This window comes from Alligator mississippiensis, chromosome 7 (genome assembly GCF_030867095.1).
Source record: "Alligator mississippiensis isolate rAllMis1 chromosome 7, rAllMis1, whole genome shotgun sequence".
Lineage (NCBI taxonomy): Eukaryota > Metazoa > Chordata > Crocodylia > Alligatoridae > Alligator > Alligator mississippiensis.
The window spans coordinates 41,709,744-42,682,268 of record NC_081830.1 but is presented as its reverse complement, the minus strand read 5'-3'; the positions used below and the strand labels follow the sequence as shown (position 1 = coordinate 42,682,268).

Sequence of the window (972,525 nt, the reverse complement as noted above, 5' to 3'; positions counted from 1 at the left end):
CCCTTCTGACCCTAGCATCTATGAATCTATGAATCCCATGCACTGGTACAGGCTGGGGACCAACTGACTAAGCAGTAGCTCTGCCGAAAAGGCCCTGGGAGTTATGGTGGACAATAAGCTGAACATGAGATAACAGCATGCCTTTGTTGTGAACGAGGCTAACAGCATACTGGGTTGCATTAGTAAGAGTGTTGCCAGGAAATCGATGGAAGTGATTATTCTCCTCTATTCGGCACAGGTCATATCTGGAGTACTGTGTTCAGTTTCCATTCCACCCCCACCCCACTACAGAAAGGATGTGGACAGATTGGAGAGAGTCCAGTAGAGCGCAACAAAAATGGTTCGGGGTTGGAGCATATGACTTCTGAAGAGAGGCTGAGACAACTGGGTTTATTTAGTCTGGAGAAGAGAAGGCTGAAGGGGGATTTAATAGCAGCCTTCAACTACCTAAAGGGAGGTTCCAAAGAGGATGGAGCTAGACTGTTCTTGGTGGTGGCAGATGACAGAATAAGGAGCAGTGGATCTCAAGTTGCAGCAAAGGACATTTAGGTTAGATATAAGAAACCCTTCCTCTTTAGGAGGGTAGTAAAGTACTGGAACAGGTTACCCAGAGAGGCTATGGAATCTCCATCCTTGGAGGTTTTTAAGACCCAGGAAGACAGCCTTGGCTGGGATGCTTCTGCTTTGAGCAGGGGGTTGGACTTGATGACCTCCTGAGGTCCCTTCCGACCCTAATTTTCTATGATTCCATGAAAATTAAATAATTCTGTGTCCCCAACCCACAGCTGCCTGCTCCCCAACCTATCAATGAAACATGAGTCCCCCTACTTCTTCCCATTGCCCTTCTGTGCACTTCTTCTTCTCAAACAGGTCTAGGGGCTTTTTATCCCACTTCTACTAAGCCTAGGGATCATCAGTTATAAGAAGAGTTGTCTTCTGTGCTGCATGGCAGGGAGAAAGAAGAGCTGATTACTAGGGCAGTGCAAGGCTTCGCACAGAGCTTTGGATCCGGAAAAGCTTCAGACGCTTCGGGATCCAAAGCAGTGCATCTGGGTCAAAGTGCTGGCCTCGTTTGGCTTCCTGGAGCGGTTCGGAGCTCCCAAAGAGCTTCGGAGTCACCTCGGAGATCTGGCCATAGGGTATAATGGGGAAACAAAAAACTACAAAGTTATAGATATTTTATTGTCTGATTTGGATGGAATTTTCAGAGGTGTTATAATCTGCAGAGAGGATGAAGTCAGCCAAGTTTCAAGAAGATCTGCACAGGGGTTTGGGGGGAACAGCACCCCAAATTCTTGAAAGCAAAATGCATGTCACGTCTATGTGTTACAACACAGCAGGGTCAAAACTGCAGGGCTAGTAGCTCTTGCTGAGGCCTCAAAGGGTGCCAAGTTTCAAGAAGATCGGTGCAGGGGTTTGGGGGAACTGCCCCTCAAGCTGCTGACAGACAAAATTGGTGCCATGGGTGCTGTGGACCTGACTGTGTCGGTCTTGGGGCAGGGAGTGGAGACACTGCTGCAGGCCTGGCTGGTAACTGTGAACACAGCAGCTTAGCAATCAATCATGATTCACTCAGGGACTCAGGGACCAGCTCAATACACAGGACCAAGCTACTACATAAGGACTTAACGAGCATCGATTAGCACCTACAAAACCAGGCTAAGGAGAGGAAAGAATCAATACTGACAATCCACTGCCCCAAGAGAGAGACAGTCTTGGCAGGAGTTTTGTCTGTCAGCAGCTAGGGGTGCAGGGCCCCACAACCCCCCTGCACTGATCTCCTTGACAGCTGGCAGGTGTCACAGCAGGGGCCACCATCCCTGCAGCTGTCACCTCGCTGCACCTTAACGCACGCAGTGTCACCCATGGCACGAGTTTTGCTTGTCCGCAGCTTGAGGGGCAGTTCCCCCCAAGCCCCTAAACCAATCTCCTTGAAACTTGGCAGGCTTTGTGGCCTCAGTAAGAGCTACCATCCCTGCAGTTTTCACTGCCCTTTGGTGTAACACACAGCTGTGACATGAGTTTGGCTTTCAAGAATTTGGGGTACAGTTCCTCCCAACCCCCTGCACCGATCCTCTTGAAACTTGGCATGTTTCATGCTCTCAGCAGAGGCTACCATCCCTGCATGTTTGATCCAAATCAGACAAAAGACAACAAAATTATATATATTTCATTGATTATACACTATGGCTGGATCTCCGAGGCAGCTCTGAAGCTTCGGAGCCGCTTCGGCCAGATTGAGGTGGAAACCCTGTCCGGAGCTCCAGGTCGGATTGCGGCCATCCACAGCAGTCGGATCCAATCGCTGCCAACTTGCACAGGCCTACCAATTACCCTAATTTTCAAAAGAGAAGAGGGAGCAGAGCCACTTAATTTCTTCCTTCCTAAACTTTTCCATCTCCCTTATTCTCTTATCTAAAACTCCTTGGCTCCTGAGTGGAATGAGAGAGCTCCATCTCCTTGTTGTGCCAGCCCTTATACCGGTACAGCAAGGAGGATCTTCCACTATAGATAGGGGGCCAAAGAAGGCACTAAATCAATGCAGCAGCACTGAAAATACCTTGGGGGCTGGGATTTCACTGCAAGACTGACCCCAAGAGGGGCCAAAATCACATTGAAGAGCTGGAAGAAGTGCAGCTAAGGCAATGGAATTCCTGGCTCTGCCACTGAGTAGCCGTGTGCTCTCGAACAAGTCGGTTCACATTGCTTCTGTTTCTGTTTTGCTGCCTGTTTAGATTTCATGCTCTGTTTGCACAGTGCCCAGAGCACCATGGGGTTCCAAACTCTGATTTGGCTTCTAGGCACAACTGTAATGAAAATGCCTCTGCTGTGAAGAACAATCAAATGAAATCCAGCTGACTTGAGAGAGATGAACACCTGTAGCCAATTTCAGACTAAAGAGAAAGTTGCTACTTTATATTTTTCAGACCAAAAACAAAATAGCAGCTTTATACTTCTGACTGATGGCTCATCAGTTAGTGCCAAAAATGTCTATCATGCAAGTATATAAGACTGACTCCAGGATGCTTTTTAAAAAACATCCAAAATCCATAGGGTATCTTGCTGACATGATATGGGTTTTCATGCAGTGTTTGCACTGCAGTTCTCAAGAGAGGCTTATGAGCTCCAAGATGACTAACAGGTTTTTATCTTTATCTGTTATAACTGGTGGTCATGGGCAAGTCTGTATTCCCAATATAAAATACTGGTTAGAAAGAGGGTCATAAAAGGTCATAAAAAGCTGTTCATGAGAACTGGGCAGAGTCACTCAAAACATGTACAGTAAAGAGCTTATTCAGGGCCATGCTGTGACACTAAGCACATCCTGTTTGCAAATTCCCTCTTTGCAAATTCTCTAGAGGAGCCTATTCCCAATAGGACCTCTGGGGAATGATACACTATGAAAGAGATTGCCTATCAGAAAAAACAGACACCAAAGAGGAATGGAGAGTTGGTGATGGCCATTGCAGGGACAAAGCCTATGCTCTGTTCCATGTACTTCAGATCTCAGTTTGACAAGGCTCAACATGACAGGTTTTAAAGCAGCTCTTGCTCCAAGGACTGCATTAGGCACTGGCCCCTAAGCATGTTACACAGAGATGATAGTTAGGCTCTTGATCATTTAAGTGAATATATTTAATGCACAGATGAGTGAAAAATAAAGATAAGCTTATTTTTCCTATATAATATGGAGTGCCAAATACAGAGAAAAATTATAAAATAATTGTTCTACCGGAAAAAGGCATGTAGGTATATATTTTGGGTATCCATGGTCTTATGATTCAGAGGAGGAGGTGTACATGTATGATTGACATCCTGGGATGTGCTCTCTCATTCCAACTCCACTTTACACCTGGAGAAGCTGTGCCCATTGCTAATAAATACTCAACAAACAACTGTGCTATTCCAAAATACAGTCAAGATATTTAGGTATCTGAGTCCCAATGAAATCGATGGGATTTGGGCAGCTTAATATTAAGTAGATTCCTAAATATCTTTGAGGATCTGGGCCTAAGGGCCTGATTCTACAAACCTTTTAGACAGTTCCTAACTCACTCAGTGATCAATGGCAGCTATTCATGTGTGTAATGGTTATCATGGTTATCATGAGGGTAAAAATGAAGCCCTCAGTATTGAGTCTGATTATCAGTACAGATCTTTGTAACTGTTTAAACATTCTTTATAATCTTTTTGATGTTTTCCAAGTTGTTTTACTGCATGCTATGACTAGCAGGAAATCAAAGGAGAATTATTGGATGTAGATCTGAACTGATATACCTAATCCTCATACAGTTCCTTGATAAACTGTTCGTATAACTTTAGGCTTTAATTATGCTGCCAACCAAGTTAGGTTAGTTTTTTATTATTAAAAAAGTACTAGTATCACATAGCTGTTAGGGCTTTCAGTATCTGACAGTTCAGGTCCTGAAACATCTGTTTGTTTGCCTTGACTAAAACATTCAAGAATGGATACAGTTAAATTGCAAAACCATAGTATTTATGCCCCTCAGTCTCCTGGGTACTTTTAATAATCTTATTTTTACAATTACAAAATCATTGAGGTTGTGATTTCAAAAGCCCTAAAGGAAATTAAACTAACTCTCTGTCTTTCTACAGAGATTAGCCTCCTCATGTTTTTTGAAAATCACACCCTAAAAATTAATTTGAACTAATGAGGAAACTCACTGAGTAATAAAGTACCACATAATGTTCAGCTAAGTAGATTGCTTGACAGGTTGAACTTTCCTATCCTATTCCAAAAATGAGGGAAGGGAAAAACCCATAAAAAAGAAAATGAGACTACATTTAGAAGAATCTAATCCCAGTTATTCAAAATTTTGAAATAAACCAATCTATGTGAGGCTGATACTATTTCTTTAAATGAATGGATTGCAGGAAATCATATGGATAGGGAACCTGGGGAAGGTTCTTGGTAAAAGCTGCTACAGTGAAAGGGGGCAAGGGATAGACATACATTGCTAGAAAAAACAGTGTTTGAGTCTAGAGTCTAAAAATTCTTTTAGGAAGTTATAATGGAGGAGAACATCAAGCTTGCTCACAAACTGAGTGAGCTATCAAGTGGATATGGTGACCCAAGAGAAGCCTGAATGAAAAGTGGAGTCTTACCAAAATGACTGAAAGGTACAACTCTGCTTGATATGGCAACTGGTCAAAACCACTCAAAGCAAGAAGATTAAACTTGAGGATTCTTTACTACTGTTACATAACAGATCATATGTGCATACAGAACAGGAAAATGATGCATCTTATTATCCATCTCCAAACCTCTGAAAATAATTTTGAATTTACCTCTAAAAAATCAAATGACTTAGGATCCAGAGATCTGATTCAGTCCATTACATAGACATAAAAGCCAGTTGTGGGACTGGCATTCAGAATCTGAAGTCTCAGAATTCAGAGTTTGGAGCTAGGTTTTGTTTCTGAGCCATCTCCTGACTTTTAGGAAGTATAGCTTTATAAAAACTAGTATCTCGAAGATTTTTTGTGGCAAATTTGGAACATGGCTTTGCTCTCTGAAGAGGGCTTTTCTTGAATATTTTTACATCTAAAACTAATTAAAAACTGCTGAAAACAAATTACCAGTGTACAACTAGGATTAAAAGTCAAGGAGGTTCTATGAAGTAATCAGACTCCATTCATTAAACCATGCCCATATTAAAAATGTGGTTTTTGAGAAAAGTCCAGCTGCTGAAAGTTTTTCATTCATTAAACACTTTGACTTTCCACTATGAGCTACAGAAAGTCTGCAAGTGGAAAAATTGGCAGAGGATGTAATTTGGACAAGTAACAGGACACAGTGGAGCCAAGTTGCATGAAACCTTAACTTTACGGGTTGCAGAGGAATCCAAAAACCTTTTGGGGGCTTCTGAGGGTGGGGGTGGGGGGCGGGGCAGGTGTTTGTTTGTTTGTTTTGACACACTTGAAATTCTGCTAAAATTTGAGTTTGGGTTTAAGGAAAAAAAAAACAAAGTTAAATGGAACTGAGTCACAGTGGCCAAGTACTTGCATCCCATGAATCGTCCAGCTGAGTTCAGGGTCACCTGAGAGTCTCCCTATAATCACAACAAAAGATTGGACACCTGTCACTACTTGTGCATGTAGTCTACAGCAGGGGTAGGCAACGTCTTTTGGCCTGAGTGTCGAAAAAAACACAATGTCGACCTCGGAAGGTGCCAGAGTGCTGGCACGCCAGAAAAACAATATGGGGCAGGGGGGTATATGGCAGGTTGCATTGCATATTAGTATATTTAATCATCATAAATGTTGCCGTTGTTGTGTATTCCTTTTTAGTTGAGCATGTTGCAATGAGAGAGAAAAAAGAGACAAATAAGAGAAAGAGGAGAGAGAGAGAACCAGACACATCCACACACACACAGAGAACCACGTGCACAAACACAGAGAACCAGACAACACCCAGAACAGATGCATACACACACACATCCAGAACCACACACGGTCTGTGCACACACAGACGCACAGGACCAGACAGAGGTAGAACACACAGAACCAGATGCATGGGCACATGGAGCTGGGCTTCTGAGCCACTGGACAAAGTCCTCTCTGAGGCACGTGTGCACCCACCAGTATGGAGCTAATCCTGGAGCCTGGAGTAGATCTGGAGTAGATGTTTGCAGCCTCCCGGCTGCAGCCAGCCCAGGCTCTGGGTAGCTGCTGCCAACCACAGCAGGGCTTGCAGCTGCCCAGCCGCCTGCTGGGAGCAGCCTGGGCTTTGTGGCTGGCAGCAGCTGCCTAGAACCCAGGCCGGCGGTGGCGTGCCAAGCTGCAACACTCGCATGTTGTGCTCGGCACACGTGCCAGGGGTTGCTGACCCCTGGTCTACAGCTAAGGAGAAGTCAGGATTTGGGGCCCTTAGTAAGTGATGTAGACAAGGGCTGTCCTTGTTCCTGCATATCTTAACAATGCATTCCTTCTATACCCGAAGGCCCAAAATTCAATTCTTTGTTGGGAATGGAAGTCCTTCATTATCCTGCAATAATCTTAATGGCCTGACTGAAGAACAGCTTTGTAGGGTTGTGCAACAAGCTATGTTTGTTTAGCCCTTCTTAAGGGGTAGAAGCCTCTCATGATTCAATACATTTGAAGGAGAGGAGGCATAATAATGGGGAGCTCTTCAGAATCATAATAGGAGTTTGTAAGATTCAAGCCAGGAAATCAAAACATCTTCACTTCAACACTTGTCACATGGTGAAATGTGTCTCCTGCTTAAAATGAGTATGGCAGCTTCAGGGGAAGGTGCCTGTCGCAGGGCACCTCGGTGCCCCTGCTCCTAGAGTGGAGAAACTGCCAGGGAGCAAGTGAGCGCGCCCCGGGCCTGACATAACGAGCCCAGCTGAGGCTGGCTCAGGTAATGAGCACAGCTGCGGGTTGCCGGAGCAACCAAGCGGAGCCAGCTGCCTGTAGGGGGCGGGGCCTGGCCCTTATAAAGCTCAGGGCTGAGGCCAGGCTGGCAGTTCTCTGCCAGCAGCCTGGGAGGCAGGAGCTCTGAGAGTGAGGATGTGGCAAGTACAGTTCATGATAGCCCTGAGAGGATGGGCACTAGAGTTTAGCCATGCAGCTTGCATTTGTGTTATAGCCAGGAGGCTCTAGTTTATGTTTGGCTCTGTATATTACACCCGGAGGTTTGGGTGAGGCTGTAGGGGTTGGAGGAGGCCTCAACTAGCTCGCACGCCACTGCGCGAGCAGCTGGCGGCGAGGAGCGCGGCCAGTGGGTCGCGGGCGCAACCCGTAGGTTGCGGATGGGGACCGAGACCCCGGATTGTGTGTGGGGGAACATAGCCCCTGGCCCCAGGAAAGGGGCGGTATTATTGAGTAGCCCAGTGTGGGCACGGCGAACCCCAGAGAGGGGGGAACGCCCTTGTACAGTATTGAGTAGCCCAGTGTGGGCGTGGCGAGCCCCAGAGAGGGGGGAACGCCATTGTGTTTTGTTGAGTAGCCCAGTGTGGGCGCACGGGCATAGCGAGCCCGGCCGCAGGCTAGTGCGGCAATCCCCCTTGGGTAGCGCCCATTGTACGGGGAGACCCACGAGGGGTCCAGGAGCTGACAGGCCCGAGGAAACACAAGGCAGCCTCCCTATTACATAATCCATCAAGACGTGGCGGGCGAGAATGGAGGGTGCCCTCGGGCCGGAGTAGCGCGGTGAGAGGGCCTCAAGGAGATCACGGCCCTCCGCGAGGACTCCGCCGTGACAGTGCCCTTCACTGCCTCTAGTATCTGCTCACCGGCCATAAATTGATGTTGAGTTTGTAATTTACAGAACAGGAGGCAGTTCACTTTGAATGACGTGTAATCCTTCTATAGGCAGGATTTACCCTCGTGGTAGTTAGAGTTCAAAACACAGTTCAGAACTAGGGCCTGTCCCTTCATGGGGAGGCAAGACTTGCTGGTTCGGGTGCCCTGTGAGTCTGTGCAGGGCCCCGATGGTTGGGAGCTCCCCCACCCTTACACTCCCTCCACAAACTACCTCCTCTTACCCCTGTCTGGGAGTATCGCAGCCTGTGACAGCTTCACTTTCTCTTTCTCTCCTCCCGCTTCCAGTCTCCACAGCTGCTTTTTATTTCCCTGCTGGCACTTCTGGCAGCCAATCTTCTGACTTCTTCACCAGCTGACTGTCACCTGCCCCTTAGGTAAGAGTATGTCCCTGGGGCTTCTCTTAGTTCCACTCCAGGCCAGGTTCTCTCTCCCACCTGCCAGCCGGCAGTCTCTCTGTTCCCCGCTGCATGGTGGGGAACAGCTGTGGACAGGGGAGGGGTGCAGATTTGTCTTCTCCCTTACTCTGCTACAATGAGATTTCTGGTTTGGGGTGAACTGTGCTGCCACATGCTTAGCACTTTAATAGTTAACTAGCACATGAGATCTCCAGATTCAGTGTTGTTTGTTATTTGCCAAGCCAGCCTCAGCCTGTGATGAGTAAGGGAGAAATCTGCAGCTCATGTAAAGGAGGGCTTGATAATTATAGTGTAAAATTCACCATCAGCAGAAAGCAAAAAAGTGGTCTGTGTTAGAACACAAACACAGCAGTTAGTCACGTTAGCCAGGTAGTTTTTTGCCCTATAATGCTAAATTACAAGTAGCTCTGAATAGCTAGGGCAAAACACTTGATTCATTACTGTTTGTTTTACAATAGTGGTTAGTACAGGGGTGGGCAAGATTCAGCCCACGGGCTAGACCTGGCCTGCCAGAGAGGGCCAGCTAAAATAGGAAGGTGTCAGCATGACCCAGCTTGACAATTGTGAGCCAGTGCCATGCTCAGAGCTAATAGGCACAGCTACAGCAAATGTGGACAGGGGTTGAGGGGACCCCATCCAGACAAGGGCTGAGTAACCAAGAATCCATTCTACTGAAGGGAGGGTTCCTAGTCAAGTTATGGAAGGTGAGACAACTGGCAGGGACAATTCAGAGGAGGATGGAGTGACCGACTGGAAGAGGTTTTCAGAGGTCTAATATACTGCACCTGCACTTCAGGCGGTGTACAGTATACAAGAGCAAGCCTTTATTTTGAGCTATTATGCACTACTCAAAAAAAACTTAAATCAGAACAAAAGTAATTTTTTAAATAAAATTAAAATCTTGTATAGTAGTTGTTTGAATTTCAGTATATGATTTGTTTTTATTTATACTTTATTAAAATTTTTGAAATATTTTGTGTGCAGCCCTCAATTCAACTGGTTTGCCACCATTCTTGGGAAGGTTCAGCACCCCTGAAACCTCCACCAATTGGTTGAGGGCAATGAGCAGTTTGTTAGAGGGGTCATAACCCCTCATTACCTGATAGGTTGTGCCTATGCCTTGTGGCCTCAGGGGCAGATCTTCTGGAGCCCCAGGGACAGGCATGCACCATTAGGGCAGGCCCTCTGGAGGTGCAGTGTTTCTCAGTCCAGGGGTGGACATTCTGATATCAGGGCCAATATGATGGGGGCAGGGAATTTTGGGACCAGCATGGGAGGTGAGTGGGGTGGGGTTTGGTGTTGGGTGGACAGGCCTTATGTGATGGACTGTGTGACGGTGGGACTTCCAGCTCCAAGACCACAACCTCCCAGAGTACTTCAAGGGCAAGGAGAGGGACTTCTGGTGGTAAAGGTCAGGGGTTAGGGAGCAAGATGACTGGTCCCAAGATGGTGGTCAGGGGCACGGCACCTGTCAAGGGACTGAGCTTAGCACTTTGACAAGAGGTATACCCTTGAGGCCCTCAGCAGCTCACTAAAACTTAAGTGGTCCTCCAGCTGAAATAATTTCCCACCCCTGGGTTAGCAGCAGCAATCATTGTCCAATTATGCTAGGCAAGAGAAAACATACCATCTCCTAAAATGCCTCACATCTAAAAACAAAGCAAATATTAGTTCTCCATCCAGGTTGCAGGGTTAAAGCTTCCTCACTGTCACTCACGAAGTCTGTGATGGAGTCAGGAATTTAAGCAATGTCTGAGTCACAAAACGGTGTCTGAACCATATTGTCTGTATAGCTAAAATTGCATCCCTAATCTATGATTTTTATGCCCACTTGTAAAATTTTGCGCAACCCTCAAAATTCCATCTCCCATGCTACCTCAGTATGTGCACCACTCAGGAGAACAATGAGAAAATTAGTTACTTAAAATTAATTTCCTAGATTAGATCCTTTATTAAATCATCACTCAATAGAATAGGGAAACACATCAGATACTATGAATGTTGAGGTCCTGCTCCATGGTAAAGCCATGTTGTTCTCAAAAGACCAAGGAATTAAGCTTCTTGAACAATAAAGCTTTTATTCAGAGCTGTACTCTGTCTTGTTCTGCTGTTTGCTCCTCCAGTCCTTGGGCCAATGTAACAATTTAAATATAACAGTCTTAAAGGTATCCACATATTTCCCCCTTTACATGTAACTTACCCCATGTAACACTAATATTGGAAGTTTGGTTTAACCCATAGTTAAGGCACATTTTAATAAGAATGTATAAGTGTTTGTGTTGGTTTTTTTTTTTTTAGCTCTAAGTGATCTTCTCAGTTTCTCTGCATTCTCAATCCTTAGTGGTTCAGTTCTTGTTTGGCTTCCTTGTTCAGATGTCTCTACTTCTGTGTCATCTTCAATCTTCTCTGTCATTTCTTGTTGCTCTGATGTTAGCTCTGTTTCCTTTGGTGAATTTCATGATGCTGCTGCTGGGCACTTAAACATGCCATGACATTACCATGACCCCATGATGAAAATGTCACTTTGGGTGGTTTAATAGCATCACATTGTACATGTACAGTAGTTTTGTGGGGGTTTAAATGATTTTGCATTGTTGCAAACTAAACTACATCCCAATGTTTAGTGTTGCAAATTGAAGTGATTCAGCTGTCAGCTTGCCCTCTGGCTGTAGGAGAGGTATGCCAGGAATGGGCTGGCTTGCTCCTGGGGCAGCACAGGAAGGCAGCAGGAGAGTGGCTGAGTTTGCTGGTGGCTGGAGAAGGCAGCGGGGACAGTGCACAGGGCACTGGAAGTCTGGGCGGGCTTGGGGAAGCATTGAATGAGGTGCTTCCAAGTTGGGGTAGCACCCAGTCAGCTAGCAGCCCTCCTGGGCTTCCAGCACCCCATACACCATCCCTGCTGCCTTCTCTGGCTGCCAGAAAACCCTGCTGCCCTCCTGCCTCCTTCCTACACTGCCCCAGGAGCAAGCCATCCTATTCCCAGGCAGCCCCAGGGGTCCTGCCAGCCACAGAAGCCTGCTTCTGTGATGAGAGAAGTGGAGGCAGCAGTGATGAGAGGCCTGATCTTTTTTGTTTCTGACAGAGCCTTCCCACCTCTCCCACAGCCATGGATCAAACTGCTGATGGGCTGAGCAATCCCTGAGCTGCAGGGGGCCCTGGCCCTTCCCTCTGCAGTGGCGGAACCCCCCAGGGCCACCCAGACAGGCTGCTAGTGGGCTGGGTGCTGACCCAGTTCCGGGTTGGGGAACATTTGGATCAGGATGGGTGCTGCCTCTGAGCTGAGGCAGCACCCAACTCGCTAGTAGCCTGCCCAGGTGGCTCTGTTGGGGGCACTGCCATGGAGGAAAGAATCGGGGCCCCCCCACCCCACACCTCGGGGGATACTCCAGCTTGACCCATGGCCGGGGCAGGTTCCAGCCCCAACAAAAGAAAAAAAATAAAAAGGATCAGGCACCTCACCATAACATAACAGAAGAATTGAAGTGGTGGGTTCCAATTAAAAACCCACCATTTCAATTTAGGGGGCATAGAATAAAACCCTGAGGACTAAACCCCCATCACGTGTATAAGCGCTCTCTGATGCTGCTTCTTTTCTTCCCTTTATGAGCTGCAAGTGTCATTGGTTCCTTCTTAACACGTGCCCTTCCGGTATGACTACTTGATAGGATCTGGGAGCTACTTAATGGGAAACTACTGCTTTTTGTTTCCACATTTGTCCATCTGAGATAACCGCCATATCTTTCTTGTGCAGTTGTGGTAACTTCCTGGAACCCCTGTCATAGTGCCATTTTTGTTTGAGTCTGTCGAATCTTTTAAATGTTTTTACGTCTTGCTTTTCATTCTGATGAGCATCATCCATGAGATTTGGCAGCCTACTTTTGAGTTTCCTGTTAAACAGCGTTTCTGCTGGGGAAAATCCATAACTCACAGGTGTTGCCCTGTAATTCAAAAAGTGACAGGTAAACATCAGTGTGTGAATCTGTAGCTTTTTTCAACAGTTTCTTTAGGAGTTATACTCCATTTTCCACCAGACCATTGGATTGTAGGTATTTAGAACTTGAGGTGTCGTGACAGAACCTATATTTGTTTGCAAATTCTTTAAAATCAGGATAGTTGAACTGAAGTCTATTGTCTGTTCTCACAGAGTGTGGAATCCCATGTCTAGCAAAAATCGATTTGATGTGAGTTTTGACATGGTTTTGAACAATGCAATTTCAGGATAGTGAGAACAATAATCCAGCACTAATACATATTTTTTTTCTGAATATATGAATAATTCAATGCCACGTGATACCACGGAGCTATGGTCTCCTTTCTTTGCTCTGATCTGTACTTTAGGTACATTGTACATACCTTTACAGCATTTTCTATGTCATTATTTATGTTGAACCAATAAAGAGCACCCCTTGCTCCCCTTTTGCATTTTTCAATGCCTAGATGCACCTCATGTATTCTGTTTAACATGTCTTTCTTTAGCACTGTCAGAATAACAAGTGGTAAACCTTTGAACAGAATGCCATAATGACAGCTCTTTCTTGAACTGAGTGTAGAGGCTAGGTATGTTTTCCAGGCCAACCAGCACAAATAGCTGTTATCACCTTTTGCAATATGGTATTGTGACATCTGTAGTGGGCGTGGTGAGTACCGCACCGTCTCCCTTTGCCGGAGTGCCCTTCAACTCTCCTGCCACGACTTGATGTTAAAGGAAAAAAGGAGGGGTTCAGTGGTGTTCTTCTTCCCAGGTGTCCCGGTGACGGGTACTCACATTTGTGATGCAATGTTCCTTGGGGCTCCACCTCCCCTACACCCTGTCTACTCGTCAACCGCTTGGAGGTTGGTTTTCATTGTTCCGCCATTCCCTGTAAGCCCCTTTTCCAAGGGGTCAGGCATCAGCTTCGGCACCAGTCAATTGCCTAGATGTTAAGGTGGCTGGAGCCCCAGTACCTGGTGCCAAAGGGCTGGGCTCCCATTGTCTGGTGTCCTTCTCCCTTCGAGTAAGAGAGACACCCCCCTAATCTTTTGATTCCAAGCAGCTGGGACTGATCTTCCCCTGCCCAGTGCAGGACGCTGCTTCCCTTTGCTCCTGCCACGGGTGCAGTGCAACTAGAATGCTCCAGCCAGCCTCTGGAGTCACCGCCTGCCTGGCAGGATCCTTGCTGGCTCACTCTGTCTCCCTCCTCCCCTGCCGACTTCCGGTGGGTTTTTTAAATCTCCCATGGTGGTGTCTGCAGCCACTGCAATTAGCCCGCTGCTCCCCCGGCTGTGGGAGCAGCTGTTTAAAGAGCCAGCATAATGCCAGCTTGCGTGGCCGCGGCTCCAACTCTGACTGCGCTCCCAGAGGTAAGTTTCCCAGGGTGTGGGGGGCCTGCTTGTTCCCTGTGGGGGCTATCAGGGTTCTTCCCAGCCCGCTTAGAGCCTTCTTGCCACCACAGGTATGATAAGCAGTAGCTTCTGCAATTAATGCCCACATTTTATCTGTGACAGGAATCACTCCTTTAATTAGATTAACATGTCCTGTGCCTGAGTCTGGAATTCTGACATTTTTCCATTGTGTCATATGCTCTGGACAGCGTAGCTGCAAGAAGTAGATGTTTTCCTGGCATGTACTGTATGCTTAGATCATATATTTGCAGTTGAAAGAAAAGTCTCTGGAATCTGGGTGGTATGTCTGATAACCCTTTATTTGCTATAGTTACCAAAGGTTTATGATCAGTTTCAGCTATTACAGGCTTCTCAAAGATGAATATATGAAATTTCTTACAGCCATATGCTGGAACTAAACTTTCTTGCTCAATTTGTGCATATAGATACTCTGACTTAGAGAGTGCCCTAGATGCATATAGTACTGATCTCCAGCAAAGCTGCTCCTGTGTCTACTTTAGAAGCATCTGTTGACAATTTAATGGGTTATTTAGGGTCATAGTATTTTAGTACTGGAGTTTTCATTATTTTTTCCTTCAAGTTTTTAAATTCAGCTTCATGTTCCCATATCTACTGAGTGTTCTTTTGTACAAGTGATCTAAAGTATTTGGTCTGCTCTGCTAAGTTAGGTAAATATTTCCCTAAAAAATTGATCATTCCCAGTAACCTTTGTACTCCTTCCTTATTTGTAGGGAGTGGCAGGTTTATAATGGCTTTAACCCTTACAGGATCAATGTGCACCCCTTTTTCAGAGAGCTGTTATTCCAGATATGTTATTTCTCTGACCCTGAATTTGCATTTTTGTTTGTTTGTTTTCAAACCTCCTCTGCAAGCTCTTTCTAGTGCCTTTCTTAGTCTCAAGTCATGTTCTTCCATAGTATTTCCCCAAATGAATACATTATCAATATAAACCATAGTTCCATCAAGACCTTAAAAAATTTGTTGCACCTTTCTGTGAAATACCTCAGATACAGAACACAGTCCAAAAGGAAACCTATGGAAGCAGTACCTTCTGAAGGGCATATTGAAGGTACATAATCTAGTAATATTCTTTTCTAGGGGAATGTGCCAAAACCCAGAAGAGGCATCCAAAGTGGAAAAATATTTAGCTTCTGCCATGTTGCCAAAGACCTCTTCCCTGGTGGGAAAGGGAAAATTCTCCCTTTTGATGTACCAGCTTCTGAACCAGACACAATCTCAAGGATCCATCTTTTTTTCTATTATGACCAGTGAATGAACCCAAGCAGTTGCTTGCTCTGCATTTTCTATTATGTCCATGTTAACTAATCTATCTAATTAATTTTTCAGTTTCTCCCTTAGTGCAAGAGGAACATTTCTTGGAGCATGTATGGTAGGAGTATTTGGTTCTCTTAATTCTATATTGTATTCAGTTGACAGTTTCTCTGTGCCTTGAAACACATCATACAACTCTTCTTCTGTGTTCTTGCTTTCTAGTCCCTCGATGGCATCCATTATCTGAATCAAACCTATAGTTTTACACATTCACAACCCAATAATTGGCAATAGCTTTCCTAAGGACTGTTACAAACTGAATTTTAGTATATTACCTTTGTGTCTAACATGCAGTAGACACACACCCTTGGTTGCAATCATGTTCCCATTATATGCTCTAAGTCTCACCTTCTTATTCTCATAGTACACAGATGTAGTTTTTATTCCTTAAATAATGTATTCTGGTATTACATTGACCTGTGCCCCTGTATCCAATTTAAAAGTTACCATTAGTCCATTGGTTTCCAGTGTGATTGTACAATCCTCAGAAGAATGAACTTCTTGCATTGTACCAGTGAGGAATTCTTCCTTTTCCTCATTGCATAGAGCATGCACCTGCTGTTTCTTGTATAGTGCATCCTGCTTCTTTCTGCAAACTCTTGCAAAGTGATTGAATCTTTTGCACTTATTGCAACACTTACCAAATGCAGGCCATTGCATGGGTTTGTGGTAACCCCCACAGCATCTGCAGCTGACCATTGTTTCTTCAACCAATTCTCTTTGGCCTCCACTTGCCTGCTTAATAATGAGGTCCTCCTTTCTGTATTGTTTGTGTGTTGCCTTAGGTTTTTGCAGTCTTGTAATCCTGTCTTGTTTAGCTTGTTCTGTTTTTTCCTCTGACTTCTGCAGTCTGGTATTTGTTATCTCAGCCTCTTGGCACCCTCTAACTACCTTTTCCAAATTAAGCTCAGGATCCACTAGCAGTCTTTTTCTGAGGATTGTACCCCTTATAACCAATACTATTTGGTCTCTGATCATGGACTCTTTTAGGTCTCCAAAGTTGCATGTCTGGCAGAAGTCTGAGGTCTTTGACAAACTACTCTATTGTCTCACATTCTTTCTGCTGTCTCATGTGGTAATTATACTGTTCAAAGGTTTCACTTTGTTTGGGTATACAATATTCCTCAGATGTTTTTATAACTGCCATAGCTTTTCTGTTCTGCTTCTGACCATTTCAGGCTATTATAGAGAGACAGAGCTTCTGAGCTTTTTCTATCTTTTTTTTTAAAAAGATACCTTGAGTGACTCTTCCTTCTCTGTATCTCCACTGACCATCATATATATGGTAAAGCTCTGCTTCGCTTTCTTCCATTTTTCTGCTGCATTGCTAGATAGCTTTAACTCTTCTGAAATTCTGAGATAATCCATTTTTTGTCCTGTTTTGCACCCCACATCTGGTACCGTGTGGTGTTCTGAAAAGACCAAGGAGTTAAGCTTCTAAAACAATAAAGTGTATTTATTCAGAAACCGTAGCTCTGCCTGTTGTCCTGTTGTTCCCTCCTACAATCCCAAGGCCAACGTAACAACTTATACATAATATTCTTAAAGATGTACACACAGAACCCACAAATCTTTATTATTTTATTGTCTAAGAAGAACTTGATTCATTAAAGCAGGAGGACTTTGCTCACCTTTGCTTCATGGACAATAAATGTTGATTGTATTATAGAAATGGAAAATATGTATCGGAACAATCTGCTTCATCAGTTTGTCAGAGTGCCTTATTTTCCTAGAGTGTATTCTTCAGAGTTTTGTGTATGCTACATTTAAACTGAGAAGTTATTACCAGAAATATAGTACACCATGCATAATTGTGTATGACAGGACACTGTTCTCTCTAATAAGTGTATTGTTTATGCAGTAGCAGAAATCTATAACCCTGAAATGGACCATCTTCATTCTATCCTCCATGCCTATCTAACTCTTCACTGGTCTGGTTTCTCTCTTCCTTGGTCTCTTCACCTTGCACTTTCCAGGCTTTTTTGACACTCCTTAGAGAAATTTGAGTTGCTCAAAGGGGAAAGAAGCCAACCTCTGGAAAATGGGTTCCTCTTAAAGTGATTCCAGTTGAAAATTCAGAAACTGAAGCACCCAAAATCATGTGCCACTTCTGCAAATACTGACCATTCCCAGTAAGAAACAAGTGTTTAAAAAGAAACAAAGCAAAACAGGAACAAAGTAAAAAATCCACCATAGAATAAGGTCTCTGAGGTAACAAATCTGAGACATTATGGCTAATGTGGCATTGCAATCAGGAAGGATTATTGATTCCACTTCTGTATTTTTTAGGCTTTTCTTCCAAAGCTAAACTTACTTGGCAACTTAGCTTTCCATCGAAATGGGGAATAGCTACAGTGTGGAATTTCCCTTCCCCTCCCAAGTATTTATCTAGACATGGGAGACAACTCTGGTTCTTAGACAAAAACATTCCCCACCCTTGTCAAGTTTTCAAGGTGCAGAAATCAGATACATAGCTTGGAAATCACATGCTACTTTCATAGCACAGTTTGCAGCTGGCTAAAGTTAAGAAGGAGAAAGCTCTGTAGCTTGAAGACACAAAAGAACCTTTTTTTAATACTTTATTTTATTCATTTTGGCTTCAATTAAATTTTCATTCATTACCATCTACTACAGGGGCAAGCAAAATGCAGCCCGCAGGCCAGGTGTGGCCCTCTAGGCCATTCTATCTGGCCCGTGGGGCCCCTAAAAATTTTTAGAAAATTAATATTCATCAGCCTCTGACTGCCTGTCATGTGGCTTGCCAAAACTCAGGAAGCGGCCCTGCACCCAAAATAATTGCCCACCCCTGATCTACTACATAACAGTGGTTTTTATACTTGTACCCAAAAAAGAATGTTATTGCTCTTGTGTGTCATGGGTACAGATTCTCATGCAATAATGTTAAAATTAGGGGATGCATTCAGTTCTCAATATTCAGTTACTGTAATGCAAAAGCAGTTAGTCCAAGTGTGTAACATGGTACTACCCAAATTCATAGCAACGGGTACTCAAACGGGAATGAAAAAGGTTAGAGGCTGACTTTATATCATTAATTACACTGAAGGAATAGAGTACAGGCAGTCCTCAGACTTACAACGCAATTGCTTGCTGAAAACCATGTCTTAAGTCGAAATATCATAACTCGGAACCAATTTTTCCATAGGAACAATGTTATAAAAGGGGGAATGGTTCCTTTACAATGCTTGATACAGCTGCCCCCAACTGGTAAGTTTGTTATGATGGGGGAGGGAAGGGCTATGGGGGGCAGATCAACAGCCCTGCAGTGAGGGAGGGATTGAGGATGGGGTGGGGGCTGGGGCTGGGACAGGGACTGGGGCAAAAGCTGCCCAGTCAGGGTGGGGGGCCTGGGAAGGGGGTGGGGTGGTTCCCACCATTGCATGCCGCTGGTCCAAGAATGGCTTGTCTGGTGGCTCTTGCCACTGCTCCTGTTGTCAATCCAGGAGGGAATGGGCAGGTCAGGGCATGTGCCCCCAGATCTGCATTGGGCTGCACTCCAGGCAGGCAGTGGAAGGTGCGGGAGTGGGGGGCTATACCCTCTTGTCACTTGCCCAGCCAGGGTGGAGCTACTGTACTGCCTCCAGACAAGTGGCATGCATCAGTAGGAGCCGCCCAAGCCTCCCCACACCTCCCAGATGACCAATGGCTTTGTCCCACACACACCTCCACCTCTGGGACATGGCAGGCAGGGCTGGGACTTCACTGGACTGCACTCCGGGCAGGTGATAGGGGTTATGGGGAGGCTACGGCAAATTTTAGGGTGGCTGCAGGCCCCCCTCCCATAGTTCCTACTCTGCCGCCTGCCCCACCCCAATCTGGGGACACACCCCCCCCACCCCTATGCCCTATGGCCACTCTCCCAGCCAGGGCTCATCAAACGAGCTTTAGTTAAAGTGCCCCCACCACCATTTTGAAGTGTTGGGATGCTGATGCATAAAATTCAGAGGCTGGCTGAAGCGTGGTAATTACAAACTAATCGAGTCTTCTCTGACATGCTATAATTACAGCATGTTAGAACAGATTCCTGGCTTGTGTACAGGCACCTTGTGTTGTCCCTAAGAACCAATCTAGCACATGGTCGTTGTCTGTTGCAGGATATTTTCCAGCCATCCATCATTACAGAGTTTCTTTATACAGCATACAGCCTCTTTTTCTCTGAGAAACTATGCTTGTTTTAGGACATATATAAGCAAATAAAGAAGTTTAATTTTGTGTAAATAATGTTCTTTAGGGAAACAGTCTGGTCATAATCTTAGAGAATGCAGGTCTGTATATTTGAAAAAAAATTCTTCAGGGATAGAATGCATATCCAAAGGCCTGTGATGATCTAAATAGTTTAATTCCTGTTTTAGCTTCATTACTTTTAGCCTTTGTATATGTGGAAAAATGTACTTTAAACAAAAAATAGGAAAGCCAAAAAATATGACTTGACTGACTCTGCTTGAATCCCATTTTTAAGTCCTTCAGATCTATCACTGGAATGGCTTAAGATCATCTTCGGTCATTCTGTTTTATAAGCACTGTTTTCCAAGTCTTCTCTATATTTTAGTCAGCACTGTAAAGGCAATATGAGAAGAAAACAGTAAAAAGAGGACAGCTTTTTTCTTCTTTCAGAAATAATTTCACAAGGGTTTCATTACCATAAAACAGCAGAAAAATGAGAACATGGCTCTGTTTCAATGTACATTCAAAACAGATCATCAGTGTCTGTTATACTACCAGGTGTTGGCAACCCCTCTCAGTCAAGGATGATTGTCTTATCTGTGGGTCAGAAGATGGCTGATGAGGCCAATCTGGGATTGACAGGATCTGTTGCAACTCAGGCACATATTTCCATGCAAGGTGGTTGGTTCTAGGGTTTTGATTCAGTATGCTGTTTCTAGTGCTCCCACTTTTCCATCTCCTGTTGCTATCATAAGGTTTCAAAGAATTAAGATCCTTGCGGCAGATTCTTCCTCCATTTGCAGCAGTCCTGGGCAGTAGTCTCTCATAAATTGATGTTGATGTTGCATTTTTTCAAGTTGGCCTTGAGAGCACTTTCTCTGCCCTCCTGTTCAGTGTGTACCTTGACTGAGCTGGGAGAATAAAACCTGCATCTGGAATCTGGAGTTAGACATCTGGCCAGCCCAGCAAAATTCATGTCAGATGATTATTGTCTTAACACTCATGGAGTTGCTTGTGAGAGGATGCTAATGTTGGTGCCTCTGTCTTCCCATTGGATTTGAAGGATCTTCTGGAGGAAGTGTTAATGGTACCCCTTCAGTGGCTTGCACTATCTCCTGTATATTGTCCATGTGGTTTCAGATCTGATGTTGCAGTCTTCAAACACAGATTTCCTCAGGTGTCCAAAGGCAAGATTTGAGGCAACGTTGGATTTCTTCATTGATGTCAGCCTTCTGCAAGAGATGGCTTCTGAGGTATGGGAAATACACAATGTACTCCAGAGTCTCACCATGAATCTGAATTCCTGGAGCTAGGGACTGTTCATTAAGAGCTCATTGATGGAGAACTTTAATCTTCTGAATGTTAACCATCAGTCCTATTTTCTTGTATGCCTCAGGAAAGAAGTGTATGATTGCCTGAAGGTCCACTTCCAAGTAAGCACAGACTACAGCATCATCAGCATCCTGGAGTTTGGTGTCTGAGGGGGTGGTCTTGGATTTGGCCAAGTCAGCCAAGGTTAAGCAGCTTACCATTCAGTAGTTTAGCTCCACACTGACTGGAAGTTAGTTGGTGGTCAGCTGTAGCGTTGAAATAAGGAATATTGAGAAGAATATTGGAGCAATGATGCAGCCTTGTCTAACTCCCATCTTAACCTCAAAGGGATTTGTGATAGATCCGTGACTGAGAACTGTAACAGGGAGTCAGATGTGAGTCCTGTTACCATGGGGGGGGTTTCAGTCTCAGTTGACCGGAGAATGCTCCCCATCAAGTGAAGGGAATTCACATTATGGGAGGGGCGGGATGATTAGCCCACCACAGCCAGCATAAATATGGCAACAGGACAAACACTTTTGTCCTTCAGGCACTGGAGGACAAACATGGGGCAATCAAGACCCCAGAGAAGAGAACATGAGTAGCTGGACCTGGGACCCAGGAGGACGCTGAGACTGAGGGACTCCAGACTGCAGCAGGTCAGCCACAAGGCTAAGTTGATTACCCAAGAACTTCAGTGAGTCCAGGAGAAGAGCCGAGGCTCCATGATGCAGCTCGGCAGGGATTCCTGAGGGAAGGGAGTGTCCCAGGATGACACACAGGCAGGGGAAGCAAGTATTAACCCCTCAGCTTGTTGGGATCTCATCAATACTGGGAGTGTTGGCACGGACAATGAGGGAGCAGACAAGGCTGCTCCCGGGACACAACATATGGAGAGACATGGGGAAGGCACCTCCCTAACAAGACAATTAGCAGTGGAGCTAATATTAATTACAAAGTATCGATGAAGTACCAGGCACCAAGTTCCCTTATCTGCAGCCTGGACTTTCCTCACTAATGATGTAATTAGTGAGGCTAGTGTTGTTCAAAGATCCCTGCTGGGCAATAAAACAACTTTGAGAATGTAACACCTGGATGGCATTGGTAATTCCTTGCTCAAACAACACCACTGAACCCCGCTCCTTTTTTTCTTTTCTATCCAAGTCATGGCAGGAAAGTTCAAGGAGAGACAGAGCCGGGACTGACTTTCCTACCCTCACCTCTCACAAGAACCATCAGTCACATACCATGACGGAGCAAGCAAAGAATGGTGATGAATTCCAGTGGGCATCCATACTTCAGAAGGATCCTACACAGAGCTTCTCAGTTGACAGAGTTGAAGACTTTTATAGGGTCAAAGAAGGCCATGTAGAGAGGTTTCTTTTGTTCCCGTTCTTCCTGCATCTGGCTAGCAATGAAGCTCATGTCAATTGTGCCTTATGATGCCCTAAACCCACATTGAGATTCTAGGAGCAGCTCTTCACCTAGTGAAAGGAGATAGTTCAGGAGGGTTCTCACAATCATCTTTCCTGTGATGGAAAGCAATGTGATCCTTCTGTAATTTCCCCAATTGGATTTGTCTCCTTTCTTGAAAGTTATCACAACCATGGAGTCCCTGAGGTTGTCTGGGATTTCCTCATTTCAGATCCTTAAGATGAGGGCATGGAGCTCTGATGTGAGCTACTTTCCCTGCACTTGAAGATTTTGACAGGGAATCCATGAGCTTCAACTGCCTTATCATTCTTAATCTGCTTGAATGCTTTCCTCACTTCATCAAGGGTTGGAAGAATTCCAAGATCTTCTCTGACTGGGTGTTGTGGGATGGTTTGAGAACACTCATCAACAACAGTCTTGATTTGAAAATGTCTTCAAAACGTTCCTTCCAATGCGTGTTGATTTTTCTTGATTTAGGTCTCTTTCATCCTTAGGTCTCAATGGTGTTGGTCCCTGAGTGCTCGGACCGTAGATGGCTTTGGTGGCACTAAAATATCATGCATATTGTGGTTATCAGCAAGATATTGAATCTTCTTTGCCTCATCTTCCCACCATATCATCTTCTTATCGCAGGTTCTCCTTTGTACCTCCATCTTGGCTTGTTGGTGACATAATTTCTTTTGCTTGGACTTGATGTCATTCTGCCAAGCACTAAAGGCTTTGTGCTCACAGTCAATCAACTCTTGGATCTCCTGGTCATTCTTATCAAACCAGTCTTGATGTTTCCTGAATACAAGCATCATTTCACACATGCTGTTGACTTAGACACCCCAAATGCTGCTGACATTCTCCCATTGTTGTTGATTGGAACTCACCTGTTTTCTACTGAGGCACTGGTAAAAGAGATCTTCCTTGATTGGATCTTTGAGTCCTTTAATGTTGATCTTCTATCAACATCAATTCTGCTGCACCCATCATTTAGGAGCCTGTTTGAATGATATAACTGAGCAAATGAGTTAGGATGACCTAGACATAGTCTGACTACCTTTTTCTTGATTGGATAACCATGTCCAGTGGGATCACCTTTATGCAGTCCAGTGGGATCACCTTTACTGCAGTCAGATTCAGCTAAGACATGCATTCAATTTTAGGACCTGAAATATCAGGACCCTCATGGAAAATCCTAATAAGTGAACACCCAGAGCACCGCACCACAGTCATGGCTCAAGAACTCAAGCAACACAACATTGATGTTGCCGCACTGAGCGAGACCCAGAGAGCAGGAGGTAGGCAGTTCAGAGAACAAAAAGATCACTGAAGTGAGAGAGCAGGCAGCCCAGGCACATCTGAGGACACCTAAGGCCGAGTTTGGGCCCAAGGCCAAGTGAGGCCCAGCAATGGGTCCAGGGGAGTTGGGAATAATCTGAGTGCCATTTGTGAGGCATGGGACACAGTATAAGGGGAGGTTTGGAGCAGCGTATAACACCCTAGGCATTGGGCATAAAATGGCCAGCTTCCTGCATTGTTACATCAGGAATTATAACATCAAGGCATGGCAGAAGAGGCAGGGCAGACTGTCCTAGACAGGTGGGCAGGCTGACATTGGAACTGCCCTAGAGACATGCCCCATCACAATTTAATTCATTTGGTCATCAAAGTAGTGATTTTTTTTTTCATTCCTCTTTTAATATACAGTTTCATCTTCATAATGATAATATATTGTGGCAAAGTTGGGCTCCCTGCCTAGCCACAGTACTCGTCTCCCCACTTGCCTTTGGGCACACCACCCACCTGACTCACCTGCTGTGCCTTGTTCTTAATTAATTATGATGTTAATTAAGGCAGTAGGCTGCCCATTCTTGACCTGCTGCCAGGGGGCACTGTCTGTGGCTTCATACCTCCCCTACACCGCAGCCCATGCCTCGCAGATGGCATCCAGCTGTTGATCTCACCAGCCCCACACTAGGCCCCAGAATCCTCCAATTTGGACCCCTCTAAGGTCCTCCATTCCAGTGGCCTATTGCACCTTCATTTGGACTATCTAGCTCCCTGAAACCATTTCCCCTCTCAGGCGTGGTCCCCCCCAGGACTTTTGGCCACACAGGCCCTGGCCTCACCTCCAAGGCCAGTTGGAACCTCAGGCCCTCAACTTTGGGCATCCCTTGCAGTGGGCCCTTACCCCTTTTGACCATTCTGGTCCTGGCCCCAGCATTGACCAGTCAAGGGAATTCTACCTCAGGCCTCTGAGCCCCTAGCCCCACTCTCTCTCTGTGGTCTGCCTTCTGGCCCCTACTAGGGGTTACCCACCTGGTGGTGGGAGCTGGGGTAACTTACACCACAACTGGTGTTCCAGGGTCTCACAGGGACTCTCACTCCCCCCCCCCCCCAGAGCAACAGGTCATTGTGCTCACTATAGATCTTGCCTTTGACCCACACACAGCCTCCCAGCGGTGGAGGACTTACCGGGATCAGGACTCACCCCTCTCCTTGGTCTGAACCTCCTTTACTCAGCCTCTGGCCCAAATTACAGCCTCAGGTGTCTAGAAACATACCTTGACCCCCCCCCCCCCACTCAGGGCTCCACACCACCCCCTCACTTGGGGCTCCAGATCTCCACCCCCTCACTTGGGGCTCTCCCCTCACTGGGGTCCTCATTTCCTACCCCCTCACTGGGGCTCCACACCCCCGCCTCACTGGGGGCTACTCATCTTTGCCCACCTCACTTGGGGCTTCCCTCCCCAGAGGGCTCAGGTAGCCATAGCCATGCCTGGCCCCAACTACTTTTCCTCAGGGTCTTGCACCCCACAGGGCTCAGGTGACTACATCCATGCCTGGCCCCCCCACTCTCCCTTCTTGGGGTCTTGCACCCCACAAGGCTCAGGTGGCTGCAGCCATGCCTGGCCCCAACTGCCTCTGGTGTTACACAAACCCACCCAAAGGTAAGGGCTAAGGTTAAGGCACCCCTTCTCGCCTTTCACCGGGGTGATCACTGGCCTGGCATTTCCTGGGGGCTCCCACACCACTAACAGCCCCACCAGGTCATCCACTCCTGGCAGGGTGCAGTTTTAGTTCATGCCCAGGACCAGGAGCCTCCTAGCCATCCCCTACAGCTCCTCCCTTACCTCCTGGATGTTACACACAGCCTTGCAGCCAGGCAATGTTACTGCCTGGCCTGCTAGCAGCAAAATGCTTGGCTTATATAAGCAGCCCTGAATCTAAAATGGCTGCTGCAATCAGGCACCTGCTGTCTCCTTGCCTTAGATCTTAAAGTGGCAGGCACCAACAATGCCCTGCCACATATATAAAAAAATAAAATCATGGAACAACTCCATGAAAGAGTCAGTCTTGAAAGATTAAAGTCCTCAGATATCCTGAGTCCTTCCTATTAGTGTTTATTAAAAGTAGAGATTTAACCAGTGATATTCCAACATCTTTTCTGAAGCATTTTATTCCTACATCTTTTATGAGGCATTTCTGAGTCCCTGTACTCCTATTTCAACCAATATATATATATATATATATATATATATATATATATATATATATATATATATATATATATATATATATATATATTGCTAGAGAAGAAGGTAGTGGCTATTTCACACATGCAAAGGAGCTGTATGCAAAGGTAAAATCAGAGCTGATAAAATTTCATCTGATCTTTATCTTTGGTTTCATCAAAGAAATTGTAGGCATAACATTTATGTATGATTAATGATTTTTTTTTTTTTAAATAAGTCAGATTCTTAGGCCAACAAGGCTCTTCCAGAATTTATTTTCATGGTATACATTGCACCTAATGCATACATGTAAAACAAATAAACAATCTGGAATAAATCTTTCACATATATAGAGAATACATAATGAAATGGAGGATATATTGGAGAAGCTGCAAACTCTTATCCTGTCTCTATAACTGCTAAATAAACCAGCTGCACAACCTCATGGAAGCTGTTAATATCTTATTCTATTTATACTTTGATCAAAAACTTTCACTGCATATTCACAGGTAATATGTTATATACCAGCAAAGCTAAAGGGTATTGTATTGCATGCTAAATTATTCTTATGTACGTAGAGGTAGGTAACTTTAGGATAGTCTTTATATATAAAGACTTTATTTGGCATCTGGAAGCAACTTGTAGTAAAGGGAGCTGGGTTTGCCTGCAGGGGCTACATTAATATACAATCTGTTAGAAACAATTTATCAGCTGCAAAATAAACTGCAATTTATAATTCTACTGAAAGAGGACCTGCATGGTATGTTTGTTACAATTATTGCCTTTGCTGTTAATTAAAGGTTTATTAATTGTGAATGAGGTATAAATGGAGAGCACTTTTGTTCACAGAATGTCTTTTATCTGAAAATGTGAACGTTGAGTAAATAATGTCTTCATTTTACAGATGGGGAAACTAAGGCAAAGAGTGGTTTAGGATTATATTTACAATGTTATTTAGGCACCCTGTAGGTTTTACAGACTACCAAAGTAGGCAACATCCTTAATTTCCCTAGATCTGTGGGATTTAGGCTCTGAAATTCTTAAGTCACTTTTTTAAAGTACTTTAGGATATCTCTGCTTTACAGTGACTGCGGCTCATGTAAACATGCCTGACGTACCTTTAAGCTACTGAGCTTTGGTATTGCTAGCAATGCAGGCACAGCAGCATGGAGCCCATTCCAGCCACTCCAGCGTAGATGTCACTATGTCACTTACAATATAGTATTTTAAAAAGCTAAGGCTGTCTATACAATTGCTGGTTCACATTCCAATTAGAACACGTCAGAGCAGACTCAATTAATCAAGTCTGCTTCATGTTCTAATTAGAATACTCCAGCATGGCCTCATCATCTTCTGTATAAGCTCCCATGGGTTTAAAAATGGCCACTGGGGTGCTTTATCAAAACCTCATTCAATGAGGTTTCAATAAAGCACCCCACAGCCTTTTTAAACCCACAGGGGCTTAAAACATGTGATTGTGAGGCATTTTAATTACAGTAGCTCTCTGGGAACCACTCTAATTAACCTCCACCCCAAGCACATGTATAGGCAGCCTAAATGCCCAATTGCTCTGTGTCACATGTCATGTCAACAGTCATTAGCACCACCATGGGGATGGGCTCTTGACTTACATATATCTTTTCTGAGCATGAATCTATATGAATTCAATATTTTTTATATATGTGCTGTGTATATATGCTGCAGTTAGGGTTCAGCAAATAAGATGCAGAAACCTGTTAACACAGGGTTTTATGACAGACTCCAAATTAACAGTAGTCATGTTTCTGACTTCCCAAATGGACTTGGGTGCCTATATACATGCAGTGAGATTGCTCCAGTGTGCTATAATTACAGCATATTGGAGCAGACTCGATTAATTTATTAATTGAGCCGGCTGGAATGTGGTAATTACCATGCTCCAGCAGACTCCAGCATCACATGTAACAGTGCCCCAAACTGAACTATGGCAACAGGGTGCTTTAACTAAAACTCGTTCAATGAGCTTTAGTTAGAGCACCCCCACCATCATTTTTCAGTGTGGGGACACTGATGCACTTGCCACTCCAGGCACTTTAATTAGAGTAGCTCTCCGAGTTGTTATTTGTGGTTTTTTAAATTTAATTCATATCCAAGGCCAAATTAGCCAAAACTAATTCCAAATCCAAGAGTCCAGAACCATAAATGTCCCTACTACCAGCAAACATCCTCAACCTGTACCTGGGGCTTCAGATGTTTCCAAAACCTTTGGCGGGCATCCTACTTGCAGGCCAAGCCTGTAGGCTTGGTGTTCAGATGCTCCTGAGTTTTGCTTGCCCTTAGCCATAAGGCCCTCAGAGCAAGCAAGGGAGGAGACTCCCATTTCCATAAACTGGGTTTAAAGCCACTGCACCTTGGTGGGTACTGAACCACACCAGAAGATCAGTTCTCCTGTGATGCAGTTCAGAAAAACTGCCTTCTTGGACACAGATACATGGTATTTCCCCTCCCAGGTTAAGAAGCCACTAGGCTTGTCCTGAGCCTTCAAGAGGCCTGATCTGAGCCTTCAAGAGGCTGAGAGCTACTCTAATTAAAGTGCCCCCCCCCCCCTCACCCTCCACTCCTGGAGTACGTGTATAAACACCCCTTGATTCTGCCATCTGCTTCCCTTTCCAGTGACCCCTAGTTGATACACATTGGGCACATTTACATGAGATGTTTACTGTGCACTTGACTAATTAACTATGCAGTAAATATCTCAGTGTCTACATGTGTGTCCCTATTAGGGCTCATTAAACTAATAAACTTCACAACAGGGTAGGACCTGTAAATGCAAGTTTTACTGTACTGTAGAGTTTTTCTCATGTGCGACAGTGCACATGTAGATGCTAAGCCAGTGAGCTGGGGCACAAGGATGCTTTAGTGTGGGAGCTGACTGCTGGCTAGCTCCGCACTGAAGCACCCCTGTGCCCAGCCAGTCTCTCTACAGCACATTGAGCTGGCAGGCTGGCAGGGTCTGAGCTAGCAGGCTGAGCACCTTCCCACCCCTGACCCCTGCCAGCTGGGGGATGCTGCATCCTGGCTCAGTGTGCTGTGGTTCAAGTATACTTGTAAACTGCACACCTGGGAGCTTCCAGGAGCAATAAACTGCATTAATTACTCATGTAGATGCACCCATTATGATGCTGCAAGCCTCATGCCCAAGGAGACAAAGATTGGACAGTTTTGGAAACTTGATCTCCATGGGCACTTACACACATGCGGGGAGCCTGCTCTGATGCACTGGAAATCCAGCGCACCAGGCAATTTCATCTGGCCTGTAGGTTCCCTGACAGGACCAAGGGCAGCTAAATTGTAATTTTCTAAATTTTTTTTAGGGGGCCCCACGGGCTGGATAGAATGGCCTTGCAGGCTGGATATGGCCCACTGGCTGTTAAATGACAGGAACCAAGGGCAGTAGGACCCAAGGGAAGCCCTGGAGAGCTCCTGCAACAGCAGGGCCTGCCCAGCCCCACCTCCCCAGACAGAAGCCCCTCCTGGGGCTTCCAGCCTGGGACCATGTGGCTGCCCCAGCGTGGGAAATTCAGGTAAGTGGGGGAGTGTAGGGAAGGGCAGGTAACTAGCTGGTGCTGAGCGTGGGGGGGAAAAGTGGCCCCTCCCCTGCCCCATGCCCGGAGCTCCCTGCTGCAGTCGCTTGCAGCCCATGCAGGGCTGTCCTGAGCAGGCACAGGCAGCCCCAGGAAGGCTGCAAGCAGCTGCAGGGCGGGGCACTGGCCACGGGGCGGGTGAGGGTCCGCTTTTCCCCCCTCTCAGGACCAGGTCGTAACCCAGCCCTGTGCCAGCTCCAGGCTTGCGCCCACCACACTTGCACCTGGGTGGGCAGCACCAGCAAACACTGCCTGGCACAACATACGGTGGGGCTGGAGCTGCTGCTGCCGCAGTGCAACTCTGATGGGTGAGCCCAGAGCTCAAGGTTGAACTAGATGACTCTGTGTGGTCCGTTCCAGCCCTACTCTCTTATCATAATCCTATGATCCTTGATTTAGGCCAAAAATATTGGTTAATCATATTTCCACAATGAGAAGAGTTTTCCAAATGCCCTTGCTATAGGCATTCATACAGGTCAGACAACTGCTACTAACATCATTCTCTTCCCACATACTGTGTCTCTTTTGAACACATGTAGCACACCAGTATTGTTGACTGTTGGCTATAATTTTTTTTTTTTTTAAACCTTCCCTAAACTTGAACTGCACATTTACAGTAATAGTAATTCATAATTTTCTAAATTTTTTTGGTCAAAGGTCTCATTCTTTTCATATACAGAGGGGGTGGGGGTTTTTTGGTCTTTCATTTTTTTGACATAACAGTAAAAATATTTAACTCTTTTAAGGTCCCCCTGCCCTCCTTTTAATTCATTTCTCTGTTTTGTCACTGAAGAAAGATGGGATGGGGGAGGAAGCAAACATTTTTTCAGATTTTTGTTAAAATATTTCAACAAAACTTTCCAAAATTCTCTTGCAAGATATATTTTTTATTTCGCAGCCAAATATCTCTTGTGTAATTTTTTTTTCTTTCAATTAATCTATTTTAGACTTTTAAAATATATCTTTTTGTTCCACTGGTTCCTACAGTATAAAGTATGCCCTAATTTTACCAAATCTTTTTGTACTTTTAAGCAAATAAAAGGTTTTTCCTGATAACCAACCAGCCCACTAATATACTCAGTGGGTGCGTCTACACAAGATGTGAAATGCTCAGTAGCTTAATAACACTGCACAGTAGCATGCTGGGCAAAAACCATGCTAATATACTGCTGAGCAGTAGTATTAATCTACTGCACAGTAAGCATCACTAAAAACCCATATGCCAGCAGTACTGTGCAGTAGCGCAAGTTACTGCACAATAAACTTAATGTGCAGCAACTACAGCGTATTAATGAACATATAGACGTGCCCATTGATAACAAGATTTGCACCTACTCTCTCCAAAATCACGTACCTTCTTGCATCTCTCTTGTACTCTGAAACTGCAGAGTAACAGATGAGCCTTGCTGCATGAACTAAAAGTAAAAAAGTCTTGATGGGTTTATAATGTGTTTATATATTAGTATAAACTAGTATATCTGCGTCAAAGTCACTTGAGCTGTGCAGTTGTCATGCAGTAAGGATATGTCCCCAAAGTCTTGTTGGACCATGGAAGAAGAATCAAAAAGATTTGGGGGAAAGAATTACATGCCCTGGTGGGGCTTTTCTAACAACCTAATCTTGCTTGAGGGGGAGCTATTTCAATTTTTTTCCTTGCTGGGGAAACGCTTCCCCTTTAGCAGATCCAGCCAGTTTCTCTACATCTGGCTGCTTTAACAGCATTTAAAACATGGAGGCTGAAATTGATAGACATCTGGAAATCCAAAAGTAACAGCCTTCCAATATAGCTGTTTGTTCGTATACAACAATGGCATTATGCTTGGTTAACCTGACCACATAGGCTTCAGTTTTTATATGTAGTGGTACTTTTGGTCACAACATATAGTTACACACATCTGGTCCATCCTACCTCATTCCATGTGCATGAGTTTGTTGTAATCAATGACAGGCTCAGGATTGTTTTTGTGTCTCTTGATCTCAACAGAGAACTGTGGTGGAAGAAAGGAAGTATAGTGCATCTTTTTACGACTTTTAACAAATGATGAGTGAGCTGGTTGGCTGAAATAGCCGCAGTCTACTGTTGGCAACACAAATTAAAATTTCTAGGAGCTTGCATATAAGCTCTATCAGCCTGTTTGCTGGATGTCAGGCACCTCTCGCATGCTCTGTAGTTTGTTTTGTATGTGCCTGACTTCAGAGATGCTAAAACATGGAAACCTGAATGGATAGTGATAAGCATGAGGACAGAGAATGCTTAGAAGATAAACCTTCAATTCCACTAACAGTGGTTAGGATACCATGGTGGAACTGGATAGGATCCTGGAGTTTGTCAAGCTGATGGACAGATAGCTGCTCAGGATCCAGAGGTCTGTGGAGGGAGATTAATAGGTACTCAGAACTCATCTGAAGATGGGGCATATCAAAGAAGCTTTAGGTTTTCTTTGTGGAAGTTTGATAGGGACATATAGGATTTCAGGAACATATGAGGGAGGGAGATAGAAGCCTGGAGCTATCAAATGCAAAAGAAATAGCAAGAAGTAATTAGATTCCAAGGTCTCCAGTTTATAAGCAGCCAAATTGTTCATTGTTTGTCCTAAACAAACCTCTGACACTTTAGAGGCATGTTTATCATAACTGCAGATTTAACTGCTAGTAGCAACTAGTACATGCAAAACATTGGTTTACCTTGACTTCTGCATTTTCCCAGCTAGTTCTTCTGAGCAGCCTTTTCCTTGTATATGTTGGATGCCATTTAGAGGGCTCTAGACAAAACAAATCCCTCCTGCAATTTTCCACAAAGTGGCAACCATACTAAATCTGTCATATGTTAAGTGGTGTTACAGTTAGAACACGTAGTCGTACATTAAGGATTAATACTTTTTGTTACCTGCCCAGCTCTGATTTGCTACTAGAGGGCTAGTGAGCAGGGGCATGGTTAAGTACCAGGACACTTGGGATCTGTCCCTGCTCTGGGAGCAGTGCATCCTAGGATGCTGGAGGACTGCAAATTGTTCATTTTATCTTCATGGAGCAGAGTGAAATTACACTATCACAAGCTAGTTAGCACAGCCCAAAGTTGTTGTTCATCTTTTGCAACCAAAGATGACTGCATCCAGGGGGGGAAGGGAGGAGAGAGAAAGGAAGCAGGAAAGGAAAAGGGAGGGAGAAAAGAGAGAGGAAAAAGGAGAAAGAAAGAGAAAGGAAGGGGGTGGAGGCTAGGTCACATGGGTATGTAGGTGATTTATAAGCCCAAACTTTGCCCTGAACAATATGCTGCAGCAGAGGCAGGAGAGTGAAGAGGACTGAACATGAGAGGTCCTTGTTTTCCTGGCCATGCACTTCCTGACTGCCTCTGCCGTGCACCGCTGCTCAAAGGACAGTGCTCCACTCTGCATCAATGACCTCCAGGATGGACAGTCATGAGCGATTTGCTCTCATGACTCCAAGTCGATGCCAAAACTCTTTAGGGACATCTTTAGGATGTCCTTTTACTGCTTCTTTGGTGTGCCGCAAAAATGTACTTCATTTGACAGTTCACCATAGAAGATTTTCTTCAGCAGGTGAGTGTCAGGCATTCTTGAAAGGTCACTGGCCCATTTTAGCTGCACCAGTTTCAGTAGGGTGTGGATACTGGGGAGGGCTGATCTTCTGAGCACCTCGGTGTCTGGGATCTTGTCCTGCCACTTGATCTTTAGTAACTTTCGCAGGCAGCACACGTGGAAGTGGTTTAGTTTCGTGGCATGGCACTGGTAGATGATCCAAGTTTTGCAGGCATAAAGCAGGGATAAGAGAATGATGGCTTTGTAAACCTTCAGGTTTGTCAACCTTCTGAAGCGTCTGCAGTCCCAGACTGACTTACGGAGTCTGCCAAAGGCCGCGCTGGCTTTTGCTAGCCTCACGTTGACTTTGTCATCAATGTGGACTGCACGGGAGAGCATGCTACCTAAATAGGCAAACTTGACAACCAGCAACAGTTGTTGGCCTTTAATTGAGAAGTGTGGTTCCTGGGGTATTGTGCCAGGTGCAGCCCAAAGTTAACCCTTGCTTTATGTGGTGTAAATCTGAGATGCTCAGAGAGCATTTAGTACAAGTTAATGGGTTTTAGGGTGCAGATGCTTGCATTTTAAGTTATCTTAGTGTGGTCTAAATGTAACATGTAACTTCACCCTAAGGTGAACTAGAGAGAATGAGAAGTTCTTGGAAAGTGTGTTGGGACCACATCCACTCCTGGTATAATTCCACTGACACTAATGGAATTTTGCTGGCTAGACACAGAGCAATGGAGGAGTTGCAACAAAATGTAATTCTAATTCTAGTCCTTATATGATGATTGAGGGAATGTGGATATCTATACAAAAGATTATCCACTGAAAAAATGATTTGGAGTTTTCTTTGGATGCCTAGGTGTACTATCAGAACAGGCTCTGAACTGTTCCCATGCTGCCTAACATCAGTCAACAAAAGTAAACTAGTCTAAATGGTGAGGGGTTTAAAACAAGTCAATATTCACACAACTGGACGACATCATGTATCAACATTATTTCTTGTCACAGCAGCATCCAGGCTCCATAGTTATGGACCAGGACATTGTTGTGTAAATTATTATATATAAATATTGCACAACTCCAAGTTTTCCATGAGAGAAGAATTCAGGGATTTGGCAAAGGAAGCCCAATATTAAACCTATCTGTTCCCTTATGGCAGTGCAGTGCAGAGATTTAGAGCTGCAAGCCAGTTCTAAATGAACTAAGCCTAGTACTACTAGCAGTCTATGTTCTTAGCAGAGTAAATTAGCCAGTGTTGAGCTCTGTGCTTCTACAACTCGACTATTTCCAGTACTTGAGCTAGTTTGTTTAAAGCTAGTTTGGGGCTCTCTATACTGCAGTACAGTCTACATTTGTTGATATACCACAGCCTCCTTGTTGCCATTGGTGACTTTAGGCTTGCTCCCTAGAGTTATACTCACAGGTCTAGAATCCTGTGTCACAGAAATAACAGTCTGGATCACAGCAACTCGGCAGCATTCAAACATCTGGAAACTGTTGCTATAAAATCTATAATCCTATTCTGATGTCAGTAGATTTATACTACCCACTCAAAACCTACAGCTTCCTCTTCTTTACATTATATCTGTACCCCAGGAAATGCTGCACATGTCACTGTATGCCTTATTTAATGTGGCACCCTGACCTAATAGTGTACCCATATTCTAATTTAATGTCTATAAAAATATTTCTATATGTGCATGCAGATGTTTGTATATATCTATATTCCAATTTAAAAACTAAATGTCCATATTTGTGTGTGTATGTATATATGTACACAGGTAAATACATATATACACATTTGCATGTGGTCTACATGTATGTATCTAAGCAAACATTTGCTCTGAAAACAGATACAGAATTGGGCTCTTTATAATTTTATAGATATAGTATGCAAATAGTTATATACATATATATGTTTACCCATATGCATGCATGCACGCGCGCACACACACACACACACACACACACACACACACACACACACACACACACACAGAGTGTGTGTGTATCCATACACTACAATGTAAGACATGTATGTGCTCATGTATAAAATATTGTAAGTATTAAATTAGAACATACTACAAATGCTTGCTTTATGCTGTGATAGGGGCAGAGTATTAAGGCTATAAGGAGATAAGAGAACAAGCAATTAAGATATATGTTAATAGAGTGTATCCAGCTATTTGTTCTTTATATCTGTGAAAGAGTACCCTATCTACACACTGATCTTTTACCAACACTATAGAGCTGGACAGCTTGAAAAATAAACATACCTTCCATATTTTTTACATTTAAAATGTATATAGATGTAAGCGTGTGTGTGTGTGTGTGTGTAAATGTGCATGTGCTTATCTAAACCTAATTCTTAATACTAATCTCAGGTAAGGAAACAATACCATTTGTTTTAATTAGCACAGAGGAGAAACAAGTACAGTAATAGACAAATATTTATCTCAATTAACTGAAGTAACCATGATTTTTTCCTATGGTTTTTCTTGTCTTCAGCCAGCAAACTGACACCTCTTCATGCATGAGGGATGTCACAGAGGGCAAACAGAGGTTGCATCACTTTCATGCAAAATAATCCCAGATGACTCATACTGCCCCTCAAACAGGAAACCTGTCAAGGAAAAGAGACCCCCACTCTATTAATCATTCATACAACCAGCACTAGGGAGACAAAGCAATAAAAATGACTGCAATCTAAAGGGCTCAGCAGGTGGACTCATGCTACTGAAAGTAACAAGATTGAGGGACTGCCCAGTGCTTTTACACAACAGCCATAAACTAAGATATTCATTAAGTAGTAAGTTTCTGGGGCAGGGGGAAAAATGGAGGAAGTGTTTTTTCTTTATTTGTCTTACTACTTTAATCCCAAAAGTTTCAAAAGAAATAGTTTTCTTCCTTTCAAAGGGGGCACCCCCCTCCCCCACATCTCCAATCAAAGGCATAGTAATTTAAATATTCCTTTTGCTACAAGGGCTAATTTCACTAATACTAGCTAACACTAAAGGAAAATAAACATTACTTCTGTCTGAAAGATAAACTCTAACCACTGATTACATTAGCAAACATCAATTGAAAGCATCAATTAAGTCATCATAACCAGCTCTTTCTTCATATCAGATATACAATCTAGCCAGGGAAAAAAAAGATATGTTTTTAATGACTGAGGAAGTGAAACTCTGCATTAAATTAATAGAGATATATACATATATTCATCTTTGCTGAAATAATTCACAGTGCAAAATAAATATAAGCTCTATTTTATAACTGGGAAAGAACAGAAGCTTTTTTTTATGAACAATCAAAGAAAATTCCTGTGAATAATTGTTAATACATGCAGCTATTGAAGACTGTCAGAAAACTTAGACTGATAAGAACTTAGCTGAAAACTTCCTAGGGGTGCTAGACATAGGAGAACATAAATATCTATGTAAGCAGAAGTGCCAAAAAAGTAGGGACAAAGATTGTCAGGAAACAATGGAATGGTCAGCACATCAGATAAAAGTATGGCACCAAAAAACACCATATATTTATATGTATGTAAAGGGGAAGAACAGCTTTTAAGGATGACTTGCTAATGTTTACTTCAAACAAAGCTAGGGGAGGAGACAGAAAATAGGAATGAAACAGCTCACAAAAAGAACAAAACAGGACATCTGGCAGATATTTAGTCAGAGCCCCAGAGATGGGGATGCTGAGAGGAACAGGATGTCAAAAGGATAATTCCGTTAAGTTTGGATAAACACCAAAATTTCAGTTGCTTATCAAACTATTCCACATGGTGGGGAGCACAAAGTTCATCTGGTGATCTTGTGAAAGTAAGGTTCCCTAAAGATTTATATTCTATTTCCAAATGAATTACCAATTTCTCAAATAAGTTTCACACCAGGTGTTATGTTCTGGCAGGTCTACTTCATGTCTTGATTTGAACCATTAATACAGAGAACTAAACATTTAGACCGCTTGCAAGATCACCGCGTATCTTTTGGTGGGTATTGTTTCCATCAAAATGTTTCCACAAGTACTTGAATAAATAATATTCCAGTATACACAGGAATATTTTAATGCAATATTTAGTCAGTTGCTTCTCAAAGCACAGGGGTGGGCAATTATTTCAGGTGGAGGGCCACTTACTGAGTTTTGGCAAGCCATTGAGGGCCACATGACAGGCAGCCAGGGGCAGATAACTATTAATTTTCTAAATTTTTAGGGGCCCTGTGGGCCAGATAGAATGGCCTGGTGGGCCACATCTGGCTCGCAGGCCGCATTTTGCCCACCCCTGTCATAGCAAGTAGCTGCTTGGGGGTAGTTAGCTTCTTGTGGTATGTGCGGATGTAACACTTAGATTGACCTAGCTAGATTTAGGTACATAGGTTCAAGGAGTTCAGATTGGGCAAAAAATGCTGACCCAGTCTAACTTAGTTCACCTGAGAAGGATCACTGTCTTGATCGGGCCAGCCTGTGCTCGATCTAATCAAATTTCTGCACATGTTCAGAACACAGCCCTGGGTGGGGAAAGCCTGGCTGGGCTTTTCCTAACTCTCCCATCATGACTAGGCTTTTTTTTAGCCCCTGACACTTCCATCCCAGATGGACAACTTCCCCCACTGCCCTGCCCTGCCCTGCCAACCAGCCAGCCCCACCCACAATCCCACCAACCACTCCCCCTTGGACCTATTAACTTCCCCCTGATACTGCTTGCTTCTTCTCCCACTCCAGCTTCCTTCAATTGCATTTCTGGCTTGACTCCTGGTAGTAGCAAACATGTGCATAAGCAGGACCTGATCTACAATCACACCGCTTACAGCAAGCTGTGTGATCATAGCTTGGGTCCTGGGAATGTCTGCATGTGGTCTAGGTCCTTTACCCAGTGGGATAGCACAGTAGAATCCTGTGTTTTCCTATACTTTAGTTGCTCACCATTAATCATGTATAGCAAGGAACAAAAATAATCTAACTACTTCAGTACTGCTATTCACAACCACCTAATTAGAGGTTTGTATGCATTCTTAAAGTCTTAAGTAGATAATTAATTATGCCTCTTACTTTTGCTGTGTAAAGTAAAACTACATGGTAATATAAAACAAAAATGCTTTCTCAGAAAATCAATGTACAAAGTTATTTCTACAATACACCCTCCCTAAGTGGAAAAATATATGGCTATGTCCTTTGGAAGGACATCAGGAATCTACAGTGTAGAATGCTACTATGAGAATCTGAACCATACCATGACCAAGGACTGAGTAACAAACCTAACCACTGGAGGCTGAAGTAGCCCCTGCATTGTATATACAAGAGAACAGTTTCTGCAATCCTTACTCTGGCCATGTGGGTTTTGTCTGAATGAGGACTGCAATGTTAAAGACCTATTGTATTAATCTCAAGAAAATGGAAAGATTAGACCTGTCTGAGGGAACCTGGGTTTGTGTACCCAGCATAATGGTGTGGTGTTCAGGAATATCTCTAGGTCCAGGGTACTTAAAGGAGATCTTTTCTATTCAGTCAATGCGTCTACAAAAAATGTTTACTGTGCAGTAGCATAGTTGACTGCACAGTAAGTGGGTGCATCTACGTGTGCACACACTCGCTGCGCTGCAAATCTCACTAATCTCAAGTAAATTAGCTGCCTGCAAATACAATTAGCAAATTTACTTGTAATTAGTTACTGCACTGTAGCACTCAAGTAGATGCCTGACTGGGAGCAAATCTGTTCCCAGTTAGCCAGCCACCAGGGGTGGGAGATTGCTCTGCCACTGGAGCCAGTGTGGGGACTATGTCACCCTGCCCCAGCAGCAGGGAGCTCCAAGCCCTGCACTCCAAGATGACGATCTGGGAATCTGGGCTGTGAGATCCTTATCTCCTACTGCCAGCTCTGTGACAGCTGGGCTGGCACTGGGAGATCCATATCTCTCAGTACCAGCTCTGCAACCACAAGGCCAGCGCTGGGAGATCCTTATCTCCCAGCCCAACCCCATGTCTGTGGAACTCAGGCTGGGAAATAAGGATCTCGCAGCATGGCCCCGTGACCATGGAGCTGGTGCTGGGAGCTCTTTGCTGGTGGGGGTTGGGGGACCTGTTCCATGCCCAGCTCCACACTCATGGAGCTAAGTGGGGGACCAGCTGGGGATCCTGTTCCCCACCCAGCTTCACGCTCACAGAGCTGAGTGGGGAACAGGCTTGCCAGCCCCCAACCTGCAATCACGGAGCACGAACTGGTAGCTGTCCCAATCAGGGGCAGGTCCCAGCCCCATGCTCAGATCAGGTGATTGAGGCATGGTGCTTGGAAAAAGCTGCAGAGGTAGGGTAGGTCCCAGCCCCCTGCCTGGATCTGCAGCTAGCTAGCTGCCCCACCAGAGGATCTAGGCAGGGGGCTGGGACTTTTTCCAAGTCTTCTGCTCCTGATCAGGGAGCCAGGGCCTGGAGCTTCCTGCTGCCAGGACAGGGGGACATTGTCCCCACCCTGGCAGCAGGCAGCCTCCCAGGGGCAGGGTATGGTGTCCCAGCTCCAGCCAGGAGACCTGGCCCAGTGCTGTTAGGGGCCCATTGCAGGGCCCCAGGAAGCAGGACCAGTTGACTTAGCAGCAAATCTGCTTCCCTGCACCTGTGAACGTCTGCCCGGGAGCATTTACTCGTGCGTAAACTGCTCCCAGATCTAATGCACATGTAGACACACTCAATGACCCTATTTATTTAGTAGTAGCTGCCTCTGCCTTCTCGTACATGGACTTCTGCAGCCCCTTCCCAAACTTCTTGTCTCCAAAGCTAGGCCATTTAGAGTTACAGTTCCTCATATCACCTTTCATGCAATGCTTAGCTTACATGTTGTTGCCTTTGATTTGTTCATGATCACCTTCTGATGCAGGTTTTGTTTTCCCAGTGCACAGTGTTCTACTCACCATTTTGTACCTTAATCTTGTATGCATAACATTTAACACCTGGGGAAAGTTTAGCCTGTAGAGACAGATCCACTGAAGGACTTAAGTGGTTAAAATAGGACTAGAATGGAATTTGGGCCTTTAAATCCAAATGCACCCTTCAATACCCCCTGCCCCCGCTCCACCTGTCTTCCCCATGCCTGTAGCTAGATTTTAGCTAGGAAAGGTCTCTGTGTTCTGATGGTTCTGCTTCTGTACCTCCTCACAGCTCCCTCAGTCTTAACAGAGACGATAATCTCAGTATCTGCGTCACAGATAAGATCAATTAGGATTGTCAAAGTAGGCAGTCTTCTTCCTGTCTCCCCTCAGAGACCAGATCTAATAGGTGTGCTCTGAACATGCCAGGCACACCCAAGCAGGACTGAGCTCTGGCCAAAACACAACATGCCAATGATGCTGGTTGTTGGAAGAGGAAAAGAGAGTGGTGAGTGGTGATGCTGCTGTTGTCCCCTCATAGGCAGTATGCACCTAGTTTGAGTTCTTACTCACATGTGGAGGATCTATATTCAGTTCCCTCCTCTGCTTAAGGAGAGTCAGACCCGCATCTCCTAGAATAATGTTGGTTCTATATCTTGCATTAACAAGGCATTGGATAAAATACATAAATAATCTGAACAGGGGCTGAAGTCAACGTCTACCTGCCTCACAGGTGGTGCCCTGAGCATTAGGCTAAGGAGTCATGCTCCATCTTGCTGCTCCTTTCTGCCCAGTGAATCCTGAATGCTTTGCTGCACAAAGGAACAGCCTCAAAGGACGAGTGGGGACTGCTGTCATCTCAGACTACTAGCATACATTGTGATTGCTAGGCCACACCTAGTATATGAGGACTACAGGTGACTGATGTCTTCTTTGTCAGTGTTGGCATTAGGATGATTTTCATACAACAGTCTCATCACGGCTATCTTAGATATGGAAAAGATTCACTAATTTTTAGTGTTTGCCACCCTCCCAGTGCCAACTCTTTATCCTGCTATTCACTTTTTACCTCAGACTTTTATAAGGAACACCCTGTAAGTGTGCTAGATAAAACGAGCCCCTTAATCCATGACACAATTTCAGTGGAGTTTTTACCAGCTATTTTCTGTATCTAGGTCACACTGGTAATAGCCATGGTTTCAATAAGGATGTTCAAATTTGCCCTTTACTCTTGCCATACAGACTATCTGTTTTGATGCCCTCTACTTTTGATACAAGATATGCGGTATTACTTCACAAACTAACACATATTTGGTCCCGTTCCTAAAGGTGATAAAGTGTATTCCGGCAAGTGTGATAAGTATAGCTGGTTAGACATTTTCTCATAAAACTATGCTTTGTCAAAAATGCCAATATGTCAAGCTGAACATTTTGTGTATTGAGTTTGAACTTTCAGAGAACCACTAGCATAAATTTCTTGACAGATTGTCTGACAGGCTGCTGGGGATCCCAGGGCTTCCAGGGACCTTGTTGTAGAGTTGGAAGCTTGAAATGCTCATTCTAATCCGTATTTTTTTCAGGGGTTATCAGGATTTAGAGGCTGTCACCTGTACATCCAAGACCCTGGAAATTGTAATATAGGTTTCCAGGATCTGCAACTCAGGAGAATCCCCACCATGCAGACTGCCCAGGACCTTGAATGCCATGGGCTTCTAATATTCTCAGGCCAGCTGTCATCCTGGGGTCCTAGCCTCGGCTGAGTCAGAAAGTCAAGTTTCTTCCAAGATTTCGATTCTGCTCTGTAACTGTAGAGTCTGAGATTGGGCTCCGATTTGCAAAACTTGTTAGAATTGGCATTTGTCTGAAAGAGACAAAGCCAAATTTTGAAATGTCAGAATTTCTTTTAAACCAAAACTTCAGTTTCAGCCAGATCTAGTGAGAAGAAACAACCTGTTTTAACAAACTACATTTTCAGGAAAAAATTGAACTGATATTATCTATTTCAGTTGTAATTATTGAATTGCTTAAAGTACCATGGACACACCTTTTGAATGTGGTAGGATGAAACTCCTCTTTTGGTCAGAGCATAGACAGAGTTACTACCTGGATGTTTACTAGTTCATATTTATCCGTGGATTGATTTCATTAAATACTTAGTGGTCTCTCTCCCCACTCCCAGACATACACAGTAAAGAGTGCTTGCTTGTCATAGTGAGAGGGCCTTTTCAAACCATCTCGGCCCCGTACCATTCTTGACTGTGTGCCTGTATATGCAAAGTTGTCATTAATGTAATTGAATATAAGAAATTTTTATTAGCAAAAGCTCCTGGAGTTTGTTTCTTTCACATGTGCCAGATGGTTTGAGGATCCGTTTAATGGAATCTGCATAATTGACACACCACTCCAGTAACCTGGGCTGATTGACTAGAGTATCTTTATTTCCTTTTCAGGTGGTTCAGAAGGAGACACTGGAATTTGTAAGACTCCATTAAGAAGTTCAGGTGTTCAGACTCTGGTAATGGGGGCCGTGTAAGTACCTAGACAGACAGATCGTAGGTTTCATTAGCCAGGTAAAAACCCACAATTTGAAATATAGGGGACAAATTATGCTATGAAAGTGACTGTAGAGGGGTTTTTTGCATGATGTCAACCACAGCAGGTTCAGGGAAAAAATAAAAAGAGGGTAAATTATGGGCCCTAATAACTGCACTTATTCTAAGAGCACTGACTGCCACACTACTGCTTATCTTTGTCAGAATAAGAGAAGGTTAGGAAGCTAGAACATAAAAACCCCAAATGGAAAGTATTTTGCTAACAATGGTACAGTGTTCATCACTCTTACTATTGGGTCTGCTGACATTATTTTTTAAAATATGAATTACTATATAGAGGGTTTGTTTACTTCTAGTTATAATGATTTACTCCAGACATTAAAACAGCACATGCCCTACAAATGGGTTAAGGGAGAGGGGCTGTTTCAGGGGTGGGGAGAGTGTTTGTTTTTTTTACAAATCTTAAACAGAAATATTGCCTTGACATCATGTAAACATCAGCACAGTTTTAGGCTTCTGGATTTTAAAATGATTCTAATGAAATCTTGCAGGTCATTAGTCAGTAATCTCTAGCCTCATCTTTTTTTTTTTCATCATCTCCTCCTTCCCTCCCCCTCCCCCCCTCATTTTAAAAAGCACTTATCACCATGGTACCTCAGGCCCCCTAGAAGCAGGTTGCCCAGCCTGCTGGTTTCTGCAGCAGGGTTTTGCTCCCTGAGGAGCTCATCCGCTAGTCCTCCCAAATAAAGCATGATCATTGAGCAGCAAACCAATGAATGAGGGTAAAGAGGATGGTTTGATGATGTTCAGATAATGTCCACAACAAATATTTTGATTGATTTTTCTCAATGTGGTTCTCCAAAAGTTGTAATTTCTATGCTTGCATTTTGCTCAGATAAATTACTGGCCATTTGAATGTTTTAAATGCTTTTCTAAAAGTCATTTGAACATTTACGTGAAACTTGCTGCACTTGAAAGTTAGAAACCCAGGTCTCCACTTTCCACAGTAAATCTTACAAAGAAGAGGACAAAGGGAAGGAAAATGTCGATGTTTCCTGTCATGAGGTTTCCATGGCCGCATCCTCCATTGCATACTGACATGAAATATAATAATAATGCAGTGTTAGGAAAGGTGCACATCAACTTACTCACTGACACTAACTGGTACCTTTTTTCCCAATCTTGACAGCATGGATAGGGAGTAAAGAGGCATAGATAGTGATCAGATGTCCAGAGCTGTCCTTTTCCAGATCAACACTGAGGCACACATTGAAGCTCAGTGTGGGAAAATGTGCACTTCTGCTTATGATCCACCTGTTTTCCATGTTTCAAAATGGTATCATTCCACCCCCTTTCCCCTTGAACAGGGATTTGGGCTAATAGATTACCTCCCTTGGTTCCTTCCAGTCCTACTTTTCTATGATACCATGATCCTATTCATTTTGAATTCACTACTTGTATAAGAAATAATCCCATACTACACTTCATGTGGAACTAGTAACATCATAGCTCTCATTAGTGTCATATAGCTATAGCTTTTTAATTTTTTTAATTGACATTTAATTAGGAAATATGTATCCCCCATGGCCACTTCAAACTTGAGTTTTCCTATGTATACCCTCAGTTCTTCCCTACCCAGCCTCAACATAAGTAAAAGAGAAATGCTTATCTTTGAACGCTGGTCTTTTTTTTTTTTTTTGATCTCTCCTTTATGAGTTGTACAAGGTTCATCCGTTATCAGCTGTCACCCTTAAGGGTCACCAGCAGCTGTTTTGGCAAAGGCTCCTATTTCTGTCTCATCTCTTCTTCTGAAGTGGGTAGACCATTGTGCTGATATTGAAATGCTATTTTGGGAAATAGTCCAAGGATTACGTGTTCATTGGTTGCAAGGGCTGAATGAAGGATCACTGTATGTACAAACTAAGCAGCCCTATGATATCATGTATTGAAAGGACAAGAAAAAAAAAGACACCAAGAGAAGTACTCTGCTGCTTTTTCTTTCAACCCATAAAAGAATAACTTGAATTATAGAGGAAAGGATATTCTATTTCTAAATGAGTAACACTCAAGAAATCCCTGAACTAGCATGATATGAAAGTTTTATTGCATTCAGGATTTTCAATCACATTGTGTTAAACAATATTAATATTTGGTTTCTGTAGGACAGTCAAAAATCATTGGTAATGATGAATTTTTCATTTGCAGTAGTGCCAGATGATCAGCCTTAGGGTTCCAAGGTCAGTAAATCACTCTGTTTTGGTGGAATGTTTCTGCCTTTAAGGCAAATGAAGCTTCTCCTTCTGCAGCTCAAGTGCAGGCAGCATAGTGGGCCAAATCCATTGATTGCAGGGGAGTTGCACCAGGGATGAATCTGGCTCATTGCGTGCATCACTGCTATTGCTCTATGATCCATCAACATATCTAATATTAGGAGTAATTTCCCGGAGGAGGGGAGGCAGAACTGTGAATAGTGTTATGTGTGAAAGCTGTTTTTTTAATAAGAAGCTGGACTGGGGGAGGTATCTTTCCAACGTGGAATAGCTTGCTAGCAGGTAAAAGAGCTACTGTAACTCGAGCCATGGCCTGCTGGACTTTAGTTGGCTTTGGAATGGGTACTACAGTTAACAAAATAAAAAATGATCTGGCCATAGATTTGGAAGTTCAAGTGAAATGTGTGTGGCCCCCATCCTAAGTATGGTGGTTAGTCCAGTAGGTAACACTGTTGATGGTTTTCAGTCTTGCACTGTGCCTTTCATCTGAAAGAACCCAGAGAAGTATTAATTTTGACCAGTGCACATGCAGCCATTGGACCATAACCTGAGCCCATCACTGTGCCTTTTTAATGCATAATCAAAGCAGCATGTATCATACTCCCCTTTTAGAAATTAATCCTAGCTCACTGCATAACCTAGGCATAAATCATTATTACATAAACTCTGGTTCTGCTACTAGCTCAGTGTGTTGAGCAATTTTTTATAGGCATCTACCTGTAGTGAGGCACTGGGGTACCTGACTCTCAAGGAGGGACTGCCATTGTACCCTTTTGCTTCTACCTTTTTTGAAGAAGAGTCCAACTCCTTGGTTTCTAGCTCACATTCAGCACAGAAGAGTAACTACAGGGATTTTTTTCAATGACATTTACTCATTTGATTTCTTTCTTATAATATTGCCTTCCTGGGATTAGTCATAGGCTGAAGCATCAGTAATGATTTTCATCTGCACAGTGTATTTAGACTTACAATACAATATTGCTTTCCTTGCTGCATGCTATTTCTTATTGCTTATGTACTAAAGTCTTTGCAGTCACCCTGAGACTTAAGAATGAAGGCTGTTGGTTTAAAAAGGGTAAAAGTCAAGATGATGATCTCCAAAGCTCACTGAATCAACATATTTGTTTGCAAATCAAACTTTATGAAGCTTCCATGTTTGTCTGTTTTCTTCATGCTGTCCCTGCTCTTTGTGCCTTTGCTGCTTGCCCAGTCTCTTCTTTGTTTAGCACACCTCTGTTTTGTGTTTCTTCCTCATTACTGTTCCCTCTTGCTTTTCTTTCACCTAACCACTTTCATGGCCCCATAAATCTGCTCTCTCTTTTAATTCCCACATTGTCTGCTACATTGAAGATGGTTACTTGTGAAAGTGCATTTCCAAGAGTAAACAAAATGCTTCCTTACACAGGTTGAGCAGTTTCCTCATCCTTGAGTGATCCCATGATTTTTAATAATGTTTTCATATGGTATATACACCAGATTTCCACAAAAACTGGATTTAAGTAATATTTTATTTCTGAAATAAATAGTTTTAGTCAGATGGGTTAGTTCAGGAGTAAGGTATTGCTGGATGTGTCTACACACACAAATGTTCTGGGTGGGTTTACTCTAGAGTAAATTACTGTAGAGTAAACCTACCCCAGGCAGGTGTCTACACATGTAGGGAAGCAAGAGCAGATTTGCTGCTGATGGCAGCAGTCTGCTCCCACCCTCACCACCCCTGCACCAGCCCCCTGCAGCAGCCAGGGGAGCTCTAGGCTCCACCTGGTTGGTAGCCCAGGGGTTGGCAGGGAGCACAGGGCCAAGAGACAGCTGTCTCCTGGCAGGGCCTGGGAGATTGCCCCCTGCCCCCAGGAGCTGCTTGCTGCTGGGGCGGGCTCTGCCACTGGAGTCTGGGCAGGAACAATGTCCCCCTGCCTCAGCAGCAGGGAGCTCCCAGCCCCCGCTCTGCAATTCTTATCTCAGAGCAGGGACTAAAAGCTCCCTGCTTCTGAGGTGGCAGGGGGACATTGTCCCTGCCCAGGCCTGGGTTCCAGTTGTGAAGCCCACTCTGGCAGCAAACAGCTCTGAAAGACAGGGAGCAATCCCCCATCCCCTGCTGCCCAGCTGACCGGAAGCACGTTTGCTCCAGGTCAGCCATCTACACATGCCATACTGCACAGTAATTACTCCCAAGTAAATGTTCTACTTGTATTTAGAGATAGTACATTTACTCATGATTAATGCAAATTACTGCACAGGAAGTGTCTGCACATGTAGACAGTGACACTTCCTGTGCAGTAATTTGCTCTAATCTTGAGTAAAGCATCTTGTATAGACACGCCCACTGAAAGTAAGTATCAGAATCTGGATCTGTAATATTTTGTTAAAGGGAATATAGTAAACCCTCCTTGATGTGAAAGGCCTGGCAGCCAACACAGCAAAGAAGTAAATGTAAACTCTTTGGGTGCATCTACACGTGCTTTTATGCACACCTAAATTTAATGTGTTTGCCTTAAAAATGGCTAATGCACCTTAAATTGGCATGTGTAGATGCGCCCTTTCCCATTGCTTTGGGGATTGTCTGAATGTGCAGATATTTATCTGCAGTCTACATGTATTCTTATATTTTCCTTGACAGGATAAGCAATCTTAATATCATATAGTATCTAGATAAATATGTGTATGAAAAAATACAATTTTAAGGTTGGGATTTTCAAAGGCATTCAGCACTGGCTTAACTCTTCTGCTGAAAACAATAGGCAAACTTCTGTGGGCTTCAATGGGAGCAGAATTAGGCAAATGCTGAATTTTCTTTCCTTTAAAAAAATCCCATCCTAACAGGCTAAAGATAGCTAAAGCATAGAACAGCCATCCACTGATTGTCTATTGTACCCCAATAACCTGAAACTTTTCTAAATAAAGATTTTAAAGTGGTACTGCAAAAATAATTGCAAACTAGTCTAGCCTCTAATTGTGACAGGTATTACTTATATTCAAAGCTATAGATGGGAAATAACCAGTGAATATGAGATACTCTAACTGATCTAATTGATAGGGATGATCCTGCCTCAGGCAGGAGGTTGGACTAAATGACCTCTTGAGGTCTCTTCCAGCCCAAATTCTGTATGATTCTACTTCTATGAGCTGTTTCATTCAACTTAACATGAGAATATCATTTGGGCATTAATATCACTGTTCCACTGTTGACCCAGAAGAACTATCAGGGAGTCTCATACATGCTGTAAATGTGTGTAAATATAATTTCTAATCTTGAGGTCCTTGATTAGGTAAAACGCTATTGCCATCAATGGTTATTTTATGTGAGTTGCAAAGTGCAGAATCTGTTGGCTTTTATAATATATAGGCTGAGATCCTGGATTGGTGAAAATCATCATTCATTAAGTCCAGGTAAACTAATCTATATTAATTCACAATATGACCCAGGCAATTTAGAAATAAAACTTTAGTTATATTTATAAAGTATGCATTTTAAAAATAATTTGTCTTGGTACATGTGCCCAAAGAGAAGTAAGAGGAACTATATAGGTAACAAAGGCCTAAATTAAATCAAACCAGACACTTGAAGCATGTGGAGAGTTGAATAAAAATAGAACGACTGAATTCAATAACATGATAGACTTGCTCTCCCACTTACCAAAAAATACATTTTATTTAAAAAACCAAAATAATACAAATATACTGTGTTTGCATGTAATAAAATATATAATCTTTTGTCCTTGAATATGTCTATTTATAGACATTGCCAATGGCAGCCATTCAGCCCACTGTCAAACTGCTTAACTGCCAATTTTCTCTTTACACTTCTAATAACTGGAGCTTTGGGATTCACAGTTTTTTCTAATTCATTCTTAATGATAGTAAGCCAAAGTCTCTTGTGTCATTATTTGTAAGTTGTATGAAAGCACTGCAGCCAGTCTTCCTACTAAGAAGGACTTTTTCTAGGTAGGAATTCTTTATATGGTGCTGCCTTCTAACTATTAGGATCAAGATCCTTCAACATGGTGTGTTCAACTAAAGTGCTTCAGCTCAATTTGCCTTGGAGTACTGTAAGACTGTTGGGTTTGCTAGGGCTAATTTCTTTGCATCTAAGGGTCCATTCTCTTAGTCTATTTGAGTTAAGGTTAAAGAAAAGTGAATTTATATTTTTCTTAGAGGATACTTTTATGCCTGTGAAATTATTACATATAATTCTGTTTTAAAAAGTCACTGCTGCCTTTTCTAATTTTAAATTTCAGGAAGCTCAGACTTCAGACTGGTGTTCAGAGATGCTGGTGACAAAAAAAAAAAATTAGTGCCATGTACATATCAGTGACATGTGACATGTATCACATAGGAGCTCATTCTCTGTATCACCCCTCAGCTTGAGAACTCTCTAATTCTTGAAACCCACTAGAGCCTGAGCCTGGATATCTTACAGAAGTACTATAAGACCTTCTTATCTGGCCAGGCATTTAGCAAGCAAGGCTAAGTTGGGATACTGTTTAGGGAGTTTTTCTTTTATATCTTGTTTTAATACTTTACTTGCTTTTGTAAGATATATTTCTGCTTATTGTAAGCCACCCTGTCAGATGGTCATATTTAGTCTCAAGCTGCATTTTGGTTGACCACTAGGAGAAACAGGCCCTAAGTGCGCGTCCAGACGTGTGGATGTTTGCTTCCCTGGGGACAAGTAGCGGTGGTGTACCTTGCACTGCCACTTCTTGTCCTCGGGAACGCCTGTGCCACTCACACTTTGGTGTGTGGCAAGTGTCAGAATGATTCTATTACCTCTTTTGGTAAGTTCCCCCATAATATGAATAGAAAGACATCTTTGCACCTCCAGAGGACAATCATGGTCCTTTAATGGGTGAGATAGAATTCTGCCTTTACTGTTTGTGTGGGCGAGGAAAACCATTGAAATGCCATTTTCCAGCATATGTCCAATCGTAAGTGCTGATGCTTATTTCCAGTATGGCTTTTATTAAGTTTACCAGTTCTGCTTTATTCCACTAGTTTCAACAAACCTGACCACATGTTCTTCTAGAAGTCAGAAATGTTCAGAAACCAAAACAGGAGGAACCTGCAAGGAGAATGGCATCATTTGTAAAATCTGAATTTTCAGCATGACTAGTTGCCACTTGAATCATAGAATCATAGAACATTAGGGCTGGAAGGGACCTCAGGAGGTCATCTAGTCCAATCCCCTGCTCCAAGCAGGACCATCCCCAACTGTACCATCCCAGCCAAGGCTTTGTCTAGCCAGTGATTTCCAAGGGAGCTGTGCCCATTTTTTCTAGTACTGAACTTGATATATGATATTTTTATTGTGTTGTACTGGTATACAGATAAATATAATATTGGAAGATTGTCAGAGAATTTACCGTACAATTGTCTGTGAATATCTAGGCTACCAAATCACTCCTGTACTGATCATATTACCTTAGAAATCAGGGAGGTACAAAAACTATAAAGAAAACATATAGCTAATATAGCAAGATGACTGCTATAATTCCCACCTTCAGCTTGTAAAAGATATGTGCAAATTACTACGAATTCATAAGATCTCAAAAAACACCACTTTATGTAGTCTACAATGAACAGATACAATCAAGAGTGAAAACATGAAGAGCTTGAACATTTAGAGAATTTAATTGATGGCCTGGAAAATGAACCCAGATTAAGAAACACCTGACTGATGGGTGGCCTAGAAGGCACAGACGCAAAAAATTATCTCTTTTTTCTTCCATGTGGATTAAGAGGGGAACAGGCTATCTTATTTGCTTGTTCTCCAGCAATGTATTGAGGGGATTAATAAAACAGTAACAAAAAATACAAAAGGCAATAGAGAGTCTGACTGAAGACAGGTGACCATTGTAAGGTTTGTATTCCCCCTACCATGGTGTCAAAGCCTCTTCCATGTAATGTTAGTAACAGCAAAATTACCAATTGCAGTAAATACCATGAATTCAGGGTTATCTAATATTTTATTTCTAAACTAAGTTGCCTTGAAGTACTGATCTTTAAAGGAAGTATTCAGCACTTACTGAGGATGAACCCCTTTTAAAATGCCTCACAAATGAAAATTATCATGCTCTGTATATAATACCCTCTTTCTTATATAGATATAAGCCAGATTTTCAGACTTGGATGGCTGGAGTTATGTGCCTCAGTCCCCAGTCCTAAAAAGATGTATGTAGACACATCAATTTACACCCAATGTATAGTGCCATGGAAGTTAAGTGTAAGGATATGCCTTTGTAGGATTGGGACCCAAATCCATATTTAGGCACCCAAATGAATAACCCATTTCAAAAGTGCTGAAAATTCACAGATCCAGGTAAAACCAACACCCATCTTTCTTAAGTCTCAGGGCTAACTGCAAAGACTTTAGAATATAAGCAATAAGAAATAGCATGGAGCAAAGGAAGGAATATTGTATTGTAAGTCTAAATCTACCAGGCTGATGAAAATCATTACTAATGCTTTCACCTGTGACTAATTGGGCAACTATTGGGAATAATGTGGGCTCAGAACCCCCAAAAATCAGGCTGCTACTTAGCTACCCAATTTTAGGCAAAAACAAATATCATTCCACATCTTCATTTAAATTAATGTCCAATGCTTTTACTAGAAGTGTTCTAGGATCTTGGTACAGATATCCTAAGGACTGCTGCAGGTAATCTATGATTATACAAGACATGTTAAAATACTGTTTTATCCAGTTTGCCCTATAACTTAATTTGGCATCTCTTTATTCTTCTGTACGGAGAGTAAATAAGCATAGTGATTTACCAGTTTTTATTCCATATGTATATTATATACTTATGTACATCTTCTATCCAAGCCATAGAGGCAAGATTCACTCTGTGAGTTCTGTTAACTTGAGATGCCAAATAGATTATACAGCACTGCTTGAGGGGAAGGATGGAGTTGTTCACATTATATAATAGAGGCCAGATTTTTTGCTGATAGAAAATCGTAGGTTTCTATTTAAGTCAATAAAGTTATGTTAATTTATATTAACTGAGGATCTGGCCCATATATTTTTTCACAAAATAAATGACAAATAAGAGTAAGCAGCAAGGCAAGTAGAAGGGTGGTTTCAAAATGAGGTAGCTGTGTTTGATAGAATTAGTTAAAGAAATAGTTCTTTTTGGGGGGTGAGAAAAGCAAAAGGGTTTCCCTTCAAAAAATATTCCTAATTACACTCACAGTAAATGGTAGACAAGAGCAGTATTTGCATGTGCCAATCTTCAGCAAGCCAACTGTTCCAGCAACCAACCATTCCATCTAAAGGTAGTGAGGATGGATGCTTCAACATTATAGGAATTGAGTTATTTTGTTGATTGCATATACATATCCAATTGGTGTATACACAGCACATGTGTTTTTTAAAGGTAACAAACACAGTTTACATATAAGCTTGTCAATTTTACTAATGATTAACAAATGGATATTTTTAACCTTTTAGAGTTTCAAAACAAAATCAGATCAGCTATACCAGGGGTTGTCAACTGGGGGATACACGTACCCCAGGGGGTACTTCAGAAGGCCTTAGGGAGTACGGGCAGGCAGGCAGGCAGGCAGGGATGGAGCACTGCCATGCAGGCGCCGCCCACCCAGCTGGATGCAGGGGGGGGGGAGCTCGAATGCGGTGACTGCCATTGCTCCGAGTCCAGCCACATGCCACCCCCCACCCCCGGCCACTGGGTAGTACAATGATCCAAAAAGGTTGAAAACCCCTGAACTATACAATATACCTAATCATACAAGTATTATTAAATGACACAGAAATGTATGAAAGAGCATGCATTCATGACAAGTAAAATAAATTAACCAACCAGAGTTTAGGAACCCTGTTGTTTTATGTACTGAAATATATCACTATACCCCAGCTTATTTTCTTTACCATCTCTTTATGACATGGCTGTTTCAGCAGCCCACAGAGATTTAAGGGATGCTGTGCATAACCAAACTGCTGCTGTTCTTCCTTCTTTGTCTATGAATGGAGGGAAAATATACAGAAAATGTAATAAACCAGGAATATTTTCAAAGACTCTCATTTCCTCTGTTGGAATGCTGTAAGACTTTTAACTTTTAATATAGGAGATGATTATAAGAGGCCATTCACTGCATTTCATAGAATACTTGACAGACATTACTAAGACATTACTCAAGTACTAGTACTAAAGTAAAATAGATTTAAGGGCCAGGTAGATCTTAATCTATTTTAATCCAGTTTAGCTCCACTGAGTCCAATGGTGTTACACAGATTTATGCAATGATTATATTGCCTCATGATTTAAACTAATCATCTATTTGTGTTGTAAGCATTATTGTTTCACAACATACAAAAAATTACAACAGTGGATGTCTTCTTTTCCATTCTGTGATGTGCAAATCATGAGTTAGAATAGACTTTTCCCAAAAGAAGAAAAGTCAAGTCAGCATTTCTCATTTTAAATTGTTGCTCTGTTGAAAATAATTGCAGTTTTTATGATAAAGTGCTGTATGTACCGTATTAAATCTGTATTAGAATCTCATGCCAAGCAACACTGTAGTTAAGGATCTGCCAGGATTTCCATTTAAAAAAACAACCAGCTATTTTCAAGAGTTTAACATAGCCTTAACAGCTGATTATGCAGTGAGACTTGGTATGCAAGATGTTAAACGGAGAGAGAGAGAAGCTTTCTTTAGCATGTTTAAAAGATGTCTGCATTCTATAGGCTCCAAATGTCTCCCCTCAAAATCTGACAATATAGTAGAGAAACTACAGTGAACTACTGTACTCAGTCAGGGCACTTGGAAAGAGTTGATATCTTTTATTAGACCAACAAGATTTTTGCAAAAAAAGGTTTAATTGCAAGCTTTCAGGAACAAGCAGCCTTCATCAGGCATCAGAGAAAAGATTGTAAAAGTTCTCTTGGGTAGAAATGAATGTTCAGATTTCACAGAGGAGTCAATAGATGGAAAAACCCTCTGGGCAGCAGTTCTTAGCTGGTAAGGAGTCTCAGCTCTTTACCAGCTAATTATTTTAACCATATTTCATTATAATATTTATAAAATGTATATAAATAATATAAAATTAAAATAATTTTTAAATGATTTTTTAAAAATTGTCTACTATACTCAATTCCATTTAACTGATATGGTGAATACCCCTCATAAAAAAGCTGAAACGATCACACAGAAACAAGTAAAAACTAGCTTTGAGTGAAGAACCACAGCTGTAAGAAAATCATGCCATTTCAATGTAGTTTTCTTATATGCAGAACACTTTCTTAAATTCATTTTATGATGGTAATGTCAGTGTACACTGGGATAACTATTTCTACCCTTTGGCTTACATGAATGTTCTTTCTGTGCATCTATCATCTCCCAGCTGGTAGGTAGATAGCAAAGAAGTAAGAAATGCCATCTGATGGTGGGTTTCAGTACCTCTGTTGTAAGGTACAAAGAGAAAGCAGCCTGATTTTTTTGTGCATTATCCAGTGTAACCTTTATAGAGGAAAGATTTTGTCAGCACAAAAGCCACTGACTCCAGTGCAACATAACTAGTTTTTGGACCTTATGCTGACGGATAAAGATGAATTAAGGCTGAAAATTGGTAAGTTTAGAGACTAGTGACCATGACCTGATTATTGCACTCAAAGAGAAATCTACTCTAAATACATGTAGTTTTTGTTTAAGATTTAATTTCCCAAAGCCAAGTAAAATCTTGAATAAAATTGATTAAAAGGATAAAATTTAGAATGAATCTAAGAATTAAAATAGGAATTCTTTTAAGACATATTTTATATAGCCAAAAAGTCACAATCTCAGTCAGGAAAAAGGACAATTTTAACTTTTAAAGGTATTTCTGATTCAGTGGGGAAGTAAAGCAGCAATTAAAAATAAGTGTGTGCATATACCCAGAAGGGGAAGGAAAGAGGAAGTAGGTAGTAATCCATGTAAGTGAGAAGTTATGAGATATAAAAAATAAGGGAATATAAAGACAGGAAAAAGTAAAATAAATAGAAGTCAAAACTAGACAAAATTCACAATAGAAATAAGGCACAAACTTTACAATGAGCGTGATTAACGAGTGAAACAAGTTACCATTAAATGTAACGAATTCTTCACCTCTTGATGTCTTTAAGATTAGGTGTCCTTTTGTAAGGTATATATTAATCACACACAAGTTATTAGGCTTAGTACAGGAGTAACTGGGTGAAATGCAATGGTCTGTGGGATACAGGCTGTTATATGATCTTCTGGTTCCTCTGGCCTTAAAATCTCTTAATCCAGACTGTCAAAACTTCAGCTCCCTTAGAACTGTCTCAGATTTGAGCAATGTGTGAAATACAGGTTACATCTTTACCAAATGAACCAAAAATCATTTGCTTTTGCAAATCTTGAAGTTGTTCCATGTAGTCTTTAGGAATGTTTAGTTTGACAATGAAAATTTGCTGCTCACAGATTGTACTTCAGAACATGAGAAAAGCAAACTGAAAGCACAAATGGGAACACCAGCTGAAAAGACAGAATGATTCCATGAGTCAGACGAGTGATGTTTTTTATAGAAAATACTGTACGCTTCTTAAACTATGCTGAACTTTTCCTACTCCTATCTAACCAGCCTGCAAATAAGACCTTCCTGTTAAGAACCTTATGTTAATTGGCACAGCTGCATGGAGCTAACTACTACATTCCTAGCACCAGTAATTTAGTTGGTCTAATAAAAGATGTCAGATTTTCCCAAATAATCTTGTCTGCCTAGCACCAGTAAGTAGCATATAGTCTGCCTGCTTCCTTCTCTGAACATATTCATGAATACAAGCAGAATTTGAGGCTGCTGGCAACAGCTCAGTATGGTGGCCAGTTGCTCTTAACCACAATTTCTTCATCTGAATTCACTGAGGCATCCCATGGGCAATGGGAAGGCATTGTAAATTGCAGGACCAGGGACATAGCTTACCTATATATTATGTGGGATTTCGTTTTCAGGCTGTTTGCTTGAATATGATCTCTGTTCTCCATCCTGTCCTAAGAGTGATTCTGGCTGTTACTCTGATGTCAAATTCTTTTTCTCTGTTTCTTTAAGGAATGTCAACAATGGCTCATCTGGTACATATAATTCCAGTAATTATATATGCAAATTAGCTTTCAACAAAAAAAATCAGACCCATAATTTTCTTTCAATTTCAGTTTCATTGGGTTAATTAAGAAACATTTATAACTATTTACATGAGAAAACATTTACCATTATAAAACTCCCCAACTCAGTTCTATTTATACTACGGTTGGAGCTGAAGACAGCCTGAGGTCAGGATACTGCTATAGAGGGACCCAATAAAAGAGACAGTCTCTGCCCTGAAGTCTTGCAGGATGAGTGTACAAGGCAGCTAAAATGGGAGAATGAAAATGTTATGACCCGTTTTACAGACAGTGAACTGAGAAATAGGAATGAAATATCTTACACAAGATAACAGAGTAAAGAACTGAACCCAGATCTCAATCACAGTGCTTTAACAAGGACATCCTCCCTACCTGGGACACATTTCCAGGTCCTTTATATTTTATACATATAGTTTTAGTTTAACATGGACTCATGGGCCCCTAGCAATAGCAGACAGCATTTTCCCTTGTGAGGTATAGTCACACAATATTCCAATTAACAAACAATACAGAGGAACTGGCCTTATGCATTTGTTTAACTCAATCCAATGCTAAATTTTAGTCATTTTAATTGCTTCTTTTTTATCCTTGAGTCATCACAGCATTTATTTAATCAAAAGATTTATTTAATCAAAAGCTGTCACTTAATTCATGTGCATAGTTTTTACCAGGCATATCTCTAGTGCCGTTAAAAAAAAGAATGACAGCTAGCATCATTTATTATTGGAGTGTGACAGCAAAATGCTACTTAACATCAATAACAACCCTGTACACTCTGAGAGAAAACCCAAAACACACTTAGAATTATTTATTTTTGCTACCAAAATCCTAATGAAGGCATATCTTAAGGTGGAAGAGTTCCCAGCTATTTAGTTTGTAGTACAGTATTTGGTTCTTACTACTGTACCAAGTCTAGATGATTTGGATGTGGCATGCACACAGAAGCAAAACTTTAGCAATTGTCATTCCAACTGCATAAACCAATGGCTTTAAAAATGCCTTTTTAAAATGCAAGAATAGCAAAAAATTATTTCTCATGAGGATATTGTTCGATACTAGATCAAAGGCCTTTTGGAAGTCAAGATATACAATGTCAGCCTGCTCTCTCATGTCCAGAGAGTGAGTTACCTGGTCATAGAAGGAGATGAGGTTGGTAAGACAAGACCTGCCCACGATGAAGCCATGCTGGCTGTCGGTCAGAATCTTACCTTTTGCAGGCTTATCGCAGATAGACTCCTTGATGAACTTTTCTAGGATTTTCCCTAGGATAGAAGTTAGGCTGATTGGCTTATAGTTAGCTGTGTCCTCCCTCTTGCTCTTCTTGTGAATGGACACAACATTGGCCCTCTTCCAGTCCTCAGGGACTTCTCCGGAGTGCCACGAGTTGTGGAAGAGTTTGGCCAGAGGTTCCTCAATAACTTTGGCCAGCTCCTTCAGCACTCTTGGATGAACATCCAGTCCCACTGACTTGTATACATCTAATTTTACTAATTGGTCATGCACCAATTCCATGGCAATAGTAGGAAGGCGATTATTCTTACTATGCTCATCCTCTACTCTACCTTGCGTGGTTTTCCCCTTGGTCCAGTGAAAGACCGAGGTGAAGTAGTCATTCAGGAGTTCAGCGTTCTCCTGGGTGCCGATAACCAGCTCTCCTGAGTTGCTGAGCAATGGCCGCACATTCCCATGTGTTTTCCTCCTGTTTCCTATCTACCTAAAGAAGGACTTCTTGTTGTCCTTGATACCCACTGCTAATTTAAGTTCAGTCACCACTTTGGCCTTTCTTATCTGTTCCTTGCAAATGCGAGCCATCATGGAATAGTCCTCCTTGCCCCCCTCCCCCCCCCCAAGCTTCCATTGTTTATAAGACTCTTCTTTCTTAAGAGAACCGTGATTTCCCTGTTTAGCCAAGCAGGTTTCCCAGGCCTTCTGTTACCTTTTCTCTGCATGGGAATGGACTTCCTTTGTGCTTCAAGGATTGTGTCCTTAAGGAACAACCACTCTTCATGCACACCTTTTGTCTTTGGTCCCTGGTCCTGCAGCACTTGTCCTACTGGTGACCTAAGCTTGTTGAAATTTGCATTTTGGAGGTCCAAGACTTCATCCTGCTATCTGATTTGTCTGCCTTATGTTGGATAGTGAACATGATGGTTTCATGGTCACTGTCACTCAGACTTCCTTCTATATTTAAGAAAGTCACAAGGTCGTCTCCTTTGGCCAGGACCAAGTCTAGCAGATCATCACCTCTGGTTGGCCCATGCATCTGTGTCAGGAAGAGCTCCTCGACACAGGTCAGGAAGGATGGCAACTGATCCAACTTGGCCGAGTGTTCCTTCCAAGAGCTGTCTGGATAATTAAAATAATTCATGATAACCATGTCACGTGTACGTGCGGCCTCAGTCAATTCTTGGGTGGACTCCAAATTGAGTTCCTCCCCTTGGTTTGGTAGTCTGTAATATACACCTATAGTTCAGCCTCTCTCACTGCTCTCCACCCCCCATGCCCCCGCACCTTGACCCAGAGGGTTTCAAGCTGTCCATTTTTGGAATCAATGCCACCCTCCAAGGAGGTGTACTGCTCTTTCACATTCAGAGCTATGCCTCCACCTTTCTTCCCCATCCAGTCCCTTCTATGCAGGGTATAGCCCTCTATAACTATGCTCCAGTTGCGTGAGGAGTCCCACCCTTGGTCTCCGTAATCCCTCTGGGCGCATCCATACATGTAAGCACATGCTCTTGCAGCACCTCAAATAGAAGCAGTACAAATTTGAGCTGGGGTCTTTTGCCTCAGTGCACATGCTCAGACACGCACTTTGTTGTGAAGGAAAATTGTGCCACTTGGGGCAAAATAACCCTGCCTGGTTCCTCCCGGATCTGCAGCCAGGGGGAGCAAGAGCCTGGGGCCAGCACCTGTGCTGTATAAAAAGCTGCCCTGTCCTGGCCCCATCAGTGCAAAAAGCTGCCCTGGCAAGCAGCTCAGGGCTACTTGCTCTCAGGAGCTCCTAGGGGAGGAACCTCTGGAAGGAAGTTGGCTGCGCCCCTTCCTGTCCCAGGCTGCTGCGGCTGGTTGCTGCAAGCTTCTGGAGAGAAGATGGCCAGGCCCTTTCCTGCCTCTGGCTACTATTAGCTGCTGGCTTGATTTCAGACCTTTTGGAGTAAGTTGGCCGCACCCCTTCCTGCACTGGACTGCTGCTACTGCTGTTGCTGCCCCTGCCTGGGGGGGATCCTCTGCTGCATGCTGCTAGCCCCCCTCAGGGAGGGGCTCACTGCACTGTACTGCACCCCAGCACCACACCCCAGCTTCTGCACCCCTGTTCTGGCCTGCTTCCCAGCCCGCCACCAAGCTGTGGTTGGGGGACAGCCTGGGGAGAGATCCTACGCTGCCTGTGGGCTCCTCCCCCCCATCAGTGCCAGAGCCTAACGGAACCTTGCCTGCCCTGGCAAGCCACCTCCACTCTCACCAGAAGCACACCCTGAGTGGCTGAAATGGACAACTCATACCATCACTGCTGCTGTTGCTGCTGCCCCGCACTCTCAGGAGAGAGGGAGATTCCCTGCTGCACCACCTGACACCACACCTGCACTGGATTACTTCCTAATTGACTGACTGCTTCACCCCTCCCCCACAGCTACCTCGCTGTCCCTGATCCTGATTTGTCTTCCTATTACTCTGCTGCTGAGCAACTGGCTGGAGGCCTGAGGGGCTTCTGGACAGATTTTCCACAAACAAAGCCCCTCCACTGCTCCAGCCATCTTTTACACCTGCCTCAGCAGCCTTCCCTGTATTTTTTATTTTTTTTTTGCCCTTGTGTGGTAAGTCCTGTGGTCCACTCCACCTGACCTAGTGTTTGTTGTGTGACTGAGTAAGCCAGCTCTAGTTTCCCCAGCCCTTGTGTGTGTTTCCCCCTCCCCCACCACATTCTTAAAGCATAGGTTTTTTTCCTGTCGGGCTGTGGCCCAGTAAGCTTCAGCCCCCTTCTTCCCTATCCCCCTTCTGCCCCACAACCCCAGCCTGCCCCTACTAGATTCACCAGCCCCACAGAATATTTTGTTTTTCTTTATTGTCCTCCCTGCCCTCATGTGAAATGATGGCAGGCCAGGAACTTTCTGAGAGGGCAGATGCCCCCACAGAGCTTCCTGCAGGCCCCACTATGGGGGTGGATTCCAACCAAGCCCCCAAGGGGTTGCATGCCCCTGCAGCCTCCACCCTGGAGGCAGAGTCCGACAAACATCCTCTGGGGGTGGAGAAGCCTGCACTCTCCTCTGCAGGCACAGGTGGTCCAGGCCCCCTGCCCTGAGGGGTTTCCAAGCCCCCTTTCCCATCATTGGAGACCAAGGGCAAGGGCAGTGGGAAAGACTCCTCTTCAGCCTCCTCCACAGTGGGGGGTGGGAAGGGCAAGGGCCCTGCCCTGAAGCATAGACCACCAGTGCCTGAGGAGACCAGGTGCACTACACCAGCCAGCACAACCACTCAACCTGCCCCTGGCCCTAGCTCTGGCCCCACCAACGTGGCCTCCCAAGGTGAGGAACTGCAGCTATGCACAGGAGGCTGCGGGGAGACCTGAAGCCAGGGGGCCTGGACCCTTCACTGCCGGCTCTTCCAGCTCAGGCAGTGGGGCCCCCTTTCCAGCATTCACCTGCCGGCATGCGGTGAAGTGCCAACTGCCCAAGTGGGAGAACCTGCACTTTGAGACCTGGGTCCAGGCCGTGGCTTGGTTAGTGGGGGGCCCCCAAAATCATGGTGACCTCCCACTTTTATGGCAAGGGGGTCTTTTTCCTTGCCTCAGAGGCCGTTGCACAAAAGGCGGTGGAGAAGGGGCTCTTGGTGGAGGGCAAGTGCATCCCCCTCGAGCTTCTAGAAGAGCTGGGGACCAGGGAGGTCCTCAGCTCCATCCCTCCCTATATCCCAATTGGGTCCTGCTCCCCCAGCTCCAAACCCTGGGGAGAGTTATCTCTCCGGTGGTAGCCCTCTCCCTGGGGTGCCAAGACCCTGGCCTCCGCCACGTACACTCTTTCCATCACCAGGTCACGATCCAGCTGGCAGCAGGAGTACAGCTGGAGGCTGAGGGGTGCCTGGTAATTCCTTATCAGGGGGCGCTGATGAGGATTTTCTATACACTGGGGGGACCTGCGGTGCTTCTGATGCCATGCCCAGGGGCACTCGCATCATGAGTGCCCCATGGGCCAGGAAAGAGGGGTGCCCCTACCACTGGTGCCCTGCCCCCCTGGCACCCCAGCCACAACTATGAGCCCACCTGTGAACTCAAGGGACCCCACCCCCAACCAAGTTTAGTGGAGTCCCAAGGAGGGCACCAGCAACTGGGGGGAGAGAAGGAGGAGGGCCACCCTGCCCCTAGTCATACACCCATTGTGGCTGCCCCACCTCCCCAACCCTCACCTTCTCTTACTGGAGCCTGTCCACCTGAGGACCACCCCATGGCTGAGTGGGTGCAGGTCCCCTCCAAGCATAAAGGCAGGAGGAAGGCCCAGGCAGGGCTGGATCCCTCTGATGTGGAGGACTCCTCTCCCCCTCCCAAGACCACCACATGGGGGGAAGGAGTGGCCCGGCCTCCAGGGGCCTCCCCATCTGTGCCTGACACCCCACCCCTGGGAAAAATGGGTGATCCCCATGTAGGAGGTTTTGGGGCAGCTGGATAGTCCCAAACAGGATCCCATGGGGGAAGCCCTTCATTCTGCTGACCAAGGCCTACCCCCTGAAACCATGGGTGCCAAGACTGAGGCTGAGGCCTACCCAAAGGAAGGCCTGGTGGCAGAGCTGCCTCCCTCTGATCTAGAGGATACAGAGGCCCCGGTGGCTCACCCGGTGAGTCCTGAGGGAGGAGGTCACCTTTCCCAGGACTCTGAGGCAGATGCTGGGGCCACCCCGGTGTCTGGCAGGTCTCTTCCCCCCAATCCTGGAAAAACCTCACCTCCAACCTGCCCCATAGTTCTGCACCAGAGGGGGTTGCAGTGGGGTCCCCAAATCAATGGGCTGTTCTTATCAGGGACCCTGCACAGAGCCCCCAGGACTCTAGTTCTACCCCACCATTTTGTGAAGGAGCTCCACCCCCACCCATACCCCCACCCCTGTCCCAGGGGGCTGCAGAGCTCTCCCAGTCCCAACTAGAGTCCAGGGTCTTAGCAGACTGTGGGGTTCAGAAGGTGCCGAAGAAGCCCCCTGACCTCCAGGACCTGGAGAAGGATGCCCAAGAACCAGCAGGCTCCATAGAGCCTGCAGACCTCTCGGTTCCAGTGGTCCCCAGGAATGAGCTACTTGCATTTCTTGACCATGACTACACCCATTGGGCATCCTGCCCAGACACCAAGTGGTGGGACCTGTTCAGCGAGGGCATGGCTAGGGCACCCCAGTGGCTGAGTCTGTACTTCACCCTCATCCCATGAGCCACTGGGGACCTTGGCTGGTGACTCCTCCATGGAGCCATCACCACAGGTGTGTATGTCGTGAACTTCATGGACACTTCATGGAACAGATCAAGAGATCCACGAGGACCCAGAGGAGGAGGCGACGAGTGCTCGTCATAGGCGACTCCATCCTGAGAGGTACGGAAGGGCCCATCTGTCGCCAGGACCCCTCGGCACGAGAGGTATGCTGCCTCCCTGGAGCAAAGATTCGGGATGTCACGGAGGTAATCCAGGCCAGGATCAAGCCCACCGATTACTACCCCATGGTCCTAGTCCATGTGGGTACTAATGATACGGCCAGAAGAACCCCCGATCACCTGATGGCGGACTACAGTGCTCTGGGTGGCGTGCTGAAGGAGTTCGGTGCACAGGTGGTTTTCTCTTCCATCCTACCAGTGACCGGACGAGGAAGACGGCAGGAGAACTGCATCAGAGAGACCAACTGTCAGCTTCGGCAGTGGTGTCTCGAGGCAGGCTTCGGATTCCTGGACAATGACCCGCACATCACAACGAGGTTTATGCTCAGCTGAGATGGGCTTCACCTGTCCCCCAAAGGTAAGCGTGTGTTTTCTACTAGGTTGGCGGATCTCCTCCGGCGGGCTTTAAACTAGGCTTGTCGGGGGGAGGGGAGTACGAGGGCAGGGGAAGCTGTGGACCACCAAACCATGTGGCACCCACAAGGACAGCCCAGCCTGAAGAAGGAGAACATTGGAAACCTGAAAGCCATGGGGAGACCAGCACTACAGAACAGGTAAGAAACAAGAAGGTAAGAAACAATGGGCCCCTTGGGACTTGGAGTGGGGGGGCAGCAAAGGCACCAGTCGCAGGGCTCAAGTGCCTATATACTAATGCTAGGAGCATGGGGAACAAGCAGGATGAATTAGCGCTCCTGCTTGCACTAAACACCTATGACTTAGTGGGGCTAACAGAGACCTGGTCGGATTCATCCCATGACTGGGCGGTACATATTGAGGGCTATAGATTGTATAGAAAGGACAGGTCGGGGAAGAAAGGGGGGGGGTTGCACTTTATGTCAGTGAGCAATATACATCAACCCTCATCAAGACAGAATCCAAGGTTGAGGAAGTAGAAGGATTGTGGGTTAGGCTACATGGGGGGCAAGGAGAAAGGGATTTGGTGGTAGGGGTCTGCTACAGACCCCCACACCAAGGGGAAGAAATAGATGCAGGGCTCCTGAGGCAACTCTCGGAGACCATAAAAGCTAAAGAGGCAGTAGTCATGGGGGACCTAAACTACCCGGACATCTGCTGGGAGACGCAGACAGCAAGGTCCTATCGCTCACGCAGGTTTCTAACCTGTATACAGGACCTCCACCTGACACAGGAGGTGCATGGTCCCACTAGGGGGAATGCCATACTGGATCTGGTATTTGCAACAGGGGATGACATGATAGGGGACCTCCAGATCGGTAGCCATTTGGGAGACAGTGATCACCTAATAATAGAATTCAACATAAGACGTCGAGTGGGTAAGGTAACTAGTAGGGTGAAAGTGCTAGACTTTAGGAAAGCTGATCTCATTGCACTCAGGCGATTAGTCAAAGAAGCACTGCAGAGTAGGAGTTTTGAAGGGATGGGAGCCCAAGAAGGGTGGCTGTGCCTAAAGGAAACGATCCTTCGGGCACAAAGCAAGACGATCCCCAAGCGAGGCAAAAAAGGGAAAGGGGCCAGGAGGCTTCCATGGCTGACCAGAGAAATCCAGGGCAGCCTAAGGGCCAAAAGGGGAGCACATAAAAAGTGGAAACAAGGTGAGATCACTAAAGATGAATATACCTCCTCTGCTTGTGTTTGTAGGGAGGCAGTTAGGCGGGCCAAAGCTACCATGGAGCTGAGGATGGCAACCCAAGTAAAAGACAACAAGAAATTGTTTTTTAGATATATAGGGAGTAAAAGGAAGGCCCAGGGAGGAATAGGACCACTGCTAAATGGGCAGAAACAATTGGTGACAGACAGGGGGGACAAGGCTGAACTCCTCAACAAGTTCTTTGCCTCAGTGTTCCTAAGTGAGGGGCACGACAAGTCTCTCACTGGGGTTGTAGAGAGGCAGCAGCAAGGCGCCAGACTTCCATGCGTAGATCCTGAGGTGGTGCAGAGTCATTTGGAAGAACTGGATGCCTTTAAATCGGCAGGCCCGGATGGGCTCCATCCAAGGGTGCTGAAGGCACTGGCCGACATCATTGCAGAGCCACTGGCGGGAATATTCGAACGCTCGTGGCGCACGGGCCAAGTCCCAGAGGACTGGAAAAGGGCCAATGTGGTCTCCATTTTCAAAAAGGGGAGGAAGGAGGACCTGGGCAACTATAGGCCAGTCAGTCTCACCTCCATCCTTGGCAAAGTCTTTGAAAAAATTATCAAGGCTCACATTTGTGAGAGCCCGGCAGGGCAAATTATGCTGAGGGGAAACCAGCACGGGTTTGTGGTGGGCAGATCGTGCCTGACCAATCTAGTCTCCTTCTACGACCAGGTTACGAAATGCCTGGACACAGGAGGAGGGGTGGATGTCGTATACTTAGACTTCAGGAAGGCCTTCGATACGGTATCCCACCCCATACTGGTGAACAAGCTAAGAGGCTGTGATGTGGATGACTACACAGTCCGGTGGGTGGCGAATTGGCTAGAGGGTCGCACCCAAAGAGTCGTGGTGGATGGGTCGGTCTCGACCTGGAAGGGTGTGGGCAGTGGGGTCCCGCAGGGCTCGGTCCTTGGACCGATACTCTTTAATGTCTTCATCAGTGACTTGGACGAGGGAGTCAAATGTACTCTGTCCAAGTTTGCAGATGACACAAAGCTATGGGGAGAAGTGGACACGCCGGAGGGCAGGGAACAGCTGCAGGCAGACCTGGATAGGTTGCACAAGTGGGCAGAAAACAACAGAATGCAGTTCAACAAGGAGAAATGCAAAGTGCTGCACCTAGGGAGGAAAAATGTCCAGCACACCTACAGCCTAGGGGATGACCTGCTGGGTGGCACAGAGGTGGAAAGGGATCTTGGAGTCCTAGTGGACTCCAAGATGAACATGAGCCGGCAGTGTGACGAAGCTATCAGAAAAGCCAATGGCACTTTATCGTGCATCAGCAGATGCATGACAAATAGGTCCAAGGAGGTGATACTTCCCCTCTATCGGGCGCTGGTCAGACCGCAGTTGGAGTACTGCGTGCAATTCTGGGCGCCAGACTTCAAGAAGGATGCGGATAACCTGGAGAGGGTACAGAGAAGGGCAACTCGTATGGTCAAGGGCCTGCAGAACAAGCCCTACGAGGAGAGACTAGAGAAACTGGATCTTTTCAGCCTCCGCAAGAGAAGGTTGAGAGGCGACCTTGTGGCTGCCTATAAGTTCATCACGGGGGCACAGAAGGGAATTGGTGAGTATTTATTCAACAAGGCGCCCCCAGGGGTTACAAGAAACAATGGCCACAAGCTAGCAGAGAGCAGATTTAGATTGGACATTAGGAAGAACTTCTTCACAGTTCGAGTGGCCAGGGTCTGGAACAGGCTCCCAAGGGAGGTGGTGCTCTCCCCTACCCTGGGGGTCTTCAAGAGGAGGTTAGATGAGTATCTAGCTGGGGTCATCTAGACCCAGCACTCTTTCCTGCTTATGCAGGGGGTCGGACTCGATGATCTATTGAGGTCCCTTCCGACCCTAACATCTATGAATCTATGACACCCCGGTCTCCTGCCCCTTCTGCAGGCAGAGGGAGACCCTGGTGCACATGACCCTTGAGTGCACCGGGCTTCAGCCCCTCCACCTCCAGAGCCTCCTCTTGAGGTTCTGGTTGAATTTCACCACCCACCTTTTTGTTTTTGGTCACCCCGTCTGCAGCCCCACCAAGTCCTGGGACCTCCTGGCCCTGGCCAAGTGGGCCTTGTATGGGATCCTCTCTATGTTGCCGCACTTCAGGAGGGATGTGAACAACATGGAGAGAGTCCAGAGGAGGGCCACCCACATGATCAGGGAGCAGCAGGGCAGGCTCTACGAGTAGAGGCTAAGGGACCTGAACCTGTTCAGCCTCCACAAGGGAAGGCTGAGGGGGGATCTAGTGGCCGTTTACAAACGAGTCGGTGGACCAGCAGGCATTGGGGGAGTCTTTGTTCCCCCGAGCACTACCAGGCGTGACAAGAAATAAGGGTTACAAGCTGGCAGAGGGTATATTCAGGCTAGACATCAGGAGGCGCTACTTCACCATCAGGGCAGCTAGGATCTGGAAACAACTTCCAAGAGAAGTGGTGCTGGCTCCTACCCTGGGGTCTTTAAAAGGTGGCTGGATGAACACCTTGCCTGGGTTGTTTGACCCCAGTACTCTTTCCTGCCATGGCAGGAGGTCGGACTTGATGATCTGCTCAGGTCCCTTCTGACCCTACCAACTATGAAAACGGTATTTGACGAGGAAGGAGGCTCTGGCTGGGAAGATGCCCAGAAACTGCAGGGCTGCTTTCCTCTCACTTGTCTGTGCACATCTCTGGGCGAAGCACCAGGGGGCAGCATCCACCAGCTCCTTGGATGCCTTTGAGGACCAGTGGGTGTGGCCTGGGGTGGGCTCCGCTTGGTGTCCCCCTCAGGCGCACTTATTTTCACATTTTGACGCTTTGACCCATACAACACTCCTATCCTGGTTTTTTCATTAGTTGTCCCAAGTATTTTGTTGTGTCATCTATCCATTGGCCCCATACAATAGGGGCTATTAGTTAGCCGTGTGGGCCTCAGGGCCCATGATAAATTGATGATGTAAATAATCAGGAGCTCCTGCAGCCTGGCCAATTGCTATCTGGGAACACTGGACTGCAGCAGCATCCCAAATCCATTGTTTAAAGTACCCCAAAGTACATGTTCTTCCACAATTAAAACAAAAGACCACTCTACACACACAGACATATATACAGAGAGAGAGAGAGAGAGTCAGAGACAGATCAGTTGTGCAATGCTTTATTGGTATATTTACAATGGCAAAGCAATTTGGAAGCCTATTAGTGTCTCTATCACAATGATAAAATAAATTCTAAATACCTATATTTGTTGATGTGTGCTTTTGGTTTTCTTCGCACATGATGGGTGTGTGATGGGGGATGTGGTGTTTGCAGGGAAGGGGTGTGGGGAAGGAAGGTAAGTGTGTGTGGAGGGGTGTGGGTAGGTGTGGGGCAATTACTGGGGGGACTGTGGGTGTGAAGGACCTTATGGGGGACTGCTCAGTAGGGCTGGGTCCCCTGGCCCCCACAGGGTACAGCCCCCCCCCACACAGCACATGGAATGCTCCGCCTGCACAGGGCCCCAGCTTCCCCCAGAGGGCCAAAGCCCCCCCTCATACAGGGTCCCAGAGGCTCTGCAGGGCCACAGCCCCCCCACACAGGGCCCATAACTGACCTTCTGTAGCAGCAGCAGGAGTGGGGCGCCCTGAGCCCACTGCTGCTAGCTTCCAGCTCTTGGGGACTGTATGCCAAGCCCAGCCAGGTCCTGCCAGCCCTGGGGTTGCTCTGCTGCCCAGCAGGGACCATGCACTGAGGGATGTGCCCAGCCGGGCAGCACGAGCAGCCCCAGGGCTGGCAGGACCCAGCTGGGCTTGGCACGTGGTCCCTGCATGCCACGATGGGTCCTGCTGCCCTGGGACTGGCCTGGCTAGGCTGCAGAGCGGCCCTAGGGCTGGCAGGACCCAGCTGGGTTTGGCACACTATCCTTGCACACCATGCTGGGTCCTGCCTCTGGCTTTGCTTTCAGGGAGGTGGTGCACAGTGGGACCCAGCCCAGCCCAGTGTGGCTTGCTAGTCCAGCTTTGCACTGGAGCAGGGACATGGCTCTGGGAGGCACAGATCCTGTGCATGCCTCCTGGAGCTGTGCAACCTGCTCCGGTGCAAAGACAGACTAGCAAGCCGCACCGGGTTGGGCCGGGTCCTGCCGCATGCTGCCAGCTTCACCGTGGCTGCTTCAGCCCCACAGTCCCGCATGAGCTACTATGCCCCCAGCCCTGCACACTGGGGGACATCCCCCACCCCCGCTGCTCCCCACATCCCTTTGACATCCCCCTCGACTCCCCATAGCTCCCAACTGTCCCGCCCACTTCCAACACCCCCCCAACATCCCTCTGCCACTCCTCACACCCACTCACTCCCACCCACACCCATTACCCCCCCCCCATGTCTCTAACTACTTTTGACAGTGCCAGAGCAGCAGGAGCACCATGGAGGCACTCTGGCCAGAAACCAGAGTATCTCTCCTGGAGGACTGACTCCCATGCTGGCTCCAGGCATGGTCTGGGACCGTGCCTTGCCCCACTGTTCGGTGAAGCATTTTTTTTTTTTTACCCCTGAATATCCAGGGTCTGATTTTTGTCCCCATGCTGCAAACTTCCAGCATGGGGAACATTTTTTCATTCCTGCACTCTGAGTGTATCAATTCTATCACAGGCCAACTGGGTGCTGCAAGGGTATCAGCCACTGGGCTGTTCGGTTTAGTTTCGGATTGAGGAGGCAAAGTTGGGAGCGAAGCAAAGACAAATTTATTATAGCTTACACACAAAACAGGTAACAGGAAGATAAATGTGATAAGCAGATAATGCAGTATTAAAGAGCTAATAGTAAATAATAATAACAGATAATAACAACAGATAGATGGATCAATTCTGTCATAGGCCAACTGGGCACTGCGAGGGTATCAGCCACTGGGCTCTTCAAAACAACAGATAGATAGACATGGGTTGGCAATTTATCGATAGTCCCTCGATGCCAGGTGCATGTCAAGTGATTCCAGCGAAGTCAGGCGTCCCTGATCGACGCTGTCGGAGGGATTACCAGGGAAGATCCCTTGATTAGGATCCGATCCTCACTCACACCAGGAGTCCGGAGTCTGGGCTTGGACCAGCAATGACCGTTCTGTTCCCTCCTTCCTGCTGGTCACCTGATGCATGCGCTTTTTATACCTAGTCTTATGCTAATCTGTTGTCTTTAGAGCCACTCACAATCTTGCCCTATAGCTGTTACCCTATGGGATTAAAAGGTGTTAAAAATGATCATAAAAGGTTACTACCCAGACTCGGGTTTATCCAATAAGCAAATTAAAATGCAGCACCTTTAGGTTTGAAATTGACATTACTAAGCCCAACCCTTTTAGGTTTCTCTGAATATGCTTTTTTGGGACATGCTTTCCTGAAATGTGTTGGGTGTGCCAGGCGGTTGGATCCAGTGTTTATCATCAAGGCTGAACCCTGAGCAAAAACCATTAGGTCAGCTAATCTTGCAGCTACAGGTTTGCCTTTGGGGCCCAGTCAGTTCCATGATTAATACAAACAGTTAGTTTTATCATTTTGGTTAAACTTACAATGGACAAGTTACATTTGTGGGTTACAAACTTACAAGCTTTATGTTAGTTAATATTACCTGTTAGGCAAAAATACTAAATGCCTCCAAGAAGCACATATTTATTGCTTATTAATCCCTCTGGTTCTGGCCATCACACCCACACCCATTACCCCCCCACCCCACCCATGTCCCTAAGTTACTTTTGACAGCGCCAGAGCAGCAGGAGAACCACAGAGGCACTCTGGTCAGAAACCAGAGCATCTCTCCTGGAGGATTGATTCCCATGCTGGCTCCAGTCTTGCCCCACTGTTCGGCGGAGCATTTTTTTTTTAACCCCTGGATATCCAGGGGTCTGATTTTTGTCCCCATGCTGCAATCTTGCAGCATGGGTAACATTTTTTTGTTCCCACGTGTGACTCTTGCAGCGTCTCAAAGGGGTTTGAGACGCTGCAAGAGGCATGTGCATGCTCATCTGGACACGCCCTACTAGATCATAATGCATACTGAAGAGTAGGAGGACTAGTTACTTACTTTACTAATTACTTACTTGATTACTAAGTAATTTCTCACATTTCATGTAGGGTAAAATTCATCCCAGCAGGTACCCCCCACTGTCCACTTCAAGGACATAAATGGTGTGAACAGGGTGGGACATGACCCCAGTCCTACAATGTGCTTCATATGAGCAGGTCCTCGCACCCCCATGGGTAAATCCATATGACACAACGCAGTGGCATGCAGAGAGATCCAAGTCAACTCATTCTGAGCTCTTGATGAGCTCTCTCAGTTACTGAATGCTATATAGCTGCTTTAGGATTTAATGCAAAACAGGCTGTATTTGCCCTGGCAGAGTGCTGAACTATGCCGCTTTACTGCTCTGGTCTTGTTCTGCATGGTACTCCATTGGGTCATATAAACTCACAGTGTGGAACCCCATATAAGAGTCCAGCGTAGATGAGCCTATGGAGTGGGAGTTTTATTAAGTAGAATGCTAGAAAAAAATGCATTAATCTCTCTGAACAAATCAGGGGCATAACATGAATTTCCCTCCACAGAAACTAATGGAATGAGATTATCCATATGTGGTAGAGCTTTCATTATCCAAGTGTTATGAGGATCTTGGGATAAATTCAGATAGATGACATTTCAGGTAATTGAGGGAATTTCCAGCCTGATTTATAGATGTTAAGGGACCTGACATTATTTCAATCTAGATAATCACTGAAGTTAGTGTTCAATATGCACAATCCTCCTCTTAGAATAAAGGGAAGATTTGTTTTGGGTTAGGGTTTCTTCATTAGTATTCCACTAATACTGCAGGGCTGTGTTAAGCTAGACCAGTACATATTTCCTTATGACATTTAAGCTGAAAAACATTGGTCTATTTGACTTTGCTCTACTCAGAAGGATAAAAAGGTTTTTCTAGCAGTATTCTAGGTCTATCTGTTGATTTGAGATTTAAATCAAATTTTTAAAAATTTACATTTCCCAGCTTCACTCTAGACCCTTCTCTGATTCAGTTCCCATTTCCATCTTCATTTGTTTTACTGTTATCATCAGTTAAAGGGGATGTTAATTAATGCTAAAATAGTGTTCTTAAGGTGTGACTTACTATACTTACATGAATATTAACAGTTAACCACCAATAATCTTATTACAAAAAAATAAGGAAAAATATGCAGGCAGGTCAATTTACTGTCAGTTGTGAACTTCTAGCTGTTTAAGGTAACTAGAAGTTACTTGCTCAACTGTTAATTTTTTGCTCTATTTTTTTTTTCTGACAAAATGTGTAATTTAGCTTATTTAGCATGCTTAGAGTGAAATGACCTCAAATCATCTGGGGATCAATTAATATAGAATGACATTCTACTCAGAGGTTAAAGTTTAGTGTGCAGCAAGGAAATATGTTTGCTCATAGTTTCTCTGAAATGAACATGACATAAAATAAGGACAATATTGTAGTTGTGATGGTCATCTCCTCAGATCTGAAGAAGACTGCTTTGCATTCAAAAGACTCTAACTTTATCCCAACTGTGATATTGGTCCAATTAAATATATCACCCCCAAAAAATCCTTGCCTCTGTCAAGGAGTAAAGAAAGTGTTTCACAGGTGTTGGTTGTAGCCTTGTTGGTATAAGGACATAGGCAGACAAGGTTTTTTGGGTAAATCCAGTATCTTTTATTAGATCAACTAAAATAGTTCTTTGCAAAGAAGAATTTTTCCAATTATTTTAGTTGGTCTAATAAAAGATATTGGATTTACCCAAAGAACCTTGTCTGCCTCTGACAAGTGTTTTAATTTTTCTGCTTTCTCCAGTGTCACTTTTCTGTTCAATTTATACAAAAATGCCACTAGTCTTGCGGTGAGGGTGCCTTCTGAATGACACCTTATGGTTTTATTTGTATTTCATTACTCCCTGGCAGCCCCAACAAAGACAGGGGCTCTACTGTTTTAGGTGCTATAGAAATGCACAGTAAGATGCTGTACAAATGCTCCGTCCCTCTCACAGAGCTCATATTCTAAGCGGGGCAAGACTTCCATGGACTTCAGTGGGCTTTAAGCGAGACCAAAATACACGTAGCCTGCTCAGAGTGAGAAGCACTTTTAAAACCAGACTTCAACTTTGGTGGCATAACCTGGCAGAGCCGCCTAGATGTTAATCATGTAGATCCTCCCTGACTTTTCTTCATATATTTCCATTTTTCTTCCCTCTGGCTCCTTTTGCTGAAGGATACAGTATTTCTCACCTTCTAAACCAAAATGTTTCAATATATCTTTCTGCGACTTTAAGGATTCAGCATATAACAACCTTTTGGAGTAAAGCAGCACTACTGGCAATGTGACTGCTAATGAAAAAAAAAGAGTGATGAAGCTGCCTAAGGGCACATCACCCAACACCTGGTTACTACTGGACTAGGCGCAATCATCTTCCTACCTCAAAATTCATATTGGTCCACAAAAGTAAGCTCCCTCTGATGCAATCCCCTAAAATGGCTGTGCTGAAGATAGCTTTGGAATATAGCAAATCTGTTTCTCTGGGCACAACGTAAGCATTCATTCCTAGTTTAGTAAATTCATATGTACCGTCTGTGATTAAGCCTCAGAAATATAGTTTCTTGGTTGTGAACTATCATTGCATCATTCTTAAAAATATATGTAATCCTAGCATTTTTAAATCATGGGTTAGTGAAAAAAAAAATCTATTGATTTTATTTTATTCAGTAAATATAGTTTAGTTCTTCCATGTCATTTTTATATGGAATGTTATCATCTTCATAAAAATAAATAATTACACTTACAAAAGCAAACAGTCCTGTTTAGTTCTTTTACTCCATTGTGAAGTATATTTTCAGTCCCTTTATTTAATCTTTACAAGATAAGGAATAAAACTAGAAGCTAAATAATTAATCAAAAAGTACAGTTAGGTACAGTCTCTCTTTGAAGGTGCAGGGACCTGACACTATTTGCTTTACCTGTAGCAGGTTAGGGTATCATGTCTTATAGTTGTGTCAGGGTTGACTTGTAGTTTTGGTATTAGTTTAGACAATAAATTTGCATAGGATAGTTTGGATGGCAATGAATCCTGCCTCGTGCAAGAAGTTGAACTAAAAGATCTCTTGTGGTCCCATCCAGTCCTACTTTTCCATAATCCTATTACATACATTTCATAACTGGTCAGAATATCTAAGTGTGAACAGACCAAGATCACTACCCTGTTTTCATAGAAATAATATAGCATTTTGTACTGAGAAAGGGCAGGATGATGATTTACATTCAATTTCCTCACAGGAACTATACCAAAATTTTTCTCTTCTTTTTCTTATTGCACAAGTTATTAATTCTCATTCTGGCACCATGGGTACACACACAACTCCTAGAGGGAGTGATCTCTGTTGGAAATATGGGTGGACTGCACAGCTAAATAAGTTCAATACACCGTGACAGCAGCAATGAATATATTCACAATATTTATGCATATTTTGTAAGTCTATTTACAGCACACTGCCATTCATTTAAAATCTGTCACCTTACCATAGTCATTCCAGCTGAAATACCATGGACACCAACAGCTTTTCCAGCCAACATAAAAGCTTTTTCCTCTACACAACATTGCTTAGAGAAGTGTTAGGAGAAAGATCTTAGTAACTTGGCATTTTGTGAGCTTGTGCTTAAAGTTTCAAGTATAACACAGCTGGTAACATACCTTTCTGCACTTACAGCTTTGTGTGTATATCTCTGTCAATATATACACATACCACATTATATGGTTAGGAGTGTGTGTGTATTTTTGTGCATGTGTGTGTGTAAAACTGTATTTGAAAAAGACATAGTAAAGAAGTGCATAAAAAAAATAATGTGTACACACATAGACTGTCCATGTACAGATTGTAACAGGGGACCATTACCGGCTCCTGTTTCTAGGGTAGAAAAGTGACAAAGAAGCCTTTACCTGAGGCAAACCTGTTGTGCCGGTCCAGTTGCACTGCTCCTGCCTCTCATGATGTCAGATGCTGGCAGGGACTATGGAAACATGAGGGTCCATCATGGGAGCCATCACTGATTGGTCCTGCAACCTGGAAGAGAGGACACAAGAACAGCTGGAGCAAGCTGTGCTGAATCTGTGTGGAGGCACAGAGACCTAGAATAGACAAAGAGGGAATGCTGGTGGTGTGAAGAGAGCCACAACAGACCGTGACAAGCAGACTGCAATGGTGAGTCTGTGACAGGGGGCCTCCTGGGGCCAGACTCTGTGGCCCGCCCGCCTGTCACCGTGACAGCAGGCCTACTCAGGGCCGAGCTCTTCATGGCCTGCCCACCTGTCTCTGGGCAACCGCCCGCTTATCTCGCCCGCCACGCCTTTGATGATAATTGATTCATATATCAATGTCAATTAAGCGGGAGGCTGCCCATTGTAATGCCCCAATGCCAGGGGGCGCTCTGCAGCTCCGACCTCCCCTAATACCACAGCCCAAGCCTCGCAGATGGCATCATGGTGTTCCTAATCACCGGCCCCATATTGGGCCCCAGAATCGTCCTAACAGGACCCCTCTATGATCCTTCCAATCAGGCGGCCACTCCGCCTTCATCCAGGCTACCTCACCCCTCCGAAGCTATGTTCCCCTCTCGGGTGTGGTTCCCCCGGAACCTTCGGCCTCTTGCCCTGGTCCACCTCCAGGTCAGTCGGGACCCCAGGCCCCCGGCTCTTGGGCATCCCTCGCGGTGGGCCCCCGGCCCTTTTGACTACCGTAGTCCTGGCCCCAGCTTGGGCCAGTCGAGGGTACTCTCCCCTTCGGGCTGGGTCTCTCTAGGCACTCACTCTGTCACTGGGCCTCACATTATATTTTTTTTATGTACTTCTTTACTATGTCTTTTTCAAATACAGTTTTACACACACACATGCACATGCACAAAAATACACACATCACTCCCACTCTCGGGGTCCGCCCTCTCTGGGCCCCTCACAACACTGGCCCATCTGGGCCCCCCAACAAACACATGGGTAACCCACCCAGTGCTGGTGGGAGCTAGGGGTTAAGGAGCCCCGACCCGCCTTTCACCGGGGTGATAACTGGCCTGGTATTTCCTGGGGGCTCCCACACCACTGAGAGCCCCACCAGACCACCCACTCCCGGCAGGGTGCAGTTTCAGGTCATGCCCAGGACCAGGACCCTCCTGCCAACCCCTTGCAGCTCCCCCTTACCTCCAGGTGTTCACAGCAGCCCTTCAGCCAGGCAATGTTGCTGCCTGCCCACTTGCAGCCAAACTGCCTTGTTTATATAAGCAGCCTAAGCCTCAAAATGGCTGCCCTAATCAGGCACCTGGAGGCTGCCAGCTCCAGGCCCTTAAAGTGGCAGAGACACCCTGTGCTCTGCCAGAGTCCTTTGGGGGAGACAGCAAACCCTTGGGAGGAGTGATGGGAAAAGGCAGAGGATCCCAGTTAGAAGTTGGTATGAAAATCCTCAAGTGGGTAGAGACTGTTATAAGTAGAGTCCAAGCAGAGGAGGCTCTATAGTAGTGCTTGTGGGTGAACGTTCCCGGATCTAAAAAGGAAGCCAATTGGTCAACTAGACATGGGTTGAGCATGGACAACATGCTTCGACATGGGGGTCGGACTCAATGATCTGTTGAGGTCCCTTCCGACACTAACATCTATGAATCTATGGACAAGGTATATGGGGTGGCAGAGCCCTGCAGCAGAGATCAGAGCACCAGATGTCTGTTATCTGACACAATTCACTGTCAACCCCTTTTATATTCCTGTTTCTCCCATCCAGACATGGTAGGCGAGTGCGGGGGGAAAACAGTAATTAGAGTGGCTGACACTGAGAAGGCACCTGCTCACATCTTGGTGCATTGGCAAGAAACCTGAAACATCTCCTGCCAGACAAAAATTAACACATCCAGATACCTCACCAGTGGGGAGAAGCCAAAATAGAGCAAGTTGGTGCAGATTTGGGAAAACCCCCAAGGCTGGCAACAAGCCCATGGGATTACATTACATTTACTCCAAAATCAAAAAGTGCAAATGGCAGAATTAGTGAGAGTTAGATCCCAAATTTGATTTTATCATGATAACAAGAACTGAGTAAAAAAAAAAGAAGCTCAGCAGGTGGCCACAATGCAGATGATAGAGGGAGCTAGAAAGCCAAAAATGACACCACAGGAAGATATTGAGGCATTTCTAGAATCTTTTGAGAGGGCCGCTCTTGCAGCCAAATGGGATTGGTCTGGTTGGCCAGTCCAATTGGGCCCACTGTTAACAGGCCCCACAGAAGCATATTGGGCATTGTTGTGGGTTGACGCTATGGATTACAAGAAGGTAAAAAGGACAAGCCTATACCACTTGGAAATTTCGCTGGTGTATTATTGGCAATGCTTCTGAGCTAAAAAGAAGATAGAAGAACGGTGACTCCAGCTGCTGACCCAAGTCCTGAGGGACTTATTACAGAGATGGATTCAGCCAGAAGGCAAGTCAGTGGCTGAAGTCTTGGATATTTTTGCTCTGGAGCAGTTCCTTACTGACCTGGGTGAGGAGATGCAAAAGTGAGTGCAGAGATACCAGCCACAATTGATGGATGAGGCTTTACAGTTGGCCAAACCTTTCATGGTCATGGAAAAAGAATCAAACTGAGAGAGCTTAGTGAAAGGAAGTACCATCCTGGTGGGGCAAGGGGAGCTTGGAGGAACTAAGCTGTGGTAGAGTCACCTCAAGGTCCTATAAGGGAGTTCAAAGGTTGGGACAATAAAGAAATCACATGTTATTGCTGTGGAAACCAGGGGCATATTGTCAGATACTGAACCCAGAGGATGAGGGGAGAATGAGTGGTGGAAACACTGCACAACGAGAAGATGGACTGTAGCTTTGACCAGCATAGGGGACCCTCACACTGCTCCAAACTGGTGGTGGATGTGAAAATAGGTGACCTGATAATCCTGGCAGTCTTCAAAACAGGATGTACTCAAACCATGTTAAAGTCTGATTTGGTTCTGCCACACATAGGTGAGGAAGACACCCTGGTTAGTATGTTTTGCATACATGGGGCCTCCTACACTTACCAGAGAAGGCACGTGATGCTGACCATTATGGAAAGAACTGAAGAGTTGTCTGTGGGTGCAGCAGGGAGCCAAGTCTTGGCCCTGCTATGCTTGCCCCCTAGATGAGCCAGCACCAAAAGTCTAGCAGCAGAAAGCTGCCACTGCAGGTGTAAGCCCTTTAAAGCTGGCATTTCCCAGTCCGGCAGGGGGGAGGTGTAATCCCAGAAAGCTTCTGAAGTTCCAGGCCACTGGGAGGTGAAAAAGCCTGTAAAGGTGAGGAAAATTTCCCTGGAAAGGGGAAACTGACTAGGGAGACTTACCAGGCGCAGCCGACTGGGAGATAGCGACAGGGAATCTGCAGTGACCAGGGAGAGAGATGTGTTGTGCATCGTGTCTGCCACTGAATGTGCAAGTCCGGTAAAGCTGCTGCCTTGCAAAGGAAGAGAAGACAGACAGAGGATCTGTGAGTAACAAATGAGAACCCTGCCACAAAGAGGGACAACTAAGGGCAATTAGAGTCCTGCCCTGGGGAAGCACACAGTCCAGGCATTAATTGGACCACACTCCATGGCCCACACAGTTACTGTGGCAAACTAGGTGTCTCCAGGTGCTGAATTTGGAGAGAGGAGGACTTTATAAGTTGGATGGAATTGGCACAGCCAGCAGGCTGATTGCCCTATGAGTAGGCTGCCTGGAGAGAAGGTGGCTTGTAATTAGTAAGAAGTCAAAGTACCAGTGAGAAGGGATGATCCACCCTAGGACTGAGTGTACAAAGGCTACCAGGAAGCCCAAACAGGTTAGATGATAATCCAAGGGACAAGTGGCTCTCTGAGAGTAAGAGAGCCCCATATAAGGAGAGAGCATATGAGGCAGATGGCTGGGCATACACCAAACTGTTTTCTTTACTTTATAGTTTACATTGACTTATTGTTTATAAGTGGAACAAGCCAAGTGAGACAAGCAGCTGCCCCTACTTGCAGCACGCTGAGTGCACATGGTGAGGCAGACTGATTCACTCTCCTTACTGAACTGCCAATACTTCATGGTGCCATCAGGGTGAGTGAAGGACCAGGGTGTAGGGGTGGAGGAGCCGTGGACAAGATCTCTTTCAGGATCAGTGGAGAATTTATGGACTGTGTCACAACAGGGTCTGCCAGGCGGGCCGTGATCTCCTTACGGCCCCCTCACCGTGCCAAGTCGGCCCAAGGGCGCCCTCAAATTCTTGCCCGCCACGTCTTTGATGGTTAGATAAAGTTGGGAGGCTGCCTTACGACTCCCTGGGCATGGTTAGCTGGGACCTCTGTCCCTGTGTGTTCCCGGACCCCCTGGGGGTCTCCCGGTATGATGGGTGCTCCCCAGGCTCCCTAGCCTTATGGGCTGTGCGTGGTTCCTACCAACCCCTAATACCACGCCCCAAGCCTCGCTGATGGGATAGACGCTGGAATGTCTCTCTATATGTCCCCAGCCTGTCTGTCGGGCATCCTCTATGTACTCTCGCCCACTCTCTGGGGCCTCCTCTTCTATGTTGCCCTCTCTTGGGCTCTCCGAGCCCACTCAGGGCCTCCCTGTAATGTTGCCCCTTTCTGGGGCCTTCTTTATAGTGTCGCCCCCTGTCTGGGGCCTTTACAGTAGTGCCCCCTCCTGGGGCTTTCCCTACAATGTCGCCTGAACTAGGGCTTCTAAAATACAGCCCCCCGTCTGGGTCTCTCTGCGCCCACTCTGGGGACTTCTCAGTAACGCCCCCTGACTCTCAGGCCCACCGCGCTGCTTTCCCTTTCTCCCAGGGCTCACCGTGCCACTACCCCTCTCCCAGGGGCAACCGCAGCACTCTACCCTGCTCCGGGGTTTGTTGCAGCACTAGCCCTCCTTCAGAGGCTAACCGCGCCCGCACTGGGCTTCCTAATAATATTGCCCCCCTCTCTAGGGCTTGCTGTGCCCCTACTGGGCTTCTTCACAACACTGCCCCCTCTCTGGGGCTTGCTGTGCCCATCCTGGGCTTCCTCACAACACTGCCCCCTCTCTGGGGCTCGTCGTGCCCGCGCTGGGGCTTCTCAAAGCTGCCCTTCTCTGGGGCTGGGGTCTACACACCCCGCAAGTTGCGCCCTCACTGGCACCGGGGTTCCCATACCACTGGGGTTCCCCCTTAGAATACTGCACCCTCACTGGCACCAGGGTCCCACCCCCTGTGGGTCCCTATGAGGCCTCCTCCAACCCATATAGCCTCACCCAAACCACCGGTGTAATATCAAAGCCAAATATAAACTCGAGCCTCCTGGCTATAATTCAAACATAAAGCCTCCTGGCAGAACCTTGGTGCTCAAAACTCTCCGAGCTGCCATCCTTCACCCAGCTAGAGCGGTTCCTGTGATTCTCGCCTCCTAGCTCCAGGAGCTCCTGCTCCTGCTCCTGCCCCTCTAGCTGCTGGCAGGGAACTGCCAGCCTGGCCTCAGCCCTGGGCTTTATAAGGGCCAGGCCCTGCCTCCTACAGGCAGCTGGCTCTCCTTAGTTGCCTCGGCAACTCGCAGCTGTGCTCGTTACCCTGGCAACCCTCAGCTGGGCTCATCATATCCTGCCAGGGCTCTCTCTCTCTCTCCCTGGCAGTTTCCACTCCCTAGGAGCAGAGCACCAAGGTGCCCTGCGACAGACTGTATACGGTAGAACCAGGGAGATAAGATCAACCATGAAAGTTTTCCCAGGGCACGTTTTCCCCTGGTCTTCAATAAATCCATCAAGACATGGCAAGTGAGATATCCATTGACAGAGGGAGTGTTGACGTGGAATAGGAAATTAACCCTGGGCCCAATAGTACCCTGTCACAGTGGGTCTGGACAAAACATTGCCATGCCTGATGCTATGAGATATAGATTGGCCATATCTGTCAGAGGTAGTGTATCAAACCATGGAAAAGATGCCACAACAATCTATTGACAAAGAAACAGTAAGTACTCAAACAAAAGGTTTCACCGGGGTAGAAGCTGATCCCTCATCCAAGGAAGAATGCCCTGGTGAAGCTCTAGATCTAGGAGAAATCAATGGTGACGATCAGTTCCATGAGGATCAAGCCCAGGAGCCTGTCTTCTGTCATATATTCAAAGACAGCCTAGTTGAGCAAGAAGGGGAAATGGTGAACCCCGGGCTGGCAGATGCATACCCTTGATTTGAGGTAAGGGACGGCATTTTATTTGGGTAGAGCATGGACAGCAATCAAGGGTGAAGTTGCTACAATCCCGATTCCACCAAAGTATGGGTAATTACTTCTTCATGTTGCCCATATTCTTCCCATGGGGGGACACTTAGGTTGGGAAAAAAACTGAAGCCTGACTAAAGTAATGGATGTTTTGGCCTGACATTTATAAGCAGGTTGAAAACTATTGCTAGAGCTATCCAGATTGCCAGAAGGTCTCGGATTATGCACCCCCCTCCCCTGGGCCCCATTGATTCCTATGCCCCTAGTTGAAAAACCTTGTGATAAAATAGCTGTGGACATATTGGGTCCCCAAAAGTAGTGTGGGATGTCAATTTGTGCTGGTCCTTGTGAATTTTGCAACCAAGTTCCCCAATGTGGTCCTGATGAGCTCTATCTCCACTATTAAGATGGCTGAGAAGCTAATTAAATGAATTTCCAGGGTGGGAATGCCCCAGAAAATCCTAACTGACCAGGGCATTAAGTTTATGTCCAGGGTACTAAACATGTGTGCACCAGTCTTAGGATCCACCAATTGAGGACTTCCACATATCATCTGCAGATGGATGGTTTAGTCGAGAGATTTCATCACACTTTGAAAGGGATAATCTGAGCCTGCATTCAGGGAGATCCCAGGAAGTAGGAGTTATTAGTACTCGCTTTGTTGTCCACCATTCCAGAAGTTCTTCGGGGCTCCACAGACTCTCTCTCCTTTTAATTAGTTTATCGTCATTGGCCAAAAGGTCCCCTTGCCATTGTGTGCAAAGGATGGCTACAGTCTGTGCTGATGAGAGAGAGAGAGATAGTGCCTAAGCAAGTACTAGAGCTGAGGGAGAGACTGGAACAGATAAGGGAGATCTCTAGAGAGAACTTAGAGACAAATCAGATATGTCAGATGTATAACCATCAAGCTAAGGACCATGAGTTTAAAGAGGGAGACTGGGTATTAGTACTACTCCCTGATAACAATCACAAATTATTATCCAGGTGGCAGGGGCTGTCCAGGTGGTCAGGAGGGTGCGTCCAGTTAATTATAAGGTGAGAAGGACTGGACCATCTAGTAGACTACATATTTATCATATTAACTTGCTGAAGAAATAGCAAGAATCAAAGGGATGGTTTATGAGCCTAGAGACAGGGGCTTGAGGCTTTGGGCTAAGATGAGGGGCCTAAGATTTTGGATGAAGAAAGTGAGATGCCAGATCTAGGTTCTTATTTATCTGGTCCTCAGAAAGCACAGCTTTGTAGGGTGGTAAGGGTGGCAAGGGAGTTTCAAAATGTATTTAATGAGAAATCAGGGAGTGTGGAGCACTACACCGTGACACCACTGGGATGTGTTATGAGAAAACACTGGAGGAGGCTTCCCAGGCATTTGTTCAAGCCCTGTAAGAAGGGAGATAGAGCAGATGAGAGAATGAGGCATTATGGAAGAATCTTGTAGCCCTTTGGGAAGACCTATGGTTATAGTTCCCAAGCCTGATGGTGCCATCAGGTTATGCATTGACTATAGGAAAGTAAATGCAGTGTCCACATTCAATGCCTTTCCCATGCCACATGTGGAGGACATACTTGAAAGGATAAGCCAGGCACAATTTATATTGACACTGGATTTAACTAAAGGGTACTGGCAGATCCCCATGGCTGCTACCAATAAGGTAAAAACCAAGTTTGTGACTCCATGGGTCCATCCAGACGAGCCCACACATGCCTCTTGCAGTGTCTCAACCCCTTTGAGATGCTGCAAGGGGCACATGCAGGAACAGGAAAAGGTTCCCCCCACACTGCAAGTTTGCAGCGCAGGGACATTAGATACCTGGATATCCAGGGATCAAAAAAAATGGAGCTAAAAAATTCAGGGCAGGGCATGGTCCTGGACCATGCCCTGTGGCAACTGGAGGCTGGATCCTCCACAGAGATGCTGTGGCTGTCAGAGTGTCTCTGTGGTTGGCCCTCGCCCTGGTGCTGAAGCACACTGCCTGCCTGTGCAGGGCTCCAGTGCCAGTAAGTAAGGGGTCAGGGGGGCTGAAGGAGGGGGAGGGGCTATGGGGGGGCCCCACTGGGCCCACCCACTCCCCCAGGCCCCTTGATCCCTGCTCTGCCCGGGCCCACTCCCCACCTGCCCCCCAGACTCCCCCAATCACTTCCCTGCCCAGCCCCAGCCCCCGCCTGCCCCCCAAGCCCTCCAATCCCTTCCCCACCTGGCCCCAGCCCCCCAAGGCCCCCGATCCCTGCCCCCCACCCCAGCTTCTGCACAATTTAAACATAAACAAACAAACAAACAAACCTGGCACTTACCAGCAGTACAGCTGTTGTCTGGGTCACTGGGGCCCCACCCGCACAGCACTGGGCAGGGTGACAGACTCAGCAGCCCCAGCCTAGGGCCTCCTGCCCTGTGCTGCCCAGAAGGCCTCTGCCAGGAGGCCCCAGAGCCCCCACAGCCCCTACTTCTAGGGTGAGTAGAGGCTTTTTTTTTTTGCTTTTTGCTTTTTTTTTTTTTTTTTAAATGTCAGTGCCTGGGAATGGGGGGCAGCCATGGGGACCTGAGGGTGCAAGTGAGGGATTGGGCTGGGAGGGGCAACCATTGGGGGGGTCTGGGGTTGGAGGGGTGGGGCCAGGTGGGACAGCCTTTGTGGGGGCTACAGCAGCCGGCAGGGGATAGAGCCAGGTTAGGCAGCAATCAGAGGGCTGGGGTGGGACAAATGAGCCATGCAGGGGCCCTTTGTCCCCTGTTGGGGGGGCTGTTGTCCCTGTGGGAGGGGCTGTAGCTCCTGTTGGGGGTCAGCAAAATATATATTCATGTATTCATGAATTCATGAAACATGTATTTAGAGTTCACTTTATTATTATGATAGAGACACTGGTAAGTAGTATATAGGCTCACTGACCTTCAATGCAAATGTGACAGGTGGATGGGACTGGAAGTCCTGCCCCATTAGCCCCGCCCCTTTCCCCTTGTATGGTGCATGATGTCACCTGCCCTGCCCCCTGATCCCAGTCATTTGGTGCATGACATCACCAGCCCCGCCCCCGCCCCCAGTCACAAGGTGTGTGACATCAGGAACTCTGCCCCACTCCCCAGTCACATGGTGTGTGACAACAACACCACATGGTCCATGACATCAGGACAGCCCATGCAGACCCCCAAAGCCCAACCCCTCATGCTGCAAGAACCGCCCTAGATCACATGGTACAGTTATGACCTAGTAGGTCCCAGACTGCTCTAGCCCCTGCTGGAGCACAGATGTGGCCTATGTGGTGGCAGGGTAGTGGTGTGACCCCTCTAACAACCTGCCCTACCAGCCCCAACCAATTGGCAGGGGTTTCAGAGGCCTCAGATCTCCCAAGAACGACATTGAGCCAATTGGAACAAGTAGAGGGGGTGGATTTAGGCTCCAAGCCCCACCAGGTCTATCTGCTTTCCCAAATGACCCATCTGTTTTTCTGAGACCGTGCTAAGGCAAGCAGGGGCAGGTATGGATTCTTTCACAATGCCTGTAGGCCCACTCACTACAACCCCAAGACGGCCTCATAGAAAGCATTACTGTAGAAATAGTTTTGAGGAGGAGACCCAGCTCCTTGCCCAAAGACTCTTTGAGACATCTGACCCCATTCAAGAAGACCCAATGAACAGGCAAATGGAGGAGGCCCAGGCCCAGGCCCTCGAAGCAGACTTTGAGAATTTGGAAGATGGTATATTTGTGCCAGAGCCTGCACGCGAAGTACAGGTCATTGCAGAGGAGAGACCGGTAACAGACTTGGAGCATGGTTGTGGGGGCACTTGGGTATTGAGGGTAATGGTGTGGGTTCACTTCATGGCATGTGTGTGTTTGGAAGTAGCTAAGGACTGATTAAACAGCAGCTAACTAAGTCCTTTATTTGAACTCCTTTGCAGTTTCATAGATTCATAGATTCATAGATGCTAGGGTCGGAAGGGACCTCAATAGATCATCGAGTCCGACCCCCTGCATAGGCAGGAAAGAGTGCTGGGTCTAGATGACCCCAGCTAGATGCATATCCAACCTCCTCTTGAAGACCCCCAGGGTAGGGGTCACAGGAAATGATAAAAAAAACACTTCTTAGAAGAAGGTTTAACAAAATAAATCAGTAAATATAAAAGTTTTTGATGGAAATAAAGACTGAATTTAAAAATATGTATTCTCACAGATTGTGTATGGTATGGGGTGGTGGGTGTGTATCATAAAGATAAACCAGATTAAAAAAAAGCTGATCAGTGTGTCCAGATCTCCACATATTTTAAGACTAAAGGGGTGGAGTTGTCTTTTAGTGGTGACTATTTTAAAACAGTTATATTTTACTTTATACATACACTATTTTCCTTAATCTATTATTTAATTTTTTAATACAGAGGACTTACTTATTGTATCATTTCATTTATATTACAGAGAGCTTATCAGGTGGGGAAGCCCCACACAATTTTACCACAGCAAGGTAAAAAACATTATTTTAAAATGGTGGGTTATTCTTCTAAAATAGAAAAGTAGAACAAGCACATACAGTCATGTTTTTATCCAGTAGTAAAAGGTAATTTTTCTGAAATCAGCTTCTGAAACTTTGTGTTTCTTGTGGGAGGAGAAGCTGTGTGTAGGGGGTTAAGCAAATTTTAAATTGTAGTGTGTGAGGAAAGTGAATTCTCAATGCTGAGATGTAAATTTTATACTTCCTAAGTGATCACATGCACCACTCCCGAAGAAGAGCGGGTGCCTGGGCAGAGACCTCTAAAAGCACAAGCAAAAAACCCCAGAAATGCTCAGTCTGCAGGACATAACACCCAAGGATCAGAAGACCATCGGGACAAAACAGAAGGGCATGGTTCCTCAGAGGAAAACAAGCCACATACCTCTGAGAAAACCATATGTAAAAAGACAAGGATTCACACCCCCAAAACAGGTGATCTGGACCCCTTGAATAAGAAACCCAGGACTGATTGCTCTCACAATTTAGAGAAAGAGGAGTTTTTCTCCTTTTTTGAAAGATCACGATTATTGTGAAAAAAATAGGGTGGGTTTTCATAGTGGATGTAACCACCTTGTCTTGAAAGATCATGATTATTGTGAAAAAAAAATATGGGGGCTTGGGGTGGTGTTGGCAGGCTTATATATCTCAGAAAGAGTGTGCAGATTGCTTTGAAAGATCATGATTACTACCAGAGCAAAGGGTAAATTTTACTCAGAGAGGAGGTAGTCTGTGTAATTCGGACAGCAGTTGTGGCCTGTATCATAAGAGGGGAGTCATGGCAGAAAACCAAAATTATGTGGGGCTTCTCCCAAAGATGGAGTATTACAGCGTTGAAAATATGATGTCTGGGGAGAAAGGACAGTTTTTAGAACGGTATCAGAATAACCACGATAAGACCTTTGACATGCAAAAAGAACTGGCCTATTAGTGCCAGCAGGACAAATATTTTGAAAGAGGCCTGCTGCCTCTACAGGGATGAGATTATGAAAATGACACAGCGGGTAGACCAAGTGAAAGTAGATGGTGAACTCCAAAATGTAGTACATGCATAGATCCTTTGTGAGCTGCGAGAGAGATTGGAACCCCCAGCTAAGCGATTATTTAGGCAAGCTCACCAGCAAAATCCCACCAGATGAACGCATTACAGAGTTTGTGTCGGCTGATCCGAAACCCTAGGAGTACAAGTTGTCTGGGGGAAAGGTTTGCTTGAAGATCCAAGGGATTACCCTGAATGTGGCCAACAGTGAAAAAGTCAACTTTGAAACCTGGAGAGATCTTGTTCTAGATTATGGGGCAAACCCTGCTGGGGACACCCCTAAAACAATTGTGATACAACAGCGCTCTATCGTTAGGAACAAAAGCAACTGGACAATACAAACCAAAACCTTGAGAAAAACACAGAAAGTCATTTATGACAAAAGGGTCCTCACAGAAAACTTTAACAGCCTCCCCTATGGTCTTTAAAGACGGATATGTGATGGAAGCACCCCTTTTCTGTGATTTTGGCAGGCCCTAGCAACTGTGATAAAAGTTACTTTATAAAAAAACCTTCTGGATCATGCTGATAGAATGGTGTCTGTTATGCCTGAGAATATGGTGTGGTGCTATAGCTGTTGGCAGCCTTTGTATAAAGAACTGCTTTGTAAATATCTTTTTATCAAGTTTGTGGAGGGTCTACCGGACAGTCTCAACAACGACTGTTTGTTTCCTCCTAATAAAATAAATATGGTTGTGGTAGATGATTTGATGGACTCTGCTTGTGAAAGCGGTGAAATCGAGAAAGCCTTTACCAAGTACGTGCACCATCAGAATCTTAGCATTATGTATATTGTTCAAAATGTTTTCTGTCAAGGGAAAAGGAGCTGTACCATTACCCTTAACACAAAATACATGGTTTTGTTTAAAAACCCCAGGGATAAGCTACAGATAGTGTCTCTGGTGTGGCAGATGTACCCAGGTAAGGCCCAGTTCTTTCTAGAAGCTTTTGAGGATGCCACTAAAACACCTTACAGGTATCTGATGGTTGATTTAAAAGCTTCTACCTCGGACACTTTTAGATTAAGAACCAGGCTTTTTCTACCCGACCAACCAGCTGCTTACACCTTTAAAAAAACAGCAGGTGAGAATAAAAAGAGATGATGTAGTGGCAGCCTCTTCTTAGCTCTCGAGATGGTAGAAGGGGAACATGTCTAACTGCGTAAAAAGAAATTTGGCTCTCTTAATACTGCTTCTTCAATCCTCCCCACAGCAGAGAAAAGCTATACTCTGCTCGACCTCTGATGATTTAGTAGCGGCCATTTCAGAAATTGCTCTGAACAAATTAAAAGAAAACATCCCTTTGACACCGCATCAAATTCGCTTGCTGAAAAAGAGACGCGGGATCATAAAAAAACCTAAGTAACAAAAGATTGCCTCTTAAAAAAAAGAAACAGCTGGTAAAACAGTCTGGGGGATTTATCGGACCTCTGTTAAGTTTTCCTCTTCCTCTGATTATGGGGCTCTTGGCTACCCGGTGATGGAGCACACAGAAAAAATGTACCCGGTGCCCAAACATTAACTGGAACAATTAAGGGTTCCCCAACCGCCTCAGGAAAATGTCAGAACCAAGGCAACCCACTTATTGGATGCTGAAATGAGGGATATTCTCCAAAGACCTGGGTTAGCAGAATATGATAAGGCTAAACTGTATGCATCCATGCTTCAGAAATACCTGAACTACGTAAAGCAGGGTGATCTGGACAGAATGAAATTAACCCTGTTTCTGCTGGAACAGACCCCCCTAGAAGCTGGATACCCCCTAGAAACCCCCACAAACCATGATACAGTCATTCAGAAAGTATTGAAAAACATGCATGCCCGATACAGGAAAAATGCTAAAGTACTGCTCACTAAGCTGAGCCAGCACAAGGATATTTCTTCTTGGGATGATCAAGGGGGTTTCGTCTACAAAGGGATGCTCGTCAAGGGGTATACCATGCTCGACTTGGTCCAGAGAACCCTTCAGACTCATGCCGGGGCTACTAAACATCCACCTAAAGTCTGGGACATCTTTATGAAAGCCATGGCTGAGCTGAACGTACCATCTTCTGTTATGGGCAACGTCATGAATCATGATCATCTGAAATGCCTGAAAGTATCTGCCTCAGACCAAGAAACACCAACAATGCCACCTAAGAAGCAAAAAACTGTCTCGAAAAGCCATTGGCTCTCCATGCAAAGTTTTACACTTTGAATTAAACTATTCTATACTGCTATAAAGTTTTTGCCTACAAAGGATTTTTTCAATGAAAATAAACACACACACACACATTTAAATAACAACAGCTTTATTTACACAACATCAGCTGAGTGTTTTATTTAGACAAAGCATTCATGAAAGTCATAGCAAGAAATACATGTCTGGGCATGTTGAAACACGTTTTGAGCAGGCCTGGCCGCACGGAAATTTTTATATTTACTTTTTACAAAATGCATCACTACCCTATCATTTTGTGCTAAATCGTTGGAATAATAAAATTTTAAAACCTGTTCAAATGATAGCCCCTTGCTACAGTGGTGTAGGAAAAACACACAATGATATCCACAGGTGACCAATCTTGGGGGTCTTGTAACTGTTTCATCTGAAAAACAGTGTCAGTAGCTTTCTTGTTTAAAAACAACATAATGCTTTGAAGAAAGAGAGCTCTGTTTAGGGGGTGACCGTACGAGTCGAAAAATTTTCCGCAGTTCCGATCCTCCAGGTAAACAGCCAACCTGTGTTCTCCAGGTTGATTATGTGGGTGCGTGTTGACCACCAAGCTCAGGGGCCTTTTAGACAGTCGAGTTTTAGGAAGCCAGTCACAGGGGAAAACGTCTAAGAAAGTTTCTTTCGCATAAGGATCTGAGGATAAAACCCTGATGAGCTGTTCGGTGTCCATCTTCAAACAGGACGTTTCTCCTCTGATTTATTTCTATGACATTGTCAAAGACTCCATACATGATCATATTAACCGTGGTGGGCAAAGCCACAGCAAAGCGTATTTCTGCTCTCAGGTTCCCAGTTTTAATCAGCGAATAATGATCAGCACACTCTTGGTCAGGAGACAGGTCAAAGGCAAATAAGGTGTACCCCAGAGCAAAGTCCTCACAGTTGATCATCAGGGCCCGGTCTTCCATATGTTTACCGGCTGTCTGTACCAGCTGCATGTATTCTCTCATGCAGTTACTGTTCTCAAAATCTGGTTGTAGGGGCTTTGTCAGGGTTTGTTCTCCATCAGTGTAGAGGGCCACAAAATTAATATTGTAATGTTTAAAGTTAAAGGGGTTCTTAGCATAATTCCCACTAATTATCCACGAACTCGATGATGATGAGTTTGGGCAACTGCCCCAGAAACAGATTCTCCTGGTTGTTGCCTCGGCAGCCAGCAGGAATGCTAAACACTTTCATACCCTCGCAGTAAAGTGGCCTCCACGTGGCCGAGTCGGATGCTCAGGGCTACCTTCACTTCTTTCACAAAAAGTGAGGCAGATGTGATTTTTAGCTTACAGGGGCCAGCCGCTGCCGTGCCCATCAAGCAGAAGGCATTTGTGCTGCGTGACAGCTTAATTTTCACATCCATGCCATTCAGCAACAGTTTTTCTTGAAAAAACAAATTGCTATGGAGATGACCAAGCAGCTCTATCTTTTTGCTCCAGTCTGTCAGGTTTGCTCATCTCTGAAACCCCTGATTATTGCCATCCCGCACGACTGTTTCATGATGCCCCGGGGTATCTTTGTAAAACAGGCTGGCAGAAAATTGGGTGGCGAGGGTGTCATTGCTGTAGTCGAGAACCAATTGGATGAAGGCTCGTAAGGGTAACAGTTGTTGCTCTGGCTTATGAGACGGGCTCCCGGAGTGACATCCAGCTGACTGAAGACAGAAGCTAGTGGGTAATTCACCAGACCCACCACTGCCCCAGCATCAAGATCAGTTCCATCTCCTTTTACAATCTTGCAGCAAAGGTACAGCAGCGTATTGTTCAAATCCATGTAATCTTCGCCAATCCCAGCTATGAAAAAGCCAAGGGGGCTGGACGTGGTAATAGCCAAGAGTGGGGGGAATCTCAACATACAGGCTTTTCTCAATGCAGGTCTGCGTAGGGGCTATTTGAAACACAGTTCAGATTTGGCACATTCTTCAGACCCGCAGTGAACAAAGGCCATGGCAGTTAAAATATATTTCTGTTTCCTTCAGGAGAGCGCCCCTTCTTTCTCCCAAGCTGCTTCTTCATTTTGCATGTCTGGCTGCCCCGTCAACTTACCCTCTTCTTTTTAAGGGGTTGAGGAGGTTCTGCACATCTGGAGTATGGTGCGTCTCTCGTTCTTTTAAGGCTCTTTCTTTGAATATACATGAGGCCAGACCCCTCCTGCTTTGCCGGCTTGACCACCTTATCTAGGACAGCTCGGAAGACATGACTGATCACATCTTTGGCTATGTTTTGTGCCGCATTTTTAGCGTGGGGCTTAATAATCTCCAGACCCCTTCTCAAAAGCGGAATGGCTTTTCTAAAGAGGCTGCGAAATATGCCTCCCACACTAGTCCTGTACATCACAGGCATCCCCTGATATCCAGGAAGTCCATACCCAGCCTGGGCTTTATAATAATTTCTGTACAAATTAGGGTCCCCATAGTTTTTTACCATCACCATCGTACTTTTACTTATTTTAAAATCTCAAAGTCTTCCGGGGGCGTAGGTGAAGCTTAACAATCACCTTACCAAAGCGAAATGAGACGTGTTTGTTCTGATCCGTCTTTATTTCAATGCTGATTGTGTCAATGTGGTGCAGACTGATGGGGACATAATGTGGGTTGTCACATGTGATGGTGACAAACTCGTTGTTGCTCCCACAGACAGGGACGCAGCATAGCAAAGTTACCGAAAATTCCCCGACAAGCTGATGTTCCACAATGTCCATGTAGACATACAGCAAATTGAACCCACCGGTAATATCAGCTGGGAAGGGTGGTTTTTTTACAGAGACTCCGGGTAGCATTCCCAAAATATAGGCTAGCTCACCATGCGTATAAAAACCATAAGAGTTATCTTTGGATTTAAGTCTCACTTTCCCGAACGCTTGGTCATAGTGCATAACTAATTCGGGTGGAGAAGGGTTGGTGGTAATTGTATTGTTCATAAGATCCAGTAACTCTGTGATGGTTGTATAATACCCCCGAGGCAGGATGTACCCCCATTTTTTAGTCCCAGAAATGATTTTGAAAGGGGTGTCTTTGTTGATGTTGTTCCAACTGTGCGAGTATTGTATTTCTGCTAACCCTATCTCCCAGTTCCCCAGCAGATCCAGAGGTTTTACCAGCTGCATGGTAACGCTCGAGCTGGTGTTCTGCGGAAAAATGCTGGTGCAAGCATTGCTGGGCAAAGTGATGTAAAAGTCACCATCACACATCTCGGCCTTCTGACTGAGGTACCCCTATAAGTTACAAACTTGGGAGGCTTCCACCCAACTGTTAAATTTAGACCGTCACCCCAACCATTTCACCAACAACCACTTCTGTCTTTCCTTTTCTTTCATTGCTAGAACTTTTTCAACCCTGTAAACTGTCCTGTTTGGGGTTCACTTTTTGTAGTTCTTCAGGGTAGAAAGAACCCTCGATAGGTTCGTCTTCGTAATCTTTTAGGTATACGTGCAGTATACAGGCATCTTAGTAATCTTTTAGGTGGTCTACATGCGTCTAAGGACTTCATCCACTATGAAAATCTCAGTGGTGAATGTTTGTTCATAACCTTTTTCAAACCTCCCTTTGGTCCTAGACACCCTCACTTGGTCTCCTTTTCTAAACACGGGTGCTGCTGGTTTTATTTTGAAATAGTCCCCGTACATGGCTTTCCACACCCGTGGAGAGTTTGAGAAGTTCATGTCAACAGGCCTGGTGCAGATAGTTCTGTGAAAACTGTGGTTGTAGCTCTTTATAAACTCTGGTAACACATCAATGTAGCGAAAGGTGTTGCGGGCTGGAAAATACCTCTGCATCTTTGATTTTAATGTTCTGTTAAACCTCTCTACCACCACCGCTTTCACTTCACTATTTGTCACAAAATGGTGAATACTATACTGTTTTAACACCTTGCTTAAAGACTTATTTAAAAATTCTTTTCCCCAATCAGTCTGTAATTTTCGAAGTACACGGCCCTCTGTAAAAATGGTTTTAAAGGCCTGAGCTATTTCACCACCTGACTTGTCTTTTAGACCCATGGCCCAGGCATACTTTGATAATATGTCTGTTGCTGTTAAGATGAAATTAACCCCACGATTGTGCTTGGAAAACTGCTGCATATCCACCAAATCTGCCTGCCATTGCACATCAATATCTGAAACAACAGTTTTGTTTCTTTTAAAACGTCTTCTTGCTGGTTTGTGTAGGGTGTAACCATCCTGATCTGAAAGCCAAGCGGCCACCCTGCTTCTGTTCAGAACCTTATTCTGCCTTTTGGTGGCTTCAAAAAGTGTGTTCACCCCGCCAAAACTGCCAGCTTCAGCAGGAGAGTAATAAACTTCCTTTAACATAGACTCCTGTGTAGACATGTCTGGTAACTGCTTTCCCCACACCCAACCCAGGCTAACACCTGTGTGGTGTATTCAAATGCTTGAGGACAAATTTAAACCATGGCACAAAGATACCATCTTCCAAATTCTCAACATCTGCTTTGGGGGCCTGGGTGGTAGGTCATAACTGTACCACGTGATCTAGGGTGGTTCTTGCAGCATGAGGGGTTGGTCTTTGGGGGACTGCATGGGCTGTCCTTCTGATGTCACGGACCATGTGGTGCTGGTGTCACACACCACTTGACTGCGAGTAGGGGTGGAGTTGCTGATGTCACACACCACGTGACTGGGGTGGGGGCACAGTTCCTGATGTCACGCACCACGTGACTGGGGTCAAGGGGCGGAGCTGGTGACGTCTTGCACCACATGACTGGGGTCAGGGGGTGGTGATCTCACGCACCATACAAGGGGAAAGGGGGTAGGGCTAAGGGGCGGGACTTCCAGTCCCACTCACCTGTCACGTTTGCATTGAAGGGCGGTGAGCCTATATACTACTCTGGTAGTCTTTCAAATTGCTTTAACACTGTAGATATAACAATAAAACATTGCCTAACTGATCACTGTCTCTCCCTCTCTCTTTCTCTCTCTCTCTCTCTTTATAGTGGTCTTTTGTTTTAATTGTGGAGGAATATGGATTTTGGGGTATTTTACAGAGTGACTTTGGGATATTTTTATCAAGGATTTTTCAGTTTTCCAACAGGGAACACCAGAATTCCTCCTAGGGAGGCCAGTGGCTGGACCCTGCCAAATGGGGCCAGGAGGACATGCTTTCACAGTTCAAAGCAGGCCACCACACCCACAACATCTCCCGGGTGATAGCTGCCCAGATGGTTGGGCAGGGAGCACACAGGGGAGTAGTGTGGCACAGAGGCCAACTCTGAACCCACAGCCTACTGGCAGCTGGCCAGAGAGGCAGATGCCTCTACTGGCTGTGCAGTCCCCATCCAGGTCTGGCAGGTGTGCAGCAGGTCACAGCCATGCAGCAGCCCCCACTGCCAGACTGCTGCAGTGGGTAGAGGGTGCAGGGAACTCTCAGGGCTGCTTCAGCAGTCCAGCTGGCACAAGGGGTAGTGTCCCCAGGTACCAGTTGGATGGGCCCCAGATGCTCCTGAGAGTGAGTATCCCTGAGCTACTTGCCAGGGCAGCTTTTTATACTGCTGGGGACAGCACAGGTGCTAGCCCTGGGCTGTAGTTCCCCCTGGCTGCAGATCTGAGAGGAGCCAGGAAGGGTTATTTTGCCCCAAGTGGCACAATTTTCTCCACAACAAAGTGCATGTCTGAGCATGTGCGTGGAAGCAAAAAGCCCCAGCTCAAATTTGCACCACTTCTATTTGAGCTGCTGCAAGCTGGGAACAACACGTGCAACATTTAAGGATGGTTTAGGCAAACTGAGAAATGCTGGTTTAATCGCTAATCCAAGGAAGTGTGCTCTAGGGGAAAAGGAAACCCGATATTTGGGGTTTCAGGTGGGGCAAGGCCACATTAAGCCCCTAGCTGATAAGGTGGAGGCTGTACAAGCGTATCAGCCTCCTGGCAACTGCAAGCAATTGAGATCCTTTTTGGAGTTGACTAATTACTGTTAGAAGTTTATCCCTGGGTTTTCTGAACTAGCAGCACCTTTAACAGACACAGTCAACAGAGGGAAAAAGAAGGACCTGCAGTGGTCAGAAGAGGGTACCTTGGCCTTGAAAAGTTGAAACTAGCTGTCTTGTCAGAACCCAGTATTATATGCTCCAGACTTTGATAAGACCTTCTTCCTGCAGTCAGGTGCCTCAGGGTTGCCTTGGGAGCAGTATTATCCCAAAGAGTGAGGGGGGAGGAACAGCCTATAGCTTATGCTAGCTGCAAGCTGCTAAGTGCAAAGACACACTACTCAACCATTGAGAGCGAGTGCTTACCAATTAAATGGGGTGTGGAACTCTTTAGATATTACCCGATGAGGAGAAAATTGGCATTGATCACTGACCATGCCCCATTAAAATGGTTGCAGTCTGCAAAAATGGGTAACGTATGGATTATGCTTTGGGCCTTAGCCCTTCAGCCACTTTATTTCTCCATAGAACATTGTCCCAGCAAATGAAATGTGACAGCGGATTTCTTACCTCAAAGCCAGGAGAGGGGATGAAGAACCTTGAACCAAGGTGGTGAGCGATGCAGAAAGGGGGATAGCTATACATTCAGCAGAAGGTGACATGAATACTGTAAAGGGGATGTGGAATTTAAGGAAGGGGGTGTGTAATAGGGAACTGTTACTGGCCCCTGTTTTAGGGTAGAAAAACTGCCAACCCATTGCACTGCTGCCACCTTTGATGACGTAACACCTTTGATGACTCCAGAAACACGAAGGTCCACTTCAGGAGCCATCGCTGATTGGTCCTGCAAGCCAGAAGGACCTGTTAAAAGACAATCCCTGGTGAGTGCTAGTGCCCCAGAGAGGAGCAAGCTGTGCTGAATCTGCACACAGACACAGAAACATAGAGCGAACAAAGACGGAATGGCAGCAGTGTGAAGAGAGCCACCACAGACCCTGACAAGCAGACTACAATGGTGAGTCCTCTGAGGAAGACTATGAGCCCTTCGGAGGAGTGATGGGGAAAGTTGGAGGATCCCAGCTAGAAGCTGGTGTGAGAACCCTCAAGCAAGTAGAGACTGTTATAAGTAGAGCCCAAGTAGAGGAGGCTCTATAGTAGTGCTTGTGATAGCAAACATAAGAAGGTGGAGGGAGAAAGACTCCTCCTAGAGAAAGTACTGAGCGGGTGGAACCAGCCTGCTGAGGAAACAAGCTGGGCAAAGATTCCTGTATCTGGAGAGGAAGCCAATTGGTCAACTGAACATGGGTTGGGCATTGACAGGGTATAAGGGATGATGGAGCCCTGTGGCAGAGACCAGTGCACCAAACGTGTTATCACACTATTTGCTATCAACGCTTTTATATTCTTTTTTCTCTCATCAAGGTGTAGTGGGAAAGTGGGGTGGGGTGGGGAACAATGATTAAAGTGGCCAGCACCAAGAAGGCACCCACTCATACAGATACTGCCAAAGCCTCCATTAAATAAGTTAAAGTTACAGAACTCAGATCCAATCAGCATTGCAACCACATGTTCAAGAGCTAGGATTAAGCATAGATTGCTACATGTGTGGGTGGGCCTGCAGTACAGAAGGCCAGAGATTTATACAAGGTGCTTAGAGTAGGAGACTGGTGTTTATATACTGAAGCACAGGTAAGTCAGGAAAGAGAAATAACTCAGGAATCTGGACAGATCCATCATATTGTCTTTGCAAACCTCAAGTTATTCTGAATAATAGGTCTGATTTTTAATGTTCTGTCAGCAGTCTGTCCCTGAGATACTATCACTCCAGTATACCAAGACAACAGCACAATGTGGGGAGCATTTGTACCTATGCTTCTTTGCAGCAACACTCTGCCTTATGGTTCAGAGAGCTGATTCAGTAGTATCACAATAATCACATCTGCACTGAGGCATCTACGTTCAAGGGGCTTCCAACAGTGCTGCTGCCTGGGTGCTTCAGTGGCCTGATACAGCAGCAGGAGAGCTTTGCAAGCATCAGAGCTTTGCAAGCATCAGTGGCAAAACACTGAATTCCTTTCATGCTCTAGGACAGGGGTGGGCAAAATACGGCCCGCAGGCCAGATCCAGCCCACGATGTCATTCTATCCAGCCCACAGGGCCCCTAAAAAAATTTAGAAAATTAAAATTTATCTGCCTTTGGTTCCAGTCAAAGATGACAGGAACCAAGGGCAGTAGGACCCAGCGGAAGCCATGGAGTGCTCCTGCAACAGCCCCACCTCCCCAGCCAGGTTACAAGCTGGTGCAGAGCACAGGAAAAATGGCCCCTCCCCCTCCTCGTGGCCGGCACCCCAGGCTGCAGCCACTCACAGCCCACATGGGACTGCCTATGCCTGCTCAGGATGGCCCTGCGCAGGCTGCAAGCAGCTGCAGCAGGGAGCAGAGGCCACAGGGCAGGGGAGGGGCCTCTTTTTCCCTGCACTCAGCACCAGCTCCTTCCCTGCCGGCAAGCAGGGAGTCGGGGCTGCATGCTGCCCCCCGCCTGTACTGTGGGACTGGTGGGGAACTAGGAGTGAGCAGGTGTGGGAGCAGGGCCCACACCCGTGTCCCAGGGCCAGTGCCAGCTGGGCCCAGATCAGGGCGGCACGGGTACAGGGTCCTGGCCAGCAGGGGCTCTGTGGAGCCAGGCCAGCTCCCCACTCTCCCTGCTGGTGCAGCCCAGCCCAGGTCCACAGACCCCTGCCACCCTGTGCCCTGCTCTGGGCCCCACTGGTGCTGGCCCTGAGACATTGATCCCATGACGTTGGGACATTGGTCCTAAGATGGTGACCAGGGGGCGGAGCACCTGTCAAGGGACAGGGCTACCCATGTGACCCTTGACAGCTTGCCACAACTTGGTAAGCGGCCCTCCACTTGAAATAATTGCCCACCCCTGCTCTAGGCCTCTTGCACAGCCATGCAGATAGCGATATTGAGCCCCTCTCATACCTCTTCTATACCCCACATTACCCCTACCTCACCCAAAGCCACACGTCTTCTGTATACTCAGTCAACCATCATGGCTCCCTAGTATTCATCTGCTGCCACCCTTGCCTCTCTGCTTCCCCAGAGTCTCTGTGCTGAGCAGAGCTGGCTAGTCAGAATGACAGTATCAGTCTGGACAGTTCCATCTTGGCAAACTAGGGTTATTTTGAATAATGGGTCTGCTGTTTAATGGTCCAACTGTGTCCTGTCTCTAAGATCTGTTCAGTGTCCATGTGAAGTTTTGTGAGGATTATCATTGCTTCCCTAGGGAAGCCCAATGATATCTGAGTACACAGTAATATTTCCAAAAGAGAATATATATATTTCCTCTCCAAAAGTTAGCAAATTTTGTGTGTAAAATAGCACTGAAAATTCAGTTATCCTCTGCAAAATGATTGTTGCAAATTTGGATTTTAAACTCTGAGGTGTGACACAGAGGTATTTCACTGCAATATAGCTTTCCATGTGGAGTAAGTAAATTCCTACTCTCATAATATACATCACAAAAGAGGAAAACTGAAATACCTGCTTATTCAGACACAGTCTTATAGAACATTAAATGTAAAATCAGATCTCTGGGTTAAAAACCTGGTCACTGCCACTTGTTCCACTGCCACTTGTCAATTTCATACCACTCATGCATGATCTCTGTGCCTCTCCTTGTCAGTTTTGCTGTGCTCCTTGTCAATTTCACGCCGAGGAGCAGGAGGAAATTGGCAACCAGTACACAGAGATCAGAACTGAAATAAATTGACAAGGAGTGGCAGAAAACTATGGGAGCCTTGGAGCTTGAGAGCACTGAAAACCTAGAGAGAGAGAGAGAGGGAGAGAGGTAACAATATATCAGAAGTGCTGTTAAACCTACACAAGGCTCTGAGATACCAGGAGTGGTTCTAAACTAGGGCAAGGGGTAAAGTGGTCATGAATAATACGAAACTATAGTGAGGAGCCAGATATGCTACTAAACTGCAGCAAAGGGAGGAAGTAAAAGGAGTTCAAAATTGGAAGCAGCAAAAATGAATGTATTAAATGAAAGAAGCAATTAGATTAGAACTTGGAAGTCAGCTGTGTTGATTTGCACTAGACTAAATGCTGTGCAAATCTGAGAGGTTTTATAGGATTAATTCTGCAGCCTGGTGATAGAGTCTGCCTGTGCTACAAGAGACATGGAGCCAGATTTTCCAAAGGGAGGAGTGATTTTGGGGGATCTGGTAAAGGGATGAAGCATACTGCTATTACTGTTTCAAAATCTTGGCCTTGTATTTATTCTCAGGACTGTTTCTTGTTGTTTGGTGAGGGAGAGGGGTGGTGATGTAGAATCACCCTATACAGAAAAAGAGCTTTAGCAACATTTAATAATGATCTCCCTGTTTAATTAATGAGCAACACCAATATGTTCCAAAAAGCATCCCAGCAGTTATTATCTGGAAGGATGATGGCTATGACAAAAGGTATGGAACAAGGACAGATTAATAGATTTTGAAAGTGGGAGGGGACAGTAGTGCTCATCTGTCCTAACCCCCTACATTATATGGGCCATAAAATTTCTCCAGGCAATTCCTGCCTCAATTCCATAACTTCTTGCTCAGCTGTGTCAGATCTAGAAGTATCTCAGGCTTCAGTTTAAGGACGTCAAGTGGTAGAAAATCCAGGACATCCCAAGACACTCTGTAATTACCCCTGTGGTTAAAAATGTACTCCTTATTTCTCATCTGAATTTGTCTAATCTTATCTTCCAGCCATTGGCCCTTGTTATACCTTTATCTTTAACAAAGAACCTGTTTGCTATGAGGAAGTTTTTTCCCATATACATATTTATAGACTATATATGTCCTTTCCTTGGATAGATATATGTCTCCAAACTTTAGCCATTTATGCTGAAAATTTCCACAACAGATAATTGCATTCTTTTTTGGAAAGTGCCAGCCAAAACAGGTCACCAGTTCTATGAACAAGGCTAAGAAAAATGCTTATATATTGCAGGATTCTCAAACCTTGATTAATTCTTGTAGCTCTTTCTGAAATCTCTCCCAAATTGTCATTATCCTTTCTGAAGACCAGACTACCAGCACTCTTTCAATAACGATCTCACTAGTGCTGTATACACACACACACATAGCATGACAGCTCCCCTTGCTTCAGTAACACATTTTATTGTCATGTAAAAAATATCTTCATGTCCAATCCTATAAGATTATGTGCACCTTTGAGATGTGTAAGGCATTGGCCAGTCCCACTGGGTGCATCTACATATGCACTTTTCTGCAGAGTTGACTAATTAGTTCTGTAGTGAAGCATCTCTCTCTACGTGAGCACCAGTAGTAGGGTGCAGTAAATTAATTAGCTCTGCAGTAAGATAGTACTGTTGGGGACAGTATTATTTTATGGCAGAATCATTTACTGTGCTGCATCACAAGCGTGGACCAGGGGGTCAACGAAATGGCTCCACAGTTTTGGCATTCAACGCTGCCACCTGTGCTGCTGTTCCAGGCACATGTATAGAAACTGCGCCTGGGAACAGTGTACTCCAGTGCAAACTTTATCACATTGCATTAAGTGCATGTGTAGATAGATACAGTCACTGTTTTCAACTGGAGTTGATAACACTGAACATCTTACAGGAAAAATAATTAATTACAAAAATGAAGCAAACATCATATTATGTATGTCAACATGACAGCAAGATGGTTTGAATCTCAATCTAATAGGAACCCTCTCAAGAAACAAAACTTCTACTCAATAAACTCCATGCTTTCAACCAAAAGGTAAATGAAAAAAAAACATACCCTCTCTCTGAGCTCACTTTTCAGATGAACAAGTCATCTTTTGCCTTAGTTATATTCATAATGTACTAAAAGTTAAATAACTTTAATAAATACAAATGTCCTTCTTGTTCATGTAAAAATATGCACCATCAGTTTCCTTCAGCTAACTGTATTATTTAAAAATATAGGTTATTCACACATTTTTAGGAGTTCTTATTACCAAACTAGAATCAGCCTTTGTAACGGTATGTACAGCAGAACATTTTTATGATCACTAATGGACAATTCTGTTGGCGGACAAAAATGAGAAGCTATATATTTTGGACAATGAATTACATCATAATGGTCCCAAGTTTAATAAAAAGCAGTTCATCATCAATAAAGGAGGGTGCAGCCTATTATCCTGCTCCTGCAGTCCTCACTTTTGGGGAGTTATTCCATTAGCATCAATTGGATTATTCATGTGAGGAGAAGTTATAGAGATTGGGTCCTATGCTTGGAACTGTCAACTGGCTGTCAATTTCTGAACATCTAAACAAATGCAGTGTAGAAAATGAAACTAACGTTCCATTAAAAATCCATGGGGAATCGTGTAAGCAGCAATTCAAGGCACCTCATGAATGACTCTAATGCCAACAAAATCCGCAACATCCTGGGCATTTAGGGATCTAGTCTGTGCTGTGCCACTGCCCCCTCAATTTCCTTTGAAGTGAGCAGGAACAGAAGGAACTCAGCACTTCTTCTGAGATGCTTAAAGCTTTATTGGATTGAGCTCACCGTGTCAAAGTCCTGCAAGCCCCATTTTCTTAGCTCCCCATGCAATAATTAAAGAAGAGCCAAAGCTTGGCAAAACAATAAAGTATAATACAAGTTGGTAAAAGCTTTTATCCCGCAAGAGCATTCTGAAAAGCTGTTGGGCCAAATATTTTTCTGGCTTGAAACTGGAGTTAGGTCAGCAGAGAATTTACATTATTTACCATATGAATATGAATTGTTTAATATAAGTGGAGTGGGAGGAGGCTTATGGCTAGCTGAAAGTGACACATTAGGAGACATAACTATTTGTCTTTGGATCATGACCTGCTCAAGACAAATGAGTCATGTCTGGAGACACAAATGCATTACACCCACATACTGCTCACTCACTCCTTTTTTGGAGTGCTAATGTTTTCAGAAGTGGACTGTTGTGATCAGTGAAAAAATATATTGAGTTTAATATTTTCTGGCACTGGAAAGCCATTTGTATTCTCCCATCACTGAAAGTCTGTGCTAACAACATTGGTTCCGAGAGCATTTTATTATTTATCATATTTGAACATATTCTTCGCTGTAAAAGTGCTGTGTTTAATGATAGATTTTTGGTGATGTGAATATAAAATACATCACAACTCCAGTATCTTTTAATTTTATGGTTGGCACAATTTAAAATTGGGAACATCAAATAAAATAACTACTGCTGAGAGTGAATGGAAGTTGGCAGATATGGCAGGTTAAAATAGCCCTATTTTCACCCTAAATATAGGCTGGTTTAATTGAAATCTAGTGGTAGCTATGAGACAGCTGTTCTATCAAAGGCCAATAACAACCTGCTGAGGTTAAAAGAATACAAGCTGGCTGTATCTTTGCTCAGATGAAGTTGCATCACAGAGAGCTGAGCAATCTCCAGATAGATCAAAAGCTAGTTTTTAAAACACTGTTTAGCAAAATTCTTGTGCAGCTTTATTCAGGGGTTGTCTGTCTGTGCCATAAGAAAATTAGTCTTTGTCTTAAATACAAAGTATAATGTCATAATGTGTGAGGCTGTGGGGTGGCTTTGCTTCCTCCATAGCATGTGAGCACCCAGTTGACTGATATTATACAGCTAAATCCCAGCTGGGAACAAAGCCACAGCTCCTGAAGAAAGGACAAAAATGTCACAGTAACTCAGCTATCTCCCTACACATTTTGTCAGAGCAAGAGATATAGCAACTGATTCTATGCAATACTGGTTCTCAACTTTTTACATACTGCACACATCTACATGTGCAATTAATGCAACTGGATATACTCCGGCTCTATTAAGCACAGTAATTTAGTGCATTGCCGGATACCACTTGTATGGGACTATCTGGCAGCACAGTAAATTAGTCTACTGTACCCTAATTGCCACACGCGTATAGAAGGAGATGCTTGACCGCACAGCAAATTAGTTGGCTGTTCAGTAAAGCACCTCATGTAGTTGCACCCACTGGGACCTTTCTTCTTCTTGTAGCAATAAGGGAAGGGCAGTGTAGGCTATTTCATAAAAACCAGGTCAAGAACCTTTTATACATTTGAAGAAGACTGTAATGCATGTGGAAATATATAATAAGGTAAAATCTTTCTCTAGCAGAAAATGGATAAGAAAACCTAACTACTCTTTTCCATCTCTGCCTGCTGTTCTCTCCTTGACTTACAAAGCTATACTAAGGTCCCATTTAGAGAGTCAGACCAGTAACTCCAGTAAGACATTTGCTTATCGTTGTCATAGATGAAAAGCTGGATGCATTTCTCAGTTTTGCAGGGATGAAGTCAGGAAGGCCAAAGTGCAATTGGAGTTGCAGCTAGCAAGGGATGTGAAAGGTAACAAGAAGGGTTTCTACAAGTATGTCAGCAACAAGATGGGGATCAGGGAAAATGTAGATCCCTTACTGAATGGGGGAGCCAACCTTGTGACAGAGAGTGCAGAAAAGGCTGAAGTGCTCAATGCCCTTTTTGCCTCCATCTTCACAGGCAAGGTCAGCTCCCAGACCACTGCACTGGGTAGCACAGTTTGGGAAGAAGGTGAGCAGCCCTTGGTGGTGAAAGAACAGGTTAGGGGCTACATAGAAAAGCTGGACGTGTACAAGTCCGTGGGGCCTGGATGCGATGCATCTGAGAGTGCGGAGGGAGTTGGCTGATGTGATTGCAGAGACATTGGCCATCATCTTTGAAAACTCATGGTGATCAGGAAAGGTCCCATATGATTGGAAAAGGGCAAACAGTGGACATATTTAAGAAGAGGAAAAAGGAGGATCCAGGGAACTACAAGACCAGTCAGCCTCACCTCAGTCCCTGGAATAAATAATGGAGCAGATCCTCAAGGAATCCATATCTAAGCACTTGGAGGAGAAAAAGGTGATTAGGAACAGTCAGCATGGATTCACCAGGTCATGTCTGACCAACCCAATTGCTTTCTATGATGAGGTGACTGGCTCGCTGGATTTGGAGAGAATGGTGGATGTGTTGTAACTTGATTTTAGCAAGGCTTTTGATACAATCTCCCACAACATTCTGCCAGGCAAGCTAAGGAAGTATGGGCTGGATGAATGGACTGTAAGTTGGACAGAAAACTGGCTGGAGCACTGGGATCAGAGAGTAGTAATCAATGGCTTGATGACTAGTTGGCGGCCAGTATCAATTGGACTGCCCCAGGGGTCAGTCCTAGGGCTGGTTTTGTTCAATGTCTTCATCAATGACCAGGAAGATGGCATAGAGTGCACCCTCAGAAAGTTTGCAGATAACACCAAGCTGAGGGGAGTATTAGATAAGCTGGAGGGTAGGGCTAGGATTCAGAGTGACCTAGACAAAGTGGAGGATTGGGCCAAAAGAAATCTCATGAGGTTCAACAAGGGCAAGTGCAAAGTCCTGCTATTAGGACAGAATAGTCCCATGCACCAGTGCAGGCTGGGGGCTGTCTGGCTGGGCATCAGCTCTGCAGAAAAGGACCTGGGGGTTACACTGGACAATAAGCTGAATATGAGCCAGCAGTGTGCCCTTGTTGCCAGGAAGGCTAACAGCATACTGGGCCACACTGGTAGGTGTGATGCCAGTAGGTCAAGGGAAGTGATTGTTCCCCACTATTCAGCACTGGTGTGGCCACATCTGAAGTATTGTGTTCAGTTTTGGGCTCCCCGCTACAGAAAGAATGTGAAAAAATTGGAGAGAGTCCAGCAGAGGGTGACAGAAATAGTGAGTGGGCTGGGGGACATAGCTTATGAGGAAAAACTGAGGGAACTGGACTTATTTATTCTAGAAAAGAGGAGACTTAATATCAGCTTTCAACTACCTGAAGCATGGTTTGAAAGAAGATGGGGCTAGACTGTTCTCAGTGGTGCCCAATGACAGAACAAGGAGCAATGGTCTCAAATTTCAGCAAGGGAAGTCTAGGTTAGATATTAGTAAGAATTTTCTCACTAGGAGGGTAGTGAAACACTGAAACAGGTTACCCAAAGAGGTTGTGGGCTCTCCATCCTTGGAGGTTTTTAAGACCCAGGTAGATAAATATTTGGCTGGGATGATCTAGTTGGGGATGGTGCTGCTTTGAGCAGGGGGTTGGACCAGATGACCTCCTGAGGTCCCTTCCAACCCCGACTTTCTATGATTCTATGCATTTCTCAATTTTCAGTTGTTTTCAGTATTCCTTGATGAACAAAGGGCTCCTTAGTTTCCATGCCAAGGATTTGCTTTACAGTGGCCCACTGGCCGCATCTACATTAGATACTGACTGCACAGTAGCCTGTGACTACTGTGCAGTAGCGTCATGTGGCAGAAAGCATGACATGATGCTGCAGTGCAGTAGTCTTGGACTACCGCGCAGTCAGCATCGTGAAAAAGCCACTCCTCAGCATGACTGCGCAGTAACTCTGGTTACCGCACAGTCATTTAGTACTTGTTTATCATGACTGTGCAGTAACAACTACACAGTAACAACTGCACAGTCAGCATCTCATGTAGATGTGGCCAGTCTCATGCAACCTAAAACCAACATTTTCACACTTGTCCTCTGTGGTAGCTAATGTAGTCCTAATTACTAAGTTCTTACTAAGATAAGTTCATGCTTGTTTACATGAAACTCAAGGCAGATGGTCTTAGTTCCAAAGTAGGAGAAGCTATCAAGCAATACAAGAGGTCTACTGGGGTTTTTTGGTTCTGTAGTGTATCCTTCGGAACTGCCTTCAGGAGTGCACTAAATCTGTGGCTATCAGAGACCTTAAGCCTTAAAAACAGAAGGCAATCAAAGGACTTTATGGAGTGTACTTGATTTGCTTGTAGTAGCCCTGGCTATTATAGTAAACAAACAAAACCCTCTCTGCCATTAAACCGGGGACATTACACCACAAAATTACTACAAAAACAGGTTAACTAAAAGGTCCTCTCTCCATGTCACTGTTAGAGGACCTGAGCTCAGTTCCTTTTGTCAGCCGCACACTCCTGGACTAACAGGTTTTGCAGGAACATTAGGGAGGGAAAGCACTGTGACGGACAGGGGGGACAAGGCTGAACTCCTCAACGAGTTCTTTGCCTCAGTGTTCCTAAGTGAGGGGCGCAACAAGTCTCTCACTGGGATTGTAGAGAGGCAGCAGCAAGGCGCCAGACTTCCATGCGTAGACCCTGAGATGGTGCAGAGTCACTTGGAAGAACTGGATGCCTTTAAGTCGGCAGGCCCAAATGAGCTCTATCCGAGGGTGCTGAAGGCACTGGCCGACATCATTGCGGAGCCACTGGCGGGAATATTCAAACGCTTGTGGCACACGAGCCAAGTCCCGGAGGACTGGAAAAGGGCCAATGTGGTCCCCATTTTCAAGAAGGGGAGGAAGGAGGACCCGGGCAACTATAGGCCAGTCAGTCTCACCTCCATCCTTGGCAAAGTCTTTGAAAAAATTATCAAGGCTCACATATGCGAGAGCCCGGCAGGACAAATTATGCTGAGGGGAAACCAGCACAGGTTCGTGGCAGGCAGATCGTGCCTGACCAATCTAGTCTCTTTTTATGACAAGGTTACGAAACGCCTGGACACAGGAGGAGGGGTGGATGTCGTATACTTAGACTTCAGGAAGGCCTTCGATATGGTATCCCATCCCATACTGGTGAACAACTTAAGAGGCTGTGACTTGGATGACTACACAGTCCGGTGGGTGGCGAATTGGCTGGAGGGTCGCACCCAGAGAGTTGTGGTGGATGGGTCGGCTTCGACCTGGAAGGGTGTGGGCAGTGGGGTCCCGCAGGGCTCGGTCCTTGGACCGATACTCTTTAATGTCTTCATCAGCGACATGGACGAGGGAGTGAAATGTACTCTGTCCAAGTTTGCTGATGACACAAAGCTATGGGGAGAAGTGGACACGCCGGAGGGCAGGGAACAGCTGCAAGCAGACCTGGACAGGTTAGACAAGTGGGCAGAAAACAACAGAATGCAGTTCAACAAGGAGAAATGCAAAGTGCTGCACCTAGGGAGGAAAAATGTCCAGCACACCTACAGCCTAGGGAATGACCTGCTGGGTGGCACAGAAGTGAAAAGGGATCTTGGAGTCCTAGTGGACTCTAAGATGAACATGAGTCAGCAGTGTGACGAAGCCATCAGAAAAGCCAATGGCACTATATCGTGCATCAGCAGATGCATGACGAATAGGTCCAAGGAGGTGATACTTCCCCTCTATCGGGCGCTGGTCAGACCACAGTTGGAGTACTGCGTGCAATTCTGGGCACCGCAATTCAAGAGGGATGCGGATAACCTGGAGAGGGTCCAGAGAAGGGCAACTCGTATGGTCAAGGGCCTGCAGACCAAACCCTATGAGGAGAGACTAGAGAACCTGGACCTTTTTAGCCTCCGCAAGAGAAGGTTGAGAGGCGACCTTGTGGCTGCCTATAAGTTCATCATGGGGGCACAGAAGGGAATTGGTGAGTATTTATTCACCAAGGCACCCCCGGGGGTTACAAGAAATAATGGCCACAAGCTAGCAGAGAGCAGATTTAGATTGGACATTAGGAGGAACTTCTTCACAGTTCGAGTGGCCAAGGTCTGGAACGGGCTCCCAAGGGAGGTGGTGCTCTCCCCTACCCTGGGGGTCTTCAAGAGGAGGTTAGATAACCATCTAGCTGGGGTCATCTAGACCCAGCACTCTTTCCTGCCTATGCAGGGGGTCGGACTCGATGATCTATTGAGGTCCCTTCCGATCCTAACATCTATGAATCTATGAATCTAAGGAGGAACAGAAGTATCTTGCAGCAACCCCCCTGGCTGATTAAAGAGCCCTGCTAAACAGCTGTGAAAGCTATTGCATTTATGAGACCTGAGAGATGAGGGTCAGGCAAAAAGAAATATTGATGAATCTCATACTCTAGAAATACTTAAGGCAGGATGAACTTAATGTATCTATCTGACTCCTCTGGTGCTTTTGACTTTAGACTATTTAACGGCATCATTATAGTTAATAATGTATAGCACAAAGGACAGTTTGGGAGAAAGGTTCCACATAAATAATATTAAAATATCTCAGTTGTCATGTTGTCCACAGTTGGGCAATATTTATTGTTAGGTAAACATTGCAGGGCAAAAAATGGCCTCAAATCCCATATTGACTTCACAGCAAGCTAAGGATGCTTACCCCTTGTAGGAGGTTGTTAACACATTGCAGGACCAGGCATCTGGTCCGGACCGGCTCCGCATCTGGCCCCCTCAATCCGGTTTCCGGGTTTTCTGATGGACCGGCTCCGGCTCCGGTTTCCAGGTTTCCGGCAGACCGGCTCCAGATCCAGCCCCCCTGGATCCGGTTTCATGTTGCTCTGAGAAGCAGAGAGCCTGACTTCTAGCAGTACTGTCTACTTTGCAACTTGGGTTAAGGGGACTTAGGGTGCTTGGAAGCTCTTGACTGCAAAACACCATTGTTGAGGTAATTACACAGGCGGTTTGGTGCCTAGCTTTGGAAATGTGAATTTAAATATTTCTGGCTAACTTTAAATGCATAAACCAAGGGATAAATTTGATATCTTTTATTAGACCAACCCAAATAGTTGGAGAATAGTTATTAAGCAAGCTTTCGGGTTCAAAAAGCCTTCGTCAGGCTAAGGAAGTTTCAGCAGTTGGTGTGTGCTCTTCCTGAAAGATATCAAATTCACCCAAGGAACCTTGTCTGCCTATGTCCTTAGACCAACACGGCTACAACCTACACCCCTAAACCAAGGGATGTAATTTTATGCCATGTAAAATCTAGGGAATCAGTCCTGCACTTGATACTTAGACAAAATTCCTATTGAATTCAGTGGGAGTTGTGCTGTCAGAAAAGTTTACAATCAGTCCCTGGTGTTTCATACCTGAACAAGAAACTACTTTGGTCTGATTTATCTCTGTATTTGGCCATCTCTAATTCATTTTCCTTTGTGTCAAAGCAGCAGTTAAGAGGATGGAAGCAGGTATGAAAAAGAGAGGCTGCCAAGCCCATGTGAACAGAATGCCAAATGGAGCCCAGGAAATATAGGAATTAAGAAACAGAGCAAAAGTTCTCCTGGGTATGCTACACATCCCAGGAGGCATAAGCTGGGTATTTATTATGCCTTTTCCAGTGGAAGATTTTCAGTTCCTTCTCAAATGGATAGTCCTGAACTGTTACAAAACATTAGTACAGGGTGATTTGGGAAAAATTCAATTTTTCTGCTTTAAAAATGAGTTACGAGCTCTGCTATTCACTAGCTCATTTTTCTTTTTTGAGTGAACCAGACATTTGTGAGATGTGGAAATTGAGTCTAAAAATTGTCTTCTTAAGTGTGTGCAAGGAGATTCAATGGTATTACAAATACTTACTAGCATTGCCGTTGTTTGATGTAAATACTGAAGAGGGATGCTGGTAAAGCATTGTACAGAGTTTTCACTATGTGACTAATAAAGCCTTGGGAGTCAAATATGGGTAAACTCCCCTCTACTTCTTTGAGAATCGAGGAGTAGCCTCTCACCCGTTCTAGTGATATTATAATAGTTCCTTTTTTAATCCAACTGAGTCATAATGAAGTTGCTCATACAAAGCTCAGCTCAACACACATGCATAAGTCCAGCTTGAGTAGCTCTTTCTATCTTCCCTAAGCATTACACAGACATGGCACAGAAAGCAGATGTCAGGCATGGGTGTCTCTAGTTAACAAGATGGGTAGTATTTATGTAGATTTAAAGGCTTGCCAGAGATATAACATCCAGTAACTATCTGGTTCAGGCAGCAGAGATCCAAGGAGGAAGAAGAGGGGTACTATAGCAATTAGGTGGGCATTGGATGCTGGTAGGTGTGTAACTGAGGAGGAGGGAGGGGTGCGGGTTGGGCAAGTATGTAATTTTTTGTCTTTTGCTCCAACAGACTTCATGTAAGTAATTAACTGAAGTCATCCTGAGACAGGGAGTGCACTGGTGTAAAAGGGACACTTAAAAAGCCCTGCATACTTATATTTGAGATTCAAAGGTGTCACTTGCAGAATTCCCTCAGGAGAAAAAAGTAGTTAAGGATATTATGGAGAAAGGCAAAACCTATAACCTTGAGAAAGTACATTATGGGTTCTTCATTCACCTGATTAGTTAGCTGTGTCTTAGGATAGTCAGGAAGCAAGTCTTCTGCTTTTCTGCTGGAACAGTAGCCAGGGAGGGAGATCTAGTTTAGGACTAATAATTTGTATCCTCTTGTACCCAAGAACAATGAGATTAAAGCCCCAAACTGAGTTAGTGCCCCCAGGCACAGATAAAGCCACTAGGGCCTGATCATTTACAGAGAAGCAGGTGCTGGTGGGGGCACAGCGGGGGGCTAGTGGATGTTGGGATCTGTGGCCACAAACCAGACAGATGGGTCCTGGGCAGCAAGGGAATAGTGGCCAAGTGCAGACACCGTGAACATTCAGGGACTTTGGGGAACAGCCTCCAAATACAGAATATGGTTCCATCAAGGTGCAGCAGGCAGAACGATAAAGAGGTTACCCTAAGAAGCTGGAGTGGAAGTAGGATTATTTCGGATATTAGGTGGTGGCATGACTACCCTTGGGGGCAGTCCTGCTATATGTGAGTTTTCAGATAAAGTAACACTTTGCCTTTGGTCAATTGGCATCATATATTTGGGCTTTTTAAAGTTTGGGGAAAAGTTTTATTTTGATTTAAAAAAAAATAAGCATAGATTTCAAGATACACATTAGTATTTTATTAAATTGATTTAAATAGCTTTCTAAATATAATTTAAAAAGGATGAAATACTTTGTTCCATTATAAGATCAAATCTTCAGCCTTTCCCAGTTTTTTTTATTTTCTCAGAGTCAGAAGATATGAACCTTTCAAATATTTCTTTCTTTATCAGATCCATTAGATAACTATTTGTTTGCTCCAGTTTAAGTGAAGCTACAGTTAAGGCAACACTGTTTGGCTAATTACTTTGGTTTAGATGAGAGGATCTCACACTAACAAAAGCTGGTTTATAGGATCATATCTTACATTAGCAAATAATAATTGGCCACTACTGTAGAGAAAAGAATGGGGAGTACAACCATTGCTACTGCACTTCTGTAGGTCCTCTCCAATAGTTAAACGCTATTCACTTTTTAAGGTTATGGAAGAATGGAATGAAATACTTGTTTTATTTATAATATGAAGGATGTTCTCCACTGGATTGTAACTATTTTTAGATAAATTTAATATTGGACAGAAAGTGGATTAGTGTTCTTTTTAAAAATATAAGGATGCTTTGTGGTTTAGTGGTTATGGAAAGGACTTGAAGTCAGGAAATCAGACGATGACTTAGTTTCAAATCTGAATCTTAGCTTAAATCTATTCAGTATACAAACATCAACCCATCTAATACTGTAGAATGATGTGCGTTTGATTATAGGCCATTTTTCCCCTTTTCCCTTATCCCCACCAGGAATGAGAGAGGAAAAAAAAGCAAACCAGGAGAATAAGGAAAGGGAAGTAGAGCAGAGTGTAGATAAGGCAGAATGCAACAGCCCAAATAATCAAATATTTTATAATTTAATTTCAAACTCACTAGGCTGCATAGGCTTTGCACACCTTCAGAAGAGTGTTTGGGTTGGAACTGGCAACACTGGAGTCTAAAGACGCCTGGCAGCTTTCAAAAAGTAAATGTATGATTTTTTCCCCCTCTTCCATTCAGTATAAAGTGACCTCAGAAGTAAACTCTACAGAACCCCCTAAGTGGCTTTACAGAGGAGGTTGTATTTGTACAGTATGTAAAGGAAGAGTTTAAATTAAATTTCTTGTCTTTTTAAGGCTACTTTAATGTAAACTTGCATGTTTTCAGTCCCCTAATCCCATGAACATTTTGGCTGGCCTGTCACCTTTCAACCTTGGACTATGTTTCTTTTCTAAATTGGCCAGGATTGAGACATCAGTGGAGGAATATCAATGATCTGATAAAAGACTGCATTCTCTCCAAAAAATGTCAGTATGAGTGAGTCACTGCATCTGACTGCTTCACTTCCATAAAGTGGCAAAGATGATTTCAAAGTAAGATACAGTTCCTTTTTTATAATTTCTTGCTTAAAGTATTTTAAAAAGAAATTTCCTGGCTTCTACTATGACAGAATTAATGGAGCTAAACACTCTTAGTCACAAAAAGAAAAAAAAAGAAAGAAAGAAATAGAAAGCAAACAATCCTAGCCTAAAGCCAAAATTACGAGCAATTTACCTTCTGTGCTGCCTGAAAAGCCACATTGCAAAATGGATGACAAAAATTAAAGTTCATCTGTTGAGTTTTGACCTATTCTTACTCCTGATTTCTCTCTCTCTCCTCATGTTCATGCTTTCTGTTCTTCGCTAAAGGCAACTCAGACTAAAATATATCATTCCAAGAGGTGGCTATGTATCATCTGGTATCTTGAGGAAACCAACATTGTCAATGCATGTGGGGGTATGACTGAAGACTGTTCATAACATACAAGAACATGTATGTTAGCTTGTGAGAGGACTCCTCAGCTAAAGCAAATCAGTATATCTTCCCTGACTTCCTCTGAGAATCTGGCTCTAGAACAGGGGTGGGCAAAATGGCCAATCCAGCCAGCACCCAGACTCCATTTCCCAGCAGCCCCTGCCCGCATGGCTGGGGCTGGTCTCCATGGAGACCCCAGCCACAGCTGTATAGGAAAGCTCAAGACTGGGGTTGCCATGGAGACCAGCCCCAGCCACGCTGGCAGTGCTCACGGCAGAGCAGGACAAGGGGCTGCTCCAGAGCCATTGGGATTTTGCATTGGGGCAACTTGCTTCAGAGCCAGGGCAGAGCCTCAATCTGTAGCCTGCACGCTCCAGGAAGGGGCATGTAAGCAGGGGATCACAGCTCTGCCCTGGCTCCTTGCAGTGGTGACAGCCTGGTCTGGAGCAGGGGCAGAGCCGTGATTCCCTGCCTGCACGCCCCTGCCCAGAATGTGCACAGTATAGATCGTGGCTCTGCCCTGGCTCCAGAGCAAGCTGCCCCTATTGCAAGTTCCCAGTGGCTCCAAAGCAGCCCCCTGCCCTGCTCCACCAAGCATGCTGCCAGCACAGCTGAGGCTGGTCTCCATGGCAGCCCCAGCCTTGAGCTTTCCTGAACAGCTGTGGCTGGGTCTCTATGGAGACTGGCCCCAGCCAAGCACAGGGGCATCTGGGAAATGGAGTCCACTGACAACCAGATCCGGCCCACATAACTCCTTAAAATATATGTAGCCATTGGCAATGTGTAGGGGGTGCATACGGGTGCACGTGCACTCCCTGAGAGTACAAGTGTTCCCCCTGCAAAAAGGCGCCGCCAGTGGGCAGTCACTGCTCATCACCACTCCCGCCGCACCGCTGACACCACCAGCTGTGTCTGTGGGCAGTCTGCAATCATCACTGGCCACTGCTGACACTACCGGCGGCATCTGCAGGCAGTCACCGACTGCTGGTCGGCACTTGCCACCCCCTCCACTCACCACTGACAGCGCCATGGCTGCCTGCGGGAGCTCCCCGCTTGCTGCTGCCATACTCCCACTGACAACACCTGTGGGAGCTCGCCAGGCCCCAGCCCTCCTCAGCCTCCGGAGGCATGCGGCATTCATGTATGTAGCTATAGTGAAACCTCTCTCCCTTCATGTGAAATATTTGCCTCACAACATGCATAGATTTAAACATTTTAAAATGGCCCATGTCAAATTTATACTGGATGCAAATCTATTGACTTGAGTAGAAATAGAAAATTAATTCAAATGAAAAAGTTTGTTCATTTATTAATTCTGATAATCTCATTTTATTTTCATAGAAAAAAGGCACTAAAATCCTATATGAAAATAGGCTATACTATTCAAGCTAAAGGTCCATTCAAAGCAAGATGATATCTATCACATTTGACATGGTGTTCAACAATGTTTGTCAGTGGCTAACTATGTTTGGCCCCACCATGACTGATGTGTTGTCAACATCAGGTACCAGTAATTATGCTAGTACAGACAGAGCTTGAGAAGTGTGAAAGTCTATTTCAATTCATTAAAAGCCTCATTACAGCACAATCAAAGTTACCTCATAACCAGATATCCTAAATAAACAAGTTCTGTTATATATGTAACTGGACTGAGGGGGGAAATAAACACTTGGCTAGATCATTAGATAGTTGTTTTAATTAGTTAAAGTAGGTTAGCCTGTAGTGTTTAATGTAGTTTCAGCTGAGGATAAAGCATCTTCTCTGCAGTGCTCCATTAGAAGCAGGCGTATCTATGTTGCTGCTCCACAAATGTCTTTATTTATGGCTTTTTTGGGAACCAGTGTCGATCAGTTCTGTGATCTGATACTTCAAAACACACTTTCTAGCTGCTTCTAGTAATAGGAATAAAATACATTTCTTTCTAAACATCACTCAATCCAAAGCTCAGAAAGCAAAACTCGAGATCTGTCAGAAGAAATGGGGACACATTGTTCAATGTTTCAAAAGTAGCTTGGAAAGCCTGTTTTATCTGAATGATAAAAGAGGGAGTGTCTGATTACCTTTTGGCAGCTACTGAAGAAAATCTTCTAGGTGTCATTGTAATGACAGACCGAAGAAGCACCTGTGAACATTTGTACCAATCTTGGGCTATTTTATGCCACCAAGTTAGGCACTGCTTTTAAGAGGCACAACCTCTTTTCAAGGGAGAGCTTTAAAGAAACCTGATTCATACATGATAAAGTATAATAATGCAGGATGGAATCAATTGTAAGAAATCATTAGTGTGATGTGTCCTTTTCTTATTACATAGCCAGGTGTTCTTTCTTAAAGGAGTGAGAGCATTGGCAATTGGTGTTATCCAGGATTTTCTACCTGTAATTTATCAATAGACTCCTTAGAACACAACCACGCACAAGGTCATTTAATACTGCATTTATAGTTTCACAGTTGGTAGGGTCGGAAGGGACCTGTGTAGATCATCAAGTCCGATCCCCTGCCATGGGCAGGAAAGGATGCTGGGGTCAGACGACCCTGGCTAGGTGATTATCCAGCCTCCTTTTGAAGACCCCCAGGGTAGGAGTGAGCACCACTTCCCTTGGAAGTCGGTTCCAGTTCCTAGCCGCCCTGCTGTGAAGTAGTGCCTCCTGATGTCTAGCCTGAATCTACTCTCAGTCAACTTATGGCTGTTATTCGTTACTCCTGGTAGTGCTCGGGGGAACAGGGACTCTCCCATAGCCTGCTGGTCCCCGTTGGCCAGTTTGTAGACGGCCACCAGATCCCCTCTCTGCCTTCTCTTGCGGAGGCTGAACAGGTTCAGGTCCCTTAGCGGCTCCTCGTAGGGCCTGCCTTGCTGTCCCCTGATCATGAGAGTGGCCCATCTCTGGACCCTCTCGATGTTGTCCATGTCCCTCCTGAAGTGCGGTGCCCAGAACTGGATGCAGTACTCCAACGCAGCTTGACCAGTGTCGCATAGAGGGGAAGGATTGCCTCCTTGGACCTGCTCGTGATGCATCTGTGGATGCATGACAAGGTGCGGTTAGCCTTCCTGACCACGTCCCCACATTGTCAGCCCATGTTCATCTTGGAATCAGTAGTGACTCCAAGATCCTTTTCTGCCTCTGCACTGATGAGAAGGGAGTTCCCCAGCCTGTAGGTATGCTGCTGGTTCTTCCTCCCCAGGTGCAGTATCTTGCACTTGTCAGTATTGAATCCCATCCTGTTCTCATCTGCCCACCCCTGTAACCTGTCTAGATCTAGTTGCAGCCTGTCCCTCTCCTCCAGCATGTCTACTTCTCCCCACATCTTAGTGTCATCTGTGAATTTGAACAAGGTACTTTTCACCCTCTCGTCCAAGTCGCTGATGAAGATGTTGAACAGGGTGGGCCCAAGGACCGAGCCCTGGGGGACCCCACTGTCCACATCCCTCCAGATCAAAAATGACCTATCCACCACCACTCTCTGGGTGCAGCCCTCCAGCCAATTTGCGACCCATCTGACTGTGTAGGCAGCAACACCACAATTGCCTAACTTTTTAATGAGAACGGGGTGAGAGACAGTGTCAAAGGCCTTCCTAAACTCCAGAAAGACTACATTCACCGCGTAGTGGAAGGAAGATGATTTATTTAAAGAAACAGTAAAATAACAAGGTGACCATATCTTCCTATTTACTATTGTGTTTGCACTCAATGCCATATATTCTATCGAGAGGCAGAGGCAGGGGGGCTGCTTCCTTCTTTTTTCTTTACCAGAAGCCAGAATTATTGTTTTTCCTACACTTGGGGCCTAACTCTGCTTCGTTAAAGATAACAAGAGCTTTGCCATTGACTTCAACAGTCACAAGAACTAAGCTCTGGGAATGATCCTTTGTTGTGAATATATAATAGAATAACATCCATGATAAATTAATGTGGACACTGAAATCCTGGCAAGTCTTAACACTTCACAGCTGGACAAATGGTCTTCCTTAAGCAGGTGCGATCAAGCTGGATGACTTAGCTGGACATAGATCTTCTTGTAATTTCAGGAGATAGATCTTATATTCTTGTGTCACTGAAACAAGTGCACATGATTCATAGATTCATAGATTCATAGATGTTAGGGTCGGAAGGGACCTCAATAGATCATCAAGTCCGACCCCCTGCATAAGCAGGAAAGAGTGCTGGGTCTAGATGACCCCAGCTAGATACTCGTCTAACCTCCTCTTGAACACCCCCAGGGTAGGGGAGAGCACCACCTCCCTTGGGAGCCCGTTCCAGACCCTGGCCACTCGAACTGTGAAGAAGTTCTTCCTAATGTCCAGTCTAAATCTGCTCTCTGCTAGCTTGTGGCCATTGTTTCTTGTAACCCCCGGGGGCGCCTTGGTGAATAAATCCTCACCAATTCCCTTCTGTGCCCCCATGATGAACTTATAGGCAGCCACAAGGTCGCCTCTCAACCTTCTCTTGCGGAGGCTGAAAAGGTCCAGTTTCTCTAGTCTCTCCTCGTAGGGCTTGGTCTGCAGGCCCTTGACCATACGAGTTGCCCTTCTCTGTACCCTCTCCAGGTTATCCGCATCCTTCTTGAAGTGTGGCGCCCAGAATTGCACGTAGTACTCCAACTGCGGTCTGACCAACGCCCTATAGAGGGGAAGTATCACCTCCTTGGACCTATTCGTCATGCATCTGCTGATGCACGATAATGTACCATTGGCTTTTTTGATGGCTTTGTCACACTGTCGGCTCATGTTCATCTTGGAGTCCACTAGGACTCCAAGATCCCTTTCCACCTCTGTGCCACCCAGCAGGTCATTCCCTAGGCTGTAGGTGTGCTGGACATTTTTCCTCCCTAGGTGCAGCACTTTGCATTTCTCCTTGTTGAACTGCATCCTGTTGTTTTCTGCCCACTTGTCCAACCTATCCAGGTCTGCCTGCAGCTGTTCCCTGCCCTCCGGCGTGTCCACTTCTCCCCATAGCTTTGTGTCATCTGCAAACTTGGACAGAGTACATTTGACTCCCTCGTCCAAGTCGCTGATGAAGACATTAAAGAGTATCGGTCCAAGGACCGAACCCTGCGGGACCCCACTGCCCACACCCTTCCAGGTCGAGACCGACCCATCTACCACGACTCTTTGGGTGCGACCCTCTAGCCAATTCGCCACCCACCGGACTGTGCAGTCATCCACATCACAGCCTCTTAACTTGTTCACCAGTATGGGGTGGGATACCGTATCGAAGGCCTTCCTGAAGTCTAAGTATACGACATCCACCCCTCCTCCTGTGTCCAGGCGTTTCGTAACCTGGTCATAGAAAGAGACTAGGTTGGTCAGGCATGATCTGCCTGCCACAAACCCATGCTGGTTTCCCCTCAGCATAATTTGCCCTGCCGGGCTCTCACAAATGTGAGCCTTGATAATTTTTTCAAAGACTTTACCAAGGATGGAGGTGAGACTGACCGGCCTATAGTTGCCCGGGTCCTCCTTCCTCCCCTTTTTGAAAATGGGGACCACGTTAGCCCTTTTCCAGTCCTCTGGGACTTGGCCCGTGCGCCACGAGCATTCGAATATTCCCGCCAGTGGCTCTGCAATGATGTCGGCCAGTGCCTTCAGCACCCTCGGAAGGAGCCCATCCGGGCCTGCCGACTTAAAGGCATCCAGTTCTTCCAAGTGACTCTGCACCACCTCAGGATCTACGCATGGAAGTCTGGCGCCTTGCTGCTGCCTCTCTACAGCCCCAGTGAGAGACTTGTCGTGCCCCTCACTTAGGAACACTGAGGCAAAGAACTCGTTGAGGAGTTCAGCCTTGTCCCCCCTATCTGTCACCAATTGTTTCTGCCCATTTAGCAGCGGTCCTATTCCTCCCTGGGCCTTCCTTTTACTCCCAATATATCTAAAAAACAATTTCTTGTTGTCTTTTACTTGGGATGCCATCCTCAGCTCCATGGTAGCTTTGGCCCACCTAACTGCCTCCCTACAAGCACGAGCAGAGGAGGTAAATTCATCTTTAGTGATCTCACCCTGTTTCCACTTTTTATGTGCTCCCCTTTTGGCCCTTAGGCTGCCCTGGATTTCTCTGGTCAGCCATGGAAGCCTCCTGGCCCCTTTCCCTCTTTTGCCTCGCTCGGGGATCGTCTTGCTTTGTGCCCGAAGGATCGTTTCCTTTAGGCACAGCCACCCTTCTTGGGCTCCCATCCCATCAAAAACTCCTACTCTGCAGTGCTTCCTTGACTAATCGCTTGAGTGCATCGAGATCAGCTTTCCTAAAGTCTAGCACTTTCTTTGAAGGCTAATATCAGTTTAGATTGAATGGAGTTCCATATAATGTTTGAAAAAGGAAAAACTAATTCAGATACAAGTGGCTCCAGATACTGTAGCCTAGTTTACATCTGGATAATTAATAAGATATGATTAAGCAAACTACATGTCCATTTCTGCTGAGTGCAGGCCAATTTTGGGAGGCTAAGGCTGAGTGCAGACATTAATTTCTACCAGAAGAAATTGCTTATGGTAGAAAAATACCCTGGGAGCTGGACTGTACAAATCTCCCTCAGGCCCGTTGGCTGGAGAACTTCACAGGCAAACTCTCCAGCAAAGGAGCAGTAGAGGGCTACTCCCTGGGCCACCCCTGCCCTTAGGGGAGCCCATTAATTGACAGCCTGCCCTCCCGCTTGCCTGAGAAGGAGACAGGCTATCAAGTGGAAGTTGACCTGCCACAGACAGTCCCAGGAGGGTCCAAGCTCTGAGAAAATGCCCTTCCCCCCCATCTTGCCAATCAGCTGATAGGTAGGAGGGGGACATTCTCCTAGTGCTTTGAGCCCTCCTGCTTCTCCTCTGCAAGAGAACAGCCCTGCTCCTTGCACTCCTTGGGCGCGTCCACACATGTAGTCACGTGCGCTCAAATAAAAGCAATGCAAATTTGAGCCAGGGCTTTTTGCCTCAGCACATGTACCGACATGCACTTGGGTGTGGTGAAAGTTGTGCCACGTGGGGCAATATAACCCTGCCTGGTTCCTCCCAGATCTGTGGCCAGGGGAAGCTAGAGCCTGGGGCCAACACTTGTGCTGGCCCCAGCAGTGTAAAAAGCTGCCCTGTCCTGGCCCCAGCAGTACAAAAAGCTGCCCTGGCAAGTAGCTCAGGAGTATGCTCTCTCAGGAACTTCTGGGGCCTGACCAATTTGTAGCTGGGGACACTACCCCTTGTGCCAGCTGGATTGCTAAAGCAGCCCTGAGAGTTCCCTGTGCCCTCTACCCACTGCAGCAGTCTGGCAGTGGGGGCTGCTGCCTGGCTGTGACCTGCTGCGCAACTGCCAGACCTGGATGGGGACTGCACAGCCAGTAGAGGCATCTGCCCCTCTGGGCCAGCTGCCAGTAGGCTGTGGCTGCAGAGTTGGCCTTTGTGTAGCATTACTGCCATGTGTGCCCCTGCCTGGCCATCTGGGCAGCTATCACACAGATGTTCCCAGTGTGGTGGCCTTTGAACTGTCAAAGCATGTCCTCCTGGCCCCAAATGGCCAGGAGGTGCACCACTTCCAGCTGGGTCTAAGGTGCCAGCTCAGAGCAGGCTCCTCTGCCTGGGTCCTGCCACTTGCCTCCCCAGCAGAAATTCTAGTGTTCCCTATTTGAAAACTGAAGAACCCCTGCTTAAAAAATCCCTAAGTCACTCTGTACAATACCCTGAAATCCATGTTCTTCCACAATTAAAACAAAAGACCACTATATAGAGAGAGAGCAGGAGGCAGAGAGACAAAGAAACAGTGATCAGTTGGGCAATGTTTTATTGATATATCTACAACGTCAAAGCAATTTGGAAGCCTACCAGTATCTCTATCATCATAATAAAATGAATTCTAAATACCTATGTTTTGCTGTTTGCCTTTGATTTTCTTACCATCAGTTTAAGAGAATCAGATAATGTTTTCAGAGGATCTGGGTGCCAGGAATATGTAACTTCTTTTTTCTTTTTCTTTTTCCTTTTCAGCTCTTTTTTGTTCTTATCTTGTGCCAGCTTATTTGGCCCTTCTGTATCACACCTGCCTCTGCTCAATGCTTGAATCAGCTTTTCAGGAGGCAGCACTTGCTGTCTGTAGCTGACAAGAGGTGATCTCCGTGGCAGAATGGATTTTCTGTCTTTTTCTTCTTGTTGGCTCTTTTCTGTGTTCTTTTTTTCCCCCGTCTTTCTTATGTATACTCACCTTACATTTCACTCTAGTCTTTCTTTTCTCTCCTGGCTCTTTCTCTGTGAGGTCCCCCTCCCTTTTCCCGCCATCCTTTCCCTGTAAAGAAATAGCTCTTTCAGTGACTGCGGATTTCTGGAATGTGTGGAGGAAGAGCTTTCCCCCTTTTTCATACTGACTCTGCTCCACCCTTTTAATTCAAAATGCTGAATGAATGAGTGTTCAGAAAGTGGATCTGAGCCTCAGAACTACAATGGGGAGAATCCAGATTGCCAGTATACTTTATAGCATAAAGTACATTTTTATCATGATGTGTTTCTTTATTTCAATTTGGGGAAGTATGCTTATACCAAGTTCTGATGCATATATACGCTTTATCAGTACAAACAGTACAGTCACGTTATTATTTATTTAAGATTTGTTTTCTGTGTTGTACAGCATGCAGACACAGATAGCTGCTTCCACAAAACTTATAATCAACTTGTAGTACTTCTGAATTTTCTGTCTGCTTATGTGGCCTTTGACATAGTTTCTGAGCACCTTACAGCCATGAATGAACATGTTCTCATAGCAGTAGGGCAAGATGAGAGTGCTGTTGCCCATTTAACAAAGAAGTAAATGAGGGACAGAGCATAAGGGACTTGGCAAACGTTACACAGGAAGCCTTTGGCAGAGCTGATAATAAACCAGTTCTTCCTCATACTGGTCTGGTATCATATGGTATCTGGTATCATATCTAGCCATCAAAGCATGAAGACTGGCTTGTGATATTCTGATCTTTCATGCAGGAAATTGCAGAGGTGAATCTGAATAAGTAGAGCACATACTTTTTAGGATTCTGTTAAGTGATACGATTTTGGCCCCTACTATAGACAGTGTTGTCATAGCACAATAGTTTTTAGAAATAAGAAGTACTTGAATATGACATACTTCCTCCCGTGCAGACCTGTGATCCATCACTCAACTACAAGCCTAGAGAATATGGATTTTAATCTAGCCTTTTAACTAATGCCGGTTAATCCTGCTGTGCACTTCACAACATTTACTATTAAGCAAGACTTCATGCTTCTACCTTATGCTTTAACCATCATTCAGAGAAAGCTTTGACCGTTCAGGCAGAGGTGGGAATAGACCTCAGGTAAGTACTACAATGCAGCCCAGTCCTAGCCATGTGCCACAGTTTTTAAAAGCATACCAAATTTGATCCTTCTGTAGTCCACAGTATTGTTTTGTACCATCCTGCAGTAAGTAGCTAGCCCACATATGGAGGCTTACATTTTTGGTTCTATTTCTGTATTCAGTGACTTGATTCTTTAGCTCAAGTGGCAGAGATTAATGCTTTTGCATCCAAAAGTCTGGAGTTCAGTCCCTTAACTAACCCAAATGGGAATGTTCATACTTTAGTTATCTCTTACCACTAAATCCTGGCTGCAATTCCTGCAAGGGCCAACACGTCTCTCAAATGCTTATAATCTGCTGTTTTGTTTCTTTGTGGTTTGGTGTGGTCACCAGAAAGAATATGGGCAGCTTTCTGGGGTTTTGTACCCCGTTAGTCTAACAGCTGCAGATTGTGCTGTAGATCTGAAGCCATCAGATTCAAAAGATAAAAGGAAAAAATATTTATATGAAATCTTGTGTAAGGACCCTTAACCAATTGTACTTAATTTATGTTCAGCAACATCATATTTGGATGTGAATCTATGTGCTAACATGTGTTGTTCCCACCTTTTTAGTGGGAACCGGAGCTTTTAAGAACAGGGTGCGGCAGCGTGTGCACCGCTGTCTGGAAGATGTCCTGTGTCTGCAGAGGACAAGCCCTGCTTCTGTATGAACTCCAGAAAGGTCAGAAATTACATTTAATCCTCAAAGATGGAACATGCAAGCCTTGGCTCCCAGCATCCTGCTGGATTTCCAGGTTTTAGTGAAGTTAGACAAAGAGCAGAAATATGTTGGACCAGGTCCTTTATGTTGGATGTTGACACCTTAAATGTGTTTTCCAGTCAAATTGGAGAAGACAGTTACACTCCTCAAGGCCCTGCCTAGAGCACAGGCAGATTTAGCATTTAACCCCTGACTACCATGCCCTCCCTACAGAATTGGCAAGCCTCTCCTGCCGCCTTTCTCCATCTGTCCGGTGAGGAGTCTGCTCTGAAGCCTGCGGGGCCAGATCTCCCCCGCTTTTGCATCCTCCTTCTCGCTGCGGGGCTCCAAGAGCTGCCAGGTCGGGGTGTCAATCCGGGCAGCTGGAGTAAGAAGTGGCTCCTCGTGCCCACGCGCCTGCCAGGGCCGCCTGCCGCCCGCACGAGCCTTGCCGGAAGGCAGCTGTCCTGGGAGCCTGCACCCTGGCTCCCTCGGCCTGCGCCAGGAGCTGCACCTCACCGGGCGGGGTCGGGTCGGGCTGAGGAAAGCGCCCGGCCGCCGGCGCGCCCGGAACAATAGCGGGGCCGGGGCTCCGGCCGCCGGGGGCTGAAGCCCGGCAGCAGCCGAGCGGGCGGGCGGGCGGGGGAGGAGCCGGGCCGGGGCCGGATTGGCAGCAGGCGGCGTGATGCCACGTCCGGCGGGGGAAGCCCTGCCTCGCGGCGAGCCGTGCAGGTGGCGCCGGGTGAGCCCCGCCGGCACACAGCGGCGGCCCCGCGGGATGCGCGCCCCGCCCCCGCGCTAGCGCCCGCCCCGCCCCGCCCCGCCCCGCGGCATCGGCTCCGGCCGCGCTGCCCCCGCCCCGCCCCGCCCCGCCCCGCCAGCCGGGCCCCGGGGCGGCGGGAGCAGGGATGCGCGGGGGAGGTGGAGCTGAGCGCCGCGTCGTGTGAGCGCGCCCAGCCCAGCCCAGCCCAGCCCAGCCCCAGCCGGGGGCAGCGGCGGCGGCAGCGGCGGCGGGACCTTGGGCTCGTCCTTCGCGCGGCGGGGCCGGGAGCGGGGCGCAGCGGCCGAGGATGCATCTCTTCCCGTGGGGATTGTGGCTGCTGTGCGTCGCGTCCTCCTCGGCTCGGGGCGACAGCGGCGGCAAAGCCAAGAGCTGCGCCGAGCTCCGGCAGCTCTATGGGAGCAAAGGGTTCAGCCTGAGCGGGGTCCCCCAGGCGGAGATCTCCGGTGAGTAGCGCCGAGCCGCGGCTTTGTCCTGGCTGGAGGAGACCCCCCCCCCCCAAACCCACAGGGTCTCGAGCAACCCCTCCCTCCCTCCCTCCCTCCCCTGACTCGGAGGCAGCGGTCCGCAGCCCCTGGGCCGGGGACCCGTCTGGGTGAGAGCCGCCTTATCCGCATCCACCGCTGCCCTGAAGTTGGGATCTGCTGGACGGGAACTTGGGCTGGTTTTCAGGTGCGGAGGAGAGAGGAAGGATGGAGGGTTAGGGACCACTCCTCCCCTCCCCCCCTCCTTAATTAAAAGTCCTACCTTCCATCTCTCCCCCGAGCTGGACCCCCAAAGTCACCTCGGCCATTGTCATGGTCCCGGGTAGCGGGTGTTTCTCTGGTGCCAACCGGGGTGTGTGACGGTTCACAGATATCAGGTGGCTGACTAGTGGGGGGGGGGATATAGCAGACCCTCTTTGTCTTGCTCCTCCAGTGGCAGCGATGTGGGGGATTCAGCTCAGACGGTCAGGATCAAGCAGGTTTCATGTCAACGCTAGAAAACGCCACAGGGTTATAAAGAGAACAGTACTGATTTTTCCTGTCCTCTTTTTGGATTGGAAACAAATGCATGAGCAGCACTTGTCAGCTGTGTAAAATGAAGCCGAAGTGAAATGACTCTTTGTCAGGTGTTCGAAAGGCAGCGGTAACCTCAGCCACCCACATCAGCATGTATTCCTGTTACCTGACTACTATCTATACAGAGGGCCAACACGATTTGATTTGATTTTTTTTTTTTTAAACAAATGCACAGTGTTTTTTGTTTCCCTTTCAGAAGGGATCTGAAATAGAAAAAGAGAGACTATAGAAAGGTCTCATGTAGGGTTTTACAAAGCCTGGGAAAAATCTGCTGAGATTTCACGCATGCCTCTTCTTTATTTCTTAAAAGTTTTTTTTTCTACGTTCTGATTCATCAGCTTGTGACCCATATCTAGGAGCTTTTTTGCTCACTTGTGGGAGCTTCCCAGTTTAGACAAAGCGTAAGGCATGCAGGCGTACGTGCCAAAGCCAACCTACGGGGACATCCCAGCAAAATTGTAGTTTGTAGTTCATTTCTGAGTGGTGGAATTTCTTATGCTGAATACTTTATAGCGTAGTTTTACAGCAAATGTCTTCATTATCTGCCCTGAAAATGGAGGAGGTTGATCTTCAGCTCAAGTAAATGGCATATAAATGTGAACAAATGATTATTTTCTTTATTAAGTAGGAACCAAAGGGAGATTTTCAAGTACAATAGGAAGGTCCTGTGGAGAATTTAAAAATCCTTTAAATGGGAGCTCCTTAAAAATGAATTCAGTTAAGCAAAAACATCACTTCTTTGTTCTTGATTATTCCGTGTATCTGTAAGCAATGGCTTAAACATGTCAAACAACTGTGAAGTTTTTTCAAGGGAGTTGAACACTTAAATATTGTCATGTGGAGGTGGATAAGGTGCCAAATGGAATGATAGTACCGTAGGATTCAATATCAGTTGTATTTTGTGATTGTGAGAAATGCATTGCATCAGATACAAATATCACATATCTCTGGGTCCAAGACATATAAAACTTATTGTGTCTAGAAAATGCTGAGTTTAGTAAAGATATAATGGAGGAGAGAGATGTTTAGGAGCTACATTTATTATCTCTTAAACGCTAGCACGCTTGCAGGCTCAAACAACAGTAGCTGAAATAATGTAGTGTCAAACTGCTTGTCTGTGACTATATGTTATGATTAATAGTGATGGTGATAAATATGGTCTTCTAATCAGATATATATTCTTATGAGAATTTATTTAATGAACTGTAGATAGGACCAGGGAAAAGAATCTATCCACACAAATATGCTGCTGCCAATACTCCCAGCTTTTGTACTGAAACATCAAAACGATGAACACAGTCATACATGCCTGAAACTGATAAGTATTTCGAAATTTCCATCTGTGTAGCTTTAATATCCATCCAGTTGAGATAAAACATCAATGTATTTTGCTACAAATATGCTTATGTATGGGAAATGTTATTTGACACATGGTAATATACTGTATTTGCTTCTGATTTGTTGACTATCACTGTGTATAAGATGTTTGGTCTATATTTAATAAAAATATGGTAGTAGTTGAGAAGAAACCACTTCATAGCATCCCCAAATGTACTGAGTATAATACCATTCTACACTTGTGAACAGCTCAGTTTGTTAAGCAACCCAATTTTGTTGGCACTTTGAATGGTCACTTAACACCACTTGTTCTGTATTTAGTTCATCTTGGTGACCAAGAGGGCCATAATCCATATGGCAGAACCTGCGTCAGATTAAGATTCCAGTCACGTCTAGAAATGTCTACACATCAACAAACAGCAGGAGCAGCATTAGTTAAGTAAAAAGAAAAATGCTGATTAAGATAGTTCAGTAACAAGCAGCCTAGTTCTACTTTGACCTGTGAGGTGATTTGAGGAAGCCGTTTCCTAGTGCTACCCATGCACATTGTTAGAAGGAGTGGAGAGCACCGGTTTTCCAGCCTTCCTTGTTCACTTTGTTTTCCCACTTCAGTTATCCTTTATTTCTTCCTTCCTATCCCACTTTCTCTCCCATTTTCCTCCCTCAGCAAAGTGAGAACTCACTTTATTAGCATCGTTCCCTGCCTCCAAGAATTTGATTACCAGCAGAGTACATTGCTGCTGCTGCTCTTAGGACCGACTCCAAGTTCTGCTAGGAGGGAAAAGCAATCGGTCTACTCTAGGGCTGTTGTTGAAAGGGCCACTCGCACCTACACTTTTTCATTTCACAAGAAGTTTTAGGTGTTCTAGTAATGCATGCTCCGACTCAGTGAATTAACTGCATTTATTTTGATTTTAGCACATTTCTATCACCCTTCACATATTTTAATCTGCATTCTTTATTGTGATTTAAGAGGATTATTTGATGAATATAAAGTCTCAGCTCAGCAGAACATAGTCCCTGCTTATAAGTATAAATCAGGGAGACAGTTACTCTCTTACTAACCAGGTGACAGATACAGATTGGGTCAAAGGAAGAATCTAGGCCCACTGAGCCTCTCCCAAAACTCCTATGGAGGGGTTCCTTGTTTTACATGCATGTGTGTACAATGCACTGAATATTTATAAACATTTGAATTGTGGCATGTTATTAAACACATTCAGGGAAGAGACAAGGTGTTATATCTTATTGCTTGGAAACCAATGGCAGAATTTTCAAACATAAAGTGCACTCATTATCTGCCTCTGTGTAGACTTCTAATGCATCCCATCCCCTAAGTGTGGGTGGTGCTGTGTATCAGAACTTGGCAGCACTTAGCCTGTGGGCCAGATTTGGCCTGCAGATCCAGAAGGCTGAGTCTTTGCCTATGCTCATGTTGGGACTGGGCGGCAAGGAGTTGTACTGGACTCAGGCAGAGGCAGCTGGAAGCTGCACCTGCATTGCCACCACTTCTTTCCACCCCTTGCTCCCCAGCTGTAACCCAGGCACAGATTCCAGGTGGTGGGGAACTGAGTTGGGAGTGGGCAGCTAGAAGCTGCACCCATGCTACACCTGGGGAGATTGGCAGGGAGAAGCAACAGCAATGCAGATGCAGCTTCCAGGCGCCTGGTCCCTCCCCAGCTCCCTACCAGCTGGAAGCTGTCTGTGGGAAGGCTGGATAGAAGTGGTGGCAGCAGTATGGGCATGGTTCTCAGCTGCCAAGCCGCAGTGCAGCTCTCCTCCAGTTGGAAGCTGCACTTGCCCCCTCCCAGCTAGAAAGCAGAAGGTTGGGAAGAGCAGTGCCAGTGCAGCTCCCAGCTTCCTGGCCCTGGCACATGTACTGACATTGTTGACATGCGGCCAAAGCCACCTGGCCCGTGCTGGGCTGGACTTGGGATGTTCTAGTCCACAACTTGAAAAGGTTGTCGACCCTTCTTTTATGTAATAGTTGTTACTCCAACATTTACTCACTCACTCTGACTGGTCTTGTTTCCTACAGTTGGAAAGTATTCCCTGTATAGAATTTGTTGGATATAGGCGTATCGTCCTAATGCCTCTCCCTACTTCTAACATCCATCTAATAGTAAAATAAGCATGAAGCTAGGAAAATGCAAAGGTATATCCATGTGCTGTCTTTACTAGTACCAGCCCATTGCTTTGTAGTATTGTGAAATTGTTAGTATTATGGAGCCCATAAGGAATTGAGGGAGAAGCAGTGGTGGTAGCATGGGTGTAGTTCCCAGCTATCTGGGTGTGGCACAGCTCTTCATTAGCTAGAAACTATGCCCACAGGTCTAGGCTTATTAGGCTTATAATCTCTTGTTTGAAACATAGGTACTGCTCACCCACATGTGTCAGGCAGGATATTATTTTGAATCATGTACCCCTAGGTGCCTTTTCCGCCTTCTCCCCTGCCCAAGAGGGCAGCCTATGAGTTAGGGTTAGCATGAAACTGGGAAGGCAGGATGTAGGATTTATATTTGGTGCCTTATGAGCTGGACTTGATTACTGCCCTGCAGCACAGGCTCTCTGTTCAGCCATCACTTAATCCTACTGGGTGCTAGATTTGTATGAATCAGAACCACTTGTTCTCATCTCTTGGTCTTTCTAACTAATCTTGTGACTATGTAATACTTCTTAAAAAAAAAAAAAATCATGGTCAAATGTATGCAGTAGAGGGCTATTGTAGGATGTTAGCTATGTTAACAAAAGAACAGATCTATTATCTTACTCTTGGTAGAGGACCTAACTTGATTTCAGGGTAGTACTAGGATAGTTGCAAATATTGGAATGTCTCTGAGGTGTAGAAACCTGTAGTAGTAAAAAGCCATAAGCTCTACACTTGTGTTATATAAACAATGCCCCCACCCCCAGCATCTGGGGCTTTTGGTTCCCCAAATCTGATTCATTACTGCTTGAATTAAAGGAGAATCTCCATTAGCTACTGGTAGCCATAGGGCTTCTATCGTTTTTTGTCTTGTGGCTGTGAGAGAGTAACAGACTTAATTGGTATGTTATTCTAAGATCACTTACCAAAAAACATACAAGATGGCCGGCTTGTTATTAAGAAATCAGAATAGCTGAAATAGGAAAAACTCTGTGCATTGGGAAGTTACTGTTGAAGAACCAGGTCACAAAATGCTTAGATGCAGGAGTCGAGGTAGATGCCATCTACTTAGACTTTACAAAGGCCTTCGATACGGTATCTCATTCTGTTCTTGTAAATAAACTAACAGGCTGTGATGCAGATGATTACATGGTCATGTGGGTGGTAAATTGGCTTAGGGTCATACCCAGAGAGTGGTGGTGGATAGGTCGATATCGACCTGGAAAGATGCAGACAGTGGAGTCTCGCAAGGCTCGGTCCTTGGACTGGTGCTATTCAGTGTCTTCATCAGTGACTTGGATGAAGGCGTGGAGATCATCCTGTCCAAGTTCGCAGATGATACCAAATTATGGAGCAAAGTTAACATACCAGAGGGTAGGGAATGATGGATCTGGACAGGTTGGAAAAATGGGCAGAACGAAATAGGATGCAGTTCAACAAAGACCAAGTACAAAGTGCTGCACCTGGGCAAAAAGAACCACCAACACACTTACAGGCTGGAGGATGACCTTCTCAGCAACACAGCAGCGGAAAGGGATCTTGGAGTCATAGGTGACTCCAAGATGAACATGAGTCGTGAATGTGACAAAATGATCAACAAGGCTAACCGCATTTTATCATGCATTAGCAGATGCATGATGAACAGGTTCAGGGAGGTGATGCTTCACCTGTATGTGTCACTGGTCAGGCTGCAGTTGGAGTACTGTGTCCAGTTTTGGGCACTGCACTTCAAGAGGGATGCAGAGAATCTTGAGAGGGTTCAGAGGAGGGCCACTCATATGGTCAGAGGCCTGCAGGCAAGGCCCTATGAGGAGAGACTGAGGGACCCTAGATCTCTTCAGCCTTTGCAAGAGAAGGCTGAGAGGTGATCTCTTGGCTGCCTATAAATTCATCAGGGGAGGGCCGCAGGGAATAGGAGATGCTCTATTTACTAGGGCACACTCTGGAATAACTAGAAACAATGGCCACAAATTGGTGGAAAGAAGATTTAGGTTGGACATTAGAAAGAACTTCTTCACAGTGAGGGTTGCCAGAATCTGGAATGGGCTTCCAAGGGAGGTGGTGCTCTCCCCTACCTTGGGGGTCTTCAAGAGGAGACTGGACAAGCACCTAGCTGGGGTCACCTGACCCCAGCGCTCTTTCCTGCCCAGGGCAGGGGGTTGGACTCGATGACCTAATGAGGTCCCTTCTGACCCTAACGTCTATGAATCTATGAAGAAGCAAAACATATTAAAACTGTTAAATTTGGCAAGGATGTAGGTATGAATGTTGGAACAGACTTTGGTTGAACTTGTTCCTTTACTTGCAAGTATCATTTTAAAATAATGTATTTTTACACCTTGTGGTTCTTTTAAGTTTTTAATTAAATGTGAGTGTACAGTTTTTATTTATTTATTTATTGGTTAAAATCACACTTATGGAGGCTCCATCTAGTGGCTAATTGGACACAATAGCTGTTAACCTTAACTGTGTATCCTCCTGAAATTAAGTACACACCTAGAATTTATTTAAAATATAGAAGGCTATAATGAATTTTTCTCCAGTTTTTTATTTTACAGGTTTTTTTCCTTAAAGGATTTACCTTTCTTTCATTTTGATATGAATGACTAAGATTTCACCACATAATTATCATTGTCTGCTGCATCTGACAAAAATATTGCAACAGCTCGTTTTATTAGAGGCAAAACATGACTAAGCTTGATTTCCCCCTCCCCTCTCCCACCCCTCCAAAAATGTGCATATAGTGAGATAAATTCCTTTGTTTGAAAATCCATAGGCCCCCCCCCCCCCCCCAATCACTCCATATTTGTCTCCCTTCTGGTCTTGCCATGTGACTGTTCTGTTCTGCAGTTTTAACAACAGATTGCAATCAAGTCAGTGAAATCTCAAGACCTACTGAATATGCTTGATAAAAGATGTACAGCTTTTGGTAGGTGGAGCTGTTAGGTTTGGCTGGACTGAAGCAGGTGGTTTGCTATTTTTCCAATTTGAATATGATTGTCTTACTTTCAGAGGACTACATAAACTCATTCTTATGGGGAACTTAAATAAAAGCAGAGTTAATTAGTTAAAATAAGGTTGAGGACTTTACTGCTGACTGGTTTTATATTTTCTTAAACCAAAATAATAATAATTAAATTAGATGGCTTGAAAAATCTACTCGCCAGTACTGAATCTTTCTCTGAAAAGCCTAAGGGTTTAAACCGTCTAGCAGTAGCCATTGGATTCCATTGATAGCAATTGATTATTTTTATGGAGGAGTGCCCAGGAGCCTGTCATGGATCATGCAAATATATGGTCTGAGTAGCAATACTGATCATGCCACTAGTTACTAATATTGTATGTCTGAGGTCAGGTGATAAAGTTCTGTCTTTTAACACTGCTCCTGTGTGTTAGTCCTTAGTATGCTGTCAGCTTCTACAGAAATCTCACTGATTGCTCAGACTGTTCTTACTTGGGATTTTGAAACTGGGGGATGGGAAAAGATCACTGGAACGCAGAGCCAACCAGCATCTAATTGTGCCATTAAACTTGAAATCTAAAGCTGGGAATTTCAGAGGCATCTCAGCAAGTCAGGTGCCCACATTATATGAAAATTTCCAGGCTTCTGTGAAAGCCTGTTTTACTGTATTTCTTGTGGATAGCACTCATTTACCTAATCTAGGGGTAGCCACATGTAGCACACGCGCCACAAGTAGCATGGGCAGCACATGTGTGTAGCATGTGGCAGACTGGGGAGCAGACAGGCAGCACAGTCCAGGAGTGGACAAGCCAGGAAACAGAAAGCAAAGCAGTAGATGGGGCAGAGAGCCCAGGAGAGGAAGCAGAAAGTTGAGCAGCTGATTGAGCAGGGCAAGGGGATCAGAGTGGCACTAAGGAGACTGCAGGGCTAATTTATGGCATGCTGCCAGAAAGGTTCCCCCCCCCTCCCCCCGCCCCCACTGACTACTTCTTTTTCTCTTTTTCTATGTGGCTGCCTTGTGTTATAGTGCATGTCATGCTGCATGCAAGGGAAAGAGGTTGAAAAAGCAAGTATTTTTGCAAGCAAGCATATGGATGATGTAGGTGGTGAGAGTACATTCTGCCCTGAGGCACAGTTCAGCCCCAGTAACTGCCTCCCCCACATAATGGACCATACATGCTGATCAAATGGGGCATGTTTTTTAAGGAAAATTGGTGCAGCTAGTTTACAAGATGCTGTGCATGTGAATTGCTTCTGCTCAGAGAAGCAGTAGTAAACTCCCCTACAGAGTTTTTTCTTCAACAATCCATTCTGCCCTGCCATGGCAGGATGTCTCTTGGGCTGGAAATGCAGCCAGCTATCTGCTGCTCCATGCGCTGTGCAGCTGTTAGCTTGTAACAGCAGGGTTTAGCTCTAACTATTTTTGATTAGACTTGAAATGCCCCCAATATTTCTTTGAATCTGTTCCACTGGAAAACATGTACACCAAACTGTACTAGATTTGCAATATTCATTTTTGATGTAAAAGAATTTCTCTGAGGGAAACTTTTGGATAAGATCTTAATTTGCAGAGGTGTTTGCAAATGTTAATTTTTGTAGGTAGAGAGAGGAGACTTTGATACTATCATCTACTTTTCCAGAACTTTTTGCACAGGCTGAATCTTTTCAGAAAATCCTGATTTGTCTGGTTGCTATTAAAAAAAAAAAAAAAGCACAATTTTCAAATGGTATGTTAGAAATTGAGTTTCGAAGAGGCTAGTTAATATGGTTGAGCTTAATATTTTACCAATTTGGGGATTTTACAGAAAATTTTACTTTTTCCTCAACTATTAAGCCAGCATGGACCAAATACTTCCATGTATGATTGTTACCATCTAGTCTACCCCTGAAGACTGGTCCCTAAAATTAGGTCATCTTCTGTTTGTCCCTTTCCTTGGGCTAAAAGAATTTCAGTTATCAAAACCTTTCCCACTTTTGGAGCCATCATTGTTCATCAGTTGTTGCTGCTCTGCACTAGAATCCCAGGGGAGGGAGGATCCTCTCCTCTTTGGAAACATTGTACCTGGTTGTTTTCTCATTCCAGTAATATGCTGGCTCAGCTCTATTAACTTCTGTTGAGTCCCTCTTGATTTGTACTATCATAAGTTAGGTAAGAATCATGCCCATGATTTGCCATCCTTTGGAGGGCCATCTTGGGGCCCAGCCCTGCACATGCTAAATGCAATACCACAGGTACTAATGAGATGAGGAAGATGCTTCAGCAGGTAGGATTCTAACTTAGGATTTAGGACACCTAGGTAAGGTTCTATGACCTGGTGCACCACAACTTTCCTTGATAACCAGTGGCAAGTCTATTATTCTTTGCATCTTTAAATATGTTTGAATACCTGTGCAGTGGGGTAATTGTATTTCTCTCCCTCTCAGAGGTGTTCTGAGGATAAATACACATACACTAACAGATGTGAGCTGCTTGACTACTATGGTAATGAGGGCCTTGGAAGTGTCCTTAGACAAGACAGTGCTAGACCTTTTGAGTATCACTGTTAAAGTTATTTGAGGTTGTTTAGGGTGGTAAGCAATGTGTTTGGTAGTTAATGTTTGCAGGAACATGTTCTTGATAGGTCCTAATATGCTGGCAATCTGCTGCTAATTACAGAAAAAAATTAGCAGATTTTGTGAAAGCAGGGTGTTCCTTTCCTATTCTTTTCAGACAAACTCTCTTTTCCTGTGGGGTCTATATACACTGACATCCAGCTACTCTGAATATGTTGTGCCCATTACAGGTGAAACCACATCTATAAGTAACATTTGATTCCCAGGGAATCAGATTACTTCCATTGCCAGTTTCCGTTCTGTGAAAAATAATAAAGCTTTAAACTGTAGACATTTAAACTGATTGTCTATGCATGACAGGGCTGTAAGTTGGGTCACTGACTTCTGCCCAATAATGTGTTTCCATTTTAGTTGCAATTTTTCAAACAGGAAAATGCCCTTTTCTTATGATTTGAATAAGCAGACTGAGCTATGGGACAGTTGTTCAAAAGCACTAGTTCTGTTGTTTAGAAAATGCATTCATCACAATTGTGTTGACTGTTCAAGGGTTATAAAACTAATTTAATTTTTTTTTTTGCCTCTTATACAAGGCAGCCTGAATCAGAAGTACAGAATTATCTAGTTGGTAGAAACTCCTCTGCTGGCAACATGAACCAAACCATTTTTTAAACTACCGTGTGTTCTACAGAAGCATTTTTAAAAAAAGAAGTATTTACTGTGGTTTCAGTGAGCAATATGATAGCACTTATGCACACACTCAATCCTTTACATGACTAAAATGCAGATTCTGTATGACAAATAGTTTTGGCTTGCAAGAATTGTTATTTTATAGGACTGTAAAACTATACTATATAATTTAGTCAGAATGTCTCTTAGATCTCTGTTTTACATGAGTTTCTTGCTTTCTAGCTGCCAGGGAATGATGGGATAAGGAAAATACTCCAAAAAGCCATTCATTTTTTCTTTCCCACTCCATAAAATCTAACAAATTGCATGTTCAAAATTAAACTTCATTTTATAGTTCTGGTACAAACAGAAAGGAGCCCATGGTCTCTTGTCTCTTTTGAGAGAAGACTGAAAATAAATCCTACCCTCGGGTTGAGCCTTTCCAGTGAAGTATAGGAGGTTGCCCTGGCATGACTAGAGACCATATTTGGCTTGGGTTTTCTCCTGCAGATTGGAAAGGATGCCAGCTTTTCTTACACGTAGCTCCAGCTGCTTCTGTAAGTGAGTTGAGCCATGGAGAGATCTTTTGACTATCAAACGGGGTGGGAGTGAAGAAGTCTGGGTTTTAGCTTCTTCCCCACTGCACGCTTCCTGCATGAATGTGGGAAAACACTGAACTTCTTTTTGTAAATGTTAAATAGGGATGGTATTACTCAGCTAACTTTGTGGGGATTGGAGAGGGGGAAAGGCCAGGGAAACTTAATTCATTTGATTTTGAAGGACTTTTGAAATACCTACATGGAAGATGCTATAGAAGAACAGAGTGGTGTTCTTCATCTGGTGGGGTTGCTTGGTCTCCATCAGCAGTATGTGTTTTAAAACTATTTTATAACTCCAGTCCCACTTTACAAACATCTGTTTGGCTTTCCTACAGAGTTCCAGACAAGCCCTGCAAAAAAAACTCCCCCTCTTTTTACTTGTGGGAGGTCTCACATAGTCCTCTATGTTGTAGGAGTTGGAGGATGGTATCTTTTTTAAGTTGATCTACAAGAGCAGATGGTGGCTTTATGGTGTCTGCTCTGAGCTTGTGGAGGATCTGCACTCCAGTCGCAGCCTGTGGTAGAAATCTCAGGACGTGTCTACACATTCATTAATGCGCTTCAGGTAATGTGTGTTAAATCTAGTACCTTCATTGTGAGGTACTGGAAAAATGTGCATTAGCTTATTTTTATGTGCATTAACTAAAACATGTGCTTTGTGATGCTTTAATGTGCATTAAAATAGGCAAATGTGCATAAAGCGTATGTGTAGACATGTCCTCACTGACCCAAATGGACTTTCACTAGGGCTGAATCTATGGTGAAATGGGTACTCTACCACCCCTCTTTAGATGTCATATAAGCCTGCCTAGACATGCTGACTCAGCCTTATTGGAGAATGCAATAGTATGGGAGAGTATCCAAGCTTGCCTTTCTCCCCTTTCTTCCTGCCTGTGGTGGCTACCAATAACACAAGCCTAGAAAAGACCCTAGATCTTGTAAAGTCCAGTATTTCATTTTAAACAGGCAAGAAGCTTTATTGAGCTTCTTGTTATTCACATGCACAAATCTGCAGGATGTAGCATTGATAGAGTAAGAGGGTGACATTGGATTTACTGTGCAGGATACAGCAGTAGGGCAGGCTTGGTAGTGATTTTATTTATTCCCTTATTTTCATTATTATACAAGCAACAAGATTATACAAAATCATTGTTAATAAGGACTCTTGATCGTTATGCTAAAGTCTTATTGAAATGAGTTGCAATTCTGCTCCTACAGTGGATGTAGAACATGGCTGCTTGAAAGACTGCCAATACCAGTGCTTAAACTAAGGCTAGAATGGGGTTGGAGGTGCAGTGTATTGATAATGGATTAGCTATAGCCTTTGGCCCCATACAGAGCCCATGCCTGCACAGCAATGGCTTGGAGGGGAATTCCAGGGGGCAGCTTTGGAACTTGCCCTGTAAATTTTGCAGCGTTCATGGCCCACAGAGGAGCTCCAGAGTGGAGTGAGAGGATGTTGCCCGTGCACTGTAGCTCTTGCTTCCCTGTCTTTATACCTTCTGCTGCTGGGATTAATCATGCTCATAGCAGCTGTGCAGGAGTCGACCACCCACTCCTGAGCTGGCTGTTAACATAGCAGCTTCATTGTACTCCTTTCTCTGTGTGAAAAGTATTTGAAGACTGAATTTGCACCTATTGTCTCTTTAGAAAAATAGTTCTGAAATAATAAGCTATGCTTACAGGATTATTCTACAACCAGATAACCTGGACTGAGCAGTAGTTTAGAGGATATGTAGCTTTTATTGTGTCCCTACTTAGTGCCCTCCTTGGTCACAACCATTTAAAGCCTCAGATGTTTCCATGACATGCACACAATTATTTTCCTGTAATTGTGCATTGCTGATTGAGATGGTTTTGCTGACCGGTAGATTTGTATTTTCCAGAGGAACCTAAAGCAGGTTGGGAGCACACTGCAGGGCTAATTAAAGTACACTTTTAATTAATAAATCTGCACATGTGAGAGCAAATATAAATGAGCAACGCTTACAGTGAGACTTTACTCTTGTTAAATAAGTAGGGACCTAGTGCTTTCAGACTCAGGGCACCTTTCAATTTTAAAACCAGGAAAGAGAGCCACTCTGTTTAATGTGCAATATTGTTTGCTACAGTATTCTGGGTCAGCTGTCTGGGGGTTTGAATTGTGTCCATATAAGTAACATTGTTGTTTGTATTGCAGTGGAGCAATCTCCTGTCACAGTAATAAATTAAATATTTTTCACTGTTACTGGTGCATTAAATTGCAGCACTTAGGACTAAAATTTTGAAATATATGGGCAATATGTTGTATATTGTGTATTGTATATATGTATATCCAGTATAGTGATACCCTGCATTATCGTGCCATCACCAATAGATTTTCAGCATGTTACATTCTCGAGTTAGGTTTGGCTGTCCTTTTACCAAGTAGGGGAATAGACTTCTGAAATTACCTTGTTCATGCACTTTATATATACAGCCCTGTTTCTTTCTTGGCAAAGATCTTCTGTGAAAGATGAGGTGCTTGGAGATGTTTGATGAGACTCCAAAAGGTGGCAAGCAAGTCTAAGAAGAAAGTGCCACAAATAACCCAAAGAAAATATATTTTTATTGTTTTGCTAATAAAGATATTTGTGAATGCAGAATCACTTCAGGGAGTTGTAAGCCCTTGTCATTGCTATACAGCATTTTTAATTGTCAGAAGTTAGTCTTTTTTAAGTTTATCTTTCTTATATTCTTCTAATGTTTTGGGAATATGCTACTTCATGAGATTGAAGAGGAAGGATGGTCTTATGAATTGGGCATAGACTGGCTTGGGAGTCTGAAGAGGTATGTTTACCTTCCTGTCTTGACACGGACTTTGGGTGTGATCTTGAGTGAGATGCTTACCCTGTCTTTGCTTTAGTTCCCCATTTGTGCATAGAAGATAATAATTGTTTGGTGGTCTGTGTTGCCTATTTAGACTGTAAACCAGTGATTCTCTACCAGGATGCCACAAGAGTCTTTTAAGGGTTCCATGGGCTGCCACGTAATGTTAGTATTGTTAAGTGTGCAGACATGACTCGCAAGACAAACCCAAAAATTTCAAATAGGAATCCACAGTGTTAAAAATATTCTGACTTGTGATTTTTCTGAGTTCTTGGCAAGAGAAGAATTGTTCCAGTCAGAAAAAGAGTGAAAACTAAGAGTTGAAATTTTCTGAGGGGTGCCTTCATTTTAATGAAGCTGAAAACCACTGCTGTGAGCCCTCTTTGGGCAGGGAGTGTCTCTTCTAATGCAAATATACAGTTCACAATGGATAATGGGGTCATGGTTTCCACTAGAGGTATACCAATATATTGGTTCATATTGGATCAGCAGTGATAAAAGGGAAATTAACATTATCAGCAACTGACTTTTTTTGGCTGATGAATGTTGCTGATAAATGCCATGTGCACGCGTGCACCCGCAGCATGCACATGGCCAAGAATGCAGCCAGACAGCTTGGAGTGCAGCATCTGCCAGTAAGTCTGTGGGGAGGGGACATGGGGGAGAGAAGGGGTGTGTGTGGGGGGGCAGATTGAGGCCCTATGGTGAGGGAGGGAGTGGGACAGGCACTGCCCAGCTGGGGTAGGACGTGGAATGGAGCCATGGGCGGTTCAACTGGGGCAGGGGTGGGCAAAATGTGGCCCGCGGTCCAGATGCAGCCCACCAGGCCATTGTATCCGGCCCATGGAGCCCCTAGAAATGTAAAAAATAAATATATATCTGCCCCTGGCTGCCTGTCATGTAGCCCTCAATGGCTTGCCAAAACTCAGTAAGTGGCCCTCCACCCAATATAATTGCCCACCCCTGATCTGGGGAGTGGGCAGGGGGGGTGGGTCCTGCCACTGCGTGCATCCCCGGGGGAGGCATGTGGGGCATGTGCCCCCTGGATCTGTGTGCAGGGCGAGGGCGGCCTGCCTACTGCAGGCTCAGGGCTGGTATCTTCCTGGTGGGGGCGAGCCTGGGCTGGGGCTGTGCTTGGGGCAGAGTGGGCAGTGGCAGTGCTGGGGCGGGGGGGGAGCTGTGAGGTGGGCTACAACCACCCCAAAATTCACCATAGCTCCACCTCTCATCACTGCTGCTGCCTACCCCCAACACAGCCCCAGCCCATTCCTCCCCCCCCACTCCCCTGGCTCCAAGCCTGCAGTGGGCACCCCACCTGGCGCACAGATCTGGGGGGCACATGCTCCACATGTCTTCCCTGGGAGTGAGCACAGTGGCAGGAGCCACCCTCCATCCCCACCCACCTGCATCTTCTGGATGAGCCACCCATGACTTCATTCTGCATCCTGCCCTGCCCAGGCTGGGCAGAGCCCGCCCCAGCCCTACTCCCTCCCTCACTGTGGCACCACCTCCTCCCCACCACAGACTTACTGGCCAGATGCTGCTCTCCACACTGCTGGGCTGCATATTGGCTATTGGACCATCATCGGCCAATATGGCTGGGTAATAATTGGCCATTAGTATCAGCCAAAAAATTCTTTATTGGTGTACCCCTACTTTCCACAAAGGTCTCTATGTCCAACTGTCATGCAGATAAAATAGTAACCTCATTTGAGCAGGGGTTGGCAACCTTTTGCAAATGTTGGCTGCATCTTGCAACCCAGCCAGGTCCATGGTCCACCATTCCACACTGGCTGCTCCCCCTACTATGAGTAGGGACCTACCTAAATCATGGTTTTGTGAATTTCACACAAGCTGCAAAAAAGTGTCTGCAACAAACTTACAGGCTTGGTGGTACTATGTTAACTAGCACAATGTTCAAAAGGGCCTGGGGGTCATAAATGACCATAAAACCACCAGTTTGATCCTACAGTTAGCAGAACAAACAATATGCTGGCATACAACAACCAGTGCTGCTCAAGCAAAACTAAGGAAGTTCTTTTCTCACTCTACTTGGCATTGTTGAGGCCAGTGGAAGTGGGGGGGAGGGTGCAGGCACCTACCCTGGAGATCTTCAAAAGGAGGCAATGCACCCAGGAGGTTATTTGACCCCAGCAGTTGTTCCTGCACGGAGCAGGGGATTTGGAGCTGATGTTCTCACAAGGTCCCTTCCAGCCCTAAACTTCTATAAATCTGTGTTGTCTGCGGCATTGGCCATGATTTTCCATGAAATCAACGAAAGAAAAAAAGTGGGAGTGAGGTAGATTGAGTGAAGGCAGCCTTCACCAACCAGTGGCGAGGGGCAGGGCAAAGAAAGCGATAGTGATGTCGGATAGGTAGAAAATTATATTTAGAGATTTTCTTTTAGGATTTGTCTTATAGATAGAGTAAATATTGCATTAGAACAATGGTCCAGGGGAACAGCCCAGGTTAATTGGTTTTTAAAAGTCCATTTGTTTCTAAGATTCACATTCTCAGCCTTTTGGCAAATGCTGTGTCTGAAACTAACAGGCACGTATATCCTGGGAAATTGAAAACATCCAGACAGTGTTCCATAACAAAGATAAGGGACCTGCAGAATTGGCATTAGGTCACAGTGACCAGTGGCAAAGCCCCTGGGATTTCAGGTTTTGCTGAAATGACCAAAGTAGACCAGGGATGCCCAAATTAAGACATTGGTAAATGACCAAATTAGGATGTATGCATGAAAGAAGGAATTATGCTGATGGAACAAAACATGAACAGTATGATAACCGCACGGAAACCAGTCAATGGTACCCAGAAATGAAGAGTCATCAGGAAAAGAAATACAAAAGGAGGGATTTTCAGAGTTGGGGAAGAAGGGGATTCTGAGGTCACCATGGGCAGAGGGTGTACCACCGGCCTCTCTCAGTCCCCCTGGCAGGAGGGTAGGGAGGGGAGCTCAGCCCTTGACCTCAAAGACTGCTGACGTCTAACATTCAAACAAAGAACCACAGGATGGCACTTGCACACTGGCCAGGCATACTGTCTCTCTGTGAAATCCTTAGGACTGGTAAATAAGTAAGACCAGGAGGTGGGGGTTATTTTGTTTGCTTGCCTTCATTACTCATATCTGCTATCACTGTGTATCAATAACATTTGTCTATCATTGAATAGAAGAAGTCATGGTTAGTCTGAGGGTTTGAGGACTGGATTATAAATCCAGTGCCAACAACATAGACTGAGTGAAGGCTCCCTCTGCCAGTCAGTGGTGAGGGGTGGGGTCAGTGCAAAATGCCCATGAAATCAGTTGTTTGTCATGAGTGGGCTGCAAAAAACCCGTTGTCTTGCTGTGACTTAGGTAGGTCCCTAACAATGAGCAGAGGTTGCAGTGAGGAAGAGCAGCCCTCAACGTGGGCTGTAGTAGCCGCTGGCTATAGCAGCTAGAGGTGATTGGCGCACCATTTGTGGAACATGGACCGGATCAAAATGCTGGGGATTCAGGGTGGCCGTAGTAAAATACAGAGTAGATTGGACCTTTGCAGGCTAAATCCTGTCAATGGGCCTTAGGCTGCTGATTGACCCCTGATTTAGAGCAAGGTTCTGCCCCTCTTACTGATAATAAGTATAGTCAATGCTGGTTGCATACTCAGGGAATAACATTTCTATGCTACTTAACCTGGAAAAACTCTCTGAACTTTGAACAGGTTTTATAAGCATGGTGTTATTGTGTTTTTTGTTTTGTTTTATTTCATTATTACTTTTTATTTTTAAGGTATCCAAACAGTTTAATTATAGGGTTAGGGAATAATAAATTATTTTAATCTCTCTTTCTTTAACTCTTTTCATGATGTCTAATTCATTAGTCTACATTTAGTCCAATGGGTAATGAACTCTGTTCGTTTTGAAGCGAAAAGGAGCTATGCTAGAGTGAGTGAAAATGACTAATTTAGGGAAGAATAAAACTAGACTCTACTGCTCTCCAGAGATTCTAGTCCGAGTCAGGATCCAAAATTCCAGACTCCCTGAATACCAAACTCTAGGTTAGATTAAACCATAGCCACTAAATGTGTACATGTCACCTTTGCTGACTTGAATGTAGGTTAAAAATTTATTTTAGTTCGTTTATATGCCTTGCATCATATCTATTGCTTTATTTTTAGGCTATTTTGAAGTCTGTTAGTGGAATGTAGCCAGTTATTTTTACCTTGATATAAAATAGTGTCTAATAGAATCACATGCACTTGGATTTTAATTAATACAGACAGCTTTTAAATATGAAACTATGGTAACATTTAATGTGCTAAATTTTTTTCCTGCAAAGAATTTAACACATGTATTAGGAATATCCTAGCTCAGAGAGCCGTGGAATAAATAATTCATTCAGTGGTACTGTGATCTTAGACTCCATGCTGGTGAAAGTGCAAGTATGCCATGTTTTTATAGACACATTTGCTGTGCATGTTATGTTTCTATTTTATTTATTCTTGGGACATCCTTTAATAATTTTTATTTTGGACCTTTCTTGATTAAAGGTCCAGTCCATCACACGTGTTGGCTACTAGTCATGTTGCTTGATACACTGTTAGAAGATGTTTGTGTAGTGGTAATAAGAAACTAGGGTATCAGAACCGGAATCAGATAGGACAGGGGCGGGCAATTATTTCAGGCCGAGGGCCACTTACCAAGTTGTCGAGGGACCACATGGGTAGCCCCACCCCTTGACAGGTGCCCCATCCCCTGGTGACCATCTTGTGATGGGAAATACTGCCCCCTATCCCCTGACCTTTGCCACCAGAAGTCCCTCCCCTTGCCCTAACTAGTACTCCTTTCATGAAGGGATTTTGCCATCTCAGAACCAGAAAAATACCAAATTATATTCTAAAAACTGAACATGTACAACATTCATTAATTTGATTTCAAAAAATATTTTTGTCCTGATATACATGCGTTTCTGTAGTGTACACAGAGGTGATTGCACAATAGCTTAAAATGAAGTCTTACTTTTGTATATTGTGAGGGGGTGGGGGCATGGCAGATGAGTATAGGTTTGTGGGAGACTGTGGGTGTGTGTATAGGGATTTTGTGGGGGAGTAGGTATGGGGGTGTGGGCTAAGGGAGTATGTGGGGTGTGTATGGATATGGGGTTTGTGGGGGAAGAGTGGCTGGGGTAGGTGAGGGTGTGGGTATAGGGGTCTGCATGTAAGACAGTGCAGAGGGGGCGTGGATGCATGTCTATGGTGTGGGGGAGGGTGGGACTTGCTCTATGAACAAATACACCCCCCCTCCTGCTTCTGGGCATGGGCCCCATGCTCTGGTGGTCTGGTCATGGAGCCAAGAGCCTTGCATTGCTAAAGTCACCAGTGGACAGTAGGAAAGCAGGGAAATGGCAGCTACAGGCAAGAGAGAGTAGGAATGAGTGGGCGTGCAGGAGTGCAGGGCCTGCACCAGTGTCCTGGGGCCAGTGCCAGCGGTACCCAGACTGGGGTGGCAGGAACATGGGACCCCTGCCCCACACCCCCAGCACAGCTGGTGCCTGACCCTGTGTTCCTGCCACCCCACTCTGGGCCCTGCCAGGTGGCCCCTCACCCAGCTGTCGCTGTGCTCCTACTCCCACTGCTGCTGCCCCCCCACCCCTCTCCCTTACCTGTACCTGCCATTTCCCTGCTTTTCTCTCAGCTGCTAGCTGCTCCAGCACCATGTGGCTTCTGGCTGTGTGGCCAGACTGCAGGACTCAGCAGGAGCCAGCCTGGTGCCGAGGACTGGGGTGATCCCCATGGTCCTCCCCTGCCTCCCAGCTCCCCACTCTTATCTGACTTTCCCTCTCTGGTGCAGGGAGGCAGGAACAGCCCCAGGGGCCCAGGCCAGAAGGCTCTGCTAAGCATGGGGTTTCTGGCTGGGGGGGAACAGGGAATCTTGGGGGCTGGAAGTCTTGCCAACTTCCCCTGGGTCGTACTGCCCTTGGCTCCTGTCATCCTTTGACAGGCAGCCAGGAGCAGATAAATATTAATTTTCTAAATGTTTTAGGAAACCTGCAGGCCAGATAGAATGGACTGGCAGGCCAGATCTGACCTGTGGGCCCTATTTTGCCCACCCTTGCCTTAGACATAGTTTGCAGACCCCTAGGGGTCTATGGACCATGGGTTAAAAACCAGTGGAATAGGGTGGACTAGGATATATACAAGTGTCTGGTAGCCAGAGTCATTTGGATTTTTAGTGTAATAGCCCTGTCCACCTGCTTAGGCTAAGATACTTGGGGTTTTCCAATGGGTTTTAAATATTGAGTTTAAGGCTTTTTATGATAATGTCATCGTGCTGCAACTACAAAATGGAAAACCAGAGCAGATCTAACAAAAATGGGGAGGGTAAATAGATGTGGAATCAATAATGGTTATATTAAAAATAATATAATCTTTAAAAAATATATAATCTTTGAGCATTTTTCATTACTGTCTTTTAGTGGTTTTTAACCTTTTTTCATTTGCAGACCCTTCATTCAAAATTTCCAAAGGGTGTGTCAACATTTTTTTTTGAGGTGTGGACCTCTTTGAATTGTAAGTGTGGATATTCACATGCTCTTGGTTGTCTTAGTCCTCTTTCGTGGATCTCTTAGACACAATCTATGGAACTGGAGGGGTCTGTAGACTAGGGGTGTGTGAAACCGGCTGTATTCGGATTCGGCCCAAATCAGGAACAGTGATTCAATTAGTTGATTCGGGTCATTGTCCCCGATTCAATTCAATTGAATCTGAGTCTGAAGATTCGATGCTGATTCAGAGAATCGGCGATTTGGCCATAGACACAGCTTTAAATGATTTTTCTACATACCTCAAGGCCCCAGGCGTGGCTCATGAATGCTGCAATGCTGGGGTGGATGGGGCCCCCCCCCATGTGCTTGGTAGTGAACCTGGAAGTGACCTGGAAGTACTTCCGGTCCACTTGCAGGTCCACTGTCGAGCACGCAGGGGGTGCCCCCACGCCTCCCTGGCTCAGCAGTTGGCTGCGGGGGGACCCTGGGTGCTTCCCCCTCACCCCCCGACATAGGAGACACCAGTTGCCGAGCCAAGGGAGTGTGGTGGGGGGCCCCAACACACTCCCCAGCGGACCCAGAAGTGCTTCTGGTCCACTTCTGGGGCTGCTGCTGAGTGCGTTGGGGATCCCTGCACACTCCTGTTGGACCCTCCATCTGCCTCACCATCACAGCGTTCACGAGCCACCTGGTACCTCAAGGTATTTGGAGAAACATTTAAAGCTGTGTCTCTGTCCAAATCGTCGAATCTCTCCAAATTGATTTGGAGGGTTCCGATTCGATTTGGAGAGATTTAAAGGGTCTCCTGCTTCAATTTGGATTCAGAGATTTGGCCACCGAATTGGATCAGGGACCAAAGCTTCGCACAGCCCTACTGTAGACCACAGGTTAAAAACCACTGTTCTAGTGCATTTTCATATGCTATAGGTTGGTAGCTGTGTGTGCTCTGCAGCTATTCAAATACTTAGGAAAGGGTAAGAAGGGTTCCTTGACTTCCCCTTATCACCGGTATTTGCCAGGATTGAGACTGTGAAGCAGAATTTGAAAGTCTGAAAACATAGTTGCTGTTGATAGAAATATAATTTTCCCATTGGTGTATTGATCAGCTTTTTCAATTAGACACAAGCAAAAAGAATCGAGATATTTCAGTGGAAAAACAGGCTTGGCTGATCCTAAACCGTTGGCAGCATTTCACAGACAGGTTGAGCACATGGATTTGTTAAAGACTTGAGTGAAATATTTATTATTGGTTTGCTACATTTATTATGTTTATTATGTTTGCTGTGTTTCTAACTGGTTTGTCTTGCTTAGTCATCAAAGGAAGACAAATCAAGATACTCTCTTGTCTGACCATGCTTAGCACAAAGTTAATGTAACATGCTTGCCTAAAAAAAAAGGGAGACAGAAAAGTGTCAAGCAATAACCAGAATGTTAATCTATATTTTAGTGTATATTCGGGAGAGTATTCCCTTCTGTCCAAGGGAAAAGGGGTTTATTTGTATGTCACAGCCCATGCAGCTTCTCTCACTATTAATGACACTTACCCACATTTGTATAAAGGAGAAAAAAAAAACATTTCCAAAATTTGCAAATCGCAGTTGCATTTCTGTCAGCGTTGGTAATTCTAGGGCTTCTGGTAACTCTAATAAAGAGAATCTGCTTTTAATTTAAAACTCTCCCTGAAGAAAGGAATAGCTGGCAGCTGAGAGGTTTGACTGAGTGAAGCGTCTGTCTTTCCTTATTTTCTATTATTTGCTTTAACAGTGGAGGAGAAACCCTTAATTAAAAAAATACTCCTTAAGTAGCCAAGTACGAAGGGTTGAGCTGTTGTGATTACCACCTGTACTAGCTCCATAGTAAATCAGGGTTTCTCCTTTGAAGAGCAGTTCTAATTAAACACACAAAAATACCTCTTACCTTGTGCTTAACCTAGGCCCTTAGCTGCTCTTCATATAATTGATGGAGCTGATGATGCGAGGTCGTGTTCAGGTGCCTTATTTATTTAGCACAGGCATGGTGGACAAAGAGCAAAGACAAAATCTGCAGTTTTTCCTTCTCATGAAGCTCTATCTTGGTAGAATGTGCAGACAGATATCAGTGCCTTGTCTGTAGCCAAAATTAGGACTTGGAGACTACATCTGCTTACATGAAGGATTGCTGTAGATGGTCTCCCAGGGTGATGTGGAGGTAGGGAAAGGCAGAATGGCAGCATGATAACATTACTCATAGGTCTGAATGCAGTGTCTTCACTGTTGTTACTTTTGTACCATAATCTTCCAGAAGCCATTCACCTGGTCTGAGAGTGTCTTTCTCTTGTGTCAGACCTCTTCAGTTCCTAAACTCCTCCCATAATCCTTTTGTGCTAGCTATAGAGGTATGTTAAAAGTGTGGCAGTAGCAAGTGGAAAGCATTCTGGGACTTACCTAAGATCTGGAGACATCTGTACAGGAATCAGGGTACTTGTATGAATGTAGAACTAGGGAGGAGAGAAGTTGCATAGGCAGAGAAGAGCAATGTAGACAAGCTTGCTGATGAGTGACTGCTAGGACTCAAATTTCTGTATTCCAACAAAACCCTTTAGGTAAGGTACTGTAGGCATGAGCCTGTTCAGCCTGTACCTCAAGTTGTACATATACCCTCTCAGAGAGTGAAAATTGCTATCCTAGAGAATTAGGAGAATAAAGACCTTATGATTAGAGGAATTTTAATCTAACAAGGAATTAATGCATTCATTTTTGCACAACAAAGGGACAATAAAAGTATAATTTACTTAGACTGGATTGATTTCTTTTGATTTACTACTTTCTGTGTAGGGGTTGACTGACTTCTTATAATATGTGTGTTCATAATATGTTTTTAAATATCAACATACTTTGAAAACATTTCACTTGTTTTCATAGCAAAGTAAAAGAAAAAAACCAACACAAATCCTTATGGGTGTTCCTATTGCCCTTGCACCTTCTGCTTTTTCTTCCTTTACATTTCTAATCCACACCTGGGTGGAAATTTTTAGGCCTTGATCAATCATATTTTTGAGAGTGAACTTTAAATGACTTTTTATAAAGAAAGGGATCTAAGAAAAACACTGATTCGACCCGAGCTGTAAAAAGTGCAACTCTGCCTAATGGAAATGAATAGTGGGAACTATTATGAGTTAACTTCATGTTCAAAATCTTCTACTAACTTAAATGTCTGGGCTTCAAAGGAAATCCTGCTTAACCTGTTTAGTGGCAGTTTCTTAGTAAAGGAGTTTAAAGTGGCTGAAAATTTAGGGGCAGCATTGAGGCTCCAAGAACAACACAGAAGGCTGCTGTATGCAGGGCCAGAGGTCCTGAGCAACACACCTACATGCTCCTATCATATTGGATTGTGGGAATACCACACGAAGGACTTGCTGGTCCTGTACTTTCTGTCCCAGTGTCTTGTCTTTCAATGTTGATACCTAAGCTTCTGGTTCATCCCTATAAATAAATTCAGTGTTTGATGCAAAGAGGGAACCGCATGCTGGTGAAACAAACCCTGCTGACATGGCACTAGCTCTTTGAATGTAATTATAATCTACTGTTACATACAACTGGAAGCCAGTAAAAAAAATTCACAGTAAAGGAGCATTTGATGTGGGATCCTTGTATATTGTCCTAATGTGGGACGTTTTATCAGCATCTCTTGTGCTTGACAAATATAAGGCACTAGCACTGGTGGAAAGAGACTTTGCTTTTTAATCCATAGGATAATCTTAGTGGATGTCAAAGCATTACACTGTTTTTTGATAATAGCTTACAATACTGCTACTGCTTTTTTAAGCAGTTGTCATGAACCATTGCTGCAGAATACTGTATAGTGTTTTTAAGTATAGCAGAGCAGCTGGCATCATGAGAGCTCCCTAACATCCTTGCCAGTTGCAGCTACCCCATGACCAACAGGAGGTAATAATTAATAGCTTTCTAACAGGCAGAGAAAATGTGTTCTTGTAGCTAGTCGGCTATGGGCTTTTTCCAAACAGAAAGGGCCAGACTTTTTAATTAATTAGGTGTATAAAATGTTTGTTCAATTGCTTGCCTAATTATCTTGTGCAGTTACCATAAATACATGTGTAAACTGGTAATAATGAATGCAAACAGTCATAATTATCCATATTTTTTTTTGTAGTAATTGCACTCGCAGGTTAGGCATGCCGATTGGGGCCATGCCTGGAAGGCTGCTTTCCAACAGATATACACACAAAGTATATGACATTGTTTCTTCTATCTACTACAGAGTGAGTGTGTTCAGACCAGAGTTCCTTTAAATCCATGTTTTCCATAATTATGAGGAGAACATATGGCCCAGTAAGCTGAGGCAATAGTTTAGATTTTAAGCCATGCATGTAGATTTTGAATCGGGTGAACAGAAACCTATCTGGATTCTCTTTGCAGTCCAATGGACTATTTAACTGCTAAAAAAAAGACTATGGTCTTATCCAAACTTGATGTAAACAGTGCTTATTAATGACACTGAGCTGTCAGTGCTGTGCTATTAGCACTCCTAAAACCAATGAGCTCCCCCTCATTTTCAAGGTTTCTCATAGTCAGTTTCCCACTGTTATTAGAAGCCTTGAAAATGATGGAAGCTGGTCAATGTCATTACTGCTATTAGAAACCTTAAAGATGAGGGTACATAGCAGCCCTGAAACTGCCTCATCCCTGTCATTTTCAAGGTTTCTAATAGCAGCCCTTTGACAGTTGCTTCCCTTTCACTATTACTGGTGCAGTTAAATGGAGTACGACTGGTTGATGGTTACAGTTATGATTGTTCAGTTAACCAGAATGCAGTTAAGTTGCAAAACAGGCAGTGGGGCTGAAACATGCTGTGCACTGGAGTGCGTTATTCACTTAACCAGTATTCTTATAGTTGAAATTTGTTACTACGTAAGCGATAGGCAGTAAATTGGGAGTCACACTGCTCTGCATTTAAGTGAATTAGGCATGTAGGGCAGCTACACATGTGCCTGAATCCTGCTCTGATGCATGCCAATTAATTGAGTCTGCTGGAGCATGCTAATTAGGATTGTGTATGAATGTAGAATCTTGTGTATTCAGCATTCCCACGCTTCAAAATGACGATGGGGCTCTTTAACTAAAGTTTGTTGAACAAGCTTCAGTTACAGCACCTCCACTGCCATTTTGAAACACTGGATGCTGAATACATGAGACACTGCAGGCATTTTAATTAGAGCAGCTCCCAGGAGCCGCTTTAATTAAAGCACCCTCTCTCCAACCTGGAGCACATGTAAAGACAGCCTTATTGGATATTTGTTTCAGACTGGGTTACAATCCCTTCCAACCAGCAAGTGGAGACAGCAGTGCAGTGGATTTTGGGGGATTTCATATATCCTTTGTATCAGCTTAGCCATCTCTTGGACTGCAGGTGTTTTTTTTTCTTTTTTTTTAGAAGAGCAGTCTCCAGGAGCCAGACAGAGAAAGACACAAATCACAGGAACATAAGAGTCCTCTGAATGCAGCTGTGTTGCTGCCTGCATGGAATTTTCATCAGTCAATGAGCCATCAGACTCTCATATTTCAGTTTTCCATTCTCCTTTTTGAACGTGGCATGTCCTAGCAAGAAGGCCTTAATTAGGCTCAAACTTGGGGGATTCTTCATATTCTGAAGATGCTAGCAAAGCAAGACTCTAAGATGGAGGAGAATCCTCAGGTGATGTAGAGACAGTATACATCTTACCTCTTCCCAAGAAGCAGCATAAAGAAGTATCCCCAAGGAGTGCATGTTGGAGTGGCTTCCATGGGGCGGTAGAGACACCGGTGTAACTTGCAACATTTTGAAGCTGTTCAAAATTAAACCAAGGTCTGGGATGGGCCTGGGGATGGTCTCAGGGCCAAGGAGTTGTGAAACAGCTTGGCTGGACTTGATGGCTGGACACTAAGTGTTCCAGTCTCCACCCAGTGATCAGGTTGGGAAACTTGGAACAAACACCAGAATATCTGAACTGACTTACAGAACTGGAGAGAGAACAGGGCCAGTTAGGGAAATGTTGCCCATGAACCTCTGTGTACTTCAGTGGGTTGTGAAGGATGGCTTCAATCCGGGGAGGTACTAAGCACTGAGCATCATCGATTCCAGAATCCCTCAGGGTTTTGTAGGAAAAGACCTGGACATGCCTGGTGGTCTGAGTATTACATGATCCAAAGAGAAGCAAACTGGGAGACTTGTGGAACAGAGGATTGTCCCATGCACCTGTTTCCTTGGTTAAAACAGCACTATCTTGCTGTCAGTATCATCTGTGATGGAAACTAGAAAGATGAAAGTGAGGAGAGAAGTATAAGATAAATGAATAAAAGAGATCTATTCCAGCTCTGAATATGACCAGGCAACAAGATTCAACGTACAGTAATGGAGAGCCAGCCTGAGGTTGTTGACTTCAATGGGCATAATTCCACAGAAAGCAAGCACAAATGCTTCTCTGCCCTGTAGTTGTTCGTTCACTCTAGTCTAAAGAAGAAGAGAAGTCTCTTTTGTCATCATAGTTGTTTTGTCTTTCTCTCAGCAGATATTGGCTCTGTTAAATATTTACTTTTCAACTAACATTCTTCCTATCTAGTTAATTCACTTTCAGACATTATTTATTTTTTGTTTGTCTGAAGACTGTTTTGTTTGGCTGCTGGGTAAAGCTTTATTCTTTTGACAGGCCTTTTCACTGAGTCTTTAAAGCTTTTCTTTGAAGTCAGCTCAGAAACATGGATCTCACTTTTATGGTTTTCACTTCCAGTTTAAAACCAGTTAGCAGTAGCATGAACCAATAAATACCCACCCAAGCTAACCTTCAGTTTGACAGATCTTGTCAGATATTTTGACAGATATTCAGGATCATGTGTAATATAGGATAAGGGTTTTCACTCTTTTTGGCTGGGGTACTCCTGGCAGCCGGTCGAGAAGTGGGGAGTCCCCCGGCGGCTGGTCAGGGGGGAGCGGGGTCCACGCACGGCAGCAAAACTGGAAGTGCCAGTGGTTTCTCTGCGCCGCTGCCATGTACCCCCTCGGGCCTTCCAAAGTACCCCTGGAGTACGCGTACCCCCGGTTGAAACCCCCTGATATAGGATTATACAATTTTACAAAAGGACTCTAAGAAAGAAATGTGATTAGAATAGGTCTGAAACTTAGTTTACTATATCCCCTTGGAATATGTGGTGAAACAGGAGGCAGTCCTAGAGGACTTCATTGCATTTAGAAGCTATCGAAAGGTTTTATCCCCTGCATGCATGGTGTTTCTAGTACTGTGAACACATGCTAACCTAATGGAATACTTACTGGTAATGGCATGTGGTAGTGGAATTCCTTTCTTTAGTTGGGGTAGAACAAATGGTGTAGACTCTAGTGGCTCGGTCGTCAGATTGGAACCTAAAACGCATGTGTTGAATGCCTGGCTTGGTCATCTAATCTGCCTTTGCATCACTGCTCCATATATTTTTGTTTTAGGGTATGGGGCAATATCCCAGAGGAATGTGTTCAGCAAATCTACTCATGACCATAACTATGGAGCTTAGAGCCATCTAATACCCAGATGCCATAGGCAGACCTTTACCAGAAAAGTGGAGGTGGTATAAAGATGATAGCATTTCATCAGTGTTCAGTACAACTGATTCCTGCACCTTTTTCTATCATGAGAATAATCATATCTTCTAGTTTCTGGACTTAATCAATTTACAATAAAAAGTGGGAATAAAACCTTTCACTCAAAGGCAGAAATGACAATGAGGGCAACTGTAGTTTCAGTGAAAGAAAATTAGCTATCAAAATGGATCAGAGAACGTGGCATTTTTTAAATTAATTTGTTTAATTTCTCCAGCCAATTGTCACACAGAAAAGCAATGAGCTAGCCAGAGGCAAAAAATAGAGCCTCCAGTAACCAGGAGTAATCATAAAACTTGTCTTAAAAGATGATGTAGCAACTGTAGCTAAGTTAAAAAAAAAAAAAAATAAAATAACAGAAACATTTTAAAGAATTTGATTTATACATGAATAAATGTAATTTTTGAGCCCATGCAGTACAATTATCTTTTAGTTATCAGGTATAGTAGTTGTGCTGAGAGCTCTGTTTTTCTAGGAACTTCTCTATGTTAGTGTTACTTTCAGTTAGAGATATTTGAATAACAGTGACTGAACTAAGCAAGGATAGTCCGAAGTTTTGAGAAGGTAACTAACTTAGTGTGTCTTGACGCTCTCAGGTTGAGTTTCTGCAATATTCAGATCTTCAATAAATAGGGCTTATAGCTTCATCCTCAAAAAATCTGCCAAGCTCTTTCACTCCTGCTTCTTTTGTCTGATTATACCACTTTCTTATGGGAGATATCCTATTCAGTTTCTGCAGCTGTCTGACAGGCCTCTCTGGACATCTACAGAAGCCAGAGCGTATGTGTATGCTGCGATGTAAATGTTTGAGTTATCATATTCCACTGGGTCCTTTTTCCTTTTCAGTGGAAGAAAGAGCATTTTCTAAGGCTGTCCCCTCCACCTCTGACTCCATATCTTCCTCTCTGATATGTTATATTTTCTGAAGATTTCCCTATGGGTCTTTCCTTTTATATTGTTGCTTTAGAATTTTTACCGCTAGGTTGGTGAAAGTGCTCAGCACCCAGCAACTCACACTGGGAGTAGGATATCTCCTGCAGTAAAGTGGTTGAATGAGATTTGGAGAAACAAGAGCGACAGAGCTTGGCAGATCTGAAAATAAGCGCCACTTATTGAAGGTTTGTGGGATGGAACACATTTCCTTTCAGCTGTTTGTGAACAATGCCAGCTGCTAGGTTCTGAGCCCTTTTGAAAATCTGGGTACTTCACTGAGGTGCCTAAATAGGAGATGAATACTTTGAAGATCCAGCCGCTTGCTTAGCTACCTTCGATATGAACTGTTTTGTACTGAGCTTTCTTGACACTATGCCCCTGAGCCTCTGAAATCGTTGATTAAAAAATCACACCAGATTGAAGAGTAAGACATCTCTACGTATTTTTCTGACTTCAGCTAAGGTCAGGCTATTTGATATTTACTAGAGCAGAAAGCTTATCAATAATGCATCAATGACTGCTCTCTACCTTGTCCAACCCCAAAGTTAACAGCACCTTTTAAAAAGTACTTCCAAGACACAACCTGTATGTAGGTCCTAACCTCTGTTTAAGCTTTCAAGGCTGTCTGTCAGCACTGTAAACTCTGTAATAGCTTTGTTTACATAGACATCAGCCTCCTGCAAGGCAAATAGGAGTCCAGACAAATTGCAGCTGCCTCCTTCACGTCTGGAGTTCAGTTGGCAGAACATTATAAAGCAAGACGTTCACCTCCCTGTGCAGTTTTCTCGCCAGCGCCTGGCTAAGTGTGCTGCAGCGATGCCTCACCAGAGCTTCCCTGAGCTCACCAGAGCTCACCCTGAAGCAGGGTCAGAGCAGCCTGTAAAGGCACAGAGCGGAGGTTGACAGGACAAAAACAGAACTCTGGGTTTGGAGTTTTGCGCTTTTATTAAATGTGAACTAGTAATAAAGAAGAGTGTTGAACTGACAGTCTTGAAGCCTGAAGTTGCCTGTTGATTCAGAGAAGAGGAGATATATAATACAGGCTAAGCAACAGCAGTGCTAATTTCTCTGTTAACTTTGTGGTTCTGTTGCTGTAGTCTTATCATGTCCTTGACCTCTACAGAAACTGTCAAAAAAGCCCAAAGATGCAAACTGAGGAGGGGTACTTCAGTGATGTGAATGCTTGTAAAATAACCATTGGACAGAAGCCATTGGTCCTTTTCAGTTGGCAAGCCACTTGTGGAAGGTAAAAGATGTGAAATGTGGGATTTTTCAAAACACTCGGGGTGGACCTTATTCTGCTACCATTGGCATTAACAGTAAAGCTCTCATTGACCTCAGTAGGAGCAGCCAGGCCAAGCCTGAGTGCTTTTGGAAATCTCAGTCAAACAGCTGCCTTCATAGACATTTTTTTCATAGACATTAGGGCTGGAAGGGACCTCGGAAGATCATTGAGTCCAGCCCCCTGCCCAAAGGGCAGGAAGTCAGCTGGGGTCATAGGATCCCAACAAGATAAGCATCCAGTTTGCTCATGAAGGTGTTCAATGTAGGCGCTTGAACCACCTCCGGTGGGAGGGGCTGTTCCAGACCTTGGGGGCTCGGACAGTAAAAAAATTCTTCCTTATGTCCAGCCTGAAACGGTCTTGTAGTAGTTTATGACCATTCGACCTAGTCGTCATCCCTTGGGGCGCTCTGGTGAACAAACGTTCCCCCAGATACTGGTGGTCACCCCTGATAAACTTATAGGTGGCCATCAGATCACCCCTGAGCCTGTGCTTTTCCAGGCTAAAGAGCCCCAGGGCTCTCAGCCTGTCATCGTAGGGTCTGCTTCCCTGACCTCTGATCACACGCGTGGCTCTTCTCTGGACTCTGTCAAGCTTCTCCACATCCTTTTTGAATTGTGGAGCCCAAAACTGGATGCAGTACTCCAGCTGCAGCCTCACTAAGGCCGAGTACAAGGGGAGAATGACGTCCCGGGATTTGCTTGAGAAGCATCTATGGATGCAAGCCAGTGTTTTGGTCACTTTACTAGCTGCAGCATCGCATTGCAGGCTCATGTTCATCTTGTGGTCAATGATGACCCCCAAGTCTCTTTCTTCCATAGTGCTAGCCAACATAGCACTGCCGAGCCTATAAGGATGCTGCGGGTTTTTCTTCCCAAGGTGGAGAACCTTGTATTTATCGGCGTTGAACACCATCAGATTCTCATCCGCCCACTTGCTGAGCCTGTCCAGGTCAGCCTGGATCACCTGCCTGTCTTCTGGTGTGGATGCTTTGCCCCAAAGTTTGGTGTCATCTGTGAACTTGGCCAGTCCGCTTCTGACTCCAGTGTCCACATCGTTAATGAAGATGTTGAACAGTATGGGTCCAAGGACAGAGCCTTGGGGAACCCCACTGGTCACCGGACACCATGATGAGTGACTTCCATCAATTACTACCCTCTGGGTCCGACCACGGAGCCAATTTTCCAGCCAGTGGACCGTGGAGGACCCGAGGCGACAATTGGCCAGTTTCTCCAAGAGGTGATCATGGGAAACCAGATTGAAGGTTTTTTGAAGTCAAGATATATGACATCAATCTCTTCTCCCTTGTCCAGGTGATAGGTCACCTGGTCGTAGAAGGAAATGAGATTGGTCAAGCAAGACCTACCTGCAACAAACCCGTGCTGGCTATGCCTTAAGATGTTGGCGTCGGCCAGTCCATTGAGGATGGCCTCCTTAATAAACTTTTCTAAGATCCTCCCTGGGATAGAAGTCAGGCTGATGGGCCTATAGTTAGCCGGATCCACTTTCCTCCCTTTCTTGAAGATAGGCACCACATTGGCCTTCTTCCAGTCTTCGGGCACTACACCAGAGCGCCAAGAGTTTTCAAAGATCCGCACTAGAGGCTGGGCTATGATGCTCGCCAGCTCCTTGAGTACCCTGGGGTGAAGATTGTCAGGGCCGGCTGACTTGAAGGTATCCAGCTTCTCAAGATGTTCCTTCACAAAGTCAGCATTAATGGAGGGCAGGGGATCACCCTCACCCGGACTTCCCTGTCCCGTCGGGGGCATGGGCGTCCCATGGGACTGATGAAAGACCAACGCAAAGTACCTATTTAATAGGTTGGCTTTTTCCTGGGCATCAGTTATCAGTTGCCCCATCTGGTTCAGCAGGGGTCCAATGTTGCCCCTGTTTTTCCTCCGGCTCCCCACATATCTGAAAAAGGACTTTTTATTGTCCTTGATGCTCAAAGCTAGTTGGAGTTCAGTTGCAGCCTTGGCTTTCCTGGTCTGCTCCCTACAGGACCGGACCAGTGCAGAATAATCCTCCTTAGAGGTGACTCCCATCCTCCATCCTTTGTAGGCCTTTCTTTTTAGCCTCAGGAGGTCTGCTAGGTCCCTGGAGAGCCAGGGGGGCTGCTGTGCCCTCTTGCTGCCTTTCCTCCGAGATGAAATAGACTTAGTTTGTGCATTGAGGATTGCTCCCTTGAGGAGCAACCACTCTTCTTGAACTCCCCTCTCCCTGTGGTCATGGTCCCTTAGGGCCTCACTGACAAGCCTCCTGAGCTTGTCAAAGTCAATCTATCCCACTCCAATTACCTGAGTCATCCAACTTACCAAATGGAGGGGCCTTCATGGGACTTCACCCTTTTGTCCCTTAAAAACTCCGTTGGTAGAAATAGATGTCACCCAATGAAGCAGATCAACCATGCAAGGAATTGCCCATTGTTGTGCCCATTAATTCTGCCCATTAATGAGTGGTTTTATACGCAGTATAAAAAAGGGTTGGCTGCCGGTCCACAGTATGTTGGTCACTTCCAGGCTTCTGGGCCAACCCTTCTGCAGACTGGCAGCCAACCCTTCGCAGCCCAATACCGGGACGTGGCCTGGGGGTTGGGAACCCCTGGACTAGAATAATGTCATTCAACATTGGAATAAGCCTAGCCATAGGAACTCTTCATGAATTTCATGATGAGCTCCTCCAGGTACTGTCAGCAAAGCAAGCCAGTCACTTGAGCTAGCTCCATCATAACTTCAGCCTGAATCAATAGAGTCTCAAAGATGCCATGTGCATGTGAGCTAGCCAATGGAACAGCCCTGAAACAAGGACTAGAGACTTCCATGAATGGAACGGCTGGTTGTTATTAGCGAGCTCTTTCGTAAGTAAGCTCTCTGTGGTTTTTGTACATATGTGCATCCTGGATACATTTCCTCCATTGCATCATCAGTGACAGAACAAAAAAGCTGTCTGATTTTTGTACACATGGGCACCATTAAAGCATTTGATCAAGTTTTTGTGGTCTGCAGTTTTTTGGTGATTGCATGACTCTTTCTCCCATGGAAGTTATATAGGCAGTTTCTTGAGTTATTCATGCCCTAGAGAACTGAGCCTTGCTAGATTCAGCGCCCCTTATTTTCTTGCTGTGCTGTGAGGCTCTACACAACTTGGTACATTAGCTATACCTAAGAAACTGTCCTCAAAATGGAGCTGCAGCAAGTTTTCTGAAATCAGAATAACGTTGTAGCTGTAGTGTGAGACAGCTGTATATGGATAAAGGGGCATGTGAAGCTTACCTCCTCATGTTGAGACTAAGGAATCATGCTTTTTAAAGTTAAAAAAAAATATACAGCAAACCATTCCCTAGACTGTGTTCCTTCTCCCCATCACAAAACACTCCCAACTTCACCACCTGAAATATCAGTTTTCAATATGTAGAATTGGACTAGGAACTAATAGTATAATTTGCATGTTTCTTTTCAGTTTCCAGTCTCCTTGATATTCTTCCTTGCTGGAAGATAAACCTGTCTCGCTATTTCTGTCCAGCATATCCTAAACTCTGGGTGTTTGCTGTTCATCTCTTGATGGTGAAGAGCAACGCAATTAAACATCACAGTAGCACTACTCTGGGCTGTACAGAATCTGTGTGCAAGGATTTCAGAAGGACCTAGATCATGTGTGTTTCGTTTTAAATGGAAAGCTTGAACTCTTCTGTAGCATACAGGGCAAATAGCAGTAGACTTTTTAGGGTGTCTTTGCTGCACACTAACTGCACATCTTTGTCAACATTTAAGGTTCCTCTCCCAAGAAAATGGCTTGTCATTTTGCCGTGTTGCCCGTTCACTGATTTCTTTTTTCACTTTTTGCTACTGAGGCTGATTTCTTGGAGTTGTTACCCTTCTAATGACTTTCATTTTTAATTTATTTTTTAATGATCCCTGGAACAGCCACAGCTACAAAAGCATGTAGGTGGTTCGGCAGTTTTAAGGGTTGTCCCTGTCTAGGAGGTGCTTAATAAATGGGCTTAGTTTCATTCCTTTTCAAAATGACCACGTGTCTCATGCCTGCATCATCAATTAATATTTATTTCAGAGTTTTTGGTTTTTTACTTTAACATGTACGTTTTGTTTGCAGTTGTGATGTAGTACTTGAATGAATACAATGGCCCTCTCCAAAAGTGGGGTTTTCAAAAGCACACCAGTGACTTTCAGACGCTGGTGAAAGGCAGAATTCAAAGGCAGACAAGGTTCTTTGGGTAAATGTGGTATCTTTTATTAAACCAACTAAATAGTTGGAAAAATTGTTGTTTGGAAGCTTTCAGGCACAAACACACTTCTTCAGGCATATAAAGAGTGTGCTGGTGAAATGTGTGCTCTCCTGGGTAGAATAGAAGCCAAAATGTAAAATTCAGGTCTGTGAAAATGCAAATTTGTGGCAGGGAAAATCAAAGGGGTAGAAGACAGGTGGAGCTCGGAAGGGAAAACGTTGAATTGGAGATAGAAGAATGTAGCTGGTAAAATGTAGACAGGTTACCTGGAGTTATCAGATGGCAGGCAGGTTATAATGTGTCATAAATCCAATGTCTATATTTAGTCCAGGATTTTTTTGTATCCCATAGATTTATGAAGTGAAGTTGATAGGCTCGTTTCTCTTGCATATTTTTCATCAGGGCATTTAGTGTACTGGTTGAGATTATATTACATTTCTGGAGGTGCAGGTGTAAGATCCAGGAATAATGATGGTTCTATTGTGGGATGCAGTTATGGTTGGAGTGGTGAAGATATGTTGGCAGGTTTTACATTTCTTGTCCTGGCATGGTCTGGATCCATTTGGAGTGGCTTGGATCATAGGAAGTTTGCTTCTGGTGATAAGGTTGGTGAGGTTTGGTGCTTGTTTAAAGGCTCATGTATTTTTACTGACTTCTCTGTGAAAAATGAAACACCATAACCAGAAGGAAATATGAATACATCCTGCTAACCAACAAACAACTTTGAGGTAAAAAGACTATTCCAACTTTTCTCTGAGCCAAATATGCATATAAAATGAACTTTCCCAAACAGGAGATTTTTACCACCTTCAACTCTCCTTTGAAATATGAACTTTCATTTCTACTCAGGAGAACTTTTACAGTCTTTTCTCTGATGCCTGATGAAGGGTGTTTGCACCTGAAAGCTTGCAACTAAAGATTTTGTTTTGGAAAAATCTAGTTGGTCTGATAAAAGATATCACCTTTACCATAAGTTCTGAATGCTTGTTGGGTGAAAGCTCTTTTGAGATTAGTGAGGTGATGGTCGTGGGTATTCTCCATAAATTCGGTGGTATTGGAGGGTTTGGCTATATATTACAGCTTTCTTGGTGTGTTTAGGGTGATTGCTGATTCTTTGTAGATGTGTATGTTGGTCTGTGGGTTTCTTGTATATGGTGGTTTGTATTTTACCATTCTGGATATTGATTATAGTGTCTAAAAAGACTACCCTATTGCAAGTGTATTATCAGCTCATCCACTGTACCCATACGCATACAATGCGTGAGACACTGTTCTGAATCACAGACACTACCACACACTTTCTCCTCTGAATGTCCAAGCTGCAGTGGGAGACTGATCACGTGTTCTAGAAAGTCATTTAGATGCTGGTTCTTACATTTCTTTTAACAATAGTATTTCCATTTTCTGCCCTTTACCCTGCTGAATGCTTCCCAGTCAAAGCCCATCATCATTATTTGCACCATCCAACTAACTCTTGCTTTATTAAATCTTCCTACACTCATCTTGGTCTTCTGTTTCTCAGCAGTAGTGCAGGGTGGAAAAGTTTTGCTAGAAAATAAATCCAGAATTGAACACTTAACAAATTCTAGAGCAAGCAGTTTTATCTGCAGACATTTATTGGATGGTTCATGGTTCACACGCTTATTAGGCGCTGCATTGCTTTTAGACTAACAGCCAGATGGCTGCTTGTTAGGAAATACTCTGCTATTCTCTCCCTTTGAAGTGCCTTGGTTTCTCACATACCTCCTCAGCTAAACAAAACAAAGATGGCATTACATGTGTTAGGAGCAGCACTGAGAACTAACCACGTTAGCTGGATAAGATCCAGTTTGCCCCCAAATTTAGAACTGAATTTAGGAGTTTATATTTTTAAGCCTTCTTTCAGCCCCCATGTTTGGTTTCAGTCTGCCCAGAACTCAGAGAACACAGGTCCACTGGGAAAGGCTGTTCTTGTAGAAGTATTATAACTATTGTCTGCATGCGATTTTCAAGGCAGTTTTGTGTGTATAGAAAGTATGGATCATATTGAGAAACATCCTGATCTTTTTGGATGCTTATCCAAACTGAACCTACATTTAAAACATGTTTAAAACATGTTTTAAATGTATCCATTATTTCTCAAGGTAACTTGACTGTACCAAAGTTTTTTGAATGGAGGGTGTGGTTTGATGCCACTTGAGCAACACTGGTGACATTTGGCTATATCATTTTTATCCACACTGCCAAATTCTTCGTGAAGGCTGATGTGCAAACTCCAGCCTATATTACAAATTCCTGAAGAGACTTGTATATTGTTAAATGGTAGGAGCAAAGTTTGAAAAGATTCCTGATCAACAGGTCATTGGGTACAAAGCTTGAGTCTATTTCAGCAATATTCTGTGAAGGTTTGTTTGCAGTAGTAGTCTGGATGATAGTTGCTCATGTTAGACTTTTTTTGCTGTTTTTTCAAGTTCTGTTTTGACTTTGTAGGCATAATTGTAATATCCAAAGAGAAACATGGCTTGATCATATGTGTCCTTTCTGCTTTAGAACTATAGAAAATGCCTGTGTGAGCTCTGACCCCACCCTAGTAATTACTGAAAATTGCAAAATAAAGTATAGATTTCAACCACTTCTGAGCAGCAGTACTAAATACAAGTAGCACCACTCCAACACTTTCATTCTCCCTGTATGTCTTGTTAGAGGTCATGGATGCATGTGGGTCCTGATATGAAAATCAAATTATTTAGAAATTCTTTTAGGGAAGTGTTTAAGTCTTGGGGAAAGAGCAATTTAGGATTCTGATGCTTCTTCACCGAAGTCTGTAGGCATCAACAAAAACAGGGTCTGGGGGCAGTGGCGATATGTAGGGGGTGCATGGGGTTGCATGTGCACCCCCTGACTGGCTGCACTCCCCACTTAGGCGATGGGCAAGGGGAGCAGGCGGGAGCACTGGCCAGGGAACAGTACAGCTGCTGATTGGATGGTAAGTTTTGCTGCGGGGGACCCCCCCCCCAGTTCCTTACTGGTTGCTGCGGGGGCACGTACCCCTCCTGATTAAGGTGGCACCAATCTCCCATGTCTAGGGGCAAAACTGCCAGGTCCCTATGGAAATAGTTGTTGAACATTCTGCATCCCACAAAGGACTTACAGGGTGTTATCTGTCATGACCTGCCACACTGATTGTGCACTTGCTAAGAGAAGAAATTGTGTTTGTGGCCGAATTCCTGACTGCTCTAAGAAAAAGGACCTTATTATTCTGGTAGAACCACTGCACTGACCTGAATGTGACCTTTCTACTTAATTGTTGATGTTTCTTTTCTGTTAGGTTAAATACTCAGCAAGTTATGGGTTGTGAAGGGTATGTGCACACATGTATCGTCCTCAGGTTTTTAGTGTACAACATGTATTACCAAAGATCTCAAACCATTTGTATTTAACTGTTAAGCATTATTATCCCCATTATATTATTAGTAGTATTTATCCCCTTATTTTTATTATTATTCTTTGCTTTGCCCTCTAATTCTATACATGATGTTCTGGATTCCATAGAAGGCATTAGATGGGAAGTGATTTGTAAAATTGGTTCAGCTTGAGTTAGATTAAAAATAGGTTAAAAAGACAATGGGGAAAAGCTTATTTCCTTTCTTACTCCCTCCTTCCCACCCTGCCACTTTCTCCTTGTAGTGCTGCCACATTAAATTTTTCCTTAAATCTTGCCTCATAATAAGGGATCCTGTTTTCTATGTTTAAAAATTGCAAATTCTCTGATAGAACCCAAATTCTCTGATTTAAAAACCTCTAATCTGTGTTTTTCTGTGACTAAAATGAAACACCACTGTCTGTCTGTCTGTCGGTGAATGTTATGTATGTATGCATCAGTTGAACATGTTTTATTGATATATTTACCATTTTAAAACAGTGTGGAAGCCTACCAGTGCCTCAATCATTATAATAAAATACATTCTAAATACCTACATATTTTGTTGTTTGATTTTTATTTATTTATTTTTTTTTTTTTTTTTAACATAGAAAACCAGAGCTTCCCCTGCTCCCTTCACTCACCAGGATGTAGGTCCAGCTGTGGCTGTGCCCCCCCTACTACTTTGTGGCACTGAGCAGCTCTGGTATACCAGTGCACTGCCCATGCCCATGCTGCTGCCCCTCATTCCCAAGCCACAGCACCCCCAGCCCTGCCAGTGTCCCTCGCACCTAATCCACAGTCCCCAACCCATGGTTTTCCACAGGAAATGGAAAACCTGGATTCCTGCTCACGATAGAGTAGTAGAATAGTTTCATTGTGGACATGTCACTTTGAGTAAGGACAGACAAGACTGCTGGCTGGCTGTGACTTCCAGAATTTGAATGAGTGACTCCAAAAGTGCTGACTAGACAAACATTTGCAGTGATACTTCTTGTAGCAAAAGGGAGCAACAAGGTAAAAACTGAGCTATTAAGGAAGAGCTGAGCTGTTTAACGAACACAACATGACTGCTGAATGAGTGGCATTGCAGAATTGATAATGTTAATTAATGCTAAGTGAACATGAGGTATTGCATGATTTATAGTCATGTCTTGGTACAGAACAAATAGCTTCAGAGATCCTACACTGAAAACAACATGTGAAGTCAGAGTGTCTAGCAAGTTTCCGGTGAAGAAGGAATGTTCTGTAGCCAAAGGGTGGGTACAAGTGTTACATCTAGAGTGCCCAAACCAAGCCTAGGACAATCTAAATGGTTGTTGCACATGTTCATAGGGCTTAGGTCACCCTAAAAATGGCGTGCCCGATATAAAAATTAGTTCTTATTTGATGAGAATTAACTTTAGATCAGCCTGGGTTAATCTGATTTACCAAATGCTTTCACTTGTTCCTAGCACTACCCCAGGGCTGGGAAAGCCCAGCCACTCTCCATAGCCCTGGGTCTGTGCCATTTTCACCCTGCCACCACTGCAAGCCCCCTCTCGTTCTCTGATTTACTGATTTATGCCTGCTTCCAGGCATGTGGCGATCTTGCCCAAAACTTATCTGAGTCCCACAAATGATTGTTCACACCTGAAGTTGGTAGACTGAACTTTATGGGGCCGTATTACAATTTCCATCATGGGAGTAACAAACAGGAGGGTAAAGATACCTCTACAGAGACTTACCCATGCTGAAAAAGATACATGGGTATCAGCTACTTGGAGCGAAGTGGCTACCTAGTTTTGCTTTAAAATGCCATGGCTACCTGTGGCTCTGATAGGAATTATAACCACAGTGCAACAATATTAAAATCAACATGTTTTTAGAATGACTGTTTAAGGAATGAACTTTGGCAAGTCTCAGCTGTAGTGAAATCATACTGGTTTCATTGCACTGGGGTTGAAGTAATCACAAGGGGGAACTCTGTAGGGCAGAGGAAGTTGTGTAACTGCTGAGTTAGCCTAGTGCAGGGTGGGGTTGGAGTCAGGCTCATCACAGATGGGAATTGGGAACTCTAGATCTGGGCATACATAGACACATCGTGAAGCTGCATACAGAGAGTGTATAAGGGCTACAGCCCAGAAGTTGGTATGTTAACTGCAGAGACAGCAACAAAAGCACACCCTTTGTTCAGGAACTGGGCTCTGGCTTCAAAATTCAGCACAATCCATTGATTAAAGATGACTTATTTTGGGGAGAGGGGAGTCATCAGTGACTTGGGCGAGGGGGTAGAAAGCACCCTGTTCAAGTTCGCAGATGACACTAAGATGTGGGGGAAAGTGGGTATGCTAGTAGGAAGGAACAGGCTGCAAGCGGATCTAGACAGGTTACAGGGGTGGGCTGAAGAGAACAGGATGGGGTTCAACGCTGACAAGTGCAAGGTAATGCACCTGGGGAGGAAGAACCAGCGGCACACCTACAGGCTGGGGAACTCCCTTCTCGCCAGTGTTGAGACAGAAAAGGATCTTGGAGTCATCATTGATGCCACAATGAACATGGGCCGACAGTGTGGAGACGCGGTCAGGAAGGCCAACCATACCTTGTCATGCATCCACAGATGCATCTCAAGCAGGTCCAAGGAGGTGATCCTCCCCCTCTACGTGGCACTGGTCAGGCCGCAATTGGAGTACTGCATCCAGTTCTGGGCGCCGCACTTCAGGAGGGATGTGGCCAATATGAAGACTTTGGCCACATCAGGCCTTCCTGATGACTTCAGGAAGGCCTTCGATACGGTATCCCACCCCATACCGGTGAACAAGTTAAGAGGCTGTGACTTGGATGACAGTCCAGTGGGTGGTGAATTGGCTAGAGGGTCGCACCCAGAGAGTCATGGTGGATGGGTCGGTTTTGACCTGGAAAGGTGTGGGCAGTGGGGTCCCGCAGGGCTTGGTCCTTGGACCGATACTCTTTAATGTCTTCATCAGCAACTTGGACGAGGGAGTGAAGTGTACTCTGTCCAAGTTTGCGGATGACACAAAGCTGTGGGGAGAAGTGGACATGCCGGAGGGCAGGGAACAGCTGCTAGCAGACCTGGACAGGTTAGACAAGTGGGCAGAAAACAACAGAATGCAGTTCAACAAGGAGAAATGCAAAGTGCTGCACCTAGGGAGGAAAAATGTCCAGCACACCTACAGCCTAGGAAATGACCTGCTGGGTGGCACGGAAGTGGAAAGGGATCTTGGAGTCCTAGTGGACTCCAAGATGAACATGAGTCGGCAGTGTGACGAAGCCATTAGAAAAGCTAATGGCATTTTATCATGCATCAGCAGATGCATGATGAATAGATCCAAAGAGGTAATACTTCCCCTCTATCAGGCGCTGGTCAGACCGCAGTTGGAGTACTGCGTGCAATTCTGGGCATCGCACTTCAAGAGGGATGCGGATAACCTGGAGAGGGTCCAGAGAAGGGCCACTCATGTGGTTAAGGGCTTGCAGACCAAGCCCTACGAGGAAAGACTAGAGAACCTGGACCTTTTTAGCCTCTGCAAGAGAAGGTTGAGAGGCGACCTTGTGGCTGCCTATAAATTCATCACGGGGGCACAGAAGGGAATTGGTGAGGTTTTATTCACCAAGGCGCCCCCAAGGGTTACAAGAAATAATGGCCACAAGCTAGCAGAGAGCAGATTTAGACTGGACATTAGGAAGGACTTCTTCACAGTTCGAGTGGCCAAGGTCTGGAACGGGCTCCCAAGCAAGGTGGTGCTCTCCCCTACCCTGGGGGTCTTCAAGCGGAGGTTGGATAGGCATCTAGCTGGGGTCATCTAGACCCAGCACTCTTTCCTGCCTATGCAGGGGGTCGGACTCAATGATCTATTGAGGTCCCTTCCGACCCTAGCATCTATGAATCTAAAAGGGTCCAAAGGAAGGCCATCTGCATGATCAGGGGTCAGCAGGGCAGGCCCTACGAGGAGAGGACCTGAACCTGTTCAGCCTCCAAAAGAGAAAGCTGAGAGGGGATCTGGTGGCAGTCTACAAACTAGTCAAGGGGGACCAGCAGGAATTGGGAGAGTCCCTGTTCCCCCGAGCACAGGGAGTTACTTGTAACTTCCCGGTAGTTACAAGAAACAACGGACACAAGCTAGCGGGGGGTAGTTTCAGGCTAGACATTAGGAAGCGCTATTTCACTGTCAGGGCGGCTAGGACCTGGAACCAACTTCCAAAAGAAGTGGTGCTGGCTCCTACCCTGGGGGTCTTTAAAAGGAGGCTGGACGAACATCTGGCCGGGGTCATTTGACCCCAGTACTCTTTCCTGCCATGGCATGGGGTCGGACTAGATGATCTCCTCAGGTCTCTTCCGACCCTACCAACTATGAAACTATGAGTAAAATATGTCCACAATGAAGAAAAATATTAGGAAAAGGAAAAAGAAAATGTGCAAATCCTGTATGTAGAAATAGAAGGGAAGAGAAGGGCATATGTTGGGGGTTATAATCCTCATTTCAGTTAGCCTAACAGCACAAAAAGGAGAGATAGTATATTAAGTGTTCCTGGAGTGTGAGAAAGATGGATCGGATATCCACAAAAATGCCCAATTTGTCATGTATCTTAATGAGGGATCCTTTTCAACATGGTCTAGTCATTGTGTTAGTTCCGGCTGCTCCAAGAAGCCAATAGGAATTCCCTTTTAATAAAATGCCTTTTTTTCCAAAGACATTTTTTACAATTTAATAAATATAATATCATGTAAAATGCATTTCAGCCTAAATACATTGGTGAGGAAGCATCTGCTTTATTCATGGACTAATTGCATAGCAATAGATGTAAGATACTGAAGGAGTGGAAAGTCCTTTTGATATCAAGGCAAGCTCAAAAAGCCTAAAGGAGGCAAAGTTATTCATTTCAGTGGGACTATTTATGTGTGCAAAGGTAAGCACATGTTTAATTTTAAAGCCAGAAGGAATCATTATGTTTGTGTGGTCTAACCACCTGCATAACAGGGTGTGTAGAATTTCCACAGGATAGCATTTGCAGGTTCAGGGGTTAAGCAATAATTTTTCTTTAATTGTAGATTACATCTGGGAGAGTTTTAGGCTTTACATTTTATTCATTTTAGGAGACTTAAGGGAGAAGATGAGTTTGTCGTTCCTTGAGTTCTGTTTTTGATGGCCTCACAGAAACAGAAGCCAAATGTTGGACCGTTGAATAGTTTGTCAGATGAGACAGGCCAAGTATGTCTGAGTTCATTGTAGCTTGTAAATCTATGTGTTGGCAGATGCATGTGTGCCTATTGGGGAAAGCATCTGGTTTGGGGGTGGATGTTTTTAAAATAAAAGTAAAGTTTATGAATTGTTGGAAGAAAAGAGAATAAGGGCACCAAATTTGTTGTCATGTTGCTCCTCGTGTAGTCATTTAAAACTTGTGTGATGAATCCCAATGTAGCAGCACTGCTGCTCTCATTTGGTGATATTTTATACCTGCTTAGCCTACCCATAGATACCTGCAAAAAGTGCAGGCCAGTGGAGAATCAAACTTCCAGGACATTTATACAAAAAAAGCTAAAGAGAACAGTGGAAGTGTTGGTGAGATATAAAGCGCACTGGTTGTTTATAAGTCATGGCACCAGGCCTTGTGTGACTTGTTAGTGTTTGACCTGATAACATTTAATGCAGGAAGCCCAGTTCACAGTATGTTAGTGCAGTTTTATCCTTATATGAACTGCAGTTCATTTTGGTGAGTCACATAGGTATACAATTTCAGTAGTGAAGTGGCCACAGTATGATTATTGGAAATATATATAGCAAAGTCTTTGCAGAATAATCCTGAGAAGGGTTGGCCACTGGTGTAGCTCCCTCTGAAGTTCTCCCAGTGGAGGCAACACCTCACAGAATTGGATCCTTACAGAAGACGTGAAACATGTTTGTTTGTGTGTGTGTTAAATAGATACACTTGTTAATATGTGTCTACATACAGACATTCACAATATAAAACACTGAGATAGATATATAGATATAGATATATATCTATCTCAGTCTTTATATATATATATATATATATATATATATATATATATATTCACAGTAAATGTGTGTTGTGATGATTTGGTAACATCATGGCAATATAGTTTGGGGGAAAAGGTCACTGAGTTGGGAGTCAGAAGACATGGGGTTTATTCCTGTTTGTGACTGTAGGCAAGTCACTTCACCTTTGTTTTCCTTTCCAAACCTTTCCAGTTTTGTATGCCAAGGACAACTGTCTCCCATTATGTAATTGTACAGTATGTAGCACAAGGGGGAGGATGGGGATGGTCTTGGGCAATGCATGTTTAATCATGTTGGTTTGTTTTTTTTAAATAAAGGTATAGCAGATTCATGCCCAGTGTTATGATTCATTGCTGCAAGAGGTTTTAAAGCCATGATGAGGTGTAGAGAATTTACATAATGCATCAACAGTGGATAATAATTGGAAAGTACTCAGGAGCATGGTGCTGGAGGCAGGGACCATATTTTTTCTCCTGTGTTTGTACTTGGCACAATAGGATTGTAGTCTATGACTAGGGCATCTAAGTGCTATCCTAACAGAAATAATAATACAGAGCAGCCATATTTATACAGGCCCCAAATTCTAATAAGCAGCAGCACATTATATAAAGAACTAAACTGTTGAGACTCCAGTAGTTTGTTTGGCTTCTCAGGCCAAAGAGGGCAATGTATAACGGACGCATAGATTCTTTTCTTCTCTAGCTCAGTGACTCAACCAGGGTGCTGCGAGATGCTTTTCAGGGTGCCATGCATTATTAAATCAGTTAAGTATGCAAATAGCTACACATGATTCACAAGATAAGCAGTTTTCAAATAGGATTCCATGGTGTCAGAGCCATTCAGACCAGCAGTGGTCTTTCTAAGTTTTTGCAACAGAGCAGTTGCTCTGGTATTTTGCCATAGTTAAAATAACAAGTGAAAGCTAAGAGCTAGCATTTTCTGAGAGGCTTTGAGTCTAAAAAGGCTGAGAACCACTGCTCTAGCTCTGTTCTCCAGTATTCTGTGGTGCAAGAAAGACCACCATGAGCAGTGCCTTAAATTCATAGAATGATAGAAAATTAGGGCTGGAAGGGACCTCAGGAGGTCTAGTCCAACCCCCTGCTCAAAGAAGGACCATCTCCAACTAGATCATTCCAGCTAAGGCTCTGTCTAGCTAGGCCTTAGCCTCCAAGGATGGACACTCCACATCCTTAATGGGTAGCCTGTTCCACTGGTTCACTACTCTCCTAGTGATAAAATTCTTCCTGATATCTAACCTAAACTTCCCTTGCTGCAACTTGATACCATTGCACCTTGTTCTGTCATCTGCCACCACTGAGAACAGCCTAGCTCCATCCACTTTGCAACCCTCTTCAGGTAGTTGAAGGCTGCTATTAAATCCACTCTCAGTCTTCTCTTCTCCAGCCCAGGTCCCTCAGCCTCTCCTCAGAAGTCCTGTTCCTCATCCCCCTAACCATTCTTTTTGCCCTCTATTGGACACTTTCCAATTTGTCCACATCCTTTCTGTAGTGGGGGGGCACAAAACTGGACACGGTACTCCAGATGTGGCCTCACCAGTGCTGAATAGAGGGCAATAATCACTTCCCTCACTTTGCTGGCAATGCTTCTACTAATGTAGCCCAGTTTGTTGTTATCGTTGTTGGCAAGAAGGCAGGCTGTTGTCTCATATTCAGCTTATTGTCAACTGTAACCCCCAGGTCCTTTTCTGCAGAGCTGCTGTTTAGCCAGTCAGTTCCCAGTTTATACTGGTACATGGGATTAGAAACATAGAATGATAGAAAATTAGGGTTGAAAGGGACCTCAGGAGGCCATCTAGTCCAACCTCCTGCTCAAAGTGGGATCATCCCCAACTAGATCATCCCAGCCAAAGCTTTGTCAAGCCAGGTTTTGAAAACCTCCAAGGTTGGAGCTTCTACCATCTCTCTGGGTAACCTGTTCCAGTGGTTTTACTACCTTCCTAGTGAGAAAATATTTCCTAATATAGTAAAATCCCTGCTATCTGGCATGAGTGAGGAATGGCAGCTGCCAATTATGTAAAAATTTCAGTTATCTGAGGCAGATAATGTGGAGTTGGGGGGAGGGATGGTTGGCAGCAGCCACATGCTGGGGGGAGGGGGTGTTGGTGGCAGCACAGGGTGGTGGGTGGTGGTAGCAGATGCTGTGTGAGAGCTTTCCCTGCCCCCCCCCCCCCCGGTGTCGAGCCAGTTGGCCAGAAATTCCAGTTAATAGAGTATTCTGGCTTGAAGAATGCCGGATAACAGGGATTTTACTGTATAATTGTTCCAGTCTAAGTGCAGGATTTTGCACTTGTCCTTATTGGATTTTATGAGATTTCTTTTGGTCCAATCCTCCAATTTGTCTAGATCTCTCTGAATCCTAGCCTTACTCTCAAGCACATCTACTACTCTTCCCAGCTTGGTGTCATCTATAGACTTGCTGAGGGTGCACTCCATCCCATCTTCCAGGTCGTAGATAAAGATATTAAATAAAACCAGTCTCAGGACTGACCCCTAGGGCCACTCCACTTGATACTGGCTGTCAGCTAGACGTAGAGCCATTGATTACTACCCTTTGAGCCCAGTGACCCAGTCAGTCCTCTATCCCACCTTATAGTCAGTTCATCCAACCCATACTTCCTTGGCTTGTTTGAAAGAATGTTGTAGGAGACCATATCAAAACTGAGCTAAAGTCAAGGTGCATCATGTCCAGTGCTCTTCCCGCATCCACAGGGCCAGTTGTCTCCTCGTAGAAGGTGGTTGGTCAGGCATGAGTTCCCTTTGGTGAATCCATGCTGACTGTTCCTAATCACCTTCTTCTCCAAATTCATAGAAATGCTGGATGTGAAGGGGTCTCCTGAATTCCTCATGCATTCACAGGCCCTCACTTACCTAGGAAATCCCCCAAATTGCTACTTCAAACCCTCACACAAGGCCCAAGGCCCAGGCATGAAACACCAAAACACTGTATAAAATGCCAGAAGTAGAAGCAAAGGAGACAAAGGAATTGCCATTGCCCTGCCACTGCAATGCTAAGAAAATAGCTGGTTAATACATGCTCAAAAGATTTTTAGCAACAGGACCATGCCCTGTGCTACTGAGAAATACAAAAGCCCCATTGTCCTGGACTAGCTGAAAATTCCCCAATCCCAGATTTGGTTATCAGTATGATCCCGAGCAGAAGCTTAAGATCATCTAGCCAGGAACTTCTGAGTTTTCCAACTACCAGCAGAAGTATTAGCATACCTCAGTCAAAACCCTCCAGCCTTCTTTGTAAGCTCCATACGCACCTTCCTGTACTGTCATCATCACCACTCAGAGCTGTCTCTTGTGTAGCAGAACTGTGCCGATTTGGGGGCATCTTTGGGGCCCCCATGAATATGGAGGCAAGGCTGGACAGGAGTTGATATAGATATATACATACATCTCAACTCCTCCATATTCATATATAGATATAGCTATATAGATCTATATTTATATAGCTGTATCTATTTACTAAATTTAACAATCATATTAAGGGAAGTGCACCCATTATAGGTAGATAGAGGTGATCTTGGTTTGACTAAATTCTTGGCACTGCTGCTGTTCAGAAAGTGATCTGTGTTTTGGAGACTTTGTGGCATCAGCTTCTATGATTTCATAGTCCTTCTGGATCTGTGTGTATTACCTTTGCTTTGTACAGCTGTGGAATTTCAAGTCATTCTTAAATCAGATGCGAGCACTTTCTAGTGCATCTCTTACTTTAAAACTAAGGACTCAATTAAGCTGATATTCATGGTACTGAACTACATGAAATCTCTCCTTTTAAAATACACATTTTTCTATGAGGCATTTCAACTTCAGACCAGTGAGTGCAAGAGAGAGAGAGCTGTAAAATACATGTACATTTATAAACGTGTACATATATAAGCGCACAGGGACATTGATGGAGCTAGGATTTTAAAAAGGGAGGTGCAGAAGCATAAACTGCTTTGGAGTGGCTGTAGCACCCCCACTTCCCCCCCAGCCCTCAGGGGCATCCAAGCCACACTGCAAGAGGAGCATCCCAGACTTAAAAATAAAGTCCCCACATCCGGTAAGAATCTCTTCCTTCTCTGCCTTCCTTTGGCACCCTTTTCCTTCCGCTGTATGCTCAGTGCTACCTCCCTTTCCATTCCCCCTCCTTCTCTATGCCTGTGGCTACACGAGTGGGTCAGGGAGATCTGCTGCTTTCCCAAGTGCTCCTGCTGTGCTCTAGCTAGGTGTGTGGGGGACCAGACTCCATCTGCAATGACAGTGGCAGGTGAGTCACCTCTCCTTGAGCCTGCCCCCAGGCTTGTGGGGAACACCCAAGGGTGGGGCAAGTAGGGAAAGGGAACCCACTTGCCACTGCTGCTGTCTCTGGCTAAACCCAGCTTCCTGTGCAGCCCACCTGGAGTGAGAAGGGGGTGGCTCTGGAGCCCCCAACCCCTCACCCCAGGGCAGCCGGGAACAGTGACAGTGGTGGGTGTGGGAGAGCATGGTCCACTGAGCACAGAAGGGATGGGGTGCTGAAAGCTGTGTGTTGGGGGCAGCGGGGAGTGATGGGGGATCATTTGCTTTGGGGATTTAATTCCCTGGGTCTTGTTCCTGTGATATGAAAGGTGGGGTGCGACCATACCTCTCAGCCCTCCCCTCTAGATCCACCCCTGAATAAAGGCTGCTCAAAGTTTGTACCTCTAGTAAATGTGATCTTCATGACAGTTCTTTACTGTCTGTGCCTGAGGTAAAATGAAATTTCTCCAGGGAATGGACAGTATCTTTTTCTGTGTTTCCACGGTGAAACGTATACTCCTGCAGTTCATAAATAATAATTTTCTACACAGTGATTGCCCTTAACCTTTCCATTTGCCTTTTGTAAATAAGTAACTTCACTGCAATCTTTGCAATATTCCCTAGGTATTTTCTACATTAGATATAGAGAAACACTGGGGAACACGTTCCTCATCTAAATAAAGAGAGAAAATTGAAACCCAAGGGGTGTACCGCACTTAAGGGTGACCACTGAAGTAGTTCTTATACATGCCTTAAAATGAAGTCAAGAGTCTAGATTTAAAGCTAGTGATGGATGATTAACATAATTTCTGCTTCTGGTTAATATATATTCCCTTCCATGCATTTTTCAAATTTTCATTCTAGGGACATTATTCTTACTGTATATCATTTGTGTATATCCTGGCATTCTTCATTAGAACATCAGATGTTTTTGCAGTGAGAAATCACTCATGAATTTCATGACTTGTGCTAAAGTTTGTAGCACATAGCTAGAACTCACTGAGGATGGAAATGTGCTATGCTGTAATTCTAGAGTATGCAATAACATGATGTAAGAGAATTTAAGTTACCTGCCTTTTGTTTTTGTTTTTATTAAAAATGATCTTCTTAGACTAAGGAACTTGGAATTCAAGTACTAGATAACTGAGCCTAGCGCACTGTGGCGAGGAAGGAAGTGGCACTTAGAAAAGGCAGAAGTTTCTGTTCACTGCCTGTTCATATCAGTTGTAGGAAATTAGGATTATTAAATGACTCCTGAGCATACTTCCTTAGACAGATGTCTCTGTGGATATGTGGTTTTTGTTTCCCTGATGCTCCTGAGTGTGGCATTGAGAGGCATGCTCCATCCTCTTGCTCTGGAGACACCTCACATAACCTCTTTGTCTCAGGCATGTTAAGGAGCAGAGACACCTGCCGGCTGGCTTCACTGACTGCTTTTTGGGCTTAGTGCCCATGGAACAATACCCAAAGTCCTGTTTATCTACCTGTTGTGCCTGGTGATAATCCTTGACAACAAATTCTCAGGGATGTAACACAGTGGACTCCTGATCTCTATTTGAGTACTCTAGGTTCTTAAAATTCAATAATCCATGGGTCTGAGTTTAGTTCTCAGCTACTCAGTACTTTTTTGGGGTGGCTGCTAGTACATTTATTACAAGTAAAAAATAAGCTAGTGAAAGGCACTGACCTAATGATGAGAGCCACTGAATGTCATTATCTGATCTCCTCTGCCATTCAGTACTTTGTCTCATGTTGATTATATGATAGACATCTGTCTGTATGGGGCACACAGCAAAATCCCTGGCTGTATCCAAAACAGACTGTTGAACAGTGAGCTTGCTGTCTTTATAAGATTTGCCAGGCTTCAGTAGAGGACCTGAGGAGTAAGAAATAGTTCAGCCATAATAGTTTTTTGCCATCTCTTGCTGCAAGGGTTTTACATAAAGACACTTCGTAGTGATGCAGCCCAGGGCACAGGCGGTGTTGTTTTCTAGTTGACCTTTGTGAATAGGAAGAGGGATGCTTATATAATCAATCTTTCAAGCAGCCAACATGAAGAATACTTGCTTTTCACTTTTTAAAACTGTCTTTTGCATGGAAGACAAGACTTCTAGATTTTGGCAGTCAGAGCAATAGTTTTGGCCTTCTGCATTCTTCCTCAGTATATATTCCTGCTCCTTGTGGAGCCATAACAAGTGACAGCATGGCATCTTAACTGTGCACTTACCTGTACTGCTTTAAAATTGGGTTTCTTTGCTTGCATGTGTAAATAGACAATACTATGGGAACCCTTTTTTTTCTTCCATGTAATCATGTGTTGTGTATAAATTTACTTATGCAAACCTTTAACGGCAGGTATAAATTTGGTTTCCCAACCATTTTACTTTTGAAGTCTTGAATTGTTGTATCTCCTTCCAAGTATAGCAGTCTAACCAATTTGCATTGGACCAGCCAAGGAAGGTAATCCCTGAGGTATTTGTCCAGCAACTCCAGACAGCAGGGTATACAAAGGTGTCTGTGTTGTTTACCCCAAGCCTGACCTCTAAGGATCGCCCCCCCCCCCCCAATCTCTCAGAAAGAAGCTTATTCACTGAACCACAGAAATGCAGCTTCAGCAACCCATCCCAAATTACCCAAAACTGCATAAGACTTATTTTGCTGAGTAGACTACACAACAGTGCCTTCAGTGACTAGACTGAGACTAGGAGTTAAATTAACTGTCCGTTTTGTTTTAAAACTGCCCCCAAATAAAACCTGTGCCTTAGGCAGTGGAGAATAGTGTCCTCTAACTGTTCCTGCTTCTGTTGTGGCTGTTAACATTAGCAGGAGCTATGCATAATTTGAGAGGGAAATATGCCATTATGCTCAGGATCCTTAGAGCAAATGGACAGGATTAGATATAGGGTATCATGAGTACAATATGCAGCTTTATGCTGTATGGCATCTTTTTTCACCTCTCTTTAAAAATGTAACAGAAGGCTCCAGTCCTACCCCATAGATTGAAATCACAAAGTCATAATAGGAAAAAAGAAAGAAATTAAAGGGTTTAAGCAAGGGATAAGAAGTGTTTTTGGAAGCAGTTGACAGTGTTGGGGAATCGATGCAGCTCACAGATAAGAAAGCTGCTGCAGACAGTAGCAGTTGTGTAGGGAAGGCTGTGTCATGATTGGTGGTAAAATCATTTGAAGGAACAAAATGGAAGTGGTGTAAAGTAATCTGGGAAAACAGTGAGCATACTGGAAACAGTGAAATCTGTGAAAGCTACAGGCAAATATCCAGCAGCAGTATCTGACTTTAGGGCTAGGGACAGAAGTTGCACTGAAATGGGTTTCAGTGATCAGAAACTGGTTTAAACTTGTAACAGAACAGAAGTTCAGTGCACATAAACCAGTTTCAAAATGGCTGAAACCGGTTTGACATTAACCTGGTTGAATGTAGTATCAGACTTAACTGATTGAGCTCAAACTAGTTTATGGAACTTCTGTCCCAGATCCCTTCCTGGTTTAAGTTAAACCAGAGTCCCCCAGCATCCCAGCATGCTCTGCAGTCCTGGGCTGTGCTCTGCTCCAGTGGAGCAGGGCTGTCTGTGCCTCTCTGCTCCCTAGTCAGAGCAGGGGCAGGCAGAGACGGGGATGTGGCCAGACGTCAGCCCCCACTAAGGCAGAAGGGCCAGGGAAGAGGTTTTTCCCCCTCCCTCCCTTGTCCCACCATCATGGACCTCAGCCGAGGTCTGACAGGCAGGGGCACAGCAGCCCCGACCAGGCATTTCTCTGCTCACTGGTCCAGGACATGGCCAGCCCCAGCAGTAACTTCAAGTGAACTGGGCAGGCATAGGGTTTAATTTCTCCTTCCCTGTCCCACCGGCACAGACCTGAGCTGGGGTCCGCCTGGTACCCCCCTTGCAGCTTCAGGGGCGGGGCCAGACACCAGCCAACATGGCCACCTGAGGCAAAGGGGGCAGGGAGGGTTTTTTTTGCCCCCTCTGCCCCCAGGGGACTGCAGCAAGGATCTGCCAGCCCCAACACCACCTCTGCCAATTGCACCCTGTGTGGGACGAGCAACAGAATAGGCTCCTTCCCTGCCCCCTCCATCACATGCGAGAGGGAGGGGGGAAATAACTCCCCTCCCTGCCTCCTTTGCCTAAGGGGGCCATGCTGGCTGGCCTCCAGCCATGCCACTGCCCCTGCTGCTGGAGTGGCAAAGGAGGAGCAACACTCATGGGGCAGCAGCCCTGTCATGGTTTCCCGGGAGCGCAGTCCTCTTCCTAGTGGGGAGGTTGTGCTGTGGGCAGGAACGGGGTGGGCAGAGCTGCTGCAGGGTGACTGGTGGCGGTGCTAGAGGGGACTTTTGGGGGGCTGTAATTACCCCTCTGAGCCCTGGTGCCGCCACTTGCCCTGCGCAGTCTGCAGCAGCTCTGCCCACCTGTCTCCCGCCCGCAGTGCAGCCCCCCTCGCAGGGTACAGGCTTTCACTCCTGGGAACATGACAGCAGCTGCTGCCCCATGAGGGCCGCTCTCCCCCACCCCACTGCAGGGGCAGAGGCATGGCCAGAGGCCAGTCGACATGCCCCCTTAAGAGGCAGGGAAGGGCCTTATTTCCCCCCTCCCTCCGGCATCTGGTAGAGGGGGCAGGGACGAGGCGGATTCTGCCACTTGCCCCATGCAAGGAGCCACTCCAAGCAATCAGTGGCGGTGGTCAGGACAGGCAGACCCTGGCTGCGGTCCCCTGGGGACAGAGAGGGTGGAGTGGGGAATAAGACTCCTTCTTGCCACTTCTGCCTCAGGGGGCCATGGTGTCTGGCCTCTGGCTGCACCCCCGCCCCTGCCACTGCAGCAGCGAGGGAGAGTGCCAGGTGGACCCCGGCTTGGGTCCATGCTAGTGTAAGAGGGGTTTAATTCCCCCCTTCCTGGCCAGTTCGCTCCAGGCTACTGCCAGGGCTGACCATTTCCCACCCCCAGCACAGCGTCCAGGCATCAGAGGGCACTCTTTAGCACCCCCCAGCTTCTGGCCTGAGCCACTGTAGACACGCACCTGCATTTCCTGTGTTGAAAATGAATGTCTATTCACTTGCCAATTGTTCAGTCTAGGCAGGTTAGACTAACCTGGAAAGATTGACTTAATTGAAAGATTGAATTAATTAATTCATTAATTAATGAATTAATTAGACTAACCTGGAAAGATTGAATTAATTCAGGCTTTGGCTTTTTGAATGTCTTTCCCAAGCCTAGAGGGCTGAGCTAAACTGTGTGGGGTGGGGGATGGGGTGGGGTAGGTTGAGGAAAGGCTTTATGATTCTTTTCAACTTGCTCCTAGATCAGAGGGAGTAACATTTGGATCCAGGACAGGAAATTGCCTTGAAATCACATTTTCGGATGCTCATATTGATAAGCTCCTTCTAAGGATGGCTTTTCCACCACTAAGTAATTTGCCAGAACACTGTACAGACAATGACAATCCCATCAGATTGTTGCAAACTCTGGCCAGTTTGGTACTTGAATAGAAAACCTCCCTGAGACTTCCATGAAACTGCTGACTGACACAGCAAGGGTTGGTGACTTGGTGGGACTTGCCTCTTCTTGTCAAGTCTCAATTCTGCCCCAGGGGATCCTTGAGCTGCTGATGGTGTTGTCTTTCAGCGATCGAGACCAGGAGTGCTTGGGGTATTATAGATTCCATGGCTACTTTTGTAGTTTTATTCCTCATGTCGGTTAAATCCCATTTTGACCACCACCATATCTGTGGTTCCAGATAGGATGGTATTTACTTCCTTTGGTAAATGTTTGCTGTGTTTTAGTGGTGGGTAAAATGATCCCTCTATGCTGTGCATCTTTCATCCTGTTAAGTTAGTCAAACACATTGGTAGCAAAGGACTATGTACGTACAAAATATAAATATCCGTTGGAAAGCACTCTACATGTACTCTAATCCATGTCAGGGCAACATAGACTATGCGTTGTGATAAACCATCCTGCAAACACAGTGAGCGCAGCAGAACTTAACGTGTTCATACCATGGATAAAGGTCACTCTGTAGTATATATAAGAAATCCTTGAGCTGGTGGTTGTGTTAAATGAGGCGCTAATTCTTTGATGACCCTCTGCTGTCTGTATGCTGTTCAAAGTACTGAGGCAAAACCATTTTGCTTGAAGCAGAAAAAAGGAGCATTTGATTTAGGGTTTTTCCTCCTGGCACTTTGTGCCCCATCCAACACTTAGATGAATGGAAGTCACCAGTAGATAAGAGCTACTGAACTACCTCCTTTGTCTTTGTGTAACATTTTTCCCTGTCTTTTTTTCTTTGTGTCTGGATTGAAGATACGTTAGCAAACTGCTGTCTCTGCAGATTTGGGCAGCCTACCTTTCTGCTGTATTTGCTTAGCTGGCCTTGGTTCTGTTCATGCTTTTAGCAATCACTCCAAGACAGATCAGCAAGAAGGGACTTCTTTTGGACTTTGGCTGAGATCAGTTTTGGGGGGGCTTCTGCCCCCCCCCCACTGCATTTTTTACCCCAGATCACTGCTTTGTTTTTGCATCTGGCACTTAACAGGCAGACAAGAACAAAATGGACACAGACAGCAAGGAGCAGAAGATATGCAATTCTTTGAACCATTGAAATTTTATGTAGCAACCTTTCTGAAAATGGCATTGATTTCCCACTAGCTTCCAAAGCTGAGTGCATTAACTCTGAAACAGAGCTTGAAATAGAGGTTCATGCTACCAGATGTCATCTTGTAATATTATTATTTACTATTTGTATTACAATAGAACCTGAGGTACCAACCAAATGCAAGCCACATTATGATAATGTGCAGATGCACAGTGACAAACAGCTCTGGTTCCAAACAGGAGAGGTTCCCTACCTTACAGTCTAAGCAAACAAAATTGGCAAAGGGTGAGGTGGGAAACAGAAGAAAGAAGTAAAGTGATTTGCCCAAGGTCATGCAATAGGTCAGTGACAGAACTGGGAACAGAGCCCAGTTCTCTTTAAAGATGAACAGAACTGCTTTGGTGATCTGAGTTGTGATTATTAATGAATGGTATAAACTCACTGGTTTAAGGATATTGATTATTCTGCACTATTACAGGTTACTTGTTTTGATAGTTTTTAAAGGCTTAGCATCTTCAGTCATCACGTATGTCAGTTTGTAGGGAAAGCTGGGGATTGCATTAGGTATAAAACAGAAATACGGCAGTCTCCTGAATCTGTCCTAATCCTACAGGTTACAGTAAATGTGTGGCAGAACAGACTGCAATATCATAGTGTTATACACGGCTGATCAGCTCTGTCCTTCAAATGCTATTAACTTCAGGCTGGTTAATCTATATTCCTGTACGTTGAACACAAAGCTGTGTTGGCTAAGGGATTAGGAGAGAATTAAGTATTTGTTCCCTAATCCTGAATGTTTATAAATCAGTATTAATTACTTCAGAAGGAAGCATTCATACTTGGGTGTTTTTAGAGGTTTTACATCCCAGTTCTTTAACAATTTGTTGATCCAGTTGGCTAATAAATATAGTTTGTTGCAAAAGAAGAAATAAAATCTGTTACCATGTAGTGCAAGTGTGCAGATCTTTTATTTTAATGGAGGCTAATTGCAGTCATTATGGGATATTGTAAATTAAAAACAATAGCCACTTACATTTGAGCTGTTAGGAAACAAGTGACAAGCCTGTGTAGCTCCACAGATTCAGCTCTGTTTTTGGGGAAACATGCAATACAGCAGCCCTCAGTTCCTAAGAGTGAATTTATGTCATGTGTTCAATATGCTCAATGTACTGTACAAGCTTAGAGAATTCAAGGACGTAATTATTTCAGTCATATAGCACATGAGATGTAGATAAGACTATGGAAGATGAACACCGTGGAAGTACTGCAGTTTGTCATCATCCAGGAGATGGTATTGGATCCGTTATATTTTTTTGCAGTAGAGCTAAACTTGGGGGCTTGAAAAACAGAGGTGGAAGATTTATCCTATATTTAGCCTGTAAAAAAAATGACCATGAGGCCATCTTCCCCATAGCAAGGTTGATGTCCTCCAAGCAAAGACAGTGTGTGCTGGGCGGATCCAGTAAATCTTGTGCTAAACATTTGAAAGGCTATTGATTGTTCCAGATTCAGTATTTAATCCTTTCTTTAATCACCCATCAGTTCCACTGTTTACTCAAGTTTCTAAAACTTTTCATCCTTGCAGTATACAAGTTGGTTAGGAATTGTGTTCTGTGCTAGGCACTTAGGGAGTTACAAACCAGTGAGCAAATGTATATCCTTGCTGTATTCATACACCTAAAAGACAAGATTACTTTGGGCAGTGTGGTCATCAGTCATTGCTTGCCCAGTGTGCATGATGTTTCCATCTGATATCTGAGTCCTTTTTTAGCTTTTGCTAAATAAGTAGTCTTTTATTATTTCAGCCTCATCTACACTTGGAGGTAAAATATGGAGGTTTACCCTGGCTATAGTTCTTGCCTGTGGACTACAGAACTTACTCTATAAATAAGAATGCTGCCACCTCTCACCTGTAATTGCAAAGCTCAGTTAGCAGTGCTGCTAAGAAACAGCAGGTTTGTTGCATTGCTTTTGGAATGTCCACATTCAGCACTGCCTCAAGAAGTAGCTTTTCCTTGGAGCACACTAGGTGTCCTGGCAAAACATATGCGATCAAACCCACCCTGAATGTACAGTATACAGGGAAGAACTGTAGGTACCGTTTGTCAGGCCTGTTTTCCATGTTCAGCCTCCAGCCAGGTTCAAAGTAGTTCTAAGCAAAAATAACTTCTTCTGTAATAGTGTGTAGATAGCTGGATTTCTGAGGAACTTAATGGTTAAGATGCATGGAATAGCCCTTGGTTAGATTAGTTCCACTGCACCTGCAGGATACCCATTCACACCTGTAATGAACATTACATTTCAGTAAATGTTTCATAATAAAGAAATAATGGTACCAGCATGAAGAATGAGAAGACTGAGAGCCAGAGAAACGTTTAAAGCTTAGTGCAATATTTGTTCTTCATTCTGTCGGGGCTGAGGGGCTGTGGCCAGCAGCCCAGGCACGTGGGCCAGGGAAGTCAGCACGGCGGACTAGAATTAGGCACTGACGCGTAGCGGTTGATTAAAGATTATTTTACTTACACCGTAGATGGTCGCGGTGCAGGCAGGAAAACTTGCTTGGTTACAGTTGTAGATAGAAGAAAAGAAGAAAACTCGAACGACGAGAGCTCTCTAAACCGATACAAGAGTCCGTGCTGTGACTCTCAACGAGCGCGCAGGGCAGGGGTACGTCAGGGATCGTCCGGTGATGGGGAGAGACTCTTGATGGCTGATCAAACCATCGTTCGGTCCGAGATATACGTAGAAATCCACGAGATAATCGTGGACTCCTTGCCGGAATTCTCTCGGATTTCTCCCGGAATTCTCGGAATCGGGGTTCTCAGGATCCTCCTGAGATTCTCGGAGATCTCTGACTTGGGCGGAAACTGCTCAAGCCTCTTATACGGCTAGCAAGCCAATCGCTAGCCGCCACGTGGGAATAATTTAGAAACAGCCAATAATGGGGAACAAATTTACATACGGGTGGCGGGAACTCCTTTGCACCGGGGTTTTCTCTCTGCAGCTGAGAATTGCACCGTGCAAAGAAAGCTTCATGTGGCGGGAAATAATTCTGCAGTGCCGAAGCACACGCACAATCATTGGGTCATGACATATTCCTTCTACTGTGGTAATGGCTAAGGACTCCAGTGTAGTCCAAGGCTGTGCTGTACAAAGAATGAAAAAATGGAGTCCCTTCCCCAAGAAGGTTCACATTTAAATAAATCCATATCTTTTGCAACATATAGGGCTTCATTCTGCTACCTGCCACATCAGTGTAAATCCAGACTAATTTCACTTTGAGTAGCAGGGGTTCGCTCCAGGTGATTGCTGGCTTGTAGGGATTGCCAGCCAGGCCAGTGGGTAAATATTGCACCTCCAGAAAGGATGAAGTAGCTGCCCACTGTCCTCGCCTGCATAATAGCTCTAGGGAGCAGTAAGTATGGTTAATGTCAGATGTGCTTTTCAGGGCCTGTTATCCCTGCACTGCTATACATATAGGGTTGTGTTTGAAAGTCATAACAGAGCCTTGTCATTTAACACAACATTTGTTATTTGCATATCATGGTGTTGTCCATAACACATGTACACTGTATGGTTTGTTATACCATTGCTCTCATTTAAAGCAACATTTTGGCCCACTTGTATTTTTAGATACTCAAACTATTTTAACCATTCTTTTTTGGAAGATGAAATACAGGTTTGTGTATATGGAGAGCATGAGAGAAGAGGGTAGCAAATATAATGCTCTGGATATTACAGGTTTTCTGTTGATGTGGGTTTGGCAGTAACACATTATTCATGAATGGGTGAGCCAGTCTTGAATTATAATGGTGTTCCCGTAGCAGTCAACCCGTAAAACATTATAGTTTCTCATGGAGTCATGTATTTTTGTGTTTGTTGTATGAAGTGCATCCAACTACCTGAAAGAGGGTTTGAAGGAGGATGGAGCTAGACTGTTCTCAGTGGTGGCAGATGACAGAACAAGGAGCAATGGTCTCAAGTTGCAGCCAGGGAAGTTAAGGTTAGATATTAGGAAGAATTTTCTCACTAAAAAGGTAGTAAAACACTGGAACAGATTATCCAAAGAGGTTGTGGAGTGTCCACCCTTGGAGCTTTTTAAGACCTAGCTAGACAAAGCTTTGGCTGGGATGATTTAGTTGGGGATGGTCCTGCCTTGAGCAGGGAGTTGGACTAGATGACCTCCTGAAGTCTCTTCCAATCTTAATTTTCTATGATTCTGTGATTTGGCATCTTTTTAATGTCTTACTCCTCCTTCATTTCCTTTACATATACAGTAAAGTCCCCATTATCCGGCATTTGAGTAACCAGAACACTCAGAACTGGAATTTCCGGCCAGCCGCAGGTGGGGGGTGGGGAGAAGCTCTCACACAGTGGCAGCCACCGCCACCCACCACCCTGCACTGCCACCCTTTTGTGTGTGGCTGCCACCAACCCCACCGCTCAGTGTGCCACCTCCCCTGCCTCCCCCCCACTCTGTGTCCAGCTAAAAACTGCTGGCATTTTTTGGCAGTTTTAGATACCCAGCACCCCCCATTCCCCACTCATGTTGGATAACAGGGATTTTACTGTACTATATTATTTAAGCCAATTGGAGAGAGTCCAGAGGAGAACAACAAAAATGGTGAGGAGGCTGAGGGACATGACTTGTGAGAAGAGGTTGAGGAAACTGGGCATATTTAATCTGCAGAAGAGGAGACTGAGGGGAATTTAATAGCAGCCTTCAACTACCTGAAGGGGGGGGTCGAAAGACGATGGAGTTAGACTGTTCTCAGTGGTGGCAGATGACAGAACAAGGGGCAATGGTCTCAAATTGCAGCAAGGGAAGTTTAGATTAGATATAAGGAAAATTTTTTCTTAGCTTTTTTTTTTAGTAGCTGTGGCTCCAGCCTTGACCCTCCCTTATACTGAGCTGCCTCTCCTCCTTTATACTCAGTTCCAAGACAAGGGGCTCTTTCTTCCATGTTAAATGCAGGGGGAAGAGCGTTGTCTTGGAGTTGAGTAACTGCAGTATTCAGAAGGCCTCCAGTCATGATTGGGGTGGTTGTGGAGATATATATATAGGAAGAAGAAACTCCTCCAAAGAACTTGCAGTCTAACTCTGGAACACAGGGAGAAGATAGGAACGGAAGCAGAGGCGCAGAGTTGATATGCAACATGGTTAAGGTCCCCCAGCAACTTAGTGGCAGAGCTAAAAATATAATTATATTGAATTCCAGTTCTTCTGCATTCTTTCCCCTATCCTTAGCAAGGATTTTGTACATATTCTTTCTTTTAGCTCTTGCTTACCAAAGCACTAAGAAAGTAACTAGGTTTGCTTTGGATCAGACCCCTAAGGACTGAACCTGCATTTTTTTGCACTGTCAGCTAGAGTTTTGTCAGAGGAAGGAGTGCTGGATCAGATCTTTAATATTTCCTAGTACATCAAGCCATCTAACTCTCTATTAGAGTTTTTGTTTTTGCTTTCTGTGCTCCCTCTAGTATCTTTGGGTGAAGTTATATGGTTACAATCTTAGACCATATTAAATCTGTGACATGTTAAGCAGCGTTAAAGTTAGAATGTTCTATGGGCAGTTGCATGTTAAGGGTTAATACTTTCTTGCCTGCATAGCTCTGATTTGCCACTAGAGGGATGGCAAAAAGGGGCAGGGTAAGGAGCCGGGACACCTGGGTTCTATCCCTGCAGGGCTCGAAGCAGTGCATCTTGGGATGCTGGAGGGCTGCAAAATTGCTCATTTTATCTCTGGAGCAGACTGAAGTTACCCTAACATGACCTAGATAGCACAGCCCAGAGTTAGCCCTCATTTGGACTGGCATAGTTTTGAGAGCACTCCAGCACAAATCAATGAGCTGTTAATATGTGGACACATGCATTTTAAGTATAACATGTAACTACACTTATTGCCAGTAATGTACCCTCCTTTCTAGTGAGGAGCCCTCTCTACCATCCCCGGAGGGAAAGGCTGGCATTATGATCACTGACCATCTTCACGCACAATTTCCTCTCTCTTCTTGACTGTGCAGCAGAGTCACAGAGTTGTTTGATGTTCTAGTCAGATGGCACAGAAGTAACTGTTGTCTTGTTAATGTCTTAATTTTAGGATCCAGCTGGAGGAAAAGGTGGCCTCTGAGGAGAGGAAAATTCTTGCTTAGTTAAAAAAAAAAAAAAAGATAGAATCTCTGGTAATTAGCAAAAGGAAGAATATAAAAGATGAAGGGCTGATGTTTCATCTACTAAATTATTCGGTTGGTGCACAATTCTAGGTTGAAGGCAGTATGATATAAGAAAATACAATATGCAGAGGATCTGACCTAGTGGCTTCATTTTTGAAGCAGAAAGTTAAGGGCCCAAATCCTGTTAAACTTTAATGAGCTTTGGGATACAACTCTTTGTGCACTACTTTGAAAATATAATACTTGTGACTGATAATAGCACAGCTTCTTTAGATTGGAATTAAGCATGTCACGTAAGTGCCCGAACAGCATATTTGATCCCTCTCTGAAATCTTGGGTTGGTTGGGATAGATTTCTTCTCAAGGCCAACAAAACTGCAGTGTAGCTGCTGTTCTTGCCACCTGTGCAGTGTTTCATATGGTAGAAACAGCCAGGCTAGGTACAAATACTTAAAAAGCCTGAGGCAGAATGAATCTAAGTTATGCGGTTTTCTGTAAACAGCATAGTTTAGATTAGTAGCAAACAGAACGTACATTTGCCCTTTGGTGGGGGTGCAAATCTTAGACCAGGTTCCACCATTTTTAAACCTATGTGTACCAAACTTGTGTTTTGTTATGGGTATAGAACAGTTTCTGATCACTTATACTGGTAAAAGTGTAATGACTGTACCTGGTCCCAGTCTCCATCAGTCGATCTATGGCTTTTGCTTCTAGGGGGTGCACCGATAAAGATTCTTGGCTGATACCAATAGCCAATTATTAACCAGCCATATTGGCTGATACCGATCCGATAGCTGATTTACAGGAATGTAGCCTGGCAGCTTGGAGAGCAACGTCCTGCTGGTAAGTTTGGGCGGGGAGGGGGGCGTGAAGAGCTGGGGGAGAGTGAAGGGGCAAGGGAATGGGGAGCAGCTTGAGGCCCCCACAGTGAGTGAGGGAGTGGGGGCAGCAGGGGCAGAGGCTGCGGCAAGGGCAGGGGCAGGCAGTGCCCAGCCAGGATGGTGAATGCGACCTTGGGGCAGGGTGTGGGGCAGACCTACAGGTGGCACAGTGGTTGGTGGAGGGGGCGAGTGGATCCCCGCCATTGCGCACACCCCCAGGGGAGGGATGGGGGGCATGTGCCCCCCTGGATTTGTGCATGGGGTCAGGGTGGGCTGCCTGCTGTGGGCTTGGGGCCAGGGGTTGTGCCAGCCTCTTCCCGGCAGAGGTTGCTGGGCCAGGGCTGCACTTGGAGAGGGTGGCAGCGGGGAGGGAACTGGTGATGCTGGGAGGGGGACACCCCGTAGTGCCCCCTTTCCTAGCACTGCCACCACTACCTGCCCTGCTCCATCCCTGCCTGCCCCAAGTACAGCCCAGGACCACCCTCCCCACTGGGAAGAGGCTGATGCAGTCCATGGCCTCAAGCCCACAGCAGGCAGACAACCCTGGCCCCACACAACTGCAGTGAGGCATGCAATGGTGGGGAGCCGCCCTCCCTTCCAACCTCTACCCCTGCACCACCCACAGGTCCACCTGGCACCCTGCCTTCAAGTCATGTTCATTGCCCTGCCTGAGCAGTACCTGCCCCTGCTGTCCCCACTCCCTCCCTCACCATGAAGACTTTGAAATGCCCCCAACTACACCTCTTCACTCTTCCCTGTCCCTTCCCCCCCACCCCCCCAGACTTATTGGCAGGAAGCTGTTCTCCAAGCTTCCAGGTTGCATTCCTTGCCATGTGCATGCTGCACCTGCATGCATGCATGCATTCAGCATTTATTATCAGTGACATTATTGGCTACACATGCCAAAAAAAGCCGATTTCCAATAATGTTAATTTTCCTTTTATTGGTGCTGATCTGATAGGCCACTGATGTATCGGTGCACCTCTAGTTGCTTTTTGGTTTCTTGCCCTCTGTGTTACAGACCCTGGGATTGTAACTTGGATGATGACTCGGTATGCATAAGTAACATGGAATCACCAAACCCTGTGTAGTTTACAGAGAATTGGTGTGTGTCTGTGTGTGTTTGAGAGAGAGGCAGTGTGGGAATTTGGTTCTTATGCATTGCTGTGACTACGTTTAGGTAGTCGTCAGCTTGACATCAGTCATTTAAAAACATAATGGGTAAATGTCATCTGTATTTTTCACTTACTTTTTGATGGCTCATCCAGTAGGTATCTGAGGTGACACAGGTGAAATGATATGTTTCTTTCTTCTTTTGCATTTCTTTTAACCAGGGCAGTAAGGTTATATTACTATATATCTGCTCATTTTCTGCTTTGCAAGAATTAAAGCTTTTTTGTAGTATTTAGGTTGCAGAATGAAGCGTAAAAAAACCAAAAAAAAAAAAAAAATCCCTTTTTTCACATTATGACAATTTTCAAAACACTTCTCTTCCCAGTAAGTTTTGCAGAAGGCTTAATTTTGGGGAAGTAAGGCTAAACTGTGTCACTTCACAGGTTTAAAATAAGTCCCAATATTTATTAATTCTTTTGGTAATATTAATCCTGATGAACTAGATTGGTATTAATACAGATGTCAAAAGTACTTCTACAGGCTTTCAACTGTAATTTAGCATCAATTAACTAGACCATTATTTTAAAGTATTATCTTTAATTTTAATATGCTAAATTTCCCAATATATCCTTAGGCAGCTACTGTAGCTGCTCTTATCACTGCTTTCATTTTTCTTCCTAGCTGTCTTTACCATTCTCTTTGTTAACTCTATTTTGCGGGCCTGGTGTGACACATTTGAAATACTTCAAATGTTGCTAGCAAAAACAAAACTAGTGGTAGTTGCTTAGGACATGAATGCTGCTAAGTGCCTTTCTGGACTCTTAAGTTACCTCTGGTCAAGAGGCAAAGAACAGATTTGTGGCTAAGGCTGTAGGTTGGGACTCAGGAGATTGTGGTCCTGGTCTGTCACACACTTTCTCTGCAGCCTTGGGCTGAGTCACTTAAGGACTGAGGGGCCTGGATCTGCATTCTGGTGAGCTAAGGAGGAGGGGGAGCTCTGATTTTTCCATGATAAAAAACCCAAAATCAAATATCAATATATATAGATTATAAATTTAGAATTTATTTTAGCACTGGTAGGCTTCCATATTGCTTTAAAATTGTACATATATCAATAAAACGTTGTGTTCAGTTGATACCTCTCTCTCTCTCTCTCTCTCTCTCTCTCTCTCTCTCTATATATATATATAGAGAGAGAGAGAGAGAGAGAGGTATCAGTTGAACACGTTTTATATATATATATATATATATATATATATATATATATGTGGCATTTCATATTAATCACGGATTTTGCGGTTTTAATCAGAGAATTTGCTATTTAAAAAAAAAAAATTAATCGGGGAAAACCAAGATCTCTGCTTATTATGCATCAGTGCAGTATGTAGCAGAGTGACTTTTATTTTATTGCTTGAGGGCCTCTAGACCAGGGGTGGGCAAAATGCAGCCCGTGGGCCAGATGTGGCCCGCCAGGCCATTCTATCCAGCCCACGGGGCCCCTAAAAAATTTAGAAAATTAATATTTATTTGTCCCTGGCTGCCTGTCATGCCACCCTCGATGGCTTGCCAAAACTCAGTAAGTGGCCCTCTGCCTGAAATAATTGCCCGCCCATGCTCTAGACATTCCTGTAATGCAGGTAACTGGTTTGAGAATGGGATGGTTTTCTTCCCCACCCCCCAGCCAGACAAGGCCAAATTAAGAGGCTCTGGTTTTGCTAAAATGCATCTCTGGAGAGAAGTCCCCTTTGCATTACTGAGTTAAGCATGCAGCTGCATCTCAGAAGAAAATAGCTGCTGTCTAGTTCTTTCCCCACGATGCAGTAATGGCATTCTTGCTGGTGTGTGGCGGAGGGTGGGTAGAATACATTCCCAAGGGGAAGAAGGCCCTGCAGTCACCTGCATTAGCAATTGGCTCCATTTTCCCAAGACTCAAGGAATTTCGTAAGGAGCTTGGTGTATGAACTGCAGCTGCCCCTAGTAGCAGCTCCCTTTCTTTGAGTCATACTTTAGATCATTCGCAACCTGTTAAGACAAATAAAATAGCCATTTGTTAGAAATGCTGTTAACAAATGTTTCTTTAATCTCAGCCTGCAGTTGTCTATTTTTTCCCAGAGGATAAATATTTGTACCTACTGGGAATATGTTTAATCTAAAGTGCACTCAAGGAAATAAAGACACTCAGTCACTGCAGTGGGTTTTCAAGCAGGCTCTTAATTAAAGGGATCACTCTTTATCTCTCAGTGCATTTTTAACAGTCTGGATTCTTGCATGTTTCCTGCATGCCAGGAGATAAACAAAGCATTTGGACTTCTGAGGTTATACCATTCAACAAGTGCTATCTTCTCCTTCCCAGATAGACTTGACTTGGCAACATTTCAGTTACTGCATCTCTTATCATTCTGATACTTTGCATTTCCTAATTTTTCAGCGGCATTCTAGGATTCCTGTCAGAATTCCTTAGGACATTTTGCATTTCTTCAAAGACAGCTTTCCTAAAGCCAAACCAGTTGGGGTTTCTTGCTTTACTGTTCTTCTTCATAAATATTCCAAATCCAGTTGGTGTTGAAATTCCCATACTTAGACGGTTTCTAAACTTGATCTTATTCATTATATCGGAGCCCTTGTTTTATTATTTTTCTGTGTTGGCCTCTGATTATATTATCTGCACAGTAGAATGCCAATGCCACCTACAGTTCCTCTAAAATGATGTCTTTTATGGCTGTTTTTTAGATATGCTTCAATCAACAGTGGAGTAATTTAGTATCCCTGAAAAATGCTGATTTTTCTAGAAGCAAGGGTGAGATCTTTTTATTGGACCAACTCCACAGTTGGGATAGAGTGAGACAAGCTTTTGCATACAACACATTCTTCATCAGGTTTTGCTTTAGATTTTTCTACACGGTCTTATTGGGTTTGTTTGTTTTTTACTTTTCTTACAGCTGCCTGTACTTTGTAATTTTTTTTCCCCTGCAGCCCCAGCAACATCCCTTACCAGTACTACTACTACTGGTGCTGCTGCTGCTCCTCCTCTGGGATTGCTGGTATTATAAATTCTCAGTCGGACCTGGCTGATGTCATAACTCATGAAGATTTCACCCAAGTGAGAACACAGTAGTTAACCTTCAGTCTCCTGCCTTTACATAAAGTATTTCAACTTCTTAGTGCAAGGAGCTTTTTCTACTGGTTCCATCTCTATAAGGTTTAATTTAAAGTTCTGGTACTATGACATACAAAATTTGTCTTGATTTTTCCTGAGCAAATGGACTTAATAGTTCTCCTATCAGCCATCTAAACTAAGTGAGTATTGGCTGTTTCCTTTTGACCTAGCTTCCTCTGAAGTACACATCTTGCACATGGTCTAGTGGTGTGTACCAAAATATCAATCATTACCATGGTTCACCTTTTCTAAAGGTGCAAGAACTGAATATTAAAATTGTGCGGGCTGGGAGCGGTCCAAAAGCTCTCAGAAAATAAGTTAACGTATAACAAAATATTTACAAAGTTTCCATGGAACTACACTATCATTTCTAAAACATATAATACAGGTGTTTGCTACTTTAAACTACCCTCTCTTGCACACTCAACTACATGAAATCGTCGAGGAGCCGTCGTCTAGTTCTTCTAGATAATGGAAACCTAACTCATAGGCCAGTTGCCATTGGCCTGCATCCCCAAAAATCCGAAGTTGCCGCTTATTGAGTCCAGAACGCTGTAGGAGAAATCCAAACATGTATTGCTCCTCTGGCGTTCTCTGTGGAAATGATGGAAGATCAGATTCGCGATGTCTTGCGCCTTGAGCCTCGGTCGGGTGTCGACGTTCCTGATCGCTAGATAATCTCGGCTCCATCAGGATACGCAGCCGTGACAACTGATGAAGGAGGTTACTCAAACTCCATGGACATGAGTTCCAGCCATGAGACTATAGCCTCATCAGATTCCATTTCAGATTCTTTGTACAGCTGTTGCAACTCCGTCCAAGCACGAATGCGACTGTTGGCGGCACAAACTTCATCTTGTGCATCAGTTACTGAGTTGATCGTTGCCATAGGACGAGCTGTTACTTCGGGAGTCGATGCTGCTGTGGGAGTCATTGTTGTTATTGCTTCAGGCAGGAGGGGCGGATGCACTCCTCTGCTCGATTCTCCCTTCCGTCAGCAAGAAGGCAGGGTCGCCGGAAGCGACGCTGTGTCGGTGGGCGGAGTCGCTGACTGAACTCTCACGGGTTTCTCCGAAGCTCCACCCTTCTTTTCCGGTTCTTCCACGTGGTCTCCCTCTTGCTCGGCGCCATCGTGTCGTGGCGTTTCAGGGTTCTTTTTTGCAGCCGCTTCTTTGACCGCTTGAACGGCCATACGCAGCTGGGCTTTCAAACTTAAATTCTTTTGCATAAATCGGTTACCGTGCAAAAAGTTGCAGTTAGCACTCCCCCCTTGTCGTATTGTGGGGCCACCCTCTCATCCACGGCACGTTCCTCCGTCTCCAGATTTTCGCGGAGCTCAGATGGAAGCTCGCGACCCCTTAATCTAGACGCCAGCATAAAGGGGGTGAACCGGTCGATCGGCACCGGTTCTTCACTCTCCCGAGCACATCTTAAACAACAGGCACACTCCCGGGTGAGGGTCAGGTTTACTGCGCCCTCCGGGTTGACTCTGGCGAGGGACACAGTGTTGAGGGGCCTGAACAGGACCCACTCATCACCCATTATACACCTGAATGCCGCGGGGTGCAGATACACTTCCCTCTCTCTCGGGGCTCTGTCTTCGGAAGCTCCCTCTTCTCCCTCCAGCGAAAGGCGTCCGCTGATAAACCTCTCGCCCATTCCGCCCGCCTGGTGGTAAGCGATATGCGCCTCCAGTTCCATAAAGTTTTCCACTTGGCGTTTTCCACTGCGCCAAGGGCAGTTCTTAACTAATTCTAGCTCCAGCGTGCCTTCCCCTGATCCCATCCTCGTCACCATGTGCGGGCCGGGAGCGGTCCAAGGCCCTCGGGGATGCGCGGCGGGCTGTGGCCAGCAGCCCTGGCACGCGGGTCGGGGAATGCAGGCCGGCGGACTAGAATTAGGCACGGATGCATAGCGGTTGATTAAAGATTATTTTACTTACATTGTAGATGGTTGTGGTGCAGGCAGGAAAACTTGCTTGAGTTGCAGTTACAGACAGAAAAGAAGAGAGGCGGACAAGAGTTCCTTCCATGCAAACTCTAGCCCAATCCGGTTGAAGGCTCTAAAAACGCGAGCCCGTCGTGTCAACCGAAGAAAACAACTCGGAGAAGAGCTCTGGATACACTCACGCGAAGTTTGCTAGGCTCCGTGGAACTTGCGCACAGGGAAGGGGTTCGTCGAGGGATCGCTCGGCGACGGGGAGAGGCCAGAGATTGATCAGATCCCTATAGCCTTGTTAAGGTACACGCTGGGTCCGTTAGGCTCCTCAGCGCTTAGAGGTCTTTACGGGACGTGAAGTCCTCCTCCTCCAGATGGTTGTGGAGTCCTCCCTTGCGGGGTTCTCCTTGGAGTTCTCCAACTTGGGCGGAAACCGCTCAAGCCTCTTATACGGCTAGCAGGCCAATCGCTAGCCACCACGTGGGAATAATTTAGAACTGGCCAATAGTGGGACACAAATTTGCATGCGGGTGGCGGGAACTCCTTTGCACCGGGGTTTTCTCTTTGCAACTGAGAAATGCACCTTGCAAAGAAAGCTCCTCGTGGCGGGAAATAATTTAGCAGTGCCAAAGCACGGACACACAAAATCACACCCTTGGGTTGTGACAAAAATATGTTCAGAGTCTAATATGAGCTGACATAGACAAAGAAATTCCCCGTTATAATTTCTCCTCTTGAATTATACTTAACTTTGGTTAGGATTTTTAGGAGTCTCAAAACCATTCTTTATATCAGTTCCTTCAAGAAAAAATCCTGCTTTGGCTTATATCTCACAAAGAGCAGCACAAGTAAATCAAGAAAATGTGTCTTTCTAAGTATGCTAGCAGTTAATTCATCATACAGTGAGTTGAGAGACAAATGAGGATTTTCTGTGTTTATTGTATGAAGTCAGAGCTTGACTGTTGGTTACCACAGGGTTGATTCTTTAGTGTGAGTTTTCGTATAGCTACCATTATTGTTGTTGTTGTTATTATTATTAAATCCACTAGAATCCTCCATGGAGATGATTTAGAGTATGTTCTGTTTTCTTCAGGTTTTCATACAGTGGTTTCTGAGTGCTTTCAATGATGCAGTAAGCAATAAGACTAGCACTTTTCTCATTTAATTCCTACTCCTTTTCTCAGGGGAAGAGTTTGTGTGAGTTGTCTTTGTCTTTTTAGCTATTTTTGAAATTTGCTTTTTTTAATGAGCTACAGATTTGACCTGAAGTTAATCAAGCCACTTAATTTTGACCAGTTTCCTGCCAATTTTGATGATGCCAGTCGTTTGTGTGGTCTTTGAATTCTTTAGGCATAGTCCAGAGAAATTCTGATCACACAGAGCTTTCATTGACCTCAGGAGCAAACTATGGGTGCACAACCTCTCTTTGACCCCTCCCAGTGTATCGCCCATTACTGGTCTGTAGGCCAAAATGCTTGTATTCATGATATGAAAAGCTGTGTTTTATTGCAAGTACTGTACTTGTTGCCGTCCAGTGCAATGAATACAGCCTATGAATTCTTGCGGTTGAAGGACTTGTGAAGATGGCTATCCTGTTAGTCAAACTTAATGGAATTGTGCTTATCCACATCTTGCTAATAGCACTGTAACGTGAACTGCAATCGTGTGTTTGATCATGTTTATAAAAAGCAGCTATTTTTGTGGGCTTACATGGTTAACTTATCTGCTCATGCTGTCTTATTTACGGCAGTCACAACAGCTTTCAAAGTTCCAGGGTAAAAACAAAAGAAAAAAAGATTATTTTGTTTCTGTTGATAAAAGCTTATACTAGACCTAGCAATTGTAGTTTCCCTTCAGCCTTCTCACAAGGAAATTTAAGAGATTAAAGTAACATTTTTATTTTAACTGTCTATACAAGGTGAGGGATGCCAACAACAACAAAATATTTCTTCTTGAGAAAAGTTTTCCTTTTCACTAATGATCAATTTAAATGCAGGGGGGAAATAGGAAGACCATAGTAAGGGAGTACACAGGTCTTAATTAAGTTTCAGTGTTCACTGTGCTTGTAAACAGGCTTACAAATATGCAGAGACAGATCTTCATCTGCTGTAAATCAGCATAAAATGACTGTTTGCAATGAGGTTATGCTGGTACCCACTGAGAATCCTACCCACAAATTAGTAAATTGGGCCTCCTTTAAATGTAGTGTGAAAAAGGAAAAGACCCGAGAGCACTCTGTAGTTATTTCCATGCAAATGATAATAATTCTTGATACACTTAGACCACTGTCATATGCTCTCTCCAGCCCTAACTAACCTGCTTCTTGACATCTTGCCAATTCTTGCTTTAATTTTCATAAAGCTGCATCATCCAGATGCCCCAAGCCAGGAACTATGATGTTGAATGAACGCATGTTGAAAGCTGGTGTTTGTCCAATAGACCCTACATTCCAAGTCCCAGATTTTGCAGATACCCATGTGCTTAAATTTACTTGCATGAGTAATTCCATTGGGAATATTCACATGTGAAATTATGTATGTCTGTATCTGAGCAATCAGATTTGGGCCTAAGACCAGTGACATGAAAGGTGTGGGTGGGAAGAGAGCACCAACATATTCCAAAGTATATGTATTTGCCCGTATGTACATTTTCATATTTTATATATTCCTGATTATAGGTGTCACAGGAAGAATGGATCAGTAGATTGCCTGTGAAGGAGGGAGAAGCTAGGAGGGATACAGAGTAGTTGAGGAATAATAATCCGTGTGTAAGGAATATACTGGAAGAAAATGGAAGACAGTTTATGTGAGAATCTGACAAATGAGAAGGTAAGGGTGATCTCGCTGGTGGAGCACAGTGGAAAAGAAGACCGTAGGAGATGAAACCTAAGCAGACAAGGGGGGAAAGGTGGTCTTGGAAATGTAAGGACCAGACTTGAACTTTACTGGAGTGGGATAGAGAGCCAATTTATATCTTGGTTTAATAGAAAGTCCTGAGCATTTTATTTGTGCTGTGTAGCAGCATAAACAGATTGCAGGTTTTCTTCAGAGGCAGCTTAGTTCCAATGTGAGGTCACTGCTCACTCGTGAAGAACCCCAAGAACAGCTAGTAATGCTCTGAATTTAAATCCACCACAATGACTTTTATGTTTGTAATTAAGTAGATGAGGTCAGATTGGGAAGGTACTGAAGAAAATGTATACGGGCAGTCCTTGGACTTACGACATAATTGGTTCCTGAAAACTGACTCTTGAGTCAAAACGTTGCAACTCGGAACCATTTCTTCCCATAGGAAACAGTGTTATAAATGGGGGATTGGTTCCTGAACCAAGGCCCCATACCTTATTTTCACAAAAAATAACCCATAATTTTGTACTCAGTCAATTATAGATGAATAATATAGCTACAGTCATGTATTTATATTGTAATTAGCAATCATATTGATTTGGAAGGACTTGTTTGAGGTGACTTTGCTGGACTTTTTGAAGGGTTCTTGGTTGGACTTTTTGAAGGGTTCTTGGCTGGAGTCTTCTCAGGAGTCTTGGCTGCAGGTTTTTCTGGAGTCTTGTCTGCTTTCTTAAAGAAAGTGTCCAAGGAAGTTTGGACAGATGTTCTCCAGGGAGATGAGTGACGCAGCGGACTTGTTCACTGATGTGGCATCGCATCAGATCAAGCATTGTAGAGTCAAAACTGATATCAGAAAGTTGAAACAGGGTGTCAATTTACAAACGTTGTAAGTGCAGAACATTGTAACTGGAAACGTTGTAAGTCGAGGACTGCCTGTACTATGCTTCTGCACAGAAGTAATATCTAGGTTTATTTTTAAGTACAGTGTTGGGTTGTTTTTTGTTTTTGCGGGATGTTCATCATCTCCTCTCTTTATAGAATAATAGGATGTAGATCCAGGATTGTCCCCATTAGTTCACCTAGGCCATTCTCTGCCAATTCAGGATTATTTGCAAAGGTATTTTCTCTAGTGGCTTGGTAAAAGGCAGTCTGTTGCTGTTTCATGATGTGAGAGGCCACAGAAATTTTGTCCGCTGACTTTTTTCATGCGTCTGTGCAGGCAAAGAGTTGTGTATCTGCGCCATAGCTGATCCCTTCCACTTCTATAAATGTAGCCTTACTGAAATAAGGTGTGGTGTGGCAGGAGGCACAGTTGTGGATCGCACCTTAGATCCCATTGTGCCTTTACCTGTACATGTAGAGGGGGTCTTGGGCTCTTCGTGCCCTCCACAACAGTCCTAGATGCAGTGGCTGTACATAGAATAAAATGGCCCCTGTGCAATGTAAAACTAGATAGAGAAAGATTCTTGCACAAGAGGATGAAAGCCAAGAAGGAAACAGACTGATTGGTTGTGATAGATGCCTAGGAGACGAGCAAGGATATGTAACAAATAATCGCAGACAAGGGGAGGTAATTCCGCTGTGTGTAAACATTATCCTGCTGTTTTCTTGGTATCTATATCCCATGGTTTCATCAGCAGTATTAAATGTGTGAGAGAGCAGATGCTGGAATGCAGGGTATTTCAGCTAATCTTTTTTCATAGATAAATTCTGGATTGTTTTCTTCCTCTTTTTATTAATTAAATATGAGTGTGTGTTTATAATGCCTCCAAGACAGACATCTTGCATTTGCAACACATGTTTGCCTTGCAGCAGAGAAAGTAGAAAGTGGCTCTGTGTACTAATGCTGTACATTTTGAAGGAAGATTTGTTGAGGGATTTTTTTTTGGAATGGAAGATTTTTTTTTAATCTAACAGGTAGCTTTATTATATGCACTAGAACAGGAAAATAAAATATTTTTAGTTTATGCAAGTAAGTTTGACACACAAATATTCTTAATAATAAATGGTTTTTAGCTTGTAGCTTGCTGTAATCATTTATTAAAGTTATGGGTAATTAGTTAAGTTAATAAAAGCCCATATAGAAAATGAACAGCATTGAAATTGTTAAAATCAGAAGTGTGTACTGAAACCATTGTTAATGACTTTTTTCCTTATATTGATTTTGGTTTTGTTGGGTTTTTTTGTTTGTTTGTTTTTTTGCTTAGATGATATCAAAGAAAGAGGTCACAGATTTCAGAACATTAATCTGAACATGTTTTTTTGTTTTTGGAGATCATTAAATGCTAGTTCTTACAGTGCCCTAATATGATAATTCTGTTGTAGTGCAAAATTAATGTGGCAGTGCTCTTGTTAATGCAGCCCTCCCTGTCAAAGGCAGGGAGCAATTATTAGAGGCATTTACTTTTCATACAAAGCAGCAGCATTTACGCTTCTGAAGAGGCTGGTAGGTATTCTCCGGCGCAACAGCAGGCAGAATGTCCTTATGCACCACTGGGACCCTGTTGTGAAGGAGTAAAGCTTGGCAGTTTAAAATTCACCACAGTGGTGCTCACTGCAGTGAGCTGGACTCCTGCAGGTACCAGGCTCGGTGTGCATGGAACTTGCAGAATGATCCAGTCTTCACATGCTATGCCTCGTAATTGCCACTGAAGCTTGTTGGCAGTGTGGAAGCTCAATAACCAAGGTTGGTTTTTATTAAGTGTTGGGAAAATGTATGCACCTCCTACAACAGAATAATCATTAAAAAGGAATAAACAAGCCAAGCACCACTATTGAAATGCAGAATTAAATATAACAGGTATCCAGGTTCTAGCCGTATTGGTCTAGAGGAAAAGGCAATCAGGACTCGTAATAGAGATGATATCTTTTATTAGATCAACAAGATTTTTCCAAAAAAAATTCTTTAATTGCAAGCTTTCAGGCATAAACAGCCTTCATCATGCATTGGAGAAAAGATTGTGAAAGTTCTCCTGGGATTGTTGTAAACCTTGGTCAGTTGCCCTTCCCTTCCAGCTTTTGTTTGCTGTACAGCAGCAAGAGATTATGAAATTCAGAGTCTGTTTAAAATGCTTCCATTACAGTGCATTGGAGGTGACAGTATTGTGCAATGAGAGGCATGCTATTTCTTGAAGCAGCACCATGTGACCATAGTGATTTAGTTATGAACATACATGGCTAGTCATCACAGCTTAGTGGAAAAAACTTTTTATTGGATGGAAGAAGAATGCTAACTAACGCAAATACACATCTGGGCATCGTCTTTGTTTCTTCATAAGATTTAGAAGAAATTTTTGGTAGCATCGTAATCCGGATGAGAATAAATTTTTCTCTATGAAAGTATCATTTTGAAAAATCATCTGAAAACATTTCCTATTGGAAGATCTTGCTGATTGTCCATATCTACCTACCCATTATATTCCTGTGTTTTTGATCACTGCAATCAAGAGTGGGCAATTCAAAGAAGAGCAGCATTAAATATTGGTAAACAAATAATGAAAGATGTTACTTGATGGCAAAAAGTATGCATCAGAAGAAAGATTTCAGAATGAACCTCGGCTTAGGAATTACTTGTATTTTGGGGGATGCTGTCAGTTAAAATATATGCTTGGATCATGAAGAGAAATAGTCTTCATCTGGAAAATGAAACACCCGAAGAATTTAACATAAATTCCTTTTGAGGTTTGGGCAGGATTCATCAGACTTAGCAATCTTTTTCATTGAATAAAGTACTTTAATAAAAAGTCTTTGTGCTACCAGGAACACTACATTGCAGCTGGCATCTGCTACACAGAGCTCTTTGCAGCTCCAAGACCATATTGGTGTCTAGGTGCTTTGCTAGCTGAATATGGGCTCAGGAGAGAAGGCTTCTTTTCCCTTTTGGATCTCTGCAAACCTGTCTATAGTTGGCATAAGTATCTGGGGGCTTTTATTTGGAAGCAGGGAGGTGCAGGGAAAAATCCTGTCTTTAACATACGGAGGGCATGTTTTAAATTAAATAATATGCATTCCAAGATTCTTTATGGCCAACCATGGAATAAACAAAACTTAAAATGAGAAAAGAGAGTAACTCCAAATTAGAGCAGGATAATAAATGTTGATAAAACCTGGACCAGCTACAGATCAGCGTGAAAACAAGAGAGCCACATTATCTGTGTCACAAACGCTGTATTGGGTTTCTCGGTCACAGCTTTTGTTTTTCATTCAGTTGCAACACCTCTGAAATGAGCGTGTTGGTCAAGATGGGCAGACGGTTATTCTCTGCAGCTGGAGAATTCCTCAGTCTTTGAACATTTGGCAGAGCATATACAGTATACAGATGGCTGACTCCACTATCATTACTGATATGAACATGAAATAGGGGAAAAGAACAACAAGCAGCTAATAATATGGTGTGGGAGGCTGAGTAACTATCTATGAAGGAGTGTCAGAAGAATAGTGATCTCTCACTATTGCTGAATCTAGATATAGCAGCTGGGATTCACAAAAGTGCCTAGCATTAACTTAGCTCTTCCTCTTACTCTGGGAATTTTACCACTGACAGCAGAGCTAAGTCATTTCAAGTGCTTATGAAAAACAGTCGATACTACCATTTAAATCATTGCATAGCATGAACAGTGAGGCTAACCATTCCCTCATCCTGTCCTACCTCACCTCTGATCTAGAGAGAGAGATTTTCTTGTGGGTAAAGTTAACTCCGTCTCCAGCCCCATTCTGTCCATAGTCCCTCTGTGGAGACTGACACTTGATGCCAGGCTTCCAGGTGCCTTTCAGAATTACCTGTGATGGCATTTATGTAATATTAATCACTAAAAGGGCTGCTGCTCACTACTGTCTCTTTGGAAAAAAGTAACCTGCGGGTGAAATGTTCCCACACTTACTGACAAAACTCTGAATGATCTCCTTAATTGAGCAGCTATTAGAAATAAAGGACCATATTCTCAGCTGGTATAAATCAGTATAGCTCAGTGGAGCCACACTGTCATAAACTAGATCAGAATCTGGCTTAGTGTTGGTATTTAAAGTAAGCACTGACTACCTTATTTTAAACAAATGACAAATGAGTCCTTAAATTTCATCAGAAAGACTTACTCCAGAGGTTCAAAATAGAATCCCACAGGCTTAACCTAATTTTCAACCATTCACAAAATGAACTGCCACAGCATTTGACTGAAAAGCTAAGTGGAGACAGTCACAAAGCCCGAGGCTGCATTGATTCAGTCTTTGCAGGTTGGTCTAAGCTGCAAAGATTGAACCAACAAGTAAATGAACAGCCACTCACTTTTGATTCAGGAAATGCAGCCACATGCCTGCAGTGGCTCAAGCCAGAAGCTGAGGGTGCTAGAGCACAGCTCTCTGGCATGTAGCCAATGTGGGCTGTGTGTTCACTTCCTCTTCCTGCTGGCCCTGAGATCTCTGGGATTTGCAGTCCACAATCACAACAGAAGGATTCTGCAGGGTTGCTCATCATTTCTTCTTTGTGCTTCTTTGTGCCCCAGGTACCTCTGGGATTTCTAGATCACAGTGCCACTGTGCACTAAGTAAGCCAGCAGGGGAGGGCAGCTCTGTATACAGGGTAGAGGGTGAGTTTAACTCCCTCCCTGGGTCCAGAACCCAGCTGGGGTTTCCCCGGCGTGGGTGGGTGGGGGACAGGACAGTGAGCCAACCCTCACTGCTCCAACTAGGAGCCCTGCTCTCGGAAGCAGACAGCACAGCACAGCCCAGGGCTGGAAAGCATGCTGGGATGCTGGGGGGTCTGTGGTTTAACTTGAACCAGGAAGGTGTCTGGGACAGATGTTTCATAAACCAGTTTGACCTAAATCAGTTAAGTCTAATACTACATTCAACCAGATTTACCTTAAACCAGTTTCACCCATTTTGAAACTGGTTTATGTGCACTGATCTTCTGTTCTGTTTCAGGATTAACCCAGTTTCTGATCACTTAAACCGGTTTGTGTAACTTTTGTCCCCAGCCAAATACCACATGTTCACTCTTACTGTACAACTAGTAGTTATGGTTGTGTTTGCGCTGATTTTCCTCTTTGGCCTGATGAGAATTCTGCCCGTGTCCTACCAGATGAGCTATTCTGCTGTCAGTTTACCTCACAGGGCTAGTGGAGATTAAAAATAAATAAAATCTGGAAGCTAAACTTAAGCTCTGCTCAGTTTGGGTTTTGCTCATTATGTGTCAGACTTGATCTGTTCCCCCCTGGTGCTTTGTTCCAAAGCACTGTTTCATTGTGTGATTTTTTTTTTTTCTTTGGAAAAAAATGTTCCCTCTTTTGGAGGAAGGAGAAAGGGATTTTGCGCTGTTTTGCTGGTTTTACTACTGCAAACTAATGAAAGCAATTGCTTCTGTAGCTCCCTGCTTGCAGTGCTCTGGAGTACTTTTAAAAACAAACCAAAAAGCTGAATTTATCATTTTTTTTCCATTTGCTTTCTCTTATGCAAAATGGAGGTTGGCATACTATCTCTTTGAAAGTGCTAATTAATGTCCTACTTGTTCTATTATGATTTATAAGTTTCCAACTGGTTTTGTGGGTGCTGAATTGTAGATGGTTGCACATTATAAGTGAGGCAGAAATGTTGAGGAATTGTGCTTGGCTGTAAAATTGAATAGGAAACTCAAGCACTGTGGGTGTGTTCAAATAGCAAAGGTTAAGCTTGCTGCTTAGAAGTGATCTTTCCTAAGTGGCCTGCTTACCCTGGGACTTCAGTTATGCAAATCAGGGTCTTCTTTCCTGTTTTCAGCGGCCGCATTGCACTTTTAGATTAAATTCTTCAGCTATCGGCATTATTAAAATAAAAGAACAAAATTTGTGCTTACAAGTTCCTCACCTCCCCCGCACTCTTACAAGTCCCCCCTACCTACCCCAGAAGAAAAGTGTGCCCTCAAATAGATGGGCTGTGTTTCACTTTGGCTGGAAATGATATTGTGACCCTAATGAGTGTAAGTTAGGAATCAAAATCACACAACAAGTGATATGACAGAAGCAGTTTATTTAAATATACAAATAATGGTGAAAACCTAAGGGAGATGAATAAGCCTTTTTCAAGTGATATAACAAAGAAAAAAATTCTGCTGATATGCAAGTTACTTTTGTTATTTCAGGCTTCCTAATAAATCATTTCTACAGTGTCAGTTAATACCATTTTCAGGTTTTACATAGGAAGGTTTGACATTAGAAGAATCATATAAAAGGATTAATGTAATAATGTAAACTACTTATGATCAGCATACAAATTATCATGACTGAGAGGTAGTGAAATGTTTACCATCTGATTCGCATAATAGGTGAGGTACAGACTGAATTCCAAGATGGAGAACTGGCTTAAAGAAACAAAGCCACTCCTACTAATGAGAGTGCGGGATTAATGAATGGCTTTTACTCCTGCTTGGTTTTCTTCTGTCTGTACTTGAAAGTCTTTGCTGCACTAGCTTCAGAGTATAATTAGATTGACTGGAAAACTGAATTATCTGCAAAGAACTACGCAGAGCACGAATGTGGTCCATGAACTTTGTTTGTTCATCTCCAGCATGTGTCACCTTCACAAAGCAGCAAAATAATTTCAGTATTTAATAAAAAAAAAAAAAAAAGATGTCTTAGGAAGTCAGATATATAGACATAGTGATATTAATTAGTCTGTAGAGAGGGAATCTTGGTTGCTTTGGCTTGACAAGTTTGTGGAAAATATACCTGACTTGGTGCATTTGAAAGGTAAAGCAATTCAAAATATTATATTAAGGCACCTTGAGTTGAAGCACTTGGCTCCTGGGTTGCTATATGCCAGATGAATACATTTTTTCTATATTCAAGTGAACAATAGAAAACTTGTTGGACTTATAAATATTCAGAATAACATTTTCAATGATGTTAAAATTGTGGCTGTTAGTTTTTAATAAATGCAGACTTTGTTTCTTTTTAATAAAAGCCTTTGTTGAGGCTTTATTTTTGAAGTAACACTTCTATAGTTTAGAAACCTAGCAGATAATGCTTAGAGATTATTACTTAGTGTTTGAATAGGGCCTGATTTTCATGGGTGGTGAGGATTAACCACTTTCCTTGGCTTCATCTGGGATTGCTCGGCACCTCTAGAAGTCAGACCCATAACTTTTGCTGTGTGGTAGATGCTCTGCAGACAATACTGAGACGATAATCTCAAATTTGCTGTCACTGAATTCAGTGGCAAGATGCCCAAAGTAACTTTTTTCCCCCCAGACAGCTAACAATTCAAGCATTGGATTCAAAACCATGATCACTTCGCCCTTTCCAATGTGAGTATGACTGTTGATTTCAGTGGGATTGCTTGTGTGATTAAGAAATTGCAGGGTTGAATGTAAATCCTTTGTAACAGTGGGTCAGACTTGATGATCTCCTTTCAAAACCCATAATTTTAAAACTTGGTAAGACTGTACAGTGTGATGTGGTACCAAATATTTCCAGTGACTGTTTTGTACAATACTGCTAGGCCTGGATAGCTCCACTGGCAGTACTGTATATTGCATCAATATTGCCAGGATGACTGACACAGGTTAACATCTCAAATGAGATATGACAAATAAGAGCAGGAATTTTATGGCTGAATAAAATGTAGAGTCTCTACACTTAACAGAGCTTGCATTTTTTAATAACAATAGAATTAATTTCCCTCTTAAATGGAAAAAGCATCTGACTGTTGACTGTCTTCCCCATGTTTTACAAAGTTATAAAAGGAAAATTCTATGAATGGTTTGGCATAACTCGCATTCTGCAGTTGAATCCTGTATTCTGTTTTCCTTAGGAGTATCTTTACCTTGGAGCATTTTTTCCTGGCTGTGTTTTTGTTTCAAGCCTGTAGGAAGTTGGTAGCATCCTTGAGGCTCCAAATACATTCATAGCAGGAATGTATGTTGGTAGGTGTGAATGTGATCAAATACAACTCAGGTCTACTGACTCCCTCTTGAGACTTACCTGCTATCGGTTTCAATTAGAGAAGTCATCCTTTGAACAAATCCTCTGCAGTTTCTTTTGTGTATTCAGAAAAGGTATCTTGAAAAAAGGGAATACATTTGATGATACAGTAGTTGGAAGCCTAGAGTTATGTTGTATGTATGCCACTGTGATTTCTTGAGTATAGAACAACGTTTTCCCCCGCTTTGTTTCATTTTTCTAGCACTGCCATGTAAATGACCAGCAGAATTCGGTGAACCTGAGGCCTGCCCCTCATTGACAAAATGGAGCAGACTCAAGTGCCCTTGTTCCTTAGTACAAAAGTGTAACCTGGCCTGCAGGATAAAGACAGGTCATTGTATGATGGGACTTGAGTGTCATTGTGGGTTTCTACATGACAGCAGTCATGGACTGTTTTATAGCAGCTTATAGGTGCTGGTCAACCCTATCCCACACAGAAGAAGCAGGAAATAGACTATAGCACAAACATGTAGTTTATGGAGCTCGGTGTCCCACTGCTTAGCAGTCTCCCAGCAGAACACAATTATGAATAGTTTCATTCACTCTTGCTCTGCCTTGTAGTACTAGTATTTCCTATTCACTTTCTGTACAAGTTCAAATATCAAATGTCGATATGAGTTCAAGTTACTATTTTACCACAGAGTGTTATATGGCTATTAGAAAAAAATAAGAAATATTGAAAATAAGGGGGAAAAGCCATTTAGTTTGCTGATGGTTAGTGTTCTTAATGCACAGCTCCCCTTGAGAAGACATCAGTTTGTTTCCAGAATGACTCTGGTGTGTCTGCCTCAATAACCCGAATGGCATGCTGTTATATGCATTTATTAATCTTCCAGTCATGGTGCTTTCTGAGATTTTCTTCGGCATGGGATTTTTAAAGTTTATTTTTAATTTATTATTTCTGTCTTATTTACCCTGACTCTCCCCTTATGGTGGTTCAGAAAGAGTGAAAATCCCAGAGATCTTTCATGACAAATTTTATTTTAGCCTCTCTGAATTACAGCTGAGTTGAAGGAGCTAAAATAAATATGAAGAACCAGCATTAGTGTTCTGACAAGACAGTAATAATATACTTCTTCTTCCCATAAGTCCAGTGCCTTTAGATGCCTACATTCCGCTCTGGATCCCCTGAAATATAACAGTCAATGTGTACCCCATTTAATGGTGGGCAGTGGAGAATGACCTGTCTCAACAGTGCTTCCATTAGAGCCTTATGACCTCGAGCCTCAGAATCTGCTTATTATAAAGACGCTAATTTTCCACACATTGTAGGAAACTTCACATTCGTACTTAAGCATGCCACATTGAGAAGGTGGCTCAAAAATTGACAGAGACACCAAAGTGTCATATCTTAGACTAGAAACTAGAGCAGAGACTGATTTTTTGTTAGGTTTTGTACAGCAACTAGCACAATGAGACACTGGCCAAGCAGCAGTGTACATCATCCTCGTGATAGGTCACTTGGAAATTGCCAACTGGCTCACAATACAAGGATAACAGTTTTCTAGTAAATAAGGAACTCATCAGTGAGTCTGCAGATGACTGAGGAGGCCAATGCAAGATCTGCATGTTCAACCACAGATACAGAAGGTAGTTCAAGGAGGAAGGAGTAGATTCTGGTGATGTTGATCACAGCTCTTTCCCTTTCTCTCTCTCTCATCTACCTGCCTCCATAGTGAGGTGAGTTTGATTGAAATAATACATTCCTTGTTGTATATGATGTTGTCATTGGGGATGATTCGGTACTTGAGTTTCCCAGGTATTGATGTTAATATCACATTTGTTCAGATTGGCCTTCAAGGTGCCTTTGGTGTTCATTCTTCTGTTCTTCCAGTTGATATGGATGATTTTCCAAAGTTATCAGTGACAATAATATTCCAAAGGTTTCAGTTGTTTCCAATATGTCATCCAATATGTTTCACCCAAATGTGAAACACCCATACAACAGGATAGGGATGACAAAAGCCTGGTAGGTGAGGAATTTGGTTTGGGTCCTGGTGTTTTGATCAGAGAAAAAAAGACCAAAGATAGCACTGGTAGATAGTATCTGGTATTGAATGTAGTTGTCTGTTTACACTTTTGGGAAAGGTGGCTGTCCATGTAGGGGAAATCCTTAGTATTCTCCAAGGATTGCCCCTAATTGTAATAAGTAGAGGAGCAGCTGGTTGTTTTGCGGTGGGTTGGTAAAGTATCTTGGTTTTCATGAAGTTGACAGTGAGTCTAAGCATTTCATATGCTTCACAAAAGCAATCAAGAGTGACCTGGAGTTCTTCAGTTGAGTTGGGTATACACAACACAATCATCAATTTACTGAAGACCAATAATGAAAGTGTTGGTTATCTTGGATTTGGAATATGACTGCTTGAGGTTGAAGAGATTCCCATCCATAGAATACTAGGTGCTGACTCCAGGTGGAAGTCTGTCAGCAAAGAGATACCAAATCATTGTGACATAGATGGAAAAGAGTGTTTATACAATTACACAAGAAAATATCTATCCTTAAAGGGATAGAATGTGTTTAAAGATGAAGAATTAGGGATAAAGGGGGAAGGAAAAGAGATGCAAGAAGGAGCCAAAATGGAATTCATTCACTGGAGCACATGGGAGAGGAAAACTAAGAAGAAAAGTATGAGAAAAGTGCCTGGGGTAAGAGGCAAGATAAGTAAGGAGACAATATAGTAAATAGGAAAAAACTGGGGAGCAAACAGAAGAGGAAAAATAAATTATTAAAATTAGAAATTAGTACAGACAGTTAAATGAAAAAAACAACAACGATACATTCTTGACCAAGGACCTTGGCTATTTTGGGGTCTTAAATTTACCACGCATACTAATTGCAGTTTTAAGAAAAGTATATAACTTGTTATTTATAACTTTTTTTATGCTTGGACTCCTGGGGCGCATCCTGACAAGCGCACACATGCAGGGGCATGCATTTTCTGTGAGACAAATAGGAGCAGCATAAAGATGTAATTACAAGAAACCCTTGCCATTCACAGTTTTGAATATTTGCAGTGTGACTATTCAAACCCATGTTCTCTCCTTGCGCGGGCTCTCTCCCCGCACAGGGAGTGCGGTGGCAATTAACACTCATTGTGGATCATGAGCTCCTCTGAGCTCGCAGATGAATCAATCTGCTGCCCCATTCCCAGGGAAGTTTCTCTCTCAAGATTAGTCTTCAGCAGGTCCATCCAACCCGTTCCTCTTCACTCTTCCCTCCTCTACCACCAGCAGTGCTGGCGGCATCTGTGGGAGCTCCGTGCTTGCCACCACTGGGCTCTTGCCGCCACCGCCAGGCTTCCAACATATTTATGGATTTCGCCACTTGCAAGGATCTCAGGAATGGATCCCTGTGAATAGTGAGGGTCTCCTGTACTCATATTTGTGCCACTGCTGTTTGTCCATGGACATGCCCCTGCACACGCACTCTGGTGCATGGCAGATTGACCTGGGTGGGGTAAGAGGACTTGCATGGAGTCCTGGGGGCCTCCCAGGGCAGCAGCGGCACTGAGCCTGCTGCTTGAACTCTGGCTGGCAGCCAGAGTGCGGCTTTGGCCGGCCAGGCTCCGTTTCTGAAGGCACATGCTGCTGCTTTGTTCACTGTACCACTTATTTTAGTAGTGGTTTTGTTTGAGACTGGGATCTCCCAGTGTCAAAAAACTCCATCATGCTACAAATTAGCAGCACAGCAGACAGCTGCAAAAGCTCCACATGTGGTTTTCAGTGCCTCAAATGGGTTTGATGTGTTGCAAACCACACATGCACACTCATAAGTACATGCCCCTGGGGTGATTATAAAATGTCCACTAGTTAAGTTACCTTCCTAATATCTATCTTTTTCCTTTCACCAAAAATGTACCTGCATGTAAGAGGGAGAAAATTTAGGATCTGCATATACTGAGTTATCCTGCTGTCAAGTGCTTGAGCCACCATATTAACACAGAGTAATTACAGCTGAGTCATGCCTACAAGTTGATTGATAGGGTATGAGCTGGAGAGGAGAGATCCTGAAGGCAAAGCCTTAGTCTGTGAAGAATGCTTAGGATGAGGAAGAATCTGCATACTTGTTCAGCTTCCTGTGATTGGTTGTGCTGTAAAACTAAAGTTAGTGCTAAAACTTCCTATCCTAAATCAGCACAGGAATATAGGTCAAAATCTAGAGAGTTATGGAACTGAAGTTGTTGGGAGTCTTGCCAGTGACTTTTCTTCTAGTTTGTCTCTCTTAGGGTACTTATATCATCTCCATTATCCAAGCACATGGGCACTTCACCATCTTTAATGTATTTTTCCTTGCAATGAATATGGTTGGTAAGATAAGGAAGTGCCGACTTTCCTATTTAAACACCTCAAAGGCTGAGGCATAGAGGAGTTTGAGCAACTTAGGTTAGCTCATGCTGGACGTTTATGGCAGAACAAAGATATAGATCTGAACCCAACTCCTAACCTCTGAACCATGCTTCCTTTTATTGTTTTCAACTGCTCTGCTCCTTTAGGAGCCTTGAGATTTAGGTTTTTAGCCATTGTAAGTTATATGAAAAATCTTGTGGAGTATAAAAGTAGCTCTACACCAGCTGCTACTTCAGTCTTTTCTTCCTGCTCTCTCAAGTGCCAGAGAGTAATGTAGGATTGTCATCTTCCCTGTCTACCAGTAATAAATAACAGAATGAGAGCCATAGATGGCGGAAAGCCAGCGCTAAGGGTGCTTAGCCTCCCCTTCCCCAACCGCAGGGCACTGGTGGCAGCATAGAGGGCCACAGGGTAGCCCAGTCACAGGCTCCAGGTGGCTGCAGCAGGGGGCACATGCCCCCCCGTGCCTCCCTTGGGGTACCCCTGCACTCCTGGAAGAGCCACCCAAACTCCAACCATCCCACGACCTGCCCCAGGGCCCATTTTACTGCAGGCCCTACACCTGCCTCTGCCCCACTCACTCCCTCACTGTGGGGTCCTCAATCTGGCCCTGCCATGCCCCTTCCCCTTCACAGACTTACCTGCTGAGCATGCGTGTGTGAGTGTGTACTCAGCCCCACCCCCCCACCAATAATATTTTCTCTCTCTGCCTATGATGAGAGCAGCTTGCTTTTTTCTGTTTAAACTATGGAGTTTGTTCCTGTTTTCATGGCAGAGCTCTCTCTGTTTGTTCTTGTGTGGGATGGTGGTGATATTAACAACTTAACCAATTGCATAGAAATGTGCTGACATTTTCTACAACACTTAAGTGCAAAATTTCAGCTCTTCCCTGTCTGGGGGAAGCTAGTGAAGAAGGGAATGCTACTGAGCCATTCTTCCTGAAGAGGTAAAAATCAGGCTTGTAGGCACCTGAGTGGGGACAACGCATATAGGAGCGATCTTTATAATTACTTTGATTAAAATAGTGGTGCTTCCTCAACAGTGCCTGCTTTCCCAGGTGCTAGCAGATGCACAAAGTTTGCAAGGACCTGCCATGTTGCCCTTGGGCCATCTAACATTGCCAGATCCAGGACAGAACCTGGTAGTCCATGAGTGATATATCTGAATGTTGAATAGTACCTGCCTGCATACTCAACCTCCTTTGTGCATCAGTAAGAGCAGTTTAAAATTGTGTTTTCCTATATGTTGTTCCTGTTAAATCTCTCTATAAGGGCAAATTTCTGTCTTTCAAATGGAAAAAGACTTCAGCCTGATAAGAGTTCAAAGATGGTTTGGTAGGAGAATCTAGCAAAGATGTTGCCAGGCAGTTCTGCACCCAGTATAGCTGTTGACACCTGGGGCAGCACTAATTGGTTCAGGGGCATAATTGACTGCTGCTGCAGTTGGGAATATTTTTGTGTGTGCCCCCCTGAAACACGCCCTTGTAAAGGCAGTGCCTGGAGCTGCTGCTTTGCTTAGTCACCCCTTAGTTACACTGCTGGAAGCTAGTTTGAAATTAATGGCTGGTTCTTTAGGAATTCATTAGAGGTGCACCAATATATTGATGGCATATCAGATCAGCATCGATAAAAGAAAAATTAACATTATCGGCATTTGGTCTTTTTTGGCTGGTATAGCCAATAATGTCACCGATAAATACCACTTGCATGCACACAGCTGCAGCGTACATGTGGCCAAGAATGTAGCCCAGCAGCTTGGAGAGTGGTGTCTGGCCACTTAAGTCTGTGTGGGGAAGGGGTATGGGGGGGCAAATTAAGGCCCCCATGGTGAGGGAGGGAGTGGGGCAGGGGTGGGGATAGGCGCTGCCTAGCCAGGGTGGTGAGAACAACCCCATGGGTGGCAGCGCTAGGAAGAGTGGCTATGGCGAATTTTGGGGTGGCTACGGCCCACCCTGTAGTCACCTCTCCCAGCACCACCACCACAGCCCCCTGCCCCATGTCGGCCTCAGCCCAGCTCCCCCCACTGGAAAGAGACTGTCCCAGCCCCTGGCCCTGAGTCTAAGCGGGCAGCCCACCCTCATCCTGCACACAAATTCAGGGGGCACATGCCCCCCATGCCTCCTCCAGGGGGGTGTGTAGTGGCAGGGAGCTGCCCACCCCTCCTGTGTCCCCTCTGCATCTCTCCCCCCCCCCCCCCCCGCCATGTGAGCCACCTGCAGGATCACATTCACTGCCCTGGCTGGGCAGTGCCTACCCCAGCCCCTGCCCCACTCCCTCCTTCACTGTGGAGGCCTTGATCTGCCCCCCCCCGCCCCTTCCCCTCAACAGACTTACCCGCCATGCACTGATCTCCAAGCTGCTGAGCTGCATTCTTGCAAATTGGCTATTGGATTGGTATCGGCCAATATGGCTGGTTAATAATTGGCCATTGGTATCAGCCAAAAAAATCTTTATCAGTGCACCCCTAGAATTCATGTTGTTGCTGTAAAATGTATGATGTGGCAGTATGTAAAGGCCACAGCCAGGGAGTCTAGTGCGTATGTCAGTAGAACAGTGTGGGCTTTACCTGATTTCATGGTGGAAGTTTGGGATGGAATTTATGTAAAATGCATCTTAATATCTCACTTACACATATTTTGAATAGTCAGACACGCAGAAATAATAGTTTATCTGTATTGGTCTTGTCAGTTTTAACTGTATGTAGAGGCAGGGATTTCACACCGTCAACATTTTTCATATCTAAAAGTTATTTATTTTGTCCTCTTCCAAAAAAACATGGTTTTGAAGTTAGAAGTATGCTATCATGGCCTAGGAAATTTTCTATTAAAAGATTATACAGCTTTTACCCCTATGTAAATTTTCTTTTACATGAAGTTGTGGGATGAAATGAACTGACATGACATTTACATCAGTTTTGTTTGAAAAGTCTGGATTGGAAGAATTGTGCCAGTTTAAAGAAATAGATTAACAATTGATAGTTTACCTTGATGATATTTACTGGTCACGTTTCATAGACTAATTTGCTGTACATAGAAAGTATCACCATCTACATGTTTGTAGCAATTAGGCCAGTGTAGACTAATTTACTGTGCTGTCAGATAGTCCTGTCAGACACAAGTACAATCCAAAGGCAAAGTAAATTTCTGCACTTAAATGCATGTGCATGTAGATGGTGACATCCAAATTAATTTACTCTGGCTCATGTTGCACCAAAGTTTATCTAGTTGCATTAATTGCACATGTAGATACGCCCACTGGAATCGTGCTTAAACTAGTTTAACCCTTGCTTAAACTGACTTAGCTTGTACTAGTAAATTACTGATTTAGGATGACACAATTTAAGCAAGAATTAAACTGATTTCAGCATGTCCAAATTGGGTATCATCGCTGATTTAGTTAGATCTGTTTCATAAAAGATGTTTGACTTTTCTACTGTTGACCAGGCTTCAAAGGATTGCTGAAAATGAGAAATCAACCAAATGGGCAGTGAGCAGTGACATCTTGGGCTGTAAATGCTTGTCTTCAGAACTGAAATCCTGTAGTCTGTCTTACAGGGTGAAGTCCATCGGGGCAGTCAGTCTGCAGAAAGTTCCTTGATGCAGTGGTTCTCCTGGGTTTCAAGGAGGTGTATTCAAAATGATTTCATGCTGGACTGCATGTGCCTGATATACCCTGTCCTTGGGAGAGGGGTAGCAGGGATCGGTCAGACAAGTGCCCAGTAGTTCTGTGGTTACAAAGACCTAGTAGCCATAAATTGCCATGCAAGAATGGCCCTAAATGTACCTAGAAGTACTTCAATATTTTATCAGTCCATCCTGTCTCAGGTTTTTCCCTTGCCACTTGCATACTTGCCCCAATTTTAAAAAAAAAGGCTAACTTTATTGCCATGAGTCCTGACCTCAGTGATGCAGTTGCTAGATGACTGAGCTATGAATAAGTGGTACACATAAATATAGTTTTGAGTTTCCCTGGAACTGGGGACATAGTGTTCCAATAAAGTCCCGTCTCTTGTGTCCTGTTTCCCTAGAGACAAGCAGTGCAGAGTCCAGGAAGTGTCCTCAAGGAGAAGAGGTTACTTACCAAGATGACATAGCAGTATGTTAGGAGGGTCTGCTTGGGCCATCTCTAGTCCATAAAATCTCACCATTACTTATTGTGCATGGTGATTTGCATAATGCGGATGAGGAGCTGAAAGAGGATATGATAGAATCATAGAAAAGTATGGCTAGAAGGGACTTTCAGAGGTCATCTAGGACTAGCCACTAGCAGGATCATCCCTATCCAAACCATCCTATACAAATCTGTTGTCCAACCTATTAGCAAAACTACACAGCCAACAACAAGACATAACTCTAACCTGCCACAGGGTAAACAGGTACTGTGCTACAGGTATCATATCCTAGACTTGTATTAGTGGTTTTCAGTAGAGTGCTAGGGTCTTTACCAGTTTCCATGCTCTTCTGTGGCTTGGTCATTCTTTTCTGGAAGATTATTGCAAGTCAGGTCTCATACTCTTGTCTCATTTCCTTCTGATATACCTGAATAAATCTCTTCTAGACCATGAGATTTAATGGCTACACCTAGATCGCTTATTACCATTGCCTGACTAGCCCTGTAATCATGCAGGACAGGGAATTGCCAGCAAATAGCAGATGGTATTTGCTTTTTGTGCTCCTGGTGCATAGATGGTGAAAGTAATCAATTTAGAACTCCACTGACCTTCCCCTAAAGCTTCATGTCCCATTTCCTCTCAAAATGCCCTCCCCTTGAATCTCCTTATCACTTCCTTTATGGAGTAGAATTGGAAGTTGTTTAGTTGCAAAGGGGTTTTAACGGTATGGACAAATTAACAAATTACAATGAGTTAAAAGAGGTGGGAATTTATGGCTTGTCATCTCTCGTGCCACGGGCCCTCGGTAATTGAGAGCTGAACTGGGGAAGCTCATCCCCAGTGAAACAGAGCTAAGCTGTGGCAGTCTAACTCTGGCTTACAACTGCTAGTCAGACAGAGCAAGCACGTGAAATGTGACAGTGCATCATGTGAAGTCTTCATTCACTGTCAAATCTCTGTAATTTGTTAGTTTGTGCATAGCTGAATACAGCTTTATATATTCAGATGTTGTGGGCACAGCTGATATATGCTAAGCAATGCACACACCTGGGAAACCTCCTTTTAAATTTCTCTGTTGGTCTCCCCTGCACTTGTTCAGATTCTGTGTAGAACTGAATTCCCTACACTGGATCAGACTGTCATGAAGGCTATTGCAACAGAAGATTGGTCTGGGACAGAGATCCTAGCCTCTTTCCTATATCCCCATCTCGTTTTCTTCTGTTATATAACACTGATAGCACAGGGGGGTGGGTATGGTGTATCTGACCGGTGCCAGTCTCTATGTAACCTCTCTCTGATGCTGTATTAATCCTTGTTAGACTGCTTAAACTGGCTTTGGAGCCAGATCATGCCAGTGTTGAACTGTATCAGAAAATACACTTTAATATTGCTTTCAGTGACTGATTCCATGGTAGATCCATAGAGTACAGGTACCCCTCACTTAACGACCTACCTGTTTAACGACCACGCGGACTTACGACCAGCTCTCCGAGCAGTCGGTATTGTATGAAACATATTGTGGAAACGGCAGCGCGGCGTCTCAAGCCAAGGCACGCAGTATCAAGGGGCGGCTCCTCGCTTATCGACCAATTTGCTTAACGACCTAGTCGCAGGAACGGAACTTGGTCGTTAAGTGAGGAGTGCCTGTGTATCACTAAGCTCCTGTGAGAATACAGAACAAAGAGGAAAAGGCCTCCTGGATCTTTTTCATTGAGCTGCTGTCTCCTTTGCCCATACTGTAATAAATATATGTTACAATACTCACAAACAAATCCCAATAATGTTCTGCTCAACTTCATCTATGTTAATGTTGTCCAGTGCGGTGACATAGAATCCAGTCCTGCAAGTGCTTATGGCTTTTCCCCACATCTCATGTCTTTAATGAAAATTGATGACACAGTTGGAGAAATTCAGTGCCTTTCAAAATTGATACTTCTATTTTTAATAGCTAAGGAAAAGAAGCAGATGAGTCCAGGATCAGCCCCCTTTGGTATGTGAGTAAGAATACCACAAGTTGTACACAGTTGGGAAATTAGGCTTATATAAAAATGTCAGGCAGCTCTCCTGCAGCTATCATCCATGCAGTAGTTTAATTACAGTAGGTATAACCAATACATGAAACTCTCTAACTATATACCTAAACCTTAATTGATTCTGCATGTGTGGATCTTAAAAGTTTCATCTCTTCTGGGCTCCCAATGAGCATTTTATCCTGCTTGTATTTCTGGAAACCATTCTATGGTGTATAGAGAGGTATGATACTGTATGTATACACACACAAAGAGCAATGTTCCTATGCAAGCATGTGACTAAGTATGCATAAAAAAAAATTCAAGATCACTTCAATGTAAATATTTCTTTCTTAGGGATGGGCTTTGGGAGAAAGAAAGACCTGTGTAGCCATGCTGCTTATTGGGCTACTGTTAAATAGAATGATGTTGAGTATGGTATAACAATCTCTATAAAACAGAATATTAAAAAATAATGCCACAGGGCATAATAATCCCTATTAGTACTAATTAATTAGTAGCTAGACACCTGAAAAATCCTAAATTTGCTGATTGTAAAAATGAAAAGTTAATGAAATTATTTACATGCAAAAATGTTTAGTTTAGAGGCTTTTAAGTAGCCTAAAAAGCTTTTGTGATATAGATCACATAACCAAAACTTCTTCGTAGCACTCGTTATGGAAGGGTATTGCCATGTAACAACTGTTCTGTTGCTGAAGCAATTTTCTAATGGAGAGGAGGAAAAGAACAGAAAATGTTCCACCACAGATAGCACTTAGTTGCATTCTTAGGCACAAACCTTAGGCAGAGACAAAGATCTCCATGCCATTGTAGAGAGGGGATCATTGGACTCTGAGGGTAATAGTCAATGGCTCAGTGTGTAGTTGGCAGCCGGTATCAAGTGGAGTGCCCCAGGGGTTGGTCCTGGGGCCAGTTTTGTTTAATATCTTCATCAGTGACCTAGAAGATGGCATAGAGTGCACCCTCAGCAAGTTGGCAGATAACCTCAAGCTGGGGGAAATAGTAGATATGCTAGAGAGCAGGGTTAGGATTTAGAGAAACCTAGACAAATTGGAGGATTGGGCCAAAACAAATCTCATGAAGTCCAATAAGGACATATGCAAAGCCCTGCACTTAGGACAGAACAATCCCATGCACTGGTACACAGGCTGGGGGCTGACTGGCTGGGCAGCTCTGCAGAAAAGGACCTGGGGATTACAGTGAACAATAAACTGAATAAGAGCCAGTGATGTGCCCTTGTTACCAAGGAGGCTAATGGCGTACTGGGTTGCATTGGTAGGAGTGTTGCCAGCAGGTTGAGGGAAGTGATTATTCCCCTCTGTTCAACATTGGTGAGGCCACATCTGAAGTACTGTGTTCAGTTTTGGGCCCTCCACTACAGGAAGGATGTGAACAAGTTGGAGAGAGTCCAGTGTAGGGCATTGGAAATGGTTTGGGGGGCACATGACTTCTAAGGAGAGGCTGAGGGAACTTATTTAGTCTAGAGAAGAGAAGACTGGGAGGGGATTTAATAGCAGCCTTCAACTACCTGATGGGGGGGGTGGGGTTCCAAAGAGGATGGAGCTAGACTGTTCTCAGTGGTGGCAGATGACACAACAAGGAGCAATGGTCTCAAGTTGCGGCAAGTGAAGCGTAGGTTAGATATTAGGAAGTACTTTCTCACTAGGAGGGTAGTAAAACACTGGAACAGGTTACCCAGAGAGGTTTTGCAGTCTCCATTCTTGGAGGTTTTAAAGACCCGGCTAGATAAAGCCTTGGCTGGGATGATCTAGTTGGGGATGGTTGTGCTTTGAGCAGGGGGTTGAACTAGATGACTTCCTGAGGTCCTTTCCAACCCACATTTTTTGTGATTCTATAATTTTATGATTCTCAGTGCTTGGATGTTAACAATCTATTTATGTTCAAGAATTATGGTATTTGGTTTGAATCCAGCTCAGATTGCTGGTGACCAGAAGTTTTTACAGTGCAAGGATTGTTCATCAATCCACAGCGTGTGAAGTAAATTGTTGGTTTCTTTCCAGTTTCTAGTGGACAGTCTTCCACATCGCAGAAATACCCATTTGGCTCTGTTGACAGTTTCATCAGGGGAAACTAATGGATAGATTAGTTTGAAGACTTTGAGATTATGTATGAGAAGTGGTCCCTCCAGAACAAGGTTGAAGTTGAGTAGTAGAAAGAATTCTGCTTTGACATCGTGTCTAATGTATGTGCTCTGGATATAAATGACGTCACTATCCATTAATATGTTACAAGTACAAATTTAAGAAGAATATTTTTTTAAAAGCTGTGACTAGCAATTTGAGTCTGTCTTCAAAAATTCTTTTTACATTTCTAATATTGTTCCCTTCTCTGCTTTTCCATATCAGTGCTCTTGTCAGCCTTTCAATAATCTGATTTGGTTTCTCTTCTCTAGGTGCTTCCTATACACCATCTTGCATTAGGGGAGATCATGTTATTACACTCCCCTTTTGTCCTGACATTAATGGTCCTGCAGCAATCTTGTGAATGTCAGTTCATTACCGCAGAGAGCTTGTTGAAGCTAAATTTATTTCATCCGTCGCTCAGTGGGGAAGTGCTTCTGAGTTAAGTATGTTTTGTGTGATGACTTTCTCTCTTTCTCATATTAAAAACCATTTAAATTTGTATAGGATTTATTTTCAGAAATTGTGGAGTTGTACTTCTCTTCCAAAGTGACACACCACAACTGTCTCACATAATCACAGTGCTGGAGAGTCCATCCAGTCCATGAGTCCCTGTAACTCTTCCACTTCCAGAACTCTCACTGCAGCCAGAAGTTCTGTGCAGTAGTAGGACATGGCTTGAACCAATGTTTAGAGGAGTGGTATTAAATCCATTGTATGTGTATTATGTATTTGTACAATATGAGTCTTTTTAACATGAAAGAAAACTGGGTATAGCCAGACCTGCTTTATTCAGCGTGTTTAAAGAAAGTGGTTTCAATATGTCTAGAAATCAAAGCAAGAAATTTAAACTCATTTTATATTTTCCCCACTTGAATTAACAACCCTTAGAGCATGCACAAGCACACAAACACGCATGCGTGCACACGCACCTCTCTACAGATGCACAAAGTTGAAATTCAGGTCCTAATAAGAATTTTAATTAACTGTTTGTAAAGAGCTTGAAGATGGAAAGTGCCAAGTATTACTCTTAAGATTAGGAACATGACACAGTTGTGATTATGAATTAAAAATTATGTGGTATTAGTGAAGATGTAAAATAAACTTGAAAATAGAAAGGCACATACTTCTATCACTTTGCAATCCTTTCTAGACAGATACAGGAAACCTTAATACTTCAAGAGTCTCAGGATATATCTCAAATCCTTTGTCAGGTCAGGATTTCCAAAGAACAGAATTTCACTTTGATACAAGTTTTGGATGTGAAATCGGAACAAATCGGGGTAATACTGAGATTGGGTTGTTTGGATTCATGTCTGCATGTGGTAGTATGTCTGTGTGAATCTTGACTACTGTCTCCCACTGTAATGAACACACATTTTTACAGTGACAGCAGAGAGATAAGGTCCAAAGCCTGCCTCAGGTAGTGTATTACAGTGTTACCGAAGTCACTGTGGAAGAGAAGATGGAGACCACCAGATCTTATGAAGTCTGTGGTTTTATGTGGGTTTGACAGCAAGCAATTTATGGCTTGCAGAATCATACTATTCCATTGTGTGTATACCTGGAGGGGAAAAGTTTTTTTTAAGAGCTAGCTCCTCAGCTCTGGTCCAGATGGGGACAGCAAGAAGACAAGCATGCACTGGCCCTCCAGGTGACCTAAGCGTGTCTCTGGTCTCTTCTACTTTGTGCTGTCTTATTCTTGATTCTGGAGCTGTAACATCACAAAGGATCACCTAGAGGGGTGTCACATGTTCACACTTACTAAATGTAGTTAAAATGCAACCAGATGCAAGTTCAAGCAGTTTAGCACATGGTAAGTGCCCTCCTGGGCTGCAAAGTTGTTACCTTTCCGGTAAGGTTATCACCTAGCATGTACTAACTATAAAAGGTCACTACATTCCAATGACTTGCAACTGCAGCAAGTGAACTTGTGACAAGGCTCCTAGGGTATCTGAAGACATGCAGGGAGGCTGCTCTGATGTGCTGTCATTACAGTGCATCTGAGCAGACCGCTGAAGCATGTTAATTAGCGAGTCTCCAGCAGGCTCCATGTCTGGTATATCAGCATCCCCGCATTTCAAGATGGCAGCGGGAGCCCTTTAAAGCTCATTCGATGAGCTTTAATTAAAGTGTCCCAACTACCATTTTGAAAAGCATAGATGCTGATACACGAGACATTGCAGATATTTTAATTACAGCAGCTCTTGGGGTCACTGTAATTAAAGCCTCCCACCCGTTGCACCTCTATGATGAGAGGAGACTAGAATTACATGCCCAGGTCCACTTTAGAAATTTATGTCAGTTAAGTAATGTTGATAGGGATACGCATTTCATAGGTGATGTGGGGAGGGGGCAGCACAGCAGGCACAGGCTGCACCCCCAGGATTTCTGTGCTGAGGGTGGGGCATGAGGCTGCAGCCTGGCCAGAGCCAGCACCTGGCAGTAGCGGGGGCGGTAGCAATGCAGAGTTGTGCCCCCTCCACTGTCAACACTTATACATCAGCTGTGACACATTTTATGTTGAGTTGCATTTTAAATCAAGGCCTATTTATCACATGTGTTTTATCTTAAGGACCAACTAACATTTCAGGATTTTACAGGTTTCTCAGCATATTAACTCCCATTCTCATGTATACACAGATCAACAAACTGTGCCTTTTTCTATTTGGCTATGTTGAATACTTCAGTATGTATTTAGTAGCTCAGAAGCCATGTAGCTGTAGTGTTTTTGTCAGTTCTCTGAGATGTGGAGGCAGAAAAAAAAACCTTCAAGAGAAAAACATAACTGGCATTAGAGCTTTGTTTGTGAAGCTTAATGGCTGAATCTACAGATTTCTCCTGCAAATTTTTTTTTTAATGTAAACAGTAGCTGCTATGGAAATAAGTCTCTCCTTGAGTAATATAAAGCTGTAGTGTCTTGTTCAAGGAACTTACTTGATTTGTTATGTCACATAACTTACAGTTTTTTGCAGGCAAACAAACGGAATATATGTATTACAGGAAAAAGTTGCATCTTTTGGGTTCTTTACTGGTGCCCTGATGAGCTCCTCCTCGGCTTATGGGTCATAGGAATGCCATCAAAAATAATGAAACAGATTAAATGACAGGTGAACTCTTGGCTCATTAATCTGAAAAAGACTTCATAGGTCTATCTATAGGTATATCAACATTTTGAAATTCTCCAGGAAACTGATGGAAAGCTATTGTGGTCTGAGGAACATAAGGATGTAATGTAGCTTAATATGTAGGTGAGCAGCTGCTTCCTGCAGTATTTGAAGTTGATGTTATCTTCCAGGACACTGTTCTGTATGGAGAATCTGGGGGTGGGAAGTGGCGGAGAGGGGAGGTAAAGGCATGAATTTGACTGTAAACAGCTATCCAGTCAGAGACTGCAAAAAGGTCTTACGATCAATCCAAGCATCAGGACATACAGAAACCTCTAAGGGTCTATTTAAGATCTTGTAGATATAAAAGAAGACACATCCCTTCAATATAAGCATATAACATATTTTGTTGTGCTCCCACTTTTCACAGGTGGATAGGGCTCCACAAAGAAAATTTCCAGCATTCAAACTTTTTAAATTTTGCAACGGAATGGGGAAAAACTACTAGAAGTTTTGCATGTTTCTCTCCCAGCTTACTTTTATCAACAATGGAGTTGCTCAATTTTTTTACTTAATTAAAAAAAATGTGGAGAAAATGGAAAAGAAATTGCAGACTTTTTCACTGTTTTTTTGCCTAGCTCCATTTACTAACAAGGTTAGCGCATTTTACAGGCCTTGTTCTCTTCTCTTTTCACATGCATGTAAGTCAGTGGTCCCTTTTGAGCTAATGTAGCTATAAAAGCAGATAATGAAGACAGATTTACAACCAGAATGAAGGGATTTAAGGACACCAGATGCCTTGAGAGTTCCTTTGCCACAATTTCACTGATCACATCTTCTCCATAAATAAGGTCTGAGACTTAGAATAAATAATGTTGGCATGGAAAGATGCCTCCTTGAATTAGCAGCTTAACCATCTCAGGAAATGGAGTCTTGCTTTCATGGACTAGGGACGGAAGTCGCACATAAAATGGTTTAAGTGATCAGAAACTGGTTTAAACCTATAGCAGAACAGAAGTTCAGTGCACTTAAACCACTTTAAAATGGTCAAAACCAGTTTAAGATAAATCTGATTGGATGTAGTATCAGATTTAACTGATTTAGGTCAAACTGGTTATGGAACTTCTGTTCTAGACCTCTTCCCAATTCAAGTTAATTCACAGTCCCCCAGCATCCCAGGATGCTTTGCAGCCCTGGGTTGGGCTGGGCCATGCTGTCTGCTTCAGAGAACAGGGTTGGCCCCACCCCTTGATGCCCTAACCAGAGCACTACCACTGCTCCGGCTGGCTGAGAAGGGGGTGGGGGTGGGAAATCCTGCTCCACACTGCAGCCAGGTCTGCCTGCCGGGGGTGGTGCAGCCCCTGCCAGGCTCTTTCCCTGCTCACCACTGGAGCAGAGGAACGGGGGTGACCAGACCCTGGGACCAGGCAGGCAGAATGAGGCAGAGGGGGAGAGGGGGCTTTAAGCACCCTCACACCACCCAAGACTCCAGCCGGAGTCTTCCTGGCAGGGGCACAGCAGCCCCTGCCATGGTTTTCCCTATTCCCCACTCAAATGGAGGGATGGGAGGTGTGGCCAGATGCTGGCCAGACTGGCAGGATGAGGGTTTAAACCTCTCCTTCTCCCCCAGCTGGGGACTGCCTGGCAGGGTGAAGCAGCCCCTGCCTGGCTATTCCCTTGCTCCAGCAGAGGGTTTGGCGGGGCATGGCCAGACTGGCAGGCTGAGGGGGGGAAGAGGTATAACCCTCCCTCTCCCCCCCCCCCGTCCAACCTCAACCTGCTGGCCTGGCACGCATCTGGCCATGTCCCCTGCCTCTCCGCTTGTGTGGGGAGCAGAGGAAAAGCCAGGCAGGGACTGCTTCACCCAAGCCAGGCAATCCCTGGCTGGGTCCCTTACAGAGGGGAAAAGAGGGGGTATAAACTTCCCCCTCTGCCCCCTACTCTGGCCTCAGCTTTAGGTGGATCTGCTGTCATATAGTCTTCCAATCCACTTTGAATCCCACTCTGGCATCCTCCAACTGGCAATGGAGCAACTATTACAGAAATAACAGTGGAAGTGGAAGGTTTCTCCCATCATTGCAATGACAGCATGCTTGGTTCTCTGAGCCTGGAGGACTTCAAACACAATGACATAATTTTACAGATATCTGGTAAGAAGCAGTACCTTGACCAGAGCCAGAAAAAGTGGTGCTGAGATGTTGTGTTTTATATGGTGTTACCTAGTATTCTAAGCCAGTGGTTTTCAACCTTTTTTTGTTTGTGGAGCCCTAAACATTTTTGAATGGAGGTGCAGACCCCTTTGAATTGTAAGTGTGGAAATTCACATACTTTTGATCCATCTTAGTCATCTTTCATGGATCCCTAGGGGTCCAAGGACCACAGGTTGAAAACCACTGCTCTAAGCCAGCCATTTTCTTTCAGTGGCATAGGCGACTGGTGCCTCCTGAGTCAGAGGGTGCACGTGCCCCCTGCAGCAACCAGTCAGTGACCATAGGGGCCCAATCACGCCAGCTGTGGTGGGTCCCCCCCTGCAGCTGATTGCACTGACCCAGAAGTGCCAGCGGCGCTACTCCTGGTGCCCCCACTCCTCGGCCAGCATGAGCAGGGGGGGCACTGGCACTCCTGCTTGCCTCCCCTGCCTGTCACCCAACTGGGGAGCACTGGCTGTCAGGGGGTGTACCAGTGCTCTCAGGGGTCGCACATGCATCCCCTATGCGTCTCCACTGTTCAGTGGTCTGCACCTCTCTGCCTACATATAAAAGCAACACCTTTGACTTATACTGGAATAAATTAAAAACATCTGGAACTCTGCATTTTATGAAGCACAGGATAAATATGCCCTTGCTTCAGAATTAGAAAATGTAGATAAATGGACAGGATTGTGGGTTAAATTTTCCCTATATTGTGGGTTAAATTTTCTGTGTCAAGTTTCAGGCTTGAGTTAGACATACAGAAATAGGGTATAATGCAAAAATCAACAAGCTCCGCCCTTTCATCAGCTGTAATTACCTGTAATATTTCAGACTACACAAGGTATTAAATCATTTCTTTGCTCTATCCTTTTTTAAATTAAAAATTATTTATGGGGCCTAATCTGACTTCCAGTGAACTCAGTGAGAGTTTTGCTGTTGACTTCACCAAGAGCCAGATTTAACCCAAAACTGTGGCATTTGACATTTTTGTAAAAAAAAAAAAAAGAGAGAAGCGAGAAAAAGAGGGAGTGTATGTTTTTGAGAGAGAGGTGGAAGGTTGAGGGCAATTTCTTTTGCTTTCCCAGAGGAATTGAAATTGGCTGCAAATCTACGAGCAAGGACTCCCAGAAATAACATTTAAATAAGGAACTTGGTTGTCAGCCAGAAAAAGGCACTCAGGTTCTGGCATTGGTGCTTCATATTAAACAGCGACAGGCAGCATATTGTACTGTAGTTGCTAGAACAGCAGTAGGAAGCTAATCAATGTGCTAGGTGGAGAGGTTTCAAGGGAGGATTAGAGGGAGAGTGTTTTCCTTGCAGCCTTCCACAGTGGAGCATAAACATTGGTCTCTTTTGTAAAACACTGTCCTGGGATTTCTAACGCTCACAATCAACACAGTGGATTTGTGGTGCTTCTTCATGCAGTTACTGGCAATTGTTTAATTCAGCTCTTGAGAATTAGCTTTTGTTTTGGCACTGGGGTTGGCATAACAATACAGTTTGTCTCCTGTAATTGATAAGAAAAGCTACTAATTTACAACTGAATTATTGTACTAGAATCTATTTACCTATTATCAGGGACTTACTGAAATCGAGGAGGCAGACGGTTGATTGTCGGTCAATCATGCAGCTAGCTGCCTTTTTCGTGGGCTTATTGCGGTGGCCTAGCCCCTCATTACCGATTGGCTGAGGGACCTGGTGGTCTCGCCCCTTGCTGCTGATTGGCGAAGAAGTGTGGGGCCATGTGACAGGCAGCCTTCTCAGCCAGTCAGCAGCGGGGGGGCAGCTACCATCTTGGCTGTTCCCTTTTGTACTGGTAGGTCTCCCACCCCTGCCCCAGCAGTCTGTGAAGCTGAGCCTCAGTGGCCATGAGGACTACTGGCTCCCACTGGGGAGCCCGTTGGGTTTTTTTCATGTATTTTGCGGACATTGCTTGATTTCTGGGTTTCCACAAGATCTGTGAAATCACAAGTTGAATAAGTTCTTCTTATCTATCATGGATTTTACTTTTGGTTCCCCATCCTCTCAAAGTTTCCTTGCTCCTAGGGCTGTATGTTTGGGAACCAGTACTCAGTTACCAACTAGTCCAGGGGCGGGCAATTATTTCAGGTGGAGGGCCACTTACTGAGTTTTGGCAAGCCATTGAGGGCCGCATGGCAGGCAGCCAGGGACAGATATATATTAATTTTCTAAATTTTTTAGGGGCCCCACAGGCCGGATAGAATGGCCTGGCAGGCCGCATTTTGCCCACACCTGAACTAGTCAAAGAGGGTTTTTTTAAGACTGATGAGTGATATGCATACTACTTGAACACCTTCCTTGCTCTGTTATGTCCTGCTATTTATTCTCAGAAGGGCAGGACGAACCCAGTCAGCACCAGTAAAAGAACAATTTCTGATAATAATCATTGTGTTTATGGAAGAATATATCTGATTTATTTTTATTTAGTTATGCTTTTATTCTGCACAGGGCACTTTTGAAAACCCATTTGCATAATTTTGAAATGTATTTGAGGATAAAATTGGAACTTGTTTCAATAGTACAGCCTGTGAATGTGTTGGTTTTGTTGTGTTGTAACATACTGAGCCAGTGCTGGAGCTGTTGTCAAGGTTCATATTCTATGGACTTTCAAAGGGAGGGGGAATCCTACAAATGTTGACTTACAGGAGAAATATATAGTTGCTTGGGTTTCTGAGAACAGTTTTAAGAAAAGAAAACAAGTGCAATGAAATATCAGACTTTTCTTCTCATTGTATGCCTTAGGGCAATGATTCTTAACCAGGGTGCCTTGAGGGTGCTGCAGGGTACCCCACGATGTTAGCACTGTTAGGTTTACAAACCTGATTCACAAGATAAAGCCACAGTTTTCAAACAGAAATCCAGAGTTATAGTTTTTCTGAATTCTTTGCAACAGAAAAACTGCTCTATTTTTCTGTAGGCAGGAAAAGACTACAAACTGAGAGTGGGAATTTCCCAAAGGGTCCTTCAAGTCCATCCAGAGGTGCATCGAGTTTAAAAAGGCTGAGAACCATTGCTTTAGGGAAGTAATAATGCTGCAGTATTCCCAGTGTTTTGAGATGCTGTGCATTTGGGAAAATCCTCAGCTCCTGGAATTGTGTTATTACAAAAGATTTAAAATTTTAATTTAAAAAATACTGATCTGTGCAGCTGAAGGGGAAAGTTTGAAAATATGACTGCTAAAGGCTCAGAAGACAGAAAAGAGAGAACTCAGGCTTTTGTTAAGTTTTGTTTACAAGATTTTTATGTCAATCACGTGAGGTTTTGGAGTCTGACTCCTGATTTTTTGGACAATGCAGGGGACTGGTAATATTGTGGGTGTTGCTCTGAAGGAAGAGAAGAGGAGCCTTAAAAACTATACCAGTTCAGGCAGTGATATATGAGTAAATGGAAAGGCAAGTTGCATCATACTCTTCTGAAAAGTGCTATATTAGTCTGCAGTTCCAGGCCAAAGTCTGTTATCAGTGAAACTTTGTCCTGAATTAAACCTTCAGGACCAAGTCCATGGCAAGATTTTGAACATTGCTGTATCAGTTTCTGTTGGCTAATTTCTCAGGCATAGAAGTGTTTCTTATGCAGCAAGTCTCAGCTCTGCACTGACAGAGATGCGCCATTTTATCTTCTTTCCAAAAGGAAGCATTTTTTTCCTTGCATGGTAGATCTGTTCTATAGTTAAGTCTGGTATACAAGAACAGCCCTGCCTTTTATTATGAACTGTTCAATATTCAAAATGGGGGGAAGAAATGCACCTTTCATCATAACCTTTGGGTAACTGGAAGCTACGATTAGAAATTATCTTAAATGCCCTCCTGACTGATTTGAATGACAAGACAGTCCTTTTAAATACAGCGGATATTGATTTGGAACAGGTGATACTTTGCCTTGGCCATTTATTATTTGAGCATTGTGCAGAAAGAAATGTGAATTATTCTGAATATATCTGACAAATTCTCCATTATCTTATATAGCCTCTGTTTTTACTGTATGTTTTGTTCATTGCTTATGGGAAGCTGATGGTGGCAGTGTAATCTTCCTTTTCACATCCTTGTCCGCCATGAATCATGAGGAGCTGAGCTGCCATCAAGTTCCAGTGGTCATAAGCATTTGTGTCATCCTTCTTCCTCCATCAAGATAACCATCTCATTTTCAACCTGGGAATGATTCCTTAATGACTTGCCTGCATCAGCAATTCAGCAGCAGACAAAAAGACATTACCCCCGCCCCCCCACCACATTTTGATTGATAGAGCCTGACCAGCAGTTGCTGAGTGCTGAACTCCTTGTCCCTCTTGTGGAGGTCACTGCTTTATCATCTGTTGCTTTAGGTTTGTTGCCTAGAAAGGGAAAAGCACATCTAGATGTGGAGGTTTGCAGTCGCCAGTTGAGCTGAGTGTTGGATTGCCTAAATGAAACGTCTGGTTTGCTTTGTTGCCATTGGCGTCCTCATCATCTCTGTTGCTGTCTCTGGTCATGATCCTCATCCCTATTATCTTTTTTCATAATCAGTCCTAGCATGCCAGTTGAGGGCATTTCAACATTTGTGCTGCAGTTCTGTACGTTAAATGAGGCTAATTCATTTTGCACTTCACAGTCTTTCTCAAGCGCTCACTGGTGGATGTGAAGGTTAAGTTGCATTACAAAGGATTGATTTTTTCATATGCTCGCCTGAGAAGCATACTAATCAGGTGGCTGAGTATTCTTATGTGCATCTCTCCAAGCAAGCATACCTTAATCAAGTACTCACTTGAATGTAAGAAGTGCCTTCGTTAAGAGGGTTGGCATTTCAAAGATGCCCTTTGTTTAATTCCAGTTGTCTGCTTAATTAGACATTTGAGAGTCCTGTTAATTGATTGATGAACAATTAAAACAGCTCCAGCCTCTCTCCTGACTAAAATGCATTCAAGAGCTAACCCCTGTCATCTGCCCCTTTGGGAATTTATTGTGCAGTTAGTTTGTACCTGTGCCTGTTTTGGTCTGTAGCCCTAGAAACACACAACACAAACACTTTAGAAGTGTCTCTAAATAAACAAGTGCTAATGTGCCACACTTGTGAGGCAGTCAGAAGCACAGTTGCACACGCAGCCATTAGCGTGTGAGGACTTAAAAAAAAAAAAAAAAAAAAGCAGCTATCATAGACCAGAATTTTCCCTCCATGGAGTCTTACATTTTGTCTCTACAGTATATTTTACAATTAGTTAGGGAGCTGTGGAGAGTTGTTATGCAAGAAATGTAAATTGCCTTTGATCAAAACAGGAAGGAAGGCCAATCTGTTGTTTGTTCTGCCTCAGGCTATCCACGACCATCAGTAAAACCTCTGGTTATATTGGAGAGTATGTTCTTAATAGCCCTTTGTGTGTAATATTTTGAATTCCTAGGGGTAATCTAATGAAACAGGCTGTTTTAAGACATTAAGATATAAAGAGATGTGTTAAGGAGCTCTCAAATGGGAGCTCATATGTGCTATGTATCAGCTATGAGCTGGGATCCTGATGACTCCATAGTTCAAATGTGAAGTGGAGGAGAGAGGTGGCCAGAAGTGCCATGTCTCCCAGTGTCCATGTGAATGCGCAAGATGGGACGTAGGTGGGTTTCATGCTTGCAGTGTAACCAGACTCTCCGTGCCTAGTCCTGGAAGGGGCATTCAAAAACTAATCTAGAAACCATAGGGATGGGTCCAACAGAAGAGTCTACGTCAGGGGTGTCCAACCTTTTTGAATGTGGGGCCAGATCACGAACTTTTTATCACCCAGTGGGCCGGCGAGCCATATTCAAAGACGTCACAGGAAGTGGTATCATATCAGGAAGTGATGTCACGTGACCTTTGACACCAGTGAAGTTGCAGGGGTTGGCATGGTGCTGGTTGACATGGCATGCATGCCCGGGTTGACATGGTGTTGCAGGAGCTGCTTGACTACAACCGGGTTGACCTGGTGCTAGAGAAGCTGCGGGGCCAGGCCGGGGTTAACCTGGGGCCCACCTGGCTTGCCAGTGCCATGCCCGGATTGACATGGTGCTACAGGACCCACCTGGGCAGAACCGGGTTGGCACCGGCCAGGAAAAGCAGCATGCAGCTGAAGCTGGCTTCCCATGTGCTGCTGGGGACGAGAGGAGGCCGGCCAGGTCTGCACCGGCCAGCATAAGCGGTGGCGGAGCCATGTGCCGCTCGGGACTGACCGGTGCAGGCTCGTCCCGTCCCGAGCGGCACACGGCTCTGTCGCCGCTTCTGCTGGCCGGTGCAGACCCGGCCGGGCTCCTGCTGTCCCCAGCAGCACATGAGAAGCGGCCCCCTCAGGGCCTCGCGTGCGGGCGGCCGGGCCCAAAGAGCCGCAGCGCCCGGGGGGAGACTTGCCAGTGGAGCAGGCGCTGCCTTGCTGTGGGGCAGGGCAGGGCAGCAGGGCTGGCTTGAAGCAGGCGGGTGAGGAGGCAGGCATGGGTCGGCAGTGCCAGTGGCCGCTGCTTGGCCTCCCACGCGGGGCTGCTCCCCTGGGCCCCACGGGGGTAAGCAGCTCCCCTCCCCTCGCTGCCGGCTGGGGCCCATGGGCTGGCCCTGCCTGCCTCACCGCGGCTCTGCGCTCCGCAGCGGCGGCTCCGCACTCCACGCCACCGCCGTGGCTTCGCACCGCCGCGGCTCCACACCCCACAGCGGCAGCTCTGTGCTCCATGCTATCGCCACCGCAGGTCTGCGCTCCGCAGCGCCGGCGCCAGCGCTGCCGCGGGCCAGATAAAATGGCTTGTTGGGCTGCGTGGCAGCCCATGGGCCGTATGTTGGGCAAGCCTGGTCTACGTGGAAATTAGCATTTGATAGATACCAGAGAAACAGGCTACTCTAGAAAAAAGGATGCATGTGATACTTGTAGATTCATATGAAAGGGGAACAGCACTATGAGTGAATGTGGGTAGGTGGAAATCACGGACCGCTGCACCAAAATGACAGTAGAATAAGTAAATTGTAGAATTTTGAATAACGCCCTAAATGACTGGACTTCAAAAAATTGAGTGAGGTGAGAGCTGCGCTCAAAGCGTGGGTCTGTCTGATATATTACCTGGTGAAGTCAGGTACTCCTTTTCCTCTGTTTAAGAGTTAGCAAAGGGAGTTGAATGCTTATTACTAAGGAAAAGAAAGATTTTAAAAAATTGCCCACGGATCTTCTGTTCCCACAGGAACTTAAGAGGTGGCTGTTCATAGACTTCACCTCTGAGTTCAGATGAAGTAGCAGACTGAGAATGCAATACCAGGATCTCAATCACAATGTGCAAAGAGGAAAAAGAAACCATCAGGAAAGGCAAAGAAAGCTCTATTTTCACATGCTACCTCTCAATATTAAAAAAAAAAAGGGAGGCTGAGAATATAGAGGGTGGCATACGAATAGTGGGTTTAATGTTGTTCCATCCTTGTCATCCTACCAGCGGCCATGGAAGCAAAGGAAGATGTATGTTTGGAGCTTTAAAGTGAATTTAGAAACTTTACCTCATCGTAGGTATTAATTAATTAATTCTAGCCATGACATCTTCAGTCTACTCCTTGCAGGCAGGATAGTCCAACATTCTCTCCTTTCTTTTTACCAAGATGCTAAGTGTTCTTGGTGCAAGAGAGGAACCCATTCTTATTGCTAGAAAGAATTATTTAAAAAAAGAGAAGAGTTGTTTGCCAGTGAATATATTGGGCTAAGTCAAGTTTTACATGGTTTGTTCTTCCACAACTATGTTACTTAGTCTGTTTAAAGAATGAACAATCATTGGTATGAGTAAAAAGTTTCCCTAAATTGGTTGGGGTGGGGGTGGGGCGGCAGTGGCCGCTTCTCCCTTACTGCTTGTGTATTTTTAAGTATAGGTGTTTTTTGTTTGAGAAGAGTGGAGGGTTTTCCAAGATGACTGGTTTCTGGAGCAGTTTGTCCCCTTTTCTTCAATTCCCCTGGGTTTCTCTGGCTCAGTTCCCTAGCACAAGATTAGAAGTCCTTCCATTTCCAACAGCAGTGTTATACTAAGTGAACTATTTGTTCTCTTTTTCCAGCAGTGCAAACACAGTCAACCGCTGTTTGTGTCTGCGGCCTTTATCTCAGTCTTTCTGAAGACATGCTGTGCTTTCTTGCCACAGGACGTGCTACATGAGGCTGTTGTGTGCATTGGAGAAGCTGCTGATGTTTTGTTAGCCTTGGATAAGGTCCATAGGAAATTAGAAAGCCAGCACCTCAGCAGGTGTAAATCAGCACTGGTGCTGTAGTTTCAAATGACCAATGCCTGTTTACAAAAACTGAAGCTTTGGCCTAGAAATTTTAAGTGCGTGTTACCTTAATTTTAAGTATATTTTAATATAGCATGAGTTTGTGGATCTTTTACTTGCATTCTACTTTTTATTTGTTGTTTCATCAGAAATTCTTAGCAATTGCTAAAATTCTGCAAATAATTTTAAAGGAGGGAGAAGTTAGTTAAAAATATAGCAATCACAAGTTCTCAATCACTTTTAGTTTTTAATCAGCTGTGTGGGTCAACCTCTTGCTATTTGAGTAAATTTTAAGTGGAATAAACTCTCACGTGTAAGTCTTTCAAATGGCATCAGATATTCTTATTAAGGAAAGACAGTCAACTTTAGGTGGCGGATCACAGGTTGTGATGTAATAATCTGATCCTGGTTCTTCATTAGACAAAACAAGAAAATCGCGCGCAGGGGTCTTAATTGAAAAGACAGCAGAAAATAGGAAAATGCAGCTTCTGTCTCTGACTTTTTGTTCAGTTGCTGGGAGCTGACAGGCACAGAACGCTGCACACAACCCAATTAGTCATTCCTGGACCTTGGCTCTTGAAAACATTTATATAGATTCCTTTGATTTTCCTTTCAGCAGTCTGTAGGAGGTAAAGCTTTCAGTGCAGATCGTACTAAACCAGCATTGTTTTCAGCTTGCCAGACTGGTCAAAGCACAGTGTTATAAGATTATAATTATCCTGGTTGGCTGTGGTAGAGTCTTACTAGAAAAGAAAGCAAAGAGGTAGGAGGCATAGGATGGGGTTGAAAACTGATCCGTTGGAGAGGGAAGTGTGGGGGGGCTAGATTAACATCTGAGCTATTGCTCAAGACCAGAGCTAGTTTGAAATATCAATGAAATTTTTATATTTAGAATTGATATTTTAAGTTTAACAGAAGAACTGATTTTTGATGAGCATTTTTAAGGAAAACTCTCTTTTCTTTTGGTTCTTTTCCTGATCTGTTCTGGTGAAAAGACCCAGCAGTATGGTGGCAGTAGTCCTGGCCATGACAGTGGCACTGATGATGGTTGGTATGATAATGGCTCTGTTCCTGATAAGTAATCTCTAAAAGGACTGGCTGTGTTGTTACGTTGCGTAAAATATATAATCACAACATGCATCTCATGATTTAGGTATTACCATAAGAAGATTCTGGTCTGCTGCAGTAGCAATTTTGTTATCTCATCAGAAATCTTAAAAATCTCAAGTGGTGTTACTGGGTTGGAAAGTGTTGGGCTAACTCTGATCCCATTGAAGGTATTAAATATTTTACTATTGACTACGGGGAAAGCAGGACTAAGCTAGTCCTTGAATTTATTTGGGGCAGAGAGGCCAGCACCATGTACTGTTGAAAAACTTACTCGGCCACTGCTCGTATTTTCCTTGGCTCTGCTCTTTACTAGTTTTCTGTAGTGTTTTATGAATTTCTGCATGCGCAAATTAAAAAAATGGAGCTTAAATTTAAACTTCTACATCCAAATGCAGGTACCTGAATGCTGAGCTCCTAATCTAACAGGTTCCATGGACCTAGACTATCCCTAATCATGTATTTAAGAACCTAACTTTAGCCTCTTGTGCTAGAAAATCTTTGTGTATTTCACAAGCTTTCAAAGAGTGGCAGGGAATTGCATTTGAGAAGCTACCTCAACAGTATTAAAAATTCACTTGCTTTATGTATACCAACTATAAACCTTTCGGGGGTACAGTGCACGCAGTACTTTCCCCTCAATATATGAACCTCTAAAAATGTTGAGATGGCAATAGGCAGTCTTGTTTTTGTACAGTGGCCTTAGTAATAATCCTTTCTCATTATGTCTACTCTCACTGGAAAAATCTAATTACAGCATGTTCAGAAAAGATGAGAGAGGATGAGGTTCTAAATCATACTGTTCAGGTAAATCTACCAATGTAGTTTTAAAATGAGTTCACATGTTCAGTGTGTGAATGATGGTTGGGAGCCAGTATGGGAATTATGTCAGAGCTAGCTACGACAGAACCCAAGTCCTTGCCCTGACAGGATGTCAGAGGGGATTTTAGTTGTAGAGCTCATATTCCATGCTAAGCATATATCTGACTGCTTGCAGAGTAATGTATTAGATGTTGATAAGATGCAGCATAGGCAAATTTATCAGTAGCAGTTATTTAATCAGTTCTGGGACCAATTATCTTAGTAATAGTGCCCACACAACCTTGAGTATTATGTCTTGGTTTGCAGAGGGAGGGAGGGTTGGTCTGGGAGTTAAGTTCATCCTTTGGCATAACCTCTTTTAATGTTTGCATGAAGAGGTCTTGCAGAGGGATGGAAGATGGATTCAAGCATGTGCTCTATTTCTGTAGTGCTGCCATTGTATAGGGGTCTACCTAAATGGAGGAGGCAGATGGCTGATTTCTCAGGCAAGTGATGGGGCTGGCTGCCATTTTCATGGGCTTAGGGTGGATCCCCCCCATCCCCTTGATTGGTTGAGGGGGCCTAGTGGCCCCGTCCCCTGCTGCTGATTGGCTAGGAGGACATGGCTGTCCTTCATATGTCCCTGCCATTGCCACTGATTGTCTAAGGGATTTCTTGTCATGTGGCCTGCCCCTTGCCACTGATTGGTGGAGAGGGGCAGGGCTGCATGACAGGAAGCCCTCTTAGCCAATCAGCAGTGAGGGGTTAGGGTAACAGGAATCTTGGCTATTCCCCTTCATGCTGGCAGCCTCCCTCCCTCCTTTCTGGTGGGGGGCTGTGCAGGCAGACTGCAGCAGCTATGAGACCTGCTGGCTCCCTTGGGGAAGCCAGCATTTTATTTTTAGTAAGTTTTCTTCCCCTCTGGATATCATGTACATCACCCAATTTGTTGATGTCCACGAAATCATGATTTGAGTAGGTCCCTACTTGTCTGTTTATACCCGAGACCACATATGTCATTTCTCCTGGGAGAAAACCTTGTGTTCCAGGATCCAGTTTATTTTCCCACGTTAAGTACCTGTGAAGTATGCAAGATACAATTGTTAAGGCATACCCTGGACTAGGCTGCGTATGTGTGTAAATTAATAGTAGCTCATCTAGGGAATTACCAGTCAGTCCAGGGACAAACATGTCCAGCTATGCACTGTCCTTGGCCCCTCAGCAGCAATACTGCTTGGAAGAGCTACGTGTGTAAAGGACTATGCTGATGCTCTTTCATCGTGGTTTTTCACTCGGATCAATTAGGACTGCCACACATGAGACAACTGTTTATAGAAGGCAGGGTAGATATGCACGTTGATAGATTAATATCATAGGGAGAGCACAAATTTTTGTGAACCCAGGTTCACTTCAGCAGATGTGGCAATGAAGTATTTACAGCTATAGATCCCAAGTTGTGATAGGAAACAAACTCCAGCTCACAGATTTTTAGTCCAGAAGTACAATAAGTGCTATTAACTGAACCACTGCAGTTCTGCATCAAGTCTGCACCTAATGGAAACACATGTATTCTCCTTTAATTGTACTGATTGCAATCAGAATTGGTGCAATCATAGGGGGAAAAATGTGTTTGAGCTTATAAAATTGTTAGTGGCTTAGGTACAAACATTAGAAACAATAACTACACACTGGCACTACATCATAGGCTTTAGGTCAGAAAATAGACTATTTCACATGTACTGTTCCAGAACCCTACTAAAGTTAAGAACAGAATCTAGTCCAGTAAATGAGCTGCACTTTTATGTTCCCTTGTGCCTTTTTTTTTAATGATGAAAAGGCAGTATGTTATGGAGAGTCACCATGACTCCATAGCCTCAGCTGTTACCAATGGAGAACAGAATGTGCCCTTTTCTGAATCACAGCGCTTGCTCTTTGACTATTGAGTGACATTTTTAATAGTTTATTACCTCCATTATTTTGGAGTTAAAATTCACATAGAATAAGCTTATGCAGTTGGTGTTGTATACTATTAAGCAACTGCTTTTACTGTGCTATCATGTATTTCTATTTTCCAGTATTCCTCTATTTTACCCCTAACTGTATAATTTTATAAAGACTTTAATATCAATGTGCATCTGGGAAACAGATTGAAATTTTTTTTCCCCAACTTCCAGCTTTTAATCATAGTCCACGAGCTTACATTAATAAAAGAGCAAGTTAAATAAGCAGTTTCACTAATATTAGCCCAGAGCTTCAAACTGCTAAAAATCCAGTAGCACAGAGCTGCTCTTTCATTCCTGAAGCTATGTGTAATTGGAGTAATGTGTAATATAGAATTCCACTCACCGTGTTCTCTTTATTATATAAATGAGAGAATTTACTTCATTTTATCTGCCATAAAACACCACTCTAAATGAGAAATCAAACTGCTGATTAGCACAATAGACATTTCCTCCTGTCTCTAATAAACTCTACTTTTATGCTTTATTGGTGTCAAGCAGGTTTTATTTTATTATACAGGAATCAACACAGTTGGGCAGCCTAGCCATTTGTCAATCTAATAAAACAGACTGAGTTAAAAGGTAAAGCTAAATGACCAAATAAAACAAAAAATGTCATCATGTATGCTGAGAGAACATAGCTAGCAGCATCATGCCAGGCATTGCTGATTTCAAGGAAGAAATAAACCATATAGATCTGTAGTAGACTGTGTAAGGCAACCTCTCCCTACCAACCTGTTTTTGTTGCCCACTAGTGGTTAGACCATATAGGGAGATTTGTGATTTTTAACAGCCTTTGAGCAATAATGTTGATCTGTAGCTCAAGCAGGTGAAGCTTCTGCTTTAAGATCCAGGATGCTTGCTACACAAATTATGTGTTCAGATGTATTGCATATAGTTAGTGTTAGATCCATGCTTGTGCTGGCAGCAATATCAGAAGCATCTCCTTAGTCACCTCAGCCTGTGTGTCACATCTGCCATCCTGGGCTAGGAAAAGACATTACACATAAACTGGTTTAAGTGATCAGAAATTGGTTTAAACCAGTAATAGAACAGATGTTCAGTGCACATAAACCAGTTTAAAAATGGCTGAAACTGGCTTGAGATAAACCTGGTTGAATGTAGTAAATGTAGTATCAGACTTAACTGATTTGGGTCAAAAAGGTTTATGCAATGTCTGTCCCAGACCCTTTGCTGGTTTAAGTTAAAACAGAAGCCCCCAGCATCCCAGCATGCTCTGTGGGATGGGCTGGGTTCTCTGCTCCACAGCAGGGCTGGCCCCTCCCTTCTGCTCCCTGACAAGAGCATCGGCAGAGACTGCAGGCATCTGCCTGGCTTCCCCCTGCTCCTCCCTCCCCTGCCCACTCCCTGCTAAGCAGGGATTCTCGGGTTCCCTCTGCTTTACACAGATACCTCTCAGCATTAGCTAGCAGACCATATGCTGGCTGTGGCCCGTGCTGTGGCAGATGGGACAAAGGCAGAATCAACAGATAGCTAGTAATATCCCTCTGTTGTTTTCTTAATGGGGGTGATAAACACTGAATTAGTGGTGATAAACACCATATTATCAATCCCCTGGTGGGAAGCGGGATGGGGGGGGGGGGGCCTCCCTAATCAGAGCGTCCTGCCGGGGCCTGGCCATGCCACCCTCAGCTCAGCATTGTAGAAGGGAAGGGAGGCCTGCTCTAGCACCCCCTGGCTTCTAGCCTGAGCCACTGCAGACATGTGCCTGCATTTCTGGAATGTCTGAATGGTTACAAACTGATTTAGCTTAGCCAGGTTAGACTAACCTGCAAAGATTGAATCAGTTCAGGCTCAGGTGTTTTGAGTGTCTGTTCCTAGCCCTGGTGTTCAGTAAAGTTCTTTTTCCAGTATCTCATGGTATTTCTCTTGGTCTTCTTAGTTTGGCCACAGTTAACATGAGGCCTGATCCAGCGTCCCCTGAAGTTAGTGACAACCACCACTCCCATTGACTTAAGTATGAAGCAAATTGTGCCCATTAATTCCACTACCAAAAATAGTTATAGCTTAATGGGTTCAAGTAAGTAAAACAAAATATCTTCCCTCCTTTAGTTTATCTGGCATTGTCAGGCCTGGAATGTATATCAATTTCAGGTAGAGGAAAGAAAAAAAATCTATATTACAAGGAAGCCAATGAAAAAGAAAAAAAAAACTGGTTCTTTGAATGTTTTACTCAGTCCTTGGTATATAAAGCAATTAGCAAGCAATGGTCTTTAGCCTCAGCATCACAAAATTATATTTGTGTTCAATAGTACATATCTCATACACCAGTGATTCTCAGGCAGGAGACTGCAAATAGAAATCTATAGTGTTAAAAAATTCTCACCTGTTGTGGCCTTTTTGAGTTTTTGCAACTGAAGAATTGCTCTATTATATTCTGTAGTCAAAAAACAAGTGAAGGCTAAGAACTGACATTTTACACAAGGTGCCTTGAGACTATCAAAGGTGCCTTGGGTGCCTGTGGACATGTGGGGATGCTATTTCGATGCACTGTTATTACAGCACATTGGAGCAGACTCGATTGAGTCTGCTGGAGAATGCAAATAAAACACACTGAGTTAAAAGGTAGAGCTAGCTAACCAAATAAAACAAAAAAATATCATCATGTATGCTGAGAGAACATAACATGCTCTAATTAGCATGATCCAGCAGCTTTTGCATTTCATGTATTCAGCATCTCTGAGTTTCAAAATGGCAATGGGGTGACTTTAACTAAAGCTTGTTCCATTTTGAAGTGGAGGACACTGAATACATGAGACACTGCAGATGTTTTAATTAGAGCAGCTCTCAGAGCTGCTGCAATTAGAGCACTTCCTCCTCACCTTTGGACATAGGTGACGCGTGAGGGGGCACGCTGGGGCATGTACCCCCCCTGAGATTGGCCACTGCCAGCTGGGGAATGGTGATGGCCAGTGGCCCCCCTCCCCACCCCACCCCCAAGAATGTGGGGATGCTGAGAAGCACTTTTGCCAGTGGTGGCGATTCCCCACCCCGGTCGGCAGGCTGCTGGTGCCCGCCCAGGATCAGGAGGCACCAGTTACCCATGCCCCCGACACACATGTAAAGATGTCCCTTGAGACTAAGAAGGTTGAGAAGCACTGTTGTACACCTCGATCAGCCTTTGAACTGATTAAACAGATTTTTCAGATGGGAGGAAATCTGAATGATTGCATAATGGTGTATCAGCACAATCTATTTCAATGATCAGTGGATAAAAATCATTTCTTGTAATAGCCTCTATTTTTAAGCCTGTAGTGCTGTTTCCACGATCTGCCTCTGCAGTGGATTGTCATTGGTTTCTATGTGCTTCTTCCCAGCCACAGATGAAATTGTTTTGGCTGGAATGCAACGAGCACAGGTGGTATCACCAGCTGCAAGTTCTTACTGCCTCCACAAAGGTTTTCAGTCTATATATAACTCTTTCAGAGATTGACACAGGATAGTAGTTGACTGTGGCAGTTGTTCTTTTTACCCTTAAAATGGCAAACTTTTAGATTCTGGGCTGTTGTATATAAAGGTTTTATTTGATGCCTGAGTGTAGGTTGTAGTGTGACAAGAGATATATCCTGTCTCCCTCCTCTTTTCAGATTTGCTACTTCAATAAAAGGACAGCAGACAGGACACATCTGCTGATTCAGAGAATCAAAACTACTATGCAACAAGTGTAGTTCTCTCATTCAAATGCCCTGCTTTTGTGCTCGCTGTAAGTTGATGATGACTGAATTCCTAGAGTTGCACACATCTCTCATTTCTTGGGTGAATGCAATATTGACTCCCATGCCAAACGATGTACCTCACCCGGAGCCAGTGTTCCATTGTGATGCACACCCTGTTACTTCATTGCTTAATTAAACAATTTAATTAAAGATGGAAATTAAAATGCATTTTACAGTTTATTTACAGTGGCGTTGGGTAAATTTTCAGGCTGTAAGGATGTGTAAAACGCATGCAGCTTTTCTTGAACGAGTTAGTAAATGAAATGTACTGTAGGTTCTTATCCAGAAAATATTGTCAATACATTACTTTCTCCTCACTTTATTAGTCTGTTGAGAGCATACTGAGGGACAAATTAAGTCTCTCTCTGCACAATAGTTTGTTTTTTTTTGGGGGGGGGGGGGGGGGGTTAATTCTATACACAAGCCCAGAGAATAACATTTACCTCCCAGTTAATATGTGAAGTAATGAGATGTTGGAAATAATTTTCTTGGTCAAAGTGTGTACAGAACAGGTTCATTGTGAAGAAAAGCCTCTAGCATCTTGGTATTATTAAGGCCTTTAAGAAACTTAAACAAGATTTCAAATCTATATTTGACCTTTAATTTGCCTTGGCAAGGCAGAGCTAAATTAGCATTGGGCATCTAAACAGAGATTTTGGTTTCCAGACAGCTTGTCTGAGCCCTGATGTCGCTCTCCAATTTTGCGAGCCTTTTTTTTCATCAGCAAGTCAGCCTGTTTGCAGAGTTAATGTTAATGACACATTTTCTCCCCTTTTTATAGGTTTTTACTTGTGAGTACTGTACCTCATACCAAGCTCCATTGCTATACCCACTCAGCATATAAACTAGGATTTATGACACAGTTTTACTCTTTTTCAAATGATTGTGAGGTCAGAGGTGACTGCTGCTTTATGGAATGGATACAAGCACAGAATACTGTACCCTTTTAGTACTACTAGAAATTTTATAGTACAAGTTTCCTACAGTAACATAATTTTTAGGAAGAAAATAATTTTGTAGATTCTGGTGGCCCTATGCAGGAAAAATGGCCTGCATTTCCTTTTGCATAGCTGATGTTAATTGTTATAGTCTCCCAATAAAGTCTGCTATATACATGTTCCACAAGGAATTTGTGAGTTTTTCATATTAATGCTGCATTTCATAGTCTGTAACATTACAGAATGTGGCTGTGTATCCAGAGATGTCTGCTGTTCAGTGTTTCTGGAGTGATTATGATGTGCACTACATTAGGGGGAATAATGTCATGATTATTTATTATTAAATGTCAGTTAGTATTGCTCTGTGCACAACAAGAGTATTAGTACCACCAGCAAGATAGAACAATTGAGCCAAAGTGAAGATGTAGGATACCTGCTGTACGACCATCCCACAGCACACAAACGTCAGAAGTCATGCAGGAGCTTCCTCACCAGTAGCCAACTTCTTGATGCCACACCCAAGGAGACACTACTACAGATGTATGGCGAGAGACTGAAGAAATACCTGACAGTGAAAAAATGTACATTCCAGCCCCTGAGTCCTTACCACCATGGGCTGATGAACCATGGCAAAGTGGTGATGTCTCAACCGCCTACATGCTAGAGTCAGACATTCCAAGGAGCTAATGAAGAAGTGGGGCTATACCATTGGTTCAACCACCTGTGACTGTGGCAGAGTCTCCAACTGTGCAGCAACTCCTGCAATGCCCACTGCACGAAGCCACGTGTACAGTGAAAGATCTTGCAAAGTACAATAAACAAGCACAAGCATGTGTAACAAAATTATCAAATGTGGTGTAGTGACACAAGAAAAAGATATAGTACCACTGTGTCTAGTTTGTATCATCTTCCCCAGTCATGCAAATCCTATAGTTCACAGGCAAGGAGTTATGTGCTCTGGACCTCATGGGCTCTAGAGCAGTAGTCAGCAACCTTTTCAGATTGCAGGTTGAAATGACACAGATTGGGTCAGAGGTAGATGAGTGCTAGGACCTGTCTGCTGCTGCTGCCACTTCTTCCCTTCTGCTGCTGTTTCTCAACACAGTGGCATGGAAGAAGCTCCTATGCCACTTCCACAGGCCATATCCAGTAGCTCTATTGGCTAGATCCAGTCTGCGGAACGAGTTTGCTGACCATGTTTTTGGGCAGTGTGTCAAAAACCCCCACAAGCTTGACTTGTAAGATGTTATGCCTAGGGGTGGCATAACATAACGGCAGGACAACCACAAGGGCCTGATCCTTGTTGTGACAGTGTAGCCCCAGACCCTTCCCCGCCATCTGACCCAAGGTGTGTATGCCAAGCAAACTGCCTTCACATGCCATGCTTTGGCACTCATGCCAGGGGTTGCCTACCTGTGCTGTAAAGAAAAGGTCTCCTAAAATGCACAGGATAAATGGTTTTCAGGGTATGAAGTTCACATGCCTATTGCCAGGTTTTTGCAAGACAGGAGTCCTGCAAAGTTAGAGTGAAAATTTTTGTGGCTTTTCCCTATTTGCTTCATTTGGTGTTGTAGGAAAAAGGAATGTTTTCTTATTTAAGAAATATCTTGCAATAATGGCCTCTGTATTACAATGCACACCAGCAAAAGAGCAAAGATAATTTATGTGTTTCTTGACTTCAGAATGTATAATTGTGTATTATTAACATTCTCCTGATTTTAGTGTCTAACACTAGATGATTTTTTAGAGACACTAAGAAGGTATAACCAGTCCTCCTTTCTTGGAGGAATGGAAAAAGTGATCTAGCCTTACTTAACATTCTTTGGAAAAATGGCTCCAGTAGAAGAGCAACATAGAATTTTTCTGCAAGTTTTGGAAGCTTTTTTATGTCATAGGCTGGGTCTTTCAAAGGAGCTTAAGGGTATTAGTTTGGATGCTTGTTAGTTGGGCAGCTAACTCCTTTTAAATGCTTTGAAAATTACAGTCACAATCTCAGCCCAATAAAGTAACTAAAAATCTAATACAACAAAATAATTTCCACCTGTAATTCTGTCTTGGCTGTTTTTCTCCTTTTTTTTCCAATTCTGTGTGTTTAATCTTTGCCTCTAGTGCTCTGACCCAGCTTCCTGATCAAGGCCAGTTAGCTCTGTGTTCAGGGTTTCCAGGCAGTTTATTTTACCTGGGGCAGCCTTGTCTCTGCAGTAAATGGAACAAACAAACGAATAAACCAAACCCTGCTGTCTTACTTCAGGCCTTCAGAGGAGCAGCCCAGGCACTGTACTTCTCCCCCAACACAACTTTCTCTACCCCCTGCACATGGTTCCTAAGGCTGTTAACCCTTTTTGTGACTCCATACGCATTTGCCAGTCATTAGTTGCAACTGGTTCTCTTCCTTCTAGCAAGGCAGACTATTAACTGCTAACCACTTGCTGCTCGGCTTTGGCCTATGAAGTTTGATCACCTCCTTAAACCTTCCTTTTTCCCCCTTGCTCACTTGTCAGTTCTTGGATTTGATACAAAGCCCACTGAAGTAATGGGAGAAAATCCCAACAACTCCCATCAAGGCTTTGGGTCAAGACTTTGATAGTTTAATATGGACCCTGCTATTCAAATTTTTAAAGCCAATGAGAGTATTTGGATGCTCATTTTCTATTAATATTAATAGGAATTGAGTGTTTGAATCCCTTTTGGTAACTTTGAGAAATCACAGCCCACAGGTAGTAGTGATTAATTTCACTTTTATTTTTGTCTAAAGAAAGAAAAAAAATCAGGAATAACTTACTTGAAGGAACATCCTGATGGAATTACAAATCTGGAACCAGCTGAGCAACTATAGTATACCATGCTGTATAGTATGAAATATAGTATCTCTTTATGCCATTTTTAGAGTAGAGCTGTGCTGGCAACCCTATTGCAGAATAAATTTATTGTTTGCATACGATCAAGCTGCTAATTAAAAAGCAAGTCTTCTACTTGTTGAATCGAAGAAAATATTTAAATAATCAGGGTTAGATGCAGGGATAGCAGCTTTGCCGAAAATTCAGAAAAACAGCTATTTTATGAGTAACATTTGACATTAATATTGGAAGATCATAGGTTCTAAGATTCTTACATTATTGGTAAAAATGTGGAAACCACTGCTGAGGGAGAGATGTTTTACTGGTATAGCAGACAAATGTGGGATTCAGTGTTTGCATTGATCTTGTATAGTTTTGAAGCTTTACAATACATGCTAAAACAAAACAAAACATACTTGCCTTCATATCTAGACACTTATTAAGTCATTCCAGTTTCCAGACCAGCTTGGGCATTCATCCCCATTTGGCCTGCAAGCTCAGAGTGTGTAATGCACTTGCTTTGCCTCTGGGTATGTTGTGAGATGTTTGTATGCCAGAGACAGTTTAGGAATTTTTACCAGACTGACAGAAGCTGGCTTAAATGGACAGTGCAAGTGATCAAATCCTGCAACAGAGGTGCTGGAGAGTACATCTACCATGCCTGACATGGGAGAGTTGCCTTACGAGCTTTAAAGAATGATTCTAAATAAAAATCGATGTGCCTGATTAGTGGTTTTATTTAGCTAATTTATAGATTTTTTTCTGATTAGGGCAAAAGAAATGGATAGAGGAACCAAATCTGAATGTCTGTCGTTGTCAGTGGCCCTAACAGGGAGCCCAGCTTGGGCTATTTGCCTAGTGGGCTGCACCTGCCCAGGGCTCAGTTAATTGTTCCAATTGTCCGCTGTCTGGGCCATGTGACAGGCTGCAAAGAGAATGGCTTCTTCATTTATCCCCAGCTGTGGCAATAGGCTCCAGGCCAGCCAGCAGTTCTGAGTAAGGTCTGCTTTGGTAAGGCCCTCTGCTCCTGTGCTCTCTGCCTTTCCTGGCTCCTGACCCTGCTTGGCTCTGTTCTTAGACTGGGGCTTGTACATTTTCCCTTGGATCTGGTAACTTGGCATCTGATTCCTGGACCCTGACTCTGCCTGTTTTTCACTCTGTCCCTGGATTTCCCTCTGGATCTGGTAACTCAGTCTCAGTCTCCTCAACCTTTACCTGGCCTGTGTTTTTGGTTCTGTCCAGGTTTCCCTGCTTGGATCTGGTAACTTGGCTTCCAAAGGCTGACATAGGGAGTAAAATACATAGAGGGTAAAAAGAAGGTACCGGGTAACATGGGGCCTCTGCAGGACACGCTAGGAAATCTGGTCATTGCACCAGACAGCAAAGGTAACCTATTTAACAATTTCTTTGCCTCCATTTTTCTGAGCAGGGACTGGGTCACCCCCCCCGCCCTCCCCCGGGACCCCCGTAGGACCCAGGGGAGGCGCACCCAGGCCTAGGGTCAGTGAGGATCTAGTCAGGGAACTTCTGGAGGGACTGGACGTATTTAAATCAGCTGGTCCTAACGACCTCCACCCCAGAGTGCTGAGTGCTAAGGGAATTGGCAGAGGTCTTTGCGGGACCCCTGGCACAGCTTTACGAGCACTCGTGGTGCTCTGGTGTGGTGCCAGAGGACTGGGAAAGAGCCAATGTGGTTCCCATTTTCAAAAAAGGGAGGAAGGAGGACCCAGGAAACTATAGGTCAGTTAGTCTTACCTCGATCCTGGGTAAGCTTTTTGAGAGAGTTATTCATGTCCACAAGGGGCCAGAAGGGGAGATTATGCTTAGGGGCAACCAACATGGGTTCATTAGAAGCAGGTCCTGTCAGACCAACCTGGTGGCCTTCAATGACCAGGTCACAAAATCCTTGGATGCAGGTGTAGCAGTGGACGTAGTCTTTCTGGACTTTAGAAAGGCCTTCGACACTGTCTCTGACCCCATTCTCATTAAAAAACTAGGGGACTGTGGCATCAACACCTACATAGTCAAATAGGTCACTAACTGGCTGGAGGGCCGCACCCAGAGAGTGGTGGTGGACGGGTCATTTTCAACCTGGAGGGATGTGGGCAGTGGGGTTCCCCAGGGCTCAGTCCTCGGGCCCGCACTGTTCAATATCTTTATCAGCGACTTGGATGAGGGTGTAAAAAGCGCCCTGTTCAAATTCGCAGACGAGACTAAGTTGTGGGGGGGAAGTGGGCACACTAGAAGGGAGGAATAGGCTGCAGTCAGACCTAGACAGGTTACAGGGGTGGGCGGATGAGAACAGGATGGGTTTCAACACTGACAAGTGCAAGGTGCTGTACCTGGGGGGGGAAGAACCAGCAGCATACCTACAGGCTGGGGAACTCCCTTCTCATCAGTGCAGAGGCAGAAAAGGATCTTGGAGTCATTATTGATGCCAAAATGAACATAGGTCGACAGTGTGGGGAAGCGGTCAGGAAAGCCAACCACACCTTGTCATGCATCTCAAGCAGGTCCAAGGAGGTGATCCTCCCCCTCTATGCAACACTGGTCAGGCTGCAGTTGGAGTACTGCGTCCAGTTCTGGGTACTGCACTTCAGGAGGGATGTGAACATGGAGAGAGTCCAGAGGAGGGCCACTCGCATGATCAGGGGGCAGCAGGGCAGGCCCTACAAGGAGAGGCTAAGGGACCTGAACCTGTTCCGCCTCCACAAGAGAAGGCTGAGGGGGGATCTAGTGGCTGTTTACAAACTAGTCAGAAGGGACCAGCAGGCATTGGGGGAGTCCCTGTTCTCCCGAGCACTACCAGGAGTGACAAGAAATAAGACACACAAGCTGGCAGAGGGTAGATTCAGACTAGACATCAGGAGGCGCTACTTCACTGTCAGGGCGGCTAGGATCTGGAACCAACTTCCAAGCAAAGTGGTGCTGGCTCCTACCCTGGGGGTCTTTAAGAGGAGGCTGGATGAACACCTCGCTGGGGTTGTTTGACCCCAGTGCTCTTTCCTGCGATGGCAGGGGGTCGGACTTGATGATCTGCTCAGGTCCCTTCTGACCCTATGAACTATGAAACTATGACTCAGACCTTATTTTAGAGTACACCCTTGGCTCCTGCTGTCCCTCAGTGGCCTAACCACTAGGCCGGGTTGCTTGTGAGTGGGTCCCTTAGTCTTTGGTGTTAAACTCTAGTATTGAAGTATCTGTTTCTATTATGATAACACATCACTTTAAAACCTGCAGCTCTCATAGCTTCTGTTCCCATTATAGAGAAACACATTAGGATATGAACTTATGGTATCTTTTTCAAAATTAGATACCAAAAATGATAGTGGTCTTGTAAGTGGCCTGTCCAGTAAAACCCCATGAGGATCACGAGCAAAGAATGTAGAAAAGGTATGAGGTTTAATCTGACTGTAGTATTTAGTTAGCACAATTTTGTTTCGTTAGCTTATGTAACCCCTACCCTTGGGGTTAAACAGAGGAGTGGTGTTGCACCAGACCCAGGGAGCTGAAGTGAACTACAGCTCTCAACTTGCCTTGGGAGCTGGCAAGAAGTTGCCACCCATAGGAAAGCATATGGGTGGGGCTACAAAAAGCCTGTGAAAATGAAAAAAAGCAGGGCAATGGGTTGAACTACAGCCCCCAGGCGGCAATGTGGGCTAGTGGTAGGGAAAGTGGGAAAGAGGAGCTGAAACGTGGGCACCACTTTACCTGTAGTCAGCCTGGTTGGAGCAGGAATCAGGCTTTGCTCCCCGATATACTCCAAGCACCATTGAGAGAGGATCCATGGAAATTGTAGAGGAGTCTGGTCTGACTGCAGCTGGGAGAAGAATGGTCTTCCCCACAGAAGAGACCCCAAAGAGAGAGAGAGACTGGCAGCTGCTACAGATCAGGACCTAAGTGAGTTGTAGTGAAAAGGCTGCAAAACTTGGTGCGGTCAGTGTGACTGGAAGTCCTTGTGCCATCCGGGACAGCATGAGCTGTGCAGAACGTGAAGATTCCCACTCCAAAGGGTCCTTGTGAGACTGTTCGGAGTTGGAGTTTTAAGTTGCACTTGTGAAAGGGGTAATTTTATTATCAGGTTTCCATGTTAGGTTACAGCTTGCAGTTCTTATTCCTGTGGGTATAAATAAATCCGACTTGTTTGTACCCTCTTCTTAAACTGAGGCACTGTTGGGGACATTGAGTCAGCACTGCCACATACCCACACCCCTTTGTGAGAGAGGTTACACATATTCAGAAATGGAGCAAGAGAGAGAGAACAACTGGCAAAGGGGAATAACATAATCTATAGAGACCATTTCTTGAGACTTCTTCATCTGAGACCTGTCTAAAATGTTTCATGGATTTTCACCTATATTTTCCTTAAACCATTATCATCATGCTTGTTCAAAATACCAGAAATGTCAAGCCTTATCTTATGCTTTAGTCAAAACAAGTTATTAGGCTCAATACAGGGGAAACTCTTTCTGTTACAGAAGGTCAGATTAAATGATCTAATGGTCCCCTTCTGACCATAAAATCTATGAATCTGTGGCTCGTTTGTTCTTTTACTTTTAATGGAGAAACATTGCATTAAGATTTTTGTCAGATTTCAAAGGACAGAAGCGCTGAAAGCACAGCAGCATTTTATTCCAGATTTGTTAAAGAAATCAAACCTGGAGACTAATAGCTTGTATGAATTACAGAGTTGCCTTCCACCAACTCAAGCTAAAACATTTTAAACAATCTGAACAAAAATCAAACCCACTCTCAATGAATTAGGTTTCAGTTCTTTTAGCTGTGATGACTTGATGTTACCTGCTATGCAGCTATCCAGTTAGAGTTTAGGGTAGACTGGACATACATTCTTAATTTAAAAATAGCAAGTGGAACTGTACTTAGCCCAACCTCTTTGATTTCAGTTAAATAAGTAGTAACTACTCAGGCCTTTGTGCACTGTAGAAAAAAATCTGTTTTGTTTTTGTAGGTTATCTTCTAGGAAGTATTTTCTTTGCACTGTACTATTAAAATATATGGTGGTTAAAGCATTATTTTGGGGTTGAATAGCTTGTACAAGCCATGAGTGTTTCACTATAGGATTCTTGTTAGCAGGAAGGTCATATACCCCAAAGTCATTTGACACTTTTCAGTAAGTTCTGCTTGTTGCACTGTGAAATTTAACATCAGCAAACAAGTCTGTATCAATGTGGTATCTGGGTTCTGATGAAAGCCCAAATGGTCAGGAAAGTATTCTGTGCATGTTTTATTCCTCCATCAGTGTGTATGTCTGTTTCAGATGCACCCATCGCTGTGGCTTGCTTTTGGAGAGCTCTGAAGAGCCAGAGCCTGAAACTGGAAGCGAGCTGCAGACCTCTTGTTTCCATTTTATTTCATAGAGTTTCTCCAGTACAGGGAAAGAGTTAAAAGTTTGGTGTGGCTTAAAGGGCCTTCTTGTAGGATAGCTGCATAGCAGGTAACATCAAGGAATTCTCTTTCCTTATATAGGCAGGCTAGAAAAAAAGATGATGCAGCTCTTGTCTTTCCTTGATGAGTCCTATGTTTTTATATTATTTTGTTCAATACTGGTATCAGAATATAACCTTAAAATTAATTTGTGATTTTAAAACAGGTTTTCAGTTCCCACCAGTGTGTTTGAACTCCAAAAATGCAATGTTATTTTTCCAGAAGTCCCATCATATCAAGTGGAATCCTGAATCTGATTATCTGTACAGTACTACTTTTTCATTTTGGTAAAGATACCTTAAGATATATGTAACAAGTGCCAGTGTGGGAAAATGAACCCCTGTTGTAAAGGCTATTGAGATAGCTTTATTCAGCCATTTCTGAGTCAGTGGTGCAAATCAGGTATGTCCTTGTCTTCTTGAGCTTCTCTTGCTCATCCATTTCCCAGTAGACAGGTAGGTGTCCATATCCTGGAAGCTGCAGCATCAAGTGAAATCCTTGTCGGACATCTCAGACAAGGACGTGCATGCTCAGCCTAAACCTTGTTTAAGCCAGTGAGAAAGATTTCCTATTGACTTTGGATCAGACATGAATGGGTGTAGAGTTTGGACCACCTTGCTCTAAGTGGGAGCCCTTTGGGTTTGTATTGTGTAGCCAGGGTGGGAGCAGCATGCTGAAGCCTACATATTGGAGCCTCATATACTGTGTGGGTAAATACAGAAGGCTTTGCTTTATGGTGCTGGCAACCTGATGCCTTTTAATGAGCACTAACATCTCTTGAAAGGTTTAAAAATAAATTGAATTTTTGAGCTAATCTTTGGTAATGTTCACATGTATATTCATAATGGTGTGCATGTGCAGATTATGGTTCCAGGAGGCTAACTGCAGAACAACAACATAAAGAGCAAAGCAGCTGAGATAATTTAAACCAAATATGATTAAAAAAAAATCATTCTGAAATCTCATATACCAGATTGTTACACAAAGCAGTTGGTTTTTAAAGTAGCCTTAGCCATAATCTTCCTTTAAAATAAAGGCTTTTGTTGGGAGTACATTCATGAGTCTTGATCACAGGAGTGCTCATGCATTGCTATAATAAGCATTAAGCAGGTATATTCTCCTGTAACACTGGGGCCCCATGTGACTTAGCCACATTTCCCTGCTTTCTTTACATGGGTCTTTCAGTCGCATTAGAAAGCCTGGTCCTCCATTTTGCTCACAGGCTGGGGACTGAAACGTAATTCTCTTTCCTTATTACATCATTGTTTTATTATAAACTGAAAGGATGCTTTCAAACATGAATCTAATGAGCCAGACTTTCTCTCCATTTGAGTCTGCCAGTTTATACCAGCAGGGAATATAGCCCTAAATTGTTCAGGCTGGGTTGCTTTTGGACTTGCCTTGATTTGAAAGGGCAGAACTGGCATTTTAATTTTTCGTGCAAGCAAGATCTCAAAGAAGATTCTCTTTTATAGCAGCTGATAAAACGTTGGCTGCATTCCAAGGTCTGGGCAGAGTTGGAATCTGCTTGTGATTCAAGCTGCTGAGTGGAGGGATGGATCACAGATGTTTGCATCTGGATTGCTATTTTTGCTGTGACAGGTGCTTTATGATACTTAGTATAGAAGCTTCAATTTGGCCCATTGCATTCGCTGCGGATGGTTTGGATTTCCTTTTTTTTAGTGATGGCCTTTAAAACCTCGGCACAAAAACAATGGGCCTTTTTAATCTGCTCGTTTAAACCAATTGGAGGTGGTTTTGTTTTCATCCTCTTTGTTTCACATCGTCCAGGATGCGAAGATTCCAGTTTAAATACAGCAGCAATAACGTGAAGCCCTGATGTGAGATGTGGATTGTCAGCTTTTAGAAATTGTGAGGAGATTGGTGGGGGGGGTGCAAAGACTGCACAATTTGAACCTGTCCGCAACCCGTCCCACAATTTCATCCCTTCCAACCTTAATTTTCTACGATTCTTTGATTCTAATTGTTTGATGTGCCAATGTTGTACAACTGCGTTGATACATCATGGAAAACCGACTAAAGCAAAGAAAATAAATCAACATTGTCTTTCAAGACAGATAGGGTGTAAGCAGCAACTTTTTAATTTGGCTACCTAAATCAGGCTTGTCCAACATATGGCCCATGGGCCACCATGCCATCCAGAGCAGCATGCGGCTGAAGCCGGCTTCCCACATGCTGTTGGGGACTGGAGGAGCCTGGCTAGGTCGGCACTGGCCAGCAGAAGCGGTGGCGGAGCCATGTGCTGCTCAGGACTCACCGGTGCAGGCAGGGGGAGAATGCAGCTGAACCTCTGCTGCTCCGGCTGGGCTCCTCCCGGCCCCAGCAGCATGTGGGAAGCCAGCTTCAGTCGCATGCTGCTCCGGATGGGATGGACCCAGCCGGGTCAGCACCGGCCAGGAAAAGCAGCATGCAGCTGAAGCTGGCTTCCTATGTGCTGCTGGGGACGGGAGGAAGCTGGCTGGGTCTGCACTGGCCAGCAGAAGTGGTGGCGGAGCCATGTGCTGCTCAGGAAGGGACGAGCCCAGCCGGAGTGACTGGGGCTCAGCTGCATTTTCCCCCTGCCTGCATTGGTCAGTCCCGAGCGGCTCACAGCTCCGCCGCCACTTCTGCTGGCTGTTGCCGACCTGGCTGGGCTCCTCCCATCCCCAGCAGCATGTGGGAAGCCGGCCTCAGCTGCATGCTGCTTTTCCTGGCCAGTGCCAACCCAGCTGGGCGGGGCAACATGCGGCTGAAGCTGGCTTCCCATGTGCTGATGGGGATGCCCGGCTGGGTCGGCACGGGCCAGCAGAAGCAGTGGTGAAGCCTCCTGCCTTTTGGGACCAGCTAGCATAGGTAGGGGGATAGTGCAGCAGATGTGTTACTAACAAGTTATTAATTCAATGAAAGTAAATCTTGAAGATTATTCTCAAAAATGCCCATATTTTGTTGCTTTGATTAGTTTCTACTCTGGATGATATCTTTTCCACATTTGATCTGTCAACTTGCATTATGCTGCTTTCATTCATTGAGAAGTGAGTAGAAGCGAAAGTATTTATTTTAGTCAAGTATTTGGTATTATTTCATTCTTGCTCTTATATTGTTTTTATTTTGGATTTTAAACCACATTTCCAGACCCATTTCATTGTCACTTCCTGCAATTTTATTGATGTCAAAGGTCACGTGACATCACTTCCTGATGTAATACCGCTTTGTGTGAGGTCTTTGAATATGGCTCGCCGCACCACTGGGTGATAAAAAGTTCGTGATCCGGCCTCACATTCAAAAAGGTTGGACACCCCTGACCTAAATCATCATCTTAGTTTCTTATACTTGATGTATAACAGTTGGTTAACTGGATAGTGCGCTTGCTGTTCATTATACCACTTTGAATGTGGGACACATGTCAGGTCCTCACTTGATTTTAGATAGATGTAGCACTGCAGCCACACTGGCTTATGCCAGCTGAAGATCTGGTGCAGTACTGTTCTCTGTACCAGTATCAGTGAACATCCCAATGTATTTCCTTGTTGTGTGACCTGTTTAAAAATAGGGGCATCTCAGATATAAAGTTTTGATTCTCTTGTTCAGAAGTATTTTGAAGGCTCTTGTAAAACTTCTTCTCTCCACAGAATAGCCTGAGATAGTATTAAACCATGATCTCTCAGACCCTGTGTGATTAACTAGCTTTTTGTAAGGCTTCAGCTAATTTAAAAGGTGGGTTGCATGATGAATAAGCCCCAGTCAAGGGCATCAATCCCAACATGCCCATTCCACACCCCAGATCTTTGCTCCTCTGCCTCTCATTCCCTAGTCCTAAACATGCAGGGCTAGGGACAGAAGTTACACACAAACAGGTTTAAGTGATCAGAAACTGGTTTAAACCTGTAACAGAACAGAAGCTCAGTGCACATAAACCAGTTTCAAAATGGCAGAAACTGGTTTAAGATGAACCTGGTTGTATGTAGTATCAGACTTAACTGATTTAGGTCAAACCAGTTAATGGAACTTCTGTCCCAGACCCCTTCCTGGTTCAAGTTAAATCACAGTCCCCCAGCATCCCTGCATGCTCTGCAGCATTGTGCTGGGCCTGTGCTGTCTGTTCCAGGGAGCAGGGCTGGCTGCACCCCTCTGCTTCTTAGCTGGAGCAGTGAGGGCTGGATGACAAGTCGGGGGGTTGGAATCCGAGCTGGGGATGCTGCCCAGTCTACAGAGTGGGGACTGTCCCCCAGCTCCCCCAGGCAACCCCCAGCCAGGGAAGTAAGTTAAACACCCCTTCCCCTGCTCAAATTTACTGCTGGCTGCAACTGTGGACTACAAATCCCAGAGGTACCTGGAAGCAGGAAGAAGTGATTAGCAACCCTGCAGAGTCCTGCTCCCGTAATTCTGGACTGCAAATCCCAGAGATCTCAGTGGCAGCAGGAAGAGGAAGTGAACACATTCAGAGAGTCATGCTCTAGTGCTCCCCAGCTTCTGGCCTGAGCCATTGCAGGGTTTTAGCTGCATTCCCCGAGTCAAAGGTAGAGATGTTTGTTCACTTCTGTTTCAGTTTAATTTGTGCAGTTGACTAACCTGCAAAGATTGAATCAATTAAGCCCCAGGCTTTTTGACTATCTGTACTTAGCCCAAGGCAACAGGATTTGTAAATTGTATGAGCCTGAGACCTAAACATATGTATTATATACATTTACTTAGAGCAGGGCTGTCCAACTTCTAAGCAGCTGGTACCTACATGCCCCACAGCCTGCATCAGTGGGGACTACATGCCAGGGTGGCCACGGGCCCCACAGACTACATGCCATGTGTGCACGTGTGCTCCCTCCCCTGCTTCCAGTATTATGGACACAGAGATGCTTTCCCCTGCACCAAGTAGGAAGGCTCCACTTCTTCCCCAACCCCTCCCTCTGCCTGCTGCACTGTGGCAGCTGCAGGATCCCCTGCTGCACCGCACTACATGGGTGCTCTGGGTCACTTGCTTCCCAGCATTGTGGGCTGCACAGCACTGCCCTGCCTCATTCTGCCCCGTGGGGCTGGGTCAGGCATCAGAAGCTGGAAGAAGGAGAAGAAAAAACAGTGGTGGCTGAGTGGGAGCCCTGCAGCCACATGTTAACCCTTTGTGTGCTGCAGGTGGCTCACATGCTGCCAGTTGGATAGCCCTAACTTGGAGAATAGCAGCAAACAGAAAAGAAATACCTCTAGTAAAGGTAAAAGAGGAATTAGTTGAAAAGGGTGTGTTCTCTAAAAAGTGGAGAGGTCAGTGAAGCATATTGTGTCATAAGGAGGGAGGAAATTGCTCAGTTTGCTTTGGAGTTTTTTCAAATCCACCACCCACATGTCCTGACTTCCCTGGGACTCTCAGATTCCTAGCACTAATTGACCTTGGAGAATGGAGGTGGTTAGTTGGGTTAGTCTGAAGTCAGGCAGGAAGGGAAGGGAGCGTGGCAATTCAGAGACTAACAGATACAGAAGCAAATAAAATGGTAAGCTGTCTTACTAGGAGAATGTCTCATTGAGAGAATTGTTGAGCTATCTTCAAATGGCAGCTCTTTAGGTCACTGAGCAAGGCACCAACTGTGTAAATATCTACAGCAGGCCTGCTTTTATAGATGGCTGATACTTAAATGTCTGGCCACTGAAAGCCTAGCTTGTTACTTTACCCTGGGGCTGGGCTTTAGCCTACTCATTCTGTCTGTGATCTAGTTATTGACATCCTTAGGGATGAGAAGAAAGGGAAGAACGCAAGTCAAGTACCCCAGTTCTGGACCTTAAGGGATTAAGTATGGTTACACGATGACCACTCAGTGTTGAGCGTGGCACTGGTGATGGCTAGAAAACAGAGGAAATGGTTAGAGGCAACAGTCTCAGAGATGAAGAATACCCCCAAGTACATAGATTTAGAAATTTTAATTTTATGTTGCTACCAAGCAACTGGACACTTTGGTTTTTTTAAAACCATCCATTAAACTAGCAGAGTACCAACCACTCGGCCTCAAAGACAGGCCCTCTCCTGCTCCATGGCTCAGGAAGAGTCTCCTTACCATTTCAATTCTAGGCTTCTCTGTGCTGAAACTGCCAATGGGGATCTACAGTGGAGTTAATGAGATTTCTTGCGCAGGAGCAGGTCTGAGATGAAAATACCTTTTCAGCCGTAAAAGGCCCCCTTTTGCATAGGCCATAAAACAGCTGTAACGGTTGACAAGTCTGCCACCTTTGTCCTGGACTAGTTTAAAAATCGATGACATGAAGGCAAAGGTTCCTTGCGCTATTACCAATCCCATGATCAGTCTAGTCCTCTCTGAAACTTGTTTTTGAACCAGAAGAGGTTATTTCACTGGTCAGATTCTGCCTTTGGCTCCACGCTAGTTATGTCTTGTTTGTTCTTGCAGTTAGAATTTGGCTGCAAAATGGGAACATGTAACTGCTTTAGCTTGTACCATGTGAGCTGTACAGAACTGACAAAGACACTTTTTGTCTCAAGAGCTGGACTTTTAGCAATGCTTTTCTTTTCATGTTTCCAAATAGTGGGAATCAGTGTTTTCCTTGGACAAAGAAGAGTGTCAGTCGCTCACCACTTTCAGATATCTAGGTCTTTATCTTACCATGAAGTGCTTTAGGATGGTTTTAAGAAGTTCCCTATCGCACTAAATATTGTGATCATTTTACTTGTTCTGCTTTATTTTATCTTTGGGTAATAAGCTACTAAAATACTAGGTGCTTTGCTAATAGCTTGTATCCATGGGAGTAGCAAAGAATTTGCTGGTGGAGTAGGGTTTTAGGATGGTATCCCATTGCACACTTCTCTGTTTCAGCCATGTTATATTTAAAGCTGATGCAAAATATGCTATATAGAACAACAGCACATCACTGTGCTTACCTTAGACAATCATACCACTAAGAGATAAAAAATCTTGTAGACTTATTTTACCAATGGATAACTGCTGCTGTGATTTAATATTTTGGGATGGTTCTGTTGTTTAGTAGGTCCCTTCTGGATTTAATAAGCTTGTAAGGTTAAAACCTGAATAAATTGGCACAATGAATTCTGACCAGGAGAAGCAAGTCTGGCCCCTAGAATAGCTCTGTTGTCTTTTTCTGGTATTAGCCCAGGGATGAATTTGGCCTCTTGATGCTATTGAAAAATGTTTTCCTTTGGTCTGGGGACATTTTCCCCAGCATCTGAGTTTGTCAAAATGTATTAAAAAAAACTTACATGAATGAAAAATGTTGAGACAGATGCAGGGGATTGAAACTACTCAAGACTCTCTGCCAACTTTAAACTATTTTTTTTTATCTTTTAAATTGCATTTTTTATCTTTTAACTTCCTACCGCCAGAGCAATCGGTGTATGGAAGGTGATAACATGGAAATGCTGACATCCACAGGAGCTTTTCCTATCACAGAATTCCTGAATAAAGATGGATTATGAGATTTTGAATCTGGATATACTTCATTTTTTCATCCTATCCAGATGGTCCTTCTTGCTGTCGTCCTGTTGTTTAGAGAAGGGACCAAAGAGGAATCATGGCCTTGTGGTTAGGGCCACAGGCCAGGTATTCAGAAGACCTAGATTAAATTCCTGCTGTTCTGCTATAGATTTCCTTTGTGACCTTAAGCCCATCACTTGATAACTTAGTGCCTCTTTTGTAAAGTGGAAATAACTAAATGTCTTTTCTCCCACCCTTTCCTGGTCTTGTCTTTTTAGGTTGTAAACTCTTCCAGGCAGGGACAGTCTCTTAACATAACTAAGAAAGAAAGAAATACTGTACAACAGGAGTCTGATTTAGGGTGGAGGTGAAATGTACATAATAACATTATGTCTATACTCTTCCTAGGTCTGTCCTGTGACATGCAGTTAGCCAAAGGGCACTTCCTTTCTCTGTAAGTACTGCAGTTGCAAGTTGTTCCGATCACATGATCTGCCTTGCTGTTAGTGAGGACTAGCTGTGCTTGGGATTGACCCTTGTTTTGCAGAGAGAGAATGTTGCATTCTAGTTTCCTTTTTCTTAGTGGTACTATTTTGTGTACTTTAATAATAGTGCTTCAATAAACAGGTGCTAGTCATAAGCAAATCAGTCACTCTGTTGAAGCCAGTTGAATGACAGTTACATCAGTTGCGAATCTAGCTAGTTCTCTGTATTACAGTGATTAAGGCCAAGATTTGGGCCCTGCTTTAAAGTAAATTTGTAACATCTCATTTTAATTGAAGATGATCCCCTCATGTTCCTTAGAATCTAGATCTTCCTCAGGGCAGAAGGGGTTACAACATTAAAATACAATTGAAATTCTTGTTGGGCCAGATGTGATGTGTAACCACAGAAAGTTGAGTTTGTTTCTGATCCCAGAACATGCATCATATCCATGAGAGCAGGGTGCTTATTCTCTTGAAGAAGCAGGTTATTGAAATGTACAAGAATTTTGAGATGACACATTGAAATATACAAGAGCACAAGAATAGAGCAGATATGCAAGGACAGAGAAGGTGTGATGTAAGCCAGGACTTCAAAAAATCCACTCTCAATGAGGAATAGAAAGCAGGTTCAAGGTGGGAAATGCCCGATCAGTGCCTTTAACAAAAAGCAGGTTTTTCTTGGAAGTAAGTTACTAGCCTGAGTAAAAACATTATGACAGCTGAGGGTCTGGTTCTGTGATTTTAGCTGAAAAATACAAATGAAAGATTACTTGCTTGGGAATTGAGCCAACTCTGAAGAACTTTGTATGTTTCGTGCCAGTGTCACTAGGTGCATGAGGTTCACAGAAGGGGAGACATCACTATTTTTCATCTTGTATTGCAAATTTTGTAATTTTCCAACACAAAAAGCACTAAGGTTTAATTTAGGTCAACCAAGGTTTTCTGCCAATGTACAATTCTTTTTACAAATGTTGTTTTCCAAACTGATGAGTCTGAGTAATGCCATAGTTTCCAATGGAATACTTAGTGGTTGGATATGCAAGTACCAAGTAACTCCTGAAAGTAATCACTGTTACCTCCAGGATGTTAGTAGCTCATGAAGTTTTTGAATGCTACTGGCTGCATTAAAATAAGAATGATACATTAACAATGAAAAAAGTATAACAAGAGTACACCACAAGATTAAGAGTTTGAAGACTGTAATATGTAGGATGTTCTCTTGTCTTCATCTGAGTTGCCATGAGTGCTGATTGAAAGGAAAACAGCGGGATATATGGATCATGTGGAAGAATTTAATGTTGACACATTTTTCCTTCTGAGAAGTCTCAACTTCTGCTACAAGACTACTTTGGTGTCCCAAAGTAAGTCTTTCTTATCATTGGGGTCATGATTTTATTTGACAAGGATTATCTCAAGGAAAACTGTAGATGCATTGTGCTAGCTCCATTATTTGTACAAGTTGCTTAACAAAGACAAAGCCAGGATCCTGCATGAGTGGGAAATGACACTCCCAGAAGTCATTCAGTGATCACCGAAATACATTTAGATTTGATAGAAAGCCCCATATATTGCAACATAACTAATTTTAACCAAAATGATAAGTAACGAACACTCCAGTGAGAATGTCAAGTCTGAAGTCTGGTTCTCCTCTGAAAAGTGACTGTGCAAATGAGGGAGCTTTTCTTTTCCTTGTGTACTCCATCAAATGAGTTGTTTACCATATCACAGTTAGTTTCACCTGTGCTCCCTGAAAGTTAGAGGCAGCGCTATAACTGAGGATTGAAGTACTTCTCTAAACCCATGCTGAGTGTGCAAGGGTCGGTAACAAAAAGAAATCACCTGATTCTGATTTAGCAAACAGCTCCCTTATTTTGGAAGGAACTTCTCAAGGCAATCGTTGATGCAGAATGTAAAAATAAAAAAGGAATTAATGAAGAGAATTAGGCTTGGCACCTAGTTACCTATTAATAAAGTGTCAGTAACTAAGTAGACAGTGTAACTAAGGAGACAGGAACACAAAAATAGCTGATCACGCCACAGTAATTGGCATGACAGCCCACGCTGCCCCATGCATTGGTGGCTGCCCCAGGTGCAGAGCTGTCTTGCTACGCCTCTGCTGAACATACCTGATGCAGAAATCACTAAGACGCAATAAACGCAGGATTTCACAAAGACATTTTTACAGTCTCATTTTTTAAGTAAAACAGCTGGTAAAGAACATGATGGTGAGATGTGTGCTCAGTAAAGTGAGTTCTATTCTAAGAAAAAAAGCTTCGGAATCAGATGCTGCAAATGACAGCTTTTGTAGTGCTACGGCCTTTTAGGATCTGGGAATTCCATAGGGGTGCTCCTACGTTTACTGCCATATGAATGATTTGGGTGAACCATGAAGACCACACAGGTTTACTGTGTGTTTTTTTTACTGAATTGGGGGCTGTGAGATGGCTGGTGAAGGGTGGGTGAGGAGATAACATGAGCCTGCAATGAGATGCTGCGGCTAGTAAAGCAACCAAAACGCTGGCTTGCATCCATAGATGCTTCTCAAGCAAATCCCGGGATGTCATTCTCCCCTTGTACTCGGCCTTAGTGAGGCCACAGCTGGCGTACTGCGTCCAGTTTTGGGCTCCACAATTCAAAAAGGATGTGGAGAAGCTTGAGAGAGTCCAGAGAAGAGCCACGTGCATGATCAGAGGTCAGGGAAGCAGACCCTACGATGACAGGCTGAGAGCCCTGGGGCTCTTTAGCCTGGAAAAGCGCAGGCTCAGGGGTGATCTGATGGCCACCTATAAGTTTATCAGGGGTGACCACCAGTATCTGGGGGAACGTTTGTTCACCAGAGAGCCCCAAGGGATGACGACTAGGTCGAATGGTCATAAACTACTACAAGACCGTTTCAGGCTGGACATAAGGAAGAATTTCTTTACTGTCCGAGCCCCCAAGGTCTGGAACAGCCTGCCACCGGAGGTGGTTCAAGTGCCTACATTGAACACCTTCAACAGCAAACTGGTTGCTTATCTTGCTGGGATCCTGTGACCCCAGCTGACTTCCTGCCCTTTGGGCAGGGGGCTGGACTCAATGATCTTCCGAGGTCCCTTCCAGCCCTAATGTCTATGAAAATCTATGAAAAAAATAAAGGGAGGTCAAATGAAGGGTGGCTAAAAAGGGAGATCAAGAGCATAGTTCTTGAACTTCTTTATTTGCCACTAATATGGATTAAAAGTGTATTTTTAAAGGTTCCTTCAGTGTTTGAACAGTTATTCTTAGGCTCCATTCCACATAGTTAGACGTGAACTGCCAAGCTATCTTAGGAGCATGTCATCCTGCAAATAGTTGAGTGAAAAGAGGTACTGGCAAAAAGAAAATTTTGGAAACATATGGCATGTGTGATTTTCAGCCTCTCTAAAGCTTCTATAGAAGCCCTGAGATGGCTCATAATTTTGATAAGATTTCAGCAGGCAGGTAACTGAATACTAAGAATAATACAATCCACCAAAAGTTGCCTTTGTAGCTGTCATGTAAACAAGCAAACCTAGGAGAACTTTCATTTTTTTGCAGTTAGCTCTGGAATGTGAGAGGCTGGAAAGGAAAAAGTTTGGGAATTGTTTTAGTAGTTCATGGTAGTTCACTCCTTTGTCATCAGGAGACCAACAGTGATTTACACCAGCTAATTATCTGAGCCTAAAATCTTTTCTGATACTTCTACCTATAGCTTCTGCCTGTTTGAAGCTGCAAAAATATTAGATCAACTATTCAAATTCCAGCACGCTTTGTTGCTTGAATACAAGGCCATAAGGAAAGGGTTTTAAGGGTATTCGGCTGCTTTCCACAAAACGTATCATATAATTATAGAGCATCTTTAGTGCATGCACTGTACCACAAACCTTCCTAAAGATAACCCTAAATAACAAAAAGGAAGTTATCTGTTTAGTTTCTTATCATATACCTTCCTGAATGGAAAACATTCTGGAATCCTTCTTGATTGCTTTTGGTGTTTGGTTGCTAATGGTACATGATCTGAACAACGTTTTAAAAAAAAACAGCGCTTTACCTGGACTCTGAGTAATGCTGTTGTTACTTTTTAAGCACACCAAGTTATAATGTGCTTGTCACCAACTAGTTACCTTGTGTTTCATTTTAAATAAATGTTATAATTAATTGCACTAAGTGCGTGAACTATACGTATGAAGACATTAACCAATCGCTTAACTAGAGATGTGAAGGCCTGGGAAAAAAATGGGAACATTCAGGGATAAAAACTGGGTTTTTTTCTGGTTTTTTCCAAGGACTTTTTTTTCCTTTTTTTAATGGAAAAATTGGAAATTTGGGGGAAAACTCTTATGAAATATTTTCTTTTAGAGTGATGAATGAAATGCTTTTTAAGACAAGAGTTTCAAATATTGCTTATTACAGCTGCCCTTTACTCCCTCAAAATGATTTCTAATAACTATATAATATGAAGATGTTTTATGTAAGACAGTCTCCAATATTAGATCATTACAATTCTTGTATATGGTAGACATAATACAACCCTCAGATCCAAGATGCATTTCTTCCCCCAGAGGGTGCTGCCGTCTGCACAGGAGAAAGGAAGGATCCAGGGTAGCCTTTGCTTGTGTATTTCTGCACTGCCTGCATCCTTCCTTCCTCTGGTGACCTTTGATCTAGAGTTTGGTGGAGATAGAATAATATGTCCTCTTCCTGAGTCTTGACGAGGCCCCTCAGCCTGGTCACCTCTCCCCTCAGAGGACTGGGAATGGACACTAGCAGCTCCCTGCTATAGGGAAACAAGCAGCTTATTGCCCTTCTTGCTTGTGTGAAGAGACTGCTGAAGTCCTGCTGTGCGTAGCAAAGCCTCAAAGGAAAAAAAAAACCTAAAGATTTTGGTGGTGGACTGGAACCTGCCTCCTCCTGGACCCTGAAATACACAGAAGTACCTACCAAACTGCATCTAGCAACATAAAGGAACTGAAAATAGACTTCTTGTTTATTGAAAGGTGAGAGTTTCAATTTCTTTGAGTTCTGCATATTAAACTATATTTTCAGTTAGTATATTTTCATATTTTATGTAATTCATAATGTAGTTCCTACCAATCTGAAACTTGCCGAGCAAATCACACACTACTCTTACCTTTAGCAGTGAGGTGAGGTGTGAGGGAAGGGGTGGTTCACAGTTACTTTACTGAGGAGTGTTCCCCTCCATCAATTACTAAATTTTTTTGCATGCCGTAGCTTAGTGTTTATATATGTAACCTAGCTATTAAATTACTTATTTCTTTTTTTTCCCCTCAGTAACATGGTGCAACCATCTCCTAACGTATAGAAGCATTTCTACACTGCAACTGCAAGCCATTCTGAAAAAAGCCTCTGTTTTGCAAATACTGTCAAATTAAATATGCATTTCCAAATGTTGCCAGGATGACCAAACACATCCTTGCATGTATGAAGTGTCCTGCCGATACTAAAAAACAACCCTTCATGCTTGTGAGTGAGGTAGATCATGATGATAATGGAAGTAGACTTAGAAAACGTTCTCGATCTAGAAGTCCTCCTGCTTCTTCTGTAACATCAGCATCACAAAGTCTTGCCCAGTCAACATCATCAGGTAAACAGATATCTCACCCAACTGTGTCCAAAAGATTCCCAATAACTTCATTTCTAGACAAGATGACACCTGAAGAGCAAGAAAAAATTGACCAAGCTCTTGCAAGAGCAATATATGCTTCTGGGATGCCATTATCAATCACTGAAAATGCACATTGGCAGGCAGCATTTAAATTATTAAGACCACTGTGTCATTTGCCCAGCCGACAGTCTTTGAGCAAGCCTCTTCTAGAGTCAGAATATGAATGTGTAATGCAATCTGTGGACAAAAAAATCAACAAAGCACTCTGTAGTGTAGTACTTACTGATGGGTGGACAAATGTAGGGGGAGAAGGAATCAAACTTTGCGATAGCACTACCTCAACCAGTTTTTCATAAAAGCATTGAAACAGGAGAATGCACATACAGCAAAGTATATAAGTAGTAAAATAGGTGAAGTCCTACAGAAGATTGGGAGTGGTAAAGTATTTGCCTTGCTGACTGACAGCGCAAGTAATATGAAAGCAGCATGGGAGATCATAATGGACAAATATCCACATATTACTGCAATAGGATGTGCTTCCCATGGCCTAAACTTGCTTCTTAATGATTTCATAAAGTTGGACACACTGCAAAAAATCTATAATAGAGCAAAAGAAGTTATAAAATATGTAAAATCTACTCATATTGTAACTGCAATCTTTAAGAAGAAGCAGGAAGAAAAAAATGGTGACAAACTTTGTAGTAAAATTAGGTGGGGCAGGGTGAAGATCTCATTTGAAAGTTTACTAAGAAACAAAGACGCTTTTCAAGAAACAGTGATAACTGAAGATCTTAAAGTAGTCTGAAATTGTGCTTGCTGAGGATGTCTTCTGGGTCCAGCTGCAGAACTCTCTGAAAATTCTAAAGCCAATTCCTTCAGCAGTCACTGCATCTGAATCCCATGGTGCGCTTTTGTCAGACATTCCTTACCTAGGGTTACCATATTTCCGGTTCCAAAAAAGAGATCTCCAGTCGCATGGTGGGGTCAGGGGGATATATGATTGTGGGGGGCAGTGATATGCTGGTCCTCTGGTCCTGCCCATTCCAGTGCCCCTCACTCCCAAGCCACAGTCCTCTCCTGCCATGTCCTCAGGCCTGCTGGTGCCCCTCCTGACCCAGAGCCCCCTACCCCCCGCAGCCCCCTGCCCCCCCAAGCCCTGCTGGTGCCCCTCACTCCTGACGCGCAGCCCCCCTCCCCAGCCCTGCCAGTGCCTCTCACTCCTGACCTGCAGCCCCTTGCCCCCCCAGCACTGCCGGTGTCCCTCCCTCACAGACTCTGACCCTACTTGCTTCTCACTTTATTCAGATTCCTCCATCTTCTGCAGCATGTAAAAAAAACTGGTCTATGTTTAGAACTATACATGCCAAATCAAGAAGTAAACTAACCTGTGAAAGAGTAGAGAAGCTTGTTTCAATCCATGCAAACCTTCAGTTTTCTGAAGTCCATGAAGATAAAAATGAAGGTTCAGATTCAGAATCAGAAGATATTTTAGAAACTGAGCATGTCTTTGTTTAGACAAAGAAACTAATAGTTTCAAGGATATAGCTGATTGTTTAAATGACACATTGGTTTTATGTGCCAAATTTTGTCTCCAGCCTTAGAGGGGTGTTTTTTTCTGAGCTCTTTTTCTAAAAACTTGAGTTTCTTCTGTTTCTGGAAAGCGCTGACTGTTTTGGAAGAGACTTTCTAAGTCCAGATAATAAAAACTTCCTTTTGTTTACTACAATGTTGATAGTTTCTATTTTCAACTTGTATTTTTTTCCTAGTTCTCATGAACTGGCAAAAACTAAGATATGCTTAATCATAGAAATTAAGGGTTGGAAGGGACCTTGAAAGATCATGAAGTCCAACCCCCCTGCTCTGGGCAGGAAATCCTACAGCACTGGGTATTCCTGGGCAGTTTCCTGTCCAAATACTAACCAGGCCCAACCCTGCTTAGCTTCTGAGATCAGACAAGATCAGGCATGTTCAGGGTGGTATGGCCATAAGTTAAATACCTTAGGGTGCAGAAGTTTGGAACTCTATCTGTAACAATAATAGCAAATAATTATTTTAAATAGCTTAGTTTTATTAAAATAATACAGCATTTATGCTTTTAATTTTCATAAATATACCAAACATTTGGTTTTATGTGCTAATTAATTTATACATCAGTGGTCACCAACCAATGAATCTTGATTCATTGGTAGATCTCAGAGCCTCTTATGGTAGATCTCAGAGCCTCTTGGAGTCAACCTGAGGCTGGGGTGGGGGACTGAATGCCCATGTGCATGCACGTGTGCATCCCAGCGCTGCATGTCAGTCTGTGGAGGAGGGAAGGAATGGGGGCTAGATCAAGGCCCCTGTGGTGAGGGACAGTGCTGCAGAGGCAGGAGCAAGGGTAAATTGAGTGGAGCCCTGGCTGGGTGGGACTTACCTGCTGGAGAGGCACGTCCCCAAATAATTTTTTCTCAATCTGCCTCCCCACCCTGCCTTCCCTCCTCACATACTTACCTGGTGGGCGGGGGGAAGTGGGGTGGCAGCGGTGCATGGTAGATCTTGGGTTGTTTTAAACGCCAAAGGTGATCTCCTACTTTAAAAGATTGGAGACCACTGTTATACATAATATATTTTGTGTTCTTAAAGTAGTAAAGTAAATAGAGATAACTCTTAAGGAATACACTGACTGGCACAGAAGATAAGCTGGAAGCCTCAGCAGAGAAATAGCATGTTCACTTGAAAGAACATGCAAGAAATAGGAAGCTGAGTTCTGTACCAGGGGAAGTTTCTGAGTAGGTTTCAACATAGTGACATACTAAGACTCCTGGCAGTCCTGGGCGAACTTTTAGTATTGGGCCCCCCTTCACCAGAGATAATGATAGTTGGACAATGGGAAAAAAATTACCATTTTTGGTCCCCTTTCCGTTTAGGCGCTGGGCGGCTGCCTGGTTTGCCCAATGAATGTGTCCAGCCCTGTTTGAACACTAGCCCTCTTGCAGAGTAAAGATCTTGGATGTATTTTGAACATAAAGAGCGAACTTCCCAGATGTATGCTGTGCAAAACTGACAGTCTGCTGCTTGTATTCCATTTGTTTTTGTGAACTGCTGCACATCTGAAAGGGGCTTCCAATTCTCTGGACACTAGTATTCGCTAGACCATGTTTCTCTCTACCTCCACCTTCCACTCCCAGTTACACACCAGTGATAGCATGGCAAAGAAAGACAAAGCTGTCAGCCACTCGGTTGTCAGGAGGAGATCAAATGCAGTGTTACTATTGGAACATGGCATGCTATGACTCAGAGCACTGATTACTCACTCGTCTCCCACACTGTCAGCTGAGGAACAGATAAAAGGACAGCAAGATGCACTGCAGGCACCTAGCAGTTGTTTGGGGAAAGTTTAAAAACACATCCAAATGCGATGGAGATACAACTGTGGGTTACAATGAGCACAGAGGTAAAAAGAAATGAGAAAAATAGCTCTTTTGGCTGGCTAGATTTGTGTATGGTTGGTGGGCGACAGTTTATTTTGATCCTCCGGTTTGTTGCGCTGCGTGTTCCTTACCCAAGAGCAAACTTATCTGTTCAGCTGGGTACAAACAATGCAAGTGAATTACAGCAGCATCATTTACCAGCCTACAAACAGATATTAACATACATGTTAGTTCCCCAGTGTTTTCAAAGAGGCTTCACGTTGTGATTTTTCTCCCACGTTGGAACAGCATCTGCTGTTCGGATAAGTACAGAAAATGATACCCTTGCTCACTCAGAGGTATGTCATTCCTACCAGCTAGAGGCTAGAGACATTTTGAATGCACTAAATCAGTTATTGTGTCTTCTTTGCAAATCCCACTCTGTTGGAGGACTAAACTGTGGAGTATGCTGGGTAATGGTAGTGGTTTAGGAAGATGGTGAAAACCTGTTTCAGTCTCATCTGCACAGCCAGTAGTTGCTTTTTACCTTTGCCTGAAGATGGCCGTGTTGTAACTGTGCCTCTCAAGATGGTCAGATTTACTGTAGATGCTAGGTAGTACGTCTTGTCGTCTTTTTCTAAAGTCTGGGCTGTCACTATTCTGTCCTCATTAGGCTACACGCTGCTGCTGACATTTCACGTGATCCAAAGAAAACTAATGCACCCAGGAAGCTGGCAGAAGACCTGCCTTGGCCAGGTTGAAAATGACTCTTGCAATATGTAGCAAGGCACTGCTCTTTATTGCTCCAGGTCTTCCCGAAGTAGACGTTTCACATATCAGAAATGGTGGTCCTGATAGGCTCTGTTAAACAATGACTGTCTTCAGATTTCATTTTATGTCTCCTTTCCCAAACCCCTACCAATAGGTCCTTAGTTTGGCATCTTACTTATGCTGGGATAGAGAGGATAATGCAAGAGTGGACAACCTGTGGCACACATGCCGCAAGTGGTATGGGCAGTCTCTATGCACGGTACATGGAAGATCAGGGAGGGCACAGGGAGAACAGCAGCAGATGGAGCAGGAAGCAGAAAGCAGGTCAGCGGATTGGGCAGAAGAAGGGGATAAGAGGGGCTTTGTGGTACTCCTGCCAAAAAGACTAACCCCTGTTGGTTTAATGTTTGACTGCAGACTTTCCAAAGGTTAGTTCATCTCTATAAAGATGCTTTACTAAATCCATGTTTTGGAGGGTATTGGTTATAGTGTGTTGGGTGTTTGTGCCCGAAAGCTGGCAGAGAACAATTTTTCCAACTATTTTAATTGCTCTGATAAAAGATATTGCGTTTACCCCCAAAAATGTATTTTACTTAAAAAAGACCCTACATAGGTCCTTAACATGGCAGATAGTTTAGTATTAGCTTGAAAAATCTGAGATACTCAGGAAGTGAACCTCAGAGATCATCAGCTTGTAGCACCACTTACCAGCGCTATGATTCTGGTATCTTATATGAAGATTTTTTAGTCTATTATGACTTTTTTTCCCAGTATGATTCAACCTCTCTCTAAGCACTGGAAACATTTAAAAACAACTATAATGAATAGTCTAACAACGAAACACTAAATGATGCTAAAAGGTTATTGTCCTTGTGACTAAAATCCCCACCCTTTTCCTTATTACGCTCAAAAAAAAATGCAGATTTTTCAAATGTGATTAGTGATTTTTTTCTGCCTATAATTTTGTTTGTCTAGTTTGAGGGAACTACTTATCAGAAGGTTAGCCATCAATCTGTCCTTTCTGAAAATGTTGCCCCTCAACAATACCTCAGGTTGAATACCCAAAGTTCCAAGCCATTCCTGAAAATGTTGAAGCAGCATGAATATGCCTGCAAGGTAAACAGGCTCAGCTATGTTAAATAAAGGGGATAAATAAATCTCCTTTCAGAATAACCTATCATGTCTCCCAATACATACGCTTAAGGATTAGGCACAAAAATCTTAGCTGATATTGCCTCTTCCACATTGTTGAAAGGGGGAATTGTTTCTAATGTTCCTAGAATCAAAGTATATTCATGTTCCATGGGAGGGTTCTGACAGATCCCAACCAACTCAAATTGCAACTGAACGAGAACTGGAAGCCAGAATATGCACTGTAGTCGCTAGCTGAGAGAGTTAATGTTAGCTAGGGTCTAACAGTAGGGGTGCACCGATAAAGATTTTCTTGGCTGATACCAATAGCTGATTATTCACCAGTCATATTGGCTGATACCGATCCGATAACCAATTTACAGGAATGCAGGTGGGCAGCATGGAGAGCAGCGCCCTGCAGGTAAGTCTGTGGAAAGAAAGGGGAATGTGGGGTGCAGATCAAGGCCCCCATAGTGAGGGAGTGAGTGGGGCTGGGGCAGGGGCAGGGCAGTGAATGGGGCTCCGGGGTCAGAGCAGGGAGCAGGATGGAGCCGTGGGCGGCTCGTCCAGAAGATCAGCATCCCAGTATCTAATAATGGTGGTGGGGGTGCTTGAACATCAAATGAGCTTAGTTCAAGTGCCGCTGCCACCATTTTTAAGCTCTAGGACACTTTTAACCAGAGCCAAGTGAGGTGACGGCAGAGGCAGGCTGCCTGTTGTGGGCTCAGGGCTCTTTGCCCTGGGAGCCATGCGCTAGCCGTGCCATGTCCCCTACCCATCCAGCAGTGGGAGGCACAGCTCACCACTGCCATTGCTGCCAGATGGGCAATGGATGCAGCACGGCCAGCGTGCAGCTCCCAATGCAAAGGCAGCAGGGTGAAGAGCTCACAGTGGGCAGCCTGCATCTGCTGTCCCGCTCGGTTTGGCTCCAGGTAAAAGAATCCCAGTGCTTAAAAATGGTGGCAGCAGCACTTGAATTCAAGCTCATAGAATGGCCCTGCTGCCATTTTTAAGCACCAGGACACTGATCCCCTGGACAAGCTGCCTGCGACTCTGTCCCACTCCCCACCCTGGCCCCAGGGTCCCATTCACCACCCAGCCCCTGACCCTGCCTCTGCCCCACTCCCCCCCTCACAATGGGGCCCTGATCTGCCTGCTCCATGCCCCTTCCCCTCCACAGATTTACCTGCAGGGCACTACTCCCCACGCTGCTCAGCTAAATTTCTGGCTGCATGCATGTGTGCAGATGCATGTGGTGTCCAGGGGCCCCCAGCCAGAAGGCATATTACATTTATTGGTACATTTTCAGCTACACCAGCCAAAAATAGTCAATAGCCAATAATGTTAATTTTCCTTTTATCAGTGCCATCCAATATGGCACCAATATATCAAATGGTGCCTTTCCATCTTTCCCATAGGAGATGCAGGCAAGTTAGACAGACAGTGAAAGGAATAATATAATTTACTTTTCTCTTGATCCAATCTTTTCAGTTCAGGACCCTGTAAAGTTTGAGCTCAATTCTGCATTGTTTATAAACTGTTCCATAGATTATATGACATTTATGCAGATTCTTGGGTGGAAACAAGCCAGCAAACTTGTACATGCACACACACACGCGTGCATGCACGCATGTGTACAAACAGGTTGCTCCTATCCTTGTCTTCTCTCCAGCCATCTGATTACATTTTCTATAGACCCCTGATAATTTGGTTCATCATGCCTGGTAATGGGACGCTGAGCTTCAATTGTCCTCCAAGGGAGCCTAGCACTATTGGAAGTATGCTTCAGTTTAATCACCTATCGTCTTCATCCTGGTTGTGGCTATCATGCTTTTAGAGACTCTAGGGAATGGCAAGATTGTCTGTCTCCCTTTCTCCAATTTACCCAGGTCCAGTTATTCTCTGGTCATAGTATGGACATCATATGAATATAATAGGCCTGGCTTCAAATCCTGGCTGAATCCCCATTTCATCATATGCCAGGGGTTGAACCAGGGATCTCCAGGACTTAAAAGCAGGGTTGTCTATGTTTTGACCTGAAAACTATAGAGCTGTCTTCATTATGTCTGAGACACAGATGGGGGCATGTAATGCATTGACCAGTGAGTGATGCTGACACAAGGCCCAATTTAATGTAGCAGCTTGTGGGTTTGTAGTAAAAGATGAACCAAATGAAAAACCTTGGACAGGTCACTAGGAATCACAGACTAAGGGCTTGTAATTGCTTCCCTGCATCTTATTTTGTTGAGGTAGGGGAAAGGAAGAAAATACAGTCTCGCTGACAATCTCTCTTTACCAAGTAGAAAACAAGTAATGATTGCAAGTGGGAATGATGGACAGCCCCAGACTGTACTCTCTGGGTTTGAATAGAGCTGTTAAGTGGCATCTGAAGGGCTAAAGCATGGGTGATTAAAAAGATGCTATCTTCAAGCCTCAGCCAGCCAGACAGTGTGTATTTTTGATGGGTAAATCCTGAAACAATTATGTCCCAGAGTGTAGTTGGGTTGTTTCTTATCTAACTAATGGCCTATTGGCAAGACCACTTTTAAAAGGTCTATAATGTCTAATACTTGCAAGGACAGAAGTTGCTATGGCTCATATGTACTTTGCTTAAAAATAATTAGTCAGTGGTTATATATGTAGGTTTATCATTAATACCCCCTTTCCTGGGTGAAGTTCTGTTTTTATCCTGATTTATAAAAGGACTCGCTGCTTTTCTCAGATTGCCGTATACACCTGACACATTGAGCTGTACACAACTTGGTCTTCTAAGCTTTCTCTGCACCTACTCTCTCTATTTAATGAGATGCTGGTCTGGTGTGTAAAAACAACTGTGCTCATTTCTGATTAGATTCTAAAGTAACTTAGCTGGGTTGAAGAGCGCAAGAGAGTGAGCTGAAACTACTCAAAGCTATGGGAAGGAGCGAGAGAGAGAGAGAGAGAGAGAGAGTGTGTGTGTGTGTGTGTGTGTGTCACCCTTCTTTATGGGGTAAGTCCTCCTTAACCCTTACCCTTTTGGTATCTGGCTATAAGGACACACATAAACCTTCTGTGCACGTGAATGACACATGCACCCCAGACATGGTTGAAACGACCCTTGTGTCACAATTCCCCTGCTGTTTACTTCGGGGAGGGCTGTGTGTGATACTTAGTATCAATATGGGACTCGCGGGACCTGGATTCTATTCCACACTCGGCCAAAGAATTTCAGAGTGACTTTGGGCAACTGTCACTTGGCATGTTTGTGCTGTAGCTTCCTGTCTGTAAAATAAGGAGAACACACTTCCCTGCCTCACTGGCTGCTGTGAAGAAAGACACAGTAAAGGTTGTGAGGTGCTCAGTTCCTTTATGCATGGTGGCAGGGAGGCATAGAAAGAGATTTCAATTCTTCCTTCCCACAACCATGAAAAAAGGAGAGTTGGTAATACAAAACCAAATTGTTTCTTCCAATACTGATATTCACAAAACAATTTTTGAAATAATTAAAACAGTGGTTCCAGGAGTGCGAATAAGTTATTGACTCCGCAAAGAAGAAAACAATAAGCCAAATTTTATGTTATTGTTACTGCAGTCCTTTATCACTACTATTATTATACAGTACAACATGAATACTTAAGGCAACCCAGATAAATGTTCTTTTTTCTGAGGAACTGAGCGCCATTTTAGAAGGAAGTTGTTTATTTAAAAAATAACAGAAATGCCCATGCTGTGTTTCAGAGGAGCAAAAATTCACAACAAAAACTTTTTTTTTCCTTTCTAGTGGACAAAATACCTCAGTTGTAACATTCAGGTGATACAAATTGTTAGCATGCTTTTATCAAACAGTTAATATACTAGACAAAGAAAGGAATGGTTGAGGTAATGAAAGACACCCAGGGCACTTCAGTAGGACACTGCATGGAAAGGCAGGTAAGAGAAGGATAAACTTTGATGACAAAAAAAGCTGTTTAGCAATTTAGCTGGTACATACTGCTTGGTTGCTACAAAACAAGGGTGTCTAGCTTGGAGCCAGAAATGGATGCCATGGGAATCATTCAGATATTGTCACATCATAAGGGACAATCTTCTAGACCCATCTCATGTGCAACACAGGCCGTGAAACTTCTTCAGATTAATTTCTCCTTGACCTAGAGCTTATCTTTTATTTTATTATTGTGATCATGGGGCCCTTCCCATACTGCTAAATGGGAAGGAGATCCCAGCTGGAGAAGGAACCGTCCCATAAATATGCTAGTGGAGTACAGTATTAGTTGATAATCACTCACTCAGGAATTTGGGCGCGTCTACATGTGCATTAATGCATTTTTCCTAATGCACTTTAAATTTAGTACCTCCAATGTGAGGTACTAAATTAATGCGCATTAGGCTGCCCTAACATGCCAAAGCATAAGTGCGTGTTTTTGGGTGACAATGCGCAGTAGCCTATTTTACTGTGCATTAGTGTAATAGCAGGGTTTTACACACCAGTTTAATGAACAGTAAAATAGGCTACAGTGCATTAAAACGCACATATAGATGTTCCCACTATGTTTCTTTTTGTCTTCATAAACATGCCCATGGATTTCTGACCTTTCTCTTTCTGTAACTTGGCTTTCTTTCTTACTGTTTCATTTTCTTTTCATCATATTAACATTAAAAATGCTGCCGTTCCAGACCACCATTTTGATATTGTAATGCCTATTGTTGGCCAGTCTGAGAGCTACGATAACTAGTGAACAATAACAGCCACAACACGAAGCAGTTGTGTGTCACAATCTGCATTTTTCACAGAAATTGTTTTGAGGGAATTGAGAAACTAATAGCTTGAAGAAGTTGGAGAAACTATTCTGGGTCTAGTAAAGGATTTTGAAAGAAAAAACCATCTTGGATGTAGTGATGGGTTATAGAGATGGAATGAACAAATTTCCTACCCGGTTAAAGTCTTTGACTTGCTTCCTTTTTCAACACTGTGCAGAATATGTATCCTGACTCGAATGTAATGGATGATTCAATGTTTTAATATCAGCTATAAAATTGAAATAAGTTTATATCTGTTATAGTCTGTTATAGAACTTAGGTTAGTGTGTACAAGGTAGGGAGTATTTTCCAAAGACAGTATTTAAAAATGTAATTTTTTTAAAAGGAAAAGAGATCCATCAGTAATAGACAATTCAGAAAGGGATGGGATGATGATTTCCTAGAAAACATCAACATACAGCATTCTGGCACCCTTTGCTCCTGCTGCATTGCAGACTATCCCTTTTTAAAGCCTTTTGAATACTGGCTGATGGCAAATGCTGTGTTACTATGGAGTAGAGGAAATAAACCATGTGAACAGCGTACAAATTGAAAATTGTCCTCTCAACAAGGACTTGAGAGCCCTTACTGCTCCAAACTATTTTCAATTGTTCTGTTTTACGGCTTATTTTTGACACATCTCCACATACTAGTTCTATGAGGAACAACATGCAAACTTTTTCTCATGAGTTAATTTGCTTTCTTTTTCCTTGACTGTGCTATGATATTAGATACTGAAAATGGGATCAATTAGGGATCCAAAGCCTTTTAGAAAGGAATAGTGCATAAGTAAAACACATTTATGCTGTAAGAAGGAAATTGATCTCTGTTTGTTTCTTCAATTTTAATAGGCCGATTTAATGTTTTGGGCCTCCAGCAATGTACAGAGTTTGTGAAGAGTTGAGATTGGCTATTCAGAATTAATTTGGGTTTAGCCAGTAGCTTTTTTTAAAACCTCTTACTTCCTGCCTACCTGCCCTTGGTAAAACGGCACTGTTCTAATCACTGACGCTAATACACGTTGCTGTTTTAGTGTCTATGAACTATGAAGATAGTTCTTCCTTCCCTGTTCAGAAAAAGGTTAAAGGAAGATATTGAGGCCTTTCCCAACTTAGCTAAACTGCTGTTAAATATACAGCCACTTTACAAAGGAGTTGAAAACACCAGGGGTCCAATCCTGTTTCCTTTGAAGTCAGTGGGAGTTTTACCATTGACTTCAGTGGGAGCAGGTTCAGGCCTCAGGAGAACAACAACCCGAAGTTGGAGTAAATGCTTCACATCATGTTGAAAAGGAACAGGATTTTAAAAGGCAGCTCCTCCGTGAGGAGATGAGATATTCCCGCTTGTTCTCTTCGTCAGATGTTGCTTTAGAAGTCAGTAATTCAGCGTCTCTATCTGCTTAAGGCAACTGCTGATCAAAGTATGCTTTTTGTTATTTGTGCACCCTAATAAATATCTTATCAAGACAGATGTAGGACTCCTTAAGGGGGGTGAAAAAAGGATTTGTCAGGTGGAAACTAACACTCAAGATGAAAGGCAGGATGGAGGCATACCTTATAAGCTAACTGAATCAGAGAGATATAAGCTTTTGTGAACAACTTACTTCATCAGCTGCAGATAGCTGTTAGTGTTGCATCTGATGAAATGAGCAGTTGTTCACTAAAACTTTGCATCTCTGATTCAATTAGTTGGTAAGGTGCACCACCTCTACCTCACCTTCTGCCTGACTTCAGCCTAACACAGCTACCTACTACTCTCTATGCCCCTGTCTGCTGAAACTGAAAAGTGTGGTTTTGTCACCTGTACTCACAGTAAGCAAGGTGGACCTGAATTCATTGTTAAAGGCAGTTGGTAGACCAATTCTAGACTTACTGGTCCTACTGGATTTTAGAAAGCTGGTGTTACTGGCTTCTTTGTCAGCACTGCTGAAGAAATGAGTGGGAATGAGCTGAGTAAAAGGAAGAAATGAAAGAGGAAAAGGGGGATGGGATGAATGAATGGCTTCAGACGCAAGTAAATAGAAGATATGAAGAAGAAAAGGAAGAATAGATAAGATTGTCAAGCTGACAGTCTAATACAGAACATTTTCTTTTGTGTAACAATACTGCGCGTTTTGCAGCTGATTAGCCGGGTACATGCAGGATCATGTAGAATTTGTAAATTAGATTAAATCGTATCAATTGCTTAGCACAGTAAATGTGGTAGGGCTGCCATAAAAAGGCATAAAGGCCACATTTCAGTGACAGTCCTGAAGGTCAGGCGGGGAGATTAGCTGTTGGTTGGGTGCCTGAAGCTGAGGAAAAGATGATGCTAGGCATGTGCAGAGAGAGGGGACATCCCCCTACTGCAAATAGTATTTGCCACCTTGTACAAAGAAAATTTTCAGGACTTGGGGCCAGGTTTGTAACTGAGGGAAAATATAGTTGAGGTGAAACAAATAAAATTCCATGCCTTGTATTTTAGCTGGCACATGAAAGGGAAACACAGAGATGCATCTCTTGCAGTATTAATTTTCCCTGCAGGCATATGTGACTCTTGTGCTGGCAAAATGTGTTACACTAACTGTCCCCATGACAGATGTGTTGTCCTTGTCCTTTGCTATGCAAGTGGGGTCTCATAGATTGCAACCTCAGTGCACTTTTAACGGTATACCTCAGGGCAAGATTGCCTAGCAACCTAGAAGTCAGGGGAAGGAAAACCACAGAATCACCCAGTCTCTCTCTCCCTGCAAATACAGAATCGTTCCTTAATGGCATAATCATGCTGTTTTGTTCTCCCTAATTTTAAGTGTGATGGATCCTGTTCTCATGATTCCATGGTTCTATTTCCATTTTGATTGTTTGGGCCCAAGTTTATGGAGACTTAGCATAGGCTGGCATTAAAGCTGAAGGTACAGATGTGCTGAAGAACCTGGGGAGATGGAGAGGGACACAATACCATGGGGAATTCTGAGTACAGTGTCTCCTTGTCTGTCTCTGCTCTTTAATAGTTGATTCAAGTGGGTAAGTTAAGGTATGCATAGCTAGCTGGACCAGAGAGAAAAATTCTGTACACTGAGTTCACTACCCTGCTAGCCTAGGAAGGAAGGTGCAGCTGGAATACTGTGGTAGGCAAGAAACTGGAGAAGATTTTGTGGGTGTGTGACAGGTATTCACTCTTCTATACGATTTCATGGATAAGCAAGGTCTTTAGTTTCTGAATGACCAATAAATTTTACTACTTTGCTCTTTAACTTCAGCAGAAAGGGAAAAGACTTCAGGTGATTGTAGCTATGACATTATTGGTTTCCACGTTGATATTTATTTTTATATTAGCAGCTCAGATGGAGAGGTTAGGACCATGGAGAAAAAATGTCCAAGGAGTTAGCAATGCTGAAAACTGTATTTAGAATTCTTGTAGTCAAAATATAGTTCAATTGCAAATCACCCTGGAACTGCATTTTTCTTACATTAAAATCAAAACACAATTAGTGCTATTGATGCTTGTTGGTATATTAGATTCTTGCTAATGCCAACAGGGTTCAGACTGCAAAGATGTGGAGCTACTGTAGTGAATCTCTTCAGCACTGGAAGCTAAGTTATGCTGCTTCAAGAGCATTTCTGTCTTTCTGACTGTTGTGGAGTTGACTGTGGACTTGGATAAAGTTATAGTAAGGCCCTCAGTTTGGGACTTGAAAAGACAAAACAATGGATACAGGGAAAAGAAAAATGGTAACAGTGGGAATCCCAATTTAAAGGGAGCTTCCCTGCTCCCTTTAAAACAGTGAAACTAAACAGGGAGCTGCAGATGCTCGTCACCTAATGTTGCTTTTTAAGCATCTGATGCATAAGAAACTCCTTTGAAATGCTGCAGATTTGGTCAAATGGGAACAGCAAGTTTTGTGTGTTTCAATATAGGGATGAGTAATGGAATAGCAAATAAATAGTTTAAACTTGAAATTATTTATTAACTAGCACATAAAGTCTATTTAGGGGCTTTTATAAGGCTGATTCTGATATAGTATTTTTCAGGATTGTAGTTATAGCCTTTACATGGTGCAGAGTAAGTACTGAAAGTTTTCTTTGAAAAACAGAAGGTAAATAATGCAATTAATCAAAGGCAATTTTTTTACGCAATTTGTATATAAACTGCAGCTGTAACTTCTTGGTGACACATGTGAAAAAGATCCAGTGGCCAAAATGTCAGGATGTACCTTTCTGGAGTAGTACGTTACTGAAACTGTTGAGCTTTTCTTGGAGTTGATTTATGATGAAACAAGCCAACAGGAGGTATACACACAATAAGTAGCAGTTTCTCTAATCATAACCATTCACTACTGAGAGCAGTGGAGCCCCTTTTCAATCTGTTACTCTTTGAACATATTTTCTAAAGTTCATAGTGAGGGAACCATGATCCAAACCCCTGACACCCAGATCCTCCAAATACCCATATAAGTAATTTTAATCCCATGAGTAGTCTCAAGTAAATCCACGTGTACTTTGTTTTCTAATACTTTGTTGGAGGAAAAGCAGTCAAGTACTTTCTATAGGAATTCCTTAGGTGTTGCTTGGTTTTCAACACAAAGTGGTGTGTAGCATCCATCTATGAAGAGAAAAGAACATTTTCCACAATTCATTTCTTTGGAGTGGAGGAAATTCATTTCATTACAGTTTTCTAAAAATAGAATCTCAATATTGGTTTGCTTGTACAAATCCAGGAGAGCAGAATGGCAGATCAATAACATTACAAGGGGTGGTTTTATTACCCTTTAAAGCATAGTGGAATTACAAAACAGTTTATCAGTTTTTTCCATCTCAGAATGTTATGACAAATACAAGGCAGCTCCTTCAGCTACATCACCTTGATAAGCTCTGAAAAGTTGAGCAGGATCTCAGTTGGTTAGAATTTCAATGGGAAATTTCCAAGGAAAACAAAAATGCTACAAAACATTTAGCAGTTCAGTGGTGGCACCATTTTCTGTGTCAAGAAAGAATCGGTGGTCTTCAAACACAATACATAGAGCCCATTGTTAACACGGGTGTCACGTTTTGCACTGCTCTTTGAGGGTGATATGAATTTAAAATGTCTAGTGAAATGAGTCCGCTTGTAAAAGACCTAGTCTTGATACCCAGACTATCTACAGTAATTACATTTCCATACTCTTTTTGTATGTTTTTAGATCCACAGTTGTAAGCATTTTCCAACTTGGGCATCAGTGTCTGACAAATCAAAAATTAATTCCTGCTGCAGTTTCACTTGGAGAAGAGTTATTCTTCGGTTTCTTCCATAACCTTATTTATTGTGCACTGTGGCTGATGTACTTTGGCAGGTATGCCACACTCCAGAGGCTGCTAAACTTCAGTGCTAGTGACCCCTGTGTACAGAGGTAAAATGCTCCTGATCCCATCAAGGGAGCCAAATCTGTTAGATGTGTTGGCACTAGTTAGACCTACCTGGAAAATGGGAAGCATGTTTGAGCAAAGATTTTTTTCTACAAAACACTTTTCTCCAGTTTGAGGTTTTTCAGGTGCATTTGGCATTTTGCAAGATAAAACACACTATGTAAGGCTCACTCCTGACCTTTCCTCTTCCCCAGCCAGCCTCTTGTAGCAGTCACAACCCTTCCTGAGTGCATGCTGGAGGATTGAGGTAGGTGGGGAAGTATAAATCTTCAACAGAGTTCCTTCTCCTTGGAAGTCTTAGAAAAAATCAATTCAATTAAGGAAAAATTAAAGGAAAATTAGCAACAGCTTTATCCCATGAGATGTAAAACCACCATTGGCATAAGAGTTGCAGTCAAGGTTTGTTCCCAATTACTGTATACCTGTTAAAACATTTGTGGCAATCCATGAAAAAAATACACAAGAGAGTTGAGTTATAACTAGTGTGGGAAACAGAACTTGGAATCGTGACTTCTATACTGAACATTTTACCTGCATTGACATGTTAAGGCTCCGTCACCTATCTGTGCACACTCACTCATTCTCACTCTCTCAGAAAATAAACAGCACAATGCAGTCTGAAGTTTTGTGGGTTTTTTAAAAAATGTCTTTACCCTTGAACAATTAAAAAAAAAAAAAAAAGAACATTTAAAAGCCAACAGAAGATCAACACTTTACTGAAATGCAGGCTACCAAGTTTCATCATGGACTAATTCTTTACAGCTGAGATATAAGCCCCTCCTAAAAATAGGGGTTTACAGTGGAAACACTAACTATAACTATACAGTATCATGACTAGCATGAAGGCTATAATTATGCCTGACATAATTTACCAAGACCTGATTTCTATATAGCTTGTGAGTTTGTGCTGTTTGGTTTTGGGGGCAGCTTTTTTTTTGTGTGTGGTCTGCTTCCTTTTGTTCATACTATGTTGGCACACATTTTTTGATAAACATTTTTCTGAAGAGAGCTGAGCAGACAACTGTGATTAACTATGAAATGATTGGGTGAGCTGTTTGACAAAGTTATAAATAGGATACCACACAAACTCAGCACTAATCTTACTAAAAGACGGACACTGGCAACATTTCTTGCTCATGTGCTCCTGATGCTCAGGAACAAAGACTACATTTTCATTAAACTTTTGGGCAGCCAGCAGTAGCTGAAAATAGTTTTCAGACCTCACCAGAAAAGCTTCAAGTTTTAAATGCTCTGAATCAAACTAGGACCTGATGCATATCAGTAGAGTTCTACTGAGTAATGGCAAGAACGGATGAATTGAATTTCAATTATTGAAAGCAAGACCAGACTGTCCCCCTCTGCCCTAGCAAGGGGCCTCAGTGCATGTTCACATGGATCAGCTTGAAGGGTGAAAGAGTATCTCAGTCTGGCTATGCATCTTTGGCTTCACAGATAGATAACTTACCATAAATAGAACCGGCTACATAGATGGTTCAAACAACCAGGCTAAAATGTGCAAAGGAAAACCGTAACACAGATTTCCCTTTTAACAACCAGACATAAGGCAGATAGTTGCATCCCTTCCACTATTCGTCTCTGCAAAGGTTGCTATATATTAGTGATGGATAGATTCTCTAAAAGTTCCAAGGCTGGTAATCTTTCAAGGAGTAAGATTTTCTAAATATTGAATCAACCTTTTGGGGGGAGCTGGAAGTCTCACAAATTTACTTTTTTTCACAAGATTTTTAGTATTTTCTGCTTCCATTTAGGATTGAAATAACACCATTTCACAATTGTTCAGCATTTTCATTTCGGTCAAAATAAGGAAAAACAAATGTACATGAAACAAAGAACAAAACCAAAAACCACACCTGCCATCCTCCCAGTTTTAGAAACACACTTTCATCCAGACATACTCTCCTATAGTGAGATGTTAGTTTCTCTAGAAACTTATGCTAAAGTCAAGTTCTTGTATAATTGATGAATGCATATTTCTTGCAACTTCCACTAGTAAATGACCATGGGTCTCTTCTGATATGGCAGTTCTAGTGCTCCTAATAAGCTTTGGTGTAACTTCAAGAGGAGGTCCACTTGGAGATTTGAGTCAAGATTTTGTTTTGGTAAGATTTCTTGTTTCAGTCAAGTGGGTTTTCCTACTCCAGTACTGAACGATGCGTTTGCAGCACTGTTTGTAAACTGTTTGTAGTTGGCCATTACTACTTAAGTATCTCAAAGTACAACAGCAGTCTCCTCTTTGAGGCTTGAACAAGATGAAACAGAACAGGATCCCATTCTTTTTCTACTGAAATCTCTTTTCTGGTAGCAAGTATTATAAATTATTCCCTGAAAGACATTTTTCTGAAAAATAGAGGTAAATACTTTAACTTTTTAAGACCTTAGGAATCTCAGCATTTTGTTACCCTGTAGTTTACTTTCTTGATTCTTTACCAGACAGTGCCAATCAACTGCCACTAAAAGTGATGAAAAGCTTTGCAATTTCTAATAACTAAACTGCTTAGTGCTAATATAAGTAGAGAAGGATCCTCCTTAATTGCTTCCCTTCTTTATTAGGAGCTTATATGCAAGGTTTATGAAGACCAGCATGTATGTAATTGAATTTGATTGTTTATTTGTATTGCACAAAAACCTCTGGTTAAGCTGCACATAAGAGGATAGTGATCAGTTTTCAGTTTGCTGTAATCTAATGTAAGATCCCCCATAAAAGACTCTTTGTTTGAGAACTGCAAACCAAAACATCTGGTAAGAGACAGCCATGCTCAGGATGACTTTGAAAGAGGTTGGTAACAATGGATTATAGAACAAACCTTGAATAGGTCCTCACAAGTATTATGTAAAAAGATGAGATAATTCTTGCCTTATCTAACATTCGGTGTAAGGGCCTTCTGCCTTATTCAGTGAAGGCAACTGACAACAGCGTAACACTAAACCATTATCTCTTTCTTCCTTGGTCATATGTTTTAAGGCTAGGGACAGACATTCAAGAAGCCAGAGCCTGAATTGATTCAATCTTTGCAGGTTAGTCTAACCTGCAAAAATTGAACTGATTTGCAAGGGCACAGACATTCATGTTTAATTCTGGAAATGCAGGCATGTGCCTGTAGTGGCTCAGGCTAGAAGCCAGGGGTCACTAGAGCATCCCTCCCTTCCCTTTGCAGCAGCTGCAAGGCTGGAGAGAAGCTGACTTGGGGGTGTGGCCAGGCCCCTGGCAGGGGCTAAATATGATTGTGGGGGGGGGTTAAACCCCCACCCTGGCCTGCGGTGACCCCAGCCAGGGTATGCCAGGAGGGGGAAGGGGGAAGCAGCCTTTGCCAGGCTTATCCCCAAGGCCAGACACAGGCCACAGCAGTGCCTCAGGCAAAGGGAGGCAGAGGGTGGGGATTAAACTCCCCTGTTTCCAGGCGGGCATGGGACCGCAGTTGGGGTTTGCCCAGCTTTCCCCCATGCTTTTGCTTGGGTGGTGGGGGGCCTGGCCAAAGCTTGGCATCAGGGCCCTGCTATCCACTCAGGGCTGGTGCTATGGCTGCAGTTGGGGCTGCAGGGCTGAGCCCAGCTGGCCTGTGGGTGTTGCTGAGGGCCGAGGCAGAGGGGCAGCCCAGGCTGGGGCCACAGGGGTATGTGGGCAGAGTGCTCCCAGTTCCCTGCACCCAAGCTGGGGGTGGCCGTCATGAAGCCCCAGCTGGTTGGGAAGGGCCCCGTAGAGCCAGCCCATAGGGCAGAGCCCTTCCCAGCCCACTGTGCCTGTGTGAGGCCTGGCCCAGCAGCACAGGCAGGGGCTGGCTGGGAAGCAGGCTTCCCAGTCCAACTCAGAGGTGCCAGCAGGCCCTGAGCCTGGCAGCTGCCGGCACACCCCTGTCCTATGCAGCACCCAGGGCTGCAGGTGCATGGGGTTGGGGGAGCTATTTTGCCCCCCTTGCCTCCAGCTCCTGCGGCCATGCCATGCTGTGCTGCTCTGGGTGGAGGGCGTGGGAAGCTTCAGCCCCATGGTTTCTGTCCAGCACGTAGAGCTGTGGCTTCAGCCCCTGGACGCCTTGGAATGAGGAAGGTGGAAGGCATCTGGGAGCTGCAGCTGGAGCTCCATGCTTTGCACAGAAGCCGCTGGACCCAGTAGGGCTGTTTTTCTCTCCTTCCCTCCAGCTGCTGCACCGCACAGCGCCGCTTGGGGTGGGGGGAGCTTTTTTCAGCCCCGCTGTATCAGCCCAGCTCAGATAGAAGCCGTCAGGCTGAAGGAAGCTCCCCCTCCCCTGAGTGGCGCTGCGCGGTGTGACAGAAGCTGAAGCCACAGCTGGAGGTGAGGGGATAAAAACAGCCCTGCCAGGCTCAGTGGCTTCTACCCAGCACGTGGAACCCCAGCTGCAGTCCCTGGATGCCTTTTGTCTTGCAAGGCATCTGGGGGCTGGAGCCATGCAGCTGAAGCTTCCCACTTTCCCACCCAGAGTGGCATAGCATGGCATGGCTGTGGCAGTGGCAGCTGGAGGTGAGAGGGGCAGAATAGTAGGGCTGTGCAAAATTTCAGCAGCCATTACATTTCGGAGGTTTTTGGGCCATTTCAGTGCCTGAAGTACTGAATCCAAATTGAAGCAGAAGGCTCAGAAGCATCTCCAAAATGAAACAAGGCATCCAAAATGTTTTGGAAATGTTTTGGAAAATTTTGGCGTCTCGGAGCCGGGCCTGCAGGGAAATAATTGTACGCTGCTGCCCTGCCGTGCAGCTCAGCTCTGAAGGAAGCAGAGATCTGCCGGGGTCTCCAAGCTGCCACTGCCTGGCAGTGCGGGACGGGCAGCAGCAGCAAGGAGACCCCCAGCATGGATCTCTGCTCCTTGCAGAGCTGAGTAGTGCATCAGGGGCCAGCAGGCTTGCTCGCTGCTCTGTGTTGCTTCCCTGCCCCATGACCCAGCATGATGGGGATCAGAGATCCGTGCAGGGATCTCCTCACCTGCACGAGGGCACTGGCCCTCCACCGGACGAGGCACCCACGGCCCTGTCCTACTCCCCACTGGGGCCCCAAACTCCCAGCCCCAAGCCCTGCCCGGTTGGGTAGGGCTCTGTGAAGCTTGCAGCCCATTCAAAACAGATTAAGCCGAAATGAAACAGGACAGTGATTTGAAACACTGAAACGAATCACTGTCCTCCAAAACAGCCTAATCTGAACCGAACTGAAACACAGCCTTTTTGTACAGCCCTACAGAACAGCCCCTCCTGGTCCCAGTCAGCCTGCAGCTGGCTGTGCGTCTGCAGTCCCAGGTGCTGAACAGGATGGGGGGGGAGAGGGGCAGGTGCAGAAGCAGCTGCTGGGCTCAGGGCCCACCGGTGCCTTCGAGCTGGCCCGGGAAGCCTGCTCCCCAGCCAGCCGTTGCTTGTGCTACCAGGCTGGGCTGTCACACAGCCAGCAGCGGGCTGGGAAGGGCCCTGCCCCCCTGGGCCAGATCCATGGGACCCTTCCCAAATGGCTGGGGCTCCATGACAGCTGCACCTGGCTTGGGTGCGGAGACCCCTACATCCCCAGCCCAAGCTGCAGCCTGCTGGGAAGGACCTGGCCCCAGTGGCCCAGCCCACACTGGCCCCTCTGCCTCCACCTCAGCAGCACAAGCAGGCTGGCTGGGCTCAGCCCTGCAGCCCCAGCCACTAGCAAGGCAGGTGGATGGTGGGGGTCATTGTAGCCAGCTATGGCCATGCTCCCTCCTCTGCCACTGGAGTGGGGAGGAGGAAATGGCTGACAGAGACCGCAGTCCTCCGGTAAACCCCCTCTCTGCTCCCTTTGCCTCAGGGGGCCACGTGTCTGGCCGTGCCCTGCCCCTGCTTGGGCTACGGAGCAGAGGGGAGAGGCCAGCCCTGCTGTCTGGAGCAGAAAGCACAGCCCAGCCCAGCCCAGCAAAGTATCTGGGATGCTGGAAGACTAATTTAATTTAAACCAGGAAGTGTTCCAGTCTCAACTGAGGGATTTTTTTTCTACTATTGATTTATTCTTAGGGTGCTAATTAAGGCCATGCCCCAGACCCTATCACAAAGCCCTGCGTAATGGATCTCCTGCGGAGAGCAAGCCATCAGGAGCTTCAGTACCTCAGAGAGACAGCCTGGCGAGTGCTGTTCTGCGCTACAAAGGATTGACTGTGTTTAGTCCTGCCAGGTTTAGGGCCTTTGCTGTTTGTGGCATATGTGGATGTGGCCCCAATTCATTTTTTCATCCCTGTCTCAAAGCAGTGAAAAAGATATTTTTGCCTGAAAATTATAAAGTGTCTCTTAACTGATCTATAAACATGGTTTAAAAATATCTCATTGGACCCCATTTTGCCATCTCATGCAGACCATTCCTGGTTAGGTCAGTGGTAAGGGCACACCTGTGTTGGTAAGTGCAGAATCAAAACCTTTGTGCAGTAATAAGCACGGTGTCATCACTGTGGTCTGGAACAGTTTATTAATAAGGAAAATTGGCAGTGGGCCCATAAGCTGCTGTACTGCTGAACTTTTCAACAAGAGTCAAAAGTGTTGTCAACATCTGTGACATTTTCTGCAATGTTTCTTTAGGGGATTTGCCAGTGGGGGGTGGGAAATATATATATGTATATACTTAGAAACTTCAGTTTTGTCTACTCTAATATTTTTTTCCAAGGCACGGAAGTAGCCCTTATCCTTGTCTTTGCTAACTAACTTCTGTTTGTCATGTTAATATTCCCTATAAAAGCCTCCTACCTCAGGGGCTTGGATTAAAGAAATTGGCACCACATTTCTAGTGCATGTGACTGATGCTGGACCTACAGCCTCAGAGACTGAAGTTTTCATATAATGTATCTCACAAGTAGAGCACGGACGAGTAGAAGTTTCTTCACCCTGCCCTGCAGGTTTGCTGCAACCCAGATGCCTGACTTAACTACACGTTCCGTGTAATTCAACTGCCTTTGTACCCATTAGAGCAGAGGCGGGCAATTATTTTGGGCAGAGGGACGCTTACTGAGTTTTGGAAAGTCATTGAGGGCCGCATGACAGGCAGCCCAGGGCAGATTAATATTAGTTTTCTAAATTTCTTAGGGGTCCCGCGGGCTGGATAGAATGGCTTGGCAGGCTGCATCCGGCCTGCGGGCCGCATTTTGCCCACCCCTGCATTAGAGGTTCTCTGTTGTAAGGATACTAATTGCAGTTATGCCCCTCCCTCCCACCAAAACAAGCAAAGTCTTACCACTCTTTATTCATTTATGTCAAGTTTTCACTGTAGTGGACTTACCAGGCAGTGCTGCTCTGGTTTCATAGTAGCTAGGGTCAGAAGGAACCTGAACAGATCATCTAGCCTGACCCCCTGCCACAGTCAGGAATGAATGCTGGGTTGGCACCCAACTCTCGGTTGTAAGTAGATTAGGTTGTTTTATTTGGTTAACAGTATTTTGATGGCTTAGTAAGTCCTGCTGTAGGAAGGTTAGGAGTGGGAAGAGCAGGTTTATGGAATGTATAGCTGACCTAGGTTGTTTACTTCTGTTGGTATAAACGTGTTTGGGGCTAGCACCTGTTCAGGCCAGGTTATCTGCATTGGTCAAAGTATGCTACTATTAAGTGTGCTTATAGTTTGTGCAACTTCAAGTGATTAAACAGACTGTATACTTAATTTTTTTTTTGCCATCTTTATCTTTTTTTATCATTGACATTGAAAGTTATAGACCGTGGCACTGGTTTTCTTTATCTGAAATGAGAACATTAGCTCAGATAGTATGGGCTATTTGGACGGCCATCAGATGATAAGGAGTTGTAAATGGTTCTGGCACAAGATAAGTTAAAATCAGTGGTGTGCAGCTGGAAAAGACCTCACATCCTCATTATCAGTTACCTAAGAAAGTCACTCACCTGTCGATTACTGAAGAAAATGCATTTTAATTGCAGTAGAATATTATTTTATTGTAAAGTTTCATGCTACACGGGGACAATACTAAGAACACTTACAATGTGAACATCTCTATGCTAAAGTTCATTCGTTCATGTTTGGCGCCTTCTGCACGTCTCAAAACTGTCACTTAAGCCAAGAGATAATTCTGGCCAATGCTACTTAGCTTGTGTTAGAATAATTCCAGTTGGCGCCATAGAGATTAAAAAAGCAATTTGCAGTCCTCCAGCATCCCAGGATGCACTGGTCCCTGTAGCCCACCTCCCCCGTCCTTCCAGTGCAAGGATAGAGTCTAAACATGCCTCTGCTCGTCAGTGCTCTAGTGCTCTAGTGACAAGTCAAGCTGTGCAGGCAGGAAGCCATATTAACTCTTAATGTATGACTGTTCACTCACACCATGTTCCAGCTTTAACATGGTTAGTATTGGTCTCAGTGTAATGTGTAACTTGACCCTTAGAATCAAATCCAGCTTTGTTTGGTTACTAATAGCATCACTGAAGTCTGTGAAGCAAGATGGACAAGATTGCCCCATACTCTTTTCCTAACAGTTACTAATTGGTTACAACTGGCACTGGTTTTTGATAGGGCTTTGCCTGAAAAAGAAAGTATTCAAAATGTCCTGCTTTTATTTACATAACAAGTTCTGCAGAAAGACTAGGATGGCATGTTGAATTAATCCCACTTTACTAACACTTACTTACAAGGTGGACCAGTGCAGTGAATACCAGCATGCCCTTGCTGCTGCTTCTGCAAGGTCATAGCTGTACATCAAGGTGAATATCAGCCTTGCAAATAATTGGATAAGTCCTAGTCATAACAAATTGATTTGGATATTAAGGTTTAGATCTGGATTTTTGGTTCTAAATATAACAAAGAGCTGCATTCTCACTTCATGGAGGGAGTTTCAGCTCTCAAAGCCATGTGCTCTGTAAAGAGTAATTGCATTTAACATTAATGGCAAAAGCTGAAGTAATTATGTACTCCAATTGGGTTACCCCAGCACAGCCTGTCCCCTCTGCATTGCTCCATGGGGTATGGCTTTTATCCTTTCTACATCCATGCCTATGGAGTCTAACATGCCTCATGCTGCATTGATTCCCTTTCTCCACTGTCTCCCTCCACAGACCTGTAATAATGACCATATAAGAGTTTGCAGTGGGGCAGGCCAAAGAGTGCTCAGACTCCCAACCGCATTGTGCCATCCCTGCCACTGAATCCACAGAGAGCCCCCAGACTCAAAACTTGGAAGAAATGTGAATTAGGGTTGTGTGAAGCTTCACGTGCTGATTCGATTCGGGGGAGATTCGGCCCGATTCGGTGCCCAAATCTCTAAATCCGAATTGAACCAGGGGACCAATTTAAAGGTCTGAATCGATTTAAAGCTCTCTGAATCTTCAGAAAAGATTCAGAGAGCTTTGATGATTTGGGCGGTCCCTGGTGGCTGCAGCAGGGAGCTGCAGCTGGCTCCAAGCTGGTAAGTACTAGGGGTGGGGGAGGGGATCATGGGGAGACCCCTGCTACCCCCCCCACTGCGCCCCTCCTTCCCCTCAGCCCCCCCCCATGGCTGCCTCCATCCTCACTAGCTCAGTACTTTAAAGAAAAGCCCCAGTGCTCACCCAGTGCTGCCCTACACTGCATGGGGGGCTCTGCCACGAGTCCCCTCAACCCTCCTCCACTCCCCTGGCCCCCACATGGGTGCCCTGCCCGGGCCAGCTCTGGCCCTTTAAGATAAAAGCCAAGAAAAGCCCTGGGACTCGCAGCTCCTGCAGCTGCCTTGGGGCTTTGGGAGCTTGTGCAGAGCCCCCCCACATGGCACGGGGCAGTGGGGGGGGCAGCGGGGCTTGCCTCCTGCTGGCAGAAGCAGTGAGTCTGGGGTTTTTTTGTTTTTGGGTTTTTTTTCTTAAAGGGCCGAAACCGGCCTGGGCAGGGCACCCGTGGAGGGGGTTAGGGGAGGGTGGGGGGGCTTGTGCACAGCCCCCTCATGCAGTGGGGGGCAGCAGGGATTGCCCCCAACCCGGCAGCACCCACTGAGTCGGGGCTTTTTTTCCCCCAAGTGCCGGGAGCCTGGGACAGCCATTGCCGGGCTGGGAGAGCAGGTGGGGGATGGGCCTGGCCTTGCTGATTCGGAGATTCGGCAGCAGCAGAATCTCCGAATCATATTTGGCCAAATCAAATTGAGACAGTGATTCAAATCACTGAATCGAATCACTGTCCTCCGAATCGACCAAATCTGAAGTGAATACTAGCCACTTTGCACAGGCCTAATGTGAACCCACCCATCCATTGCCTCTTGCCTGTGATTCTGACTTGTGCTCTACTTCTGTATCTCCCTGTCCCTGAAGTAGTGTTCACGTTCCATATATATACAGGAAAGGATCTGCCTTGCCCCCATCTTACTTCTGTGAGCAGAGGATATTGTGTGCCAATATATTTTAGTAGAAAATGAAAGCATATATATATATAATATATATATTGATGTGCAAGCACTTTAGTGATTGCACTGGCATGAAATACAAGCCTGAAAACCAGTAAACCAGAATTTTGCAATATAAGCAATCAGTAAATAGTCAGATGACCTTGTATTTAACTTTTAGAAGAGAAATGTAACTGGCTTTGACAGACAGATCTTTAAAGTGAAGGAACAAGATTGTTGTGGTTTAACAAATTTCCTGTATAAGCAGCTTCCTTTTACATGCTGAATTATCAAGTAGTACTGTTATTAGGTCAACTTTGACACTGGTAATATGGGCTCAGTCATTTCACCCATCCAAGCTTCACTGTAGCCGTCTGTAATATGGATATAAAGCTGTCTAGCTACTTCACGCAGGGATTGTGGGCCTTAATAAAAAGGGACTCTCTGACCTTTAGTTTTGTGCTGCCAACTCTGACCACACCTGGAAGGGAACTCTGGGAGGGTGCAGGGCTATAGGGTCAACCAACACTCTCCCCCCTACCATGTATTCCTGGATGACCTTCTGCTCCTCCCTGGAGAAGCTGTCAAGGGACAGGATTCTCAGCTAATGGCATGGCACCACCATCAGGGGCCTCTCCATATGTTTGAAACCAGCCTGTATACAGGCAGCAGTAGTGTAGGCAAAGACTTCTCCCGTCTGCTACACTAGAAGCCAGGGAAAGCTGGAGGGGATATGGAAGACCTGCGGACAGGGTATATTCTTTACACGCGTTGGAGGTTATGGGAAGGGCAGGATGTATCCACCCACTGGGGTTGGCTATCAGAGGGAGCTGGGAAGCTGGGTCTCCAGGGCATGCACACATACATGCCCTGGAGGCAGCAGAGGCTAATTCTGCTCCTTTAGGCTGTCTCAGCATTGTAAGATGGAAGCAGAAAGAGCTCCATGAGAGCAGTACTGCTTTAAGAACAGATGCTTTAGAAACCTCAAGTAAATGGTTCTGTTGAATAGAAGTCCAGGAACAGAAATCCTAAGTTCTGGCTCTGTCTACTTCAGAGGGCTTTTTGGTCAGGTGAAAGATGGCTGAAATATCATTCTTCTGCTCTCTTGGATCTCTGCAAGATATTTAGAATGCTTTTGGCATGCCCTGTTGCTTTTCTGTCTAACTTTTCACCTGCCACACATACTTTGAGACCTGTAAAGGCAGAAGCCTGAATTAGTATTGACTGTTCTATTTGCTCCGCAGTGTGCTCATCTGACTTTTTTCAGGCCTAAATCTCATTAATGCTAAAGAAAGGCAAGAGGCTAGAACTTTACCTAAACCAGGGAATAACTTCAGAATTTTTTGACAGTCTGGGACCCATCATTCACTAGCTGAATCTGACCCGAGGGTTCAACTTTTACAACTTTACATAGAAAACAGTAACTGAAAGAGATGCATTTAGAATCTCAGTCTCATTATAGCAAGCTAGTAAATTAGAGAGATGATCAGCCACATTTTCATCTGGATCGGTGCCTTAATATTTGAGTGCCCAATTTTGAGCCCAGTAAGGAGCTGCAGGTAGCTTAAGCTTGGCAGGTATTTTGATTTGGGAAGTCAAAATCTGAGACTTTACAGTTGGGGCAAACCAGGGAAATGAGCTTTGGAAGAACATCTGAAAGCAAGTCCAAATATTAGTGAAAGAACTGCAACATATTTATGACAGCTTGGAATAAATTCAACTCTGGGAAGAATAATTTTGTAATAACTTGCATTGATATATTATAATGCATCTCACCCAAATAATCTAGAGCTCTATATAAACAATAACTTAAATCTCACAGCACCTTGGTGATAGAGGCTAATAGTAAAATTGGCATGGTTTGCCCATTTCTACAGAGGCCCAGAGAATTAAGAAGCTTAGGCAAAGTCACCAGGAAAGTCTGTTGGAGAGCTGGAAATAGTGCAGACTGCCTGATTCCCACTGCTGTGCTTAACACCCTAGAACCATTCTTCCCTTTTGTTGAATGGCTTCAGATGCACGCTGCGGCTCAAAAAAAAAGTTTAAGGAATACTTTCTTTTTAGAGGTTGTGTTCTGTACATAACCTCTAGTGTCCTGACTTGGCACTCAACTTAGCATTCAGTGAGGGTAAATTTTGGATGGCTGTGGGCAGAGCTGTTGAGGAACCATTATATCATCAGTAAATGGAGATTTAGCCAAAAAGCAGGCTGTGTCCTTCCCAAATAGATCTGTCATCAATGAGGAAGAGATTTAATTCTCAGCATTTTTAAATGCTGCAACAAATTTGATTGCCAAATGATCTGTAGTCTCAGACAACTAAGAAGATATTTGAAGGACAGTTTGTCCAGGCTGTATGATATTTTCTTTGTCAGTATTCTCCTGCCCATCACTTTCCATTCTAGGATAGTTAATTGTAGACAATGAGGGTGTTTAATTATCACAGGAAGTAGGGCTGAAAGGGACATCCAGAGGTCATCTAGTCCAACCCCCTGCATAAGACAGGATCATCACTATGCAGATCCATGGTATGACATATTAGTAAAACTAGACAGTCAACCATAGCACAACCAGAAGACATAACACCCTAACCTGCCAAAGGTAAAGCAGTGGGATTGTGGCAGTCAATGTCCTGTTCCTGCAAAGACTGTTAAAATACGCTTGAGAGATCCCAGGAAGAGGGCCACAACCCCCATTACGGAGGGAGGCAAAACCCCACACAGTCCATACCAGTCTTACTGTGGGGTAAAATTCCTTCCTGGCCCCAAATATGGTGATTGATCTGACCCTGAGCAGTTGGGCAAGACCCTCTAGCTAGGAACCTCCAGGTTTAAGTCCCAGCAGGAGTGCTGGTATACCCCAGTCAAAATGCCAAGCCCTAGCTGCAGTCAACACCCAGTGCCTTTGAGGAAGGTGAAGAAAAAAACCGCTGATGTGTAGCAGCGACAGACTGAGGGGAGGGATCCTTCCAAGCCCCATGTGGCAACCAGCAAAAGCCAAGAAGCACAGGACCTATCCATAATAGAACATAGGCATAGCTATTCCTAGATCATCCCTGAACCTATGCCTGTCCAACCTCTTCTTGAACATCTCCAGTGATGGAGATTGCACAGCTTTCCTAGGCAGTCTATTCCACTGCCTCACTGTTCTAACACCGAAGAACATTTCCTTATATCCAGTCTAAATGCATAATGGTATACTGCAGCTTCAATGCATTGGTCTGCATTCTGATTTCTGCAGCAATGGCAGGGAGCAGCCCTTCAGATACTTGAAGACAGCTATCATGTTTCCTCTTAGGCACCTTTTGCACAAGCTGAACATACCTGTTTCTTTCAACCTCTCCTGGTATGACTTGTCTTCCAAGACATTTATCATTTTTGTCACTAGCCTTTGGACCCTTTCTGACTTCTCCATAGCCTTTTAAAAATGTGAAACCCAAAACTGCACTCTGTATTGTAGATGAGACCTAATCAGTACTGAATAAAGATGCACTATCATCTCCTGTGTTTTGCATCCTGTTTTTGCATTCATGCATCCCAAAATTATAGTCCTCTTTTCTGCAGCTACATCATACTGCAGACTTATATTGAGTCTGTGATCTACCAGGACTCCCAGATTCTTCTCAATAGCGCTGCCATCCAGTTGGATGTCACCCATTTTGTAGTTTTGATTGTTCTTCCTGAGATGTAGCACCCTCCATCTGTCAGCGTTGAACTTCATCCTGTTTGCTCCAGCCCAGCTTTCCAGTCTGTCAGGATTCTTCTGAATTGCGCCTCTGTCCTCCAATGTGTTTGCAGTCCTTTCCAGTTGCATGTCATCTGCAGATTGGCAAAAGAATCTCTCAATTTCAATATCCAGATCATTAATAAACTTGTTAAACAGTACTGGGACCAAGGCAGATCCCTGTGAAACTATTTGAAACTTTTTGCCATTCTGAGGGTGAAGTTACATATTACACTTGGACGAGATGGAAGGAGTGCCCCAGCAGCCATTTGATGACTGGGCAAGGGCTGGGGGAGGGTCCAGCAGCAGGCAGTTGACAAGTGGGGGTGGGGGGGTTCCCCCAGTGGCCAATCAGTGACTGGGGGAGGGGGTGGTTTTCTGCAGCTGATTGGCAAGCGTGCCAGTGGCAGCGGAAGTGCTGGCAGCGGTGCCTTGTGCAGAGTACCCCACAAGGCCATCCCAAGTACCCCCAGGTTGAAAACCCCGGGATGCGCTACTCCCAGCTTTCCTTCCCCCACACAAAGCAGAAATAAAGCACAGGCTTCTCGGCTTCTAGCCATGCCTCTGCTCACTAGCCCCCTAGTGGCAAGTCAGAAATGTGCAGACAGGAAACAGTATTAACCTTAATGACTAGGGACAGAAATTACCTACAAACTGGTGATTGTAAGCGGGTTCAAATCTGTAACACAACAGAAGTTCAGTGCACATAAACCACTTTCAAAATGGCTGAAACAGGTTTAAGATAAACCTGGATGGATGTAGTACCAGATTTAACTGATTTGGCTTAAATTGATTTATTGAACTTCTGTCTCAAATCCCCTCTAGATTCAAGTTAACTCTCAGTCCCCCAGCATCCCAGGATGCTTTGCACCTCCCTGCAAACCCCTCCTTGCTGGGTGGGTAGGCTTGCCTTGGCTCACGCTGTTTACTCCAACCAAGTAGGGAAGCATTCTCTAGTTCAGGCTTGTGGCTGCATTTCTGGAAAATGTCTATGAATGTCGGTGCACCTACTTATGGGTTCAATCTACGCAGCTTAGACTAAGCTGCAAAGATTGAATCGGTTGAGCTTCTGGCTTTTTGACTGTCTGTACTTAGCCAGTATGTGACTGCTTACTCACAACACATTCTAACTTTAACGATTTAGTGTGGTAATGTGCAACTTCACCCTGACATGGATGCATTTATAATTACCTTTGGATTGAGGCAGCTGAGCCAGTTATGTATCTACCTTACAGAAATTTTATCCAGCCCACATTTCTCCAGTTTGTTAATGAGAAGGTCATGCGGGACTTTGTCAAAAGCCTTGCTGAAATCCAGGTACACTATACCCACAGCGTTCCCTTCATTTACTCAAGTAGTCACTTTGTCAAGGAGATCAAGTTTGTTTGGCATGATTTACTCTTAGTGAATCCATGCTGGCTGCTTGTGATCAGCTGTTCTTCTTCCAAATGTATGCAAATGCTCCAGTAAGGTTCCTAGATATTGAGGGGAAGATAACCAGTCTGGAGTTCCCTAAGATATGGTAGCTTCTACCCTGTTTTCATTTCTGAGGGACCAAGAGTATTAATTCCATGGGTCAGATTTTGCACTGCGTTCCACAACATGCCGGCTTCTTGAGATGAATTCATGAATTTGGCATGCTATGCCTTTGAGCTATCAGGGAAGTGAATGGCTTTTTAGCAGAGAAGATATGCTTGGTTGAATCTTCTTCTTCTAATAAAAATATGAATGGACTTTGAGAGCTTAAAGTGAGGAGCTAATGTTGTACTGAGCTGGGCACATACTGGGCAAACATCTCCACATATCTTTTTCAGTCTATCTCAGGTAATATTGGAATCCAGGCCACTAGAGTGGAAAGGGTAGTTCTCTTACAGTTATCCAGTAGCTATAGGAGCTACTGGGAGTCATTTGATTGATTTTTAGTAGGCTTTGTATCACACCATAACCTAACTGGGTTCGTTCCTATAGTGTTTTCTTCTGCTCTCTAAAACTTCACTTGGGAACCAGGGGTTGTGTTGCTGAACAAACTGCTAAGAGTCATATATTAGGGGAAGGGGATTTTTGTGTGTTGTTTTGTTTTGTTAATTTAATAGCTATATGGAGAAGGAGCACTGTAGCTCAGATTTATTTCTTGTAGTACTCCTACAGCTGGAGCAGATAATTATAGGTGATCACTTGCCAAATGAATCCAGAGATATTTATAATGCAGCTTCAGCAAAGAAGAAATGACACAATGAAGGCAGATTAGCAAATATATGCATTCTGAAATACGTGGAAAGCAAAAATACGGTATGTAACGTGTTTATTTTGGGACCATAAACAAGTGTTAAATAACAACAACGCCACTCTGGGTCAGAGTAAAAACCAAACCAAACCAAAGCTTATTCACAGGGCTTTGAATCTGTTTGTCCTTGTTTTATACAGTAAGTTTGAATTGCAAAGAGGAATGCTGAAAACTTCACTTCCCGCTGAGATTAAATGCTAGGGTTCTAAGTGCAGTAGAAATGTCCTTAAATAACTAAAATAAATGTAGCTTGAAAAAGACTGGAATCTCTTTTGGGTTGAAACATTTAAAATAGATTTCTAGATTCAAATCACAAAGGTTTTGGAAAGATGAGCAGTTTTAGCTTGGAGGGTTATTTTTCTGTTTCTGTCTGTCTGCTTTTTTTCCCTTCTCTCTGAAAAAGTGTTGGCTGGAGGTTATTTGATGCTCTGTTAACACAGAAAGGTGTTGGAAGGATGCCATTTATTGAAATGTTCCGTGTGCTTTTCACTGGGATAGGGGTGTGGGGATTTTTGTCTGATCATGTCATGTTTTAATTAGCAAACTGCAAACTTTTGCTGCTCCTTATTGTTTGCAGCCAAACTTTGGCACTACGCTTGCTTCTCTCCTCCTGTGCTGCTCAAGAGAAGAGACACTAATCTCCTCTTGACTGGAAAGCGTCAAGTTTTCTTCCTTTCTTTTGTTTGTAAAAACCCATTGCAAGGGAACCTGCTTGACCTGTAACTTGGATGAATGTGCAGTTCTCTCCTTGATGGAGCCATGAAGCATGCTTGCTATGGTTTCCAACTTGGCAGCCCCAAATTTGAAAGGGGCTTATTCTTTGATACCTACTCTGCTGCCTGAAGCCTTTTATTACTTTAGAAAGAAGGGGTCTGAAACAGTTGCCAGGATAGCCCTTGGGTTATTGCCTAGTGGGGAAGGAGGAAAGAGTTTCTCAAGCTTTCACTTCCCACCACTTCATTATGGTTTACCAGGACAACATGTAAAGGGTCCCTCATGATTTAGGACCTAACCCTATAACCCTTGTAACAACTTGACACACAGGAGAAATAGGACTGCTGGTGTGTTAAGCAAATCATGTGATCAATTGCTTGTAGGATTGGAGCCTTACTTTTAAAGGATAACCAAGATTTTCTTAAAACCTGTAGTCCGTAAAGAGCAGTGGGAAGGACAGCCCTTAGAATTTTTTTGTTTGGAGACCATTAAATGAAGTCTGACACAGAAAAGCCCTAGCTTTACTCTGACTACAAGTAAAGGCAAAGTGAAAAGGCCATAATGCCATCTTTAATGGATGTATACGCCAGCAGTACAAGTGTAAATAAAGCCTAATCCCTTGTTAGAAGTCTTGTGAGTCAGAGGAGTGTCTGTAACTAACAGAAAAATCTGGGCGAGAAGCAAGTTTTTAATTTTCCATGACGGGAAACAAGGCTTTACCTTGGTGAAAAACCAGCTCCTTTTTTACTAGCCTCTGTTGCAAGGCAGCAATCCCCTTGCTCACTTTCTTGTATGTATATAATTGTATAGGAATGGGGGGTGGGAATGAATTAATTGTAGGAGACTAGTTTAAGAGAGAGAATGGATGCAAAAAAAAATGTTTTTAGAGAGAGAATGGATGTAAAAAGAAAAGGGTTTTAGATGAGTAAGACAGCTAAAGCTTTTTTCTTTTTTTTATTTTAGGGGCATCACTGTGTTGTTGGATAGTATTAATGTCTTGGTTTTAATTTTTTGTGGTGGGGGTAATTATTTTTTTACAGGCAGGATGATGGAAAGAAGGGACCCCTGAAAGCAGTGATTCTCACCCAGGGTGCAATGGAATCCTTTCAAGGGTGCCGTACAATATGAACACGGCTAGGTGTGTAAACAGTCATTGTTCACAAGACAAACCCAGAGATTTCAAATAAGAATTTCTCTTTTACAAAGTATTCTTACCTGCAGAGGTCTCCCTGAGCTCTTTCCAACACAAGAATTGCTGCTCTGTTATGTTTCTGTAGTGGGGAAAACGAGCGAAAGGTAGGAACTTGCATTCTCTGAGGGATGCCACTGGTTGACAACAACCGCCTTATGGAATCAGCACACGCTGGAGGCAGAGCTGGCATTTTTGGAGGCCTCAAGCAGTGAGGTTTCTCCCACCCGTATGTAACTTGAGTTGAAATCACTTAGCTGAGGTGGGGAGGGGGTCTCCACAGCCTGGGGCCCCAGGCAGTGTCCCTTGTTGTTGCCTCTAAAACTGGCTCTACTTGAAAGAAGTGCTGATTTTTCTGAGCAGGAAATCCTCATGTTCTACGTTGGCTGCTACCTGTGGTTGCAGGAGGGAAAGGGTGGATTCTGCATCTGAAAGCTGTAGGGCAGGTTATCAAGGCCTTTCCACTCCTCTTCTGCTTCGTGCCCTGTGGTGAGACCTGATCCTGAGGCTGTTCCAGTCCACCTGGAAGAAGCATGAGAAATGCATCACATCACTATAGAGCTATCATGAGTCTGCTACTGAAAGAATCTGGGCTCAGCCACACCTGTGGTACTTTCTGCCAAAGGTGTGCATGTCTGGTGCCTAAACAAGACATACTGCAGGGGAGGGAGTGTATCAAGTGGGTGAAGGAGGAGGAGGGGAAGAATTCAACTGCTTGGCGTTGCTTGGTCACTAGGCCCAGGAAGTAAGGACAGCAGAGGGGGAAACTTCTTGCTCCAGACTGTTGAACGCTTTGCTGCAGAAGCCTGACTGAGAAGCAGGAATAATCTCCCTCTAGAGTGGAGGAGAAGGGACAAGTGCTATAATTAAACGATACAGAGAAACAACGTGCTGCCAGTTAGCAGTTGCCAGAGCACACATATGTTAGAAGGGTACAGAGGACTCGGTTCTGCCAGTACAAGTTGTTCTGAATGAAAAACGTAGACCTTGGAATCTTGAGATTAGTTTAAAATTTGCAGAACTTTTAAAGAATAAATACATGTGAGGATTCTTTGTGGTTGCCTTTTGATGTTGCAGCCTTCAGGGTTTCTCTACAACAAGAAGAGCTAGAAGCTTCCTATTTTCTTAAAACAAATTCCTCTGTAATTGCATGAATCTGGGGGCAGAGATGTCAGGGAAAAAGCTAATATTGTAATACTTGAAATAAAGTGACAGGTCTTGGGAACACCTTACAGTTCATGTTTCGAGATGGACCTCTATTCCCCTCCCCCCCAGGGTGGCCATTCGTCCGGTTATATAGAGGATAGTCCAGTTTTCTGGTCCTCTGTCCTCTATTGATATGAAACCGGACACCTTTATGCCCTGTGTTTTTCACCGCTTGGCACCTTGCCCCTCCCCCCCACCAACATTGCTGTGGCTGCCTGCGGGAACTCCCCACTCGGCCCGCCACCAACACCGCCACGGCCGCCTGTGGCAGCTACCCACTCAGCCCGCCACCAACATTGCCATGGCCGCCTGCAGGAGTTCCCCGCTCGACCTGCTGCCGACACTGCTGTGGCTGCCTGCGGGAGCTCCCTGCTCACTGCTGCCACACCTTCACCACTGCCACCACTGCCTGCAGGAACTTGCCATGCCCCACCCCCCAGCCTCGGGAGGCACGCAACATTTATGGTGGTGGGAACAGTTGCACTAAATGCAACTGTCCTCCTATTCTTGAGGTACTTCGATGGCCAGCCTACCCCCTTCCTCCTTGAATTGCATGTCCACAAATATGCATTTTGCAGATGCAAAACTTAAGTGTATGGTTTAGGATAGCAGATATCACCTTCCATGCAAATCCATCTGCAGGTGTTAGCTTCTGCAGCTGACTGGTGCTATCTTGTCTGCTCTCAGATGGAGACTAGGGGCTGAGCCCTGGGGTTTAGTCTTACCTGGTCTTGCTTGAAGTAACTTTCTTGCTTTTCTGTAGTTAGTCATTTCAAGTAGGTTAGAGAGAAAGATTGGCAATGCATAATCATTAGGATATGCAAGGGGAGGGTCCTTAGAAAGAAATAAGGTTCAAGAAAACAAGTACAAGTATGCTTGGCAAGTCTTTTGTGGGAGGGTTCAGAAAGCCTAAAGAAGAGGCCTTGTCTAGGATGGGAAGCAGCAGGTTAGAGGCAGAAGTCAAGTAGAGACTCCATGAACCTCGTGCTTCTACTTGAGCTGATGAAAAGTGCTCCCTTTGATCCCACCCTTAAGTTCAGGCCTTGAACAGTTTGTCTTTTACCCTTAGGGCTAAGTACAGACAGTCAAAAAGCCTGAGGCTGAATCGATTCAATCTTTACAGGTTAGTCTAAGCTGCATAAACTGAACCAATAAGCAAGTGAACAGACATTCAATTTTGATTCTGGAAATGCAGTCACATGTGTGCAGTAGCCCAGGCTAGAAGCCAGGAGATGCAAGAGCACACTTCCCTGCTGAGCTGGAGCAGACAGCTTGGGCCAAGAGAACCCTGCCCACCCTGTGAGGGGGTTTGTGGGGAAGGTGCAAAGCATCCTGGGATGCTGGGGAACTATGAGTTAACTTGAATCTGGAAGGGATCTGGGACAGAAGTTCAATAAACCAATTTAACCTAAATCAGTTAAGTCTAATACTATATCCATCCAGGTTTATCTTAAACTGGATTCAGCCATTTTGAAAGTGGTTTATGTACACTGGACTTCTGTTGTGTTACAGATTTTAACCATTTTCCAGTCACTTTTACCAATTTATGTGTAATTTCTGTCCCTAGCCTAGAAGACAGACATTGACACAATTATGTTCTTTCCCCCCTTGCAAAGACAGTTGCAGAACTGGTTATGCAGTATAGGTGCAAAGATCCCTTGCATACAGCCCAACAAATAATAGATGACATTGTGAGAGGCAAGTATTTCTTTGGATGATATTGAAGATGTTGCTTTGTAGTCTGGTGACTCTTTTCTTGAGGTTGAGGATTTTCCATTGTAAGCAGCGGGTTTCAATATCTTCCACATTATTGTAACGTAAAAGTCATGTAGCTGTGATGGTTCGGAAACTAGGTGGAGCAAGGATTTCTAAGAACTACATGGCTGCAACATCACTCTTAGACTACCGTATTATTATTGTGAAATAATGCCTTTTTACACGTGCGCACACACACACACACACACACACACACACACACACACGCACACAACTGTCCTTGCCCACCAAAAAAGCCATTTTCTATAGTGCCACAAATCTGTATAGTGTTTTTCAGGGTAAGACATGTTCCCTGCTTTGAAGAGCCTGTAGCCTAAGGTCTCATTTGGGTCAGGTTTATGTCTGTGGAGCTCTCATTCATTTTTAAAGGGAAATTCTCCATTTTGGAGGACTTGCAGGATCAGGCTGCAATGCAGACAAAGTAAATGAGATGAGACACAATTTTAAGTATATGTTTTAGATCTGCTGCGACATTGAGGTAGCAATCCTGTAAAATTGCCAGCAAAGCTGTCGGCAATCACAATCAAATTACATTAAATGTGTTGCTTTTGCTATAATTGGATTATCTCAGTGCACGGTTAGAACAATTTTCTTTTGGTTTTTTTTTTTAAGTTTGATCTTTTTCAAGCGCATTCTCCGTGTTGGGGGAATTTGAGGGTGTGGTTGCAGGTAGAGGTCTCTTTTTAGAAGGAATCATAAAAACAATAAGCAGTTATTAAAGATCTCTGCCAACCTTGCTTATACAAATTAAACCCTAGGCAATTATGCACCCGCGCAATTTTGTGCATAAAAGGCATGACAGTGCATAATTGCATAATTTAGCCGTAGCGGGTTCTGTGCCTCCACCTCCATGATGGGGTGGGCATGGGCTTTGTGGGTGGGTGTGGTGGTGTGTGGGGGTGGGTGTGAGGTTTGTAGGTGAGTATGGACCGTACTTCATCAGGCCAGTCCAGCTGGCTCAGTGCCTCCACATGAGGCTTCCAGCTCTCCAGTGTGAAGCCACACATGAAGGCATGGAATCTGCTCAACCTGATGGCTCATGACTGCATGCCTCCATGTGTGGCTTCCTGCTGGAGTGCTAGAAGCCCCACATGGAGGTCTAGGTCAGCCCGATGGTATAGGATTGGGAACTGTGCGTCATTAGGCCAGGTGGGCTCCTGCTTGCCTCCATATGTGGCTTCCCGCGGGAATGCTGAAAGCCCCACATGGAGACACAGAGCCTGTTAGGCCCAATGGCGCATGGCTCCTGCCTGCAGTGCCACAAGTGGAGGCTGTACACCATGTGGAGAGGCATATATGACACACTCCTACACACCTCACCCCTCCACACCCATCCACAAACCCCACATGCGCCTGCCACACCCCTTCACAAACCCCACACCTGCCCACAAACCCCAGATACACCCATACCCACACCCTCCACAAGCCCCAGACCTGTAGTCAACCCCACACACACACACTCTTCCACACCTTCACAAATTCCCCTACTCATACACCCCACACTCACCCCCAACCATACAAAGTACCTGCATATGTTTCTAAAGAAGATTCAAATAGTGTTATATTTAGTTTGATTTTTTTAAGTAATTAATTTTGAATATTTCTGAGTTTTTCTGCGCATAATTTTTTGGAACGTAACAAATACTTATTTTGCCACAGTAGAGACAAGTGCCTGCACAAGACAGTGGATGAACTTCCATGCTGTTGATATTTGTCCAGTGTATCTGGCTACAGTTTGCGTTCTCTTGCACTTCAGAGTTCCATGTCTTTTCTGCCAGCTATCAGCAATGCTTTAATTTAAAGAGAGGAATTTTTCCCTTGTAGCTCATTTCTGTCCCTGGTTGGCCCCTCGGTAAGTAGTGAGGTTGAATCTTTGGTTTTGTTATTTGTTTGTTTGTTTTCAAATGCAAGGTAATAAGAGTGGAGGCCAACTTTTTTGGCAGGCGTGCCACAAGGTATGCTTCGCTCCATTCTCAAGTGCCACTCTAATCCCATTCCCCTGCTTGATCTGCTGTTCTACTTTGTGCTTTCTTGCCGTGTCTGCCATTCCATTTCCCACTTCCTCCCTGATTTGCCCCATGCCACTCAGGGCTAGGGACAGAAATTACACATAAACTGGTATAAGTGATCAGAAACTGGTTCAGATCTGTAACACAACAGACGTTCAGTGCATATAAACCACTTTCAAACTGGCTGAAACTGGTTTAAGATAAACCTGGACAGATGTACTATCAGACTTAACTGATTTAGGTTAAATTGTTTTATTGAACTTCTGTCCCAGATTCTCTCCAGATTCAAGCTAACTCACAGTCCCACAGCATTCCAGGATGTTTTGCACCTCCCCTGTAACACCCCCTCCCCCCAACCTACCCCCACCTCACAGGGTGGGCAGGCTAGCCTTGGCTCAATCTGTCTGCTTCAGCTGAGCAGGGAGGCATGCTCTAGTACTCCCCAGCTTCTGGCTTGCAGTACTGCAGGCATGTGGCTGCATTTCCAGAATCAATAGTGAATGTCTTTTCCCTTGCTTATTGGTTCAATCTATGCAGCTTAGACTAACCTGCAAAGATTTGATCGATTCAGCCTCAGGCTTTTTGACTGTCTGTACTTAGCCAGAGAGGCTACCCTTGCCACTTGAGGCATGAGTGACAGGTTGGCAACCACTGTAGTAGGAGAAGGAGCTGGCATGTGAACCTATTTAGCAGTGATGTGATAGATCAGCATTTTTCTGATGGTCCCAGTCTGTTTTAGCAAGAAGTATACATAGAAGTAAACAGGTTTTAACAGGCACGGGGGGATTCAGGTGCTCTGATCCTACTTTTTAAGCTTTCAAACTCCCCTATGAATCTTTGAAAACCTCCCCTTTTCTGTCTCATCTTTATGGTTATGGAATCTCCTTCAGAATGAGAAGCAGTGATGTACAGCCTCAAAATTCTGGCAAAGGGAGCCTCACGCAATTTTTCTCCAGGAGGTGTTAAGTCTAATGATGACAGTTTAAGCATCATATAATTTAGTTGGAGACCTTAACCTCTGCTGGAAATGTGGGTAGGGTTTGAATAGGAGCTTTCATGCTCACAGGGCTCAAAGAGAAAAAGAGAGCGTGTACATGTGATAGGAAAGCCAGAATCTCAAGTATCTGCTACGCTAATACATTGCATTAGTAGTCAAGCACATTGCGCCTAATTTTGTTCTGAGTTACGTAATAAGTGAGGGTAGAACTGAATTTTCTTTTTCATATGAATACTTTTACATTAAGATTGTCTGGTATTGAATTCCCTTTTTAAGACTCGGTCATTTTAACAAGGTTTTCCATTGGTTTTTAGGGGAACACCTGAGAATCTGCCCACAAGGCTACACCTGCTGTACCAGTGAGATGGAGGAGAATTTTGCAAACAAAAGCCGAAGTGAATTCGAAGGCATGATGAAAGAAGCCAGTCGTTCTGTACAGGTGACCCTAACTTCTCAGTACAAAAACTTTGATGGTAAGTAAAGCACATACAGTTTATTCTAACTTTGGATCAAATTGCTCCACTGTACATTGCCTAAGGATTTTATTTTAGTCTGACTCTTTCATACTCTGTTCTGCAGTTCTTAATGTATTCTGGTTTCCAATATTAATTCTAACTCGTGTTGTGTTTTCACTATAGCAGATTTTTTTTCTGGGAATATCTGATTTAACTAAGGGTCTTCGAAGACAGGTACATACCTGCATACTGAAGCCCTATATACTTTGGCAGGGACATAGTTTTTATAGCTGTTCATAACAATTTCAAGCATAACATGTGAAGTCATTAAAAGAAACTTGGTTGTTGGTAGTAAATGTAATGGAGACAATGAGGAAAGAATCTTGATCTGTATAGTTAATTTCCTCATTGAGAAGTAGGCTAAGGTGACTTGCTCACATCTGTGTATGCAGGCAGGGACACATTTAACATGGCAATTGAGGCCTTGGAGGCAGTGACACTTGCAATGCTGCAGCTAAGCATAGGGTCAGAGGTACACCATCATTTTCAGTACAGTAAGCAAAGAATATGGTGGCTTGCATTCTCTTATTGTTCTTAATAGCATCCCTTTTGCAGTGAACACAGTGAGCTTCAAGGCCTCAAAGCCAGTGAAAATAAGTCTTTTATTGGCAAAATTGAGGTGACCTATGGCTCTGGAGCGATATCTATTATCAGCAATATCTCATTTGAAAGAGACTAGGCATTTAGAATCACAGCCCTCATACTTTTATCAATGATCCTCATGTGGACCTAGAGTTAAAAGAACAGTAGTTGGGGGAGAAAAGCTAGAAGGGTAAAATCAGAAGCTTTGAAGAAACACATAATAGATCTAAAGAAACAAGCCAAACCTCCGGAAGCAGATAGGTAGGATTAAGGGCCTTTTCTCAGAATAGGAAAAAAAGACAATGCATCTTTACTATGAATTACAGGTGTATGGTCAAAGCTGACCACACCAATGGCATCCTTTTAAAGCTTGGAAATAGTTTGTAATTTTACTCTCTGAAGGCCTGTTTTGACATCTTAAAGGCACTGGATTTTTTTACTGAAAGTACTAAGCATATTCCCTGCCCTCTGAAAGTCAGGTCCTGCTGCCAGGTCTCCAGCTGGGCACCCAGAAATAGAGGCACCAAAAAGCACGTTGTCACTCTTTAGAGTCTTGGCCTCTAGACCAAGATTTCCCACCAGTTTCATCAAGGGCACCCAGCTGAACCAAGTGTCACATTCAAAGTACAGAAGAGAATTTGCTCCAGATTTTGAGGATTACACTGACAAATTAGGTTTGTCTGGAAGACAAATACTTGTTGCACTCTTGTATGTAAGAAAAGGTTGTTTAAAATTGTCAAACTGAGTTCCTGCTCTTTTTAATTGGAATTGCATGGATTTTTTTTTATGTTTTTCATTGTTTCAGGCAAATACTCTGTTCATTCTTTAAGATGAATGTCCAAAAAATTTAGGGCCTGAGGCTATATCTGTGTTTAATAAAAGAAAATGTTACTTTATCAAACAATAATATACAAATCATTATTGTTTTGTGGCAGGCATAACCTCAGTTGAGCTCTTAGGCCCAGGAAAATGTTTCCTGCTCCCATTTCATCTTTTGTTTTCCACTCGCCTAGCTACTGTTGCAGTTAATGTTGGGTTTATGATATGTACAGGACATGCCATACTATGCCAAAGTGTCGTCATTCTGTTTTTGAATTTCAAACATTAATTTGCCTATAAAAGGAACTTGACTTTATAGCTCCACTGGAAGATGCAGATTGAGGAAGTCCAGGGTATGTCAGGTGGAAGGGTTAGCTCAGCTGTAGAAATAAAACCGTAGAAACAAATGTATCTCTAAGATGAGGGATTGCCACTTGGCTTACAATTAACAGTTTATAAAATCATGAAGTCATATAGAAGTAGGGCTGGAAGGGACCTCTAGAGATCATGCAATCCACCCCTCTGCCTGAGGCAAAATCATTCTGGGTCGTTTGACCCCAGTACTTTTTCCTGCCATGGCAGGGGGTCGGACTTGATGATCTGCTCAGGTCCCTTCCTATCCTACCAACTATGAAACTATTCCTATCCAAACCATCCCATACAACCATAAGCTAAACTCTACATAAGTAGGCTACCCTCAAGCCTGACACAACATAGACCTTAACACCCTGTGCATAAAGCAAAGTAATTAAACAGCCTCAAAGAAAAGAGGTCTCACGTCCAAGGGAAAATTTATGTTCCTACTTGCATTGGGATGCAGGTGGTGTCATTTCTGATCTTTAGCAATTTACGATATTATTTACTTACTCAGCTTTGTAGAAATTCCTGATAAGCCATGGAAAGGCCCTGCCCTGCCCTGCCCTGCCTGACTTTTGGAGTGATCCTAAAGTATGGTGGTAAGAATTTGTTATCAAGGCTGTTATACATAGAGTTCTGCAAGAATCTATACCTGTGGGTGCTTGATGGTAGGAGTTCTGGCTTGCAGGGTTATTGGCATGAAGATAACCTTCAGATCATCATCTCACTTTGTCAACAGTGTTAGCAACCTGGAGGTCGCATTGCTCATAGATTCTCTGTTGCCAGGCATGGCATGTTGAGCTTTTGGCCCAGAGGCTGCATCTTTTCCAGCTTTTACATGTTGCACTACAGCAGAACTTGCCCTTATAACTTCAGCGCTGGTTATTGTAATAGTTTCTCCTTATAAGCTATACAGAAACTTCAGCTAGGACATACCAAATATGCAGCAACCTGCCTTTTGAGAAATATATTGTACGTTCATATTTTGTGTTGCTTTAGAGGGTCATTCAGCCTGTTGGGTATGATCTGTAAAGTACTAAACTGTTTGAGATCCAGTTATCTAAAAGATATTCTCAGTCCCATTACAAGAATTATAATCTACTGTTTTATTCTCTTGTCTATTCCTGGGCAAACTCTTGGTGGTCAATGGCCATCTAAGTTATTTAACATTATACAGTACTTAGATGTTAATCCCAGAATTTCCCTGCTCTAAAACATATAATCTGATGGCCATGTTCCCTTTATTTAATCAAAGGTATTTGTAGAGCAGTAGTCACTCTGATATTTAGGCGTGAGTTCCAGATTGCTTTAAAAGCATGAATCATGGAATAGGAGTCCACTCTTGCCATTTTAAAGTTCAGTTGATCTCAGTCTTAGGCCCCCTCTCCAGGTTACATCTGTTACTCATTTACATAGTTAATTGTGCAGTTAATTTAGACTGGCTACACAGGCAAATTAATTAAAAATTTAAAAAATGTCCAACCAGTTATAAAATTATTGCTGGAAAATATGTAATAACTTTATAGCAGATTTCTATCCAGCTTTAATTTGCACATGCAGCCTGTGGCACCGCAGCTGCTGTGATCTCCCATCTGCGGGGGTGACCCGTGGCTGCCAGGGCTGAATGCCCCACAGCTGATGGGACTCCCAGCCCCTACAATCATGGGGCATAACCAGGGCTGAGTCTTGTCAGCTCCAGGACTGTCACCCCTAGCTGCCATGGGCCACATCCATGACCAAGAGTCCCGCCAACTGTGGCACCTGTAGCTGTGGGAGCTTGCTATTTGCTGGTCCAGGGGGAGCCCAGGGTGGCGATCTCAGGCTCTTCCTATCCCAGAGATAAGATGTCACAAGACTTGATCCTGGATCCCACAGTCATGCCTCCTGCCATGCATGTGTGGCATGGTGGGAGGTGCAATCCACACAGATCCCCATCATGCTTTTGCCTGTGTAGAGGGGCCCTTAGAGGGCATATGCCTTTGGGAACTCTCTCTCCAAGAGCCTGCCAGAGCCATATTCTAAACTTGAGGGCTGCTGAAAGCATATCTGTTTGCATACACCTTTTTTCCTTGCTTTAGCTGAATTCATGTAGCAGCACTTGGGAGCAACATTTTTAAAAAGCATGCTGCAGTGGGCTAACTGCTAACCTTTTTAGTTGAAAAGCTGGTGTCTTAGTTCTATAATTGATTGCTTTTAATAATAAAGCAAGGGGCACAGATGGTGATGTTGCCAGTATAAATTTCTAAACAAATAAATGTTAAGGCCAAAATAATAATATTTCATTTAAAAGGTTATGCACAAGTTGACTCATAAATTCCATAGTGCTAAGGCAATTTAACTCAATACATACCAGCAAGCATAGGAGTATGCTGATACAGCACCTACTCAGGTGTTTTCTTTATGGAGGCCTGTGTTACCTCTTGTAGTTCACTCACATTAAAGTTCTGCCTTATTTCTGTAGTTCATATTGTTAAAAGACAAATGTGAATAATAATACTTGAAGGGATTTCAGACAATCTCTGTTGTGGATTGGTTATGTGCATTGTTTTGAAACTGTTCTGAACATTATATTTAGATTTTAATCCCAGAATTCCCCTGCCCTAAAACTGATGTCATCTGATGGAGGTGTGGGGGGATCTTGGTATTCGCTTTTTAAAAATATTAAATTCACCAGAAACTCAGCTCAAACCACAGATTTCATACTCTCACAAAAATGTCTGGTTCTCCCTCTGCTGGTTAGAAAGCAGTAGTTAGCCACCAGGAGCTTTTAGTCCTTGAATTGAATTGAGAACAAGCAATAGCCATTGATTTAATTTTTAAAGAGCCTCTTTGGCAAAATTGATCCATCACAAATGTGTATGCACGTACTGCGGGGACAGAAGAGTGCTTAGAAATTGAAAATCTCTTCCATTTCAAAGTTTCAGATAAAACTTTTTAAAGTTCTGTTCCATGAATCAGTTATTGATGGGATTGTTTTCTTTGGGTTTTTTTAAGTTAGTGCCTGGAAAACTGATTCAGACAAAGGGAACAGGTGAACAAATCTATGACTGCATTACTTTATACATTAGTGGTTACATTGTGAACAATCTTCTCATCCCATGTTATACTTCCCATTATTTTAAATACAACAGATGCTAGCAACAGGAGTTTTGTAGCTCCTAATAGTTAGAACTACTTCAGCCCTTCATATAAGAGTTTGCATGACATGTAATTGCATTCTAAACACTGCTGGCACAGATGTGTAAAAACAATAAATAAGAGTGAGTGTCAACAGGAAGTGACAGCAAAGGGCTGCAAATAGAAAGGAACAAAGCTGTTTTATTTTAATCAAAGCGTAATTGTTACAACCCTTCTCTGTCTCCCTCCCCCTCGCCTTTATTTTAAAAAATCAATTTTAAATAAAATTGGAATTCTGTGCCAATCTTTTCTATTCAAATGCTTTTGGTGCAGTTAGTAGCGTTGCCTGTGTGACTGTTGACCTTTAGCTGTGAACGAAGAAATCTATCTCTAGAATTGTTTAAAACTTTTAATGGAATATCAACAAGTGTAATTGAAAATCTTTACCTTCCTTCCATGATGCAGAGCATTTAATAAAATATGTCATTGTAACAAACTTGAATTCCAGGACTTGGAAGCTGCAGCAATTAAACTGAAATTAAAATGTATGTATTTTTAGGGAACTGCCTACAGGAATATTTGATGTCATCTAAAAGCTTTCATAATTTCAACTATTAGTAGATGGAGAACAAGTCTGTTAAATACATAAAGCAATATTGATAATTAAGAACAGGACGCTGGAGTTGTTTTTAGACTATTACATATTTCTTGTAAAACGGAAGCATTGTTCTAAACTGTAAAGGGTGGGGAAGTCTTGGAAGCTGTCATAAAACAAAGGTTAACATTTTAAGGAATAATAAAGTAGTCTAATATCAGTTTAAGCTCAGTGAAATGATCTAAATTCAACTTATTTAGTACCAGTATGTAATATTCCTCACAAAAGCCCCTCTGGGGGCAGATTAGAAGACTGGTTCAAGGGATATTAATACACTTATAAACTGAAATGAATGTTACAAAATAGTACTCTAGCTTTCTGGAGGAAGTTCTGACTGTGTCACTATTTAGAATATGTTTCACCTAGGGCAGGATTTGACACAATGAGCAAGTGCGCTTTTTAAAAAGGACTAGCTAAGGCCATTCCATGTGTTCATTATGATTTCCTACATTTGGGCTATTTGGAAGAAACTGCTTTGAACCCAAAAGAAAAGTGAACTGTGCCCAGTGGCAAATCTGGGGCATATGGAAAGAAAGATAAACGGTGCACAGCAAGAATACTCTCTTCATGCCTCTTAGACCTGAGGTGATGAAAACCTATCCCTAGGCTCCCTGTTTGGTTCTGGAAAAGAACCACCTTAAGAAAACACAAACAGTGGGGAATGATTTATGATGGTCCTGCTGCTGCTGCTTTCTGCAGTAATCAAGCTCAGCAAAAAAGAAGAATCTTTCATGTGTGGTATTGAACATCTCACTTGGTATTTATGGTTTACTGGAATGGGGTGGGGTGTCTATCAAGAGTGCATTCCAAAACTTGAGCATGTTAATCTTGACAGGTAGCTGCCTCAGGGAAGTGAATGCTTATATTCACCTGTAACACTTCGAGCACCTGGAGTTTTCTTTCTCCTTACAGATGCTTAACTTCACATTAATGCTGCAAACCTCCATTGTACGCTGCAGGGTATGTTTTAGTGTGCATGCAGCAGTTTACTTTAAAGGATGACATGAACACAGTATTCTCTTTTATGTGAAAAAAGAGCAAGCGAGAGAGCACTGCTGTTGGGTACCTTGAACAACAAATAATGGACCCAGAAGAGGGAACGTTTTGTGAGCTGCTAGTTCATGTTTACAGTATAGAGATTTAGGTGAGAGAGGTAAAGAATGCACCTTGGTTGTGCATATGCAATAAAACAGCAGATGTTACCATATTTTGTCATGGGAAAAACCACCATAAGTGCTCAGACAACAGTTAAATGTACATATGTTTTGGGACTTTAAAGAAAGCACTTGCTTCTCTGAGATATTGGCTAGGGACAGACATTCAAAAAGCCGGAGCCTGAATTGATTCAACCTTTGCAGGTTAGTCTAACTGCAGCAGCTGTTTTGGCCCCACAGCACGGCCCCCGCCAGGAAGAGGCTCGCGCTTGGGGGACAGAGGCTGCTGCCCCCAGCACAGTAGCTCCCACTTAGCCGCTTCAGTGGCTGGGCAGGCCCAGGCACCGCTGGCAGGGCACCTGCAAGGGCAGGGAGCGGGGTTCCTTGCTTTGCCCCCTTGGCACTGTAGCCAGGTCTGCCTAACCTGGCTGCAGCTGCTGTTTGGTCTGCACTCGGGCCAGCATCCAGCAGAATAAGTCCCCTCCTGCAGGGAGGGGGCTGGCCCCAAGCACAGACAGGTTGCCCACCTCTCGGTCTGTGCTTGGGGCCAACCCCCGCCCAGCAGGTGGGGGCTTATTCCATCAAATGCTGCCCTGAGTGCAGACCGAGCGGCGGCTGCAGCCAGGCCATACAGACCCAGCAATGGTATCCCAGGGGCAGAGGAGGAACCCCATTCCCTGCCCCCATAGGGGCCCTACTGGCAGCATCTGGCCCCACCCTCACCCCGCGCTGGAGCGGTGAGGGGGGAGTTACTGTGCTGAGGGCAGCAGCCCCCATTGCTGTTTCCCCAAGCGTGAGCCTCTGCCTGGCTGGGGCCATGCTGCGGGGCCAGCAGAGCTGCTGCAGAGGCTTGCAGGGCTCTGGCCCACTCTGGACATTGGTGCTGTTACCGAGAAGGGGCTCGCGCTCCCTGACATTATGACAGGGACTTCTGTCCCCAGGGTCCCTGCCCCTCCTCCTGCAGTGGTGGGATGGGAGCATGGCCAGACAGGCCCCCTTGCTGGGGGAAGGGGACAGGGACGGGGGTTATTCCTCCCCACACTGGCGTCCGGTGGAGGGGACAGCAGGGGGCTTATTTCGCTGCAGGGAGCAAGCACGGTGGCAATGGTGGGCAGACCCAGCTGCCAGTGGGGGTAGAGGGCAGACTAACTCTTCTCCATGCCCTCCTCTGCCTCAGGGACCATGGTGGCCCGCTGCTTCAACAGCGAGGGGGGAGCGCCCAGCAGACCTGACTCAGGTCCCAGCCAGTGGCATAGAGAGGGGTGGGGAGCAGAGGGATGGACCCAGCCTGGCTGAGCTGGAGAAGAGAGCCCAGCCCCAAGAGCGTGCTGGGATGCTGGGGGAGTCTGGTTTCACTTAAACCAGGAAGGGGTCAGGGACAGACATTGCATAAACCGGTTTGAGCCAAATCAGTTAAGACTGATACTACATTCAACTAGGTTTATCTCAAACCAATTTCAACTGTTTTCAGACTGGTTTATGTGCACTGAATGTTTGTTCTGTTACAGGTTTAAACCAGTTTCTGATCACTTAAATCAGTTTATGTGTAATGTCTATCCCTAGCCATTGGAAGTCACAAGCTTATTTTGCAAGAAGTTAGTGATGTCTAGACCATCATTTTAGCAGACAGTGTTGATGTGTTTTATTTTTAATGTTCAGAAACTAATGTTTGAATTTCTTTGAAAACTTCCAGTTTCACAAACTATACTGTCAGTCAGTCCGGCTTTTATTATAAATGCTGTTTTTTGCCATCGGTGATTGAATAATCATTATGCTAAGTGTAGTTGTAGTCAGATGGCCCGATTGGGGTCAAAACAATGAAATGAGATATGAACAGCTGAAATTTTCCTTCATGGCTTTTCAGAGGAGCCTGTTATATAAATCAATTTATACTGAATGATATCCCAATTAATTTTCACATGGAACAGTTCCCATCTTTCACCCTTTTTATATAATTTTACTCTTGCTCTTCCTTCATAAAAAAAAAATAGTAGAATGTCTTAGGCCACCTTGTTTCAATTAAATATATACACTATGGACCCAGTCAAGAAGAGCTCTATATATCTCAACTATGGTTATTCTCAGGATTCTGTCAGGTGATATTCTAATTTAGCTGTGTTCAGTTTTCTAAAAGTGATGTGTTATCTTGGCTTCTAGATGCTGGCATAAATAGTATACTTGAAAACAATAGCAAAAATTATGGCATGCCCCCATAGAAGTGGTTCGGTTTGGTTTTTAGTTCTTTCTTGAAGTATCATTTCCCCTCAAGATAACTTTTCTGTTCTGTTTTCAGAAAGTGTGCTTATTACAGGTAGTTGCCATTTTAATACTAGCATTTATTGGCATTAGAATAATTCATTGATGCCTGACCCAAGATCAGGACTTCATTATGTGCTGTGTTTTGTAAATGCACCCATATTCATGGAAACTTAATGTGTGACATGAAGTGTTCACACTCTAAATGGACTAAAGCCATGTCTACATCACAGGGCCTGCTGTTGCTGCTTTAAAGCAGTGACAGGGCTAAGGCAGCAGGGCCAGTCATTGTGAACACAGCTCTCCTGGCAGAAGGAGCATTTCTCTTCTCTACACTAGAAGCTGTCTTGGTAGATGCCATGTTCTGCCAACAGATTTATGCCCATGGTAAGGATTTTGCCAACAGTTATGGAGACTGCAAGGTATGGGCTTTTCATGTCCAAACCTAGAACTTTGCTATATTAACAAGGCCTACAGTTGGGAAAGAAATGAAAGCAGGTCACATAGCCAGTTGAATTCAAGAAGTAGTTGCACTGGGGATAGAGCTTAGCTCTCCACTGCCACTATCCTCTGTACCACAATTCTGCATTTCCAAACCTTGCAGTGATTCTGCTTTTGTAGGACAGCAGACTTTTAAGACTTAGATTTTCAAAACCAGGGATGGATACATGCCCTCACCTCCCACACCCCCAGTCTCTAAAATGGCCAATGTAATATTGGTCTGTGGTACTAGGATTTTCTGTGTAGGGCCTTTCTAAGAGGAAAACTGATGATAGAATCCTTGGTGAAGCCAGAAGCCTGTGATGCAAATGGATAGAAGAATAAAAAAGTTTGTCCTGGCAAGAGACAGCTTTGTCCATGTTTTATTAGAGATTATGGCCTCATTTTCAGGAATGCTGAGCAGCACAGATCCCAGGGAAGTTGACTAGATCAGCAGGTACTTGGCAGCTTTGTAAAACCTGGTCTACAGGTGAGCTGCTGACTGCAGAAGGAGAGCAAAAGTTTGCCCCTTTTTTGGGTACCAGAAAGCCGAAGGGCTCAGCCAGGTGGGCATCTTTACAGATGCTTCACTTCCCTTCCCTTCTCTTTTTATTTTAATTGGATTTTCTTCCACGTTAGTCTAATGCAGTGCTTCTCAACCTTTTTGGATTCAAAGCCAGACCCCTCCCCCCCCCCCAAAAAAACCCCCAAAACAAACAAACCTCTTTTGAATAGGGTGCAGCCCCACATTTGTGCTTGTATCAGGGCTTTCTGATAAATTTAAATCAGGCAGGAGCAGAAGCATAACTGTAACTAATGAGCTTGTGTCCTGGGCAAAACTCCCCTGTGAAGGGAGAAGGATTGTCTTACCTGCCCAGGTATCCCTGCACCCAGCTTCTTCCACTGGACTGTGCAAAAGGTTGCTCCAGCCCAGCCTGGCTGCTCTGGCTGGGCAGTGCAAAGGGCTGCAGCTGGAGCTCATGCTGTGGCACCCTAGGATGCCATAGCACCCCAATTGAGAGCCGCTGATTTAATGTAGCTTCTTGGATTTGAAAGCATAGTTAACTCTGCCTGTTCTGTTCTGGGCTCTTCTTGGGACTGCTTCCTTCTGGGCTGCTTGAGGGTAGAAGTTTGCTTCTGCTTTTTTACATGCTGAGAGGGACTGATTTACAGTACGGAAGTCAGTTTGCCTGACAGCTCGCAGCTATTTGGAAAAGAGACAGATTTACTTAGAACAAATCATGCCCCTGGTATGGTGTTTGTCCCCCAATAAAGAGAAAGCAGACTAGGAATGCATATGAGAGATGTGATTCAGCAAAACATTTAAGAATGTGATACAGAATAAGCCAGTGCTGAAGTGGAGCAGCAGGAGGGATATTTTGAGGGGCTTACCAAATACAATACTATTCGTACTAAGCATTAGGGATTTCTGCAACTTCATTGGCTTTTTTTTCTTTCCCAAAGGCTATGTAACCTCACACAAAAATTCTCTAGGATAATCTGCTGATAGACCTGCATGTTCTACCCTTAGGGAAAACAGTGCTTGTTATTGCTCAGTAATGATGTGTACTGATTAAGGAGTATCAATGCAAGCACCTTCAGACCTGGTGAGAAGGTCAGTGCTTTTGTAAAGCGACTTCTGTTAAGGACATGAGGAGCCCATTCTACACTAGGGGAAAAAATAATCTTTATTTCTCTGAAACAACTTCAGTAGATGATTAAGCTTTATTTTAACATATAATCTTGGAACTATTGTTTCCAATAGCTCTAGCCATGTTTCATATGATTACTACTTCTACTTAAAGCAATTAACAGAATCTCCTTCAATGGCTTATTGTGTGACTCGGCTGCTAAAAGACAGTCTGGAAGGGAATTGGGCAAAACAGGAAAAATGATCATATATTGGAGCCATATTTATTCAGATGTTGTGTATATGTGAAATGTTTTTTGCAGTTGTTGTCTGACAAAGGTTACAATATTCAAAGGGGCTGAAAGAATTAGGTACTGAAATTTCAGTGAAATGGAGTGGAAGTCAATTCAATTTTACTGAGTTTGAGCTGTCTTGCTGCTGTGCACTCTACTGAAAACCCTCAAAAAGTATACGTCAAACCCAGATGTAGGGCGAGATATACTCTTCATAAACATTACTGGTGATAAGAACTAATCTGTTCACACGTCGGAAAGAGAATGAACCCATTAGTTTGGCTTTGGAATGACACACAAATCCAGTTAAATGTGATGTGTTAAACTGTGGCCTCTGGCTCTTAAAAAAATCAGTGAAAAAACAATTTTAAAAGTTCTCTAGTTCAAAAAAACAATTTCATTGCAAATATTTGGGGCTTTGAACTTTTTTGTGTTAATTTCCCTTGGTATCTTGCAAGTAATGCAAGACTAAGCAGGCCAGTAATATCAGTCTCTGCTCAATAGTATTACAAACCATGTAGCAGTAACTGGGAGAGGTCAGGGGAGAAAGACAGCTGCAAACCAGAGGTCATACTGTCCATTAATCAAGGCACTGGGAAATAATGTTTGCTACATTGAAACATTAATATCAGGTCTGGATTCAACTTTTAAAATGCTGGAGATAATTGAGCTGTTTCTGACAGCCCCAACAGTATAGTGATTCACTTGTAAACCGTAAAGCCCTGTTTTAATGCTGCTAAAAATGAATAAATTGGTCCTTGAGGACTAATGAATGCCTATAAACGTATTGTGCTGCTGCATGTAGTAAACTTGTCATTGGGGAAATGGCTAGAATTTACTTCTGTGGGAAAAGAAGCTCTGTTCTCTTCAGATCCATCCATTTCTACCCCCACCATGCTACCAAACTCAGTCCATAGCCCATCACTTCACTCAGCAGGTTGCATTAAAAAGGAGATGACTCTAAAGAGTCTCTCTGTCTAATGTACCCTCCATCCTGTGCTCAGATCCACTTGCTTGGAAAGTTCTCAAGAAACTGCTCCCATTGCAGTAACACTCCATAAACAATTTAGTTCCAGCACCATTTTCTTTTTCATATTAACTATTTATTGAGTGACTGATGGAGCAGATCACTGTACCAGCAGTGAGGCAGATGTGGTTCCTGTCCCATGTAGCTTGCAATTTAAACTTGAATAGATGAACTTTCAGGTAACATTGGGCTTCAGTTTAACTTTTAACATATACATAATGTTTGGTGGGGCAGAGATCCAAGGATAAGCTGGCAGGGTAAAAGATGGGAAGGCATGGGTGGATGGAAAATGCAAATTGGGCATTTGGGATGATTTTCTTTATTTACTCCCTTCCCCACTACTGTTTTTTATGGATGTCTGAATTGTGTGATAGAAAGACCAACTGCAGAAGCTTCCTTAGTTTGATGAAGGGTACTTGTACCCAAGAGCTTGCAAAGAAGAATTTTCCAACTATTTGAGTTGGTGTAATAAAAGATACCGGATTTACCCGAGGAACCTTGTCTGCCTGTGATAGAAAACCATAATCTGAGAACTAAAGTTAGAAAGAATCGTTTCCAAGGCCAATGGTAACAGCAGCAGTAAACCACACCTCTGTGCTGTTCTACCTGGGCAATATGTGAGGAAGCAGAGAACAGATTGGCTTGGGTGGTTGATTTTGAGACCATCACATTTTTCATGAAAAAGAAATTCAGGATGCACATGAAAACACATTCCTTCTCAGAAGACAGTGATACCCAAGGATAATTTGTACATGGGATTTCCTTACTGTACGTGTTTTAGTGCATGACATTCTAAGACAGAAGCAGAGCATTTTGCTCACCTAGGGCATTCATAGACGTGCTCCGGGAGGCTGGGGGGAGGGGCATTTTAATTAGTGCAGCTCTGAGAGCCACGCTAATTAAAAGTGCCTGGAGCATCATGTGTATCAGCGTCCCCACTCTGAAAAATGGCGGCGGGGCACTTTGAACTAAAGCTCATCAAATGAGCTTTAGTTTAAAGTCACCCACCACCATTTTCAGCATTGGGACGCTGATACATGTGATGCAGGAATCTGCTGGAGCCAACTGAGTCTGCTCCAACGCACTGTCATTACAGCATGTTGAAGTAGCCTCCCTTGCATGTTTATATATGCCCCTAGGTTTTTCTGCATGTTGTAAATCAAGGGAGCATCTGCACTTTTGCTCCCAGAAGCTAGCACAAGATTAATGTCACTGATATTTAAGCTGTAGAAATGTTTGTTAATCTCCAACTTGAAAATTCAGATCAGTGCCAGGAAGTTTATTCTACTGACTGGATGATCTCCCTCTCCTGCCTTCATTGAATGGAGGACTGGAAAATTGGCTATGTCAACACAGGAAAGCAATTGGAATGTTAAAGGCCAGATTTATTTTCCCCTTGGCAGAAAACGATCACTTTGAATTAAATTCAGATGTTTAATATCTGTGAAACCCTGTTCATCACCTGCTTCCTTGCTGGGCTAGGAAGAGCACTCTCAAGTAACATCAAGCTCTTGCTCCCATTCCTACTGAGGTGTAAGTCTCTGTAGCTCATTCCAACCTCAGGGAAGAGAGTGGGGGTTGTTGGTCAACCTTGTGGGAAACTGGCACAAGAGTCTGCAAGAACCTCTCCTTGCTCTTGGCATCCCTTTCCTTCCCCTGCATGGTCAGTGGCTTGTTCTGTCTTGTCATTTGCCTCCTCCCCTGCCTACCACTGTCATTGTCCCCAGCTACACAGGGCAGCAGGGGAGCTCCATAGCTGCTTCTGCCCCATTTCAACCAGACTACAGATGGTCAAAAATCCCAAGGCTGAATGGATTCAGTCTTTGCAGGTTAGTCTAAACTGCACAGATTAAATTGAAACCAAAGTGAACAGACATTTACTTTTGATTCAGGAAATGCAGTCACATGCCTGCTGTGGCTCAGGCCAGAAGCCAGGGGGCACTAGAGCACAGCTCTCTGGCTGTGTGTTCACTTCCTCTTCCTGCTGCCCCCTGAGGTCTTTGGGATTTGCAGGCCAAAATCACAACAGCACAGGACTCTGCAGGGTTGCTCCTCACCTCCTGTTTCTAGGTGCCTCTGGGATTTGTAGTCCACAGTTGCAGCCAGCAGTAAGTTTGAGTGGGGAAAGGGTTAGTGGTTAACTCCCACTTCTCCCTGGGGGGCGGGGGAAGCTCCCCCCTGCACACTGGGCTGCATCCCCAGCTGGGCTTGCCCCCCACCCCCTTGTCAACCAGCCCTCACTGCTCCAGATAGGGAGCAGAGGTGTGGGTCCAGACCTGCTCTCTGTAGCAGACAGCGCAGCCCAGCCCAGAGCTGGAAAGCATGCTGGGATGCTGGGGGACTGCGATTTAACTTGAACCAGGAAGGGGCCTGGGACAGAAGTTTCATACACCTGTTTGACCCAAATCAGTTAAGTCTGATACTACATTTAACTAGGTTTATCTTAAACCAGTTTCAGCCATTTTGAAACTAGTTTATGTGCACTAAGCTTCTGTTCTGTTACAGGTTTAAATCAGTTTCTCATGACTTAAACTGGCTTATGAGTAACTTCTGTCCGTAGCCTGCGAGGAACCAGGAACAAAGACAGTGGCAGCAGGTTGGTTTCCCTGCCCTGAGCCTGCTGCTGAGCTGATGGGAAACACCCATGGGGGGCAGTGAACAGAGGATGAATCTGCCCACCTCTGCTGCTATTGCTGTCCTGGACAGAGCTCAGCTCCCTTTGCAGCCCAACTGGAGCAGAGAAAAAATAGATCTGGTGAGTGGCAGACAGTGGGGCAGCAGCAGTGGCAGGCAGGGGAAGAGGGGAATGGGAGGGGAAAGGAAGTGCTGTTGAGTATGGAGGGGAGTATGGAGTCTTACCTCAGTCAGGGGATTAAGAAGTCCTTGGCTGCTGCTCCTATGACTGTGCCACTGCACCCATCTGGGCATTTTTATGAAAGAAAAATGCAGAATTATCTTTGCGCGTTCTAAAAGTTAATGTACAGAACGCCTTCAGATGATTAGTAGAAGTCCCATGTAGGATGGCTCTTTCATTACTGAGAGTTTAAGTGAGCTATAAATATGTTTTATAACCTTGCACAAGTTCAGGGTATCATGAAGTATAATTAAAAAGATTCTGGGCACTGCAACCATAGGAACAACGTAGAAAATTAATGTTTGACCTCTCTTACCTTTGGTCACTAGCAAGCAATTGCTCTATAATTTTTCTGCCTACATTACTTACTGTTTTGGCTTAAATACAAAAAAGAAAATGCCAATAAAGAATACAGAATGAGCATTCCGCCTTCAGAATTCTATAGCTTTTTGTAACTTGAATTCTTCAAGTGGTTTTCTTTAGAAGTTGCAGTAGAAAATGCAATGGTATTAGGAACTCAGCAATTACCTTTAGTTATGAGATGCAGCTTTGGCTATGAACAAGATGGCTATAGTTGGATTGTGTTTGTTTATTTCTTTTGTTTCCAAAAACAAAATGCTAATCAAGATTGATTACACAGCTGAAATGCAGGTTTCACTGAAATTATTCTGTTTTATTTTAACCAAAGAAAACCCTGTTTAAAGTGTAAAGTGTAATGTTATCAGATAAGGAACCAACTGTTCTTTAAACAACACTATTCTCAGTATGTATCAGCCGCTAGATACCTTTTAAGAGCCTTTAAAAAAAAAGGGATAAATTCTGACTTTGGCTTAACAGCCATAACAGAGTTAGAGCTTTGGCCTGTTGTTTTCCAAGCTCACACAAAGGAATAAAGCAATGACAAACTACAGTTCTGAGAAAATAGAAAGTTAAATAAACCCCAGCAAAAATAAGCTCCCAGGACACAAGGAAATAAAACAACCTCATGCCTGAAAATAGGAAAAAATCTAGTGGTCAGCTGAGATAAAGAAAAGGTGGTTACAAGAATCAGTAATATGTCTGAGGTGGTTATTTCTAAGTTCCACCACTGAATTCTAAAAGTGAACTTGCACATCATAGAAAAGTAGGCCTGGAAGGGACCTCCAGAGGTCATCTAGTCCCACCCCCTTCATGAAGCAGGATCATCCCTATCCAAACCATCCTATACAAATCCATTGTCTAACCTATTAGCAAAACTATAGCCACCTCTGATGCAACACAAGACACCATACCACAACCTACCACAGGTAAAGCAGGGGGACCACGGTGGGTTCAGTTGACACACTCATACATTATGTGTGTTAAATTTCTATTGTGGTCTTTCTGATCATTTCCTCTGCAGGCATTCATTACAAATGTGACAGTTAATTTCACCAAAGACAGTATGCAGAGCCACTTGCTTAGTGGTGCTGGCAGGAAGTTCTGAGATTGAAAATATAAGAGGTATATTGTCAATCGTTTGATGTGGAAGCCTTCACATGTGGAATTCTGATATAAGTGTCTGGCCTCCAAAGAGGAAGGAGAAATCATCAACTCACTGAAATCCTTGTTTTAAATAAACCTAATGACATTAAAGTAACAGTGCCTATGGGGTTTTGGCTAAAATGTACCTACAATAGGATACTGATTATCTTTTAAAACCATCTCAACAAATACAACCACTGAGCGAATGGCATTAGCAACAGCACAATTATGAAATTACAGCTTCGTTATACCAGAGGCAAATATTTTGGATTGATTTATAAAATCATGGAATAATTGCAAGCTAGGGTTACTATATTTCCAATTTCAAAAAAGAGGACATTGGAGCGGTTGGGGGGGGGTGAGCAGAGGAGGAGGGAGGGGTATATGATTGTGGGGGGGACCATGATCTGCCCCCTGTCCCCCTAGCCCTGCCAGTACCCCACACTCCTGACTCGCAGCCCCCTGCTCTGCACTCCCAACCCACAGCTTCCTGCTGCCCACGCAGCTTGTGTGCATACTCAAACTCACTCTCTCACCTGCCAGCAGCTGCCGGGGCCTGCACTCGGAGCAGGTGATCTCCTGACAGCCAATTGGCTTCACCTCCTGCCTCCAGCCCCAAGCAAAAGCAGAAGCAAAGCAAAAACCCAGACATATGCTTTCATTTTAAAAACCCACCTGGACAGAGGACAAGGGGTCAAAAAAGAGGACATGTCTAGGAAAACTTGGACATATGGTGACCCTAGGCTATTAGTTTTAGTTTTCCCAGTGATGCTGGTAACCAGTTCTTGCACTTCCTAGAGTGGGCTGGCAGCATTCAACTAATCAGAGATATACTATTTATACCTCTCCCCAGTGCTATAACTGGCTAGATGTATTATATTATTTTTTCTCTACAGTCCAAGGAATAATATACTACCAGAAATAGCATATTTAAACAAATTAACCAAGATTCTGATCCAGTATAATAACTCCTGTATTTAGATCATTCTCTCTTCCAAACAGATGGATGTATTCCTCATTTTAATGGTACTTTTATTCAGCATAAAATTATTTGTTCTCGTGTTAATATAAAAATTAATTGGTAAGAGCCCGATCCAAGGGCCACTGAATTCAATGGGAAGGATTAACTGTGACAACCAAAGGAACAAGCCCTAAATGGGTAGCTGATAACCAGCTCTGACTTGTACTTTCTGGTTTCTGAAACTGTGGATTTTAGTTCTTTGTCCTGCTTACCCTTTGCATTTAAAATTTATACCTTTTGGCACACTTGTTTTACAGAATTGATAGAACTTGGTGATAAAGGATTGTTTTGTGCTCAGAGGGCAGTGTAAGCACAGCAAAAATATATATAGCCACCACACCCAGGACACATGCAAACATCTATAATTCAAACTCTTTAGGGACATACTGCTAAATACACACGCAAAGAACTGGCAGATAGCAAACATGAAGAAGCTGGCTGATCATCTGCAGTAGTGTGAGGAACTCTATGGAAGGCACTGGGATTTGTAGCCAGGGAGAGGAGCGGATAAGCCTTGCAAACAGAAAAAGCACTTCTAAAGGACTAATCAGTTACAGCAGCATGTCAGCAGGCAGTTTTTCCCTGTAAAAGGGATATGATGATTAATTTTCCTTAAAAGGACTAAAAAAGATTGGAATCTGTGCTGTCATAAAAATTGTGGTCCCGCTATTGTGCAATATATTTTAAAAGGACAAGCGTTTGAGATAACGGACGCTATCTGTGCAAGCCACAAACTGCAGTATGGATAAAATGTTTCCCTACCAGCCCAGAGTGATGGGCCACAGCATGTTGACTGAGCACTTTCATCATTGTAATTGGACTGTTTGATATTTCCTGTGCTGTATGCCAGAAGCTTCCCAAATAGCCCACGAACGCAGTAGCTACCAGCAGCAAATTTACATCAATTCAAATATATCAAATAAATTTCCTTTCTTGTAGCCCAATCATTGCAGTCAATCTTATTACTTTTTACTCTATTGCTCCCCATGTAAACAGCAAACATCGATGTTGAGAATTACAACATGAGGATGTTTTATAACAAAGTAAAACTGGAAACAACCCACAGACCTTTTCCATACTTCCAAAGATTTGAAATGCAAAATGAAAGAATAGTAACTCTCAAAAATAATTCCACATTGGAATTATTTCTTTCTGCTGAACGAAATTAGTTCTGACTAAACAAGTTTATAAAATCCTAACATTACAGGTTGCTACATATAGATAATTTTGGCAAAGACATGATATTTTGTACAGCCTCCGTTAACAACAGAATGATTCAGCACGACACTACCAAATTAATTAAATTAATGTCTAAACAGCAATATGTAGTTTCTTATTTATGGGTATGAATGAACTATTTTATGCGAGTTGATTACAACAGACTGTGAGATGTGCTAAACCTACTAGCATGTTATACACAAAATTGACTTTTTCTTCTGTTGTAACCAAGAGAAATCTGTAGAGAAAATGTTTTATCTCCAGGGGACTGTTTTTGTGCCCAGTTCATTAGACTATACCTATGATTGGCATATGTATGCTCCTAATACAAAATTAATTGGTTTTAGAATCTTAATAAGAACTAATATGAAAGTGCCTGGAACCAGCATCAAGATACTATGAAGGAAGCCAGATTCTGTATATGAAGAATAATTTTTAGAATCCAGAAATATTAATTTAATTTATTTCTCCAAACTAAATTTTGTGTCTTTAAAATGACACAGAAAACTCTGCCTAAGAAAAGGCAGCGAAATGTCCGTGCTAAATTCCACACACAGTGAGTTAGCCTGGAAAGACTGCATTAACACTTCTCTAAAAATATAATTGTTTTGAAGAGCTGGTAAATGCTGTCATCTCTTCAATTAAAAACATACATCTCTCCTGATGTAAACTGAAGCATAGTCTTAGGATGTTGTTAGGTTTTTTCTAGACCGACGCAAAGCAGAAAGTATTTGCTTTGGACTCAGATTTGGCAATTCGGAGGGACAGTGATTCGATTTGGTGATTTGAATCACTGTCTCGATTCAATTTGTCTGAATCTGAAGATATTCAGCACCAAATCTCCTTTGGCCGTAGACCATATAGGCAGGCAGTGCCAGCTAGAGGAGCAGCTGGATGAGCCCTGGCTTCAGCTGGTCACCCCAGGAGAAGCTGCAGCTCATCCCGCTGCTTCCCCAGCTGCCCCCTCCCCAAGGGCAAGGCAGGCAGTGCTGGCAGCCTGGGGAGAGCCCGGTGGGGCTGGGAGGAATGATTGAGGAGCTGGGGGATTGAACTGGGGAATCAAACCAGGAGCTTGGGAATTGAACCGGGAGCTGGGGGGAAGCTCCTGATCATTCCCCTAGCTTCCAGTTCGATCCCCCAGCTCCCTCATCATTCCCCCCAGCCCCCGCTTCTCCCAGGGCTGCTAGCACTGCTTGCTTCACCCTAGCGGGGGGCAGCTGGGGGAGCAGTCAGACAAGCTGCAGCTTGAGCCAGCAGCTCCGGGAGAAGCAGCGGGGGCTGGGGGGATTGATCGGGAGCTGGGGGAACAAACAGGGGCTTCTCCCCAGCTCCTGGTTCAATTCCCCCAGCTCCCTGATCATTCCCTCAGTTCCTCGATAATTCCCCCCAGCTCCCATGGCTTCTCCTGGGGTTGCCAGCACTGCCTGCCTCGCCCCGGCAGGTGGGGAAGGGCAGCTGGGGGAGCAGCCGCATGAGCTGCGGCTTCTACTGGAGCTTGTCCAGCTGCTTCCACAGCTGCTCCTGCCGGCACTGCCTAGTGCCTGCCTGTACAGTCTACTGCCGAATCTCTGAATCTCTCTGAATCAATTTAGAGGCTCCCGATTCGATTCAGAGAGATTAACAGGTCTCCCAATTCGATTTGGATTCGGAGATTCGACCACCAGATCGGGCCAAATGTCCTCCAAATCCAATTGCTACCAAAGCTTCACACAGCCCTAGTTCTTTCCTGTCCATGGAGAGAAACAACAGCATCTTTTCCTGTCTACATTGAGGAAGAAGATTATAATCGCTTCTGTTTCACTCTGTTACAAGGCTAATGTACTTCTACCAGTCTACCTAAACGAGGCTAAGATTGGCAAAAGTGACTAATAGTTTTGGCTACTAGGTTTTAAAGGACCTCATTTACAGATGATGGCTTCTTATTGCTTTCTGAAAATGTGTTCCCTTTAAGATTTGTCAGTTGGACACCTAAGTCATTGGTTACTTTTGAAAATCTTGTCCGAAATTTACAGTAGATTCACAATACTGAAGCACACATCTGGATTTAATTGTTATATTGATGGTTGAGAAACACAGGAAGTCATGGGGAGGGGAAGGTGGGAATTATCTTTGTTGTTTAGGCTTAGAACATGAACCATAGAAAACATAAAATGAAAGCCCCTCATGGAAGAGCTGACAGAAAACTTCTCTGTAGCATAGTTCACGATAGGCCTTCTGTCATTGGAAGCTAACTTTTTTGCTTTTGAGCTTTTGCTGTTTTTGCTTTTTTGCTAGTATCTTTTTAAAGCTGCTTGTATGGGACAAAGAAAGGAACAGAGGGCAACAGTGCCTAAGTGCCATTCTTAAAAGGAAAAACCAAGAGTAAATAAGAGATCTGGTAGAATTCTTGCCACCTGTGTAGACAAAGCCTTTTATTATTTAGGAGTCCCTTGAGAAAAGACAGAACTGAGGTAAAGCAGAGCACAGTGAAGTACTGCTGGATGTAGTAAAAGCCAACAATTGAAAGATATGAATAGGGACATTTCAGAGGTAGGGGAAGTAGAGCTATACTATTCCACAGAAGTGTTTCATGCTTTTATTTCACTGAGCTGCATTAAAAGTAAAAAGGTGGAAACTAGTTAGGTACTGACCTAGCTCAAAGGAGATCTGGGTGCAGTTCCCTGCTCTTTCAGCATTGTCCTGTATGACTTTGGGGAAGTAACTTGCGCCCAGACCCTCAAAGGTGTTTCTGCACTTACCTCCCATTTTCAAGGGGAATTAAGCATCTTAAAGATCTATGAGGAGCTGGGTCTTAGTCTCTTTTTCTTTAGCACTTTCTTCCCATCAAGAAGTATCATGAAGATAAATACATTAAGTTTACAAGATGGTCTGAATCTTTAGTAATAGGGGCTATAAGAGTTTTTTGGCCTTTTTTAATAAAGTTACACATTACACTTAGACCATTCTAAAGGCCAGTCCACTTGTTAAAATCATTAATTCGTGCAAAGTGCTCTCCAAGCTTCTCAAAGTTATACCACTTCAGGTGAAGGTTAATTCTGGACTATGCTGTCTAGCTCATGTTAGAGTAACTTCAGTGTGCTCCATGTAGATAAAACAAGCAATCTGCAGTTCTCCAGTATCCCAGGATGCACTGCTTCCAGCCCCTCCCTACCTAGAGAAAGGATAGGGCCCAGGTGTCTTGGTTCCTGGCTATGCCTCTGCTCACCAGTCTTCCAGTGGCAAGTCAGAGCTGTGCAGGCATGAAACAGTATTAATCCTTAACATGTTACTGCGTATAGCACGTTCCAACTTTAATACTGCTTAATGTTCCACAGACTTAATATAAGCATAATGTGTAACTTCACCCTATTTAGATGTCTCTCCTAAGGGGAAGGATGTCTGAATGGTAATATTGTTAGGTTAAAAAACAGATCTCTATTAAATGAGGAAAAGTTAAGACATCTGCAGTAACAAAAGGAAATAAAGTTAAGATATAACTATTTTGCACACCCATGACTTACATTTCCCCCTCTGTTCCATTTCAAGTTAAAGTTGATTATTGTCTTTCCATAAATCCAAAAATCAGAAATCAAACTCAATAAATGGAAGTACAAATAGGTAATGAGAGAGAAAGAAGCTGAAGTACGTCATCATTTCTGATGACTAATTTCCAGGCTTGGGTAGTCACATTTTTACTAAACGTTCATTTTTAAAGCCACTTACTTCTCTTTTCCATGATTGCCTAGTTACTGAAATTTTACAATTGAGAGAGATTGGATTCCTCTCTTAATTTCAGAGCGGGGTAATGGAACTAATGTACTTACTTCTGCTTTGTTCTACCCTTTGCATTTCTACTGATGTCAATAGGAGTTTTGAGGAGGGCTCAAGAGCAGAAATACTCTAAGATGGGCACAATAGTTACAATTAAAAGACATTTCCTAAGCTTTGAAATGCTAGCAGCAACCTGAAATGTATTTATAAATGGATTGTACTAAATACATGAATGCTGGGAAGATGAAACTGTAAATCTACTGGAAAATAAAGCATTTTATAACCTTCACATTCTTGTCTATGGTGGATATTTTGGGTAGAAAAGACTGTTAGACTTGCACTAAAAAGAAACTATGTAATGAGGCTTTTCAGGCAACTACACGTCATTGTTCTTTAGATATTCTTTTATACTGCTTTCCAGAGTAGAAAAGCAAACTTAGAATAACAATAAAATGAATAAGGCAGTATATTTAGCATTAATTCTGGAGCACAACATTCAGGGTATTTTAATATTTTCTTTTCATTCCAATTTTATATTCCATTTCAAGATGTGTTAGCCAAGTAGTCTACAGCACATAAAATTTTATCAAACTAGTTATTTAAAATAGACTTGCCCATAAAGGTTTGCAAAGCATCTGCTATGATAGTTGCATACTATCACTGTGTTGTATTTAACTAGATATAGAAATCAAGCCTCCACAAATGTGTTACAAAGTGTCCTTGGGATATTTCCTGCTACCGCTTTGGAAATGGTAATATTTTTACTGCTGCTAAACTCAAGACTGGAAAATATTTTTCTGTCATTTAGAAGGAATAGGATTTTATTTTTCCTAATGTGGTTTCCTTCCTGTTGAATCGATTATTGGACCATAATTCTCCCCATTGCTGATGTTCAAATGGAGCAGGTAGGAGAAAGGGAAATCATTAGCTTCTTTGTACCTGAAGCATGTATTTGTTAGTATAGAACAACTATCTGTATTAGTAATGGCACAGAAGATACATCCTGTTCTCTTTGCTCTTACAAATAGTACATTAAAGAATTGGGTCTGATACATCTTTCAAGGCAAAGGATTTGGATTTCTATTTATGTAATCATAATTTTTTTACATGTTCCCCTAGATTACAAGGTGCCATGAAATAACTATAGCAATCAGAGTTGCTAACAAATTAGAAGTTTCCTACTGCATGAATCTCATTGTATTCCCATTTATTTTTGGTATATTAGAGCAGAAGTACCATTTAGTTTACATTAAGTATGACTGATGAGTGCTAATATGAGACGACAGAACAATTCAGGGCCGGTGATATATTACCAGAAGAATATTTGAAATGCGAAATGTAGGGTTCATTAGGGAAAGTGAAGATGCGGGGATAAATTTTGAGCTCATTTTAAGCAATTTTACACTGGTGCAATTCTACTGACTCTAGTGGAGGTTAGGTCTCATCTGTTTACATTAGCCTAAGTCAGACCAGCATCAGGACCACAGCATCATCTTCCTTCATAAGGTTTCTGTAGTAGTAAATCTGATAGTTCCAGATGATGGGTTCAGTGTTTATTTCTATGTTAGTTCTTAGCAGTGAGAGAACCCATTTTGATGGATGGGGACTGCATTTATTTGTCAGACTAACTCTTTTCTTTCATTCTCCCAAAGCAAGAAGCAATTTGTGGCTATGTAGGAAATCTTAGGTTTCATAGGTGAGATGCCCTACTTCCTATCTTCAGAAAGAAGCACTGACAGCTGCCCTTTCCTTGAATGCACATGTGACATTGTGGCACAGCTGGCATATTTTGGATGTTTAGGAGGATGCACAACTTTTCATTACAGCTTGCACTAAATATCTTGGCCTGAAACACATGACCAGATGGCATTAGAGCTGGTTTTTCCCCTATAAGATTACAAAGTGCCATTGCTCACAGCCTCAGCAGCTGAGAGATTGTAATTGCCAGTGCAACCAGTCACTGGGGCCTTTGAGCTACTTCTCTTGATATATGTGAAACCTTTAGGATATATCTAAATAGCAAATGCTGTGCTCTGCATAAGTACCTGAGCTAACTCTGAACAAGCTAGTATGGGCACCAGAAACAATATTAGTGCAGTGCTCCCTCCATTCAGGCTTCCATACCCTGCTTCTCAACATGGATAATGAACCTGCACTAATGCAGCTAAACTGTTTCACATACCCAGACTAGCTCAGATATCTTTGCAGAGCACTCTGGAGCATAGACATGCCCTCCTTGCCATTCCACACAGAAAAAGCAAATATTGCACTGATGGTAGCATATATTTCTAACCTACATACTGTACTTGAATGTTGTTTTGCTCTTTGCATAAAAAATGTTATGATAAATCACACAGTGTTATAAGACAGGGGCAGCAACCTTCTGTCAGTGTAGGCCACAAGTCCCTACCCCCTGGAGTGGGCAGTCACCTGAACTGACCCTTGCTGCTGTTCCCCAACCCCTCTGCAGCAAGGGGAAACAGACATGATGGAGTGACAAGCTCTACAGCAGAGGGAAGTGCTGCAGAGGGGTTGGGCAGCACAGAGCAGCAATATGCCACTGATTCCCCATGCCAGAGCAGACCTCTGCAGGCCAGATCACACCACTTTAAGAGCACACAGGCTGTAGGTTGGTGGCTTCTGTTATAAGATGTAGGAATGCGAGTGGTAATAAGGATTGTCAATTTTGGGCCACATGTTAAATCACTACTCAAGTACATACAGAGAAGGGGTCTTGCAGGAACCGTCTCAACATTGATCAGAGCCTACATCAACTCCAGCAGTTTTGGAAGGGACATTATTTGATACCCAAGGCAGGTACAGAGGAGCTAAATGGGATTTATGGGAAATAACCTGTTCTCTGGCAGGATGAGAACCCCATTCACATATGCTGGGGTTTCAGTGGCATTCCAAATGAGATTGAGTTTTTCTAGCCACATAACACAATTAGCTTATTTTACAGGCTTAATAGCCGTGGCATATTTTGCCGATGTAATGTTTGAAAATATCTGCCTTCACTGGAATCCTTTGAAATGTAAAAATAAAGTGTTTCATTTGCTGGCCCACTAACCCTGGTTAAGTAAGAACTATATTAATCCTAAGCAAGACAGTTTTAGAAAGACAAATACGTTTCTTACCAGAGATTTTTAAGAAATAGTTTACTGGTATATAAAAAGGCATCCTCCATATGTATATGTGTGTGTTTATTGTCCATAACTTTCTGTGCAGAATAACTATGCACAGTGAAGTTGTACATTTTAGGATCTTCACTTGCATTCTATATCATGGTTGTCTTATAAATGCAAGAATTTGTTAATTCAAAGTAATGTGATGACATGAAACACTAGGATGCTGTAGGTTTACGCATTCTAATCTGTGAGAATTTAGTATCACTGCTTTGTTCTGTCAAGATAGAATCACAGAAAATTAGGGTTGGAAGGGACCTCAAGAGGTCATCTAGTTCAACCTCCTGCTCAGAGCAGGACCATCCCTAGTTTGATCATTCCAGACAGAGATTTGTCGAGCTGGGCTTTAGGATGGATATTCTACCACCTCTCTATTTAAACAGTTCCAGTGCTTCATCACCCCCCTAGTGAGAACCTTTTTTCTACTATCCAACCTAACTTTCCCTTGCTGCAACTCGAGACCAGTGTTCCTTGTTACATCATCTAGAGAGCTAGAGAACAGTTAGCTCCATCCTCTTTAGAACAACCTTTCATGTATTTGGAGGCTGCTATCAAATCCTCCCTCAGTCTTTTCTTCTCCAAACTAAATAAGCCCAGTTCCCTTAGCCTCTCCTCAGAATTCATGTGCCCCAGCCCCCTCACCATTTTCATGGTCTTCCACTGGACTGTCTCCAACTTGTCCACATCCTTTCTATAGTGAGGGGGCTCAAAATTGGACACAGTACTCCAGATGTGGTCTTATCAGTGCTAAATAGAGGGGATGAATCACTTCCTTCAATCTGCTGACAACGGTTCTACTAATGTAGCCCAGTATGCTGTTAGCCTTCTTGGCAACAAAGGCACACTGTTGACTCATATCCATCTTATTGTCCACTGTAATCCCCAGGTTCTTTTCTGTATGGCTGCTGCCTAGCCAGTTGGTCCCAAGCCTGTACTGGTACATGGGATTGTTTGTCCTAAGTGCAGGACTTTGCACCTATCCTTATTGAACCTCATGAGATTTCTTTTGGCCCAATCCTCTAATATGTCTAGGTCACTCTGAATCCAGCATATCTACTACACCTCCACAGCTTGGTGTCATCTGCAAACTTGCTGAGGGTGCAATCCATCCCATCTTCCAGATCATTACGGAAGATATTGAACAAAACTGGCCCTAGGACTGACCCCTGGGACACTCCATTTGATACCAGGTGCCAACTAGATCTCAAGCCATTGATCACTACCCGTTAAGCCCAATGATCCAGCTAGCTTTCTATCTGCCTTATAGTCCCTTCATTCAACCCATACTTAACTTGCTTCCAAGAACATTGTGAGAAACCGTATTAATAGCCTTGCTAAAGTCAAGATATATCACACCTACTGCTTTCCTCACATCCACAGAGCCATTCATGTCATCATAGAACGCAATTAGGTTGGTCAGGATTGACTTGCCCTTGGTGAATTCATGCTGACTGTGCATTGCTGATAGTGTAAAATGACATTACTAGAGGTGCACGAATACATCGGTCCAATATCAGATCAGCACCGATATAAAGAAAATTGACTACATCGGAAATCGGCCTAAAGTGGCCAATAATTTGGCTGATAAATGTCTACGCGTGTGTGCATAGCCGCAATGCAGCACGTAGGCAGCAAAGAGCATAGACTGGCAGCTTGGAGGGGTGTGTGCAGCTGGTAAGTCTGTTGTGGTGGCTGGGGAGGAGGGAAGGGGCATGGGGGGGCAGACCATTGCCCCCCATGGTGAGGGAGGGAGTAGGGGCTGGGGTAGGCCCTGCCCAGCTGGGGCAGGGCGGGCACAGGACGAAGCTGCCGCTCATCCTGGGGCAAGGGGTGGCTCCCACTGATGCGTGTGGCTCATCCACTTGTCTAGCAGCTCCGGCCAGTACTCCTGCTGTTCGTCCAGGAGGGCATGTGCTGCCAGATCTGTGTGGGATAGGCTGCAGCTGTGGGCTGAGACCAGGGGCCATGCTGCAGTGCACTTGGGGCAGGCAGCAGCAGTTCTGGGAGGGGGCTATGGGGGTCCTTACATGAAATTTGGGGTGGCTACAGCCCCCCGCACCCCAAGGCTCCCCTTCCAGCCTGCCACCACCCACCCGAAGTGCAGTGTGGCCCGCAGCCCCGGTCTCAGCCAGCAGCTGCAGCCCATGCAGATCCGGGGGCACACAGCATCCCCCGTGCACTCTTGGACAAACGGTGGGAGCAGCAGTGGAAGCCACCCCCTGGTCAAGCCACAGCTCTGTCCCACACTCTCCCCGTCCTGGCTGGGCAGCACCTATCCCAGTCCCATTCCCTCCCTCACTGTGGGAGGGTGTTGATCTGCCCCCACCCCCATATTCCTTCCCTCCACCTCCCCTTTCACCACAATAGACTTACCAGCTGTATCTGATTTCAGATACATGCAGCTGTATCTGAAATCAGATTGGTATCAGCCAATCCCTGCAAGCTGATGTTGGTGACCAGGGTGGACGACTGGAGACCCTCTGGGTTAAAATCCGTGGGGAACACGGCACAGGGGACACAACGGTGGGAGTCTATTACAGACCTCCCACCCAAAGTCAAGGGCTTGACCAGGAGTTTGCCCGGGAACTGGCTGAGGCCGCATGCTCCAGGACCATGGTTGTCATGGGTGACTTCAACTACCTAGACATCTCGTGGGAGGATCACTCAGCAAAATCCGAGCACTCGCAAAGCTTCCTATTGTGCATGGATGACCTCTACCTGACTCATGAAGTCTATGGGCCAACAAGAGGTAAAGCGCTGCTTGACCTGGTACTAGCTACTAGGGATGACCTAATCAGTGACCTAGTGATCGATGGGAAGCTGGATGTCAGTGACCACGAGCTGATCACCTTCACCATCTGCCATAAAGCTGTCAAGTCAGTCAGCAACACTGAAGACCTTGACTTCTGGAAGCTGACGTTAACAAACTCAGGAGGCTTGTCAGTGAGGCCCTAAGGGACCATGACCACAGGGAGAGGGGAGTTCAAGAAGAGTGGTTGCTCCTCAAGGGAGCGATCCTCAATGCACAAACTAATTCTCTTCCATCTCAGAGGAAAGGCAGCAAGAGGGCACAGCAGCCCTCCTGGCTCTCCAGGGACCTAGCAGACCTCCTGAGGCTAAAAAGAAAGGCCTACAAAGGATGGAGGATGGGATTCACCTCCAAGAAGAAATATTCTGCACTGGTTTGGTCCTGCAGGGAGCAAACCAAGAAAGCCAGGGCTGCAACTGATCTCCAACTAGCTTTGAGTATCAAGGACAATAAAAAGTCCTTTTTTAGATATGTGAGGAGCCGGAGAAAAAGCAAGGGCAACATTGGACCCCTGCTAAACCAGATTGGACAACTGACAACTGATGCCCAGGAAAAAGCCAACCTATTAAATGGATACTTTGAGTTGGTCTTTCATCAGTCCCATGGGACTCCCATGCCCACTATGGGACAGGGAGGTCTGAGTGAGGGAGATCCCCTGCCCTCCATCAATGCTGACCTCGTGAAGGAACACCTTGAGAGACTGGATACCTTCAAGTCAGCCAGCCCTGACAATCTACACCCCAGGGTACTCAAGGAGCTGGCAAGCATCATAGCCCAGCCTCTGGCATGGATCTTTGAGAACTCCTGGTGCTCTGGTGAAGTGCCCGAAGACTGGAAGAAGGCCAATGTGGTGCCTATCTTCAAGAAAGGGAGGAAAGTGGATCCAGCAAACTATAGGCCCATCAGCCTGACCTCTTTCCCGGGGAAGGTCTTAGAAAAGTTTATTAAAGAGGCCATCCTTAATGGACTGGCTGATGCCAACATCCTGAGGGATAGCCAGCATGGGTTTGTTGCGGGTAGGTCTTGCTTGACCAATCTCATTTCCTTTTACGACCAGGTGACCTATCACCTGGACAAGGGGGAAGAGATTGGTGTCATATATCTTGACTTTAAAAAAGCCTTCGATCTGGTGTCCCATGATCACCTCTTGACAAAATGGCCAGTTGTGGCCTTGGGTCCACCACGATCCGCTGGCTAGGAAATTGGCTCTGTGGTCAGACCCAGAGGGTAGTCATTGACGGAAGTCAATCATCGTGGAGCCCTGTGACCAGTGGGGTCCCCCAAGGTTCTGTCCTTGGACCCATATTATTCAACATCTTCATTAATGATGTGGACACTGGAGTCAGAAGTGGACTGGCCAAGTTCACCAATGACACCAAACTTTGGGGCAAAGTATCCACACATGAAGAAAGGAGTACAATCCAGGCTGACCTGGACAGACTCAGCAAGTGGGCAGATGAGAACCTGATGGTGTTTAACACTGAAAAATGCAAGGTTCTCCACCTTGGGAGGAAAAACCTGCAGCATCCTTATAGGCTCAGCAGTACTACACTGGCTAGCACTACGGAAAAAAGAGACTTGGGGGTCATCATTGACCACAAGATGAACATGAGCCTGCAGTGCGATGCTGCGGATAGTAAAGCAGCCAAAATGCTGGCTTGCATCCATAGATGCTTCTCAAGCAAATCCCGGGACGTCATTCTCCCCTTGTTCTCGGCCTTGGTGAGGCTGCAGCTGGAGTACTGCGTCCAGTTTTGGGCCCCACAATTCAAAAAGGATGTGGAGAAGCTTGAGAGAGTCCAGAGAAGAGCCATGCACATGATCAGAAGTCAGGAAAACAGACCTTACAACAGGCTGAGAGCTATGGGGCTCTTTAGCCTGCAAAAGCACAGGCTCAGGGGTGATCTGATGGCCACCTATAAGTTTATCGGGGTGGCCACCAGTATCTGGGGGAATGTTTGTTCACCAGAGCGCCCCAAGGGATGACGAGGTTGAATGGTTATAAACTACTGCAAGACTGTTTCAGGCTGGACGTAAGGAAGAATTTCTTTACTGTCCAAGCCCCCAAGGTCTGGAATAGCCTGCCACCAGAGGTGGTTCATGCACCTACATTGAACGCCTTCAAGAGAAAATTGGATGCTTATCTTGCTAGGATCCTATGACCCCAGCTGACTTCCTGCCCCTTTGGGTGGGAGGCTGGACTCAATGATCTTCCAAGGTCCCTTCCAGCCCTAATGTCTATGAAATCTATGAAATATGCCTCCTTAAAAATTGGCTATTGGTATTAGCCCCCAAAATCTCTATTGGTGCGGCCCTAAACATTACTGTAAATGAGAAGCATATTCTAGTATGCCTGAGAATGTTTTCACTGCAAGATTAAATCAGGCTCTTAGGTGGGTTTTAACTCAACATCTTCTGCATCTGCACACAAGAAAACTTTTTCTTAGGCTTTATACCTGGTAAAGTACAGAGCCCAGGTTATACTGTAGAATTAGTTGTATTTGCATAGTTGAAGCCTGGATTGCTCAGTAGGTGAATGGATAACTGGTTGGATAATCATGCTCAATCTGTAGTTTTCAATAGCTCAATGCCAAAATGAGAGGAGGAATCAGGTAGGGTTCCCCAGGGGCCTGTCTTGAGTTCTATACTGCTTAATATCTTCATTAATGACCTAAAGAATAGAGTTGAGTGTACACTTAGTAAGTTTGTAGGTGATACCAAGTTGTGTGGGGTTACAGACACTTTGGAGTAAGGGATTAGAAGTCAAAATAATCTTTGCAAATTGGAAGGAAATGTCTGATGTAAAATGAAACTCAATAAGGACATAAGCAAGGAAGAAGCAATAAAATGCATGAATACAAAACGGGGAATGGCTGATTAGGCTGCAGTAATGCAGAAAAGGAAGTAGGGATTAGAGTAGATCACAAGATGATTGAATCATCAATTTAATATTGTTGTACCAAAAATACCCCATACTGAGCTGTATTAACAGGAACAATTCTATTCTACCCAGTGTACAGTACACACACCTGGAATATTACATCCAGTTTTGGGCACCATAAAGTTGTGGACAAATAAAGAAAATAGCTGCAGAAGTGGTTGGAGGTGTAGAAAATATGACATGAAAATAGGTTAGATGAACTGGGTTTATTTCGTCTGAAGAAAAAAAGACTGGCATTAGATCGACTTAATCTTCCAATACAAAAAATTGTTGTTTATAAAAATTTCAGTCACTTTTTCTGTGTCCACAGGGGACAGGACAAGAAGAATTTGGATTAAATTATAATAAAGGAGATTTACATTTAGTGTTAGAAAGAACTTTTGTAGCTAAGCACTGGAACTGATCATCTATAGAGAGACTATGGAATCTCCTTCACTAGAAATTAAATGCATCTTCGATAACATTTCTCTCATGAATTGGACAGGGATGGTTCTGCCTTAAGACAGGGATTGGACTATATGACCTCTTGAGATCCCTTCCATCTGTGTTATTTCATGACTCTATCTATGTGATACAGTCTGCCACCACTTTCAGTGGTCACAAACCACTGATGAATGCCTTTCCCCTTTGTTCTGTAGGCTCTATATGTTTTTGCTGCAATAGCTGGACTTCTATCTGAACTGGATCCAGACATCAGACATTGGCACTGGCTGGCAGTAGTATAATGTGGGGTGCATGAGTGGGGCACGTGCCCGATATGTATGGTTGCCAGCTGCCTGTACATTTACAGATGGTCTTTATGAATATATAGCCTAAAATCCCATCTGTAAATTCCATAAAAATAGTTCTGAGCTTATTTCAAGATTCAGTGCCTGAATGAAGCTATGTTCAAGTGTCAATGCTGGACAAAGAGCAAAGGAGTGCTGCTTGGCACCCTGTCAAATTTATCACGGCCTTCTGGCTCATTGGAGCCTCCATAGTTCCTTGTGGGATGATGTGGTGGAGCTGAAAAGGGGAGAGAAGTGGTAGCTGGGAGGTCTGTACTGGAGGGGGCAGTATGGTATGGGATACAGTCAGAGGTGTAGATGTAAAAACATCACAGCAGGGTATAAAAACATTACTGTAGTTGCATGGGGCTGCCAGCCCAAGAATTCCTTTTTTTTTTTTTTTACTGGCAATAAAAACGTGTTAGTAAAAAGTTTATAGTTGTCAGTTTGCAACACTGTCTGGATGCTGTCTATGAGGAGGGGTGCCAAAAGATGGGAAGGGTAGCTCACCCCAGGGCTACCTGCTGCAGCTTACTTGGCTGCTGCCTGGCTTATGCCTTGCCTCACTGTGCCAGAGCTTTCTGATTTCTGAAGGGAGCCAGAACAGGCAATGCATGTCGTAGAGTTCAAGGCATTCTGTGGTAGTTTTGTAGAGAAGCGATGAATTTGCTGCTACTGGAGGCAGAATTGACCCAATTTTTTTTTGTTGCCTAATTCAGCAACAACACACACACCCCTTCCTCTGGACATGGGGTTCAGTGGCAAAAAAAGACGAGGTGAAAGTTTTCCCCTAGCAGTAGCAGCAAACATCACTGCCGCTGTAGAGATCTGTGATTCCCAGAATGCCTGGCTGACACTACAGGACACTGCTTGGCACTCTGCTTTGTTCCTGTTCTTGCAATGGACAAGATGCAGAGATGGGGAGAGATGGCTGCACAGGGTACATTTTTTCAGCGCTGTGCCTCTGCTGTCTGGAAGAGATGGCAGAGAGGAACATGATGAGCAGAAATGCTTTTTGTTACTATGTTGGTGCACTAAGAACTCTTCTAGATGGAGGCTCAAGAAGGGCAGATGAGTTCTCCAGAAGCATACCATGAAATAATTCCTAGAGTGGCTGCGGTGACTTGATGCACTGGGAGGGAGCCTGGGGATATGCCACTAGAATCAAACCAATATAACTCTAGTGCCAGTGTGGATGAATTATGTCTGTGTGGGTATTTGCTCTCTTGGCTTTCCCAAGCACCAGATCCTGAGGAAATCTTGCTGTGAGCAAATACCCTAAGAGAAAAGTATGGAGGATTGGATTCTATTCATGCTATCAATAAGTTATTTTCTTCCGGTAGTAAAGGATGGAATTCAGTTGTTTTATCATCTTTCACTATACTTAACACTTAAGTGATGGGATGTATTCTGCTGTGTTCTGCGTTTTCTAAAGAGATAGACTCTTCTAAGTTGTTAAGATAAGATGTTCCATTTATAATATACATTTGCTGTCAAAGACTCCAAATGCTGTAGTACATATTTAAATTTAAGGAAGACGTATCTATAGTTTTGTAATATAATTAATTACTGAAAATATATGAGGAAGCATTACTGGTCAGGGCCTGAGTATGTGCGTAAACACTTTTCTGAATCAAGGCCTAGCATTGTTAGTACTGTCATAGACACCATCAAGAACATAAATAATTGTTGAAGAAAAAAATAACTGTTCTTTATGGTCAGTGAAATTTTATGAATGCCTTTTACTGAAGAAGTAGTTGGCAAAAAAAAATTAAAAGAATATTTCTCTTTAAGGTTCTTGTCACTTAGTGCTTTATTGCATGTGTCTTTGTTTATTACAGCAAAAGAATTTTATTTAGCAGTCATCCGGTCTTTCAAAAGTTGTCAGAGAGCTCTGTGGATTTGTCCTGAAATTTTTAAAACATTATATAAATAGGATCAAGAATCTTGAAAATAAGATTTCTCATACACTTTGTATTGTTGCCTCTCGTACCCTTGCATGTCTGTTTTTCAAGTAGCATTTGATAATCTCTATAAGCCCTGAAGGGTGCTTAGTTGTTCTGATTTGACTTAATATGATCTAAAAATGACTAGCAATAAATCCAATCATTTCCTTGTAAAGGAAGCGTAAAGCTGGAATAGCAGAATTTTTTTATAACGCATTCAAAGGATAAGCCAGCAAATCCTCTAAAATATACAAGTTAATTTGTTGTGAGAAGGGGAAATGGAAAAAAAAAAGGTTTATTTGCTGTTGTACAGCATATTAATAATGGGAACCACATCTTAGGATCTGCAGCTGATAAAAAGAGAGATAAAGAATGAGTTGTGATTCAGCCCACATTGGGAATATTAAGAATTATATGGAATATTAAAAGGAAAAGAGCCATCTTTGATGTGTCATTGGTCTCCGCTCTGGGTATCTGGACACTGAAATGATTCCCTGAATTACCAAGGCCTGAATTTCTATTTTGAAAAGGACAAATCAGGTCATAGGAGATGGATTTTCTTTTACAATTTACAACCAAGCTCTCTCAATTTAGCAGTTGCTCCTACCTGTCTTTGATGTTATAGAGCACATATTGGCATATATTATTCTAATTATGATTTAATCAATATTAACCTCAGTTCAAATGATAACTATGATTTCTAATTGTGATCAGACTCAGTTACATCTCTTAGTATTCTGAATATAATTATTAGATGTTCTACATCAAAAATGTCCTGTCTAATAGCGTGGGTATAACTACAGACTCTGCCAGCTTTATACTTAGGGGGAAAAAAGAGTTTTGCCCACTTGATGCAGTCCCTGTAAAGAGTAATAACTTGCTGTTCAGCATTTAGGAAGTAAGCTAATTTGTTTTGTTTCTGTTTTTGTTCAGGATTCATGAAACTTAATAGCATCTACCCTGCTTCTCTTCAGTGCACACTGACAGCATCTACGTCAGTGGGGGTCAAGCCTTTTGGCAGGTGTGCCACAAATTAAGCTCTGTACCCTCCCTACGTGTCACTATGATCCCTCTCCCCGTCCTGATCTGCTGTGCTGCTTTTTACTGTTTATCTTGTCCCCATATGCAGTCTGCTATTCTGCTTTCTCCTCTCTACCCTGGACTCCCTACACAATCTGTTGTTCTACTTTTTTCATCTAGATTGTGCTCCCTACTCCATCTGATGCTCTGCTTTCTGCTCCTTGCCTTATCTGCCCTCTCCTGCCTGCCCCTCTCCAGTCCGCCATGTACCACACATAGAGCCCACCTCTTATGGCATGTGTGCTGCAGCTTGGCCACCCCGATTTAGGTTATCATTTAGTTCTTCTAGATACTGAGATATGTTGATGTGGCTGAATATTTCTGATGATTTACTGAATACGCTGCTTCTTTGTCTACCTATCTCTTTCACTTTTTACCTATGAGATTTAATTTGGAGAGGTTGGCCTTGATTTATTTGCTTTAAACTAACAAATATGTTTTGTTCAGGTAAAATTGGTGGCTGGCTCACAGTGTTAGATTTAAAAGGGAAACACAGTGTGCCTGCCTCTGCTCCAGAAGGTGCTCTCGGGCAACTCTTACGCGGGTGGCTAACCGGGCCTGCCCTGCTCTTGCTGGGGAATCCCCGGAACTCGCCGACCGCGGTCGCGGCTGGGCCCGCAGCAGGGGGGTCCCCCTCACTGCAGCCTCCAGCGCTGAAGTGCCCCTGGGCGGGCTCACACGGAGCTCCGACCTCCCCTACACCCCGGCCAACGCCACCTTTGGTCGTGGACCTTCGGTTCCTTGTCCCCGAACGAGGACTGGGTGTCGAGGGGCCTCTCTGCCCCTTGCGGCCCTCTTCCCCGCCGGCGTCTCTGCCTGGTCTTCCCTGGTTCCCTCACTGGGATTCCCACCGGCTCTATCCCGGTTCCCTCACCGGAGTTTCCGCCGGCTCCCGTTCTGGGCTCCTCCCCGGAGCCTCTGCCCGCTCGTCCCCGGTTACCTCACCAGTGGATCCAGCTGGCCCTCTCTCTGGGCTCCTCCTCGGAGCTTCTGCCGGCCCCCTCATCAATTTCACCGCTCTTCCACGGTGGCGCGGCTCTCCCCGCCTCCGTCGCTCCCAGCGCGGCTTCAGCCTGTTCGGCCCATGGCAAAGGCCCCTTGCAGGGGCCTGGTTCCACTCCCGGGCTTCCTCCCGGGTTCCACGTCCTCCCGTTGCGTGCTCCCTCTGTCTTCGGGGCCGCGTTTTATTTCCCCTGAGCGGAGCCTCTCTCTGACGTCGCTCTGCCCCAGCCGTATGAAAGCGCGGCTAACAAGCCACGCGGGTGGTTCCCCGGCCTGCATGCCACCACTGCTCCCCCCTCCTGCGGAGCATAAGTGAGTGTTTCCCCTGGCCCTGGGCCAGGGGCTCCCTCTAGCCCCGTTGTCCCTGGGACATAACCCCCCCCCTTAAGATGCCTTGGGGCGCTGCTTTGTTTCCTCTGCGGGTCGTACCTGTAGGGTCGGTCCACCCTTTCCCCGGATCCTTTTGGTCCCTGGCCTGGTCTTCATTTCCACACCTAGACAAGAAGTCCACCACGGCTTTGGTTTTCCCGGGTCGGTATGTGGCGCGGAACTTATACGGTTGGAGCGCTAATGCCCACCGGGTGATCCGAGCGTTATCGGACTTGGCCGTACTTAGCCACTTCAGTGGGGCGTGGTCCGTCACTAGTGTAAATTCTCTGCCTATCAGGTAGTACCTGAAGTAATCCACCGCCCACCAAATTGCCAGGCACTCACACTCAATAGTGGCGTACCTTTTTTCTGCCGGTAGTAGCTTGCGGCTCGCATATGCCACAGGTCTTTCGCCCCCCCCTCTTCTTGGGTGAGGACTGCACCCACCGCCGTCTCCGAGGCGTCTGTCTGCAAGATAAAGGGTTTTTGGAAGTCAGGGGTATGAATTATGACGTCTTCGCATAATGCCCTCTTCAACTTTTCAAAACTTTGTATCATCTCCTCCGACCACCTGACTACTCCTGTTTTCCGCCCTTTGAGAGCCCCCGACAGGGGTGCTGCTAATTCTACGAAATGGGGCACAAATCGCCTATAATAGTTGGTTAGTCCCAGGAAGAACCGTAACTGGCGACAATCTTGTGGGGCCGTAAAGTTTCGGGTAATTTCTACTTTGTCGGCCAGAGGTTTAATTGTGCCCCTGCCGACCAAGAATCCCAAATATTTTGTTTCTTTCTGTGCAAAAGCGCACTTTCGAGGATTTGCAGTTAGGCCGACGCGTCTCAACTCTGCGAGGACGGCCCGAAGGGCTCCCAGGTGTTGTTCCCAAGTCCGGGTGTATATGATGATGTCATCTATATACGCGGCTGCATATTCGGTGTGGGGCGCCAGGATTTGATCCATCAAACGTTGGAATGTTGCGGTGGCGCCGTGCAATCCAAAAGGCATCCTAACAAATTCGTACAGCCCCCACGGGGTGCCGAATGCCGTCTTCTGCCGGTCTCTCTTGGCTACCGGAATCTGCCAATATCCCTTGGCCATGTCAAGGGTCGATATATACTGTGCATCTCCTATCCTTTCTACCAGCTCTGCCACGTGGGGCATGGGGAATGCATCAAAGACCACCATGGCATTCAAGCGCCGGTAGTCCACGCACAGTCTTAATGATCCGTCCGGCTTACGCACAGGTACCAATGGGCTTCTCCAGGGACTTCTGGAAGGCCGGATAACTCCTAGTTGCAACATGGACTCAACTTCTTTGCGGACCGTTTCCCGGAGATGGTGGGGAATGGGCTGCCATCTCTCCCTCACTATTGCCCCAGGGGGTGTTTTGATGGCGTGGCACATGTTCCTAACCCAGCCGGGCTCTTCACGAAAGACCCCTCTGAATTCATCTATCAGGGTTCGGGCCTCTCGCTGTTGTGCCAGAGTTAGTTCCTCCCCCAGCCTGACTGGGGTATTTTCTGAAGCGGGCTCCATCCCTCTCTCCGGCCCTTGGGGTCCTAGTTCTTTGTCCTCAGCCTCGGAAAAGGCTGCCCATCCCTCGGGATCCCGCCATTCCCTCAGGAGGTTCACGTGATAGATCTGCTTCTCCCGGAGGTGTCCAGGTCTGTGAACCTCATAAGCTACGGGCCCCACCCGGCGGAGGATCTCGAACGGCCCTTGCCACTGCGTTAGGAGCTTACTGGTGGACGTGGGGAGCAATACCAGGACCCTCTGCCCCGGTTCGAATTCTCGCTCCTTGGCCCGGCGATCGTACTGGCCCTTTTGGTGGGCTTGGGCTTCCCTGAGGTTCTCGTGGGCCAGATCTCGGGCCAATCTGATCCTCTGTTGGAACGTCTGCTGGTATGTCTTCGGCTCCTGGGAGGGTCCTTCTCCTCGCTCCCATTCTTCTCTTAGGACCTGTAATGGGCTCCACGGGCGATGCCCCAATACCAGCTCGAATGGTGAGAACTTTGTGGATTCTTCGGGGGTGTCCCTGAGAATGAATAGTATTAGGGGGAGGAGGAGGTTCCATTTCCGGGGATCCCCCTGTATGCACTGGCGCAATGCCCGTTTTATGGTTCTGTTAAGGCGTTCTACCAGCCAGTTGGTCTGGGGATGGTAGACCGAGGTGTGGAGCTGCTTTATCTGAAGGGTCCGGCATACCGCTCTTAAAACCCCAGACATGAAATTTTTCCCTTGGTCTGTCAGGATTTCTTGTGGGATCCCCACTCAGGCTATCCAATTTATTAGTTCCTCCGCGATACGCGGTGCCATTACCGTACGCAGGGGGGTTGCCTCCGGGTATCGAGTGGCATAGTCCACGATAACTAGAATATATCGGTGACCCAAGCTACTGTGTGGCACAGGGCCCACAACGTCTAACGTGATCCTCGTGAACAGGGTGGTAATGACAGGCATGGATTGGAGGGGGGCCCGAGGAGGGCGTTTGGTTCTCGTCTTTTGACAAATGGGGCAGGCTGCACACCGGCGGGCTACTTCCTCCCTCATCCCGGGCCAAAAAAACCATCTGTTCACCTTCGCGAGGGTTTTGTCTCGGCCCAGATGCCCCCCTGCGGGGCTCGCATGAGCCAACTGCCAAATAGCCTGGCAGAATTGGGCGGGCACCACTAGCTGCAGGCCCTCGACCTCCTCCCCCCGTCCTCCTGTAGGCGGTACAGGAGTCGATCCCTTACCTCAAAGTGGGCTTGTCCTTCCGATGTTGACGTAGAGGCCCTCTGGGTACCTTGGGCCTGTTCTCAAAGCGTCCCAATCTCCGGATCCTTCTCCTGGGCGTCACGGAACAGGAGACTACTCGTGAGGTTGTCGAGGTCCAACATATTCGCCTCATCGGTTGGCCCCTTGCCTTCTTCCAGCTCGCCCAACCAGCCCTCTCGGCTCTGGATCCTTTTTCAGGCCCCTTCTGCGTCCCTTACCCTGTCTAGGACGTCGTATATCGGTGCCCAGTCGTGCCCCAGGAGCATTTCACAGGCTAACCGGGGCACCGCCCCCAGCAGGAGTTCTCCCTGATGCTCCATTACCTGTAGGCGGACCCATTGGCGCTCGGTCCACTTCACATCCCCATGGAGGCAGGCAATTCTCACGGGGGAAGCTGCTCCCCGACCGTACAGTGGTATCAAATCTTCCCTGACGAGGGATTGAGCACATCCCGAATCCAAAGTAGCTTGCACGGGGCGGCCTTCCACCCACGCTGTGACAACCGGGCGCTTCCACGCCACGTTGCCTCCGCCGACCACATAACTGCAGTCCATAGGGTCGCTGAGGCCTTGACCTCGCCACCGCTCCGCTGGGGCTTTTGTTCGGTTATCTGGGGCCCACCGTTCCGCGGCCTGCTGCAGGCATTCTCTGGAAAACTGGCCCTTCTGCCCGCACCGGAAACATACCGTATCCCTGGGAGTCCCTCGGTCGGGCGGACGCCTGCGCTCCGGTTCTCCTGGGGCTGCCACCGAGGGTCCCTGGCTCCTTCTCTCCCTGGGGTAGTACACCTCCGAGGCAGAGAAAGCTTCGGCCAACCTCAGAGCTTCCTCACAATTCTGTGGGGTATGCTGCCGGACCCATCATTGCGTCCGCTCCTCTAAGTCATTCTGGAACTGCTCCAGGACGATCTGGTCGGCTAGTGCCTCTCGGTCATGCCCCGCTGGGCTCACCCACTTATCCAGCAAGTCGCGCAACTGTTGTAACAATACTCTCGGCTGTCTTATCTCGTGGCCCTTCTTAGCTCGGAATCAGCGCCGGTAGTGCTCAGGGTTGATCTCTAAGCGATATAAAATGGCTTCCTTTACGGACTCGTAGTCCAGGGCATCCTCCCTCGACAGGGCCCGGTACGCAGCTTGGGCCTTGCCCACTACTAAGGACCCCAGCTGGCTGGCCCAGTATCTCTTATCCAACCCTGCCATGAGGGCATGCCGTTCAAAGGCCTCAATATACGCCTCCGGGTCATCCTCTTTAGTCATCTTAGGCATCTTAAAGGATGCCAGGCTGTGCTGGCGCCATTCTTGTTGCTGGTCCAACATCTATTGCTGGGAGCCCAGAATCTGGGTCAGCAGTTGCAAGTTCTGCCCGATAATATCAATGGGGCCCATAGCCGGGGCCTGCACGTCAGCGTAAGTCACCAGATCGGGGTTCTCCATGATCCCACCTCTGCCACCACGTTGTGCCCGCCTCTGCTTCAGAAGGTGCTCTCGGGCAACTCTTGCACGGGTGGCTAACCGGGCCTGCCCCGCTCTCCATGGGGAATCCCCGGAACTCACCGACCGTGGTCGCAGCTGGGCCCGCAGCAGGGGGATCCCCCTCGCTGTGGCCTCCAGTGACGAAGCGCCCCTGGGCGGGCTCACACGGGGCTCCGACCTCCCCTACACCCCGGCCAACACCACCTTTGGTCGTGGACCTTCGGTTCCTTGTCCCCAAACGAGGACTGGGCGTCGAGGGGCCTCTCTGCCCCTTGCGGCCCTCTTCCCCGACGCCCCGCCGGCGTCTCTGCCTGGTCTTCCCTGGTTCCCTCACCGGGATTCCCACCGGCTCTATCCCAGTTCCCTCACCGGAGTTTCCGCTGGCTCCAGTCTGGTTCCCTCACCAGAGTTTCCGCCGGCTCCCGCTCTGGGCTCCTTCCCGGAGCCTCTGCCCGCTCGTCCCCGGTTACCTCACCAGTTGTTCCAGCTGGCCCTCTCTCTGGGCTCCTCCACAGAGCTTCTGCTGGCCACCTCGTCAATTTCACCACTCTTCCACGGCGGCGCGGCTCTCCCCGCCTCCGTCGCTCCCGGCGCGGCTGCAGCCTGTTCGGCCCACGGCAAAGGCCCCTTGCAGGGGCCTGGTTCCACTCCTGGGCTTCCTTCCCGGTTCCACATCCTCCCGCCGTGTGCTCCCTCTGTCTTCGGGGCCGCGTTTTATTTCCCCTGAGCGGAGCCTCTCTCTGACGTCGCTCCGCCCCAGCCGTATGAAAGCGCGGCTAACGAGCCGCGCGGGTGGTTCCCCGGCCTGCACGCCACCGCTGCTCCCCCCTCCTGCGGAGCATAAGTGAGTGTTTCCCCTGGCCCTGGGCCAGGGGCTCCCTCTAGCCCCGTTGTCCCTGGGACACACATTTTACTTGTATAATACCTATGACTTGTAGGGTATTTGTGTGAAGGGGTATTCCAGAAGTGGCCATTAGGTTATCCAGTCAGGAATCTGCTATATAACAGGCTCTCACTGGGATTGTACAGAGGCAGCAGCAAGGCACCAGACTGCCATGCGTAGACCCTGAGATGGTGCAGAGTCACTTGGAGGAACTGGATGCCTTTAAGTCGGCAGGCCCGGATGAGCTCCATCCGAGGGTACTGAAGGCACTGGCTGACGTCATTGCACAGCCACTGGCGGTAATATTTGAACACTCATGGCACATGGGACAGGTCCCAGAGGACTGGAAAAAGGGCCAGTGTGGTCCCCATTTTCAAGAAGGGGAGGAAGGAGGACCCAGGCAACTATAGGCCAGTCAGTCTCACCTCCATCCTAGGCAAAGTCTTCAAAAAAAATTATCAAGGCTCACATTTGCGAGAGCCTGGCAGGACAAATTATTCTGAGGGGAAACCAGCATGGGTTCATAGCAGGTAGATCATGCCTGACTGATCTAGTCTCTTTTTATGACCAGGTTACAAAACGCCTGGATGCAGGAGTAGGGGTTGATGTCGTATACTTAGACTTCAGGAAGGCCTTCGATATGGTATCCCACACCATACTGGTAAACAAGTTAAGAGGCTGTGACTTGGATGACTACACAGTCCGGTGGGTAGCGAATTGGCTAGAGGGTCGCAGCCAGAGAATCGTAGTGGATGGGTCGGTATCGACCTGGAAGGGTGTAGGCAGTGGGGTCCCGCAGGGCTCGGTCCTTGGACCAATACTCTTCAATATCTTCATCAGCGACTTGGATGAGGGAGTGAAGTGTACTCTGTCCAAGTTTGCGGATGACACAAAACTGAGGGGAGAAGTGGACACGCCGGAGGGCAGGGAACAGCTGCAAGCAGACCTGGACAGGTTGGACATATGGGCGGAAAACAACAGAATGCAATTCAACAAGAAGAAATGCAAAGTGCTGCACCTAGGTAGGAAAAATGTCCAGCACACCTACTGCCTAGGAAATGACCTGCTGGGTGGAACGGAAGTGGAAAGGGATCTTGGAGTCCTAGTGGATTCCAAGATGAACGTGAGTCAGCAGTGTGACGAAGCCATCAGAAAAGTTAATGGCATTTTATCGTGCATCAGCAGATGCATGACGAACAGATCCAAGGAGGTGATACTTCCCCTCTATCGGGCACTGGTCAGACTGCAGTTGGAGTACTGCGTGCAGTTTTGGGCACCACACTTCAAGAGGGATGTGGATAACCTGGAGAGGGTCCAGAGAAGGGCCACTCGTATGGTTAAGGGCTTGCAGGCCAAGCCCTATGAGGAGAGACTGGGGCACCTGGACCTCTTCAGCCTCCGCAAGAGAAGGTTGAGAGGCGATCTTGTGGCTGCCTATAAGTTCATCACGGGGGCACAGAAGGGAATTGGTGAGGTTTTATTCACCAAGGCGCTCCTGGGGGTTACAAGAAATAATGGCCACAAGCTAGCAGAGAGCAGATTTAGACTAGACATTAGGAAGAACTTCTTCCCAGTTAGAGTGGCCAAGGTCTGGAATGGGCTCCCAAGGGAGGTGGTGCTCTCCCCTACCCTGGGGGGTCTTCAAAGGAGGTTAGACAAGCATCTAGCTGGGGTCATCTAGACCCAGCACTCTTTCCTGCCTATGCAGGGGGTCGGACTCGATGATCTGTTGAGGTCCCTTCCGACCCTAACATCTCTGAATCTATGAATCTAGGCTGTTAATTCTTTCAGTTTCTATAGGAGAATTTTCTTAAATATTTCTAGGAAAGTCTGTTCCTTTTTGATTTGCCTAAAATTGTAGTGTCTAATAATTTATTGCTCTAAATGGTCTCACTGAGATCTTAAGACTGTTTAGAGGTTAGCTTGGATGGATGATGCGGAAGAACGAGTGGATAGGATCAGTCTTCTTCATTTAGTCTTAACAACCTCTGTCTTTTGTTACAGCTCATATTAAAAGCAGTCAGATTTGAGGGAGTTGGTTTTTCTAAATTTAGTCTTCAAAGTTGAGAGAAATCATAACTGTTCCTTTCAGGAGGCAGCTTTTAAAATCTCATTGGTTGTATAGGATAGTTGATACATCTTCAAGATTATTTATATATAAAGAAAGATCAGCATGGTGCGGGGAACCTCATTTATTTGGTAATCTGTCTTGAAATCTAAAGGCCTTGTTACACTTCACACTGTAAACCGCAGAAATGTTGATCAGCTTAATGTTAGCTTGGAGTTGGAGCAGTCATGCCTTAAGACAAAAAATACCTTCTCTGACTGTCTCCCACCTGCACATCTGTGAGTTGCCACTAGAGGCCTGGTGAGCAGGGCTGGTGAGCGAGGACAGGCTTCTATCCCTGCTGTACAGGCAGGAGTGTAAGAGATGGGTTGGGGGAACATGTAGCTGTCAATGTCACCTGCCTCCCTGGAACCTGGCACAGGCAGCATGCTGGTAGCTCACTGTAATGGGGCAGTACCTTTCCTTTGTCCTCTTCTTCCCCCCTCCTCCCCCACGGCTACTAAGTGTTCCCACCAGCCATGGCATGATGCTGCAGGAGGAAACCAGTGTGGCAGCATGGTGCAGTGCTCCCAGGCCAGGCAGCAGTGGAGCCATCAGTACTTTGCTGGGCCAGACAACAAAGCCAGAAGCAAAGCCCTCTCCACCCCCATGCAAGGCCTTCCACATCCTTGGCACTGCCTCATACAGCTTTCCTCTTTCTCTTGTGCCAAGCCACGCTCTGCCTGCCCCATGGTAGCATCCTCGAGCACCAGCTCCGACTTCCCATGCCTCACCCCTATCCACTCCCCACCAGCCCTGGCCCACTTCAAGCCGTTGCCATCTGCAGCTGCATGCAGAAACACCATGTGGGGGGTGGGTCACTGCATCCTGGGATACTGGAGGACTTCATTTTGGTTGGCACAGCTGTGGGGAGAGGCCACACCTTAATGGAACAGGAGCAAGGTTATGCGGATCAGTGATAATCCGGCCTTGGAGTGGCATAACTTTAAGCCACATAATAAGTGCTTAAGCACATGTAGCCAATCCGGGGGCTGAAAACTCAAGGAGCTGCCTACAATCACTGTGTAACAAGACCTTATGAGGCTAGGGACAGAAGTTACACATAAACCTGTTTAAGTGATCAGAAACTGGTTTAAACCTATAACAGAACAGAAGTTCAGTGCACATAAACCAGTGTCAAAATGACTAAAACTGATATAAGATGAACCTGATTGAGTGTAGTATCAAACTTAATTCATCTAGGTCAAATTGGTTTATGAAACTTCTGACCCAGACCCCTTCCTGGTTCAAGTTAAATCAGAGTTCCCCAGCATCCCAGCATTTTGCAGCCCTGAGCTGGGCTGTGCTGTCTACTCCAGAGAGCAGGGCTGGCCCCGCCTTTCTGCTCCCTAGATGGAGCAGTGAGGGTTGGCTCACTGGCCACCCCAGGCAAACCCCTGTTGGGGCCTGGGGCCAGGGAGGCGGGTTAAACTTCCCTTCCTCCAAGTATGGAGTAGCCCTGCCCTGATTACATAGTGCTGGCTGCGACTGTGGACTACAAATCCCAGAAGAACCTGGAGGCAGGAAGGGGAAGTGATGAGCAACCCTGAAGAGTCCTGTTGTTGTGAGTCTGGACTGCAAATTCCAGAGACCTTCGGGGCAGCAGGAAGAGGAAGCAAGTACACAGCCCATGCTGGCTACATGCCAGAGAGCTGTGCTGTAGTGCCCCCAACAAAAAAAGGTGAGACCTGAATCAGTTTTGAAGAGGAATGGTTAGAGTGGTACCGCCATCAACTTCCCCACTCATTAGAGAAAACAGGTGGGGAGAGGAGATTTGAGTGAAAGAAATGTTAGACTGAGAAAAGCATGGGAGAGAAGAGGGTTCAGTGTAGGGAACTGTACAGGAGAGGAGAGTTCCAAGGCAAGAAAAGAGGTTGTGAGGAAAAGTTAAGGAACAGGAAAGAAGAGGGTATAACAAAGACCAACTGAATCTTCTGTCATTCAGATATTACTACTCAATTTTATTAGCTCCTCACCTATACCTGGTAGCAGTCCAGAATGCATCAACAGACATCCAGTCATGATAGTGAGACATGACTGATCAATAGATTAGAAAGCCAGAAGAGACTGTTGTTCTGATGGAGTCTGATGTCCTGCATAGCACATTCCATAGGACTTCCCTGAATTGATCCCTCTTTGAACTAATGACTCTTTTTAGATCGAGGTTAGATGTTTTTCTAAATTTCCTGCAATGGAGAATTCACCACAAATGTTTGTAATTGTTCCGCTAGTTAATCACCTTCGTTGTTATACATTTGCTCCTTTGACTTTCTACGTTTGAATTTGTCTAGTGTCATCTTACAACCACTGGATCTTGTTTTCTCTTGTCTGCTAGACCAAAGACCCAATTATCATAAAGCTTCTTTTCCTTTTCTTTTCTTTTTTTGCTTCTTGCAAGTACCTCAACTGTTCACCTAGACTCTTTAGGTATGTAACCTAACATTTATGTTGCTTGCTACAAGTAGGGTTGCTATACTGGTGGCTATTCCTCTGATTTAAGAGGATTTTTTTTTCCTTAAAATTATTTGCTTTCAAGTCCAGGAATAGGTCTAAGCAGAGCTGAATAGATTAGTTTGGAAATTACAAGTAGAGGGGACCTAGGGCCTGATTTAAATTATGAGCCCAGCTAACAAATATTGTGGCCTGATCATGGCAGGGGCTGCCATTTTCACACCTAGATTATGGCGCCAGCAGAGCCATACTTGGCCCCCCGCTCTCCCCCCCCCCGGCCAAGCAGGGGCAGGTGACAAGGGGAGGGAGGGAAGAAATCCTCTCCATCCCCCATGGCTGGGACTTCCCCCTCACCTCCGCACTCAGTGCAGGGCGGATATCAGGGAGGGGACACAGGGGAGTGTGGTGGAGGGCACAGCCCAGCATTTTCTTTGCTTTTCTGGTCCAGTGAGCTGGCCCTTTCCCACTGGCAGGTGCTGCTGCCACCTCGAGCTGCTGCCACCTCAGGGGCTTCAGTCCCCTCACACCACAAAGGGGCTGGTGCACAAAGGGGCAGCAGCTCCCCCCCTCCCCAGTGCTAAACGAAGTGTGGGGTAGGGCAGGGAAGGCCAGGCTGCTGCACAAGGATGGGGCTGGGGAGGTGGCCACTGCAATTGCCTCTACCTCATGAAAGATGGCGGGGCTCAAGGGGACCCTAGTGGTAGGGGAAGGAGGAGGATATTCTTCTTCTCCACCATGCCGCCACTGCCACTGCTGCTCCCCCAGCCAGCCAGGGAGCCAGCCACACTGCTTCTCTTTAAATTGCAACCCACTCCTTCCACAGTGTTGTTGCAATGAAATGCCATGATATGGCCATTTGCTACGGAACTCCCCAGCAAGCAGCCATATGGTAGCATTTTGTTGCAAATCACATTTTTCATGAAAATCACTTCTAATTTTGTGACTTGCATTAAAAATGCAAAATTGCAATTTAAACCAGACCCTAAGGGGACCTGCTGGATCAGGGTGTCCAATCACCTGCTTTTGCAAGCATACAGTCAGATCCATCTTAACAGCAGTTGGGTGTCTTTCCCCTACCACTCTCATTGGCTGTTCCAGTATCTCACTGCTCTGATAGTTAGAAACCTCATTTCCAGCCTAAATTTATTCATGCCAAATGTATACTCATTTGTTCTTGTGTCAACATTATCATTTACCTTAAATGTCTCTTATCTTCTTGATGTTTACCTGCTCATACATTGAAAGAAAAGTTGCAGTCCTCTCTCAGCCTTGGTGTTGCTGGATAAAAAAGTCAAGTTATTTTAGTCTCCTGTTTTCCATATAGACTTGCACATCCTGGAAGTATTTTCCTGCACATGTTCCACTTTGAGTTCAACCATATAAAGCTGTATGTTCTTTCTTGAACTTGGGTGACCAGAGTTATAGTGTTTCAGCTGAGATCTCCCCAGCGCCTTGTATAAAGATATTGATACTTCCCTATTTCTACTGGAAATGCCTTACTTGAGACATTGTAGGATCACATTTTGTCATGTTTTCCCCCACAGTGCTGTCCTCCTCTGATCTAATTCAGGTCTTTCTCCTCCTATTTCTTTTCAAATGATGGACCATTTCTTGCAGGGTTCTAGAACAGAGATGAACTGATGGCTCCACTTAGGCATATTGAACACTTTGATTTCTGCTTTTAACTTGGTTGTGATCATTTTGATTTCTATGCCTTGATTCCCATTGCCCACCTAGTCAGCATCATCGTTATTGAAAACTGAGGTAAAGTATCAATGCAGTTCTTAATCCATACCTAAATTGCCTTGAATTTCTACCCCATCTTTGCTCCATGTCCCCTCCACCTCTTCATTTCTTGTTCTCTCTTTCTTTATATGGTTGAAGATCCATTGGCTTATTTGTTTAATTTCCCTTGCAAGGTCTAACTCAGCTTGACTTTTGACTGATTACTTTATAGCTACAATCCCTGATATCCAAGATGTAGTTTTCATTGCTGATTGATCCTGTTTCCAATTCCTTGAAGGATGTCTGATTACTCCTAATATCCTCTTTGGAGGTGGTGGTTGATGCAGTTAGATCTGGAGTCATTCCCTATAAGTTTTTGTCTTGTCTGAAAACAGAAACTTCCCTACAGTTCTTGCACCTTTGAATTAAAGAATTTTCAGCTCTGCATGCGAGTTGCTGATCACTGCAGTTCAGTTGATTTTGCTAACTGGTAACTTAAGTTTTCAAAATTTGCCCATTTTAAATCTAGATCCTTCTATACAGATTTATTTTAGTTTATCCTACCATTCAACTTAAACTGATTCAGCTTCTAATTATGTGATCCCAGGTTGTTTACTATTAACAATTTTTCTGTGAATGTCCTAGTAACCAAAACAAAGTCTAAAATAGCATCTCCTCTGGGTGATTCAGGGAGTGTTCAGTAAAGAGGCCTGTTGCCATGGCCTCCTTTTGTATATTTCTGGAAACCATTAATAGCAGCTTCTGATCTGCCCTTTGGTTTTCCAAAATTATGTTACATATGGATACCAGCCGTTTGATTTGGGAACTCATACTGCCTCTGTGTGGGAGAACTTTTCCTGGGCTTTATTCAAGCCTCAAACATCCAGTTTTTATTTCCTTTAGCTGTAGGCCCTTTGCTACACCCACTGTCATCCCTATTAAGACTTGGCCAGTAACAGTCTCTCCGTACTGCTACTTTATCTGCTACATAATATTGTCCAGGATATGTTCTCTGCTTCTGTAAACATCAGAGATTGGCAATAAGCCATATACTTTCTTGGGCCATTTTTATGTCTGACCAATAGCACCTGCATCTTTCATATCTGATTCTGGGGAATGGCTTTATTTGACTATTGGTTTTGAACAGTACTGTGGTGGGTTACTGTTGTTCAGTGAATTAGTACTTTTTGTCAGCACTTTATATTCTCACCTGCTGATGTTTCTGTTTCCCAGCATGCTGGAAAGAGGTTGAAATTTCCATTACTAATTTGTGGAGCATATTTTTGTAATATATTTTTAAGTATCATGTGGTCTTGGACCTAAATATGTGTCTGCTCAATGAAATCTTCCAAGATTTTGAGAAGGAAGGAATGACAAAGAGTAGCTTACTGAAGAGAAAGTTAAGAGATGGTTTGATCGCAGTCTGTAAGTATCTTCATGGAAATAAATACAATAATTATAGAGAGCTCTTCAGTCTAGCAGACAAAGGCATAACAATATCCAAATGGCAGGAAGTTTGAAGCTAGAAAATTCAGACAAGAAATAATGTGCACATTTTTCAGTAGAAAAATTTTAAAATCAAATGTTTGGGTCCAAAACAGAATGTGTCAGGGGATTGGGTGCTTCATGCTCCTGTTTTCCTATAAGCTAGACTGATTGAACTATATTCCTACATATTTTCCCTTTCTGTTGTAGTGATACAGGGCAGTTGCATTACGGGGAGTAGCTAACCTTGCATTACCATGAAAAATGCAATCCACAAAGAATCACATGGAAAATGGGAGCATGAAGAAGCTGAGCTTCAGCAGCAACCAAAAAAGCCAATAAAATGTTGAGCTTCTTTCAGGGATCTGTGTGGGGCAGGGTGGGCAGCCTGCAGCTGCAGGCTGCATTGGTCTCTTCTTGGCAGGGGCTGGGCTCGGGGCAGGTGGCAGTGGTGCTGGGAGGCTACAGGGGGGCTGCAGCCACCCCAAATTTTGCCATGACCCTCCCTCCCAGCGCCACTGCTGCCTGCCCGGCGCAGCCCTGGTTGTTCCCGGCGCATGGGTGGAAGCAAGGGTTGAGCTGGGGCTGTGCCAGGTGGGTGACAGCAGCACTGGGAGGGGAGTTGGGGTGGCCAATGGTGAAATTTGGGGTGGCTGCAGCACCCCCCCTCCCCCCCCGTAGCTCACCTCTCAGTGCTGCCGCTGCCCACCCTGAGCCCCAGCCCCTGCCGAGAACAGCCCACCGCAGCACCGGCTCCAGCCTACAGCTGTAACCTGCCTCCCCACCCTGCCCCGCCCCACCCTGCACAGATCTGGGGGTACACACCCCATGATGTCCACCCGGGGTGCACGCAGTGGCAGACAGCCTCCCCCCGTGCCCTCTGGATGAGCCACGGTTTCGTCCCATGCCCACCCTGGTTGGGCAGTGCCTACCCCAGCCCCTGCCCCACTCCTCCCTCACTGTGAGGGGCACTGATCTGTGCCCCCCCACCCCTTCCCTCCCCCTTCCCCTTCCACCACAGCAGACTCATCAGCTGCACACAGCTCTCAGAGCTGCTGGGCTGTGCTCCTCACTGCCTGCATGCTGCTCTGCAGCTGTGCACATGCATGGGCATTTATCAGCAGCTAAACATGTGTATATTTATATACATTATACACACACACACACACACATCTCTCTCTCTCTCTCTCTATATATATATATATATATGTATATCTATATATATATAGATATATATATAAAATAAAAAATAAATGTATAATACATGACTTTCCTAATGTTACATATATAAATGTGTGTGTGTGTGTGTGTGTGGATGTATATATGTTTATATGTGTGTGTGTGTGTATGTGTATGTAAACAAATAGTCTTGTACTGTTACTTTTTATATATATATATATAAAAATAAATATATAGTATACACATTAGCTTATATAAATGTAACAGTAGGAGAGTGTATTTATTTACAAGTACAATTTTTAGAGGTACACTGATACATCAGCCCATATCATATCAGCACCCATAAAAGGAAAATTAACATTATCAGCAATCAGCCCTGAGCATGTAGCAGCAGCCCACCCTCATCCCAAACACAGATCCAGGGGGGCACATGCCCACCATGCCACCCCGCCCTGGCTGGGCAGTGCCTGCCCCAGTCCCACTACCTCCCTCACCATGGGGGCCTCGATCTGCACCCCCATGTCCCTTCCCTCTCCACCTGCCCGTTTCCCCCAACAGGCTTACCAGCTGGACACTGCTCTCCAGGCTGCCAGGCTGCATATCAGAAATCGGATCGATATTGGCCGATATGGCTGGTCAATAATCAGCCATCAGTATTGGCCCCAAAAAATATTTGTTGGTACACCCCTAATAATTTTATATTTATTTCTATTTATATGTATAAATAAATATATTCCTCTACTGTTACATTTATACATCTGTATATAAATATATATAAAGAAATACACAGCTAATCTTACATTAATCTATGTAATATAGCATATATATTAATATATTACACATAAAATTAGGAGATTGTATTTATTTATAAATATAAATACACTCACTCTTGCTCGCTCCATCTTTCTCCTAATGTTACGTTTTCTTGCAACTAACTTACTGTTGTTGCTGCAGTGAGGACCAGATTGTAAGTGGATAATTTGGAGCAGTTGCTGGAATTGTGTTTGGAAGAAGATGCAGTACGTCCTGTATGAATGTTCTCCACTGAGATTTTATTCATGGTACACAAATTTTCAAACACTTCTGCTTTTAGACTGAGCAGTTTTCTTTTCAGAAGAAACAATTATGCATTTTGGTTGATAGTGCTGTTCTAATTAGAGTATCATTAGAACAAGGTATTTTTTGCAAGGAGCAAATGTATTTGAATTATTCTTTCCATACCTAAGTGTGTGAGATGCTGAATTCAGAACAGCAAAACCTTTGTCCAGTATACCAGTATTCTAGAGCAGTGACCCATCACAGAACTGTCTACTTGGACATAATATCTACAGAAAGGGTCTAGTGAGTTTTCATATATTTGATTTAGATAATCTTTTTTGTCTTCGTTGTCTGAAAGAATTTTTTTTATCAAGCATGTAAAATAGTTAAATTATTTTTTCTGGTAATTCCTGACTCAACAAGAATTTCATGCTATTTAGCATTTAATCCTCGCCCAGCAAATCTTGATGATTTACATCAGTTTAGGGAAAAATTAAAAGGTTTAATCTGATAAATCCTAGTGCGTGGATGATACCACACCTTGTGTTTTGTAAAAATCAAACAGCTGTGTATCTGCCTAAACTGCATGCTTCAGACATCTGCACAGTTAATTTATGCCTTTAAAAACACTGGTTTGATTTTTGTTTTAGGTTCATTGTACCCTGGAGGAAGATGATAGAAAAACTCATACAAATTCCATGAGTGTACTAATACTAATTATGTCTGTCATCTTGAATATTTTTTTCTTTAGTGTTTGGAGGGAGAGGTATGGAAATATAGATGCCAAAGTATACAATAAAAACCATTTCAGTAGGAAGAAAGAGTATTGGGAGCATAAATATTGTTCTTCTGCAATCTGAAGGTCACTTTAATGCTCCATATTTAGAAAATATATTCGTGCCTAACGAACGCCTTGCCTGCTACCATTCTGCTGTCAAACTTTATATTGATTGTCCTCCACAAAGACTTTTAATAGCAAAAACATAAATTCAACTTAATGCGACTGGAGGCTAATTAAGAACAAATGTGGTGGCCATGCTGGGAAGTTATTTATCACCAATTATGTACCCTTCATCTGTGACTTACCATACATATTCTGTTATAAGCCAACTCCCATAAAAGCCAGTTCGATTGCTGTAGATAAACAGAATGACTTGCAACCAAGGCCAACCCAACATAACTGAATGGCGCTCCTTACCTAGGCTTTCTTGGATTAGTCAGCAGAGGGGATGAGAATACTATCTGCTTTTAATCAAAGAGCCCATCCCACTTGGGATGGAGTGAGGAGCTGCCAGAAAAAATCCAGTGAGAAGGAGAGCTCCAAATCTAATAAGAAGCCTTCCTCAACCCTTCATAAATCAGCCATCCAAAAGTTGCTTTGAAATTCTGATAGAAATTTCTTGGCTGGTCTACCAAGGTGAATGACATATGTATTAGAACTAGATGAATATCATAGGATTAGTTCTCTGTGTACTTAAATTGTACATACACTTTTTTTTCATTTCCATGGAACAGTCCTTGAAGAAATGAACATTTACATGTAAAAAGTCTTTGTGGGAAATGAATTTTAGGTTTGTGCACGTTCACAGGCTGGCTATAGTATTTATAGATGAGGAGCACTGTTGTGAGCAAGTGCTGTTCCTCACACCAGTCCTGGTCCATAGGTAATTAAATGAGTGAGACTATTTGACCACACTGTTTGTGGTTACAACAACACATGCTTCATGTCATTGACATGCTTCATGTCATTGTGATGATTTGATAGGAAAATTACAGACCACTAATGTAATGCACTGCTATGTTTTGTATGTGATGGGAGACTGCTTAAAAGCCTCAAGGAGGACAGGGTTCAAAAAAACTGTGACAGCTAGAGTGACAAATGCATAGACTATCACCTGATGCTAACATGATGTAAGAAAATTAAATGCTTATACACCAACCAAACGATTAAGATTCCTAGGGGTGAAGCCTCAGCCTTAGCCAACATAAGTGGCCTAAAAAGAAAAGTTTACAACTTCTGACAAGTTTCCTATTGCTACTTTTTTTGTTGCCACTCTGAATTTTGGAAGCCTCAGAAACTTCAAAACATCTAACAGGAGCAACACCTCGTGGCATAGACAACCCATTATAGCTAACCAACACAGCTCAGAATTTCATAAACCAGGCATTGGATCATCATTGCCAACTGCTTTACAGTAAGTCAATTAAATGAAAAGCTCACAAAATTCATTAGGTAAAATCAAATGATGATTTTAAAGAAATTGCTATCTTCAAATCACAGAGAGGCATAAGCAAATAATTCTCCAAATATTTTTCTCATGTATAATATTTACAAATCTATTCTGCAATTAACTATCTTGAATTACTAATTTCAGTAATATTTTATTATGAAATAAAATGTATTATTTAATTATTTTGATTGACTAGTACTTCTTAAATTTTAATCTGGTATTGCCATTCTTTTTGCTGCAAATGTTGTGTTTTGTTTGATGGCAAAGAATGATGTCCTGTTCAGGATATTTTTTCCTAAACTGTGTTCTAATGTTTCCTCAGTGTGAGACAAAAATTGTCCTATTCTGTCTGGCTAGGGACAGACATTACACATAAACCAGTTTAAGTGATCAGAAACTGTTTTAAACCTGTAAAAGAACAGACGTTCAGTGCACATAAACCAGTTTGAAAATGGCTGAAACTGGTTTGAGATATACCTGGTTGAATGTAGTATTAGACTTAACTGATTTGGGTCAAACTAGTTTATGCAGTGTTTGTCCCAGACCTCTTCCTGGTTTTTTAACTTAAATCAGAGACCCCTAGCATCCCAGATGCTTTGCAGCCCTGGGCTGGGCTGTCTGCTCCAGAGCATGGCTGGCCCCACCTCTCTGCTCCCTGGCTGAAGCTCTGGCAGGGACTGCAGGCACAATAGTGTCTGCCTGGTTTTCTCACACCTCCCCCACCCCGCTCCCTACCACCACTCTCTTCTCACAGGGATTCCACCCTCCCCTCTCTCATAGCACAAACCATAGCCAGCATGTGGTATTCTAGGTAATGCTGAGAGGTTTCAGTGTAAGGCAGACAGGACAGTGTCCACTCAAGACTTTTTTGAAATAATCAGCAGGTTAGCTGGTAATGTCCCTTCATTCCTTCCTTGGAAAAAAGTTGTGTAAGAAGAGCTTGAGCTAATGAGAGAGGCTTTTGTTTTCTTGATGGGGTGCTAAATACTGTTATCAACTCCCTCCTGGCTCCATGGCTGGTCAGGAGCAGTGAAGTGCGGGGAAAACCCTCCCTAATCAAAGCATCCTGCTGAGGCCTAGCCATAACCCCCCTCAGCTCAGCACTGTAGAAGAGAAAGGAGAGCTGCTCTTGCATCCCCTGGCTTCTGGCCTGAGCCACTGCAGGCATGTGCCTGCATTTCCTCAGTCCAGAGGGAATGTCGTTACATTTACAAACCAGTTTAGCCTAGCCAAGTTAGACAAACCTGCAAAGTTTTAATCAATTCAGGCTCAGGCTTTTTGAATGTCTGTCCCTGGCTTCTTTGAGCTAACCAATATTGGCAAGTCCAGGAACTGAAGAGAACTGGCTTACCAAACAGATTCCTGAGACTTTCCCACCACAGCTGTATTGACAAGAAATTAAATTCTGGTTTGAACAATGCTGTTTTTTTTCCAGGAATAATATACAACTACCAGTGCAATAACAAAGTGATAACACATTGTCCAGTGAAATCCTGTAGCAACTGATTCAATATTTACAGAAAACAGTCAAGATGATGGAAGCCAAAACTGCTGACTGTCACTGTATCTACTTCGGCTCCCTAAGCTCTTACCACACGTTTGTCTGTGTCTCCTGCACATGGCCTATGCAGACTTTCTGGGTAGTGATGATTCAGTTCTGCCTGTAAATGACAAACTGACGTTCTCCCTTTTTCCCCCCTACACATTTTTAATGTTAGAAGCTTGTTTGGCAAGCAGCATGTGCTTCTAGCATGTGAAATGATGCACCGCTCACATTTCAAAGATACAGACAGTGAGTAAGGCTTCCTACTAGAGTACCGTGCTTTCAAAGGCTCTGGTCTAAGCAATGTTGCCAATGTGTACTATTATCATTTCCTTATAAAAGAAATATTTTTCTATAGCAATGGCCTAGAATGATTTAATAATGCTCCTATAATGTTTAGTGCCTGTGGAGGTGCTTTTTTTTTTTTTTTTTTTTTTAAATACAGCAAAAGCTCTGTTATCTGGCATCCCCCAAGAATGGGGGATGCCGGTTAATCAAATGTGCGCCATCTGGTGCACTCCTTGGCATCAGTGTGCTGGGGGACAGGGAGGGGAGCCCCACGCAGGCTGCTTTGCTCCAGGCTGTGGGCCAAAGAAGCAAAGGAGAAGAACTTGACTTGTGGCAGAGAAACTGGAAGTGGGACTTCCGGTTTTGCTTTTCCCGTGTCCCTCGGATGCCGGTTAGTGGAGCTTTCCGGTTGATAAAGTGTCAGATAACACAGCTGTTGCTGTAGATCAATTCTGCCACCGCTTTTGTGGTAGAATTTTAATATTATAAAAGCCTTAGTCTGTCTGTCTGTCCATAACGCTTTATTTGCACTCCGATTGGCTGTCTCAGCAGCCAATCAGAGTGCTCTACACAGAGACAGATGGCAGAGTACTGCCGTGACAGTGGGGACTGGGGGCGGGATCACAGGGACCAGAGCGCTGCCGTAACAGAGGGGACGTAGGCCTCTGTCCCTGCCCACATCCCCCCTCCCCCCATCATTCTTGACAGGCAATTGGCTAGTATTCAAAATATTTAGGGAACCTACTCCCATTGTCTTCACTGAGATTTAGCAGCCCAGATACTTTGACAAAATCTGGGCCTTGCAGATTACAGCTCAAAACATTCTGATATGTTATATACACTATATTTTTATATTTCAGTCTTGGTAGATGCTTGTGGGACTCAGTGGGTGCACCTGCATGTGCAGTTATGATAGAGCAATAAACTCCATGGCACTTTGCACACTGAAGCACTCTGAGCTGAGACATAGCAGCTCCAGGCTGGCAAGGGGCCCAGGGAGTCAGCCCTGGGCTCTGGGTAATGTAATCAGGTGGCAGAGGGGCTGCCTACTGCATGAGGGTACTAAAGTGCAGGACTAGCCATCAGGCAGCCCCTGCACTTTACTACCTTCATGCCTCAGCCAGCACCCATCACTGTCTACATGTCCATTTCAGTGCACATAAATATCCGCCATAAGATAGTACTCTCCCCAACAGTACTATCTTACAGCAGAGTTAATTAATTTACTGTGCCCTGATACCGGTGCACGTTTAGATGGTGACACTTTACTGCGGAGCTAATTGGTCTACCCTGCAGTAAAACCAATGTGTAGATGCACCCAGTATTTTTTTAAAACTAGGGTGCTGAAGATCTCTTAAAATTTACTGAGTACCGTCTATGATCTTTGACTATCAGGATAGTTGAAGGCACTTGGCATTCTCGTAGCTTTGTGAACAAAACTAGGAGGGTATGTGATGATAACTTGTTTGCTTGCTGAATCCACCTTGTATAAAAATACAAGCAGCAGCAGTCTAGCCACTCTAACAAACTGAGATATGTACCTCATGAGGGGAAGAAGAACTGAAGGACAGGGAGCCCCTAAAGGAGTTACAGTTCAGTGACTGGGGCTCGAATTGGTGGAAAATTGTTTGGCTGAAGCACTTTTGCTGAAAAAATTCAGATTCTGCGTGGCGGAAGCATTTCATTAATGTATAATTCAGGAAATTGTTTTGGCCAGAAAAAAACCCTACACTTTTTACTCTTCCAGGTTGTTTTAAATTTTATTTTTATGTTCAGCTAGCAGACCAAAAATCAATTTCATGCATAGCTGTACTTGGGACACCAATATCTTCATCATTCAGTTTCCATCCTAAGAGAGCAGAAGGTGTTTGGAAAAAGTTCAGTCTTGTGCTCTGTCTTGTGCTTTCTGGCCATGTCTACATGAGACGCCGGCTGCGCAGTCATTACTAAATAACTGTGCAGTAACTGGATTTACTGTGGAGTAGCACTGAGGAACAGCTTTTTCGTGATGCTGACTGCGTAGTAGCTCATGACTACTGTGCTGTAGCGTCGCATCACGCTTCCTGCCACGTGACACTATGGCGCAGTAGTCACAGCCTACTGCACAGTCAGCGCCTTGGGTAGGTAGAGCCTCTGTGTGTAAGAATAATGAAATTTTATGAGTAGCAGACTGAGTCGTTTGCTTTTGCTTTCCAGAGCTGTGATATTTCTGATGACATGTTGTGGCCAGGTGGCTTGGGCTACTGCTGGTAGGGCTTTCCTCTGCTGGGTCTCCCTCTGAAGTGACGAATTAGTTGTATATCCAGTTTGTAGTTTTGAAGTACCTTGTTCTGCAACTTTCCCTTCTGTATCATTGAAGTCTGTAGTTCTTCCTCATTCCCAAAGTTCGAAGTCAGTCATTTTTTCTCTCCCTCAGACTCAAGTATACTTCAAGTCCCTGCTTCGGCAGATGCTATATTGTTAATTATGTTTGATCATATTAGGATTTAAACATTGGGGAGGAGTTAACAAAAAATGGCTTGTTTGACTTTCAGAACTTGATACATGTGTTAGTTATGACATCAAAATGTCAACACTGGCCATACTGTTTTTAGGGATCTTGTAACTACGCAGCCTAAGACCTTTCCAGAGGCCGCATTCTGTAAGCAATCTGAGCCCATTTGGCTTTTGGCCCTTCTTCACTCATGTGTCCTTTATTGAGGCCTCCTTAGAACAGGGTGTGAGAACCAAATAGAACGATTCATTTTCTTGGTATGCACATGGATGATAATGCCAACCCCAACATTTGAATATCTTTGAAAAATCTTGAACCTCACACAGAGCTATTTGTTTGAGGGGGGAGTTAAGTATCAGGAAGATTATTAAACAAGCCAGGTGTGAATTTACTGGGTCAGAACCTCAGCTAATGTAAACCAGCACAGCTCATCTGACCTCAGAGGAGCTGTAATGGTTTATACCTGCTGAAGATCTAGCCTTATATTGAGCTAGTCTTCAAGTATAGCAGTGATTCCTAACCAGGCTGCTCTAGCACCCTGGGATACTGTAAGAGCCTTTGAAGGGTGGCATAGGAAGCTGTATGATATTAGCACTGTTTGCTGTGCAAACCCCTATACATGATTTGAAAGATAAACTCAGATATTTCACATAGGAATCCATTGTGTCAAAAATACAGTATTCTGACTTGTTGCAAGTGTTTCTGAATTCTTTGCATTCTCTATTATTTTTCCATTGGAACAAATAAGCGAAAGCCAAGAGCTGGCATTTTTAGAGGGGTGCCTGGAGTCTAAAAAGACTGAGAGTCACTGTGTTATACAGTTGAAAAAAAACTTGTGCTTCAAGTGTGCGGAGAGTGTACATTTTTATGTTTGCCCAACCCAACATCAAACTGGACTGATTTTTGCCTCAGCTTTTCAAAAGCCAGTGTGGCCTGATGGCTGAACCAAAAACAAAGCATGACAATAGATACTGAGGCCTGATAAACAAGAAGGAAGCCTCACAAACCAAACAGATGAACCTAAGCAAGAGCTAAACAGCAGTTCCCTTGCTCTGTGTGGGAGCCCTGGCAAACCCCAGGTATCCTCTTCTCCTTTGGAGAATCTGTTCTTTTGTACTGGGGCTCAGAGGATGGAAAGGGAAAATTGAAATTAATTTTCATGGCTTTAGGGGTCAGGTCATGCCTTTACCTCCCCCATCACATCAAATAAGCTGAGAACAAGCCTATTGCCCAGCCAGGCAAGTAGAATGCATGCTTCTGACTGTGAGCTGTGAAAGGTGTGGTTCAAGGGCAAGAGTCATCCCCAGTTCTCCCATCACAGAGATTCTCCCTTTACACTATATTGTTGGGTTAGGGAGTGTTTGGCAGGAGGGGAAAGGGGGGCTCACCCCCTTGGGCCTTTTCTGAGAATCTGGAACCAGAGGGAAATCCCAACTGCCGACGAGGAGACCCAGCAGTCCCCAGGCAGCTTGGCTTTGTTGGAGCCATGTTGCCCAGGGATGCTCCCTGACCTCTGGTGCTCTTCAGACTCTCCCTTTGAGGAATAACTTTGTAGCTGTGGGTTGCATGTGTGATACCAACCAGGTAGTCTGTTGCCTGAAACTAATGTAATCTGTTCTGTATAAATTTGTGGGGGATGATTTAGCCTACTCAGTGGGTCCCCATGCAGAACCATGAACCAGAGGTGACCTTTGCAGGCTCTGAGGGAGAGGAAGAACAATGGTTTACAAGCAGCTTCCCTCCAAGAGCTATGAGCTTGTGTATCAAGGGGTCTGTGTGCCTGCCTGGAGTTCCCTATTCCACTCCACCGTTCCAAAATGTGCATGGGAAATGAATGACAGGACATTAGAATTAGAAATGGTGTTTCATACCTAACAGCAGTGGTCATGACAAGGCTGCTGAGTTGTCTAGAGACAAACCTCATACACTGTGGAAGTTTCAGCTTCCTGCTGGTGCTTTTTCAGTGAAAGTAAGATTGGTCTTATAAAATCTTAGTAAGGTCCCTCAGAGCTTGAGAGAGACCCATGGAGCACCCTGGTTCAGCTTCCCCAGAAGACCCTTAAATGGCTGAGCTGCTTGCTGTGCAACATGGGTCAATAAAAAACAAGGGTGTGATCACTAATCAGACCACAGGTCTTTGAGGATATGTCATCACAATTTTAGCTACCCTAGGAAACTTGCTCCTTTGAATGTCCTCTGTTGCTCCATGGTCAGGCAGGGTTTTGAGCCCAGTTTGAACTACAGTTCTGCTCCAGATGATGTTTTCTTTCAGAGGCCTGTTGCCGAAGATGCAATGCTTCTTGTGCAGGGGATAAAACGGTTTCGGGTTCTCATTGCTTTTTTGGAGAGGGAAGTTTCAGTAATGTACATGAAGCTTTGGAGATGGAGGAAGCATGTTTATAAGGGTAAAATAACCTCATTTCCTCAAAATAGTATTTTACAGGTGTTTGCTTTACTCTTTGGCAGTAGTTATTTCCACAAAAGAGATTTATATTGCCAAGGCAACATTTCCATCAGAGAATGGGGAAGCTGAGATATTTACTTCAGTAGCTTAAGTATAGTCATTAGATGAGGTTCTCCATCCCACCTGCTCCCTTCTGGAGTGTGTGCATTTCAGTTGAGATTGACGCTTGACCCCAGCTGACACCTCCACAGTTAGTCTCTGAGGCATGAAGAAATGAGTGTGCCGTGAAAATAAAGGCTATTAAAAACAAAATTAACTGGGGGAATTGTTGGGAAGTTGAATGTTGAGCACTGGTCTGAACAAAATGCTCAGGAAGCTCTGTAAAAAGTAAGTCTTTTGCGTTTAGGAATGAGAGTCCTCATCGCACGGCAATATTGGTCTAGCTAACTGGGTAACCTCTATCGATAACCTAATCAGAATGCTTTGACACAGAATTAATTCATGGAAATTAATGGTAACACTGGGACAAAATTCTATTTGTGTCTGGACTGGGGCGAGGGCATATTGGTCCATTGGTCAGAGCCAGGGTTGGTAGCTTGGAGGCCTGAGACTGGAGAGCAGATTGGTGCTGGAGACAAGGCCATGACCTAGAAGAGTCATTCAAGGCCTGAGGGAAACTTGTTGAGCTTCCTGCTGGTGTTTCTGTATAAGACCCTTAAGTGGTGAAGTCACTTGCTGTGTAGCATAGACCAATGAAGAGCAAATGATCAGTAATCTAGCTACAGACATATGAGGGTGAGTCTTGGAGTTTGGCCACCTTAGTGGTATATGTGGTCTGCGGCTGCTGCTTTGGAATACTACTGGAATGTGCACAGCACATGTGTGCTGTATACCATGGGGCATGAAAATAGCTGATCTCTGTATGCTCCCATCAGAAGGGCTATTCTGCTTATTTTAAGAACTGCAAAGAGCATATAGAATTGGGCAGTGATGTCATGCTATTGCACTTTGCCAAGTCCCACAAGTCCCTGTGATAATTCCCCAGTCTAAATATGGATTACTTAAAATGTTTTATATCTTCTAACTATTTTGTTTCAATGTTAGTTTTTTATTAAAATTAATTATTTGCATATTGCATAACATGAGAGACCTGAGGAAGGAGTGCTCTCAAAACCATGCATCTTAACTTGATTCAGTAAGTTAGATCAGAAAGTCTTTTCTGTTATATTCATCTTAACCGGGTGGGTTCTGTTATGGTTTCAAACAGCAGAAGAGTTTGAAAAGGAAAAATGTGCAGTGCCTCAAGCAGTGGCAGGAGACCAAGTGGCCACAGAATCCTAATCCTCTTTGCATGAGGAAGGATGATATTGTAGGCACCTTGTAAAACTGTCCATTCATGGCAGAATCAGGAGCTTCTCCTTGCATTCAGGGAATAATAGTAGATGTCAAATTGTGTCTGCAAGAGGGCTGAGGGGGAAGGAGTTCGGTGTATACCCTCACCAGAGCACTGAGCATCAGTGACCACTATTTGATATGCAGTATGTCAACATTTGTTTGTTGCTTCAAAGGCCACTGGAAGACTGTTGTTGTTATTTCAGTGTATCACTCACAGGGAGCTTGGACAATTTCAGGTTGGTATCAGCCATGAATGTGGCCGGCCTCAGTCAAGCAATTCCAGTTTGGCTTTGTTTAAAATTGTAATTTCCTGCATGCGTTTTTGTGTTTGTTGTTTGAAAATAAGGACTATGACCAAAAATATTGAAATGTGGTTGTGTGTGTTAGAATACAACTTGCCTTAAAGGAAGGCATCATTCCCAAAATAGGATGAATAGTTTAGTGAATTGTTTGAAAGAAGAGGGAAATGGTGCCTTCAAAAATAGTTCTTGCCAAGCTTGTGACTTAAGAAAGGATTATTTTGGTAGCTAATTGCATATTTCTAATGTGGAGGTTATTTTTAATGATAAGTATTGAGTTAGAAATGGTTGTCTTGTGCTGCTTTAGGTGGTATAGAGTCAGTGGGTCATGCTCAAGCTTATATCCATGGGCTCTGAGTCAACAGTGGTTAGAGCATGTCTTGCTGGGGCCATTCCCTTGGGCCACAGCAGCAGTTCTAAAAGTAACTGCCCGCCTGTCCTCCAAAACTCAAGAAAGCCAATGGGTAGCACGAGGAAACCCAGAACCAGTGGGGATACCAGATGCTTCCGTAGGTCATGGCCTAGTCAAACATATGGCTGGGCCTTGTGGCTTGCACCACACACAGTCAACGTGTATATTTAAAAGAGAGATGGGAGAACAAAGGGAGGGAGCATCTTGTAGGGTAGAAGGCATAAGAGGCTAAGTAAACAAGTTAAAGAGAATGGAAGAAAATTATTTTAATTGGGGAGAGTGGAGGTTGAGACAAGGAAAAGTCAGTACTCTTAAATTTCTTTCCTTCAAATGCTGTTTGTTGCCAACCTATTCTCAAGGGAAAAAGAAAGCCTCACTTATTATTTAGAAGGGGATTTGAATAATTAAATTTGCTACATGTTCAACCTTAAGGGATTTGGCCTGGTAGCTTTCTCTGTTGGAGGAACATTGTTGCATGGAAGATTTTACTATCACCACCTGTTGATATTTTATATTTCAGGATGTACATTCTGCAGCTTCTCCAAAATGAGTGAGTAATCCTCCTAGCAAACTTCCCTGTGGAACTGTGGGAGGAATCTGAATGATAATGGAGACAAAATTACAAATGCATTTTAAATGCAGCGCTCACATAACTAATTTAGGAGTATTGGATTCTGCTAGTTGTCAAAGGCCTTCAGGTTGAATTGTTTGATCAGCTCAGGACCTGGCAGGACTAGACGTTGAAAGGAGTGAATGTACAGTGTAAGCATGTTTGTCTTCCAAAACAAACCTAGGTAATATCAACCTATCCAAGTGTACTCATCTTAATCCCCCATCTGTCAGAAGAAAAATTAGAAAACTTGCTCCCATCTGAATAAATGTACTGCACATTTATGTAAATGTAATTATTACTGTTTTGCTGATTTCAGCACTTCATTCTAGAATCCAGACTTTTCAGAGTAAAAGCATTCTATGGGATTTTTTTAGTTATTACTCCTTGCTTCCAACTCTGCATATTGTTTCATTTACTAGTCTGTATAAACACCTATTTTGCATCAACGTAGTTGCATTTTGGGATTGGAGGGGACAGAGTTCCTATTTAATTTCCTTTTCTTTGTTTTGAACCATACAGTGATGATGTGATCGTGATAGTGCAGCATGTTTTTGTAAGTTTTCCCAACCAATTTGATCCTCACACTTTTGCATATGGCAGATGTCAGTGAAGGTAACCCACTGTTACCTTCCCCGTTAACCTCCTCTGGATACATCCTTATGTTCTTCCAAATTATTTTGCCAAGGTAACCCTTTCCCAGAGCTTGGTTTAGTTTACCGGGGTCTCTTCTTTTAAAGCTTGAGCAAAATTTATTTTAATCGTGTTTAGAGTTATCAGAGTGTGAAAAAGACCTTTGCTACAACTTATTTGATGTATAGTTTAGCTTTTAAGGCATGTAATTCAGAAGACCTGGAATTTCTGTGTTGCTTTTCACCCTGTAAGCCCATTGATAACGGCTTTTGGCCCTAAGGGGTTCCATAGATAGAAAAATTACAGTTCCAAATTCTGCCTCTGGAGCTGAGGATAGGGACAACTTTAATTGAAATCCAAAATACAAGATTAAAACTCAGCTCGCAATGCTTATATGCATAGTCAACCTTACAGGCAACTTTTAAACCAGACAATACCATTGGTAATAAAACTGAGGCAGCATCCAGTGAATGACCGGAAGAGCTGCTAAGGGATACATTTGGCCAATGATTTAGCCAGTGATTTTGGGACTTCAGTAATTTGTGCATCTCGTGACAGTCAGTGGGACTCAGGGTGACCTCTGTCAAGAACCTTTTGGGATCATTCTTTTAAATACTGAGACCAACAGCTTATGTACATGCAGTGTACATTGGGTAGAAGCTCTTTGCTTCTATTCCATTGGCTTTTCTCTTCTACCATCTTTTCCCACTTGATTCTTACCCCATGTAGCCTACGTCCTATCAATTTTTACCATTCTAGGCTTAACATTTAACTTTAGTCTGGCTGACTCCTAAACCAAACAAGATTGTGATTTCTGCTTCTCCAGTTGAAATCTCAGTTATATTCCCAGCTTGCCTTATTTTTCATTGTCTGGTCTTATCTCCTTTTTCAGTGGGTATAGGATGTTAAATGCACGTAAGATGCTTGCAGGGTTTTAAAAGCCTCCCTTTCTCTGTTGTAGGTGGTCTATATCATTCCCCTTTTTAATATAGCAACACATTCTCTTCAGGACTTTTTGATTCTTCTTCAGGCATTCATTATCTGAATGAAATAAAACATCTTGGATACATAGTTACTTTTGGCAAGGATAAAAGGCCAGAGCCTCCTTGTATGTGAAGTCAATCAAGGGCATGGTTGCACATAACACTTAGAATGGTTTAAATATGGTTAAACCTGAAGTGGACAGACATACAAGCCTGTTTAAACAGATTTAAATCTGCCTGAAATGGTAAGTGAGTGTACCCGTTGTCTGTGGGCACCAAGTTGTCGTGGAAACACACACAGAGTATTTTTGGGTCAGGTCAGCAGAAGCTTTTATTTAAAAGAAACTATAGCTGTATGGGGGAGTTCCAAAGTGACATGGATTTCCCAAGCACTTGGAAGGGGTCCCCCCACAAGAGCAAAATCAGGAGGCTTATATACTTTTTAACAGTCGCTTACAACTCACGTGATCATATAGTGAAATTAGCATGAAAAGCGGCTATAATATTACTTCATTATTTCTTTGCTGTAATCAGGATGGGAACTATGGGGGAGGCGAGGTTAGTTCACAAACCTCCTTCTTGCACCTGGAAATCTACTTTGTACATACTTTTTTGCTACCTTCAAGGCCGCGGTGAGCAAAGCAGTTGCAGAAGAGTTACAAAGAACAAACACTTGCCCTTATCTGTTTTACTGTACAGAGCCAGCAATTTTACACAAAGCGGTTATGTCATCTTATAACTAAAATAATCAAAGTTTAAGGCATATATTTTTTCTGATTCCACAGCCCCCCCCCCCCCTTTGAGACTATTTAGTCTCACTTTAGCCTTAAATTTTCATTCTCATGAGCCCCTCTATTTTATCATGCAGCCTTTTATGTTTTTTTTCATACTGCTCACACTTTTGTAACACCATTATTCTAGACTCTGCTGTGGGTTTTCTTGCCTTGCTAAAGCTTCTCCTGCTGGCTTTCACGCAGCAGAGGATCAGTTGCACTAAGACATAGAACATTATCAGAACTATCAAGACAAACAATATTCCATACAGGATTTTCTTGCCAAGGGCCCCGAAATCTGGGAACCAGGAGGTTAGCCAAGACCACATTTCTTCTAGACACCAGTCAGTATTTTCTGACGCCACTTGATGTAAGACCCTTAACTGATTTCGGATTTTGCGAATGTCAGTTTCGATTCGCATGTCCTGATTGACATAGACACAACAGGTGGAGTTTACTAAGGCACATACTCCTCCCTGGGATACCAATAGGTAATCTAGGGCTATGCGGTGTTGTATAGTTACTTGTGAGATCTGGGAGATCTCTTTTTGCAGAGCCTGAATTGCATCCGCAGTGGCATTTCCCATAGCTTCCATTGTGGCTGAAATGTTAATTATGGCTAGTTCCAATTCTCTTACTCCAAGCCACGGTATGAAGGTTCTCACAAATCGATGGAACCCTGTGTTTCTGGTAGCTAAGGGGTTAACCGCCCTTTTCATGTGATGGTTGAAATTTTTTACTTGTTCCAGATATATTGCACTATGCATTTTGAAACCAGGGATAACATGTCCAAGAGTGCATGCCCCCACCCAATTCCAGGGCAAGATTTTATTTTATCTGCCTGGGGCAGAAAGGGTACTCAAATCTTGACAGTTGTTGTGCCATATCCGGCACTTTCGATTGATATGCATCGTATAGGACGGACCAGGTTCAGCTGCTATCCTGCTGGACCGAGATATATTACAAGAAGTAAAATTGGAGTCAATTTAAAATTCCAATCTGTTTGCAATGAGAGCAACATGAGGTTCCTTAGAAAAGTTGTAGACCATGAATCCTGTACAATTGAGAGAGGGTACATTACCCAACAGGATTCCACTGGTGCTACTAGGGCTATAATCTAGAGTAGTTAGGCAATGAGGGTAGTGTCCTACAGGTGTGGCTTTATTATAAGCTCCGGGGTTGTTGGATCTGTAACAGAAAGGCGCCTCTACTCTTGGGGAGATTATCCAGTTAGCAGGGGCGGCCCTCCATTCTTTAGGAGTGGACCGATGGGCAGCTAACGAGTAGAGTCTAACGAAGCCGCCGTTTATTGTTCCCCATTGCTGGAGGGATATTGGCACTCCGATCATTGAGATTCCTTGGTGTAGGTGTGCTGGGCTGTGAGAGCATATCCAGCAGTCACGTTTATTTCCAGCTTGAGCCACCGTACGGGAGATCTGTAAATACAAATTTTTTTCCCACCCCCCTTGGGTGATACTGAGATACCCAAGTGTGATATATAAGGATATCAGTGCCATTTTTAGATACAGGAGGGACAAAGAATCTTAACAACAAATATAACCAGCACCAGTAAGAAAAAGAACACTACCAGCCAAACCCAGGATGGCAGCCAAAGTCTTTCTTCGTCCTCTGGGCTCAAGTTATCTAAAGGACTGATAATGTCGGCTCTTGGTCTTGATCGAGGTGGTGATCTTCCGAATGGGAGCATTCACTTTCTTCGAGGCCGAAGATGATATCTTCGTTCTTCAACTGATGAATCCGGCTGGGCTGAGGTGTTGGGTGCAGGGGAGAGGTTACTAGCACTTGCACCCTGATGCTCCTCACTTGCCTGAGTGAGGTCCTGAGGGTCTTTGTCCTTGGCCTCAGGGAAAGATCCCAACCTTGGTTGGAATACAGATGCTTTGGGGTCCAATGGAGGTGATACCTTCTTGCAGTGCGAGGCGTGAGTCCATGTTTGGTGACCTTGGCAACGAACAGCAGAATTAGTGGTCAGAAGTACCTGGAAAGGTCCTTTTTATCTGGGTTGAAGTGCGTTTTTCTGTTGATAGACCTTTACGTAGATCCAATCCCCTGGTTCGAGGTTGTGACAGGGAGCATCCGGTGGTTGAGGTAAGGCTTCTTGGACCTGTGAATGAACAGACCTGGCATACTTTATTAATGCCTTGCAATAATTTAGTACAGTTTCATCAGTTAATTGTAGGTCTGTTTGGTGAGGGGCAACAAGTGGTGTAGCTGGCATCCTCATGGGTCGTGCCATGAGTATTTCATAAGGGGTTAGGCCATGTTTTCTGTTAACAGTGTTTCTAATGTGCATAAGAGCAATGGGCAGTGCATCAGGCCATTTGAGGCCTGTTTCAGCACAAATCTTCGAAATGCGCGTTTTTAAATCAGAGTTTTTACGTTTTACAGCACCACTTGATTGTGGATGATAACTACAGTGTAGGTGTTGCTGTATGTTGAGTGCTTGGCAGATGTTTTTTACTATCTGTCCTGTGAAATGGGTTCCACGGTCACTATCTATTGTGAGGGGCAATCCAAATCTAGGGATGAATTCTTTGAGCAATTTCTTTGCTACAGTGATGGAATCAGCACGTACGCATGGGTAGGCTTCCACCCATCCAGAGAACACATCAATAATAACAAGAATGTACTCATAAGAACAGCACTTAGGTAGCTGCACAAAATCAATTTGAAGATTTACAAACGGTCCCCATGGAGGGGAATGGGCTGCAGGTGTCATTTTTATCCGTTGCCCAATGTTGTGAGCTAAGCAGATGGGACAGGAGCTACAGTACTGTTGTGCCATGGAAGGAAAATTTGGGGCAAACCAATTTCTTTGTACTGTAGCAATCATTCCTCCTTTGCTCGTATGGGCCACAGAGTGGGTTAAACGAGCAAGATGTGGCAAAAGCTCTCTAGGCGCCACCAGGCAGCCGTCCGGGGAGCGCCAGAGAGAGTCGGGGTGCAGTGAACATCCTGCACGCAGCCAGTCATTTATTTCCTTTTTGGGGGCCTGATTTTGAAGAAGGGCCAGACTTGAAAGGCTAGCCAAAGGAGACTGGTCTGCTGAAAAACAAACAAAAACAGAGTTAGGAGCCTGTGGGCCAGAAAGGGCCGCATTTCTGGCAGAACGGTCTGCCAGATCATTTCCTCGTGTGACATCATCAAAGGGTTTCTCATGAGCTTTACATTTAACAATAGCAATAGCAAGAGGCAATTGAACAGCTTCTAAGAGCGCTTTTACATAACAACCATGACTGATTTGGGTCCCTGATGAAGTGAGGAACCCTCTTTGTTTCCAGATTTGTCCAAAATCATGAACAACACCAAAAGCATACTTAGAGTCAGTATAAATGGTTGTGGTTTGATTTTTTGCAAGAATGGAAGCATGTGTTAAAGCAATGAGTTCAGCAACTTGAGCAGAACGAGCTTGGGGTAAAGAATAGGCTTCCAAAACAGCATACTGAGTGCATACTGCATATCCCGCAACTAATTTGCCTGCATCATTTCTAAGACAGGAACCATCAACAAACAAAACAAGGTCAGAGTTTGGGATAGGAATGTCCTTGAGGTCAGTTCGAGGGGTTAACAATTGAGTTGTGATAGACAGGCAATCATGAGGCTCACCATCAGAGGCAATAGGCAGAAGTGACGCAGGATTCAGAATTGAACAGTGATTTAAGGTTACATTTGCAGCTGACAGTAGAAGTTTCTCTTATTTAGTAAGACGGGAATTGGAAATGTGCTGAGTTTTGCCCTTGAGCAGAAGGGCCATCACAGCATGTGGAACTGCAATGGTTAAAGAGTGTCCCAAAACTAGAGAATCTGCCTTTTCAACCAACAAGGCAGCAGCTGCAACTGAACGGAGGCAAGGAGAAAATCCCGCAGCTACGGGATCAAGGGCAGAGCTGTAATATGCAATTGGGCGATGCTTTTCACCATGCAGCTGAGTGAGTACTCCTAAAGCGATTCCTTCCCGTTCATGACAAAACAAGGTAAAGGGTTTCTTATAATTAGGAAGTCCAAGAGCGGGAGCAAGAGTGAGGGCTTGCTTAAGGGCCATAAATGCTTGTTCGGCTTCAGGAGTCCAAGGGAGGGGTTCCGGGGTGGTATCATGAGTGAATGCTTGCAAGGGTTTTGCAAAAGCAGCATAACCCAGGATCCACTGTCTACAATAACCCGTTGCACCTAAGAATCCCCTCATCTGTTTTCTAGTCATAGGTTTGGGAATGTTGAGGATAGCTTTAACTCTACTAGGGGAAAGGTGTCATTCTCCTGCTGAGATATCATGCCCTAAATAATGTACCTTAGACTTGCAGAGCTGCAATTTAGATTTTGAGGCCTTGTGGCCTTTCTGAGCTAAAGCTGTGAGGAGTGTCAAAGTATCTTGCTTACAGGCCTCCAAAGTGGGTGAGGCTAACAATAGATCATCAACGTACTGAACAAGGGTGGACCCCCCTTTGAACATGATAGGATCCAAATCTTTTTTTAGGATCTGGGAAAACAGGGTTGGGGACTCTGTATATCCCTGAGGGAGTCTTGTCCAGGTATATTGAAATCCCTGATAAGTAAATGCAAAGAGATACTGGCTATCCTTATGAACGGGGATAGAGAAAAAAGCAGAACAAAGATCCACTACTGTGAAATATGTAGCATCTGAAGGGATACAGGAAAGAATAGTGGCAGGGTTAGGGACCACGGGGAAAGCGGTTAAAACAGCGGCATTTACAGCTCGAAGATCTTGCACAAAGTGATACGTATCTTTACCAGGTTTTTTGACAGGTAGGATAGGTGTGTTGCAAGGGGAGCGTATTGGGACAATAATCCCTTGCTCAAGGAGTGAGGAAACGACAGGCTTGATCCCTTTCTCAGCTTCCTTTGAGATGGGGTACTGTGGGACACGAGGAAGTGGCTTGGCAGGGTTCAGGATGATACGCACTGGTTTAGCACTCAGCATGTGCCCCACTTCATTCGCATGGGTGGACCACAGCTGTGGAGGTACTCGTGCCAACAGTTTCTCTTGCAAGTAGGAAGTGTCAGGATCAGAGTACTCCTGGGTTAGCAAAGCCACAAGCTCGGTTTCCCTATGTTCCAGTATCTCAAGGTAAACACCATCTGGGCTACAATAAATCACGCATCCCAGTTTACACAGCAAATCCTTACCAAGAAGGTTGACAGGTGCACAGGGGCTAAGAAGAAAGGCATGATTTTCAGACAGAGGACCAATAGAGATGGAGACAGGTTCAGAGACGGGATGTGGGATAGGTTGTCCGCCTATACCGACAGCATTTACAGTTTCAGGAGAATAAGGTAGAAAAGGAAACTCAGCAGCCTTTAGCGTGGAGCAGGACGCTCCGGTGTCGACAAGACAGGAGACAGGTTTACCAGAAATAAGGCATTCAACAAACGGACCAAATTGGTCAGTAGCAAGCAAAGGAGCAATGATGTCACTGTCCCTCAGGCTGTCCTATTCAACACTGGGAAAATTGACAGGAAGTGGAGGTGGGGGCTGGGGTCTGGGTCCTTGGCCGGGGCGGTTGGGGCATTCTGATTTCCAATGTCCTTCTTGCTTGCAATAATGACATTGGTTCCCATAGCCTGGGTTTTGTGGGCTCAAGGATCTATCTCTTCCCCTGAATCTACCCGGGCCTCCCCTTCCCCGTCCCCTTCCTCTACCTGGACCCTGCAACTGAGAAATCTGTAAGGCCATTAACTTAAACTCGGCATTGTCTTTAGACCGTTCCAGTTTGTTATGAAAATGGTTAGCCGCAGCAAGGACTTCGGTCAAATCTTTAGTTTCCCAGCCAATAATTACTGTTTGAATTTTCTCAGCAATTTTAGGGTTAAGTCCCTGGACGAATGCTGCCACTATTGCTTGTTTAGCATTTCCAACTGGGTTATCCATTTCTGAGTATCGTTCAAATGCCTGTTTGAGGCGTTCTAAATAGTCACTGGGGTGTTCATTTTTGTTTTGTTTACAGGTATTTATTTTGGTCTAGTCTGCCTTTTTTGGGCAAATTGTGAGAACTGCCTGAACCAAAGCATTTCTCTTGTCAATAAAGTCTTGGCCAATCTCTGGGTTTTGGTCTGGCCAAGTACAGGCAGTGTACAGACGTAGCATAGTTTTCTTGGGCAAAATGGATCGCATGAGCTGATTAATGTCAGCCCATGTTGGATTATAACAATTTATAACAGTCTGCAATTCTTCCTGAAATTTTTCTGGGTCTTCCCTGATTTTTGGGAACTTTTGAGTTAAATTGTAGAGATCACCTGGAGTCCAGGGTGCATGCACAGTTACTATATTTTGTCCATCGGTGCCAATGCCTAGCATTTGTCTTAAGGGGTAAACTTGTGCAGTTTGGGATCTCAGATTGATGGGAGATCTTTCCATGCCTATTCCCATTCTTCTAAATACACCTGTGGTGGGTTGTGACCCAGGAGTAAATTGCCACACTGGTGATGATTGAGTGGCAGATATGGTGGATGAGTCCGGACTATTAAGCTCCGTGGATGGATTTACTGAAGGAGCTTCAGCTAATGGGTCACTAGCCTGGGCTGCAGCCTGATGTTGAACCGGTTGTTGCTGATGTGGGAGTCCCAGGAGAGCAGGGTTCGAACAAAGGTCAAGGATATCCTCTGCTGGCTCCGGTGGTGGGAGCGCCCCGGGCAATGCTGGATACATCGGAGCGGTGGCCAGCGTGTAATTTGGGGGAGCAGCCAATTTCTCCCGAACAGCTTTTAACTGCTGTTTAAATTTTTCTTGAGAGTCTTTTAGGCTCCTAGTTTGAGATTCTGTCCGCCTTTTGGACATTTCATCATACCAGTAAAAGAATGCGTCGCACTGGTTTTGTGGTGTTTTGGATCCACGGGACTCTAACGCCCCTCTCAAGTGCACTATTTTATCCTGATCAAATGTTCCTTCCTGTGGAAAATGTTTCACAGGATCATCCCTAGTATACCAGTTCCACTTATCCAGGTACTTGCAAGTCTCGGGAAAATAGTGTGTGTACATAAAGTACGCCGGAGTCCCCTTTGGGGGGACAGGAATTTGTTTAGACTGACTTGTTCCCATTTTCGGTCACACAGGGAGACGTAGGAGAGGCTTATTTAGGATGTCCGGGCCGCTCAGTGCCCTGCCCCGCAGTTTTTCACTGCCCAGACAAAAGGCTTCTGACCCAACACCGGCTCATAAAATGGAAATGGGGAGGGAAACACTAGAGGGATCCTTTCACTCCTGCTTTTGGCAGAAGCTACTGGGACAAGGGGTTTGGAAAAGACAAAATCACTCAGACGCCCTGTCCACTGGGTCACGAGGTTCCAGTTGGGCCCCCTTGCTTTCAAAACTGCCCTGTCAGGCAGAATTGGGGCAGCTGAACCCAACCGTAGTCTCAGTCCTGGTCAGTGGCTCATATTTCTAAATACACACACACATTCATTCAATAAGCCCTGTCCACTGGGTCACGAGGTTCCAGTTGGGCCCCCTTGCTTTCAAAACTGCCCTGTCAGGCAGAATTGGGGCTGCTGAGCCCAACCGTAGTCTCAGTCCTGGTCAGTGGCTCATATTTCTAAATACACACACATGCACATTTATTCAGTCAGCCAGACCTCCTACCCCACACCGCCTTAGTTAATTAACTACAAGCCCGATGTGCTGTTGGATGAAGGTGCCTCAAACAGTTTCTCCCTAAATAAAACGTACATTACCAGACACAAAATGGGATCCTTTACCAGACAGAAAATTTTAGCTAGCGGTAAGGTTCAGACTGACCTGTTTTAACAAGGTTCAGATCCAGTTGCCACGGCCAAGTTGGGAGCCTACAGGCAGTCCTCCTCCGAAACCCCAATAGAGATTTTGAATTAGGTCTCTTACCTCTCAAGTTTGGCGCCTCAGGGTTCGGGGGGGGGGGGCGGGTAGCCTGCGGTCCTCCTTCCTCAGCCTGTGTTCTGGATCCGAGTCACGGCACCAGGAATTGTTGTGGAAACACACACAGAGTACTTTTGGGTCAGGTCAGCAGAAGCTTTTATTCAAAAGAAACTACAGCTGTAGGGGAAGTTCCAAAGTAACATGGATTTCCCAAGCACTTGGAAGGGGTCCCCCCCCCCAAGAGCAAAATCAGGAGGCTTATATACTTTTTAACAGTCGCTTACAACTCACGTGATCATATAGTGAAATTAGCATGAAAAGCGGCTATAATATTACTTCATTATTTCTTTGCTGTAATCAGGATGGGAACTATGGGGGAGGTGAGGTTAGTTCACAAACCTCCTTCTTGCACCTGGAAATCTACTTTGTACATACTTTTTTGCTACCTTCAAGGCCGCGGTGAGCAAAGCAGTTGCAGAAGAGTTACAAAGAACAAACACTTGCCCTTATCTGTTTTACTGTACAGAGCCAGCAATTTTACACAAAGCGGTTATGTCATCTTATAACTAAAATAATCAAAGTTTAAGGCATATATTTTTTCTGATTCCACAAAGTGTTCAGTGTTGTGTAATATGGGTCTGGTGAGTCCTTCAGGACTTACTGAATCTCCCATACTGCATTGCTTCTCATTCCCCCACATACATGCTGCGGCAACTGGCTGCTCCAGTATGTAGTAGGAACTCTGCTGTCCCCCTTTTTTCCTTCTCTTGGCACTTTTTAGTCAGCTCCTTTGCATTACTTGGTCAGTAAGAGCTGTCTTTCTAACAATCATCCGTGTTCTCACTCCCTACTCAACTGCAGCCCATCATTATGCCCCCCAGCCCTGGGAACCAAAACCTGTGGGTCCAAGCATTCCCCCTTACTGCCCCCCAGGCTTGGTGTGCGGGCTGGAGGGGTGTGCACACTGCAGGCTTTAGTCATTTATAAGCCATTGAAGTTTATGAACATGTTTAGGAAACAAGAAAAAACAGAAAGGTGACAGTGCGCCAAACCATAGCACAGCCCTTGCTTGGGACTTCCAAAGCATGGGTGCAAGTATCCCTCCCTCCCCCCCACCATCACTACTGCAAGGTATGCTGGACTGGATGCTCACTCCCATACCCTGGTGTCGGAGCCACAGCACTACACAAAGTTGGAACTGGTTCCTAGGTGATGACATTTTGGAACAGTTCAATCATGTGTGTCTACACCCCAAGCTCCATCAGTTTACACCAGAAAGGATGTGGCTCGAAGCCTGTAAGTTCACTAACATAATTGGGTACAGCGTATGTATGTAGATATGGACACAGATGGCATGAGAAGCTCAAAATTTCCTTTTGCCAGAAGCACTTGATGAACAGGACTGCTTTTCTCAGCCTGCCTGGTAAAATTATGCGTTCTACATATGTGAGATGTTCCAAACTTTCATCTCCAAGGGAGCAGGAACAGAGTGAGTGGCATTACCAGCCAAAGAAAATTGAAGTAAATCCCCTAAGAAATGATTTTTAGAATGTAAGTCACTTACAATAATTAATTTAGTCCTGTCAAACAAGTTCTTCATTACAATAATTTAACAGTCATCTGTTGATTTTATATCAGATCGTAAACACAGCCTCAGCAGTTTTATAAAGCATCTATTCTCCAAGGATGTTAAGAAGTATGTGAACAGGATTCTTCCTGTCTTTTGTGTAGTACTAAACTGGAGTTTATTACTTTTCTTGAAAATAGTTGAATAACAATAGACTGTGATTTTGCTGTCCTTCTCCACATGCGTATCAGTAGTATAACAATGAATGGATGAGCAGGTCACAAGCCCTGGGAGCTGCCTGTGGCAGAGGTGGATGAGGGCATCCCCATGCTTTGCACCTTCCTGCAGTGGCTCTAGATCCAGCAGTGGGGAGGACAGATGCACACAGTGGAAGAATAACAGCTAAAGGTGTTCTGCTTCAGGGGAAGATGTCACCTCCTTTTTTGCCGATGACAAAACTTGACAGCAGGAAAAAAGGGAGGTGACATATCTCCCCCCATAACAGGAAACCTCTGGCTGATGTCCCTGCATCAGGCACTGCCACCACCCAGGGTGCAGAACTGGCCACTTATGCTGTTGAGTGTGTGAACTGAAACAGTTTTGCCAACAGTCTCTGCAGGAATCTCCTCTTTCTTTCCTTTGTGGTTGCTAGGCTTCTAATGAGACTGCATAAATGTAAATTGAAATAATCCAGTGCATTGAAATCCACCCAGCAGTTTTCAACAGTTTAGGGTGGATTGGGTGTGTGTGGGGGGGGGGGGGTGAATAAGCAATTATAATACTGAAGCAGAGAGCCACTATTAGACATTAGATATTTATTTTGTAGATTTGGCTGTGATGTGTTAATCCCTTTCTTGGTAAAGAAGAGTATTTATTTTCTTCTGCACTAGTATTTAACTTTGATGTTGTATAATAACATCTGCTGGTGACCGCAGAAGGTGCTATGTTTTTAACACATCAATTACAGCTAGACTTTGCTGAGCCTTTATTAAAAATCCTTGTCTCTATAATTCAGGCCGGGTGCTTCGGCAGGTTCAGATCAGTTCCTGCTCAAATGAGAGTCCCTAAAAAAGCAACAAATTCTACTTCAAACGTAGTTCTTTCCTTTCCCCATAATACTTTGGTGCTACATTTATTTGGTCACTTTTATGATTATTTGTGTAATTACCTAATGCATTTAAACATCATTTACAAGGTCAGGAGAATGCATTACAGGATTTCAGCTGTAAAAGCCAGAATGGTTTAAATAAAATATGAACCTGCCCAAACTCTTCTAACTCAAAGGTCCCTGGCAGACATTACACTTAAAACATAATTGACCAGTAATCCAGCCACAGGTTAATGCAATTAATGGTGCAATAAAACAAGGAATAAGCTACAATATTATTACACATATTTTGTGTAATAACTTTTGTGGCTGGTTCTCATCATGCATTAAATTGCATGTGGCCAGGCTGACTGGGCCTTCCAGCCTCGAGACCATGTGAGAGCCTTGGACTGCCATGTGCTTTCAAGGCTGAGAGTACTGATCAGCTGACTGCTATTCCCAATCTTGGTGGCATATTGTAATCAAGGGCTCCAGTGTGCCCCCGAGGCTAGGAGTGGCAGCTGATCAAGGCTCCCAGCCTCAGGGGCACAACAGAGCCCTTCACTTTGCTGCATCCCAGAAACAGCAGCTGATTAGGGCTCCCAACCTTGGGGCACATCAGAGGCAAGTACTCCACTGTTCCCCAAAGCCTGGGAGTGGCAGTCAACTGATCAGTGCTCCCAGCCTCAGGAGCACATTGGAGCCCTTGACTCTGATATATTCCCAAGGCTAGGAGCAGGGATCCTACTTGCCAGTGCAGGGGGAGCCTGGGATCATAAACCTGGGTTCCCTCTGTACTGACAGTAACGGCACAATGGGGATCTGACCCCCCACTCCCACAGTCACACCTTCTGCCATGCATGTGTAGTTGGGATAGTTGGGACCATGCATGAAATCCCATGGCACTTTTAATTGAACATCTCCGATTGAGATATTCAAATTGAACTGAACTCAAGCAAGATTTGAGAGTTAAACTTTGTCACATTATTTATAATATTTGCTTTATTTGGCTTTATCTGAAAGTAGAAATACAAAAACGGTCTTCTCTGTGTGCTTTACCATAGCTAAAGACATTTGGATAGATTTTACTCAATTAACAATAAACAATCAGCATTCCTCATGCTTCTTTGAAACCAGCCTTTTGAATATAGATGGGCCCAAGCCATGAAGTTGGTACTTGGATCCTGGCTTCTTCAGTCTAAGAATGTTTAAAGCTTGCAGTTCTGGCTCAGGCTTATGTCCATTTCCAAGGTTTGTTCATTAGCACCATTTTAGACTGTTGATCTTAGTAGCTTGTATATTATAATTTTTTTAACTTGGATTTTTACTTCAGTTATTCCCATCGTAAATATTAGGCCTTGTTTAAGGTATTTTCCTTTTTTTTAATTATTTTTACTTTTGTGATAAAGGCGGTTTCTTTTAAAAAACAACACTCTGCTTTGAACCTTTCTCTTCTCCATTTTATGCCTTTATAATATATTTCTATTAGTGAAACTTTAAAGTAGCAAAGCTGTATTTTAATTATTTTTTTTAGTGGTGACATATTGTGTGGGTAACCAACCTGTAGTACATGCCACAGGTAGCGCAGATAGCTTCTGTGTGTGGCAAACAGCAGATGAGGGAGGTAACAGGTAGTGCAAGGAGGCAAAAGCAAAGTAGCAGATTGGGCAGGGTGTATAGGAAAGGAAGCATGAAACAGAGAAGCAGATCAGGCTGGGATCACATTGTTGGGAGCAAAAAGTGCAACAGATAGGGCAGGAGAAGGAGATTAGAGGGGCACTCAGGAAAGGTATGGAGCTAACTTGTGGCATGCCTGCCAAAAAGGTTGGTCCACAATGACATGCAACATCCTGAATACTTAGTTTCCTGATCCAAAGCCCACTGAAATCACTAGGAAGACTTGTAGTGACTCAGTGAGCTTTGAATGATGCCCTTTAGTTGTTACTGAACATTCTCCACCTATGTACAGAATATTTCTAAGTAGCTGATTGCAATTAAGTTTTCTTCAGCTCATTCTGCCTTTTCCACAGTTGTGTCTTTTCTTACCTTGAGCTATTTTAAGAATCGTTGTTCCTGGTTCACCAACAGTATTCCTGTCTTTTTACATAACAACACTGGCTATTGCAAGTATGATTAGAATTTATTCAGTAGACTACAGGTGGTCATCAGTTTTTAGGTTTAGCTATGATTTCATTCACCTCTTAGAACAGATAAAAATTCTAAAGAAAAATGTTTTCTCTGTGCAGCAATTACCCATCAGGTTTCTCCAGAAAAACAAGCATATTTTGAATGCGAGCCTTGTTCTGCGGAAACATCCTTAATTTAATATGTATTTAAGTGGGTTTTGCTACAAACATAGGATTTATTTTTCTAAGTTGATACATAGCAACCAGTTCAGGTTTACTTCTATAGTAAGTCATAATTCAAGCAGTTCTATAGCTTGATGTCATTCAGGTGGTTTCTACTGTGGCACCATTTGCGTTTAATTATGAAAAATGTTTTGAAAATTTGAGAATGGAAAATGTAGGCTCATATAAGGATTCAAATCCCAGAGCATTATTAAAAAATGGGGTCTGTGTGGACATGGGAACGCTTATATGGACAGAGTATTTGTAAGGTTATATAACCTTTCTGTTCATGTGTGACATTTCCCAGAAGTCCTTTTAAATGTTTCAGTATAAATCATTTTCTCAACTAGGTGCATGAGTTAAGCAGGAGTAAGGGAAGGGCTGGTGCTTAAACTGAATTAGGTTTAAAGCACATAAAAAGTAAGTGGTTTAATGAAAACAGGAATGGCATGTTGCTCTGTATTATAGATCCCCATGCCATTGGCTTGGTGTGTGGACAGTGTTCAGTCTGGCAAGGGAACACATTCCAGATTTCCTGCTGACAGAAGAAAAAATAATAAATATTGCTCTAGGCATCATGCCACCTCACATTACTACTTATGAAACATGTTTTTGTAGTCTAAATTTTGAGTCATCTTGTTTTAGGATCTTGTGGGGTGGAGCAGGTTAGAGGGACTGATACTGTTTATCAAGTCTTCCCACTACCTTGGCAGATTTCAAATGGACTTTTTTGTTTTATTTCTCTAATTGGAGTCTTTTATTTAGCTGAGCCATTTGCTGAGAGGACATTTAGTGAATCTTCCCCAGCAGGTGTTGGGTGTTAATATGAGGCTAAAGTGTAACAGCAGAATTTTACATTCTACTTTGGTCTTCTCAACAGCCTTGTGCCTTGTAATTCTCTTCATAGTGCATTAGAGGCTGAAGGATATTGAGATCTCAACAGAAGGCTAAGGTGGTCTTCCTCTACACAATATACACATACAGTGACCCCAACTCGAAAAGCTGAAATATTAATAATATCCCCATATGATCCCCATTTCTTTATATTTGTTTGCATTTATATATGTAAATCTAGATACTTAAAATGGTACTGTCCTTAAAACTGAAAAACAAAAAGCAGGTGTACATTATATTCTGGATTTTTTTTTTTGGGTACAACAAAATATTTAAGTAGATAGGAATTTTAAAAGCACTAAGTGTTAGACTTACTTTTCTCCCATTGAAGCTAACCATCATCTTAAGTGGGAATAATGTAGCCAACACTGAGCATTTTCAAACATTCAGTTTGTATAATGTAAATGTGCTCTGTATTTGTACTGCACAAAAAGGTATATTGTGCATGTGTATAGTCAAACATCTATATTTAAATCTTCACTGTAATCTCAAGGGGACCTTTCTGAGTATGTGTAATGTGTGGGTTTAGGTGGAGCAAAATATATGGTTCTAATTCCCTTATTCTGAGGAGTTAGTGTGGTCACTTAACATTTTTTTAGTCATTTTTCTGCCCTTCTGGCTGAAATAGAAAAGTTTGTGCTCTGAGGCTAAGTACAGACAGCCAAAAAGCCAGAGGCTAAATCGATTCAGCCTTTTCAGGTTAGTCTAAAATGCACAAATTAAACTGAAACAGATGTGAGCAGACTTACTTTTGATTCAGGAAATACAGCCACATACCTGCAGTGGCTCAGACCAGAAGCCAGTGGGCTGGGGGGTGCTGGAGCATGGCTCTCTGGCTGTGAGTTCACTTCTTCTTTCTACTGCCTCAGAGGTCTCTGGGATTTGCAGTCCAAAATCACAACAACAGGACTCTGCAGGGTTAGTCATCACTTCCTCTTCCTGTTTCCAGGTCCCTCTGGGATTTGTAATCCACAGTTGCAGCCAGCAGTAAGTTTGAGTGGGAGAAGGGGAGTTTAACCCTCCTCCCTGGCCCCAGACCTCAGCCATGGTTTGCAGACTGGGCTGCATCCCCAGCTGGGCTTACCCTCCCCTTGGCAGCCAGCCCTCACTGCTCCAGCTAGGGAGCAGAGGGGCAGGACTAAGCCTGGTCTCTGGAGCAGACAGCACAGCACAAGGCTGGAAAGCATGCTGGGGACTGTGATTTAACTTGAACCAGGAAGGGGTCTAGGTCAGAAGTTTCATAAACATGTTTGACCCAAATCAGTTAAGACTGATACTACATTCAACCAGGTTTATCTTAAATTAATTTCAGCCATTTTGAAGCTAGTTTATGTGCAATGAGTTTCTGTTATGTTACAAGTTTAAACCAATTTCTGATCACTTAAACCAGTTTATATGTAACTTCTGTTCTTAGTGTAAGTGAATGTTTTACAATGTTTTACAGTTTTGGTTCAAACTTGCCAAATCATTTTCAAGAATGGAGAGAATAATGGGAAAATATATGAATGGATTTGATAGTGACTGTTTTTATTTGGCAGGTCTTAAGATAAAGACTTGATCAGTGGTTTGGGGTTCTTTTTTAGATACAGTGCTTCTTTAGTAGTGACTTGGTAAGAGTCTATGTTTTATGATTCTGGGATGACTGTTTGTTATACTGTATCAGTAAGGTGTTAATTTGTGCATCTTATCCAGTGTTCAGTAGGAAAATTGTACCCAAGTGTTAAAATGTAATGAAGGTACCTTTTTAAAAGTAGGATAAAGTAATTAAGAATTTCCAAGGCCTTTTCTCCAACACTTTTTAATGGAAATCTTAGCTTGCTCCAGATTTTGATATCCCTTGATAGTCATGTGCATAAGTAACTAAAAAGTGGTTGCTGTATTAAATGCAGTATTGAATGTATTCAATTAATTGCAAAGCATCCTCTTGCTTTGTCTTATTCTTTCTCAAAGAAAGAGACAAAGAGCCACTGTTGAAGTTGTATACACTTTACTATACTTGCTTGCATATAACACACCCTGGAATAAAATGCTTTGTTTTTGAAAGGCAGAATGAGGGGGAAAAAGACCTTTCCTTGGTAAGAAACTGAGTAGCAACACCCAGTAGTAACATGCTTATTGTTCTGCTGTCTGAGAGTGGCATGCAGATTTTCTTTCACTTTTCCCCAGTAACAGGCAGAAACTGTTCTTACTGTATTTCTCACATATAATATTCACTGAATTTCCAACAGCTGTTGGGGGGGGGGGATTAAATGTTGCATGTTAGAACATATGGCATTTAGATGCAAAAATCTAGAACTCTTGGTTCAGAAATTATACCTTTTATTAGACCAACTAGGAAATTGCAAAAAAAAATTATCTTTTTCTGCAAGCTTTTGGGCTCAAACGCCCTTCATCGGGCTCTGGGAAAATTAAAGATGGTAAGAAGTCCCCATAGGTAGGAAATAAACTTCATTTTTGTACAGAGGGAGCTGGAGATAGAAAATCTGTCTCTCTGGATCCATGAGAGTGTCTCTCATGTTGAGATTCATGTGAGTTGTTCTTAGTTGCTCTTTGTTGTGTAGATCAAGTAGGAGTCCTTCCCTGGAGGTGCCAGATGGCAAGAGGGAGGTTTAGAAATCTTTCTTGTTATTCTGCAGTGAAGTTTAAAATCCAAAATTGGCTAAAATTCGGCATGTTTTAGAAATGTATTTGGTAACCATGTTGGCCTGAGACAAAAAAATGCAAAAATCTAGAACAGTTTTTGTCTCAGACCCACACGGCTACCAAATATATCCCTAGTATTTAGGTGTGCATTCTTCCCACTAAATAGAGACTGAAAAGTGGCTGGTTGTCAATACCCCTTTAGTAGTAATTTTTAATTTTTGTAACACCTTCCGTTAAAAGAATTTAGAGTACTCCAGAAGCATTAATATGTCAACCCAAACAACACCCTTTTATAGAGGCATTATCCCACTTTTCCACATGAGAGACTGGAGGGAAAATGAGGCTAAGAAACCTGTCTCTCTTCATAATGTTAGATGGTGGAAACATTAAAATCAGACTTAATGTTGATGCTGTGCCCTGGCTACTGAGCCAAGACAAGAAAGGGAAGAATTACTTTATTTCTTAGTCTGCTGATAAAGTGAGGCTGAGAGAAAGCAAGCTCAAATACCACCTAGTCTGACAGACTTGGGATAGCATTGACACCAGCAGCTGCAAATAGGAAAAGATTGACAGGGTTTATGAAGGTTAAAAAATAAAAGGCTATGTTGAAAAGTATTGGCAGCTGTGGTAGAAAGAGCTGCTACACATAGCTGTGCTCATCTTCCATAGAAAAACATAGCAAGTGAATGTTGGACTCATTTTTCCGGAGTTTAAACATTTACACTGCTATAAGCCTATTAATATCATATAATAAAAAGTGCATTTAATTTGTTGGAGAGATTTAGTTTTGGTTGGCAGATGTACATTACTTCTAAATGGCTGACTCTGCTACTCAAGCAGGAATTTTGAGTTGGTAGCAGTTGAAAGCCAGCTTTTTGTGTTCAAGTGCTTTCTCTGCTGTCTCGAGACCACTTGAAGGTACTGAATTGTGTGTGCTGCCTTTCTCTAACCACCACTGCTGGCTATGGCAGATCTGAAAAGCATACTTTGTTTCCTGGGTCTCTTTTCCAGAGGAGCCTGAAAAACCACAGTTTTCATGGAGCATTGCATCAGCTAGAAAGCATGTCTTATTCAAAGCTCCAGCACAAGCCAGCTGACTTAGGCATGGCTATGTATCTGATTGCATCTAGATTTAGAGCTGTCATCGGTGTTGGCAGGCAGTGTGCATTTGGAGTATTTCAGTAATGACCATGGGTATGCTTGCTCGCTCTCCTGGCTTACAGTGGATAGAGAATGGTTCTGGAGAGGCAAGAAAAAAACTCAGTCTCTTCAGGTGAAGGGGTAGCGAGAAACTCACTTCTGCCGTTCCTCCATGTGGTTTGTCACAAAGCTGCAAACACTTGGTGAAAAATCAGCACATCGTTGTAGGTGAAATATATTCCTGTACAGTGGATCCGGAGAGAGAATGTTCACTCTCCTGCGCGGAGACCCTGTAACAACAGGATCCAAACACAGGTCTAATAGGAATGTAAATCTTGTTTTTAAAATATTCATTTAACCTCCTTTAATTATATTGGTTAAACGATTAACCAATAACACAGCAGCTTAGACACAGCTGCTGCTGGGAACTGCTTTGGGAGCCCTGGCAAGGCCAGGCCAGCCAGACTACACAGCCCACATGAAGCCCTGGGCTGGGAGGGAGGGAGCACCTGTGAAGAAGCAGCTAATTGCTTAATTGATGAGTCATTAAGCTGTTTGCTGTTTTCCCCTTAGGCTATGGGTACTAATCCCCTTTCCTTCCCCTTCTCTCCTCTCTTCTCTCCTCCCTTCTGCCTATTCTGCTGCCTTATGATTCCTGCTGGGGCTTCCCTTGCCCCCTTCTCTGCCAGACTGTGCCCATCCAAACCTAAAGAATAACCAGTAAGCTATCACTACACTTGTCAGTTAAATGATTAATTTCCCCTCCCTAGTGTCTAATTACCATTACTGGAAAGTAAGTATGTTGCAAGAGTGTCTAGTGGCCCCAGTTCTGTTGTAGCTATGTGCTGTGCAAATATGTAACAAAGAGAAAGTCCTTGTTCCAAAATCCTAGTCTAACCACTGAATGAGAGAATAGATGGGTATAACATACAGGTGGGAATGATGCAGTCTTACAGTGAACTGTCTAATAGGCAGCAGACAGAGCATACTGGTTGTCTGACTCTCTTAATTTTTTTTTAGACGTTAAGGCAGTGGTGAGTTACAAGAAGTGCTTTGAAGGAGGACAGTGTGGTGATCTTGTAGATGTTTACAGACAGTTCTTCCTGTGCATAAGGGGTAGGATACAAGTGCTTGTTTTAGCTGGCAATTAATGCTCAGTTAATATTGATTGTACAGGTACGATAAGTGGTAGGTCTCAAGACAAACACCTACAATTGTGAGCTTTACGTCTGCTGTTGAGGTTCTTAGCATAAAGAGGGCAAGCTGTGTGGCTTTCCTAGACTATTCAGCAAACATTTTTCCATAGGGCTTGCTTGTTACCCACTATATGCTTATGAACTTTGTTCAGAAGCTGCAATTGCATCTGGTTCCAAAATGCATTGCACTTATGGCTTATCAAAAAGAAGCTTTGACCCAGTTCATTCTTCACAGGCCACTGGAAGTCATTGTCAAGTTTCTGCTTCCCTGAATTTTACACCAGGCCTTATCACTGGTGGATAGTAGGAAAGTTCCCACTTGTCATGGCAGGAAAGGGAAGCTGCATATTAGCAGCAACAGCAGCAGTGATGGGGGAGAAGGGATAAAACACTAGATGCTAATGATTTCTTTAATGTAGCAGAGGAAGATATAACAGGAACCAGTGATTGGAAGCTTAAGACAGACAAATTCAAATTACAAATAAAGCACGCTGTTTTAAAAGTCAGGGCGATTGGCCATTAGAGCAAACTAACCAAGGAGAGCAATGGATTCTTGAGGACTTCAATTCAACCGTTGTCTTTTTTTAACCAGATGCACTGGCTAAACACAAATCTCTGAGCTCAGTGCAAGTATAACTAGGTGAAATTCAATGCCCTATGAAATGTAATAGCCTAAGGGCAGCTAGAGGATCAAATCATATGTTCAGAATTTGAGCATTCTGAATCTGTAGAAGCGTTGTACACTTTTAAAATAATTAGTAATTATTATTTTTTAAAGGTAATGATTAATAAATTATAATGTATGTATATTATACTTGATGATTGCTTTTAAAATAATAAATAAAATAATTGATAAGAGATGTGTTGTTTTTCCCTGTAGCCATATTCCACCCAGGCACTCTCCTAGAATTCATGTTAGAATCCATCTCACGTCCTAGAATCCAGGTGGTAGACATGGGTTCCTAAGCAGAAGAAGATGTAGGATTTTACAAAGAGATGTACAGGAGTAGTTACTGGCAATGCAGGGGTGGCAGCATCTCCCACTACCAGTCTCTCTCTCTTCCCACTAGGGCAGGCAGTCAGAGACATTTTTAAGTTCCCAAAGCAGGAAAAAGTTACCCCCTTTGCCCCTCCTTACTCAAAGGCATGTCACCTCCCCTCCCGTTTACCCACCACCTCAACTTGCTGTGACTGTCTCCACTGTCCTGGGGGCAAGGGGAGCCCCAGAGTGGTTCCAGGTTGGCAGCATGGTAGCTGGGCTTAGGCTGGGACAGCAGCAGCAGCAGCTACGTTTGAGCAGGTTCCTCCTCCCTGTGCCTGTTCCTGATGTGGCAGGAAACACCCTGGGGGACCAGCCAGGGAGGGGGAACACATTTGCCCACTGGCTGCCACTGTCCAAAGCTGAGCCCAGACCCCATGCAGCTCAGCTGGAGTTGGACAGTAGCTCTGCTTACCCCCAGGGCAGTGGCAGGTGGGGGAGGAAGGGCTGGAAAAATGAGAAAGGGGAAAAGACATGCTGCTGAGCATGGAGGGGAAGGGATGAGGGTGGGGGGTAGAATTCTTACCTTCTTCTGGGACTTTAAAACAGTCCACAGCTGCTTCTGTCCATGTGGTGGGAGTAAAAGGAATGCAGCCATGACACTGCACTCCCTCTGGATCTGCCCCTCTCCTTAAGCGTGTTTAATCTGTAACAGTACATTGAGTGAGCATCAAAGACTTTTTACTCATGACTAAGGGGGGAATAAGGACTGCCTCACAAACTAGGTTATAAATGGATTGTGCCTCTTCTGTAGATTTTAAACAAGGCATGATATATAAACCTTCATTATTTTTGTCAGGTCACATATCCTTTCTGGAGACTAGAGCTCATTATTTGGAGCTCATTATCACCACTGATTTTTAAAAAAAACAACAAAAGTGTGTGTGTGTGTGTGTGTGCACGCACACACATAAAGACGGGGTGAAGGGTTGTTAGGACTAGTAAGGTTGCAGCTGGGTTGTACAGGGCATTTCTTGTGATAATGACTTGCATCTTGGTTTTTTATATTGTTCTTCAAATTATCTCTGAGGACTCCACCTTCTCATACTTGGTTTTCTATAGCTTGGTTCTTAATCAAAGCTTCTCGCATTTCTTTGCAAAGTGTTTAGAAAAATGCTGGTGAAACAGTGGTGCAACAGATCAACTAATGAACAGCCTTGAATATTAGACCCTACTTATTGATATGCTGAGGAGGAAGGAAAAAGGATAGCCTGGGAATCGAAGGATGCTCCCTACACTCTTTTGGGCAGGTCACAGTATCTTCAATTTCTACCAGGTCAGCTACTAGAGAAAGAAAGAAGGGACTACCTTATCAACATGTAATAGTATTGGTTAGAGCAGTGGTTCTCAATCTTGTTAGATTCAAGGTACCCCTGCATAACTTTTGTCAACTGAATGGCACCCTATTTCAAAAACTAATTTATTTATTACATTGCTTACCTCCTTGCAGAGGGGCCACGCAGTGGGGGTTGAGGGGAACAGCCAGGCAGGAAGAGCCTGAGCCTTGTAACGCTTACACAGAGGGAGTGCCTCGTATGACTTAACAGCAAATATGTCTAGTTCATCTTTTTCTTGCATTGCACGTGACAGCAGCATCTAAGTTTCTCAGGTAAATTAAATCTTTATGGAAAGGTTTTCAGTTCACTTTGTGGAGTTTTCTGCTCTTCCCCTTCCCTTCTTTTAGGAAGTAGCTTCAGATATGAGCAACTTTAAAACAAACAAAAAAAAAGTCAGCCTGATGCTGGTAGGGATGGTAGGAAAATTCTGTCTGAGAGGAAGATCTGGCAGCGTGCTCAAAAGGTGCTCAGACTTTGGATGAATGTAATCGTCTCTGTAAACCTGTTCTGCAGCCAAAGTGGCTTTAACTCCAGTTTGCCTATTCTTCTTTCTGGGCTTGATTGATCCAAAAAAGCCTAGTTCTCTTGGTGACTCCTGGATGGAAACTTGGTTGCTGAATGCTGACCCACTGAAATCACTAAAATCAAGTTTTGTTAGTTAGCAACAGAAACAACTGTGAAACAGTAAAAGGACTGGACCCCAGGACTGATCATCTTGGGAAGCTTATTGTTGTGTTCAGTGGAAGCTGAAGCATCCACATCATTCGCACTTGCAGCCCAGGATCCAGCACATTCCAACAGAGCAGTTTACAGCAGATAAAAGAATGAATCCCTGCAGAGCCATCCTCTTCTGGGTGGAAGAGCCATTGTGAAGTTGAGTTGAACAGGAGCCTGCCATTTTTACCATATTGCTTAATAGTAGGGAGCAAAATCTTAGCTGGAGAAAAGTGGACTCCATCAGTTACCATACCATCAGGAATTTTTCAAGAACAATTGCCTCAACCTTGAGCTTTATTGCAAAACTTGGGATGTTGAGAGAGATCAAACACTGCTGGAACTTGGTTGTCACTATATTCTCAATTAATTTTGATTACCAAGAGAAGACCGGGCAGTAGAAGTTTTCTGGCTTTTGAGTTAATTTGTTACTACCATTCCATATTTCTTTGAGGTTGGACAGTTTACTGCTTTGAAAAAGCAAATGAAAGTTTCCATTCACAGCAGAGCCACGCGTTCCTTGATATTTTTTAGAAGCTGGAGGAGCAAATATCTGCTTCTCAGCTTGTGACTCAGTTGCTTCTCCGGGTTTCTAGAGCAGGTGTGGGCAAGATACAGCCAGATCCGGCCTGCCAGTTGATTGGATCCAGCCTGCGACACTCCAAATGAGGCTGACCCTGCTTGAGGCAGCCTGAACCGTGTTCCTGCCTGCACCCACTGACATGCTGACCCCAGCCAGCGTGTGCAGCTTCCCAGCAGGGCTACTTCTGGTGTGGCTGGAGCCACTGGGGTACTGTTCAGCTCCTCCTGCCTCCAGTGGGTCCTCCTGCCCCTGCTGTGCCTCTCGGGGCAGCAGGTAGTGCAGTGCAGAGCCATCTGCAGGCGACCTAGTGGGTAGAAAATGGCTTGGAGCTGGGGCCCTGAGCACTGGGGCAGGAGCCACCTGACTGCAACTCCCCCTTCCCCACCCCCCTCCACCTACAGCGGTGCAAGAGGGCAGGAGGAGGAGGAGGAGCCACTGGAGGTGGGGAGAATTGAGCAGTACCCGGGCAGCTGCACCTACACCAGGAGCAGCCCTGCTGGCAAGGTATGCTCACTGGCTGGGGTTGGGTTGTTAGTAGGTGTGGGTGGAAGCGTGGCACGGGCTGCCCTGGGCAGAAGCAGGCAGGGCTCAGTTTCATGTGGAGTGCTGTAGGGGCAGCCGCAGGCCAGATGGGGGTGGGAGCAGACTGCATGTGCACCACACTGCCTAGGGAAGCCCTGCTGCCACACTGCCCCTGCCCCTACCTGCCACCTTCCTGCCCTCACCCTGGTCAGTTCCCAGGACCTAGCATGTGGGCAGCCCCCCCATACACAGGAACACCTGCTCCCCACACGCACAATATCCAAGAGTAAGATTTTATTTTGAGCTATTATGCAATTGCCTCTATATACACTACTAAAAAACACACAAATCAGGACCAACATTTTTTTTTAAATTAAATTAAAATATGTTATAGTAGATGTTTGATTTTTAGTATATGATTTCTTTTTATCTATAATTTGTTAAAATGATATCTTCAGAAAGATTTTGTATGTGCAGCCCTCAACAGCTCACCAAAACTTGCTAAGTGGCCCTCCAGCTGAAATAATTGCCCACCCTTGTTCTAGAGCTTTGTTGTCTGCATCAAGATCAAACTCCCTCAGTGCTGGTGGTATGACCAATAGTTTAGTTTGGTTTAGTTTAGTTGTCCTTCCAGTGAGCTACATATGGGTCGGCTGAACTTCTCTACAGTTCTCTGAGGTTCACTGCAGTCTGTGCCTGTGTTGGGGGACTGGATTATTGCATCCAAGTCCATGAGCTGGTTTACGAAATGCAATAGATCTTCAGGCAGTCATCTTCACAGCTGTAATGGGAGAGAAGGAGGAACCATTTTACAGGGAAAAAGTGGTATTACTATATTCATCAAATAATTCCCTCATTTTCTCTTCTGAAATGACAAATGCTGAGTGGGTCTTCAAAGATGGCAGGGCACCAAATACAGAGGAGAGAGAGGATATCATAGAATCGTAGCCAAGTAAAGCTGGAAGGGACCTTTGGAGGTGTTGTCCAGTGGTTTTCAACCTTTTTTCATTTGCATATCCCTTTGGAAATTTTGAATGGAGGTACAGGCCCCTTTTCAATTGTAATTGTGGGTATTCTCATACTTCTGGTTGATCATAGTCATCTTTCATGGACCCTTGAGACATAGTCTGCGAACCCCCCCCCAGGAATCTTCAGATCACAGGTTGAAAACCACTGGTCTAGTCCAGTCCCCTGCCTGAGGTAGGACTATCCTTATCCAAGCTATTCCATACAAGTCCTTGCCTAACCTATTCCTAAAACTACACAATCAATCCTGCCACACAGCTACAAGACATGTTGCCCGAAGACACCAAAAACACCCTAATCTGCCGCACATAAACCTGGAAGACAAAGGCTGCGACTGTTCTACCACTGCAAGGGTTGTTAAAATGCACTTAAGAGATCCAAGGGAGGAGGGCCATGCCCTCTACTACATAGGAAGGCAAAAGTCCCCATACTCCATACCAGTTGAAGCAAAGGGGAGAGGAGTGGTAAAATTCCTTCATGATCCCAGATCTGGAAATCAGTCAAACCTTGAGTGGATTAGCAAGGCCCTGTAACCAGAAACCTCAGTGTTCTAGTCCTAGCAAAAGAATTGGCATGCCCCTGTCAAAATCCCTAGCTTGGCTGCAGCCAACACCCAATTCTTCTAAGGAAGGGTTAGTTTTGTTTAGATACAAAAGGGCAGAGGCCAGCATTCCTTAATTTATTTAGCCAGAATGCAAAATATTCCACAGAATGATTGTTTTATTTTCCTAGATGAGAACTTAAGTGTTTTACATTCATATTCCTCGTTCAACAGATGCTACCTTTTGTATGTATTTATTTTATTAATAATTTGAGGTTGACACTAGCTATTGGTGATGATAGCTGTGAGCCATCAAAAATACAAATGATAAATACTATTAATTACATTAGCTCCATGCTGTCCCAAACTCATTTAAGAGTTACAAAGTAGGGCCTCAGGTGCAGTTGTGTATCTTTAGGTATGTGTATGCAAATTTTCCTCTTTTTTTATTGTGTGTTTGTAAGTCTTCACACTGTTCCGACAGAAATTTTGCTCAGAGGCAGAGTAGATTGCTTGATAAGGTTTGAGATGGTATGTCAGCTGTGCAGTTTCTAACATGTTTGCACAGTTCAGACTTCCAGTCTCCTGCTTGCTTCATCAGGGTTAAGTTTCTTGAAACGTTCTCATCTTCCCCACAGAGTTCCCCTAAGGCAAGTGATATTTTAGTGTGTGGGAATTAATGTGATCTGTCTTCATATGATGTTTTGTTAGTTCCATTGTTTGTATGCATTGGATTGCCTAGGAAACCATAATAATCTTGTTAAAATAAAGATTTAATCTCTCTGTGGTGCTGAGGCTAGTTCCAAAAGCCAGGCTCACATTTGCTGGTTGTCACAGTTGGAATACATTAATTCAGAAATGCAAACTTTTCATGAAGAGTGGGCTAGAGCCAGTGTCTGGTGGATGTTCTGTGTTGGGCTTAATAGTAGGCCACCACCAATGGCAGCTTTGACAGTTGCCTTGGTATTGCAACAGGAGGGACCAGCTGTGTTGGGCAGCTGTGTTTGGTATGCATGCTCTGACAGCTGTGATGAGCAGATGGAAAGAGCCTTGAAGAGCTCTGAGTTAGTATCTTACTTCTGGGACTGATGCAGTAGCTTGTGGGAAGACAGCTACTGAGGAAATAATGGCCAACTGTGCTGATCTCCAATTGATAGCTGCCTGTCATAACTTCTTCTACTCCCAAAAGAACTGAAAACCACATAGGGTGTATTTCTCTACATTCCCTGGATTACAGCCCAGTTGTTTAGTGTTCTGGTCTGTAATGTAATACATAGCTGCCATTTAAAAAATTCTATTCTACTTAATGTTTCCACAGTTGCACATTATTATACATCTTAGCAAGGTGCGGAGTTAACCTCTCCCTCTGTATTATATTAGCTCCCTTTAGCATCTGCTTTGTGGTAAAGAATTTGCTTTCACCTCTATTTTTTTTCTCCATAAGAATAGCCCTAGTAACTAATACAAATGTGGCAAAATTTGCTATGCATCATTTAGGGCATGAAAATATTATATATGTTGGTTACTCTTGCCTTGCTCATATTTTTAAATTTTGTACTGCATTAGGTCCTTTGCATATATGTAATTAAGAAAGAAATGTAAAAGCTCTGATCTCTGTTGGCATCCAGAATCTCCTTCAAACAACTCTGTCCTTTGGTCTCCTCTCCATTTAGTAATTTGCACTTTTAAAGGACGCACTTCCATTTGGAAGTCTACGGGATAGGTGAGTTGATAAAACCTGTCACGATTCAAAGGTAATTGACAAAGTTTGACCATGAAGCAATTTTTAAGGTACAAACAAGATCAAGGCTGCATCAGATGATGACAGTAACAGATTAAACTAATAATTTAATCTACCGAGTTACTAGTTTTTAGACTCCTAGTTTGTTGTTGCTGGAAATTAAGGACCAGATGCTGACGTCCTTTATTTACTTTTAATCCTTTTGAAATCAGAGATTATTGGCTGAGTAATATACTCTTTAAGGTACATGAGGGTGGCCAAGTCTTGCTCTAAATATGATGGTAGAATTTGCTTCTCTTTGTGATAGGCTGCCAACATCCACATCATCAGCTTGATGATTCAAAGCTATTTTGATAACTTGATCAAATAAAATTAGCTATCCAACTCAGCCCACCAATTGAGAGTTGGTAATTGTTTTATTGTGAGTTAGTTTTCTCACATTTGTCATAGTAATAGTTTCAGTGCTGGACTGTTACCCCCCAAAAGAGACTATGCCGGCTCATGGGCAGAATCCCATTGTGACAGAATCACTCTGGTCTTGCTCACAGGGAAGGTAAGATGCATCATCCCTTGTCATGGAGAAAATGAATTCCTCTCTTCTATCCCATCTCTGGTATACAGGCTGGAGCCTTGAGGGCAAAATTAGTTTGCTCCAACCCTGCAAATTAGCAATGCCATGCATGGTTTAACATGCAAGTCATGCAGTTTTTGGTGCAGCAAGGAGGTTTTCAGCACATCACCACAAACTGCATGTGCGTGCATGTCTGGATCCAGCCTCTGGGTTTATCCTGTGAATTATGTTTATATACCTAACTGTGTTAATACTGTGTGGCACCCCATGGCACCTTTGAAATGATCTCATGGCAGCCCAGGGTGAAAAGGAACCCTAGTTAAGAACAACTGAGTCAGAGTAATCTAGTCTATAACTACAACCTCAGAACTCCAGTCAGGATCTGTCAGGGTTTCTGAAGTCTGTGGGACTTGTGTGCTAAAAAAAACAAAGTGCCTTAAAACTCTTACACATCTAAACGTGAATATAGGTGCCTACTTTTAGGCCCAAGTGCATAAGCCTGGGTAATGTATGGACAGTTTAAATACTGTATTTGCAAGAATCTAAGATAAAGTTTTTTCCTCATTCAGCATGGGGGAAGAACTCATCTTGGATTCAAGTACTGGCCCCATGAGGCAACTGCTGTAGTTCCATCCCTGGCCTCAGCCCTGGATCTGGAGAAGAAGCCACTGCTTGTCCAGGGCTGGGGCCTGGGTGGCTTGTGCACTATGAGGGAGGAGTGCAGGGGAGACCATTCAGTGGGTGGGAAGCTACTGTGGCTTCAACTGCAGCTCAGCCTTGAGGGTGAGCCAAGAGCTTCAAAAGAGTTTTATTAAAGCTTGTCGTCGATATAAAAATCTATGTGTATTTTTTTTTTTTAAGACAAGTGGTTTAAATTGCTCTATGCCTGGCTAGCCTCGTATTGCCTTCCCAGGTCTGCTGCCAAAGATTTGCTAACTTTTCTGCTCTAGATCTCAAGCCTAGGAATCAAACCCAGGTCTCCTGGACTAGGGACAGACATTCAAAAAGCCTGAGCCTGAATTGATTCAGTCTTTGCAGGTTAGTCTAACCTGGCTAGGCTAAATCAGTTTTGTAACTGGACAGACAGCCCAGAAATGCAAACACATGTCTGCAGTAGCTCAGGCTAGAAGCCAGGGGGTGCTAGAGCAGCCCTCCCTTCCTTCCACAGCATGGAGCTGAGGGGGGCGTGGCCAGGCTCTGGCAAGAGCTCTGATTAGCCCAGCAGGGAATTGATAACAATGTTTATCACCCTATTAAGAAAACAACAGAGGTATATTACCAGCTACTTGTTGATTTTGCCTGTTTTCTACCTGTTAACTCAGCACCCACCTTGGCCAGCATGTGGTCGGGTAGTTTAATATACAGACACCTCCTCAGCAAGGCAGAGGGGAGGAGGGAATTCCTGGCGAGGAGAAGGGGGAAGCTGCCCCCAGGCTCTGGAGCTCCAGCCAGGGAGTGAAGGAGAGGGGCCAGCCCCACTGTGGAGCAGAGAGCCCTGCCCAGCCCAGAGAGCATGCTGGGATGCTGGGGGAGTCTGGTTTATCTTAAACCAGCAAGGGGGCTGGGACAGACATTGCATAAACCGGTTTGAGCCAAATCAGTTGTGTATGATACTGCATTCAACCAGGTTTACCTCAAACTGGTTTCAGCCATCCTCAAACTGGTCTGTGTGCACTGAACATCTGTTCTGTTACAGGCTTAAACCAGTTTATGTGTAATGTCTGTCCCTAGCCCTGAAAGCCAACAGATTGCTAGTTACAGGGTCATCCATTGCTTTCCTAGCCATTGCCTTTTTTTCCACTGGCAAAAAAAAAAAGGGGGGGGGGTGCTAAATTGTGCAAGGGAAATAATAGCTTACAAGCTGCCACTCTGGCAGCATGAAAACCCCAAGCACACAAAATGGTAGCTCTGTCTCTTGGCTGAGCAGTCCAGTCGGCCATGAGCAGCAGCACACTCCATATGCATTGAAACAGAAATTCCTAACTACAGGCATGCTCTGCTTGTGTTCCAGCATACATGCAATACCTAACAAACCTGCTATTTTTAAGAGGTTATTTGTTTTGTGCCTCTGTATGCCAAATAGGAGGAAGTAAGAGAAAAGCTTTTCAGCAGCAAGGGAGAGAGACAAGAACTCTGTTGGGGCTCCAGGAATGTTTGCTGCTGTGGCAAAGAAAAATAAGTATGCCAAAGCTCCCTGCTTAAAAGTCTCTCCTAGAAATGGAGGCTCATAAAATTTTAAAAATAAATATTTTTTCCCTTCTTTTTCAATGTTCTCCTACGTTTAGTCTATAATTTTGCATCTAATATGTATTTGACATATGCAGCAATATTGATATACCGCAATAATGAGTAAATACTTATAATTATTATTAATGATACCGTGGAAAGACAGACCAAAAACCACACCACCCTAATTGGTGTAATTTACATTCTGTCTACATATATTGCCTCTGCAATTTCAGCTGAATTACATGCTTTAAATTTCCTGCCATCAAATGAATGGTATTCTACCCCAGAGGTGGCTGCCCATCAGTGGTAAATAAAGTTAGCCTTCTAGAAAGAACCCTGCTCTACTGTACCCTGCTTACAGCGAATGAGTATTATGCATACACATTTTTATTATATTCACGTGGACAGAGACACTAGCTTGAACACATTGAGTGGTTTAGATTTCAACACAGCTCAATTCAGATAATCAGCAGTTGATAACTCTTTAGCTACAGAATTCATCTACTTTATGGGTAGCCACAGGCTGATGACATTTCAGTTATGGCAATCCATTATGGTTAATTATTTATCCTTCTTCTTGTGAAATTCTTTCACCACATTCTTTCAGTGCTGTCTCTTGTTCTATTAGGTTTTGTCTCAGACAGTTCCCTCAGTGTTTCAAAATCTAAAGGGACTATTATTTGTACATGTGGATAGGCAAGGCATTAGATTCTAAGGGTCTCTGTGTCCAGGACAGGGATGCTTTCCTATATGAAGTCCTCTTTCAATCAGAGTTTTTGAGGAAAGAAACAGAAGCCGGAACTAGAGCTAAACCCCACTGAGTCTTTCATTTTGGAAATACGTGTTTTTTAAGAGCCAGTGTTTGCTTGATACAAAAACAACAGAATTGCAGCTCTAAAGTTGGCAGGAGGTTTCAAGTGCGGGGTCTGTCCTGGACCCAGTGCTGTTCAACATGTTTACTAATTATTTTGGTGCTGCAATTGAGAGATTCTTGAGCAAATCTGCAGATGACACCAACTGAGAGAGACTGCAACGTGTTGGTGGACAGGAGCACAATTCAGAAGGATCTTGACAGATTGGAAAGCTGGGTTGGAGCTAATGGGATGAATATCAGTGCTGATAAATGCAAGGTACTACCCCTCAGGAAGAACAATTAAAAATGCAAGTACAAAGTGGATGGCACCTGGCTGGATGGCCGTATTACGGAGAAGCATTTAGGAGTTTTGGTGGATCACAGACTCAATATGAATCTGCAGTGTGCAGCTGCACAGAAGGTGAATATGGTTTTGGTCTGCATCAACCAAAGCATTAGGTGCAAGATATGGGATGTGATAGTACAACTAGTGCCAAACATTGTGTGCAGTTTTGGGCTCCATGTTTGAAAAAGGACATAGAGAAGCTAGAAAGGTGGGTGACAAAAATTATAAAGGGCATGAGAGGCAAGCTGTATGAGATTGAAGGAAATAGTCATGTTCAGCTTGTAGAAAAGACACTGAAGAGGAGATGTAATAGCCGTTTTCAAATATCTGAAGGGCTGTCATAAGGAAGAGGGTAAATACTGTTTCTCTCTTGCTACGGAGAGCAGAATATGAAACTTGTCCTTGTAGCAAAATAGGTTTTGACTGGATATCAGTAAAAACTTACTCACTGTTACAGCAGTGAGACAGTGGAATGGACTTCCAAGAGAAGCTGTGCAATCTCCATCACTGGAGGTGTTCAAGAAGAGGGTGAACAAGAACTGGTTGAGAGTGATCTAGGAGTAGTTATGCTTATGCTCTACTATGGGTAACTCCCATGTTTCTGGGCTTTGCTGGTTGCCACATGGAGCTGGGAAGGAATTTTTTACCTCTCCTGTTCCTATATGTGTCAGGGTTTGGTTTGGGGGTTTTTTTCTTCACCTTCACTGGAAGCACTGGTTGTTAGCTGCAGCCAGGGCTGGGGATTTTGACACTGGGTGTACCAGTGCTCCTGCTGAGACTTATGCTGAGGTTTCTGGCTAGCGGGTTTTGCCCCTCTGCTCAAGGTCAGACTGATCACCACATTTGAGGTTAGGAAGGAATTTTACCCCATGGTCAGATTGGTATAGGCTGGGGGAGGTGGGGAGGAAAGAGGGCTGCCTTTCTTTGTAGTGTGGGGTATGGATCTCTTCCTTGGGTCTCAAGTATATTTTAACAACCTTTGCAGCAGCAATACATTGGCCACCATTGCCCATCTGCCTTACCTATGGCACATTAGGGTGTTATGCCTTTTGGTTGTTTCAGGGCTTGCTGTGTAGTTTTACTAATACATTAGACAATGGATTTATATAGGATGGTTTGGATAATCTTGCTTCTGGTAGGGTGCTGGACTACATGATCCCTGGAAGTCCCTTCTAGCCCTACTTTTCTATAAGTCTATGATTCTAAAATCCTTGGCATAAGTGTCTCTCATGATACAATGTTTAGAAAAGGCCTGAGTTAATTATGAGAAACAGAAGCTGAGGGATAAAATTACAAATGAAATAAGTATCATTCCTTCCAAAATTTCTCAGAAAAAAATCAAGGCACATTAAGGGATCTTTAGCAGAGGAACAGAAAGCATTTCAACAATAGCTCTTAGCATAATGGGAAGAGGGCATACAAGCATCTGGAGATGCATAATCTCATTGTTTCTCCCAGGCTCTTTATTCCAACATTTGAAATTCTTCCAAGCTGCTCTCCCAAATGAAATTTTCCCCAGGGGAGAGGGGACTTTCTCGTGATCTCGAATGTATTTTTATTGCTGATACGAAAATATACATCCACTAACCAAGTTGATGTTGACTTCTGGTAGAGCTCAGTTGTCTCTCTTGGCTCAGAGACATGCTGAATTAATTTGTGCCAAACAATATAGACAATAAACTGACAGACTTAGAACATGAGAGAGCTTATTCTATATTATTTGATCCAAATGAAAAGAAAACACATTGCCACTTAAAAACAAAACAAAGCATAATATATCCCACAGTGGAACTCTCTCAAATATCCCCCGTGTGGGAAACAACCAACCAGTTTCTCTTTCCTGCAAGGAATCCACCATCTGCAACCATGTGGACATTGTGTCCTTGGAACTCTCCTCCCCTTCACACAGGATGGGAGGTGAGCTATATTTGCCAAGGCTTTCTTGACTGGAAAGATTATCTATCTTTCCATGGAAACTGGCTATACTATCCTTCACACCGCTTCTGGTCCTAACATGCCCAGCCTCCAGGCCTACAAAAGGAAATTACCATCTGTGTCTGTCTTGTTTTGCTTTGGAGCAGTGTTGCCATTCCCATTTACCTCTCTGGGATTACAATTCCTCCACTCACATTGTGAACTGATTGAGGATTAATGCTTTTTTCTCGTATCTTCATAGAGATTGTCATGCACAACCTGACTTCCCATGCAAAACTAGTTACTGGTGTCACAGTAGCACCTGAAAGCTCCATCGTGCTAGCTAAACAGCATACAAACACAGGGCAAGAGGGATGCCCTGCTCTCTATAGAGATGGTAGATAATGGATATAATCTACCATCTACCTGCACAAACAGAATGAGCAGGTGGTAGTTTCCAAGCATGAAACTAGTTCATTCCTTCAGAGCTGGTATTTTGGGACAGGCCTTGTATTTGTTACCAGATTTGCACATTACTTTGGGGTGTGCTCATTTATTAGGGATAGTTTCTAGGGTCTTGGTGATTCTGTCAACGTGCTGCTTGTGTTACTATACCGAGCTGTATCTCTCCCTTCTGCAAGCCCTCACCCCCAATGGAGCTATCTTGCAGGACTCAGTTTCAATGGGGCTGGGTTCCTCCAGTCACCAAATCAGTCATACACACACAAATTAACGTGACATGCCTGTCCTGGCCGGGTTGATCAGCATGGACAGGCTGACACCCTCATATGCCAAGAATCAGTTTGTGAGAGCAACAATAAAATGCAGTCAGACACAAGCACACAGGTAAACAGAATCCCTCTGAATCCAGCTGGGTGTCCAGCTGACACCCTCATGGGCCAGCATTCAGTTCATAAGGGCACGTCTGAGTCAAACTGGGTCAATCAGCCTGTACAAGCTGATCCCCTTATGTGTTTCAAACTCATCACGTCCCAATCTTTGGCCTCTTGATGAGCAGACCCCACAATATTTTTGGGCTTCACAGGGATCTTTAGCTTAGGTAAAAGAAGTGTTGCTGCAGAGCACAGAAGGAAAGAGAAGCAGAGAAGGAAAAATATACCCAGTTACTACCAGTTTGACTATAGAAGTTATTTATTGCTAAGCATATGAAATATATAATGGTACTAGTAGTAATAGACATGCAAAAGAAAAACAAACACAAACAATTACAGTATTACCCTGGTTTCACTAAGTATTTGGGGAAACTTAGCTCAAGCTTAACTAGTACAGTTCAGGTTCAGAAATTTATTCCTAGAGAGAAAAGAGAGAGAGAGCGCTGGGATCTCACCAGTCCAAGGTACTCAGGCTGCAGAGCTGACAGCCACAGTCCGTAGCACAGTTCTTGAAGAGAGAGATGATCTGTTCTTCCAGCGTCCCAAGAACGACAGGGGGTGGTGTCAGCACAGGAGTTTTCTTCTTTCTTTCTCCTTTCTTTCTCTCTTCTTTCTCTTCTTCTTGAAGTGCACACACTGTTTATAGATTTTTATACCCTCAGTTCAGCTGCTTCAAAGCATCCTTAATTGTGTAAATCATTGTCTTTTCTATTGACAAGGGGTTATCTGGTTTGGAACATCTCAAGAAACTGATTGATAATCAGGAAACACATAAGATTAGGGAGTAACCAAATACTTGGGAGCCAGCTTGAAATTCCTATGGATGGCAGATATACTGGTTGGATATCTCATGGTTTCTTCAGAAACAATAGATAGCTTGCAGCATCAGGATTTTGGATTTTTACTTGTGAACAAGCCTCAGCTTAGCATGACTTTTCCAGATCTTACTATAGTCTTTTAACAGACTTCAGACAATTATTGGGGTGTTCATAACCTTTTGTGGAGAGGACTTCCAACAGTCATCTCGGGAAAAATATGACAACACCTGTGATTAGAGCTCCAACGGGCTGGACGTTGTGATGAACCCTTAATCATTGTTCAAATGTTGCCCGTACCCCCTCTGACTCGGTCTCTTGCCTCAGCATTCCCTAACCCGGCAACCGAGTTTTAGTCGATCAAGTTTAAATAGGCCTCCCATAGTGGGACCGGGGAATGTACGGCCCGAGATGCCTATTAAACTTAGAGGTATGTGTGCGTCTGGGGGGGGGGGAAGTCCTTAGTAAATCCAGATTAGAACTGGTCTGATAAATGCTGAGCTGGGTGTGTGTGAACATGGGTTGATTAACATTTGGAGCACAGATTCCCCATCATGCAGTGCTCCCCTGCTTCTCTGGTCCCAGAATTCACTGCAGTCTCTGCTTCAGGCTTTCTGTTCTCCATCTCTCAAGTAAATGAATGGTCATCTGGTTCCATCTCGGATGCAAATGAGACCTAGGGCAGTTGGTTCACTCTTGTCACCCTTATCCTGAGGGTCTTATGTGTGTCTCTCACTGCATTTTAATCAGTTTCGTTTAGGTAGAGGAGGGGAGGGAGGGGTGGGGTATGAGTCCTTTGTGAGTCAGACAGACTGCATCCTGTGCCAGGGTTGCCCAAGAACACACAGCTGAGACGTAACAGTATTGGGGTGGGGGCGGTGGGGAAGAGTGCACTGAGGACAGCAGGAGTTAAGCAGACATGAAGAGCCTGTGGAAGAGGAGAGGGAGTGGCAAGGAATAAACTGAAGTCCACACCCTGCCAGAATCCCATTTTATGAAAAATAATAATAGATCATCTCATGATGCTGTAATACATTCCTAAATTCCTGCACATCCAAGCAAGGAACCAGGTAGGTTCATACTCCTGATATGGCTACCTGCAGCACTGAGACTTTTCTGGGGGAGAAGCAGCTACTGATGTGCTGCTCCTGTGCTGTCTGCAGGTGGGTGAAGCATGGCTATTCCCCTGTCTCCACGTGTCTCAGTGCAGGGGATCTGCTGCAGAGCCCCGCACTGAGGCCTGTGGAGGCCCCATCTTGAGGCACACTACATACCAGCCAGCCACTCCCCATCTGCCTGGGACACAGTGTGCCTTGAGACAGGGGAGCAGGCAGCCCAGGGAGCGGAGCCTCATGCTGAGGCCCACGACAACAGGGGAGCAGCCAGCCCAGGGCTGCCTGCTTCCCCATCTCGAGGCACGCTGCACTGCCAGAGATTTCAAATAGGAAACCATTGTGTTAAAAATGTTCTGACCTGTTGTGGTCTTTCTGAGTTCTGTGCAACAGAAGAATTGCTTTATTATTTTCCTGAAGTCAAAAAATGAGTGAAAACTAGAGCTGGCATTTTCCAAGGGGTGCCTTAAGTCTGTTGAGGGGTGCCTCACATCTGAAAGTATTGAGAACCACTTGTCTCACTTATGCTTGGGACTCCCCTTGCCCTTGGAACCACAGAGAATTACCGACACTCAGAGAAGGCCTAAAGCTCTGAATAAACCACCTCTGCCTAGCTTTTGAACATAGTTGTGTATCCACTGTAATGTGCAGAATAGAGTGTAGGTTGTATTTGGAACCCTTATTTGAGACCTTAAATTCCTTTTCTCCCCCATAGAAATTTTGCGGATTTAAGCAGTGTTCCTCCCCAAATCATCTTTTGTTCTGTAGAAATAAGAATGCATAGTTAGAAAAATTATTTCAATTAGAAAGATTCTTAGGCTTTGAGTGCTAATCTCCATATCCAGTACTCTGAAAATAGGAACTTTTTAAGTGTAACAACTGTGGTCATGGGTGCAGAGTACCAAGGGCTCCAGCTTCTTTCGAGAAGAGGGCTGTCACCTGAAATACATAAAACCTTCCACATGTCCATCATCTTAGGTCCCCCAGCTTGGCAAAAACAAAAGTCAGTGCCTATGACTGTGGTCCTTGAAATCAATCTGAGCATTGCAGGATTTAACCCTTTGGTTAGATGTCTTTCAAATTGCTGCTCTTCTCTTGCGCTTAATAACTTGGGTGTGTGTATTTAGTTGCCATGTCAAAGAACATACCGGTATATGTGTTAATTTAATAGGTTTTTAGGAATACAAAAGTATAGAATTGAGTATTGCAGGGAATTGACAAATTTGATATATGCCCCTATTTCATACCAATAGATAGTGGAAATCCTGAAGGCAGATTAGATTTTTAGTGAAGAAGCCAACAGATTTGGAACCTACAGAATTCTTACTCACTTAATGTTCAGAAATCATGTGCCATCCAGTTTTTGTGCTCGTGGTACCATTTCAGTCCATAGAGAAAAACTCATTCAGACTGGCTTTTGTTTCCTATAGGGCAATCCCATCTTGATAGCTTAATATAGTGATCCTCAACCGGGGTGCCAAGGCACCCAGGGGTGCCTTGAGATCCTTTCAAGGGTGCCGTGGGGTGCCACACAATGTTAGCTCTGTTAGGTTACAAACAAAATCCAAAGATTAAACCTCAGAGATTTCAATTAAGAAATCCATAGTTGTGTTTTTTTCTGAGTTCTTTGCAATTAAAAAAACACTTTTATTTTTCTATGGGCAAAAACCAAGAGAGCACTAAGAGCTGAGACTTTCCAAGGAGTGGCTCGAGTCTAAAAAGTTTGAGAACCACTGGTCCAATACATAAGTGTTGTAAAGCCAATTACTGTTTTACTTTGTTTATAGAAGAGTATCACCATTGGTATTGTTTCTAAATTATAATCCATTTTTTTTTATAATGTAATTATAAGATGGTCCAATGCTAAATCCTTTGGGAAGGGAAATGACCCACGGTTCTGAGAGGCTAGGCTTTTTTGTGACATGTTTTATTGGTCGAACTATATAGTTGAGCAAGGTTTTGGGCATCAGGTTACCTTCTAATAAACACTCTAAATAAAGTATTAAGAAAGAGTTGTAATACTTTTTCTTCATTCTCATAGCTCTGCCAGACACTGTCTCAATACCCCTGGGTTTGGTAGATGGTAAGGAGAGAAGCAGCTAGTAGTAGTCTTCTATCGCTGTTACTGTTGCTGCAGTGTAATATTTTATTATGAAAATTTTGAATATAATGCTTAAATTAATCAACCCTGACAACTATTAGCATTGTTTGTTGCCATCTCCAATGCTCTGACTGACCTTGCTAGACAGCTTTAGTCTCTACTGAACCCAAGGTATTTGTTTTTAACCTGGCTGCAAAATAGCTTGGCTTTATCCACACAAGTAGAATTAAGCAGTATTATAACATGATTCAGTCACAACTAAATTAACAGATCATTAGACTTGAATATTTCCCCCTGGTGGTCAGTAGATTATTACTTTGGCACAAGACCTGCAGTTTTGTTTTAGTTGGTACATCAACCTAGCATGATTGCCTCTTGACTGGAGCCTTAATTCCTATCATAGTCTAAGTAACAAGGGCAAATCAGTGTCCCATCTTTCCCAAACCACCTTTTCTACTTCTTCTAGCAAAAGACCTGTGCAAGGAGTAGTTTTAGACTGTGAGCTTTAGTGTCCCTATATTGGCAAATTCTGAATCAGAAAAAGTAAATAGTCCAATGCATAAGACCCTTCAAGTGAAATGACCTCTTGGGCAACGTGCTGTTTTTTTGTATAAAGAATGCAGAGTGATTTTATATTCAGTTACACTTGGCTACTTAACTGTCTCTGAATCACTAAAGAAAATTCACATATTTCTTTAGTAAATACTCATTTAGGGGAAATACTAGATTTTGAAAGAGAAGAAATCTGGCATCTTCAGTTGGCCCCCACTCTTAACAGGGGATTTTATTTTTAACTTTATGATTATGGATTTTTACAACGTCAAATCACCATAAAGGGCTTTTCTTCATAGCAAGAACAGAAGAAAGGAAGTTCAAATATATTAGGGCCAATGTTCTTCATGGAGGCTGCAACATGTTCTCAGAGACTGGAAAAGTTCAAATATAAACCAACTGTGTTCTCTGTGGGGAGGGGATAAGAATACAGTAGCTTGATTATATTTGAGAAGACAGCTGGTTGAAGACCAAAGTCAGGATAATTATCCCCAAAATCTACTACCACAGAGACATTTCAGAAAACCCATTCAAAGCTCATGTGGTGCAGGCAGACACAGAAATATAAAGCTCCTAGTGATATAACTCATTGTTTTAAATGATCCTGTGGTAGCCATTTAATTCTGGGCAGCAAAAGCCCCTGAGATCCACTCAAATTCGTTGCAGCCCAAGAAGTGTTTGAAGAATGAAATGGTCATTATTTTTAATAATAAATGCTAATAATTTTAAATTGGCTTTATTGATTTGCAGTAAAAAAATTCCTGGAGGGGGCAGAAGGAAAGTGTACCTTCAAATTTTTATTGCACTAATACACAGTCAGTGCACCATAGGAGCTCTTCAAATTTCTCACTGCTCCTGCTGCCTTTGTGTGTTTGCCTGTGTGGGACAGCTAGAGAGCTAATGAACATCCAGCTTTCCATCCTAGCCTGTTTTGTTAGAAACTCAGGGTGAAGTGTGGAGGTGTTGCTGCTTCAGTTTAAACACTTGCTTGTTTACCTGCTAATGAACAGCAAAAGGGCCTATCTGTATATTGGACATACTTCAGTAATGAGCCTCTAAGGCTCCTTGGTATGTGTTATATTTCTAGTTCTATTAACATGTTCATCACACTACAAATAGCAACATGCCACACATTCATTGAATTTATGGCACCATAAAATGGCAAACCACCACAAAGGTATTACTGAGAAAATGTGTAACAAAAAATGTGTAACAGTTTGGGGGCTTCTTTGTATGGTGCATAAATTGAATGTGTGGCATGCCCCAATCTTTCTTTAGGCCTCTTGAAGGTGCTGGGTCCCAGGGAGTCTCAGGGCATGGGGCAGCTGTGGGGTCTGACAACAGCCGATCCTGGAAGCAGCTGTCACTCTAGATCCACACCAGGACTGAAGCTGCCCGGTGCAGAATGCCACCACTCAGGGTCCATTCCCAGGCAGACCTGGGGTCCAGGACACAGCCACCCCCTGCCCAATTGACAGGAGTGGGCTGGGGACAGTCGCAGGTCTCAAACCCAGCTGCCCCCTTCTGTATCCCTAGAAGATGCCAGGTGTACAGCTGGAGATGGGATAGCTTCTCCCACCTCAACTGCACCCAGCTGATTTACAGAGGTATGTGTGATGCATGAGGGGGATGGGCATGGGAATGGCTTCCCCATCTCCAGCTGTACTTGCCCATGTAAAGAGCTGCCAGGTGCTAGCATCTAGGGATGTGGGAGCTTTCCCATCCTCCACAGCTTGCATGGGTGCCTCTTTAAATTAGCACTGTGCAGTGGGGGATGGTTAAGCTCCCCCATCCCCAGCTGCATGGTTGGGGTCACTGTGAGCCTGATATTGGGAAGCCAGTGTCAGACTGACATCACCCAAGGATCACTGTCCCTGATTTGATTCAGCCAAATCTGAAGATTTGATGCTGATTCGGATAATCAGCGATTCGGCCACAGACACAGCTTTAAATGTTTTTTCTACGTACCTCAAGGTACCAGCATGGCTTGTGAATGCTGAGATTCTGGGGCAGATGGAGCATCCCTCCGGAGCACCGGGGAGGGGGGGCACATGTTTGGCGGTGAATCCAGAAGTAGACTGGAAGTACTTCTGGTCAACTTCTGGGTCTACCGGGGAGCACGCAAGGGGGCTCCCCCGCGCCCCCCCAGCTCGTCGATTGGCCGCAGGGGGACCCTGGGTGCCCCCCCAGACCCAGGAAGCACCAGTCACCAAGGTAGGGGCGGGGGGTGCAGGAGGGCCCCCCTGAGTGCTTTCCAGCAGACCCGGAAGTAATTCTGGTTCACTTCCAGGTCTGCTGTCAAGCGCGCTGGGGAGCCCTCCGTGCTCCTGAGGGATGCTCCATGCGTCCCAGCATCTCAGCATTCACAAGCCGGCTGGTACCTACAGGTACGTAGAAAAAACATTTAAAGCTGTGTCTATATCCAAATCACCAAATCTTTCCGAATTAATTCGAAGTCTTCTATTTCGATTCAGAGAGATTAAAGGGTTCTCTGATTCGATTCGGATTCAGAGATTCAGCCACCGAACTGAGCCAAATCTCTGCCAAATCGAGTCAGGAACTGAAGCTTTGCACAGCCATACCAAGGAACTTAAAAAAGGAGGGCATTCAGCTGAGGCTCCTGCTACCTAGCTGCAGGTGTCTCTTCTCTGTCCTCCTTCTCTCCCCAACCCACCTCTGCACTGGCAACTGGCAGTCACGCACTGGGGTCCAAGGAAAGTGTGCTGTGACAGGTGGCACAATTTGGGTAATGGGGCATAAAATTCTTCAGATTCCAACATGTGCCTGCCTCAATGCCTGCCAGCCACCTAAATGACATCTTGAGTAAAGTCCCTTACACAGCATATTTAAAAAGGATTAGAAAGGTGGTGTTTAAATTATACATCAAAATAGTAGAAGCACTATAGATTAAATAGAAAATCTCATTAATGAGAATTAGCTAAAAGCTTTAAGCAATGCGGCAGAAAGCTTAGTGACTAAAAGAGAACACAAATTTGGTAACATTTACAGCTCTTTTTCAGAGAGCTCATCTAGACTGCTATCTCTCGGGGACAGTGAATCTGCATGAAGAGAAGTAGAAAATATAAGTCTTGGCTTTTGGTATTGAAACCCTTCAGCCTTTCCCACCTCACACTTCCTTACACTCCTCTCTCTGTGTGTGTGTCTCTCTCTCACACACACTTGCACACTCACACACTGCACAAAGTCAGGTGATTTTCTTACCTGTCCTATTTTACATTACTAGACTAGGATCAGCTCCCTGGGGCTTGGCGCCTCTCAATTACATTGAAAGAAGTTTCTCAGCTCACCTTTGTTAGAGAACTGCAATATAAATATTAATGACTTGTTCTCATCCACTAGAATTAAAGTGGCTTCCTGTGCAAATTTGTTGAGCCATCTAACAGGGTCAGTAAAAATATTAACCGTTTCATCCCAGTTTCAGATGTATATTGTAAACTCTCAAGAGATTTGAAAAAGAAATATAGCTTTAAAAAAATGCCAGAGAAATGATCCACTTCATTGATCGCATTTACTGCCTCAGGCAATCCCTGAAGCAGCTGCTTTCACCTTCCTGTTCATTGGGAATGAATGTGGTCTGACAACTTCCTGGGCATCCCATCGAAAAGATCCTAAATAAATGCGGCTTGCAGCTTCTGGGATTCCCTTACAGATTATGGCTCATTTTGTCTTCTGACTACAAACATCCTTTCTACTAAGTTGTCATATGCTATTTTTATATAAAGCTTTTCATAAGAAATAGAAGAAAGCAATGGAATGTGATGGGCAGGAGTGAGAGCTCTGCATGTTTATCTTACTAGTTCAACATCAAGATTCAAAACTAGACCTATCATTTTATTTACACCATTTCCCATCTATGTATCCTGTCCTTGAACCCTCTGTAATGTTCTAACCTGTTTTGAAAGGCTTTTTAGATACTGAGAACTGAGGGATGCTGGCTAGAAGCATGCTATCAACAAGTGTCGAAGTCTGTTAAATGAACTGAACTACTATAGAGTTTTTAAACTACTTTTTCCCATTTTGCCTGCCCCAAAGAGGAACAGTACAGTGTTAATGAAGCTCTGCGACCTGTGCTAAAGTGTTGCCTAACTGGCTTCTGTACTGGCTGATTCATATCATGATATAAAGCCCTTTTTAAAACTCTTTTGAGCTGATAAGAACAATGCAGAAAGCCTCAGATGGGCTGTACTGATAATTGAAGCAGGAATACATTCAAGGCCTGGTATTATTTTCTCCAGGCACGTGGTTGAACAGCACATAATTAGGGACACTGAGCTGGTACCAGGAGGGTAAATGCAGTATGGAGGGGAAAAATATCAAATGGGAGACTTCCATACAGTCCTGGAAACTTCGAATGTAATAGCCCAGCTTCTTTCTGCATTCTAATTCATCTTCCTGTAGGCTGTGTATGCACATGGTGCAAGACCTGAGGCTATCAGTACAACAAAGTTATTCCAGTAGAAGCTAAGATGCAAAATAAAAGCAGTAGCATTATGTCTGTTTTCCTTCTTATGTAGATGCACTCTTATTTTGCTATTCAAATGATTTTTCTCAATTGAATTTATGCCACTTTGTAGGCAAGGAATTTTCCCATGCAGACAGTCCAGCCATACAATACAGCCAGACAGTTAAGGTCCATGAGAAGGAGCAATCCATTTTATCTATTGCTGCTGTTATGATAATAATAGTTTGAGTAGCATCTAGGTTTTATATCAGATAAGCAATTGTAACCTTAATGCAGGTGTAATGTTGTTCACTTTGGTTATCCAGTGTCAGGAGATATGTGGGAGAAGAGTTTACTCCTCCCATCCTTGTACATGTGAACCTTTCCATCACCACTACCTTTCCAAAATCAGATCTTCCTGCTGATGTTTAGATCCAGTTGCTTTGGGGGGCAGATCCAGGCCTTAGGCTGCAGGTTGAGCACCATTGCTCTGAGTGCTCTGTGCATTTTATAGAGAGAGGATTTTGGATGTCATTTTTTTTAAGGTATTTAAAGTGCATGTTGGTACTGTTTCTTGTATCAACCTGTTTTTTGTGTCACCAGAAGCCAGATTTTTCACCTGATTTTTCTTAGTGACAATCCTGAATCCTGAGCAGTTAGTTCGTTGTGCTCTAGTCCAGCTTGTAGAAGTTTATGTGAAATGCAGCTTCTGCCTTGCAAAGAGGGTGTGCCAAAGTAGACCATGGCTCTCACTGAGCTCTCAGTAGAACCACGCAGAACTTGCAGAACCATGCCTCTCACTGAACCATTTTTCACTTCTTGATACCTGAACATTTGGACTCTCATGGCCAGGCTTTCAGGTTGAGAGCTGACCATTTTCCGAGCATGGTGAAACTGCACCATCAATAATTTACCAGGATTTGAAATCCTTCAACTGTTTAATCAAATTTAACTAGTTTAAATAAAACAATTGCTTGAAAACACAGTTCAAATGAAAACTAAAAGTACAGGAAATCTGCTATTTAAATTGTTCATTAATCAAATTTACAGCAAGATGAGTATGCATGGTGTAAGCAGTTGTCAAAGTTTATGGAAATGTAATATTTAAGGTAGCCACATCTTTAAAGTGGCTGTTTGAAGACAAACAGCAGTTCAGTTGAGAGTCACCACCAGGTCACAGAATTCATACTCTACTGGCCTTTGGACCAGACTAAACTGATCCTCCATCTGACTCAGTTGCAGAATTCAGAGCCGAGTTTGCACTTTGAACTGTCTTAAGCTTTGGGAGGAGTCCTGTGGTTGATTTTGTCCATTGCAAGATAACTTAAAAAAAAGTACTCAGCCCCCTTAAATCACATCACTAACCAGAACCTGGCATACTGAGACAAAAGAGATTTTTATGGAATTCACATCACTTGACCACAGACATTTTTCCTGAGTGCACCAAACATGTTTATGTGATCATCTTCAAGTTAAAAGTATACTGTAGCTGAAATGAGAGCTAAATGGGCTATTATCTGAACTCAAGTGTAGCATCCCAAGGGTGTTAAAAGACCTTGTGTATTGGCAAATAAAAGCCATAGTACTCTTGAAAATATAAGACTGTAGTTTTGCCATTGGACATCTATTTCCGCTAAGGATTTCTGCTGCCATAATGCTACTGTGTCTTACTGATTTACACCCTAATTGAGTTTTTGCTAAGTGCATTTATTTATACAGTTGGTTAACAAAGGATGGAGCCTGCGCTAATAGGCTATAAATGTGGTCAGAACTTGTTAGATTCACTGGAGCACTGTGTCTGGGAATGAAATCTGGCATACAAAAAATGGGGAGAACTGAATGAAAATCATCATTTAGAAGACATCAGTTCCTCCCTCCATAAAACTTCAGATTGAGCCACAGGTGCATCAAAGGCACCAGAAACATTACTAAGGCAGAAAAAAAGTACTCATTCTAACATCTCAGGGTGGCAAGTTTTTTATCCATTTAAGTGAAATTTAGAAATTAGCAATTTAAGTTTTTTTCCTTGCAATATAATTAGTAAAAAATGTAGCTAAAATCCCAGTTACTCAGCTAATATTTTCCTTTAATGTGTATTTTAATCTCCATTTTCAAAGCATGATGACAGATCTGTGTGTACAGATGTTTTATGTCAAGATGTCCTGAATATATTCCTATGCTAAACAAAGTATGCAGTCTTCCAGAATTTTCTAACATTTCCACAGTCTGATGTGCTTTATTTCTAACTCTTGTGTCATATGTAACAATGAGTCGGTGAGGGTGAAAGAGTTGATGGCCATTTTCTATAGGTCTTTCAAACTCTTTCCTATGTCTTTGAACTTTATTTTTACTGGGTGAGGCAATGCTGAGATTTAATTTTTTATCAAGCGATGGAACTGACAGGAAGTCTGTCTGCATCACTATGAGAGGCTGAAAACACCAAGACTAAGTACAGACAATCAAAAAGCCCAAGACTGAATTGATTAAATTGAAACAGAAGTGAACAGACATTTACCTTTGATTCAGGAAATGCAGCCACATGCCTGCAGTGGCTGAGGCCAGAAGCCAGGGGCGGGGGCGCTAGAGCATGGCTCTCTGGCATGTAGCCAGCATGGGCTGTGTATTTGCTTCCTCTTCCTGGTGCCCCTGAGGTCTCTGGGATTTGCAGTCCAAAATTACAGCAGCAGGACTCTGCAGGGTTACTCATCACTTCCTTTTCCTGTTTCCAGGTGCCTCTGGGATTTGTAGTCCACAGTCACAGCCAGTAGTAAATTTGAGTGGGGAAAGGGGTGTTTAATCCCCCTCCCTGGCTGCAGACCCCAGCCGGGGTTTGCCTGGAGGAGGGCAGTCCCCCTGCACTCCCCCTGAAGCCTAGGCTGCATTCCCAGCTGGGCTTGCCCCCTGCTCCCCGCACCCCACCTCCCTTATCAGCCAGCCCTCACTGCTCCAGCTAGGGAGTAGGTAAGAGGGGCCATCCCAGTTCCCTGGAGCAGACAGCACAGCCTGGCCCAGGGCTGGAAAGCATTCTGGGATGCTGGGGGACTGTGATTTAACTTGGACCAGGAAGAGGTCTGGGACAGAAGTTTCATACACCTGTTTGAGCCAAATCAGTTAAGCCCGATACTACATTCAACCAGGTTTATCTTGAACCAGTTTCAGCTATTTTGAAACTAGTTTATGTGCACTGAGCTTCTGTTCTGTTACAAATTTAAACCAGTTTCTGATCACTTAAGCCAGTTAATGTGTGACTTCTGTCCATAGCCCAAGGTCTGGTTTTGGGATTGTGTAGCTGACGCCTCCACTCCTCCAAAAAAAAAGAATAATTCCTGTCCAGGCATATGCATCAAAGGTCTGGATGGCCCTCATGCATACACCACGATCCAGGAGGATCAACGTTTGCTACCACCATGTTTAGTTGAAGACTTCTTCTATTTTTATCAATCTGGCCCTTAAATAGAGAACTTACCATGCTCATTTTGGTTCCACTTGGTAATATCGAACAGGAATTGAAAGAAGGTTCTGCAAGAGTAAATTCAGAAACACTACCTGTCTCAGCTTTGGTTTAAGGAGATTGTTTCTTCTAGGTGTAAGGGAAGTTGCAGTGAGGCCCAGTGAATAAAACACTAGAATTCCATAGACCTGAGGTGAGCCCTTGGCTCCATCACACTCAGTGGGGTAATGCAGTTGATTTCACCAAGGTCAGGACTCCATCCCTGGGTTCTCCTTCATACTCTCCTACTGACCAGCCTTATGCATTTGGGCAAATTGCTTCCCCTGTCAGTGCCTCTGCCCTCACCCTTTCCTTGCCAGTATTGTTTATACAGATCACAAGTTGTTTTAATCAGTAGATCTCTCTTACCATGTGCTTTGTACAGCCTTGCCAGCTTACTGTGATGCAAATGAATGATATAGGAAAAAAGCAAAAAACTTCGATTGTGTTAGTTATAGTTGTCAGGCCCACTGTTAACTCTATCCATGCTGGGTATCTTTAATCCAATCCAAAAAAGCAAGTTTAGCCTGAAGTACCTTTAAATCACTTCTGACATTGCCACAGATAATACACTTTTAATACAAGACCAGATTGAGCTTATTGTTTACAATAACCACATTGGTCCTGAGTGGTATAATAGAAAAATGTGGGATTTTAAAATATAATGAATATTTATCATTTATAATATTTATAAACTAATTATATTTATAATTACATTTCTGGTTTATAATATTTATAAATTCATATTTGCTGCCTTGGGAATGAAAACGACACTTCTGAAATTTTGAGTTCTTAGGGAGAAACTTGCTTGCCATGTTCTCAACCATAAGAAAAGTGAACTTCCTCTCTGTTTAAGTGAAGAAGCTGGTGCTGTAGGTGATCTGACCTTGTTCATCATGGGCAGAACAAGCTGTCAGTCACACGCACTGTCAAGGAAATTGAAAAACTATTTTAGCAACTGCTGGTTGTAAATATTAGTCATAGTGGCAGACATAATATTTGGCCTGATCAAAGCATTTCACTGTCCACTGCAGTAGACTAAGAATTGTTTTTAAACAGAGAGCAATATAGCTTCTGTAGGTGCTGTATTAAAGACTGAATCATTTCTCCATATGCACTTTTTCACCATACAACTTTCTGATCTGAGCAGCATTTGAACCCAAAAATGTCCATGTTTGCTCTCTGCCAGAATGCAATCTTAGTTTAAATGACTTATATATCAGTCTGTAACATGTATTATGAACATGTTTAGCAAACAAACAAAATAATATCTCCCATATATTCCAGTTAGACAATGTATTCAGATATAATTAAACTCTATACTGGACAGGTTTCTTAGATATTACTTTTTCTATGAATCTCAAAGACCTTTATTGAATCAGCCTGCTTTAACTGGCTCAGTAATTGCAAAGACATCTACAAAGTGTAGACGTCCTCTAGTTTTTGGTGACCCTAGGCGTTTATACATGTGCACCAGGAGTGGGGGTGGGTGCCTTTAAAGTGGATCTTGGAGCCACTCTAATTACAGTGCCCGGTGTGTCATGTGTATCAGTGTCTCTGTGCTGAAAAATGGCTGCGGGGGCACTTTAACTAAAGCTTGTCAAATGAGCTTTAGTTAAAGTGCCCCTGCCACTATTTATCAGCACGGGGATGCTGATACATATGATGCTGGAGTCTGCTGGAGCACAGTAATTACCATGTTCCAGCAGACTCAGTTCATCGAGTCTGCTCTGACACCCTGTAATTACAGTATGTTGGAGTAGGTTTCCTGCACGTGTATAGGCATCCTCCATGTTCTGAGTCATTTGTTTGAATTGATCTTTATGAAGCCTTCAACCTTAAGATCGGTTCAAAGCTTAAAGCATTGGTTAGTTGTACTTTTCCATCCATCAGGTCAGCAGCAGTTTTAGGACTGCATGAAGCCATTCGATGAACTAAGTTGCTCTGGTCTAACATTTGTTAAGTTCTCAGCCATGACACCTTGACTAAAGCCTGTAGTGCCTGGGATTACTGGGGAGTTTCTTATCCATCTATTACCTATATCTGTGAGTAGCTTGTGATATCAGATGACATTAAGTGCCTTCATATCAACATAAACATAGGCCAGTAGTGCTTAACCTCTGGCAGGAGCCATGTCATCTAGCCCACAGGACTCCTCCATGCACCCAGAAATTTGGAAGCAAGGGAGTAGTGGCAGTTTAATTGCCGGTTCACTGCTGCCAAATTTATGGACTCATGAGGAGCCCCTCAGGCCAAATAACATGATCGGGTCTGCTAGATTGGGCCAGGGTGTATCCAGACTGGGCATATTGAATCACTCTGAGGGTACAGCCAGATCCAGGCATGTGGGGTTGGGCCAGGGCTCTGGATAACACCAACCGCAAACACTGACCCTGCCAGGACCTGGTCCACAGGGCAGAAGGTTGAGTACCACTGCCATAGGCTTTTGAATTCAGTCCTGTGGACCCTATAAAATATAAAGGCAAAGAAGTAGAAAATGGATGCCTAAAACTACATTTCAGTGCTTTGTTATCATTAGAATCATAGATAATTAGGGTTGGAAGGGACCTCAAGAGGTCATCTAGTCCAACCCATGCTCAAACCAGAACCATCCCCAACTAGATCATCCCAGCTAAAGCTTTGTCTAGCCAGGACTTAAAAACTTCCAAGGATGGAGCTTCTACCCCCTTTCTGGGTAACCTGTTCCAGTGTTTTACTACCCTGCTAGTGAGAAAATTCTTCCTAATATCTAATCTAAACTTGAAACTGTTGTTCCTTGTTCTGTCATCTGCCACCAATGAACAGTCTAGCTCCATCCTCTTTTGAACCATCCTTCAGGTAGTTGAAGGCTGCTAATTAAATCCCCTCTCAGTCTCCTATTCTCTAGACTATATAAGCCCAGCTCCCTTAGTCTTTCCTCATAAGTCATGTCCCTCAGTCCCCTCACCACTTTCATTTCCCTCCGCTGGATTCTCTCCAATTTGTCCACATCTTTTCTGTAGTGGGGGGCCCAGAACTGGACACAGTACTCCAGATGTGGCCTCACCAGTGCTGAATAAAGGGGAATAATCACTTCCCTTGACCTACTGGCAACACAACTACCAATGCAGCCCAGTATGCCATTAGCCTTCTTGACAACAAGGGCACACTGTTGGCTCATATTCAGCTTATTGTCCACTGTAATCCCCAGGTCCTTTTCTGCAGAACTGCTGCCCAGCCAGTCAGCCCCCAGCCTGCATCGGTGCATGGGATTGTTTTGACCTAAGTGCACAACTTTGCACTTGTCCTTGCTGAACCTCCTGAGATTTCTTTTGGCCCAAACCTCTAATTTGTCTAGGTCACTCTGAATCCTAGCCCTACCCTCCAGTTTACCTACTACTTCCCTCAGCTTGGTGTCATCTGCAAACGTGCTGAGTATGTACTCTATACCGTCTTCCAGGTCACTGATGAAGACATTGAACAAAACTGGCCCCTGGGGCATGCCACTCGATACCAGCTGCCAACTAGACATCGAGCCATTGAGTACTATCCTCTAAGCCCGATGCTTCAGCCAGTTTTCTGTCCACTGCAGTCCATTCATCCAACCCGTACTTAGCTTGCCTACGAGAATGTTGTGGGAGACATCAAAAGCCTTGCTAAAATCAAGGTATAGCACATCCACTGGTCTACCCGCATCCACAGAGCCAGTCACCTTGTCAGAGAAGGCAGTCAAGTTGGTCAGGCATGACTTGCCCCTAGTGAATTCATGCTGACTGTTCCTAATCACCTTCTTCTCCTCCAAGTGCTCAGATATGGATTCCTTGAGGATCTGCTCCATGATTTCTCCAGGGACTGAGATGAGGCTGACCGGTCTGTAGTTCCCTGGATCCTCTTTCTTCTCTTTCTTAAATATGGTTACTATGTTTGCCCTTTTCCACCTCCTCTTTCAATTCCAATGTATTTGTTTCTTACATGTATAACCCTGCATTTTGTACTGTTGAATTTCATCCATTTTTATTTTTCCAGTCCTCAAGGTTATCCAGTTCTTTCTGTGCAATATCCTGACTCAGTTCTTTATACTGACAGTTACTATGAGCTTTGTGCCTTCAACAAATTTTATCAGCACGCTTCTTGTTCTAAGATTTACTGACACCATTAAACAAAGATCAGTCTCAAGTGTAGCCCTTGAGGGACTTAACTAGTAACCTTATTCCATCCTGATACTTTTCCCCTTTTGACTTAACCGTTCACTCTTTCCCCTTGTATCCATTTCTTTATTCTCCTTACAGTTCTTCAACTAATACCCCAATTCCTCCAGTTTAACTAATGATTTCTTGCATGGCATTATCAAATGGTTTACAGAAGACCAGGTATACATAAGATGAGTTGGTCAAGTGGGAGCTATGTATACAACAGTGAAAATAAGCAGCTAAAGACTAAACAACCAGGTATCAAGCCCTGTTTATTTTGGGTAGGAACTAAACAGTATTTGACCAAAACCAGTTTTCAGTGGTGATGAATGCAACCTTTGTTATGAAGGGCAAAGCCTTTGGGGGAGCCCCCCCCCCCCCCCCCCAAGAAATCAATGTTCTGATATGGGGAGGTAGACACTTTGGTTATACAAATCTTTCTTGAACGTATGACTTTTAGCCAATGGGCTTAGAAAAGTACAACACTGGGCTCTGAAAATACTCAGGACTCTTTTCAGCCAAGTTCTAAGTAAACTTTTCTTACTTTGTAATGCAAGGGGTGTGGGTATTTGGCAGTGCTCTTTCAACAACATCCAAGTAGATGCAATTATTTGTATTTCTCTTATTTTGTGAGTATTTCTTCCTATGTTTATAGGTTTTGTCAATGAAATTTCTTTTTAAGATGTGCAGAACCAGATCTTGGCTAGTGTTCCAAGGAGAGAGGCCATTCCCCAGCTGATAAGCACTGCAGAGGATACAGCTGACCGTGATCTTCAGAAGACAGCATAAGGACTTAGTACAAGATGCTGCTCCTTCCCAAACTACTCCAAAGCTACTCTGGGCATAGGAAGGATCAAATTAATCTAATAGGCACAACTCTTGGCATGGACATAGAACTACCCTCTCCTCCCTATAGATTCTTACTCTAAAATGTGATCTGCATATGAGGAAAGACCATTAGTCTTCACTGCTTCTAATCCCCCAAATGCTACATTCATTTCTAAAAAGTGAATGAAAATTTTAAGACTTCTTCAAATCTGATGTGATCTATTAAGTATGCAAAAGAAGCATTATTTGGGAGCAGAGAGAACTAAGATTTTCAACCAGACTGTATACCAAGGGTTACATTGAGTTTGTGTCTACATGTCAGTTTCTGCTGATGAGTTGCCAGCACAGCGAAGCACCTTGCAATGCTAGAATACTGCTGTGGTTTTCCCTTCTTGCTTATGGAAGCATAGCCAGGCAGTATATGAGAGCAAGTGGCAAATAACGTGCACGTGCCTGCTTTGCAGGTGACCCCCCACTGCTGTAACATAGTAGTAGAGAAATCCATGTACACACACCACCATAAAACTTAATACAGCTGACATGTAAACTACTTGCATAGGCAGATCCTCTATTGTTTAGACCTTATTTCCTTTTAAAGATGCCAACCTCGGTGTATTATCCCCAGTGGGGAGTAAAGCATCACAAAGAGAAGGTACTATAGGAATAAGTTTCCCAAAAGCTTGTTTGTAAATTTAACTGTTTAGCGCACGCTATTAAGAGTCTATTAGCAAGGCATGTAGAGATGCACCGATAGAGATTTTTGGGGACTATATTGATAGCTGATTTTTAAGGAGGCATATCAGTCGATACTGATCCGATTTCCGATACAGCTGCATCCAGCTGGTAGGTCTGTTGCGGTGGAAGGGGCAGGGGGAGGGAAGGGGTGTGTGGGGGGAAGATCAACACTCCCCCACGGTGAGGGAGGGAGTGGAGCTGGGGACAGGTGCTGTCCAGCAGGGGCAGAGTAGGGCACGGGACAGAGCTGCGGCTTATCCAGGGAGGTGTGGGGAGGGGGGTGGCTCCCACCTCTGCGCACACCCTGAGAGGGCTGGGCCTCGGGCTGTGCCGGGCTCTTCCCAGTGGAGGCTGGGCCAGGCTGCACTCGGGGCACACAGCAGTGGCTCTAGGAGGGGGATATGGGAGGGACAGCAGCCACTCTAAATTTCACCATAGGCCCCACCCCATAACCCTCCCTCCCAGCGCCACCACCACATGCCCCCAGTGCAGACCTGGCCCAATCCCCACCCCACACAGCCCTGGCCCCAGCCTGCAGCCACAGCCCACCCACCCGATCCGGGGGCACATGCCCTCTCCCCTCCCAAGGTGCATGCAGCAGCAGGAGCCCCACCCCACCCCAATGAGCCATGGCTCTGTCCCGCACCCCACCCCATGCCAGCTGTGCAGCGCCTGCACCAGCCCCTGCCTCAGCCCTAGCCCCACTCCCTCCCACACCGCAGGAGCTGTTGATCTGCACCCCCACACCCCTTCCCTCCTCCCTCCCCTTCCACCACAACAGACTTACCAGCAAGTGCTGCGGCTGCATGCATGCACAGACATTTATCAGCCAGTTTATCGGCCACATCAGGCCAATTTCCGGTACACTCAATTTTCTTTATATTGGTACCAATCTGATATTGGACCGATGTATCAGTGCACCTCTAAAGGCATGACAAGGTGTGTGTATACTTCTGCCAAACTAATTGGTTCATAATGGTACTGTACCCGCCTCCGTTCGATTAGGAGCTCGCATGCCGCCTTAGCCCGGGCTCGGGATCTTGTGCCCCCGAGCTTCGTTGGTACGCCCCAGGGTTTACCCCGGCTGGTATTAAGGGGGAGCCCAGAACTCGCCTGCCACGACTTTGATGACTCTCTCAGTGGGGGGTCTTCCCTCGGGGTATCCCCTGGTGCCGGCACGCCTCTTCGCAGGTACTCTCGGGGCTCCGTCCTCCCCTACACCCCGGCCATACGCCACCTCAGGTCTTCCTGTCCTGGCCTCTCACCCATCCTCGTCTCGTCCTCTCTCTCGGCTCGGGCACCCTAGCCCCTACAGGCTGTCTTCGGGCCAGGTATGCCTCACCCAGTTGGAGGGTGCTGCCCTGATCCCTCCTTCCTTGGGAGGCAGCCGTCCTCTCTGTCTCCCCCAATAGTCTCGGCCGCCGTTACCCACTCCGGCGGCTCCGCAATACCGGCTACAGCTGGCCCCGCTCTCAGGGTAGCTGCTACGCCTCACGCTGCCTCGGGTGTTGGGTTCCCCGCTGGCTGCTGCCCCGCCTCTGGGGGTGACTTCTCCCTCTGTCTCTTCCCTTCTGGGTTCTCCGCTGCGCTGCTCGCAGCCTGCTCCGCAACACCGGCTACAGCTGGCCCCGCTCCCGGGGTAGCTGCTACGCCTCCCGCTGCCTCAGGTGGCGAGTTCCCCGCCGGCTGCTGCCCCGCCTCTGGGGCTGACTTCTCCCCCTGTCTCTGCCCCTCTGGGCTCTCCGCTGCGCTGCTCGCAGCCTGCTCCACCTCTATCCGGCGGCGTCCCGCACTCCGCAGGTGGCGGCTGATCCCCTGCTCGCTGGAGCTCCGCGCTCCTGCTCTCTCCCTCCAGCCGCCCCGCTGCATCGGCAGGGCTGCCTTTTGTTCCTCCCGGCCGGCGTGCCCCGCCCCCGCCGCTCAGCCGCAGCCGGATAAATGCCCGGCTGATGGCCCGCGCCGGCAGCGCCGGCGCGTGGAGTCTCTTCGGGTCTTCCAGCCCTGCAGGAGGTAAGCAGACCCCTTGGCCGCCGCAGGGGTCTCCCGGTGCCCCCGCTCCCCTGGGACAGGTACTTTTACAGGTGCAAAACTGCAACACATATCTGTAGGTTTTGAATAGCTAAATGCATACACACAAAAGCTGAACTATGCAAACTTGTGTTTGTGGGGGCTTGCAGTTGTTTCTCCGCACCTGGAATTTCCGTCTTGACCCCAATTTGCACACACTTTACCTCAAACCCCTATATATGTTCTCACAATGAGAACTCTATGGCATTAAAGAAAGAAGCAAAAAATTATGCCACATGAACAGTCACATGAATAGTTGCATCTTTGTCACCGTCCTGTCCTCACACAGACAGGCCTGTGTGCCACAGCTTACAAGAGTTTTTGTCTTATCTTCTAATAGTGAAATATGTTCTTGCCACCATGAAGTGCCCCAACAAAGTCAATGAAATGTAGCGTTCTGTCCATGTCCCACTTTAGGGCTGGGACTCAGGTTTATAAGGCATCATTCTTCTTCTTGTGTCCTTCTATGTGCCACAACTACATGCATTTCCATGCATTTCCATGCATTTCCAAAACCAGGCATAAGTCATGAGCCAGTCTGTAGCCCTGGTTAAATCCTCAAGGTTATACAACTCTTTCCAAACCACACAGCCCAGAAAATGTTCCATTGTTTGTCTTTCCCTGCATTCATATGTCTGCATCATTCAAACAGCCCATTTCTTCCTGCTACCTTGTCCTGCTGACTGTTGTTAAGAGACTATTCAAGTGTCTCCAGGCTGTTGGAGCAAACTTATACAAAGGCAAGCCAACTGGTATCACAGTTCTTACTGACAGGACCAAGAAGGGGTGTAGAATTAATTGCCAATACTTGCCTCTTCCTTAACAAGCCTTTCAACAAAATCTGAGGAGTCATGTTTCTTTAACAATAAAACAAGTCCAAAAGCAATGTAAAGAATCTCTAATCAGTCTTGGTGAAACATTCATCTTACAGGCTTGACCAACTTAACATTATTCTGGTGAAGAAACATTTCCACCTGACCTCCCCAATCCCAAGGCTAAATATTATAAGTCAGAGAACTATTAAATGTTTGTAATATATAATCTCTTTAGTTATATCTTCAAGATTCTGCTTCTTTACTTAAGAGAAGTATCATTATCATCATGCACTAATTTATGATAAGGAAGATAATTAAAACCAGGACTCTTTGTAATGATTTTTATTATTATATAATTCTATAAAAAGGGCAGAATGAAGAATTTACATTTTGCACCTAATTACCTTTGACATATGTCCTTTTCAGAGACATGAAAGAGATTCTTTTGTGTTCAAACACTTACCGTTCTTTTTTGAAAACTCAGAGCTTAATATAATTTGTATGTGTTCAATAAATCCATGGAGTTCATCCCTTGGCAGTTGGACAAAATTGACTTCTGCTTTTTAATTTTTTTATTAGTATTGCCTTCTGCTCAAGGTTCCCGCAGGAAAAACTGTTTATTGCTGGGTTAATGAGATCATTTGAAACTGTGCTTGCCACTACATTTTTGCTGAAGAGAATATCTAAGATGCACAGTAACTCTCCCATGGGAACCAAGAGGATAGAATTCACCAACTGTTGGAATGACTCTTTCTGTACAGACAAGATTCTTTGTATCATGTTACTATAATAGTTGCTCATGTTTCATCTCCAACAAAAATTATCTTGGTTTCCCTTCCTCCCATGCTATCAAAAAGCATTCCCCTTATTTTTTGGAAGAACTGTCTGTGAAATTCCTTCTTATGAAGTTATTGAATTCACACAGAGTAGGTAACAATACAGTAATTGCTATTATCTGCTTGAGTATATGTAAATGCATGTAAATTTATTAAATAGAATGGCTAGAAGCATGAAGAGCATAAGCTTTAGACATCATTTAATAAAACTGAACATAAGCATAATCAGTAGGCTGAAAGAACTGAATGTTAATATCACTGACAAATCAATATGTACTACTATTAAATACATAGACAATTGTGTTAACGAATGTTAATATGGCCAAGTCAAGCACTCAAGGGGGGGAAATTTCTTTATTAAAGCTGTCTCTGCAGCCTTATTTCAGCCTGCTCACACGTTGCACAGTCAAGTATTACTTTTTCCAGAGGATATCCAAAGACGCATTTCTAACACAAAGTCCATGTACATATAGGTATATTAGTAATCAATGGCTTGATATCTAGTTGGCAGCAGGTATCAAGTGGTGTGTCCCAGGTGCCAGTCTTGTTCAGTGTCTTCATCAACAACCTGGAAGATGGTATAGAGTGCACCCTCGGCAAGTTTGCAGATGACACCAAGCTGGAGGGAGTAGTAGATATGCTGGAGGGTAGGGCTAGGATTCAGAGTGACCTAGACAAATTGGAGAATTGGGCCAGAAGAAATCTCATGAGGTTCAACAAGGAGAAGTGCAAAGTCCTGCATTTAGGATGGAACAAGCCCATGCACCGGTACAGGCTGGGGGGGCGGGGGGGCTGACTGTCTGGGCAGCAGCTCTGCAGAAAAGGACCTAGGGGTAACAGTGAACAGTAAGTTGGATTTGAGCCAACAGGGTGCCCTTATTGCAAAGAAGGCTAACGGCATACTGGGCTGCATTGAGGAGTGTTGCCTGCAGGTCAAGGGAAGTGATTATTCCCCTCTATTTAGCACTAGTGAGGCCACATCTGGAGTACTGTGTCCAGTTTTGAGTCTCCCACTGCAGAAAGGATGGAGCTAGACTGTTCATTGGTGGCAAATGACAGAACAAGGAGCAATGGCCTCAAGTTATGTTATACGTTAAGAAGAATTTTCTCACAAGAAGGGTAGTAAGACACTGGAAAAGGTTACCAAGAGAGGTGGTGAAATCTCCATCCTTGGAAGTTTTTAAGACCTGGCTAGACAAAGCTTTGGCTGTGATAACCTTGTTGGGAATGGTCCTGCTTTGAGCAGGGGTTTGGACTAGATGATCTCCTGAGGTCCCTTCCAATTCTAATTTTCTATGATTCTATGTGTCACATTTGAGTTATTAGCTAATCACAAAATGACCGTGAACCACTAATGTAATGCAGATGTGAAAAACTCAAGATCCAAAATGATGTTGTTTGAGGTACTTTCAATGGCAGTAATACAAGTCTACAAGGCACTGGGAACAATTTCTCTACAGCACTGTGTACGGTTCTAGTCACCAATGCTCAAAGAAAGATTAACCCATACTGGAACAGGTGCAGACAGGGCAGCCACCAGAATGATCAGGGAAAAGAAGAGCCTGTTGTATGAGAAGGGACTAAAAGAGCTTGGCTCTTTCAGCTTAGTGAATTGAATGATAAGAGGTGATTGGATTGCTAGCTATTGATACAGAAAGGGGCAACTGAACACCAGGAATGGAAAAGAACTACTTAAGCTAAGGACCATATTGGCACAAGAAGACATAGGTTTAAACTAATAATAAATACATTTTGGCTAAAAATTAGAGCTAGGTTGTTAGCCATCAGAGCAGTGAGGTTCTGGCACAGCCTTTAAATAGCAGTAGTGGGGGCAAAACATGTTTAAGCTGGATACATGTATCTATACTTTACTTAGTCTATAAGGTGCAAATCTACCCTGCCTTCTACTTGACCTCAGACTGACATGGCTGACTACAACTGCTAAACAGGAGATTGAAAATATTTGTAGGACTTGGTACCTGTGTTAGTAGGTAACTGAGCGTGAGGACTCTGTAAGTCCCTTCCAGTTTTTATAATTTCAGACCCTTTGTAGTCAGGTTATGTGGTAGTCCAAGATGGTAAACTGAAAAGAACAGATTTTTGCTCACTGTAAATCACTAATTATATCGAAGCAAGAATTTTGGGGTGAGATCTTTTATTGGATCAGCTGCATTGTTTGGAGGGACTTAGACAAGCTTTTGAAACTCATATTTGTAAGCTTGTCTGTCCCAATCAGAAAAGGCTCTTTGGGCAGATGTGATATCTTTTATTAGACCAACTAAATAGCTGGAAAAAATTTCTTTGCAAGCTTTTGAGCACCCTTCTTCAGGCATAGGGAGAGTCTAGTGGTGTTTGCATGCTCTCCTGCATAGAATAGAAGCCAATATGCAAAATGCAGGTCTGTGAAAATGCAAATGTGTGGCAGAGACGATCTGAGGGAATGAGACACAATAAGTGAGAGACAGGTTGGGGGAAAGGAGGAATGTAGAAGTGGTGATAGAATGTAGCTGGTAAAATGCAGACCGGTTACCTGGTAGGCATGTTGTTATGCCTTTGTCCTTAGACCAACACAGTTACAGCCAACACCCTCCTGTCTCAACCATGCAGTTGGTCCAAAAAAAGACACCACACCAAAAAAAATCATTGCCTCCTGCATATTTCCTTGACCAGCATGGCTGTAGCATCACTCCAACACTACCAAAACAGTATCAAGCATATTGCAGACTGTTGGCCAATAGAATCTTAATTCTTCTCCTCAGGTACCTCTGTTAACAGCCCTTCACACCCTGTCTTTGTGCTCAAAGAAACTAATGTTTTTTTCTTTTTTTCCTTTTTTGAGAGAGAAACACCTGTTTGCAAAGAATAAGACTCATTAGCTCATCTCATACTGAGTGATGGCCACTGAATTGCCCTTAGGGTATGGGAGCGCTTGTTTCTTCCAACCTAAGTCAAATCTGATTTGATCCAGGTAGGAGTGAAGAAGTGCCAACTGCTTGAGGTAAACTGTGTTGATGGAAACTAGAGATCTGAAGAGTCCAGGACTCTTGCAGACTCCTCAGAGAAAGTGTTATAGCTATCACTACACAAGGAGCATGAGTGAAGTGGAGCGTGAGAATAGTAACTATTTCAAATGGGAGCAAAATAAATGGGAAAACTGGCTCCTGATGATGATATGATCCAGTATGTTTAAATGTATCAATGGGTGGGAATGGAGCCTTTGTACTAAACTGTTTTGATTAGGGATGTATTTTTTGCTTAGTACTGTTCACAGACATGCAGGCTGATGTTTATTGATCCTATTAGCTTTTTGTTGCAGGCATAGTTGGCAGTTAAACTAATAGTGGGCACCGTTAATAATATAAATAAATATTGCTCCATATTTTGAAATAAATGTGACAGGTATCAATAGCATTTGGTTCAGCTTTCTCAATCATTTAAATCCATTGCTGAATTGCTTCTTTTTTAATATGCTTGGCTGAAAGAATGGCATAAAAATCAGCTTTCAGAGACAAGATGTTAGGATCTGAGATGATCTATTTAATGGACACTTGGCACTAGTAGACAATGCAGCTCCTGCATTCCCTATTTACACAAACCCATTTAGCTCTGGAAAGAAATTCTGAAAGCTAAAACAAAAAATCATCGCACTGTTTCTTTTGTCATTGCCAATGTTATGCAGGACACCTTGCTGCCAGTGCATTTTTCTCCTGTTTTTGTTAGACCAGCATCCTTGAAACATGATAACAGCATTAATGATGAGCATAACTTCATTTGCCAGCCCTCTCAGTGCCATGCTCAAAATCAGAAGCAAAACTTCCTGACTCTATGCCCTTATGACATTCACCAGCAGTCTGTGTTTTCAGTCAGACTTGAGAAATTATGGCATGAGTTTTCTTTTTTCTATACCCTTTTTTCTTTTGACAACCATACCTGATTCCTTCCACTGCCTCACCTGCTGGTATTATATCTGTAGCTTAAGATGGTTTGTCCACTTGATCATGCAAAGAATCAGGCTAGTGGCTTCATTTTCACACTACTCATCTGTCCTTTCCCTTGCTGGAAAAAATATTGTTGTACCCTTAGCACAAGGGACATGCAAATTAGAAGGCTTACATTTTTTTTCTCTCAATGAAATGCTATAGATTCCAGCCTTCTTTTATCAGGCATAGTCAAATTATCTGAATACAGCATGTGGATCAGTGATCAGCAGCTGCATTTTGGAAGCAAATGTCTCAGTACCTATCTAGATTGGTAGGCATATCAGTAGTTTTAAATATCTGGCCTAGGATCTTAACAGCATCCAACTTGCCCATAAACTAAAGCAGCTTAGATAAGACAAGATAATTTTCTCTCTCTGAACCTGATTCTCCAGTCTCTCTGGGCTGGGGACAGACATTCAGAAAACCTGAGCCTGAATTGATCCAATCTTTGCAGGTTACTCTAACCTGGCTAGGCTAAACTAGTTTGTAACTGTAAAGACATCCCCTCTGGGCTGAAGAAATGCTGGCATATGCCTGCAGTGGCTCAGACTAGAAGCCAGGGGGCACTTGAGCAGCCCTCCTTTCCCTTCCACAGTGCTGAGCGGAAGGGGTGCATGGCCAGGCCCCAGCAAGATGCTCTGATTAGGGAGGGGGTCTGTTCTCCACCCCACTTTGCTGTTGATAAAAGAGCATTGAGTTACACAGCAGGGAGTTACACAAGGAGTTATTAGTATTTATCACCCCATCAAACAAAACAGACGTCATTAATTCAAGCTCTTCTTAAACAACTTTTTCCAAGGAAGGAATGAATGGATGTTACCAGCTACCTGTTGATTAGCTCCAAAAAGCCCTAAGCTGACACTGTCCTGTTTGCCTTTGTCCTGTCTACCACAGTACAGACTGTGCCCAGCATGTGGTATGCTAGAGGTGTCTGTGTAAGGCAAAGGAGATGGAGGAATCCCTGGTTGAGCACGCAGTGTTGTGGAGGGGGTAGGCAGGAGGTAGCCAGGCAGATGCCTGCAGTCTCTGCCAGAGATACAGCCAGGGAGCAGAGGGGAGGCCATCCCTGCTCTGAGCTCTGCCCAGAGTTGCAAAGCAACTGGGATGCTGGGGGACTCTGATTTAACTTAAACCAAGAAGGGGTCTGGGACAGACATTGCATAAACCAGTTTGACCCAAATCAGTTAAATCTGATACTACATTCAACCAGGTTTATCTCAAACCAGCTTCAGCCATTTTCAAACTGGTTAATGTGCACTGAACATCTGTTCTGTTACAGATTTAAACCGTTTTTTGATCACTGAAACTGTTTTATGTGTAATATCTGTCTGTAACCCTAATGACTGCCTGAGTGCAACTGTGGAGACTATTGTGTTCTTCTACCTTGCTTTCACATAGATCATGTCTTGTTGTTTTATGAGGTTGCACCTTTAAAACTATAGACCTCTTATGAAAATCTTCATGACCCTCAAATCTTAACAGTGAAGGGGTTCTCCCTTTCTCATATTTTTCTAGTATATGTTTAAAATGTTACATGCTTTAAAAAAGAAAGCCAGAACTGTTCTATACCCAAATGAGATACAACTTGTGTTTTTTTCCCCACCTCATTAACTGTGCTAACCCCAGTGTTATTCATATATGCAATTATCAGATGCATCAGAAATACTAAAGAAAGGACATATTGCTGAGGGTTTTTTTTTTAAATCATGATCTTCACAGAGAGGAACTACCAGTCATTGCCTCGCTGTTCACAGTTTCCCAATTTGAACTCAGAATTGTGAAAATGCAGAAACTGTGAATATGTGAGCTGTGAACACTGGGAGGTGGTGAGATGGAAGAATGGGTAGGAGCTTACAATCTCTCTCAACTGCAGTGGTTACAGCTTGCAGATAAATGATTAATTCTGGAATAAGTAGATTTTTCAGTCACCGCAGCAGAAGCAGCCGTGACAGCTGTAGTCAGGATTCCATAATGGTTCCCACTGTAATGACTCCTCTTTCCTTTTGCTCATCGTGTTTTCACACTCTCAGTTTTCTGGGACTTCTTAAACTTCAGGCAGAATTTTCCAGACTTAGCTTCTAGGGGCAAATTTCATTAGAGCAAACAAGTTATGTTGTGAATAAGTGTAAAAGTGAGAAGAAAAACCCACTTCCATTGTGTGGTGATTTATTCTGAACAGTTTTGGGGGTTTTTTTTACAGCTGGAGTTTGTCTATAAGGTGAAGTGTCATATAGAATCGGCCCACACCTGAGGAACTGTGCCTTTCACTGTCCTAAAGGAAATGACTTTTGAGTGAATTATCAGTTTTAGAAAGTCACCTAATGAGTTTGTGCAGTTCATTTTGTTGCTAAACTCATAAATGGCATCATTTGAGGAAGGATTCACCTGTTAGTTTGGTTTTAGAAAAAAACTTTGTTAAAAGTGCAGATACTACATCAACAGGTGTAGGTTGCAGCTGTGTTGGTCTAAGGACATAGGCAGACAAGGTTCTTTGGGTGAATCTGATATCTTTTATTAGACCAACTTAAATAGTTGGAGAACAATTTTTAAGCAAGCTTTTGGGTTCAAAAACCCTTCATCAGGCTACAGAAGTTTCAGCAGTTGGTGTGTGCTCTTCCTGGATGGAATGAAAAGGAAAGAAGCCAGGGGCTGGGCTGGTATGCGTACAAGACAGGTAGTCAGTGAAAATGTAGACTGAGGAGTCAATGGGTGAGAGACAGGGTGGGTGGGGGGGAAGAGAAGGGGGATGAATAGTGGAGAAGTACCTGGAGAGTCAGATGGCAGGCAGGTTATAATGTGTCATAAATCCAATGTCTATATTTAGTCTATGATTCTTAGTATCCAGGAGGTTGATGAAGCGGAGTTCATAGGCTCATCTCTGGGAAGTGTTTTGTAAGTTTCCTTTGAGGATCAGGACTGAGAGATTGGAGAGAGAGTGGTTTTCTTGTGAGAAATGTGCCCCTACCGGTAATTGGGCATTCCTGTCTCTGATAGATTTCCAGTGTGCGTTCATTCTGGTGCTCAGTTGTTGTTTGGTCTCTCCTACGTATTTTCCATCAGGGCATTTGGTGCATTGGATGAGGTGCATTACATTTCTGGAGGTGCAGCTGTAAGATCCGGGAATGCTGAAGGCTCTGTTGTGGGGTGTAGTAATTGTGGGGTGGTGGAGATGTGTTGGCAGGTTTTGCATTTCTTGTCATGGCATGGTCTGGATCCATTGTGTGTGTTCTGGGTCTGAGGAAGTTTGCTTCTGGTGATGAGGTTAGCGAGGTTCGGTGCTTGTTTGAAGGCTAGGATGGGTGGCTCTGGGAAGATCTCTTTAAAGAATAGGGTCTCTTTCTAGTACAGGTTGCAATTGTTTGAGGATTTTCCGTATGGGTTCAAGGGAGGGGTGATATGTCATTACCAGCGGTGTGCGATTTGTGGGGGGTTTTCTTCTGTACTGCAGCAGTTCTTCACGTGGTAATCGCACCATGCAACTGAGCTGATTACCAATGTAGCTACTACAAGAAGTTTTGCCATCTCTCCTGATTTCCTTACCACCTACTAAACAGTATAAGTTGTGCACTTAAATTCTGTGCCAGAATTGCTATTCATCACACGTATACTTGGACCTAATTACTAATTAATTTTCCCTAGGTAATGTAGGTATTTTTCCCTGTGTGTGAATTCTAAAGGAACTTTCTCAGAACATTCTGCAAATGAGTTTATTGAAATTGGAATTCTTTCATCAAGGTGAGAAGTAACAGTTCATCAGCTCTTAATTAGGTTGGACTTTTTTGAGAGCATTTTCCAGTTTTCTGACAGAAAGATGTACATCTTGTTTCTCTTGTGGTGAGCACAAAGAGCAGTCTTACCTTGAATTAACAAATCAGTCTAAATTTGTGCTCTTTTTCGCCTCATGATGATGAGCAGCAAGTTCAGTAGATCACTGCAACTTGGGCAGTGAACATCAGTTGTCACAAAAGAATGCTTATTTTACAAGAGAGTTTAACTGCTATTTAATTACATTTTTTCTGCATAGCCAATGGTTGAAACAACAAATTAACATGAGATTACAGAGAACCTTCTGGATTCCAAATGCTTTACCAGCATCAGCAAAACTTTTTACAGGGAGTGTGTGTTGTATACAGACGTTAGTCTATCCATTTTGCAGATAGCAGAACTATGGGAATAGAAAAACTTTTAACTTACCTGGGGCTGCTCCAAGTCAGGCCTAGTATCTTAAAAGGAAAACATCACCAGAGAGTCAATACCATGCTCTGGCTATGGCATGATCATCTTTTTCTCAAGGGCTATATTACTCTGGAAAATTTTCACAGTCTCATGTTGGACATTGGCCCAAATCCCTCAGGAATCACTGCACGTAGGTGGTATGCTGGGGCCTGAGACAGAGATTGGGGACAGTGGTCTTTATTGTTGTTATTAAACAAAGCAGTCTTAGGCCATAGACACATAACATTTATTGTGTCATATAAGCTGTTCTAGTGGCACAGAAAACAACCATCCACACATTAATGCTGTTTCGCCCATTTATAAAAATGGCCAATCAGCCACAAAAATGACAGATCTATGTCAAAGAAGTTGCTGTTTCAAGCAGGTCTGGAGAGATCCCTGGTATCCCTCAGTGCTTTGCTCTCCCTCCTCCCCTCCAAGAGGGAGCCCAGGCAAGGGCTACTTGGATGGTAGCCCCATTGGGTGTTGCCACAGCAGCAACAGATGATCAGGCAAGTCTTCAGTGAGTATAACTCACTGACAGGCCCCATGGAGGCAGGGGGAGCCAAGGAACAGCACACGCTTACACCCTGGCTGGAGACCATGCCTTTGTGGTGACATTGTTGCATGCTAACCCAGAGCTGGTTCATATGTGCATGTCCCAAACTATTATTTTGTAGTGCTACAAGCATCTAGGGCGGTAGTTTTCAACCTTTTTAGACTCAAGTCATTCTTCATTAGGGTTAAGGCACCCCTTTGGAAAATGCCAGCTCTTAGCTTTCGCTTATTTTTTGACTGTGGAAAAATAATGGAGCAATTCTGTTGGAAACAACATAGAAAACCCACAACAGGTCAGAAAGATTTTGACACTATGGCTTAAAAACTCTGACTCTATCCTGTAAATCATGTGTAGTTGTTTGCACTCCTAATGGTGCTAACCTGGTGTAGTACCCTGGTTGAGAATCACCTATCTCAGACCTAAAGCAGTACAAGCAAAATATGATTATTGGCATGGCTGCTCTGTAACATGCCCATTGCATACAGGAAAGCAAGTTTTATTTGCATTTGGTATAACTGTTTAGTGTGGAAAAATATGTCACATGGACACTTAATATGTGTTAAATGCACTTAATGTGTGTGTGTGTGTCCAAGTGCTCTAGGACTAAAACACATGATAAATATGTGTTTTAGTCCTTGAGCACTTATTCCTATAATAGCAACCTTATGACTTTTTTGTGAAAGGAGTATCTCCAGATTATATTAAGTAATATGTGTTCAGTTATCATCAGCCTGTTCCACAGAGATAATATGAGCATTTTGTGGTCTTTCAGCATGTCATGATGTACCACTCCCAGCCCCCCTGTGTGAACAGCAAACACCTAGCTTTGTGAACTGAACTGAACCAGAGAATGTCCTCCTCATCCCCTTGCAGGAGGGACATGAACTGAACTCATGACAAGGTGCTAGACCTCATTACAATGTAGATTGAGGAGAGAACCATCACTACCACTGCCAAGGGCAGGAAGGACAGCAGACAAAACAGGAGGTCTGTCAGTGCATCGTAACCCAAATGGTGGTTCAGGGGTACCAGCAGGACTCACAGCAGATCTACATTAAGCAAATACATGAAACCTCAATGTGTTTGGGGAGGCATGCCAACAAGGTGTGTGTGCCACGAGAACCACAGATCCCTTCCATGAGGAGCTATGTAGCATCCTCAAGGCGGACCATGCCATCCCTGCCACACCATACACTGTATGCCCATGGGCCTGGTACGTTGTGATGATGATGGCAAAAATTACAATGAAGTCCCCTTTCTGCTACCTGCTACTGAAACGTCCATAGAGAGAGCATGAGGATACCTGCTCAGTCAATTTGTTCCCTACCTAGACCCTGACCCTGAAACAAACCCAGGATGCACAAGATGGGTTATTGAGAGCCTCATTGAACAGATGGATATGAACAACTGAGAACCAATTGCTGATAAGTTTCAATAATTTAGGGGGGAAAGGGTTACTGGTGGGGTGACTTGGGGCTCTGGGAATGCCTCATGGATTGGGGGTGATTTGCTCTGAGGATGATGCATAGCTCAGCGTTCACTTGGGGTTCACTGTGGGTGTGGCACACTCCTTAGAAAAATGCCTAGGGGCACGAGTGGCAATCAGTATAGATTGCCCCCTATCCCTGGGATACACCAAAAGGGAGGGGGCATTGTGTTCTGCACAACACAGAAATGAAAATTGGTGGCAGACCCCTGCTTAGACCATGGCAGTTGTGCATGAGCCAATGGCCCAATTAAGGCATAATGGGCTAGTTAAGATGCTCAATGACTGGGACAGAGTTAACCCTAGTTAAGGGTTAATTCATGCATGCATAGCAGTCAGTGGAAACCCAATCTTCCTTCCGTACCCCACCCTACTCCCAGACCTCCCTGCCTAGCAATGGCAGCTCATAGCATGTTGACTCAAAGTTAAGTCTGGCCTGTGAGAGCTTGGGAAGTTCCAGTGCTGGTGCCACCCCAAACACATAAAAGGACAGTCCTGTTCAGAGGATGGCTTGTAGCTGAAAATTTCAGAACCAGTTAAATCTGATGCTGGAGGACCTCAGGGAGTCCTCTCCACACTGAGCCAACATTACTGACAGGTGGCTTTCTGCCTATGACCACCAGCAGAACCAGTCAGAGCTGCTAACAACTTTTTAGCATGCTTCTGCGGCTTAGGACTGCCAGTTCCTGGAACTGGAGCAGGGACCAGGAATCGGCCCTCCATGCATCCTTCCCATCCATTGCAGAGTCTTGCAGATACTTCCTGGACAGAGCAGCTGCTGCTGCAGAGGTGTATGTCCATGCTATGACAACAAGGCAGCAGGTCCTGGTAGCTGCGTACTGTCCCCCACATTACCAGATGCAATGGCACCGTTGCTACCACAGAAGATGGCCACCTCCTGCCCATTGTCTCCCACCCTTCCCCAGCCAGTAACTTCTGCCAGATGGTCAGTAGGAGTAAGGGGAGGCTGGTTACCATGTGCATGCCTCCCCATACTCTAGCTGCCCGAACCAGCTGAAGACTTGCACCCCGGGGCATGACTGGGTGCCATACAGGGTATGGAAGTCTAAACAATGGGCCCATTGGACACCATGGCAGGGGCAGCTCTTCCTTTCCTTAGGGCAACAGGGAATGCCACCTCCCTCCCAGGTTCCTGCGCCCCAGGCATGGACCCCAAGGATAAGGTGGGAGGATGGACCCTGACACTATCTACTTCCACCCAGTTCCCCAGCAATGTGGAGTCAGACACATCTATTAAGATGCAGTTACTGAGTGCCTCCGAACCATCTTGCTCACTGCAGGGGGTTCACTTCCACATCACACCCTCCCAGCTAGCAAGGAGACCTGTGGAAAAGGGACTTGGGTGGACCTAAAGCCACCCCACACCACTTTTAGTGCAGCTTGACAGTTTATTTGAAGAAATAAAACAGTTGTGAAATTTGCCCTTTGTGTGCTTCCTGTTCTGGCCTCATCTTGAGTCACTGACATCCCTAACCCACCCATTGGCTGATGTCTTGGTTTCCCCTTGTCAGCCAGCCCTCACAAACCCTGAGTGCAGGATCCTGGCTCCCCCATAAGTTTTCCAGCACTCCCATTCCTCAGTCTCCCCTTCCGTGTCCTCCACAACCCAGACCCCCACAACAGGGAGCATTGAGCCCACTAATTATCATGAAAGATGTTTACTGAGGTGTTTTAGAAAAGCACATTAAAGGGATACTGTGGCTTATGAAGGTCTCCTGTATTCCCTCCCATCCAGCAGGATGTGGTCCCAGAAAGTTGTCAGTCAAGGTTTCCTTGATCAGAATAGCCTAGCAGTGGTTTTGAACAGGAAGTTTGGCTGGGAGTACTGCTTCAGCCTGGGCACCATCCAAAGTGCCAGGGGCTTCCACCACCTGTGGGTCCTTCTGGGGCCAACCTGGTTCCCCCTTGCCTAACATATATTGTGGAGGATATAGGTGGTGGCCAGGAAGCTGGGAATGTTCCTTAGCATGAGTTTTGTGCAGACCCCTAGGGAACCAAAAGCACACTTCACCACCTTTAGGTGCTGAAAGACACTTTCCACCACCATACCACAGCTGATGGTTGGGAACTGAGGACCTTCCTCCTGTGGTCTAACTAGCTGTATGACTTCATGAGCTAGGGGGAGCAGTAGGTAGGCCAAATCACCAGTGATCAATGGGGGAACGATCAGCCTATCCAAATCCACGGTGAGATTTCCAAGGGCAAACTGTCCCTGCTCCATCATTTCTGAAAAATGTGGGTGTCGTACCCAGCCCAATACTGATGTTAGTGAAACACCCCTGGTGGCCCACAACACTCTGGAATTTAACTGAAAGGAACCCCTTATGGTTTAGGTAACTTGAGGTGTGGTGAGGGTGGCACAGGATACGTATGTTGGTCCCATTGGTGGCACCCATGCAGTTTGGGAAGGCCATCTGTGCAAACCCAGCAATTACCTGTGGGTTCACAAGTCGAATGAACTAAGGTCCCAGCTCTTCGAGCATAGTGTCACACACTTCATGCACAGCTGTTGTCACCACTGTACACCACACCAAACTGTTTTAGTGATGGAACAGAGGCTGTTGGTGGCTCCATTCACCAGGGCTCACACCTCTTGATGAACACAGGGAACTAAAGCCCAGTGCCCTGAAACTTGAGCAGGGGACCAGCTCAGTGCAAAGGTCTACGAATGTGCCATATGCCATCCTAAAGTTTCACTGTCATGGCTACTCTTCCCAGGTTCCAAGCATGAGCTGCTCCCATGAGACCAAGTTCACTAGTAGTGCTCAGCAGCAATGAGATGGCATCTGATACCAGGCCTGAATCACCCCAGTTTGCATGGCATTTTGTTGTGAGTCCTGTAAGTGGGCCACCATGATGCCCATGGCAGCATTACAGTCCTCAAAGTAGCACCTCACCAGGGCCAGGAGCTCAGGCTGCCAAAGCCTGGAGTGCCTGTGGATTAGAGCAGTCAGGACAAGGATTTTCTCAGTTGTGCCACTTATCATCTCTAGGAAACCACTGGAGATCCAATCCCAAGTGGAACAGTCAGTCAGAGATGGATTGGGGATTATGTGCCAGGCCGGGGAAGGACTGAAATTTACATCCTCGCTTCAGTGAGACGGTCGGCCAGTCGGCACTTTTGTCTGTGCTCTGCTGTTTTCAGGCACCGTCAGGAATATGGCAAAAGGTTGCTACAGCACGTTTTGGCAAGAGGCCTGCTCACTGACCTTGTAGCAGGAGAGCATGAGCTGTGTTTGTGGAGTTCATAGTAAACATTACTGCGTGCCTGCCCAGAACACCGCAGAGGGGTGATACCGCACAGCATTCCACAGATTTAACACGGGCTAACTGTATAGAAGGCTCTAAAAATGAAGCATCTAACCTTATTAACAGCTTCAGATCACATGCAGGGTACTGAAACACTGATAATTTCACTACAACAGAGAAAATCGCAAGGCCTGACAATACTTAAATTATTCAAGAACAACACTGGAGAATTAAATAAGTTCTTTCCAGTGATGCACAAAGTGTAAGAGAGCAGACTCCATCTAGCCTGCCAGCTGTAACCAGGATTTACCTGCCTTCAGGAAGGATCCCGTCACTTCATCAGTCTAGTTTGTAGTAAGGACAAACAAAAGTGAGAAGTGGCTGCTCAGCGAGCAGGAAGTAGTTGAATCACTGTTCATCTTGATAAGAAATTCAAGGTGAAAGTGTTTGATAAACTGTGTGCAGGGACAAGTGGTGCTTCAGGCATGTTCACTACTCATTAAAATGAGATCTTCAGCTAAGTACTTGTTAATGGGATCAGGATCTGATTTTCCTTCATATTGAGAACCCTCCATTAGAAGGCACTTTTACTGATGGGTTAGATGTCTTCAAGGACTGTTGGCAGTATGACAATTCCCAACATGCACTGATATCTTTAAAGAAAGAAACAAGCTTCTACCTAAGGAGATTAAAAAAAACAAGCCATATTCTAAAAAGAGGGGTTCCTAGAGGGACAAGCTCTCACCTTATACAAGTTCAAGTACAGGAAAGGTAAAAAATAATTATATTTTAAAAGTTTTCATTTAAATTAATATATTTCCAAATAAACATATTTAAAATTCTGATAAACCTATGTTATGGCCTAATTTTATAATCTATTTAAATTAATTTAAATTAAATAAAAATCCCAAGCAGTCAAAGCTGTAAAGATGGACTGCTGTATCAGTTGTGGTAGTAACTAGCTAAGGACTTGGAACCAGAATTTGTTGTTGTGCTAAGGCAAACAAGGTTCTTTGGTCAATGTGATGTCTTTTATTACACCAACTAAATAGTTGGAAAGATTGTTCTTTGCAAGATTTTGGGCACAAACACCCTTCTTCAAGCATAGGGATAGTCTGCTGGTGTTGTGTGTTCTCCATGGTGGAATAGAAGCCAATATGCAAAACGCAGGTCTGTGAAAATGTAAATGTGTGGCAGTGAGGATTAGAAGGAATGGGAGACAATAGGTGTGAGACAGGTAGGTGGGGGGATAAGAGGGGATGTACATAAGGGGGGATGTGCACTTGGTGATAGAATGTAGCTGGTAAAATGCAGACAGGTTCCTTGGGTGGTATCAGATGGCAGGAAGGTTATAATGTGCCATAAATCCAATGTCATAATGTCATAAATCCAATATAGACATATTTAGTCAAAGATTTTTTGTATCCAGTAGATTTATGAAGTGAAGCTCGTAGATGTGTCTATGATAGGTGTTTTGTAAATTCCCCTTGGCTAGGGACAGATATTACACATAAACTGGTTTAAGTGATCAGAAACTGGTCACAGGACCTCTAACAGAACAGATGGTCAGTGCACATAAACCAGTTTGAAAATAGCTGAAACCAGTTTGAGATAAACCTGGTTGAATGTAGTATCAGATTTAACTGATTTGGGTCAAACCAATTTATGCAATGTCTGTCCCAAACCCCTTCCTGGTTTAAGTTAAATCAGAGTCCTCCAGCATCCCAGATCTTTTGCAACTCTAGGTGGGGCTGTGTTCTCTGCTCCAGCCCAGCAGCGCTGGCCGTTCTCCTCTGCTCCCTCACTGCAGCTCCAGCAGAGACTGCAGGTACAACAGCATCTGCCTGGCTTCCTCCTGCTCACCTCCCTCCCTCCCTCCCTCCCTCCACCACTGTCTGCTCAAGCAGGGATTCCCCCCTCCCCTCTGCCTTACACAGACACGTCTCAGCATTAGCAGCATACCACATGCTGGGCACCGTCCGTGCTGTGGGAGACAAGACAAAGGCAGACAAGACAGTGTCGTCTTAGGGCTTTTTGCAGCTAATCAACAGGTAGCTGGTAATGTCCCTCTGTTCCTTCCATGGAAGAGGTTTTTTTCAAGAAGAGTTTGAAGGCTGTTGTTTTGTTTGATGGGCTAATACATGCTAACAACTCCCTGTGTAACTTCCTGCTGTGTAACTAAATGCTCTGTTACTAACAGTGGGAGGGGGGGAACCCCTCCCTAATCAGTGTTGTGCGGGTCGGGAGCAGTCCGAGGCCCTTTTTTTGCGCGGCGGGCTGTGGCCAGCAGCCCGGACATGCCAGGTCGGGGAAGGCAGGTGGCACGCTAGAATTAGGCACGGATGCTTATTGGTTGTTTAAGATTGTTTACTTACACCGTAGATGGTCGCGGTGCAGGCTGGAAAGCTTCCAGGAATACTTCGCTTAAATCCTAGTTTTAGGACTCGGACAGAGCTCTGGATTCACTCACAATTCACTCACACAAAGTTTGCTAGGCTCCGTGGAACTTGTGCGCACAGGGAAGGGTACATCGAGGGATCGTTCGGTGACGGGGAGAGGCGAGAGGCTGTTCAGACCCCTGTTGCCTTCTTGATATTCACGCTGGGTCCAATAGGCTCCGCAGTAGTTAGGGATCTTCACGAGACGTGAAGTCTCCTCCTCCTGATGTTCGTGGAGTCCTCCAACTTGGGCGGAAACCACTCAAGCCTCTTATACGGCTAGCAAGCCAATCGCTAGCCGCCACATAGGAATAATTTAGAACTGACCAATAGTGGGGCACAAATCTGAATACAAATGGCGGGAACTCCTTGCAACGTGCATTTCTGTGTTGCAACGAAGAAATGCACCCTGCAAAGAAAGCTACAAACGGCGGGAAAATAATTTAGCAGTGCCAAAGCACACACAAACAAAAAATCACACCCTTGGGTTATGACAAGTGTGTCCTGCCAGGGCCTGGCCATGCCCCACCCTTCAGCTCAGCACTGAGGAAGGGAGGGCTGCTCCAGCACCCCCCTAGCTTGTAGCCTAAGCCACTGCAGGCAAGTGCCGACATTCTTCAGTCCAGAGGGCATGTCTCTATGGTTACAAAACGGTTTAGCCTAGCCAGGTTAAAGTAACCTGCAAAGATTGGATCAATTCAGGCTCAGGCTTTTTGAATATCTGACCCTAGCCTTTTAGAATTAGAACTGAGAGGTTGGAGAGGGAGTAGTATTCTTGTGACAAGTGTGCACTCACAGGTAATTGGGTATTTTTGTCATTAGACTAACCAGCACCCCCAAAACATGGAAGATATCAAATTTTGACACACTAAAACTCTTGTTGAAAGTGGTAGACTCGTGTGCATATGCAAAGGCAATATTTTTTGTTTTAATTTAGTCAACCAGTTCATTAAACTTCATTCAAACCTGAGAATTTGATTGGAAGTTGAAGCAAGGAAACAAATTTTCTCTCTTCCAACCCACAAATAAAAATTAGATCTCACAGTATGAGCTCCACTAATTCTAAAATATTGAACCATGTGGCAACCAGAAACAGTGCCTTTATGACAGATAATGCTCCTTTTAATAAATCTGTTTTAAATGTACAATGCATTTGTGAAACATTTTTCTTATGTCCTACACACTTAGTTTTCTTACATTTAACTATTACAAAACAAATTTTAAAATGCTGAACTTTGAATTCAGTTCTAGTTCCTATCCAAGTAGAGCTTAACATAAATCCATGAATTACAAAAAAACCCCAAAGATCAGCAAGCAAAAAAGTAATGTATCACAACCTTTCTTGAACCAAAAAAAAAAAAAATAGAACTAAAATATTCCAGTTCACAATAAAGTTAAAACCTACTATATACCTTATTCTAATATTCCTTCTTCCTACTTCTTAAAATTGATGACTTTTCTCTAATATCAATCCATATACCTTAGTTCAACCTTGCCTTCAGTTCCCCCAACACAAATTCAGTAGGTTCAGAATGGTTGTGTAGACAGACCAAAGGCAGAATCTCATCTACACTCTTTAACTTGCTGTATTTGCCACAACATAGCCACATCTCTATGTCAAACTGCCCTGAAATCCTGAATGTAGGGTTCAAGATGAGTCAGCTAAATGTTATGTTTGGGTCTAAACAAAAGCAGAATGCAAGTCCTAGTGAGTAAATTGGGGCACAAGAAGAGCTTCTTGCCCATGATGATCTTGGCACCAATTCAGCAAAGCACTTAAACACGCCTCATCGTAAAATGCACGCTGAGTCTCATTATAGCTAATGGAACTTAAGCACATGCTTAAGGGGTTTGCTGCAGCACAGTCATGATGTTTGTGCTGATTACAGCTGCTGGAGAATTTTTCCATTCAACTTTCTTTTCTCAGTGACCAAAACTTCACAGAAAAGGATTGGTTTCAACAAATGACCTATTTTGAAAAGAATTGAGAAAAAGGTTTAACATTGTTATAGTTAATCTAATTTTAGTTACCAGAAAAATGCTATCATATAAAAATGGAAGTTTTAAGTAGTATCACTGAAGTAACTCAGTCCCTGTGTGTTCAGATTGGAACAGCTGAGGCCTGGTTTACTGATGGACCAAGAATCCACAACTCATGGTGAAGCTGAAGGTGCTTAGCATCTCTTCAGGTAGGGAGAATCCCTCTATGGAGTCTCAAGAATTATCCACAGTCGGTAGCCAGGTTTGAAAAATGTGGATATTAATATTTGAACATGGCTGAGAGCCCCTACTGTGGCAGATCAAAGACTTATATGGCTATGTAACTTCCAGTATTGCCTAGATGTCGCAGATAATTATGCAGAAATAGGATTGATTTTTCCATTTTTCTTATGTAGCTGGCTGAGCAGTCCCCCTTACAGTCCTCAGACCCAGCTGAGTGTTTGAGTCTTGGTGGAACACCACTCTATTAAAACAGTCTGTCAAAGAGGCCCTTGTTGCATGGCTTTGGAGGATTACAAACCCCACACTGTAAGTATTGATGGGGGGGACATAACAGCTGGCTCTGGCCAGGCTATAACCCCATGCCCTGCACCCCACCATCAACATAGAAATCCCACTGCCGCTGCTTCCTCCCCTACTGCTGCTGTGACCGGACTCCAGCTGGGCTGCACCCTTGCATCTTGCCATCAGTGCATAAATCGGGAGGGGGGGGGCACGTGCCCCTCACATGTCACCTATGACAGTACCCGTGATAGTGGGAAAGTACCAGGATGCAGGACTTTTATGTCTCTTGTCCATCCTGAGTACTAGTTTCCTCATCTCAGCCTTCAGGTGCAGAGGTGAGATTTTTGTACTTGTGTCCTGGGGCAGAATAAAGGCAGAAGTCAATAGCAGAACCACAGTCAGCCATGTTAGTCTATGGGTCCCCACTGGATAACAGTGCCCAACAATGTTGGGCATTTAAAACCCTGGGAAAGGAGACCAGGTAAGTTTTAAGACTTTCTCCATGATAAATTTACCAAAAATGTCATCTTGCTGCTTGTTACCTCCATGTTCTCTCTTGTGTCCTCTATTTCTTTCATGGATAGTTATTTCTGTCTTGTGATAAGCTGCCCATTAGTCAGCTACACTTCAGAGGCCTAATTATTGGAGCCCCTGAGTTCTCTGGGCTTGGTAATATTTCTTCCTGTCAAAACTACTGCAAATAGTACATTAATGAATATAGGATGACCAGTGACCTGCCTGAGTGGGCATGTTACATGAGGGGGTTGGATTACTGCATAATCCCCAATTCTCCATTTGTAGGTCTGTCTTCCTCAATGACTTGTGCTGCCTTTATATTTGGTTTACACATTCTTTATAGAGATATTTCATGCTGTAGGTTTCAGTCACTCATCTTCCCACTCAGGTCACATAACACAGAAAAGATCCATCAAAACAGGTGACCTGACATACAACAGGGGCAGTTGTTAAATAGAGAGTAAAAGCCAAAATAATTGGAGAGGAAGGATGGGAAGTCAGCCCAATCACACAAGTAACACTGGTTAACAAAAATAAACCTTTTTTTTTCCTGTGTGGGAGATCAGCTGAGCTAGTAGTTCTGTTTTGTGTCACAAGAGAAGGAGCTGTGATGTAACTGGCTTGTTATGGTAAAATAACATCATTTCTGAGTGCACTCTCCCCCCTTGCCATTGCTCAGAGGTCTCCTTGACAGCTCACCCGTGGCGGGCTATCAAGGAGCCAGTGCTTTCCGTTCCCTACCCTCCTGAGGGTATCCCAGTATTGACAGATGTGTACAACTATTCAAGTTGGCACAAGAGAAGAGAGATCTTCCTGGTGGGAAGTACTCTCTTTTTTGCAGGGCCAGAGGAGTGTGGGTCAGGACAGGCTATGAACCTTTGCAAGTGGGTCCCGGTAGGAAAAAGGTTGAGAACCACTGCTCTAAGCAACCACTTGATCAGTATTTTGCCATGATGATCGGAGGTCCTGGTGATGGAGGACTGAATGAAATGCAGAACTGGAAACGGTAGGCAACTGAAGATTCCTTCTTGTTTCACAGTGGCCAGTGTGGTAGCCTTGGTATTGTAGTGACATTTTCAAAAATGTTACTACAGACATTCAATTTACACTCTTTAGTTGATATTCCTGACCTGTTCTGGTTCTCTTTTATGTCTTCCACAATCCATGCCAAAAATGGCTGGATCTTAAAACTGTTTATTGATAGCTTATAATTCTGTCATGCTTGGGCAGGTATGTTGTGCATACAAGGCCAATTCATAGGGTTTGTTAAAGAAAGCATGTAGTTCATTTAATTATTAATATCATAGTCTGTGTTTTCCCTAAATAGATAAAAAAAAAAAAATTCTAACATCATCTGTGGCTGAGAGTTGAGATCCATTACCGAAGCTTTCTGGATTCCCTTGGGCTCAGTGGCTACTGATACATATCTTCCAAGCCTCACCAGTTTAGCCTAAACATATAAGTCTGCTTTCTATGCAGTGCTCAAACAAATATATTTATCTTTCTAAAAAATCTTCTAAAAATAGATGAAAAATTGTGCAGGTTACTTGTTGAGGGCCAAATTCTGGAGGCTTTATTCAGGTGAGTAGTCTGACTGCAGTGAATTTAGGTGAGTAGGAATTGATTCTGAATGCACATTCAGCAAAGCACTGACAAATGCACTTCCTTGTTTGCTAAATAAAGGATAGTGTACTCACATGCTCAAAGTCAAGTCCTGGTTTGAGTATTTTGCTATTTGAAGCCTCACTGTTCCTGAGTGTATGAAAAATGTGCCAGTATGCCTTGAAAGAAGTTGCTTTCATTTGCTGTTAATGAGTTCAAGGGTAACACAGTCATTTAATTTCTGGTTTGCAGCTTTTATTGCATACAAATGTTTCACAGTAAATCAAGAATTTGTTTTGCAGTTTTTAAATGTTGTCCAAGGTTTCCAGACTGGTTCATACATCGCTCATGTGCATTCTCTTAAACAGGATTACTGGTATGTACATATGAGTTTTGTGTCATGCAATGCCAGTACAGATGAGAAGTGTTTTAACATCTTCAATCTTGACAGTCCTTTGTCACACTGATTTATGCAAATCAGTCAGGGTTATGAACAGCTAGAAATGGGGTTACTGAATTTACATTTTACTGTAAGCATTCATCAATTACAGCACTTTTATGGGCTGTGCATGGGCACATCCCATCAGTCATCAGGTCTTGCCTTGGCTGGCTTGGTTGCATTTCCTAGTTGATGCTGACCAAGGAGAAATGGGATTCTGAAGAAGCATGACCCCTTGCAGTCTAATGGGAGAACAATTAACAGTGTCTTTTCAGCAAGATACTTTTTATGGAAGTGCATGCATGTGGTTTTATTTCTGGATGAGAGTTAAGCTATAGAGCAAAGAGGCTACAGATCACCCTTTTCTACCTCAGGAGCATACCTTCTAGCCAGTGTCTTTATCCTTCCAGTTGCAGCTCAAGACTTAAAAATGTGAATGGGGGTTGAGATCAGCCAAAAGACAAGAAAAGGTGTCATAGGACCCTTTTCTTCCAACCAACGGAGCAGTGGTAACAAGTAGTTGACTTTAAAATGGCCCAGTAGAGATTTGTTTCTCCTGCTAACCTGTTACCCTCCTTGTTTTCTCTTTTTACAGGTTATTTCCAGGATTTGTTGAACAAGTCAGAGAAGGCCCTCTATGACACATTCCCTAGCATGTATGGGGAGCTATACATGCAGAACATCAAGCTCTTCAAAGACTTATTCAGTGAGTTGCGACGCTATTACCGAGGCTCCAATATCAACCTTGAAGAAGCCCTCAATGAGTTTTGGACACGCCTGCTAGAGCGGCTCTTCAAGCAGTTGAACCCCCAATATCATATCACTGATGAGTACCTGGACTGCATGGTGAAACACTCTGAGCAGCACAAGCCCTTTGGCGAAGTCCCGAGAGACCTGAAGCTGAAGGCAACAAAAGCCTTCATTGCAGTGCGCTCCTACGTGCAGGGGCTTAGCGTGGGCAGTGATGTCATCAAAAAGGTGTCTCAGGTAGGTCATGAAGCAGATGCCACCACCACCATTGCCAGGTGTGCAGTCTTACACCCCTCTACTCCTCACAAATCTCAAAAAATCCTATTTGCTACTGATTGATATTGGGTGGGCGTTATCTGTATTTCCCTTCCTTAATTCTTCCTTATGAATCTGGCAGGCTTGTTGATACTGAACATCTTCCAGCTGCATAAACAATTGCTTAAGGATCACCTGTCACTAAAAGGAAATAACAAACAGGGCTGTTATGGACACTGACAGAAGAGGGGAAGGGCAGCACAGCTACCCACAAATTATAATTTACATCAGTTTAACCTGTGGCAGGGTGCCATGGAGACTTTAGTCACCCAGACTGTATAGTCATTCTTTTGCTTGCATATATTCCTAACACTTCCCTGTCAAGGAAAGTGCCATACCTTTAAATCATGTTTTGTTATTTTCCCCCTTGATGGTGATATGATTTAAGGCACGTAAAACTGACTTGCAAAGAGTGTGCTGGGAATGCATGCCAGAGGTGTATTTCAGTGGTGGGTGAAGAGATTCTTATGTGTTTATACAGCAGTGTATCTTTATACAAAGCATGCATACTGCAAGAGGCAGTTTGTAAAGTGCATTGGGATCCTTGGGGATTAAAGGTGCTATATAAATGTAAATTAATGCTGTTGAATGTGAGGTTTTAGTCGGAAAAAATTGTATACATCCTTTAGTACAAAAGGAACCTTTCAGAGCAGAAGGAAGGCTATTGCCCACAGACAAGGTATTCAGATTTTTACAGAGGCGGTGTGATGTAGTCATTCCTGGGTCTGTAGCTGAAAACAATGGCTAGCAAGGGGAAAATCCATTCTATAAAATGGCATGCTTCATGAAGAAATGGCAAACAGCAAGTATACGAGTCGGAGTGTGATTAAACAGTGAATGTAACAAATGTAATACCAATTAATTTCCTTGCCAAAAAACACTTCGTAAAGGACAGTATTAATTTTGATGTGAGTCCAGCATTGGATCTCAAAAAGAAACCTTAATATGTTAACAGTAGCAGATGCTTTCAGTTATCAGTATGGTTCTATAAAACTGTTCAGCCACATAAAGGGCTTTGTACATCTCATTAACGTCACACTGCCATGTGAGACTGCTAAGAGGAGAGGCGTATAATTTAAGCAAAATCAAATATTTTGCATAAATTCTCTGAATTGCTGGGATCTCCAGCTTTTTATGTGCATGATTCTACTTTTAGCCCATATCGGGTAGAGTCTAAAAGAATAAACGAATGGATAACAAATTGTTATCTCTTTCCTTTTCCTCATCCTTAGAACTTTCCCTTTGTGCATAGGGCAGTCATAGTCATAGCTTTTCATTCATTGGTTTGTTTTCAGCACCAGTAACTTTTGAAATGCAATACTGTTTTGTGCTGTTGATGAATATCTTTTATCACTCACTGTCATCTGCAGCTTTTTAAGTGAGTGTTTTATTTAGTACTATATTTATGTGATTCTCTTAATCACTTTGGCATCCACTCATTAAATAAGGTATATGTAAACTATGTGCAAAATGATCCACTTGCTGGATCTAGAAAAAAACTAAAACTCCTTTTTATTATTATCTATTTCCTGATCGAATTAGATCCTTTATTCCCAGATGATCTGCCCTCAATGAAATTTGGGAGAACCACTTGTTTTTATAAACAGTAGCCACATAAAACTGTAAAAGTTTTCCAGTTTGCTAAACGTTCAGCAAACCTAATTCAAGGATTAAGGAGACTAGTGAGAAGTAAGTTTCACTTTACAAAGGTCTTGACTTTCAACAGGTATAAAATACAAGGCCCAATTTTCTACCAAGTTTGAGATGAAAGCTTCTTTAAGCTGAAATTTTACTGTTTGCCCCCAGCCACTTGTGAATGTTGTGGTCAGAAAGTCTGAAGAAAGCCCATGGAAGCCAGTTTGATATGGACATCCATAAATAATAATCTGGTTTTGCACTTGTAAGAAACTGTCCTAACTTTTTTGAACTCACATAGTAGAAGCTGCTGGTCTCTCTTAAATTGCGCTTTTAGCATAGGGCTGGTCCTCCCTGAGTTGCCCTAAGCATGGAAAAACTATTAGAAAGCAGTTGCTATAAACTACAGATAATTGTGTTGTAAGTGTGTGCAGTTCATACTTGTTGGCACAAAGGGACATCTAATTAGGTGACAGTAGCACTATAAATGCTAATAGTGAGATATCTATTTGTGTAGGTTCTTTGAGCTATCAGTCCTTTTTAAGTCTTTGATCCTGCAAGCTGCTTGTGAGTGCACCATGTCTCTTCTAAAACTCGTTGTAAGATCTGGCCCTCCGACTCCCACGTGACCTGTTTTGTCTGCCTTTTGCCAGGGTATGTCAATTTGTAACACTTTCATTGAGGATGAAGGATACAAGCTCTTCCCACAAAATGCAGTGCAAGTGATACTAGGAAAACTACTGCTCTTTGTACCAGGTTTAGAAATGAGAAGGCTTAGAAATGGGGAGAGCCTTTTACGTGGCATAGAAATGGGGAGAGAAAGGCAGCCTGTCACTGGCTACAAGACAGACAGGAATCCGATTTTTAATGACTGCTGCCTCCCCACTTGGCCCAAGTTTCTCTTCCTTTCACCAGCTGCTGAAGCTTGTATCATCCCAATGTTTCTGCCAGTTTCTGTGCCGCATCTGCCCCAGCAGCCTTCATGCACAGCCACTCAAGCTGTGATCGAAAGGTGCATGTGCAGGTTCTGCTACGAGGCAAGTGGAGTAGAATCTGCCTGCTTGGTGCAGGGATCCACATCTGCCAATGGAGACAGAAGGTCTGGTGGGAGCAGGTCAGCTGTCAAGAAATGGCATAACCATTATTTATCCTTACAGTCACTATCAATCAGCCTTGTCACCCTGACAAATTTCCAACATAACACTGGAATATGAAGCTTTCCACTCCCTGCTTCTTGGTCCAAACATGGCCCCTGATAGCAATGGAAAATATACCATCTGTTCAGTGGTTCATGTAAAATGGTCTTGGGGGGTCCCAGTCTGTTGGCAAGAAGACTCGTATTAATGCAGTGTACACAGCTGACATCCTTGGTAGCTATCTCAGCAGAGTCTAGATGAATATGTGGACATTCAGTGTAGAGAAGGTTGCACTTCTGCCTCCTACCATATCTGGTCTGGGGATGGAAAATCTAATACTGTTGGATTGTCAGTCATTTGGGTTGGTCTAATAAAAGATATCAAATTCACCCAAGGAACCTTGTCTGGACTGTCAGTCAGGCACTTTTCACAAGCATTTCCTTATTTATTTTAAGATGGCTGTTAGTAAGATATAAAAGGTCCCACTTATCATCATTAATATGTTGTAGGTATTTGAAAGTGTGGATGACAGATGTTGTGGCAGGAGCTCTCAGTATACTTATACCATGTGTGTATGCATGTCTGTTGAGTCTCTTACCTCAAACTGCCTGTGTTCATTTGTTATAAAATCCAAGTATGTCTCCTCCTGTGAGCCTCATTGTGTGCTTACAATAGTAGATTTGGTAGCAAGTGGCTAAGTAATCCTTCTGGGGAGCATTGCAGCAAAGGTCTCTAGCTTAAGATCCATTCTCTTTGTTGCATGCCAGGGCAAGAGAGAAGAAATATCCCACTTTTATCTCAGAGTCTTTTCTTTTATTATGAGATTGGCAACTGCCCAAAAATAGCATTTGCTGTGAATCGGAAAGAGCTTCATCTGAACAGGTGAATATCTAGTGTTGAGAGACTTGGAAGCTGCCAGTTGGTGCTCAGTCTGCTCACTTGGTCCTAGTGCATGTCATGTTCCACTGTTGTTAATCGCTTAACGGGGATGAAGGGAACATGGAGATGACAAACTTTGGAACCTTTTTTTTTTTAAAGCCTAAGACAGAAACAAGAAAAAGAGAATAATATGGGGGAGAAGGAAGCAAAACTGGACACATTAAAGTGAAAGTACTAACAGGGAAACAGCTACTTGAAACAGTGTAGCAATTAAAAGCAGAGCATCAATGTGATGAACAGGTATATCCTAGTTGCATTTTTTTATTTCTTATTCCTATTAAATGAATTAGTATCAGGGAACCATGGTCAAAGGCCAGAGCCATTCAGCTAGGTGTTGCACAGACAGTACAAAAGGCACTCTTTGCCTCTGTGAAGCCATACTCCGTATATCAGACAGAATACAGCAAATGGAAGAACAACAATGGAGACACTTTCTAGGGACAGACATTACACATAAACTGGTTTAAGTGATCAGAAACTGGTTTAAACCTGTAACAGAACATAAGTACCATGCACATAAAACAGTTTCAAAATGGCTGAAACTGCTTTAAGATAAACCTAGTTGAATGTAGTATCAGACTTAACCAATTTGGGTCAAACCAGTTTATGCAGTGTCTGTCCCAGACCCCCTTCCTGGTTTAACTTAAACCAGAGTCCCTCAGCATCCCAGCTGCTTTGCAGCCCTGGGCAGGGCTCTCTTCTCCAGAGAGCTGAACTGGCCTCTCCTCCCTGCCCCTCTGCTCCAGAGAGCTGGGCTATCCGCTCCCCTCTGCTTCCTGGCTGGAGCTCCAGCAGAGTGAAGTCTGCTTGGTTTCCTCCTCCCCCAGCCCACACTACCTGCTCAAGCAGGTATCCCTCCCCTCCCCTCTCCCACAGCATGGACCATAACCAGGATATGGTATGCTACCTAATGCTGAGAGGTGTCTGTGTAAGGCAGACAAGACAAAGACAGACAGGACAGTATCCACTTAGGGCTTTTTGGAGCTAATCAGCAGGTAACTGGTAATGTCCCTCCATTCCTTTCTTAGAAAAAGCTGTTTAAGAAGAGCATGAACTAATGAGAGAGGCTTTTGTTTTGTTTGATGAAGTGCTAAATACTATCAACTCCCTTGGTAACTCCCTGCTATGTAACTAAATGCTGTTATCAACTCCCTGGTGGCCCCCTCACTGGTCAGGAACAGTGAGGGCAGGGGGGCGAGGAGGAGAGGGAAAACCCCTCCCTAATCAGAGCATCCTGCCAGGGTCTAGTCACAGCCCCCTCAGCTCAGCACTCCAGAAAGGAAGGGAAGGCTGCTCTAACACCTCCCAGCTTATAGCGTGAGCCACTGCAAGCATGTGCCTGCATTTCTCCAGTCTAGAGGGGATGTCTGTACGATTACAAACCAGTTCAGCCTTGCCAGTTTAGACTAATCTGCAATGATTGAATCTATTTATGCTCAGGCTTTTTGAATGTCTGTCCCTAGCCATTGTGTTCAGTTTCCACAATGGAGTTTATGTGAGGGATTTTCTCATGCTGTCAATGTGAAGGATAAAAACAGTCTTGTTCCTTTCCTGGCTCTTCGTTAGTTCTCTGCTCTGAATTCTAAGTTTCCCTGTAGCAGAGGGGATTTCTTTAAATCAAAGTGATTTAAATCGGCAACCAGGGAACTTTGTTTCAAATCATCAATATTAATTTTTTTTCAGTCTTACATTTTAAATATATTTCCTAAAGAATGGTTTAGTTTTAGTGCTTAATAACCACTAAAACATGCAGAATGGAAACAAATTGTAGTGTTGCCATTGAAGTAGGTATTCATTTTTGCTTATGAGGGTGCAGTAGATCTGTATACATTTATTGAGGCTTTTACATTCTTTTTATTCAGATTCTTAACCCTTGCATCTTTTTTATTTATGTTAAATACATGGGGAATTATTCATTTCCTTTTTTACTAGACAATTGTTAAGTTTTTATTTATGGTTGTTTATGAAGCTACATTGAGATAGAAATTGGAATTCAATTTAAAAAGCACCAAAACAACATTATAAAATCTTAAATAAAAGTACGTAAAGTTTGCAGAATATATGAATTTGTCCAAAGATTCCTTGCTTTTCAAAGGAACTTATTTATTAGGCAAAGCTGAAATGACTTATAGGTATGGGATTGAAATTTATTATTTGGGTTCATTTTGTGCATTAAAATTTGAAGACTAATATAACTCATCCTCTCTCACCTTGTTTTCATCTTCTAACCTATGAATAAACCAAACTTTGCTTCTCTCGCTTCTAGTTGACACCTCAGCTTTGTTTGAACTAGTCATTGAACTGGCCTAGATGAATAAATTGAAATGAAAATATATATTTTGCATCTTCATATGAAGCTCTCACTGAAACAACTGGTTTAGCATATTAACAAATTTTAAGTGATTCGAGTAATTTCTACTGGTTCAGTGGTTGGATTTTTTTTTAACTTTATTTAAAACCAGTAATAATCAAGTATTACTTGAATATTATTTTGTACTTAATTTGAATTATTTTAACTGTATAATAAGTTTAGGGCTTTATATGTAATGTCATAATGTCAAATTCCATTTAAATATTTGAACTGAAATGTGTCCACTTGGTCCTAAAGAAACAGCTTTTTGCCCACTGCCAATTTGCATGCAGATCTGGACAGCAAAGCAGAGTGTCCCTTTAAGCATCAATTTTATGGCCTCTCGATAGTATTTCTTAAGAGTACAAGGCATATGCAGGACTGTGGTCAACCTCCCCTTTAAAAGTATGACACATATTAGTATGGAATGACACCCTATGGAATTAGTATGGAATGACACCCTATGGAATATCAAATGTATGTTTTATATAAGAGTTCATGCACAGAGGCGATGTTTCTTGAGAAACAGCAAAAGGAAACATAATAGAAACCAAGAATACTCGCATCAGGTAGAAAGGGAAACAAGTGAAACTTAGCTTATAACAGTCAAATACAGGCAACTCCCACTTAACACCGTTGCGCTTAGCGCTATTTTGCTATAGCACTCATTTTAACTCAACACCCAATTCCACTTAGTGTTCAGCAACTTTCATTATAACGCTCACGGGCATCATACAGCCGGCACTGAAACTGCCACTAATCCAGGCAGCCCTGACTCAGGTCATTTTTGGTGGCCTTAGGAAGTGGAAGGTGAAAGTGAACGTTGATTTCACTTAATGCTTAGTTTTTCCAGAAGCAATTAAGAGTGCTAAGCAGGGGTTGCCTGTACAGAATGGCAACCTTCAGCTCCTGCAGCTGCCTCCCCCAGTGACCAAGGGAAAAGTTGCTAATGTACTCATGCTGGAAAATTCACTGTTAATTAAGGAACTACAGAGAAAGCAGCTCCAAAGAAAGGAGTTCAGTCCTACTTTTTGGGAGCTGGGGATCTGAGGAAAAGATGCCTCAGCTCTGCAGATTGAGAACCACATTGGTATAAAATTATGTCCTTCCTTGACCCTGTGTTTCCCTATTCAAAATCTAGCCAGTTCTAATCATAAGCCAGTCAGTGGCTGTGTTGAGTGCCCCATACTGCATTGCATAGAGCAAAACTTCGCAGAATGCCATTTATGATTCCAGTTTTAGTCAGCTGTCACATCAAAGTAATCAGACCTTGTGTAAGGGCTGAAGGCTAGGATCCCCTGAGCCTCAAGTCCCTCTGGATTGGCATATTTGTAACTACCCATGCAAACTCTGGGTTGAAATAGGCCCTTTGTTCAAGGAATGACTTGCCTTCTGGATGCAAATCTCATAGCCTTCTCCTGCCTATCCAGTGATCTGTTTCAGGTGCACCTGTTTGAAGCTGGTATGCAGAGATCATAATATTTCCATGCCCCACCATGGGGTTTCAACAGAGAGGGGAGGCCTTCCCTGAGATAGATTCCTCTTCTGGTGATTTTTTCAGTTTTCTGTTACCTCCCAGTGAAGCAGTCCTGCATTGCTGGCATCCCTTGTTATAATACTGTGAAACGTGGTTTAAGAAGCTAAACAAAGTCAGGTAACTTATTTCTGCAAACCCACAGTTCCTGTGCACCCTCTTCCAGTTGCCTTGAAATCAACCCCTTGTTTGAGCTACACTGGCAAAACTCACTTCACCGGCTGCCCAACTGATCAGACAGCCATGGAGCACCTGTTTCTTTAAATAACTTATATTAGCAGCTCCTCTACCAGCACAGGCCAATGATGAGGTAAAACCCAAACATGAGATGTACTGCTGCTCTGACCAAGGCTTCCTGTTGCATAAAGGGGTATCAAATTCATCTGTCCCTGGCCTTGTGCACTGGGACCTACCAGATCAAACCCACAGACCTTCCCTCTGTGGGTCCAAGGGAGCATGCAGGGCTAACTCAGTATGGGCAGTTCATGCAACATGTGCCTTGGGCCAGCTCTGCACTTTACTGGTCCAGTATAGGCACTGCATGCAGCACATAGGGCTAGGGCCAGGGTCAGCACATGCTGCATGGAGCACACAGGTTCATTTGAAATCCACAGGTCAGATTGTAAGACTTCACAGGCTGGATTCAGCCTGTGGGCCATAGCTTTGACACCCCTGACATAAAGCCTTCAGAAGTGCTAAAGCCCACCTATGATCTTTCCCATCAAATCTCCCTTTTCTCTTTAAGAACAGGTGTCTTCACTTTCACTATTCAATTTTACCTAGACATTCAGAAGAGCTCAATAGCTATATAACACAGCAGTAAAGGCCCTGCTATGTGTTCAAATTATAGCTGGATAGAAACCAGCTATAGAGTTGTTACATTTTTTCAGGCACTAACGTTACAGATGATTGGTTCTTTTATAGCTGGATAGTCATTTTTATCATGTGATAATTACTTTGCATGTGTGGCTGGTCTAAATTTATTGTGCAATTAACCAGTCAATGGCATAATATATGTAACTTGTAGCAGGGGCCTAAGGGACATTTAATTAATTAATGTTGTTCTGTTGCCTGATACTTAAAGGCAGGTTTTGGGGTATTTGCATGTACAGAAAGACGTTTTGCTTTTCAGGATTGGGACTGCCTTCTGGACTTACTTCCATTGTGGGTCCTTACAGAGGTCCTTCATGGGCTCGAAGTTATTCACACAGACAGGCAGAGGACAAGAGTCAGCTCTTCAAGGTGTTTCCTCCTTTAGGGAAAATTGTGAATGCTGAGTTTTACTACACTTTCTACTATTCCCTCTGTGCTGTGGAAACTCCCTACTTCATGGAGGTTTGGCAGAGCTGAACCATGACTGCTTTGCAAGGTGCAGGATATGTTTTCCTTGCAAAAATGGTAATAAAACAATTTATCCTTAGAGAGTAAATGGTGCTAGCAGGCCAGCCGTATTGGGGAAGTTGATGGCTGCCTCATCTCTACCTTTCTGAAACAGGCCATTTAATTGTGCGTGGTTCTTTGCCAGCTGCTTCCCCAAATAGCTATGTTGTTGGTGTTCGGTTTCTATTCACATGTTGGGAATGAGCTCTGCTGTTAGGCTTAGATTTATCAGGGCAAATCCAAACAGAGTTGGTTGTGGTGGGCTTAGATTTCCACCCACACTGTTGATCTCATCCTAATATATTTTATGTTCATTTTCTATTTTAAAAATCATTTAAATTACAAAACACCTAAGGGTAAGAACCTGCCATTTTAATGGCAAAACACCAGCCTGCCAGCCATGCTCTGTAAATAAGATTTAACAAATAGCATGCATGCAGATTTCACAGTTCCACCTAATGATAGAAAGTAAAATGAGACATCTTTTTCAAAGGACCTTAAATTTTACTGCTTGTATTAAATGCACTAGACTTATAGAAAACAGGAGAGAAGCACAAATGTTGAATGGACTGGTAGAAGTTTGGATTACCCTGCTCTCTGTGGGTAGAAGAGGTAGAACAATAAAGCTTAAAAATAAAAGGGTAGAAGATGCTTAGATGAAATGATGGGGATGTGAAGACAGTGGCCAATGCAGTTGGTATACAGGGTTTCAAAAGTTAGTTTGAATTGAAACTCATTAAGGATCTGCATTTCTTGGTTGTCTTTTGTTTCTTCTATGTTTTGAGACCCACTGCTCCTTGTCCTGTCCCCTGTGGCTACATATAGTCTATCACTATCATCTATAAACCACATTTGCAAAAAACAAAAAAACCAACCCTCTTTACCTCTGTCTCTGTACTGCTACCACCTATCTTTTGAATGTACAGTGCAAAGTAGGGCAGCACACGCTGCTCCTCAGAAGGGCTAGGTATGGCACAGCTATGCCAGTCTCCTCGTATACATCTTTCATGTTTACAACTCCACCCTCCAGGGTTCCTTCCCTAAGAGAGGTGAAATCCTGACAAAAAGTACTTTTTACCAGGGAATTTGTTTTTTTAAAGCAGAGGTGTTTTCAGCAGGCTGTTGCTACTTTTCAGGCATCAGCCCCTTGTGTGAAATAGTATGCTGACAGGCTTTTAATGTACAAGTCACTGGAACTTTTGGCTAGGGACAGACATTCAAAAAGCCTGAGCCTGAATTGATTCAGTCTTTGCGGGTTAGTCTAATCTGGCTAGGCTAAACTGGTTTGTAACCATACAGACATCCCCTCTGGACTGAAGAAATGCTGGCACATGCCTGCAGTGGCTCAGGCAAGAAGCTATGGGGACACTAGAGCAGCCCTCCCTTCCCTTCTACAGTCCTGAGCTGAGGGGGACATAGCCAGGCCCAGGCAGGAGGCTCTGATTAGGAAGGGGTTCCCCACCCAGCAACCCAGCAGGGAGTTGATAACACAGTGTTTATCACCCCTAACTCAGTGTTTATCAGCTCATTAAGAAAACAACAGCCTCTCTCCACTAGTTCAAGATCTTACTAAACAGCGTTTCCAAGGAAGGAATGGAGGGACATTACCAGCTCCCTGTTGGTTAGCTCCAAAAAGCCCTAAGCTGGCACAGTGTTGTCTGCCTTTGTCCTGTCTGCCACAGCACAGACCGTTGCCAGTATGTGGTGTGCCAGCTAATGCTGAGAGGTGTCTGTGTAAGGCAGAGGGGATGGGGGAATCCCTGCTTGAGCAGCAAATAGTCGGGGTGGGGCAGCAGGAGGAAGCCAGGTAGACCCTGCTGTGTCTGCAGTCTCTGCTGGAGCTGCAGCCAGGGAGTAGAGGGGAGGGGCCAGCCCTGCTGGGCTGAAGCAGGGAGCAGAGCCCTGCCCAGAAATGCATCTGGGATGCTGGGGGACTCTGATTTAACTTAAACCAGGAAGGGGTCTGGAATAGACATTGTGTAAACTGGTTTGACCCAAATCAGTTAAGTCTGATACTACATTCAACCAGGTTCATCTCAAACCCATGTCAGCCATTTCAAACTGGTTTATGTGCACTGAACTTCTGTTCTGTTACAGGTTTAAACCAGTTTCTGATCACTTAAACCAGTTTATATGGAATGTCTGTCCCTAGCCTTTGAAAACAACTGTGCTACACAGGAATCATGGTAAAATCTTATCCTTCTCGTCAGGAAGATCCATTCTGTTGTTCATTGTGAATTCAGTTGTTCCATGATTTCCTCTCGTTTTATGTTCAATACAAACAGCCATGTGCAACAGTCACCACTGCAAGACAAGAAGACATCTATTTGGAAACCCTGTGCTGATTCTAATCCCATAATATCTTTCAATCCTCAGTTTTTTCCTATTGAAAGAGTAAAAAGTAATAGGATGCTGCCCACAAGCCATCCACATAAGCAGTTAACACAGAAGTTGGGACAAACCAACTGACTAATGTTTAACAGTTCTCTGCTCTGGAACTGGGGAGTTGTGCAATTGATTTCCTTGCGACACCACATTCCTAATACCAGATGGTGGTAGATAAATACCAACTCTTATGAGCCCCTTCACACGGCCCAGAATGGAGTCCGGCAGCAAACTTTATGACTTCTCCTGGCTTCAAAGAAAGCTCTGCCAAATGCAGTGTCCCATAGTGACAAGAGCCAAGTTCCTTCTTTCCAAGTTGAGGATAGTTGGGAGGAAGGAGGGTAAAGCCAGCTCTGCTGTGTAGGTTCTGCAGCCGGGTCCCCCTTTCTGCTCTTCCCCTTACAACTGTGGACCTAACTCAGGTTAACGTGCATAAGGTGTGGTGGAGCTAGCCCTCTCACTGATCAACTTTCTCTGCTCTCTTCTCGCTTGTGGAGAGTTGCTCGAATGCGGAAGTCAGAGAAACTACAGACCATCGAAGAATCTGGCCGCCGATCTTTGGTCAGCTTCCATGTGCTCTTTGCCAAACCAACTGAGCTCAGATGATCAACCAGTCTGGTGGGCTGATAGGTTGTGAGCCAAACTGGCTCCATATATTTATCAGCTGGCCTCGTTATCCATCCAAAGATACCTCCTCCCTTTGCCCATGTTTCCAAAGACTCTGTTGCCTGAATACAAACCTCAGGCATTGGTCCCTTGACAGTATGCTGATGAAAGTACAAGGTGGGGGGGAGGGTGTAGGAAAAATACCAGAGAGATTTGTGCTTATTTTACTTGTGTTAAATGCCTTTAGAATGTACATAAAAGCCGCTGAAGCCTGAGGAGCACTAGCTGGGCTGCAGATTGTCATTTTCCTTTCATGCCAAACTTCAAAAGGAAAAAGGGGTTAGCTGTGGTTTTTTTCTATTCAAAATCAGCATTTCAAAAGAAAAGGTTTTGTAACTCAGCTGTAGCTCTTCAAGGTCCTAAGGCCAGTGGGCCCAATCATTCCACTCATGTGTGAAGGTGTGGGCCTAGTGTTTGCAGTGGGTGAAAGTGTAATGTGACTGACAACGGTTAGCTTGCAAGCTAACTACATACATCTTTCAGTGCCAGCAGGCTGTCATAGTGGGTGATGGGGATGTGATAGGGGATGCCACAGCCAATGTTGGAAAGAGAGTTTCATAGGCATGTGGCTTCCTGAAAATTCTCCCCGTGCTTGGTGGTGAGTAAGAGGAACAAGTACAGAGCCTAGTCCCATAGCCACTAAAGCCATTGTCCTGGTTTTTACATGGAGACCCTGTAACTCTTTCCCATGAATAAATGAGTTGTGTGCTCCAATTTTAGGAGTGTAGGAGTTACGCTTTTCTGTGGTCAAGAACAACATCATTTCAGATTCCAAGAGAAGGCTGTCTGTAACCCTAACTTAAGTCTCTAATGTTCCCTGCCTCCTTCCCTGTAAGTGGCTGATTTTGATAAAGGAAGTTTGAACATCCACAGTCCAGTCTCTTTTGAAGTTTTTTCTTGTTTCTTTGAGTTCAGATATGTGGTCTAATCATGGGTTAGTATTGGAAACTCTCATAGCTAATGATAACAGCTTCCCAAAAGAAAAGGACACTGCTTTTTTTTTCTGGGGCCAGATTCTGTGACATTGAACAGATTTTTTTTAAGAGCCTCATGTAATACATAGACACCAAATCACCTCTTTTTTTTCTTTTTTTTTTTAAAGAACTTTAATGACCCCTTTTATCCTCATTTTTTTCAAGTTCTTGCCTCTGGAGGCAAGATGGTACCAGCATGTTCTGCTGCTATATCCCATCTTCTAAAGAGTTATAATTGCATGATGGTTAAACTTCAGATAATACTGAATGTAGTCTAGCTATGCTTGAACCATGGTAGTGCAAGAAGTGGGACCTCAAGAGATCCTCCCTTCCATTCTTACATTTCTATGATTCTTTGCTTCAAAGCATATTAATACATTAAATGACAAGGAGCTCTTTTGTCTTAGCTCTTCCGAATTGAGTCTTTTCTGAATTGTGAGATATTTGAAAAAATTTGGATCCTTCCTTCCCTCTGCAAATGGGTTGCAAAACACATTAATTTCCAGTAATTGACATAGAGGCTGCCCAGGAGGGGGAAACAAGGAATACAAATGCCACTTTGGATGCAGAGAATTATGATGTGCTCTCAGTTTTCTGTCATATTATCTCCATGTGCACCTCTCTTCCACAAAGGATCTTCTGGTTGTTTTGCAAGTGCTGGTTATAAACTGTCAGACAGAAAGCCTCAGTGCATTAGTCACTGTGTGGATATATCAGGAGCATTGCAAAATATTAAATTATTTTTCCTTGCTAGACATGACATGGAATTTGTTAAAGGATTTTTGTCCCAGCCCAGCGAGAAAAAAGTCAAGTATGGTCAGACATTTTTTTTTCACAGTGGACATGGCATAAAAAGGCAAGTACCCACAGCTGGTCACAGAGTTCAACTCTTGATATAAACCACAACTGTAGGATAATACCTGCTGACAGCCTTCTTGAAATGTCAGTGCTTATGGTGGAACAGTGCACTTCATAAGGGAACCACCTGTTTCCCTGCATTAGCTCATCGTTGCTAAAATCAACTACTGTATACCCAGCTGGAAGGTTGTTTTAATTAAAATGATTTATTGCGCAATACTACTTTGTCTACAATTTTGTTCTCAGAAAATCAATATTGTTGTCATTTTTTTTCTTGGGTTTGTGCACAGAGGAGCAATTCCCACTAAAGTCAATAGCAAAATTCCCAATGAGGTAACTGAAAACAGGATGTCATGTGCTTTTTAAGTTAATAATAACTTCAACATTATTCTCAAATTCATCATAGTTTTATCACATGCATTTGTAGATCTGATTAATGCCTGAAGAATATCTCATACCAGTATTTGCATTTCTAAACAAAGATTACACATAATTAACTGTATAAATTTACTGTTGACAAGGATAGGCTCAGATTCTTTGGGGATAAGCGACACAACCTATTGTGTGTCTATTTTTGACATCTTGGCATAATTTCTAGGTCATAGTGCTATGGAAAAACTCCAGTTGCCACTGATGGTAAAGGAAAACCATGAACACAGGGAGACTAAAGCCTATGGAGGTATTTTGCCTGGCTGAAAATTCTGTCTGTGTAGGATGATAAAATTTGGTAGACTTAATCCTGCCCACCTCCGTTAACCATTCAACTACGTAAGCACATAATACCAATCTTAATCAGTTGAAGTGTGTTCTTATGGATGTAATCCTTGTAAAATTTGCTCAGTCACATATGCTTATCTCCAAGAAAAAGTATTTTAAAATACCACAGTTTCAAGCCTGCCATTTTAACTGGTAACCATCCTGCATTTTTAAGAAGAAACAATGTAAAGAAACTGGAATCTTACCTGTCAAGAACTAGACTTTACCAGACACTTCTTAACCAATGATAACGAAATTAAAGGTCACACTAAGTTTAGCTTTGGTCACTAGGTCCTTAACAAAGCATTATGCAAGTTGTCTAACACTAAAAACTGTCCTAATAAGTGCGTAAGGCCTGCCCCTTGTACTCTGGGCAGGCAGACCCCTGCAAGCTTCCCCAAATGCAGAAAACTCAACTGCACAGTTTTGTGGTAACAAGGGACTGTTTTCACTTTCCCTGTGGCTTGCTCCTTGGCCTTTTGGCTAGGAGCAAGCAAGACCAGGGTCATCTAAACCCCAAGGCCTCCAGGGGTAAGATGACTGCTATGGCTTTGGGGAGTATCTGAAGCCCCAGACCAATGGGTCTAGGAAGGAGGATACTTGCTCTGAGGTAGAGCTACTCAGACTTGAACGATTGAGCTCTGCTCAGTCAAAATTTGGAACTTGATTAGTAGAATTTGGAACTGATTTGGCCCTTGAAATGAAATGTAAGAGAAACAAAAACTTGAAAATAGAAACAAGTAGTTAGTCATGCTTGCCTCAAATCAGACAGAAGACAGGGTAGGGTGGCACCAACACACTTAAATCTATAAGACAGCCACTGTTCCCTGCCTTCATATTAAAAATGGATAGTGTAGATCAAACAAATGAAATGCCATTCATTGGTCATCCTGTTTCACTTGCAGTTGGTGACAGTACTTTTCTTGGATATTAACAGATGTCGCCAAATGACGCAGGATGCGTCTGCCACAGCTGAGCCACTTCACTGAGTGAAACGCACGTTGCTGATTGTCCTTCATCGGGTGGGGCTCAATCCCACAGGACAATGAGGGACGTGTTGCCTTAGTGACATGCTTCAGAGATTGCCCAGGGGCACCACTCTAAGCGGGGAAAGCCAGGTAGGCACTGCCAGGGCTTGAGGGGCCCGATCCTGTGCGGGAGTTCCTGGGACACGCAGCATCAGGCCCCTCAAGCCCCAGCAATGCCTGCCCAGGGCATCTGGAGAATTTGGGCAGCTGTGGGCTGACACACTCTCCGACCATAAAGCTAACAGACATCTGTCACAGTGAAGTGGCACAAATTGATGCCACCTATTTCACAGCCACAAATTTGGAGCTTTTGTGGCACACAAGGGGCATAGACAGCCGTTTGCTTCGTGCCACCATAAAAATTTGTGAAATCATAAAAAACATACATCAAAGGTGACATCTGTTTCCACCCCTTAACTTAATGGGGGTAGGATGTGCCTCTTTCAGATGGAGGGTGAAAAAACAGCACCACTGTGCAGAGCTATGACAAATGTTTTTGGCACTGTATATATAATATGTACATTTTAAGAAAGTTGTTTTACATATGGCCTGATCTTATGTTTGTATGAACGCTGTGTTTATTGGTAAAAGATGGTTTTTATGTGCATAGTAAATATGATGATTCTCCTCTATAAAACTTGAACAGTTCAAACAGCTTAAAATGCCGCCCTCCCCCCCCCCCCCCCCCGTGTGACCTCTGGATAGTGCATCTTTGGTTCTCCTCAATTCAAATTCAAAGATAGCAAATCTCTGCCAGCATATTCCTCCACACCTGCTTGCCCAGAACATGTAAGAACGTATTTTAATGGGAGAGGTGTCAGAGCGTGCATTATTACCCCTGCAGCAACTCCTGCCTCTGTTCAAATGTTGGGGAAAGAGGAGAGGGGGGAGTTGCAGAGGTGAGGACAAAACGTAAGAGTGGGAGGAGAAAAAGTTAGAAACCTTTGCTTGTATAAAGGTTGTGTTGTTGTTTTTCTTGACTGAGTTGTCGATTGACATTAGAAAAGGCTTAGAATGCTGATGACTTGGTCTTTCATGAAGTGATTGTAATGAAATTCCCATCTTAATAAAAATGGCATTGACAGGAGTGCAGCCAGGTATTTTCAGCAGGCTTTACTCTAGCACAGGCTGGGCCAGATTGATAGTGCTCAGAGAAATCAATTATTGTCATGTACTGTCTTCATGCCGTGCCAGACGATTTAAAGATGAACAAATTATGTTAGCTTTGACTTTATATACAAGACTTTGCATGCCTCTGATTTTGAGCCATCTGTGATTAATAGCAGCCTCTGATTAGCAGTGTATTAATTATTGCAAATATTAGCTGGGAGCTCAGCATTCTTAGGTTTTCAGCTGGCACCAGGTGTTTGGTAAGTCAGATGATGAACAGGAAGTCAAGTGACATTTTAAAATCCTTTTTAGTGGTTGGCAGGTAGGAGCAAGGAAGTAGGAGACTGCTTAATTAGGTGTCTTTCTCCTTGTCTATATGGAGAAAATATTTTTTTACTGGAAGGGAAATTAAGACAGAGCAGGTCTCACAATAGAGACATTATTTTAAAATAATTATCCTTATGAAAATTCACAAGCAGGTTTCTCCCTAGTTTAGCAGACTCAAGGAGTACTGTACAATTCTTGCTTCTTACCTGAATGTGTGTGAAGTTAGTTCTTGAGAGAGTCATTATATTCCCAGTTTCAGAGCCTGAAATCCTCTACTGACAAAACAGATAGAGCCCTAAGGTGAGTTAGGAGTGCAGTTCCTAGGTCTGTTCGGCCTTTGGTGTCCATGCTGAGATTGCCCATTGGGGTTAGGATTTCTGATGTGGAGGTTACCTACTTGTAACAGGACTTAAAGCACCAATCAATTTTACCAAGCAAGCTAACATCTATTAGTTATTGACAACTTTCCATCAGTATCAGCTAGAGCTGAACTTGAACCAGCAGTTTTTACTGATGAGAAGCACTATGGGCCTAATTCAAATCTTATCAGTCAGTGGATGTCTTTTCCTTGACTTTAATAGACCTTGGATCAGACCCTCTATGTCTGTATCATTAATAGAGACATCTCAGGCCGGTCCAGAGAAGTGATACTGCCCCTCTATGCGACTTTGGTCAGACCGCAGTTGGAGTACTGCGTCCAGTACTGGGTGCCACACTTCAAAAGGGATGTGGCCAGCCTGGAGAGGGTTCGGAGGAGGGCCATCCACTTGGTGAGAGGGCAGCAGGACAGGCCCTATGAGGAAAGACTGAAGGACCTGAACCTGTTCAGCCTCAGCAAGAGGAGGCTGAGGGGGGACCTGGTGACTGCCTACAAGCTCATCAAGGGAGATCAACAGCAAATAGGCAGAGCCCTTTTTCTCCCCAGCACCACCTGGGGTGACAAGGAACAATGGTAATAAGCTGATGGAAAATAGGTTTAGGTTACAGATCAGAAGGCAATATTTCACAGTTAGGGTGGCCAAAATCTGGAACCAACTTCCCAGGGAAGTGGTCCTCGCCCCTACCTTGGGCAAATTCAAGAGGAGGTTGGATGATCACCTGTCTGGGGTCTTGTGAACCCAGCATTCATTCCTGCCTGTGGCAGGGGGTCAGGCTAGATGATCTGTTCAGGTCCCTCCTGACCCTAGCTGCTATGAAACTATGAACAGAATCAATGAAAATACCAGTATTACTGAATTCATAGTTTCATATTTGGTAGGGTCGGAAGGAACCTGAGCAGATCATCAAGTCCGACCCCCTGCCACGGCAGGAAAAAGTACTGGGGTCAAACGACCCCAGCAAGGTGTTCGTCTAACCTCCTCTTAAAGACCCCCCAGGGTAGGAGCCAGCACCACTTCGCTGGGAAGTTGGTTCCAGATCCTAGCCGCCCTGACAGTGAAGTAGCGCCTCCTGATGTCTAGTCTGAATCTACCCTCTGCCAGCTTGTGACCGTTATTTCTAGTCAGTCCTGGTAGTGCTCGGGGGAACAGGGACTCCCCCAGTGCCTGCTGGTCCCCTCTGACCAGTTTGTAACAGGCCACTAGATCCTCCCTCAGCCTTCTCTTGTGGAGGCTGAACAGGTTCAGGTCCCTTAGCTTCTCCTCGTAGGGCCTGCCCTGCTGCCCCCTGACCATGCGGGTGGCCGTCCTCTGGACCCTCTCCATGCTGTCCACATCCCTCCTGAAGTGCAGCGCCCAGAACTGGACACAGTACTCCAACTGCGGCCTGACCAGTGCTGCATAGAGGGGGAGGATCACCTCCTCGGACCTGCTTGAGATGCATCTGTGGATACATGACAAGATGTGGTTGGCCTTCCTGTCCGCGGCCCCACAATTCTGAAGAACTTTTCTCTCCTTATTCTCTGGATGCTTATAGGAGAAAAATTAGAACTTTTAAAAAGTGAGTTCCCCTTTTTTTAAAGGACTGTAGCAAACACTAATTGGATCAGTAACTTTAAACTGACATTTTACTAATATACTGACTTTCCTCTGTCTCTCTACTCTCATAATTTTCCTGTCCCACACAGCGCTTTTCTTCTGATCTCTCTGACACCTAGCTTGCTTTTGCAGCTCACACACTGATTTGTTCTAAAGGTTTGTTCCAAAAGGGTTGCTGCTGAAGGCATTAAATATTTAAGCCAATGTTCCCACAGGTGAGGCTTGTGAATCTGGATTAAACAGTGTAAACATGTACAGTGATATTCACAAGTGCTGCGAAGGCAAGGGGAGCTCAGTACTTTTGAACAGCAGGCCTTTGAGCTTTGTGGCAAGGGAAATTAAAGTTTCAGATTCTTCAGCAGAGTAAAGACTGAAGCCAGAAAGAAGCCAGTGGTCCTTTGTAAATGTCAAAATAAGGAACCATATATTTAAATACCCCGTAAAAAGTTTATTAGTTTAAGTAGCAAATCGCAATAGCAACAGCCATATGAAATAGCTACCAACTTCTAAAAAGAGTCATCTTGCAAAAATCCTGTAATTGAGCTCTAAATCTAGCTGCTCATCTGTACTGAGCTCCCAGCCTAGATCAAACACCTTAGCCCAGCTAAGCCTTTAGACTGAAGTATTTCCAGGTTGAGAAGGCTTCTGGATGGATTGAACTCTGAGGCCGAAATCTGGCTGTGAAGGAATATCCTCACTCATAGAGCTGCAGGGATGCCCATTTTAGATACCTCTACTCATTCTGCCTGTCAGTTTGGGAGGAAATGAAGATGAACGTGCTGAATAAATTAGCAGGGTAAAGAGCAAGAGGCTCCTGAAATCTACCAGCAGAGACTAATTCTTGCTGCTCAGAGACAAATTTGAGCACTTGGAATCTGACAGATTTAATGGCAAGGTCATTTGAAAAGCAACAGTTGTGCCATGAACGAGTCTCCTAATGTGTTTATACTAAGAACAGGCACAGCAGAGAGGAAAACCACAGGACAGGTAACTGCAGAAGGATGGTTTTATCTACATGTATACAGCAGTCTGAACACTGCCTCCAAGCTACCTTGTACAGCGTAATATTAAAGTGTCCCTCTGGTGGAAAAAGTCACTTTGCAAGAATGACAAATTGGCCGTGCACAAATTTTCTCTTGGTAGCATCCAAGTCATGTTTGTTCAGTTATGCACTAAAGGCAGGGCTTTTCTCCTACCCTCAGGAATTCAGCTTGAAACCTCAGAGAGCTTTCTGTCTGCCTGGTGCATCATTTGGAATGGCCAACCAAAGGCAGATGTTAACCATAAGCAAGCACTGATGCTGTTAGCAGGTTTTTGCCTAATATGGAATGGTTTCAGTCTAGCCTGGCTTAGAATGTGAGTAGAAGTTATGGCCATCCAGCAGCTGTTTTGTGCCCCATAGGATAGGTGTCACATCACAGGAAATCAGTGCAGGCAGCTGCACTCTTGTTGGTCACTCGCTCCAAAACAGATACAAGCAAGTAGGCATGGAGTACAAATTATCTTCTCACACACAGATGGTTTCACCAGGTGTCCACAGAGAACTTCACAGAACCACTTCCCCTGCATAATCCTACCCTACTCTTAGAAACCCTAGCAGTCAGTCCCACCCAGTTTCCATTGGCCAGTGCAGGTGTGTCAGACTGGCTGTGTCCATGCACCACTTGGTTAGCTAAAAGAAGCAGTAGGGCCCTACTTAATCCCACCTGTGGCAATTGATTGCAGGCTGATCAATACTTATCTCCAGTTGCCATCCTGATCTTGGACTTGTCTTCTGGTCTTTGATATTGGACTGGTTCCTGGTTCCAGACCTTGGCAGTGATGCCTAATCTTTTGGCCCACCCCTCAGGCTGGATGAATGGTGTGGGGTTGGTCCACAGGCCAGATCCAGTCCATGGGTCTCATCTGCCATGCAGGTCTTGCTTAGTACGTGGTCCCAGCTCTTCATGTTAGATCACACCCCACACCAGATCATGCCTGTGGCCCTGTGCATAGGACCATGTAATCTGGCCCACAGGGACTAAAAATTTGTTGGGGGAATAGAGGCAGTGTTAATTGCCACCGTTCCTCTGCTGCCAAATTTCTAGACCTGGGGCCAAAGCCGACCCACAGGATGGACTGCCTACTCTTCTGTCTATTAGTGTCCCAGGGGATACAGTGATCTATCAGTTTCCATTGGCTTCATGAGCATTACAGTTACTTTAAAAAAAAATCCTTTAATTTAAAGGATCCCTGCTCCTGCTGCTGCAGTGGTCAGGGTCTCTGTGGTAGGGCAGCATGGTGGGAGGGCAGGGGCTTGCGCTGCCTGTACAGTTAGGATCCTGGGGAGTCCCTGCAGCAGGCCCAGGGTCTGTGACCCATGCAGCATGCAGCCCCCAGTGACTCAGAAGTCACCCTAGGCAGTTACCCATTTTCAGAACCTCCCTTATCCTAGCTGACTGACTCACTGGCTTCTGAGACATGTTGATGCTCAGCTTTGGACCTTATTATTATTATTATTATAATATTGTGTACTCGCTTTTAGGTAATCAGTCAGAACAGTTTAGTGTATTGAATGCCTGCTAAATAGCAAAACAAAGTCTTCCTTGTGATGATTGCTTGTGCTAGTTGCATTCTTCTGCTGGTGTCTCACAGTGCACCTCTGGTTCATAAAGACTGTGTAGAGGAAAATGAGTAGCAACTCTTTTCCAGATTGCCCTTCCAGTATTTCAAATTGAACAGTCTGTTTCTGACAGGTGTTAGCCTATTTATAGTGTGCATTTATATAACATGAGCTCTTAATTTTTGTCCCCTGATTTACCATTCAATGAAGCTCCTGGAGACCTTGGGATCCAAAGAAAATCTAGCATCTTAAGTAACATTCTCAATGTAACTTGTTGTTCTTTTAGGTTACTTATGTGGCCGGTGGGGTTTTGGTTTTTGTTGCTGAATGGTTTTGCTTACCTAACTGATTTCAGCAGGGTAAAAGCTCCCCCTACTTGCAGAAAGAGAACATTACAATTTTAAAGCAATTTAATCCCAGGCATTAAACATGCATTTAGTGTTTTGTAGTAAGGATTTGAAAAGGGCATGTGCTCATTTTATGCATTTTGTTCTGTTTGTGTGCATTTGCCTCATAATAGAAGAAGATGCTCTTTTGAAAAAGAGAGTAAAGCCTGGAAACTTTTGGAATTTTCTTTGAGGCTGGGATCTTACTCTCTGTGGCAGGGTGGTGTCTGCTTTTATCTGGCAGAGGTTAGAGCATTAGGTCTTGTTTTCTGTTTGTTTTGTGCTTGCAGGAAAAGAATTGCTGCATTGTCCTGTTAGTTCTCCACTAGGTTTGGCATCTCCATTCGGTGGCAAATGAAGAAGTGAAAACTCCAGTTTCTGACTTACTTTTAAAATGCAAAGTAGATCTTAATGTCTATGAAGTACCTGAGCAGTAGGAGGACTTCTGATCAGATCTGCTGAATTCATTCTTGCAAAATAAGGGCTGGAGACCACCTCTTCAAGGCTTATTGAAAGTAAAAGGCTATGCTGAAGAGAGTTTAAAGAAGAGGAACCTCAGGGATTTCATCTCTTAACCTCTGACAGTCTGCTCAGCATGCTCTCACTCTTCTGAAGTTACCTCAGTATTGATTATTCTTACACCACCACAAGTTTAAAAGGATACTGTTCAAAGTATTTTTCATAATTTATGGGCAGAGGGGGAAATATCTGACTTGCAACTGCATCTTGAGACTTGGATTTCTTTCCACACAGCATTTCCCCATCTGTCACTCTCACAAGCTAGTTTGCCACTCCAGGGTATCTCAAGAATGCTAAACTGCTTGACAGTCTTAAAAAAAAAAAAAAAGAGGGACACACAACCATATGGAAAAATACCACCTCTGAAGAATGGCAAGGAGATTACAAATACGTATCGCACCCCAAAATGATTAGGATAGTTACAGTACTGGAGGAGTCTGTTTGGTCAGTTCCTTAGCCGGGGATGTGGGGGGGACAACTCCCAGGAGCATCTTATTCTGGTGCTGCCCCAAGCTTCACCTCCAGGGTTTCTCTCCCCCACCAAATTTATCCTCAGCTTGGATGCGTTGCAGCTCTCCCTGCCAAAGGGTATTTATCCATGGGGCTCATAAAACCCCTGTTGAGGAGCAATTTCTCTAAACCCTTGAATGCCCCATCTTTGTGGGCATTTTCAGCACATTTTCAATGGTGTTAAGGCTTCACTATTTGTTCATCTTTGTGAGGCCATCACCTACCACCCATTCCTTCTCAGTGATACCAACCAAATACTTCTAGTTCATCCTTGCCCAAGAGGCAACAGGCTGCTCAGAAGGAGCATGCCTAAGATAAGTTTTTGATAGGCACACTTGTGAGAATCTGCATTGCTGGATGTTCAAAACAAAAGCTCAACCTCAAAAAAAATATGAATGGAAGAGAAAATCGGGTTAGTGAAACTGGCTGTCAGCAAGGCTCTGAATTGTGAGCTAAGCAGATGAACTAGTAGCACTATTAGATTCCTATTTGTTCCTTAAGTCCTGCAGTTTCAAAAAACATTCTTCACTGTGAATTTTGCTAAATAAATCAGAATTCAGTAATAGTGTCGTTTAACATTCTCTTTAATGTGTTTGTTTCACTCCATTCCCAAGTATTTTTTATCTCTGCATAATTTGCTGCTGCTGCCACTCTCTCTTGCTTTAATTTTTTGTGATGTGGTGGCATGTAATACCACCAGTCGTGTTCAGGACCATGTTGTAGTAGGCATGGCACCTTCACACAGTGAGAGGTAGGGTCTGTCTTGAAGAGCTTACTGTCCAAACAGACAAGCCTGACAGAGAAAATAAAAAGAGGCAAGGGAAGATGCAGTGACTTCTCTAAAGCCTCACAGTAACAGAGCCAGGAACAAAACCTGCATCTCTTGACTCCCAGCCAGAGTCCTTTCTACCAGATCACAGCATGTTTTAGGTAGGTTATAACTTATAAGTATGAGGATGAATTTGTCTTCGAGTAATTTAATCTATCATACCAAGCTGTTAAATGTCATACTGTACATTGGCCTGTCTTGTTGCAGCTTTTCACTTTTTTACATGTGTACTAATTGTACTTCCACCTCTTTCAGGTTTCCCTTGGCCATGAGTGCACTCGGGCCATCATGAAGCTGGTGTACTGCCCACATTGCCGGGGCATGTCTAGCGTGAAGCCATGCAACAACTACTGCCGTAATGTCATGAAGGGCTGCCTGGCCAATCAGGCTGACTTGGACACCGAGTGGAGGAACCTGATTGGTAAGAAGGTCCAGTTCCCTACTAGTAAAACCACTGAGCATATGGTACCTTCCTTCTTCCCCGCTCCCAGGCTTATGGCCACACTTCTGTTTTGGAGGCAGGGCCTGGAGAGTGAAAAAACAGTTGACAAGTTCTTGTTACACTAAACCTTCTCTGTCCTTGATTGTAGAAGGAATTAGAAGTTGTTTCACTCTGTTTAAATGGAAAAGATAGTGGTGTTCCTGCCAGGCTGCCAGCCAAGGGACAGCCTAAAGAGGCAGAAATTAGGGGGTTTGTTAACCAGTATAGCACCATTTGGGTTTATTACTCACACATGGTGGAATGACTCCTGAAGCCTTTTACAGAGGCATTGTCAAGATTAAATTACCGAAATTTGACTCTGACGCTTTCCCTTCTGTCCTGTCACTTGAGGCTTAGGGCCAGATCATACCACCTTTATTCTGATTGAGTGGTATCACAAGTATCAAGGCTGAACTCTCCCAAGTTGGAGAAGACTTTGTGATCTTCCAGTGAAAATTGCTGTGGAAGTACAAAGTAACAAAATTGTTTCTATGAGAAGGAGAACCATGGGGTCAGAATGAGGTATTCTTAACCTGACAATGTTCCTTTTATTTGGGTTTTTTTAAGTGGAGTAAAGTAGGGTGCTTGGGTCAATCAAACTTGTATTCTAAGGAAGCGTGATTTGCTTTATATTTAAATCTCGATGTCAAGAGAAGCGTAGCAGAAAACAAACTTCAGGAACCTAGCAAACCACCTGTTCAACATGAAAACTAAGAGACTAAGTAAGGGGAGAACCTCCATTTTTATCCATTACTTTGTGGAGCTGACAAGTCTTTTTGTGACAAAGGAAGTATGCATATTCTCCCAGCTGCCAGCGGAGGGTTCAGGATTGAGAATATGGTCGGGGATAGAAAGGTAAGAAAGGTTTATTGACTTAACAAAAGCACGACTACGCACAGATAACAAAACAACAGACAGACAATAATAATTCACGTCGGCAACTTATCGGCAGTCCCCTCTGATGCCTGATGTACAACAAGTTTCTCTTTCCACAAAGCTCAGCGAAGTCAGGCGTCCCCGATCAGCACTGTCTGAGGGGTACCAGGAAGGACCTTGGGCTCCTCGAGGTCCATGGGCCCACTCATCCAGGCCAGCAGCTAATCTTAAATCAGTACTTCTTTCACAGAGCCACATCTTCCTTCTAAATGATTTCCGGATGTGCCAGCCAATTTATAATTTCTGAGCTGTGCTGATAAATTACAGCCATTCAGATTCTTTTTATTCAACTGTCCTTAGACTGACCAATAGCAGTACAAGCCTTGCATTCTTTTGATAAAGTTAATTTTAACTACGCCACAGGGCCTTACTACTTCAAGGCTTTGCTAAATTTACTAGGCCTTACTTTATACAGGGCTTTACTACATCTTTGACTTTAATTAGGCTCTTAGCAACAACGTATAGCTGAATATCTAAACAAATGACAGAAAAACACTTGGTCTAATCTTCATAGAGCCTTCAGGAAGTATCTTATCACACAGACATAATTTTCAGCTGTCATAGCATATGTAGTGGCTCATAGATTTTAATGCCAGGAATCACCATTATGGTCATCAAGTCTCATTTCTTGCATAACTTAAACTGCAGAATTTTACCCAATCATTAGGCTTCTCACCAACCCACAGTGTCTCTTAATAATATACTTAGGATATCTTTATATATGTTAGTGTAAGAGTGATGTTGTAGCTATGATGCTCCAGAAATTAGGTGCGTGGCAAGGATTTCTTGCGGTTCTTGTAGTTGGAATAAATTTAGACAAGCTTTCAGATAATTTGTATTTCTAGAGGGCCTGTGATGAAACATATATTAGGAGAGTTTGGAGAAGTGAGAGTATACAGGAGAAACTGAAAGCTGTGTTTCACATGGCAGTGGAAGCAATAGAGCCCTGCAGGGGTCAGAGAACCCCCTGCTGTTCTTAATTGACCTTCACAAATAGGCCCAAGGACAGCAGCTGCAGGTAAACTAGCTGATTACATGTAAGTGGTCAGAGTAGTGAATGAGCATGGAGCAAGTACATCTAAGAGATTTTTATTTTCTGTGCAACTGGTTTGTCACCAGGGAAATGAAATGTAATGGTGATAGATGGAGGGTAATAGACAATGTGACCATAATAATAAATACCCACAAATTGGAATTCAGGCTTTTTTAACAGTCCATTAGCTAAACAGTTATTTCAAAATAAATTTTTATTTTATTTTATTTTATTTCAAAAACACTTTAATATTGGTACAGACTGGCCTTAATGCTCTAAAATAGATGTGAATGAAAAGATAATGTGTGCTTGTTGTGTCACCTCCACCATGGGTTACTATTCTGTGCCCATCACGCACACCACTGGAAAGCCAGAAAGCCTTTGTGCAGAATGGCCTAGGCTGCTTTACTAATGATATTCTCCCTCTGTGCTCTGCAATTGATCCTAGGTGTGATCATCTTGCCTTGAAAAAGTCCTGGTTGATTTGGGTTCTTGTTACCTAAGGACCCTATTACTTCCACTTCTGGTTACCTCTCTCCTGGTATTTGGAAGCAGCTGAATCTACAAACTATTAGATGTAATAGTTAAGAAACCAGCAGCAAAAGGACTGAAGTAACATAGACTATGGAAGTCCTAGCAGAAGGGCCTTATTTATTGAACTTCAGAACCTAACATAAGGCCTAAAAGACTGTTTTTAAAATAAATTCTCCCTGTATGTGTGCAGCAAGAGAGCTCCTCTTCCTGACAGGCCGCTTTCTCCCAGGAAAATAATTTTTATGGTAATTCTGCTTCTCTGAAAAGTAAGATTCTCACTGCCTGGTCTTATGCCTACAAAACATCACACTAAAAACTCCCTTCACACGCAAAACTTTTTTAACCTGAGGTACTCATAAGTCAGTCTGACAGTGAGAGCTCTGCCCAACAGCACATCCTTCAGAAGCCCTATTTTAGCTAGCTCCCTTCAAGAAAAGCAGGTCAGAGTTCTTCTGACTCCTCACACAAGAGAGAAATAAAATTGTTTTTTTCCTTCAAATATACAGAACTGAGCCAGTCATTCTAGTAGGTAACTATATCCTGACAGTGCAGCCAAAGGACTTAATGAGAAGTACCCTAGGTACCTCCAGCTTGAAGGACACTTGATAGTCTAGTAGGGTGGTAGCCCTGGTATGGCTGAGATGTTCATGGAATATGCAAGGAACATTTTGTGCCCAGAAGTTTGGATAGCATCTCTCCCAACTATGTAACTGGTCTAATGAAAGATACTGTGTAGTCTGACAGCTTGGTTTGCTTTGACAGAATAGAGCGATGTCTTCAGTGACTCCTTCCTCCATTGACAGGTTGAGTTCTGTGGTGACTTGAGGCCTGATGATGTCCTGTGACTAGCCTGAGTTCAGACATATGGGTCAGAGGTTCAGAGAAGGCTTATGGCCTTCCTTTGACTATTTCACTGTTAGGCCACGCTGTTGTTTTTGTGGTTTTGAATAGGCTCCTTTTGCAGCTGGGTCACTTGAGCTCAATGGTTCCTCAAATACCGCAATATGACTATGTGAAGCCATCAGTTATATTACCTACAGAGGCACCACATTTCTGGTTTTCTGTTTGGTGGAAAAGTCTTAGAATGCTTGTAATGTGTCTGTACAGTTCAGCCACGTCATGGCAGTATTCTGGTATATAACTATAGAGTCTTCATTTTAGTTGCTCATGGGTTCTCAGCATCTTAATTCGTATGCAAACTAATTTTAATTACTGCTAGCTTTGGCTTTGGTGCCCTGAGGTCAACATGGAGTCCCTTGCAGGTGACTGTGAGACCTCAGAAAGCTGTAAGAGCCGTAGTTAATGCAATTAACGTAGCCGTAGTTTTGGCAATGTGCTTTAAACTTTCTGCTTTCAACAAGATTCAACTCTCCTGTTTGTAGTTAAATTATAAAAAATCTGTTTAAAATAGCATGATGAGCCTTGCCTACATCCACAAGAAGCAAGGAGTACACGGTTCAATCTGACAGTCTCTGCATAGGTCATGCTGTCATGCTTGGGCACCCAACTCCTCTTTGGGACCCTCTAGTTACCATCTCTCTCTGCTTTCTGAACATATGGGGAGTTGCCTACATGCTAAGATTTTGCTCCTGCAGTGAATGCTGCTTACTCAGACCACTGTCCGGAGTTTCATTTTTCCTGCAGATCTAGGGGGCTTCCCACACACTCTCTGAGCTTCTGGACTTGTAACAAAATAGGGCAAGTTAGAGAAGTAAAGGTCTTTGTTATCCATCGTGGTTCCACCTTGGGGACCCACTGATGTAGCATACTTTGTGCTTTTGTGATTAAGATCTTTCCTATAATCTTTGAATGTTGAAATTATAGGATTATTTTATAATTATATGTTGAAAATATAAGATATTGCAACACAAATTAACTGGACTTTTACTTCCTTCTTTTCACAATACAGAGCTGTATTTCTTTTAGGACTCTCCAGCAAGTGTCCTAGTGTAACAATTCAGCTGTCATCCTACTCAGTATGCCTGGATTTTTTTTTAATACAAAACTCTGTCAAAGCCAATAGATTGTGTCTTCTCATTTCAGGAGGATGCTGCAGAGTAAACATACTGCAGACTGAGGCACTTGTTACATGTGTTGATCAGCCAGCTGCTATCCTTGTTGCATATTAGCTTTCATGTCTAATGAACTGAATGGGAGGTTACCACAACTCAGTGGAAATGTGTCCCATGAGAATGTTTAGTGAATCTGGTTAAAGGGCAGGAGGGAGGAAAGCCCTCTATTTCATGAGATTGAACCCTGAGTTTGATCATGCATTGGTCTTTCTAACAATAAGAAACCAGTTGTTACCTGTCATTGCTTTCCATCTCATCTTGGCAGAATGATCAGCTGCCACTCTTGAAAGGTCAGCATGCAAGTCTGATTGATTGATAGAGGCATTTCTGTATGCATTCTGCATTTTGTCCAGGTTCTTTTTGCCCAAGAGACACTGTTTCTGACAGAAGCCAACCATTAGGAGTAAATCAGATCTGTATTCAAATTATACTTGCACACTGGAATGTCAAAGGTCATCATTCAAACAAGTCCCATAGCAAGGCCATTAAACCAAGGGTGGAAATTCACTAAGACTCTGCATCCATTGTTTCTAGTTAGAAATGAGCCAGGATCCTGGTTTTCTCTGTTTAAAAATCACCAACTCTCTGATTACCCCCCCTCCCCCCCCAAATCCACACTTTTCCATGATTAAAATAAAATGCCACTATATATATAGGTATCACATGAACACAATGTTTTATTGATATGCTTACAATTTTAAAGTAATTTGGAAATCAATCAGTGCCTCAATCACTATACTAAAATAAATTCTAAATACTTATATATTATGGCATTTGATTTTTGGTTATTTATCATTGAAAATCAGTGGTCCCCATGCCCCCTTTGCACACCAGGACCCACAGCTCCCCAGCCTCCTGGTGCCCCTCACTCCCTACCCCCCCCATCCCTCTGGTGCCCCTCACTCCCCACCCACAGCCCCCTGGGCTCAACTGGTGCCCCTCACTCCCCATGCACAGGCCCCTGGGCCTCCCAGTGCTTCTCACTCCTGACTCACAGCCCCCCCACAGACTTGCTGGCACCTCTCACTCCCAATCTGCAGCCCCCTGGGTCCTGCCAGTGCCCTTCACTCCCCACCCAAACTCCACTGAGCTGTGCTGGTGCCCCTCGCTCCCCAGCTACAGCTCCCCAGCCCTGCTGGTGCCCCTCACTAGGGTTACCATATTTCTAATATCAAAAAAGAGGATACCTATGGGGAGGAGGGGGTGGAGAGGGGGAAGGGGTATAAGATTGGGCAGGGGGCAGTGATATGCCCTCTGCCCCCCCCCAACCCCGCTGGTGCCCCTCACTCCCGACATGCAGCCCCCTGCTCCCCCCAGCTCTGCCAGTGCTGTGCACTCCCAACCCGCAGTCCCCTGCTGTCTCCCAGGCCTGCTGCCCACACAGCTTGTGCGCACACTCACACTCACTCTCTCACCTGCCAGCAGCTGCCGGAGCTTGCACACAGAACACATGATCTCCCGACAGCCAATCAACTTCCCCCACTGCCCCCATCCCCAACCAAAAGCAGAAGCAAAACAGAAACCCAGACATTTGCTTGCATTTTAAAAACCCGCCCGGACAGAGGACAAGGCGTCAAAAAAGAGGATATGTCCAGGAAAACCCAGATGTATGGTAACCATACCCCTCACTCCCCATCCGCATCCCCCTGAGCCTTGCTGGCACCCCTTACTCCCCACCTACAGCCCCCTTCCTCCCCACAGCCCTGCCAAAGGGGGCCGCCAGCTGCCAAAGGTGCGGGGTCAGGGACCCAGGTTTGCAGCACCTGAACACCTGAACACTGGCAGCCACCCATGGGAGGCAGTAGAGTGGAGCCTGGCTCCCCCTCCTCTGTGGGTGGCATGGCCAGAATGGAGCCTGGGGGGTGGGTGCCTGCTGCAGGGCTTCCCTGCCCTGCTGCCCACCCCCTGAGGCATCTGCAGTCTGGCAGATGGGACCCAGCACAGCAGAGCAGAGCTGGGGGAGAAGCTCGGTGCTGGTGCCAGGAGCCCTGCACCACCAGGATGAGGCATCCTCTGTTCACTCAGCATCAGTGAAGGGCACAATTCCACTCTGCCACCCCAATGTTGCTGGGCAGGTCAGAGGTGCCTCGCCAGGGAGGTGCGGGGCTCCCAGCAGCAGCACCGAGCTTCCCTGCCCTGCTCAGCCCTGCTGCACCAGCTTCCACCCACCAGGTTTTGGAGGCCCTGGGGGAGGGCAGCAGTGTGGGGGACCTGAGCCTGCAGTGGGCAGCCCACCCCTGCCCTGCACACAAGTCTGGGGGGCACTTGCCTCCCATGCCTTCCCCAGGAATGCGCACAGTGGTGGGGAGCCAGCCTTCCCCACCGCCCCATGGACGAGCCACGCGCAGCTCCATCCTACTCCCACCCGAGCCCTGCAGCCACGCATTCTGGCCCCAGGCCTCATATGCTGCCCAGGCTGCCAGGCCCAGCCCCAGCCACAGCCTTGCCTAACTTCCTCCCTCCCTCACTATGGGAACCTCAGTTTCTCTCAGTTTCCCCCTTCCCTCTGCCCCTGCGTCTGCTAAGCTTGCCTGTGGAGAGCTACTCCGGCCTGATTGGTTACCGCCCCCCTTCTGACCCCCCCAACTCTGCCAGCCTGCAAGGGGAAACTTACTGTTTTCCGCATTTTTCTCCTTTATAGGAGAAAATCTGGGTTTTTCTCCTTAAAAAGAGAAAATCCAGGTTTTACTGCATTTTCCCTTGGCAAGTGGAAAATCCAGATCCCTGGAGAGGAGTTTTTAATGATGTTGACATGGCTACAGTGTTTATTTTGGCAAATAAGATTAGGGCAAATAGAGGGAGATATGCTAAGACTAACTGATGGATTGAATATTGTCAAACATTCTTGAAATCCCCTTTCATTTACTGATATGTATCATATCCTCAGTACATCCTCAAGCTAAAATACATGAAAAAACGGTTCTGGAAAGCATGTTACTATTTTTTAATGGTAGCAGTTAAACAGCAGACTTGTAGTATTGTGGGATTTTTTTCAGAATATGAAGAGGCAGTTACACCATTGTGTGATATGTTTAACATTTTAAAATGAAGCAGTCATAAGGCTTTATTACACACACACACACACACACACACACACACACACACAAAAGCTTTTTAACTTGGAAACTGCATACTTATTCTGTTCTTGTTCAAATTAAACAGCAAACCATTTTTTATTTTAATTTGATGAAAATAAGTAATAATGCTTCAAGGCTGTGACTTTTATATGCTGCTAAATTCCATACTAAAGGCCTGCACAAGAAGCTGTTTGTTAACCTTGGCTAAGAGCGGAGCACATCTTATTTTGATTACTCTGACTTCACCCAGATCCACTTTGAGATCTGGCCCCTAATGCAGTTCGGGATCCCTGATTGGCTTCTAAGAGCTACTACAATATAAACAGTCAGATTTTTGGAGACTGAAAGAGCCTCAATAAAAGACCATTTAAATCACTGGGAGTATTTCCATTAACTTAATTGGGTTTTGCACTGAAACTAAAATGATTTCTAAAAAGCGTATTACATGCTGTTCTACCTGTTCTTTTCTGAGTGCGACTGTAGTGGTTAATGTTCTAAAATGTAGTACAGAGAAATAAATACTTGTCAATCATGTAGACCATTATAGCTGTCACCGAAGTGATAGAAACAGGGCGCATGCACACATGCCCGTACAACGCTGTTGTTACTGCGCTGTCACTTCGTACTTTCTTAGTCATTTAGTACTTCCTTTTGTTACTGCGCCATAGCACCTTGCTCACAGACAACTTGATGGTATAGTGTGATGTAGAAGTTTCCTGCATAATTTGCTTTTGGCTTCATTGTTCATGAATAATGCTGGCAGCCCAGATTCCCGCTGAGTAAGTCTTTACATCACATCACACCATCTTCTGCGAGACCTCCAATGCCATGTTGCTGTGAGTAAGAACTGAGAGAATTGCTTAGTCCCAGTGGAGGAAATTATGGCTTTTTTGTGTAAGAGCCTCAGAATATCCCCCTCTCCGTACTGGAAAGAGCAATAACAACTTGTAGCAGGCAGGTCATCAGGGAGTCCAAATAAGTTATGTTTTAAAATGGGAGCTACCATTGTGTTTTGGGAATATAATAGGTGAGCCCTGAGGATGTCTACCGGACTGAGTACCTCAGGGGATGTAGATGACAGAACATCTCCTTTCTGCCCCCATTTGGCTTACATATGAGCTTCCTGAGCTGCTCAGTCCTGTTAAAACTGTTATGCTTTTGGTCCCCAGAGAACATACATGCAAAAAGCAGTGTCACCCCTGGAGGTTTCAGTACCTCTGGGTTTAGACAGCAGCTGAGAACAGATTTTCAAGGTTGTAAATTTAGGCATACCCACCTGGATTTTGTCTACATCCCACTTTTAAGTGCCTGAAACCATGTTTGGATGTGGCCCTGAGATCTTGGTTGTGTTAAATCTCCCTAGGCATTAAGCACATCAGCCTGGATGGACACAGTTTCCTTATCCTCTTTTTCAATGAATGCTTAGAAAATTTCCTTCCATCTTAAGTCTCCATTCCAAAACTAATTGTATTGCTGAAAAACTTGGCTTATTACATTTTGTCAGCAAAATGCACCACGCCTAAGGCACATGCTTAGTAAGTAACTTCTTGAAGAGGGCCAAATGCTGTTCTGTTCCTGAGTTATATCAACACTGGACCTTGCAAACCTCAGCAGTCAGTGAGAGTTGAGAACAGTTGGCACCTTTCAGCCACCCTGCATTTCCTTTTTCCAGGTTAAGTGCATTCCTTTTGCTCTACTACTCTGGATTTGGCACTGACAGTTCCCTTATGAGCCATGTTTTGCTTTGTCAGATCTGTCCTGTCCTAAGTGGTATGTAGGAAATTTTCACTAGGAGCAATTTTTTATTCTCCTTCCTTGGCATACCAGACACCTGTTCCATTACCCCTCTATTTGGCATTTTGCTAAATCTAGCATCTCCAATTCCCTGTACAGTACAACCCTTTATTAAAACTTGAATGCAAGGTAGTAAGGGTTAGATCCCAGGACGCTGTTTCCAATTTATGCACAGATTTCCCTCTCTGTACCTTGCCAGGGGTCTCTTGTCATTCTGTATTGCCAGTCTGCAAAGAGAGTTTGTTGCAGCTATTTCTTTCTCATGTCTTAAAGAGGTTTCTATAGTTCATCTTGTTCAAATGGCACTAAAGGTGTTTTACCGGTGCACTATTGGATAGAAGAGACCTATCTGAATGCTGCCAGATTACAAGGGAAAGGGAGACTGTTTTTTCTAAAGGCATGTGTACTTTCAGCAAACATCTGAAAGATATCCTTCAACAGTCTTATCTACTGAGAGAAAAATATCTGATTCCATCAGTATGACGATATATAAATTTGAAGCGCTATTATCCTTTGATTTGTAAAGTGTACGCTTAAAAGATGTCTCTGTCGTCTTCTGCTAGATTCAATGCTGCTGGTGGCTGATCGGTTTGATGGACCATCCAACGTAGACACTGTAATTGGTACCATTCACACAAGGATCGCAGAAGCCATTTCTAACATGCAGGAAAACAAAGACTCTATCACAGCCAAGGTAAGAGTTAATACTGGGCCTAGCATTGGAAATGCAGTGTACATTATATCCTGGCAACAGCCAAGCACGTTGTCTACCAGCTATTCAGCTGATTTCACCTACAAGTCAGAGAAAGAGAGATGTTAAATGCCCATGTTATAATGATAAAAAACACATTTATTCCATGCAGGCAATCCTTCTCAAATGCTTCTGTTTGCTATGTGCACTTCTCCCCACTTCCAGCTATCAACTTTGATATGTACAGACTATATATAATATGATGACGATTTTTTAATTACTAAGGGATACATGGGGACATTGTATTATGGTGTTTCAATGTCTGTGGCTGAAGTGCTTTAGTTATTCTCTCTCATCTGAGGTATTTACAGTGAGCTTATTACAGCGAATGTAAGGGACTCTCTATACTATACAGAAGGCTAATGCTTTCAGCAGGCAAAGGGAATATCAAAATATGGAAACATTTGGCTTATTAGGTTATATAGGTACAGAGTTGTTATCTGGAAGTCATCCTGTTATACAGGCTCTCCCAGTGCTCAGTCTCAAATGAGCCATATTTTGGCATACTGTTTCATTGTTCTCTATTTTAAAACATTTAATCCACTAATTACAAGCACATGATGTGGCTGCAGGTGCGAGGAGCTTTGGCAAAGAGAAAAACCCTCCAGGGCATCTCCTTTTTGCATTAACATTTTGCTAGTTCTCAGCAGGGTGGAGCTATGGCAAAGATGTAAACAGTGGGGCATGACAAGCACCAAGTAGTTCTTGGGGAAAAGCAAGCCCAGCAAAAGTCCATTGAAAAATGGAATAGGAGGAGGGAAAAGCCGTGTAAGCAGTTGTTTAAGCTGAAACAAATGTTAGAAAATAAATCCCAGGGAGATGCAACCTCTTCTAAACATCAAGGTCTTCACAAGGTCCCTGTGGTAAATATAGGACTCAAGAGGTGAAATACTCTGTTCCAAGCAGCATTAGACTAGAACAGCAAGATTCATTCTGCAAACTTCCAAATTTGGTCTTGCAACAAGGTGGACATGATTTTATTTGCCAGTGGATCTGCATAGCACAGGTTGGGAGCTGGCAAAGTGCTGAAATTACGAACATGAGCAGTAGAAGAAAACCTGGAAAGGCCTATCTGGGAAGTGATTCTTAAGAGTCTCACCATTTCCCTTGCTACTTCAATCTCTGAACGAAGTTTAAAATCACTGGAAAAAAATCTGATCACATCTGGTTTGTTTCCACACATGGCATTCTCCTAAAGTGGTTAATTGTGAAACAGCAGCTAAGACTCTTGAATTAATGCCAGTCATGAAGCTTTGCAACCACTAGCAATTGATCAGCTCCAGCAAAGGCTTTTTTTAAACCTTCAAGAGAGAGTAGTCAATACATTTGTTTTCTTACCCACAAAGAGAAGGAAATACATGGAAATAGGTCCATGAATTAATTTATATTTCCAGGCAAAGGGCAGCTGTTATGCAGCATGAAGTGGACTGTGGTATATCTTGCATGTGTGGAAATAACATGGCGCTATGTTCACTTTGCACTAAATAAGTCTTGTTCTGGAACATGAGTTCTCAACTTACTGCAGGCTGAATGATGGATGATAGAGTCTTCACATGTGCCCATTGTGGGCCCAGTTCTCATGTCCAGGAGGACTTTGCCACTGATGGCACTGGAAGCAGAGTTAGGCAAGCCCTGAAAAATCTCAGCCTTGAAGGGGTACAGTCAGTTGTTCATGAGATGAGCCAAAGGCAGTCTGCAGATCTGGAAAAGCCAGCAGCCATGATCTCCTACAATGTAGGAGGGTAAAAAGGAAAGATTTTGAAACCAAGCCCATCACCATCTTGATTCTTTTCTCCATCTCCCTTCATAGAAAATGCTTGGCTGTGTATTGATCTGTTCCCAGCTCTACTATTCACTCGTTACTGCTAAGATACGGATTTCAGACAGTATAAACGATCAAAGCCTGTAAATTGCTATTTGCCTACATAATAAAGGGAGCCTATTGATTCACTTATTAGTCAATAAGGAATGTGTTCTCTAACAATAATGGGGGTTGTTCAGATATAACCTCTGCTTCAGTTAAAAGATGAGCTCTGCCATATACTTTGAGAGGTTTTGCTCAAAATGAGACATTCCCCTCCTTCTTCCCCACCTTTTCCTTTTTGTCCCCCCAATGCATGCTCAGCTGTCTCTGAGCTCCAGTGTCAGCTGAGTGCACTAGGAAGTGGGAGAGAGGTGTGGAGCACTGAATGAGGATCTCGCTGCATGTGGAGCTCGCTAGCACCGTGACCAAAAGAGACATGGGGGTCATGATTGACTACAAGATAAATATGAGCCACCAGTGTGATACCACAGCTGGCAAAATGAACAAAACTCTGGCTTGCATCTACCGATGCATCTCAAGCAAGACCCAGGATGTCATCCTTCAGCTGTACTCGGCCTTGGTGAGGCCTCAGCTGGAGTACTGCATCCAGTTCAGGGCTGCACAATTCAGGAAGGACATGGAGAAGCTTGAAAGAGTATAGAGGAGAGCCAAGTGCATGATCAGAGGGCAAGAGAACAGGCCTTATGAAGAGACATTGTGAGCTATGGGACTCTTCAACCTGGAGAATGCAGGCTCAGGGGTGACTTGGTGGCAGCCTATAAGTACATAAGGGGTGTGGCATCAGGATCTGGGGGAATGCCTGTTCACCAGAGCACTCAAAGGGAAGACAAGGTCCAACAATCACAAACTCCTGTAAGACCTTTTTAGACTGGACATAAGGAAAAACTTCTTTACTGTCCGAGCCCCCAAGGCCTGGAACAGATTCCCCCCAGAGGTGGTGTAAGCATCTACTCTGGACACTTTCACGAAACATTTGGACGTTTATCTTGCTGAGATCCTTTGACCGTAGCTGACTTCCTGCCCCTTGGGCAGGGGGCTGGACCCGATGATCTTACGAAGTCCTTCCAGCCCTAATGTCTATAAAATGAGGCCAGGGGATTAGCAGCCCCCTATTGTGCCCCCTGGCTGTACATGTGGTCACACTAGGCACTGCATAGCAGCTGTGCTGACCATTACCTCCCACCAAGATGCCTAAATAGATCTGGCTGCCTCTATGTATGGCTCTCGTCCTCTCTTCCTGCCATGTTCCTGTTGTTCTATTGTATAAAAGGTAGGTTTATAAAGATTACTTCAGGGTATCATTATGTGCCATCCAAAGCTTGTACTATTAAGCCAGACTCCACTTCCCTGGAAAGCAACTTCATGAAATAGGTTCCTCTCCATTGTAGAAAATGACACCAAATCAGGTGTCAGTTACAACAGTTCAACCCCTTTGACTTCTAAATGATTGCCCTGTTGTAATGCAGAGCAGAACCTGACACGTATAGAAGAGCACTGGAGAGAGTTATCCGCAGCATCATTTCTCAAACTTCATTCTTTAACAACCCACCATGGGTGATGTTAACAGCAGAGTAATTTGTGTTCCTGAACCCTGGCTGCCTTCCCCGTGACTCCGAAGTGCTGTAACTAACACGTTCTGATGGAAAATGAATCTAAAGCTGCCTGGCAAATAGATAAGTCAAATGACAGGCTGAACAGAGATGGATAGAACATACTAGTGCAGCACAAAATGCAGTACTAATATCGCATAGAAATAGAGTCATCAATTACAATAAGGAAAAGGGGAAGAATGAATGGATCTATAAATGCCATGAAGTATTTTTCATTATTCTTGTATGTTTTTATATCCCAGAAAGAATTGTTTCATAATAACTACAGTAAGAGGACTATAAATGGTAAGCTACAGCAGTGAAAGCAGGTTCCTATAAAACAAAATTTTAAATACTTTATGTGTAATTTTTAAAAGTTTTGCACCAGAAGGAATAGGCAGATGAAATATTTCAGTTGCTGGAGAATTGCCATTATACTGTATAGTATACAAAAGTGGCTTCTACCTGCATTCCTTCATGAAGAGCAATATATATTGGGGAAAAAAAATCCTAAACTAATGGTACAAGTAGTGTCCTTCAAGAATGTTAATGAGACTTGCTGTTTTTCATTTCCATGTTGCTTGTTAAGATGAGCTCTTAGTAGCCCCTGGGAGCTGCCAACTTACAGAAGGCATGCAGCAGTTGGAGTGAAATGAGTTATCACCAGTGCTAACTAATGGTTGAGCACTTGATTTATCTGTATTAATGGGTTAAGTGCTAATCTAGTTTAATTTTAGGATCTTTTAATAGCTTCTGCCTTCACATTCTTATTTGGTGAAAAAGGCAATTGGTGCAAGTCTGAAGACACATAAGAAATAGTTTGATGGTTTTTTAACCAAACATTGATGGGTTTTTTAACCAAAACAGTGATGCTTTTCAAATTAAAATTACAGTGTATAAAGCTTGCCAAACTTTCAGTCTGCTTGTATACTGGGAGGTCCAAATTAAGGGCTGCATATGTTGCACCCCCCCAGGTTTAGTTCAAGGCAACCTCAGTTCAATGGCCTTCTGGGCATGCTGAAGAAGTTATTGATTTGATTTGATTTAATTTGATTTGATTTGATTTGATTTGCCTGGATACAACTGTGGCGTGAGAGGATCTTGTCATCTAAAGACTACATTTGTAACCTTTGAGAAAAGAAAATATCTTTATCTTCTTATAGAATTTAATTGGGGATTGGGAAGGAGATTGTCCCCTCCTTGTAAAACAGAAATAACCAAACAAATTCTGACTGCTGTAAGGTGCCTTTGTATTCTGTATTTGTCTGGATTTAATAATATTAAAGCACTCATACAGAAGCTCTGAGCATATTGTCAAAAACTAAACAATGAATCCACCCAGTAGTATTGAATACGGTTAGGCAAATCAATGAGCTCAACTAGCCAGTGGCATCAAATAAGTTTTGAAGTCCGTGGCTTGGCTCAGGTAATCCATATATAGGAAGGTCCTAACTCCATCCATGCATGTGGCTGTCTGCATTCATTCCAGCTGGGTCCCTTCTTGGTACAAACCTGTTCTACAAAGTCACTTTTCTGACAACTTACAAAAGAAAAAGTCAGCAGTGTTGCAGTGGCTTTCAGCCAAGTGACCTGCTGACTGCAAGTTTAGATGTGGCTAATTTTGATGGGGGATAGGAGGGATTATTGAATTTAAAAGGCTGATATTGGTGCTTACAGAGGGCAAGTTCGGCATCCTGGTGAAGCAGGAGCCAAAAGGAATGAAAGTGCCAAGCAAAGCCAGCCTTTTGGAAAATGGCACCCTGGCAAACTCATATTTTAGCATAATGCCTCCCCCCCACCCCAAACCCAAATCAGCAATGCTGCGGCAGGCAGGCAGGGGTGTGGGATGCAAACCAGTGAGGAGGCAGAGTGGCATGGTGTGCCAGGCAGATGTGCCATTGCTGCCTCCTTTACATGCCCAGCCTGGCTCCTCCTGAGCAGTGGCTGGAGTTGGGGGACAGGCTGGGCTGGGCTCCACTCCTCCTGCCTGGGGTGGCGGTTGGCTGGGGTGGTTCAGAGCAGGGCGGGGGGAGAGCACTGTTGTGAGCCGGGCTGCTCACGTGTTTGCGTGTGTGTATGCATGTGTATATGTGGGTGTGTGTAGCACCCCCCTGATCATGGTACCCTGGACAGTCACTCATGTCGCCCATCCCTAAGGCCATCTCCGGTGCCAAGAGTCAGGTCTCCAGCTTCAAAGAAAGTGCTGCAGAACACTGTCAGGCTGTTAGGTTGATAGCACCGTAGAAGTTTCTTCTGTAATGTAAATTGTACTTACTGCCCAGTAGGTTTCATAGTGGCTGGGCATTGGCAGCCCTCCCAATGTGCCTGTATGTCAAGTAATTATCCCATGATTTTACAGATGGAAAAACTGAGACAGGGAGGTTCAGCAAGCGGCCCAAGGCTAGAGTAGAAGCCAGTAGTAAAATTAAGGGCCCAGTTTAAAATGCTGGCTTAAGAGTCTTAAACTCCGACAAGACAGTTTCTAGGCCCTTCCTAATTTACTTTGGGGGCCATCCTTTTTTGGCAGGGGTGTCACAAATGAGTCCTGCACCCTCCCCAAGTGCTACTCCAGTCCCTTTCTCTGCTTCCTGCTACTGCCTGATTTGCTGCTCTGCTTTCTGTACCCTGCCCCATCTGCCACTGTGCTTCCTGCCCCTCCAAGCTCTTCCATGTGCCACACAGAGGCTGCCCATGCTACTTGTGGCATGAGTGCCACAGGCTGGCCACCCCTGATATAGCAAGTGGACTGTCCAAGAAGCAGTGCAGGCTTTACTGATCAAAACTGCACTGCTCGGAAAGCTTTGGGCTGGTTCAGGCCTTCTTTTACAGCCTCTCAGTGTTGCACCTGTGAAGCACTCTCTCGTCCAAGAAGCTGCCAGCCTCCTTCTGTTCTGAGTCTTCCTTAAATACTAATTGTAATTCAGTCAATAGAAACTGCCACCTACTGACACAAGGTCATTGGCAAGATACCCTGTGTTACAATGTCTTAAAGCCTATCTGCTCTCTAGGACAGAACTTCCTTCTAGCTTATCTAGTGCATGTTGTCTCTGATTTTCGTCCACTCAGTCCACATGGTAAATGCCTTGAGGTTTCCTTTTCCCTTGTAAAATATTGGTACCAGTGGTACTCAGATTCTAATGGCTAGTAGCACCTCTGCTGTAGTGTACCAGTGTATGCAAGACAAAAAACAGGGATTGGAGAGGCATTTTGGGTAAAGCAAGAGCCAACCTGAATGTCTAATGAGCTTAAAATGAATTAGGTAAATTTTCTTTTTCAGTCACACAGGCTGCTTTTGCAGTATGCCGGGGGGTTTTCTGTAGCTGAGCTGCACACCACAGGGTAATCCTGGAAATCTTAAAAGTGGCACTGCAGCCCAGAAATATTTGGGATACTTCCAAATATGACATCTCCCACATCAACAAAACGCTCAGACTGAGGGATCATATTTTTCCAATCAGTATTTGGATACACTTAAAGACAAGACCCTGCAATATACTTTGACCTCTGGCAGGAGCAGATAAGGCCTGTTCGCTGCACTACCTAATTATAACATACTGGAGCATCTATTATCCTATGTGTAATATATTTATTATAGAGACCAGTTTTGTCTCTGTGGTTTCCTTCATACACCAGAGCCAAGCACAAACCATTAATGCACATTCATTGGTGAGAGAACAAAAGTTAGTTGTTAGGTTTTGCTAGTTCATTTGTTTTAAATATTAATGTTGGACTGTAGATGATTTAACAACTTAAAGATTACTATTTAGAAGTGCACCATGTGTAACAACTACAGGAGAGACCAAGACCAGAACACTGCAGAACTCTTTTAGAGTTGGCAGAGCCAATAGACTGCTTTAGAAACAAGTGTCTTCATGTTGGTTTCATGTAATTATAAAAGGGAAGTAAGTATCCCTCCCCTCCCTAGGGGAGGGTATGCTAGGGTGGGTGGAAAATGGAAGGGTAGGGCCTTTTTTCCTTCAAAGAGCAGATAGAATACTAAAGGAAGGACAAAATTGCTAGAGATTTGGTGAAAGCTCCTAAATGATTAAATGACAGTAAATGGATGATTCAAACAGGCTTGTTGAACAGGAAAAGTTATAAATACAATGCTGGTTAAGAGGGAAAGCTGTTGACTGTGGGATTTTCTTTTTTCTCAGGTTTTCCAAGGTTGTGGAAATCCAAAAATCAGTACAAAAGCATCCAGTGGAGAAGATAAGAAAAGGAGGGGAAAAACTGCCTCAGATGATAAGCCCTCAGGACTTGGACTGGAGAAGCTAGTAAGTGTATCTTAGAAATTTCCTCATTTGCTTAGAAAGCACTTCCACATTGTTCCCACTGTGAGCTACATGTTCACATCTGGTTCTTATCCACATTGGGTATTGATCCCATCACTAGCCCAAGCATGCAGTTTTGTACTTGCACTGTGGCTCACCAACCCTTTTTGCAATTGGCATAGTTCTGTGCAACGCAAGCTCAGAGGCAAGCCCTTGACTATACTCTGGCCTGTGGTGGGTTTCCAATAAACACTCATGTATGCCTAGTACCTAGGGAAAGTTCCTGACCTGTAACTGCTTCTTGAATGGTGGTGAAACACCGAACCAGATACTGAGGGATGTTGTGGAATCTCCTTCATTGAATATTTTCAGGAACAGGCAAAACAGATGTCTATCAGGAGTGGTCTAAGTAGCCTTGATCCTACCTCACACAGGGAGGTGGACTACATGCACTCTTGAGGTCCCTTAGAGTCTCATGTTTTTGTTACTCCATTTAAGACAACTTTTGGCTCCCTAGAGCCAGACCGGTGGAACAGCCCAGGCTCATAAAGATGTGTGGTCCATAAAGCTAACAGCACAAGCCAGCCAGCCCTAGGTATTCATGTGCCATCTGCTGATTCTCACCTGCCTCTGCTTTGGCTGTGTGCTGCATGTGCAGTGAGCTCTCAGGCCGGTAGAAGCATCTCCTGCTGCTTGTGAGCTCTATGAACTCACTGGCTGGCCGATTTGGAGACCCTGCCTTCAAGCAGCCCCAGAGCCTGCTGTTGTTTGCTCTTCTTTTCCCTTCTTCCCCAACATTTCCACCTCCTAATTCAGCAGTAGGGGAAAGGGGACAAGCAGCAGCATGCAGGCATTGAGTGTCACTGTCACTGCCACCCTGAAAGCAGGAACTCCAGACAGCCCCCATGCTGGTGAGCTCTGTCAGGAGTTGCCAGAGCATTGAGCATTGAGAGGTCCCTGGCCTCTAGCACCTGAGGCCACATCCTGTTTGGCTGTATGGCACATGCTCATTGAGCTCTCTTCATTGCGCACGCACCACACAACTGAAGGGGGTGTGGCTGCACCCGTCACTGTGATCCTGGATGTACCTGTGTCTGCTGAGCTTGATCCACATCATTATTTGGTTTTCTCTCTAACTTGGAACTGCTTTCTTAGGCCCTTGTCCTCCCACACCTGCTCTTTCTCTTCTTCTGGTGTTGGGGGCAGAGGGGTAATGTGATATATTATCTCACTGCAACCTCACCTCCATTGTTGGTCCATGGTCGCCTTTATTGGACATTTCTGATTCTGTGGGCAATAGGATATTAGATCATCATTAACTCCTCAGCATCTTCCACTTTATTACTCCCAGCCCCACTACTTTCTCCTGTTCTAGCTTCCCCCTAGCCAAAAGGAATCCATTTCTTGTAGCTACTCCATAGTTCCCCATCAGATCCAGTTTTCTGACTTTGTCTGCATTCTAATACCAGCCGGCTGCCCACACTCTCACAACATCCCCACGCCCTCACTCCCTTCTCCTGGTCACTCAGGATCCCACAGTGTCCTCTAATAACTACAGAGAATCCTGTGGCCTTGCTGCTTCCAGGATGATCTGTGGGCCAGTCTCCTCTCTCCAGATCACTGTAACAGGTGGAGTTGGGTAGGAGTGCCACTAAAGAGCTAGCAGGTTGGCTGTGATACAGAAGTATTAACCAGTCATGGTGCATATAAGACAGGCATACTGGAACAGTTGGTCCTTTGAGGAAAGCAGTGGCCCACCTTCCCAGCTCCTTGGGCAGATGGTTGGCATTTAAGGGTGTCATTATCCTGCATATGAAAAAAGATGCCCAATATTATTGAGTCCAGACAATTTTGGGAGAGCTAACCAGCCTCCAGAGTTTAACAGGTGTTTTCTTGAGCCCCTATTCTCCCTTCCCTTACAGGTGTCAGATGCCAAAGGGAAGCTGAGAGATATCAAGGATTACTGGGTCACTCTTCCCAGTGTACTTTGCAATGAGAGGATAACAGCTGGCTCAGTGAATGAGGACAGGTGCTGGAATGGAATGACCAAGGGCAGGTAAGAAGCAGTGTGGCAAAGAAAGCCAGAAAGCCTACAGACTAAAACTGAGCTGCTTCTAGAGATAGATGGTGCAGAGAAGTGAAGTCCATCTGCATCCCTGCTCCATGAACCCTTGCAGCCTGTGAATGCAAATCCCATTATGAGGGAGGCGAGGCAAATCATAACACCTGCCCCTGCCAGAAAATTTTTGCAGTTGTTTCAATCCTACTCAAGCCCACACCAGCCCAAGAGGGCTGCAGGAGCACTGTTGCGTGAGTTCTTCCCTATCACATTCATAACTTGACACGCTGCCCCCTACCCAACCACAGAATGTCAAGCAAATCCCTTTGTGCTTTGGTGCTGATCGAGACCTAGACAGAACAGCCCAAAGCACATCCCACTGACGACTCTGAGGCTGCACATTCATATGGCCTCGTAATCTCAGCAGGCAAGTATTTCTGCTGGAGAGCCACTTAATTAGTTTTGGTGAGCTGTCGAGGGCTGCAATGGTTGCCCCACCCCTTGACAAGTGCCCCTCCCCCTGACAAGTGGCTTGGCCCCTGGTCGCCATCTTCTGACTGGATGTCCTGCCCTTAACCCATGACTTTTGCCACCAGAAGTCCCTCCCCTTGCACCCCACAAGTACTCCTTTTGGAGTTCCATCTTGAAACCAGAAAAACCAAATGATATACTAAGTCAAACACCTACTATAACATATTTTAATTTTATTACAAAAAACATTTTTGTCATGATTTGTATTTGTGTAGTGTATATAGAGGTGACTGCATAATAACTAAAAGTTAAAGTCTTATTCTTGTGTATTGTGTGGGGGGTATAGGGTGTGGTTGGGGTGGGGATGGGGGTGTGCGTATGATGGGTGTGCAGGGGTGTGGTGAGGGGTTTGTGAGGCGGTGTGGCTGTATGTGTGGGGGCAATAGGGTATGTTGGGGTGTAGGGTATATGTGGGGGGGTTGGGGCAGGGTGTGGGTGTGTGGCATTTGTGGGGTGTAATCTCTTACAGGAGGACCCTCCTCCTCCCCCCCCCCCAATAGCTCACAGCCCACACCATCATTTTGTGATAGGCCTACTTTTGATACTTAGAGGACTAAGAACACGGAGACACAGAAACATATTTTAAATTCAAGGCACCAGTTCTTCAAGATGACCTCAGAACAAGGGTTAAACTTGCAGGTCCCAGGACTCTGCTGGAAGTGCAGGACAGCCTTGCCCTCCATTTCCTGGCAGAGTCCTGGGACCCACATGGCAGGGAGCGGCAAATACAACCAGCTCCATCACACAGGGCTTACCCTGGTGGCATGCGAGTGCCAGGAGCTGCATGTACACCACATGATAGAGGCAGGCATGGCCTGGCTGTGCTTCTTGCCACCAAATGCAGCACTGGATGGAGCCGTGTGCCACCGGGCAGCAGTGCCTGCACAGGGCACGAGCACCCCAAGTGCCTTCCACCTGCTGCTGCTGCTGCCGCTGTCAGTTGTGGGGGCTGTGTGCTATGGTGGGGAATGTGTGGGGGGTCCCCACACCCTTACACCTTCCCTCACACCCACATCCTGGCCACCCGATCTTGGTGCTCCCGCTGCCTCCCTGGGTGCGCGTTCCACGCTGCCGCCAGCCCTGTGGTCCGCGCTCCTGCCCAGCTGCAGCTCCCCCCTGCCCCTGCCTCTTCCCCACCTGGTGTCTGGAGTGAGCGGGACACCAGGGAAGCTGAGCAGTGGCTGCAGCAGCCCCACCTGGAAGCTGTGCACTGGCTGAGCCGGGCCCTTCTGCCCACAAGGATGGGAGCAACGTGTGCAGGCTGGGTGGGGTATAATTAGTTGGTGAGCGCCCGTGGGCTGGATGAAATTGCCTGGCAGGCCGGATCCAGCCCGGGCTGTATTTTGCCCACCCCTGGTTTAAGTGCTTCAGTGCTCCTGTCTCAGGATCAAGTTTAACCCTTGTTCTGAGGTGATCTTGAAAAACTGGTGCCTTGAATTTAAAGTATGTTTCTGTGTCTCTGTGTTCTTAGACTTCTAAGCATCAAGAGTAGGCCTATCACAGAATGACCAGCTAAGCTTTACGTATGTCCAAAATGCAGTAAACTCCATCAGGGAATTAGAGGGGTTCATTTTAGGGAAAAACCCAGAGGTAGAGCTGGGCATTGCAAATGTTCTTTTTTCCCCTAAGCTGTCACACTTTTGAAACACTTGCCCTCTCCAAGTGCACCCAGCTGAAATTCTGCATCCACAGAAATACTCTATTCCCAGAACTTACCCTTAAAATACTACTTGGTGCCCCATCCACAGCTGTAGCAGGTCCTTTGCTCCATTTGCTTCAGCAGAGCTATGTTGCTTTTACATCAGCTGGGAATTTGGGCCTCTGCTTGCAAAATGCCTTCATGAAGCATATGGAACTGCCAGGGTTTCGCAATAGATTTTTCTGAGTGACTGATGGACAGTAACTGAAGAGTGAGAAATACTGCTTTAATCACTAGTTGATGAGCTCCCAGCTAATTGGATAGAAGTCTCCACTAGCTGCCCTGTCAATCTGATCAGGAGGTGAATCCAGTAGTTACAGAGCAGTCAGTCTCAGGGGCATCTGTCCAGATTCAGTAATGACATGACAGTTTCATAATCCTCCACACAATAATGAACATTTTAAGTGTAATACCTGGGAGGTCACCTGGCCAACTTCACTGGTGATGGTATTAGGCACAATCATCAGCCCAGCCTGCTGCCCCTGTAGCTGAGATAAACACTAAGGATGAGACAATCTCCTCTGCAAGAGACTCAAACGGCCACTTCAGCCTTGTTGTAGAGAACTGGAATGATCGTATATTATGCAATGTCTCTGGGTCACCCCAATCCCTGGTCTGTTAGCTCACAGCATATAGCAGTCTGCATTGGAACCACTGGCAGGAAAGAGAATGGCACTTCAGACTGAGACTGTCAGCTTCAACTGTATCCATTCCTGCTCTACATGCTGCCTGGTGTAGAGCTGCAACCCAGTTTTGCTCAGTGCTTGGTGTAGTACCTTGGAATCTAGTTGTGTTCACTGAGCAGAGGCCCCGCATTACTTTTAGTGCCCGAGACATCTTTGCAACTAAACAGGTGGGAAATGAGAAGGTGCCTTGTATAGGAGCTTAAGTAGAAACACAAGCGACCCAGCAATGTGAAGAGGCAGTGTTAAGAGTGCAAATAGGTACCACAGAGAAATTGTTGGTATCAGCATCCTAGGGACAGTAAATTGTTTTTTTGTTATAGCATCCATAATGCCAGAAAGTGAACAGTCTGCTCTGGGAAAGAACTATCAACACACTGGTTCCCTTTTTAGGTATCTACCAGAGGTGATGGGAGATGGTTTGGCCAATCAGATTAATAATCCAGAGGTGGAGGTGGACATCACCAAACCAGATATGACCATCCGTCAGCAAATCATGCAGTTAAAGATCATGACCAACCGCCTGCGCAATGCATACAACGGGAATGATGTGGATTTCCAGGATGCAAGTGAGTATGCCAGAAACCCCAAGGAATGAGCACAGAGGTGCAGGCAGACTAGAAATGATAAGGAATATCTGAGGCCACTAACATTTAATCAAGGGCGTGATGGGATCTGATCCACGATCCCAACAATCACACCCCCTGCCATGCCACACATGCAGGGCAGGAGGTACGATTGTGGGATCAGGAATCAGACCATATTGCCAGTGTAGACCACATTGCCATATTGCCAGTGCAGGAGAAGCCCAGGATCATCTCCAGCTGCCCCACACCAACAAGTAGCAAGTAGGTTGCTTGGTGCTCCCATGGCTGGGAACACCAGTCAGCTGATGGGCACTCAGGCCATGGGAGTGCATCAGAGCTAAGGGCTTCATGTGCTCCTGTGACTGGCAGCCCTGATCACCTGATTGGCACTCCCAGCCACAGGAGTCTATCCAAGCCCTTCAAAGCTCTGTTTTGTACCCTGGGTTGGGATCAGTGCTGGTCACGTTCAATTTATGGTGCAGTGGGAACCAGCCACAAAGTTTTTACACATTTTTCTGTAATAACTTTGTGGCTTATTCTCTGTTTTATTGCATCATTTCAGTACCATCCAAAATGGATTAGCACTTTCCGCATACTAGGTATGATGCAAGCCTTGCCTTAAAGAATGTATAAGGCCTGATTCCATAAAGCCTGTTGGTCCCTGTTATGGGAAGGAATGTGCATGTGTTTAAATCCCAGCATCCAAAACAACATTAGAATAGCAGAGTACAGTGCATTACTGACAGCACTGCATTGATGATGGTTAGCAACATCTTACCCTCGCCTTCCACAGAACTATTTCTCTTACCCAGAGAAAGACGATGTCTTATTTGGCTTTCACCAGACCTGCCACTGTGGAATGGAAAGCCTTTGATTTTGCATCTCAGCTAATGAGCATTGCCTCCTTGCTACCTCTTTTTTGTTTTGTCAAACATGTAGAGCCTACTGCTCTATTAAGGCAAAATCAACTAAGGGATAAGGCTGAAATGGTTGTGGCCATATTCAAACTCAGTGCTTCATGTAAGCTTTAGCACCCATGAAGAATTTTTTCCTGCTGCATGGTGCTGCGCAGTCACATAGGCAGTTCTGAATTTTGAATTCTCTTACATCCCAAAATGCAAGGGAACCAACATTTTTCTGGACACGTCCTTTTAAATGAACAAATCCCAGGAGCATACCTTTCCATCCTATTGCATTAAAGACTGTTTGCAGATGCCATAACAATTAGCTGAATTGTCCATGAAAACCGCATGTGCTATTATTGCAATGTAACCCAAAGCCATGCTGTTCATCTCAGCCAATTAACAATCCTCCCCAGAGAAAAGTGTTTTGCTCTCAGACTTTTTCAACCTGCTTCTTGAAAAGCCTTCAGCATGTCATTTGCATGAAGAAAGTAGGGATAAAGCTATTTAGAGACAGACACAGGGCCTGTCTCCACTGAACTCGCAGAGGGGACTAGTGGAGTAGATAGCCAGATAACTTAAGCTAGTTAGCTTGGGTGTTGATAATAGTCTAGCCGCAGTGGCTCAGAGCTCAACATGAGCCAATCTGCCATGCTGTGTAGGGTAATGTACAGACTTTTCTAAAGCCTGTGGTTCCTTTTAAATTCATCTTCAAAATTTTTCTACAGGAGGGAGAGTCTCAAGAGAAACTCTGCCCTTTTTAATGTTTTCTTGTGCCATTCCAAACATGAAGATTCTTCTGTACATAAATCATTAATATTGCACCAGACGTTTCATTAAAAAGAAACAATGGCAAGCTGCCTGGTGCACATATGGGCTCTTAGTGGAAATTAGGATTTGAATTAGACTGGGCTTTCCTTCTTTCACTGTTTTAAATGGCTCGTCAATTCCAGGATCCTGTTTGGAGCGCCTGTTGGACCATCATCACTCTCTCAAAGCAGGATATACATTTCAAAACCCTAAGCAAACCGATTCTGTCCCAGTTTTTTATGTTGTCATATCCTAGAAGGTACTCCAGTAATCTGAGTGAGAGGTAACCCACCATTGTCACCTACAAGCCTGAGTAGGTGAACTCTACACTGCTCAGAGTCCCACTTACTACTTCCCCTCCCCTCCCCCAGCAGGCAGCAGCTGCCCATGTCCTGACTGGTGCCGGCTGCTGTGAGCCCAGCCCTTGTGCAGAAGCCCCTATGCTGATCCCCTCTGCACTTCAGAGTGGAAATAGACATTGCCTTTCTGCCACTGTAAGAATTTTTATGGCAGCACAAAGTGAAAGAAAACAGATGTCCATACTTTTTTGTTGTGCCACAAATGCCCAAGTGGCCACAACAGATGGTAGTGAGAATTTGTGCTACTTAACTGTAGTGAATGTCTGTTTACTTATGGTGGGAGAGTGCTGTCAGCCCAGAGCTGCCATTGATCTCCAGCCATCCTCTCTGGTGGGCTTGAGGGGCCTGATCCTGTGCACCCCCAGGAATTCTTAGGGCAGAATCAGGCCCCTTAGGCCCTTGGAGCACCTGTGCAGCTTTCCTGCTCACCTAGACATGCCCCTGGGGTACCCATTGATGCATCTGCGTAAGTGGGAAAACCACCAACCTGTGCTTCATGAAGGGGCAGGGGGCAGCACAGGGAAGTCCTATGTGGAGACATGGGGCACAAGGGACTCCCATGCCACTCCATGCCAATCTGTTTCCTTGTGAAGCAAGTCAGCGTGAGTCCCAGAAAGGAGGTGTGGGGTGGTGCAGGAGCTAGGCAATTCCCAGTGCCCTGTGCCTCCGTGCTGAGACCCATACTGAGTCCTGCACGGACCCATGTTTCATGGGGAAGCATGGGTCCTGGCATGGAGGCATGGGATGCCAGGGATTTGCTGGCTTCTCATGCCACCCTGCACCTCCATGCCACCCCATGCTGGGACCTGTGCTGACTCATGTCTCCATGTGAGGCACAGGTCAGCACTTGACCCTGCATGGGTCCTGGCAAGGAGTGGTGGGGCAGCGGGGGCTGCAGGGAATCCCCAGGCAAGGGATGTGGGACAATAGCAATCTGTGTTTCACCCAGTAAAGTAGATACCCTGGGACAGAACACGTCCCACCACAGCTGATACTTGAGTTTGTCAGTGTCTTTTTTCTACCCAGAGTGCAATGCAGTGTGTTACCAGTGCTTGTTTGAGGGGGATCTAAATGATTCATTGGTGCCTCTGCCATGTAGATGGCAGTTACATAAACTCATGAACAGCAGCTGGTTCACCCACCAGCTTCACTACCATGCCAGGTTCTTTCAAGTGCACGTATCCTATGTGTATGTGTACATGCACGCACATACTGATGCGCAAATAGACCATTCATGGGACTGCAGAGAAAAAGAGGGGCTCAGTGTTGTTCATTCCTCTCAGATGCCTGAGGCATCCCATCATCTCTGCACCAGCTTGGTTGAGATATTAGCTCCTGGAACCAGGGGCTATCTTGACCTGAAGGCATTTTCCACACTGAGCAGTTGCCAACCTCACCCTGTGTTTTCCTCTGCATAGGTGATGACATGAGTGGCTCTGGGAGCGGTGACAGCTGTCCTGATGAAGTCTGCGGTAAAAGACTTTCTAAGAGCTCCAGCACCAGACAACCAGGAACACATGCAATTCCTAACCAGTCTGGACGGGGTGTAAATGGGGCCAGCAGCAAATCTTTGCCTTCCTCCTTCCTAATCTTCCTTTCTATGGCTGTCATGGCAATGCAGTACTTATGGCGGTAACTTACTTGCACAGCCATGAAAGAGACTGTGGCTGAGGTCTTAACTTTGCCAAAACAAAAAACAAAAAAAAGGAAAGAAAGAATGGACAATATTTAATTCATCTTGGCAAAAAAAAAAAAAGAGGGAGAAAAAAGGTCTCGATTGTTTGTGATATCTGGCAGTTCTAGAGCCGTTTTTTTCTTTATTGGTCTTTTCTGAATGCTGGGCCCTTCTTTCCATACCTCATTTTTTTAATTTCATTATTTGCCATAAATAGGTTCTCTGGGGCCTGAAACAAGCCTTTGGAGAAAGACAGAATGGGGAAAAGGAAGAGTCATCCTCAAAGGGACGCCAGGTGATAGACTGCAGTGGCATATGCAATTTACCCATTTTTGTTATACAGCTCTAGCCGAGAATGCTACTTACCATGTTAACACCTAAAGCACAACAGAGGTTTAGAATAGTGTGACTTTTTACCTAAAAGACACTCTCAGCACTCAAAGTGCTCTGTTTGGCGGCTGCCATGTTTTCCCATGTATTTCATAAGCAGGCAGAGAGAATCCTTCACTCACTTCCTTTTGATGTAGGAGTTATGACTAATTCTTCATGTAGCAAGGAGACTCAATACCTAGCCATTTGAAAGCAGGAGGCAAAAGTCCCATTCCTGACAAGTACAACAGTAGTTTTCTTTATTACATCTCATAATAGTGAAATACCAGTTCTCCTACATTAAAGTAAATGGGAGTGAGCTTTGAATTTTGCATGGTACCTGGAAAGCCATCAATAGCCTAATCTATAACTACAACACGGTACCATTCTGTGCAACACTGAGATGAAAGTATGCATGGTGACGTTCATCATTTGAAGAGGCGTTTCCACAGCAAAGAGGCTGAATCCTTTTCTTTATTTACAAAGACAACAGTGATCTTTTACCAAAGGGATCGTTGGAAAGAGCTGTTTTGTGAAGTCTTACATATTGTAGTGGCACCCAAAGCAACTGAGTTATAAGAATTGGAGGCTGGTGGGTTATTATGTATTCACCCTTGGGCAGTTGGGTTGCCCAGGTGAATCTGTTCTTTTAAGTAAATTCCTGCTTTTGTCCCAACAACTGTCCCACTGCATTGCTCACGATAGAAAGCAAGCAGTCTAAGTGACTTACCTGCAGCCACACACTGAGTGAGTGGATCAACCAGGCTTGCTTCTAGACCTTCCAAACAGCACAGCCTCCTCTTAGCCACTACTTTTCTGTAGCCTAGAATTTGATTGCCCGGAGTGGATTCAACAAATGGTTTGGTTTTTGTCAACAAAAGATGTAGCAATATACATACATGTCCGTAGGGGTGTCTGTGTTTGTAGAGCTGTGTGTTTTGAGTTCCCTAGCAAGCTTGTTTGATTCACAGATATAGTAAGCATCCTCTGGAGACATATCCCTAGCAAAGGTTGGGTTTTTTTTCTAGAAACACTGCAGTCCTAGTGACTCTTGGGAAATAGTGAACCCTATGTTTGGGCTCTGCTCTTACTTTTGTCTACTTTTGTGTTTTTTATTTCTGGGGGAAAGAAAACATTTCTTGTGTTTAAGCATACGTAGGTTTAGCAGACTTTCAGGCACTTCTCTGTCTGTCATAGGGAGGGTGCGGGGGGAGGGAATGTGTGTTCATATTTAAGATTTGGTAAAAAAGCAGAATTTGACTTGTGCAGTCAGTTTATGGAATGTGCAATGAATGTGAGAATCCAGCGTTGGAGACGGGACTGGGGGGAGGGATGCTGCAAGAAAGCAAATGGAGGAGAGTCATCATTCCCCTTGTCCATGCAGACTTCGTACATGTCATTGGACAATTTCCAGCGATACCCAACCCAGCTGGGGGCAAGGCCTGAGACTTGTGCTGATGCATCCTCAAACCTAGGCAGTCTTGGTCCAGTTTGGCATGCCTCATTGTTCCAAACTGTACCTGCCTTTGCACAGCCAGTTGTAACTCTTATTTCATTCCTTTGTTGTATTCCCGTTAGTCCCATCATTTCTTAAAGCTGAACTTGATCTGATTTGGTAGGGAGGTTAAATCTAAAAGGAAGGTGAGTCTCCCTGGCACTGAATGTTGATTAAAGAAAAACGATGCTACTAAACCCATCAAAATCTATAGAGCAGCTTCCTACAAGTCATATATTTAAAATGAACGTATTTGCTAGTAGAACTATGGCACAATACATATTTGCTTTACTGGTCTAGTGCAGTGATTTTTAGTTTCTCCCCGCTCCCCCCCACCAAGTCTGCATTTGAACACACCTCATTATGTAAATTCCTCAGTGAGGTTCTGAAGCATGGAAAAGGCTACGTGCAAAAAAAAAAAAAAATGCAGCCAAATTCTGTATGCTCTTTAGAAAGAGGAGATTTTAAAATGATGCAAGAATGTGTTCCACGTTCAGCCTTGTTTTAGAAATGTCTTAGTCAGCTACTGCTATCCACAACAGAAAAGAAACTTAAAGGGAAAATCTATCTCTGCGTCCTTTCCTCTCCTATGCAGTGCACGTTTGTTGTCAGCCTGCTTGAGATCTGTAATTCACAGACAGTCCCTGGCCCTGTGGAAATCTCTTGTTAAGTGCTGCATCCTGTATTGAAGGAGTAGGACTTGCTTTGGATTTGTCGCTTTTGAAGAGAGATTGGGGGGAGTGCAGGGGAAAGAAGATTTGCTTCTCTGGTATCAAGATAGCACTGCTTGGTGTTTGGATAAAAAAAAAAACCTTATTCCTTAAGGGATGTGATGGTATTTAGTAATTCAGGAAAAAACATGAGTTATAGATGAGCACCCATGTCCCAGCAAATTGGAGAACCAGAAAAATGGTGTGATAGATTTGCAGTTGTCTCTGTCTTTAAGCCTGCTCTTTTGTGCCATAATTTGTATGTTTGAACTGAGGAGGGATTAAAGGCTTCAAGAATACAGATATTTATCATTTACAAATGACAAACAACCTATTGTTTTTTGGTGGGCTTGGTTAAGGGATAAGGTACAACAAAAATATCTAAAGGACACCTTTGCTTTAAAAATGCATTTCTGCAGGCATAAGATTTATTTCACTTATTGGCATAGCTGGCCAGTTATATATTTCTTTCTGTTACCAAGGTACTTGTAACTATCTTGCACTGTTTATCTAAAGTTGAAATATGTTCTTTGAATCCTTGTATAAATAAAAAGGCTGGAGACTTAAATTGATATTGGTGCCACCTCTTATAGGTGAGTTTTATTTCTTCTGCATTTTTTAAACTGTCTAGATGTCAGATATCTGATGGCTGTAGAGACTGAAGCCTGCGGTTTGCTCACTGGGTTAACGCTATGGTACAGACATTGGGAAGGTGAGCTTGCCACACAATCAGTCCAGTATGATGTACAGGAACACCTCTAAGAGTTACTTCGACACACAACATGCATAAAAACAAACATGCTAAAAAATATTTTGCAAGGGTTAGAGAGAGAGGAAGAGTCTTGAGATGTTGGGATGTAACAGTGTCAAGAACTTCCTACAGAAAAGGCGCCTAGATTAAATAGGGTCACAACCACAGATTAACAGTTTAGAATGCAAAGTATAGTGTTAATAATTCACTACTACATTCTTCCCATTTCTTACAAAGTGAACTCAAAGCAAGAGAGCATTCCATCCCACTAGACTGAGTACGGATTATTTATCTCAGGAAGACAGCCTCCCATAAAATAAAATGAAGTTGAACTAGACCTTGTGTTCCTATCCACACACAATATTCATTTCCAGAAATGAGTGAACACAGCTGCACATGTTACATGTAAAGAGAAAAGAAACTGAGTTAATGCCACAGTTTTTTAACCAGGTATCCACAGGAATGCACAAGACTGAGAGCAACGAGCACAATCTTTCTGCAAAGTTTATTTCTTTATTTAATAAGTATCAATTTTGCAGTTAGAGCTATTCCGACCCTACACACACTGTTCTACACAGATGCATAGCTATAAATATGGGTGATCATATACAAAGTAGTCATTTCCTTTCAATATCCTATTTATAATAACTGCCTAGTAACTGTATGTATCTGTATGTCTTTTGTAATAAAGAGAGGAAAGCTATTTTAAAACATTTGTAAACAGCACAAATTTAGTTCAGCACCTAAAACAGGCAGGATATGCTTTTCAGAATTGCTGAGCACCTGGACCTCCACACATTGGATGCAACAGAAGCGGCCTGTACACAGCACCACATAAAGGCACATTGAAGAGTAATGGCCTGATTCCTGCTCACAAACAAGGGTTGGCCACCATCTGCAATTATCACTGAATCTTGCTCTCATTAAACTCAACAGCAAAACTCCCACTGACTTAAGTAAGGTGGGGACTGAACCTTACACCTTACCTTCTTTCAAGATGCATTTCCTCAGCACCTTCCATAAAAAAGGACTGTCCTGTACTTCAGCAGTACTGAATAAAATGTAGCAGGTGAGAACATTTGAGATGTTCTTTGATTCAGGACATCAACTTCTCCTTCTCTGGACATGGATGTGTGTGTGTGTCCCTGTCAGTGGTTTCAATTAAAAATATTTTTAAGAATAAGTCATCTTTCAAAGGTTTGGTTAATTGATTAACAACATCAGTGTAAAGTAGTGTAACTTTTTAACCAAGTAACCATTTAACATTAAGTGGAAATGAAGGCTAGACAAAGAGCAACTGTCCTAGTCTGTGTGAAATATAGTCAGGCCATTCCAGGGGCATGAATATCTTTACAAACTCTGACCATGAATGTTACTCATGTTGAGCCTGCAGTTGTATATTTATATGCCTGGCTGGAGAAGGAGCCAAACATAAGTATGTAAATAAAACCAGAGAAGACTCTTAGAACATGCAGACAGTTATCTAAGTTATCTTATCATAATTGTATTATTAGTGTCCTACTACTGATAAAGGCAGGTAATGCAAGCTCAAATTACTCAATGCACTTTTTCTTTTGTTTTGTTTTTCTCAGGTAGGATTAATTGTAACTATAATTCCCAGTATAAGGTAGATCTGGCCAGGCACTGGCCTCTTCATGCTCTTGACCCAGTCTTGGTTTCCTGTCACCCTTCTTGTAGACCTCTATTACTCCTTTCCTTTCTCTTCCCTTTCTTCCACCTTTCTTCTCTCCGCCTTCTCTTCTGTCTTTCATCTTTGATCCATCTCTCTCCTCTCTTTCTTCTCCTCCACCTTTCCCTTCTCTTCCTTTTCTGCCAGCCGGACTCTGGTTGTCTTTTGAAATACCTGACTTAGTCTTACTCTGTCTGTCTGTAAAAATTAAAAATAGAATTTGCATCTTAGTAAGTGCTTGGTTTCCTGGAACAGTGAACTGTACAGAAGTACAAGATGGTAGAAGTATTGAACCTTGAATTAGTTTGGCAAGTGAGAGGTAAGTGGTATATAACTTCCTGAAGGAGCGAGGGCAGTTGGGTGATGGCATTCAATAGCAATTGCTCCTTTGCACTTCATTCCTTATCAAATGTAATAAGACATAATGGCAAGGACAGATGCATGCCTAATAAAACACGTCACTTCCAGTGTGAGAGCAGCAGGAGATCCCAGGTTTGAAAAGGTATCACCCGAAAGAAGCTGAAGAGGACAGATATGCAAAAAGACAAACAAACAGATGGAGCTTCACTTCAGAAGACTCCAAATCTCCTCCAAGGCCCAGTTGCTATAGCAAGGCATTCAGCTTTCTCTCTTTGACAGCTGAAGCAGGCTTGGGTACAGTATCCAAGCATGTGTCCTGGCTCTAATCTATGATGCTTTCAAAATATGCGACTTGAGCCAGTCCTTTGTAAACCAATCCTTTGTTGAGGCACTTTCCTACATTATCATCTAAGTCTGTGTCACTGGAGGGAAAGAAATCCTTTTGTTCTAGTCCTAAATATCTCAACGGTACAGCCCATATGCAAGCTGAAAGGGAATGAGTCAAACAGTATACAGCTGGCACTTCAAAAAAGAGCAAATATGTTGAAAAAGGAATGTGGCCACTAGCTCCTTCTCCTGGCTTTATAAAAGTTTCCACTAATATGGTCATATTTTCCTACATAATGTAAAACTAGGATGGGACCCCTGTTACATGGGAAGTTTCTAGAACGCGTATGCTACTAATCGTGGGAGAATACACGGTACATGAGCACTATTTAAAGAAAGGTGGTACTCTAATTTTTCTTTTCTTGTGTCTCTCATAATAAGTCAATGCATCTAAATTCAAATATCTTAGAAGGCACTTTGGGACTACCCTTGAAGTCTGCTTTCACTTATTTTTCTTAGTTACAAGTGACAAAGAAATGGTTTTTCCAGTTTGAGGGATCTTCCAGGGGTTGAGTTGTGTTATTCAGTTTAGGGAGGTTGAGTTAAGGTTACTTCTGGGATTTTTTAATCTGGTTTATTGCTTTTTATTTTGGGCTGCACCAACCAGCCTGTTCTGAATATACAAGAGGATAAAGGACAACAATAATATACTATTTAATTAATAAAAAAACACACGCACACACACAATCAATCATCTGGGTATTGATAGGTGGAATTCACATTACAGTACATATAGCTGAGAATTCAAAAGGTAAGAGCTTTTTACTTGTCTTCATTTAAAAGCAGCTATAAAAACACATGTCTCTCTACAGCAATTTCTCTCTGAGCAACAATTAATGTTTCTGGGATACTGGTTATGCTGGGGCCTTTGCTTAGAAAATCTTCATAGTTTTCTTTTTATGAAATAAACTTCAGTTAATTAGGGAAAAAAATCTCTGATATCAAACACCTTAGTAATTAATGCTGTAAAATAAACACTGAAAAATTCCTATAGATTCTGATGGTTTAAAATTTTGAATCACACTGTTCTTGACAATAAATGGAGTCCCACTAAGATGATCATTGTAAAGGAGACAAAAGGCCAAAATAAAATAAAAATATTTGGTTTTGCAGTAAAGGATGTTAGCAGTTGCAACTGACTTAGCCTCCCCCTTAGAATATAAATTGACTTGCTCAGAATCTGTTATTGTTGAACCCTCTATAGCAGCAATAAAACAAGGTGCAAAGACATTTCAGGATGATCAGTGAAAAGAGTAAACTGCAAATGCTTAAAGGGACCAAAGAGGTCTGCCAAACTATACATATTAGTTTTAAAAAGTTGCTAGCAGCCATAAATACAACCAAATACAACAACATTTATTTTAATTAAGCCCTGGTAACAAAAATAACTTTCTATGTTCTCTACTATATTTGTATTTGGATAAATGTTTTTACATAAACTGTGTACAGGGAATACACAGATCTGCAAATACAAACATGAGTTTTAAATGACCAAAAGGGAACATTTTTGTCTTTAACCAAAGACTCTTTGAAAGTTAAAAGAGCACGCCAACTTTTCACTGATCATCTCTCACACTGATGTGCATCTAATTTGGTCTGCCTCTTCAGTTAAAGAAAACACCATTAAATGATTCAGCGTGCTCAGTGTAGAACTGTGAAATGTATTCAACAGTTACACTTCCTTCTCTGGAACGCACTGATCTACATTGTGCAGGTCCTGTTTTATAAATAACTGTTTGTAGGAGGATGTCCTCATGCTTCAGCGATGAATGCCTCCTTCATGAGAAGGACTGCCATCATGGATTCTGTATCACAGGATGTTTAGAGATAACTAGGTGCCCGTTCTCTGCATCTTTGTCAGAACAGATTAAAAGTATGCTTCCTGGTTGACTCTGCTGGCTGATCTGGTTGTGAAATGTGGATCTTTTCATTTCTAAATCACCACTGCAAGTGTAGCCAAGTTGGAAGACAAGTAACCATCACCAACATCTAAAAGCTAGCCGCTAACCATTATTCAATAAGTTAGCTACCCTTTCATAACCCATGTCTGCAACTGGCACAACTAGAACTTATTTTAATGACACTCTCACCTCTGGGTAGAGGATCAAAAATGGAATGAGCTCAGAGACAATATATTGCCTGCTGGAATTTCTTGGGTTGGAACTGGCAGTTCTAGGATACCTCTGAGTGAGCAGAGCTCTGCAGTTTCCAGGACTATTACCCCTTTAGCTTGTTCCATGGAGGCATTACATCACTAACATTTAAGGAAAAAAAGAAACAATGGCCTGCATATGCTTGGTCTCCCATCAGCAAACTCATTTAAAAGGTTTCTGGCAAAACCAAGCTTCCCACTATGCAACTGACAAGTGCCACTTCAGGAAGTCTGGCAACTACAATTTGTCAAAGAAACCATTTCCAAAAAGGTACGGCTCCATGGATATTTTTTTGTCCTTAGGTACACATAAAAATTACACGAAGTGTGCAGGTACCCATTGTTTTCTCATAGTCATCTGCTATACTGTATTCCAGAAAGTCGGTAATATTTTGGCATTCGTGAGCTACCTTTTTTGTCATAGTCTGAGGTCTGTTCCTGCTATGTTCAGTTTTTGTAGTCAGCAGCCTTACACTGATCTCTGCTGGAATCAAACCAATGGCTAAGGCCTTTGACTGCAGTATGCCATGCATACATATATTTACACTCCCTTGATAGCTTGTCTCTGATGATCCCCTTTAACTTGCCATTTTTCATCAATTTCAAAAGTTTGGCATTTAAATGTTTTGTTGTCATAAATGAAGGGCCTCTCCTAGCTCCCTGAATAACAGATGGGTCAGACTGTTCCCAGGGGGTGAGGTGGGTGATGTCAAATTACACAAAGGATGTCAGTTCTAGACAGGCACAAGAGCTTGTTCAACCGCTCGTCAAATGCCAAAGTAATTGAGTTGTCACAAGGGGGAAAAGATCCAAAGAATATTAACAGCAGACTGTGCTTCTTCTGGGCTTGCTCTCTGCTGACCTGATTTTGAAATTTGGTTATAATCAAAAATAATAAAAATTCTATTCTAGGATTCTGGAGAAAATTACCTTATCCAAACCTACTCTCCAGAATCCTAGAATATAATCAGAAGTAATAAAAACTCTAACCAAACCAAACCAAATTTCAAAATCAGGTTACAGATTTCAGACTCAAACATACACTATTGGTGTTTATAAAGCAGCAATCCTAAACTGTCCCCAACTCCCTCAAGCACAGCTAAGCACTGCAGGTACAGCACAATAGCGAATCCACTCTCACTTGTCCTTCTCTGTTCTCGCATCCCACTTTTATTCTTGCACTGCATTTGGATCACATGGCAGCCACATGGGTGAAGAAGTGAAACGGGAGACATTCTGTTTCAGCCATGGCTTCTTTGGTTGCTGCTTTTTTACTTACTTTGTGGGGAAAAAAAGAGTTAATTTGCATGAAGTCCTCACTACAGGCAATCCCTGCTTAGCTCTCTCAACTGGTTCCCGGAAAACCGAGCATTAAGCAAAATAACGTTAAGCAAAACCAATTTTCCCATTATGATGCCCATGAGTGTTATAACAAAACTCACTGAGTGCAAAGTGGAATTGGGTATCAATGTAAAACAAGTGTTATAGCAAAACAGTGCTAAGCAAAGCAATGTTAAGCGGAGGTTACCAGTACTTTGGTGCAGCTAAGGTCCTTTCTGCTGCCTTTGCCTACATTAGACTACTATACCTACCTGGCCATAGCATTTATGCAGAGGAACCAAATAAGCCTGCGATGTTTCAACAAGGTCAGCATCATGCTGTTTGGCAAAGAACTCAGTTTTATTGTAGTCAAAATTTCATAGATTTCATAGACATTAGGGCTGGAAGGGACCTCGGAAGATCATCGAGCCCAGCCCCCCGCCCAAAGGGCAGGAAGTCAGCTGGGGTCATAGGATCCCAGCAAGATAAGCATCCAGTTTGCTCTTGAAGGTGTTCAATGTAGGCACTTGAACCACCTCCAGTGGCAGGCTGTTCCAGACCTTGGGGGCTCGGACAGTAAAGAAATTCTTCCTTATGTCCAGCCTCTACAATCTTGTAGAGTGTTTGTGACCATTCGACCTCGTCATCCCTTGGGGCGCTCTGGTGAACAAACGTTCCCCCAGATACTGGTGGTCACCCCTGATAAACTTGTAGGTGGCCATCAGATCACCCCTGAGCCTGTGCTTTTCCAGGCTAAAGAGCCCCAGGGCTCTCAGCCTCTCATCGTAGGGTCTGCTTCCCTGACCTCTGATCATGCGCGTGGCTCTTCTCTGGACTCTCTCAAGCTTCTCCACATCCTTTTTGAATTGTGGAGCCCAAAACTGGACGCGGTACTCCAGCTGCGGCCTCACTAAGGCCGAGTACAAGGGGAGAATGACGTCCCGGGATTTGCTTGAGAAGCATCTATGGATGCAAGCCAGCGTTTTGGTTGCTTTACTAGCCGCAGCATCGCACTGCAGGCTCATGTTCATCTTATGGTCAATGATGACCCCCAAGTCTCTTTCTTTCATAGTGCTAGCCAACATAGCACTGCCGAGCCTATAAGGATGCTGCGGGTTTTTCTTCCCAAGGTGGAGAACCTTGCATTTATCGGCGTTGAACACCATCAGATTCTCGTCCACCCACTTGCTGAGCCTGTCCAGGTCAGCCTGGATCACCTGCCTGTCTTCTGGTGTGGATGCTTTGCCCCAAAGTTTGGTGTCATCTGCAAACTTGGCCAGTCCGCTTCTGACTCCAGTGTCCACATCATTAATGAAGATGTTGAACAGTATGGGTCCAAGGACAGAGCCTTGGGGGACCCCACTGGTCACAGGACACCACGATGAGTGACTTCCATCAATTACTATGAATCAAATCCTGCTGGGGTTACTGTGTAGTAGCTTTTTGGTGAATGCATTCTAATTGTTTTCCAGCAAAAACCTGCCATTTTATTTGACAGAGGTTTTTATTGCCATCAAGTGGTACTGGCTGTGCACTGCAACTAATTCTTTCTAGTATCCCCCTTTCCTTAAACCAGGGATTTTCCCATGATAGCTTTTGAAAGGCGCTTCTGAGAGAGAGGAAATAAGTGAGATAAGTACAGGCTCCGGTGTGCAGATAAGTGCAGGTCTTCCCTTCCAGCCACTTGCTTCTCCTCCCCAGTCACTGCAGTATAGGCTCTTCCCTGCTGGTTGCTCCTCCTCTGTTTCCCAACCCCACTTCAAGCAGATGAGCACTAAAATAAATTAGTTTTTTAAATGGGGGGGAGGGGTGCTCAATTCATAAAAGTTATAGAGGGGTGCACAAGTCTGAAGGTTGAGAACCAGTGCCTTAAAACTTTCTCTCTTCCATCCCACATGTGTTAAAGGAGAAGTAGTAACAATATAGCATGGAATATAAAGGCTGTACTGCCACATGTTTCTAAAGCAGTGGTCTCCAACCTTTTTAAGTAGATCACCTCTGGCATTTAAAACCAACCCAAGATCTACCATGTGTCACTGCCACCCTCCTCCCCTGCCCAGCAGATAAGTCTGTGGGGTGGGAAGGGGGGAGGGTGCAAATTGAGGCAGAGGGAGAAAAAATGATTTGGGAGCGCGCCTCCCCAGCAGGTAAATCCCACTTGGCTGGGGCCCCACTCAATTTACCCTTGGTCCTGCCTCTGCAGCACTGTCCCTCACTGTGGGGGCCTTGATCTAGCCCCTGCCCCTTCCCTCCTCCAAGGACTGACCTGCTGGGTTGGAGCGCACATGCATGTATGTGGGCACTCAGCCCCCCCCACCCCAGCCTCAGATTGACTCCAAGATCTACCACAAGGGGCCCCAACATCTACCAGTGGATCGAGATCCACTGGTTGGTGACCACTGTTCTAATGCATTTACAAACACACATATACCTCATATATAGCATGGACTTACAGAAACGAGCCTACAGCCAATGAAATGCAGCTGCCACCTCTACAATGAAAAGCCCACAGCAATGCAGCAGCAGTTTAGGACAGCCAAGGAAGAAAAGCACAGTGTCTTGTTCAGCTGAAAAGGAACATTTACCACAAGCAAGCCAAACTTATTTAAAGCTTACATCCTGGCAAGCTTGCAACTGGGATAATTGTCGCTTGTTCAAATTGCCCAAGGACCCTTAAAAGAAGCATGCATGCTTTTTGTTTCATTCATCTAACTGAAGCTGAAGGTCCATATTTAATATGGACCTCAAGGGAAGATATAGCTCATCCATAAAATGACAACTCTGTTATATATTTGTGATTTCATGGTTCAGCGATTTCTCATTCACTCAAGCACATGCACATCTAACATAGCTTACTGCTTGTCTTCTGATGTGTAGAATTTTTCATGTTGTGGAGTCTAGTTGTTTTCATTTTTAGATTACAAATTTGTAGACTACAAGGGTTGCCAAGAGTCATATGGTATTTATAATTCCCTGAACCAAAGAAGGGGACTTTGGAGGACATTGACTTATTTTCCCCACAGTGTATAAGGGTGAGTAAAATGTTTTCAGAGCTAAATGCTCCAATCCACATAACCTGGTTAGTTAGGTTGACTGAGGTGTGTGTGGGCGGGGGGGAGGAGTGCTTTGGCACAGATGTCTATAATGTAGGTGTTTTCTTCAGCACATCATCTTTAAAAAGTCTCCTATGTTGCAATCAGTGATACTGCTATAATACCAAATAACTCACATCTAACAGGTTTAATAGAAACTCTGCCTATTCAAGGTAAATTGATGGTAATGGTATTACAATGGTAATAAGCTGATGGAATTACAATGGTAATAAACTAATGGAGAACAGGTTTAGGTTAGAGATCAGAAGGCAATATTTTACAGGTCCCTCCTGACCCTAGCTACTATGTAACTATGATGCTTTAAACCTAATGTTATGGATTTAAACTTTTCTTAGTTCCTACTGTACACTTCACTTTGCTATTAAATATAGGCCATTCACTTAAGCAATATATTTCAGCATTCACATATCATTCCCCCTTGCTTTCCTGCACCATGGACATCCGTCAAACCTACCTGTAGCTCCTAAGCACTCTCGCCTATGACGTTCATTCCACGATTTTACTTTGCAAGACTTGCTGCAAGTGAAGATTTCAAAACAGCGAATGCAAGGCATGAGTCGGACCCCTACAGACCGTCCACACTGGTAACAGTATTTAAAAAAGGGACACCTACAAAAGAAACAGTTGTAAGAAAGCACAGCAGAGAGTTTAAGTCAGGCTATCTTGCATTGTTACAGGCAATGTAGCAAAACAAAGCAAAGCTCCTTGCACCACTGACGTTAAAAGCCGCAGTATCCCCAGAAGAGTGAGATAGAGCAGTTTATCAAAGGAGTCCCCTGTTATGCAGCAGCACTCAAGCCTAGCAGTTATTCCAGGAACATGAAGTGTCCTAGAAGACGACAAACCCAAGATCTCGGCCACTCCCTCCATTTGTTTAATGTATTCTGCACGCCACCCAGCTCCCTACACTGGTTTCCCTCTCCCACGCATCTCTGCAAAGGCAAATGTGACAACAGATTCATTTGTTCATTTTTAATAACCTAATCCAAGAATTGCAGAGCTCAGTCAGACCTCAAAAGTTTTGGTAGGCAAAGGAAAACTGCAGCCACTTTTACAGTGCAAAACAACTACTCTGGGGACAGGAATCCTAGAAAAATGAAGTTGAGTAGACTATTAACAGGTGGGTCTTCCATTTCATTGTGGTACTGGCTTCTTTCCAAGAAAGCATTCATATGCAGCTGCCAATCCATTATAATCCCTAGCTCCCTTAGTATAGTTCAGCTCACCAGGCTCCATTTTGTCACAGTGTGTTCCTTCCAATGCGTAGCACTACCTGACAAAGCTAAATTGAGGTTTGAACCCACATCCCCTGAGGCCTCAGGCAATAAGAATAACCACTGGGCTCTAATCTGCAGTTTTCTACTGATGCTGTTCAGGATAAGCATGGTGCAGGAAAGATAGAAAGGTTTCCCCCAAGACAGGCAACTGCTCTTATTTGTCAAGCTACAGGCTGCAAAGAACTCTGTCACAGCAGCTGTGCAGTTAATGTATGACCCTAGGATAGAAGATGTGAGTACAAATTTCACTATTGCCACCTGATGTCCAGGTCTGTGCCAAGTAAGAGAGTCACTCTTTAGTAATGCCTTAACTCCCTTTCAATAAATGTAACACAACTAGGGCAAATAATATGCCACCCCACATTAGCCAAGAGGTTAGTGCATCCATCTGCAACAGGTACAGTTAGGTTCACATGTCTTCTGCTGTCTGGCTTACAACAGGGAAGGAACCCAGCCTTTTACTTATTGTACTCCAGTGCAGCAGTCCCTAGTCATTCAGTCTGTTTTAGGTGCACAAGTGAATTCTTTCCAGAAACAGTCCTCCAGGCTACTTAGTTTGTCTTTAACAGTTTAAGCATGATATTGGCTGCAGTGATCACCTAACATCTTTGCCAAAGATGGCTTTGGTTTTACTACATTTCTGGTAATGGAGCACTGACTTCATTAATATCTTATTTGAATGTCAACTCCATTAATACACTCAATATTGTCAACAGGACTACAGAGCTAAAAAGAAAAAGATCCAAGAACTTCCCCGCACTGTTAATGTACACAGCTGAGTACAGCAGCTCGTGGAGAATGCGGGTAACGTAGAACTCCGACAATGTAACGGTAGGAAAAGAATCATTTCAGCTTCTATTTTCCATCCCTTGCATTTCTGTGGCTCAGAGAAAACTCATGACTACAGGCTCAGAGCCGGGCTTTGCCTAGTTCCTCCTATTCTCTTCAACATTTGTTCATTTCTAATTACCAAACCTGAGACTTATGGAGTTTAGTCTCCATGCTTAATGCCAGTGTACTGAGCCCTTTTCCTGCCATAGATAAGCTTCTGTTTCAAGTTTAAAAAAAAATAACATTATGAGAAGTCAGACAGGAAGGGGAATCCTTAGTTCTATAAATATAATTCAGGCTTACAGTGAAACTATTAAACAGAGTAAACACACATACATTCGCTTGCGTGTGTGAATTCCTAGTCTCCCATTGCATTCTGGTCTTTAATTATGGGCCACAGTACCTAACCACTTATGCTGAATTGGCATGCAAATAAGATAATTGTTGTGCAATTAGCCACATGATTTATGCATATAATTGGTCTGAGGAAATCTAGCCCTTTATTTTTAGTTCGGGTGTCTCAGTCTCAAACTCTTGGCTCCTTTCCAGAAGACTTGTAATACCTACAGACTGGGATGGGGCACCCTGTCATGACCAGGGATCCGCATTTTCTGTTTCCCAAGGAAAAACGGAGGGAAAAAAGAGGATTTCCTCCTTTACCTGAGGGAAATGCAGATTTTTCATTCTAATGAAGAAACTCCCGGACTTGGCAGTTTTGCAAGGAGCTCTCTGCAGGCGGCACAGTTCCAGCCTGCAGGGAGCTGGGAGGGAGCGGGAGGAGGTAGTGAGGCAGGCGGTGCCATGTGCATGTATAGGCGCATGGCCGCCAGGCAGCCTGGAGAGCAGCTCTATCAGGTAAATTAGGACGGGGGTGGGAGGATTGAGGCCCCCATAGGGAGAAAGGAAGGGAGTTGGGCAGGGCTGGGGCTGCTGCCCAGCCAGGCAGTGTGGGGCTTGGGGCCAGACTGTGCGGCCACAAGGCCCTGGCAGGGAGCGAGATGGGGCTGCAGACAGCTTGTCCAGGGGGCGGGAGGTGGGAACGGCTCCCCACCACTGTGTGCACTCCCATGGGTGTAATGGGGCACATGCCCCTCAGATCTGCGCCCAGGGCAGGGGCAGGTGCAGGCTGTCTACTGCAGGCATGGGCTCCCCGCCCCGCTGCCCACCCCCAGGGCCTCTGCAGCCTGGCAGGTGCGACCCACTGTGGCAGGGCAGAATGGGGCTGGATGGGGAAGCTCCTGGCTGCTGCAAGCTCCACGCTGCCTTGGTGAGGCGTCCCCTGCCCATGCAGTTACAGCAGGGGTAGTGGTGTGGGGCTGCGTCGCTTGCTGCTGCCACAGAGTCGGGGATGCCTCGCCAGGGCGGTGCAGAGCTCACAGCAGCAAGGAACTTCCCAACACAGCCCTGCTCTGCCCTGCCACACCAAGTCGGACCTGCTGTGCAGAGGAGGCCCAAGGGGAGGGCAGCAGGGCAGGGAACCCGAGCCCACAATGGGCAGCCCGCACCCACCCCCGCTCTGCACACAGATTTGGGGGGCACGGGTCCCCTCTGCCCCCCCAGAGTGTGCACAGCAGTGGGGAGCCAGCCCCCCTGCCCCCGCCTGCAGCAGGCTGGCAGCAGGCAGCAGGGGTGGGGAGCCAGGCTCTGCACTCCATTCCACTGCAGCAGCCGCTGCCTCCCATGGGCAGCAGCCAGGGCTTGGTGCTGCTGCAGGGGCAGGGGGCTGCAGACGTGGGTCCCTGGCTCCATAGCCCCGGCAGCTGGGGCCCCTCCATAGGGCAGAGGGGGCAGGAGGCTATGGGGGGGGAGGGGGATACTGGCAGGGCCAGAGGGCTGTGGATCGGGAGTGAGGGGCCTGGACCTGCATTCTGTGAGCTAAGGGGGCAGGGGGAGCTCCAATTTTCCATGATAAAAAAACCAAAAACAAATACCAAAATGTATAGGTATTCAGAATTTATTTTATTGTAGTGATTAAGGCACTGGTAAGCTTCCAAATTGCTTTAAAATTGTAAATATATGAAGAAAATATTGTGTTCAACTGATACCTACATATATATAGTGGCCTTTTATTTTAATAATAGATTTGGGGGTTTTAATCAGAGAATTTGTAGGGGGGTTTTATCAGGGAAAACCAGGATCCCTGGCCGTGACTCACCAACTTCATGCCTCTCCAGACCTTCTTACATGGGATCCTGCTTAGAAAAAATTAATGTTCAGTTCCAAGAGTTTCCTATCATATGTCTGTACTGTTTCCCACAGGTAAGGAAATCATTGCTTTAAAAATATGAGATATAAATACAGGTGTTAAAACACCGTGAAAAGATACCAATATGGGAACTGCTTTAAATACTTTCAACATTTGGAGGGGCCCATGGTTAAATGGGTTTGTTTTTAATTCAGGCTTTTTTAAAGCTGACTGCACTAGAGTAGCGTGGCATGTTTTAGCCAAGGAGGAGAGAGAGCCGATAATCTGTTTGTAGTCCTCTCAAAACCAGGGAGAAGATGTAATTTGCTCTATGTTTCCACTGGAATGACTTCATAAAGTATATGCTGCTATTAGAGCATATGGACATTCACCTTCTAACAGCTGCAAGACAACTGACCAAATAGTCTTCTGATGAGTCATGCACCTCTACCCTGGCCAACACCCTGAGAGTTAAACCAGGGAGTTTTAGTGCTAAACCTCCTGCTACCCTCCCCAAGTTTCTACAGTAAGAGGAACAACCCAGGATCCATGAGAGACTCATGTCCTCTGTGGATCAACCAGTCAAGGCTGCACCGCACACATAAAGCAAGCCAGATCGAGGACGTAAATCGCTGTACCTGCACCCATGCTGCAGTAGCAAACAGCCTGCAAACAATCCTTCCGCTGAAACATATTTGCATAACAAGTTTGTAAACAAAATCAATAGCTTTGTGGATAATGTGCAAACCCAATGATGGGTTTAATTCACCGAATGAAGTATTCCCTACAAAAGCAATTCACCTAGCTAAGCGTAATCTGCAGCAACCTTTAATCAGTGAAAATGAAGAAAAAAGTTATTTACCTGGAACTAGAAATCTCCCAGAGTGGTGTCCCTGCACAGTCACAGTTTTGGACTCTGTCCTACAGTGCCCCACGAGCTTTATAACCTAGCAATGTGCTGAAAACAGACCACAAAGTCATCCTGACAGCACTAAACATTCAGACCTAAGATTATAATCTCTCAGGGTCTGTCTTGGTTGCACAGTTAACTTGATTCAGCTATGCTCAAGTAGCTTCCCTGAATAAGGGTCCTTTAATGAAAACAACCCCACTGGAAAAAAATAACTCTTGAACTGTAGCATCCACATTGGCACAGCACTCACTTATATAGGACATTGAGATTTCTGGGGGCATTTTCCATGGGTCTTTGCACTGTGGTAAAGCTAAGCTTCTCTACAGCTTCTTTCCCACTGACCTGTGGAAGAAAGAAGTCATCTGCCAATACAGTAAATGGAGTTCTCTGGCATGTGTTGGTTAGGAATATTCCTTACCCAGCAGTGTTCACTGGAAAGGCATCTGTGCCTTGCAAGACCTCACGCTCCCCCTTTCCAAGAACATGAGGGACAGTGTGCGATCATCGACCCTTCATTTTTTTACCAACACAGAATCCCACTGTTACCACACTTTATAGAAGGCTCAAGCAGGTGTGGTAGAACAAATACTAACACCACATCTCAAAGGACTCTGGTGACTGTCCAAGTAAAGTAAATTTTCACTTTCTTTCTTTTCTTTCCAGGACCAAGGGAACCAGAAAACAGTGAGGAATAAGTGGAGAAATTTGTCCCAGATGAGGAAGGAGCAGTCCTTGTCCCTTGGAGGTAAAGGAATTTGTCTGCCTGCCCATGGCATGGTGGTTCATTGGGTTGATGTTCATAGCTTGCCAAATCTATTTGACCCCGTGTGCTGCGAGCAGGCCAAAAGCCTTGAATCTAATAGCACATTCAAAATTCAGTGCTTTTGATCACAACTGATGGATGGTTAACTGCTTAGCCTAAATGAGGGGGCAGAGCTGACCTAGACAAAAAGCTTAAAAAGCAAAACAACCAGTAACAGCAAGCATGATGGAAGCATGTGTAGGAGTCTGAGATTTTTTTCTTCTTAAAAAGGTAAGGACAGGGAAAAGGAGACAATGGGATGCAGAAGCTGCAAATGTGCATCACCCTGGAGTGGCTGCCTGACAGCTTATCATGTATGAAGTGTTGCTGGGTAAAATTCATGGAGCAGAAAAATCTGAAGACTGGAGCTCTATGCAACTGGTGATGATGCCAGAGATTTGAGGAGAGAAAAGAACTCAAGGTTTGCTTAATAAACTCATTTTGGGCAGGACAGACTTGTAGACAAGCAGGGTGATCTGTAGTCACATGCTTCTGTGAGAGCAAGACAGAGGAAGAAACTAGCTAAGGGAGGAGAAACAGAGTTGAGGAAAAGGTTTGTTGTACTGGAGAAAGGATTAAAAAAAAACCCAGGAAGAAACAGACTATGAGGTGGCATAGAAGACAAGTGCAGCTCACCCCTCAAAAAGAGAGAAATGAAGATAACCAGAACCCAGAGTTCAAAGATGAAAAAGGATGATATGCAGAAGTCAAAAAAGAGAATGGGAGAGATTCACATCCAATTATATAATTAGGAATTCCTTATTGAGAGGTATCAATTGTGTGTAATGCTTTATAACATGTTTTGAAGGACAACTTTAAAAATAGATGGATTAATGGAAAATAGACTAAAATGCACTGTCCCAAAGACAGATCGTGCTAGATCAGTGATTCTGAACCTTTTTTGACTTACGACATCCCTGAGAAAATGACAGCTCTTAATTTTGACTATGGAAAAATAATAGAACAATTCTTCTGTTGCAAAGAACGCAGAAAAACCACAGGTGGGCAGAACACTTTTAACACTATGGATTCCTGTTTGAAATCACTGCATTTATCTTACGAACCATGTTTGCACATCAAACAGTGCTAACATTTCATGGGACCTCACAGCACCCTTGAAACAATCCCAAGGGTTGAGAATCACTGTGCTAACCTGACATCTTTTTGATAACTGATTTTCTGGATAATGAAAATGCAATAGATCTCATTTATCTAGATTCTAAACAATTGTTTGATATGATGCCACAAGAGAAATTATTAGGTAACATAGAAAAGAGGGAAATTGGTGCAAGACAAGAGTTGTAAAAAGGGTAATTGACTAATTGACATTGACAAGAGGTGGTCTTGAAAGGCAGGCTGGAGGGAGGTTTCAAGTAGAGTTTCTCAAGACTTAGTGATCCTGTTTAATATTTTCATTAGTGACCTTGGCCTAAGGAAATTGGATAACTTGAAGCTGGTGACATCATCAACACTAAAAAAAAATCAGCGTATAATACAGAAAGAACTAGATGATCTTGAGCAGTGGACAAGAAATAGGATAAAATTTAGAAGAAAATGCAACATTGTGCATTTAGGCTAAGGACAGAAATTACACATAAACCGGTATAAGTGATTGGAAACTGGTTCAAATCTGTAACACAACAGAAGTTCGGTGCACATAAACCACTTTCAAAATGTCCATACACTGATTTAAGATAAGCCTGAGTGGATGTAGTATCAGACTTAACTGACTGAAGTTAAATCGGTTTATTGAACTTCTGTCCCAGACCCCATCCAGATTCAAGTTAACTCGCAGCCCCCCAGAATCCCAGGATGCTGTGCACCTCCACTGCAAACCGCCCTCCCAGGGTGGGTGGGCTAGCCTTGTCTAAGCTGTCTGCTCCAACCTAGCTGGGAGGTGTGCTCTAGCACCCCCCAGCTTCTGTCCTGGGCCACTGCAAGCATGTAGCTGCATTTCTAGGATCAAAAGTGGATGTCTGTTCACTTGCTTATTGGTTCAATCTATGCAGCATAGACTAACCGGCAGAAATTGAATTGATTCAACCTTGGGCTTTTTGACTGTCTGTACTTATTCTTTTTCTTGGTCTTTAAGGCTTTCTGCTACAGCTGGGAATCACTGAGGAGAAAGAAAGCCCAGTGCATCATTTGATCATGGAATCACTACATGCTACTGATCAGATACGGTTGAGATGAAGGCAAACGTGTTCCTAGCAGGCAATGTGTACCTATTGGGCAAGGTATTCCCAGTAGAGAAAGGAAAATGTTAGTGGCATTTTACAAGGCCCTAGTGGGTCCACTGGCATCTCTGGTTCAATTCTAGTTACCTGTGCTAAAATTGGTGAATGCAAGCAGGAACTGCCATTAAAAAAAAAAGACTAATGGAATAATGAGAGGACTGGAGAGCTGGAATGCAGGAGAAGACAAAAAGAGCCTGGGCTTGTTTAGTCTAGCATGAAGGCTGAGAAAGGCTCTTTATAAATATGTCAGTGGAATAAACAACCAGGAGAAAGGGTGTTCTATCTTGATGCAACAGTCTTTTGAGGATTCCTTGAAAAGACCAGGAAAGCAGGCATAGGGTAGGAAACACTTGGAAATTTTCAGGAAGATTTCTAAGACCCTCTTTCCTGGGTCCATAACGTTCCAGGCCTCTTGAGAGAAAAAAAGATGACACCATTAGTCAATTTCCAGTCAAGCCTAGAAAGAGATATGAAAGGGAAGCGGTGTTCTTTTTGGCTGAGGCATCATCATTTGAACTAAACATTTGGCACACAGAGTTCTGATGAGCCACTCAAATCTTCTGTGTTCTTAGGTCAATACTATCTCTATGCCATAGATGCTAGCATCCATGTCCAAATAAGAAAGGAGTTTTGAAACAAGGAAAGGCCAAAGAGAGGGAGAGTCACAAGAGCCCCTTTCAACTCTGAGAATGCCAAATCACACTCTGCTGACCACCGAGATGGACACCATGCAACTTGTGCAACAGTTTGGCAAAACCACAAATAAGTGACCTACGCTAGGGGAAGAATCTTACAAAATGCCACAATCTGAGACTGCCTGCAAGGAATGAGACTGTCCTGTACACCCTCAATTGTCTTTAAATCAGTGGAAGTTACATTTCTAAAACAATCCATATTTCTCTGGGTTCAAGTTCAAATTAGAAGCCTTAACCTTATTACAAATCACATGTAAGTATATCACTTCTTGTTCAAAGGTGTCCAAAATGCACCTGCTGTATTGCACAAGCTGAAATCCATCACTTTAAACCACCTTCACAGCCAAGCAAAGCCTGCAAGGTTTTGCCCTGTCCTTTGGAGCCACTTCTAAGTACAAATAATCACTTTAAAGACCCAGTGTGGAAAACCTGCTCCAGCATCCAGGAATCAGCTTACTTACTGAGGTAATAAGATTTCATTTTGTTTTCTATAGGCTGCCCAGAATCTGGTCCTGCCATCCTTTTCCTTAAGCAAAATTTTGGGTGAGGCCCAAAAATTGACTATATACTCGATTCTGCTTTCCTGATATGTTTCCTCAAATGCTCTTTTCCTTCTGTGCTGCTTGTATACTATAATACAGCTAGTTTACTGGACCAGATTTGCCTGTATTAACCTTGAGCAACCTACTAAACTCAAAAATCCTAACCACAAAGCCTTGGATCATTCAAGGCTTTCATGTACAGTGCTGCACCAGAACAGACCCAATAGACTCTAGGAACTCAGCTTCACCTCTCCCCGCTCCCCCGCAAATTATTTTCTTTACCTGTTGAATGAACTCTTTCACATTTTACAACTGTGGGAGCTTTGGAGTGACATTTTTTTCAGAGGCATGGATTTCTTTGGGTGATACTTGAACTGGACCAACTATGTAGTTGGGGTAGAGTTAGGTAAGCTTTCAAATGCAAGACTTCTTTGTCAAGTCTGACCCATTTTTTAGTATTTTTTTCCAACATTCTTGCCACGTGTCAGAAACATTCATCATATGAGTAAGGACCCATTCCCTATGAGCTATAGCAGTTAAGACTTTCCCCCAGACTCTACAGGAACTTTTCAATAACAGATTTCAAACAACTCACAATCTTTCCTCTTCTGGAAAGCTGTAGCAGAATGTTGTTGCTATTATAGTTTCTGGGCCTTAAGGAAAAGAAACTGATTTGCTGCAAATCAATCGGCTAAAAATAATTTTATTTAACCTGGGCCATATATCTAGTCTATACAGAAACTTGCACAGTCTAAATCTGTAGGATGGATTTCCTGCTATTTACCACACTGTTAATAAGCCTAATGAAGTCCAAACAGACTAAAAGCTTGCTCCCCATCCCTACACCTGGGATTTTGTGCTTGCAGTCCAAAACCTAGTCATTATCTCCATTTGAGGCCATCTAAGTAATTCACTCCTGGATCCCACCGTTCTTCAGGCTTCTTATTATGTTTGGTCTAATAATTTGTGCCCAAGCCAGGGCCCACTATTCCCAGGTATTTCATTTCCTAGTGTACAATCAAAAGCCAAACTCCCATTGAACCTGTTTATCTGTTCAGTTCTAAATAAAAATATTTGGAAAGCTTGAGGTTAGACTGGCAAGCTGCCTTTGACAGACTAGGCTTTGAGTAAGCTACTGATGTTTTAAGAAAATTCCATCATCTTTGCCTATTCATAGCAGTCATCTCAAGCTAACTTCAAATGCTTGAACTGCTAAGAATGTATACAATTTGAGACCAAAACATCCACAACCTCTAGTCTGACCTCCTGCATACCATGGGCCAGAGAATTTCTCTAACTCCTGCTATGTGTCTAATAGCTGCAGTTGAGCTAGAGCAGGGGTGGCCAACTTGCAACACAGGTGCAACAAGTAGCATGGGCAGCTTGTGTGTGGCACATGGCAGAACAGGGAAAGGATAGGCACCACAGAGGCAGACAAGACAGGGCACAGGGTAAGAGCAGATAATCAGATCAAGCAGAGAGCACAGGGCAGGGAGCAAAAAAAAAAAAAAAAGGGGAGGGCAGCAGATAGGGCAGAAGACAGTGATCAGAGTGGCATTCAGAAAAGGTGCAGTGTTTAATTTGTGGCTCCCACTGAACTAGAGCAATATTTTTGTAAAAATCCATGTACAATGTAAAATTCCCAGCAACAGAAAATCTAACATAACCCTTGGTAAGTTGTTAAACATGTTTGCCTGATCTCTTTGATCTCTAATCTGAATCTTTGTACCTTCAATGATTTATTACGGCTCACACTCTTTAAAACAGAAAGTCTAAAAGATGATTAAACAAACTTCTCCCAGAACTTTTATGGAGGCCACAAGTTCTACAACCATCATTCACAGCTACCAGTTCTAACCATCTTTTGATGGTTGCAACTGAATATAAACATATACAGAAGTGAAAAATGCAGGATGCTTGCTCTGTATAACACTTGCTGCTATGGCTGAAGAGTGCTACATCCAAATGTCTATGGACACTGCCTATCAAGTTTATCATGTGCATCTGTAATCTCTCTTAGACCAGCTGGTGTTACAAACTCACTCAGCTGCCTGGGCACAGTCAGACATGATGAGAAGTCTGATCCTTACATAGGGAAAGACACAACACTAATGGAGGGATTTGAAGGCTGGGAGAAGAGATTGATATGGTCAGAGCAGGAGCGAAAGATAATTTTAGCTACTAAAAGTTGGATAGATTGACGAGAGGAAGTTAAAATAAGGGAGACCAGAGATGGTGCCAATAGTTCAGCAAGACAAAACCAGAATGTAGTATTTTTTATTATAAAATATAAGGCATTAATATTCAGTATCTTTACCCTACCTCACTTCCTCCACCTGTGATGTTACTGAAGGGTACCTGTCTCCACATTTCCTTTTAGCAAAGGCGACACGAATACCTGAATCCACTATACCAACATATAGAGAAGAAAATTAGCACTTTTCTCTGACAACTGCCTGAGATTAAAGGTACTGGACATTAGAACCAAAACTACATTCAACCCTATGGTTGGATTAGGTCTCAGCTGTGTAGACACATCAACATTTTCACCTTGAAACTGACGGCATAGTAAAAGGCAGCAAAATAAAAATATAATGTTCAAAGCCTGTTCAGAATGCCACTCGTGTGAGTGTATAAGACTTCTTTGAGATTAATGTCAGACATCAAGAATCAGTGGAATAAGAAATGTCATTTTGATTTTCATTTCCCAGTAAAAACAAGAAAGCTTATGTCATATCTACAAGTTAAAATGCCTTAAGAAGCATTATACATATAACATCTTCCATCAAAAATGTAATGGTAAAATGCCTCCACTGGGGAAACTGAGGTACAGAGAAGGTCACAGCTTATAAGGCCATAATAAACAGACAGATCATCTCATCTGACCTCCTCTAATGTTGGCGATAAAATTTCAGGTTAGTCTGAACTTCATATTAACATTCAAATTCACTTGTCAAATTTTAAATAGACTGTACAAGATAAGCCTGTGCTTGAGACACAGGTGTCAGGAGACATAGATCAGTGATTCTCAACTGGGGTCCCATGGGGTGCCTTGAGATTATTTCAAGGGTGCCATGTAATGTTAGTACTAAGTGTACAAACATGATTCACAAGATTAAACCAAGTGATTTCAAATAGGAAACAGTAGTAGTAAAAGCATTCTGACCTGTTGCAGGCTTTCAAGTTTTCTGCAATAAAATCAGTATTCAATTATGTTTCTGTAGTAAAAAATCATGTTAAAACTCAGAGGTGACATTTTCTGAGGGGTGCTTTGAGCCTAACAAGGTTGAGAATGACTGACCTAGATTCTCTGCTTAACTCTGCCAGTTTTGAGTGGGCCTGAGCAAGTGACTCAACCTGAATGCACAGAGAATGGCACTTACTCACTGTACATGAAGTGCCAAGATTTCTGCATCGAGTGTCTTACAGAAATACAAATGCCATTAAGAGCCGTAGTCTCAGACCACTGTGTGTGAATACACCGTTATAAACCCTCACATATCATTAAGCAACTTCCACTGAAATGTTCTTACAAGTGAAAGATTTAGCTGAACTCACATTTCTTGGACTTTTGAAGTTCTTCTCTATCCCACTGCTTCTCCTTCTCAAGGACACGTTTTCGAAGGTGATCACTTATGTAATCAAGCAGAAACCTGCGTGCATTGAAAATCTCCCTTTCTGGTGGCAATAATGCATGATATGGAGTATGTGCTATCCTTTTATCCTGCAATACAAAATGAGTTAATGTACAGCAGAGCTTAGGAAACAGGAATTTAATATGCCAAAAGAGCTTAAGTGTATTGTACCTAGCTACAGGTAAAGATGGCTTATTTAAAGTATGCCCACCATGGTAGTAACACCACATACCACTACGTCATCCCTGCTAGAACTAGAAGTTCCAAATTAGAACAAGGAATACAGATGTCCTTCCCAGAATACCAACATTTTTTTTCAATCATATCCACATCTCCTACCTCTTAAGAGAGTGTCTTAACTACTATGCTATATAGCTGCACCAATTATACATTTGTTAGTGCACTTTTAAAAACAGAAATAAGCTGGGAGAAGAGATTAGAAGGTAGGACTTGCCCGTAAGGGAAGGATTCAGTCCGCTAGGTTACAGAATCAGTCGAGTATTGCAAAACAAAGGCTGAAAGCAAAATCAATAATATGGCACTAAGTCAATCATATTTAAGATTTCTGAAATCAACCGTTTAATTTCTAACTGACACACTGGGATCTTCTAGTGATGCTTCCAAGAGGCATGGGCTTCTGAAAATAATCATCTTGATGATGAAGCTTATGTTTCTTCTAATAGTTCTGATGGTTTGAAGGAAGTGACCAAAAGAAAACATAATCAGTTTATGATGGCACTGTACAGCTATTCCAGGAATATGGAGGACTCCACAGAGGGATATATTCTGAGAACTGATGATCTGCAGCAGTGAAGCTGTGGGGTTTTCTTCAACGGGTTTCAAAGTGTTTATGTTTTTTTTGCAGTCCAGCCCCAGTGCTGAGCGGTAATGCACCGACACATGACCAACCCATTTCCAAAACCCTTGAGTGAAATGAACTGACAACACTGAATTGATATAACCCATGTCTTTTGGTAATGCATTTCCAAAGGCCATGATATTTTATTTTCAATGACTAATAACTCAAACTCAAAGGGACACTCAAGTACAAACTAAAACAATGTCATATTAATGGCTCACAACATCTACCACTACAAATTAATATACAGTGTTGCACTTTGGCACGTTACACTTTATGAAATAAACTTTGCTAATAAAATGCTTGGATTTCTTTGTAGGCTACCATATTTTGTTGCATACAACATGCCCTGGAATATAATACACACCTAGTTTTTGAATAAAGAAAAAATAGATTTTTTTTTTCCAGAGTTAAGGCTCCACAGAGCAGGAACAGAGCTTAATTTTCAGTTGGCTCACCTTGCCTTTCCTGCTTAATTAAAGCTGAAACCCTAGCTGTGGCTGAAGCCTGGACTACATGGGCGACTCCATGATTCTAAAGAGCTAAAAAGTCTCCAGGGCTGTGAAATAGGAGACAGACTCAGAGCAACATGTATACAGCAAAACTGCCCTAAGAAAGGTCGACTAGTGGACCATTAAAACATCAATATGGACCATTAAAACAAAAAACAGACATCAAGACCATTAAAAAGGAGAGACAATCATTAATATCTCTGGAGTGAAGACCAGTAAGCTATTAAGTCAAATGTGTGCCTCAGCTGCCTGAATAGTAATACCACAACTGCTGTCCTATGAAGGAGGACTCAAAGCAGGGTGCTTTTACTCTGGGCAGTAAAACCAACTTCCCTACTAAATACATGCACTCTAATTTGCAGGGAAGGGAGGATTTTTTGGGAAAGTTGAGTATTGTATTGAAGAAAATACAATTTTGTCTCAATGACAGATTCACAGACATCCTGACTAATGCTAAGGAACAGCCTGCCTATTGAGCTAGAAATCAGAGCTAGTTTCATACAACAAAAGCAACCTAGAGCATGAACCAAAAAAGGAAACCTATGAGTATGAAACCAGAGATTAATCATACATATTTTTTCTAGTATTTTTCTATTATATTGTAGATGCAGACACTTGAATTTTTTTTTACAATTTGGGGATTGTTATCAGCTGTCAATCATTTGATCTTGGGCTGATGTTTTTAAGCCTAAAAAAAAGCTCTTCTCTCTCCCTAATATTCCCCCCACAAATGTATCCATTAAAAAAAAAAATCATACCCTCTCAACCTGCATTTTGTTAAGCTAAACAAGTCAAGATCCTTTAATTTTCCTCTGTAAGAAAAGGTCCCCATTCCCTCAACCATCCTAGAGGCCTTTCTTTGTACCTGTTCCAATTTAAGTTTGTTGTTCCTGAATGCTGGGGATCAGAACTGCATACAGTATACTAAATTTTACCAGCGTCTTCTACAGTGCTAAGATTACTCCCTTATATCTACTGAGTCTACCCTGCCTAATACGCTTTAGAACTGCATTAGCCGCAGCTCATTTTCATCCTACAAATCAGCTAAAACTAAAACATGCTAAAACTTCCTCAGTTGTTTCTAGTCTCCACACGTGCACCAAAGTCCTTGCTATTGATCCCAAAGTGTATGACTGCACTTCAAACTATTAAACTTATTCTCCTTTCTAATTCTTTATTCTACAAGATTATTTAATCATTCTGAAATAATAATCTAATCCTTTCTGTGTTGCCAGGGCCTCCCAGGCTTAATTTCCAATGTCACAAAGTCATATCTAGTTTCTGTCTTAAGATCAGTAATAAAAATGTTAAACAGGATCCTCTCCTAACACCTGAAATATGCCCAAAAGCCACACTGTGCAAAAAGCAGCTTTTTGGATCTCAGGATTCTATTCATTTTGCCTATAGCTGCTACAAATAGAGAAAACTGGTTTTTTTTCAAATCTTAAGCTTAAAACATACATTTGCATTTTACAATGGCCAGCCTCAATTAATTGATCTTGAATTTTAGTAGAAAGCCAATTGCAAAAAAACAGACATCTAAAAAATGCAACTCATAATTTTGTGTTAAAGCAAAACAAGTGTATTTCACTGCAGATTCAAACTACTAGGCCCAAATCTTGGTGAACAACAGCTTTAAAGGTTTGTGTGTTTTATTTTCAAGTTCATAATTTTGTTTCATACTTACATCAGCATCAATAATGAACAGAGATGAATTGAATTCTTAGTATTTTACTGGGAAAGTAAAAAATAAAGAGTAGCAAAAAACTACTTCTGCTTACCCTAAGATAGGCTAAAGCTGACACAGCCTAATGTTATAGATTCTTATAGAGTTCACCTGTCAGTAGGATACATATCCTTATTTATAATGCCTTCTTCTAAGATTCTTCCAATCTCCTACAAACAAATACCAGCTAGCAATATTTATTAACATTTTGCAAACCATTTATAAATGGAAATTTAATATATAGGGTAACCAATTTTTCTCTTCCAGACCTAGGATTTTTTAAACATCTGTCAGCCTTATGTACTTCACAGTTTAGAGAAAAATGGAAAGACCGCCCTCTCAACCCTCACACACAAAACAGAAAGTTGGTGGTTCTTTCCGCATTAACCCCGTGCTGAACCTATAGGTGCAGAACTAGAAAAAGCAGGTTGTTTGCACTTGTGGATCTGGAGAACATAACTAGCATTAATATTAAAACAGAAGTTTGGGGATGTAAGAGGTACCTGACAGTATGTATAGTAGGCATAGTCTACTACAGTTCCCACTGCAGTCCTCTTCCCTTGACCAACAGTAACTGGCATCAGGAGATCTGCACCAGCTTCAATCAGCCTGTCAATCTTGAGAAAGAAGAAAAGTATTTCCAGGCAGCAACATTAAAACAAAAATGTTCGATAAAATCACAGCCTCCTGTCACCAGTAGAGCAAAGGGATTGGGCATCAGAGCCTGGCCTCTACTTAGGCACATGCAGCTGTGCGCAGGAACAGACCTGGGTGTACCTTTCCCCACATTACAGCCACAAGTGAAAGGTTCCCCTGAAGAATGTTCACATCTCCACATGAGTTTTCTTAAGGCAAAGCTCTTGTTACCCATATAAGCAACAGTGATGCATTTTTCCAAGGCATCCCGGCCTGGAGGAGCAGCTGCAAAAACAGACAAAGCTGACAATTCTGCTGAGGGGGAAAGCGGGTAAAAATGGGACCCAGGTAGGGCTACCCTTCTTCCCCTAGCAAGATCTCCAGACTCCAAACTGATGAGAAAATTATGTTGCATTTCAAATCACGGCTGATGGGTGTGCTGAATCCACATAGGTCATGGGACACTAGGGTTAACAACAAACACCTACCACATTTTAACCATAACTTGTCCCTATTTCCATTAGGTATTTGACATCATGCTAGTTAAAGCATGTCAACCAGTTTTCTGATAGCTCCTTGTCCAAGCATGAACACCAAGCCAGAAACAGAAGGAGCTTGTTTACTGTGACTGAGAACACAGCTAAATTACCAAGAGGGAAAAAAAAGCATCACTGAAAAACAGCTGAACCACTAAAAAGAACCAGGATTCAACACATCTGGTGAAACAATTAATTGGATAAAAATGGTGTTAAAAAAAACCCCAACATGTGTTTCCTTACCAAAGAAATCCGACTTGCTGCTGTTCTCTTCTGTTCATATGTTGTGCTGACAGCTGCACAAAGGGCACTTCCTATGCCTTTGCTCAATGGCAGATTAGGGTCAGCTCCATATGCTAAGAGTTCTATCACTGCCTGTAAACATGCACAGGTAGATGGAGAAAATAAATGGATGAGAGCACTAAGCAGGAAATGGAGACCCCCAAAGCAGTTTACTTGGAGGTAGCAGCATACTTGGAATGTACGTGCTACTTCAAGGGATGAAGTAATATAACATTGGTTTATTTTAGAATACTTTTTAACTTGCTTCATATTAGATTTTTAGCATGACAAATTTGAATCTTGGTAGAATACTGTTACCAGAGAGGAATGTGTCAAATACTTAAAATAATACACTGTCTTATACCCTTCCCCGCTAGCCCCGAGTAGTATAATCTATTCAGCAAATTTTGAATTTGTATCTTTCAAGCAGCCACCATTATCCCACTACACATACATCTGACCTAGAAGGAATTTTGAACTGGCCCCCTATTATCAGTTACCTCCCTTAATTGATCTAGATAAAACTCCCACAAACCAGTCTCTAACCCTTCTGTTTCATTCTCTAATCAAAGGTGTCTGCTCAAAACTTTGGAGCTTTTTATATATTGTGCAAGGTCTAGAACAGTGGTGCTCAACCTTCAGGCTGTAGGCTGAATCCAAGGTAATGAATGCTGTCACTGCTCCCCTGCCATTAAAATTTCCAGACCTGTGGGGAACCCCATGAACCAGATAACAGTCACACTGGCTCACAGGGCCAAACCGGATGTGCAAGGGGTCACTCTGGCTTGCAGGGTCAGAGCTAGTATATGCAGAGCTGATCTGGTGCTCAGGGTCAGATCCAGTGTGCACAGGGTTACTCCATGGCCAGATCCACCCCACAAACTGGTCCTGCACCACTCATCAAGCCTGTGAGGCTAGAAGGTTGAGCACCACTGGTCAAGAAGATCATGGGTAGCTATATTTATGTCTAGGTCATTATATGGTCCCTATAACCACAGTATCACAGCTCACAAGCTAAAAATAAGTAGTTACAGTACAGGATTTAAAAATCATGATCACAAAGGGCTGTGTGGCTTTTTAAAGTGGAAATAGCTGAACAGTTCTAATAAAATCAAATATCTACTTTTCATTAGCTCTCTTTACACATCCCTTTAAAAATAACAAAATACACTCAAGCCATGCCAAGTAATCTTCTTCAAACATGTATTTCTGACAGAAGGAAACCTTTTTCACGTTAAGGAAATCGAGATTTGTAGAACACAACAAAACCCAAATTCAATGCAGCAAATGCAACATATTTTAGCAACAGCAGTGCAATACTTAAAAAGCTATATGCATGCCTCCAGTCAGAGACACTGCATGCTGGATGGAGTATACAGCCCCGCAGCACAGACAATTAACTGAATTTGCATTGTAATGATCATTTTCACACAAACTAATAGGAAAGTTAGCCTCTTTGCTGTGGAGGAGGCTCTTCTCACCTAGACTGGCTGACCTGCTCCACTGGGCTTTAAACTAAGCCCACCAGGGGACGGGGGGACTACCGCCACTCCTGGCCCGCTGAGCAACCCTTGCAAAGCCAGCAGGCCAAGACATTTAAGGGAGCCTACCCCTGCCCCAGCCCTAGACCAAGCTGCGGGCAAGGCAAGAGCCCCCAAGGGGACATTTGCATGCCTGTACACCAGTGCCAGGAGCTTGGGGAATAAACAGGAGGAACTTGTCCTCCTGCTTAACACAAATAATTACTATGTCATAGGGATAACGGAGACCTGGTGGGACTCCACCCATGACTGGACCATGGGTATAGATGGCTGTATCCTGTACAGGAGGAATCGAGTGGACAAAAGGGGTGGAGGTGTAGCTCTCTATGTCAAGGAGAGCTACGCGTCCCTACAAGTTGACATCGGCACCCAGGGTGGACGACTAGAGACCCTCTGGGTTAAAATCCATGGGGAACATAGCACAGGAGATACAACGGTGGGAGTCTACTACAGACCTCCCTCCGAGAATCAAGAGATTGACCAGGAGTTCGCCATGGAATAGACTGAGGCTGCATGCTCCTAGTCCATGGTTGTCATGGGGGACTTCAACTACCCAGATATCTCGTGGGAAGAGCGCTCAGCCAAATCCGAACGGTCACAAAGCTTCCTCACGTGCATGGATGAGCTCTATCTGACTCAAGAAGTCTATGGGCCAACAAGAGGCAAAGCGCAGCTTGACCTGGTACTGGCAATCTGGGGACGACCTAATCAGCAACCTAACAATAGAAGGGAAGCTGGGTGACAGCAACCATGAGCTGATCACCTTCACCATCCACCGAAAAGCTGTCAAGTCAGTCAGCAGTACAGAGGTCCTCGACTTCAGGAGGGCAGACTTCAACAAGCTCAGGAGACTTGTCGGTGAGGCCCTCAGGGACCACAACCCCAAAGGGAGGGGAGTCCAGGAAGAGTAGCTGCTCCTCAAGGGAGCAATCTTAGATCCACAAGCTAAGGCTATTCCGTCTCGGACGAAAGGCAGCAAGAGGGCACAGCAGCCCCCTTGGCTCTCCAGAGAACTAGCGGTCCTCCTGCATCTAAAAAGACAGACCTACAAAGGATGGAGGACGGGATCCACCTCCAAGGAGGAATACTCTGCACTGGTCCAGACCTGCAGGGAGCAAACCAGGAAAGCCAAGGCTGCCATGGAACTCCAACTGGCTACAAGTATCAAGGACAATAAAAAGTCCTTTTTTAGATATGTTGGGAGCCGGAGGAAAACCAAGGGCAACATTGGACCCCTGCTAAACCAGATTGGACAACTGACGCCCAGGAAAAAGCCAACTTGCTAAATGGGTACTTTGCATCAGTCTTTCACAAGTCCCATAGGACACCCCTGCCCATTATGGGACAGGGACGCCTAAGTGAGGGTGGTTCCTTGCCCTCCATCAATGCTGCCCTTGTGAAGGAACAGCTTGAGAGGCTGGACACCTTCAAGTCAGCCAGTCCTGACAATTTACACCCCAGAGTACTCAAGAAGCTGACTAGCATCATAGCTCAACCCCTGGCACAGATCCTCAAGAACTCCTGGTGCTCTGGTGAAGTGCCCAATGATTGGAAGAAGGCCAATGTGGTGCCTATCTTCAAGAAAGGAAAGAAAGTGGATCCGGCAAACTACAGGCCCATCAACCTGACCTCTATCCTGGGAAAGGTCTTAGAAAAAATCATCAAGGAGGCCATTCTTAATGGACTGGCCAATGGCAACACCCTGAGGGACAGCCAGCACGGGTTTGTTGCAGGTAAGTCGTGCTTAAACAATCTCATTTCCTTTTACGACCAGGTAACCTATCTCCTGGACAAGGGGGAAAAGATTGATGTCATATATCTCGACTTTAAAAAAGCCTTCGATCTGGTATCCCCTGATCACCTTTTGGCAAAACTGGCCAACTGTGGCCTTGGGTCCACCATGATCCTCTGGCTAGGGAACTGTCTCCGTGGTCAGACCCAGAGGGTGGTGGTTGACAGAAGTCAATCGTCATGGTGCCCTGTGACCAGTGGGGTCCCTCAAGGCTCTGTCCTTGGACCTATTTTGTTCAACCTCTTCATTAATGATGTGGACATTGGAGTCAGTAGTGGACTGGCGAAGTTCGCCAATGATACCAAACTTTGGAGTAAAGCATCCACACCTGAGGACAGGGGGGTAATCCAGGCTGACCTTGACAGGCTCAGTAAATGGGCAGATGAGAACCTGATGGTGTTTAACACTGAAAAATGCAAGGTTCTCCACCTTGGGAGGAAAAACTTGCAGCATGTCTATAGGATCGACAGTGCTACGCTGACTAGCACTACGGACGAGGGGGACTTGGGGGTCAGGACTGACCACAAGATGAACATGAGCCTGTAATGTGATGCTGCCGCCAGTAAAGCGAGCAAAATGCTGGCTTGCATACATAGATGCTTCTCAAGCAAATCCCATGACATCATTCTCCCGTTGTCCTCAGCCTTGGTGAGGTCACAGCTGGAGTACTGCATTCAGTTTTGGGCTCCACAATTAAAAAAGGATGTAGGAAAGCTTGCAAGAGTCCAGAGGAGAGCCACACGCATGATCAGAGGTCAGGAAAACAGACCTTATGACGAGGGGCTGAGAGCCATGGGACTTTTCAGCCTGGAAAAGCACCGGCTCACGGGTGACCTGATGGCCAGCTATAAGTTCATCAGGGGTGTTCACCAGGATCTGGGGGAACGTTTGTTCACCAGAGCGCCCCAAGGGATTACAAGGTCAAACAGTTCCTCCAAGACCGTTTCAGGCTGGACATAAGGAAGAACTTCTTTACTGTCCGATCCCCCAAGGTCTGGAATGGCCTGCCGCCAGAGGTGGTTCAAGCACCTACTTCGAACGCCTTCAAGAGAAACCTGGATGTTTTTCTTGCTGGGATCCTATGACCCCAACTGACTTCCTGCCCCTGGGGCAGGGGGCTGGACTTGATGATCTTCCGAGGCCCTTTCCACGCCTAATGTCTATGAAATCTATGAGTCTTTGAAACATGAAAAAAGAATTAGGTGGAAGAATCCAGAACAAGAAGCATTATTTGTGCAAATGCTCAGCTCAGATGGTTTTATATCAGTTCATGAATTGTGTAATTATATGGAAATATTGTAAAAGGCATGGTCAGTACAGCATTTTTAAATGTCATGTTGATCATTCCAAACCAAGCTGCCATATTTACCCGAATCCAAGACAACTTAAAATATAAGGTGACCCTCCCAATAATTAGATCTAGATATAGAAAATTTATAAATTTGTTACACATTTTCCATGTATAGCACATAATTAATGGAGAGCTGTCTTAAATTTGTCTCCCTTTCCCTGCATCAAGGCAAACAGTGCAGGGGGGCAGGTGGCAGGGGAGTCAAGTGGCCTGGCCCCTGCTCCATGCCCCTCTGCCACCTGTTCCCCAACCACTACCCCCTCTACTGCCTACTCCCATCCCCAGCACCTGTCCCCACAACAGTGCCTGCCCACACAGCACCTGCCCCTTCTACCACTTGCCCCTGCATGCCTGCACCCCCATGCACCAAAGTTTAAACATTTTGTCTGCTTGTTGAAAAATAAAGTATTACAGATTTTAAAAAAGTAGAAGACACTCACCAAATCATTCCCACTGGCAATTGCTAAGGACAGTGGTGAATGCCCACTCCACAAAATGTTAGGGTTTGCCTTATGAATTAAAAGGAGACGGACAATCTCCCTGACATGCTAGATGGACAGGAAAAAGATTGAGTTAGATCATAAAAAGAAAAATAAAGACATTAATCTAACACAATAGCATCAAATATTTGCTTGGAGCACATACAAGTGTTTCACCTAGATCAGGTGAAATAAGGGCACTCAGTGACTTTTCACAAGTTGGGGCAGAGTCCAAGTGGTTGCATACATTTGTACATACTAGAAAAGTGTGCTCAGGTTCAGTCTAGTATACTGAAAATACTAGAACCAGATTTGGCTTTTCATGGCCAAGGAATCAAAGGGCATTGACTATCAATTAAAATGGCTGAACTGGACCCCTTCACTGGCTAGGAACATGTTTCCTGGAAGGCTCCTGCATAAGCCTTTCTATAGCTAAGAAGAGGCTGCAAACAACATTTCATTAATCTGAAGAATTTGAGTGCAAGGGTTTGTTTCTGAGGTAGTGATGCCACTTTCCCTGCACTTGCAAGAACTTGCACTTGTAGATTTATATTTAATGTAATAAAATTATTTTAAAATATTTTTGTATTATTATTATTATTAAGATACAGATCAAGCACACAAAAGTTAGAAAATGCCAGAATCAGGGTTGCCTGTGCATATGTCTTATGACAAAGTCTTTACTTTAGATAGTTGCATACAATTTTTTCCGGTGTCCCTCCTCCATTCAGCAAACAGAAAGGACAACACTTCATTTAATAAGAAGCTATTGAATATTTTGATTTTTTTCCTCATTGTTCAGTGCATGTCCCAGACTTTATTTGCTACACACTATTCTAATCCTGCTCAGAAGCTAGAATTACTAGGTTTCTCCTGGGCTTTTCTATGACATTCAGAACTACAGTATTTACAGGCATTGCAAAGTAAAGGGTATTATCGTCATTCCCATTTTATCAATGAAGAACTGAAACAGATGGATCAAGGCAACTCACTTTGGCACCCAACTTGAGCCTTACTTTTTCCAACTTCTTTTAATTTTAATCAACAACCTCCATGTTCAAATCCCCCCTGATACTTCTGTCCCCAGGCCCAGTCTCCTTGCCTAACATTTCTATTCCCTGCCCACCCCCCGCAACCTTTCACTGCACAGCTCCTTGCCTTCCCATACCCTAGCTCCCCCTCCCAACTTTTCAGCCTATTGGTCTCCCCAGCTCTGACCTCCAAGTACACCCCTACCCCAGAGTATGGGGTACTACAGCTTTTTCAAAACAGAAAATCATCAACATTTTTAAGATAGTCAAAATGACATATTTCTTCCTAGCCTCATTCTTGCAAATGGCTGGACCCAAGTAAAAACTTCAACCTGAAGCAGTAACTCAATAGTTAAACCCCAAAATGTAACCTTTGGAAAAGTTATAAGCAATTTATAATGGAAAATACAGGGGTTGAGCCCTGCTAGAATACATACATAGCCAACCACCAGCAAGCAAGCAATATCAACCAAATTTTCCTAAACAGCCCCTTATGAAAGCCAAGAATTTATCTATACCAACTTTAAGCTGTGAAGAAACTTAACATAGATAATATATATAGTTGGTGCTGAGGTTGACAGTGTAACATTGGTTAGTTATACAAAATAGGGACTTTTAAAAAAAAAGTTTAAAAAAAAAAAAACCAACAGGAGGCAAAAAAACACTAAAATTCCTAGAAATTAATACCTACAGGAGTTACAGATTCTTAATTATGTATGATTTTGAGAGCAGATGGAGAGGTAAGGTTAACTTGTTAACTTTTTATATGTATGTAAAAGCAATAAAAAAACCCTACAAGGTAAGAAATGGATGTCAGCAAAGCAATCTGCTTCTGAAAGGAAACAATGTATTGAGCGTTACACATTCTAGCTTAACTAAATAGGACTTTTTCACATTTGCTAAATTGCATAGATCCAATTATCAACTGTAATTAAGAAAAAACATAAGCCATTGCTGAAGCAGAAAGCTTCATATGGTTTCTATTAAGCATCTGTACTGAGGGAAAGAAAGAATTAAAGGAGGTAGAAAGTCAAAGAATGAAACCACACAAAAGAATCCAAATAAGTAGAATCACAAGATGTAATACCTCAAAGAAAAAACAGGATAAAGTGAGAATGTTTAATGAAAGAAAGTTGATGGGGAATAATTTAAATTAGGACTCCATTTTTGAGGATGAATGGGTAGTTTTTTTAAATACAAGCTCATTTACAATTGCGGATTTCTCATAAGATTAGCTAGGAGTGAAGCATTTTAAAAGCCACCAGCTTAAAAGGTCTTTAATCAATCTACTAGATAAAATAATGGTTGTTATGCATGCCACATCTACAGGCATAGCATGCATCTCATAGAGAACAAGTAATAAGATAATGCCCCTGCTTTAAAATGTTCATAATGCAGAATTAAAACATGAAAAGCAGAAGGAAGAGAACTAAAGAAGAGCAGTATTCTATACGCAAAACCTTGCAGCAGCTTAACTAGATCATGGCTTTTTGAATAGGTAAGGGTGGTGCCCTAAAAGAAAAACTGGCTAAATTCATCAAGCTTGTCTTCCTGCAAAATTCAGCAAAGAAAAGAGGAAAAGAGAAAGAGTAAAGAGCAGAGTTAAGATAGGAGTTATAAGAAGCGGCCTGAAGGCAGTAGGAGTTGGAGGCAACTGCCGTAAAAGAAAAGAAAACTTTACCCAATTCCTTCTAAAACAGCTTTAACTTTTACATCTAATTCAAACACAATCTTTCAACTAAGCCAACAGATATTCCCTGGATATTCCCTACCTACTTAGTAGGGGTGTGGGAAGCTTCAGTTGCCTTTTCGATTCGGAGAAGATACAGCCCGATCTGGAGGCCAAGTCACTGAATCTGAATCAAATCAGGAGGGAAAAAAACCTCCGAATCGATTCGGAGCCTTCAAATCAATTCAGAAAAGATTAAAAAAAAGACTCAGAGATTCGGAAGGCAGTCTTTCAGGGGAATAGAAACTGAGAAAAGGGAAGGGGAGCAGGGGGGGAAAGACTGACATCTGTAGCTGGCCAGTGACTGTGATCTTTCCCTGAGTCCCCTTCCAATCACAGTGCTCTGGGGGAGGGATGTAAAAACAGTATATAAGCCTCTGTCTACAGGCTTTCTGTCCCTTTTGTGAACTGTTTCTGCCTAAGCAACAGCGCCTGAAAGGTACTGGATTGGCTTGGCTTCCTACCTAGTCACTTTCCTGCTAGTTTCTGTTCTTGGAAAGGATTGGATACAGCTTACTAACTAGAATCCCTATCCAATCAATTTCTTTCAAATTATTCTTCCCCCCAAAACCTCTTATTTGTTCTTGTTTGTTTGTTTTTTCCCCCCACACTTTTTCAAAGAAAGCTGTGTAGTCCTTGGCAGTGTGATCCATCACTGTGCAGGAAAGCACATACATTACACACACACACACACGCATACACAGAGAAGACGACGAGATATTATTGTAGTTACACACACATACAGTAAACACAACACAGAAGAAATCAAACACAGTCATACATCATAGAAGAAGAGATATTATTTTAGTTACACACACATACTGTAAACACAACACAGAAGAAGACAGACAGGCATACATCAGAAAAGAAGAAGAAGAGCTATTACAGCTGCACGCACAGACGGACATTTTCCAGCACAGAAAAAATTAATATGAAGCTTGCTGGAAAAGCACATGCCAGGTCTTCTGACAGGGGAGAGAGAGGGGCTAGAAGGGGTAGGGGGAGAGCTAGAGCTGCAAGTCCCCCCACACACACAAACAGATGCATCCTCACTCCTGGCAGCCATGAGTTTTCTGCTACCAATGGGAGCAAGGAGGTGGGAGCAGTACCTGTCCCTGAACCTGCACCACCTCCCCTAACATCAGAAATAGCCACCAGCAGCAGAATGACAGCCTCCTCTACCCTAATTTCATCTCCTAGCGTGAGCCTCCCAAGTGCCAGTGGAGGAGCTGGATCTGGAACCAGGGGACCTGAGCACCCTAGCAAAAGAAATTCTGGGGGCTGAGGGGGAATCTGAGTTTGTGCTCTACACCCCTCAAAGTTCCCCTAGAGCCAGGTCACCTTCTCCAGAAGGCACCTCAGAGGAGGTTGTGGGGGCAGGTGGCTCAGCTTCCCCTGTTGTTCTGCCTCTGCCTGCTGAGGAGAAAGATAAGGCAGGATCCCCACCCTCAACCCAAAAGCCGATGGGGGAGGGTAGTGTAGTTTGGAATCATTTTGAGGTGGCAGATTATCCCAAGTATGCTATCTGTCAGCACTCCCAAAGGCAGATCAGCTAGGGCAAGGAGATGAAACATTTCACCACCACAGCAATGCTGCTGCATCTGAGAAGGCAGCATCCCCTTGCCCTTCTTCCTCCTCAGCCTGGCATCAGTGGGAGTGTGCCCAAAGGAAAGTCCTCCACTCGCTCCTTGCACTTCACCTCCTGTCGCAGGGCACCTCGGTGCGCCTGCTCCTAGAGAGGGGAAAGCTGCCAGAGGAGAAGCTCTGACAGTACATACGAAGCCCCAGTGGAGATAAAGAGCACAGCTGCAGGTTGCCAGGGCAACCGATAAGAATCAGCTGGCCAGAAGGGGGCAGGGCCTGGCCTTTATAAAGCCCAGGGCTGAAGTCAGGCTAGCAGTTCTCTGCCAGCAGCTGGAGAGGCAGGAGCTCCCTCAGCCAAGATATGGGAAAAAGCCTGAGTTGCAAGTATAGCTCATGATAGTCCTGGAGGCTTGAGCCACGATACTAAGTTATGGCCATGCGGCTTGTAGTTATGTTATAGCCTAGGGGCTTGTGGTTTTGCTGTGACATTGTGATATTACACCCGGAGGCTTGGGTGAGGCTGTAGGGGTTGGAGGAGGCCTCATAGAGGGCCCCACACTGGTGTGGGGTGCCCTAGCACCAGTGAGGGCGCACTAGGCCCTGAGAGTTACGGGGCGGAGTTGGGGGCTTAGTTGAGCTCAGAGAGGAGCGGCTGAACCCCATAGGGACCCCAGAGAGTGTGGGGTGCCCTAGCACCAAGAGGGCGCATTGACCTCAATCATAGGTACCTCATAGGTGCCTCATAGGGACCCCAGAGGGGTGGGGTGCCCCAGCGCCAGTGAGGGCGCGGCCTAGCACCAGGAGGGCTCATCATTCACATAGCGCCAGTGAAGGCGCAGCTTGCACGCCAGTGCGGGAGCAACTGGCAGCAAGGAGCGCGGCCAGTAGGTTGCAGACGGGGGGACATAGACCCCGGATCGCGTGCGGGGTACATAGACCCCAGCCCCAGAGCGAGGGGCTATTTCATTGAGAAGCCCCGGGTGGGCACGGCGAGCCCCAAAGAGGGAGAGCGCCATATTAGGGAGCCCAGGACGGGCGCAGATGTCAGCAAGGGCATCACTTGTGGGGTGCATAGACCCCAGCCCCAGGGAGGGGCCATATTGAGGAGCCCTAGAGCCGGGACATATTGGGGAGCCCGAGACAGGCATAGCGAGCCCGGCCGCAGGCTAGCGCAGCAACACCCCTCGGACAGAGGCAAGGTGCTGCAGTTGCCCCCGAGAAGACGGGGAGTAGCAGCGCGGTGAGCCAGGGTCAGAGAGGGTACCCGTGCGGTTGGCCTGAAGGACCGGAGGCCCGCTAGAGTGTCCCTGAGCGGGAACACACCGTCAGGGGGGGCCCAGAGTGGGCTGGTCGAGAGTCCCAGTGAGAAGCTTGGTACTAGAGAGAGCCCAGAGTGGGCTACACTATAGAGGAGGCCCGGGAAGCGGGCGTGCAGACATACCAACGTCTATTACATCTGCGAGGCTTGGGGCGTGGTGTCAGGGGAGGTTGGAGCCACGCGCAGCCCATAAGGCTAGGGTGCTAGGGGAGCACCCGTCATACCGGGAGACCACAGGAGTCCGGAAGAACCGCAGGGACAGAGGTCCCGAGTAGCCGTGCCCAGGGAGTCATAGGCAGCCTCCCAACCTTATATTTACCAACAAGACGTGGCGGGCGAGAATAAGAGGGTGCCTTGGGCCGGCCTGACACGGAGCGAGGGACCTCGAGATCATCACGGCCCTCCGCGAGGACCCTGCCGTGACACTCCGACATCTGGAGCAGCCAGGGTGGAAATCGTGCCTACCTCTCCCTCACAGGGCACTGGTGCAACCAGTCAGGCTGTTGGTGGGCTCTCCTTCAAGCCAAGGTGATGGATGAGTCCCACATGGCAAGGGAGATCATGGTGGTCATGAAATGCATGATGCAGGGGTGGCTTGTTGGGCAGGGCGAGCTCATCCGCAGGTTCATGGTCATTGACAACAGGGTCAATATGGTCAAGGTGATCCATGATGCCAACTTTGTTGGCATCCAATGTGTGGCACACAAGCTGCACCTGACAGTGAGGGATGCTTTGGAGGGGGACAGGGCTGCTGGTAATGGCGCCATCACTATCACCCAGCTGATTTCAAAATGCAGGAAGGTGGCGGGCTAGTTCCACCACAGCATCAAGTGGGGCAAGATGCTGCAGAAGAAAACGGGCAGAACTGAGCATCCTGCAGCACAAAATCATTTAGGATGTGGAGACTCAGTGGAATTCCACATACCTGATCCTGGAAAGGCTGGTGGAGCAACAGAAGGCCATCCATGAGACCCAGACCTTGGTGGTCCTCAAGTTGTTCCTCGAGGCCACCGAGACCCTCAGCACTGGCGATGCCCTCCTTAGCCAGGTGATCCCTGTAGTGAGGGAACTTGAGAACCAAATGGAGAAGTTCCATGGGGTCAATATTCTTGACTGAGGCAAGCCACCGTCACTAGATGTGCAGACACTGGTGAGGTGGCTGAAGGAGGGCATCAAGAAGCAGCTGGATCCTTTGCGGTCCAGTACGGCCCACCAGTTGGCGGGCATGTGACCTGAGGGTGGAGGGGAGCAAGTCCACTGGCAGCACCAAAACCCCTCAAATCACTGGACAGAGGTGCTGATGAACGGAGTCAGGGAAGCAGAAGGGCAGAGGTGAGGGGATGTGGAAGAGGTGGATCCACTTTCCCATGCCAGCACTTCCAGCACCAGCCAGTCTCCTCCAAGCCAGCCGCTGCCAATGTGGACCAAGGGCATGGCTTCAATGGTGGGGTCTAGATGCACCAGACCCCAGCCTCGGTCAAGTAGCACCAAGGCTTCGGTGGCTACCTATCTCACTGAGGATGTGGATCTGCTGGACTGTGACCCCTTGGCCTATTGGGCAACCCGCAGCCAGGTGTGGCAGGATCTGGCCATGGTTGCCTGGGAACACCTGTCCTGCCCACCGACCAATGTTCCAAGCAAGAGGGTGTTCAGCATTGCTGGGGATGTTGTGACACCCCACCGCACCTCCTTGAATCCTGGTTTGGTAGAGCAGCTGGTGTTCCTCAAGGCGAACCTCCCACTGCTGGGGTTCCCCAAGCTCCACCTGCAGACGGAGTGAGTGCCACCCTCCTCACTCCATCCGTACCTCTTTCCATTTTGTTGTTTTTAAAACCAGTTAATGCCCCACTCTCAGCTGAAGGCAGCACTCATTGCATCTCCAGCCAGCAGGGGAAGAACATGTCCCTGCTGAGCTCCCGTGCCAGGATGAACTTGGAGGTATGGGATGGGGCTATGTGGAAGGAGGAGGTCCCAGGTCCTAGGCATAACCACTAAAACTGCACTCTGCCAGGGTCAGGAGGCCTGGTGGGACTACTGGCGGCATGGCAGCTCAAGGAAATGCCAGGACCAAGAATCTCCGTGAAAGGTGGGTAGGAGATGCCATAGCCTCCAGCCACCCCACGCACATACAGTCCTGGCTGGGGAAAGCCCAGATCTGTCACGTCTTTGACAGGCCTGAGGCTTGCAGGGTGAAGTGGAGCTGTGAGGCTCCAGGTGAGCTCAGCTTAGCTGCCTGGGATGCCAACTTTCGGGTTGAAAACCCCTTCATCAGGCTGAGGAAGCACCTGCAGTTGGTGTGTCTGTGTGCTCTTCCTGGATGGAAGGAATAGTAAAGAAACCAGAGGCTGGCATGCAATGTAGGCAAGAAAGCCACTCACTGAAAATGGAAATGGATGAGTGGGGGTGAGAGAGACAGGCTGGGGTAGGGAGAAAGGGGGATGTAGCAGGTAGAAGTGGAGAGGTACTTGGGGAGTTAGATGTCCGCCAGGCTGTAGTGTGTCATAAATCCAATGTCTATATGAAGTCCATGAGTTTTTGTACCTAGGAGGTTGAGGAAGTGAAGTTCATAGGCCCATCTGTGAAAAGTGGTTTGTAAATTCCCTTTGAGGATCAGGCCTGAGAGACTGGAGACAGAGTGGTTATTTTGTGAGAAATGTGCCCCGACAGGTAGTTGGGTATTCTTACCTTTGATAGATTCTGGTGCGCAGTTTGTGAGGGTACTGGAGATATGTTGGCAGGTTTTGTGTTCTGGGCTGTAGAAAGCTGGCTTCTGGTGATGAAGTTAGCAAGGTTTGGTGCTTATTTGAATTACAAACCACTTTTCACAGACGGGCCTATGAACTTAATTTCATCAACCTCCTAAATACAGAAACATCTGCTAAGTGAATGGAAGAAGCGCACTCTGAATGTAACAAAAACAATGTCTTGTGGAGAACTGTTCTTGAGGCATGGGCCCAAGAGTCACAGAAGCCAAAAGTCATATGCCCACAGGCCCAGGCAGATTAAGATCACTAGAGCCCTAGGGTCCACCCCGCCCATGGCCTGGGGCCCCCACCAACCCATGCCCTGCCCAGCAGGCATGGACTCCATCTCCGGCCAGCACAGCAGGAACAGAGGCCAAAGAAGGATGCACTGCCCCCCAGGCCCAGGGGTTTGCATCAGTGCAGCTGCACAGGTAGCTAAAATCACCACTGCATAGGAGAGCAGAATGGTCACAGACTAAAGATCACACCTTTTCCCATAAAATGATCAGTGTATTATTCTTTTCATAAAAGTCACTTGAAAGGAGCACCTATTGAAGGCATAAAATCCTTCACAGGAGAAGCAAGGTAAGTTATTTGAGGTGTGAGTATAATATCTATTGCATGGGGGTAGGGACCACAACACACACACACACAAAGGAAGGTGGGAAATTCTTACGACTCATTGTGTTGTACCTCTTGGCTATCCTCTCTCTCACAGACAATATGCAATGGAGTCCTCCCGCCTTCCTCTGGGACAAGGCCAGAATAAGAATAGTACTCAGTAGGTGGTCCAGTTTCATTATTAAATTTCATGGCAAGACCAACAGATGATTCAGTGCTTTTACCCTGGATTGGAACAAGTCAAACAAAACATAGGTACATGTTTTCAATATATCTTAGAAACAAAGTAACAAAATGTGCCTGTCCAGGAACCTGCACATGTGGACATTATTCATGGTGAGACATGCTCAGTCCACCATTATGTTTTCTAAAATTCAATTTAAAGCTTCCCTCACCATTCTCATTTCCTTCTTTGGATTCAGACTCCATCTGCTGGACTGCAATAGAACTGCATCCTGAAAACACTGTAAGGTCCATAAACCTGGATACTTACTGAGGCGATTTTCAGACTGGTGGATATCTTCCATTTTGAGAAATAAAAAAATGAAATGCAAGGAAACTAATTTAATTTCTTATGCATGTAAATCCGTAAGAGTCATCTAGGCAGCACAGTTACAAATTCACTCTTTTTTCATTCCAGCTGTCAAGATTGTATCAATATAAGATCATATTGTAAATTCCATAGATATTGTATCCCCTTAACTGGTCAGAAGCATGGTGGGGTAAGCATTCTGGATGGGGAAAAACAAGAGTCTTTAAATACATGATTTTATTTTTCTTCTAAATCTTGGCTCTTTTACACACAGATAATGGAAAAAGGACATAACGTACCTGCTCACTCAGGACTGCCAACAATAAAACCAGATATGTGGGTAAAACTTCCTTGCTTGATTTTGATATCATGGTTCATATAATGGGGCAACAGGTGAATATGTTCACTTTCAATATAAATTCAGTAGCAGACAGGACAGAAAAAAAAAATCTTTAAAACATGCTCCTTTTTATTTTAGTGTTGGAGTGATATTGTAGCCATCATGGTCCAGAAAATGTGTGTCCTTGTTGTGAAAAAGGCCAACAGCATATCAGGCTGCATTAGCAGCAGCACTGCCAGCAGATTGAAGGAAGATGCCTCACTAGTGCTGAATAGGACAGAAGAATCACTTCCCTTGATTTGCAAGTGACACTCCTATTAATACAACCCAGGAAGCTGTTGGCTTTTTTTGGCAACAAGAGCACACAGTTAGCTCATTCAGCTTATGATCCACAGTATCCTCCAGGTCCTTCTATGCAGTACTGCAGCCTAGCCAGTCATTCCGCAGTCTGGGTGTATAAGTGCAATCATTTTGCCCCAAGTGCAGGACTTTGCACTTGTCTTTGAATAGGGAAGCAAGAAAAGGCTCCCCCTGAAGCTCCTGGCCATTTCATAGATTCATAGATGTTAGGGTCAGAAGAGACTTCAATAGATCATCGAGTCAGACCCCCTGCATAGGCAGGAAAGAGTGCTGGGTTTAGATGACCCCAGCTAGATGCCTATCTAACCTCCTCTTGAAGACCCCCAGGGTAGGGGAGAGCACCACCTCCCTTGGGAGCCCATTCCAGATTTTGGCCACGAACCGTGAAGTTCTTCCTAATGTCCAGTCTAAATCTGCTCTCTGCTAACTTATGGCCATTATTTCTTGTGACCCCCAGGGGTGCCTTGGTGAGCAGAGTCTCACCAATTCCCTTCTGACCCCCCATGATGAATTTATAGGCAGCCACAAGGTCACCTCTCAACCTTCTCTTGCGGAGGCTGAAGAAGTCCAGGTGCCCCAGTCTCTCCTCATAGGGCTTGGCCTGCAAGCCCTTAACCGTATGAGTGACCCTTCTCTGGACCCCCTCCAGGTTATCCACATTCCTCTTGAATACCCCTATAATACCTGCAGGTGCCCAAAACTGGACGCAGTATTCCAACTGCGGTCTGACCAGTGCCCGATAGAAGGGAAGTATCACCTCCTTGGTTCTGTTTGTCATGCATCTGCTGATGCATGATAAAGTGGTAGTTAGCTTTGCTGATGACTTCGTCACACTGACGACTCATGTCCATCTTGGAGTCCACTAGGACTCTGAGATCCCTTTCTGCTTCTGTGCTGTCAAGCAGGTCATTTCCTAAGCAGTAGGTGTGCTGGACATTTTTCCTCCCTAGGTGCAGCACTTTGCATTTCTCCTTGTTAAATTGCATTCTATTGTTTTCTGCCCATTTGTCCAACCTGTCCGTGTCTGCCTGTAGTTGTTCCCTGCCCTCCGGTGTGTTCACTTCTCCCCACAATTTTGTATCATCTGCAAACTTGGACAGAGTACACTTCACTCCTTCATCCAAGTCACTGATGAAGACATTGAAGAGTATTGGCCCAAGGACCGAGCCCTGTGGAACCCCATTGCCCATGTCCTTCCAGGTCGATACCGACCTATCCACCACCACTCTCTGGGTATGACCCTCTAGCCAATTAGCCACCCACCGGACTGTGTAATCATCCAAGTCACAGCCTCTTAATTTGTTCACCAGTATGGGGTGGGATACCATATCAAAGGCCTTCCTGAAGTCTAAGTAAACGATATCTACTCCTACTCCTGCGTCCAGGTGTTTTGTAACCTGGTCATAAAAAGAGACTACATTAGTCAGGAGTGATCTACCTGCTACGAACCCATGCTGGTTTCCCCTCAGCATAATTTAGATGGCCCATTTTTATATCTGTTGACACATGTGATAGACCACTCTTCTGCACTACCAAGAGAAGTCAGTAGAATGTATGATAAAAAATGGGCTGGATAATCTGCTTGGACAAGTACACGCTGGCAGCGGGGGCAGGTTCATCTGCTGTCCTGCTGAAATGGTAGGGGAAGCACCAGTTCTGAAGGAGTCAAACAGAATGGAGATTCAGTACATCGGACACTATGGATGACTTAAAACAAAGGTCAATGTCTTCCCACTGACTGGAACTTAAACTACTTTCAAATTGCCAGCAACTTGAGAGAGAAAACCCTGACAGGCTAAAGTTTTCTGTTGTGCAGAGTCATGCACCTTACACCTAGTTTATGGTGAAAAGTTCTTCCAGTACAGCAATACCAGCAAATCCTCCTAGTATATATCACATTGATTTGTACCCCCAAACTATAAAGCTGTTCCTTGAGTTGAATATATCATACCAGGAAAAGGATTCTTTCTTAGTATAACTGCATGAACATTAAAACAGTTTTATATTGGCAAAATTATTAAAGAAATACAAAGAAGAACCAAACCTCAGACAAACTTTTTAAATAACTCTACTCTGGAGGCATTGCCCCAGTGGTCCAGCGGAGGGAGTCTGGATTCAAACCCAGGGAAATCAACTTGAGGCTGCCTGCATGGTGGTGGAACAAGCAGGTCCAGTCCACAAAGATATCTGTTTCCAAGGTCCCCTGTATGCCTTACATGCATTACACAATTAACTGGTTAATTATGCAATTCACTTAGACTGGTTATACCTAACTATCATGCCATAAAAGGTCCATCCAGCTATAAAGTTAGAGCTTGAAAATGTACTAACTTTATAGCTGGTTTCTATTCAGCTTTAATTTACACATATAACAGGGTCTCCCACCATAGCTGGGAGCCCCATCAGCTGACAAGGCTCCCAGATGCAGGGGTGCACAATGTGCAGCCAGGGCTGGGAGTCATGTAGCCAAGGGAACTCTCAGCCCCAGCAGTATCCCACAGCTGCCAGGAAGAAGTCTTGCAGCTGATAAGAGTCTCCATCCTGGCGGTGCCCCATGGCTGCTAGGACCAAGTGTCCCACAGCTGGTGGAACTCTGTCTCAGTAGTGCCTTACACCTGCCACGACCTAGAGTCCTACACCTATGAACTCTAGGTCCTGACAGTGCCTCATGGCAATAAGGTGTGATAGGATCTGATGCTGGATCCCACAATCACACCTTCTGTTGTGTATATGTGGCATGGCAGGAGATATGATTGTATGGTTCACACATCAGACATGTGCCTTTACCTGAACATCTAGAGGGCCTCCAAGAGACAGTGATTATATGCGCTCTACCAAAGTCAAACTTCAGATTTCTAGCCTGTGCCTAACACTCACGATGCCTCTGCCTAAGTATTCTAGTGCAACAAAGCCAAGTACATGTTTTAACCCACTATTATACATCAATAAAACTTCAAATTGATTAAAAAGAAGTACAATTATTCCCACAGGGTCCAGAGCTTTCATTCTGAATCCATCAGGCAGGGAGTCAAGTCCATACAGCCTGCACTTCAACAGTTGGGGGAGACTGAGCTAATGAGGCAACTCACCCTGTCTTGTTCATACATATCATCTTTATCTTCTGCCCTTGCATCAGGATCTATAGCCGAGTGAAGGATGAATTCTGTTATCTTGACCCCTTCTTCTCCAGGAATGGCTACAGCAATATGAAGAGGACTTAAACCTCCTAGCTGAAAAATAAATGCAGCAATAAGACTCTTGGCCACCACAAGTAGCTTCTAAAATTTAGGTACTGTATGTTCTTCCTAGGCCCTATCTATACTAGCCTAGAAACAAAAACAGAGTTAAAGGATTATGTTTGTGCTCTGTTAAAGTACCACTTCAATCAATGCTTCTGCCTCAATTTTAGGGTGGGTTCACCCTAATGCCCTCCAAAATGAAAAAATTAACTGGTGTAAGAAATGGTTGCACAGACACACCCCAGCTCAAAAAGAATGCATTACAAAACACCATTACTCTTGTATCATTGTTTTGAGCCCATTTATGAGACAAAAGGCAGAAGGCCTAATCCTGGCACCTGCTTCATAAGCAAGCCTATGCACACGTTATGTTGCTTTGGGAAAATATTCTGGAAATCTGGTAAGTAATCCTAGTGTGGTGTGAGGCACCAGCCTCAACACCTGGCTGTGCTAATCCATTGGGGAAATTACTCTCAATCATTAAAGTGGTGGTGGTGACGGCTGCAACCATCAATCCTCCTAGATCATGGTGTATGCATGAGGACCATCCAGACCTTTGATGCATATGCCTGGGCAGAAGCTTTTGGAGGAATAGAGGCTATCCAGACCTTTCATCCTCCCTTTAAGCCACTAAGACAGAATCCAAAGACCAGACTGAGTGCAGATGTTTGTTGCTGTCATAACCCAAGGGTATGATTTTGTATGTGCTTTGGCACTGCAGAATTATTTCCCGCCACCAGGAGCTTTCTTTGCACGGTGCAATTCTCATTTGCAAAGAGAAAACCCCGGTGCAAAGGAGGTCCCGCCACCCGCATGCAAATTTGTTCCCCACTATTGGCCAGTTCTAAATTATTCCCACGTGGCGGCTAGCGATTGGCTTGCTAGCCATAAGAGGCTTGAGCGGTTTCCGCCCAAGTTGGAGAACTCCAAGGAGAACCCCGCAAGAGAGGACTCCACAACCATCTGGAGGAGGAGAAGGAGGACTTCACATCTTGTGAAGAACTCTATGGGCTGCGGAGCCTAACAAACCCAGCGTGTGCCTTAAGAAGGATATAGGGGCCTGATCAACCTCTAACCTCTCCCCGTCGCTGCCTAATCCCTCGACGAACCCTTCCCTGCGCACTTTCATTCCACAGAGCCTAGCAAACTCCGTGTGTGTGTGTGTATCCAGAGCTCTGCCCGAGTTATTTCAAGAGGCTCAAGTTTTTCTACGGGTCTTGTTCGTACGAGTTTTGTAACTGCAACTTAAGCAAAGTTTTCTCCTGCCTGCACCGCGACCATCTACGGTGTAAGTAAAATAATCTTTAATCAACCGCTAAGCGTCCGTGCCTAATTCTAGTCCACTGGCCTGCATTCCCCGATCCATGTGCCAGGGCTGCTGGCCACAGCCCGCCGCGTGCCCCCGAAAGCCTCGGACTGCTCCCAGCCCGCACAGTTGCCTCCATGGCTGTAGTTGTATAAGTGTCTGGGAATCAAACCCAAGTCTCCTGTGTGGTAGACCAGGAGTCTACCACTGAACCACAGGGGACTCCTGGATCATTAAAGACTTTGGACCTTTCAGACTAGCCCTGTATTGGACCTCCAGAAAGTGCCAGCAAAAACCAGTACAGCCTTTATGGCCTCCATCTGCCAGTAAGTTTCACAGCTGAGTCAATCCATGGGCATGACTGCCAAGTCCTGGGACAATCTGCCAGGCTACTGTTCTGTAGGGGTGCAATGGGAATAAAGGAAAGACAACTTTCACTGGAGCCAGGGCAGGAAGCTTTTAGTAGGAGCTACAGAGGGGTGCAGGCACCATCACTGGCAACAATAATACTGATTTCTTTGTCAAATATTCTGACATCTACTGAGGAACAACGCTCTAAGAGATCTAGGTATTATTATTCATAGACTCCGAAATAAACATGTTTCAAAAAACAAACTTGTGGCAAACAAAGCACTAGGAGACCAAAAAAAAAGATACTTTATAGTGAAATGTGCATTTGAGAAGACATTTAATGACATCACAATAGACTCTGGTAAACCAAACACCTTGAGGAATTCCTTCAGGCACTATGGTTAGAAGAGAAGTTGGAACACAAGGAGCTGGCATGAGATGCTCCTTCCTGAAGCTGATAGTATAGAAACTGGTCTGTGGAGTTCTCATTAGGATCAGACACTGGCATGAAGACCAAAAGCAGCCGTCAACCCTTTAGGGGGACTACAGAAGGAAGTTACACTGACCAGTCTATCTTTGTTTCCCCCATTTAGAGAAATGCCAGAAGTACTTACATATGTATATAGTAAATAAACTCAACTTTTTAAATGTTCTCTTGTTGGTGTCAAAAATAAACACCGTCAAAAAGTAAAACCAAAATTGACTAAATATTTCTTTTAAGCTACATGGTTTTTAATACAATAGTTTCTTTAAACAACTCTTTCAGAAATCCAAAGTTGAACCTGACAGTTGGAATTTCATTACATGTATTAAACTTTACACAGAGCTGTTAAAGTTGCATCTCTAACAGCAAGTCTGGAGTTACTCATAATCAGTATCCAGTAAAATTGCAGTGTTACCTTAGAGGGAAGTCGTACGTCAGTCCATGCTCCCATTTCTAAGAGTAGTTTCACTGTATTTACATCTGCAGCTTTAATAGCAAAGAAGAGAACTGGTAACGGGACACGGCAAGTGTTGGGATCTGCACCTCTGCGAAGCAGCAGTTTGATTGTCTCCCATCGTCTTTGGTGTCTAGAATCATTATGGTAAATCTCAGAACACTCTATTATTAGTTTGTAAAACAAACAAGCAAAACAAAAAAATCCAAAACATATTCAGGGCCATATTTTCCAACACTGGAGTCCAAGATTCAGATACAAAAGATCATACTTGAGCAAAAGTGAAGCACATCTGCTCTATCACTCCAGATGGACAATACATGAGCTACAAAGACAGCAGTGTTATGAAATGCAGGAGTGGTGGGGTATGGCCCCTCTTACTTCAAACCCTTTCAGCAAGTTTGACTACCAAGCAGCAGTATCAAAAAAAACTGTCCCTGTGTTCAGAACCCAGAGGCTACAAACATGGAAGATCCCTGCCTGGGGCCATGGAATTCTGTTTGATTAAACGTGTTCCATTTATCCATCCCAACACAATGGAGACTTTCAGTTGGAGATGTTACCATTTCTCCATATTTTCTTTAAACAATAGCAAGAAGAAAAACCAGTGCCAACTGGTCTGGAGACTTCCTGAAGTGCACTAGCTCAGCTATTCCTATACCTGGAATACAACTTATCCTTGGAATGCTACAGCTCATACTGATGTTCAAGAGTCATATGGATAATCTTCTAAAGTATGAAAATGACTAAATGTCTACCCATACGCCCTGTAATTCTACATACATTCATGCTCCAACAAACAGTCTGCATACACCCACCTGTCCACTCTAAAAAAACACATGCATGATCTAGGATGCACTAGAAAAGTAAACTAATGATATCAAGAGTAGCGAAGCAGCTAAGACCCTGCTCTGAAAATTACCTCATGTTAGATGTATTACCATCAGTCATGATAAGTCTTTCAGGATCTTAACTGATAATTCTACATGTGGAACAATGGCAAGATAAGGCCCCCTAAGGCCATTCACCACAACTAGCACGGGATTCCTCATCTTCTATGTGGGTGAGACAGTCAGTTACTGCACTTCAATCTATGCTGCAGCAGATTACATGTACTATTGATAGCCAACATGCAACCTCACTAAATGAAGATCAAATGCAACTGAGAAGAAGAAATAAACTGAGTAATCTCATTCTTTTCCCTCAAGGAGGCACTTCACTGAAGACATCTATGTGGCATTGTTCAATTTGCTCTCCTCTGCTCAATAGAAATCCTGCCGATTTCTGTCTCTTTGAAAGCTACTCCACCCATGAACATGAGAAACACTGGATGTTGCTCTGCCTAGGCAACAGGGCCCACCAGGCATTACATAAGCTTGTCAGACCACAGTAGGTGGCAGTTTTGAGTACAACTTACTCTGATATAGATAATGCCATTTTTCTCATTGTGCCTTCATTTCCACTGAGTCCACAGGAATAGGAGGCTGTTTTTAGCAAACTGTGGCTGAAAGCTTTTGCAGTGTGCTGCAAGGTCTCTGGAGTAACCTCAATTCCATAGTTGAGAACGCTACGGCTTGAGTCAAAGGTTGTTTCTATGCTGCAGTTGGTCCTCTTTTCTAAGCTTGCATAATCAGTTTCATCTAATGTTCTTATCTCATCATTAACAGCAAACTCCACCCTTTCCCTGGATACTGGAGATATGAGGCCTGACTGGCGAATGGTGTCTATTAAACATTTCTGTTTTGTAGAATGTTCCCATACTCTTGCCAGTGTAGAAGCAGCTTCTGAAGATACTGACTGTGCTTCCTATTTAACAATTAAAACAAAAAATAAAATCACAAACCTGAAGCAATAAATATGGAAAAGTCTTATCTTCAATAAAGTAAATCATCATATGCTAACATTAGGATGTAACAATTAATGGATAGCCATACAAAAATAATGGAACTAGTTATATTATGGTAGAGTTATGTTAGATTATTTTACTCCGTCTTAATTTCAAATCCTTATAAACTCTGTTCTTTAGCATATAGTGTTTACTTGCTCTCCATCATTAGTAAGCCAGGGAATTTCATTGGGATCTCTGTACCCGAGTTCCTAGGCTCCCTTAAAAGCATTAGAGAGACCCCCCATGATTTCCAGCCTAATCCCAAACATGGATCCTGAGAGTGTTACCACACTGAAAATAAGTTTTCAATAGTGTTAAACATACTCTCCTATTGCTGAGTCAAGAAATGTAAAAAATTTACCTTATCCTACTACTAGATTATTCACAGTAAATTAATTTTTAAAAGCAGATCTGTGACACATTTGGGTGAGAAATTCTGATTTTACTAGTTTAGATTAATAAACTCACCTTATATTTATTTATGTTCCTTTCAGCAATATTAGTCTTAAATGATTCCACTGGGTAATATAGAATAAAACACATTGATAAAGCTGATAATCCTTCATCACTGCATTTGTTCACATCAGCTCCACTATTGAGAAGAAGATTGATGATATCATTGTGGTAATTTACCTGTAGATGGAAGTGCTTGGATTATTTTCTTATGAGATATGATCCAATATGATACAATGCTTGAAATCACCTATATCATTATAGTTTTCCTGGTAGAATGGAACTGAAACCACGCATGTGGTTAAAGTTAGAAAAAGCCTCAAAACAGACTCAAAATGCTGCAGCTGACTTAAGCTGAACTGCAATTTTGCTAACTTAACAGCATTCCTACTGGTCTGACAGTTTTTTTCACTAGTTTGAGTGATTTTCTATAGGTGACTGGAAGGCTGGCAAAACCAATAAAACTTTTAAAACAAGGCAGAAATATTTCACATGCAGAAATATTTCACTGTAAAGCACCAAAATTGAAGAGTTTCACTCACTTATATCAATGACTAAATCTGCATTCTCAAACTGGAGCAGTTACTATGGTGTTTCAACTTCCTTACAATAGTGAGCTCTACATTTGTAAAGCACATGCCTGTGTGAAAAGATTTTACTTAAATAACTTACAACACCTAACAATATGTACAGAGAAGAATCCACTGTTGTAAAGAATGTAACAGGCCTCATCTGCATGTTGTCATTCATACAGTGAAGAGTCCTATTCAGAGTCTTACAGCAGCAGCAGCAAGTGCAGTGTACCCATGCTTATCGGCTACATCTGGGTGAGCAAGGTCATCCCTGAGAATTGCATAAACTGTCTCGAAGTCTCCTGCTGCTGCTTTCTCAATCAGCTCCTCTGAAGCAAGTTCTTTGGGGCCCTTAGGTCCAAAGGGATCTCGAATTCCATTCAGAATGAAGTTAATATCCCAGCTGATCTCTGCCTGACAATGCCTTGAAAGAAAAAAAGAAAAAACATTCAGAAAAGAAATTTAAAATATTGAGCCTCAATAGCTGCAAAAATCACCATATTTTCTTGCATACATCTCACAGCTTTTCCTCAAAAATCAGCCTCCAAAAATGGGGGGTGGTGCTTATGAAGGAAAGGTGTTTCCTCTGCTGGAAACAGAACATGCCTGGAGACAGTGCATGCCATGCACTTGCCTGCCTCAGCAAACTGAAGGGGTGGAGATCTGTGTTAATCTTCTCACAGCCATAGCTATTGGCTGAGCACTGCAACCTGAGCCAGGAAGTGAGCTGCTGGTAGTACCTAAATGAGACTTAGAATGTGGAAACAGTACTTTATTTACAGGAACTTACATAAAGTACTTAAGTAAAGTCTTGTTTCTGCCCTTGCAAGGGTCTGGGGCTTAACCTTGTGTGACGTAGAACCTTGTGTGACGTGACCTTATGTGAAATGGGCTGTATTTGATTCGGATTCAGATTCAGCCTGAATCAGGGACAGTGATTCGATTTGTTGATTTGGATCACTGTCCCCAGTTCGATTCAGCTGAATCTGAAGATTCGATGCTGGTTCAGAGAATCAGCGATTTGGCCAAAGACACAACTTAAAATGTTTTTTCTACATACCTCGAAGTATCAGGCATGGCTCGTAAATGCTGTGATGCTGGGGCAGATGGAGTGTCCCACAGGAGCGTGGGGGGACCCCCTGCATACTCAGCGGTGAACCTGGAAATGGACCAGAAGTATATCTGGTTCACTTCCAGGTCGACCACCAAGTGTGCAGGAAGGCCCCCCCACCTCCCCTCCCCAGCTCAGCGATTGGCCGCAGGGGGACCCCAGGTGCCCCCCCAGACCCAGGAGGCACCAGTCACCAAGATGGGGGGGCACAGGGATGTCTCCCAGTGCACTCCCCAGCGGACCCAGAAGTGGACCAGAACTTCTGGTCCACTTCCGGGTCTGCTGCCGAGCACACTGGGGAGCCCCCCGCACTTCTGTGGGATGCTCCATCTGCCCCACCATCTCAGCATTCATGAGCCGCCTGGTACCTTGAGGCATGTAGAAAAAACATTTAAACCTGTGTCTATGTCCAAATCATCAAATCTTTCCAAATCTCTCCGAATTGATTCAGATGGTTCCGATTCGATTTGGAGAGATTAAAGGGTCTCCCAATTTGATTTGGATTCAAAGATTCGGGCACACAATTGGGCCGAATCTCCACCAAATCGAATCAGGGACTGAAGCTTTGCACAGCCCTAAGAGCAAGTCCTCCAGGAAACAGTGTGTCCCAGAGGTATTCACAGTGATCTCTGCACCTGAGTTGAGGCAGCTGACACCAGGCAGTTCCTGCTACCTGTTGTCTCATCCAAATTGTCTCCTGCCACACATCCTGGACACGGTTTTTCCAGGAAGATTTACTCTGGGTCACACAGTCAGCCGTGACTTTGGAAAAAATCTTTTTTGCCTACAGTCTGCCTTCCAAAAATAAGGTGCACATATTATTTGGGGGGGTGTTGTGTGCAAGAAAATATGGTGGATGTCAAACTGCCCAAGGTTCAGTAGGCTTCTATGCTGCTCTTGGAAAATAAAATAATAATAATAATAACCAAAAAACATAAGGCACTCATGTGCCAATATGAACTAAAATGTCCAAACTGTGCTGTTACACTTGAGGCTGCAACAGCCACTATTCCTGCAAACACATTTGGACGTGTCAACAGTATTTTCTTGCATAAATACATACATGTTTGCATACAAAATGAAGGTCAGCTGAGTATGGACAAAATAGCTATTGACACTGGAGCATGTTTCTGCATGGCCTGGAAGTGGATATATCAGGCTTTGGAATAACCTGTTGTGCATCTGTGTACCCCTTTGACATACACTATAGGCCATATTTTCAGTATTTTTAAAAATCTGGCACCCTGCCTATTCTCCAATCTTTACCCTCATCTCTTTCTATCCATTAAACTCTGAGGACACAGGTTGTCTCCCATCATGGCTATGCACAGCCACTTGCTCAGTGGACACCCCCCCCAAAAAATCTTGATTAAAGGCATTCTGACACACAAACAGTGATAATGTGTTCATAGGAACACTCAGGATCTGAGCTGACACACACACTCACACACATTCAATAAACCACAAATGGTAGTTAAGAAGGCTTCCTTTAGGCTAAAGAAGTACAAATGGAATAGACCATCTGTTTCACAAAAACTCACTTGAGGCTTATTTAATGAATTTTTAAAGTTACCCTGGGACAATATAAAAGTCCCTAGAGTGAAACTTTTGTACTGCAGCTTGTGCTAGAAACAGCCTTTGAAATCACTAAGAAAACAAACAAACAAAAATCCACTCTCAGAAAAAAATCAATAGCTACCTATATTTGTAGATGTGCCTCTGCATTCTGATCATTAATGGGGTTATATTTGTAATAAGCCAGGGGTCTTCATCATATATCTGTTTGTTGTTCTGAAAAACCTCAGAATCAAACTCTTTACGGAAGGTGTGAGTCAAAGGAAGGTGATCCATGTCAGTCGAGTAGATGCATATATTTTCAGGCAACGTGTAACTGTCATCTAAAAGGAGACATTTGTAGCTATAGTAAAATGGGTCCTTCTCCTCATTCACATCTGTATGCGGAACTTCCTCATCAGAAAGGTACTCCCTCTGGGAATCAGCATCAAAATAATCACAGTGTTTTGGGTAAGCTTGGACAGAAAAATAGCCAGCTACTTCAGTGCACAGTTTAAGTATGTGATTCTTGAGCCACAAGCCAACATCTTGACAGTCATCTGGATAAGTCTCTACTCCTGGTCCAAATCTCTCATCAGCCTTGTACAGGCCCTTTAGGGAAAACCAGGTTTGCCAGAATTAGAAAGAAGAGAGATCAATCACATTGCACAGTTTAAACCTGCTTTCTGTTTAAAACGTGGCAAAACTAAGCGTCCTTATCTGACCCCTTGGCTCATCTGCTCTTCTCTAACTCTCACCTAACCCAAGTAAAGACTTAAAATGTTTTAATAGAACAAGATGAAGTTGAAATATATGTTAGTGAATTACTATACTTATTAAGTATATTTCAGGCATAATTTGTAGTATGTGCTACGTAGATTCAGTTCAGAGGCAGCCTGACCCTGGACAAGCTAAATAAAGTTTGAAAGAAATACAAATGCTAGGCAAATAAGCTTTCTAAGAGTGCACGGACATTTTTATGGCAGCGCATATTATGAGCGAACAGACGTTGTAGTCCCTTGTCCCGCTTCAACTGGCCAAAAATTGTTCTGCGACCATTGGTAGCTACAGTTTGTGATGCCATATCGGGGAGGACATCTCTCTGCTTACTGAGCACCCCAGACATTCCCCTGCAGAGAAATTCCTTGGGAATGCATCTGAAGTGCGATGTAGGGAAACCCATGAGGAGTTGTTTCAACTCAAAACATGTTCAGATTTCTTTTTTTCAAGTAAGGAGGTTAAAAAAGGGGAAAAGAAAAAGGAGTCTGGCTTGGTGTTTGCGGGGGAGACTGGACTGAAGCTGGGTGAGAAAAGACAGAGCCCACACTGGACTGAGGGTAGTGAGCACCACCTGGCAAGCACATCTGGACTGAAAAAAAGGCAGTCACCTATCACAACACCAGGGCAGGATGTAGCACTGCTGCCCCTTTCCTAGCCCCAGCCGCTGCACCCAGGGAAGTATGGGAAACCAAGATACTTCCATAAAGGAAACAGTGGCAAGAAGTTGCACCCTACAGCTCACCTGCTGCTATCTACCATGAAGTCTGCTCCAGCCAGTGGGATGGTAAATATGCCAAGGGTCTGCTCATCCACTCATGTGCAGCAGAGGCGTGTGACTGCCTTTGGGCTGCTATGGGCAGTGTGCAGGCTGTGGACCTGCTGTCCTTCTGAATGCACTCAGGCAGTCACTGCTGAAGGCTGTGCAGTTTCTGCCTGGCAGCTGCAGCTTAGGGCCATGGATAGCTTCCCCTCAGCAGTTCAGCACACAAGATTGGACTCTTCTGCACCTAAAAGCAAGGGGCACTTGGTTTCGGCCAGCTTGGATGGGACAAGGGTAACATCTGTAAACGCCAATTAAGTGGGTCAACTACATCCCAGCACAGCTGATTCTGCAACCAAGACAATGTTTGTTTACACCCTCATTCTAATAGCAATGTTAAGCAAGTCTTAAAATGGTGCAAAATATGCAATTACATTGTTTAGGCATCTTAGAATGGTGCCGTCTCCACTATTGTTTTAAGCACAGTGTTTTTCTCTTTCAAAATGCAGGCTCCCAGTAGCTAATATGTCCCTTAAGATTGTCGACCAGCTAATTAGACTCCTTGTTGAGCAAGCACTGTGAATGTGGTAGACATAAATATTAGAGACTGGAGACAAAAGGTTTTCCATATGGCAACTCTTTAGCTCTGTGCAGACATTACATCTTTCTTAAGGCTACTATTTCACTAAGAAAAACTTTACACTAAAGTGGCCAAGTGATTGAAGATGGGATCTTAATTCAAAGAATAATTTATGCTCTTCTTCAATCCACCCTCCCTCACTAGAAATGTATTTGATCACAACTCTTAGGTTAGGGACAGGCATTCAAAAAGCCGCAGTTGATTCAGTCTTTGCAGGTTAGTCTAACCTGCAGAGAGAGTGAACCGGTTTGCAAGTAGATAGACATTTGGCACATGCCTGCAGTGGCATAAGCCAGAAGTCCGGGGATGCTAGAGCAGCCCTCCCTTCCACAGGGAAGCTGAGCTGAGGATGGGTTGTGTGGATAGGCCCTGGCAGGCCTGTCACAGTGGCTCCCTGACAACCAGCACACAGGGCTGCCCAGCCCCAGAGGGGAACTATTCCCCCTCATTCCTCTCCCCCACTGCCCCGGGGCTGGGAGGGGGGCCCTGTTCAGTGCTGGGGGACTCTTCTCCCTCCTCCCCTCACCCCCTGAACACCAGGCCTACTACCTACCTCCAAATAATAAAAACAGTAGAGAGATCTAAACCTCCCCTCTCCCCTATTCCAGAAAAGGAATCAGCAACAATTGGCATTTGCTGCCTGTTTGTTTCCCTCTTTAATAAGTACAGCACCTGGGCTGCTCTTCTTCCACTTTTGCCTCGTGCCAGTAACTCTTTTCCTGTAGCCAGACAGACCACTCACTCACTCCAAATTTGGAGTTTAAAGTACCACCCTGGGCAAGTCGATTTTGAGGCCTTGGACTCAGTGTATGCTCAAATCCAGTATTTGATTACTTCTACAAAGGTCAAGAAATAATTCTTCAAATAATTCTTTCAAAAGCTTAAAGCAACTACTTCAGAAGCATATCAACTCTCACACTTATACTTAGCTTCCACTGTAACCAGGATAGCAGCACAAATTCACATTTTGTAAATATTACTGATTATTAGAATGTATTAGATTTGTTTTAGTTACCTGATATTTTCTGCCATCCTTGAATTCCATGGTCCCATAACCTTCTTTATGGCTAAGATAAAATGCTCCAATAAATTTGGAACCATCAGGCCAGAAGTAAATCCCTTTGCCATGGCGATGGTCCTTGTAAAACTGTCCCACATATCTCTATAGCACACAAGGAAGTAGGGAGAGAGGAAAAACAACAGCGTATTATGATACAGCCAATGCACCAAATATACCAGAAAATGGCTCTTAATTGTTCCTAAGAAAAATGGAACAATACTAATAAAGATACCCAAGCAAGAAACTCCTATGTTTAGATTACTAAACCACTGCACAGATGAAGAAAACTGTGCAAAATCACAACTCCACTGAAGTCAATGACAAAATTCCTGTCAGTTTCCATAGGGCCAATATTTTGCCTATTATCCCTCCACTGACATGTGGAAGGTCCTGTAACTACCAATAGCCAAGAAGGTAAGGTTAAACCATCCTACATTTGGGTACCTTGTTTCATGGACCAATGCAGAACATGGTCAACAGTAATTTCAGCGCTCATTAGCTCACACACAGGCCTGAACCCAGGCCAGAAAAGCTAAGTCAATAGCCTCTTTATCACACCTTCTCTCACCCAAATATGAAAAAAAAAATTTACAGAGGTTATGAGTTAGTTCTTCATTCAGATGTTAAGAAACACCCTAAGAAACACATAGTCAGTGGGCACATCTACACGGGAGCTCTACTGTACAGTAGAGCAAATTACTGTGTAAACATCACATCTACACATGCAAACCCTTACTGCACAATAATTTGATCTACTCAGCAGTTAATTTGCTACCTGCAAATGCAAGTAGCAAATTAACAGGCGAGTAGATACCGTGCAGTAAGGCACGTGTAGAAATTTGCTCCCAGTCAACCAGGCAGCAGGGTGCAGGAGATTGCTCCCTGCCCCCAGAAGCTGCCTGCTGCCAGCAGGCTCTGCCACTGGAGCCCAGGCAGCAATAACAGGCGCCTCGGGGCAGGCTGTGCTGCCTCGCTGTCTGCCCCAAGGTGCACACGCAGTTGCCACCAGCATGGAGCTGATGCAGGAACTGTAGAGGCCAGCGCAGCTCTTTACAGCCTGTCCGCTGCTTGCTGCAGCTGCCCAGAGCCCGGGCTGGCTACAAACCGCTGCGCCGGGCTCCAGAACCCTGCTATCACCTCCGTGCCGGGAGTGGGGGGAGAGACAGGGGCTGCGCTGCCTCAGGCCCCTCCCCCACTGCCTGCTCTGACACGTGGGTGCACGCCAGTAGGAAGCTGATGACAGAGCCCGGCACAGCTGTTTGGAGCCTCCCGGCTGCAGCTGGCCCCAGCTCTGGGTAGCTTCTGCCAGCTGGGAGCCCAGGCTGTTCCTAGCAGGCAGCTGGGACGCTGAAAGCCCTGCTGGGAGCAGCCCAGACTTCAGCAGCTACCCAGAGCTAGGGTAGCTGCTGACAGCCACAGAGCCCAGGCTGGGGGGCAGGGGCAGCAGGGCTGGGGAGCAAGGGCACAAGCAGGGCATCCTGCCATGTACCTCTTCCCCTCATTTTGTTTTTCTGCCATGCCGGCACTCCAGCACCTTCCAAGGTAGGCACTGTAGTGTGTTTTGGCGCTCCGGCCAAAAAACATTGCCTATCCCTGGCTTAAGACATGGATCCCTTCAGCTTCTAGGACACCAGTCTGAATCCTGCCAATTATCAGAGATAAGAAATCATAACCCTTCATAAAACAACCAACCGATACCCATATGCTACAACAGAGTTCTGCATTGCTGAAACACACTAAGCCACAATCATCAGTATATACAGACTTTTGTCAGGACTCTCAGAAGTTAAATGGACTTCAAGACAAACACAAACCTAACCAGCTTAAACTATTCTTGCCTAGGCAGTGCTGTAATTTAGGAGTGCACCACAGAATTTAGGAGTGCACCGCAGCAATTTAGGAGTGCATCACTTCTAAGGCAATTAGTCCCCAAAGAAAGCTTCACATTATGTCTCTCTGATAGCAAACACTGCTGACTGAAACCACGTCGCAAAGAGAACTGATACTAGTGGAACAGTCAGAGAAGCACAGATAAAGCCCAAAATCAAAGAACTGAAGCTTGGCAGACTTGTATAACCAATTGCATTACATACAGAGATAATTAAGTAAGGTCCAGTCACAAAATTGCCTTTAACTGCAGCATCCACGGGAAAAGGGAAAATGAGAAGCGGGTTGAGATTTTTTTTACTTCTAATTGTTTTGCAACTTTTCTGTTGAAGGGGTGAAACCAGCTTATTCAAAACTGGTTTCTCAGGCCCAGCAAGGTAGAAAAGGAGAAGAAAGTAAGACACATGTCAGAATATCCAATGCCTGCACCACCTGAGATGTGACAGATTCTGGTTCAAGTCCCTGCTCTGCATCAAGTTCATCTCTGAAGAGATTTAGGAGAACCACACCAGAGAAGTTGGTCATTCTAGGGTGGGTTCCTGTTTCTCTTGGAACTGTTCCATTTGATTCCATTCATTGGGACTTTGACTGTACAGGCTAGTTGTTACCTGGGACATGGAAGACCCGGGCCCAAGTCACCATTCTGTCAAATTAGGCATCTAAGTGTCCCATATTCCAAGCCAGGGTCTCTGTTGTTCTGGGATGGGTCTCTCTCTCTCATACATGCTCACACAATGTTAAATGTCTCTGTTGACAATGCAGAACAAAATTAAGTACTAAAAGCACCTTTCTTTGTTTTGTTTTTTTTGCACAACAAATTTCTTATTCTCTGGACAGCTCTATTCCTACACTCACTGAGGTGAAAGACTAACCCACTAACCCCAAAGGTGAACAGTGGTACAGAAGTAGCTGTGGTAAAAAGAAAATATTCCAGTAAATAGTGAGCACACAGCCCAAGAAATCTACACAAGTGGATGCAACAAAATGCAGTGCCCCAACAAAGCACAAAAAGGGGGCAAAAAAAGGGGGCAAGAGGGGGAGTGAGCAGAACAACGCATACAAACAATGGAAGCTTGGGATTGTCCCCAACTATACAACAACAGCCCTTGTAGGGAGCAGATTAGAAAGGTTAAGGCGGTGACTGAATTTAAACTAGCAACAGAAATCAAAGGCAATAAGAAGTCCTTCTGTAGGTATGTAGGAAACAGAAGGAAAACAAATAGAAGTGTGGGGCCATTGCTTAACAACTCAGGACAGCTTGTTACTGACACTCAGGAGAAAACTGAGTTCCTGAATAACTACTTTCCTTCAGTATTTCACTGGACTAACGGGAAGATCATACTAGATAAGGTTCAGAATGGGCATGGTGGGTGGGAATGACTGCCTTCCTGCTGTTGATGTTGAGCTGGTGCATGATCAGTTAGAAAAGTTAGACATTTATAAGTCAGCAGGACCAGAGGAACTTCATCTGAGAGTGCTGAAGGAACTGGCTGAAGTCATTGCGGGACCACTGGCGAAACTCTTCCAGAACTCGTGGTGCTCAGGGGGGGCAGGGTGCCTGAAGACTGGAAGAGGGCCAATGTTGTGCTCATGTTCAAGAAGGGGAAGAGAGAGGACCACGCAACTATAAGCCAATTAGCCTAACTTCTATCCCAGGGAAAATCCTGGAAAAATTCATCAAGGAGTATATGTGCGATATGCTTGCAGAAGGTAGGATTTTGAATGACAGCCAGCATGGCTTTGTCACAGGCAGGTCTTCTCTTACCAATCTCCTCTCCTACAGCCAGGTAACTTGTCACCTGGATAAGAGAGAGGAGGCTAACATTGTATACCTAGACTTCCAAAAGGCCTTTGATTTGGTATTCCATGATGTTCTCACAGGAAAATTGGAGGATTGCGTCCTTGGTGAGCTTAACTGCTCAAAAGTTAGGTGGGTAGGAAGCTGGCTGCGAGGTAGGACCAAGAGAGTTCTAATTAATGGATCTATGTCGTCCTGGCGAGAAGTGACCAAGGGTGTCCATGTTTGGTCCAGTGCTTTTCAACATCTTTATCAATGACTTGGATGTGGGGGTGAAAAGCTCACTGGCCAAGTTCACAGATGACACCAAGTTATGAGGGAACGTGATCGTGCCTGAAAATAGGCTGCAGGTACAGGTGGACCTAAACAGGCTAGAAAGTAGGGCGGATCAGAACCAGATGGAGCACTTTACACGTCTCAATTTTGAACTTCATCTGGGAATGAACAATCCCCAACATATTTACAGGCTCAGTGGCACCAAACTGACTAACACCATGACTGAAAGGGATCTAGGTAATAGCAGACCATAGTATGAACATGAGCCATCAGTGCGATGCTGTAGGCAGCAGGGAAAACAATACTCTGGCATGCATCAACCGGTGCATCTCAAACAAAAGCAAGGAGGTGATTCTTCTGCTTTACTCAGCATTGATGAGACCACAGCTGGAGTACTGTGTCCTGTTCTGGGCTCCGCACTTAAACAAGGACGTGGAAAAGCTTGAGAGAGTCCAGAGAAGAGCCACCCATATGATCAGAGACTTTCAAGGCAAGTCATATAAGGAAAGTCTGAGGGACTTGGGTCTCTTCAGCCTAAAAAAGAGAAGGCTGAGAGGGGACTTGGTAGCAGCTGACCGCTACATCAGGGGAATACATCAAGGGCTCAGTGAACAACTGTTCACCCCGGCACCCTTGGGGAAAACTAGAAGTAATAGCCACAAACTCCTGGAAGACCACTTCAGGCTCAACTCTAGGAAAAACTTCTTCATAGTTAGGGTGTCCAGACTGTGTAATATACACCCTCCAGAGGTGTTGCAATCACCTACCCTGGAAATCTTCAAGAGGAGACTGAACAGCCACCTTACTGGGGTCACCTGACCCCAGTTGTCTTTCCTGCCTAGTGCCAGCAGGCTGGACCCAATGATCTTGCAAGGTACCTTCCAGTCCCTAACAGTCTATGAATCTATGTGCCCAGAAGCCTTAACAGGCTTGTACAACCCACACTGAGGCCCATGCCACTGCACCATCACTAAGATCAGCTCTCCAATGAGTTAGGTTACAGCTAGTGTCAGTAGCCTCATTTGAGTCTTTATACCTCTTTTTCCACAGAAAGTCCTAACAAGTAGGTCAGTGTTTTCAGATTCATTCATTCCAAGCTCATTAGTTAGCCTTCACTTTGGGCAACTGTGTCCAATGGAACAGAACACCAAAGGATGCAAGTAAGACCTGGGTGGACCACTCACACCACTCAGCACTTTACACAGCTTAGTTGGCAAAAAATAGGTATTGGACAACTGTCATTAATACATTTTTTTTTACCCATAGGCAACATACTGTGACTGCATTTTTCATACATAATCCAATGTCCCGAAGAGAAGGAAATCTACTTTCAGTAAACCTAACAATTTTCCTCTAAGCTATAAATGGCAAAACCTGAAAATAGAAATATTTAAAAAATGAGTATCTCCAAGGCCACCTGTCCAATTAACCTCACAATATACAAGCTAATCCTTCTTAAGTAGGCATTCATATAGGAAAATCTGGATGTGAACGATGTCTTGAGAGACTTACACTGGGTCAAATTCTATCTTGTAATGGACAAAAGTTACAGCCAAGTCACCATAATAACATTCAAAACATTTATGGGTAAAGGAAGGCGATAGTAATATTGCAACTGTAATAGTTTAATAAGTTTTGAACACATGATCTGCTAAACTAAATCCACAGGCAACCACAATGGTTACCAACATAAGAGTTTGCCTGATCAGTGAGAACCATGGAAACATACTGTGAATTACTAAAATTAATAAAAATTGGAATATAAGAGATAAAGTTCAAGTGATGAAAGTTCTCCAGTTCAATCCAGGATCTACATACATGCACAATTTCATTAAAATTAGTCTTATTACTGTATATTAGTTTTATTTCAGCCAAAAGCAGTCATGAAGAGCCCAGTGGTTTAACGTGCTCAATAGGTCTCTGAATTAGAATCTGTATGTTTTGGTTGTAAAGTGATTTTTTTTTAATTAAGAACCAATACAGGAATTGAAGAAGGGAAGGAAGGAAAATAAACAGAACACATACATGATTAAATTTGAAGTCACTAACTTTGAAATCCCCACAAAGATACACTGTACATGGGTAGTACCCACTGAAATTTTATATAGTGTTTTCAGAATGTCCTGAAAATTTAGAGGAAAAAAAGCAAAGAAGGGCATCAGTGAACCAGGAATGGCCTGAACACAGAACAAGTTACATGTGTGCAAGTATCATCTCATTTATGGAATGGACTGGCCCCCCCAGATTGCTAGATGATAGGTTTCCCTTTTCAGGATCAGTGGTACCAGCAGAGCAGACACAGGGCAGCCCCGTTTGGGCTCTGGGTAGCTACAGAAGGAAGAGCCAGCAGCAGGAGGGGTAGGGGCTGCTTTTCCCTGCACCAGAGAGCCCTGCCCACCCAGAGAGCATGCCAGGATGCTGAGGGTGTCTGGTTTAACTTAAAGAAGAAAGGGGCCTGGGACAGACAATGCATAAACCAGTTCGAGCTAAATCAGTTAAGTCTGATATTACATTTAACCAGGTTTAACTTAAACCAGTGTGGGACATTTTGAAACTGGTTTATGTGCACTGAATGTCTGTTCGGTTACAGGTTTAACCAGTTTCTGATCACTTAAACCGGTTTATGTGTAATGGTTGGTTGCCCCTAGCAAAAGAGTTGCATGCTATGTTCCCAAATGCCCAAAACTATCAACAAAATCATTGGGAGTTCAGTATGTTCAAGGAATACAGGAAAGGGACCTAAATGACTTGCAGAGAACCAGGATTAAAACACAAATTACTAGTTCCTCGTCTTCTGGTTAGCCAACCTTGTCACTTCCATTATAATTTGTATTGCAAACACTTATCATGAATCAGATCCCAGCTTCCTAGGTACCACAAACATGTAACAAAGAGATAGTGCCGGCTTCCTTATTACAATTCCTGATAGAGTTACCTGAGGGTAGTTAAACATATTTCAAAACATCATCAGGTTCCCCTAAGTGAACCTAGCATCAATTAGAATATTAGATTGTGATAGGATAATTACCTATTAATTTTCTAAAACAATAAAATCTTGCTAAATCTTAAAATGTGGACAAACATGAATTTGAAACCATTTCAAAAGGGAAATGTTCCAAAAGTTCAGCAGCTGTTACGTTCCAATTCAGTAGTCCTCAACATCTTTAGACCCCAGGCACTCCTCCAAAACTTATCAGAATTTAGAAGCACCCCATTTAAAAAACAAATATACATATATTATGACTATTATAAGCATTATAATTACTATGTTATTAATTGACTATATCATTCTTAGATAATAAATTCTTATCTAATAAAGGGCTTAGTCCATCTGTCTGTCTGTCCCTAATGCTCTTGGAGCACTCTGATGGTTTAGTGAAATGACCAATCAGAGTGTGGAGTGCTGCCATGACAGCAGGAATGGAGCGGGGGTGAGGCCATTGACGGTGGAGGCAGCAACAGTACAGGGTGCAGGCGGAGGGGGATAGAGGGGATGGCAGGGCAAGCTTCTCCCCCCTTGCACCTAGGAGGAGGTGGCAGTGCGGGGTGGTAGGTAGGAGCACTCCATCCCCGCCCAGCACCCTCCCCCTCTTCATTCTTGACAGGCAATTCGCTAGTTATATTATATTCAGCCCTTCGAGCTTCTGGTGGGAGCTACTCCCCTAGCTCTGCCTGGCCTCACATAGGTTTGCTCCCCACACATGGCTTCAGTTCATTGGTAGTGATCAGGAACCAACAGGGCAAATTTTCCCCTTCCCCCTGAACTTCAGCCCTACAGCCCTAACAGGAAGAGTTCAAGAATGCCCAGCCAGCAGGAACATGGTGCCAGGCTACACACACAGCACATGGGAAGCTCGGGGGGGGCAAAAGGACACACAAGGCCCGAGAAGGGAGAGGGGGTAGGCCAAAGGGAATGCCACGACATGGTCACAGCTGCTGCCACCACCACTGACACAATGGCATGAAGCTGCAATGTACACTTCTGTTTTCAGGAGGCCTATTGGAGGTGAACTCAGAAGTGGCTGCAGTAGAAAGTTGGGTCTGCCTGAATTACATTATGTAGACAGGCACACTGCTCATTCTGGTTAATTACCTGTATGCTTAAATCCTGCTTCATTTTATTATATTACTAGCCTGCAGATGGAGACAAAGAACTGCTCTAGAAAATAGTAAATACTCAGCATGCCAAGAACTATCATGACCATGATGATGCCTCAGCATTGAAAACAGGAGTGTAAAAGATTCTCTCTCTTATCCCAGACTAGATAGTTCCACCTTTATTTTTTTTCAGTAGGAAGTATGAGAAAGACAAAGATGCACGTATAAGAAAACATGTCTGTTTGTAGCCTCTCTCTTTACACTTTTCATTAGATGGGTTTGTAAAAGCACTATTTATTCTTAGTCCTGTATAACAGAGGGAGAATTTAAAACGGAGCAGAGGCATGAAAAAATTTAGCTAATCTCTCTCACACCAGATGAATCTAGTTCAATAAGGTTAAAAACAGAGGTCAATTTACCCAGGGGCTGAGAGTCCCAGCCTGTGACTCGCATCTAAATGGGCCATTAACTGGAATTAGCCCAGATCCTCCCCAGGCAAAATGTTACTTTGGACACTTCACAGGTACTTCAGGTGGCAAAATGGGCTCCTCCCTCAGGAGGATCTCAAGATAAAAGGCTTTGCTCTGTTTTTAGCAGAAGAATACATTTGTGTGTCTTTCTCAATCCAACAGTGTCACCTACAGTTACAGGATTTTTTAACTATATTATTTCTCCAAAGTAACTATGAAGTTGGGCACACTTCCAAAAGAATTACAAGTGTTAAGAGTATAATTCTCTAGTAAAAGAATCATTGCCAGAAAAGTATATAATAATAAAACAATCTAAGAGATGATCTTAATCCAGTATGGAGTAATCAGGTATACATCAAATGAGTATTGCTCCACATAACATCCCACATTAAATACAAGACAAACAGTCAGGGCACGCAACACATTTACCACAGTGTAAATCTGTAGTCTTCAACCGCCCACCCCTTCAGCCAAATCTGCCCAACGGGGCCACATCACCCAGCTCCTGGGGAGCTCTGCAGGCTGAATAACGAAGACCCACATGCTGGATTGTGCCAGCCCACAGCATTGTTCTGAAGCAACATCCGGCACATGGGGCCAGGTTGATGTGCCAGATTTCACCCTTGGACTGACCCCACGTGCCAACCCCACGCTGGATCTGACCCATGGATTGGTCCGGCCTCACTCATCTGGCTCACAGGACCAGGAGGCTGAGCACTACTGGTGTAAATGCAGTGGGTTTGGGGCACTGATGTAAATTACACCAGGATGTAAAGCAGACAGACCAGCACCAAGGGAGCGCAAGCAAGAGGCTTATCAGCCAGAAGATGAAAGAGCAGGTCATAGGCCTGTCTGGTTGGGCACATTTGCTTTAGCAAACAGCTCCCCCAGGATAAGTAAAGCCACACAACATCTACCCTGGTGCAGCTTATGTTACCTCTAATTCTTCCAGGGGTAATTCTGTCAAATGACAATATATGAAAGTTAAAACCAATGTGTGATTCTCAAGTCAAATTCAGTCAGGAAGCCAAAGGAAGCTAAGAACAGAGCAGACGCCTCCGTTCTGCCCATTTTCTTATTCAGTCTCATCTGCCGAATTAAGGTAAATACAACCAGCACTAGCCAGCGTACCACCTGCATGGCTAAATTCCCATCCTGCCTCCAAACTGAATTAGTGGTTAAACTTTAAATCGTCATCCAGCATTTAAACCACAAGTGCAAACAGAAGTGAAAAACGATGAAGACGTTGGGAGATCTGGTTCCCATGCAGAGAAGGGCTTGCTCTGCAGGCCTTCGGCAGCAAAGTGCTTGGCAACGGGAGACTCAGAAACAAGCGTTTCTTCTCTGGAACCGTAGAGGCACGAACGCTGCGTGCCCCCAGAGGCTGGGGGGCAGGGCGAGCTCCCACAGGTGGCAGCGGCACTGTCGGTGGCAGCAGCAAGTGGTGAGCTCCTGAAGGCAGCCGCAGCACTGTTGGCAGGGGAGGAGGGGGTGACCACCCACAGGTGCCGCTGGCAGTGTTGATGGCATCTTTTTGCAGCGGATGCACCGCCACGCTCAGGGAGTGCACGTGCTCCCGCGTGCACAAGCCTCTTGTCTAAGTGGGCAGTGCCACAACTTACTCCTGCCCAGGCCAGTGTCGGGGAAGACCAAAACTTACCCCTCCACCCGCCCCGTGGGCTTTTCCCTCAAGTACCGGGGGCACGGCGCACTGAGGAGGCGCCCGTCCGCCCGCCCATGCTTGGGGAAAGCCGCTCACCCACCTCGCCGTTGGCCCAGCGGAACTCGCCGTGCCCGACCTTCAGAGCAGAAGCGACCTCCCCTCTGTAGCTGCAGCCGTCCGGCCACGCCTGCGCCCCGCTGCCGCTGCCCGGAGCCGCGGCTCCCGCCCGCACGAGGCCGTACGGCCGGGCAGCGGCCTCGCCTCCCGCCGCCATCCTCCTCCTGCTCCTGCTCCTGCTCCCGTGCTCCGCGGGGCCGGCCGGAGCAGCCTCCACAGCGCCCCGGCCCGACCGCTCGCGTGGACCCCACCACGCGGACCGCGCCGCTGCGTCCGGTTGCTATAGAGACCGCGGGCGGGGGAGGGGTTTGTGAGCTGCTGCTGCAGGCCCCGCCCCCTCGAGCCAGGGGCCAACCCGCGTCTCCCGCCGCTTCCCACCCTCGCGGGCTGTCGGGGCCGACTCGGCTCGGTTCGGCTCGGCTCGGCTCGGCTCGCTGGCGGCTCCCGGGGCAGCGGCGGTACAGCCAGCTCGCCGCGCCACGACTCACGAGATGAACTGTTTAAAAACCAAGAGGCTGGCAGTGAATCATGAGATGCCATTGTTGAGGGAAGGGGGCTGTGGGTGTGCAGGGTTGCTGGGGCCCTGGGCAAGAGAGGCACGTGGGGCCCTGGAGGCTTAATTTTGATGACCTAGAAGCAAGTCGGACATGTTTTATTTCAATTTCACTTTGCCCTGTCCGTGAACCTGCAAAGAAAGTATCTTAATACAATATTGATAATACAAATATTCAGTGTACTGTAATTCATTTTTATTTTTATAGTGTGGGGTCTCAAGCGGTGGCCTGGTTTCCCTGCCGTAAGGGCGCTGCTGGGGTGTGTGTAGGGTTTGGAGCCCAGAGAGGGGGGTTGCCACACATCCTGGCAGGAGGTGGGGAACTGTGTGTCAGGAGTGAAGGTAATGTAGTTAAAAATAGGTTAGGCTCCATGATTTTATAATAATGCTTGAGCAACAACTATATAATAAAAGTGTCTTATGACCGTCTCATGACCCCTTGTGTAAGACCACGAGGTCCAACGACTGAGTTATGGTCTGCTCTTCTTTCTGCTTGCCTTGCATTCTGAAGTCATCTTTGTCTAAGTGCCCTAAAGTTACACTCAGATGCCAGGGTTACTAACTTTGTCGCAGTTCCCCTTTCCCTCTGCGCATGCGACAGAAGATTTTTGTCGCAGTTCTGCTTTTTAAATGCACATGCACCAACCCTGATAAGTCACACTAACCAATAACAAGTTAAGTTCAGCCTACAAGACAAGACGTAACAACTAAGAAATTATAATGCTGCCAATAAGTGCCTAACACGTTAAGACTCTATGTTTATATAAGCTATAAAAATATAATTCCGGGCCGGACTCGTCGTCGGCTCTATCTTGGGCGTTAGCCTCTGAGTTGACCTTGTTTACATAAACAATAAACCTGTGATGGACCCAGCCTATATGTGTGTGTGACTCCCTCCTTGAGGACAATTGGACAAGCCTCCAGGGGAACAAAACTAGCCGTTTGGACAACAGTAATAACAGACCATAATATGAACATGAGCTGGCAGTGTGACTGTGATGCTGTAGCCAGCAGGGCAAACATACTTACAGGCTCAGTGGCACCAAACTGACTAGCACCACAACTGAAAGGGGCCTAGGTAGTAGCAGACCATAGTATGAACATGAGCCATCGGTGCAATGCTGTAGGCAGCAGGGAAAACAATACTCTGGCATGCATCAACTGGTGCATCTCAACCAAACCCAAGCAAATTCTTCCACTCTACTTGGCACAGGTGAGACCACAGCTGGAGTACTGCCTCCAGGTCTGGGCACCACACTTGAACAAGGACTTGGAAAAGCTTGAGAGAGTCCAGAGAAGAGCCACCCATATGATCAAAGACTTGCAAGGCAAGTCATATAAGGAAAGTCTGAGGGACTTGGGTCTCTTCAGCCTAAAAAAGAGAAGGCTGAGGGGGGACTTGGTAGCAGCTGACCGCTACATCAGGGGAACATATCAAGGGCTCAGTGAACAACTGTTCACCAGGGCACCCTTGGGGAAAACTAGAAGTAATAGCCACAAACTCCTGGAAGACCACTTCAGGCTCAACTCTAGGAAAAACTTCTTCATAATTAGGGTGTCCAGACTGTGGAATATACACCCTCCAGAGGTGGTGCAATCACCTACCCTGGAAATCTTCAAGAGGAGACTGGATAGTCACCTTGCTGGGGTCACCTGACCCCAGTTGCCTTTCCTGCCTAGTGCCGGGGGCTGGACCTGATGATCTTGTGGGTGAGGTCACTATCTTCTGAGGAAGGAGGGGAATTAAAGTTGGGAAGTAAAGTTAGTTCTCCCCATAGCAAATGGTAGGTAGAGAGCAGAAACCTCCATTTTCCACTGCAGCAGCCTTTTTTTAAACCCTCAGGCAACTTGCAGATTCTCCAGATACCCGTGTCTTAGAAATTATAACCCCAAATTATCAGGATACCAGGAAATCATGCAAGGTTCCTTTGCAGGAGAACTCCCAGAAAGCACACCCCTATCTAGTGTGTGGTATGTCAGTCTGAGGTTAATATGGAAATGTCAACCTACCTGGAGTTAATACAGAGCTGTTTTTCTTTTGTAAAGAAGCCTCACGTCATTAGGCTTCCATGTAGTGCTAAAACAACTGACAAAGGAAATAAGAGTTCAACTTTGTTTCATTTACAAAGGGATTGCCAGTCTGAAGTTAGTGAGTCTGATCAAAAACAAATAAGGCAAGGAGGATTTGTCCCTTAGTCCAGTGGTTCTCTAGCTTTTTTGTACCAGGACCCATTTTTAAACACCAATGGGCAGTCCTGACCTGCTGTCCCTCACTCACAGGCCTGAACCCCCCAGCATGTACGGTAAGGGGCCTGGGAGTCCCCAGGCAGCACCTTGCAATTGGAACTTTGCCAGCCTGCAAGGGAAAAGCCGCAGTTTCCCACATTTTTCTCCTCTAAAGGAGAATCTATTTTTAAGGTTTGTTGTTCCATTTTTGAAGTTTGTTCATGACCCTTTCATGTACACTTGCAACTCACTTTTGGGTCACAACCCATGGATTGAGAAACATTGCCTTAGCCTTCATGGTGGATAAAAAAGCCTGTGAACACATTTTATTTTTTTAAAAAGTCACGTTGAAATGTCCCAAGTTGATGCTTGCTTTTAAAAAAATATAGTTGGTTTTAAAATCCCTTTTTATTATATATAAAATCTTAAAGACCACTTAGAATTAAATGTGTAAGAGTTAGAATCTCTGCAGTCATAAAGCTCATTGATGTAAGTCCATAATACAGAGTCTATCAGGCTGAGAAAGCAATAAGCTTTAATAGCTGTCTTGAAACAGTAGATCAAGCATTAACTAATGAGGGGAGAGGCACTCACGTGAGGTAGACTTACTAAATAAGGTACAGAGTTTTGTCGTATATTCAGCCACTACTATTTTCAGAGAGCAGTTGTTTTTGCCACTGAGCAGAACTTTAGACGGGAAACAAAATCATTTTTCCTTCATTTATAAACATACCTGTTCGAAGAGCCAGAAAGTCATTTCTGGCTCTTTTACAGGCATTCTGCAAAGCCAGGTAATTAATCAGCTGGACATAATTAACCAGTCAAACATTTACTGGCACCAGAAGTCATCCAAGGACTGTAGAATATAAAAAATAAAAACAGTCCCTGGAACAGAACCTTAACACAGGTACTCTAATCGCTAGACTTTAAAGTTAAGTCCCCCCACCTTATCTTTTATTATTTCTGTCCCCATGAAGCTCACGTTATTTGCTGAAAGGGTAGCATAGCCTCAAGAGGAGAGACATCCCCTGCCATCCCAAGCCAGTTTATAATTTGGTAGTCAAGGCACACTCTACTAGTAATTAGAAAATGTGGGTTTGGACCCCTTTAAACTGAGAAGGCAATTGAATTAAGACTTTTCATTTCCTTGGTGAGAGCTCTAATCCCTAAACTGTTACATTAAAGGTGGATGTGACCTGCACTGTTTTAAGAACAAACCCTACTCAGTTCTCTGGAAGAATGAATATAGAGGCCAGCTCTCGAGAGAGGGATCTTAAGTAGACATGGGAGTTAGGGTACAGCCTCTGAATCAGAACTTCCTAGACCCTAAATGCTGGAGGCTGCAAGTGAAAGAGGAACAATGAAAAAAACCCTGGTCATACCCAGTTCACTCTCCCTTTCAGCATCCACTCTGCCACTGCATGACAGGATACTGGGCAAGATGGACCTATGGTCTGACCCAGTAAATATCAATTCTTATGTTCTAGACAGAAATCCTTTCCTGTAGCCTAGTATCAGATACTTAAAGATGTGCCCCTCTCTGAAGCCTTCTCTACTGGCTACCTCCAGCTGGTTTTCTGCTCAGTGTGGTAAATGTTTGATTTGCCTTTCTGAGGTGTTTATGTTCCCCAGGCAGTTTATAGGGAACCTACACACACAACACAGTGCTCAGGATTCAGTTTTCAGATATATTTTCAGATGTGTGGACAGATGTTCAGGTCCCTGCTCTAAATCATGGAGCACCTTTTATATAAAGCACCAGCACCTTCCCAACCCAACAAACATTAGCCTGTTTGGTTGGGGCAGATTCATAGATTCATAGATGTTAGGGTCAGAAGGGACCTCAATAGATCATCGAGTCTGACCCCCTGCATAGGCAGAAAAGAGTGCTGGGTCTAGATGACCGCAGCTAGATGCTTATCTAACCTCCTCTTGAAGACCCCCAGGGTAGGGGAGAGCACCACCTCCCTTGGGAGCCCGTTCCAGACCTCGGCCACTCGAACTGTGAAGAAGTTCTTCCTAATGTCCAGTCTAAATCTGCTCTCTGCTAGCTTGTGGCCATTATTTCTTGTAATGAAATACAAGAAATAATTCGCCGGGGGCGCCTTGGTGAATAAAACCTCACCAATTCCCTTCTGTGCCCCCGTGATGAACTTATAGGCAGCCACAAGGTCGCCTCTCAACCTTCTCTCGCGGAGGCTGAAGAGGTCCAGGTGCCCCAGTCTCTCCTCATAGGGCTTGGCCTGCAAGCCCCTAACCATACAAGTGGCCCTTCTCTGGACTCTCTCCAGGTTATCCACATCCCTCTTGAAGTGTGGCGCCCAAAATTGAATGCAGTATTCAAACTGCGGTCTGACCAGCGCCTGATAGAGAGGAAGTATCACCTCCTTGGATCTGTTCGTCATGCATCTGCTGATGCACGATAAAGTGCCATTGGCTTTTCTGATGGCTTCGTCAGAGTCTGCCTGCAGGAGCCTGAGACATCTGCCTGCAGCTGAGGAGCTACCCCTCTCCCCCAGCCCCAGCTGGGTTTACCTAGCCTAAGCTGGATGGGGGGCTGGAGGGAGCACAAGGCGGGGGGATCCTGCCGCCCCTCCAGCTCAGGTTGGGCAAACCCTAGCCAGAAGCTCACTCCCCATCCCCCTTTCCCCTCCCTTCCTGCAGATAGCCCCGATCATGTCACAGATTAATACTAGGGAACACAAATTCCCTAAGGCGCTCCAAAGTGGAGTGTCTTCATCTGATCACTCATTTGATGAGGGTTACCTTGTTGTGCAATCAGCCACTTTAAAAGCACTCTGCAGCTGTGCACATCACAGCAAAGCTGTAGAGCACTTTTGGGGGGGCAATCATATGACAAACATAACTGCACCCTACGTGATGGGGGGGTAGTGACTGACTACATTTACTTACAAGTGCTCCTTAACACTATCATGTTTGTTTTTGACAGTGTTTAAATGCTGCTGTGGTATAAAAGCCTTTTTTGCTGTGGAACTCTGGCAGGGTTTTTGTGCATACTTTTAATTATTTGTTACGTTAAACAAAAACTTTTTTGACAATAGCAACTTTTGATTATTTATTTGCATATATTTGAACTTACTTAATGCATTACTAACACAAATTGCAGCCATCTATTATACTGTGGACATTAACATTACTAAGGCCCTAGTCTTCTAACTGGTTCTGCAAGGGTATATCCTGGTGCTTATCTAGAACCTTCCTGATTTAATTTGGATTCTGGGAAGTTTTAACACCTTGTTTGAGAAATCTGGTAGAAGGACTGTGGCTTAAAGTACTCCTCACAGTTATGAATTGTGGCAAAGAAAAAGAAAGCGAAACTTTGATGTTAAGACTTTTCACACTTCTATATTTCACAATAAGGTTGGTGCGTGGCATTCTTTCTCCGATGGTGAAAAGTATGAGAACCCTACAATAGGTAGCATGGGATACTCTGTTTCCGCACTGTGTCCCATTGTAATCAGCAGCTAGGGATTAACCTAAACCCTGAAACATGAGATTTATTACAATTATAACTAATACTAACAAGAAATTGGAAGAGATATTAGCTTGTGTATTTAAGGTACTAGCTCTAATTTTATATTACAGACACAAATTAATGTACCAGCTTTTGTATTCCAAAGAGATCTTTGAGGGAACTCTAACTAGCACATTCTTATGGACATAGTCATGTATAGAAGCATCTTAAATTCCTCTTAGAGCTGGTTATTAATTTACTGAAGGTGGCTTAATTTACTGAAAAAGCAGAGTAATATTAGAGCAGAACCTCAAGAGTGAACTGAGGCCATTACAGGTTTCCCTCTCTTTATGCTGTACATGTGTTTCTGGAAAACGGCACATAACTCAAATTCGCATAAAGGGAACCCATTTTACAATGTAACAAATAGGGATACGTTCCAAGACCTCGACTGTACTGACCCCCAGACCCATTTCTACCACTTTTACAAGACAATTATGGTACTGACCAACAGCAGACAGTACACACAAGCACAGGGTGGTGGTGAATGTTAAGTTGGTATGAAGAGAGGGTGGTGAAGTGTCAGACTCCACATCACTGGTAGGAGGTACAGGCAGGGTAACATCCATAGGAGATAAGCTAGCAGAACACTTAGAAGCCATAATAAGGATGGCAACTACAGAAATATGTAGACAACAAGCGAGGAGCACAGACCCACACACAAAACTATACTTTGGTGTGCATCACTCCCACAATGCACTGCACAAAGCAACTGACTACAGGTTTCCACCACACCGACTGCATAAGAGTGAATTTACTTTGCATATAACAAATTTTTGGTATAAAAAGGGTCATTGCATAAGAGCAAAATCATACATACAGAACCTGCATAAAGCAAGGGAAACCTATATTCTCATTGGGAGTCATCTATTTTGTTTCTATCAGCTGGTTATGAAATTAGAGAGAATCCCTTGTCCTAATATCTTTGCCTTCCTAACTGAAACAGAGTTCAGGAGTGACTGGGCCCAAAGATCCAAAATGAAGAGGCTCTTAAAGCAGTTCTGCTGCTACTTTTGCCAGCCCTCAGCATATTTGATATTTTTTTAATATTCCCAGCTCCCAGTAGCATGTAAGTGGGTGAGAATCTCAGCTTTATTTAAACAGAGAAATATGTTTCCATCCTTCATGGTTGTGGAAAAATCTATAAAATATTACCTAAAATATCTCAAGCATTAAAAAATTATGAAACAGAAAAAGGATCTATAGCTGGGCGGGGGCATTGATTTCTGTGGGTTTTTTCCCCTCAATTAGGTTCTCATAATTTCTTGAGTCCTGACTTGATTTTAAATCACAGGGGGTTGGCAATACTGCAACTATGGTGTGAAAAACATCATAACCAGGAAAGATTTTTTTTTTGGTGAGAAGCCATAAAATGGTTGCAGAAATCAGATCTGCTATTAATCTATGGGCTCCTAAATGTGCTTTAATTTCTTAAATGTTTCTCTCCCTCTTAAGCAGGCGCTAGGACCTTAAGGAATCCTGTAGGACTGGTACAGTATATGTGGTGTATATATATAGCACAGCACAGCTAGCTAAGGAGCAAGGCAGCAAAAAAATCTGAATGCTGCTGGAAGCAAACAGCAGTTTCAGTTAACTAGAATTTAAATATTGCTGTATTCTGCTATCCTGCTTAGTGCCTCAGGGAAAGTAGCTTCTTCAGAGGGCAGTGTTGACACTGCACCATTTACTACGAATGCTACAGCTTTGGAAGGTCACAGACTCTTTACTAATCAGCAATTCTAGGTCAGCCTGCGACAAAGACCTTCTCACTCAAGAGAGAGTTAAACTCTGTATTAACGTTTCCAGGCAGCAGCCATTCCCAGGCCTTGAACAAGTCCAAAGCCTGAGGGTCCCTGTGTTTGATGACCCGTCAGAAGACTTGTATAAGTACTTTGATCTATGCAGTGACGCCATAGAGAAAACAGTACGAAGGGGTGGAAAATGCTTAGTTTACTGTAAAAATGGTCGCAGCAGATCTGCAGCAGTCTGCACTGCCTATCTGATGAAACACCAAAATCTCTCACTTCAGGATGCCTTTGAGGTAATGTACTTGGACTCAAAAGCTATTTTTATACTTCTTTGTGATAAGAAATTCATTTGAGAGCACGTTATGAATAACATCTTAATTCCTTACAGTACAAGTATAAAACAGACAGTTGGAATCAAATGAAATAGCATTTCTCTCTAAATACATAAGTACCTGAAGATAAAGCTATATTTAAATTAAGCTGGACATATTTATTGGTTATGCTGACAAATGGTTCAGTTTAATGGTTGTATTCTAGTGTTTTTAGTCCATTTTATTATGTATTAGCAGCTCAAAAATAATTCCTTATGATTTGCCATTTTCTAATCTTGTTCACAGTTTAAATTTATTCACTTGAAAACCTGTGATTATTTTTGGCTGTAGCTTATTTGTAAGCAGCTTCAGAACATTCACAATTTGAGCTGTTTTGATTGGATACAGTCCCATGATAAGGTTCTGGTTCCTGATAGGATATGGAAGTTTTTAGGTTTTGGGGACAAATGCAATTATAAATTAAAATGTATTTTATGTGATGATTCTAGAATAATAGCTAGACGTTGGTCATGTCCATGAGCATTCCTGTAATCATTTGCAAGCCCATGGTAACAGAACATAAAAAGAGCTACAGACAGATTAAGCTAATTAGTCAAGCAATTATCTGAAGAGGCTGTTTTACAGTGTTTGCCCTAAACTCCTTCATGTATAGGTTACCTACACATAACAGACAAATCAGTCGAACATTGCAAGGAGACAGCATGTACTGTTCCTGATGAATATTATCTTAGCTGGGCACTAACCCTATTAATAAGATGCCTCAATTTTTACTTCGGGTACTTGCCAAGTAGGATTCAGTCTCTGTCCTTTTTCACTTGTCATTTTAGACCTACTAGAATGGTTTGTAAGTAGGGTTATCCCTTCCTATGGACACCAGTCCATTATAAACTGTGCTAAGATGCCTTATCTTTCAGCTCCTCCTACCCGTACCCTACCAAAACACAACAGACTGAGTTTAGATATTTTTCAAAATTTAGAGGCAAAGATTTGTTAGGGTGATACCTTTTTTGGACCAGCTATGTAGTTAGGATAAAGTTAAGTCTAACTAGCTTAGGTCAAAGTTAGTTCTAACTTCCCAAATACATAGTTGGTCCAATAAAAGATATCACCCTATGAAATCCTTGCTTCTAGCATAATTTCTAGATCATCATGGCTATTAAAAATGAGGCTGACACCCCTCATAGTAGAGAAACATTGAAACCTCCAGCAAATTCAGTCATTGTCCTTGAAATCTGTCCTACATGTTCTGTATAACGTAGCAAGTATGTCCTCTATATTTTGGCATATGTGAAATATCCAAAACAGTGACATTGTTATCCCTATGGAGTATTAGCAACATTAACATTCTCAGGTGTCTAAAGAGGGAAATAATCCTGCATGATTTCCTACTAAATTTCCACCAAATGTAATGTAATGCTTGTCATTTTTTTCTAGATGGTGAAGACTGCCAGACCAGTAGCAGAGCCCAATATAGGATTCTGGTCTCAGCTGCAGAAATATGAGGAACATTTACAGAAGTAGCCTCAGTTGCATCATTATTCAGAGAAAAGGACTTCTGTCTAATACAATTCCAATTAAAAAGGTTATTCAAAATTATAATCACAGTTGTTTTAAAATGGCCTCCCTGATGTATTTTTGAGGTGTGCCTATCATTCTGATTCTGCAAAATAAGCAGACATTTTTTTCAAAATTAATGGTTGCAAAAATTAATCTTCTGAACATGAATTGAACATAACAAAGTATTGTTTTCCTCCAAGTCTTTAAGTACCACACAACAAGGTAGGAATTTTCTTCATTAAATTCACAGGGGTGATAACTTTAAAGTCCAATAAAGATTATTTTGCTTCTTATTTTGTTTTTGCTTCTGCATATGGAATGGGTAGAATTGCTACATGAAGAAAGGTACAGAGAAAGACAAGGAGAAGGCATGAACAGGGAAGAGAGACAGAAAGAGAAATAATAAAAAGGTGGGGGAAAGGGCAGAAATCACGGATCACGTTTTCCACGTGAATGATGCTTAATATGACCATAAAATACTTAACAGTTACAACATGCAGACTGTTTTGTGTCCTTGATCTTTGGTACAAGCCTTCCAGTGCCAACCCTGAGAGATCTGCTGAGGCACAGCAACAGTGTGCTGAATTTGTATCTCAGCTACTGGAGGAAATTAAGAGTGGAATTTGGCTTTTTCATGGAATAAATCTGACACCACTTACCTACTTGATAATAGTCTGGTGCAGAACTGGAACCAAGAAGCTTTGCAGACAAGACTTAGAGTCCTGACAACTCCATATGGGAAATTTACTTGGCAACTGCTAATCCTAGACCTGGCTTTCATAGTACCAAATTATCCATCACAATACAAAAGGTTTCCAAAGACATAAAACGGAAGATTATCAAAGGCACAAATGACATTGAGGAATCTAACTCCCTTTAGAGCTACCTTTTGTGTCTTTGAAAGGTCCTCCACAAAATACAAGTATGTAGAGAGAATTGTTAGAAAACTGACAGCAGGAAATAAAAGGTAAGACACCAGGTATGTCTACATGAGACACTTAATGCACAGTTAATTCTACTATGCATTAGCGCATCACAGCAAAAACCGTGTCAATGTGCAGAATTAGTCTACTGTGCATTAAGCGTCATAAAAAAACATGCACTGTTACTACTGAACTTTAGCACCAGCTACTATGCATTTATGTGGTACCTCATATTAGAAGTACTAAACTTAATGTGCATTAGCAACAACACATTAATGCATGTGTAGACATGCCCACTGGCAGTCTAAAGTAATCTTCATTCCTTTTAGCACCATTTGCCAAAGGCAATCTAATAGCACCAAAACTGATTTTTTTTACCAGGGAGAAGATCATATTATATACCATGAATTTGAATGAATGGGTCTTCTGAGAGCTCTCACATTAGGCCATCTAAAATAAGTATTCTAGAGTCTGGAGCTAGATTAAAGAAAAAAACGTACACCTCAGGCTACACTGAAATTCCTTTAGTGGGTCTCAAAGGCAGGAAGAAGTACAGGGGGTTTTTTTTTGCACTTTTAATGTTGGCAATTTAAAGAAAAATAATGACAAAAGTGGTAAATCTGCAATACTAAATTTCATTCCACATTGCTCAGCAAACCAATTTTGGAAAGGTTAGCTAATCATCAACGACTACATGTTTATACAATATAAAACATGTTCCTGGCAGCAGAGTAATTTGAGATGAAAGTGCTAACGACCAAAAGCTATTGCCATAAGATTAGGAAACAACAAAGCTTTTGTGGAATAGCTCGACTTACACAATGCTAATGAAATGTTTTTTGTTCGTCTTTCTTCAGATTTCAAGATCAATTATAATTTAAATTGAATTATTTTAAAAGCTGCAAAATGAGAAATAAAAATCAATGGTTTGGCAATAAGCGACCAGAGATTGCATGGTTTCTCTACCCCTGATTATGTTTAGCATGCACTGCGCTCATCTACACATGAAATTAATTTGACACAAACTGCGGTGAAGTTTGCACTGGAGTTTATTGCTCCCAGGCACAGTGTTTACCCTGGACCGCAGCACGTTGAGCCAGGGCAGCACAGCCCCAGCTGTGAGGGGATCAGGGGGAATCAGCCTGCCAGCCTGGGGCTGCTCCTGCCCAGCTCAACCTGCTGCAGAGGGGCTGGCTGGGGTGCAAGGGTGCTATTATGTGGGACTAGCCAGCAGGCAGCCCCTGAACTATAGCACCTTGGTGCCCCAGCCAGCCCTGGTCACTGCTTACACACGCATCTCAGAGGCTGAAATAACTCCACTATAGGATAGTACTTGTATGAGACAGTATTGTCCTACAGCCGAGTTAATTAATTTACTACGTTCTAATATGGGCTCAGGTGTAGATGGTGATGCTTTACTGTGGAGCTAATTTGGCAATTCCACAGTAAATGTCTTGTGTAGATGCACCCACTGTTTGCCAGCCATTAGACAAAGATTTTATGTTCTTTCAGCATTTTTTTGTTTTGTTTTAAAGTTGTATTACAAATCTTGCATGTCAGACATTATGAACCAGATCCCATTCCAGCACTAAGGTGGCTAAGTGTCTAAGAACAATCCTATTCCATCCTGTTCAAGCCCTTGAAGACTCTTAACCAGTGTGCTTTTATTCAGCTTTGTGTTAAGACTGAACCAAAAAAGCAAAAAGGAGGACAAGGATTTCTTCCACCACCTTTCAAGAACTTGAGACGGTAGCACTTAAAAACCTAACAAACAGAATAAGATCTGGCTCAATGTAAATGTCAGCTAAACAGCTCACCTTATACGCAAATATACTCAATATTCCTTTAATGATATCCATAGTACCTTTCATTGAGAAATCCAAGTCAAACCAATCGGATACTCAGGCCCTTAGCACACATTATATTTATGGCCCAATTTACATATTAATCATGCCATAAATAGCAGTGGTACCACACCAGTTCACCCAGTTTAAGGCGTAGAACATCTTTGTGGCACCTTGAACTGAATGTGTGACATGTCTACACACTAGAGCTGTCTGGAGCCAGTGCTGGCAGTCAGCTGATTCACAGAATCATCCCCTGACAGCCATGGGTCTCCAACCAGCCCACAGCCTGATTGTCTGCACTGACTTAAAGCAGCCTTAGATCTCCAGTTGATTGTCAGCACCAGCCCCCAAGCAGGTCTGGTTCTCCAAATGCCCTGGGGCCTGCAGAGCCGAGGGGCTCCCCCTGCTGGGAGTCTTTGATCCTTGCATCCCCTACCTCCGCAGGGCTGTCAGTGCAGGTGTTTTAAATTCCCTGGCAGGGGAGCTCCTTGGCTTTGTCCAGGAGGAGTCTTTGATTAGGGACCTACTGAAATCGTGATTTTGCAGATTTCACAGAAAACATGAAATCCAGCAGACAATGTTTGCAAAATCCATGCAAAAAAAAAAAAAAAAAAAAAAAGAGAAGAAAACTTGCTGAAAATAAAATTCTGGTTCTCCAGAGGGAGCCAGCAGTCCCCATGATGCTGCTGCCTGGCTGCGCAGCCTGCTGGGGAAGAGGGGGGGCTGCCAGCACACAGGGGAGCCCAAGATGGCTGCAGGCCACGGGGTGGGGGGAGCATCACGATCAGCCAATGAAAATGGTGGTTGGATCCACCATCTCCCCATGAAATCAGCCAGGCACCTCCTTGCACTAGGTAGACCCCACCTTTGATCCTCTTGACAAAGAAGCCTGGGCTCCTAGCAGTAGTCAACTGGGATCTGTCCCTGGTCCCCATAATCATGTGTCATGTGTGGCATGACAGGACATGTGATTATTAAGATTGGGGATCGGGTCCCATCATGTGATTGTCTGAATTTTTGCCAGGAGCATTGATGGGGATTGGATCGCCTGTTTACTTGCAGTAAAAGTATTCAGATATATACTAGTTTCAATACTCAAGTGAAAGGCTACAACATAAACCAGAAAACTGGATATAATAAACTTTTTTATTTGATTTGACAACATGCTAACTTTACAAAGATTTGAAAAAGGAAAAGAGTTCAGACATAATCTTTGGAGGTTATAACTGTCTCAGAGTCTTTGGTGTAAATGCGTTGTGGAAGGGTGGTTTGTCCCAATGAGTAGTCGTATTTGCCATTGCTATAAAGGAAGAAAAATTATTAAAAATAAATAAGCACTATACATATTCACATACTCTTTGACAAATTAAGTTAACTGACTTAAAAAGTTATGCATATAAAAATCTTTGTGCTAGTTGCAATTTTTAACATAATTCAACAGGACGAGAATTTACAGCAAAATTATCTAAAGCTTAGACTGCTGGCCTCTGATCCATCATGCAGGCCTTTTATATTGTGCACTAATGCCAGTGAAGGACTCAAACAGATTTTCTACAATTTTTGTATCAGTACATTATGGCCAGGTGCAGACATCTGGAAACCAATCTATACCCATAACCGTATAGAAGTTAAGGGCATATAGACTGCTTTAAAAATGATGGATCCTGGTCTAAGATAGATCTGGAACAATGTAGTATATCAGACTTACTCAATCTAGGTTATACTGGTCTAACTAATATCAATGCCAGGTCCACTTGCAAATCAAGGTAGGTCCCTGTCCGCTGGTATCCTAGGGGACTTTGAGGGCCCACACTGGCCCCCCTGCCACAGGGTGTCACAGCTCAGCTGCTCCAGCTGAGCACCTAGTTAGCCCTGCCTCCAAGCTCTCTGTCTGTCAGCCACAGGCAGTATTGGGGGGTGAGGGGAGATGGTGCCAGAAGCGCACCCCACATTCCTGGCTGGGTTGGTGGGGCACATAGTGTCCCTCCCCTGTCACCATACACTGGAATGGCTGCAGGAAGGGCTTGGAGGATTCTCCGTCCTCCCCCTTCCCACCAAACCAGCGCCGAGTTCCCGGCTGAAGCTGCTTCCTCCCATGCAGCTGCTGAACCTCTGGTGCCCAGGGAAGGGGAGACCAGTCATGCCCTTGTTGCTGCAGTGCCTGGCAGAGGGCAATTCTAGTGCAGAGACTGCATGGATCAGGGACCAAGTCCCTGTGGCAGGCTGAGCTGGCAGCCCCCGCCCTGCCGGCCCCTGGAAAGTGGACCCGCCTCAGCTGGGCAAGCCCAGCCAGCAGCAGTTGGTGCTGGGTGAGGGCTTACCTGGCTCCCCGGGCTGCGGTCCCTGTTCTTACAAAGGAGAAAGTGGCTTCAGCTGGGAATTTGGTGCTGGTTTGCGGGGGCTGGAGGAATCCTCTGAGCCCTTCCTGGAGCCGCTCCAGCACACAGTCCCAGGGCTCAGGACAGGAGAGGCACAGTCTGTGCCCCACCAACTCAGCTGGGAATGCACAGTGTGCCAGTGGCACCACCTTCCCCCCCAGTAGCTTGTGAGGCCTGCTCCTCCCCTGCCTTTGTTCTGCCTAGGGTGGATCCCCAAGCCCCCCACCCCAGAAAAATCCTATGCCACTGAGCAGGGGCAACCATGCCTCCCCCTGCTAGCTACCTGCGTCTGACAGTTGCCTGACAGCCAACAAGGGATGACCCCTGCTCAGTTATGGTGGGGTGCTCTTGGCAATGTCCGGCAGGCTGGGAGGTGTGCGGGAGCATCCCCAACCTTCTGCCAGTACAGGCATCTGCCTGTTTCCTCCCTACCAAAGGGCAAACATGAGTTCCATTTGCTCCTGATCCCATCTATGCAGCTTAGAGAAACCTGTATAGACTGGAGTGATTCTGCCTCAGGCTTTTTGAATGTCTGTATTTAGTCTTTGAGTCAGATTCAAAGTCCACTGAAGTTTATGGAACATTATCATGAACTTCAGTGACTTGGAATATTGTTCCTTATTACTAGTTTTCACACAACTTTTGTAAATGTTTAATTATAGTATCTCCTAGCATGCTGCTTTCTTCTGTGACTATCCACTGTCAAAGTTTTAAACAGACTTGATTTAGATGTACTTGATCCTAGTATTGTTTGACTGTTTTAAATGTACATAGATAGACCCCTACTTTTTATGATAACACCATTTGTTTCTCAGATAAATGTGTCTGCTGCATATTTGAGTTATTTAAAATAAAAATGGGTTTTCCAGTATAAAGGACAAACAAGTAGGCCAGAAATCTTTTTTTTTCCTGCCTGACTGCTAAATAAAGAGTTCTGTAAGAACTGCAGAGGAAACAAGAAATGCCAAAGAATTTCATGAGCTCTATTAGTTGTTTTTAGAGGAAATAGGATTTAACTTTCTGCAAGACAAATACTCCTAATTGTAATATTAACAAACTTTTGGAAAAACAGAGCTCTATTGCTATAGTAAACACTGTATGTTAGATCGATTTTATAGTTTTGCCAGTACAACAGAAAATCAGCTCTTTGACTGCATAGTTCCATTATGTAGATATTAGAAGTCTCAGCACTGGCCAGGATTATTAAAGACTATAATTGATTACTACAAAAATTGTAACAAGACAATGTTAGAGATCAGGTCAATGTGACATACATATAAATACAACCCTTCATAAGCTTATGGCAAGACACTGCTGAATTAGCAGTCCTACTCTCTAATTTTGGCTTTACAGAGTTGTGAAATTTTACAATGGAAAAGACAGTAATTTTCTATGTATAAATTTGTACTAATATTTTAAGCATATAATTTACTTTGAGCCCTCAAATGAAAAAAAAATCAAAGTTACCTGTATTTTCCCTTTTTTTCCCTTTTGCATGAACATGTCAAGAAGATCCCACCAAGCATAAAAAGAACAGAACCAGCCCAGCCTAAGTACAGTGCATCTCCTAGTTCATACCTGAAAAATTTTATGGAAGCATCATACAACATTATTACATATATGTTTAATAATAAACAAGAATGCAATTATTTTACAATGAGCTCTAAGGTGCATTAATTGTACAAAAAATAGTTCCAGTCTGTGTGGAAGACAGAATTATAGAGAATTATAAATGTAACTTCAATACCCAATTACATATTTCAATAATAGATAAGATAATAACATCAGTGTCTTCATATCCATTCAGCATGCTCTTAAGCACGTTTAAGTGTTTTGCTGAATAAAGCATTTAAAGAACAGACAGCGATAACCAGCATAGCGATAAATATTTGATAACATACTGAAGAGTTAGTCATAAAGGAGAGAGATTTACAGCATCTGAAAATAGACTACATACAGCTTGAAGGTAAAAGGGAAATGGAAGGATACTGTACTTACTCAATTGCCCTGGTATTACCTCTAGAGATCTGTGTATTACCTGTGCAGACATTACTTACTAGTTACCTTTTCTCCTTTGTAGAACTGACTAGCCAGATTTCCCACTGTGTCTTACTGGTAAGAAAAAAACTACATATAAGAATGTCTGAGCACGAAAGGCTTGAAGAACTCCAGAAATTCTCTGATTTTGTCTACCCATGGAGACAATGTTTAAATGGAGGGTGAATTGATATCAGTTATAGGCAAATCTCAGACAACAGTGACAGAAGCATACTGAACACACAGGCTAGGGACAGAAGTTACACATAAACTGGTTTAACTGATCAGAAACTGGTTTAAACCTGTAACAGAACAAAAGTTGAATGTACATAAACCAGTTTCAAAATGGCTGAAACCCGTTTGAGATAAACCTGGTGTCAAGAGGCTGGAATAATGTTGGGGTGTCAGGGGACTGGGGGTTACCAATGGGGGACTTAACTGGCTATACACAAGTGCTAGAAGTACAGGGAATAAGCAGGAGGAACTGGCGCTCCTGCTAGCAAATAGGGAATATGATCTCATCAGAATAACGAAGACCTAGTGAGACGCCATGCATGATTAGGTTGTATGCATAGCGGGCTACAGGCTGCACGGAAGGGATCAGGTAGGGAAGGAGGGAGGAGGTGTAGCTCTCTACGTAGAGGCTTTGTGCTATGTGAAGCAGATTATGTACGTGCCTGGGATCCATGTAAGTGGAGTAGGGGTGTGTGTAGATGAAAGGGGGGCCCTAAATTGAAGCGGTGGGTTTTAAAAAACATCACTTCAATTTAGGGCTGATTAAACCCCCATGTTGTGCACACACCCTGCTGACTTACCTGCCTCTCTAGCAGGGAGGGGAGGGCGAGCTGCCAGTGGGCGAAGTGGTCCCTGGGCTGTGGTGGGGGGGAGCTGGTGCTACCTTCCATAGCAGCCATGGCCCCCTGCCCAGGCAGCACCCACCCACAGGCACCTAGCTCGGACAGTCCTGTGGGTCACCGCAGCCATGGAGGGAAGCACCAGGCTCCCCCACAGCTCAGGCAGGCAGGTAGGCTCCATGGTGGGGCGGGGAGATCAGGTTCACTGCTTTTCTTGGGCGGAGCTGCTTTTCCAGGCTGCTGTTGGGCTGCCTGCAAGGTTTCCTGCAGAGCCCCCGAGCTGTTTTTAAAAACCTGCCGCTTCAATTTAGGGCCCTTGTTCCATCTACAATACACACACCCCTACTCTACTTACATGGATTCCAGGTACATACGTAATCTACTTAACAACGTAACACAAAACCAGTCCTACTTTTTTGCCTGTCTTACATTGTAACAAATCTCTGTTCTCAAATTAGAGTCCCATAGTTGGTAGCGGCTGGAAGGGACCTTACAGATCATTGGGTCCAGCCCCCCTGCACTTAGGCAGGAAAGACTGCTGCGATCAGATGGCCCCAGCAAGACTTGTTAGTTAAATTAATGAACTAAGTCTAAGTGCATCTTTTAGTTCCAGTGCCTATCTTTTTACACAATTGTACTTTAGTTAACTGCATTGAAACAGTAAAGGAAAAATAGCTGTCAAAGGGCTGTTATGAGAAGCTTTGAAAATGATGGGAGCTAGTCAGCTATCTTCCCTCATTTTCAAGGCTTTTAATAGCAGCTCTGAAGCTGACTATTAGAAGCCTTAAAAATGGTGTAAGCTAATCATTTGAGGGGCTGCTAATACAACTAAGATGAGAGCACAGTGTACTTAATTAACATTGTCAATTAACATTGTTTACATTAAGTTCAGATAATGCAAGTTTTTTTTTTCAGTCCCAAGACAAAAGAGAGAGATGTACAGATGGAGGTGTATAAAGAAGCAGTGAGACAATACAGACCAGCATTAGAGAGGGTGGTCTGTGCGCAACCATTATCTAGCCATTGTCAAACATTTTGTAGACATCATGGCAAAGGACAGTAGTAAGGAAAAACCTAGAGGATAATAAAGGTTCCTTGTGCAGTTCTTTACAGGAAGGAGGACCTGTAAGCCTGAAAGGGAATCAGCTTGCAGGGTGCTTGGTACTTTTTCATGCTGAAGTCTAACAAATTAGATTTGCCAATTTGATAAATATTGTAGCCAATACTGAAATGAAATTCAATTGGGGAAACCCTTTTTAGCGATTTCAAGGAGTGCTTAACTTAAGATTATGTTTTTCTCAGGTCCTCTTTTAACTTGCACAGAATTTTTCAAAATGGGACACTTAGTTACACTTAACTAATAAATATGTTTGTTAATTCACTCAGAACTGCATAGGTATATAGTTAATAATTTTAAAGATAAAGGTTAGAGACATCAGTTATTCAAGGCATTTATGGAACTTGTAACTGATTAACATAAAACGGTGTTGAAGCCCAGAAGCTATAGGCAAGTCAACAAGATTTTTTATTTCATTTACTTATCAGTTTTCTTTTGTATCTAATACTTTTATCACCCTTTCAGTAATTCTCTCCAGGAAAATGAATGCACTTCTCTTACACACGCTAATGATCATTACCCCTGAAATTTCTTCTGTTAGTTAAATAGGAACTGGTATAAAATATGAAAAACTGCTTACAGTGCCTTTAACTAATTAGTCAAATGAGTGTACAGTTTCTAATTTTGAGTGAAAAATATTTTTATTGTACCTCCTGGGAGGAATCAAAATACTTGACTGCATATATCTTTCATCTTTCTGTAGGGCATCTAGTAAGCATTTTTAGCTTATTTAATTGATATTTTTCTATTTCCCTTTGTAATTTAATTAACTCCAGGTCTTAACGGTCTACATGTGTGTATTAAGAATGGCTTATTTGCTGACACTTTTGTTTGTGTGGTGAGGGGCAAGGGTGAAGTGAAATTACCTATATAGACAGAAGTACTGAAATAGCTTAGATGCAATCACCCATTGGAACTATTGTTGCCAACTTAAAAATATGAAGCAGTGTGCTACAACTTACTTGGTTCCACCATACAGCGGATCAAAAAACTGAGCAGTAACCATTGCAGCGTACCAAGAAACAGCAATCATGGAACAGAGACCTACAAGGAAAAAAATATGATGCACATACTTGAAGTGTTTACTTAATACAGTAGTTCAGCAGCTTTAAATTATGAAAATAAATCCATATTTCACTTAGTCTAGTTCTGAAAGTGCTATTGAATATCTATACAAATCTTACTTTAAGTCTCAATATATAATGCTAGAATCTTACCTGCTAAAATGAACATGGATCCACCTATTACAGCCATCTTTGCTTTTGTGCTTTCATTACTTGTCCCAACTTGTGTGCATTTTAAACCAAACAAAGATAGCACAGTAGATATGAGACCCAAGATGATGGACGTGAACATCAAAGCACGGCATGCCTGAATATAAGCTGTTTTAGAAAGAGAGACAAAAAATAATAATTTTTGCCAAGAAATTACATTAAGCCCAATTGTGAAAACATACTGATAAAATAAAGTGACATGATTAGGAGTAGGGAACTTTTAAAAGTTTGGCTGTTTGGTCTAGAGAAACATCGAAAAGTAGAATATTTGTTGAACATAGAAGTTAATTTGGTGGCAAATGTTAATGCTGAACTACACTTACTAGTAACAAGAAGGTTTATAGTTTCAGAAAACTGAAAGAGGCTTCAGTAAAGCCTGACAGATTACAGAAAGCCCTTCATGGATCGCTTAAAATCCTGTGGAATCAAGAGGCTTATATATATATGGCCGTTTGGAAGAGGGGTAATAGACCCTCTTCCTACTAGCAATTTGGACTTTTCAAACTTTGGAGCTTTCCTTACATCTATGTAACAGCATATATTGTCCACCCCTGCCTCCAGATCTGTGCAACTTTTTCCAACTTCCTAGCCAAGTAATTGGCTAAAAAAGGACTCGGTGTACAAAGAAAACATTACAACTTTATCCATGTTTTTCAAAGTAATTTATACCTTTGGGGGTGCTCGCCACTTGAGGGCTTTCACAGGCTTTGAAGGGAGCCTGCTTTGGGGGAGCAGCAGGGGGAACCTCCCCCAGGAACTATTCTAAGGGGGGGGGGGGGGGAAGGTGTGTGGCAGAGCACCTCTGGTATCTGCCACTGTAAGAGCCTGAAGAGGCAACCGCCAGGTGCGGCCCAGCTCTGACAAGCAGCCATTTTAAGATTCAGGCCAGCAGAGCTGGAGGCAGCACTTGGCTGACTGGCACCAAGGAAGCAACATCTGGTGGAGCTGCTGCTCTGGTAACACAAGGAGGTAAGGGCAAGAGCTGATGGGGATGGTTAGGAGGCTCTTGGTCTTAGGCATGATCTAAAACTACACCCTGCTGGGGATGAGTGGCCTGGTGGGGGTCCCAGTGGCACAGGAGCCCCCAGGAAATACCAGGCCAGTTACCACTCTGGTGAAAGGTGGGTTGGGGTGCCTAAACCCCAGCCTCCACCTTCAGGTGGGTCAATTAACATCAGAGGTAGTTGGGGGCCAGGCACAGCTGCGGCCACCTGAGCCTATGTGGGGTGCAAGACCTTGAAGAGCGGGGCCAGGCACAGCTGCAGCCAAATGAGCCTGTGGGTTGTATGTGTGACCCCAGGCCCCAGCATAAGGGGGCAGAGTATGGGCCTCAGTGGAAGCAGAGGTGTAGAGCAGGGTGCAGTGGGCACCTGACAGCCTGCACAGCCTAGCAAGGGGCATGGTGCCTAGGGAAGAGGCAAGAAGTGTGGGGAGCAGCCCAGTGAGAGTGAGTGGCTCAAAGCCCAAGGAGAGAGACCGGAGTTAGGGGCTGGGATATACATGTGAATGCCAAGAGGGGTGAGTAGTGAGGCCCTGTGAATAAGGGGCCTGAGGTGAGGCCCTGTGAGGAAAAGGCACGAAGTGGGTCCTGGTGAGTAGGGGGCTCAAGGGTAGGCCCTGCTAACATGAGGGCCAGGTTGGGTCCAGGTAAGCCTTGGGGTGCCTGAGGCTACAGGTGGGCCAGAGGCTGATTGGGTGGCGTGGCTGAGGAAGTGCCGAGGGTAAACAATGGGGTGAGTTAGGAGGCCTTAATTCAGAGCAGCTGGGCAAGTGACCTGGTGAGGGACTAGAAGCAGTCACCCCAGTGTTTTGCAAACCGCCTAGCATTTGCTTGGATGAGAGTCGTCGGAGAGGCTGCGCGCTTGCTGACCGGGGAGTGCAGGGAAACCAGCCCCAGGACCCTTTGGGTGAGGGCAGGGTAAGTGTCGCCCCAGGAAAAGATGGGGTGGTATGAGAGTGGCCCTGCAAAGGGGCAGTATGAGAGAGAGAGCGTGAGAGAGGCAGTGGAGTTGGCGAGGCCTTGGTGAGAGGGAGGTGGTACGAGTGTGGCCCATAATAGGGCAGAAAGCGAGAGGCCTAACACTGGGATGAGTTGAACCTGGCCTCAGATCAGAGCAGAGCTCAGCTGTTGGGAACATCTGCAAGGCTGAAGATGCAGTATAGAGCTGGAGCTGCATACATGAGCCTCAAGAGAACAGGGCGTCTGAAGGGCAGCCTCCTACCTTATTAAGAACCAATTGAGAGACAACAAGGCATGGCAGACAAGAAAGGCGGGTGGCGTGCCCAGAGGCAGGCGAGGACTGTGGCTTTTCAGGGAGTTCCCACTTTGCCACAGTGTTATTAAAACTTCTGACCCTTATTCTAAGATGCTAATTATATTTTAACGTCTTTCTTAACACTAGCTTGGGGATAGTTTTGAAAAGTATAGCAACAACATGCACAGAAACACTATTTATCAAAGGACTCACCAAGTTAAGTATTCCTGTTTTGCAGGTGAGGGGAAATGCAGCACAGGGACTAGTCAGACCATGTTCCACCTACTGGATGCTAAAATAGATTCAAGTGCCTAAGTGCAGTTCTACTCCACCTTAAGTCCCTGAAAATTTATTAATGCATCCACTTTTGTAACACACCATCATCTTACTCCTAGGACTAAACCACAAAAAAGTAGCAAAGTAGTAGGAGGACCCATCCACTCTTTGTAGTAACAAGTTTTCAGGGACTTGAGCATGATCAAATAGATCACACTTAGGCACTTAGAATACACTTATGTACCTTGTGGGTGGGTCTACACAAGCTGTTTACTGTGCAATAGACTGACTATTTGTGCATTAGATGTCTTGGCTTCTACATTTGTCCCCCTGTCAGGCTGGATTAAACTAATTTACTCCACAGCAAAGTGAAACTCCACAGCAGCGCATATGTAGATGCTGCCCCAGCTGGCTGGGACCCAAGTGTGCTTCAGTGTGAGGGCTGCCTGCTAGCTAGTCCCGCACTGAAACACCCTCATGCCCCAGCCAGTCCCTCTGCAGCACGCTGAGCTCAGAGTAGCAGCCCCAGGCTGATCTTATGGGCCCCTGCCAGCTGGAGCTGCTCTGGCCTGGCTCAACATGCTGAGATCCAAGGCGCACATTCAAACAACAGACTCTAGGGTTTATTGCTCCAGAGTTTATTGCTCCTGGGCACACATTCAAGCAGAGTGCCTGGGAGCAATAAACTCAGGAGATTACTGCTCCACATTAACTACATGTGTATATGCACTGTGTAGGTAGAACAGAATCTAGCCTTAAGTGTTAAGCTCACTGATTCCCAGTGCCATGATATAAAACACTACAGCATGCTGATGCTAGATGAAAATAAATTACCAGTAGTTGTGTTTAAAACCAGTATATATAAATGATGCACTTCACATTTAAAAGAAGACATTCCAGGAGCATTTCACATTTAAAAGAAGACATTGCAGGAGCATTTGTATAGTAAACAATTATTAGCTATTAAAATTTGTTCAATTTTTTTTTTTTTCCAGATCCCATCCAGATCCAGCTTGCGAGGCCATGTTACCTGGCCTGTGGAACGGTGATAGTGTTAATTGCTGTTCTGTTGCTGCCAAACTTCCAGACCTGTGGAAATTTCCAAATCAGATGATGTGGCTCATCATGGTAGATCATGCTGGTGTGTAGCCAGGGCCAGCATGTAGAGTTGGGCAGGCACAGGGGGTTGGGCTGCATGCGAGATTGGATTGGACCAGTACACCAACCCAATGTCCCAACCCCATGCACTGATATCAATCCCAAGCACCAATCCCATGCTGCATCAGGCCTCCAGATTGACCTATGTCACTCATTTGACCCAGGGGGCTAGAAGGTTGAGCACTACTGTATAGAATGTGGCCAAAGAAAGTGAGCTGACTAGTTCCACCTTCTACAGTTTCATAGCCCATAAGTAGGTCCTGGGACCCTCCCTTAAATCCTAAAAGGAAGTTTCTGCGTCCTTAGACCCTCATGATCAGATTGTTTTAGTTCCACAAATTGATATCTATTTCCACAAATGGATATTTCCCTTTATTTTGTCCAGCAAATTATCTTCTCCTGGGCCCATCATCTCACCTTTCATATTTTTCATCAATCTGTTCTTCAGTTTGCTTTTCCATTTCCAGGACACTGTTCATGCTTTACCTACTTCAATGGGATACAAATGGCCTACTATGTACCACATAGGTATATTCCTTACAATGGAACATTTTTTAACCTCTTATCTAAAACACAGATATCTCTCTGAGCATCTTAAGAGTAAAAACTCAAGTTTAAAAGCCCATTACAAATAAAGACTGGCAGCTGGTTAACTGTTTAGTACCACATGCTTTATTTCCCAGCTGTAGCACAACAGATAGGCAGTTTTTTGGCTCCTATGAACTGCAGTATTGCAGCAATCCAATTTAGCAGCACATAAAAACATTGAATATTCAAACATTCAATCTTCAGTACAAACTCCTTATTGGGGTTTTGGGAAACCTGAAATTTTTGGCTAACAAATTATATTGTGCAAATACAGAACCTGAACCATAGATCCATGTGGTTTTCTGTCCTTAACTAGTTCATCTGCTGTTCTGTGAATTGCCCATCTATAGTTGCTTCACTGAAATACTAGAAATCTTGGCTACCATAAGCTTTAGGCATATGCCTGGGAGATCTTACGTCCATCAATGTTCCAAATTTAGGATCCAAAAATCCAGTAGAACACTTTCACTCTAAAATCTAATGTCATAAAACTAACTGTAGTAGATACTCAGAGATGCTCAAGGCATCTTACATAGAAAATAAAAATATAAAAGGAAAAAGTTATATAGGAAGCTAAAGGCCTACTTGGAGCTAAATCACGTATCTTTCTAAATGCACAAAGAGATAAGGCATTTTACAAACTTAAGGCTGCCAATGTAAAGAATTTCACAATAAACTTCCTGTCCCTGCTTCAGTTCAGCCCCTAGTAGCCCAGCACAAAAGATGCCCTCCTTATCCATCTTTTAAAGGCCTTGTCACACAGGACACTTAGTACAAATTAAGTCTGTGCGACATGAAAGTTAAAACCGTTCTGAACAGCCACACACTGATGTTTACTATGATCTCTAAAGTTCAAAGCTCCCCGATTGTTGGTCCTAGCGCCAACATGCACTAGAGTCTTAAATCAGCCCTGTTGCAGTTAGGCCATCAGGTGATTGTCAGTCCCAGCCCTGGGACTCTCCAGAGCTGTGGGCATCCAGCTTTCAACTTGATCCTGGAGGAACCTTAAGAATGAAAGATCCATGATCCTTCCTCCTGAGATGTTTGGATTTCCGTATCCCACCTGGAGGTTTGGTACAGCAGAGAGGTCCCTAGCTGATGTCGCAGCTGGGTGCAGACTGCAAATTGCTTGTATTATTTCCACAAAGCAGTCCAATGATAGTCAAACATGTGTTACTTAATATGATCTGGACATGTTCCTTGCATGAAAAGTCTTAACCTGGCTAGAACATGATCACTCTTAGCGCATGTTCTACTGCTTGGATGCATGGTCACCCATGGTTTAAGTAAATTTAACACAAGCTAAGTGTAATGTGTAATATGACCCTTACATCCTGCCTCTAACCTTGTCCACTGCCATGGTTTCAATCACATTTCTATACTGTGATTTTCAAATAATTTCTACATCCAGTCTGTCCTATTGGGACAGCTGTACTATCTAAGCTTCTACATCCAAACTGTACTACTCACTTATCTATCTAGCCTCACGTTCCCAGATGTCCAAGCCACTTTCTGGATGGCCTGTTACTCTCTCAGTCTACCAAACTGAATTGTTATTTGTTCTTTACTACTTTTCCCTGTCTCCCTGTTCTATCACTACTCTTCTCCTGTTTCCCAGCAGGCACTCCCAACTTGAAAATCCCAAATGTGAGTTTTCTCTTTCCATAAATACAGTGTCTCTAACTTCTAATGCTTATTTCTTATTTCATGTGGAAACTGCTTTTTCGTTACTATCTTCACAATAAAACCTCTTTCGTTTCCCTGATTTCTGCAAAATCCTGTTCAGCCTCCCAGCTTCTCAACTGTACATCCATGTTACTCTGTGTGTGTCAACTTCTGGATATATGTCATTGACTTCCTTTTTACTGCACGAAATCTAAGCTTAAAATTCTCACCTTCAAAGCCCTAGCTACAAATTCCAGATATGTCTACATTCATTTCTGCCCTATAGCCTACAGATCCTACTTTCTATTGCTATAACCAGTTCTCCAACTCATCTTGATGTTCATGCACCTTCACTTTTTCTCTTGCATCTTCATTATGAAGTTCTTATGTGCTTCCTAAAAAGTCCTTTAAAACCGGTTTCTGTTCAGTTATCACTTATATACTCCCTTTGTCTTGCCTAACTGGCTGTATTTACACTAGAGAATTCTAAAAGATCCCCAGTACTAACACGACTGCATAAGTTTAGAGCTGTATCTATATTATTGGTAATAAGATTCAAAAGAGGGCCAACGGCTCTATGTTATGAGGCCCAGTCCATTAATGGATTTATATGATAATACAATCCATGCTCACATAAGCCATCTGTGGAGAGAAAACAGATGGATATTACCCTGTTATTGTAGGATGTAAGAATTTTATACAAAACACCTTTCATGGTCCTCTCAGTTTAAGGCAATGCAAAGAAAATCATGAGCACCATTTTTTAAATACCCTTAACTAAAGAATATTCAATTAATATTTTTAAAATAACTTCTTATCTAGTTAAGATGTTACATTTTACCTGTAAAATAACTCATGTTTATACCTTTTTTTTTCCTTGTCCCACCCTGGACAAAAAGTATGGTAGTTTTAGGTCTCTCATACTTGGGAACCTACCAAATACACAATTTCTGTGAAATCATGTAATTGGCAGTCTCCCATAAAATAGCTTTTTGACAGCTCTTTGCTATTTTTTTTTTTTAACAAAGCTGGTTCCCCAAGCTTTTTCATGGGGAACTGGCTGTCTCCTAGAAGGGGGAAGGGGAGAAAGCAGAGGGAAAAAAAAGGCAGACTAACCACTTCCTGAAGCTGGGGGGTGGGGGTGGGGGGAAAAAGGAGAGAGAGAAAGAAGCAGGAAAAGTTCCCATCTCTCTGTCTCCCAAAGGGGAGGGAGGGAAGAAGGGAAAAGTCCACCAAAAGTCCCCCTCTCTTGATTTGGGGGGGTGGGGCACAGGATGACAGCTGGAACAGAGCAAATCAAAGGCTGAGCCCTTGATAGCAAGCCCTGTGACATCAGCTAGGGACCCCTCTGCTCTACCAAACCTCCAGGTGGAATAAGAAAAATTCAAACATGTCAATTAGGGGTCAGCCTGGGAGGGGTGGGACTTTCAGCATTCCTCAGCCAGTCAGAGGCATGGGGGGAGCTGCTTTGCTCCACCTTCAAAATGATAGCCCTGACAATGATATGGCCGTGAAACTGGGGATCCTGGCTATGTTACAGCTGTGTAATCAGCTACCAGGGCCTGTGAATTTGGTAGGCCCCTAATTATATTCATACCAATTCTTCCAGAGAATATGAATTTAAAATGGAATAGCTAGTCTAAAATAACTGTCAAGAAACTTCTTGCAAAGTGGCTTAAAGTAATTTTTTTTTTAAAAGCATGCGTTATGGAATAAAAATGCTCATACAGAGTTAACTAGGAATAGTGATGACAAACCAGTTATGCTTACAATTCATAAGAACAGAATAATAGAATCACAGAATCATAAAAAATTAGGGTTGGATGGGACCTCAGGAGGTCATCTACTCCAACCCCCTACTCAAAGCAGGACCATTCCCAATTAGATCATCCCAGCCAGGGTGCTGTTGAGCCAGGTCTTAAAAACCTTCAAGGATGGAGATTCCATCACCTCTCTGGGTAACCTGTTCCAGTGCATCACCACCCTCCTGGTTAGAGAGTTTTTTCCTAATATCCAACCTAATCCTCCCCTGATGCAACATAAGACCATTGTTCCTTGTTGTGTCAATACTTTATGCCTACAGTTTATTGTACAATTTAATGAATATTGTCATTACATGGTTAATACTTTAGAACAATCCACAGGAAGATAAGCCACATCTGCATATTTAGCTTGTGCAGCAGGTATACTTATGATATTCAAAACAAATACAATCAGAAAGATTCCTTATTTCTAAGACTGATTTATTTTAAATAGCATGTAATAACTTATTTTAATTTCTTACATTCAAGACAGTTTTTTCAATCTAACCATGCATTTGGCCAAAAATACTATTTTGTATCTAGCCATCTTAAAATGCTCCAGATGCAGGGTACTGGCAGAGGTATATCTAGGCACTTCAGATGGGGCAGTGTCAGTGGCTGTACTGCCAGCGGTGGTGGCCAGACCAGCAGCTTCTAATTTTTGTGCCCTGCTTCCCCCAACTCGGTGCCTGGGACTGGTATCCCAGCTGCTCCCTCTTCACTATGCCATTGGGAACTGGATAGCAAGCATTAAAAAAAAGAAAAAAAAGCCTGTGCAATGGGTTTCTGAAAAAACAGAATAATTTACACCACAAATTCAAGCCAGAAATGTTACAATTTTCAGAAATCATCCCACAGGATGTCAGAAAATGGAGTACATTATGCCAAAAATGTCTATTAAACATTATTGCCTGATGAAGCGAGTTCACCAACATTATCTTATAGCATTTCCTAATGAGTTATATTTGACACATTCTACTGTTTTTATAGACTACTTGATTGTTATAGTCAGAGAAGTCCTTAATGACCAAAAAGTCAATTTAATTTTGCATTACTGGTAGACAAGATACAAGATTAGACTTCCTAAATTTAAATTACTTATTTCCAACAAGTTCCTCTATTATATAAAAAGATTGCACAAAATGGACACATACCAGGCAATGCCAACATAGAATCAAACTGTCTGCAGTTGGAGACTCCAGTGCTATCTTCTGCACAGCTTTTCCACAGGTTTTCAAACAAGGTAGATGTTGTAATAACACCCCCATGTACGGTGGAAGTTTTCCAGTAATTATGTGACAAAGTTGATCCCACCATTAGGCACCCAAACAAATTAAACACAAAGCCAGTAACTTCCAAAGCAACAGACATGTTTGTGAATATTAATAATACTGAAACACACCTGTATCAGGTTAAAATGATGTGTATGAAAAATCCACCCTTTAGAAGAGTACTTGCTATTTTATCTCTGGTTTCACTCCAAAATGAATCTACCTTTGCTCTTTGCTCAACCCACAGAGTGATAAGCATTTAAGAACACAGCAGTAATAACTAGGAGCAGTTTATGATAAAGACAGTGATTGCGCTAGCTAAAAAATTGTTTAATAGTTTATTTTCTGATTAAAAGTTGCAGAATGAGACCGTGGTACATCCAAAGTTAGACAAGTCTAACCAAGTCTCTTACAGAACAGCTTGTTAGAGTGATAATGCTGGTAAATATTTGTGATGTTCACAGAATCTCTCTCTTCTTTTTTTTAATTAATCACAGAGTTTACATTAGGCTATAACTATTGGTAATATTATTGCTGATTAAAAACAAATCAGGTCTTATACTGTTACTTTCTTTAAGACAAAATTAGACTATTAAAACATAACAGAAGGAACTTTACCTTGTTCCTAAAAAAAAAATTAGTATGCTTTTGTAGCGGTATTAATAAAAATAAGCAAGCCAATAATAGAATGTATTTTAGCCAAGGTGACTAGATTATATCAGAGATGTTAAGTTTGTGGATAAATGGTTAACATTAATATTTTACAGACTATTGATCTCTGGTTAAGATGATGTGTTCCCAACAGTGTCCCACTTATGCTGAAAACCGAGTGTGACATCACATGACTCATGGATACCAAGCACAGGTCATGAAATCACTGCAAAACAAGTTACTACCTGTGAAGTAAAATTGAGTAATATAATTGCTTGAATATAATTTAAATAGCAATATTAATTTCCTGAAAGCACCAGTTTGTCAAAGTATCATTTATTTTAGAGATACAGCAATCTGGGGTACAACCATATTGAAATTCAGCTAAAAAAAATACTATTTTGGCATTTGCTAACTTTAGTAACTTAAATAGCTTTGCAAATATAAATGGGGTTAACCACTGGTGGTAATCTGCCTCTACGTCACCTGGAACAGGCAGCACAATATCTTCACAAATATTCTTATGCCGAGCTAGATTTATATAGCACTGCAACACAATAGAATGCAGTTATAGAGCGATGGTGCGTAAAGTTTATGTATGATCCCCCGAAGGAATCATTTATCAAGAGGGATACAAATTCTTCATCTATGGGGTACATCTGCTTTTTAATGCTTTTTTTTTATGCACCTCAAAAATTTCCTGGACATTTTGTACCTGCGGTTCAGAAGGCTGGGTTTTAGTTTCAAAGAATATCAGAACAGCATTGTACTTGCTTTAGCTCCCACAGAAATCTCTGAGAGTGTTGCCATTGACTTATATAAGAGCAGGGTTGGCAGTCCTGACCATATTCACATATGCCTTTCCAAGTGTTGCCTAATCTTCTAAAGCTCTAGGAAGGTAGCAAAGTAATAATTTTACTTCTCTGAAAGATTTTGCAGAAATCTGCTCTTCAGCCTCTGGGGAGTCCTTGCAATTTTAAGAATGGTGGCACAGTAGATTCACCACATTCCAGAATGTTACTGAATTATTTACATCCCGTTAAGAACTTTCTGTTTGCAGCAAAAAAAGATAACTAGAAATGGGAGAAGTTCAGGGTAATTTGCCTCTGCACTGCCACTGAATCTGTCTACCTGAGAGTCTACTACTTCCCATGTGACAATGGCACATTTGAATTCATCTGAATTAACAGTTCCTACTTCTTTATTAGGAGGTTTAATTTTTAGGGCAGATTTTAATCAAGGTTCCTTACTTCATCTTGCTTTCCCAGATGCTCGAGCTGATCTGGAGGTTAATATTTAGGCTCCAATTAAATTCTCATCTCTTTAAGCACCTTACAGGTTAAGAGCTCCATGCCACAAGCTCTTGAACAGGGACTGGTTAACATACCCTAGGGTCAACTTCCTGAACTTGTGGTCTGAGCAGCTGAGACAATCTCCTTTTCTACCCTTTTAAAGAAGAGAATTGCATTCCCTAAGAGCTACTCATACCTGTTTTCAAGCATCCTGCCAAAACTACTGTTGTTGATGCTGGTACCTGGGGCATATGGTATTGGGGGGGGGGGTCTGCTTATATCTTACTAGGGATCTGGGGAAGATCCAACTACAAGAGCCATTGTAGAAGAGGCATGAAGTTGATATCACTTCCAAGGTCATGTATTCTTCTATTTTGAGCAGCCAGCAGAATAGTTCTGGATAATAGCTTGTGATACCTTCTGTTACTACAGCAGCAGTGAAGAAACTGGAATAGACTTGCACACCCTTACATAAAAAGAGCTGCTGCTGATGTAAGCATGAGTACTACAGCACCCACTAGCGGACATAGGTTCTCTATATACTGCTGTGGCTTAGTGCCAAAGGGGCTGAAATCCCACTAATGGGGATGCATAAAGGCCCTTGAAGAAGAATAACTACATTTTTTTAAATCTCTGGGTCACTCACATTTGAGGCAGTTTTACTGCTTTAGAATGGATCAAAGCTCTCTCTTTTATTTGAACCAAACTATCTAAAAAAAAAGTTTGCTTCCATATTAGAATTAGCTTTTTCAGTAAAAATTTCCACATATAGCAAGCATTGAAATCTGTGCATGTTTTGCAAATGAACTTCACCAGCAGTTCAAGCAGCCTTTGAATGCACTAGGAAACAAACTATAACTTAATACTTACTATATTAAGACCCAAATAAAAGAAAAGTTAGATTAAAAGCTCCTCAACATATAGCTGAACGTTTAAAAAAGGTAAAGGGATTGGGGATTAATTGTGATCCACTAAACTACAACAGGGCATTAAATTTAGTCAGCAAGAAGAGATTTGGGTGGTGGTTTCTAACAGTGTAGTGCAACAAATTAGGAACAGAAGCAACCATCTTTCTTTTCTTATACATTAAGGGAGTGGAATTGAAAACAAGCAGGGACAGAAAGGATGAACATGGGACTTAGTTTTTACTAGCTCAATGATACTTAAACTGCAGCCCTTAAGGCACAGATGGTTCTTTCACCTATCATCTGCATCCCTCCACAGAAAATTGGGGCCATGCACTGGGGACATCATAAATATATATTTAAGTTTAGTAAACATACATTTAGTTTAGTAGAATGACATTTACTGTTTTAAAGACTTTGACCTTAATGGACTGAGCAAATATTAGTTTGTTTCCCCTTTTACTGCATTTGCCATAGCTTCCCTGGGAGAGTCTACGCTATTATGGCTCCCTGGCTAGCACTGACTGCCTATATGGCTCCCAAGCTAATCAGAACTTTGAGTTGCTGTTCTGCCTACTTTCTATTACATGACTATGGCAGTTGACATTGATTGGTGGTTATGCAAACTTACTGCAAAATATGTTACAAATGCACTGGTATGTCCTGACATTTTAAATACAAACACAGCAACTTGGAGGTGGGCATGGAAAGCATGCTGTCCAAATTCACTGACAACACAAAGATGTCTGGCACACTGGAGGGGAGGGACAGAATCCAACTAGATCTAGACAGGTTACAGAGGTGGGCGGATGAGAATAGAATGGAATTCAACACAGACAAGTGCAAGGTGCTGCATCTAGGGAGAAGGAACCTGCAACATACCTATAGGTTGGGGAACACCCTCCTCAACAAGACAGTGCCTGAAAGGGATCTTGGAGTCATCATTGACTCCAGGATGGACATGAGCTGCCAATGCGAGGAAGCGGTCAGTAAGGCTAACCACCTTATGATGCATCTGTAGACGCACGACAAGCAGGTCCAGGGAGGTGATGCTTCCCGTCTATACGGCTCTGGTCAGGCCGCAGTTGGAGTACTGTGTCCAGTTCTGGGCGCCACATTTCAAGAGAAATGTGGCTAACCTTGAGAGGGTTCAGAGGAGGGCCACTTGCATGGTCGGGGGCAGCAGGTCAGGCCCTACAAAGATAGACTAAAGGGCCTGAATCTGTTCAGCCTCCACAAGAGAAAACTGAGAGGGGATCTGGTGGCCATCTGTAAACTTACCAGGGGGGACCAGCAGAAAATAGGTGAGGCTCTGTTCCTCTGGGCACCACCTGGGATAACAAGGAATAACGGCCACAAATTGATTGAGAGGAGGTTCAGGCTTGATATCAGGAGGCATTACTTTCTAGTTAGGGCTGCCAGGCTCTGGAATGGCTCCCAAGAGAGGTGGTGCTCTCCCCTACCTTGGGGGTCTTCAAGAGGAGGTTGGATAGATATCTGGCTCAGGTATTATGATCCCAGCACTTGTTCCTGTCCAGGGCAGGGGGTCAGACTTGGTGATCTGTTCAGGTCCCTTCCAACCCTAGAAACTATGAAACAGATTTTGAACTAGCTACCAGCCAGGTCCTACCCTTATCAAGAATCCCCACATTAATGCAAATCCTAAAAGCAGAAATCCACAGTACACCAATACTTAGTAAAAGTCAAACATCTTAGTTGTAGATGTGGTTAGGTAATTGAGAGGAATTCTTACACTATTAAATAGGTCTGTAACAAAGTGGGGGAGCTTTCTTTCATTCAAGCAGAAGACAGTGGGCACCAGATTTATGGTCTGAAATCAGTCAACTTATTAGTGCTTGAAAAACACTGCTAGTCCTGAAAACCTTGCGCTAGTCCACAAATAAAGCATATTTGTAACAATCTTTTCACTAGACATTTGAAGAATGGAAAATACATTATAAAGTAGAGGTGCACCGATACATCGGTCTAATATTGGATTGGCACTGATATAAAGAAATTTGTCTATCTCGGAAATAGGCCTGAAGTAGCTGATTATTTGGCCGATAAATGGCACATGCATGTGCACAGTAGGGCTATGCGAGGCTTCAGACTGTGCTTTGGATCCAGAGAAGCTTTGGACATTTCAGCATCCGAAGCAGCATGTCCAGATCAAAATGCTGTCTTCTTTAGGCTTTCCAAAGCAGTTCGGAGCCTCTGAACCACTTCGGAGCCACCTTGGAGATCCGGCCATAGGGTATAATGGGGAATCAATTAAATATCTGTAACTTTGTTGGTTTTCGTCTGATTTAGATGAAATTTGCAGGGGTGGTGGCCCCTGCTGAGGCCACAAAGCCTGCCAAGTTTCAAGAAGATAAGTGCAGGGTTTTGGGGGGAACTACATCCCAAATTCCTGAAAGCAAAACTCATGTCATGTGTATGCGTTACACCACAGGGGAGTGAAAACTGCAGGGGTGGTCCATCCTGCTGCAGCCACGAAGCCTGCCAGCTGTCGAGGAAATAGGTGCAGGTCTTCTGGGTTCTGGGGCCCTGCACCTCTAGCAGCTAACAGGCAAAACTCGTTACAGGGGTGCTTGTGCAACTGTGTCTGTTTTGGGGCAGTTGATTGTCTGTATTGATCATTTCCTCTCCTTAGCTTATGGTTTTGTAGGTGTTAATCGTTGCTCGTTCACACCTACAAAACCACGGACTAAGGAGAAGAAATGATCAATACAGACAATCAACTGCCCCAAGACAGAGACAGTCAGTTGCACGAGCACTCATGTCACAAGTTTTGCTTTCAGAAATTTGGGGTGCAGTTTCCCAGAAACCCCTGCACCGATCTTCTTGAAACTTGTCAGGCTTCATGGCCTCAGCAGGGGCCACAGCCCCGGCAGTTTTCACCCCCCTGTGGTGTAATACATATGTGACATGAGTTTTGCTTTCAAGAATTTGGGGTGCAGTTCCCCTCAAACCCCTATACCGAACTTCTTGAACCTTGGTAGGCTTTATGCTCTCGGCAGAGGCTACCACCCCTGCAAGTTTAATCCAAATCAAACAAAAAACAACAAAGTTATAGATATTTGATTGATTCCCCATTGTTCCCTATGGCTGGATCTCCAAGGCGGCTCTGAAGCTTCAGAGCCACTTTGGCCAGATCGAAGTGGGAACCCAGTCCAGAGCTCTGGATTGGATCGCTGGCATCCGAAGCGGACGGATCTGAAGTCAGATCGAATAGCTACCTACTCGCACAGGCCTAGTGCGCAGCCACAGCGCAGCACATAGGCAGTGAGGAGCACAGCTGGAAGCATGGAGAGCTGCGCGAAGCTGGTAAGTCTATTATGGTGGAAAAGGAGGGAGCGCGGGGGGGGGGTGCATATCAAGGCCCTGCGGTGTAGAGGGTGTGGGGCTGGGGCTGGAGTAGGGGCAGGCACTACCCAGCCGGGGGGGGGGGGGAGGGCAAGGGCGTGGGACAGAGCTGCAGCTCATCCAGGGGGTGTGGGAAGGGGGAGGAGGGGTGGCTCTCACCACTGCATGCAGCATGTTCTCAAGGGAGTGGAGGAAAAAGCAGAACAGTACCTAGAATATTGTATTAAATGCAGGATCCAATATTTGGCTAATAGATGGAAAACTTCTCTCACAAGATAGCTCTGAAATACCAGTTTTCAATAGCACAAAGTAATAAATTTATTTTCTTAATTGGTTGAGATAATAACTTAGTATATATAACAATCACTGACCCTTCAGTCTAGCAGGATTTTTTTGGCACTGAATCCAGGAGTGTATATGGTAAATCCAGAAAAATTAAATCCAGAATAATTTTCAGTCCCTAAAAAAGACCCTTCATCTGTTGCTACAGTTGCTGCTCCTAAATTACCACACTTGCAAGTCTTATCCTAGAAAACACAGAAGATATATTTTAATCTAAAACTGTGTCTTCTGAGTAATCACAAATTCTAGAACCACTTTGATATGCAACATTAATAATACATTCAATTACCTTTAGCAAATCCTTGCTTTAAATCAATAATTCACGCACAATTTAGCATGACATTTAAGGACAGATCCAATTCCACCTGTTACTTGTCTAAGCAAGTGCTTAAGTACAGTATAAACCTAGTCCACCCTGCTGAAGTCCCAGAAAAAAAATACTCAAGCATAATTCTGTAGCACACTGTGGCAAAGTAGGGTCCCACAAGGCTAGTTTCCTCACCTGCCTTTGGGCACGCTGCCCACCTGTCTCACCTGCCATGCCTTATTGTTACTTGAGGTGTTAATTAAGGTGGGAGGCTGCCCATTCTTGCCCCGATGCCAGGGGGGCACTATCTGCAGCTCCATTCCTTCTCTACACTGCAGCCAAAAACCTTGCAGATGGCATCCACAGATGTTAACCTCACCAGCCCTACAGTGGGCCCCAGAATCCTCCAATCTGGATCCTTCCAATCAGGTGGCCTACTCCGCCCTCATTCAGGGCTGCCTAGCTCCCTGAACTCTTTCCCCTCTCGGGCATGGTCCCCCAGGACCTTTGGCCGCACAGGCCCTGGCCTCACCTCCAAGGCCAATTGGAAACCCCAGGCCCTCAGCTCTGGGCCTCCCTCATAGTGGGCCCCTAGCCCTTTTGACCGTTCTGGTCCTGGCCCCAGCACTGATCAGTTGAGGGTACTTTAAGTCAGGCTTCTGAGTCTATAGCCCACTCACTAAACTGGGTCTGCTTTCTTAGCCCTATTATCAGGTGACTAACCCAGCTGTGGTAGTTGGGGTTATTAAGGCACCCGAACCCGCCTTTCACCAGGGTGGCAACTGGCCTGGTATTCCCTGAAGGTCCTCTGTACCACTGGGAGCCCCACCAGGCCACCCACTCCTGGCAGGGTGCAGTTTTAAGTAATGCCCAGGACCAGGAGCCTCCAATGCATCCCCATAAGCTCCTGCCCTTACCTCCAGGATGTTGCATACTGCCTGGCCTGCCAGCAGCAAACTGCTCTGTTTACATAGGCAGCCAGGGGTCTAAAATGGCCATCACAGTCAGGCACCTGCTGGCTGCTTGGCTCAGCCTTTAAAGTGTCAGGCACTAACAGTGCCCTGCCACACGCACCATCTCAGCCTTATGGGTGAGTCACCAAAAACAGTGAAGAGAAGGACCCATCCCCATTTTGCATTGTTTTTCAGGCACTGGAACAGGGTGGAATAGGATCACACTTAAATGACAAAGTGGACATCGATGTCTAAAAGGTGGAATAGGATTTGCCCTTAATATCATGATTTGTTTAGCTTGATACACATTAAGGAATTAGTAATTTTGTTCTTTCCTGAAAAAAATATTTTAGTCTGAACAGTGAGTGTTTAACATTGTTCTCCTGACAACACAGCAGCATCTCCCATGGTGGAATAAACACTTCAAACCTACCGATATACAGACTTTTTGTAGTTAACAACAAAAGACAAGTGAAATCTGTACATTTTCTAAAACAATTGGCAGTGACATTCACTTCCGTGCAGAAAGTTGAGGCTAAAGGCAACAGGTAGATCAGATTCACTGGAGTTTCCACACGTTCTATGCACCATAGCATGTTCACGTGTGCTGCTACAAAAAGGGTAAATTATGGAATCCAATGGCCCCACCCTGTCACAGGGAACATGGTAGGGCAGAGACTGGAGTTGCTATTTCAGATCAGATCAAAGTAGTTGCAATAACAGACTGTGTTGATGCCCTTTGGTTACAGGCTAGAACCCAGACCAAAGGGCACCAACACAGTCTGTTATTGCAACTACTGCCTACTGCCTTGTCTAAAAACACTGGTAAACCAAAAACTTGGATTTTGTTTAAATAACCATACACTTACGGTCTGCAATCAGAAAGGAGAAAAATTTCTTGCACTCTACTATTCCCAATGAAGTACTTGCACAAGTCATCCAGAGACCTTCAGAAAGCCAGTTTGTAAGAACAGCTTCTTTTGCAGTGCTGGAAATTTTCCATTTGTTGGACAGAGTAATAACAACTAAAATGATGAACCCAGATAGAGCCAGAACCAATGAAGAAATTTGTGAACATAATGATGCCATTCTTCAGTGAGAAGCTGGTTTTCAAAGTAGTCACCCAAAGATTCTGGTATCAGAACCCTATTAAAAATAGATTACATATGAAATATATCAATCATTGTTTAAATTAGTCTCTTTTCTTGTTCCCTACATAAACAACCTAACACTGCAACTATCTGCAAAATTGTTTAACAGTACAGTACATGTTTAAAGTTTATCTTAGCCTCTAAAGAAATGCTCAAAACAATCCAAACATTTTAGCACACTTTTACAGAATGCTAATTTTCTTTATCTTTATAATATTTGCCATAAAACAGGCATTCCTATATTTGAATTTGCAGTGTCATATTTCCATTTCTGTTTGCAAACTGAAATTTATTTTAAAGCAATCAAATACGAGAATAAAAATAAGTGGATTAGTTATACACCACCAGATTAAACTCTATTAAGCTGCAAATTTCAAACAAAATGAACACTAATACTTACGTTTACAGAAATGTTTTCTGTCTATTGCATTTGCCTGTCTGCTAGAAATAAATGTCAGCACTTTGTGAGGGTCAGTTTGATCAAACAAGAGTAAATGTTTTGTACTATATTAAGACCTTTCCCCCTAAAACTAAAAATCAAGGCTTCCCTGCCAGATCATTGGCTGGTGGTCAAGAGTTCAAACACAGTATTTCCTTCCAACGTAGCTTCAGTAAAATGAACAAATTAAAGCAAATAAAAAGCAGTTGCAATAGTGGATAAACTAAGAGCCAAAGGTTCTCAAACTACTCAGATGATCACTTGATGGCACTTTCATAAGAGCTGGTTGGTCAAAAAATATCAGAGACCCTTGGCTTTCAGCTGTTAAACTGTATTAAAAGATTGAAATTTATGTTCAGTATCTTCCTAATAACAGTTTCTATGCAACAATATCTTTGGTTATCACGGGGATTTTATGCAAAGTTGAATAAGAAGGAAAATAGCTCACGGTTGCAGTTAAGAAAGAAAATGGTTCAAAACAGGTACACTTTTAAAATTTCCTCTCAGCTTGAACCACTTTTTAGAGTCCAAGTTAAATAATTCAGGCTCTAGCTCAGTTTTCCACTAAAATCCTATGGCCTAGGGTAAGAATTTAGTTATAAGATCAGGTTCATTCTATGTTTACATTGTTTTATATTGTACCATAAAGGTCCAGTTGCATATTTAAAAAGCAAACATTTTTTTCCTTAATGCTTTTAATGCTGCAATCCATAAACATATATTTAGTGATCAACAAAGGAAATCCGTGATAAAGTCAAAACTTAAAACAATGTAACAAGATCAACAGACTTTACAGCAAACAGTCTGGTAACTCATAAGAATATGACATACAGGGCGTGTCTACGTAGTGCCGGGGCACGAACTGTGACACTAACACTATTGTGTAGTAGCAACAAGCTACTGCACAGTAGGGTTGGAAATGACCTGCGCGCCACCAGGACTGCAGAGTAACAGCAGTCACTTTGCAGTCATTTAGTACTAAACGACTGCGCAGGAACAACTGTGCAGTCAAGCGCACATGTAGATGCTCCTGCTGGGTCAGACCAATGGTTCATCCAGCCCAGTATCCTGTCTCCAAAAGTGGCAGGAACAGATGCTTTAGTGCAGGGCTGCTTAAACTCTAGTCCATGGAATCTGTCCCGCAGGTGTCCCCCTGGTTTGAGACAGCCGGCAGCAGGGGGCTCTGGTAGGGTGGCCATCATAGAGTACAGTCCGGTTGTCCTCTGTCCTCTAGTGATACGAAACCCAACGCCTTTATGTCCTCTTATTTTTCTCTTCAAGAAAGAGAAAAATTGTTGTGTTTTGTATCAATAGAGAACAGAACAGAAAGAAACCAGAACGTCCTCTAAGATGGCCACCCCAGGCGCTGGCAATACTCCCACCCCTTCCTGTGACCAAAATCCCGAGTCCTGCTGGGCCATGACCACAACACACCACCTTCCTCCCCCGGGGCCATGCCAAGCCCCCTCCCCCGTGCAGACAGTCGAGGGCCAGCCATCCCTTTGCCCCCACAGGGCTGGACTAGGCTCAGGTCACAGCCCCTTCCCCTGTGAGGCCAGGCTGGGGCTGCCCCCGGCCCCCCTCCACTGCCAACCGAGGCCGAGCACTCTCAGGGCACTGCTGCACGGCAAGAGCGCTGAACCAGACACAGCTTAACTGACGATCACCGTTCATTCCCTTCCCTTCGCCCCGGAAACGCTCCCCTGCCCCACTCAACATGGCCGCCGCGAGCGCCACCGCCGGCGCGGCCCCTCCCAAGATGGCGGGCGGGGACGGGGCGGGGCGGGGGTGCCCCGGAAGCGGTCGGCGCGGGATGGGGGTGCCCCGGAAGTGGTCGGCACGGCGGGACGATGTGGTGGAGCTGTTGGGCACGCGGGCAGCTGCGCGGGGGCCGCGGCTCGGGCCACAGGTGCGAGGGGGCGGGGCGGGGCGGGGCTGCACGCGGGCCTGGACCTTGGGAGTTTCTCTGCGGCCTCGGGGCCTGCAGCACAGCCCGGCCGGAGCGCTGCTTCTCGGCCTGCCCGAGCCGGCTCTGAACGGAGCAGCCGTCTCTTCCCGCCCCTGAGGGAGGCTGGGAACAGGCCCTGGGCCTCTGGAGATGCTGGCTCTCGGCTCTCACTCGGCTCGTAGTGATGCAGACGGTGCTGGAGCCGGGCCTCTGGCAGTGGTAGAAATACACCGTGCTAACGCATGAACAACCAGGACTTCCTTACTCACCTGCCACCCCCGCCCCCAATTAGCAATCGAAATTGATGCTGAACATTTTGGTTAAAAGGAAAACAAACCAACAAAAATCCTTCTGCCTTCCCCAGACGCAGGATGTGTCTTATTTAAGGAGTGGTATGCAAGTCAGTACAGTGTGCGAGTTGCAGATTTGGTGAGGCACACATGCTTAGGAAAGCAGTAATAGTTGTGAGTATTCAAAATCATAGGAGAAGCCACAATTTGTTTTATTTAATAATAGCCTAGCTTCACTCCCCGTGATGATCAAGCAGATGAACGCTCATGTGGGTGCTATTGGCCACTTCTAGGTTACAGAGTAGGCGCTGTTTTGTAGCCCTATGAGTTTGGTTGTTATTCTTGAAATACTCGCAAGCCTGCTGCTAACAGATGGTAAAAGTTCTGGGACAAGCCTGGAAATAAATTGAATGTAGATAGCTCCTTGACATTTTCCTTGCGCCTGGCACCTGATATTCTGTCTGACCTTCCTTTAGGCCAGGCTGCAGTAGCTTCCCCGTCCAGCCCCACGTGGCGTCTCCAAGAGACAGAGGTGCCTGGGGCAGTTCCACGTAGCAGTGGTGGTACAACACCCTCGCAGCCTGCTTGAGAATCACTTATCTAGACAGTGGCGAAGGGTGAAGAGTGTTTTGTGCAAGCCAAGGTTGATCCCATCTGTGTCATGCTTTTCTTCTCTCCAGATTTCCTGCTTATACCCAGCAAAGAAATGGATTTAGAAGAGCACCGCAGAAGATTAAACCTCAAAGTCCAGACAAAGGAATGGGCTCAAAGCCATACCAAAATAAGCTGTTTCCTCCAGTGGAGGAACTAGTCTCTTATACATCTTCCTCTTTCCCAAAGCGACTAGTGAAGCCATTCTTTTTTACAGTTGGGGTAATTGTGCCAGCTTGTTACATGCCTGAGACCTAGCCTTGATTTAACCTGACATCTGCTGGTGACAAAAGAAGTGTTTTGCATTATAAGGTGGAGAATCCCATTAAAATATGGTATAAACATGGAAGCAAGCCAAAATACTGAACACCAGCTTCTTATCATTTTGTAGAGCATTACCTACAGAAAGGATGGGGGTTTTTTTAGTTTTAAGCCACTGTTTTCGATGGGATTCCTGGCTTTCTTCTGGGAGTATTGCTAAGTTGTACTGTGCAGTGGGCAGGGAAACACCTGCTGAAATTATGTTGTACTTTTTCAGTTAATACAGGGTCTTGCCTGCCATTTCTAAAGCTAGCCATCTCTTTCACAGAGCTGTTTAGCTGTATCTCACCTCTATTCCAGTAAGATCTAAAAACTTTTTGTGGGCTGCCAGTAGTGAGATCCTGCCACAAACTAGAAGTTAGGTAGCAACCTGAAATATGTGGCAAAAAATTCTCAAAAGGAGACTTGCTATTAAATAGTAAGCATTAAACAACTAGTACTGCCATAGAATGGAAATCTGGAATCTGGCATTGTATTAATAAGGAAGGGCAAGAGAGCACTCACTCTGTTTTGCTTAAATTGTTTAAGAATTTGTCTTCCAGATAAGACCCTGTTTTTGAATGCATCTAATGTTACATAGTTTACAGGCTGTGCATTTGGATCAGCTGCTATTTGGCAGTATGAATCCCTGAAATCCAAGGTCCAGAGCTACTTTGGGGATGTTCATGCTGATTGGATGGATAAGTTTCGACCTCAAAAACAGGGGAACTTAAGAAAGCAGGTACTTATAATTAACTGATTCTGGGATTAAGACGTATTAACTTGTCAGTGTGGTGACTATGGTACTTAAAATCACATTTGTTACAAGTTATATGCCAGCAGTATGTTTAATGCCTTGCACAACGTGATGCTTAGCATATTTCAGTACAGCGCTAGAAGACTTATGTGATCATGTATATTAATGCCCTTAGTTTAAGTGACAACAAAAGATACCTGTCCTGTTTCTTTTTATTTAATTCCATCAAATTCTTGGCACTTAGAAAAGTATGTTAGCTTGTCAATTAGTGCTGTTTTGGAAAACAGTAATAAGTATATGCTCATTGAAAAGGAATCTGATTTCTTAAAACCCTAGAAAAGTAGGGCTGAAAAGTTCCTCAGGAGGTTGTCGTCCAATCTCCTTCTTGAAGGCAGGATCATTCCTTCCTGAACCATCCTAGACAAACATTTGTCTAATCTGCTTTTAAAAACTTCCAAGGATAGAGTAGCCTGGAATGTCTGACCACCTTATAGTGAAAAAGTTCTTAAATTCTTCCTAATCTGCAGCCTAAATTTCCCTTGCTGCAATCTGAGACCATTGCTCTGTGTTCTGTTCCCTGCAGTCACAGAAAATAGGTTATTGCTGTCCTTCATATAACTGTTATTCAGGTATGTGAAGACTTACCAAATCCCCCCTCAGTCTTCTTTCCCAGGCCAAATGATCGAAGTTTTTGTAGCTTTTTCTAAAGGCTAACTGATACCTCCCAGATATCTAATCATTTTTGTTGCTTTCTGCAGTACATTTTCTAATTTGTCCATGTCTTTCATGAAGGGTGGTGCCCAAAACTAAACAGAGTATTCCAGGTGAGGTCTCACCTGGAGTATTCCATATTAGTGCAAATGAAAACTCAACACTTTAGCATTGCTGTCAAAGACACCAAATTATACCCCTATCTCTAAAAAAGCAAGGAAGAGAGACCAATGGCAGCTGGTATGTATAACTTACCTTTAAAAAACACTTGTTCCCTGCCCTCCCCCCATCTTTAGAAGGTGACAGCATTGCCAACCTAAGTGTTCAGAAACCAGGCTCCAAGCCTCAAAAGGCCATGAGATTAGCCTTAGTAAGATTTTAAACGTCAAGTTTGGAGTTCTTTATCTTTTGTTTTTTGAGCCTTAAAGGATTCTTGCTCTCAGGATTCATGCTTTTCTCTGCAACTATGAAGGCTAGAAGCTTTTTTAAATGAAAGCTGAGAATCTTTTATAAACACCTGTCTGTAATACAAGACTTTACAAAGACATCAAACACTGTAAGACTTATGATAAAGTGATGAGTTGACAACACCAAAGGGACCATAATTGCTTTGCTGCAGTGTTTTCATTTATGATACAAACATGAATTCTGGACGCTTTGTTTAATTTGAGATGAGTGCACAGGCATATAGCAGGCCAGTTGATTCCTAATCCTAGTCAATTTTTACCAGACTTGGTAGGGCTGATTAGTGATTACGTAGCTGCACAGGCACTGCACACTGAGTAAAAGACAGAGGAACCATTTGCCCCCATGATGTGCTATGGCATTCCTCCACAGATGCAAACTTTTTCATCTGTGTTTTATGTGAACCACAGATGAGATCAAAGCTGCCCCAGAATATATAGAGATTGTTTAGGGCTAAACTGTTAATGTTCTTCCAAGTCTGATGGGAAATGTCTCCTGAAATCTAATTATCTAAAATAAACAAAATAATTCTCATTGTTAATACATATTTAAAACAATCCCCAGCCCTGTCATTGTCTGATAATAAGTATCCTTTTAAATTCAGCATCAGTTGCTAGTGAAGGCAGGCAGAATATTTCTATTATACAAAATCATGCTTACATAATGGACATATTAAGAAGCAAATACCAGTGAGGATATCTGTAGGTCTTGTGCAAAACAATTTGAAAATTTTTGGAAAGAGATGGAACAGTGACTTGAAATGAACCACTCGCTAGCTGCAACTGCATTTTGTTACTTTCTGTCCAATTAGAAATCAACGTGCAGTTAGTTATATACAGGGATCCTGGTTTTCTCTGTTTAAAAACAAAAAATCTCTGAGAAAAAAATAGCAAATTCCCTAATTAAAAACCCCCAAATCCATGTTTTTCCATGGTTAAAATGAAACACCACTTAATATAAGTATCAGTAGAACACAATGTTTTATTAATATAGTTACAATTTTAAAGCAATTTGGAAGCTGACCAGTGCCTCAATCACTATAATAAAATAAATTCTAAATACCTGTGCATTTTGGCGTTTGATTTTGGGTGTTTCATTGTGGAAAATCAGAGCTTCCCCTGTCTCCTTCGCACACCGGGATGTGGGTCCAGCTGTGGCTGTCCCTGCTCCACACTATGTGGTGCTGAGCAGCTGGTGCCCTGCTCATACCATTGCTCCTCGCTCCTGACCCACAGCCCCCCAGCCCTGCTGGAGGGGGCTCCCAGCTGCCAAGGGTACAGGGGCAGGGACCTGGATCTGGAGCTGCCTGCCCCCATCCAGCAGAGCCCCGGCTGCCACCTGTGGGAGGCAGCAGTTGGTGCAGCAGAGCAGAGCATGGAGGGACCCAGCATAGCACGGCACAGCAGGGCCAGGTGGGGAAGCTCACTGTTGCTGCTCTGAGCTCTGTGACATGGTACCTCCTGCCCACCTGGCAGCAGTGAGGGTCACAACTCTGTGCTGACACGACTGCTGCTGCCAGGTGGGCAGGGGCACCTTGTCAGGGCACTGGGACACGTGGCGGTGGCACTGAACTTCCCCACCCCACTCTGCTCTGCAGTGCCGGATCTCGCCCACTGGGCCCAGAGGCCCTGGAGGGAGGGCAGCAGAGCAGGGAGCCTAAGCCTGCAGTGGGCAGCCCACCCCCAACCCCGTGCACATATCTGGGGGGCATATGTCCTCAGTCCTTCCCCCTCCCCCCACCCAGGAAAGAGTCTTAAGCAAGGAAGTCTACAATAGAACTAGGGCTGATGAACAAAAATAAGTAGCTCCTCATTTGGTGTAAACATGTACCTTCATTACTTGGGTGGAATGATGCCTATTTGCACCATCTGACTCCTGCCCCTTTGTCTGCCATAGGATAGGAGAAAACCTCAATTATTCAAGAAGGAAAAGGTATCTTTAACAGGAAAGCTAACGCTATAACAAATACAAATCTGAAATGCATTGTCTTTTTTTTCTTTAATTGTGAGCTGTGAATTTTTCATTTTGATTTCTGAGATGCTGGATATTTTGTGGGGAGGTCAGTGAATGCCACTTATTTTGTTTCAGGTTAACAAGTGGTGGAATAGCCTGAGTGAGGGTCAGCGGACTGTGACAGGTTTGTGTTAGCTTACAAGTATTAGACATTCAAAGGAAAAGAAATATGGCAAACAGGTACAGTATGTCACAATAGATGGCTTTTGTACCATGATTAGATTGTTAGTCACAAAGCAAATCTATGTATATATACAGATGTTTTCATTCATCTACTTGCATCTGCTATGCTTCCCTACTTACAGAACACACTTTTGTATTTTCGTTTAAATTCTCCATCTCCCTTGTGGGTTATGTCAGACTGTTTTCTAAAATCTGCCTTCTGCCACTTGTATGCAAGCAGAATTTGGGCATGTGAACTGGTGGCATCTTTCAGAGAGCAAATCTCTTACTATTTATTTAAAAATGTATGCCATTGCCAGAAACTTAAAAAGACTGTTGAATATTATTAGTTGTCCTTCAAGTTTCTCAGCTTTCTTGCAAGATGTAAATTTGTTCTGAATTTTAGGGGAAAATACACAATATTACACAAATATTTTTTCTGAAACATTTTATCATCCAACAAGAAACATGCAGTTTTATCCATCAAAACCAGAAGAAACTTCCTATTGTAATCTTTCAGTGATGTGCTGAAACATAAATGCAACACTTATAAATTGGCAGACAAGGTTCCTTGGGTGAATTTGATATCTTTTATTAGACCAACCCAAATAGTTGGAGAATAGTTATTAAGCAAGCTTTCAGGTTCAAAAACCCTTTGTTGGGCTAAGGAAGTTTCAGCAGTTGGTGTGTGCTCTTCCTGGATGGAATGAAAAGGAAAGAAGCCAGGGGCTGGGCTGGGCTGGGGAGTCAGTTGCCAGGCAGATTATGATGTGTCAAAAATCCAATGTCTATATTTAGTCCATGATCTCTAGTATCCAGGAGACTGATGAAATGGAGTTCATAGGCTTGTCTCTGGGAAGTGTTGTGTAAGTTTCCCTTGAGGATCAGGACTGAGAGATTGGAGAGAGAGTGGCCCTCCTGTGAGAAAGAGCCACCCAGATACCATGTGAAGAACTGATGCAGTACAGACACCCCCCCCCCCCCAATCGCACACCGCTGGTTATGACGTATCACCCCTCCCTTGAACCTGTACGAAAAATTCTCAAACAACTGCAACCCATACTAGAAAGAGACCCTATTCTTAAAAAGATCTTCCGAGACCCGCCCATCCTAGTCTTCAAACAAGCACCGAACCTCGCCAACCTCATCACCAGAAGCAAACTTCCTCAAGCCCAGAACACACCAAAAGGATCCAGATCGTGCCAGGACAAGAAATGCAAAACCTGCCAACACATCTCCACCACCCACACTATTACTATACCCCACAACAGAGCCATCAGCATCCCAGGATCTTATCATCCCAGCTGCACCTCCAGAAATGTAATACACCTCATCCAATGCACCAAATGCCCTGATGGAAAATATGTAGCAGAGACCAAACAACAACGCGCCAGAATGAACGCACACCGGAAATCTGTCTCAAAGACAAAAATACCCAATTACCAGTGGGGGCACATTTCTCACAGGAGGGCCACTCTCTCTCCAATCTCTCAGTCCTGATCCTCAAGGGAAACTTACACAACACTTCCCAGAGAGGAGCCTATGAGCTCCATTTCATAAACATAGACATTGGATTTTTGATACATTATAATCCGCCTGGCAACTGACTCCCCAGCCCAGCCCAGCCCAGCCCCTGGCTTCATTCCTTTTCATTCCATCCAGGAAGAGCACACACCAACTGCTGAAACTTCCTTAGCCTGACGAAGGGTTTTTGAACCCGAAAGCTTGCTTAATAACTATTCTCCAACTATTGGGGTTGGTCTAATAAAAGATATCAAATTCACCCAAGGAACCTTGTCTGCCTATGTCCAGACCAACACGGCTACAACCTACACCCCTGCACACTTATAAATTGTTACTCTCCATACAGTGTTACAAACTCTGGCTATCTTTGTTTATCAGATTGTGTTACATAATGCACCTATATTTACAGTATTCTTTAAGATGATTATGTGAAGGCTGCTTAGTATAGAGTTATTGAAATCCTCATGATATTTGGACTTAAATCAAGTAGATAATCATCTTCAAGAGAAAAAAGTAAATGAGAGAGTCTACATCCAAAGAAATTCATATAAAATACATAGTGTTAGCTACACTGTACATAAAACATTACTGAATATGTGAACAGATTTATTGTAATTGTATTGGAGCCTAAGAAATTAGACTCCCCATTTATCATAATGATTCTATAGAAAAATACAGGAATCTTTCAGGAAAATATTTCAGTTGTCTTAAGCCATTTTTCTAATTCTCTTCAAAAGATTGGTCACGGTCTAAAAATAAAATGCACTAAATAACAAGGACTGTAGCTGCATTTTATAAACTAACCAACTGGTTGTTGGGTTCAGTTAGCTGGTTTGATCCAGTATTTTGGACTGCGTCTAATGTCTAGCCCAGGCATTTATATTCCTACTCAATACTATAGCTGGAAAAGTCAGGTAGAAGATTATTAATCTCTGTAGTTTTCGTGTTTAATCTCCCAGCATATAGTTAACAGGCAGTATAAATGTTAATTAACTAGTAGACATTGAAAACTTTCAAATATAGCTGTTTCACCTGCTGGCCAGTACAGGGTTGGAATTATTTTGCTAAAAATCACTTGTCAAGGGCTTCCGCAGCTTCTTTTGTTAAGCATGTAGAGAAAACCTTTTAATAAGAAAGCAGCATAGAATAGGACAGGCTGTCAAAACTATAAGCAGCTCAGAGAAAGCAGATTATACTGATTCTAAATGGAGAATTTCAGCTAAAAAATATCTGGTGAGGAAAGGGGGGCCCTTCAATGCCTTTTTAAATGTATCCTGAACCTTTCAAATTGTTCATGAAAACAAAGAACTTAAACTTCTAGTAGGAAAATGCAATTATCTTCTCCCCCTGCTCCAAATATTTAACCTTTTGAAGTTTTAAAAGCTCTGTGGTCACCAGAGCTGAAGTCATATTTTAGTTCACTAAAAGACACTTGGACACATCAAGGACTTAAACTTTCATCAGTCTGCTTCCAGCTATTTAGTTTTTCATTTAAATCATAGTTTCATAGTTGGTAGGGTCAGAAGGGACCTAAGCAGATCATTAAGTCCGACCCCCTGCCATGGGCAGGAAAGTATGCTGAGGACAAACAACCCCGGCTAGGTGATTGTCTAGCCTTCTTTTGAAGACCCCCAGGGTAGGGGCAAGCACCACCTCCCTTGGAAGTTGGTTCCAGCTCCTAGCCACCCTGACTGTGAAGTAGTGACTCTTGATATCTAGCCTGAATCTACTCTCAGTCAGCTTATGGCTGTTATTCCTTGTTACTCCTGGTAGTACTCAGGGGAACAGGGACTCTCCCATTGCCTGCTGGTCCCCCTTGGCAAGTTTGTAGGCGGCCACCAGATCCCCTCTCAGCCTTCTTTTGTGGAGGCTGACCAGGTTCAGGTCCCGTAGTGTCTCCTCATAGGGCCTACCCTGTTGCCCTATGATCATGCGAGTGGCCCTCCTCTGGACCCTCTCCATGCTGTCCACATCCCTCCTGAAGTGCGGTGCCCAGAACTGGACGCAGTACTCCAACTGCGGCCTGACCAGTGCCGCATAGAGGGGAAGGATCACCTCCTTGGACCTGCTTGTGAAGCACCTATGGATGCATGACAAAGTGTGGTTAGCCTTTCTGACCGTGTCCCCACACTGTCGGCCCATGTTCATCCTGGAATCAATAATGACACCAAGATCCTTTCCTGCCTCTGTGCTGACAAGAGGGAAGTTCCCCAGCCTGTAGGTATGCTGCTGGTTCTTCTTCCCCAGGTGCAACACCTTGCACTTGTCTGTACTGAAACCCATCCTGTTCTCATCCGCCCACCCCTGTAACCTGTCCAGATCTAGTTGTAGCCTGTCCTTCTCTTCTAGCGTGCTCACTTTTCCCCACATCTTAGTGTCACGTGCGAACTTGAACAAGGTGCTTTTCACCCCCTCGTCCAAGTCGCCAATGAAGACATTGAACAGTGTGGGCCTGAGGACCGAGCCCTGGGGGACCCCACTGCCCACGTCAGGTTCAATCAGAATAGGTTCAATAAGTTAAAAAAATTACTTGTAAATTATAAGGACCTAAGTTAACTTAATTCAGATTTCTTGGAAGTGAATCACTAGAGGGTATTTTTTGTAAACTCTGTGTTTTAAAGGAGCATTACATTTGTTTAGACATAATGTGGCATCTCTAAAAGACTTTCATTGTATAAATGTAATGATCTAAAGGCCAGGGCTTTAGTTGTTTTAATATCCATCATACTTTAGTAACTTAAAATAGCATTTAATTTATGGGAGTAGTAAAGAAAACTATTGGATCTTATAAGCAAAATTTTGAAAGTCTGAAGTACTTTTCTATCATGCATTCTTGAATATTGCATTTATACTTGGTTTCTTTATTGAATCTTTTCTTAGGTATTATAGCTGCAAACATCTTTGTATTCTGTTTATGGAAAATACCTGCTATGCAGCGGATTATGTCTACATATTTCACATCTACTCCTGCCTGTAGTAAGTCAATAGTAATGTACATGATTGTTGAACAGATAGACTATATGATGATATGTTAAAAGTTTTCTTGAAGCGAGTTTAAGATGCCTATATTGCTTGCTCTGATGAATCCATAAGAAGGTGTGCTGACTATCTCAAACAGATAAGTTCAGTGCCTCTGGAAATCATGGAAAGAGATATAAATGGTAACTACTCCATTTGAGAAACTTGAATAACCAACGAGAGTTTATTTTGGTATCATAATGTCAAAATGTTATGGTCCACTATTTTGAAAATTACTTACCCTAAAATGGAGCGACTTCTGTCCTTGTAAAGAGTTGTGCGGGAGGTGAGGTGGATTGTTCTTTCATACTGGAGTCCTGTCCTAGAATTGAATATTCATTTTCCTGGTCTTTTGGGGAGAAGGGGAAAAAATTAATTTTGTGGAACACCAGTAAAAAGCTGTCTTGAAGGTGTTCCTTATTTTTTTAATGTTAATATGTCCTGTGCAGAGAAATTACGGGCATGAATGCAGGTAAAATGTTTACTGTCACATGCAGAATTGTGTGAATTCACTTATCTCTAGACAAATGTTAGTTAGTCATATACCCAACTATGAGTGGAAAGGGTTTGCACAGTTCTTCACTTGGAGAAACTGGTCTTTGGACCATGTGAAAGAGAATTTCAGCTGTCATTTATTGTAAAATAGTCTTGAAAATGATAACTGATAAAAGCCATTCATTAGAGTAGAAAGAAATAAGCTGCTGAGTTCTTTATCCATCAGGGAGAGAAGTGCTATGGGAAGAGAACCTCCAGGCTCCCTTACTCTTGGTGCAGGAGTGAAACTCAGATGCTTGTGCCCTTTGGCAAAGGTTTCCAAACCTTAAGGGAGTTAGGCACCCAACTCTGATTTTCAGTGGGAATTAGGCACTCAGCTCTCTTATGGTCCTTTAAAAAATGTTGGCTCTTAAACCAGTTAGTATCTGCTTTCAAGGCTACCATTGCAATAAATAGTTCTCTTTTGTACCTTGGTCTAAGGAGTAATTTGTACCCTTTAAGTTCTTTTTGTACCTCAGCCTAAGGAGTAATTGTTAGGCAACATATAGAAAAAATGTCTTTTCTATTCTGAAGAATGGTGGAGGCTATTTAAAAAAAAAACAAACCCAAAACCTCTAATTGTGGGCAATTAAGAAAATATTTAATGTACTATTTCTTTTCAGCATTATTACACTGAATCTAGCATTCATTGCATTGCTCTCCCCTGCTGTATAGAAGTGTGTATGAGTATGTGTCCATGCATGCTTATAAAAATGTTAAGTAGTCTAAGAATAGCTACTCTGCATATTTTTCTTAATAAGTGTAATTAAATTAGACTTATGCCATAAATCATGTGCTAAATAAAAGAAATGCTAAAACATGCTTTATTTTCTTTTCATTAACTATTATTTTTCTTCTTTTAGGAATCATTTGTGCTCCCTTGCTTCTGTCTTCATTTAGTCATTTCTCTGCCTGGCACCTGGCATTAAACATGTATGTTTTGTGGACTTTTTCATCTAGTAGTGTGTCTTTTTGGGGACAGGAGCAGTTCATGGCAGTGTACCTTTCTGCAGGTAAATTGTGCTTTTTATATAAATATAATTATAAAAAGAAATGGTGTAAACATATCTGTGGGTGTAGGAAGTGGGAGGAAGATTAAAGAATGTATGCGATGGCTATGAACAACGTTGTTCATGCTTATTCTGTTAATTGCTACTATACAGAACTTTCAGCACTTTAGACCAGTGATTCTCAACCAGAGTGCCATGGCATCCTGGGGTGCCTTGAGATCCTTTCAGGGGTGCTGTGGGGTGCCATGCAGTGTTAACGCTGTTAGGTTTGCAAACATGATTCACGGTTTAAACCCAGAAACTTCAAATAGGAATTAATAGCATTAAAATTATTCTGACCTATTGTGATCTTTCTGATTTCTATGGAAAAGAAAAATTGCTCCATTGTTTTACAGCACTCAAAAACTGAGTCAAAACTAAGGGCTGGTATTTTCTCAGGGGAGCTTCAAATCTGATGAGGAGCACCTCAGGTTTAACACGGGGTGCCTCAAACCTAAACATTTTAAGAACCTTTGCTTTAGACCAGGAGTCTGCAGTGTTTTTGGGCAGTGTGCCAAAAACACCCACAACTTCAACTTACCAGATGTTGGTGTGCCAGGAGTGCATGGCAGGGGAGCTGCAAGGGGCCCAATCCTTGTTGTGGCAGCACAGCCCCGGCCCCTTCTCTGAGATGGAAGTACCAAGCAAAATGCCTGTGTGCGCCACATTCTGGCACGTGCTCCTGCTTTAGATTATTTGGTTTTATGATACCAAAGTGCAAGTGTTGCATTTAAAATTGTAGTTAGTTCATAAAATACAGAGCTTTTAATGTACTTTTGTAAGGCAGACCAGAGATGCTGGGGGGAAGAAGTACAGCTGCTCTAAGTTTCCACATCAAATCCTCTTAAAAATGTTACCATGCTAGCTAGTTTGAATATTTTTCTGAGATACAGCATGTTGACTTCTGACTTCGACTTGTGTGACTGGCAGTGTTTCTAATAGGAACTTTACCTTTTTAGGTGTTTTCTCCTCTTTTGTCAGTTATGTCAGTAAAATGGTCACTGGAAGATTTGACCCATCCCTTGGAGCAGTGAGTAAAGTACTTAAGAAAATTAAAACCGTGTATAGCTTGTTGCATCTCCAAAACTAGTTGCAAAGCACTGTATTCACCTTGCTTCAAAGTCAGGAATATTCAGGGAAGGCAGGCTAAGGTTAGTGGAGTTGCCAGTTGTTCTTAGGCAAGACCTGGGCATTCCCCATATTCCTTTAACTTCTAGTCACTTGCTACTAAATGCTACAATGTTGTAAACAAGTGCTTAGCAGCAGGACCTCTTATCTTTAAACAGTTGTAGAACTGAAATTGCAAATTTACAAATGTTATTTCATAAAGCTGTCAATGCATAATTATGCTCTAATTGAAAAATCTGCTTTATGAACAGATCATATAATCAGAGTTGGTGGAAATTAACATGAGTTGCTAGTGAAGGCCATAGGGAATTTTCTACCTTCATCCTGCCTTCCTCAAAAATTAGAACTGTTGCCAAAACTCTAAATCCACAGAACTGCTGAAGATAGCAGATGCAGTCTTTTCATTTTCTGCTGGGCCAGCAAGCAAATCACTAAGAGGTATTAAGGCAGTTGTCTTCCAAAAAATGTTATTTGCTATTGGATCAAGCCGTACGTATCTTTAAGGCTATAATAAATCACGCTTTTTAGGTTTAAGAAAACTAAGGTTTTGCTTTTTGAAATGACAGGGTTACTAGAGTTCACAGATGGAATTTCAGTCAGTGTCATACCAAACAGTTACCCTGTTAATCATTTATATCTGATACTAAGAATCTTTCACTTTTCTTTAAAAAGTTGATGATGTTGCTTCACACATTTAAACACAGGTTTACTTCAACCAGGGCCTTGTTGCTGGGATTTTGTAAAACCAGGTCTTCTCCATACATAGATCATGGAAGAGTCTAGTACATGTTCTGTAAAGAGCAAAGTTTGGTCCATGATTCTGTGGCTAGTGATACAATCTCCTTCCATTATGCAGCCTACTTTAAACTGGTTGTCTTCATCTCAGGTGTGGTTACATTTCAACAGTGTTACAGGAGCTTTTTTAAGCTCATCGGGATTCAAGGAACGGTATCGATCTATTTTTATAGTATTTTAATGGCATATTTCCTTAAAAGGTTACACAGTTGGTTTCTGTCTGGTCTGTTAGAGGTTCGACAGTAAGAGAATAATTACTGTAGGTCCAGATAATGAAAGAAATCAAAGGTTTCTTGATTTATTTCTCTCCTAAACTAACTGTACTGCTTTGTGCTGTGAGACTTGTGACAAGCCTGCATCTAAAAAGGAAAGTGACAGGCAAAATAGATTCGCTCTCAGAAAAAAAAAATCCCTTGTGTAATGTCACATCTCACATGTATTTTAATGTATTTACAGTCAGGAGCAATAATGACTGTGCTTGCTGCAGTATGTACAAAGATGCCAGAAGTACAACTAGCCATCGTATTTCTTCCAATGTTCACATTTACAGCAGGAAATGTAAGTGCCTTTGAACTTCACAACAATCATATAGTTGAAATATTTTCCCTACGTGTCAGTAGTATTGGAACATATGTTCTTCAGCAGAATTTCTTATCTCTCTTTTATATTGAAGTAGAAAAACATCATGGCTTGATGGTCCTGGGGCCTAGTTTTAAGTTGCTTCTAGCCTAGTGCGGTCATTTACACCAATATGAAAAGCATGTAAAAAGGGTTACTGATATGGTAGTGTTTTGTGTTTATTCTGTGCTGGTGTTATACTGCAGAAGGTTCACAGCAATCAAGAGTCAGAGATCTAGGGGTTTTTTTTTTACTTGAGAGTTTAATTTCTAGATTTGCCCCAATGTGTGTTACACCACATTTTTAAAGCAGGAGGAAATATTTGGAGGGGAGCCCAAGGATTCAGTCGCTTTAGGAAATAAAACTGAGCTGTGTGCATGTGTTACTGGATTGTACTGTCATTCAAGGCTGCCACATAGTATATAGTTCTGTTATGGACTAAACTGTAGGAATTAGCCACTTATTTCATGCTGCTGTAAAGGAAAAGTAACTCACACAGAAGGAGGATGAGTAGTAAACATCAGGTACCATAAGGTAAACTGCGTAAGCCAGTTTGAGGTAATTCTCCTAACCAGCAAAATTTTTTACTAACCCCATTGCTTTAGAAACAGTTGCTCCTAACATGATTACCTGTGAGTGCTGCTGCTTAGAATGTCTAGCAGTAGAGATAAATCACTGGGGCAATGGTTAAGGTCATCTTCTAGGAACAAATGAAAGAGCTTCAATTTTCTACTTTGACAATAAAACACTTCTTGGTTTGGAAACTCATTGATATGTACTTTGACTCCTACTTTAATGCAGGGTTCATCTTTTTGGTGCAACATTGAAGTGCACTTTATTATGGTAGATTAATACCATATGGTAGATATGCAGGGGAACCCCAGGTGTCTGTGTCCTTCCCCCCCCCCCCCCCCCCAGGAGGAACCAGCCACTGAGGCTAGGGGCATGGGAAGGGGGGGCTCCCCAGTGTGCCTGGCAGCAAACCCGGAAGTGGATCAGAAGCACTTCGGTCCACTTCCGGGTCTGCTGGGAAGCATGCGGAGGAGCCCCCCTGTGCACCCCGCCCCCTAATATATATTTATTTATATATATATTTTTTCCCCTTTAGGCTTTAAAAGCCGTTATTGCAATGGATACTGCAGGGCTTGTTCTGGGCTGGAGACTTTTTGACCATGCAGCACATCTTGGGGGAGCATTGTTTGGTGTGTAAGTATTTATTTTTAAATTATTCCTTTTTTCACATGTAAATTCTTCCTATGCTGTTTCTTTATCTTTCCCACTTGTACGTGGACTACTAAAATGATTTTTAAGTAGTAAAATTGTGTTTATCTTACCAGAACTGAAATTTCTTCCTGGAATATCCATAACTGGTTTGTGACGTCATATAGCCATGTACAGAAGGACAATTTAGAACCCTTGTGAACCTATATGAACTGTCCTCATATCCTGTTTGCAGTGACATTGTAGCTTGGGCTAACTTTCCCCATCATTTGCTTCCCTGTGCACAAAGGATACTAATAGAGCACATGCTGGAAAAGTGAAAATATCTTTTTCTGTGCACAGCCAAGATGACTTCCCATATCTCCATGTTTAATTGTTAATTTAGGGAGCCACTGAGCAAGTAGAAGTCTAGGTCTAATCCCTACCAATGGTTACTGCTAATGTGTTTCAGTTTTGCTGCTTTGTCTTCCCGTGTAAAGCCTTCAGGGGTTCCGCCTAACTTGGGAGAAGCGCTAGAAAAAGTTTTGTGGGAAACAGTTCTACATTGTGAGACCTTGAAGTAGATTAACTGAGTCAGTACCTTTTTTTGGCTTGGTCTATGGCATTGCCTGATTTACACACTTAACAGCAAGAGCCTTATTACATGTAAAACAAGTCTACTTGATACTTAGTATAGCTAGATAAAGTGTGAAGAACTCATTGGATGCTGCAAAAGTATACCCAGCAGGTAGTATGTCTAAATTGCTCAGAGCATCTTCAGTCCTCTAGGACCTTAGAAACAATCCTTCCTTCCCACTCACCGTCTCATGCTTTACACCTAGGACCTACCTATATCGTGGCAGAAGTTTGCGGCACAGCAGCACCTTTAACATCGCTCTTTTTGCTGCATGCCTCCTCTTGCTGTTGAGTGGCTGAGAGGCAAAAACACCAGCATGAATTGCCTCTGAGCCACACAGCAGGAGGGATGCGCAATGGAAAGAACAGGGTTAAAGGTGCTGCTGCTGTTAACAAACTTATGTCATGATTTAGGTAGGTCCCTTTCTGTACCTGATTGCACTGTAAGTAGCAATACTACATTTTACTTGTATATGGCTAGTCTTATAACTCACAGCATCTGAAAAAAGCACTTACTTATTCCACCTCTACCTCCATCTGAGCTTAGCCCCCACTTTTCCATTTATTTGATTCCTTAACTTCGGCAAATTTGAGCTGTCTTATCTCCTTGCTTCCCCGTATCTTAAATCATCAGCATATTTGCTGGGTTGTTACTTTGTGATAATGCTGCAACATTAATATGTTTATCAGCTATTCATTGTAATACAGGTATCACAGAGAGATCTCTGACATGATGCCTGGGGGACAGCAGGATAGTTGAAGAAACTTCAGTAAATTGTTTGAGCAGAATATGGAATGACCCACTCCCTCCCTCCTTATTGCTCACCAGGGATCCTGGTTTTATCTGTTTAAAAATCCCAAATTCTCTGATTAAAAAAATCCCAAATTCTGATATATATATATATATATATATATACACACATATATATATATATAATATATATGCTTTTCTGTGATTAAAATGAAACACCACAGTATTTATAGGTATCAGCTGGAACACAATGTTGTATTGATCTGTTTACAATTTTAAAGCAATTTGGAAGCCTACCAGCGCCTCAAACATTATAATAAAATAAATTCTAATCACCTATATATTTTGGCATTTGATTTTGGTTTTTTTTATAATGGAAAATCACAGCTCCCCTTGCCCCTTTTGTTCACCAGGATGCAGGTGCAGCTGTGGCTGTGCCCCCACTGATTTGTGGTGCTGAACAGCCCCAATATGCCGGTATGCTGCCCCTGCCTCTACTGTTGCCTCTCATTTTCGACTCGCAGTACCCTTCACTCCCAACCCACAGGCTCCTGGCCCTGCTGGTGCTCCTCATTCTTGACCTGTTGCCCCCAGGCCCCAGTCCCCCAGTGTTTGAGGAAGGGGGTGGGTGTGTGCAGGCACAGGGAAAGTATGGGAAGGGCACAGGTAATGCATCTGGGGAGCAAGGGGGCATAGGTAATGATTCGGGGGGAGAAGGGGAACATGCCTCCCCCCAGATTACTGTATCCAGAGTGGGGTGCGGGGCTGCAGCCATCCCCATGGCTCAGTGGGCAGGACCTGGCACAGGAGGGAGCACTGTGCTGCCATGGTTGTGAGGCACAGCGGTGGAGCAGAGTTGTGCCCCCACCGCTGTCAAGTGTGTAGGGGGCACCTCACCTTGGTGGCTATGGCAGGACGGCGCTCCCTCCTAGGCTGAGTACTGCCTCGCTGTGTGCATGGAAGTCTTAGGGGGCATGTGCTCCTCCCACCGTATTGCCTGTGCTCCTCCTCCCCCACAATGCGTTGCCCGTGTGCCCTGCCCCCATAGATTTTCCTGGAGGGAGCTGCTGCCTGGCTGCTATGTGCATGTATGGAACTCTGCCAGCCTGCAAGGGGAAAACCTGTAGTTTCCCGTGTTTTCCTCTGTTAAAGAGGAAAATCTGCATTTTTTGCAACAAACAGAAAACCTGGGTCCCTGCTGCTGTCCACACAAACACATCCACTAGGTGTGTAACTTACCAGTTCAGTTCTTTTAACCATACAACCTGAAAACTTGTGCAGTGCTGTGTGCATATTCCCTTGTAGAAAATTGTTCACTTCAGAAAGCCACTACATGGCTTGGCATGACTGCTGGTCTGTGCAGCAGAAGCCGAGATCTGATACAGAAGTCCATGTGCAGGTTTATTAATAAAGTACATTAGGATGATTGTGAAAGTACTCTTTATGCCTGACCTTAATTAGTGCAGTCTTTTCATGGTTATTAAACTTACTATAAACTCTGGTCCTGAAGTTTTTCAGGATGTCTATGAACGTGTGCGATACCAGCAACCTTACTTCCAGTGGATTAATTCTGCTGGTCACTTACAAGAGATCATTCACGCAGAATGGAGCTGCTACCTTCTAGGGTTTTTTTCCTGGGTCACTTGCCTAACAGGAAACACTTCTGTGGCAACGTACTTAGCAGGCATTGGACTAAGCAGAATAGAATTGCACTCTGACTTCCTATTAAATGGGGTGTAACATTTCTTGCATCCTTTTTTGGTTGATCACAGAATTTTGAGGAGCTATCTACTGTTTAACAGAATAGGAGCATATTTAGATATAGAGAAATGTTATTAAGGCTAAATGAACCTGAAAGCCTACTTAAATCAGTCAATATTTTCTTTGAAATACTTATCAAATACCTTCTTAAAAACCTGGGCTAATCCTGCCAAGTACAGCCTCTTCTGGCTTGTTCCATTTATTGCTCTGTGTAAAGTTGTACCATTTATCATCCTTCAGTGTCTCCCTTGTTCTGCAAATTCAGATGTTTTCAGGATGGAACTTCAATTGAGGATTTGTTTTTGTTGTTGTCAGGTGGTATGCGACTTATGGCCATGAACTCGTATGGAAGAACAGGGAACCGCTGGTGAAGGCTTGGCATGAAATCAGGACTAGGAGTTCAGGAAGACGAGGTGGCGAAGGTTCTCAGTGATTGTAATTTTAGAAGATACTTGTGCAGAGATGATGTACTACTCGAAGACATGAGAGTGCATTGATTCTGGATTTTTTGCTATTCTGCAGAAAATCTCTTAGCATCTGTAGTTTCTAACGTAAACCAAGTTTACAAATAAATGCCCTTCAGTAACAAACTTTGACAAAGCTGAAACAATAAAAGGTTTATATCCTATTCCTTTCTAAGGGAAAGGTGTGCCTCACATTTTTAAATATTTGAGAATAAGAATTTAGTCAAATGGCTGGAAGCTGAAACCAAGCAAATTCATATTCAGTACAGCTTTAAGAGCAGGGGAGATGAGCCATTAAAGCCAACTCCCAGTGGGAAGCGTTTGATTCTCTATCTCTGTGTCTCCAAATCAAGACTGAATGCCTTTCCGTAAGGTATGCTTTAGTCGCATGCAAGTTATTGAGCTCGATGCCAAGATAACTGGGTAAAATTGTATGGACTGGTATTTGTAGATCAGATTAAATGATGTGATGGTCCCTTTTGGCTATAAACTATGAATCAATTCTGGAATGATGCAAGTTCTTAGTTTTGCAGCAGGATTGACAACTAACAGCTGTGTTAACATTAAGGGTTTGGCTTTCACTCAAGTCACAGGCTCCTATTCAACCTTTTACTTTCCTCTGCTTCCAAATTAGTGTGAGAATTTGTCAGTGTCTCCTGCTTCTACCTGAGGCAGGGAAGTGACCTGCCTACTTCATATTAGTTTGGATATCTTATCTGAGGGATCCCAGAAGATGTTCCACTGTCATTTCTCTAATTTGAACTAATTAAAAAAAATGTTTTCCTGTCCTATAGAGGTAGTTTCACTTAAGATCATTTTTGAGGATTTTAAAATAGCAACTTGTAGCCCAGAGTGTACCACAGGGAGAGAAGTTGGGAACGAGTAGTTTCAGTGGAAACGTCTTTGCCACGGCTGCCTTTCACAGGCACACTGAGAAGAGTAAGCAGAATTGGATAAATGGAAGCACTAAGATCAAGGTCACTCATGGGAACAGCAAGGCACTAAACTAGATTTTTCCTCCAAATTAGTAATTAAGGCCCCAGTCCTATCAAGTGGAGCCCTGAAAGGCAGAGGAAGCGGCTCTGAAGGGATAACTTGCAGGTTCATTTTATTGTCATTCCAGTTAAATCGATCTGGTGCAGATCGGGACTCTTGTGAGCTTGCGTGTTTTTACTTTGCAGTGGGGCATTGTGGAAAGTATGTTTAATGTACCCACCCTTCCTATTGGTAAAACTACGTAGTACTAAATATAGCCACATGTAATAAAGCATGGAGCATAAAATCAAGGTCAGTTCTTTACTAAGACTTGTTAACCATCCATTCACAGTCTTTGTATTTTACTACCTATAAAATTCTGTTAATCTTGTGATAAAGATAAGATAATGGAGGATTTGTTTGAGGGTAAACACTAAGTTCCCCTGAGCTTGTTTCTAAATGCTCATAAAGGTAAGTTGCTCATAAATGTATGTTGAAACTACTTGGTACCATCTACGAAATGCTTCCTGTGCTTGGCTCAGGAAGCTGCTTCCTGAGCAGGGGATCCCCTTGATTTTTCCCTTATCGTCTCTCTCCTGGGTTCTCAACTAACTTTATCATCACCTCCATATGTTGCCCTAAGAACCAGGGGGCATCTGGTTCTCCTCCCAAATGGAGAGAGAGCAAATTGCAGGACTGATACACTGCCTTAAAGTATGCTTCAGTTTTCTCCAATTGAGAACCTATTTATCTTCTCCAAACCATAACCTATTTCTTTTCTCCAGACAAGAGCCCAGAGAGATTATTTATCTCTTTAATAAATCAGTTTTATTGAGCATTATAAAGTATTAACTCCAAGCATGCATATAGATATAATCATAGCAGTTTCAGTAATCTTATCAAGATACGATCATAGCAAGCAATTGTATATTACCAGTCCTAGTAATACGTGACTCAGGAGCTGGCCAGGCTTCCAGAGTGGGCAAGGTTCTTTGAAGGAAGAGGAGATGTCTTCAATTCATAAGCATCGTTAAGGTGAGGAGTAGGGAAGGACAGAGAGGAAGGGAATGGGGGGTAATATTTTATAGTCCTTAAGTCATGTAGCTACCAATTAAGCCAATTTTCTGTTTTTTGTCAACAGCATGGGGTTTGTCGTCACTTTATTGTTGTTTTTCTCTTCTTCTTAGTACCAGGAGCCATTGGCTTCAGATGTGGGTGGAATGTGTCATAACAACCCCTTTTATCCATAACAAGTGTTTTTATCATCAGACTCTTACAGAAAAGCAAGCTGCATCAGGCTCTTTTCTATGAGAGTAGGTCATAAATCCCATAACTCCATGAATGCGCTCTTATGTCAAAGGTGCTCTAGGCCTTGCAGGCCTAAGGGACCATTCAGTCCTGTCAGGTGTCAAGAGGCTGAACTGTCTCCACACGTACTTTCGGTGGCTGCTATTCATTTAATCCAGCAGAGGACAGTAGTACCTAGGATGAATAAGTATCTTGCAGCAATAAACTGTCCATCCCTGGAGGGCCAGGTACACAAAATGGGCTCAAGGCTGTTGCCAAGTGCTTTGTCAGATTATAGGCAAATTCATATCTAGCCTTCCATGGTGCAGATTAGGAGTGGGCAATTTATGGTCCATGAGCTGGATCTAGTTTGCAAAGGTCTGACCCAGACAAAGGCGGCACAGGGGATTGGGCAGCATAAAGCAATCCTCTGTATGCTCTCGTGTTTATGCACTGACCCTCGTTGTAAGAGGGGAGGGGAGTGGTCTGCTGATAACTTCTGAGGATAGACTTGTGTAAGCCTAGCCTGGTACAGTGTTTATTTTACAGGCCTAGAGCACCCTTGACATAAGTAGGCTAAGAGTGCATTCATGGAGTTATGGGATTGTATGACCTACTCTCTACATAGAGATTACAACCAACACCCAAGATAACATCCTGCAGCTGCTGTTGACTGTGTGGGCTTTGGGTGTCAGCACTTAAGGAAATGAAGCCCCAAGTCATTTACAGAGAAAAGAATAGGACCATTCTATGCTGAGCTTTAACCATTAGACTTGCTGTCATGATGGGGGAATTTCTCTGCCCTTCCAGTTGTCAAGAACGCAGACAAAGGCTGAGACACTTTGGCCACAATACTTAAAGGAGCAAAGTTTACACAGCTCCCTTGGCCTTCAGCTGGATTTGCAGGGCCACAGTTGAACTGGGCACCCAGAAACTAAGTTAGTTAAAAATCAGTTGCTGCTGAAGCTGTCCATGTTCAAGCCTCATCATCTGTAAAGTTGCCTTAGATGCCACCTACTGCCTCCCAGAGGCCATCCAGAATCTGAATGGTTTATGTTTCTAAAATTACTGTGAGCTATTTAAAATCAAGCTGGTATAAAAATACCAAACTGATTACCATCCAGTTGTACTGTACAACCCTGCATCTCATGTCAGAGATCCTGCCAGAGGGAAACTAGAATTAGAATTTCAAAACTAATCTTGGAAAGTGGAGTAGAGAAGGACTATTAAGGCAAATGAGGAATGATGACAGCAACACTAAATTAAGCAAAATACCATTTTGGCAAGGAAAACATCCCTCCTTGAAAACTTGGCAGCAGCGTGCACATCTTAGGAGGCAGACCTCAACATGGCACAAAAGTTATTTTCAGTACAAAGAAAGGCAAGACTTCTTTCCTTTCTCAAATAGCCAATTAAGTGTGACTGAAAATGTAAAGTTGTTACCGATAAGCTTGGCCAAGATAGCCTATGGAAACTGGCAATAACCATTAAAAAATGTCATGGTTAATGTAGGAATATAGCAGTTTATGATATGAAAATGTCAAGGACTGTTAGCAAATCTAACTACGCTTTCAAAATCTGCCATTCCTTTGCTGTAGTGAGAGTATCCTGCCTGAGTACATGCTAGTGTGCTTCATTAAAAAAAACAAAAAAACAAGCTGTTATTGCAGCCTTCCTGGGGTTTGAGATTCTCACTCTACAGCAGTTGATGTTTCACTTCCTGATATGCTGACTTGTCATCTCATTGCCTTAGTAAGTTTGCCACTTTCTGCCTGTGACAGATCTCCTTTAATGCAGTAAACTTTGAAATCTCACCCAGCCTCTTCTAGTTCATCCTGTTCTGAGAGAACCTTTGTGCTAATTTCATCTGCCAAACTCAGGGATGAGCCTGCAGCTCAAAGCAGCTGCTGTAGGTGGTCTTTGAGTTGCGCAGTGTCAAAGCTGAATGCGGTGCTAGGAAGTGGCAGGCACAACAAAAGCAGAGATGGTAGATTTGTTCTTTTGCACGTTTGGCAAAGTCAGGATCAGAGCGTCAGTTGGAGGATGGCAGTAAAAATCAGAGATGATAAAATGGATGTCCTGCATTCCTCATTATTGTAAAACGCATGTGCCTCTTCTCAGGATAAATGCACTGCGTTTGACCCATATACTATATTTTAAAGGCAATACACAGAACAAAGTGCTAATGCTAGACCCCAGTAGCAGGTAGTTTATTAGTAAGAGGCACTGCGAACATTTTTAAAAAGTTAGATCATGCTTATAAAGGTTTTTATAATGCAATGCACATACAATGGGATAATGTACTAAGATTTTTCAGAAGAGGATAGCTTTGTTGCCTCAGATCTTACAAGGATCTTATTTTAAAAGAGTGGGGGAGGTTGTATAGCACTTTCAAGTTTCTTTAAATTGTCTTAGCCTTGATCCTTGTTTGCCTAAGTTAAGTCATTAGTCATATCTGAAAATCCTAGCCCACGTATAATGTTTAGGCTATCAGCTCAAGGGCCAGGAAAGAACTCCTCTTTGCCCACTCAGATTGCAAAATAGAGAAATACAGGATGCTAGAGGGATAGCCTCCATGTCCTGGCAGTCACACCCCCAGCTCAGTGGCAGCCTCACAGAGCTAATAGAAATAAACATTAAGTATATGAACTACAAGTTTCATCTGAGATGGTGTATTCCTGGATCACTTTTTACTCCCTGGTTTGATCTCAGTGAATGACTACTTGGAACTACAGCATTGGCTTTCTAAAATCAGATCCCTGTCGTCTTAGCCTTGAATATGTGCTCTTACAATGCACGGGTTCTCAATTCGAAACTTGAGCATTGATTTTACAGTCTTGTATTTTATAGCACAATGACCCACAACCATGCATTGTATCATTACAGAAAAATCAATATCATAAATCATGGAGTTGCCCAACGCCTGTCACTACTTGTCACGTAAGATGTCACATTCCAGCGACTGCGTGAATCTGCCGTGCACTTTTGGCGGAGGCCCCTGGAATATTTGTCTGTCTCTGAAGCGTGCAGAGAGCAAGGCCCGGTTCTTTGGGTAGATAGATGTGAGATCTTTTATTAGGCCAACTGAGCAGTTGGAAAGAAGTTCTTGGCAAGCTTCCGGGCACAAGCACCCTTCTTCAGGCAAAGGGAAACTGCAGATGGGTGCTTGTGCCCGAAAGCTTGCCAAGAACTTTTTTCTAACTGCTCGGTTGGTCTAATAAAAGATCTCACATCTACCCAAAGAACCCGGCCTGCCTACGCCCTTAGACCTGCACGGCTACAACCAGCACCCCTGCAAGGTGACCGCAGCTCACTACTGCAATTCCGGGAGCAAGCAAGGTCGAAGAGTGGCCCCCAAGCAGGGTGCTGTGGCACCCGGGCTGCCCTGGGCCCTTGCAGGTGCCGTGGAGCACCAGGCAGCGCTGGCACCGGTAGGTGAGCAAGCGTGACCCGCAAGATAAAGCCAGAGCCCGCGAGCCATTCTGGCCACAGGCCTTCGTGCCGGAGGAGCGGCTTGCGGGGGTTTCTGTTGGCGAGCTAAGGGCAAGCCAATGAGCCGGCGCTTCTGAGGGGCTGCAGTGTCAGGAGGGGGCTGGGAGACGCTGGCTGTGGAGCAGGCGCGAGGGGTCCCCGGTGTCGGTGCTAGGAGACAAGGGGTCGGGTGGGGCGGAGAGGGAAGGGGCGGTGCGGGCCCGGCCTAGGGGCGTCCCTGCGGCCCCCTCCCCCCGTCGCTGCCGTGCTCCGGCGGGTGCAGGTGGTGCCGCCGCGAGGGGCGGGGGGACACGGGCGCGGGCACGCTGCGGCCGCCGGGTCCGGCCCCCTCTGCCGCGGGCCGGGCCGGGCCGGGATCACGTGCGCGCTGCCCGCGCGCGCGGGGCGGCGGCGGCGGGATGGCGTGGCCGTGCATCAGCCGCGTGTGCTGCCTGGCGCGGCTGTGGGGGCAGCTGGACAAGTCGGACCTGGCCGTGCCGCTCACCTTGCGCAGCTATTCGGACATCGACGAGCCGCCGCCGCCCGCCGGCCCCGCGGCCCCCAGCCCGCCCGAGACGCAGTATCGCCGCGACTTCCGCGCCTGGCCCCTGCCGCGCCGCCCCCCCGCCGCCGCCGCCACCTCCTCCCCCTGGCCCGGCGGCCGCGAGGGCGGCGCCGTCTACGTGCTGCCCGCGGCGGAGCCCGCCCGGCCCCGCGCCGCCCGCCCGCCCCGCAGCCCCTGCCCGCCCGCCGCCGCCGCCACCTCCTCCTACAGGTACCGCGGGGGCGGGCACGAGCAGCCGCAGCCGTCGCCCCCGGTGGAGCGGGGCCGGGAGGCGTCGGGGCCGGGGTGGCGGGGCCCGTCTGAGCCGTCGCGGAACCGCGGGCGGGGGCTGCATCGCGGCTGCTGGCCCGGCCCGGCCCGGCCCGGCGCACTGCCTGGCACGGGTTGCAGCGAACTGTTGCAAACCTCACTCCCTCTTTTCAACGCCCTTTAAATGAGCTCCTTCAGTCTTTTCCTTTTCTCTCCCCTGGCTTATCAGTTTCCAGAACCGCAGGTAAGAGGGGCTGCTTCTGCGCCCCGTCTGCTCTGGGTCTTACTCTGTGGCGGTCGCAGCCCCTCCAGCCCCCCGGTACCTGTGGGCCAGAGCGAGTTGGCTACAGGGGGTGCTGAGAAACTTCCCTGCTCCCTCGCTCGTTTGCATGGCAGCTTTAAAAAAAACAAACAGCCCTAATCTTTAGTGATAGAGCAATTCATTTTTGCACTGAGTAATGTGTGTTCATACATTTTTTTTGAAGTGTAATGTATACTAGCAGACAGATCCCTATTATAGTTTATTGGATAAATATGTCTCTCAAGGTTTTTTAAAGTGATTACAATCCAGCACTGGCATTTATTTCCATTATGGAGGGAGAGCAATCAAAATACAGTTCTGTATATTAGAAGCATAGACTTTAAAAACAGCATTTGACTTTGTTTGCTTCCCCACCCCCCACCCCAGCTTTTTAAAAAGCAGCAAGGAGGCCTGGCCTGTCATATAGGGTAATGGCCTGCAAAATTACAATTATTGATAAATAGAAGCAGTAGGAAATATAAAACAGCAAAGCCAGCACCCTCAAAGAAAAACCAGCATTAAATGGCTTTGACAAGGTTGACAGATCAGAAGCTCAACCCTGTTTAGTCCTGTTTTAAAATTATATTCCTGGTCCTTTTAATTGGCCAAGGGCATGCTATTTGTCAGCAGATGTGTTTGCCTTTCAGAGAATATCCTTCCATTTTACTGCAGGGCCCTCAAACACCATATGCCAGGAACAGAAAAAAATACATGTTTTAGGGCAAAGCAGATATAGTTGGGGAGCAGCAAGAGTGATACATTGCTAGCAAATACAATACTGTAAAAAATCCAGACTTCTCTAGGATGTTCATGACAGCTATAGTGACAGAGTGGCCTGCCCCAAAGCTATGGCTGCTTTCTAAAGTAGAGTCAAGCTGAAGCCTGACAAAAAACACATTTAAGCAGTCTGGAGGTTATGCAACAGGGATCAGTGGCACAACCCTACTCTCACACTAGTCTATCAAGGTAGGCCTACAGCAAGTCTGTCTTTCCACTAAATAGTTCTGATTTTTACTCAGCAAATAAATGCTCAACCTCTATTGTTGCAATAATTATCTCAATGTTAATGTGCCACTGGGGCAGTGATTTAAGGCACTTTAAATTGATGCAGTACAAAAAAATCTGGATAAAGTTGAAGCTGGATAGTGCTTTAATACAAGTAAGTTATAGAAGGCACAGTAAAGCAGAGAAGTGACATCAGAGGATGGTAGTTCTCAAATAGGTGTTTTCCCCACTTCTTACCAACTTGAAAAACCATACATGGGCCATGTTTTCCTCCTCTCTCACCACCCCCAGTGAAAACTGCATGGTATCCTGAACTGTATCCACTATGGATCCTCCAGCCATAGCTCTGCTTATCACAGTAATGCACCAAACCAGGTCAAACAGGCAGACATCACAAGCCTGTTTCTAGTCCACCCCGCAGCAGCCAACTGTGCAAAGCCAAGGCCAGCAGCCAATGGCTGTATCGTGCAGCTATAAGCAGAAGCTGAAGGTGGGCATCTTGGATAACTCAGGATTTGGAGAGAAGCCTGCCAGAAGGGAGGGAGTGGGGGTGTGGGTGGGGGTGTGTAGAAGTTGACCCAAACATATTATACAGAACAGTGAGTTTCAACCAGGGTGCTGTGAAATCCTTTTACGAGTACTGCATTTTTGGTTGTTTTTTTGTAAATACTGAAATGTTGGCATTTAGAAGCAGGACCTTTCAGCCTTCCTGGGGTTAGCATTGTAAATTCCTTTTAATGAATTTTCCAAAGGTGACAATAACCCCGCACTAAATATTTAAAAATCCTACTGTCTGTTTTTGTGTACCAGGCTGCTGCTCCCTGAGGGACTTTATCCAGCAAGTTCCTCTTCCACAGCTCTCCCACGTTTGCTTAGAAACGGTCTTATTTTGAGCACAGAAGGGATTTCAGCAGCCTGCAGAACAGGCAGAATTCCTTCCCTGGCAGCATGCAACTCAGCCAAACCCACTGCTTAGCAGGACAAAAAAAACAGTACAACACAGCCAGCACAAAATGGCCCATTCCCACTACCTCTGATGTCTTGGGAGTCTTTCCATTGCCTCCAGCTGGAGTTAGGTTAGGTTTCCAAGGTACTCGAAATCAAATTGCACTTCCCAACCATGGAGATAAATCCTGTAGTTCAAACCAGGTTCATGTGCAGCTGCTATTGAAGGGCGGATGCAACCCACACTCCAAATTAGGAGAGATCCATGAGGCTGCTGCAGGACTGTGCAGTAGAGTACGCTCTATTCATCTGAACACGGTCAGAAGACAGACAGAGGCCACAATGTAATAATTCCCAAGAGGTTGGCTCTTCCTTGTCATGGTGAAAGACCTTTCCCCAGGAGCACTAATTTCCATATAATGCATGTGACAGGTAGAGTTTTTTTACAATTAATTTGGCAGTGTTGCATTTTGCTGTAATTAGTATGTTAGAGTTTTCTGTTGAGCTCCATAGTGTTGTGTAGTGACAGATGTTAGCCACAGCAATTCTGTGGGACCATTAGTCGCTTCACCTTTTTGAGCATAGGAATGATTTTCAGACTTAGGAGACCTGGATTTCAGGAGCATTCCCAAGTCTCCTTCTAATCTACTGCAGGACTTTGGGCAAGTAACTTTCCTTTGTGCCTGAGTTTCCCTTACCCATAAACTGGTAACAGAGATCCTGACCTCCGTGTGTAAAGCACATTGAGATGTATAGGTGAAGTGCCATATAAGAACTAGGCATCATTACTCTGCTTCCCTCTATGTCTAGTACAGTGGTAGGCAGCCTTTTCCAGTTATGGGCTGGAAGGACCCACCTTGGGTGGGCAGGTGTAGGAACTGCCCACAGCTTGCACTTCTGCCTGCAGTGGCATAGGAGAGTGTCCACAGCCAAGCTGCCCCACCCCCCACCCTACCCAATGCTGCTGAAACCCTACATCTGTGGGCCGGATCCAGTCCATGAGCCATAGGATGCTGACCCCTGGTCTAGCTCAGAGTAGAAGTACTGTGGGGCAGGGATCCTGTCTCTGTGTATGTACAGTGCCTGCACAAATGGCTGAGGCTTATTAGTGCTGCTTGTTATATCAGTAATTAATGGGAACTCCTGAGGATGAAGCATGCCTGGCATGGTGCTAGCGCTCTCACGTGGGGGAAGGCAGGGCTGCAGGAGCCTCCGTCTAGGAACCCAGCAGGAGGAGGGAATGTTGCATATGCAAAGAGCACCAAAATTGGCCGTTTCACATTTCATCTTCTTTTAAGGAAAAACAAATTAAATGCCAAGAGCTGCTCAGGAAAGGGTAGGAGCGTGGCATGCCAATGGTGCTCATGTCGGGAAGGTCAGGGTTAAAAACCCCTCAGCGATCTGAACTGAACTCCCAATTTCATGTGCTGGCAGCTTCATAGAGTTGTGTCATGGCACACCCGCACAAAGCCTGCAGTGAACACCAGGTAGCAGAACAGAGGAGAGGAACTCTGCTTTTCTCTGTAATTATAGCTGCACACATGGAGCGTATTGTTTTGCTTTCTATGCTACTCTCCCACACTGGAATACTGTTCCTGCAGTAGGACTACATAGAGAGGCTGACTTGTGGGGACTGGTTCACATTTAAGTAGAATTTTTTTTTTTAACTAGATAAAATCCAACTTGCACTTAGCATGCTGCACAGTCATAGAAAAGTAGAACTAGAAGGGACCTCCAGAGGTCATCTAGTTCAGCCCCGTTTGAGGCAGAATTAATCGCTATCCAAACCATCCCATAAAAGTCCTTGCCTACCCTATTCCCAAAACTAGTCATTCCTGTTGCATAACTAGTATGCAGCAAAGATGGTAGCATCTGAAGCTTTGGCCCTGATCCAACAAAATACTTAAGCAAAGGTTGGGAGCAATAAAACTGAAGCCCCTAGCATTTGTGGTATTAAAGATACAAGCTTTTAGGTGCTGTGCGGGGTTTCCTCAGACTGACTGGGTAAAATCTTCCCAGTGGTCCACAGCAGCATTTCTCAACCTGTGGGTCATGACCCAGAAGTGGGTCACAAAAATGTCCGAAGAGGTTGTGAACAAACTGTAAAAATGGATTCTATTTTAAGGGAGAAAAACGTGGGAAACTGTAGTTTTTCCTTTGCAGGCTGGCAGGGTTCCAGCCTGCAAGGGCCTGTTTGGTCCCTGCCCCACACACTCACCCCATGCCCTGCACGCTGGGGGCTGGGCCCGAGAGTGGGGGGCAACAGGTCAAGAGAGGGGCACTGGGTCAGGACTGGCCATTGATGTTTATAAATGGGTCCTGGTACAAAAATAGTTGAGAACCACTGGTCCACAGAGCAAACATGTTCTCAAACACTCCTAGCACATGAGGGCAGACTGGGGGGTTGGGCCATGAGAAGAGGAGTCTCATGCAGGGTAGTCTGCAACATGGGAGAATTTGGAACTGAAGCCTGTTGTATTGTGCTGGGAGAAACATACTCACTTATTCCCACTGCACACATGTTGGTCACACAAACAGAGGTGACCTGAGCAGGGTGCAGGCCCTGGGGCAAGTCAGCCCGTGTGGGGCCCCGCTCCCAGGCACAAGGAAGCCGGTGGTGGATTCAGCAGCAGGGGTGGGGGGGGGAGTGCTGAGTGGCCAGACGTGAAGCCAGCAGCAGCACGGAGCCAAATAGGGGCACCCCCCCACCCCGGGACAGCCTTGCACACAACATGTGGGCTGAGTTTGTTCTCAGGTAAAAACCTTTACAGAAATAAGATACAGGTGCCAGGCACAGCATCCTGCGGGGGAAGTAGAAGAGTTCTCCCATAGCAAAATCTGCAGTCTAGCCCCCCCAGCCCTGCTTTGGGCTTCTTTATACTGCATTGGTACTAGGTCCAAGGGAGGATGGTTCTGACTAAGCCCCCTCTCGCCCAAGTCCTGACATGCTTCAGAGCTGGAAGTTCTGGAATTCATCTGAGCATTTTGCAGATGGGGAACTGCGGTGCACAGAGACAAACTGACTTCTCCAAAGCCACGCAGGGCAGGGATCTGAGATCATATCTTCCAAGTCCTAATCAGTCACTACAACATTCTCTCTCCCAGTCTTCTCCCTCTCTTCCCATCTGTCATCTCTCTTACTCTTTTCTATACTTTTATTCACTTTTCTTTCCCTCAGCTTTCTCTGCACCTCCTGTATCACTTCCTTTTCTCCTTCCACATCTCACTCTCTCTCCCCCCTCATCCAACTTCTCTTGTTTTCAGTGCTTTATGAAGGTTGCAGATACATACTATGCAAGTGCTATACTGAAAATGGTTTAATATTTGCTCTTAAGGGTGATAGGCAGGGAAGTGAAATGGGTGGTGTGGTCTGGAGTTTTCTGGTTTTGGGATGGCATTTGGGGTATTTACTGTTGTTTTTCATCATTTAGGGTGCCTGTACACATGCAGTGAGGCTGCTCCGACATACTAATAACAGTGCATCAGAGCATACTATTGAGTCTGCTGGACTACACTCCAGCAGACTGTAGCGTCACGTGTATAAGCACCCCATGCTGAAAAGTAGTAGCAGGGGCAATAACTAAACCTTGAATGAGCTTTAGTTAAAGCACCCCTGCTGCCATTTTTCAGTGTGGGGATACTGACACACATGATGCTCTGGGTGCTTTAATTAGCACTACCCCCCCCCCAATTTTTGGAGCATGTGTATAAACGCCCTTTAAAAAGGGCATTTATAAAAGCTGCTCTTGCCTTTCTGGATAGAGCAGGCTATGAATCTAAATAATAGCAACAATAATGACCAGCCAGCACCATATCAGTCTTTCACTAGAATGGACTGACGGGCATTTTATTAAAAGAAGACACATTTAGAACAGCCATTGTCTTAGTGTAGGAAGAGAGACTTTGACAAGTCCCTCTGAATTTTATGTGGAACTAGCCTTCATGGAAGAGCATATGCACAAATCTGGAGGTTGAGAGGGTTCCTAAATTGTTTTCTGTTAAGATCTCACACAGCTGCTTCCATGTATAATGCTTTCTGTCATCTCTGATAGATTAGCATTTGTCCTCTCTCAGATGACCTACCCTCAATTATACCTGCCTTTTAATCACTCTCCAGTTGCACTGTAGTATTGCAATATTCCTGGGCATGAAGCCAGCCTTTGGAAATGTCCAACTACCACAGCATGCTGCAGCATCTTCTCACCAACACAGATTATCACAAGCACATCCGACCCATCCTCTGCTGTTTACCCAGAAACTTTCTCATTAAGTTCAAGGTCTCCGTCCTTATCTCCACAGCACTCACTGGCCCAGACCCAGCCTATATAATAGGTTATTTATAATTCCAGGAGGAAGTCTGTGGTTTCTACTCTGCCGCTTGAGCACGACAGAATTTCAGATGCTTTGTGCAGGAGCTAGCTCTCTCTGAGGGGCTGGCCTGAGACTGGAATAAACATCCACAGCAGGGTTGTCCAACTGGTGGCCTACACACAGCCTGCGGGACTTGTCAGCCTGGCTGCCAGAGCTGCTGCCACTGGAAATCAGGCAGCTGCACTGACAAGCCATTGCCATGCTGCCCCAGGTGGACTGTTCAGTCCTCAAGAAGTCCTAAGTACTGGATCCAGCCTGTAGAGCCAAATCAGTTGGATCCCAGAGGAAGAGGGTGTGGGGCTCCTGCACACTTTACCACCTTCTACTTCAAGTGCTAGGCATGCAACTTCAACTTGTCTTCTCCAACACAAGCACAGAGTAGTGCCTGGATTTAAAAGTGGATCCTTACCAGCACAGTATCCTAAACTGAACAAACAGTTTTCCATCTGGAGAGGATGAGAGAGAAAGAGAACGAACCATGCACAACAGCTGTTAGGTCACTTCAGAAAAGCCTACTTCATGGAAATGGCACGTCCAGTGCTGCTCCTGAGAACAGCCTTGCCCATCTCCAAACCTGGACTGCACCAGTAAGGCTGCTCTGAGGGTCATCCTCAGTGGCTGCTCTCAAACACAGCAAACGCCCCTGGCTTGAAAATGGGAGGGCAACCCCTGATGCATATCTGGGTTTGGAGCATGTAAAGAGAAGCTGGTAGGTGTTGGGACATGCTCAGGTGCATCTCTGCCGCAACACACCACTGCCAGGGTGTATGCGAGCTGCTTCTAGTGAACAAATGGGAAGAGGGAAATGGAAGAATCAGTACAAAACAGAACAAGCATTGTAAAAATTCAAGTGTCAGTCTCCCATCTGGCACGATCTTTCCTCTTTATTCCTTAGAGGAGCAACACCAATCTTAATGCAACATTTCTAAATGATATCCAGTGAATCATCACCAGTGTAATCAAGGAAACAAACTGTGCATGTCATAATACTGAAAATGTATAAACTGTGAATGGCATCAAAGGAATGTAACATTTATGCTACAAATGCCTCTTTAAAAAACAAACCCCAACACTGCAATAACAATATGTAAACAATTTCAACATTTTCACACCCATTTTCTTAACCAGTAATAATATTTAAAATGTGCTCTGTCCCCAAAGGAGCAAAGACGAGGTTTCATCCACAGCTTTCACAGCAGCTATCTGTAAACATTTAGGCAGCAAGTAGAATAATGGTTGAAAATATAGACAGCACTACTGTGCCAAGCAGCACATGTGCAGGTATGAGTAGTTCAGATTATTATACCTGCTAAAGAATTTCCACTATGCTTGGCATTGAACAAGTGGTAGAACTTTATTATGTGTTTCACAGATTAAATCTGTTTTTTGTTTAAGGCATCTGATGAAATCCTTATTGGCTGCCTATAGAGAGAGCACTGGTCTGCAGCTACGTCTTATGGCAACTTTGCTGCATTAGCTAGCGTGAACATTTCTTTGCATGACTTAAACACACTCTTCTCGCTGGTACATGCCTGCTCTCCAGGAAGGAAGACTGAATGATGAGGCAGGTGTATGACTTAGCATGTTCTCATCATGGAAAATGGGATATTTGAATGGATTATGGAGTTTTCACTTTAGTGCATTGCTCTGTCACATCTCCCTCTATCTGTCCTCTGTCCAGCACAGGTACTGGCCCCGGCCTCTAGTTCCCCCTGACTGAAGATCCAAGAGGCACTAGACAGAGTCTAGTGCTAGACTTTAGGAAAGCTGATTTCAATTAACTCAGGCGATTAGTCAAGGACGCACTGCAGAGTAGGAGATTTGAAGCGATGGGAGCCCAAGAAGGGTAGCTGTGCCTTAAGGAAATGATCCTTCGGGCACAAAGGGAGATGATCCCAATATGAGAAAAAAAAGAGGGAAAGGGGCCAGGAGGCTTCCTTGGCTGACCAGAGAAATCCAGGGCAGCCTAAGGGCCAAAAGGGGAGCACATAAAAAGTGGAAACAGGGAGGGATCACCAAAGACGAATATACCTCCTCTGCTCGTGCTTGTAGGGAGGCAGTTAGACGGGCCAAAGCTACCATGGAGCTGAGGATGGCATCCCAAGTAAAGGACAACAAGAAATTGTTTTTTAGATATATAGGGAGTAAAAGGAAGGCCCAGGGGGGAATAGGACCCCTGCTAAATGGGCAGAAACAATTGGTGACGGACAGGGGGGACAAGGCTGAACTCCTCAACGAGTTCTTTGCCTCAGTGTTCCTAAGAGAGGGGCACGACAAGTCTCTCACTGGGGTTGTAGAGAGGCAGCAGCAAGGCGCCAGACTACCTTGCATAGACCCTGAGATGGTGCAGAGTCACTTGGAAGAACTGGATGCCTTTAAGTCGGCAGGCCCGGATAAGCTCCATCCGAGGGTGCTGAAGGCACTGGCCAACGTCATTGCAGAGCCACTGGCGGGAATATTTGAAAGCTCGTGGTGCACGGGCCAAGTCCCGGAGGACTGGAAAAGGGCTAACGTGGTCCCCATTTTCAAGAAGGGGAGGAAGGAGGACCTGGGCAACTATAGGCCAGTCAGTCTCACCTCCATCCTTGGCAAAATCTTTGAAAAAATTATCAAGGTTCACATTTGCGAGAGCCCGGCAGGACAAATTATGCTGAGGGGAAACCTGCACGGGTTCATAGCAGGCAGATTGTGCCTGACTAGTCTCTTTTTATGACCAGGTTACGAAACACCTGGATACAGGAGGAGGGATGGATGTCGTATACTTAGACTTCAGGAAGGCCTTCGATACGGTATCCCACCCCATACTGGTGAACGAATTAAGAGGCTGTGACTTGGATGACTACACAGTCCGGTGGGTGGCGAATTGGCTAGAGGGTCGTACCCAGAGAGTCGTGGTGGATGGGTCGGTTTCGACCTGGAAGGGTGTGGGCAGTGGGGTCCTGCAGGGCTCGGTCCTTGGACCGATACTCTTTAATGTCGTCTTCAGCGACTTGGACGAGGGAGTGAAGTGTACTCTGTCCAAGTTTGCAGATGACAAAGCTATGGGGAGATGTGGACATGCCGGAGGGCAGAGAACAGCTGCAAGCAAACCTGGACAGGTTGGACAAGTGGGCAGAAAACAACAGAATGCAGTTCAACAAGGAGAAATGCAAAGTGCTGCACCTAGGGAGGAAAAATGTCCAGCACACCTACAGCCTAGGGAATGACCTGCTGGGTGGCACGGAAGCGGAAAGGGATCTTGGAGTCCTAGTGGACTCCAAGATGAACATGAGTCAGCAGTGTAACGAAGCCATCAGAAAAGCCAATGGCACTTTATCGTGCATCAGCAGATGCATGATGAATAGATCCAAAGAGGTGATACTTCCCCTCTATCAGGCGCTGGTCAGACCGCAGTTGGAGTACTGCGTGCAATTCTGGGCACCACACTTCAAGAAGGATGCGGATAACCTGGAGAGGGTCCAGAGAAGGGCCACTCATATGGTTAAGGGCCTGCAGTCCAAGCCCTACGAGGAGAGACTAGAGCACCTGGACCTCTTCAGCCCTCACAAGAGAAGGTTGAGAGGCGACCTTGTGGCTGCCTATAAGTTCATCACGGTGGCACAGAAGGGAATTGGTGAGGTTTTATTCACCAAGGTGCCCCCGGGGGTTACAAGAAATAATGGCCACAAGCTAGCAGAGAGCAGATTTAGACTGGACATTAGGAAGAACTTCTTCCCAGTTAGAGTGGCCAGGGTCTGGAACGGGCTCCCAAGGGAGGTGGTGCTCTCCCCTACCCTGGGGGTCTTCAAGAGGAGGTTAAATAAGCATCTAGCTGGGGTCATTTAGACCCAGCACTCTTTCCTGCCTATGCAGGGGGTCGGACTCGATGATCTATTGAGGTCCCTTCCGACCCTAACATCTATGAATCTATAAACCTATGAGTCAGTTTGCCCTAAGTGGCACAGTTTGCCCCACATCAAAGTCATGTGCACTGTGGCACAAATCTCTGACACAAATTTGTGCTGCTGCTACTTGAGCTGCTGCAAGTGCACATGCCTGCGTGTATGGATGCACCCTAGGGTATGCAATGAGAGCAACAAATATTTATGTCCTAGAGGCCCAGAGGCAGCCAGGATAGAACAGAGTCGGTTGGTTCACCTTCAAGCCAGCCAGTATGCACACCTTTCCTCTCACTTGTTGGCAGGATATAGCCTGAAAAAAAAATCTCCTTCCCCCTCCCTTTGAGTCTGGGCATTCGGAAGCCCATCTGGCACAGCACAGCTATTCTATTTATGCTCACTCTTCTGATTTGATCAAGACAAAATGTTTCCCTGAGACTATCACATTTTATGCTCCTCAGACACCGTATCAGGCACCGTTTCTAGCCAAACTGGGGGTACCATGATTCAAAGCCCTACTTTTATTTTGGAGATGCTAAAATAAGCAGATAATTCAGTTCAGAGTAAAGTAGAGACAGACTCTGAGCTGGAAGCAGGAGTCTCAAATGTTTCTTGAAAGGCAGGAATGCACTGCACTCTGGTATAAAGTCAGAAAGCAGGCTACTGTCATTCATTTGAGAATATTAAAAAACAATGGAATCAGCATCCTTAAGATGAGTCAGTTTTAAGTGCAACAACAGGTTCAAGAGTTTGGCAACAGGTATGACATAATTAATGGTTATATACAATCTTGGTGTTTTGCCCAGTATTTCTGTTCTCCCCCCAGCTGCACTGCAGTCCAGCCATTCACAAAGTATCTGAAATTCACCACTGCAAGTTTTGTTTTGCTGTGACTGTGCCAAGCTGGTTTACACTATGTCTGTACCCTGCAGACACCTGCAAGCACCTACACTACCTACCTATACTACCTACCTAATCCTGCAGCCACCTACACTAAGATATCTAAGTCCCAGACACAGAACAATCTAACAGGAGAACAAACCAGCCACACAGCAGGACTGATAGGCCAATGGTGGTAGGAATGTGGAAGCGAGGGAGGAGACTAGGTGCAGAAAGCAAAGAGGAGCCCAAAGCTCAGTCATCAAGAAGAGGCCAGTTAAAATAGACGACATCTGTAGCACAGAATAAAAGACCAATGAGGAAGCTTTCCTGGTGATGGAGATACATGCCCGAGAATCCTGGAGAAAATAGGACTTGCTACTTGATCCTAAAAGGACATCTCATCTGAACAATCATAAAGGTAGTGAAACATGGGGCACAACAAATTAGGTTGCAGATAGATTTACTCTATTAAACTTCTTTAAAGGGTGAAGGGGATGTGCTACTTAGGAATATGTGCAAATTGTTAGGATGTAACTTACATCTCTCCACTGATGACAATATAAATAGGGCTAATCCACTGTCACTTTAAGTCTGTTTCATTATCCTGATACAGGAATGCGCAGATATAAGACATACTAGCGAACTGCTCGTCAAGAATGATGGGAGGGGGGGTGGGGGACAAGCAGGGATGGAGTGCGGCCACCCACCACCCCATGCTGCCACTGCCTCCAGGGGAAAGAGGGGGGAGGGGGAGAAAGCTTACCTCACCGTCCTCTCCACCCCCCTCCTCCAGAACCCTGCGCCACCATCACCTTTAGCGCCGCTGTCCTCGCTTCCCCAGCGGAGGTGGCAGAGCACCACCATGATAGTGGGGACAGAGCAGGGGGTGAGGCCAGCCCCCCGCTCCATTCCCTCCATCATGGCGGCACTCTGCCACTTCCACCGGGGGGGGGGAGGGGGGAGCGGCAAGCCACTCCTGGCCTTACCCCCCCACTCCATCCCCGCCATCATGGGGTATCTTATATCAATAAGTTTGTTAAATCGATCCAGACCCTTACCAACATACACTAAGGCTTTAGGGACAAATCCTTGAAGGTATTCAGAGGCCTAAATAGGACCTATGTGCCTAACTCCATTGATTCCATGGTAGGTAGCTGCCTCAATACCTTGCATCCTAAGGCTACATCTGTACTGGGGACACAGGCAAAGTCCAATTTAGACCAAACTGCTAAACTGATCAAGATCAAGCTGCACACTTTAAGAATACATTTTCACATATTATTGTGGACCTTTCCTTCTATGACCAGGTAAATCAACACCTGGACACAAGAGAGCAGGTTGACATTGTATACCTTGACTTCCAAAAGGCCTTTGATCTAGTATCGCACAATGTCTTCACAACAGAATTGGAGGATTGTGGGCCTAACTCTAAGACAGTCAGGTGGGTGAGAGACTGGCTGCAGGATAGGACCCAGAGAGTTGTAGTTAATGAATCTGTCATCCTGGTGAGAAGTGGATAATGGTGTCCCACAGGAGTCAGTGCTCGGTCCAGTACTTTTCAACATCTTTAGTAACAATTTGGATGTGGGGGTGAAGAGCTCACTGGCCAAGTTTGCAGATGATACCAAGTTACGGAGAAGCTGGTCATGCTTGAAGATAGGCTACAGATACAGGTTGACCTAGACAGGCTAGCAAGTTGGGCGAATTGGAACCTGATGAAGTTCAATGTTGAGAAATGTTAAGTGCTCCACCTCGGGACAAGCAACCCCCAACACCCCTACAGGCTTGGTGGCACCAAACTGATTAGCACTACAAATGAAAGGGACCTGGGGGTAATAACAGACCACAGTACAAATGTGAGCTGGCAGTGTGATGCTGTAGCCGGTAGGGCAAATAATATTCTGGCACACATCAATCTATGCATCTCCAGCAAAACCAAGGTGATTCTTCCACTCTACTCGGCACTGGTGAGACTGCAGCTGGAGTACTGTGACCAGTTCTGGGCACTCCGCTTCAACAAGGATGTGGACAAGCTTGAGAGAGTCCAAAGAAGAGCCACCCATATGATCTGAGTCTTAAAAGGCAAGCCATAGGAGGAAAGGCTGAGGGATCTGCAGACTCTTCAGCCTGAGGAAAACAAGGCTGAGAGGGGACCTGGTAGCAGCTTACCACTACACTAGGGGAATACATCAAGGGCTCGGTGAGCAACTGTTCACTGGGGCACCTGAGGGGAAAGCCAGGAATAATGGCCACAAACTCCTGGAAGATTGATTCAGGCTTAACATTAGGAAAAATCTTCTTCACAGTTTGGGTGTCCAGACTGTGGAATAAGCTCCCTCCAGAGGTGGTGCAATCACCTACCCTGGAAATCTTCAAGAGAACGGACAGTCACCTTGCTGGGGTCACCTGACCCCCAGTTGTCTTTCCTGCTTAGTGCAGGGGGCTGGACCCGATGATTTTCTGAGATCCCTTCCAACCTTACAATCTGTGACCAATGCCTTAGCCCAGGGGCTCTCAAACTGTGAGTCATGACAGCAGATGCATGATGAACAGATCCAAGGAGGTGATACTTCCCCTCTATCAGGCGCTGGTCAGACCGCAGTTGGAATACTTCGTGCAGTTTTGGGCACCGCACTTCAAAAGGGATGTGGATAACCTGGAGAGGATCCAGAGAAGGGCCATTCATATGGTTAAGGGCTTGCAGACCAAACCCTACGAGGAGAGACTAGAGAACCTGGACCTTTTCAGCCTCCGCAAGAGAAGGTTGAGAGGCGACCTTGTGGCTGCCTATAAGTTCATCACGGGGGCACAGAAGGGAATTGGTGAGGTTTTATTCACCAAGGTGCCCCCGGGGGTTACAAGAAATAATGGCCACAAGCTAGCAGAGAGCACATTTAGACTGGACATTAGGAAGAACTTCACAGTTCGAGTGGCCAGGGTCTGGAACAGGCTCCCAAGGGAGGTGGTGCTCTCCCCTACCCTGGGGGTCTTCAAGAGGAGGTTAGATAAGCATCTAGCTGGGGTCATCTAGACCCAGCACTCTTTCCTGCCTATGCAGGTGGTCGGACTCGATGATCTATTGAGGTCCCTTCTGACCCTTGCGTCTATGAATCTATGAATCAAGGTCACAGTATCACAAAGTTTGAGAACCCCTGCGTTAGCCAATACATTATAATGAGATTTTTAAAATTATTATTATTTTTTTTTAATAGGACACTGCAACTGTTACCAAAAGGGCAATTAATTATTCACAGGGCATAGTAGGGGCTGGGATTGATTACACATTCCCCATCAAAGACACGACCATTGTCAAAGCCCAAGATATTCAGCTGCAGTCTTTAGGCTTGTCTACACAGGAGGTCCATGCACATTAAGCAGGAATGGGAATTTGTAGTGCACTAGCTACTCTGCACTAATTCCCTCTGGGAACACTCTCAGCATGCATATAAATACTTTGCGTTTGGGAGACCCCCCCACAGCCCTGTTGTCAACAGGCGTGCAAGCAGGCACTCTGGGCCTCTAGAATGGCTTAGTTAACTGAGAAATAGTCAAGTCCAGCCACGATGAAAGACAGATTGCAGAAATGAGCTGACATACTGAATATACCACACCGTCAGAGCCATTTTTGCTCTCTCATAATGGAGGTCCATATTTCAACAGTGTTCAATCTGTTAAGGTTGGGGTGGAAGCCACTGACAGGACACCATGCACCTGGAGTAACAAGCATGCCCAAAACGCTGTTTCCTTCTTCTCTTTAGTCTTTCAGTTACCCAACCCTGAATCACCTGTCCCTTAACTAAATGAAGATATCAGCAGATGAGTCTGCCAGCTGGGAGTCCATAGTGGGTCAAAAAGTCAGCACAAACCTGTCACATAAATACACAGAACGGTGTACACTAGCAGAGGCTGCTGCTCTCCGAGGGCTAACAATCAAATATAGAAACACATGTAGTCCCTGAATAAAGGCCAGTCTAGAACCAAGGGACTCTAGGTTGGAGTCTAGAAACAAGGGGCTCAAATTAGAAATTGCTGATGTGGGTGAAACCTAATAGAACAAAACTTTTTATTCAGGTTGAAGCCTGCAAGCAGCATATAGGTGCAGATGGGAAGAACCGTTATCACATCTGCTCAGGTCAGAGTTCTCCAGTTTTCTAATGGAGAGATTCAGATTACAAAAGGTCTGAGAGTCTAGCTTTATTTGATGCTGCAATTCAACCAAACCTGTTTGCAAAATCCATGCCTGCTGTTTGATTTGGGATCTGCTCTCACCCGAAGTGGAGAAGCATACTGTATGTCTGCTATATTAATTCAGTATTCTGTTTTCATAAACTCATTTCAGGCAGGAATATCGTCCATGGACTGGAGCAAAACCATCAAAGCCTATAAAGACAAAGCAAGGCTTCATCATTCCAGAAGGTCACTTTGTGCAAGAGACAAGCTACAGGGCAGATTTTAAGGTAATTATACTTGTTTACAAACCCCAAATAAAATTCAGAGCCTGTTATTATGTAGTCTGGGTAGGAACCAAGCCTTGAACTCAACAAGTGCTCTCTCCTCATTCAACATTTGGTTATTAGTCACTACCTATTTTTCAGAAAATAAATTATAAAGAAAGATCACAGTGTTCATGATAATACTGACTCAAAAACTTTAAATACACAGTACTTAGTTTTATGTTACTGGATATGATAAATTTAATACCCCTTGTACATCTGTGTGTGTATGGGGGGTATCAAATTATGCTTCTTATATTATCTGTCAGGTTAGGTTTGCTGCCAAACCACCTAATGCTGCATTTACCAATTTGCAGATTTAAAATCTCAACCTTAACATTAGTTGTGCAGCACCAACCCCCAATTGCAACTGGGCAGAGAGACTTCAATATCAAGCAATACCGACACAGAGAAGAGTGCTGAACAACTGCAGTAATTGGGACTGACCCCTATACAGTTATGAAAACCCAGTTGATTAGTAACCTCCCAAAATACATTCCCTGGGCTTTTCTTCCAGTGAAAGAGACACTTGTTCATGACAGATGAGCACAAATCTCCTTGCTGACAAAGCACTATTAAGGAATCCTGGAAAATTAACAGGTAGAAATTCTTGCTTCCTTCAGTCATTTTCCCCAGTTCAAGGCCAGCAGTGTCTCAGAACGGATTACAAGTGAACTATATCTTGCTCAGCAGTGTCTACAGTGCCAGAAGGCATTAAAACCCCCAAGGCTACAGTACTTCAAAACCAGGCATGAAGTTGACCACAAATTGCACAAACAAACTCAAACAGCAGTGGGGCACAACCTAACAAGCAAGAGAGACTTGCCTTTTCCAGGGGCAAATATACTTTCAAGTCAAGGTCCCCTCCCACCCTTGCTTTGAAGGCTGTGGGAAATATTTCATCTGGTTTCTGTAGTACATCAAAATAGTAAGAACTAGTGACACCCATGAAAATGACAGCGTGAAGGCTGGTAACCCTTATTCACAGATGTCAGAAACAGAAGCAACTTTTTCAGCTTAATAAAAAGTCCCTGCCCTGTCCATACCCTGAAAGAAGCTGCAACAGCTAGAACTACAACCCAACAAACTTTACAAAAGAAAAACCAGGTTTCAGAAATGTGTTCTATATCTTCTTTCCCTAGCTGTTCAGCTCTGTATTTATAAAGTATCCAATGCTGTAACTTTAAAATACTATAGTCATGGGCCTTAAATCTGAGACACTGGCTAGGCAACTAAAACAGAAGAAACTGACTGATGTGATGAGTGCCAACAAAAGAGTGAAGCAGGGCTTACCATATTTACTCAAATCTAAGGCTATCCTGAATTTAAGATGACCCCCCCCAGTAATAAGATTCTATATATGGAAAACTGATACATTTCTTATAACTTTCCAGGTACAGAATCTAAGTATTGGAATGTTGTCTTGAATTAGTCCTTCACCTCCCATACTGCTACAGCAGGAAAACAGTGCCTGAAGGAGTCACGTAGCCCTCTTCTTCCCCCGTAGCTTTTCTGCACCCCCTCCCCCAGCTCCCCACACCCTCTGCATCTTCTCCTTCCACTCTCCCATCTCTGCTTCTTCCCTCCCTGCCCTTACTGTCAGATGCTATTTGGGCTCTGTTCCTGCTCTGGAGCACAGCACAGGCCTTGCCAGGCCATGCAGCAGTGTTGGCACTTCTGACTGGTTTGGCAGAGGACAGAGTTTCCGTGTGCTCTGTGCCTGGGAGGAAATCCAGCCTGAGCTGGAGCCAAGCTGTGCTCGACAGTAAAGTGGGGAAAGATGCAGAGGGAGGGGCATCCGCTGCAGAGGGCAAGTGGAGTGGGGCGGGGGGACATGCAGCTACTGTGGGTCTGACTGGCCCCAACCTGAGCTCAGGGCAAGAGTCAGAGTTGCAGCAGCCACATGCCCCAACCCCCTCCTTCCCCTTTCCCTGTAATTTTGTTGGTGAATCTAAGACAAGGGCCTTTCCCCACCATGCTGATTCAGAGGGGAAACCTTGCTTTAAATTCGAATAAATATGGTATTTCTGTTCTGTTGAGTCCACCTTCATCCTGATACCAGAATACCTTAAAGTGGAAGATGCAAAATGATTTCTGTAATGCTCTTTCTTCCCTTCCTCTCACCTGGTCAGGATAGTGAAGGAAGCAAGATGAAGACATGGCTGACAAATGCAGTAACCAAACTCCAAGTCATAAAAACACTTGAGTCCTATAATGTACTTTTTGTAGTGGTCACAGTTGCTGTGACCAAGTTTAAAATTCAAGGTGTGTTTGAATGTTAACTCATCTGTGGGTGACAATTTCTTCTACATGCAAAGCAAAGCAGTAGTTAGAAACTATTGAATTTGAGAGTGAGAGAATTCTGTACAAGGAGAAGAGGTGGATGGGGATAGCAGGATTTTAAAATTCAGAGGTAGAAGAAACCTGGAAAGTAGTCGCTTTGGTTGCAAACTGTACTTTACACTTGCAAAGTGCTACATAAAGCTGTCCAAGATACAGCAATGAAATATGTAAGAACATAACACGTTACGTTTTCTCCTGGCACATGGGATGTTATGTAAAGAAGCAGCCACAGACCTGACAGCTCACAATAGTGCCGATCCTAATTCTTGAACTGAGGAAAGAGGAAATCTGAACCACACTCCTGGTGAGAAACTGGCAGCTGCTAAGGACATTTAACTCCTGAAGCTCTTCAGACTGAGTAGGGCCCCATCTCAAAAAGAAGCGTGGTACAGAGGCCCACCTTATTTAACAAAACACCTTGATTTGTGAGAAAAGCAATAGCTTAGCAAGAATGATGCTGAGAAACTGAGAACCCAAACAATCATGATACTTTTTGGGCTAAGTACACACATGTGGGGAGGTTAAATCAATTCAAAATGGCTGCCTGATATCAGGCAAGTCAGGATAGAGGGGCTAACTGGGGGTTTGGGGTCCAGCAGGCTGGAGGGGAAAGGGGGTTCCGCTTGGGGATGGAGGAGTGTGACCTGCAGGTGGGGTGGGGGAGTAGCCACAACCCATGGATGGGGTGGGGGAGCAGGTGCGACTTGCGAGGGATAGGAGGGGGCAGGCGCGACCTGCCTGTGTGGTGGGGTCTGCCCTCCAGCAAACCTACATCCCTATCCCTCCTACCACCCCCCTATGCTCAGCTCCGGTAGCAGTGAACACTGGTAAAAGCAGCTGTGCCTGGAGTAGCTTGTGGGATAGGGTTGAGAGCGCTGGCTGTGGATGGGGAGCAAGGAGTCACAGGGCAAAAAACTGATCAGTGCAGAGGAAGCGGGGAGAGAAGAGAGCAGCCCCCAGCCCTGGGGCTGTGCTGGGGAAGTGGACAGAAGTTCCACACACTAGTTTCACATAAATCAAATGAGTTTGATACTACATAGATCCAGGTTCATCTTAAAATGTGTTCTGCAATTCTTAGATAATTGTGTGTGTGCATGGAACTTCTGTACAGGTTTAGACCGATTCCTGGTCACTAAGACCAGATCTTTAAGTGTAAGTAAGGTTGGCACCAGGACAAATTTAGTTTAAATCAGGTGGCCATTTTGAACCCAATTTAACCTCCCAAATGTCTGTACTTAGCCCTGGTGTATCTAGTGCTGCCCCGCCATTCAAGATCTTCCTTTAGCCCAGGGGCAGGCAATTATTTTGGGCAGAGGGCCATTTACTGAGTTTTGGCAAGCCATCAAGGGCCACATGACAGGCAGCCCAGGGCAGATTAATATTAATTTTCTACATTTTTTTAGGGGCCCTGCAGGCCAGCTGGAAGGGCCTGGTGGGCTGCATCTGGCACCCAGGCTGCATTTTGCCCACACCTCCTTTAGCCCAAGCCTTAATTTTGCTGCACATTTGTAATTCAGTTTGAAGTTCCATTACAAGAGACTGCAATTGGGGTTTAGATAGTCTAGCTACATATCTCCAAAGAGACTGTTTTGGTAAGCAGAAACATCCAAGATTTCAGATTCTTCTCCAGAAGAATGTGGGGGGAAAAGGTTCTCCCCAGAATGATAGCTAATTCCGTGTGTGTGTGTGTGTGTGTGTGTCCATGTCCTTGTCCTGTGATCCTGTTCCTTTCCCTGGTGTTGGCTACAAATGTCCAACTCGGGATCCTTAAAATTCTAGTTTATTAGGTGGATTGAAACACTGTAATCATAAACCTTGGGGCTGGTCCCCATACACACACACAGTAGCAGGCTACAGTCAGGTATACCTATCCTACAAGTGCTGGAGTCTGTTGTTGAGGCTTCTTTCAGCGTGGTGTTATCTTCCAGAAGGGGGTCGCCAGCTGGTCCTTCTGGCTGGACAGGTCTGGTCGAGGTGGAGATCAAGAGGATGCCCCTGAGGGTCACTTTTCACTGCCTTTTATCTGTCCCTGGCAGACTTTGGTGACTCCCCAGTTTTCAGGCTTGCCCAATCCAGGGGTCATTGACCCTCGTGGGACTTCCCCCTCCCCCCCCTTGGTGGCTACTGGACGGCATCGGTCAGCCCCAGGGGTCGTCCGCATGTACGTGCAGGTTTGGGAGTCCGTTGATGAATTTAGAATAGGGCTCTGGGAGTGGTCGATCTGGAGACATTCAGCCCAAAAGTTGGTCTCTGGCATTGATTAACTCAGGCCAGGGCTTCTAGCCCTTGATCAGTGACGTTTAGAGATTTCCCGGTTGTTACATTGTCTTCTATTGAGTTCTTCCCGTGGTTGATCTGCAGCTTCCAGGTGATAATTTCTGTCTGCTGCTACTGTGTTATACATTCGATCACGCTACACATTCAGTCACGGATTCACTCCCTCTTTCAGGGGCCAGCCTGATACAGAGAAGGACAGTTTGATTCCTACCCTTGTTAACATTGTTACGGTGCATAACTTACTAAAACACATTTAGTTGAAAGTTGAAAGGTGAGGAGTATAAAATATAAGCTACAAATGCCATGGCACACAAATCGATAAAAATACCAAACTACAAGGGGAGATACAAAATGCACGCGTACAAATTTTAAAACACAATTCCTTATCTTAAAGTGAAAGAGAGAGGAAGGAAGAAAAGGTAGAAAAAGAGAAACATATCCAAAGAGTGGAGAGCAAATGCAGGCAAGAGGAAAAGGGGGCTTTCTGCTACACTGGTAGCACTGCTGCAGTATCCACAATCAAGCAGAACTTACACCCAGCTATGCCTGGGGCATGCTGCATAGAGTTGTGGTTAGGATACACAAGAAAAGGCATTTCTAGCTTGACTCTTAACATAGAGATGACAGGAAGGGGGAGAGAGAAAGGCGAGACCTTTGAGGGGTCCTGCACATGCATGTATTTGCCTATGACCAGGTTATGCTTTGGCTGAAATTCTGGCTGCATTCACACCAGTGGAAGTTTGCCAGATGTTGCAAAGTCATCACCTCTGCCATCTCCCTCCTTACTCCCAGTTCCCCCTCTGAAAAGCAAACACTCCTGCCAGCCTAATTACAGCACCCCAATGAGCATGGATTATGGTCAATAGCATACACTGGCTGCTGATGGCTTGTACCCAGTTTGTTGCATGTGTGGCAACCTGCTGCTCTGTAAAGCACAGTTATTTCTTGAGGAGCTGGCAACCTCCAAGTGGTTTAGAGTTCACACCACACAGATGTCTTCTCTAACCTCCTTTCACTTCTATCAGTCATCAGTTCAGCGCACCTCCTTCTTTTAAGTCTGCATAATATAAATGCCAGCCTGGATTTGGCAAAGGGTCAGCAGCTCACTCTGCACACTGGCTAGGAAAACTGTTAGCCAGCTCTTCAGGGACAGCTGCCTTACTGTTGTAGAAAGAGTCCAATCTGACCTTATCTCACATTTAACTGCTTGAAGAGACTTGTTTCAACACAGGAGCTCATCACAGTCTTGCAGCACAGATCAAATGTTTTAAACATGTTCTTGAACAATGTTATAAATATGGTAGTCTTGCAGAGGCATAACTGGGCAGTTCTGTGCCCTGGGCAGCTACAGTGCAGGACATAGCAGCTGGAGTGATGGCTGTGTTCAGGCTAACAATGTGGCAGCTGCCTTTTTTGCACCCCTCTCCCTCCCCAGTTGGTGTCTCTGGCTGCCCCCCTTAGTTATGCTACTGCATCTTGTCCACATCTATTGACAGTGTCAGGAAACTACTGTGCAACACAGTTTTCTGCTGTTTCATTTTACAGTAGGGAACAGAGACACAGGCGGTCCAAGAACAGCTAGAATTCTATATTCTAGTAGGGATGCATTGATAAAGATTTTCTTGGCAGATACCAATAGCCGATGATTAACCAAACGTATCATCCAATGCTGATCCCATAACTGATATTTAGTAATAGTGCAGAGCATTTTAAACTACTGACCTAAATAAACTTTTTGTTTGTTTCTTTTGCATTTAACACACACACTTTCTGCCTGCTCCGGCCCTCGATGAGGGAAGTAGTTGTTGCCAAAAAGGCTAGTTTCGTTCCCCTGGAGGCTTGTTCAATTACCCTCAAGGAAAGAGTCACACATACAGGCTGGGTCCATCTAGGTTTATTGTTTGCAAACAGTTCAACCGAGGAGCAGAGAGCTCAAATCAGGGCCGACGATAAGTCCGGCCTGGAATCACATTTTTATAGCTTACATTCAACAGAGTCTTGACGTACTAGAAGTTTATTGGCTGCAGTACCAGTTCCTAATTGTGACGTCTTATCTTGTAGGCTGTACTTAACTAGTTATTGGTTAATGTGACTTATCAGGGTTAGTACGTGTGCACTCAAAGGTAGAATTGCAGCATGCTCAGAAGAAAAGAGCAATTTCAACAAAGTTAGTTAAACTTTAGTAACTTCTTATCTTAACGTAACCTTAAGGCACTGGACAGAGATGATTTCAAAATGCAAGGCAGGCAGTAAGAACCACAGCTTGGACATTAGACCTCCTGATCTTTACACAAAAGGGTCATAAGATGGTCATAAGACACTTCTATCATATGGTTGTTGCTCAAGCATTACTGCAAAATTATGGGGGCTAACATCTTTTTACTACATAGTGACTGCCTTATTCCCACGCATGTAGCCCCCTCCGCCATGGCTGCTACCTATAAGCCCATGCAGCCTGTACTGCTGTCCCGGGCAGGTAGGGTAGACCCTTGTGTGGACAGCAGCACTGGGTGCATTTAAAGCCCCAGAGCATGCCACTGCCTCTGTGCGGGGCCTGCCAGCAATGCTGAGCTCCTGTGACTGCTGGAGAGAAGCCGCTTTTGCTGGGCACCAGCTGCCTTTGCAGGGTGGAAAGTTCCTTGCACACCACCTTACCCCACTTGCGCGCAGCCCAACTTCTCTGCGGCAGCCCCAATGCTCAGGCCCCTGTGTATGCAGAGTTGCCACAGTGGCAGCAGGAACCAGTAACAGTCCCTTTGCTGCCGAGGGCAGTGCCTTGTGACCACTCCCCTGCACCCTCTCCCACTCCTGCTGTTTGCCAGGACCTTGTAGTCTGCTGTGGGCTTGGGCCAATGGCAGGGTGAGGGGACCAGACTAGGCTCACAAGGGAGGATGCTCCAGGCATCCAGCGGTAATTATCAACTACAACGACCAAAAAAAAAAAAAAAGCCCACTGCCGATAACCTAATTTCTCTTTTGATTGGTGCCAATCCAATAGCCAGCGAATGTATTGGTGCACCCAATTGCCAGATAGAAAAGTGGAACTAACAAATGTTTTCCTCTTCTAGATTCCTGAAGCAAAGACCAAGTTTTCCCCCAATCCTTCTGCAGTTTTCCAGGCACCATCTCGTATTCTCAATGTGTGAACTTGGACTCATTTTGCATTCAGTCAGCTCAGACACGGGCTGTTAGTTAAAACGTACTGCTATGCAACTTTCGTGAAGAGAGCTAAGATCAAAGAGCCAATATTATCAAAAGCATCTACAGCAATTAATGGTATATACACAATTCCTGTGAACACAAAAATTGCAAAACACTTGATTTGCAGTTGGCAAAACACACTGCAAGGAATGACCTAGTTTGCATGGAAACAAGCTTATTACTAAGCCAGCTGGCATCACATTAGGAGATTGACTTTGGGCAGCAAAGATAGTATTGCAGGCATTGCTTAATTGCAATGGAGGGGGCAAGGGGGAAAATCACAAGTGGGAATCACTATTAAAACCAAAAAAAGGTCTTATTTAATGGTCACCTCAAAAGTAGGTCAATGAAAGAGTATGACTGCTTGCTGAACTCCACCCCCCACTCTCCAGGTCTCACATATATACAGTAAATTATTATAGCAAAACAAAAAACCCCCAACAAAATCAGTGGTTGGCCTTGATTTTAGGGATGTGTTTAAAAGGGTTTTTGTTTTTTTTTAATTATTGTATCTTTGAAATATGTCACTGAGGATTTATGATCAACTATTGAGTAGTTCAGAAATGTAAAAACCACCAGATGTAGAGTATTGAATTTCTAAAGAATAACATGACTTCAAGAGAGAGTTCTGGAAGAGGATGCATCCAGACGTGGTTCTGAGTTGATAACACAGCCGGGGTGCTGTAGATTATATGGGCCCGACTCTAGTACAAATCACATATTCTAGTTGCATGTAAAGTGTATGTAAATATTGTAAATAGATTTTATGCAATGAATATTTATGATCCTTTAATAAAAAGGATGTGTGCAGACTTTTATTAAATGTTAACTCTTTGTATATGCAAGGTGGAAAATATATTGCCTTGAATCTCCTGAATTATTGCCTGTATATTGGTAATGCTCATGCTAAAATAACCAGAAGTGAATGTTACATAGAAACTTTGTTTTATGGATTACATTCTACATCTTTGTAACTTCATTTTAAAGATGGAACACTTTAAATCCTATTATTCCAGCAATCTTTTTTTTTAGATAGTGTGGATTTATTTTTACTTACCATGTGTATTTTACAGAACCATTTCTTAGCAATGAGTTTCCATCCAGATTAGATATAAATCCTTTGTGACGGGTTTAGAATTTTTGTAGTATAAATTAGCTTAATGCTTATTTAAACATTTTTCTGCATTTTATAAGTCAAAAAGAAAAAATCCCTGTGTGTGTTTGAAATCTGCCCATAGAATGAAAGGAAGTTATCCTCTAACTTGAACAGTTATTAGATATTCCTTCATCTGTAATGAACTGACTTTGATAGAGGATAATTTTCTCTCAACCTTTTCAACTTAGACTGGTTTAATAAACCTTTGGACTGTACAAATACACTTCCATTGCTGAGAAACCCTTCAAGAGCAATTCCTGAATTGGTAGCTTGTGGACAGCATTTGAAATTTGTCTGCAAGGGTGTATTCTCGTTACGTTATGTGAGGATTTGGCGGAGCTGCTTCCACTAAAGCTGTAAGATAGAAGCACTAAAACAGGTTTCAACCCCAGTAAAGACAACATACTGATTAATGTGGGGCTTGCTGCAATGAAGGACTAAAGTTCTTGCATTCTTTATACTTTGTGTTGGGACATCCCTTCCCTTCTGCCAATAATCTAGTATCAATACTTGCAAAAAAAACTTTTTTGGGAAGACTCATTTTTCAGGAAACTCATTAAAATATTTAAACTGCACTAAATATTTTGCATGTTAGCTGTTTCTAAGAAAAACAAAACCAAACCTGTTAGTCTGCCTGAATTAATGCATTTATAAAGTTTTTAACAGTTCTAACAGTTTCAGTTCGTTTCAACTTTGGATTTTACTGAACAGCAAAAAACATACTGCCTATTCAATTTTTTCTTTTTAACTAACTATATTTGTAGAAAACAAATTGTAAACAAAATGGTAAATACATTAAGCTTGTATTTTATCAAACAGACTGGAAGCTAATTTATTAAAGTGTATTTTGGCTACTATTTTTTTCTCCAACATTTTATTTTTTTATAAAACCCAGCCTTATACATCTGCTTTTGGCAAAAATGTTTATAACATCATCCATATTTATACTCATTATCGAGTGACCATCCCTATGGGTGAAGTATGCTTGTGTCCTCAATCACTCTGAAACAAAGAGAATGCACACAAAGCAGTAGAACTGACCCCACGCAAGACACTGAAGATTGGACTAAATGAGAGATGTTTTCTTCATTATATTATTACAATTTTGATAGGGTGGAGATATAATAATAATAATAATTAAATCCTACACACAGACTAGAACACCTCAGAAGTCCTGGTGGGGGAGAGAAATCAGCCTACATCTTCAACAGGAAAAAAAAATCATAACTTTTAAAGTAAACCAACACTAAAAAAAAGTAAGCAGAGTTATACATTTCAACTCATGTTGAAATTTATGTAAATACCTCTCACATGTAAATATTTGCTATTTTTCCAACTACAAACAACCAAAATTTGATCATGTCCTCCTAATAAGAATTTAAAAAACCTGAACCTCATTATAGTTCCAACTCTTCAGGGATGCTGAGGTAACGTGTTAGTGTAACTCTGTAGCTTTAGATCTTTCATACTCCATAATCCTTATTGCTGAATAAACACCAGAAACACTCATAGGGCAGGTGAAGGACACTGCGAATAATCACAGATTTCATTATTCTGCCAGTGAGTTTTGATTCCCTTGAAAATTAGCGAGGTTAATACAATGTTAATGGTGCCCAGTTAGAAACCAGAGATATAGATGTTTCAACTCTACACTGTCCACATATATTATTTTACTGCATACATCTAACACAACTCAAAAATGCCATGTGCAGATGAGGTCAAAAATCATGTATACAACCTCAGTTTCTACATTATTTGATTAATTTTAACTCTGCAACCATGTGTGTCAACTTTCTTATGCTTAGTTTCTTTTCTGGAAAGAAGACAGGCTCAGCAAACTGCTGTAAGTGAGCACTTTAACTATCTTGAAGTTCAGATTGCAGCTGAGTACAGGGGAATAGAATAGTGTTTCCCAACCTTTTCCAGCCCAAGGCACACTTGCATTGATAAAAATTTTCCACAGCACACCTGGTTAAGCATTCTCCATCCTCATACCTATCATAGCTCACTGGCATGGCAAAATTCTGCAGCACACTTTTGTGCCACAGCACACTACACTGGTTAGGAAACACTGGAATAGAAGATGTGTGTGTATATAGCAGGGCAGATTCAGTGACAGCAGGTGCCAAACTCAGTTAAACATGAAGTCAGAATGAGAGAGAGAAAGCACTCCCGTGAGAGCAGGGTAGGGTCCACTGTGAAAAGAACACCAGCTAGTTCCCTGCTCCCCACCCTGGATGGCACGATGAGTGGGAACCTCTATAATAAACTAAATTTCATGATAGATAGCAAGTCCTCTCCTGTGCTTGCACCCAGCGCTATTTCTGCAGAGGGCTCTATTTGGCATAATGTCTTTAAGGAACATAAAATGCTTACATTGGTCTTCTATGAGGATGCCCCCTTCATGAAAGTGCACAAAGGGATGCAGTGCATCCTAATGCAACCATTCTGGGATCAAGAAAATTCCTGTATGTTCATGCACTGTCAATTTTCAGCTGTATGTACCGTACCCATTGATATCCAATCAGTTGTTCTCAACTTCATATGCAGAAACAAGGCCTTGGGGAGAACTATTTACAGGATACATTCCAGAACTGTGGTGTGTTTTGAGAACCAAGTAAAAGACAGCAACAGTCATTTTGAAAATGGAAAAAAGATGTTATTTTGCAGAGTTCACAGTATCTTATTGGGTTTTCCTCATACCTAAAAACAAAAGGTGAACTTTCCAGAAACCAGTGTGGGAACACAGGGGTTACCAGTGAAAGTGATTTGCAGCCTTCACTAGCAAGATGGCACACCCGAGATCTAGCCCTCTCTTAGCATACCCACTCCTGGGACTGGTGTATGCTAACTATAGTGTAATCTTAACAGAGTAAGCTTGGTTTGACTTCAACAGACTTTGAACAGATAGTGAGAAAAAGCTACTAGATGAGAAGTTTAAGCAGTCACCAGAATTCTGAACAAAGCTTTGTAACAGCTTTCAACACCACAATTGTTAATGAACCTTTAAATAAAGACACTGACCATGCAACAGCCTGTCCTTTATATTCTGCTGAAGTAGACAGCATGCACAGCACCTTTGAAATAGCAGGCCTTTCCATAGAGCCCCACAAGACTTCAAAGTGCTATTTTCAGGGTTAGCAGGCTGCAGTCTCCAGGTGAGTTTTCATGGGTATGACCATGCCACTTTTTCAGTAGAAACAGGCAGAACCAGAGAAATGCTGAGCAGGTACTTACCACTCACAAATGCAGGGGGAGATGCAGCCACTTGCCAAGCAGGTGCTTTAGCCCTAGAGCTGCTTGCCTCTGCCAGATTTAAAGGACTGACTGAAGCCAGAAAGGCATGCTGATAAAGAAGCTTCTTTTCCCCATGGCAATTCGCTCAGGGAGAAGATGCAGAGACTGGTTCTGTGCTGTTTTGTAGCCACACAGACATTTACAGAATCCTTTTATTTGCACAGCCCCACTCAACCACCACAGTGCATGCCATGTTTCCACTTGATTTGAAGCCAAACCTGGGGGGAGGGTGGTCTTGCAGGCAGCAATCATTAGGACAGCAGCCTGCAGCCTCCCAGAGTGCAGCCTACCTTACATGTGCTTGGTAGTAACATCATTGCAGAGACAGGTGCAGGCTGGCAACACTCACTCACCCCTCAACTCTGTGTATGAGGGAGGAGCTGCTGAAAATTGCTCAAAGTTTGGGCAGGAATAAGAAAGAGCAAGGAGGAAGCAGTTTGTGACAGAAAGTACTGGGGATGGGGCCAAAGAGCCAATCCTGTTCTCTGGTATACATACAGTCCCCAGTTCCAGGTGCAAGTGGCTTTCACCTGTCAAGGATTTTGCTCGTGGTGAATCATTTCAAGAGTGGGAAATTGGATACTCACAGAAACATCCTTTAAACACAGGTTTTATGATCAAAAAACCATTATAACCTATGTCCTACAGCAGGACACAAGACAGAGTACAGGTGTTTCACATCTCCCTGGCTTCTCACCAATTGAGAAAGATGGATGATCTTTGCAACCACAGTTTCACTGAGCCAGCTGTGGAAGCTGCATTTCTCCATGCCTGGATGCAAGTTCTTGGTCAAGTTGGTTTTAACTATGAGAACCTAATCACATGAAATGACAAGCTAGAGTGATACTTTAAGGGCATTTGACATAAAAGGGTTCCTTGTCGAAAGGGTTTCATTACAGTTTTCCTGTTTGTGTTGCATGAGTTTCTCATGGAATTGGTAACTGGATACAGAGCCTATTGAAACTGGGTTACTGGTTCAAATGGTCTCCAAAGAAACCACCACTGGCAAATAAGTTGATAGGATCAGTGCAGTTCATACGGATAAATGTTTGCACCACCAAAAACAAGAGTTGTTTGTTTTCACAGCAGAGATGGCAAGGACTGAACAGACCTAATTAATCTAGTCTGGCTGCTGGTCTGTCCTGCTGGGAAAGCATGCTGGGTGCATCTACACATGCCCCAGACTGTGCAGTTATTACTGCACAGTCATTTAGTACTTGCTAAAGCAAATCAGCTGTTACTGTACAGACTCAGCCGTGCATGGGTCATTTCCGATCTTACTGTAGTAGAGTCACTGACATGGTTCACGCCCACCAACACTTGCTGTAGCAACTAGCTACCTCGTGGTAGCTTGTCACTATGGCAACATAACATCTCATGCAGACATTCCCACTGTTAAGACCACTGCTAAGGACTTGTTGCATCTCTTCTGCATACAAAGGACTTAATTTCCAAGGGCTGGCCAACTTGTACAGTGAGTGAACTCTGCAGTATTTTAAGGGCTTTCTGTTAATTAGAAGTCTGTGCAATGATTTTTGGGTCCCTCCGACTGGTGAGAACCAGAGCAAGCTGTGCATATCCTACAGAATGACAGGCAGATGGTAGTAGTTTGGGAAAGACCTGCCTTGCTGAAAGGGATAGCTAATATAGAAGGGAAAATCATGATAAATCTGAACATGTGCCCAGGATTCTGCAGGAAAAAATTTCCTAACCATTACTAGAAATGAAACTCAATTTGTACATAGATTTACAAATGTGTCAATCAGCAGAGTAAAGTTCTAACACCCACATGGGAAGATTATGGTTAAACTATTCCTGATGCAGAAGGCAGGGCAGGGTGACATCTTATAGACCAGGGGTGGGCAAAATACAGCCCATGGGAGGGACTTTGTCTGGACCACAGTGGGTCCCTCTGGGCCCATGGTGTGTCCCACTGCCCCCAGGGTGCTCAGCAGGGCTGGGGCAGCTTCATGGCTAGACTTCATTTCCCAGCAGCAGCAGCTCCTTCTGGCTGCTGCTACCACCAGCCCCACAGAGACCAGCTGGGACCCACAAGGGCAGGGCCCAAGCCCCAGGCTGAGTACAAAGCCCTTGCCCCTGCCCCAGCCTGCATGGGGGGTTGGGGTCCCTGCAGTGCTCCCTCCAGATCTGCCCACAGAAGTAGGAAGTGGGACCCAGAGCCTGCACTAAGGCTGTCCTGTGGCTCCTCCCCACTGCCCTGCCAGGTGTAGGGGCCCCGGGAAGCCCAGAAGTGGTGCTGGTGGAGGCGGCTGGAATGGGGAGGAGCTGCAGGGGAGCCCTAGCACTGGCTCTGAGTCCCACTTTTTCCCCACCACCACCGTTCAGCCTGGCTGGGATGGGTGGGTCCAGAGCAAGCGCTGCAGGAACCCTGACCCTCTATGCAGAGCGGGGCAGACCAGGGCTAGGGGGTGTGCACTCAGCCCAGGTCTCAGGCCCTGCCTACACAGGTCCTGATGGGTCTTCATGGGGATGCAGCTGGTGGCCGTGGCAGCTGGAAGGAGCTGTCACTGCCTCTGCACCCCGGCTGCTGCTGAAGCCAGGCAGCAGCTCCAGCCCTGCCTTGGGGCCCATACAGGCAGGACCCAAGCCCTATGCTGAGCGCACAACCCCAGGCTCCACCTTCCCCACAAGGGGGGGGGGAGGGGAGGGGGGCTGCAGTGCCTGCTCAGGATCTGACTACTTTAGCCCTGATGAGCAACAGTGGTAGGTAAAAGCAGGACCTGGAACCAGCTCTGGGGCTGACCTGTGGCTCCTCCCCACCACTGCTGCTACCAGTGCTCACAACAGCCCACCTGTGTCCATGCCAGCTCCCTGCCTGCCCACAACCCCATCCTACACAGGGAAGTTCAGTGAGCTGTTATCAGGGGAAGGGGGGGTAGCAGGGCAGATGCTGACGTGGCCCACGACAGCTCCCCAAAACTCCCTATATGGCCTGCAGGCCTTAATAATTGCCCACCCCTGTTATAGACTAACCCATTAATTCTCAACCTATTCAGATTCAAGGCAGCCTTTTTTTTTTTTACTACTGAAAAATACTGGAGCCATTCTTTTGTTGCAAAGAACTCAAAAAGCCAAGAACAGGACAGAATGTTTGTGACAACATGGATTCCTATTTAAAACCTCTGGTTTTGGTCTTGAGAGTCACATATAGGTGTTTGCACACCTAATAGAGCTAACATTGCACAGCACCCCATGGCACCCACCTTGATTACGAATCACTGGATTAACATGTTCAGAAAGGCATAAGCTTTGTTAGGCTACAGCCTACATTATCAGATGCTGGGATGAAGCATCTGACAAATGAAAGCTTGTCTCTCTGAACAAGTTAGTTTCTACAGGTGCCACCCTTCCCTGCCTTCTGCCCGACTTTCAACTAACACAGCTACCCACCTCTCTCTATTTGTGATGCATTAACTGCTGGAAGTGAAAGCAGCAAAAACACAAGACTGCCAGGATGTTAATCTTCTAGGGCTTGATTCTCATTTGTGCCTGATTCTCAAAGATGCGCTCATGCTGCTCTGAAAGTGAGGAAGCAGCTTCAAGTCCCTTCACATGGCCACAGCAGTATGTGTACATGCCTGAAGAAGGGTGTTTGTACCTGAAAGCTTTCAAAGAACAATTTGTCCAACTATTTAGTTGGTCTAATAAAAGATACCACATTTACCCAAGGAACCTTGAAAATCATGAAACTACATGAAAATCAAGCTTCCAGAGTTCTGAGACCACACCGGGCTTTCATCTCCCAGACCTCATTCTCCCCTGAGGATTCTTAGTTACTGTCAAAGAAACTGAAAAAAAAAATCACCCAATTTGATTTTTCCTCCCTTTCTGACTGAAATTTCCTCCCATTCTGGAGGGTGAATGAATCTGCTGCTGTTTGCATGGATGTAGCTGGGGGGCAGCTGAAACTGTTTTTCTCAGTTCCTGGCAGTTCCTTCCTCCTTTAAAAAAAAAAACAAGAAAAGAACAAAAAGGAAAAAAAAAATCAGTCCTACAAAACTAGCAAGACAGCCATTTTTCTGTTTTGGTCTAGGGACAAAGGATTTTTTCACTGCATGCATTATGTGCACAGGGGAATGGTGACCAAACAGGGAGGTTTGAAGAGGTGTATTTCAGCGAGACCAGGACAATCCCATCACAACTAATAAAAGAATTTATTGTAAACTTAGGTATATTACACAATTATACATTATAATACAGATAACATGGAGGATCTGAACACTCAACAGTACAAACATGGACAATGTATGTAAGGAGATCTTTGATTTATTAAGACTTTAAAAAAAAAAAAGCCAGAGTGCTTGTTTGGGAATATTTAAGTAAAATTCCAATTTCTTCCATACTTGTCTTGATATATACCAATTTTCACAACCTCATACTTGGAGGTGTGCAACACTAACTTGCTTCCATGCAATTCTTATGGAAGAGATTCTGTTGGTTTGGGGGGTTTTTTTTGCAAAAAATTCTCTCCCATCACCCATGAAAATTCAAAAGACATACTTGCAAAAATGTTCTAATTTTGGAGAACTAAATAAATGCATCATTCCTGGGACCCGCTTTTGGTTTTTGTGGATAGTTTTCTTAGCAGGTTTCATAGGTGATTATTAGTCTCCTACGGTAACTCTCTTAAGCCCATTTGCTTAGGAATAAATCCACGGCAGTCTCTGCACTACAGAAGCCCCTTTACAAACTGCAGCTGCATAGTTGCTGTTGTCCTGTCCTAAGATCTGCTGCCCACACCTTTATTTCCTAACCTACAAGATGTGCACAGAGGCATCCTAAAGGTGTAGGAGATGTTTCATTTCACTGTAGCCTACAGATAAACCATCAAGCTGAGAAAGCCTTAAGTCCCTCAACTAACTTCACCCTCTGCACTGGCTATTCACTGTGTTCCAGCAAAAATCCCCAAAACTGGACTTCTCCAGAACCATCCTTGTTCTAAAAGCTAAAGCAAGGGCCATACTGTGAGCTGTCAACAGCACAAGTGATCCTGTGGGCACTCACCAGCACAAGCAAGAGAACTTGAGTTTACAATGCCTTGCAGCATGCAGGCCTTGGCTCCTTTCACACAGTCCAGTCCAGATCCCTCTCCACAGTCCCATTTTCAGAGTTAAAGACCAGATCCTGCCATTCTCATTCAAGTTGTGTTGTACTGTACTCCAATCATGATTTGCTCAATGGCCTATCTTAGAGGCCAATATACTAAGTTGCACTAAGAGCAACAGAATCTGGCCTGACAAGGGCTGTGGGGCCAGGCATCTTCCGTAGCTATAAAAAGAATTAAATTAATCTTTATTTGGTTTGTAACAGCTCCTTGAAAGCCTGGAGTGGTTCATTTTTAGCTGAATCCTTCCTCCACAGTGCCTGTACACTTGTGATTAACTATAGAGCTACTGGCATCAACACTGTTAACCTTCTAGCACTGCACTATCTATTTTGTAACAGACTACCATGCCCTGCCAGCTCAAGTGATCATTTTTATCTCTTGATAATGCTTTATGTATTCAAAGTACTGCAGGAACATTAGCAAGGCCCCAGCACACTCCCGTGAGGTAGGTATCACTAGCCCCGATTCTACTGATAGGGAACTTGAGGCACAGAACAACTGAATGACTTGTCCAAGGCTAGGCAGTGAATCAATGACCTGGCTGGGATCAGAACTGGGAAGGCTCGCTCTCTCAGTCCACTCCACACTCAATCCTTTAGACAGTACCACCTCAAAAACAACATGGACTTAGGAAGTCCCATAAGGATTAGAGAAGAGTAAAATTTTTGGCCCCACTAGTCTTAACTCTGTCAGGCTACAGTACTGACCGAGATACCGGGAAGGCTTATCATTTGCCAGTTAAACCTTCTTAAGCCAAGTGGCAGTTGGAGGGCTGTAGGTGTTCCTGTCAGAAAATGCAAGGACAGGTAAGTCGTCCAGTTGGATGTTAAACTTCCCTCTCCCAAGGCACAAGAGAGACTCCCACAAACAAAGGGAGCTGTGGTTTCGTGATCTTATAGAGCATCTTGCTTGTGCACACAGCTGGAACCTAGGCATTGTTACAGCCAGTTCCCTCACAATCTGAGCCCATCAACATTTTGCAGCATCAGTAAGATGGAGTTAGTAATACACTCTCCAGCTCCAGTAATACACTACTTGGGAATCTTCCAGAAGCATGGATCAGTATTTACTATGCAAGCAAAGGACCCTGAACAGAAAAACTGAGCACTGGCCTCATGAAACAAGCTGGGAATCCATGTCACTTCACTTTCTTCTTCATGCAGGTCACATACTCAGCCAGTCTCCTCTAAATTTCACCCTGGTCACTCCTCCTGGACACATTTCCAACCTCCTATGGCGGGGAGGTCTGAGAATGGACTGGTCCGCCATTCTCTCATGAGGGAGGATATTACATGTTAAAGTGGCTGTATATGGCATGTTCTGCTGTGTGACAGGAGTCGTGTTCCTGCAGTTCAAAGTGTAACTGTGAAGTTTGCCACAACCACACAACAAACCAACTTTAAAAATTGCCTTTGGCTTTGCATGTAGCCACAAGCAATTCAGCTATTCTCCAATTTGAAAAAAAGTTATGCTTGTACTTGTCTATGGATTAAATCAAATGGGAACAGAAGTAATAAAGAATTATTTTCATCCTAAAAATGCATAACCTCTGCAATGATATATCCAGTCAGAGGTCCAAGGTCAATTTGGTAGCAAGTCTTTCACAGTTAGCAACCTAACTCACACTGACTACATGTGTTCAGCCACTGAACATACACTTACTGAGTCAAAGCTGAAATCCAACAACTTGATTTGGAACCGACCATCATTTTGTTGCATTAAGGTGCATCTTTAATTGGAGGTAACAATCTAGTAGCCCAACACTATAAAATGTATATAACAGTGATCTACAGAAATAGAGGTTTTGCTGCCAAAAGTTCAGTCTTAAATCCATCTTTTCTATAGTATCTTCTCCGGTAATGTTCACTGTTCCTCAGTTAGTATTTTCATGTGTTTGTTTGTAAGGAAATCAAGAAAGGGAATATTACAGATGGCCTGGTGAATATTCATCACTGTGATCTCTCTTGGAGTCCTGCAGAGAATGAAATCAAAGACATTATTAAAATACATAAAAAAGCAGGCACTGCTGAAGTGCCAGGTCCATAAATTTCCTAATGGATAGAAAGAGCCAAAAAGGATAATAGAGCAAACGTTACAGCAGCAGAGAAAAAGGCATTAAAATGTCATAGCATAAAACAGATGCCATCAGGCTAGCTGGGGTACACACCTTGAGCATTAGATCATGAAAATTAAAACGAAGTGCTGAAGAATCAACTCTTGGGATTCTATGGAACAAGCAATATTTTAACTATGTCATCCTCCTGCACAGTTTAAACATGCTTGCTTTTAATTCCAAGTTCTGTTAGAACACTATGAGGATCAGGATAAAATGCTCCTGAATGCACCTAATCAAAAAGAGGGGAAATTATTTATGGGCCAAGGGTTACTGCAAAATTTACTTAATTCCCATGTGAGAATCTCTTCTGTGTTTGATGCTCTTTGGGCTGTCAATCATAGCCACCCAATGATAAGCTGTTAATATATTAACTAGTTTTGATCACGGTGGAGGGTCTCCCAAGTCACTTAACCATGCCTGCCACACATGTGCATTCGCCTGCATCTAACTATAGCAACATAGGACTTTTCCCTGACGTTCATGGGCAGACTTTATTGTGGACCACAGATAAAGCTGATAGTCCAGGTCTCCCCTTGTCTCCTAAAAAGGATGTTTTCCCCTCTCAGAGTCCAATTCAGGTTCTGCTTCTGGACATAACTGGATTATCACTCAGCCATAAGTAGGCAGGTGTGGATGTAAGAAACCTCCAGTTCCTTGGACTGTCCCTGTTTCATCATCCTGTACTTGAGAGCTAATAGCACTCTCCTTGTTCTCATGTTTCCATCCCTCTGGCAAACCCCTGCATTTCTGGCAACTCTTTTGCAGCTCTTTCCTCAGGAGTTCTTCAAGAGGGCTGCCCACATAAGATGGCTCCTCCGTTGTGTTCTACTCCTAGGGCCCCTCTCACGTACTTTACTCTCATGGGCACCTCCTTCCAGAATAAGAGTGTTACTTGCTGTTCCTGGATTTGCCTTGACTTAACTTGTTCTTCCCTTGTATCTGGTACCTTCCCTTAAGACATCTGCTCAGCTGAGCTCGGCTGGTCCTCTCTGACAGTCAGCTCTCTTCCTTACCAGCCCCCCTTGCTGCTCTCAAGGTCATTGCTTTCTGCATCCCTTTCTTGAATGCAACCTCAACCTTTATAGAGAATAGGATACACTCCTGTTGGGAAAACCTAACAGGTGAATCAGGACCATTTCCTCTTACATGGATTTTTCACCCTGTGACAACCTGAAGGTGAGACAACTGGATGTCAGCCACTTCTCCTTCAATTTTTAATCTCCAATTTGTAAGGTCCTATTATTATAGCACTCCACCTACATCTGAAGAACCAGAGAGGACTTCTCTGGAGGCAGTTTCTGTTGCTCGTCACTTAAGTTCAAATGGTACAAGTGAAATAAAATGCTGTCCTCTCATCAACTCTTTCCCACTGACAAAGTGTAGGAGTAGCATGTTCAGTAAAATCAAGCCCTGGCCAGCCCAGTCACCAAAAGGATAGGATGTAAATGTTCACAGAGCCTCTGCTGAAAATACCAAACAACTTCTATGGTTTAAAAGCTGTCATTATAAAATGGTTTCAGCTACTGGTGACTTCATGTTGGAAAATGTACTAATCACCAGTAGAAGGCAGGCAGCCTTCAGTAGAGGCATGATTTCTTCCACACACAGACAATGGAGTTCAGATATGTATTTGGTAACTCTTGCAAAAAGAAATTGCTAGCAATAATATTCTATTAAAAAAACCAAAAAAAACAAAACAACAGATATCCTGCAATGGCCAAAAGCATTACATGCTAGTCTAATTATTAGACTACTTAGATTGGGATTAACTGATAACAGAATTTGAGTCATGCAACTATCTAATAAATTCTTAAAGAAGTTCAATCCATTGGGCTAATAATGAGTGATATAAAATTATGAAAAGAGGGGCTCAGTCACTGACCTGTTGTGAGGAGCTGTCTGGTAAGCAACAGCCAGCGCTTGTCGCAGGATGTCATTCACAAGCTGTTCGGTGGCCTGCGACAAAAGGCAGCATTAGGACATGACAAGTAAAACAGGCTAAAGCAATTAACACAGTTTTTTATGTTATTTGACTTAAGTGTCATAAATGACCTGCAGATCAGATTTTTAAAGTTTTTTTTTTTAAATAAAACTCTCTACATAGTCTATTTAAGGGCCTTGTTACATGTTACACTTTGAGCTGCTCAAATGTTGATCAGTGTTAATGGTAGTGTCCATTTGGAGCAGTCGCACATTAAGACTAAAAACCTTCTCTGAACTGTCCTGAACCTGCACAGCTGTGACACGCCATTAGAGGGCTGGCGAGCAGGGACTAGACTAGGAGCTATAGCTGTGAATTACCACTAGAAGATTAGTGACACAGGACAGATTTCTATCCCTGCTCTAGGTGGGGGTGTGAAAGAGGGGTTGGAAGGCAGTGGGAACATGAAGATGGTAAGTGGAGAATTAATGGGATAGGGGTGGGTAATGACATGGGAGGCAGAAAGGAAACGGGGGTTAGGGAACGGTGGTGAAATTAAGTCAGCCAGGCACTGAAGAATAAAATAAAAAGTAAAACAAAGTAAAGTTTTTAAAAAGAAATAAAGAGGAAGTAAATTAAAGAAGGTCTCATGTTTTAATAAGTTAGAATTTGGGATTGAGGTGTGGGGTGCTGGTCCAGGGAGGGCATCCTTTGGCTCATGCTGGAGAAGATGGCTGAGTTGAAGGCAGAGGAAGAATTTCAGCTTGCTAGCTGGCATGTGCTCTGCAGGCTGCTTACACAGGGTTGCATCCCTGGGGGTGGGAAAGTCATACCCCCTGGTGTAGGAAGGGGGATTGGTTTGGTGCCAGGACTGCCCCCTGGGCAGCAGAGTTCAGAGGGTGGAAAGTTTGTCCACACAGAACAGGGAGGGGGAGAGGACAACGCATGCTGAAGGACTGCAACTTGGGCAGCTTGTCTATGGGGAGTGGCCACACATTAATGGAACATGAGCCGGGTAACAGTTCAGGGATAAACCTGCCCTGGAGTGACATAACTTAAAGCATGCTTAAAACCACCTAAAGTGGAGCTTAAAACTAGTTTCAGGTGTTACTATGGACAATCCAGGGGTAAGAGCCCCAGAAGCCACCTAAAATTAATGTGCAACAAGGCCCTAAGTGTTTCAAATATTCCTTCAGGCTGAACTATAGTAAACGCCTGCTAAAATAATTTTGATGAACCCTCAAATACTGCAGCTCCAATTTCATGTTGTTAAAACGTTGTACCCGAAACTGGGAATGACTGTTGTTAGTATTACACACTTGTACAGGGAAAAACGATCACTGGGTCTCAGGAGTGCAGCAAACTGGCAGAAGAGGCAATTGAGCCTGGAAAAAAGCAGCATTTGGAGGAAAGAAAAATCTCTGAAAGTTCCTTTCAAACACTAACAACACAGCAAATCATGACCTTTAAGGTCCCTTCTAATTCTATCCCTCCATATATAGGGAAAACTGACAGAGGTATGTTTCATTATTTGCTCAAAGTCACAGGATTAGAGATATGGGGTTCCCAAATCACAGTACTGTGTCTAAGCCAGCAGACCACAGTTGGAAAGTATGAAATGTATATATACTTGTGCACACAGATAACTCCTAGTCGCACCTACAGGCTGAGCACCTGACTTAGCATGTCTTCTAAAATGTTGAGTGATCTTAACTGCTGACCTGGATTCTTCATCTTTATTCTATGCTGCTAGGTAAAACAGCTGCAGAAATGTACTTATTGTAAAATCACGATTTACCTTTAAAATCATATCTTCTATAACTGATGCATAAACATTCTTGTGCACCTCAACAGGCTGAAAAGAAATCCCTATCTATAAAATGAGAGAGGAAAAAAATTAACTCAGATTGACAGATTATTGTATCAAATAAAACCAACAATTGGATATTTTTTTGTTATAGATGAGATGGCAACTGAAAGAATTTGCAGGAATAATTAGAATTTTGACTTGGCATAGGGGGCTGGGGAAGCATTTGTAAATTAGGAAGGAAAGCCTTTTAAATTTAAGCATACATTCACTTGACTGTTTTTTTGTTCTCCCTGACTTTGCTGCAAAGACTGGCTCTGTATCTAATAGTTCTGAATCAGGCAGCAATTCCCTTTCAAAGCTGTATTTCAGCTTCCCCCTCCGATATCATTTGACCATGGCTCTGGAGAAGAAATACACTTCTTTCTGTTCTCCTTCAGCTGCTACAAGAGGAAACACCCCTCCTTTACCTCCAGTCTCCTCCCATTAAAAACAAGTTTCTCACTTCAGTAGCACATGAGCAAGATTGTCTTTTGCTCTTCTCCCTCCTTTCTGCTGCTGTGAGAGGACACCTCTCCACCCCTTTACTTCATCTACCCAACCTTGGGACAAAGGAGAGAAATCTAAACAGGCAAGAAAACTGCCACACCCTTAGTAACTTCACTGTAGTAAATGTGTACAGTTGCTGAGCTACACTGGTGGAATGGACTAGCCTACGTTTTCCCTGATGAAGGAGCAGGGATTCAGCACCTGTGTTCCCTGCCACTTCTCACTTACAAGATTGGGATTTACTGATGCTGTGCAGAACCTACAAAGCAGCAACAAAGAAGCTGACTCAAGTATGCTTCACTTTACTGCCAGAGCTGGCCCACTCTCAGCAATTCACAATTGGCACGGGCCAGGAGAGTGAATTTCTCAAGCCATTTACAGATTTAATTAGTAAGGTAGCTGGGTCCAGATGGAGGAAAGGCACTAAATAAATCCCCGGAAGGTCATAACTAGTTTAGCAGCATTTCTCATGAGCTTTATGAATCACTTTTTAATACCTTCTCTGCTGTGTCCTGCACAAATTCTGATGCAGGCAAGGATGCCAAGTAGAATTTCATCTCCTCTTGTTTCTCTTCTTGTTCCTTTTTAATGTTTATTTTCAGTGGCTCAGTAAAGCTAAGGATATCCACTTCCTCCTCATGTTCTGGTTCCCGTTTCAGAAACTGCTGCAGCTCCTCCAGTTTTCGGCACAGTTCTTCCCCACTGGTATAAGACGATGGACATTCTAAATGAGAAGCAATTAGTCTTAAAAACTCATCTCAGAAGACCACTTAAAACAGATACACACCCAGCATCTACTGAGAAACTCAGTAATTAAATTGTCATCTTGGTAGTTTGGTTTTAATGTAAAGTGGAAAAAGAACAAGTGCTACTCACTGAGAACTGGACTCAATGGCTCAGGATGCCCTTTCCAGCCCTATGCAGGGTGGGTAAAAATCAATTATTTTTTTTTAATAAAAGAAATTGGATTTTCAATTTAAATAATATTTTATTTGTGGTTTTTATTTTTTTTGTTAAGATGCTTTTTAAAAAAAAAATCTATATAAAGGTAATTTTAATTTCAGCTATGGTAAAACTCAAAGATGGAATACGGATTATAACTTCTAAGTATATGCTATCTGAGACAATATATTCATGGAACCTTTTTAGAAAAGTTTTATAAATAGGTCACAACAGTCCATGGCCTATATTAGGGGCCCAGTCGTATGGCGTTTCTAGAGGCATCTCTATAGATTTGTAAAAATTAAAGAAAACCACCCAGTGGGGCTCAGTCAAGAAGATCCCGTTAAGAATCTCTGTATTGCTTAGTTTCAGTTCTCAAACTGGATTTGTGTTTCCAGAGATAACATCCTTGTTCACAGCAGTATAGAGATGAGACAATAGACCTGATTACCCACCCATCAGCCCTTTTGTCTCCCTGCAAGTTTGTATACACAGTTAAGCCTTACCTCTCTCTAAAAGTGCAAAGTTTCAAGAAGTTAAATGAATAGAGGATTGTTGGGGGTAGAGTAGATCTGGGCAAGGAGGAGGAGTCTGGAGATAAATGCAAGAGGGGAGGGGCAGTAGAAACAAAAGAGAAACATTTTGAGCAGAAGATTCCAGAAGTCTTGAGGGATAAGTTTCCAAGTATAGGCTCTCTATTGATTTGAGATCTAGTGAGATGATGGTATTGCAGAAGGAAAAACCTATCAGGGCTGTAGGCTTGCCAGGCTGTAAGAGAGACCCTGTTTGGGAATATTTTAATAAAGTTCCTCAATCTGTGGGTAGGACAGGAATGCATGCAAAATGCAAAAAGTGCAACAAAGAAATGCAAGGCCTGGTTGCCTGAATGAAACAACATAATGAGAAGTGCTTCTTTTCAGGAGGAAGCTGCTTTGAAGATGATGAATGGAACATGTTTGAATATGAAGGATCTCCAAGTTAATAAACGTTCTTATTTCATGCTTCTTTCTTAAGGACTCCTTGTCTTCCCTGTCCATATCTTTCAGATGGACTTCTGGACTATCTGAATTCTCATTAAAAAGGTTTGAGCAAAGATACAGTTGTTACTTTATGGAACTATCATGGTTTTAATGCAATTGTGATACAAAATGATAGCTGAAATAGGCAGATCTTCCTTTTACAGTTTAACTTCTAAAGTACCAAGTGCAAAACTTCTAAAGTACCAAGTGCAATGAGTAATACTAAATGATCAGTACTGTAGTGATTACATTGACTTCTTTTGTTCAGGAGGATCCATCCTCAACATACAGCATATTCTGACTATCCATCTTCAATATCATCATCACTATCTACAGTTTCACAGTTATCTGCTAATGATACCAGCGTCTGTATGTCGCATAGTCTATCACCTGTAGCAAAAAGAAAAAAAAAATCCCCATCATCCAGAAACAACCATAGATAAGTTTGTAATAAGAACCAGCAGATGACAGTAGAAGGTAACTGATGAAAAAATTGCTCGGTTTGTTTGTGCAACAAACTCTCCTAGCCGTGTGGTTGAGAGCACACACTTCATTGACATGGTTCAGTCATTACAAACAGGATACAGTCCACCCAACTGAGCAGATGTAGTAGGCAAAGTGCTGGATAAAGTGTATGAGAAAGAAAGTGAACAGTATGCAAAAAGTCAGAGGGGAAATTGTTAACCTGAGTCTTCATGGATAGAGCAATGTCCACAATGATCCAGTATGTGCTTGTATGACAACAAAAGGAGGGACTGTCTATCTTACAGAAACAAATGATATATCACAAAATGCACACACAGCAGAATACTTACAAAAAATAGCAGTAAAAGCTGTAACAAACTGTGAAAAAAAATTCAAATGTATAGTATGCAGATTTTTCACAGACAATGCTGCAAACGTATCAAAGATGAGAAGAAATCTAGAAGAAAGTGAAGAAAGCCCCAAGCTAATAACATATGGCTGCAGTGCTCATTTGATATACCTCTTAGCCAATGTCAGTGCTCCAGAAATAAAGGCTAATGTTGCTGAAACTGTAAAATATTTCCATAACAACCACTTTGCAGCAGCAGATGGAACTGTAATAGCCAAAGTTCTCAACACTGGGCGAAAGAGAAATGTAGAATGCATGCTGACTATCCTGAAGCCTATTTCAGTAGCTTTGAACAAAGCACAGGGAAATTGGTGTTTTATTGCTGATGCTCTTGAAATTTGGACGGAATGTGTGAGACCTTGAAAAGAGAAATACACAATGACAGTTGTTACAGGCTTTAAAAATGAATGGATCAAGCACTATCTCCAGCTCATTTTCTTGTCAATATTCGGTATCAGCGTCAAATCTTAACTGCTGAAGAAGAGGAGTTGGTTATGACATGGGCATCCAGAAATCATCCCTCCATAATCCCAACTGTAATAAATTTCAGGGCCAAGGGTGAACCATTCAAGAAATATGTTTGCTGATGAGGTTTTAAAGATTAAAGTCACACCAGTGAACTAGTGGAAGTCATTTAAGCATCTGGATCCATCACAGACTACTGAAGTGATAATCCATCTTTTAACAGCAGTAGGTTCTTCTGCAGATGTAGAAAGAATATCTTCTTTTGGACTAATTAATTCTAAATTGAGAAATCACTTGGGAACTGAAAAAGCAGGAAAGCTTGTCTTTCTTTTCCAGTTTATGAATAAAAAGGAAGAGGAAGGTAAAGACTGAATTTGCTGCATAACGCAGTATTTTAAGTTTCTCATGCTGACCTGGCTGAAATAATCTATTTAATTTTTGTTAAAAACATTTCACATTTATAACTAAAATAGTTAAAAATTCAAAATGCATATGCTTGTTTTGTTAAAATAATTATATTTCTTGTTGAAAAAAAAATATCCAAAATACATAAGCTTGTTGTTTTAATTAAATAAAACAGTTTATAGGTCTGTTTTTTGTGGTAGTTGTTGTTGTTGTCGTCCTAATACAGCATGGCAAAAATGTCCCCCAAATATCTATGATTAATCAGTGAACTGGAAATAGTTCACCTCCCAATGACTTCACAGGTATCTGCGTCAATTAGCTTTGGTAAATGAAATAGCTAATTCATAATTCAGTTTTGTGATGTAGCTGCAAAATTAATCTGACAAACATCAAAATAAATCACCGCTTTAAAATCTATAGTGTACCTTCTAAAAATGAAACCTACATCTATCTCCGAGTTGTGAATAATATGTATTAAGTTTATATCAAACAACAAGAATGCACTTTTTGTAGAAAACAATGGTTAAATCAAGGCTTCCTGACCAGTGATTTAAACTGATTTAAAATCAAATCCATCCTGGTCCTATGTACAAGATCCTTCTCTTTAATGACTCCACAGTTTACTAAAATATATGAGGTTGGCCATCTGTTCCTGGCAATCTTGCCAAAGAGGATACATGTTAAACACTAGCAGGGCCAAGGGATTTACTTAAAGTTCTACAGTTCTTTCATAGTCAAGCCTGTTAAAATTAGCTCTTGCTACTTACTTACTACCCAGCTCTCTAACTACTTAGAGATAGCTGCTTTCAAAATGGAAATGCTACATGGCTCTAAATACTAATCACAATGCAAAATTCAATTATTTCATTTTTGAAAAATAAACTCTTTAAAGCAAGAGGCCAGATTCTCTGTTGGCAGAAATGGCCAGACCTCTATTGTGTATATGAGACTCTAGACCTACTCAGGGAATCAATGTGGAAAGCTATTCTGCCAACAGACACTGACCCTCAATACCCCCACAGCTATTTAAATGACGAGATAAGTCTAGGCCTCCCTACCGACTCTTCTCTGACCAAGCCTCCAATAAACTCTAGAGTAGTGGTCCCCAGTCTTTGCTGGCTCATGGACAACAACAGGAAAGATCGGACTTTTCTTTCCCTGTCAACCTCAGGTTTAACATGTTAATCTCCTGTAGCCACTTGCAACCTCTGAGGGCCTTGAGGACAAATTGGGGACCAACAGCCATGTTTTAATAGAAACACACATTCCAGGGTCCTAAGCACAACTCAATTCTGCCTGAACCGAAGAACTTTCCTCCTCAAATGTTTCTCCTGAACCTTGACTTGATGGCTTCTGACAACTGTGATGTGCCACAGTGCACCATATAGAAATACTCTTGATGACTTAATGAAGCCAGCCTACAGGATTTAAGCAAGTACATTTTTCAATATACTTGCTGGTTTAAAAAAAAAAAAGAAAAAAAAAGGAAGGAAGACAGAAAAGGCCAAACAGAATTCAAGAGGGAGGCAGTGGGCTGGTGAGCACAGCATGACAAAATTATTTTCTGTAGTCTGTCTTCTGAAAGCCCCACGCTTTGCAAGCATTGCACTAGGCCACCAACACAAGCCACAACCCCGTTTAGGGGAATTTACTGCTTATTCAAAGTGCTAGTATGGGATACAGCTGACAGACACTCTTGCTCACTTGCCCAGCAGAAGCAGGTGAAAAAGCAACAGCTAATCTGAGGGCTCCTGAACCTCCCACTGTTCCTGAAGCACACCACTGCCAAAACAGGCCAAACTGCACAAGCAGAGACTCAGATGTACGGAGTCAGCACAGTGCACTACAATAAGTGCAGTGCATGCCAGACTTGAGAGAATAACCAAATCCTGGCCCTTCTCCGAAATCTCAAAAATCCTTGTAAGGTCAGGGCAGGAAGGTATTCAAACTTTGATTATCTGAAGGTGAAACAGGGAAGAAAAACTGGAAGAAGGGGGATGAAATTAGAGATACGGTCTAGACTGCTGACTGCAATCCACTGTGGATACCCGAGCTAGATCAGGTAATGGAGGCAGTCCAGCTGTAGAAACATGATGTTCAACATAGGTGGATGCACCCTTGCTGTTTGGGGTAAATTAATTCATATTAGCTCTTGAACCCTGGTCCAGGTTGGGGCCTCTTCACACTACTGTAACATCACCAGCAACTAGCCTGGACCAAGCACTTGAAGGTGAGTAGTAAGGAGCAAGAGAGGGCACTGGGGAAACGGCAGATGGGCTAAGAGGCATTCTATATTTCTAATTTATCTGGTTCCAAGACAGTGTTTTAAAAGACATGCTGAGGCATACAGTGGGGACACTTCTGCCATTTAGTGAATGATGTCTTAGGGAGATAAGGCATGCCAGGGCAGCTCCCCCTCACTGCTTACCTGGCTCACTGTCTATCTGAGTCAGCACATCTTCGATGGAGTCCTCCTCATTCCTCAGGGTCTCGGGGTCAGGTGGGGTGTAGCCACGGCAACGGCACCAATGCACCACGTGCTTCGTTTTCAGAGGGGTGATGCTGTGAAATCTGGGGTGTTTCTCTATGATTTCCTGAAGGATTTTTCTCACCGTCATTGCTCGCTGCCACTAAGAAACCAAAGGGAGGGGTTGGTTCAGTCAATATGCTCTGTGAGACTACAGCACAGCTCTCCACAGTAATTTAAGATCCTAGGAAAATGGAGACTGATTACACTGTGTTCTCCCCCAGAAGGCAGCGTGAACTAGAGGAAGGTGAATCTAACTTTGACACTTTCTGCAACTTCGGGCAGGTCATTTAAACCTCTGTCTCCCTTCCCACATCCCTGCAAAAAAACCTAAGAACGATATCTACACCTTGCAGAAATGGTATTAAAGGGACACAGTCAATTGATTCATACTTCTGTTAGAATATTAACCTTCTATTATTACCAGAGACACCTAAGCAAGCAGTATATGAAACCCATTAGAGGGAAATATGGCTTCCTCTGGTTTTTAACATTGTCTTTACCTTTGGGCACTAAGACATCCCTGTGTCGAGTCAGTTTTATTTCCCATATAAGTTCTGCCCATAACAGCATGGCAGAAAAATTGAGTAGGAAAATGCAACTGTAACACTAAGAAAATAACCTCAACAAAATCTTTACCCACAGTAAGTTCAATATTAGCTCTGGATTAAGCCAGATTTTACTTGACCTGTTAACAGAGAGTAAACCCAATACCATCCACTTATAAGGAAAAGGCACAAGGATAGACAGAACTACTGAGATATTCCACCATGCAATGGTGATGCTTGGAGACATAGGGCAAGAAGGACATGATGTAAATATATCCCAATTTAATATATATTCCTATTTAAATTTGAAGCCCCTGAAAACTGAACTTCAAAGTTTTGTAGTCCATTAAACAGCAAAATGGAGTACTACATGCAAAGTGATCAAAGGCTATCATTGTAAAGAATACCTCCATTTCAAACACAACAGCATTTTCCAAAACAGCAAAGACAGATCTCTGGAGCAGTTCCAAGCTGCTAAATCCAAAGACTCCCTTAGTTCTAACCACTGCTGATAAAACAAGTAAAGAGAGTATTACCTCCGCTGCCCTTCGCTTTCCAATATTCCAACTATAATACTGTTCCACCGAACTGGCACAGAAAGAACTGGCATCGTCACCTAAAAAAAGCGCGTGATAAAAAAAAATGAATTAAATTTGAATAACTATGATATCAAATTTACTTTGTTTCTAGTAACCTCCAAACCTCCTTTTCAAAAGAAGCTTATTCAGATACATTGTACTGGATGAGAAGAAAGAGAAAATGGGTTCTCTGTGTAGTGGCCACAGCACAAAGGATTATAGGCTCTTATAAACTGTACATGTGAGGCTTGCACAATCACTGTCCCTCTTTGTTAGATTAAACTGATGCAACTGAGACCAAGCACCCCTTTCACATCCAGAAGGCAAAACATGAATGAAGAAAATGTGCCACTGTAATCAAAAGTATTTTCCTTTTGCAAGCATTTATCTGGCCATCAAATTTAAGAATATAAAAAATATCAATATAAAACAGAAATGCAACAATAAAGTAGAAGACTTCTAGAAAAATGTTACCGGCACAAATTTAGGAAGAGGGTATTATACTCCAGGATGCAAATTCCTTGAGTGTTATATACGTCTCCCAAAACCATATGCAATAAAAGGCAATAAAAGCCATTTACGGCAGCTCATGCCATCATTTTGCTTGCTCTACTTATTTTGCAGAGGGCCATCTTCATTTCCATCTCCAGCATTCCCCACTCTTCCAAGTATGTGTTACTAGGGAAACTTTGCCCTTCCTGGTATTTTTCCCACATTGCACACCCACTCCTTCCCCATATATATCTATATCTAGATATAGATATATATGGGGAAGGAGTGGGTGTGCAATCAAGACGTAGCAGGACAGGTGAAACAGACTGGCTGTTTGTCTGAAAATCCTCCTAAAGCAAGACAACAAACGCCTTGCTTCTTGGCCAGTGTAGATTATTAAAGTCTTTAGAAACAACAAAACCCTGAAGACAATTTTTGAGACTGTGTTTTAGTTCTATTCAATGTTTTCCTTCTTTCTGAATAAACTTCTCAGCTGTAAAGAGCCATGCACCTCTAGGGTGCTATCAAGATAACAAACAACTTAATTTCGTTCACTTCTTACTTTTCTCAGCAATTAATGGAACCTTCTTCACGATCACTGTTAAAAGCTGCTGGACATTCTCCAAATATTCTATGCTGCAAAGGACAAAGATTACCATGCTAAGTAATGACATTTTAGAGTGACAAAACAGATACGTAAGGTTTTAATGTCACCTGATTTTTTAAAACAGACTCTAAAAAGGCCCCAAGCACACACAATATTAATCTTGTTTGGTATAAACAATTCCATGTCTGACCACAGGGCTGTTTGCTGCCTTCAGATCACTCTGAAATGAGTGGAACACAGCATGGGTATTCATGCCCACCCAAAAGAATCCTATATTTCAAGGGCCACTATATGACATTGTGCAGAATGGGAATTCCAGGACTCTAGATTTGTACATATCCCATAAATAACCAAAGGCCATAAAATAATTCATTTTCAGCAACATTGCATACGAGTCCATCTACAAAGGCAATATTTTAATACCACATCCTGCAGATACAGATGTAGCTGATATCTGAAAATGAATGTTAATCAGCGAGGGCACAGACAGTTGTCTTATCAAACAATGCTGATATCAGCTATTAAGATGGAACTGGTACATCCACATGATTCTGTAGCAAAGCAAATGTAACAAAACTATCCTAATTTAACCCTTTTTCACTCTAGTTTAAGGTTACAGCTGTTTCGCTGATGTGTATCACTACAAGGGCGTGCAAACATCACAGTTAGCGTACCAGCTGATGTGCAATCCTGAACAACAGCTCTCCCTCCCCTTTAAAGTGGCTAAGAGGTATGTTTGTCCATAGCCTGACATAACTAGGTAATAACAGTTTGTCCAAGTGATGGTCACAGGTCTTAAATTACTAGAGTTCTGGACCAGCATTTTGATCCATGGCCTATTCTGGGCAGGTCTGAGGATAGGGTACCATACAGCTCTTTAGACAGGAAAAGTAAAAGTCACAATTACTTGATAACATAATTTCCAAGTTCTGAGCTCTCTTCTGTTTTCACTGCTGCTTGACCTTCCGGGGAGACCACAGCATTGCAATTCTGCCCTGAGGAATCAGGCTCCATCTTAACTTCAAAGAAACAGAACAAATTTTAAAATGACAAAAAGTGAGAGACAGCTAGGCAGACAATCTTTGATTTATGCAATTCCAGTAAAAGTTAGTATTGCACAACTAGATCGATACAGCTGATCGGGCCTACTCTGGCTTATTAGGTAGGGAAAGAAAAATTAAATCTGCACTGAATGATATTTGTCCGAAGACTGAATTGACCACTACTGACATGTAATGCTGACACTGGTGTCTGGATGAATTCTCGCTACAACTTGCAGTGCTAGTACATGGACAGATGAAACAATTACACTACTTGAGACATTTGTGAGAAGGGAACTTACCACAATTCAGCCGAATCCACAGGAATTATTTTGTATATCTGCTCCTATCCTGTGCAAAATGAAAATTAAACCTGGGCAATTTACCCCTGGACGAAACTGAGTTGAGTTACTTTGGTTTATTTTCATTTACTGCAGGATAAGAGCAGACAGACACAGCAGCTAGATCAGCTCAGCTGATGCACACTGATATGCAAGGAGCAGAATATGCTTAAAATAGTATACTTGTTCATCTGTATACATCAACACTCTATCAGTACTGATTAAGAATGAAAGATCCTGGGAGGTCATCCTTGAGAGGCACCCAAAGTCAATGTGGAAGAAGAAAGAGCCTTGGACAGATGAGGCAAACTAGAACTATAGAAAAATAAGGCTGGAAAAGACCTCAGGAGGCCATCTAGACCAAACCTCTGCTTGAGGCAGAGCCTGAAGCTGGACAACTTCTGGCAGCACTGTAGGACCTTCCTATTTAAATAGGCATTTAGAAAACAACATAAAACTGGGACACCATTTAAAGAATTTTGTTCATTTTTTATTTTAATGTTCCACTTTCTTTTATATATTACGCATTTTTATCGTAAGCTGCCATGAGCCTAATGTTAGAAAGGATGGCATATAAATTCCACTCCACACCCAACAATGTTCATGACTCATTTTTGTGAGAAATACTTGTGTCTAAAGTATCTTCTGCTGAGGGGGATGTGTGCGCACATGCACGTATACACTTCAGGGTTGTTGTATACGACTATCACATTTTAACGAAATTGCCTATAAGTATCCCTTGGCCTCCTGTAAATTTAGAGCTTGGGAGGAAAGTCTGACAAAACAGTTTTTAGTGAGAAAATGCCACTCTGTGTCATCAGGGAGACCAAAGCTTAGCAATTTTGCCATGAGGAATCAAGCTTCATCTTAACTTCAAAGAAACTTCTGTTCAACCAGAGTCATCAAGTTAAACAGAACTTTCATTAGGCAAGTTTCTCAGGTCCCAGCTGGAATTCTGCTCAGAGGTAAGAGAAAGGTGACAGACACACTTCAGAAAAGCCAATCACTTTACAGACAGGCACTCGCTAAGGATCTGGGAGTCCTAGATTCAAGCTTTGTTGGATCCAGTTTAAGATGAGGACTAGGACTGGGTCTCTCAGGTGAGTGCCCTAGCAATGGGTTCTCTCTCATGTCAAGAACCCCTGGGTCTACACCAGCATGGAATAAACTCCCCCCACCCCCAGCAAAAAACCAAAAAACCAACAACAAATTTCAAAGTCTGGAAGACAAGAGTTTATTGCACTACCCCAGCTGAATGGGGAGGCCCAGAATGGCACAGTCATTTATATCTGGTACTGCCGGGAAGCACTCTTCAAAAACCTCACTACTGAATCATTATTTTCATAGTGCCAACATTCACATTGACACACACTGCTCTGCATGGTGTGACATGCACTTCCACAGTGGTGGGTTAGCACTATGAACATTTTACTGCCAATAGGAGCCTTTTCCAAACATCCTCCTGCTTTTCAGTGTCCTGGACTCTAGTGTAGGCAAGTTCTCACTCTGCAGTCATTGTTCACTCTTCTAATGGACTCCTCATTCATTCTAATCCTATTAGGACTTAATAGATGAGCATGATGGAAAACAGAATCTAAGATAATGAGGTCTCCTAACAGGGTCATACCACTTCCCTATGGCAGCAATTTGTATTCATGCAGAAACATTTTCTGGGTAACTGCTATTAACCTACCAACAAATTCATTTTTACCTTTGGTGACAGATGCTGTGGAGGGGCTGAGGACAACCGAACTGGCTGTAGTTACAGCAGTTACTGCAGACACTTTGGTGGCAGAAAGAGACTGTATCACTGAAGGCAATAGGAAAAAAAACTTGTTGCATGGAAACTTTACAAAATGCATTTCCAAGGTAGATACCTCACACTTGCATGATATTTGTGCTTGGTAGCAAATTATACAGTGTTTTACAACATGATGATTGGAAACAAAAGCTATATACTGCATTTTTGCAAGTGTGTTTAAGTGTTCATTTGGAGTGCACCGATACTAGTAGTTCCCAAGCTTCACCAGGCTCTGTACAACAATACTGAGCAAATAACATGGGATGAGCACCATCATAGTTTTCTCTCACTGTCAGCCTGACATTACATGGATCTCTGGAAAGCAAATAAAAGGTCTGTGGCCTCGTAGGCCGCAAGTTGCTTGTGAGCTGTGTGGTGGAGACCACTGGCCTAGACCAAGCAAGATCAATACTAAATCAGAAGGAACCTTCAAACGCAGTGTAATCCTCTCCCTTTGTCCCAAAGCACTTTACCTTTGTTCACAGGCATTAGGATGGTCTGGACACCTCCAGAAGCAGTATTGACACCAAGTTGTTTGAGGTGGCTTGGTACTGTCAGAACAGCCTGCTGTGGACTAGATTGATTGGAGTGGATCTTTAGCAACCCTAAAAAGAGGGAAGGCACATGAAATCATGCACTTGGCTCAGTTTATCCCTTACTATTTTTCTCCCTTTCTACATGTAATAAAGAGGTATAAAGCTAAGCTCTGCTATCCTCTTACCAAGCCAAGGTGCACAGCAAATTATTTCACAAGATTTTATTGACCAGGATGGCAGCCAAAATACCCAGGCATACTCTAATCATGCTGTTTGGTGCTTGGATATTTGCAAGGTGAAATGTAAAAATACTAATCAATCATAAACAAAGATGAATGCAGTGCTTGCACAACATTAAAAGAAACTGGCCAGGCACCAAGTAAGACCTTTCTTTGTCAGAGTAAGACAAAAGTAGTTAAAACATTTGGCTTGCAGTTTTCCTGAATCTATCCTTGGGTATCTGCTGAATACAACCTGTAAATGGAGTACGTTACACTCTTTAAGGTACCTGCATGACCTCTATTAGAGCAGGACCAGAGCACCCTACTACCTTTAATATACTTAGCTTTAAATAGGGCAGTGCACTTATCTCCATCTTTATGGACTGGGAAATAAGACACAAAGAGACCAGGCAACTTGCACGATGTCACACAAGAAGTCTGTGGTGAAGAACAGATTTGAGACCCAGTTCTCCCAAGTCCGTTAGCAATATGGATTGAATTACCTCATAGGTAAGGCTAAGGAGAGCTTATGGCATATTACAGAGGGGTTTGATTTAAAAATCACAACACTTTAAAATTCAATAGTTATCAAAATATCAAATCAGCCAACAAAGAACCTCAATTTATATTGCTGATTTTAATCTTGTTATGCATTTCTACTTCCAGCTATCTTCCCAAGGAAAGGTTCACTTTTAGTCTAAACATCAAAACATATTGATTTGTGACCAAATATAGTCTTTATAGGACATATGGCACTTCTATTTGCCAGGCAGATGGATGCATTGCATCCATATACATTTATTCAAGAAACAGTGTAACATATACTGTACATTTTTCCCCTTAGAAAATGGTAAATAGCATATTTCTGATTTAATGGGCTATCATTTCTCTCAGGATTTGTGTCAAACTGCCTTTGGAGAAAAAACTGGAATTCAATTTAAAATGTACAAACTACAACATTTTATTATTACTTTTTAAATTAAATAAGACTGAAGAGGTAAGACTCCAGGTAGCAGAGGCAGCTCTGTAAGTAGAAGAAACCAGGGACTGCTAACTGAGGGGAAGGAGGCAAACAGGACCTAGCTGGGGCTACTAACACCCCTCGCCTCCACCTCCTACGCTATGTGATACTGTGGAAGACTGTATAGAAAAATCAGCCAGAGCGGCCAGTCAGAGCAGCTACAGAAAAAGCCAAAACAAGAGAGCCAAGGCCACATGGAGAACGAGCTGTAGTCCTGATGGGACTCTCTCGGCCCTGTTCCAAATGGCTGTTTGCTCCAACCCTCTTCCCTCCTCCTCCTTCACAGCTTCACTTCAAACCCAAACATAAAAATTGCTTATTACCGTATAAGGAAAAATAAAAGTGTTTATTATGTGGTGTTTTGTATTTACACATTTTTTGTATAAGAAAAAGGAATTAGTTAACTGCAGTTAATAAGTGACAGGTTGCTTCTAGTCACTGTGGGCAAGATCTTGAAAGGTCTTCAGCTGCCTGCACATGCAGAAAGGTGCCTAGTGGGATTTTCAAACATGTCTAGGCAGCTTACAAGTTCCAGGCTACCTTTAGGTTTCAAAGCACATTTTAAAACAGACAATGCATTCAATTTAAAAACCTGATGGAAAACCAGTGTTGTTTATATCTGGATTTTTATCCACTCTGGCAGTAACTTGAAATCACCTTCCCCACAATCCTTCTCTCACACTGCCCCACAACGTATCTCCCTTCTAAGACCGACCAGCTCTCCCTCCAAAGGGACACACCAGCACACACAATTTCGGTGATGTTACACTACTAAGCTATAAAGCCAGGTTACAGCGAGGGAAATAAATGTCACTTGAACATATTGTTGCAACACATACCAGGACTTAAAAATGAAGCAAGTCGAGACTCTGGGACCCACTGTAACAGAATTTCTTCCATACATGCTCACGGGGTGCCTGTTGGGATGTTACAGCACAGTGTGATACACAGGGGTGTCAGGGACCAAAATGGCAAAGGCAGCAAGTTTTAAAATTTCCAGATGTTTCTGGAAGCCTGTGCAGGGCAAGATGATGTTCCATATGGCTAAAGTTGATCATACTTTGCAAATCCTTTTTCAAAACTGCCTTTCAGAATTAAAATCCTAAGAATTTATACACCCAGTTTTTGTTCATACAGAAAACATTCTGTTACAGCTTAAACTCACTGCTTTAAAGCATAGCTTCTTTCGAGATTTTGGAAAATTAGCATTCCAGAGATGCAGTTCAATTGTAATGAAGTAAAACCCAAAGAAACGCCCAATTCTAAGCCACAGTTATAAGCTGTTTCTGCTAGGAACCATTTAGAATAGCAGTTACCCTCAAGGAATATATTCCTTGGTTCAAAGAGAGCAGATTATACCTCTCTACAGAGAAAAATAAAGATTGATCTGCTTAGTGCAGAACCAAGATGAGATGGCCAGTTGCCAGATGAAAAAAAAACTGTGGCCCAATTAGAAATGAGAAGTAGTCAGGGATGCAAATACCTACAATGTATATAATAAAGTGAGAAATTACTCTTTACATCTCTGCTCCACAATGACATCATAATATGTTCTTGGTATTCCTGTGTGCCGTTTCCTATCTATAATCTCAATTTCTCTCTATATCATGCCATTTAAGACAGCAAGACACACTAGCAAGTTTATTACATTTAAAATCCAGCTTTTTAACTAATTTTTGTATGCCACATGGATCAAACCCAATGAGTTGCTTTATAGTCTCTCTCAAATACACAAAGTCCATGCAGAAAATGACAGAAGACAGTAAAAATGACTAAAGAAAGCTACTTGCTACGCATCCTTTTATTGCCTTACTTACTTCAAACATTCCAGATCCAATTCAGGTTTCCTTTCCTTTCTACATTTTTTAAACCATTCAATCACCCCCTCTCCCTGACTCATTCCAGACAGGAATTCCTGTTCAAGCCACATAAACCAGATACAAACCCAGTGAGCCAAATTCTTTGCTGCCAACTCTACTGATTCCATTAAGGTTGTTGTTTCCACAACATGTCTCATTTCTGTCATCATATTTGTGTCTCAATCTCCTTGGTGTTCCTCCTTTGATGCTACTCTTGAATTTGGATGTATATATTTTGGATAAGTCTCTAACCAAGAATATGAAACTGGTACCTCAACTGAGATTCCTCATTAACTACAAACTGACAGCTCGAACTGTTATATGAACCAGAGAAACTCCATGAGCTAATGACACAAGAAGCCTAATTTCAAATGGTTTTTCCCCCACTGTTATTTTTGTAATTTTTAGCTACTAAAAATTCTTCTTAGGAAGGTATGTTTTTATAAACCTGAAGAACTTACGAAACCTAGAGTTAATTTCTGGTAAATGCTCACAAACAAAGGTGCTCTGAATTCTACTGTTTGCTATACTTGGTATCTGAAGGAGTTCTGATCCAAATCTAAGTTTCAGTAACAAAAGACAGGCAGGAAATGCATTACCTGATACTGCAGCTTTGCCCGACCCAGAAGCTGGTGTAGTCACCAAGGAAGCAACACTTACAACAGTAGACGTAGTAGTTTTAGTAGCTACTGATGAACCAGATTGGCCCTGGTTTACACAAATTTGGTGCTGCTGTCCAGACACTTTTGCCACAGGACCTACGATGGAAGATGAACTGGAACCTGCAGTATCCACTTGCTGCATTAAAAAGAGAAAGGTGGTAATCACAAATGCTGTTTCATTTTATTGATCATTTGAAAATAATATTGACTATTTGAAGATAATGCCATGAAGGAATGTTTGAAGAAAGGTAAACTCTGAATATCTATCTATCCATCATCTTCCTGTCTACAGCAATGGTCTTGTGACAAGCTCTTCAACAGCTCTGAAGTGCCATATATAGATATCTCTGGTCAGGTTCACTGCAGCTGCATAGGGAGCCCTGAGCCAGAAGAAAAGACACCATCCATATAGGAAGCACTGTATTACTCCTAAAACTTTCTGAGCAACTATACTGAAAACCAAGTCCCTTTATTTCAACAAGCAAGCAAACCTCTTGTTTGATGGGTTACAGGAGCACACAAATCTGGAGTATTTCATTGCTGCTCAGAACTTGAAAAACAGCAGTAAGGAAAGGGAGCATACTTTGTTAATTTAATACTGTTCTCCACTGATTTGACTAACAGATAACATTTTTGATAATGCCTTATCCAAGCCTTAACTGCAGCAATAGCCAAGTCATGCAATTATTTAGAAATGGACGCTGTCACTTCATAATAAGTAAAGAAATTTAGACAAAAGCATGATTTGTTCTTTGTACTCCCCTACCCTTCAACCTTATATTTGAGAAATTATTTGTAAAACAGTTATGGATAGAAGGGCAAACTGATGGACAGTGTTTGCAGTGGTGGGCCCAGGTGAGAGACAGGCCCAGGCAAGGTCAGAGAAAATCACAGAATCATACAAAATTAGAGGTGGAAGGGACCTCAGGAGGTCATCCAGTCCAACCCCCTGCTCCAAGCAGGACCATCCCCAACAAGATCATCCCGGCCAAGGTTTTGTCTACCTGGCTCTTAAAAACCTCCAAGGATGGAGATTCCACAACTTCTCTTGAGTAGCCCGTTTCAGAGCTTTACTTTACTACCCTACTTATGAGAAAGTTTTTCCTAATATCTAACAAACTTCCCTTGCTGAAACTTGAGACCATTGCTCCTTGTTCTGTCATCTGTCACCACCGAGAACAGTCTAGCTCCATCCTCTTCGGAACCACTCTTCAGGTAGTTGAAGGCTGCTATTAAATCCCCCCTCAGTCTTCTCTTTTCCAGACTAAATGAACTGAGTTTCCTCAGCCTCTCATAGGTCATATGCCCTAGCCCCCTAACCATTTTCGTTCCCTCCACTGGACTCTCTCCAATTTATCTACACCCTTCTGTAGTGGGGGGGGCCCAAAACTGGACACAGTACTCCAGATGCGGCTTCACTAGTGCTGAACAGAGGGGAAGAATCACTTCCCTCAATCTGCTGGCAACACTACTACTAATGCAGTCCAGTGTACCAGTAGCCTTCTTGGCAACAGGGGCATGCTGTTGGCTCATATTCAGCTTATTGTCCACTGTAATCCCTAGGTCCTTTTTTGTAGAGCTGCTGCTTAACCAGTTGGTCCCCAGCCTGTACCAGTGCATGGGATTGTTCTGTCCTAAGTGCAGGACTTTGCACTTGTCCTTATTGAACTTTATGAGATTTTATTTAGTCCAAACCTCCAATTTGTCAAGGTATCTCCGAATCCTAGCCCTACCCTCCAACATACTTACTACTCCCCCCAGCTTGGTGTCATCTGCAAACTTGCTGAGGGTGTACTCTATGCCATCTTCCAGGTCATTGATGAAGATATTGAACAAAACTGGCCCCAGGACTGACCCCTGGGGCACTCCATTTGATACTGGCTGCCAACTAGACATCGAGTCATTGATTACTACTCTTTGAGCCTGATGATACAGCCAGTTTTCTATCCACCTCACAGTTCATTCATCCAACCATACTCCCTTAGTTTGCTTGTGAGAATGTTGTGGGAGACCATATCAAAAGCCTTGCTAAAGTCAAGGTGTACCTTGTCCACTCGTCTCTCCACATCCACAGAGCCAGTAATTTCATCATAGAAGGCAATCATGTTGGTCAGGCATGACTTGCCCTGGATGAATCCATGCTGACTGTTCCTAATCCACCAGGACTGCCAGAAATGCCCTGTGTCACTACTTTTGCACACAAGAAAGGGGTTCATAGCTGCTCTATAATATTTTATATACACCATTTCAACAGAAATGAAAGAAGATTTTTTTAAAAGTGAGTTAAGTTTTTAGATGCATCTGACTGACTTATTTTCAAGGATAAATTTCCAAGGAGGAAAGCTGCCACTTTTGAAATGGCATTTTACCAATATGCTTTAAGTTCCCAAATTGGACATGGCATCTGTTCGGTAGTCAGCTAGATCTATTCCAACGCTCAAGAGAATTTCAAAATGATCAGCTGTTTCTTTCCCAATACTCTTGGAATTGAAAGGACTGATTTCAGGCCTGCTGCACCACTACAAGGATGTCTCTCTTGCCAGCACGGTGTTATTACTACTTTACCCAGGAACAGACAGAACGGTGACACTTAGAATGCTGCCAGACTTGGGGGGGGGAGGGGGGGCACAGCCTGTGACATCTGTTTGTAGCAGATCAGAGCTCAAACAGTTCTTAGGAGCCAACTATTTCAAATGAGCAATACATAAGTCTAACTGCTGCTGGTTTTCAGTGCCGTGTCTTCTGCCCTTAACTTTTTTGTGTCTTTCTGTAATGACTTATACCTTTGTTCCCCCTCTGAGGCACCACTGGTATTTGAAAAGGTGAATACTCCAAAATCTGACCCTTTTTAGGATATAAAGCAAAATATTTCTTTTTAGCAATCCTTTCCAAAGGTCAGTGGATTTAATCTATATTTTGAAAAAGATGTAGGTGACATTCACAGGTTCTATCAAACCTCATTAGAAGGTTAAGTTCAAGCTCCAATTTCAGCCCCTGTGCACCTCACAATTGAGACAGCAGTATTTAAGCACTGCATGCCTGTGATGGAGATTAAAAAAATACCCTAAATAGACAGTCACCAGATAAGGAGTCAGTTTAATGCGGCACTGAAACATTAAAAGCAGAGGAAACGCAAGTTTTATCAAAACCTAATTAGTTAAGCTGGCTTCTATCTCATAACAGCAAACAAGCCAGCAAAAATTAGTTGAATTACGTTGGATAGGAAAGAAAGGACAGGGACACCAGTACCTGGCAGACACTAAAGCCAACAACACTGCAGTAAAAAAGGGTGCCAAGCACTGAAGGAAAAAACAGCAAAGTCATTTCTTCAGGATTCTATGGCTTAGGAATTAAAAATTGATTTTCGTTCTGCAGCAGTTATGCACTGAGTTTAAAGTTTTTATCTTTGCAATAATACATGACAATACAACACAAAACAGTTTGTTCTTCCTTCTCTGTTGGAGGCTGTGGGTGACCTGAACTAGGAGGAGTCCAGATGCATGGTATATTTCATACTAAAACAAAAGCTCTGCTAGCCCAAGAGTACAAAACTGCTCAGAGCAGAAGTGTTTGAAGATATTATGCACATGCACAGCAAGGTGGCATGTCTTGTACGTATCTCCTGAATGTTTTCTTTGATTTCTACTCCTGATTATCCCTTACTAGTGAGGTTGCTTCTCACCTGTGCAACACCATTTGCAGGGAGGGACATGGCTGGGGTGGTGGCTGCAGTGATCACCCCTCCAGATACTCTGAGCACTGTGGTGCCAGGTTTGGAGAGCTGGGATGAAACCGGCACTGATTTTAAGGAGCCGTCTGATATTTTCATCAGCGATGTCTGTCCGCTGGGAGCTGCCTTTGAAATCAAATACAATTTAATGACAAACATCAAAATATCAAACTCCTTTAAAAACAAACAAACAAAAAACTTTTCATACTACAAAGCAAAACCAAGGAGTGTTCCAGGGAGAATAGATGCTTGTGAAGCCACATGACCCACCCCAAAGAAGCCTAGTTTTCTGAGAGAGGACACTTTTGAGAGTAAGAACTCTATGAAATGCTAAGCAACTTCCCTCAGAAAACAAGGCACCTTCGGAGTGTCTCAAGTCTGATACCCCTCAAAGCCCATCCCTCCCTTTGGAAAGCCTTTGGTCTACAGATCAAAGTTTTGGACAAGCTTTCACTGGTTTCCAGCTTTGGAGGTGCAAATAACTGGATGGTTCTGCACCATGAATTGATTTGCACATGCAAGAGACCACTAAGGCGATTCTGAGTAGATCTGCAAATCAGGAAATAGGGGCAACTGACATTGCCTGACCTGTGGGTACAAACAAGTACAAGTGAGAGACATGTCCAGTCGTTACTTGCATAAACTAACACGCTACTGCCTGGAAATCTAGCCTAATACATTTATAGACAATAAGAAGTGATTTTGTTTTCTCTTTTTCAAGACTCTCTCATTGGAGGCTCTGTCATCTTTAACTTTTCTTTTCTAATAACCAATATGTCGCAATGAAGACAAAAATAAAACCAGTTGTTAACCCAACAAAAGCAAAGGCAAGGGATTTTGTAGGTCTGGTTACAATACTCCATGGCAAAATACATCTGTACAATAAAGGCAACATGTTATTTGCAAGTTACCTGGGTAAATAAAGCTGTTTTCTGTCCAGTTATTACTTTTAATGCCTGCTGTCCTTGGGTGGAAGATGCTCCGACACCTACATTGCCTTGGACAACTGACGTTGATGTTAACTGCTTTCCAGAACTCTGGGGAGAAGGCTGGCCAACCAAAAATGTGCCCTGAACCAAAAAGAAGTTAACCTTGGAGACAAAATAACTGGGGACACTGGAAATCTAGGAATATTAAAATAAACCCCCCAAAAGTCTGCAACTGTAACACTACAGAGACACATGTGAACATTCCCTCTGGCCTGAGATTTTATTTCAGACAAAAGGTCATTGCCTTTCTGGTCGCTTATGGGAATAATCAACATTTACTACTATCTAGAGTTACAAAGAAATATGACAGTTCTCCCCTTGTTCGGTGAAGACTATTACAAAAAAATGTTTCAGAGATCTTTTCATCCTGCCCAGTGGTCTGAACATTCATGGGGCTAGAAGCACCTCAGTAAAATAACTACTTGATTTATTTAATAATAAAAAAGCATGCTGCAATTAATTACAGATGTTTCTGGGCTTAGAGCTACAGGCAGCCCACTCCTCTTGCTGTAGAATGATATTTTGTAACATGCTGAAGGTCTGAGTCCCAAAAGAAGAGCCAACAAGCCAGTTTCTAATCTGTTTGCAGATGTTTGTTGTAATTAACACACTTCACAATTTACTCACTGTGACATATATTATTTACTTTGCAAAACTTGCAAAACTGTTGCTGAAGAATAGAGAAAAAGGATTGGGGAAATTTTTCCTTCAGCTCTGAAAACTATAAAGTTTCAAAGGGGCAGTCTCCAGAGAACAAATGAATCCACGCCAGCTACACTCAAGATCGGAGATGCTGCCTCCCTCCACCCCTTCAAAACTTGTGACAGACTGGCCTAGCAGATCCTGTAATCCTTCCTACCATTCCATGTCTTAACTGCCATTTCTCATCTGTTTTGTTTGCCCCATTTCTCTCCTAGCTTTCATCCTCTTGTATTTCCCTTCCGCAGGGTACACTGCCCCACAAGAGGAAAGGACAGCAGCAGAGACAGGAGAGCAATACAGCACTGAGTTGAGTGCGCCCCCAGAAAGATCTGCACCCCAGAATTAGTGAAAGTTGCATCTAACTCAGGGCTACAAAGTGTGTGCACAAGGGTTGTGCGTTTTCAACAACTGACATTTTAACATAAGCGTATCCTGAAAAATTATACAACTCTGACCTGTGGGGTCTGTTTGAGGATGTAGGACGTGTAGGTGAGATGCTGGGACAAGCCACTACTCGTGCTTTGTGTTCCTCCACTTCCTCCTCCAGCTCCTCCTCCAGCTCCTCCGCTTGTCGAAGAGCCTGACTGGAGATCTGCAACAAAAAATAAAGCAAATGACCCTCTCTAGGTCTTCAACTATGGAGCAGCCATCCTACTAGAGTTGTAGAAGCAAGAAAGAAATTCTGTCTTGGCATCTACCATGACCGCTCAGCAACAGCTCTGAATAGGCAGGAAACAAAACATCTATGAATACCTTAAGGCCACTGTAAGTGGAATCCATACACAAACATGGCCCTCGACTGTCTGACGCTGTACCAGAAGTATGATTCAGGGGGTGGTATGGTTCTCTCCCACCTCTCCACAAGCTCTGGGAACAAACTAACAGGGCCTGAAGACCCTTGAGAACACACAGAGGGCTTTTCTGCACTGCTCCAAGTGTTCAAATGTAACTTCAGTAGTTACTTGAGCACTTGCCCAAAGTGATGAATTACAGGCATATTTGAATCTTGCTATGCTTATGCTAGGAGTAGCATGGAATCAGTCCTATTTTCATTTTTTTATCTAATAAAACAGTAGGCAAAACAAGTTACAGGGCCAGACAATCACAGACATTTGTGTAACCTCAGAGACTTCAAGCAGAACAGTCTATTTCTCTGCCAGTGCAGGAGTATGTCTAGCCCAGCACTGGCAAGGACTTGGTACTGAAGTACCAAGCTAGGGAACTTCCATCACCACCCAAAAACAGCTTAATTAGGAAGGGCTTTGTTTTTTCAGTAAAATTTGCTCTCTTGCAAGAAAAATGGTCTGGAAGAGATTGTCCAGTTCAGCCCCCTGCTCAAAACAGGATCATTCCCATCCAATACCATCCCAGCCAGATGGTTGTCCAGCCCACAACTGAAAACTTTCACTGATGAAACCTGAACCTCTCCCCCAGCAATCTGCTCCTGTACACCACGCATCACACTGAATACATGAGATCCTTTTCTACTACATTATAACATCATAAATCCAGTTTTCAGAATTCCAGAATCCTCAAAAATCCATCACTTTTTAAAAATACACATCAGGGGTTTTCAACTTTTTTTGACCAGTGTACCGCTGGCGGCCAGTCATGGAGCAGGGGAATGGGTGGGGGGGTAGCAGTGGCGCAGGGTGGTGGATGGCAGCAGCAGCTGCCACATGCAAGCTTCCCCCCTCCCCTCCCCACCCGAGTCCAACCAGCCAGGCAACACCAGGCTATGCACTTTCCTTATGTTTCAAAAATACGGAATTTTCAAATTTCCAGCAGGTGCTAGGTCCTAAGGATGCTGAATTTTTATGAGGTTATACTGTATTTCTTACACAACTGCATGAATATGCCCTTTACTCCCTTCTTTGGATTCTAAGAAGGAACATGTTGTCTTGCTCTAATTTTCTCCTTAATTTGTGACTATGTGAACAGTTACTGCTGTAAAAGATCTGGGGGTACAGGGGAAGAGGGAAATGTAAATGAAAGACAGCTTTCTACTACAATGAGTGACACTCAAAGATCCCATTTCATAACAAAACAATATCACACTTATAGATTCATAGAAGTAGGGTTGGAAGGGACCTTGTAGATCATCAAGTCCGACCCCCTGCCCTGGGCAGGAGAGAAAACCGGGCTCTAATGACCCCGGTCAGGTAGACATCAAGCCTCCAGGCCAGACATTAAAGACTCCCAGGGTAGGAGCCATCACCACTTCCCTTGAAAGTTGGTTCCAGATCCTAGCTGCCCTGACTGAAGTAGTGCCTTTGGATGTCTAGTCTAAACCTGCTCTCTAACAATTTGTGGCCGTTATTCCTTGTTACCCTGGGGGGTGCTAGGGGGAACAGGGTCTCTCCCAAACCCTACTGGTCCCCCCTGGTGAGTTTATAGACAGCCACCAGGTCCCCCCTCAGCCTTCCCTTGCAAAGGTTGAACAGGTTAAGGTCCTGTAGCCTCTTCATAGGGTCTGCCCTGCTGTCCCCGGATCATGCGGGCGGCCCTCCTCTGGACCCTCTCAATGCTGTCCACATCCCTCCTGAAGTGCGGCGCCCAGAACTGAACACAGTACTCCAGCTGCGGCCTGACCAGTGTCGTATAGAGGGGGAGGATCACCTCCTTGGCCCTGCTTGAGATGCATCTGTGGATGCACGACAAGGTACGGTTAGCCCTACTGACCGTGACCTCGCAGTGTCGGCCGATGTTCATCTTGGAGTCAATAATGACTCCAACATCTCTTTCTGCCACCGTGCTCTCGAGAAGGGAGTTTCTGAGCTTATAAGTGTGCTGCTGGTTCCCACTGCCCAAGTGCAGCACCTTGCACTTGTCAGTATTGAAACCCATCTTATTTTCGTTAGCCCACCCCTGTAACCTGTCCAGGTCCTGCTGTAATCTGTCCTTCCCTACTAGCATGCCCACCTCACCCCAAATCTTGGTATCATCAGCAAATTTAAACAGGCTGCTTTTTACCCCGTCATCCAAGTAAGTCACTAATAAAGAAACTGAACAGTGTGGGCACAAGGACCGAGCCCTGGGGGACTCCACTGCCCACTTCCCTCCAGGTAGAAAAAGACCCGTCCACCACTACCCTCTGAGTATGACCCTTCAGTCAATTTGCAATCCATCTGACTGTGTAGGCATCAATGCCACAGTCACCTAGTTTTTTGATGAGAATGGGGTGGGAGACATTTTCTAAGGACTTGCTGAAGTCCAGAAAGACTACATCCACCGCAACACCTGCGTCCAATGCTTTTGTGACCTGATCATAGAAGGCAACCAGGCTGGTCTGACAGGACCTGCCCCTAATGAAACTATGCTGGTTGCCCTTGGGCATCATCCCTGCTGCCGGCCCATCACAGATGTGCTCCTTGATGATTGTCTCAAAGAGTTTCTCCAGGATTGAAGTAAGACTAATGGGCCTATAGTTGCCTGGGTCCTCCCTCTTCCTTTTGAAGATGGGGACCACGATGGCTTTCCTCCAGTCATCTGGCACCTGGCCAGAGCACTACGAGCGCTCATAAAGCCATGCCAGGGGCCCCGCAATAACCCCTGCCAATTCCCTCAACACCCTGGGGTGGAGAGTATCTGGACCTGCTGATCTGAACACATCCAGCCCCTCCAGCTCTCTAACCCGGTCCTCCCCGACCTTAGGCCTGGAGGCATTTCTCCCGAGTCCATCTGGAATCCTGGTCGGGGAGTCCCGGTCCCTGCACAGGAAAATGGAGGCGAAGAATTTGTTAAAGAGGTCTGCTTTCTCCTCAGTGCAACCACCAGATTGCCAAACATATCCTGCAGGGGCCCCACATTACCCAGTGCCTTCTTCATTCTCCCTATATATTTAGAAAAGGACTTTTTATTATCTTTGATCCTTGACGCTAGCCTTAGCTCCGTATCTGCCTTAGCTTTTCTAATAGCCCCTCTAAAGACCCGAGCAGTGGAGGTATACTCCTCTTTGGTTATAGCCCCTCCCCCCTTCCACCAGGTCCACACCTCCTTTTTGGCAATCAGGCATTCACAAATGCCCTTGGTGAGCCAGGGAGGCTTTTGGGTACTCTTGCCCCCCTTGCTTCTTGTTTTGTCACCCCTTGGGCCTTGAATATCGTCTCCTTAAGGAACGACAACTCATCTCGGGCACTGAGTTCCCCTACTCTCGAGGACCCCAGCGCCTCTCCCACTAATCTCAACTCATTGAAACTGAAGTGAACAGAGCTCTGCCCCTGTTAACAGAGCTCTGCCCTACTAACTTGCACGGCACCAGAATCAAAAGCAAAATGTTGAACACATTAATTACAAAATGATTACATTATTTAACTCATTAGATTTCCCTGCAAGACTAACTAGCATTATTTGTGGCTCGCAGTATGGCTCCTTGGGGTATCAGAAGCAGTTTTCCTTTTCCTGAAGGGTTCTTGCTGTTGGTGGTGAGGTAGAGTTTGGTGCCAGGTGGTAAATTTGCCAAGTTTGCCAGGTTGGTGGCTGGTAACTGGAGCGTAGCCATCACTGGAAACAAGAGAGAACAGCAAAACATCAATAAAAATGAAAAATCATCTCTACAGAGTACAAATCATAATAAAATCTGCACAATTTAGATGAAAAGGGGACAAAATAGTAGCTAACCAAAGAATGCTGTACTTTATTTATAGGGACAAAATGATGTGCTTGCAACATTTTACATAACACTTGGAATCTCTGTTGGAGATCGTTCCACATTTAGGATTATTTCTAAAACACCAGCCTTATTTCAATAGGGGTTTCCCTACAGATTTCTTAGCAGGTGTATTTTTGAGCAATTTTCCCCTACCTCATTCCAAACTACAATGGTGGTTAGGGCAAAGCTGAAGCTCTACACAAATGGCAATCCAAAACCTCCCACCATGAACTATATCCAGAGTTGAAAATCACTTTACCTGACCCTTGTGATGCACTTTTCTGAACCCCTGCAGAAGTCACCTGAGCTTTTGTCAAAGTTTGCACAGGTTGGGCAACTATTGTTCCACCACCTCCACTCACAATGGCTTTTGCTACTCCTTGGGTTACAACTTGTTTTGGACCAACAGCCTTTGCTACTGAAGAGCTGGATTTAGCCACCAGTATCTGTCCACCACTGATGGCCACTGCTTGTTTTACTGTTGACTGTAAAGTAGAACCAACTGGAACTCCAACAACCTGTAATAAATAAGCATCAGATGATGCACTTCCTGAACAGCTTTGCTTTATTTTATCTGGATAAAATCAACAGTCCCCCTAGTGAGCTATACAGGACTCAGTAGCAACCAGTATCAGAATATTTTTAGACTTAAACAAGCTGTCCACTCAAAACAACCAGCTGAATAGGCAGAAGGACTCAAACATGTGAATTTGAGACCACCCCACTCAGGGTATAGACAGATAAAACACCTACATCAAAATGAAAAGAAATGTGATGGACTTACAGCATTTTAAGGTGTTCTGTTCTAAATGTTGTGCGTGTCCACTCTATCCTATGCAAGTAGAAGCTAAGCCATGTTAGTTTATTGTCTGTTTAAATGCCAGTGTAAGCTGTTTTGGTTTAGCTTCACTTATTGCAGGAAGGGAGTTGTTACACAAAATAGTTATAATTGATCAGAAGACCCATGCTCAACAGCCAGTGTATTCCTTCTCCCCCTTTAAAGTGATATGATTGTAATCTCCCATCTAAGCCTTCAGACACCAAAACAAATGATCAAACTTCCTACTGTCCTAGTTCCTCCTACTGGAGCAAAGATAACTGTTAAAAACACTCACAATTTCAGTGTTTACGGAAGTCTGATGATGACCAACCTAAGGTGCTCAAGATAGTTTCTAGCACAAGAAAAGTTGCTCAATTCAAAATGTACATGAATTCTGCATTAGTGAAGGTCAGAACACCAGAAACTTATTTTCAACTAGCCTATCAAAAACAGGCACACTGGACACTTTGGCCTGAATGCTGAATTTACATGAGTCTCAATTTTGTATGCAGACAACACCATACTTGTGTACTGCTTGAACAGGCAACAAAGTAGTTAAAAGAACAATTATTTTCTGTGAATGCTAATGAACATTCTGCATATACCAGTATTTTTCAACCAGCATGCTACAGCAACCTGGGGTGCCATGCAATGTTAGCACTGTGCAAACATAATTTGTAAGATAGACCCAGAGATTTGAAATAGGAATCCATCGTGTCACAAACATTCTGATCTGTTGCAGTCTGACTTCTTCGCAACAAATTGCTCTATTATTTTTCTGTTCTTAAAAAAAAAAAAGGAAAGAAAGAAACAAAAACTAAGAGCTGGCATTTTCCAGCGAGTGCCTTGAGTCTAACAAGGTTGGGAACCACTGGCATATGCTTGTGTGTGTGCCTGGCAAGTAGATTTCACTGTATAGGAAAAAATAGAAGGAAAATAACCTGTTGAGACCTATATTGTTTAGTCATTACACAAAGAAGTGGAGTCCCCTGTGGTTCAGTGGTAGAGTCCTTGTCTGCCACAGAGGAGACCTGGGTTCAATTCCCAGATGCTTATTACAGCCATAGAGGTACTAAACATCTGGACTCAGTCTGGTCTTTGGATTCTGTCTCAGTGGCCTAAAGGGGGATGGAAGGTCTGCACAACCTTCACTACTCCTCCAAAACAAACAAACCTCTTGAAAACCTCCTGCCTAGGTATATGCATTGAAGGTCTGGGTGACCTGTAATGCATACACCATGATATGGAAGGGTCAATGGTTGCCACACACAAAGAAGCACCAAGCTCCTCATCCCCCCCCCGGCTACTCTGCTTCTCTGTCTCTTGTAATGTCAAAAATAACTCAATTTTTTCTGAAACTGGAATGAGAATTAAGATAGAACAAAAGTGTGCAGCCTGCTGACACTGCTTGTTCTATCTTAATTATCATTCCAATCTCAGACAAAATTGAGTTATTTCCATCTTGTGCTAGTTTGCCCCCCATTTTCTATTAAGCCATTGCAACAATGGAAGTAAAGGAATGGAGCTTGCTTGTTGGAGGCAATAATGTGTAACAGGCTTCCGAGGAACCTCTCACCTCACTTAAACTGCTTGGAAAAAATTAAAACATGAACACTACCCCGAGCAAAATTTTTACCTCCAGTTTTGTGCCCTTTATCTACAGTCCCTCAAATGTCTTAAGGAAACCAGTAAGCTCTGTATTATTGCTTGTGCTATCCAGGAAGTTCAAAGGTTGGAGGACAGCCAATTGTAAAAGCAGCACAGAGGTGACAGTGCTGTCTCTAGGAGAAAAAGCAGTTTACAGTAATCCAAATCTATCACAGCGATCAATACCTTAGACTGTGTGGTGCCCTCGCTTGTGCTCACAATCTGCTTCTGAGGTGACAGAGCTATCACATGACTCCCCTTCACCGTGACATACTGCTGCACTGATGGCTGCGAGGCTGTTCCAGTTACTGGCATCTGTGGTTGCTGGGGCAGCTCTCCTGGCTCCTGCTTTATTATCACCTTTTAATAAATTAAAGTTGAATAAAAAAAAAAAAAAAAAGCTTTAGAGCATCCAAAGAAACCATCACCTACTGCCAACTTTCTGCAGAAAAGATTCACAAGAAAGAGCCAAGAACCTGAACTCCAGTCTTGATTCTGACAAACTCCCAGGTCACAGACGCATCACCCTCAGATGTAGCAAAAACATCATAAGCTGCACAGTGGTGAAAAAACACTGATGTTTGCAAAGGTAATCAGAGGTTGACAGATGCTAAACATTAATGCTAAAGATGGATTTGTTCTGGTTTGCAGCTGCAAACAGGGCTAGCCTTCCTGAGGTTAATTAATACTTTGATTCTTAACACCCTGCCCTGTCTACAATTCTGCCCAAAATATGCCAAACAGAACTCAAAACTTGGATACAACCTAAATTAAAAATAAAAAAAACAACCCAAGTTTCTCAGAGGCCTGCCTATTAGGGATGTGCAAAGTGGGCCCTATTCGATTCGGATTCAGCCTGAATCTGGAACAATGATTTGATTTGTCGATTCGGATCACTGTCCCTGATTTGATTCGGCCAAATCCAAATCTGAAGGTTTGATGCTGATTCAGAAAAAAAAAAATCAGCAATTTGGACATAGATACAGCTTTAAAAATTTTTTCTACGTACCTTGAGGTAGCAGGCATGGCTCGTGAACGCTGTGATGCTGGGGCACATGAAGCGTTCCACAGGAGTGCGGCGGGGGGGAGTGTCCAGCACACTCCCTGGCAGACCTGGAAGTAGACCGGAAGTACTTCTGCTCCACTTCCAGGTCTGCCAGGGAGCACGCTGGGCCACCCCCCCCCCAGCTTGGCAACTGGCTGCAGGAGGACCCAGGAGACACCAGTTACTGAGCCAGGGGCACACAGGTGACAACCCCACATGCTCCCCAGTGGGCCCGGAAGTGCTTCTGGTCTACTTCCACGTCTGTTGTTGAGCGCATGCTGGGGAGCCCCCTGTGCTTCTGTGGGACACTCCACGTGCCCCAGCATCGCAGTGCTCACAAGCTGCCTGCTACCTAGAGGTACGTAGAAAAAACATTTAAAGCCGTGTCTGTCTCCGAATTTCTGAATTTTTCCCAATCTCTCCAAATCGATTCGGAGGGTTCCGATTCGATTCAGATTTGAAAATTCAGCCGCTGAATCAGGCTGAATCCCGCCAAATCAAATCAGGGACCAAAGCTTCGCATAGCCCTACTACCTATCAAAAGTCCCCTTGTATTACATCATTTTGGACATTTTCCAACGGGCAGAGTATTAGCTCACAACAAAGGAAAAAAATAACTTACTCCTAATGCTTGAAGAAATACACTTAAAAAGACAGGTCTTGGACATTCGGAAATGGCAAGTATTATTTTACAGGCAAAGCAACTTATAGACCCAGAAACTACTTTAGTTTGTTTTACTGTATTATGGAAGAAATCCACAGTGTGTTTTCAAATATCTGCTAGAACATGGCAGTAGTTCATTATAGGAAAGGAAAACAAAACAAAAAAGTAAAAGAAGAGACACGAAAGGTTGGAAGAACAACGAAGCCACTGAAACAGAAAGACATGCTACATTTTATGAAAGTTGCAAGAGTTCATTTTTCTTCATGCCTGTCAATAAAACAGCCTGGGCTTCTAATTCTTGCCAAGGTAACAAGAATGTATATATACACCATGAAAGCTGTGCCAAATCCAGACTATGCCTCCATGCACAAAACCAAAAAGCACACATCAAATACCTTCGTAAAAGCTCCAAGTCCTCCTGTCACAGATTTAGGGCTCTGAACCTTGGAATGACTCCCAATTGGACAAAGAGGTGGCATTGTTGCAAATAAAGAATCCTCCTGCTAAAAATGAATATACATGAAATTAACACGTAGGTGAAACAAGGAATATAAACATTAGTAACTGGATGCCCATATCAGCAACTAGAATAACATGTAGAAGTAATTTTATACATTCTAAGGAAGGTCTATGTATTTCTATTCAGACATGATTATTGTACGATTATGTGATACTGCATAAGGCATCTAGAGATTTCAAATGCTCTCTTATTGGGAACTCCATTCTTGGCAATTAAAACAACATTTCTTATTAAGTGGTAATTAGGTGCCCGGAATGGTCTGACATGTACAATCACAGCTACATTAGGCGTTTTGATAATAAGCCTCAATTTTCCATCCTTTGAAACAGAAGTGTCAAATGCCTGGCCTGTGGATCAAATCTGACCTGCTGGAATAACAGAAGTTGGTAAGCATGGCCAGCAAGGGGCATAGCCTGTGCCAGGATTTGGGGGGCCCAATGGACACAGCTGTCAGTGGCATGGGACGAGTCGCTTTAACCCACAGTCCAGATCTGGCCTAAGAGGATACTTTGGAATGTTAATCCCTTCTCCTAGCATATCCTATACTATCCTGGTGCTGAACTCCAACACAGAGACACAGGTTTACAGGGGCTATATTTCCATTAACAGAGCTGCAATTTTTCTAAACATATCCTGACTCTTACTGGTGTCATCTTGAAAACATGTGATGTGGGCATTCCCTAATTTGTTTCAAACTGCAAAGAAGCAACTGCTTCAGATCAGTGAAACAAGCATTAATGAGTAGTATTAGTTCTGTTAATTGAAGTCACTCTTAACTAGCTGTTTTTTCTGATATCATAAGGGGTGCACACATCTCATTTAATAGTACTGCTCCAATTCTCCTACCTCAAATTAGACAAAGCCTCTAATATCTGCCTCCTAATAGAAGCAATTCCCAAGATCATTTTGGGATAAGTCTCTGGCTTGGATTTTTGCAGATGGAAAAAGTATACTTCGTTTTACTTAGCAGATCCTTCGACATGCACACGTATGGCAAATTACTCCTATACCAGATTTTCAGAAAATGAGCATAATTTTCTGGAGAGAAGAATTCTCGTTCTAAACATAAAAATAAGTTCTTTTCTCCACCCCGGCTGCAGTTATCCAAGCACGCTAAGATCAACTGTTCTTACATAAGGTGAACAAGACTATTGCTGATCTACCTCCTGCATACTACTTCACAACCCACGAACCACTTTCCAAAGGAGTAACATTGATGCCACTAGTCAGAAAGATGTCTCCTTGTAAAATGAGAGGTTTTTATCTGAAATAATTTCCGTACCTGTAGGGCTTTCCAGTTCTAAGTCATAAACCTAATCGCTTCTGCTCGTTTGCAGCCAGGGACTGCAACCTTGATTGACTACAAACATACACTTTTGTAAATCAAACTTCTAAATGCTGCTCATACATTAGCATTCTTTTTCTCCCTCAGTTGCTTACATGGAAGTAGCTGTAACAGCCAAGGCTTGGCTTGCTCGCAACGTATGAATTAAGCAAAAATACCCACACAACTGAGGTTTCTAAAAACGTGTACTTTTGGTCAGACCCAAAACGGTCACCAACCCAGTGAAGAAGATCAAAGGCCATTACAGAACAGGCTCTTTTGAAAAATAAGGTGATAGAGAGTACAGAGATCTATACCCCCTAAAGACTTTCCTGTTTGAGAGCAAAAGACTTATTTTTAACAGAAATGTAGACAATTCTAATTAAAGCTGCCTGAATTGACACCATTATACCTTCCAACATGCTGTGGCTGCTAAACAGAGTATGTTTCAGTGACATGGTGAGCTTGTATTCTATATTCAAGACAAGTTCACATGATGCTAAAAAAGACCAAATAGCCCATCTGCTGCTTTATACGACGTGATTTCTTCATAGAAACAGCCAATCTATCATGGTTATATTACCTTGACAGCAGAGGTTACAAAACTGCTTCCATGGATCTTTGAGACTGGAGATCCAGTTCCGTGAACGGCCTGAGAAACATTTGTCAGTTTGCTTGTTGGGCTTCCTGTGTATTGGAAGGGTAAGGCAGACTTCAGGGTAAGCATTTTGTGATGGTTATTATTAAATAAACACGGTTTTGTACCTAACAAAGACATAGTATTTCACTTTTATTAACACCGTATATATGCTGAAGGGAATACACAGTAATGATATTTCTGTTACTGGTAGGCTTTGTGAAAGCTGGCTCATCCAAAACCTCAGTTTCAAACCTCAGATGTTTGGCAATGTCTTTTTAAGATATTAGGAATAGAAAGGATTTTGTAAAGAAGCTTGGAGGTAAAGGGATTTGTGTCTGTTAGTCATTCAGATAAGTCATGCTCACCCTCCAATCTGTGGGCTGAATCTGGCCTGTGGGACCATGTCATCTGGCTTGCAGGGCTCTCCCCAGGTCCTGGAATCTGGTGGCAGGAGAATGGTTGTAGTGTTAATTACCATGGCTATGGAAACCATGGCAATTAATGCCACCACCACTCAACCACCCCAAATTTTTGGACCTGTGGGGAGTCCTGCAGGCCAGATGACATGGCCCTGTGCACATGGAACAACTCCACCTGTGAGATCTGGTCTTGTGGGGCAGGAAGGATGAGCACCACTGATTTGGATGCTTTTGAAAATCCCACTCATTATATACAAATCTGCACTGGGTACATTTGAAGTTAACCAAATTACCATACGTTGATAAACTACACTTCAACTGCATACAAAGCTTTAAAGAAAAGTGAAACATTTAACCTAGTCAATATATGATCAAGTTGTTTCTTGTTTATCAAACAAAAGACCTTCCAAAAAGTACCAGAAAAATAAAAGAACTCTAGCTACTTCAAACAGAGACTATTCAGCTCTCCTACCATACCTTTAAAGGTAGTGGAAGCTGAATAATTCTGAGTTTCTCAACAAGAAAGGGACACATTTTTCATAAAGAATTTTCCTATTTCCATCCAGATCTAGTGAAAGGTATTTGTTATGTGAATCATTTTAAAATAATATAAAAAGTCTCTGTTAGCTCCAAGCGCTTCTCTAACAAGCTACCAAATGTACACCTATGCAAGTCAGGCATGAGGTTCTTTGGCCTGTGTGTCATGCTTTATATACAAGGACCTATGAGCAGCTAATTTTTCTTCCAACTCCAATACAAGGATGGCCTACTAGCTCTTCCCTTTCACCTGTCTCTTGGACTAATTACTCCTTAGACAGTAAAAGAATCACAAGAACTCAACGTAGAGTCCCTGCCACCTCCGAAGTACTGAATCTAGATGAAGGAGTTGGGGGTGGGTCTGAGGCAAATCTGCTGAAAGTAGCTGAACGAAGGCTCATAGTTCAATTATGGTTGGTAAAACCATCTTCTCCAGACCATCCTGATTTAATCAACCTACTGTTTGGACAGAGTTGGAGCAATGCATGCTGGAATCCCTGACACCCTGAAGGTCATACTTCTGTACTGAAGATAGAGGTGGCAGCACAACACAATGGGTTGCACTTTACTATACCCAACACACAGCTCCAGCCATCATCCCAGATGCCCTTGTTATATGCATCACAACCTCCACCTACTTACTCCAATTTTTTTCTGAAATGTGTAGTCTCTTTGGAGAGAAATTAATGATTTATATCTGCTCTTACATTTTGTGTTGCTTCCTAAAGTGAACTCCACCTGTGCTAAAAACCACCATATTCTAGGCAGTAGTTAGATAAACTATTGATCCTTCCCCCTTCTTTTGTAAAGCACTTTGGAATCTTCGCATATTGACTTAGTATTATTACAGGGAAGATAAACGGGAGTGGATAAAACTAAGCTGCTACCTTCCAAGATCACACTACACACCTGTGCTTGTGGCTGCTGCTCCAACCATCTGTCCAGGCTTGTCCACAATAATGAAGGGGTTATTAATGACGGAGCTAGCAGACCCTTGCTTCATGTGCACCGGGGTGGAGGTTGGGGTACGAGGTAGCGGAGATGGACTAGGGGTCGATATTGGAGAACCTTAAGAAAGAAAGTCCGATACTTCCATCTCTTAAATTTCATAAGGACATAAAAATGCCATAAAAGAAAATGACTTGGAGTTTGCACATTTTGCCAAGGGTGCATTTCCTAGCCCAAGCTGGATCACAGGGCTGTAAGGGGATGCGTAAAGTTTCAAAACCCCTGATTCTCCCCTGCTCCCAATAAGCCCCTGCATGAGGGTGAAGTGCTGAGCAGCTCCTTGAAAGGTATTTGCCTTTCTTCTCCATGCTAGCAGATCCTGTTTCCATAGCCATTAGGAACAGCACTAACTAGAAGGGCTGTAGACTCAGGCAAGTGACCCCTAAGATAAGCCTCTCTTCCTACTGTGCCACTCAACTGTGGGAGCACGTAAAAGCCACCACTGCAGCAGCATGTAGCCTCCTGGTAAGTGAAAAGGGAGATAAACCAGGGGGAAAAACAGGTTGAAGAAAGTAATAAGGGAGCAATAAGAGATAAGAACAGAGAATGAGAATATGGCTAAAAGAGGGATGACAACTGCATTATGGCATACAGTGAAGGGACACTGTGTAGGACAGTAGCCCTGTCACTGAAAGAGATGCTTACAACTTACACATGACTATAGCAATGTGAAAGGGGCAATAGGTTTTCTCAGAACTCAGTAGAGTCTCAGAGATGCTTAGCGAAGAATTATTTTGAATAGAAAAGATTGGCAGAGAATATCCTAAGGATTTTAAGGCAGACAAGATAGCCATGTAATTCTCACCTACTGGGAAACCTTCGTGTCTTCTAAATAGGACCCAGAAAATTAGGCAAATGGTTCAGTATATTAAGGTAGTAAGTAAGAAAGCAGTTGGCACTTGTTCAAATAAGTTGCTATTGCCTTAGGTACTGTTTTAAGACAGAAAGAATATATATTGGCAGAAGAGAAAATACAACCATAAATGGAAAAAGCAGGCAAGAAAAGTTTGGGAAGATATGATCAGTAAGCACCCATACTGGTACCTGCTGCCTCAATCTCTATTCACTGAACACCACACAATAGTGGTATATTACAGACAATGGTCTCATGTTCACAAGTGACTGAAGAAAGATGGGCACTGAAGTTCTCATGTACTCTACAGCCCAGCAGAAAGCACTGTGTTAGTGAAATGCAATGTATCATTCTCAGCAGACCAGGGAGTAGAAGCAGAATGAACATACTACAGTGTGACTGCATCTGTTTTAGAAGTTTCCAAAAGGATATAATTTTGCTTGCTGCAATCAGATGCTTATCTCTTCTCACTGAGCCATCTAGAATTACTGTAAGTGGGGGAGGAAAAAGGAAACTGTCTGCTTCTAATGAGAAAACACTGTGACTGAGAGCAATGATTTCGAGTTTTCAACACTGTCATCTGCTTGAGAAAAGGGGGGCGGAAGGACAAAACTTTTCCCATTTTACCAGTCCCAAGAATCAGGAAGTGAAAAGGGAAAACTTTGTCTCGCCATTCATAAACACGCTCATGACATCTCATTATTTTGTACCGAAGTAACAATTTTTATGCCTGAGCCAATTAACTAGGTGTAGCAGCATATCAAAAAAGTGCATGCCCAGGGAATGATTAAAAGTAGTTCCCAACTTGCTTTTAACCTGCAAACATTCTGCATAAGTATTTTTTTAAATGGACAGAATTTGTTTTTAATCTCTTCCACTGGAGTTTCCCTATTGACTTATGTTCTATGCTGGCAAGAAAACAGGGAAATGATACCAAACAAGGCCAACAGGTTCCATAACTCATTTTCCAGTATGAAGTATTCGGAACATCAACTAAAATTCACCTGACACAATCTTGCAGCTCATGGTGATTGGCTGGAAGGATTTTCCAGGTGATTCTGCTGGGCTTGGGATCTGACCCTGAGGCACAATTTTGCAACTAGCTGCAATTGGCTGAAAAGCCGAATTTCCATGGGAGCCAAAGGCGACCTTCTGTGTTAATTTAGTGGGAGTCCGTTCTATCGAAGAGGGCAGAGAATAAAACGTTGTATGTCTTTCGGTCTCAGCGTTCCCAGGGAATCCTGATTAAAACAGGGAAAAGAAGAGAAATATTTCTCATTCCTTAGTGGTTTTACTGCATAGACGAAAACTAAGATAGGACAAACGCCTTCAAAGCCTGTAAGTGTGATTTTGGGGCATTTATTATTTTGCTTGACACTTCTCTGAAAAAAAACATATATTCAATCAAAAAACAATGTATTGTCTAACCCAATATGTTGTCATGAAGATTCACTATCCTGGCATCCATTTTGACAGATTTTTTTTGCAAATCCCAAGAGTGCCGATATGTGTTGTTTGGAAGTGGCTACATCCATATAGTTGAAAAGTTTCCACTAAAGGAAGCGTCTCTCTGCATATTTGTGAATGATTATATAAGGGCAGGAACAGTGACTAATGTCCTCCTATATAGGCTCAGGGTCCATCTTAATTCATATAGGTGGAGCTCAGTTAATCAGTGGCTCTAATGAATAACAGCAGTTTCTCTGAGGCAGTAGCAAGCTCTTTCCTTCCTGTTTGCTTTATAGACTGCCCATCCAAATGTTCAGCATCTTCGCTGAAGTCAGAAAATAGCTCATGCATTATATTTTAGGTGCTCATGTTTTTCTTTTTCTTTTTTTTGCCACAGTAAGAGGGACACAGTGACAAAGTGGTTCAGGTGTCTCACTATGGTGCCAGGGGTATGAGTCTGAGCCCCTCTCTGGACTAGTGCTGAAGGTCATCTCCAGTTGACAAGGTAAATATGGCTAGTCTGAATCACCGGGTATGTTGCCTGGCCAAATCACAATACCCTACGTGCTGCTGACTACAGAGAGAAAGGCCTTAACTATGTGAGCCCAATCAGCAGGGAAGTGGGATTTTAACCTTTTTGACCATAAAAAGTGTAGCAAATATAACACTTCCCATCCTTAGATGGCTCCGCTCAGATGACTTGTTGAACACCACTGGAAAGATTTTAAGTTTTCAATTGCTAGAACATTGCAAAAATGCTGTGAAACTAAGTCTGGCATGTGGTAGGTGGGACTAAGGTAGCTTTTTTCACGTAACAACATAATTTCACTTTAATGGTATAAAAAACTGGTGTTTATCAACAACCCGAACCCATGCTTAGGAAAATGTTTTAATTCAGGCCATCTGGATTGCAATTATTTGTCATGAAATGAATTTTCTGTAAGAAGCAATGAAATAAGCATTATTCAGAAGTTTTTTAAATGCAAAGCAAAAAGAAGACAGATATTTTTGAGAGCTCTCAAGACAACTCATAAACTTATCCCAAAGAAACAGTTTCTATACGTTTCCATTCAAGGTGTAAAAAAGAATCCAGTTCCCAGCTCCAAAGTTGGCTAGTCACAGAACCATGACTGGAACAGAAGGTGCATAATATGGTACTGAGGAGAACGATAACAGGCATTTTAAATCAGCCTGGTGGATAAAGGCAGTTGATTCAAGAAAGGAAGGATGATTTTATGGTTAAAGCACAGGTCTGGAGATCAGTGGTCTAACTCCTGCTCCAATATGCCCCTAGGCAATGATTATTTCCATGTTATATCTCACAAGAATATTGTAGGGGAACACAAAACACACATTCCTGAATAAAAGACTCTAGAAGATGGTCCAGCAGCTGGAGCACTGGCTTAGGAGTTGGGAGGGCCTGGTTTAAATTCTCTACTTCACCTCTGCTTCCTGCATGACCTTGGCCAATCACACAAAGCCAAATTTACAAAGGGATTTTGGTGCTGGCATGCTTAGCTGCAACACTCAACTTCTAAGTGGCTGGCCTCCAGAGTGGGATTCACTGCGTTGGCTCCCTACACAGGACACGGAGAGAGTCTAGTACATCAAAATGGGATTCACAAAACAGTCAAGTGAGGAGCTGCCCAAGGTTGTGTCTACACTGCCTCCACACTGCTGTTGAGGGCTGCTGCCAAAATAAACTTCCCACCAACTCCTGTTCCACACCTGGAAATGATGCAGGAGAGACTGAGAAATTTTGGTGCCTAGAGGATCAAGCCAGGATTTTGAGGACGGCACTCTTGGGCTTAGATACCCAAATTCCACCGTTACACATAGGCTCACTTTAAAATCTGGCTGTAAAGCCCAGATCTAACAAAGATATTTAGATACTCTCATTGAAATTAGTGGGACATAGTTGCCAAATTACCTTCAAATATCCGTTTCATTTTCTCTGTACTTCATACTCAATCTGTTAAATGGAATACTAGCACTTCTCTACCTCACAGGGACATTGAAAGATGTGAACATTAAAATGAGTGCCAGGTACTCAGCTAAAATAGATGGCTAATGCAGTACTGCAACTGCCTCGCTCCTCTCCGGCACCTCAAGCATGTAGTCTTTTTCTGCAACAAACCCATGACCAGAGACTCTTGACGATCCCATAAGTTTTTACAAAATCCTATGATGTTCACACATTTAAACAGCTCAGGTAGATCATCTGCCTAAATACTCTGAAATCCAGAGCAAAAAAGAAAACAGCACTTAACACTTGCTTTTCCAACTGAATGGCCTACATAAAGCATTTGTCCTCTATAGAATTTGGCACAACTGAATCTACTCAATGACATTCAAATGAAGAAAGTATTCTGAACTCAGTTTCTTTCAGAAACCTGCCACTTCTTTAATGTACTAGACAGTCAAGAATCAGATGAGTTATTCCAATGCAACTCAAAAGTAATTCAGTTATTAACCCAACACTTAAAAATATTCAAATTATCCCTCCCAAGATTTAGAAAACATAAGTATCAGTTTGCTTTACCTTTTTCTACAGAAGCATCTGGACTGGACTCATGCAACTGTTTAATTGGAGAAGATGCTTTAACGGGTGCTGGTATGCTTAGTGGTAGTGGGAGAGAGGTGGGGACATCAGAAAGGTCAGATTCAGATGACTGGGAAAAGAGATATTCCTCTCCAAGGGAATGCCGATGTAACTCCACATCCACTACCTTCCAGAAAGAAATGAAAAGATTACGTTAAAGCCTGCACTTGGAAATCTGTAGCCACACACACACACACAGAGCGTCATTCTGCTCTAATGACTCTAACAACATTTTAAATGCTACAGTAACAAAGCCTCCAAGCCCTCTAATATGTAACTCCCACTTTTTCCTAGAGCTTCTGCATGGGTGCATCTCTGCCAGGATCAGCCCTAAGACAAGAGATAAAAACATTTTCTTTGCAAAATTAAATATGCAACAGTGGCATGAGTTTGCCTGCACAAAACATCTGACAGGCAAACATCTTGATTCATCCTCAGACCAAGATCCCAAACAACGTGTCTGTGAAATGTGCCGGTGTAATCAGTAGGACTCTGAGCATGTGCAAGGGTACCTGCTATCATATCTCAACACAGGGTTGTAGACTAACCCCGTCTACTTGTTTTGGAAAGTCCTGGAAGCGTGCACTATTACAGCATTTACTTACTCTTCCAAAACATTCTTCACTCACTCACATGAGATATCTTATATTAAACTCTACTCCACAGAGTGAAAAGCTGAGATAATGCAATTTCCTGGGAAACTCTATTTGGTAAAGTACAGAGGGAAAAAAATCAAAACCCTGGAGAAAAAGAGAGAGTCTGATTTATTCATTTGGTTTTTTATATCTAAAACTCGTAAGATTTCACTTGCAGGATGCTCTGGGAGTTGATAAACATTGAAATGTCTATTAATGTTTTTAGTTATTAAGTTAAAAACGGCAATCCACAAATACCTGACTTAGTAAAATGGTAGGGTGACTCACTCGTTTATATTATATAATATCTAGATTTGCTGCACATCTGAACACTCTGCAGATCAAGGTGTTCAGTACTGAAAGCATACTATAGTTTTGTGAAATAGCTCCAAAAATCTGTATTGCACATTAACTTGACTAGCACAAGTACTATAAATGTTTTTCCCCAATGCTTTAATAATGTCTGGGGCTGAAGTAAAAATGTGATTGTTGAAATAAAGCCACAGGTTGTCATTACTTCTTCACTAAATCTGTGTACCAGCAAGTCTGATCACTCACCGTTTCAGCACCAAGTGTCTGCAAGCCAGTGTAGGTTCTGTCCAACTGGGCAAAAACAATCAGATAAGTAAACACATTAACATGTTATAAGCATTTCAACTGAAATGTATAAATAAACAAAAACGATGCTAACATAGCTGGAGAGGATATGTCACATTTTCTAAAGCTAAAGTAGTATTTTCTTTGTACAGCTGTCTGAGCAAGACTACATAGTTTGTGCAGTATTAGGGAACTAAGATTTGAGGGAGGGTGGAAATTGGTGTTTTGCAAGGAATTTAACTGTATTTATATTTCACAATTAAAGCAAAGAATATAAAAGTGTCCCTTTTTAACCTCTGTATGAATCTAAATAAATATCAGTAACATGAAAGATACATTCATGAGATCTTTAAATCTTCTTACTGCTTATTCCAGTCTTAGCTGAATGGCTGGACACACTGGATATCAGTAGATACAAGCTAGGAAAGTCACAGATTTCATGGAAAAACAGGTGACTGAGGAACCCAGACCCATGGATGATCTGAGCCTTGCAAACATTACCCAAACTCCTGAGAGAAGATTCAGACCCTGCTTACGTTAAGGAAACTTGCTATGATGCAAACTCCTAACACAGACATACCCAACTGGTACAAAGCACTGTCTAAACTGTCTTTCAAACTTGCCAACCTTTCTCCAGTGCAACATCACCTCTACTAGAGCTGGATGCAAAATGGTTCTTTTTCCACAAGAAAAATGTTGATTCCCCACCCTAAACTTAGGAAAAAAAAAAAGCAAGCCAAAACCCTGGGTGGAATTTGTAGTGCAGGTGTTACATGGTCCCCTTTTCCTCTGCAGGCTGGGCTCCCTTGATTCAGCTACATACACCATAATGCAACATGCCGTCTCCCCCAAGGTTAAGGGAGGCAGTATATCATGGCAGTCATTTGGCACCTGTTCATTACAAGAGATGAGACCAGACAAGAATCCTACCCATACAGGAGACTGTGCGCCTCAGTCTCCCTAAGTACAAGTCCTATGAGATACAGTGGCATTATTTCAGACTCAGATTGCTTCAGGTTTCCTACATTTCACAATGGATAATTATGAAGCAGCCCTAACACGTACATTTTGGTTTGCACCGAGATACTTACACAAGTGAGAAATTTGTTAAAGGAAACATGGCTCAAATCAAGCTAATAGCAACTCAGCTGTAAGAAAAGCTAAGCACGGTAAAAAACAATGCAAGCAAATGAATGACAGGAGTATTGGACGCAAGTAAGTGGATGCAACAGTGTAGTGTTCAGAAATACTGCACACCTGCAATTCCCACTGTGCTCAATAGAATCAAGATGCTGCTGAGAGCCCCAGGAAAAGTCAAGCCATAGAGGATAGGTGGGGAAATCTGAGCCTTCCCTCTTTGTGCCCCCCTCCTGTAACACACGGTATGTAGCCTAGGTCTTAGACTGAAGATGCCAGATAGCCGTAGGCAACGCAGGAGGAAGAGAACAGATATATCAATCACTCTTTAGTGATTACATAAAGGCCCTTACTCTAGGACCCTGTCATGTTAAAATAAAGAGAAGAGGAGATAAAGAAAAAAAATCCCAGAAAACAAATAAAAGCATTTGGGCAGAGTAATTCCATCTGCTGAAAAACTGGATGTCTTCGCTCAAAATTCACTTCTTATGTAGCTGATTATCATATACTTTGTTGCATTTTCTGTCTTAATCTGCTGATCCATTCTTTGTGTCCTCCATTCCTACTTGCAAGGGCAGTTGTACACAAACACACTAGAAGCTGGGAGACAGACATAAGCATAGCACATTCTACAGGTTACACAAGTGAAGCTATTATACTTGGGTCTCTCCCAACTCTTTTGTTAAAATACCTTCAGATTGTGTATGATGTCGATCCTCTTGTTCTGGCTGTCCTTGAAATGTATCTGAACCCTCACAGGAAATTCTCCCCAGCCACGTCGCGTCAAGTGGAATGGAGGCTCTCTGGAAATAAATGCAGATTAACATTTCAGATACCCTATGTTGGTTACATTCACCTCTTCCTTAAAAGAGAACAAAAAAAAAAACGCTTTTCCCATTGATTGCTAAATTGTCCTAAATCCCACAGTCCACCTCACATAGAACACTAGGTCTGGCAGTATGAGAAGGAAAAAAATTATTCCCTCCCTTTGATAGACACCTGAGGATACATTTACAATTTCCTTAGGTGGGGAGAGGGGAGAAGGGTGTCAAAATGGTGAAGACTGGACCAGAAGAGACGGACAGAAAGTTGTCGTAAAAAAAAAGGGGGGCTTCATGAAGCCAAGTGGTCAATACCGGTAAAAAAAATAAATAAATAAATATCCCTTTCCACACTGAGTTTCCAAGGCAGAATTTTCAGTCTCCCTCCCCTATAACACATAGTTAACAAAGGAAAAAAAAAGAAAAACACAAGGTTTTTAGAAGGCCGACACCCACAATTTACAATGGAAGATAGTGAAGTAGCACTTCATTGTTGCTAATGTTATTTCCTAAATCCTGGAAAACGCAGGTAAATGTATCTCTATTTAAAATGTGACTCTTTCATTTTTATTTGCTATTACTGTCTTATCATATATTATTATAAAACTTGCTTAAAATATACTTAAAACCAATAGTTCACTGTGAAACAAGGTACATGAAGCACTGAGGGTACTATCAGTCCAAATGGCCATGTAAAAAAAAATGGCTGAGATTTAGCTAGAAAGAAAAAAACTGAACTAAAGAGGTCAAACCAGGAAATACACAGCATTATTAACAGATACTGAAAATAAGGAAAGGCACAGCTAGCAAAAGAGAATGGACAGTTGTAGAGTAGTCTAACAGTTGTGCAATATAAGAGCACAGTACTCTCCTTTATGATACCACTGTACCTGGATACTCCCTGACCCTTATAATACCTGAAAGAACATGGCTGCCTCTGAGAAATTTTCCCTACCATATTATCTTTCTGTGACTGAAATTTGTAATCCAAATCTTAAACTTGGCAAAGCTCAACAGCTGAAGCCCTAAATGAAACATCTAGCAACTCTCTCCCCTAGCAGATAGATTTGAGGTAGACTGTATAGAGATTTGGAGCTGCCATCAGCATGATGATGATGCACAATGCCATCTCTTTTTTCATCCAATCCAGGTCCTGCAGTCTCAGTCTTTATTTAGTGTCTGGCTACAGATGGGGATTGGATATAGTTGAAGCACTTGAAGCTGAAACCAGACAAGGCAGAAGTGATGGTGGTCGTTGGCAGATTTCATTACCTGGGTGCAATTCAAGGTGCTATTTTTTGACCCACATGGCTACAAACTGGGCCCTACAAATCTAAGGAACTGCCTACATGTTTCATTACACTCTGTAAGGTCAGCCAAGAGCAACCTCTTCCAAGTAACGTCTGTATGTATAGGCAGAGGGAGAAAAAATTATTTAGGTGAGGAGGGCAAGGGGGCTGAGCTCGTACATCCCCCCCTAACCATCACGTAAGTTTGTGGGGGAAGGGGGGGGGAGGAAAGGGCCATGGGAGGGAGAGCAGACTGAGGCCCCAGCGGTGAGGGAGGGAGCAGGGCACAGGCAGGAGCTGGAGTGAGTGGGGCCCCAGCCAGGCTGGGTAGTGGGACAAGTGGAGACCTGGGGGGCACATGCTTCCCCGACCTGTGGGAGAGGTGGAGGCAGCTGCGACTGCATGCTGGCCTTTGCTCCCTGCTTTAGCTGTCCCGGGAGCAGCACAATACCACGTGCCTGCCACCACTAGGCGGTGGGACACGTGTAGAGTTGTGCAGCTCTTGGGGCAGCAGGGCTCAAAGCCCAGTGTGCAGCTGCAGTCACCCCCGCCTCATGCAGAGATCGGAAGGGGGGGGGGGGTGCACATGGCCTTCACTTGTCCCACCCCCCAGCCCAGCTGGGGCCCCACTCACTCCAACCCCTGTTCTTGCCTGTGCCCCGCTCCTTCCCTCATCACCGGGGCCTCAGTCTGCGCCCCCCACAGCAGTAAGGGAGGGACGGGGCAGGGGAAGATGCTGTATAGCTGGGGCAGGGTGTAGGACGGAGCTGCGAGCAGCTCATCCTAGGGGCATGGGGGGATTGGCTCCTGCCACTGCATGCATCCCAGGAGGGCACGGGAGACATGTGCCCCAGATCTGAGCATATGGTGGGCAGGCTGCCACTGCAGGCTGGGGCCAGGCAGCAGCAGTGCTTGGAGGGGACTTGGGGGATTACAGCAAACCTTGGGGTGGCTGCAGCCCCACCACCTATATTCCCCCTCCCAGCACCACCACCACCTGCCCCAGCCCCCTCAGTGAGAAGAGCCCAATGCTGCCCCCAGCTTCAGTCCGCAGCGGCAGCCTGGCCTACCCCGCGTGCATATCCGGGGGCACACCTCCCATGCCCTCCCGGGATGCATATAGCAGCAGGAGCTGTGCCCCCCCCACGATGAGCCGTTCGTGGTTCTGTCCTGTGCCAACTGTGCAGCACTTGGCCCTGCCCCAGCCCCACTCCCTTCCTCACTGCTGCATGCGCGCCCCTCCCTACTCCAGTTGCAGCTGCTCAGAGCCCACAGCCCTGTGTCTGGGGGGTGCTAAGCCCCATTAGCCCCAGCCTTCCACCACCTATGTCTGCATGCCAAATTTGTTTGGTGAAAACATGTAGGAAGGTCGTTCTCAGCAGTCATTCCCCAGTTCTGGAACTTCTTCCCCCCCCAGCCTTGCAGTTCATCAGCACCCAAACCTAGACACTTCTGAAAGTGGTGTAAGACCATTTTATTTACTGCATTATCTGGGGAGCTTTCATACTATTTTATTTTAATATATTTAGTCCATTTTTATAATTAATCAAAAATGGCAGCTTACAATAAAAACAGATTTAATTATAAAAATCGAATAAATATATTAAAATAAAATAGTATGAAAGCTCCCCAGATAATGCACCCAAATTTACCCCTATCTACTGACAGCATGTCTAAATAAAATGGTTTGGAAAGGCTGCTGCATTTATCAGTGTTTCTGCAGTGACAAGATAGCCAGGGTGACATGGAATTCATTCCCCAAAGCAAAGTAAATAGTTAAACCCAGGAACAGACATCAGTATGAAGAGACATTTGACAGACAAAGCTCCTTCCTCAAACACACACAGCTTTAAACCAGAGGTGTTAAGCTCATCTGGTCCCACATGCCAGATGAGAGGTACAGAGCCCATTCATGGGCCAGATCAGGCCCAGAGATCACCTCCTGCCCACATGCCTGATCCAGCACTGGCAGCACTCACCCAGGCTGATCCGGGACGCTGGCCTGAGTGGGTATTATACATCCTGGACACTGTGCAGGGGGATGGTCCAGCACATCAAGAAGTGTAGCATAAATGGATAGATTATGGGGCTCCACAGGCTGCATACAGCCTGTGGGGGGAGATATTTAATACACCTGCTTTATATAAACAGGAATTTTAAAAGATACTGGTAAACTGACTTTCTAGGTGACACTATTTTCACATCGGACTAGGTGGAAGAGAATGCCTATTTAAAGTAACAGAAGTATAACAGGCAGTAAGACAAACAAGGTAGTAAATATAGCAGATACAGCAAGCTGTATCGCTAATATGAAACACAGTATTTAAAAAATTTCCCCACCAGGAAAATCTCTCTAAGCAAGCTGGTGTTTCTGGCCAGGTAATATTTAGCATGTGCTGAAAATACCTTGAAAATTAGCTACAATTAAGCCAAATCAGATGTTAAGCAAGATTCCCAGAGAGATCCCATAAAAAGGAGCTAACTTTCTGACAATCTCAGTATTTCAAAGCTTGATAAGCTCAAACTCTCAAGTGATTCTTTTTTACCTGACTTCCACCAGATCATTGGGTTTATAACTGGGATGAAGAAAGAACCAAACTTTCTTGACAAAATGATTTATGCTGGGTTCTCTCCGAGAGCCTCTTACATACACCATCCATTTATGGGTTGACTGATCATTCTCCTCTCTCTTGTCAGGAGGAATGTACCTGGCAGAAAGCAAAATAAATAAATAAATAAAAATTAAACATACAGAAGATTTTGCTCTTTTCAATCCATTTTGGAAAGGTATGTTGAGTTACTGGAACTGTATGGCTAATCTGTTGTACATTTTGGGGTCATCTTAATTCTATCTTCCAACAGTTCAATCAAACCTAGCAAACCCCTTACCCTCCAGAAAAGTATGTGAAGGGCTTTTAATAATCTTGCTTTATGTGTATTTTTCTGGTGTCCTTGCTCATTTGCTACTGTTTGGAGTGAAGCAGCTTCTCATTCATTTCTTTCTTTAAGCCTTACTTCCACTTTTAAATATTTATCTTATTGTGGCACCAGCAAGAGAATTTTCCTATTAAGCCCCTTCGTTAAGTTTTGAAAATACCGATCACCTTGAAAAATATTTTGTAACCACCAGACTGGAACTTTGGCATCATAAATACCTAAAGATTGAATGTGAATGAACTAATTACAATAAATTATACTGGGCAAAGTTTAGCTCTGAATTCAGATTGTAGGGGTGCCTTTGAGACCTATCAAACAGCATTAGCACACAAGCTGATACTTCCTACTCCAAGGGAAGGGGAAAAACCTGATTTGAGAATAACGCTATAGTTCAATGGCCAGAAGGAGAGCTAATCAAAGACTTGCAGAATGAAGAACTTCTTTATTTTCTTTTTAAATGCATCCTTTACCCTTTCATTTCAACGTTTTAAAATGTTCCATTCTGGGGGAAAGGGGGAAACTACAAAAACTTCAAATAAACTTCTTTGATGTTTTCCTAATGTTCTACATGTTATTTCCCATAATGAGGTGGGTTTAGCTTCTTTCCTACCATACTGCCAATTTTTGACGAGTTTGCAAACAAGTGTTCTGACTTGTTGAAGTGTTCACGACTATGTCTTTCTGTTTATTACCCTACCACAGCCAGAACCAAGTTCCACTGGTGCTGGGATATGCCTGCACTGGGCTTATTCACAGAGTTTGTTCACATTATGTTTGGCCATGCCCAATAACACGGGACTCAAACTGAAAAAAATACTGATTAAAATAAAAAAAAAAAAAAAAACTTAGCAAAAATGTTGCCAGGAACTCTGCCTGATCAGGCACAAAATGATTTTTCATTTGCTTTTACCTTCATTCAACAGATTCTGTAATATAACCAAGCAATTAAAAAATATATAACTATGCCCACAATTGGAACGACCCGGCAGCTGATCATTACCATCTGGGATTCTTCCATTTATGCTTCAGAGCTTGCCAGGGCTACCTACCAACTCTCAATATCCCTTCTTCCCCAAACCACTTCCCATCTTATTCACAACTGGCATGACTCCTACTTTTACTGCCACAAAGGGCCCTAATCCTGCACAAGCCCTTGGCCGCCACATATTGCTGAGACCCAGCAGGGACAGGATTAAAGATACTAGTACAACTCTTGATTGAAGAGTCCACCCTTGTTTCATGACCCTACAGCAATTGCTTGTTGTTCCCCAAATTTAACTCAAACTCAACTTGACAGCTAGGAGCTACACCCTTGGATACTAACTTGGAGACATTGCCAACAACTATTGTTTTCTTCACAAAGAGCCGCGACGTCTCCTCACTTGACAGACCAGCATTTCGCTGCCCTGCTTTCTGAGTGCTCAAAACACCGGAAGTGTCCTGAAGGAAAAATAAAAAAAATAAAAATTTACTTGGATGCTGATTTGGTTGGTGCTAGAAAGTAAGGTACTGTTTAAAACCCAGTCCATCCAATGAAAGACCAATCACAACATTCCCAGAACACAGACATTTAAATTATTAAATGTACACATTTAAACAATTCATCTATAACAAACGTTGTAGGGCAATGCTTAGTTTGGGTTGTCTGCCAGGGAATGGAACTTGGGTGACAACTTTCAAAAGTGACTTATGATTTTAGGTGCCCCGTTTAAAAGAGACTTGATTTTCAGAAATCATTGTGTACATGCTGCCTGAAAACCAAGTCCCTAAACAGCATCTGAAGTTATGCGCCCAAAATCTTTAGCTGCCTTTGGGAGTTGGCCCTGTTTTCTTAAAGCCAAATTTTGCCCTCTGCTGCTCGTCACCTGTGACTTCAGTGGCAGCACCAGGCCTGTTTGGTGGCAGAATCTAGCTCCTACCCAGAGAGAATGAAGGACAACAAGATGCTGCCAGCATCCGAAATCAGTGAATCCATAACAATCACCTGGTATAATAAAAACCAATGTAAGTGACCCTGTAGCACAATCTCTCTGATTAAATGAAGGACCAGTCCACGTGGTGAAGTAATTATGTAATCTGGTACAAAACAAAGACGTGTCATTTGCAAGGACTACATATATTTTTCTGGGCTCTGACAGACTGAAATCACTGTCCTGAGACTACACCAGGACCTTCAGTAGCCTGAAAATACACTGGGTCAGCAATGAAAATGGCGTTTTTGTGTGCTGGTAGTTTATAGAACAACAGATCAGGTCCAGATTTGGATCCAGGGTCAGGCCAGAAAGCAACGGACACAATGCAAACTCCTTCCTGCCACTCAGCAGTGCTCCAAGGCAGAATGAAGCCTCTCCTGATAGATTTTTCTACTCTACAAACTTTGCCAGGACACAACCACATCAGCCAGAGGCGTGATGAGAAATGATCCCAAGAGACACAGCTGTGCCAACTAAAGTCCCAGGGTTTTACCGGCGTAGCCAAGTCCATGCTAGAAACCCTCCGACAATGCAGCATGCCAGTAGAGAACTCCCAGTGAGGACACAGCCTTGGCAAGACACTCTAGTCTCCAATGTATGTTCCTGAACATCAGTGAAGTTGTATTACATGTCTGATGCAGAATACTGGCTATTTCCATCAAATGTTACTGAACAGTTGCTAAGCTGCAGAACCAGTTGCCTACAATGGGTTCTTTGTAGGGCTGCTCGAAACAGCTGTGTTTTGATTTGGTTTCGGATTCGGTTGTTTCGGATCACTGTCCTGTTTCGTTTCAGCTGAATGTGTTTTGGAGATTCTGCTTTGCCGAATCTTCTCCAAATTGGTTTCGAATGGGTTCCAAGGGAAGCTTCGCACAGCCCTACCCAGCCAGGCAGGGGTTGGGGCTGGGGGCTGCAGGGCCCCAGTGGGGAGGAGGATGGGGCCCATGGGTGGCTCATCCGGGGGAGAGCTGCTGCCCTCTGTGCCGGCGAGGAGATCCCCACGTGGATCTCTGATCCCTGTCACGCCAGGTTGCGGGGCAGGGAAGCAGCACAGAGCGGCAAGCAAGCTTACTGGTCCCTGCTGTCTGACTCAGCTCCATAGGGAGCAGAGATCCATGTCAGGGTCTCTTCATTGCTGCTGCCCGCCCCTGGATCTCTGTTGCCTGCGGAGCCAGGTCGCATGGCAGGGACCAGCACTGCCCTGCCATGCAACCTGGCTCCACAGGGAGCAGAGATCTGCGCCTCGGTCTCCTTGCTGGCGCTGCCCTCCCTGTGCAGCTCTGCATCGCTGGGGCAGCGCAGGGCAGGCAGCGGTGGCGAGGAGACCCCCGGCATGGTTCACTGCTCCCTGCAAAGCTGAGCTGTATGGCAGGGCAGCAGGGTACAGCTGTTTCCCTGCATGCCTGGCTCCAAAACTCCAAAATCTTCCAAAACATTTAGGATGCCTTGTTTCATTTTGGAGATGTTTCTGAACCTTCCATTTCAATTCAGATTCAGTGTTTCGGGTGCCAAAACGGCCCGAAACACCTCCGAAATGTAACAGCTACTGAAACTTCGCACAGCCCTAGTCCTTTCCCTCCTGACAGATTAAAGAGGTTTTACTGCAACAGTAACAACTAATGATACTCCTATTTCCCCGTGGTACATGGACAGTTTTTTTTATTAGTGTTTTCTAGAAGATCAAAGCAATTTTCTATTAGACATGGCTTTGTCAAAGTAGTACTCAGCAATGGTTAGGACTGGAGTCTTTACTCCTAGGCCCTGTAGGTAGCATTCTCAGCTGGGCAAATGGCTCACTAAGGGGCTTTAAATAAGAATGCCTTTGTGTAAAGGGAGTTCAGTATTAAGTGCTGCCTGCCTCACAGACTCGCTGTAAGGCCTGGTTCATATGTTTGTAAAAGAGATGCGTGTTCCTAAAATAATGAGTACCACTGACTCTTCATGAATACAAGCCTGGGAACCTGAAAGGGAATGGATTACTTTCTTTGGAACAAGTGAAGAGAGTAAGTTCTACCCTGCAGACAGAGGAAAAACCTACCATGTGAAACTGCTTATGACTTTCCTGTGGGTCCAGTTACGCACAGACAAGAGGGAAGGAGGACTGCTAAGTAGGGCTGTTTACAGTAAAGAAGCTATTTTTCTGGAGGAGAAAGGACTATTTATACTCTTGCTCAGAGAAGAGTGTATGTTAATTTTCAACCCTTTCTGTTCTGTACATCAGAGGTAAGGGAGCTAAAGACAGGGTACAAGTTTGTGTCTCCTATGAGAATGAGGGATTTCTATCGTCCTATTTCTGAGGGAAGAGGGGTTCATATGTTTCAACATCCTCAGGATGATCTAACCAATGACAATAAACTTGCCAGTTGGCATGTTGTTCCTAGGGACAGTGAGCAGGCCAAGCCCAGATACAGCAATTGTGAAAACTTCACCTACTGTAAGTAATGCAAATGCAACTTTTTGGGGATATAAAACCAGGCCACAGTACTAGTAACAGACCAATTCAAAATGGCAAGGTTCCCAGTGGGTCAGTAGAAAGCTACAAACTTAATGATTTCCCTAAAATTTTGCTGGGAAATACAAACTGCTACACAGGGCTTGTCTTTGCTTTCTTTGTTACAAATGAAGCATTAACTTTACCATGGTGTTGATTCTAACCAGAGTTAGCTGCTCCATCAGGAAGCACTAACAACACAATTACTATGTAGCTCCAGAATTTTCCAGTCTGACTACTCTGTTTTGAGAGAGTACCTCCAGCGGCCTTAACTGGAGTGAAGAGAACTCAAGTTACTTCCATAGCAAAGACAGCTAGGACAAGATAGATAGCTGGGCAAGTCTGAAATACTGGCTGAAAGCAATGGAATGAGTTGCTAGTTGAAGGGCAGCTAGAAGTCTGGAGAGCTTGGTGAAGAAACACACATACCTCAGAGCCAAGAGAATTTCCACTGGTAGGTGGGTAAGAAGTCCTGTGATCACAAGAGCCTTCAACCTTTTCTCCCACCCTCTTTAAACATTGCCACCATTGCTCAAGCTTTATTTTACCCGTCCAGTGCCTCTATTTGGTCTCTGATCCAGGTTATTCGTCAATCGTTCTTCCACATCTAGACTGCCATTGTCTTTGTCCAGAAGGAAATCAGTGTGTTGAGATAGCGAGTCACTTTCTGAGTGATTGGCAGATGGAGTATCTGATCCCTGGTTAGCAGGAGAGGATGATCTGGATGGTGATTCCAAGAACTTCTTGATTGAAGGATGATTAAAAACCATAGAGTCACATGTCTTGGTTCCCTGCAATAAAAGAGCCCAGGAAGATCTGTTAATTTTTCCAGAACAGAAAAAATTGGGTCTATCTATGCCAGAAAAGGAAGAGCAAAATATCAGTGCACAGAAATAAACAACTCAAGAGCAAAGCACGCCTCTCCAAAGATTGTTCTAGGGAGATGGGCCCAAAACATTGCCAATTCCAATGCTTCAGCCTCCCTGATCCTGGAAATCTATTTGACTTTGGAACTGAAGCCTGCAACATATGCAGATTACTTCGCAGGCTGCCGCTAAATGAAAAAACAAAAATGTTTCCTTTTGCTTGCAAGCACATACATTCTCACAGTATGAGCAAGAGCATCACACTGCATAAGTTGCCTGATTCTTGCTGGTAGACAGGGAGTTTAAGTGCACTAGCTCAAGAGTCAGCAATGTTTTTGAGCCGAGTGCCAAAAACACCAGCAACCTCAACTGGTAAGATGTTGGCGTACCAGGGGCAGATGGCAGGGGTGGTGTGAGGTGCCTGATCCTTGTTGTGGCAGCTCAGCCCTGCCCCCTTCCCTGCCAATTGCCCAGAGATGTGCATGCCAAGCAAAATGTCTTCATGCGTCACACTCCGGCACCCATCCCAGGGGTTGCCTACCCCTGCACTAGCCTCTTAGTCGTGGTATTACACTTGGGGCTTTATAAAGGCCTAAGAGACAAGCTGCATCCATCAGTGCCCTGCCTGTTCACAAAAATTAAGCAGAGGGTCAAGAATAATGTGATTACAAATGCCTGCAAGGCATACCAAACCTGATATATTACATCTAACCTTATGTCTTTCTTAACATAGGGCCTCTGTGGGTGACCTGTAAAAAATCAAAATAAAAAGCTAAAACATGGGACTTCCCATGCATAATGAGGCCTAAGAGGTCTGCTTGTTTTTAAACTTATAGATATCAACAAATATGCATATCTATGTATTTAAGTTTCACCAAAGAAGTTTCCTTAAGAAAGACAGGGAATGGATGCAACTTCTCTCGGCCTTGAACCGAAGAGGCTGGAGTTGGGGAGTTGGAATCTCTGGCCTGGGATTTCCAAAAGTGCTTCTGACAATTCCACTGCTGATAACAAACTTTCTTCCCAACAGTTTATGAGGCATTTGGATTTAAAACGCTGTTAAAGTAAACAAACAATTAGTCTGTCGGGAATATTTTCCCCTTCCTTGATTCTGAGTTTTGGTTTCTTCAGTACTTTGCAATATAATAATCTTACTAGGCTTTCAGAAATTATTCATGAAAAATAGGGTAGAAAAGATTTTAACCTCTACTGTAAACCCCCCCAAATACCCAAACAGAACTGATTTTAAATCCTTTGCACCAAAGGAGGAAAAAAATCTACATCCTGTTTTGTTTTCCTTTAACCCTGGAAAAGAACACTTTATTTCTAATGTGAATGGAAAAGGTAATAAATACTTTAATCTACTAGTACTGTATTAAGTTCATTTGCTAAGAAAAGTTGTTTGTTTTCATATTATAAATAGATTATAAATGTATTATAAATGTTAAGCACAGCTGCCTGGGAACTTGCAGGCATTTAAACTGCAAGAGTCACTTTACTAGAAGTGAAAGTAAAACTGTGATAGGTAGCAATAAAACCAAATTAATATTAACTACATTTTAAAACAAGTGGCTAAATGGCAATGATCATAAAAAATACAAGCAACTTAGCCAGCATGGGAATTAGACCCTTGGAGAGGGTGTCAAATAAAAACACACCTTGACTTTATTACCAGGAACAGACTCATAAAACCTAAAGCACAAAACCACTAGGGAAATGTCTGTAGTTTTTTTAGCCAATTATGAGCAAGAATATTTTTTTAAAAGAATGTTGTACTTGTGATGTGTAAGAGTCTCAGCAAGCAAAAGCAAACTCTACATGATGAAGTGCAATGTATAAGCTCTTTGCTATTATTATGCCTTACTATGGTACAAGAGGGAGTGCTTAGAAAGATCAGAAGCCAGGTCAGTTGTCAAACATAGACAATCAACACCCCCCCCCCCCCCCCCCAGGGAAATAGATACACTCCTCCCTTTACCACCAAACTCCTTCTTCATGCCAGTTCTTCAACATGCATTTGGGGAGGCAAGAAAGCAAGCTAAAGGTTTTTAAAAGCCTCTTGGAGATCACAAAAGAACAGCAGCGCAACAAAAGCAACCTCACTGGATCTAACCATGCATCTGGGAATCACAGAGGCAGGGCAAGACCAGGGCTTTCAGCTGACAGCCCTGCATTTTGTAGTATTATTTGAAACAGTAAGCAGATCTGAGACAAAAGTGTCCAAAAACCCCAAAACTGGTAACCTCAAGGTGAAATGCAAAGCAAAAGTGAATCTGCAATTAATCCCAGGAATTTAGTCCAAACACTCTCACTGATTAGCCACAGGGACTTAGCATACAGTAGTAAGTATCAGTTTCTGATTTTTCCCCTTTTGAAGCCTCTGTGGTACTTCCTGGTTCACTGCAGACATTCTTTAAAGCCATGAATGCAGTGCAAATGAAAGGACAGTTTAGGGTTCAGGCACTGAGACAGAGAAGATATGCATTTTTCCTTCCAGTTTGACCACACACTTCCTCTGTAATTCAGGACATGTCACTAAATCTCTTTGTTGCCTGCATTCCTCCCTTGTAAAATGGAAGATAATGATACTACTCCAAAGAATGCCACAAGGACACATTTATTAACAGTGTGACATGAGCTATGCTCACACACTGCTGGTGAACACTGCAGAAGTCAGTTACTTCAGGTAATATAATAGAAGGTAGCCACCTTAGGAGACCCTTTTAACTGTTTATAATTCGTCTGGGCCAAATGCCTCTGCAGCCTGGTCAGTAATAGCACATATATCTGTGTACAACTCAGTTTTCATTTTTCCATTGCAGTTCAGATTGCAAGCTTTCTACCCCTGTGTACTTCAAAAGCAAAACACAAAAACTGATCAACTGATGAATTTATGCTCTCTACCTTGGCAAATATTCTCAAGTCTCATTATTCCAAAGTAATTTTTACCTCTCCTGCTTTAAGAAGACCAGCAGATGCATAATAGTTAGCCACAATGCAGGCACGCAGCTTATCCATCATTCTTCTTGCCTCAATCAGGCGCTATAAAAAGAAAGATACTGTATTATAAAGTACAGCAACAGCAGCACTTTCCAATACTCCTTGATGCAAACAGATGTTAACTGCTTTTAAGAACATGACCTTTGTACCTGATCTATGACTTCAATTTCATGTTCCTTATTCTTCATTTCAACAGAAAACTGCTCTTTAATAATTGTCTCAATCTTCTGCACAGCAGCATCTCGAGCTGTTCAAAGACATACATGCAAATAAAAAGAGAAGGAAGGTTTCAGAGGCAAATATTTCTAAATGAAACAATTGGAGGAATATAAAAAGAAAGAAAAGTAAAATGCAGAGGTCCTGGACTGAGGCCAAGAAGTTGGAAAGCCTCCATACCAATCTATTTTACTTCTTTTTGGCACCAAATCAAAATTTGCCTATAAAATGAAAAAGCCTGTCAGCTGAGTTGTACAGAAGTTTTTTTGTTTGTTTTTTAAAACATTGAGCCTGCAGACTCATCAGCAGAAGCAGGAAAGTGGTAGAAATACACGGGCTACTTTCTGTCATTTTTACCCAAAGCTATACAATACTGCAAAAAGAGCCGTGGCAAGAGAAGACTGCATCTTACAATACAAAGGGAAGTACATACATTTTTTCTATTCTCTTAGGCTGTCTATGCTTTAATGAGAATTACATCACACTAGTGTGGCATCTCATTAGTAAAGCACAGCCCTAAAGCAGATGTTGAGCTCTGTTACGAAGCTGGGTTTACAACAAGTTAAATACACTCGTATGAATTTCCTTAACATAGGTAGGACTATGTTTCTGGGGAATAATTTCATTCATATTCTTGCAGGGAGCAACATAACAGTAGACAAGTATCAGGGTCCCTTCTCTGGCCTAAAAACCATACAACTTACAACATATCCACAACATGCCTTTTAAACCAAGTGAAAGTATCAAGAGGTCCCTTCACTCTCCTGAAATATAAAATAAAAGGCTTGTCACTGCTACCAGGAGATGAGAGAAAGGCTTAGATCTTTTTTAAAGATAATCTCTTTTCACAGATATACCCAGAAGGATAGGCAACAGATTCAGAGTCTGTTTGGATCTAGCAAGATTAAATCTAGAATATTGTCATCCAATACAAAGCACCTTCCCATACTCCCTTGAAGCATGGAATAAGCAAGGGTGGATTACTTTAAAGTGATTACTTTTAATCATGAATTAAACTATTGAGCAAGAATCTCAGATTTAAATAACCAATTTTAATCTTGTCTTGCATTTAAGATTTTTAACTATTTTCTTAAAGAAAAATTGATTTGCACTGGTTGACCATTAGCACCTGTTGATAAAATATAGTATTAGACTGAAGTTAGACCTTATTTTTGCTAGTGGGAGGACACACTACACCTGTGCACATTTGTTTAAATAGTTATAATTTAACATATATTTATTTAGATTTATAACCTTTACATTATATTAAAATATATCACTTGTCATTTTCTAATTCTTACTCAGTCCTCTCAAACTCTATCTGGATGGAAACTACAATTCAATTAAAATGCATAAAAACAGGATTTTAAAAACGTTATTCTCTAATTAAGTGACCTTCAATGTGCTATATACATAAAAAAGAAAGGTAAGTTTATCTAAACAAATTTTATGTTTAAAACTGATTTAGTGAACATTAGAGGTGCACCGATATATTGGTTGTCTATCAGATCAGCACTGATAAAAGGGAAATTTACATTATTGGCTATTGGCTTTTTTTTTTTTTTTTTTTTTTTTGACTGTTGTCACCAATAATGTTCTTCAATAATTATGCCTTCTGGCTGGGGCCCAGGGATGCCTGGGTTCCCTCTCACCTGCCAGGCCAGGGCAGGGTCCTTACTCTGGCAGGGAACCTGGCCCAGAGACCACCCAGCCCTGGGCAGCCTCAGGCTCAGGCACCTGCCCCCAGGCTGGGGTAGAAGGGCAGGGGCTGCAACTGGCATGGGCATGTTTATATGTGCTCCAGGAGTGAGTGTGAGTGTGTGTGTGGTGACACTAACTAAAACAGCTCCAAAAGCAACTCTAGTTAAAGTGCCTCCATGTCTCCTGTATCAGCATCCCTACTTAGAAATGGAGGTGGGGAGGTGCTTGAACTGAAGCTTGTTTGATGAGCTTTAGTTTAAACACCCCCACCACAATTTTTAAGCACAAGGACTCTGATGCACAAAACTCTGAAGTCTGCTGGAGCACAGTACATTAATCAAGTCTGCTGGAGTGTGAATTAGTCTGCTTGACATGCTGTAACTCCAGCGCATCAAAGCAGCCTTGCTGCTCATGTATATTAGGCACCTCTGAGGCACTGTATCCAGAACAGTGGGGCCAGGTGCAGGTGAGGTGGCAGAGGGCCTACAGCAAACAGATTTATGCTACCCTGTGTTGCACCATGTGACAGGGTGGGTTCGATTTAAATCAAATCAATTTAAATCACAATTAAAAACACTGGTCAGGAAGCCTTGATTTAATCACTGTTTTCAACAAAAAGCACTTTCTTTTTGTTTGGTATTCTCTATTCATTTAACTTCTTGAAACTTTGCATTTTTAGAGAGAGGGAAGGGCTTGCCTGTGCATACACAAAATTGCAGAGAGACAATAGGGCTGATGGGTGGTTAATCAGATCCATTATCTCTCATCTCCATATACTGCTGTTAACAAGGATTTTATCTCTGGAGACACAAATCCAGTTTGAGAACTGAAACTAAACATCACAGAGATGCATAATGGGATCTGCTAGACCAGGCAAAATACAGCCCACAGGCCAGATGAGGCCCGCGAGGCCATTCTATCTGGCCCACAGGGCCCCTAAAAAATTTAGAAAATGAATATTGATCTGTCCTTGGTAGGTAAGGGGAAGGGGCGGGGGGAAGGGTGGGGGAGGACCCTGAGGAAAGGCTGAGCCCAGTGAAAAGCGATCCCTCGCCTGCCCCATGGCCAGCACTCCCTGCTGCAGCTGCTTACAGCCCGCGCGGGGCTGTCCTGAGCAGGCACAGGCTGCCGCAGACAGGCTGTGAGTGGCTGCAGTGTGGGGCACTGGGTGGGGGAGGAGCCACTTTTCCCCGCGCTCAGCACCAGCTTGTAACTTGCCCCTGCTGCCAGTCTGGGCCCTGCGCCGGTTCCAGGCTCGCCCACCAGGGCTAACCTGCGGCAGCAGCAGCTGTTGCCCCCTGGCCTGCCATGCACAGAGGCAGCGGTGGCAAACGCTGCCTGGCATGGCAAGCGGGGGGGGGGGGGGGGAGCAGGTGGCCGCAGCTGCTGCCATGGTACGCAGCCCTGACAGGGAACCCGAAACCAGTGGGCCCCAGGCCGGGTTACAAGCTGGTGCTAAGCACAGGGAAAAGCAGCCCCTTGCCCACCCCATGCCTGAAGCCCTGCGCTGCAGCCTCTCACAGCCCACGTGGGGCTGCCTGTGCCCGCTCAGGACAGCCCTGCGTAGGCTGCGAGTGGCTGCAGCAGGGAGCACTAACCACGGGGCGGGCAAGGGGCCGCTTTTCCCGGAGCTCAGCACCAGCTCCTTCCCTGCCAGTGAGCACAGGGTCAGGGCTGCACACTGCCCCCTCGCCTGTACCGTGGGGCTGGGGGCACACTGGGAGTAAGCAGGTGCACAGGGCCCACACTGGCATCCCAGGGCCAGCACCAGTGGGGCCCAGAGCAGGGAAGCAGGAGTACAGGGTCCCAGCCAGCGGGGGCTCTATGGAGCCAGGCCAGCTCCCCGCTCTCCCTGCTGGTGCAGCCCATCCCAGCTCCACAGACCCCTCCCAAACTGTGCCCCGCTCTGGGCCCCACCAGTGCTGGCCCTGGAACACTGGTCCCAAGATAGTGACCAGGGGGCGGGGCACCTGTCAAGGGGTGTGGCTACCCATGCAGCCCTTGATAGCTTGTCAAAACTGGGTAAGTGGTCTTCCGCCAGAAATAATTGCCTGCCCCCGTTCTAGATTGAGTTCCACTGGGTAGAGTGTTTTTCTTTAATCTTTACCAGTCTGTACAGGAGCCCCTGGGAACCCCATAAGATTGGGCCCCTAATATAGTCCTTGGCCAGATATGACCGGTTTATAAAATTTTTCTAAAAAGATTCCATGAATATATGGTCTCACATAGTATATAATTAGAAGTTATAATCCCCATTCTATGATGATATCTTTGAGTTTTAGCATACGTTAAATTAAAACTACCTTTATTTAAGTTTATTTTTTAAAAAGCTCTTAACAAAAAATACAATTACATAAAAAAATCTGATTTAAATTTAAAAAATCCAATTTTTTTTTTTTAAATTCTGATATTTATCCACCCTGCTGCGCAATCCCTACCAGCTGTAAATATGTCCCAAAGAAGCACAATATGGAATTATTTTAAAGTGTCTGGAAAAAACAACAGAATAGCTGATTGCAAAGTATGTGCTGCAAATATTTTATGTGGAGGCAACACTAGTAAATATTTCAACACAACGAACTTAATACAGCACCTCAAGACGTGCCATGCTACTGAATACAATGATTTCCTAAAGATGACTACAGAGAAGAAAGAAACAGGGCAGGAAAAACCTGTGCCAAAGCAACTATCATTATGTGAAGTGGGGGTGCACTGATCAAGATTTTCTTGGCTAATACCAATAGCTGATTATTAACCAGCCATATCAACCAATACCAATCTGATTGCCGACATGCAGCCCAGAAGCTTGGAGAGCAGCGTCCGGCCTCTAAGTATGGTGGGGGGCAGGGAAGGGTCATGGAGGAGGGCAGATCAAGACCACCCCCACGGTGAGGGAGGAGTGGGGCGATTGGATAAAAAAATCGTTAGGCACTTCAAACACTCTCTGTTGGCCTAGTCTCATCTTCAAGGGATGCATACTGAGCTCTGAATACTTTCCAAGAGGTTACAGCAGGATGTATAGACAAGGTGGAACAGTACTTACTACAATGCTACAAAACCGTTTGGAGCAGAAACGTGTGCTTGGAGCGCATACAGCTGACTATGAAATCCCTGCAACTCTCACTGTACATCAGTGGGGGGCTGATGGAAAAAGTAGTGATAGTCGTAGCACCTTCTGAAGAACTAGCACATGAATTGAATTCATCCTCAGCCTCTGCTTCTGATGTCATCCCATCCGTTGTGGCTTTAAAAAGGCTTTTGAGCAAAGTTACAGATTTAGATCACAGAATTAAAACTATGAAAGTTACTTTGCTGGAAGCTGTGAAAACATGCTTTGCTGAAACTGAATCAGAACCTCTCTATGGCACTGCAATGCTACTGGACCCAAGATACAAGGACAGATACTTTACTGATAATCAGAGGCGACGTGTAGGCAGGTCATGCAGGTGCGTGTGCACCCCGAGCGTGGTGGTGCACCCCTTATCAAAAGATGCCACTGATACTGTAGGCAGCGTCTGCGGGTGGTTTGCCACTTGCCACCCTGCTGCTGACACTGTGTGCAGTGGCAGCACCGAGTGTGTAGATGGCAGTAAGGGTAGCTGCCGTTTGCAAGCTCCCTGCACCACTGCATGCCAGGTTGGGGGGGTGCTGTCAGCTGGCTGCACACAAAGCTGGTGGCGTGGAGAAGCGGTGATACTTGGGTGCAGGAAAGTGGTGCCTGGTGGTGACACAGAGTGTATAGATGGTGGTGGCAGCCACGTGCAAGCACCCTGTGCTGCTGGCTCTGCGTCTGGCTGGCTGTCAGCACCACCACTGCTGCCCCCGCCTGCATCTGGAAGGGGTACCCACCAGAAGGGGTAACCTGCTTTAAGAAGTTTGAAAACCCCTGCCATATCATATCAGCACTGATATATGGAAAATCGACAGTATGAGCAATCAGGTTTTTTCAGCTGATGTGGCTGATAATGTCACTGATAAATGTCCCCATGCATGTGTGCAGCCACAGTACAGCATGCAGGTGGCCAGGAGCACAGCTCAGCAGTATCCAGCTCGTAAGTCTGTTGTGGGGGAAGGGACAGGGGTGGGAAAGGGAACAGGCGTGGGGTGGGGTAAGATGGAGGCCCCCATGGTGAGGGAAGGAGGGGGGCTCAGTCTGCCCAGCTGGATGGGGCATGGGACAGAGCTGCAAGCTGATCATCTGGGGGGCGCAAGGAGGGGGGCTGGCTCCCACTGCTGTGCACACCCCTGGGGGAGACATTGTGTGTGGTGGGGGGGAAGTTTGTCCCAGGATCTGTGCGCAAGGTGAGGGTGTGTGGGGCTGCGGCTGTGCCAGGCTCCTCCTAGTGGCAGGGCCAGGCTGGGAGGCAGGCTATGGGGGGGTCTATGGTGAATTTTGGGGTGACTGCAGCCTCCACCCATATATTTAAATAGAAACATAATTTAGAAAAATAATAGTTAACTTATCATATACTCTGAGCTAGGTACCTTTTCCCAAATAAACTCTCCAAATGTGTATCAGATGCACACTCTGATTTGCTCTTTTACCAAGGGGTAAAATGAAGATACTGAGATACCACTATTACCTTGCAGTCATTTTCCTTTTACACACACAAGCTAGTAGCACGTTTTCCATATCAGCATTGGCTTGAAACATTCCTCTTCCTTTAAGTTACTTCCATTTTACCAGCCATGTTTAACCCATCTGAATTTTTACCAAGTTTTTATTTAGTAGGAATTCTAATCTCGAAAGTATCCTCTGGGAAACACCTCTCAGACCATACATTAATACTGTGGTGTCTCAGTGGCTGACAGCAGCAGAGAAAACAAACCTCAGGTAGTAACCTCACCACTTTGAAATACTCAACTCATAACTGAGTCTAGCTATTTCACATCATGCAAACTTGATTTTTTTGATTTGCTGGAGCAAAGGAACATCTAATGCCATTCTAACAGTATTAAAGCAACCAGAGATATGTCAAACTCTCTCTGGTACCACACAGCTAGGGATAGTAATTGCTGTAATTAATACACACATTTTTACCCAAAATTTAACCCTCCAAATTGGGGGGGGGGGGAGAAGGGTGTCTTAAGCAGGGAAGTTGATGTTTTTCTGTCCAGTATAGCAACAGAAGAATTTCCATTCAAGCAGGCTGAGGGGAGCAAATTCAATGGCTCAATTTACTTAATTCCTGCTAGTTGCTCTTCACTCAACAGGTGTTACTCTCCCTTTTAATGGTCTTGATGTTCCATTAATCAAGGCATCTTCTTTTCAACAATTCTGTTGAAGACTTTGCAATTTAGCTACTCCTGGTCTCTCTTATTTCACAACCATACAGACTGTTTTAAGCAAATCCTAGATCTGCTCCTGGAAATCAATCTCCAGTAACATCTAGTTTCAGCTTTTGACTGAATAACCATGAGCTGCTGATAATTAAGCTGTGAAAGGGTTAAAACTGTAGCTTTTCCCTGACCATGAAAGGAAGGGAGAGTGAACTAAAGATTAGCTTCTGCCTCTACCTAGCCATGAGTCTTTTTTTCAATTTTCTTTATGCTTCCTTTCCAAAAAGGAAAGTGTGTGTCTTATTTGGGAGGTGTGGTATGCAAGAAAATACAGTATACACTTCAACAGCAGTTCCCTAAAATGGGAGCGAGTACCCTTCCAACTGCACTAGGCCTATAAAAAGTTTTATTTTTATATATTTCCAGTCAAAAGTATATATTATTTATGTATTTCCAGTGCCAATATACATTCCCAATAAAAAAAAAAAAAATGTTAAATTGTGATTACGGTGGAGAGGTATATACGAGACATTTAAGAATAATAATATCTATGTTTCTTTTATCCATTATTACATAGACTAAAATCTCTGCTATCTGACATTTAACTGTGTGGCCAGCTGGATGCAGAGGGGGTGGGGGAAAGGCTGTACATGGCAGTGCCCACTGCCACCCACCACCCTGCACTATCGCTGCTCCGCATGCAGCCACTGCCACATCTCCCCTCCCTCGCTTCGCATTACCTGAAAGCCCCTGCCAGGGGTTTTCAGATAACTGGAATTTTTACAGAACCAGCAATCCCCTCACTCTGGGGATATCCGCCGGATAACAGAGATTTTACTGTATTCTCTCCCTTCTGGTGCCACCTACAGGCTATTTTGGTAGAACGGGTGCACTTAGTGAACTCTTGCGCCAGAAATTGGATCCCTTTTAAATCCTTGCTAGAAATAAGAAATTACCAAAATTTGGAAAAGAAAGTACAATCTAAGCAACGTTTTTATTCTAGCAGCCACGATCCTGTCAGATCCATAAGAAAATTAGCTAACTGTTCAGATTTGTGTTCGAAGGAAACGAAAAGTGACAAATCACGTAAAAACACAGAATGTACTACCTGCTCTGCCTATTTAACTTTAAACTCCTCCTGAAATAATCTCTAAATAGACTTTTCAGGCTTGAATATCACAGTAAAATGCGAGCTCAGAAGAGTAACTCTTGATATAAAGGCTAGGCTGATCTTTCATTAACCCAAGTTCCAGGAGAGTACTAACTAGTTTTTGCAAAGCCTCAAACAAGATGAAATGTTCTCCTTGAAACTGAAAGTAAAAGCTGTCAGGCATGAGGGAATCTGAATCTGTTACAGAAAACGTGGTTGTCTTAATCTCCTTGGAGCTACATCAGCCCACAACTTCTTGGCCTACACACATCAGCCCAGAACTCTCTTTTTGCTGCAGGTTCCATATGGAATAGTCTGATTCCTCAGCATGGCTACAGCAGGGTATCTGCTTGCCTTTCTGGAGGAGAAAAAATAGCTGCGTTCAAGTTAAGCAACTACAGCTGAAAGCCCAGCTTCATCTCCCCTCCTCCCATTCACCCCAGACCTAGGATCAGGACTTTCCAATGCCCTTTACTTGGGAATTGGTTACAGTTTAACTAGGTTGGGTTTAAAAACAGATTTTGGTTAGGTCAGTGCAAAAAAACCCTGCTGGGGATAGTCTTAAATTGTCAGCATCTGACAGACACCAATTGCTTATAAAATTAAGCAAAGGCAAGGCAAGCCAGGTTTAAATCTAAGAGGGCTCACTAAAGAGTTTGCACCTATTTAAGTACATTTTAAAGTATTCTTCAATTAACTTTGTTGTTAACCAGGCCCGAGAGGTACCACACATACTGAAGTTCAGATTCAGGCATGCCCAACAGCTTTCCAACAGGCACATGGTCATCATCCGCCTAGTGTTCTGACCTGTTGTTTTGCTCAAGGTCTATATCTTCCTACATAAGCTGCTTAACAGAGGAGGTCACACCTCTCCGCTTCACTTCCATGGAACCCCTCCAATCTCCCTTCTTTCCCCCTGGCAGTTCAATGCTGCTATGAACTAAGTTCCAGAAGTTGCCCAGCCCATTTCCTGCCTTATGGGCAAGAAACTGACACTGGTTTGCTGACATAACTCCTCAACTTGTTGCTGGATCTTGGTCAACAGGCCAGCTCCCAGTTGGTACATCTCCTGTGATGCAAAATGAAAACTCATTCATCCAGCTTCTCTCTCTCTCTCTAGTCCCCATTCTATATTTTCATCCAATTTAACTCACAACCAGCACCATCAATATACCTCCGTTTCCACACCTCTCTGGTACACTGCTTCTCTTTTTCCAGCTTCACTTCACTTCTCCTTCCCATACTTACATTTACCTTTTCTTTCTTCCCTTTCCTAAGACTCTGTCCTCTGAACTCTGCGAACAACTTTCTCTGCCCAGAACTGGTTTACTAACTAGCAGTATCCCTGCTTTAACAGGTGGCCATTTTTTTCCTTGCTTGTCCCTTCACCTTTAAGCTCCCCTTTGGTCCTTATGTACAGATTCTGCACTTTCTCTATCTGCTGCCTTATCTTTCTCCTCCTGGCTTACACCCAAGTTCTTCAGCTCAGTTAGTACAGCCCAATGCAATTTCACTAGACACAATATCTCGAAAGTTTTATCTTCAGTCAGATTCAGGCACAAACCATTCCTACCTGACCGTTCAGCTGCTTTGTGACGTTTACTTGGATGCGCAACTGAAATCTCCTCATAGTCAGGGTCCTTCTCCTCAATCACTCTCTTGATTCCAGACATGCTGGCGTTACTGCTTCACTGAGAATGGAAATACAAAAAAATTAATGTCAGAATTACTCAGAGAGATACTAACACTTTAGGGCTCACATGACGTAAGAGAAGAAGACCAACTCATAAGAGGAAAGCTATACCTTGAATGACTACTACTCCTATTACATTGTACTATGAAAGTGTTCAGTGATGCTAACTCAAGTGGCTCCCCTTCTGAACTTTGGCACATGTTATCATTAGATCCAGAAGTTTAATTCTACCTCCAGCTTTGTTCCTCTTCACAAAACTACATAGTGGTGCCTTTTTAAAAGTGAATCAAGGGCTGAAACGGAAGGCCAGAAAGAGGAAATGATCTGTCCTATCACTAAAGACCAGTGCAAGCTGACCTGCAAATGTGGAAGTGTTCCTTCTAGGTAAGAGAAGACACGTGTGCAGGGAAACCTAAAGTTCATGCTTTTTCCGCTCCCCCCAGTCCCCTTTTCCAAACTCTGCTGACAAAGTACCAGGTGTCATGGATTTGCAATAGGGATGCCCTATGAATCAGGAGTCTGAAATACGTGACTGCCTCTCTCTCCCCATCACACCATACTTTGATCATGACTACTTGAAAGGAGACTCCACATTCTGTTTCCAGCCCTCAGCAGTGTCAGGATACCTCAAGGCTTAGCAAATATACAAATGTTGTTTTGTCAACACTTAACTCTGGGGAGACTAAGATTCATATCTGCCCAAGAGTCAGTTGGCAAAACACCATTACCTAATCACGAGTGATTTCAGCCAGGGCACCACAGCCTTAAGAGACTTTCAAGGGTGCAGTGCAATGATAGCACAGTTAGGTCTGCAACCACGGCTCACAAGATAAATCCAGAGATTTCAAAGGGGAATCCACAGCGATGAAACACACTCTGACCCAGCATGGTCTTTGTGAGGTCTCTGCAACAGAAGCATTGCTAGAGCATTTGTCAGCAGTCACAAAACAAGCAAGAGCAAAGAGCTGACACCTCCGGAGGGCTGCTAACGAGCAACGCCCGTCTGAGCAGCGCTGCTGGGGGCTCTGCTAGCCTGCCACAGGCACAGATTCGTTTCTGAACCGGGGAGACACATCCTGGAGCAGCTGGGCCCAAACGAGATGCGCAGAGGCCCGCCACTAGGAAAGGGAAGGGACATGGCAGGGGAGGCCCAACGTAGGCGACACGGAAAGAAAAGCGCTGCTATTAGGCCTCCGCACCCGTCCCCGTGGGCGCCGACCAGCGTGGCGCCAGCTCAGCCCCGCGCGGCCGCCCCGGGCCGGCGCCGGCCCCACCTGTGGAGCCCAGAGCCACAGCCAGGCCCACCTGCCCGCCAGGGACAGGCGCGTGGTGCGGAGTGGGGGCCGCCCAGGCAGGCGGGGCTTTGTCTGCCACCAGCCCGCGCCCGTGCGGCCCTTCTCGAGGCGGCGGGGGCGGGGCGGGGCGGGGCGGGGCGCGGCGGCCCCGGGGCTCCCCGCCAGCCGCGCCCGCACGTGACCGGCCCGAGTCCCCGCGCCCACGTGCTCCCGGCCCGGCCCGGCCCGGCCCCGCTCACCGCGCCCCGCCCGCCCGCCGGCCCGGGCCGCCGCCGCCATCAGCCGGCCCTGCCCGCTGCCCGTCACGGCCGGGGGCGGCGCCGCGCAGGCGGACAGCGGCGGCGGGGCGGGCCCGAGCGCAACGGCGCCGCCTGGCGGGCTCGCGCCGCTGGCCGAGGGGGGCGGGAGCCGCTGGCCGCGCCGGCTGCAGTGTCCCCGGGTCGGGGCCGGGTCCAGCGTTGCCCGCCCGCCCGACCGCCGCCAGCACCGCGGGCCCCGCTAACGACAGGGCACGTTCAGCCAAGGGCTTGCCCTTGTGCTTAGCTGCAAGGCCTCGGAGATGCCCGCTGGAAAGGCTCCGCTCTCTGCGGAGAGTCCCACTGCAGCCCTCGGGCTGTTCCCTCAGAGGCACCGGGTGTCGGCTACAGCCCGGGGCGGGGACGTGGCCTGGGCTGTGCCAGGGCTCCTGTGGGGCCCCAGGCTGGAGGGGCTCGTCCTGCTGCCCCCTCCCCCCCCTCCTCCCCGACTGGTCAGAGCTGGGGCGGGCAGGAGTCTGACCCCACGGTCGGACAGGGATGGACGGCAGGTGGGGGTTGCTTTCCTTCCTCACAGTGGCCACAAGTAGGGGGTGCACATGGGTGCACCCCCTATGAAAAGGCTGGTGGTGTCTGCAGGGGGTCAGCAATCGTGACTGGCCCCTGCCAGCGGTGTCTGTGGGTGGTCATCAACCCCTGGGCAGTGCTCACCACCTACAGCAGCATCTGCAGGAGCTCCCCACTTACTGCCGCGGGGCTCCCACCGCGGTGCCCCCCGCAGCGGGAGCATAGCCCTCTACCTGGGAGCTCCTGAGCACATACTGAGGTTTCAGGTGGGTAGGACACAGGGTGCCGTGGTTCCCTGCTTTACCTGTGGCAGGTTAGGGTATTAGGTCCGTGTTGCACCTCAGTTGGTTAGATGGAGAGTTTAGATTATGGTTGTATGGGATGGTTTGGACAGGGATGACCCTGCCTCAGGCAGGGGGTTGGACTAGATGACCTTCCAGCCCTGCTTCTTCAGGATTTTGCCTCATGGCTTTTCAAGTCTGAAACAGACCCAAAAAATAAACCAGCTCAGCCACTCCGTTCCTACACTTTGAGGCCTTATTTTGCCTCTTGCGCTGTTCTTTCCCCTTAGCTCTACCTTCAAGCAGTCCATGGCCGCCTGCTTATACTGAGGTTTTCCTGACCTGCATATGACTTTTTGCCCTGTACCACCACCCACCTCTATTGCTCCTACAGTTCATCACAAATGTACACGTTTTGAGTAGAGTTACCACAGAAAATAACACTTCCCTATTCTGGAGGTTACCTTGAAACTGAAGAAAGCATTTCTTTACTTGTTCTGCAAACATGTACAACATGAGTTTTAGGTCTTGAGAGACTGTTTCAGCGTGAAAGGGGAACAGAGGGATTGAGGTCATGGAGGTCAGCTGGTTAACTGATAGCAGGGGATTTTTTTCTCTAAGGATCAGCAACACAGTAGATTGGACTCCTATGGAACTTGGTATGTTTGACATAAGGTTGATAACTTATTTAAGGTTTTTTGTACAGGGGGAGGAGTTGGAATTGCCCAGTAGAATGAAGATATTTACTGAAAAAAATGTAGGTGGTGTACCCCAGAACTGACCAGAGTAGCTAGTCTATGGTCCTATACCACAAGCTCATCACAAAATGAAAATGTATACCTTTCCCCTTGCCCCATGCTGCACTTTGAAGACAGGAGGAGCTCCCACAAACATCTGCAAAACTGCTGCAAAAACTCTTCAGTCACAGCTGCAGTGCTGTGACTCCTCAGCAGAAAAGGAAAAGCCTCCTTCTATTACTTATGAGCCCCTTGTATGCCAGCAATATCCATTTGCTGTGCCCATGAGACAGGGCTCTCTTTATTCCATGTTTATGCTGTGCCTTGCATAATAGTGCCAAGATCTATGATTAAGGCACTACACCACACTATAAATATGAAGTAACTGACACAAGCTGTGTCCCTGCTGTATCTTTTAGCTTCCTAGCACATCTATTTATTCTGGTTTATGCTAGGAAAAATATTCATGTCATGGTGTACACACCAGATTAGATGCACTGAAATTTTCATTTTGGAATTTCATTGGGTTATGATTGATATCAGTGTTTCTGAAACAAAAATACATAAACAGACGGTTTACTAATTACCAGAGGTAATCTGGATCTGCTGCCCATAACTGAAGGCTTGTTTTGCATCATATCCACACCCTTATTTTAAAGTTTCTCACATGGATGTGGTGTACCATTATGGGAAAGGGGCACGCTTGAAAAAGACTGGTAAAGAGAAGTATTTTATACCAAGAATAATATCCTCCAAGATCAGATAAGTAAATTATATTATTATTAAAGAAAAAAACCTCAAAGCAATGTCAAATAATCTTGAGTTTCCAGTCAAGCAATATTTTTTTTCTTTTTTCCAGCATCAGAAATAGTAACCGAGAAGAGGCTAGATGAACACTCTTCTTAGAAGAGTACTCTTTCCTGCTATGGCAGGGGGTCGGACTTGATGATCTGCTCAAGTCCCTTCCGACCCTACCAACTATGAAACTATAAGAGCAGTGTGATCAAGGTACCACATAAAAAAAGCCACACAGGAAACAGTAGAACCTTGCAATTTCACACACTATAATCTGCAAAAGTCGCACTGTTAGCTTGCTACAGAAGCCATTTTCCTCATTGTTCCAGCGAGCTCATATTACAAAAATTCTTTCCTTGCAAAAACTACATATTTACTCAAATATGACAAGATCCCCCCCATCCGCATGCAAAAGAAACCTCTTGTCTTATATTACAAAGCAAGGGGGAGGGGAGGGGGCAGGCAGCTGCTGCAGCTCCGACTGGCCCTGAGCCTATGTCAGTCCCACAGCAGCTCCCTGCCCCCCTTCCGCTTCCTCTCTACTCCCCTTCTCCTCCCCTCACTCCCTTCCTTCCGCTATCAGGCATAGCTGGGCTCTGGCTGCAGCTGGGGTCTCTCCCAGGCACAGGGCACATAGAAAGTCTTTCCCCTGCCCAGCAGCACACATGCACTGCTGTGTTGCCTGCCTGGCCAATCAGCAGCACTGGTACTACTGCATGGCCAGGCAAGGGCTGAGCTTCCAAGCACTGTGGCCTCCATGGCTAAGTACAGACAGTCAAAAAGCCTGAGGCTGAATCGATTCAGTCTTTGCAGGTTAGTCTAAGATTCAGATATTAAATTGAAACACAAGTGAACAGACATTTACCTTTGATTCAGGAAGTGCCACATGCTTGTAGTGGCTCAGTCCAGAAGCCCAGAGCTACTAGAGCATGGCTGTCTGGCTGTGTGTTCACTTCCTTTTCCTGCTGCCCCCGAGGTCTCTGGGATTTGCAGTCCAAAATCAAAGCAGCAGGACTCTGCAGGGTGCTCATCACTTCCTCTTCATGCTTCCAGGTAACTCTGAGGTACTTGGGAGGGGAATTTCATCCCCCTCTCTGGCCCCAGGCCCCAGCTGGGGCTTGCCTGGGGAGGGGCAGTCCCATCCCCTCTGCAGACTAGGCTACAGCCCCAGCCAGGCTTCCCCCCACCCTCTTATATGGTGGCTATCATAGAAGACAGTCCAGATGTCCTCTGTCCTCTCTTGATACAAAACCAGACACCTGTATGTCCTCTATTTTTCTCTTGAAGAGAAAATAGAGGACAGGATGTAAAGGCGTCGGGTTTCGTATCAATAGAGGACAGGACAGAGTAGCAGAAAACCGGAATGTCCTCTATGATGGCCATCCTACCCTCTTATCAGCCAGCCCTCAGTGCTCCAGCTAGGGAATAGAGGGGCAAGGCTAGCCCTGCTTTCTGGAGCAGACAGCACAGCACAGCACAGCCCAGGGTGACAAAGCATTAGGGGGTACTGTGATTTAACTTGGAACCAGGAAGGGGTCTGGGACAGAAGTTTCATAAACTGGTTTGACCCAAATCAGTTAAGTCTGATGCTACATTCAACCAAGTTTATTTTAAACCAGTTTCAGCCACTTTGAAGCTGGTTTATATGCACTGAGCTTTTGTTCTGTTACAGGTTTGAACCAGTTTTTGATCACCTAAACTGGTTTATGTGCAACTTAAGTCCCTAGCCTGTGAACAGCCTGAGCAGTATCTGACAGTAAGGTGGGGAGAGAAGGAGGGGAAGACAGAGACTGCAGGGAAAGGCAATTTTTCCATATACTGTATAGAATCTAAGTATTGGGAGGCAGGGGGTCATCTTATATTCAGGGTCATCTTATTGTGAGTCACAATTATATGTTATATTCAGGGTCATATTATCTTCAGGGTCATATTATCTAATTTTGTGAGTAAATACGGTGCTTTGCCATATTTACTCTTTATAATGGTTCATAGCACACAAGACTAAAGCTGCAGTTGTCCAAAACAAAACAGGAAAGTCAGTTTTGTGATGTGATGTCACTATTTTCTCTCAATTATTCACTTAGTCCCAAGCTCCAATACCTATGCTCACATCAAATAGCACTTCAATCAACCAATGGTCCTATTGATTTGCTGAGTAAGATATTTGAATATAGGTATCTGAACTGGACTTTTCTTTCCTCATTTTCATTGGAGCTCAAGATCATTAGAAAGGTTCTGCTTTACCATGTTTACGACTTCAATCTTGCAAATCCTTACTCCTTTCATTGGCTTTAACATCCCTACTCAAACATGCAGCTTTTAGATTTGCTTTTGGTCTCCAGCCAACACTCAGATGATCAATCCCAATCCCAATGGGGACAACGCATATAAATGCCTGCAGATACAAGTCTTTAACATGCACTGTATTCATCAATAATAATGTCTCCATAATATTACATAGGCGACAGAGGGGGCAGGGGGGCACGTGCCTGCCCTGAGAGCACTGGTGCCTCCCCACAACAGCGAGCGCTTTGGCTGGTAGGAGGGCATGGAGCTGGCCACCGGGGGACCCCACCCCCGGTCGTGCCCCACTGGTCCCCCCGACTCGGGAGGCACCAATCGCCCATGTAATATTGTATGCACATCTTAATTCAGTTTAATTTTATTGCTATTCTTGCTTATAAATCAATGAAAAACAAACAAGGAGAAATAGCAGGAGCTTTTGAAATCTTGTGATCTTATTTTAAGAATAGCTCCCAGATGCCTTCAAAGGATTTTTGCTTTACGGTCTACAGACTACTCTTTCAGGTGAGATTACTTCTGCTAATACAGAAATTATTCTTGGCAAGTTGTAACTGGTTCCAGTCCTTTGAAAGGATTTGACTATCGCAAACAATTATATGGTGAAGCTGATGCAATACGAACACTGGTATTATGGCAAGTTTTAGGCTTCTATTATAAAACATTTTAAGAGAGACACTTTGTAGCTCAGGAGTGTTAGACTTGCATTGTCCCACAGGCTGGAGGAGAGGTGCAGGGCCACTCTGCAGGCCATGCCAGACCTACACATCAGTCCACATTCCAGTCCTGCTCCAACTGCTGCACATGGCAGTTGCACATGGTAGTTGCTCTATTGCTCTGCAGATGTGCAGGACCATGCAGCTCACCCTGCATGCCACCTATGGGTCACACCGAGACCCGTAGGCAGCACCAGGGACACCCCTGATATAGCTGAACAGCAGAATGCAGGCAACCCTTGCTTAATGTGGTTTTGTTATAGCGCTCATTTAAAATGCCTACCTAGATACACTCGGCGCTGAGTGAATTTCATTATAGCGTGGGCATGGGGAGAAGCAGTAGTGGCGGTGGCAGCAGTGAGGGAAGAGGCGAGTGGCAGCTGGCAGGAGCCCAGGAGCGGGGAGGAGCAGTAGCAGCGAGAAGGGAAGGGTGGGGGGCCAGGCAGTGTGAGCTTGGAGCCCAGGCCAGCAGGGTCCAGGAGCACAGGGTCCACTCCGGCATGTGGTGCTGGACCGGCCAGCGGGCGGGGAGGAACAGCGGCAGCAGCGAGAAAGGGTGGGTGGGGGACATGAGCGCAGGGCCTGGGCCAGCAGGGCAGCAGGAGCATGGGGCCCAAGGCCAGGGCTGGCAGGAGTGTAGAGCTTGAGCCAGTGCAAGCCAAGCCCACAGAGCTCCCCTGCACGCGAGCTGCAGTCCGTGCCCTGTTCCGCTCCAGTCATACCTGTGGGGTGCAGCGATCTGGTCATCTCCAGTCATACACTTGTCCCGAGCCTGCAGCGATCTGGTGGTGGCAGCTCGTCCAAGTGCCGGGTGCCCTGGAGGGAGCCCTCGCTGGTTAAAGTGGGGCGCAGACAGGTGGGTAGCCCCACTGCTTACCCTGCGCCAGAGCCCCGACTCAGGCCCAATGGCTGGGGCAGCTGGGGCTGTGCACAGGTGCACTGGTGGCCAGCAGGTGTGGTCCGGCAGGGGTCATTGCGGTGGGGGAACAATGAGGCCAGGAGGAGCTGATGCCTTCCCTAGCAGAGCCTGCATGATGTCTTGCCAGGAGCGGCCTGGCCAGGAACGTGGGGCCCAGGGTGGGGCTGCAGGAGCATTGGGTCTGGGTTGGCAGGTGGTGCAGTACCAATTATCTTTATTTACATTAAATCCTATGGGGAAATGGGTTCCGCTTAACGCTGTTTCACTAAGTGGGTGTTGCCTGTGCTTTGTTGTCCCACCATCATTATAAGACCAAGTTACACTATTATGGGCACATCCACACATGCAAGCACATGTGCTTGCAGCAGCTCAAATAGAAGCAGTACAAATTTGAGCCAAGGCTTTTTGCCTCAGCATACGTGCTTGGACATGAACTTTGTTGCGGAGCAAATTGTGCCATTTAAGGCAAAATAACCCTGCCTGGCTCCTCCTGGATTTGCAGCCAGGGGGAGCTAGAGCTCAGGGCCAGCACCTGTGCTGTCCCCAACAGTATGGCTGACCCACACAGCTCCACCCCCCACTCTCCCAGACTCCCACAGTGGCTGCCCTGCCTAGTCCCATCCCCCACACCCCCATGGCTGTCCCCCCCAGCCCCAGGCACCATCACTTTAAAAACAAAACAAGAAAAAAAAAAAAACAGACCCCCCCCCTTACCTTAGAAAAGTAGGGGCTGGGGGGGCTCTGGGGCCTCCTGGCAGAGCCCTCCTGGGCAGCACAGGGCAGGAGGGCCCCGGCTGGAGCTGTTCCTCTGCCCTGTGCTGTGGGGGCTGGGCCCCAGCGATAAAGACGGCAGCTGGACTGCCAGTAAGGCCCCGGGGGGGGGCGGAGGGATTTGGTGTGGGGATCCAGGAGGAGGGCTTAGGTCAGGCAAGGCTGGGAGGGCTGAGAGAGCAGGTGGGGCCAGCAGGGGTCCCCCCATAGTCCCCTCCCCCCTCCTCCAGCCCCCCCAACCCCTTACTTACAGCATTGGAGCCCTGGTGCTGCGCTGTCTGGCAGGCCGCATGGTTCAGCACCAGGGCAAGGGGCAAACCATAGAGACGCTCTGGCAGCCAGAGCATCTCCGTGGAGGACCCAGCCTCCGGTTGCCTCAGGGCAGAGTCTGGGACCATGCCCTGCCCTGCTTTTGTAAACTTTGGTTTTTTTAGACCCCAGGATCTAATTTTCTCCCTGCACTTGTTCCCGCACGTGCCTCTTGCCCCATCTCAAACAGGTTTGAGATGGGTCAAGAGGCGTGTATGGGCTCATCTGGACGCGCCTTATGAAGCCAATAGGAATATATCAGTTTTCTCCAGTGTAAGTTGAATCAGCCCCCTTGTTCAATATGGGGTCAGAACAGTAGCAGCCAGAAGCCATTTAAATCATTCCTATAGCAAATTTAAATGTCCTGTTATGAAATCTACAATAATCTCCTGCATGTTGTATTAGCTTTCGCCACACCTCATTGAGGACATTTTTATACATGCAAGAACCTCAGTGCCAGGTGCTCTGAAAAGCACCAAGCGCTGTTGCTTACAATTATATAAGTGGCAAAATGCACATCAGTGCTGAGAAAATGGCAGTAGCATGCTTTTGAACTAACATGTAGAAGGTGCTTTAGTTCAAAAGCGTACCATTGCCATTTTCTATGTGCTGATGCGCATTTCGCTGCTTATACAACTGCACACGGCACAGCACAGTTCACATCAGCTCGTGTGCAGGGCAGACTCAATTAATCGAGGCTGCTCTGAGGCAGCGGATCTCTGGCACGTTGCAGGACAAAGAGGTATGTGCATAAATGCCCTGAGTGTTTTGCCTCGGGTACCATACTCTTACAAAATGATGGAGTAGCAACTTCAGAACTACAACTGTTGTAGACAACTCTTAAGAAAGGTCAAGCAAGGACTGGTAACAAAGGCAGGTTAGGTATGAGCAAATTCTAATAAATTGGTGGCAAGAAGCATTAGTAAGAATTCTAGCAATTCACAAGGAACAGCAATAGAAGAAAGTGGATTTAATCAAGGCCAGATACTGAACTAACTGAAGGGTCCTAATCCAACATTGAGGAGTGCTTGTTTGAGGGGACTACAGGAGGAGGGAAGTGGGGGGGTAATAACAGCATAGTTGAAAACTTTTGGAAATACCTGAGCAATGGATGTATAGTCTCTAAACATTTAATGAAGTCTCTCTCTCTCTCTCTCTCTCACACACACACACACACACACACACACACACACACACACACACACACACACACACACACACTAGACTGGGTCTCCAAGAACTCATATCTAGGCTGGATCACCCCTGTCTAAACCATCCTAGGTATTTGTCTATTGGAAGCTTTTAAGTAAAGATTAAACAAATTCCAGAGCCTAAACTAGGAGCCAACAATATATAGCCCATGGAGCCATTGGATCCAGCCTGTGGAACCACACAGGCATGCAGCGTAGCAGTGTGGGGTAAGTAGTGCCCATGTGGTGTGTAGCCCATGGGGCCTGTGACTTGCCCTGATGCAGTACAGGCACATGTGGTCCTCAAGTGTTAGAAGCTGGACAGCCCTGAAGTAGACTGTCCCCAACAAAAAACTCATGCCTTCTAACCAGCTTGCCCTGCCTTCTACGACTTCAGACAAACACAATGCTAACTTTTCTATTTTGATCTCTGCTACCTCCCCTCTCTCATCCATATTGGCTGTCCTCTTTCCTGTCTGCAATCTCCACTAGTTTACCACACATTATTCTTTCTTCCGCACTCCCTATTTTTCATCCCCATCTCCATCAACAAGTATGCATTTTAAGTTCCCTGTTTTCCTTTCTGAATAATTGCTTAATCTTTCTGTTACTGATACTTTTCGCACCAATGTATACACACCCTCCAACCTGGAAATACTGGGTGCCTCAGGATTCCTTTAGCATGATAATTAGGGACCTCCTTAATTTGCAGTTTTGCAGAAACCCCTAAATCCAAGATTGTCTGCAAAAAATCATCAACAACAACAACAACAAAAAAAACTTAATAAAAATAAAATGCTGGTACTCCTGGGAGAAGGCAGCACTGGCTGGCAGGGCAGCAGAAATGATGGCTGCTGCCCTCTTGTCCCCAGCCCCCCAATCAGCACCAAGTGGTGGGGTCACAAAAAGCAGCCAACAATCAAGACGGCAGCCACCCCCATCCCTTCTCCTCCCTTGGCCTCTCCACCAATCAGCACCACAGGGTGTGGCTGCCACAAAATGACTGCAGAATTAGAACTTTATGCCATGATCAACCTGTGAAAACTGATAAGTACCCCCACAATTTAGGTACACCCCTAAGGGTAATGTTGGTGGCATGAAAACTCTCTTGATCCCATTCCAGTTTGTCCTCTGCTTGTAGAAGAAAGAGCAGAACAACACTACTGGATCAGAATTTTTTTTTTTTAATTACACTGCTGAAAACATGTGAACTGATCAGCTTCTCAGGGTCATTATGGAGCTACAGAAACATGACAAAGTAAAAAAAAAAAAAAAAAAGCCCCCTCTACCCAACTGTTCAAGAGCCAGCATCTCCATAATCAGTACCATGGGCTTTTGAATGGAATTTTCTAAGATAAAATAACTTTTCAAGAGGAAAAATAAATTGACCATCTTTTCGAAATGTGGCCTGGGCAGTCTCCCAATGCTCGCCTTCCTACAGCTACACAACCACTCTCACCACAAAACTGCAACCTTCCCAGATGTAAGCCTCAGAATTACATTTCAGAATGGCCATTAACAAACATGAGAACTCTTGCTCTCAGTTTTTCCTTGTGAGTCATGACATTGTCTTTCCATACAAGTCACTCTACCTCAAAATACACCAGATACTTTTTACACATTTTGTTCTTTAGGACATAGGACTTAAGAACTTTTTCTAAATCTAGTATAACTCATTGATGCTGCTGATACTAGGATTCTGGCTATGCATATTTGCAGTATAAGTAATTTTCTACTATGTTCTAAGTTCTGTAATAGGAGCGTACAAACGTAGTACCTTTCACCCAAATCTTAACATTCTTTGCAAAAGTTAATGAATTAGGCATATGGAGCTGGTAAGCATTTTCTTTTTACAGACAGGTAAATCAAGCCTCAGGGGAAAAAAAGTTAAAAGTCCAATCTTGCAATGTACACTGAGGAACACTTCAGTATTTAAACAAGATCAAGCCTCAAGGCCAACAAATTCAGAAGAACCCAATAATGTGGAGTATTTTAACTCTCGAGTACTCAAATTGGAGACATATCAGCCTGAAATCAAATAGCATAAGTTTGAAAAATGGCAATAAAGGCCAGACCACATAGCTCCTCTTCCTTACAAGCAGATGCAGGTAGCCATGGATTGGGTTTCCATAGAATGTGCGGATAGAGTATGAACTTGCACTGACCCTTCCCTGTGCACCTTTTCTCCCTCCAATTTAGTTGTGAGCATGAGTGAGCAGGTTAAAACCAGCAGGGAAAACCATCTTGTTTGGGGGAGAGAGCAAAGGATGGATTCAGAAGTGGGCAGGAATGACCAAATTAAACCATTTGGGGGGACCCCAAAAAACTCAGCAAGATTTTAGCAGACTCCCCAGGCATCCTCTTTCTGCCAGTTTTTCTGTGGTCTAAACACAACACACAATAAATATTTGAAAGACAAGTGTTTATTAGATTCATTGAACTTAAAAACCAAAACAAAACAAAAAACCAAACTTTTAAAGAATTATGCATGAAATACATTTAAATATAACAAGTACATAAAATGTTATTGAAATATTGTGCTATATTACAAGAAAAAATAATATATATATCCCACTGTCCAAACAGAACTGAGGATTTAAAAAACTGGCTTTATGCAAGTTAATGTGCTGAGTCTGGTACATAAGTGGTCTGCACTTGTGTTCAGGTTTCATTTCTGCTGTACCAGTTTGTTCCTGAAAGAGAGATTAACTCTTGGTGGAACTTTTAAAACCTTTTCATTTTCTGTAAAAACATATCATGTCAGTATGAAGATTAGCAGATGTATTCCCTTTCCGTTATTAAGCGATTTAAAAGTTCCTATGGGAGTGCAATGAAGGAAAATAGACCTGTGGGTCAAGTGTTCATTGTTGTACATTATATTCAAGTCTCTTGGTCTCACTTACTGCTGTTCTGCATTGTATTATTGCTTCAGATTATGTATTCTAGGAAAACAAAATAAAATCTGTTGTCCTGAAGCTATTTTTTACAATGTGTCAGACTGTCCTGAACTATGATACAGGCTATTAACAAACAACCAACAAAAAAGGTTTATTATACACATTAAAGACAGCTGGTTAACAAAACTAGTATTCTCGTGTGTCACAGAGGCAGTTCTGGGAAACTGAAAATTGAGAATGGGGGAGAGGGGAGAGAACATCCCACCACATAATAGGTTTTGCCCTACTAAATCCTCCCATCACTTTTAAAATCAGAAGTATGCACATTCTGCATCAATGGATTTAACTGTTCGTTTAATTAACAAGTGTAGAAGTTACTTTAGTTGATCAGGACTTTACTGTTGTTGGCAGCAAGACTGACCTTCACGAAATATGAGAATCCAGCAGGAGCGATCCAATCTCATACTGAGAACAGGTTAAAGAGTTGCAAAAATATCTGTGCCTTGAATGCTAAAAATATTCTTTTATTTGGAACCAGTGATACCAAGCAAGCTGCAACTATATTTGTCTCCATTACTTAAATATAGCTAACATGCTACACACAAAAGCTTTACATATTTATAACTGATCATACACGCTTCTAAAAATGGTCAGAAAATTATGCATACACAAAAGCAGCTACATATAAATGAATAATTAAAAGTAGACTGAAGCATTATGAGATCTCTCTTTACAAGAGCACTCTCTGAAGGTAATATAATGTATGGCTATATGCTGCTAAGTTATGTGCACAAGAGTCCATGTAACAAATAATCTCAGTTATTTGTAACTGCTGGCAAGTATTGTCAGTGTCTCTGAACTGTGGCTGTGACTTGCAAATCCAGCCTTGGGGAATGGATGGGAGGTTGGTTACTACCCTTTTTGCTATAGTTCTGATTGAACCTACATGTTCAAAGAATAAAAATATAACCAGATTTTTAGTAAGTCTACCTCAAGTCTTGACTTCTAAGAATGTATTAAAGAAAACTTGCATGCTACATGTGTGAAAAATCATTGTTTGGCCCCACACCAGATATCAAGTTTCTGCTTGAAATTCTATACCACCTAGCAGACTCCTTTTCAGTACTTAGGACTCAGACTCTTACACCAAACTTCATTGGTACTTCATTTGTACCTTCTTGTATTCAAAAGAGTTTAAGTTCAAATGAAAACATCTGCTTTGCTTCTGAATCATCAAGCCTAGCAAGTTTCATAATTCTCTTGAGTGGGCTATTGCCATCTTCAACAGCAGAGAAAACCAGATGAGTCTGGTCCAAATTGGGCAAGCAGGAAAACTCAACCTTTGTCTTTCCTTAGCTTCATCACTAGAAAGATTTTTTTCCTTAAAGTATGTCAATATATACATCTTCTTTTCTTAAGCTGAACATGGTCAGATGCCAAACATGAAATCTTTTTGTCAACTACACCTCAACAGCTGGAATAACGAGCATCTCAAAGATATCAGTTACAGCAGCCTTGACAACCAAACACATGCAATGCGTTTGGAATGGAATTTAATATGTAATACTTTTTCCACTTCCCATTTTGTTTCTTTCTGTTTATTTTCTCTGGAAGAAGAATTAAGTTTACAAGTCCATTGCCTCCACATTTGGGTCAAGAGCAATGAAGGTCCAATGCACGCCCCCCCAAAAAAAACATACACACCATGTTGTAGAAGGGATCTTAAATAGCAGGAAACAGATTACTTCTTGTGTCCTTACAACTCACCAATTCAGAGGCAGGATGACCTCAGTAATTGTATAATATCCAACTCTGTTTTATGGAAGACATCCTAACAATCATCAATGTTCTCTGTTCAAGCAGAAAGGTCCAAAGCATCTTTGAACTTCTCCTCTATCCAAGTGAACACTTCCACCCCTCCCTGCCATCCCCTTTACCAACCTTTCCCTAAACCTGAAGAATGCTGAAAATCCCATAGTCCTGAATGGATGAAAACAAAAGGAGTCCATACCAATATCACCTGAGTAAAAGGTACCTGTGCACCACGCAGTGAGAATATTAAAGCAATTCTGGATGCTGGTTGTATTGGTGCAGGAGTCAAAAATAAAAATACACAGAACTCCTACTAGTCACTGATAGGAAAACACAGTGCTTAATCCTTGAAGTGTACAGCAAGCATGCCCTGCTGATGAACTATCTGATGGTATAGATGGAGAAAGTTCTACAAGTTCTTTAGACATCTGGGGGAGTTGGGAAAACCTACCAAAAATAAATTCTCTAGTAGAGCCTATAGGCAATTAACATGCCCGTGACTGAAAAAGCTGATGGCATTCATGATACACGTAAAAGCAGCAGACTGTAGATTGCACTAAGATGCTATACTCAAATTTGGATGGAACATTCTTGATAGGCAAGTTGAATTAAAGTACCAAATGTCCAGATTCAGGTAAACAGAGTGAAAGCTTATGGACATTAAAAACAGAAAGAAAATGCTTAATCTATAACTTCTTTCAAAGATGAGTGCTTTAACAAGTTATTACTTCATTCTGTTAGCAAAATATTAGACAAACTGAGTGATTTCCTAGGCGGGTGGAAAAGCTTGAAAAGAATGGCTATTCTGAAGTGTATCCTTGATATCATTACCTGATGCTAGCAGATTTATTATTATTCATCACTGACATTCTTTGATTAGGCTGGAAGGCGCTTCAGTATTTTCTCTCAGATTAGCGAAAAGAAAAAACAAAATCCACTTTTTTATTGGAGCATGTAAGCTGCAATCAAAAGTAGAAGCCTTAATCTTTTAATTCTTTTGTCCCCAAATGAAATGCCTTGGAAGAAAAAAAATAGAAAGACTCAAGAACAGGGATCATTAATAAAACTCAACCCCTCTAAAAAAGTTACATTCTCTGTATACCAAAAGAAATCAACTAATTTTCTTCTATAAATTTAAAAGTATTAACAGAATGGGACATAACTGTAACTATATATACTGAGTCCAAAGCAAAGTATGTTGAGTAAGTATTTACTTAAGAAATTACTGCATAAATAGCGTCGCCATTTTAGTTAATCACCATGCTGTTCCATTATTGCTACAGGTAAATGGAACTGCATTAAAAATGGTCTTTTACATATAAGCTACTCTGTATACTGGTACAGTAAACAACTACTTAAAGTTATTATGTAACAGTAACAAGATACACACAAAACGGACAAATTACTAGAATATAGATTGAATGTTCAGAATCATAAAAAGCAATGAGTTATGTTTACAGAGGTGCAATACAATCATAAATGTAAATTAGAAGTTATCTCCACACAAACAACATTTCTAAATGCTTACAAAATAAACACATTTCAGCTTACTATAAGGACTAATAGTAAAAAAACACCAAGAATTTATCAATATGTAATAGGCGTAGTAGGAGAGAAATCTCTTTTCAAAAACTCTCTGATCAGATGCTTCTAACACATTTAGATTTTCACTTACAATGATGGCACAAGTTATTTACCATATTAGTGAACAACAGTTCCTGTGCAAGTATCACTGCTGTCAACAGACCTTATTCACGTTTGCTGGTATTACCTTTTTAAAAAGTAAGGCGTGGTGAACAGGGATCAAAGAAACCTAGGAAAGGGCAAAATTTACACAATTCCTGCCCCCTCCTCCACTTTTCTAAACTACTGAATTGTTTCCCATTTAGGACCATGGTGGCGCACACGCTCAGCAACTGATTCACTAGTTACTAGTTCATTGATTCATCAGTTCTCTTCTTGAACTGGGCCAAACAATCAGCCTCCACAACATCCTGTAGCAATGAGTTCTACAAGTTAGTTAACAAACTGTGTGAAAAAGGACCTACTCATTATCCAATAGCTTCACTTTATTATTTATGATCTCTCAAAGTACTAGAACTAGAGGATATAAATCCCCATTTGCTCTCTCTTTACTATTTAACATTTTGTAGATCTACATCATGTTCCCCATCAAGCTACTCCTTTCTACACTAAAAAAAAAAAATCCTAGTCTATTTAGTCTCCCCTCATATGCATGTGTTTTTTTCCATTCTCCACAAAGCAAAGATTTAAATTGCTAAATCTCATGGACCTGTTGCAGACCAGAGTTGTTCTTGCAGAGACCCCATGCTTTCTTTCCCCTGCTAGCTCCTGACGGCAGAATTCTTATAGGAAGGTTCCACAGTGAGAAAGAGTGTCATGAGAGTATTGATCTCCACCTTTTTGGTGATCACTGGGAACTGGTGCACAGGCAGCCCCTTCCACACGCAAATCCTCAGTTGTTACTTGACATTTTATGAACCTGTTCCTCAACTGTACAAAGTGTATAGTGTGAGAAATATGTCCAGATATCTAAGCAGGAATGGGAGGAAGAACTTCAGCAAGAGTTAACTGAAAAGCACTGGGCCAAAATGTAGGGCAATACTTTGAAAGTCACTAATGCTCAAAAATTAAATTAGGGTACAAAACAGAAGTTGCATCTGTTGTGGGAGAAAGCCATTTTAAATAGGAGGACAAAGTGAACTTATTCAGACATCCATGTTCACTGCCCTAGGACAACCACTAAAAAGGTTCACAATGTAAGAAGTGCTAACTGTTTGTCCCAGAACATTACAAAGTAAGTCTGAACGGTTGTCTCAGGATTCTATCGACTCCATTGGAGGTAGAAAAGCAGCAGTGCATTCAGCTGCTCATTAAACCCTGATTGGAAGGGCAGTCTGTATGCATTAGTTTTGGGATTTTTCTGTTCCATGACAAAAAAGGCACAACTTGTGCCAGGACAAATGCAATATTTGTCCTTAGCCTTAGTGAAACATGCTATGTGAAAGTTTTAATGTGGCTAAATGGATGGGTTCTTTGGCAACTGTCTGGAGAAATAGCTCTTGTAGGGTTATACAAAAAACTTAACCATTCTGGGAGGACAGGGGGAGAAATGATTGTCTGAAAAAGACCTAAACACAGTTAGCAAGTACATCTGACCTTTGCATAATGGGATACCCCAAAGCCCAGTTTATAAAAGCTATGGAGTTAGGTCTGTAGCCCCTGATTTTATCACCAGATAGTTCATATGATGGAATCTGGAGAGATAGAAGTACCCCTCAAATACTGGTCCCTATTCACTGAGCAGCTGAAAAGTACCTTACGTTAGTAAAAAAAATTAAACTAGGAACCATTAGATTTCATCTGTACAATTAAGGGAAGACACAAAATTGCTTCACAAATACAGGTATACACTCTGGATCATTAGTTTCTCAGTATGTATATTGTCCTGTATTTGTAGGACTTCGAATAAATTCTTAGCAACCTATGATTAAGGTCCATAGTGATAAGAAAGCAAGAGCTACTGCAATATTTTGCAGTAGCTCAGCAAACAAACTGACAAACAAATCTTGGTTCTCCATCGTCCACTAACAAAGAATATTTCTCAAGGATTTTAAACATTTTTTTCCTAAAAAGCACTAAGTTTAAGAAAAAAAAAAAAGTCCCAAGTAGTGGGTGATCCTGAAATATCATCATCATTTTGGTAAGGCAAGCAATTTGTTTTGTAAAAAGAATGTAGTACTTATCAAATCAGAATGATATGCACACTTTACAATTAAATAATTCTTTGAAGGTTTACATGATTAAATGGTTTCTATTAATAGATTGCAAATGCAGACATCATTCCTTACAACCACAAATATTTGTGAAGGCACTTTCCCAACAACATATCCAGCATTGTAAATTATTGATTACACAGAAAGTGGTACAATCTAAAATTAATACAATATTTAACACTGCTGTCAGATCAAAATGCAGACCAGAAATGACTGCATTGTAGTTATTACATAGTTTTTTCCTTTTTAGCATTAATTGGTTAAATTTATGCATGTTTAATCTCCTTCTTGAAGAGGCACCAGGAATTTATTTTCCCATGATCTTTAAGGAAAGGTCAGTTTCCTGTTTTAGTAATCTTTAAAAATCTTGTCTTGTATCAGACCACTGGAATCTTTCACACAACCTTTACAGTTTAAAGCCCTTTTCATTATATCTGTGAATCGTCACACAGCCATGATATGATACTGGCCTGGGCATGGCTGCTACTCCTGTGATAATGCCTGTTGCAGGATCATAACAGAGAATGGTGTCTGTGGCTTCTCCATTTTCTCGTCTTCCACCAAGGATATAGATTTTGCCATTACATACAGACATGCCACAATTTTCCTGTTTACCAAATATACAAACAGATACAGGACTATTAAAAAAATACTCAAAACAAACAAAAGACCAAAACACAAACCTGAAGCTCTAGTCATATTTGGTACAGCATTTTGACTACCATACAAGGCAGCAGTTCTCAGCTGGGATGCCACGAGAACATGTCAAGCGTGCTGTGATGCTGGAACTGCCACCTTCACTGAAGTATGAAACTACACAGCACAACTCAGTTTTCAAGGGTTGCAGACCCTAACTGAGAAGTGGCTGCAGCAGAAAGGATGCCTTTCTGCATTACATTAAACAGGCAAGCGTGACATTTCTGTTGCTGCTTTTCCTGGTTCGGCTCTGACGTACTTCCTGAAAACAGAGGCACACAGAGCAGTTTGGCCTGGTGACAGTGGCATTTTATCTCCAGGCTGTTACCGTCACCACAGGGTGAAACTGTCCCAAATAAACATGGAACGGGAACAGGAAGGACAACATAAGAGAACAACAGCAGAAAATGAAGGGGGGCAAAAAAAAAAAGGGAGAGAAAAAAAAATCATGGAACCAACAGAGTAAATATGAAATAAAAAAGGGGGATGCTAGGTCTAAATGAAGTTACTTTAAAAAAAGTAAAGATGGAAAGAGGATGTGAGCAAACAAATACTAAGAAGTAGTAAGAGGAAGAGATAGAAGGAAAAAAGGGGAGACAGGAGCAAATCTCTTTTAGGACAAGTCAACTGCTTTATGTTGTAGTACTGTATGAACAGGTTTACATTTTTTAATGTAGCCATCTATCGATAGATACACAAATATATCTATATATCTCTATACAACTACAGTTGTATGTCATTTTCTAGAAATAAAACTTCACCGTGTGTGCGTGTGATTTTATATATATATATATATATCTATATTCAGACAGACAGAGTGTGAAGCTTTGGTAGCTGATTCGATCCGGAGGAGATTCGGCTCAATTCGGCAGCCGAATCTCCAAATCTGCACCAAAATTGCACTCATTAATCTCTCCAAATTGAATCGGAGGCCTCTGAATAGATTCCGAGAGATTCGGCCACAGACTGTACAGACAGACACTAGGCAGTGTAGGTGGGAGCCGCCAGACGAGCCCTGGCTTGAGCCGGCAGCCCTGAGAGAAGCCACGGCTTGTCCAGCTGCTTGTCCGGCTGTCCCCCCACTGGGGTGAGGCAGGCAGTGTTGGCAGCCCTGGGAGAAGCTCCAGGGGCTGGGGGGGAATGATTGGGGGCTGGGGGAATGAACAGGGGCTTCCCCCCAGCTGCTGGTTCAATCCCCTAGCTCCCAATCATTCCCCCAGCTACCATAGCTTTTCCCAGGGCTGCTGGCTCAAGCTGCTCGTCTGGCTGCTCCCCCTCCGCTGGGGAGAGGCAGGCAGTGCTGGCAGCCCCAGAAGAAGCTGCGAGGGCTCGGAGGAATGATCGGGGAGCTGGGGGAATGAACAGGGGCTCCCCTCAGCTTCTGGTTCGACCCCCCAGCTCCTGATTCAATCCCCCCCCGGCCCCGTGGCTTCTCCCAGCGCTACCAGCTCAAGCAGGGGGAGCCGTGGCTTCTCCCAGGGCTGCCAGCTCAAGCCGGGGCTCATCCTGCTGCTCCCCTAGCTGCTTCCGTTGGCACTGCCTGCCTGTATAGTGTATGGCCAAACAAGATTCGGTGTCAAATATCTTCGGATTTGGCCGAATTGAATTGGCACAGTGATTCGAATCTGAACCTGAAGAGAGAACACCTTCCACTTCGCACAGGCCTAATATTTATATATATAGAGCTACATCTATCTATGTAAAATCTCTCACACACAAACACGCAGAAGCTTATTTCTAGAAGATGACATGCAACTATAGGTTACCCAGGGAGGAGGCATACTTGTAAAATACTACCTGGGGGGCTCATTCACAGATTGCTGGGATGTTGCTTTCTACTGTTTTATGCTATACTTTGCCTTTATGTGCAACAAAGACTAGCTTTGTTTAAAAAAACAAACAAACACAAAACACTTCAACATTTTGTCATTTCTAAAAATCTACATTAATAATTGCTAGAAATCTGTATTTTAACCAAATAAAAGTAACTCAGAGCTTGGAATAAAACCACATTTGGATATATTAATTATTCCTACCCAAGCTTGCTTCCAAATCACTTTTTCTATTTATGTTGTATAAACCAGCAAGTAGAGCCAGAATAACTGAATATGAATAATTAAACTGAACAGGATTAAACTCTGCACTCATTTCTTACAGAGTTTCTAAATCAAAGGTAATATATACCATATGGTTCTGCTTATAAGTTAGCTGCACATTTTCAGGTTCAAGTTAGGGAAAAACATTTTTCCCAGGAATACAAATTGGTACTACAAATAAAGACTCTGACCTGCTACTGCCACTACAAAATGAATTAAGGAAAGAACCCAAAGATGTTTGTTTGTTTTGTTTTGTTTTGTTTTGTTTTAAAGGACTGAAAGAATTCTAACTTCAGGGTTTTTTTTATTGCAAGTAGAACAGTCAAGGGTGTAGAGGTCCTGTTACAGGAAGACCTCAGGTATAAATCAATTTTTTTTTTGTTCTTTTAGAAGGGAAAAAAGTAGACTTGTAAACAGAATAATACAGTATATTTTCAGACATCTCCAAGGATTTTTTTAAAGTATTTGTTACCTGTCTGCTGAAAGTGTTCTGCACATGCATCCAATAATCCTCAACTGGATCATAGCAGTATATTGCCTTGGTAAGCCCCCCCGCAACATAGATCAAATTGTTTAGAGATACAGCTGTTATACATCTCTTTGCAATTGGGATAGTTGCACGGAGCAACCAAGAATTAGTATCAGGATCATAGGACTGAACCTGAAAGCAAGTAAAACACATTTTAAGTTTAACTTAATTACAAAGAAATCACCTATTCCTTGACATACATACACATTATGATTAAAGGAAATTAAAAGTATCAACAATATCTAGCTGGATGTCCCACAAAGTGAAGAACACGCATGACAAAAAATGCAAGTTGCTCTGTATCTGCAATATTAAAACATTAAAACAAACAGAACCATTAAACAGTAATAGATTATACCCTGGAAAGTTATTTACCCATGAATATTGTTTGATCAAGAATTCTCATAACTATTAGTGCATGAAGTCAAAGATGCTACAGCTATGACAGACCATGTGAACAGTGCACCCATATTTTATTAAGCAATGTTTCCTATTCTGAGTTATATAGTCAATATTCACAGAATAGAATGAGTCAAAAGATTTATAACCCAGCAGGACAAAAAACACTTACATTTTTAATCAGTGTTATTAACATTTACTTCCTCTTTTCTTGTATATGGTTAACTGACCTTGTCAGAGCAGGTATTGTCATCAGGACCGCCACCAATCACAAATAACTTGCCCACGCAGCTGGCCACTGCTGGAGAACTCACAGCTTCCTTCAGTGGAGCCACCTCTGTCCATCGATTAGAAAATGAATCATAACATTCTACACTGCTGAGTCGGCTTTGCCCATCATAGCCTCCAACTACATATACCTGCATAAGATAGTGAGAAACTATTGTCATTTTGTACCAATTTCCAGTTTTTCCTTAAGAAGGAAATTTAAACTCATACAAAGTGTCAGAAACTTAAGCTTTTCATCTGTTGCACAAGTGAAAGCCTATTATTCTCAGAAAATTTCATCACAGGAGAAAAGAAATACCGTCTATAAAATACTGATGTTAACAATCCAGGGGGAACATCTATGTATTGATATGTGCCGGATTAAGGAGTCAAAATGAACATCCAGCATACTACAAATCCAGTTCGTTAATGTTCTGCAGTTCTCTTCACTTGCTACTAATGAACTATATTCAGAAATAAAAAGAAACTCCTTCCAAATTAACCTTTTTCTCAACTCCTTCCCTTCCGAAGGGACGTCCTTTCCTCTGGGTCACATTCTTTACTTGACTGCCCATCGCATTAGTTACCTTTTATGAACCAGACGTACAGATTTGCCATCTTCCACATATCAACATATCTACCTTCTTTCCTCAATTTGTTTTCCCTAACTTAATCTCTAGTTGAAGCAGCTGCTGTCCTCTATAAAGCCACATATTCAAATCACATTTTATATATGAGAGCTGAGGACTGCAGATCCTAGTCATTGAATATATGTAGGATAATAAAGAAAGCCTTCAGAAATATAGCAAGAACAACAGTTTCTTTAAATTGCTTTATATTTTGATTGAGATCTTCAATATACGGAATATTAAATAAAAAAGCCCTGGGGTGCTACTGACAAGGTTGCTACCAATTTGGCTAAGCGACTGCAAAAGTTAAGAACTTGAGCATAAAGTAGGTATCGGGCACCTCTTAATATACAGATTTCTTTTTGAAAACATACACCTATATTTAAGCCATTCAAATGACCTATGATTTGTTTGTATCCATGGACTGCGCTTTTTTTTAGATCTTAACGCTCAGGGAGGGAAAAAAAAAAAGTCTCTCTTACTTTACCAAGAAGGACAGCCATTTTGTGTCTCCATCTGCCTTTATTTAGGGAGGCAACTCTGATCCAAATGTTAAGCTGAGAGTTATAAATCCAGACATCCCGGCTGTTTATTCTTCCACCTTTTTAAACAACAAAGCAAAGAATACAAAACAAAAATCAATGCGTCTTTGCTTAAAGTAGTTATTAAAGAACTGCTAAACTCTGACATGCTCCACTACACCAGACCATGGAAAAATATTATAGCCTATACATCTAATAAAGGTTTATGTGTACAAATGTAAGGCTTTCAAAAGTCCATCGAATTGCCTAAAACTTCTAAAATGTTCCTAATCAATGTAAAGATAACAGTAAATACGGTTAAGTGAAACTGAATGATGAGGAGTGCTGTTTTATCCTGCAAAGCTTTCAGAATAAGTATGCTGAACAAATTAATATTAAATATATGCAGCTTTTTTGTAGCAAAATATTTTTGAGGTTGGCTGATGTTTTATTGGCTTTCTTCTCTCACGCTCTTCAGTTTTTTTCTCATACCCTTTGAGCTCTAATTGCATGATTGAACCACTGATACACCAATTTTAAAGATTTGCGTACTATGAAGCATGTACCTCTAGCTACCTGTTTCCCTCTTTGAGCATGCATCTATCCTCTCAGTTTCACTGACTGTTCAAATTAAAAAATATGACACACTTGGAAGACAGTCACTTTGAGCAAATAAAGATAATGGGTAGATAGATCATTTAGTTAAGTATATCACCACAGATTCACATGACAGGCACAGATCCAAATTACTATCTATTCTAAGGGCCTGAACTAGAGAGGTCAATGGAAGACACAGGTGCTCAGCATGTCCAGCTCCAACTGACAATGCAGAGTCTCCATTTTATACTCTTGGCACTGAAACAGGTTTTATCAGTTTTCACATTGGAATATGCAATATCATTTAAAAGCCAAATTCTTAATACATGCAGGAGGGGATGTACTAGGTTGTGGAATAGTACTTTAGTTCATAAAGTAATTTAGCTATGTTAAATAAGACCTCTGCATCTCCTTAAACTCAGATAAAGCCTTGGCCACAGCTATAAATGATTACTCACTGAAAACAAAATAGGGAGGAAAAGATACGGGTCACTGTAAAAATATAGCCAAGGAGTCATGGTCAACATTTCTGGAGAAATAGATTAGGTAATCAATATAAAGGTTAGGGATATAGATCATGAAGTCTGCATTTCAGCAGTTTCTTAAAGTTCAAAGAGCAAAAGAACTATAAAATGTTGTGCCAAGACTATGGAGTATTCTTGAAAAGAAAAAGGAAGAAGAAAGAATTTTCAAAGTCCCTGGCACTATATTTACCTGAAACTAGGATATCATTCCGCAGAGCACATACTGCATATTCAGACTTCGTAAATTCTGGGAGTTTAGCCAGCGATTTCCACTCTCCTGTCACAGGATCATAGCATTCAGTATATGGCAGATTAAAACCCCCAACTCGTTCGCAGCCTCCAACTACAACTATTACTTCAGAATAACCAGTTGATCTAGGAGTGAAAACAGAAAACCAATGCAGAAGTTTATTTTAAGTTATATAGGAGGCAATATTTTTGTGAAAAAACAAAGTTGGGAAAGGGACAGGGTTAAAAAATAAAAATTATTATTTAGTGGGTGCATCTGCACATAGTATTAATGCACTTGAATAAACTCTGGCACAGTTCACACCAGAATCAGCTTCTTCTGGGTGCAGTGTCTTCACGTCACCCAGGACCATGTCAATTCGAGCTGGGGTGCTACAGCATGCTATGAGGGTGCTATAGCGCATGGCTAGCCAACAGGCAACCCCTGCACTGTAGCACTCTTCTGCCCCATCCACCCCAATCACAGTCTACATGTGCATTTGAGTGCATGCAAGTACTCCACCTTAAGATAATACTAGAGGTGTTAGAAGAACAGGATTCCTTCTAGCTTTAAGTTATCTGGTTTCTTAGTGTCCCCTCCCCAGGCAAATCCAAGCACATTCATGGAAGATATGTACAAACAAGGAAGCTTGGATACTGATTTTTTTTTTCAAATGAGAATCAAGACCTTCATTCTAATGTTAATCTTGTAGTCCATGACTGCCAATCAACAGTTAAAAAGAAGACAGAAGCGAGCCAAATAAAAAATGCTCCTTGTGAGAGTAAAGTGGTAGCCCATGGAATGAAATACCATGAGAAACAGATACAGAAGGACTAGAAGATGCAAAGCAAAGTGGTCCACAAAGTGGAAAAGATGGAGAACCACATTTAGTGTATCATTAGATCCAATGCATTCAAAGAACAATTTACAAATATCTGTTTATTACAGGAAATTATGCAGCTCTTGTCAACAACTAAAGGAAGAGTATATAACACAGTACAGGCCAACAAATACGTGGACAGACACAATTCCTTCCATTAAAAAGTATATCACCACAGATATACTTAGTTCAAAATGATCCCATTAAAAAACAGTTTCTGAAAAAAAGATATTCTGAAAGCTGTTTTAAAAAAGGAAACAAAAGAAAAAAAGCCTGATTTTGTCTGTCAAAGAACCAACCATACCCGAGTGCTGTATAAATAATGCTAGCCAGATATACAGTAGTGAAATAAAAAAAAAAGTATTTTTAGAAGGGAGCTGAGAAGTTAAAATGTTTAAGACAGTCTGAAGATACTCCAGGTACATAGTATGAAAGGCAAGTTTTGGTTTGTATACAGACATCCATTACTCAATCTTGGATAAAAACTCACTACAACAACATAACCACTAGATGACACTATAAAGCTTAATGCAGCTGTTCAGCTTCAAGATGCCGGTGCAACTGAATCTTACTAACTTTTAAGAGACAGCTTGAGTAACTCCTATGTCCCCATAATGCTCCACAGAGTAGGAAATTGATATTGAACTTCATGATCCGTTTTAAATTCCTCCAACATCCTTAAAGTTCTAAGAAACTATTGGAAAATCAACTTTTCAACAAGAATCAGCAGGTTTTCACATTCTGCGTCATGAGAGCTTGCAGTTTGAGACCCTGGCACTGAAAGAATCTATGAAGAATTTCTTCTGTTACAAAGACGAGAGCAGAATGAAAGGCTGGAGGACTAGCAATGGGACGACAGCTTGCCAAACATTTCTCTCTCCAAGGAGCCTTTTAGAAGTTGTTAAAAAAGAAAGGCTCTTTGGGCAGTGATTAGATAGCACCCAAGTGTTACAAAGAACAAAGCAACATAAATCCAAAGTCAAAATGACTGTCTATGCAAGAAGTGTACCAGTTAACTTAAATCCATGTGTCTAAAAAAGTTAAAAAAAACATTAACTAACATGGTTTAAAACAGGGCTTTTCAACCTCTAAGGAGTGTACCCTTTCTAGTGAGTACCCCTCTGGACTGTACCCCTTTCCAGACAGGGGAGGGGGATTGCGCTGACAGCCAGTCGGATGGGAAGCTGGCAGCAGCAGGGTGGTGAATGGCAGCAGCGGGGGCGGGGCAGTGGCACACGATGCCAGTGAGGAGCTGGGAGCTTGCAAGTGGCAGCCACCACTGCCATTCACTATTCTGCACCGCTGCTGCATGCTGCTTCCTCGCGCCACCGCGCATATCCCCTGGGGCCATCCCAAGTACCCCTAGGGGTACGTGCCTCAGTTGACAACCCCTGGTTTAAACCAATTAACTTGCGTTTATACAAGGTTACTACCAAAAAGATATTTCACAAAAATCGACCAAAACATACCATGGCCATTATTTTCTCTAAGTAGAGATGCATCGATAAAGATTTTTTGGGTCAATACCAATGGCCAATTATTAATGAGCCATAGCGACCGATACCAATCCAATTGCTGATATGCATCCCAGCAGCTTAGAAATCAGCTGGGAGTAGCACTGTGCTTTTCTAATGGGGGCGGGGGAGAGGTTCAACCAGGGCTGTGCTCAGGGTAGCAGCACTGGGGTGGGGTGGGGTGGGGTGGGGAGGAGCTATGGGGGGGGGTGCTACAGACACCCCAGAATTTACCATAGCCCACCTGGAGCCCTACCTCACAGTGTTGCCACTGCCCACTCCGAACACAGCCCTGGCCCAACTTCCCCCCCCACTCAAAAGGGGCCTGGCACCACCCTTGGCCTCAGCCTGCAGCAGCAGCCCACCCTCACCCTGCGCACAGATCCAGGGGGCACATATGCTCCCCTGGGGATGCGCGTAGCAGCAGGATCTGCCCCTCCCTTCCTGCACCCCCTGGATAAGTTGCTTACGTCTCCGTCCCATACTCCACCCTGGCTGTGAAGCACCTGCCCCAGCCCCACCTCCACTCCCTCACTGCATGGGACTCAATTTGCACCCCCATGTCTATTCCCTGTTTCCACCTCTTCCCCCTCTCTCAAAACACTTACCAGATGGCCGTTGCTCTCCAAGCTGCCAGGCTGGCCGCATGCATGCTGTGGCTGTGCACATGCACATGGCATTTAATCCGTGATGTTATCAGCCACAGCAGCTAAAAAAAAGCCGATTGCTGATAATGTCAATTTTCCTTTTATTAGTGCCGATATGATATGGACCAATGCATCAGTGCACCTCTACCTGTAAGCCCTACCAATAACATGTTTCATATTTCCTAGTACAAATTCCAGTAGACATTCCTCTTTGTATTATGGAATAGTAAGTTAAAATGTTTCTGGGTTTTACAAATATTTTACAATACAGAAGACTAAAATATTATAATGGTGCTATTTTATAATTTACTTTGTTTACTTACAATTTAATCTCTAGCTCTGTTTTATCATTCTATAATGATTATTAATAAACTGATTACATTTTTGATGCAACACACAGGAATTTCTAAGGATTCACTGCTGGCCTAAATACACTATCTGAAAAATTCTGTTTAACATTCTTTATACCAGATATTATACTTATGTCACTTTACAATAATTAGAAGAAAAAAAAATGGGTTAGTGGGCGGAGTGTAATGCACAAGAGTTAGTCACTGCAGGCATATGGCTTTACCAAACAAGCTGAAGGTACTTAAGAGCTCATTTAGTAAACTACTACACATCTGAATAACAGAACTGACATGAGTAGTCCCATTTAATTTCAAATAGAAAGACTCATAAGTAAAGTTATGTGTGTGAATAACCTTCCTTAATAGACCTGATTATATAAGTGAAGTTAGAATGGTGCGTGTGTGAAGGGGGGGAGTGGGAACAACACAGCATGAATGCAGACTCCTAGAAATCAAAATAAACGGGGCTTTCAAAATTTCCTTCTCTGTGCTTTAGTCTTGGGATACACTATACAATAATAATAAATGCAAGTCTGGATATCAAAACCACTTTCTTCTACAGTGTGTAAGAAAAACAGGAAAATATAGCTCCTCACCTGCGTGGCCTAGTTCTTGGGGACATCATTTCATTACCAAGTATATGGTATCTCCTTGCTTCATGCAGCAGCTGATAACACTCTGGAGAATTCTGAATCAGTTGGTCTACTTCCACTGTCTGAACAAAGTAGTTAGGGTGTAATAAAGGGAGTCTCACATGTGTTAGAAGTTCATGTAACACTGGCCTTCGCAGCTCAACTGCACGGTAAACCCAGCGCATGACTGCTTCAAATACCATCTCTTCTTTACTGATCACCAGTTCATCACTGCAAATGTAGTCAATAAGCTCATCTTTCCCAAGCTCAAGAAATTCTTCATGCTGAGACACATCCTCAAATGTTTGCAGTGCAAAGGTCCTGCATTTGGTAAACAGTGTCTTGAGTGAGTGCGTATCAGCAAACCGCTGGATTCCCAGGCAGTTACAAGGGTCCAGTTGCTCCTCCAGAAACTTGGCACAGGCATCACGCAGAACACTAATCTGAAAAAGACTTGATGTTTCAAAGAGGTACTGCACATTTTCTGTAGTGATTTTCACCTTTCCAGTGTACACATACTGCAGAAAGCAATCCATTGCTTCAGCAAAAATGCCATTGATCTCAACCAACATCTCTCTGCTTTCTCTATGATCATTGCAAAACATAGCTCTGAAGTAGCTACTGCAGGCTGAAAGAACAGCTCGATGGCAGGGAAACTCTCTCCCTTCCACACAGATAATCACATCTGTGAACAAGCGGCTGTCACGAAACTCATTGAAGATCTGGAGTATGCTTTCAGCATGGGATGATCCTGAAGAGAAGTCAAAGAACTCAGGGCCTGATAAGGACTTGGGGTCCATTTCAAAAACTTTCCGCTTGGATGCAGGGGAATCACGGATCCCACTATCCTCTCTATTCAGTCTGCGTCCCAGTATTAGTACCATTGTTACATCAATTGGTTATAGAATCATTGAGAAAAGATCGCCAAGTGTCTTCTTTGCAGTGCTAAGGCTAGAAGAATTAAAACATTTCAGTATGCAACAACTTACATTTGTTAAGATTTTTTCCTTTTAATATGTTTTATATTGTGTTATCACCACTGCCCAATCATTCTAAAAAATTGTGTAAATTAACTATAAGTGTTTACTAGAGGATAACAGCATATTATTTGCTAACAGGGTGTTATGTTTTGCAGTGCACCAGAATACCCTAACACAGATCACCACCTCTGTGCAATGGGCTGAAGTCAGGCAAAAGTCAGTTGCTAAAAAGTACCTCCCTGCTCTAAACTGGTTCAGAAAGGAATAGCCTCTAGTAGGTAACAACCTACTACTTTCTGAGATGCTAACATTGTAGCATCGGACAAAGCTGTTGCATATAAAAGGCTGTGCCTCTTTGAACCAGTCAGTCTCACATGTATGTCTACACATGCATTAATGTGTATCAGTTAATGCACATCAAATCTAGTACTTCTGGGCAATTTTACATATGCTCCGAGGATGTGGGAAAGCTGCTCTAACTAAAGCACCACCATGTCTTCTGTATCAGTGTTTCCACGCTTGAAAGTGGTGGTGGGGGTGCTTGAACTAAAACTCGTTTCAAGAGAGACAATGGAGGCTGCCGGGGCGCAGCGATTGCCACATTCCAGCATACTCGATTAACGGAGTCTGCTCTGATGTGCTGGAATTCCAACGCATTAGCAGCCTCTGCACTTGTGTGAGGTATTAGGAAAATGTGCATTAGCCTGTTTTAATGTGCATTAACTAAAGAGCACAGTTTTAGTGATGCTTTAATGCGCATTAAAATAAGCTAATGCACGTTAAAACACACATGTAGATGCATCCTTAGGAGCCACCCTGCCCTACTGTCTACATAATATTCTGTTGTAATACATATACCCATGGGAAGAGTTAAAGATGCTGAGCAGAACAATGTTGCATATCCAGACCTTTAATCAAATAGCACCCTTATTACTGTATTAACACAATGGTGAGATCAACTGGAATTTCCCTGAAGTAAGATGCCAAAATTTAATTCACTAGTCTTTTCCAGTTTAACTGCCTCTTTCTTGGTATTCCAAAAGCAGGAGCAAGTGCAATGTGAAACTAATTAAAAGTTAAAAAAAAAAAAGACACTGAAATGTTAAAGAAAAAGTTTAAATTAAAAAGGCATATAGAACACTAATATGCAAATACATTTTTGCAAAAATAGTTAAACATAATGCCAGAGTCTGACATAGGTACTGCAGAAATAAAGCACCAATACAAGATTATCCTTATTTGTGAGAACTCCATTAACCAAATAGATACTGATAATTTGTATCTAGAAGCAAATCATGGGCTAGAAGAGAAATTTCCCTTTTCTGACAGCAATTACCTTCAATCTGTAATTTATAAACGAAGATTACAGCCAACCTCTACTTGTTATCTATTACATACAAAAATATTCTTTTAACATTCAGAAGTTAGAAAATGCCAGAATTAAAGGTTGCCTGTGAACAAAATGCTATTAATTTTGCACGTCATACTCCACTGACACACAAAATTAGTACTATTTTGTAAAATAAAAGGTCTTTAGGCACAGTTCAGTTTAACACTTCTGTTGACTCCTAAACTTAATCATATGTTGGATTAAAACCCTAGAAAAATATCACAAGGCAGCTTTCCTATGCTGGTAACGACAAAAATATATAAATAGATCTAACATACATAATTCTAAATGTTTAAATATAATCTTAAGAGTTTAGAACATGTGCTGAATTTAAATTTTAAAACAACTTGTGCAAAAGATTTTTTCCCAAAAAGTTTTCAAGGGAGAGAACGTTAGTTTTGTCTCATTCCCCACCTATAGAATCAGTAAATGTTATTTCAAACAGCCATTTTATTTCCTGACTAGCCAGAACCTTCAGGGCTGCATATTACCAGACCAATGTCTGGCTACATCATTGCTTAATATAGAACATAATGAACCACACTTTCTTAAACAAGGTTTTATAAAGCACCATCTTGACAAACCACAGAACCAAAAAGACTGTACTGTATAGGTTTCCTCACTCAGCAAAAAGAAAAAAAAAGCATTTAAAAACCACTTCCATCATACTCCTACTTCTTTATATAGAGTAACTCAATTTTCCTGCACAATTTAATGAAATCATTTATAAGTTATATATGAGGTACAACATTACTTTTAAATAGCTCATATCAAGATCACAAAATACATTTTTTTTTTATTTGGGCTTAAACACAGACTGCCTCTTCAGTTACTGCCTGAAGAATAGCTTTGCATTGAATATAATATGTTAACTAAAACATGCCTAAAGCAACCAGCTAGTATGGGGTCACTGAATGTTTTATTTTATACCTTTATAGTCTGATTTATTTTGCAATAATTTTACTCTGTAGTAGTAACTCCTGACTTTATAAACACACACACACATGCAGATGTGTGTGTTTATTCATTCATTCATTTTTTCATTTACTTATAAATAAGCTAGGATTCACCAGTTGTACTCCTACTGTCACTAACACTGAACTCTACTCAGCAAAGTCCTGTACTAGTCAGCATGAGAAACCAAGGCAGAACAGGTGCTTACATCAAACATAAAAAGGGAAATGCAACTGTGAATATACAAATATAAACCCTAATGACCTAATTCTGAGCTCACCAACGTAAAGAAGAATAATTTCACAGAGGTTAGTGAAGTTAAACCAACATAAAACTAGCATGAAATCAGATTACCTTAGGGTACAGCATGACAGGTCAAAACCATACTCACTTTACCACACTTAACTGTCTTATTAGCTTCCATGGAATTATTCATAGAAGTAAAACAAGAATTATGGTGATCATTATTTGATAATTATAAGCTTAAAAATGTAATATATAGTGCAATTAATACTATCATACTTATTACTTGTTGAAATCAAAATGCCCTCAAACTGCATATACAGACTACCTGCTTTTTGAGATGAACATATACAAGGATACCCACAAAAATCATCAGTCAAATAGTAAAATAACAGTAATTTATACATCTTCATCAAATGTTCATGGAACACTGTTGCGTTGTCCTCATACCCACGATAGTGCAAGGGCATAAGAAAAAGATTTGAAGTGAGGTAATAATATTGAGGTAATAATCTTTTATTGAACTAACTGGTGCCGTTAGGAGAGAAAAAGAAACCCAGCTTTTTTGGCTTCAAGAGACATACATCAGGACTGGAAAAGTAGCAGTCACAGTCTAACCTGCAAAGATTGAATCAATTCAGACTTCAGCTTTTTGAATGTCTGTACTAAGGAGGCAAGTGGAAAAATCTACCAAAGGGCAGAATTTCTTGTACAGAGTAGCAGTAGTCAGAGTGGCCCATACATCTCTAATATGACATTACAGAATAGACAATTTGGCCGGAGCCCTTACTTACATGAACAGTACCACTGAAGTCACTGGACTCTTTGCAAAACGGCTGGCAAAATATGGCCCTAAAATTGACACAAAACAGATTTGCTCATTTAGTAAATCAACAACAAAAAGATCTTATTTCTCTATTTACAAGTCTTGAAATCCTTTTGTTAAATTTAATGCCCTGACCCTGCAACGAATCATGTGTAGCAGACCTCTGAACTAGACAGAACTCACTGGTAGATAAATGGCTCTTGCATTTTCCTGAAGTCTGCACTGTCTTTGCTACAGCAATGTTTCCCAAACTCTTGATGCCTGGGTCACACTTTTTTTTCTGGATTAAACTGAGCAGCATTCTTCACTATTACAGCCAAAGTGGGGCAGGGGGTGGAAGGGGCGCGTCTCCGTATGTTAGTCTGTGTGTGTATATATATTTTGCATGGATTTATGCTGTGGTGCCTAAGCTTTTGGACCCATGGGCCAGAGGAGCAATTTCAGGTTGGTCCACAGACCGGATCCAGTCCATGGGCCTAATCCTGCCACACAGAGTCAACCCAGCCAGGGCCCGATCCTGCCACACAGGGCTTGGAAATTTGGTGACAGAGTAGCAGGGACAGCATTAATTGCCACTGGTCCCCCACTGCCAAATTTCCAGATCTGTGGGGAGCTCTGCAGACCGGATCCGATACTAATTAAAGTATAATATTTCACGGCACATTTCTGCTGCTCCCATGGCGCACTAATGTGCCACAGCACACCTTTTGAGAACCGCTGGCCTACAGCCTTTTCCACACTATAGAAGTTTTGCCAGTATACTTAAACCAGCAAACTAAGAGTGCAGATGCAACTTATGCTAGCACAAAAGCTTGTATCTGTTCTCTAAGAAAAATTAGTTATATGCCAATACAACTGTATATAAATTTGAGCTTTTGTAAATAAAGAAATGTTATTAAAAAGAATTCACACTTAACGACACCACTATATAAAAGTTTCCATCACAGTGACCTAAACCTCATCTTCACGGGGGAAGAGGTCTAGAGAGACAGTGTCTTTAAGAACATTCATCAGCACGTAGTAAATAAAGCACATACACACACATGTGCCCGCACCCTCCCCCTCTTCATACCGTTTTTCCTTGTGGGATGCATCAGAGTTCTGGAATATATCACCAAGTGTATACTTATCTTCTAACACAGGGTTGGGTAATTATTTGGGCCAAAGGGCCACTTAGGGAGAGAGCCACACCAGGGCGTTTTGGTGAGTTGTTGTGGGCTGGGTCTGTGCTCCTCCTGGCCCCCACCCCACCAACACTCCTTAAGTGGCTCTGCCTCAGAGCCAGGCACTGCGCTCTCACCTTACAAGGATCTCAGCCCTGGAGGCTCCATGGAGACTGGCCTAGGACCCATGCAGGCAGGGCATACTAGGATGGGCAGATGGGATGGGGCCACAGGTTGGTGGGGAGAAACATCTGGGAGCAAGATGGGTGGGCAGGGCTGGCATCACAGGGTGATGACAATGTGGTGCTGGAGTCTGGGGCAGACCTGCGATCTGCTCCTGGCACATTCCTACCTGCAGAACCAGCACCTGTCACAGAGACATGCAGCAGATTGTGGCTCCGGCCCAGGCTCCAGCCCTGTGCTGTCACCATTCTGTGATCCTGGCCCCAGCCCTGGCCCCACCCGTCTCTCCCGCTCCCAGACGCTCCTCCTGCCCACTCACAGCCTCAACCCACCACCCAACTTGCGCAGGCCCCAGGCTGGTCTCCATGAAGACCCCATCAGCCCACTCCACCTAGTGCTCCAAGACTGCACACAGGGCAGATAGGCCAGGGTGCCCAGTTCCAGCAGTGGAGACTGGTAGTGGCAGCTGGAAGGAGCCGGAAATCAAGTCCAGCCACCATGCCACCCCAGCCCCATGGAGCTCCTAGGGCAGGCACACACACCACAGCTCAGGCTGCCCTGTCAAAGGACCCACCACAGGCCGGATAAAACCCCTTGGTGAGCCAGATGTGGCCTGCAGGCCTAACACCACACCTTAAGACATGCTCTAGGACACAAGTAGGCAACGTTTTTTGGCCCGAGTGCTGAAAAAACCACAATGTCTACCTTGTAAGGTGCTGGAGTGCCACAAAAAACAAAACTGGGGCAGGGGGTACATGGCAGGATGCACTGCATATTTAATACAATTAATAAACATTAATGTTGCTTTTTTTGTTTGTTTGTTTTTTTACAGTAAATACCAAGCTTTCTAAAAATTCAAAACCTGATGACAATAAATAAAACTTCATGTACTGCCTTGTACTTGTGAATTTTTTTTTCTTGTTAAGCATGTTACGATGAGAGGAGGAAGAGAGGGCGAGAGGAGCAGGGAGCAACAGGCACTGGTGGGAGTCACTGGGGTAGGCTGGCCTGGCCAGGCCGTTGGGAAGGCTGCAGCTGGAGAGCTGGGGTCAGACGGGGAGCGGGGGCTACCCCAGGGCTCCGCTACTCGGGCTACAGCAGGGGGCCCAGCACCACTGGAGGTGGGGCCCAGCCGGCCCGTGTAGCTCTGCGGGGATGGGGCGCAGCCAGCCTTGCGCTATGCCCAGTGTGCAGGGAGGCTGACCCTGGATAGAGAAGACCCTGAGCCTGGCGTCCTGCCCCAGCCAGGCAGCATCTCCACGTGCACAGGGTGGTTGCAGCTCCTCAAGGATGAGCCGCGTGGGCCGGGCCAGGCCCCACCACAGGCAAAGTAGGTGGCGCTGAACACCCCTGCCCACCACAGCTTGAGCCTGCAGAGCCCTGGGGCTGCCCCCACTTCCTGCCCAGCTTCCGCCTTCCTAAGGGCCCAACCGGGCTGGCTTGCCCGCAGCATCTCCCCCCATGCTGCCCAGACCCTGCCCTGACCTCCCGGCCCCAGCACTTGGCACCTCAGTGCTGCCCCAGGTGGGACAGGGTGTCTGCCTACCTGGGCCCAGGGCTCTGCCATCCACTGGAAACCTCCTGGGCAGTGACCCTGCACAGTGCCTAACCCTAGCTCCAGCCCTGTCCATCTGCGGCTCCCTCCAGGGGCCAGCTGGGCTGAAGTGCACAGCTGGAAGCAAGGGGCGGGGGCAGTAGAACACAAACAATGTCCCTGCCCATGTTCTTCTGGCTCCACCCCGGTGCCTGCTGTGGCGCTGGGACTTGTGGCTGCACAGGAGAGCCCAGAGCAGCAACTTAAAAAAAAAATAAATAAAAAAAATTAAACAATTTTTTTTTGTACCAGGAAAAATGTCTCCGTGTGCCACTAATGGCACGCGTGCTGGGGGTTGCAGCTCTATGGTTACACAGCAGCAGGAGCATTGTTATCTTGATCAGGCTTCTACTACAGTACAGAAAAATAAAGGCTAGAACCCAGTATGTTTACCTACTAAATATAAACTTATTCCCAATATGATTAATCATTTTATTGGCAATTTGAACATGCATATCCAGCAACTGTGCTCTCTCATGTGTGATGAGTCATCCCATGATTAGCAACTGGCAATACTTGTTTTTTCTAGTCTAACCTTCTGGTCAGGGCAGGATTGTTTCTCACAATTAAGATGCCTAGAAAGAGGAGTGAAAATAGGTTCGTCTCTCCAACTTTTTTATATAACTTAAGTCACTAAATACAAAACAAATTGTGTGCTTTTTAAAGCATTTGCTTTTTCTGCTCGTTATTTTACATGCTCTTGAAGTCCTTAAGGTAGCTAATAAACTAGCGAGATGACGACATCCTACAGATGGGGAAGTGACAGGAACAGATTTATTTTGAGTATATTAAGATAAAATATAACCAAAAACATTTAAGTGCTTAATATTTTGTTTAAAGGATACCTTTGTTAAAGATTCAACAACCAATCAAGGTGAGAGCGTACATCATAAATATCCTTGACTTGTAGTATCCCAGCAAAACAAGAAATGACTAGACTAGGACTGCACAAGCAGAAAATAAAACCCCACATGCAAACAAGAACTATTAGATGACCTTTTAGCATAAGAAAGGCCAAGAATGGCAGATATAAATATATTTTTTTAAATTGGGCATGTCACCATTAAAACTATCCAAAGAGAACCTTAGAAACTACTTAGGTTCCCTTCCACAATTTCATGTTAATATTGCTAATGCATTTCTTATAAGCATTGTAGATTCACTAAATTGACCTGAAAACTTACTAGATTTACCAGTGACCTATTATAATTTTCCAAAGCAAAACATACTAACCAAGTGACTTGCAATATTCAATCCACTCCCAGTGCTTCAGCTAAATGGGATTTCCTTATGTCAATTTTAATTTTAGTTGACAAGTGTTGAGTGTGTAACAATGGCAAGACTGAGTTTAAGCATATGTTTATACACTTCACTATTTCCTTTGTTACTAAGAATGCCATAAAAACAAGGAAATAGAAAAAAAAGACAAAATACACATTAAGGTTGTAAGAACAATGGAAAAAAGCTAGGAAACTTAAGGTTCATACTTGTCTTTAGCCTGCACTGTTGACTTTTCCTGTTTACAGTGACTTGCATCACACATGGATTCAGACAAATCCAAGCTACAGGCTTTTGTTTGATTGTATCACAGCCTTAAGGTTATTTAAGTATATATTTTTGCATATGTTACAACAGGTGCTAGTTGATCAGGTACCATCAGGAGGATTCCATATACACACTTTGAGCCTACGGGGCTAACTGCATATTAGTAGAATCCTGATCTAAAAGGTTTCAACCTGGCCTATACCCTTTCCCCCCCATATTCACAAAGGAATAAAACCTCAAAAGGTTAGGTACTACAAAAGGTTGTAGCATACAACTTCTTTCTGTTGCTCTTACTCAGCAAAAGGTCCTAGTGAGGTCAATGGAAATCTTGCCTATGTGAGAAATTGTAGTTTCAAGTCACTTGGCAATATTCCCAGGCTGAAGCAATACGCCCCTACCTTGTTTACTCTATGTACTATAAAAGCAGTCACTATTATGACTCTCAGTGTGTAATCTACCAGCAAGGGTCTAGATTATTTGAAATTAAAGTGATCAAAATTTACAATTAACATATGTTATTTTTAACTACAGCTATATTTGTTATCTAGGGTTATCAGTGCAGCACACAGAAACTATTCTGTGCTCTTCCAAGCTTTTCCAATTATTTCACTCCAATATTCATTTACATCAGAAAACAAAAACATGCCCTTTTTCACCAGGGTGGGTAGACTCGGAAATACATCTCCAATTTAGATAGTCTATAACAGGGGCAGGCAATTATTTCGGCTGGAGGGCTGCTTCATGAGTTTGGTGAGCCGACCATGACCGCAAGGGTGGCTCTGCCACTTGACAAGCGCCCTGCCTGCTGGTCACCATCTTGGGACCAGAAGTCCTGCCCCTAACTCCTGACCTTTGCCACTGGAAGTTGCTTCCTTTGCTCACAGAAGTACTCCTTTTGGGAAGGGGGGTCTGTCATCTTGGAACCAGAACCCCCCCCGATATACTAAAAATCCACAATAACATGTTTTATTTTTTTTTAAATTGTCCTGATTTGTGTGCACTTGCACTGTGTATATAGAGGTGATTGCATAATAGCTCAAAATGAAATCTTACTCTTGTATGTTGTGGGAGATGGGTATAGGTTTGTGGGTGGGCCCAGTGTTTGTGGGGTTTTTATATTTGGGGAAAGGTGTGGTAGGGTATGTATGGGAGCCCCCTGCATGTACCCCCCTGAGCTGGTCAGCACCCACCCTGCAACAGAGGTAGCATGTTTTTTTACAGACCATAGGTAGGGAACCATTCTTGGACAGCAACAGTAGAGTCCAGGCATTAGAGGTAGACTAGGAAAAACACAGTTAAAAGCCTAATAGCTGCATCCAGATGAGTGGCTGTGCAGTATATGGTATATACTGCACCATTTACCACACCTTCAGCTGCTCTCTGTGCTGCAAGGGAGCAGCGCAGGACAGCCCGGTGTGGCGCAGGCTCCGGGCAGCTACAGTGAGAACTGCCCAGTGGAGGGGGAGGAGCTGCTTTTCTCCCACACCAAGCAACAGTTTCTGCCTGGTGCCGCTGATGCTCAGCCTGGAGAGAGGAGGCACAGGGGGGTCGGGTCAGGGCCGTGTGGCACAGGTCCCCGCTGGTACCACAGGCCTGGGAACAGCAGCGGTGGCACCTGGAAGAAGCCATCGCCATCTGGGCTGCCTAGAAAGGCAGTCCAGCCGTGGAGCCGGCCCAGCCCCACTGTGTGCCCAGGGGCAGAACACACCATGGCCAGGTGGAACCAAGGGGCCTGCTGTAAACTGGACAAACCGCACCTGTGGGCTGGATCCAGTCTGTATTTTGCCCACTCCTGGTCTACAAGGTGCAAGTCTGCCCCACCTTCTGCCAGACTTCAGGATAACGGGGCTAAGGACCTCTCTAGGCTGTGAAGGACCACCAGAGACCTGACCTGGCCAATGCAGGGTGCAAGGGCAGAGCTGTACTTTTACAGGGGCCCGCCTGGGATTCCCTGAAACCAGCTAAGCAAAAATAGGCGAGGCACAGAGGGACCTCAACCAGGTCTCCAGCTGCTTTAGAAAACCTCCCTCATGCAGTCAGCTCCTCAGGCCCGGCTAAGGCCAGTCTGGGCCGTGGCTGGAGTGAAGGGACAGGACACCGCACCTCCCGGAATGTCACGGCACAGCCAAGGGCCCTAGACAACCCGCATCTGCGGGGCGCCCTCCGGATCCCGCCCACGCCCGGGGGGCCTGCAGCGCCCTTCCCCCCGCGCCAGCTGGCAGCGGGGACAGGAGCAAGCGGGAATGCGCATGCGCACCCAGCCCATGGCCCCAGCTCGGCATTAACTGACACGGCCGCCCCAAGCGCATGCGCGCGTCCTCCAGCTCACCTTCACCCTGGGCAGCCTCAGCCGCCCCCCCTCCCCCTCGGCATATCTCGCCCAATCAACGAGGAGACTACGCGGCCCAAGTCCCGCCCACCCGCGCGTTCGGAGCCAATCGCCACGGAGGCAGCCCCGCCCATAAACATTGTTGTCAGGCCGGGGCAGCAAGGAAGGACTGGACCAGTTAAGAAATGCCGGGGGGGGGGGGTCCGGAACTGTCGGTATCTCCCCACAGTGGCTTGGTGCAGCCCGAGCTGGGGGCGGCGGGGACCGTTACTGCCCCGCGCCGCTCCCACCCCTCCCCCACAGCTGGCAGGTCCGCGACGCCGCGAGTCCAGGGCCCGGGGCACCGGCCGCACCGCTCGCTGCAGACACACGGAGCCCAGCCCCGGCCCCGGGCGAGTCCGCGGGCTCCTCCGGAGCTGGTCACGGCGCGCCCTGCACAGCCCAGCGGAACGGAGCCGCGGAGAGGAGACCTCCGGCCGCAGCGCTCCGCGGGGCGGTGACCCAGCGCGCACTTACCTGCCCCCGTCCCCGCGCTCCTGCGCGACTCACAACAAAGGAGCCCCCCGAGCGACATGTGACCTGGTCGAGCCAAAACACGTGACGTCACGGAGCCGCCAGCCAACGAGCGCCGGCCTCGCGCGTGCGCCTGGGAGCTGTAGTTGCTGGGGGGCCTCGCGCGGGAGGGGGGGGTGTAACGTCATCACCGACCAGCCCCGCCGCGTGGCTCTGGTTGCCCCGCTCGCGCCGCCCCGGTGGGAAAGGGTGGGCAGGTTCCTCGAGCCCCGCTGCAGAGCGGGGACAGCCACAGGCGGCCGCGTCACGCCCGGGGCCCGGGAGCGCTAGTAGGAACCAGCAGCCGGAGGGGGCCGTTGTTTCTCTGTAAGGCTCGGGGGAGGCAGGGGCCCATCCAGTTTTTCAAGGGCCGCCGCCGTGCGAGGTGCTTCATCACATCTAACACAACACCGATTTTCCTCCAGTTGAAACGAGAAGCTTTACCAATGAGCCAGAGGCCTAGGGCTGGATGACTCAAAGATAGAAGCTGAAACATGTCTATCTTCATTGCAATGAGTTGAAAGAAACAGTCTGTGGCATGAATGACAGGTGCCCCCAGAGGCTGGCAGGGCACAGCGACTGCCCACAAACAATGAGAAATTGAGGATATGCAAGCCAAGTAAAACAATGGAAAGACTATTTCAAAGAGCAGTACAATGTGTAAAATGTAGCTGGTGAGATCTCAGTACAAAAGAAAGCAGACAGCATTCTTAGACAAGGAAGTAAACATCTCAAAGGAAGCTTTAAAAACTGGTGCTGGAAAATGACAAGGCAACTGCGGAGCTGCTGTGAACAGAAGAGGGACATGTGACAAAGGCAATGCAGATGCTGTTCATTAATATTCACAAACAAAGAGCAAGTACAGAGTGAATAGAAGAAAGCAATAATAGCCCTGATCCATACAACATGAAATTAGGGGACCAAACAAACTATAGAGGAATTAACTTTTTGAGAGCTTGGAGAAGTATTCACTAGGACACTTCAGAGGCAAATAAAAAGATGTGCAATGGCAGTGATAGAGGAATAGGCTGGATTTAGACTTGGATGAAGTGTACATCTGCAACTCCACTCCTACCCCTTGGTGACAGTGTCTCCCTTAACAGCTGTGAAAATACACCAGTATGAGGCAACCATTGCACATCTGTCTGTCTTTGCCATTCAGTTTCTCTGTCTTCCATTCAGGAATTGCAAATACGCACATTGCTTTCATTTTGCCGCTATTTAGGGTATAGCTGAACAGGTACTTTCTCCCATCCAAGTGACCAGTAAGTGGCTTTAGAGTTAGGGAAGGAAGAGGATAAACTAGGTTTTCCAGAATGACATGAGGAGTCTCCCCAAGTTTGACTTCAAATTTGAGAATTCTGATATCCGATAACGCGCTATGAGAAAACTTAGAATGCCGTATGACCCAGCAGTAGGACAAAGAAGTATGGGATATCCACCCAGAGTGCTGCATGCTTATTATGAAAAGAGTGACTGCAATGTAGATGCATTGATATGGAGGGAACTAATCCATAACTGGCTATTTGGAGGCACTTATTTTAGAATACTTACTCCACAGCAGTTTGTATGCAAAGATTTAAGTCAGACTAACCCCTCACCTTAGATAAATGACCCCTTCCAGCACTTACTTTGCTGAATCAGGGCCTTAACCCAGGTGATTCCTGGATCTACAATGGATCTAAAATATTTCAAAGGGAAACAGCACTTTATTTCACTAAGGAAAGTGCTGAACTTCCTTCAGAGTGAAGTGCCAGACCCTAGTCATTTCTGGTCATTGCTCCTGAATAAAGCCTTGTAATATGAAGAAAAGAAAGAAAATGAATGTGTTTTTCTAGGATCAGTCTAGCTTTCAACGAAGGTGGGAATTTTGCAGGCTCAAATGCTGTAACTAAGTCACTGCACACTGCCCATAATACAAATAACATTGTGGAGTTTTTTACTCTGGTTTTACTCTTTTTTATTTCTTCAATTAAAAAAAACCTTTAGGCAGAAAACCTGGTAAAGTGAGGATTAAGAAATGCTGATTTGTATTGAAAACTGTAAGACATCAGGGTTTTTTTTAATATAAATTTCATAGATATTTTGTTAGATCTTTCAAAAGAGATGGATGGCACAAAGTGCAATCGTTGACAAAAGGACTTCGCCTTTTTATCATGTTTTATATATGGAGAAAAAGAAGAATTTTTAGCAGTTTTAAAAGGAGAGGGGAAGTGAAATGAGGAACAGGTCATCATTGCAGACAGGAAGCAATAGAAAGGCAAATACATGGCTTGACTATATTTCATTTAGTTAGATCCTTTTTATGTGTTTGTTGTGTACATAAAATATTTTTCTAACAAAATGATAACAGCATTTTAATAATATCTGTTTCTTTCCAGATGGTAAAGGGTGGGGATGTGTGATAACCTGAGGCTTTTCAGTTTCTCTTGATAGGCGAGTATCAAGGAAATAGAAGTTCCTCTAGAAAATGTAATATAAACAAATGTAAACACAACATTAAAAAAATAAAACAAGAAAAAAACACCTTTCTACTTTTTAGTGGGGGAAATATACTTATTTGACTTTTTAGATCAACTTAGGTTGGGAGCAGCATTTTTATCAGCATTTTTAAAGTCTGGAATAGATTAGAAGTGATGATCTCTAAAAAATTATCGCTTTACACAAGTCCATAATGATTTTCCATTTTCATCTCTCTTTCAAATGACATTACAGAGGCACCACTGAAAATTTCCAAGCCTTAGGGACACCTAGTACAATCACCTGAATTCCATCTTCATGGCCTTGATGACTTCTACAGGGATCCTAAATTTAGAGGTTCAGAGCACCTGCACAGTTCATACATTTCATAGTGTTTCCTTGATTATCACAGCCATCTTCAAGCCCTGATTCTGAGCCAGCTTTACCTCCCACCCCACCTAACCAAACACAGTCTGCTTCCCGCATACCCACTTCCAGATTTGCCTCTCTACTGACTTTTGCAACTTACAAGAGTTGATCTGGGTTTTAACGGAATGCACATCAGACCTGTGGCTCCTGCTGACTGACTTTAGAAGGAAGCAATGGTAGGAATAAAATAAGACTTAAAGTATGTTGCCTGTGGGTATGTTTTCCATCTTATAAATTGTGTGGAAATTCTGTGATCTGTGTCTCGCAAGCAGGGGGAACAGTTGAGATCAGGGGTAGGCAACATTTTACCATTCATGGGCCAAAGTAGGTGGGCCACTGCTGCCGCTTCCCTTAATGACAAATCCCTCAGCCACCACTGTCACCTTTGATTCCCTCATTGCCAAATTGCCACCATCACCCTGGCTTCCCAGGCTGGCTAAAATAGCTTTGAGGTCCCAATCCAGCCTACAGTCCATAGGTTGCCAACCCCTGATCATAAAGCCTTCTGCCCTTAGTATCTCTAACTCCATATTGTCCGTGGAAAGAAAACTGGGTTCATTTAAGATGACTCTAATAAAAAAAAAACAAAAAACCTCCATAGTACCTTAAGCTCTGGGAAATCTGTACTAAGGCATTTTCAAATAATTCTTTTTCTATATCAAGAACTATTTCATCTTTTCCCAGAAATTCTACCTTTTATTTTAAAACCGACATACTTGCTTTAAAGTACAACACACTTCCACCCTTAGATCAACAGCAAGTCAGTCATGTACAATACATTAAACATTTCTATTATTTTTAATAATTACTGTTATATTTTTACAGTGTATCCCCTGCACAGATTAATATATACTTAAATCTCTTCCTCTCTTTCTCATCTACCTACCTACCTCAAGCCACCTTTTTCCTTCCTTAGTGTCTTATTTATTGTATATACACTTTTCTAAAGGCTTTAGAAACTGGAAGTTATGATGTCCTGCATTTACATACCTCTACGTTTCATTATTTTCTTAAAATTCACAGAGTTAATGGCATAGGCACTACTGATATATAATTGATAGCCTAAGAATCAGAACTTGAGAAGCAAAGTAGCCAAAGTAAAGGTCTCAAATTGATTTACATTACTTTCAAAAGACACAAAGGAGACATTTCCAAGCAGAAGATACAAAAACACCTATTTTACATTAACTGTCAACGTCAAGTGGTCTAACAAATGCACTAAAATTAGCCAAGGGTTGTCTTTCATTTGTTTGCTTTACCAGAATTCAAAGACACCAGATATTTACCATTAGAGGTGGATCCAAGGTGGGGAGAGGGGGGAAGAGTGCAGTGGTGCAACTGCACGCTCCTTTGATTCCTACTCTATCCAAATTTTAAAACCAACTGCCTGGGAGGAGCAATAGCATTTCTATTCGGGCAGTGCTGAGGGAGCCATTGACTTCATGGCTCACTGTAATCTACGTGATTCCTGGTAATTTCTCTTTACTTCACAGGTGTTAATGACTTTCTTTTTTAACTGTCTTGATGGTCCTTTAATCAAGCTATCCTTTCTTTTGCAATTCTCTTGTCTGTTAACCATTCCTGGTAGTATCTCTCTTCTACTTCACGACCCTAAAGATTGTTTTGAGTTCTAATTTAAAACCTTAACTCAGGTGTGGCAATATTAACTCAGGTGAATATTAATTCAGATTTGGATGTGACTAACAGTGAAATGTTGGGTGCACTGTCAAGATGCTCAAGAAAGTTAGATTTTATTTTATGAATCTCAATAAGAGATGTATGTATATTTTGTAGCATGAGAGAGATGAATGTAGCAAATTAGTTCACATTCCAATAAAGTTGTATTTGGTTTTGCTTTGATCTTAAACAGTATAGAACTAAGTCCCTAGCTCAGGGGTGGGCAAAATGCGGCCCACGGGCCGGATCCAGCCCATGAGGCCATTCTATCTGGCCCACGGGGCCCCTAAAAAAATTTGGAAAATTAATATTTCTCTGCCCTTGGTTCCTGTTAAAAATGACAGGAAACAAGGGCAGTAGGACCCAGTGGAAACCTGGTGGGCTCCAGCAACAGGCCTCGCCCCCCAGCCAGAACCCCCAGCTGGGGTTACTGGGCTGGGAGCACATGGCTGTCTTGGTGTAGGAAGCTCAGGTAAGTGGCGGGGACCCCAGGCAAGGAAGGAGTGCAGGGGGAGGGGGGGAAGTGGCCCCTCCACGCTCACACCTGGTGCCCCGCGCTGCAGCTGCTTGCAGCCCGCGCAGGGCTGCCTGTGTCCACTCCGGACAGCCCCATGCGGGCTTCAAGCGCCTGCAATGCAGGGCGCCAGGCATGGGGCAGGGGAGGGGCTGCTTCCCCCCCACACTCAGCTTTACCCTGGGCTCCTACCCTGCACGGAGAAAGTGGTCCCTTGCCCACCTCATGGCCGGCACCCCATGCTGCAGGCGCTTGCAGCTCGTGTGGGGCTGTCCAGAGCAGGCACAGGCAGGCTGCAAGTGGCTGCAGCGCGGGGCGCTGAGCATGGGGCAGGGAGGGGCTGCTTTCTCACCCCCCCGCCCCCCCCCCCGCCTGCACTCAGCACCACCTTGTAACCTGGCCCCACTGCCAGGCTGGCAGTGGTGCAGGTTACAAGCTGCTGCTGAGCACAGAGAAAAGCGGCCCCTCGCCCACCCCATGGCCAGCGCCCCATGTTGCAGCCGCTCACAGCCTGCCTGGGGCTGCCTGTGCCTGCTCCAGACAGCCCTGCGTGGGCTGTGAGCACCTGCAATGCGGGGCATCAGCCATGGGGCAGGTGAGGGGCCACTTTTCCCCATGCTCAGCACCAGCTTCTCTGCTGGCAAGCAGGGGGTCGGGGCCGTGTGCTGCCCCCCGCCTGTACTGCGGGGCTGGGGGGCACTGGGTGTGAGCAGGTGGGGAGCCAGTGGGAGCACAGGGCTTGCACCGGTGGTGTCCCGGGGCCAGTAGTACCGGCAGGGCCCAGAGCAGGGTGGCAGAAATGCAGGGTCCCAGCTGGCAGGGGCTCTATGGAGCCGGGCCAGCTCCCCCCTCCCTGTTGGTGCAGCCCAGCCCAGCTCCATGGACCCCTGCCAGCCTGCACCCTGCTTTGGGCCCCAGCGGTGCTGGCCCTGGGACTTTGGTCCCAAGACACTGGGACGTTGGTCCCAAGATGGTAACCAGGGGGAAGGGCACTTGTCAAGGGGTGGTGCACCTGTGAAGGGGCAGGGCTACCCATGCTGCCATCGACAGCCTGCCAAAACTGGGTAAGTGGCCCTCCACCCGAAATAATTGCCTGCCCCTGCCCTAGCTTATTAGTAAACCTACTAATTTCTCTTCAACTGAAGTAAAATATTTCATGTTATGGAATGATGGACTACACCATCTGTAGCATCCTTTTCAAAATCCTAGATCTACCCATGTTTACTATTCCTTTCCACTTTTGAAGTGACGGTCCTTAATGTTGTGCTAAGCCCAAAAGCTTGCCAATAAAAATAAAGAATATAAGCCATAAACACATACATACATTTGTATGTGTGTGTGTATGCACACGTGTGTGTTCATTAAAACATCTCTTTTACCCAAAGTTAATTCACTGTTTTTTAATTTAGACATCACAATGGTTGGACATCCACATTTCTCCTCAGTGCTCCCATCACTGACAAAGCCAGAGCTTTCTACTACTGGTCAACACAGTTAAGGAGTTCACAGCTTTCACTCTCTATTAAATTGAAATGGGAAGCCAAAGGCTTCAAGTAGACAAAATTTAATTATTTAATTAAAAAGTATTAATATTGGGAGAATAAGGCTCTCTGGGTGTGTCCACACGTTGCCCTATGGTGATGTAGCAACGCGCTACGTCACCATACAGTGCGCTATGGTGAGGTAATGATCACGCGGGTCTACACATGATTGCGAACTACTTCACTGTAGTGGCACACTCTCCTGGTATAGTGTCCCGTTATGGCAATGTAGCGGCAAAATCTACCTGTACGCTGCACACACGGCACGGTAACCACCTGTACTGAGCTGTGCTTTAGTACTTCCTTTTGGAAGTGCCATAGCAATGTTGCCATATGGCGATGTGTAGACGTGCCCTCTGTTTCGTAGATAAAAGAAGATGGCTAAGTAAGAGATCCTGTGTTAAGTAGCAGCAGAAGTTAACTTCACTTCTAATGGCAACTGCAGTTAAATAAAATTAATGATAATTAAATGGTAATTTTTAATTAGGTCACACAAAACATAGTTTGCCTTTGCAGTCGCTCATAGACCTGATCTTATTCCCCTGGTTTCAGTGGCAGAAATCCTATTCAGCTTCAGCGGTATGAGAATAACATTTTCTTTCATTTGGCTCATGTGCATTCACAGCGTGGTGGATCTCTACTAGAGAGAGAAGCCTGTATAGATCAGTCACTGGCATAGGATTTTATGTGCTGCTATGTATGATGTCCTGAGATCAAACGGAGCATTCCATTGGCCTTCCTTCTTCCGGCCTCCTCAACAAATCCACGTACCTATTGCACCTATATTCAAATAACCCATCTAAGCTGGAAAATTTTGTTATTAATGTAACACCCACACACACTTGGGGCTGTGTGTGGTCAAGTGTGTTCTGGTTTTATTTTGCGGTGTATCTTGTTTGTGTTGTATATTTTTTTTCCTCTAGGACTGGAGAGACCCACCTCCCACCTCCACACCCCCTTTTTGTGTCCAGACCCCTTGTCTTAAGTTTCCTCAACAGAACCTGTAAAACCAGTTGAGTGACTGGCCAAATCCTGGAGTGCCAACTGGTCTGTATTAACAGTGTTCCAATGAGGCTGCTTTTTTGCCCAGGGCCCTGGATGAGGTCAGAAAAATTATTTAAAGTTGCAGCTGCCTGAACTGGTCTCTCTTCTTTCTCCTGGGGCTGCTGAAGCCTGAACACTGATTTGGAAGTCAGAGGGGCCTGCTTCCTATGGGGAGGTCATCTTTTGCTGTGACTCAGCAGTCAGGCAGGTTTGCTCAGAACTAAAGTGTGCAAACCTTAATGAAACTTAAAACTCAGCACATCTTATAATGTCTGTAATGAATCCTGAAACAAGGTTTATTTCCTGTGGTTTAGGGTCCTCGTCACTAACATTTCACACAGCTATTTCTCACACAATAGAGGAGATTTAGATCATGACCTCTTCTAAAATGCCAAACTTTCATGTATATCATCACAAACTGCAGTTTCCATTGATTTTCAGCCCTTTTTATGCAGAACATCTTTTATTGATCCACATGGCTGTGATTCCATGATTTCTGTTTTGGTGAGCATTATTTACTGAACCACAAAGCAAAAAGCTGTGTTACAACTGGACATCCCTCTCTCACTGGACCTGTACATCTGACATTCATACAGAGGGCTAGCACCTGGTCTTGGGAAAATTTGAGGTCATAGAGGAAACAAAATCAAAATATTCTTGGGAAAACAATCCTCTATTTTTCCAAAGTGAACTCAACAGCACGTACAGAGGCCAGAGGTGCTATTTATTTGTAGGGAGCTATTCAGGGACAAGTGGCTATGCTCCAACCACCAGGAGAGAAACCCTGCTTTTAAATTCAAATGGGTGCTGGGGCAGCCAGCACTAGTCAAGTGACCCAGACCACTTGTTATTTAAATCAACTAAAGCAGGAGGGAATCTGGTGGTAAATAAAACCTGTATGCCATTGGCACTGGAGAAATTGTTTAAAGTGAGACCTTTTTATTGAGGACTAATTTAAAACAAAATGTGGCTCCACGTGTCTTAAAAGTGACCCTTACTGTTAGGGTCTCATTTCTCTTCTCGTCTGCAGATAGAAGGGCCACTCAGGTACATTCACTGATCACCGTGTGTTTTGGTCTGTCAAGTGAACTATAGTGGTCACTTGACAGGTTGTTAGAGGTACAGTTCTATATATTTATATATATAGAAATAAATATTTTTTCCCAAAAAAAGGTGGGGGATGAGGAGAACTGTTGCTGTTTCTCTTTCAAAGACTGTGTCTTAAAGCACCTCAGAAGAAAGCATCTGTGTCCTCTTCTTACAAATCTGTAGCAATCAAAAGACCAAAGACCATCCTCCACTCAAGAAAAAGGAAAAGGCAGCTATGTGTAAGGACATCTGCTATATCCTATGGTTGGCTTATGTTACTGTTTTTCTTTTTATGGTTTTCCCTGATCCAACTTCCCACATCCCATTCCTTCTATTTGTACTATAGGAGCCCACTGGTCCTGACTGCTGCTTTGAGGAGCTACAATGTTACTTATTTTAAAGAAGTAGCATGGTATGATTATTTTTATATTTAAACAGGAGTCTTCCATCCATCCTCAGTGCTATATAGCACAATAAAAATATTCTGTAATATTTACCTCCATTTTCTTAAATACAAACCTCCATCATCTTAAATACAAACCTAAATACACTAGGGGCTTTGAATTAACTCAGGAAGGTAATAATTCTAGTGCTGACAAAGTGACCTTATAATGTCTTTTTTGCAAGTGGTTTTTGTGCACTGAACTTCTGCTCTGTTACAGATGTGAGCCAGTTTCCAATCACTTATACCAGTTTATGTGTAATTTCTGTCCCTAGCCTAGCTGAATATCATTATGAAAACACGAGGAATTCAGCAACCCTTCCTTGCTGGAAAGATTGCCTGAGGGTTCATCTACTTGGGGAGCTTACTTCTTACTGAGTTGAGGCACAAGCACTGCTCAGAATTAGATAGTAGCTTGTTGCAGTCCAAATCCCTGGTTCCACATAATGGAGACCTCCTTATTAAGCACTGAGCATGCTAGGTGAGTATCCTTCGGTGTTTTATCCTGTTACCTGGTCATATGCCTTATGGGATTTTTCCCATGAAGCACTGTTGGATAAATAGTAGGGACCACCTAGAACAGGGGCGGGCAATTATTTCAGGCAGAGGGCCGCTTACCCAGTTTTGGCAAGCTGTCAAGGGCTGCATGGGTAGCCCTGCTCCTTGACAGGTGCCCCGCCCCCTGGTCATCATCTTGGGATCAATGCCTCAGTGCTGACAGGGCCCAGAGCAGGGCTCAGGCTGGCAGGGGTCTGTGGAGCCAGGCTGGGCTGCACCAGCAGGGAGAGGGGGGGAGTTGGCCCGGCTCCACAGAGCCCCTGCCAGCCACTGCTGCCCTGGTCAGGGCCCCACTGGTGTTGGCCCTGGGACACAGTGTAGGCCCCATGTGCCCACTCATTCCCAGTGTCCCCCTCAGCCCCATGGTACAGGCGGAGGGCAGTGTGCAGCCCCATCCCTGCGCTTGCTGGCAGGGACCAATCTGGTGCTGAGCGCGGGGGGAAAAGCGGCCCCTTCCCAGCCCTGTGGCCCATGCTCCCTGCTGCAGCAGCTCACAGCCCATGCGTGGTGTCCTGAGCAGGCACAGACAGCCCCACACAGGCCGTGAGTAGCTGCAGCGCAGAGGTGGGGTGGGGTAGGGGCTGCATTTCCCATCTGCTCAGCACCAGCTTGTAACCCACCCCTGCTGCCAGCCTGGGCCCTGCGCCGGCTCCGGGCTCACCTGTCGGGGCTGTGCATGGCAGCAGCAGCTGCTTAGCACAGAGGAAAGCGGCCCTCCTGCTTGCCACGCCAGGCAGTGTTTGCTACTGCTGTCAGCCCGGAGCGCACACACTGGACAGCACATAAGTGGCGGTAGCAGCCTACCGCGGTGTGAGCTCTGGGTGGGCAGCAACAGCAAACACTGCCCAGCGTGGCAAGTGGGGGGGGGGGGGAGGGGTGCAGCTGCTCCCACCACAGTGCAGCCCCAATGGGTGAGCCCAGAGCCAGCGCAGGGCCCAGGCTGGCAGCAGACATGAGTTACAAGCTGGTGCTAAGCGCAGGGAAAAGCAGCCCCTCCCCCGTCCTGTGGCTGGTGCCCCGCACTGGAGCTGCTCGCAGCCCATGTGGGACTGCCTATGCCTGCTCAGGACAGCCCCGCATGGGCTGCGAGCAGCTGCAGCAGGGAGCATGGGTCATGGGGCAGAGAAGGGGCCAATTTTCCCCCACGCTCAGCACCAGCTGTTCCCTATCCATGGTCCTCCCCTGCCCTTCCCCCCCACCCTTACCTAAGTTTCCCAGGTTGGTGCAGCTGAGAAGCCACATGGTCCTAAGCCAGAAGCTTCTACTGGGTCTTCCAGCTGGGAGGGCGGGGCTGGGCAGGCCCTGCTGTTGCAGGAGTCCACCAGGGCTTCCCCTGGGTCCTACTGCCCCATGTTCCTGTCATCTTTGACAGGAACCAAAGACAGATAAATATTAGCTTTCTAATTTTTTAAGTGGTCCCACGGGTTGGATAGAATGGCCTGGTGGGCCAGATTCGGCCCATGGGCTGTATTTTGCCCACCCCTGATCTAGAAGCCACTGATGCACAAATTCCCATGATTCCTCTCCCACTGTCACATGATCCATAGCTAAAAGCATTTGTAGTGCAATGCAAAGCCTTGGTAAAAGGTACTGGCTTTTGGGGATTGGTTTAGGGTTAGGGGCAACTGGGGGGTCCCTTTGGCAGGTCAGGAGGAGGCTCTGTAGGTTGGGTGAGAGTCACACTGCCAGGGGCTGCTGGGGCCTGTGGGGAGATCTGGCAGGGCAGGAGTGTGTGGATGTTCAATCACCTTGTCCGACACTGTGAGCTGAGGCTGAGGCAGGTACGGGCTGCCTTGTCCCACTGTGGCTCATCCTGGTTGAGCTGGGGCTGGGGGTGCTGCCCAACTGGGGTGGCAGTGGCAGTAGCTCGGTGCAGGAGGGAGAGAGGGATTGCATGCTGTGCCCTTGCCCACCAGGCCAGGCGCCTTTGGGACAGGGTTGGGGGCTGTAGCTGGGGGCACTGCCCAGCTGCAGCAGTGCCTGGGGCTGGGGCACTGGGAGCGAGCTTTGCCCATCCTTCTCATTGATGGCCACTGCTCTGCTGCTTACCATGCTGCTGCACCACATCCCACCAGCCTGTGGCTGCAGCAGGTGCTGGCAGCTCTGCTGGGGCTAATGCTGGAGGTGGTGGCTGGGGGGGGTGTGCTGCATGGCTGAGTGCAGGGAGGGGAGGGGAGATGACGAATAGGTTCAAGGAGGTGATACTTCCCCTCTATTGGGCGCTGGTCAGACCGCAGTTGGAGTACTGCGTGCAATTCTGGGCGCCGCAATTCAAGAGGGATGCGGATAACCTGGAGAGGGTCCAGAGAAGGGCCACTCGTATGGTTAAGGGCCTGCAGACCAAGCCCTACGAGGAGAGACTAGAGAAACTGGACCTTTTCAGCCTCTGCAAGAGAAGGTTGAGAGGCAACCTTGTGGCTGCCTATAAGTTCATCACGGGGGCACAGAAGGGAATTGGTGAGTATTTATTCACCAAGGCGCCCCCAGGGGTTACAAGAAATAATGGCCACAAGCTAGCAGAGAGCAGATTTAGATTGGACATTAGGAAGAACTTCTTCACAGTTCGAGTGGCCAAGGTCTGGAACGGGCTCCCAAGGGAGGTGGTGCTCTCCCCTACCCTGGGGGTCTTCAAGAGGAGGTTAGACAACCATCTAGCTGGGGTCATCTAGACCCAGCACTCTTTCCTGCCTATGCAGGGGGTCGGACTCAATCTATTGAGGTCCCTTCCGACCCTAACATCTATGAATCTATGAATCTATGAGGAGCGATTTGGCCAGCCTGCATGCTCTGTCTGGCTTGGGGCCCTGTCAGCCTCACAGGCCGTGGGAAAGCTCAGCCCCTGTGGGCCCAGGCACTAGATGGGATGGGACCTGTTGGAAGGAGCTGTGGTTGCATGGGCAGCTGCTACACTGCAGCCCAGCCCCAGTCTGGGGGGTGGGGAGGGGTTTTCTGGTTCTGGGAATGACTCAGGAGAGGGGGTGATGGGCTGTGGGAGGGGTGGAGGCGGCAGTGTGGTTGGGTGACGGGCACGTGATGGATTAAGGTGGCAGCGGGGTCTATGTGCATGTGTGATAGGTTGGGGGTGGCAGCAGGTATGTGTGTAAGAGACAGAGAGATAGGGGTACACTTGGTAGAAGCAGCTGTCAGAGTTGGGCCTGGAGCCCCCCTGCCCCCTTGAGCAGCCTGTGCAGGTGGAGGCTGCCCTAGAAGGGGAGGGGTTTGCTCAGCCAGAGGCAGGACCAACTCAGTCTCTAAACCCCAGTCAAGGGCTTCCCAGGAAGGGCATGGTGAGCTCTGGGGCCTAGGCACAGATGCAGGGAGCAGAACAGCAGGGGCTAGCACTGCTCAGAGCCACAAAGCAACAGGTGGGACAGCTGCAGCTGGACCCGTGGCCTGATGCAGAGGGGGACCTGCTGCCAGGATGGAGCAAGTTGGGGCAGATAGGGGCTGCAGGTCAGGAGTGAGGGGCACTGTGGGTTGGAAGTAAAGGGCAATGGCATGGGCAGGGGCAGGGCACTGGTGTATCAGTGCTGCTCAGTGCTACAAAGCAGCTGTGGGGACAGCCACAGCTGGACATGCATCCTGGTGAGAGAAGGGGGCAGAGGGAGCTCTAATTTTCTATGATAAAAAAACCAAAATCAAACACCAAAATATATAAGTATTTAGAATGTATTTTATTATTGTGATTGAGGCACAGGCAGGCTTCCAAATTGCTTTAAAATTGTAAATGTATCAATAAAACATTGTGTTCAACTAATACTTATATATAGTGACATTTCATTTTAATTGAGGAAAAATGCAGATTTGGGGGGGTTTAATCAGAGAATTTTGGTTTTTTTAAACAGAAAACCAGAGTCTTCACCTATTACTTGATTCCCCTGTGCTGAAGGCAGGAAACAGCAGAGGAGCATTGTGTGATTTTACAGGCCTGATGGTCATCTGGGAGAAATAGGAAATATTGAGAATGGGATTGAGAAAGGATGGGGGTCTGAGATTTGTTGCCAGCCTGGCTGGGGACAAAGATCTTCGCAACCATCTTTGAATGAGTATCCTGATGTGATCAGTATTTTGAAAGCACAGGGGTGGGGAAGAACTTGGAAAGGCTACTAGCTGACATATACCCAAAAAGGCTGCCTCCATCTTAACATGAACAGTACTTAGCTGTCCCCCAGAGTATGTAATACTACTCACTTATAAACTGAAGTTATGGGGTTACAAGAAAGATACTTACAAACAGAGGTCCCTTGTCTAGAGCTGTTGGGCATACTCACAGTCTGCCCCAGGTCTTTACAGTTGAGAGCTCTTCATCAGACTCCTGGGGCCGTTGGTGTCCTTACTGCTTTCTGCACTGTCTACAGTACAGTGTGGTTGGTTGGTGGGGTGTCAGGGCAAAATCCTAGCCAGCTCCCCCTCTTATGGATGCCTGCCAGGTCTGGAGGTCTGGCTTTTGTTTTTCACTTTCTTCTCTTTATTTCAGCTTCAGGTTTCAGCTTTTTGCTCTTGATTTGTGTTTTTGTGCATCCTGTGTGTGACTCCCTTTGGCCATTCCATTAGCAAGAACTTCATATGCATCCTTATTCCAGTGGTTCTTCCCAAAGGCTTTCTGAGCCTTTCCCTCCCCTCAGAGGGTGAAAAGATCAGGACCTCTGCCTGGCTCTAGATGGATGGTGTAGTGTGGTATAGCATTATAATGCTATAATGTTATACTGCAATGATACTGACTCAAGAAACATGCAAATAGAAATGACACGATACAGGCTGCCCACCAGCATCTGAAAAAAGAGATGACATTTGGTCAGCATGATGCAGGATAGCAGAGGGTACATGGGTCAACAGGTCAACTGGTGCTGGTAGAACACAAAACAGGAGGGGGATGGCAGTTGCAGGATCTCTCAGTTAGTGCAAAGTAGAGATGCATCCACACAAATAGTTGTCTGCATTTTGATATTTTACCCATAGTCAGACAGGAGTGCAGATTAAGCATTACCTAACCGGTTAATTTATCTTGTGTGAATGCAGGTAATTTCAGCGTGAATAAGCCAAGGTTTGTACAAACTAACACTGTGTTCCCCCTTTTCCTCCCCCACAGACAAATGCTCTGATTCCACCAAATTAACTAGTTGATTTAGATGGCAATTAATTAATTTAATGAGAAAAGAAGGACTGCAGCCAGAAAAAGCTTTGAAAGCTGAAAAGAGACTTTGCTTTGGAAGCTGTTACTAGAAAGTAACAACAATAGATTTAGCTATAGGGAGAATTACCCAGGATTAAAGAATGTATCACTACAGGTTTTACTTGTTTAAATTACTGGTGACTAGCAGATCTGTTTCATCAACAAAAACCATCCTGTTTTAAGGAGATCTAAGTGCCCAGATTTTAGACATCCTAAAGATGATTGATTCTTTTGTTCCATCAGCCCACAGCCATGGAAGAACACACTGCCTCTTGGTTATGCATTGCTGTTTGATGCTACTAGTGCCTGTCCAAATAATGATAACCAACTGATTACTTATTTGGTGTGAGTCTTTCCCTAAGGACTCAGGGATCCTGGCATTTTTAAGGAGCCCTACAAAAACAGACTTTTAATCTGGTGATAAAAACAAAAGAGAAGAGGAAAATTACTTAGTAGAAAAGGAACAATTGTAACAGTTAAAAATATATCCAGTGTGTTTGCATGGAGGGAGATAAGACTGGAGATATCAAGCAGTATTAGGGCAAGTCAACATTTCCTGAAAACAGTACACTACCTTCTTTCAACAGCAAATAATGGTAAGGGTGCTTATAACATCACAGTTATCAGCCAACTTAGTTGCAGTGTGGTTTCCGTTCCCACCAGCAGTATTCAGTGTTGCTAACCCTCACAACTTTACTACCAGTCTTGAAGTGCTTGGTGTCCTGCTTAAAGCCCCAGCTTTTGGAAGCAGGTGAGTATATGAGTATCACAGCTCTCATTTAAAAACAAAACAAGACACAACTTTCTCATCCTCTTGGTTACAGAATAAAGCTTGAAAAGATGAACTGTAAAGGATCCAACACATGAAAGCAAGTAAAAAGATACCAGGATTTTTAATCCAATACCATGATTTTCGGGGGCCTGACCCAATTTTTTTGTATACTTGGAACCTGGAGGACATCAAATTAGTAGTGAAGATGGAGCTTCAGAAGGAAGGAGATTCCTAGCCACAAGTGTAGCACAAGCAGGAATTACAACTGATGCACTTCAATTGCATTTCACCTCTGAGATCATAAAGGAGAAAATAAAGAAGTTGTGTAGAACTGGCAGACAATAATCTAGCCATCCAGGGGAAACAGGGAGGGAGATTTCTTGTTTCCTTCCTGTTTACCCTTGCAGTCTGCACAAGAGCCATCTAAAATGTGTTAGTTCTATTTTTTCAGTCCTTTCCACCTGTAAAGTCCAAGTTCAGCTATACACACTTCGGAAGCAAAGAGGAAAGCTAGTAAAAATGATCTGAAACAACACTTCCATAAATACACATCACAGATTCATGGTCTGTTAGCATACAGCTTACCAAGCTTAAGAACAAGTGCCATATCCCTTTGGAAATGTAGTTTTCCCAGCTTCCCAGTGCTGTGCAGCTTCTAGCTTGGTTTTTCTCAGCTGCTGGAGGGACTCAGTCAGACAACTCCCATGAGTTCCATTAATTCCATTAGTCAGCTTCCAAAACCTCTACCTCTGTTTGTACTCCATGGGTGCATCTACACAAGACACTGACTGCACAGTAGCTGAAAAGTACTGCACAGTAGCACATCATAGCACAAGTATTATTAGTCTACTGCATAGTAGCATCACCTAAAAGATGTTTGCAGGTGCTACCAAGCAGTAACTCTGGTTACTGCACATTTATTTAGTACTTGCTAATACAAATACTAAACAAATGCACAGTAATGACTGCTCATTAGTGTCTTGTGTAGACGTGCCCCTTGGAGCTGAAGCCTATCAGGGTCCAAGAGTGAATATTGCCTTTCTGCACCTCAGAGGAATGTAAGACGAGTAATAACTGGAATGTCAGTAGTAATCCTCTCTGATATGGCTTGGTGAACAAAGGGCAGGTGAGGCAGTCAGAGAACGTGGGTCAATATCAATTAGGGAATGGACAGATGTCACATTTGAAACATTTCAAATGCCTTTGAAGTGCTTCAGAGTTTGAATGGTACAGACATACTTGAACCAGAAATGGCCAAAGTGCTCCAAAATAGTACCTGTTCAAATGAAAAATAACTTAAGAAGTGTTTGCTGCTTCTTATATTTGTATGTTGTACTGTGCATCACAGGGCAACCCACAGTGCTCTGTTCCCTTTCCACCCTGAACCTCAGCCCTGGGAGATAGGGAGCTGCGATAGTCTCTTCTCCCCACACCCTCCGGGGGTAGTGGAATTACAGGTTACTGCAGCCCTTTGTTGCACCCTCCTGGCTGGAGGGCATGCCATTGCCTGCTCCCACAGCAATTTTGAAGCATTCCAGTCAAAAGGCATGATAAGGGCTGCATGTCTGTCCAGCTGAAACACTGGGTTTCTGAAATGTTTTGATGCCCATTAGAATTGGAAAGATTTCAAATGTTATTTCTATCCCCACCCTTAGAAGCACAGAAGAGTTAATAACAATAGATTTAATAGTAGAAATCTGACAAAGTGGGTTTCTCAACTTGTTACTTTTATTAGTCTTCATTTCCTGGTTCACCTCAAAGAGGAACTGCTATTCTTCAGTTCTTCCTGTTAGGAATTCTAATTCCAATATGTCTGTAGGACTTCTCTTCAGAGCTGGATGGAAAAATTGGAGATAGAGTTCTTCAAAATATATTGAAATCATCCCCATTTCATACTGGAGAGAAAAGCTTAAATTTATCTTCAAATAATTTAAGGAATACTTTCCATTTTAATTCTCCCTCCTCTCCCATATTTTGGCACTGTGGCAATAAAAGGACTCATGACCAGGATTAAATGTTCTTTTTTTTAATCTCTCTCTTTTCCTTTTTTTTCCCCTTGCCCTACTCTTGTTGAAACTCCCTCTGTTTGGAAAATATTAAATAAGAAATATTGAATAAGAAAAAGTCCACACATGCTCCTGGAAATTACTCATTTTACTGTGTTCAGTGATAAAATTGAGAAGTTTTCTTCATTTTCCCCAGCTTTGTCTGTGACTCTAACCCATAACTTGCATGGAAGGGGAGGCAAAAAACCCAGAGAATTTGCGTAGGACTGAAGTTTCCAGTGCCACCTTTCTCCAGCTTGAGTCTGCCCTGGTCCAGACTCCTAATGCATGGATGGGCACAGAGTCCTTGGGCTTAGTACAGAAAGGTCTGCTCCTGGCATGCACGGCAGAATCCTGTCTCCTTCTGCTAAGCATGAAAATACACTGATTCTGCAGTCAAGGCCTACAGCAGCAAGAAGAGAATTTGACCCACCCATTACCAGAATGAATGAATCGATTGAATGTGAATATGCATTCCGTGATGAATTTGCAAAACAGTGACCGCGTCTACACATACACTTTACCATGGAGTAAACTAATTAGCTTTTGAGTAAAGTGTAACTGTTGGTGACAGTACTGTTTTATGCTGGGGTAATTTATTGCAATTAAGCGCATGTGTAGATGTTGACTGCAGGTATAAATTGTTACTGGTCAGCCCAGCAAGCAGGGGGCAGACTCTTGCCTGCTGCCTAGCCACATGACCCGGCACTTTTAGCACCCTCATAGCCCAGCCCACCCCTCTGATGCCCTACCTCACCACCCAGAGCTGGGGCTGACCCACAGTGCCCCCTGCCAGTGCAGTCCCAGGTGGACGTGTAGATGCTCTGCCCAGGAGTAGTTTACTTCAGCTCAAACTAATCTAGAGTTTATTGGTTTGTATTAATTGCATGTGTGGATGCACCAAGTGAGCATGTCTACATGTGCATTTAAGTGAGACTAAATTTAATGTGCATTAAGCGATTTTTGACAAATGCACATTAAGTGATTTTTGACAAATATCTACACGTGCAGGGACTTGGCACTAAAGTTAGTGCCAAGTCTGTGCATCCTTGCCATGTGCCCGTAGTGGCTGGACAGACCCAGCATTAAAGTTAGTGCCAGGTCATATTTACATGTTCATTAATGCACTTTAACTAATCATGCATAAATTTGATACCTGCATTTGCAGGTATCAAATTTAGGTGCAATTTGCCTAATTTTCCTGTTTTTAATGTGCATTAAGGGTGCGCACATGTAGATATGCATCTGTAATGCACATTAAATTAGGCTAATGTACATAAACACATCTCATGTAAACATGCCCAGTGTGTAGAAAAAGGAACTTGAAACCAACTCTAGTGCTATCATTTCAGCTTTCTAAATCTTCCTCTACATGGGAAAACTGCAAAAAGAACTAAAATGAAATCATGAGAAAAACTCTAACTTCATTCATGCTATTCACTTTATTCATGTAGTCAGTGACTGAAAGGAATAAAAGGAAAAGTATAAAAGGGGGAAAAATGGAAACAGTCTAAATTCTAAAAAATGTCATTGATAACAGAATGTCACATTGAGGAGAAACAAAAGCTTTCTATATATTTTCAGTATTGAAAAACAGCTATCTTTTTATTAAAAATTCTTCAAATTAAAAATTTCACTCAGTCTTCCTGAACCTGTTCTTATTCCCCCTTGGCTGGGATTCTTCATAGTCACATGATCATCTTCCATTATCTTGCCCCATCAATCACCTGACAGCTTGCCTAAAACTAGGACTGCTAGGATGCAGTGCTTTAATCTTCACTGATGGCTCAAAAGTGGCTTCTGCACCTATATTCAAACATCTTGGAGAGCGGCCAAATCCCTCAAATCTGGTGTGAAGCAATGGTTATTGCTCTGCTGAAACCTGGGAAACCAGCCAGCGATCCAGGGAGCTACAGGCCAATATCATTGCTTTGTACAACTTACAAATTACTGAGGCAGTTCATCCTGCAAAGGATTAGCTCAATTGACAAAGCGTCCATCCCTTGAGAACAAGCCAGTTTTATGCTGCACCAAAGCTGCTGTGACCGAGTGCTTACCCTCACCATAAACATCAAGGCTGGCTTCCAGCACAACCTTAAAACCGGCACTGCATTCATTGACCTTTCTGCAGCAAATGATACCATTTGGAAGCATGGCCTGTTGCTAAATCTTTCCCGCCTTCTCCCATGTGCCAGACTGCTCTGCCTTTTGCGGACATTTCTCGGCAACCGATGGATGCATGTTTACCTCTGAGACAAAGAAAGAAGACCAAGAACTCTAAATAACAGCTTCCTGCAGGGAAGTGTTTTTGCCCGAACTCTTTTCAACATTTATATAAGTGATATGCCAATGACCTGGTACTAACGACACAGGCAAGGGCTTTCAAAGAGATTGAAGACACACAGATGTCAGACCTGTCAGTAATGGTAGAATATTTCTGCAAGTGGAGGCTGTGGCCAAATCTAAGTCCGTCATCTCAGCATTTCATCTCAACAATCAGAAATTACATGTTCATCTCAGCATTACGTTTTGCAGAGAAAAATCACAACATGATCCAACTCCATTGTGTGACACTCAACTGCACCTTAACTTTTCATAATCGTCTTTGAAAAATAGCTGAGAAGATTAGGAGTCGAGTGAACATAGTGCGAAAACTCACCAGAATGAGCTGGGGTGCCACCACAGGAGTAGTCTGGACCTCTGCTATGGCACTGTGTACCTGTTTGGGTTGCTAACACTCATATCAAATGCATGGATATCCAGTTAAATTTTGCAATGCGTGCTATCACCAGAACCCTGAAATCTATACCGATTCAATGGTTACTGGTGCTGGCCTCCGGGCATTCGTTGCAACAAAGCTACATACAGAGAGGTTCTCCGCATGAATGACAACCCAGACCTCCCCATCCATACAGATTTAAAGAACCTCCCAGCTCACCACTTGGTCTCCCAGAAACTTCTGTGGACACATATGCATGCCCTTGTAGGACACGACAGTGCAGCAGCTTGGAGGAAAATGTGGAATGAAACCACCATTAGAAATAAACATCTAATTTCTGACCCAACAATAAAGTCTCCTGGTTTTGACCTTCTGCGAAAAACATGGAAAGCTCTAAATTGGATCTGAGCCAGGCATAGCCAGTGTGGTCACTTGATGTACAAATGGTGTATAAGGAGTTTTGCAAAATGTAACTATGGCAAGCCTGATCAAACTATGAACCTGTGGCAGGGACACCACCATAAACTGAGATTTACCTTGTGGCAGGGTCAAAGGTGCAGTGGGAGAGAGGCTACCATGGGAGGACAGGCTACGCTGAGACTGGAGGCAGAAAACCCGAAGAAGTCACAGTCGGCTGTGGGAGAGCTGTTGGTGCATGCAGCTGCACCAGCATGGGCATGCTTTATGGTGGCATGCTGACACCAGTTCACCAGCCAGCCCTTGGAGGGGGGAATAAAAACCCTGCTGGACAATATTCGGGGAGGACCAGAAGTGGGTCCTTCGGAAGGCCCAGAGCAGCTGGGATCAAGTGACAGCCCTGACGGGGGTGAGTGGTGGCAACCCCAGGAGGGGGCATGCCCAGACAACGCTGACTCGGCAGAACCTGAACTCTTACCTGGGATGGGACAGTGGATCCCAGATGCAGCTAGTGTGGAGTGGAACAGCAGTGAGCCTGCAGAGAGAAAGAGAGGAGAAACAGTCAGACACTGTGAGTCAATATGGGGAGAAAAGGGAGCACACCTGGGAGTAAGGTATCCAGGGATGAGTAGGAAGCCAAGCCAAGCTGACATGAGGCCTGAACCAGCATGGTATGCTGTCTGAATTGGACTGTGAATATATAAGGGCTAAGCCCTTACCGTGGCGAGGGGACTTTGTCTCAGCCATGGCCAAGGAGCAACATCTCTGGGTGCTGCAATGCGGGGTATAGGGGAGGTGGAGCCCCGATATGGGAGGCCAAGCAAGAGTGCCAAAGGAGGGAACCAGGGGAGGCAGGACTTAAAAACATCCTACCAACAATAACCAGTGCCAACAAGACATGGCAGGTGGGAATCCCTGGGGACCTTTTGAGGTATCTGCCTGGAAGACAAGTTGTTGACCTGAAAGGAGACGTCTGCGCCCAAACGGCCAGAAGAGCGAAACACGCTAGTGAACATCACAGGAGGTTACAGGATCACATAACAATACTCTGCCCTCTATATAAATTTGATGGTGATATTATAGAGATACATTCTCTTTCCTCAACAGCATTAGACTGGTTAACTAACTTTAAACTGGATTTATAATTATTGTTCCAAGTCAGCCATATAAAAAAAGAAGAAGAATCTTCACCAGTTCCATTCTCACCACACACCATCTGCTATATGAAAAGGCTCTATCTGGGGACAAAACCTGGCATTTCTAAGTACCTAAAGGGTAGTGTGAGTATTTTCTTTTTGGGGAGTTGGGTTCTTTCAGCATTTCCTTTAATGAATCATAGAATCATAGAAAATTAGGAGTGGAAGGGACCTCAGGAGGTCACCTAGTCCAACCCCCTGCTCAAAGCAGGACGTCGCCAAAGCTTATTATCCTAGCCACAGCTTTGTCCAGACAAGTTTTAAAATCTCTAAGGAGGAAGATTCTACAACAGGGGTGGGCAAAATGCGGCCCGCGGGCCAGATGCGGCCCACCAGGCCATTCTATCCAGCCCATGGGACCCCTAAAAATTTAGAATATTAATATTTATCTGCCCCTGGCTGCCTGTCATGTGGCCCTTGATGGTCTGCCAAAACTCAGTAAGTGGCCCTCCGCCTGAAATAATTGCCCATCCGTGTTCTACAACCTCTCTGGGTAACCTGTTCCAGTGTTTTACTATATACATAGTGAGGAAGTTTTTCCTAATATCTAACCTACATGTCCCTTGCTGCAACTTGAGACTGTTGCTCCTTGTTCTGTCATCTGCCACGACTATAAACAGTCTAGCTCCATCCTCTTCGGAATCACCCTTCAGGTAGTTGAAGGCTGCTATTAAATCCCTTTTTAGTCTTCACTTCTCTTCTCTAGACTAAATAAGCCCAGTTCCCTCAGTCTCTCCTCAGAAGTCATGTGCTTAACCCCTAACCATTTTCACTGCCCTCCATTTTCACTCCCCTCAATTTGTTCACATCCTTTCTGTAGTGGACTGAACTCAGTACTCCAGATTTAGCCTCATCAGTGCTGAATAAAGAGGAATAATAATTTTGCTTGATCTGCTGGCAACATGCCTACCAATTCAGCCCAGTATGCTGTTAGCTGCCTTAGCAACCAGGGGCACACGCTTGGCTCATAGACACTAACTCCCAGGTCCTTTTCTGCAGAGCTGCTGCCCAGCCAGTCAGCCCCCAGACTGTACTGGTGCATGGAATTGTTCTGTCCTAACTGCAGAACTTTGTACTTGTCCTTACTGAACCTCATGAGATTTCTTTTGGTCCAGTCCTCCAATTTATCTAGGTCTATCCAAATCCTAACCCTACTCTCCAGTGTATCTACTACTCCCCTCAGCTTGGTGTCATCTGTAATCTTGCTGAGGGTGCACTCTATCTCATCTTTCAGGTCATTGATAAAAATATTGAACAAAACCAGTCCCAGGACTGACCCCTGAGGCACTCCACTTGATACCAGATGCCAACTAGACATTGAGCCATTGATTACTATACTCTAAGCCTGATGCTTCAGCCAGTTTTCTGCCCACCTTACAGTGCAACCACAGTATAAAATAAGACTCAGCAGGTGACTATAGACTGAATGGGAAGCAGGATGGAACCGTTCAGTGTGTGTGCGCATATATTCTATGGAATATTTTGTAAAATAAAAATAGTGCAAAAGCTCTTTCCAGGCAAGTTTTGGACTCATATTACAGATGGGGAAATTGAGGCACAGAAGGGTGAACCGACTTCCTCAACTTTTGTCAGCTTGGCTGAGAATGACATATTAAAGTCTTAGACTCCAATTCCTTGTCTACACCCTTTTATTTATATATCACAACTGTTCAGGTTTTATTTAATTCTCTTCAACTGAAGTGTCTGGCTGTACATTAAAGAAGGAAAGCTAACATAGTTAAGGACTGTATTATAAAGGAACTAACTATATATTCCATCTCTTACCTCAGAGCTTTGTAAGAGCAAAATATAAAATAAGTTATTAAAATGGAAAAATATTAATGCCTTGTTAAAAATTTAGATGTGCTGCAGATTATCAACCAGTATAAATCACCATGATTCTATTCAGATTTACAAAACACGAAGTCCTAGAAATCTCATCTATACATGCTAGGCTGTCTTGATTCAGCTTAGAAACACATCCTAAATGCCATAGTTTAACATAGTCCATTACAATTTTCTCTGGAAGGGTTTCCATTCTCTAAAATTACAGTTCCCTCCATTTTAAGATAACTGGGTGGGTTGGGAAGAAGATAAGCCTTGCAGGGTGCCCTGATGTTCTAAGTTATTTAACACCATTCATTAACTACTCAATTATCTATCTATCTATCTATCTATCTATCTATCTATCTATCTATCTATCTATCTATCTATCTATCTATCTATCTATCTATCTATCTATCTATCTAATAGGCCCATGCAAAGTGGCAAGTATTTGCTTCAGATTTGGCCCATTTGGAGGACAGTGACTTGATTCGGAGATTCAAATCACTGTCCCAATTGGATTCAGCTGAATCAGATCTGAAAGATTTGGTGCCTCTTTGGAGATTTGGCTATAGACTAAACAGGCAGCTGACACAGCTGCCTTCAGCTGGTAAATCTGTTGGGGTTGGGGGTGGGGGAGGGAAGGGGTGTGGGGGAAGGAGGGGTTGGATTTGGGGCTGGGACATACTGCCCAACCAGGAAGGGGGAGAATGTTACTGGGGGAGGAGGGTAGCAGGGCAGAGCCCCTGCTCCCAGCACTGCTGCGCCCACATCAGTGCTGGGACTCTGTGCTGCTGCTGCTGCTTGCCAGCTGGCACAGGAGAATGTGGGATGTGGACACGGCAGCTCTGGGAGCGGGGGCTATGCTCTGCTGCTGCTTGCCCCCTTCTACCTGGAGTGAGCCACACCTGCATCCTGCCCCTCCCCTCTCCTGCCCCGGCTAGGCAAGTGGCAGCAGCACAGAGTCCTTACTCCCAGTGTTGCTGCACCCACGTCCCATGCCTCCCTGCCCCCTCCCTGAGTCCTACACCCCCCATCCTGGCTGGGCAGCTTGTCCTAGCCCCAATCCCTCCCACGCCCCTTACCTAACCCCAACAGACTTACCAGCTGGAGGCAGCTGTGTCAGCTTTTTAGTCTATGGCCGAATCATTTTCGAATCTTTTTCTGAATCAATTTGGATGCTTCGAATTGATTAGGAGCTTTTACTTGATTTGATTTGGAAAATTGGTCCCCAAATCAGGCTGAATCTTCATAGATTTCATAGACATTAGGGCTGGAAGGGACCTCGGAAGATCACTGAGGCCAATCCGTCATTGGCCCGCCCACCTGTTCTGGGCCAACCACCCACCTCCTCAGCTGCCACACCTTGTTGTTTCTTAATTGGTTCTTATTAAGGCAGGAGGCTGCCCATTCTTGCCCCAATGCCAGGGGGGGTGATATCTGCGGCTCTGTTCCTCCCCTACACTACAGCCCATGCCTCACATGGTGACATAATTACTCCTGGCCTGAGACCAGAGGAAACCAAGTCCACAGTTGGGCTCCATGCACACGCACACTCATATCACCTTCCTTCTCACAGGAGGCCTCTTCCACTCTGCCCCTCTCTAACTGGGGCCTCTGGCATACTTCCTGTTACTGGGCCATACTCCACTGCCCTGCTTCTGCTTAAGCGACCCCTCTGGGGCACCAGGCTTTGCTACTCACATAGTGGTCTTGCCATGCAGTCCCTTCAGTTCCTGTGAGTTCCGCTACTCTGTGTGGTCTGGCCTTGTGCCAAACCCTGGGCTAATTCTGCCCCATGTCACCTGGCAACTCCTCACACACACACACACACACACACACACTGGGCTCCCAGCCCTCTGGCTGCCCCCTCACTGGGGCTCCACACCCACCCCATCACTGGAGTTCTGCATCTCCACCCCCTCACTGGTGCTGCCTCCTCACTGGGGCTCCACATCACCACCCCCTCACTGGGGCTACAGGGCTTCCCTCCCTGGTGGGGCTCAGGTGGCCGTAGCCATGCCTGGCCCCTTCTGGGTCTTACAACCTCCCTGGGCTCAGGTGGCTATAGCTGTGCCTGGCCCCCTTGTACCCACAATGATGTGGGGGCTAGGGGTTAAGGCGCCTTGACCCACCTATCAGCAGGGTGGTAACTGGCCTGGTATTTCCTGGGGGCTCCCATGCCACTGAGAGCCCCACCAGGCCACCCACTCCCAGCAGGGTGCAGTTTTAGGTCAGGACCAGGACCAGGACCAGGACCAGGAGCCTCCTAGCCATCCCCTACAGCTCCTCCCTTATCTCCAGGATGTTCCAAGCAGCCTTGCAGCCAAGTGATGTTACTGCCTGGGCTGCCAGCAGTGAACTGTTCAGTCTATATAGATGGCCAGGGATCTAAAATGGCTGCCGCAATCAAGCACCTGCTGGCTGCTTGTCTCAGCCCTTAAAGTGGCAGGCACTACAGTGCCCTGCCACACTCCCGCTTATTTGATCTTGTATTATTAAACAGCAAGTCATGGCAGGTGAGACAGGAGAGACTGCCCTAGACAGAGGAGTGGGCCAGCATTGCAATTGGCCACATGATCTTCCCCTTGTCACAATTACCAAACTAAACAAGATATTTTTATATAGGTGTGATATATATATATATATATATATATATCCTGTTTAGTTAAATGCTTCTTCACTACAGAAACTTAAAAGGAATTATTTCCAACATATGCCAAACACTTCTGTGACCTAATAAGGGACAGCAATACCAATCAACAGATATTTCTGAATATGTGAGAATACACTAAAAAAAAAACTTCTGGGTGTCAGCTCAGTTATTAACATTTTAAAAATCATATGTGAAAAAGAGATTTAATTTACAAAAGCAGCTTTTATTAGCTGCTTTCACTGCTAGGTTAAGGGATTGCTAAGCCATACAGTGCACCTATCATTGTGGACAAGTGGATCTGGATAGTAAAGACAGATCAATTTCAGTTTGGGAAAGAGGCCTTCCCTGTCACTTGTAATCTTCTCACATCCAGAAGCATCTTGAGTCCTTTTCTAAACACACTGATATTACTTGAAATTCACAGGGAAGAAAAAAAACCCAGCCTTTGTTTGTGTTAACAGGATGAGAAAGTGCAAGGCTTCCTGTTGTATGTGTGTGACAGCTATAGATAAGCAGAGAGCCCTGGACAGGAAATCCGCTTAACTTCTGTAGTGTGACTCGTCTGAAGCTTAGGAGCTTTTAGACTGAAGCACCAACGGAATGACACGGTGCTGGTTAAAACATGGGTGACACGGTAGAGAAAAGTTCTGAAGAGCCTCTGGTCTCTTTGGACAATGACTGTTCCAGGAAGATGGGGGACCTTGTGGAAGTCTCGAATGGTGAAAAGGTCAAGTTTGATGACACTGGGCTCTCTATGGTTCTTCAGAATGGTCTGGAGAACCTCCGGCTGGAAAACTCTCTCACAGATGTAATCTTGTGTGTGGACAGCATAGAATTCTCTTGCCACCGTGTGGTCCTTGCTGCCGCAAGTAACTATTTCAGGTAAGACAATTTTAAAAAACAGAAAGCCTCTTTCTTTCAGGATATTTAGGCAGGGAATTTCTAAGGAGACTGACATTGGGAGCCCAGCTTCCATTGAATTTAATTGCGTGTTGGGTTCCTAATATTTTCAGCTCCTTTGCAAGCTGAAAGCATCAAACTCTGGATTGTAATATATCACCATTGAACAAGTTTAATTGAGACAGACAAATAAAAGAAAAATGGTTGGCAGATGAAGTGATGGAGAATTAATGTAGCCAAATACTTGGCGCGTTGTCTGAAGCACAGATGCATAAAATGAGGGTGAATGGCGGCAAAGAGGAAAATCATTGAGATCACAGGTCTTTTTGACTCCTTTTGTGGAAAGCTGTCTGTTTTTTTCACTGTTGCTCTGTGGCAGCTTACACATTGCATAAACCTGTTGAGAAAGGAAAAGGATGTGTGTCCCATTTCCTATCTTTCCCAGGATTGCTGTAAAATCATTTGAGAGATGGGAACCATCTGCTTGGAAGAATTTTAAAGAAAATGGAGACTATACATTTAGTCATTTTAAAACCACAATTAATTGTCTATTTTATGCCACTAACTGGAAGGAACAAATTTGAGACATACGGAGAAAAGCAGTGTCAGTTATAACAAAATTTCCACCATCACTTAGACATGCACATTTGCATGGTAGGGATTTTTTTTTTCACGGTTGAAGTGGTCAGATGACCAAACACCTACAGTGGAAACTTGAGAATCAAAATCTGTGATTATTTGTGATGTGAATGGAAAATACTGTTTTAGTGGAGCCTGGCAAATTTTAGTGGCAGAGATTGCAAAAGCATTACTAATAATTATTATTAACAACAACAAAAACAACAACAATAATAATAGTACTTATATTCTGCCCTATCCAGAAAGGCTCAGAACAGTTTAAAATAAATCACAAACTGCACATAGGTAAAAAACAACAGTAGATTCTCCAAACAACATCTAATACTGAAGATAGGAATCGGACATTTCTAAAAGAGAACCCAATGGTGATAAAAGCAGCATCTCAGTGCTTCTGATTCTGGTACCATGTAGTAAAGGGAAAGAAAATGCACAATTAATAAAGGAATTAAGATAACATTACTTTGAAAAACTGGTTAACAGTAAAAAGGTCTTCCCTGTTATCAGGGGCTTACAGGAGAATTCATGTAGCTGCCCACCAGTCACCTGCTGTTGATACAGCACTCTGGGAGGATGCTGTGAATGTTTATGGTCAGTGCCGTAGTAAGGAGGGGCGAGCAGGGCGACTGCCCTGGGTGCTGAAATGAAGGGGTGCCAACAGGTGCTGCCCAGCTGGGGCAGGGCATGGGACGGAGTCATGAGTGGATCGTTTTGGGGGGCACGGGGATGGGGGGAGGGCGGCTCCTGTCACTGCATGCACTCCCAGGCAAGCATGGGGGGAGGGCGTGTCCCCTGGATCTTTGTGTGGGGCAAGGGTGGGCTACCACTGCGGGCTTGGCCCCAGGCACCAAACTTCCTTGCCATGGTATTGTCTATGGTGCACCTTTAAGACCCTTTGGATTATACTGTGACTTTGGGGATACTAGTTGCATATTGTCACATGTCACATTAATAATAATTACACGTATACAAAGAAACTAACAAGGGCTGTTTATGAATCTCACAATGATGCACTGGGAGTTGCATGTACCTAAGGAGAGAGAGATTCAATGGTTAGGCAACTCATAAGATTTGACTGATTTGTCTCAATTACTCTGGATCTTTAGGACTTGTGCAAAGGTCATCAAGTTCAGTCCCTTTGTTACTAGGAATAGCCACATCATCTAATCCCTCTAATAAACTCACATGGTACATTTTGGTTGCTACCAGAACACAAATAATTAATACCACCTTCCCATTTTACATGGAGGTTAAATACAGCCAAGCAGGGATATCAACCTTCAATTAATTGATATCATACTTAGCACAATGCTTCTGATGAATCCTATATTCTTGTAGACATGTTGGGTTTGAATCTCCACTTCACCTGTCCATAGTTAAGGTTGCAAAGAGGCAACAATGCACTACCAGATTAGAATAGTAGCACTTTATATTTGCTTTGCACAGTTAGTAGGCTCAGAGCAGCTAATTTCAGCATTTTCAAGAATATCTATTAATTTGAGGAGCTGAAAATTAAGCAGGATTTTTAAAGGTGGGGCACTGAAGGCTAGGCTCAAACATCCACATTTAGGCAGCAAACATCCACATTTAGGCAGCAAATGGCCTGATAATTAAAACTGTTGAGGGTTGGGCACCAGCCTGACCAATGGGGTAACGAGCAGTGTCTTGATTGCCACTGCAAGTAGAATGCCTCCCAAAGAGGACAGTGTGCTCAAACTCTCTCTCTCTCTCTCTCTCTTCATCCCCAAATGCAGTGGAAGTTGCTGTCTTGGGGTCTCAGCACATCTGTGGAGTAGACTGCAAGCAGGAGGAAGGCAGAATGGCCTAGGTATATGAAGAGGAGCAGAGTATGACTCCTGCTCCCCCAAATTTGCTGGGGTGTTTAGGTGATCAGAGAGGTCACAGCCAGGTTCTGTGTTGCCTGTAATTACCTGCAGGGAGCTATTGCTGTCAGCTCAGTGAGTGCTTGTTCCAGTCTCACAGCCTGTTTCAGAACTGTCAGCTGGCTCCAGTGTCTCTTGTCAATGCTCAGAGCCTTCACCATCTCCTCACCCATCAGTCAAGTGGGGAGACCCGAACCACAGGCAAACATAGTATAGGAGATGCTGGCTCATACCCACTGGGTTTTGGGGAGGAGTGACATGGAACTGCCATTGTGGTTTTCACCTCATGATCTCACTTCATGGAACATACATTAAACAAGTCTCTACACCCCTCAGAGGTTAGGTTGTATTAGTCCTTCTATAGACAGAAGGATATTGGTGAAGAGAGGTTAAGCAACTTTGACAAGATCCTTGAGTCAGGGTCAAAGTATAGACTAGAATTCAGAGGCAATACTCTAACCTCATTTAGGATGGGGGAACGCTCCTATAACTCCACTGACTTACATTGAGTTACTCCATGGCATGAGACATAAACAAAATCTAGGTCTGCCCTGACTATCTGCCACGATCTAACCACAAGATTGCAGTCCCACATCTGTGAGATGGAGTGAGAGCACAGAACACCTGCATCTAACAGCAGCAGCTTTTTTCTCTCTCACGTAAAGCATTTCCATCATCCCCACAATTTAATTGCCTTTGTGAAGAGAGCTCCTGACCCTTACTGAAAGCCTCAATTCGGTGACAAAGCAAGACGTGGTTCCCAAATGTCTGCCTGTTTTAATGCCTCAGGCCTCACTTCATAGGATCATAGGAAAGTAGGGCTGCAAGGGACCTCACAAAGTCATTTGGTGCAGACCCCTGCTCAAGGTAGGATCATCCCTAACTAAACCATCCCTCCCAAGTGTCTGTCCTACCTGCTCTTGAAAATATCCAACGATGGAGATTCCATCATTTCTCCAGCTTGTTCCAATATTTGAACACCTTCATAGTCAGAAAGTTCCTTTTAATCTGCAACCTACATTTCCTCTCGTACAGCTTGAGGTCATTGCTTCTAGTCCTGTCTCTTACAGCCACAAAAAGCTCATCTTCATTCTCTCTATAATTGTCCTTCATGTGTTTGAAGTCTATTATCAAATCCCCCTCAGTCTTCTCTTCTCCAAACTAAATAATCCTGGTTCTTTCAGCCTACCATCATAAGTCTTGCTGACCAGGTTCTTAATAATTTGTGTTGCTTGGTGCTGGACTTCCCAATCTGTCCACATTCTCTTTCAACTGTAGGGCCTAAAATTGGATGCAGTACTCCAGGGGAGGCTTCATCAGTGCTGAACAGAGCAAAAGAACCACTTCCCTTGATTTGTAAGTGACTCCAGTAAACTGTCATCCTTCTTTACAAGAGCACGATGTTTTCTCATATTCAGCTTATGGTCTGTTGTAACCCGCAGGCCCTTCTCTGCACTCCTGCAGACTAGTCAGTCATTTCCCAGCCTGCATTTGTGCATATAATTATTCCTTCCTCAATGCAAGACTTTCCATTTATCCTTGCTGACTTTCATTCGATTGTGAACCATTTTTCCAGTCTATCTCGGTCATACTGGATCCTATCCCTATCCTCCATGGTGTCTGCAACTCCACCCAACTCGGCGTCATCCAAAAATGTCCTAACCATGCACGTAATCCCATTGTACAAATCACTGAAACTTAAGCAATATGCATCACCACTGGAAAATACAGAAAATAATGAGGACCTAATTCCTGTACCCACTGAAGGGTGTTTTGCCATGGACTTCAATGAGAACAAGATTAGACAACAGAACAAAGCAAAGAACAGGAGACATGATGAATGTAGTAGAAGTAAGAACACCCACTGGACAGCTTTCCTTGGAAACATGTTATCCACACACCTTCTGCTCAAAGTCTCTGCCTTAATTGCAGAAAAGGGGGTGAGAGGGAGGTTGTTTTGTTTTTACAAGAGTTAGTTATCTTGCTGTAAGATCCTGATATAGAAAACAGAACAAGTTAATTAGCTAGGAAAGGCATGTATGCTTCATTCACCATTCACTAACATCACTGGAAGAACTTCAGTGCCTTGTCTTTACTGGGATTTTGCAGTGAGATAGCTAATACCCATTAGTTATATCACTTAAAAAAACACACCTGCTTTTGCAAGAAGGACATGGCTAAAGGCTTTCTCATGACATACTCTTCTTTTAACATGGTACATGACATATTTCTCACTTATCTAGCCTTGGTGGTTCTAGGGTAATGAGGGGATAAAATTACACTTGAGAATTGCACATATTTTCCCATGGCTCTAGATAAAAGAGGACTCAAGTACTTCTGATCTTACTCTTGTGCCAGTTTCTAAACAAGATGAAATCACATGGTCTCGGTGTGCTGCCTGAAAGCAGCAAACTAGATCAGCATGATCAGCAGGTGATTTGAAGTTCAGGAGCCAACATTACATTAAGAATATAAAACCATTCTCACCTTACAGAAGGAAGCAAAACTTCTGGAAAGGATTTACTGATGGATTTAAAAAATAAGTGGGGAAAAATGTACTGTATTTATGATCATCTAATAGCTCTCAGGGAGAAAAATATATTTAGGAAGCTTTTAGGTAATTTTGTAGTTTATATTCCCACAGAATGCTCAGGGATGATTAAGTGCAAGGGTCTCGCCTTTCAAATACAACATTAACAATGTAAGGAAATCACCAACTAAGGCAACATTAACAGCCTGGTGAGCCATCATTTAGACTTGTTATCACCCAGATGCCCTTATACATGCTCTCTTCATCTTCACAGCAGATTCCATGAACTTCCCCAGTTGCCCCTCACTAGAGTCCACTCCTCTGCCCAGGAGTCACCTTTAGCAGTGATACTCCAGAAGCAGCTGCTTCCCATGACCGGATTCCAATGGTAGCCCTAATGCAACAAACTTCAGTGTCTGTTAGACTGGGACTTCTCTGTTGGTGGGGGTGGAAGTAGGTGTGTGTGTGTGTGTGTGTGTGTGTGTGTGTGTGTGTGTGTGTGTGTGTGTGTGTGTGTGTGTGTGTGTGTGTGTGCGCGCGCACGCGCGCGCACATGTGCCTGGGCCTACACTGATGGGAAGGTAGGAGCGGCACAGGGGTAAGTAATGGAGTTGCGGTATACAGCTGGAAAGTGGGACTGAATACAAGAGCTCCTCTTGGGGATCCTGGCTGATACAAATTGTTCTCTCTGGTCCCAGCTCTATTACTAGACAGTTCACTCTATTACAGTTCACTGGCACAATGGGCAACCTGTCTCTTTAGTTCAATGAAGTCTCTATCTACCCTTAATCCAATTCCTGGTCCTTCCATATGAAAGAGGAAGAAGTTCCTTGCATCTCTCTGTCTTCCGCACCTGACACATAAAGCTCTTAATATCTGTAAAGTGCTTCAAGAAGCTTAGATAAAAAGCAGTCTGTCACTATCATTATAATTTTAATAGTTCTATTTCAGCCACTTATCTACAGAATTTCAGCTTCTGATGCAAGGGTAGACCATTACTTTAAGCAGTTTACACCTTAACAATGCAATTTAATGAAACGTTACTGCATTTCCTCAGCCTGGATGACATGCAGCACAGCATATATGGTAGGGCTGTGTGAAGCTTCGGTCCCTGATTCGATTTGGTGGAGATTCAGCTTGATTCAGTGGCCAAATCTCCAAATCGAATCAGAGGACCCTTTAATCCCTCCAAATCGAATCAGAACCCTCTGAACTGATTCAGAGAGATTCGGAAAGATTCAGAGATTTGGACATAGAGACAGCTTTAAATGTTTTTTCTACATACCTCTAGGTAACAGGGGCTCGTGACTGCTGTGATGCTAGGGTGCACGGAGCATCTCACAGAAGCACAGGGGGCTCCCCAGCGCTCTCAGCAGCAGACCTGGAAATGGACCAGAAGCACTTTCAGGTCTGCTGGGGAGTGTGCTGCCTCCCCCCCCCCCCCCCCAAATGCTCCCCGGGCTCGGGGACTGGTGCCTTCTAGGTCTGGGGAGGCACCTGGGGTCCCCCTGTAGCCAATTGCCAAGCCAGGGAGGCACAGTGGGGACCCACAGCATGCTCCCCAGCAGACCTGGAAGTGGACCAGAAGTACTTCCAGTCCACTTCTAGGTTCGCCGCCAAGCACATGGAGGGCCCCCCTGCACTCCTGTGGGACACTCCATGTGCCCCAGCATCGCAGTGATCACGAGCCATGCCTGCTACCTCAAGGTATGTAGATAAAACTTTTAAAGCTATGTCTGAATCAGCATCGAATCTTCAGATTCGGATTCAGCCAAATCAAATCAGGGACAGTGATCCGAATCAATGAACTGAATCACTGTCCCTGATTCAGGCTGAATCTGAATCAGATAAGGCCCACTTTGGACACCCCTAATATGTAGCATATCTCCAACTTGCTGACTCCCACTTCATCAGGTGCTCCTTGAAGTGGGCTCCTTGCACTAACAAATGTAAATTTGCTTTGTCAGATTCAACAGTAAAAAATATGAAAGCAACTGACAAAGATTGTTCTTTGAAACTTTGCTACAGTGTTAATTGTGTAAAAGACAAAGCAAGAGAATGGATTCTGCACTGAGATGACATAACGATACTCACAGGCTACAGACAGACATTGCATTTGTCCTGAGTGAAATAATTTTATTCTGGGGTAAAGTGCAATTGTTCAGATGTTCATGTACACTGTCCCAGGACAAACCCTAAGAAGGGGTCTGTGATAAAGTGCTAAGTTTGTCCCAGGACATCACAAAGCATGCATGAATGGTTGTCTCAGGAAACAATGGCAGAAAAGTGGCAGTGCATTTACCTGCTAACTAACCCCTGATTGGAAGAGCAATGTGTGTACATGCCAATCTCTGGACTTTTTTGTTCCAGGACAAACACAAGTACAACTTGTCCCAGCACAAATGTAACATCTGTTCCTAGCCACAAGGTTACATCTGCATAATTAAGTTGTTCAGAATGCCTAGTGCTTCCTGGGTCATAGCAACAACCGAATGATTCTTCTTTCAGAGCCATGTTTTGCAATGATTTAAAAGAGAAGTATGAAGAAAAAATCATAATTAAAGGAGTTGATGCAGAGACCATGCAAATACTCTTGGACTATACTTACACCAGCAAGGTGTTGATCACAAAGCAAAATGTACAGAAAGTCTTGGAAGCAGCCAGCCTTTTCCAGGTGAGTGCAAATGTACTTTCAACATACAGATAATGTAAGCACATTTACAGGACACCGTAGTTCAGCACATTGGTCAATGCCCTGCTTACCTCTTTGATCTGTCATCTTCCCAAAGATCTCTTGTTTTATATATTATTTTTATAGTGGCACAAATAATAGCTGCATTGTGTTAATACTGAGAAAAAAGGTAATCTCTGTCCCAAAGAATATGAATGTGCTGATTGAAAGGCTGTGGTAATACACTCTTAGTGGGACCCTGATTCAGAGAAAAGTATACAAGGCCCATGTTATGCAAAGAGTCAGCTCAGACTATCATAACAGTTCCTTCCAGCATAAAACCTATGAATCAAACAAATGTAAAACTTAGAGGATTATATTAACCTACTGCCCTTTGGGATACTGGGAGTTGATAATTACTCTGGAGGCAGGTGCTAGTCATGAAGGGCTCCCTGAAATGACTATCATACACAAAAGTTAACTTAATTGTGATAAAAGGTCTCTATCCTATCCACTCTCTCCCATACTCCAAGGCCTGAGTGGAACAATTTATTGACATTTTCAGCATTCCAATATGGCAAACAGATTAAATAAAAAAAACCCCATGTTTTTAACATGGCAAATTTTATGTACTATTTCTTTTTCTCCTGATGTTTGTTTCCTTGGAGTCACTTTTCAGGAGTTTCTTTGACACTGGGCGGGGGCATTGAAAGTTATTTAATAAAATTGGAGATTCTGATGTTGTCAGCTGAATTCAGGAGTTGACCTTTAAGAAAAGCAGAGGCCTTTAAGAAAAACAGAAATGTTTAAGGTGAAGTACTAACTATTGGTGTCAATCTTTAAGAAATTCTGGGTGCAGACAGAAGTGACAATTTTTGATCTGACCACAAAAAGCAGTGACTAAACACAAGTGCACAGCTGCAAACAGTTAAAAAATGGCCGACTGGGTGAAAATCTGACCACTCATTGCATGAGGTATCAGATAAAGATGTTACAAAATGTAGTGTCTTTTGTAACTTATGTCTGTGGAGCTCCCAGCCTGTCACTGTTTTCAGAATGGGAGGGAGAAAAGGGAGCAGAGGGAGTTCAGTTTGAGGGTTTTTCCACCCCTCCCTGGAGGGTGGGGCAGGTGTATTGCAGCCCCCTTGAGGTTGGGGCAGGAGGGGGGCTCCAATTCACCCATGCCACCCTTCAGCAGTAGCTGTGGAGCTCCAAGAATGACCTCCTTCTGCTTCCTTTTCTCCCTCCCATTTTGAAAACAGGGAGCACTGGCAGAGAACCTGGCCATTGCTGAAAAACAAGCAAAAACATTTGAAAAAGTACAAATGCTTCCTTTCAACATTTTCAAGGTGAAGTATTTCATGTTTTCCAAATAAAGCAACATTTGGGTTAGAAATATCCTTCAATTTACTTAAAAACTTTTATAGCTTTAAAATGTGTGAATCTGAAACCAAATTTTTCCTTTAACCCAAACAAGTTTTTTGTGGTTTTGATGACGATGAAAATTTTAAGAAATGTCTATTTTGAATTGACTTGAAGTAAATGGCTTTTTATTTCAGTTTCTGGATTTTGAACAGAAAATCCAGTTATTCTCACATTTGCAGTTAACATGCCACAGTGCACAACATTCCACATTTTCTAAATTTATTCTTTTCTCTTTTTTTGGTGTCATTTTATTAATCTCTTTGCTTTGAAATCTGCCACACCCTTTTTCTATGTACAGTGACTTGTTACTGCTTCCAGTGTCTTAGCTGCATCTTTATGCTGTAGCAGAAAACTTGCCTTAGGGCTTCTGCTGGTTTTTAATTGTAAGCAATATGCATCACACCTCTTTATTAGCATGGCTTAGATTAAGTGTCATATCTACTTCCATTAGAATAGCTAAGAGGTAGGAAAGAGCTAACAGGGAAGCAAGCTGCTGTGTAGATGCAAAGAAAACAGTATTCTCACTGAGGTTATAGATAGTAGGGCTGTGTGAAATGGCACCATTCTGTTTTGCCTTGAGTTTCAAGGTTTTGACGGAACAGCGTTTTCTATCAAATTTCATTTTGATTTGAAACACCTGTTCTGTTTTGCTTCATTGAAACAGTGAGGCTGTTTCAACTCTGTTTTAACATTTCGCTAAATCAGCTGGGGCCCGATCTTATGCCAGGGATGTGAACTCAGCCCAGTTGGACTAACTTCCCGTCCCCAGCCTGATGGTGGTGCTGGGGAGGGGAACTCAGCCCAGCTGGGCTGATTTCCTTTTCCCAGCCCTATCCAGCTGGGAATGGAAACTCAGCCCAGCTGGACTGACGTCCCATCCTCCATTTCAACTATGGTTGAAATGTTTTGACTTTTGAAACGTTTCGACCAGCCTAGTTTTGTTTTGAGACTGTTTCAAAGCCCTTTGTTTCGTTTTGATTTTGCTGTTTCGACCTCGAGATGAGTTGAAACAGTGTCAAAATGAAACGGCCAGCAAAATTTCACACAGCCCTAATAGATATGCCAGCTGTGACCAGAAGCTCCATGGCTGGGATACCGGAACCACCTGATAAAGCATCCAATATACTGAGGTGCCAGGTCTTCTTTTCTCTGAATGCTCTAATCACAGCAGGATTGTTCTGCATAAACCAGCATTTGAATAAGGGGTAATGTGAAGATAGTTACTTCTCCTGAAAACTTTTTCTAATATAATTTGCTGTAGTTATCCCTATGCACCTTTTATTAGGGCATTAAACCCTAGATTCTAGGGTATACGCGCCTACTTTTTTATAGTCCCAGTCGGATGGCAACAGTGATTACATCCTAGCACTAAGTAGCCATGTTTGTTTGGAAATGGTTACTCACCACAACAAAGCAATATTCTAGGCTGATACTAGTTCTCTTGTAACCATCATGACAGGTGGATAGTTCTGGATAAACAAGAGCTAGTACACAAATATACATATTTTCAGTTTAAACTGAGGGGGCCAAAGCCTGGGGTTTGTCCAATACACTCCGTTCTGGGGCTGCTGTGTGTAGGGTGTATCCTATGTATTTGCTACTGCTAATGGCCCCTATAGCTATAGCCTCACCCAAAAACTAGCACAATAAAGGGCCGCTGGCTGTGCTTTATTTCCTCAGCCATGATTAGAGGATTAGCCTGGGAATCAGCCATTCCTCCTGAGACTGGATATGCTTTGTCCATAGCCAGAATGGAAGGCTGGTTTAGGACAGGGTGCAAGGTCTGGTCTAGCATGTTCTGCATAAGCAAAGCAATTAGGAAATCTTCAGCCAGTTGGCTCTCCTTTTATATGGGCTCTGGCCAGGAAAGGCCTTGCTGCTGGCGCTACTCTGCTAGGCACCCTGGGATAAAGCAGAAACAAACAAAAACTTAAAATGTTATTGATTGGTAAGGCCAAGTGAAGACTGAACCAGGCAGGCAAAGAATTTCTGCCTTAAGATTCCGTGCTATAAGGGGCATTAGGATGAGAAGGGCCTAATTACTAAGGAAATCATTCTCAAGGAACACAACGCTTGGGGTGGAATGAAGTGGGTTTCTCACCACAGACTGAAAATGTACCCAAGGTAATCAGTGCACAGCTGGAGGAACCCAGGAGGCTGAGGATACTTGTTATCTCTTGTGTCCACTTAATCTTCAGGCACAGCAAGATTAACTGAAGCATCCTCAAGAAGGTGGTACTGATGTTTAGTTGGATTCTTTTAAAAATTAAATCTCTGATGAAACTGGGGAATCCAGACAGTGGGATCTGAAGCAACAGGGAGAGGAAAAAGCATGGGGATATGGAACTATGAAAAGGAGAAATTCCCACTTAATACAATTTTGAACTTTTATACTTAAGCCTGTCCCTGGTGTGAGATTTGCTTCCTGCAGAAAGACCACATACTTCTGCAGTGTTATGTCAATAAATATAACTGAAGCATAATTAATAGTGCCCTTATGTTCTTCTCATTCACTTGGACACCTTTTCTAATAAAAAGGTAGAGCCAATTTGTGTATGGATACTGTATAGAATCGATTATATATAAGCAGAGTATAGTGGCTAGACCAAAGGAGGGAATGTCATCAGTCCTGAGTTTTATCCCAGCTCTGAGTGATTTGGTGAGCAATCTTTGTAAAGGTACTCATCATCTTTGTGCCCCATTATCCCCATCCCCAAAAGGAGGATAATACTGCCTCGTGTCATAGAGGGCAGGAGTAGTTACAAAGTGCTTTTCAGATCCTCAGAGGAAAGGTTTTTATTGTAAGTGCAAAGTACTAGTATTAACAGAAACTGGGAGCTCAAACTAGAAATACAACAGCACTAGGATGGGAAAGGAAGAATGGAAGCTACAGAAATCTAGAAGGGAACTATTGCATGTTTCTGACACTGATGGGATGACAGCAGTAGCAACCACCATAGTGTTTTGATTTTTAGTGCACCCTTGTTCATCAGTCAGTTGCATTTCTCTAAAGTCTTGACCACATGTAAATGTAAAACAGGAACTAGGTAGCGTGTAACCAGTGCCTGTTGCATTTCAACTTTGGTAAACAGTCTAAAAGTGTCAACAGGACACGGATTTGACCAGAAGACTATACTCTAATTACTGAAACAGCTCTAAATAAGACAGCATTTAAAAATGGCTTTTCTGTGTTTCACTTCTCTCTTTCCCCTATAATTACAGTTATGCAATGTTCATTTTGGTGACCAAATACGTTAACATGGCCATTTTGTTAACAATGGACAGAAAAAATTAAGGATGCTTCCCCCACTACTGCAGAGTGTCTCTTTTTATTAAGTTTAGTGAATTTTATTTTGTACCTAACAGGATATGAGCTGAAACACCTTTATCTTACTTTCATTTTAAATCACCAAGACAAGGAAAAGTGAGATATGAGATGTCACCAGCAATCAGTTTTGCTCATAAAGGGTTGCCCATTTGCTGAGATAAACACTGACTGCATCCCCACATATAGGGGGTGTGCAGTTGCTGGAGCAAAAATAGTGGCAGCACAAATTTATGCTGTTGCTTTTTGCCACTGCACATGCCCCTGCACGTGGGGTTGGTGTGGGGCAAATTGTCTTGGGTGGGGTGGGGGAGGCTGGGGCCAGCACCTGTGCTGGGGCCCAGCAACCTTACCTGGGATGCTGGGGGCCTCTCGCAGCAGCAGCGGCAGCGATCTGGCTACTCAGAGCCTAGCCAGTCACCAGTGTGGCTCTGGTCAGCCAGGCCCTGGTCAGCCAGGCTCTCTGCGAAGTAGCAGTACAGGGAACGCCTGCATATGCAGCATGTGTAGTGTGTGGCACCACAGACTAGATGTCTATGCTTATATGGATGTGCCCTTAGCGGCTATCTTTCTCATGCTGTAGGCAGTGGCAAAATGCCCATAGATTTTAAAGCCCTTGGAGATTAGCTGGATTGGCTGGATTAGCTCAAATATAATGGTGATGAACAAAAGCTAAGAATCCCATCAGTAGTTGTATTGCTTTATTTCCGGAATTGTTTCCTTTCCTTTAAAGGGTACTGTCAACTTGGAAATCATGTTATATGGTTTGTTTAATCTAATACATGTTTTCAAAGTGGATTGGAGAATTTTTATTGCCAATGGCCAGTCTTGCCTCCTGACCCATCCACCAGTATGATAACGTCAAGCTCGGGCTCTATGCTGAGAATGAAATTCTCAGACTCTGAGCTCAGGGATTCACAAACTTCTTCTTCCATGCTAGGAATTTCCCCACCAGGTGTAACACTGGAAAGTTAGCAGCCACCTGCTGTACACCTGACTTAATTCTGCTCTCACCTGGCAGGCTGGAAGACGTAGAGGTAGAAAGGTCTGAAGCTGTGTGAGCTTTGTCTATGCTAACTCTTCCCTTGTAGCTCCCACAGGTGGAGATGTACTGTTGGCAGCAATGTTGGAAAGTCTGTCGCATAAACTTAGTGGGTGTTTCTACCAGAAGCAAAGCAGTAGAGCTAAAACGATTTTCGAGTGTAGGGGCTAGGGAAGACTGTTATGGGAAGAACCCTCTTCTTTGCTTCCCAGACCTTTGCTCCTGCCTACAGAGAAATGGAAATTTGGGGAAGGGAGGGGGGAAAGGCAGAGGGGGGCCCTTTATCCCCTGCATGCCAGGAGGTAATGAACATTTGTCAGGCCAGGGAGACCAGCTCTTTTCTTCCCCAGCCTGAAGCAGAGGGGAAAGAGAACAAGAGCCTGGGACAACAGAAACTTTTAGTTTCTAAGCGCTCTGCAGCTCTTGGGGAGGGACTCAGAAGTAGGGAGGGCTTATCTCTGTGGTGATGATGCTGTTGCTGATTATTAGACAGGCAGGGACATGCAGAGAGGGAGGGGCTGTGGGAGGAGGACGACTGAGCAACATTTGATAGCACTGATCTTGGGCCCCATCTGCTTTCCCTCCCAGAAAAGACCCTTTTTACACATCAAAGCAGAGGAATAGGCTTCTAAAAATTTCAAGATTTTTTTTCATTCAGGTCATGTTAGTTAAAGGATGCTCATGTTTTTATAGACTGGTTAAAACACTGTTGAATAAAGGGCAATTGCTCTCTGAATTAAGCTTTCTCCTCTAGAGCTCAGATCTGGCTCTTGTCAGAAGGGAAAACTAAATTTGATGGTCTTGTCACCAAACCAGCACACAGATGTCAGGCCTGGAACAGCACAGGACTCCATCTGTTCTCTTTCCAAACTCAGACAATTCATTTTATTCTTTCATGTACCACTGCAGAGGCTTGGAATTCTTTCCTTCTCCGTGTGTACCAGCTGGTTGCCTCCCCTTCATACAGACCCTTCATTAAAACTCACTGTCTGCTGTAAGGCCCTTCAAGTACCAACAGTCTGGATATTAGAGGTGATGGGTATCAGCAGCTCCCACTGACATTAACTGGCATAGCAAGTGCTCAGTACTTCTTGATATCAGGTCTCGATGACCAGCAGCTTTTGTACTTTGTAGGTCTGGCCTATATTGTTTTTGCCTGATTTAGATTGCAAGCTTCTTGAAGCAGGGGCCACGAGTTATGTATTTGCACAGCACCAAGTTACTCCCCAAATAAATAACATGCAAGAAGAATAGTGTCATAGATAAAGCTTAGACTAAGGCTAAGGAAACCCAGGTTTAATGCTTAGCTTATTAGCCCACAGACTCCTCATGCAACATTAGGCAAGTCAACTGTGTGCTCCTCATCTATAAAACTGGTTATTTCCTTACCTCAGGGAAGTGCTATGAGAACAGAATCTGCTCATGACCAGGAGGTGGTCAAACACCAAACACCACAGCATTTCTCTATCAAATCCCTCCTTAGAACTCTTCTTTGCCATGATACCTAAAGTGCTTTAGTAGCTGATGTGCTATGACAACTCCCTGTTATGCTGACTACTGCTGCCCCATTTTTTCCTTGTGTTCCCCTACTGTCTATTTCCACCTGTTGTCTCTTAGATTGTAAGCTGTATGTGGCAGGGAACATTTGTGTCCCACATTTTTACAGGGCTTAGCACAGTGGGATCCTGTCCCATAAGAGGGGCTAAGTGCCCCTACAATACAAACCTATAATAAATGGACAATACCTTACAAGCTCCTTGTGTCTGCAGTTTCTGCGGATGGTAGATGCATGTGCCAGTTTTCTCACTGAAGCCCTCCAACCGGAAAACTGTGTTGGGATTCTGAGGTTGGCTGATGCCCATTCTCTAGATAGCCTGAAGATGCATGTCCAGAACTACATTATCCAGAACTTCACTCAAGTGCTAAACTATGAAGAGTTCCTGGAGCTCCCAGCTGATGTTCTCTACAACACACTAAAGAGTGATGACCTCTACGTCACTGAGGAGGCACAGGTATTTGAGACAGTGATGAACTGGATTCGTTACAAAGAGTCTGAAAGGTTCCCTCTTCTGCCCTTTGTTCTTGAGCATGTGCGGCTACCGCTTTTGGATCCCTGGTATTTTGTAGAGACTGTTGAAGCTGATCAACTTATCAGGCAGTCTCCTGATGTCTTCCCTCTGCTTCAAGAAGCAAGGATGTACCATCTGTCAGGCAATGAGGTGAGTAAACAGGATGCTTAGGAAATTGGAGGGACGGTGTGGAACCAATGCTGATAAAGCATGATTCTGAGTGATGCTCCCGTGTCTTTTGGTGGTAGAAAAAAATACCTCTGAGGTGTATTATCTTGAGTTGCATTAGTTAACTAGACTTAGCCACAAGATGGATGCCCCCATGTCAAGAAGATGTATATGTGTATGCTCCAATGTGGCTTAATTTAAGTTGACTTAGTTAAATTGCCTTATTTTATGTCAACTTAGTATATATATATGCACCCAGAGACTAACTGGTTCCAGTTAGAAACTAACTAAAGAGGCATGAGCTTGTGTAGACAACAGACTACTTCATCAGATTTGTGTCTGATCTTCATCAGATCTGACAAAGTAGATTGCTGCTTACAAAAGCTCATGCCTCTCTGAATCAGCTAGTTTCTAAAGGCATCTTTACATGTGCTCCAGGGAGGATGCTGAATACCTGAAATGTGGAGGCTGCTGGAGCGTGCTAATTAGCATGCTCCAGCAGACTTGATTAATTGAGTCTGCTTTGATGTGCTGTAATTACAGTACATCAGAGCAGCACCTGCACGTGTACAGGCACCCTATGGTGGTGGCTCCCAACCAGGATGCCACAAAACCCTTTTAGGGGTGACCTGGCATGGGCACTGCCATTGCCGCAGCTGCTAAAGCCAGGTGGAACTGCATCTGCAAAGCCAGGTCAGCAAGTGCCTGCTTTTGCCACAGCTTTTCCTAGTCTGACTTCAAAGGTGTGTCCTGGAAACAGGCAAGGAGGTAGATGGAACTGTCCTGCTTCCTCTGTTTCTGGGAGGAGCATATGGGACCAGACTGGGAAAGGCAGTGGCAAGAGTGGGTGCTCCAGTCCACACCTACTTCCTGATTTGGCTCTGCAGGCACAGTTACACCTGGCTGGGGTGGTAACAGCACCTTGCTAGAGAACCACTGCTGTTAGGATGGGAGAATTCACTGATGTACTGACAGCATATGGTATTTCTGTGTTTATGTTAAAATATATATATTAAAAAAGAAAAAACTGTTCATTATGGCAAATGTTGCTCCAACTCAGACATTGCCTGCCTTTTAAAAGTGTCCACAACCTTGCTTTCTGTAAATCCAAAAGGTAAGAAATGTGTTACATCAGATAGGACAAATCAGGTCAATTAGAATTAATTTAATTCAATATTTTACATTTAGTCCCACTTATAACAATTCTATTCATATCAATGGGAATCTCACAAAGAGAAAAAGTGTGTGTGGGAGAAAACACTTTATTTGCCGTCTAGCCCCCCCAATGCCTATGCACCTCTGCATCTGGCTCCAGGCAGTGCCCCGTGTTGGGACTCAGATAGGGGGAGCAGCAGGATCTGGAGCTCCTGGGAACCCAGATATCCAGGCCACATTCCCCACCACTCCCAAAGTGAACCCAGGTGTCCAGCCCCATCCTGCAACATGAAACACAGTCGTCCTGGACTCAGACCTGTCCAGGGAACCCAGGCACCCAGGCACCATGCCCCAGCAGGGGGAGGATGAGAAGGTATAATGTCTACATCTGTTGGTTACTGAAGAATCTCTATTGTGAAATGGAGGATTTTGTCTTATTCATTAATTAGCACATGGTTCTGCACCATACCCATGTGCTTAAACAACTATTCAGAGTGCCATACAAAGCGTCATAGGCAGACAAGGTTCCTTGGGTGAATTTGATATCTTTTATTAGACCAACTCAAATGGTTGGAGAATAGTTATTAAGCAAGCTTCCGGGTTCAAAAACCCTTCGTCAGGCTAAGGAAGCTTCAGCAGTTGGTGTGTGCTCTGACGAAGGGTTTTTGAACCCGAAAGCTTGCTTAATAACTATTCTCTAACCATTTGAGTTGGTCTAATAAAAGATATCAAATTCACCCAAGGAACCTTGTCTGTCTATGTCCTTAGACCAACACGGCTACAACCCAAACCCCTGCAACATACAAAGCATCAGGCATAGACCTGGCTCAGTCCACTTGTTATAGGCTGTGGAGGAAGTGGAATTGCCGACTTGCCTTTCCTGCCTGGAAACTAATGCTTTGGTTGCCTCTCTTGGCCCAGAAAAGAGGGTCACCGGGGTCAAAACTGCACAACTCTACGTGTATGTGTGCACTTTTCCTAGCCCGAGAAGAAGGCAGGAGGTAGTCAGAGGTATGCCATGAGTAGATATGGAAGAACCCAGTCATCAGCAGGGAGGAATTAGATACAGTCCCCAGGCAGGTGAGTCTGAACAGAACAGCACAAAACACAGGCAGACCCTGACTCCAGATACAGCTGGCAATTCAGGCCATCCTGCTTGTAACTTAGCATGAGTGGCCTAACACTGCCTTGCTAGAGACCAGAGAATAGTGTTCAATTTTAGCATCTGGCTGCCTGAGTCAACAGAAGATGGCAGTGCTGTAGTTGCTTTGTAAGCAGTGTCATCCACTCAACAAGAATGTGTCTGAATATTCAAGAGACAGAAAATTGATGGACTCCCAAAAGTCATGTCTAATGATGATGGCTAAGGTGACTTTGAGGCTAGTAGAGGGGTTAAAAAATTGGGATCCTCTGTGATAGATGCTGGGAGAACTCCTTGTAATTCAGTAAATAATACAGGGGAAACCCACAGAAGGGAATTTTACATTTGCATACACCCCCCATCTTTTTAATTTAGATAGTTTATGACAGTTTATAGAAACACTATGAATATTAAAAATAAAAAAAACCATCTAGTACTCTGAGAGGGCAGAAATTTCAAGAGAAGTAAAGGATGCATCCCTACAGCCTATAAACAAGCTTTCCTTGTAACAGCCACTGCATTCATTCCAATATGAATCATGAAGTACCTATTGGGAGATGGCCTGTGATGTCTCTTTTGCTGCAGATAAGATCCAGCTTGTTGTAAATGCCCATAAACTGAGAATCATGCCTCTGATCACTGTAAAGATCTTCTGAGGGCATTGACAATTTTCCTGTCTATAGAAAAAGACACTGTTCCGGGCATCTTCACAGTCTGTAAATGTAACTCAGAATTTTAGATTTGTGCATTGCATTGGTAGTTCCTGGCTAACCGCTGTGTTTGAGGAGGTGTTTCCAATGTACCACAGGTATAACTTGGTCAATGAACTGAATCACTTGCAGGCAAGTGACAGCTAATGACATTTTAGGGTCTGATGCTGTTTTCAGCCACAGGTGTGACATGTTGGGTATTCATTCTGTGTCACTTGTGTTCAGATTATTACAGAAAGAACAAAGCCCAGGATGCATGAGTTCCAGTCTGAGGTGTTTATGATCATTGGCGGTTGCACAAAAGATGAAAAGTTTGTAGCAGAAGTGACTTGCCTGGACCCCTTGAGGCGCAGCCGTTTGGAAGTGGCAAAATTACCAATCACAGAACAGGAAACAGAGAATGAGAATAAAAAATGGGTGGAGTTTGCATGTGTTACATTAAAAAATGAAGTCTACATATCAGGTAAGGAGCAAGGTAATGGTAGTGGAACTGGCAAAAGAGAAACAGGGTTATCATAAATAATGGAGGGCAAACAGTGACAGCTTTTGCACAGAACACCCTAGTCTATTTTGTAAATGGATTCAGACAATGGAGGAGTTCAGCATTTGCTTCTGAAGCAGGCTCCTTCCATACATTGCCATGAATGGAGGATAGGCCAAGCCTCCTCTAAAATAGTAAGAAGAGTACATTTTCAAACAAGTGCGTGCTTATATTAGCAGACATTGGGATAAGCTTCCAGTGCTAGTACAGAACAATGTCAGAAACCATAATTACAGAAAAACTTCCAATGCAGCATAAAAGCAGGGGTTATTACTTCAAAACATCTCTGAACATCCCATTAAGAATTCTGCTTGAATAAGCCAAAGTCAAGAGTTTGTAAACAGCAGTCATAATTATTTCATGTATGACTGAAGACCCTATTTTCAGGAGCTCTTCAACAGAGCATTATATGCGACTCCAAAAAATATCATTTGTTGAAAGCAAAGTTAATTGCCAAAGCCACTCTGAGGACCAAGGGTCCATCCATATGCCAGCAGTGTGAATGTTTCTTGTGAACATGATTTTTGAAGGATCCAGGAGAACAATTGAACTTCTATAACTACTTGCTTTAGAGAACACCCAAATGAATAGTGAAGGTGGTTATATATTGCTTATGGGATTGGAAATGCAATATCAAACCCTTTTTTCAAACTCACTAGTTCAAGTGCTGGTTGGACTGGCAGCATCTGGCAGCTGTTTTAATAACCTATTGAAAATGAGTTTGGTGATCTCATTCTATTTCCCAGGGACAAGGTGTCCAAAAACTCAAAACCACTATCATAACTGATGACAGTGAACACTCTGGTGGTCAGTCTAAGTAGAAAGGTTAAGGAGTGAAAAGGGACTATGGATTCATCCCCTCCCCCATCCCCAAAATGGAATGCAGGGTTGTTTCTACTCTGTGGATAGATATCCCTCAGCAGTTACTAATTGGCCTTCATTCCCAAACCCACTGTGAGTGAATCAGAATGGTGGACAAGGTGTGAATGCTTTGTCTAGAAGTGATGACTGGTTCATTTGCCTTTGTTTAAATGTCTTCCATCGCATTCTGCCTTTAAGGCTATGTGACTTTTTATTAGCTTACTTCACGTTGGTCTCTATGATCTCATAGTTCTGGGGCAAGGATTAATTCTCCTTCACTTCCAACTAGTTTTTAGGAAAAGAGATTTCCTTTTCATCCCATTATTAAATACAGTCTCATTTCTTCAGAGGTTCTCCCTCTGTTTAGAAGTCATTAACAGGGAAAGGGTCTAGGTCAACATGCTGGATGAAAATGTTTCACAAATTGGTGCCACCTCAGTCCTTCATATTTGTTGGGCTGAGAGGTCTTCTGATAGCTGACCTTCATCCCTCCACCTGTGCCCTTACCCCCCCCCCCCTTCCTGTTGTCTCTCCCCCTCAGCTCTGGCTCCTTTTCTGGTTTCTTTTTCCCTCCCTCCCTTTTACTGCTTCCATTCTGCTTCCAAACATATTTATACATGCCCTGTTATGAAAGAAAATTTCACTAAAATCATGTAGGCACTCAAGCTAAGTGTCACATTTCCCTCCTCCCTTCAGTTGCTCATTCCCCTTAATTTTTCACCTGTGTACCTCCTTGATCCACTTTCCACTCCCACAAAGCTGCTCTGGCCAAAGTCAGTGCTTCTTCCCAGGTAAAGTGAAAGGGCATTCATTTATACTTATTCATCTAGAGCACTCCACTGCTTCTGATATAATTTATTATTTTTGCTTAATTGTTAAACTTTTCTCTTGGCTTCTGTGAGCCCCTTCTTTTCTATCTTATTTTCTAGTCTTTCTTTCCCCATCTGTTGGTTTCTCTCCTTAGTGTATTTCTGGAGAACCGAAACTTGTCTTTAGATGATGCTAAAACGGCATGCCCTCGCCCACTTTTTGTTAGCAATGGAAAGGTATTTTGCATAAGCTTCTTTCTGAAGTTAATAGTCTAAACAAGGAGTGACAATCAGCGCACTGCCTCCCATAAAGCTTAGGAAGAGCACTTTACATGGAAGAAGGGGAACACTTCAAATTCAGTTACAAGGACACAAACTGCAATTCCACTATCTTGTGTGATATTTGTGATTACTGATTTTCTTCAAATAAAAACAAACCATGGCCCAAAGGGAAGAAACACGTCCCCCCTCCCCCCCTCCTTCCCCTGTGGTATAGACAGCATTCAACAGTGTGGTTCTGTTTAGATTCCTAACAGAGCTTTTCTCTCATGCAAGAAAGAACACACTAACAAAAATGGGAAAGTGCGTGACTGGAACACCTGCAGTTTCTAAGCTCTTTTCTAAATATGAATGCTGGTATTCAGCAGTTCATAAACTCCATCTATTTGAGTGCAAATAAGTTCAACACATACATGTGAAAAAACACATAGACAAAAGACATTTCAGAAAGCTCTTTTTAGCATGCTAATTACTTCCTATTCAATCTGCTATCTGGCCCAGAGATGAGCTCCTTCAGTTTGCAGTGATCTGGTTGCAGTACAGAATACAAATGAGGGCAGACACTGGAATATGACTTCTCCTTCCAAATATATTCACTGGTGGAGCAATTACTTAGCTGAATGTAGATGATGCATTTTGCTCCTTGGACTGTGCAATATATTTCATGGTTAACCAGTTGTGTTCATATTTCTGTTATGTATAAAAATAAGATACAGGCAGAAATATCTGCTAAAATACTGGCAGACATTTTTGAGTAAGAGTCACTTGCAGACCTAGTCTGGAATGAGCCTACTGGGCCGGATTTGGATCTTGTTTAACATGATCTAACTAAGAAGCAAGGACAAAACACACAGACTGGTGGAAGACTGGCCCCAACATTATAAAAATCAGGCTTGTTTGGTTTAAAGAAACAGTGAGTCCAGCAGTGAATTCTTTACTCTGGCAAAGCTCCTGCAGATTGCACTGAGGGACATCCAGGAATCAGGATTTTGGATCAGGCCTGTGGTGAATATCTTGGAACAATTCTGACAGGGTGCCTCTCCAGGGGCAGCCATGAAGCCCCTGTAGCCCTCACTTTGTGGGCAATGGCCCCTTCAGTTGCTCTCCTGCCACACCTTGATGTCTATTACTTTTATGAGGGAGGCTGCCCCAGGGCTTCCCAAATTGTTTTCTCAAATGACCACCAGGTGCCTGTGGTCATTGCCTTATAGGCTAATTGCATGGCTCCATTCCTCCTCTACATCATGACCCATGCCTTGCAAATGACATCCTCATTGATGTTCTCTTCCACTTAGCCTCTCACTAGGCTCCTGGACCCTTGCTGGTCCCACACTTTCTGCCTCTCACTAGGCTTGTGGACCATTGCTGGTCCCATGCTCTCAGCCTCTCACTAGGCTCCTGGACTTCTCCCTGGGTCCCTAGGAAAGTCTTCCTCCCCTTAGGTCCCCCCAAACCTCCAGACTGCTTTAGGTATTACAGTGACAGAACACCTTTGATGCCTGTCACTTTAAAGGCTATGAGGGACAGCAGGGCAGCTGGCAGGTGCAGGCCAGCTCTGATGAAGCAGTCACATGAACTGGTAAGGGCCATGTGATTGGAGGAGAGAGCTGAACAGACTCCATTTCAGCTCAGGCACTCAGGGCTGAGCCAGCAGTCTACTGCTGGCAGCTGGCAGAACAATAGCTGGCTGGATGGCTGCTCAGAAACACCTGGGAGGTAAGGGCAGGAGCTATGGGGATGGAAGGAGGCTCCTGGTCCTGGGTATGACTGAAAACTGCATCCTGCTGGGGAAGGATGGTCTGGCAGGACTATCTGTGGTGGGGTAGTTCCCCAGAAATGCCAGGCCAGTTGCCTCCCCAGTAGGTTACAGATCAGACAATGGGGCCAGGCATGCCAAGGGAAAGGCACCTAAGTCCCTGGGGGTGTAAGATCCTGTGGCAGGGCACTGTTGGTGCCTGCCGCTTTAAGGACTCAGCCAAGCAGCTGGCAGGTGCTTGATTGTGGTGGCCATTTTAGATCCCTGGCCGCCTACATAGACAGAACAGTTCACTGCTGGCAGCCCAGGCAGTAACATCATTTGGCTGCAAGGCTGCTTGGAACATCCTGGAGATAAGGGAGGAGCTGTAGGGGATGGCTAGGAGGCTCCTGGTCCCGGTCCCGGTCCTGGTCCTGACCTAAAACTGCACCCTCCTGGGAGTGGGTGGCCTGGTGGGGCTCTCAGTGGCATGGGAGCCCCCAGGAAATGCCAGGCCAGTTACCACCCCAGTGAAAGGCAGGTCGGGGTGCCTTAATAAACCCAGCTCCTAAAACTGGATGGGTCACCTGCTAGTAGGGTCCAGAGGGCAGACCCAAGAGAGAGAGTAGGGCTAGAGGCTCAGAGGTCAGATGTAGAGTACCCTTGACTGGTCAATGCTGGGACCAGGATCAGAATGGTCAAAAGGGCCAGGGGCTCACCACAAGGGATGCCCAGAGCTGAGGGCCTGGGGTTTCAACTGGCCTTGGAGACAAGGCCAGGGCCTGTGTGGTCAAAGGTCCCGGGGGGACTACGCCCAAGAGGGGAAATAGTTTTATGGAGCTAGGCAGCCTGAATGAAGGCGGAGTAGTCCGCCTGAATGGAGGGATCTTAGAGGCGTCCTGATTGGAAGATTCTGAGGCCCAGTGTGGGGCCAGTGACATAGATAGCCGGATGCCATCTGCGAGGCTTGGGCTGTGGTGTAGGGAAGGAATGGACCCACAGATAGCGCCCCCTGGCATCACAGTAAGAAATGGGCAGTCTCCTGCTTAATTAGCAACTTAATTAAATGTCATCAAGGTGTGGTGGGCGGTTGGCCCAGAACAGGTGGGCAGGACATTGGTAGATTGGCCCTGAGAAGGCCCCCTGTTACAGATCCCAAGCCCCAGAAAGGGGGCATAGAGTTAGCCCCAGTGAGGGGGTAGGGAGTGGCCCCAGGAAGCAGTATAGAGTTGACCCAATGAGGGGGTAGAGAATGTCCCCAGGAAGTCTGGGAGCAGGAAGAGCCTAATGCCCAGTGAGGGGCTAGTGACTAGAGTTGTGCTAGTGTTACATGCAAGGGCTGTCACCCATAGAGTAGGCTGCAGGAGGCACCTAAAGGGCTGTAGGCGATTGCCCAGAGTGGAAGTCAGCAAGCCTGATGGCCCAAAGGGGCTGCTCAAGAGGAGCTGGGCAGGTTGGGAGAGGCCCAGTGAAGAGCAGGATGAAAGAGGCCCTGTGAGAAGGGGCAGAGTGAATGAGGCCCAGTGAAAAGGGGTGGAGTGTATGTGTAGTGTGTGAGAGGCCCAGCAAGGGGCAGAGTTTGACCTGGTTTCTGGCTGGAGCAACTAATAATTTTGGATGTTATCTGCAAGGCATGGGACACGGTAAGGGTAGGTCGGAGCCATGTGTAAACCCCTTGGCATCAGGATGTTAAAAAGGGCAGCCTCCTGCTTATTTCATCTTGCATTACTGAACAACAAGTCATGGCAGGTGAGACAGGGCGGACTGACCTAGACAGAGGGGTGGGTCGGCACTGCAACTGGCCATGTGATCTTCCCCCTGTCACTGTTACTCTGTATGTTGACCTTCTAGAGCTGCAGCCATCCTACTGATGTGTATTATCTCAGCAGGCTCCAAGATGTGACTGCTGGCTTGTCTCAGGGCCTGGGCTTATATCCTCCTCTTGGGTCAGATGACTGCAGTCAGCCCAGACCCCACCTGCAGGCTGCTTCAGCCCCAACCTGCCTACTTTTAAAGTGTCAGGGGCACCAAGCCTTCTGCCACAAAGCTGGTCAGTTCTGCTCTGAGTAACCGTAGCTCTCCCAGAACAGAGATGGGTTGTCTACCCCTAGAAAGATAGTCTAGAGGGATACTCAAATGCTGGGGGATCAGTGTCATACACCCTTTGCATTTTTAACATCACAGTTGGTTCACTCACCAATTTTCAATATTCTACTGTCAGCAAAGCATCTTACACCTGAGTTTCTGCTGCAGAAAGCTGAGTGGAACAGGCCCCTCACTGTCTTTATGAAAGCTGCAAAAGCAAAAGGAAAGGCAGTAGGATAGTTGGAGCATGAAAAGTTGATTGAAGAGGAAATGGCTTGTAAAATAACCTTTGTGAATTCTTCAGCCCTCTCCTGAGTACAGCGCTACAAATTTAACTAAGTGTGCCGTAAATACAGAGGTTGATTCCTCTAAATCAAGAACCGGACAGTGCTGGAGATGTGATAGCAAAGCAAACTAATTTTTTCTAGTTTAAAAAATCCTTAGTAAAAATATTACATACAGGAATTTTTGAGCTAATACATGTCATTACAATACTAATATGCATCATGCTTGTTGCAGGTGGGAAAGAAACTCAACATGATGTCTGGAAATATAATTCCTCCATCAATAAATGGATACAAATTGAATATCTCAATGTTGGACGGTGGAGGCACAAAATGGCTGTGTTAGGTGGCAAAGTCTATGTGATTGGAGGTTTTGATGGCATGCAGAGAATCAACAGTGTAGAAACATATGATCCTTTCCATAACTGTTGGTCAGAGGTAAGATACAATCAAACTCTCCTGATTCACATAAATCTGTTGAAACAAATTTAAAACTGAGAATGTTGTTAGGTATTTGTCATACCTGAAAGTAAAATGTACTGGTGTTTGAATGAGTGTTTACACACTCACTGACTAATGGCTTGTTGCACATATACATATATATGTGCCAGTAAGCCATTAGTCATGTATTCAAATTAGAAATTCACATTTCAAGGGAAGGATACAAATAATGGTCACTTCTGCCAACCTTACTCCTACTGAATAGTATCTTACTCAAGAAGCAGTTCCTTGAAGTGAATGAAATTATTCACAGAGTAACATAACACTCAACAGGCATCACTATGCCAGAAACCACCCATCAGTTTATAGAAGATGCCAAACAAATATTTAGGGTAACTAGTTATTACTAGTTAGCTAAACCAGCAACACTCAACTAACTCCCAGAACAAAAGTAAAACCAAAGCTCTCAGGCCCATGGGAAAGACACAGAAGAGGAAGCAGTAGGTACCAAAACTTGTGCCAGCGTGGAATCTGTGGTATGGTATTAGCAGCCCCTATCTTTCCCATGATGAAGCAGAAGACTGAGGGGATGCATGCTCCCAGGGGTCCCCTCAGACGCAGTTCCCTCACAGTATGTAAATGTACACTACTCTGTAAATAGTGGGCGCAGGTGCATGTGGGCGGTTTCTAGCGTGGGTCTGTATTTTAGGCCTCATTCTCAAAAGGCCAAGACAGATTTTAAACTTCCTTTAAAAAAAGCAGTTGCTGCAAATTCTTACACCATTTCCTCTCAAACTCTATTACTTCTTTATTTTCCCTCTCTCTTGTGCTTGCCCCTAAAGGATATAAGAAAAATGGTTTCAATTTAAGGTAAGCAGGGAATGCCCAGGTCGTACCATTTCTACCAGTGTATGAAGGGAAGGGGGAGCAGGAAGTTTTTAAGGGGGAAATTTTCAATTGTGAACAGCCACAGTGAATCAGGTGTGGCTCCTTGGTACATGGAAGACATGAGCATCCAGGTTACCTCCTTTGTTAGCTAATGTGTGACTAACTTGCTGGCTTTTCCTCCATAGCTCCAACACTCACACTAAGGGACACAGGAAATAATTGTATAGAAAATTGCAATGACCAAAGCTTGGTTTGTATGGTAATATAGTCTGTAGCCTCCGGTTTATAGATCAGCATTTCATATAAAGCAAATTAAATCCTGCAACCAAAAATGAATATGGAAAGAACATTAAGGTTGCAAAATGAAAAATGAGGAAAAGTTAGAATTAAGGTTGTCCACGCAATCTTCATTTGGTTCCTTTGGGTACATGATTTGGTACGGTCTTTAATTACTTGATCAGATCACCTATATTTTTCCATAGGACCCATACTTTGTTCAGAGAAACATCCAGTAAATAAGGAGAAGGCAAATAGTGACTGCGTGTGAAAAGTAGTATTTAAGCAACTTGCCCATTTATTACACAGGTATTCTGTGGCCAAGGCAGGGTTCGAATCCAATTCTCCAGGTGGCATGCAACTGCACTTGCCACTGGACCAACATTTCTCTTTCTCCAACTCCCCACTTCATTCATGTCACAACTTCCATAAGGCAAGGGTTCCAGTGAAAAAAGGCACCTTCACTACACAGTCCTGATTCATCCCCAGAGCAGGTCAAGGTTCTTCATTGAATGGGGCAAGAAAAATGGGGCAAGAAAAAATTAGGGCCTGTGTTTTAATACCTGCACACAAGGGAACTGAATGAACATTGCACAGACCACCTGAATTCTGACATTTCCTAACTTTTGAATCCTTGACATTGAGATCTTTTAATATCTGGTTACTGTCATTTTTGGATGCAGTTCCTCATCTTTTTAAACAGTAAGCCGGGAAAGCCCCAGAACAAAGAACTCTTTACATGGAACCCTGCTGACTCCAGCTTGGCCCATCAGCATCATTTGGGTCTATAGATCTACAGCACTAACCTCCACCACCTAGTAGCAATCATAGGCTGATGTTATCTATAGATTAGTTAGTAGACGGGAATGCTACACATTTTGCCAGAGAGCTTCATACAGTTATTTGTTGATAGCAGAAGCCTGTAGAGACTAAGGAATCTGGGGTCAATGCCAGGGTACACAGAAGTATGTGTTCTAGTGAATATAGATCCTTGTGCCTTTAGCTTGTCTATGTCTAATGAGCACATATCCAACTCCCACTCTTGCTCCTCCCATCCTTTTGCTGCTCTTTTGCCCCTTTTCTTCTTCCTCATTATCCCTCCCCTGCACCCCAGCTCTTGTCATCCCTTGCGGTACCTCACCTGCCTGAACTCCAGTGTACCTGCTATCTCTTCCTCCTCTTCACTGTCTGGGCATTAACAGTGGACACTGAGAGTTCAGGAGTAGCATAACTGGAGGGGTGTAAGTGGAAGCCCAACCCCAGGATCCAACTTAAAGGGGGAACCATTATAGCCTGTTCCTGAGTAGTCTTTGCCTTGGCATACACAGTCCTGCACGGCCCGACCAGAGGAGTTGGGCAGGTGCAGCCCCATGCACAGTCATGTATCTAGGGGGTAGAGAGGCTTTGCCATGGCTGTGCCTTGTGGGGGGTGGGGTGCAAACAAGGCATCAGGAGGGGCCCCAGGGGAGCCTGTGCCACTGCCTGTGCTCCAGCAACAAGCCTGTGCTGTTACAGCAGCAGCTGCCACCAGAGTGGGGGGCAGGGAGACTCTTCTTCCCCTTCCTGCCTTCTCCCCCATCTCTAGTGTTCCAGTGATCAGCATCATTTCCTTTCCCTCTCCTCCACCTCTGCCCAAGTCCTGAAAGAGTTTGCTATGCCTCTAGAATACATCAGAGAATGTCTGCCTCAGTTCTGATGTCTGCCACCCCATGTGTTTGGGAGGAGTTGTGGCAGGCAGGGAAACCCCTGCTGAGCCTTGGCAGGCCTAGCCTGGAACATACTCAGAGCAGAGAAACTTCAGGGAATTATCTGCCAAACTCCAGCAGGACTCTACTAAATGCATGCCAACTGAGATGTCTTTTGTGGGAGTTTATAACTTGGCCAAATTGGGGTGAATAAATGGTAAAAGGCACACCTTTCACACCTGGAGGATGCTTTAATACATTTCAAGTCCTTCTTTCAAAGCATGGAGGCAATTAAGTTCAGGCACAAACTTTTTTTTTTTTTAAACACAGACAAACCACATTTCCCCTCAATTTCTACGAAGCAACTGAACCATTTTATTTAAAATGTTTCTGATTCATAAGGGCTGATTCATAAGCTGTGAAACCAAAATGAATCATCCTCAAAGTTTATCTCTATTATTATTGTTGCTGTTTTTTATTGGTGACACAGGCAGCTCCACTCACAGTCAATGTGAGCTCATTTGCTTCCAGCAGCTACAAGAAGAAACTCTATGTGATTGGGGGAGGACCTAATGGAAAACTGGCTACAGACAAAACACAGTGCTATGACCCTACTACAAACACATGGAGCCTGAAAGCATCCATGCCAGTTGAAGCAAAATGCATTAATGCTGCAAGTTTCCGTGACCACATCTATGTCGTGGGTAGGTAAATGCAATGCTCTGTTTTCTCTAGATTCATCAGAAGGGCATAATCAGACTGTCATCATTCTGTGCTTCTAGCCAGTGTTCATTAGGTGGAGGAGCGAGAGCTCAGCACATTCGATTGCCATCACTTTTTCTATGCTCTTCTTTTATCACTGTTAACTCTAGATACAAGGCAGTTGGTTACAGGGCTGTGAGTTTTGCCAGGGACATCAAAGGGACCAGAAGCAAGATACACGAAGCCTTAGCTCCCATCACGAGCCTTAGCTCCCTTCCACACACAGTTGGTGAAGGGATAAGGGAAGCCATCCGTGGATCTCAACTGGTGCTGGGAGAAGCAGGAAGTGGGATATGTTGCTTGGCTGGGTTCCCTTTTCTACCTACCAGTCTAGGTATATGGGGTGGAGACCTTATTCTTGGAGTACAATTTACCCTGGGCTGCACAAGCTAGCAGAAGGCTCATAGCATCACAGAAGGCCTGTTTTGTAGCTTTAGGTGAAATGCAAATGGGTGCATGTAAAACCCTGTGTTGCTCCTCTTAACTGGGATGAATTTTATTCTTTTATTAGGAAGGGAAAGAGAGAGTGGGATGATGTGGATACTGCCTAGTGGTTTGTGAGGACTTGACATCCATTTGAGTTCAGCTGGCTTATCCGGAAAAGAGAGTCACAATCATTCAGCAGCAACAAGACCAGAACACCTACAAGTAGTTCAGGATCTTACCCATGAACTAATGGCTGCAATTTGCTCAGTAGCACTAACAACCACCAAACAGCCCTCAGGGTGCCACAGAGTATATAGGGAAAAGCTGACAGGTCAGAAAACCAATACAGCTTTGTGAAAAAAGGAGGACAAATAAGAAAAATAGCATTTGAAAAGATTTCCACTGCCAAAAGAGCCTTTCTGCTAGCTAACTTCCCACAGCACCAATTAAATTAATGAAAAGAAAAAAGTCAAGAGTTCATGTATGAGAGAAATCAGGGCCACACTGAGGCCTTTGAGATACACTCAGGATGGGGTTGATTTTGACACAACCAACTTTTTATTATAAATAACATTTCCCCACAAAACCCATTCAGGAGAGTGCAATGAAACCAAGACTTTAAGGTATGTTTAGATCTGCAGTACATAGAAGTTATGGAGAAAATATATGATATATGCAAAGTGCAGAGAAAGAATGCCAGTGGCACTTAAATGATAGAGCCACACTTTCAGTAGATAATATTTTACTGGGCCTGCCGTGGATGCTTGGGGGTTCACTCTTGTTTAAAAAAGGATGTTGAAAAATGGGAAAGGGTTCACAAGAAAGTTTCAGGAATACTTAGTGGTCTGGAAAGCCTGCCTTCCAACCAGAAACCAAAGCAGCTCTACCTATTTAATTTAGCCTAGAGATAATTAAGATGTACATGTGGTCTAACAAATGTGCACACAAGAGAAGAGATTTTCATAGTGAATAGCTCCTTAACCAAGCAGAGAAATGAGCTCTACTAATTGAAGCTGAAAATAGATACCAATCGCTTTTAGAAATAAGGCAAATAGTTTTAATAACAAGGGAAACAAGCTGTCAGGACAGGTTACCTAATGATGGGATGGATTCTTCATCACTTGAAGTCTTTAAAACAAGCCTCTACCCAGGGCTGGTCCTCAATTTTTGGGGGGCCCCTGCAAGAAATAGTTTTGGGGCCCTCTGCCCCAAAGAAACAGTGGCGGTGGTGTGGGGAGGGCAGCGGCTGGGCATGAAGCCAGCAGTGGCAGGCTGGGGGATGGCAGCGGCCAGGCATGAAGTCGGTGGTGGCAGAATAATTGAGTCTGCTGGAGTATGCTAATTAACACACTCCAGCATGTTAATTAACGCACTTCAGCAGCCTCTGCGTCACATTTATTCTGCGTCCCCGCACTTCAAAATGGCAGTAGGGACGCTTTAACTAAAGCTCATTGAATGAGCTTTACTTCAAGTGCCCCTGCTGCCATTTTGAAGTGTAGGACACTGAATACATGTGACACTGTGGGTGCTTTAATTAGAGTGGCTCCGAGAGCTGCTGTAATTAAAGCGCCCCCCCCCCCCTCCCCCACCCCATTCCTACCCTGGAGAATGTGTATAGATGCCCTGATTGTCCCACCCTGCCTTTATCTTGAGGGTAAAATGTTCTCAGAAGTGTTTGTGGAGAATGGATGGATCAAACATATGTTTCCTTTCCAGGTGGGGCAATGAAAGCGCTATACTCATACAGCCCACTTGAAGACACATGGTGTCTAGTGACTCAGTTCACCCATGAGAGAGCAAGTTGTGGGATTTCCCCTTGCAACAACAAGTTGTTCATCACGGGGGGCCGAGATGAGAAAAATGAAGTCATTGCCACAGTGCTGTGCTGGGACCCCGAGACACAGAAGTTAACAGAGGAGTGTGTCCTGCCCCGTGGCGTATCCCATCATGGCAGTGTCACCCTCAGGAAGTCCTACACGCACATCCGCAGGATAGTGCCTGGGGCAGTGTCTGTGTGACTTCAGGAGAGGCTGAGGAAAGAGACTGGAGAACCACAGGTAAAATCCAAATACCTCATATTTCACACAGAGACAATGACAAGTAGACAGCAATTGAGAGACTGTTTGACATGCAGGTGGTGATGGATGGAACCACTGCTACCACGGTCCTTTCAGGAAATAGCTGTATATGTGCTCAACTTCCTATTTTCCCCTGTACAGTATATCCTTAAATTATCCTTATCCCCACCATGCCCTAAGAGATGGGACAATCTGGAGTTCTCTCCTGCATACAGTATCTGTCGTCACCCATAGAAATATCATTTGTAGGTGGGACACATTTCCTAATCGTCTCTTACACTGCAGGTAGGACAGTCAGGACAAATTCTGGCCCAGCCCTTCCCTAAGTTTGTAAACTATTTATTACTGTTAGTATCAAACTTGCTGGCCTTGCAGCACACCCTACCGAAAAGGAGAAGTTAGTTTTGGAATGGAAGCTTTGCATCACTGGTGAAACTCACGCAATTTCCTTGTAAGTTAAACGTCTCAGTGGGTGACACAGTAGCTGCAGTTAAAAGACAGCTTTTTTAGTTAATGTGCTTTCATTTTACATCACCTAACTCATCACAGCTGGCGTTTCTTCTGACATCCCCAGCAGGGACTTTGAAGACCAGGGAATAGAGCCTAATTCTCTTACCCTTACAGAAGGACAAACTCTAATTCATTCCACTTTAAGTTTATTTGAACTGTTTTTCAATAAAAATGACTAAAAAACCTTTTGCCTTTGGTTGTATTCTGGATCTGTTTGCTTTTCTATCTAAAAGAAAGCTTCATATATTAACATGTAACCAACCATGCAGGTTCCTAACACTCCATGGGACAACCTTCCACTTCCCTCAAAAGCCTGACAAACCTAGAAATGGAGGCAGTATAATAGCAGATGAATGGAGGGGACTGAAGGGAGCTTGGAATAGTTATGCTGCCTCCCTAACATGGCTGCTTTTCTATGTTATGTGACACTGGCACAACTGTGCCCAGCAGAAGGGATCAAGCTGGCACCTACCAAGCTTTCATGAGAGGACACTGCTGGTAGTGCATTTTCCAGTGAGGGTGATCACTTCTATAATTAGCTCCATGCCTCTCTCCAACTGAGTCTGCATTTGTCAAGATTCAGGACAACTGTTGCTGGTATTCAGTGAAGCTATTTGTTTTTCTTGGGCTATTGTACTTGCTCTGGAGATTACTGGTCAGGCAGGCTGGCTGGCTGTATTCAATTCTGTTTGGGGAATTATCCCTATTCTCCTATTTAAATTCAAATGTACTGGATCACCTCTAGAATAGTAGGTCCCAAGGACCCATATGTATTGGGTCTGGAGTACTGCAGTGGGAGGAAGTAAAAACTCGGAGAAAAAAAAATTGTTGCTGTCTTTGAATGCAAAATTATTCCCCCTCCCCCCTCTATGTTAGTCTCTTATCCTTTCTCTCCTGGCAAGGACTCCTCCTCCCCGCTCCTCCTCCATCCTCTTCACTAAGTCTTCTGTTTTTTGCAGTTCACAGACTTCCTCGTCTTCCCTCATAAACCCTAATCTTTGCACTACTATTTATTCTCAGCATCACCCAAGAAGACAGAGTAGGGACCACAGTAACTGGGCTCAGAGCAAGCTCTTCTCTTCTCCCTTGTGCAGGCTGTGGAGGCAGGGTGATTAGAGGGGATACGCAATGATGCTCATTTGTGTGAGGTATTCTTCAGGGGCAGGAAGGATGCAGGGAGATGGCAGGGACAAAGGCAGTGTTCTCCTGCCCTGGCTGGGAAGTAAGGGAAGGGAGCCACGTCCCCAACTGCTATCTACCCCTTTCACTGCACCTATAGTATAACCTTCTAAATGGATGGTCTCATATTTACTATAGCTTAAAACTGGCTAATCCCCAACCTCACTGCAATCTCTTTCTTTTTCCTTTGTTTACAACTGGATTAAGAATCTCTTTGGGATGCTTCATTTTTCCCACGGGGTGGCAGCACTGCACTAGGCTTTTGCTTCCTGATGGGCATTCATTTCCTGGAATGCAAAGGAACAGAACAATCTGCTGAAAAGGAAAACAATTCTAGGTATCTGGATGTGATTCCCAAGAGAGGCACACACTGTACACAGAAGGCAATGCACAGCACTGGTGTGTGGGACTGAACCCCTCAAGGCATGGAGCACAGGTCATATGATCAGAAATAACAACCAGCACTAAAAGGGTCAGGGCAAGAAGGCTCTTGGCCAAGGGCTGGGAATACTTGTGCAGCTATTTTCCCTCTACTGGAAAGAGCCAAGCCACAGTGCAATCAAAGATCTAAAACACTGAACAAAACAAAACATCCTATCATATGGGATAACACCAACTTCCTCTTGTCTAGGGATAGACATTCAAAAAGCCTGAGCCTGAATTGATTCAATCTTTGCAGGTTAGTCTAACCTGGCTAGGCTAAATCAGTTTTGTAACCAGACAGACATCCCAGAAATGCAGGCACATGTCTGCAGTGGCTCAGGCTAGAAGCCAGGGGGTGCTACAACAGCTCTCTCTTCCCTTGCACAGGGCTGAGCTGAGGTGGGGTGTAGCCAGGCCCCCCAGGACACTGTGATTAGGGAGGGGTCTCCCCCCTTGATAACAGAGCATTTATCAGCTCTGTTATCAGCATTTAACATCTCATCAGAAAACAAAGCCTCATTCATTACACGCCCTTCTTAAACAACTTTTTCCAAAGGAAAATACCAGCCTCCGGCTTCTTTATTATTCATTCCATCCAGAAACAGCACACACCAACTGCAGATGCTTCCTTAGCCTGACAAAGGGTTTTTAAACTCAAAAGCTTGCTAAGAAACATTTTTCCAATTATTTAGTTGGTGTAATCCAGGGGTAAGCAACGTTTTTTGGCCGGAGTGCTGAAAAACACCACAATATCTACCTTGGAAGGTGCTGGAATGCCGGCATGGCAGAAAAACAAAATGAGGGCAAGAGGTATGTGGTAGGATGCCCTGCTTGTGCCCCTTGCCCCCCACCCAAAGCCCCTGCTCCCCAGCCCTACTGCCCCTTGACCCCCACCCAAAGCCCCTGCCCCACAGCCCAGGCTCTGTGGCTGCCAGCAGCTACCCTGGCTCTGGGTAGCTGCTGGAGCCTGGGATGATGCAAGCCCTGCTGGGAGCAGCCTGGGCTCTGTTGCTGGCAGCAGCTACCTTGAGCCAGGGCTGGCTGCTGTGTGCCAAGCAAAATGGCCTTGCATGCCACACTCAGCACGTGGGCCAGGGTTGCCAACCCCTGATCTAATCAAAGATATCAGGTTTACCCAAAGAACCTTATCTGCCTTTTCCAAAGGAGGAAATGCAGGGACATTACCATCTAAGCTGTTGATTACCTTCAAAAAGCCCTAAATGGACACTGTCCAATCTGCCTTACACAGCATTAGCTAGCAAACCACATGCTGGCTACCGTCTGTGCTGTGGGAGAGAGGAGGGAGGGATCTCTGCTTAAGCAGCAAGTGGTGAGGGGTGAGGGGCACAGGGAAGCCAGCAGACCCTGCTGTGCCTGTAAGTCTTCGCTGGAGCTGCAGCCAGGGAGTGGATGGGAGGGGCCAGCTCTGCTGTGGTACAGAGAGCCCTGCCCAGCCCAGAGAGCATGCTGGGATGCTGGGGGTGTCTGGTTTAGTTTAAACCAGCAAAGGGTCTGGGACAGAAATTGCATAAACTGGTTTGAACCAAATCAGTTAAGTCTGATACTACATTCAGCCAGGTTTATCTCAAACCAATTTCAGCCATTTTCAAATTGGTTTATTGGCACTGAACATCTGTTCTGTTATAGGTTTAAACCAGGTTCTGATCACTTAAACCGGTTTATGTGTAATGTCTGTTCCTAGCCCAGGTGCATATGCTCCTTCTATTTGTCTTCTTTTCTCTTCTCTTCCTTCCTTCTTTTTCCCTTTTCCCCAGATTGTGGGGTGTCTTGGCTCCCTGGTTGCCACCTGAGAATTGTCTCTGTGTTGTAAAATTTGACCACCTAGGGACTTTCACTTTGGGATCCTCCTTTTCCAAAAGTGAAGGCCTCCTCTCCTCAGCAAGCAGAGGCAGAGTCTTTTAGGTGAGAGTAGCACAGCTTTGGCCTGTGACACTGCTGAGTAGTGACGTCTGCACAAGGGGAAGCAATGTCATGTGCGCCAGTAGAACGAATGCATTCGACACTTCACAACCACACTCTTTCCCCACAATAAGTCCATTAGGAGTCTTTATTTTTCCTCCTCAACCCTTCTAGACTACCCTTTCTCCAATTCCCAGCCTTTTCCACTATTTTCACCCTAATACTTTCCTACTCTTTCTGCTCCAATGCCTCTCTGCTCTTCAGCCCCTTCCTTTCTCCACTGCTTCAGAGTGCTCCTTTCCCTTTTCATCCCTTCCTCCCACACTTCTCCTGTTTCCTGTGCCAGGCTTGGAGCTCTGGGCAGGGAGGAGGCAGCAGCACTACGAGAACAGTACTATGCTGCAGATGACAAATGCCAGAAGCTGTCAGCCCCTTAGCTATATATCTCAGCATCAAGTGAAGGGGCTGCCTTCATAGGCTCCTTCCAACCAAAGACATGGTCAGCCAGTTAGGAGTCCATTTTGGTAAGCTCAAGTGGCCTACTTTTTGTACAAGGAGTAGGCATATCTGTACTCCAACAGCCCGGGTTATTCTTGCCTCGCATGTGCTAAATGCTGGAAAAACACAAGGTAGTCACTGTGCTTGGTGCACACCACTAGGAAAAATGGCCTGACCAAACAGCACCTACCTGACAATTTTTTGGTACTCAGTGTGTGTGGAACAGGAACAAGCAGGCAGGGAAGCACAGATGGGTCTGTATATTAAGATATGGGGTCTATTTTACAAGGTCACTTTGAACATAGCTGGGAACCTGTACAGCCCTCACTAGCCCAAGCTGAATAGCACCCACTTCCCTCCAAGGGTGGGTACACAAGGCCTTGCTTGACAACAGACACAAGATTATTAATGCTAGCTCTTAAAAAAAAGACGAGACAAGGACTCCTGGCTGTTCAGTCATTGCTTCTTCCTTTAGGACAAAGTGCTATCACCTGCAATGCAGAAACTTTCTTGTGTTCCCTTACGACCCCCAGAATCCTCCACTGTTTTTGCTCACAGCATCATCCATGATGAAAGATAAAGGAATACTGTAGCTGAGCTCAGACCACTGCTTTTCTTTTTTCCTACCTCCTTGCTGTAAAGTCTCCCTCGAGGGGATTTTTTTCTATTTTTGCTTGTAGGGACAAAACTTCCAAACACCACTGCCTGGATGTGCAGCCTCTAGCTTTTCCTGCTAGTGAGGAGAATGCACCCCAATCAGGTCATACCACCATCAGCCCGAAAGGCCAGGGCTGTGAAATTTTGTTGTTTAGTACATTGTACCATGTTGGCAAGAAAATCAATATGCTGTCATTGAACAAATAAGCCAGTTGTTCAGATAAAAAATCTGCCAAACACTAATTCATTTCTTACTATATTTAGTAGAAAAAAAATAAACTATTTTCAGCAACCTCCTGCCTGTTTCTTTAATGACTCTTCAATTCTTTGCTGGTGGAACAATGGACAGGTTGCTATGGGGGAAAATCCCCATAGTAATGTGTCCCCTGCCTGGATATGGTTTACGATCTTGCTATTAAGCCTACGTCTGTGTGTCAATATAACATTATTTACCCATATAGCCATGGCTTACTGAAATGGATTGACCAAAAGCTATTTAGCCTTTAAGTGAGTCTGTTTAATTCTTCATGCTGTTGGGGAAACTAAACTATTTTACAAAGGATTAAAGGAGGTGTTGTTTACTTTTTTCTTTCCCACTAATGGACCACATTTTTATTATTGCCTTGAAACATTTATTAAATGTTCCAGGAAAGAGTTGTCTGCAATGATGTAGTAAGTGACCCTTTCAATGTATTGCAATTTCTTTTTCAGTAATGGCAGTTTTGGGGCTCAATTCTACTCCCAGTGAAGCACTGAAAGAGATATTTGTTTAGACTTCAGGAGGTGCAGACTCATGAAAATAGTATTTTTGCATTCATATGTTATGCTGAGATGCACAGATACTTATTTATAGCTGAAAATCTCATGCAGCTTGCTAGTTTAGAAAGCTGTAGTTTATTACGTGTGCAGCAAATAGACAGTAAGATACACATTTTTTTTTGGTGTTTTTATAGTGACAGAGTCCCTACGTACATACATTACATTAGCACTGACAGTCAGTGGGTGCATCTACACGTGTAATTAGCATAGAGCAATAAACTCTGGCGCATATCATGCTGGAGTTTATGGCTCCCAGGTGCCATGTTTGAATGTGCACCCAGGACTGCAGCACGTTGAGACAGGTTGGAGCAGCCCCAGCTGGCAAGGGGCCCAGGAGATCAACCGGGCTCAACATCCTGCAGAGGGTGCTTCAGTGCTGGGCTAGCTGGCAGGCAGCCCCATAGTGAAGCATCCTCATGCCGCAGCCAGCCCTGTCAGCATCTACTCATGCGTTGCTGTGTACTAAAGAACTCCACTGCAGGATAGTATTTGTATTTAAAAAGCAACTAATCTGTGGCGAAGTTCATTAGTTTTCTGCAGCCTAATAGGGCTGCACATGTAGATATTGAGACTTTACTGCAGAGATAATTAGGCAGCTCTAGAGTAGATGTCTTATGTAGATGTGCCCAGTGTTATTAACTTACCTCTCAGGTTGACACCAATAGGGACTCTGTAGAAGTGTGGTTCCTCTGAAAAGTGCTGTTTTGGAGTTGAGTGTAGACTGGTGTTAGGAGCTTGCAGAGAGCTTGAGAGTCACAAGGCCTCTCTCTCTGCAGAGTTAAGGTCTGTGGCTTTACCCTTGAGACCTGAGCAAATTACTCCACAGATGCTGTTCTCAGCATTGTCAAACACAAGTATTTAAAATAATAAATCTAGACTGTCCAAAAATGATAGAATTGGCTAAAAAAATATTTGAAAAATAATCCATTTGGAGTTCTTGTTATTTACCTTCTGGCATTTGCACCTGCTGTGTTCACCTGTTCAACCTTCTTTCTGCAACCATAAGCACTAGAAACTTATGTTTTAAAAAATGAAAACTGTGATCATATAATAGTTTGGGCCTTGGACTTCAAAAACATGAAAATGGAGGCTAAGGAGAGGCACATGGGAAGTGTCAGCATTGTGATTTCCAAAGGAAACTAACTCCACGAGGGGAAAATTTCAGTTTATTCTTCCAAGCACTGATTCCTTCACCCAGTCTCCTCCTGACACATGCACACGTAGGGAATGATCAGGACCAGAGATCTTTCCTAAAGGATTCAGATGTGTTTTATAGCAAAAAAGTAGTCACCTTGAGTTTTGGAAATAAAGTGCTGGCAGTCCTAGAATCAAAAAATCTGATTAGAGAATATCTACTACTGTTAGGGAATTGGAGCACTTCTGATGTTATAACATAGAGCAGGGGTGTCAAACATACGGGCCATGATTCAGCCTATGGAACTAAATGCTGGAAGTTTGGTGGACTGTCAGAAGTTGGGGTGTGTGTGGCCTGCTGCAGAATCTGGGTTCCCTGGACCTCAACCGACATGGCCATCAGTGGGAGCCTCCAGACACATGCTGCTGCCTGAATGTGGTTCCATGTTGCTGCCAGGCCCTGCACCCACTGCAGTTGCTACTGGCCACATAGATATGGGCCCAGAGGAGCCTCTGAATCTGGATCCACCCCAGGGCCCAGAATGAATTTGATACCCCCTGACATAGGACGTATTATCCTAATGATTCTATGGAGTAAAGCAAGGCAAAGTGAATTTAGACAAACGTTGCAAATGCCAGCTCCTTTGCCAGCTATTAAATATTCCCTTGCAAAACAGACAATGGATGCAACAGGAACAGAGACATTTACTAAATAAATTAGGAAAACTGTAGGTGGCTAATTAATTTTACAGAATAATTAGTAAAATATTATGAAATGTATTTAAAAATACCACTGGACATTTTTAGTCCTGTATAGAGATTATTACTATATTCCATGACATTGATACTGATCTAATCAAGAGACAGAATTCTAAATATAGACTGAATTATTTTTTTCAAATGCTCCATGGCACAAATTTAACTTCTACAAATTCATGTCTGACTTCAGAGTCTCCAGATTATATTATATAAAACAACAGACAGCTGTAGTGTTAATCTAGAAAGAATATTTCTGAATAAAGAGCACTCAGTTATATTGTGAATATGTTTTAGGCACACTGTCACATTTCTCATGTTAGACATGCCTGCATCTAAACAGGGGCTCTTAGAAAAATTAATCTGAATGAACTAAAGGTATGAATTTAACATGGATTAGAAAAAATGGGTTAAAGCTCTGTGTGGACACTTTCCTTCAAAATTAAAGTGGCTGTAATTCAGTTTAGCCTAATTAATTTCCAAATTAAATTACGGTGAACCAAACTGAGGTCACTTTTATTCTAAAGGAAAACTTCTATGCAGGAGTTAAATGTGGTTTATTTTAAAAATTAATTCAGATTAATTTTCCTGAGTGTGCTCATGTGGACACGCCCTACATTATATACAGAAAAACAAAATGATTTGAGTCAATACATTAATGAGACAGGTAGGACTGGCTTTTTTCAAACTCAAACAACAGTAGAGACACTGAGTAGCAGAGATACATCAAAGGTAGAATAAATTGGTTAAAATACTCTTCAGATTACCCAAATTGGTCAAAACCTAGTTCCACTGATCTAGAATTTTTCTCCATTCTAAAGTCACCTTCCCCAAAAATTGCAAAATAAAACAAAGAGCCAACAAAAAGAAACAGGGTATCTGTTGCTAATAACTGGCCTCCCCACCATCAGCTTCTTTGCTGGTTGGTCCTCCAGGAAACTTTCTTCTTGGTTCACCTTGTACTCATTACTGTAAACCCTTTGGCAACTATTGCAAAGCTGGCTTATTCACCGGAGTAGAGCCCTACTTTTCGGAGAAGGGTCTTACTGTACTCATTCAATAGATTTTGTTTTCTATAAGAGGATCTCAGAGCAATGCACACAGTCATTGCCCAAATGTCAATAAGCTTGATGATGAACAGGCAGAGGTTACAGAAACACTAGCGTGTGCGCATGTGTGTGTGTGTGTAGCTTTAATTCCATCATCCCCTGTTGCCTATGGTAAGTTACCTTACCTCTCTATTTTAAGTTTCCCCACCTGTATAATAAGGTTAATACTCCTCGGCTTTCTCATCAAAATGCTTTGGGGCACAGTACAGAATCTGGCTCCCAAAGTAACAATAGAAACTATGTGGATGGAAGCAATGAGCCTTGTAAGCACAGTGGCAGTAGTGAGTGGTCTTCACATTCAGTAATGTGGGGTGTACTGAGTGCCACCTGAAGGGTTAAAAAAAACCAGGGGTGAACATACAGGAATAACAGCATTTCTGTGGGGAATCCTCCTTCTGTCATTTGTAATCCACTGGTACCATTAAAACTCCCTCTGCCCTGGTTACTCAGTCTTATCACAGGGTGGACCGGCTGGGAAAGTGAGAGGGGAAAAACACTAAGTTACTGGTGCTGCCTATATCAATCTGAAACATGAACCAATTGTGCAAAACCTGTTTCCAAGTTGTGTTTTTCTTTCTCGTGTCAATTGGTTGTTTTTTCTTTTCTTAAAGGCCTGTCATTTTACCTAAAATACATAGCAAAACTCAAGGTATTCCAATAAAAACTAAAAATCCCTCTATAAGGTCTAATGTCCTACTATAAAAATCTGCTAAAAAAGCCAAGTGACTTTGAAGCTAAATAATTTGTTGCCACAGAGAAGAACACTTCATATATACATTGTAGTACCTGTACAGAAAGACCATCCTTTTTAAGCGATCTCAAGGGGTCCTCAGTCATATGGAGGATAATTCTGTTCCACCTTTCTTAGAAAGCCTCTTCCCATGAAGCAGCCAATGGTTATTGGTTTCAAGAGGTTTCAGTGCATATACACACAGCATCAACAATTAGCTTTGCTCCTCTTTCATTTTCTCTTTTGATGTTACCAAACTACAGGTTGACTCCCACCGTGCCCAGGGGTGTGGTTGGGGCAGTATTTACATAATCAGCTAAATTATCAAATCAGGAGCTTTAAAATCAAGCAATATTAAACTGCAGATATCCCAAGTCAGTAATAACTGCATGTAAACCTATCACACTTTACAACAGTGACACAGTTATCTTTACCACAATCATTATTTATTTGCATCGTGAGTAAATCTCAGGCCATTGCAGAGGAGTCGTCCAGGGACAAAATATTCTCTAGCTATCATTCATTATCTGGAGCTGCATGAACATTTATGCTGCACATACATTGAGGATTTAGAGAGTCCTTCCTTTCCTATTAATACCGTAAATACTGGCTAATTCTGATCTGTGGGATAATTTACCAGTATGGTTTAATCCACCATTGTTCCAATCTCCCACTGGTGCCTTCCCTCCAAATATCAGCTCCTGATAACTGGTCAGTAGTAGATAATTTGTTATTATTTGCATTTCCTTTGGTGTGGTGAATTAACCAGAATTTACTGTAGTGAGTATTATGAACTTCTGATGCTCACCGAATACCAATATGTCTCACCTGTCCTACACACATTATTGAAGACCTTGGATATATATTAAACTTATAATGTCCATACTAATGTAGTTTAGTGTGCTAAATGTTTATGTGATGTACAACTAGGAATAAATTAACCACTACCAGCATTTATTACATGATTTTTTTTAATTAAAGTATATTTGAAAACAGGCATTTGTGCTGTAACATAGAACACCTGGGATTTTGGTATACTATCCAGAGGATATATGAGGCCAGTATTAAAACAAATGATATTGTGTAATACAGTTTATTTACTTGAAAAGAGTTTGGGCATTGATTTCCTCTCACTGCCTTGTACCTGTCACCTACATTAAAAAAACCCCCACCATTATGCTCTCACTTTCCACTGATGGAAAAAAAAAATGTACATGGACAAGGTGACAAAATAACTTTGTAGATAATGTCAACTTTTTTATTGGCTTTGATAAATGAAGCTGAAGTTTAAACTTCCGTGTTCTGACTGCCAACATTCATTTGCAATACATTTTTCTTATACAGTAATTATTCAGCTCAGATCTTCTCTGATTAGGTAAAAAATAAATAAATAAATAAAAGACATTCTCTCATCAGAAAAAATGCAAGTTGTTGTAAAATTTCTTTAAATGCTTATTGACTACTAGATGCCAATCCAAGATCACTTTATGCAGAGGTTTGGTAAAAAAGCAGAGTTTTGCACATTGCCAGGATTAATCTACACAACTGATGATAATGTATTAACATACAATACATGAGGCAGACCCTTAGGAGTTAATTGAAAACAGCACTTTTTCATAACCAAGGTATCCTGATGTGCTTTACAAGGCAGCAAAGCTGCTAGCAATCTTGCAAGAACTTCTTTGGGAGCAAATGTAATCCTTCATTACATAAATAGCAAAAGCTCAGATGCAGAGATTGTACCATGAGGACCTACAGGAGAGCTCAGGCAATCTGCTGCTCCGTGTGACATTGTTTCTTTATTTTCAGTTGAGACACCCACCAGAGATGGGCAGCAATACTCAGTATCTTTTTAAGGTAACATTAAATCCAAATCTCCAAGAGGAAAGCAAGGCCTAACATAATACGCAGTGCAGAACTCGTATTAAGATGTACAACGTTCTAGGCATAATGAGGCTTCCTGATGTCTGCAAATACAGTCTGTGACATCTCTGTGTGTTGTGACATAGCAAATACAGGTCCTTTGAACTTGCTGTGGTGTAGGTATTGCCTTATGATTGTGTTACAACAGGCGACACAAGACTGAGGCGCTTCATTCTGAAAATTAATTTAAGGGACGATGATATCTCCCTATACCGCAGCCCATAAAGGTAAGGTGAAAGAGCTTTTGGCAGAACCATCAGGACATTGCATATTGTCAGAGACACCCATATTCCTGTCTGGAGTCCAATGACAGCATTGATATAAAGCAATGATTCCACAACAAGGGCCAGAAGTGGAGAGAAGTAAAAGAATAGGATTGTATGATGCATCAAGAAGGTAATGCTGGCTCGAGAGAAAATGCTCTTCCATATCCCTGACTGTCTTGTTTTAAAATACAGAATAATATAACAACAGAGTATTAAAGACAAGCAGAGAAAGAGGGCAGTGACTGAAAGCACATAGCAGAATTTCACAGCGTCATTTCCATGCAGAGTCAGTACCAATATTATTGGAACAGAACATATTTCCATGGTGCAGGATGCAGGTTTTTGAGTGTACCACAGAACCAGGAAGATGATCCCTGGGAAGACTCCAGAAGAGATCCACAATAACAGAATCACTTTTTTTGCTCGCGAAGATGGCAAAATAGAAATGTAGCGTAAAGGAAACAAAACAGCCAAGTAAGTGTCCAGGACCATTGCAGCAGCTGTGAGCAACCCTCCACAGTAAGTCACTGCCAGCAAAAACAACAGGAGCACACAAGCATACTTGGGCGGCTTGATATTTGCCATGGTGAGAACCACAGACAGGGTATAGAATAGGAGGTAAATCAAATCGCAAAGCAAAGTATTTCCCAGCAGCAGATACCTTGTTTCTTGGCGAATGCTGAAGCTAGAGAAAATCACAAACAAGATGGAAGGAATTACCAGGACAGCTGCCACAAGACAGATGACTGGGGGGATGAGGAACATCTTCACGTCAGTGGAAGGAGGGTGGTTAGTCCATTCTTGCAACACAAGCAGGGAAGCTTCGTCCAAAAATGATGAGTTGCTGGAATCTCTCTCCCTACGGAGGTACAGGGTTGCATTCGGTATCTTTGCAGAAGCACAGGTTGAGGAGTTCATTTCTTTTGGGGTCTGGATGACTGTCTTAAACAAAAGTAGTTCTGTCTTGAATCCAGCTTTGCAAAGGCAGGTGAGACAGAGGATGAGCCAGGGAAGGCAAGATGCCTTTTGCAGCCAATTTTATGCCATTGTCTCTCCAGAACATGTGAAACCTATAAACAAATTCTGCAGGAATCAAAGATGCAGCCACAAAAAATTGAATATTTTCTTTTCTTTCTGCAACATGCAATGTTGCCTAAGAAAAAAGAATGAACCTTCACGTACTTTAAAATCCAAATCCCTCAGCAAGCTCTTTGATCAGGAAATGAATGGCTTGCTCACTATTAGCAACTTGAGTTTGTTTTCATGGCATTACCACACTAAAGAGGCAGATGGAATATTAGCTTGATTAAACAGATGTGATGTGATACAGAGTGACATTCCAAGTGTGCTGATGTAGTAAAGTCATAAATATGGTCAAATGGTGTTTTGTATTAATTCACAGGCAACAACACAACTTATTGATTTGATGAGATCAATACAAATGGCTCCTCAAATCCTGTTGTAAAGTTGTATCAAGATGGCCATTTAATGAAATCACCTTATTTACAGCTGGTAAACATTTTTGATTGGCACACCTGCAGCCATGTTTTTATAAGCCTGATGCAAAATCTGCATCCCTTTCAGTTATCACAAATTTTCAACCATGCTATTTTAGATAAGGAGTTTTATGAACAAGCATTACCACATGCCATATAGTACACAGGCAGTTTTAAAGCTCATTTGAGCCAATGCAAGCCACTGAAAGCCAATTGCTGGCTTGTTGGCAAATCTAGCACTGCATTGTTACTGGTGTGATTGAATTGCTATTAATGATGTTGATCTTAAATGTATTAGCTGAGAGTGGAACTAAAGTGTGTTAACATCCCCAAGAGGTTTTTTCCAAAATGGCTGCCTTTGGAAAAGTAAATGCATGCATGGGTTCTGAGTAGACTATAGTCCAGTTCATCTCAGTGCCATGCCAAGGACTGGAACTGTCAAACTGCTCCATCAGATTGTGTGGTATCAAGTGAAAAAACATCTGGAAGATGGTTCTATGAGTATAAGACATGAAGAAGTTCTAAGGGAAGTTACACACTGGTTCAGTAGCTGATTTGCCATGAAAAACCCATGCATCATTATGGAAAGGCAAATTGTCACTGAGGACAATGAAAGAGTCCTGAGGAAAAACAAGACTGTCGTTATTAAAAATTCTTGTGGGTATGCTCCAAATACTATTTTGCTAAGATCCCAAAACTGGGGCTTGGAGGAAGGTGACTCAGACCTATGGTAGGTGGTCCCTAATATTAATGGGAGACCACTAATAGGTCCCAACATGAAATTTAACCGTACTAGCTGAAAACGCACTGTTATTTTATTACAGTTGATGCTCATTAGTAGCAACATGGCAGTCTCTCGGTGCTGTGTTGCTCCCAAGCTTCTGTTGCTATTATAGAGTGTTGTCTACAATATCATTGGGAAAAATGCTTCTAGGGAACTATTGCTGGTAAACAGCTGGTAAACAGCTGTTGCTCTTACCATGTGCAAGCAGCATGCCCTAACAGCTGCACTTGAGAGGGACAATGGGATCCATGATACCGTTTGCTTTGTAGCCAAGGCAGTATCGTTTTGTCTTATGGCTTGATTCTCCACTGCCACGAAGTGTTTGTGGTCACTGACACCTAATTAAGTAGGCAATGAAAGCTGAACACAGCTCAGTGCTTTTGAAAACAGAGTGATTTATTTTGGTGCCGAAAATTTTAGATGATTGTAGGCAATCGTTTTTGGAAATCGCGCCAAATCTTCCTGAACCTCCTTTGCCATCCAGCACAGTGAGGTATTTACACATTTTTGAACTATAGTTTCAAATGATGATGTTATCACCATCTTGTTAAAGACAGAAGATTCTGCTAAATGTCTCAAGAAAAAATGAACCCATGTTGAGAAATGCATTATTATAATCAACCTTTTTATTGTACCAGCAAGCTCAGCACATTATTGCATAGCATTTTGCCATTGCATGCAAGTTTATTGCCACTGGGAAACAAATGCAGTCTCACCTTGAAGAAAGACATGCTATGTGATCTACACCTTCTGTTAGAACATACCATGTGATGAGACAAAATAATTTATATGGTGGACAGCAAATGAATCCCAGCGTGACTTATCAAAACTTATACAGCAGCAGTTTTCAACCTGTTTAGACTCAAGGCACCACTCACTAGAGTCAAGACACGTCTTGGAAAATGTCAGCATTTAGTTTTCACTTGGTTTTTTACTACAGAAAAAGAGGAATTCTTCTGTTGCAAAGGACTCTGCAAGATCAACACAAGTCAGAATACTTTTAATACTATAGATTTCTACTTGAAATTTCTGAGCACCTATACACAAGCAGTGGGGCTGCTTAGACACACTGTAATGTCAGCATGTCAGAACAGACTCGATTAATTGAGTCTGTTGGAGTGTGGTAATTACTGCACTCCAGCAGACTCCAGTGTCTCATATATCAGCATCCCCGCACTTAAAAATGGTAGCAGGGTGCTTTATCTAAAGCAGGGGTAGGCAACGTTTTTTGGCCAGAGTGCCAAAAAACCCACAATGTCTACCTTGGAAGGTGCTGGAGGGCTGACATGCCGGAGTAGCTATTTGCAGCCTCCCGGCTGCAGCCAGCCCATGGAGCCTGCTCTGCTTGCAGAAGGGCTTGCAGCCTCCCAGCCACCTGCTGGGGGTAGCCTGGGCTCTGTGGCTGGCAGCAGCTGCTTAAAGCCCAGTCTTGCGGTGGTGTGCAGTGCAAAATGGCCTTGCATGCCATGATCAGCACACATGCTGGGGGTTGCTGACCCCTGATCTAAAGCTTGTTCAACGAGCTTCAAAGTACCTCTGCTGCCATTTTTAAGCACAGGGACACTAATAAATGAGATACTTCGGGTGCTTTAATCAGACTGGCTCTCGTAGCTGCTCTAATTAAAGCGTGACCCTCATCCCCCTACTCTCAGAGCGCACATATAAATGCCCTCTGGGTTAATCTTGTGAAGCATATTTGCACACCTAACTCTGTTAACATTGCATGGGACTCTCTGACACCTCTGAAAGGATCTCAAGGCACTCCTGGGTGCCACTGCACCCTAGTTGAGAATTACTCCTATATAGGTTTTGTTTCCCTAGCACATCAGGCTATCCTGATGTGCTGTCCCCCATGAGTCAAAGGATGTTGAGAGAAGAAACTATTACCTACAAGAATGCATCTTTTGTTACTATGTACATGGGTAATTAAAAAAGGAAAGAATAATTTTTTTAGTTGCTCAACCCTGCATCTACTGAAAAGTGTGTGATCAGTGTTACCCATGCTTAAGTGGATTCAGGATCTGAACATATGCCTGCTAATGGGAGGGATATATTACATTAGTAAAAACCAGAAGCAAATTGAACATTAAACACCCGAAGTGTCAAATTTATATCATTCTTCAAGATACAAGAGGAAAGGAAGGGTATTTCAGGCAAACTGGAATTCCATCCAAATAAAAGTTTGAACTCCTGTTAAATTATGGTAGTAGATTCTTCCTGATAGCTCTTAACATTCTTAGGATTTCAGATTAATGCAAAAATTCTCTTGTTGCTGTGTAAAATCACGGGAGCAATTTCCACCAGCTGGTCCAGATTAAATGTGAACAAACAAAACAGCTCATTGTCATCTCAGCTGCACATTTTTTAGTTGATGGAAAAATAAACACAAATATGAGAGAAGTTGAACTGTTACGCATATACATACACACACAGCCTCATGGCAGACATTAAAAAGGCTCCTTTTATTTGCAGGCTAGTGTTTCACAAGATAGTTTTAGAGAGTATTGTAATACTAAAAACCAAATTGTATCTTGGGAAAAAACACCTGGCAGCAGGGACCCTACAAGCCACTCAACAAAAGCTCTTGTGCTTCCCTTGCCAATGAATTGTTTTTATTTCCAGTAGTTGAAGACAACTTCCTTATGAAGGAGCTGTTTCTTTCTCCAGTATGAATGGATACATGCATCATGGTCCAGATGCTCTGGTATCATTTGGGAGCTGTAACAGGTTTTTTGACAACTCTGCATTCTGTGTTGCACAAAGCAGAAACTCAGTGCAGGGGGTTATCTGGGCTAGTTTCATGGCTGAATTACAACAAATCTATGTACCTGTTCTCCATATCCAAGATACCCTGATTTTGTTTACAGTTCACCTTATAAAAAGATAAAAAGTAATGCATGGTCTGCATGAAGCTTTTGCATTGGCATAATAATCCTCAGCTAGAAGATTGTGAATTTTTACTAAAACAATAATATTTCAGCATTTCAGTACAATTCCTTGTAGGGGATGCACTATACTGGTATACAGGTGTCTTATAGCAGCGTAAGAATGACAGCAATAAGCTATGCTGGCATAATTGTGTCTACGCTAGGGGATGGGAGGAGACCGTACTGCTGTAACTACACTGGAATAGGTAAAGTGGCACAACTTTTTGGTATACATGAGGCCTAAAGTTTCCAAATTGGAAAACAGAGAATGGTTTTAGCACTGCAGACAGATTCAGCACCACCTGACCTGGACAGGTCAAACACAAGATATCACTCAAGTTTTGACATTAATCCTCCAGTTGCTGGATTCATGACTGATGGATTTTTAAAACCTTTTGTGTCTTGGCAACCAGGATACAGATATGACAGGTGGCATCTGAGCACTGAGTATCCTCCATAAGTATTCTAAGTCTTGGATATTGTTTCAGGCTTTGGATTGGCTGGTTAAAGAGACAGAAACACTGAAGACTGTTCCTGTAGATAATAAACTTGGGCAGCTGCCTTGCCTTTGTGTCTGAATGCTATTTTTGTGGTGCTGACCTGAAATGTTCTCTCCATTTCCTCCATGCCTGGCTCTAATATTCCAGCAATTGATTTCATTATGTTACTTTCTGGTAAATTTATGTTATACGGATGCACTTTTTACATTTCTAGCTGAATCAGACCTATAGTACTGGCAATTCTTCCCCTTCTGGCTCCTATTTTAAGATGTGTATTGATTTCCTTTTTGCACTGCACACCCTTACTTGTTTTAATCAGTTGTGCTCCTACCTAAATATCCCATGGAAAAACATAATGCACTGTCCATTGTATTTGGGCAGGGAAGTATGTGGAAAATAAAGTGTGAGCTCAGCTACAATGGACACTGTAAATCAAATGCTGGAGACAGTGCACTCCAAGTATAAATTGTAGCAGTATAGGAATAAAGGATGCTGCTAAACGAAAAGAGCTTTACACTATTATTCTTTACAGTAGTACCTAGGGGCCCCAATGGAGATTTAGGATCTACAGTAGTAAGCACTGTCTATGCACAAGACCATCCCCTGTCTCAGGAAGAGCTTAATCTGACCAATTTAAATGAACAAGCCAAGAAACACCCTCTTCCCACCCAGCTTTCAGCCTTTCCCTGTTATGCAGTGAATGCATCAAAACTACAGCATGTTTATATCCATCCGTGTGAGTATTAGCACTCTGTAGTGCACTAATTTGAAGTTAAGGCTTCTGTGCAAAGTGCCCATTATGCCATGGTACTGAAACAAAGTCTTCAGGCAAAGATGCCGAGATTAAAAAAAAAAAAAATCACACTACAGTGCCCAATGGGCAGGCCATGTGCACACAGATCTTCACCTACCACAAAGTGGAGGGGGCATTGCTGAGTAGGGATTTGGGTGGGTGGGTGTGCAGAAGAGAGAGTCCAGAAAGAGAGAAAGACAGAGAGTTTAGACACAATATGAAAACCAGCCTTGGAAGAAGCCTGGAGAAGAGGCTTTGGGTTAGGGAAAGTTTCCCTGGTTTTTTGATTATTCCCATGGTCAAGGAAGCAGGATCAAGTACATTCTTATAATTATTCAGAACTGCATAGAAAAAACCTGACTCCATCCCCAAAGTCACTTGCTAACTGGAGTCCCCTAAAAGACACCCCACAGTGGCTAGATTAGTTCACAAGGTACAGCAGTCCTTTCCTGGAAGCATTCAAGGCTTTACCAACAGAGTAATGAACAAAACCCCTACAGACATGAAAAGAGATTATAAACAGGGATCCTGGTTTTCTCTGATTTAAAAAAAAATCACCAATTTTCAGATTAAAGCAAGCAATGCAAAATCCACATTTTCCCATGATTAAAATGAAACACCAGTCTCTCTCTCTATATGTATGTATGTACATATATATTTCATATTAATCACAGAAACATGTGAATTTTGGGTTACTTTTTTAATCCAAAAATTGGGAATTTTATTTTATCAGAGAAAATCACTTAAAAGCACTTAACCAGGTGTGGAGTGGATGTCAGAGAGATGGAGTGTTTTTTTTGGCTTCTTTGCTCAGTCCTCCACCCAACCTCTTACACGTCCAGAGGAGGTAGAAAAATGCCTAACACTGAAAGTATCTTCCATGAAGTATCTTCTTAAGGGACCATGACCACAGGGAGAGGGGAGTTCAAGAAGAGTGGTTGCTCCTTAAGGGAGCGATCCTCAATGCACAAACTAAGTCTATTCCATCTTGGAGGAAAGGCAGCAAGAGGGCACAGCAGCCCCCCTGGCTCTCCAGGGACCTAGCAGACCTCCTGAGGCTAAAAAGAAAGGCCTACAAAGGATGGAGGATGGGAGTCACCTCCAAGGAGGATTATTCTGCACTGGTCTGGTCCTGTAGGGAGCTGACCAGGAAAGCCAAGGCTGCAACTGAACTCCAGCTAGCTTTGAGCATCAAGGACAATAAAAAGTCCTTTTTCAGATATGTGGGGAGCTGGAGGAAAAGCAACATTGGACCCCTGTTGAACCAGATGGGGCAACTGACAACTGATGCCCAGGAAAAAGCCAACCTATTAAATAGGTACTTTGCGTCGGTCTTTCATCAGTCCCATGGGACACCCATGCCCGCTACGGGACAGGAAAGTCCGGGTGAGTGTGATCCCCTGCCCTCCATTAATGCTGACTTCGTGAAGGAACATCATGAGAAGCTGGATACCTTCAAGTCAGCTGGCCCTGACAATCTTCACCTCAGGGTACTCAAGGAGCTGGCGAGCATCATAGCCCAGCCTCTAGCACAGATCTTTGAAAACTCTTGGCACTCTGGTGTAGTGCCCGAAGACTGGAAGAAGGCCAATGTGGTACCTATCTTCAAAAAAGGGAGGAAAGTGGATCCGGCTAAGTATAAGCCCATTAGCCTGACTTCTATCCCGGGGAAGATCTTAGAAAAGTTTATTAAAGAGGCCATCCTTAATGGACTGGCCGACGCCAACATCTTAAGGGATAGCCAGCATGGGTTTCTTGCAGGTAGGTCTTGCTTGACCAATCTCATTTCCTTCTACGACCAGGTGACCTATCACCTGGACAAGGGAGATGAGATTGATGTCATATATCTTGACTTCAAAAAAGCCTTCAGTCTGGTTTCCCATGATGACCTCTTGAAGAAACTGGCCAATTGTCGCCTTGGGTCCTCCACGATCCACTGGCTGGAAAATTGGCTCCGGGGTCGGACCCAGAGGGTAGTAATTGATGGAAGTCACTCATCGTGGTGTCCTGTGACCAGTGGTGTCCCCCAAGGCTCTGTCCTTGGACCCATACTGTTCAACATCTTCATTAATGATGTAGACACTGGAGTCAGAAGCGGACTGGCCAAGTTCGCCGATGACACCAAACTTTGGGGCAAAGCAACCACACCAGAAGACAGGCAGGTGATCCAGGCTGACCTGGACAGGCTCAGCAAGTGGGCGGACGAGAATCTGATGGTGTTCAACGCTGATAAATGCAAGGTTCTCCACCTTGGGAAGAAAAACCCGCAGCATCTTTATAGGCTCGGCAGTGCTATGTTGGCTAGCACTATGGAAGAAAGAGACTTGGGGGTCATCATTGACCACAAGATGAACATGAGCCTGCAATGCGATGCTGCAGCTAGTAAAGCGACCAAAACGCTGGCTTGCATCTATAGATGCTTCTCAAGCAAATCCCGGGACGTCATTCTCCCCTTGTACTCGGCCTTAGTGAGGCCGCAGCTGGAGTACTGCGTCCAGTTTTGGGCTCCACAATTCAAAAAGGATGTGGAGAAGCTTGAGAGAGTCCAGAGAAGAGCCACGCACATGATCAGAGGTCAGGGAAGCAGACCCTACGATGACAGGCTGAGAGCCCTGGGGCTCTTTAGCCTGGAAAAGCACAGGCTCAGGGGTGATCTGATGGCCACCTATAAGTTTATCAGGGGTGACCACCAGTATCTGGGGGAACGTTTGTTCACCAGAACGCCCCAAGGGATGGCGACTAGGTCGAATGGTCATAAACTACTGCAAGACCATTTCAGGCTGGACATAAGGAAGAATTTCTTTACTGTCTGAGCCCCCAAGGTCTGGAACAGCCTGCCACCGGAGGTGGTTCAAGCGCCTACATTGAACACCTTCAAGAACAAACTGGATGCTTATCTTGCTGGGATCCTGTGACCCCAGCTGACTTCCTGCCCTTTGGGCAGGGGGCTGGACTTGATGATCTTCCGAGGTCCCTTCCAGCCCTAATGTCTATGAAATCTATGAAAAACTTCCAGTGATTTTACCCAGTCCCAGACAGTGCCTGCAATCCTTCAGTCAGCTTGGGTGAAAGCTATTTGTGCCTGCTGATTTTGAAACATTTGACTTTAGTAAATGCTGCTTTGCAGTCTCCTTAGATAATGTTAAAATGGAAAGTATTTCACATTTGATATGAATTCATCAGCCATATTTATTTTAGAGACAGAACAGAAATATTTATTGAGCTTAATACCCTTTAATACCTTTTATGCATTATAATGAATAATTCTACCACCTCTCCCCCAAAAATGGACCTACACACTTGTTAAGGTTTATTTTATCCATTACATATATTTAAAAAAAATATATTTCTTTCTTAACTTGGTTTGCCAGATTTTCACTTTGCATTCTTTTAATAGCAGCCTGCATTTCTTAGTTTTTAAATTACATTGATTCCCACTAATCTCCTATTTGTTATGTAATAGTTTCTTAGTTTCATTGCTGTGTTCACATCCTCTATTAGCTTCTTTCATAACTAAGACAGAGTGGGTTTCAGAAATCTAGCTGATTTTACTCGGAATCTATTTTCTTTAGCACTTCTCTGTTTAAAACTATCCTCCCAGTACATTTTTTTTTCCCCCACATTTATTGTTAGGTCTAGAAGGTTGGCTCTTTCAAGACACCTTTACATGCACATACCATGTTATAACATAATTATATTTATGGATGAAATGAGAAACTCAAACTAACATCACCATCACTTAAAGGCTACAGATTCTGTTATACGTCTGTGGAGAAAACTGTTGTCTGCGTTAAATCTTTCTCTGATTGGTGGCATTTTTCCATTTTCCCTTTTGAGAAAGGGCAGATGATCAGAACCACACCGAGTATACCTGAGGAGCCTATATTGGGGTAAGTGGGATGGGTGAGGGGTGACTGCCAGGGAGCAGGATAGACTGTTGCGATTAAATGAACTGTTAAATCCCCAGACATGCTGAACTCCTGTGGGCAGGCCATATGCTCACTGTATAGCTACATATTTCCACCTATCACAAATGTAAGAGATATATGGGGCACTATTCAAGAAGTTTTTTTAAGTAGTAACTAAACACTATTTTCATTAGAATGCGGAGATGCAAAGACTTCAGCACAACTGAGCCGTGCTTCTTCCAATTTGCATTCCACAGTATGAGATTTCCCTGGAAGGACTGAAAACAAGTCCTGCAGCCATGTCTCAGCAGAGACTTTGAAATCTGACCTACCTGGCTGCTCCAGAGCCACAGACCCTAGAATCCAAGTACCTGATCATTTGGAGCAGCTCGTTGGCTCCTGGAAGCACTGGGTCTTGGCCTTGGAGCCCTCTGCCTGGTGGGTCTGTCCCAGAGCTGTGGACCCTGGCTCTGGTCAAGCCTGGCAGGATTCCAGACAGGACTGTGCGGGAACTCTGCCTTGGACACTGGGAAAATTCATCATACCCCAGATGAAATATTTCTGGCTCAATAAATAGATGCAATCCAGTGCAACTTTTAGCTCCAATGCCACCAAGAGTTATTGAAAACTGTTCAATATTTCACATGTTATTTAAAGCTGATAAGATCTGGAATCCACAGTGGTGTACACTTTGTTCCTGAAGCTGTACTGAGTCTAGCTAAAAATAAAGAATGGCAAAGAAATAGGTGGGGAAAAGCAGAACTTGGTTATTATGATTTTAAAAGTCAAAGGTACCTAGCACAAAGGAAGAGAATAGGAACTAAAAAGATGAGCTTTTAGACAGGTCATTTGGCAGGCTCCAAAATGAAATGGCCTGGAGATAAGCCTGTGAATCCCTGTTGGACTCTAAATGCCAAAGGAGCCATGACAAGGAGTCAGAAATTCAAGGTATGTAAAAACTAACCCAAAAACTACAGCATTGGATTAAACTGGAAGTCAGGGGAACAAAAGAAAGAGGAAGAGTGGAGCTATTGATAGAGGTTTTTGTGAGGTAGTCATAACCTGGAAAAAAGATGATTTTTTCAATTCCAAACAGAGCCAATCCTTCTCCTAGAGGTCAGTGCTCAGAGATCACGGGTAGGAGCTGCAGTTATGTGAGCTGTCTGACAATCTCATTCCCAGGGGGCCAGGTTTCTCCATCCACTGGGCCTCCTTCATGGTGTAATCACCTACACGATACATCCAGGAATGTGGTTTTATGAGTAAGGCTTTAGGAACTAGTGGGGATTTATGGAAACAAATGTGTGGTTTATGTGGTCAAATTTATACACGTTATTACTGAGCCTAGAGAGATGCCACTGGAAAGTTTAGGGGTTCAATAATCTCTCCTTTCCACATACCCTCCCTAGCAATGTGTTTATGCAGCAGATGGGAATGGCATAGGTTAATACTGCCAGCCTTTGAAATATCACTCTCTGTTCTAAAGCAGCTTCATTTGTATGAGGAAAGCATTTACATTTTACAGATTTCTCATGGCATTAAAAAAATTCCCATAGTAATGCTGACAGAAGGTACCAATATAAACAGTATGTTTTGTAGAGGGTATGACATCACTTTTCCCTTAGTATTTCCCTGAATATCTATCACCCATTTTATGGGGCTAAATGCACAGTCAAGGTCACAGTGAGTCAGTGACAGAGCTGGAAATAGGCATCTAAAAAGCTCTTAATGCCTCCTGTAGCCATCAGATGCTGATGCTGCTTCCCCAGACCTAGACAGGCTTGCACAAACAGCTGCACCACTGCAGCGCTTTCTGTTCCCAGGCTGTCTTTGATTATGGAGATGGCTGGCAGCTGGAACCTGAACCCTTCCACCTTAGTCCTGCTTCACCCTTGCAGAGATAATCTACAGCATTAGTTTGAAGACAAGCAGGGTATTGTTGCACAGCTAGACTCAAGCAGGAGGCATTCTGGCCTGCACTGGTCCTGCACTGACCACTTTATCTCATTCAGTACAAAGGATGGCCAGAAGTAGCTTTTCTGTGCAGGATGAGAATTTGGTGAGAAGAGAACCTCCTCTCTTCCATCCTACCAGTGAACGGACGCGGAAGACGGCATGAGAACTGTATCCGAGAGACCAACTGGCGGCTTCGGCAGTGGTGTCTTGAGGCAGGCTTCGGCTTCCTGGACAACGACCCGCACATCACGACAAGGGACATGCTCAGCTGGGATGGGCTTCACCTGTCCCCCAAAGGTAAGCGTGTGTTTTCTTCTAGGTTGGCGGGCTTTAAAGTAGGCTTGTCGGGGGGAGGGGAAGATGAGGGCGGGGGAAGCTGTGGACCACCAAACCATGTGGCACCCACAAGGACAGCCCAGCCTGAAGAAGGAGAACATTGGGAACCTGAAAGCCATGGAGAGACCAGCACTATGGCACAGGTAAGAAACGAGAAGGTAAGAAACAATGGGCCCCTTGGGACTCGGAGCGGGGGGGCAACAAAGGCACCAGTCGCAGGGCTCAAGTGCCTATATACTAATGCTAGGAGCATGGGAAACAAGCAGGATGAACTAGCACTCCTGCTTGCACTAAACACCTATGACTTAGTGGGGCTAACGGAAACCTGGTGGGATTCATCCCACGACTGGGCGGTACATATTGAGGGTTATAGACTGTACAGAAAGGACAGGGTGGGGAAGAAAGGGGGAGAGGTTGCGCTCTATGTCAGTGAGCAATATACATCAACCCTCATCAAGACGGAATCCGAGGATGAGGAAGTAGAAGGATTGTGGGTTAGGCTACATGGTGGGCAAGGAGAAAGGGATTTGGTGGTAGGGGTCTGCTACAGACCCCCACATCAAGGGGAAGAAAGAGATTCGGGGCTCCTGAGGCAAATCTCGGAGACCATAAAAGCTAAAGAGGCGGTAGTCATGGGGGACCTAAACTACCCGGACATCTGCTGGGAGACGCAGACAGCAAAGTCCCACCACTCACGCAGGTTTCTAACCTGTGTACAAGACCTCCACCTGACACAGGAGGTACACGGTCCCACTAGGGGGAATGCCATACTGGATCTGGTATTGGCAACTGGGGATGACATGGTAGCGGACCTCCAGATCGGTAGCCATCTGGGGGATAGTGATCACCTAATAATAGAATTCACCATAAGACGTCGAGTGGGTAAGGTAACTAGTAGGGTGAAAGTGCTAGACTTTAGGAAAGCTGATCTCAATGAACTCAGGCGATTAGTCAAGGACGCACTGCACAGTAGGAGTTTTGAAGGGATGGGAGCCCAAGAAGGGTGGCTGTGCCTTAAGGAAACGATCCTTCGGGCACAAAGCAAGACAATCCCCGAGCGAGGCAAAAAAGGGAAAGGGGCCAGGAGGCTTCCCTGGCTGACCAGAGAAATCCAGAGCAGCCTAAGGGACAAAAGGGGAGCACATAAAAAGTGGAAACAGGGAGAGATCATCAAAGATGAATATACCTCCTCTGCTTGTGCTTGTAGGGAGGCAGTTGGCAGTTAGACGGGCCAAAGCTACCATGGAGCTGAGGATGGCAACCCAAGTAAAAGACAACAAGAAATTGTTTTTTAGATATATAGGGAGTAAAAGGAAGGCCCAGGGAGGAATAGGACCCCTGCTAAATGGGCAGAAACAATTGGTGACGGACAGGGGGGACAAGGCTGAACTCCTCAACGAGTTCTTTGCCTCAGTGTTCCTAAGTGAGGGGCACGACAAGTCTCTCACTGGGGTTGTAGAGAGGCAGCAGCAAGGCACCAGACTCCCACGCGTAGACCCTGAAATGGTGCAGAGTCATTTGGAAGAACTGGATGCCTTTAAGTCGGCAGGCCCGGATGAGCTCCATCCGAGGGTGCTGAAGGCACTGGCCGACATCATTGCAGAGCCACTGGCGGGAATATTCGAACGCTCGTGGCACACGGGCCAAGTCCTGGAGGACTGGAAGAGGGCCAATGTGGTCCCCATTTTCAAGAAGGGGAGGAAGGAGGACCCGGGCAACTATAGACCTGTCAGTCTCACCTCCATCCTTGGCAAAGTCTTTAAAAAAATTATCAAGGCTCACATTTGTGAGAGCCTGGCAGGACAAATTGTGCTGTGGGGAAACCAGCACGGGTTCGTGGCAGGCAGATCGTGCCTGACCAATCTGGTTTCTTTTCATGACCAGGTTACGAAACGCCTGGACACAGGAGGAGGGGTGGATGTTGTATACTTAGACTTCAGGAAGGCCTTCGATACGGTATCCCACCCCATACTGGTGAACAAGTTAAGAGGCTGTGACTTGGATGACTACACAGTCCAGTGGGTGGCGAATTGGCTGGAGGGTTGCACCCAGAGAGTCATGGTGGATGGGTCGGTTTCGACCTGGAAGGGTGTGGGCAGTGGGGTCCCGCAGGGCTTGGTCCTTGGACCGATACTCTTTAATGTCTTCATCAGTGACTTGGAGTGAAATGTACTCTGTCCAAGTTTGCAGATGACACAAAGCTATGGGGAGATGTGGATACGCCAGAGGGCAGGGAACAGGTGCAAGCAGATCTGGACAGGTTGGACAAGTGGGCAGAAAGCAACAGGATGCAGTTCAACAAGGAGAAATGCAAAGTGCTGCACCTAGGGAGGAAAAATGTCCAGCACACCTACAGCCTAGGGAATGACCTGCTGGGTAGCACGGAAGTGGAAAGGGATCTTGGAGTCCTAGTGGACTCCAAGATGAACATGAGTCGGCAGTGTGAAGAAGCCATCAAAAAAGCCAATGGCACTTGTGACAGGGGGCCCCCCGGGGCCAAACTCTGTGGCCTGCCCGCCTGTCACCGTGACAGCAAGGCTACTCAGGGCCGAGCTCTTCATGGCCCGCCCACCTGTCTCTGGGCAACCGCCCGCTCATCTCGCCCACCACGCCTTTGATGATAATGAGTTCAATTAGGATATTAATTAAGCGGGAGGCTGCCCTTCGACTGCCCTGATGCCCAGGGGCACTCTGCAGCTCCGACCTCCCCTAATACCACAGCCCAAGCCTCGCAGATGGCATCATGGTGTTCAACATCTCACCGGCCCCACACTGGGCCCCAGAATCTTCTACACGACCCCACTATGGTCTTCCCTACTCAGGCGGCCACTCCGCCGTCATCTGGGCTACCTCACCCCCCCCCCGAAGCTATTTTCCCCTCTCGGGTGTGGTTCCCCCGGAACCTTCGGCTACCTAGCCCTGGCCCACCTCAAGGCCAGTCGGGACCCCAGGCCCCTGGCTCTTGGGCGTCCCTCGCGGTGGGCCCCCGGCCCTTTTGACCCTCACTGGTCCTGGCCCCAGCATGGGCCAGTCGAGGGGACTCTCCCTTTCGGGCTGGGTCTCTCTAGCCACTCACTAACACTGGGTCTCACCGTGCCACTACTCCCTTCCTCCTAGGAGCAACCGCGGCACCTCACCCACATCACTCCCACTCTCGGGGTCCACCCTCTCTGGGCCCCTCACAAACACAGGCCCTCTCGGCCCTCATAACCCTGGCCCTCTCGGCCCTCATTCAACTCAGGGGTCACCCACCCGGTGGTGGTGGGAGCTAGGGGTTAAGGCGCCCCGACCCGCCTTTCACCGGGGTGATCACTGGCCTGGCACTTCCTGGGGGCTCCCGCGCCACTGAGAGCCCCACCAGACCACCCACTCCCAGCAGGGTGCAGTTTCAGGTCAGGACCGGGAGCCTCCTACCATCCCCTTGCAGCTCCCCCTTACCTCCAGGCATTCACAGCAGCCCTAAGGCCAGGCAATGTTGCTGCCTGCCCTCCTGCAGCCAAACTGCCTGGTTTATATAGGCCTCAAAATGGCTGCTGCAATCAGGCACCTGGAGGCTGCCGGCTCCAGGCCCTTAAAGTGGCAGGAGCACCCTGTGCTCCGCCACAGCACTTTATCGTGCATCAGCAGATGCATGACGAATAGGTCCAAGGAGGTGATACTTCCCCTCTATCGGGCGCTGGTCAGACCGCAGTTGGAGTACTGCGTGCAATTCTGGGCGCCGCAATTCAAGAGGGTGCGGATAACCTGGAGAGGGTCCAGAGAAGGGCCACTCATATGGTTAAGGGCCTGCAGACCAAGCCCTACGAGGAGAGACTAGAGAAACTGGATCTTTTCAGCCTCCGCAAGAGAAGGTTGAGAGGCGACCTTGTGGCCGCCTATAAGTTCATCACGGGGGCACAGAAGGGAATTGGTGAGTATTTATTTACCAAGGCGCCCCTGGGGGTTACAAGAAATAATGGCCACAAGCTAGCAGAGAGCAGATTTAGATTGGACATTAGGAAGAACTTCTTCACCGTTCGAGTGGCCAGGGTCTGGAACGGGCTCCCAAGGGAGGTGGTGCTCTCCCCTACCCTGGGGGTCTTCAAGAGGAGGTTAGATGAGTATCTAGCTGGGGTCATCTAGACCCAGCACTCTTTCCTGCTTATGCAGGGGGTCGGACTCGATGATCTATTGAGGTCCCTTCCGACCCTAACATCTATGAATCTATGAAAGATAAAGATCAAGAGCTGGAGAGGAAAGGGTGAGGGGAAGATGAATAAAACAGCCTGAGGCAGAAGAAGACAAGAAAACAAGGGAAAAGAGGCTTAATGGGGAGAAGGATAGGTTGTAATGTTGCTAGGTGCTGGGAATGAAGATCAGAAAACCCAGGTTCTTCTTTTGATTTAGCCATAGTTCTTCTTTATTGCCTTAGGCACATTATCTAACCTGTGCCTCATGCTCCATCTGTACAATGGGGACAGCACTCCCCACCCTCACATGGCATGGACTAAAAAATTCATTTACAACTGTGAGGTGCTTAGCTACCATAGTAATGAGCTATGTAAGTTCACTGAAATAGGGAGAGAAAATGAGGGCGGAAAAGAGAATGGAAAAATATACAGAAGAAGGGGCGGGAAAACAGAGCAAAGATAGTAGTTGCAGCATAAAAATATGCACAGCTGATCAGAACCAGACAGATGTGAAACAGTGTCCCCGCAAAAGGCAATGCAGCAGCTGGGAATTGTTTGGGGAGTCTGATATAAGGAAGGGAAATTTAATCTGATTAGACACAGAATTGGTACTAAGTTTTCCTTTACAGATGAAGAGGATGATTTGGCTGGTTGGCCTGGTTATACCGTATGGCAGAATGAGACTCCAGTTCCAGACCTCGCTTTTCACTCTTGGACAGTGAAGTCTTGTGCCACATAACAGGGCCCTATAGTAAGGGAGATGGTCACATCAATCAACAGTGAGATCACCAAGCTATTCAGGACTGACACTGGACTTAACCTTACTAATACTCTTCAGTGACTTGTGCTATGGAGCCTAGAGGGTGTGGAGTAGTTTCAAGAACAGAGCCTCAAAGGCTGACAGTAAGTAGAAGACTTCATGTATAGGGAAAAGATGGCTCCTGCAGGAGCTACAGACCAGGCTACAGAGTAGTATGGAAATTATGACTTGTTGGTAGGGTTGGTACCACCAGTTCTCAACCGGCTTGTACCTGGTATCTATATTCTAATTGACTGTTGGAACAACTCTCTCACCATCAGCTACCACCATAGTAATGCAGTGTTAGAACCTCTAAGGATCAGAGGCAGCAAAGAAGTAATAAAACCAGGCCATTCAATTATTGAAAGCATGGCAGAGTTCACCTGCACAGACACTTCTTGTTCATGCTCTTCAGCAGCAGGTTGTTATTGGACTAGTTCTTTATGTTCAGCTTCCCTTCACAGCATGGGTAAGATAAAGGCAGAGTGCCATCAAGTTAAGGATGGAGTCTCACTGCTAAAGCTAACACATGAATTTCTAGCTCACAGGACTATGCCTAGAAACTGCAGCAGTCCTTGGACAGCAAACTAATCTAAGGCACCATTGGAGTTCTGAATTACCTACACCAACGGGGTGGCACTGACCTCATGCTGCTGAAGCAGGTGCCTGGGACTGCTGCCATATGGCATGCAAGATTAATGGGCAGAACGTACTGTGACTTACAACCCTGCCTTTGCTGGAAGAAGGACTCACTGAGACAGCCTTCATTTATCCTGTACCATCCATAAAAACAAGCACTATCCACAACTCTGACACTTTCCTTGCTAGGTAACTCAATACCAGGTACTAATATGCCTTGAAAGCATTTGTTTTCCTTCTTACAATATCCCATCTTTGTACTCTCCTCCCAGGGTGGGACTGTGTGATTGCTATTCATTTCCATGGGAATACACTGCACTGTCACACACAAGCTTCTGACTTCCCTACAGAAGCAACAGAAGTGAATGTCAGGGAGGAAGGTGACATATTTGAACACAAATGTATGTTGTTTGCTATAGCAGCAAAGGAAAACCTGAAGTTTTCTGGCAGATTTTAGACACAGTCTAAGTTAAGGAAGTCCACAAAGACTGAATTACTTTGGTGATCCCCACCAACACAAAGAAGGGTTACACCACTTGAGGTGACCAAGTACTGAATTTACTGAATTCTTTGCCAACTGGCAAAGCTGCAGCTGGTAACAAATGGAGCCAAAGAGCAGAGTTACTGAAAAACAGACTTGTGGTAACGAAATTTAATTTTAGTTCTAATTATTTGGCCTGTTGTTTTGATTTACTTAGACACAGTTCATTAAAAAGGTATTGCAGCTTGTTTGGATCTGGGTAAATAATATCTCCCATACATCTTTAATACACTCTTCCTCTGGCCACTTACTATTTGTATTACTTTTATACTTGGTTTCAACAACGATTCAATCTTTGCTGTGCCAGGTACTGCTGTACATATAGCAAGAGGTAATTCCTGCTCCAAAGAGTTAGGAAGGAAAATAAATAAAGGGGAAAGCCATCCTCTTTTTACAGAAATTAACAGATTTACCTAAATTTACACAGGAAGTCGTGGCACAGCCATGAATTCAAAACACATTTCTAGAGTCCCCATTCAACACAAAATAAGGTAATCATCTTTATTTTCATGTTATTCTCTTTATAACCTGTTATTTGTAACGATTCCCTGGCCTCTGTCATCCGTTCCATGGGGCTATCAGCATCCAGCGGCACTAGGAGCGAACATCACCATTTCTGGTGTTGTCATTTCCAAGCGTTCTTGCTGATTTTGAAGTCCATGCAGTACAGCTGCTTCTATGTCACAAAGGCAGCATGTCCCTGCTCCAAATAGAACATTTCAGAACTGCCATCTCCTGTCACAACTGACATGGCTTGACAGTCCCATTTGTGCTGGTCTGGCAGAGATGAGGGCAACAGAGCAATAAAAGTGGCAACAAAAGTGAATTTAAAGGCATGTGAAACACTTACAGATCATGGAAGCCGAGAGAAGAGGAACATGGGGATGGGGGAAGGGGATGACAAAAACCAAGCCCTGCCCTTGATTGGGCTCTTGCCCCCCTTCTGTGCCTTCTGCCTGCAAATGTTGCCATTGCTATTTGCATATGGAGCTGTTCATACCAATACCACCTGCCCCTTCATTTCCACTCTTTTGAAATGCTCAGCTCCAGTGGGAACCCTGCAATATCTTGGGCTTTTAATATTCACTGAAACACATTCAAACCAACACTGTTCATTAGTGCCAGTACGGCACTAGAATAATGTCCACAGAATTACGTGCATTGTCCCCAAGGATTCACCTCAGGCCCTTCCTATTTGTGTCCGTTCATCTGCTGCCATGCATTGTGTCGGAAGCTTTTCCAGGATCTTAGCTCTCTTTCAGAGCCTGCTGCCTTGGTTATCACCCTCTCCTGCTATTTTTGAGTGTATTCATCTCACAGTGTAATTCCAATGCAATTTTAATTACCAGCTGCTTTTCCTTATATTCTTATGTGCTGAATTTGTTGAGTTTATTGTTAATTTGCTCCAGGTGCTTCCCAGTAAGTACTTGCTCTTCACTTTAACAAAAGCAGAATGTTTTCTAGGTCACCTCTCTGATGTCACTGGGCAAAACACCTTGAGATCCAATGCAAGTGGTAGGCTATCTACCGCCATTGTATAACTCCAATGTATAGTATCAGCCAGCTTCATCTCCTATCTGAGCATTTTGCAAGTTGCACACTGTTTGAGGTTGCAAGGCTGAGCTAGAATCTCACAATGAGTCTTTCACCCCTGTAGTTACAGTAATCTCACCTCTTGTGGTGAGGGAAAGACTCAACAAGTATAAGTAGAAGTGAACAGAAAAGACCCTCCAGCTTTCTGGAAGATCTAATGACACCTCCTGCTCGCATCCCCTGCTGTTTATTGGAAAGATTCCCACAGCTACATGTTCACAAAATCCCTTCCTGGAAAAGGATTAGGTTCCTAGGGAGTAATTAGCCTCTGATGGGCCTCAGTTTGGCAACTTACCTGAGCAGGCCAATACTTTCCACCTAACTGAGTGTGGACAGCTAGGAAAGAAAATAATACATTAACTCTCTCTGCCATGTATCTTTTAATACTGAAAGAGCAATTATAAAGAGGATGGAGATAGACTTTTCTCTGTGGTTGTAGGGGTAGGATATCAAACCTGGGGCTTTGGCCTAGCAAATAGCTGCTCATCTCAGCCTGTCACCCTACAACTGATCAAGTAGACTGAAGAACTGGAATGGGCTACCTAGAGAGGCTGTGGTATCTCCATTCCTGGAAATTTTCAAGAGAAGTTAGACAGACACAGGGATGATCCTGCCCTGAGCAGGAGGCTGGACTAGATGACCTCATGAGTTCCCTTCCAGCTATATTCAAAGTAGAGGGCAGTTCTATGTTAGCACAGATTTTTTTTGGTAAACTACTTGATGAGAGTCTTCAACATGCACAGATAAGCCCTTGCAAGCTTCCCTTGGTGTTTGTTTTCCCAGCACTCAAGGTGCTAAAAGAATATAATGGTCTTCCCAAAACAGTTCCTTTGATAACATCTCTCTCCTAGTAGGACACACAGTAAATACAGCTCTGGACCAATATCCACTTCATTATATTTGTTCTCAGGGAATATATTAAAGTAGAAACAAGCAACTGGATTTACTCTAGGCTGAAAAACTGACATATTTCTCCAAATAGCTGGAAGCCATCTTATTGGCTGAGCAGAGGAAGCACCAGCTTGCTTCTGAATGGAGTGTACTTTATTTACATGATTTCCCTGAGAAATCTCTCTCACCTGGAAAACTCAGTTTGCATTTATTTGCCGTGTACCGCCCCTTTTTATTCTGCAACCTCTCTTCCCTTCTCCACCTAATCCCTACATCCTTCCCCTCCTGAACAATGGCCCTCTGGTTAGCACTAGTTCTCTTAAGGCCATAAGTGCTTTGAGATATTGAATGTGTTTTACCTGCACCCCCAGTCCTGAAAGCTTGTTTGCACCTACGTTGAACCCTAGCAAATCAGCAGTAATTACAAGAAGTCTACACATTTAGCCTCTGTAAACCCTGAGTTGAGCTAAATGCAGAAAACACAAGGTCAGAGACAAGTTACAACGTAAGCTATTTGGGGCAAGAAAGAAACCTTTCTGTTCTATTTGCTGAGGGTTCGTACAGTGGGGTGCTGGCCCATCCCCATGGTTCCTAGGTACTACTGCAATATAAATAAACATAATTGGCCTCCAATAGCAGGGAAAATATACCTTTTCCATGAACATCACAAAGCCATACTGAAAGCTTGATCTTCCTTCATATTAACTCTCACTCTTCTAAAGTAGATCTATCAGAGTTGCTTATTAGTGATAACCTTCCCTGCATCATGTTTCGGGTTGTATGATCCTAATCTTGAAGTTCTCAGGATTCTCCCTTTGTCCTGTTAAGACCTATACAAAGTGCATTAACCACACTAATCCTCAGTCAGCAATCAAGTCTCCCCATCTGTGCCTTTACTATTCCCCTTGGCACAATAGTATGAATTCTGTATTTTAATTAACTGGCACAGGATGCCTTGTCAAGCCTTATCTGCACTAATCTCCTATTATGGTATCATAATATCATTTAGCAACAACAACACCCATCACAACAAGGAAAAGCCAGTCTTGTCTCCTGGAAATAAGTTACCTTCTCTTTTGCACTATGAAACAAAGAATTCTCCAAGGCCCATGGTAATATTCACATTTCTGTTATTAACCTGCTGTACTTACCTTCTGATGGACACATTGATTCAATTATGCTTGTTTAAATACATTTTAAAAGGTTCTGTCTTAAAATGCTATTCCATTTTCTATGTTAATTACCATCACTTTTACACTTAATATTTCTCCATTATGTATTTTCCCTCCTCTCCTTGTTCATGTTATGGTTCTAAAAGACTTGTCTTTCCATTAGCCCCTCTGTGCACTTTTTGTATTAGTCACCCATGTATAACATCACTGACAGACCTAATTTATTTACTAACAGATTGAACAAACACTACTACTTAGCATCTTGGTAGACAGAATTGCTGTCTCCTATGTCACATTCCCAAGTAACTCATTGTTTAAAAAAAGAAAAAGAAAAAGAAAAACACCCCCAAAAATCCATACACCAAAAGCCCAAGCATAACTTGCATTCAATTTCGAGATTCAATTTCAGTTTAGCAGTCTGAGATTCATTGATCACTTTCCTTAATGGGTGGTTTTTGCCTTTTTTCTCATTTAACTATAATGGGTTTTTAGATTCCAGTCCAGTGAGCAGCCCTGTGTGAGGACAGGAGTTTATGCTCATTGCAGGATCAGGGTTTTTCTTTATAAAGAAATAAAGAACTTCTTTGGGCAGTGCTAACAAGTGGGTTAAGAACAGTAGAATACTGGAGTTGGGCACGTAACAAGCAATTCCTCAGGAAACTGAAAATGGAATAAGATGGCCTGTGCCCCACTATAAGTAGGGCAGGTACAAAAAATGGTAGAAAGTATTATGTTGGTCTATTGCAGATAGCATCATTGGTACATGTGTTCATTAGGAGTCTATTACTAGATCTGAAGCTGAGGTAAATTCATGCAGCTTTATTGAAGTTAGTGGACCCATGGCAATTTACACTCACTGAGGACCTAGCCTTGTGTCTTTTCTTTTGAGAAAACCTGGAAGATGTGAAAGGCTATTCCTGCCTCAGAGGAATCATCATTATGCCAGAGTCAAATCAACCCTGCCTTAAAAAAAACCCACACTGTAGTCCCTGTGGTCAATGATTTGCTCTTCATGCACTGACACACAGACACAGTCCCCTTCACTCCCTTTCCCCAGCCTCCGTGTCTAGCTTTTATCATATGTACCAGTTTTATAGTGAACATCTGTAAGGCTTTTTATAAATGTAATCTGTCAATAGCTTCCATGTACATTAAAAGAAACCTTAAGCGTGCATTTTCAGAGTACAAACAAAAGTTAAGCCTCTAAGTGATATTCAAATCCAATTGTTTTTAAAGGTCATATAAAATATATATATCAATATTACACTGTTGAGAGCCATCTAGTGGGAAGTGTTTTTCTTGCAACTATCAGTCCAAACTTACCTGCAGGATTTTGCAATAGTCTCACTAAAGGTGCTTTTCTCCGTTAGTATCTCAGGTGCACACTTTGTGAATTTAATTTTCCTATTACAGGCTGTCCTGCTTACACAGTTTTGTCATTTGTGGGAACAATACTGTTAAAACAAACAGAGCTTATGTCCAAATCTGGTAATCCATAGCACTGAAATAGCTGTTTCTTATTAAATTTACTTTGACTAATGACTTCTGAGTTTTGCTCAGAAAACCATATAGGTTAACTGTGTACTCTCATTTAATATAGGTTCACTGAATAAATGTTTCATGGTTCAGAGTTTTTGCACAGTCTCAGCTAGTGACCTGTGCAAGACAAAAACCAGGAAAGATACATACATAATAATGTGGCCCATCAGGCAATATACCAAGAAAGCACAGGACGGTACCAGAAGAAATGTGACAAACTACAATTTTGCTATGATGAATCACTTAGTAGTAGTTATTGGTAGTTGGCAAATACTGACTATGAACACAAATGTAGGGATGTCAAGAATTTGTATGATAGTGGGTTCTTCCAGATATCCAAGTGTGGTGAGTCCAGAAACCACTGGAGTTGTCAAAGCACTTCAAAGAGAATTATAGAAAAGTAGACCTGGAAAAGACTTCAGAAGATCATCTCATGTAGGTTCATCCCTGCCTAAACCACTCTAGACAAGTGTTTGTCTAACCCTGTTCTTAAAAGCTTCAGGAACAAGAGTTATGCAACTATGATGCTCAATGCCTCAAACATCAAAAATACCTTTTAATTTGCTATAGGAAAAACAGGGGGAACAAGGGCACTGCCAACACCATGGCCAAGGACAGACATTCAAAAACATGAGTCTGAATTGATTCAATCTTTGTAGGTTAGTCTAATCTGGCTAGGCTAAATCAGTAACCGGACAGACATCCCAGAAATGCAGGCACATGCCTGCAGTGGCTCAGGCTAGAATTCAGGGGGCACTAGAGCAGCCCTCCGTTCCTTCCACAGCATGGAGCTGAGGGGCCCATGACTAGGCTTGGGCAGAACACTCTGATTAGCCCAGCAGGGAATTGTTAACAGTGTTTATCACCTAATTAAGAAAACAACAGAGGGACATTACCAGCTACTTGTTGATTCTGTCTGTTTATTCAACATAGACCATAGCCAGCATGTAGTCTGCTAGCTAATACACAGACACTTCCTCAGCAAGGCAGAGGGGAGGGGAGAATTCCTGCTTAGCAGGGAATGGTGAGGGGGAGGAGGGAAGCAGCCCAGTCTGTGGAGCTGTGCCCAGGGAGCAGAGGGGAGGGGCCAGCCTTGCTGTGGACCAGAGAGTCCCGCCCACCCAGAGAGCATGCTGGGATGCTGGGGGAGTCTGGTTTATCTTAAACCAGTATGGGGTCTGGGGCAGAGATTGCATAAACCACTTTGAGCAGAATCAGTTAAGTCTGATACTACATTCAACCAGGTTTATCTCAAACTGGTTTCAGCCATTTTCAAATTGTTTTATGTGCACTGAATATCTGTTCTGTTACAGGTTTAAACCAGTTGCTGATCACTTAAACCAGTGTGTGTGTGTAATGTCTGTCCCAAGCCCACTGCAAGGACAGGAGTAGTTAGTTAAAATATGCTCAAAAGATCCAAGAAAGAGGACCCTGCCTCTTCCCCCACCCCTTGCAGAGGAGGACAAAATCCCCGCAGTTCACACCAAGCTGACCATGGGGTAAAAGAGATCTTTACATGCCCTTTAGTACCTGAAAACAGAAACTAGGGTTATACTATGTCTGTCACCTACAGCTCTGTAGTAACAACTATGAAGAGTACTTCCAGCTTCTTGGGTAGCAACTTTATGTTTTTTAATTTTCTATTAATTATTTTGTTTACTTATTTCTGTTTCAGTCACTACAAATGAAACAGTTATTTCCAAATTCTGGTCTTAGAGATTTTTTCCCCCTGATATACAACAAAGAAGGAACCTAGAAGGTGAGTGTAAATTCTCTTGGTCAAACCTACAATGCAGCAGAGCAGCATAGATTCATTGACCACCTGTGGGGTTGGAGCTACACTGGATTTCTTAAGAAGTGTAATAATAACTTAAAGAAATGGAAGGATTGTATAAAATTATAATGTGAGAATATGTTAGGAACTACTGCTAACTTGCTAATATATCTGCTCTAAGAGTATCAATCAGCTTTCATCATTTCCTAAACGGTTCTCTTTTCTAGAAATGTAACAATTATTCATCAGATCAAGGCTATTATAATAATTCCTCATGGATTTTCTTTGCTGTCCTGCTCCCAGGCTGTCTTCTCCTCCTATGTGATCAGCTTCTTTTTTAATTCTACCTAGCAGCCAGGTAGTGAGCCTTTGCCTTCTCGAAGAAGTAGGCTACATATTTAGGCACCACTCAAAAGACCCAATTCTGTAGGGCTTCCTTACTCCACAAGCCACTGCCATGGCAGTGAGCAGCTGCAGGGTTGCTCTGTAGTATTTACTATTACCTTTGTGCTGGACTAGTGACCATGAGCTGCTCAGACATGTGGGTTCTGACCAAGAAATCCATACAGTTTGCAAAAAGAATGGCCGTGTTCCCATTCTTCCCATGTCTTGGCATCATACTCTTCCCTGTCTGTGGTGGCATGGAGAATTGACTTCAGTGTAGCTATGCCTACTTATGCCAGCTGAAGATCCAGTCTATTGTTTCCTATGTGCACACTCTTTTAAGCACCATTAGTTAAAGAAATGATGGTTTTTGACATCCCACAGATATTAAGCTATTTTATATACTGAAATAAAATAAGCCTTTTACACTCCCCTGTCCCTCCACCATCCAGTATCACTACAGTTTTGTAGAACTCAAGCTATTTCATTGCTGGAAATTAAATATACATTTTAAAATTACATTCACAGCAGCAGTTTTTATGGCATCACTCAATTAGCTTGAAAGCAGTGTCTAAGAATTCACATATGCACCTGGACTCTGTAGAAAAATCACCTCATGTACTGATGCTGGAAGGGAAAGGGAAATGATTACCATCATGGGCACAAAACAGATGTGGGGATTGGTGGCTCAGTACTACAACTGTCCCAAGCCAGGTCCAGAGCTGAGGCAGAGGGAGCAGGCAGGTATAAGACAGAGGAAGCTGCAGTCTGGGAAAAGGTTCAGGCAGGAATAAGGCAGAGAAAACAGGGCGCCAAGGATCATGGAGCAGAGAGAAGAGAACCTATCTCAATGCAAGCTCCCAAAGCACTACAAAGGCTGTGAAGCAGCCATACCAAACACTCTAATGGAGGCCAGCTGAGGGCATGGATGAAGATAGCAGCCAGTAGCCAGTTCCATTCAGGCGGTAAACCCAGATAAAGCTTATATGGGCAGCAAACAGACTCCTGACAATCACTACTGTATAGACTAGGTGCTAGATAGGTGCTCTGAAAACCAAACAGTTGAGAAACTGGTGCTGAGAAGGCACACGGCTAGGAGGAAGCTGAGCTGGTCCTACTACTTCAGAGCCATATGTGCAAAAAATGGAGCAAGGAAAGCATGTTCATCCCAACCTCACTGTAGCAGTGCCTGCCTTCTCCTTTCCTTCTCTATGGAAGTAATCAGGAACAGGGGCGGAAATCTGTAAAGGTGCACTCAATCCTGTGCTTGGGCAATGCTTTCAAATCTGGGGTGGGCTACTCTCGGACAGATCCATGCCAACCTGAGGAAACTATAGCATAAGGAACATCTGTGGCGTAGAGAGAATGATGCTGGCCACTCTTGTAGCTGTGCATACAGCATGGGCCCCATGCAAGCTCCCCCTTCCTTCTGTAATGCGGTGGGGTATGGTGTCAGCATAAGTAGCAACCTGGTAACTCATGTTTGTCATCATAGCTGCACACCACTAACTACTCCAGTGGCAGCCCACCCAGCCTGCCCTCTGGACCAGACATAGCAACAGTGGTTTAACCAGGTCACCCAGTTCTTCAGCTTCCAGAGATGCCAAACTTCTATTTCAGTCGGTCTCTGACTGCTTTGCAGATTGAAGATCTAATGGCTCCTTTGTGAACAGATGAGAAGCTAACTTTCTCAATGAGTCAGGCAAGAGTTGGCAGGGGGAGGAGAAGGGAAGGATAGGGCAGTCATTCTTTCCTGCTGCAGGGACTCAAAGATTTGGCTGCTGCTGTCATGAAGACTTCCCAGAATGGGGGACACTTTTCTGGTGCCCCCTCTAAATTGGACTGTCCCCACCCACCCCTAATTACATTACTAGAGTCAGGACTGAATGATCTGGGCTCTGAGGTAACTGTTTAGTGCATAATGGTTGCAACTGCTGTCCATACAGTCAGCGCACTATCAATCTCTTGCTCAGGGCTTTGTGAACTCTTTAGTCTTCTGTTGTGCTTTTCACGCTCCAGTCCAATCACACAGATAATACAGATGATACAAATAATCAATAGTGACATATCCACAATTAAAGCCTTCCAAATACTTGTCTTAAATAAAGATGTCTTGTTTTACCGGGACCCTACCTCTTTACATGCAGGCAAGGAGAACACACTGCCTCCACCAGAGTAATATATTGCTACTTGGCACATCCTAAAATGAGCCCTGCTTTCAGTGCCTCCCCTCCGCCCCATACTTCTTCCTTCATTCAGATCATTTTTCCTCTGTCCTCTAGACAAGTACTTTTCAACCGGCGTGCCACGGCACACCAGCGTGTCTTGGAGAACTCCCTGGTGTGCCGCAAGAGTTTTGGAATAATGAAAAGAAAGGTCTCCAGCTGCCTAGTGCTAACGAATAAGCCATATCAATGAGATATTCACAGAAGACTCATGTATCTGTTGGCTGCAGGGAGAGAAAGAGCCAGCCAAGCAAAAAGAAATTCATCTACTGTGCGTGTGTTGGTTGTGGGGAATACACAGTTCGTGAGCCTCTGAACAGCTGTGCTGTGGGATGAGCTACAATGAGTTCATAGGCAGGGATCTTGGTTTTCTCTGATTTAAACAAATCCCCAATTTTCAGATTTAAAAAAGTAAAAAAATATATACTAATGGTGATTCATTTTAATCACAGAAAAATGTGGATTTTGGGTTACTTTTTTAACCTGAAAATTGGGGATTTTTAAAAATCAGAGATACCAGGATCCCTGCTCATAAGTATGGGGCTGGAGAATGCCTCAACAGGTGTGCTGTGGAAAAACGTTATTAATGTAAGTGTGCCTTGGGCTGGAACAGGTTGGCAAACACTGCTCTAGACCAGTAGTTGTCAATCAGGGGTACGTATACCCTTAGGGGTACTTAAAAAGGTCATAGGGGGACGCAGAGTGAATGAGAAAAAATTACCAGAGGTACACCAATACATTGGCCCCATTGGATTGGCACCAATACAGGGAAACATAACAGTGTCGGCAATTGACTTTTTTTGGCTGATATGGCTGATAATGTGGCTGATAAATGCCCTGTGCATGTGCTCAGCTGCAGCACAGCATGCAGGTGGCCAGGAGCACAACCCGGCAGCATGGAGAGCAGCCAGGTCTGGCTGGTAAGTCTGTTGTGAGGGAAGGGGCATGGGGTGGGGGGCAGATCAAGGCCCCAGTGGTGAGGGAGGGAGTGGGGCTGGGGCAGGTGCTGTATAGCCAGGGTGGGGTGGGGTGCAGGATGCAGCTATGGCTTGTCCAGGGGGCGGCTCCTGCTGCTACACAAACCCTGGGAGAGCATGGTGGGCATGTGTCCCTGGACCTGCACATGTGGTGAAGCTGGGTTGCCACTGTGGGCTGGGGCTAGGGCTGGGGGCAGCGCTAGGCTCTTCCCATTGTGGGGGCTGGGCTGGGCTGTGCTGTGCTCAGGGCAGGCAGTGGTGGTGCTGGGAACAGGGGTCAGAGGGGCTGCAGTGAATTTTGGGGTGGCTGCAGCCCTCCTATAGTCCCCTCCCAGTGCCACCACCACCTGTCCTGAGAGCAGTCTAGCCCAGCCCTCCAGCTGGGTAGAGCCCAGTGCCACCCCAGCCCACAGCTACAGCCCACCCTCGCCCTGCACAGATCCAGGGGCACATGCCCTCCCGAGGTGCATGTAGCTGTGGGAGCTAACCCCCCACCCTGTACACCCCAGATGAGCCACTCACGATTCAGTCCTTCTATCTGCCCTGGCTGTGCAGTACCTGCCTCTGCCCCAGCCCCACTCCCTCCCTCACCACAGGGGCCTTGATCTGCCCCTCCTCACACCCCTTCCCTCCCCTCTCACCCCTTTCCCCACACCAGACTTACCAGTCAGATGCTGAGCTGCTGCTCGAAACATCCTTGCAGGTAAGGGCAAGAGCTATAGGTATAGCAGGAGGCTCCTGATCCTGGGTATGATGGAAAACTACACTCTGCTGGGGAAGGATGCTTAAGTGGGGCTACCTGTGGTAGGGTAGTTCCCCAGAAATGCCAGACCAGTTGCCTACCCAGTGAAAGGTGGGTAGGGGCTCCTAATAACCCCAGCCCCCACAACCTGGTGGGTAACCCAGAGTAGGGACAGGCAGAGGGTCCAGGCATTGTTATTGGAGGCCTAGGACCAAAGAGACATAAGGCCTGTATTTGGAGGGGCCCAAGAATGTGGACCTATTTGAGATGGAGTGGGCTAGCTGCTCAGAGACCTAACCAGAGGAACCCTCCACTGGTCAACGCTGGGACCAGGACCAGAGTCAAGAGTCAAAAGGGCCAGGGTGCCCACAGTGAGGGATGCCAGGAGGCCTGGGGTTCTGACTGGCCTAGAGGTGGGGCCAGGGCCTGTGTGAGGGGGCCACTGCTGAGAGGGAGAAGGGTTCAGGGAGCTTGACAGCCCAGAATGAGGGCAGAGTAGACTGCCTGATTAGAAGGGATCTAGTTGGGGTCCAGAGTTGAATGTTATGGGGCCCAGCGTGGGGCTAAAGCCATTAAAAACTGATGATGCCATCTGCAAGACATGGGACACTGTGTAGGGGTGGTACAGAGCCATGTACAATGTCCCTGGGTATCAGGGCATTAAAATGGGCAGCCTCCTGTATTTTAGTTTATTAAACAGCAAGTTGTGGCAGGCAAGACTGGATGGACTGCCCCATACAGACAAGTGGGCGGGCCAATGTTGAGACCCGGCCCTGAGTTGGCCCCCTGTCACACTACCTTATATCACATAATTGGTAACATTACAAACAAGAAAAAATTATAAAGGGGTACATGAGCTGAAACTTTGAGACAGAAGGGGTACACTTGTTAAAAAAGGTTGAAAACCCCTGCTCTAGACCATACTAACCGAGGTCTTACTGGTGCTCCTGCTCTTAGAGACAAATCTGCAACAGTGTAATATGTCCAATGTTAAAACAGATGATTTAAAAAGCACTAATAATCATCTGCCAAAAATCAGAAAACTGTGGAGAAATCCTTTTGCTATTGTTATTCACTGTTGCAGTGTCTGTGTGACTCTTAGGGCTGTGAAAGGATAAAACCCAAAAAACAGTGCTCAACAAATCACTCCAGACTAAATGACCTGTCAACTAGAAGGCCCATAAAACACTGTATATTAATACATTCTGGTAATTACTGTAGCTGCAGACCAAGTGCTGACCTTGGCATTGCCAATAACCAGGATACATTAACAAGATGCCTCCTAAGGAGCTTAGTTCCTTTGGCTTTTCTCTCTGATTTACCGTAACTATGAAAACATCTTTGACAATTGTGATTTATTACCACAGGAGCCTAATTTTTAATGTCACATATTTGATATGAATACTATATAATGACGATGAAAAGAAATTTTAAGTTTCCTCTTTCTGGCTGTTACAATGCAGCATGTATTTGTGAATAGTGTGCTATTTCTGCTATTCACTAAACCTAGTAAAGAAAGTAAGGAACTGATAAGGAAAAGTCAGTGGAACACACAGTTGAATACTATCACAGTACAGGGGTTGCCAACCGGGGGTATGTGTATCCCTGGGGGTACTTGGGAGGGCCCTAGGGGGTACGTGCGGGTGGGTGGGGATGGAGTGCCGCCACCCCATGTGGCCGCTTCCCAGGAGCAGGGTCAGAGAGAGGGGGAGACGGGGCAGCAGTGCCCCTCAGCTGGCCGCACAGGTGTCGTCCAGCTGGCTGGATGGGGGCGTGGGGGAGCTCATACGTGGGTGCTGCTGCCGCCATCCACCACCCCGTGCTGCTGCCACTTCACATCCAGCCACATGCCCCCCCCATATCTGGCAGCCAGGGCGGGGGTACACTTATTAAACAAGGTTGAAAACCCCTGTCCTAGTACCACTTGAATTTAAAAGCCAGCTGTAGTTTTTGCCATGTGTCCTGTTTCATTCTAGTTTAAATGATACAACTCACTGGCTGAGACATAAATTACAGCTCCAGAGAACACACCATTTTTTTTCTAAAATTTATTTTTAGTTCAGTTCATTAAATCTAATTCCAAGCATTGTATAGACCTGGGCTTCTTTGTGATTTCAAAGCCTTCATTTTTATGCCTGTTCCAGATGTAGGAATAAAACAATAACTGAATTAAAAATAAATCAAGTGTTATTGGCCACCAAAGGCTTCATTTGTCACAGTTACAGGGCTAGCCACACAGCTGTCATTTTTTTTAAGGTTCTCATTGAGCCATTTCTACTCCAGATCTTATTCTCTCCCCATAGGGAATTCTGCAGTTTACCTACTGCTAGACTAAGACTTGGATTACAGTTCTCTGGGTACCATACTCAACTTCTTCTGCATATCCATCTGGGGTTTGTATGCTGCAGGATTTTCCCTGTAGAAGCCCAGGTCAGTGTGTATTGTCAGTGTCATAAAGCCAGCATTTTCAAAGAAATGAATTTTTTTATTCCTTATTCAAAGCAGGAAGCACTTGGAGTGAAGTGTAAAACAGTAAGAGACTGGTCCCACACTGGTGTTAATTTACACTGGTATCAGGTCTCTTCAGTTCAGCTAGTTATCCCATGCCTGACAGGGAAAAGCAGCCCATTTTGGTTATGGCATCTGTGTTTCCCTAATCCTCTGGGACAGCCAGTTTTTTTGCCGACTCTCCTTCAGTATCTTTGCCTACCTCAGCCACAACTCCTCTTTTCTGAAGCTTTGGATCTCCTTCGCAGGCTTATTATTGGGAAAAGCACTTCAACCTAATGTCCCAGTCATTATGAGCCTGGCTCCTTTGAAGCTGGGTACACAAACCTGTTTTATTTGAATCATCATTTCACTTTTCCTTCTCAGTACTTTAACTCCTTTACAGCCTCCTTTGATTTCCTTGTATGTATCCAGGCAGGCAGCACCATATAATTATATAGGGTACCTCAGTCATATGTAATATTCAGAAAAAGAAATATTACTGATATTTTCCCAGTTTGATATGTTTGGTATGTGCAACATCACAGTTAGATTGACCTAACTAGGATTAGATCGATCTCTGTGCAGATGTTCAGGGAGGTTAAACTGGGGGGAAAATGGTGGGCTTGATCTAAATTAGTTCACCTGAAGAGATGAACTAATAGATTGGGAAAGTATTAGTTTGATCTACTGAACATCTGAAAATGTTTGAAGCACAACCCCAGGGTTGGGAAAGCCCAGGCACCCAACCCAAATTCGGGGCTGTGCTCTTCCTACTCCCCCCTGCCTTGGCTATTTGTAGCCCGGTCACCCCTAGAGACCCACCACCCTGCCCCAGCTGCCCCACCATGAGTTACTTACTCTAGGTTCCTGCCGCAGTTCCCAGGACCAACAACCATATGCACATGCCACTCCCAATCAGTGACTGTGCAACTTGGACTAAGTTACACAATTGTGAATATCTATACTTCCCTACTCTTATCTTCAAGGGAATTATGCATCATGGAGAGAATTAAGTTTCTGAGTCAATGGACCAATTTTGTTTCACATTTTTCATTGAAATTACTATTTTTTTTCCTTGAAAAAGGGGGCAACTGTCATATGATCAACAGCAGTTGTGTATTGACCTTCCAAATCAAACTTTTGAGTCTGCTGGGGCTGTGTCATACTCAAAGATGAGGGAGATACACCAGGACTCTAAACTAGCCTAACCTATGACGGAAGCAACATTTAATATAAATAATCAATTATACTTTTTTTCCTCCTGTCCCCATGGCCTTGCAGGACTAATAAAACATAAGTGTAAAGGTTACTTAAACTCATGTGCAAAATTTGTACATGAGCGATATATAATGAAGTGGCCTTTTGAGCAACAACTGGGGAAGGCACAGTAAGGTACAAGGAGGAATGTAAGAATAGAGAACATCTTAAAACAGGAGTAACCAAACCTAACTCCCCTCCATACACCAGTGTAGCACCTGCTGTTAGGTATACAGACATGTAGTTAGCAGACATACACATATAATGAAGCCTACTCTGTGGCACATCTTGAATGAAATGGGACTCTAAACATAGGTCCTCCTTATTTGTTTTCAGTATTTACACCGCATGTCAATACAACCATATGGCTCTCTCTGCTCTGTAGGCACAGTGTAGACTGCTAGCATTGTGCAGGAAGTTCCTGCGATAATACATTATTTTTCTACAGTAAGCCATCTCTAAAGTATTTTTTGGGAGAGGAGAGAGGTAGGTAGGGTTTCAAATACAGCTCCATGTTCCTGAATTAGAAATACAGCAAGATGGCTTTTTAAGCAAGGGTTTGTGACTAGAGCTGGTCAAAACATTTCTGTTGAGAGAGAAAAAATAGCTGAAAGTAAAAACTTTTGTATGAGAATTTGAGATTTTTGTTTTCTCCCATTGTCTTTCTTCCTCTCCTTGCAACAATCACTAGATTGGCAACACTGAAAATACAACCAATCTTGGCCCGAAGGCAGCAGCATTTTCTCATGTCTTCTCAATTCTTAGGGGTATCATTATCTGCAATCCAAGGTCTGACTGGCAGGCAGGAAACCCTTGTGCTCTAATGCCAGCATTGACAATGACTCCAGGAAACCATTCAACTTCTCTGTCCTTTCTCAATCCTTTTGGCAGCAATATGGAGAGAATATAACTTTACATGGGTGTTTTGATTTAGTTAATGTTTGTAAAATTCTATGTAGATGAATGTACAAATTCAATGTAGATGTTTATATTTAATTGCTAAGTGTCGTTACTACTAGTGACAATTTGTGACTGTAACTTTTGCGACAGATGCTTATTTACCAAGGACGGAAGGGACACCAGCAATTAACTTCACATAAGCACTCAGAAGCCATCAGATAGTAACAATTGTTCATTTTGAACCTAGGATAGGCTTCTGCTAGTCAGCTGGTGGTGAAGGGCTTTATATCCTGTTACCAGTGCTCTAAGACCTGCAAAGCCATAGTATACTGATAGGAATGTATGAATAATTAAACTTAAGCTGACGTTAGCAGAAATCTCAATTGGGGATCATTATAGTCTCAGCTGATTTGTTGGCAGGATCTCTCACGGGCTAAATTCATCCTTGGGGTAATTCTTTTGATGTATTCTGAATTGTCCCAATGATAAATTTTACCCACTGTGTCTACTGTGTTGAAATGCCAGCAACTTGTGTCTGCCAAGAGACAATTTTAAAATAGCTTAGCTTGTATTTGGCAAGTTACTCACCCTAATAACCAGGGATCCTGATTTTCTCCAATTTTAAAAACAAATCTCCAATTTTTGGATGAAAAAAGTAACCCCAAATCAACATTTTTCCTCGATTAAAACAAAACACCATTATAAATCTACAGTAAAAGCTGCTTTGTCCAGCACCTTACAAAATGTCATGCTGTACTAACCGGCATGCCAATCAATGCAGCAAAAGCGAAACTGGAAGTGCCCACCGTGGCACTTCTGGTTTTGCTGAGCCCACACGGCCCAGGGCAAAGCAGCCTTTCCCCAGTGTGCCCGGGGCCCACCTCCCTGTCCCCTGGCACATTGACATGGTGGGAGGGGCGGCGGGACTCTGGATGCGGCAGCAGCCCGAATAGGCAAAGATGCCTGTTCGGGCCTCTCAGATAACTGGCATATTTGGTTATCTGGCACCCCCCATTCCCAATGGGTGCCAGATAACAAAGCTTTTTGCTGTATATAGCTATATAGCAGTGTTTCGTTTTAATCACAAAAAAAGTGGATTTGGGGGTTACTTCTTTCAACCGAAAATTTAAAAAAAATAAAAAAATCTTCAATCAGAGAAAATCAGGATCCCTGCTAATAACTACCCATAATCACTGGTGTAGGCATTTGCTACTTAAACTATGGGGATGAATCCCTTGCTGCAGACTCAGCTCACTACACCTGCCTGGGACTCTCTGCATTTTTTCTTTCTCAATAAGCTCCCTGTGTGGTACCCTCTGCAACTCCCCCCACCCCTACTCCCTCATTCCTGGGGCTCTGTGCATCCCTTATTTCTCTGCTCTGCTCTGCTCTTACCAGGGCCTTCCATTCTTCCCCTGTCAGTGGCTCCATGTACACCCCCATTCCTCCCTAAATATTCCTTGTTCCCTCCCCCCTATAGCCAAGATTTCTCTTCTTCTCCCATGTTAGGGGCTGAGTGCATACCCTCCTTTCTCCCTTCTTCCTCACCATTATTTCCTGCCTTCCTTCTGCTTGGGAAGGTATCTACACATTAAACTATGCTGAATGGCAGAGCAGAGATAAGGCGTGTATTCACAGGTGATTGCAGAGGCAGTTCAAATCGTGGCTCTGCTCAACAAAAGGCAAGTGCTCCATGTGTTCTCCCATGTTTTCCTTTCCAATCTTCCATCATATCAATAGACTCCTGACCACTGACCGCTAGAAGACTCCCTGAAATACTAGAATTGGTGGGACATGGTTTTCACAAATCAGACACAGAGAAATGTCTCTGAGCTAAGCAGAAGGGCTTGCAAACTGGGTCAATGCCCCACAGAGCATGCCTTTGAGGTGGTGATGGGAGAGGAAATTTATAGAACTGCAAAGTATAATTTTAGAATATTTTGGGAGGGGCAAGGTGTAAAGGCTCATAGCTATTAGCCATTTACATCAACGAAAAGTTTCACCAGTAGGGCACAGTGGCAGCAGATTTGGACACAAATGAACATTATGGCTCCCTTCTAGTGGAAAAAGCACTATATGGAAGATGGAGGGGTACTCATTAGGGGTGTGCAAAAAGGGCCACGTTCTATTCAGATTCAGAATAGGCCTGAATTGGGAACAGTGATTTGATTTGTTGATTTGGATCACTGTCCCAATTCAATTCAGCCAAATCCAAATCTGAAGATTCGATGCTGATTTGGAGAATCAGTGATTTGGCCATAGACACAGCTTTAAATGTTTTTTCTACATACTTCAAGGTACCAGGTGTGGCTCATGATGCTGGGGCGGATGGAACATCCCACAGGAGTGTGGTGGGGCCCCCTGCGTGCTCAGCGGAGGACCCCGCCCAGTGCCCCCCTGGCTCGGTGATTGGCTGAGGGGGACCCCAGGTGCCCCCCAGACCCAGGAGGCACCAGTCACCAAGCTGGGGGGTGAGGGTGGGGGTGGGGTCCCCTGTGCACTCCACGGCAGACCCAGAAGTGGACCAGAAGTGCTTCTGGTCCATTTTTGGGTTTACCACTGAGCACGCTGGGGACCCCCCTCCCCCACACATGCACTTCTGCGGGACACTTCATCTGCCCCAGCATCTCAGTGTTCATGAGTCACCTGGTACCCTGAGGTATGTAGAAAAAACATTTAAAGCTGTGTCTATGTCCGAATCATAGAATCTCTCCGAACTGATACTAAGTCAGAAATATCCAGCCTTGAAAATCTGTTCCCATTTAACACTGTTTTCTTCACAACTGCTTTTAACTCAGTGTCCAGAGCTATTAGTGTTTACTCACAGCTGACTCATTGGTAGTCCCTCTATTACTACTACTAGGTGATCCTTCAGGAAAGCCATAGTCAGGGCTTTAAGTTCAATGCAAGTTTGACCGTGCACTCTTTTTCCTCACTCTCTCCCCAACAGTAGGCCGCATGGATGGCCACCTGGACGGCCCACATGACTGTAGTATTGAAAGGGGGCATTTTGCACTGCCCTCATTCAAGCTTTCTTGTGGTTGATGTCTAAATTCTCTGGAAGACCAGAGAGGAAAGTGGCTTAAGACTCTGCCTGCTGGTGTTGACTGTCGCCCACCATAGGCACGTAGCACTCCAGGGAGCTGTGTCTAGCAGCAATATAAGCAGCCATTAGGCTGCTTGAAGAGGTTGGCACATTCAGGCTTCCAAGTATAAAACACTGTCGTATCCTGGAGTAACAGTCCCCAACTAAAACCCACAATACGGCAGTGTTTTAAGCTACTACTACATAACTGGTTTTAACAGACCTCAAACAAAAGAGCCATGATAACCTGCAGGAAGAAGAGAGGATGAGAGAAGGACAAAAATGAAGGAAAAGTCTGGAAAGGGCTTGTGGGGACAGGGAGAAATTTAACTTTTCATTTCAAAATAGGAATTTTGTCCAGTTTTAAACCTCTCCATGGACAGAGTATATGGCTTCACTCTGGCATGAATTCAATCCTCATATTTCTAGTACCACGAATGAAAGGGACCTGGGGGTAATAATAGACCATAGTATGAATATGAGCTGGCAGTGCAATGCTGTAGCCAGTAGAGCAAATAATACTCTGGCATAAATCAACTAATGCATCTCCAGCAAAGCCAAAGAGGTGATTCTTCTGCTCTACTCAGCACTGGTGAGACTGCAGCTGGAGTACTGCATCTAGTTCTGGGCACCACACTTTAACAAGGATGTGGACAAGCTTGAGAGAGTCCAAAGAAGAGCCACCCATATAATCACAGTCTTAAAAGGAAAGGCTGAGGGATCTGGGACTCTTCAGCCTGAGGAAAACAAGGCTGAGAGGGGACCTGGTAGCAGCTTACCGCTACACTAGGGGAATATACCAAGAGCTTGCTGAGTAACTGTTCACTAGGGCTCCCAAGGGGAAAAGCAAGAGCAATGGCCACAAACTCCTAGAAGATTGATTCAGGCTCAACATTAGGAAAAACTTCTTCACAGTCAGGGTGTCCAGACTGTGGAACAAAGCTCCCTCCAGAGGTGGTGCAATCACCTACCCTGGAAATCTTCAAGAGAACAGTAGACAGTCATCTTGCTGGGTCACCTAACCCCCAGTTCTCTTTCCTGCTCGGTGCAGGGGGCTGGACCCGATGATCTTCCAAGGTCCCTTCCGGCCTTACAATCTATGAATTTGTGATCTTAAACTAATTTCCAAAACAGGACATAATGTCATACCTGAAAGATTTTTACTTCACTGAAAATTTAGGCAGAAGATCGAGTGACTAAGGAACATCTGGAAAAATCTATCCATTGATTAAAGAACCAACAAGCAAGCAAGCAAACCACCAAGGACAAAAACTAGCCAATTCATTTTTTAAAATAATAATATTCCCTTTCTCCCTTTTCCAGTTTGATCAAGTGTGAAATTCCTTCTGATATCAACAATACTATAAATGAAGGCATAACAGCCCTGTTAACCACCTCTTCGAAGGGTGACACAGTTCAATAGCCTGAAAATGTGTTGAAATGTGATGCATCTCAATAACCTAGAAGCATCTGTTCAGATTGGTCTTTTTGCATTCCAGTCAGCTACCAAATCAGTGAGAAAAATACAATTGCACTAAATGTGCTTCTGGATATACCAGAAGCTGCAATATGCAGTGTGTAACCAAGATGCTGGCTCTGAGCTCTCTCTCCCCTTTGCCTTTTTTTCGTCCTCAGCAATGGAAGCATTTCCTTGCTACCAAACAGATGGCTGAAACAAACATCTTTCCTAAATTAAGCTACATGTGGAAGCCTAGAATCTATGTAGGGTACAAGAAAGCTACAAGCTGGAAGGATTGGAGGGGTGGGGTTGAAGGAGGGAGGAGGAGGAAAGGACAGGAGGTGGAGAATAACAGTGAAAGCAGCAGTAATACAGCCCTTCGGAGTCTGAAAAGCATCACAGGAGCCTTTGGATAAAGAGATGCAGCCTTACAGCAAGCCTATACCAGAGAAGATTTCTGCTCAATGGTGAAGCATGGTGAGTAGGATGTTCATCATCTGCCGTATTGTTAGTGTGAGGATGCGATGGAATTCCTCTTGCTTTGACACCCTCAGTGAGACTCCAAAGGATGGAGAGCTAATTTAGTAAGATTTCCTTTGGCAGTAGGCTGAAGCACCATTCTCAATTTTATTTTATTTTTTTAATGTACGTTTTTGATGTTCATGTTTGGTCCTTTTTAATCAATAAATAATTGTAAGTGACCAAAACTGGCAAGGTTATTGCTTTGCTGGCTGGTACAACAGGCTGCTAGAGTCAGCAAGCAATAAATGCGCTGTTTCCTTTCAGGTACACAGCAGAGATTTCTGTTCCTCTCTCTTCCCCTGGAGACAGGCTAATGATTCAATAGCTCCCTGTCCTGGAGTTTGTGCTGCTGTCTTGTAAGGTGTAATAAAAATGTCTTAAGCAGTTACGTTTCTCAGGTTCAGGTGCAGAAGGAATAAAAAACAGCTTTGGAGAGCTAACAGTGAAAAGGTTTTGCCAAGGAAGGCACCTCCTTTTGTAATGAATTCTCCCTTCTATAGTCATGAGTGTAGTTCTGTGTGTTTTCCCTTGGCACATAGCTGCAAATGCTAGTCATTACTGGAACTCTTCAAATGGCTAATCAGGGGAGTGAAGCTGGTGGCTAGGCGCTAACCATTGTGCTGAACATGCAGAGATTCTACAGCTGACATGCCCTGGACAATGAATGGGGGGAAAGGAATGCTTGTTTTTTCTTCACCCTTCTTGGTCTCTTATTGTGTACTCCACACACTTACATAGACAAAACCCCTTTGAGTATCGAGCAGCTTAATTTTACTATTAAACAGTATTAACATTACTGAGCAGTTGGCAGTGCTTAATGCAAGGTTCAGACTTTCTTATAGCACACTGCTAATAAGATTAAATATTTAACTATATATCCTTCTGGTATTCTGCAGTTGTGTGTAAGATTTTACTTTATGTACATGATGAAGATAAAAAAATAAACCAAAGTGGTGTGGGGGTGTTTTTTAGTTCCTAGTGACATAAAAAAAGCATGACCTAAATTTATATGCAAATAATTAGGCATTCTGGGTGATCAGTGAGAGGCAGGTGATAAAGAAATGATAAAAGAACACTCTGAGCAAATAGTATGATTCCCAACATAGGTCCACAAGGCAGACAGGTTTATTTAAAAATAAATGTTCTTCTGTATCCTGAATATTTAGTGTCACTTATTCTATTTTTTTCTTTTTAAAATGGAGACAAGACACTGGTATATTGACAAGTTTAAGTGTGAAGATGAGCAATGCTGTAAACACTTCTTTGGTTTCCAATATAAGGAAATATTATACCTGCTTGTAAGAAACAGAATTGCATACTACCTTAACTGCAGACAGGATATTACCACTGTACAGCAGGGAGGCTCTTTATTGATTTATAAGAAAAAAAACACCATTCACATAGTGGAACTGCATGCACATCACTGTTAATAGGACTTTTTCCATTAGCTTTAGTTTGAGAGCTTACTAAGGAGAGTTAAGTGTTTGTGAAAGTAAATGAATTGTATTAACTCAAACAGAGCTCTTTCTTTAGTGAGACAGAGAATACCCTTCTTCATACCCTGTAAATTGACCTTGTTTGTAACAAGTGTTAAGCATTTGTACCAACCACTGACTTTTAATGGATTCTCAGCTCTCAGACCCATCTGTTTATCTGTCTGTGGGTTGCTGCCTATCATCATGCTTTCCCCAAGTTACTTAGGCAAGCAGGGTGAGATCCCCAGTGAGTTTGATCCTTCAGGTCCTTTCCCTTCTCAATCATTCAATTGCTTTACTAAATATTTAAGAGTAAGTCTCATTTTGGAGTTTCTCCTTTTTAACAATACAAGTTTCATTACTGGAGCTACAGCTGACATTTTCAAAATTATCTCTGACATCGAGGACCCAAAGTCCCATTGACATGACAACTTTTGAAAACAAGACTAGGACACTGTGGAAGAATTTTACCTTAGAAGACATTTGTGCTGTAAGCACATTTTTATCATTTCAGTTTTAAAGATAACAGCAAATTGAATATTGTGCAAAGGGTTTAATCAATTGCTTGGAATAGTCAAGCAAGCTGTTAGGAACTGTTTAGACAAGTGATTCTTAACCACGGTGCTCAAGCGCAACAAGTGCCATGCAATGTTAGCACTGTTAGGTCTGCAGACACATTTCACAGGATAAACCAGGAGATTTCAAATGGGAATCCATAGTGTTAAAAACATTCTGACCTGTTGTGATCTTTCTGAGTTCTTTGCAACAGATGAATTGCTCTATTATTTTTTTGTAGTTGTAAAACAAATGAAAACCAAGAGCTGGCATTTTCTAAAGGGTGTCTCAAGTCTAAAAAGGCTGAAAACCCTTGGTCTAGACTTTACACAGTATGTGGAACTGTGTTTGTGAAGCAAGGTGGGGAAGGTAACTTTTTCATAAGAAGTTAATGTTTAAGAATAAACTATCAGATTAAGTTTAACCACACAGAGAATAACTGAACTTTCTCTAACTTTGATCATTTCTAGTCTTCATGACCATTGCACATACAACCAAGCAAGGTAGCAGGACTCTGGCTAGACATCTATGGTTGTGAAATTAATTACATATACATACAAGACTTATTTTTCCCTATTTAGCACAAGCAGTGTCTATCCAAGCTTCTGCATCAAGAGTTGATCCAAATGCCCTGTTCTTAGGCCAGATTCTGCTGTTGAATACAGATATACAACCTTAGCAAAGCCAATGTTCATAATCTCCACAAAGGCTGATTTTACTAGGATAGCACCCAAGTGTACTGATGTTTCAGCCAGTATAGAGGCCCTCATGAGTAGTTTGCTTTCCATTTCTTTAGGAACTACATGACACAATTTTTTTTTCAGTACAAAGGGAACTAACCAAAAGCAACATCAATCTTAGAAGTCAAACTTCTTTCCACAATCTTCCCAAAAGGGATATATTCTCAAATCATACAAATGGGGGGGATGACCACCATGCCTATGTTATAAGCCATATTATTGAAATCTAAGGTGGTGTTTATCCCAACACTTTATTTCCATTATGCTCTTAGTTCAAACTGTGGATCTAATTGCTTCTTTAGAGTCCTGTAAAACCTGAAGGCCAAGTGCTGATCATGATCAAGAACAGCAAGGATACACCATTTTGCTACTATCATAAATGGGAGATACAGTTCACTCACAAAAGTAGCATCACATTTCTTTGGCCAAAGAGATCATTACATCCAAGACAGTGGTAAGTGATGTTTTAACTGTAGGCTAATAGGAGATTTAAGGCTGTCTTTTACCTAAGTGAATTTGACAAGTGAATTTCTGATACCAGAAAAGGAGATCAGCCAGTTTGGAAGAAGGATACTCTTGGAGCTTGTTGAAACTAGAATACATCAGTTTTCTCATTGGGCTGGCAGACAGTTTTCAAAGGTTCCTGTTATTTTTAGTGAATTTAATGGCAAAACATATTTCCTTTGCAAAAATGTAAATCAGCATATCTTTTACTTCAGTAGAAGAATTAGATTAAGTGGAAGTTAAAGGTAAGAGCAGAGTAATTAAAAAGGCATGAAGTCAAGCAATGCTGTAGCTGAGCATACAGCTCAAAACATGCATAGGGATAAACACTTTTAAAATTAGAAGATATGGATGACTTGCATTCATGAATCCTAAATGTGTTGGCAGAAGAGATCCCTGGTACACTAATGTTAATATTTAATACATAGTGGGAATCTTAGGGAAGTTCTAGAAGACTGGAAGAGTGGTGATGCTGTGCCACTTAGTCAAAAGGACAAGCAGGATGTCACAAGTAACAATGGCCATTTGTACATGCCATGGGGGTTTACTTCAGTTTAATTCTCCCTAAATTGAAGTCGTGGGCTCTGCAGGAAGCCCTGCAGGCAGCCTGGCAGCAGCCCGGGAAAGCAGGCTCTGCCTAAGAAAAGCAGTGAGCCTGATATCTCCGCTCGCCCCCCACCCCCCGAAGCCTGCCTGCCCAAGCTGTGTGGGGACCCAGTGTTTCCCTCCGCAGCTGTGGTGCCCCCCAGGACCACCCGAGCTGGGTGCCTGTGGGTGGGTGCTGTCTGGGGGGGCCACCGCTGTTGCAGAGAGAAGCACCAGCCCCTCCCCCCCCAGCCCATGGACCACACTGCCTACCAGCAGCTCACCCACCCAAGAGACAAGTAAGCCAGTAGGGTGCGTGCAGACATGGGGGCTTAATCAGCCCTAAATTGAAGCGGTGTTTTTTAAAACTCACCGCTTCAATTTAGAGCCCTTGTTTTGTCTACACATGCCCAATGACTACGAAGTCAACCAGACACATTCAAATTAGAAAATAGGTACATTTTTTTTTTTCAGTGAGAGGGATTAACCTTTAACTATTGGAACATACTATCAAAGGAAGTGACTGACTAATAATTGCTGTACTATCCCTTGACTGGTGTTAGCCAATTGACAACATCATCAATTATCTATCAACAACATGAGATTTTCCAATCAAGACTGGGCACTTTTCTGACAGATATATATTAGCCAAAAATAAGTTATTGGGTTCAACAGAGGGATGAGTGAGGAAAATTTACTAGCTTCTGATATACAAGAAGTCAGAGTAGCTGACCAGATGGTCCTTTCTAACTTTATACTGAGTATTTTAACTCTATACATAGAACATTTCAACCTGGAAAGAGCTGAATTAATTCATCAACAGGTGATGCTTGTTTCTGTGGAAACAGTTTCTAACACAACATGAGGTGATGTTTAACAGTCTCCTGTTCTCCACATGGAAAATATCTACATCTCCATGTACACGTTTGCATCCACAGAAGTAAGATCCATGTGATAAATTGTAGGTCATGTGATGAACACAGAACCATATGATTAATTATTTAGCAGTTACATTGCAAGACTGCCTCAAAGGCTCAACCTCTCAGGCCCATTTTGCAATAAGCATCCTACAAATATGTAGTAAGAAAGTGCATCAAGTTAATTTAATGTGCACCTTTGTCTGTTGCTGTCAGCCCACAAATCCAGTTAGGACTGAAACATTCCAAGCCCTTGGAGAGTGACAAATAGCTGCCATTTCTTCCTAAAATTTGGAATTTCCTCTAAAAAGCCCCATCAAGAGGGGCACACTTTAGAGCTGGGCTAGCACAAACAGTTCTAGACACAAAAATGTTACAGCACTGAAGTTTATCATCTCACAGCCCTTTAGACGCTTTTCAATTAATGAGATTTCCCAAAGAGACCCAACACCTATTTCTACCTGTGGAAGAAGTTGTAATGTCAGAGACTTTGCATTCATAATATATTTAGGTTGTAGAAAAGCCTGTTTCAGTTGTTTCTAGCAAGCTTTATGGCTCTTTTTGAATTCTGCACCCTTGAATCAATACTTGGTAATTCACACCTGGCTTTAAAGGAAAGGAGTGTGAAAACATCCCAATAGCCTATACTCAAAAGTATTCCTAAAACAGTTTTTCTGTAGCATCAGTGAAATACAGTTACGCAGTGCTGCAGTGAGGCATAAGTGTTTCTTAGCAGTTGTTAAGAAAGCTCTGCAGAACTCATGAACAACTCTGCCTCTGACTAGAGTATGAATTTGGTATTGACACATTAAACCCTTTATCCATCACCCTCCCATCATGAGTTCAACAGTATATACACTCACACCACAGTGAAGTTTTCCATCATTTCCTACCTTTCCACACTGGCTGCAGATGGACTTCCATTTATCCCAAGATAAACCAATCATATAGATATCCATGTCCATGGTCCCAGGACAAATCCTACAAAAGTTCATCAGATTGGAAGTGTTAACAGTTGATCCCTTGCAAACTAGGTCTGGACAGTTATCCTAGGTTTGCAACATTGAATCAATGGCAGAAAAGCAGCAGTGCCTTCAGCTGTTCACTAAACCCTGATCAGAAGGGTGGTGAGTGCATCTGCCAATCCCAGGATATTTTTGTTCTTGACAAAGACGGGCACAACTTATTCAGGGATAAATATGACATCTGTTTCTAGCAACTGGTTATATATAGGCTCATTATACACCAGATATAGCCCCCATCAGAATTTGCTTTATGCCTCTTGATTGTCAGTCTGAGCAACCTGACAACACTTTTGGGGGGGGGGGAACCCCACAGTTACAGGCTTTATTTTACCACCATCCTACCTGTTGGCCTTGTGGAAAGTGATGGCCAGAACACTGTTGTGCCTAATACAGCTTCTTGGTGGTCCTGATAGCTGCTGCAGTTTAGAGGACTATTACAGCTGATCCAAAGCATGCCTTTGAATTAGACAAAGCCCAGGACTGGAGTGGAGGGATGTAATGCTGGCTTTAAAAGTGCCCTTCCTGACTTGTGCCGAGTGTAGAAAAACTGTATCTGAGGATTTGATCCCATGTTTATTTTTATACACCTCCACTGGAACACTATTTATTCTACTAAGGTAGCTATGCACAGTAGGCCAATGAGTGTTAAATACAACACTGCACTGCTCATGTGTATTTCAATATTGCAGTAATTTATTGTTCATTCACTGCTGACTGTGGGGGCTCTTGATCATTTTAGTCATGGTACATGTCTAAATGATGCAAAACTGGGCAATTACAAGCTGGGGTATAATGCAGTACAGCTCTAAATGGAGTTTTTAAGAACACAAGAACTGAAACAAAAATATTGGGACAACTCTTTTGTCCAAGACTTTAGACTGTATAAGAGCAGTCTCTGAATCTGCTGACAGACACTGATATAAGGTCGATGACTTATTCCCAATATTTATCGATGTCAGGATGAAAAATAAGGTGCAGTGTGTTTCTGGAATAATCCCTATGAAGCTAAGACTATCATGACCAAAATAGTCATGAGGGTATTTCTGCAACATGAACATATCAAATTTATTGAACAGTGTAGCACACAAATGTATACAAAGATGGAATGTAGATACATTTAAAGCTGAGCTATTCAATGTACAATGGAAATATATTTTGCCACTACACTGATGTTCTATATTTGGTTATTGCAGACTTAAAAATCTTCACAAATCCAAACCGAAGTGTTTGTGACACTCAATTGTGATTTAATAAAAATGACTGATTTTTTAATAATAAAGCAATGCTACGTAAAAGTATATCTTGCATTCAGGTGGAAGTAAAAAACAGTAATTCATTTCTAACAAGCTTTCCAAGCAAAGTGACAAGGTTGATGTATTTTCTAGTTACTGGCAAAGACTGCTCTGCAGAGATTTTCATATGAAAAGAAAATCTCTTGTTTTCTTTAACCCCTCCCTTGACAGATTTCCCCTTTTTTTGGGGGGGGGGGGTGGTTCTCAACAAGCTGACTTGACCAAAACCCCAAGTTAGTGAACTACTGCCTCCCCATGGCAAACATTTGAAATAATCCCTCACAGATAAGATTTCTGCTTTCAGAACAGTATCTTTTTTCTATTTGTCACTCTATCGTGGCAATAATCCTGTATCCGAAAGCATCTCCTTTGCAGCTGATACACTGCACAGGCCCACCAGCCACAAATCTATGGTGTCGTCTGTTTCCTGCTGATTCTTTCTGCTTTCATAAACCATAAGTTCTGGATGGATGACTGCACACTACAGTGTAATTTATATACAGCAGTTTTTGTATGCAAATTACACGGGAATCAGCAAGTTGCTCATGGCTAGATGAGCAACTTCTCTAGTGTAGTGTAGTTGCACCCCACAGACAACCATTACAGAACCGTGCCACTCAGTGGCAGGGGAAGCAAGTAGCTTGTTCGCCTTTTGCAAACAGATGCTCCAACAAACAAGTACTCTAGAATGGATATGGACATACACCCACCTAGTCTGGTGCAACTGCTATCAGAGTTTTATCCCCCCCACCTTCCCAATTCATTTAGGGGTAATTTTACACTGGATTGGTGAAATTGCCACCAGTTAAAGGGGTTTACATTGCTTGTCTGCCTGATTTCCCCCACCAGTAGTCTAATGTTCTTTGCACCAATGTAAGTGTGTAGTCCATCCTCACACTTAGAAGCAATATACCGTACATTTCACTTGAACCCTTTCTCAAGCAACACGCCATGACTTACTGACTGAAGTCTCTCACAATAAATGCCATCGGTTACAGTGTGTTGATTTCCTTTCCCCTCCCTCTATTTCTCTAGCTGCTAGCAAAACACACACACATACTAATGGTGTTTAGTCCATGAAAAATATATGTTTAACCTAGCAGGGTCATGTTAAAGATTATCAGCTGAATGCTACTTAGCCACATTCTAAGGTCATATTTTATTCTGCTATTTCCCCTACAGAAACAGGTGTGATGAAGCAGCATGGAGCTAAGAAGAGGAAAGACCTTCATTAAATCTAGTTTCCAGCTAACCCATGAGAAAACACCATTGGTACATGTGGTTGCTATGGACAAGGACAATCTGGGAAAAGATAAACAGCTCACAGTTGAGGGAAGTCAAAGCAAAGTTGAAGTTCAACAGGCATGTTTAGTCGCACACAAAAATTACAGTATTTCCAATAGAACAACAAGGAATGGGGCTGGTGAAACCATCCTGTCTCCATCTGGGTCTTCCTACAAACTAGTAAGAAAGAGTAAAACTCATGACTGTGTGATAGGGGCAGACAAAACTGAACCATGGAGCCACAAGAGCAAAGCTTGTGAGGTGGGGTCTTCTGGAAGAAGCAAAGGGCAACTTGTCAACAGCATCAGCTTTTCTGGGGTGTGCAACACCCTGAATTCCAGTGAGAAGAAGGATTCAGTTGTCAGTCCCAGCCAGTCCACATGCAGCAGTCAGCAGATGATAGATTACAGAAACTTTGTGCCACAGATGCCTTTTGTACCAGCTGTAGCAAAAACTATTCCCAGGAAGAGGATTTCCCTCAAGAGATCTAAGAAAGGGCTCAGGGATATATTTCACATTAAAAAAAATAAACCAGAGGGCTTAACACTGTTAGTTGAAAAGGACAAGCGGCTGTCTTCCCCAGGGTGCAAAAGTGAGGTGTCAGGCAGGCTTGGAAAATATCTTTTCAGAACTGGAGAAACATTTGCAGCTGACTGCTTGGCCCAAGATTTCTCAGACAGTGAAATGCAGTCTGACTCCTCCTATGACTACTGCAATACACTGTGTGAAGATGTTGCTTCTCTGAAGAGTTTTGACTCTCTCACAGGATGTGGGGAAATCTTTGCAGATGAAAGTTCAGCTCATCTGGAGCTGGAAAACAGCAAAGAACTTCTACTGAGGAGAACCAAGCAAAAAGAGAGCCCTGTCTTAGGGTCTTTCCAGGGCGGGGTGGAACAGCTGGCATCTCCTGCTCAGAATGAGGCAGCTGACTTTGCAAAATTTTGGGACAACATCAACAAATCAGTGCGATTGCATCAAAGTGCATTATTTGATAAGAAGCTATTGGAGATACCCAGTCCTGACCTGGGAAAGGTTGCAAACACAGCTGCTGCTTCGGTGCCTGACCTGCAAGTGTCACCCGATAAAGACTGTGACCATTCCAAAGAAAGTTCCATAGACACGGGGACACCAAAAAGCGACCACCAGGAATCCACATCCACCAGTGATGAAGGGTACTATGATTCCTTCTCTCCCGGGCAAGACGATGAAACGAAGGAAGCTCAAACGCCTGGGATTCCAGGAAGATTTCCAAGAGACAGTTACAGTGGGGATGCTCTTTACGAACTATTTTATGACCCTAATGAAGCCAAAATAAATCCAATCCTAGATGATGAGCTCTGCCTGTCTGAAAGTGTTTCGGAACAGGCCATTGAAATCCCTCTATCAATTTACAGTTTTCATGTTGGAGCAGAGGAGAATATGGCTTCCCAGCCCGCGGTTGACTTCATCAGCCAGGGCTTTCTTCACAGCACATGGAAAGGCAAAGAATGTTTGCTAAAGCTCTGTGATACTGAGCTTTCCCTGACCATGGGAATAATAAACTGGCTGCGAAAACATTCAGGGTTAGTTTCCCCCACAGACTCTATGAGCAGTCCTAAATCAGAGGTGGAAGAAAACAGAGATCCGCTAGTCTTCCACAGCTCTTATCCTTGCCAAAGTCTGAACACAGCAGCTGAGAAGGACAAACAAATCAAGGGAGAACCTAATCTTTCTAACCCAGAGTCTTCTTTGGGTTATAGCAAAGTTGCAGGCCAGCCACATTTAGTAAATGTTGATGAAAAAGACCAAACAGATGTTTCTGGGTCTCACACACCTCATGAGTATTCCCAGGAAAGGGAAAGAAATTGCCACAGAGACCTGGCTTTTGCACCTGTGTGTGCAGAAGCCAACAGCATTTCAGGTAACATGCCAACACCAGAGGTCAATGGAGGCTATTTGCAGACATGTTCACCTGAAAGAGAGAAGATGCCAATTTCAGAAGACTGTGAAACACCAAAAGACAAAAATCTATCATCTGGAGATCTGAACAGGGCGACTATTTTCCAGAGCTCTCAAAACTCTTTCTTAAATGACAACCATGAAGTGGAATCATGTTATTCCTATAAGACAGCTGCAACCTCCCTAATGGATCCCCTAGAGACAGCAGATGAAAATAAAACAACGTACCATTCGTTGTCTGTTTCCTGTGACAAACCAATGCAGCCTCTTACTTTGAAACATTTTCAGAGCTACGTTAGCCCCACACAGACAGAAAACAGCACTAACATTGTGCAGCTTTTGGAACGCTGTGTAACTCAAGTTGCATCCCTAAAAATCAGCTATGAAAACAAAGACCGGGAAGACAAATGCATCGGGAGTGAAATGAACAATATCATTTGTAAAATGTCTCAATACAAAAACAAGTTATTGTTGCAAAATGAATGCAACTACATCTCCCAAAGCTCAGAATGCCCTGGCTTCCCTCATACAAATGAATGTAATTATGAAACAAGCTTCAAAGCCAGTGATTTGTATCACATGAAACAAAATGGGGAACTAATTTGCTCTGAAGATCAGAAAAACGGAACAAGTATCCTAGATCAGATGAGTCACATCACCAGGAATGAAATCAATTTTGAATATGCTCAGTTAAATAATCAATCCCTCTCTTATTTAAAAGACTTTAGCCTTGAACTAAGTCCAAGTGATTCTGCCACTATGACACCCCTGAGCAGGCCTACGTTTTTACCTCTTTTCAAGTCTGTTTGCTCAGACATGCCTAGTGAGTTTTCACAAGCCTCCCACAGAATGAAGAGTTCCCCAGACAAACCACTGCAACATAATGAATCTAAACAGGGCAGCCCCTGCTCGTGCAGTTATACAGAAGGCCACTACAAAGTACTGTCTCAAGTGGCAACTGTGCCTCATAACCCAGAGGTATCTACCACAGAGAGAGCAGTGACAGGGAGGAACCATAAATAACACATCGGCTTTAACAAGGTGAGTGCTTGCAAACAAGATTACTTGAAACAGAATGTGAAATAATGAATTGATAGCCATGCCTTTGAAAAAGAATATGGCCAACACGACCGCATAAAACCGGTATATATATATTTTGGATTCAAAGTTTTACCAAGTTAATATCTCTTAATAACTGCTTGATAGCAAGCAATAAAAGGTGGCGGGGAGGGGGAAAGCAATAAGAGTTTCAATGATATAGACTTCCAAAGCCAAAGTTTTTTTTTCTTTTCTTTTTGCTCTTGGTACATGTTAAGCTTGTCATGATCATGGTTTCATGCAAAAAGGCAAAGAGAAGAAAGGCCCAGTCCTTCAGTTCTGCCAGTTTTAGCCAGGTGCAACACTCTTAGAATCAATAAAGCTTAATTTTAGAGCATGTGATAGATTTGGCACAGGTGAGTCAATAGAGTAATACATGGCAGTGTTGACTATTTGCCCAGGTATAACTGCACACATTTATGTAGCAGGTTACCAGAAAATACAGACTATTCAAGAATTTTCTTTATTTCAGCTTTAAAACCTGCCCTATCTGCTAAGCCACACAGTATAGAAGGGATTTATGCCTGATTTTCCATAACCCATGCCATTTAGTAAACTGCAATTATGACATAGGGACAGATTTTATGAGTGTTCCCTCTGTTCACTCCAGCAGTGATTATAGGGCTTTGCTCGCAGACTTCTGGTCAGAGTACTTTGTGGGGAACGAATTAATACAGTCTGGAGGCCCTGGCCAGAAGTTGAAACCTAATTCACGAAACACAGAATTCCTAACAAGAGATTTTTCAGCTCTAAAGTTATTGGAAAATAATACTTGTGCAAACCACAATTAACCATGATATATAGAATAGTAGTGTCTAGGGGCCAACTGTGAATGGATGTGTTAGGCACTGTACAGTGATATGAGAGGTAGCCCCTGTTCTGAATGACTCGCCACCACCTGCTGCTTGGAGTTCCACCTTAATGGTGGGTTTCTGTATGTCTATCTCCATACCTTCTGGACAATCAGAAAATGGGAAGAGGGGGGAATGATATTCTGGAAAGGAGTTGCCTTCTTCAGACCTGGGGGAGGGCAATGCCATGGAGGTGCATCACATGATTCTTAGGAGGACAACCTGATGCCTGCTAACCTTTCAGCCCTTTGAAAGGTCTGATGAGGCTTGTTGGAGCCCCACAATCTGTGCACATTACAGGAGATTGGCAATGGCTCTCTAGCACCCCTTCACAGGCTTGTGCCTATGCGTCTCCTATAAGCAGCCTTTAGAGATCCTGCAATACCTGGGGAAGAGCTGAAGAGTGGGCCAATCTGAGAATCTAAGAAGCAATTCAATACTGTAGGAGAAGGAACTGGTGAACAACTAACAGTTCCCTGTGGACTGCAGGAACCCCACGTCCAGTGGTTCACAGTAGTATGATCCCTTTGTTGTAAACCACAAATGGTTTGTCAAGCAGATATGACAAGGCAAGGAGAGGTCTTCATCATGTGTGAGCTCTTGGTGTGCTGAATCCTTATATCCGCCAGACCTTGATGAAAAACTATCTTTCTTCATCAATGACAAGCAACCCAGTGGTAGCCATCAGATTGCATTTTGAGGTATTTCTACACAGAAGAGAGCTGAAGACTTTTTTTTAAATTAAAATGAAACACTCTCCAGCAGTAATATCATATGCTTTACTACTATCACCTCTAGTTAATAACTTAGAAATTACAATATCTATTAGCCGCCCATATTTTGGTGACATGCATCAGATCTTAATCCAGTAAATTATGGTCTTTTCCCCGCTCCTACTTCATTTTATCTAGCTACAAAGGATGCAGTTTGGGAATTCTGGTAAGCAGTTTTAGTTCTGTAGTCTCATAATTCGCATCTAAACTATTGATTATGAAGCTAATATGGACTTTCTGTGGAAAGGGGTCCTCAATCAGTTTTATAATGCAACCACAACTATTGCATTATAGTAATATAATGCAACCACAACTATGGCTATTACTCTCATATATTTAGGAAACAAATTCTGTATCTTTTGGTTCATTTCAGTAGGTGGCTTACTGCTTTTCCATATGTAATGACAGTTTACACTCGCCTCCTCTTCCAATATAGTTCTCATAATGTTATCTTGCACCTTACCATGAAAGAACAGATGTAGCTTCTGGAATAAGTTGCCGCTAGCTTGGTTGTTCTTAGCAAAATTAAAAGTTCAGGCTGGGAATGAGGAAAGATTAGTGGTCATAGGTGTCATGGATGTAAATCACTAGTGAGGGCTACATCTTTACAGAAGGGAACCATACCTGTATTTATTTAGCATTTCAATTGTTATAGCTGAAATGTATGCATGGGGTGCTGCTAAGCAGAACCATAAACTCTCAGGCTAGAAATGTGTGAAAAGAAATTGCTCTTCTGAAGCAAGAGTTAACTTCTGCTAGAAACAGAAGGCAGAATAATGGCTGATGTTACTGTCAGAAGTAGTAACCGGCTATATCTTCACACTGTGAGAGATATACTGCAAGTAGACATTACTGGACTCAGGGCATTTTCTACTGCATCATATCACATGGCAGCTGTTATATGCCACCACTTGTCAATGTAGATACCTGCAGCATCAGAAAATATGACATAGTTTATGTGCCACAACCCATGCTCCACAGAGAAGTTAGTTTTGGTGCTTTCTTAACGGGTTCTGATAGTTTGTGGTACAAGATTTGTCTGGCAAAGTAAAATGAATGCACATAGATGTTATTATTTTAGAGTGTACATAGAATTTGTGTACGTGTGAGGCAAATGCTGAAAAACCTTGTTTCATGGAATCCTGTTACAGACCTGCTTGTTGTTATTAAGTCCTTATTGACAATTAATTTATGAAATAATTAAACTGTATTTAGTACAGTAGCAAGGATTAGCTGAGGTGAAAACTATTAACTCTGAAATGTGATGCAGTTTTTCTGGCCAGCCTTGTTTTCTGAGCTCATATTAACAGATGGCTCACAGGTTCATTTGGCATTTTAAGTTTTTGGAAGGTGACTCCAGCTCTCTATACTGGAAGGGATAGAAAAACAGCAGAAAACAAATGTGTGAGCTATAGAGATGCAGAGAAGTGAAGCAATCAAATAATACTCCTGCTCTTGACTCAAGTGCTTAAATCTAGAGAGCTCAGACATGAGGAATGCCCTGGGGCTTATTATTTTAAAATGCCACAGTGGGAAAGGCACTGTGGTGACAGCTTTAGAGACTGAATTCCTATCTTAAACTACAGAGCAAAAGCAGCACAAAGAAGCCTTCACCAGTGTTGCCCACTGGCCCACTCACAATCCTAGTCCTGAAGGAAGGGGATAAAATGTGAATTCAGCCTCTGGCCATTCCTCAAGGCTGGTGATGTCCCAATAGTGTTGATGGTCCTTCAAAATCAGCCCAAAGGAGTCTATGTCTACATGTCCCACTCTCCACAATGACAAAGGACACCTCCCTTTTCCTCAGTTGCGCTTCACACTTCCCCTTGGTTGTATGAGACCAAAGACATGGCTGCCCTCCTGGATCCAGAAGCACATCTCTATCCCACACCTGCCTGCCATAACACCTCTGCATCTTACCCTTGCATTCAGGCACAGCAGCCTAATGAGTCATGACTCTGGCATGGAGCATGACGACTAGGAAGTGAGATTGAGTTTTTTCTGGTTCCTTTCACTCCCCTTCAGTTTCATGGGAGATTTTGCAAATACTACAGATTTTAAGTTACAGGAATTCTAAGTGCAATAGCAAGGTACCTTAAGCAAGAAATAAAAAACCCCAAACTTTAAATCCTTATGTAGAGATATGTAGAGTACTTATTGGACTCCAACATTTCTTCAAATATAAGATGACCTCTTGATAATTAGATTTTATACAGGGAAAATTGATACATTTGTTATAATTGTCCAGGCATAGAACCTGATTATTGGAGGGTTATCTTAAATTCCTGCCCACCACTACTGCAGCAAGGAAAGCAGAAGCATGGAGGCAAGCAGCAGAGAAGAGTCAAGGGGCCTGATTCCCACCCCTTGTCCCCTGCTGCCTGTCCCTGACAACAACTTTCTACCCCTGCCACCTAGTGCAGGCACCCCCTTGCACCTGCCCCCACCCATCACTTATCCCCCTGGGTAAGCCCCTCTGCAGTCCTAGGCATGGAGTGCACTGTGGTTCTAGCTCCCACCTGGGCAGGCAGCAGTGGTTGCAGTGCTGGCAGTTCCAGCCCCAGGACTGGGTTGGAACTGGACCCAGGGCTGGAGCAGTGCCACTGCTGCCAGGCCAGGTGGGGGCTGGAACCACCATGTGCTCCGTGCCCCAGGACAGAGTGGGGCCAGAGGCAGAGCTGGAGCCACAACTGAGGGTAAGTGGCAGGGGTGGGGTGAGGTGGGGGCAGTGGCTGCAGCTCTGACCCTGAGCCCAAGTTAAGGCCAGAACTGCAGCTGCAGCAAGCTGCCCGTCCCTCCCTTTTGTATTCATATCCAAGACAAAGGGCCTTCCCCCTCCATGTTGCATGGAGAGAAAAGCCTCATCCTGGATTCAAGTAAATACAGTACTTGGGACACATCCCAAGGGAGTTTACCAGTACAAAATACTATGAACAAGTTTGACAAGACACCCCTCTCCCTTCCCTATTATAAACACAGTGTACGGGTCCATGAATGGACAAGACCTTACATTAAAGTCTAAGCCTCACCAAATTTTAGTTCTGGTGACTATTGGAAGAGGCAAGTTGCAGACATTTGAGTTTTCTGCCGAGGATGCCTGACCATGGAGGCTGTCAAGCAGGAAAGCCTTTGCTTTGAGCAAGGAGAAGCTGCTGCGAGGGCATTCTCAATGCAAAAAAGAGGCTCAGGATCCCAGAACTTCATTGCACCACCCTGCTGGACACAGATTGAGAGAGGAACTCTCACCAGATAATGGGTCCAAGGCCATTTAAGGATTTATAGATCTTATATATTTTCAACTGCATCCTGAAGTAAAGCAGCAGATGTGACAGGGCAACAAGCCCATGTAAGTGCTCACAATAGCAACTCTCGTTCACATGCTGAGCCACTATATTATGCACCAGCTGAAGCTTCCAGATGCTTTTCAATGATAGCACTAAAGAAAGCACATTGCAATAATCTAGCCCTAAGGTTAGAAAGGAATCAATAACTGTCAATCAAAAAGGAATGGCCACAACATCTAGGCCAAATGACAAGGAAAGAACACAATGCAGCATGTCATGGCGGTTACCGAGAAACTGAGATGCAGCGATGGATAGAAAACGACCCAGATTTTGAAAAGCAATATCACAAAGGTCAGATACACATCTCTAACAGAGGCATACTCATAGCCCAGATAGTTTCTCCAGGGCTTTTCTGTACCCAATAATTTTACCTTCATCCTGTATACTCTAAACTAGGCCAATTTGCTCCCATGCACATACCCTTACATCCATGGCTTGAGAAAAGCAGAGACAACAGGTATTTGAGTTTGACAAAGAGGAAACATAGATTTGAGGCTCACCTATCTATTGACTAACTCTGGTTTAAAACACATCACTATCTCCTGTAGTGGTGACTCAGGCATATGTGACAGGTGGGAAGACACAGGTTGAACACCACCAAATGTATATATGAGAGCCACTGGGCAAGGAAAGAGCACATTTGCACTTCAAAGCCTAGGGAAGTCAATGAAGATCTTTCCATTGTCATAACTGAAGCCTGGATCAAACCCTTATATCCTTTAGGTTCTCTCACTTTCCTTACTAACACCTAAAACCACTGAAAAGCCTTTCCATTCATTCCAAAAGATTCTTCAGTTGAGTAAACTATACCTTGCGGACAATGGTCTCCATGACTGCTGCTAAGTCTAATAATCTTTTTGGACATGTTATCCTGGCCCACTGCCAGGAGGGATTGAGATGAGGAGAACAGATGCTAGGTAGGGGCAAGTTCTGCTCAGAGAATGCCATGCTACCACTCCTTCCTCCCCATCCCTTCCCAGCCCCCAGGTGTAAAATGACAAAGCTCTTTCGTGAGAGCCACGACTGTAGCAGCATGAAACGGGGAATAAAGCGATCTCTCAGGTTTTACATCTCGTCATCTAAAAATAACAAATTTGTGCTCCAGTATTGAGGCTACTGACAGCAAGAGTGTGCATTTCATCATAAATATGTCCAGTTCCAATGCATATTCATAATGCAGATTGCTTGTATTTACAGTTTCTGAAATCACATCTGGCAGAATCTCTCTCTCCCCCTCAGACAGGCAGACAGGGACACGCACCCACGCACACGCATGCACACACACTATTGCTCAGACACATGCATCATTGGCTATAAAATGTACTGCTTGAGACATATTGTGCCATGTAACTAGAGAAGATGGAGACAAAGGTGACAGGCCAGTGCCTTTGCTAGTAGGTTTGAGTGTTAGTCACCATGTGCCCAGATACTAGGGCTAGATGCTAAATTAAACAATTTTCTTCTTCATTAAACATTGTTGCTTCTGGACTTGGCTCTGTATCACTGCACTGTCTGCCTCTGACTTGTCCATTGATCTTTACTATGTACAAAACCAGAATTCCATTAGAAAGGGAGAAAATGATTTCTCCAGCTTATTTCCTGGAGAGGAGGTTTTCCAATGCTGTTATCAGTAAAGATGGTGTCTCAAAGGAGAGACATACTATAATGTTGTTAAATGTGTTTCATTTTGAAACAGAAGAGATAGATTTGCCGTTCTGCCTGCTATTGCAGTAGCAGGGTTTCCATGGATACAGGCTTATAAAGACTTTCCCATGACAGCAGTACAAAAGGATAAATTCTGATCTAGGTTGCCCCAGCGTAAATTTGAAGTCACTGGAATTACTCCTGGTCATCACTGAGAGCATAGATCTGTTTCACTGTCTTTTTCAGCTCCATACTGAGGCTGTTCTGAGGGGAAAACATGCTCTGCATATACCAGCTTTGGCCAAGGAATAGGATACACAAAACAATTACAGCATCTCTGTGTTAGGAGCAAGAAATGAAGATGGCCCAAAGACAAAATACTAATAAATTAAGTGCCTTTTTCAGCAGCTTAGGTCAATGTCCTATGGTTTGATCGCAAAAATTCAGGTCAACTTTTGGCTAGATAAATTAATTACCTCATAATAGCTACCTTAGGTTTGACAAAATATTGTTTCACGAATGCTAAAAGTGCCACAGTAGGAAAAACATGTCCCTCTCCTTTTTCCAAAAAAAGACAGGATGGGAGGAAGGGGTGGGGGGGATGACAATAATTTAATCTGTGGAACAGATGTTTAAACTAATACATGGGATTTGTTTCCCTTGCCTTGAGTGAAGCACCCAAAATATATACCACACAGAAAAGAGATTTGCTGATGCAAAATGTGTAGCTGTGGTTTTGTATTATCACACTGGGAATAGCAAATAAGTGTGCTTTGTTTATTTTTTCTTGGGGATCAGAGGAGAAGAGAAGAGAAGAGAAGAGAAAAAGGAGGAATCTAGTGTCTTCAACCCTTCTGCACTCATCTGTAAAGCCAAAACACTCCCCCCTCTACTCTGAAGTTCCCATTTAAAGCCTAATTCAGTTAGGCTGTTTATATCAAATTTTGATTCATACCACAGATCCCTTTTGAGGTTTCCCTTTCCTGACCTCTCTCTATTCATCCATCCCAAGACTGTGAGTTCAGACCTTTATATGCTTGTGGATGGTACCTAATGGCACCATGAACCTTGTTATGACCAATAAATTTTTGCACAGGGGCCATTGTTTTGTTGTATATTTGCAGTGGTGAGCATAAGATTGGGCTCTGTATGCACTGCTCTAATACAGTAAATAATTCTATCCAAATTAATAATACTGATAGTGTCATTTCAGTGAGGGAATTATCATCCTTGTACCACTAGGTAACCTTGCTTTTGGATTTTGTTTGAAAAAAAATTAGTAAAGACAACATTTGAAAGGAAGTAAGTCCTAAATTTCCATTAAAGGCTTACTGTTATCCACTGTGAAATCTTCTCCATCCATGCTCACTATCCTCTGAGTCACTATTACATCATCTGCAGGTCTCTAAGTTGTGTTTGGGATTCTCTTGTTGCAACTTGGACAGTGCCATTCTTCACATGATTTTCCACTAGTCTCTCCTCTTGCAGGGGGAAAGTCTTTCTGGCAAGCCACAGTGTAACTTAGGGGGGCTCCATTTCTTCCTAAACATTTGGCAATTTTTTTCTGGAAGTTCTAGTAACATGTAAAGGCAGAAGGTCCCATATCGACATGAGTACATCAGCACCATCATGAGTTAGTGTTGCTGAACTGTAGTGCAGGAATCATGTTTAATGAAACACACTAAGGCTAGGAGCAGTAGTTGGTTGCATTTGTCCCAGGATCAGATATGCTTGTGTTTTCCTGGAAGAGAAAAGTTCTGGAATTGGTGTGTACACACATCAACCCTTCCTATCAGGGTTTAAATGAGCAGCTGAATGCACTGCTGCTTTTCTGCCATTGATTCAATCGTGAAATCCCAGGACACCATTCAGATGCACTTTGTGATGTCCTGGAACAAACTGTTAGCACTTCCTATCCCATGAACCTCTTTAGAGTTTTTCCCAGGACAGACATGGACATCTGAATGATTGCACTTTTGTTCTGGGAGAAAAATAGTTTATCTCCAGGCAAATGTGATGCCTGTTTTTGGCCTGAGTAGAAAAATTCCTGCCTTAAGGGGCCACCTCAAATTGGGAAATATTCTCCATCATCTCTATTAAAGACTACAGCTTTTTTCAAGCAAATCACCCAAGTCAATTCCTTAAGAAGGGCTGTGCTCTGCATGTGCACGTATGTGCGTATACACGTGGCTGGGCAAGTCTTTCCCTGCTCTGCTGAAAATCAGGATGTGAGCATCTCATTTAGAAGGCTTCTGGCTTTGGAGGCAGGTTGTAGGATCTTTATCTAACACCACTTGATCCCTGTGATGCTGACAGCAGTGCTTAGGGATTCCCTCTCTGGGGCATTAAGCCTTGGCTTCTTCTAGGTCCCTGTGGGCTGTTCAGACAGAGGTTAAAAGTTCCCCATTGAACTTACTGGAAATTAGAGATGGTTGTCCAAAATATACAGGGATGAGGTAGCACTATTCTATACCTGCACCTGAGGGTTTGATTATATTTTTAGAGGGAAAAGCTGGGAAACTAAGCTGGAATATTGGGGATAAAAAGGAGATCTAGGAAGTATGAAAAAAACAAAAACAAAAAACCAGGGCCTTGTTTCAGAATGGAAAACCAGGATGCTGCAGTAAAGGGCAAGCTGTGAGAAAAACAGCAATTATTTCTGTGCCATCTCTTTACTACGGTCTCCTAGTCCCAAATTTTTCCCTTTCAGACTGGCTATAATCCCCTCCAACCTCCCTCTCAGCTCTGCACCCATTTGCCCTCCCACTTGACTCTCCCACCTCACACTGAGTAATTCCCTCAGTGACCTCCCCCTTGCCGCCTCCATACACACAGCTGTCCTCTCCAGACTGAGAACTCCTCCACAGGAAAAAAAAAACACCCCAAAACCAAAAACCACACTCTCAGTGCTGAAATCTTTCCATTCAATACCTTCAGCAACCCCCTCCACTCAAACCATCTCCCCTGCTATCCAACAGCCACAGCCATTGGGCTCAAAGCAGAAAGGAGCAAAGGCAGCAAAGAACTGTTTTGCACAGACCAGGGTGTGCACAAAATTAAACTGTGTATTCATTTTAGCTACTCAGCTGTACTATGTGCAATTTTTTAATTATGCTTTTATTATGCTAAGGATATGAGCTGACTCTGCAGAAGCCTAACCTGCAGCAAGCTGTAAATGATTTTGCTTGAAATGAAAGTCTGACACTTAAGTGCACTAGGAGAATAAAGACAGGCTGGCACACTAATTATTGCACTGTAACTATGAAAGCCAGCTAAACACTGGCAATTAAACACCACAGCAACAATAAAACCAAACTGAACTCAGTTTGCAGGGGTAGCTGCAAGGCAGTGAAGAACCAGACCCCAAGACATAGGAGGGCTTTAGAGTTTTTGTTTACTTTAACGTTGTTTAATTAAATATAGCTGGGACACCAAGAAGAAAGCTGTATCATGGCTTTTGGGCCACAATAATCAGAATCAGATGACAAAAGGAACTGGGTTCCATGACTACAATATAATGTAGCTACTCTTTAAAGAAACACTAAGCACTTATACAGCAAATGACATTTGAACGAGTAACTAAGGAATAAGCCAAGAACAGTCAGCTGATTTCATGGATTTGGAATATTTTTTAAACACAACCATGCTTGCAACTTCGTATTTTCCCCTGTGAGTGTTCACAGATAGAAAGCAAATTTACATTTTTTGATCAGTCATTGTACATTTTTTGCAATATTTCCCAGATCTAATTATGGACATCAATAAAGTAAGAGAATGCTTGATTTAATGTTGGGGTTGGATTCTTTTGTCAGTGAAATAAACAGCAAGATAAACTATTGCTGATGTCAGTGGGAGCAAGAAAAATCCCTATTTATAGCTGTGGACATGCAGTGTAAACAGTGAAGGAAGATGACATACTAGAAATGTTCACAACTTCAGTTTTGTGAGACATCCTTTATACTGTGTATTCCAGCTGCTCTTCAAGGAAATATTCCTTGGCTTGTTGTCATTCGTTTTATCTAATGCTGCTGTACATTTGAATTGAACTTTTGGTAGATGTAATATAATCAAAAGAAGTCATTTTGGGTTAGAAAAAAAAGAAATAGTTTAGGAAAGGGAGCAACTGTTCAGTTCACTTCCATTAAATATAGGATTCTGGAGTTCATAGCATTTAGACATACAGAGGCTTTCCTTTCCTCATCCATTCTTTTTTTTTTGCTTTGAATGTACAACCAAGTTGGTTCTTGCTCTGAAAAGCATTAAGTAGACTGTTGCTATAGCAACCAACTCCCTGAAACCTTTTTATAATTAAAATGGTAGTCTAACCACTCACAAAAATAGGTCTCAGGAAAAAAAAAACAAAAAAAAAAAAAGAAAAACCCACCCAAATCACCAAAAAAAGTTTACAGCTTCCTGGATAACATTTTAATATTCTTTTAAAAGGATTTTTATTTGAACTGGACAAGCTTGCTTACTTTACATTGAAGCTTATGTGTTAGGAAGTATTTTGATGAATAACTTAGGTAAAATTATATAAAAATCCACTTTTATTGCATTTGCCAGGAAGTGCCAGAGATGCAGATTTCATCAAGCCTGGATCAATAATGCAGTAGGGCTTGAATCATCTAAGGTTTGAATCATATAAAAAATATTTTCTGAATATTATCAGTAAGAAACTCAGGATATTCAATCAATTATCTACTGACAAATTTAACAATATTCGTAGCTTCCCTCAGAATTTAAAAAGTTGCTTGACCTCAAATGCAAGTGAAAAATTATCAAGGTGTCAATTTTCCTATTGCAGAAAGGAAAAGTAATGTTATGAAGCTGATTTTTCCCCCTAGGTTAGAGACAGACATTCAAAAAGCCAAAGCCTGAATTGATTCAACCTTTACACATTAGTTTAACCTGCCTAGGCTGAACCGGTTTGTAACAGGGGAGGCTCTCTCTGGACTGAGGCAATGCAGGTACATGCCTGCAGTTGCTCAGGCCAGGCGCTGGCGGGCGCTAGAGCATGCACTCAGCTGCAGGGAAGCTGTGATGGGGGGACATGGCCAACCCAGGCTGAACTGGCCACAGAGGGGTTTAATTCCCTCTCCCTGTGCCACCATCAGAGACCAGAGCCAGATCTGCTCGGTGCTCCCCACTTGCTGCTGCAGCACCAGGCACCATGGCCCCCGACACAGAAAGAGGCAGAGAGGAGAGCTAGTTTCCCCTGTACCCCACTGACAGCCAGGTCTGCCAGCTTGCACCCTGCCCAGAACAGGCCCCCAGCTGTCCCCTCGCTGGAGGCCAGAGGGAGGAGGAATAACCCTGCCAGGCCCCTGCTGCTTGTTCTGTGCTGGGGCAAGTCCCCTCCCGGCAAGAGGGGGCTTATTCTGCTGCTGGCCCCAGCACTTGCAGTCCTGAAGGAGTTAACCTGCAGCCCCTGGGCTCCCAGCTGGTGGCTGCTCCCCCCACATTATTCCCCACCCAGCTTTGCCTGCAGAGTGGCCCGGCAGACCCCACTGTGGTGTCAGCAGCTGAATAAACCCCCTGCTGCTGAGAGGGGGCTTGCCCCAAGCACAGAGAGGCTGCTCACATTGCTGCTGTGGAGAACGGTGGCACTGCGGGGGCATGGCCAGGCAAGGCCCCAGGGGGTGGGACAGAGACGGGGGTTATTCCTCCTCCCTCTGGCGAGGGGACAGCCAGGGGCCTATTCCAGACAAGGTACAAGTGCTGCAATGACAGCCAGCAGACCCAGCTGCCAGTGGGGGTACAGGGGAAACTAACTCTCTTCCCTGCCCCACTCTGCCTCAGAGGTCATGGTGCCTGGTACTGCAACAGCTAGGGGGGAGTGCTGCGCAGACCTGGCACTGGTATCTGCTGGGGGTTGTGGGGGTGGGAAATTAAACCCCTCTCCGGCCAGACCCCTGCCCCTGCCTGTCCCTGCGCAGGCTGAGGAGCAGAGGAGTAGGGCCAGCCTGGCTGGGCTGGACTAGGGAGTCCTGCCCAACCCAGAGAGCATGCAGGATGCTGGGGGTCTCTGGTTTATCTTTAACGAGCAAGGGCTCTGGGACAGACATTGCATAAACCAGTTTGAGCCAAATCGGTTATGTCTGATACCACATTCAACCAGCTGTATCTCAAAGCAGTTTGATACATTTTGATACTGGTTTATGTGCATTGAGGTTCTTCTCTGAGCACTTAAACCTATTTGCATACAATGTTTGTCCCTAGCCCTAGTGTTTATTACAGTATGCAACAGCTATGGTAGCATGTCACAACTAAAAGATAAATTAGGAACAGACAAATCTAAACCTCTGTTTAAAAATAACACTTGACTCAGATCCAGGGCTCTGTAGAGAAAAATCATAGGATCATAGTACTTAGGGTCGGAAGGCACCTAAACAGATCATCAGGTCCGAACCCCTGCTGTAGGCAGGAACGGGTGCCGGGGTCATATCACCCCAGCCAAATACCTGTCCAGCCTCCTCTTGAAGACCCCCAAGTTAGGAGAGAGCACCACCTCACTTGGGAGCCCATTCCAGAGCCTGGCTGCCCTAACTGTAAAGTAAAATGAAAGCTTATAAGAATTTCTTGGTATACATTTGAAGATTTAATGTTTTCATTACATATATAAAGGTGTATTCTGCTCTAAGTTATATTCTGAAAGTTGGTGAATAATGATAAAATAATAGGACTATTTGGACTGGTGCCCCCCAGAAACAAACCTCATATCTCATTTATAGGAAGTATATGATGAAAACAGGTTAGAGACTCAGAAAGAGTTGGTAGGAGTAAAGTAAATCCAAAGAAGTGTCCCAAATGCAAACTTTTTTCCCCCTTCGCCTGAATGAAAAATGCCACTTCACTGGAGATCAGAATTTGGTACCAAACTCCCACCCCCCAAAAAAGCAAAACAACTAAGGCTTCCCCATATTGTTAAAAAAGATTGAAGCTCTTAAAGAGGCTGAATGCTGTTCCTCAGAAACAAAGTATTTAGCATTGCTCTAATACATTCATTCCTTAGCTAATCCCAAACTGGCAGCAAGTTCTACCAAGAGCGATTTCACTAAGAAGACTCAACCCCAGAGCTGACTGAATGACTGACAAAGGGGAAAATAGAAGGATCTAACAGTTCTCTCATTGCCTTTCTTTGATACAGACTTATTTTCCAAGGTATCTGCACTGTGGTGACTAACATTTTTAGCAGAGCTTTGCAGATACTGTCATTGACCTCAGCACTGTTACTGAATCCTGTTTTCACATGGATACATCCTTGAACAAATTTCTGCTGTTGCTTGGTTTCCCCTTACTAACAGACGGTTGAGTATGCTTCCTTCTACCTACAGATTCTTCAACAAATATTAATCATGACATTTTGTATTGATGCATCAGTTGCACACTCTCTCCTTCCACAGCAGTGATGGCAAAGAGTACAGGATTTGGCCCCATTCTCATGCCTGTTTTGAGGAGAAAGTAAGGGGCCCCTTTAGGCCTCTAATACATTTCCCCAAAGTGATTTTGATTATATGGCAATCAGGATGGGTTGTCCCGAGTTTGGCATTGACAGACCCACAACAGGCCCTTGGCTCATCCCTACCACTTCACACTAACTTCAGTATTGTAGTAGCAGAATCCCATCATGGACAGCTTTGTGCACTGGCACTATGGCAACATCAATTCCCAGTGACCCTGAGTATTTCCACCAGAGCCATCAAGCCTTACAGACTCATGGCAGAGAAGCTAACTCTTTTCTGTTCCTGCCTGCTATTCTACCCTCACTCCTGTAGGGTTGTCCTCTACAGCACATTGTCCAGTCTCATTTTAAACAACCCAAGCAGCAGAATGCATTTACCCATGAAACAAACTTCATTTCTCCTTCTGTATAATCCACTTTTCTCCTTTTCCAATTTGTTCCTTTGATTCTCACTACTGAGGTCCATCTTAACAATGCCACTTCCTCTTTGATGCTCATCTCTCTTCTTTGGCTGTGCTTTAGCAAAGCTGTCCTTTTATTTGTCTGTCTGGCAATCCACCTTTAATCTAAATCACCAATCAAAGTCTATTGGGATTACAATTGATTACATTCTGTAGGCTATTGCCTTCAGCTCTTGTTGTATTTCCTCATAAGTCAGTCTCAACAGCCTCCATCATTCATACTGCTCATTTCTGAACTCCTCCCAAATTCTCATCAGTCTACAGAGCACAGACCAGAACTCAGTAATTTAGATCTGGACTGAGCTATGCTACTGTCTTCAGACTTGTGCTATTGTCTCTGGTATTACAATACGATTTCTTTTTGTGGCAAAGCATCATGTAAAGCCTGGAAGCAAGGTACATTACATCCTTCTCTCCTTACGAAATCCTCCATAATATGATTGTACGCAGTCCTATTTTGGACATTCTTCAGGTAGACAACTGACTAAGCTCACGTGCTCATAATACATGAGAGAGACTACTCTGAAAAAGAATCAAGGTTGTCTCTCTCTTCCGAGACTACTTTTGTCTTGCAACTCTCATAAGGGTGTGGAGAACCAGGCCGTGTGAGTGGCTATACATACATTAGCTGGCTAGAATGTAGACTACAGTTATAGTGTTCCGTGTTGAAAGGGCTGACTTTCAAATCTTTATGCTAAAAATCATTCAATACTTGCTAATCAAATCCTTCATCCCAGTAGAATACTTTGAGGCTTAAATAACGGTTCTAGAAAGATGCAACTAGTCTCCTGGAGGTTTGGGCTACAGACGCAGGCCAGTTAAATGTCAGCAGCAAAGAAAAAAACCCCTCAGTATTGCCTGAGGTCCAGTGACAACAGAACTAATTCTGGACTCATAAGTACAGACATTCAAAAAGCCCAAGCCTGAATGGATTCAATCTTTGCAGGTTAGTCTAGACTGAACCAATTTGCAAGTGAATAGACGTTCACTTTTAAGTCTGGAAATGCAGGCACATACCTGCAGTGGCTCCAGGTTAGAAGCCAGGGGGCGCTAGAATGAGCCCTTGGCTTCAGGGAAGCTGTGCTGGAGAGGGGGGGGGGCAGGGCGTGGCCAGGCCCAGGCAGGCTGAGTATGATTGGGGAGGGGTTTAAAACCCCACCCTGGCCTGCAGTTGGGGTTCCCTCCTCTTTCTCCCTTACCCAGGGGACTGCAGCCAAAGTCTGCCAGCCCCAGCTGCTATCTCTACCACTCGAGCCCAGCCAGGTACATCTTAGCTGGGGTTCCCCAGGGGGAGAGGGAAGGGAGGGTGGAATAAACCCCCTCCCTCACCTCAGGGGGCCATGACTGCCAGCATCTGGCCACAACCCTGCCCTGCTGCTAGAGCAGCAAGGGGGGAGGGATCCTGACAGAGCAGCAGCCCCTGTTACGGTGTCCTGGGGAGTGCAAGACTTCCCGGTGGGGGGCTATGCTGTAGGTGGGAGCGGGCCAAGCAGAGCTGCTGCAGCCTGTGTGGGGTGAGTGGCAGTGGCACCAGGGCTGAGAGGGGTGGCTATGGGGGCTAAGCCAAATTTTGGGGTGGCCATAGCCCCCCAAGCCACCCATAACACTGCTGCTGCCGCCACTCACCTTGTGCAGGCTGTGGCAGCTCTGCCTGCCCCACTCCCACCCACAGTGCAGCCTCCCACACCGCTGCAGCAGTGGGGTGAGGGGGTGGGGAGCGATCCTGACACATGCTGCTGCATCCCGGCCAGGCAGACCCCAGCTTGGGTCCATGCCAATGGACAGGGGAGGGAGGGGGGAATTAAACCCCTTTTCATCCTCTGCTAACTTGAGGCTACTGCCAGAGCTAGCCATGCCCTCTGCCACTCCAGCACTGGGGGAAGGAGGGCGGAATGCCTAACAGGGGATGCTCTGCCGCAGCCAGGCAGACCCCATCTGGGGTCCCCCAGTGGGAGAGGGGAGGGAAGGCAGAATAAACCCCTTCCCTGCCCCCTTCACCTCAGAAGGCCATGCAGGGCTGGCATCTGGCCATTCCTCAGCTCCTGCAGCAGCAAGGGCGGGGGGAAGGGGGAGGTCCTGACATGGGCTGCTCTACCCCAGCCAGGTAGACAACATGCCAGTGGGAGAGGGGAGGGAGGTGGGAATTAAACCCCCTTCTATCCCTTGTTTGCTTCACACTACTGCCACTGCTAGCCTTGCCCCCTGCTGCTCAAGCAGCGAGTGGAGCAAAATGCCTGACAGGGGCTGCTGTACCCCTGCCTGGCAGACCCCAGCTGGGGTTCATGTTAGTTGGACAGGGGAGGGAGCAGGGAATAAACCTCTTCTCTGCCCCCTTCGCCTTAGGGGAGCTGGCGTCTGGCCATGCCCCTGCCCCTTCTCCAGCTAGAGAGCAGAGGGGCCCAGCCAGCCCTTTTCCACTAGAGCAGGCAGACAGCACAGCCCAGTCCAGGGCTGCTGAGCATGCTGGGATACTGGGGGACTCTGATTTAACTTGAACCAGGAAGGGGTCTGGAACACAAGTTCCTTAAACCAGTTTGACCTCAATGTGTTAAATCTAATACAACCAGGCTTATCTCAAACTAGTTTTGGCCATTTTGAAACTGGTTTATGTGTGCTGAACTTCTGTTCTGTTACAGGTTTAAACTAACTTCTGATCACTTACCAGTTTACAAGCAACTTCTGTCCCTAGCCATTGGGGTCTTCTTTGCCTATACTTTGAAGTAAGCAACCTGACCACAGGTATCTGGCAAAAGTAATGTGCACAATCACTATAGGAGTAATATATTATTTGACCTATGCAGGACAAACTCTTCAGACCCAAGACTTCTTACTAGTGAATAAGGGAGCCATTAGCCAAATTTGAAAATGCAAGTCCTGCAGCCAGCTATAAATACTTTTGCTGCTTTAGTGCTACAGTCAGTGGAAAGACACAGCAAAGACAAGGTTAAAGGGAACACCTCATAAACTGCCTAAAAAGCAAACTTTTAATTTTATTAACAAGGAAACAACTCTGTAGCCTGTGTAATCAGCAAGGAGCCTAGTTTTCTTTTTTAATCCAAAAATTGGGGATTTTTTTTTAATTGGAGAAAACCAGGATCCCTGGTAATCTGTTCTATAGATACACGTTAACCTCTCTAGAAACAGAAGCACCATTGGTGCACACACCCTGGGCAGGTTAGTGCAGTTAAAGTAGCATATACAGGATGAATTTGCAACTCTTTTCTTCCAAGCCTTCTCATGCCCCCAAAATACATAGGCTTTGTGCAGGGAGATTGGGATGATGCTTCCCAGACAGCTGAGCAGCAGCCTGTGTGTTCTCCTCAGGCACAGATTTCACTTAGTGGATCCATGGGGTTGCAAAACTCAGTGGTTGCACTCCCATCTTTTACCTGCCCCACCCTAGCCCCTTTCAGTGCTGCTGCAGCTCCTGAAGGGCACAGTTCCCCACAGTGCACAGGATGTACACGGTCTCCCAGGAAGTGCTTAGTCATGGAAAGGTTATTCCCTGCATTCAGTGGTCCCCAGCTATTACATTGCTTTTTTGTTCCTGGAGGAGGCCCAGGCCATGGCACTAAATTAAATGTTGGATCCAGCTGAACTCTTAGGTCTTTGAGTCTGGGATTATTAATATATGTACTGGCAGTTGTAGTGATTTATGATGGGATGCGACACCCATAAAAAGAACGAATGCTTCATGTAGCTTCCAATTAGTTTGGAAATGTTTTCTGGTTCTTTGCCTGGAAGGATTCAGACAACAGTAACATTGTTAGTAATGAATTGCCACCTCCTAATGTTCACTTACAAGAATTACTGGCTGAGTAAATTATTACTGACCTTCCTTTTATTAGTTTCTTTTTAGTTATTCATGGGACCTTTGAAAAATGCAATTGAAAAGAAGTTGTAAAGCCTGATGGAGAGATGGAATCAGAAAAGCATTGTGGGCAATGGAGTCACAAATTTGCGCTATGGTTCAGAGCACAAGTGGTAGGGCTTTTGTATGTGCATACCTTTAAGACTGGCTGCAACATTGTTGTTCTTCTCCAAAAAAAAGGAGGCTTTTTGCAACCTCTGAATTCTGTCTGATAGGAGGTTGTACCAGGTTTCCTTCTGTGCAGGCATCAATTCTCTGCAGCATGTACACTCTGCAGGCACTGATTTATACATCTCTGCTGCTGAGCAACTGGTTGGCTGACAGGCTACTCTGTGGCTAGCTTAATCAGCCCATCCACAAATAGGTGAAGTCTGAAAACAATAAAGCAGTTTCCAATATACAGCATTTTTCTTACTGCATATCTTCTGGACTCAACCAAGACTTGTTTTCACAGTTGAGACCTACATCGTATGTCAAACAGACAATATCTTATTTTCTTTAACATAAGAGTCAAAAAGCCACATATGTAGGTAGGTTGGTAATTCTAATGTAGTAGCAAGGAAAAAATTAATTACTTTTGTTACTTGTCACCATGTGATACTTGCAGTAGGACATCAATGCATCTTCATAACCACCCTGGGAAACAATTATGCACATTCCCAGCACCATTCAGAGTGAGAACCTTGGTGTTTCAAACTAGTGCTAAAGCAGAAGCACCAAAAATCCATGGAAACCTGATGATTTAGGCTTGCTTGCCACGAGACAGCAATTCCAGGCAGGAGCCAGAAAATGACAGTCTACAACTTGTGACTTCTAGTTCCATACTGTAAACAGCAGATAAATGTTCCCTCTTTCTAAAATGGAAGGGCACAATCCATACCTTTATCTAAGTGTTTTCTTCCAAAGATGCCTTTGGAGAAACTTATCGCTGGTATAATCCACCAGAACAGGGGTCAGCAACCTATGTCCTACGGGCTGGATCTGGCCCATGAAACCATTAGATCCAGCCTGAGGAGCCAGAGGACTTTAGTGGCATTTGAGGACTTTGGTTGCATTTGGCAATGGGGGCTTCACCTAGCCCTTGTCATGGATGGGCAGTGGAGAGAAGCAGTGGTGGTGGAGGAGGGTCCTAGCACTGACCTGCCTTGAACCTGAGCTGGGTCATTTCAGCCTGCTGCCAAGAAAACATTGCCAACCACTGCACTAAAAGCTTCACTAGCTCTAAGGGAGTTATACTGGATTGTGCTGGCCCTTGAATCTGGCCCTCTATTTTTGCTTCGTTGTTTTGGGCAAACTACTTATGATTTAGGTTTTCCAGATTAACAGAGCACACCACTGGAAGCATGAGTTACTGACATGTTTTAACTCCCTTCTGCAAACATGGGACAGACTCAGAGCAAAATATAATGTTTCTAGAAATAGCATTAACATTTTTGTGGACAGCTGCTCCCCTAGGAGGGGAATATGCTGTGAATACCTGCTCATGACCCTGCCCTTCTCTCCTGTATCACTCCTTAGCTGCCCTGTAAGACAAAGCTACATAACAACAGTGTACTGTAGGCACAGTCTCCTCTCCCCTTTCTGCTGATTCTGGTACTTTTCCAACCTTCTTACCTCTTCTTTGTTTTTCTCTTTACTTGAAAGGGGAAGAGAACACATGTGCCTGAAGCATGACATGCATTTGTCACCAGGTGATGTGGTTTCAGCCTTGATTACCCTAAATCATCCTAGTAAATCCATAATGGATGTTCAATTACCTAGTAAAAGTCATTAGAGATGCACTGATATATCAGTCTGATATTGGATTGGCACTGATATAAAGAAAAATGTTTGTATCAGAAATCAGCCATATCAGGCTAATTTGGCTGATAAATGCCTGTGTATGCATCCAGCTGCAGTGCAGCACAGGCAGTGAGGAGCACAGTGGGCAACGTGGACAGCTGCTTCCAGCTAGTAAGTCTGGTGTGGTGGAAGGGGAGGGGAGGGGGAAAGGGAAGGAAAGGGGTGTGGGAGGGCAGATCAAGGCACCCATGGTGAGGGAGGAGTGGGGTTGGGTAGGGGGTGCACAGCGGTGCATGTGCAGGCAGGAGCACTGGTGCCCCCCCTGCAAGCACTGGCCAGGGAGTGGGAGCACTGCATGTAGGCTGTGGCTGCTTCTGGGAGTGCTGTGGCTGCTTTAGGGAGCAGCGCAGCCGCTCACTGGTCAGGAAGTTTTGCCGTAGGGACACCCCCCAGGTCACTGACTGGTTGCTGGTGGGGCACCTTCCCCCTCCCGGCTAAGGTGGCACCAGTCGCCCACGGGACTGAGACTGGGGCAAGTGCTGCCCAGCCAGGGTGAGGCGGGCGTGGGACAGAGCCAGGCTCATCTGGGGCGGGTGGGGCAGGGCAGGGCGGGAAGAGCCCCATGAAGCCCTGGCCCCAGCCCTCAGCTACAGCCTGCCCCAGCTTCACGCAGATCTGGGGACACATTGCCCACCTGTCCCCTCACGGATGAGCAGCGGGAGCAGTGGCAGGAGCCGCTGCATGTGCAGGCAAGTGCCAGATGACCTGCTGGCCGAGCAGCCGGAGCTGTGCCCCCTTCCCCGTGCCCTCTGGATAAGCCACGGTTCTGTCTCGCAGCCCTCCCTGCCCCACCCCAGCTGGACAGAGCCTGCCCCAGCCCCAGCTCCACTACTCCCTCACTGTGGGGACCTTGATTTGCCTTCCCCCACACCCCTTCCCTTCCCCCTCCCCTTCCACCACACCAGAATTACCAGCTGCATGCAGCTCTCCATGCTGCTGGGCTGGCATTGGAAATCAGAATGGTATCATCCGATATGCCTCCTTAAAACTCAGCTATTGGTATCAGCCCCAAAAATCTCTATCGGTGCACCCCTAAAAGTCATACAACAAAAACCCTCAGCACATACATCAAAATTTCCCCTACAGTAATTTATCACCAGTCACATAATTTGTTATTTTTATTTCCCACTTAGTGCTATAATTTTGGTACCTCCATTTAATTAAGTAGATTGTGGAAATATGAAGAAAAATAATAGCCCCATTTGAATCACATATCCCAATGATGAAAAAAATCCTAGGCCAAACTACATTTTTCTTAATGCAAGAGAAGAACTACATAGGTCAGGGGTGTCCAACCTTTTTGAATGTGGGGCCAGATCATGAACTTTTTATCATCCAGTGGGCCGGCGAGCCATATTCAAAGACAACACAGGAAGTGGTATCATATCGGGAAGTGATGTCACGTGACCTTCGGCACCAATGAAGTTGCAGGGGTTGACATGGTGCTGGTTGACATGGCATGCATGCCCAGGTTGACATGGTGCTGCAGAGGCCGCTTGGCTACAAATGGGTTGACCTGGTGCTGGAGAAGCCGCGGGGCCAGGCCGGGGTTAACCTGGGGCCCGCCCGGCCTGCTGGTGCCATGCCCGGGTTGACATGGTGCTACAAGACCCACCTGGGCAGAACCAGGTTGGCACCAGCCAGGAAAAGCAGCATGCAGCTGAAGCCGGCTTCCCATGTGCTGCTGGGGACAGGAGGAGGCTGGCCAGGTCTGCACCAGCCAGCAAAAGAGGCAGCAGAGCCATGTGCCACTCAGGACTTACCAGTGCAGGCTCGTCCCGTCCCGAGCGGCACATGGCTCTGCCGCCGCTTCTGCTGGCCAGTGCAAACCCGGCTGGGCTCCTCCTCCTGTCTCCAGCAGCACATGAGAAGCGGCCCCCTCGGGGCCTCGCACGTGGGTGGCCGGGCCCAGAGAGCCACAGTGCCCAAGGGGAGACTGGCTGGGGGAGCGAGCAGGCACCGCCTTGCTGTGGGGCAGGGCAGGGCAGTGGGGTGGCTTCAAGTGGGCGGGTGAGGAGGCAGGTGTGGGCCGGCAGTGCCAGCAGCCGCTGCTTGGCCTCCCGCGCGGGGCTGCTCCCCCAGGCCCCGCAGGGGTAAGCAGCTCTCCTCCCCTCGCTGTTGGCTGGGGCCCGCAGGCCAGCCCTGCCTGCCTCACCGTGGCCCCGCCACTGCCACAGCTCCGTGCTGCCGCCACCACGGCTCCGTGCTCCATGGTGGGGGACCCTGCGCTCCACGCCGCCACCGCCCCGCTGCTGCCGCCGCTCCCTGCTCCATGGCGGTGGTGCTGCTGCCACTGCGGGCCAGATAAAATGGCTTGGCGGGCCATATGGCGGCCTGCGGGCTGTATGTTGGACAAGCCTGACATAGATCCTGCGGCTTAACTGGGACTTGTCAATTCTAAATCCCAATTAAAGCGTTTGGCAACCATATAAAAACAATGGAGAGCTTTCCTAGGCCCTCAGACAGACATTTGATGTTTGCAGGAAATGTTTTCTAGTGCCTTATTGTGGAAAGAAATCTATTCTAATGGATGTATCCAAAAAGTCATAATAAAAACTCTAAAATAAAAACTGTTTGGTTCAGCAGAAAAATACTGTGTATTCAGGACAGCGTGTCTGTTTTTGGTAAACACAATTGAAAATCCATCTAATTTTGGATAAGATAATTTTCAAACATCAGAAATTTGTAATGTAGAAGTTTTACTTATTTCTTTTCCTGTCTACCAGCTCAACTCCCATATATCACACAACCCAACTGGAAACTTTATGATGTAAACGTCTTGCTCAATAGCATAACTGGAATGGAAGGGGAGAGGGCAATAAAGGCAACCACCCTGGCACCAAGTTGTGTGGGGGAATGAAAAAAGAGGGTCTGCTGCAGACAGCCTTGGGTTCGTGTTTGCAATCACAGCAGCAAACAGAAGTTATTGCTTCCGCTTTACCCTGGGCACCTGGACATGTGCGTACACTGCTGGCCTTGCTATTAGAGCACTGTATAATTCATTTTACAGCATTTTCAGACTTCCTTTTCATTGCATAGTAAAATATCTCACCTTTAATCAGCCATAGCACTAACTATAACTGAAACATGGAAGGGACCTCAAGGGTCCTGTGGTCCAAACTTCTACACAAATATAACAGGTACTATTCCTAAATCATCCCAGACTGATGCTTAAACAGCTTCCTCTTGAAGGCTGGTGATGAAGGAGATCCCACACCTTCTCTTGGCAGCTTGTTCTATTATTGTGGTACAGTTCTTACATTTAAGAAGTTTTTTTTTTCCTGAGATTGAATCTAAATTTGCTATGCTGCAGTATGAACCTAGTGTCCTGTCCTTGGTGGCAAGAGAAAAAAGTGTTGTTCTCCTGTTTTTTGATGGCAGCCTTTAAAATATTTGAAAACTGCTATCCTGCCTGTTTCACCCCCCACCCCCAATCTCCTTTACTCCAAACTAAACACACCTAGTTCTTGCACCTTTTCTTCATACAGTTTGCACTCCAGTTTCTCCATCATCTTTGTCACTGACCTGTGGCTCCTCTACGGTATTGGTATAGACAGATGTTAACACTTATATCAATAGCCAATGATACCCACATAAGCTGTTACATCTACACTGCACTGTAAAGATACAAGTGTAGCAAAACACTGCAACTATAACTCTGTTTCATTTACAGCACCTAACAGTTTATATGGTAACAGCTGACACCTTTCATAGTGGCTACTTTCCCTCCCCTTTCAAAGCAGTTAAAAGGTGTGATTGTACATAATTTCTTTCTTGATCCTTCTTAGACTGTGGTGCTCACAAATAGATATAATTTTCCAGCTCAGGCTTAACCAGTGCTGAGTAGAGTAATACTATCACTTTCCATGTCTTGGATATAAAAGTTCAGTTAATACAGACCAAAATTACACATTTTTTTTCTTTTTGTTCCTTTCTTGTGACAGCATTGTGTTACTGACTCACGCTCAGTTACGGGCATGTTCTCATATCCCCCACAAATGGCAAAATCCGCAAATAAGGCAATGCCTTCATGAACGCAATGCCCCCAGTGGCTGTGGAGGGGTGGGGCATGGCAATGGCAGGAGCCTGGCAGCAGCAAGCACAGAGCTCCCAAGGAGCTCCTGTAAGTGCATAAAGCGTATTTATAATGTGGGTTTGGCATTTGCAAATAGTTGAAACCGTGAATGCCGAAACCTTGAATAGCGAGGGTTTCCTGTATATATGTTTGGTTTTTCTTCCACAGATGTAGCACTTCATATTTGCCTCTGCTGGATTTCATTTTATTGCCTATAGCTCAGTTTTCTAATTTACCAAGATATCTTTGAATTCCAATTTTATCCTTTAAAATGAATTTGATTGGACATTAGGAAGAACTTCTTCACAGTTCGAGTGGCCAAGGTCTGGAACGGGCTCCCAAGGGAGGTGGTGCTCTCCCCTACCCTGGGGGTCTTCAAGAGGAGGTTAGATGAGCATCTAGCTGGGGTCATCTAGACCCAGCACTCTTTCCTGCTTATGCAGGGGGTCGGACTTGATGATCTATTGAGGTCCCTTCCGACCCTAACATCTATGAAACTATGAATCTATGACTGAAAACCTCATGTTTGCCGTATACAGTCTTGATCAGTAAGCTCTATGTGCCTGCATCCAGGTCATTAATAAAAATATTAAACAGCACTAGACTGAGGATAGGCCCCTGTGGAACCTCACTTGAAACCTCCTGACATTCTGACACCAGTCAATTTATAATTACACTTTGCTTGTGCTTATTCAACCAATGTTTTTCTGATAGATAGTGCTGCTAGACCCATTTCATTGCTGAAATTTAGTAATTTCAGTCTGTAATTTTTCATGTGGACATATCTGCTTTTTTTTTTACAAAGGTTTCTACTCTTTGCTTTTGCATTTTTTGAGATTAGACAAACTCCTTTCTTCCTACCCAGAATTAAAGATCAGTAAAAACTGCCTGGTTTAAGATAAAAATATAAATCAATCTAATTTAGCTTGCTGTGGACTCAATTTTACTTGAAATGTTTAGGTCATTTGACAAAGAGGAATATGGACTGAAAGGGACAAATTTACTGCATATGTAAGTGCAATATGTAAAGTAACAACAGAATCTTTCACTAACTTGTACCACTGGTGATCTCACAGTCACATATCTACATGGGCTAGATCCCATAATTTAATTCTGAATAACAATGCTGATATTAATCTTGGGAACTCTTTGATAATTTTCATGACAATTACTGTGTATTTGTCAACACTGCAACCTTTGAAAGTTTTTTTGAAGAACTGAATTGTGACATCAGTTGGATCAAATCCATTTGGAATGACAGATGGATTCCAGTCCTGAAAGCCTGGTATATTTGCAACAAAAGCAAAACTCACAGGCTTTTCAGGATTTCTGACCAAAGTTTCACAAAACTTTAAATAAGCCTCACTTGATATATTCTAACTAAATCAAGAAGTTTCCTGAAGACTCCCTCTCTTTGGTATAAGTGAGAGGAAGAGCAAGGCCCAGATTTTAAGATGGATACACTTTTGTTAATATTTTATAACTGGGAAAAAAATTGTCTCACAAAGATGCCAAAATGACTATCTTAACAAAATACCTTTAAAACTGGTGATATTTACTAATCCCTTTGAAGTGACCAGATTTAAGAACAAATAATAGGTATCTAAACATTTTCCTTAGTTCATAAGTAGTATGCTAGTTATGCCATGGGGCATGAATATTCTTTTGATTTTTGTCCCAAAGGTTCTCTTGCTTCTTTTGTTTTAACCACTCCTTCCTTTGTGTTATAAATCTTAGTCACAAAGCACTTTGATCTTGCCTTCTGCTACACACAATCCCAGGCAATTTTCCTAACTCTGTACTGACACTCAAAACAGGATGCAAATGGGAACTTGAAAATGCAGCAAATTACTCATCTGCACTTTCTAAGTAGCCACCCTTCACCTTTTTAATAAAACATCACATCTATATATACTGTATAGATTTTAATGAAAAATTAATGACCTTTTGATTCATCTGCATGAATTAAGATCTTGACTAATCGTAGCAGATGCTAGCCATCTGCTTTCATCAACCAGCGCCACTCTTCCCCCGCCCCCTCAAGACACAGAAAGAAAGTCATGCATAGTTCCCAGTTGATCCAAGCAACTCTTTCAAGTGTCTTTCCTAAGTGCTGTAATCCACTCCATTTGTCCCTGTAGGAGAATGCATCATTTAACAGATGTTCAAAGACACACCTACTTCTTGGACCATCACATTTAAAAACAAGAGGGGAGCAGAACACTCTAGCTTCTGCTTAATGAGAAGCAAATTGACCTGTTCATAATGGACAGACTTCAACATACATTCAAGAGGTGCTAACTACCTTAAACAGTGCAGGAAAGTGGGCCAAATTCTTGTCCTGGTGCAAAACAGTTGAAAACTCTCTGGATCCAATCTCTGAAGATTACTTGTCTGTAGGAGACATCCCAAGGAGTCTTGGGAGAGGAAATGGAGGTGCCTCTGGTGAACTGGCCCTTGAGGACCTTAGGTAACAGTGCATAGGAACTGCTTTCACCAGGAAAGATGCAGAAAGCCACCTCTTCCCCACCCTGATCTTGTGCACGTCTGTCACGATCGCAACACTACCTGCATTTCTGATCCACCAATATAGTCCCACTGCAGCCCATTAGGGCTAAGTACAGACAGTCAAAAAGCCTGAAGCTGAATCAATTCAGTCTTTGCATGGCTCTCCAGCACTTCCTCTTCCTACACCCCCGAGGTCTCTGGGGATTTGTAGTCCAGCATCACAGCAGCAGGACTCTGCAGGGTTGTTCATCACTTCTTCCTGCTTCCAGGTGCCTCTGGGATTTGTAGTCCACAGTTGCAGCCAGCAGTAACTTTCAGTAAATTTAATCCCCCTCTCTGGCCCCAGAGCTGAGCCAGGGTTTGCTAGGGGGAGTGGGAGTCAGATAGTCACAGTCCCTGGCTCTCTCTCTCCCAACCCTTCTTTGCTGGAGCAGGCAGTACAGCCCAAACCAGGGCTGGGAAGCATGCTGGGAGACTTTGATTTAACTTGAACCAGGAAGGGGTATGGGACAGAAGCTGCATAAACTGATTTGACCCAAATCAGTTAATTCTGATACTACATTCAACCAGGTTTATCTTAAACCAGTTTCAGCCATTTTGAAACTGGTTTATATGCATTAAGCTTCTGTTCTGTTACAGGTTTAAACCAGTTTCTGATCACGTAAGCCAGTTTATGTGTAACTTCTGTCCCTAGCCTAGCTGTCAGGCCCCATGACTTCACCTTTTCTGGGGAAAATTCATGCTCCCAGAGTTCTGAGCTGCTGGACCTGTGTACTGACAGATCCATCTGGAGTCAGTGTCTTTGGGTATCCTCTTTGGAAACTTGTGAAGAAGAAATCAAATAGTTTTCCCAAAACCAAGTTACTTTTTAATATCAGCAGTAAGAACATAAAACAGAGAGGAAAAGGATTTCAAAGCAGTAGCAGACTTGTAGCATGTCACTCTAACCTAGGCCTTTCTACCTTGTGAAGGGAGTTGTGGAAGGGCCAGCAACTTTTGACTCCCTCCCCATCTCTTCATGGGGTCTGCTTCTGCTTGTTGTTTGAACAGTTTCAGCCACTCCCTGCTGCTCCTGCTGCTTCTCAGTTCTGGCAAGATAAGCTGTATTTTGTTCCCTCTGTGTTTCCTGAGAGGTGTTTTAACTAGAGTCTTTCATTTGCTTTTTTCTCCTTCCCCACATACAAGGCAGGGCAGGGTGGCACAGTATAGACTGCTAGTTCAGAGAGAGGCTTAAGCATTCATAAGCAATAGCTCACTTCATCAGATGCTCTGAAGCCTGCCTGACTTCAGACTAACATGACTAAATACCTCTTTTAAACCACATAATTATATGTAAACATCCCAGTAATATGGCCATAATATAGCATGAGTAATTAGGAGTGACCTCACTTCTGATGCAATCTGGACTACAGAATTTTTTGCCTAGGGTTTTTTCTTTTCTATTATTTTTCTCTATAGCTGACTTTCCTCAGAAAAGCAAATATGAAATAATGAAATAAATAACATTAACTTTTACTTCATCTTTGAAGATGGACGGGGCTAACAGCCAATCCCTGGAAATGCTCACTGGAGAAGAATGAAATACAGTATACCTAGGTTTTATAGTGAGACAAGGCAGCATAAAGTCAGTTGCCAACAAAGTAGTCACCATTCGGCAACACCCCCTGCCACAGACACTCAGACAACTGCGACCATTCCTTGGCTTCACCAGTTACTACCGACGGTTCATCTGGGGTTTCTCGGAGAAGGCAGCACCTCTAACGGAGCTGACCGAGGGCCGACGGAACCTGGTCAGACGGAACCCAGGAGCTCTCCGCGCTTCCGAACAATCAAAGAAGGCCCTATGCCAGCATCCTGTATTATACACCCCAGACTTTCAGAAAATGTTCTTTCTGAAGACCGACATCCCAGCCATTGCCTTAGGGGTGACTCTTGTCCAGCAAGAAGAGGGAGAAGAGAGGCCCATAGCCTTCGCCAGCAAGAAGCTTACTCTGGCAGAAACCCACTACTTGATGATTGAGTGGGAGTGCTTAGCCATCCGGTCGGGGGTAGAGCTCTTTCGTTATTACCTCATAGGGCAGGAATTCATATTAATCACAGATCATGCCCCTCTGCGCTGGCTGCGAACAGATAAGCTGGATAATGCCTAGTTGTTAAGATGGTCTTTGGCCTTACAACCCTTTTATTTTACAGTAAGACACTGAACGGGAAGGAAGAGGAGGAATGTCGTCTTCCTCTCCTGCATGCAAGGAAGGCAAGATGATGCCATGGAGCACCAGGCTGAAGCAGGCCGAAGACATCAGCCTTCAAAGAACCTTTTTTCTCTTTTTCCCCTCTGTACTACTTTTATTATTGTTGTTTTTCTTTCCTTTCCTTTGGTCTCTCCCAGGGGATTGCTGAATTAAGTGGTGAGGTGTGTAACAGGGGCTCAGGCGGGAGCCCTGTTACTGTGAGAGTTTCAGGTGAGGATGACTTGAGAAGGCACCCCGTCAGGTGATGGGAGTTTCACATCAGCGGAGGGGCAGGGTGATTAGTCCACCACAGCAGGCATAAATCCGGCGGCAGGACAAGCACATTTCACCTTTGGTCACCAGGGGACAGATGAGGGACCATCAGGACCTTGGGAGGAGGAAGAAGAGAAGCCTAACCTCTGAGCCAGAGAGAGATCAGGACCTCGGGACTCCGGATGATGACAGGTCAGCAGCAAGTTGAAAGATTCCCTTGGGAGCTGTAATTACTCCACTGAGTGCAGGGAAAGACGGAAGGGCTCCAGGAAGTGGCTCTGCTGGGAACCTTGAGACAGAGAGAGAGGCTCCTGGATGGGGCTTGGGTGGCAGGAGCTAGACGGAGTTGCTGGCTCATCAAGACAATCAAGGCACCGAATCAGCGACTCAAATGGCGCGGGGGCAGCTCCCAGCATGAGACACTAAAGACACGAAGAATGTACTCCACTCCCAAGACTTTTTTAGCAACAGATGCTATAATAGTTACAAAGTTTCTGCCAGGCATCCAGCCACGAGTTTCGTTATTGGTGGCTTGGAAAGCCCTTGCTAATGAGGTAATTAGTGAGGGCATTGTTACAATACAGACTCCTGCTGTGCAAATAAAGGCTACTGTGTGAGAGTTTATTACCTGGGTGGCTGTCGCAGGTCACTAGGGTGTCCTGCTCCTTTTAAGGGCTGAAACTGCTAAGGAGAGAGCCCTAGCAGTCAGTTGGGAGCCCCAGCTACTGGTTAGCAGGGCAGCTAGAATGAGTTAGTTGGCCCACACCTGCTAGTGGTCAGCTGACCAGAAGGGGCAGGGCCTGGCTCATATATAAACCCCAGGGCTGAGGCCAGGAAGGCAGTTCCCTGCCAGCAGCCAGAGGGGAAGGAGCCTCTAGGGAGAAAGGGCCTAGTGATACTGCAACTGCCTGATATGCTGCACCTAGGGCTAAGGGTGCTCTATGAGCTCTACAGGTACCCTTGCCTACTAGATACTTATTGCTAGAGAGGAAACCAGATTCTCTTAAAGGGTCAGAGCACACCCTGATCTTTTGTATTATGTTATAGCCCAGGGGCTTGTGTTTTGTTCACTCTTGTATAACACCGGTGGTTTGGGAGAGGCTACTGGGGAAGGAGGAGGCCTCATTGGGGCCCTGCTAGACTGTGTGGGCACTGTGCGAGATGGGGGGGGGGGGCGGGGGGGTGCACAGACCCCAGCACCACTGCAGGTGCCATAAGAGACGGGGCTGTTGTCCCCAAAGGACAGTGAGTTCATGCCCGGTGTGCTTGTGCCAATAAACACACAGGGGTGAAGGATCCAACTTAATCTTTATTTCTGCGCAGAAAGTGGTGCTTGGCAATCGTTCGCAAAGCAAGCACACCCACCCAAGTGGGCATCAGCCTTATATAGCTATGTGACAGGTTGAACTTGCTGATGTGGTAAATTGTGCAGCAAGCCCAGCAAGTAACCCCCCTTCCAACCCCACCAGGGACCTCGCTGATATGGCCTTCCCTTCTAGCGAGGTCAGCAAATAAGCAACTAGGCAACAAGTGATCTCCCCCAGCCTAAACAACCTACTCTATGCCCTTGGTTAGATAAAATACTTTTTTGAAACATAGAAAGCTGTTCCCAAAGTATAAAAAAAAATATAAAAGTTTCAAGGGTACTCATCAAATCCCCACTTCGAGGCTACGGCCCTCTCGGCGTCCACTGCTAGGCCTGGCACCCCTACTATGGAAACTGCTAAGGACACTACCTCGGCCTTACTCAGGAGGTCTACGTCACTATCACAGGATTCATCTAGCACATTCAAACCTCTCCGGTGATGTTTACTAGAGGTCATAGGCATAGCTGGTAGCCAGACAGTCAACCGGCCCAGAGCACAAGGGCCTCCTGTGGCATTGGCTGGGATATATGAATAGGCAGTCTTCCCACAAAGAAGGAACCACCCCCGGGGTAATACAACATGACCGTAGTTGCAAGATACATTAGTCATGTCTGAGCAATTGAAAATTTTCATTTCTTTGATTAGGCTTTTACAAGCTTTGGTACAGTTCACAAAATTGGCACAGCTCGTGTTACCAGGGGAGGTGACTGTCAACAAATCTATTTCAAAGGTACTAGCGTTTCTTTCTGTGGTAATGGTTCCCCACATGGGGTAGTTAGTGTCATTGATTGGAACTCCTATTCCCCCAGATGTGAACCAAGTCTGATTCCAGAGTGCTTCCAACGGAGTGGGCACTCCTATAAGGCATGACGTGAAAATATCCTCAACCGATGTTCCTCCACATGGTTGACGTTTAAACAGAAATTTAAGTCCTTCTACTGGCTCTGCTGTCCAACGGTGTCCGTTTGTGTTGGCTTCCAGTGCGACACTCTCAGCAACTTCTCCCGCAGGTAGTGCTTCTGGTGCGGCCTTCACCCGAGTGTAGTGTATCCACGGTTTTACCCCCTGAACCTTTACTGCAGCGTGAGTGGTGAGAATCACAGGATACGGTCCCTTCCACCGGGGCTGAAGCGGCTCGTCTTTCCACGTTTGGACCAGCACCTCGTCTCCGATCTGGAACTTATGGACTGGTGTATCTAAGGGGAGTGGAAGTCGCTCCTGGACATACCTGTGGAGAGAAGACAATACAGCAGACAAAGAATACAAATAATTTTTTACTCAGCCTTCCCCTTTTACATGCATTTGACTCCCATGTGTCACCACTGGATTCTTAGGATATGGCTTGCCATACATTAATTCAAATGGACTAACTCCCAATTTAGCTTTAGGGGCTACGCGCACTCTAAGCAAGGCAAGAGGCAAAGCTTCGGGCCATTTCAACTGAGTCTCTTGGCAAAGTTTAGCCAGCTGTCTTTTCAGAGTCTGATTCATTTGTTCCACCTGTCCACTTGACTGTGGTCTCCATGCTGTGTGAAGGTCCCATTGTATCCCCAGAGCCCAGGAAACTGCCTGGGTTACTTCTGACACAAAGCGTGGCCCTCGGTCCGAGGCTAATCCCTCCGGGATTCTGAATCGTGGAATCATTTCTTTTAACATCACTCGGACCACTTCTTTTGCTTTGTTGGTTCGGCACAGGAAGGCCTCGGTCCACCCAGTCAATGTGTCCACGAGCACTAACAGGTATTTGTAGTGTCCCTTCCTGGGAACTTCAGAGAAATCTATCTGCCAACATTCTCCTGCTAATAGTCCTTGCCTTCCTGCTCCTGGCGGAGGTTTGGGGGAAATCTTAGGATTGTTGGCACAACAGACAAGGCATCTTTGCACTATTTGTTCTGCTGTTTTCCTCATCTTAGGTCCCACTACAATTCTTTGGAGACCTTGGGTCATGGTGTCAGCTCCCATGTGGGTGCTCTGGTGGTACTCTTGGAGCATTTTGCTAAGAATCAATTTCGGCATCAGGACCTGTCCTTCAGGCAAGACCCACCATCCATCTTGTTCCTTACTTCCCAATTTCTCTGCTAGTTGGTTTTCTTTTTCAGTATAGTTGGGAGGTTCCTTAGGCAACACTACCTGAGGCATCAATGCCAACATTTGAGTCTCCTGAACTTGTTCTCTAGCTGCCGCCTTTGCCGCAGCATCTGCTCGTCGATTTCCTCTTATAACTTCACCATCTCCCTTTTGGCAGGCCTTACAGTGCACCACAGCTACCTCTGCTGGTTCCATCACGGCTTCAAGTAGTTTCAGGATTTCTGTTCCATGCTTTACTGGGCTTTTGCTTGCCGTTAAGAGTCCTCTCTCTTTCCATGTAGCTCCGTGGGCATGTAGGACTCCAAAGTGTACTTCGAATCCGTGTATATAGTGGCTGTCTTTCCTTTTGCCAAATGGAGAGCTCGGGTCAGCGCAATAAGCTCAACTCTCTGTGCAGAGGTATTTGGAGGCAAGGCTTTTGCTTCCACGGTACCCCATGATGTAACCACGGCGTATCCTGCCTTTCGGGTTCCATTGTCCATGAAGCTGCTTCCATCCGTATAGAACTCGAGGTCTGCGTTAGATTCATAGATTCATAGTTGTTAGGGTTGGAAGGGACCTCAATAGATCATCGAGTCCGACCCCCTGCACAAGCAGGAAAGAGTGCTGGGTCTAGATGACCCCAGCTAGATACTCATCTAACCTCCTCTTGAAGACCCCCAGGGTAGGGGAGAGCACCACCTCCCTTGGGAGCCCGTTCCAGACCTTGGCCACTCGAACTGTGAAGAAGTTCTTCCTAATGTCCAATCTAAATCTGCTCTCTGCTAGCTCGTGGCCATTGTTTCTTGTAACCCCCGGGGGCGCCTTGGTGAATAAATACTCACCAATTCCCTTCTGTGCCCCCTGGATGAACTTAAAGGCAGCCACAAGGTCGCCTCTCAACCTTCTCTTGCGGAGGCTGAGAAGGTCCAGTTTCTCTAGTCTCTCCTCGTAGGGCTTGGTCTGCAGGCCCTTGACCATACGAGTTGCCCTTCTCTGGACCCTCTCCAGGTTATCCGCATCCATCTTGAAGTGCGGCGCCCAGAATTGCATGCAGTACTCCAACTGCGGTCTGACCAGCGCCCTATAGAGGGGAAGTATCACCTCCTTGGACCTATTCGTCATGCATCTGCTGATGCACTATAAAGTGCCATTGGCTTTTCTGATGACTTCGTCACACTGCCAGCTCATGTTCATCTTGGAGTTCACTAGGACTCCAAGATCCCTTTCCACCTCTGTGCCACCCAGCAGGTCATTCCCTAGGCTGTAGGTGTGCTGGACATTTTTCCTCCCTAGGTGCAGCACTTTGCATTTCTCCTTGTTGAACTGCATCCTGTTGTTTTCTGCCCACTTGTGCAACCTATCCAGGTCTGCCTGCAGCTGTTCCCTGCCCTCTGGCGTGTCCACTTCTCCCCATAGCTTTGTGTCATCTGCAAACTTGGACAGAGTACATTTGACTCCCTCGTCCAAGTCGCTGATGAAGACATTAAAGAGTATCGGTCCAAGGACTGAGCCCTGCGGGACCCCACTGCCCACACCCTTCCAGGTCGAGACCGACCCATCCACCACGACTCTTTGGGTGCGACCCTCTAGCCAATTCGCCACCCACTGGACTGTGTAGTCATCCACATCACAGCCTCTTAACTTGTTCACCAGTATGGGGCGGGATACCGTATCGAAGGCCTTCCTGAAGTCTAAGTATACGACATCCACCCCTCCTCCTGTGTCCAGGCGTTTCGTAACCTGGTCATAGAAAGAGACTAGATTGGTCAGGCACGATCTGCCCGCCACAAACCCATGCTGGTTTCCCCTCAGCATAATTTGCCCTGCTGGGCTCTCACAAATGTGAGCCTTGATAATTTTTTCAAAGACTTTACCAAGGATGGAGGTGAGACTGACTGGCCTATAGTTGCCCGGGTCCTCCTTCCTCCCCTTTTTGAAAATGGGGACCACGTTAGCCCTTTTCCAGTCCTCCGGGACTTGGCCCGTGCGCCACGAGCGTTTGAATATTCCCGCCAGTGGCTCTGCAATGATGTCAGCCAGTGCCTTCAGCACCCTCGGATGGAGCTCATCCGGGCCTGCCGACTTAAAGGCATCCAGCTCTTCCAAGTGCCTCTGCACCACCTCAGGATCTACGTATGGAAGTCTGGCGCCTTGCTGCTGCCTCTCTACAACCCCAGTGAGAGACTTGTCGTGCCCCTCACTTAAGAACACTGAGGCAAAGAACTCGTTGAGGATTTCAGCCTTGTCCCCCCTGTCTGTCACCAATTGTTTCTGCCCATTTAGCAGGGGTCCTATTCCTCCCTGGGCCTTCCTTTTACTCCCTATATATCTAAAAAACAATTTCTTGCTGTCTTTTACTTGGGTTGCCATCCTTAGCTCCATGGTAGCTTTGGCCCGCCTAACTGCCTCCCTACAAGCACAAGCAGAGGAGGTATATTCATCTTTAGTGATCTCACCCTGTTTCCACTTTTTATGTGCTCCCCTTTTGGCCCTTAGGCTGCCCTGGATTTCTCTGGTCAGCCATGGAAGCCTCCTGGCCCCTTTCCCTTTTTTGCCTCGCTCGGGGATTGTCTTGCTTTGTGCCCGAAGGAACGTTTCCTTAAGGCACAGCCACCCTTCTTGGGCTCCCATCCCTTCAAAACTCCTACTCTGCAGTGCGTCCTTGACTAATCGCCTGAGTGCATTGAGATCAGCTTTCTTAAAGTCTAGCAGTTTCACCCTACTAGTTACCTTACCCACTCAACGTCTTATGTTGAATTCTATTATTAGGTGATCACTGTCTCCCAAATGGCTACCGATCTGGAGGTCCCCTATCATGTCATCCCCTGTTGCCAATACCAGATCCAGTATGGCATTCCCCCTAGTGGGACCATGCACCTCCTGTGTCAGGTGGAGGTCCTGTACACAGGTTAGAAACCTGCGTGAGCGATGGGACCTTGCTGTCTGCGTCTCCCAGCAGATGTCCGGGTAGTTTAGGTCCCCCATGACTACCGCCTCTTTAGCTTTTATGGTCTCCGAGAGTTGCCTCAGGAGCCCCGCATCTATTTCTTCCCCTTGGTGTGGGGGTCTGTAGCAGACCCCTACCACCAAATCCCTTTCTCCTTGCCCCCCATGTAGCCTAACCCACAATCCTTCTACTTCCTCAACCTTGGATTCTGTCTTGATGAGGGTTGATGTATATTGCTCACTGACATAAAGTGCAACCCCCTCCCCCTTTCTTCCTCGACCTGTCCTTTCTATACAATCTATAGCCCTCAATATGTACCGCCCAGTCATGGGATGAATCCCACCAGGTCTCTGTTAGCCCCACTAAGTCATAGGTGTTTAGTGCAAGCAGGAGCGCTAGTTCATTCTGCTTGTTCCCCATGCTCCTAGCATTAGTATATAGGCACTTGAGCCCTGCGACTGGTGCCTTTGCTGCTCCCCCACTCTGAGTCCCAAGGGGCCCATTGTTTCTTACCTTCTTGTTTCTTACCTGTTCTGTAGTGCTGGTCTTCCCATAGCTTTCAGGTTTCCAATGTCCTCCTTCTTCAGGCTGGGCTGTCCTTGTGGGTGCCACATGGTTTGGTGGTCCACAGCTTCTCCTGCTCTCATACTCCCCTCCCCCCGACAAGCCTAGTTTAAAGCCTGCCGGAGGAGATCCGCCAACCTAGTAGAAAACACACGCTTACCTTTGGGGGACAGGTGAAGCCCATCCCAGCTGAGCATGTCCCTCGTCGTGATGTGCGGGTCATTGTCCAGGAAGCTGAAGCCTGCCTCGAGACACCACTGCCGAAGCCGCCAGTTGGTTTCTCGGATGCAGTTCTCCTGCCGTCTTCCTCGTCCGGTCACTGGTAGGATGGAAGAGAAAACCACCTGTGCACCGAACTCCTTCAGCACACCGCCCAGAGCACTGTAGTCCGCCATCAGGTGATCGGGGGTTCTCCTGGCCGCATCATTAGTACCCACATGGACTAGGACTATGGGGTAGTAATCGGTGGGCTTGATCCTGGCCTGTATTACCTCTGTCACATCCCGAATCTTTGCTCCAGGGAGGCAGCATACCTCTCGTGCCGAGGGGTCCTGGCGACAGATGGGTCCTTCCGTAACTCTCAGGATGGAGTCGCCTATGACGAGCACTCGTCGCCTCCTCCTCTGGGTCCTCGTGGATCTCTAGATCTGTTCGGAGTGTGAAGAATGTGGTGTTTCTTCTTGCCCATGGGTTTCCTCCTCTCCTTCCATCTCCTGCAGGGTCGCCAGCCCCTCATACCTGTTCACCAGTCGGACTGGAGAAGCTGGTACCGGTTCGCTGCGAGCTGCTCCGGTCCTGGCTGTGACCGTCTGCCACTCTGCTGCGGAGGGCATTCCCCGGGCTGCTTCTTCCTTGGTTGCCTGGGCCTGCAGGGAAAGGAAATAACTGTCAATTTCATCCTCCGCCTCCCTGATCCCCCTCAGCCTGCTAACCTCCTCCCGGAGCTCCCTCACCTGCGCCTCCAGAGCCCTAAGACGGGCACCTGCCGGACAGGTGTGGGGGCCCTCAATCTCTGCCCCCCCGGCCCTGCTGGGGATCCCCCACAGGCCAGGAGGTAGGGGGACATCAGCTCCCCCATGGGCTCGGTCTGGGTGGAGGCCTCAGACCTGCTCCAGGTAGCCTTGTCCCCCTGGGCAGAGGCCCTAGTAGCACTCCTTGTAGACACCATTCTATAAGCTGCTGTTTGTAGACCTGTGCGGTGTCTACGCCCTACCCCTACAGGAGTCTTACTCCTGGCCCTCCCGGCCCGCCCGCCGGCGCGAACGTCTGTGCAAATGCCGGCGTGCTCTTACAGAGTGTGCCTGTTTGCGCGCTCTGTTCGCGCCGCGCGGCTTGGGAGCGCGGCTCCCTACCGGCTCAGCTATATGGGACCCGGGGGGCTTCCCCTCCGGATCCTGCTCAGCTGCGCCGGGTCCCTCCGCCCCACTTACCTTCGGGGGATCAGCTGCTGCTGCCCCCGCTGCCGATTCCTCTGCTGCTGCTGCTGCTGCTGCCACCACCTCCGGTCAGTCAGTTGGTAAAAGGGGCACACGTGCGTGTGTGACACACGTGTGCCTGGCTCCTCTCCTTCCCGCTGCTGGTTCCCGAGTTAGGGATTAGAACATCCCTAAGGTCTGGCCGGCTAGCATACACGCTCTCAATGGTTTCGATGCAATCATGCTGTAATCCTTTGTCCTGTTCCAATGGCATTAGTGTAGCTGGGTTCAGTGTACTAGAGGTCTGCAACTGGATGTCTCCTTGATCCAGGAGAGCTGCCTGGTATTTAGCCATTCTTCCAGGGGAAAGCCAGGTTCCTCCCTTTGCATCCATCACCGCCAGCACTGAATGTGGGGTATACACGATCATTGGCTGTCCTAAAGTAAGTTTCTTAGATTCCTTTACCAGCATAGCTGTAGCTGCCACTGCTCGCAGGCAGGCCGGCCATCCCAAACTAGTAGGATCGAGTTGTTTGGAGAAGTAGGCCACTGCTCTTTTCCAGCTACCTAAGTACTGGGTCAGCACTCCTGATGCTACTCCTTGGCGTTCATGAACGTAAAGCTGAAATGGTTTACTCAGGTCGGGTACGCCCAGGGCCGGCGCCGTCATGAGGGCCTGTTTGATAGTGTCAAAGCTCTTTTGGCATTCTGCCGTCCATTGCAAATCTCCCTCGCTACCAGAAGTGGCCTCATAAAGAGCTTTGGCTATTAGTCCAAAATTGGGGATCCAGATCCGGCAGAACCCTGCCATCCCCAAAAAGCCGTGCAACTGTCTCTTGGTCTTTGGGACTGCCATCCAGCAGATGGCCTCTTTTCTCTCAGGGCCCAACATTCTCTGGCCTTGCGAGATGTCAAATCCTAGGTACTGCACTCTCTCTTGCTCTATCTGGGCCTTTTTCCAAGACACCCGCTATCCCACTTGTCCCAGGAAGTTCAGTAAACTTACGGTCAGTAGGTGGCACTCTTCCCTCGTTTTTGCTGCAATCAACAGATCATCCACATACTGTAACAGGGTTCCTGACGTTCTTCTGTCCCACTTCTGAAGATCGGTACTTAAGGCAGCGCTGAAAATAGTGGGACCGTTCTTAAAACCCTGAGGCAAAACTATCCAGCACAATTGGGTTTTTCTCCTAGTATTCGGGTCCTCCCATTCGAATGCAAAAATCTCTTTGTTGTCTCTTTCAAGTGGGATGCAAAAGAAGGCGTCTTTCAGGTCCAGGACGGTAAACCACTGGTCCTCTGCAGACAAAGTAGCCAGCAAGGTATAAGGGGTTGGCACCACCAGGTGGAGGGTCACCGTAACCTTGTTCACGGCTCTGAGGTCCTGCACAAAACGATACTCGTTACTGTGGGGTTTTTTGACAGGCAAAATGGGGGAATTAAAAGATGAGCGGCACTCCCGAAGCAAACCATGTTCAGGGAATCACTTTATAAGCAGTTCTAGGCCTTTCCAAGCCTCCATTTTCAACTGATATTGGGGTACCCTGGGCGGAGTAATTCCCGGCTTCAAATCAATGCTTACAGGGGTGGCAGTTTGGCTCTTCCTGGCTTCTCTCCCGCCCATACCCATGGCACTACAGCGTCTTCTACTTCGGGGGGAATTCTCCCTTCTTCCCCTTCCCACAATAGGAGACACATCTGGGCCTTCCAGGCTTCCTCATTTGGTATTTTCATAGTAATTTGGTCCTCCGAAAAGGTCAATTGGGCCTGCAATTTGCACAGCAAATCCCTCCCAAACAAGGGTATGGGGCACTCAGGCATATACAAGAACTGATGAGACACTTTCTTTCCTCCCAATTTGCATTCCATGGGTGGCACAAAAGGACGATGGGTCCGCTGGCCGGTCGCTCCGATTATGGGGATCTCGATTTTTGATAAGGGTCCTTTAAAATTGGTTACAACTGAATGCGTGGCTCCACTATCCACTAAAAAATCAATAAGTTCTCCCCTACTTGCATTCTAACCAGGGGCTCATCGGGGGAGACAGGGATTACTTCAGTGTTCGCCCCCAGTCCCCCTCACTCCTGGTCAGAGCCATCTAACATCAACAATCTTTCTTCCTCCTCTCGTCTCTTCTCCCCGCTCTTGGGGCACTCATTTTTCCAATGCCCTTCCTGCTTGCAAATAGCGCGCTGGTTAGGTCCCAGCCTGGGACCCTGGCCGTAGCCTCCCGGAGCATAGCTCACACCTCCTCTTCCTCCACGCCCTCTACTTCCCCTGCCCCGTCCTCTACTCCTCTGATCTACAATTGCCGCTGCCAACAACGATGCTTGTAACGACGCCTGTGCATTCATTCTTTTGTCTTCCTTTTTCTCCTTAACCTGATCTCGGTTGGAGTACACCTTATAAGCAATCTCAATCATTTGGCTGACGCTCATTCCAGCTGCTCCTTCAGCCTTCTGTAGTTTTTTTCCTAATATCTGGGGCTGACTGTCCTATAAACAGTGTGTTAAACATCTTGGCATTTTCCAGCAGCTCCAGATCTAAATCCATCCGCTGTCTGGCCGCCTCGCACAACCTCCCATAAAAACTGGATGGATCCTCCTCCGGACCCTGCCGCACTTCGTACAATTTAGACAAATTTTTCTGCTTGGGGATAGCCTCCCGAAGAGCAGCCAGCACAAACTCCTGATACAGCGCTAACTCCTGCCAGCCCCGCCGGGTGTTGGGATCCCAGTATTGATTTTCCTCAGGGCAAAGTTCATCTACATCACTGGCTGGGTGACACTGCTGTGCTATCGTGCACGCCTTCTCTAAGACCAACCTCTTTTCTTCCGGAGTCAGAAGAGCGGCCGATAAGGCCTGAATATCTATCCAGTTTGGCTGGTGGGTGAGGAAAATGGTAGAAAACAACTGTGCCATTGCTTCCGGATTCTGGCGGTACTGGCCCATGGACTGTTTCCAATTTATCAAGTCTGCCGTGCTGAATGGCACATGGACAAAAACTGGTCTACCCTCAGGACCCACTGCTTGGCACAAAGGGGCCTGAACTACTGGTTGGGCCCCTGATCGTAAGCGACTCGCCACTGGGCTAAACGCCCCATCTTCTACACTCCCTTCTACCGCCAGATTGCTACCACCCGCATCCGCTGGACCCGGGGACGGCACCCCAGGGCTGTCAGGGGAGGTGGGGGACGACGGACTGGACGAGCCAACTGGGAGTCCCTGACGAGCCGTTTCAGGTGCAGCGGATGTCCCCTGTGGTGATGCAGGGCTCACAGGATAAGACGGGGGAGCCATGGGAGCAATTAGCAACCGCACATCTTCCTCCCCCAGCTCCTCCGGACATGCCGTGGTGACCCCCTGTAAAGCCATTACCCCGCTTCCCCTAAATATGCCACATGACTTCTGCATAGCCCCATCCCCATACAAAGTCATATACGCCTCTACATAAAGCATACATACATACATGGAAGAACTGGATGCCTTTAAGTCGGCAGGCCCGGATGAGCTCCATCCAAGGGTGCTGAAGGCACTGGCCGACATCATTGCAAAGCCACTGGCAGGAATATTCGAACACTCGTGGCGCATGGGCCAAGTCCCAGAGGACTGGAAAAGGGCTAACGTGGTCCCCATTTTCAAAAAGGGGAGGAAGGAGGACCCGGGCAACTATAGGCCAGTCAGTCTCACCTCCATCCTTGGTAAAGTCTTTGAAAAAATTATCAAGGCTCACATTTGTGAGAGCCCAGCAGGGCAAATTATGCTGAGGGGAAACCAGCACGGGTTTGTGGCAGGCAGATCGTGCCTGACCAATCTAGTCTCGTTCTATGACCAGGTTACGAAACGCCTGGACACAGGAGGAGGGGTGGATGTCGTATACTTAGACTTCAGGAAGGCCTTCGATACGGTATCCCACCCCATACTGGTGAACAAGTTAAGAGGCTGTGACTTGGATGACTGCACAGTCCGGTGCGTGGCGAATTGGCTAGAGGGTTGCACCCAAAGAGTCGTGGTGGATGGGTCGGTCTCGACCTGGAAGGGTGTGGGCAGTGGGGTCCCGCAGGGCTCAGTCCTTGAACCGATACTCTTTAATGTCTTCATCAGCGACTTGGACGAGGGAGTCAAATGTACTCTGTCCAAGTTTGCAGATGACACAAAGCTATGGGGAGAAGTGGACACGCCGGAGGGCAGGGAACAGCTGCAGGCAGACCTGGATAGGTTGCACAAGTGGGCAGAAAACAACAGGATGCAGTTCAACAAGGAGAAATGCAAAGTGCTGCACCTAGGGAGGAAAAATGTCCAGCACACCTACAGCCTAGGGAATGACCTGCTGGGTGGCACAGAGGTGGAAAGGGATCTTGGAGTCCTAGTGGACTCCAAGATGAACATGAGTTGGCAGTGTGACGAAGTCATCAGAAAAGCCAATGGCACTTTATAGTACATCAGCAGATGCATGACGAATAGGTCCAAGGAGGTGATACTTCCCCTCTATAGGGCGCTGGTCAGACCGCAGTTGGAGTACTGCGTGCAATTCTGGGCGCCACACTTCAAGAAGGATGCGGATAACCTGGAGAGGGTCCAGAGAAGGGCAACTCGTATGGTCAAGGGCCTGCAGACCAAGCCCTACGAGGAGAGACTAGAGAAACTGGACCTTCTCAGCCTCCGCAAGAGAAGGTTGAGAGGTGACCTTGTGGCTGCCTTTAAGTTCATCCAGGGGGCACAGAAGGGAATTGGTGAGTATTTACTCACCAAGGCGCCCCCGGGGGTTACAAGAAACAATGGCCACAAGCTAGCAGAGAGCAGATTTAGATTGGACATTAGGAAGAATTTCTTCACAGTTCGAGTGGCCAAGGTCTGGAACGGGCTCCCAAGGGAGGTGGTGCTCTCCCCTACCCTGGGGGTCTTCAAGAGATGTTAGATGAGTATCTAGCTGGGGTCATCTAGACCCAGCACTCTTTCCTGCTTATGCAGGGGGTCGGACTCAATGATCTATTTAGGTCCCTTCCGACCCTAACATCTATGAATCTATGAAAGCATCTCATCCCACTTTCCTTGGCGCCTACAAAACAACTGTAACTGCAAGATTGTGTTATAATCCAAAGACCCATTCTCCGGCCAGGCTGCACCATCCACGAGTTGGTACTGTGGCCAACATGTATTGCAATACTGAATCATCTGGTTTTTCGTCATAGGGTTGCTTCCAAACTTTGGCCAGTTTTTCAAAATGCACCCTAGGGGACTGCAGGGAGGAATCTTAGACTGGTTACTTCCCATTATCCAACTATCAGACGGCGACCGTCGCTCAGCCTCAGTACCAAACTGATTAAAGGGAGTTCACGGGACTACCACCCGATCTCACTCGCCTAGGGTGTCTACACGGTCGGAACTTTTAAAGCTGTCTCTTTCCTAATCCTGATCAAAATATTAAAAGAAGTACTCACCAGTCCGTTGAGACCTCCCTCGCCCTGCCCGATTAAGTTGGTCTTTCGAGCGTTGCACCGTTGTGCCCCTCCACGAATCCGTCAGGCAACCAGGAGACGGTCAGACCTCCGACGAATAAGATTGGTGGCGCCTGGCCCTCGCGCCGTCCACAGTTGTTGCCGGAGCTGAAGAGGTGGACCGGGCAAAGCAGTTAACTAGGTCCCACCTGGGTCACCAGAAATTGTTGTCCCCAAAGGACAGTGAGTTCATGCCCAGTGCACTTGTGCCAATAAACACACAGGGGTGAAGGATCCAACTTAATCTTTATTTCTGCGCAGAAAGTGGTGCTTGGCAATTGTTCGCAAAGCAAGCACACCCACCCAAGTGGGCATCAGCCTTATATAGCTATGTGGCAGGTTGAACTTGCTGATGTGGTAAATTGTGCAGCAAGCCCAGCAAGTAACCCCCCTTCCAAACCCACCAGGGACTTCGCTGATATGGCCTTCCCTTCTAGCGAGGTCAGCAAATAAGCAACTAGGCAACAAGAGATCTCCCCCAGCCTAAACAACCTACTCTATGCCCTTGGTTAGATAAAATACTTTTTCAAAACATACAAAGCTTTTCCCAAAGTATAAAAAAAATATAAAAGTTTCAAGGGTACTCATCAGGGCTACAGAGAACCCAGTGACAACCTGAGGCTGAGTGAAACCAAGGCCTCACAGGGACGCTACGCAAGTACCATCTGCGAGGCTTGGGGTGTGGAAAAGGGGTGGTTTGGAGCGATGCATATAGCCCATAAGGCTGGAGTGTACCGTGACATCTATTTCAGAATGGGACCCACAAGGGGTCTGGGCACCCATGGGGGTTCAAGGAAATCCATCAGGACCGTGTCCAATGGGACATGAAGGCAGCCTCCCTATAGCATAAATCCATCAAGACGTGGCAGGAGAGAATAGAAGGTGCCCATTGGGCTGAATTGGCATGGTCAAGGGGCCTTAGGGGTAACACAGCCATCCTTGGGGACCCCATCCCGTGACAGTGGCCTTAGTGATTCCTTGCTCTGATACCATTACTGAATCCCTCTTTTTTTCTTTTTATCCAAGTCCTGGCAGGAGAGTTCAAAGGGAGACAGAGCTAGGATTGACTCCCTTTCCTTCCTCCCCGCCCCCACCCCCGCAGCCAACATTGGCTGTGTTCACTTCCTCTTCCTGCTGCCGCCAAGGTCTTTGGGATTTGCAGTCCACAACACAGCAGCAGGACTCTGCAGGGTTGCTCATCACTTCTTCCTCCTGCTTCCAGGTGCCTCTGGGATTTGTAGTCCTCAGTCACAGCCAGCAGTAAGTTTTTAGCAGGGCAGGGTAGCTCTGTATTTGGGAAAAGGGAAGCTTAACACTCCTCCCTGGCCCCAGACCTCAGATGGGGTTTGCTGTAGCAGTCCCTGCCTCCTGTCCCCCAACCCTTCTTTGCCCAGGGCTAGAAAGCATGCTGGGAGACTGATTTGACTTGAAACAGGAAGGGGTCTGGGACAGAAGTTTCATAAACTGGTTTGTCCCAAATCAGTTAAGTCTGATACTACATTCAACCAGGTTTCTCTTAAATCAGTTTCAGGCATTTCAGACTGGTTTATGTGCACTGAACTTCTGTTCTGTTACAGGTTTAAACCAGTGTCTGATCACTTAAGCCAGTTTATATACAACTTTTATCCCTATCCCCTCTCTCTCCTCTGGCCTGGGCTAGGGCCCATGCTGTCTATACTGTGGAGGGAGGGGGAAATCAGGCTGCCCATGCAGCTGTGGGGAGTAGGGTTGCCAACCCTCCAGGATTGCCCTGGAGTCTCCAGGAATTAGAGATAAATATCCAGGAGACTGTTGAGAGTCACCCAGGAGATGAAAGCTCCATCATTTATTAAATCAAATTCAACATTTAATATTTATTTTATACAGTTGTCTAATGGGTTTTTAGAATGTAATAGTAATGTGCATTGGCCTTCCTGATATAAAGTCATTAATCACATTACATCATGTGATGAAACCTCCCAGAATTGATTCAGACAGAATTGGCAACCCTAGAGGGAAGTCATGACGCCCATAGCACATGCAGTCAGGAAAGTAGCTGGGCTGGGTACCCAGTGAGGCGTGGGGAGGGCTAGGCTGTTTGTGTCATGGGTGGACTGCCTCATGGTCTGCAGCCCATTCTTCATGCAGCCCATGTATCTGGGGCCTGAAGGGCATGAAGCTCCCTGCCAGCATAAATTGGACAGTCTTGACCTTGTTAAATGCAACTAATGGTTCACAATTCCAAACAGGGCTTCCAAGGCACCAATTCTAAAAGCAATTTCTGTAAATAAGTTACACGCACAAAAATTATATTATGGTCCTGAGAAACCTTAACTTCTTTTGGGCACCTTAGCTTCTCCCTTTTATTAGAGAGCTTGGCTGATGCAAAATGAACACAGGAGGGTCTGGTCCTTTTCCCTTAAGTAGACAGGTTTCCTTATCCAAAAGTGACTAACCCCTGGCTCTCCTGTCACTGATTCCAAACTGAATGAACAGAAAAGCAAAACTCAAATAGTCTGGGGCTGAGTCAAACTGGCAGACAGTGATGAAGACTGCACTGATCTTATCTATGCTGTACTTGTGCTATGAATAAGGATGACTTCAGCATCTGTCTGTTAATTGGCTATAAGCATTAAATCCAGGGTCTGTTAAAATCAATAGAAATACTCTTACTGACATACTTTATAGTGGCTGATGTAAAAAAAATCTATTCAAATCAATGAAAGTCTTTCCACATACTTTATTTGTTCTAAAATGTTTAAACACGCAATGTTTTGTGAATACTTTAAAAACAAATACCAACAACTATGCTACTTTTGACTCTCTTCCATTTCATTGTTTCCATTTCTTTTTAAACAAGAAGTACTCTTTTGAAGACCCACTTCTTTTCAATTCAGGCTATAACCAATGCTTTTTTTTTTTTTTTTTTTTTAATTTATTGGAGTGGAGCTCTCTGTTCAAAGGAACTTTCTTTTTCCCCCTCTAATTTGCTGCCAGGGGGATTTTAGTAGAAAGCTGTCCAGTCATCCTTCCATATACTTGCTGAGCTTGCACTGTGAAAAGTTCAAAGGCAGTTGAAAAGAAATTGTCTTATTCAAAGTCAACATCATTCAGAGCCACAGATCAGAAGCCCATTTCTCTCTGGGCAGAAGTGAAATGCTAAGGTGCTCTATTCTATTCAGAGTCTATAGGGTTCCTGTGACACCTGATATCTTCAGCAAGAATGACTGTTATTAAACAGTGCTCTAGGCCAGGACTTTTGCTGGGGATTAATGACCAGTGAGGAGGAGCTGATGGCCAAAGGCACTGCAGAAAGCCTTTATTGTATGCTGATCATTAATCTTTGGAAATGCCCTGCACAGGGGGGTTTATTGTGATCAAATGAAATGTAAGAAGCAAAAGTTTCTAAACGCTTGTCCTCTCCTAATGCTGTTTTTAGATTTGATAGTCAGCTCTGGGCATGTCTTTTAATTGCTTTGGACGAAGCAAGCTTGGGCTCATGAAAGCTTGTGCAGCTCTGAGATTTAGTCTAAGTGCACCTCTACCCTACCTTCTGCTTAACATGGATAACTACCCTCTTTCTATTTTCAGATGTCATTGCTACGTACGTCAGGATTACTCAGCCCTGCATGTGGTCAGGCATGAGCTTTGAGATAACTGCCTTTTTGTTGTCGTTTTTGAAGCCCTAAGACCCTGGAATTTATCTGGTCACTTTATTTAGTTGATAAAATGTTTTATTTAGCTTATGACTGGTCAATAGGTTTAAAAAAAAACAACAAAACCCACTGGAAAACCACACACTAGCTGTTCCCTGCTACTTGAATCCACTGACAGCAGCACTGTTGCAGTTAGACAAAAATCAAGTATTTACAGCTCTCCCAAATTATTCCATATTCCCCCTACTAAAGTTAATATTTATATGAAAATATGTCCAAAGCGGATAAACACTTTAAGGTATAAAATTTAAGCTTGGCTTATTCTGCACCTCAAGGCAGTCTAAATTTATTATTTTCGCTCTTTAAGTGAACAAATCATTTGTGTGAATAATCGAACTGTGCAGCTTTTAATTCGTTTTCAGCAGCAAAAAAAAAGTGCTCTGGCTATCAATAATTCAAACCCATTACAATTGTAGTGCTAGTGCAGCCTGCGACCACTCAGCTGCACCTCAGACTACTGCCTCATACATTTTTAATTCTTAGGTTGTCTGGACTCTGCGAGGTCAAAAGCATGATGTGTTGTGAAAAATGTGGTTAAGAGATGCAAGGTCAGCTAAAGAAAATGTACCTATTTGACAGCATCCAACTAATACAAATTAGGTAATATACACTAAAAAGAGATTGGAAAGGAAAATTCCACCTTAATGCCTGCCTAAACTAAAAAAGGCCTGATTGATAAGGGTTGAAACAGCCAATGCTGAACTGACAGTCTAAGCTAGTACAAAGGGGGAACCCTCTATGCTCTTGGCCGGCAGGTGAGTGCACTTTTGGTAACTTTGTTCAATGGCAGAGCAGGCCATGCTTTACCTGCCATTGAACTCTAACTCAAGAAGAACGTAAGATTTGGTATTATCCAAGCTGACTGCACAGTCTCCAAGCTGCATTCAATTTTAATTATACTGTTTGCTGTCTCTATTTTTTTTTTAAATGAAAGTTGGAGAATTTGGGAAACTACTTTGAATTTAGTACCATTTACATCAACAGTAGCAAAAAAACAGGAGATATATCACTGAAGTCAGCCTTAAACAGTTTATACAAGGGTGATAGCAGATATGGGAAGCAATTAATTACGGATATTATTTACTGTAGGCTCCCATTTGACAGAGACTTCGAGCGTGTGAATCAGTCTCATCTTACAAACATAGCACGTAAAAGCAGCTCTTTCAAAGACGGGTAAGAAAATAAATCAGTTTAGAGAAGACAGGATGGAGAGGCTGAAAACTAATTGATTTCCAGACTGTCAATGACCTTGAGACAGAATCAACATAAGCTGTAGAACAGACACTGATGGACAGCCTACCCAGCTTCAGACTGACAACACGTATGTAGCCTCATAGTATAAAGGTACAAATTCCAAAATCCAGATGCAGCACATATAATCATTTCAATATGCATATTGTAATATGATTTACAGATCCCCATTCCCAGAGACCTCTAGGCACCTAACAAAGTACAACACAAACCATAGGTTCATTAAATTATTTTTGTATGAAGGAAATGTTTTATGGGTACTGCCCTCCAAAGCCAGCTGTGACTTTTGCCTACAAAAATTCTATTATCTATATAACACTTTGTTCAGGACTGGAAGGGCCTGTCTTGGTTATCAAGTCCAGTTCCCAGCAATTATAAGCAACCATCAAATAGATATTGGGTCCAAAACAGTTAAAAGAATTTCCACTCTGCCCTGTCACCCATACACAACCCAGACAATTGTATAACAAATTGAGATCTTTAGTACAAAAACCCCTCAACAATCTCAAAATTGTGTCACAGGAAGCAAATGGGAGATGTTGAAATGGACATCAAAGTGCCACCAGCATCCATGAACCATGCCACTAAAAGCAACACAGTCCCTCTATCCACCCACCTGCCTGCCCACTCTGCCCTCACTCCCCTATTTCTTTAGAGGTCCTTACTAATATGACTAAGGAGAAAATTCCTTAGTTACTTTAGCCCTGATTATAGTAAGGCTTTCATTATAATCCCATGCATATGTTCCTTAAATTCTTTCAAGCATTCATCTTTCACACTTCAGTTTTCTATGATCAATCTTAGCCAAAATAATATTCTGGAGAGGAAATTCAGTCACCTGTTTTTGAATTCTGAAGACAGAAAAGATGTAGGCCCCAATTCTGAATGTCACTTTAATTCCAATCAGGTAGAAGGGTAGAGGTGGCTGCTGAATGCCATTTTTATCCCTAAATAGGGTGATATTGTCAGTGTAATTCTGGCTAGTTTTGGGTCTACTCTAACTTCAACCTTGCTATCAGCTGCCCTGAAGGGCAATTCCAATCAAGAATGGCTAAAGTTTAAAAAAACCCCATTCCTGCACATGAAAGCTCATTAGAAACACAGAAAAAATCTATTCATTTAAGGAAGAAACTGAGAGCAGAGGGTGCTTCAGGCCTTTGCAGGCATAGCTGAAGTACTATCAAAGATAGAATCTTAAAAATAAGAGATAATGAAAAAGATGCTAAAAGAAAACAAATTATTACATTGGTATAAGTCTCTAGGACTAAGTGATACTCGCCCAAGTGTTCTGATGGGATTTACAAATGAAACAGAACCACTAACAAAATATATACACTCATTAAAAAGTCAGCCACCCTGTCACAGACTGGAGGTGTTGGACCAGCTTTTAAAGGTGCCAGGGATGATCTGAGAAGTTATATGGCAATAAGTCTTTCTTCAGTGCCAAATAAACTGCCTGAAACTATAAAGATAGCTACTAGAGTGACTCCTCTGCTTATCTCTGGCTGGTACTCTTGCTCTCATCTGCCACCTAGTCTTAGCAAGAACCAGATAAAAAGTTGGCTTGTGTAATACAGGTAAAAAGTGGGCATCACAATGGTCTCTTCTGACCTTAAATTCCACCTGTGGTGGGTATTTTTATTTGCTGCTTTTAAACATCTCAGGTAGGCAGTTTATCAAAAGCATTTCCTCATATTCTAGGCAAGGCCAAAGTGTTCATAGACTTTGCATTTTAGGGAGATCACCAAGCAACATTCGCATGAGTTTAAGTATCACACAACTATTGTCATAACTTTTGTGACTTCTCCTCAGTCCTCCCTCATACGGACCCTAAAAGATAAGGGTAGTAGTTACGGAACAGAAATTCTGAATAGCTAACTCTCTATCAGGTCTGCCATTTACTTATGGCATTTTATACACACAATTAATTTCCCTCAGTCTCAATTTACTTAAGTGTCAAGTGGATGGAATAGTTCCTTTATACTCCAATTTAGGGGAAAAAAATCATAAAGCACAAAGCTGTGATACTTTTCAGTTCTATAGGCAACCTCACAATCTGACAAAAGCACCTCCATAAGCATAAGGTATATGTAGGAAAACAAGCAGAATAACATTCATCGGTAAAAATAATTCAGATAGCTAGAGAATGCGGTCATGCTTTTCAGCTTTAAAAATTTAATTTTCCTAACCACATGCTAAACCTCTTCATTTTCTTCTGGCAACACTAACAAGTAATGGGCTTGGGCAGTTTAAGGCACCACACCTCTCTACTTATTAGAAAGCATTCTAAATGGCTGGGTTATGGCTAAGAAGTTGTCTGCATTTGCCAGAAACAATCTCAAGGTTGAATTTGGGAGTTCATCCAATGAATTCCTGAATCCAAGCTGTTTGGCTCCAGTAATCTTGGCAAACAAAGGCAACCCACATGCACAAATCTATCACAAATATTAATACTTCAGTAAGGGCCAAATGCCTAAAGCTCTGTAGTTCCAAAGATATATTGAGTACATGTTTTATTCAAACATGATTAAAAGCAGACAACCACTGTTTCAGCCGCTAGATGGCAGAGATTCACAAGCAATTTTGGTATGTTAAGGCTGGGATGTGTGAACTCTTACTTATACCACATAAACTGGCAAAAATTCTCATAGTTAATGGACTATGCTTTGAGGTGCTGGAGGATGCAGTTGATTACTTTGTTTGATTTTAAACCCAGAAGAACCATATTCACATCCATGACCTTTAACCTGCAGAGAGAGAGATTCCTGGTTCAATTTAACTCATAGCATCCCAGGATGCTTTGAAGCTGGACTGTCTGCTTCAGTGGAGCAGGGTTGCCCTCACCCCGCTCCTCCCTAGCTGGAGCACCATCACTTCTCCAGCTGGCTGAGAGGGGGGTGGGGGTGGGAAACCCTGCTCCAGATTGCCCCTCGCTGCTCCACAAGCAGGAGCAGGAGGCGTGGCCAGATGCTGGTAGCCTGAGGGGAAGGGGGGCGTTAATCCCCACTCCTTCACGTGGGGGACCCCAGCCAGGGTCTGTCTAGTTTTCCCCTGGCCCTGCAGCCCCAGCCCTAGCCCTGGGTGAGGAGGGCAGATGGTGGGGATGGGCCCGTTCCAGCTGGCTGCAGCTTGCTGGGGCCATAGGAGCTATGTGCCTGGATTGCTCCCAGCTCCTTGTGCCAGGCTGGGCTGGGCTGTCATGGAGCTACTGCAGTGGGCAGGGCTCTTCCCCTCCTCCTCCCCCCTCACCTTGGGGCCAGGGCTGGGGGCACTCTGTGCAGCACTTCCTTGGGGCTCAGGGCCAGTCACATTTCCCTGGCCCCCACAAAGCCTGGCAGGGGCTGTTTCCTCTCTCCTCTCCAGGCACACCCTGGCAGGGGTTCCTGCAGGCTAGGGTGAGGGTTTAAACCCCTCCCCAGTCATACTCAGGCTGTGAATGCCTCATCACACCCTTCCCCACCCAGCTCAGCTTCCCTGTGGAAGGGAAGGAAGGGCTTGCTTCCACCCCCAGCTTCCAGCCTGGGCCACTGCTGGCATCTGGCTGCATTTCCAGAATCAAAAGTGAATACCTATTCACTTGCTTGTTGGTTCAATCTATGACTAACCTGCAAAGATTGAATCAATTCAGACTTTGGCTTTTTGAATGTCTGTACTTAGTCAGGAGTATCATAAAGTCACTTTGTTGGCCAGGGGAATCTTCCTACACGTATATGTGACACACGCCTCTCAAAGGATCAGAGCCCCACATCCATCTGGGAAGAATCTCTAAGTGGTTCCCTTAAAAATCGCAATTAAACTTTCTACTCCCAAGTGTCCTGGCTTTCCTAAGTTCTGGGGAGGCCAGCACTACAGAACAGGTAAGAAACAAGAAGGTAAGAAACAATGGGCCCCATGGGACTCAGAGCGGGGGGGCAGCAAAGGCACCAGTCGCAGGGCTCAAGTGCCTATATACTAATGCTAGGAGCATGGGGAACAAGCAGAATGAACTAGCGCTCCTGCTTGCACTAAACACCTATGACTTAGTGGGTCTAACAGAGACCTGGTGGGATTCATCCCATGACTGGGCGGTACATATTGAGGGCTATAGATTGTATAGAAAGGACAGGTCGAGGAAGAAAGGGGGAGGGGGTTGCACTTTATGTCAGTGAGCAATATACATCAACCCTCATCAAGACAGAATCTGAGGTTGAGGAAGTAGAAGGATTGTGGGTTAGGCTACATGGGGGGCAAGGAGAAAGGGATTTGGTGGTAGGGGTCTGCTACAGACCCCCACACCAAGGGGAAGAAATAGATGCTGGGCTCCTGAGGCAACTCTCGGAGACCATAAAAGCTGAAGAGGCGGTAGTCATGGGGGACCTAAACTACCTGGACATCTGCTGGGAGACGCAGACAGCAAGGTCCCATCGCTCACGCAGGTTTCTAACCTGTGTACAGGACCTCCACCTGACACAGGAGGTGCATGGTCCCACTAGGGGGAATGCCATACTGGATCTGGTATTGGCAACGGGAGATGACATGATAGGGGACCTCCAGATCGGTAGCCATTTGGGAGACAGTGATCACCTTATAATAGAATTCAACATAAGAAGGCGAGTGGGTAAGGTAACTAGTAGGGTGAAAGTGCTAGACTTTAGAAAAGCTGATCTCAATGCACTCAGGTGATTAGTCAAGGAAGCACTGCAGAGTAGGAGTTTTGATGGGATGGGAGCCCAAGAAGGGTGGCTGTGCCTAAAGGAAACGATCCTTTGGGCACAAAGCAAGACGATCCCCGAGCGAGGCAAAAGAGGGAAAGGGGCCAGGAGGCTTCCATGGCTGACCAGAGAAATCCAGGGCAGCCTAAGGGCCAAAAGGGGAGCACATAAAAAGTGGAAACAGGGTGAGATCACTAAAGATGAATATACCTCCTCTGCTCGTGCTTGTAGGGAGGCAGTTAGGCGGGCCAAAGCTAGCATGGAGCTGAGGATGGCAACCCAAGTAAAGGACAACAAGAAATTGTTTTTTAGATATATAGGGAGTAAAAGGAAGGCCCAGGGAGGAATAGGACCGCTGCTAAATGGGCAGAAACAATTGGTGACAGACAGGGGGGACAAGGCTGAACTCCTCAACGAGTTCTTTGCCTCAGTGTTCCTAAGCGAGGGGCACGACAAGTCTCTCACTGGGGTTGTAGAGAGGCAGCAGCAAGGCGCCAGACTTCCATGCGTAGATCCTGAGGTGGTGCAGAGTCATTTGGAGGAACTGGATGCCTTTAAGTCGGCAGGCCCGGATGGGCTCCATCCGAGGGTGCTGAAGGCACTGGCCGACATCATTGCAGAGCCACTGGCGGGAATATTCGAACGCTCGTGGCGCACGGGCCAAGTCCCAGAGGACTGGAAAAGGGCTAACGTGGTCCCCATTTTCAAAAAGGGGAGGAAGGAGGACCCGGGCAACTATAGGCCAGTCAGTCTCACCTCCATCCTTGGTAAAGTCTTTAAAAAAATTATCAAGGCTCACATTTGTGAGAGCCCAGCAGGGCAAATTATGCTGAGGGGAAACCAGCACGGGTTTGTGGCGGGCAGATCGTGCCTGACCAATCTAGTCTCGTTCTATGACCAGGTTACGAAACGCCTGGACGCAGGAGGAGGGGTGGATGTCGTATACTTAGACTTCAGGAAGGCCTTCGATACGGTATCCCACCCCATACTGGTGAACAAGTTAAGAGGCTGTGACTTGGATGACTGCACAGTCCGGTGGGTGGTGAATTGGCTAGAGGGTCGCACCCAAAGAGTCGTGGTAGATGGGTTGGTCTCGACCTGGAAGGGTGTGGGCAGTGGGGTCCCGCAGTGTTCGGTCCTTGGACCGATACTCTTTAATGTCTTCATCAGCGACTTGGACGAGGGAGTCAAATGTACTCTGTCCAAGTTTGCAGATGACACAAAGCTATGGGGAGAAGTGGACACGCCGGAGGGCAGGGAACAGCTGCAGGCAGACCTGGATAGGTTGGACAAGTGGGCAGAAAACAACAGGATGCAGTTCAACAAGGAGAAATGCAAAGTGCTGCACCTAGGGAGGAAAAATGTCCAGCACACCTACAGCCTAGGGAATGACCTGCTGGGTGGCACAGAGGTGGAAAGGGATCTTGGAGTCCTAGTGGACTCCAAGATGAACATGAGCCGGCAGTGTGACGAAGCCATCAGAAAAGCCAATGGCACTTTATCGTGCATCAGCAGATGCATGACGAATAGGTCCAAGGAGGTGATACTTCCCCTCTATAGGGCGTTGGTCAGACCGCAGTTGGAGTACTGCGTGCAATTCTGGGCGCCACACTTCAAGAAGGATGTGGATAACCTGGAGAGGGTACAGAGAAGGGCAACTCGTATGGTCAAGGGCCTGCAGACCAAGCCCTACGAGGAGAGACTAGAGAAACTGGACCTTTTCAGCCTCCGCAAGAGAAGGTTGAGAGGCGACCTTGTGGCTGCCTATAAGTTCATCACGGGGGCACAGAAGGGAATTGGTGAGGATTTATTCACCAAGGCGCCCCCGGGGGTTACAAGAAATAATGGCCACAAGCTAGCAGAGAGCAGATTTAGATTGGACATTAGGAAGAACTTCTTCACAGTTCGAGTGGCCAGGGTCTGGAACGGGCTCCCAAGGGAGGTGGTGCTCTCCCCTACCCTGGGGGTCTTCAAGAGGAGGTTAGACGAGTATCTAGCTGGGGTCATCTAGACCCAGCACTCTTTCCTGCTTATGCAGGGGGTCGGACTTGATGATCTATTGAGGTCCCTTCCGACCCTAACATCTATGAATCTATGAATGCCTGGGCCAGGGAGACTGCTGCAGAAATGAATCCATTCCTAGCCTCTTTCATGCAAAGAAATGAGTCATGGCACAAATGCGAGAGCCAGTTGTGCTCTTACTTGGAAAACCTGGTGGGTCAGTAATGCACAAGGGGCTGTGGGATTAGGAGGGAGCCTGGGTCCAGGTACTAACACAATAACACCGTTACCAGCTTGGAGTGGGTAATACAGTCTGTTCCTAATATATGAAACTGAGATGCTACTAACTCCCTTTTCTTGGCCATTATTGTATTTCACTTAAAAACCTCAGACTAAGAAAACTGGATCACTGTGGTCTGAGGAAAAGGGGTGAGAGGGACGCAGATGGGGAGAATCTCCTCACAGGAATCTGTGTCCATACATCACTCTTCTCTCAATTACACAGCACAATCATTTACTCTTCGTAAATGATTTACTCTCACCGGAAATGGAAAGGCTGAAAATAATCTCCCTTTTCCCCTGGCACGCTTACCTACCTGCCCCACAAGTTACCTTTTGGCTCCCTCTGGTGGATTAACTCTGCACTTCCCTTCTTCATCGTTGGAGTGAGGAAACATTAATACCTGACAAGGAGTGGAAGAGGGGTGATGAGCTAGTGAATCTTCTCCTCCATACTGAGAAATGCATGTCTGAAGCCAGGTCTCCAAGCAGGCTACAATCAGGGGCCATAAAGTGTCAATATGCCATCAGCATGTGTATGCACATCCTGGCCAACTGCAGCTATTTTTGGCAAATGGAAAGCTCTACGTTTAACTTATTTAAATGACGACATTGAAAATGATTTACTCGCACTGAAAATGGAAAGGCTGTAAATAATCTCCCTTGTCGCCTCATTCCGTCATCAGTCACTGAATTTTTTTGCTCAACAATCTCAAGAAACATCAAATATTCCCATTACAAAGTGGGGCTGAGCGATGGTGCGACTCAGGGTCTGGCATCCCTACATCCTGCTGAAATCGTGTTCCCATTTCTGTTGTATTCATCATCGCTCTCACTTTGGTGGCACGTACACAGCCATAGTACTTCCAGCATTTACAGTTTTGGGACTACAAGCCGTGCTGAGATCTTACAAACTCTTGAGAACCTGGAAAATCCACCCAGAAGCCCACAACAGGTAGCCACATTCCCAAGTGGTGCTCCACTTCATCACATGCTCCCCAACAAGCTATTGGCATCCCATTCTTTAGACTCAGGATTTAATCAGTGTAATCACCTCCTAGATAAAAACTCTGTTTTCCTTCTCTTGGCGGGAGGAGGAAGGGGGGAGGTTCCTGATCAATTGTGGCTCACTAGCTCAACTAACCCTTATTTTTCCCCTCTTCATTAAATTTTGTCCTGTTCCTAGGGCTGTCAAAGGAATAAAATAAAATAAAATAAAATAAAATAAAATAAAAACAATGGGAACCTGGCATTCCAAAGACCAAGTGAAAAAGCAGGTAAATGTCTGGTAAAAACAAACCTGCACCAGTGACGGGGAGCTCATGTACATGCTGGGATTAAACATTCAGAAGCTTGAACACTTGCATGAATCAAAGGAGGCCTACCCCAAGGCCCAGTTCTCCTACATCCCTTAGCAAGCCTCCTGAAAAACAGCTGCCACAATAATGTACTGGAGGTGCTTCTAGAAGGGATGCACAATGGCCAGTGACTCCACTCTGGTATGTTTGAAGGGCGACTGTGAAGACTGTTCCCTTACCAGGCATCCTGAGATGAGTGCACAGACCTGTTCTTCACACCCAGCAATTAAAGGGGTACCATCCTGCTGCTTCTCTCCTATGACATCCCATCATTACCCTCCCCTGCCCATCTCCATCCTCCGTTCCAGCTGTCTATGTAGGCGGAGAGAGTTCTAGGAAAGATGGCGGGTTGATTAGTCTCCTCCACAACATTATGACAGCTTTAAACAGCACTGTACGTGTTGTAGTGATAGGAGCAAAGACTTAGACTTAGCTGTAAAGAGAGCACTTGCCTATATCCTCTGGTAGACTGCACTCAGGACAGAGTCCGAGCATAAAACGAGTCATATGCACCCCCAACCCAGCAAAGTGGTGCTGCTGTTTGCCTGGTACGTGACCAAACACATACTTCCCAATTGTCACAGCATGCATGTGTATTGTAGCATTTTCACTGTTGGCAACGTATTGGAAAGATTCTCGGAGGTAATTCTGAAGAGCAGCCGGAGCCCTGAAGATAACAGAAATCCGGATGATGGTTAGAAGAGTAGTATCAGTATCTCAGGTCTCATCCCAGAAGCCTCAACACCACCTGAAACAACTGTCTACAAAGACTTACTCAGTTGTCTTCTTGGCCTATACTGACCCCCGGTGTCTTCATCAAGGAGAAGGCTCATTTCTCACTCTTGCTTCTTCAGGGCATTGCTGCATTTTTCCCTCTGTTGACATGGTCTTTGCTCCTTGTCCTCCCTTGCCTCACAGTGTTGCAGCATGTTGACCAGCTGACTGGTTCATCCCGCAAGGGCAAGTGCCAGGGAAACGCACTGTACAGTTGTGGCACCACTGATCACAGTGTTAAAAATCACAACAAAACAGGGTGATCTCTGCTTCTGCTACTAATGTGCATTAGTCAGTTACTATTTTTGCTGTTAGCTATACTGTTGCATATATTCTTTCAACATATATCGATATTTAAAAAAAAAAAATGCAACTAAAGTTTGTTTTGTCCCCCCTCTATGTTTGGAAGCAGTGTAACTGTGAGCACTCACTATGTTTTTTTCCTTACATTTCAGGTACAACAAAGAAGAATCCAGCTTTAAATAATGATGGCTTTCCAGTTGTGTCTATGTAGTAAGATTCAGTCACAGTGAGGTAATACTCATGTCAGAAGCAACCAGGATTTCTCTTCTAGACACCCTTGGAGACAAGTGTAGATGAAAAATTATGCTCTTCTGTTATCTTGTTAACAAATACTGGTAGGAGCTCATGACAGCTTCATACTATTGAATCCAGGTTTGCAAATGAAAATGCTCCTCCATCCCCCCCCTCAACTGCAATGAGATATTGCAAAAGCTAAATTATGACAAGAATGCTTAACAAAATGGATAGCTTTTCTGTCATATTGTACCATGTGACAGTCTTTCAGGCAACTGAAAACACTTTTTTTTTTTTTTTTTTTTAAAGTGAAGGTATGTGATGAATAAGAATTACATTTGATTTAAATAATTTAGACAACTTTACTTCTTTTGGAAAATGTGAATCTCAAACTTTACAGAAATGGTGCATTTTATTGTAACTGTTTAATCTTCTTAAACTCGACTGTGCAGATTACATGTGTGTGTACACCCCCACCCCAAGATTTACTACTTGGATTAAGACATTCTGTAAATAGGGAGATAAAATTACTAGAAAGTATCAAATACTTTGCCCTATCCCATCCAAAGATGTTTGTTTACCATGTACCATAATTGGGAAGGGGTATCAAACATGGTGTTTGAGAATTACTATTAAAAAGATAGGTTGTTCATTTCTGTTTTAAGGGAAGGAAAACAATGTTTATGTACCAAACAATTGCTGTACTTAATCCTGTACAGAATTTTATTTTTCTAATTTAGAACCCAATCTCAGAACATGAGGTAACCACCAACCTACCTTTGATTTGCTATGGTGGTTTAAGCCAAAAGAGTCCTTATTTTTGTATGACAATTGTAGCCTGTGTTCAATTACAAATTTTCACATACCGTCACGGCACAAGATTTAACATACAGCATTAAGACTAGGTAAATATAAATTCTTTGGTGATGTAGTGGTTCTTTCTGGCTTTAAAAAGAATGAAGAGGCCATTAGATCATCTTGTCCAGTCTTTCCGCCTCAGGCAGGGCTTAACATCTGATGCTTCAGTGCTCTGTGGAAAAGCTTCCCGTTAATGCATGCAGAAAATTGTTTGATAAAGTTAGAGAGAAAAGAACAAGGTGATGGACTATAATTCTGTCCCAACTCCCATAGTCATTTATGTCTTGAAGTAAGCGATGTTACACTTCATGTACATATTTACTGCTATTAGTTGCTAAATCCCTTGTCCTTTTTAAAAACACAATCAGCCACATTAGTTTGGCCTTGTCTATACTTTGCAGAATCTGAATTGATTCAAGACATACGGCACCAAGAACATAATTCACCAAAGGGTCAGATATGGCACATGCTTTTCAGAAAAGCTTTCCTGGGGTAGCTATGGAATAAAAATTCCTCCTCAGGGCACTAACGTTTCCAGTACAGGCCGTCTTTCAGTATGGAAGATTTTACACTAAAAACCAATCTTCTCAAGTATACGTAACTACTCATGACCGTCCAACTGCAGGCTGCTAGGGATTTGCCATTTAGAATATAAAGGGCCCCAAATCCCAAACAACTCATCACATAAGCATCCCTTTAGAAATGCTATATGACACGCTATCCGTGGACTAATCAAATAACAACAAACATAAGGCTTACGTTCCAGCAACAGAGCACAGTTATATAAGAACTTTTTGTCCTTCACAAACCTCTCTTCCTTTGGAATTATTCAGCTGGCTTCTCTCTCTTTGCCACGTTTACTCCCTATCACTGCAAATTTGTTGGCTGATGAGAGGAAAAGCCAGGATTTCTCCATACCATTAACATATTTCAAACCTCATACCTCCACTGCTTGCAGACTAAATAAGAAGCTAGAGGGAGAAAAAAGCAAAGTAATACAAGTAGAGAAGTCACTTAGCTCTTCATCTGCTCCTCTCAAAGCACTTGTTAGTACTACTACTCCCCTTTTTCAGAGGCACAGAGTGCTGAAGTGACTTGTCTAAGTGTCCTGGTTTCCCTTTCCAGAATCTGCTGGTTTCTTCCTGTTTTCTTTCACTCCTGTCCCACTCACTTCCTGGCTCTACCTATTGCTTTCCCTTTGTCCCTCAGCTGACTAGGTTAAAAATACCCTTGTGTTTTTCTTTCCTACTCCCCATCCTCTATCATAGGCCCTTGCCCAAATAGTCACATTGGGGAGGTCTTCTAGAGTCCTTCTATTTTCTTCATACTACTTACACTCAGTGGCTCTTTCTGCTAAAGAGGTTTTCTTAAATTTTTAAATCATTACATCAGTGCTAGTACAGGCTTCTCCTGTGTCTTTTTTTTTTTTATTTTTTATGATTCTACAAGTTTCTACAAGGAGGACTTAGTAAGTACCTTTTAATGACTAGCCTAACTAGGGGGTGGTTAAGCATTTGAATGGATTAGCTGGGGGGGAAGGGGGTGTGAAATCTATCCCTAGGAGTTTTCAAGTAGAGATTAGACAAAATATGGCTTGAATGGTTTAGATGCTGATGACTCTGCTATGAGCAAAGGCTGAGCTAGATGACCTCTTGAAGTCCCTTTCCAGCTCTATCTTTTTATGGATCCGTGTTATTCTGTGGTGTACCTGTATAGACTGGTTGACTGTGCTCTTACCACACTTGTCCAAGTCTAGCATTTACACATGAATCCCTATCCACTCTTTTTTTAGCTGAAACAGAGCAGTTTAAAAGTCTGCTATAGTCTATGTGCTGACAGTCTTTTAGTCCAGGCAGCAAGAGTCAGATTTTTAGATTCAGAGGTTCAGCTATTTATCATTACTATAAAAAGCACATCCAGGGTCACTGCATTAGATGCAGTGGCCTATATGGCAGCCACTGGGCTATTCCAACTCCTTCAATTACCACTGTCCAGTGAAGCTACGTGTGTGCTGGTTGTAACAGGGGGAAAAGTTTGAAAATGTTCAGTATCGAAAATAATTTACTTAAATCTACCTTTATTTTGGAAAAAAAAAAAAAAAGTGAATCTCTCTCATGACCTGCGTTGAATCAGATAGCATCCCAAATACTTGCAGCACACTGGTTTGAAAACTGACATTTGGTCTAAATGGTTGCACTGGACATGTTTTCTTTTCTTGGGTGCAAAATTAAGAGTATCTTGGTATGTTCAGCCTGTATAATGTGAATCTCTATTGTAATATCCAGTTCGACTTATTTGGGTGTCTTCATCTAATGGATTAGCAAGTCTGTTTAGTTTAGACATCTTCAAGACCTATTACATTTTAAATGACTGGCATGTAGAAAGTAAGGTGAATGAAGAAAGTCTATGAATAGGTTTTAAGATTGTTAGATTTCTTTTGTGGCTAAAGACACATTTGGTCAGTTTCTATTAAACCAGACATATTTTTCTTGGTCCTGCACCCCAAGATGTGTAAAGAGAGTGTTACTGGATTTGTTGTTTGCACATATACAAGATCATAGGTCCGAAGAAAGGAGAAGTTTCTCAAGTATTAAAAGCAACCTGTGAAGGTTGAGAGAGAAACATGTTTGCATCATAGGTCTCTTCTGGTCCATTGTGATGAAGAAAGATTCTCTGAAAGGAATTTTTGTGTTGACTAAATCAAGTGTCATTCCCACTTTTATTGCAAAACTCATTGAGGCTCTCAAAGATATATGTTGATTTCTGAGCTGTTGACACGTTAATGATTTGTCTTCCAAATTTTATAGGACGGGAGTAGAACACTTATAAAACACTGAATGCTTATAAAAATGATATATAGTCTGAATAAAAATAACATTTCAATAAAACCATCAGGTTTTACCTGCATAATATCTGGTATTTGACCAATCAAAGAGGCTACCAGCTTTCCAAGAGAAACCAGGTGGACCAGGCACACGTTTTTAATCTGAGACATGCCAAATGTTGTTGGTTTTGGAAACGGCTCACAATTTTCATGGCTTCTTCGTATATCATAAAAAGGGTATAAACTACTCCTCCTTTCCTTTAAAGAATATATATTACGAGATGAAATTCAGTGGAGTTTTGAGGATTGGCAAAAATAGATATAGAAATACTTTTCTATGTATTATGTAAGTGAGCACAACTGTCAAAGGAGCTGTGACTGCACATACCAACAATGAAAATTTAAGATGTTAAAAATGATATATTAGAACAACATGAATGAGATTAATAAGATGTAAAATACAATTTAAAGCATTTCATTATAATGTTATACAAGTCTACTAAAAATTCTTTTTGTCTGAAAGTAACATCAACATATTTTGAGTTCTATCAGATACAACGCTAATGATGCACAATTTACAATTTTGTAAGTGCTAGGGTGGATGGAAAATTTGTCATTAAAAGAGAAGATGAAAAGTTAAGCACTAAGCAGGGCCTAGCAACCAAAGGATGTTTGGGAATGTAGTAAAAAAGCTTATCATGCCATTCGGCTCTGTATCAAACTTGGTGTTTACTTTCTAGTTTACTGTTTTCGCTCAATGGGTCAGTTGAAAAATTTTTTTTTGCATTAGAAAAACCTTAAGTGCAGTTTCTAAAATATGAATAGTCAAGCTGTTGAATTTTCAGTATCTCTGATTTAACATGCAACTAAACTACGTACATTTATATGCTGCTTAATATATTTTAACTATTTTTCATATTTATCATATCTAATGTATAGTATGTTTTATGTATTATATTTTAGTTATCATATTCTACATTGCACATTAAAATCACTTGAATCCTATGTTATGTTTGGCCTCTTTTAAACATCATGCTATTGATTTATTTTACATGCCATTAATGATTTACTATGTTATAGCATTGAAATTCCATTATTCAAGAATGTCTAATGCTTCCGAGTTTTATTTAACTCCTCAACAGATTTCCTTCACTCCGATGTGGCCTTGTCTAGACAAACTACAGCCTCTCGCTTACTAGGACTTCTCCATTAGGTAGAAGTACACATTTCTTTGTATACAGCAGTTAAATAATACAAGGTTTTCGAGTGAAAGAATACCAGTTCATTATAATTAGATGCTTTGGAACTAGTATATACACTGAGGATTATGTTGTTATCTGGAATTGGCTCATTTCCTAAATTTAAGCAGGTGCTGCTCAGAGAAGAGGGAAGTTTTTGGCTTTCCTCAAAACATTTGGGAGGAGCTACTCTAAATGTACCTACTCAGAGAAACCTCTGTTTCAACCCTGTGCATAGCAGTAAGCACTGCACCTTGCAGTTTTTCCTAAAAAACATTCCTAAGAAACTTACTGGACAAGGACTCATCTTCCAATATATCTATAAAGTGCCTAGCATATGTTCAGTGCCATGTTAATAGTGCATAATTTTTAACTAAAGAGAAATTCTTACTTCCCCTTTGAAGGAGAGAGGAAAGTATAAGAAATAAAGACTGAGATTCTGAGTAAGAGGGACTGGGGTTCTAAATCGAAGGATACTCAGAAGGTAAACTCAGCCGTTTGGGTACTTTCTGATTGCGGGACTTCTTTTAAAGCCAGTAGCTCTGCAGATAGCTGGCAAAGGATCAGATAAGAAGTAACCAAGATTTTTTGCTAAGTTTAAATACTACATTCCTTAACTTACTTCTGTATCTTATTTGCAATGTGTGTGGTTACATAATGCTATAGCTTTCAAAACAAAAAAAGGTTTAACACAAAGCAACAGGAGTCAGCAGAAATGCTACTTCAGGTTTTAAATGCAACTGGAATATTAAAGAGCTATTTAACACAGAACTGTTAAAGGAAACTAACTGTTCTCAAACCATAACACTCCATAGTCTTCAGTAACTAACTATAGGCAAATCATAAACAGCACAGACACTAAGTGAACATTCATAACAGCCATTGCTTTAAAGTATATTTGCTGACAAGAGGCCTGCCACAATGCTCTGCATATATGCTGAAGGACCCCGAAATCCCAAGAAAGTTAACAGGCATTCAAGAAGCTCAGCCTATCTCTGAATGGAAGCCTTAAAAAGTTGTTTAATCACATTAGAGTAGTTGAATAGCTTTTGCCATAAGCATTCCTTCATTCATTCACAAGAGATTTATATCAACAATTTGCGATAATTCTAACATTAACTTAGGCTTCTATTAATGCTAATCAGAACAATAACATGCAAATCTCAAACATGGATGGAAAAGACAGATCCTTCCAGGCTGAACTTTAAATCAACTGAAAACTGGATACAACATTAATTACAAGGTATACCAAGCCTGATCCAAGTTTGTGACAAACACTGCAAACTCTTGTCAGTGGGCTTTTATCAGAAGTTGAGTGCATTAAGCACCTTAAAAAAAAATATCAGGCAGAGCGTAAAATGAAGTATGCAGTAAAACTAAGGAATAGGTTCAGTGAAGTTGACAATGTGGTAAAAAATGTATCTTTCTTGTCTCTTATGGAATAGGAAAAGGCACGCATTACAGTGATTGTGAATTAGTTGAATAAGCAGCACGCAAGAAAATGTGGGTTTGTGTTAGGGCGTACAGAGCGAAAGTCTGAGGACTGTCCCCTGTGCTAATGTATAGTATATATTTTCTGCATGAATATGCATATTAACCGCACAGATTGATTAGGCAAAGCAGCTGTGTAAAAGCAGAATGCAGATGTCTTCAGCTGCATAGTGAAGTTGTATAGTTTGCTCACTTACATGCATGTTCCAACAAATCATTATGTCAATGCAGCTCATTATAGTCATCTGTTAAAAATAAAAGAAGTGTTATATTAATTAGACATACTGTTTTACCTACTTTAAAAACATCAAGCATTTTTCAGCTAAACAGTTTTTGTGCCTGTGAGTGACTTAAACTTTTTATCACTATGTAACCTACTTATAATAAGTGCATTATTTGTCATTTGGATACTCTTATACTTGCCTTGAATTTCTATGGTTTAAGTATAATAAAACATGCAGTCTCATGAGCAAGACAGTATGGAACATCAATATTTGAAAAAACTGCTAACTTGTTCTCAAACAATTATCCATCTGTTTGTGCTCTTCCAGGCAATCATCCTATTAGACTTTTTAAAGAAGTCATCAGTTAGTATTGTGTCAAATGAGCTGGGTCCCTTCAGGATCAGCATTTTAAACTCATTTGAGTAGCATTTATCATTCCAAGGGTACAATACATCAATTTTGGGCTGCTTTTGAATGCTGTTTTCTAACATGCTGTTTCCTAAAGAGTAAATGGATGTTTTGTTTGTTCCCTGTGCCTGTGTTTATTCTGTCAGGTTCTTTGTAGTCATGTCTCTACCTGCACTTGTAGCAGCAACAGAGCATAGTGACAGGTGCTGCTGCCTTTCAGCCCCAAATGCCCAGCAATGTGGTGGGTGTGCCCAATGCTACTGAGAGAAGTCATGCAGTGCTCCAAGCATGAGGCTCTAGCTGAGGGGTGGGCAATTATTTTGGGCAGAGGGCCGCTTACTGAGTTTTGGCAAGCCATTGAGAGCCGTATGACAGGCAGCCCAGGGAAGATAAATATTAATTTTCTAAATTTTTTAGGAGCCCCACAGGCCGGATAGAATGGCCTGGTGGGCTGCATCCAGCCTACGGGCCGCATTTTGCCCACCCATACTCTAGCCCCTAACAGGTTTCATCCTAAATACTCAGACTGAGGAATAAAAGGATTGCATTCCCAAAGACTGCCAGAAATAAAACATACAACCCCCTTTGCTATGCTTTATTTAATTTAATGGTGACAATGAATGTACCAACACCTGCTAACCCAGTGCCTTAGGGCACTGGGGAACAGGGGGTTCCTCCACACCACCTTCTAACCCTGCTAGCTACTGGTAGCTCTCAAGCCCTCTACCACCCTGCCTCCCCATTAAACCTCTTGCGCTACTTCTCTGTCCTAAGCTGAAACAGTCACTGCCTTCTGCTGGCTGGAGTTTGACCTGTAGGGTTACCATATCCTGATCTTTCAGGCTTCTTCAGCCACAAAGACCTTTCAAGGACTTCATTCAAACAATCCCATTCTCAGCTATTAACACCCTTGGGCTCCTTTGAGAACTCGCCAGGGGCAACTCTGAACACAACCCCACTGTTCAGCAGGTATTGAAGTGAAGAGCAATTTCCAAAGTTAAACTCTCAGTAACACCTGGAGCTGCTTCCAGAACCTGGTAGCCCCTAACTCACAGAAAAATACAGCAGATTTTAGGACCTGACAACACCCTTGTCCTTACATTTTAGCTGAACCTCTGCTGAGCTAATCACTCGGACCTCCAGGTGTTCCTTGAGGAACAATTAGTCCTGATTAGCCTGCCCTGTTGTGAGGGCTGGAGTGAGGCAGGGCCCAGGTGCTGCATCAGCACCAGCTCTTACAGCCACACCTGTGAACCTCAGGTTTTGCCAGCCAAGGACAACATGGCCATGTCCATCCACCTTTCTAAATGGGAAGGAATAAAAAGTGTATTTTCTTCTCTCTAAGGTTCTAGCAGAGGGGTACAGAAATCTTTAAAAGTGGGGCTGGCTGCAATTCCCTCCTGATGGGGCCTCTCAGCTATTCCTAACAGGAGTTTCCTTACAGCTAACATGGAGTGAGTGGCAGGTGCAGTCAGAATGATGGCCCAGCTTTCCTCCTGCTAGGAAGAAGAAAGGTGAGTTCTCTCTGTAGGTCTGGGACATATGGGAAGAGCTGGGAAGGACCCCTGGCAAGTGAAAGATACTATTGGGCTTCAGGACAGACTCACTGAGTTAAGGAGTGTGGGGACACACATAAAGGGCATGTGCACCTGTAATAGGTGTGGCATCTGGTATTACTGGGGGCCTTTGGGAGGACAGGATCTCATCTCAGCAGTAAAAAAAAAAACTCCTTAAATCTTTTCTTCAAAACCTATGGCTCTGTTATGCTGGTTGGAGTAGAATTATGTCGCTTAGGAAGGAGCAGGTCTAGAAAAAGTAAAGCCACCTTGCTGGAATAAGACTGGGTGATGTTTTCAGAAACCATTTCTTTTAGAAAGTTCTACTACTCCCCAGCCTCTACTCACCATTTTCTAAGGAACCTTTCAATAGGCTAAAAGCAAATTAATTTCACTTGTGAATGGGACCCCATTTCCTAAAGGAAGTAGTATGCCACAGTGGTGTATTTACACTAGGTCTGAATTAGAAGAGACTGTTTCAAGCCAAACCACAAGCTGCTGCTTGAAACCTGAGCTTGAACCTTTCTTGATGTTGAGGAAAAACTCGTTAGATTTCAAAACAACCAGCTTTCACTTTTGCCTATCTCCAAGTTTCCTTGGTCTGCCTGGGACAAGAACCAGATGTGCTGGGAATGAAGCTTAAAAAAAAAAGTATGAGTATGATATGAAGTGTGCTTCTCTGGGTTACTTGCATCAAACCCTGGGTATTTTCTGCAAAATTTTGGGTTGTGCACACCCCTTTCTCCCCCCCCCCCCCCCAACAAAAACAAAACCCCAACAAAATAAAACTTGTATCTTTGGAAGGATAGGATGTAGGGCCAAAATGTGGTAGATAGAGGCTTTTTGCTGGTCTTTGCCAAGCAGGCCAGCATAAAAAGGCAGTGGCATTTTGCAGCCCATTTATGTGGCATGCTAGCCTAACCAGCCTGTTCTAGTCTGAGGAAATACTGTAAACAATAATGTGTTCTTGTACAGCCCTTTTTATCCATGAATCTCAAAGTGCTTCACGAAGGAGCAGTGGGTATCCCCATTTCCTTTTTACATCCTGGGAAACTTTCTAGGGTTGGGGAGATGCAGGGTCACAGCAAGCCAGTAGAAGAGCTGTGATTTGGATTGATGAGCAGATGGGTTAGATGGCTGAATATGGGTTATGTTTCCAAGTACCAGGCCCCAGGCTCCCTTGCTGTGCTGCAGTGTTTGACTGTGCCCTTTCCCTTTTATCAAATGACTCTGAAAGCCTGTAATGGGTTGCCAAGCGTTGGTTGTCTCCTGCAACGCTTGCATCTGGCAGTAGTGTCACACGTTCTCGCATTCAGAGGGGGCAAAGGAAGGCAGTAGGAGTTTGCCAGCAGTTTATATGATCTTGTCACATGGTCTAGCTATGACATCTGCTCTGCAGGCAGTACTCTTGCTTCATCTCTTTCCCTGCTGGATCAGAAATAGCCAAGGCTAACCTCAGTAGCAAAGGAGGGGCCAGCACCAGCCAAAGATTCTTTTGTCCCTACCAGATGTGCCAGCAGGCACTCCTGCAAAGGATGTGTTGCCTAGATCATGCAGTGAGTGTACTACACTGATGCCTACCCATTTAGAATATATATCTACCCTTAGCTTACCCTTATGAGAGCCTCCAGGTTTCCTGTAGGTTTCTCTCCTTTGCCACTACCTGCAGCACTCCAAGATGCACCTACCAAGTAGAGTGCATCTCCATCGTCTGATCACATGGCCTTTTTCTCCAGCGTTGCTTGGGGGAAAGTGTGTTGCCCTTAAGGTGTCATTTGTGGCTTTATACAAAATACTTCATTAAGTAACTTGCATAAATTGTCAAATGATATTGACAGCTTTGTGTTTGTAAAGCTCAGATCAGGCCTGCTGGGAGCACTGTAAGTGGACCTTGCTAAGGTGTTCCATTCCACATGTGTTCTTATTATAGTGCTCATTACCTGTATACAGTGAATTATTTTGGCATGATGTAGCTGTGATCATCCAGGCATTGTGGGAAAAGTAAGGATTTTTGTGGGTGATACCTTTTAATGGACCAAGAACATGGTTGGGATAGATTTGGATAAGCTTTTGAATGTAAAGCAGCCTTTTTTCAGGTCAGAAAACTTGTCTAAGTCCAGGAGTAACCAACCTGCAGCGTGGGTGCCACAAGTGGCACAGGCAACCTCTTGTGTGTGGTATGTAACAGATGAAGGAGCACAAGGAGCAGAAAGCAAAGTTGCAGATTGGGCAAGGAGCACAAGGAAAGAAGAATGCAGAACAGCAGATAAGGTAGGGAGCACATGCTTGGGAACAGGCAACAGAGCAGCAGATTGGGGAAGTGTGGAGTGCTGCTTGGGGAGGGTGTGGGGCTAATTTATGGTATGCATGCTTAAAAGGTTGGCCCAAACTGTCCAAGTCTATCCCAACCATGCAGTTAGTCCAGTAAAACATGTTGCCCACAAAAATCCTTGCTTCTAGTATGTTGCTATGTGCTTATGTCTGAAGATGAAGTTAAAGGGGAGTTTCTTGCACTAGAAGCAGGAGGTAGTAGGTTTGTGATGGTCCTTTTTTCCTGGGGTGGCCAGTTCTTTCTACCTACTTGGGCTTCCCTAGGGAAGCTCTGTCTCTTGCTCAGACAAAATTACTCTTAAAGTGGACATTCCTTTATGCCAGGCAAGTGGATCCTGGAGCTTTAGATGATCGTCTAGGTGCCCCCATAGGCTGCATCCATGCATGTGTGGACATTTGGTTCCTTAGGGACAACTAGCAGCAGGGATACCTTGTGCCGTCCTTAGTTATTCCTGCAGAACACCTGTGCCACAGCACTCTGGTGCTTGGCAAGATACCCTGGGTGGGTAGGGGAGGCTGGAGCCAGCACTGGGCTCACCCCAGAAGCCTTATCTGGGGTCCTGGGGGCCTCTTAGTGCTGCAGCAGCAGCGATCCTACTGCGCGGAGCCTGGTCAGCAGCCACAGCACGGCTCCAGTTTTGAGTGGTGCATGCTGCCCCCATGTGTGCCGCAACGCTTTTCCCCCCCCCCGGGGTCAAAAAAGCCCCCTGCGCTGCTCCCCCACAACATGGAGAACAACTGAACATGCAGTATATAGTGCTGCAGATGTGTCTGTGGCGCCACGTAGCACATGGCTGCGCTCATCTGGACGTGGCTATCATAGGTTTATTCAGCACTCTTAAAGCCTGTGATTTTGATTTAGAGATTAGTGACTCCTACACTTCCTGATAAGTTTGGGCATAGAAATAACCACATTAGGAAAGACTTTTCCTTATGTAGCCTGGCATAATTTATAATCTCTGATCTACCTCGATTGTTAAATGAAGTGTTTGGTTAGTGTTGTGGAAAAATATTTTGTGTAAGCCAAAAAGTGGTGCATTGCAAACACCAGCAAACTTAATCATTCAAGACCATTGAAATCTGTGGGAGAAACGGATCAATAATCTGCCTATTATACTTGTGAATTTCCACCGAAGCACATCACTAGGAGTTTGGGGAAGGAATGAGTTCAGAATATGTACTGGAGGGTAAACTGCAGAGAAGTTTGCCTCCAGGAATCATACTATTTTCAATGAAATATTTGCATGTGAAGATAAAGGCAGAGGATTACCATAATGGTACTTTTGAAATTTAACATAACAAATTAATCAAATAGTACATAAAACTGGTAACCTTCAGCTATAATCATCTGAGACATCAGTGCAACTCCTTGGAGAAAACAACCATACCCCACTGCGATATGCAATTGTCACCATACTGCCTGAATCACAAGTCCAATGTTTTGTTTTGCATTAGGCTGTTGATTCGCGTTTTGAAGCAGCTGTTCTAGCCAGTTATGATTACAATGCAGCTCTCCAGCTTTTTCAGCACAAAGTGTACTATCAAAAAAAGTCTCAAGTTTTTGTGTGTTCTTTTTTTTTTATTATTTCTTTAATTAAAAATGCTTCATAGCAGAAACATGATGTCACACTTCAGAAAGTGCATTTAAGGTCCTGTCAGGTCATGCAGAGCTCCCAGTTCCTCAGATCTCTTCCACACAGCCGCCACAGCAGCTGCTCATGAGAGCTTCGAAGAGGATGCTGCTTCTCCTCCCCCCCCGATTAAAAAAAGACAAAGAAACTAGGAACTTTCTTTTCAAACAGGTTGGGAATTCTTTTTAAATATAATACTTCATTTTCCCAGGCTGTCCTAGGTGCATTATAAGGTTAACTTTATTCTAAATAAGCTCATAAAATAATTATAAATGGGTAATCATCATGCTGTGGGGCTGGTGTTTTTGTTAGAGCCCTTCAATGATCAGTTGACTTAACACTGTTCAGTATCTTTATCAGGGAGCTGGGAAAAATCCATGAGTCACTGGTAATAACTGCAGATGACAAATTGTTGGAGCGGTAACTGATGATGGGGACAGGTCCACATACAGAGTGATCTGCATCACTTGCAGAAGTGCATCATCTGGAATAATGTGTTTTAATACAGCTATATTCAGGTAGGCTTGAAGTGCATAGGTCATGCAAGATGGACTATAGTGGAATACAGTGACCCTGAAATGGATTTGAAGGTCATAATAGATAAGCTCCCAGTATGGTGCCACAGCTAAGAGGGCTAACATAATACATGGAAACTTAAGCAGAAGAATAGCAAGTAGGATTTGTGTATATAGCATTAGTGAGATCATTAATGCAATACTGTGCTCTGTTCTGGTGCTCACACTTCAAAAAAGGTTGTTGATGAATTGGAAGACTTAGGAAAATACTTACAGGAATGTTTTCCAAGCTTCAAAATGGCATCCCAGTAAGAGGTTAAAGAAGCTTGGTTTCCTTAAGTTTATTCAGAGGAGGGTAAGAGGTGACTTGCATTGTATATGCACCTATAATATTGCTAACAGACTGTTCTTTAACCTAGGCAAAAGGAAGTATAATGAGTTCAATGGTTAGAAGCTGAAAATAAAACAGTCAGACTAGAAATAAAACTTGGACTTCAACTGTGCGGGTAATTTAGCTGTTTGGAACAAATTTCCAATTAATTCTTTAGCATGTGTAGTCTTTAAGCCAAGACTGGATAGCTCTGTCAAGGAATAGTGCATCTCAAACAAGAGTGGATTCTGAAGCTACTGGGTGAGGTCCTAGGATATGTGTTCGTAAAGAAGTTCAAGTTGGATTGTAAAGATTCTTAGAAAGATTTGCAGCCTTAGAAATCTATGACTGAACCTATCCAAAGGGGTGGATATGAAGGCTCTGAACTTCTTTCTCAGGGCAAAGGTAAGAATAGTGTCCCAGTGAACTAATGGACTGAGAGGCATTGGGTGTATTTTTAACATCCAGCTCTGTGAACCTGATCCTGGATCACTCAATTCAGTGAGAGCAAGATGTAGCCATCTGTGTGCTGCTGGGCAGTTTTTAATGGGAACTAGAGCATGAATTAAATGTGGGGAAGTCAGGTGAATTTTGTAGGCTGTAGAAGAAGCCAGAATAAATGCTAAAGACTTAAACAGTCTTTTGTTGATAGAAGGGTTAGTGTTGAACTGTGCAGTGCAGTGCAGAACACTCCAATTAAATGAACATGTTTTTTGTTGTTGTTCTAGTATCTTCATATAAAGATACCAACTCACCCTTCAGCAAAAACTTCAGAACAGTTGTGTTTACAAAACATGCATGGAAGCCTTTAGGAACTATTAAAAAAAATAGAACAACAAAACAGATGTGGCTAATCCCTTTTAAGCAAGTATCTGGTTTACAAAACCCCGCCCTTGGGCAGGACTTAGCAGTATTTCTCAACATGCTTGTGTTTAGCTGAAACATGGAATGACTCTTTACTGGCTCTTGCTAAAAGAGTATATAACGATAAAAAAAGGATCTCAATTTGACACAGGAAGCCAATGTGTCTCAATAGATGAGCTACTGCTGTGTGGTACTAGAGAAGAATTGGAATTGACTTCTTGGAAATTCGTTTAGTATGCATTCATCTGGTATGTATTTTTGTCTTGACAGCTTCACAAGTGCAGACTTGTGAACCTTAGTTGGGCAAAGAAGAACTAAGAAAACATGGGTCAGTCAAAATTGGAAAGGGGATCAACTTGAAGGGTCTCAGTCAAGCCTAACAGGCCTATATTTGAGTTTTCCTTAAAGAAGAACAGTGAGCAGAAAGATTGTGTCATAAAGCACATTGAGTAGAATGGTTGGAAAGCACTTAACACTTCAGGTAACTTTTGTACACAAGCTTGTACAGTTAATAAAGTGTTTTCTAAGGCTGCTTCTTGGAAAGCAAGGCTGGAAAAAAACCCCAAAACAAAAAAAACCCTTCTCTGAAATGCACAGAGAATATGCACATTGCATTAAAAACTGGGTGCCTAGAGAAATCAAGATAAAATGTACCTAGTAAACTCTGATGGAACTTGAACATACACTTATATACTTCTGTATCAATGACTAAACCAAAAGATTAGGTACTATAAACCTGCAAATACAGGGCTAGATTTTCCATTGGCTCATATCTTGTATAACGGTTTACAAATTTGCAGAATATCTTGGGAGAGGCTACACAAGGCACAAATGAGCAAAGAAATAAGGATCAACACTCTTAGTGCTTGGCCTTATGTATGTACCTTTATTTTCTTAACACTTCCCTCTGGTGCTACCAGTGTATTAGATCCATTTGTGGATGCAATAATGGGAATCCCACTGTTGGCAAATCTGTGGTTTTCTGGAATTTTAATGAATTCTGTTTACACTTAGCAGGGTTAGAAAAATGGGGGGGGGGGGGTTACATGCTGGTACATTAGTCTCTGACCTACTGTTGTTGGCACCACAAGTGGTAGCAGTTTTTGGAAAGTGTGTGCATTTGGACGGGTGGAGGAGTGTTGGAGGTTATTGTAGAAACCCCTCTAGTGAGCAAGGCCACAGATGATGGATTGTGAACATCTCTTAAGAGGCTGGAGGAAGAGAAAGATGCTTTACTAATGTGTAAGGTCTTTAACCACTCCCATACAGTTTTAAAGCCTATCTAACTGCATTCATAGCATTGTTAAGCAGATTAGGATAGAGCTGCCATACATGTTCCTTTGTTTGTTTGGTTTTTTTGCCCGTCTTTTTTTTCTGTGCCAAATATGCTTTGATTATTATTTCAGGGTTGTGGCACTGGTCATGCAGAAGACTGGCTGGGGCACAATCCTTTTACAGAGAAGATATCTAGCTCTGGACCTTCAGGGAAGGGAAGCAGGAGGGAGGCAATAGTTAGTGCACTTGTCACAGGTGGCTGGAATTACAGTGCTCCCCTCCAACCAGTACTGAGAGAGAACTGGGCCAGTGCAGGCCCACCCATAGAGTTTGCCAAGAGACTTGAGGGGGGCTTGTTTGTTACCAGATGGAATGATAACTTTATTGTGGCATGCTTTGTCTTGGATGGCAGGTACTATAGTTAGCATTAATATTTAGCACATTGTTTTGTTTAAAGAAATAGGGAGAGCCCTGTATAGGGCTTATCAACATTGATATCCCTTTAAATGACTGTAGCTAAC

The 972,525-nt window shown here is 44.1% G+C and overlaps 11 protein-coding genes, 1 long non-coding RNA gene and 1 pseudogene across 23 annotated transcripts; 7 read left to right on the top strand and 6 right to left on the bottom strand.

Annotated features, from left to right (window-relative positions):
• The first annotated feature begins 122,234 nt into the window (after window positions 1-122,234).
• GPC1 (glypican 1) lies at window positions 122,235-496,801 on the top strand. Its single transcript, XM_014599190.3, has 9 exons — window positions 122,235-122,573; window positions 298,802-298,960; window positions 441,615-442,006; window positions 466,240-466,405; window positions 476,475-476,605; window positions 484,234-484,353; window positions 486,273-486,406; window positions 489,716-489,891; window positions 493,399-496,801. Exons 1-9 carry the CDS (start codon window positions 122,417-122,419, stop codon window positions 493,614-493,616), a joined length of 1,653 nt encoding a protein of 550 aa, XP_014454676.1. The 5' UTR covers window positions 122,235-122,416; the 3' UTR covers window positions 493,617-496,801.
• LOC132251984 (5S ribosomal RNA) lies at window positions 260,714-260,832 on the bottom strand (annotated as a pseudogene).
• A 670-nt stretch (window positions 496,802-497,471) lies between the features above and the next one.
• Window positions 497,472-564,337, bottom strand: ANKMY1 (ankyrin repeat and MYND domain containing 1). Of its 4 annotated transcripts, XM_014598580.3 has the most exons (16): window positions 564,037-564,327; window positions 553,700-553,846; window positions 550,650-551,116; window positions 548,047-548,263; window positions 547,283-547,447; window positions 546,344-546,732; window positions 544,888-545,059; window positions 542,182-542,322; window positions 537,933-538,085; window positions 528,795-528,902; window positions 523,632-523,763; window positions 522,720-522,833; window positions 519,043-519,208; window positions 517,807-517,891; window positions 506,457-506,611; window positions 497,472-498,868 (listed from the first exon to the last, which is right to left on the bottom strand). In XM_014598580.3, exons 1-16 carry the CDS (start codon window positions 564,208-564,210, stop codon window positions 498,579-498,581), a joined length of 3,075 nt encoding a protein of 1,024 aa, XP_014454066.1. In that variant the 5' UTR covers window positions 564,211-564,327; the 3' UTR covers window positions 497,472-498,578. The 4 variants fall into 4 exon arrangements, with proteins under 4 accessions (XP_014454066.1, XP_059586897.1, XP_059586898.1 ...); XM_059730914.1 differs by lacking the exon at window positions 564,037-564,327 and having other exon boundaries at window positions 550,650-550,848; window positions 553,700-553,779; XM_059730915.1 differs by lacking the exons at window positions 550,650-551,116; window positions 564,037-564,327 and having other exon boundaries at window positions 553,700-553,811.
• Window positions 564,338-571,905: 7,568 nt separating this feature from the next.
• Window positions 571,906-574,297, top strand: DUSP28 (dual specificity phosphatase 28). The gene is made up of 2 exons (XM_014598577.3): window positions 571,906-572,408; window positions 573,882-574,297. Exons 1-2 carry the CDS (start codon window positions 572,061-572,063, stop codon window positions 573,966-573,968), a joined length of 435 nt encoding a protein of 144 aa, XP_014454063.1. The 5' UTR covers window positions 571,906-572,060; the 3' UTR covers window positions 573,969-574,297.
• Window positions 574,298-577,902: 3,605 nt separating this feature from the next.
• LOC102569936 (claudin-15) lies at window positions 577,903-604,562 on the bottom strand. Of its 3 annotated transcripts, XM_014599177.3 has the most exons (6): window positions 602,817-604,562; window positions 602,135-602,411; window positions 584,378-584,542; window positions 584,123-584,204; window positions 580,620-580,730; window positions 577,903-578,074 (listed from the first exon to the last, which is right to left on the bottom strand). In XM_014599177.3, exons 2-6 carry the CDS (start codon window positions 602,352-602,354, stop codon window positions 577,975-577,977), a joined length of 678 nt encoding a protein of 225 aa, XP_014454663.1. In that variant the 5' UTR covers window positions 602,355-602,411; window positions 602,817-604,562; the 3' UTR covers window positions 577,903-577,974. The 3 variants fall into 3 exon arrangements, with proteins under 3 accessions (XP_014454663.1, XP_059586896.1, XP_014454670.1); XM_059730913.1 differs by lacking the exons at window positions 602,135-602,411; window positions 602,817-604,562 and adding an exon at window positions 597,579-598,548; XM_014599184.3 differs by lacking the exons at window positions 602,135-602,411; window positions 602,817-604,562 and adding an exon at window positions 593,333-594,225.
• On the top strand, window positions 585,221-594,298 carry LOC132251413 (uncharacterized). The gene is made up of 3 exons (XR_009463441.1): window positions 585,221-585,403; window positions 587,961-588,106; window positions 594,217-594,298. It is a non-coding gene; the product is annotated as an uncharacterized LOC132251413 (long non-coding RNA).
• Window positions 604,563-604,656: 94 nt separating the features above from the next.
• Window positions 604,657-623,805, top strand: PARL (presenilin associated rhomboid like). Of its 2 annotated transcripts, none has more exons than XM_059730912.1 (10): window positions 604,657-604,764; window positions 605,774-605,966; window positions 606,646-606,786; window positions 610,066-610,114; window positions 614,557-614,652; window positions 616,092-616,241; window positions 617,237-617,307; window positions 618,657-618,758; window positions 619,927-620,020; window positions 623,482-623,805. In XM_059730912.1, exons 1-10 carry the CDS (start codon window positions 604,706-604,708, stop codon window positions 623,535-623,537), a joined length of 1,011 nt encoding a protein of 336 aa, XP_059586895.1. In that variant the 5' UTR covers window positions 604,657-604,705; the 3' UTR covers window positions 623,538-623,805. The 2 variants fall into 2 exon arrangements, with proteins under 2 accessions (XP_059586895.1, XP_014454655.2); XM_014599169.3 differs by having other exon boundaries at window positions 619,927-620,024.
• A 5,875-nt stretch (window positions 623,806-629,680) lies between these two features.
• On the top strand, window positions 629,681-655,886 carry MAP6D1 (MAP6 domain containing 1). The gene is made up of 3 exons (XM_059730911.1): window positions 629,681-630,138; window positions 645,899-646,016; window positions 653,741-655,886. Exons 1-3 carry the CDS (start codon window positions 629,783-629,785, stop codon window positions 653,816-653,818), a joined length of 552 nt encoding a protein of 183 aa, XP_059586894.1. The 5' UTR covers window positions 629,681-629,782; the 3' UTR covers window positions 653,819-655,886.
• A 6,596-nt stretch (window positions 655,887-662,482) lies between these two features.
• On the bottom strand, window positions 662,483-740,027 carry YEATS2 (YEATS domain containing 2). Of its 6 annotated transcripts, none has more exons than XM_019486137.2 (31): window positions 739,966-740,027; window positions 735,052-735,169; window positions 725,281-725,378; window positions 725,081-725,173; window positions 721,814-722,056; window positions 718,126-718,241; window positions 716,411-716,572; window positions 712,446-712,557; window positions 710,579-710,623; window positions 709,326-709,512; window positions 706,339-706,575; window positions 704,383-704,541; window positions 702,461-702,564; window positions 700,429-700,536; window positions 698,511-698,684; window positions 696,117-696,375; window positions 695,548-695,709; window positions 691,662-691,798; window positions 690,427-690,585; window positions 689,468-689,641; window positions 685,723-685,921; window positions 681,960-682,091; window positions 681,397-681,495; window positions 679,212-679,323; window positions 678,260-678,333; window positions 677,164-677,243; window positions 675,981-676,182; window positions 670,345-670,571; window positions 669,290-669,364; window positions 667,453-667,526; window positions 662,483-665,426 (listed from the first exon to the last, which is right to left on the bottom strand). In XM_019486137.2, exons 2-31 carry the CDS (start codon window positions 735,149-735,151, stop codon window positions 665,318-665,320), a joined length of 4,212 nt encoding a protein of 1,403 aa, XP_019341682.1. In that variant the 5' UTR covers window positions 735,152-735,169; window positions 739,966-740,027; the 3' UTR covers window positions 662,483-665,317. The 6 variants fall into 6 exon arrangements, with proteins under 6 accessions (XP_019341682.1, XP_059586892.1, XP_059586893.1 ...); XM_059730909.1 differs by lacking the exon at window positions 739,966-740,027 and adding an exon at window positions 736,706-736,789; XM_059730910.1 differs by lacking the exon at window positions 739,966-740,027 and adding an exon at window positions 736,477-736,545.
• A 7,684-nt stretch (window positions 740,028-747,711) lies between these two features.
• Window positions 747,712-776,373, bottom strand: KLHL24 (kelch like family member 24). The gene is made up of 8 exons (XM_014599153.3): window positions 776,046-776,373; window positions 768,684-768,741; window positions 764,287-765,273; window positions 760,261-760,445; window positions 758,911-759,029; window positions 757,763-757,951; window positions 757,077-757,265; window positions 747,712-754,419 (listed from the first exon to the last, which is right to left on the bottom strand). Exons 3-8 carry the CDS (start codon window positions 765,204-765,206, stop codon window positions 754,219-754,221), a joined length of 1,803 nt encoding a protein of 600 aa, XP_014454639.1. The 5' UTR covers window positions 765,207-765,273; window positions 768,684-768,741; window positions 776,046-776,373; the 3' UTR covers window positions 747,712-754,218.
• Window positions 776,374-803,196: 26,823 nt separating this feature from the next.
• KLHL6 (kelch like family member 6) lies at window positions 803,197-840,921 on the top strand. Its single transcript, XM_006266681.3, has 7 exons — window positions 803,197-803,519; window positions 811,095-811,260; window positions 818,819-819,268; window positions 822,518-822,755; window positions 829,122-829,324; window positions 832,667-832,880; window positions 835,081-840,921. The coding sequence occupies exons 1-7, from the start codon at window positions 803,260-803,262 to the stop codon at window positions 835,380-835,382; spliced, it is 1,833 nt and encodes a 610-aa protein (XP_006266743.1). The 5' UTR covers window positions 803,197-803,259; the 3' UTR covers window positions 835,383-840,921.
• A 6,112-nt stretch (window positions 840,922-847,033) lies between these two features.
• On the bottom strand, window positions 847,034-848,370 carry GPR148 (G protein-coupled receptor 148). The gene has a single exon (XM_006266684.2). It carries the CDS (start codon window positions 848,282-848,284, stop codon window positions 847,229-847,231), a length of 1,056 nt encoding a protein of 351 aa, XP_006266746.1. The 5' UTR covers window positions 848,285-848,370; the 3' UTR covers window positions 847,034-847,228.
• A 47,135-nt stretch (window positions 848,371-895,505) lies between these two features.
• Window positions 895,506-898,574, top strand: AMER3 (APC membrane recruitment protein 3). Its single transcript, XM_019486135.2, has one exon. The coding sequence runs from the start codon at window positions 895,521-895,523 to the stop codon at window positions 898,560-898,562; it is 3,042 nt and encodes a 1,013-aa protein (XP_019341680.1). The 5' UTR covers window positions 895,506-895,520; the 3' UTR covers window positions 898,563-898,574.
• The last annotated feature ends 73,951 nt before the right edge of the window (window positions 898,575-972,525 follow it).

What these genes read in the sequence shown, in the direction of transcription:
- KLHL6 (XM_006266681.3), top strand. Translation starts at nt 803,260, where the DNA reads ATGGGTGACACGGTAGAGAAAAGTTCTGAAGAGCCTCTGGTCTCTTTG. An exon ending in GCCGCAAGTAACTATTTCAG is followed by an intron (nt 803,520 to 811,094) that starts GTAAGACAATTT and finishes TTCTTCTTTCAG; the next exon opens with AGCCATGTTTTGCAATGATT. An exon ending in AAATGAAGTCTACATATCAG is followed by an intron (nt 822,756 to 829,121) that starts GTAAGGAGCAAG and finishes TGCTTGTTGCAG; the next exon opens with GTGGGAAAGAAACTCAACAT.
- PARL (XM_014599169.3), top strand. Translation starts at nt 604,706, where the DNA reads ATGTGGTGGAGCTGTTGGGCACGCGGGCAGCTGCGCGGGGGCCGCGGC. An exon ending in GGGTCAGCGGACTGTGACAG is followed by an intron (nt 610,115 to 614,556) that starts GTTTGTGTTAGC and finishes ATCTTTTCTTAG; the next exon opens with GTATTATAGCTGCAAACATC. An exon ending in CACATCTACTCCTGCCTGTA is followed by an intron (nt 614,653 to 616,091) that starts GTAAGTCAATAG and finishes TTCTTCTTTTAG; the next exon opens with GAATCATTTGTGCTCCCTTG.
- KLHL24 (XM_014599153.3), bottom strand. Translation starts at nt 765,206, where the DNA reads ATGGTACTAATACTGGGACGCAGACTGAATAGAGAGGATAGTGGGATC. An exon ending in GAATGATATCCTAGTTTCAG is followed by an intron (nt 759,030 to 760,260) that starts GTAAATATAGTG and finishes TTGTTTAAAAAG; the next exon opens with GTGGAAGAATAAACAGCCGG. An exon ending in ACAATACCTGCTCTGACAAG is followed by an intron (nt 757,266 to 757,762) that starts GTCAGTTAACCA and finishes ACTTGCTTTCAG; the next exon opens with GTTCAGTCCTATGATCCTGA.
- AMER3 (XM_019486135.2), top strand. Translation starts at nt 895,521, where the DNA reads ATGGAGCTAAGAAGAGGAAAGACCTTCATTAAATCTAGTTTCCAGCTA.
- YEATS2 (XM_019486137.2), bottom strand. Translation starts at nt 735,151, where the DNA reads ATGTCTGGAATCAAGAGAGTGATTGAGGAGAAGGACCCTGACTATGAG. An exon ending in GTTGTTGGCAATGTCTCCAA is followed by an intron (nt 716,573 to 718,125) that starts GTTAGTATCCAA and finishes GCTTTCTGCCAG; the next exon opens with GTACATTCCTCCTGACAAGA. An exon ending in AGATGCTTCTGTAGAAAAAG is followed by an intron (nt 706,576 to 709,325) that starts GTAAAGCAAACT and finishes TGTTTTAATCAG; the next exon opens with GATTCCCTGGGAACGCTGAG.
- LOC102569936 (XM_014599177.3), bottom strand. Translation starts at nt 602,354, where the DNA reads ATGGCATCATTATGTTCACAAATTTCTTCATTGGTTCTGGCTCTATCT. An exon ending in CCGCTGTATGGTGGAACCAA is followed by an intron (nt 580,731 to 584,122) that starts GTAAGTTGTAGC and finishes AAAATTTTTCAG; the next exon opens with GTATGAACTAGGAGATGCAC. An exon ending in GAAAAAAAGGGAAAATACAG is followed by an intron (nt 578,075 to 580,619) that starts GTAACTTTGATT and finishes CTTCCTTTATAG; the next exon opens with CAATGGCAAATACGACTACT.
- GPC1 (XM_014599190.3), top strand. Translation starts at nt 122,417, where the DNA reads ATGCATCTCTTCCCGTGGGGATTGTGGCTGCTGTGCGTCGCGTCCTCC. An exon ending in CCCCCAGGCGGAGATCTCCG is followed by an intron (nt 122,574 to 298,801) that starts GTGAGTAGCGCC and finishes ATTGGTTTTTAG; the next exon opens with GGGAACACCTGAGAATCTGC. An exon ending in TCAGTACAAAAACTTTGATG is followed by an intron (nt 298,961 to 441,614) that starts GTAAGTAAAGCA and finishes CTCTTTTTACAG; the next exon opens with GTTATTTCCAGGATTTGTTG.
- ANKMY1 (XM_014598580.3), bottom strand. Translation starts at nt 564,210, where the DNA reads ATGGCGGCGGGAGGCGAGGCCGCTGCCCGGCCGTACGGCCTCGTGCGG. An exon ending in ACGTACGACTTCCCTCTAAG is followed by an intron (nt 542,323 to 544,887) that starts GTAACACTGCAA and finishes TTTATTTTTCAG; the next exon opens with CTAGGAGGTTTAAGTCCTCT. An exon ending in AGAGAGAGGATAGCCAAGAG is followed by an intron (nt 528,903 to 537,932) that starts GTACAACACAAT and finishes CTGTCCATCTAG; the next exon opens with CATGTCAGGGAGATTGTCCG.
- DUSP28 (XM_014598577.3), top strand. Translation starts at nt 572,061, where the DNA reads ATGCTACAGCTTTGGAAGGTCACAGACTCTTTACTAATCAGCAATTCT. An exon ending in CACTTCAGGATGCCTTTGAG is followed by an intron (nt 572,409 to 573,881) that starts GTAATGTACTTG and finishes ATTTTTTTCTAG; the next exon opens with ATGGTGAAGACTGCCAGACC.
- MAP6D1 (XM_059730911.1), top strand. Translation starts at nt 629,783, where the DNA reads ATGGCGTGGCCGTGCATCAGCCGCGTGTGCTGCCTGGCGCGGCTGTGG. An exon ending in GCCGCCACCTCCTCCTACAG is followed by an intron (nt 630,139 to 645,898) that starts GTACCGCGGGGG and finishes AACTCATTTCAG; the next exon opens with GCAGGAATATCGTCCATGGA. An exon ending in GCTACAGGGCAGATTTTAAG is followed by an intron (nt 646,017 to 653,740) that starts GTAATTATACTT and finishes TTCCTCTTCTAG; the next exon opens with ATTCCTGAAGCAAAGACCAA.
- GPR148 (XM_006266684.2), bottom strand. Translation starts at nt 848,284, where the DNA reads ATGAACTCCTCAACCTGTGCTTCTGCAAAGATACCGAATGCAACCCTG.